The sequence below is a fragment of the Saimiri boliviensis genome, chromosome 13 (genome assembly GCF_048565385.1).
Source record: "Saimiri boliviensis isolate mSaiBol1 chromosome 13, mSaiBol1.pri, whole genome shotgun sequence".
Lineage (NCBI taxonomy): Eukaryota > Metazoa > Chordata > Mammalia > Primates > Cebidae > Saimiri > Saimiri boliviensis.
In genome coordinates this window covers 95,747,691-96,901,123 of record NC_133461.1, presented here as the reverse complement: position 1 = coordinate 96,901,123, position 1,153,433 = coordinate 95,747,691, and the positions used below count along the sequence as shown (strand labels likewise).

The 1,153,433-nt window shown below is 44.5% G+C and overlaps 2 protein-coding genes, 4 long non-coding RNA genes and 1 pseudogene across 8 annotated transcripts; 2 read left to right on the top strand and 5 right to left on the bottom strand.

Moving 5' to 3' along the window:
- Positions 1 to 184,288: 184,288 nt before the first annotated feature.
- GFRA2 (GDNF family receptor alpha 2) lies at positions 184,289 to 280,740 on the bottom strand. 2 transcript variants are annotated; one of them, XM_039461179.2, is made up of 10 exons: positions 279,959 to 280,740; positions 279,323 to 279,397; positions 273,826 to 274,140; positions 265,970 to 266,053; positions 238,084 to 238,438; positions 198,644 to 198,753; positions 197,701 to 197,841; positions 195,563 to 195,735; positions 186,554 to 186,607; positions 184,289 to 185,647 (listed from the first exon to the last, which is right to left on the bottom strand). In XM_039461179.2, exons 1-10 carry the CDS (start codon positions 280,620 to 280,622, stop codon positions 185,525 to 185,527), a joined length of 2,094 nt encoding a protein of 697 aa, XP_039317113.2. In that variant the 5' UTR covers positions 280,623 to 280,740; the 3' UTR covers positions 184,289 to 185,524. The 2 variants fall into 2 exon arrangements, with proteins under 2 accessions (XP_039317113.2, XP_074240137.1); XM_074384036.1 differs by having other exon boundaries at positions 279,323 to 280,740.
- A 72,865-nt stretch (positions 280,741 to 353,605) lies between these two features.
- LOC101040716 (small ribosomal subunit protein uS19-like) lies at positions 353,606 to 365,241 on the top strand (annotated as a pseudogene).
- Positions 365,242 to 447,665: 82,424 nt separating this feature from the next.
- LOC141580861 (uncharacterized) lies at positions 447,666 to 465,986 on the bottom strand. The gene is made up of 7 exons (XR_012513259.1): positions 465,267 to 465,986; positions 464,795 to 464,896; positions 464,535 to 464,685; positions 457,003 to 460,082; positions 456,623 to 456,771; positions 456,030 to 456,086; positions 447,666 to 451,122 (listed from the first exon to the last, which is right to left on the bottom strand). It is a non-coding gene; the product is annotated as an uncharacterized LOC141580861 (long non-coding RNA).
- Positions 465,987 to 486,198: 20,212 nt separating this feature from the next.
- Positions 486,199 to 530,103, bottom strand: LOC141580859 (uncharacterized). Of its 2 annotated transcripts, XR_012513256.1 has the most exons (5): positions 530,052 to 530,103; positions 522,772 to 522,934; positions 492,247 to 492,354; positions 491,402 to 491,584; positions 486,199 to 486,377 (listed from the first exon to the last, which is right to left on the bottom strand). It is a non-coding gene; the product is annotated as an uncharacterized LOC141580859 (long non-coding RNA). The 2 variants fall into 2 exon arrangements; XR_012513255.1 differs by lacking the exon at positions 530,052 to 530,103 and having other exon boundaries at positions 522,772 to 523,274.
- On the top strand, positions 520,975 to 530,059 carry LOC141580860 (uncharacterized). The gene is made up of 3 exons (XR_012513258.1): positions 520,975 to 521,210; positions 528,876 to 528,949; positions 529,794 to 530,059. It is a non-coding gene; the product is annotated as an uncharacterized LOC141580860 (long non-coding RNA).
- Positions 530,104 to 551,590: 21,487 nt separating the features above from the next.
- On the bottom strand, positions 551,591 to 1,116,958 carry LOC141580858 (uncharacterized). Its single transcript, XR_012513254.1, has 10 exons — positions 1,116,301 to 1,116,958; positions 1,112,122 to 1,112,180; positions 905,241 to 905,402; positions 632,249 to 632,435; positions 627,860 to 628,572; positions 624,233 to 624,325; positions 585,541 to 585,705; positions 583,850 to 583,942; positions 583,116 to 583,174; positions 551,591 to 552,624 (listed from the first exon to the last, which is right to left on the bottom strand). It is a non-coding gene; the product is annotated as an uncharacterized LOC141580858 (long non-coding RNA).
- On the bottom strand, positions 719,007 to 721,046 carry LOC120360614 (RNA-binding motif protein, X chromosome-like). Its single transcript, XM_039461126.2, has one exon. The coding sequence runs from the start codon at positions 720,896 to 720,898 to the stop codon at positions 719,723 to 719,725; it is 1,176 nt and encodes a 391-aa protein (XP_039317060.1). The 5' UTR covers positions 720,899 to 721,046; the 3' UTR covers positions 719,007 to 719,722.
- Positions 1,116,959 to 1,153,433: the final 36,475 nt, after the last annotated feature.

Sequence of the window (1,153,433 nt, the reverse complement as noted above, 5' to 3'; positions counted from 1 at the left end):
ACATACACATTAATGTTTTGGCTCATTGATAGAAGCGCATTTATTCACTTAGTCACTCAACAAATTTTTTTTTTATTATACTTTAAGTTCTGGGGTACATTGTGTAGAACATGCACGTTTGTTACATAGGTATACACATGCCATGATGGTTTGCTGTACCCATCAACCCATCATCTACATGAGGTGTTTCTCCTAATGCTTGACAGGCCCCAGTGTGTGATGTTCCCCTCCCTGTGTCCATGTGTTCTCATTGTTCAACTCCCACTTATAAGTGAGAACATGCGGTGTTTGGTTTTCTGTTCTTGTGTTACTTTGCTGAGAATGATGGTTTCTAGCTTCATCCATGTCCCTGAAAAGGCCATGAACTTATCCTTTTTTATAGCTGCATAGTATTCCATGATGTTTATGTGCCACATTGTCTTTATCCCATCTATCATTGACGGGCATTTGGGTTTGTTCCAAGTCTTTGCTATTGTGAACAGTGTCACAATAAACATATGTGTGCATGTGTCTTTATAGTAGAATGATTTATAATCCTTTGGGTATATACCCAGTAATGGGATTGCTGGATCAAATGGTATTTCTGGTTCTAGATTCTCTCACTCTTTAATATAAACTCCCTGTGATGTGTTTCTGCCCACATCCAGCCAGGAACATTATTCTTGCCATGGACACTTCCCAACTCACACAAATTCTTCTCAGTTCTTATCTGACTTTATTATTTGGTGCATGTGGTTCTTGTGACAATTCTTTCCTTTCTCTCTCCCTGTGAGCACATCCTTTTTTGCTTCTTTCTGCTTCTTTTTGGACAATCCATCAACGAATCCAGAACAGATTCATTGAGTACCTACTCTATGCAAGGTTGGGCACAGGAGCTCGCAGGCTGATGGAGGAAACAGCCATGGAAACCAGCACATTCTGTAAAGTGCTGCAGGTGCAGCATTGGAGGTCACAGGGGATCCAGAGAAGCACAGAGGAGACAACTTTTTCCATTTATGGGAGAGCTTCGGAGGGAGCTGAAAGGTGACTGAGCACCCTTCAGAAAGTCAAGGAGAGCTGTGCAACCCTGGAGGCATTGCGGAGGAAGCAAAGATTGGTGGTTCGACGTGACCCGGGACCCCAGCCCCTGGGAAGTGTGTGGAGTGGCTAGAGGACAAGGGTGAGAGGTCTTCTCATCCCCTGGTCCTCATCCTACACCACCTCACTGAAGACACTGTCCCATCACAGTCCCCTTTGTCCCTCTTTTCTTCCCACTCAGAATCCACTCCCTGAGGGTCCCTCATTCATCGCTTTCTCGATGCGTGAAATGAAACCCATTCTCCTCTTGTGCTCTCTGTTATGATTAATGGTATCGTATCTCTCAGGGACCAAAGACACTTAGGAGTCATCTGGACTCCCCCATCCTTCCACCCACACCCTGCCCCAGCAATATCCAAGCCCATCAATCCCCACATCCCTCACACATCCGCCCCATGGTCAGGCTCTCAGCATTTCCAAGGTGAACTATTATGAAGGCCCTTAACTGCCTCAAACCTCCTCCTCCCTCTCCATGCAAGCCACCAGGGAATCTTTCTACAGTGCAAATAGGATAAGACTTGCCCGTTCACTTCCTCTCACCGCAGCAGGCCTCCACTCACTTTCCCAAGAGAGCTCTCCTAACCTAGCAGAGTTGGGGGCCATACTCTCTCTGAAGGGACCAGACTGGAGCCCACTCTGAAAGTTCTGCCAGGATCCACCAGGCTGGGTCCAGAGTTATGATAATACTTTAAATTACCTATCTACAGAATCCCTCAACCTCCTCCCCAAGGATATTTAAGTATAACTGATGCTCCAGGAAGATTGCTTGGCATTTATTTCTCCTGGGGCTTTCCATTCTCTTTGACACACCACCTCATGCCACCATATCCATCCATTTATTTTCCCCACTGAGTAGCAAAGAAATGTCAGCTTCTCAGACTAGCACACAGCCCCTTCCGGTCTGAACCATGCCTGCCACTCCATTACCAACTGTCACCTCTCCCCACCTTGGACTCTGTTCCAGCAATACACTTCTATATCCTCAGACTCTAGAGCTGGGCCTGCATAGAAAAAATTTTCAGCAATTATCCTCTGGTTCAGGAATTGTCTTCAACCAGAGGGCCTCTCTGGCTTTAAAATTTCAGGGCTCCTAGCCTGCAATTTCTAGAACACTCACCATGTTGTATTGTTACTTTTATTAAAGTAAGAAATTTCTCACTTTTTATAAAGTATACATGTTCTTTTTCTTTTTATTTTTTTTACAAAAGTAATACAAGAAAAAACAAAAAATGCAACAACCCTCAACCCTCAAACCCTCATTGCTGCCAGAATAAACCGATGTTCATACTTACACATCCTTTCAGACCTACTTCTATTCTCATAGCTGTGTGATTTCTCATGTGTCCATCTGTAGCACAAAGCAGCGATCTCCTTAGGGTCCTGGTCATACATGCCCAGCACCCACAAAATGCCTGATGTATACACTGAGGGTTGGGGACTTCCTGGGAGTCATGTCTCCAGCAGCAGGAAACCCCCTTCCTGCATGAGCCTCCCTGGTTCACTGACTATCAGTTTTGAGCCTAAAGCCCTGGGCTCCTCCAGTCCCTCAGCTCCACCTCCCCACCACATCACCCACTCTCCCCACCTGTTCCCTAAATTCTGCTCTGGGGTATAGATTTAGCAGATGAGAATCTAATTACAGGGGAGGTGACCAAGTGGGGTGGAGAAGTGTATATTTTTAGCCCTGGTGAAGAGAAGGGCGATCAAGAGAGAGATTATGGTCTGTCGGAACTTTCCTCAGTTCCTTCTCCTGAGCTCAGCAGGCTCCCAGGGTCTTGAACTTGAAAAGTTTTGAAATGAGAGCAAGAAAGAGAAAGCTCTGGGGAGGGAGGGGAGGAAAATGGTTAACATTGCTGTCAGAATATTTGTTTTGGAGAAATTTGCAAAACAGTGAAATGTGTTTACTGTTCAATGTGGGACTGCTAACAAGAAATAGACACAGAGGCAGCATGACGCTAACTGCCTTTGACACTGGTGATGGCCCTTTGGTTGGAACAAATTCACCCAGTGCCGAAATGGATTACTTTACACGTCTATTGCCTTGAGAGTCACCCTTTGCAAATATTCTAATGCCCAAGTTGGCTCATCTGTCCACTTACTGATTTATTTGAAGGCAGACTGGTGTGGAGAAGCATCAGGCAGGAAGAACCCTGCAAGGATCCAGGAGGTGGAGGCTGGGAAGGATGAGGTCAGCTGGTGGGAATCATACCCAGCTCCAGGCCCTTGGATCAGGTAGGGCATTGCACTCTAGGGCCATCTTGGGGCAACGATTCACAAGAATCATTCTGACCTGCCAGTCAGAACAATGCCATTCATTTAATCTTTCCTGCCATTGCCATTCATTTAATTTTCACAACTATACAAGGGGGAGGGAACTCTTATCATCCCAATTTTGTAGATAAAGAACAGAGACATACAGATATGTTGCCCAACATCAGTGATGCTGTTTGGTGGCAGAGTTGGCATGTTGACTGAAGTCCTATGTCCCTCACTGCCTAGCCCTGTCACATGTCCTAATCCTTGAGAAACGAAACCAAAGCCCTTCTCGCCAGTCCACAAAGCCACACTTTGTCAACACAGCTCATGAAGGCCACACACTCACCATCTCTCTCTTTCTGAGCCTGCAGTACTCCCCAATAGGCAACTGGACCCTGTTCCCAGTTTTCATACAGACACAGGGTTTCAATTTAAGGGGTCTGGAGATTAGGCTAATATTGTTTATGATGATTAGAATAATAGCATATATTTACATATTTCTAGTGACTGATTTTTTTTAATGCTTCAAATATGTTTTTGAAAATAGGTAGCTATGATATAGGTCAGGAATGACAATCAGGTACCTACATCTATGACAACTCCCACTGACTGGTTAATAGCTTCCTACGATGAGCTCTGAGTTGAGATGGGTTCTGAATTCCAGGTTCTATGGGAAAGAGTCCTAGAGTTAATGCATACTATCTTCTATGAGCATAAAATGATTAAGGGATGGTTTGAGGACTGCATACGGTAGAGTCACATTAGAAACAAATTTAACTCAGATGTATGTAATCATTCAGATTTTACAAAAGGGCAGAGAAAAAGCAAAATTTTTACATGTGAGTGATTCTACCTATTCTTACATTCAGTTATCACATCCCTTTGGGTGAAGGAAGAATGGGCTGTCAACCTTCTTACACATCTCCTGGCCTGAGCATCTTACTACATTAAATGGGATTCTGGTGTTTGAAAGAAATAGCAAGTATTTTTCTAAAACGTAACTGACGAAACAAAACTCTGATAAAAGATACCAAAAACTAACTTCAAAGGAAGAGATGTCCCATGTTCATGGATAGGAAGACTCAATGTTGTCAAAAAGTCAGTTGTTTCCAACTTGATCTCTACCATCAATGCAGTCCCAATCAGAATCCCATCAATTTGCTTTGTGGATATTGACAAACTAATTCTAAAGTTTATATGGAGAGGCAGAAGACCCAAAATGGCCAATGCAAAATTGGAGAAGAACAAAGTCAAAGGACTAAAACTACCTGACCTCAAGACTTACTATAAAGCTACAGTAGTGAAGACAATGGGCAAATAGATCAATGGAACAGAAGAGAGAATGTAGAAATAGACCCACACAAATTTAGTCATCTGATCTTTAACAAAGGAGCAATAGCAACACAATGGAGAAAAGACAGTTTTTGCAAAGGAGTGCAAATCAAAATAATAGGATACCTACTACCTATTACATTGGAGATTATTTTTAATATGGAAGTTATGACAACATGTCTTGATAACAATTTTATAATGCACACCACAACTTTTAAAATATCCATCAATTCTACTTTAATTATTGGTGATTTGTATAATGTAAAATAACAAGAGATTTGAATAAAATTAAATGAATAGATATGTTCACAATAGCAACAATAACAATAATGGGAATTTCTAAAATAACCACAATATCCAATAATAAAAAGACAATTCAATTTAGTCCTATGTACACAGTCATTAAAAATGGTATTATAAATACTTAACCATCTGAGAAAACATTGTAATCTGGAAAAAGCTATACTGCATTGTTGCTTTTGTGTAAATCCTGTAGAATTTTCTACATAGTTATACTAACTGAGAAAAAAAAGTGTTACTTCTTTCTTTACAATGTGAATGCTTTTATTTCTCTCTTTTTATTATTGCATTGATTAGGCCTCTATGCAATGTTAAATAGAAATGGGGAGAGTTAACAAAGCCTTGTTCCTGAATTTAGAAGAAAAGCATTTAGTATTTCACCATTCTTTAGCTTGTTCCTGATCTTAAAAGGAATGCACTTAGTATTTTGTCATTAAGTATGATGTCAGTTGTAGGAATTTCGTAAGTGCCTTTTATCAGGTTAAATAAGTTCCCTTTGGATCCTACTTTGCAGAGAGTTTTTATCAGGGATAGCACTGGATTTTATCAAACATTTTTTTCTGTATGTATTAAGATAAGCATATGGTTTTCCTTTTTAAGTTTGTTCATAGTGTGAATTATATTGATTAATTTTTAAATACGAAACTAACCTGTGTTCCTGGAATAAACTTCACTTAGTAATAATGTTTTGTCCTTTTTATAATTTGTTGAATTTTATTTCTAAAATTTATTTAAAATTTTTTTACCTGCGGTCATGGGGGATATTGACCTATAGTTTTGTAATGCCTTATTCTGGTTTTGGTATCAGGGTAATGACAGACCAGAAAAGGAATAAGGAAGTATTCTTGTTCTTCAATTTTCTGAGAAAATTTGCATAAAATCAGTATTGTTTCTTCTTTAAATACTTAGTAGTATTTATAAGTGAAGCCACCTGGCCATTCTGTAGAATCTTTTATAATAACTATTTCTATTTCTTTTATAGATAGAAAGTTTTTCAAGTGACCTGTTTCTTCCTGAGTAAGCATTGGTAGTTTTTATTTCTAGAAATTTATCCGTTTTATCTAAGCTGTTGAATTTATCAGCATAATGTTGATGATAATAATCCCTCATTATCCTTTTAATAACTGTAGAATCTGTAATGATGTCACCTCTTATTCATTACATCCGTAATACTAGCCTTTCTCTCTTTCCTAATCTATCTGACTAGAAGTTTATCAATTTTATTGATGTCCTTAAGAAACCAACCTTTGTTTTTATTGATTTTTATATATTTATATTTTCTATTTTTAAAATTTCCTCTCTGATCTTTAATATTTTGTCATTGTTACTCTGCATTTACTTGTCTTTATTTGCTGGTATCTTAAGGTGAAATCTGGGCTCAATAATTTGAGACCTTCCTTTTCTTCTAAAAAGACATTTGGCGCTACATCTTACCCTGTAAGGATTGTTTTGGTGTCATCCTATAAATGTTGACATATTATGTTTTTGTTTTTATTTGATTCAAAATACTGTCTTTTTTTTTTAAACTACTTTTACTCATCAGTTATTTGAAAGTGTGTTACTTTAATTTCTAAATATTTGGGGATTTCCCAGATGTCTTTCTGTTGTTGATTTCTAATTTGATTCTACTGTGATAATTTTAAATATATTTAGATGAGTTTTGTGGTCCAGAATATGGCCTACCTTGACAGAATTCTCATATGAACTTGAAAATCATGTGTGTTGTGCTATTGTTGATTACAAAGTTTTATGAATATTCGGTCAATTTGTTTTGTTGTTTGGCTTCTATATTTTTACTGATTTGCTATCTACGTGTCCTACCAATTATCAATAAGGGGATGTTAAAGTCTCCAAAAAGAATTGTGGATTTGCCTATTTCTGCTAGTAGTTGCTTTATGTGTGTTAAAGCTTTGTTATTAGGTGCCTAACTGTTTCCTTAAGAAAATGGCTCCTTTATCATTATGAATGACATAAAATGATATCTTTATCATTGGTAATAAATTTTCTCTGAACTCTACTTTCTCTGATATTGATATAACCACTCCAACTTTGTTTTAATTAATTTAGCATGATATATTGCCCATCTTTTAAACTATTCATTTCTACTTATGTATTTTTATTCATTTATTTATTTTTGTGACAATGTAACTTACCAATCATGTCTCTATATTTAATGTTGGTTTCTTATACATAGAATATTATTGGATCTTGCTTTGATTAAATCTGATAATCTCTGCATTTTAACCGGATTATTAAGATTATTTATGGAGATTCAAGATGGTCGATTAGACACAACTCCAGTGCACAACACCCAGTGAGAGAGACACAGAAATCCAGAGATCTCCTAGCTCCAACCAAGGTACCAGGTGCATTTCAACAGGTCAGGGTCCAAGGATGAGCAAAGCCCACTCACAGCAGACCAAGGCGGGGAGGGGTGCTGCTTCACCCAGAAAGTGCATCTGACTAGCGAGTCAGAGGCTCCCCTCTGGCGTTCCAGTCCAGATACAGTGCTTCTCTCAAAGCCTCAGCAATACACAGAACACAGGATCTTTGCCAGTCAAATGCTGGGAATTATAAGCACGGAGTTGAATAAGATCATGCGGACTGAGCTATTACCCCCTCCCTCTACCTGGAGAAAGAGGCAGCTGTAAGCGGAAGCAGCTGGGCAGGCTAGGGACCAGAGAGAGAGGAAGCTGGAAGAGGGAGATGGCCAGGTACAGCCGGGGGGGGGGTCCCTACCCTCCCCTACAAACCCTGGAGGGCTGAAGCTCTGACTCTAGTGGGTTGTCCAGCCAGTGCCACGGTCTGAGATGAACCCTGAATGATCCAGCCCAGTGGAAGAAGGGCACAACCCACCACTAGAGGGGTGGGACTGGGCTACATATTTTAACAAAAAACACAGGAAGCCTATGTAGCAACAGGACGTTGTTCTTGACAACCCAGCAGTGCCTACAGGTTAGCAGAAGAGGCAGGCCTAATTGCCCAGTATAAACAAAAAAGACACAGGAAGCTTCCCTAAGTAAACTGAAGGAGTCCCCAGAAACCCAGTAGCACCTCCACAGGCAGACAAGCAACCTCATCAAACAACTCCCTGACAACACAGTCAGGTAAATCCACAAAGATGGGGAAAAACCAGTACAAAAAAGATGAAACCATCAAAGACCAGATCACCTCTTCTCCTTCAAGGGATCACAACTCCTCAACAACACAGGATCACAACTTGACCAAGGAGTGTGACAAATTGACAGAAACAGGCTTCAGAAGGTGGATAACAACAAACTTTTCTGTGCTAAAGGAACACGGTCCAACTCAATGCAAAGAAACCAAAAATCTTGAAAAAAGGTTAAACAAAATGCTAACTAGAATAACCAGCTTAGAGAGGAACATAAACAACTTGATGGAGTTGAAAAACTCACCATGAGAACTACATGAAGCAAACACAAGTTTTAATAGCCAAACTGATCAAGCAGAAGAAAGAATATAAGAGATTGAATACCAACTCAACGAAATAAAAAGAGAAGGCAAGACAAGAGAAAAAAGAGTGAAAAGAAATGAACAAAGCCTCCAAGAAATATGGGATTATGTGAAAAGACCTAATCTACGCTTGATTAGTATACCCGAATATGATGGGGAGAATGAATCTAAGCTGGAAAACACGCTCCAGGATATTATCCAGGAGAACTTCCCAAGCCTAGCAAGCAGTCCAAATTTCAAATTCAAGAACTATAGAGAACTCCACAAAGATATTCCTCAAGAAGAGCAACCCCAAGGCACATAATCATCAGATTCACCAGGGTTGAAATGAAGGAAAAAATGCTAAGGGCAGCCAGGGAGAAAGGTCAGGTCACCCACAGAGGGAAGCCAATTAGACTCACAGCAGATCTTTCCGCAGAAACCTTACATGCCAGAAGAGAGTGGGGGCCAATATTCAATAACCTTAAAGAAAGGGTCTTTCAACCCAGAATCTCATATACAGCCAAACTAAGCTTCACAAGTGAAGGAGAAATAAAATCCGTTACGGACAAGCAAGTATTGAGAGATTTTGTCACCACCAGACCTGCCCTACAAGAGCTCCTGAAAGAGACACTAAGCAGGGAAAGGAACAAGTACCAGAAACTGCAAAAGCAAACCAGTTGGCAAAGACGAAAAATCCAATGAAGAAAATGAGTCAACTAATGGGAAAGAAAACCAGCCAGTAACAAAGTGGCAGGATTAAATTCACACATAACAATACTAACAGTGAATGTAAATGGCCTAAATGCCCCAACCAAAAGACACAGACTGGCAAACTGGATAAAAAGTCAGAACCCATTGGTGTGCTGTATTCAGGAAACCAACTCACATACAAAGACACGCATAGACGCAAAATAAAGGAATGGAAGATTTACCAAGCAAATAGGGAACAAAAAAAAGCAGGGGTTGCAATCCTAGTCTCTGATAAAATGGACTTCAAACCAACAAAGATCAAAAGAGACAAAGAAGGACACTACATAATGGTAAAAGGATCAATCCAACAGGAAGAGCTAACTATCCTAAATATATACGCCTTCAACACAGGAGCACTCAGATAAATAAAGCAAGTTTTTAACGACCTAAAATGACATTTAGACTCCCACACAATAATAGTGGGAGACTTCAATATTAGACAGATCAATGAGACAGAAAATTAACAAGGATATCAAGGACTTAAATGCAGAGCTGGACCAAGCAGACCTAATAGACACAGACAGAACACTCCAACCCAAATCCACAGAATATACATTTTTTCTCAGCACCACATTGCACTTCCTCTAAAATTGACCACATCCCCAGAAGCAAATCACTTCTCAGCAAATTCAAAAGAACAGAAACCATAACAAACTATCAGACCACAGTGCAATCAGACTAGAACTCAGGATTAGGAAACACACTCAAGCCTGCACAACCACTTGGAAACTGAACAACTTGCTTCTGAGTGTCAACTGGATAAACTATGAAATGAAGGCAGAAATAAAGATGTTCTTCAAAACCAACCAGAATGAAGACACAATTTACCAGAATCTCTGGGACACTTTTAAAGCACTGTCAAGAGGGAAAATTATAGCAATAAATGCCCATCAGGGAAGAGAGGAAAGATCTAAAATCAACACCCTATCATCAAAATTGAAAGAGCTAGAGGAGCAAGATCAAAAAAACTCAAAAGCTAGCAGAAGACAAGAAATAACTAAGATCAGAGCAGAACTGAAGGAGATAGAGACACAAAAAACCCTCCAAAAATCAATAAATCCAGGAGCTGGTTTTTTGAAAAGATTAACAAACTAGACCAACCACTAGCCAGATTAATAAAATAGAAAAGGGAGAAGAATCAAATGATGCAATAAAAGACGATAAAGGGGATATCACCACTTATCCCACAGAAATACAAACTACCATCAGAGATTACTACAAGCAGCTCTACTCACATAAACCAGTAAACCAGGAAGAAATGGATAAATTCCTAGACACTTGTACTCTACCAAGACTAAACCAGGAAGTTGAAACCCTGAATAGACTAATAACAAGGGCTGAAGTAGAGGCAGCAATCAATAGCCTACCAACCAAAAAAAGTCCAGGTCCAGATGGGTTCACAGCTGAACTCTACCAGACATACAAAGAGGAGCTGATTCCATTCCTTCTGAAACTGTATCAAACAATACAAAAGGAGGGAGTCCTCCCTAACTCATTTTATGAGACCAACATCATCCTGATACCAAAACCAGGCAGAGACTCAACTAAAAAAGAAAGCTTCAGGCCAATATCCATGAGGAGCATCGATGCAAAAATCTTCAATAAAATACTGGCAAACAGATTGCAACAGCACATCAAGAAACTTATCCATTGCAACCAAGTAGGCTTCATCCTGGGGATGCAAGGCTGGTTTAACAAACACAAATCCATAAATTTAATCCATCACATAAATGGAATCAAAAGACAAAACCCACATGATTATCTCAATAGATGCAGAGAAGGCCTTCGATAAAATTCAACAGCCCTTCATGCTAAAAACTCTCAATAAACTAGGTATTGACTGAACGTATCATAAAATGGTAAAAGCTATATATGACAAACCAACAGCCAATATCATACTGAACGGGCGAAAACTGGAAGAATTCCCTTTGAAATCAGGCACTAGACAAGGATGCCCTCTCTCACCGCTCCTATTCAACATAGTATTGGAAGTTGTAGCCAGAGAAATCAGGCAAGAAAAAGAAATAAAGGGTATTCAGTTAGGAAAGGAGGAAGTCAAACTTTCTCTATTTGCAAATGACATGATTGTATATCTAGAAGAGCCCATCATCTCAGCCCAAGATCTTCTCAAACTGATAAGCAACTTCAGCAAAGTCTCAGGATACAAAATCAATGTGCAGAAATCACAAGCATTCCTGTATACCAATAAGAGACAGAGAGCCAAATCAAGAGCGAACTCCCATTCACAATTGCTACAAAGAGAATAAAATACCTAGGAACGGAAGTAACAAAAGATGTAAAGGACCTCTTCAGGGAGAACTACAAACCAATGCTCAACAAAGTAAGAGAGGACACAAACAGATGAAGAAACATTCCATGCTCATGGTTAGGAAGAATCAATGTTGTGAAAATGGCCATGCTGCCCAAAGTAATCTACAGATTCAATGCTATCCCCATCAAGCTACCAATGACCTCCTTCACAGAACTGGGAAAAAACACTTTAAACTTCATATGGAATCACAAAAGACCCTGCATAGCCAACACAATCCTAAACAAAAAGAACAAAGCCAGAGGCATCGCACTGCTGGACTTCAAACTATACTACAAGGCTACAGTAATCAAAACAGCATGGTACTGTACCAAAACAGAGACACAGATTAATGGAACAGAACAGAGACCCCAGAAGAAACACCACACATCTACAACTATCTGATCTTTGACAAACCTGGCAAAAACAAGCAATGGGGAAAGGACTCCACGTTTAATAAATGGTGTTGGGAAAATTGGCTAGCAATGTGCAGAAAGAAGAAACTGGACCCCTACCTGTCACCTTACACTAAAATTAACTCCAGATGGATCAAAGATTTAAACATAAAACCGAACACCATAAAAACACTAGAAGAAAATGTAGGCAAAACCATCCAGGACATAGTCATAGGCAAGGACTTCATGACTAAAACACCAAAAGCAATGGCAATAAAAGCCAAGATAGATAAATGGAATCTAATTAAACTCCAGAGCTTCTGTACAGCAAAAGAAACCATTATTAGAGTGAATCAGCAACCAACAGAATGGGAAGATATTTTTGCAATCTACCCATCTGACAAAGGGCTATCTACAAGGAACTAAAACAGACATACAAGAAAAAAACAAACAGCCCCATTCAAAAGTGGGCAAAGGAAAAGAACAGACACTTTTCAAAAGAAGACATATATGAGGCCAACAAACATGAAAAAATGCTCATCATCACTGGTCATTAGAGAAACGCAAATCAAAACCACATTGAGATATCATCTCATGCCAGTTAGAATGGCGATCATTAAAAAATCTGGAGACAACAGATGCTGGAGAGGATGTGGAGAAATGGGAACACTCTTAGTTGGTGGGAGGGTAAATTAGTTCAACCATTGTGGAAGACTGTGGTGATTTCTCAAGAATCTAGAAATAGAAATTCCATTTGACCCAGCAATCCCATTACTGGGTATATATCCAAAAAACTATAAATCGTTCTACTATAAACACACATGCACACATATGTTTACTGCAGCCCTGTGTACAATAGCAAAGACCCGGAACCAACCCAAATGCCCACCAATGATAGACTGGACAAAGAAAATGTGGTACATATACACCACAGAATACTACACAGCCATAAAAAAATGATGAGTTTGTGTCCTTTGAAGGGGCTTAGATGAATCTGGAAACCATCATTCTCAGCAAACTGACACAAGAACAGAAAGCCAAACACTGTATGTTCTCACTCATAGGTGGGTGTTGAACAACGAGAACACATGGACTCAGGGAGAGGAACATCACACACTTGGGGGCAGTTGTGGGGGTAGGGGAGAGACAGTGGGGGGTGGAGGGGGTGGGGAGGGACAACATGGGGAGAAATGCCAGATATAGTATTCACCTAAAGTAAAATAAATAAATTTTTAAAAAGATTATTTACGTGTTGAGTGATTATTAATGTTGTTAGATTTAATCTGCCATCTTGCTATTTGGTTCTACTTCTATCTGGTTTTCAATCTACCCTTCTTACTTTTCCGTCCTTATTTTGTATCAAGCACTTTTTGTAATTTCATTTCTCTCCCTTGCTGGCTTACTAGCTGTAATTGTGTAGCTTTTTAGTGATAGTTTTAGAGCTAAAGTAATACATTTTAACTTATATATTTTCAAATATATACAAGTCATATAGGGTATTAAAACCATAAAAAAGCATCCTTTTATTCTCCCCTCCCAGTATTTTTGCACAGTTTATTTCTAAGTATTTGAGAAACTACACAATACATGGGTTATTACTTTTGTATCAAACAATAAAGATATTTAAATAAGAAGAAGAAAGGCTTTGTTTATCCCTGTAATCACCAGTTCCAGGACTCTTTATTTCTTTATGTAGATCCAAATATTGATCTGGCATCATACGTCTTCTGCCCAAAAGACTTCCTTTAACATTTTCTGTGTGCAGATCTGCTGATAGTGAATTCCTCCAAATGTTGCATGTCCAAAAAAGTCCTTACATTTCCTGTATTTTTGACAAATATTTTCACTTGATTTGGAATCCTAAACATGAAAGATGTTTCTTATACACTGTAAAATAGCATTTCGCTGTCTTCTGGCTTATTTCCAGCAAGAAGTCTGCTGTCATGCTTATCTTTGTCCTTCAGTACGTAATGTGTCTTTTTTGCCTTTGCCTGCTTTGAAGATTGTCTCTTTACCACTGGTTTTAACCAATTTGATTATTATGTGCTTTGCTGTATTTTTCTTCCTATTTCTTATGCTAGAATTTCACTGAGTTTCTTGGATCTATGGGTTTATAGTTTTCACCAAATTGGGGAATATTTGGCTATCACTTTTTCAAGTTTTTTGTCTTTCCCCTACTACTCCTGTTTTCCATTATGGACTACAATTACATGTCTACTAAACAGCTTAAAATTTTCCCATAGCTCACTGAAATGAAACTTCTTTTTTCAATTATTTTCTCATGTGTTTCATTTTGAGCAGAGTCTATTATGATATCTTCAGGTTCATAAATCTTTTCTGCAACGCCCAATCTAGTGCGTTGTTCATATCACGCATTATAGTCTTTATCTCTGGAACCTCAATTTGGATCTCTTTTTATCTTGCATGTCTCTAATGAACATTACGAATTGTTCTTCTACCTTGTTGAATATATACATACAATATGCTAAGTGTATTAATGTCTCTATCTATTAATGCTACCATCTATGTTCTTTAGGAGTCGATTTACATAGACTGATATTTCTCATTATTGTAGCGTCTATTATCCTGCTTTTTTGCGTGCCTAGTAAATTTGTATTGAGTATTAATCATTGTGAACTTTGCATGGTTGGGTGTATATTTTCACATTCCAATAAATACTATTGAGTCATGTTCTAAGATGAAGGTATGTTAGATAAAAATAGTTTGAATCTTATAAGTATTGCTGTTAGCTTTTGTTAGGCAGGACCAGACCAATTTTTAGCATAGGTATAATTTTTTCCCATTAATAAAAGCTTTTCTGAGTATGCTATCTTATACTCAATGAATTGTGTAGTTTGGTGTGTGTTTGTGTGTATATGGTGCTATTGTTTATTTTTTACTGTTTCTGGTGGGGACAAGACTAATTCTGGCCCTCTGTGGGCTTTGATATTGCTTGTTCCTATTTTTTCAGGTCATTCCTTCTCCCGCTTCAATTGTTTTCTCATTCACATGTGCTGACAAGTACTCAGCTGAAGGCTCATGAGTGACCTACTGAAATTTTCAGGGCCCTCTCTTTCCCTCACTCTTTTCCAACTTTTAGGCACACCGCGTATATGTTTGCATACATGCACATTCATTCTCTCACTCTCCCCCACAACCCCACCCTGACACACTCACTCTTTTCTCTCTGGAAATTGCCCTGGCCTAGCTTCCTTGATATCCACCAGCTCCCAGCTTCAAATTCTCAACTTAGGGAGAACCCTGGGTTCCATGTGGTTTTTTTTTCTCTCTGTGCTATGGCCTGAAATCTCTCTTCAGGTAGTAAACTGGGGAACCAATAGAGATTTTATCACTTGTTTCCCATCTCTCAAGGTTTGCTCTTGCCTGATCTGATGTCCAGTCTTGAAAACTGTGGTTTTATATATATCACATGCACACACACATGTGTAGATGTATATGTAGGTATACATTCCTCCATACAGATGTGTATGTTTCTGTGTATATATACATGTACATACACACATACATATAGTATTTTTTCCTTTTTTCCATTTGTTGCAGGTAAGAATATAAGTTGGGAACTTGTTTCTTTAGTCAGAAGCAGAGATCATGATTTGTATAATTTTATTCTTCAAGAGATATAAGCTCTTACAAGCCAATATAAAGAACTTTTGCCAAAGCAATTTTATATCTGAGCTTCTGAAAGAGAAAAACAGAGGTTCTCTATGAAAAACTACTTTTGCAGTATACAAATTAGGACTACTTAAAACTGAGGAAAAAGTTAAATGATAAAATTAAGGTGGCTGGCCTGTAATCCCAGCAGTTTGTGAGGTCTATGTGGGCAGATAACTTGAGGTCAGGAGTTCAAGACCAGCTTGTCTAACATGGTGAATCTCCATCTCTACTAAAAATACAAAACTTAGCTGTGTCTGGTGGCACATGCCTACTCAGGAGGCTGAGGCAGGAGAATTACTTGAACTCAGACAGCGAAGGTTGCAGTGAGCTGAGATCGCGCCACTGCACTACAGCCTGGGTGACAGAGCAAGACTCCATCTCAAAAAAGAAAAAATTAAAGTGAATGTAAGTAAAGGACATCATCAAAAAGGACACTGTCCAGATAATAAAATGGTAGAAAATATTTGTAATGTATAAAACGGAAAAGCTAGTTTATAACTAGAGCTTCACTGTTCAATATGATAATTATTAGTCATATGTCTCTACTGAGCACTTAGAATGCGGCTAGTCCACATTGAGATGTGCAAAAAGTAAAAGGTACACACCAGGTACAAAGTTGGTTGATTGCATATTGAAGTGATAATATTTTACACATATTGTGGCAAATAAAATAGATTAAGCAAAATATATTTTGGAAATAATTTCACTGGTTTCTTTTTAATCTTCAAATTTCAATTTCCATGTGTGTACCTCATATTATATTTCTGTTGGACAAAGTTAATTCAGAATACAAAAGAACTCTTGAAAATCAACAATAAAAAGATGGGAATCTCAATAAAAAATGGGCAACAGATACAAGCAGTTTATTTATGGAAGGAAAAATGAAAAAGTAATTCAAAACAAGCATATGACTGCTCAAAATAATTAAGAATAAGAAAAATTCAAATTAAGAAAACAAAAAAAAAAATACAGACTAGAAAATGTAGGAAAATTGAATAATGCCAGAAGTCATTGGGGATTTAGAGAAGCAGGAACCTTCTCGCACTGCTGGTGGGAGTGTGGATGGGTGCAGCCATTGTACTGCACCGTGCCAATACATAGTCATATTCAGTATATACCTATGCTATGGCCCCCGGATTCTACTTCTATGCTTCTATGTCTATATATCCCAGATAAATTCTATTTTTTTCTTTTTTTGAGACAGTGTCGCTCTGTTACCCAGGCTAGAGTGCAGTTGACGCCATCTCAGCTCACTGCGACCTCCGCCTCCTGGGTTCAAGCAATTCTCTGCCTCATCCTCCTGAGTAACTGGGATTACAGGTGCCTGCCACCATGCCCAGCTAAATTTTTTGTATTTTTAGAAGAGACAGGGTTTCCTCATCTTGGCCAGGCTGGTCTTGAACTCCTGACCCTTGTGGTCTACCCGCTTTGGTCTGCCAAAGTGCTAGAATTACAGGTGTGAGCCACCGCATCCGGCCTGGCCCAGATAAATTCTTAAACAGTTACAAGGGCACGTATATAAAGATCTCTTTGCAGTGCTACTTGTGGTGGCCAGGAGTAGGAGGCAACCTGGGTGCACCTCACTGGGAAAGAAGACACATGATATGTGGGTAGTTATTCACCATAGGGAACTATGCAGCTGTTGAAAGCAGTAGGTTATATTTATATGCAGCAATATGGATGATGAAGAATATATGAAACAATGTATGTGTATGTGTATGCATAATAAGCAATACACAGGCCAGGAGCAGTGGCTCACATTTGTAATCCCAGCACTTTGGGAGGCCAAGATGAGTGGATCACGAGGCCAGAAGTTCAAGACCAGCCTTGACAACATGGTAAAACCCTTTCTGTACTAAAAATACAAAAAAAAAAAAAAAAAAAAAAAAAAAAAAAAAAAAATTAGCCAGGCATGGTGGTGCGGGCCTATAATCCTAGCTACTGGGGAATCTGAGGCAGAGAACCACTTGAACCCAGGAGGCAGAGGCTGCAGTGAGCTGAGATCTCACCACTGCACTCCAGCCTGAGCAACAGAGTGAGACTCCTTATTAAAACACACACACACACACACACACACACGCACACGCAGTTTCAGGAACATAGCTTAACATATATTAAATCCATTAGAGTATGGCTGCCTACAGGGTAGAGGAAATAGTGAGGAATAAAATTAGAGTTTAGGGATAAAGGAGAATAAATAAATAAACATAGGCATACAAACCTTTCTGCTTACAACAGAGGGGCCTTGTCTGAACCAGTAATGATAACGTACCTGGAAATGGGAAATATAATAAATTCAACCCTCTCTACCTTTGGTTGCCAAAAAAAAAAAAAAAAAAAAAAAGTAGGAGACAGCCATTTTTAGCTATGTTTAGAAATAATACTCAAGAAATACTGCATTAAATACTGAGTACCTAATTTATCTGAATTTCTTCTCATCCAAGGCAAGAAGAGAAATACATTGAGTTACAAATCTGGGTTATATCAAAATAAACACAACTATCTGTCAGACAGGTCAAATCTTGTCCTTGTAGTGAATTCCCAGAACAACATCTACCTTAGACTAGCATTAGTGATTTTTATGCTATGAGACCTTTAACGACGGATTGAGCAGGGGCATGTGAGGTGGTGGGTAAGGAAATAAAAAAATAAAAGCAGAGGGAGAGAAAAGACAAGGTCCAAAGGCCTCCAGCTTCCACTTAACCATATTGATCTATTACAGGTATTACATTTCCACATAAGCTTTTATTTGAAGAAAGGATTCTGTGATTAAAAAGGAAAAAAATGAGAGCCATTCTCCTAGGCCTCTATATAAGATATTGAACAACATAATGAACAGTATCTTCAACAGCAGTTACACAAAAGTTGCAGAGTATTCTTCACATCACTGTTTCTTTTATCTCAACACTAGATGGAAACTGAAAGCATAATATTAAATCACCATTTTCTGAAAAGACATTTCTATGAGAAGCTAAAATAATGTAGTATAGCGTGCGTCTTCCTGGTAATAGAACTCAGAGACAGAGAGTGTGCTTAGAGAACCCAGAATAACTGACGGTTAATGCCCTGTGGACTAACTCCTCAAGGCCCTTGTCAGGCTGCTTTCAGGAGGTTTAACTAACAGGCAAGTGCCCCAAGTTACACATATGTTCAATTGTTGATGGAAAGAGAGCCACCTATTTTAAAGAAAATTGAAATATTAGTAAACACAAAGAACTTCCTTTGTATTCTTACACAGATGGAGAGCTCCCTAGCTCCCCTCAATACACCTACATGTGTGGACATACACATACAAATCCCACACTCCTGCATGGAAGTGGATTGCAGAGGCACCAGCAGGTGGGGTCAAGCTTCTGGTAGGTATCTGTAGCAGCCTTCCATCTTCACAGGTACTTGGACAGTGGCTCAACTGAAGTCCTGTGAAACACCACCCAGTACAGGGAAAAGATGGGTTTTACCTAGGCAATTTTAAGAACAGCCATAACCACTTGGTCACCATGAGACCCACAGAAGACCCTTGATGTTGCCCTCATTCTTCCCATAGATCATCAGAGGGTGGGACACCAGATCCTAGGGTGGTGTCTGAGATGCTGAACTGGATTCGGGGAGTAAACATAACTGGACTGCAGGCTATGTTCAGCCATTTCGTGTTGATATAAAGAAATACCTGAGGCTGGAGGCCAGGTGTGGTGGCTCACTCCTGTAATTCCAACACTTTGGGAAGCTGAGGCAGGTGGATCACTCAAGGTCAGGAGTTCGAGACCAGCCTGGTCAACATGGTGAAACCCCATCTCTACTAAAAGTACATAAATTAGCTGGACATGGTAACATGCACCTGTGATCTTAGCTACTCAGGAGGCTAAGGCAGGAGAATAGCTTGAACTCAGGAGGTGGAAGTTGCAATGAGGCGAGAGAATACTACTGAGGTCCAGTCTGGGTCACAGAGCAAGATTCTGTTGAAAGAAAGAGGAAGAGAAAGAGAGAGAGAGAGAGAGAGAGAGAGAGAGAGAGAGAGAGAGAGAGAGAGAGAAGAAAGAAGGAAGGAAAGAAAGGAGGGAGGGACGGAGGGAAGAAAGAAAGAAAAGAGAGAGAGAAAGAGAAAAAAAGAGAAAGAAAGAAAGAAGGAAGGAAGGGCGGGAGGGAGGAAGGAAGGAAGGAAAAACAACCAGATCTCACAACAACTTACTCACTATCATGAGGATGGTGCCAAGCCCTTCATGAGGAATCTGTCCCCATGACTTATACGCCTCCCACCAGGCCCCACCTTTAACATTAGGGGTTACATTTCTATATGAGATTTGAAGGGACAAACATCCAAACTATATCACAGGCAGCCAAGTGTTGACTCATGAGAGACAGAAAAGTTAGCCCATGAACTTCAAGCTTGTGGTAATAATACAGTAGCTAATATCGGACTAACCTTATGCCAATAACAATTATTAATTCTAGATAATATCTATATTTTTAAAAACCTGTTTGAGGAACTTAGGGGTGTCAAAAACAAGGAGAAACAAGAGAAGATGTGACTTCATGAAGGAAAGTATACTGGTTTACTATAGTGGGTAGAGCAGTTTGGTAAACTGGGTATCTTAGCTCAGGCTGCTACAGCAAAGTGCCTTAGACTGGGTAGCTACTAATAACAGAAATTTATTTCTTGCTGTTCTGGGGGCTGGAAGTCCAAGATCAGGGTCCCAGCATGGTTGGGTTCTAGTGAAGCCCTACTTCCAGATTACAAATTGTCAACTTCTAGCTGTATCCACACATGGCAAGAAAGGGCATGAGAGGCCTCTAAGATCTCCTCAATAAGGGTACTAATCCCAGTCGTGAGGACTACACTCTTATGACCTAATTACCTCCCAAAGATCCCACCTTCTAAATTCATCACATTGGGAGTTAATATTTCAACATATAAATTTGGGCAAGAATGGGGGGACACAAATATTCGGTTCACAAAACTAGGTGGCTTAACAAGCAGAAATGTATTATCTCACAGTTTCAGAAGCTAGAAGTCCAAAATCAAGGTACTGACAGTACTGGTCCCTCTCAAGGCTGTAAGGAAGTCTCTGCTGTGTGCCCCTCCCCTAGCTTCTGGTGGTTTTCTGGCAGTCGTTGTCACTCCTTGGCTTGTAGAAGTGACTCCAATTTCTTGGTCACTCCTTGGCTTGCAGAAGCAATTCTAATTTCTGCCTTCACCTGCACATGGAGCATTTTGAGGCACGAGTGAAGAATTGAACATAAAAATTTTGGGGGACATAATTCAACTCACAGCAGTAAGCAAACTATGTTAAAATCCACATGTTACTGTTTTTTTCCCTGAAGGCATGCCCAGTCCATATGGCATATGGTACACAGAGACCAAGCAGAAACCAACAGACTTACTGAACTGTAAAGTCAGAGATTGGAATGTAGTGTTGTCTAAGTGGATAGAAATTCAGAGGGGATATCTCAGAAAAGAGTGAGCCATTTTGGGGGAGAGTGGCACAAAATATGCAAACGCACTGCCCTCAGAATCTTGCCTCACTTCTGGACTACACGTGCATTGAGTGAGGCACTAAGAAATCCAGAAAGTTGCAAGTGGAAGGCTAAAATGGCTAAGAATGTATTTTTTGTAGCTGCCTTATGCTGGGGGAACAGAGTTCAGGCTTTAAACCTCACCAAAGTTAGACATTTTTGGTAAACCCCAGAAGACTTTCTACTGAAACCCAAGAAGGGCCAGACCTTATGACTAGAAACAGCATTTGAGCCCTAAACTTAGGGGAAAACTGAAATACAGCCACCCTAGGAGAGCTGAAAATCAAACCTCCACAATTTGAGATGATCTGCAGGAATTTAGTTACTTTATAAAACAAAACTTAACACTCTTCAAAGTAAGAAAACAGAACCAAGGATGTCTAGATTATATCATCCATAATGCCTTCTATATAATTGTTACTGGAAATGCAAAAAAAGTTGAAAAATATGACAAATCATTTAAAAAAATAGTCCATAGAAATAGACCCACAGACAACACAGATGTTAGAATAAGCAGAACTTTTCAATAACTGTAAGAAAAAGCTGGGGCTAAGATCAGATGAGTGAGGCACTTCCCTTGACTGTAAAATTTAAGGAGGTGCCAAAAAAAACCTGACAATCAATATAATACAATAAGGCATTATTTTAACAAGTCAAAATTATGCAAAAGAAATCCATGATGTACAAAATACCAAAATTTAACATAAGGGCAAGATCAATAACAATGCTATGACAAGCCTTGCTGAAATTGGGGGGGGGGGATCAATAACACTGACCTTGTCTTCATTCAAATTTTTGTGAGAAAAAATGACAAAATGTTAGGCAAAAATTTTCCAAATACAAATAAAACAAACATAGATCCAAGAAGCTAAGCAAAACTGCCCCCCCCCAAATATAAAGAAAACCTAACTGATACATATCATAATCAAAATGCTGGAACAGCAAAGACAAAAGAAAAAAAAAATCTCCCAAGAAGCCCAAGAAGGCACATTGCATGGAGGAGAACAGCAACAAAAATAATGGCTGACTTCTCATCAGAGAACAGAAAACAACAGAAGCATATCTTTAAAATGCTGAAAAGAAAACAAAACAAAATAAAACTTCAACCTTGATTCTACATCCGGTGAAAATATCCTTCAAAACGGAAGGTAATGTGAAGGCATTTTCAGATCACTTAAAGTAGAAAGAATTTATTACTGACAGACCCACACCAAAAGAAATGCTAACCAAAGTTATTTGGGCTCAGTAGAAATTATGCCAGATAGAAATTTGGATCTACAGAAAGGAATGAAGAATGCTGAAAATCATAAATACATTCATGCCTCACTTAATGATGGCGATACATGCTGAGAAATGGATGAAATGGTTAGGTAATTGTGTCATTGTGAGAACCTCAGAGAGTTTACTTACACAACCTAGATAGCATAAACCTATCACACACCTAAGCAGTATGATATAGCCTATTGCTCCTAGGTTACAAACTTATATAGTATGTTACTGTATTCAATACTGTAGCCAACTGTAAAACAATGATAAGTATTTGTGTATCTAAGCCTAACTAAACATAGACAAGGTGCAGTAAAAACGTAGTATTACAATCTTATGGGACCACCATCACATATGCAGTTTATAATTGTGTATGGGTAAATTTTTTAATTATTTTTTTCTCAGAGTCTTTTAAAAAAATGGACTAAAGTAATAAAAATATATCATGGTGTTTATAAAATATGTAGAATTAAATATACGATAATAGAACAAAAGATATTGTATGATAAATAGAATTATACTTTAATTTTTACATTAAACAAAGAGTGGTATAACAATTTCAGAAAGACTGTGATTAAGTTAAAGCAGCATGTTATAATTTGTAGTCAATGATTTTTTTTTTTTTTTTTGAGACAGAGTCTCACTCTGTCACCCAAGCTGGAGTGTAGTAGCATGATCTCGGCTCAGGACAGCCTCCACTTCCCAGGCACAAGCAATTCTCATGCCTCAGCCTCCTGAGTACCTGGGACTACACATGCTCCACCACACCTGGCTAGTTTTTTTTTTTTTTTTTCAGTAGAGCTGGGATTTTGCCATGTTGGTCAGACTGGTCTCGAACTCCTGACCTTAAGTGATCTGCCTGCCTTGACCTCCCAAAGTGCTGGAAAATACACTTTCAAAATATATATAGAGAGAGATGTAGCTATAAAACTAATAGAGAAGATAGAATAAAATATTTTAAAATACTTTTAACCCAAAAGGGGGCAGGAAAAGGAGGCAGAAAAGAAAAGCAGATATCAAGATAAAAATAAAAATAAAAACAAAAACAAAAAAACAAAAGATGACTCTCAGTGGCTACCTAAGTAGTGGGCTGAGGCTGACCAGGGTTTAAAACCTGGTTCCACTCCTAACCCTCTGAGTGACGTTTGTGGAGTCTGAACCTCTCAAAGCAGTTTCCTTATTAATAAATAATAGTACCGGCCTCCCAGGATTATTGCATGAAATATTTAAAACTGTGTCACTTAGCACAGCCCATGGCTTTAATAAGCTGTCAAAAAATAAACAATAGAGACAACACAAAAGATTTCAGTAGAAAGATGCAATCACATGAAAGATGAAGGGTGAAAGTTATCTTTTCAAGACATTGCTCATATCTTGATAGCTCTGTGAAATCTTTACCAACTCCTCCAAGAAGAAATAATGGATTCATTCCCAGGGCTCCCAAAGCATTTTATATATAACTCAGTGATAGCGCTTATTAAATTGAATTATACTTATTTTCTTTAATTAAACTTTTAATTTTCAGATCATTATGGATTCACATACAGTTGTAAGAATACAAAGAGACCTCAAGTACCTTTTACAAGGGAACAGTTCCTATTAATGATAACATCTTTTATAAAACTACAGTACACTATCACAGTCAGAATATTTTCATTGATACAATCAAGATACAGAATATTTCTGTCCTCACAAGTATCCCTCATGTTGCCCTGATATAGACACATTCACTTCCCTTAGTCCCTGGAATTATTCATTGGTTCTCCATTTCTATAATGTCATTACAATGGTGTTATAAAATGGACTCATACAGCATATAACTTTTGGGGACTGTTTTTTATTCACTCAGAATAAATCTCTGAAGATTAATCCAAGTTGTTGTGTTTATCAGTAAATATTCTTTTTTAGTGCTGAGTAGTATTCCATGTTGTGAGTATGCCACAGTTTAAACATCTGTTGAAGGACATCTGGGTTGTTTCCAGTTTTTCACTATCATGAATAAAGCTGCTGTGAACAAATGCGTACAGGTTTTTGTGTGGACATAAATGTTCATTCTGGAATAAATGCCTACAAGTACCAATCCTGGATTGCATAGTAGTTGCATGTTTGCTTTTTCAAGAAATTGCCAAATATTTTTCCCAAGTGGCTATACCATTTCACATTTCCACCAACAATGTATGAGTGAGCCAGTTTTCCTGCATCCTCATCAGCATTTGGTGTTGTCACCAGTTTTTATTTTAGCCATTCTGATAAGTGTATAGTGACATCTCGTCTCATTGTGGTTCTCATTTAGATTTTCCTAATGGCTAATGAAGTGGAACATCTCTTCATCTATTTTTATCTGTATATCCTCTTGGTACAATGCTTGCTCACATCTTTTGCCCATTTTTAATTGGATTGTATGAGTTTGTTTTACTTTTGAGCTTTGAATTATTTCTGTGTTATAGATACTAGTCCTTTGTGATATATATGCTTTGCAAATATTTTCTCTCAGCCTGTAGTTTCTCTTTTTCATCTGTTTCATGGGTTCTGTTGCAGAGCAGAAGTATTTAATTTTTATGACGTTTCCTTTATCAATGTTCCCTTTTATAGATTGTGCTTTTGATGTCAATTGCAAACATTCTTTGCCTGGCCCTAGTTTCCAAATATTTTCTCCTATGATTTTTAAAAAGTTTTAAGACTTTATATTTTACATTCAGATTCATGGTTCATTTTGAGTTAATTTTTATATAAAAGGTGAGATTTATCTCTAGGTTTAATTTTTTTCCTATGGCTAACAAATTGTGCCAGCACCAATTTGTTGAAATTGAATGGATTGAAATTGAAGGATTTCAATGGAGAAATCCTTCCTCCATTGAATTGCTTTTGCCCTTTAGTCAAAAATCAGTTAAGCCTATTTATGGGGGTCCATTTCTGATTTCTCTATTCTATTTCTATCTATGAGTCTGTTCCCCAACTGATACCACACAGTCTTGATTACTGTGCCCATACAATAAATCTTGACATCAGATAGATTAATTCCTCACATTTTATTCCTTTTTATTCCAAATCGTTTAGCTATTCTAGTTCCTTTGCATTTTCATATAAATTCTAAAATAATTTTGTGTATATTTACAAAACCCTTGCCGAAATTTTAATAGGAATTGAAGTAAGCTTATATATCAATTTGGGGAGAACTGATATCTTTATTATGTTGACTCTTCCAATTCATGAACATGGTATGTCTCTCCTTCAATTTAGATCTTTAATTTCTTTCAGTAGCATTTGCACTTTTCAGCATATCAATCCTATATATGTTTTCTCAGATTTACAACCTAAATATTACCTTTTGGGGGGATAAGAAATGGTATTTAATTTCTTATTTCAAATCATTTTATATTTACCTTATATCCTATGACCTTGCTAAATTCATTTATTAGTTCCAGGAGTTTTTGGTAGAATCCTTGGGATTTTATAGAGAGACAATTATATAATTTGCAAACTGGGATTGTTTTTATTATTTCTTCCTTCCTAATCTGCATGCCTCTTACTTCCTTTGCTTCCCTTATTGTACTGCCTGTATCTTCCAGTACTATGTTGAATGAGATTGATGAGATGAGACGTTTTTGCCTTGTGCCCAATTTCAGGGGAAATACGTTCTGTCTTTCACCATTAAGCATATTAGTTGTAGATTTCATTTTTTATTTTTCATTTTTGACATGGAGTTTCATCTTGTTGCCCAAGCTAGAGTGCAATGGCACCATCTCAGCTCACTGCAACCTCTGTCTCCTGGGTTCAAGTGATTCTCCTGCCTCAGCCTCCTGAGTAGCTTGGATTACAGGCTTATGCCACCACACCTGGCTAAGTTTGTATTTTTAGTAGAGACAGGGTTTCACCATGTTGGTCAGGCTGATCTCAAACTCCCAATCGCAGGTGATCCACCCACCTTGGCCTCCAAAGTGCTGGGATTATAGGCATGAGCCACTGTGCCTGGCCTAGTTGATTTTTTATACATGCTCTTTATCAAGTTAAGAACATTCACTCTACTTCTATTTATCTGAGAATTTTAAAAATTAAGAATAGGCATTAAATTTTCTGCACTGATACATATGATCATGTGATTACATTATTTTTCATCTTTAGTCTGTTGATATGGTGGATTACACTGTTTTATTTTTGAATACTGAATCAACCTTTTATCCCTGGAATAAACCCCACTTGGTCATGGTGTATAACGCCTTTTATATGCTGCTGAATTCTATTTGCTAATTGTTTTAGCCCATTTATGTTGCTATATATGAATACCTGAGGCTGGGTAATTTATTTTTAAAAAGAGGTTTATTTGGCTCACAGTTCTGCAGTTTGTACAAAAAGCAAGGCACCGGGAGCTGCTTCTGGTGAGGGCCTCAGGCTGCTTCCATTAATGGCAGAAGGTAAAAGGGGACCCAGCATTTGCAGAGCTTATATGGCAAAATGAAAAGCTACAAAGAAAAGCCTTTTAACAACCAGCCCTTAAGGGAACTAATAAGAGTGAGAATACATCACCCAGAGACAGCATTAATCTATTCACAAGTGATTCACCCCCATGACCTGAACATCTCCCATTAGGCCCCACATCCAACATTGGGGATCAGATCTTAGCATTTCACTCCTGTTCCCTCAAAACTCATGTCTTTCTCATATTGTAAAATATAGTCGTCTCTTCTCAAGAGTTCCCAAAAGTTTTAACTTTTTCCAGCATCTACTCAAAAGTCCAAAGTCTCATCAAGAGTCAAGGTAAGTTTCTTATAGTTATGAGCCTGTGAAATCAAAATCAAGTCATTTACTTCCCAGATACAATGGTTGTACAGGCATTGAGTAAAAATTTCCATCCCAAAAGGGAGAAATCAGCCAAAAGAAAGGGATAACAGGCCCCATGCAAGTCTGAAACACGGCAGGGTAGACATTAAGTCTTAAAGCTCCAAAACAATCTAACTCTACCTCACATCCCGGGCACACCGGTGTGAGGTGTGGGCTCCCAAGGCCTCAGGCAGACTTGCCCTTGTGGCTTTGCTGGGTGCAGCCCACATGGCTGCTCTCACAGGTTGGAATTGAATACCTGCAGCTTTTCCAAGCTGGGGTTGCATGTTGCTGGTGGCTGGGGTCTGGAGGGTGGTGGTTCCATTCCCACAGCTCCACCAGACACTGCAGTGGACTCTCTGCAGTGCCCTCACCCCTGCAGTAGGCTTTTGCCTGGGCCTCCCAGGCTTTCCAACATATAGCCTGAAATCTAGGTAGAAGCTGCTAAGCATTCACCACTCTTGCATCTGAGTGGCTGCAGACTTAGCACCATGGGGACACCACCAAGACTTACAGGTTTTGCTCTCCAAAATGGCAGCCCAAACAGTAACAGGGGCCATTTGAGCCCTGGCTCCAAAGGATGCCTGAGGTTGTGCAAGGGAGTGGAGCCCTGGCCTTCCCCCAAAACCATTCTGTCTTCCTAGGCCTCTGGGCCTGCTATGAGATGAACAGCCTCAAAGATTTCTGAAATGCCTTTGGGATACTTTTCTTTTATCTGTGCTAATCTCTCTGGCAAGTGGTTATTCCTCAGCACTCTTGGCTTCTCCTGAAATTATTCTTTCTTTCTCTACCACATGGCCAGGCTGAAAATTTTTCAGATTTTTATGCTCTGCTTCCCTTTTAATTATACATTCCACCTTTGGGTTATTCCTTTGCTGCTGTGTATGATCAAAATCTGTGAAAAGCAGTCACGCCACTTCTTGAACACTGTGCTGCTGAGAAGTTTTTTCCACCAGATACCCTAGGTCATCATTCTTAAGTTTAGCCTTCCACAAATCCCTAGGGTGTGGACACAATGCAGCCAAGGTTTTTTGCTATGGCATAACAAGGGGGATCTTTCCTCTAGTCCCCAATGAATTCCTTATTTTCATCTGAGACTTCATCAGCATGGAATTTACTGTCCATATTTCTATCCAGATTTTGGTCACAATCACTAAACCAGTCTCGAAGAAGTTCCAAATTTCCCTCATCTATTCTTCTTCTTAGCCCTCCAAACTCTTCTAACCTCTGCACCCTGTTCAGGGTCAAAGCCCCTTCCACATTTTCAGGTATCTTTGTAGCAATATCCCACTCCTTGGTACCAATTTTCTGTCTTAGTTTGTTTGTGTTGCTATAAAGGAATGCCAGAGGCTTGCTAATTTATAAATAAAAGAGGTTTATTTGGCTTACAATTCTGCAGGCTGTAAGCACCAGCATCTGCTTCTAGTGCGGGTTAAAGCCTGCTTCCAGTCATGGTAGAAGAGGAAGGAGAGCTGGTGTGTGTAGAGATCACAGGGCAGGAGAGGAAGCCAGAGAGAGCAAGGAGGTGACAGGTTCTTTTTAGCAACCAGCTCTCTCAAAAAGCAGTAAGAGTGATAACTCACTCACTCATTCCCACTGCCCTAGGGAGGCCATTAATCTATCCATGAGAGATTCATCCCCATAACCCAAACACCTCCCATTAGGCCCCACCTCCAACACTGGGGATCAATTTTCAACATGAGGTTCCAAGGGACAAACATCCAAACCATAGCAAGTAGCTGCTGTCCAAAAGTTTTCTGTCTTGTTAATTGGTCTCTTTTCCAGTCCTTTGGATAGAAGGAACAGGCTCGTGTTGGCTCTTTTCCTTTTTTCACCTGTTGGCATTTTGGGTTTCTTCATCTCCATGTCTGAGATATACAAGACAAAAGGAAAACCCAGGGAACTCATCATCATCCTTTCTTCTTTTCTTGATCTCTAGCAGTGTGCCTTTCCTCAACCTCTCAAGTCTCATTATTTTTTTATGTACGGTATCCAGGATTTTCCATGGTACTTACTAGGGGGAATGGGGCAAAGTATATCTGCTCTATCTTCTCAGAAGTGGACTGAGCAAATTGCACTTTGCTTTTTTATTTTTATTTTCAGATGGAGTCTTACTCTCTCACCCATGCTGGGGTACAGTGGCGTGATCTTGGCTCACTGCAACCTCCATCTCCCAGGTTCAAGCAATTTTCCTGCCTCAGCCTCTGGAGTAGCTGGGACTACAGGTATGCTCCACTATGCCTGGCTAATTTATTTTTTTTTAATTTTCAGTAGAGATGGGGATTCACCATGTTAGCCCTGCTGGTCTCAAATTCTATACCTAAGGTGATCCACCTACCTCAGCCTCTCAAAGTACGGGATTACAGGTGTGAGCCAGTGTGCCTGGCCTGCCCTTTGCTTTTAAACAATTTCCTCATCCACCAAAGTGTTTTGAGAGCAAGGAGCAAACTTTATTTACTTTAATTTATTCAGCACCTAGCAAAGAGCATGCGTCCAATATACACCTGTTGAATGAATGTATAAATGAGTGTTGTGCCTAAGCACCTGTGTATAATCCTGTGTCATGTCCAGCTACTTCTACTCTACATTACAGCCTCTCAAATACTGAGGCTGTGTCTGTAATTTACTTGGACCCTGAGCTTTCCTCATTTTGTGTGCAGGGCTTGCACTCTGGTTTGACCATGTGCTGTACCGAAGGTCTACTATGGGAGATGAAGACCATAGGCAACTAGAGACCAAAGCCCACAGTTCTAAAGAGGGCACACCCTTGACACCTGGTATAGAGGTGGTAGAAAGCCTCCAGTGAGTAAAACACCAGAAAGTTTTCGGAGTGATTATGCCTGGCAGTTTTCATGTCGTCTCCCCATATGCTAGCACCTCAAAAGCTATTAGGTTGGAATCAGAGAAAACAAAGCAGAAGAGCTTTTGGGATTTCCCAAATTGAAACAAAATTGCATCTCATTAAAATGTGCACACACACTCACACATAGCATACTCGAGTTATGGGTTACATGAATTCCCAGATCACTGGGTAATTTATTTGGTTCCTATTCCTGCGCTGTTGAGAGGCACTGAAGTACAAACCAGCAAACATAAATAATCAACAGCTTTAGTGCCTTTATCAATCATAAACATTGTGTTCAGTCCCTCAGGAGAGGCTTGTAATTACATTCTCCATTCATGGTTTGGGGTGCTCAGTCCCTATATGTGGGACTTGAAGGCCAGCCTCACTCCCTCCATGATATTATTCAAAGAGACAGTTCCTAGACTGTGCCTGCTTTTTAACCAAGAGCAGTCAGTCTAACACTCTCCTCCTGTCCTTCAGAGAAATAGATATGGCTAAACCAGGTCTGTACAACAGAAATATAATGTAGGCAACGTTAGGACATTTTTAACATTTTAGTAGTCACATTTTTAAAAAGTAAAAAGAAATAGATGAAATTAACTTTTATAATGCATGTTTATTACCCATATACAAAATACTATCATTTCAGTATGTAATCAATATTTTAAAAATATTGATTACAAATCTTCAAAATCGAGTATGTATTTTATATTTATGGCTCATCTCATTTGAGACCAGCACATTTCAAGCATTCAATAGCTACACATGACTAGTGGCTGCCATACTGGATAGTGCAGATCTGAACCATGAGCAAGGAAAGAACGAATGAATGAATAAGAGTCAGCAGATGAGTGAATAAATGAGTTAGTGAGTGAATGAATGAGTGAACAGAAGATTCAGTGAGTAAGTAAATGAGTAAGTGAATAAAAGAGTCAGCAAGTACGTAAATGAATGAGTGAGTGACTTAGTGATTGAGTGAATGAACGAGGAAATGAGTTAGTAATTGAGTTAGTGAGTGCAGGAGTGAATAAAATATTCAGCAAATAAGTTAATAAATGAGTGGGTGAGTGAATGAATGAATGAATGAGGGCGTTAATAAAAGAGTCAGCAAGTGAGTAAATGAATAAGTGAGTGAATGAATGAGTTAGTGACTGAATGAGTGAGCAAATCAGTTAGTGAGTGAATGAGTCTGTGAGCAAGTGAATGAATGAGTGAATACAAGTTAGCAAGTGAGTAAATGAATAAGTGAACAAGTGAATTAGTAAATGAATAAGTGAATTAATGAATAAATGAGTTAGTAAGTGAAAAAATGAGTGAAAAAATAACTGAATGAATGAGTAAATAAATGAGTTAGTGGGTGAGCGACTGAGTGAGTGAGTGAGTGAATGAATAAATTCATGAATGAATGCATGAGTGAGTGAGTGAGTGAGTGAAGGAATAAATCAGTGAAGGAATGCATGAGTGAGTGAATACATAAATGAGACAGTGAGTGAAAATGAGATCTGAGGCTCCTGGCCAGCCCCTCACGTCAATCCCACATGCTGGCTGGAGACATCAGGCAAGAGCTGGTAACTTCCCAATTATTACCAGTGTAAAAATGTCCCAGCTTACACTTGTGCAGCAGCAATTTATGCCTTCCTCAAGCTCTGTCACACACACTCTTTGGTCCTCACGACACCCCCGTGAAGTGGGTAGTGGTCTGCAGGAGTCCGAGGATCCCAGCCCTGGCAGACAGCCCTGCTCCCACTCTGCTGCCCTCTTAGCTATGGGCCAAGAGAAACTCACTAGAACCACACCCATGAAGAGACCATGTGCTTTTAAAACTCCCCGCTCAGGTCTCCTTGGCAGAAGCTATTCAACTCTGCTGACCGCATTTTGGGCTCTCCCATGTCTTTGCTTACTTGGAGAGAGACCCCTGGTTTGTATTCCAAAGGCATCCAGTTGTTATGTGCTATGGAGGAATTGCCTCCCTGGAGCAAGTAACCATTCCCAGCCCTGTGCTGCACTGTAGTTTCCCAAGAACTTCCATACACATCCCTAGCTCCACTCCCAGAACCAGCCCAGCCCAGCTCAGCTGTACAAGCATAACGCTCAGTCTGGAAGACCAATTCCAGGAAGGTTCTCAGAACCCGGGACGGAGTCAGGATGGGTGTTGTATCCAGAGCGTAGGTGAAGGCCGGTGACTGTAGGCAGGCACACAGGTTGGGGATCCCAAAACTCACTCATGTGTAAAACATGGATGAAGCTGGAAACCATCATTCTCAGCAAACTGATACAAAAACACAAAACCAAACACCACATGTTCTCACTCATAGGTGGGTGTTAAACAATGAGAACACATGGACACAGGGAGGGGAGCATCACACACTGGGGTCTGCTGGGAGGGTTAGGGGAGAGACAGTCGGGGGCGAGGTTGGGGAAGGATAACATGGTAACATGGGTAGAAATGCCAGATATAGGTGACAGGGGGATGGAGGCAGTAAACCAACCACCTTGCCATGTATATACCTATGCAACAATCCAGCATGATCTGCACATGTACCCCAGAACCTAAAGTGCAATCAAAAAAAAAAAAAAAAGAAAATGGAAAATACATATGAGAGAGAGGAAAAAAAGAACTGGATAAAGGTCACATTAGAAGGGAAAACAGAACAAGATGCAGCTGGAGGCAAAGGCAGGCCTGGGAAGTAAACTTAGTCCTAGAAATCCTATAGAGATAAAAAGCAGATTACTGGTTGCCATGGGCAGGCAGCAGAGAGAATGGGCAGTGATTACTTAAGGGAATGGGGCTTCCTTTCAAGGGCCAAAAATGTTTTGAAACTAGATAGCGGTGATGATCGCACAGCACTGTGAATATAGCAAATGCCACTAAACTGTAATCTTTAATAATGGTTAAAATAGCAGACTTTATGTTATGAGTATTTCCACACAACTTTAAAAAAGTAGTGCTAGAACTCCAGCCCAGGGCTCCTCACTCAAGTCCAGCTCTCCTTCCCCAGCAGCTGTGGCTTACACAACCCAGCACAAATTCTTCCCCATGGGTTGAGAACATCTCTTAAGGACAGTCAAAAACAGACCACCCCTGAACGCACTGCCTTGTCTGCAGAGTGGAACACAATGAACATCAGAGCTGCATGGCCAAAGAGACTGAGAATTACAAATGTTCAGATCTGGAATGCTCGGTTCTGCTCAGAACAGCAAGGAGCTTGCCTACTAAGTGAGTGTCGAATTAAGGGTAGCACCCTAAAATACTGAACTGCACTCTTTGACTCATTAGGGAACTTTAATCTTTGAAATTTGTAAACCCTTCTTGAGGTTATTTACATGTTCCACCTGTGCAATGTCTCCTGGGGATAGAGAGTTGCAGGATTTAATACTACTCCCTGAGTAAAGTGGGTTCCCTTTAGTTCTCCTAAAATTATCTCCTGTCAAGTTTTATGAGGATGGAGAAGGAGGAGGAATTTAGGACCAAGATGTTAGAATTTTGACATACACTCCATCTTTCCCAAGTGAAAAGCTTTCATCCCATCTCTGTCAGTCTTGATCTTTCCAGATTTAAGAATCCTAATTGCTGTCCCGTCCATCTTGATCATTTTAGTTGCCTTTCCTACCACCTGTATATGTTTGTCCTCTCTCTTTCTCTCTCTCTCTCTCTCTGCAGGGGGAGTAATTAGAATGTCTTGAGATATTAGAAGAAGAGATAGAAGCAGCAGCATCTACAATTACCGAATCTACTCTCTGCTTGGCCCAGCAGATTCATAAAGGATTTGGAGACTCACAGCCTCTTCCTGGTCCTACAGGCTCCCAGGAAGCACATGACCCAGCTCCTGCCCTGCTCTCCAGCCTCATCTCCAGCACTTTGCTCCTCACTTGCAGTGCTCCAGGTGTCCTGGCTTCTTTCACTTTTCAAATGTGTCCAGAATCTTTGAACCTCAGAGCTCTAGACACGCTCCTCACTTAACAGAAGCAAAGCTGTGCCTGTTACAGAGAAAATGTATGCCATGTAACAACTAAAACTTGACCCCATTCTGGGCTCTGGGAATTCAGAGATGAATGAAACACAGTCTCAGCCCTCAAGGAACTCTTAATCTAGAGGCAAAGACAAGAAAGTACAGCAATGAACACAACAGCAGGCACCACTGCAGCCCAGGACTGCACTGGAAGCACAGAGTATTTGGGCAGCACTGAGAAAGATCATGGGGCTCTCAAGAAAGGCTTCCTGGAGGAGGTGATATCCAGCCTGAACTTTGAAGGCTGAGTAGGAGCTCTCTACTGGTAGAGGAGACCCCTTCCAGGTAGAAACAACTGCATGGACAGAAGCACTGAGGAATGAGAGTGGTACAGGAGCCAAGAGTCAGTGGCCCCAGATGAGCTTAGGGGGAATGGAATGAGCGAACTCAAGCAGCCAAGTCTTTTCAGAGCTTCCTGTGAGCCCAGCACCAAGACAAGAGCAAATGGGAACACCAAGGCACCTGCCTCCAAGAGCCTGGAGCCAAAAACTGGAGCTGCTGCTATTAATACTATGGGCAGAGATGCCTTCTTTCATCTCCCCGTGTGGAGCAAACATGCCTTTGTCATCCAGGTCCTGAAAACAGTCGACACTAAATACCCACTTACTGGAGACCCGCAATGTGCCAGACACAAAACTAAGTGCTGGAGAAGATAAAGAGAAAATATTTCAGGGCAGCTTACATATTCACACACATGCACCCACACTCACATCCACACTCACGTTCTCACACACACACACACACACACACACACACACACCCCCCATACAGGACCACAGCCTCAACCTCACCTTCCAAACAGACAAGCTGCCCCCTGCTGTTGACAGCCAAAAGCCACCACTCCTCCTGCTCCAAGTCCCCCACTCACTCCAACACGTCCTTAAAGATGCCTCAAGATCCATTCAGCTGGAGAGAAGTTTCCATTTTACTATGAGAAGGAAGGTTTTAACTACAACCATGTGGATAAGTCAACATCTCAGCTCAACATCTCTTACCCTGTGGTGTCAGTGAGTAAATCAATGAGAGCTTGATGGTTAAGTGTGGGTCCAACTCTCAAATCATGCTGTACATACCTGGAAGGCAAATCCTCTTAGCCTCTGACTCCACTTTTAGACACTGTCACCCACGTGTCTTGGGCAAGCGAGAGTGTGGTTCTGTGTGCCCCCCTCTGCCTTTCTCATTGTCTTCCTGGGTTGCTGGCATCCCTCGACGTCAGACCTCCATGGTCACCACCACTGTGAAGGCCCTATCAGACCTCCTTGATGCTACCAGAGCACCTTTCACAGGCCCCTGCATGGCAAAGGTCCCATCTTGTCACTTGTGCTGATGTTCCCCTCCTAGACGGGGTGCTCCCCAAAGGGAGGGGCTCCGTCTCATTCATGTCTCTCTCCCCACAACACCAAACGCCGTACCAGGTGCACTAGTGTCTTTTCACACTGCTGATAAAGACTGGGGAATTTATAAAGAAAATGAGGTTTAATGGACTCAGTTTCACATGGCAAACATACAAGGGAAATCCCTTACAAAACCATCAGATCTCATGAGACTTATTCACTACCACAAGAATACTATGGAGGGAAACAACCCCATGATTCAATTACCTCCACAGGGGTCCTTCCCACAACTTGTGGGAATTATGAAAGCTACAATTCCAAGATGAGATTTGGGTGGGGACACAGCCAAACCAGATCACCAGGCACGTGGCAAAAACTTGATTTTACAATGTAAGATAAATGAATCATGCAAGTCAAAGGCATTGGTTTCTAGCTCATCGAAAAGTTGCTGGAAAAAAAAAAAAAGAAAAGTTGCTGTACAGTCTAGTTCCCCAGTTGCCCCAGTGCCCATAGACCATGGTAGACGCTTCTGTTGTAGCTCTGTTAGGCAGCATGATTCCTAAAGATGGTTATCTCTGGTGACAGATGGGTTGGTTCACTGAAGTGCCTCCTACAATGCCACCTTCCTCCAGCAGCAGCAAGACCCTGGGCATGACCATACTGGGTCAGACTCTGCAGCACATAACCCACTGCTATCTCCAGCAATAGCCTCAAGGGTTGGTGCCACATAGAGGAGCCCATGGGACAACTGGAAACATTATCCAGAGGACATGGCCCCTGCCCGTGCTGCCACCAACAGCCACGAGCATCTGCTGTTCTCCTGCATTAGACCAAGGACCAGCACCTGCTAATTCTCCATCTGGCCATCCTAGGACAGAGCTTGAAAGCAAGACAGAGTGCAAGTTCACCAGCAGATGCCATTAGCCCACTCTTCCTGTTTTCTTTCTCTAAGTAAAACGAAGTGCTCTGCAAATAATTCAACAGACAATCACAAAAGGACTCCTAAAGGTGGAAGGAGGGCCACATAGGAACCTGAAGACCTGAAAAATGATACCACATCAAGTCCTCTCAGCTTTATTTTTATCTCCTGCACATGCCAAATTGGGTACTGGAGAGACCTGCACGCAGAACCACCAAGTATGGACAGAAGATTTAAAAAGAATGGAAACAGGGGCCGGGTATGGTGGCTCACACCTGTAATCCCAGCACTTTGTGGGGGCTGAGGCAGGCAGATCACTTGAGGTCAGGAGTTGAAGACCAGCATGGTCAATATGGTAGAACCCTGTCTCTATTAAAATACAAAAATTAGGTGGGCATGGTGGTGCATGCCTGTAATTCCAGCTACTCGGGAGGCTGAGGCAGGAGAATCACTTGAACCCAGGACATGGAGGTTGCAGTGAGCCGAGATCACACCACTGCACTCCAGCGTGGGATACAGAGCAAGACTGTCTCAAACAAACAAACAAACAAACAAAAAAAAAAAAAAAAAAAGGAAAGAAAGAAAAAGAAAGGAAGGAAGGAAGGACGGAAGGAAGGAAGAAAGGAAACAGAGACTGGGAGGGAGAAGCCCCAGGAGACTTGGCAGGAAAACCCACATCCGTGGTGATGGTGCCCAACCTACCCACAGCAGCTTCATGCATGGCTGGAGCAGCCCAGCCCATCGCTCCCCTATTAGGCAAGCTTGGTCACTGTCTACCCACCTCCCACCCCACTGAAATGCCACACCTCAATCCTGTTGCAGGCTTGTGCTGCCCTCTCCTACCTGCTGGGGTTTCACGCTTTGTTCCACAACCCTCTTGGGTCAGATCCCAGCCTGTTCTGGCTGCCCTGCTGGAACACACCTGCCTGCTCTGGGTACCTCTTGGAGCCTTTAGGGGTGCCCATGCTGCAGCTGCCACCTGCTCTTATTCCATCCCAGATTATCAAGTTATTATGTTGATGCAAAAGTAATTACAGCTTTGCCATTACTCTTAGTAGCAAAAACGGCAATGACTTTTGCACCAACCTGATAGCTTTCTTCTTAGTGACACTCTTTTGCAGGGGTCCCCCAATTAGAGACTTCAAGGAAATACCCCAAAGCCTCTCCCTCCCGAAATATACACATGCACCCCCGCCATACGGTTTGGCTGTATCTCCACCCAAATTTCAAATTCTAGCTCCCATAATTCCCATGTGTCATGAGAGGGACCTGGTGGGAGGTAATTGAATCATGGGGGCAGATCGTTCCTGTGCTCTTCTCACAATAGTGACTAAATCTCCTGAGATCTGATGGCTTTATAAAGCAGAGTTCCTCTGCACACGCTCTCTTGCCTGCCACCATGTAAGACATGACTTTTACCATCCACCATGATTGTGAGGCCTCCCCAGCCACGTGAAATTGTGAGTCCATTAAACCTCTTTTTCTTTATAAATTACCCAGTCTTGGATATGTCTTTTTAGCAGCATGAGAATAGATTAATACGGTAGGGTTCAGGGCTCACAAATAATAGCCCCTACGCTCACCGAAATACTCAGGTCTCTGAGACTGGAGTCCACCTCTGAGTGCCTTCCTGGGATCCTGCCAGCCAGAGTCTGTTTTACACAGCTTGCTTTCCCACCTGGTAATTTGTCCTCTGCTTCCCAATTCCTGCTTTCAGTTTACCTGGCATATCTGATCACGTCTAAACCCCAAATTTAGACATGGCTATAGTATCTTCCCCTACAAGAAGTTTCTAGCTACCATGCACGTCAGTGGATACAAATTTGATTTTCAGGGTTGCCCTGCAAATACTCTACATACAAAAATAAATCCCAATCTCACCTGCTGGCAACCCTGAACTCCTGCTACACATTTAGCTTAGGTGGGTTTCTTCATATATAACCCTATGTTTCCTGTAGAAAATTAGTCTGGCCCTTTAAAAAGGCAACTTGCAAAGTCACTTCACCAGTCTCAGCTTGAGGAGTCAATAGGAATCAATAGGAACAGAGTAGCAGCACCCCAGGGTGGGAGGGCAGAGAGAAGCCGGGGAAGATGCCTGCCCTCCCCAGGAAGCCACAGAGGGAGAGTTGCTCCAGCTCACAAGTTGAAAGTCTTCATTTTGAGGAATTTAATTATGGCTAATAGGGAGGATTAACTGCTTTTTACTGTGTTAGTATAAATAAATATTTTCTTCATTTGTCTTTACGCTGCTCTTTCAATCCCAAGCCCCAAGTTCACATGAGTATATTAGATAGATTTGTTCTACTCAGCTCACCCCAGGTGGCTTAAACTAGATAAAGCAAGACCAGAAAACTCAGGAAAAAAAAAACAACAACAAAAAACAAAAAACCAGAAAAACTCCTGCCCTGGAATGCTGATGGGTAGCCAGTGACCTCATGTGGAAAGGTCTCGGACCACTTAGACATATTGTGGTAGGCTTACGGGTTTCACAAGCATCACTAAACTCTCTGTGTGGTGTAATCTCCTTTTGTTTGTCCTACAATTATAAGGCAATGTTTCTCAGTGTGTGACCTACAGGCTTCCTGCAACAAAAATCACCTGGGTTCTTGTTAAAAAGGAATATTTCTGGGTGCTACTGAGACCTTCTGAATCACTATCCCTGAGTCTATGGCCAGAATGTGACATTTTAAATAAGCTCCTCAGATATCCTAAGTGTTGGTCTATACTCTCAGTAATTTCTGACTCATACTCTCCTTCTTACGAGATCATGATGATGATGGAGGAAATGAGGATGATGATGGTGGCAGTGATGGAAGATACAATAAAATCCCTTCATCTGTCTTTGGCTCTCAACCATTTACAAAGCTCTTTCATCATTTCATTTAATTCTCACAAAGACTTGATTGTTACAATCCTATTTACAGATGAGGGAAGAGCTGAGATTTACAGAGAGGTTAGAAGACTTCTCAAGCTCAGCAAAGCATTTACCCTGGGTTGATTTCTAGAAAAGACAGACTTATAGGAATCAAGTTACTCTTATCCCATCCCACCCCTCAAAAACCACAACCTAGGAGGTGCCAGGCCAGACCTGATTGGGTCTCAGCTTAGGCCCAGAGAATTATTCTCCTGAAGGACTACACGCATGACCCTGAGTCATGTTTGATGCAGCCTCGAAGACTCCAACCTCCTGAGCCAACTGCTACTTATCTGGTAAAGGCCTATAAGCGTCCTCACCCCACACATTCATCAGAAAGACTACATGACAGTCAGAAGAACTGGTGTTAGTTCTGACTGTGCCTCTGCTAATTATGGCTAAATGTGTGTCCCTGAACAAGTCACCTAACTACATCTCCTGTAAAATGACAGGTTCGCAAGATTAAGTGAAAATAATGCTGCTGAATGGTTTTTGCAATTATAAAATGCATAAACATTAGCTACTCTTCTTGTTAATATCATTGCAATCTTTTGAGTTTCATGTTCAAACCTCCTTCCATGTTCTCCCTCCTTCCATCTCTCACCACACTCTTCCTGGCCTGGCCACCACCATGTTTGCCCAAGCTGGGAGCCAGGAGCCCAGCCTCTCAGCAAAGGATGGCTCACAGTAATTCAAAGGCTGTTTTTCCTCTACATTTTCTAGCAGTTCAGAAAGGCAAGTCACAGCCATAAATTGTGTACAGAAAGGACAGCCTGTCACCAAAGGGGCCATTACCTCCTTAGAAGTCAAGCAACATAGATTAGAATGAAAATTATTCGGGATCTTCATCAGTTGGCTGAAATCGTTCAAGCCTCAGCAATTCACTGAGGTTTGCCACCGGGTCATTGATTTTAGTTGTGTGTGTGTGTGTGTGTGTGTGTGTGTGTGTGTGTGTGTGCACGCACACATTTCATCTTTTGTTATGACTCAAAACAAGAAAGAAACAACAGAGACCATGACAAGTTCTGTGGGCCTGAGATTGCTCCAAAGATCTGAGTCTGGTGGTTCTCAGCCTGATTTAGTCTAGCAAAGTCCTCCTGGGGACACAGGAGGTCCCTACAGGGCCATGGAGGGAGAAGGCTCCATATGAGACTTCTGAGAAACACCTGCTCAGAACACAGAAAAACCACAGGCAAGGACAGGACAACCGGGAAACCAAGGACATCTTTAGAGATGAGGCCTCAGACTTAGCACCATGGAGCTCAATGTACTCACCCCACATCTCAGTAGAACCTGGAAGCAGAGGAGCAGCCGTGGCCCTACCTGACCCACGATCCAGCTGTCCAGTCCCGTGTGTTGGACTCCTGCGTCAGGGCAGTCTTGTAAAAGGAAGAACAAAAATAAACACTGATGCTGATCAAGTGCTCACTGTGTGCCAGGCCCCGTGCTAAGTATTTCATGTGCACCATCTCATTGGATCCTACAAAACCTCTAGGAACTAAATTCTAGTCTTAATACTATCCCCAGTTAATAGATGGGCAAACTGAGGTTCCCAATGACTAAGTGCCTTACTCAAGATCATGGAACCCATCACGTGGAAGCCACAATGCATACTCAGGTCTTCCTCTAGAACCACACATTTCACTCAGATCTGCCACTCAGCCCTTTATGCAGGCCTTGGCCCAGAGGTTAAAAACTCAAGTTCCGGGGCTGGACTACCTAGTTCAATGCCCTACTCTGCTATTCACTCTCTATGCACTTTCACCTCTCTAGACTCTGTTTTTCTAGTTGTAAAATAGGTATAATCCACGTCATAGAGCTTTGAATGAATCGGTATGCAACATCTTTCTTAGAGAACATGCAAATGTTCAATAAGTGAGCATTTAAAACTGAGTGAGGGCCAGGCACAGTGGTTCACGCCTGTAATCCAGCACTTTGGGAGGCCGAGGCAGATAGATCACCTGAGGCTGTGAGTTTGAGACCAGCCTGGACAGCATGGTGAAACCCTATCTCTACTAAAAAAAATACAAAAATTAACCAGGCATGGTGGCAGGAGCCTGTAATCCCAGCTACTCGGGAAGCTGAGGCAGGAGTATTGCTTCAACATGGGAGCCAGAGGTTGCAGTGAGCCGAGATCCTGCCATTGCACTCCAGCCTGGGCAACAGAGCGAGACTCTGTCTCAAAGGAAAAAAAACAAAAAACAAAAAACAAAAAACCTGAGTGAATTTTAAGGAGGCCAAGAAGCCCAACAGAAGCAATGAGGCAAACCACCACTTACATCCTATGCTGGCAGGACAAAGGAGGCCTCTGGATTGAGGGTCCCAGGGGACTGGTCACCTGGCAGACCTGTTCACTGGGTGCCAGAAACCTAGGATTGCAGCCAGTTCTGGAAATCTAGTCCAAGGCAGAGAAGGAGAAATGGCCTGGCTTCTTCCTCCCAGCTCCCAGCTCATGCCAGTCTCCCACTGGCTGAGACCAGCTGGAAACCTGCTGTCCCAGGGGCTGGAAGACACAGCCTATGAGAGTCGGGCCCTGCCAAGCAGAGCAGAGTGGGGCCAGGGCATGGAGTGAGCAGGAAAACAGCAGGCTTGGGATGGACATGCCCTGTTCTAAGGACAAAATCCCAACTCCTTAGCATGGTCTTTAGAGCCCACGGGGCCCTGCAACCCTGCCTCTCTACTCTGTGGCACCCCAGAACCCAGCTCCTGCCTGCCTCGGGGGCTCCGTGCATGCCTCCACCTATCCTGCTTCTCACACACCTAGCTCTTCTCATCCCTACTCATGCTTCAAGTCTCAGCTTAAATGTCACTTCCTCTGAGAAGGCTGTTCTCTGCTATCTAAAATAGGTCCCCCTTCCCACGAATGTTCAACTTCACACTCTCTTTTTTCCCTTCACAGCATTTTTGCTCTTCACTTTTCCCAAACACCTAGCGCAGGGCCTGGTGCAGAACAGGTGTGGACACCTGCTTGTTGAGTGAGTGAATGAGTGTGGTGACCAGCCTTGACCCAGCAGGCCAGATGGATGCTCAGCAGAGCCAGCCAAGGGGCCAGCTTCCCAGAGTTCCCAGGCCTCTGGGCTTCTCACAGCCTCTTTTAAATGCCCCAAGAGCACAACTCTACCTTGGGTCACTCAAGAAATGCCGCCACTCCCAGGAAATGCCGGCTATAGGCCAAGGGTAGAATCACCTGGGTAGGACCTTCCCTCTCGGCTCATTCCACCCCTCACTCTCTCATTCACCCCCACCCACCCACGGTCCAAAGGAGAGCCCTGGGACCCATCACCTTGGGAGCACCCAAGGCCTTCTCTCTTTGCTTATATAGAATGTACCCTGGGTCAGCTTGTAGTCAGGATAATTCAGCTTTAGAAGCTCCTGGGGCCGACTGAAATCTCTGGGGTTCCTAGGAGTGCTGACTAGAGCCCCCAGGGGCCTATGGGGTCTCTTTTCTCATATAAATGGGAGGAGAGAGCAAGAAGAGAGAAAGGCAGGTGAGGGCAGCTGCCAGCTTACAGAGGAGAAGGAGGGATGGGTGGGGGACAGAGCGTGCAGGCCAGGGAAAGTTGGAACAGCCTGTAAGTAGGCCAGAAGGGCATGTGATTAGCACCACTAATCATTTCACCAGCTCAAAATAGGTTCTCTCCTCTGAGACCAACCTACCGGGGTCAGCCCAAGCTCCTGATTAACACAGGTTTCTGCTATGCTGCTGTGAGAGAAAATAACCCATGGGAGGGCTGGAGGTATCCAGGAATCTACGGTCCCCAGAGGTCACTCCCCCAGCCTCCCAGCACATCACCCCAGACCCTCAACACAGCTGCACGCTCCTGGGGTCACTGAGCCTCCTACTCCCTGGTGGGGTGCCCTGCCACGGGGTTAGTTCAAGCCCAATCCCACACAGCAGAGCCCAGCCAGCAGGAGAGGTAATTGGCAGGGCTTGGGGCCAGCCCCAGGGGGATAGCGATCTGGAAGAATATCCTGTCTTCCGATGTCACCCTCACTTATCCTCAGGGTGCTGCAACCCCCAGCGTGCTCTCCAAGAGCTGTCTCACATCTGCTCCCAGAACAGCATCTGAAGTGATTAAAACTACACGGCCCCTCCGTTTACACTCCTGTCATCTCTCAGCTGGCCACCTGTCCGGCCACCAGACTAGACAGCCACTTTCCCTTCTCCTATAAGGACCCTTGTTCGACATGGTTGTTTGGAAAGGGGGACCCTTGGGTGCAGAGACCCAGAATTACAGCAGCAGTTAATTGCCTCGGTAGCAGCATGGCCAAGGCAGGGGACATGTGTGCTCAGAGGCCAACTCGAGTTCTCTGCTGAAGGTCATTAGAAGGAGGCAGCACTTCAACGTCTTCATCCCATAAGGCCACATGGAAGATGACAAGTCCACGGCCCAAGCATGGCACAGCTTCAGATGCAGCAGTGGGCCTCTGCGGGGGCCTCAGGGCACACTTTCTCTGAGCCACCTTCACCTGACAGGCACTATTAATTGGCACCTGTGAGAATGCAGTGGCAGGACCATTTCCAAAAACATGTTCCTTAACTCGGAAGCCCCACAGGCCCTCCTGCCGCTCAGCCCTATCCTGCCTGGACTTGAAGCCCATGTCCAGTCCCGCCTCCTTCCTAGAGCCTGTCCTGACTATACCAGACAAGCTTACAGGGCCATTTATCCACCAGGAGGTAGGCTGTGCCTTTAAAAATGCAGGTAGGGGAGCTAGTTATGTGCTGGAGAAATGGCAGACAGTGTCAAGCAAGTTTAAGGCAAGGACCAAATGGAGTGTCCGAATTCCCTCTGCCCCAAAGAGGTGACGAGTATGCGGCCCAAGCCTTCGGTGAGTGTGGGGTTGATGCCTCTAACGTGCAGCTGGGGAACAGTGATGTGGGAAAGTGCTGCAGGCAGGCCACGGTCCCAAAGGAGCCATCCACAGGCAGGTTACAAAATTCCAACAGGACCAATAAAGGAAGAGCCAGCAGGAGCCCGAGGGACTGCAGGGAGCTGCTTTATGAAGCCCTTTGGAGTGGGCTGCCCAAAAGCCAGGCCCAGAGGAGTGGCCAGGGCGAAAGAGCAGGCAACACCACCACTTCCCCATCTGCTTCTGTGGCCCCAGGGCAGGCATCCTCTGAACCCTTAAAGGATATGCAGAGGAGACACCAAAGAGCCCAAAATGGGGTGGGCCAGAAATGGACAGGGCAGGAGACCCCAAGGCCAGGCAGAGTAGATCCTGGCTGCCCCCTCTGCCAGGCGCTAGACATGTACAGAGGTTTTGTGTGTGTGTGTGGTTGTAAATGGTCCTATTTCACCCCCTTCTTTCTGTCACACGACCCCCCCCCCATGTTTTATTAAAGGGGGTGCTGGTGGTGAAAAAAAAAATTGGACAAGAGCCAATGCCTTCTGTTCCCTTCTCCCACCCCACCCCAGGGAACTTGGACAGAGAGCATCAGCCATGCAGTCTTACTCATCTCCTGGGGAGATGCTGCCAGCGATAGAGCCTGGATTGGCATCTGCTCAGAGCCAGGGGTAGCTGCTTCCCAGTCCCACCCAGGCAAGGTACAAGAATGTCCTGGCAGCCCTTCAGGTGGCCAGCAGAAAATGTGTGTCTGGCGTGGGGGTCGGGGGGGTCCAAAAGGGCTGGCTGCTCTGTCTAGCTAAGCCTCCATCTCCCATGGCCTTTAACAGCAGCATGACTCTTGTCCCCTGAGATCATTGTTGGCAGGCTGGTCAGGCCAGCTGCTGCTACCCTCTAACAAATGCTTCAGCCAGAGGACAGCGAGGCAACTGACTGTCAGCTAGCTGCCCCAGGGCACACCACACAACCATGGGGCACAGGCATGTGTTTTTGCACACACCACACACACACACGTGTAACACAGGTACCTGCCCTATTCCACAGTCACAACTCCCAACAATGTCTCTCCACACACACACACTGCACAATGTGTACCCTGCTGAACAGCCCTCATTTCTAGATAGTCCATCCTGATTATTTTAGGGATTCTGGTTTCCCTGTGAACTTTACCCCCAACATAAGAGCACCCTTTCAGAAAGCAACATCCCTTCACAATGGCCTCAGCTTATAGATGAGTAAATTGGATCAGGAAACTCATTCAAAACGACAAAAGCCTTTATGTAGCCAAGCAAATATGAATGGTCCAAGCCACTCATCTCTGAGGCATGGCAGGGAGCAGGGGGTGCCCAACATTGAATACTGCGTCAGATCCGAAGAGCTACATCACAAATAGTGTCCAGTGTTCTTGTAGATGCAGACACAAACACACAAAACTACACTTTAAGGAGCAAAAGAGGTAAAATTGAGTCTGTCTGGAAAGTCTGGAACAGGAGCCATTGGAACTTGGTCCAGTGGAAGGGCCAGTGCGCAGGAGGGACTTCCCAGGCAGCAAACATGACAGCAGATTGGAGCGCCTTCGTGCACCAGGTTTCATGGAAGACAACTTTTCCACAGTCCACAGTTAGGGGCCAGATGGTTTTGGGATGAGAGTATTCACTTCAGATCATCAGGCATTAGTTACATTCTCCTAAGAAATGTGCAACCGGCCAGGCATAGTGGCTCACACCTGTAATCCCAGCACTTTGGGAGGTGGAGGTGAGCGGATATTTGAGGTCAGGAGTTCGAGACCAGCCTGGCCAAGATGGTGAAACCTGGCTCTACTAAAAATACAAAAAAATGAGCCAGGTGTGGTGGAACATGTCTGTCATCCTAGCTACTCAGAAGGCTGAGCCAAGAGCATTGCTTGAACCCAGGATGCAGAGGTTGTAGTGAACTGAGATGGGGCCACTGCCCTCCAGCCTGGGTGACACAGCAAGACTCCATCTCAAAAAAAAGAAAAAGAAAAAAGAAAGCAAGAAATGTGCAACCTAGATCTCTGACATATGCAGGTCACAGTAGGCTTCGTGCTCCTATGAGAGTCTAATGCCGCTGCTGATCTGACAGGAGGCGGAGCTCAGGTGGTCATGCGAGTGCTGGGAATGCGTTTAAATACAGACAAAGCTTCGCTTGCTTGCCCTTGCTCACCTCCTGCCATGCAGCCCAGTTCTTAACAGACCGTGGCCCAGTACCTGTCCATGGCCGGGGGTGTTGGGACTCTTGTCTTAGTGAATCTTCACATCATTCCCGTGAGGTGGGTGCTTGCCTCATTTCTACTTCACAGATGAGGACAGGAAGCCTTAGGGTGTGTAACCCATGTCACATTGTGAGGAGTAGACCAGGATTTGAACCTGGTCAGGGTGACTCCAGCACCAGCACTCTCAGCTGCCACATTGTTTTGCATCCCAGAACGGGAAGCAAGAGCGTTGCAGGAACAGCTGCCAGGTGGGAAACACGGGGAAGGGTCCTGAGGCAGAGGCAAGACCAAGTGTGCAGAGGCCAAGAGTGTGCACATCATGGTGTCCTTGGGGACCTGCAAGTAGGCCAAGCATGGCAAGGGCAGAAATTGTCACTCAGGCAGGTGGCATCAGGTGACGGGGGCCTTGCAGGCTAGGAAATCTGGACTCAGACTTGTAGGTAACAGAGAGGAATTTAAGGAATTTAAGCAGGCAAGTAATATGGAAAATTTTGCATCTTGGTACGATCAACTATGGATTAATAGGAGGTAAGGTTAGAAACAGGGAAATTAATGAAAAGCTTATAGCCATGAATAAAGACAGTTACTCTGCAATCAGATATAGGGAAAGAAAGTAATGTGAAGGGGTCTAAGATAACTCCTAGGGGCTGGCCCACAGAAGGAGGGGCAGGTTGAAGGAGGGCAATAACATAAGTCCAGGTTGCATGGGAGGAGAAGATTCAGGTGGAGCTATCTAGCAGGCAGTTCAATATAAGGTGTGTGGTATAGGAGAGAGCTCTGGCCAGGAAGGTTGTGTATGGATGGGTAGATGTGAAGTCATGGAGAGCCTTGGTCTGGTGCAGGAAGAATAAGAAGAAAGGGAAAGAGGACCCCTAGGTAAGGAAGCTGAGGGATTACAGATGTGCACGTGCTGGGCAGAAGAAGAGGAACAAGCAAAGACACTGGGAGATGCTAGTCAGGGAGCTCAAGGGAGAACCAAGGCAGAGAAATGGCTCAGGTCTACAGGGTTTTAAAGAGAAGAAGAATGGCTGATGAGTTAACGCCTCAGGAAAGGAAGGTGAGGTATGCACTGCAAATGGACACATTAGGGGTCACTGGGGGCTTTTGTCATCAGAATAGTAGCTTAAGGAGGAAACAAGAAATAAAGTTGAAGATGATGATCTTCAAGGAAATTTCATCAAAAGGAAGCAAAAAATGTTAGCATGGTTGAAGGAGAAAGTTTATGTAAGTTGATTGTTAAAATTACTTAGTGATGGATACATGTGACAGAATATGTGTAAAGTACACAGGAATGCTTCACTTCACCTAAGAGCTCCACTTAACCTAAGAACAAGAACATCTCCAGGACAGCAGTTCCATACTCCATCACCTCTTTAGTAATTGCCCTCCAGGAAGAGCTTTTGAAGATGGGCTGAGCTGCAGCATGTTCAAGGACTGTGAGGAAGGAACAGTAAAGTGGGAAGATCTTCTGGAGTGCCTGAAGGAAGAAGAATAGGACAGGCTGTGAGTACAGGAGAGAAGAGCGAACAAAAAAATCATTCCTTGCCCTGAGCCAGGAGAAGAGAGGTGTGAATTCAAGTACATTTGGATGAGTTGAGAGAGAATGAAAATAGGAAGCTGAGACAGCACTTTCCAGATGACCCGCATCTGTTCTTCAATAGGATGATGATGACGATGATGAATGAGCCAGTAATGATGTTAGGACCTTGAGGGAATAAGCTGACCAAAGACCCATAATGGATGCTTGCCAAGCAGCACCAAGGGCCTGCCTGATGGATCTGTAATGGCTCCTCCCACCCAGTTACATAATCACCAGTGGTTCTCAACAAACCCAGTCAGTAGAGGAATTGACAGATAGCTGGACGAAGCCAAGATGTACAACTTCTCTGGGTGGATCTGGTTCAACTAGAACAAATATAGACTGATAAAGCGGCTTGTAAGAATTGGGTTGCACAGTGCACCCTAGGATATTGGCTACCTAGAGAAGAATAGGAAAGGGGATGGGGCTGGCCTGGGGGCAAGGGAAGCATCAAGGGAAATGTACCTCTAAATGAGGTAGGAGAACAGATGACATAGTAAGGAACTGAGGGAAGTGTCACATGAACACTGTAAAGTGCGAACTGAGTTTGCATCTGGCTGTGACACCTATCAGCTATGTGGCCTTGGGCAGATTTTTAACATCTTTGAACCCCCATGAACTTATTCATAATAATTCCTCTCTCAAGGGGTTGTCACCCTAAGCTCAAAGGAGGGAGCTGTGAAAGTTCATTGTAAGCTGTGTGCAAATGTCAGCAGTGATGAATCAGGCAAGCAGGTCAGAACAGTCTGCAGGTTTCCGACAGGACTGGGACTCAGTAGGTCATTCCTCCCTGTCGCTTTCCTTTCCTCTGCCCTTGTCCTTCCTAAATCTCATTTGGTTGGTTTCTGGCCAATCTCTAAAACCTACTGGAGTCAATTTGAATTCTAATCTGATCCTCCAAGGTGCCCCTCCAGCCTCAGCTGGGTGTCATCTATGAAATTAATGAGGGTGCTCTCTGTTTCATCATCTAGTTCATCGCTGGAAACATCAAATAGCCCAGGGCTCCAGACTTTGAATTGCTCCAAATGGCCTCTCACGAGTCTCCAGTTTTTTTTATTGTTTGGAGACATACACTGGGAAGCCAAACACTCCCTCTCTTGGATTTTAGCCACGACCCCACCACCACCACCACCACCACCACCACCACCACCATTCTCACCCGCAAATGTGACCTTTCCATGAGGCACCAAAAAAAGACGTCCTATAGTTTGCAATCAAAATAAGGCTCTCTGCACTTCCCTGAAGATCACACCACTTCTACCTCCTGAAGCATTCTTTAGGAGGCCCTGGACTTACTGCCTGGACTGTGGCTCCTGCCACTGCCCCTGCCCCAGGGGCCTCTGGGCTATTATCCACTCAGTCCATGATGTTTAGTGTATGTCTCAGTCCATTTGGGCTGCTACGACAAAATACTTTCCACTGCGTAATTCATAAACAGCAGAAATTTATTGCTCATAGTTCTGGAGGCTGGGAAATCAAGACTAAAGTGCTGATTGTCCTGCCAGAGGAAGGTCTCTACAGGTGATGCCTTCTATGTATCCTCACGTGGCAGAAGAGACAAACAGCTGCCTCAGGCCTCTTTAAAGAGGGCACTAATCCCATTATGACAACGGAGCCTCCATGACCTAATCACATCCCAAAGACTCCAAGATTGTATGGAGGATTGGGTTTCCACATATGAATTCTGGGGAACAAAAAGGCTCAGACCATAGTAATGTATCAGCAATAATTTACCGCTGAGGAAGAACTCTTGGGGCTTCACTTAGGAACATGTTGAACATAAATGAGTCCCACCGATCTGCCTGCCCTCTGCCAGTTCTAAGACCCAGGTCCTGAAGGCAGCACACTTCTCCCACCCACAGCATCTCTCTTTCCTCAACCTTCCTGTAAGTGATTTTTGAAGGACAACACCCGGGACTCAGTCCTTTTTTATTGGCTACTTATGAAGGGCTAGCCTCAGTCATCCATTAACAAAGGAAACATGATATCCTCTGTCCCTATGGATACTTCAGTCCAAACTCTGCCCTGCTCTGTCTCCTATGATGTCTCAAAATAGTCATTTCCTACACCCCAACACCCAGATCCTATTTGACAAATCCTACACTGATTCTTCCCCCATGTGTTTGGGGAAAGTCACCTTCCACAGTTGATCTCAGCTCCTGGCTCATGCTTAGTTTTCCACATGATCTTTGTCACCTTTTTGATTCCTTTGTGTGTCTCACCATCTCCCTATCCTGTGCCTAAGCAGGTATTCCTTCTTTTATAGCTGCGACCCTCTGCAGGAAGGTTGAGCCCTAACCAACCCTACTTTTACTTTCCCCTCTGTCCCCTTCTTGCTCACCTTCTGCTAATGGGTTGGCCAACATGAACGTCCATTTGCAAAGCAGCTACTCTGGACCACTTGTGTTTGGCCCCACGGGGATCTGGCTTTGTCATTTCTATAATTGGGGAGGAGGTTTGCCATCAGATTCTGGTGCTTTCCTGCCTCCTGCCTAGACAGATCCAGTTTTCTTCTGGGGGAGGTTGGCGAGCACACCCCAGAATTTCCATCATGAGGAAAGACTCAGTGCTTTTCGGTCTATTTGCTCATCCATCACTCAAAAGTCTTCACTATAGCTGTGCCTGACACAGTGCTAGGCATCAAGAATCCAGAGATGATTAAGACACACTATATTGTGTGAGGGTAAAAGAAAGGAATTCTTTTTTTTTTGGGTTTTGTTTTGAATTGAGGATATTGGAATGTTTCAGAGTTGACATGCAGAGACAAAAAAAAAACAAATGGGGAAAGTATAAACAATGATACTGGTTTTAACTTACCAATCTGTCACCTCTGCAGATAAATATTTTTTACCTACCCCGCTGGTCTCACTGAGCAGCTGAGACACATGTGTGTGTGCAGGTATCTGACATAGCTGACTCCATCTTGCTTCTAACCTCCAAGCTGTCCTTGGTCATTCCTGGGCATAGGCCAAGCTAACTTTGGGAGGAATTTGGTTTACAGTTTAACCTTAAAGCAAGGATAATAATAGCCCTTCCCAAAACTAAACCATTTTTGTAAAACTAATGAAAGGCCACAAGTTAGGATTATGACAGGGGCCTGAATTCTACTAAGATGTAGGCGTAGCTAACAATAATCAGTCGTTGTTCCAAAGGTCTTTATTCCCCAATTACTCCTGTAAATGACATCACTTTTGTGGAACCTAAGACCAGCCTTTTGAGATACTCGTTCCGACTTTTAGTTTTTTTTTGTTTGGTTTGGCTTGTTTGTTTGTTTTGAGACAGCGTTCCACTCTTGTCACCCAGGTTGGAGTTCAGTGGCATGATCTGCAACCTCCACCTCCCAGGTTCAAGTGATTCTCCTGCCTCAGCCTCCTGAGTAGCTGGGATTACAGGCATCTGCCAGCATGGCTGGCTAATTTTTTGTATTTTTAGTAGACACCGCGTTTTGCCATGTTGGGCAGGCTGGTCTTGAACTCTTGACCCAGTCATCCACTGCCTTGGCCTCCCAGAGTGCTGGAATTACAAGCCTCAGCCACCGGACCTAGCTAATATTTTTGTATTTTTAGTAGAGACGGGGTTCTGCCATGTTGGGCAAGCTAGCCTCAAACTTCTGACCTCGTGATCTGCCTGCCTCAGCCTTCCAAAGTGCTGGGATTACAGATATGAGCCACTGCACTCAGCCAGACTTTTACATTTCTGACAACTGCTGACTCCACACAGATCTGTGACTCACAACTCAGTAGAGTCTAGCTGCGTGATCCCACCCAAGCTGACTCTGTGCACAAGAACCATTTTCCATACACTCATGATTTTATCCCCAACCAATCAACATTCTCCACTCCCCAGCCTCCCTTCCACCAAACTATCCTTGAAAAACTCTCACCTTTGAGGAGACTGATTTGAGTAATAACTCCATCTCCTGTGTGGCCAGCCTCAGGTTAGTAATACTCTTTCTCTACTGCAATAGCACAATTTCAGTGAATTGGTGTTGTCTGTGCAGGGGGCAGGAAAAACCCATTGGGTAATTACACAAGTGTATGTCAGCCACAGAAGAAGGGGTTGGTGTGAGTTTCCTCTTAAACAATAGAAAAGCCAAAGAGGGAAGAACTCAAAGGGTAAAGACCAACATTGGAGACCTCTGCTGGTCCCACCTTCAGCACCTTCCTCTCTGTTTTACCCCCATCTAACCAAGAGCCTAAAGGAAACCTGGTCAGTTACACCTTCTGAGCACCTCCTATGTCTTCTTTCTACATTGCTGTCACTACCTAACAGACCCTGTCGTCTCCCATCTTGCTGACTGTAGCAGTCTCCCAACTGGTCTCCCAGCCTCCAACTTGACTCTTCCAGATGGTTCGCCCCACAGCACCCATAGCATCTTTTCTAAAGCACAAATAATCCTTTCTCTTCCTCAGTAGCTCCCCAAGTGCCCTTTGCCTAGCAAGGCTCCCAAAGTCTGCCATATATGGCCCCCTGCCGATAGCTTCAGCTTCATATCTCGCCACTCCCTCCCCAAGCCCAGATGGGATGTCCAAGCCATGCTGTGTTGCTCTCTCCTGCCTCCATGTCCCTACACTCTCTACATGCTCCTATTTCCTGAAACATCTTGGCCCTTCCCACCCTTTCACCTCCTCTTTTCATGGCTGATCCATAGTCAATATCAAGGTCTTACCCTGGGTTTCCCTTCCTCTTTCCTGGCCCCAGTCTAGGTTGGGTACATGCCTTTTATCATCACAGGATATCATGATTACCTGTCGGATCATCTGGTTCTCATTAGATCATAGGCCCGGAGAAAGCAGAAACCACTCCTGTCTTGGAGACTGTTGCATCTGCTGCTCTAAATCAGTACTTGTTGAGTTAGCAGTGCTTGATATTTATTGAACAACTGAATACACTGTGATTCCTTAGTAAGGCTCCACATTCAGCAGTGCTGTCTCAACTAAAATGAAGCATTTTGGTGGTTTCTTCTGAAAAATAGATAGAGTCCCAAACTACTAAACGTGGAAAGGACTTTAAAAGTCATCAACCTCAAATCTCAGGTGTCAGCTGAACAAATTGAGTACCAAATGGAGTAACAAAGGGAGAAGTGAATCACTTGGTGCTGTGAGGAAAACGGCCATGAACATTGCTGTAACGTTATCTATAGTGATGAGTGGTACCTGCCCCCACCCTGCACAACCCAGCCTCCAAAGAGCCTTATCTGTTACCGACTGCAAAGCACATCCCCACCCATTTTCTCAATTGAGCAACACAACACTTCTACAACATTGATTGGAAAGGTGATATCAATGCCCCCATTGTACTCATGAGGGAACTGAGGCTTAAAGAACCCAAGTCACAAAAGTCACAACTCCCAGGGATAGAGGAAGGTCCCTCTGAATCCAGACTTCACACTCATCCCCCATCACCACACAGAATCTGGCTCTGTTCCATCTCCCCACAACAGGATGAGAAGCCAGCAAGGAGCAGGACGATGCAGTCATGGCCGTGTTGCCTGGCAGCATGTCTCCATCATGCTGGAGATTGCCCAGCAGGTCCACAGAATGAAAGACAAAGACTCTCCTGTTTGTAGCTGGACTGACCCTACACTGTGCCCAGAGCTGCCCGGGTAGAGGGGCAGGCAGCAGCTCTCAAATTTGCCAGCATTCAGCTAGGTGCTTGACTTTATTTAAGAAAATTATTTTTCGCCCAGTCTCACAGGCAATGGACTATGCCCTGACTTTTTAAAATGAGTCTGGGAAGCTCGAGCTGACCTGACACATCCCTCCAGTTTCCCTGTGCACACTTAAACATTCTGCCAAAACTAATAACTTTATTCCTAAAACCTTCAATTCACATAGGGCAAGCAGTGTCTGCCCGTGCTGTACAGAGCATGCACTTCAGTCTTTATATTACCCAGAGGAATGAGCTGCTATTATGAAATCATTAAATTAATAACTTGGTAATATAGGCAGATATATAAAACAATCTGTTCATAGAACAAAAGAAATTACTACGTTCCAAACATTCATAATTTAATTTAACAGAGAATTAAAGTAGCATACATAATTTTAGCCTCAAAATGTCAATAGAATTATGTAAATACAGCACCAAGTCCCATGGCTGTGTGTGTGTGTGTGTGTGTGTGTGTGTGTGCATGCACCTGCACATGTGTAGTTGTGGGTGTGAACAGAGGGCGGAGTGCAGGCTTGACTCTTCCCTTCTGTAGGCCTCTCTTCTTCACAACAGAGAAGCAATTGACAGGAAGAGATGAGATCCCCAGCTTTAAATCAAGAATTTATTAAACATTCGGAGAGCTGTAGAGAAAAGCAGCAAGCAAGGCATGCTGTTTGCTGCCAGGATTAGGTGCTGAGCAAACAGAAAGGGTCACAGAGGGAAGGGATCCCACAGGGTTCCAGCAGGGCTCCCTGGAGAAATGCAAGCATCAGAGGCCCCTGGATCTGGACCATGGAATCTAAGAAGCACTAAGGGATTTTACAAGTATGGAGATGAGACGATGGAGTGGAGAGCTGCTGGCTAGTGTGATCTTATCTTGATGGAACAAGAAGGACAGGGAACTATCTGCCCATCCCAGCATGTGGCAAGAGCTAGCCTTGTCTGAGGGTGGGTAAAGGAGTGAAGCAATCAGGTAGGGCCCTGTCTTATTTCAGTCAACTCTACAAACCACCCGCCTCCTATGATGCAAAGCAGATGCAACCGGATGCAATTCTGTGCCAGGGATGAGTCACTTCATTGCAGAAGTTTTTGACTCCCCCTCCCTGGAAGCTGGGCACTGGTTCCTATTAAAGCAGGAAGAGTACAAAGGGCATCCTATGTGAGCAGACTTTGCCTCCACCCTTACCTTTTCCTGCTTCTGGGGTATTGCATCAATTGCTGCTGTCATGATTGTTTTTCTAAGGACAATGGGTATACTAGTCTAATGCACTTTGCACTTTGGAAGGAACTTGTGAAGTCTAAGTATACCCCTTTAAAAAAATGCATGCATGCATTCACAAAGAATTCAGCATGCAATTTCAAGGGCCTCATGTAGTGCATTGATGAACTCAATGTTAGAAATCTCTGGTTCAGCTGAAGACATTTAGCATGGAACTACCTGTATGAAGAGCAATGTATGTCTGGTGCCAAGGATATAAGATAAACAAGCAAGGCAAGAGTTAACAGAGGGCTCCCTGGAGGAAGGGGGACAGGGAATTTGAGCTTGAAGAAGATAGGAGGAGAAGAGATGGAGCAAAGGTGAAACAGCAGGCGTGTATAGGGATGGTGAGTATTCCTGTATGGGAGCACGAAAAGAGGGAAGAAGGCATTCTATAGGGAAAACCTCTAATAACAAAAAGTTTTGAAACCAAAGCATAGAAAGCTGTTATCCTCTTAGGAATATTGATTTTCTATATATTCATTCTGTTTTGCATGAATAATAAACTAGAGGAGGAAAGATCTGGGCCAGGTAATCCAGTAGGTAAACCATTATAGTGGTTTAGGGATGTGGGGAGCTGCAAAGAGACTAAAATACTATAAATATGCATGGGAAGGAGGAGGCAAGGAGACATAATGTTTGGCTATTCTGAGAGGACATCTGAATTGCTGGTGGATTCATGTGCACAGGCTAATTGCTGTAATAAACAACTATAAATCTAAGTAGCTCAACACAGTAAAGGTTTATTTCTCACTCGAATCACAGGACAATGTGAGTGAATAGAGGGGCTTGATCCATGCAGTCATTCAGGGCCCAGACTCCTTCTGCCTTGTGGCTCCAGCACAGTCCACATAGTCCTCCGTGATATCCTCTGCATATGGCCAGAAGATGAGAGTAGATGGATAGGATGGAAGGCTGCATACAAGCTTCCGCTACAGGCCAGAAGATAACAAACACCGCTTCTGCCTGCATTTTGCTAGCCAGAACTCATTCATCTAACTAGAAGATGGGACAGATAGCCTGGCTGCCCAGGAGGATAAAGGAAAGTTTCCCAGTTTCTATAGCTGATTAGAAGGGAAAGGGACAGGAAGTCAAGAACGCCTATTCCCAGTCCTGGGGACTAAAAGATTGATGGGAACATTGATACGAAACAGGAAAATTTAGAGGGGAAGGTATAAGGATTGAAAGTTTGGCATTGTATATCCCTGTCTAGTATTTACCATAACCCAAGAGAGTTATAAACTAGATTTTGCTAAGACGTTAGTCACACCATTATCCCAGAAGCTTGGCATCACAAGTTGACTCTCATGTGATACAGGAAGTGATGTGATTAGGTATAACACCAAAACCAGAGGCAATAAAACAAAAAAATAGGTAACAGAGGATATCATAAAAATAAAAAACTTTTGTGCATCAAAAGACACTATCCAGAGACCAGAAAGGCAACCCACAGAATGGAAGAATGAGAGAAAATGTTTTACACATAGCATAAGCAATTAATATCCAGAATACATAAAGAACTCCTAAACTCTACAACAACAAAAATCCACACAACCCAATTTTAAAACAGACAAAGGACTTGAATTGAACACTTATCCAAAGATGTACAAATAGCCAGTAAGCACATGAAAAGGTGCATAACATCTCTAATCATTACAGAAATGTAAATCAAAACTACAACGAGGCAGGGCAAGGTGGTCCATGCCTGTATCCCAGCACTTTGAGAGGCTGAGGTGGGCAGATCGTGAGGTCAAGAGATCAAGATCATCCTGGCCAGTATGATGAAACCCTATCTCTACTAAAAATACAAAAAGTAGCTGGGTGTGGTGGCATGTGCCTGTACTACCAGCTACTTGGAAGGGTGAGGCAGGAGAATCACTTGAACCCGGGAGGAGGAGGTTACACTGAGCCAAGATCGCTCCACCGCACACCAGCCTGGTGACAGAGTGAGACTCTGTCAAAAAAAAAAAAAAAACCCACAAAACTGCAATGAGATATCACTTAACATCCACTAGAATGGCTATTACCAACAACAACAAAGAAACAGAAAATAACAAGCATGGGCAAGGATGTGGAGAATTCAGAACTCCTGTGCATTGTTGGTGGAAATGTAACATGGCGCAGCTGCTGTAGAAAAGAGTATGGCTGCTTCTCAAACAAATTAAACACTGACTTGCCATATAATCCAGCAATTCCACTTCTGGGTATACACACAAAAGAATTGAAAGTAGGGACTTGAACAGACATTTGTATACAAATGTTCACAGCAGCATTATTTACAATAGGTAAGAGGTGGAAGAAAGCCAAGTGTGTGTCAGAGGAATGGATAAACAAAATATGGTTTATACACACAAGAGAATACTATTTAGCTTTAAACGGAAGAATATTTGGACAAATTTGACAACATGGATGATTCTTGAAAACGTTAAGCTATATGAAATAAACCAGTTACAAAAGGACAATTATTGTCTGATTCCACTTATGTGAGGCACACAGAGTGGTCAAATGTATAGACAGAAAGTGGAATAATGGGGTCAGGGGCTGTGGGGAGGAAAGAATGGGGAGTGATTGTTGACTAGCCATAGAATTTTAATTGGGGAGACAAAAGAGCCCTAGAGGTGGATGGTGGTGATCGTTGCACAACCATGTGAATGCACTTAATGCCACGGAACTGTACAATCAGAAATGATTAAAACTAGTGTAAATGTATATTAACCATATTTTACCATAATAAAAGAACTGATGTTGGTAAGTCCATCTCCTTAAAATGCACACTATGTGGAGAATACCTGCTCAAACACAAGCTAACGAGATGCTCTCTGAACCCTCTCAATGACATATCTGCTGCACAGTAAATCTGTCATTGTATCAGTTCTTCATCCCAACCCTGCTTCTCCTGAGTCCTTCACCTCTGTTGATATATAGTCATTCTCCCAGGATCCAGTTAGAAACCTTGACCTTATCTTGGCTTCCCTCAAGACCTGGCCCTTCCCTGTAAACCTCCAGGCCAACAGTCAAGTCTCTCAAGTCACCCTCCCCTTTTCTCTCATGGCCCCAGACATTGCTTTATTTTTGGCTTCCCAAAACCTAATCTCACTGCCTCTCACAATGACAGTCCAAACAGCCTCCCCGCAAGACCCCTGCCTCCATGTCTCATCCAGGCTCCCTCTCACCATGGAGTCATCTTCCTATGCTCAGGGCAAGGTCTGGCTTTGTTACCGGAAAGGGGTTCTGATCCAGATCCCAAGAGAGGGTTCTTGGATTTTATGCTAGAAAGAATTCTGGGCAAGTCAACAGAGTAAAGTGAAAACATGTTGATTAGGAAAGTAAAGGAATAAAAGAATGGCTATTCCATTGGCAGAGCAGCCATATGGCTTCCGTTTGGCTACTTTTATGGATATTGCTTGATTATATGCTAAACAAGGGGTGGATTGTTCACGAGTAGGAAAGGGCAAGGAATTCCTAATACAGAGGGTTTCTGTCTTCCTTTTAGAGTAGAGGTCCCCAGCATTTCTGGCACCAGGGATGGGTTTCATGGGTTGGTGGGGGGCAGGGAGGGCCGATAAGTTTCAGAATGAAACTATTCCACCTTAGATCATCAGGCATTAGTTAGATTCTCATAAAGAGTGAGCAACCTAGATCCTTCGAATGTGCCATTCACAACTGAGTTTGCGTTCCTATGAGAATCTAGTGCTGCTGCTCATCTGACAGCAGGCGGAGCTCACACAGTGATGCTTGCTCACCTGCCACTCACCTCCTGCTTTGTGGCCCATTCTGAACAGACTGTGGACTGGTACTGGTCCTTGGCCTGGTGGTTGGGGACTCCTGTTTTAGACCATGGAGAGTAACTTCCAGATGTTGCCATAGCATTTGTAAACTGTCATGGCACTGGTGGAAGGGTCTTCTAGCATGCTACTTCATTATAATTAGCAGATAATAAGCAGTGAGGACAACCAGGGATCACTTTTATTGCCATCTTGGTTTGGGTGAATTTTGGCTAGCTTCTTTACCACATCCTTTTGTTATCAGTGGGGACTTTGTGACCTGTATCTTATGACCGTCTGTCTCATCCTGTGACTAAGACTGCCTAACCTCCCGGGAATGCAGCCCAGCAGGTCTCAACCTTGTTTTATCCAGCTCCTGTCCAAGATGGAGTTGCTCTGGTTCAAATGTCTCTGACGATTTGACTCTTAGGTAGATGCTGTGCAAAACATTGTACAATCGTTAGTGTTAGATGAGAGTCATCTGGCCCTCACCCTTTGCAGAGGTGCTTCCACTGTGCTGCTCACAAAGAATCAAAATGAGGATTGGAGAGTTCCACCCACCATCTCAAGGTGCCAGAGCTGGTAAATGACAAAGCTCGGATTCCCAGGGAGGCCACTGAACATCCACCAGTAATCTCAGCTAGCACCAGCTCAGGGATATCATATGCCTGGTGTGTTTCTAAGTGCTCTACTCACAACAGTTCCTGAAAACCTCACAACTCTATGAGTAGGTAATTAGGGTACCTCTTCATCTAGTTATTCAGTTTTATCCTTTATAATAAGGTAAATAGGAATAAACTATTTTCCTGAGTTTTGTGAACTTATAGCAAATTATGAAACCTGAGGATGGGGCTGTGGAAACCCCTGATTTATAGCCAGTTGGTCAAAAGTGCAGGTCACCTGGATCTGATTGGTGTCTAAAATGGGGGGCCTTCTTGGACTTGTTAACAAACAAAACCGGGGTTTGCTCACCTAGCATATTAAAGCCAAATATTTACACTGAGGTTTTGTAGCCAGAGAAACGGGGGCATTTATTTGCAGGGTGCCAAGCAAGGAGAATTGAGCAGCTCACTTTTAAATTTTTCTTTCTTTCTTTCTTTTTTTTTTTTTTTGAGACAGGATCTCACTTTGTCACCCAGGCTGGAGTGCAGTGGTAAAATCATAGCTTACTGCAAACTCCAGTTCCTGGACTCAAGAAATCCTTGTGCCTTGGCCTCCCAAAGTGCTCAGATTATAGGCGTGAGCCACCCTGCCAAGCCAGGCAGCTCACATTTAAGATTCAATCTCCCCAATGGCTTACAAGCAAGTGTTTTTAAAGGCAGGGGTAAATTTCAAGAAAGCAGAAGTTACAAGCAAAATTGTAAATTAATACATAGAGGTTAGACATTGCTATGGCCCTAAAAGGCAGGGTATCTTGAAGCAGGGGCTACGGCTTATAGGTGGATTTAAGGATTCTCTGATCTGTGATTGGTCAAGAAAGCAAAGTTTTGTCTAAAAACTTAGGGCTAATAGAAGGGAATGCTAAGGTCTGGCCTGTAGGCACGACTCCCTCTAGGCCCTTCAGGGAGAAATTTAGAACTGAGAATGGCAGTCAGAGTTCAGTCCTCTGTTTTCCCTAATCTAAGGTTAATGTGTCAGCAAATGGTCTTTTCTATTTGGTGGGTTTTGGTGGTGGGGGGTTGTTTTGTTTTTTGAGACAGAGTCTTATTCTGTCCCCCAGGCTGGAGTGCCGTGGCACCATCTTGGCTCACTGCAACCTCCACCTCCCAAGTTCAGGCAATTCTCCTGCCTCACCCTCCAGAGTAGCTGGGATTACAGGTGCATGCCACTATGCCCAGATAAGTTTTGTATTTTTAGTAGAGATAGGATTTCACCATGTTGGCCAGGCTGGTGTCAAACTCCTGACCTCAAGAAATCCATCCACCTTGGACTCCCAGAATTCTGGGATTACAGGTGTGAGACACCGTGCCCAGCCCAGTGGAGTCCAGGTTATTTAAACACAGGGACCTATGTTAGGATGTTGCCTTTTGTTTTTATAGGAGACAAAATGCTCGAGCTTTTTAAGCTATTATTTTATGCCATTATTATCTTCTTTCTTATTAAGTTGCTCACTTACTTTTTAAGGATAGTAAGGTGCCTGAAATTTTTCTTGAAGAAACTCAAGAATTTCCTTTATTTCTATGTTTGAGGGACCTGGCAGCCCCCTAAAAGGAGTTCCTGCTCCATCTTAGACTGATCCCTTAACCTGTGGGGATTGCACTCATTCCAGGTAGTAAATGTCAGAATTGAATTAACTCTTTGGACACCCAGGTAGTGTCTGCAGAATTGGTTATTGGTAGGATACACCCCACACACTTGGTGTCAGAAGTGTTGTGAATGGAGGGAAAGTTTTCCCTTGGATGCCCACCCTGATACCCAAGACTCCTTTAGAATTCATTCACTAAACCAAATGTATCAAGTACTTTCTGCAGCCAGGCTCTGTGTCAAGTCTTGGGATACACTGGTAACATGGTTCCCACCCTTCAAACAGTGTCAAGCAAGTGCTATTTTTTGCTCTTAGTCAACGGCTCCTTGGATTATCATGAACAATTTATATGTCTTTGTCACTACATCATGGGCTCCCAGAGGTCAAGATGACATCTTGTTAAACTCTATGATCCTTTCCTCGTACCTTGATCTTCGTGGATAAAAAATGTATTCAATGAATCAATGTTTGAATGACTCAGTGGGCCCCACTGAACTGCAAATCTCATGAAATAAAACTTAGCCTCCAGTGAGGCGTCATGAGCTGGAGGAATTGCTTTTCTGCACAACTGGCCTCCGCATCGTCTCCTAGATTTGCTGCCTTAGTTTTCCTACTGTTCATTTGCATAGCAGTCAACATTTTACATAATATTTTCACATCCATCTTCTCACTTGATTCTCTATGGTTGGGAAATATAATCTTTTGCATTGGCTTGAAATTAATTTTCTATATGTTTCATAAGCATATTTTGATTGCCTCTGATTAAGTTGTCAAATCAAAGACTTCTGAAATTAAACACAATATCCCTAGAGTAGTCATCTGGAGTGAGAGTGCCTGGGATCAACGTGTCTTGAAGCTGAATCTACATCTGTGAAGAGGGAGCACCAACCTCCTAGCGCCCTCCTTAGGTCTAAGGTAGACAATGGGTACACACAGAACCTGGCCACAGTATACTCAGTAAAGATGATAAAGGTAAGCTGCCTCTTTACTAATCAAAGCAGCAAGGCAAGAGCTATGTTGCTGAACACATCAGGATATTGAGGCCCGAAGAATCTAAGTGTAAGTGACTTTCCCAAGTCCAAGGAGTGAATTTCCCTTAAAACCAAACATGAAGGTTATTCTTAGGGCTTCAGTCTTCCCTACAAGCATAACTCCTCATGAAATCCTGCCCATTTCCCACCCGGATCCTAATTCAAGCTCTAGACTACCCTTCCACATTTAAAAACTTACCGCTTCCTAGATCTGAGCGATTCAATCACAAGTTCCAGTTCAACAGTCCAATTTGACAGACATGATGTTTTCCACTGGTTTGCAATTAATTCGCTGTAATTCACACCAGTGTATTTTGATTGCTTTTGATTAAGTTTAACAAACTAAAGAAGTTTGCTGAAATTAAACACTGAACTACACAATCCTTTTGCTGAGCCACCTTGTGCATAATTATCACTCTTGTCATTCTTGCCAAATATATCCATTATGTGGCAGCCCCTGTGCCTGGGTAGTGGTAATTAATATAGAATCCCAAAATCAATTACAGAGAAATCCTCTAAAATCAAGGGAAGCTCATTTGCATAACTTCTAAAACGCATGAATGAATTGTTTTGAAACCGGGATGAAAAAAAAAAATGGGCCTTTACAGGTCAGGGTTTCTTTATAAAAATAAATAAATAAAACTGGCTGTGCATACTTAATATTGGGTTTGGTTTCAAAGAAAAATAGGTCTTTGGTGGAAAGTATGAATAAACAGGTAAATAGCTCTTTGGAGCTGTCACTTTACAGTAAGCCTCACCAATATTAAGGGCAAATAATTAACCGCCCAAACAACTACTGTGCTGAGAAAAGTTCACAGGTAGCTTTGTAGCATTGCTGAAAATGACAATTAAAGTTAATATCATTTTATTAAAATGTGGGAAAATCATTTAAATATTTTTATAAGGGGAATAAAAAGACCTCCCCATGCCTCCAATTGTGTTTGTTTTCATCTAGGGAAACAGAGGGGAAAACCCAGTGTCGGAACACAGTAGTCCTGCTGCAAAACTCTCTCTGCTGCTTAGAAGCTGAGTGACTCTGGGCACAGGACCTAATCTGCTGAAGCTCCATGTCCTCATTGAACAATAGCGTGAGATGGCTCTATGCCCAGCTCATTTTGAGGGGTGGAAGATAGCGAGCATGTGAAAACATAAGAGCAGGGCCAGGTGTGAGTTGAGCACCCAGCTAGTGCTCCTGCCCTGTCGTGTTCAGTCCCTCTAACTGCAGCTCCTCTCCGTGCACATCAGTTATTCATGATAATAATAAGAAACAGAATAACTAATATTTATCAAGAGCTTATCAGACCCTGTGCTAAGCACTTTTCTTGCATTATCGCTTTTAATCCTCCCAATAACCCTATAAGAAAGTTACTGTAAGTATCATCATTTTCTAAAAGTTTAAACAACTTTTCAAATGAGGAAACAAACCCCCAGAGAGAGCAGCCAGCTAAGTGACAAAGCGGGTTTCTAAACACACGGGCTCGTGTATTTATTTATTGTATTATGTGGTGGCCCAGGGGGACGGATTTCCAATCTGGACGTGCATGGATGAGCTTTGGGAGGCAACAAAATCTCTGGAACAATATAGAAAAGTATTAGTATGTGTGCATTTTGTGGGGAAGTGTGCAAAAACATTCGTCTGCTTCTAAAAGGAGTTCTTGACTCTCAAAAGGGTAAGAGGTCCTGTACTCAATGTTTTCCATTGAACCAGGCCCCACGGCCCAGACTGCTTTACTATTTGAATTGTGGTCCAGGGACCAGAAGCATCAGCCTCATCTGGGAACAAAGGCAAATCTTGGGCTTCATTGCAGACCCACTGAATCAGAATCTTCCCGGGAGATTCTCATGCCCCTAATTCAGCCTGCAGGAGCAAGGAGGGCTGCCTGGAGGAAAAGATATGTGAAATAAGTCTGAAAAGATGAGACAGGATCAGCCAAATGGCAAGGAGCTCGGTGAGGACATTTCAAGCAAAGGAAAATGCCCAGCCACAGGCATGCGGAAGGCAGTCGCATTCCTCACAACGGATGCTGTGAGGAGCTCCAAGCAGGTTGCATTGCTTGTGTGTGTTGTCCTCAAGGCTAAAGATAAGAGACAGGGCCCAATCTCTCAGGTCATGCTAAAGGCTTGGAATTTACGCAAGGCAATGGGGAGCTGCTGGGAGTTGCTGTTTAAGCAAAAGGCTGAGGTGGTCAGATGCACACTATCTTTTTCATTATTATTTATTTATTTATTTAGAGATGCAGAGTCTTGCTCTGTCACCCAAGCTGGAGTACAGTGGCACAACCATAGCTCACTGTAGACTTGAACTCCTGGGCTCAAGTGGGCTTCCCACCTCAGCTTCCCAAAGTACTGGGACTACAGGCGTGAGCCGCTGCACCTGGCCTCAGACGCACATTTTAGAAACTCATTCAGGTGGCAGAATGGAGGGTGGACCAGAGGGGTGAGAACACAGCCAAGCCTGTGGATGGTACTAAAAAGAATTCATCACTTGTTTGCTCCTTAGCAAACTCACCCACGTGGTGCCCAGTTTCTGCTCCCACATATCTATTTTGGAACATCCCTATGGGTCTCTCTGAACTGTGACCAGACAGCTGACAAATGCCACAGCCATTAGTATGGTAAGATGACAGCTCCCTGGGAAAAGGTTTGTGTCAGCCTCCTTGACCACTATGTCCCCAGTCACAGAAGAGCATCCAGCACTTAGTAAGGGCTCAATGAGGATTTGTTGAAAGAAAGAAGAAGAATGCGATGAAGTCAGGGCTTTTTCCAGGAGCACTTAACTTTCCCCAGGACTCTGGGATGTGACTGAGGGGTCTTGACCTCCTCTGGCAGGACTGCAGAAGGCAAGAGTGCACTAGAAATTCAGCAGAATCTCTGGTATTGTGCATTTGGCTGGTTAACGAGGGCTGTGGACTTGAGGCTGGAGGGGCAGAATCCTGAGCAAGCTTTTTTGTTGCCCGGTCACCCCTGTGGCTCAGAGGCTGCAGTCAGGAGGGTGAGAGGCTACACGGGCCATTTCTCAGCCACTCCCAGGGTTTCCAACTTGCACCCAGTAAGACATACATGTATTATGCACTTCTTAAATGCTAGACAAGTGAAAGCAGAAGGCAAAGAGAAAAAAAAGAAAGAGAGTGTGTATGTGTGTGTAGAGATGGATGGATGGACGGATAGATAGATAGATAGATAGATAGATAGATAGATAGATGGATATGTATTTTGAGACAGTCTCACTCTGTTGCCCAGGCTGGAATGCAGTGGTATGAACACAGCTCACTGTAACTTTGACCTCCTAGGCTCAAGAGATCCTCCCTCCTCAGCCTCCCAAATATCTGGGACCACAAACATCTGCCACCATACCAGGCTAATTTTTTAATTTTCTGTAGAAACGGCGTCTCATATGTTGCTCAAGCTGGTCTCAAACTTCTGGCCTCAAGTGATCCTTCCACCTTGGCCTCCCAAAGTGCCATGATTACAGGTGTGAGCCACTGCACCCACCCGAGAAAAATATAAAGAGAAGAAAGTGGAAGTCCCTCTCCACAAGGAGCCTGCATTCACAGTGAACGATGGTGGCATATTCATGAAAAGAGAACGGTTCCTGTCTCCCTCTGCAAGATTCTGAACACAAGCTCCTTTGAAGCCAGCCTTGTAGCTCACCTGCCAATCACTGCCACGGCAGGAACTGGGGATGTTTAACATGGGGTTGGCTGCCTTCCTCCCTCACCTATGAGGCCGCTGCCAAGCCAGGGTGAGGAATGGGACTCCCTCCCTCTGCGAAGCTGCGTTTGCCCTTGCGTGGTGCCCTGCTCCACCCAGAGGAGTGTCCTTCTCTAACTCACAGGAAGGCACCTCACAGGTTGGTGGCTGCCCCGGCTCACATAGAATCTTCAGGAAAGACCAGCTCAGGACTCTGCTTGGGGAATGGAAATGAGCAGGAGAAATTTCATTTTGTGAGCATCTAGCATGCGCAATGCGCTGTGCTGCCCATGCTGCAGGCATTATCTAACACCCACAACGACACAGTGAACCTAGGGTTTTTTCATCTCTACACGAGAAAAACTGAGGCATAGAGAAGTGGGGTGGATTCTCAAGTTGTGGGTGGCTGAAAGGCACTACTGGGATGGGACCTTGATCCCCCTACTGCAGCCCAGCTCCTGTGTCTCCAGCTTGGCAAGGCTGGGTCCTGCGCTGCGGCTTCCTGTTTCTCTTTCACAGCAATTCAAAATGAAAAAGTAAAATCAATGAGAAATAATAAGCGTTAAAAATGGCTCCATAAAAAGGCAAACTTAAAAACAGTAAAAACAGGAATACGGCTTTAAAAAACAATTGGGCAGAATGAGCACGCGCACCGGGTTGGGGGCGGGGCAGGAGAGGAAATTCATCTGAATTTTTTTTTTTTTTTTTTTTTTTTTTGAGACGGAGTTTCGCTCTTGTTACTCAGGCTGGAGTGCAATGGCGCGATCTCGCCTCACCGCAACCTCCGCCTCCTGGGTTCAGGCAATTCTCCTGCCTCAGCCTCCTGAGTAGCTGGAATTACAGGCACCCGCCACCATGCCCTGCTATTTTTTCGTATTTTTAGTAGAGACGGGGTTTCACCATGTTGACCAGGACGGCCTCGATCTCTTGACCTCGTGATCCACCCGTCTTGGCCTCCCAAAGTGCTGGGATTACAGGCGTGAGCCACTGCGCCCAGCCTCATCTGAATTTTTAAATCGCAAACAAAAAAATTGAGCTGAGAGGCAAGGCAGAGGCCCAGTGCAGGAAGCACGTGTTTCCCGAGAGGGAGGAAGTTTTAGAGGTTGTAAGCCAGTTCCTACTTTCCCTTCACCTTAACGGGCAAAGTTAGCGTTCAAGGAAGTAGTGCAGGAAGGCTTCCTGGAGGAGAAGGCCTTTTAGCTGACCTTTAAAGTTGGACTTTGGTTTTGAAGGGAGGTCTCCTCCGAAGAAGAGAACTATAAGGAATAAAGGCATAAAGGCAAGAGATGATGTAAAATTTCAGAGGGATTAAGTGCCAATCGGCATGAGTGGAGCAAAGTGTTCCCCTAGGGAAGAGGTGCTACCGAAGGGTCGAGTTGTTTTGGAACCAGCAGAGGAGAACCTCAAGCCCAGTCAGGAGTTTGGGTCAAGGTCAGGCAGCTGTTCCCTAGGGAACAAGGGTGGAGGACAGACTGTACAATGGAATTCTATTGTACATGACCTTATGAGGGTCTTTCCAGGAAGCCTGGGGGGCACCTGTGGCTTTGTCCCAGCTGGCAGGGCTGAAGGGCAGCCTCGCTGACTCAAGGTCGCAAACCATGTGAGACGCTCAAGCAGGGCCAGGCCCTGAGGGAGCTGAGTCCTTTGCTGCATGAGGACTTGGCCCAGTTTTGCTCCCCCGGAGTGACTGTGTGTCACAAGGATGCAAAGCTCCTTTACGGAGGGACAATTCTTCTTGGCAGGAAGTGAGAAGTCTGGCAGCGTTGCTGACTGGCCTCTCCTTTGACCAGGGGATGGGTCTGGGAAGTCAGCTCAATGATGGCAATGGGAGTAGGGGAGAAGGGGAGGGAAAGCATACAGGGGGAGATGGGAGACAAGGGACAGAGGAGGAAGGTACCTAGGAATGGGGGATGGGCTTCCAGCAGGTGAGGGTCCTATGGGTAATGTCCCCCTCTTCCATCCCCACCACTCACACACACCTATGGACACACTCATTCATATGCTCAAAACACACAGAGAGACACAGGCTCACCCACATGCACACTCACACGCATCATCAGCCAAGCTTCAGCTCAGATTAGTGAGGTTTGCATCGGCCTCAGCAAAATTAGTTCCCAAAAAAAAAAAAAAAAAAAGTCAGTGCAGTGACCTTTTTCACAGTGCTACATTTACTCAATTTAAAGGACTATATATGTCATTCCGAGATTATGTTGTTTCTCTCTTCTTTGATTTGGGGTGGAGGGGTGTTAAAGTATTCATTCTTTTCGGGAAGTGTGGTGATAATAGATAGCAAGGGGGTTTTGGTTTTTTTAATCTTTGGGTCCTTTTGTGGCAAAACACAAAGCTTGCAACCCTGTATTGATTTCCAGCTATGACTGTTTCTTATGGTCTACAAACTCCAAAGCCAGGAAATCACTGCCCTCAGTGAAACCACAATTTCTGGAAGAGACCAAAGCCCCTCCCACCTCCACGCCTTTGGGCTAGAAGCACCTTTCCCCCTGGTCTTCCTCAACCCTGGACTGGGCTGGTACCCTCTGATTGTTAATTCCCTCTGATGTCCCCAGCTCAGAGTCTCTTCTCTGGCCCTTCCGGGAGCCCAGCCTCAGGAGCCCAGCCCTCTGAGCCCACGTCAGCAATACCATGTAAGGGATGGACGATCCAGCAGAGTCCGCTGGTGATGGAAAGTTATTCCAATAGCGAAGGACTTAGTCTTTCACAGTGATGGAACAGGCTTATAATAGCAATCTGACCTCCACATGGTGCTAAATCCAATCTCCCTTGGTGCATAGCAGATCCTTTAATGGCACCTTAGACAGATTCTATAGCTTTCTGGTCGATTTTGATTATTAAAACCTCAGTTCATCTGAAGCTTCAATCTGGGTCCATTTTAAAGCTCTTTCACTCCCCAGCCCTGGACAGCTTTCAGCACAGGACCTGAAGGAGCAAGAGGATGTGGCTGGCCTTTCTTCCCCTCTCCCTGGAGTCCTGGATGGAGAGGTGAAGACTACCTGAAGATCCCCCTCTCCCTCTTCCCCTGTGTTGGGGTGAGGAGGCAGTGCCTTCTTAACTGGCTGTCTTCCAAGGGCAGGGAGGTTGTTATGGACCAAACTGAATCCCCACCAAAATTTGTACATTGAAACCCTAAACCCCAATGCAACTGCGTTTAGACATAGGGCTTGTAATGTGTTAAAGATAAATGTGGTCATAAGGATGGAGCCCTCATCCTATAGGATTGACGTCCTTTTAAGAAGAAAAAGATAATAGAGATCTCTCTTTTTCTCTCCTTCTCTCTCTTTCTCCCTGAACACACATAGGAAAGATCAGGTGAGAACATAGTCAGAAGGCAGCCATCTGCAAGCCAGAAAAAGAGGCCTCACCAAAAACCAACCCTGCTGGCACCTTGATCTTGGATTTCTAGCCTCCAGAACCATGAGAAAATAAATGCCTGTTGTTGAAGCCACCTGGTCTGTGGTATCTGGTTAGGGCAGCCTGAGCGGACTAAGACAGGGTGCTTCTGGGTCTCTCTCTCTGCCTCAGCCTGGCTCCATGGGCTGTGGGCCATCTTTGTCTGAATGCATAGTTTATTTTAGGGTACTTCATGCCAATTAGGTCCTTTCTGGGTCACAACCAGATGCACTGAGGTTAGGGACAATTCTATAATATCACATGGCATGAATTAAGGAAACAGATATGTTGGAGAAAGGGAAAACTCAGCAAGTCGAGTTGACCAGAGAAGAGACGGAAGGCACAGAAGACCCCCTTCCCGTCGCCCCACCAAGGTACCCAGGCTGGACCTGGAAGTGTGTCCCAGTGCAGTGGACACAGGCCTCCCAGTCTGCTCCCCCTTGGAATTGAGCACAGGTGAGGCCACATGGCTGGTGGTGAAAGAGAGTGCTCTGGTGCCAGGTAGGTTGAGGGGTGCCTATTGTTTGCAGAATTGACCAGGGAAGCCAGACACTCAGCACCCAGAGAGCTCCTGGAATCACTTTCTTGACAGTCTTGCTTGTTGTGCCGCGGGTGTTCTGCAGACTAGCTGCCCTTAACATCCTTCCCCCCTTTTAATTCCCCTTTTCCTTACCAACCCTACAGCCCCCACCCCTCTCCTTGGCAGAACAAATCCACATTTTCTTCTATTGATTTGCTCTCTCTCTGCATAAAGCGTGTGGAACAAGCACAGTGCACAATGTTCTTTCTGTTGGGCGGCCATGCGGCTTGATGAATGTGCGGGACAGACGCTGGCTGCTGTACAATGTCTGATGGCAGGGCATGCATATCTTCACTATGATTCAGGCAGTGGTATTCAATTGTGTATTTACACAGGCTGAGGATATTTATAGACAAGAGCGTCCACAGACGTGGCTTATAGTGGCCTTGGCCCTTTTACCTGAAGTTGAAGGGGACCTCACAGAAATTACGCCACCTATTCGTGAAACACTTCTAAAAGGGAACAAGAAGAAACGTTTTCCCTGCTTTTCTAAGCAAAGACTGCTCAGAAGGACAATACTACCAGCTATCATTTATTGAACAGCTATTATGTGCTAGGGTTTTTATAGATGTTACATCTAATCTTTTTAAAAAAACTCTGAATAGATATTTGTATCCACAGTTTACAGACAAGGTTCAGATAGGTTAAGAAACTCCTCCTAAATCCTACAGAAGTCATTGGTGAGTCCAAGGCCAGAGCCTGCGTTCCTTGTGGAATATCATGGAGGAGGGCTCATATCACCTTAAACACAGAAGCCAGCCACAGCCAGTTTGTCTGTTCCTCACCATGAAATAGAAACTTGCCTCATCTTCATATATCTTTGTCTTCTCCAAGCCCAGCACATTTTTCTGTGTATGAAAGATGCTCAATAAATGGTTATGGATGATGAGAACGCCACACAGGCAAACAAAATCTTGATTAACCAGAATCCTGCCAACTGAGACTCTCGAGTAACTAAAATAAAATTGTAGAGCTTCTATTTTAAGTGAAACAAGCAAATCACAGCACAATAAACTTGTGCCTGACTGTCATTTCAGGTCAGTGGACTAGGTAGGCAATTGAATGGGTACATGGAGGAACGCAGGCAAGCTTGCAGCGGGTCAGTGCCCCACCCAGTGTGTGTACCCACCCAGAGAACTGACAGATACGAGCCTGACCCTAAGGCCCAAGAAAACTATTATTCAACAGAATCCAGAGTCAGGAATGGAGACCTACTATGTCCTTCGCATTGCAACAGTACGTGAGGGGAGTATAGAATTATAATTACGGTCCTAACATGTACATTACTTTTTAGTAACAGAGGCAGAAAATGGTCAGAGATATAAAGAAAACTTCAAGAGTCGGGGTGGAAAAGTACAGTATATTGAGTTGACTCTCAGTTAACTTGACAATTCAATTACCCGAGTTAACCAGTCTCAGTTTATCAAGGTTACAATGCAATTGAGATTCACCCTATAGATTACTTATACCCTGATGACCAAATGTTCCGTAAATAAGTCCTTCCTCAATGTAAAATGGAAGTGTTACTTTCACTTCTCATCAGTTTCACCCACTGGCCACTTGTATCAGTGGCTTCTCAAATCCCCTAATATAGCTCTTTCTGCCTGTGTTTCTGAGTATGAGGAGGGGGTGAGAAGAGACCAGGCTACAGAGTCAGCCAGGTCTTCGCTTGACCTGGGCCATCTACTTACTACTGCATGACACTGGGCAAATTTATCTGCCCTTTAGGGCCTCAATTTCCTCACCTTTAAAGTAAGGATGACAACACCCATTCCCTTGAGTTATTTATTTACTCATGTGGGTCCTCACCTTGCTGTAGACAGGTTTTAAGGACATTGATGAGATTACATTAGAGCAACAAGTTAAAGGTTAAAACTGATAGCAAGAGAAGAAAAGGAATTAAGGTAGGGATAATCAGAAACTGGAATATGAGGCTAGAAAAAGTGAGAATGACAAAGATCTAGGGGTTGCTCACCCACGTGACCCCAAGCATCATAGAAACCAGTGTAAAAAGGAAAGGCTGGGCTGGGTGTGGTGGCTCATGCCTGTAACCCCAGCACTTTGGGAGGCCAAGACAGGTGGATCATGAGGTCAGGAGTTCGAGACCAGCCTGACCAACATGGTGAAAGCCCGTCTCTACTAAAAATACAAAGATTAGCCAAGTGTGCAGGTACACACCTGTAATCCCAGCTACTCAGGAGGCTGAGGCAGGAGAATCACTTGAATCCGGGAGGTGGAGGTTGCAGTGAGCCCAAGTTGCACCACTGCACTCCAGCCTGGGCAACAGTGACAAGACTCTGTCAGGAAAGGAAAGGAAAGCAAAGGGTTAAGGGGAAAGCAGAAAGGGGAAAGGGGAAGGAAAGGAAAGGAAAAAGAAAAGAAAAGAAAAGAAAGGCTGGTCTTTTATATGACTCACAGGGTTCCTAAGAGAAACACCAGGTAATCAGGACAGAGGTGCATTTGACCCTGAGACCAGAGGGGAAAATGCCTTCTTCTTAGACAACTCTGCAGGAAGCCCCTACATGATGTAATGAGCAACATCCTTGAAGTAAACTACCCAGGTTTTCATTTCAACCACTCCAGTGCGGGCTGGAAGCATCCCGCTAAAGCCTTATTCATTAAAAGCTGCTGAATTCAGGGGAGAGCTCAGGGGAAGGACAGAGTGATGAGATTTCAGTGCCCAGCTCTAGTGGTACAACTTGATCTGGGACACATTTTAATCTATTTAGACTTTACACTGCAAATTGCTACTTGAAAACTTCTTTAAGGTATTGTTTCTCTTAACTGAGTTTTTTTTTTTTTCTAACGCGATATTCAATGATGAGCTCAGTGTTGTTTGCTCCCCAAAAGCACCTGTGGTGCCACAAACCTGGCCTGCACATAAAACCCCTGCACCTCAGCCAGCAGCAGAGCCAAGGGTAAAGGTGAAGTCTTCTTGGAGCTGAGCTAAGCAGCCCTCAAGGAGAAGGGCTGAAGGAAGCCATCCCTTCTCCAACTGACAGTGCCATCCAAAAGGCAAAGCCAAGATTTTCCTTTGTAAAGAAGTCTTGGGTCAATTTCAGCATGTAGATGAACAGGTGAGCAAGAATGGCCATAAGGATTTCAGCCTGGAATTTCTTTTCAGTTTCATTTAGTTTTAAGTTCTGGCATGCATGTGCAGGAAATGCAGGTTTGTTACATAGGTAAACATGTGTCATGGTGGTTGGCTGCACCTATCAACCTATCACCTGAGTATTAATCCCAGCATGCATTCGCTATTATTCTTGATGGTCTCCTTCCTCCCACTACCCTCCACCAGGCCCCAGTGTGTGATGTTCCCCTCCCTGTGTCCATGTGTTCTCATTGTTTAGCTCCCACTTATAAGTGAGACCATGTGGTGTTTGGTTTTCTGTTCCTGCGTTAGTTTGCTGAGGATAATGGCTTCTAGCTCGATCCACGTCCCTGCAAAGGGCATGATCTCATTCCTTTTATGGCTGCATAGTATTTCATGGTGTATATGTACCACATTTTCTTTATCCAGTCTATCACTGATGAACATTTGGGTTGATTCTGTCTTTGGTATCGAGAATAGTGCTGCGATTTACATACCCATGCATGTCTCTTTGTAATAGAATGACTTATACCCAGTAATGGGATTGCTGGGTCAAATGGTATTTCTGGTTCTAGATCTTTGAGGAATTGCCACACTGTCTTCCATAATGGACGAACTCATTTACATTCCCACTAACAGTGTAAAAGCGTTTCTATTTCTTCACAGCCTCACCTGCATCTTTTGTTCTTTTTAATAATCGCCATTCTGACGTGGCCCAGAATGTTTTAAGTTGATGTGCACAGGGGCAAAATGTTAGGCTTTCAAAGCAAACATTTCCATACGCCAAGCTACTCTCAGACCTCGGCCTACAATAAGCTGCCACATAAGCTCACCAAGGAGATAGGACCTGTTACTGTTCACAGTGCGCAGAAGAAGAAAACGAGCCACAGGACCACACAGCTAACAAGTGGCAAAACCTAGACTTGAACTTGAGCAGTTGTAACTAAAGTCTATGCTCCTGACCACACACTTTTTTTGCTTATTAAGCAGTTGAAATACTAGAAAAATCTATCAAAATTAGTAATGTTGCTTTTGTGATTGTTGCTCTGGAGGGCTCCTTCCAGGAGTTTACTAGTAGTTATCAGACCTCTTGTCTCTCCAGCCCCCTCCAAGTTCAAGGCAGTAGAAAGCGTGATCTGAATATAAATGATGTATGTCTTTCCATTCATCATAGCAGGGGGCTCATGCCCTGCTCATCCAGGTACGATATCAAATCATTAAGAAACAAAATGAAATGGTGGGGTTCAAAACACTTCTCTGATTTTACTGCTCCATCTACTGCCCCTGACTGTGATTATAAGAGTACCAAGAATATTGAAGCATCAAGAACTGTGGGTCTTTGATGAGCTCATGTATTCATTCTTAATCAATATGAAGGCTTGGGAAGAGTCAACAAAAACCGCACATGATCGGATATTGCTCCTGGTGGACTTCACCACCAGGTGGTAATTCGTTAAAAACATGGTCTGTGGTTGAAAGACCTCTCAAAGAGCCTGTCTGCTTCTCACATAAAACACTGGTCTGGAAACCCCAAGCTTCGTGCTCATTCATCAAGCATATATTATCTATAAAATGTCCAAAAACTGATGAATCTTTTGGAAAAAGTAGAGAGGTCTTGGTGTGTGTGTGATGGGATAAAACACAATCATAGATTCAATAAAAGTGAGCAAGATAGTATGGCTTGGAACCCACCTTTCAGTAAGTTTATTGGGCCAGCACACTACCTCATGTCTATAATCCCAGCACTTTGGGAGGCCATGGTGGGTAGATTACTTGAGACCAGGAGTTCAAGACCAGCCTGGCCAGCATGGTGAAACCTAGTCTCTACAAAAAAAAATACAAAAATTAGTTGGGCATAATCATACATGCCTGTAACCCTACACAGTCGGGAGGCTGAGTCATGGGAATCACTTGAGCCTGGGAGGTGGAGGTTGCAGCGAGCTGGGATCACACCACTGCACTCCAGCCCGGGCAACAGAGTGAGATTCTGTCTAAAAAAAAAAAAAGAAAGAAGAAGAAGAAAGTTTATTAACAGCTCTGGGCACAAATTATCTTTCTCTGGTGTTGTATTCAGCAACAGGTTTTAAATCAACTATACAACATGAGGGGCTGGACTAAGAACAAATTGGCCTCTTCAAAAATTGAGACATGTTTTTACGCCTCCAATGCTCAACTCAAATCAGTGCCCCAGAGTCTTGGTCGCCAGGTTTGTGCCACAGGTAATCGTCCTAAAATCTGTTTTTATTGTCAGATCTATCAACCACATTCAGGTCATCTCACTAAATTTTACTACAACTAAATGTTCTCCAACCACTGTAAAATTTATAACTGACTTTAAATTTGATAAGTTCCCAGTTGGACACTTCTGGTTTTTTGTTTTCAAAGGTCTTCACCAATTCAGGCACCATTTTTCTACCCATTAAGAAGTTCTCTTCAAACTAGGGGCCAGGAGGATAAGCTCATTTTTACTGAAACACTTGGTACCTAAACCCAACTTGGCATTTTCTACATTCTGCTAGGATTAAGACATCTACCTTAAGGGCTCAGAGATAAAATATGTTGAAAGTCCAGAAAGTCAGAAAGCTCTTCTGCCTGTCCTATACCTCCCAACCTCTTAAACTTTCCAGGACAAAGTTGTGGACCTGTAGGCTCTAGGACAGCCATGCCCAAGGCTAACACAAGACAGCCATATTCCCGGGCCAGATGCCATGGCTCACACCTGTAATCCCAACACTTTGGGAGGTTGAAGTGGTCAGATCATCTGAGGTTGGGAGTTCGAGACCAGCCTGACCAACATGGACAAACCACCTCTCTACTAAACATACAAAATTAACTGGGTGTGGTGGCACATGCCTGTAATCCTAGCTACTCGAGAGACTGAGGCAGGAGAATCAGTTGAACCGGAAGGCAGAGGTCGTGGTGAGCCAAGATCGTATCATTGCACTCCAACCTGGGCAAGAAGAGCAAAACTCTGTTCCAAAGAGAGAGCGAGAGAGAGAGAGAGAGAGAGAGAGAGAGAGAGAGAGAGAGACAGACAGACAGACAGACAGATATATTCCCATTCTACCTGATCCAGATCTTACATGCTTTGGGTGCTGTAAACCCCAGATGGGCTGACAAACAAGAGAGTTAGTTATGCTAGAGGTAGCACAGTTGAGAAGAGGTACAGGTAAAATTTTTCCCAGATGTATTCCACAATATACAACACCATGGGTTCTATGCATAACTGAGTTTTTAAGGAAACTTTTCTTTCAATGGATCCAACTGTCCCTAAAGATTTGTCCTACAGAGAACTGAGTCATCCATCCCACAGGGGGCCCTAGCGAGGCTCAAGCAGACTAGCTGTCAAATCTAATGCTCGAGATCCCCAGAACAGTCAATCCCAAGATGAATAAGAATAACGTTCAAGGCTGAGGGCAGTGGCTCACACCTATAATCCCAACACCTTAGGAGGCCTATGCAGGTGGATCATTTGAGGTCGGGAATTTGAGACCAGCCTGGCCAACATGGTGAAACACTGTCTCTACTAAATAATACAAAAATTAGCCTGGTGTGGTGAGAGTCGCCTGCAATCCCAGTTACTTGGGAGGCTGAGGCAGGAGAATTGCTGGAACCTGGGAGGTAGAGTTTGCAGTGAATGAAGAATGCACCACTGCGCTCCAGCCTGGCCCAACAACAGCAAGACTCCGTCTCAAAAAAAAAAAAAAAAAAAAAAGAACATTCAAAATAGCATTTTTTTTTAAAAAAGACCATGTGTCCAAACATGCTATGCATGCACTGGCAGGGGAAGCTGAGTGTTAAGACAAATCACATCTAACTTGCCAGGAAACAGGATCAAGACTAGAAGAAAAATATCCCTGTCATGTGAGCCAGGCAATCTGACAACATTTCTCCCAAGTTTGACAGAGATAAGAGTGGCCAGTCTACTTTTACTGCTGCCAAAGTTATTTTTTCCCTGATGGCTGGAGAGATAAAAGACCTAACATGGTAAATATGAGCAGGTGAATTTGTAAAATCCAGGTTCCTTTCAAACAGAAAAGGTTTATTTAAAACAAACAAACAAACAAAAAGACAACTTCAAAACAGGAAAAACATCCCAGCTGTTCTCTTTAGGGCCCCAAATGGCCACATTCCCAGAAGGGAATTGTAACCATTGTGGAGCTCATTCCAGGATGCGAACCAGGTCTAAACAATGCTGACATCGCTTAGGCTGGTTGACTGGGCACCTTCCAAGCTACTTCTTTCTATGAAGCAACAGGCCTCCTACTTGCCAAGAACATCCCAGCCAAAGGGGAGGTTCTTCAAGGGATTGAGAGAGCCCTGGAAGCATTAACTGGGGAGATGAACAGAGGAAAATGCTCACTGGCTCTTACCAGGAAAAGAAGAGTCATGCACTGTGCAGAGAAGGCTGAGGGGTGGTAGTGAGACCATCCTCTATCAAGAATGAGCAGAAAAGAGGATATGGGGTTGTATCTGATGGCAGCAAAGGGGAGGGTGATCACACTGGTTGAATGATGGGGAGACCACAAGTGGAGAACTTCATGGAGATCTGACGGGGATTTGAAGTCTGATTAAGGTGATTCAGAGATAAAAGTGGATTGAGCTACCTATCAGGGACTCTGTCCTCCACTAGTGAATTAAGCTAGAGAACCGTGGTATTCAGTCTCAGAGCTAACTTCAGGCAGCGAGAGCACAAAGCACTATGTCTGTGATCTAATAAAAGGAGAACACTGCCCCCTAAGAGCTTCCAGGAGCAAAGCTGGGGGCAGCCAATCCATTTTTAACAGCCTAAATCAGGATGACCACAGCTCCCGTGCTACAGCAAAAGGGCTGAGAAGAGCCATGATGTCGGGCGGCCCTCCCGTGGTTCAACCCAGAACGGAGATGGAGCAACCAGACAACAGATGGGGGCAACTCTCAGGGCTATCAGCACTATCTGGTTCTTCAGCAAGGCTGAGCAAAGGAAGTAACATGCATCTTCTCTCCCGGGATACAGATCCATCAAGCCAATCCTCCTGAATCACAACCTAATGATTGATTGGTATATATCTTAGTCCACTCAAGCTGCCATAACAAAATGTCATAGACTAGGTGGATTAAGCAACAAACATTTATCTTCTCACATTTCTGGAAGCTGGAAGTCTGAGATCGGGGTGCCAACATGGTCAGTTTCTGGTAAGACCTCTCTTCCTGGCTTGCAGACAATCTCCCTCTCACTGTGTATTCATACGGTGGAGAAAAAGGGAACAGGCTATCTTGTGTCTCTTATAAAGGTACTAGTTCCATCGTGAGTCCCACCCCCATGACCTTATCTAAACCTAATTCTCTCCCCAAAACTACATCTCCAAATACCATCACACAGGGGCAGGAATTCTGGAGGGACACAATTCAGTTCATAGTAGCATGGTTTTCTGTGAATCCAATCATTCTCTGTGTTACGGGTCTTCACTGATAAGCAACACTGTTTCAACATGCCAACCTTGATGTTAGCATCATGAGGCTTATGGTTCCATGGTAGCATGAGAAGATAACGATAGACAAAGTGAATGCATAAAATGCATGTTCATCAAATATTTGTCCCTCATCCCAACTGCCATCCCCTTTTCTTCCACAGCCTGTTTCCAAACCCTGTGCTCTGACCTTAAACCTCAAAGGTCTTCCAAATTCCAGACATTCTGGCTCCTGAAAAGTTCAAAAGGGGAAGGACACTAGCCCCTGAAAAAGGGACTATTGTGGAAAACTTGAGCTAGAGGAAGAACAGGGGAATCTGTTCACTCACAAGTTATCCAAAGAGAAGAGATTCCAACCATCTCCAACTTGTATTTCTTGAGACCAGCCCTATGCTAGGTGCATAGTGGGAAACAGGGGAAGGCACTCAAAGAGCTCACATAACCCAAAAAGGGGAACAATGACATTGTAACTTACATGGCACTATAGGCTCTAAGTACTAAAGGAACTTGGAGAAAGGAGAGATCTGGGTCAGCCACCACAATCAGGGAAGGAATTATGGGAGAAGAAATATGGGAGCTGGGGCTTGAAAGATAGAAAAACATTTCACAGAGGAAAGAGGAGGGTTTCATCAAGCAGGAACCAGCATTAGCAGAAGAGGACAGAGGCAGAGATCTGGCAGAAGGAGAAGAAATGAGGATACCAGGGTAACTGGGTATTGGGATGCACTCATCTATTGACTCACTTTTTCATTCATTAATACATATTTATTGAGCACCTATTATATAACAGACACTACCATAGGTGAAAGGGACTCAGTAGTGAACCAAAAAAGTCCTGCTCTCATGGAGCTTATATTCTGGTATGAATTTTAAAAACCCAAACAAATAAACATAAAACATCAGTGGTGACAACAATTATGAAGAAAAATAAAGGAAATCAGGGTTTCCAGTCAGAATGGAGTAAGGACCATGACCCTTCCTCCTGAGACTTTCAGACTATTTACAAAATAGAAAACGCAATGGTTTTGAAGACACTGAACATTAGGCGACAAAAGACAATAATCCTGAGAGACAAGCAACAAAGAGAGCTCTACAGTAGTCCCAGCTTGAGAGAATTTCTAGGGCAGGCAGAAGGAGGAGGAACAACAGATGGAGCCCAGATGACATTTTTAGTTGAAGAGACAAGAGAGCTTGGAGTCTGGGGAAACCAAGGCAAGTAGTTTCCAAAATGGAGTAGAAACGGAGAGAGATGCAAGGAGAGAGAACTTTGGAGATCAGGAGAGGGCTCTTACAGAGTAGTCAGCTGAGTACTGATCAGCACACGTGTGTGTGGAAAATGTCCAAGACCAGGGAAAGAGCCATCTGAAAGGATTAGAGGGAACGGTGCCACAGCTCATACAGGGCCAGGAATAGTGCCTATTCCCATCAGCCACACTGTAAAACTTTGTAACTCAGAGTCTTGCCTCAGTAGTGAGGAATGCCTAGACTGAGCATTGCTTTGGTTCCATCTAGCAAATCTTAAGCCCAAGACCCCAAAAAGGTCAAACTACTTCCAAGTCACTTGACTCCATCACAGAACTAAGCTCAAAAATATTTATATGAAAACACAAATATCCAGCACCTAACAAAGTAATATTTCCAATGACTGGAATCCAATCAAAAATTACTAGGCACACGAAGAAACAGGAAAATATAACCCACAATGAGAAAAAAAAATCAATCAATTGAGATCAACTCAAAAATAGCATAGAAATTAGAACTAGTGGATAAAAACGTTAAATGGTTATTATGACTAATTTGAAGAGTTAAGTAGAGACATAAATGATAGAAAGATAATTGGAATTTTATAGATGGAAACTACAATGTGTGAGATAAAATTACATGGTATGGGATTAATAATCCACTACACATTTCAGAAGAAAACCATAGAAAATTTTGAATACATATCAATAAAATCTATTCTAAATGAAACTCAGAGAGAAAAATGACTTTACAAATAAACATAGCATTACTAAGTTATGGGATAACTTCAAGTGGTGTTAGATATGTGTAATTGCAGTCAAAGAAGGAGAGGACAAAAGACAGAAAAACTATATGAAAAAATAATGGCTAGAAAATTTCCAAATTCAATATAGTCAAATTGTACAAAACCAGCAATAAAGAGAAAACCTTGAAAACAGCCAGAAAAAAACCCCACATGTTGTATACAGCAGAACAGGATGCTATGGCAGCAGATAGCTAATCAGAAACGGTGCAAGCCAGAAAGCAGTGAAGCAATATTTTTAAGTTACTGAAAGAAAAATTTGTCAACCTAGAATTCTGCAGAAGCAAAAAATATCTTTTAAAACCAAAAGCAAAATAACTTTTGAGACATGAAAAAGCTGAGAGAATTTATCACCAGAAGATTCAGAGTACAAGGAATGTTAAAGAAAGTTCTACAAGCCGAAAAAAAAATGATACTAGATGGAAATAGATATCTAGGGAAAAGAATGAAGAGCCCCAGATATGGCAAATACATAGGGAAATATGTAAAATTGTTTTTTATTATTCAAATATCTTTTAAAGATAACTAATTAGATAAAAATAATAACAATGTAGTGTGGGGTTCATAACATATGTTAAAGTAAACTGTGTAGCAGCAATAGCACAAAAAATATTAGAAGAGAAATAGAAGTATACTATTATAAGGCTCTTTTATTATACATGAGGTACTTATAATCTCACTTAAAGGTAGGCTGATAAATTAAATATATATTATAAATCCTAAAATAACCACTAAAACAACAAAACAGAGTTATAGAAAATCACTTTATAAATGGAATAATAAACATAATCAATTATTCCAAAAGATAGTAGAAAAGAAGAAAATGATTAAAAAAAAGAACAGACGAAACAAACAGAAAATAACTAGCAAAATAATAGATTTAAGCAACTATATTAATAGTCACATTAAGTGCAAAGGTCTGAATACTCCAACAAAAAGCAGAGATTTTCAGCTGTATACTGCTTACCAGAAACATTAAATATAAAGGCACAATTACATTAAAAGCAAAACCAAGGAAAAGGAAGTACTATGCTAACACTAATCAAAAAACATTGCAGTGGCTATACTAAAATCAAAGTAGATTACAGAGCAAAGAATATAATCAAAGGTAAAGTAGGTTATTTCATAAGGATAAAAGGGCTAATTCATCAAAAAGACATAGCAGTGGCAAAAAGGTGATGCACCTAACAATAAGGTTTTAAACTAGATAAAGCACAAACTGTCAACACCGTAAGAAGTAATAGACAAATCCACAATTTTAGTAAAGAATTTCAAGTCTTACTTCTCAATAATTGGTAGAGCAGACAGACAGGAAACTACTAAGGACATAGACTACTTAAGCAACAGTGTCAACCAACTGTATCTAATTGATATTTATAGAAAAGTCCAGCCAAAATAAGTAGAAGAAATGAAATAATAAAGATCACAGCAAAACCCAATGAACTAGAAAACAGAAAAGCAATATAAATATTAATAAAATCAAAAGATGGTTCTTTGAGATCAATAAAATTGATGAATTTCTAGCCAGACTAATCAAGAAAAATGAGAGAAAACATAAAATACCAATATCAGGAACTAGAGAGGTTATAGAGGTTATATTACCACAGATTCTGCAGATATTAAAAGGAAAATTAGAGAATATTATGAAAAACTTTGTGCCAGTAAACTAGGCAACTTAAATGAAATGGACATGTTATTTGAAAGACAAAAACCATCAAAGCTCAATGAAGAAAAAATTGATAAGTAACCTTATATCTATTAAATAAACTTCTTCCCACAGAGAAAATTCCGGATGCAGATGATTTTGCTGGTATGTTCTATCAAAATGTTAGGGAAGAAATAATAACAATCCTATATAAACTCTCCCAGACAACTGAAGAAGAGAAATAATTCCCAATCCATTCTCTGAGGTCAGTGTTACACTACCCAAACCAGATAAAGATATTTCAATAAAACTACAGACTAATATCCCAACAATTGGATGTCTATAGGCAAAAATGAATAAACTCCAATCCATATCTTAGCATAATATACAGCCTGCCTCATTTTCTTGACGGGTTGCATGTAGAGAGGGAGGAGAAGAGAGCCAAAGGAAGAAAGTAAAAAATGATTCTAGTTTAATTAAAAATGGATCATAAACCTAAATATAAAACCTGAAATTATAAAACTTCTAGAAGAAAATACTATATAGGAAAAAACTTTTGTCCCTGGGTTAGGCAAAGATCTCTTAGGTCTAACACCAAAAGCAATATCTATAAAGGAAGAAATTGATATATTAGACTTCAAAATCATGATGAACATCAATGCAAAAATCTTCAGTAAAATACTGGCAAACTGATTGCAACAACACTTCAAAAAGCTTATCCATCACGATCAAGTAGGCTTCATCTGGGGGATACAAGGCTGGTTCGACATATGTAAGTCTATAAATGTAATCCATCACATAAGCAGAACCAAGGACAAAAACCACATGATTATCTCAATAAATGCAGAGAAGGCCTTCAACAAAATTCAACAGCCCTTTATGCTAAAAACCCTCAATAAACTAGGTATCGATGGAGCAAATCACAAAATAACAAAAGCTATTTACAACAAATTCACAGCCAATATCACACTGAACGGGCAAAAACTGGAAGCATTCCCTCTGAAATCTGGCACTAGACAAGGATGCCCTCTCTCACCACTCCTATTCAATATAGTATTGGAAGTTCTAGCCAGAGCAATCAGGCAAGAAAAAGAAATAAAGGATATTCAATTAGGAAAGAAGGAAGTCAAATTGTCTCCATTTGCAGATGACATGATTGTATATTTAGAAGATCCCATCGTGTCAGCCCAAAATCTCCTTAAGCGGATAAGCAACTTCAGCAAAGTCTCAGGATACAACATCAACATGCAGAAATCACAAGTATTCCTATACACCAATAACAGAGAAACAGTGAGCCAAATCATGAACAAACTCCCATTCACAACTGCTACAAAGAGAATAATAGGAATACAACTAACAAAGGATATAAAGGACCTCTTTGAGGAGAACTACAAACCACTCCTCAAGGAAATAAGAGAGGACACTAATAGATGGAAAAACATTTCATGTTCATGGTTAGGAAGAATCAATATCACGAAAATGGCCATACTTCCCAAAGTAATTTGTAGATTCAACACTATCCCCGTCAAGTTACCAATGACCTTCTTCACAGAACTGGAAAAAAAACACTTTAAACTTCGAATGGAACCAAAAGAGAGCCCGCATAGCCAAGACAATCCTAAGCAAAAAAAAAAAAAAAAAAAAAAAAAAAAAAGCTGGAGCATCATGCTGCCTAACTTCAAACTGTACTACAAGGCTACAGTAATGAAAACAGCATGGTACTGGTACCAAAACAGAGATATAGACCAATGGAACAGAATAGAGGCCTTGGAAGCAATGCCATACATCTATAACCATCTGATCTTTGACAAGCCTGATAAAAACAAGCCATGGGGAAAGGATTCCTGTTTAATAAATGGTGTTGGGAAAACTGGCTAGCCATCTGCAGAAAGCAGAAACTGGACCCGTTCCTGACACCTTATACTAAAATTAACTCCAGATGGATTAAAGATTTAAACATAAGACCAAACACCATAAAAAACCCTAGAAGAAAACCTAGGCAAAACCATTCAGGACATAGGCGTAGGCAAGGACTTCATGACTAAGACACCAAAAGCAGTGGCAACAAAAGCCAAAATAGACAAATGAGATCTAATTAAATTTCAGTGCTTCTGTACAGCAAAAGAAACAATCATTAGAGCAAACTGGCAACTAATAGAATGAGAAAATATTTTGCAATCTACCCATCTGACAAAGGGCTAATATCCAGAATATACAAATAACTAAAACAGATTTAAAGAAAAAAAAAAAAAACCTATTCAAAAGTAGGCAAAGGATATGAACAGACACTTTTCAAAAGAAGACATATATGAGGCCAATAAACATATGAAAAAATGCTCATCATCACTGGTTACTAGAGAAATGCAAATCAAAACCACGTTGAGATACCATCTCACACCAGTCAGAATGGCAATCATTAAAAAATTTGGAGACAACGGATGCTGGAGAGGATGTGGAGAAATAGGAACACTTTTACATTGTTGGTGGGAGTGTAAATTAGTTCAACCATTGTGGAAGACAGTGTGGTGATTCCTCAAGAATCTAGAAATAGAAATGCCATTTGACCCAGCAATCCCATTCCTGGGTATAGACCCAAAGGACTATAAATCATTCTATTATAAAGACACATGCATACGTATGTTCATCGCAGCACTGTTTACAATAGCTAAGACCTGGAACCAACCCAAATGCCCATTAATGATAGACTGGACAAAGAAAATGTGGTACATATACACCCTGGAATACTATGCAGCCATAAAAAACAATGAGTTCATAGCCTTTGTAGGGACATGTATAATCTGGAAACCATCATTCTCAGCAAACTGACACAAGAACAGAAAATCAAACACGGCATGTTCTCACTCACAGGTGGGTGTTGAATGATGAAAACACATGGACACAGGGAGGGGAACATCACACACTGGGCTATATTGGGGGTCTAGGGGAGGTACAGTTGGGGGAAGGGGGAGGGATAATATGGGGAGAAATGCTAGGTATAGGTGATGGTGGGATGGAGGTAGCAAACCACTTTGCCATGTATGTACCTATGCAACACTCCTTCATGATCTGCAAATGTACCCCAGAACCTGAAGTACAATTACATAAATAAATAAATACAACTTCCCATCTTTGAAAGAATGCTGTTTAAAGCAAGAGAAGACATGTCACAGACTGGGAGGAAAAGCGTACCTCTGATAAAGAATGTATATCCAGAGTATACAAAGAACTCTCAAGACTGGAAAAGAAGAAAATAGATAACCCAGTAAAACAATGGATTGGACCTCCAATGAGTCATGCCCTGTTTTAATCATCTGCCTTTAAGTACACATAGAATCTGTGACTTGCTTTTAACCAACAGAATATGGCAAAGATGATGGGCTATCACTCCATGATTACCTCATGTTACATAAGGCTCCATCTTTACAGACTGCAAGGAGATTTGCCTGCTGGCCCTGCAGAAGCAAAAAGCCATGTTTTAAACTGCCTGTGGAGGGGGCCACATGGCAAAGTATAGCAGACAATCTCTAGTAGCTAAGAGACAGCCAGTAGGAAGCTGGAGCCCTCAGTTACACGGCTGCAAGATAATGAATCCTGTCAACAACCTGATATGCTTGGAAGCAGATTTGTCCTTAGCCTAGCCATCAGATGAGAAAACAGCCTGACTGACACCCCGATTGCAACTTGGTAAGACCCTGAGCAGAGGACCCAGCTAAACTGTGCCCAGACTCCCAATGCACAAAAACTGTGGGATAACAAATGTGTATTGTTTAAAGCCACTATGCTTGTGATAGTTTGTTATACAGCACCAGAAAACTAATACTCATGCACCACAAAACAATGTTTTGGTCAATGACAAATCACATATATGATGGTAGTCTTGTAAGATTATAAAACCATGTTCTTACTGTAACTCTTCTACTTTTAATACATAAACACTTGCCATTATGTTACAGTTACCTAGAGTATTCAATACAGTAACATGCTGTACAGGTTTGTAGCCTAGGAGCAATCAGCTATGCCGTCTAGCCTAGTGAGTGGGAAGCCATGCAGATTGAATATCTTTTATCTGAAATGCTTGAAACAAGAAGTGTTTCAGATTTCAGACTTCTTTAGATTTTGGAATATTTGCATGTACATAATGAGATATCTTGGGAATGGGACCTAAGTCTAAACACAAAATTCATTTATGTTTTATGTATACCTTACATGACTAGCCTGAAGGAAATCTTATACATATTGTATAATAATGTCATGCATAAAACAAAGTTTTGACTGCAACCTTGTCACATGAGGTCAGGTGAGGAATTTTCTACTTGCGGCATAAAGTCAGCCCTCCAAAAAAGTTTCAGATTTTGTAGCATTTCAGATTTCAAATTTTTAGATTAGGGATGCTCAACCTGTACCCCTTCAGCTTATGTAATTACACACTACAATGTATTCACAATGACAAAATCACCTAAGAATACATTTCTCAGAATGTATCGCCATCATTGAGCAATACATGACTATGCAGGAACAAAAGTTCTAAATAGATACTTCACCCAATGAAGTACAGGGATGGCAAATAAGCACATGGAAAGATGCTAAAAATAATTAGTAGTTAGAAAAATCCAAGTTAAAACCACCGTGAGATATCACTACATACCTTTTAAAGTTGCTGAAAGTGTTGGCGAGGACATGGAGGAACTGGAACTTGTTTTCACTGCTGGTTGATCTGTAAAATGGTATAGCTATGTTGGAAAACAGTTTGACAGTTTCCTAGAAATTAAATACGCACCTACCATAAGACCCAGTCATTCCTCTCCTAGGTATGTACCCAAGAGAAAGGAAAATGTATGTTCATGCAATGCTTTGCATATGAATGTCACAGCTTCTTTATGTGTAACAGCAAAAACTAGAAATGTCCCATACAGCGATAGGTGAATAGATACATATACAATAGAACACTACTCAGCAATAAAAAAGAATGAAACACCTGCTACAACACGGATAAATCTCTAAATAATTGTGCTGAATGAAAGAAACCAGGCAAAAAAGAATATGCACTGTTTGATTCCACTTGTATTAAATTCTAGAAAATACAAACTAATCAATAGTGACAGAAAACAGATCCATAAGTGCTTATGTATGGGAGAGAGGCCGGAGGGAGGATTACAGAGCAGCACAAGTCAACATTTGCGAGTGATGGATAGGTTCATTGTCTTGATTGTGGGGATGGTGTTGCTGATGTATATGTATGTCAAAATTTATCAAAAACGTGTAGTTTACTGTGCGTCAATTATACCTCAATAAAGCTCTCACATTTAAAATACAAAAAGAATAATTGGGCAATCGAGAATGACCAAAGGTGATGTTTTTGATAGGAGGTTCATGGAAAGCTCTCTGGGAAGGTACCACTGGTATAGACCCAAATGAAGTGAAGGAGTGAACACTGTGACTATCACTGGACAAAAACATTTCAGGTAGAGAGAAGAGCAGATGCAAAGGCCCTGGACTGGGAGCGTGCTGGGCACATTAGAGTACGATGTGGCTGCAAGAGAGTGAACAAAGGGCAAAGGAGGTCAGAGAGCTAGAGAAGGGCCAGATCATGTAGAACGTAATGTTTTTCCACAGACCCAGTGAGGCAGGGAGGAAAGCCCCAAGGGGCTCTTGTTTCTGGAGCCAAGTGCCCCAGCTGCACATCGGCCAAGCGCGGCCCACTCTGGGCACAGTGCCAGATGAGGAGTTTGACTGGGGTGGTACACCTGTCAAATGGTAACACAGGTGTCCTAAGGTGAGCTCAGGAAGGACAGAAGCCTCCCATGGAGCAGAAGGGCAAAAATTCACTTGATCTTGATTTTCAGTATGAATACAGACTGTGAAAGCAGGGCCTCACAGTCCTTCTGAGCTTTTGGGTTTTAAGCAGGAGGTGTCAGAAGAGTTATCACAGGGATAGACTAGATAAAGAAAATGTGGCACAGATATACCATGGAATACTACACAGCCATAAAAAAGAATGAGTTCATGTCCTTTGCAGGGACATGGATGAAGCTCTAAACCATGATCCTCAGCAAAATAACACAGGAAAAGAAAACCAAACACTGCATATTCTCATATGCTATGTGGGAACGATGAGAACACGTAGACACAGGGAAGGGAACATCACACATCAGTGACTGTAAGGGGGTGGGGGGCAAGGAGAGGGAGAGCATTAGGACAAATACTTAATGCATGTGGGACTTAAAACCTAGATGATGGGTTGATAGGTGCAGCAAACCCCCATGGCACATGTACACCTATGTAAAAAACCTGCACATTCAGCACATGTATCCCAGAACTTAAAGTATATAAATGAATAAATAATATTTAAAAAATGCAATATTTCCTTGCAGAAGAAAAAATATAGAATATATATGGAATAAAATCTCAAATGCCTATGGGATGAGTAATAACATAATACTGGTATAAAATAAGAGACTGTAGTAGAGTCTGTGGCTAAATGCTCTGACTAAACGTCTTAAAGTCCAAACAGCAGACAAAACAATATGGCAACCACAATATTTAAGCCAAACAAAACATATTTGCAGTTTGAATTTGGACCCAAAGGCCACCAATTTTTATCCCTGGCATAGAGGTTCCCAAATAATAAACACTGGGAATACATAACTTACATTACAATAGTATATCTAATGTTATCTTCAATATACTATTCATTTATGTTGTATTAAATAGCTGTCATTTTTCAAAAAAAAAAAAAAAAAAGGAACTTATCCTGAAAGAGATGGGAATGACTTGAATTGTTTTGCACAGTTGTGACAAGATCCCTTTTATGTTTTAAAATTAACATCTAAACTCTATCATTCCACATTATAATAAGGAAGGATGGAAGCAAGGAAACCAGTTAGTGGACTGTTGTAATTGTTAGGCAAGAGATCATGGTGACCTGCTCCAAATGACTGTGGTGGAGGTCAGAAGGGGAAGGATACAGGATTATTTCAAAGGTAGAGCCACCTTGTTTTTTTTTTTTTTTTTTTTTTGACAGATTGCATGTAGAGAGGGAGAGGAAGAGAGAAGTCAAAAATGATTCTCAGATTTTTTTTGGTCTGGACATCTGGAAAAAAATAATTTTCCCATGACAAAGATGAGGAAGTGTGAGTTGTCAGTTTCTAAGATGCACTCACATTTGTCTACGGTGATTTTAAGGTGCCTGATAGAAAATCAAGCAGCAACACTGGGCAAGCTGGATATATCAGTCTGTAATCAGGAGAGGGAAGTAAGGGGTGGGACCGGAGATGAAAATTTGGGGAGGAACCTAGAGAAGAGCTATTAAACTGAGCGCTCTGGAGAGCTCCAGCATTGAAAAATAAGGAAGGTAAGGGAAAACCAGGAAAGACTGCTGCTAAAGAACCACAGTGAGCCAAGGGAAGAAAGCCTTTCAAGAAACACAGTGATTAGCTGTGACAAGTGTGGCCAGCAGGTCAGCAGGAGGACTCTGAGTTGACTACTGAAATTAGTAATGGGCAACCTTGCTAGGAGCTATTTCAGTGAGGTGGTAGGAATGAAAACTTGATGTGAATGGGTTCACGGGAGAATTAGAAGTGAGAAAGTGGGTACGGGAAGTATCGACAAGTTTTGCTGTCAAAGCAAGCAGAGAAATTGAACAGTAATTGAAGAGGGACATAGGGGTCAAAGGAGATTTTTGTTTTTTAAGATTGAAGATATTATGGCATGTTTGTATTCTGATGAGAACACTCCAACAGAGAGTAGAGAGGTAAAAATTAATGGTGCAGGAGAGAGAGAGGACAATTGCAGGGGGAAAAAAGTCCTTGAGCTTTGGGAGCTGTAGGAGATAAAGATGAAGGAGTGAGAATAATCTACCCACGGAGGGCTCTTGCTCAAATGTACCCCTCCAGATCTGGACCCAAGTAAAAGGGAAAAAAGATCAGGAAGCTAACACTGATGAGTGCCTATGACATCTTAGGCACTTCTCGGTTATTCTTCTCAACCAGAGTAGAATGGTTTTCTTTCAGCCTCTCTCTGCAGGTGAGGCAACTGAGGCTCTAAGAGATGCAATAATCTTCTGCATTGCCCATGGCCAATCCCAGCTATGCAGAGGCTGCAGGAGGTCATCCTGAGCGTACAGCAGCCTCCCCTTCACCCTCCATACTTCCAGGCCTGCTTCCCATGAAGATGTTCAAACAGTGAGCCTGGGTCTGAAACCAAGACTGTGCAAAGAACAGTTTGACTCTCCCTGCTTGGGCTGCAGTTCAGCTACACGGTGGAACATGGACCACAGGTTTTGTTACCATCCTCTTTCCTCACAGCCATAAAACCATCAAATGTTAAAGCTAAAAGAGACCTCAAAGATCACTCAGCCCACCACCCCCATTTTCCTAGAAGGAAACTGTGGTACAAGGATACATAGGCCCAGGCTCAAAGACAAAGAAGAGACAACTGTCATCTCATGGCTCGTGAGCTGCCAAACACCACTCCCCTCTTGTCCCCAGGGACATGAGTGCACGCACCCATGTGTACAAGACCGATTTGAAGATACAAATTGCCTACATCCAATTTCATCCAACTGTCCTCGAAATTTAAGAGCTCTGCTGACAAGCACAGAGCAAAGATGAAATTGTTCCCCTGAGACAAATAGTCTTGGAAATGACCTCGCCTGTCCCTGTCCAAGGTGCTAGGCGCACAAAGGCCATGAGGAAGAAGCCTGTGTCTGCCAGGCCCAAAAGCAAACTTCTTGTTAAAAGAGACGGTAGGGAAGGCTACATTTTGGAGAGAAGAAAGATAAGGGACCCCCTGAAATCCCTTGGACTTGGAAATTGATTGGCACCTTTGCCCAGGACTTCCTGTGTACCTCCTGCAAGATTACTTTCCAAGGTAACTAGGTGTTATTGCAGGAGACGCACGCCGACCACTAGAGAATGTTCTTGCCCACTCTGGGTTTACAGAGAGAGTATAGAAGAAACAGAAGTTTAAAGTGACATCACTACTTTCTTTTTATTTATTTTTTCTTACAAACCCTGCAGGTGGCATCTGAAGACAAAATTACTCTCAGAAAGACCCGGGCACATTCTCTACGTGCCAGGGCCTCCAACACAGGGCATCGGCTACCCCAAAGCCTGACCCTCTGACATGCCAAATGGATTCACCCATAAGTAGATAAATGAGAACTCCACAGATTAGATCAGTGGTTTTCAGACCGTCTTTTGGAAGCAGAAACATCATTTCAAACCAAATCTGATCAGAAGTCAGCAACCACTAAAGACGCTGTGCTTGAAGCCAGAAGGGGGCTACACAGCCTATGCCCTCCACCCACCCCATGCCTTGGACACACTTCTGTAGGACGGTGGGGTTCTCAGACAAGTCAAAAGTCAGGCACAGTGGTTCACACCTGTTGCTGAAGCTACTTGGGAGGCCAAGGCAGAAGGATCACTTGAGTCCAGGAGTTTGTTTCCTGCCTGGGCAACATAGCAAGACCCCATCTCTTAAAAAAAAAAATTGATTAGGTTAACTCTCAAAAGGCTGTAGAGCCCGGCTCCACCTCACTCTTTAGGAGGCAAATAGCCCTGCCCATTCCCAGTCTGTAACACATCACACGGTCCCATTCCACCCTTAGCAGTAAGACACTACCCTCCAGTTGCAAAAATCTTTGGTCACAAAGAAACCTGGACTGCACCACGTTTCTTTACATGACACTCTCTTCTTTCCTGTAAGCTTCATTCAGTTTCTCAGTGACTGACATGGGTTAGCTTTCATTTCCAGCTTCCACCTTGACCTGGCATGTGCCTAGGATGGACCTCCTGCCTCTCCCTCTTTGAATGGACCTCTGGTACTCTCTACAGCAGATGCTGCCAATGACCTGTCCATATCCCTATGTTGGTACATGCCAGTGGTATCCTGCTGCAAGCACATATACCTCCCTATCTGAGAGATTTCTTTCAGTCTGAAAATCCACAGGAAATGCTGAGAGTCAATGTGCTTGGAGCAGCCATCAGCCAATAATCCTTGGGTAAAATAACAAGGAATATTCTAATCTATTTCCAGCTTCCCAGTAGAATTGAGCTCAGATTCTCATGGTGGTAACTTATACAATAATACATCACTTTCAGCTTTCTTCCTTCCCCATCTCACTTCCCCACTTACCTACTGTTTTCCAAGGACCACCTCCTAAATAAGCTACATGTATTCGTCTACTTGGCTCAGGAAATGCTTCTGGGAGAACCCACTCTAAGATATTTGGTGCCAGAATAAGAGTAGGAAGCAGATCCTCAGCGTAAGGTGCTAGAAAAGGATCACATGCCAACCAGATGCTAGCGAGGACCCCGGTGGTGATGATAAGTGGGATGGGGTGGAGACAACCCTGGCATGCCATAGCATCACAATTACTAACATGCTCACCAGTGGTGAAATGCACTGAGATGGAGTCCAAGTGGAAGGAGATGCAGTGGCTTACACAGTAGGTCTACCACAGTGTTACTCAAAGTGTGGTCCATGGGCTTTTCAATTCTTTTTAGAGACAGGGTCTCACTCTGTCACCCAGGCTGGAGTACAGTTTAGAGACAGGGTCTCACTCAGTCCCCAGGCTGGAGTACAGTGGTACCACCATAGCTCACTGTAACCTCAAACTCCTGGGCTCAACTGATTCTCTCATCTCACCTTCCTGAGTAGCTAGGATTACAGGAACACATCGCCAAGGCTGGCTAAAACTTTTCGTAGAGACAAGGTGTCACTATGCTGCCCAGGTTGGTCTTGGACTCCTGGCCTCAAGCTATCCTCCTACCTCAGCCTTCAAAGATGCTGGGATTACAGGCATGAGTAATTGTGCCTAGCCATATGTCCTATTTAGTTTTTCTAGAAATTCATCAGTCCACAAAATATTTCTTAAACGATTCCTTTACAACCGATTGTCTGAGAAGCACTGGCCTGGACTTGAAAACAATGGGAGTAATTTCAGTTATGAATATTGAGAAGTTAGTTAAGTGTTGTTAACTGCCCCAAAAGTTTTGGAGGAAAAATATGATAGGCTCAGTTCAACGGAGCCATCACCTTAAAATTCAGAAGGTCTTCAGGAGCATGTTAAAAAGAACCTCGTCTCCTCCAGCTGAGAGGCAGACTGAACAGAAATCGGGCTCCATGTATGGCTAACAGGGTGACAGAGATGCAAAGGAAGCTGCATTCACAGACTTCGGTGCTCACGGGACAGCCTCCATAGGAAATGTATGGGAGCCTGAGACCTGTGATAAAGACATTTAGATTGAAGCACTTGAGATCCTTGAAGTCTCAGATTCCCCAAACCCCTTGGGCCAGCAGAAATACCACCTCCCCCATGCAGAGGAGACACTGTTTATTGGTCTGGATCCATGAAAAAGCCTCACTGAAAGCTAATAACTCAGAAAATGGTGCTTACTGTCCTCCAGGGCTGCCTACACTTCCCCTTGTTGTTTCTAAACCAATATCTAGGAACAAGTCTCAGCATGACTTGACTAAAGTACATCACTTCTTATGGAAGGAAATAGATTATTAAAAAAAAAAAAAAAAAAAAGAGGCTGCTGCAAATCCAGGAGGAACTCGGAGAATATGCCTGGGAATTGATCTTGAGTGTGCTGGACTGAGGGGTGGAACACAAGGTTAGGTTGTGGACAGTTCATTGACATGAGAACACTTTCCCATGACTCAGTATTGAAGGCCCTGGCAAAGACGTTCAGAGCCGGTCCTAATGCACTGTTGGCATGGTTCCTTGAGGCTTGGAAACAATAACAGCCTATAGTATATGAGGTGGAAATGCCAGAATTGCCTCAGCAGGGTATTGAAGAAGGGAACAAAAGGCTCAGAGAGGCATCTTGTTGAACTGAATTTACTGTGTTAGGCCAGGGAACACGCTAACTATGTTCTCCAGGAAAGCCTGGAGGCCACTGCCTTCAATAAAGCAAGAAAGAAGTGGGGCACTGTAATCAGCAGTTCAGAGGTGACGATTGTCGGAGGCCAGGGAAAACAGTGGGAGATGCTGCCGTGACTCCCACATCTCAATGGGGCTAGGATTCTAGAATAGCGAAGACCACGTCAGAAGCAAAGTGAATGAAATTATATGATAGGCAGCAAGGGGGGAATGACAACCCGGAGGCGGCGGGGCCGGTAATCCTCCATGATTCCAGAGGTGAGATAGATGTTTCTCGACAACAAAGGTATTGCTTGGCTTATATAACCTAAAATGATCAAGAGGGGATGAGTGGAAGGCTGATGTCAGTGGCTAGGATAGAACATTATAATTCTTCATCTAGTCTCCAGATCTGAAACAGTTCTTGGACTCATAGCCCATGGAGGAAAGAAGAGACCAGGGCTCCTTTGATAAAGGACACTGAAAATGCCACAGAAAATATATACAGTGCCAATACTCCCGTTCCTACCCTAAATGGATACTTGGCCATTTATCAGAGTAACTGTATACTGGGAAAAAGATAATGCCCAGAAATTTCAAAGACTGCTGGAAACAGGATCTGCACAGATTGAAACTGATACCAGAGGACCCAAAACACCATCCTATTTGAGTGGGAAGCATAGAAATGTCATTTAATCAATGGACTCCCAGTAGATATTCACTTCCTAGATGGTCCGGGGGTTTACAGCCTCACTCTGTAGTCATTCTCAGGTCCTTGTATGCAGAATCTGGATGAATGCACCTAGAAGTTGGCAGGCCTCACACACTGGCTTCCTGGCCTGTGTAGTATTTATCAGAGTAGAGAAGACCAAGCGGGAGCCTCCCCACCTCTCCTGCCACCAACACACACCCACACAGTCACACACACACACACACACACTCACACACAAACACACCTACATACATTCACACCCACACACTCACACACACACTCTCTCTCTTACCACTGCTGTAGTTTGAATGTTTTTGTCCCCTCCAAATTGCACATTGAAACTGATTCTTTAATCCAACAGTATTGGGAGGTGCTCAGGTCATGACAGCGCCACCCTTACAAATGCATCAGCGCATCTTAAAAAGCCAGGAGTCATCTAATTTTGCTGGTGGAGTGGATTTTCTCTTCTGCTCTTGTACCATGTGGGGACACAGCATTTGTCCTCTATTTGCCTTTCTGCCTTCTGCCACGTATGGATGCAGCAAGAAAATCCTCATCAGCTGCCAGGGCCTTGGTCTTGGAATAAATTTTTCTTCTTTAGAAATTACCCCATCTGTGCTGTTTTGTTATAGCAGCACAAAACAGACTAAGACATTCCCGTATTCACACCCATACCCACACTCACACACTGAAATGCACACACATACACATAAACACACACTCACTGGGCCAAGAGAGTAAAACAATACTACATCCCAGACGGAATGAAAAAGAGTAGTACGGTTTCACCTTCAAAGACTTAAAGGATGCCGGGTCATGGTCCCCATCAGATCCCCATATAATCCACCAGCAAAATTAGATGACTCCTGGCAGGTAACAATGGACTACTACAAACTTAACCAAGCAGTAGCCTTAACTGCAAGTCTTTTTGCCAGACATCTTTAGCAGCACAGATCTGCACAGCCTCCAGCACCTAGTATGTGCTTTACAATCTGATGAGTACATTTTTTTCAGTCCCTCTCAAGTAAGATCAGAACACGTTTACATTCACTTGGCATCCATAGCTATACATATGAATGGTTTTGCCCAGATCAATTTAACTCTTCTGCTCTCTGTCACCATACAGTTCAAAGGAACCATCTTTTTCTAAACATTCCACAGAACATCAGACCAGTCTATTATACTGATAGCATCATAATAACAATTCAAATGAGCAGGAAGTGGCAAGTACTCAGAAGTCCTGGTAAGATATGTGCACCAGGGCATGGAGATAAGCCCTACAAAGACTCAGAAGCCTGCCACATCAGAAAAGGTTTTAAAGGTCTAGTGGTATGGGGCATATTGAGATATTTCTTCCAAGATAAAGAAGAAATCATTAAGCCTTGAACATCCCATCTGTAAGGTAGAGGCTTCATATTTGGTACCTTAAGACCCAGCAGATGCCAGGATGTTAGCAGTATCTGGGGTAGACGACAATGTTGTGTGGACTCTTGGTGAGATTAAGCAGGGGATTTACAGAACAAAACCCTAGGTTTCTAGGGCAAGACTGAACTATCTGTAGAAAAACCAAACCAAACAAAAACCCGCACCATTCAAAGGGCAGATTTGGGCATGCTATTGGGCTCTAGCGGGGACTAATTGCCTGACCATGGGATTTTAAGGAACGGTGAGACCAGAGCTGTCCACCATGGTCTGGGTATGTACAGACCTGCCATGTGATAAGTTGTGTGGACACTGGAGAATCCCACCATTTAATGAAAACGACACATTCAAGATCAGTCCCTAGTGGGTCTGGAGGACACAAACAGGTGACGCAGATCTCACGTCACCTACTTAGGTTGCACCAGTGTGTTTCCTTCAGCTCATGGGTGTAGGAAGTTCTCTATCACCAGCTGATGGGAAAGGAAAACCTTGGGCCTACTTTACCGATAAGTCAACTCCATATTCTGGTTGAACCCAAAAATATACTACTATCTCCCAGTAGCCTGATGCAAGGCCAGCCCTGAAAGTCAGCAGTGAAGGGAACTCTTCCCATCGGACAGGGCCTTGAACACTTGAACGGATCCCCAACCTGATGTGGTGGGAGAAGGGCCCTAAGGGTATGACAGTCACATGCCTCCAAGCAGTGGAGAGTGACTTAGCTGGTTATGATCAACAAACTGGAAAGAGCAAGATTGCAAAATGAGGAAACATTGTGTGGATCATTCTCAGCGCCCCTGGAGAGCATCCCCACAGAGCAGGCACTGAGTAACCAAGCGGACAGGATCCTGAGGACATCAGCCCACTGCTGCCCTTAACCCCCCAGTGAAGGAAGCTTTGATAACAGGCAAGGAGGCCATGAGCCAAACAGCATGGGCTTCTTCTTACTGAGGATGGTCTAGCTATTTCCAGAGACTCATATGGTCCCTCATTACCAATGCTGAGCTCTCAGTTTGACACCAGCCCTCAAGGAAACCACATAGCCACTTCCTGGCAAGTGGATGATGTCAGAATTCCTCACCCTGGAAGATGTGTTTGGTTCTAACTGCACTGACACATATTCTAGGAAAGTCTTTGCCTTTTGGACTCGCGGTGTCTTGAATAGAACTACTGTCCAAGGGCTCAGAGAGTACCTGATTTACTATATGGGAGCTTGCAGTATATCACTGTGGGCTCGGAGATGCACCTTGCAGCGAGAGAAGTGTGGCAGTCAGCACACAGCCACAGGACCCGGCAGTCCTGCCATACATCCATCTCTCAGAAGCCACCACTCTGATAGAGCTTTGGGATGACCTCATGAAGCTTCAGCTAAGCACCAGTTTGGTAATAACATCCACCGGGTTGGAACACTAGTCAAGATGCAGCATACTGTTTGGACTAATGATTACTTTATGGTGTTGTATCCCCAGTGACTTACATACATGGCTCTGAAGACCAAGGCTTAGCAGAAGAGGTAGCCCTTCTCAGCACCATTCCCAGTGACCCACTGGGGGAATTCATGCCTTTTGTCCCTGAACCTTTAGGATCTGATGAACCTGGTTCCAGGGTAGGGGGAATATCTAAAGCAGGAGATAGAGTAAGGATTCCTCTAATCCTAAAGTGAGGGCTGCTCCCTGGTCATTTTGGGGTCCTCATGCTGGCGTACCAGGAGGCAAAGAAAGAAATTACTAAATCAAGAGGGGAAATTGACCCGATTCCATGAGCAGTTACGATTTCTGCTACCTCATGGGGGCAGAAAGGAATAGGTCTGGAATTCAGGAGATCCACTGGGGGTGCTGCTTGGTGCTTCTGTATCCAGGGATAAACATGAATGGGCAATTGTCTCAACCAATGGCCTGACAAAGTCACAGCGGCCAGGGGCTCAGCCTCTCAGGGATAATTGCTTGGTCCATCGCACAAGGCAAGCAAAATGTAGCAGAGGTGCTGGCTGAGGGTGAGGAAAATGTAGAACCGGTCGGTGATGGAGAAACAACATGATGATCATCAGTTACAACCCCAGAATCAACCACAGCAGCAAAAACTTTGTCTCACAAGCACCTTAGTTGCTTTTTTTTTTTTTTTTTTTTTTTTTTTTTTAAATTTTATTAGGATGGGTCATATTTGAAAGAAATAGTCAGGATGCAGTCAGGTTAACTGGGCCATGAGGGTATCTGAAGAGTGCAAGGGGTGGGCTACAGTAGATGCTGTCAGTTCCCTGTCCATATCTCCTACACACTTACAGTTCTGGTACACACCATCAGCATCCCTGCACCTGCAGCTCTCCCCTGGAGCTCGCCTGAAGTGCCAGGAAATCAAGGCCCCCAGAGTTGTTGATACGACTGAGATGCTGATGAGAGGGAGGTGTGGGAGGATTCACACCGGGTTGCCTCACCCTTCAGCATAATGTAATCATTTCACAATATACATATATATCAAAACACCATGCTGTACACATAAATATACATAACTTTTTTGTCAATTACGAAAATGATATTTTTTAGGTTACAAATTCTCGGTAGGGGAATTTCAAGCACTGTAACAGGTTAGTTTGATATTTTGGGTTCTTGGGCCTTGCTAGTATCCCTAAAATCACACCACTTAGCTGTAACTCACCTATGCCTAAAGCACCTTTAGGGAGCCTTTGAGAACGCAGGGCTCATGGATCCCAGCAATGAAAGAAGATTCCACTCTCAATCCAAACACAGAGGGAGGGGATAGATGAGTAAAAAAGCAGTGAGGCACCAAGAAGGAAGAAGCGGAAGAGGAGGCGCCGGGGTAAGGACTTGAGGGGAGAGAGGGACAGGAGAGAAACTACGTGCAGTCATCCACAAGCAAACAAAACCCGCACGTACGCGCAGTCAAAGGAGAAGCATCAGCCGAGACCACAAATGAAATTTAAAGTTGTTATGGCAACCAGAAGAGGTGGGTGGGCACTTGTGCCCACTGAATTTACAAAATTAAAGTAAGCATTGCATTTGCTAACTAATTAAACAATGCCTTCTAAATATTTCTAATCCCCCAGACATGAGTCACAAAAGAGGGCAGGGAACGCGAAGCCAGAGCTCTCATTCATTTACTCCGGGGTCTAGAGGGCTGCCTCATGGGCTGTCTCTTACTGAGGAAGGTGGTGGCTGAGAGGGTCAGGGGCTAGCAAGAGGGGGTGGCAGAGACTTGATGACATCCCTTTGGTCACAGCAAGATAAAGCCAGTTTCAGCCGAAGAAAAAGCAAAGTCTCAGAACACTTTTTTGGAGCCTCCCAGAGGATGGGTGACAGAGGCAGGGCCAGCCCCGCACGTGTGTCCTCAGCCCCGGCCGCTCTGCAGTGCCCGCTCTCCCATTCAGACCAGCGCTGCAACAGAGGCAGGGTGGGCGGCAACTCGATCCCAGGGGGTTGGAGAGACCAAAGCCCAAATCTCCGCAGAGACATGGGGAAGCTCAAAGAAGCCAGTCAGATAAGGCAGCCGGCTGATTCTTTCAGATGTAGGGGGTAGATCGGTTTATTTATAAGAAACAAAAGGAAAAGCAACCTCTGCTAGGAATCAGATGTGCCATCTTAGCTGCTCTTCCCTGGGGAAATAAATTACACATAACACTATACACAAACACGGCTCCAAACGCAAACCCAGCTGGCTGTGCTGTGGCACTTGTCTCCCTGGGGAAATAAACTCCAATGCCTATATATCTCTATCTATAGATACATGCACAGAAAAGGTCACACCATGTCTCCTTCAGTGGTCCTTTCACTTGAAATTAAACAATAATTGTTTCCGTGTTTGGTCTCCTGCAAAGGGAAATCACCACTGGAGTAGCTCACTAAACACACAGGCAGCGCAGGCCTTCTTGTTATGCCCCTGGGCAACATAAGGCAGGGTACAAAGCCCCAGGATGCAGAGATGTGGGTGGCATGAGCATCCCAGGGCACCCTGGATCCTGGTGCAAAGAACACAGCCAGTGCCTGGAGATACATGAGTCGCCCCACAAGGAGATAAGGCTGCTCTGATTTTTTTGTTTTTGTGTTAGTGGTAGCAATGGTGCGTGCGTGCGTGCGTGCGTGCATGTGTGTGTGTGTCCCTGTCCCCTCAGGACAGGACAAGTCCTCAGCTTTCCTTCCACAACTGCAACCAGCCTAGCTTACAACTCTAAGTTCCACTGAATTCAAAAGCTTCAGAAGCTAGAAGTAGTCTCATTTTACAGATGAGAAACTAAAGTTCAGAACTGGTGACAAAGATACAGGTAAGCTCCATGAGGGCAGGGTGACGTGTATTCCATTTCCCGTTATAAAGGACACCTAGCCAGCAAACTGCCATGACATGTGTATACCTATGTAACACACCTCACATTCTGCACATGTACCCCAGAACTTACAGTAGAATTTATACAAAGGCACCTGACGTGAGAAAAGAAGGAAGGGAGAATATGGCCCATGGGCCACTGGAATATCCCCACACTCAAGGGAGCCATAATATCTGTGTCTTGGTGTCATTCTTCAGAAAGTGGCAGAGGCATGCGGTGTAGACACCTGGCAAGCCATTCGCCTTCTTGTTCCTGGCACCACAGGTAAGCATACACTATGGTAAATGCATTACTATTTACATTTACCCTCTTTCCTTGTGAGCTGCTCCCTCTCCTAAACCTGAAGCCTCCATCAGGGTGAACCACAGAGTACAACAGCACTGTGCCAGGGGCTGGAGCCACTGCAAGGTCATGCTTAGATTCTGAATGGAGTCGGAAGCATGGTCTTGGTGGCACCAGAGCGAGTAGCAGGATTCCATCCAGTCTGGAGGGTTATTTCCTCTCCTGTTCACAGAGCCACACCCTTCAAGTCCTCCAGTGCATGACCGTCCCCAATCACTGCAGCCCATGCTGCTCCTCCCTTCCAGAACTCCTGCACTGGCCTGCGGCCAAACTGCCTTCTGGGTGCTACCCTTCTCTCTCCCACGCAAGTCAATGCCTTGCACAGACCACCGGTTGGATATTTGTGAGTGTACACATCCATCCATCCATCTCATCTCTCCAGCAAGAGTGTAAGCATACGTCTGGGACAATGCTGGATACACAGAAAGTCATCAACAAATGCTTGGTGGGTCGATGGACTGATGTGTGAAGCAGAGGGGATTTCCGGAGGACAGAAGTCAGACCCTAAGTAAGGCTCCTGGGAATACCCATTCTGGTTCTGCCACGGGTGTCTGCTCCACTTTGATGCCTTAAACAGCTTCTGGCACATCCAGGTTTGCAGCCTGGTTTTAAAGCCATCACAGTTATTTCTGCTTCTGCTCAGGAATCCCTCCAGGCTTCCTTTCTGCATATATGTGTAATGTCCTCTGGCACTAGCTCCCCCAGCCACTTCTCTGCCTGGCTGCATTTCCCAGCTCCTCTTCTCACGTACGCTGTTTGAATTCAGCTTCAGGTGGCTCATCTTGCTTGGATCTGGGCATCTGCTGGGACGAGGCCACCAGTGGTTGCTTGCATGGCTCCAAAAGTTGTCACTTGGGACAAGCACTTCTCAGCCTCCATCCTATGCCTAGAAGCCAGGATGCAGTCAGGCAGGGACCCCAGATCCCCCAGCCCCTGTGCTCTGGGGGAAGGCTATGACCATCAGGACACAGGTTCACTTGAGTTGGGAAATAGGAGCGACACCAAGCCTTTGGGTCCAGGCCTGAACTGAGCGGCCCCCGCAGACCCCCATCAGTAACCCCAAGGCTGCTAGCCTCAGCTGTCTTGGCCAAGCTGCCTGGGTCCTGGTGGGAAGGGCTGCTCTCGCCCTTTCGCCAGCTTGCTCATTCCAGTCAAACTAGGCCTGTCTTTCCCTATCAGCTTCTGGGCCGAGTCCCCAGGGAAGGGGGAAAGGAGAGGTCACGACACAAGAGATGTCACTTCTCGTCGAAGTCTAGTGCCGAAAGCAGGGAAAGGGGATGCCAGGACAAGCCCTAACCCTGTCATTGTTGCCTCCCATCCCTCCCAGGCTCACAAGGGTAAAGGGCGGGCACATGAAACAGGCAGAGCAGGGCAGCCTGTCACTTGCACACTGGCAATCTGGCATGGGCCAAGTCCAAGGTTGTATGTCGTGACAGAACTGGGCGAGAACCAGGCAGTGGGCGGTCTGTTGATTCCATTCACTTTGCACATTGGCTCGGTGTCATGCTCTGAGGCTAAACGGGGTCCAGTCGCTGCCCACAAGGAGCTCACTGTCTAGGAACAGGCCTCGGCAGTCCTGTGTGACAGATGTGTTGAGTGGGCGGGGTGCAGTGGGAGTCACGGGGGAGGCCAGAGGAACGCTGGCTCCTGGGACATCAAGGCACATACAACAAGGGGCAGTCGAACACTCAGCAATGCGGCGTGGGGGCTACGTGCGTGAGCTTGGGAGGAACACGTGCCTGGGTCTAAATTCTGGCTCCACACCTCCTAGCTGTGAACCCTTGGGTAAGTAGCTTAACTTCTCTGTGCCCCACTTTCCTTCTGTAAATGGAGATGGGAAGATAAAAGTGCGTAAGTCCCAGGGTTGTGGCGAGAATTAAATAAGAAAGTGAGTTAATAATGTGTCAGTATTGACTCATCAATTGTAACAAACCACTTTAACGTAAGATATTAATAACAGGGGGAACTGCTGGGCTATGGGAAATCCGTATACTTTCCCCTCAACTTTTCTGTAAACCTAAAAGTGTCCTAAAAAGAGCAAGTGTACTTTTTTAAAAACAAAATTTTAAAAGGAACAAAGTACTACTATATCTACAGTAACAACAACAACAACAACAACGAGAAAGTGAGTGCGTGAAAGCACCTATCCCAGAGTGAGCTCCCAGTCAAGGTGAGCTGCTACCATTGTCATTGTTAATAATGTTGTTATTACCGCCCGTACAGCACTAGCCACAGTCATGGTGGCAGTGGCGGTTGTCACTGTTGTAACCATTAGCACCTGCAAAGTCTCTCAGCAGCTCCCAGCTCCAGACCAGGGCAGCCTGGAGGAGGTGATAAGGAGCAGGAGTGAGGGACTAGGAGGGCACTGGAGAAGCCCTGTGGATGGGGTCTTTGACACAAGGAACAATATGGGAGCCCAGTCACCAGAGAACAAGGTCACAGACAGATTAGCCTGTAGGGCGATAATCTGGAATGATTTAAATCACACCCTCCCCAGGGCCAGGATTAGTCTTGGAGTCTGGGAGACATTGAGACATTGACCTGCCAGGGGGCTGAGAGGTCCTGACTATGGGAGAAGGGAGGGGACAAAGACAGAGCCCTTCCAAGGAAAGAGGGCATTCGCAGGTCGTGACCTGGAGATGGGAAGTGTCCCCGAGCGTCTTGGACCACAGTCTTGGCAGAGACCATCTGTTCCAAAGCTCTTAACCTGTTCCCACTTTGGAGCAATTTCAAAGTCTGATTAATGCACTGGAACTTCTCTCCTCCAGAAAATGCAGGTCTATCTTTTATATAAAAGTCCAGGCTTGAAAGACCCCATAAGGTCATGTACAGTAAGAATGCCTCCAGGCACAGCACACCAGCGGCCAGGGGACACCCACTTACCTGTGGTGCCAGTAGCAAGAACACCAGTGGCTTGCCACATGTCCACACTGCGGGTCTCCTGCCACTTTCTGAAGAATTACACCATGGCAGCAGATGTTACAGCCTGCTTGAGTGTGGGGATATTCAAATGGCCATGTTCACTCAATGATCTGCCAAGGTCTCTGGAGCCAGCCTGCCTTTGGCAGGCACTGCAAGGGATACGGGATCAGGTGAACTCTCAAGGCTCTCACAGCTCATGGGGAAAAGCAGACATAAACACAGCTAACCCTAAGCTATGGCACAGGATAACAGGGGTCCCAGAGGGATGGATGGATTCTACAGGAGAAGATAGTAATTCTACTGAGGGGTTCCCAGGGGCAGGATGAGGGAAGGACTTCCGAGAAGAGACCCTGATGCTTGAATCAGATTTCAAAAAGCAGAAAGTTTTGTCAAAAGTAATTGTAGCAGAATTGTCAGGAATTACACAGGATTTTTTTTTTTTTTGAGACAGTCTCGCTCTGTTTCCCAGGCTGGAGTGCAGTGGTGCAATCTCGGTTCACTGTAATATTTGTCTCCCAGGTTCAAACAATTCTCCCACCTCAACTCCTGAGTAATTGGGATTACAGGCACCCACCACCAACCCTGGATCGTTTTTTTTTGTTTTTGTTTTGGATTTTTTGTTGTTGTTGTTGTATTTTTAATAGAGATGGGGTTTCACCACATTGGCCAGGATGGTCTCAAACTCCCGACCTCAGGTGATCCACCCATCTCAGCCTCCCAAAGTGCTGGAATTACAGGTGTGAGCCACTGTGCCCGGCCCTCTATGGGACTTTTAAAGACATAAGGTACACTAACCACATTTTCTAGTTTCTACATTCGATGCTTTGGCATCTCAGGGCCTTGCTGATACTGGGGGGTTGCCTCTCACAGGTCTAGCAAATTCCTGGAGAGAGAAAATCAACCAATCCAGAGTCCATTCATTTACCACTTCCTCTATCATGTTCTTCCACTTCACTCTGGATCTCTCTCCACCTGCCCAACTCAACCCAAAGCCAGGAACCAGACAACTAGGGACAGTCCCCGTAACCCAGAGCTGCTGTAACTATTCAAATAGCCAGCCCTAGGCCTGCTCCTCAGCCCTGCCTGAGCTTTCCCAGGGAAATCACCATAAAGGCTCTTGGCCATATTTTTCCCTCCCTTCTGCCTTGCAATCGCCCCTGGTGCTTCTCTCCTGTGGCTCCACATGCTGGGTCACCCTCCTTCCTTCATGACAGTCATGTCTGTGTCTGGGTCTCATACCTTCTCTGATTAAAACAAATGCCAGGTACCCTTAAAACATGAGTCTGCTTCCCTGAGAGAAGGAAGCCTGATTAGGCTCCATCTCTAGAAATCAATGAATGGAAGAAAGATGCAGATTTCCCCATGAGACCAACTCACAAGTAAAGAGGAAACTATAAGGAAGACAGGCCTAGCCCTGCCTACATTTCAGCATGGTGCAGGAAGAGAGTCCAGAGGATCTGCCAAAGACCTCTTCTAGCTGGGGAACTGCACCAAGCTTATGGAGATTCCTAACAGAGCTCTAAAAGAAAAATCCCACTGGGTCCATTTAAAGGCAGCCACAAAAGGCCAAAGTGGTCTGCTTGGGAATCTTCCTAGGAGGAAACGCCATCAAACAGGGCAAGGACTGGCCCCTCAGTGCCCGTGACAATGCCTGGCATCAGGGATAGGCTTCTGTTAACCAAGGATGTGAGGCTGAATCCCAACACACAGGGCTGGTGGAGGCCGCAGAATCAATAAGCAAGCAGACCCAATGCCCAGAGCCTGTGAGGAGGAGAGGGTTTTACCACTTCACCCGGTGGGAGGTTCAGGTATGTTGTTTCCACAAATCCCTGCAAGCCCCAGAGAGGAGCCGTCAGCAAGATGGGTGTAGGAAGGGGGTGGGGACACTGGGTTTGTGCAGGGGGCAGCCAAAAGGATTCCACGCCCAGCACCCGGCCTGACCCCCAGGGGCTGCAGGGAGGGGAAGACAAGGCCCTGTCTCCCCTGCCTTGTACTGTGGTCCGGCTGGATTCGAAGGACAATCCCATGAAGTCAGCAGATGGAACAGAGGGCCGCAGGGCAGAGGCTGGAACACTAGGCCAGTCATGTTTCTTTAGAGTCAAAGCCACAGCGCCGCTTCCTCCCACTCCAGCCTCACAGCCAGGAAAAATCGACCTCTTTGTCCTCCCCAGCTAGAGGTCACTGGGGCATCTCCTCCAAGCTCTATGTTTGGAGCTTGGACCCAGGGCTTCCTGCTGCCTGGGAGCCATCTGGCTCAATAGAGCCCATTGTTTGGGATGGGAACAGGGCTGGAGGTCCTGGGGGGCACTCGAGGTCCCAAACATTTAAACCCCTACATGCTGCAGCCATGGCTGTGGCCTCACTCGAGGAGCATATTCTCAGGCTCCCTCTGGGGGGATCCTAGCAGCAGGCTTTCTTCCATCAGCAGCCAGGGGACACCCACAAAAAATGCTCACTGTGTCAGGAATGAGAACAAAAGTGCCTCACTGGATCCCCAAGCTTCACGCCTCCTATCATGTTCTCAGTTTAGATTTGCAATAGTCCTGGGAGGCAGGCGTCCAGCACCGCAGCGCTGCCCCATGCCGGGCTCCAGGTCTAGCACTTTGTGGCCTTGCTTCTGTCTGACTCAGTGCTGTTACAAAATGCCTTCCTGCATCCACCCCTACCCTAGCCCTCACCATCCACCCCTGCCTCCAACCTCTGTCACAAAGTCATTCCTTGTACCAGCCTCAAAGGCCAGACGGGACTGTCTTTTGGCCTCTGCCCAGTAGGGTGCCCATATGTCCCACATACATAGAATAGTCATTCTCTCCATCCCTTGTCTCAGTTTGAATATTAATAGCATTCCCTTTCACCGGTAGCAGCATCTTCTTTTGCAAGATAAATTATTTGACTGGCCTCCCTTATGGGTTACATTCAGAAACTCCTACCTGCTCCTTACCTACAGAGGTCCTGAAACCTCAGCCTGAGGTGGCACCTCTTCTTGGGCTGGGTGCAGCACTTTCACTGTGCCCAGCCTCCCTGGGGAAAAGGGACCAGAGGGCAGGCATTATTCAAGTGAGCAAATGAGAATACTGACGTCAGAGAGAAGGCGATCTGCCCAAATCACTGAATTTCTTCATGGCAAGACTCGGACTATGCAGGGATTCCACGCTGGAGGTATTTTCACCAAGCCAGGCCATCAGCATGACCCTGCTTCCTACTGTATCTCAATGGCAGGCTGCGCTTCCCTCTTGGGACTTGACTTGTTGTCTGCCATTGCTCTTGAGTTGTTTCAGGTATGATGGATTCTCTTGTCCCAGACAACAAAGTCACAGAGCCCAAGAGCTGCATCTTCTCCTTCTCTTGGCCTAGGTACAGAGGATCTGCTCAAGAAGTATTTACAGAATACAGTTGAATGTTGCTGAGTCCTACGGTTTTAGAAAGCTCTCCAGAGGTGTGACAAGACTTGTTCAACACTGATGTAATAGTGGATGATGAGAAGGCTGCTCTTTCAGCATTTCTGCCATGACTTGTCCAGGCTGTCTGCACCAAGGCCATGTATGGACAAGACCCACCCCCACCAGAAGGACCAAGAGCCCACCGTGGGGGGAAGAGCTTTGCAAACAGTAGCACGGACAGTTGCCATAAAGAAAGGTCCCAGGCCTGCATTCCAAATTTATGCCCACATCCCAAATCCACGCCAAGACTGGACAGCTGGTGTCAACTTTGAGATAGACCACTGGAATCACGCCCTCTCTCTCCACCCACTGTAGTTTATGCAAAAGTAACTGACGTCATGAAACAGCCTATAGACCTCCCAGCTTTCCCCACTTAATCCCCACGGGGTATGAGGCCTTGCGAAGTGCTCCTTACAGAGGATGAGCCTTAGGTTCCTCATCTGTAAAATGAAAGCACTGGACTAGACCAGTGCTGCCCAGTGGAAATGTCGTGTGAGCCACGGATATAATTTTAAACTTTCTAGTAGCCACATTAAAAAGGTGGGGGGGGAGGTTTGCAATTAATCTTAATAATGTATATCATGAACATCATATATACTAGGAGTCCCCAACCCCCAGGCCACAGACTGGTCCATGGCCTATTAGGAACCAGGTTGCACAGCAGGAGGTGGGCAGCAAGTGAGGGAGTGAAACTTCATCGGTATTTACAGCTGCTCCCATCACTTGCATTATACTGAGCTCCACCTCCTGTTAGATCAGCAGCAGCATTATACTCTCATAGGAGCGTGAACTCTTTTGTGAACTGCACATGTGAGAGATCCAGGCTGCACACTCCTGATGAGAATCTAATGCCTGATGGCACTGTCTCCCATCACCCCCAGATGGGACTGTCTACTTGCAGGAAAACAAGCTCAGGGCTCCCACTGATTCTACAGTATGGTGAGTTGTATAATTATTTCATTATATATTACAATGTAATAATAATAATAGAAATAAAGTACGTAAGAAATGGAATCCCCTTGAATCATCTTGAAACCACCCCTCACCCCATCCGTGGAAAAACCTTTCTTCCACAAAAATGGTCCCTGGTGCCAAAAAGGTTGGAGACCACTGAAATACACATGTTATCATTGCAACATAATCGGTAAAAATAAATGAGATGATTTTAAATTTTCTCATACTGAGTTTGAAATCTGGTGTGTATTTTACATCAGCAGCACATGCCAGTTCAGACCAGTCCCATCTCAAATGCTCAGTAGCTACAATGTAGTGCTAAGTGGCTACCATATTGGACAGTGCAGGACCAGATAACCCTAAGGGCCCTCCTAGTTCAGATAACTTGGGATTTTGTGATCATGCCTGTACACTTCGCCTGACAGCAGATTCTCCATTGCCAGGCTCTGCCCACCTGCTCTCAAGGAGACAAAACTCCGCCACCTGGGCAGCCCATACCATCTTTCATCACCCAGTGCTGACCTTGAGCTCCCCAGATAGGAAGCTTGGCTTACCAGGACCCACGTTCCAAGCCACAGGAACTGGGTCCTGCCCCAGTGCCTCTCTCAGCCCAAAGTATGAACTTGGTTTCCAAATCCAGGCTTCCTGGCCATCAGCCCTGCTCAGAACTTCTCTCTGAGTCAGTCACTAGACCTGCACACCATGGCAGGGACAGCAAAAAGAGAGTTAGGAGCCCGCATATGTGGCAGTCCTCCCCTTGGGCAATTCTGTGGGTGTTTGTTTCATGCCAAGCATGTGGCAAGTTCTATGCCAAGTTCGGGGGCACCAAAAGGGCTAGACAGTGGTTGTGTGTTTCCTTAAAACCCTAACCCTGATGTGCATGGGATACACAACTGGAGGATAACATAAAACAATATATGCTGAAGTGTTCAGTTGGATACCTCATTGTCAGAAGCCATATCGGTGGGGGTCTCAGCAGGAAACAGATGGTACACTCAAGCTGGATAATTGAGGAGAGTTTAATGAGAATGCTATTTTGAAATATGTGGAAAAGATTTAGGGAAATCCACAAGAGATGGCATGTACAGCTCTCCTGGGCCTGAAGAGGCCAGAGAAAGGAGAAACAGAAGCCAGAGAGGACGGTGGCATGGAGAGGTCCACTTAACAAGAGCTGTGGCAACTGAGGCAACCACTCAGGGGATAAGTATGCTGCATCCACACTTCTCCCACCCTCTATCGCCATTTGGGTCATTCCATTGGCTAAACTCAACCTGAGGCCAAAGACAGGGGAGTCTATGAGGGTCGGCCTCCCAGAGCACACAGTAGGGCAGGGGTGAGCACAGGAAACCAAGAGAAGATACCCAGGCCAGGGACTGATATGAGAACATCACCAGTGGTAAGTATGAAGGAGGTCAGAGTTACTTCTTTCCTGCTGGGGAAAGCAGGGCTAGGACTGGATTCTGGGGGATGAGTGGGCTTTGCAGAGATACAAAAGGAGGACCCTTCAGCTTGGATGGCAGAGTCAAGGGCAGATGGCCTGAGCACAGTTAGAGATCAGTGTGAAATCCTCAGAGATGGGGTAGCCATGATAAATCTCTGCAGGACCTCAAAATCCCCCTTCCCTCACCAGCTCCAAGATCACAAAAATCCCAGGCTTCCTTCCTGGAAAGAAAAGATATGAATCTTGAAAGGCTGAACTTGAACTGGGCCCCAGGAAAAGACAAGGAAGGCTACAGATGTTCAGAGAGGAAAGAGAAGAGTTGATGTTTGACCCTCCCATGGTAAAGTCTGAGAGATAGCAAAGCAGTTTAGATGCTTCATGGTCTAGTACGGAAGAGTCAATAGTTCTAGTCTCCAGATATAGCCAGGGAGGATAGAGGTTTAATAGGTGTGAGAGTAATAACTAGAATAGGCATGCATATGAGTATAGCACTTTCCATGTGCTCCTTGCATAAATTAGCTCATTTGATTATTTCAACAGCCATATGGAGGGAAAGAATGGAGCTGGGGAAAGAGGTAGCAAATGCAATTAACACCAAATATATGCCCAACACTGTCTGTAACATTGTGTAATTCGTGGGTCTACAATCCCATTATTCCCATTATACAGAGAAGAAAACTAGTGATCAAAAGAAGTAAGTGATTTGTTCTAGGTCACAGAGCCATCAGGTGAAATGGGACTGGGACCCAAACTCTGAATCTAAATCTGCGTGTCTTTTCCACAATCATAAACTAATGAGAGAATAACACATGCCCGCAACAAACGAGGCCCTGGGTACCTATCACTTTATGGGAGGACAGAGCACTGGGTGATTGAGGCATTATTGTTACAGAGGTCAGGGGGCAGAATTTGGGCTGCAGACAACAGGTGGTGGGGTTCAGAAGACTGCAGCCTAAAAGAATGGACAAGGGTCAGTTTCATGTCAGAAGCAGGAGGACCTTGCGTGCCCAAGTTAGGTTTCCATGGAAACCAAATTTCCTTTTCTGGGAGCCTTGATCCATTCTCTTCTCCTAACCATAACGAGGGGTCCCACCCCCATTCACCCTCTCTGACAGGTCATGATAGGGAGCCTCCCTCACCACCCAGTTAGCACTCACCATCCAGATTTCTGTGCCATGCAGAAAAACATGATGGCAAGTGTACAGGAAGACATACAGGGTTTAAATGTAGGGTCTATATGTGTTGCCAGCCAATCCCTGCTGGCCAACAGAGAAAAGTGATATGTAAGCTCCAGGCCACTCTGTCCCACCATTGAGCATAGAGAAGGGGCAATGACACACATGTTCCATGGAGGCCCATTGCATCTGTATCCTAATTATGAAAAAGAATGCTTCAGAGGATGAACCTTCCTATTTGTAACATCTTTGGTTTGAAAATTCAGGTCATCGTTTCTTATTTAGGCTGTGTCTGTAACAGAAAAGCACCAGATGGGGAGAGGGTCAGCCAGTGTTCCTAGCGGTCTCAGGACTGATTTAGCCAATATGGTTTGTCTGAGCCTATGTGATCTGGTATTTAAAAAGGGGAGCAGGAGAGATGACGGCAAGATGACAAAGGGAATCAATGGACCAGACAGCTCTAGGATGCACCGTGAAGGTGCATTCAGAAGCAGCACTGGGGCGGGGAGGGGTGGGGGCCTCCGGGGCTCTGAACCACACCCCAATGCACACCAGGATCTCTTGCAGAGCCCCTAAGTAGTACTAATCCTGGACCCCACCCTCAGAGATTCCAATTTACTGGTCTGAAATGGGACCACAAATTAAAAGTTTTTACAACTGCTTCATTACAGCCAGGGTTGAAAAAACACCAGTATTAATCCAATTCTACTTTTTCTGAAGCCTCCCCCCTCAACTCCTTTTCCCTTCTTCTTCCCTGTGTCTACTTTCCGGGGTCCCCCATCCCAAGGCAGGGTACAATAAAGCAGTGCTCAGGACCACTGCTCTCCAACAAAGAGGGTGACCAACCATCCTGCTTTTAAAACCAGAAGCCCAGCAGCCCAGGAAGCCCCCAACCCCAGACAAACTGGGAGGACCAATTCCTGGGTTGCCAGCTCACCTGAGCCTGACAATCACCATCTTCAATCCCTCTCCTCCCACTGCAGAGCTCAGAGCCTGCATTCTTCTTTGATCTTTCCTGATCACCCTAAGCCCCAGGGACTGTCCTGAGAACCCCGGAGACCAACATCCCTGGGACCCCTCCTGCTGCCCTGGCCCGGGGCACTCTACCCATTTGAGAAAAGACACAGGTAGAGCTGAGTGCCACCTGGTTGGTACCCTGGGCTGATTTGCCCCACATCTGAAATTGCACCATTGGTGCTAATGTGCTGCTTCCAGGGGTCCTGGAGCTCTAAATTCAGGAGCCATTTACTAAGCAATATTCGTATTTATTTGTGAAATTACATGGACCTTTATAGCACACTTGCAAAGACGAATAAATCCCCGCACGCATGGCCCAATTTGTTGTTCTAACCTGACACTTGCATGTCATGATCACCTTTCTTTCAGCTGGTTATGGCCAAGGCTGTTAGGGATTTATTAGAGGCATTTTATAATGCGCTTTACAAGATGTTGTTGAGGCTGTGGCTTTGTTTATGGGCAAGAGAGGGAGGGATGGAGGAAAAGGGGTGGGGAGAGGGGAGAGAAAGAAAAAGAAGGCACTGCAAGCATGTGACAGAACGAGCTCCCATGCATCTGGAAACATCGTCCAGGGATGGGTTTAATAGAAACCTGTTTCCCTCCTCCACCCCAACCTCCCGTCTCAGCTCTCCCACCACTTGAAAAACTTTGATCTCTCAATTCTGCAATAGTATTGATCTTCAGAGGTGGAAATTTTTTTTTAAAGACACAGACATCAAGGAGATTTTAAGATAAGACTAGGGATAAAGGGACCTTCTTTATAACCAGTGAAATATCAGACAGCTCTGCTAGAAATGAAGTTTCCACCCTCCACCTTCTGGTTCTTTCTTTCTTTCTTTTTGTAGAGACAGTGTTTCACCATGTTGGCCAGCCTGGTCTCCAACTACTGACCTCAGGTGATCCACCCACCTCAGCCTCCCAAAGTGTCGGGATTACAGGCATGAGCCACCACATCCAGCCCCTCTGGCTCTTTCATCAAAAGGAGGAAAGAAGGAGAAAGTAAATGGGAAGCAACCTTTATCACAGTCTTCCATGCCCTTTCTGAGGGCTGGAGACAGCTCCCTTGGTGGCTGGCTCACCCTTTCCTAGCAAGGGTTAGACTGAGGATGGCTGAAATAATCCAAATGAAGAGTCCCAATATTCACTTGATAAACATTTACTGAGTTTCTTGAACAGTGGCGCTGGATGGGCAAGGCAAGGTTTGCATCCTAGGAGACCTCAGCCTGTGAGGGAGAGAAGCACGTTTGCAGGCTCACTATGGTTAGCATCTACAGGGCTGGATGCCATCATGGAAATATGCAGAAAGACGGACAGGAGCAAAAGCCAAAGCCACAGTTTTCTGGATTACAGGGAATCAGACAGGGCTCCACTCACCTATGAGTGAAGCCTTAAGAGAAGAAACAAAGTTTTCCAAGCAGAGACAGGCTTCCCTTCAGAGAGCAGCCTGCAGATGGTGGTACTGGTGCTTGGAGATAGTTGGTCATTCCGTAAATGGTTGCTTAGCTTGGTCAGGTGCCAGAGGTTTTTCCAGGGACTGGAAGACAATCACGAATGAGGCAGACCAGGCCTTTACCCTTGTGGCACTCATGAAGTTAGAGTCCAGGGGCTTTGAGCTAAGACCTGGAGCCTGGAAAGAAGCCAGCCAGGCAAAATCAAAGAACACAAAGGAAGTCCAAAGGTTCTGGCTTAAGAACAGGAGTGAGTCCATTGTGGCTGCACAGTGGTTCAAAACAAAACTAAAAAGGTCGCCCAGGACCAGATAAATACGGCAAGGAGTGTGCCTTTTATTCTAAGGGAGAAATCAGCGTTTCATTTGGCATTTTCAAAAGAGCATTGGCCCAGTGCCCATGGACACATGCAGCTCCCAGATCTTCCTTTCTCTAAGAAAATGGCTCCAACACTCCTTGGAATAGTGACTGATTCTAGGGCTTGGGCAGAGAACACACCAGATGAGCCCACTGCATCGTGCAGTGCCAGAAAGCAGGGGCATGCTAAACAGAGGGAGCATGGCACAGCGACACATGAGCCAACCCGAAGCAGCTCCACAAAGGCCAAAGCTGGAAGAGTTTACACAGTAAGTAAACAAAATAGTATTAAATTGTGACCCAAAGTGTGATGCAAATACCCATGAGTCCACACTGATATAAACACATGATGAAATAATAAATAAATGGATGAATAAGCAAGAGAGCAGAAACAGATCTCCCCTATAATACTCCAAATAATTTAGTAGACACTCCCCACTCCAGGTCATGGAGTTCAGTTTCCTCTCTCCTTGCCCCTTGAATGTGAGCTGTTCTTGGTGACCTGCTTCTGAAGAGTAGAGCATGGGAAAGGGGCAGGAAAGGTAGCTGCAGAGGAGAAACCAGGCAAACACAATCTCAGCCAGGTGATCAAGGTCAAGGTCAACAGTGAAATGCCTCATGATGCTAGGTAGCCTTGATGCAATGTGAAGAGAACAGCACTTCCCCTCTCCAAAACCCATAACTCCAGCCTAAACATGAGAAAACCATCAGACAAACCCACATTGAAGGGCATTCAACAAACTACCTGACCTGTACTCCTCAAAACAGTCAAGGTAATCAGTAACAAGGAAAATCCGAGACCTTGTTACAAGGAGACGTGATGACTGATCATAATGTGGGATGCCAGCACAGCACGAGGACTTTAGGAAAACTAGTGAAATCTGAATGAAGTGTGGAGTGTAACTAATAGCAATGCATCAATGTTGGTCCCTTACTGTGGCGAGCGTACCTTAGTAATGTAAGACGTTCACAACAGGGGAACCTGGGTGAGGGGTGCCTGGGAACTCTCCATGCTACCTTGGAAACTTTTCCGTAAACCTAAAACTAATGTGCAATTATTAAAATTATTTTTTCTTTCCAAGATCCTTGGGCTGCCGTGTGCAGCTTGAGTTGCGGAGGAGCAAGAGTGGAAGCAAGGGGCTGTGAGAGTGAGGATGAGAAAGTGAGCAGTGGCAGGGCGTGGACCTGGCCAGGAGACTGGTGTGAATAAGAGGGAGGACGGGATCAAGGAGAACCACTGGTGCTCAGCTTAGCGCACGGGGGAAGATCGGGTTGTAGGCAGGAAACACGGATCCAACCCGAGGCTCATTAACCTTGAGAGGCTTGTTACACATCCAGATAGAGTGTCTGTCACATAAGCATTTGGATGTATAAATCTGCAACTCGGGGAGAGAAAGGAGCTGAGGATATAGGCATCTATCAGCATCCATACTGTATTTAAAGCAGTAAAACGTGATTCATTCTTCCAGCAGATGTTCTCCGAGCACCTACTGGATGCCAGGTTCTATTCGAGGCTCTGGAGTTAAAGCAATGAGCGAAATGAGCAAAGAGGAGGAGGCAGCCAGACGGACGGAGGGAAGCTGCAGTCTCAAGCAGTAGCCAGGGCTAGGAAGAGAAGAGAACAGGAGAGACGTGGGAGCAGAGAGTCTCGATGGGGTGATCATGGGAAATTCTCTAAGGAAACTGCACGGAAGCAGAGACTTCAACATGTGAGGATGAGCTACGTGGATACCCAGGGAAAGAGCATTCTGGGCAGAGGGAACAGCAAAATGTAAAGCCTCCCCTGTGAGACGGGTGATTAAAATGGGAGCTGCCAGCACACAGCTGTGTGCCAAAGGGAACTGTCCCCAGAGAGCTAGAAACTGGTGATCGGGAAGAGGCCACACAGACAGAGAGAAGTCCTAGAGAGCACAGAGCACTCTTCGGAGTGCTGGCCTTGGAGAGGGCCAAGGACCTTCCTCTAGGCTAATGAGAAGGAAGGCAGAGTGTGGGGCATAGAGGCTGGCTGGCTTGCAGATTTGAAGGCAGAAGCCAGTCATGGTTTCTGGGCCAAGGTTGTGAGTAAACAATATTTGCTTTGAAAAGATGGTTTGGACCCTTTAGATGGAAGACTGGAGGAAAGGCAGAGGCCACAGCTCAAGATAAAGGCAATGAGGTCCTGAGCCAGGGGCTGCAGGGAGTTGTATGAGTTTTTGCTTGCTGCTGCAACAAATTACCACACACTTGATGGCTTCAAACAGCACAGATTTATTATCTTACAGTTCTGGGGGTCAGACATCTAAAATGGGTCTCACAAGGCTAACATCAAGGCTCCTGCAGAGCTGTGTTCCTTTCTGGGTGCTTTAAGAAAGAATACATTTCCTTGCTTTTTTCAGCTTCTAGAGGTGGCCCACATTTCTTCACTTGTGGCTTATGGCCCCCTTTCAACTTCAAAGCTAGCAGCATAGATCTTCAAATCTCTCTCTGACCCTCCTGCCTCCCTCTTCCACATTTAAAGAAGCCTTGTGCTTACATTGGGTCCACTCGCATATAAGACAATCTCTGTGTTAAGGTCAGCTGGAACCTTCATTCCATCTGCAACCTTAATCCCCACCTTTGCCATGTAACCAGTGCATTCACAGGCTCCAGGAATGAGCACACGGGCATCTTTGGAAGGGCCATTATTTCACCTACCATAGGAAGGGATCAAGAGCCAGTGCAAGGAAGTACAATAACTGAATTTAGCAGGTTTAGCAAGCGGGGTGGCATCCCTGCCTGTTGGGAAGGGGTGGGCATTCGGGAATCAGACAGATTGAGTGCATGCCCCATCTTGGAAACCCACTAGAGCAGGCATCCCCAAACTTTTTACACAGGGGGCCAGTTCACTGTCCCTCAGACCATTGGAGGGCCGCCACATACTGTGCTCCTCTCACTGACCACCAATGAAAGAGGTGCTCCTTCCTGAAGTGCGGCGGGGGGGCGGATAAATGGCCTCAGGGGGCCACATGTGGCCCGCGGGCCGTAGTTTGGGGACACCTGCACTAGAGGGCCAAGGCCAGGCACCCAACCCTCTCCAGGTCTCAGGTTTCTCATCTGTTAAAGGTAACAGCATCTACCTCACAGAGTTTCTCTAAGGATTAAAAATTAAATTCCGAAATAACCTGCTACCCAGGGGTGATCAATAAAATAGTAACTATTGATATCATTGCCAGCAAAGCTATTGGTATTGTCAAGGGACTTTTGGGATGAAGGCAAAGAAAGCAAAAAAGCAATTTGGGTTACTGAACTGGGCAATGGGCTGAACAGAGGAAAAGAGTCACCGAAGGAGGAGCCGATGAGGAAAGGACAGGCAGGAAATAAGTGCAATTTCCCACATCTGGGTCTGGGCTCTCAAGGGACCCGTCGGAGCCATGTCACTTTGGGTGAGTTACTCCGGCTTCACTGCCTCGCCCTTGCTTAATGATAAAGATTAAGCACAACGACCTTCATCAACAAAGTACAGTGCCTGGCACACAGCACACAGGCACTTCACAAACAGCAACCATACGCACCATTATCCAGGAAGTGCTTCAGTATCACCCCACTGTGGAGCTCAGGGAAAAGGTTTGAACTGGACATGAGGAGATTGGAGAAGCTCATGGATGCAGCCTGCAGTTGGACAGTAACAGCCTAAAGTAGGCTCAGTGGTGCTGGCGGCAACAAGACCCTACTCACCGTCTGTGCCTGGAGCACAGACCACAGACCACGACTCACCATGGGAACAGCAGGGACATGGAGGGGTGCACAGGGGGAGGGTTGTCAGGACTTGCAGAGGAGCCAGCCAGGGTCACCCAGGAGAGGCAACTGCCCCTTCTCTGGGCTCACACAGCCAGGATGCAGGAGCCATCTGGACACCCCCAAGGCACTGTCATGTCCTGCTTCCCTGTCTTCCCCAGTAGCCTGTTGGAGGGAGGAGCAGGAATTCAAGAGCAGCCTTAGGGTTTCATAAGACTGTGAGATGCTTCCAATCAGATAGAGGAAAGCTCTTTTTTTTCTACAGGTCAATGACTTTTAATAATTCTCTACAGATTTAGACATCCAATTAAAACTCCTCAAGGGCAAACATGGGGCCTCATTCATCTCCAGATACCCAAGAACCCAATACTGGGCTGCATTATTAGGGATTCAAAGGAATAAAAGGAGGGAGAGGGAGAGGAGAAGAAAGGAGGGGGATAGGCTGGGGGAGAAGGAAGGAGGAAGGGAAGGAGGGAGGGAGGGAGATGGGAAGGGACAGAAAGAATGAAGACAAAAATTTTGTGGGGCTTTTCTGAGCCTGGAGAAAGCAAGTCAAGGCCCTTAACTGTTATAAACAAACAGCTCAGCACCTTTCCCCTCTGCCAATTGATGACAGGCACCTTGGTGAGATAGAACTGAATGGCCAGGGTCCCACTGGGGATTTTCCCCAGCCAGAGCTTAGCCCAAGGCCTAAGCTCCCAACCACCCAGCCAGGCCAGCCCTTGAGCCAAGCTGGGAAGTCCCCAGAGGTTTGGGCAGAGACACGGAAGTGTGGAGAGGAGAGCAGAGACCAGAGCCCCCACAGAAGCCACAGGAAATGCCCCTGCCACTTCCCCCACCACTGGCAGCGCCATCCTCAAGGTCAGCGGCTGCAATAACCCATTTGGGCCCTGGAACCAGCCTGGGGCTTTGCAACTGCTATTTCTGCAAACCACTACTGTTTATTCTCTAATGTATTTACATTGTGTTTATCATTATCATTACTGCAATTTTTAGTTTTCTTCATCTTCCCTTTGAAAATGATGCCACAGGGAAATTGTTTTCCTTTAACCAGTTGGCCAGGTCCCTGGAAACCCAGAACACGCCACTGAACTGTGCAGAAACGGATCATTCATCCTTCTGAATGGAAGACTCCAGCCACCTCCGGATCCGATCCCCACCCTGATGTTCCTGTCTCCAGGCTGCCTGTCCCTGAGCAGAGCCCGATGACATTCCAGGACTTTCTAAAGAGCTTCCGCCCAGACTCAGAGTTCCCTCCCCCACCCTGCAGGCTTAAATCCTGTGATGTAAAGGTGCAAATATACCAAGCCCTGTTTAGCAGATAGGGAAACTGAGGCATTGGGCACCGCCTCTGCTTCCCTGAGCTGTGGTTGGGAAGCAGCTTCTCCTCCTTCACTTCCTTAACATGCTAAGTCACCCTCCCTTTTCTCCCCACCCCCAAAGGCTCCCAGATGGCACTCAGGCCTGCTCTGGGATGGCCTCATCTGGTGCCTCCAAACCTCTTGAAAAGTACACACAGAATTGGGTGTGTCAGCTGGGTGTGTTGGCTCAAGCCTGCAATCCCATCACTTTCAGAGGCTGAGGTGGGCAGATCACCTGAGATCAGGAGTTCGAGACCAGCCTGGCTAACATGGCGAAACCCGATCTCTACTAAAACTACAAACATTAGTCAAGCATGGTGGTGTGCACCTGTAACGGTCTCAGTACTTGGGAAGCTGAGGCAGGAGAATCGTTGCACCCAGAAGACAGAGGTTGCAGTGAGTCGAGATCACACCACTGTACTCCAGCCTGGGGACAGAGCGAGATTCCATAAAAAAAAAAAAAAAAAAAAAAAAAAAGAATTGGCTGTGCCCCTCTGACTTTCCAAACAAGCTGAAAGGGGCTGAAACCTTTATCCCATCCTCTCCATGGAATGTGTGTCATCCTCTCACAGTGACCATAGTTGGCCACTCCCAGGTGTGACCAGACCCAGCCAGGACCCCGCAGGGCTGCACTGGGGACCATGAATCTGGGCGTCCTGGCAGCAGTTGTATTAAAATGTACCTGAGGGGTTTTAATTGAGGTGACTGAGTAATGGCACGTAGATGCTAATGCCACTGGAAGATTTTTTTTTTTTTTTTTGAGACAGAATCTCGCACTGTCACTCAGGCTGTAGTGCAGTGGTACGATCTTGGCTTACGGCAATCTCTGCCTCCTTGGTTCAAGCAATTCTCCTGCCTCAGCCTCCCGGGTAGCTGGGACTACAGCCGTGTGCCAACATGCCCAGCTAACTTTTTTGTATTTTTAGTAGAGATGGGGTTTCATCATGTTGGCCAGGATGGTCTTGATCTCCTGACCTCCTGATCCACCCACCTTGGTCTCCCAAAGTGGTGGGATTACAGACATGATCCACTGCACCCAGCCGCCACTGAAAGCTTTTATGATTATTCCCAGCTCCCCTAGAAATGGAAGGCATTGCCAGCCATGGCCACACAGGCAAGCACCTGAATCAGGCAGGAGGCAGAAGCCAGCTCCAGGAAAGCAGAGGTCACACCTCTATCACGTGGCTCTTGGGAAGGCAAAGTGGGGTAGCGTGGGCAGGCCTAGGGCTGGCTCCTCTGAATAAAGTCAGTGGGCTCTGGGTATAAGGGTTGTCCCTAGCTGCTTGGTACCTGACCCTGGAGTGATTCCAGGCAGGGAAATATTGCTGGGTGGGGAAGAGTTAGTTAAAGGAGACGATTAGGAGGATGGGCTGGGGAATGGCTGGTTTGGGCATGAAGGGTATATTCACAGGCCAGTTGTTTGCCCTCTCTAGAAATCAGTTGGCCCTGGCAGGAGTGGGAGGGTCTCCTGCAAAGTGTCAAAACATCTTAAAACACAGAAAATTTAAAAGCATGATGAATACAGCAGAGAGGGAAGGAGAGGACAGAGGACAGCCTGACTCTAGTCTCCACACCACCCGAAACATAAGAAGTCAACCTGCCTCAGCCTCCAGCTGCCCCCACTCCGAGGCAGAAAGTGGCTCTTCGACACCAGTTTTCCTCTCAGGCCTCCCTGCACTGTCGTTTCGCTTTGGTCTCACCTGGCTTAGATAGGAAGGGGCAGGCAGAGTGGCGAGCAGGGAGAGGGACACAGTCTCTCAGGGTGACTTCATCCTGTAATCCCCATGGACCTTCCAAAAGCCAGACATCTCCAGTAAAGAGTGTCTCACACACACCCAGACACCATGGATGCTTAAGGACACAACAGTCCCTGTGGGCGTCCTGCCCCTGCCCTGGCACATCATTATCTCCTTGGAAGTGCCATGCTGCCATCGGGGGTCACGTGTGAACACGCCCCAGGCCCGTCTCGCTACACATAGCACCTTCTCAGCAGCCTGGCGGGAGGAAGGGGCAGTCACAGCCACACATGGAAAAGCCACCATGGCTTATGCGCACGTGGCTCCAGGAATCCAGAGGCCCTGCTGCTTGCGTGCCTTTATCTCTCCGTCCCCTGCCAGCTAATGCTGACAGTCCTCTTTAATTCTTCTTTCCTCTCACATCCAGTCAGGTTCAAATGCCCACCTCCCTTTATTCTTTATAAAACAAGACTCTTTTCTTCATGCTAAGAAGGTGTTGGTTTTGAAGCAAAGCCAACTGGGGTGCAACTCATCTCCACAATTCTTTTGAAAGTCCCTAAGTCTCTCCAAGCCTCAACTTCCTCATTTGTAAAATGAGAATGGGCTGGGCGTGGTGGCTCATGCCTGTAGCTCCAGCACTTTGGGAGGCCAGGGCAGGCAGATTGCTGTAGCCCAGGAGTTTGAGACCAGCCTGGCGACATGGTGAAACCCTGTCTTTACCAAAAATACGAAAAAATTAGCTGGGAGTGGTGGCACACACCTGTAGTCTCAGTTACCCAAGAGACTGAGGTGGGAGGGTCACCTGAGCCTGAAAAGTTGAGGCTTCCACGAGCTGGGATGGCACCACTGTACTCCAGTCAGGGTGACAGAGAGAGACCCTGTCCCAAAAATAAATAAAATGGGAATAATAATTGCACTCTGTGGGACTGTCGTGATGATTCAATGAGAGCATATGTGAAGTTCCTGGCACAGAGGAGATATCCCAACAGAGGCCATGGTGGCCCGGTTGCTCCTAGCCCATTGAAGTACCAGAGCTGAAGGCCCTCGGGGCTTGGGGAGAACACAGCTGGACCTCTGAGGATACCAACAAGCCTGCTGTGGAGGGAAGGCCCAGACGGGAAGGCTGGGACTAGAGGCACATGCTCCTCTTCCCAGTTCGGCTGAGAATGTTGCTACTACCTAATCTGGCTCAAAGAGATCCCCCTCAACGAGAAGCATCCACTCATACCCACTGGATGGCTCTCTAACAATACCGCCAGCCCAGACCCAAACAGGGATTCCAAAACACTGGCTAACCACTCAGGCCTCAGGACTCAGGATGCATCGTGTTTGTTTGTGACACAACCCAACAGGGTAAGAATTAATAATTGTCTTGCGCTGGCAAATTGCATATCAATAACGCAGAATAGAAGATATAATTGCACAGTGTGCCTAAATATAAACTACGGTGATGATAATAATTGGATTAATTAACCTGGAAAACACTGAACATAAAGGGATCTATGGTCACTAAACAGCTGCCACAGAACCCAGAGGCGGGGGAAAGGGAGACTGCCAGTCTGTGTCAGCGACAAGGAGCCTGTTGGCATGGTGGCTGCAGGTGTGTCCTCACACAGGGATGACATGTCTACTCACCATTGGTCTCTGGAGGAGCTGTTTCAGCCTCCTGGCTGAAGATGCCAAGATCTGGGGGATCCCCAAGGTGGAGCCTCTCTCTTAAAAGATCCAGTGATACTGGTAGCAGAACTGGAGGCTTGCCCAGAAATGAGCCAAGAAGGATGACTGTGCTGCTCATCTCTGTGTCATTGGCATTGTTTTGGTGCCCCAGCGAATGCTAGAGACACGGGGACATGCTGCACATTCTGGTGATGAAAGAGCCAGCTGCCTGTCTTTGCAAACATCTCACAGCAGCCAAAGCTGGCTGATCTGGTGGTGATAACTAGCCCCTGTGAGCAAATGCTTTTCCTGGCTGGGTTGTCAGCACTGTCTTGGCACCATGATCTGCTCTCAGCCTACCACGCAGGTCACACCCAAGCCCACAACTTTCACCTCCAACTTCTTCCAATCTCTTCAGCACTCTAGTCACGCCAAGCAGCAGCAAAGTGGAGCAGAAGTCCAGAGGATCCCTGGTTCCAAATAGTCACCTTGGTTTCGCCTCTCCTTCAGGTCCCAGCGATATCTCCTCCACCTTGTCCTCCTCAGGGAAGTCTCTCTCTGGACAAGGGCAGCTGTCAGAACTGATGTGTACGCCCACTGCTCCAGCACTAGGTCCATGCCACCTGGCGATGGGACTCCACAGCCTCATGTGCACTCAGACGCTTCCCAGTTAGAGAGCCGTCTCCCACAGGTAGGTACGGTATCTCCTGCTCCTCGAACAGTTTTGGGCACAACACAGGTTTTCATTAAACCCTCATCAAATGAATGAATTATAAGTAAAAGGCCCTTAGTGGATTGCCCTCTATCTGCTGAGCAGTGTCACTTTCATTTAATCCTCACAACAACCCTGCAAAGCAGATATTATTATTCCTCTTTACAGATAAGGAACTGAGAAGCAAAGAAATTAATTAATCTGTTTAAGGTGCTACAGCTGGAAAATGGCAGGGCTGGAATGTGAGCTGAGATCGTTTTTTTTTTTTTTTTTTTTTTTTTTAAACTACATCTCGGTTGTGGCAGAGTTTTACTTGCAATTTCATTTTCTATAAAACTAGGGATATGGTGTCCAACAACATAGAGGTTAGAATACATTCTACTGCAACAAAAGTGTAGTGAGCCACAGAGATAAAATAAAGATTGTCTCTTTCCAGAAAGTTCAAAGAAACCCTGCTATGGTTTCAGTGTTTCCCTCAAAGTTCATGTGGAAACTTTGTTTAAGTTTCCTGGGGCAAACTTAATCCCCAATGCAGCAGTATTGATAGCTGAGACCTTTAAGAGGTGGTTAGGTCATAAGGTCTCTGCTCATGTATAGATTAATGTAACCCCAGGAGTAGATTTGTTATTACATGAGTGGGCTTATTATAAAAACAAGTTCAGGCTGGGCATGGTGGCTCACACCTGTAAATCCCAGAGCTTTGGAAGGTTGAGGTAGGAGGATCACTTGAGGCCAAGAGTTCAGGACCAGCCTGGGCAACATAGTGACACGCTATCTCTATAAAACAATAAAATAGGTGGGGGTGGTGGCACACACTTGTAGTCCCAGCTACTCAGGAGGCTGAGGTGAGAGGACCACTGGAGGTCAGGAGTTCCAGGCTGCAGTGAGATATGATACATTGTATATGCGCCAACCTGGGTGGCAGAGGGAGATTATCTCTTAAAACAATAAATAAATAAAATTAGTTCAGCTCCCTCTTATTCTGTCCCTGGCTCCCACGCTTTATTGCCCTTCTGCCTTCTGCCGTGGGATGATGCAGCATGAAGGCCCTTGCCAGATGTCAGCACCGTGCTCTTGGACTTTCTAGCCTCCAGAACTGTAAGCCAAGTAGACTTCTATTCTTTATAAATTATCCAGTCTGTAATATTCCATTTTAGCAATAGAGATGGACTACGACAGAAAACTGGTACCAGAAATGGAACTGTTACTATAACAAATACCTGGAAATATGGAAGCAGTTTGGAACTGGGTGATGGGTAAAAGCTAGAAGATTTTGGAGATGCCTGCCAGAAAAAGCACGGATTTCAGTAAACAAGCATTCAACATGATTCTGATGAGGGCTCAGAAGATGAGGAGCTCTGTGGGGAAAGTCTGACTGTTCTTAGAGATTACCTAAGTGGTCCTCATCAGAATTTTGGTAGAAATATGAACAATACAGGCCACTATTCTGATGAGGTCTCAGATGAAAATGAGAAAACAGTACTAGAAACTGGAGTAACGATCATCCATACTATAAAGTTGCAGAGAACTTGGCTGAATTATGTTTATTCCTGAGGGCTTTATAGAAAGCAGAATTTAAAAGTGATAAACTAGGATATTTGGCAGAAGAAATTTCTAAACAAAAAGTGAAGGGAGTTGCATGACTACTTTTAACTGCATCAGTAAGATGCAAGAGGAAAGAAGTGACTTAAACACGAAAGTTATCAGGAAAAGAGAAGCAACATGGGAAGATTTCAAAAATTTCCAGCCTGGTCAGATAAAGAATAAAAAAACGGGTATTCAGGAGTACAAACCAAGGGTGTGGCAACTGACCATTTGCCAAGAAGACTCGTGTGGAGATCAGAGATCATGAAGACACTGGGAGAATGACCCTAGACACATCTGAGAGAGCTTGAAAGCTGCTCCTCTCATCACAGCCCAAAAACGTGAGGAGGGCAGAAAGATCTGGGGTGATGTGTGAAGGGCACCTTTCATAGACTTGCCCCCCTGAGCTGCCTTGAGTCACTCACGTCGGATGCAGTGTTCCTTGGCTGCCCCAGCCATAATGCAAATGGGCCCAAATGCTGCTCAACTCACCCTCTAGAAGGCACAAGTCATGAATTTTGGCAGTGTTCACATGGTGCTAATTTTGCAGACACACAGAATGCAAGAGTTGTGGTAGCATGGTTTCTTCCACCTAGATTTTAAAGGATCCCAGTTTCCTCTGCTGTAAACCAAGATCACTAACACCTAGCTCACAGTGTTGTTGCAGACATGAAATGGAGCACTCCATGTAAAGCTTGGCCTGGTTCACAGTAAGCACTCAATCATGCTAGCTATTATTATAACACATTGAACTTCATTTAATTTAATGCAACAATAATTGGATGTGATAGGTGTGATAGGCTAAGTTAAGTATGATGGCCAACATCAAACCCTGCTGTGTGATAAAGCTGGGAATCCATTCCATATCTATGTGGCTTATAAGAAATCAAGAGATATCTGGGATTTCCTGTACATGGAAACGTTTGCAAGCACCCCGGGGAGGATTTAGGGAGCCTGGTGGAAGCAGGAGGAGAAATTAGGCAGGAGAAATTAGAAGCATTTCCTGGGAGGGCCCAGAAGTCTACTCTAGAACTAAGGGGAGCTCAGAAAGCACTGGTCTCAATCGCCTACCATGACAGGCTAACAGACTGGAGAAAAAGAGAGCAGCAAAGGCAGCCAGGCCTGAAGTCACTGAAAAAACAGGGTATGGAGCAGATAGATGTCTTTTTACCTCACTGATGGTGCCCAAGCCCACTGAGGACCAGAAATCACTGGGCTGGTTCCAAGATACCCTGGACCCCTCTCCTAGCAGCAAATCGTCTGCTTATCAGGAGTCTGTTACCAATTATACTTATTATTGTTGATTATGCATCTAGATTAAATATTATGCAAAGTAATAAGCTGTAAATGCAATAACGAATGAAAAGAAAGCTGGTGATTCTAAGTACACCATATTGAATGATTTGGAAAGAGTTGATAAAGGCATGTCATTTTAAATGGTGTTAAATAACGTGTGGGTGAGACCACCAAAACAGACTGGGTCTTGGGGAGCAGGGTGGGAAAGGGGTGGGCATAACTATAAAAACTCTAGAATTCTGCATTGACATTGCTCTGCGTGAGTCTTAATGTTCTTATTCTACCTTACAGAAACCCAGGATTTAAAGAAAACTAGAGTTCTTATGAGACTTAGACAGTACATCATAGGCGTGGTTGATGGAAGAACAATGAAGGGGAACTCTGATTAGGAGACCCATGCTCCAAGAAGAGGCTTTGACCCCTCCCCAGAGGATTGGCAAATAAGTGCACGTGTAGATATTTTAAACTAAAGCAAAATGCTTCAGATGCATGCATACCTTTTTTTGTTATTACAGCACCTGCCTCAGCATTCTTAATTGGATTTGACAGTTGCCAATACCCGCTATGTCAGAGAGGGGCCTGTACTTAGAGGAAAGTCAATAGGCTGCAAGGGAAAGGACCCATGAAAGCCTGTGCTATACCCCACCTGTGATTTTTCTGTGATTTGGAGCAGTTGGGAAGCCTGGTGACCATGCCCAAAACCTAGCTGTCCAGGACAAGCAGGTATCTACCCTGAAGCCCTGTTGAGATGTGACCTTCCTATAGGTACTAGAGTTTTCAAAGTATAGTCTCCCCTCAGAGAGTCAATGCACTAATCAAAGACCTGACCATCTACTTTAGACCTTTTAAGGCCCTTAGCTTCCCACCTGGCATAGCCACAGGCAGGACATGCTGCCTTCTTCAGCATTCTCTGCTGATCTCAAGCCAGGGTCTTGTGCAAGGGAGCACAGCAACCCTCATTCTTCCATTTACTCTTTCGTTTCACAAATATTTATTGAACAACTATTATGTTCAGGGATTACTTGTGAAATAAAGAAGACAGTCTCTGCCCACTGTTAAGTAGACTAGACAGAAAAAGATTAGAGGTACAATGCAATCAGCACTGCAATAGATACTAAATGAATAGAGAAAGAAGAGAGAGTAGCCAGATATTGTATTGACTGGTTAATACCAAGCTCACTGTTGTGGATGATGATCATAATCATGAGTGCACACACACACACACACAGACACACACACACACCTCATTCCTCCTACCTTGCAGCCATCCTCAACAGTTCACAATGTACTCAAGAGCAGAGAACTCTAAACCTCCAAAAGAAAATAAGTTCAAAAACCCAGCTACGGAGCATCACACACTGGGGTCTTTTGGGGTGGGGGGTCAAGGGAGGGACAACAGTCAGGGGATGGGGAGGTTGGGGAGGGATAACATGGGGAGAAATGCCAGATGTGGGTGACAGAGGGATGGAGGCAGCAAACCACACTGCCATGTGTGTACCTATGCAACAATCCTGCATGATCTGCACATGTATCCCATGACCTAAATGCCAGATGTGGGTGACGGAGGGATGGAGGCAGCAAACCACACTGTCATGTGTGTACCTATGCAACGATCCTGCATGATCTGCACATGTACCCCATGACCTAAAGTACAATAAAAAAAAGAAAAAGAAAAACCGATATAACATTAGAAAATTTAAAGCAAAAAACCCAGCTATGAGGTCAGGAAATGCCTCCCTCCCTCTGGCGCTGCAGTTACCTGAGAGGCAGGCAGAGTTGTCCTGCAAACCACCAAGAAGTAACCCTCCCCTGACCTCCAGAGCGACTCCTTCAGCAACATATATGGAGGAGATCAGTGAGTCTCCAGGAATTCCACCAGGAAATCCTCCACATAGCCAGCTCCCTAGAGGACATGATTCTGACCCTGTTACTCCTCCACTTGAAACATTTTAATGATTCTGTCATCTACATGACTAATTAAGTCTTTGCCCCTTGACCTGGTATAGACCGATCTCCATGATTTGTCAACTACTTCATCTATCTCCAGCATTTTATCCTCTACTTCCAATCCACTTACACACAAAAACACACACACGTGCGCATGCACACACACACACACACGCACACACATGCACACGCACACACACACACACACACCTTGTTTTATGCATCCATGATTTTGCATATACTCTTCCCTCTGCCAGGACTCGGTCGGCACTTCTTGTTTCTTTGTTTTACCGTCTGTGGTTTGGTCTTGGCTAACTCTTATTCTTCAAGATTCAATGCCAGCTGCATCTTTTCCTGGAGGCCTTCCTGAAGACCCAGCCTCCCCAAGTGCTCACATAAAATCCAGTACCTATCTCCACCTTGTTATTCCCCATATCATAACATTTCTTCGTACGCTTATCAAGCATGGATTGGTCTCTCTGGCCATACCAATATATAGTCCAGCACCTAGCACATGATCAGTGCTCAACAAATATTGACCATCTGAGACAGGCAACCTAAAGCAAAACCCACGTTCTCTGTGTTATGAAATCAGTGACATAGGAAGGGCAGGTTTGCAAGCTAACACAGCCAGAGCAAGCGTGTAAGTGTGAGCATGCCATGGAAGGTGTCCTGACCTACTGCCCTGTTAGACTGGCTGCTTGTTAACTAGATCCTAAGAGAACAGGAGTGGATATATTATCCAAAATATATAAGGAACTCATACAACTTTGCAGCAAAAAAAAAAAAATTCCCAATTAAAAAGTGGGAAGCTAAATAACCCTTTCTCAAAATAATCTTATTTGACCACAAATTGTCAACAGGCATATGAAAAAATGCTCAACATCACTAATCATCAGGGAAATGCAAATCAAAACCACAATAAGGTATCACCTCATACCCCATAGAATGGCTAATCAAAAGGCAAAAGACAAGGGCTGTCAAGGATATGGAGAAAAGGAAACCTTTAGCCACTATTGGTAGAAATGTAAATTAGTATAATCATGATAGAAAACACTATGGAGTTGCCTCAAAAAATTAAAAATAGAACTGCCATATAATCCAGCAACCCCACTACTGGGCATATGTGCAAAGCAAGTGAAATTAGTATGTCAAAGAGATATCTTCACTCCCATGTTCATTGCCGAACTATTTACGGTAGCTAAGATATAGAAATGATGTAAGTGTTCATTGATGGGTACATGCATAAAGCAAATGTGGTATAAAAAGACAACAGACTATTATTTAACCTTTAAAAAGAGAGAAATTCTGCCATTGGTGGCGACACAGATGAACCTGGTAAATATTATGCTAAATGAAGTAAGCCAGACACAGCAAGACGGATACTGCATCATATCACTTACATGTGGGGTCTAAAATAGTCAAACTCAGCCAAGCTTGGTGGTCCACACCTGTAATCCCAGCAATTTGGGAGGCCGAGGGAGCAGATCACTTGAGGTCAGGAGTTCAAGACCAGCCTGGCCAACATTATAAAATCCTGTCTCTACTAAAAATACAAAAATTAGCTGGGCATGGTGGTGGGCACCTGTAATCTCAGCTACTTGGGAGGCTGAGGCGGGAGAATTGCTTGAACTCAGGAGATGGAGGCTGCAGTGAGCTGAGACTGTGCCACTGCATTCCAGACTGGGTGACAGAGTGAGACTCCATCTCAAAAAATAAAATAAAAATAGTCAAACTCACGGAAACAAAGAATAGAAAGGGGCTGCCAGAGGATGGGAAGGAGAAGATATAGGGAGGTGCTGATCAAAGGTACATACATGATCTTTCAGTCACACCAGGTGTGTAAGTTTTAAAGGTTTAATGGACAATATGGTGCACTATACTTAACAATACTGTATTATATACCTGAAGTTTGCTAAGAAGGTTGATCTTAAGTGTTCTCACCACCAAAAAAAAGAAAAAAAAAAGATAATTATGTGAGTTGGTATGTGTTAATTAAATTGACAGAAGTGATCACTTCACTGTGTATCTGTATATCAAAATACCAGGTTGCCTACCTTAAATACAGACAATTTTTATTTGTCTATCATACCTAAACAAAGCTGAAAAAAAAAAACCAACCAAAAAAAAAGAGGTCAAAGGATTGGTCAGGGTTATCATAGCTTGATGATAAGCCCTTATAGCCACCGCGGTGCTGTTGGTCTCTTTCCTTGTCAACTAACTTTCAGGACTGGATGGTTTCCCAAGGGTGAAAAGAGCACATGCTGCCTGATGACCCTGATCATTCAGTCTTCTTGGCAACTGTATCTCACTGTATTTTAATAAATCAGTGTCTGGCTTACCCATAAGACTGTTGAGAGTTGACAGAGTATAAATCAATTCACCCAGACCTGATGGTTCCCTGGAGAAATGAAGAAGAATGCAGAGCCTCTGACCTCAAAATAGAGGACCCAGCCCAGGACACAGTTTCCCGGGAGGCAGGCCACCTAGCATCGAACCATTTGCACGTCTGTACTACACTGTATTACATGCCAACTCTGAATAATCACCAAATTCCTGATTCGAAGTAAACCAATCCGTTAGTCAAGAAAGGAGATTATTCACCATGAAGCGGAGGAGCTAAAAGGGAGCTCAGACATCAGCTAACAGCACATGGACATTTCACCACAAGAAACTGAAGGAACGCCTAGAGTGAATTGTAATCAAGCTGGTAGTAAGTAGAATGTAAGAGAAGTCTGTTCTCTTGAAAAGCTTATGAATGGATTTGGAAGTGGCATGCAATATCAGACAGAAAAGGAACTTTACAGCCAAATAGACAGGGGTTCAAATCCCCATTCTGCTGCTGCTAGCTGTGTGGCTTCGAGCACGTTACCAAGCATCCTCTCAACATCTATTTATTCACCTGCAAAATGGGAATGGTACTGTCTATTTCACAGAGTCATGGCTAATCGAGATATTGTATAGATCACATACCTCTGCTATATTAAGTCCTCAGTAATAGTTTATTTGCAGGAACAAAAGACTAGTATAAGAAGACTCATTAAGGGCTAAACTGTGATGCCCACTTCAAATACTATAAGTTAGAGTTCAAAAAAAAAAAGGAAATACCTGCTTGGGGCTTTACATAGAGCAGATTGATAGATTGATGGGTTCGGGGAGTGAGTGGCTCAGACTGGAACATTTTAGGATTATTTCACACCTATTGAAACCTCTGCTGGGTCCTACAATCAAACCAACCATTCTATAGTCCATCTCTTCATACCTTGTTATGAGTTGAATTGTATTTCACCAAAATGAATATATTGAAGTTCTAATATTTCCAGTATCTCAGAATGGAATCTTATTTGGAAATAAGGTCATGGCCAATATAATTAGTTAAAGTCACACTGGAATAGGGTAGACCCCTAATCCAATATGACTGGGATCTTATTTGGAAATAAGGTTGTAACAGATGTAATTAGTTAAAATGAGCTCACACTGGAGTAGGGTACAACCTTAATCCAATATGAAAAAAGGGAAAATTCGTATGAGACACACACACAGGGAGATGCCCTGTGAAGATTGGAGAGCTGCTGCCACAAGCCAAGGAACCACCGGGAGCTGGAGGAAGGCCTGGAACAGATCCTTCCCTAGCACCGTCACAGGGTGCATGGGCTTGCGACATCTTGGTTTCAGCCTTCTAGCATTCATAAGTGGAGGACGATAAATTCCTGTGATTAAAGCCACGTGGTCTATAGTACCTTGTTATGGCAGTTCTAGGAAAATAACAGACACCCTATCCCTGCTGCTGCAATCACCATCCTACCCTGGGGAAGAACTGAATCCAAGCAGTGGGAACCAAGGCGACCTGCCCTCACCCTCTCAGCTCAGGGACTCTGCGCTAAGCAAGCTCCCAGCACCCTCCAAAGCCTGTGGTTTTCTTTTCCCATCTGCCCAAGACAGTGGATAAAACAGATTGCATTTCAGGTGCGTGGATTCCTAAAGCCAGATACAGGATCACAGAAGCCCCATTAGACAACATCTTCAAGGTCTCCTAGACCTGCCTGGTTCTCAGGTCCACTACAGCTTCCAGCCATGGCTAACTCTGCTTAACCATAAATACTTGCAGGAAGTTTGTTATCTCTTTGAGAGTTCCATTAAAAAAGTTTTTTTCAACTTGGATCAATGCAAAGGTTATCCCACAAATAAGTTAGTTACAACTCTTTCTTCTTATAAATTCTATCCCTTGGCTTGCTAGCTCTGCCCTCTGAGGTCCTGCAGAAAAGAAAAGAAAGGAAAAAAATCCAATCCCACTTTGTGGAAGCTCTTCAGGCACTTGGAGACTTTTACCTCATTCCTTAGTCTTCTTTTCTTGTCTCAGCAAGACCTCCCTCTCTGCTCATGTCCTCCCTGAAAGGGGGATGGCCATGCAGTCATACATAATAAAAGGATTTTACCTAGTCTGTGTGTCCTGGGCACTGTTGCTTCCAGTTTGGGGTTCAGAGCTGGATTGCAAGCTCTCATGGCCTCTTGCCTCCACGATTCTTCCCAGCCATGACGCACATTAGGTGGGGCCTTACCATAAGCCAGGTGCTAGGAAGCTGGGAGAACCAAGATTGAGCATGGTGCCACCTGGATGGCAGGGTAACCCTGACTATTGGTACAATGTGGGAAAATCACTTTCCTCAAATAGGCAGTATATGAGAATTAAAAAGAGAGAGGAAAATGCAGACAGCCTCCAATGAATGTCAGGCTCCAAAAAGCTCAGTCAAGGAAAACATCATTTTCCTCAAAAGAGGAAGAAAAAAGAAAAACTGAATTGACCTGCAAACAACCCCTGACCTCATCTGAAAAGACTCCTTTCTTTCAGCCAAGACCCAGGGTCCTTTCTTGGGGTGTAAATTCCCTGAAAAACCGAGTCTTTTTGGGACATGAAACTGTTGGCTGCCCTTTTGAGGACTAAGAGCAAAGAGCTCCGGAATTTATGCACTACATTAAGCAAGATGCCTCGGTATCCAACTAGGTTAAATTGCTTTCTATATTTAAATTGCCTGCTAGCTGGTTAGATGTAGGAGCCACAGCTGTGAAATGGATAGTTCCAGCCAATAAACAGAAAGGCATAAATCCTAATGGATTAATCTGTTATAATTAGACAATTCTGCGTGACTTGACACGAAACCTCACTCTTGGGAGGGAGAAAAGAGGTGAGGCGGCCTTCAAGTGTGGGGTGCACGGCAAGAGAAAGGCAGGAGGTGAAAGGTGGGGTCTGAGGACCCAAGGAAACATTGCCAGGCTAGACAGCATGGCCTGGTGGGGCTGAGATGGGTGGGCAGGGGACTAAGTACTCCTCCTTGAAAAAGAGAGTCACACAAAACCAGAAATTTGTATTCTAGATAAGAAAGGCAAGAAATAGCAGTGAACTTTCTCCTTTCTCTCTCCTCTCTCTCCACTTTACCTGTAGAAGTTATTTCCTTCTGCTTCTCAAAGGGAGAAAACCCTCTTGAGAAACTTTCTTTGTACTGAACATGGTGGCTCACATCTGTAATCTCAGCACTTTGGGAGGCTGAGGTGGGCAGATCACCCCAGGTCAGGAGTTTGAGACCAACCTGGCCAACATGGTGAAACCCTGCCTCCACTTAAAATAAAAAAATGAGCCAGGTGTGGTGGCATGTGATTGTAGCCCCAGCTACTCTGGATGCTGAGGCAGGAGAATCCAAGAATTGCTTGAACTCGGGAGGCAGAGGTTGCAGTGAGCCCAGATCACGCCACTTCACTCCAGCCTGGGCAGTACAGCGAGATTCCATCTCAAAAAAAAAAAAAAAAAAAAAAAAAAAAAGAAAAGAAAAAAGAAAAAGAAACGAAACGGAACTTTATTGGAAGTGTTAAGAACTCTTAGAGAAACTGACCCAGAACACTTCATTCTGCTCTTGTCTTCCTCTTGCAACTCCTCCCTCTTGTCAAGACCAGGAAACCCTCAGGAGAGTCACTGCCCAGCAGGGAGAGCCATCTCAGCCACCATCCCAAAGGTGGCCAGGTCCCCAGGGGCCTGGGTGGAAGGTGAGGAGCTGACACCCACGTTGAGGCGGGCTGGAGAGTGGGGCTGGCAGGGAGTGCTGGTCTTTCTGGTGCAGGGTGAGTCCTGGGAAAATCCCCCAGCCCAGATCAAGATAAGGAAGATGTCTGAGTGTAAGAGGGGCTGGAGGCACGTCTGACACACTGGAGTCTAATCAAATTGACAAGTTAAGATCTTGTCCACCTGGAATCTCAGGATGGGAATTTGAGCCCCCCGATGTGGATGCCCCCTGGAACCAGCCTCTGCCTTGAGACAACCCCAGGACCAGAATGACCTTTGCACCCAATGTGTCCAACTTATTACTCTTCCCTTCCAATACAAGCCCTCAACTCCAGCAAGACTGACCTCTTTGCTCCAGAAAGACTCAAAGAGAAAGTAGCTAGGGAAAGAACCAGTATAGGTGATGAAGGGTGAGAACCAGAGGATATCCAGGCTCAACGTTTCAGGCTATCTAGACAGAGTTTCTGAAGCCAAAACACACACACACACATGCACACACACACACACACACACACACACACACACACACACACACACGTCACACATACAAATGCTAAGAGGTACAACTCTGGCTTTATCTCAAGATAGAGAAGCCAAAAGGGTTGCCCAAACATTTAGATGACAGACTGAGGCCAGGAATAAGCTGGGTTATTGATCTGTGTAACTTGGCACTGAGAGCCCAGAGACCCTCGTTGGGCATCATATTGAGCCATCAGACCTTGCACGTGCCAGCTTAACATGCTGTGTACCCAATCGAGCCTCACACATATGGCGATATTCTCCCACAGTAAAAGAGTACCTCCCTGCACCTGTCTGCCCAGAGATATGCAAAACCATAAATCCAAAGCCAGATAAACCATCAGAAATGAAGAGAGTGGAAGTAAGACAGGAGCAGCAAAAACAATCTAGAAAGAGAAGCAATGGCTGCTATAGGCTTCCAGATCAGGCACGGACACCTTGCACCTCTGGGCAGAAGCCAGTGTGCCCCACTTAGCAGGCCCCATGTGGGACTCCTGGAGAGAGATGGAGAGTCAAAGTCAAGGACAGATGGGGACAAGCTGCTACCCAGCCTCTTTCTGCCTCCCCAGCACCTCTGTTCCCTGTTCCCATCTTCCAAGTGAACCAGGCGGGTCCCCAACTTTGTATAAATAAAACAACAATACCCTATCAAAAGAGAACCTCAGTAAAGAGATTATATCTATGGATGGGAAACCTGAATCTTGTAAAGAAGTCAGTTCTTCACATAACACTTTATAAATTTAGTATAACTCCAATCAAAATGCCAGGGGAAATTTTTTTTTCTTTAAGTTTAACTAAGTGATTCAAATGGTCATCAGTAAAAATCAAGATGCAATAATTTTCCAAAAGCATTATAAGAAATCAGGGTAAAACAAGGAACTTGCTGTGACAAGTATTAAAACTGACTATAACTACAGGAATCAAACGGCATGAAGCTGAGAGAAAATTAATATGTAGTTCACAGACAAATTCAAGTATGTAAATGAACACACACACATATACAAATTTATTTTTTAAATAGAGGTCATCACTAAGCAGCCAGAAAAGATTATTTGGGACATTTGGTTAAGTATATGGTTAATAATTGAAAACAAATAATTTTCATCAAAATAAATATCAGATGGATGAGTTTTATAATTCATACATGATATGAGATCATAAAATAAGTAAAATAAATGTAAGCAGTTAATTTGTTATCAATAATATTGCAGCAAAAAAAATTTTTTTCTAAGTCTTTGCCTATATCTTGGATTATTATTTGTAGCAGAAAAGACTGTCTAAGCATAAGGGCAGGAAAGAGTAATACATTTTTCTACATGCAAAACTGAAGTTTGTACATGTCAAAAACCCCATTATAAACAAAAAGGCAAATTATACATTGGAATAAAATAAGAATATAATTAAACAATCCTTTTTATGTTATATAGAGAGATCAGACTTAGCGACAAAAAGAAAAACATACCAATTAAAAATAGATAAAGAATACAGATTACTACATAAAAATACAAATGGCCATTAAACATTTTAAATAGTAATATCTAGTACCATGAGATGATCATTCCCAATTATCTCCAATAGGAGTATAAATTGATTAAAACAGAAGATCAAAAAAACGAAGTCCACACCCACTCAAATGTTCTGGAAAGCAATTTGACAATATGTAAGAAAAGTCTGACTTCGGTACTACGGATAACAACAAAAAATTTAAAATAGTTCTAAAGTCCACCAACTGTGGACTGGCTAACTAAACTACTGTTTATCCACAAGGTAGACTATTCGAGCCATCTTCTATCAATGGGATAGGAAAAGGATTAAAATATAATCTTAAATTTAAAAAAATTAGAACACAGACTGGAATACTATTTAAAATGCATTTCAACATAGAAAAAAAGACTGGAAGAAATTCTTTAACATGCTTATAGTGGTTATCTCTGGGCAGTAGAAGTAAAGTTATTTTAATTCTTGTCTTCATACCATTCTATATTATTCACATGTTCTATACTAAACACATTTCACTTTTATAATTAGAATTAAAAGCAATCAAGTTTGCTTTAAAAAAGATTAGTCTTCCAGTGTTCCACAAAGAGAAAAAAAGGGCAAGGTGCATCTCTTGCAAACATATTTCTGAAACAGGCCTGGCGCTTCCTCCCTCAGCAGTAAACAGAGTAACAGAGGCTTTAACTCGGGCTGACAGCTGGATTATTTATACTGGTGGCCACACCGCCGCTCGCTCGCTCACCTGAGGGGAGCTCCCTGCCGGATCTCCTCCTGCCCTAAATAAATCAGCTCCCGCAGGCCAAGCCTCACTGGCTGCACTTATCCATGTAAATTAGCTTGATTTGATATCCATAATTTCTCTTCTCAATTGCCACATGTGTGAGTACACACGCACCTGCTGCCTCGGACGTGGCCGGCACCCACTGAGCCATCACTGTCTCCTTCTGGTCTCACCTCAAGCCCTCAGCCAGGCCTGGCTCTTAGGCCCCACACATGCCAGGATCAACGCGGCTGCACTGCTGAGTTGCTGCTACACTGTCCTCCTGCCGGAATACCACTCTCCCTCCTGGCAGCCTGTCCACCTCCTGCACTTAATACAAGTGCCTCCGTCATCCCCTGCTAACACCCTGTGAGGATCTGTTCTATGCCAGTCACTGTGCATGAGACAGAAATGGGTAAGCATGAGACACAGCCCACAAGAAGTTCACCATTTACTGCTGGAGACACAGATAAAGAGACCAGTGAACTCGCCGAGAGTGATGCCACGGAGGCAGATGCTGGATGCTAAACGGTCATGGACGTCCTGGAGGACGTGTTTCCTGACTGAGACTAGAAAGCAGTGGGGGAGATAATGGAATAGGAAACAGACTAAATGAAGACCCTGACATGTTGGTAGCTGATGCAATAGGGACCCCCAAGCTGAAAGTTCTGCACAGAAGGAACAAGTAGTGGGAGGGAGGAAACAACACAGGGAAATGAGTTGGGAAACACATAGCACTGTGTGCTGTGCCTATGAACTCGACACAGCCCAGGGCTTCCACAAAGCTGTCTCTCCCTTCCAGGCCCCTATGGGTCTGCTCAGGAGAACTTCCTCAGCAAGCGCCCAGCCCCACCCCTAGCTGGGCTGACTCACTAAACAACTCTGGGGTCTAGCAGGGTTATTGGGTTCACTCCGGTGTCTGCTGCCTCACTTGGGACTAGCAGCTCCCTCCCTTCTTCTAGACTCCTGATGCCTGGCCTGGGCTGTCACGGAGTCAGAGTCGTAGCCACCGCAGTGATCTTCTTAATCCAGTCATTTCTCTTCTGGACCTCCTCCAGTCTGCCTTTCCTCCCCACCCTCTTCCAAAACTGTTCTTATCATGTCACCGATGACCTCTCTGTTGTTGAATCCACGGTGCAATTTCCAGTGCTCATTTTACATGACATGTCCACAACACCCAACACAGGGCTGATGCTTCTCACGCATACACTTTCTTCACCTGCCCTCCAGAACACCACAGTCCTCTCACTGTTCTCCCATCTTGCTGGTGTTGCTCTCAGTCTCCTCTTTTGGTTCTGTTTCATCCAGAACTCTTAACATGGCAAAGCCTGGGAGCTCAGTGTTTGGCATCCTCTCTAACACTGTTTTAGCATTGTCTTCGTGACAACCTAACTCCTGAACTCTAAACTCAGATCTGATCATCTATGTGAAATTTCACTTGGATGTTCAATATTTACCTTGAACCTAACATACCCCAACCTGAGTTCCCCACGGCCCCTCTCAGCCACCCGATATTCCCTGCCTCCTCCCATCTCAGTGGATAGGAACTGAGGATCTGCACTGCACTCAGGATCATGAGTTAACAAAGATTTCTTCACCACGATACAAAATCTACTAACCCTAAAGGAAATAAATAATAACATTAAAAATAAGAGCTTCTGTCCATCAAAAAACACCATTCAGAAAGCGACAGGCAATCCCGAGTGAGAAACTGTATTTGCATTGTATGTAATCAAAGGACTCAAGTCCAGAATACACAATGAAATCTTAAAAATCAATAAGAAAAAGGCAACCCAATTTTTGCTTAATGGGAAAAAGACATGAACAGACATTTTTATAAAAGTTAACACACTCAAATGGTCAACATACATGAAAATCTGCCCAATCTTTTTGTCATCATCAGGGAACAAATAATTAGAACCATAATGAAACACTGCCAGCAGAATTGCTGAAATACCAGCAGAATTGTTGAAATAAAAAGAACAGACAATACCAAATGTTTCCAATTATGTGGAGCAACTGGAATACTCATACATGTTGGCAGGAGAGTAATTAGTACAAACACTGGAAAAAATGCTTAGCAGAAACCCCATCTCTACTAAAAATACAAAATTAGCTGGTGTGGTGGCACACACCTGTAATCCCAGCTACTCGAGAGGCTGAGGCAGGAGATTTCTTTGAATCCAGGAGGTAGAGGTTGCAGTGAGCCAAGATTGTGCCACTGCATTCCAGCTGGGGTGACAGAGCAAGACACCATCTCAAAAAAAAAAAAAAAAAAAAAAAAAAGAAAAAAAAAACTAAACATATTTTTCTATGCTATGACCTAGCAATTCCATCCTTATACACTCTACAAAAATGTGTACATATGTGGTACAGCAAAAGACAGATACAAGATTATTAATAGCATTATTATTAGTAATAGCCAAAACCTGGAAATAATCCAGAATGCCCATCAGCATTAAATTGGATAAGAAAGCAATGTATATTCACATAATTCAATACTACACAACAATGAAGGAGAATGAATTACCACGACAAGCAACATTATGAATGAATGCCATAATCTCAAGTGAAAGAAGTAATGCATACTGTATTACTGCATTTATATCAAGTTTAAGAGCATTAGCTGGGCATGGTGGTACACCCTTGTAGCCCCAGCTACACAGGAGGCTAAGGAAGGAGATTCACTTGGGGCCAGGGGTTTAAGCTGCAGTGACTCATGATCTCAACATTGCACTCCAGTCTGGGTAAGAGAGCAAGAACTTGTCTCTAATAAATAAGAAAATAAAAAGTTGAAAAGCAGACAAAACTAATCCATAGTTTTATAATTCAGGGTGATGACAGCCTTTGGGATGAGGTACCAGGGGACTTCCGAGGAGCTGGCAGTGTTTCAATTTATTGATCTGGATGGTGGTTACATGATTGTTTTACTTCTGTGAAAGTTTATCATCTCCAGACTCCTTAGAGATAAAGCCTGAGATAGAGGTTCTTATGAAAGTAGCTTATTGAGGAGATATGCTCAAGAGAAGTGGGGTGTGGAAAGCAGGCAGGCCAGGTGTGTTAGGCCATTCTTGCATTGCTATAAAAAAAATACCTGAGAGTGAGTAATTTATAAGAAAAGAGGTTTAATTGACTCATGGCTCTAAAGGCTGTACAGGAGCCACAGCAGCATCTGCTTCTGGGGAGGCCTTGGGAAGCTTCCAATCATGGCAGAAGGCAAAGGGGGAGCAGGTGCATCACATGGTGAGAATGGGAACAAGAGGTGGGGGAGGGGAGGTGCCAAACACTTTAAATGACCAGATCTCACAAGAACTCAGAGCAAGAGTTCACTTATCACCAAGGGGATGGCCCAATTCATTCGTGAGGGATGCACCTTCATGATCCAAACACCTCCGACATTGGGAATTGCAATTCACCATGAGGTTTGAGTGGCACATTCACACTATATTATTTTACCCCTGGCCCCCAAATACAAATGTCCTTCTCATATTACAAAAATACAACTGTGCCTTCTCAACAATTGTGCCTTCTCAACTCATTAATGTTGGAATGAGTTAAGTCCCCCAAAGTCTTAACTCCTTCCAGTATTAACTCAAAAGTTCAAAGTCTCATCTTAGACAAGGTAAGTCCTTTCCACCTGTGAGCCTGCAATATCAATAAGAAGTTACTTACTTCCAAGATACAATGGGGGTATAGGCATTGGGCAAACATTCCCATTCCAAAAGGAAGAAACTGGCCAAGAGAAAGGGGTCACCAGCCCTATGCAAGTTCAAAACGCAGCAGGATAGTCATTAAATCTTAAAGGTCCAAAATAATCTCCTTTAACTCCATGTCCCACATCCTGGGCATACTGGTGCAAGAAGGGGGCTTCCAAGGTCTTACTTAGGCAGCTCTACCCCTGTGGCTTTGCAGGGTTCAGCCACCACGGCTGCTCTTACTGACTGGAGTTGAATGCCTGCAGTTTTTCCAGGTGCAGGGTGCAAGCTGCTAGCAAATCTACCATTCTCAGGTCTGGAGGACATGGCCCTATTCTCACAGCTCCGCTACACAGTGCCCTATCGGGGACTCTGTGTGGAGGCTCCAATCCCACATTTCCCTTTGCATTGCCCTGGTAAAGGGTTCTCTGTGAGGATTTCACCTCTGCAGCAGGCTTCTGCCTGGGCACCCAGGCTTTCTTATGTATTCTCTGAAATCTAGGTGGAAATTCCCAAGCCTCTTTCATTCTTGCATTTGTGCACCTACAGACTTAACACCACATTGAAGCTGTCAAGGCTCATGGCTTGTACCCTCTGAAGCAGTGTCCCAAGCTGTATCTGGGGCCCTGTGAGCTGAGGCTGGAGCCAGAGTGGCCAGGATGCAGAGTGGTGCCCTGGGCCTGACCACAAAAAAACCATTCTTCCCTCCTAGGCCTCTGGGCCTGGGATGGGACGGCCTGCCAGGAAGGTCTCTGAAATGGCTTCAAGGCTTTTTTCCCCACTGCCTTGGATATTAGCAAGATATCCAAGATGTCTTGCTCTGTCACCCAGACTGGAGTGCAAGATGTCTTGGATCTTTTAATTATGCAAATACCTCTAGTAAATGGTGGCTCCACAGCCCACTTGAATTCCTCTCCTGAAAAAGCTTTTTTTTTCCTGCCACATCACCAGGCTGCAAATTTTCCAAACTTTAGGCACTGCTTCCATTTTAAATATAAGTTCCTAGTTTAACTCTTTCCTTTGCTCCCACATCTGAGCATAGATTGTTAGAAGCAGGCAGGTCATCTCCTGAACACTTTGCTGCTTAGAAATTTCTTTTACCAGATACCCTAAATCATCACTATAAAGTTCACACTTCCACAGATTCCTCGGACATGGACAAAATACAGCCAAACTTGTTGCTAAGGCATAACACATGGGACCTTTGCTCTAGATTCCAATAAGTTCTTCATTTCTATGTGAGACCTCATCAGCCTGGACTTTGCTGTCCATATCGTTGTCAGTATTTTGGTCACAACCAGGTAACCAGTCTCTGACAAGTTCCAAACTTTCTCCCATTTTCCTATCTCCTGAATCTTCCAAACTCTTCCAATCTCTGCCTGTTACCCAGCTCCAAAGTCGCTTTCACATTTTGAGGTATCTTTACAGCAATTCTCCACTCTTCAGTACCAGTTTTCTGTGTTAATCCATTCTTTCATTACTATAAAGAAATACCTGAGACTGGGTGATTTATAAGAAAGGAGATTTAACTGGCTCAGGGCTCTGCAGGCTATACAGGGAGCACAGTGCTTCTGAGGAGGCCTCAGGAAGCTTCCAATCATGGTGGAAGGCAATGAGAAGGCAGCCACATCACATGGCAAGAACAGGAGCTACAGTGAGAGAAAGTCAAGGGGAAGGACTGGCGTCATGCACTTTTAAATGACCAGATCTCACAAGCACTCAGAGCAAGAGCTCACTTATCACCGAGGGGATGACGTAAGTTATCATTAGGGATCTGCCTTCCTTCGCTAAACAACTCCCATGAGGCTTTACCTCCAATATTGGGGATTACAACTCAACGTGAGATTTGGGTGGGGCATCCAAACCGTATTACCGGAAGAGAGCCTAGCAAGGATGTGGCACGTTCCTTCTATGGGTGCATAGTTCAACCCCAAGTTTACTGGGAATAAAATGGAGCCTTGAAGCCAACCTAAAATTCTCTCTCTCTCAGACCATACACTCCACCAGCAAAACCTATGAACACCACCTTCAAAACACATCCACAATTTGACCACTTCCACGGCTACACACTGGACTTCTCTCACCTGGATCATTGTCTTTTTTTTTTTGAAACAGAGTTTTACTCTTGTTTCCCAGGCTGGTGTTAGCTACGTGATGTTTGTTGCCTAGAATGAATTGCAAAGAGGATTGGTCTACTTTGTGATTTTGTGTCTCTGGCACCTAGAGCCCTGTGGAGTTCTTTGCGCACCTTGTAGACCGAAGTCAGTGTTTGCTGAGTGATTGAGTTGCCCCTTCATACTGCTCTTGGCTCGATGTCAGAATCTGGACCTCCCACACTCCTCCTTTGGTGAGGACCTTCTGTCCCCAGCATCTCACTCTAAGGGACACATGTTGCATCTGCCACTCAACTGGGCAGTTTCCCTGTCCTAAATAGTACTGTCACAGCATTGCTTCACCACAGATTACCCCTTAGGCTGGAGGCTCTAAGTGAGCAAAGAGTACATCTTCTATATCTCTTCCATTCCCTGCAGGCTCCAGCACAGCGCCGGGCATTGTGGGAAGGATGAACAAATGTCATTTCAATTGAATTTAGAACGTAGCCTCAGCAGTAACTTCAAAGGCACTAATGAAGGTATAGCATACTCACCCCCAAAGTGAAGCCAGGGGACGTGAAAAAAATTTCCCCTTTGACTAGCAAGCAGGTTATAGGTGGGAAGTAATGGTCATAAACTGCCTGCAATTCATTCTGGTTTTAAAAGTTCATTTGGTGCTCACACAATGCTGCCTACAGATAATCGATGGCCAGGAGCAGAGAGGAGAGGTCAGCATCCAACTCTCAGGGTGGACAGAGATAGTGTCCCCCTGGCCATGATGGATGGCAGCAACCTTCAGTTTCTAATTGCTCCCAAAGAATTCATGTATGACTCCAACCCCAAATCACACACATGGGGAGAGGAAGGACAGAGCCAAGGCAAGAGGCTCAGTCAGCAAAACCGGAATCACTTGAGAAATGGAGGAGGCAGAATCCCCTATCTTAGCCTGCCCTATAAATGCCTAAGTGATGTATTTCCTTTCCCAGTTGACTTTTTTTTAAGTGTCTCTCTCATAAGTCATTAATAACTAATTTCACAATCGCTGCATCATGTGACAGTCATAAAATATTGCCTACGCTTTTCCCAGAAAATTTTAGTATTGAGCCAATAATTGAATCCAAATTATCTATTAAGTTAATTCTTTAGTAGACAATATTTTACACTTGAAGTCATTTTTCACCAGTACTCTGGAATGAAGTAATTGTGGAATTAGTGATGACTTTTCCCCCTCCTGAACAAGTAAAAATAAAATTGCTAGGTTCAGCCTGGAGGGTGTCAAGCTATTATGAATTCTTTTCTCCTCACTTTTTCCTCTTCCTAGTTAGAACTAGCTCCCTGTCCTCAGAAATCATCAGGCCAACAACTGAATGCTGCTTCTGCATGGTCAGGGTCCTAGCTGCAGCTGTCCTGGACCACCTCACTTGCAGAGCCGTGTGTTAACCTTTCTGGCCAGGCTCTGGCTTTTAATAAATCTTTGTACTTTTTGTGCAGACAGGTAGAGAGTGCACTTGGGAAGTCCAGCCAACCCACACTTCTCTTTTCTGAGAGCCAGTCCTACCTAAAGGCATGGTTCCCTATAGCCATGTTTGTTCCTGGAACCCGGTACCCACCCTTCCTTACGGCCCTATTTCTGGCCAGAAAGCAATTACACCTAAATGGACACCTGACACAGGTTGGGGAAATCAGACATTGTCTTACAAAATTTTGAACTTGAGTGTAAGAGGCACCAGCCAGTCTCTGCTGGTCTTCTGAATTAAGGTTGTAGAATTTTCATGAACTTTGCACAGGATAAAGATTGCACCAATCTCAAATTTTCATAGATCCAGAGGAGTTGAATTGAGGGGAGAGTGAGAGCAAGAGGGAGAAGGAAATGAAACAGGGAACACGCACGCAAGTGCGAGGCCAGTGCACAGATGAGAAGACTCGAGGGCCCAGAGGAGGAGGCACAGAAAGCAGGGCATGAACCTACTTCTGATTTGGGGCTGTGAGATCCTGTCTTCTTGTATGACCCGAATAAAGTGTGGCATTTTGTTTCTTGCTTTATTATAGGAAGACTTTGGAAGAAAAAAACAAACATCACATAGTTAACACCAAAAACTCCAGAGATCTAAAAAAAAATAGCTCTTGACTAAAGGTCCCCTTGAGGAACAAGGGGAAGACAGCCTACACCTCACACCTGCAAACATTTCTAAAATTTTCCTCTTCCTAGTAATCCTATCCACACATCAGGATTACTGCTCATACCATGGAGTGCCACAGCCTCTCTTTCATGGAATCCCCCATTCTTCTCCCCATACTTCCAAAAACTGAGGAACGAAACAGTCATTCATTCCTGGAGTATTGAGGGGTGCCTTTTGGAACCAGCAGCAAGATAAGCAGGTTCCTGCTCACCCATGAGGTACCAACAAGATCCCTAATAGCTTAAGAAGACGTCATTCAATAGTTTTGGCCTTGTCATATCTACCATCAAGTTCCCACTTTTTGCAGAATTGATTTAAGTGGGTTTCTATTATAATCAACCAAAAGGAACTTGCTCCAGAGAAAATTCCAAGAGCCTGCTATGCCTCAGTCTTTTCCCCTACTTGACGGAAAACAGCAGAGGAAGAACTTGAGATGTGGGGCCGGGCTGACCCAGGCGTGTGTGTGGTTTCTTCTTAACAGTAGGCTGGGTGCAGTGGTTCATGTTTGTAATCTCAGCACTTTGGGAGGCCAAGGCAGGAGAATCACGAGGTCAGGAGTTCGAGACCAGCCTGGCCAACATGGTGAAACCCCGTCTCTACCAAAAATACAAAAATTAGCCGGGTGTGGTGGTGCACGCCTGTAATCCCAGCTACTCGGGAGGCTGAGGCAGGAGAATTGCTAGAACCAGAGAGGGGGAGGTTGCAGTGAGCCAAGATCACACCACTGCACTCCAGCCTGGGCAACACAGCGAGACTCCAACTCAGAAGAAAAAAATAAATATAAATAAATAAACAGGGAAGCTGACGTTTCTCCATTCAGTGGCACTTGCTGTGCGTTTGAAGTAAGCAACTTTGCTAGGGTCAGGGAAGTCCACTTCTAGTTCTAGTTTCCTGAGAAATGTATTAGGACGATAACCATTGTTATAAAAAGGTATTGAACTTTGTCATTTTTATTATCATTGTAAACAGATATTGAACTTCATCGCATGCTTTTTATGCAGCTCTTGGGATAATCATGTTTTTTTTTTCTCCTTTGATCTATTAATGTGGCGAATTGCCAGACTTTCTGCTGTTAAACTGCCCAGCATTCTTCCAGAAACCCACCGACTGACATGATTGGATTCAGTTAGCTAATGTTTTATTTAGTATTATTTTCATCTTTATTTACAGGTGAAATGGGCCTATCATTTTTTACTCCTATCCTTGTCTAGTTTAAGAGTAACAATTAAATTAGCTTCATTAAATGAATCAGGCCACTTTTTTTCTCCTTCTATTTTCTGGAACAGCTTCTACAAGATGGGGATTATTTCCTCTATAAATGCTTTGTAGGATTTAACTGTGAAGGGATATGGGCCTAGTTCTTTAAAGAGAGGAACTGGCTAGAATTTTAATTTTTCACTCATTACTGGTCTGAGTTTTTTATTTATTCTTTGCCAATTTTGTTATTTCTTGTTTTTTTTTTTTTAAGAAAATTCGTGTGCACGTGTCCTTGTAGTAGAATGATTTATAATCCTTTGGATATATACCCAGTAATGGGATTGCTGGGTCAAATGGGATTTCTATTTTTAGGTCCTTGAGGAATCGCCACACTGTCTTCCACAATGGTTGAACTAATTTACATTCCCACCAACAGTGTAGAAGTGTTCCTATTTCTCCACATCCTCTCCAGCATCTGTTGTTTCCCGATTTTTTAATGATCGCCATTCTAACTGGTGTGAGATGGTATCTTAATGTGGTTTTGATTTGCATTGTTCATTGCAGCACTGTTTACAATAGCAAAGACCTGGAACCAACCCAAATGCCCAACGATGATAGACTGGATAGGGAAAATGTGGTACATATACACCATGGAATATTACACAGCCATCAAAAAGGATGAGTTCACGTCCTTTGTAGGGACATGGATGAACCTGGAAACCATCATTCTCAGCAAACTGACACAAGAGCAGAAAATCAAACACCGTATATTCTCACTCATAGGCGGGTGCTGAACAATGAGAACACAAGGACACAGGGAGGGGAGCACTACACACTGGGGTCCGTTGGGGGGAAATGGGGGAGGGGCGGGGGGTAGGGAAGTGGGAAGAGATAGCATGGGGAGAAATGACAGATACAGGTGAGGGGACGGAAGGCAGCAAACCACACTGCCATGTGTGTACCTATGCAACAATCTTGCATGTTCATCACATGTACCCCGAAACCTAAAATGCAATAAAATAAAATAAAATTAAAAAAAAAAAAAAAAAAAAAAGAAAATTCATCTAATTTTTAAAATGTATTGGTGCTTTATAATATTTTTGTAAGACTATTTAACTATTTTAAAACATTTATTGTATCTATAATTTTCCTTTTTTAATCCTGTTTTATTTTTTTCTCAATCACTCTTACCAGTGGTTTGTCTATATTATCAATCTTTTCAAAAGACCTACGTTCAGCTTTGCTAAGCTTCCTTGATTTTTTTGTTATTTGCTATTCATTTACATCCCCCTTATGTCTATGATTTCCTTCTTTTTCTTAAAGCTTATTCTGTTGCCACTTTTCCAGCCTCTTGAGATAGCAGTTGGCTCCTTCGTTTTTGGCATTCTATGTCTTCTTAGTGATATATTTAGGCTATCCCTTCTCTCCTAAGTGTTGCTTGATCTATGTCCCACAACTTTTGTCATGTGGTTTGTTCATTCATTGAATCCTAAATATTTTGTGATGGCCTTTATTAATTCTTCTTTAATCCAAAGACTATTTAGTATGATCATTTTTTGTTCCTAGTCACACACAGTCTTTGGATTTTATTTTAACTGATTTGGAGTTTCATTGCATTTTAGTCGAGAACACTGACCTGGTTTGGCTGCGTCCCCACCCAAATCTCAGCTTGAATTGTATCTCTCAGAATTCCTACTTGCTGTGGGAGGGACCCAGGGTGAGGTAACTGAATCAGGAGGGCCAGTCTTTCCCGAGCTATTCTTGGGATAGTGAAGAAGTCTCAGGAGATCTGATGTGTTTATCAGGGATTTCCGCTTTTGCTTCATCCTCATTTCTCTCTTGCTGCCGTTGTGTAAGAAGTGCCTTTCACCTTCCACCAGGATTCTGAGGCCTCCCCAGTCATGTGGAACTGTAAGTCCAATTAAACCACTTTGTGTTCCCAGTTTCAGGTATGCTTTTATCAGCAGTGTGAAAATGGACTAAATATAAACACTGTATGATGCATATGATGTTGGTCCTATGGAATTTATTGAGGCTGTTACTGTGCTCTGATTTATGGTCAATTTTGTAAATGTTCTACATATTATCAAAATGTATTTTCTGTTAGGTATAAATTACATATTTGCATATAATTGTACACACACATTTAAGATTATTAAACAAGTTGTTCAGATCTGTATACTTAATAAATTTTGTCTGCTTGCTCTATAAACTTATGAGAGGGATATGTTAAAATATTCAAATAAAATAGTTGATTTATCTAGTTTTCTGTTTCTACAGCTACTTTTTATATGTGTGTGCATGTGTCTAAATATACACACATACATATTTAAGGCTATATTACTAGGTGTGTATATATTTTTCATGATTTTTATAGTTTTATGATCCTTTATTCCTTTTACTTTTATTTTTTCTTATAAAATGTTTTGGCTCATATTTGCTTGCTATTTCTTCTTTTATCCCTTTATTTTTAACTTCTTGTTGTGTCTCTTGTAGAAAGTGTATTCTTAAATCTTGTGTTTTTAATCCAATTTAAGTCTCTGTATTTTGAATTATGAGTTTAATTCATTTATATTACTATAAATTGATGTTATATTATGTTTGCTATCTTGTTTCATGTTTCTTATTTCACATTTTCATACTTGTTTTTCCTTCGTTCCACTTGACAGATAAAACTTCCCTCTGCTGGTTTGAAAGCTCCCTGTTCTTTTTTTATGGTATTGGCACTAATTTCCTCTCATTATTCAGGCCAAAACTGTGGGGGGCATCCTTGATTCCTCTCTTTCTCTCACCAGTCCATCAGGACGTCCTGTTAGCTCTTCCTTCAAAATACATTCGGAATCTGATGGGGATCAGATTTTTTTTTTTTTTTTTTTTGGTGGGGGAACAGGGTCTCACTCTGTCGCCTAGGCTGGAGTATAATGGTTCAGTCATGGCTCACTGCTGCCTTGACCTTCTGGACTCAGGTGATCCTCCTGATTCAGTTAGCCTCTCAAGTAGGTAGGACCACAGGTGTGCACCACCATGCCTGGCTAGCGTGTGTGTGTGTGTGTGTGTGTGTGTGTAGCACCACCATGCCTGGCTAGTGTGTGTGTTTCTTGTAGAGACAGGATCTTTTGCCATGTTTCCCAGGCTGTTCTTGAACTCCTGTGCTCAAGCAATTCACCCACCTCAGCCTCCCAAAGTGCTTGGATTACAGGCATGGGCCACCGCACCCAGCCTGGCCATTTATATTAGTCTATTTTCATGCTGCTATAAAGAAATATCTGAGACTGGTTAATCTATAAAGAAAAGAGGTTTAATTGGCTTACGGTTCTGCGGGACATACAGGAAGCATGACTGGGGAAGCCTCAGGAACCTCTGAATCATGGCAGAAGGTGAAGGGGAAGCAGGCTCATCTTACATGTCCAGAACAGAAGGAAGAAAGAGAAGCGGGAGGCACTACACACTTTTAAACCACCAGATCTTGTGAGAGCTCACTCACTATCATGAGGACAGCAAAGGGAAATCCACCCCCATGATCCTACTACTTCCCACCACTGGGGATTATAATTAGACATGAGATTTGGGGAGGGACACATATTCAAACCATATCACCCCTGATTTCTCACCACTTCCACTGACACCATCATCTCCTACCTGAGTTAATGTCCTCACATCCCAGCTGGTCTCCAGTGCTCCATCTTAGCTGCCTAGAATCTATTCTGATTTAAAAGCCAGATTGGTGCTTTTAAATCATTAAGACCATATTGTTCCCCTACCCAAACTCTCCATCATCTGCTCACATCAATCAGAGTAGGAGTTAAGCTCATGCGACAGCCTACAGGCACACCCCTCCTGGGAGACACCCTCTCCTCCCAATCTCCCCTTGGCCCTCTCCACTCCGGCTCCGCTGCTGCTCTTCACACAGCCAGGCATGCTGTAACCTTAGGGCCTCTTCATTCCTCTCTCTTCAGAAAACACTCCTCCCGGAGACAGTCCCATAGCTAACTCCCTCATCTCCTTCAGGACTGGGCTTGAACGTCTCCTTCTCGATGAGACCTACCCTTTCATTTCACATCAGTTGCAGCCCTCCCCAACCTGGTACTCCCAATCCTTCTCTGTGCCACCTTGGGTTTTGTATAGTACTTACAGGCTCCTCTCATACCTTTATCTATTTATTCATTCATTTCTTATGCTTACTGAGTACAGTCTGTCTCTTTCACTCCATGAAAATATTAGGGATGTCCATGAAAACCACACGGCTCAGATCTCTGCTGTGGGAACCACAATGGACTCATGGTCTCAGCTCACCCCTTGGGACCCACCACCACATTCATGTTGAGTTCACACTTCCCACAGGCTGTTTCCAGCCAGCAACTGAGCACAGCAAGGTCATTAACACAAATCCATTTGGCAAAATGAATGACTTTCCTATGACTTTGATCAAGAATTTCCTATGACTTTGATTCAGCCAAAGCATTGGTGCAATTGCACTTCAGCCCAAGGTTCTTCAACTCCAAGCCTCCTCCCTTCCTTCTGCAGGCATCCGACCCACAGCACAGTATGAGGCTCTCCTTGTCTTTCCTTGCTCTTTCCCCAGGAAATCTCATGCCATCACGGCATCTTCTTCTCAGTGAACCTGAACTAACATATGGGTTTTGTTCACTGCTGTACACCGAGTGCCTAAACTTGGAATGAGTGTGCAGTAAGTATCCGTGAGATGAATGTCTAATGAAGGTTAAGGGCAAACCAAGGGCATTCACCTTAGGGGCTGCCCCAAGATCCTACTCTTACACTCCCTTGATTAGGGTCTGTAATAGGGAAGGAGAAGATGTGTCTTTTATAGCCTGGTTCTGACAAGTTAGCTCAATAAAAACTAGAATCGAGATCCCAGAGTCCAACTGGGATAACCAATACCTGCATAGTGGTGTAGAATATTTCTAAATACCTTTACAAACATTATCATATGACCCTTATTACCCCAATGCTGGGAAGTACATTTTTCTGTATCTTAAAGTTGATTAAAACACACACACACACACACACACACACGCATCCCACCCAGGAGTTATTTGAGTTGCTCAAGATCACACTACAGAGCTGATTGTTTGCCTCCTAGGCCAACACTCTTCCCACTGCACCACGCTGAAGTGAACCCCAGTATCAGAGACTCGGAGAAGAGGGAAAGTTAGTGACTTCTGGATAAATCAGGTCAGGGACTAGCATAGCCTCCCAGCTAAGACACAGGGCAAGCCTGGAGAAGCAGCTCTAGGGACAGGGCCTCCCTGCTGCTCTGCTCCAGACAGGGTGGTAATGGTGCTCCATGGAGTTCCACAGCATGGGGGTCCCAGAAATTCTAAGGCTCAAGGGATGTTGAGAAGACTTAGTTACATATGAGTGAAACAGAAAACAGACACAAAAGGAATGTAGCTTTCTCATCTGGCCTGGGAAGGTGAGACTGGGCATGCGATAAAAGCCTCTACAATCAAAAGCTCTCCAATGATGCTCTCCCGTCCTCTCCAATTGGAATGAAGTGAGCTGTCTCCCAATCCCACAAACCTGGAAGTACCTTTCATGCCTAACACGATGAGAATTTTTTGCACTCAGAGCAGTAGAGCAGGAGCTGTGTAGCTATCCCCAGCTCTGCTGCTGGTGAGGGGCGAGAGAGTCAGGAGGGCAGGGTGACATTAATAAGACCCTTCTGGAGCAGGCAGCAGAAGGCCTCCAGTAAGTGGCCAGTCAGGCATTCAATCACCAAGGAGATCCAATGGGGAACTGGGATCATGGGCAGAGGTGGAACTTACTGAAACCCATCGCCTTGTGTGTCACCAACTAGTTAAATGAGGCCCCTTCTCTCTTTTGAAGCCTAAGGTAGAACCTATCCGCTTCTCCTTCTGCTCATCTGAGCCAAGGTCTCCAACCCTTCAGGCCTGCATTTGCTTCCAGCCAGCTCCAGGTTCCCAGTGGGGAGGTGGCACCCAGAGCTTCCCAGCCAGCCTGCTGCAGCACAGTGGTGGGGTAGTAGTAGTTACAGCTTTACAATACATTAATTTCTCCCTGATTTATTCCAGTGTGCCCTGCTAATGGTATCATTTTCTATGCATGCCATGATGTCAGCAGGAAGAAAAGAAAAGAGGAAGGGAAGGAGGGAGGGAGCGGAGGAGGGAGAGAGGGAAGGAGGGAGAGAAGGAAGGAAAGAAAAGTGGAGGCTCTGGAGCTCCCATTGAATCTCCTCTCTCCTCACTCTCTAGAGGCTGCCCTACCCGCCATTCATTCATTCCTTTATTCAGCTAAAATCTTCTGGGCACCCACCATGTGCCATCCACATTCCAGTATGTCAATTGCAAACTTTTCTGCCAGGGGAGAGGTTCCCTCTGTACTCAGAATCTGTCTAACGGTGGGCCTCAGAACCCCATCCATAAATTAAGGGACTGAGCCACATGCTGCCCAAGGTCCCTGTTAACTCCAGCATTTCCATGTGGCCCGAAAGGATTCAGGGAATATCAGCACTTACCTTTCATCTACTCCTTGCTCCCCTCCCCCTCTCCTTCCTTTGGCCATCGTAATGGGCAGGAAACTGCAGGACAGAAAACAAACAGGTCTGGAGCCTCCTCTAACCTCTAGAATGTCAAAAGTTTGTGTCCTTAGGGAACTGAGAAGACTCGGGGGACCTGGGAGGCAGGAAAACCCTCACCTCCATGGCTGAGGGTTCAAGGATGCCCTCCCACCTTTCTAAATATTATTCATCTGGGCTGAAGGGAGATGATAGACTCAGTTGAACGGGCCAGCTGGGGGAAGAGGGATGTCCCGGTGACACCCTCTTGGAGATGTGACTATGGCAGATGAGCATGGTGACAGCTCAGGGGACAGCTGCATAGACAGTTGACGTCAAGGACCAGATGGGTCCCCACCCCAAATCTACAGTTCAGCTTAACATTTCCCAAGCCTGAGATACCTGACGTGAAGGCAGGTGAGCTTCTGAAGGCCGCAGGGTGGAGAAGCAGGGCAAGGAGTGAGTAGATTGACCTTGACCATCTAAGACCACTCGGAATGGGGAACTGTGCAGGGATGGGGCCCTAGACCTGGTTGGGAAGTAGAAAGTACCAGAAAATGCATCCCAAGGCGAGACCCAGCAGCCAGCCAGCTTCTTCTGAGGCAATGGCAGCCTGGTTGGATTTCAACCTGGATTCTGCGCTCCCCTTCCCCTCCCCAACAGCCATCCTGAACTCAGACCCCTCTCTGCTCCCACCTTGGCCTCATTCATCTGCAACGCCAGCTGCAGTCTCTGCCGTGCCTTGCCAATACCTGTCAGTCAACCACAGGTGTCCCATAGCCACGATTCCAGCAACCCCATGCATCCCAACCATGAAAGGCAGAGCCTCGGTTTCCAGATCTGCCTGCCACCCTTGCCCAGGCTGTTCCTCCCTTCACCAACCCCTGCTGCCCCTTGCCAATTCATCTGGCAGCCCCTGTTTCTCCCAGAGCCCACTCAAGCCCCCAGGGGCTGCCCTGTCTATCTCTGGATCTTCTTGTGTAGCTCTATCCACCTAACAACTGCAGTGTAATTACATCCCCCGCTCCAAGCTGCCCACCCCACAGCTCCCAGGGCATTAGGCACTACTTAGGGGAAAGTACTGCTAATAGAAAACAGCAGATGAAGAAGGGCTGTTGCAGCACCTCACTTCCTTCCCTTAATTTACAACAAACCTCTGTTTATTGAGCCAGTAACATATTTGAACACCGACTCATAAGAGGCCCTTCTCGCAGACACTGTATATCTGGCAAATAATTCCCCTTCCACTGAGGTGTGTGCAGAATTCAGCGCAGGCTATTTACAGGGCTGCCTGCGGAGGGCCAGGAAGGGGACACTTAACTGCAGGCCAGGCTGCATAGGAGTGAGGAGCAGGGGTGGATGGTAGGAAGCTGTCCTGTAGAGGATCGGTCACCTGTGACATGGACCCCTAACCTCCAGCCCGTGAGCAGCTCAGGTGCAGGGAGGGCAGAGGTATGGAGAAGGTATGTCTCCAGAACTAGAACCCTTGGCATTTCCATGACGCTGTCAGGCCACTCTCCCTGCTAAGCTTCCGTGTCTGCTCTCTCCTGACCCCTACCAACTCCATGAAGAAGGCCACACACAGATATGGCCATCTCCATTCGACAGATGAGAAGACAGAAGCCCAGAAGGCAGAAAGTGAGTGGCTCAAGGCCACAGGGCTTTTGGTTTAGCATGTGTTCCCAGCCCCAGGAGGACATCCTATCTCCTTTCTTTTGATAGGGCAGGGAGAAAGGAAGGTGACAGCAGCCCCATCACACACACACCCTGCAGGTAGTAGGAGAGGCTCACGCACTCCCCGCGGGAAGAGAAACAAGACACTCAAGGCTGTCCTGTGCTCAGGCATATGACTACAAAGGCTGTGCCCAGGCCCCAGCTAGCCCAAAGAGATGTCTGGCCAGAAGGCTGGCTCCTACCTGTAATGCCAGCACTTTGGGAGGCCGAGGCAGGCAGATCACTAGAGGTCAGGAGTTCGAGACCAGCCTGACCAACATGGTGAAACCCCATCTCCGCTAAAAATACAAAAATTAGCTGGGCATGGTAGTGCATACAGATATTCCCAGCTACTCAGGAGGCTGAGGCAGGAGCATTGCTTGAACCCAGGAGGCAGAGGTTGCAGTGAGCCAAGATTGAGCTACTGCACTCCAGCCTGGGTGACAGAGTGAAATTCCATTTCAAAAAAAAAAAGAAAACACCTCCCTCACCTCACAAGTACTCTTCAAGCCAGCCCCAGGCTCCCCTCCCCAAATCCACAGCATACCAGGGAACTGACAGAAGGAAACAGAAACCGTGTGGGACCCAGGGTCAGACATCACTCACTAACTCCATTGCTGGGGTGAGTTATCTAAACTCTCTGGGCCTCAGTTTCCTCAACCATAAAATGGGAAGTGTAGCAATCACACAGATGTTGTTGTTGTTTAAGGATCAGGTGAAATAGCCATTTAACACTGTGCCTGGCACACAGTGCTTAATAATTGTTCAACTGCTTCTCTTCCTTCTTCACCCTTCTATCGTTGCTAAAACCTAACAGTAAATTATCTACAAAGAGTTTTTCCTCGAGGTCAAGATCCCCATTAACAGTCCCTGATATTCTGAGGCCAGGCTTCACATGCTGGTGACTTTTTAAGGAATTGCTCCCAAGAGAAAACTGGAAGGAAGAGGGGGACACATGAAAGGGATGCAGAAGCAGCCAAGCCTAAGTGGAATCTCAGGCAACGTCCCCTTTAGATGACTTCAGCCCAGTCCCTCAGAGAAGCTCACGAGTGTCAGTCACACAACAGAACGCCCCCCAGGGGCGACGCCAGTGAGCTAGGCTCTCACCCTCCTCCAATCCCAGGGGACAGATGGAGAGCTAGGGGTGGAGTGAGTCCCTAGCACCTGGAGAGACAGCTCCAGTACCCCCAGAGCTGTCTTCCTCAGGGGCAGGCACTGAAAGCAAAAGCTCACTGCAGCCAGGAAGGGACTCACGGAAATGGGAAGGAGAATCTGGGAGATGTGGACGGAGGAGACCCCAGCTTGTAACTGGTCCCACCCTGCTGACTGTAGTGAGCCCTGTGTGACTGAGCCCCATGTTATTGAGCATGTGAAGACAAGTATGGCGGCTAAAAGTGAGGGTCAACTTGATTGGACTGAAGGATGCTAAGTATCATTCCTGGATGTGGCTGTGAGGGTGTTGCCAAAGGAGATTAACATTTGAGTCAGTGGACTGGGAGAGGCAGATCCACTCTCAACCTGGGCGGGCACCATCTAGTCAACAGCCAGCGTGGCTGGAACAAAGCAGGAAGAAGAAGGTGGAAGGAACAGGCTGGCTGAGTCTTCACGCCTTCATCTTTCTCCCGTGCTGGATGCTTCCTGCCTTCAAACATCAGACTCCAAGTTCTTAGGATTTTGAACTCTTGGATTTATGCCAGTGGTTTGCCAGGGGCTCTCGGGCCTTTGGCCACGGACCGAAGGCTGCACTGTTGGCATTCCTACTTTTGAGGTCTGGGGACTTGGACTGGCTTCCTTGCTCCTCAGCTTGCAGATGGCCTATTGCGGGACTTCACCTTGCAATCATGTGAGTCAATTCTCCTTAATAAACTCCCCTTCACATATGCATCTATCCTATTAGTTCTGTCCCTCTAGAGAACCCTGACTAATATATCAAGCAAGGGTGACTCCTGGTTCTTGGAGAAGACCTTTTCAAGTGTTGGGCCAACACTTACACAGATGCTCTAACCCTCTCCCAGTAGCTTTTCTATGAAGCCAACAGAGCAGATGGCATTGCCTTCTTCTAGGAAGAAATCAAGGTCCAGACAGGTGAGATGATTCACCCCAAGCCACAAAGCTAATTAATAGCAGCCCAAATCCGGGTCTCTGGACTCCCAGTACCAGCCTCACTCCAAAAATAGTACTTACACACACACACACACACACACACAAACACACACACACACACACACACACACACACATTGATCTACATGAGAATCTGGCAGCTTTTCAGAAGGGAGGTATGTGTTGAAACTAAGACGTCAAGGGCCACATAAAGGGGCCTTCCCCCGAGGACATGCAGTTAGGTTAACAAGCTTCTTTGTGTAATGTGGAAATAATCTGGAGAGAACTAACCTGTACCTGAGACTCACCCACATCAGAGAATTTTTTCCATTTATTTGCTCTCCTCCAAAACCATCAGGAAACTGTAGGAAGAGGAGCTTCAGGGGGAAGGGAGGGAATGTTTACATCTCTTCCTTCTAGAGGCCTCTGCTGAACCCCACGGGCTGTGCTGAGACCTTGCAGCACTGATCACACTGCTGTCATTGCTTCCTCCAAGATCTTTTCCTCCACTCAACCACCAGTTCCCAGAAGCCAGAGCTGGCTGCTCCTTTGCTGCTATGCCTCTTGGCACAAAACAGTCAATCAGTGTTTGCTGAAAGAATAACTGAGCACCTGTCACTTAGGAAGGAATAGGACTCTGTGATGGGGACCTTAAGAATCAGGGGCTTATGCCAACAAGTGTAGGGGGAATGATGGGGTCAAAGAGAGAGGAGACCCCAAGAACACAGAAAGGAACGTAGGAAGTTTTCAGACATATCTTTGGCTGCCCATGAAATAGTCCCTGCAAGCAGCAATCCCCTGCAAATACCCATCACACATACTGGCCCACGGTTGTTCCCCAGAGCCTCTGGGCTCCAGTAAGGATGAGAATTTTCCTCAAAGTGGGGTCTCTTTGGAAGTATCCTAGGCTCCCCTAAGCTGACACTGGAGGAGGAAGGGAAAGGAGGAAAAGGAAAACAGCAAATGGAGGTTGAGCAGAGCGCCTCGGGCTGCAGGGTCCCCAGCTCAGCTTGGATCTCTCCTAGTGCTTTGGCTCAAGAACCTGGGAGAACTGCCAAGAGCTTGCAGGGGTGGCAGGAAATGGGGCCTGAACGCCTGCAAAATTTACAGAAAATAATGAAGGGAGGAAAAACATCTGTTCCCAGATGGGGCTGAAGGTTGGGTGCATTGTTCCTTCTCCCTGGGTGCAGAGGCAGTAAGGCCACACAGAACAGACCCAGGAGTGGTGGGTGGCTATGGTGGGCAGGGGCAGCCAGCCTCCATGTGCTACTGCCAGCCTGTGGGTGGGTCCAGTGCCCGTGGGTGCTTCCTGTTCAGGACTCCCTGCCCTGCATTCTTTATTCTGGCAAAAGCTGCTCTGTCCTCTCTGTCAAGGGGCTTCTCCTCACCATGAATGCCTGCTGGAGAGAGATCCCAGTGCCGGGTAACTGGCCAGACAGGAACCAGAGCTCCACTTGGGAAGCCTCTGGAGATGAGCTAGGGCAGCTCCTCACCATCCTGGAGAGGAAACTGAAGTTGGCAGAGGAGAGGGGTGCTGTCCCCGGTCTCACAGCCACCTTTACTCCTCATCCAACATGACTGTTGCCACGGGCAACAGGACCTGCAAATGACAGGGCGTAGGGGTCAAGGGCAGGCTCCAGGCAGGGCAGGGCAGTGGAGAGACATGGGTCTGCCCTTGCCAACACTTCCACCCACTATCTACCACAGGCTGGGATTTGGCAAATCCAGTCTCTGTCTCACAATTCCTAATTGTTCACAGCACATCAAGAACCCCAAGTTTTTCCAAGACAGGCTCCCAATAGTCCTTGAGGACTTCTAGGGAGGTGCAGCAAGGGGACAGACATTGTCCCTCGATACCAAAAACAAAAAAAGCAACGATCTGGAAAATCAAGGCCAGGAAGGACACGGGGCAAAGGGCTGGGCTTTAGAGGCCCCGTGCTACCACTGAGCTCTGCGGCCAGCACTCGTGACTCAGCACAGCTCTGCAACCATGTTGTTCCTTGGGCTGTGGGTCCACAGAGAGCCTGGGTGAAACATTACTGGACCCAGGGCTCTCCTGGGTCCTCCTGGCAGCATTTTCAGGCAGCCAAGTGAGTTAAAGGGCCAATGCTTGGCACCAGCTCCCCACAAACATCTCCCTAACTTCTAGATAGCCTCTCAGAGATAGCCTCAGACTCTTGCCAAAGGACCAAGACCAGCCTCATTGCCCCTGCACCCACCCCACGGTCATGACATGGCGCTCCATGGAGGTTAGCTGCGCTGGGACTTGGAAAACACCTCAAAATGAAGGCTTCAGAAACAGCCTCAGAAGCAAAAGTTTTTCTCTGCCCTTCTCCTGCCCTCCTGTCTTCCAGTCCCGTTCTCCCTCAACGCTTCCCATAGAAACTAGAATCCCTCTTCCCCAAGATGGCTCATAGAAAGCAGAACCCCTTTTCTTCAAAGCCAGCCATAAAACCTAAAACTACGACTCTAACTTCCCCCGCCTTTCTGTGTAGAAACTGGCCATAAGGAATTTACCTGGCTTAGATTGTTTGACTGTAGGTCATGAGACCCTCATTCCAGGGAGGGCCTGCCCTACCCCAGAAGGAAGGAACGCTGCTCAAAGAGGCCAGGAAGAATCTAGGCAGACAGGCCTCGCTGGGTTTCCTACTCAGTCCATTAGCATTGGACCAAATCCATTTAGTCCAACCACATCTCTACATGGCTGTCCGTACTTTGTTGAACCCAAGCATAATGATGCACAATTTCCCCTGTATCTTTGCGTCTTTCTTCTGAAGGTTTCCATGTACACGCATTAAATAAATCTGCACACCTTTTCTCCAACCAATCTGCCTTTCGCAAGTTGATTTTCAACAAATGTTCGGAGGGCCAGAGGGAACTTGGTATGGCAACCCCTACCCAGGGCTTGGTCCTCGGCTTTCCGGCTGCATTCGTTCTTACAAAAGGGAAGGGAATGTTTCTCGGGAGGGGAGTTAGCAATGGAGGGATCTCTTTAAAGCGTCTTCCATCAGTTTTCTTTGAATGAGGTTTGAGAGTGGGAAAGGAATATCCATTGGAGTTATCAGGATTCCCAGCAGAGGGAGGAGGAAAAGTTTGACAAAGCGTATTCAAGATTATAGTCTGGCACAGTGGCTCACGCTTGTAATCCCAGCACTTTGGAAGGTTGAGGTAGGTGGATCACTTGAAGCCAGGAGTTTGAGATCAGCCTCGCCAACATGGCGAAACCCTGTCTCTACTAAAAATATATAAATTACCTGTGTGTGGTAGTACACGCCTGTAGTCCCAGCTACTCGGGAGGCTGAGGCATGAGAATCACTGGAACCTGGGAGGCAGAGGTTGCAGTGAGCTGAGATCATGCCACTGCACTCCAGCCTGGGCAACAGGGTGAGACCCTGTTTCAAAAATAAATAAAAGAAAAGAAGTAAAAATAAAGATTATAATATACGGTTGACCTTGAACAACATGGGTTTGAACTGCACAGATCCACGTACACACAGATTTTTTTCCACTTCCACCACCCGTAAGGTAGCAAAACCAGCCTCCTCCTCCCCAGCCCGCTCAGCCCGAAAACAATGAGAATCAAGACCTTTGTGATGATCCTTCTCCACTTAATGAAGAGTAAATATATTTTCTCTTTTCTATTTCTCAATAACATCTTTTCTCTGGCTTACTGCATTGTAAGAGTACAGTATATAACATATAACATAGGAAATACTGTGTTCGTTGACTTTATGATATTAGTAAGGTTTCGCGTCCCCAGCAGGCTATTAGTTAAGTTTTAAGGGAATCAAAAGTTGTAAGTGGATTTCTTCCTCTGTGGGGAGGTCAGCACTCATGTTGTTCAAGGGTCAACTGTACTTTTATATTCAAAAATAAATGTGTCATTTTTATACTCTAAATTGTGGAAAATAAAATTGGACAAAATACTTTGGCTTGCTGGAGACAGGCGTCCGACACCACAGTGCTCCTCTTGGGGTGGGAGATTGGCCTCGTGGGGTCAGGGTTTCTAGAGGAAGGAGCGGGACTTCCAATCCCCTCAGACTTGGACGTGGGGCTTCAGGTTTGAGGACCACGACCCTGTAAGGGTTGGGACCTTCACAGGGATGGTTTCTTCTGATTGGCTCCTTGTGGCTTTGGCAACATCAAGAGCATGAGCTTCAACCATTTCCCAAACTTCCCAACCACAGAATAACCTGATGCTCATGTGGAAATGCACATTCCTTGGTTCCACCACCAACAGGAGCCTGGGACTCTGGATTCATTTTAACACATAACCTATGGGATTGCTTTAAGCTGGCCAGATCAGCACAGATTTTTGGGTCAGGTAATACATCTGTATTCATCAAATTACAAATTCCATAGGAAGATACACCCAGAGAAGCCAGGCTCCTGCATCTCCCTAACCCTGGCCTCCTCCTCCACCACAGAATACCCTTCCATCCACTTGTTTATCTCCCCCATGTTTCCTTGTGCAAAAGCAAGCACAAATGAATATACATATATATATTCTCATTTCTTTTCTTTCACAAAAGATATACTATTTACACATTCTGTTCCTCTCTCTGTCACTCAGAAAACGATCACAGATCTCTCTACATATCCATACATGGAGATTTTCCTTTCTCTCCACTGCAGTTTTCCTCTAAGTAGATGTACCAGGAGGCTTCATGTAGTCCCCTGTTGACAGACACAGGGTTATTTCCAGACTTTTGCTATTATAAACAATGCCACGATGAATGACTTTGTACACGTGTGATTTCATATGTGTGCAGGTATATCTGTAGGATAGATTCCTAGAGTGCGATCACTGGGTGGAAGGGTAAAGGCATCCATGATGTCATTGGATCTTACCAACGTTCCTTCCATAGCGATCTTCCATGTGACACTCTGCCTGCAGTCGCGGAGATCACATCCTTTTCCACAATTTTGCCAACACTGTTTTGTCAAATTTTTGTATTTTTGCCCAATCAGAGGGGTGAGAAATGGTGTCTCTCTGTGTAGTTTTGATTTGCGTTTCTCTCATTACAAATGAGTTTCACATCTATTCTATTCCAACAACGAAGGAGCATCTGCAGTTTTTCTGTGAACTCACTCTTCATGTTCTCTGCTCATTTTTATATTGGGCTGTGGATCTTCTCAGTTGCTATTTTCTTATATTAGAGGGATTTGCCACGTGCAATATGAGATGCAGATGCTTTTTCCTCACTTGCTTTTTGATTCTGCATGTGGTGTTCTGGGCACGCAGAAATCATTTTTATTTTTACATAGTCAAATTTCTTCATCTTTTTGTTATTGTTGTTACTGTTTTTGAGACAGTGTTTCACTCCTGTTGCCCAGGCTGGAGTGCAATGGTACAATCTCAGCTCACCGCAACCTCCACCTCCCAGGTTCAAGCCATTCTCCTGCCTCAGCCTCCCAAGTAGCTGGGATTACAGGCATGTGCCACCATGCCCAGCTAATTCTGTATTGTTAGTAGAGATGGGGTTTCTCTATGTTGGTCAGGCTGGTCTGGAACTCCTGATCTCAGGTGATCCACCCACCTCAGCCTCCCAAAATGTTGGGATGACAGGCGTGAGCCATCGTGCCTGGCCATTTTTTCTTTCATGGCTTCTAGATTTTGAATCCTAGAAACTCTATCCCCATCCAAAGTGGACCCCAAGTGTCCCTGTAGCATCACTAGGTTTGTTTTTAATGTTTAAATTGCTGCTCCATCTGGAGATTTTCCCCATGCATGATAGAAAGTTTGAAGCCAAATTTATCTTTTTCCAGAAATTGGCTCCTCTATTGTCCCAATATCCTTTATTAAAAATTCATGTGTACCACATGGATTTGAGATGCCGTCTGCATCTCTGCATCACCTCCTAATTCTTATGTTGCTTCTGGGCTGTCTTGGTCCTGCTGTTCTACTCCTTTGGCCTATCCACCCATGCCAATGCCACGCTGCTTTCACTATTGAGACAACAGTGTTTCCAAATTGTCTGGCAGGGCTAGTCTCCACTCATTAGCCTGTTTTTGTTGTTGTTGTTTTTTAATTTTTAAAGATTTTTTCATATTTCTTGCTTGTTTATATTTCCATATAAACTTTCAACTACTTTGCCTAGCTCCAAGGGAGTGCAGAATGGGGGGAAACCTGCAGGTATATTATTGGGATGATGTTAAGTGTATAAATTGCCTAGGGAGTACTGACTTCTTGGCAATATTGAGTCTTCCCATCCAAGAAGGTGGGGAGAGAGAATTTGTTGTAGCTGCAGGAGGGTCCTGAGGCTGGGGCAGGTGTGTGACAGGAAGCAGTGTGGTTTGTGTTTAACCTGAACTCACCGCAGCCATCCCTACTATAATAGTATCAGTGGCCAAAGTTTGCCCCAATTTTTTCTAGCTCCCCCTATCATTTGAGATTTTGTACAACATAAGGGACATTGAGGAAGTTTAGCAGGACACACTTAAACACGTGATCTCAGTTCAGAATCTCCTGAATATGCGTTTAGGACTGGCCTTGCTCAGCATCACCACAGGTGGTTGGAGGAAGCAAGAGGAGAAGAAAGGAAGTCAAGTTACAAGTAAGTTTGGAGTGCGCTTCCTATGAGCTAAGACCAGAGGCAGTTGCAAGGATACAGATCCTCAGACACCCCACAGCATATAGCTGGACTCAAGCTTGCAACAGCTTAATGCAGGGTGTCTTAGTTCATTTGGCTGCTTCATCAAAATACCTTAGACTGGGTAATTTGTAAACAACAAAATTTATTGCTTACTGTTCTGGAGGCTGGAAGGTCTAAGGTCAAGGTGCCAGGAGACTGAATGTCTGGTGAGGGCCTGTCCCCCATAGATAGTGGCTTCTATGTGTCCTCATATGGCTGGGAGCTCCCTCAAACCTCATTTATAAAGGCACATATTCTATTCAGGAAGGCTCCATGCCTAAGACCTAATCACCTCCCAAATGCTCTACCTCTTGTTACCATCACCTTGGGGGTTAGGTGTCCACATATGAATTTTGGGGGACATACACATTTAGATCACATAGTATAGTGAGTAGAGTCATATGACACTGACATCAAAGGATGTAGGGGATGCACAAAATGGGCTTTAAGTGTCAAGGGTTAAAGAGCATTTGTGGATAGCAAAGATGAACCTCAGCACAATCCTAAGGCCCATTATGTAAATTTCCCGTTCTCCTTGCACTTAGGCCCCACCCCCACTCATCTGAGCCTTCCCTCCCAGACCAACGGGCTCCTGTTGACTTTAGGATCCACCATATTGCTGTTGCACCATGGTGCCCAGGGCAGCCATCCCTCTTACCTCTCCGCATTTTCACAGGCCACTCCTGCTACCGGGAGGCCTTCTTCCCCTTCTCTGCCTGGCATCTCTTGCTTACTCTTCCAGATTCAGCTCAAGCACCTTGCCACTTTCAGGAAGCCACCTGACCCATCCCTGTATGTGACAGTCACTGATACTCACCCACTGTGATGAATTTCATGTATCAACTTGACTGGGCCATGGGGTACCCAGATATCTAATTAAACATTATAAATATTATTTCTAGGTATGTCTGTGAGGGTGCTCCCAAGAGAGATTAGCATTTGGATCATAAGACTGCATAAGGAAGACCCATCCTCTTCAACATGGGTGGGCACATCCAACCCAGGAAGGGCCTGAACAGAATAAAAAGGCAGAGGACAGTGGAATTTCTCTCTCTCACTCACTCACTCATTCTTTGCTTGTCCTGGGACTGAGATTTAAACCATAAGTGTTCCTGGTTCTTGTGCTTTCAGACTTGGACTAGAATTTACTCCACCCATTGGGGGATGGCAGATGACAGATCATGGGACTTCTCAGCCTCCGTCATCACGTGAGCCAATTCCTTATAATAAACATATGTCCTATTGGTTGTTTCTCTGGAGAACCCTAATACAGAGCTACCTTCTTGAAGCACCCAGTGCTATGTGCTGATGCATCCCCATATACTACACCCACCTTGCACACCTCAAGGAAGGTCTCCCCCATTATGCTCTGAGCTTCCCCAGGGGAATAAGATGAACAAATGTACAAATACTACATTTGTATTTCAGCACTGTACATGCGGAAAGCATCCAACATATGTCTGTAAAAATGAATGGGCAAACAAAGCAATGAGCGAGAGGCCCTGGGGGCAAATCCCCACCCCCACCTCTACCTCTACCCAGCCCCAGAGACAATGTGGAGTGAGTTACCACCTAGAGTTACCTACCCCACCTAAGTGATCCTGGACAAGGTAGTAAGACCCTCTTAGCCTCAGTTTCCATGCTTGTAGAATGAAGGGAAGAACAGCACCTTCTCAGAGGATTGTAATTGGACTAGATAAGATAACGCAGGTTAGATGCCCAGCCAGTATCTGGTGCCTAAAAAGCATTCAATTACTGTTAGCTACTGTCATTTCCATTAAGACAGTAGGCAATGACAGTAGCTAACACAATTGAATGCTTTTAAGGCACCAGATACTAGTAGATGAAAGAGAGGGCCAGTCTTGAGAGTTTAGTTAATGGGGTTTCAAGCTTGGGTTTACATTTAGCAAACGGATCCCAGGCTGGGCACAGATAACAGGCATTTTTGATAAGGAGAGCTCTTTCCACTGTACTCTGCCCCTTTCCAGTAAGTCATCCCCACCCCAGCTGTGGCCAGAGCCAGGTGTGCTGCACCCTGCCTCTGTAGATGAATACAGAGTTTCCTGAACGCATCCTCCTTAAGAGGAGCTGCCTCCACCAACAATGAGTACCTGAGCGCACCATGTGGGTTCTGCGGCCTGGGTCTGCACCCAGTGGCATGTGGAGCCCAAGAGGGCAGATGCAAAATCAAAGCACCACGGACTTCCCACAGCACACATCAGAAACGCTTACTGAACAGCAAACCCCAACTTCACAGAAGGTCCCATCAGAAAACAGCTGACAAAGGCCTGCTTATGTAATGGAAGCAGCAAATAATTAGCACAGATACTCCCCTAACAGAAGAGGAAGAAATACCCACTAAGGCCCGAGTCATTCTCTAGGAGGAGACCACAGAGAAGTCTGCTTGCATGAGCCCAAGTATTGAGAAGGGATTTGCCTCCCCAGACCAGACTACATTTAAAATCGTCAGAAAACACCCTGCCGACCTGAAGAGAAAAAGGATGGGCTAAGGCTTGGGGACCTTCCCAAGGGGGCTTCCAAGTGTCTCTTCTCTTCCTGGGATGGTGTAGGGAGGGGGCTGGTGTGCAAGAATTTATGGGCAACTGTCGCTCACAACACAGACAGGAAAACCCAGGCTACCCGCTTGGCCTCTTCGGGGAGTTTTTGAAGGGAGTTTCTCCTTTGGATTCCCACAGTCAGCACATAGCAGGTTCTGGATGAAAGGTGCTGAATGAATAACTCTGTTTCCCTGCCTCTCAGGCTCCCAGCCAGCAAGGAACTCCAGAAGACCAGGAGGGGAAGCAGGTCATCAGTATGGAGGGAGAAGTGACTCAGTAGCATCTCCCAGACTGCCTTTATCTTACAGGCCTGGGGAGCTAGCCTTGCACTGTCCACACAGGGGGACCTGTGTTTCTTCTAGCTAAGGGTTAATGCTCAGCTCTCAGCAATGTGGAGTGAGTTACTGTCTAGATTATAAATCAGTGAGCGCCGTGTAAAGAGCTGCTAAAGAAATAGGCTATGTTTTAAAAGCCCTTAAATGTGGATTTAATTTTATACTGAGATTCACATTTGGAAAGTTGTTAAATGCCAATCCGTGCCTGTGTCCAGTGCCCGCTCCACATGGAGGCGTGTGTGTGTGTGTGTGTGTGTGTGTGTGCGTGCATGATACAGCTTCAGAGGTGAACATGAAGCCTTTGCTCTCCACACGCAGTCCCCTTCCCCACCACCATGTTGTTAATGCAGCCTTTGGCAACGCTGCCTGTCACAGCTTTTGACTTTGAACCCAGCCCCAGAGACAAATCAAGGCCTTCAAAGTTAGCTCTGGCCTCCCCCTGATGCCATGAAGCCACATCAGTCAGGGACAAAGGTGGACTCAGCAAAAGGCCAGGCCCCCTCACTTTCCGTGGGCTACACTGGTTGGATACAAGCTCTGACCTTCTTCAGAGCAAAATTCAGAGATGGTGCTAACTTCTAGATGCCGTCCCTGGCAGCATCCCCACCAGGCACAGGGCAGAGAGCATGGAGCTGGGGCTCACTGACTGCAGTTCTTATCCTGGCTCTGCCACTAGCTAGCCGAGGGAGCTCCAACCCATCACTTAACCTCTCTAGCCCTCAAACTTCCCATGGGGATTCCAGATGAAAACAGCTGCTCAGCCTACTTTATATCTTCCCTGTGAGGAGTAAAAGAGATCACAGCTGTGAAATAGAACTTTGAAAACACGAAGCTCCACGCCTGTGCCACGGGTCATTACTGTAGCCTGGTGTTGCCCTGGCCAAGGCCATGTGCCAGGAAGGCTGATCTCCTGGGCCATCGCTGCTCGTGGCCAGGTGGAGCAGCACCGTGGTGGGAAAGGCATCCTTGCCTGGTGCCAGGGACCTGGGTTCCAGGCCAGCACCTGCCTAGACCCCAATTTCTCCCATTTTATGGGGAGTCAGACCACCTGATCTCAAAGGTCCCTCCCAGAGCTATGTGTCATGAGTCTCTGCACCAGACTGAATGCCTGGACCTTCTCTCTAATGATGTTCAGATAATTTATTCAGGGATTTGCAGAGCCAATATGCCAAGCACCAAGCTAGGTGGTCAAGATAACAGAGAGGGCCAGGCACGGTGGCTCACGCCTGTAAACCCAGCACTTTGGGAGACTGAGGCAGGTAGATCACTTGAGGCCAGGACTTCAAGATCAGCTTTGTCAACATGGTGAAACTGGTCTCTACTAAGAATACAAAAAATTAGCTGGGCATGGTGGGGCACACCTGTTGTCCCAGCTACTCAGGAGGCTGAGGCACCAGAATTACTAGAAGCCATGAGGCGGAGGGTGCAGGGAGCTGAGATTCTGCCACTGCACTCCAGCCTGGGGGACAACAGAATAAAACTTCATCTCAAAAAAAAAAAAAAAAAAAAAAAAAAAAAGACGAGAGAGGAGTATCACGCAAGGTGCCTGGCCTCAAGGAGCTTATATTTGAGTCTAAATGTCAGGACTTAGGGCACATGAAGTCACTGAATCAGAAATTGTTTTTTCAATGATCTTAAAAATTTGCTGAGCACTTACTATGGGTCAAGCATTCTGTTACCCTGTTTACTCACGCACTCTTGTTTACTCTTCCGTGATCCTCTGTGAGAGGTATTACTATATTGCTACCTCCATTTTATAAGCAGGACAACACAAGATCAGACAGGTGAATAACCTGCCCACGTTCACACAGCTGTTACATGACTACACAGAATAGAAACATCTTGCTTCACTCCGAATCTACATTCTTGAGCACTGGGCCATCTCCGCTCCTGGTGGAACAGCACTGTTGCAGGAAACGCATCCGTGCCTGGTGCCAGGGGGCCAGGTTCCAGCCCAGCACCTGCCTAGACCCCAATCTCCCCTGTACGATGGGGAGTCAGACCACCTAATCTCAAAGGCCCCTCCTAGAGCTATGTGCCATGATCTATGTGGCTCACTGCTGGAATTAGCAAAGAAGACTTTGTGGAAGAGATACGCAGTTGCTTATTCATTTACTTACATCCCAACCCGCATAATTCCAAGAAGCTTTCAAGTTGTGTTTCTGGTTTTTTGTTTGTTTGTTTGAGACAGAGTCTCACTCTGTCACTCAGGCTAGAGTGCAGTGACACAATCTCTGCTTACTGTAACCTTCACCTCTGGGTTCAAGTGATTCTCCTGCCTCAGTCTCCCGAGTAGCTGGGACTATAGGCACGCACTACCACATCCGGCTGTTTTTTTTTTTTATTTTTTTTTTATTGAGACGGAGTTTCACTCTTGTTACCCAGGCTGGAGTGCAATGGCGTGATCTCGGCTCACCGCAACCTCCGCCTCTTGGGTTCAGGCAATTCTCCTGCCTCAGCCTCCTGAGTAGCTGGGATTACAGGTACGTGCCACCATGCCCAGCTAATTTTTTGTATTTTTAGTAGAGACGGGGTTTCACCGTGTTGACCAGGATGGTCTCGATCTCTTGACCTCGTGATCCACCCGCCTCAGCCTCCCAAAGTGCTGGGATTACAGGCTTGAGTCACCGCGCCCGGCTCTGGCTGATTTTTTTTTGTATTTTTAGTAGAGACAGGGTTTGTCATATTGGACAGGCTAGTCTCGAACTCCTGACCTCAAATATCTACCCGCCCTGGCCTCCCAAAGTGCTGGGATTACAGACGGGAGCCACTGCGCCAGGCCTAAAGTTATGTTTCTAATCAAAAGCGTTCAATCATTGCAAAAGATCAGGTGTAAAAAGTCAAAACGCATAGAGTAGAATGGGAGGATAATTAGACCTGAAACCTGAACTAAGTGCTTTTTTTAACCATTTGTTCATATATTTCTCTCTTTATTCAATGAGTATTCATGGAGTAGATTCTAAGTTTCAGATACCATGTGTTCTGAGCCGGGTGTACTGGGCAGAATGACACACTCCACAGCTTAAGGAACTTAAATTCTGTGTGTATGTGTATGTGAGTGTTGAGAAAAAGGAAATAAGGCAATCAGCCTGAGAGTGTTCGGATGGAAGTGGGCATGGGTCATCCAGGAGCATTAAAGGTGGCCTCTTCCCCAGCCTTGAGGAGCCAGAGAAGCTTCCCTTGAGAGATTTATAAAAGGAGTTTGGGCAGTACAAGCATGTCAGACATCATAGCTCCTGAGCACAAACTTAACTGTGTTTTCTGGCAACCAAAGCACAAAGGGAAAATAAGATCTGTTCCATCGTGCCTAACATCAAGGAAGACTATTTTTCCTGTACTAAGATCTAGGATCGTATATATCCATATCAAAAGGACATTTTCTGTAATGAACAGTGTCTTCGAGAATGAGCTTTCAAACAATGCAAGCCTTCATGAAGTGGCTGTGACGGATAGCAAACCCCACTGGAGCCAGGAGTCGAATGTTAGAATGTCCTCCAGTCATCATGCTTACACAGGGAATCAAACTAGCAGGCTCCTTACATGGCTTTCCAACTCTCAAATTTGGTTCAGCAATGGAACAAGAATGTGAGCACAGGCAGAGAGGGCATAAAGAAAAAGGAAATTAAAAGGGAATTCCTTTTTTCTTTTCTTTTTTTCCCTCAGACAGTTTCACTTGTTGCCCAGGCTAGAGGGCAATGGTGCAATCTCAGCTCACCACAACCTCCGCCTCCTGGGTTCAAGCAATTCTCCTGCCTCAGCCTCCCGAGTAGCTGGGATTACAGATTCGCACCACCACGCCTGGCTAATTTTGTATTTTTGGTAGAGATGGGGTTTCTCCATATTGGTCAGGCTGGTCTCAAACTCCTGACCTCCGGTGATCCACCTGCCTCGCCTCCCAAAGTTCTGGGATTACAGGCATGAGCCACCGTGCCTGGAAAAAGCAAATCTATTTTGTAAAAGCCTACTCTATACGGGGCCCTACACTAGGCACTTCATGTGCATTAGCTCATTCAATATCCCTAACTCTTCAAAGCAAATGTCAGGTAACCACCGGCACAAAGGGAAAAATCGAGGCTTACAGAGGTCAAGTGGCTTCCCCAGGTCATATAACTAGAGCTTATTGAGGGACCTGAAGACAGCTGGTCCACACTGAGACAGCCCAGCTTTGTAAGCTGCCCATCCATACCTTACCTTGCCTAGTCCTTCTAGCTCTCCTGGAGCTGTTTGCTAGGACACCCACTTGGTCCAAACCACTTATTTGACTGAAGAGGAAACTGAGGCAGACAGAAGGCAAGTGACCTAGACCAGGCAGAAACCACAGCCTTGTTTTCCTGACTCGCAGGCAGATACCTCCTTCCCACCCCTGCATCCAACAGAAGGAATCATTCTTCCTGGGCAACAGCCAGCCAAGTGCTGGAGCTCCCAGCACCCCTGCTAACAACTGCTTCCCAGTGACAAGGGGCTGGTTAGGGCTCCTCTGCCCTGTCTGCCTTCTACCTCAAGGGCACAGCCACTTCATCAGCGCTCTGAGGCCCACACGTAGAAGTCCCCGAAGGGCAGACACATCCTGAACCCCAGCAGGAGGGTTGTGATACCCGAAATCCAGTCTGGGTTGTATGGGGCCATTTCCACCCTGCCCAAGGAAGCCCAGGAAAGGGAGGGGGAGACCCTCCCTGTCAGTGGCCTCTGTGGATGCCTCACTCTTTCAATCTATTCTTCCCTGGATTACTCTGAGTTCAGGTGCAAATAATCAATGGCATTTTTTAAAGCCCAAATGAGAGGCTTAGCAAAATTCTTCACTAGTTAAAAATTATCACAGGGAGAATGGCATCATAGTGCCATTGAAGAAGATGGCCCGGGACAGGCAGGTTGTCATCTGGCATCTGACAAGAGAGAGCGGCACCCAGGCGGCAGCACCCACCCACAGAGTGGGCTCCCCAACCCTCAGTCAGGCTCAGTCAGGGCCCTGTGGCCATCTCACGCCACTGGAACAGGGTCAATGCGGGGCCAGGAGGAGGACACCCAGTCACTTCCAGCCTGCTTCCCTTTGTTAGTCAAACAGCTTCTCCCTAAGGAACGCAAGGTTTGGCTCAGAGAATTGTAAATGAATAAGCAATTCCACCTACCTCTATGTTTGCCAAGAAGGAACTTCTGTGTGTGTGCATTTATCACATATATATACAAATACCCACCATTGTCCCCTCACTGCAGAATGGAAGTATAGGAAACAGAAAATGCCTGTGGCCCCCTCAATCCAACTGAGCTGTCCTGAACACTCTTCCAGGACCTGCTGAAACTCCCTGCCTACTTTCAGTCAATCAACAAACATTTACTGAAGTTCCTCTCTCTACCAGGTAGGACCATTTGCAGGGCCTTTTAGACTCCTCCTCCCCCGGAACAACAGCTTGCTGTCCTGTATACACTAAACACTGTTTAAATACCAGATTTGTTAGTAAATTTAGAAAATTTAATGTTTGCTCTTCCTGGTTCCTCCCTTCTCCTCTGTCCTGAAAAGTCAGCAACCATTTGGGAGGCCGAGGTGGGCGGATCACTTGAGGTCAGGGGATGGAAACCAGCCTGGCCAACATGATAAAAGCCCGTCTCTACTAAAAACACAAAAATTAGCTTGGCGCAGTGGCGTGTGCCTGTAATCCCAGCTACCCGGGAGTCTGAGGCAGGAAAATTGCTGGAACTCAGAGGTGGAGTCTGCCTGGGCCACAGAGACTCTGTCTCAAAAAAAAAAAAAAAAAAAAAATGCAACCGTGTGACTCCTCCCGAAGGGCAGAGGAGCCCAGAATTTCACTCCGCTAGTCTCATCCTTCCCCTTTGCTTCTGACCCCTGATCTTTGGCCTCAACCAAGGTCCCGCACTCCCCATCACTAATGTCCACAGAAAGACAGTTACCATGTGAAGGCTGCCTGGCCCAAGCAGGTCTTTCATGAAGTGACGCTCGCTCACGCAGGCACACTGGAATCTTTCAGTCTGACCATCCTCTTGAGGCTGTATCTACTTCCTTCCCAATTCGAGAGGCAGCTGTTGATCTCAGTTATAATGGCCCCGTGATTTCCAACAAGCTCCTCTTCCCTCTGCTGATGGCCTTTCTCAATCACATACCTAAACAAGCAAGACCTGATGTTCCTCTTTCTGTGATCATTAGCCCCGTTTAGTAAATAAAACCCACCTGCTACCCTCTTCACCCCCTCCCCCTCCTGAGCCTCCTCTTAATGCTTCCAGGCCCAGGCTCAGCATTGGGTAGATTTTCCGAGGGTAACTTCCCAGTTTGTATAGCGAGACAGCGACTGGCGACAGTGCACAGCAAGCACACACGCCTGGTGCAAATTCAGAAAGAGATATAGACTTGGGGTATTTTTGCACTGGAACATCATTTTTTTTTTTTTTTTTTTTTTTTTTTAAGTAGGAGGGTGAGGCTGGGTAAACCAGGACATGTAGTTATTTGGAGGGACAGGATGAAGAAATCAGACAGCTTCGAGCTTGATTACGAGACAGGCTTTCTGCAGAGGCACTCAACTGGCTTGCCTCAGCAGATGTCCAAGTCTCCCACCACAGCCAGACCCCCACTTGGAGCTTCTCACTAAAACACGCTCCTTCAGATCCTACTGGGTCAAAAGCCCCTGTGCTTCGATGGCTCGACGGAAAGTTCCCACTGCTCTACCGACAAGAAAAGAGTTTGCTCAGCAAATGAATCAAGGCCAGACTGTAGGGCGTGCGTGGGACCCACTGAGAAGAAACCATTTTCTAAGGTTGGAGAGTACTGGGCTAAGAAATACAGTCTAAGGTTCTAGTCTCAGCTCTGTTAATACACTGCAGGGTGACCTTGATTCAACAATACATAAAAGGTGTCTAAAGCCAGCGCTCTCAGTATTTCTGCTTTGGTATGCTAATTCAAAATACTCTCGGTGCCTCTCCCCATCCCATTTGTCCTCACATTTACCTGTTCACTCTCCCTGGAGCCACCAAAACTCCATGCCTACTTTCTGTCAATGAGCAAACATTTACTGACATTCTACTCTCTGCCACGCACTGTTGTAGGGGCTAAGGATAGTGGTTTGAAGAAAAATAAGAGGATGATATTCCCTGCCTGAAGCTTATATTCTAGCGGAAGGAAGTAGATCATAAACACTTATATACACAGACACACATACGTATGCACATATGTGAACATGTGGGCATATGCAGTCTGATGGAAGGTGGAAAGCGCTTTGGAAAAGTAAAGGGATAGAGAATAGGAAGTCCTAAAGTAAGGGATTCCCTGGAGAGGGAAGGTTTCTTTAATTAGCGGACGTTAGAGCGGAGACGTGGAGGGTGAGGGAATTAGCTATGATACTGACTAGGTAGATGGAATAGCCACTGCAAAGACCAGGAGGTGAGAATCGGCTGGGGTGTGCCAAGAACAGCCAGGAGGCCCCTGTGTCTGGAGCAGAGTGGGTGGAGAGGGCAGTTGGAGGAGGCATCAGAAAGGTAGTCAGCCAGACCTTGGAGGGATTATATGGAGGCCTTAAACAGAGGCCTCGTAAGGGCTGGAGTTCACTCTGAACCAGATTATAGTACATTTCTTTGTTTAATCAAAATTGTGTAATTCACGTTTTTTAATTCATTTAAATGAATCTCCCTGAAAGCCTTCCAATTAATTCAAATGAGGGGAGTTTTGCCCCAGACTGATGGAGAGAAGTCAGGAAATGCACAGAATTCCAAGAGGCTAATAACTGGAAAAAAAAAACAGGGAACAATACTCAGGCAAACCACGTGGGTAGAGTGAGGCAGCCTGACATGCTGATGGGTCCCTAGCAGTTTCCTTCCCTCGACTCCATTCCCCAGGAGCAGCGAGGACCCTTTAAGGGCCTGGCCTGGAAAGTGAGAAGCACAAGATGGAATCAACAACATGGACCTGGAGAGCAGGTTCCATCCGGGGCTTTGGGTGGATGGATCCCCCAAGATGATGCTCAGTTGGGTCCAGACAGCTGAGAGGAAGAGCAATCCTGACCCGAAGCACAGGACGTGGGGAGAAAACACCATTTCCTTCTCCAGGGCCTGCAAACACTGCATACAACGCCTGCAGCAGAAGGCAAAAGACAGAAAGCCAGCTAGGCGGAAGAGGTTCTAAGGAGGAAGGATGAAAGAGGGAATTCCTGGAAGAGAACGACTGGATTCCCAGTCTTTGCCAAGCTGAATTTCTAACAAGACACAGCAACTAGGGGTGACCTAATCAGCATGCATGCACCATACCCAGAGTCCCACACCTGTCGTCTAAATTCCACACTTGCACGCTCAACTGTTTGGTAGTCCCGCCTGACCACAGCTGGTGGGGCGAGCAGAGGGGAAAGGGGAGGAGTCTCAGGGGCAGCTGGTGCAAGGGTGGAAGTAGGAGGGCTTGCAGATGACAAAGAGAACCCTTAGGGATCCCCCGAGAGAGACTCCTGTTCAGGGGCATCCCTGAAAGCACTCATCTTGCTGCCAGAAATCCATCACCCCATCAGTCACGTTGGTTGCGGAAGGAGTAGCATCCTCCTTGAGTCCTCCCACTGTCCCACCACTGTCAAATTTCATTCTGCAGATACTCCCAGGGCCTGGCTCTAAGCAGAGCCCTTCCCAGCAGGCATCCTTAGGTTTGCTCTCTGATAGGAGCCTTTTCGAGGTGCAGACTCAAGGAGGCCGATCTTGGGTGGTGTGGACTTCCGAGTCCTGCCAACCAACACCCAAAATGTAAGGAGGCTCACAGGGCCAGCTCAGCGCAACTTCCCACCTGCAGCGGGGACCCAACAGTGTGGCTGCTGGCACAAACACTCCTCAGACTGCCCAGAGCTCTTTCCAGACCTGCCTTCTCCAAGACCTCCCTGGGACTGCACATCGAGATACAGGAGGGTGAGTGAGTTTGAGGGGTCGGGTTGGGGTCATCCCTGTTATCACCTCGGACCACAGTACCCCTGGCCCATTTCCAGCTGTGAAGATGATCAAGTCTCCTCCATCTGGAAGAGAAGGTTACTCCAGCAGCCCCCATCACCACCAAGCACTCCAGGTAGAAACACCAGAAATACATTTCCCAGAAGATATTTTAGTACAGATCCCTCCTGTCACTGCAGCTTCCCACTCAGCCGGCTTTCTAGCAAAATGAGAATTAGGAGTGATTTCAGGTTGCTGGGGCCCCTGAAAAAAGCCTTTTATCTTCCCCTGAGGATAAAAGTGAAGGATGAACTGGGCCTGCTAGGGTCATCCCACAAGGATTTGTTTGGCCAACCAGGCTGGACCCTGAGTTGTAAATGGAGTAGGGTGAGAGCAGACTCTTTCATCTCACAGTGGGAGCCTCCTGTGTGTGGGTGGGCAGGGAAGGAGAGGGGAGGGGTCAGTCCACTGAGCCTGCCTGGAAAAAGTCAAAGAAGAGTTTTTCCTGGAAGCCTCTCTTCTGGCTGCAAGAGCCACACTAAGTCATGACACACTGAGTCCTACTCATCATGGTGGTTGTACAACTCCTGCCCTGCACTCGCCGCAGAGATGTTTGATGAGATTAGTCACTTTCTGCTGGGGTGGTCCACTCGTAGGAGACTTCATGACCTCTGACTGCAGGGCACTGTCCCGGTCAAGATGGTGACTCAAGTGTCCCCTCCTCCAGGGCAGGAGGCCAGATGGGGGCTGGGTCATTGCTTCACATGGCCCCAGAGGTTTGCTTCCCAAGAAATGCTGTCGTGGAGTGGAAACAGGCCAGAAGATGCCATGCACAGAGCAAGCTCCACAGTGCCCGCTTAAGGGGTGGCGGTGAATTCTGCCTCCTTCCAAGTCATTTTGCCCCAGGCCAATGAGTTCAGGAATGGCTATCGGTCACAGAATCACAGAATGCCATTGCCGAGGGAAGCTTGGGGAGCAGCGCCTCTGATCTCTCCCTTTGAAGATGAGGGCAGGAGAGTCCAGGGAGGGTAAGTAACTTGCCCACAGCCATGCAGCGCTCTCAGGAACTTCTGTGCACTCAGGACCCTTGTCCCCTCCCCAGCCCTTGGACTGGCATCTCCATTTGCTCTTGGCCACAGGTTCTCCACAGGCACTCACAAAAACCTTGGCGCAAATCAGGGAATGATGCCCCCTCTTCAAGGCTGAAGCCCAGGTTGGGTGCACAAATGGGTGAGTGGAGGGTGGCTAGATTTCAGCCCTATTTGCCCTGCTTACCAGATGCCCCTGAGCAGAGTACATTGTCACAGTGGCACGGAAAGTCCCCACCTTCCAACCCACACCTATGTGTGCCTGGCCCACAGGCTACCTGGCTTCTCTCCTTGCACCCCTGGACCCCATGCAGAACCATTCTTCCCAGCTTTCTCCTCCACCAGCTCCCCTATGAGCTCACCTCCCTTTGCACAATGAGCCAGGTTGCCCTCTCTCTTCATCCAGCCTAAGGATGATTTCAGCTCTGTCACCCATCAGTCACTCCCCGCTGCCAACACTCTGAGTTCCAACTGCCTGGGATGCATGGCTAGGTCTCAGAAGTCATCTAGAGCAGGGGTTGGCAAACTACAGCCCATGAGCCAAATCTGGCCTGGGCCTGTTTCTGTAAATAAAGTTTTATTGGAACACAGCCATGCCTAGTCATTGACATTGCCTGTGACTGCTTTGGAACTATACCAGGGCAATTGCTAGTTGCAATGGAAATGGCATAGTACACAAGACCTATCATTTTTACCATCTGGTCCTTTACAGAGGAAGTGTGCTCATCCCTTACCTAGAGCAAACTTCCAAGGCTCAGAGAAGTTCAGAGACTTAGCTGATGTCACCAGTTGATGGATGGAAAGGCAGCACTTGAACCTGGATCCCCTGATACTCTTTCTGGTATATTCCTGACACCTTGAGGAAAGAAAATGACTTTAATATATCAGCAGACTCTCACTCCACTGCCAATCTTTTTTTGTTTTGTTTTGTTTTTTAGATGGCGTCTCACTCTTGTCGCCCAGGTTGGAGTGCAGTGGCACAATCTCAGCTCACTGTAACCTCTGCCTCCCAGGTACAAGCAATTCTTCTGCCTCAGCATCCTGAGTAGCTGGTATTACAGGCACACACCACCATGCCTGGCTAATTTTTTTTTATTTTTAGCAGAGACGGTGTCGCCATGTTGGCCAGGCTGATCCTGAACTCCTGACCTCAGGTGATCCGCCCGCCTAGGCCTCTCAGAGTGCTGGGGTTACAGGTGTGAGCCATCGAGCCCAGTCCTGCCAGCCTTTTTTTCTATATGGAAAAACACAAGAAGGAGAAGTGGCTCTACTTAGAAAACATCAAGGTGGCTCAGAACTCAAACCCTCCTGAGACTCTCCCTGCAGGAGTCTCCTGGGTGCCCGAGGTAGCAAAGCCCGCTCCACTTCTGCAGCGGGCCTGAAAGAGCGACCCCATTGCCAGTCCACCTCCCATCGGTGCTGACGTTCTTCTCAGCTCAGCTCCCCATCTGATGAATATTTATTCATCATTTTGAGCTGGTGCACTAGCCGTGGCGGCACGTCCTCTGCCTGCATGCCTGGAGAGGGGGCAGCCAGTCAAAGGGACTCCAAAGAGCGTGACATTTGGATCTTCTGTAGCCACCATCCCTAGTGGCTCACAGATCAAATCAACTCTGATTTACCAACACAAGGAAGTTTCCTTCTTTTTTCTCTTCTCTCTTCCTGCCCTCTCAATTCCACTTGGCAATGCCTGCAAGAACACAGCCCAGGGGCCTGATCACAGTCTTGTTCTCTTGTCTGCCACAGGGAATCCGTGAAAGCTTCTTAGGCTACAGCGAGGAGGAGGAAGGAATAAGATCCAAGCACAAAGCCGAGTGCAGCTTCTCTCATTGTCAAGAGGAGCCTGGTGGCAAGCAGATGCTGAGGAGTCCTGGAGGCCGGGACAGGGTAGCCACTGGGCTGAGGGAGTGGCAGAGCACTCTGTGTGCCCAAGCACGGGGCACAGTACTGTGTTGAATCTTGATACTATTCCTTGGAGGCAGGGACCACTATGTCCATTTCAGATAAGCAAACTGAAACTCAGACCGGACATGGTCACCCTCTTGGTCGGATGCCAATCTGGAACTCAAACCCAGGTCTGCCTGATTCCCAAAGTTACACACTGTCCCCTTAACCATGGTGCCCCCAAGGTAAGAGCTGTCCAGGCAAGTCCAAGTGAGCCGGATCCTAGCTGGTTGGTCTGTTTTCTGGAAAAGCCACCTTCCAGCAAAGCCATTCCCAGCAAGGTCATTATCGATCCCAGCAAAATCAGGATGGCAAGCCCTGAAGTGGAATGCCCACCCCCATTCCACCGTCCCCCTGAAAGGCTCTGGGCAGGGGCCTGTGTCATTGGGCAGCGACTTCCTCCCATCTCCCTCCTCCCTCGTTTTCAAGTCCACATTGTACTTGATTCAATGAAGTCGCTTATGGAACTCCCTCCCCATTGCTCTGTGGGCTCCCTTGCGAAGGTCACAAAGGTATGCTCAGCCCTGCATCTGTGGATGGGCTGATACTGCCAACCTGCACACATGCAAGGCTGCTGGAGAGGGAAGAGAGGGAGCAGTGATGAAGCCCTGTTAACTGAGCCCCCACGGTCAGCAGAGGCAGAGCACACAGGTGGCGAGTGTGCTCATTTCAGGGTGACAGACTGGCAAGACAGCTAAAGTGCCGGACTCTGAGTCAGCCCACCAAGTTTGTCTGAATGCCGCCATACCCCATAACATCTCGGGAAGATAGGAGCGTCTCCACACCTCAGTGTGCTCGTCTGTAGAACAGGGCTGCAGCCCTAGCCTCACTGTACCGCAGTGGGGATGAAACGACGTCACAGTCACAGTTTTGGATTGATGTGTGGCATATAGCGAGGGCTACGTAATCATGAGTTAGTTCTTAAGCACACGTATTTTTAAATATCTACATTTGGTTTTGGTTTGGTTTGCAGCAGGGCTATTAAAATCCTCCTACCATGCTTGATACCGTTTTCCTGCTCTGGAAGGTACAGCACAGAAACTCCACTTCACACTCCAAGAGGAATGTGGCAAACACGTCTGGTTAATTGACACTCCGCATGGCCCTGACTATGTAAACAACATCTTTGCGCGGTTTTCAGAGCCCTTTCTATTTACTCAGTTGCTTGAACGTAGGAGGTAGAGCGACGAAGCCGTAGAGCTAGGTTTTTAGAAAACACATCAGACCTTAAAGATGCAATGTGGTCACCCTGGCAGGCTGGGATCACCCCCATTGCTCATGATGCTGGAGGTACACCTTGTCGGGGGGTGAGGGGGATGCACTGGGCCTGAAAAACCCGGCTGACCGCTTAGGCAGCCTCAGCAGCCTCTGTCCATCTCTGTCTGGGTCTCTCTCCTCTCTTCCAGAGCTTGTTCAGAGGTGAGGACTTTAATCATCTAATATAACTTTGTAGGGGGGGGCAATCAAGGTCGAACAAGATGTCCTGAAAGTCACCCCGTGACTAGAAACCAGCTTTTCCACCATGTAAACCCACCACAGACAATGCCAGTCTTACATACCGGTTTGGCTTCTAAACGACTTTGGCTTTTCCTAAAAAATTAACCCATTTTTAAAAGATGAATAGGCTTGGCACGGTTGCTCATGCCTGTAATCCCAGCACTTTGAGAGTTGAGGTAGGCGGATCCTCTGAGGTCAGGAGTTCAAGACCAGCCTGGCCAACATGGCGAAACCCTGTCTCTACTAAAAAAAATTATAAACATTAGCCAGGTGTGGTGGTGGGCGCCTGTAATCCCAGTTACTCAGGTGGCTGAGGCAGGAGAATTGCTTGAATCCAGGAGGCAGAAGTTGCAGTGAGCCAAGATTATCACACTGCACTCCAACCCAAAAAAAAGACTATCTACCCCCACTGACCCACTGAGACTCTTAAGAAATGAGCAACTAACAGGCAATGAATCTGTTCACTTGTATCAACATGGAGTATGGGCCAGGAGCATGGCTCACGCGTGTAATCTCAGACTTTGGGAGGCTGAGGCAGGTGAATCCCTTGAAGCCAGACAATTGGGATCAGCCTGGGCAACATAGTGAGATTCCATCTCTACCAAAAGTAATAAAATGAATAGGGCATGGTGGTACACACCAGGAGTTCCAGCTACTTGGGAGGCTAGGGTGGGACGATGGCTTGAGCCCAGGAGCTTAAGGTTGCAGTAAGCTATGATCACACTACTGCACTCCAGCCTGGGTGACAACGTGAGACTCTGTCTCAAAAAGTAATAATAAAATACGTATTTAAGTAAATATATAAATTTTTTAAAATATGGAGCAGGTGTCCCCCAACTACAGCCCGCGGGCCGCATGCGGCCCCCTGAGGCCATTTATCCGGCCCCCCGCTGCACTTCAGGAAGGGGCACCTCTTTCATTGGTGGTCAGTGAGAGGCGCACAGTATGTGGCAGCTCTCCAACAGTCTGAGGGACAGTGAACTGGCCCCCTGTGTAAAAAGTCTGGGGACGCCTGATATGGAGTATGTGACCAGTCCCAGCATACTTGGGAGGGACAGCCCAATTTAAACTCATTTCACAGATTAGAAAATGCTGGTAAAGAATTTCTCCAGCTGGCAGGGAACACTGGGCTTTAACCTTCTGTAAGTAAAGGAAAGTCTACATCTTAGGCATCTGATGGTCTGTGGCTGGGAACTAGAGACTAGGTGCATGTGTATGCATGCCCACACACGCGTCCCCTTGCCATGAAGTGAACCCACAGGGGCATGCACACGTACACAATTCCCTCTGGCAATGAAGTGACGCAATGGTCGCATGCACACGTGCACACATACACACACACAAGTCCCTTTGGCATGAAGTGAAGCCATAGCAGGTGGGCTACCAGACCCTTGCAGGCAGGAACCAGCAGGCAACCGACACTCGGAGGTTAAACCAGAGATCCGGAGGGCTCCAGTGAGCAAATGAGTCATGGGCGAGAGTCCGGGACAGCCAGAGGTGTCCATCCTGGCAGGCTAGGGACCAACATCAGGAAGGTCTCAGGGAGACAACAGGGCACCTCCAGGGCCCGAGCATCCCTACCAGGGTAGGACCAGGAAGAGCAGTGCTGAGCCTGGTTCTGGGAAACCTGTGTGCCGAGCAGATTGCACAGACAGGGTCTGAGGTGCCAGGAACTGAGGCGACGACCCTGTGTTTGGTCTTGATGCCACGCGGGTGCCCTGCTGTGAGGACCACCGTGGGTTGGCATGGGCCTGTGGCATGTTCCCTCAATCCAGAGCTTCTAAGCAGACCTCCTGTATGGCTTCACACTTGGTATCAGAGCCTAGAAAACAGAGTGAACCAGACTTGCAGACAGAGGCATGCCCCAGATCAGGAATCCTCAGGGGGCTGGTGGCAAAAAAAGCTAATTTTATACGCTTTGCTGATTCCGGGTTAAAGGCACAGGGCCCTGTATTGCCTGTGGTTGCAGTCTCCCACAGTGACTCCAAGATAATCTAAAAGTTTATCTCTGGTGGCCAGGCATAGTGGCTCATGCCTGCGGTCTCAGCACTTTGGGAGGCTGAGGTGGGTGGATTCCTTGAGGTCAGGAGTTGGGAGACCAGCCCGGCCAACATGGTGAAAACTCATCTCTACTAAAAATACAACAACAACAACAACAACGACGACGACGACGACGACGACAACAACTTAGCCGAGTATGGTGGCACAAACCTGTAATCCCAGCTACGTGGGAGGCTGAGGCACAAAAATCAGTTGAACCTAAAAGGCAGAGGCTGCCTGCCATGAGACGAGATTGCACCACTGCACTCCAGCCTAGGTGACAGAGTGAGACCACCTCACAAAAAAAAAAAAAAAAAAAAATCTATCTTTAGTGGTCCCTACCAATCTTGCCCTGATTCACCTCCTGTTTTTGGTCCCTCTGCCCCAATCTCAATGTCTAGATGCAAATGTTTTAATGTTACTAGGATTCATTTACACCATTAAATTAACTAACATTAAGAAAGCAACATTTTACTCTTTCAGTTCTATTTGCATATTTTGAGAGAATCACAAAGAACAGGAATCATCTCAACCAAAGGAATGAATACCTAATGGTAAAATTTCAGCCATGTGATACTTCAATGGGGAAATACTCTAGGGTAGAGTAAAGCTGGCCAGTATCCATTCCTCCTTCATAATGGCACCTCAATTTCCTTTTGGGAAATTTTCTGTCCCTCATGATGCAGCCCAAGGGCTTACCTCCTATTAGGGATATTAAACATGACATATATATCCTTCCTCTCCCACCCAAGTATGGCAGACGAAAGGCACAGGCCCAGCTCAGGCAGCTGGGCCACAGTTGGTGGCCATTCATCACAGAGGAGGCAGAATGTTGACCCTGCAGATCCTGCCATCCAGCCCCTCAGATCCCCTCCAGTCCCTGCCCTCACCTCCCCTGGTTCCCCTACCTCACACAGATTCCATGAGCCACTTTCTCCCATAGCCTTCCAGTGAAGTACTTTTTATGTTAAACGGTCTTTGCTGTTTGCAAATAACATGGATTCCCAAGTATGCCATGACCACTTCGACCCGCAGTAAGGCCAGTGAGGGCTGAACAGAGATGGCTGGCTCACTGCACCCGCTCCATGCAGAGGCTGGAAGGTGATACACCACAGCGATAAATGCCGTGAACAGACGCTGCTCACACATGTACAACCAGAAACAAGCCATCCAAGTGACCTGGAATCGGGAGGCGGGAAAACTGCATCCTGTGGTCCAGTTGAAATGGGCTGGGCTTGCACACAACCCCAAAGGCCGGCCTGACAGTAGAAACATCCTCTTGCCTGCCGGTCCTGCAGACTCCTTCCTGCCACAGGCATATACTCAGATGTGCCCAGGAGCAAGTACAGGCCTGCACACGCACGTACACTCATGCAGGCTCACAGGCCTGCACACGCACGCACGCTCACGCAGGCTCACAGGCCTGCACAAGCACGCACGCTCACGGAGGCTCACAGGCCTGCACACGCACGCACGTTCATGGAGGCTCACAGGCCTGCACACGCACGCAGGCTCATGGAGGCTCACAGGCCTGCACACGCACGCAGGCTCATGGAGGCTCACAGGCCTGCACACGCATGCAGGCTCATGCAGGCTCACAGGCCTGCACACGCACACAGGCTCATGCAGGCTCACAGGCCTGCACACGCACGCACGTTCATGCAGGCTCACAGGCCTGCACACGCACGCAGGCTCATGGAGGCTCACAGGCCTGCACACGCACGCACGCTCATGCAGGCTCACAGGCCTGCACACGCACACACGCTCATGGAGGCTCACAGGCCTGCACACGCACGCAGGCTCATGGAGGCTCACAGGCCTGCACACGCACGCAGGCTCATGCAGGCTCACAGGCCTGCACACGCACGCACGCTCATGGAGGCTCACAGGCCTGCACACGCACGCACGCTCATGGAGGCTCACAGGCCTGCACATGCACGCACTCTCGTGCAGGCTCACAGGCCTGCACATGCGCACAAGCTCATGGAGACTCACAGGCCTGCACATGCACGCAGGCTCATGGAGGCTCACAGGCCTGCACACGCACGCAGGATCATGGAGACTCACAGGCCTGCACACGCACGCACGCTCGTGCAGGCTCACAGGCCTGCACAAGCACGCAAGCTCATGGAGGCTCACAGGCCTGCACATGCACGCAAGCTCGTGCAGGCTCACAGGCCTGCACACGCACGCACGCTCATGGAGGCTCACAGGCCTGCACACGCATGCACGCTCATGGAGGCTCACAGGCCTACACACGCACGCAGGCTCATGGAGGCTCACAGGCCTGCACACGCACGCAGGCTCATGTAGGCTCACAGGCCTGCACACGCACGCACGCTCATGGAGGCTCACAGGCCTGCACACGCACACACGCTCATGGAGGCTCACAGGCCTGCACACGCACGCACTCTCGTGCAGGCTCACAGGCCTGCACATGCGCACAAGCTCATGGAGACTCACAGGCCTGCACATGCACGCAGGCTCATGGAGGTTCACAGGCCTGCACACGCACGCAGGATCATGGAGACTCACAGGCCTGCACACGCACGCACGCTCGTGCAGGCTCACAGGCCTGCACAAGCACGCAAGCTCATGGAGGCTCACAGGCCTGCACATGCACGCAAGCTCGTGCAGGCTCACAGGCCTGCACACGCACGCAAGCTTGTGCAGGTTCACAGGCCTGCCCACGCACGCACGCTCATGGAGGCTCACAGGCCTGCCCACGCACGCACGCTCGTGCAGGCTCACAGGCCTGCACACGCACGCAAGCTCATGGAGGCTCACAGGCCTGCACACGCACGCATGCTCGTGCAGGCTCACAGGCCTGCACATGCACGCACGCTCGTGCAGGCTCACAGGCCTGCACACACACACACGCTCGCTCGTGCAGGCTCACAGACCTGCACATGCACGCAAGCTCATGCGGGCTCACAGGCCTGCGCAGGCATGCACGCTCATGCGGGCTCACAGGCCTGCACAGGCACGCAAGCTCATGCAGGCTCACAGGCCTGCGCAGGCATGCAAGCTCATGCAGGCTCACAGGACTGCACACGCACGCACGCTCATGCAGGCTCACAGGCCTGCACACGCACGCACACTCATGCAGGCTCACAGGCCTGCACACACTCACACATCTGGCCGGCAGTCTCTCTGGGAGACTATGGCAGGCCTAGTGTCCCAAGTGGGGCCTGGGTAGCAAATGGAGAAACAGGAAAGGAAGGAATAGAGGGAGCCCCAAAAACATGTACGCTCTTTCAGACCCTGACCCCAGAACATTCACAATCATCTCCTCCTTCTCTGGTGGGACCCAAGATGCCAGGTCACTGCCTTCACAATCACACATCTCAAACAAGCCAGGAGTTCCGAGAGCCATACCGCTTTGCTCTATGTAAGACTATCAGGGCCACCCAGACAGCCTCACTATAAAACAGTTCCAACAAGTGATGCCAAGCTGCCACTCCCCACCATGCCATGTCCACAGCATTCTCTTCCAGTCTGGGAGCCACAGGCATTTGTGCCAACCGGAGAGGTGAGCAGGAGGGAACAGAACAGCTCAGCGGCCTCAGCACGGCGGGGACCCTCAGACCCCCTCGTGTCAAACCAGCCCCTTACAGAGCTTCATCTACTCACAATGTGGACACACAGGGATGAGACACGTGGACATGCAAACAGGCACACAAGCGCACGCATGGACACACTTTTCCCACACACAGCCCCCCCTGGGAGCTCCACTTAAGCAGGTGACACTGGACCAAGAAGAAAATGGGGACGAAACCCCACGGGACCGAGGCAGAGGCAGCTTGCTTCCTAGAACGTTTATTGGAGCCTTGGTTAAGCGTGGATGTGGGTCAGGAGCCCCGCCAGGGCCCAGCCAGGCTGACTGGAGCAGAGCGCTTGGGGGGCAACGTCCTTTTTCCTCGATATAGACAACAGTATTAAAAAAAATAAACTTTACAATAATACATTTTCGCTCATCTGTTGGGGTATGATTTCCATAGTTTTGTTGCTTAAAAAAAGGAAAGAAAGGGGAAAGCACACGATATATGTATATGGATGTGTATATACATATATGTTAGGACAGGCGCCCCAGTGCGTACGTACAGCTGACGTGTATCTAGGAAATTAGGAGAGAGAACGTGGAGAGGAGGAGGAGAGCTCGAGGACCAGGTGCTGCAGACACACGCCCGGCTGTGGTCTCTCCTCTCCCCCGCAAAGGGAGACCTGCCAAAAGGACCCACGAGAAACCAAAAAAAGCCACCAAAGGATCATTTCTCTCTGACTTCAAAATTTCTGCCACTAAGAAGCTGGTGCCCAAGTTTTGCTGCCTCCCCACGAGGGGCTCTCCCAGGCAGGCTGAGCGCCCAAGTCCTCCTGGAGCTGGTCCCCAGCCCCACCACTCCAGGCTAGTCAGGGGGAGCCCAGCACAGGGCTAACCCCCTCCACCGGCATCCGTGGGGGGTTTCCACACCAGCTGAAGACCCACCAGCTGCACCCAAGGGCAGAGACGGAGGGCAGAACCATCTCCATCCTCGAAGCCAAGGGGCTGAAGGTGGACCCCCCATGGCCAACTCCGCTGCCCCACTGACCAATGCCCTCTGCCAGCCCCCAGCAGGTCCCCAGAGTAGACAGCCTGGGGAAGCAGCTGTGTGGTCCTGCCCCCAGCCAGCCTCGGGCACAGCCCCGAGTCCCTTCCGCTGCAGGGCACTTGTCCTGGTCTCTGCTTCAGAAGGGTCCAGAGAGAAAAACACCAGGAGAAAGTGACGGGCATTTCTAGAGCGTCGTGCCCTCTTCAGCACCAGGGTGTCCCCAGCCAGGGGACCCCTGCGCCAGCTCTAAGGCTGCCTGCCTGCTTGTCTGTTTGGTTTAGAAAAACTTCTCCAGAGAAGAAACCTGGGAGGAGACAGGTTCAGCGACAAGGTGGGAAAAACAATTTTTTTTGCAAGGTGTGTTTATGTCTGCGCGTGTTTCCATTTCATCAGGCAGGTGTTCTTGTCTGCGTAGCTTTAGAAAATCTTCCAACTCAGTTCCCAGGGCCTACAAGGCCAGTTTCAGCATCAGGACAGACAGCACGGTCAAGGCAGCCGATGGTCTGGCTCTGCTGGGGCCTGAGTTAGGTTTGATTACCTTGTTACTCCCTGGGATGATATTCGTCGTGAGCTGAGTCCAAGGAGGAGAGTCAGGAACAGAGAGAGTGAAAACAGAGAAAACAGTCAGGAGGCCTGGGATCAGGTAGAGAAACGGACTCAGGAACTGGAGACCTCAAGCCCCCGCCCCCTCTTACACCCATAGGGACCCTTCTTTGCACTCTGAAGGCAGTGCTGACTCTCCCGGAGCTGGCCCAGGCAGAAGTAACAGGGGAATGCTCTGTCCCTTCTTGTTGCAAGCCCTGAGGTCTGGAGAAGAGGGCAGCAGTCCCCAGGAAAACAGGCTGCTCCTCCCTGCATCAGGGCTGCGGACCTGCGTCCCAGTGAGGAGGGAGATGGTGCAAAGAGCTCCAGGAGAAGGAGCTCCCAGGCTCCACAGGGATCTTCTTCTGGAGAGGAGAGGGAGACCACATTCTCCCTGTTACTAAATTTCATCAAATCCCTCCTCCTCCATGAAGCCCTCCCTGAACATATTTGTCTGAGTTTCTCTCTCTTCCTTCTGCAAGGTCTCACAATGACTTTTCTTCCCATCTAAGTTACTATCTTGGGTCTGTAAGTCACATATATTCCTATGCTGGGAGTTTCTTCAAGGAAACAACTGGGTCTGTTTCCACCGCTGTGCCTCCTGAATGTCATAGAAACAGTGCTGAGCAGGTAGTCGACACAATTGTCTTAAAGAATAAGGAAGGTGTGGGAGGGCCTCTGCTCAGAGCAGCCATTTCTCTCTCCCCAAGGATATGGCCTTTGCACTCCCCCACCACCACCCCAGCAGAGTAAGTGCCCACCCAGGTCCAGAAGCTCAGCTGGCCCAGTCCATGCGATGAGATTTGAGGGTGCTGGATCTGCAGCTTGCCAGGGAAATGCCCCCCTTACCCCGGCCCAGCCCCCTGAACCCACCCACACTCTGCCCCCAGCTCACCTCTGTGAAGCACATGCTTAACTCTTTGGAGCTGTTGGCCTTCAGCCCCTGTTCCTGCAAGAGAGAAGGCACCAGTCAGGGCAAGTCACCAGGCTTTTCCTGGCTGGGCTTTGTCCAGCGACTTAGATGAGGCCCTGCCACGCACTGTTGGCTTTGCTAAGCACAGCGTACCCAGTGAAGAGGGGTGGCTCAATTCCACATAGCACAAAATGCTTCTGTCCCTCTCTGACACCCTCAGCAACTAGGTCCTGACTCCTCTGGCTCCTAGAGAACAGAGTTCTGAAGCTCTCAACTTCCGGCATTATACAGGCATCAGCCATTAGCATGTCTGCATACTCAGAGCAACTCTTAGGAACCACGTCTTCTTTTCCTTGCACTGAGGAGTGTCTGGTTCATAATAACTCAAATATTTCATTCACTAGATGCCTGTATCCATGAATGAATGAGTGAATGAATGAATGAATGAATGCTACAGATCAGAAACAGCCTCCAAGAGCCAAGCCCTGTTAAGTTGACATGACTGATGGAGGGCTCTACAGAAAAAGATCATGAGCGCTCATCTGGCCTTGAGAGAAAGAGAAGCATGATTGATTGGTGATGTCTGCCACTGGTACCCATTAGGTGGATATCTGGCAATTGCACCAGGCCATTTCTGTCCTAAATGGATGTGTACACCTGGGAGCACTGTGGACAAGGTGAGGGACGAGAAAGGCTGGCTTGGTGATGATTCCAGGATTCTCTACCCTGATGTGGCCACCTGGATGCAGGGCCAGAGGGTATGCATGATGAACAGCCCTGTGCTATCATCACTGTAATGGAGAAGCATGGGAACCAGCTGGGGATGCAGCACTTCCATCCAGGCTCAAATGGCTTGTTCCCAAGGCACTTTCAGGGAAGCTCTGGCCACCAGAAACAACTAGGAAGCCCAAGAAATTATGCCGAAATCACTGCTCTTGACCAGGAGTATCAATAACCCCTCGGATGTCACAGGCAATCTACCACCCAGGGCATCTGGTCAGCTAAACAAGACCCCAGCTGTCACGCAGAGACCCCAGCCAAGAGTCAAGTCCCTCCCAATGGTGGAGATAAGACCACAATGATGATTAGCACAGCAAAATGGAACCTGGAGTGTCCCCAGGTGCCAAGGCAGCATCCGGCCACCTCCCCAGCTGTTGCCCTCTGCAGAAGGGGATGTGCTCTACAGCACCTTCCAGACCCAAGGCCTGGACTCTACTCTCCAGGGCATGGTGCTTCTCCAGCTAAGACTATGTGAGGCCACGGGGCTGAGTCGGGGGGAAACAGAGCACGCCCACACCCTCAGAGGCTGTGCTGAGATCATGGCATTTCATCTGTCCTCCCGCACCCCTTGGCCGATCCTTGCTCAGTCACCTCAGTCCCCACCTGTGACGTCCTATGGCCCGCTGGGGTCTATGCGTGTGGCCCAGCACCTACGGACACCCAGCAATCCTTCCTACTCTCGTTGTTTTGGGTGTGGCAGGCCAGGCCCCGCCCTTTTGGGGAGTCCCTGTCTTAACCCTGTATCCCCCCCACCACAGGGCTCACTAAATACGGAGCTCACGTGGAATCACAGAGCAGAAGCCTCCTGAACTCAAGGTCCTCACCCCCATCCACCAAAGCAGCTCCACCGAACAAATAAAAACAAACGTTTATTTGTTTTGTATATTGAGGTTATGCATAAAATTGTCTGAAAAATGGTCTACTGCTTAACAAAATAAGGCTTGAGAAGACAAACAAGAAGGGCCTGGGGAGGTGAGGGGTCCGGTACAATGTGCTGTGGCTGCACTGCTCTCAGCGGAGCCCTGGACCTAGACACTCTGCAGCGTCACACCCAAGGTCAGCCCATGCAGAGCTTCTGGCGAAGCACCCAGCACCCAGAGCACAGCATCTTGCCTGGTCTGCGGGTTTGACCAGGTGTGAAGAGAGAGGATCTGAAAGCTGAGCTCTCTGGAGCAAAGGGGGCCTGCAACTGGATTTTGCTCCTTGGAGCGAACAGAACTTGACAGGTTCCTTCTAATGAGGATAGAGGGGAGGGGACGCTGGCAAGGATTACACAGTAAAAATGACAGGGAAGAGGAGAGTGAGGGAAGGGATGAAGAAAGACAGGAGACCAGGTAAAGAAGAGGAGAAAGGGAAACAGGAAAGAGGGAGTGGGGAGGGGAAAGAGGAGGGGGGAGGGGACAGGGGAGAGGACAGAGGAGAGAGGGAGGGGACAGAGGGAAGGGAGGACATGGGAAGGGGATGAAGCCGAGGGGGGAAGATAGCAAGAGAGGAAAGGACAGAGGACAGAGGGAAGAAACAGAGGAAGGAGGCAACAGAGGGCAGGGGAGAGAACACAACGGGACATGAGGGGCCCGAGAATGACCACCGTACCCTCTCATATGATGCTGATTATCAGGGGACAGCTAAACACTTCCCAGGCCCAGCCCCAAGGGACGTCTGCCCCAAGGTGGGGTCTCTGCCAGGGGCAACAGGGTCCTTGGGCGGGACAAAGGGAACTGGCCTCCGTGAAGATCAGGAATGTGACCCTCCCCACCGCAGAGCTATCACCCATATCTAAGTCCTTCTGAGCCTGTGGGCAGTTCCGCCGGGCAGGCCTCCAGGGTGGACAGCCGTAGCTGCTTGATGCAGGTACCTAACAGGCTGCCTGAGCTCTTCCTTCAGGTGCTCAGAACTGGTTTCCAGGTGTTTGACCACATGGACCCCTCCCAGTCTTCCATTATTTTTTAGACTGAAGGGTCCTAATTGTTGGTGTCTATCATCACAGGACAGCCCCTGGTCTGAGGTGGCCTAAAAATGGAACAAGGCCAGAGAGGCCAGAGAGGTCAGAGCCCTGGGCTCAAGTCTCGGTTCTGCCAATGACCCAGGGTGACTCCACTGGAGCCTCAGTTTCCTCGTCTGTAAAATGGGGTAGACAACGCACCTCGCTAAGTGACTGTGACTGCTATGTGTGACCCTGCACGTCGCACAGCCACACTCAACACAAATCCAGGGACTCAGTGCTGATCCCACAAGGGATGAAGCTGTACCACGATGAGTTCCCCACCGTAAAGCAGAGCCTGGGAGAGAAGCAGTGGAGGGTGGGGAAGGGGCTGCAGGCTGAAACCCAGGGTCAGCGGGTGGCCTGGGCCAGCCTCCTCTCTCCCAGCCTCCTCCAGCCATCTTTGCAAAGTGCAAGAAGTCTCTACCCCAGATGGACACATCCACCTCATTTCCAGAAAACACAGTGAAGGTCACAGTGACCTCCTCTGCTGGCCAACCTGAGGCCCTTCGCCCAGTTTTGGGCACACAGAATCCTGTCTGGGGGATTGGGAGGAGTGTTGCCCAGCAGCTGACCTTTTCTGCAAGTGGCACCTTGTTAGGAATAAAGCTTGGAATCATAAGGGAAAACGATCACTCTGACAAGGATTTCTCAGCAAAGCAAATTCACTTCTGTGCAGAAGGGCGCCTCTCACAGGGCTGGCAGCCATGAGAGCACCCTGAACAAAGGAGAGTAGAAGCTTCTACACCTAACTCGACTCCTACTTTTGTGTCCTTTCCCCACTGGTTGGGGTCCGCCCGTACAATCTAAACTTGGCCCGAATGGCTAAACATTTAAACTTTCTTAGATAAGGTGGGTATATGATGGGAGAGAGGGGAAAGAAGGAAGGGGTCATCTGTGGCAAACTAGAGAGCCAGTCCTTTCCCAAATAAGGAAAGGAAAGAGAGCTGGTGCTGTGGATTGCCTGGGCCTGTAGTAAGATTAAAAAAAAAAAGAAAAAAAGAAAAGGAGAAGAAAGTGGAAGTGGGGTTACTTGGAATTAAAAAGTAATAAAAGATTGAGCAGACTGTGAGACCTTGCCATATCTCACACACCTGGTGGGGGTAGGGGCAGAGAGAAAGAGAGTCCATCTCTGATGCCAAAACCACCAGTGGCTCAAATTCAGTGCCTCCCTGCCCTCCAGGGCTTATAAGAGAGAGAAACAAACTCTCAAATATCCACTGAAATCTCATCTTGAATTGTAGCTCCTGCAATCCCCAAGGGTCATGGTAGGGACCCAGTGGGAGATAACTGAACCACAGGGCAGGTGTTTCCTGTGCTGTGCTGTTCTTGTGGTAGTGAATGAGTCTCATGAGATCTGATGGTTTTATAGGTGGGAGTCCCCTGCACATACTCTCTCTTTATCAGTCACTATGTAAGACATCCCTTTGCTCTTCATCTTCTACCATGATTGTGAGGCCTCCCCAGCCATGTGGAACTGTGAGTCAATTAAACCTCTTTCCTTTATGAATTACCCAGTCTCAGGTATGTTTTTATTAGCAGTGTGAGAACAGACTAACACAACTGCTGTTACAGCCGATAAATACACAGAGGGTAGAGAAGGCTGCCTGTGAGTCTAAGGAAACAGCCCGGGGCTTACTCCATCCCTACCAGGAGCCTCTCATCCCCTGGAGGCATCTGTGGCTCAAGTCCCAAAGTGCCCAGGCCTAGGCTGCAAGGATTGCAGGACGTAGGGCCGCTAACAGCAAATTAGTGGCCTGTTACCGTGGAGGCGGCACCAGGACTCTGTGGGCAGAGCTGACCCCTGAGGGCTATGCTGTGGGTGCCACTGGAAGCAGGAAAGAAGTGGCCCTTGCAGGTAGCACTGGGGGAAGGACACAGACACAGAGAGGAATGACAGTGGAAAAGGCAAGCTTCATCCTTACAGAACTTTCTCCCACTTCCGCTGCCCAGGAAGTGAGAAGGAAATTATTGCCTTCCTCCTCTTCCTTGCCCACCTCCTCCCTATCCCCGAACACCGGGCTGACAGTGCAAGAGCCTTGCTGGTCTGGCCGAGGCACTCGTCCAGTGTTGTCCTGCTGGCTGGAGCCACGGCTCTCCTGTGCTCCCTGCTTCTGTCCCTGGTCCTGCCCCTCAATCCCAGTGCCCCTGGCCTTCCTCCAAGACCTAGGCCATCCCCAGTAACTCACACCTCACTACTCCCTGCCACCACGCTGCTCTGTACCTCCGTTCTTCCCTCCCATTACGGCTAAGATCTCCTAACAGGTCTTCCTGTCTCTCCCTTGCTAACCACTCCCCACCGGCCGTCAGATTCATCTTCCCAAACCATGGTTCTGGTCATGACTCACACCCCCCTGTTCCAAAGCCTTCAGTGGCCTCTCAACTCCACCTCCACCTGTGGCTCACAGGGCATGTCCCCGACCCAAGTCCCCCACCCATGTAAGTCTCTGTGTCCCCAGAAAGCCCACAGCCAGGCCTGCGTTTCCCCAGGGTGGGTCAGTAAAGGCTTTCTGTAAAGGGCTGGAGAACAATGATTTTCGGCTGTGCCAGCCACATTGTCCCCATCACAATGACTCAACGCTGCCTGTGACAGGGAGACAATACAGACACACAGGGTGTAGTTGTGTTCCAGTAAAACCTCATTTGTAAAACCAGGCACAGAAGACCCCCACACTCAGCACTACGCGCTGTCCTGACTGCCTCGGCTCCACTGTTCATTCACCTGGGGCAGCACGCCTACTCCAAGCCCACATCCATTCTCCGGATTCCTTCAGGCTTAGCAGCAGGCGTTGTTACACCCACGGATCTTTGGCTTCCACTCCCAGTCAATGCACTCCCTCGGTCCTCTGGAGCCCCTCACCCTCTGCCATTCCTGCACGCAGCAGGGGCACCAATCCCCTTCTCCCTCATAGCCGTCTGAGCTGCATCCTGTCCAGCCTCCAGCACCGGGACCAGGGTCCTGGCCCGTGAAGCTTGTTAGCCTCAATGCCTGGGATGCAGTGGCGTAAAATAAGAATTTCTGTTGAGTCAATGAATGAATTGGTCTCTGAAACACATAGACGGCATCCTCCAGGAGAGTAGGGAGTTCCAATGAATCAAATGAACTGGGGACTCCAGGGTCTCTCCTTCCACCTGAACAGAGTACCCACTCCATGCCAGGCACTGTGCATCCAGCTACGCAGGGTGACATGGAGGGTGAAGTGCCACTCTGGCCTCTGGGGACCCTGGCCGAGCAGGGGAGAGAACACATCATGATGGGCCAAGATCAAGAAAAGCGGGAGCCCAGAGGAGGCAGAAGACAGCCTGGTGTGGACGCAATCGGGGAAGGCATTCCCAAGAGGTGACAGTGGGATAGGACTCACCAGGTGGAGACGGGTGGGAGAGGGCAGGGAGAGGCGTTTTGCTCAGAGGAATAGCCAAGTGCAGGCCAGCACCTGGCTCACCCATTCTGCAGGTGTCCAAGACTGACCTGACACTCAGGTTCCCTGCTCTAGAGGCCAATGGGATGGAAAGACGGGCAAGGGAATTCAGACAAGCTATATATTTGATATACATGGGCCAGGACAGAAGTCCCCAGGAGAGACCTTTCTGCAGACCCCACCAGGCCTCTCTAAAGTCCACAGAGCCCTAGGCAGGCAGGGCTGCCTGGAGAGGGAGCCACAGCCTGAAGGAGACACTTAGAAGAGCAGGACCTAAGACACAGGGCCACAGGGCCAACTCACAGGGGGCCCAGCTCCTGGCTTTACTTCGGTGGTGCCCAAGACTCCCATAGCCCCACTCAGTAGCTCCACTCCCACCACGGGAAGGTCTTTTGTGGGAGGTTTGGAGGAGGAGGAAGCAGAAGGTGGCCAAGGGACAGGGTTCCTGGCCCTTCTCAACTGCCAACTAGCTGTGGGGCTGTGGACAAGCGGCTGTCCTCACCAGGCCTCTGTCCCTTGAGCTTGGGAAGATGTTGGAGGGTCCTTCAAGTCCTGACATACAGATATCCATGTAGGGACCCAACTGGCTATCATCTCTGTGGGTCCCTAAGCCTTGCCCCAAGGAAGAAGGAACGACAGAGGAGGACAGAGATGAGTAAAATAATCTTGCCTCTCTGTTTGTTTGTTTTTTGTTTTTTGTTTTAAGACAGAGTCTCGCTCTGTTACCAGGCTGGAGTGCAGTAATGCAATCTCGGCTCACTGTAACCTCTGCCTCCCGGGTTCAAGTGATTCTCCTGCCTCAGCCTCTTCAATAGCTGGGACTACAGGCACATGCCACCACATCCGGCTAATTTCTGTATTTTTTTTTAGTAGAGATGGGTTTCACCATGTTGGCCAGGATGGTTTCCATCTCCTGTGATCTGCCCACCTCGGCTTTCCACCGCACCCGGCCAATCTTGCCTGTGTCTCCAAGGTGTATCTGGGGTGTACAGGCTCCCCCGACCCTCTCTCCCACCCAGGCTCAGCTCTCTGTCCCTGTGATCACTCAGGGACTCCCTTCTATAGCTATAGGTGTCCCTAACACCCAAGGGGCCCACAAGGGCCACCACAGAGCCACTCAATCAGAGATGGTCCAAGCTAGGGGAGCTGAGAGACAGGAGAGAGATGTGGGCTGGAGAGGAGGGGAGGCACCCACACCAGTGCCAGGTGAGCCAAGGGCAGGGTCGAAGGCTGATTCACTTGACACTTCTTCCTCTCAGCATGTAAGAGAAGGTGTTTGTCAAAAAGATCGTAATCAAAACTGAATCAGGGGCCCTTCCCCTTCCATTTCTCTGAGAAGAAACCTGGAGAATGGTAGTGGCTGACCCTTTTTGAGGCTCTGTTTCTCCTCCTTGCCTCCTGGGAGGGCTGTCTCGGCTGTCCTGCTCAGACTGACTCAGTCAGTAGACCCCAGCCACCTGCCAGGCAGCCTCCCCAGCCCCCGGATTCGTAATGCCCAACGTTTGTGCAGCCTTCCTCCACTGACTAAGCACTTTCGCATACATCATCTCACACACAGGTCGCCCATGTGTCCACTGAGATCACACCAAAATCTGAACAAGCCCCCTGACACAAGACCACAGAAAACTAGGCTCGGGCTAAAAGAAACCAAGCAACCAGCAACCGATGCCTTGGCAAAATAATTAAATGGGCCTCAGAATCATCAGGGCTGATGGTGAAGGGGACTGAGGTGAGGGTCCCGAAGCTACAGCTTTGGACTTTATGCCCACAAGGAACCACATGGGCACCCTGGGAAGGTTGCCAGTGTCCTGCCGAGTTAGCCTCTCCCAGGGTGGGCTGGCCCAACAGCCTCCAGACGTAGGGTGCATGCCAGAGGCTAGTAGGGTCTGGAGGACCTGACAGGTGGCACAGCCCCGACCGGCTGAGCTGCCCGCCACTCTAGCATGAAATTGAGCAATTGTCTGTGGAGGAGGAACCCGAGCCCCCTGCTCGTGGCCACTCAAGCATGCCCAGTGTCATTAGGAGCTGCCCAAGGGTGACAACAGCACCTCAGCTCCAATCAGGAGGGGCACCGAGTGGAGGGACAGGATATAGAAGAACTCCCCAGCGAGCTGCCAGGAGGGCATTTGGAGGTCAGCTGCTACTGAGCAGGGGAGCCCACAAGGGAAGGGGAGGGAGGCAGAAAGAGAAGGGGGGGGCTTCCCTAACAGAGACAGGCACATGCACTTCTGCAATGGGTGCCCAGGAGGGACCTGAACCCCCACTAGGCCAGGGCCTGCTCAAGCCTGCATCTTGGCCATGCATGTGCACTGCTGACCCTACGAGCCTCCTGCCCCACTCAGACGGGTGTCTCACTGCCCTGCACCTGTGCTGAGGCTGTGCCCCACTGCCTGCAGGGCAGTATAATACTGTGATGTAACAGGCTTTTGCACTTGCAAGGTGAATGCCTAAATCAGGCGTCCCCAAACTACGGCCTGCGGGCCACATGCAGCCCCGAGGCCATTTATCCGGCTCCCCGCTGCACTTCAAGAAGGGGCACCTCTTTCATTGGTGGTCAGTGAGAGGAGCACAGTATGCGGCGGCCCTACAACGGTCTGAGGGACAGTGAACTGGCCCCCTGTGTAAAAAGTTTGGGGACGCCTGGCCTAAATGAAGGAACTGGTGAAGAATGACCCTCCGGCAGCTCCCCACTGCTTCTCAGGGTCCCTGATGGAAAGGGAAGCCCCTCCCTCCCCAGCCCCAACTGAGTCCTTTCCCACACCACTTCCGGCACCACGGTGCTCCCCCCACGCCTCAGCCATACCCCCTCACCTGGACAGACGTGCAGGTGGTGATGACGCTGGTCCCCAGGCTGGTGCTGTCACTGAGGTCATCTGGCAAAGAAGGCGTCTTCTCCACCCGTGGGGCCTGGGTGGCCTGGAATGAGGGCCCTTTAGGGGACACATTCACATCCGTGCCGTTGCCAAAGGCCTGGATAGCATTCCCTGGGATGGGGGTGAGGAGAGATGCAGAGAAGTCAGGACCCACATCCGTCACTCCTGGCTCTGCTCCTCACCCTCCTCATCCTGACCATCCCCTTCCCTGCAACAGCCCAGAAGCCAGGACAGAGCACAGCACAGCCAGATTCCCTCTGCTGAACCTCTTTTTCAGATACCTACAAAGGTCTCATGCCTACAGAATATAGCAAGAGGGAGGTTAAAAAAGAGATGCCAGAATAGCAAGAAGTGTACATGATGGGGAACACAGAAGAGAAAAGGAGAAAAGGAAGGGGGTGGGGCGCAGGGGAGCCTTGGGGAGGAGGGGCCACCTCCTCTGCACGCTGCTACCAGCCACGCCTCCAGAAGCGCCTCACCCCCAGCTCCCTAGTCACAGGCTCTTCCGGCCCCTGTGCCTCCTTGGACGTTCCCAGGTCCCCACCCTGGCACACAAGGGCCCCACACTCAGCCCTTTGCCTGCTCCACACCACAGACTCTCCCTGGGTGGCCTCTGCTCCTCCCGCACCATCCACAGATGTGTCCAGAATATCTCCGCCTCCACATGCCAGATGCACGTCAAACTCGTCATGTCTAAGCCTGGGCTGGACGTCTCCTCCTGCCCTTGTCAACGCTCCTTTCCCCCAACCCCTCATACTGCAGCCTTGAAGGTGTCATCTCTTACCTAGCCAGCTCCCCCATGTCAGAATCCTGAGGGTCACCCCTGGTGCCTCCCTGCACACCTGCTGGCAGCCCGCTGAGCCCACCTCCTAAAGATCCCTCCGCCCTGTCTCCCATCACTGTTCCCCTCCCACGCTCTGGTCCACAGCCACCAGTGTGCCCCTGTGAGTGGCTATGATGGGTCTCTCTGTGTCAGGTCACCTGTTGGAATCATCTCTCTGACCCCTACTGCCTCACCCCACAGGCAGATTTGCTTTCTGGGAGGTCAGTCTGATCTCAACACCCGGGGCTGACATTCCTCCAAACACTCATACCACCACTGTCACCCCAGCAGGACAAGAAGATCTAAATGCCTCAGGCCTGCGAGGCCCCGAGTGACAAGGATGCTGTATAACTCTGTCGCTCCGGTCATCTTCAGCACTATGTAGCAAGGCTACATGATTGCCAGGACCCTCCACCCGCCATGGTCTTCTGTGGAGCCCTGGACCTCTGCCAGACACTCCCTACCTCTTCAACTGACCGATGCCCAGCTAACCATTCATGGATACGTTCTCTAGGAAACCTTCAGGGCCTCTCTCTTCCTGGCTGACTTGGGCATTCCCATGTTGGACTCCTCAAGATCCCTGTGCAGACCCCTCCCCTAGAGCAGCTCCCCTTGCTGGGATCCTGAGTGACCCCTCTCGGTCCGCCTCTATCAGCTACCCTCTCCTTAATGACTTGGGTCTCTGACTCTCTAGTGCCATACACAGAGGGAGGAACAGATGGATGGATGCACAGAATAAATAACGGAGGGAAGGAAAGAGGGAAGAAATCTTCAGGTGTGCTTGGGCGGCAAATGAGTGTTGGGCTGGAAAGATCAAAGGTGGACTGAGCCGGCCTGTGGCTGCCTCCCTCTAGCTTTTGGGTTAGGAGTTCGATGATGTGGAATGGAAGTCAATTCCAAGGAGAAACAAACCCGTTAAAGGGAGATATGACAAATGCCAGAGGTCCTCACGAGAAGGCTCAGTCTCCAAGGGAAACTGGCTGAAGCTGTCCCAATAACAGACCAAACCAAACAGCAGGCTTGACCTAGGTTCAAGGCCTCTGGTGGTAAACTGAGGCTGACCTACTGACAGTTCTGGTGTGAATCTCCAAGAGCTAAAAACCCAAAGTCCTCATGGGCAAGGCCCGTGGCGGAGAAGCCTCATGTACATCAGCAGCCATCCCCATGGGAGGAGATGGGAATGGCTAAGAGAGACTCCGGGGCGGTGTGGGGGCAGGGCCTGCCGTGGGTGGGGAGAACATCCCAGAACTTACGGAGACACAGGTTCTCGGTGAAGTCCCGGAGGAACTTCTCGCACTCCTCCTCCATGTTCCCGCTGCCGCGACAGTTGCACCAGGGGGACACCACGATGCCAGTGGGGCTGGAGTCCACATAGTTGGGTGTCATGTCAAACCCTGGGCAGGGAGAAAGGCGGGGGAGAGTAGAGGGCTGTGGTGGGGTTTTCCCCTTGGGCCCACAGACTGACCCCAGGCACAGCAGGGCAGAGGTACCCATCCTCTCACCTGGCTCCCAAACACACATCTGACCCTATCACATTGCTAACTCGGAGCATGACTATCCCAGTGACTATGGGGTCAGCAGCGACAGAGTGGCCACAGCATGGAGGACACTGGGCTCCTCAGCACCAGGAAGGGAGAGAAGAGGCCCCAGAGCCCTTCCCAGAGTGTGCGCCCCTGCTTTCTCCTTTCCCAACAAGCAGCCGGTGTTCTAAAATCAGAGTGAATGACACTCACATCCTGCGATCAGACCCCAGTGCCAACACTGATCAGCGAGGTGAGGTGAGCCTGCGCGAGTGACTCAACTTCTCCAGAGCCTCAGTTTCCTCCTCTATGAAATGGAGAGATCACCACACCCCTAGCAAGAGCTGTTGGGAGAATTCAGTGACAGTCCCCGTAAACTGCTCAGGACAGAGCCTGGAATGTCAGAACCGTGCAATTAATGTTACCTTTCCTTCCTATTTCAAGAGCCTTGGAAGGCCCCCGGGGCCCTCCTTCCCCCATGATAAAGAGTGCAGCCCTCCTCCTTGCTACAGAGCTGCCTTCCCACTGGTTTCCCCTCACAGGTCTCTCTGAATCTGCCGCAGAGAAAGCCGGGCTCAGGCTGTCTCCTCTGGCTGGCTCTCGGCTGGGCTGCCCTGCCCTGCTAAGATGGTGGCAGCGAGGACCCACAGAGCCCAGGTGTGCAGGAAGAGCTTACCAATCATGCCAGCGTAGGAGCCCAGACACGCCTGGTAATTGTCCGCAGGGCAGCCGGTGGCCGTGTGGTGGGAGGCTCGACAATTGGCGTGGAAGTCGGCCAGCCGGGACCTGGCATCGGGGAGAAGACGCAATGGTGAAAACAGGGCTTCAGTCTGGCTGCCTTCTGTCTCCTCTGTCCTGCCAGTGGCATCTCCTCCCTGCAGCTTCCCAGGTTGAAGAAGCCAGAAGCGGGAGAGGAGGAAAGTAGGGGAACCAAGCCTTTGCGGGGACTCAAGCTGTGAGCTCCTTGAGGACAGAGACTTCCCGGAGAGACAGCCTCCTAGGACAGCTTAAGAAAAACCCAGTGATTGGCTGACAAAAAGGACCCCAACAAGGCACAGAAAAAGCCTGCTCTAAATGGCTCCTTTAGGCAAAGGAACACAGGGAGGAGCCTGTGGGTTTGTGGAGAATTCCTGAGGCCTAGGCAGGAAAGCTGGGCTCCACCTTTTGCGGGGCTACAGTCCTGGATGGGCTTGCCCAAGCCCATCAACACGGCACTGCGAAATCCCACCTGCAGTGAACAGTCCCTTCCCTAGATGCCTCATAGGATCAGTTTGAGGGTCAAAGAAGCCAGTGGCCAGGGAGGCGAGAGAGTCTCCCTGGGTGAGATATGCCCCAGGCATCCTCCACTGGTCTCTTCTGTGTTAAGCCAGCGCAAACTCTCCGCTGCCATCCCTCCACCCCTTCCCCAGTCCCCTCTTTCCAAATGCTTCATTGCACGAGGAGCTCCTGATTTTGCCCGGCTGGGTTTCTCCAGTGAGAACACACATTCCCAGAGTGGCAGACTCCATTGATTTCCTCATCCATATCCTCCACAGCTGCACCTCTGGGCAGGGACGAGATGTAGACAGTCGTGCATCCCTTCTGCAAATACACAAGCCCTGCCACGTGGCTAACAGACTAAAGGTGGGAATGCCAAGCATGGATGCAACATCAGAAAGGAAACCCCAGCAGGAGCCACTAGAGACCGGGGTAGCATGCCTGGCAGGCCAGGGGCTGGGGCAGTGGGAGGTCACTGCTGGCTTATCTCCCTGGGGGAGCACATTGCCTGCCACAGCGAACCTGAGAGCCCACACACTCTCTGCCTATCTTGGGAGCCTCCCACACAATGCCAGTTCCCACCCAGTGCACAGGGAGCCTTGTTTCCCTCCTGCAAGGCCAGTTCTCCCACCCCTGACATTGGGAACCTCAGGACCTCGACTGGCCTCACCATCCATGCGGCCTCTCAAATGTCTCCAGCCCCACAGGCTGGAGAAGGAACAGCAGCATGAATGGGGAGTACATGGCTTCCTGCTGTCTTACCCTTTGGGAAATCCCAAGTATTTCCCTGACAGGCCACAAAGAGAGCAAGGCCATAGGGAGAGAGGCTGGAGAAGAGAAAACCAGCCAGGAAAGAGAAGATGAAAGCATCCAGACCAAAGTGGAGCTGGCCAGAGGGACTCCTCAGAGAAGAGGGGAGAGGCAGATCCGGCTGCTGGGAGAGGACAGTCATCTGTCACATGGCCATGCTGTCCCCTGCTCACGGCTGTGTGACCTTGGGCTGGCCTGTCATGTCTTCAGGGCTCAGTGTCCCCAGTGAACAAACCGGGAGAGCCACGCCTGCCAACCTTCCTCCTTGGGCTGCGACAGAGAGTCAAGGAGACGGTGCATGAGAGCGCTCGGAACGGCAGATGCCCAACGGAGATAGCAGGCGTCATCCTCATCCTCCTTCTCTGCCCAGCGCTGGGCCTGCCACAAGTGCGCAGCAGAACGATTTTTCCTGGTGTCTGATACAGAAGGAAAAACAGACCCTCTTATCCAGCGAGGTGGGTCTGGGTCCCACAAAGAGCAAGTGAGTGCATCAAGGAGACGGGGCTCCCTCTCGCTCTCCCATCCTGCAGCATCCCACTGTCCTTCTGCACGCCATCCTGGGGACACAGGAGGACAAACGCTGCCCTCAAAGCACGGCAGTGCACACAGGGCCTCTTGGCTAGGCCCCGGGGTGACCATGGACAAGAGCACCCTCTCGTTCCTCTGAGGTTATGACCTACTTCTTTGGCCTTGGAGAGCTATTCACAGCAAAGGGAGGGGGAGGACACAGGCCTGAGGCCCACAGACAGCAAAGGGGATGGCAAAGTGAAGAGAGGCAGCCAAGCCTTCTGTTCCCCCATTGCTCCATCCTCGGCATACAGCAGCCTTGGCAAGAGAAAGTGACAAATGGGGCTATGTAGGAGAACATGGAGTCCAAGCCCAAGGTTCCAGGAGGCCTTGGATTGCTCAAGTTTCTCTCTGCCCCTCCATGCATGATCAAGTCCACAGTAGTGGGCTCCCTCTGCCACCATCAGAGACTACACGGTGTCAATTTCCTTCAAGCCCTGGACACTGTCCCACTCCAACCATGACCCCTCGCCCCAGCCCTGCTAGGCGCACTTCTCCAAGGCAAATGTTATCCTTTTCATAATACACGGTGAGCTTGCAGGTGATCTCTGTGTTCTGTCTAGGCCAGACGTCACTTTTCCCTCCAACGTCAGGAGGTCACTCGTCTCCTGGACTCCCGGTCTTGCTGTGGAGAACAGACTCTTTCTGCTTCAGCCCCATCACTTTGCAGATTCCTGCCTTTTAGAGCCCTCGTAAGAGAGATGGCATAAAAGAAGGCATGAGAGAGAGAAAGAGGAATAGATAGGAAAAGAGCAGAGAGCCAGCAAGAGAACCAAAATGAAGAGGAGCCACGTCCATCCTGGCGGAGACCGAGCCAAGTCCGCCAGGTGAGCTCAGGGCAGCAGGTGGATCTGCCCAGAAACACAAACCCTCTCTGTGCTTGTTTCTTTCGCAGCTTTAGCCTGTTCAGTCGCAGGAAAGCAGCAGCAGGGGATAGGGAGAGAGGGAGAGACAGAGGCACTTGACCCTCAATTGGATGAAAAGGTTGCCATATTAAATGAAGAACATCTAGGTTCATTTGAATTTCAGACAATGAATATCTTTTGTTAGCATAAGTATGTCCACGTCCTATCTGGGAAATACTTACACTAAACAGTTTTTCTTTTTTATCCAGAATACTTATTTAACTGGGCGTCCAATATTTTTATTTCTTAGATCTGGCAACACTGTTTTTTGGTTTTGTATTTGAGATGGAGTCTTGCTCTGCTGCCCATGCTGGAGTGCAGTGGTGCAATCTTGGCTCACTGCAGCCTCTACCTCTCCATTTCAAATAGTTCTCAGGGCTCACCACCCCACCCACCGTAGTCAGCATTACAAGTGTGTGCCACCATGGTCGGTTCATTTTTGTATTTTTAGTAGAGACAAGTTTCTCCTTGTTGGCCAACCTGGCCTCAAACTCCTGACCTCAAGTGATCCTCCCACTTCAGCCTCCCAAGCTGCTGGGATTACAGGCATGAGTCACCATAGCCAGCCTGGCAACACTATCTGATGAGCATATAAGCCCCCAGCAAAGGAGAAGAGAGAGCAGGGCTGAATATGCAAAGACCAAATCACACAAGCAGAAATCATCTAGACTGACGGGGGTACAGGTGGACTTTCTATAGGTCACTGGTTCTCAAAGACTGGTCCACAGACCAACAGCCTCTATATCAACTGGGAACGGGTTCGAAATATAGATTCACTTGCCCCACCCCATCTCTGCCTGGCACCGGACAAGCAATATCTGAAATTCTAAGGGCAGAGCCCAGCAATCTGCACCCTAATAAGCCCTTCCAGTGATTCCGAGGCAGGCTGAAGTTTGAGAACATGGCCACATGGCACAGGTTTCAGAGATGGACTTTAGGTACCTTTCAGACCTCACATCCTAGTTCCAGCTTTAAACATCCCCACTTTATGGCCTAGCCACAAAGGAAAGCAGTGCTTTGGGCCACAGCGGGAGAAGGCTCATGGTTACATGGCAAAGAGTGCATGTTATAAACACACACACCCCTATCCCCACAGACACACCAGTTACACTTGGATCCATACTTCCCAGTGCTATGCTTTGGTCTTCACCAAGAAGAAATATACAGGAAATTGTTATTAATAAAACCTCCCTTGATCCAGGCTGTAAAAACCTTCCCAAGAGCATACTTTCCCAAATTTGTTTCATGTAGAATAGTACTAGAGTGAATTACCCTCACGGAACCCCAAAACTTTACAATGCTGATCAATACGTGGCTTTCTGGTCTGAAGTTCTTTGTTGTTGTTGTTGCTGTTGTTGTTGAGACAGGGTCTCGCTCTGTTGCCCAGGCTGGGCAGTGGCGTAATCGTGGCTCAATGCAACCTCCGCCTTCCAAGTGCAAGCGATTCTTGTGCCTCAGCCACCAGAGCAGCTGGGATTACAGGTGTGTGCCACCATGCCTGGCTAATTTTTTTTGTATTTTTAGTAGAGATGGGGTTTTGCCATGTTACCCAGGTGGGTCTCAAACTCCTGGCTTGAAATGATCCACCTACCTCAGCCTCTCAAAGTGCTAGGATTCCAGACCTGAGTGAAGTTCTGGTTTATCAGGTGATGCCTGCTATGTTACTGCCATGGAAACCAGGTTTGTCCTGGTTGCAGATGTGGAAGAGGAGGGAGAAGAAAGGGAGCTGACATTCGCTGAGGACCTACGATGTGTCAGGCGCTATTATCTCATTTAATTTTCTGAACAATCCCACAAAGTAGCATAGTTACACAATGAGGACACAGAAGCTCCAAAAGGCTAGATCGCACAGTCACACACCCTGCAGCCAGCACGCCATGGCCAGGTACGGAGGCCGAGAGGAACAGGGGTAGCCACCAGTACTGCCTGACACAAAAGAATGGGGCACTTGAATATTTCACGGAGGGAAAAAAGAGTTTCCAAGAAGTGCAAATTACTCATGATAGGCTTCATAGACAATTAATGGAAATGCTGAAAAAATGGCCTTAGCAGACCCAAGTGCCTCTGGAATGGCTTTCTGACGTCCCCTCTGGCAGTGCAGGCCTTGGTTAAGTGGGCTCAATGCGACGTGACACTAAGAAAAGGGAAAATGAATGTCACCCACACAGCTGCTTTCTGACCCCTCCGGGGCTCACTGTGGACAACCTGATCCTCCATCCTCTCCAGCATCCTCCCGCCACCACTTGTTTCATGAAGTCAAGGACCAACTTGGCTTCCTTCCCTCCTGTTTCTTCTTTAACTGTATCGTGGATACTTATTACCCTTTCTGCCTAGAATAGCAGCTCCCCTGGGGTGGGCTGGGGAAGAGGACTTCCTCCTTGGTCCAGGTAGTTCTAATAAAGGCTGTCTGCCACCTCCTGGGCCCACAGGAGAAAACCCGACCTGGGCTGGGAAGCCACAGCACCCCTTTCTCGTGGCCACGCTGGACTAGAGATACGGAAATAACATCAGCTAGGTCCTTGTCTGAAGTCTTCCTAATGAAGCAGGCAAGGGAAAACATTCTTTTCTTTCTGGTTATAAGACATCACAGATATGAACCACAACCCTAGCCTCATAATCCTAATAAGAATACACATGCAGCTAACCAGAGGGAGAAGCAGAAACAAGGTACCAAGAAAAGCAAGAGAGAGAGACCGAGACCTATTTGTACTTGAGTCCCTGGGATTCCCTCCACCCTTTCTATATTGTATTACGTAACCCAATCAATTCTGTTGTTATCTTTCTTAAGGTAGTTAGGTCTCTGTCACTTAAAACAGAAACGTTCGGCTGGGCATGGTGGTTCATGCCTGTAATCCCAGCAATTTGGGAGGCCAAGGCAGGCAGACTACTTGAGATCAGGAATTCAGGACCAGCCTGGCCAACATGGCAAAACTGTCTCTACTGAAAATAGAAAAATTAACCAGGCATGGTAGCATGTGCCTCTAATCTCAGCTACTCAGGAGGCTCAGGCAGGAGAATTGCTTCAACCTAGGAGATAGAGTCGCAGTGAGCCGAGATCACGTCACTGCACTCCAGCCTGGGCAACAGAGTAAGACTTCGTCTCAAAAAAAAGAAAAGAAAAGAAACATTCTTGACTACTACTTAGCTTTGCTCTCCAATTCTGCATGACCTTCTCTGTCCAAGTTCTAAGTGACTGGAAGCAGCACACACTAGAAAGACCACATGGGCCAAAACCAAAACCCACAAAGGGTCTGTCCAGCCCATGCAAAAGAGCCAGGATTGTAGTGGTGTTCAAGTAGGCAGATGGCCAGAAGCAGGCAGGCAAGGGAGCCCCTGGGAAATGAGGTCCTGGAGATGCTGCCCAGTGGTGCTCGGCAGAAAAGACAATGGCTACACTGGACAATGGCTACACTGGCTACTTCTGGCCTTGTGGTTCGGCTCCTCCAGCCCTAAAGGGGACTTACCATGCCATAGCCAGAGAGAAACACGGTGGGACTCTCTCCACTGACAAGCACGCATACACCTTCAATAACTCGCCCAAGAGTTTTGCTAATTATAATAGTAATAAACCCACCCCCACGTGGAGATTTTAAATGCCAATGAGACATGTGACACGTGGACTAGCATGCACAACCCTAGAGGGCACGTGCCCAAAGGGACCTCCCGAAACATGCTGGCAAGTAACAACCCCTCACGTCCCTTCATGAATAATCAGGTAATATTTTCATGAAGAGAGTCTCCCAGCACTAGCTGTTACTGGCTCATTCTTCTGAGCAGTCTGCTCGGCTTTGTCCTTCAGAGAGTACTGTCTCTTTAAATAAACACCGCTACTGCTATTTTTCCAGCCAGGTCAGCTGGCTCCTCTCTTGGAGCTTACTTTATCTTCCTTCAAGAAACTCTGCTACTTAACTCTCACGGTGCCTCACTTGGCTGAATTCTTTCTCCCAAGTTAGACAAGAATCAAGAATTCTCACACTTCCTAGTAACAAAAGCACTTCAAGGAGAGTAACTCTGAAGACAGATGATCATCAAATTCATGAAAGAAGACAGCACCCGGCCTTGGATTCTTTCTCCAGCTTAACTAGAAGGAATGGCTCAGACAGACATTAACACCAAGGAAAGCTACATTGCTATCAAAAATGGCAAGGATGTAAATCATGCCAACATATGAGAATTTAAACACGAAATCCTGTTATGTGGTTAAAAAGCAAGAGACGATAGAGTTCATGCCCCCTGGTTACAGATGGAGAAAATGTTAAGTTATGAACCAACAAGACTCAGAAGTATATTTTAAAAGATGCTAATAGAAGATACTGTTCATTATGTTCACTTTTAATAAACTTGCCTTAAGATTGTGATCATTTCTTTAACGTTAATTGAAGTAGGCCTCAGGAATCCAGAGTTATTATAAACAATTATTTCTCTGAGCCTTCTGTTATAGAAAGCATTATTGGTTCTGGAAGCCTCAGCAAATTCAACTGAGTCTCTATCCTAAGACAAAGCAGTTTAGACAGAAAAGGCACCGTCTCAGAGAAGACCTGGCTCCTTACTCCTGGGCTGCTCCAGATCTGAGGAGCTTGCAGGTTAGACAGAGAGCCTAGGGCTACTCTGGGAAATGACCACCAGACCCTTCAGGATACAACCAAGACATCGGGGTGGGGGAGCTGCTGGAAGTAAAAATGTCTTATCTCCCCCCACAAGAGGTCCTGACTTCCTCGAGAACCCCTCTACCTAGACCCTGCACAGAATCACGCCCAGCAATGAGATCCCGTTTCGGAAGTCACGCTGACTGTGTTTGAACCTTGGCTCGGCATCTCACGAGCTGTGTGATCTTGAGTAGGTCATTAAAGGAGGCCTCAGTTTCCTCATCTGCAAAATGGAGGTGACAATGCTACTTAATGGCAGACTGTCTGATATGGTCTGGCTGTGTCCATACCCAAATTTCATCTTGAATTCCCATGTGTTGTGAGAGGAACCTGGTGGGAGGTAACTGAATCATGGGGGTCAGGTCTTTCCCATGCTGTTCTCATGGTAGTAAGTCTCAAGAGATCTGATAGTTATTATAAGGGGCAGTTTTCCTGCACAAGCTCTCTTTGCGTGCCGCCATCCATGTAAGATGTGACTTGCTCCTCCTCGCCTTCTGCCATGACTGTGAGGCTTCCCCGGTCATGTAGGACTGTAAGTCCAATCAAACCCCTTTCTTTTGTAAATTGCCCAATCTTGGGTATGTTCTTATTAGTAGCATGAAAACATACTAATACATAGACCTTTTGAGATTAAATGAAATACCCAGTCAACAAATACGCATATGTGTGTGAACAGTGCAACACAGCGGGCACTCCACCAACGCTCACTGATGTCGTGATGAACATTAGGGGGCTCCACCACACAGTCCTTAGCATGAGACACCACGTAGAAGGCAGGAGCTATGTCCTTTCAAGCCAAAGGGCCATGTTCTCTCTGATCTATTAACACGCACCTCCTCTGTTAGCACAGGGCCACACAATGAGGGTTCATTACCATCACTGCATGGTAATCTAACAGTTCTCTGACATTGATATCATGGCTCCATTTTATTGATAAGGAAACAGAGGCATAGAGAAGTTAATTAACTCACAAATAACACAGTAGCAAGGCCAGAAGACAGGTTCAAATCCTAGCCCCAAAGCCAATGAGTTTTCCGGATTTTCCCTTCTGCCGTGCCGCCCCCAGTCCCCAACTCTGCCCAGCCCTCTCCCCATGCCCCTCTCCCAGTGTTCTGAAGCCACAGAATGAAGAAGGTTTCTTTCTCTCCTGCAGCCATCCAAGGGAGTCACTGTGGTGCCACCTGCCTCCTTGATCCCCTTTTCCCATCTAGCCTGGAGCTCACCCAATGTCCCCTCTCTCCTCTGGGGTCGTCATGAAGGCGACCATGGGAAATGACCTAAGATGGCTGCAGCTGAAGCACTGAACTCCAGCTGACCAGAAGGAGACAATCAAACCCCAGCCACCACCAACAGACTCATATGCCAACCACAGCAGGGTGTCCAAGTATGCTCTGGAAGAAGATGAGGAGGGCCTGGATGGGACAGAGGCCAACCCAAGTCCACCTGGATCTTCCCATAAGGCCCAGAGATGGGAGCCAAGGCCACGTTCTTCTCCATGAGATCACCACTGGATACACTCCTTCATGTCCTCCAAAAACACAAGCAGATGGGCAGATCCCCTTCTCTCCAGTTTTCCCCAATCCCTCCACCTATGTTCCAAACCTCTTGTTACCCGGGAAGAGCAGAAAGAATTAAACATATGCATCATTTGATTTTAATTGAAGGACTGTTCTATTTCATTGAACTGCTAAGTAAGCTGAACAAGAGATTGTGTTTACATAAGCAAACCCCGAGTCACTATAGACTTGCTGTCACATTAAGTCAATACTTATGAAGGCTCTCTATTTAATTATTCAGTGAGGATTGACTTATTATTGTGTTAAGAGTGTGGTTAGCCTTGAGCTAGGTAGCCAGCCAGCTGAAAGATTTCTTTCAACTTTCTCTGAATGCTGATATGGTTCCTGCTGGTGGAACAAGGCTAGGTTTCTTCCCTCTCTCCCTCCCACTCCTCCCCTCCCTCCTGCTCATGAGTAAAAAGCGCCAGGTTTACTCCCTTGCGTAGGGAGTGGCAGGTGCCCCTGCAGTGGTCAGTCTCTCAAATGGTCTTCCTAGACCAGTAATTTGTCCTAAGACCTTACCACCTGAAGTCTAATTAGCCAAGTTCTTCTGTTCTTAGTTCTGACAGCTCCAGCCTTCATTCTTCCCATTGCCGACTCTGAGGACCTCCTACTCAAAGACCCAGATCCATCCCCCAGCTCTGTTACTCCTAACACTGCCTCTCCCTTCAACCTCCACAGAATGTGTTTCTCAGCCTCACAATCCATACAAACCCCATTATTTCACGGCATATTGTTGTAAAGATTCAGATAGGTTATTGCATCAAATCACATTTCCTGAAACATAATATATAAAGAAAAGGTCAGAGATGAATGTTCAGCCTAAACTGAGTGGCATTTTAGGCTGAGCATAAACTTCTTCTGAGAGGCAGAAGGCAGAAGGCACAGTGGCTGAAGCAAACCCCAGGTACCAAATACCCTGGGTTCAAGCCCCAGCTCTGCCAGTCACAAAGGGTACAGCCTAGAGCAACTCACCTCTCTGTGACTGAGCTCCTCATCCATAAAAGGAGGCAAGGAGTTTCTGGCAAGAGTAACCGAGACTCCCAAGAAGCACCAGGGATCATGCCCGGCACGCCAGCCTTGGCTGTGATGAGGAGCCCGTGTATTTCTAGTCTAAGTCCCTGAAAGAGAAGTCCCTGGGCTTCTACAGCCCATCTTTGCCGGCCTGATCCCCATCCATGATCAGGATGTACTGATCTCCACCATCTCATCTCTCCCATCACAAACCCTATAGCCACTTCAAACACACATGCTCCCCAACTGTGATGTTTCATACGCCTTGGTCCTGTGTTCCTTCCCTTGCTGAGAAAGCCTTCCCCCAAACATGTGCTCCTTACTTTCTCCATTTCACCCTTCCAAACCCAGCTCAGGTACCCGTTCTTCCAGAAAACCTTCCCTAAATGCCTTGCCCCAACTCTAATAATTGGAGTTTCACAAACTCCAATTATTGCACTTGCATCATTGTATCACAACGTACATTTTTCATATGTTTCTCCTATTAAGCTACAAATTCCTTCAGTTTAGAAACCATCTTACTCATGTTTAAATCTCCAATGACCAAAGAAGTGCCTGACACGCAAAAGGGACTCAGTTGCCACTGAATAACGGGAGGAAGAGAATGATTAAGGGAAAAAAATGGAAGGGAGCAAGGGAGGGAGGGACGGAGGTAGGAATTGAGACTGTGTCTAAAGGCATGGAGGACTTTCTCCTAAGCAACAGGAGATACAAGAACTCTCCTAACACTTCCCCTTGAATAATAAAATTATAGGCAGATCTTCAGCTAGCAGCACAGCAAAATGTGTCAATGTTTCATTAACTTGAACACCAAGATAGCTCAGCTCCCAAAAATGCCCTCCAGTGTGTCTGCCTTTCCCCCTTCCTCTTATTCTGCCTGGTGGTGGTTAGAAACTTGGAAAAGTGTCTCTGCTTTTTCTGATAACAGCCATTCACTAAAGGAGGCCCCAGTGGCCTGCGAGAATTAACACACATCCTTAAGCACCACTCTTAACATGAAGAAGTGCCTTGGCAACCTACAGAGAAGAATCCACAGTGTCCCCGTGAGGAAAGACTGGGTGGAGTGTCCATTCTCAAACAAGCAGAAGGGCAAAGAAAGTCAGAGATGAGGTGGAGGATTTGGGTCAAAACGCCCGCTGTTTACATGCCATCAACTCTGGAAACATGACCGCATGCTTACGTGGCTGTGATACCCACACAAGAGTGCTTGGGAGACAAAACCAAACCACCCTATGCAAAACTAGCTCTGAAAAACAGAATTCACTCGACCAGGCACAGTGGCTCACACCTGTAATTCCAGCACTTCGGGAGGCTGACGCGGGCAGATAATGAGGTCAGGAGATCAAGACCAGCCTGGCCATGGTGAAACCCTGTCTCTATAAAACTGCAAAAAATTAGCCGGGGGTGGTGGCACATGCCTGTGGTCCCAGCTACTCGGGAGGCTGAGGCAGGGGAATAGCTTGAACCCAGGAGGCAGAGGTTGCAGTGAGCCGGTATCAGACCACTGCACTCCAGCCTGATCACAGAACTAGACTCCATCTCAAAACAATAAATAAATAAAATAAAAATAGAATTCACTGTACACCTGTTTATGATCTTTCTTCTTGGGAATAGTAAGAAAAGAAAATGGGCCAGGCACGGTGGCTCACGCCTGTAATCCCAGCACTTTGGGAGGCCAAGAGATCAAGACCATCCTAGCCAACATGGTGAAACCCCGTCTCTACTAAAAAATACAAAAATTAGCTGGGCGTGGTGGCGCGTGCCTGTAGTTGCAGCTACTCGGGAGGCTGAGGCAGGAGCACTGCTTGAACCTGGGAGGTGGAGGTTGCAGTGAGCTAAGTTTGTGCCACTGCACTCCAGCCTGATGCCTGGCAACAGAGCAAGACTCTGTCTCAAAAAAAAAGGAAAAAAAAAAGAAAGAAAAGAAAAATGCAGTCCAATTGGACCCAAATTCTCTTTAGCTTTCAACACAGGAAGCAAAGCAGGGGGAAAGACAGTGGTGTGAGTACCACGGGCTGGATCCTGCCCACCACATCCTAGACCCGACAGGAAGCAGGGAGGGCCAGGTGTGGCTGGGGTCTGTTCTAAACAAGAACAGAGAAAATACATTTTCAAAGCCACACGCTTCAGGGGGTACTGAGCCCTCCATTCCAAGCCTTCTAGAGAAAACTGCGTAGACAAATATTTTTCCTAGCAGGCAAATATCTGGGCAGCTATGCCACCACTAGGAGTCTTTCTCATTATATAGACTAATGAGAACGCTGTGTTTCTCTGGAGCAATTTATCAAGGCAACATCCATTATAAATGACATTTTTCCTGAACTAACAAAGGATATGAGACTGGGGGGAACCAGTTAAAAGGAAATGTTTAGCTGATCCCAGAAACCATTCAGAAATTAATTACACACCCCTCTGCTAGCCAGTGCTTTTCCCTCTCTGTGCCCGTCCTCCTACTTGGACTCCCTGCCCTGTCCGCCCACCTCCCGGCCACCTGAGCCAGGAGCCAGGGCAGGGAGCCATGTAGGCTCCCAGGAGTACAGTGCCTTGGGAGGAGGGCAAAGTCTTAACAGCAGCATCACTGGAGCATATAAGACCAGATTATTTGTGGTCCCAACTTGCTGATGCAAGATGAAAAATACAGCAAACTGCAGCTGCTGAACTCAGCTCTTTTTCTTTTTCTTACTTCTTTCCCCTTAGCTGAGGTTAGTGTTTTACAAAAAGGGCTTAACAAAAACTAAAATCTACGAACTGGGGGGTTCCAAAGTGTCAGCTTAAGGTCAGGTGCACAGAATACCGCCTCCAGGGAGGAGAAAGCACGAGCCCTCGGTCTCGTCCGCAAGAAGTGAGCTCTCCCATGTGTCCCCACACACAAACCCGCGCGAAGGTCCTGCCACTCCAACAGACGCATGCAAGGCCACACAGTGAAAAAGTCCCCTTTTCCCCCCAATCAGAGGGCCTCTCCCTAACCCCTGAATCCTGGGTCCTCTCTATTTCTACCCTCCAACTCCACAACGGGTGACGACATTAGATGTTCCTTTGACATCAGAGGATGAGGGGCCATGCCCATGGCCTGGGAGCGAAGGTCTCCCCATATAGGTGGTATGTGCACCAGCGCTGATCACACAGAGCTACAGTCTTGCAACAGATCTGCTCCCACCAGCGCCTCCCCATGTGCCGTGGATTGGATAAAAACCAGAGGGGACACAGCAGACCAGTCAGGCCAGGGAAAGCAGACGGTCATTGGGTCCCTCTGGATTAGTTACCAACCTTCTCAAAACCTCTGCTGTAAAGAAACTGGGCATCAGGACCCCGGTGCTTCTGATAATTTGAACTGGAGCCTCTGGCTTCATCCAAGAAGATAAAGCATCCAAATAGACTCTTCCTATGGGGCAGAAAAAGGATGGGGACTCCTCTGCAAATTTCTAACACCAGGCAAGAAGGAACAAGGAGACCCTTCTTAGCTCATGAAGAGTTTGAATCCATTTATCTCAGAACAAGCAGGTTCAGGCATCTGGCAAAGTTCTTCACTTGGTCTACTGGAGTCCCTCTCACCACCTGGCAGGGCTCTGCCAAGGGACATGATACAGAAGTACAAGGTACCAAGGGAAAAAAACTCTGAGTCTAAATCCAGACACAAGGAAGGGCAGACCCAGGAAGAGAAGGCAGGCCAGCAAGGCCAATGGGACTGCAGAGAGCAGGAAACAGATCCAGCCATGGGAAAGCTTTCTGGAGCTGGAATCCAGACGTTCCCTGGAGAGCCTGTATGCATGAGCAGAAGGCTTTCCAGGCACCAGGACTCCAGTGCAGGGCAGGAGGCCCCTGAGGGGTCCACCACAAACCTCTGATTCTCCCCAGTGGGGGGAAGGAACAGGCCCCCCTGGTCTGCTGGGAAGGCTTTTGGGCCCCCAGGGAAAGTTTGCAGCAGTAGGGAAGTTCACCAAGACCACTTGCTCAGTCTTCTTCTCAACAGGCTAGAAACTGGGCTGGCCATCAGATCACTGGCCCTGCAGTACACCCTGCAAAACGAACTCCAGTTCCTTCATCCCGTGTGTGCAGCAGGCATCGGGGGTGCTAAATCAAAGGCAACCTTGGTGTGTCAGCCAAGAGTAGTCCCCACAGCAGGTGGCAGAAGACAGAGGCTGACTCAACACACAGGCCTCAGGTAAGGGAGTCAAACAGCGCAGAAAGAATAGGGTGCTTGGAAAGCCAGAAACCATGGCCCAGGCTCATCAGGAAATGAGAGGCCACCTGCCCTCAGAGGAGACAATACCCTCACAGCCACAGAATCTGCAGGGAGAAAAGCAAACCAGGATGACAACCTCTGACCCCAGCCCCTAGCAGACTGTCCTCCACTTCCTGCACAGACAGGTAATGTGCCCAGCAGCAGAGCCTGACGGTATCTCCCTGCAGAGCGTCCCGCACAGGGGACCTGGCATTTCTTGGTGTTCCATTTCACCGCCCCTTGGCCTACTGGAGGTATACCAGATGTCCTTATAGGCAGACTTTCATCCAGATATTGCTGGGAGGTCAGTGCCAGGGGAGTTGAGAAGAGCAAGTAGATTCCCAGTATCACTGCTCTGGAACCGAGCATTGTGAGTTCTGATACATGCAAGTTTGCGGCAGGGAGGAAAGGCGACCAGTTGCATAGCTAGTAGGAGGACTATTCCTTGAATGGCCATTTGATAGACTGCTCTGCAGTAGTAGGTCTGCAAGTAATGGACTGATACTGCTGGAAGGCCTTAGACAAAGCCCTGTAAACCGTAGGCAAACAGGAAATGGTAAGCGGAGACCAGATGGCTGGACCTGCAGGGAGTGAAGCCTGACATTTTAATGAAGGTACTCAGGGCCCTGAGACAATGGTTAGGCCATGTGCATAGAAATAACATAAAGGAAACAAGAACAATCCCATGCCAGGAGCATTCAGGAGGTAGCAGGGGATGTGTTAGTCCCCTTGACAACCCCCACAAGCCCCACCCCTAGGCTCAAATACAGGTAGCACATGGAATGGTATCATACAGAGTCCCTGATGGTGGAAATCTCTGTGGGACACACATGATGTCTTGGCTAGGCTGCAATGGCCAGCAGCAACAGGGACCAGTCCCTTAGTTCCTGGACACTGGCACAATCCTTGGACACTGGCCTTCCCGGCCAGGGCTTCCTCCTACTCACCCTCACACTGCAAACCTTCCCCAAACCCATCCTTCTTGATTGACCCTGATGTGAAAAGGAGTTGCTAGGGGCAGCAACAGACACGACTACAGGATGCCACCCGAGCTCCCATCTTCAAAGCAGAGCCAGCCAGTCTGGAGAGGCTGAGAAGCCAAAACTAATACCAGTTCATCCCAAGAAGATTCCTGACTTCCGCCTGAAACAGACCTCAGGGCTGGCTTGTTCCCACTGAGCTCCTGACAAAGAGTGAGACCTGCAGACCAGATCCTACTATAAGGCAATCCATCAGCAGCTATGGTCAGCGACAGGGTGCTGAAGGGACTGGGCGGCTTCAAAAGGACATGAGGCTGGCGCAGAAGCCCTTCACAGAGGCCCAGTGCCCAGCCTGGGGTGGGAGGACAGCCACCAGTATGCTGAGCCTGCCCAGACACGCCGGCTGAAACCTGTACTTTAGAAACCTGTATTTTTATACGGTTATGTTTTCTATAATTATTTCCTTTCAGTCCTGCCTTTACATTTACTAAGAGACCAACCAAACTCATAATAAATAACAACAACTAACAATTGTGAGTGTTTACCATGTGTTTGCTAAGCACCTCTAAAAGCATTAGTGCATTTAATCCTCAGGAACACCCTGAGACACACAGGTAGTGCGAAATTCCCCACTCCACAGAGAAGGAAGCCGAGGCTTAGAGCCGCTTAATGATTTGTGGCCCAGCCGGGAAGCATGGGGCCTGAACTTCAACCCGGGTCTCTGCAGTGCAAGCCCAAGCTCCACGTGTCCTCTCAGAGGCGTGCATGGGTGGGGACACTGTTCCAACATGCTTCCAGCATCACCCTCTGGGGTGGGGTGTGGTGATGGCAGCAGAATCCAAGAGACCCCAGGATGGGGGTGACAGTCACAAGGGCAGAGCCAGAGCTGCCTGACCTTGAATGTGGTGGCTCTCTCCTGAGAGTCCCCTGAGGTAGGCGCTGGGCTTTGCTGCCAAGAGGAAGACCAAACCCTTACAAGGAGGCAGCCCCCTACTCTTAGCCTCTGCCCTCAAAACAGTGGTCTTTCTCCATTGTCTCCCTCTGCCGAGAACACTATAGTCATCCTTCACCCCGCGTGGACTCCACCCCACCCTCTCCAACCAGAGCTCTGGCACCCACCCACTTCCTCTCCCTGTCCTCAGAAACCCCGCTTCGCATTTCCAGGCCTTTCCTGGGCTGTACCTGCACATCTAAGCTCCTCTTGCCCAGCTCTCAGGGTATATTAACTGTCATGAAGGCAGCTGGGTACCACCCACCTTAGGGGTCACAGCAACATGAACAAGACAGTCCTTCTCTGGCTGGTGATAGCCCTTGGAGAAGCGCAGAACATCCTGCCTCGCTAGCTTCCTAGGGCGGCTGTAACAAATCACCACAAACTCAGTGGCTTAAATAACACAAGTTTGTTCTCTCACAGTGCTGGAGGCCAGATGTCCAAGATCGAGGTGTTGGCAGGGCCTTGACTCCTCCGAGGGTTCCAGGGAGGGGCCCTTCCTTGCCTCTTCCGGCTTCCGGTGGCACCCAGCATCCCGTGGCTTGTGACTGCACCATTTCAGTGCCTGCGTCCAGCATCTCACCTTCTCCCCTGTGTCTTTCTGTGTGTCCTCCCGTCTTATAAGGACACTGGCCACTACATTTGGGGCCCACCCTTCTGCAGTATGATCTTATCTTAATTACATCTGCAAAGACTATTTAAGAAAAAAAAAAAGGCCAGATTCTGAAGTTGTGGGTTTGGAGACATTATTTAACCCACTACACTCATCAATCCGCTTCTGTTTCCACGAGCGGTTTGGTCTCACTTCCCAACCCCAGCTTGATTCAGATGCAGGCTGAACGCTCTGTGTGTCAGTGTCACTCCTCCAAGGACAGGCTTTTTTGCTCTAGGGTCACAGGCTCTGCTGCCCACCTGGGGCTGGGCCCTACCGCATGGGAGTGGGGGGACAGCGCCTCTCTCGCCTCCGCTAGGGGCTTCTCTATGTAAAAACAGGATGAGGGTCCTTCCAGGCGCAGTCCCCAGGCTCTGAACCCTGAGTGACCCACTGGGGCACAAGTCCCAGTGTGCTCCTCTCCTCCCTGTGCTCTGCCAGGGCAGAAGTCTATGGGGCTTGAGCCTCAGTTCACCACGCCTGGACACTACCTCCCTATCACAGTCCCCTGCAGGAGACAGGCTGGATGACCAAAGGCATGGTTCGGGTTCCCAGATTCCCATTGCACTTTGAGCAAGGCCAGCCATGCTCCGGCCCAGGGTTAAAGAGGCCACAGTCAGCCAGAACAGTCGGGTGGGCGCTGCTGTTCCTCCTCTGCCAGCGGACAGCAGCCTCCCCACATGGGCCTGTCTCAGTCTTTGAGGCCCAGGCCAATTGTCTGTCCTCTCCTTCCCCCACCACGGTCTCTCTGCAATGACAGCCCACATCCAGGGACTATCCAGATTCACAGGAAATACTTTGATTATTTTCCAGAAGATAAACCAACAGGGGTTATTTTCATAGTAAAAACGCCAGCTGGATATTAAAACACAAGTTTGTAGATGTACCGTGCAGGTGAGTCTGGGCTGCTCTTCAGCCCAGGCACACTCCTTCTAGCATCAGAAGATTCTAGAAAATGCACAGGCAGGGGCAACATCAGAAAATAAACTTCTCATCACACATATTAGGCACATATTAATAGGCAATAGAAAGCAACTGGCTGGGAGCAGTGGCCCATGCCTGTAATCCCGGCACTTTGGGAGGCCAAAGCAGGCGGATCACCTGAGGTCGGGAGTTCAAGACTAGCCTGGACAATATGGTAAAACCTCATCTCTACTAAAAATACAAAATTAGCTGGGTGTGGTGGCACATGCCTATAATCCCAGCTACTCAGCAGGCGGAGGCAGGAGAATTGCTTGAACTTGGGAGGCAGAGGTTGCAGTGAACTGAGATTGCGCCATTGCACTCCAGCCTGGGCAACAAGAGCGAAATTCCATCTCAAAAAAAAAAAAAAAAAAGAAGTAATTTAGTTTGTTACCAGTCCACAGGCTGCCACACAGCACTGATTCCAGGTATGGGCCCTAGTGCCCCAAGGTTGACTGTGCACTATGGTTCTCAACCCTCACTATGAACAGAATCACCAGGGAACCCAGGACACACTGGATTCTTGGGCCCTACATCCAAACCTGTTTTAGGAAAGACCCAGGAAGTAGCTTTTTTTTTTAAGAGATGGAGTTTCACTCTGTTGCCCAGTCTGGAGTGCAGCGGCACTATCTTAGCTCACTGCAACCTCCACTTCCCGGCTTCAAGCAATTCTCCTGCCTCAGCCTCCCAAGCAGCTAGATTACAGGCACCTGCCACCACACCTGGCTAATTTTTGTATTTTTAGTAGAGACAGGGTTTCACCATGTTGGCCAGGCTGGTCTCCAACTCCTGACCTCAGGTCATCTGTCTGCCTCGGCCTCCCAGACTTCTGAGATTACAGGGATGAGCCACCGCACCCGGCCTGGAAGTAGCATTTGAATAAGCACCATGATGGATTGAGATGGGGGTCCACAGACCACATGTGGAGAGACAATGCAGGATGCCATGGAAAACACAACCCTCAGAGTAGCCCCTGCTTCAGGTTTCTGCTCGATATTACCAGAAATAAGCCATGTGACCTTGGGCAAGTCCCTTAACATCTCTAATCCTCAGTGTCCTTATCTGAACACAAAGAAACTCTAAGAGTGACAACCTCAAAGGGTTATCAAGAGTACATATGCCCGGCCTGACGTGGAAATTCCTAAAATGGTGACGCAGTGGCTAACACACGAGAGCTCACTCAGGGTCACCTTAGTACTACTGGATGGAGGTGGCAGGTCTCCTCTGCAGCCTTGCTCTCTGGGGTCTGTACAGCAGAATCTGTGCCTGAGTGGCAGACTCCACAGTGGTGCCCATCACATGGGGCAGTTCAAGACCAGAGCAGGACGAGGCCAAGCCAGGCCTGGCAAAAGTAGCCAGTCCAGGCGACTCTGTTCCTCTCCTATCTCCCTGGGCCTTTATTAGCAGTCATAAAGCTCTCGGCCTCACCCTGGCTGAGCTGTTGGGCAGGAGAGAGTAGACAGGAGCCAGGTGTGGTGGGTCATGTCTGTAATCCCAGCTACTCGTGAGGCTGAGGTGGGAGGATTGCTTGAGCCCAGGAGTTCAAGGCTGCAGGGAGTCGTGATCCTGGGCAAGAGTGAGATCCTGCCTCTATAAATTTTCTTTACAAATAGATAGGCATTCCCACTGGCACCTGAGTATTAAAGGGGAGCAGGGCTGCCCCTCCCCTCCAGGCCCATGGGGAGTGGCCGGGGTCCTCTTCAAAAGATCCCCAAGGGAAAGAAGGTCCCAGACAGACAGTGAGAGCTCAGCCTGGAGACCCATCTGCCCTTCCTCACACTTACAGATTTCCCCTCTTCACATCCGTGGAGAAATTGAGCTTCACTGTCATTAAAGAAGATGGCAGTCTCCTTACAGAAGGAGCACCCACAAGGCTGTCAGAATCCAGACACACACAGACGAGCTCACAGGGAAATCCATCTCTCAAGCCTACACACACCATGGTACAAACCCACATTTACAGCCCAAGGAATCCACACACTGAGTCTCCCCTCCCTCTCACAGCCACCGCAATGGGCTTCTCAGAGTCACCAGAGAACAACTCTCCTCTCTACTCTTCCAGACCACGAGAATTAAGAGCCCACATCCCACCCTGGCCTGCCTGGAGCTCCTATTTCTGGGCCTGAGAAGCCCCAATACTAAACAGAACAGCTGGTGGTCCCAAGGGCCTGCTCCCAGACCCGGGAGGCCTGGGATTCAAGAGGCAGAGATCCCACGACACTCTGGGGAGATGACCCATCACACACCAGCCCACCCAAGAGAATCCAGGGAGGAGGAGGAGCTGCAGAGTGGACCCTGAGGGCCTCTCTTGTGGGAGGGGTGGCCTTGTAAAGGTGTTTCCTGAATTCTCAGTGTTATGGCACAAGAAGGGACCTTAGAAACCAGGTCATTCAGCCGGGCATGGTGGCTCACAGCTGTAATTTCAGCACTTTGGGAGGCCAAGGTGGGTGGATCACCTGAGGTCAGGAGTTCAAGACCACCCTGGGCCACATGGTAAAACCCTACTCAAAATAAAAACTCTACTCAAAATACAAAATTAGCCAGGCATAACGACACATGCCTGTAGTCCAGCTACTTGGGAAGCTGAGGTAGGAGAATCATTTGAACCCGGGAGGTGGAGGTTGCAGTGAGCTGAGATCATGCCATTGCACTCCAGCCTGGGCAATAAGAACGAAACTCTTTCTCAAAAAAAAAAAAAAAGAAAAGAAAAGAGAGAAAAAAAAGAAACCAGGTCACCCATCCTCTCACAACAGAAATGAAGGAGCTGTAGCCAGAGAGGTACCTGGGTTACCCAAGGTCCCTCTGCAGCCCCTATCTGCACCACAGAGGGAGCAAGGGTTTGAGCCCTTTGTGGCAATGCAGAAGGAGAGACCCTCTCCTAATTCTCCCAGTGGCTCCTAATTCTCTGAGTGCCTCTCTAGCACCATTGCCCTCTGTATCTCACGCACATGCAAACATGCACAGGCACTGCGCTCAGAAACACACACAGCCCACACAAGCTCATTCAAACTTGCAGAAGCACGACGCAGGCAGAATGGGCACAGAACGCATAGCGCTCGCTGTCCCACCTCCCAGGGTAGCATGAACTTATGAATGCCCTGAGCCCCTGGTTGTCCTCAGCTCGTATCTTCCCTCCTCCCTTTCCCCAAATTCCAGAAATAAGGTAAATCATAGGGTATGAAGCACAGAGTCTGAGATAAGTATTAACCATCAAGATAAAGGAGCAAGACCAGAGAGGATCCATGTGTTCCCCGAGGTTTCCACAGCGTGACAGGGTAGATTCTGGCTCCGGGCTCCTTCCCTTCCTTGTGCTGCGGACACTAACGTGGCTTGCATGTCCCTTCACTTGAAAGGGGCCCTGCCAAGTGATGCCCTATTCTGCCTAATCCTCTCAGCACCCCCATCTAGATCAAGTGCCACTGTCACCATCACCAACTCGCTCAGTGTCACGTGGTGAGGCAGTGACAGCTTTAGCATGAGAGCCTCATCTTCTAAGTCAATGTTCTATGCTGGTGCCACAACCCCACTGAGACCAAACCATCCTCATCAAATCCCGGGACCCACAGTCTGTGACAAAAACACAGGGTCAACTTATGTTAGGATAGGTTGCCAAGGAGAGGTGAGGATGATGAGGATGTAGCCATGTCATTTAGCAAAGAAACAAAAAGGAATCTTGGAAAGTCCATCATCCAATGGCCAATTCTAATTCCAAGAGGCCTTCGTATGACTTCTTCTCCCTTTTCCAAAGTCATTGTAAAATATACTTTTTTCATCTAAAAGGGCTCCTCCAAAACAGCACATTTGTAGGTCACTCATCTGGCAGCCTGCCAGGAATGAGGAAGTCCCAGGAGCAGACGATGTAAAGTTTGTTCACCAAAACAGATTGTTCACTCCTAAGAAAATCTTTCATGTCTCCACTTCAAGTCTAACAGCTCCTCGTGCATACATAATTCCAACGTGCTCCGTTATCTGGTTTTCCGTACCACGGAAAACTAGCAAAGGAGAAAGGGTGATGGAAGGAAGCGCTGAGAGGCAGACAGAACCTGCAGCAAGAAGTGAGAGCAAACAGCGAAGGAGACAGAAATACTAGAAAAGCAAACGACAACTCGAAAGTCACAGTATCTGGGGGCTAATTAAGGTGAGGGGCCAACAATTCTATGTGAACGTAGCACCTGAAGGCATGGTGCATACCATCTGTGGGACTTGACCCAGAGTCAAGAATAGCACCGTGTCACCAAGAAGAGAGGAAGGTGCCTTCTACTATCTCTGTTTAAGCAGATGAAGAGCATTTAAGAACTTCACAAGTATTTATGGCCCCTGAGTCGGGCCAGGCCCTGGGTCTGATGCAGGGGTGAGTGAACGTGCCACCAGGTCAGGAGCTCATGGCATCACTGCATAGCACACGGTAGAGAAGGAAGCTGGCTCTTACCTTCCTACAGACACAGCAGGGGAGATGGAAAATAAATGAGAGGTGTTTTCCCTTTACCTCTATGCGTCCCTTCCAGGAACAGGATTTTGAGGTTGGGAAGTCTGGCTGCCTCTGTAGCTGCGAAGAGGCTTCATTTTCAGAGGCCTTAAGAAGGAAGGTCAAGAGCTGGAAACGCTCAGGGCCTGCCGACTGGTGCGGCTGGAAGGTGGGAAAGGCCACTGTCCTACAGCCCAGATGCGGGCACTGGCAGCTACAGAACAGGGAGCCCCATGGCTGTGAGGGATGAGTCTGCAGAGAGGGAAAAAGGGTCTCTCTCTGGGCAAGTCCAGGGTCAGTGGGGTTTACAGCCACAGGGGCACATGTGTCCACCCAGGCAGAGCTCCCAACAGACACTGAAGGATCCATTAGGGAGCCCCCATGAGACCAGCAAGAGGAGCAGGAGCACAGATCACCTCATCTGAGAGTCCTCTGAGCCCAGCCCGAGGGTCCTGCAGGGAACAGACAGGGGTGGGGGCAGAGGGCATGCTCAGTTCACTGTGGGCTGCATTTCCTGCTAGCCATGCTGGGGAGGAGGAACTTGCAGGAATTCGAAAAATCAGGAAAATCAAACACATGCCGGAGTACTGTGGAGCTAAATCCACACACTTAGTTACTTCAGTGCCTAAGAATAGCTCTGATAGGGGAAAGACGGACAGGCTTCAAAGCCTGATGAACGGACATTTCCAAGCCAGGGGAACCTGTTCCTACAAGACCCCAGAGGCAGGAAAACCAGAGGCAAGTCACCATTTCAGGGAGGCCAGCGGTGCCAGGAAAGGCCACTGTAGATGCAGAAGCGGAGGCAGGAAGTCTTAGCACCCAGGTTCTTCTGAAATAGTCGGAAGAGCCCTGGGGTGTGAGTGCAATGAAAAGCTCATTCTGAGGACTTATCTGCTGCCTGCTGGCTGCTGGGCTGTTTGATTGCAAAATCCATTTCCAAATGGCCTGCTCGTTTGTGAGAAGCTACAGGGGACTGTATATCAAGAGACGCTGCCCCCCAAAATGTTCCACATCCCAGGCACCCAGCTTCCTTGGGCTGCAGCCACTCCTGGTCCACGTCGACCCACCCTGCAGGCACCGACCTCCCCTGCCTCTCCCAGGCTCCCCGAAGATCATCAGATCAGCAGACAGCTACTCCATGCCCTGGCCCTGGCCTGCCCAAACCCCAAGATCAGGGAGAGGGGGCTCCTTTCTCCTTAGAATGAATAGGTGACAACCCGCTGCATTCTTCCCCAGCATCAGGTTAGAATGAAAAGTGGAAGCACATGGTCCCACCACGGAGGCCTCATCCTGCACCCCAAGCCTGATCATCCGCCCATTCAATTCTAGGAGGAGAGTGACGGTGAAAGGAGAGAAAGCCCCGGCCCCTCCCCGCTTTTAAACACCTGGCAGGTTATCCCAGGCCCAGCAGGACCCATGGCTGAGCCGGGGGCCACTCACTGGATACCCTGCTCTAGTTAAAATACATCTCTCTGCAGCATTCAGAAAATAGCTATCTACAGTATTGCTTTCAGCTATAATGGAAAACTGATGGCTTTTATCTCCCCAACTTTATGACTATTGATGGGATAGAGGCTGAGGTTTGATGACCATTTAATAGCCGACCCCGCGCAGTTAGAGGAGCATCAGAAAGCAATGAAAGCGCCGAGATGATTGTCTGGCAGAGAATCCTCCGCTGAGGTCCAGGAAGCAAAACAACCACCCTCCCCAGGCTCCGACAAAAGAAAAAAAATCAAAGTCATCATCATTTCTGTTTCTCCCCACTCCTTTCTGCCATTGACCTCTGGGAGGTGGATCCACAGGGGAGGGAGTGTGGGGGACCAGAGCGATGCAGGCCTGAGACCTCATGGAGGGAAAGGGGACCTGTGCTTTCTGAACTGGGGGCCTCCTCCACTGATGGGCTCCTGAACACCCCAATCCCCTCCTGCCCCGCTTGCAGCATAAAGTAGCCTGGCCACACTTCTGGAAGGAGTGGAGGGGCTCAGGGTCGTCTGTTGGGCTCCCTGAGAAAGAGCTGGAAGAAAAGGGGAGAAAGCAGAGGCAGTTTTACCTTTTGCCAAGGCTGGGCTAGCCTGAAATCCGGCTGGTGTTAGACCTTCTCCCGCCGCTAAAGACCAAAAGCCACTGCCAGGACTCTGCACGTATCCAAGCACCCAGCCTTCCTTGCCCACTCTGCCCCCGCCACCTTCCGGGGGGTCTACCCAACAGCCAGACCTTTCTCTGGCTAGAACCAGACCCGGTCTGCAGGCCAGCAGAGTCAGAGAGACACCCTTCCCCACCCACTGCCGGTGCTGAGTCTGGTCTCTCTAAGGAACCCCCCACTGGCCCAACCTCCTTAAAGGCGAGGTTTCATAAGCCCAAGTAAAAGCAAGGAGAATATGGCCAGGTGCTCATTGCTGTGTTGTTTTTTGTTTTTCTTGAGACGGGGTCGGTAGTCTGTCACCCAGGCTGGAGCGTCATGGCATGACCACAGCTCACTGTAGCCTTGCCTGGTCTCAACAGTTTTTAACTTTGCAACATTTCAACTACCTTCACGGTGGTCCTCTTTTTTTCTGCCACAACCTAGTGAGTTGTTCTAGACAGACGTGATTCTGTCCATTCTTTTTAATAAGGAAACTAAGGGTCAAAGACGTTGTATCTCTCAAGCCTCAGGCACACGCTTTTGACCCATGGTCCAGTTCGTCCTGCGCCATAGAAGCTGCCTCGGGGAGAACAGGGCACCTGCCCAGGGAGGCGAGACCTGACCTTCTGTCTGGGTCCTGTCACTCCTTAGCTGTGTGACACTGGGCAAATAACTTTACCTCTCTGGGCTTTAGCTTCTTTCGTCTGTCAGACGAAATTGTGCAGTGATGATCTTTTATATATCCTCTGTTTCAACGGGTGAAAGAAAAATATCTTGGGCACCAGCTAAAAGAAAAATTCAAGCTGGGAACTGTACAGGGCAAACCTGCCTCCCATTCTATTCAAAGTCGTCCCTCTGCTCACTGAGGACAGAAGCTCAAAAGAATGCAACCCTTTGCCTCTCACCCCTTGGAAGCCCTCTCCCCGCTTTGATTTGCCTTACCTTTCCGGGACCAAACCAATGTTCATCTGACAGATATCGATTGATGTCTCCTGTCTCCCTAAAATGCATAAAACCAAGCTATGCCCCGACCACCTCGGGCATATGTCGCCAGGACTTCCTGAGGTTGTGTCACGGGCTCGTGTCCTCCGCCTTGGCAAAATCAACTTTCTAAATCGACTGAGACCTGTCACGAAGGCGAAGTCACACATCCTGTGGAGTCCATCAACCATGTTTTCACAGCCACAATGCTGCCTTCCCAGGCCCCACAAATCCTGGCTTTCTAGATAACACACATCTATCCCATCGTGAATGTGTAGAAAGATGTGGAAACCAAGGCCCCTCACTCACCTCTGCCAGACTCCTTGCTATGAACCATGACACCAGCAACCACCTCTATGCCAGTTCTCCTCAAACACACACAGGGGATGAGGCAGAGTGCTCAGGCCAGTGGGCAGGGTGGTCCAGGGCTGAGAGAGCTGCTGAATGGACACCCACCCTTCTCCACCCACTGCTGGTGCTGAGTCTGGTCTCTCTGAGGATTCCCTATTTACCCAACCTCTTTAAAGGTGAGGTTTCATAAGCCCAAATGAAAGCAACAAGAATATGGCTGAGCGCTCATTGTTGCATTTTTGTGTTTTTTGAGACAGGATCTGTACTCTGTCACGCAGGCTGGAGTGTCATAGCATGCTCATAGCTCACTGCAGGCTTGCCTGACCTCCAGGGCTCAAGAAGTCCTCCCATCTCAGCCTCCTGAGTAGCTGGGACTACATGCATACCACATCTGGCTAATTAAAAAAAAAGTTTTGTAGAGATGGGGGTCTCACTATCTTGCCCAGGCTGCTCTTGAACTCCTGCCCCAGCCTCCAAAGTGCTTGGACTCCAGGCATCAGCTAAAGCAACCTGGCCACATTCCTGTTGCTTTCAACCAGTGGGAACTGCCCAGAAACACTACCTCCCTGCTGTGAAGACCACTGGTTCACTCGGGTTCCCTCTCCTTTCACCTTGGGAAGTCTCATGTTGGGGTTCCAAGAGCTCCCTGAGGGTCATACTGCCTGCGCACCCCCTTCCCCTGGAAAGCCTAGCACGTGGCTGTTCCCTACCATCTGGCAGGCTCAGGTCCAGACATGCATTTCTTAAATGAGAGTGGACAGACAAGTGCACAAAACCAAGCTGTTCAAGACAACCACAGGGACCCACGCCCGTAACGGAAAACCAGACTCACAAGAAGCCAGCGGGAAAATGTTAACAATGCATTTAGAGAGAAAAAAATCACCTACAAAATAACACATACTGTGTGACGTCATTTTTATTCAAGTATGTACATGCACCTAATAAACAGCTGAAAGTGTACATTCTCCAAAACGTTAGCCATGGCTTATTTTGGAGTGTCAAGATTGAAGCTAACTTCTACTTTCTTTAGATATACCTGTCTTGTCTGATTTAAAAAAAAAAAAAAATATATATATATATAGAGAGAGAGAGAGAGAAAGGGTCTCACTCTGTTGCCAAGGCTGGAATGCAGTGGCAAGATCATAGCTCACAGCAGCCTCGAACTCCTGGGCTCAAGCAATTCTTCCATCTGAGCCTCCTGAGTAGCTGGGACTACAGGCATGCATCACCGTACCTGGCTAACTTTTTTCTCTGTAGTTGTAGTAGAGATCTGTCTCACTATGCTGCCCATGCTGGTCTCAAACTCCTGGTCTCAAGCAATCTTCCTGCCAAAGTGCTGGGATTACAGCGTGAGCCACTGTTCTCTGTCCTTAAATTATTTTTATAATGAGCACATGGGGCTTTTATATTCAACAAAAGCAGTAAAGTGAATTTCATTTTGAGAATTAGTTAGAAAAAGTAAGAGAAAAGAAGGAAAAGAAGAGAGGGGAGGGGGGAGGGGGGAAGGGAGGGAGGGGAGGGGAGGGGAGGCCTCCTAGAGCACATCATCTATTCCTTTCACCTGTCCCAAGTGACAGGCGGTCCGAGTTACACATGCTTAGAAGGGAACTAAAAGAGCCCCCTTCCCCATCACTTCTCTGATGCTGGCAAGGGGGCCTGCAGCCTCTGCCCCTCTGAGGATGGGGAACTCATTACCTAACAAAGCAACTCACCCTAATTTCCAACATGATCATAGAGTTAGTTTGAGACCAGCCTGGCCAACATGGCGAAACCCCATCTCTACTAAAAATACAATAATCAGTCAGGCATGGTAACGTGTGCCTGTAGTCCAGAAACAGCTACTTGGGAGGCTAAGGCTGGAGAATCACTTGAACCCAGGTGGCGGAGGCTGCAGTGAGCCAAGATCGCACCACTTCAGTCCAGCCTAGACAACAGAGTGAGATTCCCATCTCAAAAAAAAAAAAAAGTGAGTTATTGGCAGGGGTGGTGTGAAGATTTACTGTGACGCCTAATCTAGCACTGCTTCCACCTGCCTCTACTTTGTGCTCTTAGCAAGACACGCATTTAGAGACCCCTGAGCCCGCTGGAGTTGAGGACTGGCAGGTGCGGGACCTGGGAGGGGCGGGGAGCCCCTGCCTACTCAGTGTCTCCAGGACGTCTCAAAGCTCCAATCCTACAGGTGCAGACTCTCCTCCCGTCCTTTTCTCCCAGAAGCCTCGGCCCAAGACAGCCTCCCTCTCTCTGGCACCAGCCACAGGACCCCGTCTCTATACTGCTCTCCCTGGTTGTCCCAGCCCCACAGCTTCCCTTCTCAGAATGTCTGCAGCGAGCAGTTTCATCCTTACAACACCCAATTAAACAGGACCTCCTCTTCATAGCTAACGCTGGTTCACACCAGTGAGCCCTGTCTCCCAAAATGAGCTTAAACACTCTTTGAAGGAATGATGTTTACATGTGCCTGTGTGCCGGGCCCGATGCTCGCTGCTTTCCATGCGTTATTTCCCTTAATCCCATAATCTCCATCCCAAGCCCCTGCCTCTCTCCTGAACTCCCAGATACACAAACGCTTTTTGGATTTGACATTTCCACTTGGATGTTCCAAAGGCTTTCAAACAAGTCTGAAACCCAAACATTGTCTCTCCATACCAGACAAGGACTGCCACCTCCCCCTCCCCCTCCTCCCCCCCTTCACCCTCCTCCTCCTCCCCCCTTCACTCTCCTCCTCCCCTCTCCCCTCCGTCCCCCCCTCCCCTCCCTCCTACCCATCTCTCCTTCCCCTCCTTCTCTCCACCCCCTTTTCCCTCCCCCTCCTCTTCCCACTCCCCTCTCCCTCCTCCCTACCCCCCTGCTCCTCCCTTCCCCCTCCTCACCTTCTCCCCTCCTCCTCCTCCCTCTCCCTTGCTTCCTCCTCCTCCTCCCCACCCCTTTTTCTCAGGTAACAGCATCACCAGCCATCTGACCACCGGGCCACAGACCTTGGCACCATCCCAAACTCTCCCTTTCACTGTCTGCATCCATCAGCCCTGGGAGCTAAGCTCTGAAGGTCTCTGACCACCTGCCCTCTGCCCTCTGCCCTCTGCCCTCTGCCCTCTGCCTTGGCCCTGTCTCAGACTCCATCACAGTTCAGCTTCCTAAACAGACTCCCTGTCTCCAGCCTTGCTCTCCTCCAACACAACTGTACACGGCGGCCAAAGGGATCTTTCTAAAACACCAATTCAATCATGTTTATCTCTTGCTCAAAATATTTCATGGCTGGCCACTATCTTGTGGAGAGAGTCAAACTTCCTGGTCCAGGGCTTTGTGAGCTGGGGTTCTCTTTCCTCTGGGATACCTCTAGTTTTAGAAACATGTGCCCTCTGCAAGGAACAGAAAGAAGGGCCTCCTCAGAGTACAGGCCTACCCTTCCTTCGAACCCAGCTCAGATACCACCTCCAAGAGGCCTTCCCAACAGCCCCACCAGGCCTGTGGGGGCTGCCCTCCCATGTCACAGCCAGGGCGAGGCAGAGGGTGCCTTAGGGAAGACCTGCAGTTCACTCCAGCGTCCCAGGTGCTAAGCTCCCAGACGCAGAGCTCCACAAAAGGCCTCCTCAATGGACTACAGAGCTTCCACGGAGGTGCTACTGTCCTTATTTTGACAAGGAAAACAGGAGTTCCTCGCCTGAGGAACATGGACAGCTCACACAGCTGCTGAGGTGAGCATCTGTCTGACCCCCATTCATCAGGATTCTTCTGGGCATATCCGAGAGCTCAGAGCGCACCCCATGGACTGGGGGAAGAGGAGTCACATGCTTGGGAGGGCTCCTGCCAGACATAAGCAATGCGTCTTGGGCCAGGAAGAGTAAGGACAGCGATCCCCAAATTTCCCTCTCCCTCTGTATGAGGAGCAAACACCTCACTGCTCTTTGCTCCTAAGTCAATGTGCGCATTCTGCTCTAAGCCGGAGAGTGCCAGTGGTGGTCTGATGTGCCCACTCTCCTCCAAGACCCCTTCCCCGACACTCCTCTGATGCTGGCAGGGGAACCTCCAGCCTCTGTCTCTGCACCTCTGAGGATGGGGAACCCACTGCCTAACAAAGCAGCGCACCCTCATTTCCAACAAGTGCAGAGAGTTAGGTATCAGAAGGGGTGGTGTGAGGACTCAGCGTAACTCCTGATCCAGGGCCCCTTCCACCTGACTCGACTCTGTCCTCTTATTAAGCAACAAGAGAACCCGAGATAACAGGGCTACCTGCATGAGGCCTCTGAGTCTTCCAAGAGAGACCCGAAAAGGACCCTGAAGCTGAGAGCTGCCTCCAGACGCCCAGGCGCCACAAGCCACTTCACTAAAAGCGGAGCGGGGCTGTCACCCCACCCCTGGGGACGCCCACGAGGAAGGCAGAGCATATCCCAAGGCTGCCATGGGAAAGGCCACGTCCTCCAAACACCCTGGGCAGGACTCCCACTGCAGGAGCCAGGGGCACCTCTCAAACACCCCCCAGCGCTGCTCCAAGGCCTCCTCGAGGAGGAAGACTAAAAACCGAAAAGCAAGGCTCCTCTGGGCAGCCCAAGAGCTCGCTTCACTAAGGGGCTGGGCCATCCAGCTTGCTCACAGAGCACAGACGCTTGGAGAAGCCTCTCCCCACACCTGAAGGACTCTTGTAGCCACTGCAGGAGAAGCTGAGTTGATGGCAGCCATACCATGGCCCCTCCAAGCCCAGGGAGGACATGGCAGATGGGACCTTCTACGATCGTAAGCACACTGCAGTGGACAAAGTCAGCATCAAAGACCCTCAGGGCTGTGCTGCCCACACTAGAGGCTGTCCCAAGGCTGAGACCTGTCCAGTGCCATGGTGGAGCGGCTGGGACTGGCTCCTGTGCGATGGCAGGGTCACCCTCACTCTCCTGCCTTTGCCTTCCACGACCTCACCCCACACTTCCCAAAGCCAAACCACCATTGCGCTCTCCTCAGCCATGTCTCCAGCCAAGGGGCAGGCATTTTCCCTTCCCATTGATGTCTTTCCCAGGAAGCTCTAACCAACCAACTGGCCGCCATTTCTCTAGCCCTGATCAGGTTTCTATAATCACCAATCCATCGAAACGTGTGTCAGAGTCACCAAGGCCCTCCATGTCCCCAAAGCCAAGGGTGACCCTGGTGTCCTCATCCTTCCAGACCCCTCTACAGCACACAGCACAGCCATCCATTCCCTCTTTTTCAGAACATGTTCTCTTGACTACTAGGGGCACCGTAATAACAGCTCCCAGCACTACTGGGCACTGACAGGGTGCCAGGCAAGTTCCCAGCGGTGCCCTTCCTGCCGGACTCTCCCTAGGAGAATCCTGACCATTCCCCTAGCTTTAAGTGTTATAAATATGCTAATGACCCCCAGAATTTACAACCCCAGTCAAGTGCCAGATATGAATGTCTCAAAAGCATCTCGAAATTAACATGCCCCAAATGGAACTCCTGATTTATCTCCCCCTAGGCCTTCGCCATCTCGGAAAAGTGGCACCATCACCACCGAGCCGCCCAAGCCAGAAGCCCGTGAGTCATCCTCAAGCTCCTCCACCACCCTCACCCCCACAGTCCAGGTATATCATTTCCACCTCCGAAATATCTCCAATTTATCCACTTATCTGTCTCCACCTGGCCACCACCCTGGGATGAGTGGCCATCATCTCTGATCCAGTGATGCTAAAATAACCTCCTCCCCGGCCTCTCTGCAGTCATTCTCGCCTTCTCCCTTAATTCACCACACAGCAGCCGGAGTAATCTTTCTGTATCACAATTTTCACAATGCACTGCTTGGCTTCAGAAGCTCCTTTCCAACTGTACTCAGAAGTCCAAACTCCCTGCCATGGCCTGCAAGGCCCCGTGTGATATGGACCCTGCCTGCCTCGCAACGTCAACCTGAGCCTCTCTCTCTGAGCCCTGATGCCCCAGCCACACTCGTCCTCCCTTTCCCCGCTCTGCAAACTTCTGCACATGCTATGCCCTCTGCATGTGATGCTCTTTCTCCCCTTGGTCTGACACCAGGCTCCCCATTCCTCAGGTCTCAGTTTAAATGTTATCTCACAGATAAACTCTTCCTGGCCAAGCAGATTCCCCCTCTCTGCCCATTATTCTCTATTTCTGCATCCTGCTCATTTCAGCCACATTATCTAGATGCTTGTCTGTTTGCTTGCTCACCATCTGCCTCCCCCATCAGACTGTCAGCTCCAAGGGGGCAGAGACCACCCACACTGTGTTCTCCAGGGGGCATTCGGTGTCTAGCATGGTGCCTGGCACAGAGTGAGCACCTAACAAATACTTGTTAAAGAAATAAGCCGGCTGGGTGTGGTGGCTCGTACCTGTAATCCCAGCTCTTTGGGAGGCTGAGATGGCTGGATCACAAGGTCAGGAGTTCAAGACCAGTCTGGCCAACATGGTGAAACCTCATCTCTAGTAAAAATGCAAAAATTAGCCAGGCATGGTGGTGCGCGCCTGTAGTCCCAGTTACTCAGGAGGCTGAGGCAAAAGAATCTCTTGAACCTGGGAAGTGGAGGTTGCAGTGAGCCGAGATCATGCCACTGCACTCCAGCCTAAGAGATAGAGCAAGACTCCATCTCAAAATAAATAAATACATAAATACATAAATAAATAAATAAGCCAATGTGATAGTAATGTAAAATTAGAATATTAGAAAACAGAGGCCTGATTGGGAAGAAAAATATTAAAGGAAAGCCACGTGATGTCACAGGAAGGGTACAGACAAATTATACGAAGCATCTGGGAAAGCAGAGGCCAGGAGAAGTTACAGGATGGGAGCCAAACAGGCTTGATGAAGGAGAAGTCTAGATATTAGGAATGTAGTGTTTGTGTCTCCCCAAAATTCGTATGTTAAACCTCTAATTTCCACTGTGATTGTATCTGGAGGTGGGGCCTTTGGGAGGCGGTTAGGGTTGGATGAGGTCATGGGGGTGGGGCCCTCATGATGGGATTAGTGGCCTTATAAGAAGAGGAACAGATACCAGATTGATCTCTCTCTCTCCTCTGTCTCTGTGTGCAAACATCAACAAAGAGGATACATAACCAGGAAAAAGGCCCTTACCTTGGGGCCTTCATAGATCAAGGTGCCATCAAGAACCCAGCTCGGATCTCAGATCTCCAGCCTCCGGAACTGTGAGGAGTAAATGTTTGCCGCTGAAGCCACCCAGTCTATGGTGTTCCATTACAGCAGCCTGTGCAGACTAAGACACCAGGCAAAGAGACAGTGCATGCCAGTGAGTGGAAGCAGAAACATTCAAGGAGCCAGTGTGAACAACGCAAGACCAGTGTGGCTGAAAGTGTGTCTGCCCCTGTGTGAGCAAACACACACCCAACTGTCGGTGAGGCCTCTGGTATGAACAAACCATGCTGGCTTGCATTCGGATACTCCCTGCATAAATGACATGTCCCGCATGGGTCACTCCTCCCTAACCACTCAGAGTTGCCTGGGTCCTCAAGCACAACTCCGCAACTGGGAGCCTTAGCCGAACAGCGTCTGCATCTCATCCACCTAGGGTGTGAGCCTATGGGGCCCAGATGCCCCTAGAGAAGCCTGTAAAGTCAAGGTCAAGGTTTTGTGCAGCCCTGCCAGGCGGAAGCAGCCACGGCAGGGCCATGCGTGAACCCTACCTCGTAAACTAGAGCTCTGGTTTGGAGCTTCTCTGCGTGCTTATTTCCCCAGAACCTTTAATAAAGTAATAGCCAGCATTCTGGCCTCGTCACAACATGTCACTGGAAATTCTAGGAAGGGTCACTCGGGAACCCCTGGCCCAGAGTTAAAGAGTGAGCAGAGCCCCTATTGAGACCAGCAACAGCAGCCACAGGGGCTCCCCAAGGGGAAACTGGATCTTAGGGCCTCGGCTCCTTGCAGTTAGGTTCTTCAGAAAGCGGCTGGCCTTTCCCCCCCAGGCTCCTCTGCACAGCTTTGCTCTGGGGCTGGATGTGGCTGCTGGACTCTGAGCGCTGCTCAAGGCCAGGTGGGGCCCTGGGTGAGATTTTACTTCCCTGCGACTCACCTCTAAGAAATGGCTGCTCCGCAATGCCAGCAGGGTAACCCAGGGAAGACAAGTAGAATTGGGATTTCAAGAGAACCTGAGTGAAAGCTATCATCTACACAACTGTAGCTACAATGGTAGTGGGGAGGCTCCTCTCCCTCCACAGAGACAGTCGACACAAGAGTACCATCCTCAGGCTCTAAGCACCACGTCCTCTACCTACTTCTTCATTAACTCTCCCAATTGAACACAACTCCTGGCCCAAAGTGGATGACCAATAAAGAGTAGGAAAATAAATAAAGAAATGGTCACAGGACCCCCATTTCTCCTGCTATAGGTAATCTGCTGGCCCCAGGGAGGACTGGCTGGGTTCTGAGGAGCATCCATGCTTCCCCTCCTATGCCTGTGACAGGCATCACTAATCAATCACAACCCTCTTTGCTAATGAGCTAGGAGCCAGACTCAAAAATCCTCCTCTAGGGAACCAATCCAAGTTGGTCATCTGGAGAAGAAAGAGGTTCCTAAGCTTTGGGAGATCAAGTAACCCTTAGAGAATCTAAGGAATGCAACAAATTTCTTTCTAGAAAATATACACAAAACTTTCTGTATAATTTCAAGATATTCAAGGACCGCTCCTGTAAAAGAAGGGGATGCTTGAAAGCACCACAGCCCACCTGCCCCTGTGCAGGTGATCACTTGCTGCCGTTTAGAGATGATCTGCTCAAAACATCAGCCAACAGATCCTACGGAAAGCCACAAAGCTGAGGGACAGTCCCAGGGAGCCAAGAATCAAGCCCAGACCTGTTCGTCCACACTGTCTATTAAGATACTGAACACCATCCATGCTGGGCAAAAAGGAGAGCGTGTGGAAGGGACTCCTTCCCACTCCTGAAGACAGCCTTGAGGGAGGTAAGGCCCAGCTTCCTCTGCTTCCCAACAAGCCTCTCTGACAAAGGCAGTGTCCATTGCAGGAAAGGGCCCAGGTTGCCAGGGTAGCTCCAGGCTGGAATCTATTTATACACATCCTCAGCACCCAGAGGTTAAATTACAGCCCAGGAGATGGCTTGAGGCCAGCAAGGAGTTATTTATGTTCTCTTGGCAGACTAAGAGGAACAGGGCATTTCAGAGGACCTCTTCCAAATGAGGCCTGGTAGGGACACAGTTTAGAGAACAAAAGAATGATCCACAACCCCTCAACACACACACACACACACACACACACACACACACACACACACACACACACTCTGAGACCATCTTTGCAATGACTATAAGCAGGCAGAGTAAAAACCAAAAGACTATGTTTTTAAAATGTAGATCTTGGCCCACTGTGGGGGCTGGAGTGGATCCAGCCAAATGCCATGGACTCATTCCAAGAAGTTCTCTAGGCTTTCCAGGCTCCTTATCAGACGTCTTTAAAGAAAATGTCCCTCCTGGTCTATCCCTAGATGCTCACTTAGCTTAAATCCACAGCCCTAAGGCTCAGGGGATATGAACCAGACAAAGGCCAAAGTCAGAGCCAAGGTTCCCAAGATGCAACTTCAGAGCCAGGTGAAACTGTCGGTCGAACCCAAAGCTTCCACTCCCAGAAGCTCCATCCTCAGCCACTGACCCCAAACTGCTCTGAGTTCAAAGGATAACGGGAGGATTCAGAAGTGCTTCCCAAAACCCCAAGGCCCAGCAAGCAGATAGCCTTGTTTAACCAAGGCATCTTTAAACCCTAGATCAAAGGAAACCACCAACACTTTATCATTAGTGACATTTAATAAGACAGCATGCAGAGCCTGCTAAATCTCACACGGGTGATAGACGAGGCCTGCCAGGCAGTGTGCCGCACAGCGCATCAACATGCTTGCTTTCATGTAGTGCCAGGTGAGGTCAGCTCTGGAAGACCTTCCCCCAAGAATCCTGGGCCAAGATTCACCCAGCAAGAAGCCTGGGCGTCTCTGGGCCAACTCCCTCGGCAGGAGGCAGGACCATGGGGACCAAGCAGGCCTGGCTGTATCAGGGCTGGGTGCCATAGCCATGTAGCATGGGTACGTTCCTAGGAGATGCCCAAGGGCTGGGGCCTCACTTCCAGAGTCGCAAACCCGGAGAGGCTTTCCCAGGACACCCATCAAGGCCAGCTCCATTCATTAAAGTACCAGCAAAGGCAGGTTTGGGGGTTCTGCAATTCCTGCTGCAAACACCACGGCACTGGGCTCTCCTCCCATTTTCAAAATGAAGATTTCCACCTGCAATCCCCATCCTGGAGGGCAGAAACCTGGAGGAAGTCAAACCAGGGAAAGGAAGAAGTGCACCCCTTCCCAGGCACAGTTGAAAGCCACAACCGAGTTCCTGCTCTCCAGGTGCCCCTCTAGAGCCACCTGTCACCTCTGATGCTGACAACAGGCAGCCATAGGACACCTGAGCACTTCTGAGGATGCTGGAGACAGCGACACTTGGGTCAGCAAGTCAGGCCTGCAAGAGTGTGGAAAGAAGCCACTCCTCTCCTTCCAGGCCCAGCCCAGGCAAGAGCCAGGTGAGAGGGGCCCTTCAAATACCTGCTCCCACACCATCCACCCTGATGAGGCTGGCCGGGTCATTTCCCCTTATACCAAGAGCTCATCTCTCCAGTAAAATAACCTCCAGTGGAGAGGGCAGGAGCAGAGAGAGCAGACAGACAGGAAAACTGCTTTAACAGAATCAGAACCACAGACTTAGAAGACCTGGGGGGTCCCTAGAGATGACTCAGTTCAGCATCCTCATTTGATGGATAAAGACCCCCAGGGCATGAGGAGTGAAAGGGCCCACCAAGGACCAGGCAGGAAGCCCCAGACAGGTGAAGAGTAAAGGTAGGTCCCCTGCCTCTGAGCACCACTGCAGCAACCTCCTCCACACCTGCAGTCCGCATGTATCTCAAGTCTCTGTTGCTCTGGATGCACGTCTCAATGCACCCCACCCCAAACCTCAACTCTCCAACACGTGCAAAGTTGCCTAAAGGACCTTTCTCCATGCCCCTGCCAGACTCCTCCTTGCAGCAGGCTCCACCCTCATTCCTTCCCTGCCTCTTCGGGACCACATTTACATCTGCGTGCAGATGGGCGTGTTGGTAGGAGATGAGGGAGATGGATCGGAAGAACGCCCTGCTTCAAGATCAGCAGCTCACCCAGCCACATCCCAGAGCAACAGAAATTTCCTACTCAGGACCCCAGGCCTCCTAACGTGAGCGATGTACCTAATTCAATAATCTAGACACAGCATTGTCTGTGGGTCCTGGAGTCGCTGTGGTTTACATTTATGTCCCAGTGCACGGAGCTCATCTGCTTGGCTCAGCACACCTGAGAAACTGTCAGACCTCCACTCCCGGGATTCCTCAGTCTGGACCCTCCCAATACTTAGTCCTGTTTAAATGCCCTCTCTGGTTCCACTGTGTGAAGTGTGTCACTTGATTCTCCTGTTTCCTAGCTTCCCCCACCTCCAGAAAAACAAAAGAAACAAAAAATGCTTCTGGTTCCTTCAATAGACACAGACATTCTCCAAGCCATGAGTCACCCTGCTCCAAATTCACTCATCTCAGGCCTGCAGACCCCACAGGAGCTGCACACTACATCGCTGCATTATCTATCCTTCCTTAAAGCAATACTAATAAAGTGGGTGTGGTGTTCCAGCCACTCCTCTGCCCAAGATGCGTAGTTCAGACACCTGAGTGGCTTGATGCCTGGCCCCGTCGCCAGCCCCCTGCAATCCTCCAGCTTTTGAGTGCACCTGGCCCACTCCTGTGCTTGGGTCCTGGGCTTGGGTTCATGCTAGTCTTTTCCAGTTCCTTCAAGGCCCGGTTCCCATCTGTTCCATCATTCCACGCAGCTGTGTATGACACAGCCCCGCCAGGTCATGTCAGCATTCAGAACAAGAAGCGAATGGTCTCAAATCACGCTCCTGTCTACTCTGTTCAGGGAGATACGTGGCCCATCAAGCCTCCCCTTTATCCCTGCAACCAGGAAGCTCAGAGCTCATAGCATGGCCACATCTGCTCCCTCCTCCTTTCTAAGGCTGGCCCTCCTCATTGTTATGTATATAGTTTCATCTTCAGTCACCTCCATCAGTTTGTATAGGCCACAGGATGTATTTTTTTAAGTAAGCAGGAGAGAAAAACCCACCTTCTTCACAGAGCTTTCCCTGAATCCTGCAGCTAGCTCTGGGATCAGGCCCTTCTCTGAACTCCAGGAGTGACTGTTCTGCAAACCAAAGAAGCGCTTCCCCTTGTGTGTGCACAGGGCCCCAGCTCTCCCTCCCCATCTCCCATCCCTCTGCGCCCCTGGCCCTGGCCCTGGCCCTGGCCCTGGCCTGCTTCCTTCTGAAGAAGGTGGTTTGTACCCAAAGCCTCTACTTCTGCTGGCAGGAGTGGGCCCACTGTGGCCCATCTTCCATCACACACACACACACACACACACACACACTCTCTGTGAGACACCACAGCTTGGTCACCTCCTCCCTCTGAAACCTCCTTCTCTTCTAGTCTCATATCCCACTTCCTTTGCCCCTCCCTTAAGCACTGGTGTTTCCCGTAGATTTCTGCCTCCACCATCCGCTCGAAGCCTTCACCTATCACTTCAACACTGAGAATGCCCAAATCTGCAGGCATCTCCAGCCTAGACTCCCTCCTGAGCTCTACCAACCCCTCCTAGGCCATCTCATTTACTTCCGTGGCTTTAATCACCAACAAAGTACCCAATAACTCCCAAACCCATCTCTTCTTTCCAGCCCCATTACTGAGATGGAGATCCACAAGTCCAAGCACCCGCTAGGTGTTGCCGTGAAGGTGGCAATAGTCCCAACCCCATCAAATGCTGCATGTCCAATATCACCCCCACTGAAAGGCTCCATCTCCCTAGAGTTACTCAACCAGGAAGCATCCAGACACCATCCATTTATCTATTTAAGTAACTTAATGGAATGTTCACCACGTGCCAGGGTCTATAAGCAGGACAGGGCATGGAGTAAACAAAACAGAAACAGTTCTTGCCACCAGGGTTCTATCTCCAGGTGACTTTCAGCCAGCCACCTACTCCTATCAAGGCTACCTCTCAATCTCCGCTTGCTGGAATCCCCCTCTGAAAGGTATGGCTATGTGACCTTCAACAAGGTACTTTCTCTGTAACTTGCCAGTTGTTTCATCTTTCAGTCTCGACCTCATTTTGGTAGAGACTGAATCTTGCTATGTTGTACAGGCTGGTCTCAACTCCTGGCCTCAAGTGATCCTCCTGCCTCAGTCTCCTGAGTCACTTGGATTACAGGCATGAGCCACTGCACCCAAAGGTCCCTTATCCCAAGGCCCTAGGGGTCTATGGTTTTTAATTACAAGCTCTGTGGGTTGTTCATTTTGGTTTCCGCAGCTGAGCACAGAGTAAGCAAAAGATAAACCTGTTCTGAGTGAACAAATGAACAAATGAATGAATAAAGGAGTAGATGGATGGATGAATGAATGAAATTGACAATTCATTTTGCACATGTCCAAGTCAGTTTTGCCCTTTCTGACACCCTTTCTGCTGGACTCAGGGTCACAATTCAATGCACCTCAAAGAATACAAAGGAAAACACAGCCTGGCGACGTGAGCCCCCTCCTGCCAGCACCCGCGGGGCTGCCACAGAGCTCACCGGCACAGGTGGTCAGTCCGGCACACACCACGCAGGTCCAGGCAGTTGGGCTTCTCCTTGTCCTCGTAGGAGCAGCTGGGCAGGATGGTTTGCCGGCGGCGCTCGGCGCACGCTAGGTCTTGGCAGGAGCAGAAGAGCATGCGGTAGGTGAACTCGCTGGGTACCCGGTCGAAGAACTGGCGCAGGGCCTTGTGGCACTTGCGGCGGTTGCAGCGCTCGGTGGGCGAGATCTCGCGGTTGCAGATGGAGATGTAGGAGGAGCGCAGCTTCTTGCAGTTGTCATTCAGGTTGCAGGCCTTGGCAGCATCCAGGCAATGGTTGCTCTTGGCGCTGACCACTGGGTCTGCCCCTGTCCCTGGAGAAGGAACGAGACTGCAGGTCAGAGGCCACACAGGCGTGAGGAGGACGCAGCTGCCCCCTTGCTGGGTGATATCTCCCAGTACTCAATATGCTTCCATACGCCCATTCTGTGCCTCAGTTTCCCCATCTGTGAAACGGGGATCACTTCACAGGACCTACCTCCTTAAGCTGTGGTGAGGATTCAAGGAGCTCATAGGTTGAGGGAGTGCCTAGGAATCGCCTGGGGCAGGGTGAGCTGTACCATGGCGATCTAGGGCAACGGTGGACTTAAAACTCATCGCAAGCCGACAAGGCAAGCAACTAGATGTGTAAGGCCCTGTTTACAAATACGGGAAATAAGGTGACTGGCTCAGGACCATACAATGATGGGGCCCCTGTGCACCCACCAGCAGGACCCTGCCACTTGGGGTCAGACGATGCTCATGATGCGATCTTCAGCAGCCTGGGTGCAGACAGCACACACATGCCCTCCCGAGACATTCTGGTGACAGCCAGATGGGAGATCACCTAACCCAGCCTTGTTATTTTACAGATAAGGAAACTGAAGCACCATGTGGGCAAGGGGCCTGCCCAAGGGTGCCCAGCACAGGTACCCAAGTCACACCCAGTAGCACAGTTATGCCAGCAAGAACCATCAGCGTTCCTCATCCATTCTTCATCCACTCCAAATGCTTCCCAGTATTTCCTGAGCACCACTCTCTCCATGCAAGGCCCAGCTAGGTGGTGGGAAAGACTGGGGGTGAGGGAGGCTGAGGCCACACGTCCCTCTCACGTGGGCCAGGTGACTGAGCACTTCCAGCACACAGTTCCCAGTGTTCTAATCACTTGCCCATTAAAGACGGATGAGGTCCCACGTCTGCACAGCCCTCTGCTGGGTACCATGTTGGATATAAAAGTGCAAGAGGAGGGGCCCCTCTGGAAGAGCTCACAACTCCAGCCAGGAAACCAAGAGGCAGAACAGCACACAAGCCAAAACTGAGCATTCTAGAGCTCAGCCAACAGCGTTCAACTGCTGGACCTGATACTCACTGGCTGCGTGACCTGGGACAAATGGCTGAACCTTTGCCTCAATTTCCTTACCTGCAAATTAGTACCTACCACATAGGGTCTTTGTGAGCATGAATGAGATAGCTCATTTTTTTCTCTCTCCCCTACATCATAATTTTGCTGTCTTCTAGACCACTCCCATCAGGTATTACATCACCATCTTCAATTAAAAAAAGACATCCTTGTGACCACACACCCCTCTCAAGCTACCACACCATTTTTCTGCTCCCCTTTAAAGCAAAACCCCTCAATCGAGTTGTCTACGCCAGCTGTCCCTTGCTCTCCTCCTGTTCTCTCTTGGACCCGCTTCAGCCTGGCTTTTGGCCTCATCTGATGGATGCTTAGGAATCTACCGGCCTCATCTTCCTCAGCCCATCAGCAGCACTAGACACAGCCCATTCCTCTCCGGTGTCTCCCACTCTCTGCCGGGCTCCCCCCCACTCTCCCCAGTCTCCTGCTCAAGCTGCTTTGCTGGCCCCACCTTCCATATCCAGGCCTCAGCCTCCTTTTCTCTATATGCACCTGCTCCCTGGAACTCATGGCTCATCTCATGGTCTGAAACAACATCACTGCGCGTCCAACTCCCAGATTTATACCCCCAGACGAGACCTCTGCCCTGAGCCCCAGACTCATCTGTCCACCTGCCAACTCAACACCTCTTGTTGCAAGCCCAATACCTGAATCTCACGCTAACACATCCAAAACATTCAAACCCAAACCCAGATTTCCCCTCAAAACCTGGGGATTCTCTCCACCTCTGACAGTCTTCCTCACCCTGCTGGAAACAAACCCATCCTTCCAGCAGCCCATGCCAAGACTCCCGGCGCTTCCTTGACTCCTCTCACATTTACATGCCACAAAACCCTGGCAGCTCTACCTCTGAAACACAGCCAGAATCCAGCCACTTCTCATCACCGCCTCTGCTGCCACCTGGGTCTGAACCACTGACACTGTGCCTGTTAAGAGCCTTCTTCCCCAGCCTCCTGCTCTGCCCTGTGCCCGCATACCCCACCTCATGACAATCTTCTCTCATCACAGCAGCTGGAGAGAGCCTTCTAGAACCTAAGGTAGAGAGTCATTGCTCCCAGGCTCCAAAGCCCCCGACGGATTCCCCAGCTCATTCCGGGGGCCTCAGCATGGCCTGCACAGCTCTGTGTGTGCTGTCCGATTTGCTACGGCAGGACAATTTGTGCTGTCTGAACTGCTGTCCACTCGCCACACACGGCCGTGGAACCTGAAATGTGGTTAGGGCATTTCACAGGTTCACATGAGGCCTTAAAACATACACCGGATTCTGAAAACGTAGTAAGAAAAAAATAATGTAGGCTGGGCATGGGGCTCACGCATATAATCCCAGCACTTTGGGAGGCCAAGGCAAGCAGATCACTTGAGGTCAGGAGTTCGAGGCCAGCCTAGCCAACATGGTAAAACCCCATCTCTACTAAAAATACAAAAATTAGCTGGGCGTGGTGACATGTGGTAGACTACACCCAGGTACACAGGAGGCTGACAGGAGAATCACTTGAAACCAGGAGGCAGAGGTTGCAGGGAACCAAGATGGTACCATTGCACTCCAGCTGGGGCAACAAAGGGAGACTCTGCCTCAAAAAAAAAAAAAAAAAAGAAAGAAAGAAAGAAAAAGAAAAAGGTAATGTAAAGTATCTCATTAATAATTTTTTACTTTGATTACACATAGAAGGGATATTTGGGATCTATGATGTTAAACAAATGTAGTAATAAAAATAATTTCACCTGTTTCTTTTTTCTTTGTGATTATAAGCAAACGTAGAATTATATACATGATGCATATTACATTTCCATCAGCCAGCACAGCTGTATATGGCCTCATCTCCTATTCCTTTCTCCTGGCTCATTTCACTGCATTCCAGCTGCCCCAGCCTCCTGGCTCTTCCTGGAACACGCCCGTCATGGCCTGGCCGCAGGGCCTTTGTGCTTACTGTCCTCTTGGCCTGGAGGGCTCTCTCTCCCCACCACAGCCACACAACCACTCTCCTCATCTACTTCAAGACTCTGCTCAAATGTTACCTAATATGCGAGTCCTTCCTAACCTCCCCACACGTAGTAACAATGCCCCATGCACCTTCCATGTACCCCTTACTCTGACCTATTCTTCCCATACCACTCATCACCGTCTGCCATGGTATGTACTGACGTACGTACTCATTTGTTTGTTTCTATCAAATACAAGCTCCAGAAAGGCAGGGCTGTGCTCAGTGCTACAGCCCTAGGAGCCAGTGTTTGACACGCAGGTGCTATGCAATAGATATTTAAGGGGTGATGGAATAAATGTATTTAGGCCAGTGTCTATTTTACAGTAAGTGCTCAAAAAATGTTAACTAATAATAAGGAAGCAAAATGACATGGAGTAGGCAACAGTGATCAACACAGGACCATGTGGGGCCCAGCCCGGCCCTGAAACTTGGGGGATGATCAATGAAGACAGAGCCACTCACCCCAACACCTTGCCTAGGCAACAACAGCCCCCCTTTTTTTTGAGTCGGAGTTTTGCTCTTGTTGCCCAGGCTGTACTGCGATGGCACGATCTCCACTCACTGCAACCTCTGCCTCCTGGTTTCAAGCAATTCTCTTGTCTCAGCCTCCTAAGTAGCTGGAATTAAAGGCACCTGTCACCACACCTGGCTACTTTTTGTATTGTCAGTAGAGACAAGGTGTCACCGTGTTGGCCAACTGGTCTCAAACCCATGATCTCAGGTGATCCACCCACCTCAACCTCCCAAAGGGCTGGGATTACAGGTATGAGCCACCGCGCCTGACCAACAATAGCCCTTTAAAGGCAGAAAGAGAAAAGTGCCCTCTCTTCTTGTTGTAAAAATAAAAGAGGGAGGATACATCCAGACAATGGAATCTTATTCTGTGATAAAAGGAAACAAGCTATCAAGTCATGAAAGGATGCAGAGAAAACTTACATGAAAGGAGACACATCACACCCTATGATTCTAACAGTGCGACACTCTAAAAAAGGGAAAACAGTGAGATCAGTGGCTGCCAGGAGTCAGTGGGGAGTCGAGGAGGAAGAGGCAGAGCATGGAGGATTTTTAGGGCATTGGAACTGCTCTGGACACCATCAGATGTTTGTCTAAACCCACAGAAGGTACAACACCAAGAATTGTACTTTGTATCAGGCTTTGCCTGATAATGATGTGTCAATGTAGGCTCAAGAATTGTAACAAATGCCACAGAGGGATGCTGACAGTGGGGGAGGCTGTGCCGGGGGACGAGTAGGGGGTAGATGAGAACTCCCTGTACCTTCCTCTCAATTTGGCTATGAACCTAAAGCCACTCTTAAGAAATAATAAGACTTTTACTAAAAAAAAAAAAAAAAAAAAAAAAATGGAAGCTAAGGGAAATTAAGGCAGAAAGAGAATCAAGGTTTGTTTTCCTATTCAATCCATTAATATATCTTTATTGAGGACCTACTATGTGCCAGGCACTTCCCCAGACACTGAGGCTGCAACCCTGCCTGAGACACAGCTAGGGACAGAGGAGTAAACAAGCCAATGTTGAGTTCTGTGTCAGGGAAGTCAGGGTGCAGAGAGAAAAGCATCCTGTCCAGATTTTGGGGGGTCCTGGAAGCAATGACATCTCTGCTAAAACCTACAGGAGGACTCAGAGGAAGCGAAGACAGCAGAAAAAGGATCCCATGTGGAAACGGGAGCAGAGGCAACCACCAGGAGGAACTGCAAGCAATTCAATGCGACTGGACATGGAAGTCAAGACAAGGACAGCCAAGATAGGGGCCTTCAGCCATGTTGGGTTGAGTGGCCTCTCGGGCAATTCCTTGAGCTGCTACCAAACCATTCTTCCCAGGCCAGAAGGACCCCAGAATGCCTGTCAACACAAGGACTATTGTGGGGACACTGCCTCTAAGGGACAAGTTCTCCCAGGCCAGCGGTGGGATGTACCTGTCAGAGGCTGCTGGCTGCTGGCTGGAGGAGTGGAGCGGCCTGGGGCCAAGGTGGAGGAGAGACAACAGGAGGGACCCCAGAGAGGCGGTTAGCAACTGCAAGGGGAAAGCCAGCTAATTTAGGTCTGTGGCTGCCTCCAGGCTCCCCAGGTGCTGCGTTCCCACTCCTCTCAGCAGGTTCCTGAGCTAGTGCTGGTGTAATTATAGCCTCAGTGACTTCCATTTGGAGCTTGAAGAGGGAAAGCTTTTGCTAGAGGCAGGACATGTAAACTCCTGGGCCAAAACTTGGTAAATTTCCTAGGAAACAAAAAAATCAAGAAACGCAGCTCCTACGTGTTTACCAGGAAGATGCCCCCTCTGATCCTCCCGGCAGAAACCAGGTTCGAGTGGGCCGGATGATGAGAGAAAGGCCCCCAGGAGGGGGCCTGGGGTCTGAGGCTCTGCCAAGCACCTCGCCGAAGAGGCAGCCTGCGCTGCATTTTCATCATGAGGGAGATGGCTGGGTCAGGGCTTGGCACAGGGCCAGCCACTGCCATCTGCAGCAGGCTAACCAGATGCACACCCCTTCAGAGACAGCCCCTACCCTGCCATCCACCTAAGGCTCCTGGCCCTCCTGTCCAGAAGGCAAGTCCCCATTGGGAAGAAGGAGGTGGAGGATTCTAAACACAAACTGCCAAGACCCCTCACAATTCTCGCCTGGCACTGGGGCTACAGCCCCTGAACTAAAATGTGCAAAGGGCAGGGAATGGGGATTCAGGAAACCCAGCCCCTCCATCTCCCTGCCCCAATCCCTGCACTAACAGCCGAGACCACACAAAACCTGAGAGGGATCCGGGAGCTAAATTTATTCCAGGCCTGGGCTGGCCCTGGAGAGCCTGAACTCAACACATGCTCCAGCTCCGCCCCGTGGGTCTCCCAGGCCTGCCGAGAGTAGCCCTGATGGCCAAGGAGTAAATGGTAAACAGCTGCCAAGGGAGAGTGAGGCGGGATTTAACCACACTTGGCCTTCTCCAACACCTCAGTTAAGTCATCTTCCCAGCGCCCTGCCCCCACTCCGGGCCCCAGGGGACACTCTCTGGCTTCTTCTTATCTCCATCTCTCCTCCTCCCTGGGTGAGCGCCAGGCCAGGGGAGTGCAGCCAGCAGGGGAGCATAGCCAGCAGCAGAGGGGCAGACCAGCTGGGGGCTGCACAACCAGAAAGGGCTGCAGCTCAGCCTCCCCAGCTGCCCTGCCCCAGCCGCACCTAGCCCAGCCTCTCCTGTTAATTCCTGGGGTGCTGCACTGAGCCAAGAGCCCTTCTGCCCCACTGTGCTGTGGTTTCAGAGAGTGGAACACCCCACGCTCTGCAGGTAGGCATAGGAGAACTCTTTAAACTCATATTCTTTAAATATTTATTTGACTTTTATATCAAGCTGTGTTTACCTAATTTCAGTTCCCTATCTCATTTTGGCTGCATTAACAGCACCACCTCTACTGATGTTTCATTAATTTTTTACTTAAATCCCTAATTCTTCTTCCTTTTTTTTTTTTTTTTGTTTGAGACAGAGTTTCTCTCTATTGCTCAGGCTGGAGTCCAGTGGCACCATCTCAGCTCACTGCAGCCTCCGCCTCCCGGGTTCAAGTGACTCTCCTGCCTCAGTCTCCCAAGTAGCTGGGATTACAGGTGCCTGCCACCACACCTGGCTATTTGTGTGTGTGTGTGTGTATTTTTTTTAGTAGAGACAGGGTTTTGCCATATTGGTCAGGATGGTCTCGAACTCCTGGCCTCAAATGATCCACTCACCTTGGCCTCCCAAAGTGCTGGGATTACAGGCATGGGCCACCAAACTCAGCCTAAATCCCTTAATTCTTAAATAATGAATGTGTTTAATTCCTTATTGATCCACCTTTGAAATTTTTCAATACCTATCTAGATTTATCCTAAATGATAACAACTACATTAGTTCTCAATTTTTCTAACGCATTAGAATGCAACAAACTTTTAAAAAATACGTATTCCTTGGCCCCATCACCCATTCTGGCAGTGGCACGCAATGCACTAGGAGGGAAGTCACTGGTTTAGACAAAAGCGCTTGACCTCTGGTGCGTTTGTGACTCACGGGCCCCACCGAGTCAGGAGCTCTGTGGCTGGCACTCGGGCATCCGGATTTCACAAGCTCCCTGCAATTCTGAGGCCACCTTCCAAAGACAGATAACCAATGCTTAGGAGAGGGGCGGGGCTGCCTTTGGCCCATTCCCCAAACACATGCAACACCTCACCCAGCACACAATTTAGCAAACCCACCCTTCACAGAGGGTGGTCTGTGGCCAGCTATTGTCAACTAAGCACGCTGCCCAACTGTTTCATCCCCCTCTGCCACCTCCCAACAGATTTCAGGTAGACTTTCCAATCGCAAATGAGCCCGTGGGCAGAAAGGAGAGGCTCACCATCCTGTAAAGCTTCCCAGTCAATGGGGACCCAGGCGGTTTTTGTTTGTTTGTTTTGCGTTTTTTTGAGACGGAGTCTTGCTCTGTTGCTAAGCTGGAGTACAATGGTGCGATTTCAGCTCACTGCAACTTCCACCTCCCAGGTTCAGGCAATTCCCCTGCCTCAGCCCCCCAGAGTAACTGGGACTACAGGTGCATGCCACCATGCCCGGCTAATTTATTTTATTTTAGTAGACACAGGGTTTCACCATGTTAGCCAGGATGGCCTCGATCTCCTGACCTTGTGATCCATCCACCTCGGCGTCCCAAAGTGCTGGGATTACAGCAGTGAGCCACCGCACCCGGCCAGGACTCAAGCATTTTAACTGCCCTTCCTGTCCCCGAGGAAACTGCCCCTCATCCCATTTGTAGCCACAATGTCTGTCCCTGAGCCCACCCTGGGCCCCTGGGCCCCTGTGCCAAGATGTGGAGCTCTATTACAGTACTTAATTGGCAGTTAAAGAACGTGGATCCTAATTCTGTCTCTGCTTCTCCAAGCTGAAGAAGACCCCAGGTAAATCTTTGTCCCTCTCTGGGTCTCATTTCTTCACCTGAATGATGACAAATTTTGAACTGCATCATCGCTTACATTTTGTGCCTCTCCCACTTGCCCACCCAATGCAGTAGTGCAAGATTCTGAGGGATGGAGGGCCAGGGAAAGCCCTGCTGTCTCACCTGGGTCCTTCCAGCCGGACCCACAGGTCCACCATGGCAGACTAAAAGGAACCCACTCTGGTCCTGTGCAAACCCAACCGCGTATGTACACACCGAGGCATGCACGCACACACACATACACACTAATACACTCAACCACACCCACCTCTCCAGGAGCAGAACCTGAGTCCCTGCATTAGCAGCTGGTCAACAAATACTTTCATACCGACTACATGCCAGGCCCTAAAATCCAGCGGTGTACAGGAAAGAATCGTCCCTCTCCTGCAGCTTTCACTCTAGTGAGAGTAAGACTGGTAGTAAACACATACATACAAACATACGTGCATACATACATAAATAAGGTCTGGCACGGTGGCTCACACCTGTAATCCCAACGCTTTGGGAGGCCAAGGTGGCTAGATCACTGGAGGCCAGGAGTTAGAGACCAGCCTTGTCAACATGACAAAACTCCATCTCTACTAAAATTACAAAAGTAAGCTGGGAGTTGTGGTGCACGCCTATAATCCCAGCTACTCAGGAGGCTGAGGCAGGAGAATGGCTTGCACCCAGGAGGCGGAGGTTGCAGAGTGCCAAGATCATAACATTGCACTCCAGCCTGGGCAACACAGCAAGGCTCTGTTTCAAGATAAATAAATAAATAATTTAAAGAAAGAAAAATAAGGGAATTTAAGAGAATGACTGGCTGCGCATGGTGGTTCATGCCTATAACGCCAACACTTTGGGAGGCTGAGGCAGGTGGATCACTGGAGGTCAGGAGTTCAAGACCAGCCTGACCAACACAGCGAAACCCATCTCTACTAAAAATACAAAAATTAGCCAAGAGTGGTGGCACACCTGTAATCCCAGCTACTCAGGAGGCCAAGGCAGAAGAATCACTTGAACCCAGGAGGTGGAGGTTGCAGTGAGCTGAGATTGTGCCACTGCACTCCATCCTGGGCAACAGAGCAAGACTCCGTCTCAAAATAAATAAATAAATAAATAAAATAGAATGACCAAAGAATGAGGGAGGGCCTTTCCAAGGAAGTGACATCAAGTTGAAGTAGAATGACTAAAATGAAGGGCAGGAATGGCGCACAGACACGCACAGAAAAGGTAAGAGAATTCCAAGCAAAAGGAAGAGCAAGCACAAAGGTGCTGAGACACCCATGAGCTTGGCAAGTTCCTCGTCAAAAGGAAGGGTAAGGTTGCCAGAGCTTCCTGGAGGAGGCAGTGAGTTAGAGGAAGTAGAAGTCAGAGGGTCAGTCAGGGGAAGCCTTAGGGAACAGGTAAGAACTTCAGATTTTATTCTAAAATGCGAAGCGCTGGAGAGCATTAAGGAGGTAGGCACATGACCTCACTCACTGACACATGGAAGTGAGGGTGTATCTGAGGGTGGGAGGCAGGAAGGAGACCAGTCACAGGCTGTCTCAGTAGCGGTAAGCTAGTGGAGGCTTGGGTGGGGTGGTGACTGCAGAGAGGGCAAAAAGTGAGCCCATTCTGCATAAAATTTAGAGATAAAACCAGTAGGATTGCTTATATTTTGAGAGTAGACAGAGAAATCAAGAAAACCTCCTGGATTTTTGGCCTGAGTACCAAGTGGATGGAGATATCATTTCACAAAAAAGGAAAAATTTGGAAGGAAAGAAGAGAGGCAGAATGGAATGGACCATTCCATTTTAGACTTGTTAAGTTTGAAATGTCTATTAGATGTCAAAGAAAGGCAGGATGTTGAAGAGGAAGAAGGGTCCACAAGCCTGGAGTTCAGGAAAGAGGTCTGGGCTAAAGACACAAAACTTGGCATGGTTGACACTGGAGGCTATGGAAAGCCACATAACTAAGTGAGGATCTCTGGGTTGGGAATGAGAACGAAGAGGGGGACAGAAGGCAGGACAGCTGCATTTATTCAATGGAGGCCAGAAAGGAATGGACCTTGAGCTGGAGGCAAATCAAGAGATGCTGATTTCATGGAAGACAAGAGTTTCCAAAAGGAGGATGGTCAACTGACATCCCATGTAATTAGGGGCATAAGGGTGAGTGGAGAGGCAACTCACAATGAGATGTAGAATAAATAAATTCTCAGCAGGGCTACAAGAAAGACAGGAAGGGCAGAAACAGAAAGGGAGGAGCCAGAGGCAGAGACTCCAGGGAGTTGCCCCTACTCCCAGCCTTCCCTGTAGGGTTAAAGCGACTCTGACCACTACCTCCAACTTCAGGCTGGATGACTGTCACCTCCACATGTCATGCTGGATGATTGTCACCTCCAACCTCATGCTGGATGACTGTCACCTCCACATCTCTCGCTGGATGAATGTCACCTCCAACCTCATGCTGGATGACTGTCGCCTCCAACCTCATGCTGGATGAATGTCACCTCCAACCTCATGCTGGATGAATGTCACCTCCAACCTCATGCTGGATGACTCTCACCTCCACATCTCTTGCTGGATGACTGTCACCTCCAACCTCATGCTGGATGACTGTCACCTCCAACCTCATGCTGGATGAATGTCACCTCCAACCTCATGCTGGATGAATGTCACCTCCAACCTCATGCTGGATGACTGTCACCTCCGACCTCATGCTGGATGAATTTCACTTCCAACCTCATGCTGGATGACTGTCACCTCTGACCTCATGCTGGATGAATGTCACCTCCGACCTCATGCTGGATGAATGTCACCTCCGACCTCATGCTGGATGAATGTCACCTCCAACCTCATGCTGGATGACTCTCACCTCCACATCTCTTGCTGGATGAATGTCACCTCCAACCTCATGCTGGATGACTGTCACCTCCAACCTCATGGCTGAATAGCTATCATCTCCACACCTCATGCTGAATGAGTGTCACCTCCACACCTCACCCTGTATCTCCTCCTGGGGCATCCAACCCCAGCCTGCCCTCAAGATCCATTTATATTTTGCAGCTAATACTGATACCCACTGTGCGCAAAGTAAAGCCGGATTGACGAATAAAACCACCAAGTCTCCTGCCCTCCTGGGGCTCACATTCTAGCTCAGGTGAGAGATCACAAGTAAACAAATGAAAACTTTCCCCTTTGGGTTTGGGCTCCCAGAAAAAGCAGAGACCTTAGTCCAGCAGTGGCTTGCGGGGAAAGTGGAAGACCTGGCTAGGCCACTATCGGAGCAAGTGTGCACGGGTTATATAACGTCTTTGAGCCTCACTTTCCTCACCTGCAAAACTGGGATAGAACACCTGCTTGCCTACACAGAAGATGATGCTAAGAGGAAAAGGGGCAATGTGATGAAAATGCCCCTTGCAGTTTCCTACCCATAGTACATAGGCAATAAATGCTTGCTTTAAAAGGTGTCACCTGGCCAGACACGGTGGCTCACACCTGTACTCCCAGAACTTTGGGAGGTCGAGATGTGGGGGATCCCTGGAGGCCAGAAGTTCAAGACCAGCCTGGCCAACATGGTGAAACCCCATCACTACTAAAGATATGAAAATCAGCTGGGTGTGATGGTGTGCACCTGTAATCCCAGGTACTTAGATGGCTAAGGCACCAGAACCACTTGAACCTAAGAGGTGGAGGCTGCAGTAAGCTGAGAGCTCTGGCCACTGCCCTCCAGCCTATGTGACAAGCAAGACTCTGTCTCAAACAAAAAAAAAGTGTCACCTGGCTAGAAAGGTCCTCCCTCCCATCTCACCTCTCTGGCTACCTTCACATTACACTGCCCTGCTAGGAAAAGAAGCCAGTCCCTTGTGCTCCAGCCTCTACACACTATGCTGCAAAATGTAAAACGGTCCCCAGTCTTCCCTTCCATAAGCAAAAGATCTTCAGGGCTTCCTCTGCTCCAACCAGGGTGCCTGAGAAAGCAAGATCTCAGGGCATCTTCCTCCCCTCTGGGCCCCCTCACTACCAGAAGCGGGAGCCAGGAGCACCACCATCTAACTGGAAGCAATACATCAGTGTCCCCATCCCTAGGAACTGACGAGAACAATCCCAGAGCCTTGCCTCCAGTCCTCTCAGTTGTCAATCAAAGCCCAGGGATCCAATAGGACCTGAACCCTTGTCCCCTACCACTGTGTACTCAGGGTGCTCACCCTCCTCAAATCAGCCCTGGAAGTCTTAGACCAAGCTTCCTTATCATTTCACCTTTCTTTCTGAACTTTCTCCTCATTCCCAGCCATACTACGTTACTGGGACCACCCAGCACTCTCCAGGTAAAGCTGCATTTTTGGAAGCAGACTAACCTGCCAAAAATCAATCTGACAAATGGCAATACACTGAACATCAATTTGAAAGAAAATCAATGTGGACACTTTCAAACTGCATTTTGTATTTTGTCAAATTTTAACAATGCTTAAAATTCTTTCTCCAAGTCCTCAAACTTCAGGTTACTCTTAATTTTGTGGTTCTGACAATTAAAAATTTAAGTTCCATTCTTTCATATTTGAAGGAATTTTTTAACCACTTCTGAGTGCCCTGTTTCTTTTAAATATAGTTTTTGTATTTTGGGTTTTTTAAAAAATATATATTGGGGCTTTTACCATTCTCATACCAATTCCCACAATGATGAGTTGGGTTTAATTTTGTATCTGTAACCGTTAAAAAACAAATTCCAAGCATTTCATATTGATGTGATTAACCTAAATCTTTCCTCAGCATTTTTTATTTGATGGTGTAGAGAATGGACATAGGATTGGAAGCACCCAACATAAGCTGAACTTTTGTTTACTGGTTATGAAATATGCTTTTCTCACCATAAGAAGTCTACATCAACTCATGGTCATAAGTTAGCTTCCAAAAAACTGAATACAACTTAAAATAGAGCTATGAAGACCATTTGCAAAAATCTTCAAAAGCCATGAAAACCATTCAATGTGAATTTCTAAAACCATGAAAAATAATTCAAAGACAGTTTGGGTAAAATCGGTGACTTTGTTATTTAGCATCCTAATTTTGAAAAAAGTGGCCACTGGGCAGCTCATGGATGGCTGGGGGCCTCCTTTCTACTCGTCGTCATTTCTGCCCCATCTGTTCTCCTGGGAAGTTCATACCATCAGCTGCCCCTACTCCTCTGGAGGCTGTCACTCACTCACCCTACCATTCCCTTCTCTCAGGAATGACCTCACACCTGGCTCGCCATCTCCAGTTCACCCCTTCCTGGGCACCATTCCTAGAGGCTTCCACTCAACAGGGATGGTCGGTCTGCATAACACTCTGTCCACCTCCAGTAATCTCCTCGTACCCTTAGCTCCCCCTTGCCGTAGTCATATTCTTGACCTTGACCCTCATCAACATCCAAATCCCTGCTGAAAGGCTGACATCACACATCCCAATCTCGGGCCACCCCTTCCTCACCTTCCAGCCCCCTCTCTGGAATTCCCACTCCAGCAAACCCTCAACCTCTCCCAGACCCTGACCCACTGACCTGGCCACTTGCTCTCCCTCACGCATCTCCTTACCCTGTTCTCAGTTCCTCCTTACCCGATCCAGCCTTCCCAGCCCGCATGCAACTCCCTGAACTCCTCAGCCCCACTATTCCTCTATCATAGCCATGAACCGGTTTAACCACAGTAAAACCCAACCACCCCCACTCCATGCTGGCTCCTGAGCAGGCAAAGGTCACTAGGTAACACACACACACAGGCTGACTGGTCTCACTTTAAAGTCCTTATTTCAAGCTTTAAATGTCTTAAAGCAGCCATTTCTCATCTTCCCCTGCCTCAGTCTTCCCACTCTTGTTTCTTCCTCCCTAGTTCTAAGCTGATTACCTTGTCTTGGTCTGTTCAGGCTGCTATAACAAATACCATAGACTGAGTGGCTTATAGATAAACCATGAGAAATTCATTTCTCATGGTTCTCGAGGCTGGAAAGTCCAAGATCAGGCTGCTGGTGAATTTGGTGTCTGGTGAGGGCTCACTTGCTTGTTGATAGACAGCCATCTTCTGGCTGTGTCCTCACTTATCGGAAGGGGCAAGTGAGTTCTCTGGGGTCTCCATTTGAAGGACACTAATCGTATTCGTAAGGGCTCCATTCTCATGGCCTAATCACCTCCAAAAGGCCCCACTTCCTAAAACCCCTGCCTTGGGATTTAGGATTTCAACCTATGAATTTGTTGGGCAGCAGGACCAACCATTGAGACTATAGCACCTTAACTGGTATTTGATGAGACATTAGAAGATCTGGACAGAAATACCCTCACTTTCCCACCCACCAGTGACCTGTCTCACCTGGATAGCCAGCTCTGCCTTCTCTCTGTTGGAAGGACCCAGCTCCGGCCTCATCAAAGGCTACCCTGCCATGCGTGCTGGTGCATGCCACATAGACCCCATCCCTCCTCACTTATTGCAGACGTCACTCCTGAAATCACCCCTTCCTGCTTATACCCTCCAATTCCACCCTCTCTCGGGATCATTCCCAACAGGTACAAATGTGCCACCATCTTTGCCTTTCTCAAGACAGAACAAAACCAAAAGCAAAGACTTCCTTTGACCACCACCCAACCCCGTATTTCACTGCTCCCCTTCCTAGCAAAGCTTGAAAGGGTAGACTTGTGGTTGCTGATTCTACCTTCTCTCACATTTTCTCCTCCATCCTCCCGACATCAACCTTCTAACCTCACCCTCCAAGAAGGCTATTCTAGCAAGATCATGGGTGACCTCCATGATGTTGAATCAGACAGTCACTTCTCTGAACTTCACTGGCTTGACCTCTGGGTGGCATCTGGACAGGCTAATCACTTTCTCTCTCTTTCTCTTTTTTTAAAAGAGGCTTACTCTGTCACCCAGCCTGGAGTGCAGTGGCATGATCACAGCTCACTGCCAGCTTGACCTTGTGGGCTCAGTCCTCCCACCTTGGCCTCCCCAGTAGCTAGGACCACCTACATGTGCCACCATGCTTACCGGTTTTTGTATATTTTGTAGAGATGAGGTTTTTCTGTGTTGCTCAGGCTGGTCTTGAACTCCTGGACTCAAGAGATCTGCCTTCCAAAGTGCTGGGATTACAGGTGTGAGCCACCGCACCTGGCCCACTTCCCTCTTCTTGTACTTGTCTTGGCTTCCCTGACATAACTGACTGATTCCTCCCTCTCTTTCTGGCCCCAGTCTCAGCTGCCTTGGCTAGCTCTTCCTCCTCTGCTCAGTGAGACCCAGCCTCGCTCTCTCCTGACTATACACCCCTCCTCCATGACCTCACTGTTCCTTGGCTTTAAACATTTGTATGCTAATAACTCTCAACCCATGTATCAACCTCGACCTCTCCCCAGAACTCCAAGTCTACATCTCACTGCATCCTTGGCACTTCCTGGGGAGGTCTAATTGGCATGTCCAGCCTAACCTGGCCAACACAGAATTCTTGATTTCTGCCCACTGAACCTCCCAACCTGTTCCTCCCCTCATCTTCATCCTAGTAAATGGCAACATCACTGTTGTTCAAGTCCAAAATATCAAGTTATCCATAAATTCATCCCCGCTTCCTTTCAACACCACCTCCAAAATATATCCAAGCCCTGCATCCTCTCCATCTCTCCCATGATCATCTGCAGCAACCTCCTAACCCATCTCCCTGCCTCCACTCTGCTCTGTGCCCACCCCCATGATCCGTTCTCCACAGAGCAAGAGTAATCTTTTCACACACACAGATCACACTGCGCTACTCAACTGCCTCAATGCCTCCAACGGTTTCTCATCACTCTTAAAATAAAAGGTTCCAGCCACATGTGCTTCCCTGGGCCCCAGCCTCCACATGCAGGACCTCACCGCGGCCTTTTGCTAGCTGTTCCTTCTGCCATTTCCCTGATCTTCCCACGGCTGGATCCTTCCTGTGAGTCAGGCTTGGGTGTTCCCAGTCACCTCTGTCCCATCATCCTATTTTAATTCTCAGCTTGGCATTCATCACTGTCTCACATGTCTTGTTAATTTGTTTGTTGGCTTGTTTTCTATTTTTCTCTGTCTCCAGCTAATAGAAGAACATACACTCCATACGAGCAGCACCCGCCCTTGTGTTGTTCGCTGATACATCCTCAGCACCTAGAACAAGGCATGCCTCGCAGAGGACGCTCAGTGAATACCTGGGGATGAATTCACACACATTCCATCTGAGCCTAGGTGTCCCGAGTTAATGCGGGAGCCTCCAGACGCAGGACGCCCCAAACACACAAACAAAGTGCAGTCCACTCATTCCTGCTGCTCATCAGGCAAAGATGGCCTCCTTTTTCTAATGTCCCTCCCTGTTCACCGCTAAGCCCCTCTTTCCAGGGCTCCCCTCAGAGGATGAAGTGGGGGTTGGGGGAGTCATTCCCCTGAGGGTCAGCGCTGAGACTGTTGTGAGTCACTCTGGCCCCTCCCTCCCTGTCCCTCTCACCCTTCCTTCCCTATCGCTTCAGACAGAAGGCCACTGCCAAAAACCCACAGCCGCTCCCACCACACACACACCGACACACAAACACACACACACATCACACACACACAACACCCCATACACTAACCCATACACACCTACACACACACCACACACAACACACCATACACTACTCCATACACACCTACACACACACTACATACATTAACCCATACACACCTACACACACACCACACACAACACACCATACACTACCCCATAAACACGTACACACACACCACACACAACACACCATACACTACCTCACACACACCTACACACACCACACACAATACCCCATATACTACCTCACACACACCTACACACACCACACACTACACCTCATACATTACCTCACACACACCTACACACACCACACACACCACCTCATACATTACCTCACACACACCTACACACAACACACACATCCCATACACTACCTCACACACCACACACACACAACATCCCATCCACTACCCCATACACACCACACACCCAACACCCCATAAACTACCTCACACACACCTACACACACAACCACCCCACACATACATTACCCCCCACACACCTACACGTGCACAACACCCCATACACTACCCCATAAACACCTACTCACCTACACACACCACACACAACATACACACTACCCCATACACACCTACCCACACACAACACCCCATACACTACCCCTTCATACCTACACACACATACATACACACAACACTCCATACACTAACCCATACACACATACACACCTACACACACGCCAAACACACTATACTATACCCCACACACTACTACATACATACCTATACACACAACACACAGCACCCCATATGCTACCCCATACGCACCTACACACATGCCACATACAAACACCCATACACTACCTCACACATAGCTAGGTGCACACACCACACAACTATGCGTACACCACTCTACATACACCTACATACACACCATACACACACCACACCGCACATACCACACCACATACCTATACATACCACCCCACACATACACCATCCTATACACACCACATACACATTCTATACACTACCCCATATACACCTGCACCCTATACACAGTTACACATAACACACACACAACACTGCATACACTACCCCATACACACCTACATACATCACACACACCTATAAACACTACACCCCCACACATATACCACTCAACACACACCTACATACACACCATACACGCAACACCCCATACACGCAACACCCCATACACCACTTCACACACACCTACACACATCACCCCACACCTACACACAGAGTACACAGCATACCACACAAACAACCCCTACACTACCCCATACACACCTACAAACACACCTACACACCACACAACACTCCTAGCACTAGTTCATACACACCTACACACACACGGCTACACAGATATACAAACACCACACACAACACCCATACATTACCCTATACACCCACACACACACCACACACCTACATATACACCACCTCCCACACACCTGCATACACCTACACACACACCACCCCCCACATACACCATCCCACACACACCTATGTACACATCATACACACCACAAACACCCTATACACTACCGCACACCCACACACCTACACACATACTATACATACACGCCACATACACAGCAGCCCGTACATATCACACCACATGCTTCACACACATCATCCTACACATACACCACACAATACACACCTATATACACACACCACAAATGACACGCCATACACTACTTCACAAACACCTACACAATACACTACCCCACGCATATACCACACACACCGACATATATGCAACACAGCACACACAATACCCCATACACTACCTCATACACACCTACACACACACCCCCTCACACACACCTACACACACACCCCATAACACTACCTCATAAAGACCTACACAACACAGGACCCCACACATATACCACGCCTCACACATACACACACACAACCCCCCATACACCAAATCATACACACCTACACAACACACCACCCCACACATACACACACAACACCCCATACACTACCTTACATACACCTACACACACAGCACCATACATATACACACCCCATATTACTTCACACTCCTACACACACAAACCACCACCACACATACACCACTATACACAAATACTTCATGCACATTACACATACGCACACCCCATCCCACACATATCACACACACCAGTACACATACATCACCCCACATCCACACGCACACTAATGCATACCTACACACACAAACACCTACACACACTCCACCAGTGACACACACACACTACATACCACACAGAACCTACATACACCAACACACACTTTATACACACACTGCCATGCACAATCCACCATACACACGTTACAGACACCCCATATACTACCTCACACGCCCTGCACGCACCACCACATACATCACATACACACACACCACCATACACACACATCACTACACAATCACCGCCTACACATATCCACCATACTCACACACACATCACATACACAAACATCACGTATACACACATCACTACACACACATCACCGCCTACACGTATCCACCATACATACACATCACATATACAAACATCACTGCCTATACATATCTACCATCTGCACACACACCCCACCTCTCTCTCACACACACACTCCATCGTCTGCCATGTATATTTACACTCTCCACACACAAGACACACCCTCATACAATGACCTCTCTCCCAGCTGTTCCTCGCTGAGCACAGCATGGGGTTACAGGAGCATGCAAACATGGGTGGGAGGGAATGCCCAGGGCATGTGCTCACATCCTGTTTTCTGAGCCGGAGTGAGTGCAGTTGATGGCTAAGCCAGGGCGTGCTCAGGGAGCGGAGACCCCCCCACAGCCATCTCAGGAGCAGCACCGAGCAGGGGTCTCCGGCCAAGAGCCGCCCTGCACGCCAGCCGCTGGTGGAGCCTGCCCCATTGCCCCACACACTGAGGGAGAAGCAGGCAGGTGGCTCCCTGGAAGGCATTATTTTAAGGTTACCAGAAAATACCTTCATCCAAAAAAGCTCATTTCAGCCCCAGCACCTGAAATACTACCATGAAAGAGGCTCTGGTTTTTGGCAGTGGGGGCTTTAAATTCTGTTCCCTCCTGGTCTTTTTCATTGCAATTTCTTCCTTGGACACAAAGACAACCGAAGATGAAGTCACCAACACCTTGCTCACACCTTAGTGCCAGCAAATCCTTCTACCCACTGACAAGAGCCTGAGGTCACTGGCGTAGACGGAGAGAGACAGCAGACGAAAACAGAAGAGGGAAAATGTCGATTCCTCCAGCTTTGGCACCCGCAAAAGGGAAGCTGCCTTCCTCCTGGCGGCCCCAAGCACCATGAGAGCCACGCGGTCACCTGTCCCCACCGCCTGACAGCCCACCTCTCCCTGGCCCCACAGCCCCCGCTCTCCCGAACCCACACCCGCTCCTCGGCCATCAGACAAATTCTTCCTGAAAGGGGAGGTGTCAGAGGTGACAGAGCTGCAGCTGAAGCCCAATTTTCGTTGACACTCAGAGTCTCTGACAGCTGTTAGAAGAAGAATGTGATTTTGAAATTTAAATAACACGCTCTGCATTCGGCTCAGGGAGACAACCTGAGGATAAGCAGTTTATCGCCCGAGCCACCGTGAAGGGGGCAGGGAGAGCCGCTGCTGTTCTTCGGGTTCTTCCCTGCCCTCGGCACCCTGTGCCGCGCCTCATCACAGGGCAGCCTCAGAACGGGGGGCTCTGAGAGGCACCAGCCCGACCTGCTGAAACATTAAAGCCTCACCCTCTATTTGTCTGCTCAGCAGCCCAAGGCCCGCACAAAGCATGGGTCTCCTGCCTCTGGGCCTGGGGTGCCCAGAGGCGGCAGACCTGGGGAAAGTGGGGGGCTTCCCTAGAAACCCAGTCAAGCGAAGCCAGGCCCAATCCTCCCCCAACCCCCACCAGGGCTACAGGGGTACCTTCTTGAGGACTGGCTTTTTAGCCCAAGGATAAGGCTCTCCCCACACAAAAGGCAGCTCAGCCCCTCCCTAGGAACCTGGGCCCCCTCCTCAGCAGTCATCCTGAGCTCTGTCATGGAGAAGTCCTGGGCTGGAGCACCCCAGAGAGGCCACTGTCCTGTCCTGTCTGCCACAAGGATCCCTGTTTACTGTCCCCTGACCCCTAGGCTCAAAAGACAATTTGGGGTTCCTTCATCATCCCAGGCTGGGCCAGGCCTCCCAGCCAGGATGTCACCAGGGACGCCCTTCCCACATCCCACTTTCTCCTCTTCCAAGGCTTCCCTGATTTCCACAGGCATTGCTGGTTGCTGCCTCCCCTGAACTCTCGGGGCAGCACTTGCTACCGAAAACAAGCCACTTAGGGAGTGCCTAAGTGAGTATCTGCCTGCTGCACCACACAGTGAGGACATGATTCTGATTCTCTTACAGCAGTGGCTGACTGTCTCTGGAACACACGGAGCACTCAGTATTTACTGAACAAAACATGTTCCTCCGAGGTCTGGCCCCAGCCCTGCCCCAGTCCCGCCCATCCTGCCCCTTCCATGAGTGATTCCTGCACACCCTGGCCAGGATCCACCCCTTCTCAGTGCCCCAGATACTCCTGAGATGTCACACACACACGTGACACCTCACAATTGCGTAGCACTTCCCGCAAAGCCACCAGCTCCCTCTAGCCCTCAGACGGCGATACCCATCGCCAGCGCCTACGGTGCTCCTGTGCCCGGCACGCTGCGTGCCAGTGCTTGCAGGCAGCTGGACTGCTCCATCTTACAGAGAAGAAACAAGAGGTTCCGGATGTCCAGTAACCCTGAAGTCTCACAGTAGAGTAAGGCCAGGATTCCAAACAAGGACTAGCCGGCCTCAAAGTCCATATTCCAGCCATGATGCAAGGATTCTCAGGATCCTTTGCATCCTCTACACATATTAGATACAAAACAGTGTCACACACGCAGAGGATGCAGAGGGCGATGGCTGCACCAGACACAGAGACCAGCATGCACAATCACACACATGCCCCCAACATGTGGCAGTGAGCACCATGACAAAGCACAAACTGCTATGGCACCAGGGGATGGTGGCGGTCACCTCTCAGGGGCCGTATGCAAGGCTTCTTGGCAAGGGGTAGCATTTGAGTGCTGTTTCCTCCTCTCCTGAGCCCCCCACCCCCCAAGAAAGGCCACTGGAGCATCCAACAAGAACACCCCTGACCCTCTCCGGGCTCCAACCAAGAAAGGTGGCCCACCCCAGACACGTGCTGGCCAACCACGGTAGCACTGCCATCTCTTCTACCTCCAGTCCGCAAAGGCCACTGAGCCCAGGCTTCTCACCAGCCTCTTATCTGTCCCTATCACAGCACAGCACACAATGGCCATCCCCACCCAAGACTCCCTCTGAGCCTCGGGGACCCACTGCTCTCTGGAAATCACCTGATCACCTCTACTCCAGTCACCATCAAGCACTGTCCCAGTGTGGAAGGCAGCCTCACATCAGCAAAGGCACACACAGTTTCCAGAATGCCGGGTGCTAGGCCGGCCCAGCCACACCCTGCCATCAGACCTTGGAGATATCAGCCCGTACTAATGTTTTAAAAGTTACCATAGCTAGTGCAGCATGCCAGGCTCAGGCCAAGCACTTATCTGCACTATCTCATTTAGTCCTTACAAAAATCCTCAGAGGTGGGTATTGCCATTGGCCTCAGGCTGGCCAAGAGGACACTGGCAGCCTTTTAAGCCCAAAGCTGTAGTGCAGGATCTTGGGCTACTCACCACAAGACTTTGCAGCCAGCGTGCCACACACAGGTGGGGGATGCATGTGCCCAGATATTGACAAGCAGGAGGCTCGCGATGGCCTGAGCACTAAGCTTGTCTGCTCACCCTGCCAATATGGGCTTCAAGGAGGCGCGCTGACCTCAGGCACACACTGGGCAGAGGCAGGACCAGCATTGGGATCCCATCAACATGTGTGCCTTCCCTCTGTGCCTCAGTGTCCCCTTCAGTCAGGTGAAGGGGTGGGCTTCCATAATCTCTAAGTTCCCTTCCAGCCTCAGAAAAGAAAAAAGGTGTATCCATAAATATGCCCCTGGCCACACTTGCACGACGTGACCAGACCCTGGAGACCCTCCCCTTCACTCAGAATGCAGACACAGTGCCTGATGACAGCCAAGGCCATCTGCCCGCCACTTCTCCCTGCCTTTAGGCATGGCCCCAGTGCCAGAGAGGACCGCCTCTGCCCGACCCGCCCGGTCCTCTTCATCACCACTTTGATGTCCACCCACTTCTCACTGGCTCCACAGGTCCACACCCCTGCTGGCTCCACACCACCCTTCTAGGTCCTCCTTCCCTCTGCAATCTCTCTCTTCCTGAAAGATCTCTTCTTTCAGCCGGGCACGGTGGCTCACACCTGTAATCCCAGCACTTTGGGAGGCCAAGGCAGGCAGATCACCTGAGGTTGGGAGTTCGAGACCAGCCTGACCAACATGGAGAAACCCCATCTCTACTAAAAAGTACATCCACATGTATTCTGGGGCGTGGTGGCACATGCCTGTAATCCCAGCTACTCGGGAGGCTGAGGCAAGAGAATCGCTTGAACCCGGGAGGTCAAGGTTGCAGTGGGCCAAGATCGTGCCACTGCACTCCAGCCTGGGCAACAAAAGCAAAACTCCGTTTCAAAAAAAAAAAAAAAAAAAATCTCTTCTTTCTTCTCCACCTTGTTCTACCCTCTCCTACCTCCCAGGTGAAACCAGCTGGGATTCAGCATTCACAGGGTCATGGAGCGTGGGGATGAGAAGGACATTGAACTTCAGCCCCTCAACCCCTGCATCCACCTAAACCTCCTGCCTCCACCGAGCACCCCAGGGAGGCAGAGGATGACTGACTGTGTCAAGCTTGGCTCCGTTCCTGATGCGCCATGGGCACCCTGCCAACATCCATTCCCACCAAAGCCTCTTAGGACGTCACATGCCCATCTGATACATGTAGGAACCACAGCTCAAAAAGGCCACAGTGAGGCCCAAGATCACTCAACCCTAAAAAGCCGAGGGACAGTCCTGGAATTCGAACCCAGGACTGTCTGGCTCAAAGGCCCGCGCTCTTCCAGGCACCTCCCTAAATGTTTCATGCTTTCAAGGGCAGTTTGAATTGCTAGAAACAGGACAAAACTCACTTCTTCTCCATGAAATCTCTCTTCCCACACAGAAGGGGAGGGCAGGACATGCAGACGTGTCCTACATCACTGTCACTGTGGTTCAGGATGCAGCCATACTGCTCCCCACCTGGCCCTGGACTGAGGACTCGCTGACCCACTGCTGAGCCCAGGGCCTGTCAGGCAGCACTAGGCAGAGAGGCAGGAAGAAAGTGCCCTTCCCCAGGGCTTCTGGACATCAGAGGGTTTTGCAGGAATCCTGGTAGCTTTCTTTGCAACAGAATCCCAGTAAGACTTTCCGAGAACCCCAACCGAGAAAGAGATGAAGAATACACATTCCAGGAGGCCCCATAACAGGGCCCTGAATTCTGAGACAGGCACTGGTAAACATATAGTAGCAACAGAGTCCTGAAGACACCAGAGCACCCTCCCTGGTGCTCCAGCTGCAGGGAGTACAGCCCAGAGGCGGCCGCCAAGACTCCATGCCTTCCTCCCTCCCCACAGCCTTTCCATACGAGAAGTGAACAGGTAGCATGCAGCAGCAGACAGGAGGGGGTAGGGAGGGGCTTCCCACCAGAATTCGTGCAATCCTACTGGGTGGCAGCCTTTTAATCCCAAAGCTCTAGTGTGGGATCTTGGGCTATTCACCACAAGACTTTGCAGTCAGCGTGCCACACCCAGGTCAGGTATACATGTGCCTGGAAATTGACAAGCAGGAGGCTCGTGATGGCCTGAGCACTAGGCTGGGCTGCTCACGCTGCCACATCACCGTTTTCCGTGGGCCTTGATGAGACAAAGGTTGGGCAGCACTGCTCCAAGCTCATGTCCTCGTTGTTCAGACACAAGATCTAAAGCATGAAATGAACCTGCCCAAGGCCCTACAGGTGACCTGTGGTGGGGACTGCACGGGAACTACCTCCCAGCTCCTGTTTTCGCCTTCTTTATGCTGAGCTCCTCACCATGGACACCTTGGTTTCTTTTTGTTGTTGTTGTTTTGGGAGGGTTTTTTGAGACAGGTTCTCACTGTGTCACCCAGGCTGGAATGCAGTGGTGTGATCACGGCTCATTGCAGCCTCGAACTTCTGGGCACAAGCAATCCTCCCACCTCAGCCTCCAAAAGTGGTGAAATGTGCAGGCATGAGCCACTGTGCCCAGCCCCAGCTTGGTTTCTTGGTAGCAAGGCCAGGGCCTCCCCACTCAACTGTGTGCCCCAGTCTCCCCAGACAGAGCTGCCTGCTCACCTATCCCTAAAGCTTCTCTGGGAAGAGCAGAGTCAACAGGGGCAATGAGGAGGGACCAGCACAGTCCCCAAAGCCCAGACCTCATGGCGGGAGGTGGTCCCTGGAGCACAGAAACCCAGAGTTGCATGGGGCCCAGTTATCTCTGTACAGCAGGTAAAAGGGGGCTGATTCAGTGAGCTGCAGACCCAGTAATTTCCTCATTTGTCTTGTCAACATCCTGTCCCACAGAGTGTCAAGTCCATTACGTAAAGATTTTCTGCTAGGAAGATACTTAAGTGTGAGTCCAGGAAACAGCAGGGGCTTGGGCTAAGGTGAGGATCTCTGCACTTCAACATCCAGGAGCAAGTCAAAGCTATTTATTACTGGAGGGAAGCCCAGTGTCACCTTCCACACAGCAGTCATCTGCCAGTACCTGAGCATCACACAGAGGAGGACATGGGTACGTCTGAGGCCCACCAGGGCGTGCTCACCATAGCAACCACAGGCCAACAGCATTCTCAACCTGCCTGAGCCCCAGAGCACTGTCTCAGAAGGAATGGTCCAAGGTGGATTTCTATGCAAAACATAGAAACGCAAAACATCAGGAAATGTGAGAATCCAAATGCCTGTGCGGGAAGGACTCAGGCAGCCCCAACTAGTCCAGCCCTTGGGCGGGACTTACCATAGAGCTGCCATGATGTCCAGAGGCAGGGCCAGCCGGGGAGCTGCTCTGAACCCAGCGCCTCTGCAATGACCCCACTGGGGGCTATGATGCTGAGTGCCCAGAGTAAGGTGCTCAACACAGCTGCCTTTGAGGTCACCACTCCATTCACCACCGCCCTAACCACCGCTGGCACCCAAGGCCATGCCCAGACAGCCGCCCCATGGCCAATGCCTCCCTTTCTGTGCATCCAAGATTGCTCCCACCAGGGACACATGTATCATCATCCCCGTTTCAATCTCCTAGAGCAGGCGTCCCCAAACTACGGCCCGCGGGCAGCATGCAGCCCTCTGAGGCCATTTATCTGGCCCCCAGCTGCATTTCAGGAAGGGGCACCTCTTTCGTTGGTGGTCAGTGAGAGGAGAACAGTATGTGGCAGCCCTCCAATGGTCTGAGGGACAGTGAACTGGCCCCCTGTGTAAAAAGTTTGGAGACGCCTGTCCTAGAGCGTGCTTTGTTCACGGGAGGGAAGGATGTCACCGCAAGGGAGCAAAAGCTGGTTCTTGGCGGGTTTGAAAAAAAAAGAAAAAGAAAAAGGAGATCCTGCAACGGTTTACGTCCTCTAAAACTCAAATCTTCGAGACAAAATTGTATTCCTTGGTATTTAATTTCTCTAGTTAGGAATAATTATTTTTTCTCCTTGGAAAACAATAATGAAAAAAGAGAACGGTGGCAAAACATGGCCCTAGAGAGCTCTTCATTTGAAAGGGCTTCGGGTCTCACTGGAAATGCTTTCAGCTCACAGCTCACAGCAGTGCCTCTCAACTGGCAGTGACTGTGCCCCCCAGGGGACATCTGGCCCTGTCTGGAGACATCTTTGTTGTCACAGCTTGCAAGAGCACTGCTGGCATCCAGTGGGGCCAGGGACGTTGCTGACCATCCTCAGACTCACAGGATGGCTCCTCCCACAAGAAAGAATTACCCAGGCCAACATGTCAGCAGTGCTGCTGCTGCAAACCCTGCTTTGGAGCCACAGAAACTCCAGAAGATTTCAAAGACTACCACAAAACTATCAACCAGATTTCTGTGCTCAAAGATCCCTGAGAACAAGCCTGACCCTGGCCACCCCACGGAGCATCCGTTTCCACCAGGCCCCTAGACGAGCTCACCCCGCCGACCTCCACAGAGCACTCCCAAGACTGGAATCCCTCCCCAGCACCCAGGAAGGGTGCGCTGCCCTGGGCCCAGGGACTCCCAGATGTCAGAGAGAACAAAGCCAAGAATAAAGACCCCCCCAGAGCTCACCTGGCTCCTACATGTGGAGCCTGGCAGACCAAGCTAGAGCCCAATTCGGGCCGTCTCACTCTCCAGGGTGGACGGCACAGGGGTGGCCTGACCAGAGTGGCTCCTGCAGACACCTCCCCTCATGTAGTTCAAGAAGCAGAGCCCTCAAGAGAGAGGGAAAACCCAGGGAAGAACAGATCGTCGTAGGACCAATAATACCAAGCCACAGCTCATGCTGACCCATGCGGTGTACTGAGCACTTTACCAGCCACGGACCCACTTAGACCTCATGGCAATCCAGTGAGGTAGGAACGGTACTCTCCCATCACAACTGAGGAAACTGAGGTCCAGAGAGGTTAAGCAACAAGACCAAGTGGAAGAGTTCCAAAGAGAAGAGCCAGGGAACTGGAAAGAGGGAACAAGGATCAGATAGGAGGGTGACACCAGGTTCCAGATTCAAGCCCTACTCCATGACGGCCACCTGGCCAGGCAATTTCCATCAAAGCTTTGCTCCATACAAGCAACCAGGGAGGTGACCACTGAGTTCCTTACAGATGACTAACTGAGGCTCAGAACCGTTAGGGGATGAGCTGATGGGGAGCAGGGCCATCATTGGACGCCAGGACGCGTCAGTCCAAGCCCAGAGCTCCATCTGCCACGCCACAGGGACGAGAGGAGAACTGGTCAAGTCCCAGTGAGAGATCACTTACCTGAGAATATTGAAGCAAGCCTGAAGATGTCAGAGAGGCGGGAGGTCACCGGCTCATAGGGAGAGGCTTCATAAAACTCCTCACCTGTAAGAGAGAAATGGCATCAGACACAGGCTCCTCCAGTCCAGAGCGCTGCGGCACTTAGCAACTCTGCCCGAGGAAAGCTCTCCACCAGGGCTCATGCCACCCAGGGAATAAGAGACAGGGCACCCTTCTCACACTGAAGAGCACAGGACCGGGGCACGTTAGGAACGAAAGGTTTAGCATTTCATCTGGGCAGGTCTGTCTCCCCACCTAGAGGAGATGCTCCCTGACAGCAGCTCAGAACTACCTGATGCTTCTCTCTCGTGACCATCCCGCACGGCCACCCCCCTTGGAAGGACTTCCAGGTGTATCTGGGGGAAGTGGAGCAATGCTGACCCATGTAAGGCCATGTATATATCGCAGGATTTGAAGCCAAAGGGCTCTCCACAATCATTCCCATTGCACAAGAGAGGCTCTGAGGTGGCCCAGAGAAGTGAAGAAACCTGCCTGAGATCAGACACGACTCCTGGAAGGGCCAGAGCTAGATGCTGGTGTTCTGGCCCTCCCACCAGCATCCTTTCCTGTCACCCCACGCCAGCTCTACCCAGGTCACCGAGGAGGACAGAATTTCCTCTTTGCCTCCCATCATGTTACCAGGAAAATCTTGCCAAGGGGCTGAAGGTCCACTCAGTGGGTGATCCCCAGCTTCCGTCTGCATGGTCCCTCTCCTGCAGGGTGCCCTGTCCTCCCCACCCACCACCTGCAGGCTCCTTGGACCTTTCCTCGAGGCTCTGGGGTGCCTTGGGGGCTCAGGAATGGGAAAGCAAGTGAGTGACAGGAGATAGATGGCCCAGGGCTGCCCTGAAGACCCCACCACCATGTCAGGAATTCCACCTTCCTCTGCTAAGACTTCACCAGGAAAGGACATAGCTTCTTGAGACGTTATCGGTGAGGGGAAATTGATGGCTCATCACTCACCCTGCGTGCGTGCATGCGTGTGCGTGCGTGTGTGTGTGTGTGTAGTGAGAAGCAGGGCACGGGTGATGACCCACAGGCTCACACACTTATTTTCCATCTAGGCAGGACTGGATGCCCAGGTAGGCACCCTCTGCCTAAGGGGGAGCACAGTGAGGCAGCATCTTCAGGGCTACTTGCAGCAAGGTATCATGCATCTAGAAGAGGGGCTTTGCAACCCCCTGCACGTGTCTCCCAGAGGCTGGAACTGGAGACTCAACTAGCCCCCTGCAGGCTCAGTAAGCAAGGAGGCTGCCAGTTACTCCCAGCAGACCCCCAGGAAAGGGGACAGCCCCAGAAGACAGGAAGGGGGCGCACTGCCTCCATGAGGAATAGCCTCTACCTTTCAATCGCCTCCTAAGAGCATCCCTCATGCCCTGCAGCACCCAGGACACACAGCAGGTGCCCAGCTGGAATCTGCCAACAGCCTAATCCAAACAAGACTCTGTCTCAAAAAAAAAGTCACACTCTAGTCACCCAGGCTGGAGTTCTGGAGTGCAGTGGCACAATCCTGGCTCACTGCAACCTCCATCTCCCAGGTTCAAGCAATCCTCCCCACCTCAGCCTTCTAAGTAGCTGGAATTACAGGCACATGCCTGGCTAACTTTTCTATTTTTAGTAGAGATAGGGTTTCACCATGTTGGCCAGGCTGTTCTCGAACTCCCGACCTCAAGCAATCCATGCACCTCAGCCTCCCAAAGTGCTGGGATTACAGGTGTGAGCCACTGAGCCCAGCCGAGATGCGTTCTTTATGGCCTGTATCTGATCCCATCTTCTCCGTGGGGCCTTTGGGGCCCCTCGCCAGCCTGGATGGTCTCAGCGGCCTCCACTCCACCCACTGCCACTTCACTAATGAGTCTCTCAAGAGACTCCTTGAGGTGGGGTTACCAGCCATTGCTATTTATTGAGGCCAAACAATATAGGAACTTAGGAAATCACTTTTATAATAAAAAAATGTTACATTGTATTTTTGCAGTGCCAGCACTGAAAGCGCTTTAGATATAGCTCATTTCATCCTCTTAACTACTCTGTAAGGTAGGCACAATTTTTCTCCCAGTTTGACTGATAAGGAGGAAGAAGGGGCACAGAGACGTTAAGTAACTTGACCAAGGTCACACAGCTAACAAGCAACAGAGCCAGGCTTCACACCCAGGCAGTGGCTCCAAAGCCCAAGTGCTTCAGTGCTGTGGATACTGTCTCCCAAAATGCACAGTGTTATTGGAACAAAATCATTCCTGCATAAACACTGCTGCTTCCCCTTTCCCAAGATCAGTCTTTTGCCTGCCAGATGGTCCCCCATGGGAAGGGGAGATGGAGGGGACCTGTCCTTCCCTAGACTTCACCTAGCACAGTCACAGGCCTAGGTATAGCTAGGTCAGTATGACTGACTAATGGGGGGGTGGGGGGGGGCGCAGCCTCTTCCAGAACTGGTTTGGAGGGGCTTAGCCTCTTTAAGTCAACTCGTGCAGCCTATTCCTGCCGCAGAATTCACCAGTGAGAACTCCCGAGGCCTGAGCCATTGAAACCAGTCAGAATATCAGGTTCTGAGAACAGAAGAAGGCTCTTGCTCTTCACCTTCAAACCAAAGGCCCCTGAATTTCAGTGTCACCTTGACGGTAAGGCAAGAAACCTGGTCTCAAAGCCCCCAAGCAGCCAACAATGACAGCCCCTGTGTAAATACTGGTGGAGGAAAATGGGCCCAGGCCGTGAGATCTCCCCCAAGGCAGTGAAAAGGGACCAGGATAAGAAGTTGGGGCCCTGGGACATAGCCTGGGCCCTGCCATAAGCCTGCTGTGTGCCCTGGGAGGCCATCTCACCCATCTATGCCTCAGCTTCCCTGCCAGATGGTAGGGGTGAGCCCAAGGGATTAGCAGACCCTTGGCAGTTGAGACTCTAGGAGCTCAGCAGCCACACCTTGCAGTCACATTCCTGACCCAGCCCACTCTATGCCCTCCCCACTGCCGCTCTTCACACAAGCTGTGCCCCTGGACTGCATACCGAGAGGTAGGTCCCAGGGAGCGGGAGAAGGTGGAGCAGAGCCCCACAATGAATCACGCCCACCAGCAGGGGCCAAGGAGAGGCAGAGAATCAGAAGGAAAATCCACGCCCACACACATCACTCCTCTCAGCGATTCTTGCCCTCCCTGCAGCCCCAGGCCTGCGCCAGCTTATTACGTGTTATTAAGGAACAGCGAGGAGGGACTCGAAGCCTCCCTCAGGGAGGCCACTCAACAGGCCACGGATGCTTAACTCTCAGGTAGACCCCACCACTCACAATCCCACCGCCCAAAGGCCTCCTGGCTCCCTGTGGACAGCCCTGGGCAGAAACTACCTCTGGGCTCCCAAGACCCAGGAGAAGGTGAAATTCCCCTAGGGAGAAAAGGTGCAGTCTTCTATGGAAGGAAAAAGTTTTCTATGCAGGGCGCAGGGAAAAGGTCTCCTGACCTGTCGGCTGGCCAGCACAGGGAACATGGCTCCTACAGTGTCGTTACCTTCTGAGGCACACAGTAGGTGCTCAACAGATGGTTGTTGAATAAATGAATGAATAAACCATCTCAAGACTTAGAACCAGGAGGGATGCAGTGGCTTATGACTATAATCCCAACACTTTTGGAGGCCAAGGTGGGAGGACTGCTTGAAGCCAGAAGTTCAAGGACAGCCTGGGCAATATAGCAAGACCCCGCCCTTACAAAAAATAAGTTAATCAGGTGCAGTGGCACGTGCCTGTATTCCTAGCTTCTCTGGAGGCTGAGGCAGGAGGGTCACTTGAGCCCAGAAATTTGAGGCTGCAGTGAGCTATGATCTTGCCACTGCACTCCAGCCTGGGTGACGGAGTAAGACTTTGTCTCATTTAAAATAAACAAATAAATTTAAAAAGCTCAAGGTCAGGCACAGTGGGTCACACCTATCATCCCAGCACTTTAGTAGGCAGAGGCATAGTATCGCTTGAGATCCAGAGTTCAAGGTCAGCCTGGGCAACACAGTAAGACCTCATCTCTACTTTAAAAAAAAAAAAAGAAAAAGAAAAAGAAAAGAAAGGAAATAAAAAGAAAACAAAGCCAGGCGTGGTGGCGGGCTCCAGTGGTCCCAGCTACATGGGAGGCTGAGGTGGGAGAATCATCTGAGCCTGGGAGGTGGAGGCTGCAGTGAGCTGTGATCATGCCACTGCACTCTAGCCTAGGTGACAGTGAGACTTTGTCTCAAAAAATAAGATTTGGAACCAGAGAAGCCTGACACTCCCAGTCAAGGGGCCTCGGAAACCACGCAGCAGCGCGCAGCTAAACGCACACAGCATCATGCTCATTTCCCTGGGACCCCATCGGCACTGTCCTCCTGTGCCCTGACACAGTGATACAGAGGGAGCCAGTGAGATGGGAAGGGCTGTTGGTGCCAAAACACCCAGGTGCCCACCTGGCTGTTCTGGCTGACAATTAGTTCCTCTGTCCTGTCCTCTCCTCTGTCCACTCCGCAGCCCACCCCAACCTGCTGCCCAGTCTCCCTTGGGTGGAAACTGAAGGTTGCCAGAAAGAAGACAACAAACAAAACTACCCAGCTCAGGCATCGAGCGCTTTAATCCTTCTGCGCTCCCGAGTCCAGCCCCGGGTGAAGACAGCGCCTTGTCTCCTGAAGAAGAGAGTACAGTACCCTCAGGACCGTATTCCTTCCTTGGCTCATGCTAGTTCTAGGAATCCAGGTTGCTAGGGAGAAGTGACCACCTGATTCACGAGGAACACTTTGCTATTAATGATGGTAGTAATTACATGCAGTTCTTATTCCTATATTTAGAACATATTCGAGGCATCTCTGACTGGTCAGGGATCCCTCTCTATCCGGCTTCCACACCTGCAGCCATTTCCCCGCTCCCTCCCAGCACCTGAAGGGAGCATCACTCCTCTGTTCTAAGGCTCAGCCCCTGCCCCGCTTCGTACCCTGGAAGCAGCCCCTCCCCTTCCCATGGGCACCATTCCACAGACGACCCTTCTGTCTTCATGGCAACGTCGCCATCACTACCGTCTGACCCCGGATTTTAAACTGCTCGATCCTCTCCCATCTTTTTTTTAAAGCATCCTTTGTTCTCTCCTCTTCACACCAAAATTCTGGAAAGAGTCATCCGCATTCAGCACTCCCAATCCCCCCATTCCCATCCGCTCCCTAACCAGGCTCTTGCCTCCAACACAAGGGCCCAGGGGAAAGGTGTCCTGGCCCTTACAATGGCCGGCACAGGGAGCGTGGCTCCGCCAGTGTGTAAGACTAGCCTAATTCTTCTGAGGCTCCCATCACCTGCCCAGTTGCCCACGACAGGAAACTGGCTGCCCTCCTTGACTCCTCTCTCCCTTCAACTTCTCCTCTCCAGTCAGTCACCAAGACCTGTGGATTCCCCCCTCTGAGACACAAAGTAGGTGCCTAAGAAGCTAAGAGCCTCAGCCCAAGGACAGCAGGAACCCTTGAGGCCTCCTGCTTACCCTAAGGTATCTGACCCTGTGGAGGGTCCTCTCTTCTGGAATGAGCCGCGCCTCATTTTCCTGCTGCTCTTCCCAGTTCTCCTCAGCTCCTTCGCAGCTCCCTGCAGGCTCTCTTCGCATCCTTAAACGCTGCGGTCCCCGGGTCTGTTGCCGCCCTCCTTTCACTGTGATCATGCCTGCCCGCTGCGCCCTGGTTTCCACCTGCAGGCTGACGTCCATTCCTCAGTCTCCCTCCAGACCCACTTCCTCCCTGAACTCCAGACCTGCACGTCTGCACGATGTGGTCAGTGAGAGGCTCCGGCTCCAAAACAAATTCCCCATAACCCGGCCCTCCCTTCTCCACTCAGACTGGCCTGATTTGACAGGCGCAGTGGCTCACGCCTGTAATCCTGGCACTTTGGGAGGCCAAAGCGGGAGGATCACGAGCCCAGGAGATCGATACTATCCAGGCCGACATGGTGAAACCCCGTCTCTACTAAAAATACAAAAATTAGCTGGGCGTGGTGGTGTATGCCTATAGTCCCAGCTACTCGGGAGGCTGAGGCAGGAGAATGGCTTAAACGCGGGAGTTACAGTGAGCTGAGATGGCACCACTACACTCCAGCCTGGCAACACAACAAGACTCCATCTCAAAAAAACAGACTGGCCTGATTCTTCTGAGGCCTCCATCACCTGCCCAGTTGCCCAAGACAGGACACTAGGTGCCCTCCTTGACTCCTCTCTCCCCTCGAGCTAGTCACCAAGACCTGCAGATTCTCCCTTCTAACTAGCTCTCAGAGGGCCAGGGGCAGTGGCTCACACCGGTAAGCCCAGAACGTTGGGAAGCCAAGGTGGGAGTACCACTTGAGTCCAGTAGTTTGAGACCAGCCTGGGCAACATAGTGAGATTCCAATAAAAATAATAAATACATTTAAAAAATAGCTCCCAGCCCCATTTCTCCATCCTTGCCACTGTCGCAGTTCTGCCATGACTGTTCCTGGCCCGTGTCACGGCAGCAGCTTCTCAACAGTCCTCTAACGTACTCGCTCCACCGGGACCACAGAAACATATTGCTGAAGCACAGATCTGATCATCGCCCTGAAAACCCTTCAGGGATCCTTCCCTATGCCCCTAATTCTCCTCTCCACTTCCACCACCACCCACCACCCACCACCCACCACCCACCACCATTCTAAGCCACCTGGAGCTCTGTAAACAGGCTCCATCCTCACACTGGGCTCTGCCATGCTGTTCCCTCCATCTCCCATACTCTTCCTGCCTCCCTTTACCTATGCTCCATTTTGTGACTCTAACTCACTCTTCAGCCTCAGCTTGGAGCCTGCCTCTTCCAGGAAGACAGTTTAGATTTTATAGCAAGGGCATGGAGGCCCCCTCCAAGCTGCTACCATCACACCTTGTGTCTTCCTTCTAACAGCACTTCTGCCATCAAATGACAGAAGCCCCCTTCTTTATCTGCACCCCCCCTACCCAGACTTGGCTCCAGGAGGGCAGAGGCTGTACCAGCTTGCCGTCAACTGTTCCTACAACACCTAGAGTGTAGCAGACAGTAGGCTCTCAATAAATATGTGTTCAATTAATAAATGAACGTCTGGCCACAGTGGCCCACATCCTAAATAGATGCAAATCCTCCACACCCAGGTCTGGAGGGGTAAGGGATGCTAGGGTGTGTTACTGGGGGAAGAACTTACAGGTTTGCCAAGGGATGTGGAGCCTGCTGCCCGCACACTGCCCCAAGCCCTGTAGAAGGTGCCAGGCCAGCCATGGGGTCCAGAAGCCACTTGAAGGGCTGATTTCTTGGGAGCAGGGAGGCATGAGCCGGAAGGGCAGAGTACAGGAAGCCAGCTCTGGGCTCAGCTTGGGGGGCAGAGCAGCAGGAATGGCAGCAGAGGTGGCTGGCTTCTCAGCCTGCACCCAGCCTGCCCCTTCTCTCTCCTGGTTCTCACTTCTCCATCTGCCTGGTCACTTGTGGTTCACCTTCTCCTGGGACCACTTCACACTGTCCTTGCTTGAATCACGTGGTCTTGCTCCTCCCCAACCCCTGCCCACCTTCCCCACTCCATTCGCGCCCCACCCCGCCCCACAATTTATCCAGCCTCTGTTCTCCTCCACCACCTTCCTCTCTCTTCCTCCAGCTGTCGCTTCTGCCTGCTCTTTGTCCCTCCTGACCTTCTCCAACAATGCCACCCTCCTAGGTGGGACAGAGACTTCTTCGGGGTTCTAGGTTCCCCTGGCAGGTGGACACAGAAGGCTGGTTTGCGCCATCACCAAGACCTCCCTCCTGAACCCCTGGTCCACCAGGCATCCTCTCCACCCGTGCCACACCCCCTCCCCGGGGCCAGCCCCGTCCAGACTTACCCTCGGTCAGCCCCAGGTGGATGCTCCAGTAGATCTGCAGGCACTGCAGCTCCTTCTTCATGCCCCGCTTGCAGCGGCAGTCGTAGAGCGGGCTCTCCTGCAAGACCTCCAGGGCCGCCTGGCACTCCTTGTTGGCCAGCATGGTGTTGCGGTCGCGGCCGGCCAGGCACTGCCGCAGCGTGCGGTAGCGGGAGCTGCAGTTGGATTCCGCGGCACACAGCTCATTGGCCCGGACACAGTCCACTGGGGGGCGCCAGCCGTGGAGCTCGGGGCCCTGCAGGGAGGAAGGGCTGGCCAAAGAGCGGAGGGTCTCGTCTGGGTGGTGGGGAGGGAAGACAAGCATGAATGGTGGGCACCACAATCTCCCACCCAAGATGCAGGCCTGAGGGCTTGGGCCCTGCTGGGAACGTCACACCCACTTCACACCAAAGCACACCAAGGCGACTCTGCGGGGCAGCCCTCCTCACACCCACGGGAAAACTCAGGCACCATCCTCCCCTGCTCTGGGAGCAAGCTTTCTCCGCTTGCACTCCATTCCTCCTCAGCATCGGCCTGGGCCTGGGAGCACAGCGCAATAAAGCCAGGAAGGTCCTCGCTCGAGGCCACAGTCCAAGACAGCAGGAGCCCAGAGGAGAATGTCCCAGCCTCGACAGAGAGCTGGGGGCCCCACACTTGCAGGGCACGGGGAGGAGCTCACTTTCCCACCACCCAGGCTTCCTATAAGCCCCAACTCCAGCCAGAGGCCCATCCACAGCGCTGCACTAAGACTTGAAAGCCCTGCAAAGTCATTCACTGGTCATAGCCCGTTAGGACCTTATAGAGGCCATGCCACAGAGTCTCTCCCCACCTCTTACCCTAGGGAAACTGAGGCCCAAAGAAGGATGATGACAGCTCAAGGTCACACACAGAGGTGGAAGCGCCCCCTCCAATTCCCAGTGCGCTCACTCTGAGTCTCACTCTGACTTTAAAACAAGACAGGGAGAAATGAGCCCAACTACCGTCCAGGCCAGCCCGGAGCTACCCCCTCCCGCCTCACCCTCCACACCTTCCAGCCCAACTTCACACCAGACGGAGACCTAAACCCTCGCCTTCCACAAGACAAGTTCCGCCCCAGCCCCTCCAACAGAAAATGCTTTCAGCAGCCCTGGGAGGCATCCATGTCCCCGTCCCCGCCACCGCGTCCCCTGCTATCTCCTCCCCATTCTAGGTCTGCTAGTGCCTGGCTGTATCTCGGGCTTCTCTTACTCACGGCCTCCCAAGAAGTCCGCTTCTCTGTCACCTTTTACCTCTTCCCTTTAAATGGCCTTGTTTTATCTCTCTCGGCTCCTCTCTCTCTGTTTACCCTTCTCTCTACCCTCCTCTGAAAACCCTTCCCCCTCTACCTCTCTTATTTTGTTTTTCCTCCCAAAAGCCAAATAATTGCAAAAGGGAAAAGCTCCCCTCCTCGCACCCCAGCCTTGCAAATGGAGCCTTGCTCCTCCGGCAACGTGCAATCCCCCAGCAGCCCACCTTCCCCTCCGTGGCCCCCGGGGCCACACCTGCGGTGCCTCAGGAGGGAGGGGACACTGAGGAAGAGAGGTGAATGGCAGGGACGGGCTCGCCTGATCCTCTCAAAGCCAAGCTCCTAAAATGGTCTCCTGCAGACACGGACGCCATCCTCCCCGCCTCTCTGTCCTCTGCTAAGCCCCCAACTCCAGATCTTGCCCCAGGAAAAGCCCTCACCATGGCCCAGAGCCATGAGTGCCCTTTCCTGGACCCAGAGAGTGATGTGGGAGGTTTCCTCGACTCCATCTCATCCCAGAACATAATAAAATCCTAGGCCAGAAGTCCCCTCATCAGAATACCGCAGAATCGCCCCATCCCTACCCAGAACTGCCACTCTCAGGCCTTCCCCAGGGAGGCCCTGCTCAGGGGGGGCGCTACTGCAGGGAGACAGTGACACCTACAGGCAGGGCGCTGCACAGCGGGCCTTCGCTTCCCAGGGCCCCCAGGGAACAAGACTCCACTCCCAGCGGGAGCAGACAGGAGACCCATCCCCAGGAGACAACAGGGAAGAGCAATAGGGGTGGGTCTGGGGTACAGAAGGCTTCTTCCAGGCCCAGAGCCAAAGACAGGCCCTTCTCTCACTGACCAGACCTCTGCCCCAGAACAGGAAGGCTAATGGAGACAGCCAGGCTGAGACTGGACCAAATGAGAAATCCACTCGGAGTGTGAGGCTTGCACCGGCTGGAGAGGTGTCCTCGACACAAGCTGAGGCAGCATCTTTCTTTCTCAGCTTCAGCAGATTCCTACCTCCCTGAGCAGGATCCGGGTTCATCTGGGCTCCCCAAGAGCAGCTGAGTTGACACGGCCCCGGCCCTGCCTGCACCTGCAGCCCTCAGCCAAGAATCCTTCCTCTGGAAGAGGACAGCCCTGTGTCCTCCACTGACTTCACTCGTCCAACCCCCAGGTGAATCCCCTCCCTCCTCCATTGAACCCAAGGCTGCACTGTCCTGGGGGGCCTGGGCATGGAACTTCCTGGCTTCCTTCACCTTCTATAGGCACAGAATTCACTGTCTGCCTAAAGTTCAGATTAGCCTAGGGGTTCAGTCCATGAGGACGCTTAGTTCGCTTGTCCTACAGGTGGGGCCTAGAACCCTACAGGATGATGCTTACACAATCTTAGGGAGGCTCCCATGCCAAAAGCAAGGGCTTTTCCTATCCTGCCACCTGGCACGTGTGACCAGGCGAGGGACACGCTCTGCAAAGGGCCAGGGCATCCACTCACCAAACCATCCTTGTCTCTTCTAGTCCATTCCATGACCCCCAGAACCAATCAAGCCTATCCAGAGAAAATAATCCCTGCAGCCTGCAGCCTTCAGCCAAGAATCTTAAGAGAGTGAATGGTAGGGGGTGTCCTGGTGATATTTCCAAATCCTAAATTAGGATAAAACTTAAATCCAGAAAGATGGGGAGTAGCTGCGAGAGACATGGGGATGGAGGGGGATGGGGAAGTAACAAAGCTACAATTGCCCTCCTGCATCCGGCAGTCTGCCAGAGCTAGAATGCGTGCTAGAAAGCCAGTCGGAAGGGGCCCCCTGGCCAGCCCAAGGTCCCTGCCCAAGTCACTCTCCCCATCTCCCTCTCTCCCTGGGTCAGCACTGGAAGTCAAGATATTGGGCCAGAAAGGTCTCTCTCCAGCAGAGGTTATCCATCCCAGACCTCACTCAGAATCTCAGCAGGGGCACACCAAAGGCCCTTGCCCCCAGCTGAAATTGCCCACCAAGTCACAAGTCCCGGAAAAACCTTCCCCCACCCTCCACCCACCCACCCAGTGGAATTTCCACCCAGCTCCCTGCCAGGAAAAGGGGCCCAGGGCTCAAGTTTCCTAAACACCAACCCCTCCCTTCCTTTCCACTGGCCTAACCCAGAGCCTTTCAATATCTGTGGTCGCTCCACTCAGCCCACCTTTGGAAGGGGACTTCTCAAGGGAAGGAAACTGAAGAGTCTGCTGCTCTTCTGCTGTCACCCCCACCTCTCAGCACTCAGCCTCCAGAGTTGCAGACATTGAGTTGGGCCACTCTGACCATCCCCCATGCATACACATACACACCCACCATGAGCAGGAACCCCAGTGCCACTTCTGAGAAGGAGAAAGGTGAACTCCTCGGCCTGCCCGGCTGAGGAAAGCTTGCCTGCAATGTCTAGGAGCCCACACTGCTCTTCTCCATCCCCTGGCCCAGACGGTGCCCACACCTGGGAGCCCTGCCCATCCCGGGGTATGCAGCTCACCAGCAGGCAATCTGGCTGCTTTGCCTGAAATACAATTTATTTTTCCTTGACCCTGATCATGCTTCAACCCAGAAAGCTGAGTTTTCAAGCCAACAGTGGGAGAAAAGGTCAGATTTTATTGTAGCCCCTTCAGAACGAGAGTTCACTTGCCAGGGTTGCCAGGAAGGGCTTCAGGATTACAGCGGGCCCAGAGCACCTTCCAGCTTCCTCACTGAGCCCCTCCCATCCCAGAGAGCAGCTGCCTCTGGCTGAGGGAGGCAGGACCTCTAAGGCCACACCCAGGGCAGGGCCTTGTCCTCTTGGGGACTCCTGCCTTCAGGGAAGTGGAAGGGACAGGCAGAGGGTCCAGGGCCTTCGTGGACACCTGATGACGCTGGTGCCCTATCCCAGTCTGGTGGGCACTTCTTAGACCGCACACATCCTTCTGTAACCAGCTCCTACCTCCCCAATTGGTGCCTTCCCAGATCCCCTGCTACTGCAGGAGGGAAAGGGTGCGATCGTGACCCCACTGGGCAGCCGCGCTCAACACTGGCTACACAGCAAGCCAAGCTGGTAGAGCAGCACCCTCACTGAAGCAGACGTGTGCCCCTTACACATACATACACACACACACACACACACACACACACACAGTAGTTACCCGGCTCCCTCTATGGGAGCATCTACTCCCAAGCAGGGCTGCTGCTTGGGACTCCCGATGGTGTACAGCTTTGCAAGCACCTGCCTTTCCTCACCTCCCTCCGGAGATGGCCTTCTCTAGACCCGCTTCCCAAGCAGCTAAGAGCTGAGATTTCACCTAATTTAAAAGGGAACAAGGGGTTGGGAATTCTGCGTGGAAAACAAACTGCGTGGGGCTCAGGGGCACCAGGCAGCCCCTCCTTCCCGTCCTGGAAGGAGGGGGCTTACGGAAGGAGCAGTGGTCTTTGTTCAGATCTGGTTTTCCTCTCTGCCTCCCACCCTCTTCAACAGAGGAAGCAAACTTTGGCCTCCCTCCCGCCCTTCCCACAGCCACGGGGGTCCGCGGCCCCCAGAGGTGGAGGAGGGAAGGCCCGGAACGGCTGCTCACAACCCTCCGCTCCCGCCCACCCATCTGGCTCGGGGCTGAGTGGGGAAAAACTTGAAAAGTGTTCCGGGGAGTGGAGCCGGGAAGCGGCTCCGGGCGTGGAGAGGAGGAATGCACTCGCCAGGCGCGGCTGCCAGGTTGGAAGTGACTGCCAGCGCCCCCGCTCAATGTCCAAGCTCAAGCCGCCGGAGAAATTCGCGCCCTCCACCACGACCGATTCTGGAGACGACCAGGAAAGGCGGAGCACTATTCCTTCCGCGCCTGGGAGCCTCTCCCTACCTCCTCTCTTGCAGATCAAGAGTTAGACAATTTTTTTCCTTAAGTTGCCGCAATTCGAACCCATTATTCCGGAGGAGATGAGCGCTATACTGTCGTGTGAGCGAGCGCGGGTGTGTGCGTGCGTGTGTGTGTGTGTGTGTGTAGCCAGTCGGATGTTGAGTCTCCCTCCTGATCACCCCGCGTCGCCAGATAGCCGTGGCTCGGATCCCTAGCCCTCGTCCCCGCCTCCCAGCCCCGCTCGGTTCGCCAGCTCCGGGCCGGCTCGCTCAGCAGCTCGCTCTCCCCGCCGGCCTCCAGCTAGCTCCCTGCCGGCGTTCCTCCGCTTGCGCCCCCCTCCTCATCCCCCTCCGCCTCCCCGGCTTCTCGCAGCCCGCAGGTACTCACCTAGAAAGAAGAAGAGGCAGAAGGCGTTTGCCAAGATCATGTTAAACAAATCCCACCGTTTTTTTGTCTTTCTCCCTTGGGTAAAAAAAAAAAAATAGTAATAGTAACAACAACAACAATAATAGCCAAGCAGTGGTAATCAGCCCCAAATCCAATGCGGAGATCCCAGCTAGTCCACCCGACGAAGATCTCGAGTCCTGCGATTCTCGCCTCTGGCTGGAGGGGGTGGGGTGAGAGGAGGGCGGTGGGCTGCCTCTCGACGCCCCCCTTGCCCGCTACAATCAAATATATGCGTATCTGTGTATCGGCTTTCTAAGCCAACAGCCCAGTCCTGGGGTCAGCCCTCCCCTCCAATCGTCCGGGAAGGCGCGAGTCCCCGCGGGTCCAATTCCCCTGCGCTTCCCAGGAGGGACCTGGGGAGGTGGGGAAGAGAGGCGATTTGCGAGTGAAGGGCTGGAAGGAAGCAGCGAGGGGGGGTCGGAATAAAATGCAAATAGGAAAGAAATCCACCAAGGGTGTTAGCTCCCAGGAACAATCCAGTTGAAGCCTCAAGGACCAGAGACCGGAGTCGCTTCGTTCGCACCAAGACGAAGACAAGATTCAAAAAAATCTTCCGCTAACCCTTGCTCGGCTCACTTTTTTCTAATGGAATTCCAGTGACCGTGTGTCTCTGCGTGCGTGTGTCTTTCTCTCTCCTCTCCCTCTCTCCTCTCCCTCGCTCGCTCTTTGCTCTCGCTGTCTCCAGCTCTCCCTCGCTCTCCTCTCTCCCTCCCCCTTCTCCCCCTCTCCCTGATCCTCCCTCCACCCGCCCCCTTCCCCCTTCGCGGCTCCCTCGCCGCGGCTCTTGCGCCCGCGCCCCTCTCCTCCGCCCGGGGCTCCGCGCTTGGGCTCCCAGGCGGCTGGCGGCGCGGGGCGCGGGAGCGCGGCGGAGCGGCGAGGCTCTGCAGCGGCGGCGGCAGCGGCGACACGGGCGGTGGCGGTGGCGGCCGGGGATCACGGGCCGAGGGGAGAGCCCAGCCGCCGGCTCCCTGGGCTTAACCACCCGCCCTTCCCGGGACTGACCTGCTGTCTTGGCCGGAAACTGACTGGCTCCCCCAGCTATGGCTCGGGCTCGAACCCACCCAGTGGTCGGCACCCTCCTCCTCCTCCCCAACCCGGGGACGGGCTGCGCCCTCCTACCCCAACTGCCCCGGCCCCCGCCCCCTACGCCGCCAGGTCTGGGAAGCCTGGATTGAGCCGAGTCTGGAGGGCGCGGAGTCCGGAGCGCCCAAGCCACCCGGGGGCAGCAGGGGGTGGGCATGGCGCTAGCAAAACCCCAGTGTGGAGGCCCGGGTCTGAGGGGGGCTCCACCCTCCGTTGGCTGAGGTGTCCTGGAGCCCGGGAGCCGAGGCCGACAGACCGTCTCCCCGCTGGTACCAGGGAAAGGAAGGATCCCCTTCCGCGCTGGCCCCGCGCCCCGAACCCCGCGCAGCCTGCCTGCCCTGGCATAACCCGGCGCGCACAGACACGTGTGCTCTCTGCGCGGACCTGGGGAACTTTGCCCTCACGCCCGCGGTGCGCTCACCTCCCACCTGCCCCGGCCTCCAGCCCTCCGAGATGCCCCTTCCCCAGTCGATCTCCCCTCCCCCGGCTGGGGAGAAGCCTGCTGCGCTGTGCTCCCCACCGCTCCCCGGAGGCCCGAGAACCTGCCAGAACCGCCCCAGGGGGATCGGGCTGGGGCCCGCACCCCACGCTGGCAGAAAGGCCGCGAGACCGACCCGGGCCCGGGCCCCGCGGCGGGTTGGGCTCCGAGGAGCTCTCACCGGCGTGTTTTAGTCACAGAATTGCAATAAACGCCTAGAAGGACCAAAAAGGAAGCGTATGGCTGGGAAAGGGCTGGAGGAAAGGTGAGGCTGCGGGCACGTTCCGTTGAGAACGGAAGAGACTGGGGCCTGCAGTCGCGCGAGGGTTCACACCCACGTAGCCGAGCACCCGGGTTTCTCACTTCTGACTGGTCGGCTACGTGGGAGCTGCCCGGCTTCCCCTTGCCCTCCCGCCACGTTCCTCGCACGCAGCTTGGCGCGCACACACTGTGTACTGGGGTGGGGTACACACAGAGCCTTGGAAACTTTTCGTGCCGCCCAAAACTGAATCTGAGCTGCACGTAAGGTGGATTTAGTAGTGCCATTTAAGATGCATTCTTAAATAACAAGACTCTGGAATCCAGTAAATGCTAGAAATCGACTTGGGCGAGAAAGGAGGGGTCACTCACGGAACCAGCAGCCTTAGCCATTGGGAAAGCTAGAGGGAGCAACTTCCATCTTGCGGATTTAGGCGGGAAGACGGCTGCTCTGGGCCTTGGAAGCTCAAAGCGCAGGTCTCCTGCCTCTTTCTTGCGGTCTGTCCTAGGGCATCGACTTTCCTCTCTCCATCTTCTCCCCAAGCATCCAGTGGTGCCTGCTTAGAGTCGAGGCCCTAGCTGGGTAGCTGCGGGTCTGGGACAAGGGGCTTGGGGATAGGAGCTGGGGAGAGCCCCCTCCAGGCCCGCCCTCCCTGTCATTCCTCCAGGCCTCCCTTGTTCCAAGAAGTGACCTCACATTTGACAAGGTCTCTTGACTGTTTTCCCCAAAACTGGAGAGCATAAGGAACCAGCTTTGGATAAGTGTCGGTTAAAAGATAAAACTTGATAGGAAAGACACTGCCAGGCAGTGTTGGCCTGCAGGCCCGAGGCTAAGAGCCTGGCCTAAATGAACCTTCTCCCCACTCCCAGCTTTCCGACTTCCAAGGTCTTCTGGTTGTCCAAATACACCCCACCGCCACCCATTTGGGAATCTCACGCATGCCTTCTCTCTTCCAAGGACCCTGCTCCAAACTCCATAATTTCTGCTCAGCATGTCCTTCTTCCCTTCCCCGCCCCCCACCCTCAACACACACAAAAGAATTTCACTTTCAACTTCATTTGAGCATAGAGGGAAACTCTCTGAATCATGTATGGGAGCTCTCCCCTCCCACCTGTCCAGAAAAGGGGGCTGAGAAAGCAGCAGTGAACCCCCGGAGGATGGTGCTCATTGAGTTCCCATGGGAGTGTGAGAGTAGATTCTGGTAGCAGGAGGTAAGTGGCCTTTCAGGGACCCAAGACCACCCAGCCATCACAAGGACAGTAGAGAACACCAGTCACCAGCAGCGTTCAGCTCATGGGGCTGCATAGCACTCTGACTTGGGACCCTCTCCTACCTACTGTCTATACAAATGTATCCTACAACATCCCACCCTCTGCCCACCCCAAAGCTCAACCCCAGCTGCTCTCAGAAATGGCATCATCCAGCTGGGTGTGATGGCTCTCACCCCTGTAATCCCAGCACTTTGGGAGGCTGAGGCAGGTGGATCATCTGAGGTCGGGAGTTCGAGACCAGCCTGTTTGGAGAGACCCCATCTCTACTAAAAAAAAATACAAAATTAGCCAGGCATGGTGGCACATGACTGTAATCCCAGCTACTCAGGAGGCTGGGGCAGAAGAATCGCTTGAACCTGGGAGGTGGAGGTTGCGGTGAGCTGAGAGTGAGCAACACCCCTGCACTCCAGCCTCAGCAACAAGAGGAAACAAAACAAAAAGAGAGAAGAAATGGCATCATCCTTTATTTCCAGAGCATCTGCCATGAGGAAGGCCCCCCTTATGCCGGGACCCACAGACGAAACACAGTTAAACACATACTATAACACCTTATAGATGAGATGACTTCTGAACGTCAGTCATCTCATCTGTAAAATGAGGATTAAAAAAGATAATAAACCAACCTTGTGGAAATTAGATGAGATACTGCACGAAGCGGCTAGTACGATCCCCGGCTCATATAAAGTTGTTTGCTGCTTTGCTCTGGGTGCCAGAAGAAGAATTTGGGACCTGTGACAAGGCAACAAAACCGAAGGGGCAAATGAGAAACAGGAATAAAAACCTGTGGGGGTTCAAGGGCAACAGAGACTATTCAGCAGATGTTGTAAGAGACAGTCACGGCGGAAAAGCAAAGTCTCTGGCAGGTAAGAAGCAGCCCTTAGGCTCACCAACAGGCTTCCACACACCCAGGGGTGTCTGGGTCCTTTTAGAGCCTTCTGGCTCATTCCAATGCTCCTGAGCTCACAGCCCCTCCTCCTCACAGATCCTAGAGTCTGAATCCACAGGGGAGGGACAGGGAACACGCACTGAGGCCTTCCATTCCATTCCTTTCTCTCATTTCTCTAGTCTTCCCTGCTTGTGGAGTGGGTTCTCCGGACAGCAGGACAGGGAAGAAGGACCAGTGCAGGGGAGGGTGTTGCAGCCCCAGCCCAACACACACACGCATGCACACCCAGGCCTGGGCCACACTGCTCACTGACCACAAATCTCATTCCTCTGTGAAGGGAAGAAGGCTGAGGGTTCCCTGGCCCCAGAGATAAAAATCATCCAGGAGTGAAAAGGTATCTCGTATCCAGCTAAGACAAGAGCCACAGAGCTGGCAAGGTGGAAGTGTCCTCGGCCATGAGACAGAGCTGATCTAGGGCACCCCACAGTCAATCCGTCAGCACGGACTTATTGAACGCCTTCTCTAGCCCCAGCACAGTGCCAAAGGCTGTGGGGAATAGAGCAAGATCACCCGTTCCTTGGAAGCATTTGTAGAGTCAGGCATGTAGTCCTCAGAAGACGGTGAAAAACCCAAAGGCACAGTGGGAGAAAGGAAGAGTTGGTTACCACTGGATTTCAGGAGTGAAGTCAGAGGGGACTTACTAGGAGTGGGATTCAAGCTGGAGCTGGAAGGATCCGTAGATTTTGGCTGAGCACAGAGGAGGACATTCCAGTAAGGGAACAGCAGAGGCAAGAGCACAGTGGTTAGAAAGGTCTCAGGAGGCCGAGCACAGTGGCTCACATCTGTAATTCCAGCACTTTAGGAGGCAGAAGTGGGCGGATCTCCTGAGGTCAGGAGTTCCAGACCAGCCTGACCAACATGGTGAAACCCCATCTCTGCTAAAAATACAAAAAAAGATTAGCCAGGTGTGGTGGCACACACTTGTAGTCCCAGCTACTCAGGAGGCTGAGGCAGGAGAATTGCTTGAACCTGGTTGCAGTGAGTCGAGACTGTGCCACTGCACTCCAGCCTGGGCAACAGAGAGAGATGCTGTCTCAAAAAAAAGAGAAAGATCTCAGGAAAGGAACAGTCCAGTGGGTGGGAGGAGCCAAGGGCACAGGTTGAGGAAAGAACTAGAGGGTTCAAATGAGGTGCTCAGTGGAGAACCAAGCCTTTCAGTCTTCAGATCATGCCCCACGAGCTATTGAAGGTTTCTGAGCAGGCAAGTGACATGATGAGAATAATGTTTTAGGAAGATTGATCTGACGACTATATGAGGGATGGAGACCAGAGGCCAATTAACAGGCGACTGTAACAGTCCCACATGGAGGTAATGAGGGCCCAAGTAGGGGGGCAGTTGGCGTGGACAGAAGGAGAGGGTTGTCAGAGGCAGTGTAAGGATGAATCGGCCTGATGATGGAACACAGGGAGAGTGGTCAGGCCAAGACAATGTGACCAGCTTAGCGGCTCAGCTTTTGTCCTTGGAGAAATAATAATTAAAGTAGCCAGCCTTATGGCTAGATACATGTTAATACTCCTTCAATTCCTACAATAACTCGATGGCTATTAGGTACTATTAATAGCCTCATTTTCAAACGAGAAAGGAGAGAAAAGAGAAATGATTCAACTGCCCAAGGTCATACTTTAAGTGGCAGAATCTGGATTCGAACTCAGGCAGTCAGGATCCAGCACCCCGCACTTGTCAGTTCTGTGCCTTATATCAACAAGAAAAGTGATGCCTCTAGGCCCACGCATGTTTATATTCCTCTTCAGGACACCTGAGATACTCCCTCCCTTCCCTGTCCAGCAACAGTGTGAAAAAATAATGAGAATCAAAATTTTATTTTATTTTTTTGGGACAGGGTCTCCCTCTATCATCCAGATTGAAGTACAGTGGTGCAATCCTAGCTCACTGTGACCTTGACCTCCTGGGCTCAAGGCATCCTCCCCACTCAGCCTCACTAGTTGCTGAAACTACAGGCCTCTACCTGGTATATTTATTTACTTAGCAGTGATGAGGTCTCCCTATGTTACCCAGGCTGGTCTTGAACCCCTAGCCTCAAGTGATCCTCCTGCCTAAGCGTGACAAAGTGCTGGGATTACAGGCCTGAGCCACTGTGTCCAGCGTAAAATTACTTTAAAAATCTTTACTGTGGACCTTGTTTTATTTTTTTCTTCTAAAAAAAATTAAAGCCAGGCTTGGTGGCTCTAGCTTGTAATCCCAGCACTTTGGGAGGCTGAGGTGGGCAGATCTCTTGAGGACAGGAGCTCAAGACCAGCCTGGCCAAGATGGTGAAACCCTGTCTCTACTAAAAATACAAAAATTAGCCAGGTGTGATGGCAGATGCCCATAATCCCAGCTACTCAGAAACCTGAGACAGGAAAATCGCTTGAACCTAGGGCGGAGGTTGCAGTGAGCCGAGATCGCACCATTGTACTCCAGCCTGGGCAATAGAGCGGCACTCCCTCTCCAAAAAAAAAAAAAAAAAAAAAAAAAAAAAAAAAAAATTAAGCACATCCTGAGAGTGACCATTTTATTTTTTATTAAAAATAAAACATAAAATCTTTACTGTGGACCTTGTTTTTTTATTCTAAAAAAATTAAGCATATCCTAAGAGTGACCATTCTATTTTTTAATTTAAAAACAAAAACAAAAACCATAAAATCTTTACTGTGGACTTTACCTGGCTAACCCTTGGAGTTCAAGGCTAGAGGCTAGAAATGATCCTGTCAGGTGCCCAGCTCAGTGCCCTGGACCTGGACCATGCATGGGCTTCCCTACCCCTCCTACTGGCAGGTTCACCTCTCACCGACATTCCCTCCACACACTCCAGATCCCAGAATCCCAGCCTGGAAGGAGCACACTGATCTAGGAATGGAGACCAGCAGGAATTTAACGAAACCATTTGACCCCAGAGAATGAACAGGACTGCTGGGGCAGGCTGGGTGGGACTGGGCTGGGAGGGAAGAAACCCATACTGCACTCAAGGCCATTGATTTCTCTAATTGATTTCGGTCAATGTTCTCAGTGCTTCATCATTCTCTTTAGAGATAGGCAAGGACTCTGGCTTTACCCAGCCTCTCCCTAGGACCTCACAGACCTCTCTGCAGCCCCACCCATCCCAGGGGGCTCTGCAAGCCCCAGGGTAGCCCATTAGAGAGGGAGGAACCTGCAGCTGCTGCAGTTCCCATGGGAGTGGGAGGGAGTAGGCAGAGCCGAGAAGCAGATGGGAAGTTACTCCAACAGGAAGCCATCAAGACCACCTTATGTGACTACTGTACTTCCTGGCTGTACAAAGCCTCTTCCACATCCATGATCTCAAAGTCCTTACAACATTCCTGGGAGGGGGCATAGGAGAATCAGTTTCCCTTCTCAGGGAAGAAACTCAAACACACTGCCTTTTTTTTTTTTCCTTTTTCTTTTTTTTGAGATGGAGTCTCGCTCTGTCACCCAGGCTGGAGTGCAGTGCAGTGGTGTGATCTCAGTTCACTGCAACCTCCGCCTGCCAGGTTCAAGCAATTCTCGTGCCTCAGCCTCCCTAGTAGATGGAATTACAGGCATGTGCCACCTTGCCTGGCTAATTTTTGTATTTTTAGCAGAGACAGGGTTTTACCATGTTGGATAGGCTGGTCTCAAACTCTCAAACTTAGGTGATCCACCCAACTCAGCCTCCCAAAGTGCAAGGATTACAGGCATGTGCCCTGTGCCTGGCCTCAGGGAACAAACTCACTCTTGAAGGCCACTCATGACATGGCCAAGGTCACAACATACCCAGCAAGTGGCTGAGCTAAGGACTCGTCCAGTGGGCTTTCCAATTCTGACCCGGGCTTTCTCACAGGCCAGAAATCAGGCACCCACCTGCTACAGGGCCCGGCTTCTCTGCTGCTTTGTCCATCAATAGGGGATCATGGAGGGCAGGGAAAAGGCACTCAAGTCATCTGGCATCGTCTTTGTGTCATCCAAGACAGACCTGGGAAAGGGTGTTTCTCTGAATTCCTGTTTCACCAGAAATCCCAGACTTTCTGAGAAAACTGTGAAACCTCTCTCCTTGCCTTCCCCCTTCACAGCTACCTTATGGCAGCAGGAGCTACGCTAGCAAACTGCCCTTCTGTTGAGCTACTTTAAGCGTAAAATATCCTAGCTGGGTGTCTGGTCTGCCCCTGCTGCCCTGGCGACACTACACTCCCTCTGCAGTTGGTACCATACTGGCTATGCCCCAGCCTTGCCCTGAAGTTGGTGCTCTGTTTGCAGATGCCAGCTGCCTGGAGCAACCTCACAGCCTCTCTCCTAGGCACACACACCCATCTCATCTCTTGGACACTGGCCATCTGCCAGGGTACCCAAGGTCAAGACAGAATCAAGGAAGAGGGGCAATGACTCCTCCTGCCAAGCCTTGGGGAGGCAGCTTCTGCTGTCTGACGCTCCCTGCAGAGAGCTCTCAATCCCAACAGCTCCCCAGACAGTATATTTAGCCAAGGGCTAGGTCTGCGCTGGACTGTCACTCAAAAGGCACAGCTCCATCTGCAGGACTGAGAGGGTGGCTCCCAGGGGGCTTTGGACAGAAAACAGAGACTAGCGTCTCTGAGGACAATGCCTTCCCTGGGCCCAATCCAGAGTTCGGTTAGATGAGCACATTCACCTGTATGCCTACTCCCTCACCCTGACCTTTCAATCTGGAAACTTCTTTTCCCATCATCTAGAACTTTCTCTCCTTCCCCTCGCTGTCCACATGTACTCCTGCTTTTCTGCTATCCTATCTCTCATACGAGATAGGAAACCCGGGTGGCGGAGCAACGTTTAACACCAAAGAATGAATTGCTAATGGTAGAATTTTAGTCATCACCTGCTGTAGGTTGGAAGGAGCCCTCCATGACAATGATAAAAACTACCAGCAAGTTCACAGTCCTCAATAGCCTTCAGTGCTTTTTTCTGCAAGTTTGCCTCCCGTGGGCGTCCCAACAGCTCTCTGAAGTCAACTGGGAAGACGTATAGTCCAGGCATCAAGTGACCTGTCCCACTAGGTGACAGCAGTCACACAGTCGGGGAGGTGTTCATCTAGGATTGGACCAAGGTGTCCCAGGTAACTCCAAATTCCCTATTTGTGGCTTAGCTTTTGCTTAAATGGCCAGACTGCAGTGGTGCCATCACAGCTCACTGGAGCTTCAACCTTCCCAGGCTCAGGTGATCCTCCCCCCTCAGCCTCCCAAGTAGCTCAGACTACAGGCATGTACCTCTAACCCCAACTAATTTTTGTATCTTTTGTGGATATGGGTTTTCACCATGTTGCCCAGGCTGGTGAGTAGTTTCTCCTTATGCCCATTTGGAATTTGCCTCCCCATAACTCCCATGTCCACAAGGATCCAGTATATAAGGAGGATCCTGGAAGTCACTCGGACTGCAGTGGCCTTTGGGCAGAAAGCAGCACGTCTGCCCCCCAAGTGCTGGCTGCTGCAGGTGCTGTTTGCTTCAGCAGTGGCAGGCTGCTCCTTACCACAGTGATCAGCTACAATTCCCTGCCGTACTCCCCAGCACAAGCCACCATAGGGAAGTCATCACATCCAGTCCACATAGTGGGCTCCAGGATGGGACATTCCCAGGGGTACAGGCACCTGCTGCCTCCTTGCTACAAAACGGGTGAGTCCTTCCTCACTAGGAGGGGAGGGGCAGGCTGGGCTAGGTGCTCTGCTCTCCTCCCAGCAGTGAAGATAAGGATTCTGCAGTCTTCACTTGCCCTGGGATAGGCCCAGTTTTTCATAGTCTTCCTAGCTGACTCCTGGGAGAACAGCACCCCCAGCACTGTGGAAAGAGTTGAAAGACTTGCTGCCAGCTCAGAAGAGAGTTCAGCAGAGTCTAGGGTAGCACAGTGCCCATGGTCAGCCCTCAGGAAGGATTTCCTAGTGGAAAGAAAGAAAAGGGAAGCAAGGGAGGGAGGGAAATAGGGAAGGAGAGAGAGGGAGGGACGCGTGTACTATTGAATCCTGGTGCTCTCCTCATCTTTGCTCCAACCTAACTCCCCAGATTCATCTTCCTCCAGTTTAGCTCATGGAATGAGCCAGCAAGGGACACTTGGATTCAGCCCCCAGCTCTGCCACCAGCTGACCGTGTGACCTTAGGTCCTCTATGATAACAGTCCTCTACCCTGCCAATCTCACAAGGGACAAGGATGATCAAATAAGACACTGAATATGACTGTGTTGTGATATAGTGAAATAAGCGATGCCCTGCAGACGCAAGAACCTGCTGACTCTTCCAGGAAGCCCATACCCCATGGTGAGTTCTGGAGCCTACCCTTCGCCATCTGTTTCAGGACGAGTACTCTCTGCCCCGTGCACTACTTGGGACAGTTTTTGCTACTCCAGTGACTTGGTGCTCCTTGGTAGAAAGAAATGTTCCCTTTTCACAGGTGAGAATACTGAGGCCTCCAGGTCCCTCTGTGTATGCGCCTCCTAGTTCTTCTTGCACCCTTTTGAACTCTCCCATTCTTATCTGTACTTTGCACTCGACTCAAAGCTCTGTTCGGACACAACCTACATACACCAAAGCCTTAGGGGCTGGCCCATGATAACTGGCCAATGGGTGTAGAATGAATGAATGGGCAAATGATGCCTCTAATCCAATATAACCTTAGCACAGGGGCTGAGGCCCAGGATCACTGACCTGGTTCTAACCACTTATCTACTTGTTCGGGACTCACTAGCGTCTAACCAACCCATATAATAAATGCTTCTCTTTCCTACCCTTCTGTTCTCTTTAGGAGAAATTGACATATCTGACCAAAGGATTTTTTTTTTTTTTTTTTTTTTTTTTTTTTTACCATTTAAGTTATTTTAATTCAAGCTAGATTGACTTAGGCTCTTGACTTTAAAGTTGAATTCTATAAAGACTCAGTGCATTCATGGGAGCCGACTCGCTGTAATTCCCGCCTCCTTGTTACCCTGTTAGCAGTGTGACCCCCTGCCCGTTACCCTCCAGCCCAGTGAACCTGGTCACTTGTTAGTCTGAAGAAACAAAGGGGTTTCAGTCCCCAGGCCAATCCCCTGAAGTGGGTGATAGAGGCACAACCCACAAAGAACTGGCAACAGTCCTGGGAACACAGGGCTCCCCCAACGAGAAGCCTGTGTCCTCTGCAGACAAACCAAGCGAGGCTCTTAGGCTCTTAGAGATCAAGAGCTGATGGCTTCTAACCAGAGGAAAAGGTAGAGCTGGCCTTGTGCCCTCCCACAGGTGGTCAGCGCCTCCATACCTCCGGCCCCCTGGTGTTCCCAGTGCTGTGTGTACTCTGGCTAGGGGACACCTCCAGCTTCCAACCTCACCTTCCACCAAACGGATCTGCTCTCCCATTTCCTCTCAGCCCGCTGCCACTTTGGAAGACACTCTTGTAAACGGATCCTAAGGGAAGCGATCATCTATTTATTTTAAGAGTTACTGGTGCACTAAAATCTTTTTCCAGAACCAGCAAAACTGATAATGGCCCTTTTTTGCAATCAATCTCAATCAATCACTGAATTCTTCAATACCTTTTTTGTTACTCCTCTCTGAGGCACATGCATTTTCAAGAAATGTTAACAGAGAGACAAGGCCTTAATGCAAAGTAATGGATCTCTAACTTTAGAAGTCAGGCACCATGAAAAAGCAATTCGAGTAAGATTTGAGAGAGAAGGTGAATCTGTGGCATTCATGTGCTACTCCCTCTCCTAACCGTGGCAGATACTGTAAGGCTTCTGGATGCAATGCTCCAGGCAGCCACAACCAGTCACTTGGAGTGGCACGCAAGTTTATCTAACCCATCTGCAAGTCTTGGTTCCATGAATTCTAAGTCCCCTCCAGTTGTAGGATCTGGGCTTCTGTGAGGTGACTGAGAAGCCCTCTACCCTTCACACCATGGGTGACTTGTGTTATGCCCAGCCATACCGTAAGAGTTCAACAGAGGGCCGGTGCAGTGGCTTACACCTGTAATCCCAGCACTTTGGGAGGCCAAGGCAGGAGGGTGGCTTGAGCCTAGGAGTTGGAGACCAGCCTGGGCAATATAGTGAGACCCCATTTCTACAAAAATAACAAATAATTAGCCAGGCATGGTGTCTTGCACCTGTAGTCCCAGCTACCTGGGAGGCTGAAGCAGGAAGATGGCCACAAATTCCAGGCTGCAGTGAGGTCTCCCTATGTTGCCCAGGCTGGTCTCAAACTCCTGGACTCAAGCGATCCTCCTGCCTTGGCCTCCCAAAGTGCTGAGATTACAGGTATCAGCCACCATGCCTGGCCTTCTGTGTTCAATAAGACAGGATCAAAAAGCATACAGCCTGGGGAGGCAGATGCACAAACGAATAAGTGCAATAATGTTTGGAAGCTATGGTGGTAGAATTACGGCATGGTGGGGAGAAGGACTGACTGAATAATGCACATATACAGAAATGGGGATTTTAGAGAAATCATTACATAGGAAATACTACTTGCTAAGCTCTTCCCAGGAAGCACCTCCATAAACATAATTGTTCTAGAGATCAGAAAAGATTATGGGTGTGAATCTATTCTACAAGACTATGGGGAGTTGTACAGTACAAAACATTCATGTAAAATATCAGACTTCAGTCAACAAAAACGGGATGTGTTTGTTAAGCTAGGTTAAGCTACGTTTATTGCTACAGCAACAAACTACTGCAAAGTCTCAGAGGGTTAACACCACAAAGGTTTATCTCTTCTTCATGCAACATGTTCAGTGTAGTTTAGTAGGGGTCTCTGCTCCACACAGTCACTCAGGGATCCAGGCTGACTGAAACATTATGATCTTGTAGCTGCTACACCTAGAACACAAGGCCTCCTCAGTCATTGAAGCAAGAAGAAAGAGAACTGAAGGGCAGAGAGCTTGCCAGAAGTAGTATATGCCACTTTCACCCATAGCCCATTGGCCAGAACCAATTACACACTCCTGTCTAACGACAGTGGGATTAAAAGATATGAGGAAACAGATGGAATGTCTGTTGAGCATCAAGACATCTGTCACAGAGAACAAAGAACTGTCTGTATTTTGCAGAACTGGGGTGTTTGGCTAATCAGAGTCTCCTTTAGGGAACTCTGAATCTGGTTCCCTCAGAGCCAAACAATCCCTGGGGTACACGATTGGAAATGTATTTTTCCTAACTACAGAATGAGTCACAATGGCAGAGAACTAAGGAATAATAAGACTCAAGTTATTTCTATGACTCAGATGAGCACACAGTTAACAGAATAATAATCATAGCTAGCTTTTTCTTTTGAAGAGGCAGGATCTCACTCTGTCACCCAGACTGGAGTGCAGTGGCACAATCATAGCTCACTGTAATCTCCAACTCCTGTGTGCAAGTGATCCTCCCACCTTAGCCTCCCAAGTAGCTGGGACTACAGGCACAGACCACCACAGCTGGTTAATTTATTTTATTTTTTAGAGACAGGATCTTGCTATGTTGCCCTGGCTAGTCTTAAACTCCCAGCCTCCTAAAGCACTGGGATTACAGGAGTGAGCCACTGTGCACAGCCCATAGTTAACATTAAGTGAGCACCTACTGTGTGCTAAGTCCACATCACCTGTATTGTCTTTTTTAAGCCTCACAATAACCCAGGGAGATAAACAGTACTAACAGCCCTATGTGATATATGAAGATAATAAAGAACAAGTCAAAGGTTCTTCATATGATTCAATTCATAACATATCAGAGCAGCAAATTTAATGCAGAAGTCAGTCCACTGACTCCAAAAACCAGTCACTTCACCACAAACCTATACTACTCCCTACAGTGGAATGTTATCACTAAGTTTACACACACCCACATACACACACACTTGCATACACACAATGTGCAATTCCAAGATCTGGATTCTCAGCCTGGTTCTGTCACTAGCTACATAATCTTAGTTAGGTCCCTTCACCTCTCTGAACTTCAATTTCCTCATCTGCAAAACAGGAGTAATAGAAATACCTATTATCTATTTAATTATCTTGCAGAAAAGGGTTTTGTCAACTATAAACTTCTCTGCTTTAAAAAAAAAAAAAAAAAAGGTGCACTCAATATGCCCGAAGGATGAGGCAATGGTCTGAAGGGAGGTTGCACCTTCTGGGTGGGGAACAAAACAGGACAGACCCCTTACTCTGAGGAGTCTTGCTGACACCCCTGAAGCAGCTCCTAACAATAACCAGAGGTGGGCCCACCTTGCCTCTTCCTCTGACCCCATGCTCTGTTTGGCAGCTCTAGCACAGCCTCAGATTTGTCTGTTATTCCTGCAGAGGTTTTTTGCAGGATTTCTGCTAAGTGGGGCAGCGACGTCGATAAGTTCCATTGTGTCATGAGTGTTATTGAAGAGCAGAGTGTCTGGTCTGCTAGTTGGGGCTTCTGGGCTCATAGCTCCCCCGACCCTCTTTCACTCCTGGCCTCATTGGTGAATGGCCCCTACTGCTCTTTCCAGCCCTTTCTCCTGTGTGCTCCAGCCTCACATTCCATTCTGCATCAGGCCCACTATTCCAGCATGCCTGGTTCACACATCCATCCCGGAAGTATTCGCCATTCATCCTACTCTTCCCAAACCCAGAGCCTTTGCTCAAGGCATGCCTTCCACCTAGAATATCCTCCCACCAACTTACCTGTCGAAGTCCTCAGATACACAAGGCAATGTCAATAGTAGTCTCCAGGTGATGAAATTACAGATTGTCTTTTTCTTTTCAGTTTCCTCTACTTGGAGATCTGGAGGAATGAGCACGATATTTTTCTCATCAAAAAAAAAAAAATGCTCAACGAAGTTATGCTTTAAGTTCTTACCTTTCTGTGGGCCCCTCCCCTTCATCCTAGCTTACAATTCTCTTTCTTCTGTGAAATTCTATAGCTCTCAGTCCTATCATAAATTGCTTTATGCTCTAGTTAGTTTGCTGCACACGAACATCTGGTAGTCCCAACCAAATGGTAAGCTCCACGAGGGCAAGGAACATATTACATGTATTTCCCTATGCTACACAGCCCTCTGCACAGTTCTAGGAATAGCGGAAGTAGTGAGTGAGTAACTTATCAATTACGGGGGTTATGAGATGGCCCCAGTGTACGTTATAGTAGCGTGGGAGATAGAGTGATGCAAACTAAGAACTAAGGGGAAAGAAACTTTGAGTTTATACAATCTGATGCCCTGCATTCATACAGTTTCTGACATTTCATTTGCCCCCATTAATAGGTTCTGCTTACCCCCCACTACATGAGCAGTCAAACTAGGGTTGGGAGACATAAGCAATTTGGCCCAAGCATCCAGAGCCCACATCTCCTCTGGTCCTGTCCAGTGCCTTAACCACTAAACTGCAGCTGCCACTCCAACACCTTATTAATAGCCATTTCTCTCCCCAGTCAGTAGCTGGACATGGCTTGCCAGGTTAATAATTTGTCCATTAGGCATCTAATGAATTACTTGTTAATTGCTAACTTGATGAACAGCCAGCAGTCCCCATCTGCCTGGAGAAACAACTGCAAATAACCACAGAAGGGCTGTCCAAGGCCCAGCGGCTGCAGGGCAGAAGCTTTGGGTCCCAGAGGGTGGCAGTTCCCTCAGGGAGAACCCTGTCTTGGTCAGTCACCTGGAGCTGAGTCCCCACGAATGGGCGCCTCTGGTAAACCACCTCTTGCTGGTCCTATAAGTGCCCTGCAAAAGATAGAGGCAGCCCAGATCTTTATCAACCCTAATTCTTCAAGCCTCCTTTCCACAAAATTGCCCCTTTTTGCTTTCATTTCTTTTATTTTCTCTGAGTTTCCACCACTTGAAGTCAGAACTACAGAGGGTCTCCAACTTCTGATGGTTCAACTTGCGATTTTTTGACTTTACAATGGTGCAAAAGAGATACATTTTCAGTAGAAACTACTTCCAATATGCATGCAACCATTCTGCTTTTCACTTCCAGAAGAGTACTCAATAAATTACATTAAATATTCAACACTTTGTTATAAAATAGGCTTTATGTTAGATAACTCTGCCCAATTGTAGGCTAATGTAAGTGTTCGCAGCACATTTAAGGTAGGCTAGGCTAAACTATGACTTTTGGTAGGTTAGGTATATTAAGTGCATTTTTCTTTTAGAAAATACTGTCTTGCTGTGTCACCCAGGCTGGAGTGCAGTAGAACAATCATAGCTCACTGCAGCCCACAATCCTGGGCTCAAGCAATCCTCCTGCCTCAGCCTCCTGAGTAGCTGGGACTACAGGCATAGCCACCATATCCAGCTAAATTATTTTTAACTTTTGTAGAGATGGGGTCTTGCTGTGTTGCCTAGGCTGCTCTTGAACTTCTGGCTTCAAGTGATGCTCCCACCTCTACCTCCCAAAGCACTGGGATTACAGAGACGAGCCACCAATCCTGACCTAAATGTATTTTTGATGTATGATATTTTCAATTGACAATGGATGTATTGGGATATAACTCCACTGTAAATAGAGGCACCTGTTCTCAATGTAAACCTTTTGTATCCACACATAATGATATCTCATCATATTTTCTCAGGGTGTTGGTCCTGACTTCCTATCTCAAAAGCAGCTACAATGCCACCACTGGCCACTTCAAAATTCCTAAAAACAGAAACCACATCGTTCTCATTCATCCTTGTACTTCCTGTACCTAACATAGTCCCATAGTCCCTTTTAAGTATTTATTAACGGAACAAATTACTCATACTTTACTGTACAAATCTGTATTGGTTTGCTCAGGCTGCTGCTATGGTTTGAATGTCCCCTCCAAAACTCATATTGAAATGTAATTGCCATTATAGTGGTATTCAGCACTGAGATCACTGAGAGCCCTCACAAGTGGATTAATGTCATTATTAAGAGAGTGGGCTTGTTAATGCCAGAGTGGGTTTGTTACAGAAATGAGTTCGGCCACCTCCTGCGCTCTTGCTCACTCTCACCTTCTCTTGCCTTCCACTTGCCTCCACGGGATGACATAGCATGAGACCCCTCGCCAGATGCCAGCACCAGGCTCTTGGATTGCAGCCTCCAGAACCATAAGCCAAATAAACTTCTATTCTTTATAAATCACCCAGTCTGTGGTATTCTATTATAGCAGCAGAAAACAAACCAAGACAGCTGCCATGACAAAGAACTATAGACTGGGTGGCTTAAACAACAGAAATTTATAGATTCTCACAGTTCTGGAGGCTGGAATTCTGAGACCAAGGCTTCTCTAAGGCCACTCTCCTTGGCTTACAGATGGCCACCTTCTTGCTGTGTCCTCACAGGGCCTTTCCTCTGTCCATGCACACCCCTCGTGTCTCTTCATGTGTCCAAATTTCCTCTTCTTATAAGAACTCCAGAGAAAACACAGAAGAAAACGACCAAGTCCCATCCTACAGGGGCTCACGAAAAAGGATACTGGGAGCGAAAGCCACATACTAACGGGAAAGTTGACGAATTCCTTCTTCTTTTTTTTTTTTTTGAGACGGAGTTCTGCTCTTATTGCCCAGGCTGGAGTGCAATGGCACAATCTTGGCTCACTGCAACCTCTGCCTCCCTGGTTCACGTGATTCTCCTGCCTCAGCCTCCCAAGTAGCTGGATTTCAGGCATGCGCCACCACACCCAGCTAATTCTGTGTTTTTAGTACTGACAGGTTTCTCCATGTTGGTCAGGCTGGTCTCAAACTCCCAACCTCAGGTGATCCGCCTGCCTTGGCCTCCCAAAGTGCTGGGATTACAGGCATTCCTTATTTCAATTCCCTGTCTGTAAAATGGACATCATAACAACTTTCTCCATCATGGCAATGCTAGACGGATAAAATGAGATTGTGCTCTGGTAAGAAAAATTACTATGCAGATGCAGATCACATTAGGGCCCACCCTAATCGCCTCATTTTAATGTAATCAGCTCTTTAAAGACCCTTCCTGCAAATACCCTCATATGAGGTAGTGTGGTCGGAGCTTTAACATACGAATTTTGAGGGGAACTAGTCCAGCTCATAACACCTTCTCACTCCACAATGCCAACTTCAGGCCTGGGCACATATTAAATATTTAACACATCCTCCAAAATTGGTAGGCATTCCATTTCCTCTGGGGAAAGGGCTCATCTTTGTGGCCTGAGTTCCTAGTCCTGCACAGACCCCTGAAAAACTCTGTGGTGGAGTATTTAAGGCAAACCCTCTTGTCATGTCGGCTCCCAAATCCTAATGGCTCTGTTATTTTTGAAATCACTTTAGAGCAGCACTGAATAGAGATGATGATTTCTTGCATTTGCATAGCAATTTTTCTTATCAGAGTACGGTCTCATTTTATCCTTCCAGCTTTGCTATGATGGAGGAAGAGTGTTATGATGTCCATCTTATGGACAGGGAATTGAAATAAGAAGGAGTTAGTTAACTTTCCCAAGTCAGGCTAGGCCTAGTATGTGCCTTTCACAGCCAGTATCCCTCCCATGAACCCCTGTAGGATGGGACTGGGTCATTTTCTCCTGTGCAGCTGAGCCTCCAGCGCAGGTCCAAGCACAAAGAGTATGCTCAGGGGAGGTTTGGCATGAACAATAACAGAGCTGCTGGAGGAGCCTCTATAGAGAACAGCTGAAGTCTCAGAACTGACCACCACCCAGCCACTCAAACCCCTCCAGGAAAACCAGCCCTTGGGCCCTCGGGCCACGTGGACAGCCAGCTTCCAGAGTGTGAGCTTCCCACACCCGAGCTGCATTTCAGTGAAGGCCCTGAAGCCAAGGTTGAATCGAAAATGAGTCTGGAAATATATCTATTATCACTTCCACACTGCTACGAGTGACAATAAGGAAAATGAGTTTATGGTACAATTGCAAAGTGATTTCACATATTATTTATTTCTATCTCTTTATATCACGGGTATTTTTAGAAGCTGCCTCAAATGCATTGTGGAATGAAGCAGGGTATGAATTTTTAAAATATACTCTCTCATTTCCTCCTTGGGGCAATGTTTCAGTGGATAAGGAGGGTAGTGTGCCCATTTGGCAGACGGGTAAAGCAAGGCAGAGAGAGAGAGGCCAAGTGTCAGCCCAACATCATGCAGGGAGTAAGGTGATGAGCAGGGCCTAGACCGGCACTCCATGCTTTTTCCTGTTAGTTACTGGCTGGTGTGGGAGGAACCCTGAGGAACTGGACCAACAGAGAGCCCTTCCAAGGGCAGGAGAGAAAGGAATGAATGTCCCCCTGTAGATGTATCACCTTTGGAAACATTTTTGAACCACTTGTATCTGAATGATTTCAGTTGAGGCCTGTACCCCTCAGTTCCCTACCTGGCCCCTGCATGATCCCACATTTGTGTTGCTGTCTGGCTGTTAATGGCTCTTGAGTTTGCAGCCTCTGTTAGGGCTTTGAAAAACAGCGTTGTGGTAACTTCCTTGGGAAGCTCAATGACATCAGGGGTGGGAGAGGTCTTTAGCTATAGAATATGGCCCAGGAAGGGAAATGGGAGAACAGCAAATGCAACATCACCCACACCCTCACCTAGCAACATAAATTTGCAGCAGCTGATGGGATCCAGTAACTTAAGCCACAGATGCTGCTTCTCCTACAGTCCTGGGCAGAGCTGGAACACATATTATACCCTCCCTGATCATTCCCCAATGCATGATCTGAGATAGGCTGCAGAATAAACAAGCCTTGGTCTCTCACCAGCTAGGCTGAAGGAGGAGAACTTGAGAGCCTCACAGGCTGCATAAAAAGCCAAATGCAAAAGACACATGACAGGTGATCCAACCCCTCCCACACCTGAACCACCACCACGTCACCCTGCTTTCTTCTCTAATGAACACCGGAGCCCAAAACCCAAACTTGCCCCCAGATACCATCCATAACCGTGGCCTGTGGGAGTGGAAATGACCCACAACACGCAATCCTTCTCCATTCCTTCCTCAGCAGGTCTCCAGCTTGGGGGAGGTCAGCCTCCTCCCTCTGCCCACCCCCCTCACTGATCGGGAGCCATAGCTCGACAATCCTGTAAAGTCCTCCCCTCCTGAACAGAGTTCTTCCTGAGTTTTTACTGCCAACAGAGATCAAAATCTATGACTACTTGGTGCCAGCTCCTTGGTATGCTCAGAATACAAAAGAACTGGGCCCCAGGGAAACAGATTAATGGGAGGTCCTGGTTGGCAATGGGGGTAATGGAGGTTCAATGGAGCTGTCACTCAGAGACCCCTTCTCAGTGGGACTGTGATGGCAGCAAGGGCCCGGGATATGCCATCGTAGGAGTGGGCTGCCAGCACTCAGTGCAGCCAATGGTAACAGTAGGGATGTCAGGTACAGAGCCTGAATTCTCAGGGACTCTACGGGAAAAAAGGAGTTGGTGCAGGCTTCTGGGATGAAGTGAGGGGGACACTGAGGCATAAGCCAGGCTCCTGTCCTGGGAACCAGACTTGGTGGGCTGGAGAGGAGCCCTCAGCAACCAAGCAACCCCCAGCAACTGGGCCACCAGCCTATAGGTATAAAGGAGGTCACATTTCTCAGCAACTCTAGGAGAGGTAGCCCCTGGGAAGCCACATGGCCTCGTATCAGGACATCAGGGGAAGGGGCTGCCTCTTGATAGCCTCGCAGAAGTGCCTGATACTTCTGTGCTCTTCAGAAAACCCATTTTTAAATCACACTGATCTCAGAAACAGGCCTGTGGCTGGCCCCTCCTAGGCCCGGGGAGAGACGGGGAGCAGCCTGTGGAGAACAGGGGCCAGGACACAGTCCGCAAGGGCAGCCACCCCCTCCGAGGCCTTTAGAGGCCCTGTGGAGGCCCAGCCAGCAGCATCCTCTGTACTTTCTGCCTTGGGCCTCCCCTGGTACAGAAGCAGGAGCCAGCCTCCCGGTGAGGCATCCTCACAGCAGGTCCTTGCCTCAGCCAGTGCTGGGCTGAGACACAGGCAGTGTCTCCCCTGGGGCTCTAACCCCTCCTCAGTTCCCAAGCCGCAGATCTTAACATGTGACTTTTCCAGCTCTTACAGAACTCAGGGTGGGTTTTCCCAGGCCTTCCTATAATTAAATCCCCAAGCATTTCTCCCTGGCAGCAAGTAACCAAGCTTGTAGGCAGAAACCCAAGACTCTGGTGCCTCCAGGGTCCTGCATTCACCTAGGTCACTCGGGTCAGAGGAACAGCCTTGGTGTAAGCTTCACATTCCCAGTGTCCTGGCTCCTTTGTCACAGGCTCTTCAAAGGCCGGGGATCCTGGCCTTGTCCTGCATACAAGTCCGCCCCCGCTTCCCCCAAGGCTGTCCTAAAGGACAGCGTTCCCTGCAAGTGAATGGATATCTGCCCCAAGCAACCACCCCACCTCCCCCACCACCACCACCACCTCCTCCAGACCCCTCATTGCAGAGAAAGGCTGGGCGCTTGTTTTCCTTTAACTTAAAAAACACTTGTGGACTCACAGGAAGTTGTAAAAATAGTGCAGAGCAATCTCACAGACCCTTGCCCATTTTCCCTGAGCAGTTACAATTTACATGACTATGATACATCAGGAAATTGACTTGTTACAATGTTTCTATAGTTCTGTGCCCTTTGAGTACATCACCAACACTGAAACCAAGATTTGCAACTCTTCCCTCTGGCATCAGCCTACACTCCCCACAACCCCTGGCTATCACCCATCTGTGTTCTGTCATTTTGTCATTTCCAGTCTCTGCCTACTGAGTGTGTGGTCTTGGAGATGGGGTAGATCCCAGCTGACCAGAGCAGGCAATCCTGGGACAGAAGTGGACTAGGAAAGAGGGAACCCAGTCTCACTTAGATGCAGACAACTCACATACCTGGCACCTGTGTGCCGCAACTCGGCCCTTATCTGCCAGCTTCTGCCGGCCTGACGGCGTGCTGTCCCTTTCCAACTCCAGACCCAAGACTGCCCTGGCCGGGCCTCAGCTGCCTGCTCCACTCCCCACCTGCGGGCCCCTCCCGCAGCCTGATCTCTGCTGCCCCCAGCAGGCAGCCTACAGCTCAGAGCATCCCGGCCGCAAGATTTTAATTCGAAATTCTCCCAAGTCATGCTTCTCCCATACTGTACCTACATAATTCACTTTTATTACCTAAATATAGGGCTTAATATTTGGCCCTGTTAAATTTCATCTTGTTTGCTTCAGGCAGCCTTTCAGCTTCTCAGGATGCTTTCAAATCCTCAGCTATCTCTCTGGACTTCAATTATCTCTTCTGTCATCCAGAAATTTAATCATCCTGCTATCTGTATCTTCGTCCACGTCATAGACAAAATTGTCAAATTGAGCAGGGTTTAGAACAGAGTGTTCTGGCACAATACTAGGTGGCCCTTCTAAAGGGGAAAGACTGAGTGAGGTTTGGGATCCAAGCAACCCCTTCACAAACCATAGTTGAGCAGCTCTAAATCCACCCAAGTGAGCTGCCAACCGGACTTCATTTTTTCATTTATTCACAGGGCTGCCAGGAATAATTTTACATCGCCTGCTCACAGACGGGCCAACCCAAATAGCTAGGCTCCATCAGCGTACAGGTATAAAAGGAGGTCACCTTTCCTTTCCCACCCAAGTTACAGTGTCTTTGAGTCTCCCACCCACTTAACCAAGAGTCTAAATCCCAGATGTTCCCAAGAACACCTGGGCTTGTTGTATACACTGGTCTAAAACTCAGACCTTTTGAGGCTAAATGGCTGCTACTTGCAGAGAAAGCAGAAACTCAGAGAGGCTCACTCTGCTGACTGGTGTAGCCATGGATGTCTGCTTGATTTGGGGGAGCCACGATGGCTCTGTGAGGTGAGGAAGAGGACATTCATCTGTCTGGGACCTAAGTATTGCACCTTTAATCAGAAGTACGCAGCTTTAGGTCAGGGGTGATGGCTCATGCTGGTAATCCCAGCACTTTGAGAGGCTGAGGCAGGAGGATTACTTGAGACCAGGAGTTCAAGACCAGCCTGGGCAACAGAGCCAAGACCCCATCTCTAAAAAAATAAAAATAAAAATAAAAATTTTTTTGAGACAGAGTCTCACTCTGTCACCCAAGTGGAGTGAAGAGGCATCATCTTGGCTAACTGCAACCTCCGCCTCCTGGGTTCAAGCAATTCCCCTGCTGCAGCCTCCCAAGTAGCTGGGACTACAGGCGCGAGCCACCATGCCTGGCTAGTTTTTGTGTTTTAGTAGAGACGAGGTTTCACCATGTTGGCCATGATGGTCTCAATCTCCTGACCTCATGATCCACCACCCTCCTCGGTCTCACAAAGTGCTGGGATTACAGGTGTGGTCCACCACACCCAGCCTGAAAAAAATTTTTTTTTAAATTAGCCAAGCATGATGGCCTGTGCCTGTAGTCCCAGCTACTCAGGAGGTTCAGGTGAGAGAGTGGCTTGAGAACCCAGAAAGTAAAGGCTGCAGTGAGCCATGATTGTGTCACTGCACTGCAGCCTGGGCGACAGAGTGAGACCCTGTCTAAATATAGACAGATAGATAATTGATAGATAATATAGATAATATAGTAGACAGATAATATAGATAATAGATTAGATAGACAGATAGATGACAGAAATAGATAGATAACAGATAGTAGAAAGACAGATAATAGATGAGAGAGAGAGAGAGAGAGAGAGAGAGAGAGAGAGAGAGAGAGAGAAAGAGATACACAGCTTTTTCCCCAAGGCCCACCCAGAGTTCTACCCTGACCCTGGGTCACTGTATGGGTTCAGGATAAAAATAGAAACATAAGGGGAGTACAGCCCACAAGGCCACTCTGTGACACTTAAGTCCCAAGTGCACATGTATAAGATCAGGAGAGGAGCAACCTCTGATCCACCACCCACCACTGCCCCTGCAGAGCAGATGTGCCTGTCACACTGACTTTCTAATCAAACAGCAATCACAAGGAGGAAAAAGAGTTGGGGTGATGCTCTTTGTCCTAAGTGAACTCATGCTGGCTTCTAGCAATCACCTTTCTTTCCCAAGAACTCACAAATCATCAGTTTCAGTCATCAGTTTTGGAATTTTGCCAAGAGTCAATGTTGAAATTACTGAAAAATCATTTCCAAAATCAGGGAAGGTTGGGGTTTTCTGGGCCTGATGCACTTCCTTAAGTGGAAGCTAGTTGTTCCTTCCCCCTCACTCACCATGAGAATCACACACACACACACACACACACGCACACGTGCGCATGAAGGCAACCACCAGAGACTACGCTCCACTGACACGGATATGCCACCAAGCACAAAGATGTCCAAAGCCAACATCCCTGATTCTTCCCATCCGGTCTTCTTTTCACCTCTCTCAGAATTGCTCCTTCCTCTCTCTCCACCACCCCATCCCTCCGCCCAGAGGTAAGAGACGTCTTCATTGCTCTGTAATTGTGACTGTGGCTAAGTAGCCGTGTGATCGCAGGGAAAGGAGAGCCAGGCATGCGGGAGGGGCTGAGGCAGGCTCTGACCCATGCCGCCAACACACCTCCATCTGTCAGCGATGGCCCTCCCTGCGTGGGGAGTTGATGGAGCGATGACTGCCAGTTTGCTAATGTCCTTGTCTGCGGATGCTGCAAAGACATGGTTTTCCATGGAGGAATTCTAAGGCTTACTCTCGAGTCTTCTCTGAATTATAGTAATTGAAGTTGAGAAGAGCAACAGGCCAGAACTCCTCCTTTACCTGTCATTTCTGGGCTGAGGACGGGGCTCCAACTCCAAGGTGACTCTGTCCTCCTCCCTCTTTCCTTCCTGGCCCTCGCTCCTCTCCACGCCAGGCCTGATACGGTCAAGGAGCCAGCATTCCCTCATCACAAAAGGGAGCCAACCAGATCCAGGGGAAAGCAGGCACCTTTGAACTCCAGGGCTTGGAATTTCAAGTTGAGTCTTACTGGCTCAGTTCCCAGCAGAAAAACATTTCATCCAGGCCCTGCGGGAGCTGGGGATTGGGTCAGAGACAATAGTGAGAACTGAAGAGACTCAACTGCTATCCAGACCTGTCTGTTAATTCCACAAACGAATAAACAGAGGCTCCGAAGAGAGAAGTAACGTGCTAAAGTTCAGCCAAATAGTCTCAAAGTCAGGATGAGGACTCAACTCTCCTGCCACCTGGTTTATTCCACTACCCCAGGGCCATTTGTTGAAGCCAGCCCCTGTGCTCAGTGCTTTACATAAATGATTACTAATTTTCACAGCAACTTTTCAAGGTATCATTATTCCCATTTCAGGATTGAGGTAATGGAGTGATTTGCCCAAGGTTGCACAGAAAGTGGTAGGCAAGGAATTCAAGTCCATTATCCCATTCTTTCTTATAAATATTCATCAGGGGCAGAAAGAAGCAAGTCTGAGTGGGTTTGGGAATGCATGAGGGTGTCCCAAAGGAAGAAGTTCAGAAACCTACCTGCTGGAATATCCCAGCTGCAGGCTTCCACGGATTATATTCAACTCATCAACAGTAAGGTCCACATATGGCCAGTTGTTAACAAACACGGTACCAAGAAGGGAAAAAGTACCTGAGTACAAGTGCCTGGAGGCTGATCTTCAACAGGGATGATCTAGAAAGGCAGATGAAAGCTGGGAGAACCCAGGACAGATAGAAGGTCAAGGAGAACCTAGTAAAACCCATAAGTCTCCCTTGGGTTTTTGATAGGCGTAAGAAGAAACCCAAACTCCCGATTTAGTTTCCAGATGTCTGTCTACCCCATCCATCACCTCCCACATACTCCAACCCCACTCCTGAATTAACAGGAGGACTAATCAGCCCCTGCAGAAAATGACGGGATTCTTCAGCTCCCAGAGCCCAAATTCTATATTCCTTACTTCGAACCAAGGTCTTGGAAAGGTAAGAGGCTTTGGCAGAGACAAATCAAGAGAAGAAGCAGGTGGGTCAGCGGGGCGAGGGGGAAGAAAGTGGCTTTGTGGGGAAGACCCAGTCCTACACAGCCCAGGAATGGGATAGAGGGGCTGACCAGTCCTATAACGCCTTGCCTTTGTGGACTTAGGATTCAAACATTTGCAGGGAGGAGAAGCAATGTACTAGAAACTATAACGTTAACTCTCGTCGCAAGACAAAATAACTAGCGTGTCACTGTCATGTGAGTTATACCACCTTTCTCATCGTTATTCTTTGCAAAATGAGGACAATAATAGTATACACTGCACAGGATGTTTGTGAGAATTAAATGAGATGCAAAGTACCTAGTGTAGTTCCTGGCATATAATCAGCACACAATAAATGTTAGATTTTTATTGTTGTTTTTATTTCTATCTTGATGAAAAATGTATTATTTTTACACTGTTATAAACCTAAGAGAACCATGAGTTGGGTTCCACAAATTTCATTGCTGAAATCATGTACCTTGGACAGTTCTATTATTACATTTGTGTTATTTAAACAAAATTTTCCTTCTTGGGAAAGTTGCGAGGAAAGTACTTCCTACGCCATCCGAGGCAGTGCTTCGCTTGTAAAACACTTTTCCCTTTCAAGGTGATTTCTCACTGCTCTTTATCACAAGCTCACAGTGTGATTCTGACGTCGATGGACTAGGCATTGCTGAATTTCCTTTATCAGATACTGAAACTCTAGGTAAAGGACGTTTGTGGGGCTGGACATACAGCCAGGTCCCGATGCCTCTCTCAATATCCAGTCCAGCAACATGGAGCACAGGTAACGTGACAGGCTATCTGCGTGTCTGTCCCCAGCACTCACAAGGGGTCCCATGTGTGACCCACCCTGCCCTTGGTGGAATCTTACATCTCTCCCAGGCTTCAGCCTGACAGGACCCTCACCCGAGGATAAGAGGTTCACAACCTTGAGAATTATGGAAGAGCACATGAAGAGGATCGACTGTTGTTTTTTTGAGATGGAGTCTCGTTCTGTCATCCAGGCTGGAGTGCAGTAGCACCATCTCAGATCACTGCAACCCCCGCCTCCCGGGTTCAAGCGATTCTCCTGCCTCAGCCTCCTGAGTAGCTGGGACTACAGGCACCTGCCACCATGCCTGCCTAATTATATGTATTTTTAGTAGAGACAGGGTTTCACCACATTGGCCAGGATGGTCTTAATCTCCTGACCCTTCGATTTGCCCACCTCGGCCTCCCAAAGTGCTGGGATTACAGGCATGACCCACCGCACCCAGACCTGTTGAGCCATTTTACAAGGCTTCTGGTACTCATCTCTCCTCCACTGCTATTCACATCTAACCCTTCTCCTTGCCTAGCCCCTTTCCAGCATGAGAGTCAGCCTTACACTAGCACCATCACCGGAGTGGGGCGGGGTGTGGGGAATTCACCGCTAGTGCATGTTCTGATTGACCAGAGCCCACGATGTTCAAGGCGCTAGCTAATCTGAACATCACGTCTGCCTGCTTCCCTATTTCCCATTACTCCCCAGATACCTATTTCCCTACAGAGAGTCTGATCACCATTTCTCCTGGAATCTTCTGTTCCAGAATGATTTATTTTTAGCTGTCCAGCCCCTACCCATGCTCCACAAGGCTGGTCAAGCATCTTTTCCTCCTAGAAGCCCTCCTAGATCAGCCCCAGGCCAGTGTTCACCTCCATTTTCCAGTTCCTGGAAGGTTTTTTTCCAAGTGCAGGTAGTGTTATCATTAGCAGGTCATGGACATCAATTCAGTGCATTGCAATGAGCATTCTTTAACAAAATATCAGGAGATATCATATGTGATAAAAATTGATCACAGCATGCATATGAACATATATGATGTGATGTAAAAAACATTCTTTACTGCGTGTTGTAGTCAAAACCTTCCATCCTAAATAGTGCCATGCACCTAAAATCTGCCTAACTTCTCCAAAGACACCAGGAATGGAGTCAGGGAGAAGAGAAGAGAGAGAGGGTGTCAGCCAGGCTGGAGCCACTCTGACCTGGGAAAGAAAGTATAAGAGGACAGGCAGTAGGTTTTTCTGCTTACCTCTCCCCCTGCACCTAGAGCTCAGAAATAAGTGTCAATAAATGGGTAGCATGGGTTAGGCTACTTTACTCTGTGATAAAAGAAATCAAGGCCAGGCGCAGTGGCTCACACGTGTAATCTCAACACTGAGAAGCCGAGGACGGTGAATCATGAGGTCAAGAGATCTAGATCATCCTGGCCGACATGGTGAAACCCCGTCTCTACTAAAAATACGAAAGTTAGCTGCGTGTGGTGGCACATGCCTGTAATCCCAGCTACTTGGGAGGCTGAGGCAGGAGAATCGCTTGAATCTGGGAGGCAGAGGTTACAGGGAGTCGAGATTGTGCCACTGCACTTCAGCCTGGTGACAGAGCGAGACCGTGTCTCAAAAAAGAATAACAAACAGCTATGCATGGTGGCACCCGCCTGTAGTCCCAGCTACTCAGGAGGCTGAGGTGGGAGGACCTCAAGTTCAAGCCTAGCCTGGGCAACATAGGGACATCCCCATCTCAAAAAAAAAAAAAAAAAAAAAAAGTCTCCATAGCTTTTAACATGGTTGATTTTTCACTTGTGCAAGTCCACTATAGGTCTGGCAGCCCTCCAGAGTGGCTGTCCCCTAGGCAGTAGCTCAGCAATCTAGGCTGCTTGTACCATGTCACCCTGCCTGCTGGATCAATGCATGGATAACTGTGGCAGGGAAAGAGAGAGCCAGGGGCTACTCACGGTGACCTGTGTCCCTTTTACCCCCAGCTGCTGGCCAAGCCTGGTCTCATAAGCCCCACTTAACTGCAAAGAGGATGGGAAATACAAAGAAGCTGTAAATGTCTCCCTTTCTTTCTCTGCCTTCTCCTTTCTCTCCTTCTTTCCTTCCCTCCCTCCCGTCCTTCCTTCCTCCCTCCCTCCTTTCCTTCTCTTCCTTCTCCTCATCTTTCTCTTTCTTCCTCTCTCCTCCTTTCTTCCTTTCTCTCTCTTTCTTTCTTCCTTTCTTTCCAGACAAAGTGCTGCTGATTCAAAGGAAAAAAAAAAAAAAAAAGAAGAAAAAAAAAACAATGGGCACAGTGGCTCACGCCTGTAATCCTAGCTCCTAGCACTTTGGGAGGCTGAGGTGGGTGGATCACCTGAGGTCAGGAGTTCAAGATCAGCCTGGCCAACATGGTGAAACCTCATCTCTACTAAAAATACAAAAATTAGTCAAGCGCGGTGGCGGGCACCTGTAGTTCCAGCTACTCAGGAAGTTGAGGCAGGAGAACTGCTTAAACCCGGAAGGCAGAGGTTACAGTGAGCCAAGATCCCCGACACTGCACCCCAGCCTGGGCAACAGAGTGAGATGCCATCTCAAAAAAAAAAAAAAAAAAAAAAAAAAAAAAAAAAAAAAAGCTGGAGTGCAGTGGCATTATCACTATCACAGCTCACTTCAGCCTTGACCTCCTGGATTCAACTAATCCTCACCTCAGCCTCCCAAGTAGCTGAGAGATGTGCACCACTACACCTGGCTAATTTTTAAAATTTTTTTGTAGAGGTGGAGTCTCACTTTGTTGCCCAGGCTGGTCTTGAACTCCTAGGTTCAAGTTGTCCTCCTACCTTAGTGGGTCTCCCCAAGTGCTGAGATAGCAGGTGTTTGCCTCTGGACCAGGCAAATGTCTCTAGAGTAACCCTGCTCGAGGTGTTTTGTGTCATAACTCTATGTATATAATTTGCCTCCCCAGCTCTTCAGGTAGTCGTTCCACAGAACTTCTGGTGGTCTGCTGTAAAGCAAGCACTGTGCTAATATCTGGGAATACAGAAGTGACTGAGACACTGTCCCGGTTTGGACTGCCCTGGAAGAAATCCCCAGCTGAGAATCATGGTGTCCCTGGCTAAGCTGGGAAGTGCAGAGAACACTAGCAGGACTAAGGGAAGAAAAACAGGAGATGCATTTTATTAAGCCCATTACCTCAGTGGATGTCTGAAGCCCAATCCCATGGAGAAACTCTGGAAAATAGTGTAAATCACACCTCAAAATTATCCCCACTTTAGGGTTGAGGAAGCTGAAGTCTCTGTCAACCCATTCCCCGTCAGCATTGATTCAGGCTGCTGCTGAGGGGTGTTAGTGCTCCAGCCCTTCCAGGCTGCTCAACTCACTCATGGGGGTGGAGTCAGCTTCTAGAAAAATTCCTTCTGCAAAAAGATGCAAACAGTGGCAGGTGAAGCTCCCAGAGCAAACTTCTCAGTAAGGGTAAGGTCTGAGGGAAATGAGCAGGAAAGTGACAGTCCCAGCTTCCACACTGGTGAACTAACCAGGCAGAAGAAGAAAGAGGCAGATACACAAATCAATATCAGCAAAAGAGAAATTGCTACAAATGCTGCAATTGAAGAAGCAACGAAGTATCCAGGCACAAAGGAGGTAGCCCATGGTTCTGCCAAAGATCCAAAAAGACTTCCTAGATGTTATCAAATCTGGGCTGAATCTTGAAGACCAAGCAGGAGTTACCTCTGAGAAGAGGAAGAAGAGATACAATGAGGACTGCTTGCCTGCCCATCACCTTCATTGTCCCTTTCTTCCCAGCCGACCCAGTTCTGCTTAGGGTGCACTGTGCTCAGCACCACGCACCTCTCCAGGACTGGTCTGCGCCAGTTGCAAAATTCTTATGCCCATTTGCCAGTCTTGGCTTTCCAGTCTCTCTTGCAACTGGCGGTGGGCATGTCAACTGGCCCTGGCCAATAAAGGTAGGAAAAGGGGGTCGGGTGCAATGGCTCACACCTGTGATCTCAACTCAGCACTTGGGGAGGCCAAGGCAGGAAGACCACTTGAGACCAGGAGTTTGATACCAGCCTAACCAACAGAGCAAAACCCCAGATCTCGATCTCGATCTCTCTCTTTCTCTCTCTCTCTCTCTCTCTCTGTCTCTCTCTTCCCCCCCACCCCCCCCCCCCCTTTTAAGGAATAAGAGGCGGGTGTGCCAGGGAGGATTCTGGGACAGCATTTGCTTTACTGAGCTAAAGAGCAGATGGATTTGCTGCTGTCCCTTCCATTCCTCCTGTCTCGAATGCAAATATGATACCTAAAGCCTCTATAGCGATCTTGTGACCATCAGGTATTGAGCATGAGGACAAAAAGCCAAGAAGGTAAAGACAGTAGAGTGGAAAGGGAGAAGGAATTGGGAATTATGACAGCATTCCTGAACAGCCAACATTTGGCCACTGCCAGCCCCGTTATCACATGAGACATATAAAGTCCTATATGTTTAAGCATGCTTACTCCAGTATCCTCTACTTGCAATCCAAGGCAATGCTAACCAGCCCAAGTGGGAGATATCAGGTGCAATAAACCATGTGCAATGAGCCATGCCTGGGACCTGGGAAAGCTTCGGTTTGGCTGGAGGATGGAGTGTACATTCCATGGTGGAGGGAAAGAAGCCGCCCAGGAGGTTAGGAGGAGAATAGAAAAGATCCACTTTGCCATGCAAAGTTCAGTGGAGAGATTCACAAAGGTTCCAACAAGGACATCACACAATCATCATATTTGGGTTTTGGGAAATAATTGCATCCATCACCTAAAGAAAGGACTCGGAACCCCTTACAGACATATAAAATACCCTGTGCAAAGTCCCCGGTACAACTGTGTACTGTCTATAGCCTCCAATACAGTCACCATTTAATACTCATTGAACTGAATTGAAATTATGTTACCCTAATTACTTCCATGAGACTCACAGTGCTTCAATCAATTGCTATTCAGAAAGGTTGCAGCCGTGCTCCCAGCTATGACGTCAGCTGGATCCCTTCCCTCCCCGGGAGTCAGAGTCCTCACTGCACAATGAGAGAAGAGCTTAGCGTGTGGCTGACTCCCGCCAACAACTAGGAGGCCTGTCCTGGGTTCCATCCTCTTCACACTTTCACAAAATTGGCCGGTGAAAGCTAGTGGGATGCTTGGTCAAGGCCTCAGACCTGAAGCACTGAGCAGATAAAATGGATCCATAGCTACGCCACCCCCGCCGGATTTGGGAAGAAAAACTGCAGATCAAGTATCCATATTTCTGTAGTTCCCAAATTACCCAGGTCCCAATCTGGCTCTTTCTCTATGTAAAACATATATGCAAGTTTAAGGGTTTTTTTTTGTTTTGTTTTGTTTAGGAATGGAGTTTTGTTCTTGTCGCCCAGGCTGGAGTGCAATGGCGTGATTTTGGTTCACTGCAACACCTGCCTCCCAGGTTCAAGCAATTCTCCTGCCTCAGCCTCCTTAGTAGCTGGGATTGGAGGTGCCCACCACCACACCTGGCTAATTTTTGTATTTTTAGTAGAGAGGGGTTTCACCATGTCGGCCAGCCTGGGCTCGAACTCCTGACCTCAGGTGATCCACCGCAGCCTCAGCCTCCCCAAGTGCTGTGATTACAGGCATGAGTCACCTTTTTTTTTTTTTTTCTCTCATCCAACTAGTATTTCAAAACCAAGGATGAAAACAATAAAATAAAATACAAAAAAATTAAAATAAATAAATAAAAAACAAGGATGAGGGGAGGGGGAGATCAAATATTTTCTCATGAGGCATTCAAAGAAAGAGTGACCAATAAATGCCCCCAAATCAGGCAAGTACCAGGGAGACCCATAAAGATGAGTTTCTGGACTTCATGTTCATACACCCATCAGCACTCCAGCCCTAAATTATATTTGACATTTAATTAAAACCCCAAGGCAGCAAAGTCAAGAGTTGAGCTGCTACAGTTCTGGAAAAGGAGCCGCTCTTTAGGATGGATTCATTCATCTCCTGTCACCAAAGGCATCAACACCCACCTCCCCAGCCCAGCTCCACTCACCACCACTGGTGGAAGTACAATAGAGGCATGACCTGGGAAATGAGTCCCCCTCTTCTGCCCTCCCTTTGTCGCCTCCACACATACGCTCAGATGCCATCACTGCCACAGTGGAACTGGTCCTTCCAGGTTCGATGACTCCCAGAGCTAACTTCCCTCCTGGCCACGCACACAGGAGGTCACCCAACCCCAATTCTCCACTCACTTCCCTTCCTAGAGACTGCACTTCTCCCTGTTCCAAGAGCATGAAGGGTTTCAGCACTGAGCTGCCTTTCTTCCCTCCTTCCTTCTTGCCTTGTGATCCCCTCTTCCTTCCTTCCTTCCCTCTTCTCCTTCCCTCCTCCCTTCCTCCTCTCCTTCCCTCCTTCTCTCCTTCCCTCCTTTCCCTTCTTCCCTGCTTCTTTCCTTTTCTTCCCTCCTTCTCTCCTTCTGTCCTTCCCACCTTCCTTCCCTTCTCTCCTTCCCTCCTTTCCTTCTCTCCTTCCCTCCTTCTTTCCTTTCCTCCTTTTCTTCTCTCCCTCCTGTCCTTCCTACCCTCCTTCCCTCCTTCCTTCCCACCTTCTGTTCTTCCTCCCCTTTTTCTTCCCTCCTTCCTTCCCTCTTCTCCTTCCTTCTCTCCTCTCCTCCCCTCCATCCCTCCTTCCCTCCTTCCCTCCTTCCCTCCTCTTCTTCCTTCTTGGCTGCCCACAGGATACACTGAGCAGCCTCCACATTCTAGTGCCATGCTAAATGCTACAGGCACACAAAGATCCATAAGATGACTCCTGCCCTTGTGATCTTCTGGTAGAGACAAAGCAATTTATGAAACGCCAAATCTCCATATTAGATATAATAAGACAATGTGTGTCAACGAAGAGTCCGGGCAACAGGAGCTTCCAGGTCAGAGGAAGGAGAGACCTGAGTTAGGGAGGGCCTTGCAGAAGATCAGGACTTCAGCTTGGCCTATGAGACCAACATGACCTAGAAAGATGAGAGGACGAGGAAAGGCACCGGGACAGAGAACAGCACCTGCGAAGGTCTAGAAACAGTAGGTCAACAAGAAATAGTAAGAACCCTTTCTGCTTAGAATGGAGGATCAGGAAAGGGGGTCGAGATGCCTGTTGATGAGGTAGTGGGAGCTGGCGGTGGAGTCTGGACTTGCTCCTGCAAGAAGGAATTGTGTAGGCCCCACAGGGATTCTAAGGGTGCTGGTGACCCTAGAGCATCGCAGCAGATGAGACCGTGTTGTTTCTCTGGCTTGCTGGTGACTGGCTGACTCTCTCTGAGCTGGATTTTCTTCCAGATTTTCTTCTGCCTATGAAGTGGTTAGGACCACCCTCATCCCTGCTTCCCTTCCTGCCTTTCAGGACCAGGGCAGTACTAAATGGTTCCACGTACCAAGTTTGGGATTACAGGGAGTGTCCTTGGACCCCAGATGCTGCTTTCTTCTTCTTCAGATTTTGAGACGTCAGAACAAAATAATGCTTTCCTGATACCGATCACAAACCCAGCACAGAATCAAGACACATTAGCACTGATTCAAACACACATGCACCTCACTGTCATAGAAACAGAGCATTTAAAAACGTCTGTACTCTCCTTGATCACAATTTCATCCCCAGAAGGTTTAGGAGGTAACAAAGGCAATAGCCTTTTCAGGATTAATTCTGATCCACCAGGAAGAAATTACTGGGAACCTGAAATGACAGGAACCATAGACAGAACAGACAGGCTCTTAGAAGAAAGTGAACATGTCATCTTAGACTTCAGAGCAGCCCAGAAAGAGAACAGCAGAGAGACACGTGTTGAAGACTTTAGCAAGTCTCATTTCCAGGCATTTATAGAGAAAAGGTAGCTACAATCCAATAACTAGAGTCTCTACAGGGGAAGACATTTTGAGAACGATGGGTAACAGTTTCTGGAGAGAAAGTTCTGTCTACATAATTGCAAAATACTCCATTGGGAGAGAAAGAAGAACGAAATCTTAAAAAGATAATAACAATTTCAGCTGTACTAGCACCCCTCTGGCTCCAGCAAGAAAGCAGACATCCTAAGCTTTTACCATAACCTACATGAAGGAAAATGAGCTTTGCCTTGAAAACCCTGTTTTAGTCACAGCACTTCCCAGGACTAAAATAAAATGTTCAGTGACTCTCATTCACCATGAAATGTAAAGTTCAGGAAACCCTCAAGGCTCTGCCCATGTGGACCTGCTCTGCCCTCCCAGCCTCAGCTCATCCCGCCCTCCACATCTCACAGTTCCAGGCCAGAGGGCAGCAGGCTGCAGCCTGCAGGCTGAATGCTCACCCTACCAGCTTCTGCATAGTCCACAAGCCAAGAATGTTTTTTTGCTTTTTTTTTTGAGGTAAAGTCTCACTCTGTTGCCCAGGCTGGAGTGCAGTGGCACAATCTTGGCTCATTGCAACCTCTACCTCCCAGGTTCAAGTGATTCTTTTGCCTCAGCCTCCTGAGTAGCTGGAATTATAGACATGTGTCACCATGCCTGGCTAATTTTTGTATTTTTAGTAGAGACGGGGTTTCACCATGTTGATCAGTCTGGTCTCGAACTCCTGACCTTGTGATTTGCCCACCTCAGCCTCACAAAGTGCTGGGATTAAAGGCGTGAGCACCCTGCCAGGTTTGTTTGTTTGTTTGTTTGTTTGTTTGTTTTCTTTGCATTTTTAAGTGGTGGGGTGGGAGAGAAATCAAAATAATAGTATGCTATGGCATGTGAAAATAATACATTTGAATTTCAGTGTTTATAAGTTGTTTTCAATTTGTTTTGATTTTGAGACAGAGTCTCACTCTGTCACCCAGGCTGGAGTGCAGTGGCGTTAGCAGGGCACACTGCAGCCTCGACCTCCTGGGCTCAAGCACTCCTCCTGCCTCAGCCTCCCAAGTAGCTGGGATCAAAGGCATGAGTCATCATGCCCAGATAATTTTTTTTTTCTTTTGTAGAGACAAGGTCTTACCATGTTGCCAAGGCTGTTTCTCTAACTCCTGGGCTCCTGGGCTCAAGTAATCCGCCTACCTTAGCCTCCCAAATTTCTGTGATTACAGGTGTGAGCCAATACACCCAGCCCATAGTAAAGTTTTATTGGAACACAGCCACGCACAGCCAGTTATTTGTTTAACTGCCTGTATTACTCTGTGAGGGTTGCCTTCACAAAACACAAAAGTAGAACAGACTGTGTGGCTTAGATAGGAGAAACTCACTGTGTCTCAGTACTGGAGTCTGGAAGTCCTAAGGGAGCTCGGAGTCCTCATGACATCCCCTGGAGAGGGGATCTCCCGTCACACACAGCATCCCTGTGCACTGAGCAAGATGCTGGGGCTAGAAGGAAAGCAGGCTGGAGAGGAGAGGTGGGGTTCAGAGCTCCGACCAGCAGGCTGCACTAAGGGGCAGGACACCTGGGCACACACCCTGGGCACAAATCTGCAAGGGACATAAAAATATCAATGCGGCCCTGCACATGCCTGCAGTGCTCATGCCTGTAATCCCAATACTTTGGAAGCTAAGGAAGGCGGATTCCCTGAGATCAGGAATTCGAAACCAGCCTGGCCAACATGGTGAAACCCTGTCGCTACCAAAAAATACAAAAATCAGCCAGGCATGGTAGCGTGTTCCTGTAGTCCCAGCTACTCGGAAGGCTGAGGCAGGAGAACTGCTAGAGCCTTGGGAGGCAGAGGTTGCAGTGAGTCGAGATTGTGCCACTGCACTCCAGCCTGGGTGACAGAGCAAAACCCTGTCTCAAAACAAACAAACAAACAAAAAAAAAACGAAAAACGTACAACAAATAAGTCATATGGTGCTCAAAACTTGGGTCTCTACACTTGGCTTCTTCAGTATCTTGGTCCCCACTCCCACTGAAATAGACAGGGATTGGTAGGAACTCCTCCATACACTCCCTTTAAGCACCAACTCCAACCCCAGAGACAGAGCATGGAAGAAATACTCAGCAAAGCCTGTCTGAAGGGGAGCCAGCACACACCCCACCTGAGCATCTACATGACTGGTCCAGACCCTGGTCCCGGCTCTGCCCAGCACTAGCTATATGACCTTAGACAGCCGTGTCCTCACTCAACCTCAGTGTCCTCATCTAAACCCAAGGGACTGGGTAGGTTCCTCCAGACCCTTGCAGCAGTAATGTTCTGGGAGGCATGGCTTTAAGACATTAGGCATGATATATGCCTTGCAGGGCCTGAGCAGATGTGAGCGGAGGCTGAGGAGCAAGAGTGTTGGACACAGCCCAGAACCCCCTCACTGTGGTTTTCTTGCTTTGAAAGCTTGGTAAGGGTGTGTTGCAAGGAGAAAGGACATTGACCCTGCAAATTGGGCCTGCTGGCAGACCTGTGCTCAGCACACCCAGCTCAGCAATGTGAGAGTAGAGGAGCACATGCGCGCATGCGCGCGCACGCATGCACACACACACACACACACACACACACATACACACACACAGCGAGAATGAGAGAGAGAGAATCAGTTTTCGGCATGTTCCCAGCTAAAGAGGAAGAAAAGGGTCTCAGCAAGAAACTAGAGCCACAGAGAGGGAAGGAACAGATAGGGAGACTTTTTTTTTTGGAGACAGGGTGTCACTTTGTCACCCAGGCTGGGGTCCAGTGGCACAATCAGAGCTCACTGCAGCCTCAACCTCCTGGGCTCAAGTGACCCTCCCACTTCAGTCTCCTAAGTAGCTGGGACTACAGGCATGTGCCACCATGCCCAGCTAATTTTTGTATTTTTCGTAGAGACACGGTCTTGCCATGTTGCCCAGGCTGGCCTCAAACTCCTGGGCTCAAATAATCCTCCCATTATGGCCTCCCAAAGTGCTGGGATTACAGGCATGAGTAACCACACCCAGCCCAAGAGACCCTGTTCTGCTTCAGTTTTGCACAGAGCTAGAGTCCCGGAATAACTGCTCACATTTTAAAAAGAGAAACTGAGGCAGCCTCACTAAGAGACAGTCTGAAAGTAAGGCGGAGGCCCCAGCTGCTGACAACTGTCCGGGTCTCCCTTTAGGTGCTGGCCAGGAAGGAGGGAGGGAGGCAGGCAGAGAGGGGAGGGTGGTACCCAACGGCTCAGGCAGAGGGTGGTGCTGGAAAACACCTCAACCTCCATGGAGGAAAAAGCCGCAACCAAACAGCTACCATCAGCAGAGAGGAAGGAAAGGAACATTCTGGGTGCTGAGGCCTGTGGTCAGATAAGTGGCCCCAGCCTCACTTCCTCTCTCTCCTCAATTCGTTTTTCCATTTCTCCTTCTCCTCGCCCACGTCAGCCTCCAAGAGGAGGAGCCTTTGATAACATTCAAGCTCCACATCTCTCTATTCCTAGCCCTTGTTTGTTTTTTTTTTTTTTTTTTTTTTGAGGCAGTCTTGCTCTGTCACCCAGGCTGGAGTGCAGTGGTGTGATCTCAGCTCACTGCAACCTCCGCCCCAAGTTCAAGTGATTCTGATGCCTCAGCACCCTGAGTAGCTAGCACTACCTGCACACAAGACCACGCCCAGCTGATTTTTGTATTTTTAGTAGAGATGGGTTTTGCCATGTCGGACAGGCTGGTCTCCAACTCCAACTCCTGACCTCAAGTGATCTGCCTGCCTCGGCCTCCCATAGTGAGCCACCGCAACTGGCCCTAGCCCTTGCTGTAAGATGCTTTCCACTTAACTCCCAGATCGGCTCCTGACCTCACTCTCACTCAACCTCCATGGAAGTTTCTCAATTTGTGGTAAACATCTTTTGAAACCAAACTCACGCTTCTCTCGCTAAATTCCGCTCTTTAAGTTCAAGCTGGAAGTGGAGTCCTGGAGCCACTCAGGGAGACCAGGCTTCCTCCCAGTAGACATGCACCCCATGTGTCACCCAGGGTCGGTGGGGAGGGAGGCAGTTGGTGCAGCTGGCTTTCCATATGCTCATCCTGAAGCATCCGTCATTCCGCACGGTGTTAGCAGGACTACAGTCCTGCCTGCAAAGGCTCGAGGGGAGGATCCCTGCTGGCCTCTCCCAGCTCCTGGCGACTCCCAGTATTGGCTGGCTCATGGCTGCTTCACTCTAATCTCTGCCTCTGTGTCTCAACGCACCCTGTCCTTGATCTTAGGAGGACACCAGTCATTGAATGTGGAGCCCACCCTAAATCCAGGATGATCCAACCTCGAGATGCTTAATTGCATCTGCAGAGACCCCGTCTTCAGATGAGCTCACATTCCCTGGTGCCAAGGGTCAGGACTTGGACACATCTTTTTAGGGAGCACACTTCATCCCACGGTACTGATCCGCTGGTCATTCCCTCGCAGGTGATCCTCTCCGCCAAACTGCAAGATCCAGACTTCTGTGAGCCATGCACCCGGCCCCATTTCTCATATTCCCCATGGTATATCCCCCACCCTGCCAGCAGCCCTCTCACTATCTCACTATTCCCCCCATCAACGTCCTTTTTTAAATTTAAGTTCCGGGATACATGTGCAGAATATGCTGGTTTGTTACATAGGTATACACATGCCATGGTGGTTTGCTACACCTATCAACCCGTTATCTAGGTGTTAAGCCCTGCATGCATTAGGTATTTGTCCTAATGCTCTCCCTCCCCTTGCCCCCCACTCTCTGAACAGGCCCCGGTGTGTGATGCTGCCCTCCCTGTGTCCATGCGTTCGCCTTGTTCACCCTCCACTTATGAGTGAGAACATGTGGTGTTTGGTTTCCTGTTTCTGTGTTAATTTGCTGAGAATCATGGCTTCCAGCTTCATCCACGTCCCTGCAAAGGACATGAACTCATTCTTTTTTATGGCTGCATAGTATTCCATGATGTATATATGCCATGTTTTCTTTATCCAGTCTATCACTGATGGGCATTTAGGTTGGTTCCAAGTCTTTGTTATTGTAAAAAGTGCTGCAATACACATAAGTATGCATGTGCCTTTATAGTAAAATGATTTATATTCCTTTGGGTATATACCCAGTAATGTGATTGCTGGGTCAAATGGTGTTTCTGCTTCTAGATCTTTGAGGAATCACCACACTGTCTTTCACAATGGTTGAACTAATTTACACTCCCACCAACAGTGTAAAAGCGTTCCTATTTTCTCCATAGCCTCGGCAGCATCTGTTTCCTGAAATGTCCTTATTTCTAAACTCACTCCAGCTTCCCCCATCCGAGGTCCTCCCTCCTTCCCTCTGGCCACCGTATTTTGCCTCAGAACTCGCCCCAAACATGGCAGCTCCTACAGGATGCTGGGAAAGAACTGATGTGACCCCAAGGTGCTGAGCACTGGCTGTGTCACTTACCAGCAGCTTGAGTTCAGACAAGCCTCTCAATGACTCTGGGCCTGTTTCTACCCCCAGACCCCCCAAACATGCAGACAATCCCTTCCTCCAAGACTGGTGAGGATTAAATGACATCATGCACATGAAAGAATCTGCCACCCAGTAAACTCCCAATAAATGTGTGTCCTCCAGATATCTGATCTGCTGTTCCCTGAATCCACTTCTATTGATGGCCAGCACTGTGTGTAACTGTTTCATTCTGTTGGCTTCGTCTCCCTAGACTGAACTTCTTGAGGAACAGGAAGGGTCTGGGGCTTCTCTGGAATCTCCCACAGCACCTGGCACAGCTTTCAGTCAGTAACGTTTCGATGCCTGGAACAAACACCATGGCAATGCCTGCAGGTGTTTATTTCAAATGGGAGAAGCAGGCCCTGTGTCCCTGCAATCACCTCCACTTACCCATGGGCTGGGGCCTCAAGAGAGGGGCAGGGCCACCCTGGCTCCTGCAGGCCTTGGCCACATGGGGAGGGGGCAGTAATGGAATGAGAGGCCCTGAGATCCAATTCCATAATAATTATGGTGAGAGGGACAAACTCCAGAGGCCAATTGTTGGGTGTAATTGGAGTGAACAGCAAATCACAATGGGCCAAGAGCCCCGAGGCCAGACAGGCTGGGCCCATCCAGGTCCAGGAGGACCCTGTGGTCAGCCAGGCAGAAGGAGATCTCTTTCCATTAGGTCCTGGCAGGGGAGGGTGAGAGGGCTGGTCTGTATCATCTGGGCGGAGCGGCTGAGTGGATGTGACATAATTGAATGAGGCCTCTGCGTCCTCCACCCAGAGCGGGGGAATTAGCAGGCCCGACCCTCGCCTCGGGAGACCGCACTCTCCCTCATCTGCCTGCATTGCTCTACACTGCCTGCTCCGGGTGGGGAGCGGGGAGTGCCAGGAAAGGGCTCAGGCCAGGGCTGTTGTGGGAAAGAGTGGGTGCAGGAAGCTAGGATCAGGTGGGGAAGTCCCGGGGGGGGGGGCTGTGGAAGGGGGTGATAGTGATGGGCCAGGGCGGGGATCCACAGGACTAGGGTTTGCCAGACAGATGGCAAGAAGAAACCCAGAGCGAGGAGGGAGGATGGGATGGAGGGGGGAAGAGATGGACCCGGGCACAGAGAAATGGGAACAAGATAGATAGGGAGATAACATGACAGAGGCCAGATACAGGATGAGCTGAGCAATAGGGGAAGGAGGGGAAGATAAAGAGATGCTTATTAAGAAAGATTGATCAGCAGCCCGAGGAATAGGCAGACATGGAGACAGGAGCTTCATGGAACATGGGCCTGAACGCTCCCTGCACCGACCAGGGCAGCCACACCTTCTTCTCTCCACGTACTGGGCACTATTCTGAACATACCACATTGTCTCAATGAATCCTCCCAGCACCCTTACAGAACTGGTATGATTTCTTACAGATGAAAAAACTGAGGCTGGAGAGGATAAGTCATCTGCCCAGGGCCCCCCAGCTAGAAAACAAAGGAGACAGCCTGTTTTCCTGGCCCCACCCTTGTCCGGCACCAGCAGGGCCTTTCTTGGTTTAGCTGCAGGGGAATCTGCAGGCCACCTCCCCGGGATGGGTGGATACAGAGGACCTTCTGGTGGCTGTGGGAGTGGAAGTGGTCAGACGACTGTCTTTTTTTTTTTTTTTTTGAGACAGTCTTGCTCTGTTGCTTAGGCTGGAGGGCAGTGGCACGATCTTGGCTCTGCAACCTCCACCTCCCAGGTTCAAGCAATTCTCCTGCCTTGGACTCCCGAGTAGCTGGGATAACAGACAACAGACACCCATCACCATGCCTGGCTAATTTCCCCCACCCTTTTTTTTTTTTCGTCTTTTTTGTATTTTTAGTAGACATGGAGTTTCTCCATGTTGGCTACCCTGATCTCAAACTCCTGACCTCAAGTGATCTGCCTGTCTTGGCCTCCCAAAGTGTTTGGATTACAGGTGTAAGCCACTGCACCCAACTACCCATTTCCTTTGTGCCCCTACCCAAACTCTGAAGATTCCCAGCCACAGGCACCAACTCAGAAGGCTCTGCCAGCCAGACCAAGCTCTCCCCAGGAACAGGGGCCTTGCCTCGGATAGCAACCACCAACCAACTGCTCCCACTCACCAAAGAAGCTCCCCTGTCTTCCCCGGCTGCCTGCTGTCAGGGTTCAGAGGGGCTTCAGGCTGGGACATCACCCACCTGGCTCGCTGCTGGGCACTCTGTGACCCAGCCAGGCCTACTGCCCTGCCCACTGCCTCCCCAGCAGGTAGTGAGTGAGAGGAAGGGAGGTGAGAGGAGGTGGCACCATCAGCTCATGAACAGCTGTGCCCGGGAGCCCTGAAGGGAGGCGAGAGCTGTTTCACCTTCACGGGCAGTAGCTGCCTAACAGCAAAGCTGGGAAACTCAGTGCCCAGGAAGGAGGTGCCGATCTACCCCACCCTGGTGCAATAGGGAGCGAAAGCAAATCAGGTTCTTCACCTTGCTCACAGGACATGGACAGACAAAGCAGGCAGCAGGGAGGTGTGAGAGAAAGAGGACAGGCAGAAAGATGCAAGCACGAAGAGGCTGGAGAAGAGACGCCAGTGATGGAGCCCAGTGCTGGAGGGAGGACTGCATCCAAGATTCTATTTTTACCCAGTAAGGACTCTGAGACCCAAAAAGGCAAAGTGATTCACCAAGGTCACCTAGCTAGTTGACATTTAGCAGGTCCTTAACTAACTAGGAATCTCATCATCAGATTCTGATTTATGGCTCCAAAAGGAAGCTAGTGGCTTAGGCACCAAGGGACTGGGAGCCAAGGAGCTGTGTCTCACTCTCCTGCTCGAAAACCCTCCTGGTCTCCTGAACCAACTCTTTCCTGACCTGGCAGTCGATGCCCTCCCCACCTGGCTGCAGCCCCGCCCTCTCCATTTTGCCCCGCCCTAGTGCTCCCACACATCCCTGACCAAGTTCTACTCCTTTTGGTGGGAGGCACCCTGCACTCTTCCATCTCGGCTCACTGGAAACCCTCTTGCCTCAGTGCTTCTCTCAGGTGCATTTTGGGAGGTCTTCCTTGAGGGTCCTGGCTCAGAAAGGTTAAGTAATTCACAGACAATCACACCATTAACTATCAAATCAGTGGTGGAAGCATAACTCCAATCTAGAGCTAACTCAAAATCTCTGTTGTGTTTTCTATTATAGTTGCTGTCTATTACCCATTCACAATTTCTTAGGCAGCGAGTTTCTTGATGAAAGGGCTATGCCTTCTTATCTCTGTATGTATAGCACCTGGCAGAGTGCTTGGTTCTGATAGGCACTCCAAATAACCATTTACTGGATGCATGGATAGATAGATGGATGGATGGATGGATGGATGGATGGATGGATGGATGGATGGATGATGGAAGAATACAACATCTCTAACTGAGAAGGCAGAGGTGGCTTGGAAAAGCCACTGCAATCTGCAGAGTGGGGTTTGGGCACAACTCCAGGAAACACAATCAGCCACCAGTACCAGCCGACCTAACCCTGCCTGCTCTCTTGAGTCTTGGCATAGCTAAAGATGAATGAAAATCATCTTTGTCCCAGAGGCATAGCTAAAGATGAATGAAAATCCTCCCCTGAGAGACAATATTTGCCCTTCCTCCTCTTTGACTCCACATCCTCCTGTTTACTTATTTTTGTCCCTGAGTGACACATAAAGGAGCTCCGGATGGAATTCCCTACAAGCCCTGGAAGAGGAGAAGCAGCCAGGAAGGGTCCAAAGGCCCTGAACCAGGAGGAAGCCGTGAAAAGCACAGGGAGGAGAGAAGAGCAGCTCGGTGGGACCAGGAGGGCCAGCAGCCACCAGGGCTGGAAATGTCCAGGGCACTTGCTAAGAGCATAATGACAGAAGCCACAAGACTGGCCAGTCCCACGGCTTGCAGCTGCACCAAGGGCCCTGATAAAGTCCGCAGGGGCACAGGACTAGGCTTACACTCCCTGAACATTCTCATGCCCTCCCCTCCCTGAATGAGATAAAGCAGCAGCAGTATCCTCGCTGCCTCACCCCAGCCCTCATCCTGAACCAAATGAGATCTTCACAGTGAGCACTGCCCTCCAGATCAAATTCCACTTGCAACAATTCTTTCTCTCCGCCCACCTAAGTCCTTCTCAGCCCACCCCCTCTCCCAGGCCAATCTTTACAAACTCAACGGTATCAAAAAGGCCCCAAACGTCAAGGGCTGAGGGAAGGGAATGGAAACCCACTTGTCTGGCTGACTCCCAGAATGTAGATCAGGACACCTCAAAGACTCAGGGTCCATGCTGGTCAGAGCCTCTGGCAGGACGGTTGAGACCCAGTTTCTAATTCTGCTCCCGTTACACAGAGCTGTGTGACTTCCAGCAAATCCTATCCCTCTCTGACCCTCAGGTTTTTTAATTCGGAGGGCTCTGCCAGCTCTGTGTAACCGGTGAGCTGGAGAGATCATGGTTTTGCAGCCAACCTGCTGCTGAGGAGCTGGGGCAGGGGAACGGGGGATGACGACTCAGGGCCCATCTCATCTTGCACCTGAGCAGCCTGGCTTTCGTCTATCTGTCAGACTTCCAGTGAGATTGCACTTGGAAAAAGGTTTGGTGGTTGTTTAAAAAACGAAAAAGCTGAAATGCATTGGCCTAGAGATAAATTCTGAGATTCCTTTCTTCTTTCAGTCTTTGTCTGTGATTCAGTCCATGCACACTTGTTTTTTCCTGACTATCCTAATCTGGACAGTCCTGACTGACACATTCTCTCCTGCTGTTTCTACAAGATGGTCGTCACCAGGCCTCGTGTCCTGATTTGGGATTGGAAAGTAGGTCCCACAGTTATGGCTGGATGTGTAAGACATGGGCCCCACCCTCAGGTTCAGGAAACAGCTGCCCCCTACAAACGACCCAGCCAGGACACCTGTGCCAAGTGCTGAGTCTTTTCTCCTGGAAGAGCTGCAGAGTCCAAGAAGCAGAGGTGGCTGCAGGGCAGAGGGTAGGCCTCGTGGACAAGGTGGCTTAGGCCGAGATACCCAAAGAGTTCACAGTGGGGTTTCACTGGGAGTACAGCCAATGGTCAAATCTGGCTTCAGGGGTGAACAGGGAGCTAAGATGTCATGACTCTGATTCAGATGCCTGGGTTCAACTCTAATTCTGTTGCCTAATTGCTACATGACTTGGGCAAGCTAATTCTGCTCCTAGCCTCAGTTTCCCTGCCTATTCTAAGCCATCTCCACCATTCCACCCAGCTCCCTCTGCTCCCCTCTCGGGCTCTGTTTTAGAGGTAGCCTTGGTTATGGATTTTCACAGAGGAGAAGGACACAGAGAGGAATTCAAGCTCCGGAAAGGTCAGATGCAAAACCTGCAAATTGAGGACCAAATACAGACCCCAGGCCTTGCCTCCCTGGTTCTACTTCTGCCATACTTCTGAGGACAGCCAGCGGGGGTAGGAGGAGGGTGGAAGGGAGGAAAGGCAGGATGAAGAAGGAACACACCCCACCCTTTGCCTTCCAGCCCTCCTGGACTGGAAGAAGTTCATTAGCAAGCCTGGAGGAATTCCCAGCTGCTCAAAGAGCTCCTAATGAATATTCATAGTCACCAGAGGATGAGGTCTTGTTTGCATCATCGCATTTCCCAAGTGCCGTAACAAACAGCAGCAACCGTCCTCTCGGGCTGCCCATCTGCTGGGACAGAATAACCTGCTGCCCTAGTCACGGTCACTCCTGCAACCCACCCACCTCCCTCACCCCATCTTGTCCTCACCTTCACCCTGTGCCCTAACCCAGGCCCTCCTCAGAACCCCGGCACGTGTCAAGATCTTCCACTGCCAAATTCCCAAGCTGAGCAAATAAGGATGTTTGAGCCAGGCTGGGGCTGCCAGATCCCTGCAAGGGAAGACAAGCAGACTAGCCTGGCACTGCTGTACAGGAAGAAAGGTGGATGGGGGAGTGCTTGGGACCTGTGGTGTCCCCTCACCCCTTTGGGAAAGGAGAACAGGACACAAGGAAGAGCTTGGGCATAGGTCATGTCGCCATCTTGTCAAAGGCAGCACCGAAAGAAAGATATGGTGAGAAAGAAGGAAAGAAACACTGCTTAGTGTTATGCCTGAAACTCTACCATTAAGGAAGCCTTCTTCCAGCCAACCATCGTCCTCACCACTCAGGCCTCCTGCAAAATGCAATTTCCATTTAGCACAATTCAGCGGTCCATCAGTCCAGGACTGGTCACATAAGTGATGCCTCCCGCATAGCGCGGAACATTATATGGCCATTAACAAGAGTGCAATATAGATTTTAAAGATAACAATGTCCACTCTGTGTTGCCAGGTGATAGAAGGAAACGGCAGAACTATGCTTAGTAGAGTCCTGCCTTTGTAAAACAAATAAATAAACGGACGGACGGACGGACGGACAGATGGATGGATGGAGCAAGTAAGTAAATTAGTGGAGGCATGAGGAAAAACATCTGGGAGGACATACTGTAAACAGTGTCTATCTTACGAGGCACAGGGATGGATAAGAAGGGATTTTTTTTTTTTCTGTCACCCAGGCAGGAGTGCAGTGGCATGATCTTGGCTCACTGCTACTTCCACCTCCCAGGTTCAAGCGATTCTCCTGCCTCAGCCTCCCTAGTAGCTGGGATTACAGGTGCACACCACCATCCCCAGCTGATGTTTGTATTTTTTGGTAGAGATGGAATTTCACCATGTTGGTCAGGCTGACCTTGAACACCTGACCTCAAGTGATCTGCCCACTTCAGCCTCCACAGTGCTGGGATTACAGACGTGAGCCACCACACCTGGCCAGAAGAAGGGATTTGTTTTTCCCTTCCGTGTTGAATCTTTGCTGTTTGAAGTCTGAGTGTTTTACAATGATTGATGTTATCATCAGGAAGAAACACCTTTTCAATGGGTTGGGGGGATTTCCCACAAACAGGTGACAGCACTGCTGCTACCAGGCTGTGTGACTTCGGGGCCATGAGAGCCCGGGCCCCTGGGCTGGGGAGGGGCTGCTGAGAAGACGATGTAGGCAGGTGTGTGCCCCCAGCTCCAGAACCATCCCGGCAGGCCTCGCTCCAATCTGGCCTTCACCTTGAAATCCAGCCGCTTACTTCATTAAGTGTTTGCCCAAGGCTCGGTCTCTAGAGAAGCATATTAACTAACTATTGTGAATTCTTGCCAATTTGCAGAGCACTTACACATTTTCTTGCATTCATTCATTCCTTCAGAAATGTTCTGAGCCTCTCCTACGAGCCAGGCACGAGGTGCTGGGAAGACAGAGACTAAAGAAGCCGCAGTCCTTGGCCCTGGGAGGAGGACCTCATGCACTGGGGGAAAGGCCTTCACCGGCCATGTCAGTGCTTCATCCTCGGGGCTACAATGCAGTTGTGCCCAGGGCCAGTCAGAGCACACAGAGGCCCCAGTTCCAGGCCGGTGGCGGTGCTGGGCTTTAAGGAAGCCAAGACATCCATCAGATGAAGAAGGAAGGTGCTCCATCAGCAGAAGAGCAGTCAGCCACCAGACTCCTCGGAGGGCCAGGCCTTATGCTAATGTTACAGGATCTTCAGGGCGTCGCTTTCCTGGCCAGAAACCTCTGTGACCAGTGGCACCTTTGCCCAACATTTACTCAGGTCTGCTCAGCCCAACATTTTCTCAGGTCTGCCCACTCAGCCTGAGAGACTGTGCTCAGCTCATGCTACCAGCCTGGATCCCACGCCTGCCAAGGGCAAGCCAGGTGTGACGCAGCGATGGGTACTGTGTGCTAGTGACGTGGGGTCCGGACACTGTGCACAGTCAGGCATGCCGGCTGCTGCAGTGGGGTGGGCAGCTCCAGGCGTCAGCACAGGTGCCGGCTCTCTATGAGGCTACAGCTGGACCAGGCACACCGCAACAGCTTCCCTGGTGCCAGCCTGGAATGTGGTGGCACCTGGAAGGACAGAGATGCCAGGAATCACAGGGCCTCAAACAGAGAGTCACAGAAATGCCAGGAATCACAGGGTCTCAAACAAGGAGCCACAGCCCTGGCTCAGGGAGCTCCCAGGTTTGGGCTCCCTGAAGGATCACAGGTCTTCTCTCCCTCTCTTCATCCACAGCGAGCTGAGCAAGAGGCATGTTTCAGTCCTTTTCTGTTACAGCTCTTCTAGCCTTGCCATTTGGTGGGCCCTCAGCTCTTGCCCTGCAACTAGGTAGAACGAGGCACAGAGACAAGTGGAGGGTGAGCAAGACGAAGAGGAGCTTTATTGAGCAGCAGAACAGCTCAGAGACGTGCTGTGGAGAGCTCCTTTCTGCAGCCAGAGTGTCTCGTGAGTGTTTAGCCCTCAGCAGAGAGGAAGAGGTCTTGAGGTAGGTGGCTTCTCTCTGCTGGCAGGTCATCCTGCTGTCTCTGCAGCTCTTAGCAGGAAGGAGGCCCTGGAGTGGGTTGCTTCCTTCTGCAGGCAGGTCATCCCTCGAGTGGGAAGATTTTCTCTACTGCTGGTCATCCTGACATTCTCTAGCTATCAGCAGAGAGAGTAGCTCCTCTCTGCAGCTAGTCCTCCCATCTCCCCTGCTCTGGCTGAGCCGGCCTTAGAGGGAGGTAGTATGTGCCAATCCATTCATGGGCAGCCATGGGCGGGCCCAAGAAAAAGCACCACGGGTTCCCCCTCCAGTCCACATGACTGGCAGCTTGAAGGTGGGGCCTCACCGAGAACCCAGCCCCTTCCACCCAGCAGCCTGTTTGCCTCCTGCCACCTTCCATGGCACCCAGGCTGCTTACACCAGGGAGCACCTACAGGCCAGTGCTGAGGCGCCCTCTCCAAGACATGAGATCCCTCCCCATTTCATTTCAAAGGTACAACATCAGCTTGCCAAGCAAGGTACAACCATCAGCTTCCCTATTTCATGGGAAAGGATATGTTGGCAAGCATGGGAAGCAGAATGGGAGCCGGGAAGAGGCGTCTTTGGTCCACAGCCAAGGGGAAAGAGGCCCTGCTGGTTCCACTGAGGCCTCTGCAGTGCCCTGGACTCCTTCCTACACCTGCTTCCACCTCTGGGCTTGAGAAGATCATTCAGAACCAGCTCCCATGAGTGGATTAACCAAGGTGCACTCCCAACCCCATGTCTCCCAGGCTTCCTGACTCCACAAAGAGCCAGTTTGGCCTCCCTTTACCTTCCATGGCCAGACACTGTGCACAAGTGGAGTGAAGTATTCTAGACTCTACTCCATCCCAAGCAAATGGGTCTCCTTCAGAGACCCCTGAACAAATGAGGCTCATGTGCACTTCCACCCTCTCTGTTCATGCTGTCCCTGGCCTGGAATGCCACTCCTGCACAGCTCTCTGTGCAAAGCATTAGATGCAAACACCACCTCCACCACAAAACAGTATTCGTGTGTTCCCACCAGGACTAATCTCTTCTCGGACTGCTTCAGTTACACCCACAGAATCCAAGTGCTTAATTATTTTTCAATTTTCAATATCTCTCTGTGTGTGTGTGTGTGTGTGTGTGTGTGTGTGTGTGTGTGAGGAATACCTAATGCAGATGACAGGGGGATGGATGCAGCAAACTACCATGGCATGTATATACCTATGTAAAAGTCCTTCATGATCTGCACATGTACCCCAGAACTTAAAGTATATTAAAAAAAAAAAAAAAAAAAAAACTAAACGCAAATCCCTGAGAGCAGGAACATGCCCCTGTTCCTGCTGAGTATCCCATATTTCCCAGTCCACACCAGTCACAAATCAGGAGTTCTCTATGTCTCCCCCTGTGGCTGCAGCCTCCAACTCCCACGCCACCCACAGAGGGCTCCCTGCTAGACCTAGAGCTCCCTGAGCTTGCATTATCCAGGGCTGGATATTTAGCGAGTGGTCAACATCCACATGTGGAATGATCCTTAGGTTCTGTGTTGGTGGCTCTTGTATCACTGACTGGCACTATCACCTCCTCATCCATCTCTCCTGCCCCCATCCCCTGGCCACCTTCCAAAGGCACCGAGCAGAGAGATGGAGAACTCAGGGACCGAGTTTCCGTTTGCATCTCAGAAACTAAGCAAGAGCTCCAGATCAGAGGGCTGTGTGGTGGCTCCAGGAACCCAGAACACTAAGCCCCTGGGCAGGGGCACTCCTCACCCCAGAAGGCACTCTGTGCCCCAGTCTGGCTTTTCTGAAACACAGTGTAGGGAGCTAGGACTGGTGAGGGAGCCCGTCCTTCAGAAAAATGACTCAGGGAGGTGGCCACAGTGCCTGGGGGCCTCCACTACAAAAGTGGGTCACTATGGGGGAAAAAGTGGTTAAAAAAAGCAAAGATCTGTTTCTGGAACCTGGTCTCCGTGCTGGCTGGGAGCTGAGTGGGGTCCCCTGAGGGAGTTTCCAGAATCTCATGGTTTTCTCTCCCAGAATTTCTTAAGCCACCAGCTCTCCAGCCCTGGACCCCCACAGCCACAGTGAGCCCTGAGCAGAAACACGGGACGCCTGAGGGCCCCTCTCCGGGCCTGCCACAACCCAACCAGTCACCCAGGGCCAGTGCTGGGCCCCTGGGGAGGGGTGTGGGGCTGTGTGGGCTGCCTCTCTCGGCTTTCTAGGTTGTTTCTAAACTGCTCCATTCCTGTTAAGTAGGACACACCAGGGAGGAGGGTGCTGAGCTCCGGCAGGGGCAGGGCGGGACTCAGGGAGACCACGGCAGGAACCTCAGGACTCCAGGCTAGGAAGGGGCCTCTTGGGGTCAGCTAGAGGCAGAGTCCCTCAGGCAAGACCCAGAAAGGGAGAGGGCTTGCCCTGGGCCACTGCACGCACCTGTGGTGGGAGCGGGGCTAACGGCCACTGCACACAGCTCTGGCGTTCTTGGTGAACATGGAGGAGGGAGCTGGCTGGGAAGCCACAACACCCAGGCCAGCTCCAGGATCAGCCATGGGCAGAGGCCTCAGTCTTTTCATCTCTAAAATGGAAATAACAATATCTCCTTCATGGTTGTTGTGAAAACTGAATAAAACACCATGCGTAAAAGATGTTAGTATGCAAGATTGACTATTCTACACAAATGGAGAATATTTTTATTAGTCCAAGCCACGGTCCTTTCTGTTGATACCCCAAATTGGTCACGTGCTGATAAATTCTAAAGTAGGGTAGGGCTGTGCTATAGACTGAATGTTTTTGTCCCTCCAAAATTCATATGTGGAAATCCTCACCTCTGAGGCCACAGTGTTAGGAGGCAGGGCTTTGGGGAGGTGATGAGGTCATGAGGGTGAAGCCCTCAGGAATCGGATTAGTGCCCACCTTAACTAGGCCTCAGGGATATTTCTCACCTCTTTTTATCCTGAGGACGCAGCGAGAAGACAGTTGTCTATGAACCAGGAAGGGGCCCCCACCAGACACTAGTTCTGCCGGCACCTTGATCTTCGACTTTCAGTTTCCAGAAGTGTAAGAAATAAAGGTGTTGTTGAAGCTGCCCAGTCTATGGTATTTTTATTATAGCAGCCCTAACGGAATTAGACAGGGTGGGGGTTTGTGATACTATTCTTTCTACTTTTGTCTATGTGCGAAATCTTCCAAAACAAAAAGTCGGCTGGGTGCAGTGGCTCATGCCTGTAATCCTAACACTTTGGGAGGCTGAGGCAAGCAGATCACTCGAGCTCAGGAGTTTGAGTCCAGCCTGGACAACATGGCAAATCTCATCTCTAGGAAAAAAAAAAAAAAAAAAAAAAAAAATCAGCCAGGCATGGTGGTGCACACCAGTGGTCCCAGCTAAATGGGGAGTTGAGATGGGAGGATCGCTTGAGCCCAGGAAGTTGAGGCTGCAGTGAGCTGAGATCGTGCCACTGCACTCCAGCCTGGGTGACAGAATAAGACCCTGCCTTAAAAAAAAAACCAACAAAAAAATTTTAAATGTCAGCAGGGGGCGGTGGCTCACGCCTATAATCCCAGCACTTTTGGAGACTGGGATTACAGGTGGGTGGATCTCAAGGTCAGGAGTTGAAGATCAGCCTGGTCCAACATGGTAAAACCCCATCTCTATTAAAAATACAAAAGTTAGCTGGGCGTGGTGGCGCGAACCTACAGTCCCAGCTACTCAGGAGGCCGGGGGCAGGAGAATTGCTTGAATTTCTTAAACCACCAGTTTAAGAGATTAAGGTAGAGGTCGCAGTGAGCTGAGATTGCAGCACTGCACTCCAGCCTAGGCGACAGAGTGAGTGAGACTCCATCTCACACAAACACACACGCGCGTGCGTGCACACACACAGGCATGTCCAAAGGGGACTGAATGGCTTCCAGAGTGCCACACCCTAGCAAAGGAGGAAAACAAGTCACAGGGGTGCCCACAATGGCCTGTCACTGTGTCATGTGGGACAAGGCTGTCAGAACTACTGAGTGTTCTTTCCATTTCAAGGAGACCAAGGGACTAGTTTTAGAGTCAAATTTTGGCGAAACTCCACATTCTGCCCTCATTGTGCTTAGCCCACCCTCAGTGGGCCTGGCTTTTCTCCAGTTTGAAGCCACCTACAGGAAAGACCAGCTTTCATTCCCTTTTCCATGTTTGAGCACAGTTTCAGTGAGTCCGGACCATCACACTCTTCAGTGCACAGCACATTATTAGATTGTGTCTGGTCCCTGCAAGCCCCTCTGTGTTTTCTGTCTTTTTCCCTTCATCAGTGTCCCTGCCCTGAATCTATCTCCTTTCTGGACATACACTGGTATTTGCAAATTGCCTAGAAGGGTGTCTAAAACAGGATAGTTGGGCCTGGTGGTTCACGCCTATAATCCCAGCACTTCAGGAGGCTAAGGCCGGTGGACTATTTGAGCGCAAGAGTTTGAGACCAGACTGGGTAACAGGGAAAGATCCCCATCTCTACAAAAAATTTAAAAAATTAGCCAGGCATGGTGGCATATGCTTGCAGTTCCAGCTACTCAGGAGAATGAGGTAGGAGGATTGCTTGAGCCCAGGGGGTCAAGGATGCAGAGGGCAATGACCACACCACTGCACTCCAGCCGGGGTAACAGAGCAAGACCTTGTCTCAAAAATAAATACATAGGCAGGGCATGGTGGCTCACACCTGTAATTCCAGCACTTTGGGAGGCCAAGATGAGTGGCTCACAAGGTCAGGAGTTTGAGACCAGACTGGCCAACATGGAGAAACTCCATCTCTACAAAAAATACAAAAATGAGCCAGGCATGGTGGCACTTGCCTGTAATCCCAGCTACTCAGGAGTCTGAGGCAGGAGAATCGCTTGAACCCGGGAGACAGAAGTTGCAGTGAGCTGAGATCATGCCGTTGCACTCCAGCCTGGGAGACAGAGTGAGATTCTGCCTCCAAATAAATAAATAAATAAGTAAAACAAAGAAAGAAACTGTAGGCACTATAGGCACCTCCCTCACGTGTTTGCTGCATGTCTTCAACCTGCATTTATCCTTATACATTATGGAGCATTGTTTTGAATATGTGTTTTGAATTTTCATAAATGCTATTGCATTTTGAATGTTATTCTTCATTTTTCTTTTTTCAGTCAACACTGTTTCCTAGCTCTGTCCTTATTACCATCAGTGTCTGGTTGGACTACCCCAAAGCTGTGTAGGATCCCGGAGGACACCCACCACAGTCTGCTTTTCTATCCCCTCACTGAGAGCCATCGAGGGGCCTCTGGCACCTTCTGCCACAAACAACACACTCTACACATGTTCCTTTAGGGACAGTGGGAGACTTTCTGTGGGATCCATTTCTAGGAGTAGGATCACTGGTTTCTAAGTCATGGTTACTCAAATAAGTGAATAGTTGTTTCAGTTGTTATTTATAAATCGCCTAAAATAGTGTCTAAAACACAGTCAGCCTTAAATATGGTGTGTTAAATCAAAATAATTTGGCCTGGCACGGTGGCTCATGCCTGTAATCCTAGCACTCTGGGAGGCCAAGGAGGGTGGATTGCCTGAGCTCAGGAGTTCGAGACCAGCCTGGGACAAACAGTGGAACCTCATCTCTACTAAAATACAAAAATTAGGCGGGTGTGGCAGCATGTGCCTGTAATCCCAGCTACTCGGGAGGCTGAGACAGGAGAATCGCTTGAACCTGGGAGGGGGAGGTTGCAGTGAGCCAAGATTGTGCCACTGCACTCCAGCATAGGCAACAGAGTAAGACTCCATCTCAAAAAAAAGCAATTCTCCTACCTCAGCCTCCCAAGTAGCTTGGATTACAGGCACGACCCAGCATGCCCAGCTAATTTTTGTGTTTTTTAGCAGAGATGGGGTTCTGCCATGTTGGCCAGTCTGGTCTTGAACTTCTGACCTCATGATCCACCCGCCTCAGCCTCCCAAAGTGCTGGAATTATAAGCGTGAGCCACTGAGCCCGGCTCATTCTATCACTTTATTCATTTTCAATATTAGCATCCCACACATGATCTAATTTCATTTTCATGACAACCCCAGGGATGGTCCCCCCATATGACAGATAGGAATACTGAGGTCTGGAAGGAGCTGCAAGCAGTTAGGAAGAACCTCCCTCCCCTTGCCTCCTGAGCCAGGCCCCACAGGCTCCAGGCCAAAGCAAGCACCTGCATGACCTCTGCCGCACCTCCACATAGCCCTCAGCTTCTCAGTTCCTTCCCATCTCCAACGCTGGTCACTTCCATCATCTCATACGCATTTTCTCCAAAGCGCTCTGAAAGGGATTATTGGGACTATCATTCCCATTTTATAATAGAGGACATTGACTTGAGAGAAGCCAAGAGCCTTGCCTGAGGCCGCCAAGCTCTTAGGCACAGAGCAGGCTAGACTGCAGTCACCCTGGCCTGTTGTCACCATGCGAACAGCCCAGCTTCCCTCTCGATGCACCTGCCTTGGGCATTCTTTTTTTTTTTTTTTTTTTTGAGACGGAGTTTCGCTCTTGTTACCCAGGCTGGAGTGCAATGGCGCGATCTCGGCTCACCGCGACCTCCGCCTCCTGGGTTCAGGCAATTCTCCTGCCTCAGCCTCCTAAGTAGCTGGGATTACAGGCACGCGCCACCATGCCCAGCTAGTTTTATTGTATTTTTAGTAGAGACGGGGTTTCACCATGTTGACCAGGATGGTCTCGATCTTTCGACTTCGTGATCCACCCGCCTCGGCCTCCCAAAGTGCTGAGATTACAGGCTTGAGCCACCGCGCCCGGCCGGGCATTCTTCTCTCTTTTCTAACTGTAGACTTGTCATGGGTCAGCCTGCCTTCTCCAGGAAGCCTTCCACAGGACCCTGAGCTTCTCCCTCTTCACCCATTTCTAACTCCTCCACGTTGGCTTGTCCGAATGCCACAGACTGTGCATTCCATGCGGTAGACACTTGTCCATCTCCTTCACCTCTGTATCTGCAGCTGAGTGCAGCGCAGGCTCTGGCTTGAGTGGCCTGTTTCTCACCCACTGGGCTTCACTGGCCCTCCTGCAACTCTGCAGTAGCAGAGCCGATTCTGACTCACTTCATCAGGCAATGCCTGAGCAGAGGGAATCCAACCAAACAGCTGCAGTACAGGCAGATCCCCGACCACCTTCCACAAAAGGTCTTCTCCTCCTTCCTCTGCTCACCCCTGGATGTGGCTGGTCCCATACTACAACTGCACGGGACCTCCGAGGTAGGACTGAAGGGGAGGGTGTAGGGCTGGCTTCCCTAGGGAGACACCAGTACCAGAAAGAGCAGAGCTGCACCAGGGGGACTCGGACCCAGGGTCTGCACCTGGGGAGTAGGCATGGGGGATAAAACACAAAACCAAACCTATCCCTGTCCCTCTTACCACTCCCCAAACTTTTACCTCGGTTACATCACATAAAGTGTGTCTTAAACTCTGTCTTAAAGCAAAAGAGGCAGCCAGGCATCGTGGCTCACACCTGTAATCCCAGTACTTTGAGAGGCCAAGGCGGGTGGATCACAAGGTCAGGAGTTCGAGACCAGCCTGGTCAACATTTAGTAGAGACTGGTGAAACCCAGTCTCTACTAAAAATACAAAAATTAGCTGGGTGTGGTGGTGCGTACCTGTAATCCCAGCTACTAGGGAGGTTGAGGCAAGAGAATTGCTTGAACCAGGGAGTTGGGGGTTACAGTGAGCCAAGATCCTGCCTCTGCACTCCAGCCTGGTAACAGAGTGAGATTCCATCTCAAAACAACAACAACAACAACAAACTTTGGAAGGCCAAGGAGGGCAGATCATGAGGTCAAGGGATCAAGACCATCCTGGCCAGCATGCTGAAACCCCTTCTCTACTAAAAAATACAAAAATTAGCTGGGTGTGGTGGCACGCACCTGTAGTCCCAGCTACTTGGGAGGCTGAGGCAGGAGAACTGCTTGAACTCGGAAGGCTGGGGTTGCAGTGAGCCAAGACAGTGCCACTGCACTCCAGCATGGTGCCTGGTGACAGAGCAAGATTCTGTCTCCAAAAAAAAAAAGCAAAAGAGGATCTGCCCACGGATGACCTGTGATGGGGACAAGGGGATAAAGGAGATAAGGCAAATGCGTATAAGTACACATCTCATGAGTGTCCACATACACGCACGTTCACACATGTTAGGCCTTTTGTGTTCATACCCTCACCCCCAGTTCTGGCTCTCCAATTTCCCTGGTCAGTCCTGGAAACAGCTCTGCTGAGGGAACCACTGAGCACCTGGGAAATAGCCTTCAGCCATGATTGCAGAGGCAGGTCAAGAGAATCGGGGCCAGGAGGGCAGGAGATAGGCTCTTAGGGCCAAAGAGAGCCGAATGCAGCCAACCATTCTAGGGAGAAATCACCAAGGATGCACCTGAATAATAGGATGCAAACTACCAGGGGTAGGAGTGAAGGAGATGCTTATATGCAAATGAGAAGACCCAGCCTCCATCCAGAATTAAGCTCAGTTATAATTTTTAACCCCTTTTGACAGAATCTGTCCTAAAGCAGAGGGGGCAGGGAGGAGTGCTCTCCATTCTGCAAAAGAGAAACTGAGACAGCCCGAGTGAGCTACAGGAAAGCAACCAAGTGCCCGAGCTTGAGGGAGTCCAGTCTCCATCCCAAAGCCTCCCGACCTCCATCAGGAATCTGCTGGCAGCCTGAGATGCGTGGATACAGATGAGCGCCTATCTAAAGGGCCAGGTCTACATTAGGCTGCAGGAGTGTGGGACCTGAAGGATGTGAGGACCAGGAAGAGGAGACAGGAAGAAGTCAGAGAAAAAAAAAAAAGGAGTAAAGTGGTAAAAGATAACAAAGAAGTGGAGGAAGACAGGCAAAAGCAGCAGAGGCGCCTAGAGCAGTGTCTCCGGTAAACCAGCTTGCTTGTAGTGCAGCATCCTAGAGAGATTTTGCATAGGAAGACATGGGTTCTAATCTCCCTTCTGTAATAGGTGTATGACCTTGGTTATATCACTTAACCGCTTGAACCCTGGTTTTCATTATCTATAAAGAAGGAGAGTGCCTGGCACCTTGGCTCACATCTGTAATCCCAGTATTTTGGGAGGGTGAGGCAAGTGGATTATCTGAGGTCAAGAGTTCGAGACCCACCTGGCCGACGTGGTGAAACCGCATCTCTACTAAAACTACAAAAAAATTGGCTGATCATGGTGGCTGGCGTCTACAATCCCAGCTAGTTGGGAAGCTGAAGCAGGAGAATCACTCGAACCTGAGGGGTGAAGGTTGTAGTGAGCCGAGATCGTGCCACTGCACTCCAGCCTGGGCAACAAGAGCAAAAACACAAAGAAGAAGAGTGATCCCAGCTTTACCCTGGTCATGCAGTAAGCAAGGTTCATATGAGATAACAGAGGTAAAAGGGCCTTAACAAGGCATGTATTATTTCTAGCTAGAGAGTATCAACTGGGAGCTGGGGCCAGAAGGGAGATGCCTTCTTGTGTCTGACAGTGACTAGGTGTGTGGGGTGCCGCTGTGTTTTCTTCCTAATGTTGTCTACCTCTTGAGCTTCCATATCTGGTGATGTGGGGGTGAGGTCAACCCCAAATGGCCCCAGAAACAGGAAACTTGGCTTCTGCCCAGGCTCTATACCAATCACCTGGATGGCCTTGGGTGAGCTACTTTCCCTCTCTGGTCCTTTGCTGTCCCATGTGCAAAATGAGAACGTTGCACTGCCTGGTCTCCGGCACACAGCACAGAAGCCTGCTCTTTATGCAAAGCAGAGCCTCCTGCTGAACCCTTGGTTGGTAGGCGACTGGATTTGTGTTTGGTTTTAGTTTCTGCTGCTTTAGCAAGAAATTCTCCTCTGCATCACAGGAAGGAATGGGAAGCATTTTCACTTCCCCCTCAAAGAGGGGAGGATGGGCGTTTGTGCTTCTAAGAACTGGGCCTTTCTCACCCTGGAAAAGTGGGTAAACAGGTCTTTGTCATTGACGTGGGGGAAAGGTCCTTTCTGTCTGGCTCTGAAATCCTGCCATGGGAGAAAAACTGGAGGCAGCAGGCACTTGTGGAATAGCCCTAAAGAAAGGTGGGGAAGAAACAGGCAGGGGAGTGGGAAATGGAGGCAGGAAGTAGAAGGGACCCTGGGTATGCGTTTGGACCCCTGGGCCCCATCCCCCATAGTGCTCCAGAATAGACTGTGGCCCAGAAAATGCCAAGTCTGCTAGACCCAGTCTAGGGGTGCTAAAGGGATACCATGCAAGCACCCCAGCTTAGTGTGGGAATAGAGAACCCTACCCAGCCACACGATGAGGCTTATCTGGGCCTGCAGCATCAGCGCTGCTGTGAGCTGGAGGCTGTCTTGCTGGTAACCACAGACTTCACCCACTAAGCTTCTAGCTGTTGCTCAAGACAGTGCTCTAAACATGCAGGACACTCATAAGCACTGCCACATGCGAGTGATTCGGATTCATGCTGGCCCCCAGCCTCAGCCATAGACTTTCCACTCTCCCCTTAAAGCCACAGTTCTTTACCTTGGCACTACTGACATTTTCAGGCAGATATTTCTTGGTTGCAGAGGCCATCCTATGTACTGCACGATGTTTAGCAGCGTCCCTGGCCTCTACCCACTAGATGCTAATAGCTAATAGCAAAACCCCCAGATGTGACACCAAAAACGTCTCCACATATTGCTCAATGTTCAAAAGAGAACTGGTTGTACCCTCGACCCCAAGAAAGGTACAGATAGGGCCGGATGTGGTGGCTTACAACCTGTAACCCCAGCACTTTGGGAAGCCTCGGCGGGGGGATCACGAGGTGAGGAGTTCAAGACCAGCCTGACAACACGGTGAAACCCCGTCTCTACTAAAAATACAAAAATTAGCCAGGCGTAGTGGTGCTCGCTTGTAATCCCAGCTACTTGGGAGGCTGAGGCAGGAGAATGGCTTGAAGCTACGAGGCGAAGGTTGCAGTGAGCTGAGATTGTGCCACTGCACTCCAGCCTGGGCAACAGAGCAAGACTTTGTTTCAAAAAAAAAGACAGGCACAGGCATTTGCTGTTACAGATTTTCTCTTCCCCAACCCTCCCAGCCCCACATTATCCAAAACCAGGACAACTGACACATTTTTGAGGGATGATTAAAATCATGCTTCTCCTGGGTACCATCACTCACTGCAACAAACGCTGGACCTCATGATGGAATCGACTGGTAGAATCTGTGAGCCTCAGATGTAAAACATGCGGGAATCCTACCCAGGGGCCAGCAGGAGGAGGAGGCCAATTCTGGATCTGAGAGAAGGGACTCAGATGTAGAGCTGCCACTACTCCACTCCTGGCCTCAGATCACAGAGCCCAGTTTGAGTCCAATCAAGCCGACAGACGTGAGCCCAGCAGATCCGGTCTCCCCGAGGAAGTCCTCACTGATTTCAGAGAGCTCTGCCTGGGCTTCAGCAGAATCCTAGCCAGTGCCTGCAGGTGCAGAAAACAGCCCTGGCTTTCACGGAGCCAGCAAAAGTTAGCCAGAGACACAGAACTCCAACCAGCAAGGCTAGGATTCAGGAGGGCATCCTCCCATTGAGGAATGAATTGCAAATCAAGAACTACAGCCAGACCGCTGGACCAGTTATGCCCAGCAGAGCTTGTAGGAAGGCCAGAGCTCACGGGCACCTGGGGATACCAAGGACCCACCTAGGACACACCTGCTGGCGGTGGAGGAGCTGCTCATGTCCTTGTCGCTCCCAGATTCAGCGACTGGCTTCAGTTGGAAGGACAGAGCCTGGTGCCTGGCTGAAGAGCCGCAGCACTTACATCTCAGAGCCATGCCATCTGTCTCGACACTGCAGTCTGGGGATTTCCTGGTTGATAAACTGCCCATCCCCCTTAAATGTGAAATTCACAATAAAGTCCTCCACTGTTGTCTCTTCCCTAAATCAAGCTTGACATTTATGGGTCCCAAGGAAAGCCTCCAGTACGGGAGGCTGCTGGATATAGCAAGAGACAGGATGCTATGATGTGAGTGGCAGAAAGAACCTGGGCTCTGGACTCAGAGGAGCTGCATTCAGGTCCCATCTCAGCACACACAAGCTGTTTGGCCTACAGCAAGGTTCCTCTGAGCCTTAAGGTTCCTCTTTATAAAATGGAAGGCCAGGTGTGATGATGGTTCATGCCTATAATCCCAGCACTTTGGGAGGCCAAGGTGTGCTGATCACCTGAGGCCAGGAGTTCAAGACCAGGCTGGCCAACATGGCAAAATCCTGTCTCCACTAAAAATACAAAAATTAGCCAGGCATGATGGCACATGCCTGTAGTCCCAGCTCCTCAGGAGGCTGAGGCAGGAGACTCACTCGAACCCAGGAGGTGAAGGTTGCAGGGAGCCGAGATCACGCCATTGCACTCCAGTCATCTGGGTGAAACTCTGTCTCAAAAAAAAAAAAAAGAAAGAAAGAAAGAAAGAAAAAGAAAATGGGGCCAGGCACGGTGGCTCATGCCCGTAATCCCAGCACTTTGGGAGGCCGAGGTGGGTGGATCACGAGGTCAAGAGACCGAGACCATCCTGGTCAACATGGTGAAACCCCGTCTCTACTAAAAATACAAAAATTAGCTGGGCATGGTGGCACGTGCCTGTAATCCCAGCTACTCAGGAGGCTGAGGCAGGAGAATTGCCTGAGCCCAGGAGGCGGAGGTTGCGGTGAGCCGAGATCGCGCCATTACACTCCAGCCTGGGTAACAAGAGAGAAACTTCGTCTCAAAAAAAAAAGAAAAGAAAATGGAGCTAAATGGAGCTACAAGCAATTCCTACAAAAGACACTGAGATGAAATCATAAAAGTTTTGGCACAGCACTCAGCAAACGAAGAGTCCTCAACAAGTATGCTTTATTCTTAAAACAACCCAGCTCTCAGATAATACAGGAGTGACCTCTGCTGTCCCCATGACTCAGTGCCCAGAGAGCATCGGCTGGCCCAGGCAGCAGAGCTCAGAGAGCACCGGCTCCAGATGTCTGCATCTGCATCCAAAGACAGAAACCCCAGCCCAAGCCACATCCACACTCTTTGTAGCTTTGGAGGCTCACAGAGAAAATTACTTTAGAGAAAGGACAACTCTAAGTGCACCCACTGTGCAGATCTCTTGAGGGAGGTGCAGTCCACATCACCTGGAATTCCACAGTCTTTACTGTCACCTGTCAGGGGAGCTGTGAGATGTGCACTTGAGAACCTGCGCAGCATTCCCGGTGCTGTGGCTCCCAGGTGGCTGTCAGGCGGATCCAGGGACCCTTGAGAATCACCGAGCATGGCCGGACGGGGTGGCTCATGCCTGTAATCCCAGCACTTTGGGAGGCTGAGGCAGGCAAATCACTTGAGGTCAGGAGTTCGTGACTCTCCTGGCCAATATGGTGAAACCTCGTCTCTAGTAAAAATACAAAAATTAGCCAGGCATGGTTGTGGGTGTCTGTAATCCCAGCTACTTACGAGGTGGAGCCAGGAGAATCACTCGAACTCAGGAGGTGAAGGTTGCAGTGAGCTGAGATCACGCTACTATAGCACACCCGAGCTTGGCCTACAGCATGAGACTCTGTCTCAAAAAAATAAAGTAAAAAGGAATCATCAAGCATGCCCTCCCAGAGCTCTCCCCACTGCCCTCTGGCGCGGCAGCTGAGGGCCAGCATGCACATGCCAGACTGTGGTGCCCAAGGTGCTCCTGTTACTGGCAACCACCTCAGACCGGAAGGGTAACCCCTCTAGGAGAAGCCATGTGGGCAGGACTAAAGGTTCTTGGGAAGAAATCAGAGGCCTAGGTGTGCCTTACAACAGCTCAACCGGGGGCAATGCCAGCAGATTTCCTCAAATGTCCTCTGAAAAATGGGCAATTGGGAGGAAAGTCAGGGCAAAGGCTGCCTTATGGTAGGCATCCATTGCTCACTGTCTTTTTTTTCTTTTTCTTTTTCTTTTTTTTTTTTGAGATGGAGTTTTGCTCTTGTTGCCCAGGCTGGATGGCATGATCTCAGTTCACCACAACCTCCGCCTCCCGGGTTCAAGCGATTCTCCTGCCTCAGCCTCCCAAGTAGCTGGGATTATAGGCATGTGCCACCACGCCGGGCTAATTTTTTGTATTTTTAGTAAAGATGGGGTTTCTCCATGTTGGTTAGGCTGATCTTGAACTCCCAACCACAAGTGATTCAGCCTCCTCTGGCTCCCAAAGGTCTAGAATTACATCAGAACCCTCATCATGCCTTCTTGTTTATGATCTGTCTCCATCAATCAGCTGTGAGCTCCGTAAGGGCAGGGACCACGTCTGACTTGTTCTTTGCTGTATCCCCAGCACTTAACCATGATGTTTGATGAATGAATGAATAAATATCTTCAGAATATGGAAGGTTGAAGTGGTTTGGAAAAGATAAAGCATGAAATATTAAGTTAGGCGGCCTGAAAATATTTCCCAAACCCACTGAGTCTTGTTGATGCTAATGATGCCTCATGGTTTACTCTGTGGAGACCACAGGGCCCTGCAATTAAGGCATTTAGGCAAGTACCACCCAGCAGTGACTCTACTCTTCATTCTTCTGGACTTTGCCCACGCCTATTAAAGTGAATTCACCTGTAATCCCAGCACTTTGGGAGGCCGAGGCAGGCGGATCACTTGAGGTCAGGAGTTCAAGACCAGCCTGGCCAACATGGTAAAACCCCATTTCTTCTAAAATTACAAAATTAGCTGGGTGTGGTGGCAGGAGCTACTCAGGAGGCTGAGGCACTAGAATCACTTGTAGCCAGGGGCAGGGGTGGCAGTGAGCTGAGATCAAGCCACCACACTCCAGTCTGGGTGACAGAGTGAGAATTCATCTCAAAAAAAAAAAAAAAATGAGTGAATCCATAGAAGTACTGCTAGGGATGCTCAAATAATTGTCATTCATTGAGGAACATCCACAGTCAAGCACCTTACAATGTAGAGTTTGCGCTGCCCTAGGACTTCCCCATACATCCAGAGCTCCAGGTGGGAAACCAGAGTTTGAAACTGCCCTAATCTTTTTATTTTTTTTATTTTAGAGACAGAGTCTTACTTTGTTGGCCAGGCTAGAGTGCAATGGAGCAATGGTAGCTCACTGCAGTCTCAACCTCCTGGGCTCATGTGATCCTCCCACCTTAGCCTCTCAAGTTGCTAGGACTATAGGTGTGTACCACCAAGCCCACCTAATTTAAAAAAAAAAAAATTGTAGAAACAGGGTCTCACTATGTTGCCAAAGATGGTCTTCAACTCCCAGCCTCAAGCAATCCTCCTACCGCAGCCTCCCAAAGTGCTGGGATTAAGGGAATGCATGCCTGATATTGCCCTGATCTTGAAATCAACAGAAGAGAAACTCATAAGAGGCCTTCATGAAATTCCACACCATCTGCACACATCAGGTTTCCTCAGTGAAGAGAAAGCAAGTGTGCAATTGGACCTCCCTGCCACCTTCTTAGACCATCTAATTAGCCAGTCCTTCGCCTCTCCCACCACGAGGCAGGGTCTGTACAATCCATGATGTGTTTGTTCTCAAAACAAAATGATAGCTTCCAATTCAGGAGGCTGAGGTGGGAGGATCACTTGAGCCTGGGAGGTCGAGGTTCCAGTGAGCTATGACTGTATCACTGTATTCCAACCTGGGTGACAAAGTGAGACCCTGTTTCAAAAAAAAAATACAATCGCTTTCAGCCTTCATATGGCAACTCCATTTTTTTGATGTGTTTCTTCCTCAAAAAGCAACAATCATAAAATCAATTTAACTCCTACTAGGAAAATGTCTCATGGTATTGGACTCATAATCCTGAGGTCACTTCCAGGAATGTCAAGGCATTATAGACCTCTAAGTCTGCACCAGAACGTAATAATAAACATAATCCATCTCTGACCAGTGATGCTCCACCTCACTCCCCTGGGGCTCCACCTCACATCCCCACAAGATGCCAGAGAGTTCTGATAAGCTCATTGCTTATGACCTGAGAGCAACATCACTGGCCATACACTGATAAAGAAGCCCTAGAGATTATCGCAGAAGTCAAGAAGTCTTACAACCAATTCTATGTCCTTGCAATTAGAAGGCTTTTTTGAAAATCTTTTCTAGGCTAGGCACAGTGGCTCACACCTCTAATACCAGCACTTTGGGAGGCCAAGGTGGATGGATCATCTGAGGACAGGAGTTCGAGCCCAGACTGGCCATAATGAAACCCTATCTCTACTAAAAATGCAAAAATTAGCCGGATGTGGTGATGAGTGCCTGTTATCCCAGCTACTCAGGAGGATGAGGCAGGCGAATCGCTTGAACCTGAGAAAAGGAGGTTGCAGTGAGCCGAGATCGCGCCATTGCACTTCGGCCTGGGCGAAAAGAGCAAAACTCCGTCTCAAAAAAAAAAAAAAAAAAGAAAAGAGAAAGTCTTTTCTAAGGCAGGCCTTTTCTCTTAATGACACCACAGGTACGCAACCCTGAAATCAGAGGCTCCTGCTCAGCAGTGATGACTATGTGTTTATCCCCAAGCTCAAACTCATACTTTGACATGCTGATGTGCCGAACCACCTGCTATGCCAGGTTCTAAAGAACTATCCTTGAAAGTAGCCTAGAAAGAAGAGAGAAGGCCACAAAAACAGAAGTGCAGATTAGACACAGCAAGGAGTGTCGCAATCACCACGTGCTACTGCGAGAAATTATTTCAAGAAAAGGAACCCACTCTCCTAAAGGAAAAGACTATCTCCCCCAACTCAAACAGCAGGACACACTGAGAGGGGACATTTAGCATCAGCCCAAGTTAGCCCCTTTGAAGGGCAGAGGTAGAGAAGCGTAATGCATGCTTCTGTTTTTGAGTTTCTTACAAGCTAACTAGAGGAGACAAGGCACACAAAGTTCCAAGTTCAATGTCTAAATAAACAATGTAGAGTAAGTGCTCTAGGAACTCAGGAGAGACTTCACTACAAGCCTGGGTGGGCATAAGGGGACTTATGATGAATGGGATTTGGACAGAAGGAGACAGGACTTCTAAAAGCACTTTTGTAAAGGAGACAGGTGGTGTGAAGGGCCTGAGGTGATTGGAAAAGGGCCCCCAAATCCCTCCAGAGCAGTAGGAAGAAGGTGGGGTGGAGACTGCCAGAAACCTGCAGAGGAAGGCTGAATGTGATGACCAGAAATGCACACTCCAGAAGCAAGGTGACCAGATGTCCTGGAATGCCTGAGATAGTCCCAGTTCACTGCTATTTGTCCCTCTGTCACTATTAATAGTTTCCCCTCACACTCTCAAGTGTCCCAATTTGGATGAAAAATCCTATGGTCACTCTAGTTGGCAGGACCCTTCAGCAACCACCTGCTCTATCCACAGGCCTCTCACAGACCTCGATCCCCACCCCTCCCCGTAGGAGACTTTCTGGCCCAGATCTAGAAAACCTTATTCAGGGCACACACCCTGGTCATGAATCTGTAAGGGACACCAAAACATCAACGCAACAAATAAGTCATATGGTGCCTCAAATCAGCACTCTATACAAAGCTTCTTCAGTAACGTCGTCCCCACTCACACTGAAATTGACAGGGGTTGGTAGGAACCCCGCCATACACTCACCTTAGGCACCAACTCCAACCCCAAGGACAGAATGTGGAACAAATATTTAGCGAAGCCTATTTAAAGGGGCGCCAGCACACACCCCACCTGACCATCTACATGAGTGGTCCAGGCCCTGGTCCCAGCTCTGCCCAGCACTAGCTATGTGACCTTAGACAGCTGTGTCCTCGCTCAACTTCAGCGTCCTCATCTGAAACACAGGGGGCCGCTGGGAGAGGTGAATTACATCTGTAATCCCAGTGCTTTGCAAGGGTGAGGCAGGAGGATGGCTTGAGCCCAGGAGTTCAAGACCAGCCTGGGCAACATAGTAAGACCCCCCCATCTCTACAGAAAGTAAAAATAAAAAATAGTGGTGGCATGCACCTGTAGTACCAGCTACTCAGGAGGCTGAGGTGGAAGGATCACTTGAGTCCAGGAGGTGGAGGCTGCAGTGAGCCATGATCACACCACTGGACTCCAGTCTGGGCAACAGAGCAAGATCCTTTCTCCAAATAAATATATTTGAGCCCCAGTGCAGGCGGCAGGGGCTCACGGGAAGTGTTTCGGACATGGAGGCAGATCCTTTATAAATGTCTTGGTGTCATCCTCCCAGTAATGAGCTCGAGCTCTCTTAGTTCCCTGGAGATTTCCCCCGACTCCCAGAGCTAGTCATTGAAAAAAACCTGGCACCTCCCTTTCCTCTCTCTTGCTTCCTTCCTTTCCCCATGTGATGCCTTCTCCCTTCCATCGTCCACCATGACTGCAAACTTCCTGAGGCCTCACCAGAAGCAGATGCTGGCACCATGCTTCTTGTAGAGCCTGCAGAACCATGAGCCAAATAAACATCCTTTCTTTATAAATTATCCAGCCTCAGGTATTCACTTATAGCAACACAAATGGACTAAGACATCACCTCTTAGAAGTCCTGGCTTCCCCAGAAAAAGAAAGAGTTAATTTAAAATTTTTAAAAGGCTTACGCAGAAAAAGAGACTCCATAAACAAATGAAAAGGTAAGCCACAGACTGCATACAACCGAGAATAGATTCATAGTCAGAACCTGTAAGAAATTCCTACATATCAATAAGAAAAAGACAAACAACCCAACAGGAAAATGGGCAAAGGAAATGGATAGATGTGGATAAAATAAGCATATTGCTGCTGTGGGCTAACAGTTCAGGGATGTACTGTGTAGCCAGATTGTGGGAGAGGGGAAGGAAAGATGGAAAGCCACTTAAATGTGAAGGAACAGCAACAAGACCAATATGATATACCAAGGTAATAAATGCTGTTTATGACTTCTTTAAAAAAAAAAAAAGCAGAGTAGCTTATTTTATCACACACAAAAAAGAAGTTGAATGGCCAGTAATCATGAAAACATGTTTAACCTCACTAATAATGTTGAAATACAAATTAAAACAATGAGGCTTTTTCGTGTGTTTTTTTGAGACAGAGTTTATACAAATTAAAACAATGAGGCTTTTTTTTGTGTTTTTTTGAGACAGAGTTTCAGTTTCACTTTTGCTGCCCAGGCTAGAGTGCAACGGCGCGATCTTGGCTCACCGCAACCTCCACTTCCCAGGTTTAAGCAATTCTCCTGCCTCGGCCTCCCAAGTAGCTGAGATTACAGGCATTCACCACCATGCCCAGCTAATTTTGTATTTTCAGTCGAGACAGGGTTTCTTCATGTTGGTCAGGCTGGTCTCGAACTCCCGACCTAAGGTGATCCACCCGCCTCGGTCTCAAGTGCCAGGATTACAGGCGTGAGTCATTGCACCCAGCCTAAGGCATTGTTTTACACTCACCAGATCACAAAAAATGTGTTTAAGTCTGACAATGTCAAGTGATGACAGACTAACAGATGCTCTCATACCCTCTTTGATAAGCAGTCACTTGGAAGGACAATGTAGCTATCTCCACTAGTGTTAAAAATGTACATCCCCCACAGCCCTGCAATTCAGCTCCTTCGTATAGGTACCAGAAAAGCTCTCTACGCATGGTATAAGGAGACCCCTGTCTCCTTGCACACATAATTCTCAGGTGCTGAAGCCTAACAATGAAGAAAATGGGAAAAAATTAAACAACCATTAACAGAAAAATGGACAAGAGATTCTGGTATAGTCATACAATATTAATATGTATATTAATATTGTATGTAATAATATTGTATGTAATTAATATTGTATGTAATATGAATATTACACAGCAGTGAAAATGAATGAACCAGAATTATAAGAACCACATGGCCAAGTCTCAGTCTTCAGGGGGAGAAAGCAAGTTGCAGATTTATGTAGTATAATACTGTCCATATACATTTTTAAATATGCAAAACTGTTATGTACTTGTATATACATACATTTACATTCTTGTATGTATATGCATGTATGTGTTTATATATAGTTTCTGGAACCACATCAGCAGCAAAAATATACAATTATGAGTGGGATGATAAACTCCAAATTCAGAAGAATAATTATCTCGCAGGGAGAAGGTAGGATGATGGGACTTGGGATGGGTATCCAGGGGGCTTCTATTCAATCTATGATTATTCATTTATTTTTAGAGACAGGGTCTTTCTCTGCCATTTGGGTGGAGTGCAGTGGCATAATCATAGCTTATTGCGGCCTCAAGCTCTTGGGCCCAAGCAATCTTCCCACTTTGGCCTCTCAAACAACCGGTACTACAGGCACATGTCACCATGCACAGCTAATTTTTAAATATTTTTTGTAAAGGCAGGGTCTTGCTATGTTGCCCAGGCTGGTCTTGAACTCTTGAGCTCAAATGATCCTCCCACCTCAGCCTCGTGAAGTACTGGAATTATATAGGCATGAGCCACTGTTCGAGGCTCTGGAAACTGGAATATTTTCTTTAAAAAAAAAACTGGGGGAGTGGGCATGGTGGCTCACACCTGCAATCTTAGCAATTTGGAAGGCTAAGGAGGACAGATCACTTGAGGTCAGGAGTTTGAGAACAGCCTGGCCAAGACAGTAAAACCCTGTCTCGACTAAAAATACAAAAATTAGCTGGGCATGGTGGTGTGTGCCTGTAATCCCAGCTACTTGGGAGTCTTGGGCACAAGAATTGCTTGAACCGGGGAAGCAGAGGTGAGGTGAGCCGAGATTCTACCACTGCACTCCAGCTTGGGCGACTGAACAAGACTCCGTCTCAAAAAAAGAAAAAAAAAAGATCTGAAGCAAATATGACAAAATGTTAAAATTTGACAAAACCAACCGATAAGTAAACAAATGTTCCTCATATTATTAAACTCCCCATTTTTGTGTGTTTTTTTAAACATTTCACTATAACAACAAAGTAAGGCCAAGCATGACAGCACACACCTGTAATCCCAGCACTTCGGGAGGCCGAGGCAGTGGCATCACCTGAGGTCAGGAGTTCCAGATCAGCCTGGCCAACACGGTGAAACCACGTATCTACTAAAAAATACAAAAATTACCCAGGTGTGGTGATAGGTGCCTGTAATCCCAGCTACTCAGGAGGCTGAGGCAGGAGAACTGCTTGAACCTGGGAGGCGGAGGTTGCACTGAGCCGAGATCTTGCCACTGCACTCCAGCCTGGGCAACAGAGTGAGACTTCTTCTCAAACCAAAACAAAACAAATTAAAAAAAAAAAAAAACAACAAAGTAAGAGGGTTAGTGCACAGGTGGACATAGGAGGGTGGGTGGCAAAGATGTCCTAAAGAGCAAATGGTTTACACTAAAAGGCCACACGCTGGGACAAGTGTGGCTGCAACTCCCTAAGCTCCTGCAGAGGTGGCCTCTCCTAAACAAGCCCAGCAGATCAGCGGTGTCAGCTGGACGGAGACAGGGTGGCAGGAGGGGCCTGTGGATCCTCTCAGCCTCCCTGTCCCTCTGCTGTCTTTGGCTGGCCCTTGTGGACCCTTTCCTCAACTGATCCTCGTCACCTCAAAATATGTATCTACTGAGACAAACCTCCTCTTCCCTTGGTTGTCTCGGGAAAGAATGCAGTTTTTGCCTACTGGGCTGACAAAGATTGAAATGTGTGATACAGCCCAATATAACTGGTATGAATTTCTTCTGCAACACATTGGTACAAGAAATGTCACTTTATCATTTGTCTAAATCAAGCTGAACTTGGCTACAATCCCCTACTCTCCAGAATCTGTAAAAAATTCAATCTTAGTCATGTTCTGGAGGGTTCCTGTCCCACCCAAGGATTGTAATGAAGCGTTGTGAGGATGATACATTCCAAATTCAGTATACAGTATGGGCATCCCTGAGATACCCATCATATCAGCGGCCATGATCCTTTCAAAGGCACTAGCTCTCACCCTCCATACCACACTTGGAGAGGGCTCCCAAGTTCACATCGCTGAGCATTCTGTCGCCTGGGACCTAGAAACCACCCCATCAGAAGTCCAGCCACCTCCCACAGGCCTACATAAGTGGAGTGCAGGCCCTGAGACTCACAGTAACCCCGTGCCCCAAGCCCACTATGGGAAGGTCTGGATCACTTCCCACATTAAACTCCAAAGCAGCAAAGGTAACAGACCCTGTGGACACCTACCCTGACATGTTGTCACGCTTTGGGGAAAAGTGCTAAGGTTGGGTGTGAGCTCCCAAAGCTGCAAGCCCCAAATCCAGGCAAGGGACACCCCATTCCACCTGTGCTGTGACTTAGGAGTTGACACGCTGCTAGACTGTGGGATCTGGCTGACCTTTTTAGTCTGAGTAAACGCCAGGAATAGAAAAAAGGAGGGGCCCAAGGAGGAGATATTAGATTTACTACTAGAAGAGGGAGATTGGCTGGGCGGGGTAGCTCATGCCTGTAATCCCAGCACTTTGAGAAGCCGAGGCAGGCCGATCACTTGAGGTCAGGAGTTCAAGACCACACTACCCAACATGGCAAAACCATGTTTCTAATAAAAATCCAAAATTCGCTGGGTGTGGTGGCGGGCGCCTGTAGCTCCAGCTACTCGGGAGGCTGAGGCAGGAGAATTGCTGGAACCTGGGAGGCAGAGGCTGCAGTGAGCCAAGGTTGTGCCACTGTACTCCAGCCTAGGTGACAGAGGAAGGAAGGAAGTAAGGAAGGGAGGGAGGGAGGGAGGGAAAGAGAAAGAGAAAGACAGAGAAAAAGAAAGAGAGAGAAAGGAAGGAAGGAAGGAAGGAAGGAAGGAAGGAAGGAAGGAAGGAGAGAGGGAGGGAGGGAGGGGGAAGGGGAGGAGGAGGAGGGGAGGAGGGGAGGAGGGGGAAGGAAAGCTCAGAGATTGACTAGCCATGAGCCTTGGACAGAAGGTGAACTCAAGGCCAGGCCTTCCTGACTCCAGGCCCTCCCAGCAGATATCACCACTCAAGGATCACATCTTCCAGCACAGAAATCCTCAACTATTGTCTTTTTAGGTGGGGCTTCTATTTCACCTCACCTGAGTCTGGGCTACACTGTCTGCCATTCTAGGCAAAGAGGAGTTCATGAGAGTGGGGACAGAAGCTGGGTGTGCATGGCTCAAAGCAGTGACTGTCCTCTTCCCATCTCTGCCAGGCCAGGCCCCAGATGGAGGCCTCTGTTTTCAAGGGATATGAATAAATTCATTTCAGGGGTGCAGAATTAGCAATCTCCTCCAAATAGCAGACTTAAAGCTGTGTTCTCCAATAGCTTTCTCAGCAACTAAAGAAGTATTTTGATCTCCTACCTGATTCATGATCAGAACTTGGGCAGGTGTCATCTAAAAATCTCCTTGAACTAGCTGGGTGTGGTGGCTCACACCTGTAATCCCAGCACTTTAGGAGGCCAAGGCAGGTGGATAACTTGAGGCCAGGGGTTCATGACCAGCCTGGCCAACATGGTGAAACCCATCTCTACTAAAAGTACAAAAATTGGGCTGGGAACGGTGGCTCACGCCTGTAATCTCACCACTTTGGGAGACCAAGGTGGGTGGATCACGAGTCAGGAGTTCATGACCAGCCTGGCCAACACGGTGAAACCCCGTCTCTACTAAAAATACAAAAATTAGCCAGGCGAGGTGGCAGGTGCCTGTAATTCCAGCTACTCAGTCCCTGGGAGGTGGAGGTTGCAGTGAGTTGACACCACGCCATTGCACTCCAGCATAGGTGACAGGGTAAGACTCCGTCTCAAAAACACACACACACACACACACACACACACACACACACACACACACACGAAATTGGCCAGGCATGGGGGTGCATGCCTCTCATGCCAGCTACTTGGGAGGCTGAGGCAGGAGTATCACTGGAGTCTGGAAGGCAGAAGCTGCAGTGAGCCAAGATCATGCCACTGCACTACAGCCTGGATGACAGAACGAGACTCCGTCTAAAAAAAAAAAAAAATTCTCCTTAAACCTCAGCAGAATTTAAGTGACCCTGAGAAACTCTGACATCCCTCCTTCTGTTAAACATGATGGGTTAACTTAGGACGAGGTCTCTCAACCTCGGCACCATCGCTACTTTGAACTGGATGCCTTTATGCTATCAGGGGCTTTCCAGTGCATTGCAGGATGTTAGGCAGCATCTCTGGCCTGCCAATGGATGCTGCTGGTTACTGGTTATCCCCACAGTCACGACAACCACAAATATCTCCAGATGTTGCCAAAAGTCCCTTGGGAGTCCCCAGCTCCAGAGTTAAGACCTGTCGGTCTAGAGTTTTGTCCTTCCAGACTTCTCACCCGTCACAGTGCATGGACATGAGCAGAAATATGAAACTGAACCCTTCAGGACCAGATACAGGGAGAGGGCAAACAATGTAAAAGGAATGGGAGCTTTGACACCACATCAAGCCTCATTATGAGCAGTCACAGAGACACACATTCCTAGCAACGAATGGTTAAAAGCAATGAGGAGTCATTCATTCCATGAATCAATCAACAAACATTTGTCTATTCACTGATCAGTTATTATGTTATTAGGTACTGGGCTACATGCTGGAGATCAAAGATTGAGAAGACCAGCAGACTTTACCCTCACACAGCTTATCCCCTGGCAGGAAAACAGGTATTACAGGACGTATTACAACACAGCTGTTAAGGGCTGTGATGGAGGAGTACAGGGGGTTCTGAATGAGTTTACTAAAGGTGAATTCAGGGGCTAGAAAGGGGTCCTCTGTGTCATCTCAACCTATAAAGCTTGGCCTATCCAGGCTGGGCACGGTGGCTCATGCCTGTAATCCCAGCACCTTGCGAGGCCAAGGTGGGTGGATCACCTGAGGTCAGGAATTTGAGACTAGCCTGGCCAACATGATAAAACCTCGTCTCTACTAAAAACACAAAAACTAGCCGGACGTGATGGCGGGTGCCCATAATCCCAGATACTCGGGACACTGAGGCAGGAGAATCGCTTGAACCTGGGAGGTGGAGTTTATAGGGAGCCCAGATCGTGCAACTGCACTTCAGCCTGGGCAACAGATGAGACTCCATCTCAAAAATAAAAAAATAAAAAATAAAAATATTGGCCCATCCAACAAGCTGCCCTTTTCCCATCCCGTTCCCACACCTCCCCTCCAGGCTCAGCAGCCTCCCTTCAGACAGGAAGCCTGGTTCCAGCAGCAGTCACCTGGGACCAGGTAGTCCCCAAAGTACTGAGAAGGCATCAGGATCCAGTCGACTTTGCTCCCAGTTGTAACTTTTGATTCCATTTTGAGCCAGCTAAGGCCATGAAGTAATCGAATTAGGCAAATATTATGGGGAAGAAAATGGGCCTGTAAGTAGCTTAAAGTGATGGAAATGACCTGAAGGTGGCCATGCAAATGGTCTGTATAATATCCTGTAATAACCCTGTCCAGGCAGCCCTGAGGAGGCTGGCTTCCAATAATGAGGTGTCTGATTAGAATAATGTTCAGTGGGAGAATGTGTGAGTGTCCACATAAATCAGGCCTGGAGAGCCTCCCCAATTAGCTGGGAAGGAGACAGGCAAGGTGGGTGCCAACCCTGCACTAGGTGGCTGATGGGCAAACTGCAGAGATGGGGGAGGGAAAAGAATCATTCTCAGAACAATTCCTGACATTTTATAGCACTTCACAGTTTATAAACCCTTTTTTGTGCCATATTTCACCTATGCCTCACACAGTGTTTTAGGTATTAAACAACATAACTTCTGTTGGGAGATAATGTGAATTTGGGTTGGGATTTCAGCCCAGTACATGGCACATAGTAGTTGTTCAATAAACAGAAATTATGGAGCATCATGTGGCAGAGAGATGATTTTCTAATCCTATGCTTTTCCTCCCTGCTGGCTCTGGGGCCATGAGGATGCTTGCAAATACCCGCAGAGGGCTTCCTTTCCCTTCCTCTGCTTCCAAAACAGTAGGGGAGAGATTCATGCTATTCTCAGGAGAAAGCTGCTCAAGAAATGTTCATTTCCTTCCTTACCTGCTCACCTTCACTCCAGCTGACCGGCGTAGACCCCCACTTGCCCAAGACACCTCATTCCACTCAATAATTGGATATGGAGTGGCTACGATGTGCCCTTCATGCATTTATGTATTCAATAATAATTACCAGATGCCAAGTATAAACCAGGCTCAGGCCCATGTGGAAGGAGGAGAAAACAGAGGTGGTCAACAGCCTTGGGGACACAGGCCTGGCAGAGGACACCCACTTTGTGGTCACGCCACCCCTGTGGGTATCACCGTCAACAAGCCACAAGGGCAGAGCAGTGGACTGTCCCGAGGTGAGGGCCAGGCCACACAGCCTCGGGGGAATAAGAGCTGAACTCCTCTCATGTGGGGGCAGCAGGGTCTTCTACAGGGCTTTGCCCAGTCCCTCTCCTGTCACCCTGTCATCCTGCAGCTCCCCTCTGACCTGTCCATCCTCTCTGTTCCACTGATGAAGAAACCGAGGCCTAAAGAAATTAAGTATCTTGCCTAAGATAGCACAGCTAAAAAGCAAAAAATTAGTATCAACCCAGGGTTTCAGGTTTGAAATCCAATCTTGTATATGTGAACAAATGTATATAGTATCACACTCCAGAGCACACTCACAGTTCCCATGTGACCTTTCAGACCTGCATGAATGCTTGGTGTCGACATACACAAGCCCACACAGATATAGCCTCCCGGCCACGTACACACCCAAGCCACGCTCCAGAATGGCATCATCGGACCCCTTGGGCTTTTTTTTTTTTTTTTTTTTTTTTTAATGCCAAAGAGTAGTAATTTGGGAAGGAGCAAGTAAGGAGTCAAGACAGAGATAGAAGAACTGTACCCTGAAATTCTGAGCAAGATAGGCGAAGTCTGGACCAAGGTGGGGAAAACCTCACCCACAGTGACTTAGATGTGATCACCCACAGCCCAGGTAAGTTTAAGGACTCCCGACTCCCTACAGGTAATTCTTACATAATACAAATGAACTTCCTGTTTGAATGAATGAATGAATAAGTATTTGTTTCTGTCTTAGTTAGCTCAGGCTGTCATAACAGAATACTGTACATAGGATGGCTTCAACACCATACGTCTATTTACTCACAGCTCCAGAGGCAATAAACCCATGATCAAGGCTCTGATTGAGACAGTTTCCATTGAGGCCTCTGTTTCTGACTTGTGGACAGCCGCTTTCTTGCTGTGTCCTCTCATGATCTTCCTTCAGTGTGTGTGCACATCGGGAGATCTCTGGTGCCTCATCTTACAAGGACACTGATCCTATCAGATTAGGGTCCCACCCTTATGACCTCATTTAACCTTAATCAACTCCTTAAAAGCCCTATCTCCAAACAGAGTCACACTGGGGATGAAGGCTGCAGCATACGAATTTGGACTGAGGGTCACCGTTCAGTCAATAACCCCTCCATACTGTGAAGGCAAGCTCTGGGGCATAGGAATGTAAGAAAACAGAGGAAGACGCATGTCACACTCACCAAATGAACAGCCCCTACAGGATCCTGGATGCTGCACAACTCGGACGCAGGTTCCTTCTGCACCTGGAGGAGAAAGGCTGTCAGAATCCAGGAAGACTACAATGCAGACTTTTCCCTGAGTGCTCAGAGCCTTTGCTACTGGCCCCTTTCCAGCATCAAAAGATAGGGCTAGGGAAACAAGTCCAGGAAACAAGTCCTGCACCCCTGGATGACCAGCCGCAGCCTCAGCCAAGAGCCAAGCCTGAGAGGAGACATGAATAACCATAACTGGGGAGTAATGTAAACAGAGGCAGAGCTATCGAATTCCAGCTTGCAGAGCTGAAAGAGACCCTAGAGCTGAGTCCATCCAAATCTGTTCCATTCTGTTTGAGATGGAGCCCAGGAATCTGCATGTTGCATCTGCCCCACCCCCAGGTGGAACTGGCATGCTTCAAAACCTGAGAACTATGTCCCAGAGGAGTCTGGTCTGCTGCAGCAACTCAGAAACTGCCAAGTGACACAGGGACAGGGAGAGGAAGAAGAGCCAGAGGCAGCATCTCACCATGACATGGGCAAGGAGAGGCATTCCACGCCTGTAACCAGCACAAAGCTGTGAATAGTCTCACCTTGAACAGTGGAGGTAAAGCCCCCCGCCCCCACCCCGCTAATCAACAAGGTCAGCCACATTCATCCTAGTGATCAAGTACCACATTGCCCTTATATCAGAAATACAGGCACGTTCTTTCACAGAGGTCCCAGGATTCAGTTCAGACAATAGTGGTAACCAGCCAAGCATAGAAATTCTGCCTCTTAACTCAGAAACCTTAAGCATATAGAAGTGTCCCAAACATCTGCACATTAGCTCTCCCAGCCCTCCAGAAGTCACCCCCAACAGTAACCAAGCTGTACCAGAGCTGCAAGGCCACCTGATCGCCACAGAAGGAAGTGTCTAACTTGACCCTCCTCCAGACCCAGGGACAATGCATGGCTTGCCTCCCTTTTCTGCTTTTATCTTTTATTACTTCCTTCAGATAATCTATTTCATGTAATCACTCTCAGACCATTTTTTTTTTTTTTTTTTTTTGAGATGGAGTCTTTCTCTATTGCCCAGGCTGGAGTGGCACGATCTTGGCTCACTGCAACGTCTGCCTCTGAGGCTTGAGCAATTCTCCTGCCTCAGCCTCCCAAGTAGCTGGGATTACACCACCACGCTACTTGGGAGGCTGAGGCACACACCACCACGGCCAGCCAATTTTTTGTATATTTAGTAGAGATGGAGTTTCATCATGTTGGCCAGGCTGGTCTCAAACTCCTGACCTCATGATTCGCCCACCTCAGCCTCCCAAAGTGCTGGGATTACAGGCATGAGCCACCACGCCTGGCCCACTCTCACATTTTTTTTAAGAGATAGGGTCTTGCTCTGTCACCCAGGCTGGAGTACAGCAGTGTAATCATAGCTCACTTTAACACTGAATTCCTAGGCAAGCGACCCTCCTGCCTCAGCCTCACGAGTAGCTGGGACTACAGGTGTGTACTACCACACCTGGCTAATTTTAAATTTTTTTGTAGAGACAGGGTCTCACTATGTTGCCCAGGCTGGTCTCAGACTCCTGAGCTTAAGGGACACTCCCACCTCAGCCTCTCAAAGCACTGAGTTTGCAAGTGTGAGCCACCATGCCTGGCCTCACACACAAACTCTTCTTAATCTCTTCCTCTTATTAGATGATATCACCTGGGGCTTTCAAACTCAAATGCCTAGAGGGACCAAAAAGGAAATATTTTCTTCTTCTTTTCAAAAGACAGTCTCACTCTGTCACCCACCCAGGCTGGAGTGCATTGGTGAAATCTCTGCTCACTGCAACCTCCATCTCCCAGGTTCAAGTGATTCTGATACGTCAGCCTCCCAAGTAGCTGGGATTACAGACACTCACCACAGTGCCTGGCAAATTTTCATATTTTTAGTAGAGACGGGGTTTCACTATGTTGGCCAGGCTGGTCTCGAACTCCTGACCTCAAGAGACCTTCCTGCCTTGGCCTCCCAAAGTTCTGGAATTACAAGCGTAAGCCACCCCACTGCACCAGGCCTGGATATATTTTAATGAAATTTTTATATCCTGGCAAATGATTTTTTTTTTTTACTTGAAAATGCTATGTAAGTCCACATGGGTAGACCCAACAAAACACACAGGAAGCTCACCCATTGATGACGTCTAGGAGAATTCTTGCCTCTCGCCTTTCAGTTTCCATTCTTCTCTCTCCCACTCCACTTTCTGTTGATAAGTTCAAATCCTTATGATGACTTTAGACACGAGAGACATAGGCCAACACTATCTCAAAGAAAAAAAGACAATGGTTTAGCAGGAATCCTTGAATTTTTAAGCAAAGTCAGACATGTCAAGAGCCTGCGCCACCAGCCTCTGTCCAAATCCCTTAAGAGAGCCCAGAAGAAATGCTGCAGATTCTCCCCCACATGCCTCCTAGACCTGCTCCTCTTCTAAATTAACCTGCTTCCCTCAAGCACCAGGATTTCGGATAAATAAAAAATGAGTTCTCATTCAATGGGATTGTTGTTCTGTTTGGTTTAATTACTAGTGTTGTCACGGTATTGTTTCCCACCGTTTCCAATGCAAATGTGCGGTGTTTCTGCTTCATTGTGCATTCAGCATGGTGTTAAAAGCCAGCCCTGGAAAGCTAACCATCACTCAAAAGACTACTCCTATGGGGACATAGATGCCAAATTCCAAAGATCCAACTTTAACAGATCAGCTCTGGGAAGCACAATCTCTGAGAAGCTGAAGGCTGCCTGGGAAAATGCTCTTTTGAGAGGTACATTTTGCTTTTCACACCACTCATACTAGAATCACAGACTAGGAGGGTGAGAAGCTTGCATAGAAATCTCTTAGTCCACCCCCTCATTTTAATGATGACGGAGATGTTTATATGTGAGAAAATAGCAAGATAAAGAGACATGCCCCAATTCTCCCAGCTAGACAGTGACCCAGGTCCCCAGACGCTCAGCACAGAGACTCCTGCCTGTTGAGATGATGGGAAACGCCATGGCCGTAAGGCAGCCAAGGAGAAAAGAAAGAAAACATAACTGCCAACATTTATTGAATACTTGGTATGAACAAGGCACTATGCTGGACACTTAAGCTCATTTAATCTTCTAAAAACTCTGTCAGGTGGTATAGTTCTTATGTCCACTATACAGATGAAGCTTCAGAGGTTAAGCTGTCCAACCAAAGATGCATAGTGAGTATCACAGCCGGAGCTGGGGGTGAAATTCAGGCCACCATACTCTTTTTTTTCTTCTTCTTCTTCTTCTTTTTGAGACAGGGTCTGACTCTGTTGCCCAGGCTAGAGTGCAGTGGTACAATCCCAGCTCACTGCAACCTCCACCTCCCAGACTCAAGTGATCCTCATGCCTCAGCCTCCCAAGAAGCTGGGACGACAGGCATGTACTACCACACCCAGCTAACTTTTTGTATTTTTCGTAGAGACGGAGTTTCACCATGTTGCCCAGGCTGTTCTTGAACTTTTGGCCTTAAGTTGATCCACCCAACTTGGCTTCCCAAAGTGCTGGGATTACAGACATGAGCTACCATGCCCAGCCCAGGCCACCATACTCTCAATCAAGGCACTGCTTCAGTGTTACTTAATTTGCTCCCCACCCCACCATACCCTCAAAGGAAGACCTTTGCCATCCAGTTGTCCAGTGGAGACAGTGCATCTCTCTTTCTCTGTTGAAGGAGAGGTGGCCTCCAGTAGGATTTCTCTGTTGAGAAGTACTGATAGGACCTTTCATTTTCAGGTCCTAGGCAGTTTAGATGTTCAGGAAATCCTCCCAGTAAAGATTCATTTATTGCGAAATTCAAAATAAATGAATTTCATAAATGCATAGCCTAGCGGACAGAAAAGTAAGAAAAATCTTCAAAGGCCAAAAATTATTGCAAAGCCCAATCCCAAGAGGCAAGTGCCCACGGAGGCCTGTGGTTGGGTGAGAGGTGATTGGATGATCTCTGTTGACCTGGAGCTTGGCTTTTAATACGGATCTACATGAAGGGAAGGGAGTCAGAAAACGAAACCTGGAGAGAAAGATGAGATACCAAAGAGAGAATTTTTTATCTCAAAATCAAAATAAGGACACAGCAGGCAGAAAATGAGAAGTGCCTATAGGGAAAAACCAAAGGGAAGAAACTGCTGAAGTCGGTCCTAGGAAATGAGAGTACGAGGAGTAAGTAACAATCACAGGCACTGACTATGAGCTTGACCTGTGCTGAAAGCTTCATGTAAACATCTCTCCGTAACTTTTAACTGCACATGAAACCAATCAATCAACGACTGGCTTAGCAATAAGCCCAAAATATCAGAATTGGAAAGGGCATTATCTACCACTTAATGTCATGTTTTCCAAACTGCAAGTCTTGTAATCTTTGGTTCAATAGATAGATTAGCATATAAATAATACACACACAAATATACATGCATAAATCTCTGTGTGTATGTATATACACAAATGTGTATGTGTATATATGCATAAATACGCATATAAATATGAATGCATATACTAGGTCTCAATGTAAAACACATATCTCACTACAGATCAAAGTAAAAAATCAAATGCCGGCCAGGCATGGTGGCTCATGCCTATAATTCCAGCACTCTGGGATGCTGAATCGAGTGCATCATTTGAGGTCAGGAGTTCAAGACCAGCCTGGTCAACATGGTGAAACTTTATCTCTACTAAAAATATAAAAATTAGCTGAATGTAGTGGCACATGCTTGTAATCCCAGTTACTGGGGAGGCAGAGGCAGGAGAATCACTTGAACCTGGGAGGCAAGGGTTGCAGTGAGCCGAGATTACTCCACTGCATTCCTGGGCTGTGACAGAGAGAGACCCTCTCTCAAAAAAATAAATAAATATTTTAATTAATTAAAATTTAAAAATCAAATGCCTAAAAAGCATCGATAAAAACCCCAAGCCATCAATACCTTTTGTGGGAAACTGAGGCCCAGAGAGAGTGAAAGCAAAGTTGCTCACCTGGTTAGAGGAGAGTCCAGACGAGTGCCATTTCTCTCATAGTGGTAAGGTGGCACTGTGAGTCTTTACCATGCACAGCTCTGGGCCGGGATGCTCCCTCCGTGCCTCTTGTCACGGAGAAGGGAAACCACAGAGAGAGCCTGGATCTGTACAAAACTGAGCATTAGAAGGTTTGCTTTCAGTGCCTCTAACCTCCCAGTAGGGCTTCCTCCTTGCCCACCCCTTCTGCAGAAGCACCCACTGCCCTCTGCTGTCTCTACTATCCTACTACGAAGACCTGCTATCAGGAAAGGATTTAGTAACCTTCTGTGCACAAGGCTGGAAATTACTACCATGCCATCTTTTCCATGATTATTTGGTCTTGTTGTGAAGACTGTAAGTTTCAGCCAAAGACAAGAATTTCTCATTACAGAGTTTTTCCTAGCTTCAGAAGACCAGCAGAGAAGGCATTTAGGGCAGCAGTGGGAGAGGGGAGGAACACATTTGGCCTCTTTGGCACCTGGTGAGCCCCATGCCTAGTGGTGAGTGATCAGGTACCACCAGGAGACATGGGTGATCCTAGAGGGTGATGTAGGGGTTGGCTTTAGTCTTCTTCCATAATCTCCTTTCCTTTGGTAAGGAATCCTCTGGCCCTCTTATTTGCAAGGTTAATAAAGATAATAATAGGTAAGACTGCGCATTTGAGACCAGGCGTGGTGGCTCATGCCTAGAATCCCAGCACTTTGAGAGGTCAAGGCAGTTGGATCACTTGAGGTCAGGAGTGCAAGACCAGCCTGGCCAACGTGGTGAAACCCTGTCTCTACAAAAAATACAAAAATTAGCCCAGCCTGATGACAGGTGCCTGTAGCCTCAGCTAATCAGGAGGCTGAGGCAGGAGAATTGCTGGACCCCAAGAGGAGGAGGCTGCAGTGGGTCAAGATTGTGTCATTGCACTACAGTGTGGATGACAGAGCTGGACTCCATCAAAAGCCAGGTGGGGAGGGGAGGGGAGAGGGAGAGGGAAAGGGGAAAGGTGGAAGGGAGAGGGAGGGGGAGGGGAGAGGGGAAAGGGAGGGGGAAGGGGAGGAGGGGAGAGGGGAAAGGGGAGAAGGAGGGGAGGGGGTAAGGGAGGGAAAGGGGAGGGGAGCAGGAAAGGAGAGGAGAGGGGAGGGGGAAGGGAGAGGAGGGGAGGGGGTAAGGGAGAGGAGGGGAAGGGAAGGGGAGAGGAGGGGAAGGGGAGAGGAGGGGAGGGGGAGGGGAGACGAGGGGAGGGGGAGGGGAGGAGAAGGGGGAGGGGAGGAGGAAAGGAGAGGAGGGGAGGGGAAAGGGGGGAGGGGAAAGGGGGCAGGGGGAGGGGAAAGGGGGCAGGGGGAGGGGAAAGGGGGAGGGGGGAGGGGGAGGGGGGAAAGGGGGGAAGGGGGGAGGGGAGGGAGGAAACTGAAGCTCAGAGATTGACTAGCCATGAGCCTTGGACAGAAGGTGAACTCAAGGCCAGGCTCTTCTGATTCCAGGCCCTCACAGCAGAGCTAAACTCCATCTCAAAAAAGATTTTTTAAAAAGATTATGAATCTGCTTTTTTAAACACACTTAGCAAAATTTCTAATGCTAGATAAAGTCTGTGCCTTCAAAGCCATCACCTTGGGGAACATGTCACTTATTTCAATAATCCTTGCACTCATTTCAGGGTCTCTGTTTTAGGAATATTAATAATTACCAATTATGAAATGCCTGCTACAGATCAAAAACTATGCCAGGCACTTTACACACTGTACCTTATTAAATCTTATAAAACAACTGTCCCCTTTTCAATAAGACAAAGCTAGTTTTATTCCATCTGTATCCACCCTCATCAGTGGCCACAAAAACTCTAATCCGTAATTGTACTCATCACACTTGGCTCTAAATGACTTTAGACTGTTTCCAGAAATCAGTCTATCCTTGAAATGCAAAAAGTGACCTCCACAAAGAACAGCCAAGAGAGCATGTGACACACGCAGTTGGATTTCCCATAAATGAATTCCAGGAATACTCTGTTCCATGGCAACATCTTTCCATCAAGTTCACGGCCTCCCAAGATGACTGCTTTGATGTGTGAAAGCACGTATGGGTGCGTATGTGTTGAATCAACCAAAGTGCTTGAGAGATACAGACTATAACCTTAGATCTGCCTAACTGTCTGACCCTGGTACTTTGAGAAGAGAGAGGACAGGAAGGAAGTGTCACAAGTTTCTTTTCTGATGGGTGAGGGGCATGGCCCCCTGGAGCACCTGTCTGTACGGTTCTTTACCTTCCTTCTTATCCCATCGGCTGTGTTTCTGGTGACCACAAACAGCTAATGACAGAGGACACCTTTCTCACAGCTATAGGGTTTACTCCATATGGAAGGCCCTACCACACCCTGCCCCTACCTACTCTAGGGGGGGACCTACAGGGCGATTTCAGGGTTGATTATTCTTCTGTCCTTTCCTTTACTCTTTTCCTTGCTATGGAGGACTTATGTTTCTACAACTTTATGCTACTGTTTTGTGAGTTTGTTGTCAAGCTCCCTTCCAAGTAGACCCCTCCATCCCTCACAGAGAAAAATTCTGGAGTTGCCACTGGTCAAGGGAGCACTTACAGCAGCTCAACAATCACCACATTTTCTGAAGCAACTTTCACTCCTCTCTTCTCTCTTCAAACTTCCAACACCTTCTTCCTACCCCTCAGTCTCAGCCCATGATTCTTAAAAAGAGAAGCAACGAACTCCCCGGGCTCCCACCACTGTTACCTTCATCCCACCTGCCTCTGAGCCCACCTTCTCTGCCTTTCCTCCTTTTGCCAATCAACCACATTTAATGAACAGGGCGAGGCATGTCTCGTCCTCCAAACTCTTTCTGAAGCCTCCAGGACAACATTCTTCTTTCAAGTCACCCCTACTCCCTTTCCACTGTCTTTGTTGATTTGTTCTCACAGCCCTAATGGTTGGAGTGCTCCAGGCATCAATCCTTCGACTTCCTTTTTTTTTTTTTTTTGGGACAGAGTTTCGCTCTTATTGCCCAGGCAGGAGTGCAATTGGTCTCCGCCTCCCAGGTGTAAGCGATTCTCCCCCTCGGCCTCCTGAGTAGCTGGGATTATAAATGTGCGCCACCACACCCGGCTAATTTTGTATTTTTAGTAGAGATGGGGTTTCTCCCATGTTCCTCAGTGTGGTGTCGAACTCCCAACCTCAGGTGATTCGACCACCTCAGCCTCCCAAAGTGCCACCACACCTGGCCTTTTGACTTCTTCTCTTTTCTATAAACACTCCCTTTCAAGGTGAGCTCATTCTGTTTCATGGCTTTAAAATAACATGTAAACACTCACGACAAACTCATACATGTGCATCTCTGCCCAGACCCTCTCCTGAGTTCCAGACACACCCATGCTGCTGCCTAGCAACCATGTTCACTTTGGAGTCACATCTTAACTTTCATGCACTCCACTCAGAACTTCAGTCTTCCCTCCAGGCTCTGCCCCTAAAGCCTTCTCCATCTCAGTCAATGGCCACTCCATTCTAGCTCAGGCCCAAAACCTGAGAGTCACCCTGAAACCTCCCTGGCAGCTCATGCAGTCAGTAAACCCCAGTGGATCTACCTTCCAAGTACATCCGGAATCGGATGATTTGTCACCACTCACGAACTTCACACTGCCACCCCCACTGCAACCACCATCACCTTGTCTGGATATTGTGGGAGCCTCTCTCTGCTTCTACTTTTGCCTCTCAAAGTCTATTACTCTCAGCACAGCAGCAGGGTAATCTCTTTAAAACTAAGTCAGATTACTAACTCAACAACAAAATTGCAAACAACCCAATTCAAAAATGGGCAAAGGATTTGAATAGACATCTCCCCTAGACAAGTTATGCAAACAGCCAAAGAGCACACGAAAAGATGCTAATATCACTAATCATTAGGGAAATGCCAACCAAAACTACAACGATACACCACCTCACATCCATTAAGATCACACCATCAAATATATATATGGCCAGGTGCAGTGGTTTACACCTATAATCCCAGTACTTTGGGAGGCCAAAGTGTGTAGATCACTTGAACCCAGAAGTTCAAGACCAGCCTGGGCAACATGGCAAAACCTTGTCTCTACAGAAAACACAAAAAACTAGCTAGGTGTGGTAGCACACACCTATAGTCCCAGCTACTTGGAAGACTGAGGTGGGAGGATCACCTGAGCCAGGAAGTTGAGGCTGCAGTAAGCCATGATCACACCACTGCACTCCAGCCTGGTCATCGGAGTGAGAGCCTGTCAAAAACAACAACAAACAAACAAACAAACAAACCAACCCACAGAAAATACCAAGTGTTGGTGAGTATGTGGAAAAGTTGGAACAGTTGTTTATGCACGTTGGTGAGAAGGTAAAATGGTCCAGCCACTGTGAAAACAGTATAGCAGGCTAGCCACGGTGCCTCACACCTATAAACTCAGCACTCTGGGAGGCTGAGGAAGGCAGATCACAAGGTCAGGAGTTCGAGACCTGCCTGGCCAACATCGTGAAACCCCATCTCCACTAAAAAATACAAAAGTTAGCCGGGCGTGCTGGCAGGCACCTGTAACCCCAGCTACTAGGGAGGCTGGGCAAGAGAATTGTTTGAATTCAGAAGGTGGAGATTGTTGTGAGCCAAGACCGCTCCACTGCACTCCAGCCTGGGTGACAGAGCAAGAGTCTCTCAAAAACAAAAAATAAATAAATAAAAGAAAAGAAAAAGAAAAAGAAAAACAGTAGAGCAGTTCCTCAAAAATTAAAAATAGACAACACTTTTCGGAGGATCCGGCAAGAGGGCAGAGGGCAGAAGAAGCAGCAGACCTTCCGCAAGTTCACCTACCGCGGGGTGAACCGGGACTAGCCGCCGGGCACGTCCTACGAGCAGCTGACGTCGCCGGACACGTCCTACGAGCAGCTGACGTCGCCGGACACGTCCTACGAGCAGCTGACGTCGCCGGACACGTCCTACGAGCAGCTGACGTCGCCGGACACTGCGCGCCAGCTACGGCGGCCGAACCCGGCGGAAGCACCACTGGTTGCTGACGCGCCTGCGCAAGGCCAAGGAGGCGGGGCCGCCGGTGGAGAAGCCGGAAGTTGGAAGACGCACCTGAGGGACATGATCATCCTGCTGGAGATGGTGGGTCGCATGGTGGGCGTCTACAACAGCAAGACCTTCAGCCAGGTGGAGATCAAGCCAGAGATGATCCGCCACTACCTGGGTGAATTCTTCATCACCTACAAGCCCGGCCCGGCATCAGGGCCACCCACTCCCCTCGCCTCATCCCCATCAAGTAGTGGTTCTGCTAATAAAGGCACACAGATTTCCAAAAAAAATAAAAATAAATAGAATTATCATGTGATTCAGCAGTTCCACTTCTGGATATACACCTAAAAGAACTGAAAGACAGGCCTCAAAGAGATATTTGTACACCCACGTCCATAAGAGCAGGATTCACACTAGCCCAAAGTGGACACAACCCAACTGTTTAACAACGGATGAAGGGATAACCAAAGTGTGCTGCATACTTACAGAGAAATATTTTTCAGCCTTAAAAAGAAAACAAGTTCTACTTTGGGAAACTGAGGCAGGTGGATCACTGGAGGTCAGGAATTTGAGACCAGCCTGGCCAACGTGGTAAAACCCGGTTTCTACTAAAAATACGAAAATTAGCTAGGCATGGTGGCGCGGGCCTGGAGTCCCAGCTACTCCAGAGGCTGAGGCAGGAGAATTGCTTGAACCCAGGAGGTGAAGGTTGCAGTAAGCTGAGATTGCGCCACTGCACTCCAGCCTGGGCAACAAAGCGAGATTCTGTCTCAAAAAAAAAAAAAAAAAAAAAAAAGGAAATTCCGGGCTGTGTGCTGTGGCTCACATCTTCCGGCACTTTGGGAGGCCAAGGCTGGAGGACTGCTTGAGCCCAGCAGTTCAAAACCAGATTGGACAACACAGTGAGACCCCATCTCTAAAAAGTGTTTTTTGTTGGTTGGTTTGTTTTTTTAAATTAGCCTGGCATGCACCCGTAAGTCCCAGCTACTCAGGAGGCTGAGGCTGGGAGGATAGTTTGAGCCCAGCAGGTCAAGATTGCAGTGAGCCATGGTCGCACCACTGCACTCCAGCCTGAGTGACAGAGTGAGACTCTGTCTCTAAAAATAAAAAAATTTAAAAAGGAAATCCTGACATATGCCACGACATTGACAAACCTTGAAGACATTATGTCAAGTCAAATAAGCCAGATGCAAAAGGACAAACACTATATGATTCCACTTATATGAGGTCCCTGCAGAAGTCAATTCACAGAGACAAAAAGTAGCCTGGTGGTTACAAGTGGCTGGGGGGGAAGGGGAATGGGAGTTGTTGCTTAATGGGTGCAGAGATTCAAGGGGATACGATGGAAAGAGTTATGGAGATGGAGGGTGGTGACTACTGAGCCTTATGAATGTATTTAATACCACCAAGGGGATGGGAGAGACCAGGAGAGGGAGACGGAGTGAAGCAAAGAAGAGGAGGAGAGTGACAAGATGGCAGACATGGAGGAGAAGGAAGGAGGAAAGAGAATGAAACGAGGGGCAGAGACCGTGAGGGTTGAACGGCGGCTGAACTAGTGCCTGGCTCCATCCTTGAATGGGGGGCACTGAGCAGGAAGGGCCTGGAGACGGAGGAGGAGAGAGCCAGGTCTCTGCTTATAGGGAAAAGCACAGAGGGCTTGCAGAGGAGGCGCCAGCAGTTCCGGTGAAGGGAAGCTGGAGGTCCCAGGGCTTGCATTAGAGATAGGGTTCAAGAAGGCATCCCTGGGCCAGGCGCAGGGGCTCAGCCTGTAATCCCAGCACTTTGGTAGGCCGAGGCTGGTGGATCACTTGAGGTCAGGAGTTCAAGACCAGGCTGGCCAACATGGTGAAACCCCATCTTTATTAAAAATACAGAAATTAGCTGGGCATGGTGGCACGTGCCTGTAATCTCAGCTACTTGGGACACTGAGGCAGGAGAATTGCTTGAACCTGGAGGGGGGAGGTTGCAGTGAGCTGAGATCTTGTCACTGTATTCCAGCCTGGGTGACAAAGCAAGACTCCATCTCAAAAAAAAAAAAAAAAAAAAAAAGTCAGGATAGTACATTTTATGTTGTATTTTATTACACTAAAATAATGGAAAAAATAAGTCAAATTCCTGGCTTCTCTACTCAAACTCCTGCCTAGGCATTTAATGTGGAATAAATAGATCATTCTTACCCAGGTGGGACTGCCAGGTCTCCCACCTCTCCTTTCCTTCCTGCCTCTTTCCTCTTGCCCACTCTGCCCCAGCCCAGCCGGCCTCCTCCCCTGTTGCAAGGGAAGCTTGAGGGGCTCCTGCCTGTCCACTTGCCGCTTACTCTGCAGGGAATGTTCTCTCTCCCCTTAGCTTGCTTTATTTTTCTTCTTATCACTCTTACCACCTGGCATATCATCTGTCTGCTTCCCCTCCCTGCGCCCTGGCACAGCTCCAGGAGAACAGGGACTTCAGCTGTTTCTGTTCATGAACGTGCTCAACAAGAGCCTGCCGTCCTCCCTCCGACAAAGTCCTCCCAGAGCCACAGCTGCCCTTCTGTCTCAGGAGTATAGAATCTCCTCCTCCTCCTCCCCATTCCCCACACCTGGCCCACCCTTTCCCTTTGTTCTACCCGGTGCTGCCAGTGACAAGCCCATGAGACCACACACTCAAGAGAGCAGACAACCAAGGGCACGGGGGACTTTGTCCCCAAGAGGGTCTCAGTAAATGTCGGCGGCTTGTAAAGAATCTATATGGTGTTGGTTTTATGGTCAATGGGGCTGTTTGCTCCTCCTTAAGGGCACCCCCCGCTACTTCAGGGCACATACTACCCCAGAACCAAGTTACCAAAGACCCATGTAGGTCCCAAGGACGCACCTGCTTCTGAGAGATTTGGGGAACTCACAGCCTTCTCATAACCCCTTAATACAGTATTGGTCCAAGAATTCAGGTCATTGGTGGCCCTTGGACAGGCATGCAGTGGCAATGTCCACATCATGAAAAGTTCTCCCTTTTTTTTTTTTTTTTTTTTTTTGAGATGGAGTTTTGCTCTTGTTGCCCCAGGCTGGAGTGCAATAGCATGATCTCAGGGCTTACTGACACCTCTGCCTCCCAGGTTCAGGTGATTCTCCTGCCTCAGCCTCCAGAGTAGCTGGGATTACAGGCATGTGCCACCATGCCTGGCTAATTTTGTATTTTTCATAGAGACAGGGTTTCTCCATGTTGGTCAGGCTCATCTCAAACTCCTGACCTCAGGTGATCTGCCTGCCTCACCCTCCCAAAGTGCTGGCATTACAGGTGTGAGCCACTGTGCTCGGCCTAAGCTCTCTCCTTCCAATGCATTTTCAAAGACCCTTCATGGGTTGAATTGTGTCCCCTCCAAAAAGATCACTGTGTGCTTCCCAGGCCTGACCCATGGGCAGTCTCCCAGGAAGACCCTACACTTGGCAATCCACTGACTGCCACAGGCCCAGTCTGATTTCAGTGTGGTCCTTTCTCACTGACTCTCAGCCCCCGGACTGGGTCCCGGTGCTGACCTTTCTCACTGTCTCTCAGCCCCGGACTGGGTCCCGGTGCTGTCCTTACTCACTGACTCTCAGCCCCCGGACTGGATCCCGGTGCTGACCTTTCTCACTGTCTCTCAGCCCCGGACTGGGTCCCGGTGCTGTCCTTTCTCACTGACTCTCAGCCCGGAACTAGACTCCAGTGTGGTCCTTTCTCACTGACTCTCAGCCCCGGACTGGGTCCCAGTGCTGTCCTTTCTCACTGACTCTCAGCCCCGGACTGAGTCCCAGTGCTATCCTTTCTCACTGACGCTCAGCCCGGAACTGGATCCCTGTGCTGTCCTTTCTCATAGGAGGCTCAAAGAAAGGGTAAAGCCAAGTAAGCCAGCAGGGCTGCCTTTCTGTAGGGAAAAGAGTGGACTGGGAAGAAGAATGGCAGGTACTGAGTAAACCAGTTTTCTGGCTACAATCCCACTTTTCCCATTACTTTGCAGGCAGGACCATGATTTTTCCTCTTTCAGCCCAGTACTAGCTCTGGCTTCTCAGGGGAGTCTTATTTATAGAACTAGAATAAGTTGATTACAGGGCTCCATAGGATCTTTAAAACTTTTACTACAAGGTTAACAAGACTAATAATGACTTTTGTGTTCTGTTTCTGGAGAGATAAAAGGGAATACGCTTAAAGGCTGTTCTTTTCCCTTTTCTCTTTCTTACCCCCTCTCTTTTCCTGGTTCACTTTCCTTTTCTCCCTATTTTTTCTTTTTTCTTTTTCTGTCTCTTCCTATGTTTTTTATCTTTGTTAAGTACATAGATTTCCTAGGTACTTGTTTCTCCTTTTTCTTTTTTTCCTATCATTGACTCTTTTCCCAGCCATCACACTTGGGGTTGGTTAATTATCTGACTGCTGAATAAAGAAAGTAACAGGCCAGATGCAGTGGCTCATGCCTGTAATCCCAGCACTTTGGGAGACCAAGGTGGGTGGATCATGAGGTCAGGAGTTTGAGACCAGCCTGGCCAACATGGTGAAACCCCATCTCTACTAAAAATATAAAAATCAGCCAGGCATGCACCACCATGCCAGCTACTTGGGAGGCTGAGGCAGGAGAATCTCTTGAATCTGGGAGGCAGAGGTTGCAGTGAGCTGAGATCGTGCCACTGCACTCCAGCTGGGTGACAGGTAGACTTTGTCTCAAAAAATAAATTAATTGATTAAAAAATCAATATATTACTATTATCATAAATATATTTCCTCATGTTTGTATGTTTTTGAATTTACAAAATATTTATATGTATCTATGTATATATGTATAAAATACATATAAAATTTTTTATGTGTGTATATCTCTCTATATAAAATCTTATTTGATCTTTGCAATGACACGTGACATACTTATTATTTTCTTGTTTCACAAATGCTTCTTTGAGACTCAAAGAAGCAAAGGGCTCTTCCCCTTTTTCCCCTTTCCTATCCCCTTTAGCACCTTCCCTTCTTGAACAACTCAGTCTTGGAAACATAGGCAGGCCCAAATCTGATAAGAATATGTGCCAGGGTAGGGAAACTGCAGTGGCTCAGTGTGGAGTGTCAGAGCTTGTCCAAGTTGCTCAAATGTATTGAGTAAATATGCGCAATAGTCAACAGAAAGTATGACTTATATTCAGGCAAACAAAACAATACATTTGATAGAAACCGAGTATAAGTGGGATCAGATAAGATATTTAACAGAAAAAAACTTCAAAGCCAGAGTGATGACAACTATTCAACAAATAAGAAATCTCAGTAGAGACAAAACTTTTTAAAAAGAACAAATGAAAATTCCGGAGTTGAAAAACATAATAATTGAAATCAAAAATTTGTTTCTTGGGCTTAATAGCAGATTTGAGATGGCAGAAGAAATTATCAGTAGTCTTAAAGATAAGTTGATAAAAATCATCCAATATAAAGATATAAAAATAGGAAAATGAGAGTAGAGCCTTTGAGACCTGAGAAACATCTTTAAGCATATTAAAAGATATTAAAGATACTAGAAAATTAATATTGCTGTCTGCTACTCTCAGTCTTTGTTTCCTGAGAATGTTTTAATTTCAGTTTTGAAGTATGCTTCTAGTGGACATAGAAATGTTTGTTAATATTTTTCCCAGATATTTTAAGATACTAAAAATTTCAAAGAAACACGGCCCTAAACTGCCCAAATTTTGTATAAAACATTTAATATGAAGTGAAAAAGTTCAATGAGGCCCAAGTAGCATAAGCTCAAAGAGATAAACATGTAAACACATTATATTTAAAGTTGAAAGCCAAAGATATGGAGAAAATCTTGAAAGCTACTGGAGAAAAGTGACTCATTATATACAGAGAAACAACAATATTTTGTACTGCTGACTTCTCAAAAGAAACAATAGAGGCCGGGAGACAGTGGAAGGACATATTTGAAACACTGGGAAAAATATTGTTAATGAAGAGTTCTATAACCACTAGAAGCATACTTCAACACTGAAATTAAAACATTCCCAGGAAACAAAGACTGAGGGTAGCAGTCAAGAAACACTAAAAGAAGCCCTTCAGACTGTAAGAAAGTGACACATAACTAAAATTCACAGCATGAAATGAAGAGCACTAGAAATAGTAAATATGTGGTTAAATATAAAAGATTGTGTAGATTTTTTTTCTTTTCTTCTGTTACTTTATTTAAAAGACAGAACATTTCATAAAGCAGCACTTATAACACTGTATTTTGGGATTATAACATATGGATGTAACATATATGAAAATGACAGTACAGAGGAGGAGGGGAAAATGGAGCTATACTGGAGCACAGTTGTTACATTTTACTCTAATTAAGTCAGAACTCACCTGAAGTATGTTCTAATAAATTAAGGTGCATATTATAATCCACAGAGCAAGAAAATAACTGAAGAATACATTGTTAAAAAAATCTACAATGTAACAATGAGAAATGTTAATTCCTCAATAGAGGAATTGAAGTGAAGAGATTAAAAGCAAAAGAAGAACATGAAAAAGTGCTTAAAAGAAGCATTAAAAGGGGGAATAGAAGGAGAAAAATACATGAAAATGTAGAAAACAAACATAAAGATGGCAGATATAAATCCAAACATAATAATTACATTACATTTGGATGACCTATCTGATCCAATCAAAAGGCAAAGATTGTCATACTGGATTTAAAAAGGCAAAATATAACTATATGCTACTCATGAAAGACACATTTCAGATTCAAAAACATAACTAAATTGAAAGTAACAGATCGAAAGAAAGATACAGTATGCAACTAACAACCATATGAGAGCTGGAATGGCTATAGCATTATTGGACACAATAGATTTTAAATATTATTAGAAAAAGAGACATTTCATAATAACGGGTCCAATGTATCAAGAAGATATCACAGCTAAAATACACATGCACCTAACAAAAAGGGCCCCAAATATATTAATCTAAAACAGAATTGAAAGGAGTAGACAATTCAACTATTAGACATGAAGATTTCAGAGCCACATTCACAATATTTGAAAAACAGGTAAAAAGTCAGCTATGAAATAGAAGACTTGAATAACTTTACTAATCAATGTTAACTGATATTCATAGAACATACCAACCCAAAAAAGATTATATATTCTTTTCAAGAGCACATAAAACATTTTCCAGGCTGGGGGTGGTGTCTCACGCCTATAATCCCAACACTTTGGGAGGCTAAAGAGAGTGGATCACCTGAGCTCAGAAGTTCGAGACCAGCCTGGTCAATATGACAAAACTTCTTCTTCTCTACTAAAAATACAAAAATTAGCTGGGTGTGGCAGTGCATGCCTGTAATCCCAGCTACTCGGGAGGCTGAGGCAGGAGAATCACTTGAACCCAGGAGGTGGAATTTGCAGTGAGCTGAGATCATGCTGCTGAACTCCAGCCTGGGCAACACAGCAAGACCCTGGCTCAAAAAGGAAACAAAACAAACAAACAAGAAGAACAAACATGTTTTTAAAAAGGGCTATATACTACCCTTAACATACATTTCAATAAAAAGATTGAAATTATTCAAAGTATGCTCCCTGTTCATAACAGAATTAAATTAAAAACAACCAAAACAAATCTAATAGATCAGCAAATATTTTGAAATTAAACAAAATGACTTCTGAATAACTTACAGGCTAAAGAAGAATCCACAAGGAAAATTGGAAAATATTTTGAACTGATGGAAAAGAAAATGTGACATATCAAAATTTATGGAATGCAACTAAAGCAGTGCTTAGAGGAAAATGTATAGGCTTAATTGCCCATATTGGAAAACAGGAAAGGTCTCAACTCAATCATCTAAATACCTATCTTAGAAACCAAAAGAAAAAAAAATAGCAAACCAAACTTCTAACTTCTTTTACATTTTTGGAGAAAGTGACAACCCAGAGCCTATATTCCTGCATGGAAACACTTGTTTGAGGTTGAGCAGAAGTTACCTCCTCTACAAGTATGATTTTCATGTGTCTAAAGCACCTCCATTTCCTGACTACCAATAATATGGTTCTTCTAAGTGCCTGAATTCAAGATCCCTGATCAGTGTACAATTCTGGGAGCTATTCCCAGGATTATGTAGCTCAGCTTCTGTGGCTTGTCTTTTCTAAAGTATGAACAACTTTTTTTTTTTTTTGCTTTTACCTATAAAAATAAGTTATACATATTATATATGAATTAGTAAGGTTTCCTCTATGTAAGATAAATACAAATGTATCATGATGAATCTAATTTTAAAAGAGAAAAAAAAAAATAGGAACAAAGCCTCTGTATACAACTTGATAATAATTTCCCCTAAATCAATCTCTCAAGCTGTCTGAGAGTGAATGTCTCAAAAGGATGTTGTCAGAAACATCATGGCAGGAGAGGAGGCTCAGAGGGAGCATCTGGCTGGTTGAGACAGTGGCTAACAGGTGACACAAATCAGAAAGGCCAGTGGGCAAATCCAGGTAAGAGTGACAGAAAGGTTGTTAGTAATGAGCCCTACCCCCAGCCTCCTGGCAAATTAAGGATAAGATCATTCTAAAAAGAGGCTCCAGAAATATAAAATTGCCTAGTGTGTGGGGGGAATTTAGTCATTCAGGAAATAAAATGAGGCGGGGGATGGTCCGGATTATAAAAGTATGACATGCCAGGACAGGGCACTGTCATTGATCTTATAGGCCAGGAAAGTGCATGAAGGACATACAGCATGGAAACAGACGTGATTAAATATACAAAAGTCAATCACTTCAGTGGCAGTGTGGTGGATGGATTGAAGGAATGGGCGACAGTGTATGGCCAGTTAGGAGACTATTGGCATATCCAGGTGAGAAATTTGCTTGAACCAAGGTAGTGACAGTGGATATGGATTGGGAAGAGGGCTGAAAAATGAGATATTTAGGAGGTAAAGTAGGCAGGGTTTGGAGACTGTTGAGGATAAGGCTGATGGAGGAGTTGTGAGTCGTTCACAGCTCTTGGGCTTGGAAGATGGTGTGGATGCTGGGGTAACCTGTCAATACAGGGAGTGGAGGGGAAGGGAAAATTAAATATGGAAATAGGGGATAATAATGAGTACACAGTTGGTTTTTTGAGATATACTGAATTTTAGATATCTATAAGGAATTTATACAAATACATGGAGTATGTGGGCTTATAACCTAACTTTTATCCTTTGCAAATTTTATATCTTAGGAGAGTGATTTTGGAGGGAAATAAAGATATGGAAACCACAAACATGTGGGTTCCCATTACAATTATGGGAATGAATGATGTCTTGTGAGAAAAGGGTGTAAGCAGGAGAAGGTGGTTGAATGGAGCATCCTAGAGAGTACAAACACGTAAGGTGTGGAGTGCAACAGGAGGATCCAGCATGCAGGTCAGAGAGAAACACCTGGAGAGAAGCCAGGAGAGACCTGACCTTGCAAACTAAAGGAGGTGAGTTCTAAAAAAGATGCAAGCGCTCAGCAGACTGTTGAGATGAGTAATGGAAAAGGCGTATCAGAGTTGGCCATAGGGATGTTGATGCTGGATGTGGTCAGAATGGATTCCATGGAGTAGTCATGACCGAAGTCACTGTGATAACTCTAGAAGTGATTGGAAAATAAGGGTTGGGGATAGCTAGTGTCAATTATTTCTCCAGATGCTTATCTGCGAGAGAGAGAGAGAGAGAGAGAGATCGATCAGCTGGAAGTCAAGGGTAAAGAAGCAAAACCAAGCAGCGTTTGCCTGTTTGTTTTAGGGTAATGCAGACCTGAACATGCCAATAGGCTGAAGAGAAGGAGCCAATAAGAGCACCTGCAGAAACAGAAGAAAGAAACTGAAATTAATGAGGAAAAGTCTCAGACTACATGGGCTCCTGGATGGAGCCTGGGGAAGGCAGGACTTGGAAATGTGACTTGTACTCTAGGGCTTTCTGGGAGGTCAGGTTAGGAGTAGGGTGGAGCACAGTCTACCCAGGTGGTGTGGCTGCCATGTCTGGACGTCAAGGAAAGTGTGTCTGTCCCCCATCAAGGAGTGGGACTGCTCAGTTCCAGGTGGGCAGACCTAGCAGTCATTGATGTACAGCCTAGTTCCTTGGTCTAGTCCTCCAAATTTACCCAGACTGCATTTTCCCTTTTCATCTACAGGTTTAAGAAAACATTAAAAAACAGGTTAGACTAGTGGAACCAACCCTTAGAAACTAGTTAATGAGTTACCTTTTAGATGAGAAAATGTCTGTCTAAGTAGTGATGGGGCCAAGGCCACATAGCTTGCAAAGTAGGGGTAGGACCAGAACTCAGGCTTCTCAGCTCCCTGTTCAATGTTCTTTCAGTTTCACCAGTTCAGCCTTCCACTGTCTGGGGGCTACTGGCCTCAGCATGGAAGTGACTCTGTTCCCTTGACAATTTATTATCATTACTGTCATTGGATCCCATTTGCATGTTACATGGAACACATATCATTTCTGCTTTGCTCTCGTGTCACTAGACAAAAGCAGCTGTTTGGGCAGATAGCTTCACAAAGGGTTCCCACAGAAATCCTCATTGCTCCTCATGTTCCTAGCCTCATTCTTATTGATAAACAGATGAAACCTGACAACAATAATACAAAACAACTATGTATTTAGCACCTACTATGTGCTAGGCATTATGCTAAGGGACTTAATTTAATCCTATGAGTAGGTACATTTTTCATGGTCTTTTTTCAAATGAGCAAATGGGGGCACAGAGACATCTGGCAACTTGGCCGAGGTCATGCAGCAAAAGGAAGGAGCAGGAAACGGACCCCAGGCAATGTGGCTTCATAGCCTACACATGTAAGCTCATGCAAGGTGGGAGCTTAGGACTGGCAAGAATACACTTGCTTAATCCGGCGTGTCCCAACCCATCAGTGTGATTTCTCCAGCTCAGCCCCTGCCCCTCCCAGTGCCCTGTCCTTGGAACCCTTGGAAACCCATCATTGTGCTTCCTCCTCCTCACCCCCTACTCTCCCTGAACCCTCCTCCAGCTGAAAACCCATCCTGCTGAGTCAAGCCTGACATCTAGTGAATTATGTTTCTCCAAATTGCAACATTAATAAGGGCCGTGTGTTCCTAGAGGATCATTAATTACAGACACATTTTTATTTCCCGCTGAAATACAACCTGTGTTTCTGCTCCGCACGGCTGAGGCACAACCTTGCCAAACCTGCCTGTGTGTTGCTTTTGACATCTGTCTCTGACTTTCCAGCAAACAGTCCTTGCAGTTTTCTGATCTCTGCATCTTCCTTCCTCCTTGGTATGCATCTCTTTCCCCCCATGCTGAGAATTCCTCCATGCAAGTCTGGATGGGGTTGGAGGTCCCCATTTCTCAACCTTCTCCAATCAAAACCCACTGGCATTGCAGCTAGGGACAGTGCAGGGTGGCTGGGTGAAAGAACCAAGCAAATGATGCCCTGCTAATGTTCCCCATCAAAGACCTGAATCCAGGGTGATTCCAAAAATTGGGATGCCTGGGTAAGACAGGAGGCACAGGGCCCATGTAGGTTTCCTAAGTTGAATCTACTGATGGACTCCACTTTGAGGCCCAGGCTGTGGGTCAAGTAGGACTGAGGCAAAGAACCTGGCAGAGCTCCCTGCTCTCACTATCTGCTGAGGCTTGAAGGCAGCAATTCTATCACCATACTCACTCTCTCCGATGTCAGGACTGAGACACAGACATCTCCTGCTAGTACAGCCTATGAGTTAAAGCAGTTTCTACCCTCTCTATAGTGTTGATCTTCAGAGACATGGTCTCCCCTGGTTTTCCACACCTTAATCTACCTAGAAACCTGCTTAGAACTTCAGTCCCCCTCTACCTCATTAGATGGGAATATTGATCCCCATCTAATACCATGCTACCTGTTAGAAGCACCCGGGGAAAATTGGGAAAATTTACAAAACACTGATGCCTAGGCCACTCTACAGACCAATTCAGAATCTCAGTGAGATCCAAGCATGTTTAAGGACCGTCCTGATCCTTGCCACTCAAAGCAGAATTCGTGTAACAGCAACATGAAGCATTGCGTGGAAGCTTATTAGGAATGCAGAATCTCAGGCCCCACCCGGGCTGCCTGAATCAGCATCATCTACATTTTAATAAGATCTCCAGGTGATCTGTATGCACTTTAAAGTTTGAAAGGCACTCTAGCTCAAAATGTTTTTTCAAACTTTAGTGTGTAAAAGAATCACCCAGAGAGCTTGTTAAAAATAAAAATCCAATTCAGTAGGTGTGGGAGGGGGCTGGGACTCTGCTCTTTTAACAAGGTCCCCAGTTAGTTCTGACACAGATGGTCCTGGGATTGTACCTTGAGATGTGCTGCATCTAGGATTTGGGCTCTAGCCTCCCTGGCTGTGGGCCCGCCAACCTTGACGAGGCTCTCCAACCCAAGCAGCCGCCTTGCTCAGACAGGAGGGGTCTCCTGGATCAGGGAAGCCTGTCCGGCTGCCCTCTCCTGCAGCCGGAGAGAGTAGACCCTCTCACCCCTTGTCTAAGCTGGCTGAGGTCTTTAGTCCCCACTGAGGCAGGTCCTTTGTTCACTTGTCTTCAGCTTGCCAAGGTTTGCAGTTTTTTAGGCACTACATGTATTTTTAATTGAGATATAATTCATATAGCATAAAATTTATTATTTCAAAGTGGTTTTTAGTATGTTCACTATGTTTTGCAAGCATCACCACTATCTCATCCCAAAGCATTTCTATCACCCCCAGAAGCAACCATGTCATCCTTAGCAGTGAGTGCTATGATCCTCCATGTCTGTCCCCTGCCAACCACTGATCTACTTTCTGCCTCTTTGAATTTGGCAAGTCAGGACATTTCATATGAGTGGAATCTTACAATGGCCTTTGTGCCTGTCTCCTTTCACTCACCATGATGTTCCCAGGCTCATCCTTGCAGCAGCTCACACCAAGCTCTGCATATTCGCTTTCTCCACTGACCACCTGAGGGCATGTTTGGCCTTGAGTGGTCACAGGAAAGCCCTCTCCTCATGTCTTCATCTTGCCTCTTTAGCCCCCATCCAGCAAGCCTCCAAAGACAGCAGCATTGGCTACAGGCTGGTCCCACCAGGAACTGGAACAAGAAGGAGTCTTCCAGGCCACATGGTCCAACCTGTTCATTTCCAGGAAGAAGAAACTGAGGGCAAGAGGGGCTTTCCTCTACTTCTGTGCCCCTCCGGAACACTCTGGGGCTCCCCAAGATGGGGAGATAAGAAAGCTGTGGGAAAGAGGAGGAGAGAATGGGAGCTGAATGAGGAGAACGGCTGGGAACAAGAGACGGGATACCAGGAGGCAGCCATGCGCGAGTCTGGAGCTCCATTTCCCTGAGGAGAGAGAAATGAAGCCCAAAGCTGAGATTTATATCTGCGATTTTCAAGTTTTCAGAAGATAGTGCAGAAGAGACACGTTTATTGAGAGATGATAAATTTCCTCTTTGCAGATTTATTAGAACTTATATAGAGCTGGATCATAGATTTTTTTTTTTTTTTGGCGAAAGCCCTTAAACTTTTATGTCCCATCATAATGGTAAATGAAGTCCAGTAAGAAGTTTAAGTAATTCTTGATTAAATGATCCACCCCTGCTTCACGTTCCAAGTTCCTGCCCCACCAAGGCTGGGCCTGGCCAGGAGGAGGCCCCAGGGAGGCACGGAATCAGGAAACAGCATCTCTAGCATGGTAAAGAGTTACTTCTGAGCTAGAATCCAGGGTTTAGGCTCAAAAGGTATGTAGAGTGGGTAGAGTCTAGTGGGTAAATAATGTGATTAAACTGATTTTAAAAACAATATTCACTCTATGGTAGGTCTCTTAAGATTTGGTGTCCCATTTAATGCACTGTGAAATAGAATTTTTATACAGATTCTTCCTTACCTTCTCCCTGTCTCTCTTTGTTTATTCTGTTCCAGCCCTGCTGGGCTTTTTGCTAGTCCTCGAGCACACCATGTACTCTGCTGCCTCAGGGCCTTTGCATCTCACTCTGTTGACAAGGCTCTTCTTCCAGAAATGCGTATGGCTTGCTGCTTTACTTCTTTCAGTTTTTCTGCTTAAATGTCATTTCTCTGGCTGTCAAAAATAGCCCTCTCTGTTACTCTTTTTCTCCTTATTATGCTGTACAACTCAATAATAACACAAAGAGTTCAATGACTATAATGAACAAAATAATTAAAAATGTTTCACAAAAGAAGATATATGGAGAGAAAGTAAGCATGTGAGAATTAGTGCCTAATTAGCTGTTGTTAAGGAAGTGCCAATTCAAAGCATGTGGGATGTCACTATACTTCCACTAGACTGGCTTAAATTAAAAAGGCTGATTGTACCAGAGGTTGGTGAAGAAGTAGGTTAGCCAGAACTCTCATACACTGCTGGTGGAAGTGTAATTTATATATCTATGTTAGAAAATGGGTTAAATAGTTAACGATACATCTACCATTTGGCTCAGTCTTTCCACTCCTTAATTTATACCCAAAAGAAATATAAGCTTATGTCATTTCACAGACTTGCAGGCAGAGGCATAGCAACTTTGTTATAGCCCCAAATTTGAAAAGACCCAAATATTAATCAACAGGTGAACTGATAAATTGTTATACACATACAATGTAATACTACCAAGCAATAAAAGGAAATGAATTATTAAGATACAAAACAATATGACTCTCAAAAATTATACTGAGTTAAAGAAGCCAATGAAAAAGAGAATATAAGATTCTGTTTACATAAATTCTAGAAAATGCAACTGATCTGTAGTACTGAAAATAGATTGCCTGTAGCTGGGCGTGGGGTCAGGATGGGTGGCAGGAAGGGATTATGAAGGGAGATGAGTAGTCTTTTGAAAGTGAATAGATTCATTGTTTTGAGTGTGGTGGTAGTGATAATTTTACAGGCATAAAAAAGTGATATACATTCTAAACTTTTTATTTATTTTATTTATGAGATGAAGTCTTACTCTGTGACCAAGCCAGAGTGCATTGGTGTGATCTTGGCTCACTGCAACCTCTGCCTCCCAGGTTCAAGCGATTTTCCGGCTTCAGCCTCCTAAGTAGCTGGGATTATAGGCACATGCCACCATGCCAGGCTAATTTTTATATTTTTAGTAGATACGGGGTTTCACCATGTTGGCCAGGCTAGTCTTGAACTCCTGGTCTCAAGCGATCCACCCACCTCAGCCTCCCAAAGTGCTACTATTACAGGCATGGGCCACCGTGCCCAGCCAGTTTTAGACTTTAATATGGGCTATTTATAGTATGGAAATTATACCTCAGGAAATCTTTGAAGCAATAACCTTCCACACCTGGCTCAGAACTGAATCTGTAAGGCATAGGGTGGGAGGTCCTGGCAGTAGGGAAGCAGAACTTGCTTCTGGAATGATATCATCCTGTGGACACTGCCTACTCTGAGAGACTTCTAGAAGTCAAAGCCATGGTGGCTATGCGAGGAGGTTAAAGATGGCTTATGCTCTCTGTGGTTTCTTTTCCTTCACTCATCTAACCTAGGCTACCCTCTGCCTTTGAGGCCAGAAATCTCTTGTTGATTTCTAGCTCTTTTTTCCATTCACCCCAGAAATATTGATCTCATGGCTGGGGTATGATTGGCCCAACATGTGCCTTCATCTCCACTCAGCTCATTGCATTGAAGTTTCTGTTATTGTAGATATATCAATTTCTTCCTGCAGTTCCGTTAGTTTTTGCTTCGTGTATTTTAGAGCTGTTTTTAGTTGCACAAACATTATAATGATATGTTCTCTTCATGAGTTGACTCTTTTATCAATGTAAACTGACACCCTGTATGCCTGGTAATATTATTTGCTTTGAAATCTACTTTGTCCAGTATTGATAAAGCCATTCCACTTCAGATTTCTTTTGATAAATATTAGCACCTTGGACTTCTCTTCTTAGCTTTCAAATTTAAACTTCTTGTGTTTTTATATTTAAAATAATTTTTTTTGTAGGTAGGATATAGTTGGTCTTGCTTGTCAATATAATTTGGGAATCTGCCTTTTAGTTGGGGTATTTTTTATCATCTACATTTAACATAATTATTGATATGGTTGAGTTTAAATCAATCTTGAAACTTCTTTTCTTTTCTTTTTTTTTGAGTAGTTTCGCTCTTGTTGCCCAGGCTGGAGTGCAATGGCACGGTCTTTGTTCACTGCAACATCTGCCTCCTGGGTTCAAGTGATTCTCCTGCCTCAGCCTCCCAGGTAGCTGAGATTACAGGTGCCCACCACCACGCCCAGCTAATTTTTTGTAATTTTAGTAGAGACAGAGTTTCACCATGTTGTCCAGGATAATTGCAAACTCCTTGCCTCAGGAGATCCGCCCACCACGGCCTGCCAAAGTACTGGAATTACAGGTGTGAGCCATCGCACCTGGCCCTGAAATTTATTTTCTATCTGTCCGATCTTTTTTTTTCTGCCTTCTTTTCGATTAATTTTCGTTATTCCATTTTATCTACTTTGTTGGCAGTTTAGTCATCCTCTCCCTTTTCTAATGGTTAAAATTAGTGTTGTAGCTTCTTTTTTTTTTCAAACTGTTTTATAATCTGACTTCAAGTAAGATTGCTCCAATTCACGTATAGTATATGGACTGTGTAGCAGTACATGCCAGTTTTTCTCATCTTTGCCTTTGTACAAATTATTGTCCTATATTTGTGTTTATATTTAAAACCCATAATATAGTGTTTCTATGTTTGCTGTAAGTAATCAGTTACCTTAAAAAAATCTGTAGAATAAAGACAAAAGTATTTTATATTTACCCACATATCTTATTTTTGATGCCCATCTTGCATTTACGTAGGTTCTAATGATATCATTAAAACAACAAATGTTATTATCACACAGACCTTCTGTGGATTTTGCACATGAGTTTCAAGTGGGAGCCGCTTAGCTGGATAGTTCTGACTCAGGGTTCTCATGAGGTTGTAGTCAAGTTGTTGGCCAAGGCTGTGATCCTCTGAAGGTGCCAGAATATCTGCTTCCAAGCCCACTCTTGCGATTGTTGCCAGAAGGCCTCAGTTCTGCACCATGGGGGCCTTCCACGGGGCTGCTCACATGTCATGGCATCTAACTTCTGCCAAAGTCAGTGATCAGAGAGAAAGAGCGAGAGATCAAGATCCTCCAAGATTAAAGCCACAGACTTCTAGTCTTTTTAGAACCTGGCATCCTCATATACCATGGCTTGCACCCACATTGGTCACCCAGGCTAGCCTTAGGACAGTGTGGGAGGGGATGACACATGGTGTGAATACTAGACTGGAGATCACTGGGAGTCATCTTAAGGCTTTTAGGCTGCCCACCACAAGACTCCAGCATGTCTTTTCAGCTCAGGGAGACAACTGGACTCCTTCTGGATGGACCCCTCTTCCCGGTTTTTCTCTTATCATTTGCCCTGGAGGCTTAGCTAGAACAATGATAGGGCTCATCTTGTTGCTTCCCCTCTCTGAGGGATCTTTGTCCAGTGCTACCAGGAGTCCAGTGTCAGAGAACCATTGTCTTACATGTTTTGTCTGGTTTTTGTTTGTTTCTTTCAGGAGGGAAGGTAAATTTGACCCCTTTTATGCTATCTTGGCTGGAAGTAGAAGTCTTCACATATTTTGGTATAAAATCCAGCTGTTGACTAAGCCTTTAATCAGAGAACACATTTTTTTTTTTTTTCCTTTTAAGCCAGGGACAGTGAAATGGATGGAGGGAGAATGTGAAGACTCTGGTAGTCTGGCATCTGTGGTGGAAAGTGGTTGGTTGAGGCTGTGGGCCTGGGTGAGGAGCACAGTGAGGAATCAGTCTGGGGAACAGACATCTTCCTAATTTTATCAAGGGCTCATCTTAGTGATTTCCATCACTTTTGATAATACCTCCTTCCCCATGATATATATCCCTTTAGTAGGTTTTCCTCTCAGGTGTGACAAATTTGACATATAATCTTGTGGTTTCTCATTTGCATTGAGATAATGCAGGACTTCGAGTGAGAAAAAAGACTCAGGTGAGCCCTGTACTGAAGTGGGGGTTGGGCAAAAGGGAGGGTGGAGTAGGACTGGGATGGGAGCACCTGAGCTCTGTCAGTGGAGGATGACAGCAGCCTCCCCAAACACGTAGGAAACTGATGACCGCCTTTAGCATCTAAGCTGCCTTCACTGACCTCAGCTTCGTCTATCAATCTGGTAATTCATTTCTAATTTTAAATTTTGATTGAACATCTGTGTGCTAGATCCTTGGAGTACTGCAGTGAACAGAACATGCACACTCCATGTTCCCTTGGAGTTTGTTATATTCCCATCGGGAAGAGACAGTCAAGTACTCATCAACCCTTGTCTACTTCATTGTAATTTTGGTGATTGCCAAGAAGAGCCCTGGGGGCTCGTCAGGCACATGTCAGGGGAACAAGATGGCAGGAGGGAAGTCTGTGAAGAGATCAAGTGCCCAGCTTGTTGCAAGCCTGTCCTCCAGACCCCAGCCCTCCATCTCTCCCTCTCCCTGGTGGCCTCAGGCCTTCCTGGAGGTGCTTCCACAGTGGAGCTATTAACATAAGTCAACACTATGCTGGCTCCCGGGAGCCGAGGTGCTGCCTAGGTGGATTCAGCTGCTCTGCGGAGTCAGTTTTCTTGGCAGAGTCAATATGTACAGGATTAAAACATACACGAATTTTGTTTTACAGTCTCCTGGGAGCCTCAGAGACCTGTGGTTTTCTGTGCAAATATAAAGTCAGTTGATTCTTCCTGAACTCTGATTTCATCAAAAGAACTTAGATTTCTTTCCCTCTATTTAGACAGCTATGCCTGTGGAAATCATGCCAGCCAGGTGGGCTGAAAACTTTGTGCTGGAGCAGTGTATGCGCGTGTGTGTGGTTGTGAAGGCATGCATGTGTGCCTACGTATTTGTGTATTTTTCTGTGTCTGTCATGTCTATATGTCTGTGTGTCTGTGTGTATGCATGTCTATGTCTCTGTATGTGCATGTCTACATGTGTGTCTCTGTGTGTTTCTGTATGTGTCTATGTCTGTACTATGTGTGTCTGTATAAGTGTGTGTTGTGTGTCTATGCCTGTTTGTGTATTTATGTCCGTGTGTGTGCTTTTCTGTATGTGTGTATTTGTGTGAGTGCATGTATGTCTGTGTCCGTATGCATCTGTCTAGGTGTATCTGCACATATGTCTGCATGTCTGTGTCTGTGTCTGGGTGTCCAGCTCCATCTCTGTGTGTGCAGTCTGTGTCTCTGTATGTTTGTGTGTGGCTGCATGTATGGAGAGTGCTTGCTCTGATGTGGCCATTTGTGCAGTTGTTGGGATTAGGTTATGGCTCATTTTCAGTCCTCGCTGGATCCCTGATCCGCATCCATCCCTGACAATGTGTGTCCCGTGTGTCTCTCATTTTCATGCTGTGTCCCCCTCCTGATATCTGTTCTCAGCCATGAGCTTTTTCCTAGTCAGCCCTATCCCACTCAGCATGTTCACTCCCTGCTAACCTGCCAGTTTGGTGCTTCGGAAGTGTGAGTTCATGTGTGTGAAGCTCATATTTAGCACATTTTGAACATTAACCCGCATAAATCAGAGGGCCATTCTGTAGGTGAGTATGAGGATGATCATCATTTTCAGATGAAGGAACAGAGACTGAGAGAGGCTCAGTAACTTAACTAACGTCAATCAGCTGGAAAGTGGCGAGGTTCAACTTTGCAGCAAGTGGTCTGGCTCCGGACACCAAAATGGCCAGAAGTGACATTGTGCAAAGGAAGAAGTGGCTTCTGGAGAAGAAAGCCATCAGATCCAAGGAAGAAGGGAAGAGGAAAATGAAAGCAGCTCTTCCGGCCTGAAAACATATCTTCAGGGAGAGGTGGGGTAAGGACATGACCAGAGAGGGCCTGGGGAGGGTGGGAAGCTGGACAGGCAAGCCTCCACATTGTGGCTTTGACCCTGACCAGCAGTGTGCCCCAGGGCAAGTGGTCTGACCTCTCCACTGCCAGAACCTACCTTCCAGGAACATGGGCTTGGTCAACCGAGGTAATGTCGGCTGAACATCTAGCCTATAGCAGGGATTACCGTGGGTATATTCAGTGTAGACCGATGAAGGGGGCACATCTCTCACACTGTTCTTGATCATTTATAATTTTTTCCTGGTATTTGTGCCTTTCATTGTGCCTCATTTAAGGAAACGCCATTCAGATGCAGGAAAACCTTTCATTTAAGCAGTGAGAAACTGAGGTGGTGAGATCGGTGAGTTTCAATGAATTTGTGGAGGGCTTTAGTATGAAATGCAGAGCCCTAGGCCCCACCCCAGATCTACTGAATCACATCATAGGTGAGGCAGTACCTTTGACTCTGCATTTGAGGACCATCATTCCCTCTTCAAAGGGTTAGGTTGTTTCACCTTGGGTTGCATTTTTGACCTTGTGAAGGGGTTGGGGGTACCTTTTCCCCCAGGGATTCTCAGCAGAGCTACAGGTTCCCTCGGCTAACTCTGGAAGCTGTGTCCTCTTTCAAGGGGGTAGTGGAAGAAGGGGCAGGGTTGACTTGTACCATGTTCTGACTCGGGGACCATCCTGGGGGGGCCTGAACACCCCTGGCTCTGGTTGACCTTTACTTTTCAAACAGCTTAAGATGCAGTGGCCGAAGAACTCATCTCTCCCTCAGGCCTTGTGGCTGTCTGGAGTCTCAGCCCACAGTTCTCCCCACCTAGAGAACAACTAGGACACAGAGGTGACTTGCAGCCTCCCAGCCCTCCTGCCAGGCCCTCTAACTGCCCCAGCAACCACGACTGAAGGAACAAGTTGTCTTTCATTCCCAAAGCTGTAGCTGGTCCCCTAGAGTGCCCTGTGTTCTGAGAGCTGGAAGGCTTTTCAGTATTTGAAGTGATTTTTTTCTACGTTGGGGTGGAACCAGCCCACTCCACAAGCAAAATCTATAGCACTGAGAAGCGGCAGAAAATTGGCAAGGCTTAATAAACCTCATGCCTGATGCGCTCCTGTGGCTATATATCAAAGGGAAAACAAATATATTGACTAATTCCTCTCAGAAGAACATCCATAAATTACAGTTGTTTGAAACCAGCCTGTTGTGAAAAAAGGTTACGGATGATGTAATTTGCACTGTTATAGGTATAACTGCACCACACCCAGGTTTAACTTTTGCTGCCGCCTCTTAGTGCTGAGTGTGGGAAGGCCCAGCATCCTGGGGAATGTGTGGTTTCAGGGAGGAAGGAGAAAAATACCTTACATTTGATTTCTCAGAGTTCCCTTCTACCAGTAGATCTGGGATGGGGCCAGGACTCTGCATTTCATACTAAAGCCCTCCACAAATTCAATGAAACCCATTGACCACACCACCTCAGTTCCCCACTGCTTAAATGAAAGGTTTTCCTGCATCTGAGAAGGATGACATTTCTTTAGGTAAGGCGCAGTGAAAGACACAAGTACCACGAATACCTTCGTATGACCCTCCTGACAACGCCTTGGTGAAGGTCTCAGCTTCTCAGAGGCAGCATGAAAACGCTGTCTGTTGGCTGAAGAAAACAGAATACACTCATGGTTTAATGACCCTGGCCCTGAGCTCTGGACAGAGGGACTTCCATCAGCCTGAGGGCAGATCTGTGCAGGGCAGCTCTTGCTGCCATATGCCCATGAGACGGATTGCATGGCCCAGACCCTGCTCTTCTCATAGGCCCTCTCGGGAGTTACTCCGATGGGTCCTGTATCTCCAGACCCTTTGTCTCCTATGCTCATCTTGGGCATCAAGAACAGGAGTGCTCTCTCTACTTGTCTTGGAGAGGGGCTATCCTTCTGCCTGCAAATGACCACTGTGAGGGCAATGTCCCAGCAATGCTCTGCATAGGTCAGAGCATACCAGCCCCCAGCTCCTGTGGTTATGGTACACACATCTGTTATCCCCATCAAAGAGATGAGAAGACTGAGGCCAGCAGGCTTAGTGCTGAACATACAGAGGATGATGTCAGTGCACCTAGCTCACCAGTTTCCCATCTCCTTGGCTTACCTCCCTGCCAATAGCTCACTGGCTTCCAAGCTTAGCTGCACATCAGAATCGCCTAGGGTGTGTGGAAATGCAGATTTTAGGGCTTCAACCCCAGGGAATCTGCGACTTCGAGTTTGTATGTTTTTAAACAATATGCAGGTAGTCACAACATGCCTAGATGAAAAACTCTTGGACTTGGCCCAAGGGTCTTTTGGTGAACGCCAGATTCCTAGGGTCTTTGCCTGGCTTCTCTTATTAACCAAGGGTACAGGTCAGTGGTTCTCTTGACCTGCTGCTTCTCTAGATGGCTCCAAATGAACCCCTTTTTCCAGAGCTCTGAGTGCTGACACAGGGGCAGAAGAACTCAGGGGCCTTTCCAGCAGTCAGGCTCTTTGACAGGGACGAGGCAATTAGGAGGGTCAAAGGGAAGAGCATCAGCTGGGCCTGCATCAGGAAACTGGGGCTTGAATCAAACTTTGTTACGTGCCTGATATTCTTACTGGACGATTACAACTGTGAGCCGTTTCTGAGTGTCACATTCTCACTGTATCAAGAAGGGCTTTCACCACCCACACCAAGGTAGCCCACAGAGGCCCTTCCAGCCACAGTCTAAGGTCCCTGCCCTGGGAGTCAGCATTTACTGGCTCCTTCGCAGCAGGTGTGGGGAGCAGAGGCAGCTCTGCTGACGCAGACGGACAACCCCGTGCGTCTGATTGCAGCAATTGCTGGCTTGATGTTTTGTATTTGTCTACATCTACCCCGTCAGTGGCAGTCGCCCACTCGGCTTGGTTTCTCTCGGGAAGGCTCTCACTGTCCTCTCCCATATGCACATGTTCTTACAAACACAAATACACATGGCCACGGGCCCAGCTGGCCCACTCCCGGCTGGCCTCTATTCACAAAGCGAAAATAGCCAGAGACATGCTCATGGATGAGTCTGTACTGCCAGTTGCTCTCCTCCTTTGTGACATCCCTGAGAGCCACCCACCCTCTTCTTGTTTCCTTAGAAGATGCAGCTGAGAGCTGCGTGGGGGTGGCAGAACCTCCGAGTGGGCTCCTGCTTCCTTTTCCCCAGGCTGTTCTAGAACGTCTGCTTCCTGGAACCTTCAGGGCAGATCAGAGGAGGGACAGGAATAGGGCTTCTCTTGAGCTGTGGATTGAGAAGAGAGGCCCGAGTTTCTTGATCGGTGGGTGTAAAATGCACCTATTTGCAAGGTAGATTCAGGGCCTAAAGATGACACAGACAAGTGGCATTATGCCTTGCACTTGGACTCTGAAGCCTAGCAGCTGCTCCTAGACGCATCCCTGACAGGCTAAGGCAGTTTAGGAGTGCCCTCCTCCCCATTCACCATTGCTTTGTCATTGCTTAGTTTTAGTTTTAATTTTAAAAAATTCTCATACAGTAAAATCAAGCATATATATATGCTAAAATTCATTGAACTGTACACCTTCAACAGATATATAAGTATATATACATATATGTGTATAAACACACATACACATGTATGTATAGATCACACATATATACATATACATATAGACATGTATACAGACACATACACATGTATATATAAACATCTACACACCCATATATACACATGCATATATACACATTTATACGCACGTATATATGTCTGTATATATGCTGTATATATATGTATACATATAAGTATATATGTATATGTGTGTATATACACAGATGTGTATATGTGTATGTATATATACACATATGCATGTACATGTATATATACACATATATACACGTGAATATATATATACACACATATATAGAAGTGTACAGTTCAATCAATTTTAGCATATGTGTTTTAGTATACGTGTGTATATATGTGTGTGTGTGTGTGTGTGTGTATACATATATTCATGTAGCCATCATCACAGTCAGGTTACAGGGCACTTCCGTCACTTCCAAAACATCCTTGGATGTCCCTTTATTGTCACACCCTCTTTTACCCCTGATTCATCCTCCATCACTACGGTTTTGGTTTTCTGAAAAAGTCATGTCAATGGAATCATACAGTATGTAACCTTTTCAGACTAAAGTTACATAAGGCCTCTGGTGTTCCATGTATCAACCAATAGTTTATTCTTGTTTACTGCCGTAGTCCATCACATACATGTACCATAGTTTCTTCATTCATTCATTAAAGGATGTTTGGATTGGTTCCAGTCATTGATGATTATGAATAAAGCTTCTGCAAACATTCATGCATAGTTTTTTGTATAAACCTCAATGTTCAATGTCCTAGGGTAAATCCCCAAGACTGGGTCATATGGAGATATATGTTTAACTTTATAAGCAACTGCCAAACTACTTCTAGAGAGGCTGTGCTCTTTTACATTCCTACCAGGAAGGCATGAGAGTTCCAGCAGCTCTGGATTATTGGTAGCATTTGGCATCATCCATATTTTTTATTTTAAACATTCTAGTAAGTGTGTAGTGGAACATCACTGTGCCTTTAATTTGCATTTCCCCAATGGCAAATGATGCTGAACAATTTTTCATGTGCTAGTTGTCATCTGTTTGGTAAAGTATGTATTAAGTCTTTTGCCCATTTTAAAATTGGCATTTCTGTTTTTTCTTTTTTTTTGAGAAGGAGTTTTGCTCTTGTTATCCAGGCTGGAGTGCAATGGCGCGATCTCTGCTCACCGCAACCTCCGCCTCCTGGGTTCAGGCAATTCTCCTGCCTCAGCCTCCTGAGTGGCAGGGATTACAGGCACATGCCACCATGTCCAGCTAATTTTTTGTATTTTTAGTAGAGACGGGGTTTCACCATATTGACCAGGATGGTCTCGATCTCTTGACCTCGTGATCCACCCGCCTTGGCCTCCCAAAGTGCTGGGATTACATTCTTGAGCCACTGCACCCGGCGCATTTCTGTTTTCTTACTCTTAAGAGTTCTTTACTTTGGGTCAAGTACTTTAGTGGATATATGACTTGGAAATATTTTCTCCCAGGCTGTAGCTTGTCTTTTTGTTCTTTCGGCAGCATTTTTTTAAGAACTTTAATTTTAATATTGTACAATTTATGGTTTTTCTTAGATCATGCTTCTTGGTGCATGTCTGTGAATCCTTTGGCAACTCCCGGGGTACAAAGATTTTCCCCCATGTTTTCTTATGATAGCCTTATAATTTGTTATATGTAGATTTATGATCTACTTTGAGTTAATTTTTGTTTATGGTGCAAAGTTTAGTTTGAGGTTTATTATTTTTTGCAGAAAGGTATCTAATTTTTTAAGAGCATTTTTTTTTTTTTTTTTGAGACGGAGTTTCAATCTTGCTACCCAGGCTGGAGTGCAATGGCGCGATCTTGGCTCACGGCAACCTCCGCCTCCTGGGTTCAGGCAATTCTCCTGCCTCAGCCTCCTGAGTAGCTGGGATTACAGGCACATGCCACCATGCCCAGCCAATTTTTTGTATTTTTAGTAGAGACAGGGTTTCACCCTGTTGACCAGGATGGTCTCGATCTCTTGACCTTGTGATCCACCCGCCTCGGCCTCCCAAAGTGCTGGGACTACAGGCTTGAGCCACTGCGCCCGGCCCTTTAAGAGCATTTCTTAAAAAGATTATTCTTTCTCCCTCGAATAGTGTTTGTACCTTTAAAAAAACAATTGTCCATATTTCTATGGGTCTGTTTCTGGGCTTTCTATTTTGTTCTATTAATCTAAAAATCTATCTCATTATAAATACCAGCTTGTCTTGATTATTGTGGCCATATAGCAAGTAATAAAATTGAATACCTTGATTCCTTTAACTTTATTCTTCTCTTTCAAAATTATTTTAGTTATTCTACATCCTTTGATTTTTCCATATAAAATTTTAGAATAATCCTCTCTGTTCTGCAAAATAAAATAAAAGTCTTCCTGGGATTTTAACAGAATTGCATTAACCTGATAGATTAATTTGGGTAGAATCAGCATCTTTACAATGCTGAGTCTTCCAATCCATGAACTGAGTGTGTCCATTCATTTATTTAGTTCTCCTTTGAGTTCTTTCATCAGCATTTTGTGGGTTTTAGCATATAAATTCTTTGTATTAGATTCATACTAAATTATTTCATTTTTGGAACTACTCTGATACTTTGTTTTTAAGTCATATATTGTTAGTACATAGATATACGATAGATTTTTTGTGTATTGACTTTGTATTCTGTAACCTTGCTAAACTCTGTTATTTTAGGTGTCAACATCATTATTGTCCCTCTTCCTCCTCCTCCTCCTCCTCCTCCTTCTCCTCCTCCTCCTCCTCTTCTCCAGTACTTTGGGTTTTTCTACATAGACAATCATGTTGTCTGCAAATAGGGACATTTTAAAATTTCTTCTTTTCTAGTCTTTGTCTTCAGTGTACTTTTCTTGCCTTATTGCTGTTGCTTGGCTTCTAGTCCAATTTTTAGTGGGAGTAATGAGATGGGCATTATTGACTTTTCTTGATCTTAGGAGAAGGATTTTTTTCATCAAACATTATGGCACCTATAGGGTTTTTAATAGATGCCCTTTATCAGGTTGAGATATTTCATTTGTATTCCTAGTTTGTTGAGAGTTTTTATCATGAATGAACGTTACATTTTTCAAATGTTTTTTTCTACACCAGTTAATATGATCATGTATTTTTTTAGATGGTACATATTGTGAATTTAGTTGTTAGCTTTCTCAAATGTTAATCTATCCTTGCATTCCTTAGATAGACCTCACTTAGTCATAGTACATTATTTTTTACGTTATATTGATGGATTTTGATTTACTACTATTTTGTTGACAATTTTTGTGTCACAAAAGAACATTGTGTGATTAAAGTTCTTAAAAAATATTAACCTGTAATTTTATTTTTTGTATTTTTTCTACTGTTGGTATCAAGATAATGGTGACTTCATTAAAGTCAGAGTTGAGAAGTGTTTTCTCCTTATGATTATGTAGAATCCTTAAATGTTTGATGGAATTTGCTGTGAAATCACCCAGGCTTGGAGTTTTCTTTTCAAGAAGGTTTTAACATTATGGATTGAATTTCCTTAATATTTATTGGATTATTCAGATTATCTGCCTCATTTTTGCTGAACTTTGGCAGATGGTGGTTTTTGAGAAATTTCGTTCAGGTTGTTGAATTGTTTTGCACAGAACTGTGCATGGAATTTGTTTACTATCCTTTTAATTTTCATGTCTATGGAGTCTGTGGTGATATTCGCTTTTCCATTCCTAGTGTTAGCAATATGTGACTCTTTTTATTTCCTTTTTTCAGTCTTGCTAGAGGTTTATCATGAAACTTTTTGGCATCATTGATTTTTCTCTGTTGTTTTGTTTTCAATTTCATTAATTTCAGACCTTATTTTCACCACTTCTTTCCTGCTTCCTGCTTTAGGAATGTTTTGCTTTTCTTTTTCTTAAAGTAGAAGTTTAGATTATTGATATGACACCTTTCTTCTTTCCTGACAGAAGCATTTAATGCTATAATTTTCTCTCTAAGCATTGCTTTAGCTACATTCCCACGCACTCTGATAGTTTATGTTTTTATATATTTTAGTTCAATTCAAACTAATATCTTTTGAGAATTCTTTGACCTAAGGATTATTTAGAAGTAAATTGTAAAATTTTCAAATAACTGGTAATTCTCTTACAATCTTTCTGTTATTTCTTTTTAATTTCATTCCATTATAATTACAAAATTAACTTTTTATGATTTCTACTATTTTAATTTGTTAAGGTTTGTTTTATAATCCAGGATCTGGCCTATCTGGATGAATTTTCTATGTGTATTTAAAAAGAATGTCTATTCTGCTATTGTTGGGTTAAATACTCTGTGAATATCAATTAGATTCCATTTGTTGGTGGCTTTTTCAGTTTTTCTGTATCCTTGCTGATTTTCTGTGTAGTTTTTCTGTTTATTACTGAGAGAGGAGTACTGAAATCTGTAATTGTGAATTTGTTTATTTTTCCTCTTAGATTTGTCAATTTAACTTTATGTGTTGTGAAGCTCTGTTGCTAAGTGTATGCACATTTAGGATTACTATGCCATCTTGGTGAATTTATTTTCTTATCATTATATAATGTCCTTTAGTTCTTACAATTTTCTTTGCTCTGAGGTCTGCTTTGATGTTAATATAGCCATTCCAGCTTCCTTTTCCTTCTTTCCTTTCTTTCTTTTTCTTTTTTTTTTTTTTTTTTTGAGACAGAGTCTTGCTCTGTTGTCCAGGCTAGAGTGCAGTGGCACAATCTTGGCTCACTGCAACCCCCACCTGCCAGGTTCAAGCAATTCTCCTGCCTCAGCCTCCTGAGTAGCTAAAATTACAGGTGCCTGCCACCATGCCTGGCTAAATTTTGTATTTTTAGTAGCAGCAGTGTTTCACCACGTTGACCAGGTTGGTCTCAAACTCCTGCCTCAAATGATTCACCCATCTTAGCCTCCAAAAGTTCTGGGATTACAGGCGTGAGCCACCATGCCCAGCTTCCAGCTTTCTTTTTTTTATTTGTATTTCTTTTTTTTTTTTGAGACAGAGTTTCACTCTTGTTACCCAGGCTGGAGTGCAATGGTGCGATCTCGGCTCACTGCAACCTCCGCCTCCTGGGTTCAGGCAATTCTCCTGCCTCAGCCTCCCGAGTAGCTGGGATTACAGGCACACACCACCATGCCCAGCTAATTTTTTGTATCTTTACCAGAGACAGGGTTTCACCATGTTGACCAGGATGGTCTCGATCTCTAGAGCTTGTGATCCACTCACCTCGGCCTCCCAAAGTGCTGGGATTACAGGCGTGAGCCATCACGCCTGGCCTATTTGTATTTCTAAATGTATTATTGCCTATCGTTTTACTTTGATTGTTCTGTATAATTATATTTCAAATGAGTTTCATATAGACAGCACGCAGTCAATTCTGATAATTTCTGTCTCTTAATCTATAGGTTTAGACCATTTACACTTAATATAATTATTGATATCTTTATATTTAAGTCCATAATTTTACTTTTTGTGTTGTACTATTTTTCTTTCTCTGTTTCCAATTTCTTGCCTTGTTTTGGGTCATTTGGTTTATTCACATCACGTCACACTTACTTTTTAAATATTTCAGTACTTGCTTTTTTTTCAATTTCTATATTGTAATGTCCTTGAGGTCAGCAATTGTATCTTGCTCTTCTTCATGTTTGTCCTTTATCTTCTGTCATTGTGGGGACAAGATAGTACTTCTTATGCAATGGCTGTGCACTAGCTTTTCATTACATGAATCAATGAACACTGAGTAATTTGAATTTATGTTTGATGTTTATATTTCATGCTCAGGGAGTTTTTTTCTCTTCCAGAGGGGTTATAATAATTTCCTTTCCCCTAACACATATGGTTTATCTTTAAAATCTACTGGATTGAAATTTTGGACTTGTATTTAACCATGTCTTGTTTATAACCATATATAAACAAGAAGATGATGTTTCCATTAGCCTGCAAATAAAGTGTCTTAAAGAAAAACCTTAGAAATTGGTTTTCCCCTCTGTGTGTTAAAAGACAATTGATCAACTCATGAAGGATTTTGGTAATGGTGTACAAAAAGCTTCCCAGGTTTGTCAGATTTGGCAATAGCTTGCCTGAAAATATTAACATGTTGAAAGAAAGGTGTTAGTTAAAAAGGGCTGGTGAAAAATGGAAACACCGTCAGAGAAGACTCATGGGACAGCACTGGCAGTGCCCATCTTAGTGTTGTCCAGGAGAGGCATGAACTTTGAATCTCGGGGCTCCAGTGGCTGGATCACCTATCTCCAGGAAGTAGTTAGATGCATGAGGCCTTCTTAATCTGATTCCATTAGAAATTCAATTATTTTACCTCTCTTTGTTCTGGTTTTACAATTACCAAGCAAACTTCCTTATAAGCAATTTTCTTTTAATTATGAAAGCAAGAACTAGCGGGTAACAATGGGAAATTAAACACATGCATCTCATTTTGCTTCCTTATATAACTCTACTAAATTCACAGTAAGGGGATTTTCCAAAAAGGCATAAAGAAGAACAAGATGGAGTGAGGAGATAACAGAAACAAAACTTTGAAGGTAGAAAGTATACAGATGAATAGTATATTACCAGGCACAGGGAACCAGAATATTACAGAGGCAACAAGAAAATAGAGAACAACTAGATTTATGTGTTTAAAGCCTCAAATGATTTAAGAATTGGATGCAGCAGCATGCCTGTTACAAGGGGTGGAGAGAACCTGCCATCAGGGGGACTGGTTTCAACTGTGTAAGTATTCAGATTCCAAATCTTTTCCTCTCTGTCCAGCTTTGTGAAGTCCTCACCCCTGCTGAACACCAGAGGTTTATTCCTAGAGAGATAAAGCAGAAGGTCATGGTATTTGGAACTATCCAAGCACATCTGATGGTATGAGCACTGCTGAAAATAGAGGGATCAACCGAGACTCCCACTCTTAGCTTGCTTTTCTACTTAGTTTCCAGCTGTATTTTTATCTTTGTTTTGTTTTGTTTTTTTGAGACAGAGTCTCACTGTGTCACCCAGGCTGGAGTGCAGTGGCATTTGACTAGTGGCATTCGACTCACTGCAGCCTCCACCTCCTGGGTTCAAGTGATTCTCATACCTCAGCCTCCTGAGTGGTTGGGATTGCAGGGATGCACCATCACATCTGGCTAATTTTTTTCTTTTTTCTTTTTTTTGTATTTTTAGTAGAGGAGGAGTTTCATCATGTTGGCCAGAGTTGTCTCGAACTCCTGGCCTCAAGTGATCTGCCTTTCTCAGCCTCCCAAAGTGCTGGAATTACAGGTGTGAGTCACCTTGCCCAGCCTATTTCTATCTTTCAAGTAAGAGATTAGAAAAGCCTTCACTAGAGATTGCACCAGTTCAGGTACGATGATAAAAAGTTACCAAACTGGAGGCTTTCCACTGTAACAGGCCAACTGGATTACTCTAGTGTGATAGTGTCAGTCCACAAGACATCCACATGGTCAATGCTTTTAGACACCCAGTTTTAAAAATGAGGAGATGATGAGGAAAGTCAGAGATCTGAGGAAAGCCTCCATCTGGAAAAATCAACACCAGAATAAAGAAATGGAAGATGGAACTTGATGGAACAGAGACTACAGAGAGGACACAAAAAATAAAATTATCTAAATATCTTTAGGGAAATAAGGGAATATAGTACAATCTTAAAACAAGAACATGGTATTTTAAAAAGGAACATTTAGAGAACAAGATTTTTTAGAAATGAAAACTACAATGGCCGGGAGATAAAGTTAAGATATCCTCAGAAAAAGGAGCGCCACAAGTGAAGAGGATGGAAAGCAGGGGTGAAAAAAGGAAAAATTAGACAGGCTGTACGGAGAGGCCACTATCTGAGTCATAGTTCCATAGTGAGTGAAGAGAGGAAATAGAAGAGATGAAATCATCAAATAATAATTTAAGAAAATTTTCTATATTTGAAAGACATTTACTTTTAGATGAGAAGAGCCAGTGAACATTCAAACAATGAGTGATAGCAGACCACATCATGGCACATCTTTTTAAGAAATTTTAGAACACTGGAACTGAACAATGATCCAACAAGTTTCCAGGGAGGAAAAAAAAAATGGTAGATTATCCTACACAGGATAAGCAAACAGAATGACTTCTGACTCCTCCACAGCAAGACCAGACATTAGAACTACTCAAATTTTTTATGCAAAATTGTTTGTGACCTGGAATGCTATATCAGTAGCATTGATACAAATTTATCAATTACGTGTATGGAGAGAATAAAGATATGAAATATTTCAAGAGATTTACCCCTAAGGTATCTCTTCTTAGGAAACTATTGGGAAGCTTGCTCTGCCAAACTGAGACAGTAACCTTAACAGAGAGGAAGACATGAGTTACAGGAAACAGGTGTTTCTACACAGAAGATAGACAAAAGGAATGGCAGGGTGATGGTGAAGGGATACCAGGATACATCAAAGGCAAGGAAGCCAGATTGGAGTAGCTCACAGGGCTTTGAGAGAGAGTTCTTTAAGAAAATGAAACTGATGGAGTACTTGATGGGTCCAACTATATTGACAGGAGATTTAGACATTGAGCAGAGAGTTGGGGTAGGGAAACGTATTAAATACACAGAGATGAACAAAGGAGAAAGGTAAAGCAAAACAAAACAAAAATAAGACAAAACAGAACGGTGCTGAGAAGGAAAAACATTTACCATGTACCAGGAGGCTTAGACATGCACAGTGTCTGCATGGTGATAATGGTAATGTACACCCGGTGAAGGCGAATATGCCAACCAAAATCACTGTACACCTCCACTGGGGGTACATGGGGACTGGATAGCAATGTGTGTATGTGGTAAGCTTGTGGGGATGCGGGCAAGCTCATGTCTTACCTTTCATACTACAAGAGTCAGCCTAGAATTGGTAAAACTCAACAAGTAGTTAGATATGCATGTAACCAAGAGAAGTGCCGACAAAAGTAATGGCAAAAACCGCAATTACTTTTTCACCAACCTAATACTAAGTGAATCTCCTATAAATGTTGAAGGTGTTGGGTTCTGGTGATTGAGCAATGAGGGAGATGGAGAGGAGAGGGCAGGGGCATTACAATGTTTGCCTTTTAAGGCATGCATGAAATAATAAGCAAAAGCATGTGTGATAAGAACAAAACCTTAAAAATGGTAGAATTTGAAAAAGTAAATCTCTAGCTTCTAATAAAAATTAATAAGTAGATCAAAATAAAGCCATTCGTGGCCACTATAGAAAAGTTGGAAATGCTTCTAAGTATATAGATGACACTCCTATTTTCTCTATTCATGGTCTTTTCACCCCCATCCACTGCTACGTGAATTACAGTCCCTACCTACTGCAGGTACAATCCCCTCTCTGACTGACGAGGCCAGCCTTGCTCTGTGAGCCTTTTCACCAACGGCATGTGACTGAAAGTGACATGTAGCTTTGTAGCAGAAGCTTTAAGAAACTTTCCAATTTCTGTCATTGTTATTTTTCTACTGCTTTACAACGGCCTGCCTCACAAGGGAGCGGTTTCTTTTTCGAGAGCAGAAGACCTGTGCCATAGAGCTACTGTTGCCCTGCAGACGTGTATAACATGTGCGGGAAATAAACCTAGAAAAGAGCTGAGTGATGCAATATGTATAAGCAAACAAAAGAAGACAAAGCAACACAGCTCCTTCACTCTGAAATAACCACATTGAAGCTTTTTGGTATTGTGTAGAATGCATTATTGTGCCCCATTCTTACACTGGCAATAATTTGCAGTGTCTCCCCCTACCGGCAAGGTGCAACTTGTTACACCCTGCCTTCTGCTTTGATTCTGTGACTTGCTTTGGCTCGGTAGAATGTGGGTGAAAGTGATGCACACAGAGGCTGGAGATGTGCTCCTGCTGCTGGACGTGTCCTCTTGCGCTTCCGCCATGAGAAGATGCCTGGATAGCACAGGCACTGGAGAGACGTGTGGATCAGGACCTCCCCTGCAGCCCTACTGCCTCACTTCCCGCAGGAGAGACATCTGGTAACGTGCAAAAAACAAGTACTTCTTCTTATAAGCTTTGGAGTGCTTTGTTAAACAGCATTCTGTGGCAACAGCTAATTGATACCTAACCCTGATACCTAGATTTCTGTCCTTTAAGCCTCCTTCTGTAGAAGCATGTCTGATTTCCCCAGGTTGGATCATACTATGATACTATGCTATTTTATAATTATTGCCTTAATTTATCACCTCTTCTTCATGTGCTTATGTGCTTACGCATTCTCCTTCTAAGTTTTTTTTTTTTTTTTTTTTAAGTGGAGTTTCACGCTGTTGCCAAGGCTAGAGTACAGTGGCGGGATCTCGGCTCACTGCAACCTCCAACTCCCGAGTTCAAGTAATTCTCCTGCCTTAGCCTCCTGAGTAGCTGGGATTACAGGTGTGTGCTACCACGGCTGGTTAATTTTTGTATTTCTGGTAGAGATGGGTTTCACCATGTTGGCCAGGCTGGTCTAGAACTCCTAGCCTCAAGTGATCTGCCTGCCTCGGCCTCTCAAAGTGCTGGGATTACAGGTGTGAGCCACGGTGCCTGGCAACTATGCATTCTTCTATAGCTTATTCTTAAACAGAATTATACCATTGCCTGTTTAAATAATCATCTACCGTTCAACATTAAACTTTTTCTGCTTTTTTCATTTCACAAATATTTATGTGGTAAATCTTCTCATATGAAGATTTTGTATACACCAATGGTTATTTTCTTATATTAAATTACAAGGTATGTGATCAAGTAATAGGCTTTTATAGTTATTTTCAAATTTCTTAGAATTTTATATGAATGCCAATTTTCTATTTACCAACACTGAGTATTGTTATTTCTTAAATTGTTTGCAAGATAAAAAATTACGTTGTATTTTAATTTACATTTCATTGCTTCTAGAGAGGTTGAACAGATATTTTAAAAAATAGCTTTATGGAGATATAATTTACATACCATAAAATAAACACATTTTAAATGTACGATTCAATGATTTCACAATAAATTTACAGTTATGCAACTGTCACAATGATCCAATTTTTAAATATTTCCATCATCCCAAAAGCATGCCTTTGACCCATTGACCATCCTTTCTGTTCTCTCAGCCCTGGTCAACCTTCTACCTTAATGACTTTTGGTCCTTTATAAATTTATTGACCTTTCCTGTTGTGTGAATTGCCCACTTTGCCCTCTTGCCTATTGGAGTACAGTGCTTGTCTTGGTGATTTATAAAAACCATTCAAAGACTCAATTAAAAGTATGAAAGTTTTAGGTTGGTGCACATAGCCCTGCTTACCTACCCCATCATCCCTCCTGCAATTTTCACACCTACACCCTGTGCTCCACTGTCCTTCTGGCTGCTGCTGTCACATGCAATAGCGATCTTCTCTTAGCTTGGTTCCTTACTCCCCACCCCTGTCCTTGTTCCTACTCATCTTCCTGGTCCCCAGAACAAATAACATGTTCTGAGAGACCTTCCTTGACTATTAACTGAAAATCTCCCCAGTGTGACTTTCAATGTTTTGGCTTCAGAGGGACTTATCTCTATGTACAATGATTTATTTGAAGATGGTCCTGTCATCCACTGGGTTGAAAATTCTTTGAAGGTGTAGGTCCCATGTGCTTTGTTTATCACTGTATGCTTGGCCCCAGGTTGCTTTTTTTTTTTTTTTGAGACAAGGTCTCACTCCATCACCCAGGCTAGAGTACAGTGGCATGATCTCGGCTCACTGCACCCTCTGCCTCCCAGGTTCAAGTGATTCTCCTGACTCAGCCTCCTGAGTAGTTGGGAGTACAGGTGTACATCACCATGCCTGGCTAATTTGTGTGTGTGTGTGTGTGTGTGTGTGTGTGTGTGTGTGTGTGTGTGTGTTTCCCTTCAGTAGAGATGGGGTTTTGCCATGTTGGCCAGGCTGGTCTTGAACTCCTGGCCTCGAGTAATCTGGCTGCCTCGGCCTCCCTAAGTGCTGAGGTTACAGGCATGAGCTACTGCTCCTGGCCCTTTTTTTTTTTTTTTTTTTCTGTTTAGCTTGTTGTTTCCTCTTAATTTTATTTGTGGCATCTTCAGAACTTTATAAGTATTTAAATGTTTATGTAGTAAAGCTTATAATTTTTTTCTTTTACAATTTCTTCCTTTACTTTTATACTTCGGAATGCCTTTTCTACATGAGAGCAGATAAGTACTCACTTATATTTTTTTCTAGGATTTTTATGTTATTTTTAATAAAAAATTTTAGTGTTTTTATCCATTTGTAGCTTATATTGGTTTATAGCGTGAAGAGTGCAATATAAAGTAACTATATTTTCACAAACAGTTAACAAATTATCTTAACTTCATTTATGAAATAAATCCATCACTTCTCACTAGCTAGAAATGCCACCTTTATGGGGTACTAAATTCCTGTGTATGCTAAATTCTACTTCTGGGCTTCCTAGCATGTACCAATGCTTTATTGATTTACTTATTTTAGTGCCAGTGTTATATAGGCCAAGGAACCTTCTAACTGTAGTGATGCTTTGCTTGCAGCATATTGTCATTATAAGGTAGCGACAAGAGATTCCAATTTTCTGGACCATTTTCTTTGACATTGCAAACTCATAATTGGACACTCTGGTTTTTGACATCGCTGTTTTCAGCCTGGTGAGTCTGATGCTGCCTCTGATTAAAGATCCTTTCTTGATGTGCTTGCAAAGTTACATTTCTGGATCTGCCAGGCTATAGGTCTTATGCCTCATCTGCAATAATGTACGCTGCTCATCTTTAGAGTACCATATTGGGGTCTCAAATGCAAACTTTCAAGATAACGTTAAGAGTAAAAAGTAGGCTAGATGTGAGACCACAGGGAGAAGTAGAGACTCTGGTATCTGGAGAATCCAAGCTGGTCATTCCAATGATTTAAAAGTATTCAGGCTGAGCAAAGGAAGGAGTTCAAGTGATTCTCCTGCCTCAGCCTCCTGAGTAGTTGGGATTACAGGTGCACACCACCATGCCTGGCTAATTTGTGTGTGTGTGTGTGTGTGTGTGTGTGTGTGTGTGTGTGTGTATGTGTGTGTGCTTCCTTTCAGTAGAGATGGGGTTTTGCCATGTTGGATTTGGCATGAGGACTACATGTTTTTACTTCTGTCCTATATAGCAGATGTCTTGCAATGAATAATTTATTTGTAGGTTGTTTTATTTGATTGCTACAACAACCCTTTGAAGCAGATACTGCAATGTACCATTTTACAATATACATACTACGTCTTCAAGAGGCTGAGTAACTTGCATAAAGCCTGAGAGCCAACACGTCATATTACAGATCCAGGACTCTGACCCGATCCCAGATTATTTTCTTTTTCCTCCATACCATGTTGTGGTGCCATCCACAAAGAGAGCAGGGATAACTGTATGAGAAGTTTGTATGAACTATTTCTATTATTGAATATGAAAATAGCATTATCTAAGTGACTTACAAAGTACCAATAAGCGAGACTCTGGCTGGATTCCAAACATCAGGGCATAAGACGGAGAGAAGTGGCACCAGACAGTGAGAGTTAGCCTGGCCAGAGAGGCTGTGGGCAGGACAACCCACTGCTTTCCAAGCTTTTACTATTGTAGTCATCTAGGAAACTCCGAGAGAGAGAGAGAGAGAGAGAGAAAGAGAGAGAGAGAGAGAGAGAGAGAGAGAGAGAGAGAGAGAGGCTGATGGAGATGAGGCAGACTTTTAAATTACCAGTTCATTTCAAAAGCTGGTGTATCTGCGCTCTTGCTCTCTCGCTCTCTCTCTCCCTCTCTCTCTCTCGCTCTCTCTCTCTCCCTCTCTCTCTCTCTCTCTCCCTCTCTCCCTCTTTCTATTCTCTTTTCCCCCTTTCCTGCATGTATTACCATGGTACTCAAGCCCTCTAAGGGTGGACCCCTTCTGGATGTCAGGATTCAAAGCAGGGGAAAGAACCATCTCCGTTCCTAACTTTGAGCCTCAGTGGCTCCAAGTCTTTCTGAATGATATGGCCACAGTAGATGAAAAGAAGGCTGCTGTCTTCTAAGCCTGCGATCCCCTGACATAAGGGCTGGGGCAGGGGCTCACCACCAAGAGGGTTCTTTAACTCCATTTGAGAGGAGAGGGTTGGAGGCATTGGGAAATGAGACATTCCTTCTAGAGACCACCTACTTTGTCTCAATAGCTAGAAGGAGGGTCCTGATGAGCTTGAACCTGGAGAAAGGGCATCCCATTTTGCCTGGCACTAACTGCCAGCGTGTTTGAGCTGAAGACCTTCTGAGAGTTCTGGGCACAGTGTAACCAAAGGTTTCTTTCACAAGAAAAAGAAGGTTGACTTCAAGTGAGACAGTGGGATACATCAGAGTCTTCCTGGGCTCTGCAGTAGTTTTCTGACAATGAACAAGTCTTGTTCCCTAAACCTCTGGTTTCTGGCTTGCAAATGAAGTTTTAGACCAGCACATTATAGAGAAAGCAGAAAAGCCGTATCCATACGGAAGAGATGCCAGCTATCCAGGGTTGAAGTACCTAAACAGAATAGCAATGGAAAGCCTTAGACTGAGGAGTGGCGAGGCACCTCACCAGTTCAAAACTGTGAGCAGTTTTAAGACAGAACAGTTCTTTCTCTTTTTAACTGTGGTAGTATTCACATGACAGAAGTTTTACCATCTTTATCATTTTAAGTATATAGTTCAGCAAAGTACATTCACATAACAATGTGAACATAAATAATGTTATATGAATATTCGCATGACACTGTGAATATACTTAACCTCCCAGAACTCTTTTCACCATCCCAAATTGAAACGCTGTATTTGTTAAACACAAATTTCCCATTTTCCTCTCTACCCAGACCCTGGCAGCAATCGTTTTACTTTCTGTCTGGATGAATCTGACTCCTCTAGGTACCTCATGTAAGTGGAATCATACAGCGTTTGTCTTTTTATTTCACTTGGCACAGTGTCCCCAGTGTTCATCTGTGCTGTAGTATGTATCATAATTTCCTTTCCTTTTAAGGCTGAAAAATCCTTTGTATGTGTACCCCGCACTTATCTACTCACTTGTCAATGGACATTTGGGTTGCTTCCACCTTTGGCTTTTGTGAATAATGCTACTATGAACATAGGTGTGTAAATATCTCTCCAAGATCTGCTTTCAATTCTTTTGGATGTATATCCAGAAGTGGAATTGCTGGATCGTAAATTCTATTTTTAATTTTTTTAGGAATTACCACACTTTTTCATAAGGGCTGCATCATTTTATAGTCCCAGCAACAGGGCATGAGGGTTCAAATTTCTCCATGTCCTTGTCCACACTTATTTTCAGGTTTGTTTTTTGAAAGTAGCCATCCTAATGGGTTTGAGATGGTATCTCGTTGTGGTTTTGATTTGCATTTTCCTTATGATTAGCGAAGGTGAGTATCTTTTCATGTGCTTGTTGGCCACTTATAAATCTTCTTAAGGAAATGTCCATTTCAAGTACTGTGCCAATTTTTAAAATTGGGTTTTTGTTGTTGTTGTTGACTTGTAGAAAAAGAACAGGTCTTTCATGTTTATATCTTCAGAACATAGACTAACAACTGCCATGAAAAAAATATTTGCTGCATGAATATGTCCTGTGTTGCTTTCATCCAGTGATCTTATTCTAAGATTTGATTTAAGTAATGACCAATAGCTAGAGGTAGACATTCATACCGATGGGTAAAATATTATACTATATTTAAAATGAGATTGCTTAAAAGACAAAGAGGTCAATTTGGGATTCTACAACTTAGTTGGATGAATGTGCCATGGACCAATTCAATCTACTTGGCTTCTCCTGGTACTTAAGCTAGACCTTGTGTCCATCAATAATGGTGATGGGAAAGGAAAAAAGGGAGACATTTAATTACAAATATTTAATTACAAATATTCATGCTTCTTAGAAAAATACCCATGGAATAAAGGCAGCATCTCTTCTTAGGAGGTTAAACAAAGCTTCTGCCCATTTCTCATGGTCACTGTCTTTGATTTATTTTGTGACATTTCCTTCCTCCCAAATTCCTCAGATCTTCTTGGTAGTGGCTTAGAAGGATATGAAAAACAGTTAGTCTGCACCTTCTGTCTTGCCACTGGATGGCAGTACACCTACACCCCTGCATGCCCTTAAGGAGAAATCTTTCTGTGAGCACAGTCTTGACTTGACCAATTGGGGAAGACTGGAGATTTTGGCAGGAACACTTTTTTTTTTTTTTCTATTTCTCCCTGAGTTTCTGTGACAGAATGTTAACATCTTACTTCTTCATGTTTATCCCATGACCCAAAAGAACCCTGGCTTCAATGTCATCTCTTCTGATACTTCTTCCCTTCCCTCAAGTCTGATTTAGTTGTCACTCTTTCATCTTCTTGCAGTGCCTGTGCTAAATAACTACTTAATGATGCTGCCATGTAACCAGTGATTTGTTGGTTTGTATATCATCTTTGGAGAACTATCTATTTCAAGTCCTTCGCCCATTTTTATTTATTTATATTTTTAAAAAATATTTGTATATTTAGCAGGTACAAGTACAGATTTATTACAGGCAATATTGTATCATAAACTCCAAGCTTTCAGTGCACCCATCACTCAAATAATGAAATTGTACTCAATAGGTAATTTTTTAACCCTCACTCCCCTCCCACCCTCCTTGAAAAATAGACACTGAAGACTACAAAAGACCACCATTACTCTGTGTGTCCATATGTGATTGGGTTGTTTGGTTTTTTTTGTTGTTGTCATTGAGTTGTAGGAAGAGAATAGATTTATTTTATGCTCACACCTTTAGAACTTAGAGTAACACCTACCATTAAAAATATACATGTGTCTGTATTTTACTGAGGTGAAGAAGAGGGACTCATTTGACTTGCATCTCTGGCACTTACCATGGTGCCTGTATATAGTGGGTGGTCAATCAAGACTTGCTATTTGAGAGAAATTCTGGAAGAGTGGCATCAGAAAGATGGCAGAATAGAAAATCCCTTGGTATCACTCCCTTCACAAAAATACATCTAGAAAATATTCGAAGACAAGAATATCATTATAAGTTTACCAGAACTTGGGGGAAAAGTGAAGAAACCCACTGGGCCCACAGAATAAAGAGAAGCCACAATTGGTAAGAGAGACAGTCATTTCAAACTGTTGTCCATTCTCTCCCCAAAGCCAGCATAATGCCACTCATAGAGAATTTCCCTAAACCAACAGTTTCTGAGGTGAGAGGAGGGAACTGCAGGTGTACATTTAATCTCCTTAAAAATCTGTGAATCTTTGCAGAAAGCCCACTCCAGTCCCATCCCACAAGAACCATTGATAGTGCCAGAAGGGCTAACCCATATGGAGTGAATCGGGGAAAAATAGCAGAGCACTAATTACAGAAACTGGGATGCAGATCTTGGTGGCTATTTGGAATTCCAGTCAGTGGGACGACCATGGAGAAGAGACTGGCCAGCATCAGACTGCTACAGGGAGAATAGTCCATGGGAAAACTCAAATCCCTGGCTGGATTTTTCACAAAGCTCAGGTACTTATGTGGAGCCTCCCCTTGACTCAGAAATGACTAAAAGGTCAGGTTTGGGATCTAATGCCTGATCAAGTCTTCTCCAGATAAGCAACAACGGAAGGGCAGTAGTATAGTCCAGGGAAACATTTAACATCCAGTGATCACTGTAAGTTTTACCCAGACCAGGAAATAATAGTAGGGCAATGAATTAGTTCCAGTGCAGTGTTTTAGTTGTGGTGCTGACTGTAGTCCTTTGTGTAACAGGCAGAAACTACAGGCCAGTGTTTAAGTTATGATGCAAAGTAGTATAGATAAAACACCAACCAAAACACCTGCACAAACTGGAAGAAGTGGCTCTCTTCTCAAATGCACAAGCATCAGTGTAAAGACAAAAGGATGGTGAAAACTCGGAAATACAGCAAACCAAAGGAAACCAACAAAGCTTTAACAACAGACAAAGAAGAACGGAAGATCTATGAAATGTCAAACAGAGAATTTAGAATAATTCTTTTAAAGAAGTTCAGGAAATCACAAGAAAATATGGATAGAAACTAAATACAATGTATGGAACAATCCAGGAAACAAAATTGTTTTCAAAGAAATGGAAAGTTAAAAAGTACAAACAGAAATCCTAGAAATAAAAAATAAAATAACGGAAGTATAAAATTCATTAAAAAGGTTTAACAACAGCCTCAATCAAATACAGGAAAAGAGAGTTTAAAGAGAGAACTTATAATGAAATTATTCAAGTAGAGAAGCAAGAAGAAAAATGAGTGAAAAAGAGTAATGAAGGGCTATGAGAATTATGGGACATTATCAAGCAAACTAATACCTTCACATAACAGAAATTCCTGAAGAAGACAATAAAGAAACCTACAAAGCCTATTTGAGAAAAATAAATTTGTTAGTAAAGCTTCAGTATACAAAATCACTGTATAAAAACCAGTAGCATTTATAAATGACAACAGTGAACAATCTGAAAAATAAATCAAGAAAGCAACACTATTACAACAGCTAAAAAAATCTATACATAAATTTCACCAAATAAGTGAAAGATATCTACAATAAAAATTATAAAACACTGGTGAAAGAAATTGAGGAGTATAAAAAAATGGAGAGTCCATGCTCATGGATTGAAAGAATAAATATTGTTAAAATTTCCATACTTCTTAAAATAATCCACAGATTCAATCCAAACCTTATGAAAATACCAGTGATGTTCTTCACAGAAATAGAAAAAAAAAATCTAAAATGTGTATGGAAGCACAAAAGACCCCAAATAGCCAAAGCAATCCTGAGCAAAAAGAATAAAGCTGGAGACGTCACACTACCAGACTAAAAAACTCTAGTAGTAAACAAAACAACATGACACTGGCATATACACAGAAATATAGATCAATGGAACAGAATAGATAATCTAGCAATAAATCCACACATGTACAGACAACTCATTTTCCACAAAGGTGCCAAAAACATACATTTGAGAAAGGACAGTCCCTTCCATAAATGGTGCTGGGAAAACTGGATATCCATATGCAGAAGAATGAAACTAGGCCCCTGTTTCTCAACATATACACAAATCAAATCAAAATGGATTAAAGACTTAAATATAAGATCTGAAACTCTAAAACTACTATAAGAAAACATTGGAGAAATGCTTCAGTATGTTGACCTGGGCAAGGATATTTTGGGTAAGACCTCAAAAGCACAAGCAACAAAAATAAAAATAAACAAATGAGATTACAGTAAAGTAAACTTCTGCACAGCAAAGGAAACAATCAACAGAGTGAAAAGACAACCTACAGAATGTGAGAAAATATTTGCCAACTATGTATCTGCAAAGGGACTAATAACCAGAATAGATAAGAAACCCAAACAATAAAATAGCAACACAACCACAAACAAATAATACCCAAATAATCCAACTGAAATGGGCAAATGATTTGAACAGAAATTCCTCTGAAAAAGACATACATATGGCTAACAAGTATATGAAAAAATGCTCAACATCACTAGTATGAAGGGCAAATTAAAACCACATTATGCAAATTAAAACCACATTGAGATATTACCTATCCCACTTAAAATTGCTGTTATTAAGAAGACAAAAAATAACAAATGCTAGTGAAGATGTGGAAAAAGAAGAACACTAATACACTGTTGTTGAGAATGTAAATTAGTACAGCCACTATAAAAAACAGTTTCGAGGGTTCTCAAAAACCTAAGCATAGATCTATCACATAATCCAACAATCCCACCACAGGGCATGTATCCAAAAGAAAGGAAATTAGAATACTGAAGAGTTATCTGCACGTCTATGTTTATTGCAGCACTATCCACATTAGATGAGATAGGAAATAAATGGATAAACAAAATATGGTATATCTACATAGTGGAATATTATTCAGCCATAAAAACAAAGAAACTTCTGTAATTTCAGCAACGCTGGTAGACATTATATTAAATGCAATAAGCCAGGCACAGAAAGGCAAATACTGAATGTTCTCACTTACAAGTAGAAGTTAGAAAAGTTGATCTCATGAAGGCAAAGAGCAGAATGATGGCTATCAGAGGCTGGGAAGGGTAGTGAGGAGAAAGGAATAAAGAGTGTCTGACTAATGGGTACAAAAATACCGTGAGAAGGAATAAATTAAAATGTTTGATAGTACAGCAGGGTAATGATAGTTAACAATAACATTGTATATTTCAAAATGGCTTGAAGAGAAATTTGGAGTGTTATCAGCACAAAGAAATGATAAGTGTTTTGGGTGATGAATATTCTAATTCCTGTTATTGGATTATTATATATTGTATGCATAAAATATAACAAAGTTGTATGCATCAAAATATCACATGTACCCCGTAAATACATATAATTATTAACGTATCAGTTAAAAATGCTAAAAAGAAACAAATGACTTATTGGTTGAACCCATCCAGTAGAATAAACGTAGACTGATAAATGACCACTCATTCACCAGTATGTCTAGATAGCATACACTCCTAAAACTGAACCTAAAAGTAATTTACATATTTCTGAATATACATTTAGTACATACAATTTGACTGATGATAAATTGTGTTCCTCAGAAATTTATATATCTTTAATTACAACTAATACAGAATATTTCTCAAATGTCTATTTTGATTCTGCTATTTGTGGCTCTTTTCGAACTGTGTCTTTCTGACCTTTGCCATTTTTGGCTATCATTATACTTATGTTCTGAAAGCTCTGGGATTTCTGAGTGCGAACCTTAACTAATCCCTGCCACTTGGTTCCTGCATTCAATCAGTCACCTGGTCTGTTCATTTTGTTTCCTAAATATCCCTCAAATCTGTCTACAGTGCTTTATCCTTCCGGCCCCTGTCCTGGCTCAGCCACCATCATCCTTTCTAGGAATCAGCTCCTCAGAGGTTCATCTGCCTCTCATCTTGGCCTTTTCCAATTTATTTTCCACATTGCAGCTAGAGTGTTCATTTCAGAGTACAGGTCACATGCCTACTGAAAACCCTTTTAGGGCTTCTTGTCACCCTCGAAGTAAGTCCAAGCTTCCTAACCGAGCACCTGGAGACCCTGCTAACTCCTCTAGCTTCCTCCTACTCCACTCTCCACCTTAAGCTTTCTCTACTGCGATGAGCATTTGTGTGGTATAAGAATCACCTCCATGCTGTTTCATCTCCCAGTATTCACATAGGCTGTCTTCTCTACCTCAATTACTGTTAAAAATCAATAACAGAAGGAATGTTGGAAACGCTACAAATTCCTGGAAATTAAGCAATGTATTCCTGAACAACAAATGGTCAATAAAGAAATTAAAAAGTAAACTAAGACATTATTTGAGACAAGTGAAAATAGAAAACAACATACCAAATTCTGTGGGATACAGCAAAAGCAATTCTATGATGGAAGTTTATAGCAATAAATGCCTGTATTCAAAAAACAAACTTTAAATAAACAACCTGACAATGCACCTCAAGAAACTAAAAAAGCAAGAACAAACCAAACACAAAATCAGAAGAAAATAAATAATAAAGATCAGAAATAAATGAAATTGATACTTAAAAAAATACAAAATATCAATGAAACAAAAAATTGTTTATCTGAAAACTTAAAATTAACATAACTTCTGCTAGACTAAGAAAAAAGGCCAAAAGAATCAAATGAGTAAAATCAGAGACAAGAAGGAGACAATTCTTCTTCTGTCCCCTTGCCTAGCTGACATTTCATCCTTTATTCTTCATTTAAAACCATCACCTCTAGAAGACTTTCACGCACCCTGGAAGCGAGAATGAGTGCATTTCCCAGCTCCATGACTCACTCTGCCCACTCCGTTTTATTTTATCCCTAGTGTCTAGCACAGTTTCCATCTCATGGTGGATGCCAGATTGACATTTATCAAATGCATACAAGTGCTTTTAGTTAACATGTATTGAGTACTCACTAATGCCAGATATGTGCTTAAAGTAGTTTATAGATTTTATCTCATGTAATCCTCAGAACAACTCTCTCAGTTGGTTATGCTCATTTTGTAGGTGAGGAAACTGAGGCTTTGGGAGATTGCACACAGAAAAGCAGTAGAGTTGCTGACATCTGTCCCCATGAAGAGCTGTCTGTACAGAATATTGTTTTCCATGTCTGGGGGATCTGTGAAGGTCCTTCGTAAGTAAAGATCATTGAATCTTTATAAGTTCTATTTGTTGGAAATATTTTCCCCAAGCTGTGATGCCTCCTATATAATTTTGTATTTGGTTTGATTATCCTGAAGTTTAAAATCTTTTAGTTATTAAATAGTAAAACTATGGCCCCTGCCACTCTTTTCCAGATGGCTTTTCTATGGATTATGCTTTCAGGAGTTCTATCTTTTCTAAGTGGAATTGTTCATGTACATTGTTACTTAATTTTTTATAGTCTAATTGCCTTAGATTGAACTCTTTAAACTCTTTAAAATTTGTTTTGTCTGTGTAGAGTATGTGATGGGAACTATTTTCCCCCCAAATGGTAAATTTTTCTGAAACCATTTATTGGAAAATTTAGTGCTTCCTAGTAGGTTATGATACTTCTGTTATTATTTTTAATATTATTTTATACTTACAGCCTTTCGAGGGACTTTTGTTAGTTGATATGTCAGTTCTTGAACTAGTACCATAGTGTGGTTAATAACTTCTTTTTTATTTGGTGGGATAAATTCCGCCTCTGGTGTGACATTTCCCCCAACAATTTCCTTACCTTGGTTGATCCCACTTACTGTTTACTTGGATGATTTACTTTTTATTTCATCCTTGAAACATTTACTGGGATAATTCTTTAAAACTAGATATAACAGGTTTATTATATAAAATCAGGGAGTATAAAAAATTAAAATAAATGGAATCCAGAAATATGAACAGTAACATTTTATTTCCTCATGGTTTTATTCTAGAGGAACACATGTAACAGGGTTGGGCTCATATTGAATACAACTTATATCTTGCTTCTGCCTCCCTCCCCAAATTACCTTGTAAGCACTTTTATATCTGATTAAATTTTGGAATCACAAGTTTTAATATTGCATGATATTCACTTAAATAAAATTCTGAAAATCCATTTAGTGATGCCGCTCTTGGTGGATATTTGAGTTATTACCATTTTTTTCTCCTTTAAACAGTGTTGTAATGAAAATCTGTGTAAATAGATTTTTGTTCACATTTGATCATTTCCTTAGGGTATATTTCTAAATCTGGGTCAACAGGTATGAGCAATTTTAAGGCTCCAGATTGCCTTTTAAAAAGATTGCACCGATTTAAACTCTCACCAGCAGTGTATGAAGATGTCTGTTTTTACCACCAAAACCGGGGTATTATTATTTCATTGAGATTTTCACTGGGGTTATGTTAAATCTATAAATCAATTTAGAAAAATTGCTTTCTTTACAATATTGATCTTTTCTTTCAGGAAGATAGTGTGTCTCCATTTAATTAAATTTTTATTTTATACCTCTCAGTGAAGTTTTGTTGTTTTCCTTATATAAATCCTGCTTATTTATTATCAACATTAATTCTGAGTATATAATGGCATTTTACTCCTTTTGTTTTCAGCTATTGTGAGTGCCATTCAAAAGAATTTATATCTTTTACTCTGTCCAAAGTATGTCCTATAATCATCCAGCCTTCCAGATGCTCTGTAAAAAACGAAGGGGCTCTGTGTTCAAACTGGTTTGGGAAAGACTCTGATCTTCACATGGAAAGCTTAATACACATAAAAACTTGAGAATTCCTATTGAAAACAAACCTGTTTAATATTATTTATTATTACACCTAGTACCTACCAAACTTATTTGATCATAGACTATTTACTTCTTATGTAAAAAAAAAAAATTAATGTAAAATCTATTACTGTGCAGTAGAGCTGATACAGTTGTCCTGAGGCTAATGTTATGGACTGACAAATGGCATCAGTCTTCATTTCTCCCTGCAATTACACCCTTTGCTATGTAACTCTGGAGGGCTCTTGTGCTCTGACTTTGAGCGTGGCTATGTTGCTTGGCCAATGGGATGGTAGCAAACATAAAGCACACAGTGGCTTTAAAGTGGTCTTGCTCACCATTACACTCTTCTATGTCCATAAGAAAGGCGTGCCTATAGCACCGTGTTAGAAGATGAGAGATACCTGGAGTGGAGTTGAGTTATGCTAGTTAACCCAGTTGAATCTCAGTGATATCCCCAAACCAGTCAACCTTCTTCATGAGCATGAGGTCAGTCAAGACTAGAAGAACCATTTAGCTGGCCTTCAGACTCATAAGCTAAACTAATTACGGTTGATTTAATCCACTGAGCTTTGAGGTGACTTGCTACATGACATTTTTGTGGCAGTAGATAACTTTTAGGCTCACTGCTAACAGATATAATGTAGGTAGTTTAAACGTGATAGCTTTTATTATATTAGGAAATTCTTTCATTGTTATTTTTCCAAATGGTTTTCTGCCAAAAAAAAAAAAAAAAAAAAAAAAGATTACTGAATAATTTTGCGGCCACGATTGAGATTATTTTAAGTTTTTCTAATTAATGTGGTATTTTGTATTAATAGACTTCCTAATTATAACATGTCCTGTCCTTCCTAGGATGAGTCATTCTTGGTAACAGTTGATCAATCTTTTCATGTACCATTGCATTCCATATGCTATTATTTTCCTTAGAGATTTAGCATCTATAGTCATAAGTGGAATCAGTTTACAGTTTCCTATTTTGGTTCATCTTTTTCATTTTTGGTACAAGATGTATGCCAACTTTACAAAATGACTCAGTTAGTTTTTCATGTTTACTGATGCTCTGGATCAGTGTTTATAATTTGGAAATTATCTAATCCTTAAAAGACTAATAGAATTCACTGCTAAAGCCATCTGGTCATGGAAACTTTTGACAGTGTATTACCTACTTAATAGTTTTAATTTTTACCTCTGATGATTGGTCTTAAGGTCTTCTACTTCTTTTTAATTAAATTTTTAGAAATTTAGATTACTTTTGTGATGGCCAATTATATACATCCTGTACTTTCTGTATTTTTGGAAGCTCTCTTTCAATCATTTTAAAATCACATCTGATATAATAAATAAACATTAGACCATTCAGTTCAGTCACTGCAATTTAATATCAGACCTAACATAAGTCTGTGTCTTAATAGGACCCAATATTTCTGTGTATAACAGTATGGCTACACTTGTGGCCATCATGTTTCTAACTTCTTGGTAGCTGTGTAGTGGAAGTCCTGTCTCACAGTAGTTTGAAGTACTTCTTACGGTTGGGGAAGACAGGCTGAAAGAAATATTATGGATTCATAAATGTTGGAATTTTGAATACTTTTACATGATTTCTGACCATAATGTAAAAGAATACTAGAAAGGAAAACTCTTCTAAAAATCCTAGAAACAGATTGTCATATTTATTGGCCTATGTTATGGTTAACATGGGATTTGAAGTTGAACACACAGTATTTGGGAGCATCTTTTGCTGTCCTGGGCTATTTCCCCAATGGCTTCAAGGTAACAAAGGAAGGGAAGGCACTTACCAGCCACAAAGTAGGATCTAGCTCTTTGCTCTGCAGGCTCTGCTGAGCTCTGCTAATTATTCAGTTCTCAGATTTCAGGCACTTTGTTATGCTAGCAGCCATGGTAAATATTTATACAGTGCTTATCATGTGCCAGGCACTACTCTAAGCACTATTATTATATCATATCATTTTACTAATTAGGAAAGGGAGCCACCAAAAGGTTACATAATTTGTCTGGGCTCACCAGTTTGTGAGTGCAGATGTTAAGATTCAAATCCAGGCAATTGGGCTCCATGCTCTGTGCTGTTAGACACTCTGCATGCTGCCTCTCAATCTCTTTCAGTTTTCTTTGTTTTTGACATGGAGTTTTGTTCTTGTTGCCCAGGCTGGATTGCAATGGCATGATCTTGGCTCACTACAACTTCCACCTCCCAGGTTCAAGAGATTCTCCTGCCTCAGCCTCCTGAGTAGCTGGGATTACAGGCATGGGCCACTACACCTGGCTAATTTTGTATTTTTAGTAGAAATGGGGTTTCTCTATGTTGGTCAGGCTGGCCTCGAACTCCTGACCTTAGGTGATCTGCCCGCCTTGGCTTCCCAAAGTGCTGGGAATGCAGACGTGAGCCACCACGCCTGGCCCATTTTGCATTTTTAAAAATCAGTTTGCCAGACTGCCTGACTCAGTATTGAGCTTTTATTAGATGTTGGATACTACAGACTTCTTTATAGATGAGGATAGAAGAAGAAAGAGAAAACAGTTGAAGAGGAAAGAGTAATGTGGTGTCATGGGGAGAACTTGTGGATTCTGAGTTGAGACTTTGATTTCAGCTATTAAAAAATAGAAACAGGCTGGGTGCGGTGGCTCATGCCTATAATCCTAGCACTTTGGGAGGCCGCGGCGGGTAGATCACTAGGTCAAGAGTTTGAGACCATCCTGGTCAACAGGATGAAACCCCGTCTCTACTAAAAATACAAAAATTAGCTGGACATGGTGGTGCATGCCTGCAGTCCCAGTTACTCAGGAGGCTGAGGCAGGAGAATTGCTTGAACCCAGGAGGTGGAGGTTGTGGTGAGTCAAGATCGCACCATTGCACTCCAGCCTGAGTAACAACTCCATCTCAAAACAAAAAAAAGATAGAAACAATAAAATATCTTTCTCATAGGGTTACTGTGATGGTTTTCTAAGCAAAGGGCCTGACATACGATTAACACTCCCTGATACTAGTACTAAGGGATCCTAATAAATGATGGTGATGATAAATGATGACCACAAAACCAAGCTCTGCCAGCAATTGGCTCTATAATCTTGCTCATGTCACGTTGTTTCCTGGCCCTCAGTTTCCTCATTTGTTAGCCAGAGGACTATCTCATGGCTCTATGACTGTATTAGTCCATTCTTGCATTGCTATAAAGAGATAATTGACATGGGGTAATTTATAAAGAAAAGAGGTTTAATTGGCTCATAGTTCTACAGGCTGTACAGGAAGCAGAGGCTTCTGCTTGGCTTCTGGGGCGGCCTCAGAAAACTTAGTCATGGCAGAAGGTGAGGGGAAGCAGGCATATCTTGCATGGCTGGAGTAGGAGGAAGAGTGAGGGGAGGTGCTACACACTTTTAAACAACCAGATTTCTAGACACAAGCACCATGGGGATGGTGCTAGACCGCTCATGAAGGACCCACCCCTATGATCCAATCACCTCACACTAAACCCACCTCCAACATTGAGGAGTGTAACTGATCATGAGATTTGGGTGGGAACACAGATCTAAACCATATCAATGACCACGTGATCTGTGACCACAGAGGAGACTGGGCAGGAGAGAGTGAGAGAACACAAGGTAATGGCAACTGCTGAGTGGGGTATCTGTTTAGAGGGTCTGGGGGACTCCCCCTGCATCTGGGCACAAAAGTATGTGTTTGTCTAGCTCATGTCACTCACCTCAAGGCACCTTGCGGATGGAGAAGTGAGCTAGGGGTGAGGGTGGTGTCCATAGTGACTTTCTACATAACAATACCTTCATGGCCCATCAAGAATAAGGTTGATTTGCAGAAAGCTGAAACTGGACCCCTTCCTGACACCTTACATTAAAATTAAGTACAGATGGATTAAAGATTTAAACATAAGACCAAACACCATAAAAACCCCAGAAGAAAACCTAGGCAATACCATTCAGGACACAGGCATAGGCAAGGACTTCATGACTACAACACCAAAAGCTATGGCAACAAAAGCCAAAATAGACAAATGGGACCTAATTAAACTTAAGAGTTTCTGCAAAGCAAAAGAAACAATCATTACAGTGAACTGGCAACCAACAGAATGGGAAACAATTTTGCAACCTACCCATCTGACAAAGGGCTCGTAGCCAGAATTGACAAAGAACTAAAGCAGATTTACAAGAAATAAACAAGCAAACCTTCAAAAGGGGGCAAAGGATATGAACAGACACTTTTCAAAAGAAGACATTTATGAGGCCAAACAAACATATGAAAAAATGCTCAGCATCACTGGTCATTAGAGAAATGCAAATCAAAATCACATTGAGATATCATCTCATGTCTGTTAGAATGGCGATCATTAAAAAATTTGGAGACAACAGATGCTGGAGAGAATGTGGAGAAATAGGAACACTTTTACTTGGTTGGTGGGAGTGTAAATTATTTCAACCATTATGGAGCAGTGTGGCGATTCCTCAAGGATCTAGAAATAGAAATTCCATTTCACCCAGCAATCCCGTTACTGGATAAATACCCAAAGGATTATAAATAATTCTATCATAAAGATACATTCACACTTATGTTCATTGCTGTACTGTTTACAATAGCAAAGACTTGGAACCAACCCAAATGCCCATCAGTGATAGACTGGATAAAGAAATTGTGGCACATACACACCATGGAATACTACACAGCCATAAAAAAGGATCAGTTCATGACCTTTGTAGGGATATCGGTGAATCTGGAAACCATCATTCTCAGCAAACCAACACAAGAACAGAAAACCAAACACCACATGTTCTCACTCACAGGCGGGTGCTGAACAATGAGAAAACATAGGCACAGGGAGGGGAACATCACACACGGGGGTCTGTTGGGGGTTGGGGGTTAGGGGAGGAACAGCAAGGGATGGGGAGAAAAAAAGAAACTTAAATCTTTACCTACAATAATGGAAAGTCAATAAATAATATATAAATTAAAAAAAAAGAGTAGGGTTGATGGTCCATCGACTGAGCAAACAATTACTAGGATGCCCAGTAAAATTTGAATTTCAGACAGGTCATGAATAACTGTTTTAAGTATGTCCCAAACAGTGGATGGGCCATACTTATACTAAACAATTATTTGTTATTTAGACTCAGTTACCTGGGCTTCTCTGCCTGATCCAATGTCCAGAAGTCCCAGATGGGGAGGCTGCATGCACTGGGCCAACTTGTCCCCTTAAGTCAAAGACCTGGGTTCTAGAATCTCTATCTTCCATGCTCCTTCTTCTGGAGAAAAGAACAGAATAATTACATGAGGAACTTTGTTTGCTATAAGTTGCCAAGAGAAGAGCCTCTCCAGATTCAATAAGGCAATTATTATATCCTGAGTAAAGAACACTTGATTATTCCAAACAAATGTACCAGACCGTGCTTTAACGGAAATCTGTATCTATAACCTGTTGTAGTTGTTAAGCCAGAAGTAAATATGTTCTTAATAACCAACTGGTATTTATTTAATGTACAATAACTTGCCTGCTAAGCTTAAATGAAATGCAGAGTTAATTAAAACTACTCCTGTACTAAGTCCTCTAGGGAAAATATTTTACACACATTCTGACTTGGGATTTTTTTTTAACCTTCATTTCTCAACTGAGCCCCTGTTGGTAGCTTTTAATTTGATCTGCTTAGAGGTCTGCAGATATTTTTTGCTGGGCAATTCTCATCCTGCTCAGGGATATAGAAACTCCACTTTTTACCCAGAGTTCAGGAATCTTTAGGGAGATTTCAAGGTGAGGCTGCACAGGTTAGTGCCCCACACCTTGCTTCCAATTGGAGATGACAGTTGCATCTGAATATACCTACTCACTCGAGGTTAAACTGGGCCTTTCACTTTGCCTCTATGAACCTGAGTTTTCCAGTCTATGAAACAAATATAATCTATCAGGTGTTTGTCTGACAGGTCAGAAAATAATCAGGGTAGGATTTGAAAGCACAGGCTAACGTTTATTTTTTTTTTTTTCTTTTTTTTTTTTTTTAATGGAGTCTCACTCTGTTGCCCAGGCTGGAATGCAGTGGTGTGATCTCAGCTCACTGCAACCCCCACCTCCTGGGTTCAGGCGATTTTTCTGCCTCAGCCTCCCAAGTAGCTGGGACTACAGGCATGCCACTATGCCCGGCTAATTTTTTTTTTGTATTTTTAGTAGAGATGAGGGTTTCACCATCTTGGCCAGGCTGGTCTTGAACTCCTGACCTTGTGATCCACCTGCCTTGGCCTCCCGAAGTGCTGGGATTACAGGAATGAGCCACTGCATGTGGCCTCTTTTTTTTTTTTTTTTTTTTTTTGAGATGGAGTTTTGTTCTTGTTGCCCAGGCTGGAGTGCAATGGTGCAATCTCGGCTCACTGCAATGTTGGCATCCCAGGTCAAGCAATTCTCCTGCCTTAGTCTCCCGAACAGCTGGGATTACAGGCATCCACCACCATGCCTGGCTAATTTTTGTATTTTTAGTAGAGATGGGGTTTCACCACATTGGCCAGGCTGGTAACCTTGATTTCTTAAAGGGATCTTGACTCGTACCTGTCTCTTCTGCTGTGTGAATCCAGATTTGGTGCTGTTTACAGATGGCTGTGAGATGTTTGCTTATTAATCCACTCATTCATCTTCACATTATTCATGAAGTATTAATGCCCAAGTGTCTACTGGACCCGAGGCCTCATGAGTGCTGTGATTCCAGAGACAAAGTCCCATTCCTACCTGTGTCTCTTACAGATGTATAAATTTGAATTTATGCAATTCCAGAAGTCATTTCACTCCCCTGAGTTTGTTTCCTTTGCTGCAAAGTGAGGAGAGTGCCTTCCCTACAAATCACTGAATGGTTGTGAAGTTCAAATGAGACAATGTATGCACAAATGCTTTCAAAAGTCGAAAGAATTAACATATAAATGTGTATTTCCCCCAATAGCAGTAGTTCTGGAAACTACCAGATGGGATTTGCAGATCTTCACAGTGCTGAGGACCGGAGCGTGACAACCTGTGAATTCCAGGCAAGCTTGGCATGCCAGGGGATGGGCAGCCCAACCTCCCAAAAGACCCCTGGGGGTGAGAGCCAGCCGAATAATTAATAAAGCCTGATGTTCATGTGGGATGTCGAGAATAGAAAGTACTTTCAAAGCCATGACCTCATTTGATTTTTACAGCATCCCCACCAGGATGGCAGAACAGACCTCCGCCTTGTCGCAGTAGGAGTCACTGAGCCTCAAAGATGGGAAATTACTGGTCCAAGGTCACTCTACGCATAGCTGTGAAAAACAGGAGTAGCACACAAGTCATCCCTTTACATCACGGAGGCTTTTAAGAGAGCACACGCCTCTTCTCCAGTGGGCTGAGGACCCGAGGGTCTGGCGAGACCTAGACCTTGAGGACTGTGTGCAGTGGAGGAGAGGACCCCGTGAATGGATTAGAGAAAGACTTGTTCCACGGTGCAGAGTTAAGCAAGTGAGTTTGGACTGGATTTCAGGACCCCCCATTCCTCACTGGATTCTCTTAGGGGGCAGGATACAACCGTAACAGGAGTATCTGGGGGTCCTAGGTGGGTGGGGCGTTGACTGGCCTGGGTTGCCCCTGAAGGAGGTCACTGGGGCTGCTGACCTTCTAGGCACTACCCCAGGCTTCCTTGATGCTCTGATTGTCTCCATCCTGGTCTGAGGGGGTGTAATAAAAAATTAATATCCGATTTCAGTGGGAAGCCATTAGCCGACTATAATTACTAGGGTGTGTAATATGAAAGGCTGACGTAACTATGATTCCGAGGTAACAGCGGGGAGCACACTCAGCAAGGTTTTGTGCTAATGTTGTCGTTTTTTCCTTTGTCTCTCAAATCCCCTGCATTAATCAGACAGACTTATCTCTTCTGGTCTCTGGGACGGATCTCCTCCCACATCCTTTCTGACAACAGTGGGTATTTGGAAGTGGGGCTCAGGATCCCAGAGGGGACTTCTAGGCCTGCCCAGCCTGTGCTGGGAACCACTGAGTTTTGCTTTTCCCATCCTAAGCCAGAAAAGAACAGGGGTTTGGGAGTGAGGAGCCCCCCTTCCAGTACTAGCTCTGTCCCTGAAATGATCCTGGGGCCTCTGGCTCCTTGGATCTGAGATTCCCCATATGGGAGGTGAGCAGATGGGGAAGGATGATTTTCAAGGATGTTGTAACAGCATCTTGTGTTTCTTGGGACCCTTGCCCCATGTAGGAGATGCCAGACCCAGGCTTCAGGGAAAGCAAAGGGACAGGCGAAGGGAGTTGGAGGAGCTTGGCTCCCTGGCCAGAGAGGAGCTATTTGAGCTTTCCATGAAGGGAGCCACAAGCTACATGTGGCTTTTTAAGTTTTTCATTATTTAAAATGAAATAAAATGAAAATTAAATGATGACTTCCATCCCTCCATCTCCCTAGCCACACACACTTGCAGCGCCCAGCAGCTGCATGGGTTTGCAGCTCCCATGCCTGGGTCTGGCATCTCCTATATTGGAGAGTGCAGATTCAGAACAGTTCCATTATTGTAGAATGTTCCCCTGGACGGTGCTGAGGATGGCCTGGGGCCTCTGGGTATGGGGTGGTGGAGAAAAGCCAGGTTTAGGGTCTGGTCAGGCTTACAATCCTGGATATGTCATTTAAAGATAGGTGACTTTGGGCAAACCCCTTAACCGTTCTGAATCGCTGTACAATGGAAATCATAATACCATTTGTAGAGTATTCTGAGTATTAAGTGATTTGAGTATCATTATGTTGAATATTAAAACAAAGCAAATATACAAAGGAGTGTCTGGTAGGACCACTGCATTATCACCCTTCAGCAGTTCCTGACCCAGAAAGGTATCCTGCTGGGTCATCTTGGGAAGAGGTGACTATGGAGATGACTTCCTTAAATCTTCACATGGCTCATCTGCCCTGATGTTTTTGCAACTCACTAAAGTCTTTGGCTATGTTATTTTATTATCATTATTTTACAGAGAGCTATCGCCTGCCTATTTCTTCCTTCCCTCCCCTCATCTCCTCTCTCCTACTCCCTCACCTCCACCTGTCATCTTCTAGGGATGCCACTAAAAATACAGGATATAAGTTAAATCAGAATTCCAGAGAAGCCAAAAATCTATTTTTTTTTTAGGATAAGTATATCCCATGCATTATTTGGGACATACTTAGACTAAAACATGACGTGTTGCTTGTCTAATATTCTAATTTGACTGGGTGTCTTGTGTCTTATCTGGCAACCCTACCCTCCTTCCTTGTTTGCCATTGTTGGGCTTGAAGATCAGGTGCCAGGCGAGAATGTATGTGCTTGAGGTCTGCAGGATAGGTGTTGGGGATCCTCTCACATTTCTGTGTGTTTCTTGGTTTGTGTCTGCTCATGTGACAAGGTGCCTGTGAGTAGATGGAACGCAGAGGTCTGTGTAGATGTGGACAAATCTAAGTGGGTTAGTAGTATGGACAGGGGCCACCATGCCATCCTTGTGGGTTCCTCTCTGTGTTCCTGGCAGTGAACCCATGTTTCTGTGTCTCAGGCCCGATCCTCTTGATGCCTCAAAAAGGAACAGAGGAAATGTCTCGCTTGCTTTTGTCAGTTGATTGACAGTTTGACTGCAGTGCTTTCTTCCCTAGGAGTGGATATGACTAGCAAGGCTTCAGCCTCAGTGGGACATACTCAGGGTGTGGGAGGGGCTGTGGCTCAGGAACATCATGGCACCTTGCTTCCCGCTCCTACTCCACCCCAGTCCTCCTGCAGCCACTCCAAGCAAGTCACAGCCCTGGGTCCCACTCTGTTCTACTCTAGTCTCTGATTTCACCTCCACTCCATATCCTGTTTTGGTGTGGGGTCCAGCCTTGGGCTATGTGCCCTGTATGGAGTGGGGCTGGAGCAGGAAAGGCAAGGACATCAGTGAGCCTCTTGCTGCAGACCTTACACTTGTTCTTCTTTACTTTTCTCTCCCTTTCGCATCGCAAGTGGAAGTGGGTGAGAAGCTTGAACAACACAACACAACCTCTAATACCCAGACAGGTCACACATGTCCTGCTTTTGGGTTCCTTTGACCATATGGGTCTTTGAATAGACTGAGAATGATTCTTTGCTCCTCCTCCCGCCATCCCTGTTACTCCCTTACAGGAATCCTCTGCTCCCAGGTCATCTACACATTGCCTCCAGATCCTTGTTGTCCCTCTAAGACCGCATTCCTCTGCAGACTCCATCTCTTCTTGCCTCTGTAGACACATTTCCTTGTCTATTTTCGGCTTCCTTCATGACTTCCTGTCTCGCAGGCACTGCTCTGGCCCCACTGCCCCTAGGAAGCCTGTGCTGGCCACCCTGACTCTGACACACACAGACCTGGCCCACTTCCTGGGTGTGTCTTCTGATGAAGAATATATCCTCCCCTCAGCCCCTCTGTAAACCCTATTAAGGGAAGAAACTGCATGTAAAATCTTTAGCATTTCTGGTACCTGTCCAGAGTGTTTGGTGCACAAATATTTGGTGGTGGAATCATAAAAAGACAGGGGGTCCCATGGAGGGTATCATAATAGTGTCAGAGAGGTGACCTGTTCCTTCTGGCTGGGTCATATTGCTCATGACACAGTAACTCTGGATTGTGAAATGGGGTTCACTCATGATATTTATGTCTGTGCTTCTAGCTGAAGAATCTCATGTTCAAATAAAATATCACGCAGAGCCTTAGTGTACTGAGCAGGGTACCAGCTCAGCTGCTAGGGAGATGAGTCAGGAGGAGTCACAGCCTGATCCCTGTCCCCAAGAAGCTCCTGCAGAAGAAGGTTAACGCTCCCTCAGGAGATGCCATGTGCTTCCCCACCTCATCATGTTTGAAGAGCCACTTCTTGGTGTTCCTGGAATGCTTTCTCTCCATGCTTGCTTGACAGTTTTGTTGAAATTTGATGTCGCCAATTTGTGTTTGGTTTTCCTTTCAGCAGTATCTCTTCCTAAAAAAAAAATAATAATAATAACAAGGTGAGGACTTAGGACAAAACATGAAGGGTCCAGCGTGTGCTGCCCTCTCTTCTCTCACCCTCTCGGAGCCCTGTCTCACGCCTCAGAGGGTTCAGGCAACCTTCTGACTGCCTTGTCTCACATCAGCCCTGTTCCTCACCCTGGACTGTAAACATCAAACTGATCTTTGACAGGTTGTGACACACTCCAGCGCTGGAAGAACTTTTCAGCTGTCAGGGAGGAGTGGCAGATGGGTCTGCCTCTCAGAACCTTTGCTGGGCTTTGGCACATCTGCTGGGGGCGGTGGAAACACCACACCCCTCCAGACAGGTGTTACTAGCAAGCCTCTGCTCATCTCTGCTTTACTGATGCTGGGCTGGTCCCGGTGGGAGCTGGAAGGAACAAAGGATTTGGGGTAAAGCATCAATAACACCTCCCTTTCTGGCATTTCTCAATATCCGCTCGTCCTCTGTGAGGGTCTGAGAGTAGAACCTAGCCAGGTTGTGATATCAGATCCATCTCTATTGAGAGGACATTGAAAGAATGCTATTCTTTGAAGTCTATAACCTTTTGCAGATTGCAAAGCTTTTTCTGATACATTATCCTCTGTATCTGTTAGGAGGTCTATGAGCTGGTAGGCATGAGCCCTTATTTTATATATGTGGAAACTGAAGAAGAGTTTAAGTGAATTCCTAGTTGGTGGTAATTCTGGGTCTAAAGCTCAGGATACAACTATAAATTAGGACCAATAATATTGAAGGTGAATATTTTTTCCAGCCTTAAAAAAATCGACCAGGCATTTCACACACATCAATTCATTTATTTTTCCTTCCAAAAAACTATGACGTAGGTACTTTGATTGTGCCCATTTTATGGAAAAGGTGGTAGAGGTACTGAGAGGTTAGCCACTTGTCCAAGGTCATCAGCTGGGAAGAAGCAGGGCTAGCGTTTGAACTCCTACAGTCTGGATCCAGCATTCTCTACGGCTTTCCCACCAATTCTTTCCCTGCCTACTTTGCAGAGCTGCCATGAAGTTCAGATGAGCCAATGGATGATAAAGCACTTAGAAAACCATAAAATTATTGTGCAAACGCAAGTTGATTTATGGACAGCTTGCTCCTTCACCAGATACTGGGATGACAGTCAAATTTGACTTTCTAATTAATTTGAAGGCAGGCCTGTCAGGTGGAGGCAGGGAACACCGGCCCAATCAGACTCTAAACATCTCTGTCTTTTTTGATCCTTTCAGATGACTTTGGTTTTCTCCTTATTAAATCCTTGATTCCTGATCTATTGAGAATTTCAACCAGGTATATATTTGTTAAATAGTGAGACAGCCTCATAAGGAGAGTGGGCTTTGAGACCACTGACTCAAAGCCTGGTGAATATTTAACCTGGATTTTTTAAAATAGTAACTATCTATGGACCTGTTATTTATGGCCTTTTCTAGGCCCTTTCAAAATTAATTTCATGTGTATTGTTTTTATATCGTTTATCATCCCCTTCTAATACAGGCTGTCCACCCACAGACTCTCATGGAGAACCAACATGGAACTCCAGAATCATTGCAGGTGGGCAGGAGGGGGTCTGGGTGAGAAACAGAGAGAAGGATCTGAGAGGTCAGCCGTGCACATCTCTAGGCCTCTCTCCCAGCACTGCCATTGGAATGCATATCTGAATAATCACAGCAATGAGAACCACCTGCCATTTGTACCGCCACCCCATCGAGTCCCTACTTTTGACTCAGGTAGAGTCAGAACACATCCGTAGTTGGTCTTCTACCTTTCTCAACAGCCCCATAATTTTCCTGAGTGCGCTTGGGTTTCTGCTTCTAGTTAGAAAGCTGAAAAGTCAAATAGCACACACAGTCCTTACACACCGTCTGGGGGGAATCTGGATGGCAGAATCGGAGCTTGACGTTTCTTGACCTCTTCACTCCCATTGGCTTGTTCCTGATCTATTCTCACCGAGTTTAGGGTTTCCACACCTGTGTGTGCTTCGCTTCCCAGGGCCATCACGTTTTACCCTAAGCTTGTTGCTCTGGGATCCTGCCCCCACCTGCCTCTTGGGATTTATCACACCTGCTTGTCCAATCTTTCCTTGCTCTCCACACCTCTGTATCACTATGGTTTGCAAGAGATAGCAACAATAGAGCGTGAATAAACCAGACTGACTGTGAAAGCAATAAACTTGGCTCTGCCAGTGATCAAACAATCACTCTCATCACTCTTGAAGTCTAAAATCCAAGTACCTAGAAGGAAATCTGTGAGGTTCTAGCCACATTTCATCTGTTTTTAAAAAGGCTCTTTATTTTCTGTTTTCTTCCTTTTCACCACTGGAAACCTACACTAAGAACCTCAAGGAAGTACAAATCTTACAATAAGATGAATAAAGTCTTTTAATTCTTATAATTAAAAAATCTTAAATTTGCAATCACAAATGGAGTGTCGTCTGCATGTCAGACACTATGTTGGGCATGTTACAGATTTCATCTAGTTTAATAATGTAAAATTGATCGCATGTGAGGTTTACACAATTGGAAGATGTAAAAGTCAGTCTTCTGTACTTTGGGTAAAAAGAGTATTTTGAGTCTGATGTAAGGTCATTGACTCCTTCTGATCACTAAACAAGGAACACAAAGATTCCACATCCCCCTGATGTGGTAATGGAGTTTAGTAAGGCAATGGCATTCCTCATACAGTAACTAGCATAGGTGGACAATACAGCAAGGGGCAAGAGAGGCCCCAGGCCTCAGAGACTCATGTGTGCAACCCACATCCACATTCAGTCCTGAACATCAGGTGAGTTCAGCAAGCATAAATGGCCAGCCCATGATTTGCTCATTCCTGATTCAGGTACTAGAGAGAGAGAAGGATCCAGAGGAAAACTGACTCTCTTCCTTCAGGACTTTAGAGAAGTCTTTGAACCTGGGAGGAGGAGGTTGCAGTGGGCCAAGATTGTGCCGGTGCCCTGGGCAATAGTCAGACACTGTCTCAAACAAAACAAAACAATAAAACAAAACAAAACAAAACAAAACAAAACCACAACATCAAAAGTAGATGCAAGTTAGGTGTAACTTTTTTCCAGTGGGCAGACATTACAACGTCCTGGAAGATGAGGAACAGAGTGGAAAGAGCTGGTGAATGGACTTAGAGAAGACAGGTCAGCTTCCTGACAACACATCCACATTCAGTCCTGAACATCAAGTGAGGTCAGCAAGCATATGAGCCAGCCCATGATTTTCTCATTCCTGATTCAGGTACTAGAGAGATAGAAGGATCCAGAGGAAAACACAAGTCCTGGCTGTCTTCCTTAAGGACTTTAGAGATGTAGCCAAACACAGTGGAAATATGTAAAAAGTATTAAAAGTGGACAGAGAATAAAGACCCAGGTAAGTGGGACGGACAAAATGGAACATTTATAAATCTAAATAAAACTCAATGGATCGAGCTGGCCACATTTCAACAAAACATTTGTCAATGTTTCAAGCACCATGCTAAGTGCTTTATGAATTACCAAAGCTGTAACAGGGAGCCGTTCTCCTGGAAGAATCTGTACTGCCATTGGAATCTGTATCTCGTCAAGAGAGCCAAAATTCACCTCGACCCACCAACAGATGTGCTGGACTGGGAGACAGAGACTGTAAGGCCAACTGGGCTGTATTCTAGGGGGTGATGTCCCTTTAAATTCCTCCTCCAGTCTGTTTCTGTTCACAGATCCTTGGCTGGCACTAACGTGCCCTTCTTGAGCACAACTGGGAAGTCATAGTAGGAGGGGCTCTCGATGCCACCTGCCACATTAACAGGGACATAGGGTGGCTGATGAGTTCCACAGCTCATCCTTAATTAGGAAAGCCGCTAAAAACACCACCAGAGAGCCCTGCCCAGAGCTGCAAAGCCGCCTGTTTGCTGATGCCGAGTTGCTTGGATTGATTGATGCTTGTTTTGCGACTCCTTCCGTCAGCTTTCTCGGGTCCAGCCATCTGTTTTCTACCCAACAAGAGGCACGTTGGCTCCAATCCTTGCCTAATTTGCAGCAGAGATGACATAATGGTGGGCTGGGGGCTTAGACTGGGGGCTTGGCCGTGATTTGTTTTTGGCGCAGAATCTTTGCTGAGAGAATGCAGCCACCTCGGGCTGGAAAGACTTCTTGGGCTTTGGGTTTTATTGTCCGAGACTCAGGAAAAGTTAGCAAGTAATCTGGAGCACCTAATGATGCTCCTTGACCTGCTGTCAGGAAGCTCACCTTCCTTCTCTAAGTCCATTCACCAGCTCTTTTCACTCCATTCCTCGTCTTCCAGGACATTGCAATGTCTGCCCACTGGAAAACAGTCACATCTAACTTACACCTATTTTTTGTTTTTTTTTGAGACAGTGTCTCACTCTGTTGCCCAGGTTGGGGTACAGTGGCATAATCATGGCTCACTGCAACCTCCACCTCCTAGGTTCAAGCAATTCTCCTGCCTCAGCCTCCCGAGTAGCTGGGACTACAGGCACCTGCCACCTCACCCTACTAATTTTTTTTTTTTTTAATTGTTAGTAGAGACTGGGTTTTGCCATGTTGGCTAGGCTGGTCTCAAACTTCTAACCTCAGGATATCTACCCACCTTGGCCTCCCAAAGTGCTAGGATTATAGGAGTGAGCCACTGCACCTGGCCACACCTATTTTTCTCTTTTATAGACGTTGTTTTACTCTCTCACCCAGGCTGGAGTGCAGCCTCCAACTGCTGGGCTCAGGAGATCTTCTCATTTCAACCTTTCAAGTAGCTGGGACTACAGGTGTGAGCCACCACACCTAGCTAATTTTTTGTAGCGTTGCAGTCTCGCTGTGTTGCCCAGGCTGGTCTTGAACTCCTGACCTCCAGTGATTCTCCTGCCTTGGCCTCCCAAAGTGCTGGGATTACAAGTGTGAGCCACTATACCTGGACTCACCACTGCTTCTTTTGAGGCAAAGACCTTTCTTCTCTGCCAATAATAATCGTATTAAAAAATTATACTCAAGGGAAAACAAAGTAAGGCATAACCTCTGCATTCTGAGAGCTTATAATCTTTACTGGAAACACACACAAACATACACTTAAAGATCTGAGGAAAATGAAATAGGGCTTATAGTAAAATCAAGATTTAAATTATGCTACTAGTAGCAGTCCTAAGAAATAAAGCGATCGATAAAGTTTAAAATGGAGAGGAAAGTCTTTAAAAGGGAGGCAACTCATGATTAGAGCCTTAAATCCTGGATAATATTTGAGTAAGTGAAGCAATGAGGAATGGGTGGGGAAGAAATCTATTTAACACATAAATACAGTACATGTATGCTATGCATAAGGGCTAAACTTTGCTTTTGACTAACAGCCTGGTTGTAAAAGAAAGTCAGGCCAGAAAAATGCTAATTTGCCAAATTGTGTCTGCTAAATTACCTCCTCAGCATCAGTCTGAGGTTGTTGATGGAATTAGCAGAGGAGGAGGACTGGGAGCCCCAGAAGAACAGTCCAGGAAGAGCTCATCCATGCTGGGCAGGGCTGGCTGAGTGAGGTGGAGCAGGAGTAGGTGGCCTGGAGCCACAAAGAGTGGTTGTATTAGTCAGGGCTCTCTAGAAGGATAGAACTAATAGCTTGTGTTTGTGTGTGTGTGTGTGTGTGTGTGTGTGTGTGTGTATGTATATTTAGTTTATTAAGGAGTATTAACTCACACAATCGCAAGGTCTCACAATAGGCTGTCTGTCTGCAAGCTGAGGATCAAGGAAGGCAGTCTGAGTCCCAAAGCTGGAGAACTTGGAGTTCGATGTTAGAGGGCAGGAAACATCTAGTACTGGAGAAGAATGTAGGCTGGAAGGCTAAGTCAGTCTAGTCTTCTCCCATTCTTTCACCTGCTTTTTAATTCCAGGCAAGCTGGCTGCTGATTAGATGGTGCACACCCAGATTAAGGGTAGGTCTGGCTTTCTGAGTCCACGGATCCAAATGTTAATTTCCTTTGGCAACACTCTCACAGACACATCCAGGAACAAAACTTTGCATCCTTCCATCCAATCAAGTTGACACTCAGTATTAACCATCACAGTGGCTGGGCAGGGGAGGCTCAGTGCTGCTCTCACCAGCATGCCAAGTTCTGGCTCCACCCAGTGGAGTCTCTGTACTGAGCAGGCAGAGAGGAGAGTCCAGCTCATCAAATATTTGGGAAGTTTGGCAACAGCATAATTCCAGTCATCGTCACGGGATGCAGGAAGCAACACACAACTGGAAAGGCTCACAAGAATTGAGGGCACCAAGGGGAAGCAACCAAATGGAGGATCTGGGCACACAACTGGTTGTGGTGGGAATGAAAATCCTGACTAGGGAAAGAGAAGCAGAAGTTCAGCCACATGCAATGGAAGAGTAGAGAATTAAGTGCACTGAGGAATCTGTGGATTTGAGAAGCCAAGGGTCTCCCCTGGCACTTGGCATATAGGCTTATAGGCGGTAAGACAAATTCCAGGGCACTGGGATGAGGCTGAGGCCCCAGGGATGCATTCTCAGTTCAGTAAGGGTCTATTGATTTGAATTACAAAGGCTTCCTGTCCCTAGCAGGGCTGAGCAGAATAAGGGCTGAAGGCAGAGGGCATTGGGGTCCTACTGAGCTGTGGGGAGCCGGGATAGGTAAAGATAAAAAAGAAGGTAAGGGGAAAGAGCAGTGTCTGAACAACATATTTCTTAAAGGTCTTCTGGGGGAAAAAACAAAACAAAACAAAACAAAAAAACCTCACTCCAAGGCCAAGGAAAACACCCAGTAAGGGGCAGGCGGGGTGAGGGGGTGAGAGCTTGTGACTCTGCAGGAGTGAAATGCAGGCAGTACTGGCAGGAATGATCACTCAATTTAACTGCTTAGAAAAGCTGACAGCAGTTAAAAATAATTGCTAAGTAAGGCGCCAAGTTCAGGGTTTACAAGTCAAGAAAAAAACAGTGCATTTGTGTTTTTACTTAACTTTCTTTTCTTTACTGAAGAATTACCATTCCACTTATGGTTGCAAAGTGTATAAACCTCACTTTTTAAAACTTAGTAGTAAGTTAATTCGTAATTGACAAATTAACTACAAATTTAAAATTTAAAAGATAATGTATATATCTTTATACATATACACATATGTACATATACGCATAAATACATACATAGATTGACAGATATGCTGTGTGTATATATATATGCCATATATATATATGCCATATATATATATATATATATGCCATATATATATATATGCCATATATATATATAGCTTATGTATTTAAACATGCAACCTAAGTATTTCCAGGTCTTCTAGTCTTGGGTTATCCTTTCCTTTCTTACGTAAATAAACTAATGTTAGCCTCCCTCTTTCACACTCTTGAATTTTGTGCTTCAAACCCAGCATTTCAGGCTAGAGTGAGCATATGTATGAGGGAGATGGAGATTAAGTCTCTCTGGTTAACTTTCTGCTGCAGTCTCAGTGCCTACTTGGGTCCTACCTCATGTGATTGTGAAACGACATCATTGTCTGGGATAAATACCCAAGGTTTGCCATCTCATGCCAAGGAAATCAAGTATGCAGACACACAAGAAATGGGTTTAGGAGTCGAGGTTTAACAGGCCAAAGAAAGAGAAAGGGGAATAGCTTTCTCTCCTGCGAGAGAGAGGGACTCCTGAATGGGAATTCTGGCCCAGGATGCAAGTGCACGGGATTTTATAGACAGGCTTGAGGAGTCGGTGTCTGATTTACATACAGCCTGTGATTCACACACATACAGCCTGTGATTTACATATAGCCTGTGACCACCGAAGTAGCCCTGAAGGTCTCTGTAATGCCTTCAGGGTTGTTCTTCCATTGTCTTAATGAAGAGCATCTAGCTTCTCTCCCCCATATCAATCTCCTTATCCAACATTCACTTGAATACACCCTTATTGTTCTCTCCTGAACATGTTTTCCCATTTTTTGCAGGTTAAAAAATTTCCAAATCTTTAAGTTCTGCCTCCATTTGGATGATACATTCTGTCTTTAATTCATTTCTCCTGACTTACATTGTACTATAAGCAGTCGAGAGAAGCCATGCCTCGTCCTCAATGCTTTGCTTAAATAGTTCTTGCACTAAATATCCGATTTCATTGCTCATAAGTTTCTCTTGCCACAAAACACTAGGACATGAACACAACTCAGCCAAATTCTTTGCCACTTTATAATAAGAGTTACCTTTCATTCAGTTTCTAGGAACAGGTTTCTTATTCCCATCTGAAACCTCATTATGGATGATAAAGAACGGCCTTTATCATTCATATTTGTGCCTTCTGCTTATGACCTTTTAGGTAATCTCTAAGAAGGCTGAAACTTTATCTACAGCTCTCCTCTTCTAAGTCTTCACCAGAATCATCTTTAACCCATTTATGCCTGAGGTTGCAATTGTTTGAATTTTCGCAGTCAGACCTTGGTGATGACCTTGAGCAGAATACAAATAATTCCCACATGCTTAGTGTTCCAATAATGGAAGACTAGGCATGCTTAATTCATGGCAACACAAGCTTTTCCTCTTTCTTTCTTCTTTCTCTCATTTATTTTATTTTATTTTAATTTTTTTTTAGAGATAGAGTCTTGCTCTGTTGCCCAGGCTGGAGTGCAGTGGTGCAATCTCAGCTCACTGCAACCTCCGTCTCCCAGGTCCAAGCAATTCTCCTGCCTCAGCCTTCCAAGTAGCTGGGAACACACGTGCACACCACCATGCCCTGCTATTTTTTTTTTTTCTGTGGTTAGTGGAGAAGAGGTTTCACAGCGTTGCCCGGGCTGGTCTTGAACTACTGAGCTCAGGCAATCCACCCACATCAGCCTCCCAAAGTGCTAGGATTACAGGCGTGAGCCACCGCACCTGGCCAACGCAGGCTTTTTCTAGCATGCACCTCCAAATTCTCCCAGCCTCTCTCTGTTACCCAGTTCTAAAGTTGCTTACACGTTTTTAGGTGTGTGTTACGGTAGGACCCCATTCTTGGTACCAATTTCTGTCTTGATCTATTTGGGGTGCTATAACATACCTTAAATTGGGTAATTTATAAACAATATCAATGTCGTGCTCATAGTCCTGGAGGCTAGGAGGCTCAGGATCAAAGAGTCAGCAGATTAGGTATCTGGGTAGGGGTTGTTCCTCACAGAAAGCATCATATAGCAGAGGGGCAAGCATCCTTCCTCAAGCCTGTTCTGTAAGGGCACTACTCTCACTCATGAGACTGCAGCTTTCATAACCTACGTTGGGCATGTTTCATAACCACAAGGGCCAGTTTTTAATCACCTTCCAAAGGTCCCACCTTTAATATTATTGCATTGGAGATTAGGTTTCAACAAAAAAGGTTTTTTTGGGTGCAGGGAGTGAACACAAAATTTCATTCAGACCATAGCCCAACCCGGATTGAATATTACACATCCTTCCAAAAGTCCTTTGGCCTTTCCTTTCCCCTGTTTTCATAACCTACTCTACTTCTTAAGGGCCTATCCTACCTCTTTCTTAGGGCTTGTGCCTTCCTGGCTGAGCTGTCAGCCCAAAACACAAACTTCTTCCACCTTATTAAGCAGAGAAAGTTAATTATCTTTGTTTCTACCTCTTTCTGTCTAGTTTGGCCTGGGCCTTGCCTTTTATTAACAAAGCCATGAATATACATATTTTTAATAATAGAGTCATCTATCCTGTTTCCAATTTTAATATCACAAAGGACTAGTTCTGAAATAAACTTTGAAATAACACATGTGTTTAAGTTGTCCTGTATGAAATTCTTAGGCCAGGCTCCTTTTCCAGGCAATACTCTCTTTTCTCATAAATGGGGACAGTGAACAATGTAGTTCTCCTTTACCTGAACATTCCCCAGGGGACGTACTTTGGTCTATTTTGTCTCTTCATGTTAAATATTTGTCTGTGCTTGGCAAATATGAAATTCAAAATTTCAGTTCAGTCATATTTTTTGAGGACACACTATGTTCCTGGTACTATGCTAGGTTTAGAGAGACAGAAAAGAATAAATAACAGTTGCTGCCTGGTCTGAGTAGTTTGGAGTCTGGTGGCGGAGATGGACTCAAGCAGAAATATCTAATATGATGTGGTAAATGCAAAGGTCTAGAGATGCACAGGGCTCTCCGGGAGGCCAGAGGACGAGATACAAAACATCCTGGCAGTTCAAGCAAGTCTTCTAGGAGAAAACGAAGCCTGAGCCGAATCTTAGAGGGTGATTAGGATTAGAAAGGTGCAGAAAGAAGAAACAACAATCTCGGCACATGAAGGTATGTAGGAAAAAGCAGAGAGGCAGGGGAGAAAAGGGCCTGAGGGCTTCATTTTGGCAAGATTAGAGCACAAAGGAGAAGATGTAGTCTTGTGGAAGATGAGACAGGAAATGAAACCTGAACCAGTCGCAACAATTTTCTTTATCATGCAAAGCATCTTGAACTTTATCCCGTATACAGAGGCAGCTATTGGACCATGGTGAGACAGGACCTTTGTTCACTCTCATGATGTGATATTCTGAAATATAGGTTTGGTCTTGATCCTATTTCCTGACACATGGCTCTTAAAATCCTTGTAGATAAGGGCACTAGAAGACTCTTTTGTTCTAGCATTTGGTCTTTGATTCCCAAGTCCTGACACAGAACTCCCAAGACCTTTGTAATTTCCTTGGGGATAAGAGAGTCATTTGTTTTAATGAGGCAACTTCCAAAGGGCTCCTGGATAGCCTCAGGGTGGGCCTGGTTGTCAGGAGAACCAACCATATGTTGAGACTTTCGGCCCCATCCCCTAACCTTTGGGAGCGGTGAGGGGGCTTAAGGTTGAGCTGATCACTGATAACAAATGATGTAACCAATCATGCCTGTGTAAGGAAGCTAGTTTCCATAAAAACTCAAAAGACTGGGTTTGTAGAGCTTCTGAATAGGTGAACACATGGAAGTTCCTGGAGAGGGGAAAGCCCAGTAACCGCAAGAAAGCTCCACGCATCTTCCACTGTACCTCGCCCTGTGCACCACTTCCATCTGGCTGTTCATTTGTATCCTTTTTATTTCCTTTATCTTAAGTCAGTAAATGTAAGTAAAGTGTTTCCCAGAGTTCTGTGAGCCACTCTAGCAAATGAATCAAACCTGAGGAGGGGATTGCAGGAACTCCCAATGTACAGCAGTTTGGTCAGAAGCACAGGCCACAACCTGGGACTAGCAATTGCATCTGAAGTGGGGGGCGGTTTTGGGAGTCTGAGTCCTCAAACTGTAGGATCAGACATTTCTTCCAGGTAGACTGTATCCAAACTGAATTGAATTGTAGGACACTCAGCTGGTATTGGCTGGGTGCAATTGATGGGTTGCTGGCGGGGAGAAATCCCCACAGATTTGGGGGACCAGAGGTGACTGAGTAGAGAGTTGAACAGTATGGTTTTCCTATCTCACAATACATGGCCATAAAAACAATAAAGGTGATGGGACAAGACCGGTAAGAGGATAATTATTTTGAAATGTAGTTGTAATTATTTAAACAAGAAGTGGAGGAAGGCAGCAAAGCACACTGCCATGTGTGTACCTATGAAACAGTCTTGCATGTTCTTCCCATGTACCCCAAAACCTAAAATACAATAAAAAAAAACAAGACGTGATTCAGCTTGAAGGGAAGAGATTTGAAAGATTTTGGGAGACTTAGTTGGCTTTGGCAATCTGTGGGATGTCGTTGAGATGTGTACCTCAATGGCTCCCCCCTGAGCAGCACCAGCACATCTCATGCAGCCTGTAGATATGGGACCAGCAAGCTCCACCCTCAGAACAATGAGACCAGGCACCAAGGAAATCCACTGTGAAAAATGGGAGTTGGTGGATTTGTTGAGCGTTTTAGGTTGCAGGTAAGATCTCTTAAATCAAATGTGCTGAGAGAATAATAGAAGTATCTCATGTGACATGTCATCCAGAGGTGGTGGGACCCACAGTCTGGCTAATCAGCAGCTCAGTAATGTCAAGGGATCAGGGTTACTTTCCCATTCTGTCCTGCTGTCCTCGGCATGAGTGTTTGTTTTCGTCTAGCTGGCCCTACCATTAGGTGTTATAGTCATACCTGAAGATGCCCAAGGGCAAACAATGCCTTCTCTCCTCCTCTCTCTTCCAAAAGGAGGAAAATTTTGGAAAAGAATGTCTTCTTTCCTGCTGTCTCTTTTCCTAAAGGAGGGTTCCCAGAACCCTCAACAAACATTCCCTCATCTCTTACTAGCCAGAACTAATATGCCCATTGGCTAGGGGGATAGGACTTGATCGGGTTGGACCAATCAAGACAAACTTCTTGAACTGGAAAGGCAGGATTGTTCTCCCCTGAAGTGGCATGGCTGAATAAAGGAGAATAGCAAATCTGACCATAATCTGATCTCTGTTAGGAAGGACAGGGGAAGACAGCTAATATGACTGGAAAGGAAAGTAGAAATTTAGTACACAAAGCAGCAGATTCCTTCATCCCAAAAGGTGGAGTCTACAAGCTTCCTAACCTCTTAATGAAGGTTTGGAGGTACACTCCCAGTGGGAGAAGATAGGAGATGGTGACTGATACAGTTCCAGGGACCCATAACACACCCTTCTAAGATCTGTGCATTCTGAGGAGCAAGCAGCTGGTGAGTGGGGCTTGGGAAGAAACCTCAAGCTCACCAAAGAGAGAGTAGAAGGAAACTGGATATGCTTTTGGGAGTTTGAATTGCAGTGACGGCAAAAAGGAAAAGGCATTTCCCTGCCATGTAGAAACAGAATCCCAACAGGAAGGACGTCATTTGTGCCGTCACCTCCAGGGCTTCACAACGCTCTCTTCTTGACTTAAAGTAGTTTGAGTAAATGTGAAGTGAGGAAGAATTCATTGTGCTGTATGTCAATCCTTTGTGTGTTTTGTGCGTCACTCCCAAAGTCTCACTTGTGCTTCTTGACAAAGAAACTTCTTTCCCCTCTTACTTCATTTCACAGGTAAGGAAACTGAGTCTTGGGAAGAAGCAAGTGACATAGCTGAGGTCACACAGCTGGCAAATGGCTTTGGCACTTTTCTGAGCTACTGATGATGCTCATATTATGAACAGAGGCATAGGCGCACCTCTCTATGCCTCTGTTTATAATATAACCATCATCAGTAGCTCAGAAAAACGCCAAAAGTGGGTTTGTTTGCAAAGGAGGAAAAGACAGACCAAATGAGAGCAAAGCCCAGAGGTGGGCAGTGAAAGGGAAGATGATCAGTCTCTGCATCCCCTATCTACCTCCACACCACCTGGACTTTATGCTGTGGTTTTGTCTTGAAGCCACATCCATCAGAGAAGAAAGAACCTGCCATGCATGTGAGGGGTAGGGGGTGAATACCGTATCATTCCTATTTTTCTGTCCCTTCCTAAAAAATCTCTAAAATTTCATTTTGTTCTCTTTTTTCTCCTGAGAAGAATAACGTAAACACACAGCTTTGGCATGTGTCTCCCTCCAGCAGCCCCGCCCTTGTCCTCCCCCCTCCACGTAGCCTCTCTCTTTATCCCTTCACACCGCACACTTTCAAAGTTAATTTCAAAAAGCTGGGAACACTTGATAGTTTTAATTAATCCTATGCCTGGGGAAATATGATTTTGTGCATCCGAGGCCTCTCAGCTTCTCTCGATAGATAGCTTGTTTTGGATAATGCTAGCATTTCCAATTTAGCTGTGATTATGCCACCAACTTGTTTGTTTGTTTGTTTGTTTATTACCTAAAAGAGAAGCTAATGCTGAAGTGTATGTCCTCAGGAAGGGATTTCTAGCTTTCCTAATAATGCATCCTAGTTAAACAGCACTGTAGGCCTTTCATGGTGTTCTGCTCAGAGTAGCATCTTGGCAGGGGCCCCTTGAGACAGCAGGAAAGGCACCATCCCCCATGTAGAGAGGAGGAAACTGAGATTCAGAACAGTTTGGTGATTTGTGCACAGTCGTTCATTTAGGGCAAGCGAGGTGCACACCAAAGCTGACTAGTTTGTAAATCAGGATTCATTGCACAACAACCCATTTTTCTTTCCGTGAGAATTCCAGCGAGATACTAGGCAAAGCACTGCCAAGAGGGCCAGGTGGAACGGTGCCTTTTGATCACCTTCACGTGGAAGGGTATTTTGCTATCTGGGAAATATTCGCTGCTGCTATGCTGACTGAAGTTTAGGGTGACGAGGCATGAGACCTGTGTCATAATTCTTCGTGATATTACCATGTCCTCTCCAGTCCAGCCAGCTCCATTGCACAGCAAGAGGGCACATGTCATTTGACTAAAATGCAAGACACCCTAAGAGTGCAAGAAACGCCAGTAAGTCAGTCATAGGTAAATAATTCCATATTCTTAGCTGGGTGCAATGGCTCACCCCTGTAATCCCAGCACTTTGAGAGGCTGAGGTGGGAGGATTACTTGAGTCCAGTAGTTTGAGACTAGCCTGGGCAACAGAGTAAGACCCTACAAAAAAATTTTTAAGAATAGCTGGGTATGGTGGTGTGTTCCTGTGGTCCTGGTTACTCAGGAGGCATTCCTTGAGCCCAGGAGTTTGAGGTTGCTGTGGAGCTATGATCACACCACTGCATTCCAGCCTGGGTGACAGAGTGAGATCCTGTCATTAAAATCCTGTCTTTAAAGCAAAACACAAAACGAAACAAAAACGGAATAGCTCCATATTCTTGGCAAGGGTCCCAACTTAAGGTACATTTTACAATACTCCCATTCAATTTTTATATGAGTTAAGTCTCTTTTGCCTTAAAGTAGAGGAAAATCCAATACAACTGGCTACAAAAACTCCAGTTCTAAGTTTGGTGTCAGATGTGGTTTGATGAGGGAGCCCAAACGATGTTTCCGCTATTCAAATTTTTGTCTCTTGGTGCTCTTTTGCACTGCCTCCGTTCTCAGGCAAGCAAGCTCTCTTCTTGTGGTTGGAAGATGATTGCAGTGGTTCCAGAGCTTAACTGCTTTCAACTTCAAATTTTTGAGGAAAAAGAAGAGCTTCTCCTGGTGGTCCCACAGAAACACCGAGGATCACTCTGATTGGCTTGGTGAAGTTCTGTGTCCACCAATCTACAATGAGCTGGTTGGTTGGGCCAAGGCCATGTGCTTCACATCTGGTGCTGGGGACAGAGTCAATCTCACCCAATAGCTGGTGGAGTAAGAATGGGAAGAGTGTCCCTCAGGAAAAATCAGAACAAAATGATCAGCGGAGGAGGGGCAGATGCTGGGTAGAGCGCCCCCTGCACTCCCCAGAGTAGTTCTGCTTCTTTTTCTCATTTTTACTTTGAAGCGAGAGTGACTGGAATAATCACACCCATCTCCTTTAATAACCAAGAAAACCAAATCTTTTCTGATTGAGTCCTCAGCTGAGTTTTAGATACCTCATGTTAATGTCCTTCTTGGATTCCTTCTGCAGAATCTTCCTAAACTAAACGTCCACTTTTCACACCTCTTGGATTAAGGCTTCTACATTTTTCAGGTAAGATACACTCTTCTCACTTCATGTGAACCCAGGGTTCTCTAAGAACCTTATTTATTTACGGTTTGGACTCTCAGCTCCCACTGTTGACTGTACTTAGGATCACTAGCTGCGACTTAGTTTCTTCCATCCTGCCCTAACTGGCTCCTACTTTCTGGAGAAGACTCCTTTATCAGGTGGACATCTTTTGGTCTTTTTCTTATTTTTTTTTCCCCCAGAGTCCATTTTTCCTTTTTCTCTCCGTGGCCCCATGCATGTAAGCACTCTCGGAAATAGAGACACATCCTGGAGAAATTAGAATAGAACCTTTTCAACTTCTCTACACGCCCCACGCTTAAGAAAATGGAAAATAAACACAGCATGTCACCCACCAAGCCGATATGAATGCATGCAGTTATTCTTATTGGGGCTTTGCCAACTACTTCCAATAAAATAAGCAGGAGTCTCAATCTTGCCATCACATTTCAGGAGATCAGAAAACCATAAGCATGCTTAAGACTTCCTGGGAGATGATGCTACTTTCCTTGTCTAATCATTTTGTTTTTTTTTTTTTTTTTTGGCCAGTAGCTGGATTATAGGGGCATTGGAACCCTAATAGACCTACTCTAATGAAGACAGTCTTCTGAACACTCGTCCCCGGAGGCTTGTAATAAGCAGGGAGATAAGAGTTGTTTACTCAAGTACTCCATTCAAACCTCTAAGATTTATTGACTCAAAATGTTTTTTTCTCATGATTTTGACGAATTTCTCCCCAATTCAAGAGATCATCTGGTAGTAGGGAGGGTGTAGGTGTGCATGGGCTTGAATGATTTTTTTTTTTTTTTAAATAAAGCATCTTGATATTTTTGAAAAAAAAAAAAAAAAAAAAAAGAGGCAAAGTGAAAGTCAAGCGGCAAAGGCCAAAAGTGAAGACAAGACAGTGGTGGGCCCTCAGCTGTGATGGAGACAGGTCTTTGGCAGATCCCAGGAGGCCCTGGGGACAGCAGCTCCTTCAATGCAGGTTGACTGGGTTGTAACTGCACACACAGCTCTTCATATTGTCTTGGTGGATGATATTCTGTGTTTATTTTCTTGGACTTACAATCTAGAACGGCACATTTCTAGATGGTGGAACAGCATCTTCACCTTTGCATTCTCCCAAAGGACTTCAAGTAGCTGAGAGTTCAGTGGGTATTGATTAATGAAAGAGTGACTTACTATCAGGCTGGTGCAAAAGTAATTGTGGAGTTCAATTATTTAAAGCTAAATTCAGTAATTGCTGTCACATCTGACTGATTTTAGGTGTCATGACAGTATCAAGGTTGATAGTATCATTAGGTCCTGAATTTTCCTAATTTACAAGTGGCTCTTGTAAAAAAAAAAAAAAAAGTTCTCCAAGCCCATACACACCTACACCCTCCCTACTACCAGATGATCTCTTGAACGGGGGAGAAATTCATCCAAATCCTGAGAATAAAACATTTTGGGAATTCTCCCAAGCCTGTTTGCCATTGCTTTCAATGGCAAAAAACACAATCTTTTTTGCACCAACCTAATAAATGTCTGCAGGAACAAATGAATAAATGTGAAGAGAGCCACTTGGAAAAGCCTGCTCGGTGTGATATGTCACTGCGTCCAATTCAATACTTGCTTTATCGATAAATTAGGGAAATTAGGAACCTAATGATACTATCAACCTTGATAGTGTCATGACTCCTAAAAGCAGTCAGATGTGACAACAATTACTGAGGTAAGATAAGGTTGAAATAAGTAAATCATTTGCTTTTCCTTATTAAATCATATCCTTCTGTTAAGGGGGTCTTTTTATGTGACTCTTCCAAGAAGGCAGGAAAGTGAAACCAGGTGCTGGGACTCTTTCATGTATGATGACACTGTCCTGATTGAGTGGCAAAGATGTCATGGTCCTATCATCAGCCTAGTGGTGCTTCTGCTTGTGCTGTTCAGTTCTCCCAAGGCTGTTGACGGAGATGCTTGCTGAAGATGTAAGACATGCCCATGATGGCATACTCATGAACCCTTACGTTCCTCAGTGAACGAATAAGAAACCTAGGAAAGGACACTGGTTTGTTTTTGGCTGGGGAAACACTGGAATCTGGCCCAGGGATCCTACTTTTCAGACCCAGAGGTATCCTCCAACCCCTCAGCTTTTCCCCCCCGACTCTTGCAGAGCCTTCCTTAAGGCCCTGTGTTGGGTCTTGGGCCTCCACTTTCTAAGAGCAAGGGATGAATGTAACACTCTCCACAGCCTTTGATCATCCTAGCTTAGTAATGGGATGTCCCATGAGAGAAGGTCTCACTCTTACTCTTCCCTCTGCCTCTTCCTGCAGGCAATTTGTTCTGAGAAACACAGAGAAGCTGGGTAATGGGGAATGAAGCCCTCAGGCAGCAGAACAGGAGGATGCGAACTGACAAATAAATAATTGTTGAATTAAACCAGGGATTCAGAACCATCAGGAGGCATGGGACAAAGGAAAGCTTCAGACTTATCCCTGATGATGGCCGAGGAATGGAGCAAAGTATGGGGGGCAGAATGAACCCCTAGAAACTGTTTTAATGTCTTGCGACCCCAGATATGAACCCTGGCTTCACTTTGTATTAGCTGTTGCCTTTAGGCAACTCAGTCAATTTCATTGGCCATGTGTTTCTTTATCTTTATTATAGGAATGGTGCCTACCTTACAGGGCTATTGTGGGAATTACCCAAGACAACTCATCATTCATTCATTCAGTTAAAATCTATCATCTATCTAATCTCTCTCCCTCCCTCTCTCTATCTATATATATAGATCAATCAATCAATCAATCAATCAATGTTAGGGAAGTAAGTGCCTATCAGAATTTCAGAGTTCCTGGCAAGATATTAGGTTCTGAGAATGATACATTTGCCTTTTTCCTTGGGACCTTGGTTTTCTCCTAGGAACCATGCAGTGATGGTCTCAAAGGACTGATCCACTCTAACATTTAATAATACAGACAATCACCCTCCCAGCTCAGCAAGAGTCTGGCTGTGGAAGCTGGGCTTTCTGCTTAAGGCACAGACCTGTCCCAGAAGCCAGTCTCCCACTCTGGTGCCTCTGCCCTGCCATCCGGCAGGCTTTTGGATACACCACACCTGTGCTGCAGCAGTTTGGAGCCAGTTAGCATCAGCTGGCATTTGCAAGCAACATTTAAAGGTCACCTCTGATCCTCCTGCCGGGGAAACAGGGAGGGAAGGAGCAGCAGAGAATGTAGACTTGAGTTGAATCTAATGAGCTTGGGCAAGAAGCTAGGAGGCTGCAACAGAGAGGACTGCAGCGGGAAGGGTTTTCCCTAGCACGACTCATGGGATAAACTCAGGAGGGGAGCCATTCCCAGGAAGAGAGGGAGGATCCACTCAGGTCTGAGAACAATGGGGACCTTGAGTTAGTGAACCTCATCTCCCCTGATGTGGGTATATTCAGTCCTTAGGTTTGTGTCCTCTAAGAAGTATGGCTGAGGAGGAAAAGGTTGATGGAAAATGCATAAAGAGAGGACCTCTGGGTCCTTCCTTAGAAATCCTTTATCCTGCCTGAGGGACAAGTCCACCATATGGCTAGAGAGGTTCACTGAGCATTTTTTCTGAACTAACAATTAGGACATGTATCATAAAATCTGACTAGCCAATACTCCATTAGGCAGGGGAGACTTAATGGACGTCCTATTTGAGATCAAGACTGCCTTAGAAAATTGGAGACACCTGGAACCCATATAAACAGGTGATTGGGAATAGAGTGCCGTTGTTCTCAGCCAAAGGAGACAGTGCTGTGCATGGAAGCCAAAAGGGCATCACGTTGATCCCGTGTTCAGAGAGCTCTTTGATAATGAGGACAGTGGGGAACACGTGCCCTCCTGTCAGCCCTGCCAGCTGTAATCTGCTTATTAGCCTCTCCTTTCCTGCTGGAGTCTGGGCTTTCTACGCCTCTGCCTTTCCCCTTACCCATACACCCCAAGAATGACCCCAAGAGTTGCCTCTTCCTCACCATGCTGAAGTAGCATCGTTATCTGGGATAATACCTGAGATTCATTGCCTATGTCGAGAAAATTAAGGACACAGACACACAGAGTGAGTGGAGGTTTAAAAGACAAAAGAAAAAGGAAAACAGCTTGCTCTCTTGTGAGAGAAAGGGGCCCCCAAATGGGACTTCTGGCCCTGGGTGGAGTATGCTGGATTTTATAGACAGGCTTGAGGGGGCGATGTCTGATTCACATAGGGCCCAAAGATTGTTTGGACCAGGTGTAACGTTTACATAGTGCACGAAGAAATTGATTGCCCCATTTTAATCTTACTATGCAAATGGAGTCTCTATTTGGGTGGCCCCATGTTGCCTTCTCCTTACTGTGCACATGATTGACAAGGAAAGGGGAAGATGGAGCCACCATGTTGGACATTCCTAGCCCCCGGTAGCCTTTTCCTGTTGGCACAGTTGCCAGCATTTACCTGTGCAAACTTCTAGCTTGTATGTTTATGTCTGCAGCTTGATTTTCCAGGCTGCTCTTTGTTAGAAAAGAAAATGATTGGGGGGGGGGGGCGGCTTTTCATTAAAAGGAAAACTTTACCGAGGACTTCCTTACCCTCACTACCTGCCTAATTTCTTCTTAACTCTGATATCAATGCCACATGCACCTGTGCCTGTCTGGTCCTGGGCACCCTCCATCTAGGAAAGGGTCGCCTGCCTAGCATTGGTGTTGATGGCAGCTGGGCTTGGGTGTGGGGCACAGTAATGATGGAAATGATCCCTCACCTCTCTCTTCTTTTTTTTTTTTCTGAGATGAAGTCTGGTGCTGTCACCAGGCTGGAGTGCAGTGGTGTGATCTTGGCTCACTGCAACCCCCACCTCCCGGGTTCAAGTGATCCTCCTGCCTCAGCTTCCCAAGTAGCTGGGACTACAGGTGCGCACCACCACGTCCAGTTAAATTTTGTGTTTTTAGTAGAGATGGGATTTCACCATGTTGGCCAGGAGGTCTCGATCTCTTGACCTTGTCATCCACCTGTCTCGGCCTCACAAAGTGCTGCGATTACAGGCATGAACCACCCCGCCCGGCCTCTCACTTCTCTCTTAAGAGAGGCATGTGGGTCTGTTCTGGAGAGGGTGGAAATTGACTCACTTTTCATCTTTTGTATGAAACCTGTCTCTTGTCACCCCCGGTACACCATATAAACCTAAACCAGTGTTGAATATTAAATAAAACACTACCAAGGCTTTCCAGCTTCCCCTCTGTTCCCAATATCCCGGTCCTTCTCTCCATACTTGAGGCGTGCCTGGAATGCTCAGAAGTGGGTCCCTGGCCGGGAGGGATGATTCATGAAGCCCCTGCATTCCCCCAAGCCCTTTCTCCTGCCCTACCTTGTGCCCACGAGGCCGCGCCGTTTCCGTCTGAGGAAGAACGCTGTGTCTTCAGGAATCCCCAGCTAAAACGCAAACACGCTGGGGAGGGTCTGGACTGCATTAAGCTGAAACCACATTAAGCTGCTGTCAGTTTAGCCAGGACATTTCGGCGGGGATTAATTTATCAGGCCTCTTTCAGATGTGACACTAGTTGAGAGGGATATGGATTTAGGAGAGGAGTATGGTGGCCGGGAAAAGAGGGAGAGACAGACAGGAGGAGCCCTGGGAGGGGAAGCTGGCTGTGGGGGTAGTTCTGGGAGGGAAGGTAAGTGAAGTACCCACCTGGGAAGGATAAATGGTGGAGAAAGCTTGCAAGGGCTTCAGGTGCTGGCCTGGCCCACAGCTGTACCGGGCAGGCCTCAGACTCCGGCAGCACAGATGCCTCCTTCCTGGTGTCTTGGGGCCCAGAAGCCAGGACGGCCTAAGGAGTACAGCCGGTGACTGCTGGCAGTGACTCCCCAGAGGCAGCAAGCAGCCGCTCTGTTCCTGCACCCGTTTGTCCAGGGTTTTATCTCTGACCTATGAAAGGCTTTGTGCGCCCTTATTTTTAAAGGCTGATCTCTGCGGGGACTTCAGCACAGCTTCTCTCTCACCTTCCTAAGCGTCGCCCAATCGCCGGCTGTTCCCTTGGGGCGAGAGATTTTTCAAAAACAGAAACAAAGAGGCTGGAGTCTGAGCTGTCTTTAGCCTCGGCCCTTCCTTGGGGGCATTAGTGACACAAATCTGAGGCAGCTGCCTTTGTGGCATTACACAGAGATCATCCGAGGGACTGCAGAGAGCCAGGTCTCTTGTTTAAAGAAGAGTCCTGCTTTTTTTTTTTTAAATATAATTTTGTTTATTTATTTTTGAAAGAGAAGGTGGAGAATGAGGTGGAGGAAGAGGAGAGAGGAGTGGTGTTTATGGACTTTCTGCTGTGTCCCCAGACTGTGGTAGACATTTCACACACACCTCATTCTCTCTTGCCCCATGTGTGGTGAGATGTCACAGTCGTGATCACTCCAGTCCTGCATATGACATGCAGAGAGATTCAGTGACTGGCCCAGCTGGTAAATGGGGGGCTCCCGTTTTCAAGCCAGGGCAGTCTGACTCCAGAGGGGAAGAAATCAATGAGAGAAGAGCGAAGTGGAAGGAGAAAGAAAAAAAAAAAAATGCTGCTTCTGGTAGAGTTAAGTCTCTGCCACACTCTGGCCCATGTTTACAGGACAGTGCAGATGGGAGGAGGTGGAGATTCTGGGATATCTTCCACTTTATGGACTCGCCCCAAATTCTTCCTCGTCCAAGATCCCTCTCTTGCGGTCTGGATCGGGACCCCTTGCTGATAACAATTCCATCGCCCTTCTCATCTTGAGACCTGCCCCATTCAAAACATCTTACTCTTGCCAGTGTGAGCTCAGGTCCTAGGATACTTTCATGTCAAAAAAAAATTTCCTATGGGCTGATACCCCAACAGATAAAATAAAGGGGAGAAGTAGATAAAACTAGGCAAGAAAAACGTGTCAACTGAGTCATAAGAGGCAGGATCACCTTCCCTCCACAGGGCTGGTTATTAATACTCAGAATTCTTATCCATTCATTAGTGTGGCAGGCACTGTCTAGTGACAGGTTAATTACACAGTTCTGGGTAATTAGAAAGTAAATATATGTTAAGAGGACACCACTGTCAAGATAAAAACTGTCTATTAGAAAGCCCTCTTGCATGGCAAATTCCACCTTCATCTTTTCAACCTGAAAGGATTTTTTTCCCATTGTTGCCTTGAGAAAAATCTCCTCTGCTGCTCCCTCTAGCTAAGATGTATTTAGTTCTGCTTCTTCCTCACTTCCTTTTCCTTCCACCTTGGTAATGCACCTTGCTCATTTAATTTGGAGCTCTGTTTCTTTTTTGAGTAGATGTCTCTAGCGTCAAACCCTTGCACGTGAGACTTACAGCTCTAGTGTGGTCTAGAGGGGTTTGGGAGAAATTCCTGATTTCTCTGCGGCTGGGTGAAGCTAAGGGCAGGAGGGTAAGAAGGAAGATGACCCCATTGAGCAACAATTCTACTTCTTCTGTTGCTGCATGGCTGGGTGAAATGGAGGAGCCTCTCAGAGGCTCCAATGGAAAGTGTGGGTGCCATTGAAGCAGTGACACCCTAGGAGTTAGAGATCCATTTAGTCATTAATCCTACCCCCAAAGACAGTGCAGAGCTGGTCTCTGCAGGCTTTTCTCATGCTTTCTCTCTGAGGGTGAGCTCCCTTCCATCCATTAGGATCTGGGACCCTGAAGTCATAGAAAGATCCATGGATAAGACCCCACAGGTGGGGCTCTGCCCACCTACAATGGCCAGAGACCACAGCAATCCTGACTGAGGATTTGAACAACAATCACAACCATGTAAATCAGGCTTATTCTAGGTGAGGTGTAATGAATGCCTGTCTCCACCGACAGGAAGCTATAGGTCAGGCGTCCCCAAACTTTTTACACAGGGGGCCAGTTCACTGTCCCTCAGACCGTTGGAGGGCCGCCACATACTGTGCTCCTCTCACTGACCACCAATGAAAGAGGTGCCCCTTCCTGAAGTGTGGCAGGGGGGGCAGATAAATGGCCTCAGGGGGCTGCATGCGGCCCACGGGGCCGTAGTTTGGGGATGCCTGCTATAAGCTATTGATTTTACAGGAGTCTCTTAGCAGGAAAGTGCTTCACGGTGTAAACATTTCTGTGCAGTTTTAAGTTATTTGGTTCAAGTTGCTTTAGAATCGGGGTCTAGAGTTTTTCTAAAATACCATTCATTCCTGGTTTGCTCTAGTATAGGGGATTAGTAAGTCCGGCTAAGCTCTGAGGTCTCCTCCATGAGGCATTCATTAGAAACTTGAGTACTTAGCTCAAAACTCAAGTTGGGCCATTTCTGCATCTTTACCTCCCTCCCCACCCTAGCAGGCCTAGGAATTCACTTTAAAAAGCCAGGGAAAAGCCAGATGAGTGTCTGCCTCTATCTCCTTTCTTCCTTGAATTCATCCATGTAGTCAACCAATGCTTAATGAGTTTCAACTGTAGCCAAGTGCTGAGCTATGTGTTGGATACAAAACTCTAAATTGACCAATCACTGCTCTCAAGGCGCTCATACACATGAGGGAAAGATGAATAAAGAGGCAGTTACCAGACAGAGTGGTAGGGGGCACTGCTGATGTATGGGAGTCATGATTGTTGAAGGAGCAGAGATGAAATAACGACCTAAAATCACCTTGTCTAGGAGAACACCTAATATTGTCTTGTCTATGAGAACATCTCATATTATCTTGTCTGGAACTGCTTGAAGGATGAGATGGAATTTGCCCCGAGCCAATAACTGGCCTCACAATAGCCACAGAACCAGGCCTAGCACCCAGGTCTTCTGACTCTTTAATTAAGCATGGGGTACCTGGCACATTGTTGGATATCAGAAGCTGGTGCAGAGACGTTGGCTAAATCTGAGTCTTAATTCTGTGTCATGGCCACTCATTGTCTAGCAAGAGTCCACAGCTCTACTGGGGGCCTCTTAGCAGTGAGGGAATCTTGGGATGAGGGGAAGAGAAGCTCAGAGCACAAACACTGGGAGATTGATGGTGGGGGGTGTCCATGGCAGAGCTCAGGACTCTCTTCACCTCACCTGCCTCTGTGCTGTCAGGGGCTTTTCCAAATGTGAACCGATGCTCTCCTAAGCAGCCTGACTTCCTGGTGACATTCCTGACATGACATTAATGGAGAAAATGCCAAAATGCATCCCTTGGGCCCAGGCACATTGATTTTTTTGTTTAGACCCCTTCACTAAGCATCAACAGCAGATGTGGCAGGTTTGATTAGGGTTTTCCACAAGGGCTTCAAACTGGGGAGGAAGGAGTGATCAGGCTCAAAGGAATTGTGGAGTCAGGATAGAGTGGTCTTAATTCCTTAGATCATGGTGTTGAAATGGAAGTGGGTGGTGAGTATAAAGAGGGGGTAGAGGGCTGCGAGAACTGGGTGAGGAGGCACTTCTTTAAGTCTTTTCCCCATTGAGAAAGAAAAATGTATTATGGCCTCCTTCCAAAGTCAAATATCTGTCAAAGCTCAGGATGCTGGGATCTAGGGTGCCTGTTCCCAAAAGAAAGATTATAACTCTCTTTGAGGGAAACCATAGTTTATGTATTTATTTACTATTCTAGAAACCTATACAGAGATAGGGTCTCACTATGTTGCCCAGGCTGGTCTTAAACTCCTGCGCTCAAATGATCCTCCTGCATCAGCCTCCTGAGTAACTAGGACTACAGGTGTTTGCCACTAGGCCTAGCTAGTTTTTAAAATTTTTGTAGAGACAAGGTCTTGCTATGTTGTTCAGGATGGTCTCGAACTCCTGGCCTCAAGTGATCCTCTCTTTTTGACCTCCTGAAGTGCTGGGATTACAGGCAGGAGCCACTGCACCTGGCCAAGAAAACACCATTAAAATGCTTCCCCCTGAAACTGCTCTCCAAACTCTGTTGGTCTCACGCTTTGGCACAGGCATCAGGATAGAACCAGTGAGCACTGATCCTTTTCTTTTGTAACTAAAACTTTTCCTTTAAGAAAAGAAAATATGATAACTAGGAAATACACACCAGAGACTTCCACCCAATTAAAACTTTTCCTGTAGTCAGGTAGAGCTCAATTTGCTCTCCGTCAAAAAAAAACCTCAATGATTGTGAAATGCATTCCTTGCTCTGGCACCATAAATAAAGCATTTCCACAAAAGAATAATATTTATATTATCACTAGGAATAGAAAAAGAAACACACCCAGTGAAAGATGCCGGGAATAATCAGCAATGCCATTTCTATTGTAGTTCTTGAACCTCTTAATGCAGCGACACGCCAGCCCCAACCCCCTGGCTCGGCTCTATTTAAATATACATATCTCTCTGTGTGTATATATCTCGCTCCCTGAATATATAGAGATAGATAGATATATATTATCTCTTTAAAATATTAAAATAAATTACATCTTTGCACAGAATACAGACATTAATTCTGTTTCCAGGAGATTTGTCAAATCAGTGGCCTGTGTTTGCATAACAAGCTCTTTGGTTACGCTGTGCAGAATATAAATTACTGTGTTGTCAGATCCAGATGAAAATCGTCAGATTTTCAGCAGTGTCGCCTCCATTGATTAAGATGAGCTTTATGTTATGTGTCCAGGTAATGCCTGTCAGTGCCTCATTCTTGGAAGTAGTTCAGGAAAGTTGAAAATTTCAAAAGGTATGGAATGAGGGGTCATGCTGTGATTGGAAAGCTGCCCTCTCTGCAGCCCCACCCACTTTTATAGAGAACACAATTCCTTCTCTTTACTTCATTCATTGAATGTCATTCATGTACACACACACACACACACACACACACACACACACACACACACAGCTTCTCTTCTGGGTTGTGAATTATTTGGTGGAAAAGTGGACAACTTCCTGCCAGATTTAGGACAAAATCTTTGCATGCATTTGGATCATTCTGAGGTTTAAGGCATAGAAGGCTCAGACCAGGCTCACCAACTCCAAAATCCCAGGAAACAGAATTTGTTCTGTCTTTAAGTGTTGTAAATAAGCCTTCTAACAATAGTTAACATTTCTTGAATGCTTTGTGTGTGTCGGGCACTCTGCTAAGACCTTTATGTGCATTATGTTGTCTACTCTAACAATATTATGATGGGTACTGTTTCTTTTGTTTTTTCTTTCTTTCTTTCTTTCTTTCTTTCTTTTTTTGATGGGTACTGTTTCTATCTACCTATTAGAAATTAGGAAACTAAGAGATGGAAAGCTCAGGAAACTGGCCCTGGGACCACACATGGGAAGCTGTTGATCTGGAGATTGATCTCAGGTCTGTCTGAGTCAAGAGTCCAGGTGTTTGAGGCTTCGACAGGCTCCTGGCACTATGCTGTATTTTGATACATTCTGCATCTCTGAAGACAGCTTAAGGCTTCTCTTCCAGGGCTCCAGCATGGTCAGTTCAAATGATAGTTGATTCCTGGCTGCTCTTGTGAGCTTGAATGGCAGATTAGAGGGAAATTCTCAAACAAATTTGTCTACTTAGTGTAGGAATCTGAAGAACTAGAATGATTTAGTAATGTCCTGCTTCTCCCACTCCACTGCTTCTATTCACCCCAATTTTTCTTTTTCTTTTTTTTTTTTTGAGATGGAGTCTCCCTCTGTCACCAGGCTGGAGTACAGTAGTGTCTTCTTAGCTCATTGAAACCTCCACCTCCCAGGTTCAAGTGATTGTTCTGTCTCAGCCTCCTGAGTAGCTGGGACTACAGGCACGTGACACCACGTGCTGGCTAATTTTTGTATTTTTAGTAGAAATGGGGTTTCACCATGTTGGCAAGGATGGTCTCTTATCTCTTGACCTCATGATCTGCCTGCCTCAGCTTCCCAAAGTGCCGGTATTATAGGCGTGAGCCGTCGCGCCTGGCCTGCTCACCCAAATTTGCATTGCCATCTCTTTAATGTTCAAGACATTTGGAACTGGAAGGACCTCTGAGTAACCGCATGCTCATTTTATAAATGAGAATATGGAAGTCCAGCCAAGGCAAGTGACATGCACAGGGCGACTCAGTTTGGGGGAGCCCTAGGGTTGGAATCTTCCCCAGTTTTCTGGGTCCCTATGTATAGTCCAGAAAGAGTTCATCTAGGCTGGCTTCGAATGGTGCAGAACCAAGCCAGGACCGGCTTTTGGAGCCATGCTGAGGGATGCTGTGGGCTCTGGGCTGGAGAAAAACACAGCCGGCCCAGACCTGATCTGATGCTACATCTTTGTGTTCAGTGAGTGAACATAATGGGCATTTGGTTTGCTCACCCTAGAGTCCAGCATGCTAGGTCTGTAGATGATTGTACATTGCCTTTTTACAATTGTGGTATTTCCTCATGATCATTTACAGTTGCAAAATACATCTAGAGCTGTTTTCACAAGCTGTAAAATTTGTCTCTGCTCTGTTTCCTTTTAGAAATTTTTCAGTTCAGCAAGATCAAAGGCCAATGGAGAGAACAAAATTTAACTCCGATTTCAGCCATTCTTTTTCCAGTCTTGAAATTTCTCCTTCCAAATTACATTTATATCAAAAACACTTCTGTGTATAATTTTCATGACAATACATAAAAGTCATCTCTTGGTTGAGCAGACATAGGAAAACTTCCTGGGCTTCTCTTCAATGTTCACGGCCACCTTTGTTCCATCGAGCTCAATTGTCCCTTGAATAATAGCAATAGGAACAGTGATCAAAATATGTTGCTTTTATTTTCCCATTTAGCAACAGGACTAGATTGAGCTGACACCACATGTGTCCAAATGGGTCTGAGGAATCCTCAAACATGATTTTTAGGGATTTTCTGCACTGAAAAAGAACATAGACTTAGGAATTAGGAAACTGGTGTGGCAGAGATTCCTGGTCGTTTCTGAAACTCACACTTCCTTTTGTATAGTGTAACAGAGCACAATTTTTAATTGAACACCTTGTTCCCCAGATACAAGGGATTTCCAGGAATCTTTTGTGAGTAAGTAAGCCACATGGTTACATTCTAGCCAATGATCTGTAAAGGAAAGGGTCAAGCAAGACTTCCAAGAAGTCTCATAAAAAGGATGTCTTGCCAAAAGAGTCTCTCTCGCTCTCTCTCGCGCTCTCTCTCTCTCTCTCTTTTTTTTTTTTTTCATTTGGCTGCTTGGATCGTAAAGGTGATATCTGGAGTTCTAGGTATCACTTTCCAGAACCATGACATCTTAGAGATCATGGGAGAAAGCTAGAAAGAATTCCATCTCTGATGACTGGCGATGTGCCATGATACCCACTGACTGCTACCTCTGGCTTTCTTTTATTTAAAAGAGAAATAAAACTCTATTATGAGACTCTACTATTTTTCAAGCATTTGTTAATCTCAGCTGAGTCTGATCTTAGGTTCAAATTTGTCTTTTTTTTTTTTTCAGTCTATTCATTTGACAAAGGGCTAATATCCAGAATATACAAATAACTTAAACAAATTTACAAGAAACAAACAAACAACCCCATCAAAAAGTGGGCAAAGGATATGAACAGACAATTCTCAAAAGAAGACATTTATGCAGCCACCAAACATGAAAAAACGCTCGTCACCACTGGTCATTTGAGAAATGCAAATCAAAACCACATTGAGATACCATATCACGCCAGTTACAATGATGATCATTAAAAAGTCAGAAAACAACAGAAGCTGGAGAGGATGTGGAGAAACAGGAATGTTTTTACCCTGTTGGTGGGAGTAAAATTAGTTCAACCATTGTGGAAGACAGTATGGTGATTCCTCAAGGACCTAGAAACAGAAATTTCATTTGACCCAGCAATCCCATTACTGTGTATATACCCAAAGGATTATAAATTGTTCTATTATAAAGACACATGCACACATATGTTTATTACAGCACTGTTCACAAAACAGAGACTTGGAACCAACCCCAATGCCCATCAATGATACACTGGATAAATAAAATTTGACACATATACACTATGGAGTACTATGCAGCCAAAAAAAGGATGAGTTCATGTCCTTTGCAGGGACATGGATAAAGCTGGAAACCATCATTCTCAGCAAACTGACACAACAACAGAAAACCAAACATCGCATGTTCTCACTCATAAGTGGGAGCTGAACAATGAGAATACATAGACACAAGGAAGAGACATCACACACTGGGGCCTGTTGGGGGGTGGGGGGCTAGGGGAGGGATAGCATTAGGAAAAATACCTAATGTAGATGATGGGTTGATGGGTCCAGCAAACCACCATGGCACGTGTGTACCTATGTAACAAACCTGCACATTCTGCATATGTACCCCAGAAGCTAAAGTATAATAATAATAATAAAAGAAATACAGACTGTTCCTGCTCAGTTTGGTTTGATGCAGGTGAAAGAACTGACCAGACTTTGAGTCTCTGTCTCACGCTAAGGTTTTATCTTCTCTCCACAGTGTAAGCCATAGCTCTTTTTCACAGTTGCCCTGTTTACTAAGGAAATATGGGCCTTACTGCATGTTTTCTTCAGGTATTACACCTGTAAAAAGGCTTAGCTTTGCTCCACTCAACTTCATGATAATGTAATTCTTCGAGTCACACAATCTTTACTTGCAGACACTTCTCTGAATTTTTATTTTCTTTTTTGGTTGGTCTACTTCTGCTTAGCTGGATAATTCCCTACTTTCGAGCCCTTTCCGACACTCGCTGACTTTCTAGTCAGAACATCTTTAGGCTGAACTTGCAACTCCTCCAGCTAGAATCTTTTTTACTTTCCATTTCTCACTGACGTCTCTGTCCTGTCCCACTCAGTTTATTTAATATAGATATATTTTAATTCAGACATATGGTCTGTTTGCATAGTGTTCTGCTTTGTACTCATGTATAATCTCATTTGATCTTTACAGTCACCTTGCTTGGAAGAGGAGGTGGGCACTATTGTCCTCACTTTTGGCACGAGGAGACACAGCTTGGGAGGAGTTAGAACCTTGTACAAGATCACACAGGTTGTTCCTGATGGGGCTGGGTCCAGAAGCTCATCCTCAGATTTCCAGTCTTATGTTCTTTTCATTATGCACCAAAATTTCCTCCCCAAATTTGAAAGCCACTCATGGAGGCTGCCTATCAATCAGACGTCACGTTTCTATTATGATTTCTGCTGCCTTCTCTAGACAGAGATTCATTCTAATCCACATTTATTTTTTTGAGGATGAAGGATTTGTCACATTTTATATTTCGATAACATTTTTATACCTTTCCAAGTGCTTTCTTGTACATTATCTTATTTGATATTCACTGTATGTCTATGAAATAGGTAAGGCAGGCACTTATTTTTCTCCCATTCTGCGTATGAGGAAATGAGTATCTGACTAATCTAAATCATGGGCTCAAGATCACAGGGAAAATTAGTGACAGAATTGGGACTGTGTTCTCTGATTGGAGAATTACTATTTCAAAGGATGGATATGGAAAGTAGCCCCCTTAATTTCCTAGACCTGATTCTACAGTGAATACCGGGTCAGACCACATGTACGTGAATCAGGGACTCACATGCTCTTTTTTGAGGTTCTGTGGGAGAAGACAGATGCTTCCTCTTCCTTGCCACTTTCAGGTCAATCAATTACCTATTGAAACACTTGTGTTTATCCTACCTTGTGTCCAGCATTCTTTCGAGCACTATAGGGGCATGGATCAGTAGGGAAGGCCAGATGATGACCAATACAAAGATGACCCTGTCCAGTGCAGAAGTAAGGCTTTAGTACAGTGAAAGCTCAGAGGAACGAAGTAACTGTGATACCACAAGTCCTCAGGGAAGGCTTCATGGAGGCTTGGGGATGGTCTGGCTCTCTGGTCCCTAGAGTCTGTATAAGTTCATGGAATGAGCTCTGAACTGTATGCCAGTACACAGTTTCAAGCTTTAGCCCTCCCACCAACCTTCTCAGTGGCCTTAGGTAAATCACTTGACCTCCTTAGACCTCAGTTTCTGCGTCTTTACCATGAGAAGGTTGGACTAGCTTTGGAGTGCTTGTAATAGTTCATTAGCACTGCCAAAAATAAATACCAGAGATCTGGTGGCTTAAATAATGGAGATTAATTTTTCCACAGCTCTGTAGGCTAGAAGTCCAAGTCCAAGGTGTCAGCAAGGCCAGTTTCTCCTGAGGCCTCGCTCCTGGGCTTGTAGATCTTAGTCTCTTTGTCTCCATACAGTCTTTCCTCTGTACCTGTCTGTGCCCAAATTCTCTCTTCTTAAAAGGACATCAGTCATATTAAATCAGGACCCACCAGAATAGCCTCATTTTAACTTAATTGCCCCTTAAGGGCACTGTTTTAAAATATAATTGTATTTTGAGGTATTGGGGGTTAGAACTTCAATATATGAATTTTTTGGGGAACACAATTCAGGCCACCACAGTGCCCACATTGGATTGATCATCAGAATTAGTCAGGAGGCTTTAAAAATAACATTTTTCTGAATTTAGGATCTACTGTCTAAGAATCATAAGTGAGCAATGAAGCCCTGGGATCTGCCTATTTCAAGAGGTCCCCAGGTGACGGCATGCCTGGCCATGTGTGGGACCTTCTGCACTATAGCGTCTCCAGAATACCACCATCTTTAATGACATTTGAGCTTCAGAATCCAGAAGCAGGAGGTGAGGGGACATCCTTGTAGGGGAGCTGTCTTGGAGGAGTGGGAGTGGGGGAGGTCATGAGAGATCTCTAGTGAGTGCCCCAAAGGGCTTTCCCTACTCTTTGGTGTACAGAAACACTGAGCCAGACGTGGGAGAGAGAGCCACCCTTCTCTGCTAGTCACCCCCAGGATCCTCCTATTATGTTAATAAAAGAGGCTGAGCTTGGGGCTCTTGATGGTTAATTTTATCTGTTGACTGGGCTAAAGGAGTCCCAGATAGCTGGCAGCACAGTATTCTGGGTGTGTCAGTGGCGGCGTTTCTGGAAGTGATTGGCATGTGATTTGGTGGACTGAATAAAGAAGATGCCCTCTTGCCAACATGGGGGAGCATCATTCAATCCACTGAGGTCCTGAATAGAATACAAAGGCAGAGAGAGAGCAAATTCATTCTCTGTTTAAGCTGGGATATTCGTCTTCTCCTGTCCTTAGACATGGACCTTGACATGCTTGGTTCTCAGATCTTTGGAACTGGACTAAATTATGCCACTGATTCTCCTGTTTCTCTAGCCTACAGAGAGCAGAATGAGTTTTTGGTTTCCATAATCACATGAGCCAACTCCCATAATAAACTTCTCTCTCTCGCTCTCTCTTCCTCATTCTCAGAGAGAACCAACAGGTTGTGTAAACACATCCATCTCTATATAAATCTAACATATATTATACATTATATATGCATATATCTATACATATATACACCTTATTAATTCTTTTTCTCTGGAGAACCTGAGAACTCTGATGAACACAGAATTAAAACACGAGATCACAGAAAGAATGAGAGAAGAGACACTAGAGTAAAACAGCCAGAGATTCTTACTCAGAGACCTCTGACCTGTGAAGCAAAACAAGAACGTGGAGGGCAGTTTGTGTTGAACAGAGCATGAGCTTCGAAGGCAAACAGACTTGGTACGGATCTCATTTCTGCCACTCACCTGTTGTGTGATGCAGGTGAATCATCTGAAGTTCCAGAGGCGTGGTTTCTTCAATACCTGAGGGGAAATAATGTCAGATGAGCAGAATGGTTATGAGAAGTCAATTAGATGATGCTTGTAAAATGCTACAGTGCCTGGCAATTAATGGGACCTGCATAACCAACCTGTATTTGCTTTTCTAAAACCAAGTTGATCACACAGACACACAAACACACAGACAGAGACACAGAGAAACACACAGACACAAACACAGAGAGAGAGAAGGAGGGAGAAACAGAGCAGGGCAAGAATAAGGAGGAGGAATAGCAGAGGAAAGCAGGCATTCCAACATTCCGTTCCAGATCTGCAGGAACCATTGCTTTAAGAGGGAAGTAGCTTCCCCTGTTGGGGGCTCATGTTCATTTTGTAGTTGTCAAGCCAAAGGCTTCAACCTCAAAGAGTATACCTCACTTAGTGTTCAGCATATATTCCAGGAACGGGCATATAGTCTAATTTCTGCTCCACTTGTGACATCACCTTTGACCTGTCAATGCTAACAGCTAATATTTACGTTTAATCCGTCACTTTTTAAAACAAATAAATGATTTACTTACACAGTTAACTTACAAAGTGCAAAGCTCTATCTTCCAGATGGGAAACCCAATGTCAGAGGTTAATGTAACACCTTGAAAATAGGCAGCTCCTGATGGAAATCAAGGAAATTGGGGAAAGAGAGGAGGGAAATGGTGCAGGTGGTAGAGCTCTGTGGAAAGAGCACAGAATTCATCTTAAAATGGTTCTCTGGTTGTTCCTCACGTTGACCTTTTCTCTGCAACTGGGTCATAGATTCCTTGAGGGGAGGTACCATGCCTGGGACATCTGCATGCCCAGTGGCACTTTTGTGCCACTGACACAGAGCAAATGGGCAATGTGCATGCTTGATGGGCTGAGTGAAAGGGACGGGGACACAGAAGGAAGTGAGAGCTGCCCTCACCTTGGAGGCTGTTCTTGGGGTCAGGGTGGGTGGTCCTGAGGAAATGGGCACCCCTGTGTCTGGGAGACACTGCTGTTCTTGCTGATCATGTAGCTTTGGCATCACAAGATGGATGTGGAAGTGAAGCAATATGATGGAAGGAGCCTAATGTGCTTCTCTCTTCACAGCCCCCTCCATGCCATGTGAGTGCTTCCAAGGAGCCCAAGGGAGCTGGTTACAGTTTAATTTTATTTCTTTTAATTTTATGAGCGAGAACCCCTGGGTTGATCAACATGAAAGAAAATGGTAATTTGCAAAGTTTCTCTTCTTCTCTGTGCACTCTCCCTGGTTGTTTACCCGAGGATAAAGTGTCTTCCTTGCAAGGTGCATTTTCCACTCAGCACATATTCTTCTGTGATTAATTTTGCCTTATTTATTTATTAACTTCTCTTCTTTAGTGTTTTGTGCTTTGTTTGGAGATCATTCTCTTCCCTGTCTCTTTATGAATTTAATCTCATTGTGGATCATTCATTTGAAGATGCAGCTTCTTAAGGGTAGGGACTATCCTTTTGGCTAACAGTGCTGCTAGGGCTAAATGTTTCTGCCCTTCCCAAATTTGTATGTTGAAATCCTAATCCCCTCAAGGTGATGATATTAAGAGGTGGGGCCTTGGGAGGTGACTAGGTCATGGGTGCAGAAGCCTTATGAATGGGATTAGTGCCATCATAAATGTGGGTCCAGGGGAAGGTTGTTTGCCCCATTCTACCATGTGAGGATGCAGCAAGAAGATGCCGGCTGTGAACCAGAAGAGCAAGTTTTCATCAGACACTGACTCTAACGATGCCTTCATATTGGACTTCCCAGCCTCCAGAGCTCCCAGAATAAGTTTCTGTTGTCTATAAGATACCTTGTTCAGTCTACTCTGTTAGAGCATCCTGAACAGATGATGAGAAGAGCCTTGCATTTGTACTGGCTCTTCCTGGAGTTGCAAGCCCTGACTTCCAAACCGTGTATGTTTCAGATGGTCGTCTGCACATTTTTCTTCTGCACTCCAAGAGTGCAGCCTCCTCAACCCTCTGCTCCTGTTGACAACCAAACATCCTGGGGGCATGGTACCACCTGTCACCTTGTAGGAGGCTTCAGATGGCCTCCTTACCATCTTCACAGAAATAATATTTCCCTTTTTCTCTGTCCTCCTTCCCCACAGCCAAGCAGAGAGCAAAGAAAATGAGCTTTAGAGTTATGCAGCCCTAAGGAGGACCTCTTGACTTAACCTGTTGGCAAAGTCACTTTCCCATCCAGTCCCAGTCTATTATTTATTTACAAAATGGGGAAATGCCTTTTTGCAAGTGCAGATAAGGGGAAGACATGAGAGGACATAGAGAAATCACCTAGTGTAGTGCACAGTACACGTGGACGTGTTGCTTGGCGGCTCCCAGCCTTAATTCGTCTTCTTTTTCATCTTCTTCCTTCTCTTTCAGCTCTTCACCAGCTGGATCTTCTCTCCCTCTTCTGGTTCCATGTGTGACTTAAAATAGGGACAAAATCACAGCAAAAGGAACATACCTAGGTTGCAGTACTAAGAAGAGGACAATCCGACATTTCAGGGGAAACGGTGCCCACATTTGGGCATCTGACGTTGTGACCAAAAGATGTCTTTTAATCTCCATAAGACCTTACTGCCTCCACTTTCCCCAGTTAAATCCTCTTTACTTCAAGCGCTGGCCCTTGTGATGAATCAGAAACACTGTTCCGTGTTCCACGGGATTACTTTTTTTTCTGTTTTAATTACTAGTATCGTAATGATATTTTTCCTGTCGTTTTTCTTCACAAATATAAGTTATTTCAGTTACATTATGGTTTAAAAAGCCTTTTGGGTTCTAGGGGAAAATATGCTACCCACATCAAAACAACCTTCTGAAATACGACTATATAGAACATGGGCTACTTATAAGTTGAAGGCGGTCTCTCATCTTATATTTCCTGAAAGTGATTTTACATGATTTATTATACTTCTTTGAGTTGGTCTGTTAGGCTGGGATGGCAGGACCCTGTGGCCTGCAGAAGTGAGGTCCGTGGAAATGAGTCACACAGCAGAGCTGAGCCCAAGTTCCCAGTCTCTGGCCTCTCAGGCCACTGCCCTTTCTGGAACCAGGAGACTTTCTAAATTAGTGCCCACTGGAGGGAACTCTGCATTATGTCTGCAACTACCTGCCTAGGTTCAGCAGAAGGCGACCCTCTGTGCCTGACTTCTAAGAAGGTCCCTCAGGCCACCACTCCTGCTGCTCTGCTCCACGACCCACATTGCCCCTTGTGGGGAAGCATGCTCATTGGTCATGCCATGAGGAGGGCACAGGGCTGCGAGGCTGTGTCTGCTAGAAAGAGATGATCCTCTCCCACGGGGCCATATCACTGGCTGCTGCAAATGCCATGCTACACTGGTTCATTTATTCAGCAGATAGTTACCAAAGCCCTGTCACGTTGCTGTGATAGGTGCCAAACGACACAGCTGTGAGCAAACACGAAGGAGGTCCCCACTTCCACAGCGTTTACAGTCTGTTTACATTTAAACAAAGCAGCCTCACGAATGTCATCCCAGGGACAGATGAGGCTGATGGAAGCAGATTGAGACACGTGACACAGGGGAGGGTACAGTCAGAATCTTTCCTTCTGAGATCAGGGTTTTCATTTTAAAAGTATTAATCAGGCAGTCGCTGTGCCAAGCAATGTGCTAGATTCTGTTCAGTGAATAAGACATGATCTTGACTTCAAAGTGCTGACAATTGGTGTTCTATCAGTCAACTTCCGCTATGTCACAAATCACTCCAAAACTCTGTAGCTTAACACAACATACATTTCTTATTTCTTAGAATTCTTTGGGTCAGAGCCAGGTGGTTCTTCTGGTCTGGGTTGGCTTGGCTGATGTCTATGGTCAGCTGGCAGCGTGGCTGGGACTGGGTGGTCTACTGTGGCCTCACTCTCAAGGCAGGCAGGCAGTGGCAGACTGGCGGGTACAGGACCTCAGCCAGGTGGCTTGTCTCTGTGCCACATGGTCTTCTCATCTTTCAGTAGGTGGTTTCTTCATGTGGTCATCTAGGGTTCTAAAGAAAAAAAAGACACTGTAAGCCCCAACACACACACACACTTTTTATGTCTCTGCTTGCATAGCATTTGTATACTACATGCTTGTCAAAGCAAGTCTGACGGCCAAGCCCAGAGTCGGGAGAAGAGGGGAATATACCAGAACGTGGATAGAGAGAGGTGTGAACATATTGTGCGCCATAATGCTGTGATCTACCACTGCCACCTGAATTAAAGCATGTGATAAAGGTAAAGAGAGATGTAAGCATGGGGAGACCACAGGGGACCAAAGAGGCAAGAGGAGCGAACACAGGGGAGATTAGGACAGGATTCTCAGCAGAAGCAACTTCCTGTCTGGTGGATGACAAAGAGTTTGCCAAATACAGAGTAGAGGATGGGGCACTGAGCACGTAGATGAGGTGTCTCTTAGGGGAAGGTACAGACAGTCTGGGGTGCTCTATTCTCATTCCGCCTTTTCTAGCCCCTTCCCAGCAAACGACTCTATGTTCTCCTTGTTTTCATAGAAACTATGTCTTTTGAAACAACAATTTAGCCACTCCCTAATCCCAATTTGTTCAGTATTTCCAACAGAATGCCATGAAAAAAGTCTGTATAACGTGTTTATTGAATTGTCTGATGTTATTGAGGCACACTTTTTTTGTTGTTTGTTTTTTTCACTCATTGACTTTAAGAATGTTTGGCAAAATTCCCTTTCTGATCCCTTTATCACATTTTGGAAAGATCCAAAAACTTTCTGATCATTTTCCAACATAAAAACCTAGTTCATCCAGGAATGCAATATTAAGTGGTCTGCTACTATAATTGCACTGACATAATACTTCACATTAAATTATACAACCCTTTGAGCAATGAAAGTTTCCCTGGGTAGAAAATAAATTTTGTGAGGGCACAGACCAATTTTCAAGTATTTACTCTTGAATTCCTACTCTTCCTTACAAGAGTACGTAGCATATAACAGACATTCAAAACCTAGTTGTGGTATGGAATAATGAATATAATTCACAATGTTTAAAGATAGAAATAGAAAAAAAAAACTATGAAAAACATTTAGGATAGAATTCGAACTTCATGGCTGGGCGTGGTAGCTCATGCCTGTAATCCCAGCACTTTGGAAGGCCAAGGCGGGCAGATCACATGAGGTCAGGAGTTTGAGACCAGCCTGGCCAGCATGATGAAACCCTGTCTCTACTAAAAATTCAAAAATTAGCCAGTTGTGTTGGCATGTGCCTGTAATCTCAGCGACTGGGGGGCTGATGGAGGAGAATTGCTGGAACCTGGGAGGCGGAGGTTGCAGCAAGAAGAGATTGCACCACTGCACTTCAGCCTGGTTGACAGAACAAGACTCTAAATAAATAAATAAATAAATAAATAAGCAAATTTCATTATAAACGTGCTAATATGGTAGAACAGACAGATATTTACTTAATTTGATCGATTAACTTGATAGAATATATCTGTATCCTCAAACCAGATTATGTATAATAGTGTAACTCTTAAAAACCTTCACACTGAAGTCAGGAATAAGATAAAAATGTTCATTGCTTGAGGTACTTGCCGATGTAATTAAATAGGAGAAAGAACTAAGTGGCATAAGTATTGGAAAGAAGGAGGTAATGTTATTAGTAATCACTGGTTGCATATAGTTATACCTGGAAAAGCTTAAAATAGTTTTAAACTCTAAGAGAATTTCATAGAAAGCTGGTAGAAAATGATATTCAGATGTCAGTACCCATGATATATAGGAATAACCAGTTAAAGTATATAATGAAACAAAGAGACAGGTTATAATAATGACCACCATGATAACATAAAACATAAACATTGTAAAGTTATAGTAATTAGAAGAGTGTGGTACATATGAGTAGAAAGATTGATGGATTTGTGTAGAAGGTCCAACACCAGCCCCAAATGCAGAGGGGGAGACTGCAGGCAATAGCAACAACAGTGATGACAGTGGACACACAGGGAATGTGCTTGGTGTTCTGACCTGACATTTCAACCCTGGCAATCAGGATCCAGAGTTTATGTTCTTAACTGCTGTGCTATGATGCCTCTGTTTTTTGCTGTAACATTTGAAATAAATGGCATAAAATAAATGCTTCAGTTAATAGTGTTGGAATCCCTGTGTAGTTATCCAGAAAACAATTGAATCTGATTTCTGAATTACCTCTTACTCCAAAGTAAATTCACCAAAAGAATTAACAGGAATTTTCTCTTGTCGTTAATTATCTCAGAGTGGGAACTGTCTTCTAGAGTTTGACACAAAACCCAGTAGCCTTATGAAGAAAAAAGAAGACTAGAAAATGGGGCTATACAAATGTAATAAATTTCTTCATGCAAAAATACAACAAATAAGATTAAAAAATGACAGAGAAGAAAATATTTGTGACACATCACATACATAATGTGTACCTAAACACCAATAAGAATAAACCTTAGTAGTCCAAGTCAAATATAAGGAAAAGCTATGAAGAGCTCACATAAAAGGAAATACAAATGATTCCCAAATATTAAAATATGCTGATTCTCACAGCATGAGAAGAAAAAATCAGATTAAAGTTATAATAAGGTACCTATCATATTGACGAAAATAAAAAATTTGAGGATGCAATGTGTCAGGCAGGTTTTAAGGGGACTCCTAACTAGTGCTCATGGAAATTTAATTCATATACTCTTAATCAAAAGTAAATGTACATGCCCTTCCACTCACTGATTCCACTTACAGGAATTGATCCTGCAACTGCATTTGTACATATACACAAGTTGTTTGCATCAAGTTATTTAATATATCATTGCATACAATAAGGAAAGATCATGGATAACTCAAATCCAAAATAGGGGCCTAGTTAAATAATCAAGATCACCATATGGTGGAATGATCTGTTTCCATTTAGAGGGATGCAGAAACCTTCAGGCATTGACATGGGAGTATCTCCATAAAATATTGCAACATAGTGGGTTACCATTTATGTAAGAAAAAAATGAAGAATTTATCTATTCATCTATCTATCTATCATATATCAATCTTTGCATCATCTATCTACTTATCTATCTAGCTATCTACCTATATATCCATATATCTCTCTATCTGCTTATAACGCAAAGGTTATTTCTAGAAAGACACATAAGAAACAGCTAACAGTAGTGCTTTGGAGGTGGAAAACTGGGGGACTGGAATAGGAGAGACAATCACTTTCCTATTTTGAACCTAAAAAGCTGATATAAAATGGCACTTATTTCTACATATAAGTGCTTGGCAATGACCATGCTATGACTCCTCATGAAGTAGTCAGATGCTTACTTTTACTGTGAATGAATAAGTTTGGATTTAAGAACTGATCAGAGGGAATTACGCACAAAAAGGAAAAGAAAATGAAAGATCACAGATATGAGCAAATGCTAAAATGAAAACCACCATTTGGATAAGAATGAACAGACCTTTGTACAGGATAAGAAATAGCAAAAACACGACCTTAAGTAAAATAGAGATCGTAGTCTAAGACAAAGATTAGATTATCCCAGTGCAAAAATGAGAAAGTGTCTATTTTTGTAGATGGGCAATAGGTCCTGCATAAATGTCTGTATGGAATTAGAAGACCATAAAAGGTCTGGGGTAATGCTCTGTGTTGTATAGGACTGTCCCCTCACTACAGAGCATCTGTCACCCCTGGCTCTTCCCTCCAAATGCCAGTAGCCCAGGAGTAATTCTCAATGATGGCAGCTGAAGACACTCCATCAATTTCCAAAAGCACCCTACTAAGAACCACCTGCTCGCTTTATGTCTAAGATGCTCAAACGGGCTTCCAGGTTTCTCCCTTCCTCCCTTAGGAGCTCCTTCTGTAGACCAGGAGGTGTGTTTGTCAGAGCCTTGGAGGATGCCTGTGCATTCTGCTCTTTCACATCCAACTCTACCTTATAAAGGCCCAAGGGTTGGGACAAAGAGAATAGAAGCATGGAGGGAGGGAAACAGAGGCACAGAACATGTATTTGCTCTTGCTGAGGTGTGGGTACATCTGAAAAGGGGGGATGCAAGCAGAGGGGCAGAGGGACATAAGGGAGCTGGGTTACCCAGACCCACTGGGCATACTCAGCCTCCACCTGACCACCGGGCTGGGATCTCTGAGAAGCAGACACTGGGTGTGGGGGTACACTTGGAGGAGGGGTCTCCTGAGCAGGCCATGTTTGGGAAAGGGGGTGCCTAGTTTTAAAGCCTTGACAGAAAGTCAATCCAAGAAGGGATGCATTCCGCACCCCCAAAAGAGGGACACTGTCTCACTGTCTGAAGGACTCCTGCTTCCTTTCTTGGATGATTTTCCTTTCCTTGTCTGCTGATGAAGGCTTGCAGAGCCCACTGTCAGCAGCTAGCTCCTGCCTGGATGGGCCCAGTGTCAGGGATCCTAGCCTGAAAGGATGTGGTCATGCAGTCAGTCCAGTAATGGGAAAGACCGTACCTGGAAACACAGCCTGCTTCCTGTGCTTAGGGATCCAGGGACCCAAGAGGGCCCTTCCTGTCCCCACAGCCGGCTGGAGTTGGCCACATCCAAATGGGGTCCTCTGTGTTCGTCTGGCTGCCACATGGTCCGTACCTCTTATATTATGCGACTATTGCAAATTAAAATAAAGTAACACAAATGAAGTCAAAACTAAATTCTAGTGTTTGCAGTTAAATGCCAGTTTCATATCCAAGTGCAACCTCCTTTCTTTTCCTTACCCTTAAGTAGGCTTTTCCTGTGGCTTGAGGAAGCTGCAGGGTGTGTCTGGGTGGGGGATGAATGCCCACTCTGATTTTTCGCTTCTTCCTCTTTTAGCTTCTCTAGGGTTGAACAGTAAGCACATGGAACACAGGCAAAGAGGCAAACATTTTCTTCATTAATTGAGCCTATTGCTGACTGCAGCTGTCTGGCCATCATGCCCTCCTCTGCAGTATTCCAGATCTGTTCTCTTGTGGGGGCACAAGTGTACATCTTGAGAATTCTAAAGAGCTTCTACTGCTCCCCACTTCAGCTCCCTGAACTGGTGTCCAGCCCATGGCTTCCTGGGTCCTCTCACTTAGTTGCCCTTTGCTGTATTAAACAATGGCAAGACAGTATCTCTCAGGACACACCTGGGTCCGTAGTAGCTGCTGCCTACTTGTCATGCTGTTGGGGTGTCACCTGCCCCACTGCCACTCTCCTCTGGCTCACCTCTCTTCCCTGCAAGTATCTTTTCTTCTGCTCAGGAGGGGATGCATCAGTTCAACAAGTTCTCTGTAGAAATCAACGTCCATCCTGGGAATTCAGTAGTAACAGATCATAGCAAATATTTACAGTGCCCTTACTATGTGCCAGGCTGTGCACAAAATTACCATCCATGTGTGTTTGTCTACTCAGGCTGCCATAATGGAATACCATGGGCTGGGTAGCTTAAAAGCAGAAATAGACCTTATCTAGCCCTAATTACCCTCCAAAGACCCCTTCTCTAATTACCATTACATTGAGGGTTAGGGCTTCAACATATGAATTTGGAGAGATACCAATATTCAGTCCATAGCAGTATGTAATCCTCCCAATAACCACATGAAGTATCTACTATTATCTCAGTTTTGCAAATGGGAAAATGTAATATGGGAAGGTTTAAGTAACTTGGTCAAGGTTACACAGTTGAGACAGCAGCAGAGCTGGGATTTGGACATGGATAGGCTAGCGTCCCTCAGCTTTGCTGGAAACATCTGTGCTATGCTGTCTCAACAGCAGGTGCTATGTCTATAATCACAGTCAATCTCAGCCCATGCTCCCCTCGGATCCTGACCCCTCACTGTGGGGGATAAAAAGGCTACTGCACAACTGTGCACCTCAATAACTCAGTGCTCCAAAGAGATTCTCCCTCCAGCCATGGTTATCCTACATAGACTGGGGGAGGGGAAGAGCCGGGGGAGGTTGGGAGTGGCTGGTGGCAGTACAGCATGCTCTGCAACCTTGCACTAGATCTGGGTAGAAGTAGGGTCCGCTTCTAACTTTGAAAGCTCTCTTTATGTATTTATTCGTATTCGCTTATGGGGGTACACCAGCAATTTTGTTGCATGCATAGATTGTGTAGTTGTCAAATCACTGCTGTTAGGGTATCCATCACCTGAATAACGTACACTGTACCCATCAAGTAATTTCTCACCCCCATCCCTTCACCCCCTCACCCTTCTGAGTGAGTCTCCATCGTCCATCATCCTACTCTCTACAAACGTGTGCACATGTTATTTAGCTCCCACTTATGAATCAGGACGAGTGGTATTTGTCTTTCTGTGGAAGCTCTCTTTAGAACATGGCATTCTCAATACCTTTTTGTTGCCAGATAGGGGTTTTGGTCGTTAATTCTGGGGTATCAAGAAAAGTCTCTTCTAGCATCCTTTTATATCTGGGTGGGAGAGAGACAGATGGATGTTAAACCCCAAGAACTAGCTCTCTTTACTTGAGGGAATGGAGACAGAGGAACAAGTCAACTCGGCAAGATTCGGCAGATTCAGTTACCTGTCCCTGCTCTGCTCGAATCACATTGCTGTGCAGTCCAAACTCTCAGGCTGGCTTCACCCTATTGTTCCCAAGTACTTCCTGCTTCAGCCCCGAATGAAGCTTTCACTCCCACCCAGCAGCTCCAGGCAACTCCTTCAAAATCACCATTTTCTGTCCCTCCTTTAGGGATATAAACCTGAAAGGAGATAATGAATTTGAACTGCTTTGTAAGCCACAGGTGGCTACATTAACGACAGCCATGAACCCAGATGGAGCAGGGTTCAGTTTACAAAGTCTTTTAAATCAGTCCTTACAGCAGCCCTCAGAGGTAGGAATGACTGTTCCCATTTTCCAGTTGAGGCCACTGAGGCTCAGAGGGCTGAGGTGCTTTCTCCAGCCCCCCTGGCCAAGAGTTGCTGAGCTGTTGTCAGACCAGGGCCTGTGACCCCAGACCTTGTGCTTTTCCTCTTAATATCTGGAGAAGGAAAAGAAGGAAGAAGAGGAAGAAAAGGAGAAGGGAGAAAAGGAGGGGGAGGAAGAAGAGGAAGAGGAGAGGGAGGAGGAAGAAAAGGAGCGGAGGGGGGAGGATGGAAGAAATGCAGGAGAGGCGAAAAAGGAAAAGGGGAAGAGGGAGAGAAGCAGGAGGCAAAGGAGAAAGGGAGGAAGGGGAGGCGGGAGGAGAAGGAAGAGAATGTGCGGGGAGCAGAGGAGATGAGGTATAGGGGAGGAGGAGGAGGAGCGGAGGAGGAAGAGGAGGGAGAGTCAATGTCCATCTCTGATTTTGTGGCAAGCCTGAAGCTTCTAGAACTGGTCGACTGCTTCACGGGGCGAGCCATCCAGTCTCAGATGCCTCTTTTATGAATGTCGTGTTGGAAATTCATGGTTCTTTAAATCTCTAGGTCAGGGAGTTTTTATTTCTATTAATAAATACAGTGAAAAAAATAGCAAGTCCAGAAAGGGGGCCAGTTGGAATCTCTCAGGTTCACAGCACAGGGAAGATAAAAGCTGGCCAGACACCTCATCACCATGTCGGAACAGCTGCCCCACACCTATGCGGTGAGATTAGGTTTCCTCAGGCCCAACAAGAACAAGAGCAGCAGCAAACATTCATCGGGCTAATCACTTTACATGGATTATGTCAATTAATCCTCACAACAACCCTACGAGGTAGGTGTTCATATCAGCCACACTGCACCAGAGGAGAAAAGCTCCATTCATCCGTCCCTGTCCTCCAGTCTGTAATCACTCGGGGTCTACCCAGTAACAACGAAGCTGGTTGTGCAGCTCTGCTCACAGTCAACTCCTGTGGTTTTATGTGGACAGGAGGCAACAGCAGATCAGGTAGTGATGAGAAACGTAAACATCACTTCAATTTAGCATTCGGACATATGCCTCGCCCTGGCATTTGAAAACCGTTGTCTATGACGTTTGGAAAATTCCCAGTGCGGTAAGTGGAAGCCAAATGAGGAAGCTACCTGGTGATGCTCTGACGGGAAACGGATGAGGTCACTGGCCTTCCTCCACCAGGCTGCCTTCCACGCTGGCGATGGTCTAAATCACTTCCCAGTACCCAGTTCCCCCTCTTTCCCTCTTCCCCTTCTCCCCACTCTTTTTCTCATTAAGGTTGACAATATCATGATTAAGGTTGGCAATATTATTCTCCTTATCGCTAAGGTTGCCAGGCCTCAGTGAACACATGTAAGCCCTCTGTGACTGGTCCTTCACAGCCACACACCGGTAGGGTGCAGAGGTGTGTTGGGGCTGGCTAGGGAGAGCTGTTAAATTTCAGAAATCCTGTGAGTCACTTGTTAAACAAACCTGTTACTAAAAATAAAATTATATAAACTTAGAATGAAATAGATTACAGTAAAGACAAAGGTAAAAAACACAATAGGAGCATTAAATATTTACCAGCACACCACTGGAAGTACCGTTATTCTTGTTCGTTGTGAATGAAGGTTTTGGATAACACCCATGTCATGTGGCTGGGAAGTAGCAAAGGGACACCTGGGTCAAGCTGTCTCCAAGACTCTGGCTTGAGTTAGCTGCTCTTTCTTCTGAAAGGTACCAGCCGCCACATTTTGGTCCTATCCTGTTCTGAGGGGTGGGGGCGGTGACTGAGAGACTTAGTTTATAGGAACTACTGCTGGATCTTGATTTGTCTGATAGCAGAAACCACCACAAAAGTAGACTGTGGCAGCAGCATTCTAGCCTTCTCTACCCATGATATAAAAGAGGTTCCCAACTGCTGTGCCAGGAGAGAGGGCAAGGGGTCAGCTCTCCTGCTTCTAAGCATCCATTCATTTTCCCTGATATCTGTGCTGCTCAGTGGGTACTAAGATCCCAGAAATGTTTGGGACCACAAAGCTTCATTCCCAGAGATAAAGCTTACCCATGGGGAGAAAGGGGTCATACTCGAGGTCTTTTACATAGAACAAGAACAGGAGAAGACTATCTCCAGAGGCCATAAAAATGTGAAGAGCTGGGAAAGAGGAGGTGGATGGTGCCTCTTCATGGCAAAGCTTCAGATGCATAAATATATTCACTGGAATGCAGGACAAAACATAATGTATAAAAGATTGAACAGAAGATATATTATGCTATTGCATGGCAATCCTGTCTGCAGGAATTTATAGCTTCGATATATTCCCCATTAAAAGTGGTTCAGCTAGCTGGTAGAGAAGATCAATTCATCTTGCATCTTTTACAAACCATCAATATTATGGTTAACCCATTTAAACTGGAAATGGGACCAAATATTTGGGCTATTTATAATGAAAATATGAAAATCTTTGTATTGGTGTTTATTGCCTAACTTCTACAGTTTAATCAGAAGTCTGCTTATAGAGAGCTCAGAGAAGATTTCTCACCTGTGAGGTCTGGAGGGTCTAAACGGCAGGAGTGAGGAGGATCACTGGATCTCAGGTTTCTTTCTCAAAGAACAAGGCAGGTGCCCCTAGCATGGTGAACAGCAGTGGCAGTGAAAATATTTAGTCGCAGGAAAGTCAAGAGGACGTTTCCATAAAGATTCATGCTCCATGTATGACCAACCTCCCCCTTTTGAGTTCAGCTTTCTCAACAAAGAAACGCATTCTCTTTTTTTGACCCTTATTCCCATGCAAGGGGCCATCTAGCCCCCTGCCCTGGGTCTGCCTGCTTGCACAGGTCTGGGGACCTTCTCCTGCTGCTGTGGGGCCCTAAGAGACTGGTTAAGAGTTTTCAGATGGCCGGGTGCAGTGGCTCACACCTGTAATCCCAGCACTTTGGGAGGCCAAGGAGGGCGGATCATGAGGTCAAGAGATCGAGACCATCCTGGCTAACATGGTGAAACTCTGTTTCTACTAAAATACAAAAATTAGCTTGGCTTGGTGGCGTGCCTGTATTCCCAGCTACTCGGGAGGCTGAAGCAGGGGAATTACTTGAACCCGGGAGGCGGAGTTTGCAGTGGGCGGAGATCAAGCCATTGTTCTCCAACCCGGTGACAGAGCGAGAGTCCGTCTAAAAAAAAAAAAAAAAAGTTTTCAGGGAAGATTTACTTTTATTGGATTGGAAGACCTAACAAGGAACTCCATTTTGGTCACAGGTCCACGGCCAACACAGCCTGACCATTAATAAAGCTGATATTGTGATCCCTGTGGCTCCATTTCTCAAGGAGCCAGTGTCTAGAAGGCAGGAGTCAGTATCTCTCAAAGCTCAATGCATACTACCCTGGCAGGACTGTGGTGTGAATTAAAGAAAGTGTCTAGGATAATTCCTTTACTAAGTGGTGTCCATTCTTTAAACACATGGAGAAACTGAGGGACTTCCTGAGGTCATCTATGGCCACCATTTTATTGCTGACCCTCCTTTCCAAAAGAAAGGTGATCCTTGGAGTACCCATAGTCTGAGAGTACATAGTTTTCAACCTTTTATTTTTCATTGAAGTTGTTTTTATTGCAGGGTATGCATTTAATTTTTATAGATAATAAATAGGTAACATTTATTGAGCAATTATCATGTACCAGGCATTTTCCAGACTTCAAAAATGAAGCACAGGAATGGTGTGCAACTTCCTCCAGACCACCAGCTGAGAAATAAGCAGAGCTTGTAATCAAACCCAGGCAGTTAACTCCAGCATTGATGCTCTTAACCATTGTTCTGTCCCACCTACTGTATATTAAAGACTCCAAGGCTGAGAGGGGGAATTTAAAATGCCCACGCTCAATAAGGTAACAGTGAAAGAGCTAGGGGCTGAATTCAGCCCTCTGTGACTCCAAGGCTTGGCTGTGCCTGGCTTCAGCCAGTCTCTTCCGTCCTGGGCTATGCCCATCCTAGGACACAGTGGGGAGCCTTCAGGCCCAACCTCTTGCTTCTCCCTGCCCTGCCACACAGCCAGGGGCCACACACACCCCCTCCTTGGAGACGGCAAGACTCTGCCTTGCTGAACCATAGGACAAAGGAAAAAGAAATAGATTTTCACTTTTTTAAACCAACATCTCCCACCCTCCAGCAGTCCCCAGATTCCCCTCCCACGCAGCTGGGAACGAACGACAAACTCAGTTCCCAGAGACTACAAGCAGCACATTTTCTTCCCGTAAACTGGTTATCAGCACTTTCAGCCAGTCAGAGATTAAGTATTTACCGGTGTTCTCTTCTGCAACTTCCCTCAAAAAAGCTTGCACTGTAGTTCAATCCCCACGCTTGGCCCGCCCGGGGTAGCGAAGCAGCTGATGGAGGTGAAGATGTGGGAAACGAAGATGAATAAACTTGCCTGCTCCAGCAGTGAGGACCCTGCTGGCAAGGAAGGGTGGGTGCCAAGATCCGCCACAGCAGCTTGTGAGAGTCTTCAGGGTTGGGTTATCGGCTTTAATAGCCTGTAGCTTGTTCTACACACGTGTATATCCATGGCATATGTTCCTGGGCGGCTGTGTACTAACAATGGAGATCAGCTTGCACGCATGTGTGAACATGTCTGTGAACCCCTCGGGAATATTGGGTGACAGTACAGACCTATGTGACTACAAACATGTACACGCATAGGAGGAGGCAGGTGACTGGGTGTGCAAAGACTTGACCTCTTCACGTGTCTTTGCTGCTACAAGATCGTGGCACAGGGAATCTACTGTGGCTTTGGGTAGGGCTGGGGTCTAGGCAGAGGGACTGTGCTACAGTCTCTTGTGGAGGTGGGCAGAGGGGCTTAGTCCTGCAGCTACCTCTGTTCTCCTGCCTGCTGAATCTATTTTTAGCTCTGCTCTCTTGTGGAATGACTAGGCTCAAAGAGTATTTAAGAGCAGGGGCCCCAACCCTCAGGCCACAGAGTGGCACCCATCTGTGGTTTGTTAGGAAGTGGGCCGCACAGCAGGAGGCAAGCTGCAGGCATGTTAGTGAAGCTTTTTCTGTATTTATAGCCACTTCCCATGGCTGGCATTACTGCTTGAGCTCCACCTCCTTCAGATCAGCAGCAGCACTGGATTCTCACGAGACCACAAACCCTATTATGAACTGCACATGTGAGAGATCTAGGTTGCACGCTCTTTATGAGAATCTAATGCCTGATGATCTGTCACTGCCTCCCATCACCCCCAGATGGGACTGTCTAATTGCAGGAAAACAAGCTCAGGGCTCCCACTGATTCTACTTTATGGTGAGTTGTATAATTATTTCATTATATATTACAATGCAACAATAATAGAAATAAAATGCACAATAAATGTAGTATCCTAGAATCAACCTGAAACCAGCCCCATCTACCTCCACCCTGTCTGTGGAAAAATAATTTTTCACAAAATCGGTCCCCATTGCCAAAAAGGCTGGGGACGACTGTTTAAGAGGATGCACCTTTATTTTTCTGAAGCATGCAGGACCTCCAACCAGCCTGGACCATTCCCTGATGACCTTCTCCACCACAGTGAGGTGGCGCTGTAACTGATTAGCTCAAGATGCCCAGGCTCATTCCTGTTCCTGCCTTTGCACCTGCCACTCCCCTCACCTAGGGTGCTTTTCCCATTCTCCACTCTAGTCCAAACACTGTTGACCTTGCCATGATGAACCCAGTTTAAGGCATCCTCTCCCAGTGGGGCTTTATCTGGGCCCACTAACTCTCTCCATCTTTTCTTTTTTGAATTTAGTGCCCCCCTATTGCTTACTTTAGACTTCCAAATGTATTTTCTTTTCTTTTTTTTTTGGAGGCAGAGTTTTGCTCTTGTTGCCCAGGCTGGAGTACAATGGCACGATCTCAGCTCATCGCAACCTTTGCCTCCTGGGTTCAAGAGATTCTCCTAGGTCTCAGCCTCCCAAGTAGCTGGGATTACAGGCATGTGCCACCACACCCGGCTTATTTTGTATTTTTAGTACCGGTGGAATTGTACCATCTTAGTCAGGCTGGTGTCGAATGCCTGACCTCAGGTGATCCACCTGCCTTGGTCTCCCAAAGTGCTGGGATTACAGGCATGAGCCACGGCCCAAATGTATTATCTTATAGTATTGGCTGTTTGTTTCATCTGGGTAAGTCCTGTCTTCTGCAAATGGGAAAGAAACTTTAAAGTAAAGCTAACGACAAAGGTGAAAAAAGAGTAACTTGACAGTGGAGAAACCCGGACAATGCTTCCTCAGCCTTGCAGCATCAACAGGGATAAAGCACACACATCAATTGTGTGTACACTTGATATGTGTCAAGAATGGCTCTTCAGCTCTGTGATATTCCACCCTCAAACCCATACCCTTGGTCTGATCATGAAGAAAACATTAGGCAAACTTCAACTGAGGATCATTCTGTAAATACCTGACTGGTATTTCTCAAAACTGGCCAGGTCATCAAAAGCAAGAAAAGTCTAAGAAATTGTCACAGTCAAGAAAAGCCTAAGAAAATATGATGATTAGTGGTGACGTGGTGTCCTGGATGGGATAAAACCAGAAAAACCAGGACATTAGGTAAAAATGAATGAAATCTGAATAAACGGTGGACTTTGTTTAGTATTAATGTACCAATATTGGTTCACTAGTTACGATTAATAGACTAGAAGATTTTAATAATAGGGAAAACTGGGTGTGGAGTAAATGGGAGTTCTGTATTATTTTTCCAATATTTTTGTAAATCTACAACAGTTCTAAAATAAAAAGTTGATTTTAAAAACACACAGCAGGCCAGGTGCATGCCTGTGATCCCAGTGCTTTGGGACTCAGAGGTGGGAAGACCGCTTGAGCCCAGGAGTTTGAGACCAGCCTGAGCAAAAGAGTGAGACCATGTCTCTAGAAAAAAGCCCATCAAATTATCCAGGTATGGCCACATGCGCCTGTCTTCTTAACTGCTTGGGAGGCTGAGGTGGGATGATCACCTGAGCCCAGGAGGTTGAGGCTGCAGTGAGCCATGATCATACCACTGCACTCCAGCCTGGGCAACAGAGCAATACCATCTATAAAATAAGTAAATAAATAAATTAATTAAAACCTACAATAAAATGCTATTTAAAAATTTTTGTTATCATAGGTGGTATAAAAGTCCCAGCAAATGAAATTAATGCCTATGGGGAAAAAAAGCATAAAAACTACAACTCACCTAAGAACGATGGCACGCCTGCTATGTGGATGCTGTGCTGGGTACTTTAACACATCTTAATTTACTGACCCCTCAAATACTCTCCAAGATGGAGTTCAGGGTCTGTTTCTTTTTATAGTAGATGGGGTAGCTGGTACTCAAAGAAGCTGTGACTTGTCTGAGCTCAGGTGGTGAGTGGCAAGTCTAAGATGTTAGCTCAGGTCTGTATGATTGTGAAACCAAACCTTCTCTCACTTCTGCAAGACACATCTAGTTTTGAATCATTGCAGCTGGGTATTCCTTGACAGCAAAAACCACGCCCTGGACTTTTCCCAATCCTCTGGTTCTTCTACATTATAGGATACTTAATCCATGCTGAGTTAATATTGATGATTAAATTAGATGAAATGTCTTAAAAACACCTAGTACATTGTAAGCCCTCAAGGGGGAAAAAGGCTTTTTGGGTTTTATTTATTCTAAAGAAATGGAAATGAGCTTGGAGGCTTCATCTCCTATTGAGGCACTTGGCCTGAGATCAGCTTCCTATTGCTATGCCCTGAATGTTTGTGTCTTTCCAACATTCTTACAATAAAACTAATTTTTAATGGGATAGTATTAAGAGGTGGAGACTTTAAGACGTAGTTGGGTGGAACTCTCAGGAATGGGATTAGAATCCTTATAAAAGAGGACCCAGGGATCCTGTTCACCCCTTTTATCATGTGTGGAAGCAGTGGGAAAATGCCATCTGTGAAAAATGAGCCCTCGCCAGCCCCAGGATAAGCTGGTGCTTTAATCTTGCACTTCCAGGCCTTCAAATCAGGGCCTAGTACAGTTCTATGTGTATAACAGGGCTCATTTTATGTGTTAACCTGCTGGTGAGACCTTGGCACAGATGGTAGGGCTAGGGATTATGTTGACAATATTTAACAATTGGCTCAGCATGGATACACACCCATCAGAATAAACACTAGTCTTTAAAAAGAAAAGATGGAGAAGTTTTGGCAGCTGCTGGCTAAATGCCAGTCCTGGGTCATCTGAGGCTGTCTGCTCAGGAGCTGTTTAGTCTTTTTGTGCTGCTGCAACACATAGCATGGACTGGGCAGTTTGCAAATAAGAGGAATGTATTGCTTACTGTTCTGAAGGCTGGGAAGTCCAAGGTCAAGGCACTGGTAGATTCCATGTCTGATGAAGATGCATTTTCTGCTTCACAGTCAACGCCTTCTTGCTGAGTCCTCATATGGTCTAAAGGCCAAGGGAGTTTTCTGGGGTCTTTTTAATAAGGGCACTAATATCATTTATGAGGGCTCCACCCTCATGACCTAATGACCTCCCAAAGGTCCCCTCTCCTAATACCATCTCGTTGGGGGCTAGGGTTCCAAGGTATGAATTTTGTAGGGATAGACATCCAGTTCACAGCAGAAGCCATGACTGGGAGGGACCCTGAGCTTAGAGGGCACACCCACCTTCACCTTTACTCTGTGCTGATGGAGGCAATGGCAATGCCACATAGTGATATGGAAATAGCACAGTCCTTGAAGGCAGGCATACAGTCTGGGGCCTCATTGTAACATAGATCATTGATTAAATAATGCCTGGTTTCTTCCCTAAAGGATGGGGAGTAGGAGGAAAAAATGTTATAAAAGGTAAAAAAAAGTGTGCCTTGGAACCAAAATGATATGCACTTAGAGGTAAACACCTATCAGTTTCTTTGCTGTAGAAATGAATAATACCACCTCAAATGGCAATGGTGAGGATTAACTGGGAGTTTGCAAATTATTTTCCTACTTCATAGACTGTAAGTGAAAAGTCTACCACACAGTAGGTCGCAGCTCTGCTGGTGGGGTGAAGTCTGCTGTCCCTGAGGATGCTTTGGGTTCTGCCTCCTTTTCCTGGGAGCTCAGCCCTCTGCTCTCTCTCCTTTGAGCTCACTCCTCTCTGTCCCTATTTCCTGGTACACAAAAGTTAGGAGAAGGGCGATGTGTGGAGAGGGTGACGATGGTCTCTTTACAGGGAAGGATGGTCATTGGTAGTGAGGATACCACTTTTGACTCATCAATTTCCATGTCCTGACCGAGAAGGATCGCCTTGGCCTTCTTTTCTTCGTGCCCTACTCATGCAATTGCAGTAACATGGGAGACATGCTGAAAAAGAAAACCCAGGCCAGTCATTCATCTAACAAAAGGTAACACTGAAGACTAAAAGGGAGCACATCCTGCTCCTGGTCAAACAGCTGATGACCACCTGACCTTCCCACTCCCTGGCCTGCAACTTCTCCTCTGAGCCACACCTCCTCCCTCCTCCTGGCTTTAGACATGAATACATTGATGGCAACCAGATGTCAAGTGGGATTCTCCTGCTGTCCGGGAATGGGGACTAAGACCCAGACCTCAGTACAAAGGGCATTCAGTTCCCCACCTTCTAAGTGCAGCAAGTCCCAGCAGCTGGACCGGTAGAATCCCGCAGGGCTTACTGGAACCGATGCCCACCTCTGCCTCCCTAGTGCATGCAAGGGGAAGACAGTGAGAGGGGAAGTTGACTCTGGGGAAGAGGAGGAGAACGATTTTTTCCCTCCATGATGAGAAACGGAAGCTGTGAGAGAATCATTCACATAGACCAGAGTCTCTGCAAAGAGGCAAGACAGGCATGGTGTGCCCAGCCTGCGTCTGGCTATCCTGCAGGCTGGCTGATCTGTCCCTGTGTGACACAAACAGGCAGAACCAGAATGAGAGAGAGATGGCCTGTGGTTTCCCCATCTGATAAGGATGAGGAAGTCTCTGGAGTTCCCCACCCTAGACAGGTGGGGTCAGCAGCAGGGCTCTGGTAGCAGGAGGTGAGAGGGGATGGCAGAGTTTGAGCAGAACGGGAGCCTTCCTGGGGGAATCGGGCAGTGGAGGTGGACCCACAGCACTGCAGGGTGTACGACCCTGGGAGCTGGCGTGGTGATGCCCGCTCCACAGAGGGCAGTGAGTGATAGCTGGAGACTGAAGGGCAGACCCGGAAGAAGGCCTGCCAGCTGGGGGTGTCTCTGCTGGGGCCACTGCTTCTCCCTGGGGCTAAAAGGTGGGGATGTCCAGGAGACATAAAAGCACTAGTTCACCACAGGGTAAAATATAGGATGCCCAGTTCAAGTTGAATTTCAGATAACAATGAATATATTTCAGCATAAATATGCCCCAAATATTGCCTGGGAAATACTCTAAAAATGCATTTGGATATTTTCATTCAGTATTCATCGGAAATTCAAATTTTACCAAGCACCCTATATTTTTATTTGCTAAATCTGGCAACACAATCCTCTCCATGCCTATTACACACATACACACACACACACACACACACACACACACACACACACACATGCACCCCAAGCTGTTATAGCCACAGGAGGGGAGCTTTGATCTGAGTTTGAGATTGAAGTTTTAAAATGAACAAGACTGCATCTTAAGGACCACTGTGATACTGTTGTAATAAATGAAAGTGGCTTGTAGGTGATGGAATCGGGCCAAGATGCCATTCAGCAAGCCTCTGCCCAGTGAGCGAGTCTGGGCTCTGCAAGAGAAGCGTGGAGGAACATTTGTTAGAAAAATAAAACTGTTTCCTTGTCACGCCCCCCAGGGCTGGCTGGCTCCCCTCTCCTACAATAGGACGCTGCTTTTGGAGCCCTCACGAACCTCCCTGAAAGATGCCATTTTCTCTTAAGTCCTTGTTCCTGCCGTGGATGGCACATAGCTCTTTCGTCTTGCAGGACTGGGGGCCCTTTAAGGCTCCTTGTATTCCCCTCTCCCAGGTGAGAGGACCCATACTTCCCCTCAGGGTGAGGCTGAAGCTGCAGAAGATGCACGGGAGGTGGCTAAGGGCACACATGGCTGACTCGACGGTTTTGCTCAGGATTTAACTTATACAAGGCTTAAATGCTAAAAACACGAAGCTCCTAGGGGCTTCCACCCAATCCTGGGCTACAGAATTTGGCCACGCCTCCTCTCTTTCTCCTCTGCCCATTGATGCCACCCTCAGTCTAACACCTGGGCCAGCTCTCTCCCCTTGGCCCATGCTCTCCCTACCTTCTCACTGCCACTACCACTGTTGTTCAGCCAGAACCATCACCACTCACAGCCTCTTCATCTGCCAGGCTGGCTCCATCTTCCGGATGCTTGTCCTTGTGAGCAGGCTGTTCCCATGCACCTGAGGAGCCTCCCTGTCCTCTGGGGCTCCCATGTGGCCCCCCCATTTTTCCAGCCTCCTTGTTGCGATGCACACGTGCATGTCTGCGCCTTTACCCTCTGCCTGGTCCCATGGATATCCTGCAGAGGGGAGGGGGGCTCTGGGCTCAGAGGTGAGCCTTGTTGCCCTCCCCTCCCTGTGCAGGACCTCTTATCAATCACTCCTGCCACTGAGCATTTGGGGACAGTCAATGGGCTACAGGATGCTGCTGGACTTGATTTCTAGAGGGCAACCCCCTGGGTGGGGTGCTGAAGAGGGCAGTGGGGGCTGGGTCCCATGGGCCCGAGCTAGGCTTGGCTGGGCCAGAGTGAACCCAGATAGCAGGGCTGGCAGGAACTTCACTAGGGAGAGGAGGCCCCGCGGAGAGCAAGAGGAAGTGTCTGGGAGAGAAAACGTGGGTGGGAGCACCCAGAGGGAGGGAAATGCAGACAGTGAGGGAAAAGGGAAGGAGGCAGCTGGAGGGGATGCATGTGTGTGGAAACAGGGACGAGTACAGAGAACACAGGGTAGAGGGGTGTGCAGAGAGGGAGGGACAGAGAGAAAGCCCAGCCGGAGGAGCTGCATTTTCAGAAAGCAGAGGAAATTCAGCTGAGCAGGGTATTTTTAAGGAAGAACGTGCCGGCCATGGCCCCAGACTGTGTGTTGAACACATGTGGCGCCATCCCATCAAACCTGCACACATCACTGACTTCCTCCTTCTGAGCCATTGCAGGGGGCAGTGCACCATCCTCCTGGCTCTCCCGCCCCTAAACCCAGCCAGATGGCAGCACCATATGGGTTTCCTGATGTTCCTCTGTGAGAAGTACAAAGAATCAGCTATCCCTGACTCTCACACCTTCGCCTGGATTCCAGGGCCGCTCCTGGAGCTGGAGGCAAATAGCCTAGAGGTGCCTCCCTTGCCCTGAGGTTGCTTCTTGCATAGCACCACCAGTGCAGTTACAGTCAGTCTGCGGGAAGGCAGAGCAATGGAAGGGTGCAAAGGGCAGACGAGATGGTCATGAGGAGTGACTATATGTGTGTCAGTGTGGGGAGGGAGGTAGGGCTGTGGATGGGCAGCAAGATTAACGTCATGAACCCATGAGATGCAGGGCTCTGGGGACTCACCCAGTTTATCAGCTCCAGGGATGTTCCGGCTTCTACCATTGGAGCTTCTGGGATGAGGAGGGTCAGAGCCCGGGTCCATTGCTTCCAGCCCCAGGAGGTCAGCAGTATGTGAGGCCTCAGTGATGAAAACTACCAGGAGTCTGCATTCTAGACTCTTCACTGGAAGGCAGCCTGCTTTGGCGTCATGAGACTGTGATGATTGTCTCCTATATGACCATGATGATGTTGATGACAAGGGTGATGATGATGGTAATGGGCTCTCACTTGAGAATTTACCCTGTGCTAACTGCTTTATATGTAGAAACCCAGATAATTCTTACACGCTCCTATGAGATTGCTACTATTCTATACATAGTTACATAAATTATATACACATACACCACACACACACACACACACACACACACATTATATTTATAAGGGAATTTAGGCAGTGGAGATATTGAGTTACTTGCCCAAAGTCACACACCTAGAATGGGGAGCGCATGATACGGTATGCATAGTGTCCACATATGGAAAACTCCAGTGACCAAGGTCTCCTGCACCCTCATGTACACTCCTCCAGCCTGGCAGCCCTGGACACCCAGGCAACAAGATGGATTCTCTTAAGGACACCAGGATGCGTGAACCCTGGGGCCTTCCTGCCGGCCCTGCACAGCAGCACATTCTCTCTGGCTGGAGCTCAGGCTTACAGTATCCCTACCTGGGAGAAAAAGGATTTCGACCAAAATTAGGATTTTGTTCCCAAGGCCGGCTGGATGAAAGAGAAAAGGGCAACTGGCTGGCGGAGAGCACAGCAGATGAGCACCAGTTAGTTGCAGAGCAGGTGAGAAGCCAAGTCTGCAGGCCTAGGAAGCTTGGCCCTCTTCAGCGCAAGCTGCTGATTGGCTATGCAAGTCCCACCCTGCCTTCTCCTTTCCTAACAGAGTCTGGACCAAGTTTAGGGATTCACCATTCTCCACTCAGTTATCTAATTCAGGGCTGCACAGCCATACCCTGTTCTGAGTGCAGACAATGGGCTTTGGCAAGGCACAACTTGTGTGTGTCAAGCATCCCAGGCTGATGAAGCTGTAGGGGGTGGGGAACCCCTGAGGAAGGTCTGTTTTGTTTTATTGAGACGGAGTTTCACTTCTGTTGCCCAGGCTGGAGGGCAATGGTGCGATCTGCGCTCACTGCAACCTCTGCCCCCTAGGTTCAAGCGATTCTTCTGCCTCAGCCTCCTTAGTAGCTGGGATTACAGGTAGGCACCGCCACGCCCAGCTAATTTTGTATTTTAATAGAGACAGAGTTTTTCCATGTTGATCAGGCTGGTCTCGAACTCCTGACCTCAAGTGATCCACCTGCCGTGGCCTCCCAAAGTACTGGAATTACGGGCGTGAGCCACCGCGCCTGGCCAGAAGATCTGTTTTTTAAAAAGATAGCAAGAATGAATGACTCCACCTCTGCCTCAGTGAATGGCAGCTGTCTTGTGACCCTGATGGGAGGAGACACCTGGAGAAGACACCCTCATCTTGAACATCTTGAATGTGGCAGAAACAAAACAAGGAACATCCGGATCCTTGTGAGGACGTGAAGCTAACAGAGCCACCTGCCTTTGGATTTTCCATGCTGTGGGATTGTAAAATTTCTGATTGTTTGAGCAAATTGGGGTGTATGGCCTGTGAATGTGTTTTGTTTTGTTGTTTGCAATGGATGCCCTGCCCTCAGAGGAAGTGGGAATGAACTGAGAGAGGGCGAATCTCTGCTGGTCCCTTCCCTAAAGAGCTGGCGAGCAGCTCCACTTCCACATATCAGAGTTCAAAAGATCCTGCCACTCAAACAAGAGCTTGTGAATCATTGCAGGGGATCACTGGATTCCACTTGAGGGCTAAAAAAACAAAAAGATGTGTGGCTTTCTGAATGCGGGTGTCTGTGCTTTCTTTAAAGGGGGATAACAAGTATGTTTTCTCTTGGGAAGACCCTAGAACTGCCTGTACTCCCAGATCACAGACAACATTCCTAGAAGAAATTCTGCAAGGATTTTCTCTGAGGTTTGACTCCTCCTCCCAAAACTGCTCTGGGTTCCACCTTCTCCGCAGGCCTAGCCCCGAGCCTGGAGCATGGAGCCCAGGCAAATCTCCCAGGATGTGTGCAGCCCGAATCTCTCATCTGGTGCTTAATCATGTTGCAAGTCCCACAGGACCCTGTCATTAAATCTCAGTGCCGACATGTTGTGGGTAAGACTGGGCAGCTATGGGAAAGTAAAGTCCAGGTTTCTTCCCCAGAGAGAACCGTGGTCCAAGAGGAATGTTTTGGACATCCTCCTCCAGCTGAGGGTGTTTTTCCTAGGGAACCATGCATTACTCTGAGAGCAAAAAAGAATTGAAATAGAACTCAGGGGTCCTTAAGTCCAGCTCTCTGGTCCTCAGATGAGAACGTCAAGGACAAAAGAGGGAGGCATGTTCCCAAGATCCAGAGCTACTCCACCAACACCCTTGCCAGACTGAGCAGCTACTGTTTCCCATGACCACACCCCCGTTTCCTGTGTCTTCATCTCTTCTTGTGCTCTTTCCTCACCTGCGAAGTGGGTGTTTGGATTTTGTAAACTGTGGTGAAGATTAGCTGAGAGGCACTCCTACTTCAAAATCCTGTGCAGGGCCCTGTGCTCACAATAATTGCCCGATAAATGGCCGTTTGGGATTCCTTCCCTTGAAAGGTCTTCAGTGAGGGACCTGAACATACATGGCTTAGAGACAAGCATTGGCTCTTCTGCCCACTGCTTGGGTGACCTGGGAACCCTTCTCCCCATTGGACCACAACTTTCTCAAGAGCAAGGACTGAGCCAGGGATCTGCACTTAAATAGCCATGTTCCTGGATCAGACAGCACTTAATCACAACTTAATAAGAATATAGGGTCAAAGAACACATTTAATAGCGAAAAAGAGGAGAGAGAATAGGGTTTTTGCTGTTTTAAGAGGATTGACAGAAGGCAAGAATCAAGGAAGAAAGAAAGTGGGGCAGGAAAGCCCAGTTTCACAGTCCTGCCTCCAACTGAGCAGGTCCCTCAGCAAGGTCACTGGCCCTCTAGTGTATCCTTCATTGCCACCATCAGTCATTATTAAGTCTGCTGTACATCAAGAAAGTGCAGTGAGAACAGTTCAGCTCTGGATGGACAGAGACAAAAATATGTAGGCATAAGAGGCAGATAGATATCTAATATCACAGCCAAGTATTAGAGCCAGGGCAGAGGTGGGACAGATCAGTTACAATTGGGGCAGACAGAAAAAAGCCTGGGCACTGGCGCCTGGATTCTCTCCAGGGATCAGGGTTTCAATCTCACTGGCAAGTCCAGTGTGCAGACTGCATCAACACATTCTCACAAAAAGATGAAGCTTAGGAACACACTTCCGGGGGGTGAAACCCAGACAACAAACCTGCAGGTGGTCAGCCTCAGACACCCTCCTGAGTTGCTTGCAGGGTGTGGCACCCTAGTCACCAGGCTTCTCCCCAGGGCTAGGGCTGAGTGGCGTGCAAAGGCTAACTGGAATCCTAAGAAACCTGTAAGGAAAAGGTAGTGTATCAGAACAGAAACTTGGTACAGGGATCTAGGCAGGATACAAAGGTGAACTATAGAGCAGGTTTGGGTTGTGGGGGTGGTATTAAGTATAAGGCAGCATTCATTTCTCAGCACTGGAGTGCTGCCTCCTTCTAACGCTGAAGGTAAATGGAGGCTCTGTCTAAGATGACCTGTATCGTAGTTGGTCATGGAACCTTGGGGTAGCAATGAGCCTGGAGTAGCCCTGCTAAGAGAGGAAGATGGCTGCAGAGGCCCCAGAAGAACCCGTCTGATGAACATCTTCCTCCTAAGAGCTTCCAGAGCCAGGCAGGCAGCACAGGCACAGCCCCATGACTGAGTCTTCCTTTTTGGACTTAGGAGTGTTTAAGTCTCTTGTGGGAGGCTCACATATATTTAAGCAGGAAATGTTCCTAATGAATTAGAAAGGAGCCCCCTATTCTCTCTTCTCTTTTTCTCTATTTTGTGTGTTCTTAGACCCTGTGTCGTTGTTAGGTTGTGACTTGAGCACTCTTTGGTCCAGGACCATGGCTATCTAAGTGGGAATCCCCGGTTCAGTCTTTGCTCTTAAGAAAGTCGTGGTTCAGTTGGGACCTTTCTAATTCATTATGGACATTTCCTGCTTAAATCCTTGCCTGCTCCTCCTTCCACTCTACAAAAGTTCCAAGGGAGATTGCATCTACTCTCAGGGGTTTGGGTGGCCAATGACAACCACATGTCAGGCTGTCCCCTGCCAGGCCTGGCTTCTGTGCCACGGAGCCACCTCCCGGAGCTGCTTTCTCAGCTTCCCCTCTTCGCAGCTCCCAAGCACCGGAGACTCAACCACTCTGAAAGTGAACCTGTCGTTTCCCCTTGCAAATCTGCTTCTGACACTGAATATTTTTATTCAGCAAATGTTATGGTCATCCACCCAGTCACCAAAATGAGTAATTCAGGACTATCCCCTCCTTTTCTTTCATCGTCCATTCCTCTTTTCTTCTTCTTACCTCTATCATGGAATCATTTACAAGACCTGAAAATTCCATCTTCTAAACAAGCTCCACTCCCGGACACTCCCCCGGCCCGGCCCCCGCCGCCGGGATCATTACTATAACAACCTTCTGCATGGATTCTCCTCTCAGCGTCAGTCTTCGATGACTTCCCAACCACAACTCCATCTCTCCTCCTTGCAATGGGAGTCTTCCTTTTTCTTTTCCTTTTTTCTCTCCCTCTTTTTTTTTTTTTTTTGAGACAGAGTCTTGCTTTGTCACCAGGCTGGAGTATAATAGTGTGATCTCAGCTCACTTCAACCTCTACCTCCTGCGTTCAAGGGATTCTCCTCCCTCAGTCTCCTGAATAGCTCAGACGACAGGCACGCACCACCACATCCAGCTAATTTTTTGTTTTTGTACTTTTAGTCAAGACGGGGTTTTACCATGTTGCCCAGGATGGTCTCTATCTTTGACCTTGTGATCTACCCACCTTGGCCTCCCAAAGTGTTGGGATTACAGGTGTGAACACTGCACCCAGCCAGGAGTCCTCTTTCTAAAGCACAGACCTGAACATGTCACATCCTTGCATCATACCCTTCAGTGGCATCCCGGGCTCTCTGGGAGAACATCCAGATTCCTTAGCGTGATGCCCAAGGTGTCACTGCTCTCTTTCATCATCTCTCACTTCTTCTGCATAGAAACAGTTCTTTTTAGCCATATGGAAGTACATCTAATTGGAGAAATACACTCTGTCTTTTAACTGGCCTAACTTGTGTGTATTTTATTCCCTCAACTTAACCTTCCAAAGTCCACCCAGGCATCGCTTCCACAGATCAGCATTCCTTGGCTCTGAGCAGAGTGTCGCACCCTAGTCACTAGCCTTCTCCCCCCGGGCTAGGAGAAACTGGCCTTTCCTGCCCCACTCTCTGGGCAGAGCTTGATGTCCTCTGTGCTTTCCATTATCAGGTCATTAAAAGCACGAATTTCACTGCTTGTTGTCCAGTTCTCTGCGTCCAGGCTGTGCCATTTATCTCTGCACCCTGGAGTCTAGCACAGTGCCTGGCACTTGGGAGGCACTTAGTCAAAAGCAGATGAATGAATAAATGAGTTCACTGGGCACAATTTTATTTTGATTTCTGTGTTTGTCCTTGGGGAACAGATCAGGGAAGGGAGATTTCCAGGTGGCTTCCGTTAGGAGGCTCCTACCTGCCAGACACCTACACCTTCCCCTCCTCTCCTTGGGGAAAAGGCCTGGGTCCTCATACAGCTGCCTCCTTAGCCATTTAACTCAGAGGACACTCCTTCTACCAGATGCTGCCTGGGCGAGAGAAACAGCTTCTAGCCTCCTCCATTGCAGCAGAGGAGGTTATAAAACTCCACAAAGAGAAAAGGTTGGCTTGTTGCTTCCAGACAAGAATTAATAGGTGCAACCCATAATCCTGTCTTGAGGGAGATGAAGGGAAAAAGGAGAGAGAGAACATAACGGCCAGATCCACCCGTCTTGCTGCCTGAGTGCCTCTCTGGTGTTTGAAGTTCAATGCATAGAAAATGAGCAGAGAGGCTCAGGAGTCAGCACTTTGGGGGAGTCCGGCACGTGACAGCCTCCAGGGAAGCTCCAGCTCACCCCTGCCAGCCAGCAGAGGCACAGAGGAGATAAAGGGAGCAGAGCTCGGCCTCGCTCTCACCCACCCACTGGGTGGGCAGCCGCTGGGGATATTTAGTCTGTTCTGGTAACTCTGACCACAAGAGTCAGAGAGAAAGCCATTCGGTGCTGAAGGAGATGGCTGGGATGCTGCGGCACAATCCCCTTCACCTTTTCAGGTGAGGAAACAGAGGCCAGGCCAGGGCAAGGGACTCTTCCTCCAGAGTCTCACAAAGAGGGGAGGCTGGCAGGGGTGGGGGTGTGGAAGGGCTGGCTAGCACACGCACAAGCAAACACGAGCCTCCCCATCTTGACAGCTTCAAAGCAGCCTGCTCCCCTAGGCCTGTGCCATTGGGTTTGCGCATCCCACTAGGGACTCAGCCTGAACGCTTGCCCATCTGGGCACAGAGCTACTGCCTTGAACACTTGAAGTGGTGTGGGGCTGTGCTCCTTCCTGAGTTAGAGGCCCCCACCTGAGCTGATCTGGGACCTTTTTAAAGCAGGCCTTGCTTCCTCTCCAACTAGTCCCAGTGTCAGCCCCGCATGCCCAGGGATGGCTATGAGGGAAGGGCTCAGTACAGGGGTGTGGATGACTTGGATGATGTTGATCATAATAGAAACTGTCAGCATTTATTGAGTTTACTGTGAACCTTGTACTTTGCATACATTACCTCATTTGTTCTTTCCAGCAAGCCATGACAGGCTCCAGCTCTTACGTCTTGGGGATCACAAAACCACCTGCCTCTCAGAGTCAGGGTGAAGACAGAGGGGTAAATACCTGGAAAGTACTTTCATGATGCCTGATACCTAGGGAGTATTTAATAAATATCACTCACTTATTCACCCACTCATGTATTCATTCAATCATTCATTCAACAAACGCTTACTATGTGCTACGTGTTGAGCATTGTGCTCATATCTGGGGATCTAATGGTAACCAAAGCAAACTAAACACTATGCCATCATAAAGATAGTGCAAGCCAAGGGAGACAGACGATAAATAAAATAAATAAGAAAAAGGAAGGTAATAGCCTAGATGGCAATAAGGACCACAGAGAAAGATGAACTAGGCAGGTCAGAGAGGAATTGCCAGGGCTGGGCTCAGAGAAGTTCTCACTGAGGAGGTAACATTTGAGTTAAGTCATGGAGCAGGTGCAGGATGTGTCCTCACGTGTATACCTGGGGAAAAGGCTTTCCAGGTAGAAGGTACTATAAGGGCAAAGGGTTTGAATCTAGAGGGTGAGTGGTCACTTCAAAGAGCAATAGGGTTAGACAAGTGTGGCCTGGGCAGAGAGGACCAGTGAGATGAGCTTGAATGGGGGCCCAGTTTTGAGGGCAGAGCCTGTGAGGCCTTGTAGGCCCCCTGGGAAGGTGTTGACTTTTACTCTGAGTAAGACAGAGACCTTTTACAGGATATGAGGGGTGCAAATGACTTACATTATAGTAGGATTATTCTACAACCTTCCTGCAGCTATAAACAGGGAGCTAGGGAAGCTTAGAGAAAAGTCAGGAGCTGATGCAGTAGAGGGGTTGGTACCTTGGAGCAAGGTGGTGGAGATTTAGATGGGAAGTGGTGATTTCCTTGACGTATTTGGAAGATAATCCTGGGAGACTGGGTTATTGGGCAGGAAGGACAAATCTGCGAACTCTGGTTTGAGCAAGTGGGAGGGTGGAGCTGATGTTCACGGAGATGGGGAGACCAGGAAAAGACTGGTTTGGAGTGGGAAATCAGAAGTTGAGTTTCAACCTGCTAAGTTGGAGACTCCTATCTGATATTCAAGCAGCCCTGGATATACCATTCTACTAGCCAAGGGGAAGGTGTGTGCTGGAGTTCCAAATTTGAAAGTTACACACTCGCTTTACAGCAAACAAAACTGAGTGTGAGAGCAGGTAAATAACTTCCAAGGGCTAGTAAGTGCAGTGGTGGATGAAGATTGAGTCCGCATCCACTCTGCTTTACTTCCTACCCTGGGGTATCCTGAGGACAAGGGCTGAGTCTTCTTAAGGATGGGGAGGAAAGTATAAATGTGACTCAGAGATTATCCAAGCAGGATGAGAGCAGCGGTGAGAGGCTGACCTAGAGGCTGGCAGGCCAAGGACAAGGCACTCCAGTAGTGCTAACTGGATGGGGGCACAGCAGCTTGTTGGTCTAAGCTTGGTCTGTGTGAGAAGGTTGCAGCAAAAGGATAGGAGAGTATTATTTTCAGTCTTGCACACCCCATATGCTGAGGATATATACTACCTATCCAGCATAGCTGTAGGTCCAACGGGAGATGCAAAGTGGTCTGTATGCCTGGCGTCGCCCTGGTACATTCACCATCTTAGGAAGCACTTGTTCCCTGGAAGGGTAGGGGGTCAGGGGATTGCCTTTCTGTTGTGTGGAGTGTCTGAAGCTAGGAGACCTTCTGGGGACACCCTGCAACCTCTTCTTGGGGAGCGAGCATAGTCTGCTGTGGGTAGTGTGTGTGCAAACATGTGTCCTTCCTAGGTCTGGTGGTTGGGAAGATCCTTCTTTCAGAAGTCTGAAAATTCCCAAGGTGGCGTCCAGTGGAGTCGCCCCTCCATGGCCAAGGTCATGATTGATGGAATGCTTGACATGATGATTTGAAAGACGTGTGTTAGAGTGTGAGTGTGAATTCTTAGTATGCGTACGACTGAGTGTGCTAGTGTGTGTGTGAATTCTATGTGTATGACTGTGTTAGAGTATGTGTGAGTATGAATTCTGTGTGTATGTGTTAGAGCATGTATGAGTGTGAATTCTGAGTGTATGTGTTAGAGTATGTATGAGTGTGAATTCTGAGTGTATGTGTTAGAGTATGTGTGAGTGTGAATTCTGAGTGTGTGTTAGAGTATGTGTGAGTGTGAATTCTGAGTGTATGTATTAGAGTACGTGTGAGTGTGAATTCTGAGTGTGTGTGTTAGAGTATGTGTGAGTGTGAATTCTGAGTATGTGCATGACTGTGTTTTAGAGGGTGTATGAGTGTGAATTCTGAGTGTATGTATGATTGTGAGATGGTGTGTGAATGGTGAGTGTGTATGAGCTAGTGTGTGGCTGAATTCTGAGGGTGCATGATAACTCACCCACGCCCCTCTTCTTGCAGCCACATCTGCATCACTCTGCTCCTGGGGGCCTGGTGCTCCAGCGTGGTGGCTGCAATCTTGGGTGCTAAGGCTGACATTCTAAGATCTCACCAAGATCTGCTGCTTGTGAAGCTGTTATGAGCCATTAGTGCCTCTGCTTAAGGGATTAGTGTAGCCAGCTGTGGGCAGGTGTGTGAGGGAAGGTGGGGAGAAGTTCCAGAGCAGGAGTGGTGGGGAAACTTCACGTGAATCGAGGCTTAGGGTCTGCAGGAAATGGGCAGGCTGGGCACGGGTGCCGTGGGGCAGAGTCTTGGGAGTTGAAAGGAGGAACGTGCCAGAGACGCTAGCAAAGGAGTCATATGGAATCCCCTGTTGATCATATTGCACAACCTTGTCAGAGCTGATCCTCCTGTGCTTGAGTGTGTATGTTAGCATGTGGATGTGGTTAGCATGTGGATGTGGGTAGCATGTGCCCAATCGTGTTAGATAGTGTGTGGGGATGTGAATACGTGAATGTGGATGGATGTGAGATTAACTGTGTGTATATGAATTGTGTGTGTAAGAGAGTGTGGATGAGTGTGGGGGTCTGTAAACGTGTGTGTGTGTAGGACTGTGTGTGATAATGTGAGTGTATGTGAGATAGTGTAAATGAGTGTGGCAATTTGAACTTGTGTGTGAGTAACTGTGAGTTAATGTGTGTGGGAATGTGTGAGTAGGTACATGTGTGGGTAAGACTGAGTGGGAGATAGGGGCATGTACATGTGTGTATGACTATGAACCATATGTATGAATGAGAATTCTGAGTGTATAACTATCAAGTGTATGACTATCAACATAGTGCGTGTGAATGGTATATGTATATGATTGTGTGTGCAAAGGGTGTGAACATGTGTGTGTATGACTATGGACATCATATGTGTGAATGAGAATTCTGAGTGAGTGTATAACTATTGAGTGTATGACTATCAAGATAGTGTGTGTGAATGGTATATGACTGTGTGTGAGACTTTGAATGTGAACATTGGGTGTGTGTATGACTGTGTGAGATTGTGTGAGTGTGAGTGTGAATGATGAGTATGTATAACTGAGGGTGAATTCAGAGTGTAAGATTGTAAATGTTGAGTGTGTTAGTATGTATGAGTGTGTAAAACAGTATGAATTCTGAGAGTATGTGTATGACAGTGTGATGGTGTGAGTGTGAATGTTTAATGTGTGTATGACTGAGATACAGTGCTGTGTAAATTCTGAGTGTGTGTGTATGACTGTGAGATAGTGTGTGTGTTAATGGTGAGTACGTGTGTATGTGTGTGTGTGAGACAGTGTGTGTGAATTCTGAGTGTGTATAATTCAGTGTGAGCTAGTGTGTGTGAATTCTGTGTGTGTATGACTGTGAGCTAATGTGTGTGTGAATTCTGAGTGTGTGCATGACTGTGTGTTAGTGTGTGTGAGTGTGAATTCTGTGTGTGTATGACTGAATTCTTAGGTGTGCATGACTGTGTGTTGGTGTGTGTGTGAATTCTGAATGTATGCATGACTGTGTTAGTGTGTGAGTGTGAATTCTGTGTGTATGACTGTGAGCTAATGTGTGTGTGAATTCTGAGTGTGTGCATGACTGTGTGTTAGTGTGAGTGTGAATTCTGTGTGTATGACTGTGTGTTTGAATTCTTAGGTGTGCATGACTGTGTGTTGGTGTGTGTGTGAATTCTGAGTGTGTGTATGACTGTGTGTTTGTGTGTGTGAATTCTGAGTGTGGGGTGTATGACTGTGTGTGTGTGTGTGAATTCTGAGTGTGTGTATGACTGTGTTAGTGTGAGTGTGAATTCTGTGTGCATGTGTGTAAATGATGAATGTGTGTGCATGACTGTGTGTGAGTGTGTGAGATAGTGTGAGTGAATGTGGTAGGGGTGTGGAAGCATGGATGTTTGAGGAAGGAGGGGTGGACATGGGAAGAGGTTTCCTTCAGGACAACCCTTCACTAACCTGCTCTGGGTGATGCTTCATGGGAACAGGCAGGAGGGGTCCCTGGCTTGTGTGTCTGCATCTATAATTTTGAGGGCTTGCACCCTGCCTCCCTTCCTTAAGAACTCATTTCACACCCTTGAAGAAGGCTCTCCTTATCCCAACAATAAAATAAAGCACAAAAGGCTCCTGCCTGTGTGGGGAGATCAAAGCCAGCCTTCCTAGCCTGGGCTCCCCCCTCACCTCCCACCCCCTCCCCGCCCACTCCCTCTCTTTATTCTGATCACTCGCCTTTTCTTCAAAGGCCTCCTTTCTGGAAGAGGAATTGTGCACACTTTGTCTTGAACATGCTGTATTTTTTGTTAACAGCAGCACTGCACCAAAAGAGATCAAACAAGGGGCAGGGAAAAAAAAAAAGAATCCACCCCCAAAATGAATAATTTAACCCTTCCCAACCTGGGAAAGGAGGGCTTGAGAAAAGGAGGGGGTACAGAGACTTCACTCCAGCCCCCTGGGCTCTCCCTGTGCAGTGGCCTAGAGGAGCCAGTTAGGGTCTCGGCATCCCAACACCATCCACTGCTGTTTTACTGACACTTTCTAACTCTGCCTACCCTCTGCTTCTTGCCTGGAATTTTTGGCTGCCCTGTCTGTGGGTGAGGGAGAGTTGATTAAGGAAGGAAAAGGCATCTCACCTAACTGGTATCTGCCAGGCCTGGGCTCCTAGCCTCCAGACCCTTCCATATTCACACACTCTGATCCAGACAGAATTGCATTTTGTTTTTTAAACTAACCTGTCAGTTCTGGTTATATTACTGGGCGTGTATTCTTTTCTCTTGTCTTCTGCCTGAATCCCCTTGTGTCCTTCAGGCTCGAAGAAGTGTGGTGCATCTAGGTTGCAGAGTAAATTCAGCAGCAAGAGTGATTTCCAACTCTTGTAGGATATAGAGCTTGGGCTTCTAGGACCCTCAGGATTCCTGGCAAGTGAACACAGATGAGATGGGCCTGAGTAATGGGAATCAGACTACCAGGCAGGCTCAGAGGCACCTGGCCCTGCCCAACCAGCCCTCTGCTTGGCACAGCAGGAGCAGCATAGTTCCCCGTGGGGTCTGAATTTACACCACATCCCAAAGGTTATCAGGTGAGTGAGCTGACCAATGAAGGCAAGAGAAGCAAATCATCAATCTCCTCTCTTTCACTGAGCATTTAATACTTTTAAGTTACCATGGAGGCCAGGTACAGTGGCTCGCACCTGTAATCCCAGCACTTTGGGATGCTGAGGCAGGTGGGTTACCTGAGGTCAGGAGTTTGAGACTAGTCTTGCCAACATGGAGAAACCCCATCTCTACTAAAAATATAAAAAATTAGCTGGGCATGGTAATGTGAGCCTATAATCCCAACTACTTGGGAGGCTGAGGCAAGAGAATTGCTTAAGCCTGGGAGGTGGAGGTTGCAGTGAGCTGAGATGGCACCACTGTGCTCTAACCTGGGTGACAGAGTGAGACTCTGTCTCAAAAAAATAAAAAGTCACCATAGAATTACAGAGATGTGTATGACCAATTGTCTGAGTACATTGCAGATGCTATAACAAAATTCCTTAGACCAGGTAATTTATAAACTACAGAAATTTATTACTCACAGTTCTGGAGGCTGAGAAGTCCAAACTTAAGGCACCAGCAGATTCAGTATTTGGTGAGCGCCTGGACTTCATAGATGGCTCCTTCTATATGTCCCACATGGCAGCAGGCTAAGGGAGACAAGTCTCTTTTATTAGGGCACTAATACCATTTGTAAGCCCTCATGATCTAATCACCTTCTAAGGATCCCATCTCTTGGTGTTATCACTGTGATAATAAAGTTTCAACACATCAAACAACAGCAACATTAAGACCACAGCAGTTGGTATATGCTCTTTGGGCACGTGTATTTTAGCTGAAAATTTGAGAATGGTAGCAGGAAACAAGACAGGAAGGGACTATGGATCCAGAAGCAGTGGGATCCTGGGGGTAATGGACAGGGAAAGACCCAGGGAGGTAGTGTGTCTGTACCTAGAGTTGAAGGCCTGGCAGGATGTGAAGGTGCAAGGGTAGGCAGGAAGTTGGCAGAAAGCATAAATAAAGACAAGAGTTGAGAAGAAAACAAGGAATGGTAAAAGGCTCCAATGCAGTGGATTCCTTGCAGAGGAGCCAGGAACCAAAGGGCTGATTCTGGTACAGGCAACTGAGCATCCCACAAGTAAATATCACTCTGGGTATTGGAAATCAATGAGCATTTAGTATTTTGAATAAAGACCATACCCAAGGTTTTTTCCTGTTTCTCTTTAGGAGTTTTATAGTTTTTCATTCTACATTTAGGCTTATGGTCCATTTTGAGTTAATTGTTATGAAGGATGTAAGATCTGTGCCTAGAGTCAATTTTTTGCATGAGGATGTTCAATTGTTCCAACACCATTTGTTGAAAAGACATTTTTCTCCATTGTATTGCCTTTGCTGCTTTGTCAGAGATCAGTGGGCATTTAGTGTTTTGTACATGATGTGACATTTAAATAGTAGAAAATGGCATGTGGAAGTTGGTGAGTCTCATGTGCCCTGTCTCTCAGCTGCTCAGTTCTCTCTTATGGTAACCTGCTTTATGCTTCTTGCATGTCTCAGAGCAATTCTTTGCATATACAAGAACTTATGAACACTATTTATTAATTTATTTGTGGATATAAATGGGTATTAAACACATTGCTGCACATCATTGTTTTTTAATGTTAAAGATTCTTTATTATTTATTTCCATAGGTTTCTGGGGAACAGGTGGTATTTGGTTACATGAATAAGTTCTCTTTTTTTTGAGACAGAGTCTCACTCTGTCACTCAGGCTGGAGTGCAGTGGCACAATCTTGGCTTATTGCAACCTCTGCCTTCCAAGTTCAAGTGATTCTCCTGCCTCAGACTCCTTAGTAGCTGGGATCACAGACATATGCCATCATAGCCAGCTAATTTTTGTGTTTTTAGTAGAGACAGGGTTTCACCATGTTGGCCAGGCTGGTCTTGAACTTCTGACTCAAGTAATCTGCCTGCCCCAGCCTCCATGAGTAAGTTCTTTAATGGTGATTTCTCAGATTTTGGTGCACCCATCACCTGAGCAGTATACACTGTCCTCAATTTGTAGTCTTTTGTTCCTCACCCTCCCCTTCTCTGCAATTCCTCAAAGTCCATTGTAAAATTCTTACGCCTTTGCATCCTCAAAGCTTAGCTCCTACTTATGAGTGAGAACATATGACGTTTGGTTTTCCATTCCTGAGTTACTTCACTTAGAATAATGGTCTACAATTAAATCCAGGTTTGCTGCCAGTGGCATTTTTTTCATTTTTTTTAAATGGCCAGTAGTATTCCATGTATATATATGTACATATATAGATATATACACCAAAATTTCTTTATTCACTCATTGATTGATGTGCATTTGGGCTGGTTCCTTATTTTCACAATTGCAAATTGTACTGCTATAAACATGCCTATGCAAGTGTCTTTTTTGTATAATGACTTTAAAGACTCTATTTTTAAAGAGAAATTTCAGGTTCACTGCAAAATTGAGAGGAAGGTACAGAGAGTTCCCATATAATCCCTGTCCCCACACATGTACAGCCTCCTCCACTATTAACATCCCCCACTAGAATAGTACATTTGTTACAATCAATGAATCTACGTCGACACACCATTAATACCCAAAGTCCATAGATTACATTAGGGTTCACTCTTGGTATGATACATTTCATGGATTTAGACAAATGTGTAATGACATATGTCTACCACTTTATCATATCAAACATTACTATACATCATCACGCGCAGAGCATTTTTTTTTTTTTTTGAGACGGAGTTTCGCTGTTGTTACCCAGGCTGGAGTGCAATGGCGCGATCTCGGCTCACCGCAACCTCTGCCTCCTGGGTTCAGGCAATTCTCCTGCCTCAGCCTCCTGAGTAGCTGGGATTACAGGCGTGCGCCACCATGCCCAGCTAATTTTTGTATTTTTAGTAGAGACGGGGTTTCACCACGTTGACCAGGATGGTCTCGATCTTTTGACCTCGTGATCCACCCGCCTCGGCCTCCCAAAGTGCTGGGATTACAGGCTTCTGTAAAAATTCTCTATGCTGCTCCTTTTCATTCCTTCCCAACCCCCAACCCTTGGCGACCATTGATCTTTTTACTGTCTCCATAAGTTTTGCCTCTTGCAGGATGTCATATAGTTGGAATCATACAGTATATAGTCTTTTCAGATTGGCTTCTTTCACTTCATAATATGCATTTAAGGTTTCTCAATGTATTTTCATGACTTGATAGCTCATTTCTTTTTAGCACTGAGTTCCATTGTCTGAATGTATCACAGTTCATCCGTTCACCTACCAAAAGAAATCTTGCTTGCTTCCAAGTTTTGGCAATTATGAAACAAGCTGCTATTAACATCTGTGTGCAGGTTTTTGTGTGGATGTAAGACTTCAACTTCTTTGGGTGGATACCAAGGAGTGTTATTGCTGATCATATGGTAAAAGTATGTTTAGCTTTATGAGAAATTGCCAACCTGTCTTCCAAAGTGGCTGTCCGATTTTGCCTTCTCACCAGCAAGGAATGAAAGTTCCTGTTGTTCCAAATTCTCATCATCATTTGGTGTTGTCAGTGTTCTGGATTTTGGCCACTCTAATAGGTGTGAAGTGCTATCTCATTGTGTTTTAATTTGCATTTCCCTGATGACATATGATAAGCAACATCTTTTCCTATGCTTATTTACCATCTGTGTATCTTCTTTGGTGAGGTGAAGTATTTGTTAAGGTCTTGGCTCTTTTTAAAAAGTGTTGTTTGTTTTCTTATTTTTGAGTTTTGAGAGTTATTTGTATATTTTGAACAACAATCCATTATCACATGTATCTTTTGCAAATATTTTCTTCTAGTATGTAGCTTGTATTCTCATTCTCCTGACATTGCCTTTTGCAGAGCAGAAGTTTATAATTTTAATAAAGTCCAGCATATCAATTATTCCTTTCATGGATCATGTCTTTGGTGGTGTATCTAAAAAATTATGACCATATCCAAGGTTGCATAGGTTTTGTCCTGTTATCTTCTAGGAATTTTATAGTTTTTCATTCTACATTTAGGCTTATGATCCATTTTCAGTTAATTGTTATGAAGGATATAAGATCTGTGCCTAGATTCATTTTTTTTGGATGTGAATATTCAGTTGTTCCAGCACCATTTGTTTAAAATACATTTTCTCCATTGTATTGCCTTTGCTGCTTTGTCAAAAATCTGTTGACTATATTTATGTGTGTCTGTTTCTTGGTTCTCTATTCTGTTCCATTAATCAGTTTCTCTGTTCTTTCACCAATACTACATTGTCTTTATTCCTGTAGTTTTATAGTAAGTCTCAAAGTCTGGTATTGTCAATCCTTCAACTTTGTTCTCCTTCAATATTTTTTTCTTTTAAAAATTTTATAGATTTAGAAGTATACAAGTGTAGCTTTGTTAAATGGATATATTGCACAGTGGTAAAATTTGGGCTTACTGTAGCCATCACCCCAATACTGTGCATTGTACCCATTAAGTAATTTCTCATCCTTCACCCCTCCCACCCTTTCATACTTTTGAGTCTCCAGTGTCCACTACCACTTGTATGTCCATGTGTACACATTATTTAGCTCCTACTTATACATGAGAACATGCAGTATTTGACTTTCTGTTTCTTAGTCATTTCACTTAAGATAATGGCCTTCAGTTTCATCCAGGCTGTTGCACAGGTTATGATTTTACTTTTCATGTCTGAATTTTCTATCATATATACATACATACATACATACATACACACAAATATGCACATACCATATTTTAAAAACTCTTATCAATCATTGATAGACACTTACATTGATTCCACATATTTGCTGTTGAGAATAGTACTGTAAGAAACATAGGAGTGTAGGTGCTGTTCTGGGTCTTTTGCCTCACTCTATAAAATTTTAAATCAACTTTTAAATATCTATAAAGTAACTTGCTGGTATTTTGATTAGAATTGCATTGAATCTATTTGTAAAGTTGGAAAAAACTGACGTCTTGACAATATTGAGTCTTCCTATTGATGAACATGGAACATCTCTCCATTTACTTAGTTATTTTATTTCTCTCATTAGACCTTTGTACTTTTCTTCAGATAGATCTAGTACACATTTTGTCAGATTTTTACTTAAGTATTTAATTTTTTGGAATGCCAATGTTAATGGCATTGTGTTTTTAAATTTTAAGTTCTACTTATTCATTGCTGGTACATAGAAAAGCAATTGACTTTGCATCTTGCAATGTTGCTGTAATCACTTATTAGTTTCAAATATTTTTGTTGTTTATTCTTTCTGATTTTCTATATAGGAAGCATGTCATCTGAGATCAGAAAGTTTTATTTATTTCTACCAATCTTATATCCTTATTTTTGTTTCTTAAATTTATACATATTTTTACATATTTATAATGTACATGTGATATTTTGTTACATGCATGGAATATGTAACACTCAAACTGGTGTGTTTAGCATATTCATCTCCTCACGTATGTATCATTTCTATGTGTTGGGGCCATTTCAAGTCCTCTCTTCTGACTATTTGGAAATATAGAAGACGTTGTTGTTAACTGTAGTCATTCAACTCTGCTACCAAACATTAGAATGTATTCCTTCTACTTAGCTGTATATTTGTACCCATTAACCAATCTCTTTCATCCCTCCCCCTCCCCATCTACACATTCTTCCCATCCTCTGGTATCTATCATTCTACTCTCTATCTCAATGAGATTCACTATATAGCAGCCACATATAAGTGAGAATACGTGATAGCTGTCTTTCTGTGCCTGGCTTATGTCACGTATCATCATGACCTCCAGTTTCAATCATTTTTCTGCAAATGACATAATTTTATTCTTTTCTGTGGCTAAATAGTAATGCATTGTGTGTATATATCACATTTTCTTTATCTATTTGTCTGTTGATGAACACTTAGTTTGATTCCGTATCTTTGGTATTGTGAATAGTCCTGTAGTAAACATGAGGATGTAGTTATTTTTATTTTTCATTTGAATAATTCCTTAAACAATAGTGATTTATTTATCTTAAGTAAATCATTATTTAGTTTCCAGCATTAATAGTAATGCTTATATTTTTCCATTAATCATGAAGCTTTTGACTTAAGATATATGAAGTTTTATTATAATGAGGAGCTGTGTATTTATAAAACTATTTTTTCATTAAGAAAGGATGTTGAATTTTAATTCAACATCCTTTCCAGCATTTATGGAGGTTCTCTTTTGATCTAGTATGTCCAATTATATTAATAGAGTCAAACTATCTTTGCATTTTTGGAATATACATCATTTAAGCATGAATAATTATTCTTTTGGTTTTTGCCTAATTCTCTAGAAATAGTGTTACTATTTCTTGTAGAATGTACACATTGATATTCATCAAATGAAAGCAGTTTGCAGGTTTATTTTGTATTTGATTTGTCAGGTTTTATTATCAATGCTATTCTAATTTTATAAAAGTAATTTGGAAGTATTTTTTTTCTTGCAAGAGCTTCTTGACATTTAAAAAAAATCAAATTTCTGCCAGACCTGTCTTCCTAGCTACTCAGGAGGCTGAAGCAGGAGAATCACTTGAGATCAGGAATTCAACGCTGCGGTGCCTTATGATCAGACCTGTGAATATCCACTGCATTCAAGCCTGGGCAGCATAGTAAGATCTGCCCCTGACCCCTCTCTTTTTTGAGATGGAGCCTCACTCTGTCACCACGTTGAAGTGCAGTGGTGTGATCTTGGGTCACTGCAACCTCTGCCTCCCAGGTTCAAGGGGTTCTCTTGCCTCAATCTCCTAAGTAGCTGGAACTACAGATGTGTGCCACCATGCCTGGCTAATTTTTGTATTTTTAGTAGAGATGAGTTTTCACCATGTTTGTCAGGCTGTTCTCAAACTCCTGACCTCTAGTGATCCACCTGCCTTGGCCTCCCAAAGTGCTGGGATTACAGGTGTGAGGTACTGTATCCAGCAAGAACCCCATCTTTTTTTTTTTTTTAAATCAAATTTCTTTTTTTGGTAAATGATCTGCTTAAGTTGTTTATCTCCTCTGTGATCTACTTTGGTAATTTACATTTTTTGGAAAATTAGCCCTTTTTTCAGGTTTTCAAATCTGTACACATATAATTGGATAAAATTATATGATGCTTTTAGTTTCCCCTCTATCAGTTTGGTAGGCTTTTCTTAAAAGTAACCTTATGAGATATTTTAATATGATTAATTAGAAGATGTTTTATACAAAAGGAAAACAAGTTGAAATGTGAGATATTTGCAAATGGCAAACTCTAGCATTATGAAATGAAGGATATAGAGATGGTTGAATAATACTATCTTGACAGATTTTTAAAGATCTCATCATTTAAGGATCAAAGGTCAGGGATACAGAGTGGTTTGTTTTGCCATTTTAGAAGAATTCTCACCTCCTTTGCAGGTTTCACCATTCCCATTTTATTGATGGTAGGTAAACAGGCTAAAGGAGTCTCACCTAATTTCTCTCACAGAGATGATCTCTTTCCTGAGAGCCACTTACTCCCATTCCAGGCTGACAGTCTCACTTGGTCCTCTACAGTCTAAGGCTTGTCTTGTCTGACCCTTCAAACCAACCCAGGTACCAGTATGAAGATCCCCCTCATCTGGCTCTTTTTCTGCCCACATAGCTTCCTTGTGGATCTAAGATGGCTAAATAGATGTGTATCCAAGAACTTCCATTCACCATTCTCCCAGGGAAGAGAAATGTGAAATGTCAAAAAATTACCTTGTTCTTAGAATTTGCTGAGACCTTCTGGAAAACACAGATGGTTCTTGCTCTTAATTTGCTGAGTGGGGAGGTATTTCCTTTCCCAGCAGATTCATCTTTTCACTCTATCAGGGAGAATGCACAGAATGCTGTCCTGAATTCAAGTAGAATTTTGCTTGTAAGCTCTGAGAGAGAGACAGGGCCAGGATTTTTATCTGTGTGGCTTAGTGCATTGAAAATAATTGTGTGTGTTCTAATATCTGAACAGTCCTATATGTAAACATGATACTTTGTGTGTGTAAGGGTGTGTGTGTGTGTGTGTGTGTGACAAAACCTGATGGTTTCCAGAAAAAGATGCCCCTCTTTTGCCTGTAAATATAACCCCATGTACATAATAAACAATTTTAACAAAAATTTAACTAGAATTTCATTATTTATTTAAATCATTTTAACTAAAACATGGAGCCCCTAATACATGCTAGACATTGTGGTGGATGCTTTGCTACTTATGGCTGAGTGTCTCCGATCTAAAATGATACAGAGTATTAAGAGACCCTTCTTTTAGAGAGAGATGCCAATGAGACATCAGAAGGTTTTCAGGAAGCTGAGAGGTGGGCCCCAGACTAAAGCACATCGAAAAAGGGTGTGAGATGTTGACATGGCGTCATTCCCAAGGCCGCATTTTCCACCCATTCACTTGGCCCATCTTCATTGACTAGAGAAAAGCAGTGTTTCTAAAGCCCTTGAGGAGCCAGGGACAGAGTGTGAGTAGCTGGTAAATGGTATTGGGAGGAAGGGGGCAAGACTGCTCTGGTGCCATGAGGAACCACCACACCCAACATATCACTATGTACTGCTAGGGTGTAGGGGAAGGCATGATACTTTCATCTATTGCAAGCCAGTTTTTCCACTCAGGTTTCATAGTGGCTCCCCTGAGTCTATCCTTCAAGACTGCTTTCTTACGGCTCTTTCTTTGATTCTTCATCCTTTCCTTCCTTCTTAGATAGTGATGGTCATGACATCTGTATGTTCCTATAGAAGTTGGCCAATAACCTCTGCAATAGCATCCAACAAAGTGTGTGGCAATGACCTCTTTCTATGCCTTTCACTTCCCCCATATCCTCAGTGAGTAACTCAGTGGCTGGCATAGTATAGACACTCAGCAAACCTTTGCTCAAGAAATGCATCCAACAACTTCATAATGAATTCTGCACCAGAACCTGACGGTATCCTCAACACTATCTGAACGGTGGAGGCCAAGCCTTAAATTCGGAGTCCATTCACAGAAATATGATGAGTATATTTGGGATCAGTGTTACCTCTGCTTCTCCTATGGTCCCAGGATTTACTGGAGATGCATGACAAAACAGATGTGCCAGGGCAGCTTTGCCTCATGCCTTCTTAGGGAATCTGTTGTGTGAATTGGCTTGCAGATGAGGGAGTTTATGCATGTCCGAGAGCACCAGTCAGTTGCCTGGAATCTTTAATCAGGCTGCAGTGGGGAGGGATAGAGTGAGCCAGGCACACCCTGAGCAGATGATTCCAATTTGTAATTTGGGAGAGGAGCAGTGAATTTAATTGTTCCGGCATTCTCCGTCAGGCTTTCTCCTTTTCTCCAAGCTCTGGGCACACGTCCTTGGCTTTTGTTTTACAGCTGATTAAAGATGTTCTTTTAAATGAGAAGTCATACCAGAAAGACAAGAATTGAGGCTAGACTCACAGGCATTATAATTTATGGATACTTCTTTATAAGACACTAAACTCACAAAGATTACAATATAGATTTTAAAAAATTCTGCTGCATTATTCTGCTGAGGCTGTGTGTGTGGATGAGGTAGGGTCAGGTGGGTGGGTGTTACCCTGAGGTCTCCTAGCTTCTGGAGGCTCCTCACATGGCTCATAGAGAGCTCTGTTCTTCTGTGCTCACTGACCTGGCTCTTCTCTCAGCCAAGGAGAGAAGGAAAGCATCTCAATCATGACTTTCTCTAGCTCACCACTGACCAGTGAGAGAGGACCCTTGGGAAGATGGATAGAGCCAAGGTAAGTGGGTTCTGGCATACATTAATTATGAGAGTTGTTCAGACAGAGGATTCACAGGGTGGGGTGCCTGTCGAAGTCAGCGCATGGAGCTGGAGTGATGGGGACTTTTAAGAGCAGCGGGGGTACCAGGGCGCTCATGAGAACAGCATGCTGAGCAGCAGGACACGTGCGTATGTTTGGGGTATAAATAATGTCTAATTAGCAACTAAGCTTCAGAAGAAAACTTTCAAGATGGGACTGCAAGCACGGGCATTACTTTCTGTGGATAGAGGCAAGGGAGAGGTAAGAGGCATAAAAAAGCAAAATTCATCTCTGCCTAAATGAACGGGAGAGCCCTAGAAAAGAGTCCCCTGACTCCTAAAAATCTGAAAGGGATTGTTAACCAGTCTCTGGGTCCAGTCTTTTGTCTCTAAGCCATTGATTGGCAAGGGGATGAAGCCCAGCAGAAATCAATAAGGAAAAGCTTCCAAAGCCGGCACTAATGACTCAACTGCCAAGAACACTACTCATCCTAGTAAAGGGGTGAGTAATAGTAAAGGGGTGAGTAACTAATTCCTAGAAATGCTGTCCACTTGGTAGCTGGCTTTTTCCTTTGGTTTTACTTTTTTCTCTGTATTTATTCACCTCCCAAGATGGGAATGACTTCATAAAGCCACCTGGTTAGGTCCTCGCAATGTCAGTCCCCAAACCAAAGATCTAGGTGTGAAAGCACAGACATCAGGCCCTCCTCAACCTATAAACTCCCACAGTGAAAATTCCATCATTCATTACCAGGTAAATGAATTCTTGTTCTCTGGGAATATCTCCTTGATTCTTTTGAGATAAAAATATCCTAGAGGTTCACCTCTCTATCTGAACATTAATTCTTACTCTCATTTATGCATAGGACTATATAAGTGTGTCTCTATGTATATATATGTATGTGTACATTCTTGTATGTATATATATTTAGTAGAATATATATATATATATATATATATATACACACATTTAGTGGAAAAATACATATACAATATTATATGCATCTATTTTACATACGCTCACATATGTCCTATTACAAAAATGTAGCCATAAAACTACCCTGTGCTCCTAGTAGGGAGGTTAAAAAGTATACTCAAGGATAAATTATTAGATAACTGGATAAGGCACATTACAAGGGAAACCATAAAATCCCACGGTCCAAAAAGTGAGAACAACCAGGATCTGAGGAGGAGGCTTCCAGTGCCTGGGTGATTTTGGAGGCAACACAGAGGAGGAGCATGAGCTGGGCTTTGAAGGATGGGCAGAATCTGTCTATTTGGAGAGCAGGTGGGAGGCATTCATTTGAGTGTTTTGTATTTTGGAGATGATCACTCTTTTCAGAAGCTTTCCCTCTCTGCCCTCTAGCACCATCTCTGAAACAGCTTCTTTGGTTCTTTTGTTCCCAAGAGGATGTGTAGCTGTGAAAATATTTCTCTGGCTGCCTGCTTCTCTTCTGGAATCAGCTCCTCTGTGATTACATATGAGCACAAAGACAGCTTCCCCCACCCAGACAGGGGTCTCAACCTAAGGGCTGGTAAGAATTGGGATTGAAGTTAGGGGCTTCTTGTCTGGATGGTCCAGGTGATGCCTCCTTTCACTCTTAAAAGTATTCCTATTTAGATGATAAGTTGAATGTGTCCCCTACCTACAACAGAGAGGTGGAGGAAAAGGAAGATGAGTGGTATTAGTCTTTGACAGAAACAAACCCTCCTGGAAAAGTATTCAGCCTTGGGGTGTAGCAGTGATGGTCAATACCCCATTGGGCTAAAGATGTAGCATCTACTCCTACAAAAATTCAAGGATGATTCCATCAGAACCCATATGACTGCCAGAGGTTTTCAAACCTATCTTTCTGTCCCTGGGCCAATGGCACCTGCCCCAGACATGGCTGTGCTCTGACTTGGTGACATCTGGGCATGGGATATGCCAACCATGCTCACCTGCAGGCTCTGCTCAACCCAGGGCCAAGGTAGGCCCCCAAAGTGTCCTCATCAAGCTACAAAGAGCAACATTGGCAAATGCCACTCATTGCCCCATGTTCCTGTCCAACTCCTGCTACAATCCACACTTCAGAAACCAGATGCGAATCTAAGGGCAACTATACCAATAGTTAGATGTCTGGCATTCTGCCCCTCATTGGCCATGCATTGTTAGGAAAAGAAAGGTCACTTGCTTCCTATGTTCCTCAGTTTTCTCACTGTAAATAACATGAGATAACGCTGCCAGACAGGCAACTGCTTTTTTTTTTTTTTTTTTTTTTTTTTTTTTTTTTTTTTTTTAGGCTGAGTTACATTCTTGTCATCCAGGCTGGAGTGCAGCAGTATGATCTTGGCTCACTGCAAACTCCACCTCCCGGGTTCAAGAGATTCTCTTGCCTCAGCCTCCAGAGTAGCTTCGATTACAGGCATGTACCACCAAACCTGGCTAATTTTGTGTTTTTAGTAGAGACAGGATTTCACAATGTTGGCGAGGCTGATCTCAAACTCCTGAATTCAGGTGATCCGCCCGCTTTGGCCTCCCAAAGTGCTGGGATTACAGGTGTCAGCCACCATGTCCAGCCAGCCAGGCAACTTTTGACAGTTATTTGTAATGTCTGGATTTTTTTTGGTAGTCAATTGCTATGTGGGGTAAGGGCTTAATATTGCTGGGTTTCTACTAAGATGCTTGGCAAAGGAACTTTCTCCTTTCTAAATCCTGCTCTGCCCTCTGGCAGGTCCTGGAGTTATCTCCCTTCCCGATTCAGACCTGATTTGGGGAAAGTCTCTTCCACCAGCAACCACTACTGAACAGGAGGGAAAACTTCCCAAGGGATGGGGTCATCCTCTCCTTAGAGGTCAGTAAAAGCTTGAAGTTCTAGATTCTTAATCTCAAAGGATACCTGAGAATAATTTTAAGTAAGTACATTTACTTTTGCTTTTTTTTTGTTTTTTATTTTAGGCTAATATTTATTCAGCATCCTTCAGTGCCAGGCTCTGTGCTAAGATCTTAGCATGCATTATTTTATTTCATCACCCTGATAACCTGTGGGGTGAGGTATTGTTTTTGTCCCTACTTTACTGAAGCCACACCCATGATAACCCCACAACCTTTCTGTTTTTCACGTTTGGTAAAATATTCATCAATTGCATGAGCTACTGAACACTTTACTATAAAATAGGCTTTGCGTTAGATGCTTTTGCCTAACTGTTGGCGAATGTCAGTGTCACAAGCACATTTAGGGTAGGCTAGGCTAAGTTATGATGCTTAGTTGATTAGGTATATTAAATTCATTTTTGATATAAATATTTTCAGCTTACAATGGGCTAATCATGATGCAATCGTACTGTTTAAGTCAAGGAGCATCTGTATATGTTTATACTCATGCAGACTGAACTACTGGTATATCAATCATGATTCCAGGCAAGAGAGTGAGGACCCATAAGCACTGCCACTCACTTCAACGTATTCCTTACCACAGGCTTCCCAAACTGCCTAGTGTGGTGAGTCACTAGCCCTTTTTAGGTGGATAGTCTAGAGGTGATCTTATTGATCATCCCCAAAAGACACTCTTGAAAGAGAAGGACTCTGGAGAGACAGAAAGGCTCTGATTATTAAGGTGGCTTGCTCAAAGCTAACAGGTAGTGGCTGTTTTGAGATTTTAATGAATCCTAGGAGGAAGGAATTTGGAAATTATCTAGATCAAGAAAGACCTTTCCACTCCACCAGAATATTTGGTCGTGAGTCAGGTGGTGTCAGTTCTGTCTCAACTCTTCCCACCTCAATTCCTTTTGCTTTTCCAGATGCTAAATTCTATTCCAGCCATTCAGACACTGGTCTGTCTTCAAACAGGTCTCTGTTTCTTGGCCTCCATGCATTTGCAGATGCTCTTTCTGTTCCTTTTTTTCCCTTTGCTAAATCTTGTTGTTCTTTCAAGACTGCTCAGAGGTCCTCTTGCCCTAAGAAATAAATGGGCCCTGCTCTGCTCCTCCCTCCTTCCCTTCACCTTGTGCACCCCCTAACACACTCAGTGTTGGGTGTGTGGGGTTGTTATCCTCTTCCACACTAGATCAGGAGGCGCCATCCCACCATCTCTGCATTGCATCACCCCTTGCTCAGTGTCTGGCCCTTGAGATGTACATATACATCCATGCCTGAGGATGCATGTTTACCTCCAGCATGTCCACTGCTCTTCTCTTGCTGTGTTAGTGCTACCAAAGTATGAAGTGTTACTCCTCTTGGGAATATTCACTTTTTAAAGGAGAAAACAGAGGGAAAGAGTCAGGTATGACCTAAAAGTTGCACTGTAAAAGCTAAAGTAATAGCAGCATTTTGGAAAATGACAAACAGGTAGGGAACCATGTCCAGGTGTGAAGAGACTTAGGGTGACTCCCAGCTCCTTCATGGCTAACACCCATCCCATTGCTCTGGGCCTGTCTCCTTTCCTGCAAAGGAAGACAAAGGGCAGGCTCTGACTCTCCAGGGCTGAGCTGTGCCCCTAGCCAAGGTCTATCCTGTGACAAGCTCAGATGTCAGAGCAGCTTGTCTCTGTCCACAGAGCAGACCTTCACTCCTGCTTGTCCTCTACGTTCATCCTGCAGCCCTCCCACCCTGCTTGCCATCTTTTTATTTATGCTTCTTCTCTCTTGCTCCTGCTCTGTCCTCTAAGCTTTAATTTCAGTTTTGGGGGGACAGGGAAGAGGTTGAAGACTGAGGGGGCCTGAATCAGAGAGTGCCTCCTCACTCGTGAGCCCAGCTCCTCCCCACCACACCTCCAGACTGGCATGGTGCCTGCTCACCCCTCCACTGCTGTCTGCTCGCTTGGAAGCTGGCATATTTCCTGCTGCAGCATGATTAGATGATGCCACACAGTCCTGTACTGCTGAGCCACTTCTTAAATCAGATGTTCACTTAGCACAATCACCTCATTATGGAGAGCTTAGCAGTATTGTAATTTTACATGCACGTTGACAATTGATTTTGGGTAGAGGAGAATTCAATTGTTGCGGGGTTTCACATGTTGAGTTTGCATGCATATTACATTTTTAGAAAAACAATTTCTGGCCATGGAGGTATTTATAAGGTTGGAGCTCTAACAAGAAACCCACAGCTGGTACAGCAAGGTGGGAGGCTTGCTAAGAGGAAATAAATGAGAGAGCAGGTTGGAAAAAGTGCTAGAAGAAAACTTCTCCTCCGTTTCCACCCCTGGGACCACATGCAGGATCTCTAAATTTGGGATAGGACTTCTGAAGTTTTCACATGTCCCTATTTTACAGATGAGGCCACGGAGGCTCAAGCTAGTGGCATAGTCCCAGAACCATACAGCCTCCAGCTAATGCTATTTCCTCAAACCTGTGTTAAAGGTGGCCCATCCTGGATGGGTCTCTTGGTTGCTATTACTAGGATTTCCCTGGTAGCAATCTGCCTGGCTACAGGGCCATTCTGACATACCACAATCTTCAACATTTTTAGAACCGAGCACTTAGCTGCTCTTACCGTGGTCTTTATATTCAAAGACCATGGAGCAAAGTTGTGTCCCAGCTGGTGAGGCTCACGATGCAGAAGCTGGTGGATTTTATTTCTCACTTCTTCATGGGCATCTCCCAGTGTGGATGGTTGTCACTGACTCTCCTTGATCCCTGTTCTCTCAAAATCAGCCTCTTAAGAGTTTATCCCACTGATTTTACCAAGGGTTGTTTCTCCTCACTGCCCCAGCATACCTTCCTGGAACCTCCTTCAATTCCTTTTCCTCTTCCCTTTATCCCATCATTTACACATTGTCCACTTCAGGGCAGATAGAAGTTTGGCGTAATATCCTAACTTTAACATGCATGGTAAAGCTAGGGTCATTTTCTAATTTAAGTGAGTCTGAGGGTGCTAGAAGGTCAAAAAAATTCTGAGCACACTGCAATGCTGGAACAAGGGTTGCATTTTTTTATAGGCTCTTATCACCAAACCAAACAGAACTCCTCATGGTGTCAGATGGAGCCTAGCTCTCTGGCTCTCAGTTCACAGATGCAGTCCATTGGTGGTTCCAGGGGATCTGGGGAGAAGAGGATGGATACAGCTGTGAAAAGCACTGCATTTGCTGCAGAAAAACAACTCCAGTGCATATGGTGGGGCAGCAGTACTATCCCATAGGTAAAAGTTTATGGAAGGGATGGTGGAATATATGGGGTTCTTGGGTTACAGAGGGGTGATCTCTGTTGGAACCATTCCTTCTAGGAGTGGTATTCCTGAAGAGGACATATTTGGGAGGAGAGAAGATAATCTAGGAGATCTGGGAGATCTCACAGAGAGGTTATTGTTACAAGCTAAACTGTGTCTCACAAAAAGATATGATGAAGACTTGACACTCAGTACCTCAAAAAGAGACTTTGGTTGGAAACAGGGTCATTGCAGATGAAATTAGTCAAGATGAAGTCATAATGGAGGAGGATGAGCCTTTAATCCAATATGACTGTTGTCCTTATAAGAAGAAGGCAAGAGACACAAGGAGAATGCCATTTGACAGCAAAGGCAGGGATTGGGGTCATGCAGTTGTAGGCCAACACTTGCTGAGGATTGCCAGCCACCAACAGAGGGGAGGAGGGTGGCGTAGCTCTTCCAGCAGGTTCTCCTTCAAAGCCCTTAGAGAGAACCACCCCTACTGATGCTGCTCCTTTGGGCTTCTGGCCTCCAGAACTGGGAGAGACTATGTTTGTTGTTTTAAGCCACCCACTTCACTATGGCAGCCCTGGGGAACTAATACAGTTGGCCCTTCATATCTGTGGATTCATAAACCATATCCAACTAGCCACAGATAAAAAATATTTGAAAAAAAGGAACAAAAATAACAACACAACAATAAATATAATAGAAACAAAAAAAATAACAACTACTCACATATCATTTATCTTTTATGAAGTATTACAAGTAACCTAGAGATGATTTAAAGTGTATGAGTAGAACTTACTCATGTAATCAAACACCATGTGCTCCCCAATAACCTATGGAAATAAAAATTTCTTTAAAAAATAAAGTATATGGGAAATGTGCATAGAGTATATGTAAATACTACCAAATGGAAGTAAAACACTCCTCAACAAATGCAAAAGAACTGAAATTATAACAGATAGTCTCTCAGACCACAGTGCAATCAAATTAGAACTCAGGATTAAGAATCTCACTCAAAACCACACTACTGAGCCAGGCGCGGTGGCTCACGCCTATAATCCCAGCACTTTGGGAGGCCGAGGCGTGTGGATTATGAGGTCAAGAGATTGAGACCATCCTGGTCAACATAGTGAAACCCTGTCTCTACTAAAAATACAAAAAATTAGCTGGGCATGGTGGTGCGTGCCTGTAATCCCAGCTACTCAGGAGGCTGAGGCAGGAGAATTGCCTGAACCCAGGAGGCGGAGGTTGCAGTGAGCCGAGATCGCGCCATTGAACTCCAGCCTGGGTAACGAGCGAAACTCTGTCTCAAAAAAAACAAAAAACAAAAAACAAAAAACACTATTATATGGAAATTGAACAACTTGCTCCTGAATGACTCATGGGTAAATACTGAAATTAAGGCAGAAATCAAGAAGTTCTTTGAAACCAGTGAGAACAGAGACAATGAACCAGAATCTCTGGGACAAAGCTAAAGCAGCGTTAAGAGGGAAATTTATATCACTAAATGCCCATGTCAGAAAGCTAAAAAGATCTCAAATCAACACTCTAACATCACAATTGAAAGAGCTAGAGAGGCAAGTACAAACTAATCCAAAAGCTAGTGGAAGTCAAGAAATAATTAAGAACAGAGAAGATTTGAAGGAGATGGAGAAACAAAAAACCCTCCAAAAAAATCAATGAATCCAGTAGTTTTTTTGAAAAAATTAACAAAATAGATAGACATCTAGCTAGACAAAGAATAAAATAGAGAAGAATCAAATAGACATAATAAAAAATTATAAAGGAGATATCACCGCTGACCCCACAGAAATACAAATTACCATCAGAGAATACAACAAACACCTCTACACAAATAAACTCGAAAATCTAGAAAAAAAATCTATAAATTTTTGGACACATACACCATACCAAGACTAAACAAAGAAGTTGAATCCCCAAATAGACCAATAACAAGTTCTAAAATTGAGGCAGTGATTAATAGCCTACCAACCAAAAATGTCCAGGGCCAGATGGATTCATGGCTGAATTCTACCAGAAATACAAAGAGGAGCTGGTATCATTCCCTGTGAAACTCTTTCAAACAATTCAAAAGGAGAAACTCCTCCCTAACTCATTTTATGAAGTCTGTATCATCCTAATACTAAAAACTGGAAGAGATAAAACAAAAAAAGAAAACTTCAGGCCAATATCCCTGATGAACATCAATGCAAAACATCTTCAATAAAATACTGGCAAACCAAATCCAGCAGCACATCAAAAAACTTATCCGTTATGATCAAGTTGGCTTCATCTCTGGGATGCAAGGCTGGTTCAACATACACAAATCAATAAATGCAATCCATCACATAAACAGCGCCTAAGACAAAGACCACATGATTATCTCAATATATGCAGAAAAGAACTTTGATAAAATTCAATATCCCTTCATGTTAAAAATGCTCAATAGACTAGGCATTGATGGAACATATCTCAAAATAATAAAAGCTATTTATGACAAACCCACAGCCAATATAATATTGAATGGGCAAAACCTGGAAGCTTTCCCTTTGAAAACCAATACAAGGCAAGGATGCCCTCTCTCACCACTCCTCTTCAACATAGTACTGGAAGTTCTGACCAGGACAATCAGGCAAGAGAAAGAAATAAAGGGTATTCAAATAGGAAGAGAGGAAATTAAATTGTCTCTGTTTGCAGATGACATGATTTTGTATTTAGAAAACCCCATCATCTCAGCCCAAAAATCTCCTTGAACTGATAAGCAACTTCAGAAAAGTCTCAGGATACAAAGTCAATGTGAAAAAAATCACAAGCATTCCTTTCCACCAACAATAGGCAAGCAAAGAGCCAAATCATGAATGAACTCTGATTCATAATTGCTTTAAAGAGCATAGAATACCTATGAATACAGCTAACAAGGGATGTGAAGGACCTCTTCAAGGAGAACTACAAACCACTGCTCAAGGAAATGAGAAAGGACACAAGCAAATGGAAAAATATTCCATCCTCCTGGATAGGAAGAATCAATATCATGAAAATGGTCATACTGCCAAAATTAATTTGTAGATTCAATGCTGTTTCCATCAAACTACCATTGACATTCTTCACAGAATTAGAAAAAAAAAATAACTATTTTAAATTTCACATGGAATCAAAGATGACTCCAGACAAACCTAAGCAGAAAGAACAAAGCTGGAGGCATCATGCTACCTGATTTCAAACTGTATTACAAAGCTACAGTAACCAAAAGAGCATGATAGTGGCACTAAAACAGACATATAGACCAATGGACTGGAACAGAGACCTCAGGAATAATACCACACATTTACAACTATCTGATTTTCGACAAACCTGACAAAAACAAGCAATGGGGAAAGGATCTTCTATTTAGTTAATGGTGCTGGGAAAACTGGCTAGCCATATGCAGAAAATTGAAACTGGATCCCTTCCTTACATCTTACATAAAAATTAACTCAAGATGGATTAAAGACTTAAATGTAAAGCCCCAAACCATACAAACCCTAGAAGAAAATGTAGGCAATACTATTCTGGACACAGGCATGGGCAAATAATTCACAACAAAAACGCCAAAAGCAACTGCAACAAAAGCAAAAATTGACAAATTAGATCTAGACTAAAGAGCTTCTGCACAGCAAAAGAACCTGTCATCAGAGTAAACAGGCAACCTATACAATAGGAGAACATTTTTGCAATCTACCAATCTAACAAAGGTCTAATATTCAGAATTTACAAGGAACTTAAACATACTTATAAGAAAAAAAAAAAAACCCATCAGAAACTGGGAAAAGGATATAAGCAGGCACTTCTCAAAAGGATATTTACATGGCCAACAAACATGAAAAAAAAAATCAACATTGTTGATCAACAGAGAAACGCAAATCAAAACCACAATGAGATACGATCCCATGCCATTCAGAATGGCAATTATTAAAAAGTCAGGAAACAATAGATGCTGGCGAGGCTGTGGATAAATAGGAATGCTTTTACACTGTTGGTGGGAGTGTAAATTAGTTGAACCATTGTGGAAGACAGTATGGTGATTCTTGAAGGATCTAGAACCAGAAATATCATTTGACCCAGCAATCCCATTACTGGGTATATACCCAAAAGATCATAAATCAATCTATTATAAAGACACATGGACACGCTGTAAGGCTGGTTGCCTCGCTGGGAGTTTGGACATGCCCATCTCCCTCCCCACTTGAAAATTAGAATATGTCAATCATCTAGCCCCACCTCGGAAATCCCCTCTGCACTAGGATGCCAATCATCTAGCTCTGCCTTGGAAATCCCCTCTGCACTCTGCACCTAATCCCACCCTTGGAACTCCCCTCTGCACTCAGCACTTAGCCCACTCACAGGAAGCCCCAACTCCCTACCAATAGCAGCTCCCACTGTCCACATCCTGTCTCTCCAAAACCAATCAAATGCCTTCACTCTCCATAAAACTCCACTCCTGAGAGGAAGCAGCACGACTTCCCTGGCCCCTCTCCCCGGGATCACAGAATCTCGCCTGGGAGCTAAATAAATTGGAATTGGCATCTAATTTTCTTGTGCTGGCCTCAGTTTCCTCGTTTTTTACTCGGCGATGAACCTAGAGAGAATAAACTTTACAAGTGGTGCTGAAACCCGCGAGGGAGTTGTACAACCCCTCCTGGGGGAAACTGACTCCTCCACCCGAAGCTGAACTAGGGAATCCCTCCATCGCAAGGTAACGGGGAACTGCTCCATCACAAGGTAAGACTTCTGTTACCCACAACCTCTCCCGCTGTCTCGTGGACTCCCTGCTCATTATCGCAGCTGCATCAGGGACTCTTTCTCATTTCTCACTGTGGGCCCGGGGCCCCAGTCTCATTTTGCCATGGGCCTGGGGCCCCGGTCTTGTCTAGAGGACCTGAGAGTAGAAGAGATGTCCCTACTCTCTTGTCTTCTCCCCATGAGGGGATTCTGGGGGTCAGGAATTTGAGGGAGACGTCCCCACCTTCCTAAACCCTCCTGTATTCTGTGGACTCCCTTCTCTTAACTGCAGCCATGTCAGGGACATCTTCTCATCTTGCCATGGGCCCGGGGCCCCGGTCTCGTCTCAAGGGCCTGAGCATAGAGGAGACGTCCCTACTCTCTTGTCTTCTCCCTGTGAGGGGATTCCGGGGCTCAGGAATTTGAGGGAGACATCCCCATCTTCCTGAACCCTCTCCGGTGTTCGGTAGGGCAGTCTGGGACGCCTTCCAAACATTTCCACAGCAGCGGCCAAGGTTTGGGTATTCAGAAGCCCTGTTTATAAACCCAAGCCCTGCCTAACAACAGGACCAAATCTCCGGCTTACGGTACTAAAACGTCTATCTCAAATACTCAGATTGGCCCTTTTGGCATATAAGCTCTCGTTAATTAAGTAACTGTTTTCTTTGTTTCCTCCTCTTCTTCTATTGAGGTCTCGGTCTCTCTCTCTCTCTCTCTCTCTCTCTCTCTCTCTCTCTCTCTCTCTTTGTTACAATTGTTACATTGTTACAGCCTGTAGGTTCTCTCAGCCACCCCTCCCCCTGGGAAAGGAGTACTTCTGCCTGTGTTGAGTATAAGACCTTCCCATATTCGTTTCTAACCCCTAACTACCCAACAAGAGTGAACCATGGGCAATCAGAAGTCCTGCCCAGACCCTAAATTGCCATTAGGATGCTTAGTCCAAAATCTATCCAAACTAGGTCTTTCCATTAAAAAGAAAAGGCTGCTTTTCCTCTCCACCGTGGCCTGGCCACAATATCCCCTAGACAACTAGTCTAAGTGGCCTCCAGAGGGCACGCTCAACTTTAAGATCCTGACAGACCTAGACAACTTTTGCCAAAAGAACAGTAAATGGTCAGAGGTTCCCTATGTGCAGGCTTTCTGGTACCTTCGCTCCCAGACTGCCCTCTGCTCCTCTTGTACCATCTCCCAGGTTCTGTTAGCCAAAACCCCACCTTTGCCCTCAGCCCTGCCCGGCTCCACACTCTCCAAAGACCTGGAAGACCTGTCCTGCCCTGCCTGCTTTACTAACCCCCCTCCTTATGTGAGGCCTCAACTCCCTCCTCCCTCTGCTCCTTCTCCTCTCCAAAGCCCTAGTATAACCTCCTCTGTCAGTGCTCGTACCCGCTCTCACAACCCCCCACTCCTCTGCCCTTTGCATGAGGTAGTCGGAGCAGAAGTCGTTGTCTGAGTGCATGTTCCCTTCTCTCTCTCTCTGATCTGTCAGCCATTGAAAAACGGCTAGGGTCATTCTCTATCAATCCTACTGCATATACCAAAGAATTTTGTTACTTCACCCAGGCGTACGACCTAACCTGGTATGACACCTACATGATCCTGTCTTCCAGTCTTACTCCTGATAAGCGTGACCCCATTCTTACAGTGGCCCAAGCTCACGCTGATCAGGTACATCTCACAAACAATCAAATGCCAGTAGGCGCAGTGGCGATCCCGGTGGCCGACCCTCATTGGGACTATCAAACTGGTCAAGATGGCCACTGCCGCTGAGACCAAATGTTACAGTGCCTCCTAGCAGGCATACAAAGTGCAGCTCAGAAGGTAGTTAATTATGACAAGTTAAGGGAAATAACTCAGGGTCCTGATGAAAACCCAGCTGCCTTCCTAGCCCGATTAACTAATGCTATGATCCTCCATACCCAGCTAGGTCCGGCCTCCTTAGCGGGGGCTACAGTCCTAGCCACCCACTTTATCTCCCAGTCAGCAGCTGATATAAGGAGGAAACTTAAGAAAGCTGAGGAAGGCCCCCAAATGCCCATACAGGACCTGGTGAACATAGCTTTTAAAGTTTTCAGTGGCGGAGAGGAACAGGCTAAGGCCACCTGCCAGGCCCGTTTACAGCAAAAGGTAGGCCTCCAAACCTGAGCTCTTGTAGCAGCCCTGAGGCCGGCAGTCCACTGAACATCTGGTGGAGGGGGTCCATTGAAACCTTTCCAAAATTCGTCAAAGGCCCCACCTGGGCCCTATTTCAGATGTGACCAGGAGGGACACTTGGCATGGCAGTGCCCCTGTCCTCGTCCACCTCCTGGGCCCTGCCCAAGCTGCAAACAGACTGGACACTGGAAGGTCAACTGCCCATCCCGGGCTGCAGGCTCACCCCCCACACCTCTATGTGGAGGGCAGGCCGGTCCACAGGAAACAGTCCCTTTGCTTGAACTTCTCGGCCTTCTGGATGACTGATGCAGCCCAGACTCGAGGACCCCCATCACCCTCGCGGACCCCCATCACCCTCGCTGAGCCCAGGGTAACGCTGCAGGTAGCAGGTAAGTCCATTTCCTTTTTAATGGACACGGGGGCTACCTATTCTGTACTGCCTTCCTACTCAGGACCTAGCATACCTTCCCAGGTTTCAGTCATGGGGATTGATGGAAAGCCATCTTCTCCTAGCCAAACTGGTCCCTTAGCCTGTGTCCTTGAGGGGCACCCCTTCTTCCACTCCTTTTTAATCATACCCTCATGCCCAGTCCCCTCTTAGGATGAGATATTCTCCAGACGGTAGGGGCCACCCTCCAATTCACTGGCCCCCCCACATTCAAGTTCATCCTCTGCCCACCTCCTAAACTTAACCAGGGCCACAGATTTCACAAACTGCTTTTTATGCCCCTTCCTTAACAAAACCCCCTTAGCCGCAGTTCCCCTCCAGACTGGGTTCAACCTGTCACAATCTCCCATGGGGCCTGATACCACCTTGATGGGTATCCCCTTGTTCAATGTACATTCTCAAAGTCTTTTTCTCTGCTATGGGTCAGCCAGCAGCCCCAGCCTCAGGTGCAACACCACGGTAGAAGTAAAATCCTCCCTTTACGTGCCTCCAGGAGGATACTTTTGGTGTAAGGGAACCCTAACCAAAGTTATTAATCCATCCCTCCCTTTCCCTTGTGTGCCCATCACACTAGTCCCGTGGTTAGAAGTGTATGGACAAGCTGAGTTCCTATCCCTCATCACCCTGTCCACTAATCACCAAAACAAACAAGCAGTCTTCCTCCCAATAGTAGCTGGTCTCTCTTTAGCATCCTCTCTAGTAGCAGCTGGAATAGGGAGTGGTGTCATGGGCTACAGCGTCACTTCAGCCGTCCAACTGGAAGACAAGCTCCACGTGGCTACTGAAGCATCAGCCACCTCTCTAGCCTCCCTCCAGCAACAAATCACATCGCTGGCTCAGGTAACTCTCCAGAACCGACAGTCCCTAGACTTACTAACGGCAGAAAAAGGAGGTACCTGTCTGTTTCTCCAGGAGCAGTGCTGCTATTACATCAATGAAACAGGCCTTGTGGAAGAAAATGTCAACACTCTCTATCACCTCCAAGAGAACCTCCGCAGGAAGCAGAGCGCACCAGCCACCTCTCTCAACTGGTGGCAATCCCCCATGCTTACCTGGCTAACTCCCATTATTACCCCCGTTATTATTGTGTGTCTTCTACTAATACTAGCCCTTTTTTTTCTCAAGTTTTTACAGGCCTACGTAAGAGAAATTTCCAGGGTGGCTGTTAACCAGATGATGCTTCACCCCTATATCCGACTCCCAATCAAGGCACCAGCCAACTGACTCCTTCCCCCCACTCCACCCCTATTCAGCAGGAAGTAGCCAGAAAGATGCAGCGTCCTATATATCATCAAAAAGGTCGAAATGTAAGGCTGGTTGCCTCGCTGGGAGTTTGGACACGCCCATCTCCCTCCCCACTTGAAAATTAGAATATGTCAATCATCTAGTCCCACCTCGGAAATCCCCTCTGCACTAGGATGCCAATCATCTAGCTCTGCCTTGGAAATCCCCTTTGCACTCGGCACCTAGCCCGCTTTAGAAATCCCCTCTGCACTCGGCACCTAACCCCACCCTTGGAAATCCCCTCTGTACTCAGCACTTAGCCCACTCACAGGAAGTCCCACCTCCCTACCAATAGCAGCTCCCGCTATCCACATCTTGCCTCTCCAAATCCATTCAAACGCCTTCACTCCCTATAAAGCCCCTCTCCTGAGAGGAAGCAGCGTGACTTCCCTGGCCCCTCTCCCCGGGACCACAGAATCTCGCCCAGGAGCTAAATAAATTGGAATTGGCATCTAATTTTCTTGTGCTGGCCACAGTTTCATCGTTTTTTACTTGGCAATGAACCTAGAGAGAAAAAACTTTACACACGTATGTTCATTGTGGCACTGTTTACAGTAGTAAAGACTTGGAACCAACCGAAATGCCCATCAATGATAGACTGGAAAAAGAAAATGTGGTATATATACACCATGGAATACTATGCAGCTATAAAAAGGAATGAGATCACGTCCTTTGCAGGGACATAGATGAAGCTAGAAGCCATCATCCTCAGCAAACTAACACAGGAACAGAAAACCAAACACCACACGTTCTCACTCCTAAGTGGGAGTTGAGCATTAAGGCCATATGGACACAGAGAGCGGAACAATACACACCAGGGCCTGGGAGTGGGGGAGTGGGGATTAAGGGGAGGAAACCTAGAGGAAGGGTCAGTAGATGCAGCAAACCACCACGGCACACGTATACCTATGTAACAAACCTGAATATTCTGCACCTGTATCCTGTTTTTTTTTTTTTTTTTTTCTTTTGAGGAGAAATAAAGATTAAAAAAATGGAGTCCATTAATTTATTTTTAATTTAATATTTTTAAATTGTTCTTGAAATTTAAGGCTGGAAACTGCTATGTAAGCTCTTACCAGGACCTCTCAAAGCCTGCTTTCTGCCTGAAGCCTTCCCTGATACTTCCAGACCATTGGGTCTCAGAAAACATTTGGCAATGTCTGGAGATACCTTTTAGCAGTCACCACTTGCAGGGGAGGTGCTACTGGCATCTAGCAGGTGACAGGCCAGGGATGCTGCTAAACATCTTACAGTGCACAGCATGGTCCTTGCATGTCCAGAATGTCAGGTGTGTCAAGTTTACAAAACTCTGCTCCATTACCAATATAGGTTTACTTTTTTTTATGGCATTTTCGGCATTTACTGTGTGTCCTAAATCTGAATATGCACTTATCCTGCATCTTGTTTTATACTGTTTAATTATTTTCGGGGTTAAACAGATGTGAGTTTCAATCCTAGCTCTCCCACATAACGGGCTGTGTAATTTCGGCTGCCTCACTTAACATGTCTGTGTTTCAACACTCCATCTGTAAAATGAGATAATGATATTTAACTTGAGAATTGTTTTAATGATTAAAATTAATGCAGGTAAATAATGCAAAAAAAATGACATTTAGTACTTGGCATGGGCCAAAGACTGTGGGCCAAAGATTAGGTGGGATAATAAACTTAACGCTTTAGAAAAAGAAATACAACTTTATTATCTTACTTAATCTTCAAAACAACTCTGTAAGATGAATATAATCATTACCCTTTGTTTAGCATAAATTCATTCAGTCATAGCTGTTTATGTAATTATTGTTTCTTCTACATCATGGGTGCTCTGTGCTGGAGATGCTAAGAGGAAGAGGAAGTATGTGATAAAGGCGCTTGACCATGGGCACCCAATCTGCCCGTTTGGATCCTACGTCCATGTCTAGAGGGCATGGAGCTGGCTTAGCCCCATGTGACTCCTTCTCTTCCTGGGACCAAAGAGCTTACCCAGGCATGTCCTTCTCATGGAGCAAGAAAACGTGCTTCAATAAGTAAGTTCCTTTAAAGCCAGTATTAGTCAGGATTGTCCAGAGAAACAAAACCAATAAGATATACTTAGATATATAGAAAGAGATTTCTTATTAGGGATTGGCTCAAGTGATTATAGAGGCCCAGAAGTTCCATGATCTGCCACCTGCAAGCTGCAGACCCAGGAAAACTGATGGTGTAATTCCAAACCAAACCCAAAGGCCTGAGAATGGGGGTACTCGATGGTGTAAGTCCCAGTCTGAATCTGAAGGCCTGAAACCCAGAGCATTGAAGTCTGAGAGCAGGAAGAGATAGATGTCCCAGCTCAAATAGAGAGTAAAATGCCCTCCTCCCACCTTTTTGTTCTATTTGGTACCTCAGTGGATTAGTTGATGCCCACCCGCATGGGGAGGGCCACCTGCTTTACTCAGCCCACCAATTCAAATGTTAATGTCTTCCAGAAACACCTTTACAGCCACACTCAAATATAAGGTTTTGCAGCTATCTGGGCATCCTTTAGCCCAGTCAAATTAACACATGAAATTAACCATCACAAATCCTTAGCCTGCTTTATGTCTGCTAATATCCCATTGGCCAAAGCAAGTCACATGGCCAAGTTCGGAGTCAAGGCGCACTGAAAAGTGAGATGGCAAAGGGTACTGATCAGGAAAAGGTAAAACAATGGGGCCACTAATGCAATCTGCTGTAGGACTTGCAACTCTAACCCATTCAATTCACCCCACTCTGACTGCTCAGAAGGAAGCTCTCAGCAGAAAGAAGAGAACCTCTTGCCCTGCCAGAGAAGTCAGGGGCAGCTTTGCAAGTGGATGTCCCTCCTTTCTTTTCTGCATGAGTTATGCTGCACTCCAGGAATACAACGTTAAATGAAGGTTCTTGGCCAGGGCCCAGGGCCGTCTTGCTAATGCATTCCTAGTCGGGGCAGGCCTGCCTGGTATTTTCTAGGGAACTAGAGAAAGAGAGTTGGGGAAGGTTCTCTCTCACCCTCAGCTAATAAAGCATTTGTAGACATAGAGATATTAAACCAGGAGGGGGTGAGAAAAAGGCCACTTTGAAGAGCCTTTAGAAAGCCTTCTCTCCCATCTGTTCAGCTCGTGGGAAGTCTCTGTTTTCCATACTTAAAGGATTTGTAAATTCATTACCAACAAGTAAAATGTACAAAGCGCACACAGAGACATTGAGGTCTGATTCACCATCTGCTGGGGAGTTGCATCCACGCAAACAAAGCCGTGCTATTCCCCATCAGTGAGTGGCATGGATGCGGGCCCACCCAGGACCCAGAGGTGCCAACAGGAAGGACTCTTTCTTCAAGTTTTACTGCATGTGGGGAAGGGGCTGAGTTCACAGGTGCAGGGACCTCTCCTTCATTCTTCCTTCCTCATGTTTAACCCTCCGGAGATGGGAGGTGTCTATGGTTTGCCCTTAAAGCACATCATCTTAGCTTCTGCAGGCTCTGGGAGCAGAGATGGAGTAGAATGCATTTTAAGCTGCTGTAGTTCCTGAGCTCTGTGTTTCAATGAGTCCAGCTTGGCTGGATGTTGGTGGGAACAGTTGCTGACACCATTCTCTCTCCTGCTAAAGAGATCCGCTCCCAAAGTCCTATTCTAGCCTCTCTTCTTGCTGGTTCAGAGAAGTCCATTCAGGGCTGGTCCCTGGAAAAAGTGTGAATGAGGCAAGTTCATGCTTGGGTCTGTGGTTTAACGGCCTCCTGGCTCCCTATTCCTGCTGCTCTACCTCCTAACAGCTATAGCTGTGGTCACTTGACAGCAACGTGCCAGCTCCTGCTGCCTGGGCCTCTGACATCGACCACAAGCTTCCTGCTAGATGAAAGGAGTGGCTCCCTATCAAGTCTATCCTTGCTCCTCACACCCTGCCCTGATGCCCCAGCTCAGGCATCTTATCTTTGGCTATGCCAACAACTCCACCAAATGCAACCTATGCAGATGTGGCGGGGGGGGGGGCGTTCTGAACTGCCACTCTGGTGGGTGCCCCAGTTCTTCCAGGGTTAGGCCAGCCTTACTCTTGCCAATTCTCCCAAGAAAGATAGCTGTGAACCTAAAGCCCAGATTAGCAGCTAGTGCCTGGCTACTACACCTGACATTGTCTACCTGCCTCTGTTTCCCTTGTTGCTTTGCTCCTCTCCTGTCAGTAAGAACACCCTGTGTGCCTGGATGATCTTTCTGTAGTCACTTGGACTTCATGTACCACCTCTCTCTTTGCTCTTAAGTCTGCTGGCTCAGCTTGCTCCCTGCACTGTCTGTAGCGGGACTGGCTACAGTCCCCTGTTCTGCCCCAGCTAGCATGCTGGTGGGTGTCCACTGGCTGTGCAGGTCTCCTCGATATGTCACAGTCCCCACGTATTTCTTCTTCATCCCCCTTTTGGAGGGATTTGAATGCTCTGTGTCCCAAAAGGGAGGGAAGAGAAGGTCTGGGGTTCTCTGTTAATGCCCCAGTCCAACCACCTACTAACCAAGAGACATTTCATTCATTTGATCATATACTTGTTGAACAAGATGCCAGGCAAGGTAGGTAAGACTTGTGGCATCAGGAAATTTACTTCGCCATTGAGGGGAGACAGACAATAAAATCCAGATAGGGAGAAAAAACCAAATGGGAATAAATAGTTATATAAAGAAAATAACAGTGAGTCATAGAGAGGGGTGCGGCGGGGAGCGGTGAAGGGAGAATTTGAGATACAGAAGCTGAGAGTGTTCTCTCTGCAGAGCTGCTTCTCAGGAGGGACCTGAAGGATCAGAAGGAGCCAATGAGCTGGTGATCTGAGAAATGAGATTCCAGCCAAAGGGAAAGGTGAGCGCAGAGGCCCTGGGGCAAGAATGAGCTTGGTGTTTTTCAGGGACAGAAAGAAGACCTGGACAACTAGCCCACTGAGTGGAAGGAAGAGAGCTATGGCGAAGGTGGAAAGGTAAGCAGGGGACCGATGACTGGGGCATTAGGCATTGGTAAGCAGTGTGGACCTTTTAGTAAATGCAACGGTCAGCATTTGTCAAGGCTTTACAGGACAGAGATATTACCTGATTTACATTACTCTTACTACTGCTTAGGAGGGAGATGCTGGTCTCTAGGGCTCCGAGGATAGCAGTGAAGATGGCAAGAGGGGGTCTGACAGGGGATAGGTTTGGAGGTACAGACAGCAGGACTTGCCAACACATTAGATATGAATTAGAGGATCAAGGAGAACCACAGGAATGAGAGCATCTCTTAACAGTTATGAATTCTGTGTCTTTGCCATAAAATACAGTAAGCCCTCACTTTACATCATCAAAAGGTTCTTGGAAACTGCAAATTTAGGTGAAGCAAGAGACAACAAAACCAACTTTACCACAGGTTCATTGGTAAAAACAAGAGTTAAGGTCCTACAGCATATTTCTGGTGATGAAAACATCACCAAACTTCTAACTGAAAACTAGAACACCTCTAATATTAAACACTGGAATAAATGTGAGCTGTACACACACGTAAGAAAGAGCTTAATCATACACAGTATTAATATCTGATTGTATTACGTATTTGTACCTTATTTCCCTAAAACGTCTATGTCTTTATAGGATCCATAGTATTAGGATATTCCTAAGAAGACAAATGTAATAACTATTCATATGTTACCTGTATTTACTCAATCACAATTATATCTGCAAACATACAGAAAATAAAGTCTATTTAGTATTTAAAAAAAAAAAGAAAGAGTAATAAAAACAAGATAATTACTCATCCAATTTTTGTGGAATTGGTGAATGACAGCGGTCACAGAGGTGGCGGGTTACATCAAGGAAGAAATGCTTGCAAAGTGAGAACTGTCAGGGCCCTCCTCCCACCGCACAGGTCAAACCCATCACAAATCCGGTGGGCTTACTGAGCATTTTCATGCTGCATCGTTTATTGCCATGTGTTTGTCATGCGTATGATCATTATTGTCATGCTTATGATATCATTACCATATACTTTACAAACTTTTATTTTCCAATGATTCATTCATTCATTCATTTCCCAAACTGCTTATTCCAGTCCAGGGTCATGGGCAGCCAGAGCCTATCCCAGCAGCTCGGGGAGCCAGCCCTGAACAGAATGTCATCCCCCTACAAGGTGCACTCACATGCGCACCCACGCTCGCCCAGTCTCAGAAAATCGAGCAGGTCAGTTTACCTAACATGCTCAGATTTTGGAGAAAACCTATGCAGACATGGGGAGAGCATGCCAGCTCCACACAGATAGTGGCCCTGGCTGCAAACTGATCCTTTTTCAATGTTATAACGAAACATTGAAAAAAACAACATTATTCAAGGACTTGCTGTCATTGCATATTTGATGGACATTCAACAATATAAGCAGCTAAATAATTGAATGTGAACCTGTCCTGCTGACCTGAATCTCATTTAGCAGCAAAACAGGACAAACATGCAAAAAACACACTCATAGTGCCCTAGCCTGTCGACAAGCAATAATTTGGTATGGATTGTTGGACTCACCATGTTCTCACTCTCCTCTAGGCCTCTGCACGTGCAGTCTTGGAAAACTATTCTCCCTCTTGTCCATCTTCACCCAGCAAATCTTCACTCATATCTCAGCTCTCAGCACGAGTTGAATGTTCCAGAGCTTCCTGAGATGTGACCGGGTTCTTCTTCTTTGACCCTGCGATTGAAATTGCTGGGCTATTTGTCTCTTTCCCTTCTTGGTTTATAATTCTTTAAGGACTGGATCTAACTTCCCACTTAGCAGAGTTTCAACTTACAGCAAATATCGCATTTATGTTTGATGAATAAGTAGAGAATCCTGTTCTCCCTATCTTTTCCCTCCTTGCTACCCTGCTTCATCTCCCTTTGAGCTAAGCTGCTACATTTCTCTCTACTCCCAGCACTGCCAGCCCTCTGTGCCTACTCAAATGCCAGTCATCCTTCAAGACCAGTTCAAAAGCCCTCTTCTCAGCTCATGCTCATTTTTCTCTTTCTAGAACTGCTCACCTCTCCTTGCTGCCCTGTGCAGAGAAGAGTTAATATGACAAGCCTGATACCACTCTCCTTACAAAAGGCCTGATGGCAAGGTTGCCCTTCGCTGGATCTGGGAATGTAACCAGTTCCCTATGCTCATGTAACACATTCCTTAATTGATGATAAGGGTGACTCACAGTGCCTAGGTGGTGTTTATGCTGAACACCTGCTTCCATTCTGGGAAGCTGGAGTTTTGGTATGTGCTAGGCAGATTGTGCCTATGCAATCACCCCCAATAAAATCCTTGGCACCAAGTGCCTACTGGGCTGCCCTGAGCAGAAACATCACCCACACGTTGCTACATTTTTATTGCTGAAGGTGGGAGAGAGCATGAGGAATCCTGCACATGGATTCCACAGACTCTCCCTATCCCTTTTCCCATTATGATTTAGCTGAGCATCCTCACCACATCACTCTAATGAATATTAGCTGTGAGGACAATTATATGCTGAGTCTAACGAGTTCCTCCAGTGAATTTCCAAATGTGGTCTCAGGGACCCCAATGCATGCTCATTTGAGCCCTTAGCACTATTGTACCCTTATATAACTATCTTTTACTATTATATAACTGATTTGTGTCATAAAGGCCTTATATTCCCATAAGATCCTGAAGGACAGAAGTATGTTTGAAATGCATGTGTATTCCATTCAACTCATTGCACAGGTCTAGACACAGCAGGAACTCACGAAATACCTGTTGACAGATGAATGAATACATCAATGGAACATCAGCTACCAGACTGTGGGCAGGTAGCTGAGGTGTTTTAATGCTATTAGCAGTGTCCCAGCTCCTGGGGCAAAGAGAAACTGAATTGATCAGGCTTTAGTAGGGTTTACAAGCAATACCTGGCATCGTGAGGCAGCAAAGGAAGGCTCTGGTAAGACACCCAGGAGATAGAGACTGCTGTGTGCAAAAGCAGGAAGAAGCAGTCAAAAGACACCTGGAGCTTCTTGCAAGCTCTATATCTGGAACCTAGAGACTCATCCTGAGCATTGCACACTGTACCAGAGGGCTACTGAGTAGCTGTTTGTTTGCATATTTGTACCACCAAAATTGTAGTAATGTGGTTACTTGTGTATATGTACACAGACATGTCTTCATATTTACTTGCAAAATTATGAAAACGGGTGTATATGTTTACACGTGCATGAACAGACATGTCCTACACATGACTGTGCATGTGTAGGCTTATATGATTTGCTTAGTCTTACAAGCATGATTACATGAGTTCATGCAGTGGAGTGTATGGGCATGTGTGTTTGCATGCACCCATGCATGCCAGAGCAAACCTGTATATATATGTGCGCGTGCATACTGATCTCTGCTTATCTGTTCTATGCTGAGCACAGACAGCTGCTTTAATAACGTCGGCAACTGAGTGAATGTGCTAACTGCTGTGGCCCCATCGTGCTATCAGAATTGCTTCGGCCCTTTCAGGATTACCAGTGCTCAATGCAGTTTAAATATATCTCCAGTCCTAATCCCTAAACAAAGACGCAATGATTTCTGCTAAATATGATGGATTATTTATTAAGATAAAGTCAAGGGTATGGGAAGCCATGTCTGGTGGAATACTGATTACCATTCAAGATGGGAAATTGGGAAAACAGATGCAGCCCCTCGCCCCTGGGGAGAAGGGAAGGAAGTTAAGGGGAAGAAGCCAGTGAATGAATAAAAACAGTCAGTGTCCTAGAGGCAGAAAGGCCAGAAGTGAAGTGACAGCTGCTCATGCAGATACATGAGGGCAGGAAACAGAACAACCAGACTTCTCACTAGCTAGGATACAGCTTGGGGTATTCAGTAGGGATCAAGATCATGAGCCAGCCCTGAGTGAGAATCTCCTGTGAGAGTACTTCGAAGAGTACTGTACCTCCTGCTGTAGAAAAATTCCCATTTAAGGAATGGGCGAGGGGAACAGGGAAAAGCCATTACTAGCCCATAAGCCATTTGGGGGTAAATAAGGAGGGTGCTTTGCTTTCAGTTCTCCAAGTGCACCCGGTCTTGTACCAGGAAGCATACCTTGGTAAGTAGGTCTGGGAAGATGTCAGCTACCCAGGAATCTTTGTTAGTGAGCATGTATGAGCAGATGTAGTACCCTGAGCACAGAAAAGAAGGGTAGAGGGGTGAAAGTGAGGAAAGCGTTGCTCACTCCAGGGAGTAAAGAGGCAAATTAAGGAAGCTAAAGGCATTGCTTTTTATCTTGGACCCTCCACCTCTGGAGACATGGTACTTTTTCCTCCTCCACCTCATTCTATCCAGATTACCTGCTGCTATCAACAAGATTTTGGTACACAGAAAAAGCTCAGACTTGAAATCTTGACAGGGAGTCATAGTCATAAAAAGCTACAGCTGGCCAGGAACGGTGGCTCACACCTGTACTCCCAGCACGTTGGGAGGTCAAGGCAGGCAGATTATGAGGTCAAGAGATCAAGACCATCCTGGCTAACACAGTGAAACCCTGTCTCTACTAAAAATACAAATAATTAGTTGGGCATGGTGGCACACACCTGTAGTCCCAGCTACTTGGGAGGCTCAGACAGAAGAATCATTTGAACCCAGGAGATGCAGGTTGCAGTGAACCAACATTGTGCCACTGAACTCCAGCCTGGGCAACAGAGGGAGGCTCAATCACACACACAGAAAAAAGCTACAGCTTTCTGTGTTAGTTTGGGTCAGTAGCATAGGAATTATAACATTTTGTTGTAACCAAATGAGATAACATAGTTATACATTATTCAGCCTTGTCAACAAATAGTGCTAGAACATTTGGATACCTATATGCAATAAAATAAACATTGACCCATACCTCTAACTGTATTAAAAAGTTAAGTCAAAATGAATCATAAACCTAAATATAAGCCCTAAAGCTGTTAAACTTCTACAGAAAAACATAGGGAAAGTCTTTGTGAATTAGGGTTAATCAATAATTTCTTAGGTATGACATCAAAAGCCTGATCCATAAAATAATAAATTTATAAATTGGACTTCATCAAAATTAAAAGATTTGTTGTTTACAAGACTCAGTTAAATGAATAAAATGCCAAGCCATAGACTGGTTGAAAATATTTACAAAGTGGATACCTAACAGAAGACTTACATTCAGAATATATAAAGTACACCCCACACTTACTAAGAAAACAAAGAAACAGATTTTTAAAAGTTGGCAAGAGATTTTAAGAGACACCTTACCAAAGAAATATATATATAAAAGGGAAATAAAGCAACTGAAAAGCTCCTGAACAATATTAATCATTAGGAAAATGCAAATTAAAAGTATGATGAAAAATCCATTACTGCATATTAACTACAAATGAAAACCAGAATGAAATACTATCACACATCCATTACAATAGCTAAAATTTAAAAGACGAATTTTACCAAGTATTGGAGAGAATATAGGGCAACTGAACTCCCATAAATTGCTGCTGGGGATATAAAATGGCAAAATCTCTTTGGAAAACAGTTGAGAAGTTTAACAAAATTAAACACACACTGGCCATATGATTTAGCCATTTTGTTCTTAGAAAAGAAAGCACATATTTATACAAAGAATCATGCACACATGTTCATAGTAGCTCTATTTCTAATAGCATCAAACTGGCAACTTTCTAAATGTCCATCAACAAGTGAAGGGATAATCCAACTGTGGTATATCCTTATAGTGGACTATTACTCAGCTATGAAAAGGAATGAATTACTGATACACATATAAACATGAATAAATCCGAAAATAATTACACTGGGTAAAAAAAATCAGATGCCAAAAAGCTGCATAATGTATGCTTTCATCTATATAAAATTATAGAATATGCAATGTAATCTATAGTGACAGAAAGCATGTATTCCTTGGGGTTAGTGGGATGGCAGTACTGAGGAGGAGCCAGAAGGAAGAAAAGTGTCATCAGAAAAATCTGGACTGGGTAATATTTATGTTCATTATCTTGACTGTGGTGACAGTTTCATGGATGTGCCACACATAAAGCTTACCAAACTATTTACTCAAATATGTGCAGTTTACTGTATGTCAGTTAGATCACAATAAAGCTATCAGAAAATGAAAAAGAAAACGATTGATAGGCTTTTAAAATTTTTAAATTTTTATTTATTTTTTAATTTTTTGGGGACAGAGTCTTGCTCTGCTGCCCAGGCTGGAGTGCAGTGGCTCAACCTCAGCTCACTGCAACCTCCCCAGGTTCAAGCAATTCTCATGCCTCAGCCTCTTGAGCAGCTGGCATTACAGGTGCCTGCAACTAAGCATAGCTAATTTTTGTATTTTTGTAGAGATGGGGTTTCTCCACATTGGCCAGGCTGGTCTTCAACTCCTGACCTCAAGTGATCTGCCCACCTGGCCTCCCAAAGTGCTAAGATTACAGGTGTGAGCCACCACACGCAGCTGATAGGTTTTGATTAATTGATAGCGAAGGCCAGGAGGCTTATTATAATGAGCATCTAGAGAGATACTCTATCCAGAGAAATCCTGGCTTGATTCACTCTCCATGGCATTCAAATAATAAACTGATGTTTTAAAAAGTTCATTTATCTGTACTCTTAGATTGGATGCGTTTATTGCACAAAAATTGAACCTCTCATGGGGGAAAAAACCCAACCAGATGTGAGATTCCGGGATAACAGAAGCCACCAATGATCATTATCAAGACTGAGGTAGATTCCAGCAAGTTGAGAAATCTTGAAAAGATCACTGATTATTAATTTCGAGAAGACATTAAATACCTGTTACAAATAATCCTCTGTATTTAGTGTCGGCTGAAGGTTGCCCTGCCTTCTCTGGCTGGCCTGTTATCCATAGAACCAATGCAGAAAGCCATATGTAATAACAGGGCTATGCAAGCTCTACTTTAAGAACATTATCCTACTTAGATTCTTTCCTGCTCTACCAGGAAACTGCATACATCCCTATAAAAACATGACTCTACCATTGGGATAGGAAGGGATGACGCTCTACTATTGAAGAGCAGAACCCTAAAATGGCATGGGAGTGACAGTTGTTGGTGGAGACAATATTACAGTGTGAACATAAGAGGACAGTTCCTAGTCCTTGGATACTGTTTTCATCTCAGCAAACCTGAAAATGGAAGACTGGGGCTACCTAGTAAAGAAGAACATGTTTTCCAGTGTTTGGGGTTTAGATGGGTTTTCAAACCAAACTAAGGTGATTCAAAACATGGGAGCTGTCTAGATCTCCCCTCTGTGCATTTTCATCACGTTGTTTTCCTGACCCAACTGGTCCTTCCCAGAATCTGCAGGGTTTGGCTCTGGTCCCTGCCATATTTCACTTCTCAGTCCCTGCCTGAGTGTACGCAAGTTCTCCTTATTTTGGTTCATCTTACAAAAGTTTGGGGTTTTTGAGAATGAATTTTATTTGAGGGCCCAGAGAAAAACAAAACAAATCAAAGACAGAAAACAAAAATGCAAACACAAAGAAATGATGTAATAACCACGAAGGGATCTTTATCTTTTTATAGTCAGGCCATGGTGGCTACCACTGTTTAATGTGCACCCATGGCCCATCTGACTTGGGGCTCATTCTGCGTTTTTTTTTTGTTTTTTTTTTTTTTTTTTTGAGATGGAGTCTCATTCTGTTGCCCAGGCTGAAGTGCAGTGGCACAATCTCAGCTCACTGCAACCTCCACCTCTCAGGTACAAGTGATTCCCCTGCCTCAGCCTCGTGAGTAGCTGGGACAACAGGTGCATGCCACCATGCCCAGCTAATTTTTTTGTATTTTAGTAGAGATGGGGTTTTACCGTGTTGGCCAGGATGGTGTCAATTTCCTGATCTCGTGACCCACCCGCCTTGTCTTCCCAAAGTGCTGGGATTAAAGGCGTGAGCCACCGTGCCTGGCCTGATTCTGCATCTCGAATCACCTCTTGGGATATGAGCCCAGCAATCAATATCCCTGTGAGTCTCATGGGGTGCACATACATCACCTCTGCCTCTGCTTCCCTCTCTAAGGAGCCTCTTGAATCCTAGACACTTCCCATTTCACCCCAGCTTTACAAGACAGGGGTCATGTCTGTTCATAGTTATATCCCCAGTCTACAACACAGCATGCAGTATGCAGCAGGTACTCAGTAAGCACTTTTTAGATGGAGTGTCCCTGAGCTTCAGCTGCTGCACTATTCAATCCATCTGCCTATTCTCCTCTCCTGGAGTCATTAACCGCTACGGCTGCAAGAGTGTCTCACCTGACCTGCTGGGTATACAAGTTGAAACCTGATTTCAAACACTTGTTAGAAATCTGGTTTGATTTCTAGCTCTGCCATGAACTGACTGGGGGTTGGGGGTCCTCTGACCCCACATTTTGAGTAGTTTCATTTTTCTTATTGATAGAATGGGTATGACAATCCTAATTTGAATCGCTTAGAGGGTTACTTCAAAGACTCCTCTTGTAAACGCACGGCAGTGTTTTGTAATCTGTAAAGGACTACACAGATGTCAGGTGTTGGGGCACAGGACATTTACTCGGCGTTTGTCCTCTTCCAGGTGGGCCTTCCTGCCTTCTCGGATGGATGAGTTTGAGAGAAGAAATAGAGCTTGTGTGGATCCGCTACCTCCTCTCACCTTTCTCGAGCCAGCCTACCTGCATCTGCTTCAGTTCCTTTCTCTCCTTCTCCTAGTGTGTTTTCTAGAGTCAAGCTTGATTTCCAGAGGGGTCTGAGGATGGGTGGACAAGCAACAGCAAGGGTAGAGTGAAATTAACCACCCGGAAAAACCTGTTTATGATACAGTCTCTAGCCTCACCTTTACTGGTAATAATGAAGCTGTTTCCACACGTCTTCATCTGTCCAATTCCTGAGCCTCTCTCAGTTCTGAATTCAGGTGGAAGAAAGAGACATTATTAGTTGATTCTCTTTAAGTCCAACATTTTTTTTTTTCAGACTGTCTCCCTCTGTCACCCAGGCTGGAGTGCAGTGGCATGATCTTGGCTCACTGCAACCTCCACCTCCCAGGTTCAAGCATTCTCCTTTTCCTGCCTCAGCCCCCTGAGTAGCTGGGATTACAGGCACCTCCCACCATGCCTAGCTAATTTTTCTATTTTTATTAGAGATGGGGTTTCACCATGTTGGCCAGACTGGTCTCGAACTCCTGACCTCAGGTAATCCACCCTCCGCCTCCCGGAGTGCTTGGATTACACGTGTGAGCCACCACGACTGGCCTGTCATTTTTTATTGTAATTATTAAGAACCTTCCCAGAATTCTTTGTATTCAGAATTTCTAGGAGTGGTTATTAAGTAGTTCCCACCCTTGGGTGACAAAACTTGGGTTAAAGCATCTAGAAACTCAGGACCAAGGGCAAACAGCTGCGTGGTGCAGTGGGGAGGGGCTGGAACAGTTCAGTTTTCTGCTCTCTCTTCCCCATGCTCAGCTTCATCCTCCTTCCCCAGCCCCTAAGGGTCCCATCTCAGGGTCCAGTCAGGGTCTTCTCTTGCACCAGTACCATCCCTCTTTTCTTCTGCTCTTGCCCCCCTCACCTGGAGTCTAAGCCTCCCTTTAAATCTCCCCCAAAGAACCTTCCCTTTCTCTTGGCATCTGGTGATTGACTCTCTGGGTAAAGTAAGCAGTGCTGATGTGTATGAAGGGCGCTCTGCAGAAATAAATTGTGTGAAGGATGAGTGAGAGCTTGGAGAAAAAATGCTGGCCCTGCCAAAAGACATAAGAATCCTGGAGGCTGTGCCCACTGCTCTGTGAGTGATGGACGCATCCAGTCTGAGTTACTACATGCCAGATTATCATTTTGAATAGTTCCATACGGCTGCAGGAGGCGCAGGCAGGAGCTCACCACAGCCACTTTCATAATCACCTGATTTTGGCCTGGGGTGCTTGCTGGCATATAGACACCAGAGGACAATTATTACTGCTATTTTTTACCTGGGTGCCAAAAGTCCACAAGGTTAGTGAAATTAATTATACCTTGAGCATGTTTGAGATCTTTGCAATTGAGAGGCCAGAGAGTGAACCAGAAAGTAGGTCCCCAGGTCCTCAGGCCCCTGGGGGTTGAGGGGGGCTTCCTTACATCCCCATACTTTGTACCCATTGTAAAAAGCCAGTTTTATGCTAGGTTTATAGGATATTTGCTAGATTTACAGAGAGGCTTGCTTCTGAAAAGCCACATTCAGAGGCATGGTGGTGTGGTACTAAGCTCACTCAACTGGAGGTCAGAAGACAGGTTTGAAATCCAAGATTAGCCTCCGACTTGCTCTTTGACTCTAAGTGAATCAGACCTCAGCAAGCCTCAGTTTCCCCGTCTATGAAATGAAAAAAAAATTATAGCTGCTCTCTCTAACCCATAGTGATGTTCGTTGGATCAAAAGACATAATACATTTGAAATTACTTTCCAAGCTGTGAAACCTTTTTATAAACATGAGACACTGTCGGCGTCTGTGTCAATCTCTTTCCCTTTTCTTCTTTTTTCCTCTCTCTCCTTTCCCTTCCTCGGGTCTGCTTTGCATCAGCCTAGGTTGCTCACAGGATGTCTACGGAGGAGTCCTTTGTATTCTGCTTATATTTTCCATGCCTCAACGCAAACATGTTTATTCTATTCCTTTTCCTAGTGGTGGTGGGTTCTACCCCAACCAGGGTAAAGAGCTCATTTAGAGTCAGGCAGTCATGACATAATTGTCACTTTGGGGTATGTGCTACTTCATGGCACGTGTTCCTATGAAAAAGGGAGCTGTGAATGTGGGAATTTGAGGCAGGAAGACTAAGGTCAGAACCCCTGAAGTCCCCCATGCCTACAGGTCGGGTTAGGTGGGGTGACCATAAAGCACTAGAATCCCCAGAGCTTACTTCTGGAACCTGACTCCCAGCACCTACCTACCCTCAAGAGCCAAGGACGCTGCCGTTTGTATTAAGCATTTTGGTCTGGGAGTACAGTCTCAGAGCAGCCTTCTAAATAATTACATTCAGGTTTGGTCTGCCTTTGAACCTGCTAGTGTTTCCCCGTCCCTGGAATTGCAAACTGAGGGCTCAGAGCACCATGCTATAGCCCAACCTGTAGTTGATCTTACATGCCCTGAGCCAAAGTGCCTGCAACAAAAACTAGTCAAATCCTATATTTAACTTGGTGCATCATTCATACTTTAGAAGATGTTGTGGATCGATCACAACAGGCAGGCTCTGGGGAAGCTTAGCCCAGGCAAGAAGAAATGGCTTGGAATGCAAGTGAATACCTCAAAGACAGGCAAGAAATCCATCTTTTATTAATCGGTTTATTCATTGATTGGTTGAATCATTCATCCCCTCACCAAAATGTATTGTGGTTTACTGTGTCCTAGGCACACTCCAGCAGGGTTTCAAGGAGAAGGATGAAATGTTTGAACTGAGCCTAGAAGGAAAAATAAATATCTTGATAGGAAGAGATACGGAAGAGAAATAGAATGTGCATACTGGCTAAAGGAACACCAACAGCAAAGGCTACGGAAGTAGATGAAGCGGTGTGTTAGTTATTAAACAGGGAAAATGAGGGAAAGGAATGGGAGGTGAGGCCAAACATGGATAGAGTGACAATTCACTGGACCTGATGGAGCAGACTAAGGGGTCTATAAACTTTGCTACAAACAGTGGGGATCCATTGTATTTTTTTCTTTTCTTTTTTTTTTTTTTTTTTTGAGACAGAGTCTTGCTCTGTCGGAGTGCAGTGTTGCAATCTTGGCTCACTGCAACCTCTGCCTCCTGGGTTCAAGTGATTCTCCTGCCTCAGCCTCTGAGTAACTGGATTACAGGCATGCACCACCATGCCTGGCTAATTTCTGTATTTTTAATAGAGATGGGGCTTCACCATGTTGGCCAGCCTGGTCTCAAACTTCTGACCTCAAGTGACCCAACTGCCTCAGCCTCCCAAAGTGCTCAGATTACAGGCATGAACTACCATGCCCGGCCCCTCTCTCTGTACTTCCAAAGCTGAGACAGGATATCATCAGCCTGTGGCATCAGAAAGGCAGTGTCAGTGACAGCATCAGGGGAGTGCTGAAAGGGGCAGGGGACAGGATGAAGGCAGGGAGAACAGTTAGAAGCTGAATGCCAGGGAGGTGACAAGGGGCAGACATGGGCAGTGACAATGAAAATGGAAAGCGGGGAACAGCATGAAGAGATGCTCTGGAGGTGGTGCTGCCATAACCAGGCAGCTGCCTGGATGTGGGATGTGAGGGAGAAGGAGGGACCAGCTGGAAAGACCAGAGGATGATGGCAAGAAAACATACTCAAGAGCAGAAGCAGGTGGTGAGTGGGAAGATGGACTCTGTTTTGGCCATGCTGAGCTTGACGCGAAATTCTATGAGACATTCAAGGGAAGCTTCGAAGCAGGCATTTGGAGAGGCAAGCCTGGAGCCCTAGAGAGCCAATGGCTTCAGGACAGGTAGCTGTGTCTGTACACGGCACTGTTTGGTGATGCTGGAGTCTTCTGTCGACCATTAGAAGCTCTGAGATGCGGGAAAAAGGTTGGAGAAAAGAGGAGAACTGATTTCTTCCCTCTCCTTTCTTCTCCTTTTCCTACATGGCTACTTTGCCTTTCTGCTTCGCAGTATTTTATTACATGGACAGACAAGCCCATGCTGCCCTCTCCACTCCAGCATCTATTATCCTTCCTTCCTCCGTCTTTCCTTCCTTCCTTCCTCCTTCCCTCCCTCCCTCCCTCCCTTCCTCCTTCTTTCCTTCCTTCCTGCCTCCCTCCCTCCCTCTTTTCTCTCTCTCTCTTTCTTATGGAGTCTCGTTCTGTTGCCCAGACTAGAGTGCAGTGTCTCCATCTCTGCTCACAACAACATCTGCCTCCCAGGTTCAAGCAATTCTCCTGCCTCAGCCTCCCAAGTAGCTGCGATTACAGGCATGTGCCACCACACCCAGCTAATTTTTGTATTTTTAGTAGAGACAGGGTTTTATCATGTTGGCTAGGCTGGCCTTGAACTCGTCAGAACCTCAGGTGATCCACCCGCCTCGGCCTTCACGTCAGCATCTTTCTATTTTTGAGGAGTAAGTGACAGGAGGCCAGGACTGAGGCAGCAGTCACAAGATGAGTAGAGCCCTAAGTAAGGCTGGAGGAGAGGAGGAAAGGATGCTCCCCTACAGAAGACTACCTGTGGCCAAAAGGAGGTGGCATCCTATAATTAGTACATGTTTCTGAATATTTACTAAGATCATGCTCCCACATAAGACCATGCATATTAGTTTATGAGCTGCTCTTGATTTACCGGGTTCAACACACCTTTTCTGTTCTCCCCAGCAGTGGTGTGGTTTCCACCCCTGGATCTAGAGTCTGGCAAGCCATGTCTACCTCTGCATGTGGTCGATGGCATTTCTCTCATAGGGAAGACTCTTACTCCTTTTTCTCCTCATTGTAAGTAAATCTTACCTTCTTTCTGGGTTCAGCATAAGCCCCAGCTTCTCCAGGCCACCGTCCCCAATTAATTCAGCCCACTGGGTAAATTCACCTCCTGCACTAAACAGATATCATGCTGGTTTGAACACTGAATTCGATATTTCCTGTATTGTTTCCTAATGATTTTAATACATTGCCCTCTCCTTCATAGGAGAGCATTGCAATCACTAAAATACAGAGCAGGAATAACACCTGAAGACTCCTGGCCCTTATTTTCTCCTCTTTCCTCTGTTGTGTGGATCTAGGTAACTGACAGAAAGAATGACAAATCCTAGAAAGTTCACAACATGTTCTTTAGAAAAGGCAAAGCGCCACATTTTCTTTATCCAATCTATCACTCATGAGCATTTGGGTTGGTTCCAAGTCTTTGTTACTGTGAATAATGCCGCAATAAACATATGTGTGCATGTATCTTTATAGTAGAATGATTTATAATCCTTTGGGTATATATCCAGTAATGGGATTGCTGGGTCAAATGGTATTTCTAGTTCTAGATCCTTGAGGAGTCGCCACACAGTCTTCCACAACGGTTGAACATACAATACTATGCAGCCATAAAAAAGGATGAGTTCATGTCCTTTGCTGGGACATGGATGAAGCTGGAAACGAACATTCTCAGCAAACTAGCACAAGAACAGAAAACCAAACATCACATGTTCTCACTCATAAGTGGGAGTTGAACAACGAGAATACATGGTCACAGGGAGGGGAACATCACACACCAGGGCCTATCTGGGGGTGGGAGGCTAGCGGAGGGATAAAATTAGGAGAAATACGTAATGTAGATGATGAGTTGATGGGTGCAGCATATCACCATGGCCTGTTTATACCTAGGTAACAAACCTGCACATTCTGCCCATGTACCCCAGAACTTGAAGTATAATAAAAAAAAGAAAAAAAGAAAAGGCAAAGGGCTGCTTAAGAAGAGTGAGAAGAAATAATAGCTCAAGAAAAGCTGAAGAATGGGGTGGAAGGCAGGACTGCCGGAGCTACAGCGGATCAGAGGTTTTGAGGACCTAGGGCACAAGTTTTGGAAAAGCTGCTCTCCTTCGGTGAGGAGAAGAGAGATGAAACATGGGTGGCGATGACTTGGATATTGTAGTTTGTCATGACATGAAAGCTTTGGGGGCATTTTAAAATGATTTAAACTGTTTTTTCTTTTATTGCTATTAATATAAAAAAGAAATTCTATTCTATTTCTACTATAATTAATACAATATAAAATAAATTGCAAGTAACTTTGAGTCAAGAATATTTTAAACTCTTATTGTCATTGAGAACAGTGAACAATCCCTGGGACAATTTAGGAAAAAAAAATCAATAAAATTTTTAATGAACATGGATTTTGTGCCTTGCTTATGCTAGATACTGTGGGCAATTTCAAAAAACAAATCAATAAAAATATTATTCAAAGTATTGTTTAAGAGGTATTTAAAATATACAAAGGAAGATGGTAGCCACTGTTCACATGGCACCATCCAAAACATAACATATTAGTCTTCGTTTTTAAGAAAAATTACCTTCTTTGTAAAAAACCAAAAAATAAATGAATGATTTAGGTTTTAAACAACATAGGAAAACACAGAGATGACTAAAAATCACCCTCAAATCACACCATCCAATAGTGATTATGATTTTGTCTAAGCAAATATCACTCTGAACGTCTTTCTGTACAAATATAAAGACAGAAGGGGTAGGGTAAGCTACACCTTTAGGGAAACAGAGTTACATAACAGGCCTTATTTTAAAACAAATTAAACAAATTTATTCTAATGTAACAGAGGGGGAAAATCTCATATTAAACTGTAAGAATCTCTGAACTTCAAATAATTGTATTGTTACCACAGGGGAGAGCTTTTCTTAAAAGATCACTTTTTGTTTAAAAAGGGAGATTAAAACACATTAAGAGGTGAGAGTTGGCTTTCTTAAGTGGTGTTTGCCCATTTAATCTCTCCATCTCTGTTTTTGAAATTTAATTTAATATAATTTTTTGGTCATCTACATTGACAATGATTATCTAGGTTACTTTTCCATGGCAGTAATTTGGTTCCCACAGATGTCTGTTGTGTTCCTTGCTTTTAAATGTATTTAGTGGTGACAAATGATGTTTTGGTTTCCAGTTTTTCCCCCCCCTTTTAAGATTTCAATCTCACTTTTTACACCATTTTGCTGTTTTATTGTCTTATTCATGAATTCTCCTTTTACTGACAATTTCTTATTATTTTATATCAAGGGCTGGTGAATAATTTATGTAGATGAGGCTAGATATTCAAATATTTTAGGCTTTGTGCACCATAGCTGCAAAGCTATGCAACTCTGGCATTATAGCCTTAAAGCACCGGCATAGGATACATCAACCAATGAGTGTGGTGTGCTCCAATAAAGCTTTATTTACAAAAATAGATGGTGAACCATTTATGTATGGTTCCCTTGTTTAGCATCTGCTAATGACTTTACCCGTGTGGGAAGGGGATTACTATAGTTCGGATATTTGTCCACCTAAAACTTCACATTGAAATCTGATCCCTCATTTTGGCAGTGGGGCTCAATGGGAGGTGTTTGGGTCTCGGGGGAAGATCCCTCATGAATGACTGGTGCTGTTTCCACAGTAATAACTGAATTCTTGCTCTGTTGGGTCCCATAAAATCTGGTTGTCAAAAAGAGTCCAATACCTCTGCTATCACTCCCTCTTGCTTCCTGTCTCACCATGTGATCTCTGCACACACCAAGTCCCCTTCCCCTTCCTCCATGAGTGGAAACAACCAGAGGCCCTTACCAGAAGCAGATGCTGGTGCTATTCCTCTTGTACAGCCTGCAGAACCACGAGCCAAATAAACCTCTATTCTTTATACATTACTCAGCCTCAGGTATTCTTTTATAGCAACACAAATGGACTAAGACAAGAATATTCCTCTTTAAAAAAGTTTGTTGTGGAATAGGAGGGAGAAAATGTTAGATGCAGTTTCAAGTGATTATTTTAACCCAAATATACTAAAGTTTTTTTTTTTTTAATTGTTTTTTGGGACATTAGTCTCATGGTTATTGTGGTCATGGCTGAGACTGTGCTGAGACTGGCCACAGGCAGAATGGCTCTACTTGGATAGAAAAAGTTAGGCCCAGAGATGTCTAGCAACTTGGTCAAAACACATGGGAGATCAGTCTTAAAGGTGAGATTTGAACATAGATAATTTTTTTTTTTTGAGACAGAGTTTCACTCTTGTTGCCCAAGGCTGGAGTGCAATGGCGTGACCTCAGCTCACTGAAATCTCTGCCTCCCAGGTTCAAGTGATTTACCTGCATCAGCGTCCTGAGTAGCTTGGATTACAGGCATGTGCCACCACATCTGGCTAGTTTTGTATTTTTAGTAGAGATGGTGTTTCACTATGTTGGTCAGGCTGGTCTTGAACTTCTGACCTCAGGTGATCCACCAGCCTTGGCCTCCCAAAGTGCTGGGATTATGGGTGTGAGCCACCACACTGGGCTGAATAATGTTAAAAAAATTAATCAAGGTGAAGTTCACAAAACATAACATCAAGTATTGTAAAAAGAACAATTAAGTGGTGTTTTGTATATTTACAGTATCTAACCATTACTTCTATTCAGCCCAAAAACGTTTTTATTGCCCCCAAAGGAAGTTGTATCCCATAAAGCAATCACTCTTTATTTTCACTTCATGCCAACCCCTGGTAAACATCAATCTGCGTCCTGATTCTATGGATTTCACTATTTTACATATTTTATACAAACAGATTTATAGGATATATACTGCTTTGTGTCTGGCTTCGTTCACTTGGCATAATACTTTTGAAGTCTATCCACATTGTAGCATATACTAGTACTTCATTCTCTTTGTGGCTGACAACATTACATGGTATGTATATACCACAGTTTGTTTATTCATCTGTTGATGTGCATTTGGGCTGTTTCCACCTTTTGCTTTTTCAAATGATGCTGCTATGAAGGTATATGTAGATTTATTTGTCTAGTCCCTGTTTCCAATTCTTTTGGTATATCCAAGGTGTGGAATTGTTGAACCATATGGTAATTATATGTTTAACTTCTTGAGGAACTGCCAAACTTTTCCCCAGAGGCTGAACCATTTTATATTCAATGTTCACGTTTTCCAATTTTGCCACATCCTTGGCAACACTTGTCATTTTCTGAGGTTTTGTTTTGTTTTGTTTTGTGAACACAGATTTTGACTTCCAGTGTTCTTATCTTAGGAAATTATAGGATTTGTCTCACATTTTCCACTTGTTGGTTTTTTTTTTTTTTTTTTTTGGTAATTATAACACCTGGCATATTTCAAGACACATAACTCATGTCATTAATTGATATATTTTCTCCAGAAAGCATCAATTCTCCTGAAGTGCTCACAGATCTTAATAACAATAAAATTTCAAAATATTGTTTAAACAAAGTTAGTTGTAATCCATTTTCAAGTTTAAGAATCGCAGTTGAATTAACAGCTGAATCTCTTTATAATTCTCATTCTAGGAGAAATAGGAAGGCCCACATGCCCATCTGCGCGGGTTGATGTGGAGGCGTTTACTTCCTTGGGTAGGATATTGGACAAGATGGTTGCTACCGTCCTTTTCAACGATGCCTTTAAAATTAGAATTTGAATATTTATGGAGGCCTTTCTGAGAAACTACAAAGCCCTGAGAATGTTGTAATGGGTATGGATTTTGCTATCTTGTTATATTAGCGGAGAATAGGAGCTGATGTCCCAAAATCGCACCAAGAGGGGGTGCTTACAAGTCAGAAGGCCAAGGGTCACTGCTCTTTGTGTTACCAGGGGAGGGGGCCCAGGTTCCTGCCATCGTGAACAAAGAATTGGACAAAATGCACAAACAAAACAAGGAAAGAATGAAGCAACAAAAGCAGAGATTTATTGAAAATTAAAGTACACCCCACAAGGTAGGAGCAGGTCTGAGCATAGGGGTTCAAGAGCCTAGTTACAGAATTTTCAGCAGTTTAAATACCCTCTGGGGGTTTTCCAGTGGCCACTTGGTGTTCGCTTCATGCAAATGAAGTAGTGGCCTGCAGTCAGTTTGATTGGTTGGGAGAGCAACCAATCAGAGGCTAAAGTGAAGTTACAATGTTACTCTTCTATGCAAATGAAGACTTGGCCCCAATCAGAAGTACTTTAAATTTGCCATCTGCTACGCAGAAAAAGTGGGGGTGGTTTACAAAGGGAATAGCCTCTGGTCCTTTCGTTACTTAGGTGTGGAAAGCTGGGGTTTTCCTTTTGGTTTAATTCTAGGAAGTCAGTGTGAATTAGCCCTGAGTTTCCTGCCTCCAGACCCTATTCTCCTGCCTCAGGTGGAAAGCCTGAGGGAGGAACAGGTAAGCGACTCTTCCGGTTTGACTCCCCAGATTGCCAGCAGCCGCACTCCAGTGCGACCCTAGGCTCCGGCTGTGGTTAGCTGGCGCATTTCCTCAGAATTTGCAATTTCATAAATCTGCCGCAAAACCGGCCAGGTGCATGAAACCCAGGCCTGACATTCCCCCAGCAAGGAGAGACATAAACTCTTGCGTCCGGGCCTCCAGCTCTGCTGCACTTGGAACCACCGTGAAAATCACTTCTGGTTTTTGGAAAGGAAATGCTACTTTTCCATTTCTCTATTTCATCTTCTCTACCTTTGACAGACAGACTTACCCTATGTCCCTATTGAGGACATTTTATTTTATTTATTTATTTTTATTTATTTTAATTTTGACACGGAGTCTCATTCTGTTGACCAGGTTGGAATGCAGTGGTGTGATCTCGGCTCACTACAACCTCTGCCTCCCAGGTTCCAGTGATTCTCCCTGCCTCAGCCTCCCGCGTAGCTGGGATTACAGGCATGTGCCACCATGCCTGGCTAATTTTTGTATTTTTTTAGTAGAGACAGGGTTTCACCATGTTGGCCAGACTGCTCTTAAACTCCTGACCTCAGGTAATCCACCCGCCTCAGCCTCCCAAAGTGCTGGGATTACGGGCATGAGCCATCTCACCTGACCAAGGGCATTTTAAAAGGAAATCTCCTTCTTTGAGGTTCACATTGCTCCAGAGAAGGGAAGGTGCTCTCTGAAAGAGATGACGACAGAAAAGCCCCTTTGTAATACGGGGCTGGGCTGGCATCTACCTGTCTGGACACGTAAAGCTGCAAATCAAGTAGGCCTTTTGCAACATATACATATGGAATGAGGTTTATTTATGAGTGGGAAGAAACCTATAAGGAAGAGTTATTAAGTCCAGGAGGGACTGATTTATGTCATAGTAAAATTCAGACTGTAGTTCAGCTAGAGGAATGGCAGTCCCTGACAGGTGTCCGTGAATATATCCCTCTTCTTCTAAAGCATTCTCTTCTCTTTGCTAGCCACTGGCCAAATTTTTCAGCTGGCTTAGAAATTTGCTCAGCCTGCTTTTCTCCTCCTTCCCTTCCCTGCTATGATCTTCACAGGAGACGAGTGGGAGGGAGCCACACACCCAGTCAGCTTTGAGAAGTCCTTGAGTTTTCATCACCCTATGCAGGTTTGCAGAGCCTGGACACGGAGCTGTTTCCCTGCGGGCTGGTGGACACTGGCTAAGAGATCTGAGGAAGCCAGAGTAGGTGTCAGCAGAGATACCTGGCTTCTGTCAATAAATGCACAGAATCACAGCATCCCCCTGGGCTGGGAGCCCGCAGAGTCCTGCCTTTTAAGACTCTTGGTAGGAACTGTTTAATGAGATCCTGGCCTCCAGCAGGTACGGCTTCTAAGAAGCTCAGCATACTCAGATCTCTGGCCAAGAGTTCTGCGCCCAGGGATGCAGCAGTGACTGTCCTCTGTGGACATAGACAACTGGGGCTTCCTTGGGCTACAGACCTTATCTGCATTCAGGTGGATGCAATGTCTTTTCGGCATCTACCGCAGTGGTTTGTGTCTGCATGTATAATTGTTCAGAAAGCACAGACTGGCTCTGTTAACAGAGTTGGGGTGCTGACTGCATAAATAAGGATAGAAGTCAGTTATCTATCTATCTAACGATCTATCTACCTAAATACCAATAGCTATTATCTAACTTTATATTTATCTATTAATGCACAAAGCAATACAGGGTCCATGATCAAAATCTCATTGGGGAACCTGATCATATGGACACCTTATGATTAACTACAGTCTTTTCTTCCTTAAAATAACCTGATATAGCAGTCTTCATTGCAGGAATGAATAGCATACATATGGAAACTCCTTGAGACACCCCTTTTAGCTAACTGTGATATCAGCCTGCTAAAGTGTTCCATTAGCATTCCCAAAGTAAAGGATTACAAACATTTCCCTCCATTATCCACTTGTGTGGTGCCAAGGCTTTTGTGGGCAAGAATGAGAGGTGGCCTGAATGCCACTGAGTGCCTAATCTCAGTGCTCTCAAATCATCAGTCAGTCAATCACGACCCATCTGGAAAGGAGGGGAGACATTGCTTTTTGATGTATGGGTGGAGAAGAGCTAAATCCAGGAGCTACTCTCAGCCCTAGAGTCAACCATTCTACTGCCTCTTCTTAATCCCAGAAAGCTGGCAAATCACTGCAAATTCTGTTACTGTTATTACCCAGAGCTGGGGAAGGAGGAAGCTAATCCAGCTCTCAGCTGGGAGATTAGCCCTGGAGCAGAAAATGTGTGTGGCTTCAGTGTGAGAGGTTCTTTCCCAGGAAGGAAGCCTAAGAGGACGTGATCCTCTGCATAAAACAAGACGGACAAATCCTCAGAATTTTAGGTCAGAACACAGTGTCAGATCTCCCTGGCTATTTGGTATCCTCTTTCCCATCTGTGAAATGGGGAAAAAATCAAGCAACATACACCTGATCTTTTTTTTTTTTTTCTTTTTTGAGACAGAGTCTCACTCTGTCCCCCACGCTGGAGTGCAGTGACACAATCTTGGCTCACTGCAACCTCCACCTCTGAGGTTCAAGCGATTCTCCTGCCTTGGCCTCCCAAGTAGCTGGGATCCATGCTTGTGCCACCATGCCTAATTTTTGTATTTTTAGTAGAGACAGGGTTTTGCTACATTGGCCAGGCTGGTCTTGAACTCCTGACCTTAGATGATTCGCTTGCCTTGGCCTCCCAAGTGCTAGGATTACAGGCAGGAGCCACTACACCCAACCATATCTGATCATATAATAGCATTCTAGATGTCTCTTTACCTAAATCCTCCCCATATTTAATGGGTTATTTTCACTTATCAGTCTTCCATTTATTTCTCCCTGATCCCTCAGGGAAAATTAACTCTTCCTAAGCCCACAGATCGCTCATGATCTGTTCTAGAACAAACATATATATGTGTATATATGTTCATCACATATATATGTGTACATGTCATATATATGTACATATATATATATATATGTTTCTCTTAAAATTTTACGTTTAAGTCTCAATATACCAGAAAAGTTTTGAGCAGAGCCCTTGTCACATATGCATATCTTGGGGTCTTCTGGGGATCCTAAATTAGACATGACAGTGGAATAAATGAGGGCTCTAGACACATGTATTGATGGGCATTGATCCTGATAACTCTTTCCAGATTGTCAGAGCTCTAAAATTTATCAACCAATCCCCACTGTTCTCATGACAGCCCTGGCACTTCCTGATGTGCCCAGAAGTCATCATGGAAGATGGCATTGAAAAAGTCATGCCACCTAAGACAGATTCGTGTCTTTACCGCAGTCCCTGAGATAGGCTCTTGCTTGGAGGGTTCCAGTCATATCAAAAAGGCCAGGGAGAATGGAGTAAAGTGAATATGGGGAAGGATAGTGGAAGGTGAGGTCAGACACTTAACCAAGCCACCACAGGCTTGGGATCAGATTCTAAGTGGTTGAAAGCCATTGGAAGACTAAGCAGAGGAGTGATATGATCAAACTTAGATTTTGGAAATCTTGGGTTCTGTTCCTCCTGCTCCTTCTCAGCCCTCTCTGGCTCTGGCTGCCCGTGGCAGGAAGCAGCCCCTTCACCCCACGGCCCTGACTTTTGCATTCTTCTTCCCACACTCAGCGGATATGGTTAGTCTCAGTAAAACCGTAGTGTTAACCCAGTGTGTTTTCTATCTCATTTTTGGTTTGTCTGGGGAATTTTTTGTTGTTAGCATTCACGGATCCCCTTCAAATATACGGGGTCCTTGAACAGTTTGATGATGTCCTTTAGAAAGGGAAGCCCTTGATAAAGTCATCTATACTATGTTATTAGAGACAACATAGATAACCAAGTAGGTAGATGGAGGAAAGAATGGAGTGTTCGGGTTTTAACAGAGGATGGCTGGAAAGGCCAGAGAGGAACACAAAGAAATGTATCTTATAAGAAGAAATTCCAAGCAGCAGTGGGATGAGGGAATGCAAGTCTCCCTTTGCTGCAGTTGGAATGATGAGGATGGCCGTGGACTCTGCACATGGGCCTGCACTGTACCAAGAAGGTGGATATGACCAGACCTCCCCACCAGGGCCCACAGAGGCTTCTGCATCTCTGTTCTCATCACTCGATAACCCAGTGGCCTGGCAATGTCTCCCCTTCAGCACTGGCAGGGACAACATTCTTTAGAGGTGAAAGTACAGTTTAATTTCTAGGCTCACCCAGGCATGGACTGGGCTGCACAGGACCCGATAATGAAATGTTGGTGGTGTATATTTGATAATGTGCCCAGCGGCTCTGCCACACAGCTTGGATGGAATGAATGCATTCCTATGGAGGTTTGCACCCCTGTCTGACTGGAGGTGGGGAGAGTTCAAGAAAGCCAAGATTTTCTTGCTTGCACTCTTCACGTCCTCCTAGCAGTGAGAGACCTTCACTCCTCCCAGCCCCTCCTCCCCTGAACAAATGTGGAGAGAGCAGGAGGAGAGAACAGAAGAGCCAAAAGGAACTGCTTCTCCCTCCATTTGCTCTGTTCTCAACTGAGATCCTACAGAGAATGGTATTTCTCTCACTGCAGTTTCCCAGTGACAATGGGGTCAAAGAAAGCATTTTTCAAAAAGAGCGTCTTTTCTCAATTTATGGGCAAGCATCCAGTAGCAAGCAGGAAAATGAAATAGGTCTCTGTTATCTCTCCCCCAAAAGAGACAGCCCGTACAAGGGAAGGAGATAATTCCCATCTTGCTTTTATATGTCTCATAAAACGCATTGTACAGGCATGTAAAATATATGGGACTGGGTAGACACATGAAGTAGAGAAAGGTACAGGCCCAGCTCCTTCTGCTTTTTGGGTTGGCAGACAGCAAAGTGGAGGGCTTTTTAAAAAATTCTCCTTTTTGTGAGAACAAGGATAACAGCAACAGAAATGCCTGCACATGCTACCCTTGCTTGGACATTTCATGGCAGATGACGCATGGATATGAAGAGTAATAATAATAATATGGAAAAATAGGCTGGGCACGGGGTCTCATGCCTATAATCCCAGCACTTTGGGAGGCTGAGGCAGGTGGATCACTTGAGGTCGGGAGTTCCAGACCAGCCTGACCAACATGGTGAAATCCCATCTCTATGAAAAATACAAGAAGAAAAATATTAGCCAGCTATGGTAGCAGATGCCTGTAATTCCAGCTACTAGGGAAGCTGAGGCAGAAGAGATGCTTGAACTCAGGAGGTGGAGCCTTAAGTGAGCTGAGATTGTACCACTGCACTCCAGCCTGGGCAACGAGTGAAATCCATCTCAAAAATAAAATAAAATAAAATGGGAAACTAATCATATTAAAATGCTTCTTTGTTCACTTTGTGGATCCATGACTGGGCTTTCGGCATGCTGGGATCCAGCTCTCCTTTAGAGTCTTGTAGTGCTTGGTCTGTCCAGCTGCATATCTGCTCACAATATTTAGCCCAAGTCATGCATGCTGATTTCCACAGACATACATATGTGTATAGTGTCATCTCAGCCCCAGTCCTCTAAAACTGACTGTGGGTGCTCTTGTTGGAGGTGGCCTCATGAAAGCCTTCTTTCAAAAGGGAGGGTTGGGGCACGCTGCAGGCACCTGGTCTCCATGTTAGGTGCACTGTCCTTAGAAAATCTCCCACCATGTCCTCTACTCTTTGGTCAAAGGGAATTCCAGAAGCTTAAATGACAACACATATCAAACTTCCTGAGAACTAGCTGAGAAGCCGGTCATGAAATGAGGGATGGAGGAGGGACAGCATCTGTTCTCTGAAAACAAGACCACTTAGATTTGGACCTGGAATATAATCTTAGTTCTAAAGCCCAGGGACACTGGGCACAGTGGCTCAGTTCTGTAATCCTAGCACTTTGGGCAGCCAAGGCAGGAGTAAGGAGTTTAAGTCTAGGAGTTTGAGTCTAGCTTGGGCAATATAGTGAGGCTCTGTTTCTACAAGTAATTAAAAAATTAGTAGGCATGGTGGGACATACGTGTGGTCCCAGCTGCTTGTGGGGGCTGAAGTTGGAGGCTAGCTTGGGCCCTGAGGTCAAGGCCACAGTGAGCTGTGGTTGTGCCACTTTACTCCAGCCCAGGCGACAGAGGGAGACTCTGTCTCAAAAATAAAAATGAAATAAAATAAAATAGCCTAGGGATGAGGGATGAGGACCTCTGGGTTCCTGAGTCAAAACAGAATAATGTGGCAAAGGTGGATGAGATTATTTATGCTTCTTCTCCCCTCTCCTTCTCTTCCTTACTCTTTCCTTCTAGCCCTCTCACAAGTAATTCTGAGAAATCGGAATGCATGCGGTACCATGTTAAAGTTTAAAGGCAGCGGAGTTAGAGTCTCCTAAGAATCAGTGCTCATTGATTTTTTTAGTTCTCTAAGCCAAAGTAGGGGCATTTAGCAATCCAGACTTACAGTGCCTGCCCAGGCCCACAGCGTCAGAACTGCAAAGGGATGGGGTCCAGGACTCTGTATTTTTTAAGTTGCACAGGGATCCTCATAGGCAGGCAGTGTAAGAACCACCACCCTTCTCCACTTCTGTCTTCCCAGAAAGCAGTTAGCTGCCCCAGCCCTGTACAATGAAAGGGCACAGGATTTGAGACCAGGCGACTTTGGTTTCACAGGAGCGCTATGATTTTCTGGTGTGAACCTTTGCGAAATTCAAGCTCTTTACCTGTGAAGTGGAGGTGATGATAGCACCCAACTTCTAAGGATGGGATGGGACCAAATGTGATCATATATGCCAACATGCTTTCTAAACTACACCGGGCTGTGCCTGTGCCTTCCCTCCTCTCCAGCTCCATTTTTTCTTCAGGGCTACCAACTGCTTTTCTTTCCCTTTAGCTCCGAGGAGGACCTGTCCCTCCATCTGTTACGCTCCTACCACCAAGCAGAAGCCCTCATCCCCTTTACACTCAGGGGTTCCCCCAGTCCCTTTTTTTTGGCCTACACACATGCATAGATCACTTTATTTTTAAAATATCTTTCCTCAAAACCATTCTTCTATTAAGCTATCGTTTGAGTTCTCTCCCTTTCTTCTTCAATAGACTTCGGAAAATATATGATTTCTTTGCTGCACCATTTTATCTCTATCCCCTCATTCTAACTTTTTAATGATTGCAACATGCTGTCTATACCTTGCACCAAAGCTACTCCCCAAAAGGTAACCAATGGCCACCTGCCACTGGCTAACCAACGGGTCTCTTTCATACTCCCTGCAGTGTTCGGCACCATTGCTCCTCTCCTTAGAGGCATTCATCCAGTACGACATATGGGCTGTGTCACCTTTTTACCACCTGTGGTTTCAGATGAACCTCTGTACAGATGCTCTCAGGTCTCTGTGTGTGGAGCTTCAGTTCTGTATGGATCACTGCCCACTCTGTGTATCTGTCCGTTTATTTACCATGAGGGAACTTCACACTCAACATGCTTGGCTGGAGGTATCACCCTTTTCTCCTCCTTTTGGGTATCAGTCGCGATGCTTCCGGCTGCAGGTAATGGAAGTCTCAACTAAAAATAGCTTTAATGATAATAATAAAATTGCATGCTCTCACATCCCAATAAGTGTGGGAACATAATAGCTCTAGGTCTGGTTGATTCAGTGGCATCAAGGGACCAGGTTGTTTCCATCTGTTTACTTTTCCATCCTCAGGGTATTAAGTTGGTTTCTTTGGACTGCTTCTCCTTTGGATCCCAAGACAACCACAGCATTTCCAGATGATGTGTAAAGATGCAATATCAAAAGGCAGGAAAAGGGACTGTTCTTCAAACAGCTCTTTTCAAGAGCTGGGAAAATCCATTCCAGTTGACCTCCAGGATAACTCGTGTCTTGTTGGATAGAATCACATCTTATGCCCTGTCTAAACTGCTCATTGGGAAGGGGACTGGAAAGACCTTGATTGCCTGAGCCTCAAGTCAAGCACTTGGCAGCTCTAGAATGTTCGTGAAAAAGAAATCGAGGCGTGAGATGATGTTGGATAGTCAACCAAGTCAGCTGCCCATCCTCACCACACCCTTAAACAACAGCCCCTCCCATTTTCCCATCCTTACCACACCTACCACCTCTCTCTCTTTATTCCAATCATGCGATGTTACTTCCACTTTCTGATCTCAATATGAAGTACTGTGCCTCTATTCTTACGCTGTCCTTTAAACCTGGAATCTGGTACTTTCTTTTGTTATCTACCAACATTTTATCAGAGACTTCACTTGGCAGGGGAGGGGGTGGGAGGCAGGCATCATGGCTCGGGCAACCTCTTTTGTATCTCCACTGTACACTGGACATCTTTCTGGCATCGCTCTATTGCACTCTCTGCAATTGTTACTGTGGACTGTGTTTCCTTTGAGGACAGAAAACCTGCTGATTAAATTCTATATGCCCAGTGCTTAGAATAGTGGCAGCACGTAATAGGTTTCAGTAAGTGTAGGTCAGATCAAAGAATGAGTGAACGGTTTCATATAGACAGTCATAGCTGATTAAATTATGCCTCTGACATTGCAGTCAGCCCACTCCCCATCCCCAGTGCAGATACAGAGTTCTTTCCCAATGCTTCAAAGGCCATTGAGATCACTGGGCCCAGGGAAGATGCCTGACTTTTCCAAAGCCTGTCCTAGGAACAGGATAGTATTTGGACAAGGTATTTTTGGAAAGAATCTTATAAGCAAAATATAGACCAGAAGGTAGCCTCGCAAGGGTATATTTATCCTCCACAAAGTTCACACTCATCATATTCTCTGAGGTCAGAATCCTTAAGAAAATCCTACCAACTGCTATAGTCTATGACATAAGCCACAGACCATAGAGTATCTTACCCATAAGGGAATGTATGAGAATAAGTGGATTTTTTTCCCCAGCAGCATTAACATTTACAATACAATTTTGGGTGCTTCAGAAGAGCACTGCCTTGATGTAGGGCTGGACTCTGTCCAAGTGTCTGGGAAAGGTGTCTGCTGAATGCGTATGTCTCTGTGGCTCATTACTGCCCTGAAGCTGAACCCCTAAATGGAACATCGGCTCTTGGGCTCCTGGCAGTGATAGGTTGGAATGTGAAGCAGGATGGAAATCCCTTAGTAGCCCAGCAGGTGCCTTGGGGAGCAGCCTGCCTTTATGTATTCAGCCAGATTGATCAGAGCTCCTGCAGGTCAGGGTGGAAGCACCTGGGAGGCCCCCCTCTGCCCTGGTGTGGCTATCTTCAGTTTGCACACTGTCCCCAGGCCAGTCAGGCATGGCTGCTGTGACAGGGCTGTTAGTGCTAATAAAGCAATTGCAGCAGCTTATATAGGAAAGAACTGCTGGGAACACTTTGCCTTTAAAGTTGGCTGCCCCCTTGGTGGGTACTTGTAGGTTCACGCCACATTCCCTCCCCCAGCTTTCCAGCACACCGTTTGGCTAATGTGGGTCAGAAAATCTGAGAAACAGTCAGGCAGCAACCAAATGAGTCTATAGGCAGGGAATTTTGGCTTCAGATAGCCTTCCCACACCTGCCATTTCTGTACTCTTTATCTCTCCTGAAATACCATCTTTCCTCCCCTCAACCCCCCGAGACAGACACTCTGCTGTCTCACCCAGCCAGCACGCTGCTGTCAGCACAGGACCTGATATTTGTCATCATGCCTGAACATGAATTGAAGACCCCCATTACAACTCCCAGGAATAAATACTTGCCAATTAAACCTTCTACCACTTGTGGTATCAAAGACCTTGTTCCCTGTTCAGGTTTCAAGCCTCAGTGAGTAGACATACTCTATGAGCATGCACACACACATATACACACACACAGACATATACACACCTGCAACATTTAAACTTGGGTGTTTTGTAGTCTTTGATCCTCACGACAGAAGCAATATTCTTAGCATCTTCATTTTACAGGAAAAGAAAATGAGGTTCGGAAAGGCTAAGTAATCTGAGTCACAGAGGGAATCCAGCCAAGATTCCTACAGTTCCAGCCTTGGCATTTCACAGTTTTGCAACTTTGAAAGTGGGGGAGACCCCACTGGGAAGACAGTCCTATGGACATTCAATGGTAGATGTCTCTGCCTCTTCATCCTGAAGCCAGGATCCTCCAAGTGACAAAACTGCTTATGACCTTACCCTCCCCTGTGCCAGGTCTGGTATCCCACAAAGATGCTACTAATAGTGGTGGCCAGACAGTTCTAAGGACTTTTTTCTCCCTAAAACAGCCAATCTCTTATCAACCTTTTAGGGTAAAGGGATTTCACTTACCCCTTTATATCATTTGGTTTCTCAACATCAGAATTCAATATTCTCACTTGCTCCCAGTTTAAAAGACCCTCTTACTATCTTTGCTCTCTTTGTGCAGCCTCCCCAGAGACCAGGTGAGGAAGGGGTGTGGATAGGAGCATCTCCCATCATCACGGGGCATGAGTAATTTGTGCTTGCAAATTTCTGGAGACAATGGGGAAGGCAAAGAAAAAGTCTTTTTGGAAGCAGAAACAACTGGAGAAATATTGTGCTCTGTGAAACAGATAAGCAGAAGAGCTGTTTATTCCCTTGGTGGCGTAAGGCTCGGCTTTGAGGCAGATAAATCTTTGCTGGTAATACAGTACTTAAACCAGAACTGACACCTTTTTATATCAACTGCAGAGAATTGCTTTTGTGAGGCTCTGATACAAAGGCTGCCGTGGCTCCCTCTTGCATATCAATTGCTTGGCAGCCTGTGGCTTTTCTCAGTCCTGCCCTTTAGGCAGTTGCCCCTGATCTCAATGTGGCAACGAAGTCTGAAAAGAGCAGGGAAGGATCGGGATACCAAAAGGTAAGCGACCATTAACAGGATCAGGCAGGCACTGGATGGAGCTGGGGTGTAAGCCTGTTGCAGGGATCTTCCCCTCTGGGCACCCCTCCTAGCAGGAGCGTGCTGAAGCCAGCTGGCAGAGCTGAGCAGATGGGGCTAAGCACAGCCACTGTGCACACAGCCTTTGCCAGGTACCAGGGCCTGAGGCAAATGGGCCAAAATAATCTTCAAGTTTGTTCTTTAACTGACCATTAAAACATACTCACTGCAGATAAGCAAAGAGGACATAAGAACTTCTCGTATTTTTTATCTATCCTTCCCAGGGCAAATAGATAAAATGTATAGAGACATATATAATTTTTGAGACAGGGTCTTGCTCTGTCACCCAGGCTGTAGAGCAGTGGTACAAATACGGTTCATGGCCACCTCTGCTTCCTGGGATCAAGCAATCTTCCTGCCTCAGTTTCCCATGTAACTGTGACCACAGGTGTTCATCACCATGCCTGGCTAATTTTTTTTGATTTTTTGTAGAGATGAGGTCTCATGTTGTTGCCCAGGCTTGTCTCAAACACCTGGGCTCAAGGGATCCTCCTACCTCAACCTCCCAATCCTCCTGCCTTGGCCTCCTAAAGTGCTGAGATTACAGGCATGAGCCACTATGCTTGGTCTCATATACATTTTTAATAAAAATAAAATTGTACTATTATGGACTGAATATTTGTGTACTGCCCAAATTCCTATGTTGGATTCTCCACCTCCCAATGTGATTGAATTTGGAGACAAGGCCTTTATGAGGGTAATCAAGGTTAAATGAAGGTACAAGGATGGGATTCTGATGTGATAGGATTAGGCCCTGTGAGGAGGTACCAATCTCTCTCTTTCTCTTTTTTTTTTTCTTGAGATGGAGTCTCACTTCGTTGCCCAGGTTAAAGTGCAATGGCACAATCTCGGCTCACTGCAACCTCTGCCTCCCTGGTTCAAGCCATTGTCTTGCCTCAGCCTCCTGAGTAGCTGGGATTACCTGTGTGCACCACCACACCTGGCTATTTTTGTTATTTTTAGTAGAGACGGGGTTTCACCACATTGGTCAGCTGGTCTCAAACTCCTCACTTCAGATAATCTGCCCACCTTGGCCTCCCAAAGTGCTGGGATTATAGGTGTGAGTCACTGCACCCGCCCCCCTCTCTCTTCCTTGCTGTATTTTATTCATAGAATGTGGGGCAAAAGTGGCAGAATTCTATGGCCTCTCCACTTTTGCCCCCACGTTCTACTTTCATGTGTCATACACATCTCTCCAGCATGCACACTTTATCACACTGTTTCTACACTCACAAATCTCTGACGCCAAGCTTAGCTAGAGGCCTTCTTTCATCTTTCCCTCTCCACCTAACTCAACTCTCCACTGGAGGTAACATGAACTCTGCAGGCATGATGTTGGCATGACCAGTTATCAGTTCTGTCACTTTGCCAGGTTCGACTTACTAAGACTCAGTTTCCTCACTTTGAAAACAGGCTAATAATTTTGACGTTCTATGAATAAGATGCAGATTAAATAGGACAAGACTTACCAGCACAGTGGCTGAGAAATAGTAGAAGTTGAATTTTTTTAAAAGGTGGCTTGTTGGCCTCCAGAATATCCTCTCTGTACTGGTGTCTGTAGCATCCTGTGGTCCACCATGCATGGCCTCTCCTGGGGTCCCTGGTCTGGCCCATTCCTCCTTCCCCAGTGTGTTTGCAGTGCACCTTCCTCTGTCCCCTGGGCTTGTGTCTCCCGGGCCACTGCTGTCCTCACTGTCCTGCCTACAAAACTGTTGAACAGACAGACACCCTGTTTTTACATACTTCTTACAGTTCCTTAAACAAGTTCACAGGCCCTTTTGATTTTGAGGGTTCACTACCAATTGCTGTAGAGTAACTGAAAGTGGGTGACAATGGTGTCCACACTATTGAGGATATTTTGCTTTTTTTTTTTTTTTTTTTTTTTTTTTTTGAGATGGAGTCTCACTCTGTCACCCAGGCTGGAGTGCAATGGCACAATCTCAGCTCACTGCAACCTCCGCCTCCTGGGTTCAAGTGATTCTCTGGCCTCAGCCTCCCAAATAGCTGGGACTACAGTTGCACACTGTCACACCCAGCTAATTTTTTTTGTATTTTAGTAGAGATGGAGTTTCACCATGTTGCCCAGTCTGGTCTCGAACTCGTGAGCTCAGGCAATCCACCTGCCTTGGCCTCCCAAGACATTTTGCTTTTAAAGATATGGGTCTGGGATGACTAGATTGAGAGCTCTCCCTGACCCCTTTTTTTTTTTTCCCTGTGGCTCTTAGGAAAGACCTCTGTGGCTACCATCCTGGGAATCAATGTTAGTCTTTCCCAGCCCAGATCATGGCACCTATCCCATTCCTGAACTCTCTGCCTTCTTCTGAAGCACTAGCTCATTCCCAAGATAACATACCACTTGTAGCACAGAACCTGTGGCTGTGTGTTCTTGGCTAAGCTGTAAACCCACATCCCTGCCAATCCACAGCTTCCTTCCCAAGCAGCTGCCACCACACAATGGAATTAACATAAAACACAACTCGGCAGAGGCACGTTTAATTTACAGTGATTACTATCTATTATACAACACAATTTTAAGTGCTACAAGCTCCCTGGAGAACTGGGGGAACAAATACATGTAAAAAGAACCCAACCCTCTCCAAAATCATCACATAATGACAGAAGAATCTCAGTTAAAAAAAAAAATACAATTCACAGCATCATAAATAGTGTATTTTAAAGTACTTAACATCTCTCAATTCTCTATTTCATGCCCATCAAGAACTCAGTTTATTTCTAGTGGAGAGAAATACATATGTATGTATATATATCCCCCAAATATATATATATGGTATATATATGGTGTGTGTGTGTATGTATATATATATACACCAAATATATATATGGTATATATATATCAAATATATACGGCATATATATATCAAATATATATATGATACATATACCAAATATATATATACCAAATATATATATATATGTATGTATGTACACACATATATATGTGGTATAATCAACATTTCTCTGAGAAACAAATGGGGTTTTTTTAGAGGAGACTATTCCAGGGTGAATATTGGGTGGTTTCCAATCAGATGGAACAACTCACCATTGCTTGGTCAGCAGAGACCTAGGTACCACATCTTTGCCCTGGGAGAGCTCTGACCCTCATAGAGCCAGAGCCACACACTTCCTGGGTCCTGACCTCCAAGTTCCAGGCCATGGAGCAGGAGCTTTTGCTGTCGGTCCCCCCTCACTCCCTGGTCTCCTCCGCATGAGGGGTCAATAGGGAGGACACAAAGAGCAGGAGCTCTGCTGCTGGTCCAGTCCTGATCCCACTCCTCACTAACCCTGGGACCCCTGTGGACCTCTGTTATCTTCTACCCCTGTAGAATGGGAACACCAGCCACCTTGGATTTGCTGTGAGAATTTGATGGGATTTCATAAAATGGCCAGCCAAGTGCATATAGCATGTAACAGGCACTTAGCCACCTTTATTGCCTTCCTGTTTTCCACTCTCTTCCATTCTAGAGTAAATGGAGAGGCAAAGCCTTTCCCAGAGGAATAGGCCATGAAAAGGGGGCTGCCAGGCAGCTCTGGGAAGACCTGGGAGACAAGAGGGTCTCTTAGGCCACTTTCGACAGCCCCTGAGCCTTAAGGTACTCTTCAGCCTGGAGGTATGTGGACGCCTGACCCCATCTGGAAGCAGAAGACTAGACTGAGTGGCCTCCGGGATAGAAAAGTCACACCCCCACCCCATGAAAGTATTAGGTATATAAGCAGTACAGTGGGTCAGCCTTAAATGGGAAGGCAGAACAGACTGCGGTGAGGGCACCAAGGAAGGAGTCACTGGCCCTCTGGCTCTCAGAGGTGGCAATATGTGGCCTGTGCATGTAAGTTACAGTCACATCTGAATTCCACTGCCCCGGGGAACACATCTCACGGACAATGTGTCACTCCAGGCCTTGGAGGAGGGAGGAGTTTCCACCCCTTTTGCCTAGATAACCTTTATGTCACTCAATGCAACACTTACAGACAACCCTGAGCTGCTGTAGCACACCCCAGGCCAGACACGGAGTCAATGCAAAGAAGAACAAGACCCCGCCCTTCCTTTGTAAAGTGCAGCTGTCAGAAAATGTGCAGGAGCCTCAAAGACTGCAGAGGAAGGCGTGTGCCCTTAGAGAGCTGGAGGTAAACCAAGAAGGGGGGAAAGCAGGAGCTCCAATGCCTCTCTTGATGCGGAGTGGGGACATTTCAGCTGCATGCGTTAAGTCAGCGTGGGGTTGCTGTGGGCAGGGGTCCTCCTAGCCCTCATTCTCAGGCTGCATTTCCCACTGATTTTCTCAGAGCCAGACTTTCGGGGCGGGGAGGGGCGGAATCCAGACTTTTTCATCATTCTCTATGGGATGTAAGCTTAATGAGAGTAGAAAGTTACTTGATCCATAATCATTCTTTTCTGTATTAAGCGAGAGAAGTAGGTATCAATCAGTCCATATTTATTCACCATGCACTTTATATGTGCCCAGTGCCTGGAGGGCTGAGCTGTGTAGGGGATCCAACATGATACATGATTGCTGATATGTACGGTAGTTTTAGAAACATTTTAGTTCATAGTTTATTATGCAATCCTCACAATAAACCCATAAGGTCAGGCAAAATCTAGATATTACTTTGAATGTAATCTTACATATCATTTTAATCTTCCTTACTATAACCTTCATTTTACAGAAGAATCCATGAGCCACATTAACTGGTAATGTCATGAATCCAGGTCTTTGGATTCTGTATCCTGTGCTTTTTTCACAGTTCCATTCTGCCTCTTACGAACACATAAGCAAGCAGAGGTGTGCTGTTTGAAGATTATTGCTGAAATATCTAGAACGGTATGTAACGTGAATTCCAAAACTCTTGCTGACCCCTGGGTTGCATATATAAATGAAAGAGGAAATAAATCATCCTTTCTGCTACGAAAACACCAAACCCCAAACGTTTACTCATCTTAATGAAGTGCCAGCGCAGTCTTATAGGTTAAGCTTTTTATTGGCCTCTTTCTTTCTGTCTCTTCTTTCCCTCCATTGTTTTACAGAGTTGATACCCTTTACATAAGAGTGAAACTTGGCTCTTTATCTCTTGGCTGGCTTTCTTTCTTTCTTCCTTTCTTTTTTCTTTCTCTTTCTTCCTTTCTGTCTCTCTCTCTTTTTCTCTTTCTCCCCTCCTTCCCTCCCTCCCTCCCTCCTTCCCTCCCTCCCTCCTTCCTTCCTTTCCTCCCTCCCTCCCTCCCTCCCTCCCTCCCTCCCTCCTTCCTTCCTTTCCTCCCTCCCTCCCTCCCTCCCTCCCTCCCTCCCTCCCTCCTTCCTTCCTTTCCTTCCTTTCCTCCCTCCCTCCCTCCCTCCCTCCTTCCCTCCCTCCCTCCTTCCTTCCTTTCCTTCCTTTCCTCCCTCCCTCCCTCCCTCCCTCCCTCCCTCCCTCCCTATTTGAAAAGAGTCTATGTCATCCTGGCTGGTTTTCTTTTTCTGCTTATTGGATCCCTTTCTGCCCTACTCATTACTATCCTCACATGCCTAATAAAATTATTCTCAGGTCCTTGGGTCCTGTCTGGTATGAGTCTGGAGATTGGGCCAGATTACAGAGATTATAATCCACATTATCACTGCTATGGTGGTAAACTGGAAAAAACTGCATTTAAAAGTATGCCATTTGGCTTTGTACAATTACAATGAGACTTTTCTGGAGTTTTCTTCGGAGTGAACAGAAAAAAACCAACAACCATCAATCACGTAACCTGCATTGAGCACAGAGTCCCACCCTATGGGTTTCTCAGAACTTGGCCAGTCATTCTGGCTGTCAGGTCAATGCTGGGATTTGGGTCCCCAGTCTCCAGGAACCTGTTGGTAGAATACAAGTCTGAAGTAGAAGAGACTGGCTTGAAATGGATGAGAAGCTAGAGAGAATGGGAATATTAGAAAGATTTCAAATGGAAAACAAAGTGTTGTAGTCTGGCTCCTTGACAATTTCTACCAAGGAAATGAGAAGACTTCAATGTGTAAAGCCCACTGGGGTGTCTGAATCACTCATCTTAATGGTCTGGCTGGACCTGCTCTGGCCTCATGGTCTTCCATTTTCATATTTACATGTGCCTGGTATACCTTAGGGATTCAGTAAATGTTGAAAGTTTAAGAAGGAAGAAAGAAAAGAAGAAGGAAGGAGGGAGGGAGGAAGAAAGGGAAGGTCATTTCATATAGACTTGGAGACGTCATGTTAGGTAAGAACACTGAGAGATCTCCTAAAGTGGTGCCCAAAGGAAAGAAAGCCCTACAGAGGAGGGCATCACGGCACTTTTTTTTTTCTTTGAGCACAAATGTGAGGTGAAAAGAAAAGGAAGATGAAGAAAGGGATATTGAAGAAGAGGTAGGTGGTAAGAGAAAAGAAATATGGGGAAATTAAGGACAATAAAGAGAGGAATAAAGAAAGGAAAGTAATTTAGGGGGAGAGAAAACATGGTTCCATTCTAACAATGTTGTCCCTGCAGGCACGCCGGTGTTGTCAGAGAAGAGGAGGGGGTCCAGGCCATTGTGCAACTATTATTATATAATTAAGTCTAATAACAGTAATTCTCTGGGAGAGGTCACTGCCTGCCTTGTGGATGGAATCTGATTTGATGAGACTGTCCCTTCTTGTATTCATGCTGCCTGTCCCAACGGGCGCCCGGGTGATGGGGAGCCCGTTAGAAAAAAAATGAAAGGAATAGAGGATGAGTCAACTTGTTCCCCCTCCAGCTTTCCTGAATAGAGGCTGCTCCAGATTCAACCACATTCGATTATTCCCATTTATAACTTTTCCAGTCACAGCCTTGCCTCTCCATTAATTACGGCGATTAGCTTGAACTATTGTTGATGCTAATTAGACTCTGAGAAACGTGTTTGGGCTGCTCATTGGTTGGCGTTCAGAAGGGGAGAAGCGGGTGGGGGAAGCGGGGGAAGTGTCAGGCTTCATCCATCCAGACTAGGCAAACACAGTGGTGAGAGCTGCACTAGCTCGGCCACAGAAGGAAGGACGGTCCCTGGCAATGACCCTCCTTCCCTGGGCTACCCTTCTGCATCTGTCCCAATTTTGCTCACTGTTTACTCCTCTCACCTCATTTTCCCTAACACTGTGCACAGTTGTGATGGGACCAGAAAGTCTGACTCAAGGTTGGCATCTTGCAACCACCAAGCTGCTGGATTCTTGCTATTTCTATGAACTCTGAGTTCATAACTGGAAAGAAAGGGACAATAAGAGGAAGAGAAACTTCCTTATAGATTGTGGTGGAAGATGGAGATTAATTACTAAAGGGATGATATTTAGGAATTGTGACTTATTGGACATCTATGTGACTAGCCTTGTGACAGGTTTTGTGGAGGAAGCAAGGGAAGTCTGTGCATTTGTTCATGACGCATCCTCCCTTTAAATGCTCTCCTCCTGCCTTTCTACCAATCCCAAACCCGAAGATTCCAGAGTCCAGCTGATGACCACACTTCCTCCAGGAAGCCTTTCTTGACTACCCTAGTTTCAACTACAATCTCTCTACTAGGAATTCTAATCTTATTACAGTGGAGTAGCTTCATTAAGAACACAGACAGGATTTAGAGTTAGTAAAATCTGCCTTCAAGTTCCAATTCTGCTACTGCTAGTTGTTTGACCTTAGACCAGTTACTGAATTTTAAAAGCCTGTTTTCTCGTCTTTGTAATGTTGAAATAATAATATTCTTTGCAAGTGAAGCTGTGAGCAGGACTTATGTCTAAACTCTCTTCTATCCAAATTTTCTCAGTGCTGAGAACATAGATTATGCTTAATAAATCCTTGCAGATTGATAAAAAAACATATTTTGATATCTCACTGTAAGAAACTTTTGGAAAAAAATAACTTTAGATAAGAGAAGAGTTGGGATAGAAAAAATACATAGGCAATGCAAGAATTGCTGTTTCATTGCTATTAGGAAATCCTGGAGCTGTGTTTCCTCCATTATTGTTATTGTCAACATCCACACAGGAGGAAAGACTGGTCCAGAAGTTAGAATAAGTTGTCCCGGGACAAGAAAGTCTGGCTCAAGGTCGGCCTCTTGCAACTACCAAGCTGCTGGATTATTGCTGCTTCTTTGGACTCTGAGTTTATAAGTAAAGAAAGAAAAAGGGAAAATAAGAGGAATAGAAACTTCCTATAGATTATGGTGGAAGAGGGAGATAATCATTAAAAGGATGATATTTAGGAATTGCGATTTAAAAGGATGATATTTAGGAATTGTGATTTACTGAACATCTGTATGACTAATCTTGTGATAGGTTTTGTGGAGGAAGAAAGAGAACAGGGCAGCTGGATCTCTGTCCTGGATTTGTTTTGGTGGCTTTCTTTTCTTTTAATTCATTATATATATATATATGGAGATGGAATCTTGTTCTATCGCAAGGCTGGAGTGCAGTGGCACAATCTCGGCTCACTGCAACCTCCACCTCCTGGATTCAAGTGATTCTTCCACCTCAGCCTCCCGAGTAGCTGGGACCACAGGCACGTGGCACTATGCCCAGCTATTTTTTGTATTTTTAGTAGAGACGGGGTTTCACCATGTTGACCAGGATGGTCTCGATTTCTTGACCTGGTAATCCGCCCACCTCGGCCTCCCAAAGTGCTGGGATTACAAGTGTGAGACACCGCGCCCGGCCCATTTGATAAAGATTTAATGGGTACCTACCACATGTTGTTTGCTAGACTTGAAAGTTCAAAGTCTCATAGGAAATCCTCTTGCCCTCATGGGCTCACAGTCTGGACAGAATTTGAGCTTTCATAATAGGGTCTGCACAGGTAGGGGGCAGTTTCTTCTGTGGCTTGCTACCCTGCTTAGGCATGTGGTCAGGTAGCTTTGCCCTGAGACTGTCAGAGGCAGGTCCCAGATCTCCAAAGGAGCCTCTGTCCTGGTGGATCTAGACCCCATGAGGTCATGTGGTCTGTTGTGGCCTTACTCCAGGACTCTCAGACTTTCCTAGCAGTCACTTCTGGTTTGGATCTCAGAATATGCCCACAGGGGCTGGGTGGGGTGGCTCATGCCTGTAGTCCCAGCACTTTGGAAGGCTGAGGCGGGTGGATCACCTGAGGTCAGAAGTTTGAGATAAGCTTGGCCAACATGGTAAAAACCCATCTCTACTAAAAATACAAAAATGAGCTGGGTGTGGTGGTGGGAACCTGTAATCCCAGCTATTCTGGAAGCTGAGGTAGGAGGACTGCTTGAACCAGGAGGTGAAGGATGCAGTGAGCTGAGATGGTGCCATTGCACAGCCTGGGTGACAGAGTGAGACTTTGCCTAAAAAAAAAAAATGCCCTCAGGCTTTGATTCTTGCAATTGCCCAGCCTGGGTTAATGCTCCTGATGGATAATTTGAACCTGCTTAGCCCATAGATTCGCTTCCCCTTTATAGGTTTTCACATTCAGCTCTCCCTGTCCCAAGCACCTAATCCCATTAATTAATCCAGGAAGCACTGAGGAAGTGCCTGTTATAAACTAGGCGTTGGTAGTAAAACACAGTGGTTAACATCACAGGCTTCAGAGCCAGGGCAAATGAGTCTGAAGTCTGTCTCCTCCATTCACTGTTTGTGTGACCCTGAGTGATATAATATATCACCAAGTGATATAAACACTTTGTGCCTCAATATCCTCATCTTTAAAATCAGGCTACCTCATAGGGTTGCTGTGAGGATTGAATTAATACCTGTAAAGTGGTTTAAACAGCTCCTGGGACATACTGTTTGATAAATGTTTGCTATTATTACCATCATTATTTCTAAGGATGCAAAGAAAATTAGAATGTGATTCTATAAACAAAAACATGTAATAAAATGTTGCAATTACTATGGCAAAAACCTACACAGGGTATGCTGGGCTTACAAAGCAGAATGTATTATTGCACCTGAGGGGAGTGATGTAATGAGGAAAAGATTCAAGGGGGAGGTAAAGGAAAGGAGTGATGGCCAGTTGGAGGATGGGTTCAGCCAAGGAAGAAGCAAAAGTAAAAATAAAGGCTTAAGGGCACAAAACATCAAGGCAGTCTGGAAACTGCAAACTGGTTGGTGTGACAGGAGCTTAAAATACGATGCTGAGAATGAAGGCTGAGGGTGTGGGGGTGGGGAGATCTGCAGAAATTGGGGAGTGCCCTGAAACTGAACTGGGAGATTTGAGTTTTGCTTCACAGTATCAGGAAGCCACTCAAGGGTTCCAACTGTGGCAATACCAGGATCATGTTAGCGCTCTGGTGCAATCACTCTGGGAAAGTCAGTTGGAAAGTAGGAAGACAAATAAGGTATGAGGCTCTTACAGAAAGCAGACAAGACAGAGCTGGGGGGTTACCTGGGCAAGGGCAGTACAAGTATGACAGTTAGAAGAAAGGTGTATTAGTCTGTTTTCATGCTGCTGATAAAGGCATACCTGAGACTGGATAATTTACAAAGAAAAAGAGGTTTAATTGACTCACTTTCACGTGGCTGGGGAGGCCTCACAATCATGGCAGAAGGTAAAAAGCACATCTTACATGGTAGCAGACAAGAGAGAAGTGAGCACCAAGTGAAAGGTGGGTTACAGCACCATCAGATCTCATGAGACTTATTCATTATCACGAGAACAGCGTGGGAAAGACCTACTCCCATGATTAAATTATCTCCCACTAGATCCTTCCCATGACACGTGGAAATTGTGGGAGCCACAATTCAAGATGAGGTTTGGGTGGGGACATAGCCCAACCATATTAGAAGGCAAAGACTGAGCATGAGGATTGTGGAAGAGAGTGCTGCCAATCCATTAGAAATAGGGGGAGGAGCAGAGGTTTTAGGGAGACATCTCAGGTGTTCTGGACATATTAGGTTTGAAATGACTATGGGATTTCAGTGGCAATGTCAAGTAGAGTGACATAGTCCACCTGGAGCTCCAAAGACTGGTCTGAGTTATTTAAAGATAATGTTTTGGGAGTCAGTGCCCTATAGGGGTGGTGAAAACCACAGAAAGAATAAAATTCCATAGGAAGAGCATGTTGGATTGACTTTTTAAAAAGGCCAAGAATAGAAAATTGGAGAGGCCAACCATAAAGCAGCAAAGAGGTGTGAAAACAAGACCAAGAAAGAAAAGTTGGTTAGAGAAGTGAAGGAAGATCCAGCAGAGAGTGGATTTTAGAACCCACTAGGGAGGAAGTTGGCGTCAAGAAGGGTGTGGTCGATGGTGTCAAATGCCACATAAATAATGTAACAAGAGGACTGAGAATGTTGTCCATTGTCCTGGTCTAGGTCCCAGGCCAAGGGGAGAATTGCAGACGACTCTAAAAATTTTCCCTCAGCTGTAGAGTCAGGTAATTATGGTCCAATAATGGAGTCAGCCCTGCTGCTTGACAATAAATTTGGACACACAGACGTCACCATGGTCCCTGGCCCTTGCCCTTTTTACCCATGGAGCAAAGACGGCTCTCAGCTTCTGAGATTTCCATTTTCTTCCACTGGCAAGTGTTGGAGGAAGAGGGATAATAAACTCCTGCTTTGGGTTGGCCAGAACACAGGAGTGCTTCATGCATTAATATAACTCAGGGTATGAGAGAAGCATGGCTACCAAGCTGTAGCTGTTTTTGCTAGATCACAACTGAAGTTTGGAAAAGGAAATCCTGACCTTGAATGTATGTGAAAAAGAACTTCATCCACGGAAAAGCACTCAGCTAGTGTTGTTACTCCTGTTAATGTTGTTTCCGACTGAGCCAAGATAGCCTGCACCACAACAGGAATCCAAGGCACCAGAAAAAGGGCAGACTTCTTGTTTCTCAGGACTTCTTCCAATAATTAGACTTCTTCCCCTCTTTGAGGTCTGGCTGTACCAAACCAAGGTGTTAAATAGCATGCCAGTGCCAGAGACCACACTCCCAGAAGGGGTGAAGACAGCACATGGCCTGAAGGAGAGAACTGAGTGAAATGCAAGCAGCATGTCTTGCCTGTCTGAAATGAGCCCAGATGCTGAGCAAATCCAAGATGCCAGTCTGTCTTCATACAACATCTTTCTTATTAATAATGTAAGCATGATGGAGGCTGCTATTGATCTTCGATACCTAAATCTTACTTCTCTATGAATAAAAAATGTAATAAGATCTCAGAAATAAGCTAAAGACCACTGCCTGGGTCTAAATGACAGGGATAAATTGCAGTACACTGCCAAAGACTGAAAAATGTTAATGGATGGGAGTCCCAGTTTGCTTACTAGCTGGCTTAGAGCTGCTGAAAGCTGGAGCAATTGGAAAGTCAGCAGAGAAGATCACTGACCCCAGGCCTTCTGTGGCCTGCAGGATAGCAGCTGATCCGTCACTGTCAAGGGTCCTGCAATGGAAATAGTCAAGCTCCCTTGGTTTGACATACTTCTCACTTCCACTTTTACAGATGTGGGTGTGTTTGGGGTGGGGATGAAGAAGAGATTAAAGCTTTACTACTTTCCATGGGATTTAAGGTGTCATATAAAATTAAGTATGATATGAAACAGGAAAATTGAATAGTAAAACACAAAAAGAATGGTGAAATAGACATTGTCAAGTACTTAACATAAGTTACCTACTCCAGCTGGAAGTGAGTTTAGCTCTGTGTTCCACTGCATCTAACACACACACACACACACACACACACACACACACACACACACACACGATGCAATAGAACTTATATATATATACATTTACATACATACATATTTAATATATATCGTTCATTGCAGGCTGCTTCTCTGTGTTCACTCTGAGTCTTCAGTTGCACCCCTTTTCCTTCCTATGTCCCACTGTGGTACAATCCACAGCTGAGGTTCATTGCTTGGCTTTGGCTGCAGGAGAGGGGTTTTTAAGATGTGTGTCTTATCTAATGGAGGATGCAATGTGTATATCAGAAACAGTTAGCTCAGTACGGGCTGAAACTTTTCATTGTTGCCACTGCTTCCATGGGTAAGGGCACATATTTAAAGTATAAAGTGATCTCTTCCAGGTACAGCCTGTTTTCATGCTCCTTTTCTGCTTTCCAGGAAAGCAACTGACAGCCTCCGTTTGACCCTGGCAGAGTGAGGCCATGTCCATTTTGGTAGGCTCTTTGGAGACTCTGTTTTGTGTGTGCCTCTGAGCTGAAGTCTGCAAGACATGCTCAGCTTTCCAGACTTCCCCTTTCTTTCTCTTTCCTCTCTGTCTCCCCTCACCCCCGTCTCTCTCATTTTCTTGCTCCCCCCGCCGATTTCCTTCAAAGATCCACATCGACTGGACTCACCCCTTTCATCTGCTCTTCCTCATGATTTCCTTCCCTGGACCAGACTATTTTGCCTCTGTTCTCCATTTCCGGTATTGTGACAGATAAAAAGAGCACTGAATCAGAAGGGTCTATTACTCTGTACTAATGGTGTCTATTACTGGTGTCATTAACCAACTTTATGACCTTGGACAAGTCCCTTCTCTTACATTTGGACAGGAAGTTGAAGACTTTAGATTTCATAATCTCTAAGGCCCTTCCCAGCTTGAAGAAACAGGTTCTTATCTTCACTGTCTTCCTGAAATTGCTCTTTCAAAGGTTACAATTATTTTCTAATTGCAAATCTAATAACTTTTCTCAGTGATCAACCTACTTGACCTTTGGGGCAACATTTAATTATTGATTTAGTTTTTCTTCTTGAAGTTCTTTGCTTCCTTTCATTTCTTGGCATTCAGTTCTCTTGCTTACTTAAGAATTCTCATCTGACACTCTTTGCATATCCTGTTTTCTCTTCCATATCACCAAATATCAGAAAATCATAAAGTGCCCGCAGAATATTAAAACCCAGAACAAAACAAAAGAGAAAACAAGAGACCTAAGAATTCCATATCTCCAAGAGTTAGCATTCATCTGTGAGAGTCACAAAAAGTTATTTTTAGATGTGGCTCAGAAATTTTACCACCAATTTATCTCTTATGAATTAAAATTACTCAATGAATTGAGGAAATAATGAATAATAATGAATGAAATGATTAAAAATGATAGTTGTTTTAAAATAGAATTACCAGTGAGCAATAAAACTGAGTAAATATAGAATTATATAATTAATTGTTGTTATTGCTGTGAAATGTAATGTGAATGTCAAAAAGTCTATTCTTCTAAAAGAAGATGCATAATATGAATAATAATTTAGTGAGGAGAGCAAAACAAGATCAGGCTAAATTTTATGTAGAACAAAGTTAATAGTTTTAGTTTTATTATTAATATTAATAAGAAAATTTAATTATTTTAAACATTGCAACTATATGGCCCAAATGTAATACACATATAAGCCAAATCAGGAGGGAGAGAAAAGAGAGGAAAAAAAATCAAAGGAACTTAAAGGAAATAAGTACAATGATGTATAAAGCAAGAAAACAGAAGAAAGAGAAAACATATTAGTCTTCATAATTGTTAGCAATAGTGGATTTACATGTAAAGCACACAATCATAAAACGATTATAATTAAACATAAGAGAAAACCATCAAGACCTAGAAGTTCTTAGATACAAAGAGTTCTTAAATAAAATACCAAAAGAATGATGCATAAAAAATTGATAAATTGGACTTCTTCACATTAGAAACTTTTATTCAGTGAAATGTCCTATGAAGGGGATGAAAAGAAAAGCCACAGATGGGGAGAAAATATTACTAAACCACTCCTCTTACAGTGGACTAGAATACACAAAGAAGGCTTACAACTCAACTATCAAAAGCACAAACACGAAATAAGAGTCAAGGATGACACATGAAAAGCTGTTCAACATCATGAATCACTAGGGAAACACAAATTAAAGCCACAAAATATCACTGCATACCTATTAGAATGGCTAGAGTTAAAAAAGAAAAAAAGAAATGATGAAATACTGTAAAGGATGCAGAAAAGGAGGATCTGGTGAGAACTGCTGGTAGGAAAGTAATATGCTACAGCCACTCTGGAATATAGTTTGGGAGTTGCTTATAAAGCTAAACATGAACCTACAGTACAATCCAGCAATTGCACTCCTGGACATATATTTATCCCAGAGAAGTGAAAACTTATGCTCACACAAAAATGGTGTGTGAATATGCACAGCAGCTGTATTTGCAATTGCCAAAAAGCTGGAAATGATATAAACGTCTTCGATGAGTGAGTGGTTGAACAAACTTTGGTACATCCATACTGTGGAATACTACTCAGCAATAAAAAGAACAAACTATTGATACATGCAATCATTTGCATGAATCTTAAAGGTATTATGCTTAGCAAAAAAAAAAAAGCCAATCTCAAAAGGTTACATGATATATGATTCCTTCTATATAACATCCTCAAATTGACAAAACTCTAGAGATGGAGAACGAATTAGTCATTGCCGGGGGTAAGGGTGGAGTTGGGAGGTATGACTGTGATTATCAAGGGTGGTACAAAGGAGTTCCTTTATGCTGATGGGACAATTCTGCTTCCTGATTGTGGTGGTGGTTTCATAAATCTATACATGAGGTCAATTTGCATAGATTGATCTCTCACACACATGCATGCACAAATGAATGCATGCAAAATGGGTAAAATTTAAATAAGTTTTGTAGTCTAGTTAGTAGCATTGTGCCAATACAAATTTCCTGGGTTTCATTGTCCTACTATTGTAGAGGTTGTCACCATTGGAGTAAGCTGGATGAAAAATTGAAAAGATTTCTCGTGAATCCATAATTATTTCAGAAGTATTCAAAAAATTAAAAATAAATAAATTACATGTATTTCCTTGCTCTTTCAGCTGAGAGGTTCAAGAAGCAATGATATCCCACTAGCAACAAATGTGTAGATGTTCTATTCTAACATCATTCTTCAGTTAAAAGAATCAAGGCTCCTTGGAGAAACGGTTGGCTTTAGGAGTGGGACAGGAAATATACAAACTGAGTCTGTAGCATCTTATCATGCCAGAAAGTAAGGAAGTGCCGAACTAACACACAAAACAATGAATAGATGATGTTGGAGGGCCCTGGGGCCACCTGAGAGAGCTCTAAATGGGCAAAACTGCAAAAACCAGAGCAACAACATAAGTAAAATGATATTGGATTTAGCCCAAAGTATGAAATAAATAACCCATGAGTTCATTCGTGTAGAAAGAAATAACTGAATAAATAAATGGAGGAGAATAGAATAGACAAATTGCTGCCATAGAATTCCAAATAATCTGAGTAGATGCCCCACCCTTGAGGAGGTGAAGCATACCTGTGAGATCTTTAAGTGGAGGCTGCCCATAGAGGCTTACTTCCAAAGGAAACAGTATGGAAAGGGGGACAGAAGGGTAACTTTACATTGGAGAAGCTAGGAAAACACTACCTCAGCCAGGTGATCCAGGTCAGTATCAACAGTCACAAGTCATCATGGTGGTGCCCACCCTTGATGTGATGTGACAAGAATGGCCTTTTCCCTCTGTGGTCTTCCTCCCTCAGACCCATAATCTAAGTTTCAGAAGAAACATCAAACAAATTCCTATTGAGGAACGCTGTGCAAAAAACCTGACCAGTACTCCTCAGAACCGTCAAGGTCACTGTCACAGCCAAGATGGGCCTAAGAAGATGGGACAACTTAACGTCATGTGGTTCCTGAATGGGGACTGGGACAGAAAACAGACATCAGGTAAAAACTAAAGAATTCTGCAAAAAAAAAAAAAAAAAAAAAAAAAAAAAAAAAAAAAAAAAAAGCGCTTAACTTTAGCTAATAAGCTAATAATAATATATCAATATTGGCTACATAGTTGTGACAAATATACTAATGTTAGATGTTATTAGAGGAAAATGAGGGTGGGGAAAGGAAATTGGTACCAGTTCTTCAAATTTTCTATAAATCTAAAACTATTTTAAAATAAAAAGTTTATACAGGTCTGGCATGGTGGCTCATGGCTCTCAACACTTTGGGAGGCTGAGGCAGCAGATTATGAGGTCAAGAGATGAAGCCCATCCTGTCCACTATGGTGAAACCTTGTCTCTACTAAAAATACAAAAAAAAAAATTTAGCTGGGCATGGTGGCATGCACCTGTAGTCCTAGCTACTTGGGAGGCTGAAGCAGGAGAATCACTTGAACCTGGGAGGTAGAGGTTGCAGTGAGTTGAGATAGTGCCATTGCACTCACTCCAGCCTGGCGACAGAGCGAGCACACTGTCTCAGAAAAAAAAAAAAATTTATATAAAAAAGTGACAAGTAAATATCCACATCAAAATACAAGGATTCTTATATATGTTGAAAAACCAAATCCATGAAACTGTACAGTACTTTCATGTATATCATATATATAATACAAATATCTCTTATGTATACCTTTATATATGCATATCTTATATATCTTATGTATATCTATTATATACAGATATATATCTTATTTATATCTTATGCCTTTATCTTATATATATGTTATATACAGATATACAGTATATCTTATGTATATCTTATATAACACATAAGATACAACTATGACAAAATTACATGTAAAATTTAAAAATAAAAGGATGTGAAATGCTACATCAAGTAAATACAAATGAGGAAAAGTCATTAATAACAGGCAGAGGAGAATTCAAGACAAAAGCAGTTAGGTTAATGAGATCGCTCATCATGATAAAGATATAATGGTCATTAATGTTTCTTTTCTAAATATCATTGTTTTGAAAATTTAAAAATGACTTTGGAACACATGAATAATTCTGTCACAGAGAAAGGGGAGCTTTAACATAACACTCACAGTGTTTTCTATCAATGGATCAAAATGACTCGAATGAGGGTAGTGATGATTGAATAATATAACAAGCAAGGTTAATTTTACATATTGTGTATCAAAGTGTGTCACCTGAGGAAATACACTTATTTCAAATAGTCATGACATGTTTACAAAAAATTATTCATACTCAAGGTCACAAAATCTATGATAATTCTTAAAAGTAGATTTGTATGATCATATCTTTGAATTGCCAAGTAGTAAAAACTCAAATCTCAATTGCTTTTATAAAATAAGAAAGAGTAAAAATAAAAATATCTGTCAATTATAATTGTAAAAAAATGGGATTAAACATAAACACAATCAAGATGTTTCATGAAATTCCAGGAGTAATTCTTGAAACTCAAAAAGATATAATTTTCATTCTATATTATTTAATTAGAAAATCTCAACGAACTGAATGACTTTCTAGTAAGAAGCAACTGATCAAAATGAACTCAAAAAGAAAAGACAACCTTCATAGTCTGATTCAAAGGAATGGAGACAATTTAAGTTACTCTCTGAAATTATTTTATCATTTCATACGTGAACCAAATCCTCTCACTGCTTTTGTTTCTTCTTATTTGTCTCAACCTGGGCCAGCCTGGTTGAGTCTATTCTCCAGCAGCTGAGAGCAGGTCAATCTTCTGCTGGATCCATCATACCTCTTTCAGCATTTCCAAAGCTAGATTATTCTAAAACAAAGCTTGAATGCACTCTATCTGTCCAAGTTTTAAAGTGATTGCAACATAAAACTCCAGAGCATTTAAAAGATACAACTGGAGAAGGGTCATGAACTCTACCGGAAACCAAAATCATGTTTTGTTTTTGTTTGTTTATTTTTTTTTAAAACAGTCTCACTCCATCACCCAGGCTGGAGTGCAGTGATGATCTCTGCTCACTATAACATCCACCTCCCAGGTTTAAGTAATTCTCCTGCCTCAGCCTCTCAAGTAGCTGGGACCACAGGCATGCATCATCATGCCTGGCTAAATTTTATGTTTTTAGTAGAGATAGGGTCTCTCAGAGTTGGCCAGGCTGGTCTCGAACTCCTGATCTCAGGTGATCTACCCACCTTGGCTTCCCACAGTGCTGCGATTACACATTCAATCACCATGCCCAGCCCCAAATCATGTTTTTATTTAATGGGCAAATCTGATTCCCAATCTAAAATTTATTCTATTCAAGTTTATAAGGCTCTTTCTATCCCTGATGTATGGGATTAAAAACATTATTCATGATTAGGAACCAGGAGAAACAGTCAGAGGATACACAAACATGGAAAGGTAGAAAAACATATGAGCAGGATATGAAGTCACCATTGGTTAATAAGAAAAACCAATGAAATAGGTGGAAACCATCTTTGTAGAACTTATTCCAAATACATAATTTTACTTGAATTTTTCTCTTTGAGTTGGGGGTCTCACCCTGTCGCCCAGGCTAGAGTGCAGTAGTGTGATCTCGGCTCACTGCAGCCTCTGCCTCCGGGGTTCAAGCAGTTCTCTCACCCCAGTCTCCTGAGTAGCTCGGATTATAAGCTTCCATCACTATGCCTGGCAAATTTTGCATTTTTAGTAGAGATGGAGTTTCACCACCTTGGCCAGGCTGGTCTTGAACTCCTGACCTCAGGTGATCTACCCTCCTTGGCCTCCCAAAATGCTGAGATTACAGACGTGAGCCATCACCCCCTGCCTGATTTTTAAATATCCAAACATTGAGCAATTAATAACAGGGGCTGAGAAACATCTGAAATTTGCAAAAAGGGGTCTGAAAAAAATAATTAAATATAAAGGCTGAAAACAATGTAAGATAACAACAGATCACAGAAACGTCAGAAGAATAAGAAGGAGAAAAACTTTTATGCACTAGAGATTTTTCTTTCAGTTACATAGTTATAAAATTTTATTATTTTATTTTATTTTATTTGTAGAGATGGGGGTCTCACTATATTGTCCAGACTATTCTTAAACTCCTGGGATCAAACAATTCTCCTGCCTCACCTTCCCAAAGTGCTGAGATTACAGGTGTGAACCACTGCACCTGAATGATAAAAAAAATTCATGACTCCTTAGAGATAAATAATTTAAAATCTATGCCAGAACACTTGCAACTTCAGAACATACAGAAATCTTCTGTAGAATATACATAATTTGTTCTATGTAATTTTATTAAATAAATAGTGGGGTAGGGTAATGTATGCCTCTATCTTATTGCAAAGTATGGGTTTAATCATTCTCTAATCATCATTTTATTAATATCTAAGATCTAGAGAATAAAACAAAGTCCTCCAGATATTGTTATTGATTATGATCTTGACTGGGTTTGCCCACCTGAGAATTTCAATCATAATATAGACTTATTTCAGAATGAGACTCAAATCAACGTTAACCCATCTGGCAGTTCCACAAACTCAAATATGGTCTGACTTTATTATCTTCCTAAGTTCTGTTCCTCTTCCTGAGTATACAGAAATACTGTGTTTCTTAGCATCTCTTGCAGTTAGGTTGAGACATGTGACTAGTTCTGGCCAATGAGCGTTAGCGTAAGTGGCATGAGTCACTCTGGGCCAAAGGATAAAGAAGCAGTGTTAAGTTTTTTACATATTCTCTCTTCCAACGTTCTGCTTTATTATGGAAGCACCTATATCAAGATTGGAGACCCACACATGGAAAGAGCCTGCATCTCTGAGCCAGTATTTAAAGGGAGCTGTCCTGGAGAGCTGGAAGCATCTACTTCGCATGAGCTCCTGAGGTTTCTGGATTTGTTTATTACTGCAGCCTCACCTAGCCTATTCTGACTAAGAGCTTTTCCTTCCAAGCTGGGCATCACAGTCAATATTATTCTCCATTGAAAATATACAGCTCCACATTTTAAACAACTCATTGTTTTACTAAGAATGTAGAAATGTTTATTATTCCACATTTTTGCATGCCTTGTACATCTGTCTATACTGTCATCTCTAACACCAGTCCCAATAAATCACAATTATTTGGAGGCTAGGGAGTATTCGACGAATGTATATATATTCTGTCTTGGAGCCTGAGTTGTTTCCTCTGCCTAAAATATTCTTTCCCTAGATATCTGCTTGGTTAACTCCCTTATCGTCTTTAACTCTTTGTTTAGGTCTCAATTTCTCAATGAAATCTATACTGACTGTCTTGGTTAATACTACCACCTGCAATACACACACACGCACACACACACACACACACTCTCTCTCTCTCTCTCTCTCTCTCTCTCTCTCCTCCAAATCCTTATCATACTGTATTTCATTTTTTTCCCCAGTAAGTTTTACCTTCTTGTATGTTATATAATTTACTTCTTTACTGTAGACATTGTCAGTCTCATATCCATCTCTATTCTGATTGTAAATTCCATTAAGGGTAAAATTTAAATGTTTTGTTGATTGCCATAAGAGTGCCTAGCAGCTAATAGGCAATCAATATATATTTATAGAGTGAAAAAAAACATTCATTTAGAGCAAGATCTGGTGCTGGGCACTATGAAAGATACAAAGATCCACAAAATGCCATTTTGTACTTGGTATGGGTGAACTTAAAATCTAGCAAGAGAAATAATGAAGTACAGAGATAATCGCTACAATGTTACATATGAAATGTAGCATGTTCAGGAGATAGTAAGAGTATTTACATATGAAATGAGGCATGTTCAGTAGATGGTAAGATTATTTACACAGGAAATAAGAATGTTTGGGAGATGGTAAGATTATTTACATAGGAAATGGGGCATGTTCCAGAGATGGTAAGATTATTTACAGAGGAAATAAGCATGTTCAGGAGATGGTAACATTATTTACATGGAAAATGTGGCATGTTCAGGGGATGGTTAAGATTATTTATATGAGAAATGTTTAATGTTCAGGAGATGATAAGATTATTTATATAGGAAACATGGCACGCTCAGGAGATGCTAAGATTATTTACACAGGAAATGTGGCATGTTCAGGATATGTTAAGATTGTTTGCATGGTAAATGTGGCATGTTCAGAAGATAGTACGATTCTTTCCAGCTCTGTGTGTGTGTGTGTGCGCGCGTGCGCGTGCGCGCGCGCGCACATGCTGAGTATTTATTTATACCCTATAATGTTTTAGAAGCAGTTTCCCTCCTAAATTTGTCCTGCTCTCTTATACCTTGTAAATTTATAGATTCACACGCAGTTAAATGGTGCGGCTGTCCCATAACCCTCAAGATTAACAAAATAGGAGTGGTCCCAGAAGGTGGAGAGTGTGTGTAGAACTAACAGCCTGTGACACTCAGGGCTGAGTCTGCTTTACAAGGCTTCTGCAGGATGTTTCTCATTACATCCCAACATGTCTGCCTTACAGGGGCCCTGGGGAGAAATTCATGGAAGGCTTAAGTGTCTGGAATAGTTTTGTATCTGATGAACAATTGGTCTGTTTTTGTCATACGGAGAGTATAAATTGCATAATTAATCAGGTTTTCCTTTTCAAATAGTCCATTCAAAAGCTTAGAGCCAAATTTGTGTTTCATCAGTTGTGAAGGCATGGTCTTTTCTGGTGTGTGTTTTATACTGTTTTCCTCATTCCTAGCTCCATTTTCTGTCTCTACCCTTGTTTTGCTTTTTTTCCTTGCCACCTTTGTTTCATGTGTGTTTATTTATTTGTTTTATATCCCTTTAAGCTACTTCAAATCCTTTATGAAAGAAGTTAGGGAAAATATAAAGAGAGCAGTTCTTACGCCTCTCTTTTGGGCACATCACTGTACTGGGTCTATGGAAAGGAAGATGAAGGAGAGAGGCAAGGAAGAAAGAAAAAGAAACAGAAAGAAAAGAAAAAGATGACACAGTCCCTGCCCTCAAGGAACTTGAGGAATGATGGTCCAGAGCTCTGCACAGCTGCATTGCTCATTGATTTCTCCCCTCTCTGAACTCTAACAGCACTTAGAGTCAATAACACCCAATTTAGCACTTGATGATATACTGCCTGGTACTGTCTGCTTATTGTTTTATGTGGCTAAGTGTTGCCTTTTGGGCAGGGACCTTGTGTTAACTTCTCCTGTCCTCTCAAAGTGAATAGTGCAGTTGCTCAGTGGATTGATTGATTGAGAAGCCATCCTTACCAGGAGAAGGATCTACGCCGCTTGGAAGACAGAGACTGGTGCAGCGACACCCTTAGGCCCACGAGTCAGGCAACGGCATTGACTGCCTAATTCATCCTTGCTGGTTCACTGGGTGGGGTCTCTGAGGAAATGGTTGCTGTGTATAGCTCTATATGTCAAGTCTGGGTCTAAATGCGTTATTGTAAGGGGAACTGAAATGGTTTAGTAATTATTATTTCATGCAGCAGAGATTTACTGTTTGCTTACCCTGTGACAGACACTGTTTTATGCTTTTGTAATACTCAGTAAACAAAACAGAGATCCCTGCACTGATGGTGTTTATACGCAGGCAGCATGGGAATGGCGGAAGCAGGTGTTAAACATGAGATATAAAATAGGTCAATTATATAGCATGTTAGAAAGAGGTAAGAGTTACAGAAAAATTTAAAAAGGGTTGGAGATTGAAAGTGCTACATGCAGAGAGGGCATTGCAATTGCAAATACAGACCAGTAGTAGGTGCTATGACCTGTGGCCAAATTCTAGAAATACTTTTTGAAGGTGGAAGATACAGTATTTCCCCATGGTTTAGGTGGAAGATGGGAGGGCATGGAGTCAAGGATGACTCCAAGGTCTTTGGCCTGAATAAATTAAAGGACAGAATTGCTGTTTCCAGAGCTGAAGAAGACTCTGGGAGGTACAGATGTGAAAGGGAAGATAAGGGGTTTAATTTTGGAGGTGCTGATTTTTACGTATCTATAGACATCCAGGCAGAGATTAGATATACTAGTCTGCTAGTGGAATGCTAGTTGGAAAGAAGTCTGGAACAGAAATGTAAACTTGGGAGCCATTGGAATATAGATGTTATTTAAATCCCTAAGGCTATAGGTCACACATAATGAGAGCTGATAGAGAGGTGAGGAGGATCAAGGAGGGAACTGTAACTTCCATCAGTAACAGGCACAGGTAAAGGGAAAGGATTGGCAAGGGAGCCTGAATAGGTGTGGCCAGGAGAACAGAAAGAAATTCGGGAAAGAGAGATAACCTGAAAACCAAGTAAAGAGAATGTATGGATGAGAAGGGGGTTATCAATCGGGTCAGAGCCTGCTGTAGGGTCAATTTAGAGGAGGACAGAGAATTGATTTAGCAATGCTGAAGTCGTTGGCGACCTTGACATGAGCAGTTTCAATGGATTGGTGTGGCCAAAGGATTGGCTGGAGTCAGTTTAGGAAAGAATGCTAAAGGGGGAATTGAAGGCAGTGAATGGAGATAACTCTTGCAAGGATTTTGCTGCAAAGAGGAGCAAATAAATAGGTTAGTCACTGGGAGGGAAGTGAGAATCATAAGAAGCTGTTTTTTTTTTTTTTTTTAAGATAAGAGAAATAGCAATATAGGGATATTTTGTATGCTGATGAAACTGTTTTAGTAGAAAATGAAAAAAATCGGTGATGCAAGGGAGGATAAAGGCAGGAGTGCTGAAGTAATGTTCTTGAATATGCAAGAGGGAAATGGAAGGAGTGCAGAGAGCCTGGCTCGAGATGGGGCAGAGATGTTTGTAGGAGGCAGGAAGACAGAGCATGTGGAAATAGATACATGCTGCTGGTGGGTAGAATGTTGTGGTATAAGAAACACCATTTTTTATTACACAAATAGAATGTGCTAAACCCTTAATATAAAAAATCTTAATGAGGTGGTAATTATCCTCCATATTTTACTTATAAGGAAACTGAGGCTAAGAGAATGAAAATCACTTGCCCCAGGTCACACCATGGCTGGCAACTGGTAAATGCCAGGATCCAAGCCCACATTTTCCTACTCCACAACCCATAATAGTGACCATTGCTCTCTGTGGTTTCTGTGGGGGATGGGCCTGTAGTCTCTGGGAGAATAACTGTGTATCTCATCAAAGATCCTGCAGATTCCATCAGGAGCCACAAGTGAAATGGGATATAGAAGGGCTGGAATTAGGACAGTTTGTCACCTCTGCTCTCTTTCTGTCTAAGCCCCAAAAGAGAAGTCCAAGAAAAGAGCCTCCCCCAAGGATGTCATTAGCATTTAATGTTACTCTCCGAGGGTGGAGGAGATAGGGACTTGATCCAGAACCAACTAGGAAGATTCAAGAAGGAGATAGGAGATGAGGAGGGAGGCCTGGCGCAGATCCTCCAACACTAAGCTCTGTGCCATCTGCACGCAGACCTGAGTTTAGTACAGAAACTGAGTCCAGTCTGTTCTATCCTCTGTATCACCTCCTGTAGAAGATAAGAGTCAGAAAAGGCTTGAAATGGAGACTGCTTAGTCCAATTTCCCACCCAGGGGAGAGTGCTCTCAGGAATGACTCTGCCAGACTCTTTTAAACACCTCCATTGATGGGGCTCTCACTGCCTTATTGGACAACTGGCTCTATTATTAGGCAACTACAATCATTAGGATTTTTCCTTAAGCATTGCTGAAATCTGCTTTCTTTCACCCCCCACTAACTGGCTGTAGTGATGCAGTCAAACCTGCTGTGAAAGTCAGGCTTTTGAACTTTCTGAACAATTCATCCTAAGTAGCTTCAGTGGAGGCAGAGAATACTTCTTTCTACTAGGTTGTAAGCTCATGTGGTTGTCATAAGAGAGGGAAGAGGCAACAGCCAAGGGGTCTCTGCTTTACAGAGCACTTGGCAGTGATGCTTTTGACCTTCAGAGTAGGCAGAGGAAGACCAGATTTGGTGTAAGCTCTGACTCTACCCCAATGTCCTGCAACTTGGACAACTCGGTTTCCCTCATTCGCATGGGCTCTGCCGTGATTCTCCTGGCAATGCTTGTCTGGAAGGTGGTAAACCAAGAGGTTCCCTGATTGTCCTCTCTCTTCCCACCAGACTTCTCTGATTTACCTTGAGTAGTCCTTGCTTGCAATGCCCCGTCCTTGGGGGAACCCTGACTTTATCACTTATCAAAGTGAGCACATAGCTTGAAAGAGAAGCTGTCAACTCTGAAATGCCATCTTCCTTACAGAACGAAGAGGATCTGTGAGGTGCCAGGGGCAATGGTGATGAATGGTCCGGACATGGCATGTGTTATTCTTGCCTTGTCACAGAGTAGACAGGAAAAAGCCACTGTGCAGAGCCCCCCAAAAGTGCGCTACTACTCTGAGCCCCAGGTATCCCCAGGAAGATCCATTGCTGCACTGAGATAAAAAAGGGGCATGTTTTCTCCTCCTTTTTCTTCCTAGAATCTCTAAATTGTTTCTACCCATTATAATTTTTTTCTCCCTTAGAACAGCTCTATGAATAAGCCATGAATCAACAGAACATAATGTTCAAGCCATGTCTGTTGTGGGCAGGAAGTCCTGCCTTTGAAGGTGACACAGAGTGGGGGGAGAAATTCAAATGTTCTGCCCGGCTGGCTGCTCCCTTGCCTCTCCCACAGCCATGCCCCAGACATTGTAGCCCAGAAGCCAACACAGAAAGGGAGAGACACAGGTAGCTGGGCTGCCAGTGGCCAAAGAAAGGATGGTCCACCTGAGTTTGGAAAGTAGAGGAGAGGATGAGATGTATGGGCATGAGAATGTGGGAGGAACATTTCCATTAAAGCCCACTTTGTGCTACCTTCTTGAAAACATCTCCAGGCTGACCTTCAGTGCCTCTGAAAAGACCTGAGTATGTAGTTATCACGCTTGACTCCACCACACAATAAGGAGTAGCCACTGATGGTGCATGGTGCCATGTTTTTGATGCTTCTTGCTGGGTGATGAGTCACAAGGAAGAAACTGAAACATGTCCTGAACAAGTACTGTAGCCCAGGTACCATGCTAAATACTTTCACATATGCTAGTACATGTCATCCTCCTCCTTGTTTAAAGCAAGATATTACTAAATCTCACAGATAAGGAAACCAAAGCTTAGAAATGTTGTATAACGTAGTAAAGGGCTGAGCTTTGGTTGATTTAAGGTTTATGAGTTAAGATTGTTTAATCCTAGATTAAAACATAAAGTGTTTCCCCTACATATGTCAAATTCTGTGATAAATTCTAGCGAAGTATCTTGATTCTTCTCTGGATTTTGACTCTACATTGCACTGTTGGGAATAAATGGGTTAGTAGGGATTTGACACCTATATTTTGTTTTAGGAGTTATAGGATGTTTTTCCGTGGAGTCAGTGCTGTCTTTTGGAGGGTATGTCATGGAGAATGTGTCAATAAATACTAGCCTGAAGAAGAAGTGGACCTAAACTTTGCTTTCATTTCAGGTGAATGGGAATGTACTAGGCAGACGTTGTGGTCTAGCCATCTATGATGGGAGACCAAAGTACAGACATAATCTCTTTCATTAAGCAATTTACAAATTGTTTGAAAGGACACAGGATTCAGCTGTGCAGATACACAGAGCAATGCAGGTGAGTTATAACAAAAGCTCAAGTGAGTCCTGGAGACAATGAGAGCCACAGGAGGTGAGAGGAGTGAGTGATGAATCCGCTGGAAACATTTAATGCAAGAGGGAAAGTTGCGTTGAGTTGAAAAGGCACAAAATTGCTCTTGGGAAGAATGAAGTAGAGAAATTCTAAATGAGAAGAAAGGGAGCTACTTAAATGTGGAGGTAAGAATGCTAATAATGTGTTTAGGGGATGAGGAGAAGTTCATTTTTGTTGGAATCACACCGGAAACAGTTGAAGATATGATAGGAAAGGCAATCAGACCTTGAATGCTAACTAGAAGGTAAACCTTATTCCAATAGCTATGCAAAGCCAGAGCAGGTTCTTGAGCAGAGAAAGCCTATGAGGAAGGGAGTTTTCAGAAACTGAATCTACAAGTGGGAAGCAGAGAAAGCAGTGGAGCAATACTAAGAGAAAGGAGATCGTTTAGAAAGGCATTGCCATGATTTAGGAGTGCAGTCACAAGCACTTAACCAGGTGAAGATGGGGAGAAAAAGGAAGGGCTGAGCAGGGCCCCAGTTAGGAGATAATAACAGCAGGCCCAGGGACATTCTATGGAGGGAAGGGAGAGGGAAGATTCAAGGGAGACACCGTGGATTAAGCTTGGCTAGAGGCAAAGTTATCATTCTCATTTGTGACCAGGCTCCATGTGAAGGACTGTCTTGCTTGGGAGGTCCGGAACCTTGGGCTGAAGTCTTATCTCTGCGTTAACTTTAGCCAAGCCACCTTCCCACCCACAGGCTTCAAGTTCTTTCTATGTAAAGCAAAGACAGTTGGCAAAACGCACTTTGGAAAAGTCTCTTCCAGCATCTTCATACAGAGCTTTACATGAGAAAGGCCCAAGAAATATGCATTTCTCTGATCCCTCCTCATCCCCATGCCTAGCATAGATTAATCTCCAAAAGGACATAGGCTCCAGTGACCCTACTTCCATGTGCAAGAGGCACCGTGCTCCATTCTGCACCACCATGGGCTGACTGAGCATTTATGTGGCAGACACTGAAGTTAACTGATATTCAGAGGGTAAGACTGAGCTGGGGTGTGCCAAGCCTCATTAGCTGTGTGGTTGGGTCACGGTGCCTGCCCATGAGGATGTTAAATGGCAGCATTGTCAGGATGAGATAATGTAACTGTCTCACTGCATTAACAACCCATCAATCCCTACAGCCACACTACACAGCCCCTTTCCTCCAGCTGCGGCCTCCTTGGCGAGATGGTCTATGAAGGCCGCAACTGGCTGTACAGGAGGGATGCACATATGTCCTGTCTCCAGCTTCTGCTGATCACAGGGATGGTGCACAATGAAGGGTGCTGGGACTCTGGGCTTCACCCCATGACAGGATAGGGCAGTGCCCATGTCATAAACATAAACAGGCATACAAGGAAAGTGACCTGAGGCAGAACCTAATTTCTACAGCCCTAAGAAGCTTCTTTTGTCATCTTAAGTGATACGGTGACTGCGGGGAAGCAAAGAGCAGAGCGGGTCTCAAATGCAGATGGAGATGCTAAGATTTCAAGGCAACAATAGATGCCTGATACGCTAAAACAGAAATCCTCTCTGTTTTTAATTGGACCTGAAATTCCCACTAGCACACATCCATTGCTCTGAGAAATTGCATTTTTGGTCACTAGGTGACAAGTGACCTCTTTTCAAGTTCCTCCAGGTGGGATAATACTTTAAGTCTTTTAAAGCATGCCATATATATATATATGTGTGTGTGTGTGTGTGTGTGTGTGTGTGTGTGTGTGTATACACTTCTCTGGTCTGCTATTAATCATGTCATGTAACATCCGCATTATCCTTTGCATAGACATGATAAATTTTAATATTAAAGCAGTCAAAGAAATATTAACATTAGTCTCAAATTTTAAAAAAGAACAGATCAAATTTACTAAATACCTTATTTCCTACAACAAAATACTCTTTGTTCATAAATTACATGCCTTATAATTATTATATATATTACACACATAATATGGTTTCTCTCCCATTTACAAAAAGCAGCTATTAAATAGATAGCCACATGAAATTGAGGAAATCCAGTGTTGGCTGGCTAGTCCACTGGCAATGCCCTGAGATATGGACTTTGACCAGTTCAGTATCGATGGGATGGATCAAAACAAAGACTCAAAGTGTGGAGTGCTATGAAAAGGTGGCGTCGGCTGGGCGTGGTGGCTCACGCCTATAATCCCAGCACTTTGGGAGGCCAAGGTGGGTGGATCACGAGGTCAAGAGATTGAGACCATCCTGGTCAACATGGTGAAACCCCGTCTCTACTAAAAATATAAAAATTAGCTGGGCATGGTGGCATGCACCTGTAGTCCCAGCTACTCGGGAGGCTGAGGCAGGAGAATTGCTTGAATCCAGGAGGTGGAGGATGTGGTGAGCCGAGATCGCACCATTGCACTTCAGCCTGGGTAACAAGAGCGAAATTCCGTCTCAAAAAACAAACAAAAAAAAGGTGGCATTGCTGTACTGGGGACCAGAGTAGGTGACCCTGGGCAAGCAGTCTGAAGGCTCTTGGCTGCTTGAAAGTGCGGATAGAGAATGGAAAAGGAGGTCTGAGGTTGCCGACAGTGAAGCCATGCATGTGTTTGAGGTTGAGGGCTTGAAATGTACAATTATTTGTGTAGTATTTGATCTATCCTCTCTATGATGCCAAGCTCCTACCATCTATGCGGTTGTGTCTTTTACTGAATCCATGGCACAACAGCTTGTACCAACATGTCTCAAACGTATTTGACCACCATGCACTTATAAAAGTGGAGTTAACTGATGAGCATCAACAAGAGCTGAATATAATGTGTACATTTTGCTGATATTTCCCTTCTGTGACACACCTATTGTGAGGCACTCTAGCATGGAGTTTTAGAATATGAGCTCTGGAGGCAGACAGATGCTCTGAAATTGAATCCTGATTCTATCACAGTCTGTATGATTCTGCACAAGTAATTCAACGTTTATGTTTCAGTTCTTCCCATCCCTGTTCCAGCCAAACTTTGGATTTATCAAATCTAGATCTATATTCCTATAACCTTTGTATCTCAGAATGGGGAGGTATGAAAAGTATTCTCTTTGCCACCCATTGCCCCTTCTCCCTCCCTTTTGTAAAAGCCTATAGTCTTTAAGGCTCAGACCAAATCAGCCTACCCCTTTTTCCCCCTTCTCCTAAGAATCATTTGAGGAGCATCTTTCCATGTGTCTCTATGCATTAAGACTATCTGATCTTTGACAAATTGGACAAAAACAAGCAATAGGGAAAGGATTCCCTGTTTAATAAATGGTGTTGGGAAAACTTGCTAGTCACATAAAGAGAGCTGAAACTGGAACCTTTCCTTACACCTTATACAAAAATTAACTCCAGATGGGTTAACAATTTAAACATAAGACCTAACACCATAAAAACCCTAGAAGAAAACCTAGGCAATACCATTGAGGACATAGGCGTAGGCAAGGACTTATGACTAAAACACCAAAAGCAATGGCAACAAAAGCCAAAATAGACAAATGGGATCTAATTAAACTTAACAGCTTCTGCACAGCAAAAGAAACAGTCATTAGAGTAAACTGGCAACTAACAGAATGGGAAACATTTTTTGCAATCTACCCATCTGACAAAGGGCTAATATCCAGAATTGACATAGATTTAAAACAAATATACAAGAAAAAAAACAAACAACCACATCAAAAAGTGAGCAAAAGATATGAACAGACACGTTTCAAAAGAAGACATATATGCGCGGCCAACAAACATAAAAAAATGCTCATCACTGGTGGTTAGAGAAATGCAAATTAAAACCACATTGAGATACCATCTCATTCCACTTAGAATGCTGATCATTAAAAAATCTAGAGACAACAGATGCTGGAGAGGATGTGGAGGAATAGGAATGCTTTTACACTGTTGGTGGGAGCATAAATTAGTTCAACCATTGTGGAATACAGTGTGGTGATTCCTCAAGGATCTAGAAATAGAAATACCATTTGACCCAGCAATCCCATTACTGGGTATATACCCAAAGGATTATAAATTGATCTTTTATAAAGACACATGCACAGGTATGTTCATTGTGACACTGTTTACAATAGCAAAGACTTGGAACCAACCCAAATGCCTATCAATGATAGACTGGATAAACAAAATCTGGTACATACACACCATGGAATACTATGCAGCCACAAAAAAGGATGAGTTCATGTCTTTTGAAGTTACATGGATGAATATGGAAAACATCATTCTCAGCAAACTGACACAAGAACAGAAAACCAAACACTGCATGTACTGACTCACAAGTGGGTGTTGAACAATGAGAACATATGGACACAGGGAGGGGAACATCACATATGGGGGTCTGTTGGGGGGTGCGGGGTAGGAGAGGGATAGCAGTGGGTGAGGAGATTGGGGAGGGATGTCATTAGGAGAAATATCTAACATAGGTGACAGGGGGATGGAGGCAGCAAACTACCATGGCATGTGTATTCCTATGTAACATTCCTGCAAGATCTGCCCATGTATCCCAGAACTTAAAGTAAAAAAAAAAACAACAACAACAACAAAAAAAGACTAGGTACAGATTCACTGTCTTCTACTTTTTAACTCCTGTCCTCATTCCAGGCAAAGTCAACACCCTTATGGATCCCACATCAGAGTCCTGGCCTCTTGGTTCCTTGAATTTCTCATATTCAATGACCTTTACTTCATCTGAGATATTCACTCCATGATGAAATGCTGGACCACATCATCTACAGAAACATCTCCACCTCCAAAATCATGAACTTCCACATTTGTACTAAAAGCTTCTATTATTCCCCTCAATTGTCCAAATACGTCCACTGCATGAGTATGCTGACCTCATACTTTCAGCCCATTCAACTCCATTTCCATCCAAATCACCCCCGTCTTCACTTCCATCTTTAGCCATCTTTGCTTTCTTATTACATAACTTTAGTCAATCAATTTTCAAATAATTCCAAATCAGTTGTTTACTTTCTTCATTTCACTTACCTTGAAAAATCTTAATTCTGATGGAAACAACCCACTTTCTTTTGTCCACACCTGAGCAGCTGGGCACAGGAGGAAAAAATCAGAGAAGTAGGAAGATAGATATAGTTATAAAATAAGGAACACTGTCTTAAGTCAAATTTCCTGGAAACTGATTCTGATATGGAGATTGTGTGTAAGAGGATTCTTGCAGAACAGTCTCTGGAATATCTCAAAGGGAGAGAGGAAGGCAGGAGTGGGCAGAGGGAGAATTTGACCCATGACATAGTTGCAACAAAGGCCTTGGCCAACCTCACTAGAAGCTCTGGAACCAAGATGGCTGTTCAGAGTTGTCCCAGATTGAAGCAACAGGGCTGGGCCTTTGCACCTCCAAGAGTGCTGGGCCTTTGAGGATATGGGATGCCTCTGGGAAGGGAAAGTAGTTAACTTAAAACCCTTGGCAGAGAGTAATTTCTGGGAAGTGACTCATCTTGAAGCCATCAGCAGCCAACATTCCCATGGCTAGGGGTTCCTGAGGCAGAGTCTTAGTGGAGCACCACAGAACTCACTTCATCATACCCATTATAGTTACTGGCTCTGCATTCTTCCTGCAGTGCCCCTATCTGTAAACAGCTTCTCCAAGATTCTGGCTGTTCTCATTTCCTGAAAAAGCTTATGTCTTCCTACCTTCCTATTTTATATCTATTTCAGATTTCTCTTTCCCTGAGCTAGCACCTCTGCTAGCCTGTGTGACTTACCTTGTGATGTGACTCATATTCTTGTCCTCCAGGGGTGTGAACCCCTGGTCACCAAACTCCTCTTGGGCTGTAGCTGCTGCACATATCTAGTTACTGTCAAAATTGGGTCGAAAATTGCCAGTAAACACTCCAGCAGATCACTGGAGAAACAAATGTATTTCTCTCTGTCAACATGTAAAGCATAGCCCAACCTCCTTCTGCTTGTTAAGGGAAATTAACCTGCCTGGAGGGTGAGTGCTTTCTGTGCCTGCTGCTCTCATGACACGACTAGCCCAAAGTGGCCATAAGGCAGCAATAACATAATTTTGTTTTTTTGAGGCAGAGTCTCACTCTGTTACCTAGGTTGGAGTGCAGTGGCTCAATCTTGGCTCACTGCAACCTCTGCCTCCTGGGTTAAAACAATTCTCCTGCCTGAGCCTCCTGGGTAGCTGGGACTACAGGTGTGTGCCACCATGCCCAGCTAATTTTTTTTTGTTTTTGTATTATTAGTAGAGATGGGGCTTCCCCATGTTGGCCAGGCTGGTCTTGAACTCCTGACCTCAGACGATCCACCTGTCTTGGCCTCCCAAAGGGCTGGGACAACAGGCATGAGTCACCATGCCCACCTAGCAACAGCATAAGTTTTAATGACATTCTTGGTCTGTCCCCAGTGAAAAACTTGTATCTGAAAACATAAAGGGTCACTGGGAGTGATGGTAAAGACGGGCGCCCCAACTGCCATTCTTCAGTGTCTGAATTTATTTCTATATAAATACATGTAGTATATGTACAATGATCATGAACTTAGGAAGCATGGCAGGGTACTGCATCCTAGAAGAGAGGTTCTCCATTCTTTCAGAGAATCATATAAAAACTGGCACCTCACTTGTATCCTCAAAAGACCATTCCATTGCTCTATTGGCTTGTCGATTTTTTAGGCGTCATTTTATGTAGTAAGATGAGTGAATTTCAGGGTCACACACCCTATCTTCCCTCCCTTGCTGTAAAGTGGGTCTCCTGGCCTAATGTGATGTTGTGCAGGATCTTATGCTGCTGGGTTAAATACTGACGAAGACTTTAGATAGTGTGCTGGCTGAGGCCTGTGGGCAGGGAAGCCCAGACCTGGAGTATGTGTTTATACTATCAAAATGAACCTTTGCTGATTCTAGAATGGAAGAAGTTCCATGTAACCCATTTGCCATCAAATGTCAGATTGGTGTCCTCTAGGGATGCTGCCATATGGGAGACATAGCATTTGTCTCTGCTGGCAGGTTGGAAATTTAGCAGGGTTAAGAGCTAGAGCAGCTGTGATCAGCAGGGGCTCACGCCCCCGAGTCTGTGCCTTGCATCCATTCCTGCCACCATGGCCACTCCATTTCATAAACCCACTGTGCAAGACAAGGGTCTGTTATTAGAACCTGGCTGGTGTCAGCTGGCTTAGTTATTCCCTTTAAATGCTTATTTAATTCTCTTATGGGGCAGATGCTCTCTGGTGGGTATTAACCCATCACAAAGATCTTCACACTTTGGGCCAGTCCCATAGGTCAGTCTTTTAGCCTCCTCGCCATTCTTTCTTGGCCCAGTCTTCTAATCTGTTTTCTTATAGACCTTGATTAACTGCCTGAGACAATTATCATTTTCCATGAGGCCATATAGAGTCTTACTGCAGGCCACTTTTACTTCCGCTCAATGTGAACAACCAAATGTCTCACCTGCTGGTAGCATTTCTCTTCAGTACTCCTCAAGGGTCACCCCCAAGTGGGGAGAGAGTGCAGCAAAAGTTCGCTTTCAGTTTCTGCTCACATGTCAAACTAATCCATCCACGCCGATGTTCAATCTCTTTCTCCTGTATCAGGCAGTTATTGTCCAGAGGTGAGCTGAAAGAGAGACGCCAGTGTAACTAGTGCAAACAGAAGGGTCTCAGCATTTAAGCTGATGCGGCTTATTTAAGCCCTTGGGGTCTACTTGTGCCTGGCTCTGGGGTTAGTTTCTCTGATCTGTGGGTCATTGCTGAGCCTGCCTGAATGTATTACTTGGTGGATCTGGTAGAACTCAGCTTATGAAGGGCAGTTCTGGATGCATAGCCATTTGACATCTTCTGGTCAGATGTTCAGTTCCTATCATGCCCTTTAGCTGCTGGTAGTCATTTTTTGAATGGTTTATTAGTCTCTGCTGTACACAGCATGGCCCTGCTACAGAATCCTAGTGGTTTACATTTTGACTCTCCTATTAGGCTTTGCTATGACCTCCACATGGTATATTTTCCCTCCACAGGTAACTCTAGTAACCACCACAGGTTCTCCGGGTCTATGGCACAAGCATTAAGGCTGCTTGCACACCTGACTGACCTGGTGCAGTACCCTTCCCTGCTCCAGGCCCCATTCAAGCATGGTGCCTTCCACGCAATGGGTTGGCACAGTATTCTCAAGTGTGATATATGCTTCCTTTAGCATCGGAAGAGGCGTATTAAGCATTGTGCTTCCTTTTTATTGCTGGGAAGTAGGAGAAGCCATCATTTGCCCTTTACTTTGGAGGAAATGTCCTAGCACGCCCCGGACACTTCAAGCACTAACGTTTTCACCAATGTTACAAGTCTCTTAATTTGCCTAGCTGTCTGCAGGCCAGGCTCTGTCTACCCAGCTGCCACATTGACTTTGTCAATCATTATGACATTGCATATACCTTGCTTTGGATGGTTAAATGCCACCACCTGGCTTCTGTTATTTCATGACTCTCATCTCTGTTATTACCAGGGAATTTAGTACTGTAACAGCCTCTCCTCTTATAAACTCTAGCCTGCAGAGGACAGCCATCACTGAATTTTTCAAGAATTTTGGTAATCCTATGTATCAGTCAGCTCCAGACTGCCATAACAAACCATCACAGAGTGGGTGGCTTAAACAGCAGACATTTACTCTCATGGTTTTGGAGGCTGAAAGTCCAAGACCAAGACTTTTGTCAATTTGGTTTCTGGTGAGGGCTCTCTTCCTGGGTTGTAGATAGCTGCTTTCTCACTGTGTGTTCACATGGGAGAAAGGGACAGAGAGAGAGAGAAAGAGAGAGAGAGAGAGAGAAGAGAGAGAGAGAGAGAGAGAGAGAGAGAGAGAGAGAGAGAGAGAGAGACAGAGACGGAGACGAAAAGCAGGGGGGAGAGACAATCGGCTTTCTTGCATGTTTTTTTCTTTTAAGGACAATAATCCAAGTTCCCTTCTTATGACCTCATTTAACCTTAATTACCTACTAAAGACCCTGGTTCCAAAACACAGTTACACTGTGGGTTATGGCTTCAACATATGAACTTGGAGGGTTAGTTTAGTCTATACTATCCACTTACCTACGCATTCCTTATTGCTTTGATAACCTGAAGTGTCCTTCAGGTTCTCCCATGGAACATGGTCAGTGGATCAGTTTTTCTGGCCCTGTGCAGTATATCCATTCTAGCATGGACCTTTGACCATCTGACCTTTGATATCTGTTCTTCCATTGTCTGCCACTATAGTTTTGGCATTTCTGCTTCATTTAGTGGAGCCATCCCTTTCCCCAAGCTTCCAAGAGATATCCTTTTTGCATATCAGCACACTTTCTCACAATACTTGCCAGGGTGTTAATTCTATGTCCTGGAAGGGTGTTCCCATTCCAATAAGCTCTCATTTATCCAGACTTGCACCCTGCCACTCTTGACTCAACACCCTCAGGAGCCAATCTAGTGCTTCCTTTCCCATCTCCTGCTGCTGCACAGGAGCTCCATTCTGTAGCCCCTGGCCTATGGCCTTCTCTCCCTTGGTAGACCCAGCACTTCTCCAGTTGACATTATACTAACTATGAATCTTGTGTTAAACAGGATACAAGTTAGGGTAGCATTTCATAAGGAGGGTAGAGGGTGTGTTTTTCAAATAAGAGGCCTTTGAAATACTTTTAAGCAAGAAGAGAGGGAGCATCAGCATCTAAGAAGGGGAATGGGGCATCTCCATAGAGAGTTCATGGGCATCTGGGGTTCCCAGGTCCTTGAGTTTATCAACATAGATGTCCCCATCCCGACAGTCCTGCTCCCTCCTTCTCATCATAGCCCTGACCTTGGTGGAGCCAACTTGTTGAAGTTGAGAATTAAATCTCTTCCAAGGCTTTGATCCCCTTGTAATTTAGCTTTTGGCCGGATCCTCAGTCTTTCTTGACTCCTGCTGCAAGAGAGAGGGTTCTTGCTCTATGCTGCTCAGGAGGCCCTCTGACTTTTACACTTAGCTTAAACTTCATAAATAACCCCCTCAGCCTTTAATGTCTTTCTCTAATGCATCCATAGCACTCAGCAACAGCATTCCATTCCCTAAATTTGAAACTTACTAGTTACTGATACTTCTCAAATGCTTGAGATATCTCACCTGCCCATACTTGCCCTTCCACTGGTATCTCATCCCAGTTCAACACCAATAAACATTCTAATAACAGCCAATGCAGCATGCCAGGGACTAACAGGACTCCGGCAGTCTCCAGTGATGAAGCCCTCACTCACAGCTGACTCTCCAGAGCGAGTGACTCTGCTCCAAAATCCCATTTAAAAATCTGCTTCTTTATATCAACTGTCTTAGGTCAAGTTCTCTGAAAACAGACTTTGGAGATTTGTGTGGAGGTTTATTAGATATGCCATCGAGAGCCACACGTGTGAGGAATTGAGGGATATGGGACTGGGCTGAAAGGAGTGGAACTGCAGTGCATTTGCAGCAAAAGCCTCAGCCAACCCCACAGGGAGCACGGAAATGAGATGGCCCTGTGGAGTTGTCCCAAATTAATTTTAATGTAGTAATTATCCATCGACCTCTTACTTTCTGGTTTTGGTGGCTTTAGAATTACAGTGAAGAAATTATTCCAAACCCAAGGTAACAAATTTAGTTTCTAATATTCTCTTTTATTTGTTTATATATTTACTTCTTTCAGCCCCTGATGGGCAAAATCAATTCAATATCAGTCAACTAATAAATACAAGATGTCTAACCAATCTAAACATTTAAGCCTTTTGGACTCATTACCTTACACTTTACAGTTAATTCCTCTTGTACTCTCCAGGTTGCTGTCGTGATCTTTGGGGAATCCTGGATTGTCAATGATTTTCAGGGGACCAGAAGGCCATTGTCAGGCCCATTTTTGACAAGGGAATAAGAAATAAAACAAAACTCCAAAATGAATGGTAAAAAGAGATAGTTTGAGAATATCCAGGAAAAAAAAAACAAAACAGAGAATCCTAAGACTTAGAATTCTCTAAAAGCTTGCCATGTCACACTTGTCTATTTATTTTTCTTAGGTAAAGGTATTAGACTGGTAGATAACGAAAGTGTGTTTCTGGTTTTCATTAAGGCATCCTGGAAAAAAAATCGTATCATATTATACCGTATCTTAAGATGTATTCAGAAAGGATCAAAGGATTCTTAGGCAGATAACTCAGTGAAGGATCTAAAGATCTGAACTAATGATGAACGGGAGAGAAGTTTCTAGTGAAATTCTCCAGGGTTTGACTTCAGGTGAATGCTAGTAAATGTTTTAATGAATGACTTTTATAAAGACAGAAGCCAGAGTCATCAAATTTGTGGATGACATGAATTTGGGACTGTTAGCAAATATTCTAGACGACAATCAGGTCCCCAAGTTCTTGACAAGCTGAAAGAATGAAATGAATCCAAAATAATGAAATTTAACCAAGAATAATGTAACATTCTATTTTAAAATCTCACAATTATAGAATAAGATCACTAGAAAGGAGAAGCCGTACTTGTGAAGGAAAATATACCTTCCTTCCTGGGATTTAGTTGGGAGGAAATTGGTGGTGGCCACCCAAAGCAGAGACTCTTGGCAACATGAATAAAACTGCAATGTCTAAAGTGGTAGAGGTGGTCATTTTGCCATAACTTAAGTGAAATCCCATAAGAAGAAATGTGTTCTAGACCATCAGACCAAGTTTAGAGGAAAGGAACTAGAACAATAAAGGGCCGTAAAACTTTGCATGTTGGTAATTGTTTTGCAATTTGATGGTATCTAGCCTGGAGAAGACAAAGCTGAGAGGAATACATAGTCCCTGGCTGCAAATATTTGAAAGAATGCCATCAGAAGAAAGGGCTTGCTTGTTCTTTCTTTGCAAGCATTAGAAATGGGACCATAAATGGAGACCTACAGAGAGACAGATTTAGGTTCAACAAAATGAAAGACCTCCATTCTGATTCAGCTTTTTGAGTGCTCTGACATGGCATGAACTGTCTGAAGAGTATGAGTTCCTGGTAACTTGAGATGACAGCATAAACCAGATGATGACATTGCATGTATGTTTAGGGAGAGATTAAAAATCTACCATTTGGACGTTGGACTGGATGAGGATTGAGGTTACTTTCAGCCCTCAGATTCTGTTTTACTGAACTGAAAGCTAGTGTTTCTGTTGATTTTAAGCAGGTCATTATTAAAATATGGTCTTGTGCCCAGGGCACAGCAAAGCTAGAATGAAGGATGACCTTTAACAAAAGAGTCCTTTTGAAAGATTATGACCTGTTCATATGCTGTGCCCATGTCTGTAAATGTTTTTGAGATGGAAGCAACAGAATACTGCACATCAACTCATCCCCACTTTATCTTCTCTAAGCTCCTAAAACCTGCTCTTCTGTCCTTAATTTAAAGCCAAGTATACAAGACTAAAAATACAAGACTCACAATGTTATTTCCTTCAAGAAGTAGGATTGTCCAAGGTTAATAACAACTCCTATTTGTTAAATACTATATGTCAAGTACTATGCTAAGTATTGGATTATTTTTGGTCTTCAAAATAATCCTATTAATGGATATTATCATTATTGTTGTCAATATCCATTGATATTGATAGGGAATATCAAGGCTTGGATAGTCAGTAGTCATAGTAAGTGGCAGAGATGAAACTCAAAACCAAGTTGTCAATCTAGTAATAAAATAAGGCACATTGTTAACCACTATATGACGCTGCCTCTGCATGGCAAAGAGAAGATTCTAGTTACATGTAAGAATTCTGACGCTAATGGCATCCATCATGCTTTCAGGAACAGCTGAGCTGACCTAAGTGTGGAGCAGGGCACACTGGAGAGGATGGTACATTTCAGACAAGTAAAGGAGCAAATGCTTAGTGCTGACAACATTTTTGGACTACCAACAGCCACAGTCTGCTTGCATAAATGGAGTCTTATTTCAATTGGCTCATTTGCTCAGAATAACAAGTACATATGCCAATGTGGATAAAAACAGAAAGGCCAGAGAGAGAGAGAGGATGGAAAGGGCATTTTACTGGTATTTCAAGGAAACACACACACACACACAGTTCTTTTCTCATCTCAAAGGTAGTATTTCCTCACTGTAAAACAAATTAGAAAATACAGAAAGCACAAAGAAGAAGATATGATTTGCAATCATCACACTGCCCAGATGCCCGATGACCACTGAGAACATTTAGGCTCATATACTCTCAGTCATGTAGGAATACATTCACACATACTTTTTAATAAAAATGCGACCATTCTCTGCACACTGTTTTGTAGCCTCTTTTTCTCTCTGCATATATTGTTGTGACCATTTTTCCACCTCATTAAATTTTCTTCTACCCAATCATTTTAAATGGCTACATAGCATTCCACTCTATGGATATGCCGTAATTGGAACCTCACTTTTCACAAATCAATCAATCAATCAATCATGGGGAAGCTCTCCTGCAGGTCAGACACAAATGCTGCCAGAGGTGGTGGAGCAATGCTGAGGCCAGGAGGGGAGGGAAGGAGGAGCGTGGAGAGCGGGAATGTTGGTTGGAGTTTTGATTTGAGGATCTGCTGGGGGCTTTTAAAAATGGGAGCTGGTAAGGGACATCTGAAAGAGAGAAATTGCCCAAGAGAGAGGGAGGGAGGGGAGGGGAGAGACTGCATTAGATTGCTGAGATGGATTATTTGGTTTGGCTGTGTCCCCACCCAAACCTCATCTTGAATTGTAGTTCCCATAATTCCCTCGTGTTGTGGGAGGGACCCAGTGGGAGACAACTGAATCACAGGGATGGTTTTCCCCCATACTGTTCTCCTGGTATTGAGTAAGTCTCACAAGATCTGATGGTTTTATAAGGGGAAGCGTCTTTCACTTGGTTCTCATTCTCTATTCCAGGCGTCAAGTAAGAAGTACTTTTCACCTTCCACCATGATTGTGAGGCCTCCCCAGCCACGTGGAGCTGTGAGTCCATTAAACCTCTTTTACTTTATAAGTTACCCAATCTTGTGTATGTCTTTGCCAGGAGTGTGAAGATGGTCTAATACAATGAGAGGAGATACAGGCTGCAGAGACTCTTCTGGGGAGAGAAAGGCTGTTTGGAGAGGGGAACAAGAATCCTCGTCTGAATAAAGAACAGAATAGGATCTGGAGAGGACCGTGACCAAGAGGGAGAAGCTGGAAGGCACAACTCTGTGTCTAGTCTGCTGTGTAAAATCCTATGCCCACGTTGCCCCCACAGGCACTGTGATGGAGTCCCTTGGCCCTCAGAAAGCTGGGACTGTGGCTACCATCCTCATGGGATAATTATTCAGGAGAAGAGCTACAGGGAATGGGGAAAGGTTTGACTCCGTGGTTGTATCTTCCTGGGAGATTCCTCAGCAGTGCCCCTCAGCCAGTGGCAAGAACAAGAAGGGCAGATTTGCTTCTCAGATCACGGAGTGTCTGGGAGCCACTGGATGTACTTCCTTCTCCCTGCCCATCCTCCACTACAGCCTAGGGACCACACCATTGTACTGTTCTCTACACACAGGGCTCGTGGTCTGTAGGTGAAAATGAATGTTTACAGGAGCCTCCCAGGTAGCACAGACTCATTTCTCTTGTGACCATCCCTCTCAGTCCTCAGCAAGAGAAACCTATTGCCAAGGGTCTTATGAGTGACCTGGAAAGGAAGTGGGAGGCCATGGCAGCCAGCAAATGGAATAGGGAGGCACAGCAGGGTGGGATCAAAAGTCCCTACTTTTGATCTCTGTCTTGACAAAGACAATCTGACCCCATTCCAGCATGCCTTTTACACAGGATTGAGGGGAGCAAGTGCCTAGCCTTTTCAGACTGGGAGAGATCTTTGGAAATCTTCTGTAAATCTCTTTATGGTGCTGAGGGAGCCTTGGATTGCATAAAGTCAAAACACCGCATGCTCTGTGACCTTGAGCCATTATATCTTAGCTTCCTTATTGATAAATAGAAGAGATAATTTAAAAAATCTATATCATACATTTGGTGATTAAACACCTGAATGCCACCTTTCTGAAGAAGAGGTCAATTCAACACCTACTTTTCCCTGGGAAAGTGGTCTGTGGAGGCAGGGTCTCAGGCATCTGATTGCTAGTTTTCTAGATAAATTCCCCCTTTTCTAGGTCCTGGATCTTGGCACTGTGTGCTCATCAGACCTGTCCTATCAACTGAACTCAGGTCAACTTGTTTATGTTAGCAAAAGCCTTAAGAGGCATATGTTGGAACGCTATTACAAGATGGACTGTATGTAAGCTGCTCTGGCTTGTCCAGGCTATTCTTTCTCTGCAAGCAAGCCACGTGGGTCCAAAACTTATCAGAGCCATGTTGGAGGATCATAGAATTAGAACCAGAGAAAATAATTTTATGACTCCAAGGTCAACTGGCTTTGAGAGCTCAAGTATGTATCTTTATGGCAGGTAACTGCCTGTCACATGAATGGACACTCACAGCAGGCTGGAGGGGCAGGCTTGGAAGAGGACTTTCTCTTAGGAAGGCACAATACGACTGATTAGGATTTTGCTTACTAAATTGCAGTCTTACTCCAATATTATCTCCCAGGTGGCCTTGACTGGAGTTTTGGGTATTTTTAAATCCTCAAGTCACACAATTACAGATAAACTCTGCAATAACTTTTATAGTTGCCTAATAACTTCCACTGTGTGTGGCTTTTGCTCGGTTTCACTTGCAGGTGAATATTGTATTCCCCATGACTGAATTCTTGGGGTTCTCCCTATTTCATGATTACCCTCCTGTAGATTGCAAATGTAGAAGGAGAGCTGAACACCCAAGAGTTATTGTTCCTGAAACACTGGGCTGCATTATCATTTTGTGTTGTTAATAACAAAAGCCATACCTCAGATCTCAGCTTCCAGACTGGGGACCTCTTCACTAGAAAAGCCACTCTTCTCTCTCCTAGGTGTAAGGACAATAAACTATTTTGCCAAAGTGCAGGGAACACTTATGTGACTATCACTGTCCAATAGTCTCTGTCTAGATTTTGCTTGGTCTCACGTAGGCCTCTTACGAAGCTGATATCTTGACATCTGCTAACTGCTAATTGCTTTCAGCAATAATGCTTTATTCCGACATAAAATAATGGTTTATTCCAACTGAGGAGCTGTCTTCTCCTCAGTTGGTACAGAACATCAGTCAGTGAATTGTATAAATATTTCTTTGATGCTTACTCATTAACCAGATAAACACAGAAGGCTGTAGACCAGAAGTCATAATCTTTGAAGAGAAAACCCCTGAGCGTTTGGTCAGCAGACGTTGCAAGTGATTCAGTACACCACAGAATCTTTTCGGGAGCCGTGGGGAAGCTCCTAGGTTGCCAGGGGCCCTCCTCTTTTCCTTTCTAGTCAGTAGGCTTCTTGCCTCTGTTAAGAGATTATCACCAGCAAAATCTCAAAGGCAAGCTCTCTTCGAGTCCGTTCTCATGGTGTGGAGGCAGTTCAGGCTCGGCATTGACAACAAGGCCCTGTAGCAGGTGGTGCCATTGCTCTTGGACCCATCTATTGTCCTCTGTGCCCGCCCCCGCCCACTGGCAGCTGTCTCCCTGCCCACAGGAGGTGGTGTGTTGGCTTCTCTCTCCCCAGTCCCGGGAAGAAACTGGGATCCTCTTCTCGAGTCCTTCCTACTCTTAGGGGTCCACGTTTCATGACTCAGCATTTTCTCTGAACTGGGAGGCTCTCAGGGCCAAGTTTGTTTGGAAGAATCTCCCTGTGTCCAGTCCCGAACCTTCTGCTGCCACTTCCTGCCTGGTGCATCTGCCTGGACGCTTAACAAAACCGGGGCATCTATTTCCACCAAGCAGTGTCCAGCGGAGGGTGTGCAGGGGAGAGCTCAGTGCTATTTGTTTCTATCACACACATTAAAATCGATGGCGTTTGCTCATCTGGCGGAATGACAACTCATTCCTCTGGACAGGCTGGCTTCACAATTGCTCGTTCAAGGGGAAATCTGATAAGAAACAATAGTCTGATCTTTGGGAGCGTTAAACCGTTGTATTCTAATTTAAACTTCAGGCACACTGACTGGTTTTGTCTTCTCCTTTATTTATTTTTTTGTTTGTTTCTTTTTGTTTCATTATTGATTTTCGATTCTTTCTTTTTTTAAAAAAGAAAAAAAATCCTCAAAACCGACTGGCCAGATGAGAAAATTCAGTAAGGTCATCACAGACTGCAAAAACGAGGTCTCATCCACTCAGCCCAGGCAATATTCAGATGGCAGGAAAGAAAGGATCCTCACACATTTCCCAAGCCTCTTGTGAAGAAAGAGAAAAGGAGGGTCAGACCCATCGGTCCCCCTGTTGCAGTACTGCTGTTGACTTATAGGGCAGTCTTGGGCATGGCCCGTCTTTCAGCTGTGGGAGGAAGGCTGCATCTATTCTGAGGCATGAGCTGCCAGGATGCACAGATCGGGAAAACCATGCAGAATAATAATAGCAACGTTAAATACAATCCTTATGTTGGTTAAAGTGCTACAGTTTCCCATGTTCTTTCAATGCATTACCTTATTTAGAATCACAGAATTACAGATTATTGTGCAGGAAAGAATGATAGAGAACAGCTAGTTTAAACCATGCTTTTTAAAGAGGAGGAAACTGAAGCCAGGAGACATGAAGTGGCTTGCTGAAAGACTCACTCCCCATAGCAGCCCCACGAAGGGGTAGGACAGACAGGCTTATTTGGTGCTTTTTCATACCTACTGTGTACCAGCCACTCTGTTATGCTCTGGGCATACAATGAACAAGGAGGGTGAGATACCCTCACAGAGCTTAGAGATTGGTGGATTAGACCGACAGAGAGACAATTACACCACATGGTGATGGTTATTATGGGATGCTGTGAGACTCCTTAAGAAGGGTACCTAACCAGCCTGGCACTCACGCCTGTAATCTTAGCACTTTGGGAGGCCGAGGCAGGTAGATCAGGAGGTCAGGAGTTTGAGACCAGCCTTGCCAAGATGGTGAAACCTCGTCTCTACTAAAAATACAAAAATTAGCTGGGGGCAGTGGCAGGCACTTGTAATCACAGGTACTAGGGAGGCTGAGACAGGAGAATCGCTTGAACCCAGGAGGTGGAGGTTGCAGTGAGCCGAGATCGTGCCATTGCACTCCAGCCTGGGCAACAGTGCAAGGCTCCATCCAAAAAAAAGAAGGGCACCTAACCAAGACTGGGTGTGACCAGAGAATTTTCCTAAAGAAAGTGACCTCTGCAGTGGACCAGGATAGGAAGAGCTATGAGTTAGCCAGGTGAAGGGTGGGGCTGGAGACTGGTGTGTGTAAGTAGCCATGGAAAATCAGAGTGATCAGCTGAGTTCCTCCCCAGGGTTACCTTCTGAGGGATGAAGAAGAGTCTAATCCCAAGTACCTCTCTCAGCACAGTGACCAAAAGGCACAAAGATAGTGTGATCACTGTGGGACATCTTTAACAGTGTTGTCACAGCAGCTGTGGGAAGGACATGGAGCAGTTATCATGAGTCACAGAGAAGGCTCAGTGATGTGCTCAAAGTCAGTCAGTCGAATGGCAACAGAATTAAAGAGAGGTTGCTCTCTTTTAGGGACCCTCAGGCAGACAAATAGAGGTACAAATGAGCTCTCTGGAATCTGGGTTGGAAGAAAGATGTTGGGCAAGAGAAAGGTCAACTTCTGGGTTTTGTCCTGAGCATTAAGCAATTGTGGGCCTCTGTGTCATTCACAAAGTGCACAAGATGAGAACCGGGACTTGACAGAGTATGAAATTCTAGCATTTAAACGAGCAGTCTTTATGACCTAGAAGGAACTGTATGTGAGTTCAATACTGGCTGCAAAGTCTGTTTCTGAACACACAGAAAGGCTGCAGTTATCCTAGAATGCATTGTGAAACCTTTAAAATAAAAGAAAATTTAAACAGAATCAATTTAAATCAATTTTACTTTTAAAAATTCATGTGCAGTACTTTTAAGAAATGGGAAGAATGCAAAAATGAGCCATCTGCAGCTTTCCAGAGACATGACGAAAGCCTGTTGTTCCTTGCACAGGGTGGGGTGAGAGGACTCTACACTGGCAGGTAAGAGAGAGCTTCTGTCGGTCTGAGGGGGGTGTAGGGTGCCCATCCTTCTCTTACCTTCATCTGCAGAAGCTCAGGAGCATGGGCTATCCAGGATCCATGCTTCCAGTGTAGTCTTTGCCCTGAGAAGTCAAAAAAGGGGAACTAAGGAGGATAGCAGATATCACTGGGCCTATCTCCAAATGCTGGGCTCTTTCCTCTTCATTTTTATGTCATTCGATTTTTTTTTAAAAGAAATGTTTACAGCATGTTGGGATGTATTCTCTTACTTGTCATCACAGCAAAGTGGAAAAAGCTGAAGTTTGCATCCCTGTTCTACCCTTGATTTACTGCCTGGTGAGCATCCTACTTAACTATTCTAAGTTTTGGTTTAGCTGTTATTCAAGTTGAGAAAATGCCTACTTCATAGCATTGCTGTGAAACTTCAGTGAGTTAAGGACTGCAAAGTGCCTAATATAGCATGTGGCACATCCTAGGTGTTCGGCACGTGATGAGTATGATGTTTACTCACCTTCTTTCTGATCTCATGATTTTTGGTACAGAAAGTAGGATGACTGCATTTCTGTAGATGAAAGAGCTGTACTCCAAAGAGGTGCAGTGCCTCATACTGCTACTGTGATGAGAGATGGGACTCGAAAAAATGGTCTTCTGACACTTAGTCTAGGAGCTTTTCAACTCCACATGCTTACAATAATATACGGCTTTAGCGTCTCTAGAAATCCTTCCTGATTTCCCTTGGAAGCAGTCATGTAGGCATTTACTGGCACTCAGCTTTATTCTAAATTTTGGTCCCAAAATTGTTTTTTTAAGATAACATCAAGAGCTATTTCTGGATGCTAGGGAAAGAGGTTATTTTTCAGACAATCTCTCCAAGCAAACACCACCATGGCTCTTGCAGGAAGTCTGCAGCGTGTGCGTGCAGCCATCAGGGCTGAGTGGCATTAGCTCGTGCTAATAAGGAGACAGAACAACAAATCAAGGCACAGCCGACACCCAGACTCTGTGTCATCATAGCCCAGGGTGGTGCAGGGTGGCCCACGGTGGCTGGGCTTCCAACCTTAGAAGGAAAGAAGGGTAGCTAGCCAGGAAATTCTTATAAGTGTTGAATGATTGTCTGTATTCTTACCTTGAAACAGGAAGCTGGGTTCCTTCAGAAGCCCCCAACAATGGATCTTAGAGAGAAGCAGCTGAAGCATCTACAATATCCAGCTCACCTATCCGAGAAAGGGCAGTATAAGGGACACTGAACGGAGCTCCTAGGAAAACTGAGAAAGTCTAGGAAAACTGGGACTCTGACGAACTGGGACAAGGAACGTAACCTGTTTTATGTAAAATATGCTTAATCATACCTGCTCTGCCAACCTCAGAATGTCATTAGAGGAATGAACAAGAAGCTAAAAGGTCTTTTGCAAACTGCAAATATGAGGTAGAGCCCTGTAGAGTATGGAGGTGGGGGTATGGTACAAAGATGCCTAAAGGAAGCCAAATTAAAGAATCAAGTAGTTGAACAAGGAGATACATAAACCAGATCTTTAGGGCTTTAAAAAATTAATAACTAATGAATTAATAAGTTAGACAAGGATTTATTTATAGCCTACTTTTTGCATCATGCGGTTTACTAGACACTATAGATTCAGAATAGAAAGACATATGGCCGTGTTCTTAAAGATGCTGACAGATTATACAGAGAAGCCTGTAAAAAGATACACTTTAGTGCAATAAGATAAGAGCTGTTGTTTCTGTTACCTGATGCCTCGTAACAAAGTGCCCCACAACCTAATGGCTGAAAACACCAATGAGCATTTATTATCTCTCACAGTTTCTATGGATCCAAAGTAGGAGCCACATAGCTTGGTGGCTCTGGCTCAGGGTCTCTCGTGGGTTACAGTCAAGATGTTGACCGGGAACACAGTCGTATGAAGGTTTGGCCATGGCTGAAGGATGCACTCAAGACAATGGCTCACTTGCACACCAGCAAGTTGATGTGGTTGATATGGTCTGGATCTGTGTCCTCAACAACTCTCATGTTGAACTGTAGTCCCCAGTGTTGGAGGTGGTGCCTAGTGGTAAGTGGCTGTATCAGGGGGGTGAAATTTTCATGAATGGTTTAGCACCATTCTCTCAGTGCTGTTCTCATGACAGTGAGTTCTCATGAGATCTGGTTGTCTAAAAGTGTACAGCACCTCCCTGCTCACTCTCTCTTGCTCCTGATCCTGGCAGGTGAGACATCTGCCTTGTTCCCTTTTTCACCTTCCATCATGATTGGAAAATCCTGAGGCCTCCACAGAAGCAGAAGTCACTATACATCCTGTACAGCCTGCAGAACCACGAGCCAATTAAACCTCTCTCTCTCTCTCTCTCTCTCTCTCTCTATATATATATATATATATATATATATATATATACACACACACACACACACACACACACACACACACATGCACACACACACATACATATATATAAATTACCCATACACACACACACACACACACACACAGACATATATAAATTATCCAGGCATTCCTTTATAGCAGTGCGAGAACAGACCAATACATGAGTGTTGGAAGGATGCTCCAGTTTTGCCCCCTTGGTCTTCCCCATAGGCAATTTGCAGGTCCCATAGCTGCTGGATTCCCCAGAGTGAGCCATGAAGGGAAAAGTAGAAGTTGCAGGGTATTTTATAACCTAGTCCTGGAAGTCACCAATTATCACAGCTATATCCTACTGGCTACATAGGTTATCTTTGTGCAGTGTGGATAGAACCATATAAGAGCAGAAATTCCAGGACATGAGCATGACTGAGCACCGACCTGTAGGATAGCATTATGAATGCATGAACAGCGTGCTTCAGGGGGGCAGAGGAAGATAAATGGATTACCCCTAGTCTGTGACCCAGGCTTTGAGTATATGTAGGAGTTGCTGATTGATAAAGATGGGGAGCAGATTTTCAAGCTGACATGGAGGCATATCCAGGGGTGCAGGGTTGAAATGGACTCTCATGTCTGGGGAACTGTGAGATGGGCATTACAGCAGGAGCAGGTCCATGGTGGCAGAGGGCAGGAAAAAGAAGGTATGTTGGGGCCAGTTATAAAAGGTCTTGAATGTATCTGAAACCAAGTTGTGTGGACTTTCTCCTGGAGGCAGCAAGCAATCAGGATAACATGATGAGCAGGATTTTAAGGAAGCCAACTAGCAGAGTGTGCAGGTGGGCTCAGTGGAGAAGAGACCAGAGGCTATGGAGAAGCAAGGAGAAGGTGACCGGCAGCATCTTTTCAGAAGGTGCAATGAGGATGGAAGGAGAGGCCTCCCTGAGAGCGAATCTGCTGTAGAAACAACAGGATTGGGGGGTGGTTCTGGAAATCACTGAGCTTAATCCTTTTCTTTCTATAGCTGGGGAAACATTGAGGCAGAGGGACATGGTTCATTCAAGGATAACGCAGCTTTTTACTAAAAAAAAAAAAAATTTAGATTGCTGATTGCAGGCAACAGGGAAGCACTGACAGAAAGAAGTGTGTGTGTCAAGAACTCAGAAAAAGAAGGAGTGACACTCTGGGAGGTAGTGAGTGCCCGTAAATGTGAAATAATCAATAATGAAAGGGTTGTAGGAAGCCTTTGCTGATGCCCTTGGCTGAGTTAGGATCCTCTTCTGGCAGTCCCTTCCCACCTCTATCTTAAACTTGTCACATGGGATTATAGTTGGGTCTCTACCTCCCACACCAGATGTGAGCTCCTTCCAGCTTCTTCCTATTCATCCCTATCATCTCTGAAACTCTGGTGTCTAGCCCAGTGCCGGGCACACAGAAGGAATGTGGGGTGGACACCTGAAGGAGCATTCCAGCCATAGCTCCATGGTTGGGCTACACGATCACTAGGATTCATCAAGAAGCTTATGAGGAAGGCAGGATGGCCAATGTGGAGTGAGGAGGATAAAATAAGTTCCATGGGAGATGATGGCAGTGGGAAGAGATAATCCGAAGAAAGCCTTGGAGTCCACTTTAAGAACTTTTAATTGTATTCTTACCTTGACTTCTCATTAAGAAAGAAATTATAGTTCTAGAATATCAATCAATATTACATTGCCAGAAGGAAGAAAGGGTGACTTGGGATGAGGTGAGCATAGGGGAGAGGGAGCTCTGAGGTCCCGCTGCCCAGACTTGGTTCCCTGAGTGGGTGAGGGAGGGGGAGGGTGGCACAAGTCAGCTGTAGGCAACCCCAACCCAGCAGCATCCTGCTGGGATGACAGTAAGGTGCTCAGTGGTCTTGGGACTCAGACTGAGGCCGGAAGAGCCAGTGACAACTATGGGACCAGGCAGGAGGTAGCTAATATGTATGTTAAACATATGGAAATGAGAGCAAATAGCGGAGCTGGGGAAACAAATATTGAACAGGGTCTGGGCCTGAGACTAAACCAACACAGGGAAATGAGAGGCTGCTGCAAGCAAACGAGCTGCCCAGGGGAGGAGGGGGAAGGGCAGAGGGGAAGAGAGGCTGAGATGGGACCTCAGGGAGCACCCTGCAGGCTGGCCAGCTCTGCTGGGTGGCCCCACAAAGACACTGTGCATGCCAAGACAGGTCCAGGTGTTTGTCGCCTCTGTTGACGTTTCCCTTTGCACATTTCATTCCTCCTTAGCACCGTGTCCCCAGTTTCAGGCAACCCGAGCCTGTCTCAGGTTGGAAATACACATCCTACTCACTTCCCTGAAGTTGCCATTTGGTTGCAATGACTTGAGGCCCAGCTCCAGAATGTCCGTATAACAGAAGTTTAGGGACTGTCAATTGCAAGGAAGAATGGGAAGACTGTGGTTAAGAGACTTGTCCTGAGGCTCAGATTGTAAAACAGACATGTTCTTTTTACCTAGGGGATAATGTTTTTGCTGTCACTGTCTGAAGTTAGGTGGGTGGGATTCATAACCAACTTTCTTCTCTTCTAGAAAAGACAAGGGTCATGGCAGCTGAAATGGTAGTTCCACCCAATCCATGGGAGAGGGCCAGTGCACCAGCTGACAGAGGAAGGAGGAAACCACAGGCTGAGTGTCTGTCTGTCTGTCTGAGAGTTCAGGACTGTGCCCAGCTGCTTTCCGGGACACTGCGGGACAGAACAATCTGTGTCACAGTCAGCAGGACAAAGCCCTGACCTGAACACGTAGGGAGGCTCTGCCATCCAAATACAGGGACTGTTCCCTTTTGTTCTTCCAATGTGGAAGTAACTGTGACCCCTTGAGAAGAGCTTGGAGATGAGGGGATATTATGGGAGGGAGACCATGTCCCTACAAAGTGGTTTTCTGCAGGAGTGTTACATGTCTAGAATGCTCCATCTAGACAGTAGTTACCACCTGGTTGGCCTCATTGATCAGACCCAGTTCTGTATGAAATAAAACCTCAGGACATACAACTCAGAACAGATCGGTTTTCAGTAAGTTGTGCCGTGGGAAGCCTTGTGGGAAGAGGCGCTTTAGAATCAGGTGGTGGCAGGGCCCCTGGAGTCAGAAGCATGGACCTACAAAGGAGGGTGGAACCTCCCAGTGATAAGTCCACTCCACTGACTGCCCAAGGCCAACATGAGAGAGAGTTGGCCTTGGGCAACACCGAGTCCTCGATATGGCACCATTCCACCAGGTGATCAGTGAGCTACTTGGTGGCAGGTTGATTATATTGGACCTCTTCCATCATGAAAAGGACAGCAGTTTGTCCTCACCAGCATAGACACTGGGGATATGGGTTTGCCTATCCTGCCTACAATGCTTCTGCCAAGACTACCATCTGTGGACTCACAGAATGCCTATCTTTGGCCTTTACCTCCCAGAAGAGGCAGTGGACCTGCAAAAGCTCCCAGGTCCCTGCCTCTACAGCCCTGGGGCCTTATAAAGTATTCCCTTCCTCCACCTCTAGCTCCTATTACCTGTCAGGAGATATGCAGGCTGATCTCAACTCAATTAACTGCATTAAATTTGTTGTATCCCAATAGGTTCCTTTCATAGGGAAAGGGGTGGGATAAAAGAATAAATGAAGCACTACTTCGGTCCATGGGATGAAGGTTGAGTGTAAGAGGCAGATTCATTCACAAATGGCTGACGTAAGATCAGACTGGATAAGGACTAAAACACAAGCTTAAAATTAACCAAGAGAGCAGGAAAGGAAAGAGTTAACGGGATTCTGGCCAGGAACAACCCCCATGAAAGCACGTGAATTAAGGAAGACCTTAACATTGAGAAAGACTTCCAGATAGACAAAGGGAATGGTCTTAGTAAACAGTAAGAATGGAGTGACAAAGGGGACAAGGCAGTGAATACTCATTCCTGGAGACTGGTGGGAGCTAGGAATGAAAAGACAATCCAAACAAGCTCACAGTGGCCTTTTGGTGGCTGGATGAGGAATTAGGGTCCATGTTTAAGGCACCGTGCAGTTACTGAAGATTTCTGAAACTCAGAAAAATAATTCTCCCCTGCCTGACACTAGATCTGGGTTTCTTGAAGAGAACCAGATTTGCCAGACCAGCCCTTTAGGAACTGTTCATTTCTTCAAGGAAACAATACCTATAATTGTGTAGCTATTAACTCGTCAGCCCAGGTGCCAATTTATGGCCCTACAGGCAAAGGAACTAAGGAACTGCAATGAAGCCTAAGCTCTGTTTAGATAATTTATGTAAGTCACTTGCGCAGAGCATGGAATACAGTAAGCACTCAATAAATGTTGTCATTATTACTGTATCTTTATTAAAACTAAATGAAATAGGTTTTATTATCCCCATTATATAATATACTAAAGCTCAGACAGGTTACATTATTATTCCAAGAGTACAGCTGGTGGGTGGAGGGCTAGCATTTGGACCTGGGTCTGCATCTAAAGCCCATGTTCAGTTCATCATGCCTGTTGCCTGAGCAGATAAGCTGACAGGTGAGGGCAGGGGTTCTTGGATCATAGCCGAGAGACAGTAGACAGTTTGAGGTTCCAGGACTAGAGACTATGGGGAGGAGTTGCTCATCCACTCCTTACTCCTGCAATCAGACTTACTTGTCCTTGTAAGCACCTTGTGATGGTTAATAGTGAGTGTCGACTTGATTGGACTGAAGTATGCAAAGTGCACTTCCACTCACCAAGGATGATTGGGCTACAACCACCACTGAGTGCCCGATTTGCCAGCAGCAGAGACCAACACTGAGTCCTCAATATGGCACCATCCACCAGGCGATCAACCAGCTACTTGGTGGCAGGTTGATTATATTGGACCTCTTTCATCATGAAAAGGACAGCAGTTCATCCTCACCAGAACAGACATTCCAGATATGGGTTTGCCTATCCTGCCCACAATGCTTCCGCCAAGACTACCATCTGTGGACTCACAGAAAGCCTTATCCACCATCATGGTATTCCACACAGCATCGCCTCTGACCAAGGCACTCACTTTATCGCTAAAGAAGTGTGGCAGTGGGGTCACGCTCATGGAATTCATTGGTCTTACCTTGTCCTCCATCATCCTGAAGCAGCTGGATTGATAGAATGTTGGAATGGCCTTTTGAAGCCACAATTACATCGCCAACTAGATGACAATACTTTGCAGGGCTGGGGCAAAGTTCTCCTTTGTGTATGCTGTGAATCAGCATCCAATACATGGTACTGTTTCTCCCACAGGTCCAGGAATCAAGGGGTGGAAGTGGAAGTGCACTACTCACCATCACCCCTAGTGACCCACTAGCAAAATCTTGCTTTCTGTTCCTGCAACATTACATTCTGCTGGCCTAGAGGTCCTAGTTCCAGAGGGAGGAAGGAGGCCACCAGGAGACACAATGATTCCATTAAACTGGAAGTTAAGATTGCCACCTGGACACTTTGGGATCCTCCTACTCTAAGTCAACAGTCTAAGAAGAGAGTTACAGTGTTGGCTGGGGCGATTGACCTGGACTATCAAGATAAAATCAGCCTGCTACTCCACAATAGAGGTAAGGAAGAGTATGCATGGAATACAGGAGGTTCCTTTGGGCGTTTCTTAGTATTGCCACGCCCTGTGATTGAGGTCAATGGAAAACTACAACAACTCAATCTAGGCAGGACTACAAAGGACCCAGACCCTTCAGGAATGAAGGTTTGGGTCCCTCCACCAGCTAGAAAAACCCACAACTTGCTGAGGTGCTTGCTGAAGGCAAAGGAAATACAGAATGGGTAGTCATCAAAACCAGCTATGACCACGTGTCCAGTTGCAGAAATGAGGACGGTCATTTTCATGAGTATTTCCTCCTTATTTTGTTAAGAACATGTCTGTGCATGTATACACTTGTACAAAGAAAATATCTTCATTTTATTTCCTTTATCATGTGACATTAGATTTCTTCACTTCGTATCAGCATTTAAGTGCTATAACTTTCTGTAACAGCATTTAGGTTAAGGATTAGTACACTTCTGAAGGACAGCTGTATTATGTTAGGTATAATTATGACCTTATTATTGTCTTTCTTTGAAGATTATGTGTGGTTGCAGGAGATGTGTGTGGGTTCAATTATACAACGGGTGGTTTTGTGATAGTTAATATTGAGTATCAACTTGATGGGATTGAAGGATGCAAAGTAATTTCCCCAGGTGTGCCTATGAGGGTGTTACCAAAGGAGATTAGCATTCGAGTCAGTGGACTGGGAGAGGCAGATCCACCCTCAATCTGGGTGGGCACCATCTAATCAGCTGCCAGTTCAGCTAGAATAGAGCAAGCAGGAGAAGATGGAAAAGCGGACTTGCTGAGTCTCCTGGCCTTCATCTTTCTCCCAGGCGAGGTCCTTCCTGCCCTCAAATATCAGACTCCAAGTTCTTCAGCTTTTGGACCCTTGGACTTACATTAGTGATTTGCCAAGGGCACTCAATCCTTCAGCCACAGATTGAAAGCTGTACTGTCAGCTACCCTAATTTGAGATTTTGGAACTCAGACTGATCCATCACTGGCTTCCTTGCTTCTCAGCATGCAGACAGCCTATCATGGGACTTTACCTGGTCATAATGTGAGTCAATTCTACTTAATAAACTCCCTTTCATATATACACATATCCTATTAGTTCTGTCCCTCTGGAGAAGCCTGACTAAAACACACCTTTATTAGGAAGTCAACACCATGGATTGGGAAACTCTTTGAGAAGACAGCGGATTCAACCCAGACACAGCCATGCCTCTCTACCCCTCTGCAGCAGGAACCTCTTGGGTTAGCTTGGCCCTGGCTGACATCAGAAGGGACCACATGAGAGCTCCCCATTCTTACCTGTGGAATCAGTATCTGCAGCATCCCTGGGGCTTGATACTTGTAGTGTCTCTCTTTGGGGAGAGAAAGCCTGTGTCTTCCAGTAACACTTCACCCAGCCGGGCATCGTGGAGGGCATCTTTATCAGGCTTTCTTGATAGTCTGGCTCTAGCCATGCAGGAGTCAGAATGGCCCACAAAGGAACAGCGCTGGATTCCACCTCCATGTGTAACAAGCAATTGTTTACTTTGTTCTCTTTTTCCTTGCACAATGCTCTTGCCTCTACTTCCCTCCTCATCCTTGGTCTGGAGCTACGGGACCACACTCAGGAGCCATCTGAGCCTTACGTATAGTTTAACACCCAACTTACACTGAGGACTGTCCTGTCCTTGGAGTCAACTAAGAGAATTCAGCATCAAGGTAGACTTGTTGCTGGCGTTGCTCAGACCTTCTACCTTGCTTCAGGACTGGTTTTTGTTGTGATTTCTAAGGCCAAGCCTCCATTGGAATACACAAGCTCCAGAACCTGGGCTGGAGCTTTATCTGGATTATTTTCCTAGTCGCTACTCCATTGCCTCTGGGCTGGGTCCTCATCTTGCTTTCTTTCCCAATCTTTGGGTTGATGGTTGACATAATTTAGATGTTTGTTCCCTCCACATCTCATGTTGAAATGTGATTTCCAATGTTGGAGGTAAGGCCTGGTTGGAGGATTTTGAGTCATGGAGGTGGATCTCATGGATGGCCTGGTGCTATCGTCACAGTAACGAGTACATTCTCAGTCTATTAGTTACTGCAAGATCTTAATGTTAAAAAGAGCCTGGCACCTCCTCCTCCCTCTCTTGTCATATGACAAAACTGCTCCCCCTTCACTTTCCACCATGAGTGAAAGTTTCCTGAGGCCCTCACCAGAAGCAGATGCTGGTGCCAAGCTTCTTGGACAGCCTGCAGAACTGTGAACTCAATAAGCCAAATAAAGAAAAGATCTTTATAAATTACCCAGCCTCTGGGATCCCTTTATAGCAATGCAAAATGGACTGACACAGTGATGGTGACCTATTTGTATCCACACTTTTCCATATCACAATCTCTGAATCTCATCACCTACCTTCTTTGTGGGTCACTGCTTATTGAGCCAGGCAGTGCTTTCCTGCTTAATACACTGCCTATTTCCTTTCATCATACTCTTTAGGATCAAACCCTCTCTCCTTGCCCACTTAATTCTGGGTGGACCCTGAAGCATCAGAGCCTGTCTACAGATCCCTAAATCTCCTGTTCTCAACATCAGCCGACAGCCTAAGCCAGCCAGACTGGGCTCCCTGGACTGCTGGGCATGGGCTGATCTGGAGACCTATTCAGAATTTCAATTTCAAATCCCAGGTGATCTAGACACACATTTTAGGAAAACTTTAGCAAATTTCATATTCTACCAGTATTTGCAAAGTAAGAAAGTCAAGTCATTATGAAATGATATCCTATTAACTCACATTAATGAAAGTGACACAGCATAAAGTCATTCCTCTTGGTCCAGACGGTGCCCCAGCCTGCCTGGTGAAGGTACCTGGTACCCAAGCACATCTCAGCTCTCACTCTGTGCTTGGAGGGGTGTAGGGGAGACATGGCACAGGTTCCAGGCTGCATCAGCTGAAGAGTCCAACTAGGTGGGAGGCAGGAGGTGGGGTGGTGGGAGGTGGTGAGGAGGTGGGGTGGTGGAAGGTGGGGAGGAGGTGGGTGGTGGAAGGTGGGGGTAGGTGGGTGGTGGAAGATGGGCTTGGTGAAAGGTGGGGGGAGATGGGGTGATAGAAGGTGGGCTGTCATTTTGGGGCTCTCAATCACCAGGTTTCTGACAGTGACTAGGGATGCAATCTGGGGCGAAAAGTGTAGTTTTGCCAGCCAATTCAAATACATCTGAGACTCTTAGACTTGGAACCAACCCCTAACATCCTCGTTGTCACAGTGCAAGGCAGTGTCCTTTCCTTCCATGACCACTTTTTACCCCTTAGAGCTTGTAATGTTAATTTATGACAACTCCTTCTTCTTTCTCATCAGGGATAAGGAGGATGGCTATTTTAACCCGATCTGACCTTAGAACAGACAGATGGGCAATAAGAAGCAACGGGGATAATGAAGAATAAGATTTTCCTCCCTCTCACCCAGCACAGTATGGTGAGCGGGTTCTCTAAGAAGGCCTGGGCCAATTTTCCAGCATTATCTGAAATCTACAGGGGACCCCCGTCATTATCCTTAGAGACCTAGCTAGACGAAGCCCTGGCTTGTTTCAGGTGAGACTGACCAACAGTTAAAGTGACACCTGGTGATATGACAAGTGAGATACTGCCCCAGGGGCTGAGTCTGGGGGTCCTCCAGGGCCTCCTTTCACCAGAGTCACCTATGGGCAGTCCTTTCTCCTGGTATTGTAACTCACAAACCTGCATAAGAATACCTGTCATCAGGTGAGAAGCAGGGAGGCTCAGACATGCGAGTGACCCCCGGAGACCACAGCTCTCTCCACAGCTGGTCCCAAAGACCACTTGCTTAAATGTCATGGTTTCGGTCCTGAAATGTTTTCATTAGTCAGTCATCTTTCTCGAAATGTCAGAGCTGGAAGTGACTTAGAGGTCATCAGGTACAGTCATTCTCAAATCTTCTCTGCTCACAGACCCCATTGAGAATCTGATGAAAATTAGCAACTGTTTTCACAGGTAAATGCATATGTACGTAATACCCATACATAGGAGTTCTCATATAATTTGTAGGGAATTCATGGGTTCTCCAAGCCCATTCATGGGCCCTGGATAAGTCTTTCTTTTTCTGAGACAGAGTCTCTCTCAGTCACCCAGGCTGGAGTACAGTGGTACAATCTTGGCTCACTGCAACCTCTGCCTTCGAAGTTCAAGTGATTCTCCTGCCTCAGCCTCCTGAGTAGCTGGGATTACAAGTGCGTACCACCATGCTTGCTAATTTTTGTATTTTTAGTAGAGATGGGGTTTCTCCATGTTGGTCAGGATGATCTCAAACTCCTGACCTCATGATCCTCCAGCCTCAGCCTCCCAAAGTGCTGGGATTACAGGCATGAGCCACCATGCCCAGCCAAGACTCTTTAATTTGTCTCTATCTCTACATTTCTTAGACATGGCACAGAGATGACATGCAACTTGCTCAGTGTCACACAGTCTAGTCATGGTCAAACCAGAGTTAGGACAATTTCCTTCCTGCCATCCCAGTGTTTATCCAAGTTCTCCTTAAATGCTTGGGTCTTGAACCCTTTACAGGCCTCCTGTGTTCCCTCTGAAAATGAGAATCCCTGAATGGGTCACCCCTTTGACAATGCTACTAACTAGCAGGGTGCTGGCTGAGGGCCATGGGCCAGGAAGACTTCTTGTGTCATCACAGTGAAAGCAGCACAGCTGTGGCTGAGCAGGGAGTCTGCGGTCAGCCAGTTCTAGACCAAATCACTCCTCTGCCACGTGGCTCTCGGCAGGTTAATTAACCTCTCTGCACCTTAGTTTTCTCATCTCCAAAATAGTAACGATAGCCATGTGGATGACATTTGTGGTGGGAGGTCCAGCACCTAGGGGGGTGTTGGACTGAATGGTAGCACCGTCCTTTTCAGTCTGCTGTTTTTCTCGGGTGGCCTCAGCAGCCCTGGCCACACTGCAGCCTACCATTGCACCCAGAGCTGGTTGTACGAATTCTGTGCTTCCCCTTTAATCCTTCTCCCCTGGCTCAGCCTTCTTCCTGGCTGGCCCTGAGTCTTAGGGCTTCTGCTCAGGAAATACGATGCCAGCAGCAGAGAAGTTTGGGCCTTAAATAACTGCCTCCCCTGCAAGGTTAGCCGCTGCCACTCCCCCGCCCCTCCCCGCTGCCTGTCACCCGCTCAGCTGCCAGCTGCGAGGACAGCGTGCCCCCTACTGGCCACCTGGTCCTGGAAAGCTGCTGGCCGTGGCCGGGTGGCCTCCAGGCTGAAGGGCTGGAGTCAGAGGTCGGCCTCCAGCTGGGGCTGAAGTGGGGGTAGATCCAGGAGGAGGGTCTGGGCAGCGCTGGGTCACATTCGTAGGTGATGCTAGTGCTTGAGGGAAGTGGACTCCTGGTGGTCAGCTGCAGATCCCCTGCCTCCCTCATATTATTCAACTGAAAAGAACCCCGGAAGACAGCGTGTTGTCCTGAGAGAGAGGAGAGGGTGGGGAGGTGGAGGCCAGGGGGAAGGGCGGTGGCAGGAGAGGCTGAGGTTTCATCAGGGCCTCAGGCTCACAGCCTTGTGGGTGCCTGTGTGTGGATGAGAGAGGGAGAGAGACAGAGACAGACGAGAGACAGAGATAGAGGCAGAGACAAAAAGAGACAGAGACAAAGACAGAAACAGGAAACAAAAAGAGACAGAGAGAGCAGACAGAGACAAAGATAGAGACAGAGACAAAACGAGACAGAGGCAGAGACAGAGAGACAGAGATAGAGACAGAGACAGAAATGAGAGGGAGAGAAAGACAGAGATAGAGAAAGAGACAAAAAGAGACAGAGGGGGCAGAGACAGAGAGTCAGAAACAAAAAGAGAGGAAGACAGAGAGACAGAGACAGAGAAAGGCAGAGACAGAGATGAGACAGGGAGAGAGAGACAGAGATAGAGGCAGAGACAGAGACAGAGAGATAAAGATAGAGATGAGACAGGGAGAGACAGACAGATAGAGAAAGAGACAAAAAGAGACAGAGGGGGCAGAGACAGAGAGAGATTTAGGAACAAAGGCAGAGACAGAGGCAGAGAACACAGAGACAGAGGCAGAGAGCCAGAGGGAGACAGAGATAGGAAAACTGGAATAGAGACAGAAACAGAGAGAGAGGGAGGGAGGGAGAGAGAATGTCTGTACTTGTGCGGCACACGCCAGCCCCTCCCCTTTGGGCATGGACATTGGGGATCCTGCCTGGTGCCCACCACCGGACACAAAGTCCAGACCAGTTGAGGCAGGAGGCTGAGCAGGTGAGTGACAGAGACTGCCCAGGGCACCAGCGCCCCCTCCAAGTTGGAGCCCCCTGATCAAGGGACCGAAGCAAGCGCATCTCTTATCTTTCATAAACAGTTAAATTCTCTCACATCAAGCACAAATAGAATCCATCCCTGCAAGGCTGGGCTGGCCCATTCCCATTTAGAGCTGTTGCTTGCCTTTCAATTTGGTCTTAAGATGCGATAGATACAAATTGCAAAGGTTTGGTCAGCTTTTGAGCGGAAAGCAAATTTTACAGCAAGGAAGCAGGAGGTGGGAGGTGGCAGGAGGCAGAGGGGAAAAAAAGCTGAAATAGAAAAATTGCTGAAAAGCCTCCTGCAGCCTGTCAGGAGTATTAACTTAGGATGATGTAGGAGAAACGACTAAGTGGTTTTTGTGTCAGCTACACTGAATCAAGCTTGTTCAAATATATATGTGTGTGTGTGTGTGTGTGTGTGTGTGTGTGTGTGTGTGTGTGTGTGTGGCAGCCAGCGGAACCCACCTCAGAAATGCAAAACAGTCTTTTAGTTTTAAGGGTTTCTTATGGTTTGCAAATATGAGAAAAGCTATGCATAAATTAGATTCAAAAGGGAAAGATGGATGGAGATGGCAGCTGTCTCGGGTTTCTGCGGGAGGATGGCAAGGGCTGAGAGGCAAGGTCCTGGCTCCCCAGGACACCCCATCTTCCTCAAGAAGTAAAGAGAGCCAGGGAACAGGAGGTGGGCATGGAGGTTGCTGCAGGGTGGAGCGGGCCAGGGAGAGGCCAGGCCTTGAGTGTGAGGGAGAGTTCAGCACCGTAAGAAAATGGGGATGCGCTATGAGACCAGCAGGAAAGACGGGTCTTTTTCCTGCACCCTTCTCACCCCCGAATTCCAGGTGCCTCCACCCAGAGCATAAACTTCCATCTCTCTGCTCCCCAAGGGAGGGATAGTGCAGAGAGAAAGAGCACCCTCAGGTCCAGGCTGGGTGCAGTGGCTCACACCTGTAATCCCAGCACTTTGGGAGGCTGAGGCCAGAGGATCACTCGAGGTCAGAAGTTTGAGACCAGCCTGGCCAACATGGTCATCCCCTATCTCTACTGAAAATACAACAATAGCCAGGCATGGTGGCGCACACCTGGAATCCCAGCTACTCAGGAGGCTGGAACAGGAGAATGGCTTGAACCTGGGAGGTAGAGGTTGCAGCGAGCTGAGATCACGGCACCGCACTCCAGCCTGGGTGACAGAGGGAAACGCCGTTTCAAAGAACAACAGCAACAACACCCCAGCACCTTCAGGTCCAGGGCAGCAGTTCCTGGGCCTACCTGTGGCACTAACCAGCCAATTTCAGTCATTTGCTCCTTTATTCAGTGCTTGCTGCATGATAGTTTTTGTTTGCTTTTGGGAGGGAGTCTCGCTCTATTGCCAGGCTGGAGTGCTGTGGTGTGATCTCAGCTTACTATAACCTCCACCTCCTGGGTTCAAGCGATTCTCCTGCCTCAGTCTCCTAAATAGCTTGGACTACAGGTGTGCGCCACCACACACAGCTAATTTTCATATTTTTAGTAGAGATGGGGTTTCACCATGTTGGCCAGGATGGTCTTGATCTCCTGACCTCATAATCCACCCTCCTGGACCTCCCAAAGTGCTGGGATTACAGGCGTGAGGCCCTGTGCCTGGCCATGATAAGTGGTTTTTTTTTTTTTTTTTTTTTTTTTTTTTCAAATTTAATCATTTATTTAAAAAACATTTCATAAGCACATATAATACATAACCACAGACCAGACATTATTCTAAGTGCCTTACAATTAACTGATTAATTCAACCATCATAACTACTGTCATGGAGGAAGCATTGTTGCAAATCATCATTTTACAGAGAAGTAAAATGAAGACCAAGGAGACCCATTTGCTCAGGGACACACCCTGGGGTGAGAGCAAAGGAGTCAAGGCCTTGTATAATCCTCTCTCTTTGAGGGCAGGGGAACCTCTGACTTGCTTCTAAACAATAAAATGCAGCAACAGTGACATGTTCCTCCACCACCACGTTACATTATATTAGACTGTGTCTGAGCAAACTGGAGAGAGATGCTCTCCTGCATGGCCCTGGCATATGTGGGAAGCGCCGCAAGACAGGGAGCTGTGGGTGGCCTCTCAGAGCTGAGGGCCTCAGACCTGCAACCACTGGGTGCTACATTCTGCCAACACCCAGAGAGCCTGGAAGAGCACCCCCAGCTTCAGATGAGATCATCGCCCTAGCTGACACATGATTGTCGCCCACTGAGAACCTGAGCAGGGGACTCAGTGTAGGGCCTGGACTTGTGACCCACAGGAACCATGACATAAGGAATGTGGGTTGCTTTAATCCACTAAGTCTGCTGTGATGTGTTAGGTGGCACCAGAAGCCTAATACAATGGCTGAGCCGAGTTTGAGCCCCTGCCTTTATGTTGCCCTGTGCTACTGCTTGCATAGCCATTATTTCTCACACTCCTTACAGCAAATCTAAAATTCCGGTTCTCTGATTTCCATCTTCTGGTTAAGGAAACTGAGGCTTGGAGGGTTAGTGGACCATAGTCCCACAGCTATGAAGGGCCCCATTTGGAATTCACACATCTGTACCTTCTCCACTACCTGACATTCTCTCTTCACCTGTTCACAGCTTTGAGCTGGGGTAACCTCTTCTGTAAGGTTGAAGGCTAGACCTGCTCTGTGGGTCTGCTGATGTCTGCTCACCAGTTGGGTGATTGCATTAGCCCGTTCTTGCACCATTAAAGGAAATACTTCAGACTGGGCAACTGATAAACAGAAGAGGTATAATTGGCTTGCAGTTCTAAAGGCTGTACAGGAAGCACAGTGGCTTCTGGGGAGGCCACAGGAAACACAATCATGGTGGAATGCGAAGGGGAAACAGGCATGCCTTACATGGACAGAGCAGGAGGGAAAGGGGGACGTGCCACACACAACCAGATCTTGTGAGAACTCTGTCATAAGAACAGCGCTGGGGGGGCCGGTCCTAAACCATTAGGAACTGTACGCATGGTCCAATCACCCCTACTAGTCCCCACCTTCAGCACGGAGGATTACATTTCAACAGGAGATTTCAGTGGGGACACAGATCCAAATCATGTCAGTGATGCTCTTACTCCCCTTTCTCCACTACCTCCTTGCTTTTTCTTCAACCTTTTCAACATATTCCCTCTTCTGCCCTTTCCCTGCCCTTCTTCCTTTGCATCCTGCATCGTCCCTCCCATAGTTTCCCTAACGTCCAATACACTGCATTTTATTCCCTCTTTCACTGAGTACATCACAAAATGCCGGACAATGAGATGGGGCTGGAAGGTACAGGACAGTCCTCAGTCCTGCGTTTCTCTTTATCTCCCCACTTCTTTCCTTTTCCTGTCACTCAAATCATGTCTTGTGTTGTGCATCCCCACGATTGGTCCCGAAGGTCAGCAATCTGGCACTAGAAGGTTCTGACCCATCCTGGAAATGCTGTGGGAGAAGATACCTGATTCCAGGGTGGTTCAGGAGCAGGTATCATCCTCACTGCTGTCCTGTTGCTATAAGATACCCCTCCCAGCCCTTGGACCCACCTTCACATGATGACCAGAACCCCCATCAAAGGAGGGCCCAGGCCCACCCACCACTTCTCCCCATCTAGTTCCTCTCCGCGGTCACCATTCTGTTCCAGCATGTGACATCACCTTAGCTAAACTGCTCTCTATGTGCTGTTCATTGTGGGCTGACAGCCTGGAGAAGAGCCCAGAGAATGGCTGCCCCTCCACTGACCTCCTCCATCTGGCCTCTCTCTCAAACAGAAACTGGGAAGATGGTCAGTGAAGAAACAGTTCCTGGCACCTTCACCAGAAGGTGGGAAACCCATGCCAAGATTGCTTGTCCCCAGGCCAGAGGATGGGTGGCATGGCGCCCAGGAGCTTTCGAGGGCCCTTGTTATGAGATGAGACAATGAAACCACTCTCAGCCCTGGATGCTTTGCAATTTGCCTTCTCCATTCCCAGCCTGGACCTCCAAGAGAGCATTTCAGTCAGTTCTCAATTCCTTTGCCTGTGTGCACACACATGCATGTGCGCCCCCACACGTACACACAGGCACACATATATACACATGCACATACACACAGAGACACAAATATACATGCAGGCACACACGTTTGTTTGTATATGAACACACACACGCTTGCACACACATTCACATGCATATGCAGGCACATATGTGTCAAGCCCAGGAGCTGAACGCTTTGTTTCCTTCCTGATATTTCTGCAATTTCTGCATAAGCATTAGAGTTTTCCAGCTTCCCCTCTAAGAAATTTCCTCTGCACCTGAAGCACCTTAATTTAAGACTTCTTTCTATGCTCTGAGAAACATACATGGGATAAAAACTCTGAGCTCAACATGCAGTTTTTATCAGGATCCACTGAGATAATATATGAGAATGTGTTTTATGGTATGTAAAGGGCTAGACAAAGTTTGCACCAAGTGTCCTAGCTGAGCCCCAGTTCATTTGCTCTTTGTGTAAATCGTGAGATGAGGATCCAGGGAGCCTGCCATTTGCACACCTGTTCTGTATTAAGGCTTTTAATAAAATATGCATTTTACCCTCTCTTTTTGATCCCAGGAGGTTTATTTGTTTGCATCTCTTATTGCTACTGTGGCTGAGCGGGGGACTGATCAGAAGTGATGAGGAGAGCAGTCAGCGTTTTCCTCCTGCCCTCACTGAGTGACCGATTTCCAGCAAGTGAGGAAGGAGTAGGCAGATTCAGAAGCTGAAGAGTTGGACTTGGTTGATCTGGATCGAAATGCTCTGCTTAGGGGCTGAGGGTTTTGGTATGAGGCATCCCTACCTGGTCCCCTCAAATCAAACGTGGCTTTAGCACCCTGAGGGTTGAGTGTGGATGCTGTGGACAGACACCCTGTGGGGCACCAGGCAGAGCAGCACAGGGTCTCTTGGGCAGTTCTCTCGGGGAACCCAGGCTCTTGAGCAGTGCCTCTTTCAGGAGACATGAAACTGTGCTCCTGTGGCATGAGCAGTGCCCCTAGAAATTCTCAGATGTGACCAGGAAGACTTTCAGGGGGCCTTAAGCAGGGATGGTGCTGGCCTGCATGCATGATCCAGTCACCATGGCCATTTGTGAATTGTTATTGACAGGACCCAGTCCCTTATCCTCACAGGTGGTGACACCCAGGCACTCAGTTATAGAGACATTATACCTAAGGAAGGATGTGCTGAGTCTTCACCTGCACTGTCGGTTCATGAGGTTCTTGGTTTCTCCTAAGGGAACCCCAAACTCAGACTCAGAAATGATAGAATCCATCTTCAGATATTTACTAAGCACCGCCAGGGTTCCCAACACTGTCTACACTGGAGGGTGTGCAGGAGATTGTCTTGGATGCCATGGATAGGTGCACATTAGAACAAGGTGCCCCCTTGGGCCAGAAAAAAATGGTAAAATGATGCCCTCAATTACGAAAGGGAATCCTTATTTGGACCAGTGAATTAATTAGAAACAGATCTCATGGTTTGTGGGTTTCAGTTGCTCCATTGCGTTTTGTTAGGCCCAAATTGTACACCACAGGTGAAAATGCTATCCCTCTCACAGGGAACTCACACTCTAATTGGAGAAACAAGACAGACACAAAGGAAAGCACACCTGATTGTGTACTGCTTACAAAGATTTTGTATGTGATGAGGGATGAGGCTGTGCTGTCAGCCTTCTTGAAGGACGATGAATGCCTTGAGAGGGAAAGATACAGACTAGGAATATGGCTAGCTGGACATTTCTCCTTTGACTCAAAGTGGAAACAAGAGCCTTCATAATGATTTCAGAAATACCAAACTGATTCAAATATATGACTCAAAGAGCCCAGGATTCTATCTTCTGTAGATACCTATTTAGAAAATAGGGTGTGTTATGGCCTCAGAAGCAGCATCTGAAGCAAAACATTTTCTCTGCCCTTCTCCTGCCCTCCTGTCTCCTAGTCCCATTCTCCCCTGAGGGTACCCACAGAAATGAGAATCCCTTCCCCCAGCACCAGGTCCTACAAACCAGAGTCCCTTTTGTTCAAAGCCAGACATAAAACCTAAAAATATGACTCTAATTTCCCCTCTGCCTTTCTGTGTAAAAACTGGCCATAAAGAAATGATCTGGCTGGGCATGGTGGCTCACACCTGTAATCCTAGCACTTTGGGCGGCCAAGGCAGGGAGATCACCTGAGGTCAGGAGTTCAAGACCAGCCTGGGCAACACCATGAAACCCTGTCTCTATTAAAAATACAAAAATTAGCTGGATGTGGTGATGCATGCCTGTAATCCCAGCTACTCAGGAGGCTGAGGCAGGAGAATTGCTTGAACTGGGGAGGCAGAAGTTGCAGTGAGCTAAGATTGTATCACTGCACTCCAGCCTGGAAAAAAGAGCAAAAATTATCTGACCTACCAGTTTAACTGTAGGTCATGAGACCCTGCTCTGACTGCAGAGAGGACCTGACCCACACCCAGAAGTAAGGAACACTGCTCAGAGAAGCCAAGAAGAATCTAGAGAGACAGGCCTCTCTGGGTTTCCCCATTCCGTCTGTTAATATTAGATCACACCCTTTTTGTTCAATCATATCTCTACACAGCTGTCCATATCTTGTTAAACCTAAGCATAGAAATGAACAATTTCCCCTGTATCTTTGGGTCTTCATCCCAAAGGCTCCCATGTACACACATTATATAAATATGTATGCGTTGCTCCAATAAATCTGCCTTTTGCAAGTTGATTTTTTCAGCGAAACTTTAGAGGGCCCTTGGCCTCCACAGGTAAAATATACAGCAAGTTGAAATCCATGAAATTGACATCAACCAATTAAGGTTGTAACTTGAATTCCTCCTGGGAATGGTGTCATGATGCCAGAGCCACAATGATGATATAATAACTGCCAGTATACACAGTATTCTGGTGTACTTACCACCTGCTAGACACTGTGTTGTATACATAACATTTCATGTAATACCCATGACCCCCACTACAAGGTATGTGTTAGGGTATATAACGTATACTTATATATATAGTATATGTAAGGTATATAGATAAAATTTTATAATTTTATAGATAATTAAACAGGTTCAGAGTAAACAATGATCAGAAGAAGAACCCTTGTATGGTTCTTACTATGTGTGGGCACAACTATAAACCCTTTATGCATGTTACTTATTTAATCTTCACAGTAACTGTATAAAATAGGTGTAGTATTTTTTCCCCCTAATTTAAAGATAAGAAAAATGAGGCCCAGAAATGTTAAATCATTTGCCTAAGGAAAAAGAAAAAACTCAAATTTCCATGGCTGGCAAATGAGAACCAGAATTCAAACCTAGGCTGGTAAGTCTCCAAAGCTCAAGATCTCATGCCTGAATATCGGACAGCATGGCTGAGTTTTTCTCGGACAGAGGCCTAAGAGCAGAGGCATGAACACTTACCCCAGGAGTCTGGAAGTGTGGCCTAAGGCAGCTAGCTGTCAGTATGAACTTTGAAGCCCTGTATTTTATCTTAGAAAATTTTGCATTCTATGTCATAATGCATGTGTGTGTATGTATGTATGTGTATATGTATATATTTAAGACAAGTCTCGCTCTGTTGCCAAGGCTGGAGTACAATGGCGTGATCTTGGCTCACTGCAATCTCTGCGTCCCAGGTTTAAGCAATTCTCCCGCCTCAGCCTCCTGAGTAGCTGGGACTACAGACATGCATCACCATGCCTGGCTAATTTTTGTGTTTTTAGTAGAGATGGGGTTTCACCATGTTGGCAGGATGGTCTCGATCTCTTGACCTTGTGATCTGCATGCCTTGGCCTCCCAAAGTGCTGGGATTACAGGTGTGAACCACTGCACCTGGCCCATAATGTATATTTTTAACACAAAAAATAATGTTTTGAGTTTGACTGTATTTCTCAAAGCATTGAGGAACAAAAGATGCTCCTAGAAGCCATACTGTGCTCACTCCATGGCTTTGCCTACCTCCCGGACCACAGCTTGGTATCCTGGGTTTCTCCATAGGTACCCCACAGTTGAAAGAATATGGGTTTCAGAATGAGCCAGATCCTGACTTTATTTGGCAGCAAGTTCTGTGCCTTTGTCTCAGAGCCACAGGTTCTCAACATCTGTAAATCAGAGATAATAATGCATGCTTGTCAGCATGGGGTGAGGCACCTGTCACTTAGTAGGACTTGGGTAGCTGGCACTTTTCCAATTGTCTCCTTATGGCTTGTCATGCCCTTGTCATCCAGCAACTACTATGGGTCCACTGCCGTGTTGAGCAGATCATCTCCATGGCCTTCCAGTTTTTGGGTCTTGGTGGTTTTGGAACTGCTGTTCATTCTCCTTGGGGAGGAACTCTGTGGGTATCTGATGCTCCTGATAAGCCTACGGCATCCATGGCATCCGCGGAGCTTAGGTGAGAGTTGGGGGCTTTCTTTTGCTCACATTTAGGTTTCCCCTTGGCTTGTAAGAGGACATGTTTCCTGTTGACTGGTAGCTTTGCTCAGAAGAAAGATCAGCTTGAGGTGTATTAATAATACACATTTGTATCTTCATATTGTATTCACAACACAACATATGCATATTATATTCAAACCTCTGCTTCAAACACTTCCCAAGACGCTCTAAACCTCCAGCCAAGGCTTACGCAGAGAGGAGAATCAACTAGTCAGGTGAGATAGGGGAGGGGACAAAAGGAGTTCTTCTTGTCATTTACACAACTTTACACTTGCAGGAAAGCCAGTTCTGAATTCTAAGATGATGCTAACATGGTAAAACATGACCATTAGGAACACTTTATCACACTCATTGCAATGGCTATAAGAAGAAAAATAACAAGTATATGTGAGGATGTGGAGAAATTGGAACTCTTTTGCATTGCTGGTGACAATGTGAAATGGTGCTGCCACTGTGGAAAACACTATGGTGATTTCTCAAAAAAAAAAAAAAAAAAAAAAAAAACCAAAAAACTAAACATAGAATTTCCATATAATCTCACAATTCTACTTCTTTTTTTTTTTTTTTTTTTTTTTTTTTTTTTTTTTTTTTTTTTTTTTTTTGAGACAAAGTTTCGCTCTTGCTGCACAGGCTAGAGTACAATGGTGAGATCTTGGCTCACTGCAACCTCTGCCTCCTGGGTTCAAGTGATTCTCCTGCCTCAGCCTCATGAGTGGCTGGGATTAAAGGTGCCCGCCACAATGACCAGCTAATTTTTTGCATTTTTAGTAGAGACAAAGTTTCACCATGTTGGCCAGAGTAGTCTTGAATTCCTGACCTCAGGTGATCCACCCAACTCAGCCTCCAAAAGTGCTGGGATTATAGGCATGAGCTGCCATGCCTGGCCCGCAATTCTACTTCTAAGTGTGTACCAAAAATAATTGAAAGCAGAGACTGAAAGAGATACTTTGCACACCAATTCATAGCAGCATTACTCACAAGAGCTAAAAAGTGAAGCAACCCAAATGTCCATGGACAGATGAATGGAGAAACAAAATGTAGTATATGCATGCAATGAAATATAATTCAGCCTCCAAAACAAGTTCTGACACATGCTGCAACATGGATGAACCTTGAAAACATTATGCTAAGGATATAATTCCACTTATATCAAGTGCCCAGAACATTCAAATTCATAGACACGGAAAGAGAATAGTCATTACCAGGGCCTAGGGGAGGGGCTATGAAGAGTTCCAGTTTAATGGGTATAGAATTTCAGTTTGGGGTGATGAAAAAGTTCTGAAAATGGATGGTAGTGATGGTTGAATGTCACTGAATTGTATACATTGCAAATTAGTTAAAATGCTAAATTGCATTTTATGCATATTTTACTAGAACAAAGAAAAATTTAAAGAATGCTTTAAGAATAAAAATAACATGATTGGGCTTGTTTTGTTCTTCTTTTCTGTTCTTCATTAGAAGATTTGCAAGTTAAATCCTTCCTTGCCTTTGAAGAAAAGGAAAAAGTAGCTTTAGGATTAGTAGGGCCCTGGGCTTCGTACCAGAAAGCTCGAGCTGGAGTCTGTGGGGTAGTGAAGGCGGCCTGGAAATTGAGCTTGGAAAACTGGCCGGTCACCTGCCAGTCTCTTGGTTAGGGCTCTCGTTGCTTGTCCCTGGTGAGCGGTCAGGCAGACAGCCAGTTTGCAGAAGCCATGACAAGGCCAACAAGAGATAAAAGCTCTGAAAGAAGGGTAGAGGAAGCTTCTTCCCTGTGCTACTGGTGCCTGGTATCCACAGCAGCCGTGTGGCTTTGTGGAAATCTGAAGGCTGGGGATGTGTACCCTCTGCCCAGCAGGTGTCATGACCAAATATTCTCCCTGAGAAACCCTCTGTGATGTGTAGTATGTAGACTTTGGGGTATTCTTGCCTTCGTCTTCTGATGCCTTTGTTCAGTCACTGTTGCCAGTGAAACAATTCAGCAAAGGTTGACTGAGAACAAATAAGAAGGGAGAAGGAGGGTTTTTCTAAGGAGACAAGAGAGCTAGTATTGGTGGGTACAAATCAATGTCCTGGAGAAGTGCCAGGGAGAGTAGACCTAGCCTTCTTTCTACAGCTTCCCAGGTTGCAGGGAGGAAGGGAGAGGGAATAAATGTATGTGGTAAGACCCTAGGGTCTACAGGTTATGAGGTCATCAGCAGAAATAGAGACAGCCAGGCCAGGCACGGTGGGCTCATGCCTGTAATCCCAGCACTTTGGGAGGCTGAGGTGGGCAAATCACTTGAGGTTGGGAGTTCAAGACCAGCCTGGCCAACATGTTGAAACCCCATCTCTACCAAAATTTAAAAAAAAAAAAAAAATTTAGCTAGGTGTGGTGGCACACATGCTTGTAGTCCCAGGTACTCTGAAGGCAGGAGAACTGCTTCAGCCTGGAAGGCGGAGGTTGCAATGAGTCAAGATGATACCACTGCATTTCAGACTGGGTGACAGAATGAAATTCCGTCTCAAAAAAAGAGAAAGAAATAGAGATAGCCTTGAAGACCGGCCTGCCCCAAGTGCCCAGCAGGACCTGAAGGCCACAGGGACCACCATAAGGTTCTCACAAGCCACTGGGGAGCCTGTTATCTGCCCCAGAGCCTGGCTGTCCTTTCCCTTGTGGTCCGGTGCAGCCGGCCAATCATTTCTTGGCAGCCAGAACCTCCTTTGATGGCTGCTCAGAGGAGTGCCTGATCTGAACTTAGCATGAGATTTTGTGCTGTCCTTAAATGAATTACCCATGTGGACATCTCCCAGCCTCATGACACTGCAGGACACACTGTCAGCTCACGGCAAAGGTCACATTGATTGAGGCAGTGCCTGAATTAAACCTGCTGGAGACCTTCTACAGGAAAGAGTGGTTAAGAATGCCCCTAGGATGAGAATAATAACAATGGCAATAATAACAACACAAATGACTTCAGAGATATTGAGAGAATTAAGCAAAATGAGGAAAGGGGTCTTGGCACATAATAGTTATTCAACAGATGTTAATTCACTCTTTCTTTCCCTCTGGGAGGGCACATGCGTCATGAAAACACTCCCCTTCTTTCTTGTCATTCGTAATACTCCTTCTTTCCTTTGAAAAAAGGTCAGCCTCTTTTTCCCTTCTCCCTCTCTCCTCTCCCTGCCCCTCAAGGTCACATCCCACTCACTGTGAGCACAGCTGCCCCCTCCTGCCAGTAGCTCCACTCCCCTGCACAGAAGAGAAAGAGTGGAGTTCATTATCCCTATTCATCTTCAAGAGTTTTCTCTTTGTTATTAGAAAGATTTTTCTGTGTGCCATAAGAAAATTCCTAAGAAAAAAAAAAAACACCCTCATCCTCAGAAACACATTCTCCTTGCTCTGTCGGCGCTTACATATTTCCATTTGGATTGATTGCTTACCACAGCCTGTGAGCTTTTCAACGTCAAATTTCAAAACAGAAACATGAAAGGGCAAACATGAAATGAGCAGTTCGATCCTGCCCTCCATGCTGGAAATATGTGTTCTTAAAGTAAAGGAGAGAGGGGCATCTTGTCTCTCCCGCCTGCATCATCTCCTAGGCTTCTGATGCTACTCTTCCTGTGGCCTTGACAGCAGGGTGGGCATAGCATTTTCTGTGATCTGAGCACTGTGCTGGGCATCAGAGGGTACCCAAAAGTAGAGGACTTGGGGCATAAACGGATAATGAACTCTCCCATACGATTCAAGGTGCACAGGCCGGGCGTGGTGGCTCACCCTTGTAATCCCAGCACTGTGGGAGGCCAAGGCGGGTGGATCACCTGAGGTCAGGAGTTTGAGACCAGCCTGACCAATATGGTGAAACCCTGTCTCTACTAAAAATGTGAAAATTAGCTGGGTGTGATGGTGGGCACCTGTAATCCCAGTTACTCGGGAGGCTGAGGCCGGAGGATTGCTTGAATCTGAGAGGTGGAGGTTGTAGTGAGCCGAGATTGTGCCATTGCACTCCAGCCTGGGCGACAGAGTGAGACTCCATCTCAAAAACAAAAACAAAAACAAAAACAAACAAAAGATTCAAGATGCATATATGTAGGGGATCAAAACCAAGGGAAATATTGAAAAAAATCACATTAAAATGCTAAAGGAATACATATAACAATATTCACCACAGTGTGGCTGTAAAGTGTTAGCCAGAGACTCTGAAATAAGAGATAGGAAGGGAAATGTACCTGAAATGCAACGTGGTTGAGTCTGACCTCAACTTTTTCCACTCAAATTTATAGACATTATTCTGTAGCAATCCATGTCTCTGTTAAAGGCAGTTACCATTTATTTAGTCACTGCAGCCAGAAACCTAATTTCTCTTTCTACCTCACCCCAAGCCAAGTGGTCACCATGGCCTATCGATTTTCTCTCAGATATCACTAGAAGTGGATCTTTCTGTCTGATTCCCTGGCCCCTGTCTCCGCCGACTTTGACCACGGTTACCTGGATAACTGCAAACATCTTCTGGCTGTTCTCTTTGACTCTCGCCTCACCCACCTCCGATTCCTTCTTCTCACTGCTGTTGAAGTGGTCTTTCTGGAAAGCAAATGTGTTTGTGTTACTCACTTAAGTCTCCGTAAGTCAATAAGCAAACTCTTCAAAGTGACATTCAAGGACCTTCATGATCTGACCCCTCCCTACCTCCTGAATGTCACCATTTGCTGTGTACCTACACCCACTTCGTACCTCAGCCTTTCTTTTCTACTGGAGGTTCCTTAAATAGTCTGTGTTCTCGTGTGCCTGCCTGTACCACTGTCTTTCCTGCTTGGAACAACTTCTCTATACGCCTTACTTAGTTCTCTTTGGCATGGTCTTCAAGGTGCAGCTTGCGCATCTCCGGGGAAGGCTGCCCAGACACCTTCTGCTCCATCCTTTTCCTAACAGGTTTTCCCACCTTGTCAGATCCCTCATTGCACTGCATGGTACTGGTGGCTGATCTGTGCCTCTTTCTCTATCCAGGACCTGACACAGTACTTGGTTCAGGGCAGGGACCTCATAAAAATGGACTGAGCAATGAATGTCAGAAGGTAGCATGAGCCAGGCCAGGAGGGTGGGAATGAGACATAAGATCTCAGAATGCCAGGAACAAGAGAGACCTTGCACGTTTTCAAGTCCAACACTCTCATCCTAGATGATGGATAATGTGAGGTCTAGAAAGAGGAAGTGGTGGCTGGGCATGGTGGCTCATGCCTGTAATCCCAGCACTTTGGGAGGCTGAGGCAATGGATCACGAAGTCAGGAGTTCAAGACCAGTCTGGCCAGCATAGTGAAACCCCCTCTCTACTAAAAATACAAAAAATTAGTTGGGTTTGGTGGTATGCGCCTGGAATCCCAGCTAGTCAGGAGGCTGGGGCAGGTGAAGCACGTAAACCCGAAAGGCGGAGGGTGCAGTGAGCCAAGATTATGCACTGCACTCCAGCCCAGGCAATAGAGTGAGACTCCATCTCAAAAAGAAAAAAAAAAAAAGAGGAAGTGGCTTCCCAAGTGTACACAGGCAGTATTAACGTTAACAGGTGGTTTATGATAGGAGAGCCTTGAAAGCAAGATGAATCAAAGTGGGTCATGACAGTGAAAGCAAAGATCAAAGTCTAGAATTGGTTAAACAATTTAGGAACAGAATGGGATGCAGGAGAAATAATGACATCCTAGAGATGGAAAGAAAATGGGGAATTAGATCAATCCCAGCTGAGCAGCCAAGAGTTCTGAAGCTGGATGACTCCACAGACCAGGTAAGTCCTACTGGAAGCCAGGGAGTGAGAGGTAGCTGGGCACATAGTGAACAGGCTCGGGGGATAGACAGACTCAGTGAGAGAGAAACCGGATCCCATGTCACTTTTTGAGACATATTCCTCCTGTGGCATCGCTTCTTGATGACCCAATCTCTGTCCCTTATATCTGAACCCAACTCTATGTTAAATTATCATGCTTCATGACAGGTGTTGGGTTGGACCTAATAGCCATCTAGAGATGGAATGAGATTAGCACAGGGAATATTAGTGAGCCTGGTCTAGTCAAATCTAGTGAGCTAGGGAGATAGGATAGTGATCCTGATTATTTTGGGAAGGCCTGGAATGTTGGGGTGGATAATTTATATTTTTTGCTATGGAGCATAGGGACTCATTATAGGCTTTTGACCTGAAGAAGGGCTGGTTCCAACCTAGAAACTTTTCATAGATAATTCCTCGGGAACTTTATTCCCACTTGCTATTCTTTCTGTTTAATACTCTTTTCCCTAGGTGTTCTGTGACTTGCTCTCTTACCTCCTCAGGTCTTCCCTGTTCAGAAGTCATGAAATTAGTATAGCCTGCCCTGACCACTCTTTTTTAATTTGTACACTCTCTATTTCCAGCCTACATGATCCATGAGCTGTTTCTCTGTTGCACCCATCACCCTCTCACCTATTATAAATATTTTCCCTCGTTAATTTGTTCATTGTCTGTCACCACTTGCTAGAATGCAAGCTCCATGAGGGCAGGCATTTTTGTCTGTTTGTTCATTCCTGTATCTTCTGCTTCTAGAATATTACTGGTCATGGCACATCATAGGGGTTCATGAAACGTGCTGAATAAACATAAGACTATACACAGGAATTATTGGAATAGAGCAGTTTATAGCATTCTCCTTCCCTCCTCTGTGATGGGATCACAGCAGGAAGACCCAGAGTACCATGCAAGATTACCACTTTGTGCCTGCGAGTAGATACCACTCGCTTCATCTCAATTTTCTGGTTTTCCATCCTGGGTCTACCCTAACATCTAAGGCCTCCCCTTCCCATTCTAATGTTTGTTACTAATTCTGACCAAGCAGGAATTGTCAGTGGCAGGTTCTTTCTCACAAATTATACCTACTTAGACCCAGCTTCTGTTTAACTAATGGAGAAGGTATCATTAAGAGGAGAAAGAAGACTGTCTTTCTTCTTGTTCCTCGGTGAGTCACATTCTGATGGTAAGGTGCCCTTTTTTTTGTTTGTCTCATATAGATGGATTATGGGCAAGGAAGGGGTTTATAAGCAATTTAAAGCAAGGACCACTCCCTTCCACTTTGTCTCTGTGATGTCTCACAATGCTAGGTACCCACGGAATCATTTAATATATATTTGATATGGTTTGGCTGTGTCCCCATCCAAATCTCATCTTGAACTGAAGTTCCCATAATTCCACATGCCATGAGAGGGACCCTATGGGAGGTAATTGAATCGTGGGGGCAGTTACCTCCAGGTTGTTCTTGTGATATTGAGTGAGTCCTCACAAGATCTGATGATTTTATGAGAGGATTTCCCCACCTCCCTTTGCTCTGCACTTCTTGCTGTGGCCATGTGAAGGACATGCTTGCTTCCTCTACCACCGTGAGTGTAAGTGTCCTGAGGCCTCCCCAGTCCTGCAGAAGTGAGTCATTTAAATCTCTTTCCTTTATAAATTACCTAGTCTCAGGTATGTTTTTGTTAGCAGCATGAGGATGGACTAATACACCGTGTATGCGTTAACAAAAAGAAGAGAGCAGTGACCACGTCCTGGGAGAAAGAGATGCTTGAGACAGGTATCTCGTCTCAGATGATACTGTTTGGGTGGCACCTGCTCTTTCACCTGAGCCCTGGAAAAATGGATCAACTCTTCCCTTCCAGCACATCTTTGCCAGACTTTAAGTGATGCTCCCCCTGCCTGCCAACCTTTAAAGCAGAGATCTGGACAGGGATTCTCTGACTTTGGTCCTTCCCTTTTTAAATTCCTTTTTTTTTTTTTTTAAGTTATTGTTACCTTCCTTGAAAGCCAAGATCTCATGGTCTGATAATTTCCAAGAGTGCCCACTATAAAATACTGCCTGTCCCAATTTCCCTTGCCCAAAGCCTTTCTCCAGACATACCTGTCAACCTCTGAGCTGCCTTTCCTCTCCCAGCCTTGCCTGTTTGTGAGATCCCATACTCTTTCCTTGGCTCTCTTAGCCTTAGCTATTTGCAACAGGCCACTCCCTAAATTCCTCTCATCAATTTAACAGGCGTACCTTGAATACCTGTACCAGACACTGGGGGTGTGAAGACAGAGTAGCTCTGGCCTCTGCTCTGGAGACTCTTACCTTCTGGTGGAGGAGTAGGCCTGGGATCAGGCGTTCATCAACTAGTGGGCTGGGTGCCATGGTCCAGGCAGGAAGAGGCACTTTCAGAGCCTGGGGGCACTGAGGCAACAGCAACTCACACTTCCTGGGGCCTCAAAGCTGTCATAAAGAAGGTCATCTTTGAACAGGGTCTCCAATCATCTAAGTTTCTTTCCTGTATTTGACTTCTGATCACATTTTTGGCCCTTGGAATTTCTAAACATATTTTTCAACTTCTGGATCTTCAACAGGTTACCCAACTAGACTATTCTGTCTCTTTCTGTCAATTTCAGAGACTTAACACATCTCAGTTCCTCTTTTACTTCATTTCTCTCTGTAATACTTCACTTGTCCCTTGACACATTCAGCCTGGCACTTGAGAGCCTATTTATTTTCTCCTGGGTACTCCACTTGCTAACAGGATCTGCGGCCATCTCCTTCACATTTTATTTTCTTTGATTACTGTCTCTCTGAGGAGAGGAGCTACAAAGTAGACATGGAGAGCATTTTGCCAATTACAGATGGACAAAATAAAGTCTCAAGGTGTTCAATCACTTTCCCGGTCTTCTACTCATTAAGGAGTTTAGGACTCTAGTGCTTGCTTCTAGGTGAATTCCTGGTTGTACGTCTCTTTCCTGGTGGAACGGAGGAATAGAGATGATTCTTTCCTGTTACGAGATCCCCAGAAAGCAGTCCTGTAGTTAGGTAGGGAGGAATGGAATAAGGTCATCAGTCTAGTTCTGAATGGTATTTTTTTTTAGTGGCTGCTATTTTTTTATGTTTTTATTTATTATTTATTATATTTTAAGTTCAGGGGTACATGTGCAGAACATGCAGGTTTGCTACATAGGTATACGTGTGCCATGGTGGTTTGCTGCACCTATCAACCCATCATCTACATTAGGTGTTTCTCCTAATGCTGTCCCTCCCCCTACTAGTATTTCTCCCCTATTAGTATTTCTCCTAATGCTGCCCCCAACCCCCGAAAGGCCCCAGTGTGTGACGTTCCCCTCCCTGTGTCCATGTGTTCCCATTGTTCAACTCCCACTTATGAGTGAGAACATGCAGTGTTTTGTTTTCTGTTCTTGTGCTAGTTTGCGGAGAATGATGGTTTCCAGCTTCATCCATATCCCTACAAGGAACATGAACTCATCCTTTTTATGGCTGCAGAGTATTCCATGGTGTATATGTGCTATGTTTTGTTTATCCAGTCTATCATTGATGGACATTTGAGTTGGTTCCAAGTCCTTGCTATTGTGAACAGTGCCACAGTAAGCATATGTGTGCCTGTGTCTTTATAGTGGAATGAATTATAATCCTTTGGGTATATACCCAGTAATGGGATTGTTGGATCAAATGGTATTTCTAGTTCCAGATCCTTGAGGAATTGCCACACTGTCTTCCACAATGGTTGAACTAATTTACACTCCCACCAACAGTGTAAAAGCATTTCTATTTCTCCACATCCTCTCCAGCATCTGTTGTATCCTGACTTTTTAATCATTGCCATTCTAACTGGCGTGAGACGCTGAATGGTAATTTTTAATGGTGGAAAAGGTAACAACTGGTATAAGAGGTGAGGCTTCTGTTTTCAGGAGGTTTCTGTGACAGTTGTTCTTGGAGGAAGGACAGAACTCAACAAGACACCATCTTTTGCCTCAGTCAATGAGGGAGTAGTAGTACCAGAAAGAGAGAACCCATACAGTGAGTTAGGTAGCATAAAACCAAGGTTACTTCGGGAACTGAAATAGGACTCATCAGAATGGAATCCAGTTACAATTTAAATCCTTGAATGTGTGAGGTTCTGGCTCATGAGGAGCTCCTGGAGTTTGTGGAGAAGTCTGTAAGTTCCCACCACACCTTGCCATGGGTAAGTGGAGGGCATCCTCTGTGCTCTTTTCAGAGCATCCAGATGCCCTGGAGCCAGGCAAAGTTTAGGTCAAAGGGTGCTGACTCCTTGCCCCTCTGTCAGAATGTCCAGTCAGCCATGGCAGGCTGGTGACCTATGGACCACACTGGCACACAGATCAGAATCTCAGTGTACGCATGAAGGTGCCCTGGTTTATGCCTCTACTCCATACTAGGTAAGGGAGCCTGGGAGGAAGGTGTAGGTATGTTGGTAGAAGGAGAGAGAAAGAGAGAAAGTTCTGGACAGATACACTAACCCTGAGGCATGAGGTTGGGCTTCTCTGGAGTCCCAGGGCAATGGGGACATTGGTTCCCTGCTGAGAACAGCTTAGAGCTATGTCCTGCTGTGTAATTACTGTAGGGAGGAAGTTAAGAGCAGAGCTTCTAACAGGAAGGAAATTCTATGTCTGGGGAAAAGAGCACAGGTCTAGAAGTCAGGAAATGTGTGCCTCAGTGCAGGTCTGACCCTCAGGAAGTCTGTGGTTTTGACCAAGCCTCTCGGTGCCTCTGGGCCTCAGTTTCCTCTTTTTAAAATATTTTATTTCATTTTTATAGAGTCAGAGTCTCCCTTTTTTGCTCAGGCTGGAGTTCAGTGGCAGCCTCTTACAGCTCATTGCAGCCTCTTACTCCTGAACTCACACGATCCTCCCACCTCAGCCTCCAGAGTAGCTAGAACCATAGGTGCACCCTACCATGCCTGGCTGATTTTTTAAATTTTTTAATGGAGATGGGGGTCTTGCTATGTTGCCCAGGCTGGTCTCCAATTCCTGGTGTAACATAGTCCTCCCACCTCAGCCCCTACTTTCCTTTTTTAATGGGATGTAGGGGATGATTCCATGCAGATCACAAGGTTGTCAACAGATTAAAAAAATGGGCTCCTCAGGCACACCTGCTCCGTTCTGGGGAGGTCTCACAACTGTTTTCTTAGCAACTGGATAGAAGGACCTGAAACAGTACCGTCCCACAGAAATAGGCCAGCTATAGAGGCAAGCTACACATGTCCCTTTAAATTTTATTTTTCAAACATTTATCTTTTAACTGGCCAAAAATATATACATTCATGATGTACAGCATGGTTTTTTGAAATATGTATACATTGTGGGATGGTTAAATCAAGCTAATTAACATGCATTACATCGCTGGCTTATCCTTATTTGTGTGTGTGGTGAGAACACTTAAAATCTACTCTTTTTAAATTTTCAAAATGCCACATTTTAAAATGTAAAAAGGGACAAAGTTAATTTTATTAATAGTATTATATTCTATTTAACTTGATATATTCAAAATATCAGTTCAAGATGTAATCAATATAAAAAAATCAACGAGACATTTTATATCTTTTTTCTTTTCACACAAAGTTTTTGGAGTCTGGTATGTCTTCTACACTTACAGCACATCTCATTTCGAATTTGCCTCATTTCATTTAGCTTAGAGCTACCTCTGGCTACTGGCCTTTATGGTGGATAGCAAAGACTCAGAGGACTGGATCACAGCTGTTCAGGCAGCTACACAGTTAGCCAATGGTCCCCACTTCTTTTGAAGAGGGCTTCCTGGAAGCGGTGAAGCCTGGATTGAGTTTTGAAATCAAATAAGCAAGGAGAGGGGGCAGAACACGATAGCGCATGCCTGTAATCCCAGCACTTTGGGAGGCCAAGGAGGGCGGAGATGTCAGGAGTTTGAGACCAGCCTGACCAACATGGCAAAACTCCATCTCTACTAAAAATACAAAATTTTCCAGATCTGGTGGTGTGCGCCTGTAACCCCAGCTACTCAGGAGGCTGAGGCAAGAGAATTGCTTCAACCCACGAGGAGGAGGTTGCAGTGAACTGAGATCATGCCACTGCACTCTAGCCTGGGTGACAGAGTAAAACCGTGTCTCAACAATAAAACAAAATAAATAAGCAAGAAGAGGACCTGGGAGGCTACCTACAAGAGGAAAAATGGCAAACGCAAGGGTGGAAAGGCAGCAGCGGGCAGGCCCACCTCCTTGGGACATTTCCTCCTCACGGATAAAGGAAGCCCTCATAACTTTCAGAGGCTAGGGTCCAATTCTACTCCTCACTCGGAGTTCACATCCAATTTGCACTTGTCGGCATCACGTATTTACCTTTTTTATAATCTCCCTAGCCAAATGCATACAGACCTGATAAGGACCCATTCATTTGGACCCTGCTTTCTGGTTACCTCTGGCTTGATTCCCTGCAAGCCCTCTGCTACCCCAGGTTGTGCCTCAGTGTCTCCTTTTATGAAATGCAGTTAATAATATCTATTCTTGCCTCACCTCCACTCCAAGGAAAAGTACAGATTCAAGGGAGCATTAACATGTATGAAAAGTGTTTAAAGCAATCCAGAACAAGGAGCTTCAACACAAAGTGTTTAATTATTCATTTGGTTTTTCAAATCTACACACTCCCTTAAAAAGGTCTGTGGGATGAAGAATTCTAGGGGCCCCATGGAACTGACCTTACAAATAATTTGGGATGTCCTCATTCCACATGCATCGGCTCTGTGGAGATCGATATCCATGGTATAAACAGAGCAGGGCTATGTCTGATTGAGGAGAGGTGCTGATTCCACCCCCAGCGTCGTCTCAGGGTCCTGTTGGTCATGCATTTTCTGTAACATCCAAGCAAGCACTTTCCTCTCTTCCCTGTAATAGAAACAACCTGTGACCTTTACAATATCAGCCTCCTGGAAGAATAGTGTCTGTTACCCTTCAAAGCTGTGGTGTGCCAAGCCTCTGCACTGAAACCTTAGCCATGGCCTTTTTTAAAAATAGCATTTCATACAGCCGACATGCTTCATTCTTAACAATTACATTTCTCACCTAGCAGCTTAACTGGATTTTTGTTTAGTAACTTGTACATATCTTTTCACTGGAGAGCACTACGAGATTCTGAGATAGAGCAACAAGATCTGAGATGATGAAAACAGAGATATACAAGGGGTAGGACTCCCTCTTTTTTTTAAAAAAAAAAAAGGAATGGTTTGGGTCCTCAGACTGGGAGATGGGACCCCATATTTTTAATTTCCATAAAAACGGATGGGACCTTTTATGCCTTCCACTACCTTGCACAGATATCTTGTGATTCCCATTAGTTTCTTCGCTTATTTCTCCCCTTAGAAGAGAGATCCCTCTGCGTATAACTGAAGAGGGGGATCTTCTTGATGCAGTTTTAGAAAGCAGGATCTTTGGTCCCGGAAGGGAAGACACTGGCTTTAGGAGAAGCCAACTCTCAGATCTAGGAGGATCACAGAGACGAAGCTACCTAAGGATTGGTAATCCCTCCTGGGTTCCTGATGCTGCAATTGTAAGTTGCAACGAGGTTATTGAGAGGAATTGTGCCTCCACGGAGGAACTGTGTGGGTACATGTGTGGGAGTTCAAGCTGCACTTTCTCTCATGGTTCATCATGAACAAAGTACATTTGTGTCTACTTTATTCACCACTATGGTCCTACAAGGTAGAGTCTCAGCCCCATTTTATGGGTAAGGTCACAGAAGTTAAAGAAAAGTAAGGAAACAGTGCCACTTTCATGGTTACCTGGTGGTTCCACTGGAATGAAAGTTAGCTCCTGAAAACTTAAAGGAGGCATTTTGGGGGTATTAATAAAAGGAGAGTTAACTTTACAAGGTAGAAAATGAGCCTGGGGAATCATTTCTTGATGAAAAACAACAGGAAGAATGCAGTGTTTTGTTTACTCTTACACACACACACGTGTGTGTTCTTAGATACACGCACACGTACACACACCATTTATCCATGAATACAAACACATTTTTGGTATCTCAGTGCTAGTGTCAGTGAGATTATCTATACACAAAGTGGAGAATAGGAGGCCCTGATTCATGAAACAGATCAAGGTAGTTTGTGCGCAACTTTTTTTTTTTTTTTTTTTTTTTTTTTTTTTTTTTCCAGATAGAGTTTCGCTCTTTTGCCTGCCCAGGCTGGAATGCAGTGACGCAATCTTGCTCACTGCAACCTCCGTCTCCTGGTTTCAAGAATTCTCCTGCCTCAGCCTCCTGAGTAGCCGGGATTACAGGTGCCCGCCACCACACCCAGCTAATTTTTGTATTTCTAGTGGAGACAGGGTTTCACCATGTTGGCTGGGCTGGTCTCAAACTCCTGACTTTGTGATCCACCTATCTCAGCTTCTCAAAGTGCTGGGATTACAGGTGTGAGCCACTTCACCCAGCAGTTTGTATGCATCTTAGGTTGTATTCTAGGCATCTTCCCTCAGGTACCCAGGAACTGTCCTGATACCTCTGGATGGGCCTTGGTGAAGCCCCTTCTTAAAGATTTAGGCTGCAAGTGGAGATGATCTGAGCTTCTCAAACAGTAAGAGCATGTTCTCTGCCCATGTTAAAGAGCAAAAGGGACTCCCTGTCTGATGTGCTAGAAGCCAATACTATGATACCAGGTTTTGAGAAAAGAAGCTTTTTGTTCATAGTCAACTTCCAAGGAAACAAGAGTCAAGCTCAAATCTGTCTCCCCATACTGGCTTCAAGGCAGTATTTATATTAGAAAAGATTCATGGGGTGGATTTTGAGATGGGTAGGTAATTTGTGGAGGGAAGGGGAAGGTCTGGAAAGTCCTCGGGCATGCACAGCTCTTTCTTCATGCAAATCCACAGGTGGCTTGCGTAAATTTGGGAGAGCTGGCAGGAAACATGCAGTGGAAAATCAGGCTGTGACACCAGCACACTCGTTCTGTGCAAACTCTAGTCTGCCATCGTGGTTCCAACTCATGTTAGCCAAATCCTTTTTCTTATAAGCAAAGGATTGTATATGTTTCAGCAAATTGTTTCTCTTCTTATCTGCCATCCTGCCAACTCAATTTCTGTTAGTCATGGCTGTCTTTAACCTTTTGGGACACAGTTTCACCAGGGACAGAATGAAGGACACCTCTTGGATAACTGAAAGAGGCAGCTTTGGAACTAATGAAAGAAAAGTTGACTTTACAAGTTAAAGAAATTGTGAAACGAGATAATTGCCCTAAGAGGGACCATATGTAGAGGTGTTTGAGAGGTTTAAGCAGAGGTAAGATAAAAGAGAAGAAAGAAAATCCCAGCAAGGGGCCTGAGGCTGCACCTAGCCCTCTGACTGCAATACTAGGGCTAGCACCATGCCAGTTACTGGGTTTCAGAGGCAGACACTGGGGTGGGCTGTAGACTTTGGGAGTTTTATACCCTTATGCTTTGCTTTTTGGCTGTGGTATTAAAAATTGCATCCAGTTTTTCTTCTGCTTATCTGTTGTAACTGAAAGAGAGTTTGGGGATCCCAGGGGAGCCCATTTGCTGGAGATCAGCTAAAGGACTGAAAAATGGCCTCAGTGCTTCCTTTCATGGGGAGCTCCCTCATCGCTAGAATGAGAGTCATGGGCAGACATTGGCTCTTGATAACCAGTTGCTTCATTCATTTTCACCAGATCCTAGAAGGCACCCCCAAAGCAGAGAGCCTGCATCATTATTCTTTGACACTGCTGGAAATGAAAGCTTAAGAGGCCAAAGGATTTACCCTAGACACATAATTCAGTAAGAGGGAAGGGCGCACAGGTAGCCACATCTCAAGCCTATTCATGCACCAGCAAAGGAAGGAGAAGAAACTGTGACTGCCACTGGGCAAGGGTCCCTACTCTTTGCATTGTCAGCTCACTGGACATCTAACGTCATGAAAGAGCTGCGACCTGGGACCCTCATGCCCCGAAGCAGCTGAGCTTAGGACCTCAAAGGAAAGCTGGGGCTGGTGAGATTCTTCTGAGAGATCCAGAAGACACGGACTTCATGCCACACATGCCCCTCGTCAACCCTCTCCTGACACCTCATTACCTGGCACTAAACTCACTACCTTCAGAACAAAAGTGTCTTGCCTTTTCAATATGTTTTCAATGAAGGCAGAAATGGCAGCAAAATTTAAACCCGAGTGCCTAATCCGTTTTCCCATAGGTGGTCTTAGGGAGGAAAAGTGCATATGAAAATTTGTTTAACAGAGATAACCATTACATGGCACCATGAAAATACAGACGGTTGAAGGAACCGCTGACAGATCCCAGACAAGCTTGAAAAACATCCGAGTTAGACACATTTTTTGGCCAATTTGTCAAATATTTCCTCTACTTCTCCCCGACCCTAGGGGAAGATAAAAAGAGGAAAGACACACACACAAAGAGAGATGGAAGGAGGGAGTGAGGAGGTGGGGGAGAGAGAGAGGGGAAAGAGGGAGGAAGGTAGAGAGAGAGAGGCAGAGATGGAGAGAGAGAAGGAGAGACAGAAAGACAGTGAAAAAGATTAAGAGAGAAAAACACACACAGAGAAAGATGGTAAAGAGGAAGGGAGGGAGAGAGACACGAAAGGGAGAGAGAGGGAGAGACAGAGAGAGTAAGAGAGAGAGACATACGGGGAGTGGGGAAGGACAGAGAGAGAGAGAGAGAGAGAGAGAGAGAGAGAGAGAAGAGAGGGAGAGAAAAAGGCAGAGAGATGGGAGCGGTGGGCGGGGGCAGGAGAGAGAAGGAGAATGAAGCAAAGAGACAGAGAGAATGAGGCAGAGAGAGAGACTGAGAGACGGGAGAGAGAGGCTTGGTTAGTTCCTCCTGCCCCAGTGCTGACCTCCAGCCTGTGTGTAAAGACTGCTGTCAGCAGGAGAGACCATGTTTTTAATCTCCCTGTTTCCCTGTTAGAACCTCCCAAATGGTCCTTTCTGGACTTTGATCTCTAGGCTCTGGAGCCGGATGCCTCCGTTTTGCTCTCAGGCAGCACCACCTCCTCCTTCTATGACCTTAGGCAAATTGCGTGATCTCTGTGCTCAGCTTCCTGTGAGATGGGGATAGAAACACCTAGTGGGACATCTGTGCTGACAGAGCTGATGTTTATTTTGTCTCTGTCTCTTTGTCCTCAGTGCGGTGCCTGGTATGTAGTACAGGCCATGGAAATGACTGGTAAATGCATAACCCTCTGTGTTCAGGCGTCTTGCCCTACAGGACTTGCACCCCACCCTTGGTCTGGGCTTCCTTCCCTGGACACTGGCTGTCACTTCGATCAGAGGGAACCAAACCGTGTCTTCGAATATCTAAGCGCTGAATTCTCTGGCGGCTCTGGGAGGGGATGCATAAAGAACTCCCAGGCCAGTGTGGTGTTTGTCCTAGGCTCAAGTCTCCTTGGTCACCTGTGTGGTCCTGACCCATCTGCCTTTTCCTGCTGGTCAGACCTCATCTCCTTTCCCTCCTCTGAGCTTTAGACTCTCTGGCTTTCTTTTCTGCAGAGAAATTTCTGCCTGTGTGATTCCTGACAAATTGTTTATCTGGACTCATCTATCCTCATGTACAACAATCTTTTTACATTTCCCTGGATTCTGATCTATTTTTCTGAACCCGAACGTCTTTTCTCCCTGGCATTGAGGGTCCCTGGCATCTGGAGACCCACCAGCTTGCATGTCCAACATCTTCCTGGCCACAGAGTCTTTGCCTTTGTTATGCCAGTGTGACTCCATCCCCGCCCCATTGCAAACACAGTCATCAAAGCTGTACAGACAAGATAATATGAAAACTCTTAGCAGATTCTGATGCAGAATTTATTCAAGAGGCATTATTATCCCTTTAAGGATCCTCTGAGAAGGCTGGGTGTCAGAGGTTGGTCTGTTTTCTGCCTGCTCTTAATAAAATTTTCCATTAATTAAGCAGGGCAGTATGGGCTTGCAGCTCTGGCCACATTATTTGTCTTTTTATTTGGTAGTTACATGGTAGTATCTTCAGTACAGGAGCCCTGGAATTATACACTGGGCCCTAATATTTCAAGACTCAACAGGAACAAATATGCAATTATGTAGTTCAGTGGTGCAGCACCACAGCAATGCAGGGAGGGATGAGAGGCGCCACTTCAGCTCTGGGAAAGTTCCTTCGAAAGGAAATTTGAGCTCTTGGACTTGACTCTTTTCCAAGGCAAGGACCCTGCTCCTGAGGCCAGCAGGAAACTCCACCTGCCTCTGGCCTAAGTGCAGGGCATCCATCCAGGTCCTTCCAGGCAACGGAGGTGTGGGAAGGGGGCACTCAGCTTCTCTGACACCACGCACATCTCCTGGTATCTTCACAGCAATTCACTAGTAAGGAGGGCGTAGCGCAAAGAAGTGGTCTCTAGTGGGAAACCACCTGGGTTCATTTGCCTACCTTCAGGGAAGTTTCTTATTCTTTCTGAGCCAGGGCTTTCTCGTCATCTAGCAAACGAGGATAGAAATGACCCCTGCATCAAGGGTAACTCAGAGGATCAAATAAGATAATCCAAATAAAAAGCATTTCTGCTGTTATGATCCCCATTTGACAGATGAGGAAATTATGGCTCAGAGAGGCTAGGGAACTTGTCCAAGGTCAAACAGACAGCAAGTGATGTCCGTCACGATTCTAGTCTTTTTTGTGTGTCTGGCCTGCTGTTTCCCCTAAGCTTTGTGGTGGAGTCTGAGCAAAGTCAGTTAGTGGCCTGTCCTGTTCAGGATGGCACTTGACTCTTGACTATAATTTAGAAAGGGAGACACGCTGTGCTTAGCTCCATGAGCAAAGGGCAGTGCACTTAGAGTGAAAGGGGCTAGAAGGGATGACCCAGGACATCTTGCACAAGCCCTGGCACAGTCTCTGAGCACCTCATGGACAGCGAAAGCAGGAAAACATGAGGGCTCTAACAGAACCCTGTGTGTGTGTGTGAGAAAGGGCGAATGTGAAGGTGTTTGTGTGAGTGTGTGTTTGCATTTGTGTGGATGTGTGTGACTATTTGTGTGTGTGTCTGAGAGTATGTGAATATGTGTGCAAATGTATATGAGCATGTGCATGTGTGCACATGTGAGTATATGTAAGTGTGTGTGTGGCCATTTATGTAAGTGAATGTCTATGTGAGTGCATGTGTGCAAATGCATGTATGTGAATGCATTTGTGTGTGTGTGCAACCATATATGTGTGTGTGCCTATATGAGTGTAGGTGTGTAAATGTGTATGAGAGCGTGTGTTTGTGTGTGTGTTGCAGGGAGGTGTCTGAGGGCTCTAAGAAGGAATCACAGAACCAGAGGTTTCCATGGTAGCTGAGATACCCGCTGGTCCTTAAATAATTAACCAGCCAGAGCTTTTAAATACATTTCAAAACAAATACTCATTTCCCTTTAATGCAGTGCTGATTCCCTTTTTACGCACTGCCTGAGGCTACGCGAGCCTGACTGTAATTCTCCCTCTGATGCAGTGGCAGCAACTTAGGTTGTCATGGAAGGCAGCTCTTGTGGTCAGGGGCCCAGCCTGTGACCTCACCTTATCCAGAGGAAAGAGGGGAGGTGCTCTTCCACGCCCCTTCCAAAGGTGGCATCTGGGATGTCTAAGGGGTCAGCTGTATCTCCGCTCCCAAACTCCCTTTCACTTGCTAAGGGTCTAGCAGGCAGACTCCTCTGAAAAATTTCCTACTGTACATACCTCCTAAAAGAGAAGTCTCCCCCGGTGCACAGCCTTTCTGATCATTTTGTTCTCTGGTGATAGTTCACCCTGAGCGGTGTGAGAGAACCCAGCTTCTCCTCTCCTCCGCACACCACAGTGTATGCACCATCGTGGCATATGTGGCCTCTACCTAAGACCCATCTGCTGATGCCTCCTTAGGAGGGAATCGGCCATCTGACATGGCCGTTATGTTATTTTCTGTTCTTATTTATTTGATTTTCTTATACCCACATCCCAGAGGCCTAGAGCTCCATAGAACTGGGTGTCTGCAGGTGTTTGGGGGTGGGGTGGGGAAAAGGTGTGCTAAATATTTTGAATTTTGCCTTGTCCAGGTCTGATGCTTGACTTTTTCAGCCTTAGTGTCATTTGGGTCACCAAGTGACATCTGGGGAATCTGGAAACCACAGCATCGGTGGAGAGGCCCATAAGCCAGGGTTTGCATCACTGGGGAGCTTGTTCTGGCGTGATGCTCTCCTGCTAGGTGACAGCTGGGTCATCAACTCTGTCATGTTTCATTACCATTCCAACAGGACTCTGGTCAAGGGAGGCAGTGGTGAGGGTTCTGGACAGTATGTCAATTAACAATAACAGTGAAAAGAATGCAGCCAGTATTTGTCGAATACTTACTAGCTCAGAAGTTCTGGATTAGGTATTTTACCGGCATGACCTCATGGCCTCCTGACCTTATTATATACGACCAGGTATTATGATTAGCCCCACGTCACAGAGGAAGGAAGCAGGCCCAGAAAGGTTACTTAATTTGTCTGAGGTCCCAAGATAGTCAGTGCCAAAGCCAGGACTTAAACCTTGAGCTGTATGGTCAATGCTTGTAGCTCCTATGCTCACTTATGTGAGCAGAGCTATAGCTTGGAGAAAAGCAACCCAACCCAGTCCCTTAAAAAGAATCTGAGTGGACATTAGTGAGGTCTGAACACCTCTAGTGGAAGGACTGTGTTCTAACTGAACCAGGGTCCACCCACCCACACAGTAAGGCCAAACACCTATGCTGGCATTTGCAGTGGAAGAAATGACGGCATTCCTTTGCGGGGCAACATGCAAGGAGAACTGAGCAGCTGACACTTAAGACTCGACCTCTCTGATGGCAAGAGTGCTTAAAGGCAGGGACAATTTCAGGAAAGCAGAAGTTACAGGCAAAATCGTGAATCAATACATGGAGGTTTTACATTGGTTTTGGCCTTCACAAGTGGGATATCTCAAAGTAAGAGCTTACGGGTTGGCCGGGCGCAGTGGCTCAAGCCTGTAATCCCAGCACTTTGGGAGGCCGAGGCGGGTGGATCACGAGGTTGAGAGATCAAGACCATCCTGGTCAACATGGTGAAACCCCGTCTCTACTAAAAATACAAAAAACTAGCTGGGCATGGTGGCGCGTGCCTGTAATCCCAGCTACTTAGGAGGCTGAGACAGGAGAATTGCCTGAGCCCAGGAGGCGGAGGTTGCGGTGAGCCGAGATCGCGCCATTGCACTCCAGCCTGGGTAACAAGAGCGAAACTCCGTCTCAAAAAAAAAAAAAAAAAAAAGAGCTTACGGGTTATAGGTAGATTAAAAGATTTTCTGATTGTGATTCGTTAAGGAGGAAAAGTTTTACTTTAAAATTGGGATCAGTAGAAAAGAACGTTAGCTCTGGCTTGTGGGTGTGACTTCCTCTAAGGCCCCTTTGGAAGAAATTTAGAACAAAGTGATGATTAGAGCTCAGGGCTCAGCTCCCCTGTCTGAGGTCTATGTGCCAGCAGATCCACTTGGTGGGGTTTAGGGTTTTTGAAAAACAACTCAGGAACATATGTTGAGATGTTATATTTAGTTTCTGTAGGGAACCAAACATCCTGTGACTCTAACTTTCTCAGCTATTGTTTTAAGCTACTATTGCCTTCTTGCTTATTAAGTTGCCTGCGTACTTCCCAGGGCTAGCTAGGTGTCTGAAATTTCTATGAATGAACTCAAGATTCTACTTCACTACCATGCTCGCAAAGCAGTCTGTGGCATGGGGAGGGTTAGCAGCGGGCCCTTAAGAGGAACCCCCACTCTGTTTCAGGACCAGGAGGCTCAGGCAGGAAGAGAACACAGAGTGACAGTTACAAGGTGCAAAAAGAGGAAACCCGAGGGTCCCAGGCTGGAGGGTGAGCCCACAGCAGGTCAGGCAGGGAGGACACAGCGCCTTGAGGATGCCTCACAGAAAAGAGCAGGTAGGATGAAAGGGGGTGGACACTCAGGGTTGGTAAGTGGTTGCTTTTCAAACCCCCAGTGTGAGAAACGAGCAGTTGTAGCTGCTAGTGATGGTCTCAGTCTGTCCAGTCCAATGGTTGTCCAATCGACCCTATAACTCTGTGCCTGCAGGTGAGGGACACCATTATTTGCCTGCAGGGAGCTGAAAAAGAAGCAAGAGCTGAGATGAAGAGAAGCTGCCAGAACCCAGTTGGACTGCCCTCTGCAGCCTGTCCACCCTCCACAGCCCTGCCCTGCAGCTCTCTGCACTCCTCTTTGCTGTCTTTGTTTCTCTGTTCTCTCCTGCCCTTTTCTTCACTTAGTCATCCATATAACTGTTCAACAGACATTTGCGGGCACCCATTATATTCCAGGTAACGGAGATGCAGCTGCGAAAGCTAGAGCCTCTGCCCTCAAGGAACTTACAATGTAAAGCACAGAGACAATGCCACACAGCGTGGCCAGTCCTGCAACCCAGAGAAGCAAGGGGCCATGACAGAGAGAAAGGAAAAAGGAGGGGGACAGGCATTACTTAACCTTGCTTTCAACGGAGGAAAGCAGAAGAGAATGTGATCGTTAATTTTAAGTGTTAACTTGACTGGGCTAAGGGAAGCCCGGATGGCCGGTAAAATATTATTTCTGTATGTGTCAGTGAGGGAGTTCCCAGAAGAGACTGACATTTGAGTCAGCAGACTGAGTAAAGAAGGTGACCCTCCTTGATGTCAGTGGCACTCTCCAATCTATTGAGGGCTTGATGAGAACAAAAAGGTCAGGGAAGGGCAAATTCACTCTCTACTTGACCTGGGAAGCCATTTTCTCTTGCCCTTGGACACTGGTGTTCCTCACTCTCTGGCCTTCAGACTCAGACTTGGACTTACATCCTCGGTGCCCTGGTTCTCAGGGCGTTGGGCTTGGATAAGAATTACACCACTGCTTCCCTGGACCTCCAGCTTGCAGATTTTTAAAAATCTGATCTTCTTATACCTGCATCCCAGAGGCCTAGAGCTCCATAGAACTGGGTGCCTGTGTGTGTTTGGGGGTGGGGTGGAGAAAGGAGGTGCTCAATATTTTGAATTTTGCCTTGTCCAGGTCGGATGCCTGACTTTTTCAGCCTCAGCCTGTGGGACTTCTCAGCCTGCATAAGCATGTGGGCCAATCCCTCCTAATAAATCTTTCTAAATATCTGTACATATTCTGTTGCTTCTGTGACTCTGCAGAATGCTGACGAATACAGCGGATGAGGCATCTGAGAAACATCTCCTGAGGCTTGCTGCCTAAACTCCTACTGCCTAAACCCAGGGGCATGACCAGGACTCCTACCAAGAACAAACTCTAAGTATCACTTCAAACGCACAGTTTCTCTCCTGAGAGCATCTTACTCTTCCTAGCTTTGGCCACTGCCTAAGCACCTCATCCTGGGCCTCCTTGGTTCACTTGCATAAGTCCTGAGATCCCTGGAAGGTCAGTACTCATTTCTCCCAGGGTCTGACATCTTTCTTTAAACTTCTAAGCATGGCTTGGAGGAGGATATGCTTTGCCAAAGTTGAATCAAGCACACAACAAACACCAAATGACCCAAAGTGAAATAAATACTGTGCAAGCAATCTATGTGTCCTAAGGGAATCAGCACTAAAGAGCTTTCTTGAAGAGTCAGGAAAAGGACCTAATAGCAATCACAGTCTGCATTTGCACAACGCAATATAGTTAGTAAATCCCTTAACATGCCCTCTCGTTGGTTCCTCAATGCAATCGTCTGTGACGGCGGTATAGTAACTCTCATTTGATGGGTGAAGGAATAAGGGTTCTGTAAGGGCCAGTGATTTGCCCAAATCTGGACTCAGCTGTGAGGCCTGGTGCAGGGTCCACACCTTTGGGCCCCATGTGCTGATGCCCTTTCTCCCTTACTCAGATAAATCAGTGATAAGAGAAGAGAAGAAAATTCAAGAAAGAAACAAGCATGAAAACAGCAACAAATGGGAGTGATCACAGCTAGGTGAGGATCACAAGCAAGTTCCCTTCCAATCTGAGCTTATTTAGGTGGTGGGCTCCTTCCCAGGCTGAGGAAACCTTGAGGTTTAATATGTGATCAAGTTAGATTTTAGACTGAAGTATCAAAATGTCAGCAATAGCAAGTGATAAACACAAAGTCCCACACTGACTGCCTTCAAGCAGTGTCTATAACACCAAACAAATGGGACAACACAAACAAGAATGTGTAAAAGAGCAGAATTCATACTAATTTCTCATCCACCATTCACAATGTTTTACTATGAAAAATTTCAAAGGTATATAAAAGTAAGAATACTCAATTTTTTTTTCATTTTTATCTTGATATAATTGCAGACTCACGTGCAGCTATAAGTAATACAAAGAGGTATTATATAGCGTTCATCCAGTTTCTCAAAATAGTGACATCTCACAAAGCTATAGAATAAAATCAAAGTCAGGAAATTAACACTGATATGTAACCACCATCCTGGAACCAGTCCCTTGTGTGTACTGAGGGATGACTGTATAAACATTTTTCAAGCGAACACAGAAAATTCTCATGATAAATTATGTCCTGGGCCCCCCAAAAAGTCAATAACACTAAAATAATTGAAACCATGAAAGATATTTAACATCACGAAACATTAGGAAAATTCATATTAAAATTACAATGAGGTATCACCACATATCTATCAGAGTGAGTAACACCAAATACTGGTCACGATGCAGAGAAATTAGATTACTCATACATTGCTGGAAGGAATTTAAAATGGCACAGCCACTCTAGAAAACAGTTTTGGCAGTTTCTTACAAAGCTGAACATGCATTTATCATATGACCCATAAATTGCACACCTGGGCATTTATCCCACAAAATGCAAAACTTATGTTCCTGAACACACCTGTATAAAAATGTGTTTAACATCTTTATTTATAATAGTCAAAAACTAGAACCAACTTCAATTTTTTTCAATGGGCAAATTTAATCAAATTGTGTACATGCCTATCATGGAATACTACTCAGCAATCAAAAGGAAAAAACTACTGATGCGTTCATCACTAGGATGCATTTCAAAAAACATTACACTGGGTAACTAAAACCAATCTCAAAAGGTTACATAGTGTGTGACTTCATTTATATACCATCTCAACCACTTTTAAAAGGAAATAGTAAAAAATGTTGCTTTAAGCATGCCAGCCATCACGTCCAGCTTTTTATAGGAACCATGACTCTGAAACAGATGGAATACACTGCTCCAGCACCTGGCTTGCCCTTCTGTGCCACCCTTTCATTGTTATTTGGGGGATGTTTCCTCTTAAGGTAGAAATGGCTCTGAATCAAAGCCAATATGTCTCATGCAATTATAAAACAAATTATAGAGTCACAGAATGTTAGAGGGAAAGAAACCTTAGAGATCATCTAGTTCAGTGGTTCACAACTCTGGCTGAACAACAGAATCAGCCCAGGAGCTTTAAAATAGACTGATGTCTGGGACCGAACCTTGAAGGTTCTAGTGTAATTAATTTGAGAAAGTTTCCAGGCATCACTATTTTTCAAAAGCTCCCCAAGTGATTCTGAAGTGCAGCCAGGTTTGAGAACCACTGGCGAATCCAAGCTCCTCATTTTACAGATGAGGAAACTTTAGGCCTCCAGAGATGAAATAATAGCCCATGGTAGGTCACATGGCCAGACTGTGTTAGAGTTGTCTCTTGAATCTCTCCCACCGTGCGTGTGGCACTTTTGCATTCATTGTCACATCCATCCCCCTTACAAGACTTTAAGGCAAGATGCACAATTATAATTACTCTCATTGTAGAGGTAATACAAGTGAGGCACACAGAGAGATAATGGTGTGCTTAGGATATTGCAGATTGCAACAGAGAAAAACCACAAGTTTGGCTTTAGCTTCTAGCCCAGTAAGAGGTCCTAAAAGGAGAGTTGAGCACTCATTTATCAAGACGACGTGATTGAGAGACAAACTACAAACCCAAGCATATGGAGGACTACAGAGCTTTCCAAGGGCACCCTCCCAGACCAATTTCTCTTGCATCTGTTCAACATAACTCATTAAAGCATCCCCAATTTTCATAGATCTTCATCTGTTACTGTCAGCACCTATTGGATCTCCATTTGCACCCAATTTATCTCTGCCTCTTACTAGGAATGAGAATGAACAGCCCCTGCCCTTCTTACTTCTGAGGTTGCTTATTTACAATTGCATTTTAGTGTAAACTGGCTCATTTATTCATTAGTTTTAACGGGTCCTTTTCAAAGCCTAGTTACCATCAAGGATGTTATAATCATTTACTACAGCATCCTGGGTGTCTATATTTTATTAAATATGGTTTATAATAGTGGGAGTGGGGGTGTGGACGTGGAGAGAAGGGCACAAAGAAGGCAAAATGAAGAAGCTAAGCCAGCAACAGACAACTTGGTCCCCTGGGGATCTTGGTGTTTCAGGAGGTCCCTGGCAGTGACTAGCAGAGGACAAGCAAGTCCAAGGGCTGTCTCTCAGGAAATTCTCTAAGAGGCAGAAGAAGATGCCCCAAACATTCAAAGAGGAATGAAAACCAACTCCTGTCTTCATGCCGAATACACTTTTGCCAATTGTCTTGGTGCTATCACTGCTTGGAAACTAAATGCCTTCGTTATGTTTTCTCAGCTAAGTCACTTTACAAGAAGTGTCTGTGAAACTTAAGATAGGTATCAGAAAATGTCATTGATGTAGTTTTTGGTTTATGTGTTAGCATTGCTTTTCTTTTATTCCTTTTATTTTTAAAGTTGAAACTGGTTCTTATCTTTAAGCCAAGTGAAATGGCGAATAGTGTTAAAGAAAGAAAACTTTAGCAGGTAATATCTCCCAAAAGGCAGACCATGGTTCTGGAGAAACATGGGACTTGAGCCACAGCCCTGTGTTTGGATATGACACTTACTAGTTTTAGAGCCAATACTCTCCATTTGAGTTACTGCTATGCACAAAACCCAGTTAAATCACTCAATGGGACTTGTATGTGTGCTTTAAATACCAAACTAATAGTAAGATTTTTAAAGTCTGGTTAAAAAGGATAAAGTAAGACTTGTCGGGTCCTTTTTAGTTGGGCCTAGGCAGAACACAAGGTCAATTCTCCCTCCTCTGAATTTGTGGGTCACTAATTTTCCTCCACTTCTGGTCCTGATAATTTATTCATCTTTGAACCTTCATAAATATCTGTTCTTTCATCCATATTTCTGTCCTTCTATCCATCTGTCTGTTCATCTATTCATTTATCCATTCATCCATCCATGTATTAATCCATCCATCCATTTGTCCATTCATCTATCCATCTATGAATCCATCCATCCATCCATCCATCCATCCATCCACCCACCCACCCATCCATCCACCCACCCACCCACCGACCCATTTTGTAGCCCTCATGTCCTTTTCATTTGCAGGAAGCCTTGCATTAGAGGCTTTAAGGAATCACTCCTGCAGCTAGCCACTCCACTAACCACAATGTAGTCCCAGCTCTGAAATGATGTTGACTCAGGGCTGAATTGACTTTCATAAGTCTTAGGCATTTATGTTCATAGACGCTTTTAGTCCATTAAAAATTGTATGTGTTTGTGTGTATGTAAAATATTTTATAACTGTGATGGTATAAATACAAATATAAACCAGAATGGACTATATATATTTTTTTCTGATTAAAAATAATTCAAACATTTTGGGGGCCCCCAAAAAGTATTGTGGGCTTTTGCTTTTGTGCTTGTGGTAGAAATACAGTCCTAAAGCTGATCTGCGCTCCCAGATCCAAAGAATACTCCCACTCACCTTTCTAAAAGGGTTGTCTCTGTCTAACTAGGAGAAACTTCTGAACCTAAAGGTGATTTCAACTTAAAAACTAAAATGTAATGTATTCTGGGTGAGTAGAGGAATGTCTAGCCCAGGAAAATCCCACTGGGAGCCAGAAGCCCAATAAAATATGCATAGACTGAATGAATGAATGAGTGAATGCTTTAAATGGGAGTGTACATCTCACTTTGCTTCAAGAGAAGATAATTCAAAAATTATAATAAAAGGCTTTTACTTAAAAAATGTCAGCTGACACCTACCTAATCAACCAAGTTCAGAAAATATAGGACATTCACATCCAAAGAACGGATGGGTGAGCACCTAAGGCCAAATGCCAGATATTTTTTTATAGATACACAGAGCAATTTTGTTAGGTTAAAACAATAATGAGCTAATGCCACCATTTAATGGATCACCTACAAAACTTAGGCACTTTAAATGTATTATCTTTCACTCTCACCAAGCTAAATATTTTAACTCCATTTTACAGTTGAGAAGAGGGAGGGAGAGTGGTTAAATGACCCGCTCAAGACCAGGGACCCCTATGATGTTGCTATGTGGCCTTGGCTAACTTGCCTTACCTTGCAGAGGTTTTCCAGGTATTAAGCGTAGCTTTGTACGCTACACAGCACTAGGCAAATGGAAAGAATCTTTACGTTATTTATAGTTTAAGAATAAATCAATGGTAATAATTATACTTTTGAAACTTGACTCCCGAAAGTTTTGTGAAATTTCTAAGCAAGTCACCAGCAAAAGAATAAAATTTGGAACTGGGATTCTACCTTACCTGTGGAGTGCCTACCCTACCTTACCTGCCTTACCTGTGGAGTGCCTACCCTACCTTACCTACCTCACCTGTGGAGTGCCTACCCTACCTTACCTAACTCACCTGTGGACTGCCTACCCTACCTTACCTGCCTTACCTGTGGAGTGCCTACCTTGCCTTGCCTTACCTATCCACCTGTGGCGTGCCCTAAGGAGACCTTGGAGAGAAGTCATTTAGGGTGACCAGCTTCTTCCACTTTGTCCAGGACTTTCCAAGTTTTAGCATTGAAAGCCTTGTGTCCCTGGAAACCCCTCTGGTGATCCTAGATTTATCTTCCTAACCTGCTCCTGATTCCTACTGACAGCAAAAGTGGGGAGGCAGATGGCTCATTCTCACAGCACCATGCATGCTGTATGTAATTGTCCTCTTATTAGAGGTGAGGAAAGTGAGGCTGACACGGATGCCCAAGGTGACCCAACTGTGATACAGTGGGTCTGTCTGTATCACAGACTGATCTGTATCACAGAATGATCGTGTCTGTCATTCTCAGAGTCATGGTCTTCCCTTTACATTGTGCTCCGGGAAATACCTCCTGGCCTGAGTGGCTTCTGTGCTCAAGTAGCATCTGTCACAGAAGACTCTAGATCAGTCTCCTCTGAAGGGATTCCTGGCGGCAACTATGGTACAATCAGGAGATGGTTAATTTGGTGCAGACAGGACATGGTTAATGTGACGAAGGGTTTCCAACGGCAGGATGAAGCCATCATAGTCTGTTATTTTGGGGGAGGAGGGTGGGAAGCTTGCTGGGGAGTGGGTGGGAGGGGTAGATGCTTTGGAGCCTGCCTGCCCCGCTTTATTATTAGGTTAATTGAAACCATAAAAGCAAACTCCGATTTGCATTAAAGCCCTGCATAGCAGATGGCAACAAGTTCCGAGGATCATAAAAAGAGTATTGAAAGTTATAAAGCGTCTTGGGCTCATCTGTGCCGGAGTGCTGGAGGAAAGGCATTGTGGGAGATGGGCTGCAACCCTCTCCAACCCACGAGTCAGTGCCTGGAACTACATGACCCCAGTCCTGCACCCTGCACCCTGCACCCCCTCCTCGTGTGGCACACAACTTCCCCACCTCAGACAGGTTGTTCTTCCTGGGTCTCACAAGTCCCAGAAATGTCAAATAGCTTTCCTTTTGCTCTCTCTTAAAAGTATGTCTTCATATCAACTTTCTTTGGGGAAAACGAGGTTTGCCTTTAGCGTCTCTCTTTATCTCTACTTATGGGCATCAGTCAGATGGTGCTGCTATAAAAAATAGATGTGCAGAGACTGGGTGGCTTCAACAATGTGAATGAATTTCCCACAGTTCTAGAGGCTAGAAAGTCTAAGATCAAGGTGCCAGCTTATTCTAGTCTTCTAGAATTCCTTGTTTGCAGATAGCCACCTTCCTGCTATATCCTTATGTGGCAGAAGGGGTGAAGGATCTCTCTAGAGTCTCTTTTTTTAAAAGCACGAATCTCATTTACGAGGGCTCCACCCTCTTGGCCTAAGGATGTCGAAAAGGCCCCGCCTCCAAATGCCCTCACACGGGAGATTAGGGCTTCAATATATAAATATGAATAGTCAAGGTACAAATATAAATATGAAAACTCGACATATGAATTTTGGAATGGGAAACACACATTCAGTCCACAACACCATCTTTCTCCTTTCAACCTAGTACTATTCTTGCCCTCTCATCCCCAACAGTATCCAACTTGCCACTCTCCCCTAAATACCTTTCCCTGGGAGGCCTCAGGCTCCTAACATACCTTTGCTGTCTTTGTCTCCTAACATACCTATGCTCCTAACATACGCTGCTGTAACCAAGTGCCATAGACTGGGTGGCTTATAAACAACAGAAAAGTATTTCTCATAGTTCTGAAGGCTGAAAGTCCAAGATCAAGGCTCCAGCATGGTAGGACTCTGGCAGGTCCTCTTCCAGGTTGCAGACTGCCTACTTTTCATTATGGGCTCACATGGCAGAGAATAGAGAGGAGAAGCAGGCTCTCCTCTTATGAGGGCACTAATCTCAATCAGGGGGGCTCTATCCTCATGACTTCATCTAAGCCTTTTTACCTTCCACAGCCCCACCTGCAAACACCATCACAGCACAGATTAAGACTTTGACATATGAATTTTGGGAGGGCACAAACATTCAGGGCATAATGTCTTTCTTTTTCCTTGACCACTGAATCTTCCATTTCTCTCTGCCTCTTCTCTTTGCCCATTCTCTGCCAGAAAAAAATGGAACCTGACGAAATGATTCACATTCTTTGTCTATGGTAAATACTTCTCTGTGATATCCCCACCCTCCCTCAACCTCCTCCTCACTTTCAGTGGATGACTTGCCTCCTAGATAACCAGGAAAACAGAATCCTTTAGACAAGAAGTTCTAAAGATCTCCATGCTGCCAGTGATCCTTCCACCCATCTCGGAGAAGAGGACCCCTGCTCTGCCACACCTCACAGCTCATCCCAATTTGTCACATCCCCTCTGGACTTGGTTCTGCCAGTCATCTTCTTTCTCCCGCATCTTTGAATTTTTCTCTCTCCTCTGGCCTTTCTCTGTCTACACAACCATCCTAGAAATAAATCTGCATCCCGTCCTGGCTCCTTCTTATTTGATCTTCACCACAGCCTCAAGCCTCTCCATGGAGTGGTTTTGTTCTGTTGCCCCTGCTTTTCTCTTTCCATCTCTGCCATGTCACTAAAATGCCATCCACTTTGCCCCCTTTCAGCCTCCATGGCACTGTTTGGACAACGCTTATCGGCTTGTTGACCTACAGACACTTTGTCTAGATGGTCAAATGTTCCACATGCCTTCAAAGTGTACCAATAAAGACTATTTCTCCCCCCATCATCCATACATGTGATTGGAGATCTTACAGGACCTTCTATGCACCTCTATACTCAACAACAAAGAAAAGGTTATCGTGGCTACTAACGTGTGGTTCTACCCTCTAGGACGCGGTGTTCTTTGAAGGCAAGAGACCCTACCCTGGTCGCCCCAGTATTTAGTTCTGGTAAGACAGGAATTCAGAACATGTGTTGTCACTTAATGAAGGGAAGGTCAGAAGAATGGCATTTCCATGGCAATTTCCATGCTGATGCCTACATAAACAGTCTGAACAAAACCTTCATGCCAAGCCCTTGCCATCGTGTCCCTGTAAGGTCGTTTTCACCAACCTGTAATTTAATGAGTCACATCTTTAAACTATGCCACAGTACAAACTGAGTTTTCTAAGATATGAAAGGAAGGAAAGGGAAGGGTAGACGTTCATCAATCTTGTGCTGTGTAGGAGCCACCATACTAGTCACTCTATATGCCAGGCATCCCCAAACTACGGCCCGAGGGCCACATGCGGCCCCCTGAGGCCATTTATCTGGCCCCCTGCCGCACTTCAGGAAGGGGCACCTCTTTTATTGGTGGTCAGTGAGAGGAGCACAGTATGTGGCGGCCTCCAATGGTCTGAGGGACAGCGAACTGGCCCCCTGTGTAAAAAGTTTGGGGACGCCTGCTATATGCATTCACTCAGGCAATCACTGGTAGGCAAATGTTTTAAACTATATTATTTTAGAGAAGAGGAAATAGAGGCCAAGGAAGGTTAAGCAATTTGGACACTGGGGACAGAGATAAAGCAAGATTGGCTATGTGTGCATAATTGTTGAAAGTAGGTGACAGGCACATGTGGGTTTGTATTAGTCAGGGTTCTCTAGAGGTGCAGGACTAATAAGACAGATGTATATATGAAATGGAGTTTATTAAGGAGTATTGATCTACATGATTACAAGGTGAAGTTCCACAATAGATCATCTGCAAGCTGAGGAGCAAGGAAGTCAGTCTGAGTTTCAACACCTCAAAAGTAGGGAAGCCGACAGTGTAGCCCGAAGGCCTGAGAGCCCCTGGCAAACCACTGGTATAGGCCCAGGCATCCAAAAGCTGAAGAAATTGGAGTCTGCTGTTTGAGGGCAGGAAGCATCCAGCACGGGAAAAAGATAGAAGCCAGAAGACTTAGCCAGTCTCATCTTTCCACCTTCTTCTCCCTGCTTTTATTCTGACCTTGCTGGCAGCTGATTAGAATGTGGCCACCCAGATTGAGGATGGGTCTGCCTCTGCCAGTCCACTGACTCAAATGTTAATCTCCTTTGGCGACACCTTCACAGACACACACAGGAACAATACTTTGCATCATTCAACCCAATCAATTTGATGCTCAATATTAACCATCCAGGGTTTATAATAAACTATTCCCTATTTTTAAATATGTTTCAGTTTGTTCTATAGTAAAGTGAGGAAAAAAGCGGTTCACTATCAATCAGCTAGTATATTAGTTACGTATTGCTAGGTGACAAATTACCCCAAAGCTTAGCTGCTTAAAACAGCACACTTTTATTATGTCACTCTTTCTGTGGATCAGAAATCTGGGCTCAGCTTAGCAGGGGTGTTGCTGGTTCGGGGTCTCTCACAGACTGCTGTCAGAAGCCTGGCTGAGGCTGCAGTCATCTCCAGGGTCAGCTGGGGTGGTGAGGATCAGCTTGTAAGCTCATGCATGTCAGGGCCTCCCTGGCTGTTGACCAGAGATACCAGTTCTTTGCCACATGGTCCTTGTCATAACGTGACAGCATGGCCGCGAACTTCCTGTAATGTGGGGGCTCTTAGAGACAAGTAAAGAGTGCTTGAGATAAAAGCCACAGCCTCTTATAACCTAATCTTGGAAGTGACACCCCATTACTTCTACTGTATTCCACCCATTAAAGCACGTCAAGGGAATGGCCACACTCCAGGGGGAGGGGCTACGGAGCGGCGGGGGAAGGCCAATGGGGGCCCTCTTGGAGGCTGCCTATCAGAGCTCCGGATCTAGTTAGTGGCTTCACTAGCCTTTAAACTTTTTTCCATTTGACACTAAATTATGTGTTTCCTACTGCTCTCAGCACCCTCATGGTTCACCACTGACAGGTGAATGAGCTTATCAACCTGGCCCAGCAGAGAGGAAGTCTGTATGGTGAGTGTGACTTGGAATTTGGTGCTGGTTGGAAACAGGGCTCCAGCATCACATGACTCTAGAGGAGCACCATCGCCACCGGAGAAACGCCAAGTACCAGATGAGAAGCATGAAAGCCTTCACTGATAAGTGGTCCAGTGGGAGCCCTCGGCAGCAGAGTATAAGAAGAGGAGCTTTAGGCAGGGGTATCCACTGAGGACAGAAAACTGCATCATCTTTTTACCATCAGCCCCCAGCAGACCGTCTAGTAGATGGTCCATTTTATGCATTTGTGGAGCAAACACAAACGCACAAAATGAGAAGGGGGTGTAGGTATGTTAGAAAAGGAGGTGGAGTCCACTGGGAGCAGACCAAAGTCCGACCCACACTGCAGGTGTGACCTTGTGGGTCAGATCCATGGGAGAGGGCAGGAATCCCTCCCCGAGGTCGGGCCTCTGCAGGTACTAGTGCAAGCTGAGCAGCTTCCCAGGGTCCCTGATCACTTAGTCATGGTTTCCTGTGTCTCCGCAGACGTCAGTAATTGGCCCTGGGACCCAGCTCGGGGCCCTGCCGACATGACCAGCAAAGGACTTTCTACCAGAGTTTGCAGGATGTGTGTCTTATAGCTCCAGGGTTTGTGGAGGCGGCCCAGGGTTTGTAGAGTTGCTGGAGTCACCTCTACAAAAGGAGGTGGAAAGACAGGTCTCTGGGCTCCTAACTTTTGCTTCTACAGAGGCAGGGCTCTGTGAGTTGCTGAGAACATAAAGATACCTGGGCTTGCAGGCTTTCTTATTTGAGCCTGCATGGTTTTCAAATTTCAGTTCCATCACTAACAAGCTATGTGACCGACGTCAAGAGATGTAACCTCTCTGTGCCTCCCTTGCTGGTCTATAAAAGAGGAATGGTAACGGTATATATTACTTAGGTTTTGTGCATATAAAATAATTCAATTCATGTAAAACACTTAGAAAGCAAATAGCACAAAAATTATAACATTATTATTATGATATAGGTGGTCTGCTTTCTCGAGTTGTGTCTTGCCTGTGGGCTGGAATGACAGGCATCTTGTCCCTCCTCAGCAAAGCTTTAAGAAACCCTCCCAACCCAGAGGGGCCCCAGGGAAATGGCACTTTCTGTTTTCATCTCAGAGAGGTGAAAGGCAGGCACAATTCCAATCCCAGGAGGCGCTGGGGCTGCAGCCGGTTGGGGGTGGAGGGGCAGCGGATGGCTTTCTTCTAGTTTGCGTTGTTGTTTTAATTTCTGAACACATTTCTCCAAGGGTTGGGGGAGGCTGCAGAGCATGGGGAAGTCTGAGCACCCAGGAGCCTGTGCGGCTGTGATTAGATGGCTTAGGCCCAGCAGCAGCAGCTGTTAATCCTGACTATTAATTAGAAGATATGGGGAGAGAATACCAGCCTGTGAGCTCAGTTAAGCCTGAGCAGCACTCTGTCTTCTTCTGCAGCATAATCCCCTTTGAGACTTGGGAAAGCATGGGCCCCAGGAAAAGCGCCAGGAGGGCCGGCACCAGCAGATACCTGCCATCAAAGGCCCAGATGTCTCTGCACCCAGAAGTTGCCAGCTCTTCTATAGGGACAGCACTTTACACTTTCCAAAGCCCATTCAAATGTGCTGCAAAGGCCCCTATCTTTATTCCTATTTGGAAGGCCAGTAGGGGAGGCTTGGAAAGCCTGTGGGATTTACAACAATGAGTATAAGGGCTAGGGCTCCTCCCCGACCACCCACGCCAGGCCTTCATGTCCATGTCTTGCTCTCCATGAGAACCTGGCAGGAGAACTGGTGTGCTTCACTTGCTTGGAAATCAAAGCCTCTAGGACCTGCCAATGACTTTGCAAGTCATTGCGTTTGACCTGATGTCCTTGTTCTTGCTGGAAGGAATGGAGCCGGCTACACCTATAGAGAGCAGTTTCCTCTCCCAGATCAAGAGCTTGCTGTCCAAACTCCACAGCCTCGTCCTCAAGATTCCCTAAAGTTATCTCCTGAGGTTCCCACTGCCACCAGTGACCCTGTACCTGTACCCATCTCCTTACAGTTTATAGAGAACCCTAGACCTGATCTCATTTTGTCTTCAGCACCACCATGAGAGAAGTCATGCTAGGAATGCAAGTGTCTCATTCTAAAGGCAGGAAAGCTCAAGGGGTGAGATTGCTCAGGTCAGGTCACCAGAATAATAGTGGGGAGCAGGCTTGAGAAGTGTGTCTGCTGATTCTTTTGTCTGAGTCTTAGCATAGGCATCTCCACTTCCATACTTTCCCTCCAGTGACTCTGGCCTGCATGGTTTTACCCACTCCCCTCCCCCTAAGATATCCTTTCTTCATTCAGGACCTAACTCAAGGCTTTTTTCCAGAAGGTCTTTCCCAACTACATGGCATCCATTAATCTTCCTTTTTCCTGAACTCTCCTGAGTATGATTGATACCAAGGGCACATACTGCACCCGGAGAGGAAGTGTCTGGGGACCCGCTCCTGGTTGAGGGAGGGAACATGAAAATAAAAGGGAAGGCTGGGGCTCCAGTCCTGTGTTTCATTTCTGACCAGCTGTGTAATCTGGATCAAGCCTCTCCACTCCAGCGGTCCTGTTTTCCTATCTATGAAATAAGCACATGTGTCTGTGGTGGGAGATGAATGAGAGTCAGGAATGCAGGTGAGGCAGGCGTGGAAGAACCTATGCAAAACTGCTGATTTCTAGGACTGCATTATCTCTGAGGTGAATTAAAACAGCTGCTGAGAGCTGAGATATCTAGAGCTGGGATTTCTTTTCTACCTTCTCCTTTCCCATCTTACCAGAAAGGGCTTCATGGAGTTGCCCAGGGAGAATGCAGCAGCTGCCAGGAATTAAGGTCCAGAATGCGAACTTTGAAAACAGAACGTCCCAGGCAGAAACTGGCGACGATGATGATCATCATCATCTCAAAAAATTTTTGAACACTCATCATATAGCAGATTTTATGTTAATGCTTTACATACATAATCCCAACTACTCTGCATAGAAAAACAGAAACTGTTGTGTTTATGTTTTACAAGTAAGGAAACAGGGGCTTATAGAGTTTAAATAATTTAACATTCTGCTAGCAGTCAGCATTTTGGGTTTTAAATTCATACTTTGCAATTACTAGTGCTTGCACTCACTGCGAAGTTACACAATCTCTTCAAGACTCAGTTTCCTCCCTCAGAAAACGGAGATAAAAATATTTACAAGTTTATTACTGGCGCTTTGACTAAGTAATAAAATGTGTGGTGTGCCTACTGTTGGACCTGGTCCATTTTAGGGTCTGAGTCACAGACAGCTTCCTTCCTTACTCAAAGGCATGTGTGTGGGTTCATAAGGAAGTGGTCCACATGTCATAAAGCACTTGGAACTCCTGCCACTTTGGGATCAATCTCTATCAGTTATTCTCTGTCCCATCTACGCAGTTCTACACTAAATAGGAAGGCATTTAGAGGTGATCTAGCTCAAATACCTCATTTAACAGATGAGAAGACAGACCCAGAAAAGCCAGGGGTTTCTTAAGATAGCATGGGCTGTTGTAGACACAGAAATAATATATACCCATGCCTCACGCCCTCTAATCAGCATCACATTAGATGCATTACACATCAAATTGACCATATCTTTTTGCTGTTTTAAACTTTTTATTTTTTATTTAGAGATTGTTATAGAGTCATGCAGTTGCAAGAACTACTATAGAGATTCCTTTTACTTGGTTTCCTCAAATGATAACATTGCATGTAGCTATAGGACATATCACAACCAGGGTATTGACAGGCACAGGCAGAATACAGAGCCTTTGCATCACCCCAAGGATCCATCATACCTTTTTTATAGCCAGACTCACTTCCTTCTAATGACCCTCTCTTAACTCCTGACAACCACTGGTCTGTTCTCCATTTCGATAATGCTTTTTAAGAATGTTCCATAACAAGGTTGTTTTCTCACTCAACAGTATTCTTTGGAAATTCATTCAGATTGTTGTATGTATTAACAGTTTCTTCGTTTCTATTGCTGAGGAGTATTTCATGATATGGATGTACCACAGCTTGTTTCAGTGATCATTTGCATGTCTTCTACATCTATTTTATTTCCAGGTTTTGACTATTATGGCTACAGCTGCTATGAACATTCATATACAAGTTTTTGTGTCAACAGAAATTTTCATTTCTTTGGGATAAACGTCCAGGAGTGTGGTAGTTGCTTGTTTACTTTTAAGAAACTGGCCAAATATTTTCCAGAGTGGTTGTATATTGCTTTTTACACTCTCATGATCAATGTGTGCATAATCCAGTTTGTGTCATGGTCAACACTTGGTGGTGACTCTATTTTTCACTTTAGCCATTCTGTTAGGTATCTAGTGATGTCTCATTGTGGTTTTAATTTGTATTCCCCATTGCCTACTGATGTTGAACATCTTCTTATGTGCTTATTTGCAACCTGTATACACTCTTTGGTGAAATGTTTCTTCATGACTTTTTTCTTTATTTTTTTGAGATGGAGTCTCACTCTGTTCTCCAGGCTGGAGTACAGTGGTGTAATCTTAGCTCCCTACAACCTTGATCTTCTGAGTTCAAGTGATTCTCCTGCCTCAGACTCCTGGGTAGCTGGGATTACAGGTGTGTGCCACCACATCCAGCTAATATTTGTATTTTTAGTAGAGGCAGGGTTTCACCACATCAGGCAGAGTTTTACCACGTCGGCCAGGCTGGTCTCGCACTCCTGACTTCAGATGATCCACTTGCCTTGGCCTCCCAAAATGGTGGGATTACAGGTATGAGCCACTGTGCCAAGCCCATGATTTTTATCCATTTTGTAATTAGATTTTTTTTTTTACCATGGAGTTTTGAGGTGTTTTCATATAACGTAGATATCAATCCATTGTTGGATATGTGATTTGCAAATACTCTTGCCCAGTTTATAGCTCATATTTTTATTATATTAACAGGGCACATTGCAGAGCAAAAGCTTTTCACTTTAATAAGGTTCAATTTATTATTACTATTTTTTGCCTGTGGAAGTCCAGTTGCTCTAGCACCATTTGTTGAAAGACTGTAATTCCTCCATTGAATTGCTTTTGTACTTTTGTCAAAAATCAATTGGCTTCATCTGTGTAGATCTATTTCTGCATTCTGTATTCTGTTTTATTTACTTATGCAACTATTCTGCCCGAAGTCTTGGTTACTACAGCCATATAAGAAGTCTTGAAATTGAGTAGACTAATTTCTTCCCAGGCTCAAAGTTGTTTTACCTGTTCTATCTCTTCTGTCTTTCCTTATAAATCTTAGAATACTTTTATCTACAACTACAAAAATCTTGCTAGGATTTTGATAGGAATTGAATTAAGCCTGTGTATCATTTTGCAGAGGATTAATATCCTTACTTTGTGAAGTCTTCTGACCCATGAACATTGTATGTCCTTTTAATTATTTATTTAGATCTTCTTTGATTTCCTTCATCAGCATTTTGTTGTTTTCAGCATACAAGTATTCAACATGATTGGCTAGACTTACAATTAAGGGCTTCATGTTTTTGAGAGATTGTAAATGCTGCTGCATTTTTAACTTTGTTGTTCATGAGTTTATTGCTAGTATATAAGACATAGTTGATGTTGTTTGTTTATCTTGTGTTCTAGGACCTTCTGTAAATTTTTCTGTCATTATTGTTTTGAGGGAGGAGTTGGGAATTACCGTGTAGATAGTCATGTCATCTGCAAATAGGGTCAGTCTTTTCCCCCCAAGATTGGGAACAAAACAGAAATGTCTTCTCTCACCATTCTTGTTTTACATAATGCTAGGTGTTCTAGCCAGTACAATAAGGTAAGAAAAGAAAAGACATACAGATTAAAAAGGAAGGAATAAAACTGACCTTATTTGCAGGTGTCAGTCTTTCACCACTAATATAATGTTACCTGTGAATTTTTGTAGATACTCATTATAAAGTTGAGAAAGTCTCCTTCTATTCTTATTTCAGTGAGAAACTTTATCAGATGGTTTTATTAAAATATTCTATCAAATTCTTTTCTGCATTGAGTTAGGTGATAATATGAATTTTCTTCTTTATCTGGCTAATAATGTAGTTCCTTTTTAGCTGGCTTAGAAGGCTGGTTCAAAGTATTGAACCAATCTTGTATCCTTGAAATAAACTCCTTGGCCGTGATGTAGCATTAATTTTTATATATTGCTGAACTCCATATGCCAATATTTTGCTAGGAATTTTTTGTCTAAATTTCTAAAAAAATATTATTTTATAGTCTCCTCCTCCCCCTCCCCCCCTCCCTCTTTTTTGTACTGTCTTTGTATGGTTTTGCTATCAGGGTAAAACTATCCTCATAAAATTAATTGTGATGACTCCTCACCCTCACCATCTCATTCCTGTTTTCTGGAAAATATTTTGTAGAATTAATGTTAATTCTTTCTTAAATATTTGGTAGAATATTTTTTAAAAACCACCTAGGCCTAAAGATTTTATTTTTAGGAGTTTTTAAATTATAAATTCTATTTCGTTAGTAGTTACAGGATATTCAAATTCTCTGTTTCATATTGGGTGAGTAGTGGTAATTTGTGTTTTTTCAGGAGTCAGTTTCATCTAAATTATCAAATTAACGTGTGTAGAGTTGGTCATAGTATTTTTGTATTATTTTCTGAGGTCTGCAGAATCTGTATTGACAGCCCATATTTCACTCCTGATATTGACACTTTGAGTCTTAATGTTTTTCTTTGTCAGTCTACCTACAGGTTTGTTGATTTTATTCATTTTGTCAGAGAATCACTTCTTTGTTTTATTTATTTTTCTTATTTTTTTTTTCTGTTGATTTCTACTCTTTGTTTTTATTTTCTTCTGCTTGCTTTGGATTTCTTTTGTTCTTCCTTTTCTAAGTTCTTATGTTGTGAGCTTATATTATAGATTTGAGAGCTTTCCTCATTCTCAATATATGTATTTAGCGCTATACATTTCCTTCTCAGAACTGCTTTAGCTATGTACCAAACGTTTTGATATGTTGTATTCTGATTTTTATTTAGCTCAATATATTTTTCAATTTCATGTGACAGTTCCTCTTTGACTCATGGGTTACTTAAAAGTGCATTGTTTAGAAAACTGGAGGAGTCATACTACCTGAGTTCAAATTGTATTACAGAGCTATAGTAACCCAAACAGCATGGTACTGGACCAGTGGAACAGAATAGAAAATCCAGAAACAAATCCACATATCTAGAGTAAATTCATTTTTTTTTGAAAGCTGCCAAGAACATACAATGGGGAAAATATAGCCGCTTCAATAAATGGTGCTGGGAAACTGGATATCTACATGCAGAAGAATGAAACTAGACTCCTATCTCTTGCCATATATAAAAATCAAATCAAAATGGACTAAGCATTAAATCTATGACCCTAAACTATGAAACTATGACAAGAAAACACCGGGGACACTCTCCAGGACATCAGTGTGGGCAACAATTTCTTGAGTAATACCCCATAAGCACAGGCAACCAAAACAAAAATGGACAAATGGGTTCATATCAAGTTAAAAAGCTTCTGCACAGCAAAGGAAACAATCAACAAAGTAAAGAGACAACCCACAGAATAGGAAAATATATTTGTCAACTACCCATCTGACAAGGGATTCATAACCAGAATATATGAGGAACTCAAACAACTCTATAGGAAAAAAATCAAATAATTTGATCAAGAAATTGGCAAAATTTTTGAATAGACATTTTTCAAAAAAAGACATACAAATGGCAAACAGGCATATGAAAAGGTGCTCAGCATCACTGATCATCAGAGAAATGCAAATCAAAATTTTAATGAGAATGAGATATCATCTCACTTTAGTTAAAATGGCTTATATCCAAAAGACAGGCAATAACAAATGCTGGCGAGGATATAGAGAAAAAAAGAACCCTTGTACACACTTGTTGGGAATGTAAATTATTATAACCACTACGGAGAAGAGTTTGGAGGTTCCTTAAGAAACTAGAAATAAAGCTACCATGCAATCCAGCAATCCCAGTGCTGCGTATGTACTCAAAAGAAATAAGAATATTGAAGAGATATCTGCACTCCCATGTTTGTTCCATCTCTGTTCACAATAGCTAAGATTTGAAAGTGGCTTACGTGTCCATCAACAGATGAATGGATAAAGAATATATGGTACATATACACAGTGGAGAACTACTTAGCCATAAAAATAATAAGATTTAATCATCTGCAACAACATGGATGGAACTAGAGGTCATTATGTTAAGTAAAATAAGCCAGGCACAGAAAGACATTGCATATTCTCACTTATTTGTGAATCAAAATCAAAACAATTTAATTTACAGAGATAGAGAGCAGAAGGATGGTTACCAGAGGCTGGGAAGGGGGGTTGGGGGTGGTGGGTAGTAGGAATGGTTAGTGAGCACAAAAAATAGAATGAATGAGTAAGGCCTAGTATTTGATAGCACAGCAAGTGACTATAGTCAATAAAAATTTAATTGCACGTTTAAAAATAACTAAAAGTATAATTCCATTGTTTGTAACACAGAGAAAGGATAAGTATTTGAAGGGATGGCTACCCATTTTCCATGATGTGATTATTATGCATTTTATACTTGAATCAAAATATTTCATATACCCCATAAATATATAATATACTATGTACCCACAAAAATGAAAAATAAAGAATTACCAATAAAACCCCAACAAAATAAAAAAAATTCAGTGCATTGTTTATTTTCCAAATGCTTGGGGATTTTCTGGTTATAATTTTACTACTGATTTCTAGGCTGATTCCACTGTAGCAGGAAAAGGTACTCCTTTACAATCTCAATATTTAAAGTTTGTTGAAGTTTGCCTTATGGCTCAGGATATGATTTACATTGGTGTATATTCCATGAGAACTTTAAAAGAATGCACATTCTACTACTGTTGGGTAAAATGTTATAAACGCTGATTAGATTCTTTGGGTTGAAGACATCGTTGACTTCTTTTATATCCTTGCTAACATTGTCTCTTTTTTAAATCACTTGTTAAAAAAGGAACATTGATGTCTCAAACTATAATTGTGGGTTTACATAGTTCTACTTTTAATTGTATAATTTGCTGCATCATGTATTTTATAGCTCTGTTGCGGGTACATACACATGTAGGATTGATATGTCTTCTTGCAGGATTGACCCTTTTACTGTTATATAATGTCCCTGTCTGACTCTGGTAATTTTTACTTCCTCTGAATCCTATTTCATTGACTATTAATACAGCTATCCTTCCTGTTAGTTAATGTTTTCATGATATGTCTTTTCCCATCCTTTTACATTCTACTTGTTTATGTAGTTATATCTGAAGTAAATTTTTACAGATAGCCTATAGTTGGGTCATGTTTTAATATATTTTTACCAATCTCTGTTTTTTAATTGGTATATTTAGATCATTTACATTTAATGTAATTGTTTACATGCTAGGTCTTAAGCCTAAATTTTTGTTTGTATTCTGTTTTCTACTTGTGTTCCTTGTTTATATTTCTGTTTTGTTTATTTTCTCTTCTTGTGTGTTAATTGAACATTTTATAGAATTCATTTTTCATTTTTCTATAGTCCTTTTAAGTATATGGCCTCTTTGGAGGTTGCCTTAGGTAATAAATTATATAGATTTTTCACAGTCTACTTGAATCATTTTATCATTCCAAATGAAAAAGCTTTATCTCCCTTTACATCCTTGCACCCTCCCTTGTTTGTAATATAGTATTTTGAATATTTTCTGTACATATATTTATAACTATTTCAGATAGTATTATAATATTTCATTTAATCATCAAATACAGTTTAGAAAACTCAAGAAGAGGGCCGGGCGCGGTGGCTCAAGCCTGTAATCCCAGCACTTTGGGAAGCCGAGGCGGGCGGATCACGAGGTCAAGAGATCGAGACCATCCTGGTCAACATGGTGAAACCTCGTCTCTACTAAAAATACAAAATATTAGCTGGGCACGGTGGCGCGTGCCTGTAATCCCAGCTACTCAGGAGGCTGAGGCAGGAGAATTGCCTGAACCCAGGAAGCGGAGGTTGCAGTGAGCCAAGATCACGCCATTGCACCCCAGCCTGGGTAACAAGAGTGAAACTCCGTCTAAAAAAAAAAAAAAAAAGAAAACTGTATTATATTTAGATTATATTTAGTTTTTTTTTTTTTTTGGCCTACCATGTTCTTTCTTCCTCCCTACATAAATGTAGATTATTGCTACAGTCCCATAAATTCCTGAGTATCTGTAGGGTTTTTGTTTGCTTGTTAGATTTTTTCTTTCCGTATACTTTTTTATACTTTTTTATTTTTGTTGTTAAGATTGGGTGATTTTTCTTTTTTTTTTTTTTTTTGAGTGGAGTCTTGGTCTGTTGCCTAGGCTAGAGTGCAGTGGCACAACCTTGGCTCACTGCAACCTCCATCTCCTGGGTTCAAGCAGTTCTCCTGTCTCAGCCTCCCAAGTAACTGGCATTACATGTGTGTTGCTACCATGCCAGGCTAATTCTTTTGTATTTTTAGTAGAGATGGGGTTTCATCATGTTGTCCAGGCTGGTTTCAAACTTCTGACCTCAACTGATCCACGTACCTCAGCCTCCCACAGTGCTGGAATTACAGGCATGAGCCACTGCACTCAGCCAAGATTGGGTGATTTCTACTGTTTTAATTTCCATTTCAGGAATTCCTTCGTTGGACTCTTTCATTCTTTTGAGTCCATTTATTAAGCTTATTTCAACTATTATATTTTTCATTTCTGAAATTTCAATTTTATTCTCTTTCATAGCTCCTATTTCTTTACTGAGACATTCTACATATATTTCATTTCAAGTGGGCTTATGATTGCTTGAGTATTTTTATGATAGCTGCTTTAACATCTTTGTGAGATAATTCTAACTTTGCTGCCACAACTGCTGTTGACATCTGTTGATTGCCTTTTTTCATTTAGTTTGAGGTCTTCCTGACTCTTGGTACGACAAGTAATTTTCTGTTGAAACCTGGATATTTTGAGTTATGCAATGAGACTATGAATTTTGTTTAAGCGTCCTATTTTAGCTAGCTTTCTTTAATATCATCCGGGTGGGGAAGGAGTTTTACCATCCTGCTGCTGCCAACTAGAAATAAAAGTCCAGGTTTCCCACTTGGCTTCTGATGCTACACCCAAGGAATGTGCTTCTTGTTAGAGAGATGAGAGTTCGGCTCCCTGCTAGGCCTCCATTGATAAGTCCCTGGTTAGGAGGGGTTAGAGCAACTCATTACTATTCTTTCTGTGTTCTACACTGATACTAAGTGGGCAGCAGAATGTAGCTTATTACCCTCTGGTAGGTCATGCTGAATCAATGTTCAGGCCCCCTACTTGTTCTTCTCTGCCACTACCTCAGCAGAAAAGCTGGGGTGCCTCACTACACCTAACGAGACTGTAAGCTCCCCACTCTACTTCTGGTGACATGGATGGAGGTGGGGCTACAGTCTTTTCTGCAGTGTATGCCTGAAGTAGAGCAGTTATTGTCTAAAACTTTTATATCTTTCTAGGTTGTTCTTTTCCTACTTGTTTGGCAAGAAAAAGCAGACTTTTGTTTAATCCTCGCCTACCTATTGGTATTTCTGGGTTGCTGATTTTTCAGCTCCAAATAGGGGTGTACAAAGCAAAAAGAAAATTCACAAAACTTACTCCCATGTTGTTCCTTAGGTTCTGAAGTCCCTAGCCAGTCTCCCTTCCTTTTTTTTTTTTTCATTTTTCAGTTTTCTTATATCTGTTTTATATATAACACACAGGATTTTTAGTTACTTTGTGGGAGGAATAAGGAAAAGTATGTCTAGTCCATGGAAATCCCAGACATATATTTTATCGTTGCTGTTGCTGTTTCAGAGGGAAATTCCATTTAAGTAAGAGAATTTTCAAAGGAAAACTTTGTTAGGAATACATGAAATTGTGTCAGGAAATATGGGACCAAGCCTGTCAATCCAGCAACATTTTCAATAGTCTTCCTGGTGTCATCTTTTCAGGGAGTCCTCAGTTTTCAGTGCCTGTTAACTCACGCCCCATAAATGATCTTCTGGAGTTGTGAGTTGTCTGTAACCTCCCTCTGAAATTATATATAAAGTTTTGTAGTTCATGCATATACGTGTTTATCTATACAGGTGATAAACTTTTTAAAAGAGTCTCCAAGGGCATATAACCTCTCAAAGTTAAGACTCTCTGCTCTACGAAATGTAAATGTCACCCTTTTTCAAAACACCATCACCATTCCTCCTGTGCGGACCTCTCCTATACTATGCTTTGGCATTATGCCATTGAGAGGCTCACATTAATAGTCTAACAAACGTCATCATGGGGATTTTGCTAAGAATGTTTTCCTCTAGAGCACAGTGTCCTCTTCATGAGGGCCCATGCGAGAAATTCCTCTTGGGCCTCATCATCAGAAAGAGCTAAGTTCTGCTTTTCTGTTTATAACTGGCATTCTTTTAAAGAAAAATTCTTATTATAGGCAGTTTGCTTCTTGTAACCATGTGTTTTATCCTGTCTTTGTTTTGGCTTTTGGGAAACTCAGAGTCACATTTTGAAGCACTCAATTAACACAGTACCAGATCTAATGGTCTGCGTTCAATGGTCTGTAAGTTTATTTTTTCCTTTATTTTTATTGCCATATTTTTCTCTCATAGTCTTCTTAACCAATAACTCCTTTGAGAATTTATTTCATTCTTTTATGTTGTGGGCATTTAATACACAGCATCAAATACTTATAGTAAGGAGCAAGAACAGATTTATAGATGGATAGACAAATAGAAAGATAAGTGGACTTATTTCTTGAGCAGTGCTGGGGTCTATTCTGTCTGAATGCCATGGCCTCAGCACAGTGACCAGGATGCCTCGTGCTCAGTCATCATTTTCCAGTTGCCTTTTTACTGTTGCCCATACCTGCAAGGGAAGAAGCTTGTCCCTAGGCTGAAGTCCTGCCTTACCCCTAGATTCCCAAGTGGACTAGTTTGAAGGTGGTAAGAAAAGAAGATACCTCCTTAATGGGGTAGAGTGTGTGATAAGTCCTAGAGCCTCCTTCCCATCTCTTTTCATCAGCACCACCTACTTGATGGGCTCTTTTCACTATACACCCTTTGAAACTTGTCCAAAATATACAAGTGGAAGAGAGGAAGCTGCCCTCTTCCTGTGTTTCTTATCTTCCCTCTAGCTGATCACTCTCTCAAGAGATCATTTTCTAGGATTATTTTATTCCGTTCCCCACTCCATTGTCAAAGCAGACAGAGCTGCAGTGCTTTAGAGGATCACGACTTCTGGGCACCTGAAGCACGAAGTGGAGTGGTGCTCACATCGGGCTTTCTGGTTGCCCCCCAAAAGCTATGGAGACCTTGACAACTAGCATATACTCTTCATAGTATCTAGACTTAGTATCCTTCCCTGCAGAATAGAGATAATAAAATATTAACTTCCTCAGGGTTGAGATGATCTATAACTTCACTGGTAATCTTCAACAGTAATCCTCACCTGTAAACCTCAGCTTACAGGTGAAGATTTAAATTAGATAATGTCATTAAAATTGCTATGTAAGCTATAAAACATTAAGAAGATGCTAGTTGAGATTACTATCATGATTATTATTATCATTACCACCAAACACACCTATTTCTTTCCCACCTTGGAGTCTTACTCATACTGTTCCTCTGGAGTGCCTCTCTCTCCTGGTCTCAGGTCAGTCTTAGTCTGTCCCTCAAATACTTCTTACCTCTCAGCCTGTCAGTGGAGTGTCAACTTCTCCTCTATCTCATTTGTGTTCTGTGAGACTTTAAATAACTAAACTAGTGATTCTCAAGTTATAGATCGCTTAAGAATTACCAGAGAAACTTGTTAAAATAAAGATTCCTGAACCCTACCCTATTTTTAACAGGAACCTCAGGCATTTCTAATACAGGTGGTTCAATTGCTAAGCCCCTTCCTGACAATGGAGGATACCAAGGGCTGCCATAATAAGGTACAATGGAGGGTATGGCTTAAATGACAGCAATGTACTTTCTGATGATTCTGGAGACAAAGTCAGAGATCAAGGTTTTGACAGGTTGGTTTCTTCTCAGGGCCATAAGGTCAGGATCTGTTCCAGGCCTCTCTCTTTGGCTTTTGGATGGCTATCTTCTCCCTATATCTCTTTATATCATTTTCTCTCTGAGGATATGTCTGTGTCCAAATTTCTCTGTTTTATAAAGACACCAATTACACTGGATTAGGGACCACCCTCAAGAGCTCATTTCAGTGTAATTTCCTCTTTAAAGACTCTATTTCCAAACATGGTCACATACCCTTATGAGAGATTAGGACTTCAACATATGGATTTTAAATGGGTACAATTTAGTCAATAATACTTAGACACCCAAGGCACTTTCTGATGACCCTTTGGAAAAATGAACAGGATTTACGTATCTGTTAGGATTGAGTTTAGTTGCAAATAACAGAAAGCCAACAGCAGTAACTTAACAAAATAGAGACTACTTTTTTTCCTCCTGACACTAAATCTCAGGTGAAAGTCTAGGACTGGTCGAACAGTCCATCATGTCCTATAGGGGCCTGACTCCTTTTGTTATTCTGTCCTGCCAACCTTTTCATGTGACTCTCTTTGGAGGCCAGAATATGAATGTTATGTCCATGGGAATTCCTTGTCCATTCTTGTCAGGAAGAAGGTGTAAGAACAAGGCAAAAGCTATGTGTCAGCTGAGTCAGCTGTTGTAGACCTATGTGTATACAAATATATTGATATGTACATATATAATACAACAGACTTCCAGGAAGTGCAGCTCAGAGATACTCACTTCTACCTCATTGGCTAGCACTAGTTCACATGTCCATGACAGGTAGAAGGAAAGACATATGTCAGCGGACTCAACAAAATAAAGAGAGATGCAGACGGTAGCACAGACAAGGTCAGATGTTAGAAATCAGGAAAAGCAAACAAATGAAACAAAACTAGGAGACTGCATCCTAGACAAGAGATGTAGGCAATCAGTGATTTTTGTGAAAGACCTTGCAGTAAGAACCATGGGTGGCACTGTGGAGCAGCCATTCCTGTAGATCTAACCCTGGAGCAGGCATGACCTTCACCTTCCTATGGGGCTTGATCTGCTTTCCCAGGTGGAATCAATTAGTCACCCTCAGCCAGAATGTAACTGCTAATGCCACCTCCAACTACTTGTAAATTGTCCTATAGTCAACCTTCATCTGGGCTCCAGCTGGAACCCCACTCCTGCTGTGCAGAAGACACACCCAGTGGTATTGAAAAAACCCCAGGTTTTGTCTCTGGAAGAAAAAGAGACACCCACTCCTGGTACGTATTCTTTCCCACAATGCACTGGGCTATGATGAGTGAGCAATTAGGCCTTGACAGGTTTCTTTCTCAAAATATCCTATGATGACTCTGTGTTTGCTCACAGCCTCCTCTTCAGGAATCACGGGAGGTGCTGCTGCTGTCTGCCATATCTGGGTGGAATAGAATGAGAGCGCAGCAAAGAGGTTAAGTCAGCTCAGAGACTCCTCTCTGAGTCAGCACCTGGAGCTGAGACAGCCTATCCTTCTAGTGGATCACTTCTTTTCGGGTCTCAGACCCATAATCTCCACTGTATAAACAAAAATCTGATACTGTAACTGCAGGTCTGTAAGCATATACCTTTTAAATTATCCACCACTTTCTTGAAAGATGCAAAGAAAGACATGATATGGGTTAGTCCTGCAGTCCCTCTCAATGACTCCAAGTTTGGCGGAACGTAGAACTGTCCTGGACACCATCATCGCTAACAAAAGAGCCTTTCCTACAGGGTAGGCCCTGTGATATGAGGTTCAAGGGCAGCAGATGGTATTGTTAAAAATGTTTATGGACAAATATTGTCTGCATGAGCACAGATGGATGCCAGATCATGGAGAGAATACCATAAAGAGAACCAGGAAGTCTGAGCTTTTCAGGTTACCTGTGAGAATCTCCATACCAGTAACTCTGACTATCTGGTTTGACCTTGATGCTTTCTTCAGTCTCCAGGACATTACCCTCTTTTCCCCACTGAATTTCTGCCTTACATAATTTTTTTTGCAATGCCCAACAGGTAGAGGAATGGAGGCACAGTGAGCTAGGACAGGCTAAGAGGTTAGATGTGCAATCTTAGTTCAGTAATGATCCAGGAGACAAGAATGCAGGGTTTAGAGGAAGTGATGAGCACCAGTCCAAGGGTGTCATCAAACTGTACTGCTTTTCCTACTCCAAAGAAGTATCATTCAACATTCAAAACAATACTTCGCTTCTGACACCAGATGTATCGGAGTTTACCAAGCAATTCTCCCATGGACCTCAACTGGGTGTCCTAAAATTTAGCTCAGTTCTAACACTATCTACCAGGAGTCAGCATCCATTCCCACAAGTGAAGGGCTAAGTCCCACAAGACTGCCTCCACCTCACATGCCTGTTGTAAGTCCCAGGTTGACCAGCTATACATCAGAGTTCTTCTTTTTACGTTCATAGGATGAACCTAATTGGCTAGGATGGATCACAGAAGGTAAACGAACACCTTACTTCTGTTTACTCATTTATTACAAAGGTTATCACAAAGGATACAGATGGACAGTCAGATGGAAGAGATGCACAGGGCAAGGAATGGTAGAAGGGGCATGGAGCTTCCAAGGATATGTGGGTAGCTCCTTGCACACCTTGGAGCTATTCAAAGTGTGCCACCCTCTAGGAACTTCCATGCATTCAGCAACCCAGAAGCTATCTGAACTTTGTTCTTTTAGGTTTTGATGGAGGCTTCATTATGTAAGCATGATTGCTTAAATCACTGGCCATTGGTGAGCAATTCAACCAGCAGCCCTCCTTCCCTCTCCAGAGGTTGTAGGGGTGAGAGTGAAAGTTCCAACCCTCTAATCACATGGTGGGTTCCCAAAGCTATCCAGGTGCCCACTAGGAGTCACCTCATTAGAACAAAATGTGCTCCCATCACCCAGGAAATTCCAAGGGATGCAGAGGCTCTGTGTTAGACACTCCTGTTTCTCAGAAAATTACAAACGTCTTAGGAGTTCTGTATCAGGATGTGGGGCCAAAGGCCAAATATCAGAATAAATAAATAAATAAATAAATATCTTATTATTTCACACTAAAGGACTCAGGGGTGAGGCAGACAGGTTGTTACCGACAGCAGAGGGCCAGCTGTCAGCCTGATGTCAAGCACCGGTGCTTCTGGACTTAGGGAAGTGGAAGGACCAAAGCAGCCTGAGAGCATCGAAGGAGGAGGGCACAGGCTCCCAGGTCTGGAAGAGTGGCTGACATTGAGACCTCCAGGCAGAGAGCCAGGTTGAAAGGATCTGCCTGATGTAGGGTTTCCCTAAAAACCTCCAAGGTCAAGGGGTCTAAAATTCAAATGTCTCCAGGGTCAAGGAAAGTAATAAAACAATGGCTAGGTCATCCTAACATAAAGCAAGCTAGGTTTAAGAAAAATTCCTAAGAGCACTCTATTCAGAGATTAAGCAGCAACATTGTTTTACTTCCTTCAAAAAAATATCTTCTTGCCCCTGTACTGAGATCTTCCCTTTCTAGGTCTGTTTTTGTTTTCCCACTTTTGATAGAAATTGTGGAGACAACAAATGCATATGTGTGCTTTGAAGAAATGGCAAATCTTGTTGGGCCTGTATCCAAGTGGTGAGGATTAAATTGTAGAGTATGTCCCCTGACATATACTGTTTAAAGGAAGCTGACCGCTGTTAATCGATACCCCTAGATTGCCACCATGTTGAACATCAGCTCAGTGCTGTAAGAGCTTCAGATGTTTTTTGTTGTTGTTGTTGCTGTTGTTGGAGATGGAGTTTCGCTCCTGTTACCCAGGCTGGAGTGCAATGGTGCCATCTCAGCTCACCACAACCTCCACCTCCCGGGTTCAAGCAATTCTCCTGCCTCAGCCTCCTGAGTAGCTGGGATTACAGGCATGCGCCACCATGCCCAGCTAATTTTGTATTTTTTAGTAGAGATGGGCTTTCTCCATGTTGGTCAGGCTGGTCTCAAACTCCCGACTTCAGGTGATCTACCTGCCTCAGCCTCCCAAAGTGCTGGGATTACAGGTGTCAGCCACCGTGGCCAGTCAGATGCTTTTAAGAAAGTCAAAATCTGGATTTTTAAATGAAATCTCCAAATATTAAAATGTTGGCTTTTAAGAAAAAGGTCTTAAAATACATATAAAATACATCAATTTGCTAAAAGTGTGTGACTTCTATCATGGATGGAGGCACTGGCTGTGGCTTTTAGGAACTGGGGAGAGGCCAAGGTAAGGGCTGATGCTGATTACTGATTTGTCCTAAAATAATAGATTGTGTAAAAATATCTAGATTCCTTTTTTTTTTTTTTTTTTTTTTTTTTTTTGAGACAGAGTCTTGCTCTGTCCCTCAGGTTGGAGTGCAGTGGCGTGATCTTGGCTCACCACAACCTCCACTTCCTGGGTTTAAGCAATTCTCCTGCCTCAGCCTCCTGAGTAGCTGGGACTACAGGTGCCCACCACCATGCCCAGCTAATTTTTTTTTGTAAAAAAATACCTAGATTCTATAGCATCCATTGCTTGATACATTCAGAAGGCATAGCATTTTGCATGCACCCCTCAGTACAGCAGGCAGTATTGACAGGTGCCTGAAGACATAAGCTGCCTGGCATCCACAAGAGTTTCCCAAGTGTATGTAAGGCTTGGGTGGGAGAAAGTAAAACATTTTGACATTAGGCTGAGCTTCTCTATTTTCCAATATACTATGCATACTATTTCCCCTAGGAATCAATGCTTATGAATTCATTAAGTCCTGGAGACTGTGATATTTGCCGGAATACAAAAAACAATCGGCTCCAACCAGAACATAAATTGCAACGTAGAAAAACTTTTGTAATTTAATTTTCCAGTGAATATAAAGAGGTTGTACGTGACTATAGCTTCAATGCACTAATAATAGGATGCAAATGAGATAGGAACATATTCATTCTCAGGAGGTGGGCAGGAGAAATTGTGAGGGAGAGACAGCTTGCTGGCTGGAAGAAAGGACACCTCTGTCCATTCTGTATCTATGGTAAAGACAATAAAAGAAAAGTGAACTAAGTGTCTAGGCTATTAATTACTGATTTAATATTAAAATGCAGATTTCCCACTGCTGAGATCCAACGTGGCTAATTTAATAGTAAGAGACTCTGTGCCTGTGTGTGTGTACGTGCACAGGCACACTGTGATTTGTGGAGACATCCAGCCACCTTTGCAGGCAGCTGAGCAAACTGTGCTCTGCTGGCTCAGCCTGTGTCTACATGGGCATCCCTGCTTGCTCATTTATATTGAAGACTCATTAGAGCAGTCAAACAACTCTGGATTTGCTTTTCCTGAGCAATTGAACTGAGCGGATAAATTAAATCTGTATTTTGGCTCAGTGTAGGATTAGCTATCCCTTCCCCTAAGAACTGTCTAAGAAAAGACCATCCCTAAAGAAATAAGGACACAGCACTCTGAGGTCCTTGGAGAATCTGCCGGGCATCCCACTGTGCAAAGCAAGTCATGCTGATGGCCTGATGCTGAGGATGCTACCTTCCTACTCTGCTCTCTCTCAGACATATCTGCACCCTGGCTCCTGGGGGTCCAGTCTCCCAGGGAATAGGGGCATGCTTTATCCTTTTAAGGAAAAATACATGTCACAGGAACATGGGTTTGGCAGAGGCCTTCAGGGCTGTACTCTCACTTTGTGATGCAAAAACTGAAGGGGAGGGAGAGAAGGCGGGAAGGAGGGAGAGAAAGAGAGAGATAGAGAGCGAGTGCGAGCTTGTTCAACATCAACTCCTCAACATAAAGCTTCTGATTTCAAGCTAGCTCTGTTTACCAAGCTGTCCCTTAAGGAATCTGATCCTGCCATGCCCCACCTTGGTTCTCTAGGGTCAAGTCCACTCTAGGTGGAAATGTTTGGACTTTTGGGTTACTTTTCAGTCTCCTCTAGCCTTTGGAGAATGTATGCGTCCAACCTTTCTAAGAATCATCTAGGAGCCTGGATCTTCTGAGCCACTATAGAGGGCATGCACAGTGTGAGGCAGGCTCCATCTTACCACGGGGCCCAGTGGGGTGACATGTGAGCCTTATAGACCCATTTCCCTTCCAGAGCCTTTTAGAGAAGATGATTGTTGCTGGGGAAAATCTTTGTTTCACCTCTGTTCTTTACCCACCCACAACCTCACCACTTTTAGCTCTCCTGCTTTCTGGAAAAGCAAAGTGCTTTCTTCTTTGCAGATAAACCCAGCATCGCTTGATAATACATCAGGAACCTACCAGGATGGAAGATATAATACAGTGGCTAAGATGCAGGTGCTGGTGTAAGACCCAGTTTGAGTTCTAGCTCCAACACTTATCTGTGTGACCCCAGTTAAGTTATTTAGTATCTTTGAATCTATTTTTCTAGACATAACATTGGAAGTAATAATATTCTTGCTCACTATGAGGATTAAATAGGATAATGCATGTAAAGTACTTAGAATAGTATCTGGCACATAGTAAGCACCCTGTAAACGTTCCTTACAAATGCTATTAGTATATTAGTATACTGTCCACTGCAGAGTCACCTGTATTTTCAGAGTGACCTGGCTGTGAAAGGGTGACGCTTAACTCAACAGGTTGCTCTGTGGAGGCTGACACCCAGCTCGGAGTTTCCATGTCCTGATCGTGAGCACTTGGGTATCAGGCACCAACGGGAGCTCTTTAATTTGGAGGAGGGACTTATTGGAGCATTTCAGCATTCTCCCACACTGGATCCCTGGAATTACTCTGTGCATAAGACCAGGCAAGCCAAGGTAGCAGATGCCTAGCGAATGGGCCAGAGTTGGCCATCTTTGTGAACCACAAACAAAGTAGCCCAAGAGCGAGAGAAGTCACAGCAACAGAGAGCTCAGCTGGGAGTTTCTCAGGAAGCTGGAGGCAGTCCAGGGCCTCCTGTTCCTAGAGCTTTCTGCCTCTCCTCCCTGGACTTCTTCCAGCCCTAAGCAGTTCTATTTTTCAGCTTTGGCTCTTGCCTGACATTTGAAGGATGAGCTATTAACGATACTAAATTAATAACGGTTATAGAGTATATTTGAGAAGATCATAAAAAAATCAGTAATGTCATCATGTCAAGCAAAGTTTCTGATGTTTTTTTTTTAAATTATGCATGTCTTTTATTTTTTTCCCTCCCAACATTGATCCACAGCTTTCAGAGGGACATTAATCTACCTGACCGCATCAGAATCCTTAATTATTCACGTCCAGCAATATATCTAATTCTACAGAAATTCCCTGTGGACTGCCATTGTTGATGTGGAACCTGGCAGCTTGACTCTGTCCATCTGCTCACCCATCCCAGCCTCTCACACCCCTCAAAGACACAAGCTACTTCCCTGACTGCCTGTATGCTTTGACACACAGATACCCAGGCTTACAATAAAGACACAAGCTACTTCCCTGACTTCCTGCATGCTTTGACACATAGATACCCAAGCTTACAATTCAGGGAAGTATAATTTCTCCCAGTGCGATAACTATCGATGAGGTTTCTCCTTGGGGAAGGTCAAAAGGGGGCTGAGGAAAAGGATAGTAAACTTAGGGGGTGTGAGACCTCATCTGCAGAACTCTGGAGCTGGGGACCCTGAGCAACTTGGTTACACTTGGCCTCCACTTACGCCTTAGTCAAATGAACCCTGCGACTGCCTCACTGAGCTCAATACTGATGATAGCCAACTAAAGTCAAGGAAAGCCCATTTTAGACCAGCAGAGTTAAGGAAATGCAAAAGAACAAGAAAATACTAATGCTGCTAATGACAGTCATGACAATATGTGATAGAATCACTCAGTGGCTAGCGAGTCCTTTGCTGGAGAGAGTGGAAATCTCTTCCAGTTGCTGAGAGGGGCAGGCAAGATTGCAGAACTTCACTGCATAGCTGTCTTTTAGTGGATAAAACAGTTGCTATTATGTTGCTTTGAATAAAGCCTTCATGGGGCAGCTTCCCAATGCTCTTAAGTGGGTAAGGAGGGAGGCCAAGGAAGAACAATTCAAACTAGAAGTGTAAGTGAACTCAGGCGCCCCATTCCTCTGTCCTCCACAAGGTGATGGGCAGGACAGGTAGGATCTCAAAATTGGTTCCATTCTGTGTCTCTTTGTCTCTCTCCTCTCTGGCTTATTCTCTGTCTCCTCCCTTTGCCTCTCCCTCCCATTCTCTTCCCCTCTCTTCCTCCCTCTCTTTCTCCACTCAACACATGATCTGTCAAATTTCACCCAACAAGCATCTAATGAGAGTTTTGACTCTGTCATTTGAGGGCTGGAAATCACTGCTGCCATTAGGGAGGCTTGGAGTCTAGCTGGGAAAACAGGACTCATTCAGGGCTGCTAGGGCTAAAGGATTCACCCCTCATTTCAGAAACCCAGACTTGTTAGGGCATGTTTTTAAAATTTTTTGATGACAATCTCAAAAAATATCTTTATGAAACAAACAGTCAAGAGTTTCTAGGAATTGGTAGTTAACTCTAGAAGAGCTGCATTTGGACCCAAACTCTAATATGATTGGGCTGTATCGCTACCCAAATCTTGAATTGTAGCACCCATAATTCCCATGTGCGGTGGGAGGGCCTTGGTGGGAGAGAATTGAGTCGTGAGGGCAGTTTCCCCCATACTGCTCTCATGGCAGCGAATAAGTCTCATGAGATCTGACGGTTTTATAAGGGTTGTCCTCTCCCTTGGCTCTCTTCTTCCCTTGCCTGCCACCAGGTAAGACATGACTTTGCTTCTCCTCACCTTCCACCATGATTTTGAGGTCTCCCTAGCAATGTGGAACTGTGAGTCCCTTGAACCTCTTTTTCTTTATAAATTACTCAGTCTAAGCTATGTCTTTATCAACAGTGTGAAAACAGATTATTGTACCCACCAATAGGAGGGGAAGGGAGGCATTACTTGGTAGGTGGGGAACTGGCTACAAGCAAGCTAATGGTGAGTGCTGCTTGGGCCCATGAGCAATGGACTGGAAGGAAGAAAGGAGAGAGGCTTTTATTGGGGGCACACGAGGGGGTCATCATGAAGAACCACTCAAATGTTCTCACCTTAGCCCTAAGTCAACAACCCATTCCTAGTTCCTAGAATACATATTTAGTACATTCTTGTAAGTGAATGAATGAATAATGCATGCATGAAAGGCTGCCTTGAATAAAAGAGGTAGAACAGAGGAAGTATAAGATATGAAAAAGCACAGCTATCCACAGGTCTAAAAGTATTGTAGCTCTAGTAGGGTAGATTGAATAGGGAGGGGGAGATAACAATGCCAGCCCCACAGTGCACCTGTATCAACCCATGTTCGTAGGAGAAATTGACAAGCAGCTGAAATTCCAATTCTGACTGGGGAGCTTAAAAAAATATTGATGCCTGTATCTCAGCCTCAGTGACCGATTTAATTGGTCTGGGGTGTGGTCTGGACTTTGTACATTTTAATAGGTCTCCAGATGATCCTAGTGAACAGAAACATTTGGGAATCATCAGTTCAGGAAGCAAGAAAATAAGACTAATTGAAACTAGAGTTTGTACTGGGAAGTCATGGTAGGATGTTTTATGGAGTGACTTATAATAAACCTACTTTCTTGGCTGGGCATGGTGACTCAAGCCTGTAATCCCAGCACTTTGGGAGACCAAGGTGGGCAGATTGCAAGGTCAAGAGATGGAGATCATCCTAAGCAACATGGTGAAAACCCGTCTCTACTAAAAATACAAAAATTACCTGGGCTTGGTGGTGTGTGCCTGTAGTCCCAGCTACTCGGGAGACTGAGGTGGGAGAATCAGTTGAACCTGGGAGATGGAGGTTGCAGTGAGCTGAGATTGTGCCACTGAACTCCAGTCTGGTGACAAAGCAAGACTCTGTCTCAAAAACAAACAAACCTACTTTCTCAAGAAAATTATAGGCCTAGGAATGTAGGTTTCATCTGAAAGGAAATGAGAAGTGTCAGCAAATACATGGGTTCCAGATGCATAGCTACAGTTCCCGTGGACTCCTCTGAGGTCAGCCACATCCTTATATAACCCTAGACCGGAGTCACAAAATCAAGTCTCAGCCCTATAAGGAGCCATAAGACTCCAGGCTGGCAAGCATTAACTTTTACTGCACACCTACTCTCTCAGGCTCAGAGAGGACCAAATTCACACACACTATACATTTTAAATGTTCCCAGAAACCCTTAAAAATAGGAACTTCAGGGTAGACATACAAGAGGCAGTAGAGTTCCAGTTTAGACTCCACTTTTTTGGAGGGGCTTCACTGAAGCCCAGAGAAAGCTTGGCTCAGAACTTTCACTGCTTTCCACTTGCTGGGAGCAATCTGCTAATTATTTCTAATTACCATGTTACAGCTTGCCATCTTCATTGGAGTCCATGGGAGGAGAAACCTGTGTTTCTCCTTCAACCTCACCTCGGTATCTCCAGTGCCTGCCATAAGAGTTGGCTTCAAGTAGTGGCTCCCTAAGCCTATATAAAGAGGAAGACCACAAATAAATGGACTAATGAATTAATAAATAAATGGTTGTATAGTTCTAGGCACTGGTGCGAATGGGAATAGAAGCTATTCCGTTGGTATGGAACACATTTCTGGTGTCACAAATGACACTACAGGGGCAGCCACTGGGTAAAACTAAGCTGAATGAGTTTGCAGCAAATGTGCAAACATTTGTATATTTCCCCATGAGTCCCTGACAGCCCATCTCCCAGTCAACACTACAGGGCCTTGTGGGTAAAGCAAAGCACTTTGCTTCCCCAGGGGAGTGAGTCTGAGGCTCTCTAGGCAGCAGCTGGCTTTGAAGGCTTTCTGTTCTGCTCTGGGATTAGGGGACTGAAGGAGCCTGGGCCACAGACTTTAACGAGGCCCTGACACTCAGGTGCTCACCCTGCCCTCACATGCCGATGAGGGCCAGCACCTCCTTAAGTCCCGCCCCATAGACACCTGTCCTGTCTCACCCTCATCCAGGTCCTGCTATGACTTCATAAAGAGCACACAGGACTTGGAGCCAAATGAACCTGGTGTAATGAGAAGGTTCAGCCCCCAGCAGCCAAATGCCCTTGAGAAGACCACTTGCTCTCTCCCCGGGCTTCCCTTACCTCATCTGAAAAATAACGACTGTGTCTCAAATGATGACAAAGGGTAATAAATGAGCAATGTGTTTTCAATGAGACAGTATCAGTGAGTGAGTCAAATGCTATTTGAATTGGTTTTTTAGTTCCATCGCATCCAGTATTTCTCACCCCAGCCATTCCAGAGGAGCAGCCGCTGAGATGAGTGGCAGGTGAGGGAGGGTCTGGGAGAGCCGCTGTTCAAAGTCGTGGCTGCGCCAGTCACTTTAGCATTGCTCCATGTCCAGCCAAGTTCTCTGCTGGGAGCCAGCACTTCTGACCAAAAGACCGACCGCCTTCCTTTCTCTCATGCCATTTTGTAGTCCTGTCTCTGCTTGCCAGGAACCTCCTGCCCTGCCCACTTTGCTGGGTATCTGGTTTCTATACGTAGGTTCCATTCTTTCTCCATTTTAGCAGGAGGAGGAATGGCTTGGTGGCAGGGGTGGGTGCTGTGGACCTGAGCCTTGCAAGCTGCCAGGGGAGAGCTCATTCACCAGCATTGAGTGGAACCATGACTGACCACTCATCTGGTCACCAGTGTCCAACTGCTGCAAGAAGACCGTCACTCAGAACAAGAGGCATTTCCCTCTCTAACACCTCTCACCACCAGTGGTGCCCAGCAGCTCCACACTGCTGCCCATTTTCCCCTCTTAGAGTTTCCTTGCTGCTCTTCACGTATTTGGTGATTTTTGTGGATAGTCCTAATTTCAAATACTTTCTCCCTCTGGATCAAAGCTTGGCGAGCTCCTCACTGAGCCTGTCTTCTTCCTTTTGTTCATGCTGTCCCTTAGCATGGGGTGCGTCTAGTTCCCGTCTGCCAAAGCTAACAGAGGCTGTCCGTGCCTTATTCGTACCCCATTGGCCTACCTGCCTGCAGTCCTCAGCTCTCTGTGTCTCTTGGCCTGAGAACATTCTCTGGCCAAGGGAATGTCAGGAAGTTCCTGGCAGGATCACTGTCAATTTTATGGGACACAGGAATGGGCAGATATATACCACAGTTTCCTGGCCCTTCGGCAATGTTGAGCCCAGTGGCAAACAGGGGTGGCTTGCACAACAATGGACCCTTTCTGGGCCTTGCTACCTGTCCTGACTCTGACTCCCATTCTCACTCTCTCCCTTGTGCTTGCTGAGAACATCTGCGTATCTCTCAGGAATACTTATTTTGCCCAGTCTTGGTCAGCCTCTGGAGGCATTCAGGCTGGGACACCCAGGCTGCTCATCCTCCAGGACCCAGCACAGCCTCAGGTCTACCATGGCTCCCCGATTGGCCTTATCTACAGGCCTTTCGCACATTCTTCTCTTCATCCTTACCCCAGCATGTCACTGAGACGGTGCAGTCTAAACTGTCCTCACTTCCTGCTTAGGGTTACCTTAATGTTATTCTCCAGCCAGAAGCGGCCCACAACTTCTGCTTCTTTGTAATCCCCCAGCACTGGCACTGGCAGTGCATACATGGAGCTGGGGACTACCTTGATTGTAGGTATTCACGGAGGCACAAAGCCCTGCTTGGGAGAAAGGCGATGGTGTATCTTTTCATCTGAATAGGACTTGACCATTTAACAGCATTATTACATTTACTTGTTGTTGCCTTCAATTCCAACAAGGCATATGTTTGTTATTTTTCTCATGTGAAAAGTGAGGTGGATGAGGCTGGAGGTGTGAGTTTCTGATGGTCACATAGCTAAGAGTTTAGAGGCATCTCCTGAGCAGGGGCTCTTTTCCTCCAAACCTCCCCTCATTCCATGGTGCTGGCTGCTCCCATCTCACGTGTGAACAGTTCCATGGGGTCCTCACGATGACTCTGCAAGGTTGCTATTATTACATTCAGTCTGCAGATGAGAAAATTGTGACTCAGAGTAGAAATTGCCAAAAGACACTCAATCAGAAAGTGGCAGCATTAAGACTTAAAACTCGAGGACCATGCTCTTATGCGTGGGAGAAGAGAGAAGCCTTTCTCCCGATTCCTTCACCAGCCCTGCCTATTGCTTTTCTAATGGTTTTCCACATACATGGAGGGGGCTGGAAAAGGAAAAAGTCAACATGGCAATGTAGTCACTCTTAAATCCCCAAAATCAGTTCTTCCGGCTGGCTTTATGACACCACAGGGTTTCAAACGTTTTCCCTTCTCTCTCTTCCAACACAACATGGCTTGTGGATTCAGCATTTCTCTCCCCCACAAATTTCTACCATGCCTAAGACTGAACAGGTGCTTTCCATTACTGCTGACTTTGCAAAAGCAGACCTCCATGGTGGACTGGCAGCAAGTGTTCTAGCCTCACCCTTGCAGGGCATGATACTCACAATTCTCATTTATGATGGGGTGGCATTTCAAGCTATTGGTTTTCTTTTTATTTTTTTGATGGAGTCTTGCTCTCTCGCACAGTCTGGAGTGCAGTGGTGTGATCACTGCTCACTGTATCTCTGCCTCCCAGATTCAAGTGATTCTCCTGCCTCAGCCTCCTGAGTAGCTGGGATTACAGGCACCTACTGCCATGCCCAGCTAATTTTTGTATTTTTGGTAAAGATGGGGTTTCACCATGTTGGCCAGGCTGGTCTTGATCAAGCTATTTTTGTGGCTTAGACCTCTGTGTAAGTATCAGAGCCTTTCTTGGAAAGAGTGACAGGAGGAGGCATTGAGGAAAGACAAAGGACTTGACTTCTCATTTTTGTTCTGTTTGGTTCCTAGCAGGGTAGATAGGCAATGAATGTAATTTGCCAATGAACTCTTTGATGAAAGCACTTAGCCATTGCTTGCTTGGCATGCCCAGAATTTATTCTTTTTTTTTTTTCCATAAAACTCCAAATGTAATAATCCAAAGACCAATCAATTAGAAAAGTGTTTTCCACTGTAGTGGAAAAAAGTATCTGAAGTCGGCTCAGCTGACTTAAACTCTGTAACTTGTTCACTGACTTTATTATTTACTCAGTGTGTGACCCAAGGTAGGTCACTTAACCTTTCTGAGGCTCCACTCCTCATTCATAAGACGGCAATAGCCTAATAAAGCTTACCCCTGGTATAAAGTTGGTTTTTGATACATATTTGTTATATGAATAAATGAATGAATGAATTAATGAATTTCAAGGTTGTTGAGAGTATTAAAAGAGATAAATGTGGGTGAACTGCTGTAGATTGGTAACTCATCAATGTTTCTCTTTCAGTCTGGTTTAGAAGGCTAAAAGTAGGTAGGTACCACTGAAGGAGATGTTCATGTGGGGAGAGGGTGTATGTGGGTTGGGGGTGGAGTGGAAGAGACTGCTGAAAGAGCTAAGTTCTGGGGGAAGAAGCCAGGTGGGAAATTACTTCTCATGGCCTTTCATGGCCTCTCCAGCCACTGTCCTCACCTCTGGCTGTCACTTCTTGACAGCCCCCCCCAAAATCCCAGGGTGAAAAGTTGTTTCCATGACAACACTTCATCCCAAGTAAGAGATCCAGGCAGTCACCTTCTCTCCTTCCCTCCCCTTTCAAGCATCAAGTGGGGGAGAAGTCAGCTTTCTGTATTATCTTTCCTAGAAGGTAGCTGAGTGGCACAGGGAGGAGAGAGAAGGGATGCAGAGATCCTGGGTAGAGACAGTGCTTTGAGCTGCTGACCTCTTGATTCCCTTGCATGGCAGGCACAGTCAGAACGTCCATGACTGTAGCATGGTTCCCATGGGGCTGGGTCTGATGCAGCCATGGACACACTGTCTTCTCCATCTTCCACCCAAATGGCAGCTGCTGTGGAGGGTACCATGTCACTCCCATCTCATCTGTTTGGTCTCATCCCAAGTGTCACTTCCTCCAGTAAGTCTTTCTTGACAGCTCCTCCTCCAGCAGACTGAGTAACGGGCTCTGATCATGAGCTCCTGTAGCTCCTGATGGCTCCCTTCCATGGTTTGTAAGGACACTTCAATTGCACCTTTAAGTAAGAAGCTTGTCTGCCTTATTTACAACTGAAATCCCAATGTCCAGCACAGTGCCTGGTATCTAGTAAGTTCTTAGGGCAAGCTTGCAGAACAATGAGATGTGTAAATCCATCTACCACTCCTTTCCTGGCCTTCCCACCACACAGCCAGGGTTACAGAATAGACCATGTATCAGGAGTTCACGACAGTCTCCAAATGACCCTACCACCCCCTTGCTTGTACAGACTACTTCCACTCTTGGTGACCTTACAAGATTAGTGGAGTAAAGTGGTACAGTGCTTCTAAAATATGAAAGTGTTGGGTATTCTTGCTGCAGGATGAAAGTTTTCTTGTGGTGTTTCTTTCAATCCACTTCTTAAGATGAATGAGTCGTTAATATCAATTAATACTTATTAAGCATTTCTAATGGACTAGGCAGTGTGATAAATGCCTTCTGTGCGTCCTCCTCATTGCATTGTTACAGTAACAATGAGAGGAAAGCACCACCATATTTTCCCATTTTACAGATGAAGCTCCTGGGGCTTAGAGAGGTTAAATAACTTGCCTTCCCCACCAGACCTTCTATTCATGAAGCTTTCCCCCATCCAGAGGCACAGTGACCCAGATTGCCTTTTGAGTATCTTCAATGGCTGTACCTCTGTTCACAGCACGATTTATTGATAGAGCTAATCAATTAAGCAATCGTTATTTATTGAGTCCCTCGTGAATTATTCAATATTTATTGAGCAGTCTGTGAGTAGTTGGCACTTGTTCAATGAGCACAGAGGATACAAGCAAGGTATAGAATTCAGCCTTCATCTTCAGGGAGCTTGAAATCTAGCAGGGGATCGGAGTGGGGAGGTTGACAATATTAAATTATAAGAAGAAATAAGTACCCACATTTTACATTGATCAGTGCAAATGGCATATTATATTCAAAGAAAGAGGAGACAGCGCTTCTCTATTATTCAATATAGAGTAAGATTCATGAAAACGATGGGGCTTAGTATCCTTCAAAGGCAGGTAGCAGCAGACTTGGAAAAGGGTGGAGAAGAAGGTATTCCTGGTGGGAAAAACACAGCATAGGCAAAAACAGAACGTGCATGGGATGTTTCAGCACTCAGCACTGAGAGATCCCACTAAATGGAGGGTGCTAGCTGGGGAGTCACTCTTAGGGAAAACATTAATACAAGAACCTCAGGCTTCCTTCACCAGCACCCAGCATGGTGTGTGACACAGAGTAAGTATTCCTTATGTGCTGGTTGAACTGAGCTCATAAAAAAATAAAATAAAATAAACAAGACAGTCCCTGACCTGCAACAGGAACTTAGCATCTGGTAGAATGGAAAACACACGTATGTATCTACTTATGGCACAAATCCAAAGTCCTAAGTGCGGTTGGTCCTATGATAAACATTTTTTTCCTAGGGTAGGTAATATAATTCCCCCTCTTTGTAAAGCATCTAGAAATGCTGATAAAATTGAGAAAAGTAACCATATTTTTAAATGCATGCACTGAATTGACAAGAGAACAACAGAAATCCCTAGAAGTAAAGAATGAAATGAAAACACAAATCTGAGAATTGGAAAGAGGACACTTTGGTCAATTTGTACAATGATGCTCCCTCCCTAAAAAAATTCCACTTGCCAGCAGAGGCAGCTCATTCTCCCCTACCCAAAACACCAGCTTATCCTTGCTTAAAGACCAGCTAGAGACCTCACCTACAGCAGTTACGAAGCTACGCTAAAGTCTCGGGCTTCTGCCAATCCCTAGTGACTTGGGACCTCTATTTCCATAGTTGTATAGAGGCAAGAGGCACAATCTGGATCTGTCTAAGGGGTTAGGGGAGTTGAGTTAGAGACTGTTAGAGACCTCCACACAAAGCCAAGACATTGAAGAATCTGACCCTCAGTGAGAGACGGGCTATACCCATGCTGTGTGGGGTGGTCTCTGATCTCCATAAGGCCTTGTTCTAATTGGTGGACCATAGTAACGTCTGTGATATTCAGGGATTAATGCCAGGTCTCAGTGAATATTTAGTAATCCACCCCACCAAAGTCTGGTTAGTTCCCTTTCTTCCATGCACACGAATCCTGATACATAGCTATAGGTCTCTGTGGGTGGGTAAAGTTTAGGAAAATGAATATGCAGCACAAACTTGCAGCAGGACTGTAGAGACCTTTCTTAGGGTCACCTAGTCTTTCCTTTAAGCAAGAGCCTCTGGGTTGGTGAACTGACTCAGCTCTTAGAATTAGGTGAAGGGCTACAACTTTTGGTGCCAAGATTAGGGTCATCAGACTTGGAACTTTTTCAGTTGTCAATATCAAGTAAAATGTCTCTTTCAGCCCTGGAGACTGAAATAGTAACAAATGAATTTCATTACTCATCATTCCACAAATGAATTAGTTTCCACCAAAGACTCCTTTGAAGTCTACCCATTATGATTACCGTAAGTTAACCTTAGAGACGTTAAATAACTTGCCCTTTCCCATGGAAGGTGGGAGAGGGCAAGTTATTTAACGTCTCTAAGCCCCAAGAGCTTCATCTGTAAAATGAGAAAATATTGAGGTGCTTCCCTCTCATTGTCAGAGTGGCAATGCAATGAAGAGGATAAACGGAAAGTATTTTTCACAATGCCTAGTCCATTATAAATGCGTAATAAATGTTATTGATATTAGCTACTCATTAGGCCCTATTGCATTTTTTTCAGCAAAGGTGCCATTGTGGTTTTGTTGGTTAAGGGCTGCCCCTTGGCTTCTACCACTGCTGGGTATCATCATCAAAATTACAGAACCATCTACCATGATCCATCCTTCCTACAGAGAACAGGCCCTATTGAGCTTTTCAAGGAGGCTGGCTTCCCCTTTACCACTCTATTTCTCAGTGTGTTTGTTTTGTTTTGTTTTATTGTTGATATTTGGTTTTTATTTATTTGTTTGCTTTGTGGTGAAGCAAGTGTCCTCTGAGCCCTCCAGGGAGATATTAGAGTGAAGATGAGAGGGTCTCACTTGCGACACATCCACTCCAATTTGCCCATGTCTTTTCAGATGTTGGATTTCTTACTCTGTATTAAGCTGAAGACATGTAGCTTCATCAACTGTAGTTCCGCTGATTTCAAGTTGCAATCAACCTTCCAAGCACACTGTTAGGGCACTTCTCAGCTGTTCTAGCTAACACACCCAATCTAGAATCTTCATTAAGTGCACTCGTATCAATAAACTTGACCCAATTCTACAGTGTTTCTTTTTCTCTGATCTGGCACTCCTGAAATCTACTGTCACACATATTCCTCTCTTTTATTATTATTGTTGTTGTTGTATGAATTAGCCTGACCTTGCAATTCTTTCACTATATAAAACAACATTTCCCTGAGCCCTGTAGGGAATGGGGAGTGGTGAGAGGGGGTCTTAAAAGACTTCAATATGCCCATGCAAGGTAACTGCTTCCGTTGGAATCTTTAGCTTGCCTTTAAACAAGGATATCCTGGTGTTTGGGGTACAGGAAGATGGGCTGCTTCTGCTAGCAAGCGGAATTTTTTAAGGAGGGAGCATCATAGTACTTAAGTTCTTCCAGATTGACCAAAATATCCGCCTTCCAATGCCCATATCCCATCCTTCCTTAATCAGTGCCCTCACTTTTACATAAGAAATTTAGGACAGTCATAAATTCAACGTGTGCTGTAATTCTGCAAACTACAAGATCAAATTTTGCCATGAATTTTTAGGTACCTTGGTTATATAGCTATGGTAGACGAGATAATATTTTAGTGCAATTATAGAAACATCTGGTTTCCTGACATTACCTTGAGTGAGAATGTAAAGGACCGAGCTTGTCATTTTCTTTCTCTAAGCTTTTCAGGACAGTCATATGTATTCAGCCCACCCTACCATCCTTGAAGTTCTCATTTACTATCAAAATCTATTAAGTAACCAGAAAGCTGGGTCTTCATAGCTTTGCCTTAAATAGTAATTCATTTTAAGAATTACAGGTGCTCCCACATGTTCTCACTCATAGGTGGCTGTTGAACAATGAGAACACATGGACACAGGGAGGGGAACATCACAGTGGGATCTGTTGGGGAGTTGGGGGCTAGAGGAAGGATAGCAGAGGGTGGGGAGGCTGGGGAGGGATAACATTGAAAGAAATGCCTGAGGTAGGTGACGGGGGTATGGAGGCAGCAAACCACCATGGCAGGTGTGCACCTATGCAGCAATCCAGCAAGATCTGCACATGTGCTCCAGAATTCCAAGTACAATAATAATAACAATAAAAGAATTACAGGTGTGCATCAAGAGACCATAAAGGAATTCAAAAAACAAGCCAAAACTGTGAGAAAGCCGGGCGCGGTGGCTCAAGCCTGTAATCCCAGTACTTCGGGAGGCTGAGGCGGGTGGATCACGAGGTCAAGAGATCGAGACCATCCTGGTCAACATGGTGAAACCCCGTCTCTACTAAAAATACAAAACATTAGCTGGGCGTGGTGGCGCGTGCCTGTAATCCCAGCTACTCAGGAGGCTGAGGCAGGAGAATTGCCTGAACCCAGGAGTCAGAGGTTGCAGTGAGCCAAGATCGTGCCATTGCACCCCAGCCTGGGTAACAAGAGCGAAACTCCGTCTCAAAAAAAGAAAAAAAAAAAAAAAAAAAAAAAAAAAAAAAAAAAAAAAAAAAAAAACTGTGAGAAGATATTTGTCAAACTGACAAATAGGATATTTGTCAAACTGACAAAGGGTTAGGATTCAGAATATATAAAGAACTTTTATGAATCAATAAGAAATCATGACAAAGATATGATGAGGCATTTAACACAGAAATACTGGTACAGCCAAGACAATTATACTTATTCAGAATAGCTATTAGAGGAATAGAAATCAAAACCATGTACCCTTGGGTGCCATCACAATCACACACAGAATTTCCCATGTCTGACACTATCAAATATCAGCAAGGCAATGAATTTTTATACACCATAGATGACAGTGTAAATTGGTACAAGTACTTGGAAAATAATGTCGTTTTCTGACAAAGCATAAAATGCAAATACTCCACCAGCCAGCAATTCCACTTCTGGAGAAACTCTTGGACAAGTACGATTATAACAGAAATATTTATAATAGCAAATATTGGGGAGGAACATCTACCAACAGAAGAAGGTATAAATACAGGGCGGCAATGTCATATAAGTGCAAATAGATTAACCAGAGCTCCTTCTATTAACATAGATGATCATTACAATATACTTTGGAGTGAAAAAGATTGCAAGCTGTGATTTAATTTATAAGACATGCATAGATATGAACATCCAACAATATGTATTTAAAAAATAAATACCCATCGCACTCATGATGAGTCTGGAGCATTATGGAGTATTTGCCTGACCTGGGCACTTGCACCCATGCGAACTTATATAAACCTCCATTGCGTTGGTAACAACACCTACAGCATAAATGCTATGATCCCTATTTTTGCAAATGAGAGACATTAATCATTCACCCAAGAGTGTGCGGCAGGTGGTAGTGGGAACTAAAATCCAGATGGTCTGGGTCCAAGGTCACGGTTTTTCCCACTGGACCACAGCCAACATGTATGGTCCACCTGATAGCCCACATCTCACAGGTAACATCTCCTCTTCTCACAGGTAACATCTCTATGTCTCACTGACTTTCATGCTGTCTTTTACACTCAGCTCCTCATGCTGCCTCTTGTCTCCAAGCCCAGATCTTAAGACGGTCTTTGGGGGTGGGAATGTGTTTTTAAGTAATTGCTATATTTATTGTGATGTCTAGTAGTGGCTTAGACACCAAAGAAGTTCTTAACAGTTAATCAATTCATTGAGGATGATCTAGAAGGGTGGCTCATAGAAAATCCCCCAGGACTAGAAAAGATTGGGCAGGACATTAAATTTCAGAATGAAGGTGGTCAGGGGCTGGGGGTGAGCATATGTGGCGAAGGCAGCTGAGAAGCTTACATGAGAGAGCACAACGATCCCTTCGATTATTTAATAAAAGCTGCAAACCATCTTCCCCAGAGCACACCCATCTGCAAACACACAGACACAAAATTTTGTACACACATGAACCTCAGGATAAAGATCTTGGGATATAGCACTGGCCTGGAATTAGAGTCAAAGTGTCCGGTGATGTCAATGTGCTTTAGGGACCAGCCCCATCCTAATGAGAGTGTCATACCAGTGGCATTTGGGGAGAGTTCTGCCCAAAACTCGCCTCTGACCATCCTGGATCTCCTTAGTCTCTAGTTATCTCCCTCTTTGCAGTAGCTTTTGAAATTCACCTTTATCTCTAATCAGGGTTTCATGTATTCTCACCAACTTTGGCCAACTTTTCTCACTCTGGTTTCCTGCTCACAGCTTCTTGGACTTGGCACTTTAAACTCTGGCACTTCCTGTCGGTGGACACTTGGCCAGGCTCAGTCTGGGGTTCCAGATTCTCAGCTTCCTTCCCTGACTTGAGTCCATCCTGCTCTCATGAGACCTCCATGGCTGTCTCAACAGTAGAACTTTCTCCGTCTCTGATCATCTAAGTAATCTCTTTCATCACCCTGATGCTCAGTTGCCTTGCCTGAGAATGGGGAAAATGACAATTATCTATCTCACAGAATTACTGAGAACACTAAATGTGAGCTCTGTGTGTGTGTGTGTGTGTGTGTGTGTGTGTGTCTGTGTGTCTCTGTGTTTGTGTGTGTGTGAGAGAGAGAGGGGGAGGGAGAAAGTGTGGGGCTCTGACAGAAAAAAAAAAAACAGTGTGACACATTTGCTGATTGAATACACCATTTTCTGTTTGCAGCTTATGCTGAATCACAGTGCCATAAAATTATTATTACCATCATCATTAATAAGAAAAGTGGCTGTGGAGTGCCTGAATACTTTTTAGCATGTGGCAATGGATGCAGCTTTATTAGCAGAGGAAACACCAGCCTTGAGTACACCTTTCCTGGGAGTGATGGAGGTGTTGAAGAGAAAGACGAAGGCCCATGATGCATGACTAGTTCACCCACAGGTGGCCTTAAGATGCTCCACACTGCATTTGGCATGTGTGAGGATTCCAAAGCCTAGAAGGACCCCAGGGGCTGGCAGTGCCCAGAGAGGCCTGCCTTTGAGCCCTCTCCCTCTATCAGATCTTAACAAAGGCAGGGGCTGTGCACTGCTTCTGGGTAGCCCATTTTCAGGGTAATTGCCATGCTGCCTTTTTGGGTGTCTTGTATCAAAGATATGGGGATGAAGGTCAAAAATGGGGAGCCTTGGGCTGAGTGTGACAGCTCACACCTGTAACTCCAGCATTTTGGGAAGATGAAGGAGGAGGATTGCTTGAGGCCAGGAGTTCACCAGCCTGAACAACACAGGGAGGCCTGTCTTTACAAAAGAAAAAAAAATAAAAATTAGCTGGGCATGGTGGCTCATTCCTGTAACCCCAGCTACTCAGGAGGTTGGGGTGAGAGGACATCTGAGCCCAGGAGTTTATGCCACTGCACTCCAGTCTGGGCGCCTGAATAAGATCCTGTCATTAAAAAACACTTTTTGAAATGGGAAGCCTTTTCTCACCTCTATAACCCAGGCTTCCCCACAGATACTCTAGCAGCTTCTACTTTAGTACCTTAGCCATAGCTCTGGGTCTGGCCTGACTCCACCCTGCCATTGCTGGCCTAATCAGAGGCCTTCCCGCTGTTTCTCCAAAGGTCTTCCTGCCTCCTGATCCTGATCACTTGCTGCATAGTCAACCCCTTCTTTGCTGACTAACTCCTTCTTTTCCCTCACCCCCTGCCTGGTTACTCTATACATTACTCTCTATGCTCTAATCCTTTAGGTTATTTTTATAACAATTTAATTGTAGCTATCACTGATCACTAATATTAGCCATCCTTTATAGAGAAAATGCTATCTGCTAAGTCATCTGCTGAGCATCTTAGATGCATTATCTAAACCTCACAACATTTCTAAGAGTTGGATTAGTTATCTTTCTTTTATAGACATGTTGTCTATAAATGCACCATCTGAAGTAAACTGCAGCACCTGCGCACCACGCCAAGTCTGCTGACTTCAAAGCCTTTACCTTTTATGAGGGTTTCTCTATGTGAGAGAGATGTGCCCTCTTTTAAGGGAACAACATTTTGCATGGATCCCCTTAAACAGTTTTAAGACATCGCACTAGCTATTCATTTATTATACTTAGCCCCTTAAATAGTTACAGCACCTGAATCTGTCATGATAGGCCATAATAACAAAAGTCCCCAAATCTTAGTGGCTGCAAACATTTATTGTTTCTCGGAGTAGCAGGGAGCTCCTCTGACCCAGCAGTCAAGTCCTGGCAAGAGACAAAGAGCACACCTAAACTGAAGACTTTGAGGGGCAGTTTATCTATTATTTATTTGTACTATTTACAAGGCAAAGATGGGGGAAAGCAGTAAGTTATAGTTTAGTTGGCTAGAAATGCCTACCCACACTTACCCTGCAAGAACAAGGAGGGGAAGCAGTTACCAGCACCTGGAAAGTGACTGACAGAGGGGTGCAGCCACCCCAGACTGACCTGGTCAAGTCCCTGGAGCCAAGAGACTTACTCCCACTCCTTTGACTCCATTCTCCTCCTGCCCTGCAGTCTCCTGCTAGAACGTGTCATTAGCCAAATTCAACTGGAAGTTAGAATGTAAGGGAGACCATGGACCCAGTTTCTGCAGACCTGCTTCCAGAGAAGGCACAGAGGAGTTGGGGTGCGCCTGGAGCCGCATGCAGGTAGAGACTCAGTGCAATCTCAAACATTGCTAGAGGCAAAGGCGGTGCTGGAGGGAATCACACTGCAGCTAAATGCTCTGGTGCCTCACTTCGCACTCACAACTCACTGGCCAGAACTAATCATGTGTCCTGCTCAACAGAAGGGGGCCCCAAAGTGCCATTTTCCCTCACGTCCAGAAAGAGAATGGGCTGTCTGTGGCAGCCACAAAACCAAAACAAATTTACAGATTAAATACAAAGAAAATGACAGAATCCAAACAACTCAAATTAACAAAATTAACTCAACGTTGCAGTCGGTATTGCTTTGCTGAAACTTAGTCAATCACCTGGGGCGTGAGCACACCCTACAGGTCCTCTGAGTTTGGCCTGCCTCTGCAACCACGTGCCATGTGACCATTCCATCCTCCCACGCACACACCACCGTCCGTGAGGTCATCTGGTTTTCACTCGGCAGGAGTGTGCCATTTACATTGCAATTTCCCTCTGTTCTTAATTTTAACTATACTGTGTCAATTACTGTAGTGCTAATTGTTACAGACATGACCACCATGCCAATGCGAATGGGGACAACAGAATCTGTGGTTGGTTACAAGGTAGTTATCTATATGGTCCTGAAAAATGCTTATATTCATTTTTTTGGATTGCCAGTGAATCAAAAACAGAGTGAAGCAATTCGCACGGAGAAGCCAGAGATCCCTTAGAAACGGCTTCTAACTGTCCTTTCTGTTTCCACCTTCTCACCCCAGCACAGGGAAGGCAGAGGTAGTAACGCCCTAGTCCACCTGGAAGGTGCATCTCTTGCTCCTCCCACCCTCTTCTGCTTCCTCACCTTCTCCTCTTTGTAGTGTGCCAGTGCTTTCCTTAACCCAAGAGCCCTGGCTTTTCTGTATCCCAAGCTGCTTCCTGACTCAGGCTAATCCATAAGGCTCTGTCTCCATATTTGCCCATCTGCCCTGAGGACTGGGATACTCTCTTCATCCTTTCCAGCCCCAACTATTTTAAGTAAGCCCTGAGTCACACATCTGAACATGTTTTTGCCATATAACGACAAGCTGAGGTTTCCCAAGAACATTCGCTTACTCACTACAGCTGTCCACTGATATCACCCTCTCACATCTACATGACCAGAGCAGTCCAAGTCTCTGAGCCCTCTATAAGACACACCTAACTTAGGGGCCTCTGGGTAGGCTTCAAGTGATCTCTTCATATTCTAAAATTGTACGCAACATTTTATATATAGGTATTCAGGTTCACCTTGTTTGTTGGAGGAGAGGATGTCCAGAATTTCATCAGATTCTCAAAGACGTCTGGGGCCTAATGAATGCTGATGTCTTATATTTTACACTGTTCATTTAAAACTTTATGATACTCATTTCCATTTTACAGAAAAAATTCTCTATACTTCTGTTAAAACAAAACAATGTACGTAAGATCCTCATTTATTCATGTAAATATATAGATGCAGTAGAATGCGTATACTATGCCAATGTCTGTGGTCTACCTATAGCCGGGTGTCCCTTGTCCTTCCTGGAATAGCCTGGTTTTGAATGAGTTTTCATTCTCCAGTGCACCAGATACTTTGGCTTCCTTCTTCTTCCAGTGGTTAATCGTGATTTAGCTAAGCTATGTGAGTGTTCTATTATTTCACAATAAAATACGACAAACTCAGTAGCTTAAAACAACACGTGTGTGATGTCACAATTTCGGTCAGTCAGGAGCCTAGCCATGGCTTAGCTGAGCCCTCTCCTATGGATTTCACATGGCTGTACTCAAGAGTCAGTCTTGCTGTGTTCTCATCTGGGAGCTTGACTGAATAAGAATCTGCTTCCAAGCTTACTCAGGTTGTTGGCAGAATTTATTTTTGGGGAGTTGTGGAATATAGGGGTTTTGTTCCCTGTCGGCCGTTGGCTTGGGACTGCCCACTTAAAGAAAATCTTTCCGCCTGGCTTAATTCATCAAGCCAGCAAGCAGAAATCCTAGGGAGACAGAGCCCTATATAAAGTGATGTAATCAGAAATGTGACATTCTATCACCTCTAGCATCTAACAAAACATACTCAAGGATGCGACTCAAACACCTTTGCCATCTTCCATTGATTCAGAAAAGTCTCATATCTCACTCTCACTCAAGATGGAAGGGATTATACAAGGGCATGGATACCAGAAAGTACGGAACATTGGGGGCCACCTCAGGGTTTGTGCATAACATAAACCAGTCGATGATTTTCATTCTCTTGACAGTGACTCATTTATTCACAAGCATGGGACCCACACATGACCAATGAGAACTGAGAGGAGGTTTTATGTTCCTTCCATCCACAGGGCAGGTACAGAGATCTAGCAAATATTTCCAAACCCAGAAGATGCTGAAGCCACTAAATAGAAGGAGCATGGATCTCTGAACGTTTTCATGGAGCAGAGCATTCTCCACACTCCAGTCCACTTGAACCAGAATATGACATGAGCAGGAAATAAACCCTAATTGTATTTGATCATTAGAATTTTGGTGATATTTGTTATGACTGTAAGTCCATGTTGATTCATACAAAGGGATACTGTAAAAGCTTTTCTCTCTATTGAAAAAAGTTGCCCAAGGAGTGAAAGGAGAGATATTTAATTGATTTAAGATGGTCATATTTGCATATTGCATAGAACAGCTACAGCACCTTGCAATCATATGGGGTACAAGGAAAAAGAAATATTTCCTGCTGTTGAATTAACCAAACTGGAGTTCTTCTTATATAATATAGTAAAATGTCCTCAATCTTTCAGCCACATTTAGTTCTATAATCGATTATTTCTGGTTAAAAGCATACCATGTGACACACAGTCCAAACCCAATTCTTAATAACCTGTATCTACCATACATTACCACATCCCGAATCATCTAATACTTAACCACCTAGTTTCTATGATCCACTTACATCAAACATATTCATGTTTGGAAAATTGAGCCGGCATCTACTGCCTTATCAGCTGATGCATAACAATTTACTTCCTCTGTACTCTATAATAATGCAAGTCTGCTTGGAAAGATAACACATTAGGGGGCCTAACACCTTGGTATAGATGAGTTTATCAGATCCTCTATTTAACCATGTTTGAACCCTTGGCCAGTTCACTACATTTCATGAAGAGTTAGCATAACCAGTCCTGGAGATACTATCTTCAGAATATGGTCCGTTATGAAAAAGAAGATAGTTCCGAGGATCTCTTTCCAGGGAAAAGACACATGGACTGCTCCCAACATCCTCTTTCAGAGGAAAACACACATACTACAGAAAGTCTAAAGAAAATAAAAGCACTCCCTCATTAACATACACACAATCTATTTTGTTGGAATTAATCGGCAAATCCTTTTCAGACAGGAGTCCGGAGAGGACTGGGAGACTGCCTGACCTGATAGGGTGCTTGACAAGATCAGATTCCGGGGTCTGGTGGAATTGACAAGCTAAGGCAGAGGTTGCTGGTGGGCTGTGAAAACTGAATGGGGCCAGTGCTCATGGACAACGAGTTGACAGGCTCCTGACACTGGGGGTCCCTTCAGAGCACATACAGAGGGAGGGGCGTCCTTCTTTTACACAACCTGAATCACTGGAGAAGGGCCCGCTGGTGTCATTCCCCACATCCAATGTACCTCCACTCCTAGTAGAGGGGAAGGGGGAAAAAGAGTTATGGAGAGAGACAGAGACAGACAAGGGGCGGGGGGAAGAGAAAGAGAGGGAGGAAGAGAGACACAGAGAGAAAGAGAGCTCTGTCTCCCTCCCTTCCTTCTTCCTTCCCTTCTCCTCTTTCTTCTTTCTTTCCCTTCCTCTTATCTCTCTGTGGATCTCTTTAAAGTACTCCTAGAAGAATCTGCAGCTAAAATGAGCCTGCATCTGAATTTTACTCCTGGCTCTGCAACTGATAAGCTATGTAATCAAGTCCCTTCCTTGTTTCTTTCTTTTCCACACACACACACTCTCTCTCTCTCTCATCAAGTGCTTTTTGGGTTCTTACTCTGACAAGCCAGGCATTGTGCTAGTTACAGAAGATAATTTGAAAAGAAAATAGCGCCTTCCTATAAAATGATGGTAGACGGGGTGATCTCACAGGTATATACTGACGACTAGTTCTGTCTTGCTAATTCTGCTCATGCACCTCCCTCCTTCAAATCAGTATCCTTACCTGCCTTCCCAAAGCCCTCTTACTATTCCTTCTCCCTCTGAAGATCCCTTTTTGGCCTAATATCGAAAGGCATATCACAGCTCTTCCTCTCCCCAGTGCCGCCCATCTTCTCCCCCAGCATCAACACCAGGCTGCCCTGAATACTGCACTTTCACTCCTTCCATCAGCATGCAGGTACTAATCTCTTAATGTGATTGGAGCAGAAGTCTAAATAACTGCTCCATAATCCCCTAGTATTTGAGCATCCAAAATAACATTTGCATTCTCATTAGGGTCTTAAATTGTCTCGTAGCTTTCTTTTTAAAAATTACTAAGTAATTTAAGTATTTATTTTTTAACAATTCAAACATATAGATATATTTATGTAGGACTAGGTAAAGATGTATACTTGTACAGAATTATGTAAATGTGATTATATTATACACAACTTTTTATATTTTCTTTCTTTTCTTTTTCTTCTTTTCTTAATATCTTCTTCCTCTCTCCAACTTCCTCCATACTAGTAATCCTCAGCCACAAATCCTCCACAAAACCATGGAACCCATGTCAACCTTTTGTGCATCCTTCCATATGTTTCTGTTTGTCTAGACTCACTCCAATGTGTAAGGGTATATATGAAAGGGTGGTTTTGGAGTACTGCTGTTAGTGGCAAAGACACTGGGAACAAAGTGAGCATCCATTTACAGATTGAATGAATTCTGGTACAACATATTTCAGTTAGGCTAGGCTGTGTGTTGATATGGAATAAACAACTCCAAAATCTCAGTGACTTAAAACAATAAAAACGGATTGCTTGGTCATACTATATGTCCAAGTTAAACCAGTAAAGGACTCTGTTCCTCAGCGTCATTCGGGGATCTAGGCTGATGAAACAACCATCACCCTAAATATTTCCAGTTGCTGTGCCACAGGGAAATGAGTTCTGGAGGGCCTCAAACCAGGTGATCAAATGCTTGAATGCAGAAGTCATAATTCCTTGGCTATGACTAGTCACATGGCCCCATTCAGCCAAAGGTGAGCCATGAAGTCAATTCTACTACATGCCCAAAGGGGAAGAAAATAAAAAGCATTGGTGAATAGCACCGACAACCACCACACAGCCTGCACTGTATCATGAATCTATTCATAAAGAGGAAAGAATAATAGTGTGTCCAGTAACTTAGAGGGATTCTATCAGGAACTGTTGAGTTAGAAAACACAGATACAGATAAATGCACGTAAGTGAGTAAAGGAGAACTGCATTTTAAAACAATGGCTCAAAAATCTCTTCATATGGATTGCAAGTGTTTATATGAATATATATATATACACACACATGTATATATATGTATATATAACTGGGTAAGCATATCTATATGTGTAAGCATATATGCATATATGTAACCATATATATATATATATATATATATATATATATATATATATATGCATATATATATGCTTACCCAGTTATTCTTACACATTCTTACGTCACAATTACCCTGCAGCCCTTATTAAATGTTAAGACTTCTGGGCCCCAACCCCAACCTAGTGAATCCAATCTGGCCCGTGTATTAGTGAGAGAGCCAGGCTGAGTCCTTTATACCCAAGGCTGAATCCTTCATTCCACCGCTCTCACCACAGTGTCCCACTCATTCCTAACGACTTCCTCCCTAAAGAAAAAGTATTGATTTATTGATTTATCCATTCGTCCATCCTTTTATCTGCCAAATATTTATGGAGCCCCAACTATCTGCAAGGACACTGCGAGATGCTAGGGATGCCGTAGGGGACAAAGCAAACCTCGTCCTGTTTTGATCTTACAGTCTAGGGTAGAAAAACATTTAAAAAGTGGACACCGTGGGCAGATTACCTGAGGTCAGGAGTTCGTGACCTGTCTGGCTAACACGGTGAAAACCCATCTCTATTAAAAACACAAAAAGATTAGCTGGGTACGGTGGCGCATACCCATAATTCCACCTACTCAGAAGGCTGAGACAGGGGAATTGGTTGAACCAGGGAAAGTGAAGGGTACAGTGAACCAAGATCGCACCACTGCAGTCTAGCCTGGGCAACAGAGTAAGACTCCATCTCAAAAAAAAAAAAAAAAAAAAGAGAGACACACCACATTAATTCACATGTATATACAATCTGTGATAAGGACTAGGTAGGAAAAGAGTAAAGAGTGTCTAATAGAGGGATGACATTTAAACTGGAGATAGAATGATGGTGACTCTGAGGGAGTAAAGGCTGAGTAGAAAACTGTTGGGGTGGAGACCCTAAAGGCAAGAGACACAGAGCTGGGCATAGAGAATTCCAGGCAAGGGGGCTACCTGGGGGGAGGGCCACAGTAGGGAATAACGGGAGGCCAGTGTGCCTGGAAGACAGTGACCATGGGGACAGAGGTGAGAGATGGCACCAGACCATGCAGGGCCTTGTAGAACACAATGAGGAATCTGGGCTTTAAATGTAGTGGGGACTGTTACAATTAGAAGTAAGCAGGTGAGAAGAAATTGATATATGTTGTCTTTTTACAGCCACTTTAATGAGTAACAACTTACATACAATAAAATGCACTCATTTTAAATGTTCACTCCAAATAGTACATAATAAAAATATATTTTCAGATATATATATACATGCATATACTCACACAAATGTATATATCTTTCTATCCACCACTACAATCAAGATATAAAACACTGGAGCTGGGTACAGTGGCTCATACCTATAATTCTAACACTTTGGGAGGTCTAGGTGGGAGGATTGCTTGATCCCAAGAGTTTGAGACCAGCCTGAGCAATACAGTGAGACCCTGTCTCTATAAAAACTAGAAGTGTAGGATATTTGTATTATCTCAAAATGTTTCATTGTGCCTTTACACACTTAGTCTCCACGGCTGGCTCTAGACAATCCTGATCTGTTTGCTGTGACTTTATTTTTAAAGTTCCAGGGTACATGTGCAGGATGTGCAGGTTTGTTACATAGGTAAACGTGTGCCACAATGGTTTGCTGCACTTAACCAACACACCACCTAGGTATTAAGCCCAGCATTCATTGACTAGTTTCTTCTAATGCTCTCCCTCCATCTACTTCAACCCCCAACAGCCCTCAGTGTGTGTTGTTCCCCTCCCCATGTCCACATGTTCTCATTGCTCAGCTCCCACTTATAAGTGAGAACATGCGGTATTTGGTTTTCTGTTCCTACATTTGGTTTGCTGAGGATAATGGCTTCTGGCTCCATTCATGTCCCTGCATAGAATATGATCTCATTCATTTTCATGGCTGCATAGTATTCCACATGTATGTGTACCACAGACTGGGAGAAAATTTTTGCAATCAGACAAAGGTCTAATATCCAGAATCTACACGGAAGTTAAACAAATTTACAAGAAATCAAACAACCCCATCAAAAAGTGGACAAAGGACATGAACAGACACTTCTCAAAAGAAGACATTCATGTGGCCAATGATCATGAAAAAAAGCTCAACACCACTGATCATTAGAGAAATGCAAATTAAAACCACAATGAGATACTATCTCATGCCAGTCATAATGGCCATTATTAAAAAGGCAAAAAGCAATAGATGCTAGCGAGGCTGCAGAGAAATAAGAGCACTTGTGCACTACTGATGGGAAGGTAAACTAGTTCAACCATTGTGGAAGGCACTATGGCAATTCCTCAAACATCTAGAACCAGAAATAACATTTGATGCAGCAATTCCATTATTGAGTATATACCCAAAGAAATATAAACCGTTCTATTACAAAGATACATGCACACATATGTTCACTACAGCACTATTTACAATTGCTGTGACTACTGATCAGTCTTTTCTAGAGATTGATATGAACATAATCTTATGATGTGTACTGTTTTATGCCTGGCTTATTTCACGAAGCAGAATATAGTGTGACTAATCCACATTGTTGAATGCATCATGAGCTCCTCTTTTTAAATTGCTGACTAGTATGACATTACAAACCTATGTTTGTCATTTAAAAAGATGATTCTTGACATGGCTGAATTTAAGTCAAGCTGTGAAGCTCTCCAGATTACAGTTTGTTTATTCATTCACCTGTTGATTGACATGTGTTCGAATTTATTATGACACAGCAATTTGGAGCTACTGTGTACTTTGTATTTCCCGTGTAAGGCTTTTTGGGGACATATGTTTTTCTTTTACTTTACTAAATACTTAAGTTTTCAGCTGGCATCTCATATGATAAATATATGTTTAACTTTACTAGAAACTATCAAACTGTTTTCGAAAGGAGTTGGACCACTTTATTCATACCAGCATCACATGTGGGATTATTGTTCCAGATACTAAGCTATCAGTCTTTTTTATTTTAACTATTCCACTGAGTGTATAATAATATCCATAGTAGTTTTGATTTACACTTCTTCTGATGAACTAATAATGTTCACCATCTTTTTGAGGTCTTGTTGGACATTCCTGTATCTTCTTTAGGGAAGTGTCTGTGAAATATTTTGCTAATTTTTTTATTAAGTTGTCTTATTATTAAGTAGTAAGAATTCTTAATATATTTTGGATATAAGTTCTTTGTCAGATATATATATGTATTATAAATATTTTCTTCTGATCTGTGGCTTGTCCTTTCTTAATGATAGTTTTCAAAGAACAGAAGTTCTAAATTTTCATAAAGCTGAATTTATCACAGTTTTTTGTTAATGGTTTATGCTTTTTGTGTCCTAAGAAATATCTGCTTAACTCAAGATTGTGAGTAGGTTTTCTCCTACAGCTTTTTCTAAAAGTCTATTGTTGGCTTTTATATTTAGGTCTAAATCCATTTCAAGTTAAATTTTTAGTATGGTATGAAGTAAAGATAAAGACTCATGATTCCTTTTTCTCTTTTCTTTTCTGTATGGACTTCTAGTTGTTCCAGCACAGTTTGTTGAAAAGATTTTCCTTTCATTCATCAAATTGTCTTGCCTCCTCTGTTGAGAATAAATTGGACACACATGTATGGGTCTATTTCTTGACTCTCTATTCTGCCTCATTGATATATAAGTCTACCCTATGCCAGTGCTATGCAGTCTTGAATAAAATAGCTCTTCAGTAGGTCTTACAGTCAGGGAGGGTGGGTTCTCCAACCCAGTTCTTTTTCAAAATCATTTGGGCTATTTTAGATGTTTTGCATTTCTATACATGTTTTAGTACCAGCTTGTCAAATTCTATTTTTTAAAAAAGTCTGCTTGAATTTTGATTGTGACTGTGTGGAATCTATAGATGAATCTGAGAGAATTTACATCCTAGCCATACTGGTTTTTCAATCTTGGAATGACATGTAGTTTCTCTTGATGGTTTTAAAGAGGTTGCCCTTCTGCCCATCCTTATGGCCCATGGTACCTCTAACAACTGGAATGGCTTATATCTTAGAGGTTCAGAGGAGTTCATGGTTACTGATTCTGCAATACGCCTGGGCACATCACACACAAAAGGTTCCTCCTCTGCCAGATTGGAAAGTGGAGCTTACCCATCCAGACCACTCTGCTTCTTACTCTAAAGGCCAGCCTTACTTTTAAGTGAAAATGAAATTATGAGTTTGAGACTTGGGCAGCAGTCTTGGAAGGACAAATTTAGATGAGGTCCAATGACAGGATCTTCCAGAGTGTACCACAGGTGCAGTGTGCATAATAGCAGAACAACTGGCCTGTCAGTCAGGAAACTGTATGTACATCCCAGCTCTGTACTTCCCAGGCAGAGAGGTCTTCAACAACCTTGAGTCTGTTTCCTTATCTTTCCAAAGGAAGTAAATGTCTTAGCTGGATGTGGTGGTCCACACCTATAATCCCAGCTACCAGAGAGGCAGACGTGGGAGAATCACTTGAACCCAGGAGGTGGAGGTTGTATTGAGCCAAGATCATACCACTGTACTCCAGCCTAGGCGACAGAGTGAGACTCGTCTCGAAAAATAAACAAATAAAATAAAAAGGAAACAAATGTCTCTACCTTTCAATCACTGTGAGTAATAAATAAGCTGGCAGAGTTAAGGGGGAAGCTGAGGCTAGGGGAAAGTTAAGTGCAGAAAGCAATGGTGGGAACAGGAGACAGACCCTCTCCTCCCAGCCAGAAACACCAAGGACAGTCGTCAACAGCCTGAACTCGAACCACATAGAAAGGAATGGGTGAGGCTATGACAGCTTCCCTCAGCCCCTGCCTCCTTCCCAAGCCCCCTGGCTCCATGTACTTCCTCTGCAATTTTCTTCTGCCCACCTGCTGTGGAGGAGCCCCATCCTGGGAGTCTCACTAGGGGCGACGCTGCACAGAGTGTGGACAGACAGGGACAATGCCTATGGCCAACTCAGAATTTCACCCAGTTCTTCCCAGCTACCAGCATCCTTTCACCAACTACCCTCCTCAGCACCCAGGGACTCAGCATGACACAGCTGGACACTGGAACAAGCCCATCTTGGAACATCCATTTCCTTATCATGTTCTCAGCAAGGATTATGTGTGCACGCGTCATTTACATGAAGAAAGGAGAGTTCCTTCTCTTTGTCTTCAAACTTGTCTGGCTTTGTGCAGCCTCGGAACTGTGGGAGGTACTGCTGGGTGCTGGGTGTGAGGCCTCTCTCTCAGGCTGTGATGGAGAGGCTAGGTTTCCACCTGGTTAAAATGGGGCATTTCCCAGAAGCCTGGCATCAGAGCAACTCATGATTCTTACATGGGGGTGAGACTCAGCCTTTTGTCTGGGAACGGCTGGCCGAGTTAGACCTGGGTGATTTGGGGTGGCAGCCAGACTGGACGTATTTACCTTACTTTCAGGATTTTTCTGTTCCATACAAGAGGCCCACCTAGTACTCCTTCCCTTCTATGACTCCTCCACAGGAGGATTCCATTGACCAGACATTTATTTTCACAGCCCTTTGTAGGAATGACACCAAGTGGAATTGGGCCATACAGGAAAGCCACCGGATGAAGGAGGGAGGGGGTTGGAGGAGAATCAGTGGCTCATCCAGGTCTCCTCCCCAGAACCAGGACAGTGGCCCTGACTGGACTGGCCCGAAGACTCCTTGGGGAGAAAAAAAGCAAGAAAGTTCCTGGTATCAGCCCACAGGAGTTCTCTTCTCTATCCCCAGCTCCTTCTCCTCGTTCCTCTCTTCCTTGGGCCTCTTCTGAAGCAAGCTTCCAGTCCCTGGGAAGGCTGAGGGGATCCCGGGTAAGGTTTGGAATCGGCCTCCCTCAGGCTGGGTGGAGAAGCAGCCTCCATCTTCCACCCCTCCTCTTCCTCTTAGTGCTGACTTTTATTTCTCCGCTTTGGCCTCCCTTTCCCAATCAAGGAACTCTCTGATCTAAACAACCTCCCGTAAAGAAGACACAGCGCTTCCATGCATTACATTTCCCAGGAGCATGTGCACATCAGGAGAGGAGCCCAGGTTCTCCTTGGCTTAAACCAGATGCACGATGCCCCCTGAAGAGATGCTGGTATCCACAGGCAGACAGTCCTGCCCAGAGTCCCCTGAAGTGAGGCCAGGGTGGCTTTTCTCCGGGACATGTCCAGTGTTGCTAGCTCTGCAGGACACACAGCTCATGGGGTCAAGAAGGGCAGCACAACACATGTGCCACTGTGTGCCCAGATCAGCCCTTGCCCTGTCCACTCTACTTGGAGTTTCCCCATGGACCAGGCCTCCCTCCTGAGGTGAAGCAGCCCCATCCCTTATATGGAGGGACACTGAGACCAGTGTCCTCTCTCCTGCGGCCAGGAGGCTGAAAAGTCGGGTTCTACAGCTGTCTGCCCCTCCTCCCAGAGCCTGTTCAATGTGCTTAACTAACAAATCTTGGGTATCAGGAAGCTGTTTACTTGGCTTCCTCAGGAACTGTTCTCCAAGGAGCTCAAAGCACTGCTAATAGATTTTTTTTTAGTTTTTTCCATCCATCAAACAGCCTCCCAACCTTCCAATTGCTTCATCCTGAACCCTTAGGGATCTGACTCTCATTTGAAGAACTCAGGAGAGATCTTCTAGCTTCTCTAAGCATTCCTACCCAACAGCTACTATGCCCCACCCCTGCAAAGTTCCGGGCTCCATTTTAATGAAAGAATGATGAAGAAGGAGCCGCATCTGAGATGCAGGCTTGCAAGGAGAATCGGGTCCTCTCTGCTCTTAGAAACGCTGCTCAGCTGCCCACACCATTTGCATTGCTTTTACTTTGGCCACCCCTCCCACCTGCTGAGAAGTAATCACAGCACCTGGGAACCCACAGCAATCAAGAACAGAACTCACCTGCTGGTCTCTGGCTCCTCTTGGACCACAATCAGCACTTGGGGACCATGGGGTGCTATAAATTAGGCGGCCTCCCTTGGACCACTGTCTCAGCCACTGATGGACTCTGCTGCCTGCCTGTCCCCTTCCCCTGTAAGCCACATGTCTGCTGTCCTCGCAAGACCCTCTGGGCCTCCAGTGACTTGTCTAGACTCCTAGACTCCTGGTTTGCCCCCTCTTGGGTCTATCTGCTCCCATTGAGGCCTCCAAATTCAGGAATCCTCCCTCCACACTGCACTTGGGCAGAAATTGAGGGTGTGCTCGTAATCTGGGGCACCACCTCGTAGAGACAGGAGGCGAATGGAGCACATTAGCCCAGGATACTTATCTTCATGGCACAGAGATAAACGTTACAATAATCATTATTATTGGTGACATGTATTGGCACATGCATTGTGTCAGGGAATTTGTATTCATCATTGCATACCATCCTCTAACCCACCCTCTGATGTAAATGCTACTGTGAAGTGGTCATGCAACCCAAACACAGAATTATTTCCTCAGGGACTGTAATGTACTATCCATAAACAACTCATTATGTATTCACCTGTGTTTTCAGACAGAGATTCACCCTGCATTATTATGCCAATTTCACAGATGAAGACACTAAGACTTCTAGACATCCCTATAATCAGAGAGCTCAGATTCCAATTCAGGTCTAACTCTAGAAGCTGTGCTCTCAAGCTTGTGCTATGTGAATCCACCACATGAGTGCCAGCCCCAGTGACCTCCCCACTCCACAAGGCAGCCCCATTGTGCATGCAGAGAGGCTTAGACAGCCCTGTCCACAACGTAATTCAGAGAGAGACTTCCATAGGGCGTGGGAGTTTTAGAACTAGAGGATCTCAGGATTTAAAAGAACCTTAACCAGAGCTGCATGCAGTGGTTCTGAACTGTTTCTGAGATACTTAAGAATAATGAATGCTATAGGTACACATATGCTGTAGCCTACACTTTGGGGATTCTCGGACCCTAGAGAGCCCGGCGTTGGACCATAGCGCCTTGGCTGGCACTCCCCTCCCCCTTGCTACTTTTCTCCATGCATGTACACATCCTGGGGCTGGCTTCTTCAAGCCATTCAGGTTAGATTAGGGCAAGCTAATGAATCCTATCTGGCCCAAATGCCTTCTTGCGCAAAATCAGAATCAGACCAGAGAAGGAAAGTTCTTTGCCCAATCTCACACAGTTAGTAGGGCTGGCAGAGCAGGCCTAGAGCCAGGGTGGATCGCTTAGGCCAGAAATTGTCCTGGGTACCTAAGATCAGTGTCTGGCCTACCCAGGGAGGGCAGCTGCCCCTAGGGGCCCTGAGACAGGCACGTCAAGGGAGGAGCTAAGCTCTCTCAGGGTCTTCTCACTGTCTCCCCTGCAGCCTCCTCTCCTGCCAGCCCACTCTTAACAGCTTTGAGGGCCTCAAATTGGGGCTCCTGGTCTAGGAGAGAGCTGGAGAAGAGGTCAGGGAGGCTTTCTGGGAAAGAATGAAACAGACGTGCAGGACAGATCCTGAGTCCCCCAGTCCTGGGAGCCCACTTTCCATATGTTAAGATCCCCTGGCTTCCCAGGCTGCTCATCTGGAAACCACATCCTTCTAATCTGGGAACCCTCCCCTAACCCAGCGACAAGGGGCCAACTCCAGCTTGAACCTCAAATCTCTGTGGTAGCACTCATTCCTCTGGCTACTCAGTGTTTCCAGAAGCCCTTACATCTTCAGCACTGGCTCAATGATCTGTGCGTAATGGGTGTTCAGCAGACACTTCCACATCCTGCATGGACTCTGAGATCCAGATCAGGAAGGCTTTGGGTACTGCTGGGCACACATCACCCATCCCACCACCCTACTCCCCGCTCCTCCCTCCTCCTCTCTGCGTCTGCTAGAAGGTGGTAGCCACTTCAGCTCAGGGGGCGATAGGCTCTTTACTGTGTCCCCAGGAGCCGCCGATGTCAGCCATAAATATTAACAGCCCTTGTTATGAGCCCCCCTCGGTGAGGCTGCTTCAGTCCAAGTTTACACAGTAAACAGTGCAGTTCATTTATTTGATCAAGGGAGCGCTCTTCAGAGGAGCTAATAGCTCTGTCCCCCACCCTCTGCTTCTCTGTTAGCTCAGCGGGCATAGCTCTGCAGGCAAGGGAGGCTCCACTGCTGTGGGAGGCCAGAGTCTGCTCTGTATTGACCAGAGGCCGGGTGCTTGGGGATAGCAGGCCGGAAGGCATAGGGCTGGGGCCAGAAGGCCTCCTGCCCTGGGAGCTGTGGGGCAGCTCTCGGGGAAGCAGCAGCCTCCACATCTCCTCCGGGGCAGCCAATCATAAGCACTTATCTGCTCTTGGTGGCTGAATCCAATTTCTAAAGTATGAGGTGACATGGACACTGGGGCCTCTCTCTGGTTTAATGGCAACTAATCGAGAGAGTAGTTAAACACGAATGATGATATTGCAGCTCCCTGCTTTATTTTTTTTTCTGACGCTGGCCTGAGAGACTCTTCTATTCCATGTCACCCCAGGATACCAGGAGAGTGCCCCTCACTGTGAAGGGTGCACCGGCACAGGGGCAGGCTCGGTTCTGCCAGGAGCCCAGCGAGGACTTGGCTAGAAAGTACAGCGGCAGGGCTCAGTTTCCAGATTTGCCCAGCCGGATACTTTGGCAGAGCTGGCTGTGGACAAAAGGGGATTTGGGTGCACAGCTGTGGGGCAATCACAGTGTCTAAGTTTGGAAAATTGAAGGAAACTGCGATGTACAGTGCCGGCCACGAGGTCGGCAAGAGGAAAAAGGTGGGGCGAGATGGGGTGGGGCAGCCCCAGAGGGGCCTGGCTGGGGAAGAGAGAGACACAGAAGCAGCCAAAACCACTCCACTACCCGGAAGGGTGGGTTTTGCCTGCTCTTTTTATGTGTGACAGTCTTACTCTGCATTCAGGCTGAAGTGCAGTGGCATGATCTCAGCTCATTGCAACCTCCACCTCCCTGGTTTAAGCAATTCTTCTGCCTCAGCCTCCCAAGTAACTGTGATTGCAGGGTCATGGCCCGGCTAACTTTTGTATTTTTAGTAGAGACAGAGTTTTGTCATGTTGACCAGGCTGGTCTCGAACTCCTGACCTCAAGTGATCTGCCCACCTTGGCCTCCCAAAGTTCTGAAATTACAGGCAGGAGCCACCACGCCCAGCCTGTCTGCTCCTTTTGACTCCAGTGTGATTGTTTTCCTGCTGCTCTCTTCTTCCAGTCCCTTTTTTCCCCCCAGCCTTCCTGACAGGAGCTGCCATGAGGGTGTGTGGTCAGGGGAGAGTCTGGGATGAGTCTGGTTGTTACTTTCCTATTCAGTTTATCGGGGCGTGCTCTGGGCACCCACTGGCAGACAATCCATGGCCTTGTCCTACCATGCTGCCTCTGCCTCAGCCATCTTGCCTGGCACCGCAGCTTCTCACTGATGTTGGAAGCTCCTACTTGGACCTCAGCTGACTTGGCTGGGGCCTGGTCACCATGCCTGGGTCCTACTTGTGTGGCTAGAATCCTGCTCTCAAATAACTTTTTTGCCCCCAAAACACACCTCCATCAACCTGCTATCTAGTGTCACCAGCTTACCCATCTTCCTCCCAGCGTCACTTGGATCCTGACAGCTACCTGGACTACTTCTGAATCCAACAGGGGCCCCAGATGGCATGCCCCGGCCTGCCTGGCACCTGCTCAGGAGACCAGGGCAGGTTTCCCCAGGGTTGGTTCTAATTTTTCCTCATCCTCCATCTCCTGCCTGGCCTGCCTCACACCAGCCGAGCTGGTCTCATCTGCTACACTTTTCTCCCTTGCCTTTTCATAGACAAGGAAGGGCCCTATTCGACAGACCCTTGTGTGGAGCCTGGCTCTGGCTGCAAACCTGTGATGATCAGGAAGCTCATGGCACTGTACAGCAGGGGGCAAGTCCATGGGGTGCAAGGAGGAGAGGCAGGCCAGACAGCACTGAGGTCAAACCCTTTCCTTCTGCCAGTTCTTTCACCCTGCCAAGCTTCATAAAATGGGCTTCATAATAGCCCGCAGCTCACCTTCACTCAGCACATATTTGAGGATCTGCTATGAGCCAGGTCCTATACCAGCTACTAGGGATATGGCGTGCAACACACCCAGGGCCCTGCCTCACTGAGCTTGTTAAGTAGTAGTGTTGGCCTGAAGATTACATGAAATGATGCACTCCATTACTTCAGTGAGCATCCGCCGCTTTATGTTAGTGGGGTTCATGTTCCAATTTTTCTGAGTGTCATCACCCCCAATTCCTGTTGTGTATGAATCCACCTCCACTCTCATTATCATAGCTTGCAAAGTTACCCACCCAACACCCCATTCCCTCGGTTGCAGACTGGGGCAGGGACCATATACTCAACTCATCCCAGTCTTTGGCTGTGAGGCTGGTTAGGATAAACCACGTGGTCCATGTCCAGCGTCTTGGAGTTATTCCCCAAGATCTTCATTCGGAAGCTGAGCTGACAACCTGATCCCGTATCCCTTTGTTCACCACTCCTAAAACCAGGACCTCCAGAACTGTTGCTGGCTCCAGCTCCCCCTGCAAAGGAACCTGAGAGAATGAGCCCTAACCTGGACTCAGGTCTGAGGACAGATGAAGAGCCAGGAGGCAGCAATTCCTCCTCTTGCCTTTTCAAGCTTTGATTGAAGGATCAATGTTTGTCCTTGTTATTTCTCAGTTATTTTGAGTTAGTATCTCACTTATTACAAGAAGATGTCTGATGAATACAAGTGGTTTCACATAGTAAGCATTCAAAATGTTTCTCTCCTCTAGAAAGGGTGAATGTGCCAGGGACAAAAAAATATGAAAGATTTGGAAAGGGGGAACTCTTGGACGTTTCTGAGTAGGTGGACTTGTGTAGCCTGTATTCTTTACTGTGGCTAGTCTTTAGTTAAATTACACTGAAGCACCAGGACCTCATCAACTTGCTCATTTTTATGTATCTGTAGACACTGACTCCATCCACCTATCTATCTATCTATCTATCTATCTATCTATCTATCTATCTATCTATCTATCTAATGTTCTTTTTTATTGTGTCACCAATTCCAGCTGAACTGAGCGGGAAGGGATTTTGCAATTCTTCCAGACTGCTCAAGAGAGTGAGAGCTGGGCACCAGTGTGCCTCTGTGAATTTGGTAGTAGTTACAGCCATGGGCCATCTGTAGGAGAGGAAAGGGAAGTTTCTGGGGTGTAGAAAGAACTTAAAAGGGATAGAAACTGGACAGCTGAAAAAAATTGTATGTTCCCTCCTACAAGTCTCTTTTCTCCTTTTTTGGTTCCTCCTTTGTTTTTCCCTAACCTCACTTGAGTCCTTTTCTTCTCTGCCCACTACCTCCCAGGAGGACATACAGGGGAACACATCAGGCTCTAGTCACCATCATTCTGAACAAACACCTGTTCTTATGAGTTAATGTTTCTCTACTTTTGCCGGCAGAAACCATTTCCATTGCACGGAATTCTAACACCGGCTTTCAGCCCTGGGGTGGCCAGTAAATCAGAGTGGCTCAGCATGTCAAAAGCAAGCAGAAGACAGGCAGAAAATCATGGATACTCACTCAGAAGCCTCCTGCTCCCATCTCTCTGAGTCTGCAGCCAAAACCATGGAAGGAAAAGCTAAGGCCCCAGGGCAGAACTGTAGCCTTCCTCCCATTCCCATTCCTGAATGATGAGTGAACACCATACTATTTCAATGGCCTGGGTCCTGTTAGTCAAGACTAGAATTGATAGTAATGACAGAAGAATCAGGCTACATCTCACAGGGACATGCTGATAGAACATACATCCAAGAGGAAGCAGTGTGGCCCATACTTCCATGGACTCTGTGGTGGAGGAGGGGAAAAGGAGGTATGTCACTGAATGTCAAGTCACAGCCTCTCTGAGTTTCAATTCTTTGTCTGAAAAAAATGATAAGAGTATCCACTTCGAGGGATTAGAATTCAATAAAAACAACCTATGTGAAAGCACTCCACATAGTGCAGGTACAGAGAATAAATTGAAACTGGTTATGTCCTATTGCCTTTCTACAGATACACACACATCGACTCATGTGCATATACAACTTCGAGGTGTGACCTGGTCACACCTGATCAGTTCAGATCTTCTCCAACCTCTGATTTTAGTTGCTGGAGAAACAGACAGCATGAGCTGCTCCTCATATGATGAACTGATTTACCTCTCCCCAAGCATCAGTAGTCAGAGAAAAGCTCAGGCTTGTTCACAGTCGCCCCAGGGCTCAAAGGAGTGGACCCCACACAGTCTGAAGTTTTCAGCATAGGTGCTAGAGCAACATAAAGTCTTCTGTCCACTCTGAGTTGACTGGAAAGTCCAAACATGGCATCTTATCTTGTTATTGAGCATTTTATTTAAGGTAAAGTGTTTCTGATACAGGAGAATGGAAAGAACTATGAAAAACAACTTAATTAAAAATGCAGTTGTGCTACACACAAAGCAGCAAGGGAGATGAGGATAGAAGGCAAGGTGATATAATCATTTGCAACACATGGGATCTGAAGCCAAATCTGAGCTCAAACTCAATACCACCGGAATCCAACTGACCATGCACATGCTTCCGTGTACTCATCTGCAAAATGAGAATGTCAATAACCCCTGCTTTGTCTATTTTATAAGGCTGAGGTGAGGATCAACTGAGATAGCATCATTAAAATCACTTTGCAAAATGTTGTATAGCTAATCGTTATGACAGTTATTATTAATGTGAAATATGGCCAAAAGAGATGGAAATCTCAAAGAGCCTACCTATTACCACTGTCAAACCATTTTCTCTTGAATATCTCAGATATAAAAGGTTAGGTGCATAATGGCAGATATCTTGCACACAGGAACCGATTTTCATGAGAGGAGGAAACTTTGAAGGATTCTTTCTTTTCCACCTGTATTCTCCAAATAAAGATAGGAAGGAAGGCAAGGCTGTCTTCCTAGCTTCTGCAGTGGAGGATGCTGGGCTGGAATGGTGCCTACAACTTTGATCCTGGTGGGAGTCAGCAGCCTCTGGTGAGGCTTGTATATTTCACCCAGAGTGACAGGGACCTTGTTAACCATTCTTGCATTGAGGAGCTTGATGGATTGAACTCCTGGGGAGAATGTGGCGGCCGTGATCTGCCATAAAGATGATGAATAACATTTTTTTCTTAAATGATTACTGAAAACTTTACAGCTAGCCAAAGCTGGCTTTCTCACAGCCCCTGGAGGAGAGCTTTTATAAAGTGTCATTTAATTAATAAGGAGGTTATTGATTGCTGTTGTGCATGGAGTACTGCACAAGGGCCAGGTGAGAAAAAAGGGTGGAGGACCACACACAGAGGGGAAGACAGGGGTAGCACAGGGCCTGGAATGCAGGCTAGGGAAAAACCAGGCCCCTCAAAACACTGTAGAATGCCAGTTAGGGTCAAAGTAGTCATTGTCTACCAGAGATGGTTAGATGTGAAAGAGATATTCTTATTTACAGCTTGATTTAGAAAATTCACTGTCAGCCGGGCGCGGTGGCTCAAGCCTGTAATCCCAGCACTTTGGGAGGCTGAGGCGGGTGGATCACGAGGTCAAGAGATCGAGACCATCCTGGTCAACATGGTGAAACCCCGTCTCTACTAAAAACACAAAAAATTAGCTGGGCATGGTGGCACATGCCTGTAATCCCAGCTACTCAGGAGGTTGAGGCAGGAGAATTGCCTGAACCCAGAAGGCGGAGGTTGCAGTGAGCCGAGATTGCGCCACTGCATTCCAGCCTGGGTAACAAGAGCGAAACTCCATCTCAAAAAAAAAAAAAGAAAGAAAAAGAAAAAGAAAAAAAAGAAGAAAATTCACTGTCATTTTGAGATGAAAAGAGAGGCAGTGTGCTGTGATGGGAGGTTTTCCTGGCTGAAAGTTAAGGGACAAGACCCTTCTAGTAACCTCTGCTGCAGGCTTAAGAGAGTTGCTTAACTTCTTGGGTTTTAGGATCTTCATCTCTAAAATGATAGAATTGGACTAAATTATCTCCAGGATTCCAACTCAAATACAAGGGGTTCTTAAAAAGCTCATGAAAAATGTGTTTTGTGAAAACACTATGCATGGATTTTAAAAACTTTTTTGCACCCAAATAAACCCATACTAACTTGTTTTAACATGTCTGAACAGGATCCAGCTTGAGATACCAAGGTGGGCAGATCACGAGGTCGAGAGATCAAGATCATCCTGGCCAACATGGTAAAACCCCGTCTCTAATAAAAAATACAAAATAATTAGCTGGGCATGATGGCACGCACCTGTAGTCCCAGCTACTTGGGAGGCTGAGGCAGAAGAATTGCTTGAACCTGGGAGACGGAGGTTGCAGTGAGCCGAGGTTGCATCACTGTACTCCACCCTGGCACTTGGTGATGGAGTGAGACTCTGTCTCAAAAAAAAAAAAAAAAAAAAAAAAAAGAACAAAGAAAAGAACCTCTATCATAGTAACATGAGTTATGCTGGAATTGAAGCAAGAACAAACATCAAATTTACGGCGAAGCTTGGGTAAAACAATGGCAAAATAACTGATACTTTATGAAAAGTTCAAAGCCCAAAAGAAATCAGCAGTTTACTAATGGATAACTCATTTTAAGAAGAGATGAAAGGATGTTAAAGATGAAGCCTGCAGCAGGTGACCATCCACATCAATTTGTGAGAAACAAAATTCATCTTATTTATTCATGCCCTAATTAAGGAAGACCAATGATTAACAGTACAAACAGTAGCCATCATTATGGACATATCAGTTGGTCCAGCTTACACAATTATGACTGGAAAATTAAGGTTGAGCAAGCTTTCCACTAGATTAGTGCCAAGGTCATTGTGCTCAGCTCAGTTCCCAACAAGAGTAGAACTTTCAATGGAAATTTTAAACAAGTGGGATTAAGACCCTGAAGCATTTCTTCAAAGAACTGTGACGGGACAAAACATGGCTGTCCCAGTACCATCCTGAAGACAAAGCACTATCAAAGCAATGGCTACCAAGAGGTGGAATAGTCCAGTCAAACCAAAAAGTGGACCAGTTTCTTGGGATACTCAAGCACTTTGCTCATTGATTTTGTGGAGGGCCAAAGAATGATAACATCTGCTTAGAAAGAGAGTGCTTTGAGAAAGTTAGCCAAAGCATTCACAGAAAATCCCATGGGAAGCTCCACCAGAAAGTCCTTCTCACCATAATAATGCTTTTGCTGATTCTTCTCATCAGACAAAGACAAGCTTGTGAGAACTTTGATGGGAAAATCATTAGTCATCTTCCTTATAGTCCTGATTTGGTTCTTTCTGACTTCATTCTGTTTCCTAAACTTAGAAGAAGTCTGTAAAGCATACAGGATTTTTTAAATGCGTAAAATAATTACATTATTAATAATAGTTACATTGTTAATAATAGTTAATAATGTAAAAAACTGCATTAACATGTTTAAAGGAGCCTCAGTTCTCTAGGAGTGGGCTAAATAGCTGATATCATCACTTACAAAACTGTCTTGAACTTGACAGAGATTGTGTTGAAAAATATATTTTTAGTTTTATCTTTTAATACCACTTTTCCACAAACTTTTTGAAGTTTCCTCATATTCTATTTTATTCTGAATTGTTCACAAGGGAATGAGATAAGGCACACACACACAAAAATCCCATTTTGTCTACAGCTTTCTCTGGCTGAGTTCCTCAAAGAGAGAACATAGATAAATACTGGCGTGAGTTCAACCATAACAATTATAGAGAAAAGAATAGAGCTGAACTCAAAATAAGCATCAGGGGGATATACTGACATTCGCAAACCTCAGTGTGTGTGTACTAAAGTTTGGGGACCCATCTTTTTATTGAGCTGGTGAACATCGCCTCTTATGGAAATCCAATTTGGGGCTTTCTGATTCTGGTGACATTAAACATTCCCTGACCGAGGACACTAGGTTACGCCAGAGAGCTCTCGTCCTGGTCAGTAAGGCATTGTACAGAATGACTTCAGGGGCTTCAAGTTGAAACATGAAACAACTTAGCATTTAAGATAAAGAGGATTGGGTCTGAATCTTGGCTTTGCAACTTATTAGCTGTACAATTTTGAGCAAGTTGGTGTCTCTGAGCTTAATGATACTAATGCATATCTGCATGGATTACCATAGGATTTGGAGGAATGATGTATGCAAAAGTACAGTGTCTAGAAGAGAGTAGGTTTACTAAAATACTGCTTTTCCTTCTCCTTCCCTTCTTTCTTGTTATTTTAAAAACTGTAGAAAACAGGTTATCCACCTGGTGAATAATGCCAAGGCATCAGAGAGCACTACACTGAAGGATCACCTCATGCAACTTAAACCCTCAATCAGCAGCATTAATGACTAAAATAAACCTACTGGGTTTTAACAGTAATTCATGCATGGTTTATATTTTACATCAGATTCAGAAGACTTAAAGGGATCAACACTCTTCAAGAAAAAAACAACCTGAGAGTTCGGTGGACCGTAAGCTCAGCATAAGCCAACAGTGATGAGGCTGCTCAAAACAGTTACTGTAACTTTTACCAATAAGTAGCAATTTAGGGATCAAGGTGATATAAGCATATCATTGATTTCTGGTAGATTGTAGCCAATTCTGGATGTCACTCACATTTGGTAAAACTGAAGTTTCCTAAGAGGGTAACATCACAGAGAGAGTTCAGCACATCACAGGTGTTGAAAAATGTTATTGAATCAAGAAATATTGAGATTAGAGTATCACAGTAGCCATGCCCTTTGCTGATTCATATCTAGCCTTTGTGCAAAAAAGAGAAAAGCCCCTCTCCAAAGAGTGGGGGAAGCCCCACACCAAGCTTCTCACACATTACTCTGCACGGCCATATTCCCTTTTCACTGCACAATTTACACAATTGTATATGGCAACTCTGGAGACAGCAAGCCATGAATTCTTGATGAGTTGCCTTGTGGAAGACGGTGTAGAATTTTTCTGTGCCTCCATGTAGACAGAACCTGGGTGACTACTGGCAAGGAATTATAGCGAGATGGTGATAGGTTTAAGAGAGAATTCGCTAACGACTGTTGTAACTCTATTGGAGGTCTGAACAAATCTAAAGAAAGAATATGTTGATCTGAAGAACATTAGTCACAGAGAAAGCAGATCCCCCAAATTCAGCAGTGGCACTGCCAGTCCCATGAATGGGACAGAGAATTCTACGGCAAGGCCATCCTACTGTGGAATTGGGTACCAGGAGCTGAAGTCAATAAATTCTCTGTATTCTGGGGGAACCGGCCTGATTAAGCTTAACATGAGACAGTGATCAGATTGCGGTCATATGAGCCACTGAATGGGGCATTCTGCTGATGAACTGCTCTGCTCTGGTTCTAAGCTCTGAAGATGTTTTTATTTTGACTTGATGTAAAACTCCACATGCAGTTTTACTACCAGGTGCAGTTTCTGGAACAATTATATTTCTGGCTATAAACTAATAAAATTTCAGCTCATTGTAATTTGGTGTCCCCTGAAACTTGACTATTCATGCTACTATAAGTCAAATTTGGGATTCTGGTTACAGACGTTGGCTTATTGGATGCAGTTGCTTTTCAAATGAGGGTGAAGTGAAGCTATGGCATATTAGAAAGAATCCTCCTTCCACGGCTCACACTTGAACTCACTCACTCTGAGACGGGATACAGGCCACACATGCTGGTTCAAGAGGACAGGGATGAGAACAGCGCTGAGCACACTGGGGGAAGGGACTGCATCTGAAAGGCCTTGCCTTCCAAAGCTGGCTGCTTTTTCCTCTCTGCAATCTTCTGTCATTACCCTGAGAACCCCTAACAAGTCAGTAAAGGGATCCTTCATTGACTACAGTTAAGGCATCTGTTAGGTCATCCTCTCTTGACTTAAATACTCGTTTGTTTCCTCTTTTCTTTTTCTTCACAAGGGGTTTCAGTTCTACTCTCAAATACATGCCCAGGCACTTTATTCTTCAGTCAGTGCTGATTAGGTCACACTGGAGACAGAGAAAGTGTCCAGCCCTGTAGGCCTCCTGACTTCCAGGGAGGATGTGGCTGTTCCCTTCTATTTTCCAAAACACAACCGAGTCTACATAGCAGCCCCAAGAAGATTCTACTTCAACCACCTGGGGAAAAGCTGCAAGGACTCTGCCAAGAGGTGAATCTCGGTGGTAAATGCTAGGAGCTTATGGATTTCCTCAATTAACCTGCTTCCAGGCTCATCACTGTGTTTACTTCCCAGCAGCCTATTAGCAGCAAGGGTAGGCAAAGAATGTGATTGCAAATATGAGTCAGAAGAGTCGGAAAGAGCAGCGCGTGGTCCTGAACTGGAAAGGAGGGCTCATCACCTTCTGTGGCTTCAAGATTGAGCAGAAGAACCCAGCCAGTTGGTATTTATGAAAGATTTATTCATGACAAAACATCACTGCCTATGCTGTGAAGATGTTAAACCTTTACAAGGAAGAAAATATTTGCCATCTGAGCTGAAGTAGAAAATATCCTCTCTGCATTGACGGCAGGAAATGATCACAGTTCTGGACTTCGCTGATAAAAACCAAGGCAGTTTCAGTGATGTGTAAGTCATTGACTCTGGAGACTCACAAGTGTCCCTTGGGCTATAGAATGCTGGCCCTAGGCTCCAGAACAAGTTGTGGCTACAGAATTGGTGAAGGAGGTACCAGGAAGAGACCTTTCATGTGTGTCCACCAAAGCTGGTAAAATTCCAGTGCATGTCACTCGGCGTCATCACAGCTCCTCTTGCAGTAAGATCCCAAAGAGTGTCCTGGCAAGAGAACAATGCCTGTCTAGGTGGGGACCAATGGCTCATCCTCAGGAGCCAGTAGAGAAAGACACTTGGAACAAGGAACTTTTCAGAGTCTTTCCTATTTGCTTGATCACAGCTTGAGAGGAGGTGGACATAATGAGATCACAAGGTGTGAGAGTTCCAAGGGCTCAGTAGCGTCTTCACATCAGTGTGTTTCTGTGAATTCTGGATTTAAAATCTTTCTTAAATAGTTGATTTTCAGGAGAGGAAAGGAATTCCTTGGATGACGGAAGCTGAAAACAAAGCGTGAAGGTATATGTTCCCTGGTGTCGGCCTTTCCTCCTGCAGATCCCTGCTGTTCCAGAGCATCTATTTTATTTTATTTTTATTTATTTATTTTGAGACAGAGTCACACTGTGTTGCCCAGGCTGGAGTGCAGTGGCGTGATCTTGCCTCACTGCAACCTCTGCCTCCCAGGTTCAAGCGATTCTCCCGCCTCAGCCTCCCAAGTAGCTGGGATTACATGCATGCGCCAAAACACCCAACCAATTCTTGTATTTCAGTAGAGATGGGGTTTCACCATATTGGTCAGGCTGGTCTCAAACTCCTGACCTCTGGTGATCTGCCCACTTCAGCCTCCTGCGGTGCCAGGATTACAGGGGTGAACCACCGTGCCCAACCTCAGAACATCTATTTTAATAGGCACTGGAGCACCAGGGGGCAGGAGATGAAGCCTAGGGCCTGGTCATGGTGGGATGTTCAATCAGCGGCCCCTCTCTCATGAAGCCAGGTGGAAGGATACCCAATCAGCAGGGGTATCAGGTATCTGTTGCCACAACAATACTGTGTGGGAAGCAACCACATCTCCTCAGTGACATGTAAGACTAACTGCTTCTTACTCGCACATCTAGTCAGGCAGCCAGGCAGTTCTGCTGATCATGGCCAGGCTCACCTGTGCAGGTCATCTGGCCATCCACTCAGATACTAATGGATAGAATGATAGGATGACTCTGCTCAGCTCCATGTTTCTTTCAGCCTCTGCCTGAAACCAGCAGCAGGTCCCTCTCAGGGAAGTGACAGAAAGCACGAACAGCAAGTGGAGATGCCCTTGCACTTCTACAAGTCTCTATACCATAGCAAGAGACATTCTATTGCTTAAAAATGTCACACAGCTGGAAGGAACATCAGAGGGGGAGGTCAACGTAAAGTTCCATGGCACAGGGTATGTGTGTGGGAAGGTATGATGGGCTGATGAGCACCCCTCAAAATTCACGTCCACCTGTAACCTCAGAACGCAATCTCATTTGGAAGCAGGATCTTTGCAGATATAATTAGTGAGGGATTGCAAGATGAAATTATCTCAGATTTGGAGGAGAAGGAAGCTAACTCCAATGACTGGTGTCCTAATAATAAGAGAAGAAGATTCAGAGAGACCCATAGGGATGAAGACCCTGTAAACATGAAGCAGAGATAAGAGTGATGTGGTCACAAACCTAGGGATGCCGAGAGCCACCAGAAGCTAGGAGAGGCAAGGAAGGGTTCTCCCCTGAGCCTCTGGCGACAGCACAGCTCTCCCAGTGCCTTGATGGAGACTTCCAGCCTCCAGAACTATAAGAAAATACATTTCTGTTGTTTTTGCCCATCGGCTTTGTGATAATTTGTTGCCGCAGTTCCAGGAAAACTAATTCAGTAAGGATGAAGAACTGGGGCCCTGGATACAATCAATTGGCCACAGAGGGTAAACTTCAAAAACATAAATTTGTTAAGCAGAAACAATGGTGGGGACCAGGGGCTTTCCTGGCCTAGTATTTGGCTAGAACCAAAAATAAAATTTCCCCAGAGAATTTTTAACTACCACCTTGCCTTCCTGTGAGTGAAGAACTGAAATTCATGCAATCCATGTACACTATAACACCCTCTACCCCCACCAAAGAAGCCCCACAAAATCCAAACTCAATGTTTAATTAAGTGGCCACAAATGAGAAGCACCCCAGATGCCTCCCAGAAGCAAAGGCAAATTCTCTCTAGAGGAATGTAGGTTAGACACAGGCCACGAAGAATGCCTATATGTAAGTTCTAAAGAGCATACTTTCCCAACAGAAAAACACTCATTTTGCAAGACAACAAGCAAGAATCAGCAGAAACATTCAAACTGCAGAGTCAGACCAGTGAAGAACATAGTTATAATTTTAAGAAACAGAAATACGCAATTTAAATTGTGTTATGAACTGAATGTGTCCCCCAAAATTCGTATCTTGAAGTCAGATCCCTATTCCTCCAGAATATGACTGTATTTGGGTTTTTTTGTTCTTGTTTTCTGAGACAGTGTCGCTCTTGTTGCCAGACTGGAATGCAATGGTGCAATCTCAGCTCACTGCAACCTCCACCTCCCAGGTTCAAGTTATTCTCCTGCCTCAGCCCCCCGAGTACCTGGGATTACAGATGCCTGCCACCACGCCCAGCTAATTTTTGTATTTTTAGTAGAGATGGGGTTTCGCCATGTTGGCCAGGCTGGTCTCAAACACCTGACCTCAGGTGATCCACCTGGCTTGGCCTCCCAAAGTGCTAGGATTACAGGGGTGAGCCACTGCACCTGGCCAAAATATGACTGTATTTGGAATAATCTTTAAAGAGATGATCAACGTAAAATGAGGCTGTTACAGTGGGCTCAAATTCAATCTGACTGGTGCTATAAGAAGAGGAAATGTCAGGTCACACAGACCCCAGGGGATGCCTATGTACCAAAGAAAGACTGTATGAAGACACAGAGAGCAGATGACCATCTGCAAGCTGAGGAGAGAAATCAGGAGAAATCAACCCTGCCACCACCTTGATCTTGAACTTCCAGCCTCCAGAACTCTGAGAAAATAAGTCTCTAATATTTAAGTCCACAGTGTGTTGTATTTTGTTATGGCAGCCATGGGAAACCAGTAACAACATGTTTAAATAAATTAAAGTGGGGTTTGCAGGTATGACTTATTAAGCTAGATATTATTAAAATCAACTGCTCAATTTTTTTTTTTTCAGCTTCATGGTTGGTTTTGGCCAAACTTTTTATTTAGTATTCTGTAGTTGTTTAACACACACTTAAATGGTCTTATTGGGGGAGGGGGAAGGGGAGGTTCTTGCAGATTCCCAAGGAAATGTCAGAAAGGCAAAATGGCCAGCATTATCCATTTGCATTTTGGGGTTTACTGGGTGATTATTTCCTTACATAGGCATCTGATTTCAGGTTTTTCATACTGAGATCATGGAGGTTTTAGTTGGAAGACACCCTGAAATCTTATGAGTAGCATACCCCAACCACCCTCTAACAGCTAGTTTGTTTGTATAGGCAGAATGATTCATCTCTCCATTTTAGATGGCTAGATGTTTTGTGGAAGATCTTAGAATTGCTTGCCTCACTTACTGGGAAAAATCATATAGGAAGTGGCCTTTAGGGACACTTTAACTTGGAAAGTTACAACACTAGTACAACAAGTCTTAACACATTTAACATTTGCTTGTTGAAAAGCAATGTCATAAAATCAAATAATATTAAACATGTTTTACTTTTTTTCTCACAAGAACATAAAAATTATGGAGGGGAACTTAAGAGGGAATTTTAAAAAGGTAACACAATTTTTCTTTTTAGTAGTCCTTGGGTAGTTATGACAGAATAGTTTCCACTTTTTGTTTGTTTCTTTGAACTGGGATTTTGGTCCAAAGTTTTGTTTGTTTCTAGTATATGCTTCTGCCTCCCCCTCTATCAGATCGGCTTCCTCCACGGCCACCACCTCTTGGTGCTCCGCGGCTTGAACTGCTGTAGGAATCACGTGGAGGAGGGTACCCCCTTTCCATAGAAGGGGGAAGCCCTCTGTCTTGTCTGCCAACCCAATCACGACCACTTGAGTAGAGATCATTTTGGCTGCTTGAGTAACTGTCTCGACTTCCACCATATCCGTCACGTGAGCTGCTGTAATCATCATAGCGACTGCTTCCACCATAAGATGGCGGGGGCCCTCGTGTAGGTGGAGCACTACGTGAGTTACCATAACTCTCATATGAGTCTCTGTAGGAACCTCCACTTGGATGATCTGAATAGTCACGATCACGACCATATCCATCTCTATCACTATAGCCTCTTGATGGATAGTCATCACGTGAACTGGAATGACCATAGTCACGGTAAGTATAACCTCGTGGTGGTGGTGCATAATCTCTTGTATCACGAGAACTTGGGTAATCTCTGCTGGAATAGCTGTCTTTAGTAGAAAACCCATCATCTCTTGGGGACAAATAAACATCTCTACGAGAAGGCAGCGGTTCTCTTCGAGGTGGACCTCCGTAACTATCTCTTCCACGTGATACAGGAGCTCTTCCTCCCATTCCACTGCGGCTGCGAACTGGTCCTGAAGGTGCAGATCTCTTAGGAGGAGGACCCCCACTTCTTGGTGCTGGTCCTCTTTTTACTGGGAGTGGTCCCCTGGAAGAACTCATGTTAAAATTCATGGAATAGCCACCGTCATCCATGTGTCCTCCCCGTGGGGGAGGTCCCCTGGTTCCTCCACTTCCTCCTCTTCCACCTCTAAGACCTCTTGGAGGGCCTCTACTTCTTGGAGGTGGAGGCGGCCCACGTCTACCACTTTCAAATGATGGTTTGGTGGCTTGTTCCACTTTGACGGCTTTTCCGTCTAATGACTTTCCATTCATGTCTCTGGCTGCATCCTTAGCGTCTGCTGGGCTTTCAAAGGTGACAAAAGCAAATCCTCTTGATTTGTTGGTTTCACGGTCTTTCATCAAGAGTACTTCCACTATTCGTCCATATTTGCCAAATACTGCTTCAAGAGCTTTCTCATTTGTTTCCGTATTAAGCCCACCAATGAAGAGCTTTCCTGGGCGATCTGCTTCAACCATTTTTTTTTTGTTTTTTTTTTTTTGTTTGTTTGTTTTTTTGCCGGTAAGTCGGAGGAGTGACAATGGGTTCAAGCTCCAACGAGCTCGCCAAGAGAGGCTTCCTAGCAGCTTAGCACCAAAAGCGGCTGCCAGGTCCGAGTACCGAAACGCGAAGCCGCTAGCACTACTGCGCAACGAGAACCGCTCAATTTTACTAAAACAACCAAAAAATTCTGGAAATTAAAACCACCCTAATTAGAAATAAAATAAGTAGCAGATTCCACCTAATCATATAGTTAGAGCTAGATCTAAAAATGCCAGAATATAGCACAGAGAGACAGAGAGATATAAAACAGAAAAGACTTCGTGACATGAAGGCAGAATGAGGAAGTCTAACATGTGTATGGTGAGAGTCACAGGGAACAGATAAGAAAGAATGAGGGATCTGTAATTAATCATTCCTGGTTGAGAGGGTGGCCCATCTCTCCTGGAAGCTGCTGGAGCAGGCATGACACAGGTGGCAATGTTTGATATAGACCTGCCTCATGACAAAAAAAAGGACAGTAATGGAAGCAGAGGAAAAATATACCTAAAGATACAGAGGCATGAGAAAGCATGTTATCTCCCAAGTGTGAGGAGTTGTAACAGTACTGTAGGGCATGTGGGCACGCGGCACCTCTGCAGCCATCTGGGGACCAGAGATTTGGAGGCAGGCAGTGGCAAGTGGCCAGACGGAAGGGCTTTTCCTACTGCCCATGAATCTCAGGCTGTGTTCCGTAGGTGATGGGAAGTCAATGGACATCTCTAAGCAAGAAGTGACATGATCAACTTTGCATTTAGGAAGACAAAGCACCTAGAAGAAACTCAATAAGTGCTTGTGGTTTGATCAATGTAGGCTGCTGACACTGATCCCTTTGTTCTTGGAAGGCTGTGGTTAGGATGAGCATAACGCCTCCTAGATCCATCTTGTTCTGCAGAGAATGGATTCTGAGGGAGTCTCTGCCTTTGAGCCCACTGGGGTTCAGGCTGGCAAATTAAAAGTGATGACCATGGGTGCTCTGGGGCTGTAAGGCACCTTCGTAAGACAACACTCAATTCTTCCCAAACTTTCCTTCCATGAGAGAATCTTGGACTAGGGAAGCTCTGTTTCCTCCACCTAATGCCAGGCTCTTCCTGACTTGACTTTAGGACCACACGGTCCAATTCGAGGCCAGGCCCAAAATGGCTCTCAGAATCCCTTCCTTATTCTTATTCTTCCAGGCAATTCTGGGCTCCTCTGGTTTGGTATTTCCCTCTCCTTTTACTTGGCCTTTTGTTGGTGAAGTGGAGCTGGTAGGTGGACAGAACTAATATTTACTGACTATCTGCATCTTGCCAGAGCTGTCCAAAGTTTCTGATGTGCATCATCCCAACTGCTCACCTGGCAGCCTCAGACTGTTCACATTATTATTCCAATTTTATGAAAAAGGTTGAGCTGTGTGCCTACATTCCTGGCTGTAAGAAAGAGTGAGTCTGGGATTCCAACCCAAGTGAACCAGTCTCAATCACTCCTCACTGATCCAGTTACCTTTCTGTGCTGAGCTCTTCAGCAGCACCTAAAAAGCCAGCTACAACTGGCAAAATTGCACACTGTGGGCAAGCCTCGTTTCCCGCAAGCTGCCTCCTTTCATCTTTTCGTCTGGTTAAAAGGGTCCATGCCATGTTCTCTCCCACGCATAGGCACATTTGTGTTGGATACATCTTAGCTTTTATTTTTTAATCACTAGCATTTATAATTTTCTTCTGTAACGGATCTCTGTTGCTTATTAAATGCCACATCGCTACTGTGAGTGACCTGGTCTCTGACACAAGCAAACAGCCCTGTGAGTGAGATCAGAGCACTGTTGTGTCCTGCCTGGTTAAGCACACGTGTGGCCCCGACTGATTCCAAATTCAGCCCCAGATGTTCATTCCCTGGAGAGCAGTTTTCTGTAATCGGTCTTGCATGGAGGCTGCATTATTTGACTCTTGATATTTTTCCAAGTGAATAATTTGGACATCTTCTACATGCAATCTCTGGCTGAAATTATCTCCGGATATAGACTCCAGAATAGAGACTCTTCCTCTAAAAATGAGCTGACAACAGGTGCTCACTTCTGTTGTGTCGTGTCTGAGGAGAGCATTTATGTGAAAACGATAGACTTTTGGAATCTGAGCCTCTGGAAGCAGTAGCCACCAATCTAAATGTAACCTCAATCCCTTGTCATTCTTATTTAACCAGTCTCATGTTTAAGAAACACTTGGCAGGAGAAATAAAAGAAGAAAAAAAAAAGGAGGAAGGGAGTTGACAAACATATAGTTAATAGAAGAAATAAATTCTAGTGCTTGACAGTACAGTAGGGTGACAATAGTTAATAATAATTTATTTAATATTTCAAAATTAGTAGAAGAGAGTATTTCAAATGTTCCCAACGCAAAGAAATAACAAATGTTTGTGGTGATGAGTATCCCAAATACCCAGATGTGATCCTTACACATTGCATGCATATATTGAAATATCATATATACCTCATAACAGCATACAACTATTATGCATCAGTAAAAAATAATGCAATTTTAAAAAACATCAATTAAAAAAATGAAAAGAAGAATGAATGGAAAGAAGGAAAGAAGGAGAGAAAGTTGGGGAGCGGGTAGAAAGAGGAACTTGGTTCAAGCCATCAGATCATTCCGAGCTTTGCTTGAGAAAATACATAATACACCTCTTCTCTAGCCTCAGCACAGCACAGAGCAAGGAGTGGGAGCATCATATATATATATATTTCTTGATTGATAGATAGGCATTGACAAAGGAAGATGAGTTCACGTGGGGTTCAGCCTAGAGCTGGAAGGGGCCCTAGAGGAATGTGGCTCTCAAGGGGTTGATGCCCTCCTCAGGGGTAAGTGTGGAAATCTGAAGAGGCACTATTATTTATCACAATGATTAGGGGAGATTACTGGCATTTGTGGTATATAGAAGGCTAGAAACCCTGTAATGTGTTTGGAAGTCTTCCCAAGGTGGAATTGTTCTTCACCCCATATGACATCTGAAAGTCCTACAGGTGAAAAACTTGCTTATAATTACCTAGGCCCAGAACTTAACTTCATTGCATGACACAAAACCACATTATGTTTTAAAATATGGTTTTAATATAGAGTGTAATTTTTCAGAAAAGCAACTTCCTTGTAAATCAAGGAAAGACTGTGTTGTTCAGAAGTTTACCAAGAGCTGTTTACCATTTGGGAAAGCATGTCATTGATGGCATTGTGGTCTGTGCTATTTGAATCAATACAACTCATCTAGAACAGTCCACATTTTCTTCTCTTTTACTGTGACCTGAGAAATGGTGACAACCTTTAAGTTATACCTTATGGTACCTTCTAGTATAAATATGCTGATCACATATATATTGAAAAACTTACATTATTCTAAATTACTTTTTCCTTATTCTTCCTTTAAGTCACTCTTAGTACATTATACTTACTTTGTAAAATGTAAGTATAGACAGATTGTTTCATTTTTGAATTTCAGTTTAGAGTAATTATGGGAATTGCAAAATATTTGCTATGATAGGGTGGAAAGCCACTGATCAGTACTCACATATTTATCAATCATAATTTGGAGTCTAAAAAGGTAAAAAGACTTATTCAAGGTCAAGCAGTGAAAAAGCTAGAACAGAGAGGGCTAGAAGCCAGCCCCCTCACTGCTGATCGAGTGGGCCTGTCACAATGTCTTACCTCTCAGTGACCAAGAACACCTTTCCCACAGCTAGAACCCTCCTACGCCACACTTCTGAGTCATATCTGCCAAGGCAGGTACAGAACTGGGTGAGTCCTATTCACCTTCTGCTGCCTCATATCTTCTCTGATATGGTTTGGCTGTGTTTCCACCCAAATCTTATCTTCAACTGTAGTTCCCATAATCCCTTGTCATGGGAGGTATCAGGTGGGGATAATTGAATCTTGGGAGCAGTTTTCCACATCCTGTTCTCATGATAGTGAGTTCTCCATAAGATCTGATGGTTTCATAAGGTGCTTTCTCCTTCCCTGGGCACTCATTCTCTCCTGCCATCCTGTGAAGATGTGCTTTCTGCCATGATTGTAAGTTTTCTAAGGCCTCCCCAGCCATGTGGAACTGTGAGCCAATTAACCCTCTTTCTTTAAAAATTACTTAGTCTTGGGTATTTCTTCATAGCAGCATGAGTATAAACTAATACAGTAAATTGATACCACAGAGAACTTCCATAAAGATATCTGAAAATGTGAAAGAGACTTTGGAATTTGGTAACAGGCAGAGGTTGGAACAGTTTGGAGGGCTCAGAAAAAGACAGGAAAATGTGAGAAAGTTTGGAACTTCTAGAGACTTGTTGAACAGCTTCAACCAAAATGCTGATAGTGACATGAATAGTGAAGTCCTGGCTGAGGTGGTCCTGGATGGAGTTGGGGAACATGCTGGAAACTGGCGTAAAGGTGACGCTTGCCATGCAAAAAGACTGACAGCATTTTGCATTTGCCCCAGAGATCTGTGAAACTGAATTTGAGAGACACGATTTAGAGTAGCTGACAGAAGAAATTTCTAAGTGGCAACACATTCAAGAGGAAGCAGAGCATAAAAGTTTGGAAAATTTGCAGCCTGATGATGTGATAGAAAAGAAAACCCTTATTTTCTGGGAAAAAAATTCAAGTCGGCTGCAGAAATCTGTGTAAGTAATGAAGAACCAAATGTTAATCACTAAGACAATAGGGAAAATGTCTCCAGGGCATGTCAGAGACCTTCATGGCAGCCCTTCCCATCACAAGCCTAGAAGGAAAATATGGTTTCTTGGGTTGGGTCCAGGGCCCCCTGCTGTGTACAGCCCTGGGACTTGCTGCCTTGTGTCCCAGCCACCCCAGCTATGGCTAAAAGGGGCCAAGGTACAGCTCAGGCTGTTGCTTCACAGGATGCAAGCCCCAAGCTTTGCTAGCTTACACATGATGTTGAGTGTGCAGGTACACAGAAGTCAAGAATTGAGGTTCAGGAACCTTCACTTAGATTTTACAGGATGTGTGGAAATGCCTGGATGTCCAGGCAGATGATTGCTGCAAGGGAGAAGCACTTATGGAGAACCTCAGATAGGGTAGTGTGGAAGGGAAATATGGGGTCAGAGCCTGTACACAGAGTCCCCACTGAGGTACTGCCTAGTGGAGCTGTGAGAAGAGGAGCACCATCCTCCAGACCTCAGAAGGGAAGATTCACTTGCAGCTTACACGGTGTACCTGGAAAAGCTGGAGATACTCAACATCATTCTGTGGGGACAGCCAGGAGGGAGACTGTACCTCACAAAACCACAAAGGCAGAAATGCCCAAGGCCCTTGTACCCATCTCTTGCATCAGTGTGACCCGGATGTGAGACATGGAGTCAAAGGAGATCATTTTGGAACTTAAAGGTTTAATATCTGCCCTTTTGGATTTTGGACTTGTATTGGGCCTGTAACCCCTTTGCTTTGGCCAATTTCTCCCATTTGGAATGGAAACATTTACCCAATGCCTGTGTCCCCATTATATCTTGGAAGCAATTAACTTGCTTTTCATTTTACAGGCTCATAGACAGAAGGGACTTGCCTTGTCTCAGATGAAAACTTTGGACTTGGACTTTTGAGCTAATGCTGGAATGAGTTAAGACTTTGAGGAACTGTTGGAAGGGCATGATTATGTTTTAAATTGTGGGAATATGAGATTTGGGAGGGGCAAGGGATGGAATAATACGTATTGGCTGTGTCCCCACCCAAATCTCACCCTACATTATAGTTCCCATAATCCCCAAGTGTTGTGGGAAGGACAAGGTGGAGATAATTGAATCATGGGGGCAGTTTCTACCATCCTGTTCTCATGATATGAGTTAGTTCTAATGAGATCTGACAGTTTTATAAGGGGTTTCCCTCTTTGCTAGACATTCATTCTTTCTACTGTCACCCTGTGAAGAGGTGCCTTCCACCTTGATTGCAAATTTCCAGAGGCACCACCAGCCATATGGAACGGTCATTACACAGTCTTGGATATTTCTTCATAGCAGATTGAAAACAGACTAGTACATTCTCCTTTTTTTCTTTCCTCATCAGACCTTCTCAGACAGGTTATTATCTTCTGATATCTAAGAGACAGGTGGAAACCCAACAGAAAGGATGGGTCCTCATTCCAGGCTTATTGATGATGTAATAGTTTGCTAGGGCTGCTGTAACCAATTACTGCAAACCTGGTGGTTTAAACTGCAGAAATACATTCTCTCTGAGTTCTAGAGGTCAGAAATTAGAAATCAAGGTGTTACCAGGACCATACTCCCTCCCTCTGCCCTAAGGGGAGCCCTTCCTTGCCTTTTCCTGGTTCTGGTGGCTCCGGGGATTGCTTGGCTTGTGGCTGAATCCCTCCCATCTCAGCCTCTGTCTTCATACGGCCTCTCCCTGTGTGTCTGTGTTTCTTCTTCACTGCTCCTATAAAGACTTGTCATTGCACTTAGAGACCACTCTAATCTGGGGTGACCTCATCTTGAGATCTTTAACTTTATGACCCTTTTAACAAGACACAATCACAGTCTAGACACACAATCACCTAGATAAAGGTGTCACTAGTCAACTGCTACAGATATTATCAAACAGCGAGTGCCCAAACAGGTAAAGCTTCAGACTCAGAATTCAGATTCCACATTTCCCAGCTCCTGAGCTGTGGATTCCCAAGTCTACTCAGGACTTGGGAATCCTGTGTTGGGTAGAAATCACATAGAGTTGGGAAATCCGTGGGTTTACCCAGTTCCACTCCTCATATTAGAAATGAGTATGCAAAAGTCCAGAGAAGAAAAGTGACTGACCTAAAGTCACTCAGAGATTGAGGTCAGAGCTAGAAGCCAGACCCAGGTTTCTGGGTTTGCAAACTGTGCCTTGTGTGAAGCTTGTACCTAAGACAAAGTGAATAATGTTTCCTGAACCCTCCCCACCAATAACCCTTAGCATATCATAGAATAAAAGCTCCTATCACCCTAAGATTTGGGCACTGGCCCTTGGTCCTTACCTGGGAAGTCACAGACTCACTGAGTGGCACAGAAAGGAAGCTTCTGCAGATTCCCGGGGATTTACAAGATGCAAAAATGTAAGGCAAACTCTTCCTTTTTGGTGGGGGTGAAGCGGATAGGATCTCATGCTGTCACTCATGCTGGAGTGCAGTGGTGCAATCACAGCTCACCATAGCCTCGGCTTCCTGGCTCTCAGTGATCCTCTCACCTCAGCCTCCCACATTACTGAGACCACAAGCAGGTGCCACCATATCCAGCTAGCTAATTTTTTTGTTTTTGTAGAGACAGGGATCTCACTATGTTGCCCAAGCTGGTCTCAAACTCCTGGGCCCAATCTATCCTCCCAGTTTAGCCTCCTAAAGCTCTGGGATTACTGGTGGGAGCCACCGCACCCAGCCGGAAGCTCTTTCTTGCCCTAGGCTGCCTTTCCTTTCACAGACACTTGTTCCATATTTACATTCCATTTATGTTGCCTCTTGTTTATCTTGTTACCTAAGTACTTGGCACAAAAGTAATTATTTTGTTCCAAAAGCCACAGCAGCAAATGGCAAAGTTAAAAAAAATAAAAAAAAATAGAAGATTTTGACTCCAATGCAGAATTGTATAAATAACTACCCCGATGGAGACCTGAGAAATTATGCTCACTCTCAGCCACCATCACCACTGTCAGACGATTCCGAGGGTGACATCTTGCCATTGTGTGGAGGAAAAAGATCATTTCTTAGCAAAGTGACTTTTGCAGATGCTCACAATGCTGAATGCTCCCTCCCCACACACTCCCCTCCCCTCCTCCAAATGATCAGTACAGTATCAATTCATATTGCGCAGCATGCAAAGCAGATAGAAGGCAACTCCCTGCCGAGTCTCCATCCAGATAATTCTCTCTCTTTCATACCAAAGCAAACAGTGGGGAGGAAAAAAGGACATTTTTCCTTGGGGAACCAAAAACGACCTTCCTACCCGGATGAGGCATGGTGGGTTTGGAGGCTGCACCCAGGCCCACACAGGCAGGCACAAGCTCATACTTTTCCCCTCCTGACACTTACTTACAAAGCTATTTTTAATTAGATAGACTTCATTTGACTATGAGCAAAATAGCAATTGCACTGTTTTTGGAGAAGAAGGGAGAGGAAATGGAGTGTGATCTGCTGAGAATTGAGGGGGGATAAGGGTATTTCTCTTCCTCCCGTGAGACTTAGATTTAAAGGAAACCGTGTCCCTCCCATCTTTTTGATAATTGAGCACAATGTCAGCTTCCCTGCTCCCCCCATTTCACGCAATGTGTCCAGAAATTCTCGTACTGCTCTTTCCTCTCTGCTGTCTCTGTCTCCTCTCCTGTTCCTGTCTCTTCATATGCAACTCCCTGCGTATCTCTCCACTTGTTCATTTTTTAGAGGGCCCTCTTGTTTCCTTGCTCCTTCCTGTCTCTATCTCTGGGGTCCACTCCTCTGAGCCACCCAGTCTCCCACTCCCCCACCCCCCCGTGTCCTGGTCACAGATGATTTCAAAGCTCCCTTTCCCCCAGGAATTAACAAGGTGGGCTGGCTGGGGTCCTCAGAAATAGCGGGGCTGGGAGAGGCTGGGGTGGTGGGTAAGAAGGGCTTGGTGGATCTGGATTGCAGGACACCCCTTTGCAGCTCCAGGCCTGAACCACTCCACCCTCCCTTTTCTCATTAAGAGCAGAAACCCTTGAGCAGGGGTTCTCCAAACTGTCATTTGTCACTGTGATTGGGCACCAGAGTGGTGGCAGAGAGGGTGCATGCTAGACAAGAGAACTGCTCTGTCTTTATAAGAGAGTTGAAAGAGAGAAAGAAAAAAAAAAGAAAGAAAGAAAGAGAAATCTCACATCTCATGAAATACGAGTAAGAGAATTTGCCCTTCTCAGCCCAGTTTCTTTCTGGTTGGTATCCCGGAGGGGCATGGAGGAGGAGGCAGGGAAAGGATGGTGATTACCACAGTTTCTCCATTTCCTCATTCCCTTGATGTTCTCAGAGGTTCTTCGTGGAGACAAAGGCTGCTTGCCGCAGACATGTCAGTCCTGGAAATTTCTTTACCAGCAAGCCTTCATGGCTGGACTCACCCTCAATCTGTGAAAGTTCTAAGCTTAGATGTAGGGATGGGAGGCACATTTTGTTATACTGGTACTGTGAGAAAACATTTTCTTTTCTTTTTTTAAGAGGGATTCTCGCTCTGTCACCAAGGCTGGAGTGCAATGGCTCAATCTCCACTCGCTGCAACCTCCGCCTCTGGGATTCAAGCAATTTCCTGCCTCAGCCTCCCAAGCAGCTGGGATTACAGGTGTGCATCACCACACCCAGCTAATTTTTGTATCTTTAGTAGAGACGGGGTTTCACCATGTTGGCCAGGATGGTCTCGATCTCCTGACCTTGTGATCCACCCACCTCAGCCTCCTAAAGTGCTGGGATTACAGGCATGAGCCACCACACCCAGCCAAGTGGTCCATTTTCAAGGTACAATAAATCTAAGTACTGGCAGCCAGTCTGCAGATGTGACAAACCACATGGCTCATGCACCTAGAAAGTTAGGCTAAGTGAACAGAATGTAGAGGAGGGGTCAGACCATAAATGGGAAGAAAGTTTTGTTATTGGGAAATCTAAACTTAAGTGGGGAAGCGGACCAGGGGTATAACCTCATAAGGGGGATAAGGAAACTTAGGTGATGTCCGGCAAGATTGTTACCCCATAATCCTCAGCCAGTGAGGAACTGGGGGAGGGACTTGCCTGCTAGGAGATAAGCTACCTGCTGTAACTGCCCTGGGTGTGCCTGCCTACCAGACACCTGATCTTGCAAGACTGCCATCAAAAGTCTCACTTCTGCTGTTCTTCATGTCTGCAAGTCCATTCTTTGGGTTTGCACAGGTGAATGTGTTTCTCACAGTACTCAGAGTGGGCTTCAAGACTCTAGGAAAACATGAGGTACAGTCACACAATGTGGACATCTACCTGGACTATGGGCTCTAAGTCTACCCTGTCCCTGTCACATCCCTGCTCCCTCCTCTTCTCATCAATTTCAGACCCTTCTTATTCCTGTAAAGTCCCTGCCAGCTCTACTTGGAGATGCTGGCATCCACCTAACCATGCTGGTGACCAGGCCGGATGCCTGGAGCAAGGAAGTCTCTGGGCTTCAACTGGTGGCCTGGCTTACCGTGTGTTACCGTGAACAACTCCCAGCCTTGCTGAGATATAGCTTCCTCTTGCTTAGGATGAGACAATAAGTGAACTGTGCTTTCTCAGAGAGTTGGCCTAACCAAGCATCCCCATCCCCACCAAGTTTCGTGGACACCGAACACAGCCCCTTCAGTAGAAATGATTTCATCGTGGAAACAACCAGCACAGATGGATAAAAAAGGCTGCTTTGGGGCAGTTGACTATGTGTTTTGTGTATGGAGTGGGGAGGGATGCAAGGTCTTATGAAAAGAACTGAGAACGAGTGGAAAAGGGAAAAAAGAATAGAAGAAACACAGTGAAACCAAGGCATAACAACTTGAAAGTGGGAGATCTAAAAGCATCCAAAGAATGTGGTTTGATGCATAACTTATGGAGAATCCATGAAAAGAAAATGAATGGGGTCCCAGGGGACACATGGAGATGATGATGCTCTCAAGCTATCGCCTGTGCCATTCTGCTGTCTGTTTCTGTGGCAAACGATGAAGGGTCTCCAGGGATTTAAAAAACCTACAAAATCTTATTGCTCTGCCCTTCCACCAAAAAATAAAATTCACGCCCAAAAGCATCACTACCAAGAGCAATACCTTTCCACTAATGAGGCAATAATTGAGTAAAGCCATTTTAACCATTTATGGGAGCTTCGTTGAAGCTGCGTAAACAGTGTGTTTATTTGGATAAATGAAAATGGTTAAAAATTTTAGGGTGCTATAATTTTGATCTGGGGCAGGGGAGGGTAATAACTATTTTCTACAATTCTTTTCATGGAATATTAAAAAATCTCAGAGAGGATGCCTGATCTTTTTCCCCCTGCCCAGTTCCGGCTCCCAGCCCACTTGGTTCCCTAGAATCCTGTGGTGAGCTGCGATCAGCACGTACGTAGTCCGATATGGAAGAATAGACCTGTCCGAAAAGTAACCAGTAAAAACGACAACGACAAAATTCACTGTCGAAATTAACGTCTGGTGAGGATGGACGAGGAGAGAAAGACTCCAGCTTCACACGCCGAAATGTGTTTTCCAGACCGGCTAAATGAAGCTCGTGGTATTAAAGGTGTAAATCAACCTCACAGCTGTCCAGGCTCTACGTGGCCAGGTCTGCTTATGAGGCAGATGTCATTGCAGAGCCAGGTTTCTAAAGGAGGGTCATAAACGTCCCATCCCGAGGCTGGTTCCCCAGGGGCCACCTAATTTGTATCCCGGCTGTTGGACTTAAACAGGGTGAGATGGTATGATTTTTGCCAAGCCCATTGCACTATGTAACTGCCCCTCTTTGGAAGGTGAGACAGTGTTAGGGGAAGAGAAAAAGCTAGAGTCAGTCTGGATTCTGGGTTGGGCCCAGGGTGGTCTTCAGGTCATCCTCCCCCTACTTCCAGCAAGTGTCACCCATCGCCAGCCTCTGGCCCTAGGTCTCCAGTGGGCTAGCCCATCTCAGATATTCTTGGCACCACCTGTCTGGATTCAGTGAATTCTACACCCTATGCATTGGTGGAGAGCACAGTTCCTGACTTGGAAAGCGTCCAGAGGGAAGGCTGGAGACTTATCTCCCTTTGCTGTGCTAAGACCACAAAAAAGCAGCCTTAGGTGTTAACACACAGTGTAGAAAATTGAAGCCTGGGGTTCCAAGCACTGTTCTAGTCATCATTACTTGTGAGAATCCATAGGCAAAAATTTTTGTCTTGAGCCTCAGTTTCCCCATCTATCTAATGAGTGGGTTAGGTACTATGTGATCACTCAGGAGGCCCTGTTCTATTCCAAGATTTTTGGGAGTCATATCTATGCCATTTCAGCCAGACTGTCATCTCCAAAGGAACTGAACGTCAAAAATTGTCACACTGTAAGTCACACTCAAAACAGACATCAAAATAAATGTTCTCAGCAGTCTCTCCCATTCTACAGGATGCCTCATGCCATCATGACTCTGTTAAAGAGACTGGCCTGTGGCATCAGAAGTAATACAGATTTGAAGCTCTCCTTCTTACTTGCTGTGTGACCTTGGGCAAGATGTCTGATAGGCCTCCCTTACCTGATCTTAAAAATATGGTTGATATTTTTGACTTCTGAAGGGCACAGTGAAGAGTTGGTGAGATAAGATGCATGGAAAAACACAGCTCTGAGGTATGCTGGCTTCTGCCCCTCTGCTTGGCATTCTTTTTCCCAAGCAAGCTGTTCAAATAAATCAGCCAGGAGAAGCCTGAGCACTGCTGTGGGTGGAGGGGTCCAATCACCTATCCTCCAGCTTTGTCACATGGTGTGAGGTGACAATGAGGAGGGTCAGGCCCCATGGGCTGAGCAATGAGAACCTGTGCTGCCATAAGGGATGCTGAAGAATCAGAACCTCGTGGGCTAGGGGGCCAGGGTTGCTTGGACCAGTAAGTAGAAACTGAAAGGAGAATTGTTGGATGCCCCCTAGTCACAGTAAATAAGAGCTGACCAGGTGAGGTGGCTCACACCTACAATCCCAGCACTTTGGGAGGCCAACATGGGTGGGCAGATCGCATAAGGCCAGGAGTTCGACACCAGCCTGGCCAACGTGGTGAAACTCTGTATCTACTAAAAATATAAAAGTTTGCTAGGCTTGGTGGTACATAGCTGTAATCCCAGCTACTTGGGAGGCCGAGGCATGAGAATCGCTTGAACATGGGAGGCAGAAGTTGCAGAGTGAGACTCTGTCTCAAAAAATAAATAAGAGCAGTTTGGCTGCCTGTAGATGGGGCTACAGGTCTAAACCAGAAGGAACTAGTGACCTTCCTGTCTGAGAACCACCTGCATCCACTTACTCTTTCACCATCACTGACTAGTCCCCTCCCATATTCCAGGATAAGGCAGTAGACAATAGGCCAAAATTCTCTGCCTTCAAGGAGCTAACTTTCTAGCAAGAGGAGTGTGATAAAATAAAGGCATAAGCTGCATAGCATCTCCGGAAGTGACCCGCACTGCAAAGCAAAGCAGAACAGAGTAGTGTGACAGGGCCCGGGGGGGGTACAAGGAGAACGTGCTTTGGCCTTGAGAACTGTTTGAGGATTATTGTCCCTGCAATGGGAAGGGGTCATCCAGGCATCCGGGCCTCCTTCAAAAGCTGATGTAAAGGAAGAAAGGGATAAAGGAGACTTGGCTTTTGTCTTTATGGGGTCAAGGCAGAGGGTGGAGGTGAGTTATGTGGAGGTAGATGGGACTGTCCTGAGCTATACTAGGGCTGGGGCCACCTCTATTTCCTGCCCATGGTGATGGGGAGGCTGCAGGAGGGGCCATGTGACCCAGAAGGCAAGTGGAACTCTAGACTTTCCTGGGGTCCTGATAGTCCTCTCTTCTTTCAATCACTTAGCGATCACTTTCCACACTCTAGGCATCGTGGGAGCCACCAGATACAGGGCTGCTGAGAGGAACCACACTGCCTGGCACTCAACCACCTCCTAGTTTAGAGGGGAAGATACCCAGCTGCTACCCATGCCAGGTGATAAGACTGAGGGGAGGGATTGGGACCACAGCAAAGGGAGACTGGATCTATCTGTCGGAGGACTGAGCAAATTGGCCCAGATGAGGGGACACCTGGGCAAAGGGGACATTCTAGGAGAAGGTGCATTGTCAAAGACACAGGTGGTATCTAGGAAACTGTGAGAGGTCAGCAGAAGGATGATTGAATTTTACCCTGAAACAGGACTAAGCCTGGTCCAAGAGTACGCTTGTGCACCATGCATGTGAATTTTATTCAGAAAACGGAAAAGGGTTGAAACATGAAGTTTCACTTCCATTCCAAATCCTACCTTCTAGAAACATGAACATCAACCTCTATCTGCCTCAGTTTTCCAGGCAGCCTAGCACTAAGGCGTGCCCATGAAGTTGGAGAGTGAATGAACACAGAACCTCATCGCAGGCCCAAAGCGGGGAGTGGATCCCCCAGCCCTGGCCCTGGGCTACTGATTGAATTTCTGCTCTCAGTCTGGCAGTTGGTGGACTTTATGGTGAAGCCCCTGGAATTTACGAATTCATACCCCCGTAATGTAATTACTTCCAGCACAAATGAGGAAAGACTCTATAAACACTGCAATTTATCGACCTTCTGTAGCTATAGGTCACCTCTGATACAATAACTGGTACGGTTCCTGAAGGAGAGTGACTTCGTTTTATTGGTCCTGCATGAAATTTACACTCCTCTCTACCTGCAGCAAGACAGTTTTACTTCGTAGCATCTCATGCTATTGTAACGTATCAGTTCCTTTTCTAAGGGACTTGAGTTGTGTGTCTGTGTGAGTTGTGCGTGTGTGTGTGGGTGTGTGTGTGTGTGTGTGTGTGTATTTGGGGGCTAGATTGAACCTGGAAGGGGTTTCTCAGATTCATTCACTGCAAGTTTGTTGTATTTCTCATCCAGTGGCTTGAGACTGCCCTGTCTTCTAGATTGTTCCTGCTGCCTGCTGTCATTGAGGTTGACCTGGGGGGCCTTGCAATTTCAAATTAAATGGGATAGACCAAAATTTCTTTTCAATTTTGAGCTGTTCTTAGTTTTTTCATTCCCTCATTTCCCAGGTAAAGGGCATCTGACCTGGCTATTTTATTTTCTGCAACTTGGCTTAACTCCCAGAGGATGCTCTTGAGACAAGCCCCTTTCCTCTTCGCACTCACTGTCTCCGTTTTCTTGTTTCAGGCTCTTTGCTGCAAATGCTGCCTCAATCCATTCATCAGCCCAGCCATGTGTCTCCATATATCTATAGCAACAAAACCCATTTCAGCAGTTTCCTCCTTTTGTTCCCTTTGTTTTACGGCTGCTACTTGTCGTAGAGTTCTCTTTCCCCTTCATTTAACAGAAAGGCTTTCACATTAAAGGAACATTTTAACAGTACAAACAAGAAATAGAAATCCAGTTTACTTCTCTCAAATCTCCCAGCTGTTTCAGTTCAGCCTCTACACTAGCTACCTGGCTTTGCTCCACACCCAGCCCTCTCCCTCCACTCAGCACTGGGGACCAGAAAAACTGGGATAGCAGAGAAGGCACAGAGAGGGGATGAAGTAAAGAAGGAAGGCCTGGGGACACTGCATCTACCCCCAGCACCTCCAGTGCCAGCAGCCTTCACGTTGTTGCCTGGTCCAAACACCCTGTTCCTCAAATTTTACCCTCCTTTTCCCGTAATCCACCATCTCACTGGAAGACATTGCCCACTGGCCATTCATTGTTTCTCCAAAGCTGCTACAAGATACATTCCAATCAGCCATTGGCTCTGTCATGGGATAAAAGTAGCCTGCCTCTCCAGAAAATGCCGTTTTCCCTTCTATCAAATAAAACTTATCCAAACCCATCATCTTTCCCTTTTTGCTTTGGCTTAAGGGATGCTTCTAGACATCTAATTTCTTAATCTATGTTAGTCAATGAGTATAGCTTATTTGCCCCTGCTCTCCTTTAACAGCTTTGCTTTTTCTATGTCTAGTCTAAAAATAGCATATTGGCAATGAAAGACATCCACATCGCCAATACCACTGGCATACAGGCAGAGGAGAATGTCCAAGGTGCTGCCTGTAATCAAGTCACGCTTCATTCACTGTCTTGGTTTCTGTTCCTTTGGCACCTGCTGAGTAACAGAGAAGAGATGTTTTTTCTCTTCCTTCTGTGAGCAGGGAACAACAATCTCCTGACCAACTCCTTGCTCCATCCTTATCCTAGCTCCTAGCTAACGTGGAGCGAAATGAGCTGATACACACAGCTGGTGTTGTATGTCAAGGCCACAAGGCACCATGCCTTGGCTGTGTTCTTGCAGAACAACTCTAACAAGCAGTACCAACTGACTGAGACCTGCCCAGACTGCTGGGAGAAGACAGCGGGATGACCCAATAACTCAAAAGTAAACATAGCTGGGTTTGGTGGCTTACGCATGTAATCCCAGCACCTTGTGACTCCAAGTCAAGCAGATCACCTGAGGTCAGGAATTGTAGACCAGCCTGGCCAATATGGTGAAACCCCCTCTCTACTTTAAAAACAAACAAACAAAAAATTAGCTGGGCAGGGAGGCAGGTGCCTGTAATCCCAACTACTGGTCAGGCCAAGACAGGAGAATTGCTTGAAACTGGCAGGCAAAGATGGCAGCAAGTTGAGATTGCACCACTCCCCTCCAGCCTGGGTGATGGAGATAGACTCCATCTCAAAAAAAAAAAAAAAAAAAAAGTGAAAACAGCTGTCTGTCATGCTGAAGGCATAGTTCTGCAAGAGAATTAGTTCCAGTGTCCATGGTGTCCTCCCAAGAAAACCTGTCACCCTGTCATGGAGTAAGAGGGAGGACACTTTATTTCCTAGAAAACCCTCGCCAGTAAAAGCCTTTTTCTACAAGTCAAGAAAAGATTTTGAGCTTCCAGGATCATCAGCACTTGGTTTACATGCCTTTCACTTCCCATTCTGGAAGTTTAAAGAAAGAAAATGTGAAATCAAGTCATGAGCTGTCAGAGCAAAAGGTCCTTCTGAGAAACACTAGTTCATGTTCTTTATTTTATAGGTAGGGATGATGGGAGGAGCAGAGAGGGAAAGTGACGAGTGCATGACCAGGTGTTACCGAGAGGGGTGGGTTAGAAGGTGTTTGAGAAAGGAGCTAGTAAGGGATTGAAGTGAGAGGAGACAGGGGATATACGAAGGTCAGCGTTGGTTTGCAGCATTTTGTAGCACACCTGTTGCTGTTCTGGGTGGGTAGTGTCTTAACCAACAAACACGTGGGCTCCCATACTGCACTGCTGCCCAGGTGTGTTGCTCCCTGCGCCCACATTCTGGGGTCAGAGACCCATACCAAAACCTGCATCAGCCTTCTGACCGGAAGCTTGGCAATGTCTGAAAGGATAAAGGAGGAGGAAAAGTTGTGCATTGTGAGCCCTCATGAGGCTGGATCTGATCCCCCAGGAGAACAGTGGTAACCCTTGTTGAGAGCTGGAGCAAACAGCTCCTTAGCAGCTGCAGAGTCACCCCAGGGATGGAGGAAGACCTTGAGCCACACATGATCCTAAGGAAGGGAAAACAGCAATGTTCTACTCTCTTAATAACACGTGGTCAGGATAAGAATTACAGCCTCTTATTGGCTTCTCAGCTCTTGAACATCCTCTAAGGTAGCTGGGCTGTAGTTCCAGTTTTACGAGAGAGAGAGAGAGAGAGAGAGAGAGAGAGAGAGAGAGAGCGCACGAGCGAGCGCACTCATCAGCCTGCTGTGTGCTCCTACCCTCTGACTACAGGAATAATTAGAAAATAATTTTTCTTAATGGCTTCAAATGTTCTTAGTTTGTCAAGAGACATTCATGAACACTGTTGGAAATGAACTCTCTCAGATGGAGAATAATTTGGTTGCCTGACACTGACAAGCAAAGCTAACTTAGCAGATACTACTGGCCCCTATTCCTCTGCCCAGAACCCACCAAAATGCCTGACACTGAGAAGATTCTTACGTTATGGGACACTGGTTCAGTAGACTGCAGGGTGTACCACATGGGCTGTGGTTCAGGACTCTGGCCATGACTGGCTCCTGAAATCTCCCAGAGCAACTGGGTATGCTTCTGCAGGTAGCCTAATTTGTGCTTCCCAGGATAATATGTTCTTTTGCATAATATGGGCAGAGGGCATGAAATTAGGAGAGCAAAGGTACTCTTGTTTTCTCGTAAAGCCCTCATCCCTAGGGAAGCAGCCAGCCTTTGCACAAGAATAGATGGGATGCCTCCTTTGAGATGAACTGAAATCCCGCTGGTATCTGCAGGGAGGGAGGAAAAGGAAACAATGGCATCTTCAGGGAGGGCTTTACTTTCTCCTCCCAGGCTTCCTGACCTGCACTGCCGAAAGCAGTTTCCTCCCACTGGGTAGCACAGGAGAAAGGCCATGTGCCTAGGTGTAGGATGCTCTGAGGACTGTGCTGAGATGCCCGGGGAATGAATGGGACCGACTATGCAGTCTTCTGTCCAGGAGTTTTACCCTTGGCAGCTCAGGAAACAGGGATACCCAGTTCCTTTCCAACCACTGCCAAGCACAGGATAACTCTAACAATATTTAGAATCAGTGACAATATCAAAGTCATTGCACCAAAGCAGGTTAGCCAAATTCTTAAATATGGACGTGGTCTCGGCCAGTTGCAGTAGCTCATGCCTACAATCACAGCACTTTAGGAGATCAAGGTGGGCAGATCATGAAGTCAGAGCTCGAGACCAGTCTGGCCAGCATGGTGAAACCTCGTCTATACTAAAAACACAAATAATAATAATAATAATAATTAGCCCAGCATGGTGGTGGGCACCTGTGATTTCAGCCACTTGGGAGGCTGAGGCAGGAGAATTGCTTGAACCTGGAAGGCAGAGGTTGCAGTGAGCTGAGATTGCGCCACTGCACTTCAGCCTGGGTAACAAAGTGAGACTTCATCATATATATATATATATATGGATATGGTCTCAGTAGTAATAAGACCAGATATTTGCATGGTACTTTAGCCCTAACTGAGGACTTTCAGGTTCATTTAAAAAATATTAACATGCACAGCAATGTGTTAGAGACAGGCAGAGCTAAAGGTCTCCATTTTAGTATTAAGGACAGTGAGATTCTGAAAAGAATTACATAACTTGTTTAAAGTCGAGCAGTTAGGAGGTAATGAAACTGACTGTCCACAGCTTCCTCTCCAACTGCAGGGCAAGGCTCTTTCTTCTAACATGCTGCATCTCCGAGGTGGATCAAGTTAATCCTTCCACTCAGGAACCCACTGGTGCAGGTGGGCAGGCCACAACATTTCCTACAACTGTCATGAAAGGTGGAACTCTGCAGCTCAGCAATGCGTTAAACAGCCACCCTTTCTACTTTGGAGCCCTCACAGTCTGGCCTCCCCGTGGAGGGCCTGTGCTTTTGATTTGTTCTTCCTGAGCATGGTGAGTTAGCAGTGAGCTGGGGCCAGACAGAGAGAGGGGAAGTTGATGGAGAGATTGCCTTTGTAAGTGAGAGCTGTGTCAGCCTTTTCTGGCTTCCCTCCAATGCCTGCATCAAATAACTGAGTTATAGTTTTTCATTCTGATGAATTTATCTGTTCCTGGGGTTTTGTTTTGTTTAGCCTTTGAGAAGTCATAGAGTTTTAAAGCCAGAAGGGCCCTTAGACATCATCTCATCAACACTTAGTTTGACGGTAGAGAAACAGACTGAGAGGAGGAAAGGGGACCTTTTAGGACAGGGCCATTAAGTGCCAGGGCTGGTGCTGAGCCCATTACTTGAGGCCAGGCTTTCCCTGATGTCTGTGCCTCAAGATATGGAGCGGAGAGAACAATGCTTCCTCCCTGAAACCAGGGACACGACAATCATAACATGCTGGAGACAGAGCTCAGGGATGAAGCCCAGGAGTTCTTTTTTTAATAGGAAGAGGAACCTGCCCATGATGGGTGTGCCTAGAGGAGTATGGGAATTCCCAGATAGCAGGAGCTGGGCAGCCAGGAAGCAAGGCATTGGCACCTCCAAAGCAGGAATCATGAATCTCATTCCCTTTCTCCTACTTTCCTTCCCTCCATGTGCAAGACAGTGGGTGGTCTGCACATTGAAGCAGATGCAAAGAAATTTTTATATCTTTCCCCATTTAATTTCCTACAAGAGCCCTGATGGGGTGGTGTTGTTAATCCCATTTTACAGATGGGACAAAGCAAGCTTAGATATGTGATATAATTTGCCCACAGTGACACAATCGCACATTGCATGAGCAACAGAGCTGGGATATGGTCTAAGGTATGCCTTGCCCCAGAGTCCTTCAATCAAGCAGATGGCTCGAACAGAGTCCATCAGCTTCCAGCCTCACTCTGTATAATTACGGGACATCTATACTCTTCCCAGAGGAAGGGCTGTGATAGAGCTTTAAGATTCCACTTCCTGGGCTTCCCACCAAGGTACTAAGTCTGAACAATCTAAGGACTGAAGTTCTTAGTGGAATGTCAGTTTCTACCTTCAAGAGTGAACATTGATTCGATGTCTTTTCCCATTTATAAAGGCAGAAACTGGCATTCCACTAAATTAAAAAAAAAAAAAAGAATGAGAATTGTCACCATGCACTGCTTTCTCAAGAGGAGGCTGTCCCACAGCCAGCTCATTATCTTAAATTTGTCAGTGGCACTAGGTGGCCCTGGCTGGCTGCAGATGCTGAGTCAGCTCTGTAGGACCATCTTTGCAAATGTCATCTTATGAAAGAACAATAATTATCCTGTCTGTTGCTAGAGAACGTTAGCATCTACAAAGTGCCTCAATACACGAGGCCTTACAAATTATTATCTCTGTGATAATGGATGGGGAAATGGTGACTTCGTGAGGCCAAACACCTTGCTGAAAGTCACACGATGTGATAAGGCTGGATGCAAACATTTTCCTGCTAGGCTCCTCAAGGCCATGCAGTCTTCACAGTACTGTGGCAACCTCATTAAGTAACCACTGGTCAACAATATCTTGGTACCAGTGAATAGACTGGATTGACCCACCAGATGCAAAGCTCCCATAGAAAAGTAGACAGAGCTGGTAGGGTTGAGGAATGCACAGTGGAGAATCCTGAGCAACTTGGGGGGCAGAGGGTTAACTAACAGGTTGTTGGATTCAGTCATCTGCAATGAAGAGCTCTCCTCCAAGGCAAGGATGGTGCTTAGCCCGTCTCTGGACTTCCCTAGAGACCAACACACAATAGGTGTTGTTTTGTCTTAAGTTTCATTACTCCAATCCCTTTAGAACATGAACAAATTCTATTTTATAAATTAGGAAAGAGAATCTCAGAGAGATAAAGTGGCAGACAGGGTTCATCCATAATAGAGCTAGCAACTATATCCTCTCTATACTCAGGAATGCCTTCTTTTTGTATAAATTTAGGGGATACACGTGCAGTTTTGATACATGGATAGATGGCTGTCCTTTAGTCTGAGTGTGCATAATAGACACCCACAGGCCTAACCCTGCATTATTCTCATATACACAACTGGATTACAAGTAGGAAAAGGATATGCACTGAAAAAACACAAATTAAAGATATCAAAATAATGATAATAATACATAATATCAGGAGGACAGTCTGCATGAAATTCAGGGCCTGGGTTTAGCTCAAGCTTTGCCATAAACTTGCTCTCACAGATCCTTAAGCTTGAGCCTCAGTTTCCCTTTTTGCTCTCTGGAAATGACACATTCTATTCCTGAGAATACCTATTTCTTAAGTCAACAGAGTATTAAGTAAAATGAATTATGAAAAAACCAGTAACTTACTAATATTTAAGCAGGGGCTTGTCTGCTTCCAAATTCTATGCCATTTATAAGAGAAAACCACTGCATCCATTTCCTTATCTGTTACACAAAAACATTATTATTTATCCTGCCTAAGTCCTAGGGTATTTGTGGAATGAAATGAGGAAAGCTTGTGAATGCATTTTGTTAACTATGAAGTGTCTAGAACTCTTCCGAGAACAGAATTTGCTTTGCAAGCAGCACCTATTAAGATGATCATTAATGAAAATGAAGTACTGTAAAACATCCATCTTATTGCTTGTTCTTCAGGAGTATTTGCTCTTCTTGCAAACCTGCTTGAAGTGCTGGGCATACTTATTGAGTCCTGACCTGCAGCATTGGTGACCCTTGATAATGACCTGTCTCAGTAGATTCCTCTCTCCTGCAAGTTCCAGGATGGGGTCTCCTAGACTAACAGCCCTTGGGAACAGAGTTGAAAAGTGCACTTTGTTTATCCAGCCTCCCTTCTCCGCAAACACAATCCATCTATCAATGGACATGTTTATTGAACACCTGCTCCTGTTAAATTGCCTACAAATCCATTTCCAAGGCAGGTATTTAAGAACTTCGATGATCAGCAGGGCAATACATATTTTGACCTCTGAAAAGAAGTAATATGTCCAGCTCTGAGGATCACTGATGGGTCAAGACTTTGATGCTTAACTCTGCCATGGCCTTCCCCAAGACTATCACAGCTGGTCACTGTCAGAGCTCTCTGGACTGAGTCCAATTCCCTGCGTTTACACTTGAAATAAAGCCCCTTCCATTGTTTTTATACCATTCTGGGGAAGGGTATTATCTCCTCATTCAACTGGAATTTTCTTGAAGACAAGATTACATATTACCTTTCTCTGATAATTATCACAAATTATCCATCAGGATGCTAAGCACTTGTGGTATTTTCCCAATTTTCAGACACAAAGTAGATTATGTCAGTCTTTAGAATACAAACTTGACGTTGTGACATTTGGAACATTGCTCTGGGTTGTCAATTTCTCATCTTCAAAACATAGGGGATGGGAATAGACAATTCCCAGGTTTTATAGAGTTCTGAAATTCTAAGTTCTTTACTGATTTGTCAAATGACACATACTTTACCACTACAAGGTCAATGACAAATTTTACTAATCAATGTCAGGACTAATTCCTATGAAACCCAAAATCAACTTCAATCTTCAGAGCATAAGCAACCACTGATGGCTCCAAGTGAGTTGAAGCATTTTGCCATGACAACACCCAAAGCCTTTCCTCTGCAGTGTTGTGTTCGCTCTTTAATCTCTCTGGCTCTGGTAAGATCTGTTCCTACTCCTTCTCCTTTCTTCATTGCTCAACACATCCTACAATTCCTCCACTAAGAATAGAATGGACTTTAAACATTAACTTAGGTGGCCGTGACTCAGCAGGGTCTCTATTTCCATGGGACTTGCCTTTTAAAAGATACTCGATAGAAAATATTTGTAATGTACAGACAACAAAGGGCAAGTATCCAAGATATGTAAGTAATTCCTAAAATTCAATATGTAAAAAAATAGGCAACCCAAAATTCAAGAATGGGAAGGGACACAATAGGCATGTTACCAAATGGGAGATCCAAATGGACAATAAGCATATTAAAAAGACACTCAATTGAATGGGGCATCAGGAAAACGCAAAGTCAGCTTACAAAGTGATAGCCCTTCACAGTGACCTGAATGCTTAAAATTATATTAAATATGGATGAAGAGTAACTGGGAGTCTCATACATGGGTAGTAAAATGCCAAATGGCAGAAGCACTTTGTAAAACAATTTTCATTTTGTTTGTTTGTTTGTTTTTGAGACAGAGTCTCGCTCTGCTGCCAAGCTGGAGTATAGTGGCACAATCTTGGCTCATTGCAACCTCTGCCCCCTGGGTTCAAGTGATTCTCCTGTCTCAGCCTCCTGAGTAGCTGGGGTTACAGGCATGCACCACCACACCCAGATGATTTTTATGTTTTTAGTAGAGACTGGGTTTCACTATATTGGCCAGGATGGTCTCGATCTCTTGATCTCATGACCCACCCACATTGGCCTCCCAAAGTGCTGGGACTATAGGTGTGAGCCACTGTGCCCAGCCTAATTTTGAGTTTTTTGCAAAGTTAAACATGTGCCAAACCTAAAACTCAGCAATCCCACTTTTAGGTATTAATACAGGAGAAATGAAAACATAAGCTTATATACACACACACACACACACACACACATACACACGCACACAGAGACTTCAATAAAAATATTTATAGCAGTTTTATGCACAATAGCCCCAAATAAAAAACAACCCAACCCAAATGTCTGTCAGTGTATGAATAAACAAATTGTGATATATGAACAAGGGAATATTCTTCTGTAGTAGAAAGGTGCAAACTACTGATACACGTAACAATAACATGGATGAATCTCAAAAATAATATACTGAGTTGAATAAGCCACACCTGATATGGTTTGGCTGTGTCCCCACCCAAACCTTATCTTGAATTGTAGCTCCGACAATTCCCACGAGTTGTGAGAGGAACTTGGTGGGAGATAATTCAATCATGGGGGTGGTCTTCCCTGTGCTGTTCTGATGATAGTGAATACATCTCACAAGATCTGATGGTTTTTTAAAGGTGAGTTTCCCTGCACAAGCTCTCTCTTGTCTGCCACCATGTAAGACATCCCTTCCTCTTCTGCCATGATTGTGAGGCCTCCCCAGACATGTGGAACTGTTGAGTTTATTAAACCTCTTTCCTTTATAAACTACCCAGTCTCAGGTATGTCTTTATTAGCAGCATAAGAACAGACTAATACAACACCCAAGAGTGCACAGACTGTCAAAATTTCATTTTTATGAAATTCTGAAATAGCAAAACTAGCCTGTGGTCATAGAAATCAGATCTGTGGTTGTCTTGGGGTGGGTATCTGGGTGTCAAGGGGCAAAGATTGGCTGTGAGGGGAAACAACTTTCTGAGATAATGAAATGTTTTCTATCTTGATTGGGGTGATGGCTACCAGGAAGTATACACTATATTTGTCAATAATTTATCGATGCTGGGAAGATGGCCGCCTAAGAACAGCTCAGGACTTCAGCTCCCAGTGAAAGTGCAGAGGGTGAGTGGACGCCACATTTCCAGACGAACTCTTATTGCCCACAGACCAGGAGATACCCAGGCAGAGGGGTCGCCAGAGTCGCAGTCCCAGCCGGTGCGGCTGTTTTGGCCCCCGTGGGGCTGATTCCTCCCACGCGGCTGCTGTGACCACTCCCTGTTGCTGCGGTTCTCCGTATAAAAGCCACTGGTCTGGGAGCCCTCTTAGCTGGCGAGCAGAGCCCTGAGACGGCAGAATAGCCCATTCATCTGAAATAGTGAGCCAGGCCAGGAGATTCCTAGGCAAAAAATCCGCCAGGAGCCTGCGCCGCGGTTCGAGCCGACTCCATGAGTCGCAGCACAGGAGATCCCGGTGCCTTTTCAACAAGCGACTGGAACGCGGGGTCGTTCAACTTAAAAGAAAAGACTCTGAGTCAGGGAGCCAGGTGATCAGGCTCGGTTGGTCCCACCCCTCCACCCCCAACAACAACCAAAACAAAAACAGTAATTGGAAACCCTCTGGGTTGAGCCCTTCAAACCAAGCACAGCTGAACCCGGAGGGTCCGGCTCCGTGGGGGAGGGGCTTCCGCCATTACTGAGACTCTCCACTGCTATGGAGGCAGGCTGCCGTTGCCGAGGCAACCCGCCGTTGCCGAGGCAACCTGCCACAACAGAGAGAGTCCGCCATAACAGAGGCGGGGCCACCATTGCCCAGACAGTTCTAACTACGCCCATATAAAAAGGACTGCAGGGAAGAGCTCAGGGCAGCTAGGCGGAGCCCAGAGCAGCTCAGCAAAGTCCCTGCGGGCAGGCAGAGGCTAGGCGTGCTGCTAGCTGGGCGGGTCCGACTTGAAAGAAAAATCAAAAAAGGCAGTAGTGCAACGGAAACTCATAAAGCTCCAACTCCCTGGGACAGAGACAGACAACAGGTGGATAAACCCACAAAAATGGGTAGAAACCAGCGTAAAAAGGATGAAAACTCCCGAAACCAGAACACCTCTCCTCCTAAAAGGGATCACAACTCCTCACCAGCAAGGGAACCAGACCGGATGGAGAAGGAGGGTGATGAAATGACAGAATCAGACTTCAGAAGGTGGGTAGTAAGAAACTACAGTGAGCTAAAAGAACATGTTCTAACCCATCGCAAAGAAAATAGGAACCTTGAAAAAAGATTGGACGAACTGCTGACGAGAATGGACAGCATAGAGAGGAGTATAAGTGAATTGATGGAGCTGAAAAACGCAACACGAGAACTTCGTGAAGCATGCACAAGCTTCAACAGCCGAATTGACCAAGCAGAAGAAAGGATATCAGAGGTCGAAGATCAACTCAATGAAATAAAAAGAGAATGCAAGAACAGAGAAAAAAGCGCAAAAAGGAATGAACAAAATCTTCAAGAAATGTGGGACTATGTGAAAAGACCTAATCTACGTCTGATAGGTGTACCTGAATGTGATGAAGAGAATGAATCCAAGCTGGAAAATACTCTTCAGGATATTATCCAGGAAAACTTCCCTAACCTAGCAAGGCAGACCAATATTCAAATCCAGGAAACACAGAGAACACCACAAAGATATTCCTCAAGAAGAGCAATGCCAAGGCACATAATCGTCAGATTCACCAGGGTTGAAATGAAAGAGAAAATGCTAAGGGCAGCCAGAGAGAAAGGTCGGATTACCCACAAAGGGAAGCCCATTAGACTCACAGCAGATCTCTCAGCAGAAACCCTACAAGCCAGAAGAGACTGGGGGCCAATATTCAACATCCTTAAAGAAAAGAACTTTCAACCCAGAATCTCCTATCCAGCCAAACTAAGCTTCATAAGTAAAGGAAAAATAAAATCCTTTGTGAACAAGCAAGCACTCAGAGATTTCATCACCACCAAACCTGCTCTACAAGAACTGAAAGAGGCTCTACATATATAAAGGAACAACCAGTACCAGCCACTCCAAAAACACACCAAATGGTAAAAGAGCATCAACACAATCAAGAATCTGCATCAACTAACCAACAAAACAGCCAGGTAGCATCAAAATGACAGCATCAAATTCACACATAACAATACTATCCCTAAATGTCAATGGACTAAATGCCCCAATCAAAAGACACAGACTGGCAAATTGGATAAAAAGCCAAAACCCATCAGTGTGCTGTATCCAGGAAACCCATCTTACATGCAAGGATACACAAAGGCTCAAAATAAAGGGATGGAGGAAGATCTACCAAGCAAATGGAGAGCAAAAAAAGGCAGGAGTTGCAATTCTCATCTCTGATAAAACAGACTTTAAAGCAACAAAGATCAAAAGAGACAAAGAAGGACATTACATAATGGTAAAAGGATCACTGCAACAAGAAGAGCTAACGATCCTAAATATATATGCACCCAATACAGGAGCACCCAAATACATAAGGCAAGTTCTTAATGACTTACAAAGAGACTTAGACTCCCACACAATAATAGTGGGAGACTTTAACACCCCATTGTCAATATTAGACAGATCAACCAGACAGAAAATCAACAAGGATATCCAGGACCTGAATACAGACCTGGAACAAGCAAACCTAATAGACATTTACAGAACTCTCCACCCCAAATCCACAGAATATACATTCTTCTCAGCACCACATCACACCTACTCTAAAATTGACCACATAATTGGCAATAAATCACTCCTCAGCAAATGCAAAAGAACAGAAATCATAACAAACAGTCTCTCAGACCACAGTGCAATCGAGTTAGAACTCAGAATGCAGAAACTAACTCAGAACTGCACAGCTTCATGGAAACTGAACAACTTGCTCTTGAATGTTGACTGGATAAACAATGAAATGAAGGCAGAAATAAAGAAGTTCTTTGAAACCAATGAGAACGAAGACACAACATACCAGAATCTCTGGGACACATTTAAAGCAGTCTCTAGAGGAAAATATATAGCAATGAGTGCCCACATGAGAAGAAAGGAGAGATCTAAAATTGACACCCTATCATCAAAATTGAAAGAGCTAGAGGAGCAAGATCAAAAAAACTCAAAACCTAGCAGAAGACAGGAAATAACTAAGATCAGAGCAGAACTGAAGGAAATAGAGACATAAAAAACTCTTCAAAAAATCAATAAATCCAGGAGCTGGTTTTTTGAAAAGATCAATAAAATAGACAGACCACTAGCCAGATTAATAAAAAAGAAAAGAGAGAATAACCAAATTGATGCAATAAAAAACGATAAAGGGGATATCACCACAGATTCCACAGAAATCCAAACCATCATCAGAGATTATTACAAACAACTCTATGCACATAAACTAGTAAACCTGGAAGAAATGGATAAATTCCTGGACACCTGCAACCTCCCAAGCCTAAACCTGGAAGAAGCCGAAACCCTGAATAGACCAATAACATGGTCTGAAGTCGAGGCAGCAATAAAGAGCCTACCACCCAAAAAAAGCCCAGGTCCAGATGGGTTCACAGATGAATTCTACCAGACATACAAGGAGGAGCTGATACCATTCCTTCTGAAACTATTCCAGACAATCCAAAAAGAGGGAATCCTTCCCAAATCATTTTACGAGACAAACATCATCCTGATACCAAAACCCGGCAGAGACTCAACAAGAAAAGAAAATTTCAGGCCAATATCCATGATGAACATAGATGCAAAAATCTTCAATAAAATACTGGCAAACCGATTGCAACAGCATATCCAAAAGCTCATCCACCATGATCAAGTAGGATTCATCCCGGGGATGCAAGGCTGGTTCAACATACGCAAGTCCATAAACGTAATTCACCACATAAACAGAACCAAAGACAAAAACCACATGATTATCTCGATTGATGCAGAGAAGGCTTTTGACAAAATTCAACAACCCTTTATGCTAAAAACCCTCAATAAACTAGGTATTGATGGAACGTATCTCAAAACAATAAAAGCTATTTACGACAAACCAACAGCCAATATCATACTGAATGGGCAAAAACTGGAAGCATTCCCTTTGAAATCTGGCACTAGACAAGGATGCCCTCTCTCACCACTCCTATTCAATATAGTACTGGAAGTTCTAGCCAGAGCAATCAGGCAAGAAAAAGAAATAAAGGGTATCCAAATTGGAAAGGAGGAAATCAAATTGTCTCTATTTGCAGATGACATGATTGTATATCTGGAAGACCCCATCATCTCAGCCCAAAGTCTCCTGAAACTGATAAACAACTTCAGCAAAGTCTCAGGATACAAAATCAACGTGCAAAAATCACAAGCATTTCTATACACCAGTAATAGACTTCAAGAGAGCCAAATCAAGAACGAACTGCCATTCACAATTGCTACAAAGAGAATAAAGTACCTAGGAATACAACTAACGAGGAACGTAAAGGACCTCTTCAAGGAGAACTACAAGCCATTGCTCAACGAAATAAGAGAGGATACAGACAGATGGAGAAACATTCCATGTTCATGGTTAGGAAGAATCAACATCGTGAAAATGGCCATACTGCCCAAAGTAATTTACAGATTCAACGCTATTCCCATCAAGCTACCAATGACCTTCTTCACAGAACTGGAAAAAAACACCTTAAACTTCATATGGAACCAAAAGAGAGCCCGCATAGCCAAGTCAATTCTAAGCAAAAAGAACAAAGCGGGAGGCATCACACTACCGGACTTCAAACTATACTACAAGGCTACAGTAATCAAAACAGCATGGTACTGGTACCAAAACAGAGATATAGACCAATGGAACAGAACAGAGGCCTCACAGGAAATACAACATACCCACAACCATCTGATCTTCGACAAACCTGACAAAAACAAGCAATGGGGAAAGGACTCCCTGTTCAATAAATGGTGTTGGGAAAACTGGCTAGCCATGTGCAGAAAGCAGAAACAGGACCCCTTCCTGACACCTTACACCAAAATTAACTCCAGATGGATTAAAGACTTAAACATCAGACCTAATGCCATAAAAACCTTAGAAGAAAATCTAGGCAAAACCATTCAGGACATAGGTGTAGGCAAGGACTTCATGACCAAAACGCCAAAAGCAATGGCAACAAAAGCCAAAATAGACAAATGGGACCTAATCAAACTCCACAGCTTCTGCACGGCAAAAGAAACAGTCAGTAGAGTGAATCGGCAACCAACAGAATGGGAAAAAATTTTTGCAGCCTACCCATCTGACAAGGGGCTGATATCCAGAATTTACAAAGAACTAAAGCAGATCTACAAGAAAAAAACAAACAAGCCCATTCAAAAATGGGCGAAGGATATGAACAGATACTTTACAAAAGAAGACATACAGGAGGCCAACAAACATATGAAAAAATGCTCATCATCACTGGTCATCAGAGAAATGCAAATCAAAACCACATTGAGATACCATCTCACACCAGTTAGAATGGCGATCATTAAAAAATCGGGAAACAACAGATGCTGGAGAGGATGTGGAGAAATAGGAACACTTTTACACTGTTGGTGGGAATGTAAATTAATTCAACCATTGTGGAAGACAGTGTGGCGATTCCTCAAGGACCTAAAAATAGAAATCCCATTTGACCCAGCAATCCCATTACTGGGTGTATATTCAAAGGATTATAAATCATTCTACTACAAGGACACGTGCACACGAATGTTCATTGCAGCACTGTTTACAATAGCAAAGACCTGGAACCAACCCAAATGCCCAACGATGATAGACTGGATAGGGAAAATGTGGTACATATACACCATGGAATATTATGCAGCCATCAAAAACGATGAGTTCACGTCCTTTAAAGGGACATGGATGAACCTGGAAACCATCATTCTCAGCAAACTGACACAAGAGCAGAAAATCAAACACCATATATTCTCGCTCATAGGCGGGTGTTGAACAATGAGAACACATGGACACAGGGAGGGGAGCACTACACACTGGGGTCCGTTGGGGGGAAATGGGGGAGGGGCGGGGGGGTGGGGAGGTGGGAAGAGATAGCATGGGGAGAAATGACAGATACAGGTGAGGGGACGGAAGGCAGCAAAGCGCACTGCCAAGGGTGTACCTATGCAACAATCTTGCATGTTCATCACATGTACCCCAAAACCTAAAATGCAATAAAAAAATAAATAAATAAATAAATAAAATAAAAATAAAAAAATAAAAAAATAAAAAAATAAAAATAAAAATTAAATAAATAAATAAATAAAATAATTTATCAAATTGCATATTTAAAATGAATATATAATTTAAGTAAATTACATCTCAGGAAAGTTGATTTATAAAAAACAATAATAAATACTAGGAGATATTAATACTAATACACACTCACCATAATGGATAAAATGTAAAAGATTGACAATATCAAAAGTCAACAAAGATATGAAGCAAATAATGCTCATTCAGAATTGTGGGGAAAAAAGGCAGGACGATGCTCTTGGGATGGCATGCTGCCTGTCTGGCAGTATGTAATGAAGCTAATCATACACACACACTTTCTGGCCCAGCAACTTTACTTCTACATATATATCTATCAGAAATGCATCTATACCAGAAGATACATACCAAAACGCTTATAGCAGCATTATTCATCATAACTACAGTTCAAGAATAATTCTACAGTCCATCAACAATAGAATGGATAAAGATTGTGGTATGATATCAGATACTATAGTCTTTTTGTTTACAATTTTTAGCATTGTGGAGGCTAAAGCAACTCCATCTTGGATGCTAATCTGCCCTGTTGGTTTCCGATTAACCTATGTTCCAGGAAGGCCTCCAAGATTTCTTGTTGATCTGTTGTGCTTTGTATAAAAGCAGGTGCTTACCATAAATCTTACCCTTAGGTCAAACAACCTAGATGTTATTATGCTTCAATTATCTTATATATCCCTTCTAAACGACCCCTTCCCTGTGGTATATAAGCCCCAAGTTCTGAGGGGTAGTATTATGGGGATTTACCATCTTGTCTCACTGCTACCTGAGACACAGAGATAGCTTCTGTTCATAAGTCCATATTAAATGTTTCTTTCCAGGTAACTGGATTTGCCAACCTTTTTTTTTTTTTTTTCTTCAGCCTTTTAGCTTACTTGGACTTCGGGGCAGGTTTGCATAGACCTGTCCAGCACAAAACAAGCATACAAAAAGATTGTAAGAAATATGAAGAAACAGGAAAATGAACATGACCTATAATCAAAGTGAAAACAGTCAGTAGAAGTAGACCAACTAGTGATCCAGAGAGTGAATACACTAATACATGATGCAACATGGTAGTACCTCAAAAACATTATGCCAAGTGAAAGAAGCCAGGCACAAAAGGTCATTATGGTTTTTATTTCATGTATATGAAATACTCAGAATAGATAAACCTATACAGAAAGAAAGCAGATTTGTGGTTACTAGGGTAACTTTATAGGTAAGAGGAAATAGGGAGTAAGTACTTAATGGATTGGGGTTTGCTTTTGCAGTGATGAAAATGTTTTGGAACCAGAGGTGATGCCTGGACACCTCTGTGAAGGTGTCTAAATGCCACTTCACTTAGAACCTTTGTGAAGGGACTAAATGCCATTAAATTGTACACTTTAAAATTATTTATTTTATGTTTGTGTATTTCACTTTGACTTAAAAAATTCTTTGAATGGATTTGATAGTTGAATTAACACAGCAGAAGAGAAGAATGGGGAACTCAAAAACAATGCAATAGAAACTTTCCAATTGAAAAAAGTATGTAGATTAAAAAATAATAGAAAAAGAGAAAAAAGCATGAGAGTTATGCAGGAGATTGTCAGCCAGTATAAAAATTTGTGTAATTAAAATCTCAGAAGAAAAAGAGCAAGAGAATGAGCAGAAAAAAAAACCTGTTGAACGAGATATTGGCTGATAATTTCTCAAAAGCAATGACAGATAACAACTCATAGATGCAAGAATTTCAGAGAACCCCAAGCAGGATAAAAACAAGAAAGCCATACCTAGGCACATCCTAGTCAAAAGACAATAAAGAGAAAAACTTAAAAGCAATCAGAGCCAGGTGAGGTGGTTCATGTTCTTTTTTTCGTCATGAATATGGGTGAGGAGTAATCACTGCAAACCAATTAGAAATTGAGCTAAGTTGGCACTGGGCTGTGGGTTTGGTTTCATTCAGTTCTAACTATATGTCTTAAGCACAAAATTTGAAAAACAGATGCTTCCCTTTTGGTAGAGAACCTTTTCTCTACCCAGCTTGTGTCTCCAATAAATCAAGGGACTGCAGGAGATTTATCTCTGACTTTCCAGCCCAGCCTCTTAGGCTCCAATGCCATCCCAGTGCTTAAGAAAAGCCAATGGGGAGAAACCCAGCTGAGACCTGACTGCAAGTTTGAGGCTCCTTCAAGTTCTGATCTTTCATGTCAGTCCATGAGGCTGTCAAAAGTTCTACTTCTTTCATCTCCTTAGCAGAGTCCCTCTGCTTATGGCAAAAAAATGATTCTCAGCCCATACCCAGACTTGGCAGATGCCCTACAGAACAAGAGTCATTGCTAATTTCCACTCACATAGACAGGACTCCTTCCCCCCACCTTCTGTATATATGTATATGTAGCTATATGTGTATATATTTGTGTGTATATGTGTATCTATGTGTGGATATTAACGTATATATGTGTGTGTATATATATAATATGTATATATAATATACACATACATACATATACATATTAGCTGTTAGAGTAGGAGGAAGGTTTGTTCCTACCTTTTATATCCTTCAGGGTTGCATTCCCTCACATAAGGTAGAAACTGTAGATTAATTTAATTAATCCATTATACTAATATTTATTGCTAACCATCTATGTGCCAAGTATTGTTCTAAGTGCTGCAGCTATTTTAACATTTTTAGCTTTGACAACCATGTGAATAGTTGCACCATTCAGGGAGATGTAACACTGGGGATGGAACCAGTTTTAGCATGGGAGGTGTATCAAGAGTTCTGTTTTGGACAACCTCAGTTTGACATGCCTGTTAGGCATCCAAGTGGAAGTATAATGCAGGCAGCTAGATACACAATTTAGGGAGTCCCAAACTGAAGAAACTGTGGGGTCATCAATATATGGATACAATTCAAAGCCATGAGTCTGAATGAGATCTCCTAGGAAATGAGTACAGTAGGAAAAGTTTTCCATGGTACTGGGCCCTGGGAAAACCCAAAATTTAAAGATGCAAGAAGAAAAATCAGCCAGCAAAGGAAACAATGAGAGGGGAGCCAGTGAAGGAGGAAGGACACCAAGACTAAGGTTTAGCAGAAGCCAAGTGGAAAGCATTTCAAGAAAGAGGGAATGATCAACTGTGTTGAATGCTACTGAGAGGATAAGTGGAGACCAAAAGGTGGCCATTGCTTTGGCAACTGGTTGTCTTAGAAAGGGCTGTTTCAGCAAAGTTGTAGGGCCAAAAGCCTGAGTAAATCAGGCTAAGGAGAAACACTGGAGGTAAAGTGGTTATGGGAAGAAAGGTTCCTGGATGACCTAGGCCAACCCAGTTCTTCCCATTCTTCCTTGAAGTTCTTGGGATAACTGCAGAAGGTACTAAGAATTTAACATCTTGAGATAAGGAGCAAGTGTCTGAAACAATCTAAGCTATGTTCTTGTTCTGAAATATTTGTGCTCATTGAGACAAGCGGTTCCCAGGGTATATAAAACCCAGGGCAAAGTGCTTTTGGGGTCACTCAGCTGGGGTGCAATGTGAAGTACATGCAAGACAACATTCCAACCACCTTGGGTACTTTCCTAGGCATTGAGGGACTAGCTCACCACGGATTTTAGGCTTCTGTTTATCCTTGATGCCTATCTTTGAGTAATAAATCAGCTTTTCCTGAGGGGAAAAAAGATTGTGATATGATCTTACAGTGAAATACTATACAGCAATGAAAATGAGTAAACTACTATCACAAGCAACCACAGTTATGAAACATAATGTTGAATCAGTGAAACCAAGCAAATGGGAATATCCTCTACCATTATTGTGATAGTAATGATCTGTGAAAAGGAAGTGGGGTAATAATTAGAAGGGAGAATGAGGGGCCTGATGGAAGGCTGGAAATGTTCTTTTTTTTTTTTTTTATGTGAGTGGTACTTAAATGAGCGTGTTAACTTTGTGTTAATTAATCAACCTATTTTCATGTATGCTCTTTTTTAGATATATACTTTAATAAATATTTTATTTAAATATGTTTTCATAAATTTTATTAAATGTATTTATATACTTTAATATTTTACTTATCTAAATATGTTTTAATATGTTATTAAAATAAAAATATTTTTTAAAAAAGTTTATTAACAGAGTTTTTATTTTTAAAACAAACACCAAGAGCCTCTATAAGGAGCAGCTAAAATTGACTTCAAGGGATGCAGAGATAATGGAGGATTTGGGGGAATTACAGCACAAAAGAAATGGGAAGATTTGGGGGCAGAGGAGCTGCCTTCCCCATCATTCACCAAATCATATTTGGTAGACAGAAGTCTAAGTTGCCTGCATATAGCACCAAGCCTCCATGTCTCCTTCCTACCCTCCTGTTTGAGAAATAGGGAAGATCTCCATGTCTTTACCACCTGCATAGTTTCAATAAGGGGCTTATAACAGAGGGATGATCTCTAGAGCTCACATGCCCTGGTTCCTTTGGAGGAGACTAACTTGAAATTCATTAGTCACTTATGGCTAGTTCAGGTTGATAAATGGCCAGAGAGCAGTTTTGCTTTCAGCAGAGAATGGCACCACTACTCCCAGCAACAACTCTGTTTTCTTTCCACAGCTGAAGCGAAGCAAGAGGGCAGTTGTCTGAGAAGTGATCTCTCCTCACCAACCCTGATCTCCAGCAACAAATCAGAAAGCAAGCCATGCTGTCATGTTCTAGAGGAATCACTCTTTCCGTATTCCCACAACATGGGTATCATCGCCTTGGGTACTTTAATTAGCTAACTCCCTCTGTGTCCAGACTAGACTCCGTAGGATTATCAGATTTACAGTGAACATATCTCCATAGTTCTTGAAATTGAGGCTGCAGATTTTAAGTTCCATGAAGAATCCTGCTCTCTTGCTCACCATGAGATTTCCAAACCCTGACCCATAGTAGGTATTCAACATTTTTGAATCAACGAATGAAAGGAGGGATGGGGGAAAATGTCCTTTTTATCAGGACACAGCCCTGAGAAGGACTATAGGCCTTTCCCCTGGTTGGAGAGGCTCCTGCCTTTTCCTGGAGTAACCACCTGCCAGACTTTAATCACTCACTGACCTGATGTCCTCAACTTATTTAATTGGCTTTCTGGAACTAGAAACTAGACTCAGGCTCATTGCTCCCTAATTCTCTCCCTGCTACCAGTGATATGGTGCCTGTCATCTGGATTCAGGATGTCAGGATTTAGAGGAAGGAGCAGAACGTCATGGCCAGCCTGATGCCCATAGTGCTTGACTTCACCTTTGTAGCCTTTTTGCTCCAAAATAATCCATCTAAATAAGCACTGTATTGGAGAGCCATGTTCTCTCAACTTCAACCCCTCCCTCAAAGCAATTAAATTAATACTTGCCAGTTGCTGTGTCGTTCATAAATCTGAAAGATGAATGTAACAGACCGGCTGATGGGGTAGAGGCTATATTTTTAGACATTTTTTTTCCTTTTCCTTTTTCCAAGAGCAGTGCTAGCACTACAGTAATGCACCATTTGATATTTTAGCATTTCAGATATTTTACAGTAAATTACTTCAGTTTATGGCACTTTGCTTCCTTATATAATTGTTATAAATAACCTTCAAATGACATAAAAGCCATAAACATTGCAAAACTGAAAAGTAAATTACAGATATTTCGGCGCATACAAGTAGGAACTCAAACACGTTAAGGCAAGCGAGGAAGGTAAGTTTGTTTGTTCTCTCCCTCCCTAACCATCCATCTCATATTTCCACAATAAATAATCCACAGTAAATAAATGCCAAGGAGCGGAAGGGATCCTTAGCATACTTTTTAAAAGACTCAAGTGGCACTGCAGGTGGAGGCTGGCTCCAGAGCCATGGAGCTAGAGATCTGTGCTCAGAGAGGCTGTGTTTAAGGATGCTTTATGGCTTCCAGGAGGATTAAAAGGAGAGCAGGATGGAGGCTCAAGAAGGGGTTTGCACCAGGCAAATACTCAATCTATACGGCGCTCCCCAGGGTGACTTAGAGGTGCTTGCAAGGGCTTGCTGAACTTCAGGCTTCCCAGACATCATCACCAGTGTAGTAACTACTATTTATTGAGTGCTTACTCGCCACGTCATGCCAGGCACTTTACAAACATTTTCTCATTGAATCCTTTACCACACAGAGGGTGTGCGGCAGAGGAGGACCCGGGTAGATAGGAGTTTAAAGGAAAAAGAGTCATTCAATCTGACCATCACTTTCATAACAGGCCTCAATGGTGCTAAATGATAGTACACCTGTGTGTTACGTAACTGAAATATTAGTTTACTAAATGTAGATATATAAAATATGGTCTGATTTTTGTTAAACTTGTTCAGTTTATTTTCATTTGCTTACTTAACCAAGAGAGTCAAAATGAGGATGTGGTTTGTATTGTTCTCAAATGCTGAGAGACTTTGGTTATATCCTCATTTCACACATGAGAACACTAAGGGATCACGGAGGTGAAATTACTTGTCTAAGATTCAAAGAGGTGAGGAGGGACACACACCCACAGCCAGTCCTGTCTATCTCTAAAGCCTGTGATTTTTCTCTGACATACGTGCTTCAGGAAAAACTGTCTGAAGCGCCTGCTGTGTGAGTCCCCTTCACACAGTAGGGCTGAACTGTCTGGATCACTGGAACCGGGGTCCCTCTCTAATGAGTGACAATCTGTGCCCAGAGTCAACCAGAATTTACAGTCAGGGTCTAGTGTGCTTTAGAAAGGTAGGCACCCTTCCCTTCACCTCTGTATCATCACAGAAACACACTTAGGAAAGATAATATCTTAGACTCATAGAATGTCGGAGTTGGAAATGACTTGCAATTTGTCCTCAGGTGTAATGCCCTTATTTTACAGATGCAGAAACTGAAACAAATAAGAGTGATTTGCCCAAGGTTACATTGCACATTAGGAGCCAAATTAGAATTCAACCCAGAGCTTCCAACTGTTTTTGGCCAGCATGTTTTATAGTGTACCTTCTAAAATTCTTTCTCTAGAACACCTAATAGACATTCTAGAGTTTTTTTCTCTAGAATATTTCCTTTAATGTGGATTTCTTATTTTCAGTGGAAAATGTGCTTCTTTGAACCAACGATGTAAATAATTTTATACCAATTGAAGCATTTAAAAATGTTTTTTATTTAAAAACCATACTGAAACTAAGTATCATAGCCTAAGTGATATTTTACTAGGATTATTTCTTGATTAGCTCATAAACAGCCTACCTCAAAGCCACCAGGTTGACTCCAAACAAAACCAGAACCATAAATCTCCAACATACATGTACCATCTATAGCCTCAACCTTGAACTATTCACTTCAACTTATTCCTGGCAGCCAGCCTACCCCACTCTCCATATTCCTGACTGGGACTGGCTAGCTATGTTCTTCACCCTTCATTGCTGATGTTTTTGTTTTATTTTCTTTTGAGATGGAGTCTCTCTCTGTCGCCCAGGCTGGAGGGCAGTGGTGCCATCTTGACTCACTGCAACCTCCCCCTCCCAGGTTAAAGTGATTCTCTTGCCTCAGCCTCCCATACAGCTGGGATTACAGACATGCACCACCACACCCAGCTAATTTTTGTATTTTTCGTAGAGATGGGTTTTCACCATGTTGGCCAGACTGGTCTCGAACTCCCATCCTCAGGTGATCTGCCCAGCTCAGCCTCCCAAAGTGCTGGGATTACAGGCATAAGCCACTGTGCCCAACCCACTGCTGATTTAAATTTGTCTTCTGATTTGACTCATACTGTTGTTTCCCTGACTGTGGTCTTGCCTATCGTGAATAAGTATGTTTATCTCTGATAACCCTCATAACATAGACAGAGAATACCTGGATAATAACACTTTCTGTAATAACCTGGCCTCCAAACCTCTCACATTTGTGCTTCAATTAGTGTCTGAGCTCCAGTTAGCATTAGCTCAATTGGCTGAATTTCATAGAACCAGAAAATCTTTCTGCTCTACTCATCCCAATTCCAGTATGTTAATAGCAAAACAGTATACCATAGACATGTATCCTCTGATTTCTAGCATTTTGTGTAAACTGCAATCTAGATAAAGACATGGTAATTTACGCAAAATAATGTATTAGTCAAGGGTAGGCTAACTGCCATAACAAGTAATTTCAAAGGTCACTGACTTAACACTATACAGTTTTATTTCTGTTTCATGAAATACTTCACTCTAAGTATTTCTGGTTAGGCAGTTCTCCTGGGTGGCTCTCCTCCACGCAGTGATTCAGGGACCCAGAATCCTTGCAATTTGTGACCTTTCCATCTCTTGCAGTCCTCTGCTGTTTGCTCATATCTAGCCAACAGACAGGGGTGAAGAAAAAGTGTGATGAGATGTGCAGAGTGTTTCCTAGCCAGGCCTGGGGGTTACATCCATTTGATCTGCACACATTATATAGGCCAGACTCAGTCACAGCAGAGACTGGGAAATGAGGTCTAGCTATGTGCCCGGTAGGAAAAGAAGCAGAACTTGGGGAACACAGAGAACTCTCAACTTAGCAGAAACTGCAGGGTAAGGACAATTACTTGAACACATAGTATGGCAGGTAATGGAAACATACATTTAATAAAACACAAGTAACTTAAGGGATACAGATGATCTTCAAAATAACACTCCAGATTACGAATGTCGATTCTTCTCAAGGATTGATGAATTCCGCCATAGAAACACTGTGTATTTCAGATTTCTAACCACACTGTGTAGAAGGAAACAGATGTAGACTCTACTTCTGTTAAATTTGGAGAACATTACAACAGCTTTAAACTTCTACTAGGGATTATGTTACATGGTGAAAGAGTCTTATATTCTATTCAAATAGTTTAGTTACATACAGTTTCAGGAAAACCTCATTGTCTTTGCGCAAAACCAACTGGAAGAATGGTCTTCTAATGCAGTCTGCAGCAATGATCTGACGTGCCAGTTAACATATGAGATTGGAGCCAAAACTAACCCATAAAAATGGTCTTTACACTCTCTGATTATTGTTTGATTTTAAAGGGACTATCATGAGTGGTCATGTACTGAGTGAAATTCAAAATTACTGGTCATTCTATTCTGGTGAAATATATTCATTTCTTTACAGCACCTTTAGGTACCTTTATGGTTTTCCAGGGACCTTATTTCTTAAAAGGAGAATAGAGAAATTGTTCTCTTGCTAGCTAACAATTTTCGGGAAGTCATAAGAGCTGGTTTGTCAGTGAACATAGATCATGTATGCTTTGCATTGCATGATCTCTGAGATTCCCTACAAGGGCAAAGATTCCATAAGGCAAAATAATCCCTGAGAGGGTGACACTCAGCCTAAAAGCCAAGAAGAGAAAACCCTAATATAGAAGAGGGAGGGAACTGGAGATGAACATTAACGTGACAACATAACATAATTTAATATAATGAACACAAAGTGATGTTGGATGGCTGCTCTCTTTCTGGGTAAATCAGATTAGAACTGTCTGTCAATGTCTCATGCCTGTGATAATTTGGGAGACTTTTCAGGAGGAACAATTACTGGCTCAAGGCTCTTATGCTGGTTATGACACTGCTTCTTTGACATCTCCCAGCCCCATGAAAATGCTTTGATATGGAGAGGCAGTTGTGAGATAACCCGGCTCAGTCTTCCTTAAACCCCTCAGTGGCTCTGGGAAACACAATTTGAAAACACAGTCTAGAGCAAGTGGGCCTGTGGGCCTTGGAGATGATGATGATGATGATAGTGACAATGATGAAAATTTCAAATGAGGGATCTGTGTGTCCTCAATATGGCAAGTGTTTGGCTCTAGGTCAATGGCTGTGGTGCCAGAGCCCTTGTGGGTGGGCTACGGGCACACAGCAAGCAGAAGCTATGCTGGGTACAAGATCTCCGCACATTCCTATCTGGGTGAGACAAATAAGAAAGTCAGCTGTGCTCACAGAGGGGGGATAGAATACTGAATCAGCCCCATTGCTTTAATGGTTTCATTTACTTTTGCTAAAAGTTTAGCAAAATCTTAAAAATTGAGCTCTGTATCTCTTCCATCTGTTTATTACTCCTAGATTGTGTCTGGAGCCAAGCCGTTGCTTCCAGAAAGACTTCAGTGGCAGACAGGCTTTTCCCAGGCACTATGAGGAAGAAGGTGGATTGAGACGGGGCCTCCAGGCAGTGTCTGGAGGAGGTTTTGCCTACACTGTGTTCCTTGACCTCAGATCAGAGAAGTTCTCTAGACCCAAGCCTGTTCCCAAAAGCAGCAAATTCAAAGCCCTCTTATCTGTGTCTTCCCTGAAACTTTCACATACCTTTAAGGTCCTCAAGATAACAAAACAAAAAATTTAAAGAAAAAAAAAACTTATTCTGACTAATGAGAAAGCGGAATCCCATCCTTGTCTGTTGAGTATTGTGGATGTTTTTTATGTCATTCCTGCCCAGTGTCATCCAGTCTCTGCCTAAATGCATCCTCAGTGGAGACTTCACTGTAATCTTGGGTGACCTCTTCCATATTAGAGCAGTTTTGTCTGATAAAACATTCTTATTTCTGTTGACTTGAAATCAGCTTCTCTTTAACATGCAGTTCCCAGTGAACTTCTAATAACAGTATTTTTATTTTTAAGACACTGAGGAGTTTTTTGTTTGTTCGTTTGTAGACAGGGTCTCACTCTGTCTCCCAAGCTGGAGTGCAGTGGCACAATCAAAGCTCACTGCAGCCTCAACGTCCTGGGCTCAAGCAATCCTCCCACTTCAGTCTTGCAAGTAGCTGGGACTACAGATGCACATCATCACACCTGATATTTTTTTTAAAAATTTTTGTAGAGATGGGGTCTCATTATGCTGCCCAGGCTGGTCTTAATCTCCTGAACTCAAGTGATCCTCCTGCCTCAGCCTCCCAAATTGCTGGGATTACAGGAATGGGCCACCATGCCTGGCCAAGAAAATTAGATTTTAAGATAAAATAAAAATGCTGAAAATAAGTCAATATTCCACCCAATAGGAAAACACACAACAAATACATTTTTTTCAATCAACAACCCTTCATAGAAATGACCACGTAGATTCCGTTTGAGCCTTCCTTTCTTTAGTTAAATATGTCCATTCTCTAGTTCCAGGCCTCATGGCAAAATTTACAATGTGCATCTGCTTATCTCTAGTCCTCTTCAAATGAGACCCCATGAATAACACAGATGTAATCTGGCCATTTATTGTAGATCTATGTTTTAACTTCTCTCCTTTAATACTAGATTTTGATTCATAAAGGCATAGTATGTATTTGCTTTTACCAATATGGTCAAAATTGGATAATTTCTACCAAACAAGGTAAGACAATTTTTAGTATACCAAGCAAAGTTGTTTCTTTTTATCATTTGGGGGGAAGGAGAAGTAAGCCTCTATAAATGTTATCTTTATTGTATAAAAAAAAAAAAAAAAAAAAAAAAAAAAAAGAAGAAAGGCAGCTTACAGAAGGGATGTCATGAAGGATGGCTTCAGCCAAACTCCTACATCTCTGTCTATGCTGATCCAATCTTTGATATGAACAGGCAACATTTTCTCAATCTTATATAATGTAACATGAAAACTGTGTCAAGAACCTCATTCCAATCGGGCTGTTTTCTCTAAGCCACTTGTAGAAATTCAGGATCCTCCACTTCCAAGGATCTCAAAATGGAATGCAACTGTTTTCTTTTATAGGCAAAGGTGTGGGAATTGATGTAATAAATAGTAAGGCCCTTCTTGTTACTGACTTCGGGAATCAGACAAGTTGCTGTCTTCTTCCTTCTCTAAGCCTTAGTTTTTCCATCTGAAAAATGAGAGAATTAATCCCAGCCCAATACCAGCACTATTCAATAGAACTTTCCCTGATTGACGGAATGTTCTGTATCTGCACTGTCCAATATGGTGGCCACTGCACCCTGGAATCACTTAAAATGGGATTAATGAGATCGATGGACTAAATTTTAAATTAAATTTGATTCGATTCATTAAAACCGAAATGTCACATGTAACTGAAATGCCATATAGTGACTACCATATAGGACGGCATCAATCTGGATCTTCTTGTAATTACATCTGTAAGGTTATACGTGTCCTATGAAGGGTGTTTTATGACAGCTTTGGTCCAGAGACTTTGCTGGACTGAGAGGTCATATAATCTCATCTTCTCCATTTCATCTCTTGGTTCTATATGAGGACTCCTGACGTTAAAAGAATGAGATTCTTCTCTGGAATTCATCGCTAATTGGCTCTGAGTGCAGCTTCTCCTCTCCGGGCTTTATTTTCTTCTTCTATAACGCCAGGAGCTTGTTTAATTTTGCTGAGGCCTTTCCATCTTAACTACGTGTGGACCCTGAGGAGACATGGATGAGTGAGACATAGGCCTTTGGAAAAAAACACAAGCAGGAGGAAGCTAAAAGGCTGGATGTTGATGCTGTGACTGCCAAGGGTCAGGAAGAGCCTGTTAACTGTGGGAAGGGCAGGGCCAGAGTAAGAGAAGAGTAATAAAATGTTACCTGCACAGGATGGTCTCTGAGGCCACCTGCAGGGCCAGGCTGTAAGTATATGCAGAGGCCCTGAGGGGCTTTCTCTTTTGCATATTTGACCCCTTTAATAACTAGAGCCTGTGCCCTATCTAAACCAATGGGACCCTCAGAGAAATACAATGTGTCAAATCTGTTGCTTATCTGATAATCCCCTGGGGATGCCAGCTGGCAGTGCTACCTTCAGGAAGGAAAAAAGGAATAGCTACTCTCATCTACAGAAGAGCAATGTTTTGCCCTGAGAGTTCTACTTTTTTTATTTTATTTTATTTTATTTTTTTAAGGCAGAGTCTCGCTCCATTGCCCAGGCTGGAGTACAGTGGTGCAATCTTGGCTCACTGTACCTTCCACCTCCTGGGTTCAAGTGATTCTCCTGCCTCAGCCTTCTGGGTAGCTGGGATTACAGGCATGCACCACCATGCCTGGCCAATTTTTGTATTTTTAGTACAGACAGGCTTTGCCATGTTGGCCAGGCTGGTCTAAAATTCTGACCTCAGGTGTTCCACTGGCCTCAGTTTCCCAAAGTGCTGGGATTACAGGGATGAGCCACCATGCCCGGCCTCCTTCTACTTTTAAAACCTCCCTTGCCTCCACTTTTCCAAAATGAAATCAAGTCCTCACAGCCACCCAATGAGCAGCCATTGGTACCTCCATTGTCAGATAAAACAGCCATGTATGAGGCAAGAGCCTCTGCCAAGGCCACACATTGGCCAGTGCAGACAGGTTTAGCCCCCGGCAAGTGCTTGAACTCCTGGCCCAGTCCTCACAGTGCTGCAGTGCAGGGTACCACAGCAACCTGCCTACTTTGTCTCAGACATTACTGTTGGTACTGCAAGGTACCAGGTATGTTACTATTGGTACTGCAAGGCTTGGAGGCTGAGCCACTCACCCTGGCTTCCCTGGAGGAAGCCAGACAAGGAACAGGGAAATAGACCTTCATGAAAATGCCATGGGTAAGACCCGGGCATGGTTGTGCTTGGGACAGCACTTGGACAGGAACAAACTACTTGGCTATATTTTAAAGAATGCACAGAGTGTTCATGCCAAGATCCCTGTTGAACCACTGTCAGTGAACACCCTCCATGCCTTCTTCCTCAGCCCCTCCTGCCTCTCAGCATCCTTCTAGGTAGCTACATGAATCTGGTCTCTGGGGCTGCTTTTTTAGTCCCCTCCTGGCCCCACTAATGGCTGTAGTCTTTGCACTGTCTGAATCAGCAGGGCCTGCCAGATGCACGACCAGGGCCTTATGATACTAATGGCTTTGGATTCAGTTCCAGGAGCTATCCCCAGCGGGGATCTGATTCTTGCTGTGCTGGGCCTGGGTGTCTCTCAGGCAGATTAGTCTTTGATGGGGCAGGTACTGCACCATTTCCATTAAGTACCATAATGCAGACATCATTATCGGCAGGTGCCCTGACCTCTCCTTGCTAATGAGTAGCCATTGATATGTAAGCCATGTAAGCATTTTCCCCTTATGAACCTTCTTCCTTGCTGCAACACCCCTGTCCTGTCCCCACATAGCCTCCCGTCCCCTCCCTCTCCTGCTGGATGGAGTCAGGATACTAGAGAGCTTGAAAAGAGGATGGCCAAGTCACTTAGGTTCCTAGAATGATGAAAAAGCACTGACCCCGGAGTCAGGAGACAAAGGTCCCTTCTCGGGGGACATGGAGTAAGATACCACTCATCTCCCTGGGTCTCTTTTTCTCATTATTAAAATGGGTCTAATAATGTCTGCTCTACCTACCTCGCAGGGATTTTGCAAGGATCAAATGAGATTAAAAGTATGAAAATGCTTTGAAAAGTTAAAAGCTCTATAGGGCTAAATGGGATTGCTTTTAAGCCAGATGTAAAGGAACTCAGGGTTTAAAAAGTACTCAGGGAGAGGGGAAACTGGAGGTAAAAAGGAAATTGAGGGGTTTCCGTATCTCTGAAGCATGGTGGGTCTTGTAAATGGCAGCCATGAGGTGAGATGCTGTGAACCAGTCCTTCATTCTCTGGTGTCCCTGAGTAGAAGCAAGGTGGTCATGACAACACAGTCTGAATTCTCTTGCTCAGGCAAATAGTTTAATGACACGTCTTGTCCAGATCTCCCTCTGTGACAAGCAGGGTGTCCAGGAAGAGGATCTGGCACCAGGGTGAGGATCACTTGTTTGTAAACTCAGCATGAGAAGCTGAAGGGGATGAAGTCAGTGAGTAGCAGCACCTTGAGAAAGCAGAGCCAGGTAGGCCTTCCCACAGAGCTGACCATCTGAAGGAATCATGTAATGAGGAGTCTCCAGATTTGAGAACATGGTGCAAAAATAAGGAGACAAGGAGAGAATGCAAGAAGGGCTTCCTGACCTAGGAGGAACTTGTACAATGGCTTTCAATGGAGTGGTGGGGACTTCTGCTGGGTGGCGAAGGGAATCCCTAAGGCTCTTGAGGACAAAGCTTACAACTGTGACCAGGCATGGTTAAGATCATTGCCAAGGTGGCAGGAGAGGCCCTTCTCACTGGCTCATTCTCTTCATAGTCTGGAACATGGAGATCAAGGAGAGGAGGAAGATTCTAAGGAGTAGAAACTAAGGCAGAGAAGAAAAAAGAGAAGAATGTGATCAGGACCAAGCTGCTAGGTATTGAGCAAAACCAGCAAAGGACCTTAGCTTTTTCAGGGCAATGGAGAGAATTCCTAATTTGCATGACTCAAATTTCAAATCAAGTGCAGTTGATAATCACCAACTTTGCCTCCTCTATGGTCCAGTGTTGTACGAAAAACTATGGCAGATGCAGAGATAAGTAAGTGATAGGATCTGCCCTCAAGGAGCTGACAAAATAGTCAAGCAAATTAAATATTCGGGCCACATTTTATTTTTATTTTTTATTGCAGTAAAGAGCTTAATTAAATAGCATTTTAATGCAAAAGTAAATTTCCATTATAACACATGAAATGTTACTTAATGAGATAATCAGTGATAGAAATCTTTGTGAGCTAGAGTGGCCCAGGGACGATGTACTAAAGGACTTTAGTAAGGTTTAGAATTAAATCCAGTGTGAACAATGGAGTGAACAATGAGGTGGAGGCCAGGATAGATTTTAGTGATAGAGGAATAGATGAGAATCATTAATATCTCCTTTCCCTTCCTTCCTCCCTTTCTCTCCCTGCTCTCAACTAAACTAACTTCCTTCCCTCCTTCATTACTTTCTTTCTTCCTCCCATCCACTCATGCTTTTTTTCTTCTCTCTAGCTCACTTGCCTGCCTTTCCTTCTTCCTTCCCTCCCTCCCTTCTTCCCTGTTTCTCTCTTTTCTTTCTTCCCTTCTCTCTCCATCTTTCTCATTTCTTTCTCTTTCTTTTCCTTCCTTCCTTCCCTTCCTCCTCCTTTCTTCCTTTCTCTTTTCTTTCTTTCCTCTTAACCTCTGTCTCTCTTTCTCTTGATACATTCAATATTACCTAAGTCTTCTCTACCTCCATTAGGGTTTGACTTCCCCTTCAGAGTTCCATTTAGCATCCATCTCATTCATCAGAGCTTGTCTCCACCAGGTCTCAGCTTCCAAGTTAGGACATCTCATTACTGTTACCTGCTCAGCACTCGGGAACCACATATCCACACATCCCACCCGGATGCATCCTCTACACAGTGTGTGCACAACACCAGTGGCACTTAACAAACGTTCAGTATGATACGTTATCTATCCTCTTCCACCCCAAAGGATTTCAGAGAAAAGAGCCTAATGCAAGAACTGCCCCTAGAGACACATATTTGCAACTTGCTGCGTATGAACTCAGACCCATTAGAATGCAATCTCCACATTATTTTTAAACAGGACTCTTAAAGCTGCATGGTGTTAAAACTGTCTTGCCAATAAGCCACATTAACCAGCTCATCAATTTTTTCCCCTAGCCCATCCTCCCCATAGGCAGTTCCACTGGTAGTGAAATGAGCATAATCAATGTATGTTTATTCGTTGACTCACAATTCTTTGTGGATTACCCATCTCCTTGATGTGGCAGCTGCTTCCGCCTGCAGCCTGCTGAGGGGCCATTCTCTCTCTTTCAGCATTTTGGCCAGACAGTGGGCAAGAGGCTCAGAGGACACTCAATATCAAGCCATTAGTGAGGTCAATTAACAAAAGAATGGCAAGGTGCAAGGCGAGGGTATTTGTCTGCCAAGACAGGGCTTGGGGAGCAAGGATGGATGCTTCTGTCACTGCAAGTAACCAAGACAGAGCTGGAAAACATTCCTTTCAGTGACCCCTTATCTCAAATAAACTCATCCTGGTTGGCATAGGCTGTACTGGGGAAACCAGGTAAAAGTCAGGTGTGTAAAGGTAAAGGCTGAAATGTGAACCCTGGAGTAGCTTCTTGAGTGATATAAACACAGGTACAAACGCTTGTGCTCTGATGCAAACGGTATTCCCACCACCACTTCTCCCAGCACTTCACCAGTTCCCCCGGATTGAGTAGAATTCTTTTTTTTTTTTTCAAGTTTGGTCCATGAAAATCTCTAGCACACTCTGATATATTATGGGTGTGTGAGGAAGACTTCCAAAGCTCTGGTTCTGGTTTGTTCGATTCCTGGGGAAACCGGTTGCTGGACCTGGCTAGCTACCGGTAGGAAACTAGCAACCCACCTAGCTGCACCCTGTATACATCCACCACATACTCAGATTCTCCAGGGTCTTGTCCAGAAACAACAGTCTCTGAACTGAGCTTTCGATCGTTTTGGTACGGACAGACTTTCAGGATAAAGTGCTCTATGGTGGCAGAAAATGTGAGAAGGTGGCAATGAAGAGGAGCACTGTTGCTACAGAAGGAATGCTCCACTCCAGAATGCAGTGAGCAAGACCATGCCATCAGTGGTGCCGAGGCTTAGTGCTAAGGGTATTTTATTAGAACCATATTAACAAACTCCAGTGTTCATCTCTCTCTGAGTGTTTAGTTGTAGATAAGAACCTGAAGGACTTTGGTTAATATTCTCCCAAACCAGTGTCCATGCTCAGGGCATCAGTTCACTACTAGGCAGCTTGACAGAGCTTGGAGATATGAGGAAGGGGCCTCATCTACAAATGCTTGCAGCAGAAGAAATGAGCAAGGACCACGATGCAGGTTAAACATAGCATTTCCAGGAGGACACCTTACAGAATATTCTCACAGCCACATAAGTTGTGGGACAGGCGAGAGGAGGTAACCAAAGAACAGGTAATCATGTCTTGGATGTTTAGGAACTGGGAAAGGAGTGCAATTTTACCTTGTGTTTAAGGAGATTCTTTTGGTGTAAAACTACAGAGAATCCACAAAGTCACTGTAGGCCTTGCAGACTGCTGGTGGACTGTCTATGACCATCCCCAGTGAAGTGTGGGACCCTCATGTTTTTGGGCCAGGCCCCTCCTTGACATCAGAAATATTTAGCATCTCTGCTTCCCAGCATCCTCCAAGGTGTCTTTTTCCCCGTAAGTGTAACATTGTACTCAGGTCCTCACCTGAGCCCATGTAGGATCTCCTCTGTTAGGGTTACTAGGTCTCCTGAATCTCTCTAGGGGGAAAAATCTCCACAGCGGGTATTCGTCCACCATCCTCTTACTCTGTGGTATAGTTTGGATGTTTGCCATCTCCAAATCTCACGGTGAAATGTAATTTCCAGTGTTGGAGGTGCAGCCTGGTGGGAGGTGACTGGATCATGGAGGTGGATCCCTCATAAGTGGCTTAGTGGTAGCCCCATGGTGGTAAGTGACTTATCTCTCTGGTGGTTCACATGAGATCTGTTTTTTCAAAAGAGCCTGGCTCCTCCCCTCTTTCTTGTTGTCTCTTGCCATGTGATGCACCTGCTCCCCCTTCACCTTCCACCGTGACCGTAGCTTTCTGAGACCCTCACCAGGAACAGATGCTGGAGCCATGCTTTCTGTGCAGCCTGCAGAACTGTGAGTCAATTAAACCTATTTTCTTTATAAATGACCCAGTCTCAACTATTCCTTTACAGTAACACAAAAATGGACTAGTACAGTCTGACTCCTGGATCTGGATATTAACCAGTTAGTTTGGGTTGCCTTATGCCAAAGAACTTTTGACAGAAGCCCAGGAGGCCTAAAGGATGGCCATTGGGCCTGGCAGTACCAGAGGTCCCAGGTCTTCCTTGGCTGCAGAGGTGTGAGAGCTGAAGCAATTTCCTCAAGCCTTGAAGATGCTCTGGAATGTGAATAACTCCAGTTGGGTACAGGAGATGATCTGGGGCAGAGGGAGCTGTGAGGACATCTGGATGTTCTGGAGCTGGGAATCCCTGCCGAGTGACATCGCTCCTGCCACAAAGTGGGGCAGCAATTTCTCATGGTGCTGTGAGGACTCAATCTTCTGATTTATTTTGCAAGAGAAGTAACAAATCTTTCTTTTCTAAATTGAAATATTGACTCTTCACACAAAGCTATAGGTGGTGGTGAACAAAATCTGTTTTCCAAGTGCACACAGCCCCTGGGACCTCAGTTGGCAGTATCTATTTAGAGAACACAAAGTCATATCGAAGGAAACAAACCAAACCAGCATTAGGGGCAAGGAAATAGTGGTCTTAACAACATCAGCAATAAAAATATGATTTTTTGTTCAGTATATAAGCAGAGGACATCCAGCAAATATGTGTCTTCAAAGCCATCATAGACAACTTCCTCAAAATCTCAAACCTCAGACAGAATCTACTAATGACTACTTGTTTATTTATTTTTGCTGTCCCTGATACAGCTTGCATCAGCATCTTGACATGTATGTATCTTTATAATACATTCCTTATCTGGGAGGCTTGATTGGACTTGCAAGGTCTTGGAAGATGAACAGGACCAGGTGGTCATTTGCAGATAGCTCAGACTCCCTGCAGGAATGAGGCTTCCCTCGCATGGGCCATAACACACAGATATTTATACTTATGCTTCAATATGTATATGTGCATACATATATAACTACTGTAAAAACACACAGGCAAAGCCACCAGCCACAGGCAGAGTTATGAACTTTGAGCTGGCTTGTGAATTGCTTGATAAAAAGAAAAAAAAAAAAAAAAAAAGGAACAAACATTCTGAGGAGCAACTCAGAACCGCAGCAAAGCTTGGTGACATCAGCTTGCATTTCAGATCCCAAATGGAATGGAAATCAGCAACGAGGCAGCAGCTTTGGAGTGGGATTGGGGAACAGAATAGAGCCTCTCTTCCCTGAGAAATGAAGAGGAGGCCTTGGTTTTGCAGCTAATCATGAGATTGTTTGTAGTAGGCAGAGGATGGAATGCCTGCATTCTTTTTCCCATTAGCCACCCTCAGAAGCCACCCTGCTGAGTGTATCAGCCCTCCCAGGCCTAATGAGGCCCTGCAGAGAGAATCCAGAAAACTATTGGGAAGCAGAGCCTTTTACATTCCCTGAATGGCACATCACGAGGTTGATTTATGTCAAGCTCTGCAGAGATAATTCACTGCCAAGGCAATTTACTAATCCTTTAGATTATGCATTTCGTGTGTCATCCAAATTGGCTCCTCCGTGCGGCGTGGCACTAGGGGGACCGAAATTTGTTTGTGCATATTCCAATCAGGAAGAAGATTCATAAGCTACTGTTGAGGAAGAATGGATCACTTGCTTTTGACTTTAATGCAGAGAGGTTGGCTCCTGGGATTTTGGAATAAATATTTGATCTTTAAAGATCATTTTGTAGCTTGTAGCCATCAACCCAGCCAGGTTTTTAGTGTTTGTTTATGGTTTACACCATATGATTCAATAAACTCTGCCGGAGACACATGTGCATAATTAAGTTTAAAAGCCAGCCCCAACTACACTGCAGGACCTGCTGCTCAAATCACAGTTTATGCACCAAATTCTATTTATTGCTATTGAAATTCTCTCCCCCACACTCGATGACTCAGAATCTGGAGGACTGCATGGGCATCTCTGTTTCCTTTTTGATGGCAGTCTTTCTCTTGATGTGAATGCTCCTCACACATTCTTCCCCATTATGCTAATTTCCAGGGCTAGACTTAAAAAAACACCCATGTCAGCATCTCCCCAATCCACTAAGGAGGGCCCCTATTTCAGACACAGCACTTACTATGTTGTGCTCAGTATCAGTATCATACAAGCGAGAAATGGGGGTGTTGTTTACTATTCCCACTTCATAATCTTATAGGATGAGGTCTAAGAAACATAGTTCATTCTTTTTTTTTTCTTTTCTTCAATCAAAGCATCATAATACATCCTTCTCACACAGTAGTTGCTATGTTCCAGGCTGTGTTCAAAGTGCTCTACGGAGATCAGCTCAGTTAATCTCTACCAACAATCACGTAATGTAAGTACTAGTACCCTCTATGAGGCAACTGAGGCACAAAAGATTAAATGACTTAAGTTGATCTCTGCATTAACCGCTGTGCCATATTGTCTTTCACAGGACCAAGCAATGAAAACAAGCATCACACAGTAAAGGGCAAACTCTAATCACCTTAGCTTAGGTTCACTTTACTTTGTAGGTCAGCCACAAGAATGAGCTCAAGAGCGTGCTCCACCAGAGCTTACAGTTTCATTAGTAGACAACAGAGGTTCTGAATTCAGTTACTCTCTTTCTGTTTACTCCTTAGGAATAGAACACTTTCTGGCAGGGATGGAATATACCTCCTTAACAACTTATTTATAAGATCCTAGTGAATCTCTTCTCAACTTAGATGAGATGAGGAAAGTCAAAACCATTCATTCACTCAACAGATATTCATTGAGAACCTATTATGTGCCAAGTCCTGGGCCAGCCACTGGTGACCTGGTAATGTGTAAGACACATCCCCTGTTCTCAAGAAGAGCCCATCAATAGGATCCTCCCAGTGCTGGCTCTGTCCAGGACCTGAAAAGCATGCTCCAGAGGCTGGTGCAATACAGGGGAAGAAGGCAGGGAGAGCAAGCACCATCTGAGAAGAGCAGGGTGACTTCTAGTAGTGAATGCAGGTTGCCAATGTTGATCCTAAAGTTCCAGGGGCCAACCATATTTATTGTTTGCTTTGTCTCTTTTGGGAACTTGTCTGAACCTCCTCACAGATGACTGCAGGGGAAATGAAGAAGTGCGAAAGTAAGGCAGTACAGACACGAAAACGAGCCGTCATTCCATCTGCACTGCCAAATGCATGCAAGGCAAAGGACGTACAAAGAATAGCAATGCTTGCATTGTGTATACAGAAAAGAATCATGGAATTGCAAGAGCAGGTGACACTGTCTTTCTCTTTCTTGTCAGTATTTATTTCTCTCTCCCTTCTTCCTTTCTCCTTCTCCTCTTCCTTTTTCGCCTTCATCACCCTCTCTCCCTTCTTCCCTCTGTCTTTCTCCCCTTTCTTTTTTCCTTCTAAACAAGCAGCTTGCCTATGTTCTGTGTACTCTACCAAATTTATGAAATTCCACTGAAGATTATTTTTTATATTTGTAATATTTCCACATGACTAATTGCATTTAGCGAAAAGCTGACACTAGACAATTTCTTGGGCTCATTCAATGTTGGATTTATTAAAGCCCCAAATCATCCATCATCTCAAAATTTGGCAGGTTATGTTTATAAATAAATTAAATTAACAAGTATGTGCTGTGTTGGGTATTCTTGTGTGGGAGGGAATGCAAATACAGACATGTAGACACCCATCTACAGCTGGGACTCTGCTCCACAGTGAAAACGCCCTGATCCGCACAGCCTCTAGAGTTAGCTAACGCACAGTGATTTTTTTCAAAACAGATGAACTCAATTTGCAACTGAGAAATAGATCTGATTTAATCAGAACACCCAACTTTTCCATCCAAAGGTAGATTGGATCTCACTGATAAGTGTGATATAATGAAAAACAATTGGCCTGTAATTAAAGTCGCACACAGTAGCCAGGAGATCTTGGTTTTAGTTGTGCTCTGACACTGACTTCCTGTGCAGACCTGGCCTCACTTTCTCTGTTTGGGTTTGGTTTTGTCAACTGTAAAATAAAGAGGCAAATACTAGAAAGGTCATGAGCTGAAAGTTCAACAGAGAAATGAAGATGTCTAGCAAAGATGGGTCGATATGAATACAGGGAATAAATGGTTAGCGCTTCTTTACATGTGTTTACCCACTGGTAAGAGGACCAGTGTCTTTCCGTCAAAAGTGAATTGACAGACATCAATGCAAAAATTGGTCCTTATCCTTCTGACTGACATATGTGAAGAACTGAAATACCACTTTAAAAAGCTACCAGTAAGCTGGATGTGGTGGCTCAGGCCTGTAATCTCAGCGCTTTGGGAGGCCGAGGTTGGTGGATCACCTGAGGTCAGGAGTTCAAGACCAGCCTGAGCAACAAGGTGAAACCCTTGTATCTACTAAAAGAACAAAAATTAGGCATGGAGTGCTGGCAGGCACCTGTAGTGCTGGCAGGCACCAGCTACTTGGGAGGCTGAGACACGAGAATTGCTTGAACAAGAGAGGCAGAGGTTGCAGTGAGCCAAGATCACACCACTGCACTCCAGCCTAGGCAATGGAGCAAGACTCTGTCTCAAAAAAAAAAAAAAGCTACCAGTAATGGGCTTGGTGTTTTAGGGAGGTCAGGAAGAGAGAGGTAAAAGATGAATGGTATACTTTAGCAAGCTAAATAATCATCTTCATTTTATTACCAGGAAATATAGGGTGGTTTATGATTATTATTGATAGTCTTAATAATAATCACCATCATGGCCACCATCAATAATAGTTCATCAGCAGAAAATATGGGGCAAATGGAGATCTCATGATATACAGAGGAAAATAAAAACTCTACTAGACAGAACAGACTATATTTACTAGACATTGCAAGCATATTTCACCAATTAATTGTGATATTCATCCAGATCTGGCAATAGCAGTTTGGGGATAGTGTTAGATTGATGCTATCATTGACTGCTATGGAACCCAAGCATTAGAAAGGGCTTCATAATAACATCTCGTCCATTCCCCCATTTCATCTAAATGGAGGATGGCAAATATATTTTAATATCACATGCCACTCTGATGGATTGACAATGGCTGCCTAGAGGGCTTCATTGAGAAGTGTTTTGAGGCTGCTTATGAGCTCTAAGAGAGAGAGGACTGTGATCAATTAGGTGTGTCTGCCATGAGCATCCAAGGGAAGATTAAGCACTCATGCCATATATTTGCCGTTCTTTAACATCACTATTCTGAGAAACAAGAATTATTTTTACTGACTGTAAAGTTACTCTTGAAAAGACTCTGTTTCCCTCTAGAATTCTTATTGTATGGCTTTCGTTTTGAGAAGATGCCTCTTTATGTAGAACTTTAGTCAATTAAGATACAATTTAACCTGATTTTTCTCTTGCACAATTCGCAGTGAGGATGGAGTATCCCTGAGCACACATGCCTCCTGAGAACAGAGATTGTTTTATTGATTTATGGGCTTAAAAATCCCAGTGTTGGTGTCAGGCTCTCCAGCACATTCTGTGAGCTGCCTGTATAAATCTTGGTAGAGTTGTCCATTCAGATGTCCCTTTTCTTGTGGGACTGTGGAGGCTTTGGGGGAAAAAGAGATGCTAAGGGATGAGAAGAAGGGACAATTAAGCTTAGTCTGGTAAGAGAGCCTTACAGATAGTAGAGCAGGAATGACTCTGAGAACCACATGATACTTCCCTTTACAGCTAAATCCCCATCCAGCCCACTGTAGATTGCTGTCTGAACCCTGATGGCTGGGGAAGGAAGAAATCCAGGTTACTGAAATCAGAGTTTCCCTTCAAACTCTGTAAATTACTGGCACACAGGAGTTCTTCATTGATCTCCCATCTGACATGCAAAATGCAAACAGAAGAGTGGTATTTTTTCTCTTTCACAACAGTGTTGGTAAAACTCCTCAATAATCTCACTGATGCTAACCGAACAGGAACACACTCACTGAGAGGCTATGATGCACCAGGTACTGGGCTAGGTGTTTACACACCTTTGATCATCATAACAACCTTATCAAATACAAAACACGTTTACATGAGGTGTAATTTAGTTCAGGTAGAAAAGGACAAATCAAGATTTGGACACAGGGTGATAGACTCTATAGTGTATATTCTTGATGCTGCTCTCCTGCTTCCAGGAGTGGTAGCAGCAGAAGCAGCAGTGCTATTCAGTGGGTGGGTTCTGCTAAATGGGCTCAGGTGGTGGAAGGGAAAACCCTGCTTTGCAGTGTTTGCCCATTTCTGTGGTATACATATTCTACCATGGCCATTGTCTAGCTACCAATGTGAATGTGGAATCCAGGGAGCATTCCACTCTCTGAGCCAGTGCCTGCCTGTCACCATGTCGCATGGCCCTAATGGCACCCTGAAAAGCTCTGTGCAGGCAGTGGGTGTCAGCAGAAGTGAGGCTGGTGCTGCAAGAAAAGGAGACATCTGGCATCAAGCTGAAGGCAGCTTCGGAGAACAGGCTAAACACACTTAATGCCAAGAAAATGGGAATCATCAAACACAGATGGGATCTACAGAAACCCCTCATTATTTAGAGGAGAAACTGAGGTCCAGACAGAGGAAGTGACTAGTCCAGGTGCTTGATGAAGCTTGACGAAGACAATGAGTATGTTCCTTACCAGTGATTTCTTTTTCTTTTTCTTTTTCTTTTTTTTTTTTTTTTTTTTGGTCCCTTCATACTAAAAAATCTCAGGAGGTTTTTAAGAGCCTTTTTATAGTTTCTATATAATTTGGGAACTCTGCCACCCCCCATATTTTCCATACTTCTCTTCAGGTTTCTAAGATGCACTGTCTTCAAACGGACTCTAAGAATCCTTCTGAGCAGAGGATGCTGAGAAAAGAGGAATCCCTGCCAGTTCTTGGCCGGAGGCTATTGACTGTGCTTATTGATCTAGGCTCGATACCCAGCTTTCCAGGCTCCAATATTACATCTCTATAAGAGAGTTTGAATTTCTGGACTCTCCTCTTAAATCTACATTGTCAGGGCTTCCTGCCTCCAAAGCAGGACTGCATGCCTCGCTGCACCCAGCTCCTATGGCCCAGACTTCCAATATCCTGCTAGATGAAATGAGTTAGTGACTGTTTCAGCCTGACTTCACTCAGGGGCTTGTGATTTCTGAGATGGAGTCAAGCCCTTAATGTATCCTGCTCCTGCTTTCCCAGTCTATTAATTCCTCTTTGTTTCCCTCCAGTACTGTGCCCTTGACGCAGCTGGTTGCAAAAACAACTGGAGCGAGAGGGAGGAGAGAGGAACAGTTAGTTTAAAGGAGCTGATTGGATGTGTCCTCACTGGAATGTGATAGGCAGAATAATGGTTCCTCTGAGATGATTGTGTCTGATTCCTGGAAGTTGTGAATGTGCTACCTTACATGGAAAAAGAGACTTTGCAGATGGAATTGAGAATCTTGAGATGGAGAGGCTATCCTGGATTGCCAGTGGTCTAATGTAACCACAGGGGTCCTTAAAAGTGGAAAGGAAGCAGGCCAGCATGATGCAATGAGAAAAGACTGGAGCTGCTGTTGTTGCTGGCTCTGATGCTGGAGGAAGGGGCCACGAGCCAAGGCATGCGCACAGTCTCTAGAGGTGGAAAAACACAAAGAAAAAGATTCTCCCCTAGAGCCTCAGGAAAGAATGCAGCCCTGCTAATGTATTGATCTTATCCCAGTGAAACTCAAGTCAAAATTCTGACCTATTGCATGGTAACCAACTTGTATTATCTTAAGCCTCACATTAAGATAACTGTATAGTCATGAACTTGTATAGTTTAAACTACCAAATTTGGATGCTTTGTTATGACAGCAATAGGAAAGTGATACAGAAAGCAACGAACTCAACTCTTGCACAAAATTAAAAGTAAGTGTTGGGCTACTATGCCCTCACTCTGCTATTGTCTTGGGAGTGGAAAGGAAGTCGTCTGTCACCCAGCCAGCTCCGTTACTCTCTTGGCAATGTTTTACAACTCATCTCCAGAGAGATTTTTCCCGGTTGCACAGAATTGAATTAATAATAATCTTAGTTTATGCAACACTCTCATTTTTGGCATATGCATGGTTTCTTTGTTTTCTAAATGAGCATTCCAATATTAGAGTGGCTAGGAACCCTGGCCCAACAGAAAATGATGGGAAGCTTTACAGTGTGCATTTCACAGGACATTTCTTTTACCTAACAGATGCCCTAATGCCTCATATTCCAACTTGTGACCAGGAGGTCCCTTGTACAAGAAACTCGTTCATACTGGCACATTCCCTTGTACCTCTTGGGTGACTCGTGTCCAGTTTATGCCTGCCTGACCATCGCTCTGGTATTGGGAGCCTGGCTGTGTTTTCTCCCTGGTTTCCCAGTTAACCCCTGCCTGGGGTAGCCCCTGGTTCTTGAGATTGAAGGCGCAAATTCAATGCACCAATATGAAATAAGTTCAATAATTTATTACTTACAGACCTGGGGAGGCACAATGAGCTAAGAGGGTCCATTTCTGGGTCATGAGAGGCAAGAATGAAGAGTCAGGGAGAGTTAGGGAGACACAGCGCACACCCAGTTTGCTAGGTGAGAAACATGCCTCTAAATTCTCTCTGGCCACCAGCTTGAACCATTTGAGTATGTTCTCCTTCGAATGCGGACGCAGCAACCTTTACTGTGATGTTCCCCTTACATGTTTTTATTTGTTAGCTAGTTCTGCTTCATAGTGTGACAAGCACCTGCAAATCCTCTACCCCAAACAAACAGTAACTTAGTTGCAGCTCCATGGTTCCCCCATTCCCATTCCACACGAGAAGTGACCATCATTCTGAATCATTTTTCTCTTTTGGCTTTCTTTGTATATGGTTTTATTGTAACTATATATTTTCCTCAAGAGAATTACTCATCGATATCTTTATAAGCATGTTGTGCTGTATGTAATTGTTTGGGATTTATTATTTTGGTTAATACTAGATTACTGAGATGCATTCACATTGCTATGTGTCACAGCTATAGAATATTTCACAGAATGGACATCTCATGCTTTATTTATCCATTGTCCCACAGATGAGCATCTGGTTGTCTCCCGGTGTTTCTTTTGTGAATGGTGCTGTTACGGCTATTCTTGCCCATGTTGCCTGTGGCACATTCACAGGAGTTCTTTTTAGCAGTAGACGTAGAACGGCAATCTCATGAAAATCCTTTTGCATATATTTTGGGTGCTCTAGGGCCAGAGTTAATGGGGGTGGCACTGGGTGCTTTTGCTGAAGATGGAAGCAGCTGAGGTTGAGTAGCTAAGACAGTCAAGGAGGCAGGGGAAATTACCACTGAGTCAATTCCAAGGTTTCAGTCATATTACAGAGGTTGCCTCCAAGATAAAGAGAGGAAGGAATTCCATTTGAGAGGATCCAGAAATAAGAAAGAAACTTTCTTTCTTTTCTTTCTTTCTTTCTTTTTTTTTTTGAGACAGAGTCTCACTTTGTTACCCAGGCTGAAGTGCAGTTCCGCAATCTCCAGTCACTGCAACCACCACCTCCTGGGTTCAAGAGATTTTCCTGTCTCAGCCTCCCAGGTAGCTAGAATTACTGGTGCATACCACCACACTCAGATGTATTTTTAGTAGAGGCAGGGTTTCGCCATGTTGTTCAGGCTGGTCTCAAACTCTTGACCTCAAGTGATCAGCTCACCTTGGCCTCCCAAAGTGGTGGGAATACTGGTGTGAGCCACTGTGCCTGGCCTGAAATAGACACTTTTAAGAAAGAGTTGGGATCTCATGCCAAGGAAAGCAAGGCTGGTAGCACTTTTGAGGCAAACCCTATAGACCTTTTCATCCCTCTTGTCTCCCAAAAATTTTATCAGAAACCCCTATGCATCTGGCTTTATTCTAAGCATGAGGGGGCTTAAAAGAACATGGGGAGAAATGCCAGATGTAGGTGACGGGGGGATGGAGGCAGCAAACCACATTGCCATGTGTGTATCTATGCAACAATCCTGCATGATCTGCACATGTACCCCAGAACCTAAAGTACAATTAAAAAAAAAAAAAGAAAATATGGTGCTCATTCACCATTTGCAGAGTACTCTCACTGTAGCTTCCAACCAAAGGAAAGGCCAATTCTCTAGTTCTCCCAATTGGGAAGGCCATAAGGAAATCTCTTATTAACTCTTATGCTCAATGCTGTATCATCAGGGCACCAATGAATAGGCATTTTTCTTTGGAGGTTTCCAGTCACCCGATCTGTCTCCCATTAGAAGCAGCATCTGCAGGCATCAAGGGCATGATAATCCATGAGCACTAACAGCAGGTGCTGCTCCTCAGTGCAGGAAAGATGCATCTGGACAGGAGCACATCCTGCCCACTGCCCTCCCAGTCACCCTCCCAGTGACCACAGCTGAGCCTGCCTCGCTCTGCTCCTTAACAACATCTGCCCACGTCATTCCACAGTCCACTGTCCTGTGAGCTGATAGCTTGCTTCCCTCTGTTGTGGGAACAGGCAAGGGGTGTGCAGAAGCACAGAGTCTACATGACTCTAGAAAGCCAGGATTCTCTGGGGAAGACAAGAGAGTGTGGTCACTGCTACTCTAAAAGAAATGCTTTGCAGTGCTTGTATCTTTCTTTCCCTTTATTCTCTGCCCGCCTTGACTCTCAACTGCTGCTCCTGTCCCACCTCCATTCCTCCCCCAGTGCTGCCACGTCCTCACCTCAGCAGCCAGAAGTGACCAGAGGCCCTGAATGTTAATTCCCCAAAAGATGCTCATGAAGCAGGGATGACCATCCCACTACTGCTCCCTCTCAGAATGTCAGCAGCCACTGTGACAGTTCTGGGAAATTGGGACCAAACCGGAGAGAGAACTGTTAGACTTGTGAATATTTTTTTCAAACAGGGGACAAGAGCAGATTTGGGGATACTTTTTCTAACAGGAGAAAAAGTTTCTTTGGGCCTGGGCTATTTGACCAAGTGGGATAATTTGAAGAGCTTAAATGCTGCCTCCCTGCTGGAAGGTGCGTGGCTAGGGGGGGTTTCAGGACAATAGTTGGAACTGCCAGAGAATGTTGAACTTTGGAGAAAACTTCTGGCTTCTGGGTTCAGGCTGTGATGGCAGCTGTTCTGGCATGACCCCTGCACACCCTGCCCCTGCCATCCTCCCCATGCACACCCTTTGAAGATGATAATGCATGGGGTTTTGTTGATTCAAGGAATGGGGAATCTGAAAAGAGCTTCTGGGATATTGTTCCTGAGTATATTGGTTGGAAAACCAAACACAGTAGTAAGATAATGTGCCAGAGACTGAGTGGTTGCTTTGGAGCAGAGAGAGGAATAGGGAGGTGCTGGCCACCCAGCTGGTGTGCTGTTTCCTGCATTTGACACCTGGAGAGCTCACAAGGCAGTTTTGCCATGGAACAAAGCACCAATTCCTACAACACGAAGAAAACTACTAGACATTGCACTTGTGTCTCAGGTATCAGAGAGAGAGATCCAGGGGAAAGAGATTTGGTGCCAGGTGTGAGACAGGGCACAGGAGATCTGAGCTCTGGATCTCGTTCCTTCCACAAATATTTATATTTATTAGGTTTTCAACATCATGGCAGCCCTTGGCTAGATACACTGGTGAACAAAGCACTGGGCAGCAGCACTGGGTCTCTTCCTGTATCTGTGGCTCTGGGGATCCAAATCCCTCAGGAAGTTTACTGCTTAATCAAGGAAAGGAAGCCATTGAATACCCATTCTGTGCCAGCCTCTGGTAGCAGTGTCATAGCCTTCATCTGACATGTGTCTACACCTCCATGAGACAGAAACTGTTATTCCCAAGAGGGGAAAATCAATGCAAGACACCCAGTTAGTAAGTGGGCACCAAGCAATGCCAACCAAGACTTGCCTGATACCAAAACCTGGAGAACATTCTAGCCAATCCTGAGCAGTGTTTAAGGAAGTGCCATGCAATTTGTGAGTGTAAAGAAATAAATAGGATAGAAAAATCTAGCTGGGCACATCTATAGGAAGACTGAGAACTTCACAGAAGATCCCACAAACAAGTCAATGAATGTGATTCTTAATTACTCCTGCCTTGGTTTCCTCACTAGGCCCCATCCCATTCCTCTTCTCAGCACCCTGCAATTTGGAGATCTTGATAAGGAGCTTTATGCCCTCTATGAACTGCCCACCTAGTATGTCACTTGGACATACCAACTATCCTGGGAGAAGACTGGGAGGAGCATTACGCTGTCATTACAGAGGACTAGGCTAACACTCAATTTCCCAGTCTCATTCAGCTGGTTTACAATAAACATAGAGCAAGAACCCAAATCTCTGATATCCTAATCCAGAGCTCCTTTCACTAACCTGGAATGTTTCAAAAGCCCTGCCTTACATTTTAGTACATGCCCAGTGAACCTGTTCCTGTCCTATGAAGGTTCATCTGTCTACTCAAAAGACCCAGGTCTCTGCAGGTACAGTGCATATATATTAAATGTATCTAAATTGTACCGCTTGGTAACCATTTGTGGTAGACTGAAAAACATGGCCAAAGTCTTCTGCAGCTCCTACTGTCAAGAAGTAATGTCTATTCCCCCACTCCTTGAATCTAAGTTGTCCTTGTGACTTCCACCCAAAGAATGTGGTGGAGGTGATGTTATAGAAGCCCCAGAGCCAAGGCATCCTGGGGTCTTACAACCTCTATCTTCCTGTAACCTGAGGCCATCATGCTCTGAAGAATTATGAGAGCATGTCTGAAGGACAAGAGACCCATGAACTGAGACAGACCCTGGAGACAGAAAGGTCTAGCTGAGCCCCCAGGCCTGCAAGTAAAGCCATCTGAGATGAGCACAGACCAGCCTCAGTTGACCTGTATCCTGCTTTTCATTGTTATTATGATTTTCGTTAATTTTAAGCCTTTTGACAAGCACATCACAGTCTTCACTTTGTGCCTAACCTTTCCCAAGTCCTCATGCTGGCACTGCCATTGTCTAGCTGAGTGACTCAGCAAAGCCAGTTCAGCTCCTTGGGCCTTTACTTTCTTACCTGTGTATTGGGGCTGTTAATAGCATCTATCTCATGGGACAGTTTTGAACATATGATGAGATAATCCACGGGGAAATGATTTATAAACTATTAAACAACATAGAAATAAAAGCCTGGCCCTATCAAAGCACCTGGAATTCCCACTAACATCAAGTGATCAGAATTTATAAGAGTTTTTCATAAACTAACTGACAACAAGACTGATGGGAAAATAAAGAGCTCACAGCCAGAAGCTATTAGGCCTAAATCCTTAACACATCAAAATTACAGGCTTTTATGCATAATTGGGTACCACCTAAGACCCTTTCCAGGAAATGCCCTGTGGTCAGCAGGGAGGTGAAGGTTTGTAATATTCAGGTAGGACAGAGAGAAACCACTGAAATTCACCAGGAGAGAGGAGACCCTTGTGACTGCAAATTAGTAAATATCAGAACAGCTACTTGAAATGGAAAGGGATGCTGATAGCATGCATATGAAATGGTTCAGCGTTTGTTTAATGCAGAATTAGAGATCACTCATTGTTGAGACCTTAATTTTTTCCACCGACTAACCCACAATGCTGGCTTATTAGGAAGGAGCCAACTTCATCATCATACCTTGATTTTTTTCTCTCACTCTATTCTCTATCTTTGGTCCAAGAGAGAAAAATCATACAAGTGGTCCTGTGCAGCAAATCTTTTCATGGGGGCAGAATTAGAAGCAGATTCTATCAACTGACGTTACTTTATATCAAAGTGAGACCAAGTCTGGTTCCTGATTTCATAGGTTCAAAAAGGGTTAGTAACTCGCCCATGACCACATTGCTAGTTAATAGGAAAAGGGTTCAAAAATGAGGTTTTTGCCCAGTTGGTTGGGCCATTCTGGAAGAAGACGAGGCACGTGACTCCAGGATTTCCACTTAGATGATAAAAAGAGCAGGAATACCATTCAGGCGGAATTAGGACCTGTCATTTCCTAACCAATTACTACCTTGATTCTGTTAGCTTTTGTCTGGGAAGGCAGCAGAACACTGTTTATGGTGAGAATGACTAATTTCATACACAGTTTAACTGGGTGGTTCAATCAAACTGTTCTTTCCTATGAAATTTGATGGTGGGAAATGATTACCATATATAAAAGGTTTCACTCCGTTTGATTGAGTGATTTCTATAAAGCGTCTATAGCATAATTTCATGGCTGTGAACGTTAATTTCACAACAGCCAACTGTAATTGGGTTCCCAGGCAGAAAAACGGAGCCCTCTCATCTACAGATATTGCCTTTCTGGTGTGGGGTTGAGTGGAGGAGGGGATATGGCAGGGAGGGAGTGGAGGGAGGTGGGAAGGGAGAATGGACAGAATCTCACTTGAATGTGCAGATAAAAGTTTAACTTTCTGCTCTGAAAACTCCTGCAATAAGAAACAATAAATTGCAATGCTGATTTGCTTCTGTAAGTGATGAGGAGCTAGAAACACAGGCTCAGCTGGGTTTATTTACAAGGGGAAGAAAATTGTGCACTGGATCACCCAGGGAACCCGACCACATTAAAGATGACAACATTTGTGTGGCTTCTTCCCTGCCTCTCATTTCCTTGGAACCTCTGGGTCTTACTGGTAGGAGGGGTACCTCTGAACCATGGGGCTGAGGTATGACTCCTGGCATCTGACGTCCTCAACACTAAGGGACTAGAGGGTGACTCTGAGCAAATATTTGCCTTAAATAGCTAATTTCCCTACCCAAACTATACTGCCTCCCTATTCTTCTCCTGCCCTTTAAATATTGGGGTAATTCACCAGGAGAGATTGAAGAATACGTTCTGATTTATGCAGATAATTTTGCCCAAAGACAATTTCCTGACTTACAAGGGTACTTTGCTGTCGTCACTGTATTGGAAATAAATCAGGAGGGAGACTCAGACACAGAGATGCTGAGGAGATTCAGACCCATGGCTTTTGCAATGAGCTCTAGAATTCTCTCTTCTTCCCCAGTCCTGGATTCACTGCTTTTCTCCATCCCAGTGGGGCAGAGCAGCTGGTGACTGAGGATGAGCCTTTAAGGGGTCTTGCAGAACCCCGTGCACAAACTTATCTCCCAACCACTATTAATAATTCTGTCAGAAGAGTTTCGTTCTCTCGAGTTTAAAATGATATTTGGTTTTGAAGAACTGTTTTTCAGATGGCAAACGTCCTTAGAAAAAGCAAAAACTGTAAACCTTTCTTGATTAATTCTAGGTCCCTGAGAAATGAAACCCAGGGCTGAGATGTGGTTCTGGAGAGCTGGGAACTCGAATGCGGAAACAATGCAGTAAGAAGATGGGATGGGGCAAATGCTGGAAGGGAATGCCATTCAGCTCCAGTTACCTGTTGGTAAACCATGGCCAGTGGACTCTCCCTTGCAGCCATGGTCCACCCATCTAGAGCAACTGGATGCACGTGGGGCAGGCTGAAATCAGATGACTCCTTTCTTTGGTTTCCAGCTAACCTCCGCTTGTTCTCATCAAGCAGTCCAATAAGACGTTCTCCTGAAGGATACTCCCAGCTCAACAGCCTGAATAGAGAATTGCATCCAACAGATTTCACAGTGCCTGCCCCTGCTTCATCAACAGACATCTGCAACCAGGGAGGGTTTGAAACCCTTCCAGCCCCTCCTCTTCCCAGTCCTCCTCTCTCTCTCATCTATTGTCACTGTTGGAAGTGAATCCTGTAAACAAACTTTTTTTTAATCTACAGTAGCCCTAATTGAATTGTCTTGCCGCATTGTTATGGAGAAACAAGGGTAATTTCCTGTCAGTTATTGAGCTACTTAGCAATTATTTCTTATCATTAGTTTGCAAATTCAAACAGCATCAAATTCTGTTTGCCAAGTTACAAAGGCATGGCATCACAGGGTCCTCTTTGCAGAAGCCAGGCCCGTTCATTTAGGCATTTTGAGTCACTATCTCCTTCCCTCCTCCCCTCCTCCCAGGCCCACTGGTCTGTAGCAGCTTCTGCAGAAAAGGTCAGACCCCAGAGGAAATCTGCCTAATGGGTATTTGTCTCCCATTGGCACTCTCATTAGCTAATGGAGCGAGCTGTTTCCCATGGGACTGACGACCCCAGCAGGGAGCTTGAAGTTGGCATGTACATCTGCCACTCCTGGGACTGGGTCACCTGGCAGGCCAGTTTCCACTAATAGCTAGGAAAGATGAAGACGTGAGCATTCCACATGCCAGCTTTCTCAGTCTGCGCTCTCTCTTACACCAAGGTCTGCCTCCCTAAAAAGGCATTTTCTCCTGCACTCAATCGCTCACGGCATCCATGCCTAAGAATGCCATAGGAGTGGTTCTTGTCACTAGGGACACAGACATAGGCTGAAGAAGAACATTAGTGCAAGCAGAAAACAGTCAGAAGCAGGCTGTGTTGCGGGGAAAGGGATGGCATTAAGCAATTCTCATTAGGCTTTTCACCTACAATACTTGCTTTCAAGTAAAATTAGGTCAGATATTCCTTGAAGATAGCCCTAGAGAGGACAGGAGTCACAAAATGCACTCTTTGTGACATAATAAGAAAAAGCACAACTATTTCCTTGCCTTGGTGATGGGGCTAAGAGGAATTTGTAGTCTGAGGGAGATACTATTAACTTGGTATTAAGTGCTAAAACCAACGCTTTTTCTCCCACCCACTGCCTTCTTGAATCACTGGGAAGCTGCCTGGTTGAATCACAAGGTCCTCTCTTCTCTCTACCCCACCCACAGCCCTCACTCCCAAAGACACAGTCAAATGCTGGGTCCATGTAGAAGCTGAAAGTACGAGAATTAGCAATGCAGACAAGCAAATGGTAGGGAGGGTAAATTTTTGCTGACTCTATTCTCTATTTCTGTGTGACAAATTACTCCGACATTTAGCATCTTAAAGCAACAAATATTTCATTGTTTCTATGTGTTAAGGAACCATGGTAATTTGGTTGGCTGTGTTTGGCTCGATAATTAGGAGGTTGAGGTTGAAGTCAAGCTCTTGGAGGCTGCAGACTCATGGACGGTTGACTAAGTTCAGGGTACCCACTTCTAAGTTCACTCATGTGGAGATGGCCATGTAGTCAATCCTGGTACCTCGTTCTAGGATCTTGTTGCTGGGCTGCCTCACAAGAGGGTAGCTGACTTTTCCTAAGCTGAGCAATAAGGAAAAGAGCAAGAGAGGGTACCCAAGAAAGAAGCCACATTCACTTTGTCACCCAATCTAAGAAGTGATAAGCCATCACTTTTCTCATCATCTATTTGTTAGAAGCCAGTCACCAGCTCCTGCCCACACTCAGAGGGACAGGCTTGCACAAGGATGTGAATATCCAGAGGTGGGACCTCTGGGAGTCCCCTTAGAGGCTGCCCACCATACCAACCTTCAAGAACTCAATATACCTCTAGATTTTGCACTCCTATTTTTTTCCTTTCCTTAATAAAATAATTTAGCAGTAATATATGGAGCATCTAGGACATGTAATGCCTTCTGGTAAGCACTGTGGAAAATTCAACACTAAATAAAAGAGCTCCTTACTTCCCTTATAGGACCCAGGTTTACGGGTAAGATGAGTCTATCCACAAGCATCCCGAAAGTAGCTTGAGTGCTCAGCAAAGGAACACATGGTGCTCTGGCACCCTGAGGAATAAAGGGATTCTTTGGGGAAGTGTAATCTGGGAAGGCTTCCTTCAGTCTTTCCATTTCACAAACAAGAAGAAAGGAAGAAAGGATAGAAGGAAGAAAGGAAAGATAGAAAAAAGGAAAAAGGGGAAGAGAGGGAGGAGGAAAGGGAGAAAGGGAGACAAAAGAAAATTGTGCCAACTTTTTTTTTTTTTTTTTTTTTTTTGAGACAGAGTTTCACTCTTGTTGGCCAGGCTGGAGTGCAATGGTGCAATCTCAGCTCACTGCAAACTCCACCTCCTGGATTCAAGCGATTCTCCTGCCTCAGCCTCCAGAGTAGCTGGAATTACAGGCACCCGCCAACACACCCAGCTACTTTTTGTATTTTTAGTAGAGATGGGGTTTCACCATGTTGGCCAGGCTGGTCTCGAACTCTTGACCTCAAGTGTTCTAACCACCTTGGCCTCCCAAAGTGTTGGGATTACAGGCATGAACCACTGTGCCTGGCCCTCCACTATGTAATATCTTATAACTTAGATGGTATTGAAAGTTGTCCAACTGTTTCTTCCATTACATTCCCCACACTGCTCCCCAACCCCCTACACACACACTTAAATAGTAATAAGTAATAATTGATGGATCCAGGATTTCAACCCGATCCTGCCAGTTTCTAAAGTTTGTGTGGTTTCTACTATACTATCCAGCTCCCCAAATCAATATAACTTGACAACTAGTCATGGGTAGTGGGAGAAAAGAACAGTTTGAAGGTTACTTCAGAGTCTTCTCATGGAGTATCAGGAAGTGGTAATGCCTCTGCTGGAGGTGGTGAGGTTAAAAAGAACAAAGTGTTGAAGAGGGCATTCTGGATTTAGCATGCTCTTTCAGATTCTGACTGGACCTTTGAAAGTTATGGCCTGAGGTAACAGTGAGCTTGGAAACTGTGGAAGACTTTCAGAGCTGTTTACAGAAGTGATAGCTAAAGTTGCAGGAGTTGTTGAAATTTCCAATAATGAAAAAAAATCAATGTTGATAGTTTATAGCTTATAAACTATATTTGTGGGCCACATATAAGGGACCATAAAAAGGTTAAGCCACAGAACCGCAGGTGACTGCATTCAGACAGACATTGTTCAATGTAAAATAGAAGGTAGCCATGGATAAATTACTTTTCAATAATCAGAGGGCTCTTTCTAGCAGGACTTAAATTGGAAGGGGTTCTCTTCCCACCAAAACACATGGGAATCCACATCCAACTTTATATGACTTCTAGTGGACAGCCTCTTAAATGGCCTCCAGTGATCCCCACCTTCTAGTAGTCACACCTTTAAGTAACATAGAGAGACTCCATCTCTACAAAAATAATTTGAAAATATTAGCCAAGTGTGGTGGCACATGCTTATGGTCCCAGCTACTGAGAAGACTGAGGTGGCAGGATCGCCTGAGCCCAGGCAGTAGAGGCTGCAGTGAGCTAGGACTCTGCTACTGCACTCCAGCCTGGATGACAGAGTAAGATTTCTGTCTCCCACCCCCCCCCCCCGCCAAAAAAAAAAAAAAAAAGGAAATATATAGAACTATGAAAGTGTATCTATTTAGCATCATGGGCATTGCTGAGTTTGGCCCATGTGCCACAGAAAACAGAAATGCTGAATTCTCTACAATTAAACAGCCCCAATCCAAGGCTAAATATGTATTGACATGAACTAAGGCTGACAAATGAAGCAAAAGTAAAGGATTCAAACAAGATTCCAGAAAATCTCAAGTGAGAAGGAATTAGAAATAAAACCAGAAAAAAGGAAAGGATTCAAACAAGATTCCAGAAAATCTCAAGTGAGAAGGAATTGGAAATAAAACCAGAATATCACTGTACTTATATCTAAGTATCAATTAAAATGTGTGGTTCATATAGCAAGAATCCCAAAACCAAACCGCAATGTCTTTCTACCATGATGTGAGTGTCTAAACAGCAACCTCTTATATTAGCCTGGGTATGATATAAAAAAAGAGCTAACATGTGTATAAATGCCTATTATATGCCAGATAGTCTTTCAAGGGCTTTACCTAACATCAGTGACCTCATGAGGCAGGTCCAATTATTTTCCTTAAACTCAAATGAGGAAATTGAGGCACAGAAACTTTAAATAACTTGCCCAAGCACCCAGCTAGGGTGATTAGGGTGGGGCCAGGATTTATACATGCGCAGCCTTTGGAATTCATGCTGCTAACGCTATGCTGAGATACGTTTCTGATGCACCTCTTTGTGGAGTAGTGAATAAAGGAGCAGAAGGATGTAAATGAAGGATACTTCTTAGCTTTCCAGAGGGTGTAAAAGATAAGAGAAGAGCTCACCATTTGGGAAACAGAGGGAGGATAGGCTGTATTGCTTCTCCAGATCTGCTCTCTGCCCCTATCCACCCAGCTCTGTGCTCTGGAAAACTGAAAGGTATAAAGTGAAATATTTTTCTCCCTCATCTAGACTTCCTGTTGGATTTGGTCTTCTAGGGTCTTCCCTCTGGGCTCCTCACAGGAGGGTGGCTGACTTTTCCTAAGCTGAGCAATAAGGAAGACAGCAAGAGAGGGTGCCCAAGAAAGAAGCCACATTTGCTTTGTCAGCAATCTCAGAAGTAATACCCCATCTCTTTTCCCATTGTCTATTTGTTAGAAGCTAGTCATCAGTTCCTGCCCACACTCAGAGGGAGGGGCTGAATGAGACCAAATGAAAGATGTGGGAATTTGTTACCAATGAAAGGCACCTCAATTCCTTGCCTATTGCAACATTGTCTAATTTTCTTTCTTCTCAAATTGTTTATTCCAGTTCATCAAAATTTAGACTAAAATGCCAGCTATGTATAACCCATTTTCCTTATCAGTACATAGTTCCTAAAGGAGCTATTTCACTTCTGAACATTATACAAATTAACAATTGCTTTCAATGGCATAAATACAGATAATGTTAGCTTCCCCAGGGACACCAGAAAGCTGACATGTATGAACTGCAACAACTTTCTTGTCCTCGGGTTTTCTGTTTAGATTTGGCCAATGGGAGGCAAAATGAAGCTATATGAATGAAACTATTACCAATGAGAGGCACCCAAATTTCAAGAGTGGCAATGAGAGGAAGCCTGTAGCTCCCTCTTTGTTGGGTCATTATGAGTTGGTTGCATCCCCTCTAGAAGATCACAGCTCCTGCCTGGCAGCCCTTTCATAGAGTTACCTGCTCCAGGACCTCATAAACACTCTCTACCTCTGCTCCTTAAGTCCCAGGCTTGGGAGCTAGTTCTGATGGTATTGGACTATCCCTCGTGGGTCCCCTAACTCTGACCCTTTGTACATTTTATTACAATCCCTTTATTAAACTCTCTGCTCCCCTTTGAATGTGTCACGTGCTTTCCACTATGACACTGGGTAGGTCTTAAGGTTTATTTACTGCATCCAGGAACCTTGCCTAGAGGTTTAGAGGAAGAAAGATTTCAAATGTAGCACTGTTCAGCACTACGTGCATTATCTTCTCATTCTGCCCCTCTGGGTCTTGAAACAAGCTCTCTTGGAGAGATGGACATAGGGCTCCAAGATGAAAAGGTATATCATCAGAGGTGAGTGAGAAAACAAAACAAGAGGTGACCTGGTGGCCAACTGGACAATTGCAATAGCTACTCAGGGGCACCTTGCAGACAAGCCCAGAGCTCCATAAATATAAAAATTAACATTTGTAGAGCTGTTTCTACAGCTCTTTTGCTGGAAAAGACTACAAACCAGAGAATATTTTCATTGTGACCAATTTCCCATGATTATGTTCTCAACTGATATGACCCAGGGGAAACTAACATTATATGTATTTATGCTGTTGAAAGTAACTGTTGATTTATATAATGTTCAGAAGTAAAACAGCTTCTTTAAGTATACTGATAAGGAAAATGCATTATACATAGGTTGATTTAAAAAATCCAAAACCCTGAAGAATATCTGAAGAGGTTTATTCTGAGCCAAATGTGAGTACTGAGCCTCAGGAAGTCTTAAGAACAGGTCCTTAAGGTAGTTTGGTGACAGCTTGATTCTATAAATTTTTGGAAGACAGAAGTTATAGACAAAGACACAGATCAATACACATAAGACATACATTAGTTCGGCCAGCAAAGGTGAGTCATCTCAAACCAAGGGCTTCCAGGTCATAGGTGGATTTAAAGATTTCCTGATTGGCAAACAGTTGAGAGAGTTAAGTTTTGCCTAAAGAGTTGAAGTGAGCAGAAAGAAATACTTGGTGTTAAGATAAAGAGGGTTGTGGATGCCAAGGCTCTGGTTATGTAGATGAAGCTTCCAGGTAATAGGCTTCAGAGAGAATGGATGGTACAGGTCTCTTAGCGATCTTAAAAGGTGCCAGACACTTAGTTAAATCTCTCTTGGATCAGGAAAGGACCTGGAAAGGGAAGGGAATTCTCTGCAGAATGCAGTTTTTCCTCCCTCAAGAAATGATTTTGCAAGGCCATTCCAAAATATGTCAAATAAATATATTTTGGGGTAAAATACCTTAATTTCCTTTAGAGACTGTTATCTGTCATGTGATGTTATATCAGAGTCCAGTTTGAGTTGATGTCTTATTGCTACAAAATGTCTGTTTAGTCAGTCTTAGGCTTCCTATGTCTTAGGATGGTCAGCTGTGTCTAACTCCGAAAGAGAAGAGAGTATAATGAAACATGTCTGATTGCCCCATCCCCTACCATTTCCTGTCATGGCCTGAACTACTTTTTCAGGTTTCTTTGGATCACTTTGGCTGAGAAGGGAATCCATTAAGTCAGTTGGAGAGCTTAGAATTTTATTTCTGGTTTACACACAGCTGGCATTTTAGTCAAAATTCTGATGAGCAAAAATAAACAATTTGAGAAGAAAGAATTAAATAGTTGGTGTTATGGTAGTCAGGGACTTTAGGTATCATTCACTGGTAATGTATCTCCACATAACTCATGTGATGAAGGCCAGTATTAGCCATTTCATGCAACATCAGGAGCTGGAGCATAAAAAGGGTAAGAATCAGTTCAAATTCACTCAGGAATCTTTGACTCAGTCACAGTCTGAAATACATTTTTATAGGCCAGAGGTCAGCAAACTTTAACCAGCAATCCAAATCTACTCCAATGCCTATTTTTAGAAATAAAGTTTTATTAGAACACAGCCACGCCCCATTGTTTACATATTATCTATGGCCGCTCTCCACACTATGTCAGAGTCTAGTGGCTACAATAGAGACTGTATGAACCACAAAGCCTAAACTATTTGCTATCTGGACGTTTCCAAAAAGATATTCTGGCCCCTAATCTAGTCCACCAATAGGTTTGTTTCTTCCTGCCCTTTTTAAAATTCTGATCACAAAATACCAAATAATAACTTTCCCTTTTTTTCCTTCTTCTCCTTAGACTCTGTAGAGATAGATAATTTGCACACTGTGGAACTGGGCTGAACAACTCAGAAACAGCAGGATGAAAAAGGACAAAGTCTGTGTCCACCTGGTTCAAAACGAAATTTTACCTTCCCTAAGCTTTTGTTGGTCAAAAGAATTGCTTCAACTCTAAAATTATGAATGTAAAGAGTCTAAATTATAATTTTTGTAAATAACTACTGTGTGTTAAGAAAAGAATGACTTCTTTTGAAAAAAATTTCTGATAGCCATGGGATCATTGTCTCAAAACTGCCCTTTCAGATAAATCTTCTGCTCATATTTTAGGTAATACCAATATCCTACCCAAGGCATTAAAAAATTTCTCCTGCCCAGTGATCTAGAGCTAGAGATATATGGATTAAAAAAAACATGAAAAAATAGTTATAGAAATAACTCTGTATTATTATAAAATTTATGCAAAATTTGAAATATGAACTACACATTTGTAGGCATGCATTTAAAACTATATACATATACGCATGAGAAAGACAAGCATGGAATTTCAGAAAGAGGAACGTCTGGTTGGGGAAGGAAAGGGAATACGATCTGGAACGGGTACATGGGGAACTCCGACATAATTTATACTTTTTAATGGGTAATAGATACAAGACGTTTGTTACTTTATTCATTCATGCAGTTATTTTTTTCATTTAATCTTTTTGTGTACATGAGCTTTTTTAATTATAAAATATAAACTCCTGAGTACTCACTGGCCATCTATAAACTCTTCCCATCTCATTTCCCAGCACCCTTTACCTCAGCCATGATAACCTATAAGCGTAAACTATTCCTCATTTCCACTTCGAGTACTTCTTTTCTGGCAAATTTCCTAAGACTGCTATATAATCTGCAAACTACTTCCCTTATGCTTTTCCTATCTCTGATGTTTTACATATTTTATGGCATTCCCAGCACAAAAATAATTGTTCCTTTTTTTTTTTTTTGAGCAACTATGATGCCTGTTCTCTAAGGCAACATTAGGCTCCTAGCAAAGAAGCTATAGGCGAGAAACTCTTCCAAAAAATGGGCTCCATATGTACATGTCTGTAACTCCCATAATGACTCTTAGATTTTAGAGCCTCAGCAGAGAACAATTAGAATAATAAATATTCTAAAAGTGTTTGAAATCTCATTCAATTGTGGCTTTGGTTCTTTCCCCTTGGTTCAGTGGGTTTGGTACAGACAAGGCTTCAGGGCTGCCCATGCCCAAAGAAGCCTAGTGTTCCATGCAGTCCTCAGGAGATGGTGTCTTGAGGGAACAGTCCCTGTGGAAAAGAAGCTTTCTGGGGTAGCTTGGCTCCATTTTGTGTCCCTCTGTGCTCTGTCGTTCTGAAAAATCTCTCTCTAGAGAAGAATGATGTCAGGGAAGATGGTATAATAAGAAGCACCAAGAATCCATCACTACACATAAACAAAAATTTTACTGACAAAAACTGTCTGAATTATTCTGCAAAGAGAAGTCTATTTGAATGCTTACAGCATCTGGGTAAATTGCAATTAGTATCAGTAATTGCTGGTAAATGGCAATTAATATCAGTCAAGTTAAGCCTTCAGTTCCCAGTGGTTACCCATCACTGACTCCTAGCCCCAGAGCAGGTAGCTCTGGTACCAGCAATTCACATTCCTGGTGTGGCTTACTGAAACCAGGGTGGGTAAGAAGGACCTTGCCCCCTAATATTGGGGTTCTGTGTTTCGATTACTGGGATGCAGATGTAGTGGCTGGCTGGATATGGTTTTAATTTCCACAAGATAAAGTGGTTTCCAGAGAATTTAAAGGAACTTGATTTTTTAATTTGATGATTCAAAAATATCTGCACATATGGGGACATTTAGAAAGCCACTGTGCATGGCCAAGGAAGGATACAGGCTCAGAAAACAACAATAAGACTGCAACCTTTCACTTCAGGCTGATACAACCTGTAACAATTAAAAACAGAAACAAAGAAACAGCAAACCCTGGAGGGAAGGGGAAGAATTCTATTTCCAATATTACCACAATATAAGATTCAACTTTTTTTTCAACAATAACAACAACAACGTTAAGGCATAAGAAAAAGTGTAAAAATATGCTCCAAAGGAACAAAATAAATTGACAGAAAATATACACAAGGAAGCCTAGATGTTGGATTTACTAGATAGTTATTTTAAAACAACCATCTTAAAAATATCAAAGAGCTAAAGAAAGCATTGGACAAAGAGAGGAAAACAATCTGTGAACAAAATAAAAATGCCAATAAAGATATAGAAAGTATAAAAGGGAATCAAAAAAATTCTGGGGATGAAAATTATAAAAATGGATATAAAAATATACTGGTTCAAAAGTAGACTTGAGTAAGCAGAAAAAACGGTCAGCAAATTTGAAGAGAGGACAATTGAAATTACTGAGTCTGAAAAACAGATGGAAAGAATAGAAAAATAAATGAACAGAGCCTAAAGACCTGTGGGTCTAAAGAATTAATATACTCATTGTGTGAACATGGAGGAGAATAGAAAGGGAAAGAGTCAAAACGAGTATTTAAATATACAATGGATGAAAACATCCCAAATTGTACAAGCCCAGCAAACTCTAAGTAGGATAAACTCAAAATCACTCACATCAAGGCACATTTTAATCAAACTCTTGATAACCAAAGATAAACAGAGAATCTTAAAGGAAACAAGAGGAAAGCCACTTGTTACATCTAAGTAATTTATAAGATTATTATCCAATTATCATCCAAGAAACCTTGGAGGCCAGAAGGTGGTGGGCTGACACATTCAAAGCTTTAAGTCATATATAACATTCCTGTCAACCAAGAATGTTATATATGATAAGACTGCCATTCAAAAATAAAGAAGAAATCAAGACATTCTCAGATTTTAATAAAAAGGCTGAAAGAGTACATTAGTACCAGGCATGCCCTTCAAAAAACTATAAAAGGAGTCCTTCAAGTTGAAAGGAAGCTAGACAGCAACTGGAAGCTGTGTGATGAAATAAAGATCTCTGCAAAAAATAAATACAAGCAATTATAAAAGCCAGTATTATTGTATTTTTGGTTTACAAATCTACTTTTTATATTCTACATTATTTAAAAGATGAATTTATAAAGATAATTGTTAATCTGTTATGGAGCACACAATATGTAAAGACAATCTGTAACACCAGTAACAGGAAGAGCTGAAGAGTAAAACTGTATAGGAACAGAGTTTTTGTATGCTATTAAAGTTGTACAAAAAAATCAGTGTTATATTTCAGGATTTTAAATGGAATCTTTATGGTAACTGCAAAGAAAATATCTATAATGCATAAACAAAATGAAATGAGAAGATAATAAAAATATTTCAACATTAAAAAATTAACTAAACACAAAATAAGGCAGTATAGAGGAAATAAGGAACAAAAAATGCTTTAAGACATGTATAAGATAGCAAAATGGCAGAAGTAAGTTCCTCTTCATCAATAACTGTTTTAAGTGTAAACAGATTAAACTATCCAAGCAAAAGACAGATTTTCAGAATGGAGTGGAAAAAAAAAAAAAAAAACCATGATCTCCCTCTACGCTATCTATAAGAGGCTCACTTTAAATCCGAAGACACAAATAGTTTGAAAATGAAAAGATACAAAAATCTACTCCATGCAAATTGTAACCAAAAGAGAGTTGGGATGGTAATACTAATATTAAATAAAATATTGGGAGGCTTAGGCAGGCAGATCAGGAGGTCAAGTGATTAAGACCATTCTGGCCAACATGGTGAAACTCTGTCTCTACTAAAAATATAAAGATTAGCTGGGTATGGTGGTGCACACCTGTAGTCTCAGCTACTCAGGAGCCTGAGGCAGGAGAATTGCTTGAACCTAGGAGGCGGAAGTGGCAGTGAGCCATGATCACACTACTGCACTCCAGCTTGGTGACAGAGCGAGACTCTGTCTCAAAAACAAAAACAAAGAAAGAAAACCTCTCTCTCTCTCTCTCAGTACACACACACACACACACACACACACACACACACACACACACACATACATATGACTTTAAATCAAATGAAGTAATGACAGACACAAATGAATCATATATTAACAAAACATTCAATATAGCAAGAAGATATCCCAATGATAAACATGTATGTGCCTAATAACAGGATGTGAAGAAATTGAAACCTTCATGCACTGCTGGTGGGGATATAAAATGGTACAGCCACTGTGAAAAACCGTTTGGCAGTTTTGCAAATAGTTAAACACAGAACTACCATATGATCCAGTCAGGCAGAAGAATAGGGTCTGGAGGCAGAGAACCTAAAGCCAATTTGTGCAAACTTCCTAGAACTGAATCGAAAGGAAAACCTCATCTCTCCCCACCTAAGTAACAAAAGAATCAGAGGCTATTCCCTTTGCAACCCCCTTTCCACTGCATCATAAATGAAAAATGCAAAGTACCTCTGAGTCGTCCCCTCCTACAATCAATCAAACCTTGTCATGGGTCAAGTCTTCATTTTCAAAGGGTGTAACAAAGTAACCAATGAGAAACCTCTAGAGGATACTTAAACTCCAGAAAATTCGGTAGCCAGCCCTCTTGAGCCACTTGTTCAAGCCCACTCCCACTCTGTGGAGCGTACTTAAGTTTTAATAAATCTGTGCTTTCTTTGTTTCATCCTTTTGTTGCTTTGTTTGTGTATTTTGTCTAATCCTTTGTTCAAAATGCCACGAACCTGGACAATTCAGTCAAGAATCTACAGCAGTAACACCAGCAACTTCACTCCTAGACATACATACACACACACACACACACACACACACACACACACACACACACACATATATATATATATAGCTCCAAAAGAATTGAAAGTAGAGACTCAAACAGATATTTACGTACTAATATTCCTAACAGCATTATTCATAATATTTAATAGATAGAAATGACTCAAATGTCCATTAATAGATGAATGAACAAAATGTGTTTTATACACACACACACACACACACACACACACACACACACTGGAATATTATTCAGCTTTTAAAAAGGCATGAAATTCTGAGATATGCTACAACATGAATGTACCTTGAAAACATTATCCTTAGCAAAATAAGCCAGACACAGGACAAGTATTGTACAATTCCACTTACATGAGGTAGATAGACAAGGAAAATTTATAGAGACAAAAGTAGAATCATGGTTATGAAAGACTCAGGGGAGAGAGAATGGGGAGTCTGAAAAAACAAAATAGTTTTTCTTGAAGATGATGAAATTTCTGGATATAAATAGTGGGGATGATTACATACCATTATGAATATATTTAAAGCCACCAAATTTTATGCTTATGAATGGTTACAATGATAAATAGTATATTATGTTTGTTATATAAAATAATAAATAGTATGTTATACATATTTTACCACAATTTATTTAAAAAAGGTATATCTGGGCTGGGCACGGTGGTTCATGCCTGTAATTCCAGCACTTCGGGAGGCTGAGGCAGGCAGATCACGAGGTCAGGAGTTTGAGACCATCCTGGCCAACACGGTGAAACCCCGTCTCTACTAAAACTATAAAAATTAGCTGGACATGGTGGGGCACTCCTGTAGTCCCAGCTACTCGGGAGGCTGAGGCAGAAAAATCACCTGAACTCTGGAGGTGGAGGGCTACAGTGAGCCGAGATCACGCCACTGCACTCCAGCCTGGGTGACAGAATAAGATTCTGTCTCCAAAAAAAAGGAAAAAAAAAAGGGTCTCTGGAGAACAGACAGCTTCACAGCATAAGCGGATCACCCCCATGCGGGGAACAAAAGGTCTGAGGTTGGTGCAGTTTGAGAAAAAGTTATAATTGCTTAGAAAGCACAAATCCTCCTTACCATCCCTGTCCAGATCCTGGCAGAATGTCTACAAAAACACATCTTAATCTGAATCCATCTACACTGCATGCAGTAATAAAGATACGATGCTTCAAAGAGCTAACAACAAATCTATATACAAGTTAATGGTAGAGAACCTGCTATGTAAATTGATTTTTGATACAAAAATCAATTTTAGTGTGGAATGGAAAGTCTTGTCCCCATTCCTGGACAAGTCACCAGAAGACAGAGGAATGATGGAAGATCAACAGGAAGAGAGCGTGTTGTAAAACTGATAGAATTGGTTTTTGAATCCAGAAAACCTTCTCACCTCAGCCTATTTATGGCCATATCTCCAGCATCTGGTAGAACGCTGGCACCACTTAGAGACTAAAAAAGTATTTCCTGAATGAAGAAATGGCTTCCACTTTAAACTCCTAAAATACATAATAGTATATTTATGTCCACATAGATAGTATTTGATTAAGTCACTCATGGGTAGCTATGCTGTTGGTAGACATGTCTTGAGTAATTTCCTAATGTGGGAAATGGGTGAAACCAGTTAGAATCTTTCTCATGTAGAATACTGGGGTGAACCACTCTGGAGATGCTGTTAAAATGGACTGATTAGGTTCCATAGTAACTGGACTTTGGTCTTTATCTCTGTGCAATGTCAGTATCCACTTGTCAATTACAGTCTTCACTGACTCCATCATGAGATTCTTTTGTATATTTAAAATTTAATAATTTTGTTTTAGTTTTCATTAAAAACAATCTTTAAACAGTATGGAAGCAAAAGAATTAATTCGCACTCATGCCTGTATATAGTCACAATGCAATGGTAATAATGATTAAAGACCCTGAAAGGAATGAGAGAGGAATAGGAAAGGCTTCTGTAATGAACAAGTGTAATTCTAATTTACTCTTAGAATTGAAGTCCATCTCAACTATAAGAAGAAAATGCACATTTTATCAATATAACATTCCATTATTGCTATCTCACCTGCAATCTATGTCATAAAACCTTAAGAGTGAAAAGTTTTAGACTATATTCAGAAATCAGGACGATCCTGCATAAACAGAAAGAACAGGTAGGTTCACACAAACAGGCACATATATTGGAAAGCTGACATGTACAAATATAGACACCATCCAAAGAGGGCTGTAAGGAGAAAACCATGTCAAAGCTGCTAAATTATTCATCACCTGTTCTGCAGAGTGAACACTATCAGGTAATGATCTGTAATTATTAATAAATAATTGAAACTTTAATAGCTCTGAAATGAAATGCTTAATTGCATCACAACATAATTAATGGAATTAGCTGCACTGTTTAAAATGAGAATTTTTTTTTAAAATCAATCTTTCTTTTTCACATTTTCCTTGTTCCAAATTCTGGTAACCCAGAGGATAAATAGAATGATTAAACTTCAAATCTATGTGTGGCGGTGATGGTGTGTGTGTTTGTGCATGTGTTTCAGCATGGGGATGTGTGTGTGGTTTTGTTCTGCAATTCTGGATATTGAAGGCATTCTAGGAAGTAGAGAAATGGACTTGTTTAACTCATCTCTGTCAGACACCCTAGCAGTAATTTCCCTGCAGGTTGGCGCAATATTTTTTCAGTAAATAGAGAGGTCCTACCATGTACCAACCTTTGTGGTAGGCATGGAGGAGGGGATGATTTGAAAGGAAAGGAAAGGGTGGCAGCCACAAACATATACAGGATGAATTCCTTGCCCTTTGGGGTTTATGATCTCCTGGAAAAACAGTAGTTATTAGATACAAAATACAGACTCTAATTTACAAACTTTTTGGTAAAACTGTAAAGGACAGAGACTAGGTCCATGAAGACACAGATCACTACGTACAAGATTGAATCTTATAGGCCACAGTAGCTCATGGGGCTCCAGGTTCCACTCAGCCCATGGTTCCATTAACTTTGTCACTGTAGGGCTCATAGTGGGTCACAGAACTCTAAATATACCCACATTAGCACTGGGCTTCCAGACTTCTACCTTCCCTTCTTTATGGGAATCCAGGTTTTCTCCTCAGGCTGACTATATGTTCCCAAAGCATATAGGCCTTTATATGTTGACAAGCCTTGAAGGAGGCCCAAAGTCAATACATGATGAGGATGGTGGGAATGTGTTCCCTTGAAAATGGAGAGTCAGGCAGGAAGAGTGAAAAGGAAACCTAGCGTGACTAACTTCCTTTTGCTTCTAACCACCACCCATTGTATCTTTTAGGGGAACTGCCTTTGCTTATATCTGCATGTAGGCCAAACTAACTATGGGATAATTTAGTTTGCAGTTCAACTTTAAAGCAAGGATGATAATAGTCTCTTTCTAAAACTAACTCCTGGAGAGGTAAGGTTGTACACACTCTGAACAAGCAGAGACTAAAAAGCAAGGATCCTACTGTGGGGGTTGAGGTAGAAGGAAAGGCAAGTGCACAAGACAGATGGCAAATGTGTTCTGTGTGGACGTCCAGAAGGTGGCTGAGAGTTTCAGATGTGTCACCCATATCTAGCAGGTTCTGTGCCAGGGGATTTTCTAGGTACTTCACAGACATTTACTCCCTTCCTGTCTCAATAATCCTAAGACAAAATCATTATCACTATCATTATGCTTATTTTACTGACTATGAAACTGAAGCACAAAACAGTTAAGTGATTTGCACAGGGCCACACAGCTAGTGGGCACTGGAACTAAGAAAGGAACCCAGTTAGTCTGGCTCCAGGGTCCACTCATTGCATTCTGTGCACCTCTGAGTTTTGGCAGTCTAAATTTACAAAGTAGAAAATGGAAGTTTACATTATAAACATTTTTTTTAAAATGGAGTCTCGCTCTTGTCGCCCAGGCTGGAGTGCAGTGGCTCAGTCTTGGCTCACGGCAACCTCCGCTATCTGGATTCAAGCAATTCTCCTGCCTCAGCCTCCTGAGCACCTGGGATTACAGGCACACACCACCACACCTGGCTAATTTTTGTATTTTTAGTAGAGACGGGGTTTCTCCATGTTGGCCAGGCTGGTCTGGAACTCCTGACTTCAGGTGATCTGCTCATTTCGGCCTCCCAAAGTGCTGGGATTACAGGTGTGAGCCACCATATTATAAGCTTTAAGACTTGTCCAAGACCAAGTACTATGGAACATTACCCAAGATGACTTGGTCTCAACTTTTCACCGCCAGTGGTTGTATTCTGTCCACACCCTACTTTCCATGTCATCAGAGTGAAAGTGGAACACTGAAAAGGAGACCTAGCATGACGAACTTCATTTTGCTTCTAACCATCACCCATTACATCTTTTAGGTGAACTGCTTTTGCTCATCTCTGCACATGGGCCAAGGTAATTATGGGCAGAATTTAGTTTGTAGCTCAACTTTAAAGCAAGAATGATAATAGTCCCTTCCCAAAACTAACTCCTGGAGAACTAAGGGTGTATACACACATAACAATTTTATGTTAAAATTTCACAGGAGCATTGTGATCAGACCAAGGATAAAGAAGTTTACCTTCACGGCTGCTCAGGTTTTTATGGTCATCAGTTACCTTTCGACATTAACCCCTCCCTCTTCCCCTTTCCCCTAACATAAAAGGAACCCCAAATTCATATTAGCTATGGCTCTTTAGGACATGAGTCCACCAATCTTCTCGGTCTGCTGGCTCTCTGAAATAAAGTCACTTTCGTTGCTCCAACATCTTGTCTCTCGATTTACCGGCTGTCATGCAGCATATAGTACAAGCTTTGGACTTGGCTACAGAAGGCATGTGCATGCTTCCCTATCATGCAGCTTTGGGCTTGGCCCTGAGGCTCGTGTTGGCTGATGGGATGTTAGTAACCCTGACTTGAGCAAAGGGCTGAAACGTGCTTTGTGGTTCGGCATACTCACTCGTGCTGCCTTTCTCCATGAGGAGGATATAACCCAGGTAGCCACTTGTTCTAAGACGTTGTAAGACACGTAGAGAAAACCTGGACCAAGCTCTCTGCTTGAAATCAGAGTTGGCCAACCACAACACAGATGAGTTGACCCACAGTGCCCTGCAGTCTCCAGGGACCCACAGATACTTAACCTGAAAGAGAGATACCCGAGCTGACCTGCCTAATGGTTATATGCCACTGACATTTTGTGGTTGGTCGTTACGTAGCATTATTGTGGCAATAGCTGACTAACCCTGCTCTACTACTCCACCCTCAGGCATTCTTAAATATGGACACTTAATTCTTTTTAATAGTACTTACAGTGGTAGCTTCAAGGCAAGTTCCCAAGCTCGTATTCCAACCAGATGGCTTCCCTCAAGCACTTTTGTACAAAAACTCTCGAATAACCACAGCATAGCTAATAGTTAGTAGAGGTGGGATGCAAATCCATCTTTTTGACTCAGAACCCTATATCTCAGCCACTGAATTAGAGGCCCCATCAAATATGAATGAACCTCTGACCAATTCCCCAGCTGCAAGTGCCTGCCAAGGGTTTCAGGCAATAGTCCTCTGCCTTGCTATTTATCTACACCACCTCTAAGTCACTCACAGTTCCTTATTTTACCTCTTATTTCTCTGAAAGTCTTTGTTTAGCTGTGCCTTGACTCGTACTCTTCGTCTAGGCCTGAAACACAATAGCTCAATTTGAAATAACTTTCCATCTTCAGTTTCAGGATCATCTCTGAGACACAACTTCTAGGATTTCCCCTTCAGCCCAAACACACTTGGGTCTCAGGTAAGAAGCTTTCTCGCCTATAGAATTGCTCCTGGCCTGGCCCCTCTAGTTCAGAGGATGAGCGATCTTAAGCAGAGAGACAAGCTCAACTCAAACTCAGATTCTATGCAGAGTATTTAGCACACTGACAACTAAATCAAAAACCCAGCTGTATGGTCAAAAGGGTTTTGTGTCATGCAACAGTGGGCTAGGGCAGTTTGAGAGAAGCCAGGATAGAGAATACAATTCAGCAGATATTGCAAGAGTCCAGATGATCTGTCATACTTATGTACAGGCAAGAAACAAGAGTCAGGAGATTGGATTCAGATTCTGGAAGACTAGAAGGAGACTAGGCATGGCATCTGTGTAACAAGACTAGAAGTTCTGCCATATCACCCAGTGGATCAGACTGGTGTGGCTACAAAGGGACTGGTCTGGCCAAGGCAGAGGCAAGGGTAAACATTAAGAGAGACTGCATTGTGGCAGGGACCTTGCCGTCCTGCCTTATTTTCCACACTGGCCATTTCACCCTGGCAGATGACAGAGGTCGATTGGAGTGAGCCCAGACCATCTCTAGAGGCGCCTGCCTGTCTTATCTGGTCACGACCAGTCCCCACACCCCATTGGTTTCAGCATGGCTGGGATTATTTTCTCACATTTCCATACCCTCTTATATTTATATTTATAGTGCAGCACTCAATCATTTTAATTCAAGCTTTTAGTGCTGAAAGGTAAAAGAAGTTATTGGATTTCTCTTCCTCTGTACCAGTCAGAAGCATATTTCCCTTTCCCTTCTCAGCCAACAATAAATTATTATTATTATTACTATTATTATGAAAAGAAAGTGTATGTAGGTCCAAGATTATACCTAATTTAAGATGTACTTCAAATATGCTGCACACATTATCCCACAAGATCTACTGTCTATCCTTGTATAAAATAAGGTACTGGAGGGTAGATGAGATTTTTCCTAAGGTTATTCTAAAAATGGACAGTGTTTAGAATTCACTCCTCAGCCATTCTTGAGCAGTATTAGTTCAATGAATGCAGTTACTGCTACCCTGACCCTATTAGACTGCAATTATTCACATCAACAAACAAAACCCTTTTAATGGCATATCAGAACTGGACCCTTGAGAAGTTCTAGTCCAAGCTCTTTATTTAGTGGTATGGAAACTGAGGTTCAGAAAAAGAAAGGTTGCTTGGTGATCTTCAGGTTCACCGGGCCTCTTCTGTTATTGGGCAGTGGGGGAGGGCACTGTAGTTTTTAGGAGCTTGGGCTTTGCAGGCAGAAAGCTTAGCTTTGAATTCTACCTCTGACACTCACTAGCCTTGGGCAACTTAAACTCTCTAAACCTCAGATTTCCCATTTGTAAAATGAGGCTAAAATGATACCTTTCTTTTAGGGCTATTGTGATGTTTAAATAAGATAACTCATTTAACATCTTCACCATAATACCTGGCCTATTGTAAGATTTTGATAAATATTAGTTGCTTATGAATAGCCTGTCATGTCTCCAGGGGAGGGTAACCAAGATGCTAAGGAAGCTAAAACCAAGCCTTAAAGACAGGGGGGGTTTTGTTTGTTTTAAGAATGAAGATACTTAGCCTCAAGATAAAAGGGGAAGAGACCACCTTAATTAAACATTTTAGGGGTTATTCTGTTCAAAGGGCTTATTTTCTTGGCTTCAGAGGACAGAGTCAATGTCCACAGCTCTGATTTTAATCAGTTACTCAATGATTAAAACCTTCAAGAATTCTTGATGATCTGTGGGATCAAATCCAGTAAATCATCCATGATCCTTGGTGATCTGGTCCTCACAGCAGTTTCCAACCTCTGTTCATTTTACTTCCCTTCATGGACTTTGTGCCTGTGTCAAATGAAACTATGTACTTATCCAACCTAGGGTTTCTCCTCTTCACATCTTTAACCATCCTGTTGTTGCTTTGCTCTCACTATTTCCACTTATAAGTCTCATTTCTTCTCTCCAAACCTCTCGACCCATAGTCCAAAATAGCTTTGTACCCCTGTGGTCTCCTGTAGCATTCATTCATGCATTTGTGGTGCCTGGGCCTTTATACATTAGCTTATTTCAGTTAATGCATCCCTCACCAGTCTCTGAGCAATGGGAGGACAGGTGCTGGGCCTAACCTCTTCCTTTCTGGTTCCCCAGCAGGGTCTGACATAGTCTCTGGAAACCACAGAAATTCTTGGAGTTGGTAACAGCTGCACTCCCCACTGGCTCTTCCAGTTACAAAGTTTGACCTAAAGACATTTCCTAAACTCTGTAACCCTAGCCCTACTCGATGAACTGGGAGTCATGGAACTACTTTTGCACTTGGCATGGCTTCTAGAAACTGAATTCCTGCCTTGGCCCCTGCTGCCACCCTGTTCAGTTCTTGAGTTCACTCTTTACTCCTAGCTGAGGTCTCTATCCAAATATTTCTTGACTCTGCCTTCGTAAACTGGGCAGAGGTATGCATAAATCTCATGCGTACTTGCACACTCATTCTTTACTCTTAAGTCCATATCAGAGTTAGTTGTGAGCAGATTACTCATGCCCTCTGTCCCTAGGCCCACCTTAACAACCAGCCCCTCACAAAGCATACAAAAGTTGAATGAAGCAGAAGGAAGAAGAAAATATTAAATTGAATAATTTGTTCTTCCATGGTAAAGAGCTATTCTCTTACAGCAAGGTCTAATTTTTTGTTATCAGCTCCTTCTGTGTGTGTGTGTGTGTGTGTGTGTGTGTGTGTGTGTGTGTGTGTGGTGTATACTCTGCATCATTAATGTGGACAATCTGATTTGGGTTTTCAATATCATAGGAGTACTATGATTATTAAATGAGATAATTAATACAAAGTAACATTTACAACACAGTGGCAGCAAGAAGAAATTTAAGTCATGTTAATTTTCTTCCTTACTTTGAATTCATAGGCACTTAAGATACGTCTCTTGAGTAGATAACTAGTGACCAGTGACTGAAAACGAACTATAGCCAATGGTTAGGAGTCATGTGAAAGCACATTCAGTTCAATACTGGGAGATATTCCAAAACCAAAAATTGCCCCCAGTGGAAGGGGCTCTTCTGAATGAATGAATTTACTCATTGGAGGTACTCAGGAAGAGGCCAACCAAGCATTTGTCAGCAACACTGCAGCAGACAACCATTTTTTGAGAGTGGCATTGGTCTGACGTTTTGCTTCCAGGATTCTTGGATTTGTACAGGAAAATAAGCCAGGATAATCCAGGAACCAAGGCTCATGTAACAAGTATCCCTGGAGCAATGTTTACTTTGGTTCCTTTTTGTGTGTACCTCTCTCAAGTAAATGCTCTTCCATAACCTTTAACTTCAACTAAATGAATCTGCCTAGCTGATTGTCCTTCCTTCCTTCCTTCCTTTCTTCCTTCCTTCTTTCCCTCCATCTCTCTTTTCCTTCCTTCCTTCCTTTCTTTTCTTTCTTTCTTTTCTCCTTCTCTCCTTCTCTTTTTCTCGCTTTCTCTGTTTCTCTGTCACCCAGGCTGGAATGCAGTGGCACAATCTGGGTTCACTGCAACCTCTGCCTCTCAAGCTCAAGCCATTCTCCTGCCTCTGTCTCCCCAGTAGCTGGGACTACAGGCACACACCACCATGCCTGGCTAATGTTTGTATTCTTAGCAGAGACTGGGTTTCACCATGTTGGCCAGGCTGGTCTCAAACCCCTGGCCTTAAGTGATCTGCCTGCCTCAGCCTCCCAAAGTGCTAGGATTACAGGTGTGAACTACCACACCCGGCCACTGATTGTTCTTTCACAGGCTGTGTCTTTTCCACTATCTGATATGCCTTCTCTGTTTTTTGTTTGTTTGTTTTTCATCAGTTTTCATTGTACTCTATTGAAGATTCAACTAAAAGTTCAGTCTCTTTGGTGAACTCTTCTTAAATTACACACCATTGCACTCTGAAATCTGAATATTGACAACCCCCCCAAATTTATGTGTTTGAACCTAATATCCAGTGTGGTAGTATTAAGAGTGGAACCTTTGGGGAATGACTAAGTCATAAGGCCTTCACCCTCATTAATGGGATAAATGCCCTCATAAAAGAGGCTTGAGTGAGCTCCCTTCCCCTTTCCACCATATGAGGTGCCAGCAAGAAGATTCTATCTTTGGAGCAGACAGCGGATCTCAAGTCAACTTTTGATTTGATGAGCTTGGAATACTATGCAGCCATAAAAAAGAATGAGTTCATGTCCTTAGCAGGACATGGAGACTTCAGTGAGCTCCCTTCCACTTTCCACCGTATGAGGTGCCAGCAAGAAGATCCTATCTTTGAAACAGTCAGTGGGGCACTCACTAGGCATCAAATACACTGGTGCCTTGATATTGAACTTTCCAGCCTCCAGAACGGTGAACGATAAATTTCTGTTGCTTATAAGTTACCTAGTCTAAGGTATTTTGTTATAGAAACCTGAACAGACTAAGAAAAAATTCTGTCACTTTCTATCTTCAAAATAAACCCATCGTCTGCCCTCTGCTCTTCTCCACGGCTACACCTGGTCCCAACCACCATCATCTCTTTCCTAGATTACTGTAATGCTTTCTAACAAATCCTCTTGTTTTGCTTTTACCTCCTGGGGCCAGGCACAACAACCAGAACAATCATTTTAGAACTTAGAAGGTCATGCCACTTTATTTTTCTCAAGACCCTGCAACTGTTTCACGTTTTCCTGGGAGTAAAAGCCAAAATTGTTCTGGTTACCTGCAGAACCCTACAGGACCTGGCCTCCAGTTTGGCATTTCCATTTGGGCTTCTTGCTCACGTTCTGCTCTGTTTTGTCACCCCCTTTGCAAAGCTTTCCTTAAAACCTCTCATTGAGGGGAATTTGGGCTTTGCTATTGTGAACATATATGTGCATGTGTCTTTATAACAGAATGATTTATAATCCTTTGAATATATACCCAGTAATGGGATTGCTGGGTCAAAAGGTACTTCTATTTCTAGATTCTTGAGGAACTGCAATGCCCACCAACGATAGACTGCATAAAGAAAATGTGGCACATATACACCATGGAATACTATGCAGCCATAAAAAGGATGAGTTAATGTCCTTTGCAGAGACATGGATGAAGCTGGAAACCATCATTCTCAGTCAACTGACACAGAACAGAAAACCAAACACTACATGTTCTCACTTATAAGCGGGTGATGAACAATGAGAACACATGGGCACAGGGAGGGGAATATCACACTCTGGGTCTTGTCGGGGGTAGGGGGGTAGAGGAGGGATAGCAGGGAGTAGGGGGATTGGGGAGGGACAGCATTAGGAGAAATATCTAATGTAGATGACAGGGTGATGGACGCAGTAAGCCACCGTGGCACATGTATACCTATGTAACAAACCTGCACATTCTGTACATGTACCCCAGAACTTATAGTATAATAAATAAATTTTAAAAAATAAAAATAAAGAAAAACTCTCACTGGCTGCCCGTTCTAGCTGAGATGCTCCCTCTAGATAAGTGCAGTCATCATCCTCACTTGTTTCGAGTCTTCACTCACCTACTTCCATCTAATAGAGGCCTACCATGATGGCCCCTGCTATGGTTGAATGTTGTGTCTTCCCTCCCAAGATTAATACTTTGAATCCTAATCCTCAATAATGGTATTTAGAGGTGGTGATTAGGAGGTGATTTAGTCAGGAGGGTGCAATTCTCTTGAATAAAATTAGTACTCCTATAAGAAAAGAAAGAGACAAGAGCTCTCTCTGGGCCATATGAGTATACAATGAAAAGGTGACTGTCTTCAGATACCCAATCTGCTGGCAGCTTGACCTTGGACTGCCCAGGCTCCTAAACTGTAAAATGAAGTATCTGTCATTTAAGCCCCCCAGTCAATGGTATTCTTCTTATAATAATCCAAGCCAATTAAGACATATTTAAAAGTTCAAAATATCTCCTTATTACCTTATATTACATGATTAACATATTTATATTTACTTTCATTATTTAACATTTCCCATTTTTAAATGCAAGTTTTCTAAGTAGTTGGTAAGCTTCTAAAAGACAGAAACTCTCTCCTATTATTCTTTTAGCACGTATCATAGTTTCTCAAACTTTAAAATCTCAATTCGATTTATTGCTAAGATGATCTCATAAAAATGAAGCCCCTGTTCGGAGTGGCTGGTTAAAGCAAGAAAGACTCACTTTTTGAGCCTTTGAGAGGAAAGCAGAGCCATCCTAGTGAGTCAGTATTTGCCGAGCACCTAGTGTTAGCTAACTTCTGCCCCAGACTCTGAGATAGAACTTGCTAAACCACCCTGTATTTCTGTTAAAAAAAAAGAAAAAAAAAAAAAAGTTCAATCGATCATATGGATCATCCAGGGCTTGGTATTTTCCTGTGCTCTAATTTCCAAAATTAGAATGGATGCATTACCTGGACAATTTAGAAACATATGTCTCTAGAAGATGACAATGTTTCTTTGCTTGGCAAGACTTTAGTTAGACTTCTAACCCTTCTGCTAGCCCACTGGTACACTTACTTCTAAAGATTTCGTTTAGTAAAATAACTCTGCCAAGTCAGTTTAGCCAGATCTCCTCATCTTTGACATCGGATCATCCTCAATATCTGATCAGACTCCTCCTCCTTTACCAGGTGATGTCTGATCATTCTGGCTTGTTGATATGGTTTGGATGTGTGTCCCCTCTGAATCTCATGTTGAAATGTGATTCCTAGCATTGAAGGTGGGGCCTAGTGGGAGGTGTTAGGGTGCCTCAGGGCCCTCTCTGCAGTAATGAGTGAGTTCTTATTTTCTTAGTTCCATGGAAAGCTGGTTGTTAAAAAAAGACTGGCACATCCTCCCCTCTCACTGGCTTCCTCTCTGAACACGTGACACATCAGCTTGCCCTTCCCCTCCCGCCCTGAGTAAAAGCTTCCTGAGGCCTCACCAGGACCTAAGCAGATGCTGATGTCATCCTTGTACAGCTTGCAGAATCATGAGCCAAATAAACCTCTTTTCTTTATAAACTACCCAGCCTCAGATACTCCTTTATAGCAATGCAAAATAGACTAATACACCTGCCTTCAGCAAGAATTTCATTAAACTTAACCAGAATCTTCCTTACCCTCGATATTTCCTCTTAGTAATTTTTCACCCACCGTCTCCCACCCTGCTTCTTGGCTATAAATTCCCACTTGCCCATGCTGTGCCTGGAGTTAAGTTCAATCTCTTTCCTTCAATATAAGACACCATTACAGTAGTCATAACTATCACAATGGTTCTGAATAAAGTTTTGTTTAATATGCCTTAAGTATCACTGAATATTTTTTTCTTTAGCAGAGGAGGGTTATATATTTTCTGAATTGTTAACTCTAGATAATTGTTTGAATCTTCATTGCTATTGAAATCTTTAGTCAAATTCAGTTGCCTAGGGCATATGATCAGAGCCTCATTTAATGAGTGTTGGTTTCACAGTGGCTATCAGAGAGATGAAAGTAAGACATTATTCTGCCTGTCGAAACATGCTTTCATTTCCTGAGAAGAATATAGAGCTATCCCACCCAACTAAGCAAATTCTAAAAATGAAAGAAGAAAAGCAGGGGATCTCAGTGGACCACGTACTGTATGAACTTTGTCTGCCTCGCCAGAATGCTCTAATGCTGCTTCTCATCCTGGCCCATTTTCTGGCCCCAGAGAGTCCTCTCTACACCAAGACACAGGACTTCTTTCTCCCAAAGCTCTGTATTCCAATTGACTTCTTGGTTGCCACAGAATATATTTAGGTTTAGGTAAGAGGGAGAAGATTACTAATGTAGCAGCTACTTGTATATGCAGGAATTAACATGTTATTATTAATAATCACAGGAAACATTTATTAAGCACAAGTAGAATATTTGACACAGACCAGATGCAACAGCTCATGCCTGCTATCTCAGCACTTTGGGAGGCCAAGGCAGATCACTTGAGCCCAGGAGTTCAAGACCAGCCTGGGAAGGATGATGAAAGCTTCATCTCTACAAAAAATTCAAGTATTAGTGGGATGTGGTGGTGTGAGCCTATTGTCCCAGCTACTCAAAAGACTGATATGAGGGGATCACTTCAGCCTAGGAGGTTGAGGCTGCAGTTACCCATGACAGTGTCACTGCACTTGAGCCTGGGCAACAGAGGGAGACCCTTGTCTCAAAAAAAAAAAAAAAAAAAAGAAAAAAAACCTGATACAGACACATCACAAAAATAAACTTTCAACTTCATACCTAGTGAATTTACAACTTATGTTCTGCCTCTGCACAGCTGCCACTGCAGAACTGCCTTCCCCCCAAAATACAGTCCTCAAGACCTCTGACAGTTGTCATTTTGGTTCAGACAGTCTCTTGTTGAATGTCTCTAAGTTGCTTGACTTCTCTGGGGTTTGTGATTTTGGCTTTTTTTTTTTTTTTTTTTTTTTTTTTGAGATGGAGTCTAACTCTGTCGCTGAGGCTGGAATACAGTAGCGTCTTGGCTCAATGCAACTTCCGCCTCCCAGATTCAAGTGATTCTTCTTCCTCAGCGTCTTGAGAAGCTGGGATTAGAGGCACCCACCACCATGCCCAGTTAATTTTTGACTCTTTAGTAGAGATGTAGAGAGGGGGTTTCACCATGTTGGCCAGGCTGGTCTTGAACTCCTGACCTCAAGTGATCTACCTGCCTTGGCCTCCCAAAGTGCTGGGATTACAGGTATGAGCCACTGCGCCCTGGCCAGTTTGTGATTTTTAAACGCATTGTTTAAATAGCTAACACGCATGTATTTGAAAACAAAACGAACCCTCCTCCAATATATACAAAAACCTTGTACTTTGCTCAATGACCTGTGAATGCCCACTCTCAACCTCCACTACCTGCATTTCCAAACCCCTCTTGGTCATACTAAAGGTCTGCATTCAGCTTTCACGCCGCTATCTGGACCTGGCTCCTCAGTTGCCAAGCACCGGGCAGTAGAGTCTTGGACTTCCACTTGTCTTGCCTGGCAGTTATGATGTCTTTCAGAGCACATTCCATACTACTCAATTTCAAAATGTATCACTTTGTTATTCCTATTTCCTTATTTGTTTTAGTACTTTGTGTTATTCTTATTTCCTTATTTATTTGTTACTCAGTAGGTTGTGAGATCCTCAAGGACAGAGAACATGTTTTATTCATCTTTCTTTTTCTTACAGTGCTTATTATGATGCCTGGCCAGAATAGGTCTCAATAAATGCAGGCTGAATGAATGTCCCTCTGAAAATTGCCTGCATGTATGCAGTCTTCCAGCAGACTCCCGATGGCTTCCTGCTTTTTTTTTTTTTTTTTTCCCCTAAGACCCTCTGCTTTAGTTCTGGTTTGAGACAGAAAGGGTAAGTTTTCACAAAAGCAGTAAAGTGCTTAAATTGATGATTCATATAGTGGCCACTGAGTAAATGCACGTTGACGAATGAATGCCTGACGAATGGATTTGCTGACGAATGAAGGAGATTTCATGGTCCCTCCCTGTCTAGAGCAGCCACTTCTGGCTTCCGTCCTAAGCGTAATGCTGCCTCCTGTCATTTTCCACTTAGTAATCTGTGGGTAGACACCCGCAGGCTGATATGGCTAGCTTTAAAAATACCCTTTCTCTGCCAAGACCATCTGATTCATAAGGGTGACCAAGTGGCTTCTTCTGTGTGTCCTAGGACTTCCGGCACCTTTGGCTATCCTAGTAACCTATGGAACAAGTCATTAGTAGGACCAGAAAGAAGTCTGGAACCTGAAAGCTAATTCTTGATTATATGAGAGTTGGACACACAAGTATACACAAAAAAATTAAAGGGTTGCATGCCTCCTCCAGGTAGTGTGACTTCTCTAAGAAGTGCTTCCTATGTTTTTGTGTCTCTTAACCCTTGACTACCAGCCAGTCACTAACTCTCAAAGCCTTTCCTCACAACCCCTTTCACTTATTTCCTCCCTCATCTTCTCCCAAGGAAAAAGCGTGAGTTCTAAAGCAGTCAGCAGCAGAGAAAGCTGCAGTAATAGAAGCCCTGTGTATTCCATAAATTCCACAGTATGACCTTGAAATAAGAAAAACAAAACAACACAGTGCTCTTAATAATTATTACGTTCTCATCATGAGTGAGGCATAGAGTTTTAAATGTAGCATCTCATTTCATACTTTTAATAATCACTTGGAGTAGCTGACATTCTCACCATTTTGCAGATGAGAAAAGTGATTTTTAAAGATGAAAGTTTTAGAGATTTTTGCAGATGAGAACACTGTTTTGCTAATGGTTAAACAGGTGATGAAAAGCAAAGGTAGGCTTACTTATTAGCCTCATAGTGGCCTCCTGTGCATAGCAATTGCCCTCTGCAAACATTGCCCTCAACTCTATCCTGAGTCATGATAGTTCCAGATACAAGTACTCTTCTTGGTAGAGTGAGTTTTCCACCAAATTGAGAAATGGAAAGCTTTTGCTTTTGGAACCACACGGCTTTTCTGTCACTGCTTATGTTAGCCTTCATGCTCGGCATTCCTCAGAATTCTTGAAGTCCTATCCCCAAAATTCTCTGCTCTGGAGTATCGCTCTCCACCTCCCAGCCCACTCTTTTCTTGGGCCCCCATGCCCAAACGCCATTTCCTCCAAGCAAGTCTTGAGTGACCTGGGCCCTCAATTCTAACCCATTAGAAGACTGGCCAATGTGTTGCAAAAATTTCCAGTAAGTAGCTGAAAATTTCCCAGCAAGCAGCTGAAAAAGTCACTCCTTTCTAGCTTATGATACTATATCTAAAACCATAAAATGAATTCTTTAGTACTGGGCCTTTTATGCACTATTAACAATTCTTGCAATGTTTACACATCTTTCTTTCAAGTTTAAAAGTGTGATTTTCATACCATATGTATTTTTAAAAGACAAAGAGAGAAGTGGGGAAGCCGGGAGGGAAAGAGAGAGGACATGGATGGGAGGGGAAATTCATGTGAGTAAGTTTTCCTTTTCCTCCTTGTAGGAAAAGAGTAATCTGGATTTCTCATTATATGAGGTTCTTATTTTCCTGCACAAAGTAGTTCTATCCTATTCGTTCCGGAGTAGAAAAAAGATGCTGCACAACCACACACCCTGCCAGCTTGGGATGCAGAAATGATAGGGGACTATCTCAGCAACACAGCGGGAGGAGTATATGTCAGCAGAATGCAATCAGCCAACGTCAAGTCCAGCGAGGAAAACTTGAGTTAACAATGCCCCTCTGCTTGCAAAAATTGTAGTGGCTGGAAAGGAAAATGCATTTGAGAATATAGTCAGTAATAAAGTAGCTTCACTGGGAGGCAAGTTATGAGAAGAGAGACATTGTGAGTTAGATAATAGGGTTTAAGGTCCAAGGGTCTTCCTGACAGAGACAAGGAAATTCAAGGTGGGAGCTGTCACTGGGAGACTGTGTGGTGCCATGGAAAGAGCCCAGGCCTTGGATAGACCCTGAGATAAAAGTCAACCCCATGGCATTATATTTGGTGGACTACGCAAAGTCCTTAACTTGTATCAGACTTAAATTCTGGGTCTCTAAAATAGCAACAATTATATTTACCTTGGAGGGTGGCTTGATGATTAAATGAGTTAATATCTGAACAGCTTCTGCTAAATATTAATTGTTTAATAGCTGTACCCTATTTTCCCCACGAAACTAGGCATAAATGTTGTTTTCCCACCTTAGCACCACGTGAGCTAGAATTGCAAAGTAGAGAAATGAAGAGTTGGAGCTAAGAAAAAACTGAAGGGCATCTAATTCAATCCTCTCAGCTCATAAAAGCAAAAAAGAAAAATCCAGTGTAGTAACATGATAGAAAACTTCCCAAAACCCAAAATGATGAGTGTTTATGTGTAACATAAACACAGTGGGAGACCCAAGGGGCGATTCTGGAGCAGGAAGTCCCTTCCTCTTTCTCAGGCTCCTTTAGGATCCCATGCCAGCACACAAATCATATTATTTCTGTAGAAGCATTTGAGATGGTTACAACACATATCACTTTAAGTTTGGATGGTGATAGCCATCCTTAGGTCAAAGCTGGTCTCAAAGATATGGTGGGTTATTTCCACTTCATGGTGCTGGGGCACCACACTAAGGGATATGAAGCCATTGTTTAGGAACCAGCTTTGAAACTTACAAGCTATGAGACCTCAGATAATTTAACTGACCACTCTAAATCTCACCTGCAAATTTGGAAATAATTATATTACCAACCTCACAAGGTTTATTTTAGGATCAAATGAGATCATACATGTGTTAGAGGTGATAGCTGATTTTTTTCAAATTCCAGAAGCCATGTAAATGATAAAGTACTGTGCAAATGCCATCAGGATAAACATTTTAGTATGACGTTTCATTCAGAGTGTCCAACTGCAAATCAAATGGCCCAGAATTTCAAACGTTAGATGGTCTTGGTGACTCTTGTTTTAAACAATAAATTAAATACTTGTCAAAGAAGAAGAGATAGAAGCAAAACAATTCAATGATTCTTTTTATGTCCACTAAGAAGCCTGTTTTGTATCCTGAAGTGTATTTCAACACCATCAGGTTTTGTTCCCTGTGCTTGTAACACACCTGGCACATCCCCAGTCCTCACGGCACTTTCAGACAGACAACCTCCTGTTTTATCGCTCTGGCTGGCTTACCAGCTACTGCCCTTGTCTCTTCATTGCCCAAGGAAGCACAGGTGTTGCTGGGTCCCAGGTCAGATGGATCCTCTGATGAGACCCACTGACCAAATAGCTGGCCCGTTCTGAATTCCCCAGACCATGAGCCATTTGGGGTGGAAGGTCACCCTTCCCAGTAAGGAGACTGCGGTGGTAACAGGTGTTAATAAATGCAGATCCACGGCCAGCGGCTGGCTTGGAGCATTTTATTAGGCAATCATATATTTTCATTAGTGATAGTGATGAAGCACTTAGGTTTTTATGGGGTGTTTTAATGTTTCATTTTGCCACCATACTTTATTACCACACCAGCCTATTGCCTGCTGGGGCAGGCCTTGCCTGCTCTTTTCTTCTGTGCAGAAGGCCTTCCAGACATTTCTTTCCCCAAGCTTCAGCCATAAGACTACCTCCCATCTGCTTAAGAAGACAGCAGGGCCATTAAAGGCCATGAAGTCAATGACAAACCAAGCTCATAATTTTTATGTCCTTGTTATAACCTGACACCCCCCAGAATGTTATCACCAAGTTAATGGCTTAAGTGGAGCAAGAACAATCAGACAGTCTCATAGTGGGTGCCTGGCCCTTGGCTGTGACACTGACTAGGCTGAAATTGCTTGGGGAGTAGGAGGAGGCAACTTATTTCTGCTACCTATAGAAATGAAATGAGAAATGTCGTTTTAGAAAGGTCGTCGGAGGTTATCTAATAACTACAACCCCTCTCATTTGACACAAGAGGGACCTGGAACCTAGGATGGAAAAAGACCTGCCCAAGGTCACACAGGGTGGAAATTCAGACTTCCAAGTCCCAGACTGAGGTTTGTCTCCTGGGCTATGCTGCCTTCACAGTCAGGCAAGGTTCAAACTCTGAACTTCAGTATGCTCAGAAGAAGCAGTCTTCATCAGAGGCTACCAGAGGAGACTTAAAAGGATTCGCCAGCTCATCCAGCTCCAGGCTTTGCCAATGAGGAAATGCAGCCTCTGCTGCCTGTCAAATAAGTTCCCAAGGCAGACGAAAAACACTGTCTACTCATAGGGGAGCAAGGAGTCTGGCATGACTGGGCCCCCATGACGAATGTGATGTCTTTATGAAGTACTTGCAGTTCCTAGTACAATGTTATCTCAAAACACTTGCAAGATTCTATTTCTGTGCCATTGCGGGTTACATACACAATCACAGATGAGTTATTGCAATAATGACTCTGCATTTTCTGGATGGTGGTAAATCGGGAGAGCCAACACTTTACAGTCAAAGAAGCAAGCGTTCAATTCTTGAATCTACCCTGTACCAATAAGATGATCTTGATTCTAAGTTTCCTAATCTGTAAAATGGAGATAAAACCCATCACCTTAAAGGTATTGAGAAAATTCAGACAGACAATGTATGTGAAAAGCTTTGCCACCAGCAGAAAAACCACAAAACGTATGATAGTTACTGTAATTAATATAATCACATATAGAGAAGAAAAGAATTAGGATTGTGGTATATGTGACTTTCAGATCCCCTTCATAATCAGTGGTTTCTTTTATTCCTATATGCTTAAATGGAACTATATTGGACATGAAGAAGTTATAAGAGCCCCTTGACTTTGCAGTCTCTGTAGCTATGGATACACAAATTCCAACAACATATAATGGTTAAAATAAGTTGGTGGGGGTGACGTTAGAAAAGGAAGCAGGGTAAACTGGGAGGATGATTTTCAGAAAGGGATTCAAGGTGAATGCATAAAAGAGGAAATCAAGGCAGCTCATGAAAGGAACTCCTTTGTTCTCCTAAGCACTTAGCACAGTGTTCAGTATATGGTCAGTGGCCAATAAATGTCGTGAAACACTGAATGAAGCAGGCTGGAGGACCAGGAAAGTTGTCCCTGTCCTCTTTCCAGAAGGAGCTGCAGGAGAAGAGGGTTGGGAGGAGGCCAGGAGAGGGTCTCTGTTTCCTTGTACAGCAAGAGCCTTAGTAGCTAATAGGATCTAGCAGGAATTAGAGCTGCTACCATATGTTGCACTTATATCAGAGTAACTTTTCATGGAAACTTCTGAGATATAAGACAGCAAATTCTAAAACTCTCCAGGCATGGCCATATGTGCCTCCAGCCCCAGCTACATGGCCATATGTGCCTCAAGCCCCTTAGCTGGAAGGAATGCTTGATCCCAGGAAATTTGAGTTCAGCCTGGGCAACATAGTGAGACTCCCTCTCCAAAAAACTTTTAATTTTACAAAGTAGATATACTGAAGCAAACTTATAAAGATTGGTTAACAGATGACACTCTCTTACACTTAACCCCAATTACATATAAGGGAAGACCACCTATAGATACAGAGAGATCTTGGAGCCTTAGTCTGCAGACCCAATCACCTTACTTATAACCCATGAACCTGTGATACTCTAAGCTTTTCCTAAGTGAACATGAAAGACCTTAGAAAGCATATCTTTTGCACAGGGCTCTACTGCATTTTCAACCATGGAAATTTCTACCCTGTCTGCTCCTAATCCTTCTGCCTGTTATCCCCTCATTTCCTCCAAGGAAGCACCAGCTTCTGTAGCTGTGGTCCCACTTACCTGCCACTGAGGACCTCAGTCATTGTGCAAGAGGCTGGCAGGTGTCCACTCCCACATTGCTGAAGGGAGAAACTAAGAATCATCTGCCAATATACCCATTAGTTTTCTACTCTAGAACAGAGTTGCTGGTATTCTCTATTCAGTACTCAGGAACTCTGTGCTTTTCAGTTTCCCAACACTTCTTCAACCTTTGATCACATACGTGTTCGTACCTTTCATGTTGTACCTCCTAATGGATACAGGATGCTCCCTGAAGCTCCATAGAGAAAACTTCAAGTTGCAAAGCAAAAAAGGGTTAGATTCTAGGGAGCATTCGTCACTTATTCTATCTAGTCATTTTACCTACCATCATTTTGCGGTTCTCAAAGGAATGCTTTCCATACCGAGTCCACAAAGGAGCTCATCAGATGGGTCAGCCATGCTGGTGCCAATTTCAACTTGCCTATCTACTCTCTTCCTGCCTGTGCCAGGGAGGAGGTTGTTAAGCGGAAGGACAGACATCTTGCTGGAATGTATTTTGCAACATGTCCTTAAGTTTTGAACTTAAGCAAAGGCTTCTCTCCTTAGAAAAGATGCCTACCCTTCAGTAGAGGGCTATTGAGGATTCTCACTCACTCTGTTTTGGACAGAGTCTCGCTGTGTCGCCCAAGCTGGAGTGCAGTGGGACAATCTCTGCTCACTGCAACCTCCACGCCTGGGTTCAAGCAGTTCTTATGCCTCAGCCTCCCAAGTAGCTGAGACCACAGGCATGTGCCACTGCCTGGCTAATTTTTATATTTTTAGGAAAGACAGGCTTTCACCATGTTGGCCAATCTGGTGTTGAAGTCCTGGCCTCAAGTGATCCACCTGCCTCAACCTCCCAAAGTGCTGGGATTACAGGCATGAGACACAACACCTGGCCTCTTACTCACTATTGATTAGAATGGATTATGTCCCCATATAACCATCAACACATTCATATTTTAATACAGCAGTCCACAAGAAACATAACCAGTGACTATCATTTGCACAAAAATAAATAAGCTGACTATGTATTTTTGAGAGCTTCATGCTGATGATAAAGGTGGGTCTGTGAACAGTCATTACCAAGTTCTCATTGGCACAGAGACTTTTCAAACATCAGAGCGACTAGTGAAGTTGAGGGCTTGCAAGATCTCAGAAAAGAGAATCTTGAATGGAATAGCTTGCTATGATTTTTATTTTCCTAAATTGCACCACCAACAGATGTCTAAAAATCACCCAAACTATTATTAGCTAGTCTGGATTCTGGAGGTGACATTTATTTATGTATTCTGGCCATTTTCATTTCAGATACCTTTGCCTGGTGAAGAAAGCTGCTTCTGCCCTACCCGGACCTGCAGCCTAACCTTCAGATTGCCTTTCACTCTCTTAACCTGCACACCAAAGAGCCTTTCTTCACCAACTAGTAACTTTTGCTTGATCTGAAATATGCTTTCCTTCTTGAGAATGATTTCTCAATGTTTGATTAGTCCTTCCTTGCATTCCTTTCTCCTCTCTTTATCTAGGGTTAAAGCTACTTCCTTTCAATCCACAGACAAAACGTATCACCTCTTTCTCTAAAATGAAGATCCAAGTATTTGTTTGGCTCAATAGCTACTTTTTAGTTTATCATTAAAATCATAAACCTTGCCAAGCCTGCAAGGTTTATGCAAATAATGTAAATGAATGAAGAAAACCACCACGTATAAGACAATAAGAATTGGAAATCTACAGAGCATATGTCGCTAGAAAATGCATGCTCCATCCAAAGATATTTGAAATAATTTTTTCATATCATGCACCCCAAACAAAACACATGTGCTGTCTGCAGGCTCTAAGTTTGCAACACCTGGTCTAAAGTTTCTGATGCAACCATTGCCAAGGGGCACAATAAACAGCATTCTCATTTATTATCAGGATCTCTGTCCCTTATGTGGCCAAACTGTAAAAATGACTATGCATCACGAAAAGTTAGGATGAAAGTTGTTTAAATATTCCTGAATGTATGTAAGCATAGAATAAGACACATGTTCCAGGAACTCAAAGAAAGGAATGATTCATTTAATTAAGAGATCAGAGATTTGCCATACAAGCATCACTTAAAGAAACAAAGATCTATGTGCTCCATCAACTTCTGAAGATACTTGGTGGCCCAAACATACCATGTTTGTATGTTCATTTCTCTCCATCTGATATAGTTTGGATGCTTGTCCCCTCCAAATATCATGTTTAAATATAATCCCCATGTTGGAGGTGTTTGGGTCATGAGAATGGACGCCTCATGAATGGCTTGGTGCCTTGAAAAATGAGTGAGTTCCTGCTCTATTAGTTCCGTTGTTTATAAAAGACTGGCATCTTCTCCTGCTCACTCTCTCACCATGTTATGCACCTGTTCCCCCTCCACTTTCTGCCATAAATAAAAGCTTCCTGAGGTCTCACCAGAAGCTGAGCAGATGCAGGTGCCATGCTTGTACAGCTTGCTGAAGCATAAGCCAAATAAGCCTCTTTTCTTTAGGAATTACCCAATCTCAGGAACTCTTTTATAGCAACATAAAACAGACTAATGCACCATCCATCTTCTAGGTATATGTGAATCTAGATGGCATTTGCTTCAGTCTTCTCCCATAACTTAGATATAATACATATGTCCTTAGTTCCATTTTGAGTTTCTATCTCTGATGCTCTTTGATGCTCTTGAATTTCAGTAACTGTGTCACAGTCATGTGTTGAATTTCATACACATTCCTCAAGTGTCAGCCATTAATATTTACCAACGTTAACATCTCTTTATCCACGTGGCAATTAGCATGGTCACAAAATCCATCACCTAAGTGTATAAAGATCAACATGTTCCATGTACTTCTGCAATTGTCTGATAAACCTTCAGGGTGTGACTACTTTTTAATGAAAAATTTTTTAACAGAGTCCAAATTTCCAAACACTTCCATGGCAAGTTTCTCAACATTCTATTAAAATGGGACTCTCTTCTTAAGTGCCCCTATTCCTGGCCCAAATTCCTAGTCTATCCCACTAAAAAGGCAAGTAAACAGACAAGTGAAGTCCAGTCACCAGGAAGCTGAGGATGCTTTCCAATCTGAGGCTGCGACTGCCTGGGTATCTCAGAATTACAAATAATCCAGTGACCCATATTATGGAGTACATTCACTCCAGAACTTGTTTCTTTAAATAACTCAATTGTTCACATGGCCTGTTTCTCTCCGAGCTGTCCTCCCTGGAATATCTTACAGCTATTTACTGGGGTTTGTCAACTATTTGTTTGGCTTAAAGTGCCCTTGAGTCACATCTGTGGTTTAAGCCAGAAACAAAGATAGGTCTTAAAGTGAGAGGATGTGAAAACTTCACCTGCCTCCTTGTGTGTGTTTAAGTATTACTGAATGTATGTAAGCACAAATGTCAGTGCATTCCCAAGAGCTTATTCTGCAAAATAAACAATATGCAATAATAATAGTGATTATTTTGGCAGTGCTTAATACTTGGTATGCTCTGTCTCGAGCACTTTAGACACAAGATCTTATTTAATGCTCATAATAATCCTGTAAAATAACAATCATTATTTCAATTTCAAAGATTGAAATTGAGGCTTAACCGAGTTAAGTAACTTGCCCAAGGTGATGCAGCCAGGAAGTGGAGAGGCTAGGACTAAATCAAAGAAATTCTGGCCACAAAAATCTGAGTCTTAAGTACTGCATTTCCCATTTCTTAGTTCCTAATACTAGGAGAACCAGCTAAAAATGAAATATTCATATTAACCATGGATATGAAAATTAAAATTATAAGATACTAATAATTTTGAGTAATTTTTAATTTGCTTTTCATTCTTATATCCTCTTTAATAAAATGACTACCATTGAATTGTTTTATTATTTAGTTGTAAGAGTTCTTTATATAGACTACATACAAGTCCTTGGTTAAATATTTGATAGACAAAATTTTCATTTTTTCTTTGTTTTATATTTTTGGAAAATTTCACTGTTGTGACCACATGAAAATATAATTGATTTTTACATAACAAGTTTATTTACCAATCTACATAAATGCTGGCTTCATTCATTATTTGAAGTGTTTTCATGAATTCTTCTTAATTTTTAAAATATACTTCATATCATCTGTGAAGTATGACAATCATGCCTATCCTCTAGTCTTATTTTTATTTTTTTTCTTTTCTTATTGCATTTGCTAAAAATTCCTAGAATTGTATTGAGTAGAAGTAGTAATGGTTGGCATAACTTGCTCATATTTTCATATATTTTTATTTTTTTTACCATAAGTATATTTTATACATTTGTTGTAAACTATTCTGTATGGTATTAAGAAATATTTCTTGCTTAATAAAGATTATGATGAATGCATGCTAAGCTTTATCAAATGCTTTTTCTATGTATGCTAAGATGATCAAATATCTACAAAAGGGCACAGCAGAAGTGTGGATTGATGAACTTTTCCATATCCTGCTTGCTGTTTATATGACTGTATTTGTTTGTAAAACTTTCATCACTACACATTATAAAAGGTGAGTTTTACTGTATGTATCTTAATTTAAAAATTGAAAAAAGGATGAGTGCAAAAATTTCTTGAAGTCAACCATAGATATTTTTCCACTTCTTTAAAAAAGGAAACCTAAGTTTTCCCAAACTTTACACACCCGTGGGACTGATGGTGTCATGTCAGTAACACTGCACATTTCACTGGCTCTTACCCTGTGCTGATTGCCTTATAACTCAGTTCCCAGCAAAGTCCTCAGGGTCCTCTTGAAAACACTGCCTCTATGAGGTTCTTTGTGTACCCTCTCCTCCCCTGACACTGAAGACTTCACAGTAAAGTTGCCAAATTTAGCAAATAAAAACAGGATTCCAAGTTACATTTGAATTTCAGATAATGCACAAAGAATTGTTTTAGGGACATGCTCATGCTGTCTGTGATAGGGCAGCCTGCCGTCATGGTGCAATAGCTACGGAAGCTAGTGCTGACCATGGGAGTCAGCGTTCTTCTCTGCTATGCTTGGATCTAGGAGCACACACTCTTGTGTCTCAGTGGCATGTAGGGTTTTCGCAGTTTTCATGTGCCTCATCATCCTCCATCCACCTGATAAGAGAGGTACAGTGAGTCTGTGTACCCCACTGGAGGCAACACCACACATTCTTCATACTTGTCTTCCCTGAACACCAAGGCCTTACTACCTGGCCAAAATGTCCCTCTGGTGGATTTTCCTGGCCCAGAGGGTCATTTCGTGGACCACACACACCCGTGCATGTCTGAATCAAGGTAAGGCTTCCATTGGAAATTCCACATAGCCAACGCACACAGTGACATGGTTCAAAACACACAGTTTACCCTGTAACTGCGTTACTTTTTATGATTGGCCCCGCTATCAGTCTGCAAAGTAGATCATTACAGATGCAAATACCGGAAGAGGTTTAACACTGGAAAGGGCATCCCAGCCAAAGCCATTCAACATCGACTCTGTCTTTGTGTAAGATAATTTCCTGTGGCTCAGCCAGCCAACCATGGTGAATGCTGAGAACATGAAAAGGGGCTTTCAGTGACAGCTTATCAAACTGAGACCAAATACATGCTGAGCTTTAAAGACAGGACAGACGGCCAAGCACGTTGTCTCACTCCTGTAATCCCAACACTTTGGGAGGCTGAGGCAGGTGGATCATGAGGTCAGGAGTTCAAGACCAGCCTGGCCAACATAGTGAAACCTCATCTCTACTAAAAATACAAAGAATCAGCCGGGCATGGTGGTGGGCACCTATAATCCCAGCTACTCGGGAAGCTGAGGCAGGAGAATTGCTGGAACCTGGGAGGTGGTGCTTGCAGTGAATCGAGATTGCATCACTGCACTCCAGCCTGGGTGGCAGAGTGTCATCTAAAAGTAAGTAAGTAAATAAATAAAAATAAAAAATAAAGATAGGACAGACTTCAGGTCTCTCCAGTGGCAAGAGACCAGGGTCTGTCTGTATTTCGGATCTTTACCTCTCTATTTTGCTGTTGTTTTCTACTGGTTCAACTTGACACTTGCAACACTCCTCCCTTCCAGGGCTTTGAATGCAATAAACATCTCAGAGAACTTATGCTGATCTAAAAATCCTGTGCATTTCACTCAGCGATACCTTTCCTTACTTGGACCACTGACTGCAGCTGGCAATGCCTTAGCTAACTGTAGCCAAAGGTATTCTCCATGACCAGATTTCAGAAAGCTGCTGAGACCAAGTAGTTTCTCACCAGTGTCCCAGTCACACAACTACTATTCTTCCTGATATCCCCACCAAGGAATTTCCCTGTAAGGTAAGCAGGGGTTCAGTGGTGTATCCTTTCATCTCAGAATTAAGACACCCAAAGGTTTTCATAGCACTCAGAGCATGCAGGATGCTTTCTCACTATCATCTCATTTTATCCTCATTATCCTGCAAAGAGAGAAGTGCTATCAGCATTTTTAAAATTAGAGGTTCAAGATTCAAAGACCTTAAGGTCAAGGTCAAGGTCAGTGCTCAACATCAGTGACTGTCAGAGTTAGAACTTTACTCTTGGGCTCTGGGTTCTAGATGCACCCTTTTTACACCCAAAGAGAGGCCAAAAAGCAGAAATAAACACCTACATTTTGCTTGGCAACTACAGTGTTTCAAAGACATTCGAGTCAACATTTTGAGATTCAAGGAAGTCATGGAGAGCCCTGGATTTCTACTTACTTTTGAAAAAGATTTGGTGATGTCAGGCTTATATTCCTGCTCGTTAACAATTGGCTGGAGCTAAACAACAGCTTTCCCCTTTAGTCCGGAATATAGGTTCCAGTCTGGTACTGCGCCCACCACTCCTTATGGTCTCCCTGACACTGAGAACAAGTGTTAGCTGCTATTTATTATGACATTCTGTCAGTTTATAGGAAAGAAATATTATAAGAAAGAATTTTTTTTTGCATCCCTGATTCTATTGAAATCAGGACAATGACCAGAGAACTAGAGGACTTCACGCTTTTAGGAAAAAGAACAGAGCTATTTCTTTATGTAAGGGAAAGCTAGTCTGACATGTTTAACCTGAAAAAAAAGTGTGTCTGTGGAAAGAATGCATCTGGTTACCTTTCCATGTGTCAGGAAGCTGCCTGGCTCCTGTGAGCTTGCAGTCTTTACACCACCCCAGGCTGGTTCCTGAGCAGTTGCAAGAGGTTCATAACAAGCCACTAGGTCTCCTGATTCTTTCCACATCAGCCAGTTACACATAGACTTTTACTCATAGGACATCCTTGCTCACAATTGTCAATGGCTCTCCACTGCTCTCAGGATCAAGTCCAAATTCCTGGTGTTAACAATTACGGGCCCACACTTTTCCTCCTTAGACTCCTGCTGGCCATAGCATCTCAAAATGTAGCTGCAGTGCAATCTCATTCCACTCGATGCAATACATATTTATACTGCATGCTTGCTAAATATAAGGCAATACACCTTATATTTGGTGCTAATATGCCTTACGTTTGGCCCAATGGGAGGGAGAATGAGATGTTCCTCAGTGTGTTAGAATCCTACAAGTAAAGGTAAGTCTCAAACTTGAAGAATGTAAGTGAAGGAGAAGGTCATGAGCATTAAACAGGGGTGTATTCCAGGTTTAGAAGAGAAAATACTACTTTTAAGTGGTGTGGGAATCTCTCCCTTCCATCTTCTGCTGCTCCTTGATGTGAGGCTGTACCAGTTAGCTGATCATTCAATAGCCATCCAAGGCCTTGTGTAATTCCACCACCACACATTTGCTCTGAACATTTGCTGTATGAATGGTCCTTTCAAGCAGCTTTTTGCCTTTCTGCCATAACTTTGGTCTGCCTACCCCATTAGCTTTCCCTTATTCCCTCAACCCACAGTGTCCCCTGCTAGCTCTTCCAAGGACAGTGAGGAATACATCTCGGTCTGGATTTCGAGTGGTGTCTTAAGGGCTGGACCTTCCTTCTTCAACCCAAAGGAAAGCCGCTGGAAGGCACTGAACATGTGTGTGGTTTCGCATCGTTAATATAGAAAACAGACAATGAACCCAATAAAAACATGTTGGCTTATTAATCATCGTCACCACAAATCCCTATAGATACAAACAGCTTCAACGCTGATTGAGACAGCATTTTTTCCAGGGTTCTGTCTCAGGCCACACTGACATAACAACCCACCAAGCTGTTCTTCTAAAAATAAACCTCCGAACCTCAGTAACCACATATGGCGTGCGTCCTCCTTGGGCCTCATAGGCTCCGGAGCGTTCGTTTGCTAGGATAACCAGAATGTTGTGGGTGCTGAATTACAGCTATTTCTGTGACTTTTTCTGTCTTCGTGCTACATTTTGTCCTGCTGTGGGCAAAACACTAGATGGGCAGTTTCATTCCCCCCTTTTTCTTGCCTCCCTTGGACAAGGCTGCAGTTGAGCTCTAAAATGCTAAGCCAATTTGAAAGGGGGATGTCCAATGGTTTGCGTATTATGGGTCTGGAAAGGCAGCACACATACAAAGTGACATGAAGCAGTAGATCAAAACAATCCCTGCTCCTAAAAATGTCCTTTGTGTGTAGCTCTCACCCTGGGATTTTCTTCCATGATGCTCAATCACATGCTAAACAGCACAGGATGCTATGCAGGACTGATTTCAAGGAAGATGGGCACATAACATCCTAAAGGAAAGAATGCAGGGAGATGAAGATGTAGAAGAGTAAAGAACCATCCTGCCCTGAAGCCATTAGGGGACTGAGAATGATATATCCCATGGAGGCAGAAGCCACAGGTGCAACGAGCTGTCCTTGGTGGTCTAGGGGATAGATTCAGGCACTCAGAGGAAGCCATTTGGTTGTTTCTATAAAGGCCCAGAAAATACCTGATATTTGTCTACTTTTAGAGTTAATTTAAATCATGGATCACAGATCAAAGGCAGTCTCTGTTTCCATTTATAGAAGATTAAAGTTGGACATTGTATTCTTTGAACCCAGGGATGGAAAGAGACTTCATTAAGGTAAGTGTAGCTATTACAGTCTTAATGTTTGTGGTCCCCCAAAATTCATAAGAATCTTATTCTCTCCCCAAGTTCATTGTATTAATAGATGGGGACTTTGGAGGTGATTATATAATGAGGGAAAAGCCCTCATGAATGGGATTTGTGTCCTGATAAAAGAGGCCCCAAGGAACTTGTTTGTCTCTTCTACCATGTGAGGACACAGCTAGAACGTGCCATTTATAAGCCAGGAAATGGCTGTCACCAGACTAAATATGTTGCTCCCTTGATCTTGGACTTCCCAGCTTCCACAACTGTGAAAATAAATTTCTGGTGTTTATAGCTACCCAGTCTCAAATATTTTATTAAAGTGGCCAAAGAGACAAAGACAGTGGTAGAGATGGTAACACTCATGAAATGTTTTGCTGGCTACCTTGCATTTCAGAACCTTCTGCAGTTGGTGAGGCCTCGTAACTATCTCTAACCAATGAAACATGAGTCTTCATTACTTCCAGATTGAGGCAACAAAGAGCCCTAATGCCATTCTCTAGTCTCTCTATTCCCCTACCAATGCAACCAAGAGGGCTCCCAGATGGTGCAGCTACAATATGGTGGAGCTCCTGTCTGCCTAAGGCTCTGAGTTACGTGTGGAGTGGAGCCCTCCCAGCTTACTCACAATGGACATGTGGAAGGATGAGAAAAAGATTTCTCATATGTTAAGCCACTGAAAACCCGGGAATACTTGTTATTGCAGCAAAATCTAGTCTCTCTTGACAGCTGCAGCGAACTAATGACTAGCAGCCTAGAGAACAGAATTCAGGTTTGCAAGAAACACAACTCCAGGAACGTCACATGGGAGAGAAGCCAAAGACAAGTAATCGCCCCCACTGAGACAGAAGAGTTTCTTCACCAGTTCATTCATTCATTCACTTGCTCCTCAAACAAATTAAACCTACATTTGCTGAGACTCTGCCATGTATCTATACCAGGGCAGAGGATACAAAGGTGAACATGGAAGACTATGCAACTGTGCTCACAAGTTTATAATCTGGCTGGACAGGGAAGGCAGGTATGCAGACAAGGGAACAGCAGGCAGGAGAATAAGCTTTGTAAAGGCTTCTCAGGGTGGTGCTGTGAGAGTTTTGTGGAGGTCCCTAGCTGCTTCAGAGCAGTAGGCAACACTTCCCAGCTAATTTGTCCCAAGGGATAATTCAGATTTAGTCAGGAAGGTGGAAAAGGAAAATATGCTGTAGTCTGTAGGAACAACACTTAAATGCTCAGAGGCCTGAAAGAGCAGGCTCCTGTTTTTTTCTCCGGAGAGGGAAGCAAAACTCAGATCCTAATGAACTAAGGAGTTCGGATTTTACCCTTTGGGCCACGGGGAACCACTGGAGGATTTTAAGAGAAGATATACTGGGGCACCTGTCAGGAGCTCCTTGCAAGACCAGACATGTGTTGACAAGAATCTAATAAAAAATTATAACAGAGAGCACAGAGAGGCAGGAATATTTCTTTCCATTCTATAGTACTTATTAGGAAGACCTTAGGCTACTAGGTTGTATCAGGGAAATTTCTCCCTTGGAGAACACCCAGGCCAGCCTCTCTCCAGCAGGGTTTAATGCAGCCATGTCCCAGGTATCATAATTGTAATGGCTCAGAGATCCTGGGTGTCCTTCTGGCTCCCTTCACCCAGGCCATGGTGGCTCTGCAGGGATGGCTTGGAAATAATGAAGCTTATGAAAGTCTCCAAAAGCAATCAAACGTGTTGTCTCCCGGTGCCGTGTCCTGCTCATTAACTTATTGTGGAGATTCATTAATCCAGTGTAAAACTGTAATTAAAAATAATCTCCTTTTCTTGGAGAGGTCGGGATAAAAGGGGTTCAGAATGAAGCAGCAAATAACTAGGCCGATTACCACAGTCAGAACATGATGAGAGCAATTCACCTTTCTCTCCCTTTCGGTAAATTTCTCTTTATTGGGGAAGCTGCATGCTCTCGTTTTGAACAATTTTCCTTTAAATAAACTTGTTTATGGCTTTACGGTGTTTCAACTCCCATTTCTCCCTCAGTCCCATTTGCTTCTCTGACCCTATCTGACAGGCTAGTCGGGGAGGCTGTGGTGACCCCCATTTGGCAGACAAGGAACTATAGCCCAGCAACAAGTGAGCATATCCAGGGTTCACACAGGTGATTCTGGGGGAGGCCACACTGCTGTCCCCCTGGATCTCAGACCAGAGCCCCATTCTGCTTCACCAAGCTAGTACCCAAAACTCATTGGTGGTCTCACTGGCACTGCAGGGTGAGTATATGGGCCTGCAGCCCTGCTCCAAGGTGGGCACATGTAGAGACAGAATCACACACAAATGCATGTGGGAAAACATGGGTTTTGAGACCAGGGAGATGTTATTTGGATTCTGCCTACCCCATTTGCCAGCTATGTGACCTATAATTGTCAATAAATATTTCTGTGCCTCAGTTTTCTCAGGAAAACGGAGCTATGAGTCCTTATTAATTCAACACATGTTTATTGAGCCCACTCCCAGGGACCTCACATGTTAATGGGGCCACTAGTAAAGAAAATCCAGAAGACTTGAGGAGAAAATCTGGAACCTTGGACTTTCAGGTTATGTGACAGGCCCTGGGGATCTAATTTGATGCCCCTACCTCATCGGCAAATCACACTATGAAGGTGAGCATCTGGTGCCCAAGGGCAGGTGTCCCATTATGATCCATCATGATCATAGATGGGAGAGCTGAACAGAGCATTGGGAGAGTCAGTGCTTTTCAAGGTGAGCTTCTGGGAGTGCTAGGAGCTTTCTAAGGATCTTTCATGGGTAAGGAGAGGACGGCAATGACCAAAGAACCTGGGACTGGCTCCACTCTCTAACCCATCTACCTCAACCAATGTTACAGACCAGAGTTCCACAAGGATTCTGTTGAGGTTCTGAAGTTCTAACCTCCCAGCCAGGTCATTCCAGCCTGGACCTTGATATTCTCCCTAAAACTCAATCGCTGGTGGAGATACAGTCACAGAGCACAGACGGCAGACCGAAACTACAGCTCCCACGACTGCAAGCAGGTTATATATATATATATATTATATATATATATAAAATATATATTATATATATATATTAATATATATATATACCTATATACCCACTCCCGAAATTAACTGTGAATGCCCAAAGTCTTGCCAAGTGGTCAGGAAGTTTCCTGCCTGGCCATGGGAGCAGGATTCTACTATCAAGGAGTAAGGCCTTTCACTCTATCAGGTGAGCTCAGACTGAGACACAGAAGCCTCTGGCAGAGGGCACCAAGAGCCAATGACCTTGTCTTTTCTCTGAGGCCAGGAACAGATTAGGACAACATGAGATGTGTTTCTGACTGAGGAAATATGCCCTGGAAAAAAGCAAGGAGAGAAGACACTGGATGCCCCAAAGACAGAGGCCATTTGCTTGGCACTTAGATCCTGACAAAAGGCTTCCCCTATTATCTATACAAGAAAATTAACTGCCTTGAAGATGCCCTACACGGCATATTTTAATTCAGTAAAGACTCATTTAGTCTCTATATATGCCCAGAGCTCAGCAAACCCTGAGAGATACAAAGACACAGTAGACACAGACCCTTTTCTTGAAGAGCTCAGCTATCCATCAGAGGGCAATATGAATTTGGGAAAGAGCTAGAGATCAGCTAGGGAGCTCTTGCTCTGTGACATGCTCTCTGGTATCTAGGGAAATTGATTCAACTTCCATGAGGCTGAGACAGTCCTAGTAAAGAAAGAATAATCTGGGCTAGCAGTTATTAAGCACCAACATGCCTCATCCTTACTATGCAAGATTATGCCGAATAGCTGCAAAAGTGTGGTATGCAGGATACTACTATTATTGCTACTACTATTGCCATTGATAGAAGACCAAAATGAGGCTTTAAGGGATTAGAGAGCAGCCTAAGGCTGTCCAGTCATGGATAAAGGGATAAGCATCACACCTAGACATACTATCTCACAGAGACTCAAAAATATTTCCAAAGAGCAAACTATTGTACATTCTGAACGATAAAAAGCAAGACAGCTTTGCTAAATCCCAATGATAAATACAATGGATTTGATTTTCATTTAACAAGGGAAGGTTGAGACAAGAAACTAAAATGGCTTGACCTCCAACTATGTGCCTGCCACTCCACAATGCCACTTCTATGTATTATCTCATTAAACCCTCACCCCAGCAATTTGTGAAGTAGGCATTGTGTTTTACAGGCAGGAATCAGAATCTGAGTGAAGACTTCACCCATGATCCCACAGGAAGAAAGAGACAGTACAGAGATTCGAACCTAGATCTGGTGGTTGATATGAGTGTCAGAAGCCTTTGAACCAGAGTGACTCCATCTTGAACAGGGGCTGGGTAACATGAAGCTGAGGCCTACTGGGCTGTATTCCCAGGTTAAGGCATTCTAAGTCACAGGATGAGATAGGAGGTCAGCACAAGATACAGATCATAAAGACCTTGCTGATAGAACAGGTTGTGATAAAGAAACTGGCAAAACCCACCAAAATCAAGATGGCATCAAGAGTAACCTCTGGTTATCCTTGTTGCTCATTATATGCTACTTGTAATGCATTATCATGTTAAAAAGCACTCCTATCAGCACCAAGACAGTTTACAGATGCCATGGAAATAATAGGAAGTTACCATATATGGTCTAAAAGTGGGAGGAACCCTCAGTTCTGGAAATTGCCCACCCCTTTCCTGGAAAATCCATTAATAATCCACCCCTTGTGTAGCATATCATCAAGAAAGAAAACATAAAAATGGCCAACCAGCAGTGCAAGCTTCTGCTCTGCCTACAGAATAGCCTTTCTTTATTCCTTTACTTTCTTAATAAACTGACTTTCACTTTCCCTCGAATTCTTTCTTGCAGGAGATCCAAGAACTCTCTCTTGGGGTCTGGATCAGGACCCCTTTCTGATAACAAGAGTACTTTTTAAGTTCTACCTTTGGTGCCTTCTGCAGCGAAACCAGAAGGAATTCTATGTATTGTCTGAAGATCCAGACAGGCAGTGAAGACTTCCTGGAGGAGGTACGGCTGGGCTTAGCTTTGATGCCTGGCTGGTGCTGAGGTGGGCAGTGCAGGAAGGGAGGGCAGGCCATTCACTTTTCATGTTCAAGCCCCTACCTCAGCAAGAAGGTTGGCCATGAACTACAGATGACTCCGTGGCTACAGGCAAAGTATTTTTGAAGACACTACTAGCAAACAGCTTAATTGCACCAGGCAATCCTGCCATCCCTCCGATAGACAAATAGCTTCCAAAGAAGGCATTAATTGAAATGGTTTAAATAGCTGTTGTTTATTGACTATCACAGAGCCGGCAACTGTTTCAGCACCCAGTAGAAAGGCCTGCTTGAATCTCCGCCCCTAACCCCTTTTCCCCACCTCCCCATCCAGCCCAAGTCCGTCTAATCTGACTACCTCCTCCTCCCCTCCTTTTGGGAGCGGTGCCGGATCAGCGTTTTTATTTTATGTTGCCTGATTTATCTGTTCTGGGAAGCTTTCATTTCAACTTGGAGAATGTTCAAAGTAAAGCTCACCCTGTTACAGACTTAATTGGACCATATTTCAGTCCCAGTGCATCTGTTCAATGTGGCTTCTTTATCCTGGGTCCATAAACTTTTATTAAGTTATATATCAGGGAATATACATATATATTCCACTAACATGTTTGGGATCTTTTTTCTTCTTTTCCCTTTTACCCCCTCTCCTTTTCTTTATGTTGTTTTTATTTTCACCACTGGGGAGGAATGCCTACGGGCTCAGAGGGAGATGGAATAGAACTTACTAGATTTCCCTATCTTTGATTAAGCCAGAAAGGACAGGGTCACATTAACCTTAATTTAGTACAGTGACTAGATGTCAGAGTCGGGATTCTGCTAATTTCTATTCGGTTTATTGGGTATGTTTGATATGCTAATTCTCAACACTCATCTCCCCAACCTCTCCAGGAAATTTGCTTTTCAACAGCCCAGCTTAAAGCCGGGGAGGGGAGAGAGATAAGGGAAAGGGATATGTTTGAAAAAGAAAACAGATTTAAAGCGGAACAGCAAAAACGGTTTGCTAAATCGTGTTTAGTAATTTGAAACAGCATTTTAAAACAGATGCGAAACACCAAGCCACCTAGAGGAAAAACGTATCATCTCTGCCCTCAGGCCCAGGGGTTTCCGAATTGCACAGTCTGGGTTGAGCGCTCTGATTGGTTGACCTGGAACTGACGTCACAGTTGTTCAAATTTGCTGGAACAAAAATTCCTCCCCTGGAATGTTGTCCTAGATCAACTCTAGTCCTCGGATTTAGATCTTTCTGAACCAGGTGACAGAGGGTAATGGAGAAAGCTTTTCCCAAGAGAAACGCTGGGAAACCACCATCAGAAAGCGCGCAGAGAGTGCTGGTGGTAATGACGCTGGCTGGTTCCACGTGATGAGAGCTTCCTGCTTTCCAGTGTGTGCAGCAAAACTCAGATTAAGCTTGCATCCATGATTTAGGTATTGGTGTCCACTGAATTTTAAAAGCTCATCAAAATTCCCAAGGCCTGGTGTAACCTTTTCTAGCGTGGCTCTAACTTGCATCTATCTAAGCATCAGTCAGTCCGTTGGAACCGCAGCTCAACTTCAGGCCCATGGGAAGCATTTTTCTAATAGATTTGGAGATCCCACTGTGCCTTCACCAGGACTCACTGTTCCACTCCCCCATGCTGCCCCCACATATTTACTGATCTTCTTAAGTCATTCTCTGGTTTTTCACTCCCTCCGTCAGTCAGGACCGAGAGGATCTTCACGTACTGTTCCTGGAACCTGATGCAGTAATCTGCCATTCGCATTCAGAAGGGCTCTCGGGGTCCTCCTCAACAATGTCTTCTTGGATGACCTTTACTTAAAGTTTATAGTGAAAGGAGAACTTACTGGATAATCAGGCAGCCTTGGGATGGAATCCCAGCTCCACCATTAGTTCTGAGGCTTTAGACAAGTTATTTAACCTCCCTAAGCCTGGGTGAAATGGATATAATTTAATTACTCTACAGGGTATCTTGAGGTTTAGTGATAGTGTGTGTAAAAGCATTTAGTGCTTGTGGATTTTTAATGAAAGTATCCAGGCTCTTATGAATGTGGATATATTAATAATAATATTTTAAGAGTATCATTATAGCATTACTATTACCATGACCATATTGTTTTTTTATTACTAAGATTATGTTATATTCCTATTTTACTATAATTATGACAGTCATGTGCCACATAACAACATTCAGTCAGTGATGGACCACATACATGACAGTGGTCCTATAAGGGCTCACGTTCTTCCTCCTGCTTTCACTGTTATGTGTCTGCTCCCTCTTTGCCTGCCACAAATTTGGTGTACCCTAATTGTACAGTGTTTCTAAAGCCTACAGTGTTGCGCAGTAATGTTCTAGGCCTTCACAGTCACTCACCACGTACTCCCTGACTCACCCAGAGCCAATTCCAGTCCTGCAAGCTCCATTTATGGTAAGTACCCCAGACAGGTGTGTCTTTTTACCACATTTTTATCGAACCTTTTCTGTGTTTAGATACACAGATACTTACCACTGCGTTACAATTGCTTTCAGTATTCAGTATAGTAACCTGCAGTACAGATTTGTAGCTGAGGAGCAATAGACCATATCGTATAGCCTAGGTGTGTAGGATGCTATACTCTCTGGGTTTGTGTAAGTACACTCTATGGTGTTCGATGATGAAATTGTCTAATGTTGAATTTCTTAGAACGTTTGCCCATCATTAAGTGACACATGACTGTATTATTATTTTACACATGAAGAAACTGATTTAAGAGTTTCATTCCTCCAATGTCAATTCTAAAATTTTGTTTACTGAAAAACATCAATTGTGGATATGCCCAAAGCCCTGTGTGAAGTGTTGGAGCTAGAAGACGAACACAGAGATCCTTCTGACTAGGAATTCTGGTGTAGTGGCTGAAGGGGATGAGGCAGAGGGGTGTGAGGGAGGGGAATTAGAGGGTAGAGAAGGAGCACTAAAGGAGCACCCTTCACCCCTGTAACCCACCACGGTACCATAAAGTGCTCTAAGTGAAATCAACTGAAGCATCTTGGGAGTGTAGAGGAGGAGTGGCTGCCTGGTAGCCTGGAAGTGCCATCTGAACAGTGGTGTTATTACAGATGGGTTTGGATAAAGGAACGTGTGTTACCAGGTCAGAAATTAATAAGTGGCATCAACAGCAGAAATAAATGATATATACAAAAGTCTGAAGATGAAGGATGTGTTAGGGACTTGCTAGAAGGTCAGTGTGAGGAACACTGGGTGTGCAGGTATAATAGAAGTGGCTAAAAGGTGAAGTTGAAAACCCAGTCTATTAGTTATCTATTACTGCTTAATAAACTGCCCTAAAACCTGGCTTAAAGCAAGAGACATTTATCATCTCGTACCCTATGTAGAACAAGAATCCAGGCCCACTTTGGCTGCTGCCTCTGGTTCCGGCTGCTATCTCTAAGGAGGCTACAACTGAGGTGTCAGCCAGGGCTGCAGTCATCTCAAGCATCTGTGGATGTGAGGGGGATGATCTGCTTCCAAGCTCACTCAAGTGGCTGTTGGCAGGGTTCAGTTCCGCACTAGCTGCTGGCCTGAGATCTCGCTCAGCTCCTGGCCATGTGGGCCTCTCTATGGGGGCAGCACCCAATAGGACAGCTGTTTTCTAGCAGAGTGAGTTAACAAGAGATCAAGAGAATGATCTGGTGCCAGCAGGTTGGAAGTCAAGGTCCTTTCTAACCTCACAGGTCACATCTCACTCTGCTTGCCATATTCTGTTTGCTAGAGGAGTGTCCCTAGATCCAACTAACACTCCAGGACAAGGAATGACACAGGGGTAAATACCAGGAGAAGGGGACCATTGGGCCACCTTGGAAAACTGTCTACCATGTGTAGGTGAGGAGAAGCTCCTAAAGGAATGTATATGCTTGACTAAGGAATTTATGTTTTACTTTAAGAGGCATGAGTAGCTACTGAAAGAACTTAAGGGATGGGGAGTGGAGATTGACATTTTAGGCTGGATCACTCTAACAGAATGGGAAGAGAGGATTCCAGTAAGAGAGTAGAGGGAGGAGGTTAGTTGGGAGCCTGTAAGATTAGAGGCAGGAGATGATGGGAGCTTGACCCAAGGCAATGAGAGAAGAGGCAGAGAGAAGGGTTCAGGTTACAGAGCATTTTGTAAGCAGAAACAATAAATCTGTCTTGGTGACTGACTGGGAAAGAAAAGCAAATCAACTTAATTCCAGGTGGATGAACTGGGTCCTTTATTCATATCCAGGGAGAATATGACCAGGAAGCACTGAAGGATAAGCAGTTCTGGGGTAGAAGTGAGCAAGAAATATTAGGCTCTGGATTAATCTAAAATTCCCCAGGTAGTGACAAAGCAGGAACTGGGCCTGAGGCAGGTGTGCAGGTGCCTCCTTTCCAGCCTTCTATTGTGATATTAACGAGCTCAGACACAGGACATAGGTGATGTGGGCCCAAATCGTGGGGCCGTTCCTCACTGATGATGTAACTTAGGGTGAATTACTGCCTTGTCTGAGTTTCTTTAGTATAAAAGAAAAATTGTGCTGGGACTCTTACCTTACAATATCATTGTGAGGAGTAAATAAGATAACACGCTTAGAACAGTCTCTAATATCTGGGAAGTATTAGCTAGTATGAATATTTTCAGGCACTGTGGCACTGTGTGGGTATCTCTGTTATGCTGGAGTTCATTTTTTGTACCCTCTAAATCTTACCATATGTTAGCGGGGCATGGTGGCTCATGCTTGTAGTCCCAGCTACTCAGGAAGCTGAGGTGAGAGGATTGCTTAAACCCTGAAGATCAAGGCTGCAGTGAGCTGTTATAACACTACTGCACTCCAGTCTGGGTGATAAAGTGAGATCCTGTCTCAAAAAATTAAAAATGAATAAAACAAAACAAAACAAAAATCTGAACATATACCTGCAGATGAGCTGGGTACTTTACCTGCAGTTAAGTTATACCTCTAGCCCTGGCCTTCTCTGACAGCTGCTGCATATTAAAAGCAGTCACTTTTAGTTAGATCTCTGTTTACGTTGTACTGTATTTGAGTGTTTTTGCCTCTTTAGAGGTTGGTGTCTGCCCACTCCTATCTTCAGTGGGGCAGAATTTTTGAATGCCCCCTCTTATACTTCCTTGCCATCCAGAGAGCCCAGAGAATCTTCTAAATGGCAGGAAATGCCTTCTTTAAAAACAATCTCTTTTTTTGCTTCATTTATTCAACAAATGTGTACTGAAGATGGACTGCGTGCCCAAGGCACCCTGCAGGCACTGGGATATGACGGGGAACAAGACAGATGGCTCCTGAATCATGGGCCTTACTTTTGAGTGGGAGAAGTGAATCAGATACAAAAAAAAAAAAAAATAGTGCAAGGAAGGAAATAAACAAGAGTACTGGCATGAAGACTACCCACGGAAAGTCACGAAGGCCTCTTTCAAGGGGTGATATGGGAGACGAAGACAAGAAAAACCAGCCACCTAAAGATCAGAGTGCAAAGACTGAGGTTGGAGATGGCTTCACATGTCCTAACAATTGACAGAAGTCCATGAAACAACTCTATTCCACTGAAACAAATGTGAGCCATATATGTGATTCTGAAATTTGTTTTCACCAAAAAGAGATAAAATCAATATAATCCTATATTTGATGTCACCCAATACATCCAACATATTATCATTCAACATGCAATCGATTTTCCATTAGTGACTTTAAAAAATACTTTTATTTATGCCAAGTCTTCAAATTTCAGGGTGTGTTTTAAACTACAAGCAAATCTCAGTTGGAACTCCCCAAGTTTCAGGGAGAATATGACCAGAAAAATATATGATCATATTCTTCCTGAAACTTGGGTCAAATACAAACTTCATGTGATGTTCCCTCACTTACTCTAGGGCCGGAATATTCAAGATGGCAGCCACTGGCTAAGTGGCTCCACAGCATATCAAGGGCTTGATGGTAACATATGGCCAGTGGCTGCCATCCTGCATATCTCTAGAGTAAGTGAAGCGGCATCGTGGAAGCTGAGGTTGAAGAGATATATGGACACGGCTGGTTGTGCAGAGCCCCGTGGAGTATGGTAGGAAGGTAGGGTTGAGGGGGGGCAGTGGTCAGTCTCAGTGTAGTGGAAACTTTCAGTGCAGATGATGATTTCTAAAGGAACAAGGAAGGAATCTGAAACTTTAGGCAGGAGGCTGTTCTAACAGTGTTGAGAGATAGTGAGATGATAAGGGTTTGAACAAAACCATTGGCAATGATGGTAATACTAGCCATACTTTGTGTTAGTTTCCCAAAACTTTTACATGGGTTAATTTGTTTAATCTTCACAATGACCCTATGAGGAAGGTACAATTTTATCACATTTTCCAGGTGAGAAACTGAGGCAAAGATAGGAACAGAGCAGGGATGGAATTTAGGTAGCCTGGAGTGCTGCTCCTGGTGTTCTTCTGCCTGGTTCGTAGGCAAGAAGACCTGTGTGAATGTGTCTATCTGTTGGAGGAAGGAGGGAGAGCTACGGCTGGTTGTTGGTGGAGACTGAGGAAGTAGGGGCAGGCCTCTGTAAGGTTATCCACCTTTCTTGAATGAGCAATCTGGTAGATGAAGATATGTATTGGTGATACAGAGAAAGGAGAAACTGGAGCAGAAACAGTGTGAGGGGTGGGAATAGAGTTGATGTTGCCAGTGCCCATGGAGAAGCCTAGAAGACAGGCAACCGGGGACATCAAGTGGCAGTTGAATCTGAGGCTTCACTGTGGAGCAGTCTGGCCAGAAGATAGACATTTGGGGGTCCTAAACATGTAAACGACATTGGGGAAAGGATGAGTGCACTTATGGAGAGAGAACAAACAGAAGAATCGAGGCCCAGCACTGAGCTCTGAAGATCTCCCACGTATACGGGTGGGGAAAAGCGTCCAGTCGATAACGGAGGCTGAGAAGCACGGCCTCTTCTTGCATTGCTGCTAGCCTAGATCCTTGTGCTGTCCTTTCTACTGCACACCCTTCCTTTCCTCTGTCTGCTCACATCCTGCTTGTCTAGATCCAGCCCAAAAGTCATCTATCTCCTCTCGAGTTTTCTTGGTACACTCTGAGGCTAGGTTGACCATTCTCTCCTATATTCATTTCTTATGGATGCTATGATAAATTCTCACAAACATGGTGGCTTCAACTACAGGTTAAGAAATTTAAACAGAAATTTATTCCGTCACACTTCTGGAGACTAGAGGTCTGAAATCAAGGTGCCAGCAGGGCCACGCTCTCTCTAAACACTGGAGGGAAGAATCCCTCCTTTCCTTTCCCAGTTTCTAGAGACCTTGGGTGCTCTTTGGCTTGTGACAGCATCACTGCCATTTCTGCCTCTGTCTTCACATTGCCTTCTCCTCTGTATCTGTGTCTCTCCTGTGGTTGTCTCTTATAAAGACACTCAACATTGGATTCAGAGCCTGCTTGGATAATCCAGAATGAGATGCTTAATTTAAGGACATCTGCAAATGCAATTGGTAAAAACACCCAATAAGATAACATTCCCAGGTTCTGGGGTGAGGACATGGGTATATTTTTTTGGGCCACTGTTCTACCCACTACAGGTCCTCTGAGCTTATTTATGTCTTTGTAGCTACTTCCAATATAGGCAGGAATAGAAACACACCATGGTTTGCATTCCAACCAGAACATGCATTCTTAACGGGACAACATCTTTTCTAAGGGAGAGAGTATTGGTTGATGAGAGGAAAAAGATTATATATACATTATATAAGCAAATATACAGTATGCCCATGATATTGACACATCACGGGGAAGGCAGTTAGAAACAAATGTCTAAGAAGGCTCTGGAAATGAGGGATGTGAGTTGATAATGCAAAAAAAAAGGTTGGGAAACACTGCACTGTAATAGTGTTCCCCAAAAGTAGGTATCATGTTATATTTAACTCTGTACAAGTGAAATGCACACTTTCACCCCCTGAATACACACACACTCTCTCTCTCTTTCTTTCTCTCTCTCTCTCACTGCTTCAACAGCACGGATTGGTATGAGCACAGCAAAGATGGCACAGAGGCATTAACGGCATGTGGATCTGTCTTCTTCCTGCTCTTAAATGTTTCCTTAAAGTAAAGTGGGAGTGGCCAGTGCATTACAGGGTAGAGTCGGTCTGCACCTGGCCTCATCCTCCAGTCCATCTACCCTCCATCTGTCTCCGCCCCATGTGTATGACGGAAGCATCCTAAATTATGGACTTTAACAGGCGTCTGTTTTATAGCCTAAAGTCACAAACCCTAACAATTTGAAATATCACTACCGCAGCCGTCGCTCCTTTCAGAACTCTACATATTTAAACAGAATCTCACTTACCAGAAAAAAACTCATCTTTAGAGAGGAAAAGGGAGGAATAGGGATGGGAAATCCATTGATTTAAGGTTTTATCAGGAAGAAGGCAGTGTGGAGAGAGCCTTGCTCAACATCAAACGGGCTCCAGCGTTGTGAATTTAGCTAGGCAGGGAGCAATGCAAATTGGAAGATTTAAAAGCCTGAAGTTTAAACATCAGTTTTGTTTTTCCAGGCCCTAGATATTAATAATACCATTGTGAAAATTATAAGTCTTGCCTATTTACAAGATGAGGGAAATCAAACATTTGCATCAACCAACTGATTGCAATTCTGAAGGCAGACATTTCCAAGTTCTCTTTGCTCAAGGCCAGTTCTCCTGGTCCTAAGAATGGCTTACCTCTTTATAAGAGGCCCCTCCTCAACTGCCCTGCATGGTGTTTGAACATCTGTCCTCCAGCATCTATTTGTCTTGCTTCTTCCTACAAGAGGGAAACTGCCAGTGCCCTTGTCTATGTCCTTATCACCATTCCCCTGAAATGCAGTTATTAACTGGCCTCTTTGGTTTTAGCTTCTTCTTTTTTTATTTTTTTGAGACATAGTCTTACTCTGTTGCCCAGACTGGAGGGCAGTGGTGCGATCTCAGCTTACTGCAACCTCAGCCTCCCAAGGAGCTGGGACTACAGCTGTTGCCACCGTGCCCAGATAATTTTTGTGGGTTTTGTTTGTTTGTTTGTAGAGACTGGGTTTCACTATGTTACCCAGGCTGGTCTTGAACTCCTGGCCTCAAGTGATTCACCTGCCTCGGCCTCCCAAAGTGTTGTGATTACAAGCATGAGCCACCACACCTGGACTTAGCTTCTTTATTCTTTAATCCATCCTGAATATTCTCCCCAACTGTTTGTCGGCTAAACTATCTTTTTCATCATGACACTTCTTTGTTCAAGAATCTGTATTGGCTCCCTGCTGCTTATGAAATAAAGCCTTAATTCCTCAGCTGAAGATTCAGGGCCCTCCGTGTGTCCTGGGATGTGTCCCATGTCCCCTGCTCCTGGATACTTTCCCAGTTCCCTAGCCAAGCCAGGAGCTTCTCTACCCCTCCTCACACACCACCCTCATTCGCATGTCCAGGTCTCTGCTCCTGCTGAGTCATCCACCTACGATGCCTTCTCCTTTCTTTCTATTCATTCTTCTCTTTCCTCTTTTTCCAGGGCCTGCTCAGATCCCACCTTATTCAAAAGCTTTGGAGTCTCCAGCCCACTCTGAGAAGTGGAGGTTAACACTAAATTTGCTCTGCCCCAATACTTCACACACACCATTCATCAGAGAGATTTCTAACTGGCAAAGGAATTAGCTGATTTTATATGACTCTTGTGTCCTTCACAGTTCTATACAAAATGATAGGAAATATTGTGGTTGCCTTGTCCATTTATTATTACCATTAGTAGAACTGCATTAGCCACCAGTTATTAAATACTTACTATAGGTCAGTTTACATATGAATGTATATCCTTGAATCCTCCCAAGCAGCTCTGCATGGTAGTGATACCTAATCTTGAAATACAGAAAAGAGCAGGATAATGGGGAGGAAGCATGTATACATTTATCTCATCCCAACCTTGGTCCTTTGCTCAATATGGAAAGCTTCATAGTTATCTCATTTGATCTCTTTTCATTCTATCATTAATAGCCACAGAGTTTGATCCTATTTTTCAGATAAGGAAACTGAGGCTCACTGGGCTTAACAAATTGCTCCAGTGCAATGACCAGGGACTAGTGAGTACAGAACTGAACATCGGATTCATGTCTCTCTGATTCAGAAGTTGCACTTCCCACACTCCGAGCTCCTGCAGATGGGCAGCCATTGCTTCATGCAGCGCCTCCCCTTTCCATCCGTAGAATGGGAAGAATCACTCTGTGTTTTCTCAGTTCTGCTCTAAAATGGAGATTATGCTTGAAAATCTCTCAAGGATTATATGTCAGCTTTTTTTATGAATACCATTTGGCTAGTATTGAAATCCAGACCCATTCTTTCAAGCTGCACAAAACACCACAAAGCCAGAAAGAAGCCTCACCCTACTGAGACCTGTAAACATCTTTCAAATAATAAAGAGCTTGGTGAACACTGCTTACATCTAACTTGATGGCACATGAACTGAGACAACTGTGCTTGCCATTGCACAGTACTTTAAATGTATCTTGAAGTCTTAACACATAAAAGCATACTTAGGATGCATCTGATGTGCAACTGTGTGTGTGTGTGTGTGTGTGTGTGTGTGTGTGTGTGTGTGTGTTAAATAAGCAACTAGACACATTTTTTCTCTTAATTAGAGTCACTGGTAAAATATGGAGTCATAAAACTTAGTGCAACAACAACAGGAGAAATCAAATTCTACCCATCAGCACACAGAGAACAAACCATCAGGAGGCTATTCAGGGATTCTAGCAGCAATAGACTCTGCCTTTTTATCTCCTTCTTTCTTCACATGTTGTATTAGTCCATTTTCACACTGCTCTAAAGATACTACCCAAGACTGGGTAATTTATAAAGGAAAGAGGTTTAATTGACTCACAGTTTTGCAAGGCTGAGGAAGCCCCAGGAAACTTACAATCCTGGTGGAAGGGGAAGCAGGCAGATCTTACATGGCAGCAAGCAAGAAAGAGGCAAGAAAGAGTGCATCAGAGTGCAGGAAAAACTACCACTTATAAAACCATCAGATTGCATGAGAATTCACTCACGACACGAGAACAGCACGGGGGAAATTGTTCCCATAATTCAATCACCTCCCTCCCGTGGCTCCTGGGATTAGAGGTCCCTCCCTTGACACCTGAGGATTTTACCTCGAGATGAGATTTGGGTGGGGACACAGAGGCAAACCATACCAAATGTGGAGCTGATGCTGTTAATGCACTGGTTTTACCATCATGTGTTAGTCTGTTCTGCACTGCTATAAAGAAATACCGGAGACTGGATAATTTATAAAGAGAAGAGATTCATTTGGCTCATAGTTCTGTAGGCTGTACAAACATGGCACCAGCATCTTTTTCTGGTAAGGGCTTCAGCAAGCTTCCAATCATGGTGGAAGGCAAAGGGAGAGCCTTTGTAACACATTGCAAGAGAGGAGCAAAAGAGGGGGAGCAAGAAAGATGCCAGGTTGTTTAAACAACCAGCTTTCACATGATCTAAGAGAGAGGACTCACTTATCACCAAGGGGATGGCACTAAGATATCCATGAAGGAGATGCTTCTATGATCCAACACCTCCCCCTGGGCCCCACCTTCAATGTTGAGAATCACATTTCAACATGAGATTTAGAGGGGACAAACATCCAAACGATATCACATCATCACTTGCTGCTTCTCATCTTTCCACAGGCAAAACCATTCAGACATACAGGGAAGTAAAGTGTGGCTTATGACAGTGCGTTTCTTAACTTTTACTATTTAGCAAAAAAAAAAAAACAAAAAACAAAACAAAACAAAACAAAACAAAAAAAAAACAACCTTAATTCTCAAGTAATATCTAATGTGAAATCTTAGCACATTAACAGAGAAAATAATATTTTGTTGTATATATATATATGTATATATGTATGTGTATGAATTTAAATTTTTATCAGTCACTTACTATACATTCAACCCAGTGAGAAAGTTTTGATAAAAACAAAAACTTGAAGTTAGGATTATGGATGACAAGAGTGTAGTCATATGAATCTCAAGAGTCAATTCCTATATTTTCTTTTGGATGCACAATATTGAGAAAACCCTAATCTAAAAGGAATAAGAAATAGAGTACATGCAGATCTGAATTAAAATAAAATAAAATAAAAAGCATAAATATAACGTTGAGCTACAATTATACTAATCACCGATTTAGCCGTAGGTATTTCAAATGCTTTGCAGAATACAGGGACAAGCTTTATTCTGAAATCTTCCCCAAAACACATTAGCCTAGCAATCCAACTTTACATGTGACTGGGTTCTCACATATTATCATTCTGTACATAAAACATTTGAATTGTATGTGTGGTGTGTGTGTGTACATGGGCACATATGTGTTTATTTCAAGTTGAAACAGAATAAAGTAAAAATTTCAAGAAGTGGAAATCCAATTAATATGGAGATTTCGAGTTAATGGTCTCCACTGAACCTTAAAATTCTGGACAATACAATATGAAAACACTGATTCTAAGGTATGGAGAGGCAGCCGAAATGGGTCTGAGCTTAGTGTAAACACATGTGGGCTTCTATACCAGTTTCAATATCAGTGGTCTACACTCAGAGCACCATGACACCACAGACCAGGTGTCCCCAAACTACGGCCCGCGGGCCGCATGCGGCCCCCTGAGGCCATTTATCTGGCCCCCCACCACACTTCAGGAAGGGGCACCTCTATCACTGGTGGTCAGTGAGAGGAGCACAGTATGTGGCGGCCCTCCAACGGTCTGAGGGACAGTGAACTGGCCCCTGTGTAAAAAGTTTGGGGACGCCTGCCATAGACCCTCAAGTGACCAAGGGATGTTCAGCAAATGCAATTTGTCCCTCAGCAAGACAGGACAAATTGTACAAAGATGTACCCACCATGGGTCCTGATCATGCCACTTCTTTAAAACCATCAGTGGGGGCCCCAATGCATGCATCAGCCTGTCCAAACTCTGAATCTTGCTATATAAGCATCTTCACAATCTGGCCCAGGCAATAGCTCATGCTGTGACCCCACTTATGTTTGTATCCTTTGTCCTCTGAATTCAACTTCTAATTTATCTTCATATCCTTTATTGCTTAAGCAACTTCAATGTCCTTTTCTCTAAACAAATTTTCCTAACCCATCCTTACCATAAAATCTAGGCAGAAATATTGTTGGAGTAGTTTTGTTCATTTATTATTACTATTAATAAATTTGTGTTAGCCACATTTATTAAGTACCTACGATAGTCCAGCTTACATATAAATTTATGTCCTTTTATTCTCCCAGGGAACCCTGAATGGTAACAAGATTTAATTTTCTTAAGTTCAGAGCAATTATAGAGCCTACCCAGATGTCAGGCATGGGCAAGGCAAAATTCAATCCCTTGTCTGCTAACTTCAAGTTGTCATATTTTCACATACTATGCTGTTTTCTTTTTCTGAACTTAGTCTGCTAGACCTCAGTACATAGTTCTGGGACAGTTTTAACAAGTTGTATGGCAAGTAAGTATTCTCGTGTTGTTTGTCTCCATGAAATTCTGTGAACTTTTTGAAGGTGTAAGTGGTGTTGAAACCAAACCCCTAGGTATGACCCATAGTTGTGGCTCAAAAAGTTGTTGAACTTTGTCTAAATGAATAGAACCATAACTGGTGGCTCAAAGTGATACTCTCATTGATTTAGCTACCTCCAGGAAAGAATTACAAAGAATCTATCCTAGATAAAAAATGTTCCTGCTTTTAAAGATAATGACTGTATTTTAGTCCTAACACTGTTTTGGGGTCTACACAAGCAATTCTCAAGTTAAAGTATTACTCGGGATGAAATAGGGTTTTGTGTCCACAAATATTTAGAAAATTCTGCATATCAAACTAATCCTATTGGAAACATTATCCTTAGCCTATTAAAGACTCTAAGAAGTAAAAAACACTAATTAGCCCCATTCAGCCTAGTATTTCTCAAATTTGTATGCATATGATAGAATTTTTTCAGATAACACCTATTAGTAGTCCTTGTATCCAGTATTCTGCAGAACCCCTTTTGCAAAGATTAGGTCTGGCCTAATTTTTTATTGATTGACATTCTATCATGTTCTGAAAAGGCTTTATGGTGCTGAGTTGTACTTCAGTTTTCATCCATTTCATTTCCATGTTCAGTAGGGAACTGAGGACCATTTATAAATGGTTCCCTTATAAATAAGAGTACTAGTTTTCCCAAACCTTGATTCGTCAGCAGAAAGCCATCAGGGTCATTTCACTTTCCACACACATTTAGGATTTGTGATATCAGAGTGATTTCAAAGGAAATTAAAGCCATAAAAACCCCCTCCATGTTAAACAAACAAGGTCCATTTAGGAATGGAAGATTAAACCATGGCTTCTATGCTTCTATACCTTGCTTGAGCACTGTGCCTGGGATGGGATTTTCCCACCGATTTTTGCCAAGTAAGATACAACATAGCACATCATTCTCCAGAATTCGCATAAGCTCATAGACTCTCACATATTATTTTATTTAAGTGATTTTCCTGGAAGTCAACAGAAAATTTATACAAAATCTTGAGTCATGGGACTTTCTACAAAGTCCTCTATTATATGTGTGTAATAATTGTGATATGGTTTGGCTGTTGAGATATAATTCAAGTTGAGATTTGAATTTTCCCTTTAGCTTAGTGATCTGGGTGGCCCAAGATATTTTCCTTTCACATCTCTTCAAGTCTTTGCTCAAACGTTACCTTCTCAAATCTTACTCTAACAACTGCAACCTTGCCCTCAGAAGTCCACACCCTCCTCTGCTTTCTGTCTTTCTGAAGCACTTATCACCTTCTAAGATACCCTATAATTTAGCTGATATTTTATTATAGTTGTTTTCTGTTCCCTTCCCTTCCACACACATACTAGAATGCAAGCATGATGAGGGCAGAAACGTTTGTTCATTTGATGCTTACCTAAACCCCCAGAATGACTGCATCTTAGATGTTTAGAGTTGGATAAGAGCTTTGAGAGAGTGAACAAAAACTGAGAGCGAGTGGGCATTTTGGAGATTCCCAACCTGTTTATACAACTCTGGGGTTGGGTACAGGTAGTGATAAGGACTGGTGAGTTATTGTTAATATTTCACAATGTCAAATGCACTCCCCCATCTATCCATTATGAGGCTACAGAACAGCCTGAAGTATCATATGTCTTTCCTTCTACTTGAAATTATTCTAGCTCAGTGTGTTAACCCTGGTTATATAAACCTGATCAGAATCTTTGTCTACAAGTTACAAATGCCTTTGATTTTTAGACTTGGGGAAATGAATTAATTATCATGTAATACATGCAGATTTGTATACATTTTTGAAAACATGGATTCCATGGTTGGGGGAGGGGCAATAAATGAGGGTAAGCCATTGATCTCTTTCAATCCTTTGTGCAAGATGAGGACTTTGAGGCTCTGGGAGATTAAGTGACTTTCTCAAGGTCACACAGCTAGTCACTGGCAGAACAAGGACTAGAACCCAGTCTTTGATTCCCAGTCCTGTGTTGGTACAATCAAAGGCACAGTTTGCTGCAGAAGAGACATATATATGCTGTATATAACATTTGCATAACATATTACACTAAAGACAGAGTCCCAACTGAGATTCTCAGCAGGAAAATAACAATTATTTAATCAGGGTTCTATTTAAACTTTTATAGTGAAGGTTAGGTTAAGATTCACTGGCTTGATTAAGGGTGCTGCCTACACATGAAAGTGTTTACCGAGCTAAGCTCCCTGGAGTGAAATTCAAACAAACTTGTGACATCTAAAGCACATTTTCATGTCCTGAAAGCCATGAATATCTTTATTGAGAGCCAAATCTTTTTCTTAAAACAAACAAGTGGGTATCCTTAAGGATAAACTATAAACAGAGTCTGCCAAGACACGAAAAGTCCTCTCTATGCCGACAGTGGCATTTCATAGTGAGTTTTAGTCTTTAAACCTAATGAATATGAATATACCTAGATATACAAAATGAAAAGCTTCTGTGTATTCAAGAGCATTATCATGTGCATTACACTATTTGATCCTTAGGATAATCCTGCAGGATTGGAAAAAGCAGATATTATTATCTCTGTTTTAAACATAAGGGAGCTGAAAGCACTCAGGGGGTTCAAAGATCGGCCCAAGGTCTCCCGACTTATTAGTGAAGGAAAACACTAGAATGGGATGGGGCATTTATCCTTGTGCACCACAGTGCCCCTTACGGTACAGCACTTTATTACTGAGAAGCAGGTGGGGGAGGAACACTCCATGGTATTTCACTGTCCCTCTCCCACTGATAGCGCCAAGGACCTGAGACTTCAGCCAAAAACAGGAAATGGTTTCCATTTTACAGAGCAGGCAGGAAACTAGAAGAGACCCTCCAGGATCATCTAGTACTGTGGAGTGGAGTTGGAAGTATAAGGTGAGGCTGAGCTCTGTTCTGGCACTGCTGCCTTCTTTGCTTGCCTGGGACATTGTGCTTGGTCCTTGAGCTCTGCAGGCTTGGCTGGGAGCTGAGCTCTTACTGGGCATGTGGTCTTGGGCCAGTCACTCCCCACTCTGAGTCTCTGCTTCCTCATGGGTAAAATAGGGCTTGCAATACTTACCTCCTGGCATTTTTATGATGGTCAAAGGAGAAACAGTACCCTGGAAGCCTAGCTCTTGGTCTGGCAAGCAGTGGGAGCCCATAAAGTAAGGACTCATTGATTTTTATGGGTTCATCATCCATTCATCCAATATGTATAGGGGATTTCCTGCAGCCCCAGCCCTAGGTTAGGTGATATAGGAACAAAGCAGAAACACAACAATCTCCTAACTGAAGATTGGATACACACATTGACATCCCAAGACTTAAAAATCCCTGGCAGAGCTACTACTAATTTTTAAAGAATAGTAAAGGAAAGGTATCGTGTGATCAAAATATCAGTAAGTAATGTCGGCATTCTCAGAAGTACAAGAAGCAAGTAGAGGAGCTATTTGAGGTCACTAGACCCTGACACCCCAACCTCTATCCCCAAATCACTCAGTCTGGCCCTGTAGTTTAGAGACAACAGGTCTCTAATCTAAGCTGCACCTCTTCCACCTGCCCTTTTGTTCCCAGTTCTTAGCAATGCCAAGGAAGGACTCTTTCAGCCATGCCTCACTGACCCCCTCCCTGATCTAGTCTACATGCCTAGGCCCCCAGAACCCCTTTGCAATGCTCCTCTGCCATTCAGGTTCAGGCCTTCTCTGCTCCAGGCTGTAGCTCCAAAACATGCTTCTGTCTTACTGGCTTTCACTTTTCCTCTCTCCTCTCTGGGAACTGAAGTTTCTTTAAACAGACAAGCAATTACTGGCGTGTTATCCACACTCGACTGTGTGTTGGTACAACACCCGCTGATGTACAGTAGCAGGCGGCTTGATAATGGGACATATTTAAGCTGATTGCCACTGGAGATAAGTGATGCCTCTGAAAGGATGCACTTTTGTTAAACTTCTGAAGGCAGAGGGAATGGGGAAAGTTTTATTCTATTTTCTCTTTTATTTAAAAAAAAAAATAGCGGCCCTTTTGAGAATGCCTACACCTCCCCCGAGATTCTCATTTCAGATTAGGCTATCAGGTGTATGGTGCAATTGGAGGCTTTGGCTTCCTCTGCAACCTCTCTGTTTGATTGTCAAGCCTTTCACAAGATCCTCCCTGAATGCCTGACACTCCTCACTGACACTCCTCCCTTGCTAGCTGGCTGGCTCTGTGTCCTTGAGGATAGCTCTATTAAACTGAGGCCTCTCTCTCCTCTTAACTCCTCCCCTTTCCCTTCTCTCTTTTTCTCCTATTTTCTTCTTCACATCCTCTCTCTTTCCTCTCTCACATTTTTCTCCAGCCGGTTTCCCCCTTCTCCCCTCATCTCTCCCCTTCTCCTGCTGTCTTTGCATTTCTCGTCGTCTTTCTGAGTCTATGCCTGTCTCACCTCCAGCTCTCTCCTCCCTGGTCCTACTGCAACCGCTTTTCCGAATCCCCTGGGAAAGCCTGGCCTTGGGGAGGCCGTTAGGGTGCTAGGATGGTGAGTATTGTCTTCTTAGAGCAAGAAAACTGGGCAAAGTCACATAGGTTGCATGATTTGCTCACCAAGAGCTAAATCTGAGGAGGAAGGCAGGTGGTGCAGGGCAGAAAACAGCTCAGTAGGCTGCTGGAAGTTGGACTAGGAAGATAAAGGGGGAATTTGGGGAGAAGACAGCTGAGTCAGAGAGAGGCAAAAGGGGGCTAGAAAACAAAAGAGATGTTGGCAACAACTGCCTGACGTCAGAGCAATAACAAGGGAAAATTCCATTAGTTACAGATTGAGCTGCTCTCCAGCCAGTCATTGCCACACTGTTTAGATACAAAGGTACCAAGGAGAAAACAAAGCACCAATCAATCTCTTAAAGGGGCCACTTGCTGGCATGTAATATCCGGATAAGTGGCAGTGGGAGACAGGTGATGACCGCCTTACTGTGGGTTCTTTAGTCGGTGAGTGGAGAAGAGCGTCTTTATAAACACATTACACCTCATGGGGAGTAGGGAGAAATTCAATTAGGTTCCAATGAGAAAGGTAACTTGAATATCAATTAATTGTCTAATTGAAGATAATGGAGACCTGGGGGCACCCTGCCAGGTTGATTCCCATACCCAAATCCAGAGACCTTCTCAGGGATTAAAGACGAAATTTAATTACACATTTCTATTAGATTAGACGCTGATAGCATTCGCCAGTCTGAGTTAATTACATAGTTAATTACACAGCCAATAACTCCCCGTTCCTAATAACCCTGCTGGATGTGGGCTAGTGCTACAGAAGGGATATCCTGTGCCTGTAATGGGAGCCCTGGGAGCCCAAGGTGGAGGGAGACGCCTTCAGCAAGGGGACATGTGAATACTAATAAGGAATTATTCTAATTGTCCCTTGTTCTTGATGAACGGTAAATTATTCTAATAACATTTACCATTGTATCAATTCATTATCTAAGGTAATTACGAATGAAGGGCTTGTGGGGCCTCTCCTGTGGCACAAACAAGGCTGCACTAACTGGGATTGTCTTCCTTTCCCTCCCATGTCAGGCGCCTCCAAGGCAGCCTCCCTTTCTTGCTCTCCTAGACCCACCTGGGACTGAACTTTGCACTTGACAAACTACTTGCCCATGGTGCATCTTCTTTGATTAGAAACTGAGCAATGAGGTAGGTTTCAGTTTTCCTATTTTATTATCTAGGAGGCAAAAGGAGCCTTGGACTGGGAGGAAGGGCATCCAGTAATTTGCCCAAAGACACAGGTCAGGCAGAGGTGGTGTTGCTCTAGGTTTGACCCCAAAACTCCCTCTTGTCTTGTGCACTTCAGGGCCTCTCAACTCAAAATACTTCTTTCTAGTATTATGTTAGTCCCTTTGGGCTGCTGCAGCAGAATATGTAGACTGGGTGGATTATAAACACCAGAAATTTTTTTCTTAGAGTTATGGAGCCTAGAAGCCCAAGGTCAAGATGCTTGGCAGATTTGGTGTCTGATTAGGGCCCACTTTCTGCTTCTCAGAAGGCTATTTCTCATTTGTTCCTCATATAGTGGAAGGGGCAAGAGCGCTCCATGAAGTCTTCATTTATAAGGCTGCTAATCCCATTTGTGAGGACTCCATCCTCATGACCTAATCACCTTCTACAGGCCTCAGACATGGATGATTAGATCTGAATTTTGAGAGGACACAGATGTTCAGTGTATATCGGATTTTAATTCAAGGTTGAGTGTACCTGAGTTTTAGGTACAGACTAAAACAGAATTCAACACATCTGGTTGGCTGCCTAATGGTACAACTACCCAGACTAAAACAGTCATTATTCCAAAGATTTCTAGAAGCCATCTCTCAGCTGGGTCACACAGGGACATAGAAGAGCATGTGTGGAAGGGACAGTCTCCTAGCTACTGGCATAGCTGCTCTCCTAGGCCACAAATAGCAGCACCCCTAGTGAACCTGACAACATAGCATTTGATCTACCATAACCACTGTGTGTTAAAGAGGGAATTACACGAGAAAGACTGTCATCAGGCCAAAGGCAGAGAAAGGAGAGGAAAAGCCTATCCCACAGCCTTCCAGAAGTTTCCTGCAGGCAGTACACATCGGCAGATGCCTAGTGAGGCAGCCCAGGCCAATCCACGTAAAATAGTAAACACAAACACATTAATGATCAGTCAACCCAGCAACCAGCATAAAAGCAGCTATGGTTTCCAAACACTTCATTCTCCTCCATTGACCCTCCACTCAACACGTTTACAGATATATTACCTTTGCTCATGGCATTTCCTCTGCCTTTGCTTTACTATCAAGACGTAGTTCTTATGAAATCATTTCTTTGCCGCAACATGGGTGGACTTAGAGAAGATTATCTTAAGTGAAATAACTTAGAAACAGAAAGTTAAATACTGCATGTTCTCACTTACAAGTGGAAGGTTCATATGTGGACGTAGAGTGTGGAATAATAGACAATGGAGGCTCAGAGGGTAAGCAGGTGGGAGGAGGGTGAGGGATGAGAAATTGCTTAATGGGTACAGTGATGGTCATAGTAAAAGCCCAGACTTCACCGCTACGCAATATATCCATGAAAAAAAAAGCTGCACTTGTACCCATTATGTTTATACTTATAAAATCAATCAACAAATTAAGTAAGTATTAAAAAGGCATCTGTCATTCAAAACTCTTCTCTGAAGGATGTCCTGATGCTGTTTTTCTTTCTTCTACCTCTCTCCCTTACACAGTGTCCTGTCTCATGTAGCACACGGCAGCGTGATGTCTGCTGGTATGCCCACTACCCCATAGAGAGCAAAATATGTGAGCCTGTCAGCTTTTTCTTCTCCATCTGTGTCCAGAATGGCCTCAGCATATGGAAGATACTCAGGAAGTATCTGTGGATGGAACTTTCTGCTTTGCTATAGGTATTTGGAAAATTGTATATTCAATCACACAGCAGGCTTGCCCAGCCTGGATTTTCCTCATTGAGGTTTTGATGATTTTGTTATGGCCAGCACAGCCATTCCTGGACGTGACTCTAGAAAGGGTTTTGATAGTCAACAGCCTTTCATAGCCCTGCGGTCTTTGGGCATCAATCACCAGGGAAGTCTTGGCAAGGTTGAAACTGGGGAAAGGGGCTGTCCTGTGTGAGGTGTTCTTCCTCCACTTCCATCTCCTTATCTAGGCTCTCCACCTCCTTCCTAGAACCCACAAGGCTTTCCAGCTTCCTGATGCTGTATGCTCCCTGGGTACACAAGCCTTTCATCTGTGTCCTCTCACCTTTTCTCCCAGTGAAGCCCATCCACTGAACAGGTTCTGATGCTAAGGATTCTATCCTTAAACTCTTCTTGCAAAACTAACCTCAATGCTCTATATGGCAAAGGATCCTGTTTTCTGTTACAGAGTCTAATAGTCTCAATGAAGATTTAGCATTAACAGTTAACAAAACCTCAGAATGCTCAATGTGTTCTTTGCATTCAAACAAAGGCTCCTTTAAACTCCTTAACTCCCTGGCTCTCAATGAGGATGGTACCATCCTTAATGCTTCATATAGAAATGGCTCAGGAGTTCTGGATTGTCACAATGACTGGCTGAGTCACTGTCATTTAAAGGGCTAAGAGCAAGGACGTTAAATGTTTTGCACTGCACAGTGTAGTCTTGAAATGTCCCACCCAAACTGGCGATAGCACTTGTTTAGGAGACACTGCACTGAAAGTTGGGGTGAAAATATCAACTGCAGCAGAGTCCTGACAGAGAGAGGGGAGCTGCTCATTTGGAGGAGGAACAAGGAACCTCTTGAGAAGTGGCTGCTTATCATACCTCCATGTATCCAAACCTGCTTCACAGCCTTCTCTAGTCAGATTTAGCACTTGGTGAGCAAATCATACAACCTATGTGACTTTGCCCAGTTTTCTTGCTCTAAGAAGGCAATATTCACCATCCCAGCACCCTAACAGCCTCCCCAAGGCCTAGTTTTCCCAGGGGGTTCAGAAAAGCAATTGCACTAGGACCAGGGAGGAGAGAGATGGAGGTGAGACAGGGATAGAGACTCAGAAAGATTATGGGAAATGGAAAGACACCAGGAGAAGGAGAGAGATGAGAAGAGAGCCCCCGCTGATCCTTCCCTCCTCTATTCCCGGGCCCTGGTCCAGAGTAATGTCATGTGTAGCATCTCCACTGGTGTGTGGTCTCTCCAGCTAAGGATAGAATTTGGGAAAAGAGACACAAAAAGCTCATGCTCCTTCTCAACTAACTGCGTGGCCTGAGCAAGGCTCCCACAGGGAGGGCAGTCTCGTGTCAGGGTAGCAGGGTGGGCGACTGCAGTTGCTAGATGTAGCCCAAGGGTCCCCTTCAGACCAGTCATGGATGTTTTAATGGCTCACTTGACCAAAGGGAGCACACAGCAGCTGTGCACTGACTCCTCCTCAAGGAGCTCTCAGTCATTTGGAAAAAAAAAAAAAAAAAAAAAAAAAAAAAAAAAAAAAAAAATTCCATCTGGAGAGGTTTACTTTCCAGAGGGAAGGTAGAGAGAACGGCTCCTAACTGACATTTCAAATATGCGTGCTAAAGCCATCAGTCTGGAGGGAGGTAGCTGGCCCACACCTCCTCTGCTCCAGGGGCCTTTCCAGATAGGTGGGGTGTGGGCTCAAATCCGCCCCCCTACAGGTGATGGATGAGACAACAGAACAGAAGACATAGTCCTTGGGGTCCTTGGTTTTGAGCAACTGAAACTCATACTAGCCAAGAAAGGAATTAATCTACAAGGTATTGGGTACTTAAGCAATTTGTCAAAATGCAATGAAGGCCAGGTTCAGAAAACAGTACAGAGCAAAGAGAAACTGCACAGCCATAGCCCAAATCAGACCACACCACAGCCAAAATCAGACCTCCACTGCCACCGCCACCCAGCGAGGCTGCAGGCTGCTCTGTCACACTGGACACTGATGTACCACTGGCTCTGCCATCATCCCAGCCCCTAGAGAGACCTCATGCTGCTGCCATCACTACTTCCAAGGCAGCCACACTCTGGTCCTTGCTTATTTGTGCAGCAGCTCACAAGTCAGGTAGATGCATGTGATTGGCCAAGCATGGGTCAAATCCCTGCACTCTATTTCAAGGGAGGCTGGAAACGTGCCTGATCTTTTTAGCGTCTATCATAGAAGGCATTCTGCCTTCTATGGCACTACATATGATAGGAGGTACCCCAAATATTGGAAAGATATTCAGATGCTAGGCTGCCAAAAATGGACAAATATTTACTGCCCCCCGAAACCCATAATGCAAGTGGCTACAGAAATTGCTATTACAAGAAAGGAATCGAGACCAGTCACGAAGTAAAGTCACTGGTATTGACGATCAAGACAGGAAAATATGGACGTGAGATAAAATACTAAATTCTGGGCCCTCAGGCAGAGACAATTGAGAAAATAAGATTTTTCTTATCCTCCCCTCACAGATTCGAAGAGGACTTAAATGAACTAAAATCACTTGCCTACAGTGACATTGCCAATTAGGAACAAGCAGAGACCAGAATCTACCACCCACCGCCATGCCCCAAGCACAGTTCACCAGGTGCCCTGCCAGCTTTGTCAGTAAACACTGCCCAGTCCTGCAAGAGGCAAGCCCTGAGCATCCTCACTGAGAGGGCACAGACATCTCCCTGAGTGTGTTGCTTTCATCCAAAGCTCAGTCTACAAAAGGGATGAGCAGTTTCATCTATGCTGGGGTTTTTTCCTCTTTTTAAAAAAATGTTTTCTTATACTTAAGTTCTGGGGTACATGTACAGAATGTGCAGGTTTTTACATAGGTATACACATGCCATGGTGGTTTGCTGCATCCAACAACCCGTAATCTACATTAGATATTTCTCCTAATGCTATTCCTCCCCCAGCCCCCCACCCCTGCTCTGTCACCCAGGTTGCAGTGCAGTGGTGTGATCTCAGCTTAATGCAGTCTCAACTTCCCTAGCTCGGTGTGATCCTCCCACCTCAGCGTCCTGAGTAGATGGGGTGACAGGGACATGCCACCATGCCCAGGTTAGGCTGGTTTTGGTAAGAGAATAATGAGCCAGTGTAATGCATATGGATGTGCTGAATTGAATTACTGTTTCCAGTTCTTCACCTTTCCATGTATCCATACCATTCCCACAGCCTCATCTTGAGTCTTGTATATTTCTATTTATATCTCCTGTGCCTCAGCTATCACCATGAGAATATGCCCCACATAGCAAACTGACTTGAGCAGACTCACAGACAGGTGGAGCACAGCTTCTCCAGCAGATCCCAGCCAGATCAGCTGACCATGGGCCATGCTGCAGATGAGCAAACAAAAATAAGCCATTACTGTCTTAAGCCACTGAGTTTTACGAGTGGTGTGTAATGGGTTAATTACTGACCAGTACAATAAACCCTAGATCCTTTTTTAAACACCTGACTTACTGTTTAGAATCCAGCAGCCTGGAAATCAACCCTCTCCCAACACACGCACACACGTACATGTACGTACTTTTGTTCACATGTGTACACACACATTCACGCAAAGCACAAACAAGAGAAACCTTGAGTTTGCAGCTTCTATTCTACCTAGAGCTGGAGGAGCTCCTATGACGCACCAGAAACCACTCTGTAATTGGCTTTCTAGCTTTCTCTCTCTACTTCCAACCCTCTGAGCATCTCTCTTGCATATTTCATTGATTGTCAGTCCAGGGCCTGAAAGCACTCTACTCCCAGCCATAGAAAGAAGGTGAGGAGAACAGCAGGTGTCCAAAACCACAATGTGACCGAAGATCTCCTGTCACCTGTAAGTCAACAGCCAACCATCTGGTCACTGAGGTTGGGTGGCTGCTAGAAAATGCCAAGTGTTTCTCAGTATCCCCAGAGGTTTCCAGATAAGTGGTTCCTGAGGGCTCAGGGCAAACATCAACATGGACATGCTGCAGAGAGTGACACTGCATCTTGGCGAGGAGGCCCAGAGTGTGCAAGAGGGGAAGCAGCCAGCCAGAAGACAGCCGTAGGCTGGTGGAGACAGTGGGGAGACAAATGAACAAAGCAGTGTGGCATCTCAGCAGCGTATGCACTCTTGGTCGTGAGCTGAGTGGGGCGTCTGACGCAAGCATTTTATCGTCACAGAGAGCTAACCTACAGCTCGCGTGTGCGTCAGATAGAGGTTTGAAACGAACTCCGTAAACACTGCAACATCCCACCACCCCCGTGCCTATAGCCATGCTCCCTGGTGAAACCTCTCTTTTGCTTCATCTTCCCTTACTAACAGCCTGAGTCACAGGCAGGTAGGAACCTCCTGCCGGGCTCTGTGGATCCTGGAGAGCCGGGAGGCTGAGAGAGGATGAAGATTCTCATGGTGATCACAGCACCTGATGGCTGAGCCTGTCCCAGATCTCTGGGAGCTCTGAACCATGAAAGGAACATGAGGAACATATTCCAAGCAAACACTTTATCACTGAGAGACAACATATTGATCATGGATTCCGGGCAGCTGATTTCTCAATTTGGGATGCAGTGAACGTTTTAATAAATTCCTTTCCTGCTGAGAAAGTAGAAATCCCAGGTTTCTGAAAGCTGGGTGCAGAGGGAGGGCAGTTCACAGATTTCTGCCAGATCATGGGGAAGGAGGGGCTGGACTCCGGCTGACCCTGGGACTCTGATCTGGTATTTGAAAGAACTTTTGCCAGAGGAAGCCTCCCTACTTGACTCTAAGTTTCTGCTAATTAGCAGGCATTTTGTACCTTACCATTGCCTTTCCATATATTATTTATTCCAGCTAAATCCTCTTAACATTGTGAGGTCCTTCCTCACTTGCTAAACATTTCAGACTATGGGGTTAATATGGGACATGACACTGGAAAGCAGAAATGAAAATGACGGATCAGTAAAGGATGGGGTTGAGGGGTGGCTCCCAGCTGCTGCTACCTTTTCTCTCTAGGAGGAAAAGCTTTCCATGGGTCCTGGGCAGAAGAAACTTAAGAAGTACATGTGCCATTTATGAAATCATGGCTGCAGCTTGGAGGAGAGACGCTGGTGGCAGAGGCTCAGAAGGTCAGGGCTGTTTCATGAACTCTCAGTACTGGAACCTTCTCATTTTACAACCAACGACTCTAAGGCCCAGAGAGGGAAAGTGATTTGCCCAAAGTTGACCAGCAAATGAGATCATATCTCAGGCCTGCCTTAAAAAAACAGTTTTATTTTACTTCCACCAGACCACTTCTTCTGATTTGGGTGGATAGAGCTGTTAGGATCAAATGCTCCTTCTTAAAAAAAGCTTTTTTTAGGAGTCAAACAAGGCCTTGGCTCAAATCCTAGCTCTGACACTTATCAGCTGTGTCACCTTGGACACTAGACTTAACCTCTCTATGCCTTTCCTTTCTCATTACCAAAATGGGGCAGCTATCAAAGCTGATCTCAAAAAGTCACATAAGAGGAGATAATGCACGAACTCCTTAGCACAGTAACTGAGATCTCCTAAGCTAATTATGGAGTTTTAATGGTATTCCAAGCAGTACTCTGAGTATTTTACATAAATTATTTCATTTAATCCTAACAATCTCTGATGGTAGGAACCATTACAATCCTCATTTTTACAGACAAGAAACTGGAAGACGCATGGAATAGGTAGGGAGCTTACCTAAGGTCACACAGCTGGTACTTGGAAATGCCAAAATTTCAACTCAGGCAGTCTAAGGAAGCACCTTACATTGTTAAACTCTCTTGTACTGCCTGAATCCAGTAGTCATGATCATCCTAGGAGGAGAGGAACCTGGGATTAAGAATCCTAAATAATTCTTCCTGCTGCCTTTTGATCCTTCTCTTTTCTTTTCATCTTATCTCTGGGTTGATTCCTTATCATCATCAATTAAAAGAGTTAGAATTAGAACAAGGACAATCCCTAAGGCCATCAAACACTATAACTAAGTTATCAAAGACCTTTGAGTTTAGTCATAAGTCAACAGGCTTCAGCTGGAGCTGTCCTTTGGGAGAGAAAAAGAAGCTGTGAATGAGTGATCTAGTAGTTAGAGAAATTAACCTAATACTTGGGGCTGAGCTGCCCTGTGATTTCTGGGGCAGCTGGATAGTTCAATGTCTGGTGTCCAAAGGTCATCAAAATCAAGCATGCAATTTGGCAATGCAACTTCAGAACCCCAGCAGAAGATGGCATCCTTGGTCTAGGTCCGGGATGCCAATAACAAATAACTCCTGTTGTCATTCTGACTCCAAGTCTGACAGCAGACCTTGCTAGTTGATCACAGCACCATTTTCTGCTGGATCTATATATGGCCTCAATATTGTCCCCACCTACCTGGATCTGGCCCTTGAGGAGAATCACATCTGTTATCTTTGTCCTGAATGTTTGGGAGTAGAAGAAGCAGAATCTGTTTGCAAAAGCATAGCTTGACTATGAGCTTAGGCAAGAGTGGAAACTCTAGGGCAGAGTCCCATTCTCCTAAAGAACTAGAAAGACCAGGATAGCTTTGAGGACAAGATGCTAGGGAGAAGGAATATGAAGAAGGCAACTTAGACAAAGAGGGCTGAGACTCACCTAACCCATATTAATGTGCTTAGATAGCAAGACCTACTTTCAAATACCTTCCAGAGGGCTGGACTAACATCCGTGATGTACACTTACACCTGTCCTAGGGAAGATTCATCTCGCAGCTGGAGGTATCAGCCAACTTCACTGTGAGTATCTAGGGTAGGCAAGGTGGAGAAGATACAGCATGAGCTGACTTTGGTACCATGGAGACATAACTATGCCCAGAGGTCTAAGCCTATTCCCAAGTCAGCCACAGAACCAACTCTCTGGCTTAGCCTAGTTGTTGGCATGCCTTACTGTGGGGAAAGGCAACAGTTGCAGCAAAACTGAGGTGGCTCTGAAATTTGAGGCAGCCTTTGCCATACAGAGGTGAGAAGTAAAGTTCTCTCTAAGCCAGTGGAAGTCAGTCAGTTAGTGATTCAGAACATGGATTCAGTTTGATCCTGTTACCTGGTAACTTGAGTAAGTTACTTACCCTCTCTAAGCCTCAATTTTGTCATTTATAAAAATTAACAATTCTAAAAAACTTGTCTTCAGGTGGTTGTGAACCTCACATGAGATAGTTATACTAAATGCTTAACACAGTAGTAAATACAGTGCTTAAGTATTTCTATCAGTGAAGACTTTAAAAAGAAGGTGGTAGTGGAGATGACAGATGAGCATGTGTATTGAGCATTTACTATATACTCAGATCCTAGAGAGAAAGGGTCACCACATGTCACAAGGGGGTCACATGGAAACAGCACCAAGGGAGTGTGCTTAATGGAGCAGGTGGGGATTCAGGAAGGAGAAAGGACCTGCAGGCAAATACCTTTATTGAGGGTCAGGTTGGAGAACACAGCAAAAGGTGCAAGGGGATTCCACTGGTGCATGTGAACGTCAGTAGGTCACAGTCAGGGGTGTGCAGGAAGAACTTGTGGCAGAGGTCAGCTTTATCACCCTGGTGCAGCTGACACCCGGACAGGGTACTCACAGCCAGCTTATGGAGATATTAAGGCAGCAGGAAGATATGAAGTTTTGAAATTTGCCAGACAACATCATTCTAAGTATTTTACGTTATACATTTAATCTGTACAACAACAAAGAGAGGTTGATTGCACTGATGACTCTCATTAATGGACTCCCTCCATCATTATTTTGTAACATGGCTTTCTGTCCTAAAAAAGATGGAGTCTGTTTTCCTACCCTTTGACCTGACCTTAACTTAGGTCTTGATTTCACCAGAATACAGTGGTAGAGCTGATATGTGAATTCTAAGCCATTGACACATTCCGTCTTTGGGAATCCTGCCATTGCTGTGTAAACAGGCTGAGACCAGCTGAAACAAGCCGTGAGCCCAGTTGTTATAGCTGATACCTCTAGACAAGTCTAGAGCCAGTTAACTTGCAAGCATGTGAGAGAGGCTCAGACAAGATCAGCAGATCCACCTCCCTGACCCCAGATGCGTAAATGAGACCAGAAGTTTGACCCCACTGACCTGGAGAGTTATAAGAAATAATAAAGATGTATATTTCAAGCTATGAAGCTTTGAGACAGTTTGTTATGCAGCAATCACAAGCAATACAGTAAGTTTATGAAGTGAAGTTGAGCAAAAGAAGGTTAAGTAACTTACATAAATCACCCAACACTAGTAAGTGTTGGAACTAGGGCACTATCTCAGGTTATTTAGCTCCAGAACCTGCCCTCTGAATCACTGTGCTACAGTAATCCCTTAGAGATGCCAGCTTTCTCCTCTGCTGTAGAAATACATGAACGATTCCCTCATTTCTAAAACATTGTTTAAGCAAGGATGCAACCACTTCTCAGTAGATTTCTCATTCTGAGGCAGTCAGACGGGAGCTGGGGGTAACTGATCAGTCCTTGCTGAGATAACTCAGTCCAGTCAAGAGACTGGCAAGGTTTCAGCCTGGCTCGATATTAAGCACTGTATATTTACTAGTGAATATTTACTACTTTATATTTGCTGCTTTAACTTACCACTTTATATTTTCTATATTTAGAAATAGAGTTCTACAGTCTTATACTTGATGGCTGAAGCATTGCATTAATTGGGATAATCTAGGCTTGCTCACGGGAATAAACAAACATTCAGCTCTCCGTGGCTTGATACAACAAAGGTTTATTTCCACTTGATATCACATGTTGATGCAGATCAGGTGGCCATGCCTGATAATCCCTGAGAAAGAGCAAGAAGATCTATGTAAGGGATAGGCCTGGAAGTGCCTTGCATCAATTTGCCCATGCCTCATCGGCCAGAAAGTGGACCCAATCTCACTTCAAGAAAGGCTAGAAAATGTAGTTTTCCTGTGTGCCCAGGAAGAGAAGATGGCATATCCACCTATGGCATTGTCTCTGCCAAAGAGATCCTAGGCATCAACTTTGCAGATGCCCAGGACCTCTAGAGCTCCTATGGGTACCTGGGTGTCTGATGCCAGCTGGAAATGCTGCTCTGTAACAAGAGGCAACTGGGCCTGAACCCCTAGCTTAGCTCCTGCCAGCTTTCCCTGAAGCAGACCTACTTAGAGTCTGACTTTGCTGAGCTTCCAGGTCACAAGTTAGACTTACATTAGCACTCCAGTTGCCTTAATTTCTGACCTGCCTCCTACTCCCCACCCCATTTCTTTGTTAGGGATCGCCCTCCAATACTGAGGCTTCCCAGGAAATTGACTTGATGAGGTTACAGGTCCTTACCTTCCCCATCTTTAAATGCCAGAACAGACACACAAAATATTTCACTGTATTTCAGGGGGCTCACAGCTCAGCAGAGAGCCACCAGGTAAGGATGCTCTGCATAAGAGACCCTCACCTAGCCCACCCTCTCATCTTGTGGGTGGAGTCCACGCTACTTAAAAAACTTGCTCAAAAGCAGACTGCTTTCACTCTTGGCAGGAGTAATGAGCACATCCATCCTAGGACTGAAAGATGGGGTTTGTGGGTGGAGGAGTCCAAAACACTGGGCCTTTCCCCATTCCCACGACCCCGTGTGTCAGCATCCCCAGCACTGACCAGCGTATGTCACTGGTAGAGGCTCATTAAATGTATGTTTGCTGTTGAGGAAGAAAAGAAACTTTATATGAGAAGTGTGACCCTGCTCTAAATTACTAGGCCCAGAGAGGCATTAAAATGAGGCAGGAGTCCTCTCTTGTAGAGAGGCCTATGGAAAGTGCTTCTGTATGTGCCTGGTGAGTGTTTAGTAATTCAAATACAGATGGGAATTACCCACCCTCTTTCCTTCTCTTTTTTTCAGGCCTCCTAATGACATTGCCTTCTTGAGGTTGTCCTAAGAGGGTCAGCTGATTGCTGCAGCCTAGAGGAAAGTGGAGAGAGGGGATGGGCAGGTGCCCATGGAGGCACTGGGACCACAGAGGACCCCTCAACCAAGAAGATGAGGTATTCAGTGGGGAACAATGGAGAATAACTAGGGGGAGGAGGATGTGACAGGACTGTTTCCAAGGAGACAGCCTCACTGCTTTCTTCCCTACACACCCTGTATCCCTCATCTACTCTCCCTCTAGAGATGCCAGGTCTTCCAACCACAAGGCCACTGAATGATATTCAAAGCCAAGACTCCTTCTCCCTCTCTGGTCTCACTGACAGACATCTGGCCTAGAACAAGGTCAACAGTGGACCTCCCTGAACCATGGTGGGGAAAGGGAGGCTTCACACACCGCTCAGGATCATTTTTTTTCTTGGGAAGAATTAGGCTAAAATGAACAGTAGAGTAACCACAAAGAAACAGGAAGTGAGGAAGAAAGGGAGTGGGGAGGACAGGAGGAGACCAAGGGCGGAGGATGTTTTGCTTTAGTAGAAATCATGACAACCATAAGAGGAAAGGCAATTGGCTGGAGCTTCCTGAGCTTGCAAATGGGCTTTTTAAAGGCCCAGTCTTATTCAGTCCTCAGATCCGTTTCATGCATGAGAATATCGAGGCTTTAAAATATCAAGGAACTTGTCCAAGATCACAAAGACAGTTCTGGTAGGGGCAAGTCTCAGACTCAGGACTGGCAAGAGCCCAAAGTCCACTCCATCCCGTGGTGTAGAGGGAGGTGGTTGTGTTGACTGGGTGCTGGGTGTGAGTATGAGTTTGTTTTTAAGGAACCAGCCTGCAGCAGTACAGAACTTTCCCCCAACCGCAGCAAGAGGCCCAGTCATCTCCCCACCAGTTTGACTCTGCTTCTTCCCAAACAAAAGTGTGTGATCACTGGACAATTTTTGTCCTGTGATGACAGTGTTTTGTGTTGGTGTGCACATGGGTGTGTGTGTAGCAATTGGGATGATGGTAGAAGTCGGTTCAAGGCCACTGTCAAGGATGGATGGGAGATAGGACAAAAAAGATAAAGAGAAAAATTACTGATGCTTCTCCTTCTAGTCTGACTCAGACCACAGAAATGTCAGGACAGAAATGTCCTGAGAGTCTGAAGCAACAAGGTGGAATCTGTAAGGACTTAATTACAGTTGCTCTCATCACTGCAGCTTGAAAGACCTAACAGTTTCCTCCGGAGCCTGGATTGTTCACGGAATGATGGGAAAAGACCAGAGGGAGAGACTGGTAATGGCGTGTGTGTGTGCTCTTGCCAGGACCGAGAGCTCGTGCCAGGCTGCTCTATTATTTATCATCTGGAGAGCTTTTCAGGAATGTCAAGGGCTTCGTTATCTTATGATTAGCCTTGAGCTCTGGCAATTCCAGGAGTGAGGTCAGTTCCATTTCGGGGATGGGATAAACAAAGGCACAGACTGAATGACTTGGAAAACATCGGCTTGAAGGTTGCACTGTTTTAAAACATTTTTTTTTTTTTGAGTACCAACCACACACCATGATCCAAACAATGGTCCCAAATGTCCTTTATGACGTGCACTGGGCTGAGAGTACAGGAGTTGTACTGGGCAGTGTGGTGTGCTGACAAGCAACCCCTAGATCTCAGTAGCTTCAAACAGCGAAGATTCCTTTATTTGTTTACTTATTTGGTTGCTTTATTTGCCCGTTGCAGGTTGTCTGAGAGTTGTGCACCCCATTATTCTCGTTTTAGGACTCAGATATTGCACGATTTGAGGTGTTGCTGGCCACTGTGGTGCAAAGAGAGCCTGAGGAATTGCATGTTGGCTGTTTCCACCTAGAATTTTCACAGGTCACTTAGTTGACATACCATTGGCCATACCTAACTCCAAAAAGCCAGGCAAGCACAGTCCTATAACAAACCTAGATGAAGAATCAGATGCATCTGTGACTAATACTGATAATTACCAAAACAGGATATATTTCTGGGCTACAGAATCATAGAATATTAGAGATGAAAGAAGCTATGAGATCATCCGATAAATCTGTCTTAAGATATTGAAGACCAAGTCTCATAAAGGACATAGTTTACTCAAATTTGCAGTAATCTATCTTGTTTCCTTGCTTAAAATGCTTCGGTGTTCTCCGTCACTCTTGGGATAAGGAACAAACCCTTCATTTAACCCACAGTCACCCAGCAGGGTTGGCCTCTGCCTGCCCCTCCAGCCTCACCCCTTCCTATTCACCTTCCTGCTCTCTAATCTGGGCACAATGGCCTTCTTTTGATTCCACATATCTGCATTATCCTTCCACCTCAGGACTTTGGTTCTCCCCATTCTTTCTCCATAGTAGTCCTCATCCCTTGTCCCTTCCCCTGGTAGATTCTTACCTCTCCCTTCTCACCTCACACCAAATGTCACTGCGTCAGGGAAGCCTTTTCAAATTCCCAGATAGAATCAAGCTCTCTCATAGGCATTTTACTGCTCCTCCATGGCTCTTATGGGGTTTATATTTGTTGTGTGTTTGGATATGATAGGAAAGTCTTCCTTCTCCTCTAGCTAGTATGTAACCTGCATGGATGCAGGGATAGGGTCATGTCTGTATGTTCACCTTTGTGTAACAAGAAGGTCTAGGGATGAGATATTGGCAGTTACTCTGATCCTGTTTCCTAAACATGGAAGAGATATTGGCAGTTACTATCAGGTGTTTAAGTACCGTGGGTTAAGTACCATGCCACACTTCTATTTCACTGAGGATGCACACAGCAGGGACAATAGAAATAAGATGGCTGTGAATACCACTAAGCCATAAGCTGATATTAGGTTGATGCAATTACTTTTGTACCAACCTAAAAGAAGGCAAGACAAATTCCTTATTCACCTTAGCATCCCCAGCACTTACCAGTGTCTGTCATTGGTAGGAACTCATTAACTGTATGTTTGGTGTTGAGGAAGAAAAGAAACTTTACCTGATGAGTGTGAGTCCATTCTAAATTACCAGGCCCAGAGAGGCATTAAAATAAGACCGCAGTCCTCTTTCTAGACTGAATGTCACCACCAATAGCTATAAATTAACCCAACAATGCTGTATGCTGGACACCATGACTCATATTCTAGAGTTCAACAATGTACTGCCAATCACTAATCAATGTCAACACTGTAAACCTATGAGGATTCCTGACAAACAACTCTTGCAATCAACTCCTCGTCTGATTCTTCCTGTTTTCTTTAAAAACTCGAGCTGTTCCTTCATTCTCTAGCGTGGTTTCCAATGTAACCTGGAAGTGTTCCCAGGCTACAGTCCTCAATCTTGGCCCAGATAAACTCTCTACTCATATTAATTTCACCTCTGTTTCTTTCTTTAGGTCAACCCTATTGTCATTGAAATCCAGAAAAGTAAAAGGCAGGAGGCAGGTTTTCAGCGAGAGTATATTGACAAATGTGAAGTATTCTCCTTGCATACACTGTAGGCAGTGGTCACACTGGAGGCAGGTGCATAGCTGGTGCTTGGCCAATAGAACTGAGCTACTGGCAGATATCTACCCATCCAGCCTGGAATGTTCCTCACTCTATTCCTTTGGGCTATAGTCTGATGGACTGCAAGTGAATTAGCTAGTATACTGCAGGTGGTTAGTTGATTTGAATAACCATTAATGCTTTGGATTGCCATTAACTTTTTATCACCCATTATCACCTTGGTGTGAATTACTAATCAAGGACCAGGACCCTGAGGTAAAGGAACAGGAAGGACAGCTACCAGCTGGCAGGATGAAAGCAGACAGTGGGTAGGAGCCATGGGTAGGAGCGGGGCCTCCTTGATTTGAGTGGCCACTTTCTAAATACCTGGGGGTGGGAAAGAAGAATCAGGGGGGCAAGGGTGGGGAGACACACAACACCAGGCATGGCCTTCCCCTCACCATCTGCAAAGGTTCAGTTTAAGGGAATTTAGTGCCTATTTTGCAATATTGGCTCACACAGAACATGATCAACCAAAATTTCAAATCATAGCCCTTTGCTGAGAACAATGAATTTATCTACATGAATCTCGTTCCTTAACCCTTTACTGCAGTGGGAAGTAGAAAACATTTTAACTTGAGCATCTCATCTTCCCTTCCAGCTTCCTCTCTCCTCTCCCCTTAGCTCCTCAACCTCATGGCCCACAGAAAAGTCATCTAGTGCTTTCAGTTTTCCCATAATTAGTCCTGCCTTCTCAATGTGTCTTCTTTATCATCTCTTGTACACAGAATGGGATGGTAAATTTTAAGTGTCAACATGACTGGGCCATAGGGTGCCCAGATATTTGGTTAAATATGATTTCTGAGTGTGCCTGTGAGGGTTTCTGGATGAAATTCACACTTGAATTGTTAGACTGAGCAAAGCAGAGTGCCTTCCCCAATATGGGTGGACCTCAGCCAATCTTCTGAAAATCTGAACAGAATCAAAGGCTGGGTGAGAAGAAATTCTTTCTCTCTGCCTGTCTTTGAGCTAGGCCATCAGTCTTCTGCCTTTGGACTAGGACTAGGACTGGAACTTACACCACCAGCTCTCCTGGTTCTCAGGCCTTTGAACTCAGACTCAAATTTATACCATCAGCAATCCTGTGTGTTCAGTTCCAGTTTGCTGGCAGCAGATCCTAGACTTTTCAGCCTTCATAAGTCAGTCTCTCTCTCTCTATCTCTCTCTCTCTCTCTCTCTCTCTCTCTCTCTCTCTCTCTCACACACACACACACACACACACACACACACACACACCACACACCTATTTTACATCTATGCTTCCAATTGTCTGGAGAACCAGCAGGCAATGGAGAACCAACTGGTAATGGCAGGGCTGACCCTGCCTTCTTCCTCTTAACTCTCATGGCAGTGGCTGGTTATTTTCAACCTGCAGATTTAGTCTGGTCTACATAGAGAATAGACCAATCCAATGGTAGATCGTTGACCAAACCAGCATCTAGTTACACTTATGATGGTTGAATACTTTCATCTCTCAGTGACTTGAATACTTTCATCTCTCAGTGACTTGGAGATTTTCTTCTACCACATCAAAGCTTGGCTTTCTTCCAGGCTTGTATTCCAGTTCCATTATGACCCAGTGGCTGAACTTGGGCCCCATATTCAGTATCCCCATATTTGGGCTTCTGATCCTTGCTTTTAGACATTCTAATGCCTATGTCCCCACTCTTAAGCCTGGGCTAATTCATCTCTGCTTGGAGAGATCATCGAAATGGGATTTTTCCATGTGGATCTTCTATAAACAATGCTCACAGCCTTCCTGAATTGATCCTTGAACTGATGTTAGATTCTAGTCCCTGGCTGCAATCCCTGGACAATCCACTGTTTCTAACCCAGCTCCACACAATCCTGTAGCTTTTCCTGGCTTCCTATCCCAATGTAGCCAAAGCCCTGGCTTTATCAGTGTATTGGCATATCGGGATTAGATTTAGGGAAATTTCATTTTCTTAATTACATGCTTGGAAAGCTTAAAGGAAGATACAGATTGGTTAAGGAGAATTTTTTTTTTTTTAATCATGGAAGAAAGCTCAGGGGTGAGATTGGACTTTTGCTTTTTGGTATCATTTTGTTAGCACTTTTGTTACAGAGCTATAATTACACACAGTAAAATGCACAGATCTCAAGTGTATAGTTCAATGAATTTTGGCCTATGGATGCAGCAACTACCTCAAAACCCCATGTAACCAAGACCTCAATCAAGATACAGAGTATTGCCATCATCCTAAATTTCCCATCCTTTCCTTTCCAGTCCCTACTCCTCCTCTCACCCAAAAGGCTATCACTATTCTAATTTCTATTTTCATAGACTAGTTTTGCTTGTGGCTGAGCTTCATGTAAATGTTATCACACATAAGTACAATTTTTGCATCTGGCTTTAAAATTTAATTATGATGTTTTTGAGACTTATATATGTTGGATTGTGTATTATTAGTCCATTCTTAGTTGCTGAGATATATTCTATTACATCACTATGTTACAATTTAATTATGCATTCACCTGTTGTGGACATTTGGGTGATTTCCAATATTTTGCTATTACGAAGAACACTGTAATAAATGCTCTTATCCAAGCCCCTTTGTGGATATACTGTTTTACTTGTTTTGGTAAACATCTAGAAGTAAAATTACTGAATCATAATAAATTTCCAAATTGTTTTCCACAGTAATTGTACTATTTTATACCTCGACCAACTATGTGTGGAATTTCTAGTTGTCCAACATCTTCTTCAACATTCAAAACTATTAATTTTATAGATTTTTAAAAGCTCCTGAATTTATTGATCTTCTGAATGGCTTTTCATGTCTCAATCTCCTTCAGTTCAGCTCTGATTTTGGTTATTTTGTCTTCTGCTAGTGTTGGGATGTGTTTGCTTTTAGTTCTCTATTTCTTTCAGTTGTGATGTTAGACTATTAACTTGAGATCTTTCTAACTTTCTGATGTGCGCATTTAGTTCTATAAATTTCCCTCTTAACACTGCCTTAGCTGTGTCCCAGAGATTCTGGTACATTGTGTCTCTGTTCTCATTAGCTTGAAATAACTTCTTGATTTCTGCCCTAATTTCATTATTTACCTAAAAGTTATTCAGGAGCAGGTTATTCAATTTGCATGTAAGTGTACGGTTTTGAGTAAATTTCTTAGTCTTGATTTCCAATTTGGTTGCTCTGTGGTTCAACAGATGATTATTATTTCAGTTCTTTTGCATTTGCTGAGAAGCATTTTATTTCCCATGATGTAATCAATTTTACAGTATGTACCCTGTGGCAATGAGAAGAATGCATATTCTGTTGTTTTGAGGTGGAAAGTTCTGTGGATGTCTATCAAGTCCATTTGATCTAGTACTGAGTTAAGGTTCTAAACATCTTTGTTAATTTTCTGTCTCAATGATCTATCTAATATTACCAATGGGTTATTAAAGTCTCCAATGTTAGCAAATGTGTTATAGAATCTCATTTTGATTTTTAATTTTTATTTCACTGGTGATTAAAATTGTTGAGAACTTTTTATGTGCTTATTAACTAATAGTATGTATACTTGCATATACTTATAAAGAAGATTTTTCTGTATTCTATTTGTACATACAAGTTTCTTGTATCTTTTTTTCTGTTTTTATTAGGTTATCTTTTTATTATTGGTTTGTAGGATTGGGTTATATATTCTAAATAAAAGGTCTGCATTACTATTGTTTTCCTCCTAGTCTATGGCTTCCCTTTCATTTTTATTTTTTCTGATTATTGTTTTTGTTTTTCCTTTTATTTTTAAATTGTCTTTGTTTTTTCAGAAAAAGTTCATTTTGACAAAATTTAGTTCATTGTTTTTTCTTTTATGAGCTTTTATTATTCTCTCTAAGGCATCTTTAGCTACCCATAGATTACAAAATTATTATCCTGTGTTTTTGTCTGGAGCTTTATAGTTTTTGTCTTCATATAATCTGTCTATAATCCATTTCCAGTTAAATTTTTTGTATAATGTGAGGTCTAGGTCAAATTCATTTTTTTTTCTTATATAGATATCAAGTTGACCTAGAACCATTCATTAAAAAGACATTGTTTCTCATAGAAGTGAATCATCACTTTTGTTAAAAAATCATTTGACCTCTTATGGGTGGCTCTATTTCAGTTTTACTGATCAATTTGCCTACACAAATGTGCTTATCTCGTTGTCATGGTTATTATAGCTTATTAGTCATTCTTAGAATCAGATAGTATTTATCCTCCAGCTGTTTTCATTTTTATGAATATCTTGGGCATTATTTTGAAATTCTATATAAACTTTAGTACCAGAATATTTATTTTTATAAAAATACTTGCTAGGATTTTGCTTGGCACTGTTTTGAATCTATAGATCAATTTGCAGAGAAATGACATTTTTATAGTGCTGTACCATTTAACTCATGAGCATGGTATATTTTCCTGTTATTTAAGTAGCATTTAATTTTTTGCCAGTAACATTGTGTTGCTTTCTTTTTAGAGGCCTTTTACATCTTTTCTTAAATTCTTTTTCGAGAATTGTATGTTTTTTATGCTATTATGAATAGTGTTAATTCTTAATTTTTTTCTAATGCTGGTTGCTAGTATATAAAAACATAATTGTTTTTTGTATATTGATCCTGTATTCTTAGTCATTGCTGAATTTACTTATTAGATCTAGTAGTTTTTATTTTTATTTTGTTTTCTTAAGAGATTCTTTTGTATTTTCTATATATGAAATTATGTCTTCTGCAAAAAGCATAGTTTTACTTCTTCTTTAACAATGGTTGTGCCTTTTTACTTTTTCTTGTCTAATTTCATTGGACAGGACCTCTAGTAATATGTTGAATAGAAGAGCAAACATCATACCTTGTTTCTAATCTTGAACATTTTAAATATTTTTCTATTAAAATGATGATAGTTGCAGGTTTTTAAATATATAACCTTTATCAAATCGAGGAAATTCCCTTTTATTCTTTTATTTGTTATAAATGAGTGTTGAACTTTTTGTGTACTTTTATGCATCTACTGAATTGATCTTAGGTGCTTCCTTTTTTGTTGTTGTTGTTAATATGATAAATTATATTCATTGGTTTTCAGCTGTTAAACTAACCTGACATTCTTGGAATAACCTTCACTTTGTTTGACATATCAGACTTCTAATATAATGCTGCAAGTTGATTTGCCAAAAATTGTCAAGAATTTTTATTTTATCTGTAGGTTCACAAGGACATTAGTGTTTAATTTTATTTTCTTGTAAGGTCTTTATCAGGTTTTGTTATTATAGTAGCCTCATAAGATGAATTGGAAAATTACTTCTCTAGCTTTTGTGAAAGAGTTTGTGTAATACAAGTATTTCTTAGTAAAATATTTAAGTGAATTTTACAGAATAGTCAGCTGGGCTGTAAATTTTCATTGTGGGATTTTAAATTATCATTTAAATTGCTCTATAGATCTAGGCTTATCCAAGCTGCTCTCTTACTGTCCGTTTTGGTAAGTTTTGTTTTAAAAGAAGGTTTTTCATTTCTTATTTGTTGTCAAGTTTTTAGCACACAGTTGTACATAATTTTCCCATATTCTTTCAATATGCATAGGCTTTTTGGTGATACTCCTTTTAAAAAATTTCTGATTTTGTTATTTTCCTTTTCTTTTTTTTTTTTCTTGATCTGTCTTCTTAGGGATATTTAACTTTCTTAATTTTATTCAAATAACTGAGTTGGATTTCTTAACATTTCCCCCCATGTTTTGTCTCTCTTCTATTTCATTGATTTCTACTCTGTAATTTTTAATCTTTGTAATTTTCTTCCTTTTATGTACTTTTGCTCTCTTTATTCTGGTTTATTAAGGTCAGAATTTATGTCAGTGATTTTAGACTTCTGTTATTTTCTAATATAAACAATTTAAAATACAAATTTGTGTCTTAGAAGTACATTAGCTGGATTCTACATATTTTAATGTTCCATTTTATTATTGTTCACTTCAAATATTTTTTACTTTTTTATGTATGTTAGTTTTCTATTGCTGCTGTAACAAACTGCCACAAAATTAGTGGCTTAAGACAATACAAATGTATTTTCTTACAGTTCTGGAGGTTGGAATCTGAAATCACTGTCATTGGTCTAAAATCAAAGTGTTGGGAGGCCAACACTCATTCTACAGACTCTAGGAAAGAATTCATTCCCTCGCCTTTTCCAGCTTTGACAAGATGCCTGTATTCCTTGCCCTGTTGCCCTTTCCTCCATTTTTGAAGCCAACTGTCTACCATCTTCTCTTCTTTTCTGATACATCCTTCTGTTCTTATGTCTTCTCTTTCTGACTCTGATCCTTTTGCCCCCCTTTTAAAGGTCATTTGTTGTTACCTTGGGCCCAGATGAATTATATAGGATAATCTCCCTATCATAATACACTTAATCATATCCATAAAGTTATTTTTATCACTTAAGACAATGTATTCTGGGGTTTCAAGAATTAGGACATAGACCTCTTTGCCAGGCCATTGTTCTATCTATAGTCTATTCCATGCCATATTCCTTTTTTCTCTTTTGAGTTCAAAATATTTTCTAATTTTCCTTGTGACTTTATGAGAAGTATGTTATTTTGAAAAACTTAGCTACTAACCTAAATACCTGGATTATTTGGACATCTGCTTCTATTGAATGTTTTATATCTTGATTTTAAGTTCCTTTTCTCTGCTTCTTTGTGTGGCTAGAAAATTTTTTCATATAAAAGGATCATTGATGAAACATTTTAGAAGTTTATATTTAACTGGGTTAATTCTGAAGAGAAAAATAAATTTAAAGTGTAAAAATATACATTTTAATACTCTGAGGTTATATTTCTAAATGTTAGACAATTTGAGATAGATGGAAATTCTACCTCATTAAGAAAATCTATTAGAAATTATCTTCCAAGATCAGTTATCTCCCAGGATCAGTTCTGAATCTATCATATTTTATTTCTGCATTGTCCACTGTCAAACCCATTTTGTGTGTCAAAATAGCTAGCCATCTTGATGTTCAGAAAGCCTGGTTCTCAGTCCAAGTGGAGGTTGGGCAACTAGATAGAGGAAAAGGGAATGCATGTGTCTATCTAAAAATACTGTTAATGTAATGAAAATAATGGCCTTTAAAAGTGAGGTTCTGGGGAATTTCACAGATAGCATCTTGTCTAGTTGAGGGAGTCCAGCTTATCACCTTAGAATAATGGAACGAAGACTATTTTAAGGTTATAAAGTAAATCTGTTAGTTTTGATTGCATCCAAAGCATCTGAAAATTAGAGGCTTAAAATAACAGCCTTTTATTTCACTTGCAGTTTTGTAGACCACCAATTTCAGCTCAGCTGAATGGTTAATTTTGTCTCAACTCGCAAGTAGCCTCACTCATGGGTCTATAATCACCTGGATTCTCTGGAGGCCAGCTGACCCAGGATGACCTCAGCTGAAATGGCTTGCCTCTACCCTGTCTGGTCTTTCCAGCATGCTATCCTCAGCATGTTCACATGGTGGTTGAGAAAGGTTTTAAGGGAAAGTGGGGTGTCCATGCCCTTTGAGGCCTTACAGTTGGAACTAGCACACTGTTACTTCACCGCATTTTAATCAGTCAAAGCAAGTTACCAAACAAGTTCATATTCAAGCGGAGGGGAACATAGTTTTAATTTATTGATAGGGGAAATAGCAAAGTCACATTTCAAATGCGTATACACAGGGAGGAGTAAAAACTACAGACATTTTTTAAATCTAATATATGGAAAGGAGAGGTATATTTCTGAAAAAAGTTTTAGCTTAGAAAAAGTTGGAAGACTGTGATGATCTTATTCCACCTACAAAAATTAAAAGCACACCCCTTTTTAAAAGCGTCTTGGAGAGACAGCATAGTGTAATAAAAAGTGTATGGACTCTAGAGTCAGACAGATCTGAGTTACTGGCTGCATTGCAATGGGAAAAGAACTGTTTGAAGTTCATAACAAGTGAAACTAGAATTATCAATACCTACTCCAAATGATGGCTGAGAATTAATCAGCTAATAGTGCAATATGCTTGGTGTATGAAAATCACATAAACATAGTAACATGGCTGTTATTCATTCTGAGTCTAGTTTTCACCTCTGGTCCACAGAGATGTCTCTCTTCCTTGAATGTTTATTAGTTACGGCAGTGGAGAGCTGGAAGGAACACAGAGACCTTTTATCCCTGATCTTCATTTACAGGTGAGGAAACTGGAGCTGAGGTAGAATTTCTCCAATGCCTCATGGCTTAACTAGGACTCAAAGTATTGACTTCCTTTGTTTATGACCTATAACTAGCTTGATATTTTTAAGTTTGTGTTAATGTTCTCCTGTAGCTTGTGAGACACTTGAGAGTAGGGATCACACCTAATTTTTTAGGTATCCTCCCTGCACCTAACAAAATGGCTGGCACAGAATAAACACTTTTGAAATGTGATTGGATGACTAGGTATGAAGGGTAAAGGGCAATAACATCTTGCCAGGTATTTCTTTTTTCTTTTTTTTTTTTCTTTTGAGATGGAGTTTCGCTCTTGTTACCCAGGCTGGAGTGCAATGGCGCGATCTCGGCTCACCGCAACCTCTGCCTCCTGGGTTCAGGTAATTCTCCTGCCTCAGCCTCCTGAGTAGCTGGGATTACAGGCACGCGCCACCATGCCCAGCTAATTTTTTGTATTTTTAGTAGAGACGGGGTTTCCATGTTGACCAGGATGGTCTCGATCTCTTGATCTCGTGATCCACCCGCCTCGGCCTCCCAAAGAGCTGGGATTACAGGCTTGAGCCACTGTGCCCCTTGCCAGGTATTTCAAATGGTCAGTGAGATGGAAGTTATTCATCGGCCTGATAAAAATTAAGATAACAGAAAATTTTATTTATCATATTCTCTAAGCTGACTCTGAGGTTGGGAAGAAATACAAGGTTGGTGCAAAAGCAATTGCAGTGTTTGCCATTACCTTCAATACTAAAAACCGTAATTACTGTTGCACCAACCTCGTAAACACAGACTCAAAAATATCACTAATCAGTATAGTTCTGACTAAAAATTTACAAATACTTATAGGGGTCCTGTAGTATATATATTTTGGCTGCACCTCTAAATTCACTTTCTCCCTGCTCCAGCATGCCTAGGAGACAAGCCTTGATAAGCTATTGTCTAGCTAAGGTGACCGACTGTACCAGTTTGACTAACTGTAGCACTGAAACTTCTGCATCTCAAGAATATCTGAATTTCTGACATGCTGGGACTATTGTTCACCTTATTCCTTGTCTGTTCCCTCCTTGTTGGGTTTGGCCATTGGAAGCTACCAGCAGGAGATCAAAGGTTGGGAGCAGATTAAGATTGGGATTTTTTTCCTGGGCTTCCTCCCTGCTGAGTCACTGCTGGTTGACCCCTTCTTTTCACCAAAGCCACAGTTTTTGTTGAATGGCCTTCTCCAAATAGCTACCCTTCCAACGTTCTGCCAGCCACCACCTGCTCCTTCAGGCCCAGAGGTGGCAATGGCTCCTCTGAGCTGCTAGACCTGGGGTTCTTCACTTTCTCATTTGCCTCCTCAAATCGCCTGCAGATCTTTGTAAATCTCCCTTTATAAATTCTCCTCTAATTTGTGAAGAATGCTACTCATTTTCAGATGAGATCTGATTGACACTGGTGCAGTCTCCTGAGACCTGTGCTTGATACTCTGACAGATGTAAGAAAGGTCTATAATATGGTTCCTATTTACACTCCACTGGGAGGAAATAATTTGTAATAAAGTCATTAGAAAGCAATGGAACAACATCCAACCCTCAGTTCCCTTCAGCTGTGAAATAAGGGGACTGAACTCAAAACATGCTTTCGGAGATTCCACAAAGCAAGAAAATATTGTCTTCCAAAATGTTCATCTCACTAATCATCTTTATCATTGTCTTACTGGTATTTTATTAAACATATAAAAAAATTTCAAGGTAGTTTCTGGCTCCAACACTATAAGACTGCTGACTTCTTAATGAAGTGCTAGATTAAATACAATGTTCAGGGCTAGCCATGGAGAGCAGCATGCAGAGCTGGTTTGACATTGTCATGGATGGTGCAGATGAAAAGTAGTAGTAGTCTAGAATACAGAAGAGCCAAAGGGATCAGGACATTCCAGGTTTAAGGCAAGACTACGAATCAAAGCAAGACATGAAAGGGAGCCTTGTGGAAGGCAAAGAGTCAACGGAAAAGCTAGTGTGATTTGTTTAGGATATAGTATCATGGAACTGGATTTCAGGAGCCTCTAATGCCAGGACACTCTGAGAGGCATAGGTGTCCTGTTGTCCTGGGTCAAGCAGGAAAATCAAGCCATTCTGAAAGTAAGATGTTAACATAATCGCCTCCCTTCTTAAGTGGAATTTTCTTTCATTGTGTGTGTTTGGTGAATTCACATAAAAATAATTGTAGGTCACACCTCGTATGTTCCCATGGAAGCAAAGAAGATCTGCAGAAGATGAGGCGCCCAGATGGGTGTGTTATTTTTACCAGACCCAGTTTGGGGTGCCATTACTTGGAGGGAGACCTCAATATTAAGGTGATTTTTCAAATCCGTGACCTTCAAAGGGCCTAGTTCTATCATTTAGAAATGCCCTCCTCATCTCTACCTGTTTCCTGGAAGAGGATTTCCATAGCAGGGAGGTTCCCCTGATGGAGTTATTTGGTGACTGTTTACACATTTACACTGTTAACATGCCATTTAGGTGTAAATAGAACTCAGCCTAGGGAAACACATAATTAAGTAGCAGCAACGTGCTGTGGGTTTTAAAAGGGCCACCAGTTAGGGGTTAACCTGTGTCCTTGTACGACACCAAATGCATTAACAGGCATGCCAGACAGAGGCCTGTAGAATCACCAAGCTCCCAGAATGCAGCGGGGAGGCCAGCACTGTGGAGTTATTCCCAGATGACACGGTTTGAATGTCATTTAAAGTTCACTTTCATTATTTTAATTGTCACTGTAAAAATTTCCCATTCAGGACTGATTATGTTCTAAGAGAAATCAGAACTTAAATTCCAATCAATCATAATTGAACATGTTGTTGCAAGTGGCATAGAAAGCTGCGGCTCAGATGTGATTAAGACAAGTATTAGTTATTTGTGAAAAGCTGCAAGGAGATTTAGGAGCAAGCAGGATTAATTCTGAATAATTTACATGGCCAAAGCTATCAGACAAGGGATGGAAATATTTTATAGATGACCCTGCATGCCCAGAGCAGGGCAGGGCTGCTGCTTGGAGCTCAGCTAGGAATCAGCAGGAACATGAATGACGAGAGGCAGCTGCCTTGCATTGAGGCTTGGGCTTCATCAGGCCATCTGAGATCTGGTCTGGATATTGTGGTTACTGGCTAAGTGAAGGGAAGGCATCCAACTTCTTAGAGTCTCCCTGTGTAAAATTTCTGCCCTAGACATTTTAGAACAAATTATGTTTTAGATACCATCATGTAAAAGCACTTTGCAAAACAAGATGCTCTTGAGTGCTAACTTAAATTTTTATTCAAAGTTGGCTATACAAAAGGAATGACCTTGGTCCAGAAGTGGATCAGCTAAGCACCTTTAGGGTGGACAGAGGACGGCACTAATGTGGGCTGCGTGGGAGCCAGCCCAAGACAATGTGTCTTATTAAGGAGTCATTAGGTCCTAGGGTCAGAACCTTAGCCAAGAGTGGTCTCCACTCTTCCTGCCTGTGTCCTTTTCTCCGCCTCCCTGCCCAGGTCCACCTGTGCACCTGGACACAGGTTAGAGGGGCTAGCCTCTTCATTGCACAGAATTGGGAATTAGACATAGAGTGTCTTGTCACAGAACTGGCACAAAACTCAAGTCCCCTGAACAGAAGGGAAATGAAACCCACAGGCTTTGGAGTTAGGCAGATCAATTTGTCAAATTCTGTAATCTCATAGGCCCAATATTTGGATCTGGAAAATAGGGATGAGAGCTACCTCATGGGGCTGTGAAAGGATAACCCAGTACCTAACAAGCTGCAAGCTGAGACATCAATCACCACCTGAGGAGGTCTTTCCTGCAGACCCTGACTTAGCAACAGGTGAATGGATGCACGCACACCAAGTACAGCGATTGGAGTGGGCTAGGGATGGTTGTCAACTGCTTTTGGAGGGTGACTGCAGCTAACTGATGATCACTGGCTGCTCCTCCTCACATTTATTCAGCATAAATTTAATAAAAGAGGTTCTAAGTCAACATGATTGTGGATAATTAACATGGCTAAAAGAGTGGTTTTATGAATCATAAAAGGTCTTGGTTCTGGGGCCCAGAATAAATGCGATTAATGGGTAATTCCCCTTCGACCTCCCTCTGAGATGACCATCCAACACTAAGTTTACTTGAGTAAACAATTTAAAGCAGGAACAAAGGAAGGTAGGGCAGACAGACTTAAATGGAGAAGCTTTTATTATTCTAATCTTTACCCTGTGACATAAAGTCCTAATGTAAGAACTGGCTGCCTTCAGTCAGTCTCATTGAAAACTTTTGGACTTCCAAAAGATTTGAGACTATAATCTATAACTTCCCTACATCTTCCTTAATATTTTGCCAGCCATGCCAAATGAATCCCAACATCATACTCTCACAAATTGTAGCAATCATTACAACCCTCAACTCATCAACAAAACTTTAGGATTTATTCAAGGATTTCAAAATGGAAGCCAAAGACCAGTGCCCCTGGTTTCTGCTTCCTAGGAGGTTGTTGAAAAATGAAGTGGCCATGGGCCTGCAGTCCCTTGGGGCTGAAACTAGACTCCAGGGTATAGAAGGGGAGAGTAACATCTGTTAACAATTCTGGCTTCTTGCTCCACATCCTGGTGTCAGTGGCTCTTCTCATGGCAGGAGGCAGGACAGAGAGCAGGAAATGACTTCCCTGCCTAAGAGGCACCAACAGCCTTTGGTTCCGGAACCTCCCAGAAAGAGGAGAACCCCATGTCTTTCCTCCCCCTACCTTCACATATAAACCAATTTCCTTGGAAAGAAAAGTCAGGGGAACTGGCAGGAACATAATAAAGGTCTCTAAAAACAATGTTTCTCCATTTGAAAAATAAACTATGTCTTTAAATGCATTAACTCTGTGGGGAAATAAATATAATAAACCAAATGGAATCCCTGACAAGATTTGTTTTCTTATCTATGTAGAATCAATATACTTGTTGCAATTATGTCTTTGAATAAATCCTCCCAAAGTCTTATTTTCTCATAAGATTTCCTGCTGTACTTATATTCACTGCATTTATTTTCCATCTAGAGAAATTGTTTCTTGTATTTTTGAGCCATCCGGTTTCCTTGAAAGACACCGAACCGCACCCTCTGTCCCACCCCACCCCCACCCTTTAGCTCCTGTTCTCTTCTGCAAGGGCTGCTTAGGCAACAATTACTTTAATTGGACTGTGGGATTTGCACTGATGAAAACAGTCCTCTTTGGTGGAGGAGTGAATTTTCCAGCCAGGACTGGCCTCTGACTGCTCCTCCTTTCCTTGGCCCTCACAGGGCGACGTGGGAAACTACAGTTCTTCCCTCTCTAGGATGTGAGCACATGGCCATTTTATTAGGGATGGATGGTGCTGCTGCAGTGAATTCTTCAAATAGGAATATTTATTATATTTTATTATTTATTTATTTAGAGACAAGAGTTTCACCCTTGTTGCCCAGTCTGGAGTGCAGTGGTGCAATCTTGGCTCATCACAACCTCCACCTCCCAGATTCAAGTGATTCTTCTGACTCAGCCTCCTGAGTAGCTGGGATTACAGGCATGTGCCACTTGGCCCAGTTGATTTTGTTTTTTTAGTAGAGGCGAGGTTTCTCCATGTTGGTCAGGCTGCTCTAGAACTCCCAACCTCAGGTGATCCACTCACCTCAGCCTCCCAAAGTGTTGGGATTACAGGCATGAGCCATTGTGCTGGCGTATTTAGTTTATTTTTTAATGGATACGTGTGTACTCTTGGGTTTCCTATCCCTGCCAAGCTTAGGAATTGGATTACAGCAGGCTAAAGCTCACAGAATCTTCAAGAAGAGCCTGTGCACCCAGTCCACCAGGCCCTGGTGTGGTGGCAATCCCATGAGTAAGGGTGCCAGCAGCTCCCCTGATACCTGCACACAGTAGTTCCTCACTAAAAAGGTCAATTCCCTACCACTGCAGAAAGCAAGAAAGTGATTCAGAGAGGACTCGTCCCAGTATCAGCACTGCACTTGGATTTGTGGCTCCAGATGCAGTGTCACATGTTAAGCAGTTTTGACACTGGTCTCCAGGCAGCTTCATGACTTTCCTACTTTCCAGGTCAGGTTACAGAGGCAAAATCCTGTCTCTCAGTGTCTTATACATTCTCCCCAGAGCTGTTTTCCACAGGTCCTTCCTTCCCTCCCCCCATTCCCACTTGATCCTCTCCCAAGGCCTTGCCCCAGTCTGAGAGGAGGAAGCCAGAGCTGGCCCAGCCCTCCCCACCTGCCTGCTGCACTCCAGGGAACGCTGCAAATCAGCTGCTGGTTTCAATAATTCCACTGAGTGATTGCAAAGACACCAAGCAAGCACTTGCACCATCTCTCTCTTGCCAAATGTTGTTGACAGTGACAAGACAGGAAAAGGCCATCAGCCCAGAGAAGTCCAGGAGGCAGCGGTACAACTTGAGGAGTGGAGGAGACAGGAGATGAATGAGCTGCCAGAGATCCTGGAGAGATGGGAGAATTTGACTTATTTACACTGAAGAGTCAGCTGCTCTGAGTAATTTTCTCAGGTTCCAAGTCCAAATACCAGGTTGAATGGAAGTGACTGACCCTAGCCAGTCAAAGAAGACTCAAAAGAATAAAAAGAGAGAGCATGCTCAAGCTTTCAAACCTTCCTTGTCAACCTCTGTACCTCTGAGGGGAAGAGGAGGCTGGTAGGGGAAGGGGCTCTGGGGGCGGCCATGTGCCACCTACCATGAAGGAGACTTTCCTGGGCTGGGGGAGTCACTCTCCCACTCCTCTTTGCTGATTGGTATGACTCAGGCCACCAGGGGCTACAAAGCCACCAGGCTACAGGGACCAGGAGTGGCTTCCTAAGATGCGGCCAGAAGCTACAGAGGACTGGAGACACGTCCTGTAAACGTGAGAGGAGCTCACCTCAGTATTTGTAAAACCCTGAGTGGGATGCCCCTCACTGCATAGGAATTCAGTAATTATCACTGGGAGGATATTTGCTATTCATCTCTGTTCAATTATTCACCAGCAGGAAAGGCCAGACATGCATGGAAACCCAAGCAAAAGCAGTTAGCCAGGGATTCCCCAACGTGGGAGGCCCCAGCATTTGCTGAAGACAGGACAACACGAAGGTACCAGGTGTCCCTCCTTCCAAACTCACGCAAGGCCTCTGAATCTACTCCCAGGAAAAGCAGGCTGGGGTTCAATGGAAATCTCACCATGTGCCTGGGCTTGTAACGTGGAAGTGGAAATTTTACCCTTGCTTAAAGATCCTTTGGGCTGGGCACTGTAGCTCACACCTGTAATCTTAGCACTTTGGGAGGTTGAGGCAGGTGGATCACTTAAGGTCAGGAGTTCAAGACCAGCCTGACCAACATGGTGAAGCCCTGTCTCTACTAAAAATATAAAAATTAGCCAGGCACAGTGGCACATGCCTGTAATCCCAGCTATTCAGGAGGCTGTGACAGAAGAATCACTTGAACCCAGGAGGCAGAAGTTACAGTGAGCTGAGATCGTGCCACTGCACTCCAGCCTGGGCGACAGAGCAAGACTCCATCTCCAGGAAAAAAAAAAAATTAGAGTACTCAACTTCCTATTAAAGAAAAAAGGAAATACATTCCCTGGATCAAGTCCGTTGTCTTACAATACAGTGGGGAAGGCTCCAGTTCCCAGGCCAAGAAAATTCATAAAGATTTTTGTATCTGGCTGTGGTTACCACCTAGTGGAAGAAACAACAAACCCTTTTAAATCCAGAAAAGCGTACATTTCTGAAATCCTTTCTATTTCTTCCATGCTCCTCACAAGGATCTATCTAATACAGTACCAGCGATCTCTGCGATGTTGCACCAAAACTGTGCTTGCTGGTGGTGCAAAGACAATGTGCTGTCCAGAGGCACATGGCTTGGTAGACCAAGCCTTGAACTTGGAATCTGAAGCCTTGGGTTTAAATTCTGTGTCTACCACTCACTAACTGGTGACGTTAGGCTATTCACGTTACTCAGTTATCCTCCCTGCAGCTCTGCGAGATAGATGGTATTACCCAGATTTTTTAGTTGAGGAAATTCACATGCAGAAAGTGCTGGAGGGCAAAACACTGAGCAATGATAGCTTTTGTTACTAAGCCATGAAGATGATGCCATGGAGACTCAGAAAGGTGTGCATGAAGGTCGTTTTTGAGTGGTGGGAATAGACTTTCACTAAGCCCTTCCCCTTCTTATGCTCATTCCTTGTTAAAGGCCATGCTTGCCACAGAGGACCGGTTCTTGTGTGGGCAGTGTGGAGCCAGTGTCCACCCAGCCCACAGGGTGCCTGAGCCTGTGGTGTAAGCTACCAGTCAAGACCCGAGAAGAAATCAATGTCACATTAAAATAATCCAAGGAGAGCTTAATATAAAGACTATTTACAAAGGTGTGGGCAAGATTTAGGAAAATCACTACAGATAGCCAGCCCCTCAAAGTGAGACTGTGGAGCTCTGACAGCCCCATCAGGCCTGAAGCAGCCACGAAAGGAAGCCGTTCCTGGAACCTGGAAAATGCTGTGTCTGGCAGGACCTGAGACCTTTGAGAGAGGGATGGACTCACCCACTGCCATCTCACAGGGAAGGAGTTGGAATAGGAAATACACCTTCGTCTTTCTCTCTTCTCACTTTCTTTAGCTGAATTCACCCTGAAACAAGGGAGCCACTAATGAAGGTCTCTGTTCCTGGGCACAAAGCAGGTAAAAAGTGGAGACTGGATCAGGAGAGGTCTGCAGAAGGCATCTCACATACTAGTTGACTGTTAACTCAATACACACACTAAGCAAAGCCAAATGGGTTTCCATAAACATCGCCCAATGCAGGGCAACTGATGGAAGGTCTCCAGGCTCTCACGTACCTCAGTAAATGGATGAGTTATTTCTCTGCCATTTTTTTCTGAAGCTCAGATGTTGGAAACCAAGCTAATAAATTGGACCCCTAGCAGTGAAACCCCAATGGCCTCTTTTTCGGTGCTCAATCCACTCAAATCATCAATGCCTCCAACAACGCATGTTTGTACTTTTCTCCTGGGGACTTGTGTTGATAAAGTCTGAGGACAGTGGGTCAATTCAGCGGGGTAAGAAGCCTCAGCAGCAATCTGACAGGTTTTGGACAGCCAATTGATTCTGTTTTCACTTTTCACTCATTTGCTTGGGGCACCGTACGATGCCAATCAATGACTTATGTCTGCTGTTCATCCTGGATTCTACACCTAATAGCCCATCAAGGCTCAGGAGATTTCCCAGGTCTGGCTGGGCTCAGTTCTAGCCTAATTCTGACTAACGCTGCAGTGCAATGGGACTCTTGTCTACATCCACTGGTGAGATTTAGGATTAAACTTCTGCCTTTCTCATTAACTTCTTTTGCTTGACAGCCAGATCTGCGTCTTTAACAACAACCCTGGGGGACTAGATTGGCTAAGTGACGTAACTTTCTTTTTATTCTCCCTCTTCATCTACGGCGTTATCTGAGTCAATGGGGCAAGTCTTGTGCTTTGATCTTCACCCTTACTCACTGATTCATTCAGTCTACATGAGAACCTATTCTTTGGGTCACTCCATCCTCCTTAGTCATCTTGCATGGTAGTCTCGGTTATCCTTCTAAGAATGGAATTCAATATAACCCCTGCCTCCCACTTATCAGTCTATTGCCCTTGAATAAACATTTCCTGGGGGCTGACTGCCTGTCAGTTTTCCAGAATTCCAGGTATAAATGGATGCCTAGCCACTTGAAGCTATACTTTCTTAGCTAACTGGAAGCCACTTTCTGCCTGTCTTACAGCTGCCTTTATCACTTCTTTCCTACTCAGCTGACTCTTAGGATCACCATTTACAGAGGGGCACATCCAGCTCTAGGGTCTCACTTTCTCCTGGTTGTGATGCTTTGGCCCCAGCCCTCAACCCTTACTCATGACAGTAGTTTTCTATTTTATAGTCAAGGTCTTTTAGGACATTTCTGTGAAGACTTGCCTGATCCCCCTCAATCAAAAAAAAAAAAAAAAATCTACAATTTTGCTTTATCAACCCCCGGAAAGGTGCTGTTTTCATTTTTTATGTATCTTTCTTTTCCATAATCTCTGTGAGGACAGTGCCAAGTTGTGCTCACAGCACTTAGCATACAATTGATGAGGTATTAGACTGAATAACTGTCTGCCCTGGTGACTACTGGTCAGTGGGAACATGTGAGATGGCATACACACTGTCCCTGTCCTTAGGGGTTCAGTCACTGATACAGTGATCAAATAGAGACATGGGCATGGAATATGCTCCATTAGACTGCATGTGAAAGGTAAGTAAATGCTAAGTGGAGGCACAAGTTAAGAACCCAAGATCCTAAAAGAAGAAGAAACATTCTGTGTTCAGAAGACCCAGGGAAGAAAAGGATTCCTGAAGGAAGACCAACATACGCTCTTCTCTGTCTCTCTGAAAAAGTACAACACGTGCCCTTTGGAGGTCCTAGTGGGTCTTGGGATCTTGAGCTGCATTGGTCATTAAATTTTTCCATTCTTTGGCAAAGTTGGTATAAAGTTTCACAAATAGATGTATTCTAAGTGAATCAATGTTTTTTCATCAAGCTGTACCACGTTGCTTCCACTGTACTTTCTATATTTTTCTTCCCAAGGCAACCAGTATAAGTGGGTCTGATTTATCACTAGAAGTTCAGAATAAATTATTTGCTTGTATATCAAAGATTACCCAGGAAGAGAGAAAACCAAAGGAATGAGTCAGTAATGTTAGAATTCAGACATAGTGGAACCTGACTGGTACAGTAGGTTCTTATTTTGGGGAAGAGAGGTACTTCTCTCAGCCACTCAGATAACACTAGGTAGAGAATACATATAATCGTGCTGTGTGAAGTGGGGTTCACTTAATGTCACCAATCATAAAGCTTTGATTCTTAAATGCCTTCAGTAATCCTGGAAATAACCTACACAGACACTTTCCCTGTTCACAAATGAAAGATCACTTCCCCCTTTTACTCACAAGACAGATGTGAGTAGCTGGAGAGTCCTCAGCATAGTAAGAGAACTGTTAGACTTTCAATATTGGGCAGGGGTATCTACTTGAAGTCGAAGGCTCAGCACCCAGGGCCCACCATGCTCAGAGAATGACTCAGAGTTTACATTTTTATAGAACAGCCATTTCCACTTACCTAAAATGATCTGCATCTAATAATAACAGAGCTGGTTGAGTTGCTGTTCACATCACCCACAGACCATCTTGGAGATTCCTATTTTAAACTCTTTGGCAAGTCCTACCCAAACATGAAGGAAAATGCCACCCTTTTCCAACAGCTCATTATCTACAGAATAGGACAGTTCCACCAAAGACTCAAGAAGTCTCAAAATTATGGCTCTTATCTAGGGAAGGGATCCTGAGATTTTCTACAAACTCAAGTCTTATCTTCTCTACCGAGCTTTCTCTGACCACTCTAGTTCCATTGATATTTAGCTATGTAAAATTAATTTTCTGCAGAATACAGTTGACAACATGAACTACTTTGGGACTTTGCACATAATAGTGTAGTCTTATTTAGTTTTTATTATGAAATAGAACTTTTTCATTGGTTAGTCTTGCCTCCAATGTTTTCACAAACCTTCAAGACCAGGAACTGTGCTTTTGTATACTACATATCTGCATATATCACATAACATTTTGTTTAAGAAATGTTTAGGCAAAGATAAGAGTACAGGCAGATATCTGTCCAGTTGGGTTGGAAGCGTATCTTTATCTTTTCAATATACCTGATTTTTACCTTTGTGCTCCATTACTGTATCTCACTATTTTAACATAGTGCCTGGCACAGAGTAGGTGACCACTATATACTTAGGAGGTTATTAAGTACAGGAAAGGACTCAGAATTAAGTGGCTTTTTTTGGTCCCGCAACTTCACCCTCAGACCAAAGTAAAACAAAAATCAATTTGCCTCTAGAATTCATAGACTAGGGAAAGATTCTGAAGGCACTACTTTTTGTATTGTTGGTCACAAGCAGGAATATCCTTCACAATGCCCTGAAATCAATAATTGGGAAGCTCATTACTTTTCAGAGCAGCTCTGTCTATCCAGACACTCCCTAACTATTAGAAACACCTTCCTATGCATATGTGATTCCTATGTAATAGGATGTCACCTGAGAATTGCTGATCAGAGCCCATTTTGACTATTCGGGAAACTGGCTGCATTAATGATGAGTCAAAATCAGACTCTCTCTAGTTTCCACCCATTGATTCTGATCCTTCCCACTAAAGACATCATCTACAACATCTTTCACACAAGGACCCTTCGGCTACCAGAAGATGGCCTATTTATGTTCTTTCAGCTGGATATCTGCCATTTTTTTAAACTGTTCACTTAGGCCAAGGTTTCTAGAAATCTCACTGTTATTGTGGTTTTCCTTTGGATATTCTCCGGTTTGTCAGGATCTGTTTAAAATTATGGTAACAGGGAGTGAATCTAGTATTCCTGGAGGGATCTGGCCAGGACAGAATAAAGGAAAAATATTTTTGCCTTTGATCTGAAAGCCATGTTTGCATACAAATTGATTAATTTGGCTAAAAATTAACATTTGCAGATTCCTTACTTTGCATTAGATATTATACTAAGGTCTTCTCTTATACTGTATCATTCAGTTCTTACAAAAATTCTTTCAAAGACATTCTCTTTTGCCCAAGATAGAGTAACACAAACCAGATTTATTATCCCATCTAAAATAACTAAAAAAGCTGGACTACATATATGAAAAGACAGTGGGACTAAATATTGGACGCCAAGCAATAAAAGACAGTGTTCCCTTAGAGGCAGGAAGCAAACAAATAGAGCCATATGATTATTCTGACTTACTATGTAGAGAGTTCTGAAGCACATAGAGAGGTGGAGCCCAGGCAAAGCTTAATGGTCTCGTTCAGTTAAGGAGACAGAACTGGGAATCAGGCAAGGCTCAGGTGGCTCAAGTTTACAAGACAGAGACCAGGAGAAGATAGAGCTAAACTTAGAACTTGAGATCTGTAGAAGACTCCTATTGAGTCTTCAACTAGTCTCATTTGCATAGGCATTTGAGGAAGATACTCTAGGCTGGGAAAGGAACCACCTGAAAAAATTAGAAGGAACAATTCTCAGACTTCACACAGGGCCAGAAACAGTGTCTGAGAGTGGAAGAATTCATAATTCACCAAATACTGAGTATTAAGAAGAGTTTACCTCAGTAGCAGGAAAAAAATTAGCCCTAGACTAAACATATTCATGTTTTGAAAAGATCAAATGGTTTCTGTGTAACTTAACAGTGTCTCAGAACAACACTTAGAAATATTTTTAGGAATATAAAATATATTCAGACAGCCCAGGCACAGTGGCTTATTCCTGTATTCCCAGCACTTTGGGAGGCTCAGGTGGGTGGATCACTTGAGGTCAGAAGTTCGAGACCAGCCTGTCCAACATAGTGAACCCTCATCTCTACTAATATTACAAAAATTAGCTGTGCGTGGTGGCACACACCTGTAGTCCCAGCTACTCAGGAGGCTGAGGCATGGGAATCACTTGAACCCAGGAGGTGGAGGTTGCAAAGCTGCAGTGCACTGAAATTGCACCACTGCACTCCAGCCTGGGTGACAGAGTGAGACCTTGTCTTAAAAAAATTATATATACATATAAATTATCAAGTATGTAAAAATCAAAAAGTACAACCCATAATGGGGATAAAAAGCAATCAAATGAAACAAAACCAGAAAAGACACAAATGATATAAATGAAATAATTTGTAAGCAACAGCATCAAAACAGGTATTATAACTGTGTTAATATGTTCAGGAATCTAGAGAAAAGATTGAACATATTAAGTAGAGACATGAAAGATACAAGAAAGGTCTAAATAGAAATTCTAGAGATAAAAACTATAATGCCTCCAAAAATAAAACACACAGGAAACAAAACCAACCAAACAAAAAAACAGTGGATGGGCTTCATGGGAGATTGGACATTGCAGAAGAAGAGACTAATGAACTTTAATGCTTAGCAACAAAATGATGCCAATTTAAACAGAAAGAAGGGAAAAGAGATAAAAGAAAGAAAGAACAGAGTATCAGTGAGGCATGAGGAAACTTCAAGTAGCCAAGAGGTTCCAGCAAGGAAAACAGGCAGAGAAAAAATATTTGACAAAATAATGACCAAAATGTTTCTGAATTTGATGAAAAGAAGCTCAACAAAATCCAGGCATAAGAAACATGAAGAAGGTTACACCAAGGTATATCAGAATCAAATTGCTTAGAACCATTGATAAAGAAAAAGTCTTAAATGAGCCAGAGTAAAACAACTTGAGTCATACAGAAGAGCATATAGAAAGATGACAACAGATTTCTCAGTGGAACCAATGCAAACCAGAAGACAATGACGCAAAATCTTTAGAGTTCAGAGGCAGGAGGGGTAGGGGGAGTGAGTGGCAGCAGGCACAAAACAAAAGCTAGCAACCTAAAAATCTGTAGCCAACAAAAATATCTTTCATATGGCGAAGGCAAAATAAAGTCTTTTTCAATCATACAAAAGCTGAAAGAATTCATTAATAACAGACCTGCATTACAAGAAATGTTAAAGAAAGTCCTTCCAGCAGAAGGAAACAGTTTCAGATAGAAAAATATATCCATACAAAGTAATTAAGAGCATTGGAAATGGTAACTAAATGGCTAGTATAATTTTTTTTTTTCTAATTTAACTCTCTTGAAGAGAGAATACATTGTTTAAATACAATGACAATGTATTATAGGGTTTGTAACATATGTAAAAGTAAAATATATGGCAACAACGCTACAAAGACTAAAAGGGGGAAATGGAAGGATACTGTTGTATGGTTCTTATACTATATATGAGGTGGAATAATAATACTATTTGAAGATTGATTGTGATAGTTAATGATTTACACCACAAACCCTAGAGCAATCAAATAACATTAAGCAGAGTGATAACTAACAAGCCAACAGGGGAGATCAAATGAAATCATAAAAAATTATCCAGGGGAAGACAGGACGAAAGGAAAAAGTAAACAATAAATAGAAAGTAAACAGTGTTTTGATAGATTGTAACTCAATCACATCAATAACCACATTAAATCTAAATCTTTTATATACCCCAACTAAGAGGCAGAGCTTTGATTTAGAAAAAGCAAAACACAACTGTATGTTCCTACAAGAAAGCAATTTGATACATAAATACACAAATGTATTACAAGCATAAGGATAGAAAAATATAGCAGTCTAGTACTAATTGGAAAAAGAAAAGAAAGAAACTGAATTGGCTATACTACCAACAGACAACACAGATTTCAAAGCAAGAATATTTTAACCTGCTAAAGGGGTCAATTCATCAAGAGGACACAATTCTAAATGTTTATACATCTAATAACAAAGCTTCAAGATACATGAAGCAAAAACTGAGAAATAAATGCAAATTATAACTGGAGATTTCAATATGGTTCTCTTAATAATTGACCAAACAAGTAGAAAGAAAATCACTAAGGATACAAATGGCTTGAACAATACTATTAACCAACTTGGTCTAATTTTCATTCACAGAAAATTCCAGCCAACAACATTCAACAGCAGCACACAAATTCTCAAGTGCACATGAAACATTTGCCAAAATAGACCATATTCTGGGCCATAAAAGAAGTCTTAATAAACCTGAAAAGATTTAAGTCATACAAAGTAGGATTTCTGACCACAATAAAATTAAAAGCCACATATAAAAATATCTGGAAAAAATTTCAGGAAAATACTTATTTGCTAACTTAACATATGTCCAAGTAACTTTTAGATAAAAGAAGAAATCAAAAGGCAAATTAGGAATTATTTTTAATCAAATGAAAACAAAAGCACAGTATATAATTTGTGGGATGAGACCTGCTATGATTTGAATGATGATGTTCTTCCAAAATTCATGTTGAAATTTTGAAATAAATTCATGTTGAATTTATCATTACACTTGTAATAAAATTTCAACATGAATGCAACAGTATTAGAGGTGTAGCTTTTGAGAGGTGACTAAAGTGGACCATTCATGAGTGGAATTAACACCCTGTAAAAGGGCTCAAAGTTGAAGGGAACATCTCTCCTGACCCTCCACCTTTCACCATGCAAGGATACAGCAACAAGGCACTATGTTGGAAGTAGAGAGACACTCTCAACAGTCACCAATTCTGTTGCCTTGAACTTGGGCTTACCAACCCCCACAATTATGAGAAATAAATTTCATTCTTCATTAATTGCCCAGTCTAAGGTATTTTGTTATAGTAACACACATGGACTAAGATAAGACCTATATAAAATATAAAACCATAAAACTTCCAGAAGAAAATATAATAAAAAATCTTTGTAACCCTGGATTAGTCAAGTATTTTTTAGATGACAACGAAAGCATTATTCATAAAAAAATTTAAGTTAGACTTCAGTGGTTAAAAGGAAAGAACTATTGATATATGCAACAATATGGATAAATCTCAAAATAATTTTGTTGAGTGAAAAAAGCCAGAAAAAAAGGAGTACATATTACATAACTCCACTTACATAAAATTGTAGAACATGCAAATTAATCTACAGAAAACAGATCAGGAGTTGCCTGGGGAAGAGGTGGAGGTGGGGAGGGGTGTGAGGAAGGGATGACAGAGGAGATAATTGAAATACTCATTATCTTAATTATGGTGATAGATAGTTTCCTGGGTGCATATGTACTTTGAAATGTATCCAATGAACACTTTTAAAAAGTGCAGGTTATTGATTTTCAATTATACATCAGTGAAGTATTAATAGGTTCTTTTAGTAAAGCCATCTTACAGATGCAAAATCAGAGCCCCAGGTAAGTAGGTGACATCTCCCAGATTTTAAACCTACCTATGACTGGACCAATATTTGAACTCAATTACATCTGACTATAAAATTCTTCTCTAAACTAATTTATTTGTTTTAACTGTAGAAGCTTGCCTCAGCATTCATGAGGCCCATCTTGAGCTAATACTTGGCCAGATAAATGAGGATTTTCTTAGATGCACTGCTTTCAGGTTTGTACTCTCCAAAACAGAGGTAAAGTAGCTGTGAACATATGGAAGAACATGCAGCTCAATGTGAGCTTTTGTGAATTCTCTAACTATTTTATCCCTGAGTAATATCAGTCAGTCCTGTAGCTGGAAACCTCATCTTCATATCTGATAACTTTCAGATTTGTACCTTCATCCCTCAGTTCCAGGTTTGTCTACCCTATGACAAAATAAAAATAAAAAATAAAAAACTGAAAACTACGCTTAACAACAATGAAAACAGGCTAAAAAACATGTATTCACAGAAATGTGGGGAATCCTTTAATAAAGCAGATTAGTTTATAACAAGAAAATGCTGCCCAGACTTTATTTCATTAAAGAACACTTGGAATTGGATAGGAAAAAATTTTCTTCTTTCCTTGCCATCTTTTGCATATCCCAAAGACCTGTGTCTTCTACCTCTTGATTGAGAAAGCAATGCTTCCATTAGCAGCATGGCCATGCACTGGGGAGGAGTGTGATCCACATATCCTGGGTGTTGGCAAACTCCGAATATAGATGGTGTGTAGCACATTTGGAAGTTACACTGAGAACAGAGTCAAAGCAACATGTCTTGATGACTCAGAGGAAGAGCAGTACTCCATAAACATCTACTGTGGGACGAAAAAAGGAATTTCAGGAAACCATTTGACATTTTCAATAGAATACAAAAGAATTGGTTTCCAAAAAAGCCAGGAAAAATAAGAAAAGAAGTAAAAGAAATAGAGGCAAAAGAACCAAAATGGGACAATGTATAGTAGGATGAATTGAAACAGAAATGAATAATACACAGAAGAATTACAAGGAAAGCTAAAAATAAAGCAAATTAAAATTTTTCTTTGGGATTGTAAAACTGCCACAGAGCTGAGGAAACTTAAGGAGATACATGACGGCAAAATGCATTGTGGAATCCTGGACGGGATCCTGGAACAGAAAAAAATAATAAAGAAATATGTAGGAAACATGAAATTTGAATAATTGGGATTTTGTTGATAATAATGTATATGTGATACACAGAATAAAGTCCTCCTAGCCCCAAGATATCTATCTCTGAAGTCCTGGAATCTGTGATCTCTCTTGGCAAAAAGAACTCTGCAGATAAGATTAAGGAGCCTGAGATAGAGCTAACCTGGATTATCTAGAAGGGCCCAGTAAAATCATAAAAGGTCCTTTTAAAAGGAAAATGAGAAGGTCAATATAAGAAGGAGAGAGGATAACCTCTGGAAGCAGAAGTTGGAGTGATGTGCTCTGAAAAAGAAGGAAGAGGCCGCAAGACAAGGAACGCAGGCAGCCCATGGGAACCAAAAAAGACAAGGAAGCTCCCTCTCCCCTCAAGCCTCTGACAGGTCACACCTAGATATTAGACTTCTGACCTCCAGAACTAATCAGCTATGTTGTATTTGTTACAGCAGCAACAAGAAACTAATCATGTGCCAGTGTTGGTCTCAGAGTGACAAATGAGCCAAGGTAATGTAAAATGTTGACCTATGGGGAACTGAGTGAGGGTGGAGGGAACAGTATGTACTGTCTTTGCAACTTTTCTGTAAATGTAAAATTATTCCAAAAGAAAAGTTTATTTAAAAACTCTTAGGGGCCTTAAAAACGGAAATTGATGCTGCAGAAATCAATCAGTGTAGAAGACAACTCAGAGTCTCTCTCAGACTACAAAAGAAAAAAACATAAAAATGGCCATCAATATGGAAGGCAAGGAAAAAGAATATAACGTCTGGGATTTTGGAAGAAGAGATCAGAACAAAATAAATAGAAACCATAAACCTATTGTGCTAGAAGAAATTCTTTCTGAACTAAGGAAAAACCTGGGCTTCTAAAATCATTTTGGCATTAAAAGAAAAAATAACAGGAATAAAAATCTTGAAAAATTTCATCCAGAAAATAAATCACGTTACTGTAATTTATTTAGTAAATTACAGGGGCATCAGTCAAACTGGCTCAGGGGGTCTTCAGCACATATAGGTGGGTTTCCTGCCTGTTGGAGCTCAACATTCTGCCCAAAGCTTTTTCATATTTTGGTAGATACTTGGTTCAAGCTGGAAAGGGTTGATTCACTCTTTCAGGAATCAGAAACCTAAAGAGAAACACTGAGCTGCTGGACGTGTTCAAACTAAATTTCTTTAGTAGCATCACCCTAGAAAGATCCATAAAAAACTTATAGTAATTATTTTGACCTTTCTAACCTTCCCAATGTTTGAATTTTAGCCATTCCTTCAATGTATAAAGTGATCCTTTCAACAAATGCCTTGTTTTCTTAAGCTAGTCACAGTCATTCTCTTTCTCTTACAATCAAAATAACTTTAACTTGTACACTTCCAGAAGGTCCAAATTACATGGCCTCAGGAGTCTCTTCTGTAACACCAAAGCCCAGAAGATAATAGAGCAACTTTACAGTAGTGGAAACCATGTATTACGCAACAATTTTATAGTTGTTAAAATTATCTTGGCGGACATGCAAGTACCCAGAAAAGATGGGTTAGTTAACGGGTACAACTATGCAGTAGGATAGAAGGAATAAGATTTAGTGTCCAGTAGCATCGTAAAGTGACTACAGTTAACAATAATTTATTGGATATTTCAAACTAACTAGAAGAGTAGATTTGGAAGTTTCCCAACACAAACAAATGATAAATCTTTCAAGTGATGAATATCTCAATTACTCAGATTGAATTATCACACATTGTGTAATTTTATCCAAATATTGCATGTACCCCATAATAATGTACAACTATTATATGCCCATAAATTTAAAAATTAAAAAGAAAATATACATCCAACATAAAAAATTACTTGAAAAGACAACTTTACAATGCTGAACAAAAGTTAGTGCTCAAGGATGGGAAAACTATAGTGTAGAAGGAGATAGTGAGTCCTGCAATTAGTAAAACAGAATTGTCTTAAAATTACAAGTCTGGTTCAAAAGGAACGCAGGCATTAAAGTGTTTTCTGAAATAGCAGACATGTATTATAGAATTTATTAATTTGAAACTATTAAAGTAGCTGTAGCTTTATTAATAGATTATATCACATTATAGCAACAAAATTATATTAATAGGAACTGCAAAGGTGAAAGGGCAAAAGTAAAGCAAGTTAAAATGATGCCAAACTCTTGCCTCAGGGGTACATCAACATAAGTCCTGCTCATTTCCAAATAGATGTGGAAAATGTTTTTGAAAAACTTCAAAGAAATCATCATCATAACAAGTTATATAACTTCAGAAATAGTGGGCATGAAAATGAACGAGATAAATATAGTCCATATAACAAAAGACAATAAGGAAAGAAAAGAGACAGCAGAGAAACTGTATATGATAGGATTATAAAAGTGAGACCGAAGTTTTAACTATGGCTATAAATGTAAAACTGGCTGGGCACAGTGGCTCACACGTGTAATTCCAGCACTTTGGGAGACTGAGGCGGGCAGATCACAAGGTCAGGAGCTTGAGACCATCCTGGTTAACACAGAGAAATTCTATCTCTACTAAAAATAAGAAAAATTAGCTGGGTGTGGTGGCACGTGCCTGTAGTCCCATCTACTCTAGAGGCTGAGGCAGGAGAATCACTTGAACCCCAGGAGGTAGAGGCTGTAGTGAGCCAAGATCATGCCACTGCCCTCCAGCCTGGGCGACAGAGCGAGACTCCATCTCTGAATGAATGAATGAATGGGTGAGTGAATAAAATGTACTAATCTCCTCAATTAAGTCAAAGACTCGTGGATTGGCCTGATGAGTAAAGTAAGTTATATGGAATATTATAAAGACATCACTAAGACAAAACTAAACAAGACTAAATGAAACAAGAAAAAATAAGGGAAAAGAATAAACATATTGAAAAAAAATTTAAGCAGTAGGAGTTATAAATTTAATATTAGACTAAGAAAATGTTCAGGCAAAAAAATGGAATTTCTGTGTATCAATACTAAATTCTTCCTCCTATTAATGTAAAACATCTTTTTTAGTGCTTATGTAACATTATAAAAATTTATCATATAATGGGAAAAAATTCAACAAACAACTACTACAGGTGATATTCTTTAGTAACAAAACCATTCTCTAAAAATAATTTTTAAAGGTCATATTTAAAAATCCCAAATCACCAATTAAAATTTAAGAACTCCTAAATATCTCTCAGATCAAAGAAAAAACAAAATGTAAATTAGAGTAAATAATAAAGCAAATATTTTATATTAAATTTATGTGATATAGCCCAAATTGTATTAACATTTTACATTCCTAAGCTTTAAATAATTTGTTTTTTAAGTTCGGAAGTGATGAAAATAAATTAATTGAATGTTCGGCTAAAGAAATTTGAGGAGGGACATTTTCATGTGAAAATAAGAAGAAGGAATTTATAAAGTTTTTTTAAACTGCTGAATTTGAAAACTCTAAGTCCATTTTCATACTGCTATGAAGAAATACCTGAGACTGGATAATTTATAAAGAAAAAGAGGCTTAACAGACTCACAGTTCTACATGGTGGGGGAGGCCACACAATCATGGGGGAAGGTCAAGGAAGAGCAAAGGCACATTGAACATGGCAGGAGGCAAGAGAGTGTGTGCAGGGGAACTCCCCTTTATAAAACAATCAGATCTTGTGAGACTTATTCACTATCAAGAGAACAGCACAGAAAAGACCCATCCCCATGATTCAATTATCTCCCACCAGGTCCTTCCCACAAAACATGGGGATTATGGGAGCTACAATTCAAGGTGAGATTTGAGTGGGGACACATCGAAATTATATCAAAAACAGAAAAAAAATTTAATATGTCTAGTCTGTGTATTCTCTTTTCCTTATATCATACTTTATATTATGGAAATTGGCTGATTGTGAATTCTAGTTTTTAGTTTTATGATGTTTACATTTTCAAAATGATCTGAGAACATGTTCTGGGAGCAAACTGTCAACCAGATATTGATAGAGTGTTGGTTGTTGGGCAGCAGTGGAATGGGAAGGGGGAGCTTCTACAGAAACTGAAGAAGAGTGTGACCAAAAGTATCTCAGAATCCCCTGGATTCTAGGTAATACAATGGAAGAGCAGTCTGGGATCTCCAAATTTCATGTATCTGTTTTTACCTCTCAATACCACCTCTGTGTTACTTGGTCTTATCAACTAGGCTTCTCAAATACAAATAATGTTATAATAAGTAATTATTTATGGCATAATTGTTATAAAATAATAATTATGCCTCACTTTTGCCAGGTTGTATCTTGCACTTGCTGTTATATCCAACACTGGACTGTCTGAGTAGATTGAGAATTTACCTGGAGCAACAGTAAAGGGCCCCCAAAATCATTTGTTGCTGAAGAACTGGACATCTGGCATTTTAGAAAAGTTATTAAAATACTCATTAGGGTTTTGCTTGGCTTCCTTATATTTATTTTACAGTTTAGTTTTGGCTTCATTGAATTACATAAGTGAGAACGCAGTCCCAGTTTCTAGGACATCTCATGGTTCTAACTGGGCTGTCTTTGCAAACGTTATCTCGGTAGGGCTAGTAGTGGGAAGACTGGGATCTCTGGAGCCACAGGGCTCTGGCTACAAGTCCCAGCTCCACCAATTTCAAGTTTTAAGAATCTGGTGATATTTCTTCTCAATAACATTAAGTTGGCTGATATTCTCAACTGTAAAATGAAGACAATGTAATCTATTTCCAATTTCCTAGTCTGATGAGAATTAAATAAGATAATATGAAGTGCTTGGTACACAGCAGGAACTTGGCATGTGTCTATTTCCTTTCAATTGATCATTCCAGCCTTCGGTGCTCTAGGTGTTACCCTGCCCATTTTATAGAGGAACATGGAGAACATGCTACCCCAAATAAGAAACTTTAAACTCTCTTCGATATTTCCAATGAAACTAACAACAATGGTTTCTCACCCCATGTTTTCCCTCAACTTCCTGTTGCCTTCAACTCTAATGAGCAAGCTGAGGATTGACTCTTGGAAAGTTCCAGTGAGAATAAAGAACTGGAATCCCAAAAGCCTCTACTGACAGGGTCAATTTCTGGCATATCCCTTGGCTTCTGCCTCTTACCTGCAGCCAACAATACAAAGCTTCTGCTGCTGCTTAGTCAGTCCACTGCCTCCCACATCTCTCTTGGAAGCTCCAACAACCTCGTAAGCAACTTGGGTCAATTACCACGTCCACTATCTGTGAAGCGCCATAGCCTCTCCCCAGATCCGGAGCCCTCAGGTCTCTAACATGGTTCAGTGTTTTTCAAAATTAGAATACTTTCTCATTTTTAAAAAATTCCTATTAAAAATATCTCAAAGATACTTCTTGCAACAAAAAGTCTTATAGGACATTTTAGTAAGATAATTCATTTCTTAATACCCCATGTCCAGAGCTTTGGAAAGGTATAGAAGGTAGATATTGGAAAGAGGACAGAGCTGGTCAGGCACAGTGGCTCATGCCTATAATTCCAGCACTTTGGGAGGCCAAGGTGGGTAGGCTGAGCTTGAGCTCAGGAGTTCAAGAACAGCCTGGGCAACCTAGTGAAATCCTGTTTCTACTCACACACACACACACACACACACACACACACACACAATATTACTTAGGTGTGGTGGTGCACACCTGTGATCCTAACTACTTGGGAGGCTGAAGTGGGAGGATGGCTTGAGAGATGGAGGTTATAGTGAGCTGAGAGTTCACCACGACACTCCAGCCTGGTGACGGAATCAGACCCTGTTTCCAAAAATAAAAAATGAAACAAATTTTTTTAAAAAGACTAACAAATTCAATGATTTAATTAGAATTTTCCTCCCAGGACCAAGCTTACAGGCTTGGCCCTTTTTCTAGACCGATGAGTTTTCTCCCAGGAGAAGAAACAGATTTCTGATAGTGTCTTGTCTATCTGAATCTCCATGATACATGCAGCCAAATCCCTCACGTTCTGCTCACTGACACCACAAACGTACTCTGCTACTGACTTGTTTGCAAGCTCCAAGACTCAATAGACAGGTTACTCAACAAGAAGTTTCAGAGCCCATAGGAAAGTAAAACTTTATACAGAAAAACAGAAAACAGAAGGAATAAAGAACGTAAGGTGAAGTAGGAAGTTTAACATTATTATTGATACCTTTTAACTGTAGCCACGTCGAAAAAAATAAAATTGTCAGCTCTGAAATTCTCCTTACGTTTTCCTAGTTATAACTCGCATCATCCTCATTAAAGGCAGTCATTATTCCAACATTTTTGACAATCACTTATTTGTTTTATATTCTGTTTTAGTTTCCCAGAGCCACCATAAACAATGACCACAAACCAAGTGGTTTACAACAACAGAAATTTATTTTCTCACAGCTCTGGAGGCTAGAAGTGAAATCAAAGTGTTTACAGGGTCATACTCTTCCCAAAAGCTCTAGGGAAGAGTCTTTTCTTGCCTCTTCCAAGCTTTTAGTGGCTCTCAACAACCTTGTCATCCCCAAGCTGTGGACACATGGCTGCAGTCTCTGCCTCTGTCTTCACACTTGCTATTCTCCCTGTGTGTGTCCACAGAATCTTCTTTGTTTTTCGGGGTTTTATTTATTTTTATTTTTTGATGGAGTTTTGCTTTTGTCACCCAGGCTAGAGTGCAATGGCACAATCTTGGCTCACTGCAACCTCTGCCACCTGGGTTCAAGTGATTCTCCTGCCTCAGCCTCTCAAGTAATTTGGATTACAGGTGCGTGCCATCACACCTGGCTAATTTTTGTATTTTTAGTAGAAACAGGGTTTCACCATGTTGGCCAGCCTGGTCTCAAACTCCTGACCTCAGGTGATCCACTCACCTCGGCCTCCCAAAGAGTTGGGATTACAGGTGTGAGCCACTGCATCTGGCCACACACAGGACCTTCTTATAAGGACATCACTGACTTAGTGCTCATCTTAATGTAAGATAACTACACTGTAACACAACTGCATCTGCAAAGACCCTATTCCCTGCCCCCACAAAAAAGGTGACATTTACAGGTTCCAGGTAAATATGCATTTTGGAAGGATACTATTCAAATCAATACATATTCTTAAAACTTCAGTATACAGTTATTACTGAACCTTCTAGCTTCATTTTGCCTGTTTTTGAACTTTATAAAATGGAATCCTACTATATGTATTTGTAACCGGCTTCTTTCACTCAAACTTAAGTTTGTGATATTCAGCCATGATACTACATGTAGTTGCGGCATGTTTATTTTCATTGCTTCATGATATTCCGTTATCTAATACTCCTGATGGGTATGTGGAGTACATCCAATATATACCAAGTTTGGGTTTATTATAAATACGTGCTCTATATCTTCTTCAGCATGTCTTTATTTGCTTATGTATGTATATTTTTGAATACATACCTGCAAATGTTATCCTACTTGAGAAAAGGGTTTTTTGCAGATGTGATTAAGGATTTTAAAATAAGATTATCCTGGATTAGCTAGATAGGCTCTAAATGTAATCAATCACAAGCATCCTTATAAGAAAGAGACAGAGGGAGAAGAGCAAGAGGTGATGTGACTATAAAAGCAGAGACTGGAGTGATGTGGGCTTCAGTCAAAGAATGTAGCAGCCAGCAGGAGCTGAAAAAATCAAGTACCTGATTCTCCCCTGGAGTCTCTGGAGGGAACATGACCCTCTGTTTCTTTGATTTTAGCCCTGTAATACTAATTTCTAACTTCTGGTCTCTTGAACTGTGAGAGAATACATTTCTGTTATTTTAGAACCATCAAGTTAGAGGTAACTTTTGACAGCAGACACAGGAAATAATATAACACCTAAAAGTAGAATTGTCCAAGCATGGGTATGCTTATTTTCAAATTCAGTATATAATGCTAAAGTTTTTAGAAAAAATTACAGCAACAACAGAAAAACTTAAAACTGTTGTAGCAACCAACGAAAGTGGTTGTAGCCCTTCACACCATCAATGTAGAGAAGTCTCTATCCCTCCATGTCCTCAGAGCTGTTCCTAAAGGCAGCTAAGATACAAAGAAGGTATTCTGTGTAGGCTGTAGAGGTTTCAAGCCAGAGACAGCTGCTCAGCATTTTATCTGTCTCTTTTTGAGAGTATTCTTTTTTGTGAGAAATCTCATCCTTGAAGAGATTCCTGGTATTAGACCTCTGACAGCCAGTGAACCACTCTGTCTGGAGTTTGGAACTGAGTAGGCACAGAAGAGCTAGGGCTGGCATCCACAGTGCCAAGGCAGTTCCTAGCATTCGACCAAGATAGAAATTGAAGGATTTTGCTTCATTAATTTGGGAAGCAAAGTATGCCTTACGAACACAAAGATGATCTCCAAATTCTTGAGGATCAAGTAGCCAGTAGATTCCTCTCTTTGGAGTACATAAAAGTGGCTAGATATAAATTAGGCAAGGAGCAGCAAAGGATCCAAGAACAAATAACTAGTCAACGAGAGGGCAGCTCACAAAATTAATGCTATGCCTTGAGTTAGCTCAAAAGCCACCCTATATTTTACAAGATGCAAATTACCAGGAGGAAGTGTTAATACACCAATGCGTAGGAACAAAATCCCTTCCCCTCAAAAATAAAATACCTTAGCAGGTGGAGACTTGGCAGGATGACAAGATGACTGTTGCATGAAGCTGGTTTGGTCAGGATGCACCAGGGGAAAGAAAAGAAAGACAAGGGAAAGAACTCTGCATCACCCTTTGTTAAAAAGAAGACTGATGCACAGTTCCACAGACACAAAGGTCCTGTGCAAGATTTGGGTTTGGGCTGCAAGACACCAGAGGAACCAGGTGCATGTGGGAGGATTGAAATTTCAAGGGAGAAATAGGTCAGAACAAAACTGTCCAAAGATAAGAATGCAAGCTCTAGATAAGCAGCTGATGCCCAAGAAAAGGCAGAGCAAGGACAACAATCAAAGGCAAGGCAGTCAAGAATGAGGTTTGTTGCCTAGTATTAAAAGGATGAAAAATGACAAGCGTTGAGGACATGAAGAAAAGGAAACCATTGTACAATGTTGGTGGAAAAATAAACTAATACAGCCATTATGGAATACAGTATGAAGATCTCTCATAAAATTAAAAACAGAATATGATGCAGCCATACTACTTATAGGTATTTAGCCAAAGGAAATGAGCTCAGTATGTTGAAGAGCTAGTTGCACTTCCATGTTCCTTCCAGCATTTTTCACAGTAGTCAAGATATGGAGTCAACCTGGGTGTTCCCTTATGGATACATGGATAAAGTAATATGGTATGTATACACAACGAAATACTATTCATCCTTAAAAAGGAAGGAGATCCTATCTTGCGTGACATCAATAAACCTGGAGGGCATTATGTTAAGCAAAATAAGCCAGGTATAGAAAGACAAACACCACACCGTCTTACTTATGTGTGGAATATTAAAAAGTTGAACTCATAGCATGTCCTTTGCAGGGACATGGATGAAGCTGGAAACCATCATTCTCAGCAAACTAACACAAGAACAGAAAACCAAACACTGTAGGTTCTCACTCGTAGGTGGGAGTTTACATGGACACAGGGAGGGGAACATCACACACTGGGGCTTGTTGAGAGGTGGAGGGCAGGAGGAGGGATACCACTAGGAGAAATACCTAATGTAGATAATGGGTTAATGGGTGCAGCAAACCACCATGGCACATGTATACCTGTGTAACAAACCTGCACATTCTGCACATGTATCCCAGAACTTAAAGTATAATAATAATAATAATAAGTTGAACTAATAGCAGTAGAGAGAACGGTAGTTACCAGGAACTGGAAAGAAGGGATTGGGATAATGTTGCTTAAAGGCTATGAAGTTTCATTTGGGGGGAATACATTAAAGAGATCGGTTGTACGACATGATGGCTATAGTTAATAACAATGTACTGTATACTTAAAAATTGCCAAGAGAGTAGATTTTAAGTATTCTCACTAAAAATAAATAAGTATGTAAGGTAATACATATGACAATTAGCTTGATTTAGCCATTAAGATGCATACATGTTTCAAAACATCATGGGTACACACATGTGAGATTTAAACACATGTAAGTGTGTATGGTATATTTGTTATTTCTGCACTATCCTCTCTTTCTCTGAAGCATACACAACACAGTTTTGTTCACTGTCATATTGTGTCCTAGTCAAAATTCTAAATCCTCCGCGGATATGACCAACTTAAATTGCATAGCTTGGTTATTTCCTTTATTTACAAAAATGACATGATGTAATCCCTAAATTAAGATAAGTCTACCCACAGAATATAAGATATATGGCTTGCAGAGTTGAGGCTCTTTCCAGTGAGTGGTAACTTTTTTTTTCCTTCTGTGTGGTAACTACTATAACCATATTTTCTCACCCCATCCCCTCCAAAAAAATAGGAATTCTTTTTTTTTTTTTTTTTACACACAACCAAAACTGATGCTACTTTTGGCAGGGCAATCTGTGCTGCATGAATCATTTGCTAAAACTTCAGCAGTGTGGGTACAATGAGCATTTTTGAAGAACACGTAGGACATCATGTCTTTAGACCTGTATGAATCTGACTAATCACATAATAGATACTCAATTAAGACTCACTATGTTACTTGAAATTGCAACTCAGGACCAAGAACTCTTCAACCTTTGGCACAATGAACTTTGGGCTGTCTCCTGTTAGCACCTGCCTGCTCCCCTGGCTGTGAACGGAAGCACTTGGGGAATGACACTTCTCTATTACCCATCAAAGCCCAACTCTGATTAGGGCTCTGAGGCCATAGCAGACTTGTTTTTGAAAGAATATCTGCATTAATGAGAATTTTTTCCTCTTCAGTTAAGTTATCGTGAAACTATACGTTTGGGTTTAGAGAAAGATGACAGTATGCCAGGAGTAAAACACAGAAAATATGACAGTTTTAAAAATACTAATTACATGGATTTAAGGTGACTCTATAAATATGAGCATCAAAAAAAGATGAGATAAAAGTTAAAATATTCAAATGAGGACAGTGGGGAAAAGGAAATGTCAAAATAGCAAAGATAAGATATTGTAAGTGGTTAGCACGCATTATACACATTGTATATTTAGTAAAGGCATAAACAAATTTGGCTCTAAGCTATTCAGCATCCAAGCCAGGAAGAAAAAAAAAAAAGAAAAATTGGTATAACTTTTAAGGAAAGATGTAAGAATAGGCTAGAGGAACAGAAACTATTTATTTAGCCACTCTTCCATTTAATCACAATGTAAATTCTATGCAAAAGGTGTTGGCTTCCATTCTGAAGATTAGGAAACTGAATGTCTAAGCTGTGTAAGAAATATTTTTAAAATGTTCTCAACCATTATGTGTAAACCCAAGTCTCTAACACCAAAGATCATTCTGTTTCTATTACAGCACACTCCAAGTCCCGTCTAAGAAAGCCTTGATTTAGGAAAATTAAGCAAAAATGTGTTGTGTGCTTAGAGCAAGATATTCTCCCCCTATTTCTCTCGGTGGATCCCTTCTTATAGCAAAGACTGGGTATTCTCAGAAACCCCATCAGGCTGGTCACGTGCTCTAAAATCATTTCACCTTCCCAGGGTGGTAGGAACAGGTGAAGACACATTCTGTTCTAGTTACTCCTTATTGACCCATGTGTGGCCGTGAATGGAGGGAAGAAAAGATAATATATGATAGAACCCAAGGTATTTCTACAGAAAGCTTAAGGCAAGCAAATATTAAAAATAATGCATACTAAAGGAGGAGGATAATGAGTTGTATCTAAAGGTATCATGAAGAGACTTTCTCTTCAATTTCCTGGTAATTACCATCCTCACTGGCAGTGAGTTACCTTATATTAATTAACTGTATTTATTGTTGTTGGCAGTGACTATACAGTAAACCAAGTAATTAACAGCCTCCTAGATTACACACAGAAGAGAGGTAACAAGATGCCAAACAGATTAATTTCTTACCTGACTTTCATTCAGCACTTCTCTTTTCAGCGATTTGGCCTTCGTGCTGTTCCTAATGTGGGAATTTGGACAGCACAGGTGGAGCTTTGAGGTCCTTCAAGGATTAGGATTTGGCAGCTGGAAGGTCCAATGGTCTCAGTCAGGAGGAGCTGAAGGCAGACTCTGGGGGTAACAAACATGAAGCAACAGGTTGAAACAGGAAATGGGGAATGATCTTAACTAGTCTTGTTTCTTTTGTGAGAACATCAATCTTACGTCATAGATCACTATCCATTATAGGAAGACCCTCCTCTTCCTACTGATTCAAACTGCTAATAAGAAGTTGGAGTGTCAAAATTTTTTGATTTCTTTTTTATTTTTGGAGTCGAGTTCTAGCTCTGTCACCCAGGCTGGAGTGCAGTGGCATAATCATGACTCCCTGCAGCCCTGACTTCCTGAGTTCAAGCAACTCTCCAACCGCAGCCACCCAAGTAGCTGGGACCACAGACAAACAACACTATGCCTGGCTATTTTTTTTTTCCAATTTTTTTGTAGAGACAGGATCTTGCTATGTTGCCCAGGCTGGTCTTGACACCTGGGCTCAAGTGATCCTCCCACCTTGGTTTCCCAAAGTGCTGGGATTACAGGCATGAGCCACTGTACCCAGCCTGGATTTCTTAAAAACTAGAGTAACTGGGCCATACTGGAGGCATATGCGACTTTAAGAAAAAAGGGATTTGCCCATCTTATGGAAAACTCTCTCGCTGTGGATATACAAAATCTCCATGGTCGTCTTCTCCTAATTAGCGGAGTTTCCTCGGTCATATAGTGAGGGCCCAACTTGTGACAACTCTGCTTAAGTGTCTATCACTTCACTTTAGAGGCTGCTTAAATTTAGACTGACTATGGAAAGGGAGAAAATATCAGAATTCTCAGCTCACTGCAGAATTCCCCCAATAGATGAAGGGGGTTCAGTTATTGTGTGGTTAAACAAATGCCCATGAAATGGAAACATAGGGTTCTGCTAAAGAAAATAAACATTTTATCTAGTGGTTTGCATGAGTTTCAGATAATTTTTTCCCAAAAGTGTGGTTCTTTGTCAGCATGTGTGTATATGTGTTATAAAATCCCTGGAAACCTATCTTTGAATAGTTTCTAGTTTCTAACACACACACACACACACACACACACACACACACACACACAATCTAGCTTTTTCAGAATATCTTCATCTAGCACTACCATGAGCCTGACGTCCCTAGCGTTCTTCTTGTCTCACTTTTAAAAGCCAAACAAAAAGAGACATCTCATCAACCCCAGACCAAATGCACCTGGTACCTTCCAGGCAAAGCTGGGTTTGGGAATCACCCTGGGGAAGAGACAAACTGTGAAAGTCTGGGATTTGCAAATTGCTGAGTCCAGAGCCTTGGCTGGGGATGATAGATCTCAATCAGGGATGAGGTACAGCTCATAAGTACGCATGTGCTTGCCATATGCCAAATGTTTTCTGACTCAGATACCTCTCTGAGTCTGCGAGGCCCTAATGGTTGACAAAAACTGATACAGACAAATTGGCTTAGAAAAAGGGAATGACAGCTCTTAATGACCCTATTCCAGGGCCTTGTTGAAAGGCATCTAATCATCCTGCTAGTGTGTGAGAAGAGGCTGTGATGAGTGGCACATATGATATCTGCCATGTGGCAACTGCTTGCAGCCAATGGGAGGAGGTGGTGATAGAGGTACAGGCTTGTTTAGAACAGACGAGGCATGAGAGATGCGTGAGAAAAGCATGCTGTGGAGAAGTGGGCGGGGTGGGTCAGGAGTACCATGGGCCCCGGAATGGAGGCTCATATGCCAGCTGCCGCCTTGCTTTCTAATACTTAAAGTCTTTCTATCCAATCACTGAAACATTTCCAGCCTAATGATTATCAGACTGTCAAGCTGTTTTCCCTGGTCTGTGTGATAGACTTGGCTGGATCATCTGAGCACTTAGGTGTCTTGTCCATAGTGAAGGAATCTGCGGACGGTATGTTGCCTCTCTCCTAAGAACATATTTAGGAGAGTAGAGCCTGGGGAGGGGGTTCATACTGACCGTAAGGGCTGACCCTAATTATGCCCCATCACCAAGCTGGACTCATTCATCTGGCCTCCCTCTTTAACCTTTCCTCTCTCCCTTTCCATTCTGTGCCACATTGCTCCATCCACATTTCCATGCCAGGCCCCTCCCCTCAGGAATAAATCCCCGTGGCAGTCCTGGGCTTCTGATCTCCAGAAGCAGGCCAGAAAGTGAGGTGAGACTGATTTCTGGACCATGGATGATCAAGGTATGCAGGTCCTGGAGATGGAATATTTTAATACCTGGGAAATGCATTCACCTAGCAAATACCATGTTCAAAAACACTTCAAAAAGCTTAATTGTTGTTTTTTGAAAACCTCAATCATTCTTTAAGTATTGGCCATTATGACACAAGAGATGTTGTTTGAGATCAACTATCTTCTATTCATTCTCATTCCCTCCTCTTTCTACTTTCCCTTCTCATTTCCCTGTCTCCTGTCCTCTCCTCACCTCCCCTCTCCTTCCTTCCCCTTCCCTTTCCTCTTCTCTCTCTTCTCCTTTCTTCTCTCCTTTTCTCCTTTCCTCCTTTATCTTCTACCCCTCCTAAAGCAAGCCTTTCTTTCAATGAAGGCCAAGTTCTGAACAGCCTGCTCTAACTGGCATGGACCAGGACACTCTGAGTTCCAATCTGTTGCTTAGCACCAAGGTTGCCTGGATACATCTCCTGGTGACAACTGGCCTTTGGCTTCGACTGCTTATGCACATAAACCATGCAGTGAGCATCTCTGTTCAGAGGGGCACTGGGCCGGAACCAACTTCCCCAATCTCCTTTTGAACCACCTGGGTGGTAGTGGGAGGGGGAGCTTATTTGAAAGGAAAAGAGACCTAAATTTTAATGTTGTGCTACAGGTAAGATTTTGCAGTGATAAAGAAGACACTACAGAGTGATAAACAGAATAAAATTTCCTGTTTACCAAAGCTCCGGAACTGACTTCATACTGATATATAAACGAGTCAAGGGAAATAGTCAGACTCCTTATAGGAAAATAATACCTGTTTTTGCCCTGTGAATTTTCACCTGTACCTGTGATTTATATTAAGAAAAAAAATGTTGGGGGGAGTGTGTGTGTATGTTGGGGGGAGTGTGTGTGTCTGTTGGGGGAGTGGTGGGTGTACGTGAAGGGAGGTGAGAAGAGAGAAAGGGAGAATCAACATAGGAAATTTTGACAAAATCCAAGACAAAGTAAAGAACTAGAGTCTCGTAAATCTGTTTTACTTCTTTGTAGATTCTGGATATTGGCCCTTTGTCAGATGGGTAGATTGCAAACATTTTTTTCCCATTCTGTTGGTTGCCAATTCACACTAATGACTGTTTCTTTTGCTGTGCAGAAGCTGTGGAGTTTGATTATGTCTCATTTATCTATTTTGGCTTTTGTTGCCAATGCTTTCGGTGTTTTGGTCATGAAGTCCTTGCCTATGCCTATGTCCTGAATGGTTTTGCCTAGATTTTCTTCTAGGGTTTTTGTGGGGTTAGGCCAATAAAAAAACAAACAAGCCCATTCAAAGTGGGCAAAGGATATAAACAGACACTTTACAAAAGAAGACATATATGAGGCCAATAAACATATAAAAAATGCTCATCATCACTGGTCATTAGAGAAATGCAAATCAAAACTACACTGAGATACCATCTCACACCAGTTAGAATGGTGATCATTAAAAAATCTGGAGACAACAGATGCTGGAGAGGATGTGAAGAAATAGGAACACTTATACACTGTTGGTGGGAGTGTAAACTAGTTCAACCATTGTGGAAGATAGTGTGGTGATTCCTAAAGGATCTAGAAATAGAAATTCCATTTGACCCAGCAATCCCATTACTGGGTATATATGCAAAGGATTATAAATTGCTTTATTATAAGGACACATGCACACGAATGTTCATTGGGGCACTGTTTACAATAGCAAAGACTTGGAACCAACCCAAATGCCCATCGATGATAGACTGGACAGGGAAAATGCGGCACATATACACCATGGAACACTATGCAGCCATAAAAAACGATGAGTTCGTGTCCTTTGTAGGAATATGGATGAACCTGGAAACCATCATTCTCAGCAAAATGACAGAAGAACAGAAAATCAAACATCACATGTTCTCACTCAGAGGTAGGTGTTGAACAATGAGAATACATGGACACAGGGAAGGGAGCATCACACACTGGGGTCTGTCAGGGGGAACTAGGGGAGGGACAGCGAGGGGTGGGGAGTTGGGGAGAGATAGTATGGGGAGAAATGCCAGATATAGGTGATGGGAGAAAGGCAGCAAATCAGACTGCCATGTGTGTACCTATGCAACAATCTTGCATGTTCTTCACATGTACTCTAAAACCTAAAATGCAATAAAAAATTAAAATAAATAATAAAAAAATAAATTAAAAGAACTACAGTCTCCATGCATGAAGACACTAGGCAGATAGAGACGGTGCTTAGAGTTTGGAGAAGCCATTATTCCATGGACTTCCCAGACATTCCCCTCCTGGATCTCTTTGGCAATGACTTCTTCCACCACCCCATTCCTAGTTATGCCTAGAATCCACTTGTGCCTAGAAACCTTAACTCAACCTCAGTGTTCCATTGTGTCAGAGAGACCGTAGTTGCGGATGAGAAGGACAAGGTAGAGATGGCTATGGCTGGAATGGTCAGCAGTGGTAACAGTAAGACCAGTCTATGCAGGACACTAGGCCAGTGATGCATAAACAACTCTAGCAATCGTGTTCTGGAAAAGGGAACCCATGGGAGAGTGCTGAGAAACAAGACATAGGGCCAAGATGGAGTGAGAATCATCTCAGTTTTGAGGAATATCCTCACATCCTGCCTGCATGTAATGTGTTAGAGTGGAAGGAAGCTCAGGGATCATCTAGCAGGGTGGATTGCACACCTGGAAACTCATCAGAATTACGCGAGAAGCTTGTTATAAATAGAGATTCCTGGGCTGTAGCCTCAGATATTTTGATACCATGTCTTAGGAGGGCACTGGGAATGTTATTTTTAACATGTCTCTTGGGGGATGTACCCTTTAGACCTTCCAAAGATAAGAAAACTAGCCCCAGATGGGAACTGTTCAAGGTTCCATAAAAGTTTAGCAAGAAAGTTTTTTTGTTAATTCTTCTCCCCCTCCACCTATCTCATGCGTCAATAACAGACCTTGGTAGAATCCGAAGGAGAAAAAAGCAACTTTAGTCTCTATGGGAAAATTTCTCTGTTTGACTTCACACTAAAGAACTCATCACCAGGGTCAAAGAAATCTTCAGACACAAGAGGTAGGCAGCTAGAGCACCCATCTAGAAGGGATGTACCCATGTTTCCTTAATCCTTATCATTTGGACCTGTTGAAATCCCAAGTCTTTATAAGTATTTCAGTGTCTTCACCTGCTTCCAAGTGTCTTGGAACTCAGACTGTGGACAGAACACAGGTTTGGTGTTATGGAACCTAAGTTCTGAACCCAGTTCTCCAACTCCTCAAAATAGCTGGGTGACTTGGACAAATCATATGCCCCTTTTCAGCACAGCTCTTCATTGATCACTAACAGGGCTATGATTTGATACAAAGAAACATGCACCAATGGTTTGCTCAGACACCACCTGGTCATAAGGATGGAGCAAGGAAGGAGTGCTGCTGATATTAGTAAAAGCCATCTCAGTTTTCTTCTCTGCTGCACACACCTCTTCCTTCCCAGTAAGTCCCTCCTTGGGAATTAATCTCCACACTTAGGCAGTGCAGGTGCAAATTATGGGCACAGGAGGGTAGGCACCACAAGTAATGCTGTGAAGTCCATGGGCTGACTCTCTGATTCAAAAATGCACGAACATGGTACTATCTTAGAGCCATAGGTTGTGAAGTCTGGTGGGGGGCAACTGAGGTCATCTAGTGATTCCATCTTCCCTTTCATTTTCTGAAGCCCAGAAATGTGAGTCCTACTCAATGCCGCATCACTAAAACTCCTCTCTTCTCCCAACGTCAATCCCAATTCTCTTCCTGCCTTCCTTGCCTACCCCATCTCTTTCCTCTGTGGACTCTTGCAACATTCTTGTCAGGCACACACAAACAGGATGTTCTTTATGTGCAGCTTTTTCATTCCTGCACTTCTTGTCCCTCTGACAATGCCGTCAACAAGACAGGGACTGTGCCATTTGTGTGTCTGCTGTATGAAAGGCTTCACGCACAGTACATGCTGAATAAAGACATATTAGCTTGAAAAATGCAGCGGTGAATATTGCTTTTGGCAAAGAAAGGAAAGTGCTGTAGCAAGCATGTGGAGCATTAAGAGAGGTGTGCATCTTTAAGCGACATCAGCGTGCTTCTCCCCTGCCATGCTTACCCCTGCCAGTCCCCTTGGAATGTCATCCTCCACCGTACATTTCACCTTGAAGCTCATTAACTGCTTTTCCATTCCCTCCCTCACTCCATCTTGGCCCTGTCTTGCTTCTCAGTACTCTCCCATGGCTTCCCTTCTCCAGAACACGACTGCTAGAGTTGTTTATGCATCGTTGGCCAAGTGTCCTGCATAGTCTGGTCATACTCTCACCGCTGCAGACCATTCCAGCCATAGCCATCTCTCCCTTGTCCTTCTCATCCCCAACCACAGTCTCTCTGACATAATGGAACACTGAGGTTGAGTTAAGGTTTCTAGGCACAAGTGGATTCTGGATGATTCTATTCTCTGGGTGTCCTCATCTGGAAGAGTAGTAGGAGAACAAGAAAACAGCAGATTTAAAGGCAAAAATTCCCTGGGACACAGTTTTTTTTTTCTTTTTAAGTTTCATGCTTAATGAGATAGTAGTACTTCCTGGCATTGGGCCATCCCTTGTAAACTGAATTGTCTGAACCCATATTGCTTTTTGTGTTTATTTTCTCTTGTATTCCCCTACTCTTTGGCAAAGTCTTGTATGACTGTTTCAGCCTGGTTGCAACTGTACTATAAAGTATTATGGACTGAGTTAAACAACTGCTGGGTTTTGAGGGAGAAGTACGGCCCCGCCTCCTCTCCCACCCCTAGCAGAGGTCAGAATGATGAGGTCATAATCAATGAAACACTCCAAGAAGGTCAGATTCTGCAGTAAGAGGCAAAGTTGAATATCTAGTTGTCCTCACCCCAAAGAGATTATTTTGCAGTTGTTCGCCTTGGAAGTCATGAAGTATATTTTCATTAATAAGATATAAAATAGTGGCCTTTCCCTCTAGAAAATCCCAGAGGAAGGATATGAAGATAATCTGAGCTCTTCTGCCTACTGAGGAGACACTGGCATGTCAGGAGATGGATTGTAACCTTGAAAGAGTAGAGAACAAGGTCTTGTAGTTGATAGGTGCAGCCTGGATCACCGGGATTGAGCCTTTCACAGACCATAATCCAGGCAAGCAGGTAACTCACCTGAGACCAACATAGCTGTGCTGTTCCTAAGCCACAGTCTGGAAAGCCCTGCAATCCACACTGAGAGAGCCACCCTACCACCCTGCCCAAGATATGTTCCAGATTTCTCAAAGAAAGAGAGACCTTTTAGAAATGAATCTCTCTGATGAGACGACAAAGAGTACTTAGGAGGAGGCTGGCTTTCTTCCCCAAGTCAGGGGATGCGGACCAGGTATGCTCAAACCCACACCAGGGCCAGAAAGCAACAGCCAGAAGCTGCTACAGCTCAGGATCAGTGTCTCAGGATTATTGGAATGGTCACTGTCAGAGGAAAGATGGGTTTGGTGGTATGCGATTGATGATTAGAAATACTATAACTGGCTGGGCGCGGTGGCTCTTGCCTGTAATCCCAGCACTTTGGGAGGCTGAGGCGGGCAGATCACAAGGTCAAGAGATCATGACCATCCTGGCCAACATGGTAAAACCCCATCTCTACTAAAAATACAAAAATTATCTGGGTGTGGTGGCATGCACCTATAGTCCCAGCTACTCAGGAGGCTGAGACAGGAGAATTGCTTGAACCTGGGAGGCAGAAGTTGCTGTGAGCCCAGGTCATGCCACTGCACTCCAGCCTGGTGACAGAGCGAGACTCTGTCTCAAAAAACAAACAAACAAACAAAAACAAAGAAATACTATAACTTTGACTCTTCCATAGTTTTCCATGTACTCTGCGGCAGTAAATCACACTGGTAGTTCTACAATTCTTTTCCATGATTCTCCTTGGTCCTGAGAAAGTGATTGTCCCAGCAGAGGGAAGTTCTTGAGGAAGGCCACTGAATCACCAGTCACGGGCAGTGCAGTCCCTCTGCTGTTGGCCATCACCTGTGATGGCATGTGTGAGTATGTCTGCATGTATATGTGTGCACATGAATGCCCATGCCCATGCCTCTCTCACATGCATGCACCTGTGCCCACATGGCAGGTGCTCCTGGCTGTGGTGCCAGGTGCAGCCCCTGCCATGCACGAATAATATGGCACATGGGCCTGCCTTCTGCTCAGGGTGTTTTTCCTCCTTTATTATTCACATTAAATGTTACAGGCACTTGACTTTATGACTTCTTCATTCTGCATATTAAGCAGCTGACACAGGCAGCCTTCTCCAGATAGCCGTCTGTACAAGCCTGCAGCATTATTTAATGTTCTGTCTTGAGAAAAGGGTCTTTCTCAAGAAAAGACAGAAAGGGTCTTTCATGTCATGCCAGGGAGCCCCTTAGACCTTAATAGGAGTCCTCCCATCTCAAAGCTGCTCTTTTGTCGGGGAGTTGAAAGGGACAAAAAATAAAGAATCCGGACTTAAACTTCTTGCCACCTCCACAAAGTGGCACAACCAGCTACTCATCCGCTATCTTTGCTGGTTCTCTTAATAAGACCTGAACTGCATGTTACCTAGGAAAGTCAGGAATGCTTTTCAAAGCAATTCTCATCCTGCTGTTGGATGTGACAGCACCAACATATGTAAAAGGCAACAAAGCCTCCATCAGGAAAGCTGCTCTTTGCCAATTGCAGGTTGGGAACTGCTTCTGGGAAAACAGAATTCCTTCCCTTGTCTTTCTCTCTTTCCCCTTGGAACCTCCTTCTTTCCTGTTCTCATATCCTCCTTTATCTGCACCCCATTTGACTCTCACTTTCTCCCCTTAGTATCTCTTCTTTTGTTCTCTGACCAGGATTCCCTCTACACTTGCTAATGAGGAATTCTGGACATTCTATATTCTGAGTTGGGAAATGAAAGAAGGGCCAATTTCACATCTCAAAGGCAAAGAAAGATGCTCAGAGTAACAAAGGGCCACTCTTGCCAGATGTTCTTCCTTTGGTGCAGATGTTTTCCCATCTGACCTGCCATTCCCCCTCTTCTTTAGCCTGCCTGCATCCTTAGGCTGCCTGGTCCTCACTCTCCTGCCTATTTCCACGACTGCTCAGTTTGTGTTTTTGCAAATGTCGAGTGTGATTGAGAGGCTTGGGGACCAGCTGCCAGGGAGGCATTCTTGCTTTGCGTTCCCATTTCCCTTCTCTCCTGGCCCAGCAAGCAGGTATGAAAACAACAGTGCCCTAGGTTTACACAGAACCTCTCATCCAGGAAATCTCTAAATGCTGCTGCCAGCTAGTCTGATTACATTCATTTTTTCTGGTGGAGGAAAGTATCTTTTCTGGAAGTGAAAATTGCCAGAGGCTGTTCTAACTGCCCCTGGAAGAGCTGCAGGGCGGGCCCAGCCACTGTTTCCACTGACATCCTGGGTCTCCTCGGGCTGGCCCTGTGCTACTTTTGCAGGTATGGATTCAGATAATGGGGACCATAGGAAAAAAGGCTCTTCCAAAACCAGGATCTCAGCCCTGAAACCATAGGATGAGGCAGGACACAGCATCTCCCTACATAGTAGTTCCTTTTTTTTTTCTAGTTAAGCAAAAGATATTTATGAGTGATTAGAAACTCCAAGGCCTCTACTCTCACAAGATTCCATTCATCTAAACTCCATAATCCTGAGAGAGAGGTCTTCCCTTTCATGAGCGCTCAGTGTCTTCCCGGATTGTTATTCTCTTGTTACTTTGGACAGCCCAGGGGCAATGCCAGAGTCTTTCTGTTCCTTTTACAAGAGCATAAACACTCCTTAGATTGCTTCCCTGTGGCCAGCCCTCCCACTTCATGCTGAGAGGATAAAGGCCTGTGTATTTTGGGTGAAGCGAACCTTGTACGTTTGCACTCATAAATGGGAGTTAAGCTATGAAGATGCAAAGGCACAAGAATGATAAAATGGACTTTGTGGACTTGGGGGAAAGGACCGGAGCGGGTGACGGATAAGACTACAAACTGGATACAGTGTATACTGCGCAGGTGATGGGTGCACCAAAATCTCAGAAATTACCACTTAAGAACTTACTTATGTTATCAAACACAGCCTGTTCCCAAAAACTTACAGAAATAAAAAGTATCAAAAAAAAAAAAGCAAAGGAATAAGGAGGAAGAGAAAGAGGAGAGGGAAGCGAGAGGAGGTTGGAAGAGAAGGTAGCAGAAGGGGAATGGAGGGATGAAGAGGTAGGGCCTCCAGTAAGAAGCAGGTGGAAGGGAAGTGGGAGGGAGAGGCAGGGCCTCTGCATTTGCAGGGGTCATGCTTGATCCTTTGCCAAGAGTTTTAGACACTGTATTTGTATGCCAGGGCTGCACCAAGTACAACAGACTGGGTGGCTTAACAGAAATTTATTCTCTTATAATTCTGGCGGCTGGAATTTGGAGACTAAGGTGTCAGCAGGGTTGGTTTCTCTCAAAGTCTCTCTTTGTGACTTGCTGCCAGAATCTTCTCTCTTCTTCCCATGGTTTTCCTCTGTGTGTTTCCAAGGCCAAATTTCCTCTTCCACTAAGCATACCAGATCTTTCAGCTCAGGGCCCACCCTAATGACCTTATTCTAACTTAATCGCCTCTATAAAGACCTATGTCAAAATAATGATCATATCCCGAGGAAGGCTTAGAATGTCAACATACAGGTTTTTTGGGGGGGGTTGAATGACAACATACTTTTTTTTTTTTTGGAGGGAAGCACAATTTATCCCATAATAGACATATTATTTCTAATACTTACACCTCTTAGGAGTTAAACTATCATCCTCATTTTAAAGACAAGGAAAATGGCAAACAGGAGAGGTTGGACATGGTGGCATACACCTGTAGTGTACGTACACCTAGCTACTCAAGAGGCTGAGGTGGGGGGATCGCTTGAGCCCAGGAGTTTGAGGCTACAGTGAGCTATAGTCATGCCACTGTACTCCAACCTGGGCAACAGATCAAGACTCCATCTCTAAGAAATAAATGAATAAATAATAAATTAATCAATTAAAAATAAGATAAATTGGATAGCATGCCCAAGGTTTTGCAGTTAGTAAGCAACAAAGAATCGCTTGAAACCAGGAAACAGAGGCTGCAGTGAGCTGAGATTGTGCCATGGCACTGCAGCCTACGCAACTGGATGATTTCAGGGTGCCATGGCATAGCTGAGGTTCAAAATGAGATAAATCCTAGAGAAACCCAAGGGTTATCGCCTGTATCCTCCTTTCTCGAAGGCCTCTAACCATGCTGTGCATATAATGTTCCAGAGTCCAGGGTCACTCTAGTTCCTAATGTTCTCTACAGGATGATCTGGGCCCATCCCAGGCACTGGCCATGACCCACTACAGAAAACTAGTAACATCTCCAGCTACAGAAAACTAGTAACCTGCAACTCAGATGCCTCTGGGGCTCCTGCGACTCACTCCCACTGTTAGGTTGCTTAGAAAGGTATTTTAAAACCCTTTCCATTTAAAAGGACCTTTGAGCAAGGTCCTTGGGTAAATATAATCAGGAGGTGGCATGATAAAGTGGTTTCTTAAGTGGGCAGCCCAAAGCAGAGCCAAAGGGCAGCCAGGAATCTGAAAGAGCTTCTGGAACAGCTGCTTTCAAAGGAAATGCAGTTTGGTACAATCTTAAGCGGCAGAATCTCACCTCACATTTATACCCAAAAACACTGAGCACAGCTCAGTGTCTGGGGGACATTTTCTACCTTATTAATGATACATTCTCCCTAACATATTTCTGAGGTTGGGTAAAGTGGGACATGACCAGATAGAACGATACTTAGGTAAGGGATTATACATGCATGGTGACAATAAAATAGTTATCCATGTGTTTATCTCTGTTTGTTAAGAATATGCATCTTCTTACAAGAACTGAATGTGAATATACTCTGGAACTACAAATCAGACACATCATTAACCCAATAATGGTTGTAACACTTGCAGATCAGAGAGTGAGCCTTCCACTGCTGCCTCTTTCAGCGTGAACTTCAGAGAGTCAATCTTTCAGAGTAGCCATTTTTCATTTACAAAAGTGAGGTTAATGACCCTTCCCTCAAAGGGTTTTGGTGATGAATAACAGAGATGACCTACTTGTACTTGGTAAGTAACTTTTCAATAAGTTAGCTTCATTTCATGCAACTGGAATGATTAAAACAGATATCGTCAGTGTTTTGCAGAAACTTGACTATGCAAAAGCCTGGAAATATGGGAATTCTACACCCGATGGTTTAGCCTTTGGAAAGGGGAGTGGAGACCACAGCTGTAGTTGTATTTGGTCACATGGATATTGATCCTTCTACTGATGATGTCTGAAGAGCAGGGCAGAAAATGATGTCTTCACAGCATCAGCAGCAGAGGGGCCCTGGTGGCCATGGAGAGGAGAACAAAGAGAGGCAAACAGAACCAGGTCCCAAAAAAGCCTGTGGGTTCTTTCAGTGACTAACTTGGTAAGTGCATCTTCACAGCTTAGGACACAGTCTTTCTGCAAACCCACCCAGACATGCGCCAGTTCTAGTAGATAGGCTGGGGCCACAGCGATAGAATCCCACCTTTGGAAGAGGTGTCAGACCTTGAATGCCATTGTTTTCATATACCACCTCTTTGACATCTTTTTCTTTTTCTTTCTTTCTTTCTTTCTTTCTTTTTTTTTTTTTTGAGGCAGAGTCTTGCTCTGTTGCCCAGGCTGGAGTGCATTGGTGTGATCTCAGCTCAAGAGATTCACCTGCCTCAGCCTCCTGAGTACCTGGGACTACAGGTGCCCACCACCATGCCCAGTTAATTTCTGTATTTTTAGTAGAGATGGGGCTTCACAATGTTGGCCAGGCTGGTATTGAATTCTTGACCTCAGGTGATCTGCCCGCCTTAGCCTCCCAAAGTGTTGGGATCACAGGCATGAGCCACCGCTCCTGGCCTAACACCTATACATGAGTTAAAATGATAGATGTTTTGTCATTCTCAAACTATTATTGGGTTGAAGTAATGAGTTCTTCCCTTCAAAGACAACCAAGGAAACAAGAAGACGGGATTTCCATGAGGGAATGGAACAGAAGATGCTGAAGACTTGATGAGCAGATGAGGGATGGATTTGGTACGTGGGAGGCTGCTTGGTGACAGCAAACATTTGGGGAGAAGGAATATCATGCCACAGTTTTGCTTAATTTTTGTCAATGGCAACTCCAAGCTTCCTGGAGCTTACCCTAGCCAGGGCTTCCAGCTGAATCATGTGATGCCCTGTCCCATGCACCTGCCTCATTCTAAACTGCTTCTCCAAGCACACCACCTCCTCCTACCCCAGGGCCTTTGTCCATGCTGTTCCATCTATCTAAAGTGCAAATCCACAGCTTGTTTCTCTGCATAACTAATTTTTTCAGTGTTAAAGTTCTACTCCTAGTGAGAAGCCTTCTTGGATCCTGAGGTGCTCCTTCTCAAGGCATCACCCAGATATGACTATGAATCTCTCGCACCTCCTTCTCCCCTTAGGGTGTGAGCGCCTCAAAGACAGAGACCATATAGCTATCACCTAGCAGAGTGCCTGCAAAGCAACAGACTCCAAACCTTTCTGAGGAAGAAGCAGTGAGGAGGAGAGAGAGAAAATGGTTTGTAGGTGTGGATTTGGACTGGTGCCACCTGGGTTTTTCTGTCTTCCTGAGACCAATTCCCATGACAGAGCAAGAAAATCCACTGGGAAGGAAGTAAAAATTATTTGAGTCTATCAAGTGAATTCTAAAGGACCCAGAATGTCTGGCACACCCATGCTGGCAAATGAGGAGAGTGAGATTTACCACTTGCCTCCTGCTTTAGGTTTTTATGACCTTCATGTTTGGAAAATTCATGAGATCTTTGAGAAGTGAGGGGAGAATCCTTGTCCTTCTTTCTTTGTTTTAGTGAGTATCCACAATTCTCAAGGCCACCTAAAATCAACTATTCCACAGAATGTTAGATTGTGAAGAAGACGTTTAATCCACCTGCCTGCCTTTTTGGATGAACATAGTATCTAGCACATAGCGCACACTCAAGAAATAATTGTTGAATGAATGACTGAAAAAAATGCAAGGAGCTCCTAGTCCAGAGGGAAGAGCAATTTCTCTGAGACTCTGCAGCTCATTGGAGACAAAGCTGGCTCGGAACCCAGGTCTCTTGTCCCTCACTTAAGTTCTCCTTTTTCTAACATACTATCTGACCCTCATTGCAAACTCTGCCTCATTGCAGCTACTACATAGAGCAATCACATTCTTTTCCATTCAAGGTGCTATTGTGTGCTATTACAATTTCAAAAGTAAGGTGCATACACACTGCAATGCATCACTGAGCAACAACAACAAAAACACTCTATGTGCTGGAATCTCAGCTTATTTGCTATCAGGTAGACAAACACCATTCGTTGAATAAAGATATAATCCCAAGTGCAGCCTTGCCTAGTTCTTGAACATCAGAATCACGTAGCAACCAAGGCCTCCAGGGTCTCTGAAGGGAGGAGGTATACGAAGGTTAGGGAGTATTTCTGCATGGGAAAGCTCCTGAGAAATGGAGGCCAGAAACCTCAGGCTTCCACTCTTATTTTTGTTTTAAATATTTTATTGAAGTAATAAAGGGCCATCCCATCAATCTGAAGGCAGAACAAAGTATCTTGAAAACATATAAAATCTTGTTTTTGAAATGTATCCTTAAAAAACAAACAAACAAACAAAAAGAAACAAAAACAAAAACAAAAACCATCCTTCTCAATCAGTCCAGGCAGTGAGTGGATGGCAAGGGAGGGTTTCAGAAAAGTGTATGTGATGGGGTAGAGAATGGAACAAAGCTGTCATCTTCAGGTCCAAGGGGTGAGAAAAGTGCAAGAAATCAGCAGCAGCACACACAGAAGAGAATCTCAGGGTCTCCCACTGGGCTGCAGTGGGCGAGAGGGATTTCCAGGACCGCTGTGCTGGTACAGAACGGTCTGTATGAGCATACTGCAAATCTCTACTGACAGTGGACATGATGCTGCCCACAGCACTGCTCTCTTGCATAAGGCCAAGACCAGGAAAGCTGTTCTAGTGACTTAGAGCTCCATCTTGACCCAGGAACTTAGTCCTCCCAAGGCTGGGGGTGTGCCTGTGACCCTTTCCTCAGCCAGTCGACTCGAAACCACATACTACCATCACCTGTGGCCCTATGCAATAGAACACATGGGAAATGTCTGCTTTCTAGGTTCCAAAGCTCTCATTATTTCTCCATAAACCCCTGCTCTTTCACTTCTGGCCTTTCGGGTGACCTCACTCCCTGAAGCCCAGTACATTTATGCCATCTCGATCCTTTTCCCGTATCCCAGCCATCTCTAAGGAGACGGCTCTGATCAATAAATTCAGCATGAGATATAAAAGACTAATAAAGTTTAATAACTTGCCTCTCCCAGGAGGATTTGAATTTTAACAGGGGAATAGCAGCCTAAGCTATAGGAATTAGGTTGTAATGGTACAATTTCAGGCACCATCAAGCAGCTGAAAGAGATGTTTTTTGGGAAGCAGAAGGACCTCCCCAGGACTTCAGGGACAACCCTCCTGGAGGCTGCCTCCTCCAAGGCCGGTGAGCTGGTCAAGAGGGAGACAGAGCAAGCACACCTGTGCCCTGGGCCCTTCTTACAGCTTCATTCTCAGCACACTCCCATCGGTTCATCTTTCCAGGGTGGTGTGCTCCTTCCATCCCCTTATTCTCTCATTTGCCTTTTGTTTTGGTCTTCAAACATTGACCAGGTCCTACTATGTGACTGGAGACTTTCTATGTGCATTGAAAGTTCCAGAGACCCAGCCATAACTTAGGGGCTGATAAAGTTTGACTGTTTGTCCCCCAATATCTCATGTTGAATTGTAATGCCCAGTGTTGGAAGTGGGGCCTGGTGGGAAGTGATTGGATCTTGGGGCTGGATCCCTCAGGACTTGGTGCTGTCCTCATGACAGTGAGTGAGTACTTGTGAGATCTGGCTGCTAGAACGTGTGTGGCACCTCCCGCTTTCTGCCGTCTCCCTCTGTGCCTCTCACTCCTGTTTTTGCCATGTGATGCACCTGCTACCACTTCACCTTCTGCCATGAGTAAAAGCTCCCTGATGCCTCCCCAGAAACCAAGACAATGCTTGTGCCATACTTCATGTATAGACTGCAGAATCATAAGCCAATTAAACCTCTTCTCCTTCCTAAAGTACCCAGTCTCCAGTATTTTCTATGGCTATGCAAAAACAGTCTAACATAGGGGTCCAAAGCACAGCTCTGCTCCTTGTGGCTGTGACCCTCTCCCAAGATCCTTCTCTGTAAAATAAAAACAATAACATTATTTACCTTAAAAATGAAACAGGATTCTATGAGCAAAGTTATATAACCATTGCTTGGTAAAATATTGGATATTATTACCAGATCTGTATTAGTATCTGTAGATTTCAAGAGCCCACTACTCAGAAGCAGAGGCGCAAATGCAAGTAACTCCAAGGCACATCAGAATTTCCTCTCTGTCTTCCAGGCTAACCAGAGACCAAAGCCATGCTGCTGCAGTAGTTAAATCTGATGAGGGGCAGCAGTAGGAAATGTCCACAAGGAACAGCAAGTCTAGTGTCCCCAGAGCAAAAGCAGAGAGCTGGATGGAGATAGCTTTCACGTGACCTTGAATTCCAGGGAGTGTTCAAGGTCTTCTCAAACAGTTACCACCCCTGTGCTTTGAGAAAGCAATTCTGGCAAAGTAGGAGATGAACACATGAATAAGAGAGCAGTAAGGTAGTTGTTAGCAAATCGTAGGTCAGACAGGGGCCACTTGATGGATACAGGGATGGAAATGTGGGCAGATGAGCAAAACGGAACCTTTTCATGAGGCTGCAGCTCCCTCTCCCATACTGTTTGAAACACTGTCCCAAAAATGCATTCATATTTAAAGACCATATTCAAAGTACACAGATGTGGTACCTATTTAAGGAAACCCTGAATGTTTCTTGTAATTCAGGATCCTGCAAACTCTACCTCCAGCCTGCTTTCTGCTTTTGCTTTGTTGACTACTTCAGCAGCATGGCTTTGTTCTCTGGATAGCCTGGAAGGAGGAGAGGAAATTTCTACATGCCTTGGAGTTCTTTGCATGTCTGTCTCTGTTGCTTCTGGGCTATGGGCTCTTAGAATCTACAGATACTAATATTATAATAATATCCAACATTTACCAAACAATGATTGTATAACTTTATACATAGGATCTCATTTAATCTTTACAGGTAAGTAATGTCATTACCCTTATTTTACAGAGAAGGATCTTGTGGGAGGTTCACACAGCCATAGGGAGCAGAACCTGCAGGGACCCCAGGCAACTTGATCTCAGGACTGTGTCAAACTGAGTGCTAATGTGTGAGGGAGTTGTCTCCATTGAAAACATTCTAAAAGGGCTTCCTTGAGTTCTCGGGAAGTCCCCACTCCCTCCACTCATGCAGCCCAGTTCGTATTGAGTTTTTCCTTTTCCTCACTCTTCATCTTTCCTGTTGTTTGCAAGCTTCTCCCTGAAGTAACTTTGGGGCCAAAGCATGTATTTTTCAAGAGCTACCTAGAAAATATACTTGTATGTGTTCCTTAGTCCCTCTCACTATGCCTTCTTCCACCCCAACTAACCTTCCCTTGGAGTTGGAGGCAACTCTACAAAGAGCATCTGCCTCTATTATTCCTAAAAGATGGGTCCATCAGCTCCCACCATGCTTTTCTGAGTTCATGGGACCCTGCAGGGCCCTAGGAGCCAGGGGAGGGATGTGGGGCAGCCCATGGATTATATATAAGAGCAGGGGCACCAACAGGATTTGGGACAGCAGTGGCCCCCCATTCCCTTCCCAGTGCTGCTCTCATAAGCAAGATGATGGGTTGGAGAGATCCAAGTGGAAACTGAGATAAGGAAGTCTCCAGCACAGAATGCTCCTCAAATATTTCATAGTGTCAAGGAAAATAAGGGCAGAGGGAAGTATTAAGGAGAGGCAGAAATCCAATGGGTTGCTCATACCAACCCAGAGTAAGGACCACTCAAGGGCAAATACTGGGGCTTGTGCATATTTCTGTCTCCACATCCTAGTACCTCAATGCCTTGCACAGGACAGGAATTCAAATGAGATCATTGGAAAGTAGGGGTGGGGTGGGAAAATATCAGCAATGTACATTCCCAGTGCCTTGCAGGATCATTTACAATTGTCATACCCTCACCCAGTGTCTAGGCCAATTCTGACCAGAAGAAGCAATAAATTAATCACCCAAGCCTGCCAAGGGATGAGATCTAGAATATTCTTATCAATCTGAGCCAGGTTTCTGATCTATCTTGGGGGAGTCCTGGGTTGTTCAACCCCCCCCCCCCCAAGATTCTTGCTGTCTTTCCTTTCTGGGCTCACTTAATCCCCATGACTGGCAGCTTATTTTGTTTGCTGCCTGGCTATTTGGGTCCCTGGTGGGCCGGGAGGCCTTGCTCTAAACCCTAGCCTTCTTGCTGGACCATGAATCTTTTTCTAAATAAAATAATAGACTTGACTCTGTGTCTCATCATCTTAGCCACCAAAACAAACCACCAGGCTCATCTGGCAGAGGACTAGCTTCCAATTCCAATGGTCGGCTGCCTCCTACAAGCTCTGTTTTAGTCCTTGTGGATATCGATGACAGCCCAAGTCAAGCCAAGGTCACTAAGAGTTGTGCATTTAATTATATGGAATCCTACCTGGGTCCCAGCCCAACTCACCTTCAGGGTCTGGCAGTGAGGCATGGAGCAGGCAGGGAGGGTTCTGGGGAGGTGTGAGCCCCCACTCCCTCTAGTTCCCGAGAATCAGTGACAGCCTCTCAGCACAGAGCAGTAATGGAGTTTTTATTACTTATGCTTCATTGCATTTGATCCTAATGCCAGGAGGTTATTGTTCTGATTTTTTTTCAGGTCAATGCTAATTACCTTTATTAATGCATTTTGGTGAGGGAAAAGCAATGGAGCTAAGTTGTGCTCATATTTGTTTGGCCCTTACCGTCAAGTGACATTGGACTTGCACTGTCCATTTAGAATCTGGAGCTAAGGGGCAGTGACCTTCTAGACGGTCCAGAAACTGGGAGTGGAACCCACAGGTTCAGGAGAGGGCTGTCTCCCACGGAAAGGAAGGAGGGAGGGGAGAAAGCAACACAAAAGAGAAAAAGGCAAAACCCCCTTGGTGAACCAGAAGGGAAAGCAAAGTACCATGCTGGAAGGAGCCTGGGTTCAAATCCCACTTCTACCCTATGAGCACTGTGTGTGCCTTTGGCCAATCAATGAGTTTTAGTTGCTTCCTCCATAAAATACTTGCCTCAGATTGTTGTTAGAAAGGCAGGCATTCATGAAAGTGCAAAAATATAGTACTTAGCTTGCAGTAAGTTCTCAACATCTGTCAGCTGAATTTTAATGGGATCTATAGGTCTGAGGTGTGGGCACTTAGGTTCATTCACTCTTTCTTTACATAAACATTTGCTTAGTATCTACCATGCACCAGGCACAGCAATAATTGATGCAGCATAAGCCACAAAATCATCGATACTAAGATGCCCTTAAACTCCAGAGAGTGCTGAGTACTAGCCCAGGACAATCTCATAAAAAGGACTTTTTACATTTTTATTGCTATTAGGTTTTACTTAATCGCTATCTTCCCAGGTATACTTTTTTATCTCATAGGTTAGAAACCATATCTTACACCTCACCATGTCACCACCTTGAGCCTTTAGTCTGCATGTAATATATAATATGCCCTCAATAAAAATGGACAGACTCCCTTCTGCTAACTCCAGCCCCAAAACAGAGACATAGCTTCTGGCCAAGGAACCCAAATGACTTAAAATCCCTCATGAAGTGCTTGTATACCCAGCTACTGGGGAGGCTGAGGTGGGAGGAACACCTGAGCCCAGGAGTTCCAGGCTGTGGTGAACTAGGATCACACCACTGCACTCCAGCCTCAATGACAAAATGAAATGCCATCTCTAAAATAAAAAGATCCCTCATGAAAGGCTCCTTCTTTGGAGGATGGCCTCTCCCATTTTGACCAAGTTCATTTCCCTGCAGTCAACCCACAGAAGCCCAGAACCAGTCCTGCTGTCTCCAAAGACGATGTTGTGGAGGTCAAACGAAGTTCGGAATCCTCATGTTCTCTCACATGGGATCAAGACTGAGGTCAAAGCCTAGGTTTTAGAAGTTGGGGTCCATCATTTCAGAAGGGACTTGAGCTGCATGGGTTTGAAAGCCTTTGAGTTCTCCCAGACCACGCACCACCTGTGCCTCAGAGCGATTCCCTGAGAGATACTTGTGAGCTTTGTCAACAACCAAGCTGGGCTAGAGAGGATCTAAAATTCTCCTCTGCCTTGAGAGAGGAAAAGAAGAGGGGATTCGGAGGGCAGAAGGGATGGCTGTGAGGGAGGGAGGTCCCTGGTAAGAACAGAGCGCACCTCACTACAGGACAAGATCAAAACCAGGCACCTGTGGCTGATGGACTCTGAGGACTAAGAGCTCTATGTCACTGTACATTTCCTTTTCCAGTTAAAACAAAGGATAACAAAGCTCAGGATTTCAGAAGTTACAGGACATTTCAGTAGGCACTTTCTCACTATTTCACACAATGTCTTCTCTCTCTCTTACCCACACACCCTCCTTCACACACAAATGCAGCCACTAGATCCTCCCATACAATTCTGCACAAACTATCCTCAACCCCAAATCTCATAAAGCATGAGACCTGCATGAGAGTGAGACCAATGCGCACACACACGTCTCAAGCACACCCACAGGCAGAGCCTGGTGAGGAAACAGCCTTCAGGGGGCTCTGGTGCAATATTTCCATTTTTGGGAAAAAATATATAAATAATAAAATCATAATAAAAACTCCACTACAGTTCACCTGCTGTCAGAGAATGACTCATCCCTGTAATTCCTCTTCCCATTCCTAAGAGATTCCATAGATCACTGAACAGATTAAATGTACTTCTCTGTGATGGAACATTTGCACAGCTGAGGACTAACTGCATTGAAATGCCAGCCCTGCCAAGTGGCCAGGTACAATGTTGAGAAAGCACATGGGCCTGTGGTCAGATGCCTGGGTTCAAATCCGGTCTCTGCCATGTCCACCTTCTCTAACCTTAGATAAAGCACTTGGCCTATGTTCCCTGGGGTAGGAAATAGGGGTAAGATCTTGCCTCCTGAGGATTCAATGAGGTCATCTTTGTGAGTGCAAGCCTCCTGCATGCTAAACAAATTAACCTTGTAATCCTTTCCCTGTGCCGCTGAATAGTAACATTATTAACCTGGGGTCCTTTACTTGATTTCAACAGTTCTCCTTAAAATTGTAGTATTTCTGTTATTTGCTTAAAGCAATCAAAGATGAAGTCTTTTGAATTATGACAAACAGCTAAAGATACCCTAGTACATCTGAAAATTTAACCAAAGAAGATTAAAAGACTCTGAAATCAACGGGGTGTGGTGGCTCATGCCTGTAATCCCAGCACTTTGGGAGGCAAGGCAGGTGAATCATTAGGTCAGGAGTTCAAAACCAGCCTGGCCAATACTGTGAAACCCCGTCTCTACTATAAATACAAAAAATTAGCTGGGTGTGGCAGCAAGTGCCTGTAATCCCAGCTACTTGGGAGGTTGAGGCAGAAGATTTGCTTGAACCTGGGAGGTGGAGGCTGCAGTGAGCTGAGATCGCACCACTGCACTCCAGCCTGAGTGACAGAGTAAGATTCTTTTTTTTTTTTACTTGCATTTTAGGTTTTGGGGTTCATGTGAAGAACATGCAAGATTGTTGCATAGGTACACACATGGCAGTGTGATTTGCTACCTTCCTTCCCCTCACCTATATCTGTCATTTCTCCCCATGCCAATCGCACCTCCCCACCCCCCGCCCCTCCCCCATCTCCCCCCAACGGACCCCAGTGTGTAGTGCTCCCCTCCCTGTGTCCATGTGTTCTATCTCAAAAAATAAATAAAGACTCTGAAACTGTATGGATCTAGATAATAATTCCTAATACTTGTATAGAAATTTTGCTTTTAAGCCAGTTGCTCATGTCGTAGGTCCTCAAGACCCACAGTGAGGAGGGAAAGGTTTAGGCAGCCAAGCCAAAGAAGTGACTCCATCCAGTCAGTGCCCTTAACAGACTGCAGAATGTGTTCCAGGGTGTCTGAGCCAGGGCAGAGTTGAGTCTGTCTCCCAGATCCATTCTGACTCCAGTAGACAATGCTTGCGGCAGGTGGATAGAAAGCACTGGCCTTGTTTGGGCACTGCAGTGTCCTGGAGCACGTGGGTCTACAGTGCTGCCCATCTCTGGGCACGGGCAGCTACAGTGCAGCAGGTTTGCTCACAGAAAGAGCCTGGAACACACCACCTACTGCCCTCTGGCTTCAGACACCCACACACTTGCCAGGCAACTCCCATTTGTCAGTCTCAGTTATTCTCCTTTAAATTCTACAACTCCCACCCACAACCCTGACACACACACCCTTTCTAGCTCTATGTCTTTTAAGAAGTGGAATCTTGGATTAAGAATATGTTTAAGGCTTTTGATGGAAATATCTCAATTGCTTCTCCTAGGTTTCAGTGTATGAAAGTGTCTGTCTGTCTCACACTCTCCCCAGCACTGAGTGCCATTTGTGTGTGTCGGGGAAATGGAGTAGAAGGTAAAGAATCTTAATTAGGGTGCCAGCAGGAAATATACCTGGGTGTGGCTTTCTGAACCCAAAGAGGAAAATGGAAATGGAGACACGAACATGATCTCCTTACATGAAAGGGCAAGATGTCACCAAAGTGTCACATTTTTCTAGACCGATGATGTTGTAAATAATTGTGATTTGATGTAGAATGGGTACTTTCAACTACAAGGATCATCATTTCAGAATCAAAAGCTTTACGTATTGCACAAATAATAATAATAATAATCGTAATTTGGTGAAACCTAGATTATTCTCCTGGATTGCAGAGTTTGGGAGTGCGTACCTGGGCTGAAAATGGTAAAATACATTCCCCTCCAGCTTCTCTGTCCCCCAAGCACAGAATGATCACACTGGGGAAGTTGAGGCAATGCTGTTGTTTTCAAGTTTCTCTTCCTTTTGCTCTGTCTTTCAGGACTCTTTTAATACAGAAACAGTTTGATTAGCTAGAAAGTGAAGAGATGTGTTTTCTGGTGATGTAATTTTCTGATTAATCAAGCATTTATTTTATTATTTAATATATGCTGATAACGTGTTTGTGCTATGTCAGGTGCTGTGCTAATCACACTGCAAATATTAACCCATTTCAGCCTCACAGAAGACCTATGAATAGGTCCTGTTATAGCCTATTTTAAAAAAGGTAAATCCAGGTACTTCTGTTTAGCTTCTTACCCAGAGGCCACATGGCTCATAAGAGTGAGCTGGAAGTTGAACCCAGTCTCCCAGGCCCATGGCCCATGTGCTTAACATGATTCACAGGGCTTTGGCTAACATGCTTTGTTTTAGTATAAAGTCACATTACTGGAAAGCTTTAAAAAATTTTTATATATGCTTCAGGTAGTGAAGTTGGATAAGGAGAACAGAATGTGGGTGGCATGGCTTGAGAATCCCATAGAATGCTGAGGTCCCGCTGATGAATTCGGGGTCTCCATGAATGGGCCTGTAAATTGGCCAAAAATAGGTTCAGGAGCCTGGGGAAGGAGTGCCCTGAGACAAGAAACTCACCCCTCCCACTGAAATTGTTTTTTGTGGGTTTTTTTTTTTTTCTGTTTTCTTCTAAACTGCAACTGTGAATTTGCTTTTGGAAAGGGACCAGGTTTTTAAGTCAGAAACATCTCCCAAAATTCCAGATCCACTAACATACTGACATTAACGAGGTAACCTTACACAGCTTACTTATGTTTTGCAAAAATATTTACTTTTCTCTGTAAAATAGGTTATTGCAGTTTTTATTTGTTTGTTTTTGAGATAAAATCTTGCTCAGTCGCCCAGGCTGGAGTGCAGTGGTGTGATCTCAGCTCACTGCAACCTCTGCCTCCCAGGTTCTAGCGATTCTTCTCCTGCCTCAGCCTCCTGAGTTAGCTGGGATTACAGGTGCCTGCTACCATGCCCGGCTAATTTTTGTATTTTTAGTAGAGACGGGGTTTCACCATGTTGGCCAAGATGATCTCAATCTCCTGATCTCATGATCCACCCACCTCAGCCTCCCAAAGTTTTGGGATTACAGATGTGAGCCACCATGCCCCGCTAGTTGTTGCAGTTTTAACGGTTAAAGATATGTTGACTTTTCCTACAAAGGTCCAAATAGTAAATGTAAGGTTCTGTAGACCAAGTGGTAAAATCGAGGGTATCACATCAGTATTATTAACATAACAAGAGAGAAAACAAATTTGTTGTTCACAAACTTGTTCACAAAATATTAAATAATATATATTAAAATGATAGTAATTGTGTATCATTTATAAAAATACCTGTCTACAATAAGAACACTGAATTATTTGCAAGGGGGATTGCATGTCCTTGAATTGGGGTTTCAAAGTGAGTTTTTCCTGCCATCAAGTCAGTTGCAAATGGTCATCTTAACATTGACAGGCTATACAAAATCAGGTAAAGGGTTATATTTGGTCTTCAGGTCTAGTTTGCTGGTCCCTAATCTAAATTTACTTCCAGCACACAATAGACAATTTACATGTACCTGTTACCCTTTCCCTGAAGTAAGCTGATAACACTGGTTTGCTGGACCTCACTTAAACAAATGGCAGCCCTATGAGAGGAGGGAGAGTTTCAAACACATTCTAAGACTCCGTTCTCAGTGATCAAGTCCCATACTTGGCTCCAATTCTCTGTGATATGGGTTTTTTAAATATACCTGTGTCTCACTTTCTCTCTTCTAAAAAATGAAGATTAAAGTGTTCTTCGGGTTCCTGTAACTCTGCCAGGCTAATGGCAAGAAGTGGGAATGGTACTGGAAATGTGAAGAGAAGGACAAATTGTGTTAAAGTAAGTATCTGTTGAGAAAGCATTTGCAAACTGCTTATCTAACAGATTTGTATCCATAATATATAAAGAACTCTGAAAATTCAACAATACAAATACAAATAACCCAATGTTTAAAATAAGGAAGATTTGAACAGACACATTACTGAATAAGCTATACAGATGACAAGGAAGCACTTGAAAAAGCATTCAATTTCCTAACACTAGGAAAATGCAAATTGAAATGTCAATGAGTTATTGCTGCACACCTATCAGAAAAGCTAAAATTAAAAACAAATGAAACAAGTGCAAAAAACTAACAAACTTTGTGGAAGATGCAGAGAGCTGAAGCTCTCATATCTTTCTGATGGGATTAGAAATTGGTACAGCCACTGTGGACAATAGTTTGTCAATTTCTCATAAAGTTAAACAAATCCTTACCATGTGACCCAGCCAATATGTTACCTATGTATCCAAGACAAATGGAAACCGATGCTTATACAAACATTTGAAAACGAATAATTATAGTAGTTTTATTTATGTATGTCTCAAACAGGAAGCAACTCTATGTCCATCAGCCAGTGAATGGTTAAACTGACATGTCCACACAACTCAATAGCACTCAGCAATAAAAATGAACAAATAATTGATACAAGCAATGACATGGATGAAATGGAAAGACATTTTGCTAAATGAAAGAAGCTAGACTCGATATCCTGAATATTATGTGAGTCCACCATATGGCATTCTGGAAAAGGCAAAATTGTAGACACAAAACAAAAAACTCACAGTGCTTGCTGGGGGCTAGGATTGGAGGAGGGGTTGATCAGAAAAGGGTGACAGAAATTTTCTAGATCTTGACTGTGGTGGTAGTTACATGACAGTATGTGTTTTTCCAAACTCACAGAACTATACACAAAAAAAGTGTGAATTTTACTGCATGTAAGTGACCTCAATTAAGTTGACTCCAAATAAAGTAAACACATATCATGTAGTGATGACAGGCTCTGTCACGAATAGTGATGGGGACATTGGGTCTGGGTGACTTGGAGAATGCAAGCCATCAGTCTAAGCATTTCTTCTGGAAGCACATTTATCTGCTCACCTCTTTTCTTCTCTTGGCCCTATTCCTCTTTACTGATCCTCAGCCCCAGCTCTGCAGAACAACTCCAGATTACCTGTATGCAATGCTACCTGCCACCTCAGTCCCCTTCTAGGGTTTGGGTCACTTGGAAGAGAGGCCTCCCCATACCTGCCCCAAGCCCCAGAAAGGGATCCTTTGTGTCTAGAGAGAGGAGAACCAGATGACAGATTGAGCTGGCCAGTGTGAATCACACTGGCTCCCAGAAGGCGTGGGTGATGGAAATGGAAGTCAGTGCATAAAAGTCACAGAAAGCATGAGGTCGTATCCTGTCTGGGCCAGGGGTCTGAAGAGCCCAGCTGCTATTTGAGCTACATTTTGTAGACCTACCTGGAATTATTTGAACTAAGGTCAGTAAACATTTAGATTTCCAATGAAATGACTGCCTGAGAACCAAGCCAGGAGGGCTCTTTCACCATAACTGGCAACCCTTCCAACAGAGGGGTTGAGGGAGTGGGAATGGCCTGGAATAGTCTTGGGGAGCCCCCCTCTGCCTCCGGGAAGCTGAAGAAACTATTCATTTTGTGTGTGTGTGTGTCTGTGTGTGTGTGTGTGTGTGTGTGTGTGTGTGTGTTTAAGTCTCCTCTGTCACCCACGCTGGAGTTCAGTGGTGCAATCTCTGCTCACTGAAACCTCCGCCTCCCCGATTGAAGCAATTCTCTTGCCTCAATCACAAAGTAGCTGGGATTACAGGCATGGGCCACCACACCAGGCTAGCTTTTGTATTTTTAGTAGAGAGGGGTTTCACCATTTTGACCAGGTTGTTCTCGAACTCCTGAGCTCGGGTGACATGCCCATCTTGGCCTTCCAAAGTGTTGGGATTATAGGCGTGGGCCACTGGGCCCGTCCCCTGGAGAAACCATTGTAAGTCTGGAAGTCTAACCTTTTAGAGGATGCATGATTAACAATTAGGTGTTCCGACACAGGGCATGTCCTGTTAACTTTCTAGAGTAAGTCAGTCTGAGACCCTAAGAAGGAGCAGGTGAGACACTGATGATGAAGCAGGCCTCTCCAGGAGGACAGAGCTTCAGTGACAGCACTCGCCGTGGTGCTCAGGCAGCCTGCCCTGGCCAATTGCGCCACTTCTGCCTCTTCCCATTCATGTCACCATAGGCCCACTCAAAAATTTTTCTGTGACTCAGTTTCCCCATTTCTAAAATGGAATTACTAAAAGCATCTCCCTCAAATAGATTTTGTGAGAAATAAATGACTAACAAGATGAAAAGTTCTTAGAATGGCATCTGACACTAGTAGACACTGAAGAAAAGAGCCTCTGCTGTCATTTACTGCTCAGATTCAGATTTCAGAATCTGAAATCTGGGCAGCACTTAGGCTTTGGAAACAGCATTGTGGGGAAGGTAGGTGGAGATGGGGGCATTTTGGGAAGTGCATCCTATCTGATCTCCTTCATAGAACTCGAGGCCAAGTTTAACAGGTTTTTTTTGTAACCCGAGTTGGTGCTCCCTTGAGTTCCCCTGACCATGGGTGTCTATTCCCAGACAGAGTGACAGGACAGAGGCTGACAAAACTTCTGACAGTGAGAGAACTCCTCGCCCCATGCAGTGGCTTCTTGCAGCCCCAGTGCAAGCATCTGAGCTTGCTTCAGATGAGGGAGTGGGAATGGCCTGGAATAGTCTTGGGGAGCCCCCCTCTGCCTCCGGGAAGCTGAAGAAACTATTCATTGTGTGTGTGCGTGTGTGTGTGTGCGTGTGTGTGTGTGTGTGTGTGTGTGTGTGTGTGTGTTTTCTGATACACCCTTGGCCTTTAGGGAATTTACACAATCTGGTCAAGGTGAACATCAAGTCAGTTCCACACCCCATTCAGAGTGCTTGCTTGCCTTGTGTTGCAAGTATTTCAAAGTCCTCCTGAAGGCTGCATGTCTCCATACCAAAAATGAGAGAAACAGAAGCATCTCACACAACACACACACACACACACACACACACACACACACACACACACACGGCTAAACGTGGTCTCCTGACCTCTACTTCAGTGTTTGGAAAACCCATTTGTGAATCAGTGAAGGACTACAGTCTCAGACCAATGGCCACCGCCACCTACAGCTGATGTCAATGCTACCACAACTGCCTCATTCCTGTCCATGTCCACCAGAAAACATCAGCATGCTGGGGCCCACTACTGTTGCTTTCCTCATCTGATCTACTTCCTTGCCTCACTACACATCTCACTTCAATCCCTTCTATCCAGCCCAATGGGGACTTCAGTGCCACAGCTCTAACCTGGGCTGAGACAGTATTTCCTCATAAATTATTGCCCTAATGTAGCCACAGATTTCTTGGTTCTCTTATTTCTGCAGCTCATACTCTTGTGCAATGCATAGCAAATCTTCAGGAGCTGGCTGCACTGGGAAAGTTGTCAGTTGATTCTTGCTGACCTTGACCTTGACCTTAACCCTCCTCCCAGTCTTCCCCAAGGGAAGGATTGAGCCATTCACACTTGGTAAATTTCCTTTATTGACCCTACTCCCTGCCCCACTCCATTCTTTTCCTCCAGTTTGACGCCAAACTTTTGTAAAGAGTAGATTCACTTTTTAATGATTGGCCATGGAATACTATGCAGCCATAAAAAGGAATGAGGTCATGTCCTTTTCAGGGACATGGATGGAGCTGGAAGCCATTATACTCAGCAAACTAACACAGGAGCAGAAAACAAACACCGCATGTTCTAACTTACAAAGCCCCGTACATTGCATTTGGAATTCCAAATAAGTGGGAGCTGAGTAAGTGGAATTACAAATAAGTGGGAGCTGAACAATGAGAACACATATACACAGGGAGGGGAATGATATATACTGAGGCCTGCTGGGGGGCAGGAGGGAGAGCATCAGGATAAATAGCTAATGCATGTGGGGCTGAATACCTCATTGATGGATAGGTACAGCAAATCACCATGGGACACATTTACCTATGTAACAAACCCGCACATCCTGTACATGTATCCTGGAACTTAAAACAATTTTTTTTTTAAAAAAGGATTCACAGGCTGCCTCTGATTGATCATTTTTCATTCTACACATCAGCCAACTCCAGCTGATTTTCTGCCATCACCCTCACTTCATCTCTTTGAATCCAGATCGCCAATGGCCTCCATGTTGTCAAATCTACTAGACACTTGTCTCACTTGGCTTTACTTAATATTGTTGTAATATCTAGCATCATCAATCATCTTCCTCCTTTAAACTCTCTTCCCTTGGCTTCTATGGATGTCACATCATAATCCCCTAGATGTTTCTTTTACATTTTGCTCCTCACTCTCAGCCTCCTTTGAGGCCATGCTCCCCAAGTTCTAACTCAAGTGTCCTGAAGAAAATGGGTGTGGCTACTTCTCTCCTGTGTCTCCCTGCGTTCTCAACCATTTTCTTGGGTTTAAGTGCCTTCTGGAAGCCAACAACTTCCAAGTTTGTATCTCCAAGGCAAACCACACTTCAGCCTTGTATGTTTAATTTTCTACTTGACATCTCTAGTTGGATACAGGGCTCGTTAGGCTTAACAAGTCTAAAACCAAACTCATGAAGTCCCTCTCAGCCAGCTCCTCCTCCAGTACCCCCCATCTCAGTAAATGGGACAACTTTCCATTAAGCTGCTCAGGCCAGAAGGCTGAGCATCACTCTGGATTTCCTCCATCTTTATTTCCTGGACCCAATCTATCTCCACATCACTCTTACCATTTGCTAAGACTATTGTAATATCTCTCCAACAGGTCTTCCAATATTCTCTATGAGTGCTGTCAAATCCATCCCTTACCTTAGAAGACTCTTGGAAATATCAATCATATTTCTATGGTGTCTCTGAAAAAAAACTAACCTGGGGACCCACTTTTGACCTCATTTTGTCCCACCTTCCTCTTGCTCATGGGTTCTGTCCGTGTTGTCTTCTTTCCATCTCTCTAGTGTACCCATCCTTTCCTTAGGCCCTTTACATCTATAGTTTTTTTCTGCCTAGAAATGGCTTTCCTGGCCCTTCATGGGGTGCCTTTTCTTATTTCAGGAAAAGGTTACATGCTATCTCTTCTTCATAAAGTTCCTTTGGGGTCACTTTACCTACATAAGTAACATTAACTCTAATCAGTCTCCCTACAGGAATCCAGTTTGTTCTCTTCACAGCAGTACTCCATTTAAAACTCTTTTATTGGTTTATTTGCTTATTTATCCTATGGGGGTAGACACTTTGTTTAAACTGCTGGGTCTGATGCAGTATATAGTATACACACGTGCTTAACAATATGTGTTGGATAGGAATGAAGGAACAAATGCTTCCCTGAGAGCAACCTTACTATAGTACATGTGTTATCATGCTTTTGTGACTAACTCACTCCTGGGTTTGGTGGCCCAATTAGGAATGCCAGCTTCCTCCAGGGAGCCTACATCCTTTGCCCAATTAATGCTACAACATGACGGAGTTCTCAGGCAGATATGCAAATGGCACCCTAATGAACAATGCAATGTTGACTTACTCTTTTATTACTAATATCAAGAAAAAGAAAGGAAAAAAGAAGCAATCAATCTAAAAATATTTATCGAGCCAGTGCCAGACACTGTCTGCTTATCTAAGATTATAGCAGGAAATGAGACACAGCTCTACCATCACGTGTCTTACAGTCCAGCCCATATATGCAAAATGCTTAAGTGATTGCAAGCCCCTTTGCCATCCTTTTCTTTTCACTTTTTCTTGATTTTTGGAAGATTTATAAGGTGAAAATATAGCCTCTGTACTCTTTTTATGCTATGTGGTTTCTCACTCAACGGAAAACCTGTCTGGCAGCCAAAATGTGTTGATCTGCTATCAGACTTGGGTCTCAGTGTGTCTTTTAACTTTTCTTTCTCAGTGCGTTTTGGGGTTCCAACATAGAGCTAGGTGTTAATCCTAAATTGTTCATTAGTTCACTATGGGAACTTAATTGTTTATAGAGGAGATAAAAGAAATTGAAAGCAGAAGGATATCTGCCAGATGTCAGTCTCAACTCTCCTTTCTGAGGTGACTCTTTGGATATATGGGGGTTAGGGAGCTGCTTGAGAAGACAGTCTGCCCTTTATAGGAGCTCAAGAGCTGAGCTGTGCACTCTGTTGTTCATTCAGAGCTGCTGGGCAGGTACGTTTATGTCTGCTGCAGCAGAACTCATAAATGCCTTTTTTTCCCCCAGATACTCTGTCCCATGTAATTAGGGCTTTATTTATGAGTTTCTGTTGTGCTGCTATCTTTTTTTCAGGGCTGCCCTGCCCAGCAAGGAGGTAGCCTAGTCACTGTCTGCCTGCAGAGGCTTTGCTGAGCTGCTGTGGGCTCCGCCCATCTGCCATGTGAATTTCCCTGCAGTCTTCTTTACACTGGTATAGTTAGAACTGTCTCAGTAATGGTGACCCACCTCTATAATGGCGGACTCTCTCTGTAAAGGCAGGCTGCCTCAGCAATGGCAGACTACTTCTGTAGTGGTGGACTGCCTTGGTAATGGCAGATGCCCTTCCCTCAGAGAGCTGGGCCATCCCAGGTTCAGCTGTGCTTGCTGTGAATCTCTCAATCCAGAGCATTTCAGGTTGCTGTTTTTTGTGGGGGTGGGACCAGCCGAGCCTCATCACCTGGCTCCCTGCCTCACTGCCCCTACCCCCCCCCCTTTTTTTTTAATTAAATGGGTGACTCTGTGTCTCAGGTACTCCAGTCACATGCTGAAAAGGCTCAGGGATCTGTGTGATTTCTCATGTGGTGACCCAGTGCGCCAGCTGAAACAGCAGCGATGAGATTTGTGGCGCTTTTTTGCCTGGGAATCTCCTGTCCTGGCTCCCTGTTTCAGTCCCCTTTTTTATCAGCTGAATGGGCGACTCTATCAGGAGCTCCAATCACCAGCTAAAACAGTGCCCGGACCCAGGTATTTTGTGCAGAGAACCGCAGCGCCGGCCAAAACAGCGGGGCTAGCCTAAACAGCGGGCTGGCCAAAACAGCCTTGCTGGCAACCCATGGGGCTCCTCTGCCTGGGAATCTCCTAAAACTGATAAGCAACTTCAGCAAAGTCTCAGAATACAAATCAATGTGCAAACTTTACAAGCATTCCTATACACCAATAACAGACTTAAAGAGAGCCAAATCAAGAACAAACTGCCATTGACAATTGCTACAAAGACAATAAAATATCTAGGAACACAACTAACAAGGAATGTAAAGGACCTCTTCAAGGAAAACTGCAAACCACTGCTCCACGAAATAAGAGAGGACAGAAACAGATGGAGAAACGTTCCATGTTCATGGTTAGGAAGAATCAATATCATGAAAATGGCCATACAGCCCAAAGTAATTTACAGATTCAACACTATCCACACCAAGCTACCAGTGACCTTCTTCACAGAACCAGAAAAAAACACCTTAAACTTCATATGGAAGCAAAAGAGAGTCCACATAGCCAAGTCAATTCTAAGCAAAAAGAACAAAGTGGGAAGAATCACACTACCAGACTTCAAACTATACAACAAGGCTATAGTAATCAAAACAGCATGCTACTGGTACCAAAAAAGAGATATAGACCAATGGAACAGAACAGAGGCCACAGAGGCAATATGACACATCTGCAACCATCTGATCTTTCAGAAATCTGACAAAAACAACCAATCGGGAAAGGACTCCCTGTTTAATAAATGGTGTTGGGAAAACTGGCTAGCCATGTGCAGAAAGCAGAAACTGGACCCCTTCCTGACACCTTACACTAAAATTAACTACAGATGGACTAAATACTTAAACATAAGACCTAACACCATAAAAACCCTAGAAGAAAACCTAGGCAAAACCATTCAGGACATAGGCGTAGGCAAGGACTTCATGACCAAAACACCAAAAGCATTGGCAACAAAAGCCAAAATAGACAAATGGGACCTAATCAAACTCCACAGCTTCTGCACAGCAAAAGAAGCAGTCATTAGAGTGAATCGGCAACCAACAGAATGGGAAAAAATTTTTGCCATCTACCCATCTGAAAAAGCACTAATATCCAGAATCTACAAAGAACTAAAACAGATATACAAGAAAAAAACAAATAAGCCCATTCAAAAGTGGGTAAAGAATACGAACATACACTTTACAAAAGAAGACATACATGAGGCCAACAAACATATGAAAAAATGCTTATCATCACTGGTCATTAGAGAAATGCAAATCAAAACTACACTGAGATACCATCTCACACCAGTTAGAATGGTGATCATTAAAAAATCTGGAGACAGCAGAAGCTGGAGAGGATGTGGAGAAATAGGAACACTTTTACACTGTTGGTGGGAGTGTAAATTAGTTCAACCATTGTGGAAGACAGTGTGGTGATTCCTCAAAGACCTAGAAATAGAAATTCCATTTGATCCAGCAATCCCATTACTGGGTATATATCCAAAGGATTACAAATCGTTCTACTATAAGGACACATGCACACAAATGTTCACTATAGCACTGTTTACAATAGCACAGACCTGGAACCAACCCAAATGCCCATGGATGATAGACTGGACAGGGAAAATGTGGCACATATACACCATGGAATACTATGCAGCCATAAAAAACGATGAGTTCGGGTCCCTTGTAGGGACACGGATAAACCCGGAAACCATCATTCTCAGCAAACCAACACAAGAACAGAAAATCAAACACCGCATGTTCTTTCTCATAGGTGGGTATTGAACAATGAGAACACATGGACACAGGGAGGGGAGCATCACAAACTGGGGTCTGTCAGGGTGAAATAGAGAAGGGACAGCAGCGGGTGGGGAGTTGGGGAATGATAACATGGGGAGAAATGCCAGATATAGGTGATGGGAAGGAAGGCAGCAAATCAGACTGCCATGTGTGTACCTATGCAACAATTTTGCATGTTCTTCACATATACCCCAAAACCTAAAATGCAATTAAAAAAAAAAATAAAGAAATTGAAAACAGTGGTTGCTACCAACTCCGTGTTATTTTGTGAAAGACATGTGGGAAGCCCCAACTCTGTCCCCAAACAACTCTCCCAATAGCTCGTCTCCAACATCCAGAGTTCCTCCATTAGAATCCTTCATGTGTCACTGTCTCCAAGGGCAGCATCAACATTTGTTACCCGTCATTCATAATTCCAAATGGAATGTTCAGGGCTTTATAAAAGGGATATCTAGCTGGGAAGATTTAATAGAAAAAAAAAAAAAAAGGAAAGAGCCAATCACAACAGACTCAAGGGTCTCAAGATGAAGTAGGGAAGGACTGGAAATTCAGGGTCACTAGTGAACAACAGGTGAGAAGATCCTGCTGTGGTGGCAAGGGGAGGACCAGAGGTACTTACAGGTCACACTCAGGACCTGCTCAGTGCTATCACAGATCAGATGGCTTCTCTTTCAGCCAGACAGTTTCTCTTCTTTCCTTGATACTCACCAGATGGTTACTTCTTTCTCCTCCACTAGATTATAAGCTCCTAGTGGGCAGGTATGCTTAACCATCATGCCCCCTCCACACTGCTTATGGTGTCCATCATGTAGCATCTCTTCCTTAAACATTTCTTGCATTTGTGAATGAAAGGCTGCTATGCACTATGCTGGGAGCAGGCACGGGTAGTGATATCAGAGACACAGGGTCATAAGTGGATAACATTATTAAGCATCTGTTGATTCCTAAGCATGTCTTAAGGAACTTCTATGTGTCTTCTGGTCCCTATCAAATGACGAAGAAAACCAATGAGCTAAGCACAGCAATCCTGACCTCCTTGATCTAACCAAACACTTTGAAGTGGAGATGACTGAAGTGCAACATTTTATGCAGTAGGATTTCTGAGAAGAAAAGACAGGGATGGGCTGGACACAGATCCACAAAGGAGATGACACTTTAAAATTTCAGAGAGAGGCTAGGGAAAAAAATGAAATTTTAGAAGAAGAAGATGAGGAAACAACCCACACAAAGATGCAAAGGTAAGGCTCAGTACAGTTCATGTTCCAGGCAACAAGGAGACCCACCTGGAATCTGAATGGAGTTAACAGGTTGGGTGCCAGGTGAGAGAAAACAGGCTTAGCTGGGTGGTACAGATGACTGTAGGTGTAAAGAACCAGGTCCAGGTAGCTGGACTTGGTGAAATAGCCAGGGCCTAGAGGGAGGGTAAAAGACCTAGCATCAAAGCAAGATGTTGGAAGAGCTGGGTTTGATGTCTGGCTATTACTTTCATTTCCCAATTTATTAAAGCAAGAATTTGGACTAGGACAGCTCTCATACCTTTCTCAGCTCTGACTTTCTCAGCTGCTCAACTTGGAATCTGTGTAAGTCTTTATAGAAGCACAGCTTTGGCAAATTCATGCCTGTGTAAAATGGCTAAGAGGGAGGCTCACTGGACTTAATGGAAATGCCTCCAGTGATAACCCCACCTGCCAAGGAGGCTTATGATAGCAGTGAAAAGGCAGACTAGGAGTCAGAAGATTTGGATGTGTCTCTTATTTCATAGCTGCATGAGCTTGGATCAGTCACTTCATTTCTTCAAATGCCAGCTTTTCATCTATAGATTCAAAATACCAATGAATACCTGTCTCCCAAAGCTGGAAGCATTCAATGGGTGATCATCCCTGGAAATGCATTATTGAGTGCTCAGCAGAGACCCACTGCCCAGCAAGTGTGCAATGCAGGTACTGTTGTTGCAGCAAGTGACAGCAGTCACAATGGCATCAGCCTCATAACGCACCTCTGGGTGGAGCTCAGGATGCTGACTACCTGCCACCAGAACAGGACTCCTCTCATTCACGATGTGCTATTGTTCTTTTCTACTCTGCTAACCCCATTGTTGGTGGTGACATGGCAGCCAGCCTAGGCAGGGGCCTCCTGTCTGGTGGCCATGCAGAGAGCCAGAGACAGTGATTAATAAATGCCCAGCATGCCATCCCTTCTGAGGAGGGTGCTGCTGCCTCAACATGAATATGCATGTACTGCTGGGACTCACCCAGGAGCGGGTGAGAGGACACCGTGGGCTGGCCCAAGCTGAGAGCAGCAGGCAGGCTGGTCACCGGGGAGACGTGACAAACCCTGCTCTGCTCTTTGGCGGGTGGAGTGGAGCAGCGGCTTTCATCAGCTGTGCCATCAGTCCTGCTGTCACCTGGCAAGACAGGCTGGCAAATGTGAACATAAATACATCCCACTCTTGCCTCACCTCAGTGCCCTGAGGAGCTATTAGAGACTTAAAATTACCATTTCAGCGAAAGAGAAGAGAGAGAATTGAGGGGGAAGAGGCTGGCTGTGTTTGTTAACTTGGGAGCATTGTTGACTCCAGTTGGAGTCCACCCTAGGGAAGGTGGACACACTCTGGTTTTCAGAGATGCAGGAGCGACATCTTCAGATCTGCCCTGTCCCTTCCCGCATCCCTTTTAGGGCTTCTGACATGCCCATAGGCAACGCAACACCCAGGCATCATTTCAGAGTTTTCTGTGATTCTAGAAAACAGTAAAGGCATCAAGTCTTGACCCTACTCCTATCTCTGCACCCTCAGGAGGTGGGCTGGAGCCTGAAATTACACAATTAGAGTTTTCCATCTCTAAGTCTTTGTAAACCTTACTGTTTCAGGGTAAATGTTTATTTTATTTGAATAAATAAATGCTAGATGTTTAGAAAATATTTGGTGATTGATGAACGACTGGATCAAGCCAGGCACTTTAATCCCCATAAAAGAGCAAACTCTCTGGAAGAAATCGCCTGATGAGCTGTAGCACTTATTTACACCTACATATCCTAACTTAGGTGCCGGCTTGGGTGCAGGAGGGAAGAGGGACACACGTGACTCTGCACTGTGGAACACCCAGGGACATCGCCAGCTCCACCTGCTGCCCGCCTGTTTCACTTGGCTCTGTGTCCCTCATCATGCATTTCAGGTCACAGGTGTTGACTGACAATCTCTGATCCATCTTGTTCCATACGCAGGGGAGCGAGAACAAGCTAGGTGCAGGTGTGATCCTGACCACATTCACACATGCAAGGGGAAGTCAGAAAATAAGGAAATAAACAGGACAATGACAAGTCTTAATATGCCCCCAAACTCGTGTCTTCCATTCTGCAAACTGGATTTTCTCCCCAGACCCCATGAACAGTTAAAATAACACAAGGATAACTGGTATCTGGCTTTCTAGGGTTCATCACCAAATTTAATCCTGAATTCTTACCCGATCTGGCTTTCAACAGATCAGGGTGAGTCTGCCTGCCCTGGGTAGGAGAGAACAAAGAAGCTGGTCTTGGCCACCTGGCAGAGCCATCACCTGGGAAGACCAGCCCATAGATGTGAGTTTGGAGTCTTTTCATAGCCAAGACAGTGTTTCATTGAGCTCCTCTTGAAATCTGGTCAAATATTTCAAAAGGATGGATATGGACTGAGGCCTAAAACGAATTTCCTTTTCCTTCCTTGTGAGGTAATCAGCTCATTAGATAAACAACCTTAGCCCTGGGCCTTGGGCTTAGCAGGGGCCCTCACTTGGTTTAATAATCTGCAGTCACCATCTTGAGATGTTTAATACCTTTGGACAAGGGGGCCATCATTTCTCTTTTGCAATACATCATGCAAATTACGTAACTGGTTCTGCCTTTCAAGGATTGCAGAGAGCCTGGCTTCAGGGCCATCTGTTACCTTTCAGAGTCCCACTCTCCTCCTCTAAAATATAGAGTCGTGTTTACTTAAGGCTTCTTCCAGCACTGAGGCCCTAAGGCCCTGGAAGGAGTCTCTCAATGTCAGCTGCAGGCTGAGTCTCTTATACTTAGAGATCAAGTTCTTTTGAATGGGCAGCCCAAGACCAGGACAAGCAAAGCCTGTCAAACCCCACTCCTGCTGAAGGTGCTTGTATAATCCCTGCATCTCTCCACTTCCTCTGAGATACTAGGAGGTTGATGAGAGCAAATCAGTGGATAGAGATCCCAATGTCTTTATCAGGGGAATACAATGAAAAACAAAAACAAACTCAAACAAAATCCCTCTTCTGTTCAGAACTCTCCACCTCCTGAGCTGAATGCTGTCTACTAGGGAATACAGCAGATCAAGATTGAAAAAGGAAGGTAGAGAACTGGGGTTTACTGTTTCACACCCTTCCATCTGACTGGGCTCTTCTGAAAGCTAAAAGCAGGTTCCATCAAGAGGAAGACTCTGCGTTCTAGATGCATTTAATTTTGGCAGATGAGGCAAGAGAAGAGTGGCTGTGCAGCAAGATTTGTTCTCCCTCACCTGTGTCCAGTGAGGGCTGCTGGGGCACTCTTCTCACTCATGTTTCTCAGGTCATGGCAGGCACTCACATAATCACTGCAGCAGGGGAAGGGGACCAGGCAAGGTGTACCCCAGATCCTAGAACTTCTACCCAGATGTGACATATGCAGTGCCTCCTTGCATGTTATTGGTCAAAGCAAATCACATGGCCTCAAACTTTTTTTTTTTTTTTTTTTTTTTTTTTTTTTTTTTTGAGATGGAGTCTAGCTCTGTCACTCCGGCTGGAGTGCAGTGGCCAATCTGGGCTCACCACAACCTCAGCCTCCTGGGTTTAAGTGAGTCTCATGCCTCAGCCTCCTGAGTAGCTGGGATTACAGGCACCCGCCACCACACTCAGCTAATTTTTCTATTTTTAGTAGAGATGGGGTTTCATTGTGTTGGCCAGACTAGTCTTGAACTCCTGACCTTGTGATCCACCCTCTGTCTGCCTCCCAAAGTGCTGGGATTACAAGCATGAGCCACCTTGCCTGGCTGGCCATTACTTTCATTGCAATCCTACCATACGTACAGAAGGAGATAGAATAAGAAATAATTGGTGTCTAAAACCAGCGGCTACCACATGTGTCAAGACTGAAGATTCCACTTCCCTACCGTACCTGGCATCATGGGAAAAGAGACAAGGACAAAATTCCACCATGCGTGAACTAAGCAAAGTCTTACCTTTCTCCTCATTCTATAAAAAGAGCTTAAACATCTCCAGGCCCCTCAGAGATTGAGAACCAAGTAAAATAATAGATGCAAAAACAAAAGGTAACTCTCATTGAATGGTAAGTGCCAATGACTGTTGTAGTGCTCTAATCCTCACAACAGGGCTATGGCAGGGGTCAACGTTTGCCTGGCAAATGTGGAAACTGAGGCAGGAAGCATTATGTAACTAGTCTCAGTAACTGACTCAGGAAGACCCAGACCTTTTTGCTTTTTGGAGTCTTGCTCTGTCATCCAGGCTGGAGTGCAGTGGCATGACCTCAGCTCACTGCAACCTCTGCCTGCTGGGTTCAAGTGATTCTCCTGCCTCAGCCTCCGGAGTAGCTGGGATTATAGGCATGAGCCTACACACCCAGCTAATTTTTGTATTTTTAGTAGAGATGGGATTTTGCCATGTCGGCCAGGCTGGTCTTGAACTCCTGATCTTAGGTGATATGCTCACCTCGGCCTCTCAAAGTGTTGGGATTACAGGAGTGAGCTACCATGCCTGGCCAGGAAGACCCAGACTTTGAGCTTTGTTCTTAAGTGATTTGCTGGGAAGTTCTACAATGTGAAGCTTCCAGATGCTGTGCTTTCTGAGCCTGGACCACGGCACTCACCCCTTCTCTTTCTGGCTTTGCTTGATTTTTCAGACGCCTGTCATGGAAGCATCATCACTTTTTCCCAGGTCCCCACACTGAGAAACAAATATTTGGAGGTCCAATGGCCCTGGTTGTATCTCATCAATCTGTTCATGAGCTCAGAGGCCAACACAGGGCTGCCTGAACACTGAAATCTTCCAGGCACCAAGAAAAGCAAAAACAACTTTCTGTTTCCATATTTCCTGAACCCCATGAGCTAGAGAAAACCAGCCAAGGGTAGAGCCTCATTTCTCTCCCTCCTCCCCCAACTTTCCCTGGGTGGCACTTAGGAACTATGCATGTCACATATCTGGGGCCACGTTCTGTAAAATAACATCTGTCATTGCCAGCAGCCATCAGTGGGGCTGGCATGCAGTGGCTCACTCTGCCACTCACACATGGCTCCAGAACGGAGGGCACTAGAAAAGATGCCTGGGAAAGTCTTTGAGGGGCCAGAGCCTCAAGAGCGTAGAGGATGAGCCCAAGCAGGAAACAGGGCCAGCCTTGTTGTCAGGATGCTCCAGAAGGTGGAATTGTTCTCATTGGCAGCTTTGCACTGTGTCCACCCTGGCTGTGGGCTCCTCTGATGCAGATCTTCACCTTCCCTACTCCTGCCAGCCCCAGTGTGCCTAGATCCTTGACTGCTGAGCTCAAGTACCATTTCTAGAAAATGGGCGATGATGAGGGAGAGAAGATATGTATGCCTAAAAGCATAAGCTAGACTTCACAGGCTCAGCTCGTAATACCCAGAGTAATACCCCTCCCCGCCCCCACCACCACTAAAACACACATAGAAGAAAAGATCATAGAAGGGGCAAGAATTCCCCTATTTGGCAAGATTTGAGGGCCACCTGCAGTTCTATGTCCTCCTACACATGAAATTCAACAACTGGGTTCTCAGAGACCTTCCTTTGAGTGAATCATTGCCTTCTCTCCAGATGTGCTTTTTCAAAGTACAAATACTCTCACTGAACTTCCCCCAACCCAGTGTGAATATGCTACCAGCTGCCTCCCCTTCCATCAGGTGGGCATGGTCCAGGTAATATGAGAGCTCTGGAGGGATTTTAGGGACCGGGAAGAGAAAGAGCCCCGGAGTATTGGCAGGCTCTGAGAAGGCTGAGCATCTGCCATTTAGGATGGAAAAAAGCATTCCTTCTTGGGACACAAGGATGTTCCAGAAACCACCTGGCAGAGTCATCCTGCAAGGTGCCTGGAATGAGCTCAGCAAGCCCAATAGCGTTGGAAAGAAAACTGCAATATCTAGTCTGGTCTCCGCATTGAAGGAGGGGAAACTAAGGCACAGGGAGAGCAGCTAGATCACTGCTCTTGGCAGACCAGAACCTAAGTCTGACTTCCTGGACCAGTGGATGTAGCTGCTGCTGGGCCCTGAGGCACCTAGAATGGAAGTCGGGAGAGGGAGGCTAAGATCAGGGTTCAAGGACTCCTCTTGCTACTCCAGGGACCTGTCACAGCAGCTATACAGCAGCTGCTTCCCAGCCACATGGAGGATGAATCCCATTCAGCCCCAGGCCACCCCAGGAATGCAGAAGCAGAGCCTATGGGGGCCTGGTCCCAGGTACCAGATTCTGGGCAGCCCCTCTGTGGGTCTGCAGTGGCCAGAGAGGGGTCAGTTGGTGGCTGACCAGACTGGGTCATTCATGTCATTAATTCTGGCAGCCAGTGGTATAAACAAGTTCAGGAGCCAGCTCTGATCGAGAGGGGATTTCAGGGCTCCATTTAACCTAATTGGGCCGAAAAACCTTTCTACAAAAAGCCAGGCACGCCGCCCGTTTTGTTCCACTGCTTGCTTTGAAGTCTCACCTCATCGAGTTTTTAAACATGAGATGCAGTCATTTGGTTGCTCATATTTAATGTGTAACACAGGAGATCAAAGAGCAGATAGAGATGGAAAACATTGGGCAATAATTAAGAACTACTCTGAGAGCCTGGCTGGTTCCCCTCCTCTCCCCTCCCCTCGCCAGCCCCTACTCATTCCAAAGCCCCTTCTTTCATCTTTTTCTCAGGCTCCTCCACTCTCCTCATCCCTACTCATCCCCTCTCCTCCTTCCCACCTCTTCACTTCTCCCTTCAATGGCCTTTCACCTTTCATCCCCTTCTGCAACAACCACCATTACCCACCTAGCTCCTGCTGTCTCCCTCCAAGACTTCCACATCCTCCCAGAAACTCCCTCCTCTCTGCTTCTCTCTCCCTTCCTTTCTTCCTCCCTCCCTTTGCTTTCTGCCATCTAACCTCTCACCTCCTCTCCCCCTTTCCCCTCCTCCCTCCCTCTCTCATTCCCTCGTCTTTTGCAGCCTTTCTCTCTGCCTGCTAGTGGAGTCACCATGACAACAGCTTCCATGACAATTACAGCCCAGGCAGCAGAGCCTCTTCCCATGAGGGACTCCAATACTCACTTGGAATTTTCTCCCTGATTTCTTAGCCCAGGAAGTGAATTTTCCTCACCCCCCAAGTTTCCCAAGGCCACAGGGAATAGACTTGGTAGCCAACCACAGCCCTGAAGCTGGGAGAAAGCAAGGAAGCAAAAATGAGGCATGGGAAAGAATGAAAGAGGAGAGGGGGAATTGAAGCTTTCTTTCTGCCTCCTCTCTGGTAGAACAGAAAGGACTCCAGCAAGCGAGAAGGGGAATTGCAAAGGCTGGGGAAATGGGGCTGGGTATGCAAAATAGTATATCTTCTCCTATCCTGAGGCCCCTGAAGAAAAGAAATTGTTTCCTTCAGGTCAGGAGAAAAGAAAAGGGATGCAACAACTAGTTCCATGTGTGCTGCAACTTTCTGTTTCACCACGGAGGAGTGGAATCAACACAACTCCCAAACTGCTTTGCATGGTTTCTAAAACATTTAGTGATTATACCTTGGCTAGAAAAGCACCTCCTGGCCACATGCATATGGGACATCTACTTCATATGCAATACAGAGCAGGTGGCAACAGAATGCACAGAACACAACACACTGTGATCTAAGAAACAAAATACAGGTAACTGAATACCTACTACTAAACACTTAAGACCCAACTATGTAAGTAGCAGGTCAAAATAAAGAGATGCAAAGAGGTACAACACAACTTTCTTCACAAAATAGGAAATAAGTTGAAGGACAGCACCATCCCTTGTTCACCCGGCTCTTGGAGCTCTGGGGAGTTGATATGGTTTGGATGTGTGTCCCCACCCAAATCTCACCTTGAGCTGTAATCCCCACAATCCCCTTGTGCCAAGGGAGAGACCAGTTTGAGGTATGTGAATCATGGTGGGTGGGTTTCTCCCATGCTGTTCTTGTGATAGTGAGTGAGTTCTCATGAGGTCTTATGGCTACATAAGCATCTGACATTTCCCCTGCTGGCACTTCTCCTTCCTGCCACCTTGTGGAAAAGGTGCCTTGCTTCCCCTTGGCCTTCTGCCGTGACTGTAAGTTTCCTGAGGCCTCTCCATTCATGCTGACCTGTGAGTCAATTAAACCTCTTTCCTTTATAAATTACCCAGTCTCGGGCAGTTCTTTATAGCAGTATGAAAACAGGCTCATACAAGAGTAGAGCAGGAGTGTGCTCTGGAAGGTTGAGTAAGGCCTGAGGAGCAGATAGATGAACTTGGAAGGTCAGCCCAAGCAGACCAGAACAATCACTTAGTCACATCATGAAAAGACTTGAATGCACAGGCTAATTAGTTTCGACCTTATCTGATAGTTTTCAGAAAAGCACTGAAGACAGATTGCAGTTACTTACCTACATACTAAAAAGTCCAGCACATATGTTATTCATTTTATAAAAAGTGGGCGTCACTGAAAGATAGTAATGGGAATACTACGCACTGGTGGGATTGAAGGGAGAAGGGGAGTCTTCATGTGGCTACATGTATATGTGACCCCCTCAAACCATGCAGGTTGGAGCCCACTGCTCTGCTGTCATCATTCCCCAGCCCTGGTCCAGTGGCACAATCACTCAGCCACTCAGCCTGCTTGCAGCAAGACCTGCTGACTTCCTGACTATTGTTATGCTATCTTCCTCTTCCAGCTTGAGGTTAGATTGAAGAGATGAGGTTTTACCTGAAAAGTTTATTTTCCTTTCCCAAATGCCTCGGATAGAATAATAAGGAGGTGAACTTGAGAACTCAAACCTTGTAAAGGCCGATAGTATCCTGTTCACAAAGAATACAATCAGCGTGGTTATATAAATTTCAATCACAAAGCAGATGGAGATGAAGCAAGGTCAAGCCAGCTTCCCTGAGAGTTGGATGATGTAGCAGAAAGGAAGTACAACTAGTGGGGGCAGTGTTGGGGCCTGGCATGCCACCTGCCAGCCAAGGAGCCTGACAATATCAGGTAATCTCACCTGCACATGTATACCATCTATACCCCATGGCCAGAATCAAACAAGGCCTGTTCACCTCATGGGGCTGCTTCTAAGACTGAGTGAAATACGTGATCTAAATGCCCAGAGGTGGCTAAAAATACTTTTTGACTTATGGAATCCCTGTGTGTCTCTCAGGGGTGGTGGTGGTGGTGGAAGCAACGTGACCCTTAAGTGACCAACACATCATGGTCAGAAGTCTGGGCTGAAAAGCTCCTCAGTGGTGTGGATAGAGACGTGATCCACTTGGATCTCAATTTCATCACGGGTAAAATGAGAAAGTTGGATCAAAGTCACCTTTTCTCCAAAATATAGAGCAATGGAGATCATTTTAGGGGGAGCATATATTTAATATTAAGTCACATTTAATCCTGAGTGAGAAATTGATCTCCTCTTCAATTATCTTTCAATCCTTCAAGTCTCAGCTTGGTTATGAGTTTTCGGTTAACACCTCTCTAATGTCTGCTAATTTACCTTTTCAAAGAAGAGAAGGCAGGCCTCAGGCTTAGAACCTTGACAAGCAGCAGCACCTTACTAGAATTTAATGACATTGCTGAGTTTGCATTGCATTTCTTTTTTTTTTTTTTTTTTTTTTTTTTTGCTTTCTATGTATAGGAAGTGATATTAGTTTTTCATTTACAGTAATAGTTGAAAGATCTTTTTTCTATACACATTTAAATTTAAAAAAAGTGGTATCAAAGGAAAATATTGCATCAATAACTACAGAGATTGTGCAGATATGGCAAAAATTGTGGGGACAGCAGGAATTGAAGAACTGCTGGGCTAGCTGACCCCTAAGATTCCTTCAAGTGTCAATGTTACCTGATACTTTCACGTAACCTCCTCATATGAGCTCCGTTTCCTACAGGGCTTGTCTCTGCCTTGGGAGTCAGTAACACAATAATGATTTAGACTCTGAGGAGACCCACATTTAGTACAAAGGCAGCAGTGATAAACCATGAAGGCCCTTAAGATGTTTCCCCAATACATTCATGTAGGATCTCCCATTTGATCTTACATTTGGCAAATAAGGAAAATGGACCCGCACCCACCCACCTGCGTTTACATGACTTTCTCAGAATCACGCTGCTGATGGTGACTCAAAGCTCCAGCTGAGTTTCTCCAAATCCCCAATTCTCTCCAGAATCCCTTTTTGTTTCTATACTCCCACTATTTCTGGCTATATACAACAATGGTAATACCAAAAGCCTCTTTTGTGTCTGAAAAAAGTCAACGTAATTTCTTCAGTTCAGGGAAGAATTTGAGTCCTTCAGACACTGCTGTAGGATGGGTATTACCCACCTTGCCTCAACGGGATGAAAAGAGAGACAGTCCTAGCCCTCTAGCCATGAACTCTTTCAGTGGGAATATCAGACAGAACAGGAGAAAATGTTGTAATTGGCATTGTTCATTGACATCACCACTTCCATCTTGGGGAACTCTTTCTGTCCCCTAAGACGGAATTGGACCAAAAATTTTTTTTTTTAGCTCACCAAAGTGTCTACAATCTCTTAAATGAATCACAATGAAAAGATCATTTATTAACTCATCTAACAAACACTGAGCATCTACTGTGTGCAAGGACCTAAAACATACGCCATGAACAAAAAGATTACAACCTCACAGGATGGATTACAATTAAACACAAAAGTAGCTATAGCACAGAGCAGACTGTGATGATAAAGATTATCAGGTATCATTGTAAAATGCACATCAATGAAGATTTTACCATGTACCAGGCACTATTCTAAGAACACTGTTTATGGGTTGTTTTTCAATATGTAAAACAAGTCTATGAAATACTAGTAAAATGCCAACTTTTCAGATGAGATGATTAGATAAATAACCTGGTCAAGGTCAGTCAGCTCCTAAGTGGCAGAATCACACTCAAATCCACCTGACCCCAAGGCACTCTCTCTCCCTGCTAGAGCAGCATTCTGGCCTAAGCACTTTTATTCACCATACTAATAGGTAATGCAGCAACACTGTGAGAGCTCAAATCTGGAAGCAGCCTGCCAGGGTGGAATCCCCATTCTGCAACTTCTAGTTTTGGGAAGTTGGGAAAGTTGCTTCAATTCTCTCTGCCTCAGTTCCAGCACTAAAGAAGGTTTTGGTGCAATGGTTCAGTAAGTTAACATGGGCAGCATGCTTAGAAGGTTACTCAGCACATGCTATAACTGGATGAGTGGAAGCTGTTACTATGATGATGTAGATATTATCAGTCCCATTTTACAGGCGAGAAAACTGACCCTCTAAAAATGAGCTGGCTTATCTAAGGTCTTGTATCTGAGAACTCTTTCCCTTTTGTAAATCATGTGATGTTTAGAAAAAAGGATAATTAACTACAATCCAAGGAAGAGGATAAAGGGAGTTCAGAGTTTGGAAAGGCTTTTTTTTTTCCCAAGTAGAGACAACATGAGGAAACCACCATAGGGGAAGAATGGTCAAGACAGCCAATGGCCAGGAGGTTCATTAGGCTACAATATGGGGCCCTAGAATGAACAGTCATCTCATGGCTAGAATGACACCAGACATGGCACACCTGAAATGCGCAAGCAGGAAGACCTAGAATGACACCAGACATTGCAAATTACTGAAGGCTCTGAACAAAGAAACAGTACCAGAACCCGCAGCAGTGTGAAAGATAATTAAAGGCAGAGAGATTAGACTCTCTTATATACTCACCTACTAAGAAGACATTAAGACACTGAATAGACTCTGTAGGAAGGGAGAGTAAAAAACAGATTGGAATTTATTTAGGTATTATTCATTCAACATAAATGTATCGAGCATCTATTAAACACTAGACACAAAGGATGCAATATGTGGTGAGCAAGATAGAATCCCAGTCTGCAGGGAGGTAGAAAATCAAATAGGTAACAATAAGATAATGTGATTAAGTGTCAGAGAGCCATGTGGAAGCAGAATCTGACCTAGCTTGGAGGGTCAGAAAATACTTCCTGGAGGAAATGATACCAGAGTGATGAGGAGGAATTAGCCAGAGGGAAAATGTGAGCAGGTTGTGTTCCAGGTTAAGGGGATAGCATGTGCAAAGGCCTTGAGGCATAATAAGTCATTACTCACCCTTCAAGATGCAGAGTAAGTTGGTGGGTATTGGATAGAGGTGGAGATGGGATAAGAGATACAGCAAGAGCTAGATCATCTAGGGCCTTTTAATCAGCATTAATGAATTTCTATTTTTATCACAGAGACCAATGCGAGCCACTGAATAGTTTCATAAGCTCAGGTTTATTATTTAGAAAGACCATCACTGTGTGGATTGGAGGAGGTAAGAGAGATTGCAGAGACACTCAGCAGTGGGGTAGAATAGTAGGTCTTATTAGAGAACATAGTAACTTTTATAGGAACATAGTGATGAAAATTTTAAAAAAAGGATAGAATTTAAAGTAAGTTTAGAAGGTAGCACTGACAAGATCTGGCGATGACTGGATGTCAGGGATGAGCAGGAGGAGAAAGGGTGAGTTAAGTCACTGGGCAGATAGTCCTGCCCCATCAGAGAGAGTGAATCCAGGCAAGAGCAATGGGAGGTGGTATTAGCATCCCATTCTCCAGAGAAACAGAGCTAAGGGGATGTATATATTCATTTTAAGAGAGAGATTTATTCTAAGAAATTGGCTCACAACATTAGAGAGGTTGGCAAGTCTGAAATCTGTAAGCAGGAAGGGTCAATGTTGCAGTCTCAAGTCCAAAGACCATCAGAGTCAGAATTTCTCCCATCTCAGAGTATGTCCCATTGTTTTCTTAATACCTTCAGCTGCTAAGATGAGACCCACCCACATCATGAAGGGTAAACTGCTTTACTCAAAGTCCTCTGATGCAAATATTAATCACATCTAAAAAATACCTTCACAAAAACATCTAGACTGGTGTTTGGCCAAACAACTGGGCACCATAGCCTAAAGAAATTGGCATGTAAACTTAACTATCAGGGGGAAAAAGACAATTTGGTTTTAGATCATCCCTCACAGTGGAGCGGCATGGTTGATTTAAGTTCACAAAACAAGGCATTGATTTGCGGGGTCTTGTTCCTAGAAGCAGCTGTCAGAGGGAACTATGCCTATGTGAGCAGCCGTGAGAAAAGAGAAAGAAATGAAGACAAAGGTGTCATCCCTATCCAAGAAGGAAGAAGAGCCAGAGAGGAAAACTAACAACAAGGAAAGAGCCTTGTAAGTTAAAGAGAGGAGGACAGGAGCACTCAAAAAATTACACAGGGTTTGGATTATTTAGTTGCTGATTCAACAAGTTTGAAAGAGTGAATCTGAGTTCCTCCCATGTGCCAGGCAGTATCTGGCCACTGTTTTGTCAACCAGCTTTAAGTTCCCAGGCATATTCTTATATTTCCAGCTACCCAGAAGTTTCTGTTGGTGCACCATGCATCCTAGTGGGTCCCAGGAAGCCTTCTAGGTCAAGCATGTCCAAAGCCAGCTCTTCCTTTCTGGAAGGTACCCTTGGGACCCTGTGTACTCCTGCTGTGTTAATTTGTACTTCTTAATGTGCTCTACACATTTTATGGATACAATCGACTCTAATTTCTCCAAATAGACCTGCTGGCTCCTCAGAGGACAGAGATTGTGCCTTTTATGCTGTCAGAGCTCAGCACCCTCCCCCAGGCCACTTTCACATTCCTTGGTGCATGGCAGAGGGATCTGCATCCAGGAGGTCCTACTCATATGACTGGCTGACCCACTCCCTTCCCAAACAGCCACCTCCCACTCCTCCCCTCTGCAGGCTGCCTTCTCAGCTGCTGACAGAGGAGCAGCCACCTTCATAATTACAGGGAGTATCACCTTTCTTTGCCTCAATTCCTTTGCAACATCACCTCTGTGAAAAGAATACATCTAACTCTCCAGTGTGTCTTTTAATAGCCCTTCAAAGTCTGGCCTGAGCCTTCTCTCCTTCTGGTTTATTGATTCAACATTCTTTCAACAAATATTTACTGAGACACAGACAGTGAAGATAGAGTGATTGAGATAAACAGAAAAAAAAAATGCCTGCTCATATGGGCTTACATTCTGGTTGGGGAAGAAAAAAATAAATGAATAAATATTGACTTTCACTTCAGAGCAAGAGAAGATAGAGTAAGTGGGCACCACTTCATAGAGAGAGGAAAGACAGCCACCCTGGAAAGGTAGCATTTGAGCAAAGACTTAGAGGAAGTGGGAGTAAGAATTTTGCAATATCTGGAAAGTGGAGGTTGGGCAGAGGAATTTATTAGTAAAGGCCTAGAGGTGGGGTAGATACTTAAAATGTTTTCCTCATCCTCTGACTTCTCTTTTTATTTAGAGTGGTTGGAAAGCTTACAAACAACTATATTTCCCAGAATCCATTGCAGTTAAGGACTGGGTATGTATAAACAATATTTTCCAGTTATCTACACTTGCACAAGATTTGCCAATTACCCACCCTTGCACAAGGTTCAGAGCCAGTCACTTCTTCCAGTGTTTCTAATGGCTGCTCTGCTCAGGGAGGTTCAGGTTCTACGGTGGCTGTCTGTCCTGCAACCTCTCAAGACCCAGAAGTTGCTTTGGTGATGGCTGCTTCCTCTCAGGCAGCTCCTTCCCGCAGCCAAAGCTCCAAGATAAACACTGCCTGCTCTCCTGGTTGCCCCAGAGGCTTATGGGAAACAAAGACTTCTCACTGGGCTGGATCCTGTGACTCACCACGCCCTTTTGGTTCCCCTAAATCTGACCATACTTTGTTTAACAAAGTCCCTTCATTAAACACTCCATTACTCTCTAGGTACACTCTCTACTCCTTGAGTAGATGTTAGAGAAAATATATGGACAGACCACTGAGGGTTCTGGGGAGTCTGTGCCCCAAGAGGTCAGTGCATGTACAGTGAATTGGTTCAAAGGAGCGAAGAGGGTTTGAGGAGGTGAGAAGGAAAGGAGATACAGAGGTACATAAAGCAAAGGGTGAGTGACGTTAGATGTGATTGTCAGGGTCTGATGTGATGCTGCAGGATCTAGGAGATCAAATAGACAGTGAATGACCAGCCAAGCCAGGAACCAGGCATCCGAGTCTGCAGGCAATGCTCATTCCAATTCTATCCCATTGTAACTCCTGGTTCCTATTCTCTTTGCAAGTCTCCTCCTTTCTACAGCATCCTCCCTTTTTCTTCCTTTGTACATTTCCCAGAAATCCCATAGTGCTGAGTGGGTTTAAAGAGCCACCTGGAAAAAATGAACATAGGACCCAGATTTCCCCAACACTGCTGCTAACCTGATTTGTCACATGTCCGAAGGCTCTGAAGCTTTGAATCTTGCCTGCAGTATTGCAGGGAAAGGTACGGGAAGATGTGATGAAATTCCCAACACCATGAGATCTAGCTGATTTCTTTCCCTTCTCCTGGGACGTTGAAGTGCACAGTTCCCTCACATCCCCAGGGACTGGCCACATTGCCAAGGCTTCCAAAGCTTTTTCCTGAAGCTCTCTTTTGTTTTTCTAACTGTGTCTGCCACCCACAATTGCTCCTCTGAAGTACCAACAGTGAGGGTCATCTCAGGTGTGTTTGATTCTGTTGCTCCTTCAGCTGTTAAGGCACTTGGGCATGATGCCATATTTCCTCAGAGTCTTAAGAGCTATCATCAAGACTCTGTTTATAACAAAAAGGTTCCCAGGCTGCTCTTAAAAGCCTAAATCTCAGCATCATCTGCAGAGACATTCAATGGGGTATCAGTTAGTTAGAGGGGAGCCGTGTATTTTCAGGATGGAAACTCTCATTGATATCCCACAAATCAAGAAGAGACGAGGAACCCCAGGAGCCTTGGGTTTGGAAGCCCTCTCCTTTACTTTGCCCCACGTGAGTGTGTTTTGAAAATCTTTCTTTGGTTGAGTTGAAATCTCTGTAATTCAGAATCATTACCATTTTAAAGTAAATTTGAACTCTGGAAAGTCTAAAATTGAGGAGTGTCAATGAATGCAGTATATTCCTTTTAAAGTACTTAGAGCCCCTCTCAATCTGTTCTCTGCTGTACTGAACATGCAGGTATAATGTAGAATCTGGATATTGGACTTATGGGAAGAAAAGCCTCAGGGATTTGTCAACAGATTAATATTTATGTTATTTAGGAGCCTTCCTTGCAATCCCGATCAATATTTTTAGGTTTTTTTATATTTCTTTCTTTCTTTTCAGACAGGCTCTTGCTCTGTCACCCAGGCTGGAGTGCAGGAGTGTGATCATGGCTTACTGCAGCCTCAACCTTCTGGCCACAAGCAATCCACCGACCTCAGCCTCACAACTATCTAAGACCACAGGTGCAAACTACCACACCCACCTACTTCTTTTCTTTTTCCTTTAGTAGAGACTAGCCATCATTTAAGATCAGGCTAGACTCAACTCTTCGGCTTAAACAATCCTCCTTCCTTGTCCTCCCACGTGCTAGGATTACAGGTGTGAGCCAACATGCCTGGCCATTTATCAACATTTTCTTTTACTCTTTCTATACAAATTCTGCTCATCCTTCTGGACCAATTTGAGTCCTGCTTCTTCTTGCATATTCCATCAAGATGGTTCTGTTCTCACTGATCACCCTTATCATAACTTGCCATGGAGTTTATTATCCATCCCACTCATTTGACTCTGAATTATCAGACTAGTAAACTGATGAAGCTTCAAACATGATAACCTTTTAATGCGCGAGGTATTTTGAAAACACATGGGGGTATTCTTGGTTGCCATAATAATTATAGAGCACTATTAGCATGTGCTGGAAAGAGAAGTCCTACAGTGCTGGGACAGTCCTGCAAAACAAGGAACCACCTCATATTCTACATAAATCTCAAGTGCCCCACCAGAAAACCAGAGACTAAATGAATGCATGCATGCATGCCCTGACATATGGTGGGACCTCACATGGGAGGTGCATGTTCCATGATGCCTTGTCACGCTCCCATCTCCTGTCACAACATCAGGCATTATTTTGACACCATGTTTTTAAATAAAGCCCATCTTATCTGTAAGAATATTCATTTTCCCTACTTCTACATGCCGCTCATAATTAGAGTTGGCACACTGTCCTAGCTTCAATTAAAGCTGTTTCCTTCCCACTTTCTCTTTTTATGTACAAATAGGTCTGGTCTATGACTCATTACCCTTACATGTGTATTAGTTCTAGAATATAAGTGTGTATACCTCTGCTCCTTTATTTACTGTACTTCTTGCACAGACTGCTTCTGATCTTCTCAACATCTCTTTAATCCAAACTTATTTGTTGTAAGTAGGTGCAACTACCCAAGTACTTTATTATATCTTCTATTATAGTAATGTCTGGAAATTTCCATATTAAAGTGCATATTATTTATTTTTAAATGGTTGCTTTTTATTTCTTCTTTATATTATAGTTAGAGTATTATACTGATTTTTATTACATATCTAACTATAATATCTGCAAATTTCATTTTAGTTTGGTAAATGAGGCATTACAAATTATTTGTTATAAAAGGGATAGTAAGTGCAATTAAGTTTGAGAATCACTGATCTATTACAATCCCTCATTTTACAGAGGAAAATAGTAAGGCACCAGGAGATTAAATGGCCCCATCACTAAGTTGTGGATCTGGAATTAAAACCCTGATCTTTCAGTCCAGTTCTCTTACTTTGTTCTCTAATTTTAGCTGAATATTGAGTCATTCTTATTTCTGTAGTAGGATTATACTCACAATCTCCTTGAGAACAGAGCCATTTTGCACAATTCTATTTCTGCAATCATCACAGTGACTAACACAGCATTAGACATATAGTAGTTACTTAATTCATACTTAATATGTCAGACTGAAGGGAACTGAATTGCACTGAATTGAAATGAAGTGATTTGAACTGAATAGTGGGGTGCTAATGTTTTATGGCAAATAGTGGTTTCTAGTGGGAAACAATCAGAGCCATATGTTCTCGGCCAGGGAGCCACAGTTGGCACAGCTACATCAGATTCCCCTCTTTACCACTTCCCTGTCCCTTACCTGTTTCCAGGCTCTTGCCATGGACTGACTACATTTTTGCCTCCCCTTTTCCCATAGCTGCTGATCATCTCAGTCTAGTGCCATTTTAAAGGCCTAGCAACATTCATCTCTGGTTGTCCCTTCACCAGCCATATCCTTGGGATACAGGTTGATTCCAATGCTGAGACAGGTCCTCCAGGCCCTACAGTATTTCCAGGGAAAAAGCTAAAAGTCAGTTGTGCCCCTTTCAAGTTTTTCTAGTTCTGAATTACTTCCTTTCCTGGTTTTTCCTAAATGTGTTAACAAAGTTGGTCTATGGTGGGATGCTTTGTTGACATGACACAGGAACTACTCCTACATGTCAGTGGGAAAGGCATGAAAACACTGACTCAGAAGCCAGATTCTAGAGTGGATACATTGTTGTATCTTCCTGTTGAGTGAGTGAGTGAGAGAGAGAGAGAGAGAGAGAGAGAGAGAAGAAGAAGAAGAGGAGAAGAGAAGAGAAGAGAAGAGAGAGAGAGAGAGAGTGAGTGAGTGTATGTGTTTACACACACATAAGCAGGAGAGAGAGATAAGACCCCATAGCTAATTCAGGGCCAAAATTGAAAAGGGGTTGCAAGGAGGTGGGAGCCTCATAAAAGAGTGCTAAGAAGTTTGTGCAAAACTATGGAGCCATGAGGGTTGTGAAAGAGAGCATGACCTGTAAGGAGCAAATTATCTGGGAGCATGATGGAGGAATATGCATCATAGCTCTAGCCACTACATAAAGTAAGCCAATTGGACATACATCTTGGTTTCCTATATGATGTTCAATTACAGAGGAACATGGCACCATCAATAACCATAAAATTAACAACAACAATGAGCAAAATGCTCTTTATTTTGATTTTTTTTTTTTTGAGACAGAGTCGCACTCTGTCACCAGGCTAGAGTGCAGTGGCAAGATCTTGGCTCACTGCAGCCTCTGACTCCCTGATTCAAGCAATTCTCCTGCCCCAGCCTTCCAAGTAGCTGGGATTACAGACATGTGCCACCATACCAAGCTAATTTTTGTATTTTTAGTAGAGATGAGATCTCACCATGTTGGCCAGAATGATCTTCATCTCCTGACCTCGTTGTGATCAGCCCACCTTGGCCTCCCAAAATGCTGCGATTATAGGCATGAGCTACCATGCTCAGCCTTGATTTAGATTTTAAAAGTTATGAGATTATCACTTCCACCTAACTACCAAGAGAAAACATAATACTAAAAGCCATTATAGAACTCAGAACACAAAGAAATCTAAAGGAACTAAAAATAAAACTTTCAAGGCATTCCAGCTCTTCCCAACAACTCTGAAGACTGGAAGAACTGCAACAGGACTGAAAGCAAACTCCCCAGGTGCAGACAGCAGTGGGCAGGACTCGATGGCAAAGAGAATGTATTAATGAAGTGAGAAAGTACGCTATTTGACTTTCTGTGCCTGGCTTGTTTCACTTAAGACAATGACCTCCCTTTTAAGGAGACGGCCGACTAGGAGCAGCTCTGGATTGCAGCTCCCAGCAAAAGCATGGAGGATGAGTGGACACTGCATATCCAGACGGATTTTTATTGCCCACAGACCAGGAGATTCCTGGGCAGAGGAGCCCCACGGGTCACCAGTGCAGCTGTTTTGGCTGGTGTGGTGGGTCTCCACACAAAATACGTGGGTCCGGGTGCCATTTTAGCTGGCAAATGGAGCACCTGGGAGACAGAGTCTCCCATTCAACTGATAAAAAGAGGACTGAAACAGGGAGCCAGGCCAGGAGATTCCCGGGTGAAAAAGTGCCATGAATCTCCAGCATGGTTGTTTCAGCTGACACAGTGGGTCGCCCCATAGGAAATCACACAGATCTCAGTGCCTTTTCAACAGGCGATTGGAACGCCTGGCAGATAGAGCTGCCCATTCAGCTGATAAAAAGGGGACTGAAACAGGGACCCAGGCCAGGAGATTCCAGGGCAAAAAAGTGCCACAAGCTCCCAGTATGGCTGTTTCAGCCAGCACATCAGGTCTCTGCACAAAATCTCACAGAAGTCCAGGCGCCTTTTCAACTGGCGACTGGAAGGCCTGGGAGACAGAGTTGCCTGTTCAACTGAACAAAAGGGGACTGAAACAGGCCAGGAGATTCCCCAGCAAAAAAGTGCCATGAGCCTCCAGCGGCTGTTTCAGCCAGCAAAGCGCATCTGCCCTCAAGAAAACACAAATCCAGGAGCCATTTCAACCGGTGACTGAGATGCCTGGGAGATAGAGTCGCCCATTCAACTGAAAAAAAAAAAAGGGGGTCTGATGCAGAGAGCCAGATGATCAGGCTTAGCCGGTCCCACCCCCACAAAAAACAGCAATCTGAAATGCTCAGGATTGAGAGTTTCACAGCAAGCGCAGCTGAACCCGGGATGGTCCAGCTCTGTGGAGGAGGGGTGTCTGCCATTACCAAGACAGTCCACTACTACCGAGGTAGTCCGCCATTGCCAAGGCAGCCTGCCATTGCCGAGGCAGTCCGCCATTACAGAGGTAGGTTGTCATTGCTGAGGCAGTTCTAACTATACCCCTATAAACAGGACTACAGGGAAGTTCACACAGCAGCTGGGTGGAGCCCACAGCAGCTCAGCAAAGCCTCTGCAGGCGGACTGTGACTATGCTGCTTCCTCACTGGGCAGGGAAGCCCTGACAAAAGGCAGCCGCATGACAGAAACTTTAAATAAAGCCTCACCTTCCCAGGACAGAGCATCTGGGGGGGAAAAAAAGGCAATTTTGAGTTCTGCTGCAGCAGACTTAAACATACCTGCCCAGCAGCTCTGAATGGAACAACGGAGCTCACAGCTCAGCACTTGACCTCCTATAAAGGACAGACTGTCTCCTCAAGCAGCTCCCTGACTCCCATATATCCAAAGAGTCACCTCATAAAGGAGAGCTCAGACTGACTTCTGGTAGGTATCCTTCTAGGACAAAGATAGCAGAAGAAGAAACTGGCAGCAACACTTACTGTACTGCGACTGCTGCAGGTCATCCCCAGGCAAGCAGGGCCTGGAGTGGACCTCCAGCAGTTCTATAGCAGAGGGGCCTGACTGTTAGAAGGAAGACTAAGAAACAGAAAGAAATAACTTAATCATCAACAAACTGGACATCCACTTGGAGACCCCATCTGAAAGTCAACAACTACAAAGACGACAGGTAGATAAATCTACAAAGATGTGAAGAGACCAGTGCAAAAAGGATGAAAACACCCAAAACCAGAACACTTCACCTCCTCCAAGGGGTCACAACTCCTCACCAGCAAGGAAACAAGGCTAAATGGAGAATGAGTGTGATGAATTGACAGAAATAGGCTTCAGAAGGTAGGTAACTTCTCTGAGATAAAAGAACATGTTCTAACCCAATGCAAATAAACTAAGAACCTTGAAAGAAGGTTTGATGAAATGCTAACAAGAACAAACAGCTTAGAGAGGAATATAAATGAATTGATGGAGCTGAAAAACACAAGAACTTCGTGAAGCATATACAAGTTTCAACAGCTGAATTGACCAAGCAGAAGAAAGGATATCAGAAGTCTAAGATCAACGCAATGAAATAAAATGACAAGGCAAGATTAGAGAAAAAAGGGTAAAAAGAAATAAAGTCTCCAAAAAATATGGGACTATGTGAAAGGACCTAATCTACGTTTGATAGATGTACCTGAATGTGACAGAGACAATGAATCCAAGATGGAAAATACTCTTCAGGATATTATCCAGGAAAACTTCCCAACCTAGCAAGGTCGGCCAATATTAAAGTCCAGGAAATACAGAGAACACCGCAAAGATATTCCACAAGAAGAGCAACCCCAAGGCACATATCCACCAGATTCTCCAGGGTTGAAATGCAGGAAAAAATGCTAAGCACAGCCAGAGAGAAAGGTCAGGTTACCCACAAAGGGAAGCTCATCAGACTCACAGTGGATCTTTCAGCAGAAACCCTCTAAGCCAAAAGAGAGTGGGGGCCAATATTCAACATCCTTAAAGAAAAGAACTTTCTTTTTTTTTTCTTTGCTTATTTATTTTTATTGTATTTTAGGTTTGGGGGTACATGTGTAGAACATGCAAGATTGTTGCATAAGTACACACATAGCAGTGTGATTTGCTGCCTTCCTCCCCAAAAAAGCTTTCAACCCAGAATTTCATATCCACCCAAAACAAGCTTCGTAAGTGAAGGAGAAATAAAATCCTTTGCAAACAAGCAATTACTCAGAGATTTCATCACCACCAGGCCTGCTTTACAAGAGCTCCTGAAAGAAGCACTAAACATAGAAAGGAACAACCAGTATCAGCCACTCCAAAAACATACCAAACAGTAAAGAGCATTGACACAAGGAAGAAACTGTATCAACTAACAGGCAAAACAGCCAGCTAGCATCAAAATGGCAGTATTAAATTCACACATAACAATATTAACCCTAAATGTAAATGGGATAAACACTGCAATCAAAAGACCCAGACTGGCAAATTGGATAAAAAGCCAAAACCCATTGGTGTGCTGTATCCAGGAAACCCATCTCACATGCATATGCAAGTCTATAAATGTAATTCACCACATAAACAGAACCAAAGACAAAAACCACATGATTATCTCAATAAATGCAGAGAAGTCCTTTGACAAAATTCAACCGCCCTTTATGCTAAAAACTCTCAATAAACTAGGTATTGATGGAACGTATCTCAAAATAATAATAGCTATTTATGACAAACCCAGAGCCAGTATCATACTGAATGGGCAAAAATTGGAAGCATTCCCTTTGAAATCTGGCACCAGACAACGATGTCCTTTCTCACCACTCCTATTCAATATAGTATTGGAAGTTCTAGCCAGAGCAATTGGGCAAAAAAAAAAAAAAAAAAAAAAAAAATAGTATTCAGTTAGGAAAGGAGGAAGTCAAATTGTCTCTATTTGCAGATGACATGATTGTCTATTTAGAAGACCCCACTGTCTCAGCCCAAAATCTCCTGAAACTGATAAGCAACTTCAGCAAATTCTCAGGATATAAAATCAACGTGCAAAAATCACAAGCATTCCTACACACCAATAACAGACTTACAGCCAAATCAAGAATGAACTGCTGTTCACAATTGCTACAAAGATAATAAAATACCTAGGAATACAACTAACAAAGAAAGTAAAGGACCTCTTCAAGGAGAACTACAAACCACTGTTCAATGAAGTAAGAGAGGACACAAACAGATGGAGAAATATTCCACGCTCATGGTTAGGCAGAATCAATATTATGAAAATGGCCATACTGCCCAAAGTAATTTACAGATTCAATGCTATCCCCATCAAGCTACCAATGACCTTCTTCACAGAACTGGAAAAACCACCTTAAACTTCATATGGAAACAAAAAACCAGAGCCAGCGTAGCCAAGTCCATTCTAAGCCAAAAGAACAAAGCTGGAGGCATACACTACCTGACTTCAAACTATGCTACAAGGCTACAGTAATCAAAACAGCATGGTACTGGTACCAAAGCAAAGATATAGACCAATGGAACAGAACAGAGGCCTCGGAGACAACACCACACATCTACAACCATCTGATCTTTCACAAATCTCACAAAAACAAGGAATAGAGAAATAATTCCATGTTTAATAAATGGTATTGGAAAAACTGGCTAGCCATGTGCAGAAAGCAGAAACTGGACCCCTTCCTGACACCTTACACTAAAATTAACTCCAGATGGATTAAAGACTTAAACATAAGACCTAACACCACAAAAACCCTAGAAGGAAATCTAGGCAAAACCATTCGGGACATAGGCATAGGCAAGAACTTGATGACTAAAATACCAAAAGCATTAGCAACAAAAGCCAAAATAGACAAATAGGACCTAATCATACTCCACAGCTTCTGTACAGCAAAAAAAACAGTCATTAGAATGAATCTGCAACCAACAGAATGGGAAAAAAATTTTTGCAGTCTGCTCATCTGACAAAGGGCTAATGTCCAGAATCTACAAAAACTAAAACAGATTTACAAGAAAAAAACAAGCCCATTCAAAAGTGGGCAAAGGATATCAACAGACACTTTTCAAAAGAAGATATATATGAGGCCAACAAACATATGAAAAAATGCTCATCATCACTGGTCATTAGAGAAATGCAAATCTAAACTACACTGAGATACCATCTCACACCAGTTAGAATGGCAACCATTAAAAAATCTAAAGACAACAGATGCTGGAAAGGATGTAGAGAAATAGGAACACTTTTACACTGTTGATGGGACTGTAAATTAGTTCAACCAACCATTGTGGAAAACAGTGTGATGATTCCTCAAGGAACTGGAAACAGAAATTCCATTTGACCGATCAATCCCATTACTGGGTATATATCCAAAGGATTATAAATTGCTCTATTATAAGGACACACGCACACAAATGTTCATTGTGGCACTGTTTACAATAGCAAAGACTTGGAACCAACCCAAATACCCATCAATGATAGACTGGACAGAGAAAATGTGGCACATATACACCATGGAATACTATGCAGCCATAAAAAATGATGAATTTGTGTCCTTTGTAGGGACATGAATGAACCTGGAAATCATCATTCTCAGCAGACTGATACAAGAACAGAAAATCCAACACCGCATGTTCTCACTCATAGGTGGGTGTTGAACACTGAGAACACATGGACACAGGGAGGGGAGCATCAAACACTGGGGTCTGTGGAGGGGAAATAGGGGAGGGACAGCAGGGTGAGGAGTTGGGGAGGGATAACATGGGGAGAAATGCCAGATATAGGTGATGGGGAAGAAGGCAGTAAACCATACTGCCACGTGTGTACGTATGCAACGATCTTACATGTTCTTCACATATATCCCAAAACCTAAAATGTAATTTAAAAATCAAAAATAAAAAACAAAAACAAAACAAAAGACAATGACCTCCAATTACAAATGGAATAATTAAAGTGCTAAAATAAAAAAACTATCAACTTAGAATTCTATCCAGTGAATATATATAATATATATAGTATGTGGTATATAACATACTACATATATTTGTATGTAAATATGTAGATACATAATTACATTTAATTTATATTTAATGTATTTAATACATATGTTATATACTTTAATATATATTTAATAGATATTTATAAATGAACACATATATCATAAATAATTCTATGTATGATTACAACTGTACTTATATACATAAATATATTTATATATTCCATATGTAATGTGCTTTTATATATAAATAATGAAGTATACATCCAATGGGTAAAATTCTAAGTTGACATATAAATACACCATATACAATATAAAGGATTATTAACTTTTTAAAGCAAAAACAATAGCAATGAACTATGGGCTTATAGCATGTAAAATAATGCAATTTAGACAACAGCAGCACAAAGTATAAGAAGTAAAGGAATGATACAATGATAGATTCTCTACTCTTATAAAGCAGTACAATTTATTATTTTTGTGCTAACTCATAATATATTATTGATACTTTTTTGAGAGAACGATAAATAATAAATTTCAAGAGGGGTTAAGGTGAGGTTGACTTTCTCCTGCTTTTAGTTCCACCTATACAAAGCCCACATTTATATTGTTAATGCAAAGTATATTTTCTTCTTCTTTTTTTCTGGCCAAACAGCAGAATTTAAAAATAGAATTTCTCAGCAACTTGTTAATATGATCAGCACAGACAGATTTACTATAAGATTCCTAGGTAACATGTTGCAGTATTTAATTTGAGGTTGGGCAGCCCAAGGCCCAAGTCCTGCCTCTAACGGCACTGTGCCACCTTAGGCATGTTACTTAAACCTTATAAGCTCATTTATCTCATTTATAAATTGAGGCCAATTATTCCCAATCTACAGGATTATAAAGAATTAGGTTAAATAAAAACATAGAGGAGCAAGACACAGTGCCAGGTACATCTCAGGAAGTGTCAGTGCCCCAGTCCTCTGTAAGCTCCAAATCTGTGTGGCAACCAAGAAAATCTGGTTGGATTCTGTATGTCTTGATTGACTTGGAACTTCTAGGGATTTGTCTTTATTCCCTTTATATAAAAGTCAAGACCGGGTGTGATGGCTCACACCTGTGATGCCAGAACTTTGGGAGGCCAAGGCAGGTGGATCACTTGAGGTCAGGAGTCCAAGACAAGCCTGACCAACATGGTGAGACCCCATCTCTACTAAAAATACAAAACTTAGCTGGGCATGGTGGCACACGCCTGTAATCCTGGCTATTCAGGAGGCTGAGGTGGGAGAATCACTTGAACCCAGGAGGCAAAGGTTGCAGTGAGCCAAGATCGTGCCACTGCACTACTGCCTAGGTAACAAAGTGAGACTCTATGTAAAAGGAAAAAAAAAGTTAGGAAGTGGAAACAAAATAAGTAGGTAAAAAAAAAAAAATTAACATTATTTAGGATGAAAGCCGCATGTGAATAAGCCCTAGCAAGGACAATGACTCAGAAACAAGTATATTTTTCTGCAGATGCTCCTTAAGTTCTCAAGTACTTGGAGGTCAAATCTGGCAAATTTATAGGAAGATTCACTGAGTCCTAAAGGGTTCATTAAGTCCTTGGAGCATATGAGGGAGGAAGGGAAAGTGGAAACATCTGTGTTTCCCTCATTCTGTGCAACCTGGGCAGTGCACTAAACAAACATTCAGAGGACCTCCTCCCTGGAGGGAGACGAGGACTTTTGCAGAAGATCCAGGCAGGCCCACTTCTTTCTATTTTTTTCCTGAGATAGAGTCTCACTCTATTGCCCAGTATGGAGTACAGTGGGTTGATCTGGGCTTGTTGCAACCTCCACCTCCTGGGTTCAAGCGATTCTCGCACTTCAGCCTCCCAAGTAGCTGGGACTACAGGCAAATGCTACCTCACCTGGCTAATTTTTGTATTTTTAGTAGAGACAGGGTTTTATCATGTTGGCCAGGCTGGTCTCGAACTCCTGACCTCAAGTGATCCACCTACCTCCGCCTCTCAAAGTGCTGGGATTACAGGAGTGGCCCACCTCACCTGGTCAAAGCAGGCCTATTTCTAAGCCCCTTCTCTTCCATCTGTGTGGTTCCAAGCAAAGTCCTTGATGTTTCCGACCTTCAGTTTCTTCCACCACCGAAAGAGATAATAAAACCCATCTTCTAGCATTGTTGAAAGTAGTAAGATCAAACATGTAAAGCAAAAGTTGAAATCTGGAACACTTTGGACCAATCTGGCTAGCAGATGTACTTTGCTTAGCCTGCAGAATGATGCATGTTTTCTTTCTTTTGAATTGTTGGCCAATTGCTTATAAATAAGAGATTGTACACTTTTAAAATATATATTTCTATATGCTCTTGAAATACTGGAAGATCTGGCAACGTCATGCCTATCTTATTCTAAGAAATTAACCCCTTAAAGCTAAGTAGTAACCATTTCTGGTATACAGAACTTTTCTCCAGATTGTAATAGCCCTCACCATTCCTTATTGTCTCACTTATACTGAAAGTCAATTCACTCACTGATATTACCTGCCTGTCCTATGGAAAGTCCTTTGCACTAGGGATGTAAAGTATCTAGCTCTACTATTAAGGGTTAATAGATAGCCTCTTTCCAGTCTTTCCTCTACCTTGAAGGTCCCATGGCCAAAGGAGATTCAGAGAGGAACACAACTGGTGGGATCATCTCCTTAAGAATCTATCCCTTCTCTTAACCTTGCACCTCATCAGCTATCCTCATTTCAAGAACATAAATGGGGAAAGGAGAATGGATAGCATTTTCTTAGCCAAAACACACAGAGCCCTTTCTCAGCAGACGGGGCTTAGTGCTGGCTACAGAAAAACATCATGATGCATCAAAATCACTTTAGACATTTTTTCCAGAAACCTCAGGTCTGTCTCTGAGACCCTATTAAAATGTGATGCATCGCAGCCATAAAAGGGAGGAATATGGATTTAGTGCCTGAAGGTCAAGAAGAGAGGTGGGGCCAGACACGGTGGCTCATGCCTGTAATCTCAGCACTTTGGGAGGCCAAGGTGGGCAGATCATTTGAGGTCAGGAGTTTGAGACCAGCCTGGCCAACATGGTGACAATCCATCTCTATTAAATGTACAAAAATTAGCCCAGCGTGGTAGTGCATGGTTTTAATCCCAGATACTTGAAAGGATGAGGCAGGAGGACTGCTTGAACCCAGGAGGCAGAGGTTGCAGTGAGCTGAGATGGTACCACTGCACTACAGCCTGGGTGTTCAAAAAAAAAAAAAAAAAAAGGAAAAGAGGTGGGAAATCAGAGGCAAGTCTCTTCCAGCAACCTTCGAAATTCACTAGGACTTGACTCTTCTAAATTCATCAATGCAAGCTTCATGAAGGGAAATTGCAATTCTCTAGAGGGCTAGATGAGAGGAAGAGCTGTGGATTATAAAGAGGAGAAAAGCTGGGGAGCGGGGAGAGGAGTGTGGTATGGGTGTGGCTTTCCAAGAGATCCAACTCCTTTCAGCAAATGAGCTTATTGTTATAGCACAAAAGAACCAGAATGTATTTGAGAAGGGGTGAGGCCACTGGAAATTCTGCAGCTTAGCCTCTGGCTTACCGCAGCTGACGATAGATGTATAAATCATATGCAGCAGGTGAGAGTAGCTGGGAGCCAGCAGCAGGTTGGTTAAGATGAAAAGCATTCATAAATCCCAGGCTTCAACATCTGCCACCTATGATTAAAAATTGACCGGAGGCATCTGACCTTTCCCTTGCCCCAGAGCAGCCAGCTGTGGATGCCAGGGACAGCCAGGGTCCCTGAGGGGACAAGTGAAGCTGGCAGAACAAGAGACATGGAATCTAGGAGAGAGTCCTTAAAACCAGGGCCAGAGGAGACCCTGTAGGGAGGAAATGTGACTTCTAGGAAACTTGTTTTCCACACCTGATATACTCAAGTATCACGGCTGGAAAAAATTATGAGGATGGGTAGTTCAACATCCTTTATCCAAGCTTTCTTTGTTGTTTTTGTTTGCTTTTGAGACAGGATTTTGCTCTGTCACCCAGGCTGGAGTGCAGGGGTGCAATTTTGGCTCATTGCAACCTTCACTTCCCAGGCTCAAGTGATCCTTCCACCTCAGCCTCCTGAGTAGTTGAGACTGTGAGCACATACCACCATGCCTGGCTAATTTTTGAATTATTTTGTAGAGATGAGATATCATTATATTGCCCAGGCTGCTCTTGAACTCCTGAGCTGAAGCAATCCTCCTACCTCAGCCTCCTACAGTGCTGGGATTACAGGCATGAGCCATCCATGGCCAGCTTTATCTAGGTTTTTATGGATGAGGAAATAGAGGACTGCAGAGAACCAAGTTCTTTCTCAAATTCTCATGGTAAGTTAGGATAAGAGTTGGTGTTAGAACTTCTGTCACATGATTATCTCAATAGATGCAGAGAAGGCCTTCAACAAAATTCAACTGCCCTGCATGCTAAAAACTCTCAATAAACTAGGTATCAATGGAACATATCATAAAATGATAAAAGCTATATATGACAAACCTACAGCCAATATCATACTGAATGGGCAAAAGCTGGAAGTATTCCCTTTGAAATCAGGCACTAGACAAAGATGCCCTCTCTTACCACTCCTATTCAATATAGTATTGGAAGTTCCAGCCAGAGCAATCAGGTAAAAAAAAAAAAAAAGAAAAGAAAAGAAAAGAAAAGAAAGAAAGAAAGGGTATTCAATTAGGAAAGGAGGAAGTCAAACTGTCTCTATTTGCAGATTACACGATTGTACGTCTAGAAGACCCCATCGTCTCAGCCAAAAATCTTCTCAAACTGATAAGCAACTTCAGCAAAGTCTCAGGATACAAAATCAATGGGCAGAAATCACAAGCATCTCTATCTACCAATAAGAGACAAACAGAGAACCAAATCAAGAATGAACTGCCATTCACAATTGCTACAAAGAGAATAAAATGCCTAGGAATATAACTAACAAAGGATGTGAAGGACCTCTTCAAGGAGAACTACAACCCACTGCTAAATGAAATAAGAGAGGACACAAACAGATGGAGAAACATTCCATGCTCACAGTTAGGAAAAATCAGTATAATGAAAATGGCCATACTGCCCAAAGTAATACATAGATTCAATGCTATCCCCATCAAGCTACCAATGACCTTCTTCACAGAACTGGAAAAAACCACCTTAAACTTCATATGGAATGAAAAGAGAGCCAGCATAACCAAGACAATCCTAAGCAAAAAGAACAAAGTCAGGGGCATCACACTGTCAGACTTCAAACTATACTACAAGGCTACAGTAATCAAAACAGCAAGGTACTGGTACCAAAACAGAGACATAAACCAATGGAACAGAATAGAGGCCCCAGAAGCAACACCACACATCTACAACCATCTGATCTTTGACAAACCCGACAAAAACAAGCAATGAGGAAAGGACTCTCTGTTTAATGAATGGTGTTGGGAAAACTGGCTAGCAATGTACAGAAAGCAGAAACTGGACCCCTACCTGTCACCTCACACTAAAATTAACTCCAGATTTAAACATAGAACGTAACACCATAAAAACACTAGAAGAAAACGTAGGCAAAACCATCCAGGACGTAGGCATAGGCAAGGACTTCATTATTAAAACACCAAAAGCAATGGCAATAAAAGCCAAGAAAGACAAATGGGATCTAATTAAAATTCAGAGGTTCTGCATAGCAAAAGAAATCATCATTAGAGCAAACCAGCAACCAACAGAATGGGAAAAATATTTTGCAATCTACCCATCTGACAAAGGGCTGATATCCAGAATCTACAAAGAACTAAAACAGATATACAAGAAAAAAACAACCCCATTCAAAAGTGGGCTAAGAATATGAACAGATACTTTTCAAAAGAAGACCCATATGAGGCCAACAAACATATGAAAAAATGCTCAGCATCACTGGTCATTAGAGAAATGTAAATCAAAACCACATTGAGATACCATCTCATGCCAGTTAGAATGGCAATCATTAAAAAATCTGGAGACAGATGCTGGAGAGGATGTGGAGAAATAGGAACACTCTTACACAGCTGGTGGGAGGGTAAATTAGTTCAAGCATTGTGGAAGACAGTGTGGCGATTTCTCAAGGATCTAGATATAGAAATTCCATTTGACCCAGCAATCCCATTACTGGGTATATACCCAAAGAACTATACATCATTCTGCTATAAAGACAAATGGACACATATGTTCACTGCAGCCCTGTGTACAATAGCAAAGGCCTGGAACCAACTCAAATGCCCATCAACGGTAGACTGGACAAAGAAAATGTGGTACATATATAATATGGAATACTACACAGCCATTAAAAACGATGAGTTTGTGTCTTTTGTAGGGACTTGGATGAATCTGGAAACCATCATTCTCAGCAAACTGACACAAGAACAGAAAGCCAAACACCGCACATTCTCACTCATAGGTGGGTGTAGAACAACAAGAACAGGTGGATTCAGGGAGAGGAGCATCACACACTAGGGGAGAGACAGTGTGGGATGTAGAGGTGGGGAGGGATAACATGGGGAGAAATGCCAGATATAGTATGCACCTAAAATAAAATAAAAATTTAAAAAACAAAAAATAAGTTAAAAAATAAAAAAAAGAACTTCTGCCTCTCAGAGCAGTGTCCCTTATGACTCCCGGCATCCTTCCTTGGCCTCTTCCCTGGCCTGTCCTTGGCATCTTCATGCCCAGGCCTAGGACTTATGGGGTGAATCTCAATGACTAGGATAAATATCCCAGGCACTCACCAAAGGACTAAGATCCTGACCTGGTTCTCACTTGATCTGTGGGGCAGGAATAAGGGTAGAAAAGGTCAAGTGAAATGAGGCTGCAAACTGACCCCTGCCCTCTAGAAACTTCCTAATTATTTCATCTTCCTACTTGCTCACACCAGGAATGAATGATCTATTGGGTTTAACACACATCAGCCTTGAGGCATTCCTGTATTTTTATCAGTCTTAGTGCTTTCCTGATGCTATAGAAAGTTTTGTTTTGTCATTCCTTTTCCCCATCTAGGCATTTTGTCTCCCGGCTGGAACTGTCAAGTCAGAGACTGTGAAATGTCTACATTTTTTATTCCCCACTCCACCCTCTGTGCCTGGCATGGCATCTGTGACTCTTTATGGCTGAAAGGATGAATGCCTCCCTTTGGCCCTGCACCTGCCTTGACTGACTTCTCTGGGATGGTCCAGGGAAGAGTTTGGCTTCTCAAGATTTGAGTGGAGGAGCCTGCCCTCAGGGAGCCTCTCTGCACATTGGATGTAATTAGTCTCACTCATGTTCTGTCTCCATAGGGGTCATGCAGCCTCTGTCTCCTGATCCTGGAATCCGAGGCCTCCATTGATAGCTGGAATTAACCTTAGTAATAAATCCACCTGTTATTTGTGGATTACCTGCTGGGTATCAGGCACTGGGCTACACTGATGGGTTTTATGTCATCCTCATAAAAACTGCAGTGAGTGACCATTCCCACTTTATAGCTAGAGAAACAAGCATGGGTAGGAACTTAACCAGGGTTGCACCACAGGTAACCGAGAGGTACCCCAGGTCTGCCTAAAGGTGAGCCCATGCTCTCAACTCCTCCCCATGCAGGGAATGCAGGCTCTCCCCTCCTGCCTTCAGACGTGCTCCTCCTTATCTACTGGTCTCCCTGGGTCCCTCCACCAACGGTGAGGTGTTACTGTCAGTCATGGGAATGATTCCCCGCAGGTCCAAGGGGGATGCTTCTCGTTACTTCAATGTCTCCAAAAGGCTGGCTTCCTTTTCTTTCCCACCACCTAGTCCCCACTCAGTCCTCACTATCCTCATCCCTCCCACTAGCCACCACTCCCTCTAGTCACCAAACTGCTCTGTCGGCAGCTCCTGGCATGTCAGTAGAGGCCAACACTGCTTCTTCCCTTCCCTTCCCGAGCATTATTATTTCTTTTTGCTCTAAGTCATATGATAATTACAAAGGCAGGTCCCTGCCTGCTGTTTCTATAAAATACTCTTATATCTTCAACAACAAAGTGGAGAGAGAAAGCCTCATCACTTTAAGAGGTAATTTTTGCCTGCACTGATGCAAAGTCAGATGGCCAAGCCATGCAATGCTTACACATTTAAGTCTGACCTCAGTTACCAGGCAAATGGAAGAGAAAGTAATTAATTTATTTAATGGCTCAGAAATATACCCAAAAAAGAGGATGGGGGTGGGCAGTAGTGAGTATTTAAATCAGCAGGTTGGGGAGTTTAATTTCTCTGCATTCATTAAGCTTTAAGATCCATCTGACATGCTTTGTTATAATACAGTGGCCCGCTGGAGGAGGACTATTATCAAGTTAGAAAATGATAAATTAGAGGGACAAAGGTTATTTGTTTCTTGAGCTGCTGTTTGAAAATTCTGGGCATAGATTTCTCTTTCAAAGGGCAAAAAGGTGAAGATATTTGTTTCCCCCTGTTAGGCAACATTAAGAAGAGAAAGCGAAGTGTTTTCCTCAAACCACTCTGACAATGTCACTCAGCAGGTGTGCCTTGCTCTGAGTTCCAAGCCTTCCTCTAAGATTGATGACACTGGCGAGAGAGCTGGCCTGAGCTCCCTGGGGCTTGACTCCTTCCAATGCCCTCAAATCAGGATTTCCGGAAGTTATTGATGAAATGAGGAAATGCGAAGTCTCTTGCCTATATATTTCATTTCATTTTTAAGGCAGACAACGCAGTGCAGATGGAAGCATGTATACTGGGATTCCGTCCCAGCCCTGCCATCGACTGCTATGTTGAATTTATACATCACTCAGTATCTCTACGCTCTCTCCCCTGTTAAACAGGAGTACGAATATCTTGCAAGAGGGTGGTGGAGAGTTAAAATTTTGCATGGAGTATGTACATATACCTCTGTGTAGCACAGCACAATCCTTGACACACAGTGAGGTGCTCAAGAATTGCACCCCATGTCTGCCCTCCCTATGCTGGGTCCTGGCTCCTTTCTCATGCCCAGCTTGAGTCTGGGGATACTAGCTGGCCATCTCCACCAAAATGGTGCATTAAAAATCATGTAGATTTCACTTAGATTTCATGGGGCGAGAAGGAAGAGATTTTCCACAGCACACAAAACAGCAGAACTGTCATGATGTTTCCCATCAGACATTTCCAAGAAAATTGCACATCACAGTCTATGTGATGGTGGTCCTTGGAGATGTGAGGTGCACAGCCTTCTGCTCTTGCCTCTGTTCTTTCCCTGCAGCTTCTCTCCTAAAGGCAATGATCTCGTGTCCTCTCCCTTTAGAGGAGAACTTCTAAAATCATTTCTAGTATACCATCCCATCAACAATGGATATACCATCATACATCACTAATAAATGGCTCAATAACTGATCCAGGGAGACCCCTCTGTGATTTTCGCACATCCTTAGGGTGTCCTCCCCTTACCCAGTGGTTTACCAAAGTATTCGGAAAAGACACACTCCTTAAAGGAGAGTAGTGAAGCTGGTGGTATTGGGAATATGACAACATCTGAGAAAAATTCTTTTCCATATGGCTCACTCCCGCCCACCAGAGATGCACAGAGTGCCTGCTGAAGGTCTGCGGGCTGATAGAAGGAATCTTTGCAGCACTGAGTTCTGAGTGTGGAGTCAACACCTCCAAAAAAGGATGAACCATTCTAGCAGGTGCAGCAACAGCTTCTCAGGGACCCACAGCCACTGGGCAATAATGGCCCAAGGCTTGTGGCTCTAGGCAGTGTGAAGGGAGTACATATCAAACTTGGAGCTAGAATCCATTGAGCCTCAGAACCACATAACATTGCAGGGGACCCTTTCAGTTTACAAAGAAGCTTGTTTGCTGTTGTTCTGAATAAACCTCAAAGGAGAGAATATATTTGGAAAAAAAAAATTTTGGAATTTCTATTTTGTATAAAGAGCATTTTACCCTGGAACAGCCTTTTTGTGTATCTTTGTTTTGTTTTGTTTTGAGACGTTGTCTCACTCTGTCACCAGGCTGGAGTACAGTGGCTCGATCTCGGCTCACTGCAGCCTCCACCTCCTGGGTTCAAATAATTCTCCTGCCTTAGCCTCCTGAGTACCTGGGATTACAGGTACATGCCACCATGTCCAGCTAATTTTTGTATTTTTAGTAGAAACGATTTTACTATGTTGGCCAGGATGGTCTCGATCTCTTGACCTCGTGAGCCGCCCAGCTCTGTATCTTATTTCACTTTCTTTTAACAAAAATTCTCTTAAGTTTATTGTCACTATTTCATGGATGAAGAAAATAATGTTCAATAACTTGCCGGAGGATATATATCCAGTAGGATATTCCAAGTCTAGTGTCTTTCTTACAGTCTTAAAAACTTATATTAGAGAACAAATACAAATCTAACAAAGCGGTGTTTGTAACTCTTACAAACACCAGTGGTTATGTTAGTTCTCTAATGCTGTATAATTAATTGACACCGGCTTAGCCACTTAGGGCAGTACCTATTTATTATCTCACAGTTCTGTAGTTAAGAAGTCTTGGGTGGCTGTACTTGGTCCTTTGCTTGGGGTCTTGAGGTGTCAGTAGAACTGCATTCTTTTCACAAGCTCATTCAGTTGGTGTGATGGTTAATATTACGTGTCAACTTGATTGGATTAAAAGATGCAAAGTGTTTTTTTCTGGGTGTATCTGTGAGGCTGTTGCTAAATGAGAGTAACATTTCAGTCAGTGGACTGGGAGAGGAAGACCCAACCTCATTGTGGGTGGGCACCATCCAGTCAGCTGCTAGTGCGGCTAGAAAAAGCAGACAGAAGAAGGTGAGATAAGCTGACTTGCTCAGTCTTCCGGCTTTCATCTTTCTCCCATGCCAGATGCTTCCTGCCCTTGAACATCAGACTCCAGGATCTTCAGACTTCATACTCTTAGACTTACGCCAGTGGTTTACCAGGGGCTCTTGGGCCTTCGGCTACAGGCTAAAGGCTGCACTGTCAGTTTCCCTACTTTTTGAGGCTTTGGAACTCAGACTGAGCCACTACTGTACTGGCTTCCTAGCTCCGCTACTTGCAGATAGCCTATCATGAGACTTTACCGTGTGATCATGAGACTTCACCATGTGATCTTTTACCTGTGACTCAATTCTCCTTAATAAACTCCCTTTCATATATACAGATACCCTACTAGTTCTGTCCCTCTAAAGAAATCTGACTAACATGGTTGGTTGGCAGAAGTCAGGTCCTTTGTAGGACTGAGGTCCCAGGTCTTTGCTGGCTGTCAACCAAGAGCTTGTTTTTCAGCTTCTTAAGGGTGCCTTCATTCCTTCTCATGTGCCCTGCTCTATTTCAAAGCCACTAAGGGTTAGAATAATCCCTTCTGCCAAATCTGTTTGAGGTCTTTTGCCTTTTAAAGGGCTCCTACGATTAGAGCAGGCCCACTCAGATAATCTCTGTATTTTATTTTATTACTTAGATACAGGGTCTTGCTCTGTCATCCAGGATGGAGTGCAGTGGCTCAATCTCAGCTCATTGCAACCTCTGTCTCCCAGGTTCAAGCGATTCTCCTGCCTCAGCCTGCAAAGTAGCTGGGACTACAGGTACCTGCCACCATGCCAAACTTTCTGTATTTTTAGTAGAGATGGGGTTTCACTGTGTTAGCCATGATGGTCTTGATCTGCATGCCTCAACTTCCCTAAATGCTGGGATTACAGGCATAAGCCACTGTGCCTGGCCTAATCTCCATATTTTAAAGTTAACTGACTAGGGGCTTTAATTGCATCTGCAAAATCCCTTCCTAGCAGTACCTAGATTCATGTTCGGATAACCGGCAGCAGGTATTTTGTCGTGGGGAGGGGGGGCATCTGTAAAATTCTACCCGTCACCATGGTTCTCCAAATTTTGTTAAGAATCACTGGATTTCTGGTTGTCAGTGTCAATATTTGGCACTATTTCTAGAAATTCTGGTTCCCCTATCTGGGACAGAGCTCAAACACCTCCACTCTTAACAGGCTCTTTTCCCCACTCCTGGCCCTACTGAGACTCTGATGTGGGTAGTCCTGCACCATGTTTTGAGAATCATTATTCTACATTTAGCTATGCCTATGATAATTTCTCAGACCTACCTGAGCACCAGGCCTTATCGAACAAGTATTAACTCATTGAATCTTCAAAGCAAATACTCTTGAGTTTGATACTGCCATTAGCTCAATTTTACAGGCCCAGAGAGATTAAGCAACTTGTTTAATGTCACACAGATTGTAAGTAATAGAGCTGGGATCTGAACTTGAGCAGGTGGGCTCCAAAATCCCCATCCCTAACCATTTGTTGCATGAGACCTGAACAAAGTACAGACCAGACTGGGAACCAGCTCAGAAGACCATTTTTCAGGTGTTACTGACATCTGGTGTGGGTGAGTGTACAGGAAGATTTTAAGGTGAAAAGATGAGAGGCTTGGTCAGAACAATTCCAGACCATCTCAGATCTGCCATCTGCCCATCCCTGGAAAATGCTGCAGACATGCACTTACATCATTTCTGATGTTTGCTTTACTTAGCTTCTGGTCTTATCAAAATTTATGACTGGAGAATGACTGTAGGAAGGCAGGATAATAAAGAAGGTGTTTATCCTCAAGAAGCCAGGCTTTCCCAGGATTGAGGAATCCGTGCTCTCTGCAAGGTTCAAAGATGCCCTCCCATGGGACGCTGACCAGAACATCAGCTCAAGAACTGGCTTCCTTTCCCAACAATAGACAGGGATCCAATATTACACGACTGCATCTAATGTCATCATCATTCACTTACTTACCTCCACGAGACTTGCACAGTTCCAGCTTCCCCCACATCCATGTTAGGGGCATCATCCCATCCTTCTCACCACAGCATGGCAGTGGAACAGGGGCTAAGACTTGGGGTCACTGCTCCTACAGAGCCACTCCCCCCTGTATCCCATGCTTGCTGAGTTGTTCTGATTCTCTTGGTGACAACATCAGGGTGCTCTTTAGCTGGCAGGGCCATAGCCACATGGCTCCATATATGGCCTTGGAAATGCTAAGGACTGGTAAGAGACTCCCAGCTGAAACCCACAAACTGACCCAGACCCAGAGAATAGGTAGCGGGTTCTTGGGTGTGGCATCCAGCCCTCAAAGGGACCCTACCAAAAAGGATCAAGGGCCCTCCTTACTGTCCATCCCCAAACACCATACACCTTCACTTCACAGGTGGTCCACACAATGTTCTGCCTAGTGACAGATATAAAAAATAATAATAACTAGAATAGCTTTAAATTGATCATGATGTGATAAATGATCTGTTATATTACACAGTCTCTGCAGGGACTCATCTTTAAAGAGCCAAGTCCTACCACCAAATAGTAATTAGGAAGGAATCATGAGCATTATTTACATCTCTTGAAGACTGTGAAAGGGATCTAATTAATAAGCCACAGTAACTCTTTTTAAAGCCCTTTCTTCTGTTATCCAATTCTCTCCCATCCTACAGAAGCCTGCACACAATCCCTAGAACTGCCCCCAGACTCACAGCTGAGTGGCTTCTCTTCTTTCTCTCCTTCTCTTCTCTCACAGCTCCTTATCTCCTTATTATGTAGGTCAATGTAGCAGCGCTATCCCACCCAACCCCTTCCATCTCCCTTCTTGGGCCAAGCCTCTTTCTGTAGATTATGACAGATTTAGAAGTCTGCTGGCATAAACTTTACTGTTCCCCGGTGAACAGTAAAGGAGGTGTGTGTCTGTGCAGTGGCACAGTTGTGCAGGTAAGGGGTTGGGGAATGGAGCACTAGTCTAAGAGAAAAGCCAATCCCTGTGTTATTAATATAAGTGAAAAGGAAGGGAAAAATATAAGATAAAACAAAAGCTAAGTGGAATACAAAATGCAATGCAAAGTTTATATATAGCTATAATGTACTTAGCACTTTCACACCTACTATTCTATTTGGTTCTTACAGCTTCCTTATAAAATTGCTCTAGAAAATATCCTTAATACATATTTATCAAGAAGGTACTGAAGTCCAGGCAGCTAACAACTCATCCAGACTTGGCTAAGGGAGACCTGGCTAAGAAACTTCCAAATCAGTAACCCCTTTAGAAAGAGAGAGGGTGAATGCATTTGGGCATATTAAGAGAAGAAGAAGGTGAATGAAGAAATCTTGGAATTCAGGAAAATCACGGGAACATGAAAGTGATATTGTAGGAGTGATTAAAACCCAAATGAATGAACATCCCAAGAAGGAGGCTGTCCTGCCTCACACACCTCTGGTCTTACTGCCCAATACACTTTGCTTTGGCTGCTTGAAAGGCAGAACCACTTCCTGAGCCTTCTAGCTGTACCTGCCATACAGGATATCTCAGGGAAGAGGGAGGTAGGGCAGCTGAGAGGGGGTCTCCATTGGAACCCTACTTCATGCCCTGGCTTTCCAAAGCAGCTATGGCACAGACCAGCTCCTCCATGCCTCCATCCTTTCCCTTCCTGCCCCGCCACACACACACATGCACACACGCATGTGCGCACGCACACACACACACATACACACACACACACACAAATTTGCATGTAGGCTCAAAGAGGCTTGTGTGCACCTGTCTGTCACCAGGGATTAATTGAAGCCAATTCATAATTCATGCCTAATAGCACTTTGTGTCAAAATTAGTACCTGGCAGCACCACAAAGCTTCAAAAGCCTCTTAACCGCCTCTTGACCCACCCTCACCATCTCTCCATGACCCCACCCATCTGCTTGTGATGAGTCTCCATCTATCTGCTTCTAAGCCAGATGAGTAGAGACGCCCTCCCTGGCACAGAGGCAGAGGGAAGCAACAAGCCACAAACCTAGACTCCAGCATGTGTCCTGCAGAGCCCTTTAGGCACGGTGAAAATGTACTACACGGAGTACTGGGCTCTATGATGAGATGAATAGGCTACTCCCTTTGTAGCTGAGAACAACAAAATCTACCCAGGTAGAAAACCACTGCATTTGCTACAGTTAATCATCTATCATCTCAGATTGTGGTTTCTATGCCAAATGACTAGTACAGAAACTATATCTTGGAGGAGCTGAGAAGAGACCAAGCACATGTGGGTAACTGGCTTCTTTGAGCTTTAAATAAGAGTAGAATTTACTATCAGGAGAGGTGAGGAGTCTGTGGGCAGGATCATCTTTGGAATGACCTAGACAAGGGGTGATGAAAACGTAAGTAAGAGAGACTAATGTAGAAAATCAAAGAACTAAGAAGAGCCAGGTAAGGTTTAATAGAGATCACAAGGGGGCGAGGATGTTGATATTGGTTAAATTATTGTATTGTCTGAGGTGGCCGGGAGTCACAGGCAATCTAGAGTGCCTGTCTTCAGGGAGGGGGACAAGAAAAATGTGTGGAGGCACAGCATCTCAGCATGCAGGAGTTCAAAGCGATGAGCTGAGCTAGATGCCTGCAGAGAAAATGTAGCTAAATCTAAATGGAAAAAAATTAGAAGCAAAATAAGGCTTATTACAAAACATTGTTTATGTCAACCAAAGCCCATGAACATGCACAATGCTAGACGGACACATATCCAGCATATCAGAGCAGGTGTCCAGGCAGGTGAGGGGAGTATCAGAGAATGAACAGGGGAAAATAAATGGGAGAAGAGCCTTGTAGTGAATGATGTTGGTAGTGCTGAGAACTGAAGTGTGTGATTAACTCAACCCCGTATGAGCCCAAAAGGGAGATAAATAATTGCATATATGCATACATAAATTTACGCTAACATTGAAACATACAAGCAACAGTTTGGAGGGTGTTATGGAGAACTGCATGCAGGTGAACAGCAAAAGAAAGAGAAGGGGAAAAGAACGCCAGGTGTTGGCACCTGCATGACTGACGCTGCTCTTGCCTCTAAAATTAGAGTGGCATCTTCTTACCTTCCAACTCCAGTTCTATGAACACTTGCCTTGACCAGTTACCACATTCTAAGAAAATAATCTTTGTCATCAGACTGATTGATATACAAGTCACTTATTACTTTCTGTATAACACAGAAAATTGTTTAACCTCTTCGTATCTGCAAAAAGAACAATACTACTTCACACAGTGCTTATAGGACTTCCACGAGCTAATCGAAGTGGAAGAACTTTGTACAGAATTTGGCTCAGTACATAAAATGTTTTTTTATCTGATTGCCCTGGACCCAGAGACCATAACTTTTAGCCAGTGTCCTCTGTGTGGCCAGTAACAAAAATGAGAGCAGAGCTTTGTGGAAGACAGTATTAACCTCAGCTAAGTGCTGGAAGGCTCTGCTTTTCTGGAGGAAGATGGACAGAAATAGCTCACTCTGCTCAGAGCAGACCCTCATCTCCTCCTTGGCCCATGGGAGGGCAGCATCCCCAACTGGCTATGTGCCCGCGGTCTAACGAAAATCCGTTGAGAAAGGCTGGGCTCCTTTACACCCAACGTAGCTGCACATTTTCATCTTTTTTATGTGTTTGGGATGTTACACTAATTGTGATGGATGTTCTCTTTGTGCTCACGCTGAGGGGCGGATGATGAAGCCATAATGTAAGGTAATATGTCTATTAAAGATTTAAAATAACCCGCCTGCTGGATGATTCCTCACTCCTCTGGCAGATTCAAGCTTCTTGGGAAGAAGTTGACTCTAAATTAGAGAGGGAGATAGGGTGGGGGGAAAGCCAGAGACCCAAAGGATATTCTAGAGGTCTAACTGGTCTACCTTTTCCTCTCTTAATTAAGGAACATCTACTGAGCACCTACTATATAGCAGGCTTCAATCCTATCTTTGGATACGTATGAATGGTCAATGACTTTGGGATCTCTCAGTTTAGGAGAACTATTACCTTGATTTCATGAACAAAATCATAGTATCTAAAAGTCATGAATTAATTATCTTTATCTCTGATGCCCAGATCAACATTAGAACTCTGAACTGTGGGTGTGTCATTAAAAGTGGCTCTTCGGGCAGCCTGGTCCCCAAATTACAGAAGCAAGATGAAACTCGGACTCATAGAACCAGGTGATCTCCCAGCCAAATCTCTCTCTAACAAAACAAGAACGCTAAAGAAACACCAGCCAGAACTGTGGTATCTTCTGCATCTGTCTCCTCATCCTATGGTCTCTATTTTACCGAAGAGGAAGAAATAGCAAGAGGCGTGCTTTCACCACAGCCAGAACCTCAGTGCCATGTGTCCATGAGGCCATGAAAGCTGACAGTTTCATGGCTGGAGAGATAGCACGCCAACAGAACAACTCACAGGAGAGCATTGCAGGTGAAGACCAGCAACCCAAATATTCGTACTACCTCTACCACTATCTCAGCTCTCCTTCCTGGGCTCCAAAATCCTATGACCAGCCACAAAAGTCTAGCTTCCTTCCACTATGGCTCATCACCTATGACTCCCTTTATTGCAAACCAGCCCCTGCCTGCACTGCCTCCTCTTGCTCATCCCTACCTCTGCTCCTTCTCTCATTTAGCCCTCTGCCTGCAGTGCCTGCCTGTCTCTCATCTGCCTCCAGAACCCTGTTTTAACTTCCAGATAGACACGATTAATGGAGGAAGATAAACAATATCCCGTGCTATTACCTATTGAAACTAACATCGATAAAAACATTTTCATCATCAGCAGCCGGAAATAAATAAGATATGATCTCATGCCATAAATTTTGAGTAGTGGTTGCCAAGAAAATCAAGAAAATATTTGGGCTGGGCATGGCTTATCACAAGTCCTAACTCCATCCTTCATCCTTTATGCACCCAGCAGGTCACATGAGGCCAACAATGTCTTTCATAAAAATCTCAAGAATACAACCCCATTTGAAAAGACATAGAATTAAAGTGTGACTACGTAGGCCAGGGCAAAGATAAAGAAACATTCTGTGAAAGAGAAAATCCATTTACTCTTGCAGTAAAATCATCACTCCTAACGTATTTTGAGTATCTACTAGGGCATGACAATAACCCAGTACATGCAATATTCTATTTAAATCTCAAAAATCCCTCTGATATTATTAGATGCATGGTGTACGTAAGAAAACCAGGACAAGTTAATCCTGACCAACATGCCATTTTAGTAGAGGCAGAAAAACTACTTGGACTTACCATTTTTTAGGATTCTAGCCCAAATTAGGGGAATATTTCAAAGGACAGGGTATTTCCCGACATAAGTAAGGTGTACTTTTGATCAGATCTGGTGGTCTCTAATGGCATACTTTTTAAAAATATCAGAAAACTAGAGCCCAGTTTAACTAACTGACTGTCTCTCAGCTCTAGCTTACCTTTTCTATTGGGTCTGAAACAATGGGAAACTGAAAGGCAATAAGAACATAATACCTCTAGAATTTGGATAAAGGGGGAAGACAAAACTGTCTGAATAAAATGGGAAACCTGTGGCCGAGTATAGTGACTCATGACTGTAATCCTAGCACTTTGGGAGACTGAGGTGGATGGATCACCTGAGGTCGTAAGTTTGAGACCAGCCTGATCAACATGGAGAAACCCTGTCTCTACTAAAAACACAAAATTGGCCAGGCATGGTGGCACATGCCTGTAATCCCAGCTACTCAGAAGGCTGAGGCAGGAGAATTACTTGAAGACAAGAGACGGGAGTTGCAGTGAGCCGAGACTGTGCCACTGCCCTCCACCCTGTGCAACAAGTACGAAACTACATTTAAAAAACAGAAGGAGGAAGGAGGAAGAAGAAAGAAGACAGAAGACAGAAGATGAAGAAGGAGGAGGGAAACATGTTTAGAAGCATTTGTCCCAATGTACCATGGCAGTCAGAGTTCCCTACACTTACATGAGCAAGAGGGTGAGGTGGGCATGTCATGGCAGCTGTGGAACCTATCACAGGAAAACCAGGAAGGAAAGCATGGGCTACAGGAGACAGAGAAACAACTCATCAGAAAACATAACTGAAGAAACAGAAGAAAAGTTCTAGCAGGTGCTTCAGGCTATGGAATAACTTGATAATATTAGTAACATGAATTCCGTGTTTTATAAAGGACTTTAGGACAACATGCCAAGAGAACAGAATGAGAAAAAAAGAGAGATTGCAGAACTAAGGGAACTAATTGAGGACCACAACAATATCATTACAGAATGAATAATTAGAGCAGCCAAAAACAGAATCGACATGGCTGAAATTTTAATTAAAGTCTCAAAATGAAATTCCTGAGTGAATGCAAAGGGAAAGAAAGGGGAAGACAGGATGATTACAGATAAAGTAACAGATATCAAGGGAAGACAGAAATGATACAACATATGGGTAAAAGTGTTCCTGAAATAGAGAACTCAAAAAATACAGATAAGAATTATTCAAAGATATTATAAAGCTAAACTTCCTTAAATGAAGAAATAACTGAATAAAAGTGGGTAAATTGAAAAAGCACATCCATTCACAGGAAGCACTTATTCTGAATGACTAAACCCAAGAGATATCCTGCTTATATTCTTGAACTTCGAGGATAAAGAAAGGAATTATTTAGTTAAACCTACAGAAAAAGCAAGAAGAGAGACCAAAGCTGTCTCCAGTTCTCTCCAGAGCAATATCCAGAGAAGAAAGGGGCAATACTTCCAAATTCTGAGATGAAAAAATCATGACAGAAATCCTAAAATATAAAATGCCATCACAGTTTGATGTGATGAGGTCCAGCACCCATCCCACCTCCTCAATCTAAACTTTCATGACCACCCGAGCACTCATTCATCTTTTTCTATTCTTATTTCACACGTGTCAATCTCTTCTCTGAGGCTATGCTATAAGCTCTGAACTTTCTATTGTGGCGAATGCACACACAAACTAGTGCACTGGAAACGGTTTGTTTTAGTATAATGAAAATGCTCAAGAAACTGTAAAATCCTGTACAGATGAAAGAGACTGTTTTCATTGGCTGTGATCCAAATCTTAGCTTTTACCATCCTTCTGCCTCATCCCTTGTCAGCCTTCCTCTCATTATTCTTCCTTTCCAGAAAGCAGATCTGGAAAAATCTGTAAAGAAACCGGCCAGTTATTTATTTTGTTTTGTTTTGTTTTGTTTTGTTTGCATGTGAGTGAACTGTTGCTCACAATGGTTAAGTGACTGGTTTAATAAGGTCACAGGCAAGAAGTAGCCAAACTGAGATTAAAAATCAGCTCTCTTTATTCCTTGCACTGGATGAATGATTTTAGAAAGCCTCCAGCATACCTTCCTGCTAAAGATACTATCTGAGTCCATTTTGAAGGCAGAGGCCAATATATGGCACAAATACAGCTAAGCACTTCTTCTGTGATCTGTATGTTCGGATGTGGCTGTACATGTTAAAATATCGAAATGCCTCTGAACCAGATGATACAGAGACACTGTCTTCTGGGACCTTCCCATTTCCTCAAGATCCCATAATCACAAGAGTAGTGCCTGACATAGCAGGGGACTGCAGGGCTCTTTTGGAGTGCCACAGCCTACGTTCATTCTGATGGGTGATTGCCCAGGCTACCATGGTCATTAAATATTGTGAATGTGTCCCTGCAGACACATAGCGGATGTGGAGATAGATATGGCTATGGGCATATAAGGAGACAGAATTGGAGAAAGAGACAGAGTTAGGCCTCAGCCACATTCTCTTGTCCCTAAACCTTTGTGGTCTTCCAGGGACACGGCCTCGAACATAAGGGCTCTTCTTAATCTAAGATCTATTCTCATGGCTGGAGCCACTCTAAATGTACTCAGCTAACAGGCACTTTCATATTTTCTCTGGGAACATAACAGAAAGTTCCCTTTCAGAGAATTCACATTGCAATAAATTTCAAAAAGGTAGAAGACATTAGGACTCATCCCATAAAGTTCTATTATTGATCAATGAAAATGAAAAGTACAGAGAATGGCTCAGGAATGTATGAGCTGGTGTCCTCATAGACTCACACATATCCATACTGTGTGTACTTACAAACTCTCCAGGTGTATCATCTATTCTAATAGCTTCAATTTTAAAAATTCCTATTCCATCCCTTTCCAAGAAGTGGTAGAATAAAGGATACAGGTGGGAATCTCCAGTAAACAGAGTTCTTACTGTTAAATGTTATCAAGTTTTTAAGTTGGTTTCTTTAAGCAATTACAGCCAGAAAAGTAACAGTTTATAGTATATAAAGAAAGGAATTATTTAGTTAAACCAGCAGAAAAAGGAAGAAGAGAAACCAAAGCTGTCTCCAGTTCTCTCCAGAGCAATATCCAGTGTCAGAAAAGAAAGGGGCAATACTTCCAAATTTTGAGATGAAAAAATCATAATCTAGGAATATTATACACAGACAGAAATCTTAAAATATAAAATGCCATCAGTTTGATGTGATGAGGTCCAGCACCCATCCCACCTCCTCAGTCTAAACTTTCATGACCACCTGAGCACTCATTCATCTTTTTCTATTCTTATTTCACACGTGTCAATCTCTTCTCTGAGGCTATGCTATAAGCTCTGAACTTTCTATTGTGGTGAATGCACACACACACTAGTGCTGTTGTTCATATAGAGAGAGTTGTTCATATCAGGGCTGATTAACAAGTGTTGCCAGATCTCCAGATTCTTCCACTTGGCAATCCCACTTTAGTCCAGATCCATGTTGGAAGGAGCTGACTATGGTGGAACAAGTCTAGAATTTAGAGGAAGAGGAGGCACCCTTTGGGGGTGGTTCTAAATCAGAGTGTTGGGCATCCCTCAACTTATACAGCCAGATAGTGAGGCACTGAGGACATTTATAGGAGTTGTTCTGGTGGCCTGGGAAGAGGGAGACTGAAATGATTTATCTTTTCGGTGAACACAACCTCATCTCTTCATTCCAAATGTTCACTAGACACTCATGTTTAATGGTTAACCTGACCATTCGATTCAATTTAATAAGTATTTTGTTGTTTATTTTGTGCAAGAGAGTGCATGGCACTGTGACTTTGTGATGGATAACTGTGTTACAGTCCATGGTATTGTTAGATTTAAATCTATAAAACACTGTGGCTATGGTCAATATCTGATTGTTACTGAATTTGTGGTTTACTATGTCTCTCAGAAAAAAAGCAGCTATCTAATTAGAAATCAAAATGAAAAGCAAAACAAAATGAGACATCAGAAGCTGAAGAACCAGGGAGTGAAATAAGGAGGCCAGGACTGGACAAATTGTGGTCCAAAAAAGAAATGAGACACGGGTGGAATGAGGTGATGCATGGAGGCTGAGAAGCTCAGTCTGTCCTGATAAGAGACTCACATTAAAACCATCAAGATCACTCTTTAGCAAGCCTGGGACTCATGAGGGTCTGAGTAAAGAGCTAGACAAGCAAGGTCTGCCATCTGTGGAGAAAGAGCTTCCTCATGTATGGAGAGCTTCAGTTCAGAGGAGGCTTCAAAGTCCTCTGGAGCTTCACTCTCCATCTGTAACATGAGGAACAATGTCCTGCTATGGTCGATGTGGTAGGATCTTTGGAAGTAGCAAATAAAACAATGGATGCCTAGTCAATTGCTAAATACACGAAAGTGGTCTGATTACCATCCTCAATTGCCTGAAACTGCAAGAGAGATTAGTTTTATTTAACAAGAGACCTCCTTTAAAATGCAAATAAATTTCACTCAATTAAAGAAATCAAGTTTATTCTTAGTTTTTGTGATAGGTATGCTCTATAAAGTCTCCGCAAATACTGAATTAGCAAATACTGAGCCATTGCTCCTAGTGGAAATACAAGGTGAGGTTCCTGCAAGCCTGGGGTTACAACCTTGTCAACCAATCAATACATAACTTTGTTCTACATAGGTTTCTGTGTAAAGACACCTTTTATATGTATTTATATATAAATATCTTTATATATGATATAAATTTAAATACACACACACACATATATATATACACATATATATATACATATATATATACACACACATATATATATGTATATGTATATATATATATAAAAACACTAAACTCATGGCCAACAGCACTATAACTCAAGCATGAACAAAATTTATCTAACATATTTTTTCCACAAAGCACACCAGAGCCTTCTTGCAGTAGAAACATTAGACAGCACTTCAGCATTCTTCTTGGAGACCAATTTAAACAGCAAGAACACCAACAAATACCACGAAAACATGAAAAAGACAACACCAAACAGACAATGAGAAGACCCTCTTTTACAACGTAAGAGCTGAAGCAAGATGGCAGAGCATTGTCTTGTTACCCTGAGCTGGAACTGTCTGTGCCAGGTGACTCAAATTTTTTATTGCTTTGTGTGTCTCTGAATGTACACAAAAGTAGAATATGTTAATTTGGGGGTTACAAATAAGTTCTATCAAGTATGTGAATTTGCAAATATAGAATTCATGGATAATGATGATCAACTGTATTCAATGAGCACTTAATATTTTTAGACAATATCCAGTCATTAAGGTTATGACAATGAAAACAGACTACGTGTGTATGTGCGTGTATGTGTACAGGCATATGTATATTCTCTAACAAATACATTATTCATATTTATTTATACAATTAAGACAGACTATATGTGTGTGCATATATATTCTCATATATATGAACCAAATATATATATATATATATTCTCTAATAAAGCATGCATTTAGCAAGGGGAAAAGACAATATATAAAATAAACACAAAAAAACTTTAAAAATTGTCCTGAAAAAATTCAGCAAGGTAAGGGGTGTTTTAAACTGGGTAGTCAGAGTAGACCTTAAATAGAGAGTGAGTTTTGAACAAAAACTTGAATGTGGAGAGGAAATGAGCCTTGCGGTTACCTAGCGGAAGAATGCTCCAGGCAGAGGAAATAACCAGTACAAATGGCCTGAGCTATTTGAGGAATGGGCTACAGAAGATTGAGAAGAGAGTCACAGAAGGCAATAATAGAGAGGTAATGGGTCAGATAGTTACCCCATGCAGGGCATAATACTAATAAGTACTTAGACTCCAGCTGAAGTGAGCTGGAGAGCCGTGGCAGGGTTTTAGACTAGGATCATGGGAATGGCTCACTCTGGCTATCATATGGAGAATAGACTATAAAGGGATAGGTAAGAATTAGAACAAAGAAGCCATTAAGAATCTATTACAAAAAATCCAGGCAAGATGAGAGTGGTGGCAGAAGAGTTGGTGAGAAGGGGCCAGATGCTGGACATATTTTAAAGGAAGAACTAACATGATTTCATTAAAGGTAGGAGGTAGGATGCAGAGTCAGGGATGACACCTAGGTATTTTAGACTATGTTGATAGAAAGATGGAGTTGCCATGAGCTCTAACAGAGAAAAGAATGGAAAGAAGGTTTGGGGAAACATCATTTGCACATGTTATGTTTGCTATTTCTATTAGATATCACTGAAAGAGCAAGGAGCATCATCTCAGACAAGCCCCTCATTCTAAAGTTCACAATATTTTAAAAAACCACTTAAATCCAAAGGGCATCAGTCTAATGGCTAAAGTCATCAGGACCATAAGCCACAAATAACATCTCTAACCAGAAACATTCTGAACTCCTCCCTGAGCAGAGTCATGCTAGTCTCAAGATACCCCACCTGCCAGAAAGATGTCTGCCAAAGATAACCTCCTCTCATCCTAAAGACATTCCAACCCTGCCATACAACTTCTCTTTCACAGAGAAACATTCCAAGTTTGTAATAAGCCCCTCACCCTAAAATCAAGATATTCTCTTACGTAAAAGAAAGTGCTCTTGACCAAAATTGGCCAGAAGCCCCTCTCAGGTTGTATCTAAAGAAAAACCGTCTTTGACTATTAGGCCATTTTTTGTGTTTCCTTCCTCTTTCTTTAACCCTTATAATCACTATCAAATAAGAAGCTGGATGGAGTCAGGAATTAAGTGGCAATATCTGTACCAGTTAGGAGCATACTGGTGGGATTTAAAGCCATGGGACAGGATTATATCACCCAGGCAGTGAATGTAATAGAAAAGAACAAAATCTAAGAATTGAGCCTTGAGGCACTCCAATAATAAAAGACAAGGGCAAAAAGGAGAACACAGAAAAAGAGATTAAAAACAGAAGTAGGAGTAAAACCAATTATGTGGTGTTTAGGAAGCCATGGGATGAATGTGTTTTCAGGAGTAGGGAATGAATAACCATGATGTTTACTAAGAAGTTAAATATTAGGTTTAAGAATTGATTATGGATTTAGCAGCATCAAAGTCATTGTGACCTTAAATGTAGGTTATTTTGGTGGAGGGATTGAGGGCAAAATCTTGTTTGACATGGGATTAAGAGAAAATAGAGGTAGTGGGTAGAGAAAGATATTTTGAAGAGTATTAATTTAAGGTGGAGCAGAGAAATGGGAGGGGCAGTTAGATCAAAAGACATAGTTTTAGAGACTTTATTTTTTAGAGTAGTTTTGAGTTCCCAGCAAAACTGAGCAGAAGGTATAGAGATATTCCATATACCCCCAGGCACCATTCATACACAGCTTCCCACATGATCAATTTCCTCCACCAGAGGAAATTTGTTACAATCAATAAACTTAAACTAACACGTCATTATCACCCAAAGTCCATAGTATTCATTAGGGTTCCCTCTTGGTGTACATTCTATGGGTTTGCACAAATGTCTAATGGCATGTACCCACCATTATAGTATCATAGAGTAGTTTCACTGTCCTAAAAATCCTCTCTGCCATAATGATTCATCCCACCTCCTTAAAATAACCGATCTTTTTACTGTTTCCATAGTTTTGCCTTTTATAGAATGCCATAAAGTTAGAATCATACAACATATAGCCTTCTCAGATTGGCTTCTTTCACTTAGTAATTTGCATTTAAGGATTCTTCATGTATTTTCACAGTTTATTTATTAGCTTATTTCTTTTTTAGCATTGAATAATATCCCATAATTTAAATGTACCACAATTTATTTATTCATTCACTGACTGAAGGACATGTTGGTTGCTTTAAGAGACATTTTTTAAGATGGGACAAATAAGTACATTGGGCATGATAATGATTTCAAAGAAATGGAAATACAGATAGTATAGGGGGAAGAGGAAAGAAATGCTGGAGTAATGACCTTCAGTAAGTGGGGGTGGGTGAAATGTGTGGTGGTGTGGCCGTAGAGAGGTACATGAATAGTTCACTTCCATTGACACTTGAGAAGTTTATGAATGTAGATGCTGGTAGATAGGTAGATGTGGTGGTAGAAACATGTGGAAGTTGTCCTCCGATTGCTTCAATTTTATCAGTGATCTAGGACTCAAGGTTGTCAGCTGAAATGGATGATGAAGGAACATATGGTGAAGGTTTTAAGATAGAGGCAAATAGATGGAATGTAGTGTGAATGCCAGGGAACACTGTAGCTCAACTGTTAAAGCAAATTACATACGGCCCAAGAGGGACTCTGTACTTCTATATTTGAGTCCTTGTGGATGAACTGTAGCCTAAATTAGTAGACAGACAAGATTGAAAACTAACTTGGGAGTATGCGTCTGTACAATAGCTGAGTCTTGGCCAGTCTCAGCAGCCATACTTCAATCACTTCTACACTACCATGTGTTCAAAACTGTTCAAATAAGGCAAATGCTGAGCTGTAACCAATCCAGTTGTTTCTGTCCCTCACTTCCGATTTCCGGACATCATTTCCCTTTTTTTGTCTATAAATCTTCTTCCACCATGTGGCTGTGCTGGAGTCTCTGTGAATCTGCTGTGATTCAGGAGACTCCCAATTTGTGAATTGTTCACTGCTTAATTAAACTCTTTTAAATTTAATTTTGCCTGAAGTTTTTCTTTTAACACAACTTAAAGTTGGTAGCCATAAACTGAGAGCAAGATGATCAGCATTTTTATGTGTTTTTCTCTGTTTGAGGTTAGCTGCATGGGTGTAGGTGCAGAGGTTGTGGCGAGTTTGCTTAGGATCTTAGTTCTCCTGAGAGAGTATTAAAATGGGACAAAGAAGTTGAGGGGCAAATACAAGGGATGGATGTAATGAGTATAATAATGTATTTTAAGCTGAGTATCAAGGGTTTATTGAAGTCAGAGTAATGAAGAAATGAGCTACAAAAATAAAAGGTGAGGTCAGAAAGTGGGCTCTCTTAGTAAGGCTAGGGCAGAATACAGCCAGGAGATCAAGTAGTGGAGCAGAACAGAAAGAACGCATTCATTAGAGAAAAAAGAAATTCAAGGAACTAGAAGGCCAAGAGTTAAAGGGATTATGTATGTATATATGGAAATCACTCAGCATTAAGACTGGAATAGAGTCAGAGAGAGGAACAGTAAGCCAGGAGCTAAAATCACTGAAAACTTAACTCTGAAGTTTAACTTAATTGAAGACTTAATTCTGGGATTAGAAGTTAATTGTAGTTAAAAGAGGAGTGGGCAGCAGAGTCTGAAGACACAAGATTCAGACCTGCAGGTTTAAAGGGAAGAGAGGAGAGGACAAATTAGAAGCAACAATAAAGAGCAGGAAGTATCTTTCGCTTTCCTCCACATCCCATTGTCTAAGGGATAAGGGCAAATAAACAGCCCTCACTCCAGAAAGATCCAGAAAATCCCTGTTCTTGGGGGAAAGCCAGGCTTTAGTTAGGGCAAGAAAATGAATGAAGAATTCAGACAAGAGGTTTAGAATACAGGGAGGTTGCTGCTGATGGACCATGTGCTCTAGCAGATACAGTGTTCAAGAGACGGGGAGGGCAAGGTGGGAGATAGGGACAGAAAAGACAAGGTACAGAAGGTGGAAGGGGCATAGGTCTGGGGCTTCTCACAGTGACTCTCATACACAGGGACATGAGATCAGCCTGGATGGACTCAAGTCAATCAAAAATTGCCCACTCTGTTTGATGGGGTGGCTAGAAGTAGGATCTAAGGCTCCCTTTTGATCCTTGTAGATGGAGGATAGAAACTTTGGAGAGGCATAAGTTATCCATCAATATTTTCTTAAAATTAATACGGTTAGAAAACAAGTGAAGAGGCAGGGCTGAGAGGAGAATGATTTGGATAAGAAGGGAGGGGATAGCAGGGAGGGTATGGAGCATGGTTCACACAGAGGTAGGCAGGAATATGTAAGCCATGGCAGTGGGGCTGGGAGAGGCTGGCGTGGCTGGGGTCCTGGGGAGCAGAGAATGGGGCCCAAGAAGTATAAAAGGGACACAGATGCAAATGACAGGCACAGGTTGTCAGAGCAGAAAGGGACCTTCCAGACCAATCATGTTCAAATGTTATTGCTCATATGCCCTGAAAAGATTTATATTCATATTCTACACCTCTGTCTTTATTTCTTACATTTTAGTAGGCGTTAGCTCTCAGAAGATGTATCCTTTTGAAAGAGACGGGATTGGAAGGAGTTTTGTTACAACAATGTCAGTTTCTAAAACTCCTTCTGTAAGCTGAAAATCACTTGAACTATTATTAAAAATTACTTTTAGTGATCTAGCACAGGAAAGTTTGATTAGGCTTCTCTTCACTTTCGCTGACAGCTAAGAATTGAAAACCACCTGAACTGAAAAGTGTGTGTGGGGGGTGTGTGTGTGTGTGTACACGTGCATGAGTGTGTGTGTGTGTGCGTGTGTACTAGTTCATTTTTGCACTGCTATAAAGAAATACCTGCGACTGGGTAATTTATAAAGAAAAGAGGTTCAATTTGCTTGCAATTCTTCAGGCTATAGAGGTAGCATAGAAGCACTGCAGGTTCTTCCTGTAGGAAGGCCTCAGGAAGCTTTCAATCACAGCAGAAGGCAAAGGGGGAGCCAGCAGTTCACATGGCCAGAGCAAGAGGAAGCAGGGGGAGGTGCCACACACTTTTAAACAACCACATCCCAAAAGAACTCACTAGCACCATGACAACACCAAGGAGGATGGTGTTAAACATAAGAAACTGCCTCTACGGTCCAATCACCTCCATCAGCACTGGGGATGACAATTAAAGAGATTTGGGCAGGGACACAGATCCAAACCATATCAGTGTATATATATTTTTGTTCATTTACTTAAAAAAATCTTTTAGAATCATTCGTCTCCATACCTGGGAGAAATACCAAAACAACTTTACCAAAATTTACTGAGATACTATTATTTGTGTGCATTATTGTTTTCCATGGAGATGCATATTTTAACACAAAATACCCAGATAGAATTCCAGATAGAACTGGCACATTGAAAATACTGCTAATTTCAGTATGTCTTCAACAATATGTTTTACAGTAAACTTCTTTTACCTCATCCTATTTTTTAAATACAGACTTGGCTCACTTGCAAATGGGACAATGTCTGCTACATAACCTAGTTAGTAACATCAGTCATGACTCTCAAGTGATCACCCCAGTCAGACTTTCTGTCATAAAATGTCCAAGTTCATTCTTGAATTTAACATATTAATATACATTTCAGAAATACTGTTAAAAATTACTCAGCGATAGACTGTGGAACTTGTGTTTTTTAAGGTAGAATACTAAAAGCAGTCAAATCAAGATTATGCTCATACGAAGCTAATATAGTCTCTTCTTATAATTTATAAAAACAACAATAAATCCTTATGCTTCTTCTCACTACTTAATATGAAATAATAAAGTGTAATCTGCAGCAAATTTGTGTTATTTATGGAGCAAGAAGTATAAAACTCTTGTTAGTCCTTTGGTAAATGTGGGTGGCATGCATGAACTCAATCTGCCTCTCAGCTTTTGAAAATCATTAAATAAGAATTATGAATATAATTTCAGAAATAATGCCATTAATTTTGTGAGACATTATGACCAAGATTTTCTCATCTATTTAAAGAGAAAGGTACACACTGGTAAAAAGAAATTGTTGTTACAGCTAGAGTGTCATTTTATTCTTCATTAATCAGATCTAGAAAATATTAAGCATTTCACAGGAAGAAATAAGCCGAGAACTTACTGACACAAATAGTTTGTGATACCATTTGATAAAATAGGTTTTAACTAACTTATTGAATAACACACACTGAATTTAAAAGAAATCAGCCAAAGCTTTATTCACATAAATTTTAACATTTACCAGTCCTCAAAAACATTCCCATTGCAATGAATAGACTCTGTGTCCCTAACCTGTACACTTTCAGCTGCTCCAAGGTGCTTTTCATTCCAGAGAAAGCATCATTAATGCTTCCCAGGAATGAGTATTGAGAACATAATTGCTTGTGATTACATTTGTATAAGAAGGTCACTTTTCGCATTCACTATTTCTTCCCAATTCTCTTTTTGCTTTGCACCTACCATATTATCCCACAACAGTGGAGCATCTCTGACAACAATCAAGTCTCAGAAGAGGAGAGATCATGAAACAGAATGGTCACAACTACCATTGCCTATGCCCTTCTCAAAAGGTCCAAAACACTCCATGTCTAACACTATTTCTTAAAGGAAAACAGTAAGGAGAGGCACTCTCTTTGAGTTTCTGCTGCTTTGATGAATACAGGAGGTTTGGCTTTCTGGATGTATTTACACCCTAGAACAGTGTGCCAAAGGAAACATTGGGAACAATGAGTGTCTTGGTTTTGTAAAATGGGAAATGAGTTTTTATGAAAGGGGCATGAGGCAGGACAGCAGGGAGAACCAGCAAGAGACCAGCAGACAATAGGTGGAAGTTGAGGAACTGAAAATCAATGTCCTAAAAACCAGCAGTACAGTCACTCCTGGAACTAAGCCCTCAGAGTTCCTGATGTGACTGCTGCACTTGCCACTCTTCAGGAAATGGGCTAACAAGAGGTTTATGTTAAAGACGAGAATCAGAGGAGAGGGGGGGCCATAGTCCTAGAGATTCCCCATCTTCAGCGAGTGGCTATAAAGGCAACAGCTCTGTAGCTATCCTGTTGGTCTTCAGAGCGTATGAGGAGGAGAGAGAGGAGGAAAGGAGAGGAGAGGGAAGGAAAGACAAGGGAGAAGAACAGAGAAAGTTCATGGAGGAGAAAAAGCAAGAGGATGGAATTAAAAGTTCAAAATTAGCATCCCGATGCATTTCTCCTAGATCACTGGGTAGTACATGCCAGAATCAATAACAAGTGCAAGGGAAATGAAGACAGGAGTTCACTACACTCTAGAACTGCACAGGGAAAGGGATTTCTTTTGAGGCTCCTTCACATGTGGCCCCAGGCTTTGCCACTTTAGTAGACATGCTAACTCTTGTGGCACAGGTGCAGGCAGTGCCCTCCTCCAGCAACCCAGAGATAATGTATGTGGTTTTATTTTGTTTCACATGGACCAAGCAAACACACACAGAATGCGCAGTCTTTTGAATGATAATGTTTAATAATGATGTGCATTTGTTAGTAAACCACTGCCATATCAACAGTCATTGCCTGGCCCCACAGAAACAGCAACTCAGGTTTCCTTACCACTGTTTTGGGGACTGGGACCTTCTTTGGGGAGGGCCTGATAGAGATGCCAGGTGGGCTGTAGAGAGCCATGGGCATCAAGGCTCTGAAGCCCACAGATGGGACATTTGGTCTCTAGGCCAGGGACGTACAATCCTTTTCCAAAGAAGCTCAGACCACACTGACTAGCATGAATCTTCCATTTTCTTTTGAAGTGTGAAAGGAAATAAAATGTTTTACTTGACTGTAAGGTAAGATTCTGGGAGTAGTGATTCAGAGGATAAGAGAGAGGCTGCATAAGAACAGTGTAATCTCAACCAAGGAGGAGCTCCAAGAAACTCCAGCTGTTCACACTAAAGGATGGGGCGGTGGGTGGGGGGGGGAGACAATTTTTCCATGGCTGTTATAATCAAACCATGACAGGTAAGCCATAGAGTCCATCAACTAGGAAGACTATAGTGTGCAGCCACTATGGACCCAGCTCTTGGGTTCTGTGAAGAAGAAGATACTCAAAACCTCATCCTTGGCTCCGTGTGGTATCCAATGAGTCAAGTGGCCACCATGCCATAGGCACATTCTAATTTTATTCCATTTTATTCTGATTTGCATGTATGAACTAAGGTACCTATTTATGCCTGTGTGTAGGACTAATTGGAATGTACATGTGTTATCATGCATCCAGGTAAGATGGCATGTTGGCACATGCACATATGCATATAGTTGTATGTGTATGTATTTACATATATATATTTGTATGACTGAGTGTAACTATATGTGGTCTTGCGCCAGTGGATGTGAATGAGGTTTATGTATACAGACGTGTGGACGTGTACACATGCATAAATATCTTTCTGTATATCTCTTCCTTTGTATGCAGTGAAATCCTTCAGCCCACCTGATAAATGGGCCTCACATGATATTTACTTATCTTGATCGGCTTATCAGGGTCCCTATTAGAGAGATAATTACATCTGTGCCTGAGAACAAAACTGCTCCAGTGCCATCACTTGGTAATCCCTCCCCTGCTGCCAGCACTTAGCTGGTCTCCTTCTCACTGAATTACGACTTAACAAATCCCTCCATCCTTCACTGGGCAACACAGCCCAGGGAAACTGGGGCTCTCTGGCTCTCAAACTCAACATGCAGCCCTTTCCCCCAGATCATTTAATTAGCCTCAGAAGAGAAATGGAGGCTTCTCCTTTTTTCTACTCTTCTCTTCTCTCTCCAGGACTCTAATGCCAGGCCTTCTTTTTCCCTTTGTAAGCTGCCTCTGACAGACCAAGCATACGTAGGCCAGTTGTGAGCTCTATACACATGAATGGCTTACCCAAATTGTGAGGCACGCATGCCTGCACCAGCAGCAGGCCAAACCTTGTATGAATGGCCATCCACCTCAAGGAGAGGGACAACTAATTTTAGAAAAGAAAAGAAATTGCTAGGCTGGGTGCGGTGGCCCATGGCTGTAATCCCAGCACTTGGGGAGGTCAAGGTGGGCAGATCATGAGGTCAGGAGTTGGAGACAAGCCTGGCCAACATGCTGAAATCCCATCATTACTAAAAATACAAAAAATTAGCCGAGCATGGTGGTGCACGCCTGTAATCCCAGCTACTCTGGAGGCTGGGGCAGGAGAATCACTTGAACCCAGGAGGCAGAGGTTGTGGTAAGCAGAGATCATGCCATTGCACTCTAGCCTGGGTGACACAGAAAGACTCTGTCTCAAAAGAAAGAAAAGAAATTGTTGTCATAATCTGAAGCAAGCTGGGCAAGTGAAAATAGGTGTGTCCTGGTAGATGCTGACATTCACCTGCAAGGCTTCGTCAAAGCCAGTGTTGGACCATGGCCACCCTGTGATCACTGTCATCACTATTTTTGTGTTGCCCTTGGGAGAAAATGTTAAATCCCCTAGTCTTCTGAGTGGAAGTTAAGAGGAGGCTAAACAAGGGCTCAAACTCAGATAAGGTAAGAAGCGTATAAAAGGGAATCCTGAGGTTGGGTGGGAGTCTTGAGTTTTGGGGGAAGAGGAAGAGAGGGCCGCAGTGGTGGACAAAGGAACAGCATTTTGGGCTTTGTATTAGCAACACAAAAAAAAACTGGGCGTTTTGTTCAAGCACTTAGAAAAGAAGCTAGTTTTTCTCAACACATATGGTCATGCAGTAGGTTTTGTCTGCAAATAATTCTGGAGTTACCTTTGTCCTGACTGTCCTTCCCCAAGTGGTGCATCGTTTCAGACCTGCTGGTCCAAGGTCAGTCAGCCTACTACTGAGTGTCCTATGCCTACCTGGGGGGAGCTGGAGAGCTGTGGCTGGCTTCTACTGGCATGTCCCCTTGCACCTGAGGTTCTGAGGCTTCAATGTTCCCAGCTATCACCTAGACTGCTTGTTAAAATGCAAATTTCCAGGCTTGTAATCCTAGCACTTTAGGAGACTGAGGCAGGTAGATCATGAGGTGAAGAGATTGAGACCATCCAGGCCAACATGGTGAAACCCCGCATATACTAATTAGCTCAGCATGATGACATGTGCCTATAGTCGCAGCTTCTCAGGAGGCTGAGGCAGGAGAATCGCTTGAACCCAAGAGGCGGAGGTTGCAGTGAGCTGAGATAGCACTACTGTACTCCAGCCTGGTGACAGAGCAAGACTCCATCTCAAAGAAAGAAAAAAAAAAAAGCCAATTTTCAATACTCAATAGAGTGGTAGAGAATTGGGTTTGGGCCTTAAATAAACAGCAAGGGCACAACCTAGAGGCAATGAAGGAATAAACCAGAAGATTGTGTTTAGAATTTCAATCATATGGCAGGAGATGCTGCAGACCCAGAGGAGGCTCCTCAGTCTTCATTAGAGGTGATTATCAGCCTTCAGTCTGGTAACCATTCACCACATGATATAGGTTAGTCATCTCCCCTCTCTAAGCCTCTGTTCCACTCATCTGTAAATGAGGATGTCTTTTCTGACATTTTGGGATTCTGTAGTCATGAAACCATTGCCTCTCTTGTATTTACTCTCTCCTTGTTCAAATACCTCCTTGAGGCTTCTGTCTAGGTTCCTAGGACTGATAGAAAATTGGAAACACTGAATTTTGTGATTCATTTCCTTCACTCAATAGCGCTTCTTTCTCCACTGTGTAGTGTCAAGTGAAACAGATGTGTGCAGCTTTGCGGATGGCCTTGAACCCTCAGCCAGGGACAACTCCCTAGGGGCTGAAAGGCTGATGCACAGGATGAAGGCAAATAAAGAAAAACTAAACTTTAGTTGTAATTTCTTTTTTGCTGTAATCATCAGCAATCCCAGCCCCAGGTGCAAAAGGCTTTTACACGTGCAAGAAACCAGGAAGACACCAAGAGGCCCAACTCAACCTCCCTGTTACTTGAATTGCCACTGTTAGAGATACCGCCTTTGATCATGGCCTCATTTTTTCTTATTTCCATGGAAAATGACCAGCCTAACATGGGTAGGTCATTTTAAACTATAGATAGGTTCGAGTAGATTACTTTATATTTCATATGCATTCATTTGTAACCTCTCAACATAACCTTACACATGAAAAAGACAGAAGCAAAGAAATGATTTTTTAAAAGTAAGTAGAAACGAATGGAAAGCAGCAGAGGTGCTGCTGTTCCACAGTGGAGATGGTGCAGTCATGTGTAGGTGCTAGAAATTGACACTACATTTGGCTCTCAGCTTCCTTGAACGAAAAGCATAAATGGAAATAAGTTCGCTCGCAACATGATTAGTTTAACATGTTAGTAGCCATACTGCCTAAGAACTAGAGGGCTCTTGATTTATTTATTTTTATCTTTTGATAATGAATCTCATGGGCAGGCATGGTGGTTCATGCCTATAATCCCAACACTTTGAGAGGCCAAGGCAGATGAGTCAGTTGAGGTCAGGAGTTTGAGTCCAGCCTGGCCAACACGGTGAAACTCTGTCTCTGCTAAACCTACAAAAATTCACCAGGTGTGGTGATGCATGCCTGTAATCCCAGCTACCCAGGAGGTTGAGGCAGGAGAACTGCTTTAACCTGGGAAGCAGAGGTGGCAGTGGGCCAATATTCTGCCACTGTACTTCAACCTGGTGACAGCGCAAGAATCCGTTTAAAAAAAAAAAAAAAAAAAAAAAAGAGAGAGATAAAGCATCACACTCTGTCATTCAGAATGGAGTACAGTGGCATAGCCATGGCTCACTGAAGCTTGAACCTCCCAGGCTCAAGCAATCCTCTTACCTCAGCCGCCCAAGTAGGTAGTACCACAGGTGTGAGCCACCGTGCCCAGCTAAGTTTTTGATTTTTTGTAGAGACGAGGTTTCACCATGTTACCCAGGCTGGTCTTGAACCCTTGGGCTCGAGTGATCCTCCCACCTCAGCCTCCCAAAGTTCTGGGATTTCAGGTGTGAGCCACCAATCTGGTCCAGAGGGTTCCTTAAACAAAATCTTGTTATGCAACTATTATAGGCCACCTGCACCCATGTGAGGGCCTGTGAGGGATCCAGAGAGTGGAAGTCTGTGCTCTCAAGGTATCAATAGGCTTAGTCATGGACAAAACACACACATGGATGAGGATAAGCTCATCGCAAGAGGTGTCATATAGTTGTATGCCAGAGATACAAAGTTTTCAGGAAAGAAAGACTTGGCCATGCCTGGATGGCCTGAGGAGATTCGTGAGGAAACTGGTCATCTTCCAGGTCCTACAGAATTACGTTGGCTGATGAGGCTGGGAGGAGGCTTCAAAGTTGGAAAAATTCAAGGGAGATTCCAGCAGACCTGATGAAACCAATCAGGCTGGAAAGAAGCAATTTTCAATATGGCCATCCCCTGGCGAGAGCTTTTCATGTCTTACCTAAACCACATGTCAAGGAAACATTTCCAGGACTGGTCTCCATATAGGAGGATGGGGGAGTCTGACCCACATGTAATCTCATAAGCTGATGTTGATTAAGCACCTACAGTGTCCCAGACATTGTGCTATGGGGGCCAGGTAGGGATGCAGATCAGATATTTGTTCTGTCTGTCCACTTCCTTACCCTTTGTGAGAACTCCAAGTCATTTAAAGGACAAGGAAGGTCAATTTCTCCTTGCAGTGAAGACAAATGGTATGTGTCCAAAGAAGCCAAGTTACATTCCATAGAGCCTGTCTTGAGAAGCCACTGGGAGAATACATCAGTTTATTTTTTAAAAAATAAAAGTAAACATATACAAATATAGGGTGAGTCAAAATGGCTTTTACAATTACAGGTTTTATAAATTCCAAGAAAATGGGAACAGAAAATTACTCCACTTCTCTTACCTGCAGTTGGGAGCCAAATACATGCTGTGCTGCTCCTCAATGGCCTAACTACTGAGACTTTTTCCCTCTCTGTATTTGAGCAAACACATGCATGTATTCATTTCTCCGTTTAAGTACCCTTGTGAGATTTTTTTCATATATCTGTCTTTCATTCGATTATAGAGTCCTCAAGAGTTACAAAGAGTATGTTTTAGTTCTAATACCTCCCACTGCTGCAAATCTTAGGAGGCAAAGTGATTTAGAGAGAAAATCACTAGGCTCCAGTCCTGGCTCTGTTATCAACTGACTTGCATGACACTGGACAACTGATGTCACCTCTCTCGGCTCCCAAAATCTCATCTACACAAGACTATTGCCTAGATCTACCCTAATCACAGTAATGATTTCCATTTCTTGTCCTCTTACAATGTGCCAACCACTTTGTAGGTTCTTCCTGTTTGTCATAAGAACCCTAAGAAGAACTATGTTCATTTTGCAAAGAAAGATTCTTAGTGTCAGAAGGTTAAGCAACTTGCCAAGGTCACGCAAATATTAAATGACTAAGGTAGGACTGCCTGACTCCAAACTCCAGGCTCTTTCCTCTACCTCCACATAGTCTAACATCTTTCTGGCTCCTCATTGCCATGGTCTCATACTTTCCAACTTCAAGTTCCCTTAGAGCCCAGGCCCCTCTGCAACATGGAAGAAAAGACAATGAGTGGCAGCAGAAAGTTCAGGGGCCAAAGAGCAAATGTCAGTGCTCCCTGGCTGAAGTCAGCTCTCTGGGACTTCAGAAGGAATCTGGCTTTTCCCAGATGGAGGCTGAAATATGTGCATCTTCCCGCCTATCACCATTCCACATCCAGGCAGGGAGTCCCATGACTGTGTATAGGCCATACACTCATTCTTGATCCTCTAGCTGAGCTGGCGAAAAATATTCAACCCATGTAGGAGAATATTAAATATAATATAAATATAATATATATAATATATAATATATATTATAATATATAATATATATAATATATAAAAATATAATATAATATAAAAGTGCCCATGTAGGAGAAGATGATGGAGACTAAGAGCTATTGTTTCCCATGTCTTTAAGTTTTAATCAGCATCTGAAGATGTAGTCACGGTACACAAACACACAAATACATAATGACTTTGCAGGCACACACACATACATCCCCACAAATGACTGTAATAAAGAGTTGTAGTGTGAAAGTACTTTTGTATCCTTGATTTATTTTTTCCTATTATAGAACCATCTTTTCTAAAACAAAAATTAAACAAATGGTCCAACACACAGTAATCATTTAGTCTTATGATGCACAAACAGAATTGTTTACAATTAAAATGTCTCAGAAAATAGGGGCGTGTGGAGTTATCCTGATGAGAGGAGTTTATTTCTCCGTAACCTTACTCTGCCCTGCTGCAAATTTCAGAACCCAAGGTGGGGCATATCCTGAGGACAACTCGTCTCCTTTCCTAGTCTACCTATGGATGAAGGCTGTGAGCGCTTTTAAGATGTTTGTTCTGGGAACTGGGATCTCACCTGAGAAGTTATTTTTAGCCTTTTCTTTTGACAAAATAATCTATTTGGAACACACAAGTTGCTTTTTTTGTTGTTGTTCACTCTGGCCAAGAAGAAAAGTAGTTCTTGGAGAGAAATGGATTTTTAGCAGGTTGCCTTGTTTCTTTAGAGCAATGTGCCTCTGCTGTTCGGGAAGAGGGTGACCCCAGGCACAAACAAAGACAAGAAAGTAGCAAAGGCACTGCCGCTGCTATGAATCAGGGAGAATGAACCCAAACATAAGTGGTTGTAATTACTGGAGACAGAAAGCATGGAGCATGCAAGCTGGAGGATGAATAATTTAGAAAGCCAGGCTTAGGGGGCCCAAAGAGGGGGCTTGTGGCCCACATCAAGCAATATGTTTGGTAAGTGACAGTGTATCAATTGCCTGAAAGGTCCAGCATCACTTTTCAACAGGGAAGAGGAAAACTCTTAGGGCATTTAAAAACGGATTTATATGTGAACAAGGGATACATCAACTAGCTACTGAACATTTGGGTGGGCCCTATTATGCTTGACAGTGTAGAAGGGAAAATAAAATGTAAGTTCAGAGAGACCTGGTTCCTCCTGTCAAGGATCAACTTGGTAGAGCCAAAAGAAAGTGGGATTTTAGGTGAGATAAAATGGAGTTTGAATCTCAGTTTGGTCATTTACTAATTATGCACACCTGGAGGTCAACATGCTTGACCTCCATAAATGTTGGTTCCCCCATTTGTTAAGTAGTTAAATAATACCTCCTTCATAGAGCTTTTGAGAAGTCTTAAATGAACAACATATGCAAAGAGCCTACCTACAGCAGAGCCATTAGAAGGGGCTCAATAAATATGGGTCAGAGAAAAGAGCCTTTGAGGATCTCTCCACTAAGAAACAGCTGGCCCTGACGTTAACAACCTACTCAATGGTGAAAGACTGAAAGCTTTTCCTCTAAGATCAGGGATAAGACAACATCCTCTTTTGCTACCTCTGTTCAGCATAGTGCTGGAAGTCCTAGCCAGAATAATTAGGCAAAAAAAAATTAAAGAGTAAAGATATCTGAACTGGAAAGAAAACACAAAATTATCTTTTTTTCACAGGTGTCATAACCTTCTATGCAGAAAACCCTAAATATTTCACACACACACACACACACACACACACACACACATTAGAATAAACAAATTCAGCAAATTGTAGAACAAGATCAATATGCAAAAATCAATTGCATTTCTATGCACCACCAGTGTGCAATCCAAAAAGGAAATTAATAAAACAATTCCATTTACAACAGCGCGAAAAAGAACATAATACATAGGAATAAACTTTACCAGGAAATGGAAGACGTGAACTCTGAAAACTATAAAACATTACTGAAAAAAAAATTGAAAGAGACACCGATAAGTGGAAGGACAGCCCATATTCATGGACTGGAGTAGTTAATGTGTTTAAGATGTCAATACTACTCAATGTGATCTACAGATTCAATGCATTCTCTATAAAATTCCCAACAATGCTTCTGCAGAAATAGAAAAATGTATTGTAAAATTCATATTGAATTTCAGAGTACCTCAAAGTTCAAAAAAGTCTTGAAAACACAGAAGTATACTTCTTGATTTTAAAATGTACTCCAAAGCTATAGCAATCAAAACGGTGTGGTGCTGACATAAAAGTCAGACATATATACTAATGGAATAGAATAAAGTGCCCAGAAATAAGCCCTTGCATATATGGCCAAATGATTTTTGACAATGGTACCAAGACTATTGAATGGGGAAGGAGAACTTTTTTTTTTTTCCAACAAATGGGGCTTGCAAAAGTGGATATCCACATGCAAAAGAAAGAATTTGAACCACTCTCAAACACCATAAACAAAAATTAACTCACAATGGATTAAACAGCAACAGCTAAACTTACAAAAACTCTTTTTTTTTTTTTTTTTTTTGAGACGGAGTTTCGCTCGTTACCCAGGCTGGAGTGCAATGGTGCGATCTCGGCTCACCGCAACCTCCGCCTCCTGGGTTCAGGCAATTCTCCTGCCTCAGCCTCCTGAGTAGCTGGGATTACAGGCACGCACCACCACGCCCAGCTAGTTTTTTGTATTTTTAGTAGAGACGGGGTTTCACCACGTTGACCAGGATGGTCTTGATCTCTCGACCTCGTGATCCACCCACCTCGGCCTCCCAAAGTGCTGGGATTACAGGCTTGAGCCACCGCGCCTGGCCCAAAAACTCTTACAGGAAAATGCAGGGGAAGAGCTTCATGACATTGAATTTGGCAAAAATTTCTTGAATATGACAACAAAAGCACAGAAAAAAAGGGAAAAAATAAATAAATTGGGCTACATAATAATTAAAACCTCTATGCATTGAAGGACACTATTAACAGAGTTAAAAGACAACCCATGGAATGATAGAAAATATTTGCAAATCATATATCTAATAAGATGTTAGTACTCATAATATATAAAGACCTTCTGCAACTCAACAACAGCTAAAACACCAAATAACTCCATTTTAAAATGGTCAAAGGACTTGAATAGACATTTCTTCAAAGACATATACAAATGGCCTAGAAGCACACAAAAAGATGCTCAGTGTCACAAATCATTGCAGAAATGCATCAAAACTGTGATGATATGCCACCTTCCACCCATTAGGATGGCCTAAGAGCACACAAAAAAGACAATGTCACTAATCATTGCGGAAATACATCAAAACCACAATGCAATACCACCTCACACTTACTAGGATGGCTGCTATTAAAAACCAGCAAAGAAGCAAACAAAAAGAAAAAAAAATAGTAAAATAAATGTTGATGAGGATGGGGAGAAGTTGGAACCCTTGACCACTGTTGAAGAGAAAGTAAAACAGTACAAACGTTAGAGAAAGCAGTATGGCAGTTCCTCAAAAGATTAGAAATATAATTGCCGTATGATTCATAAATCCTGCTACTGGGTATATGCCCCCCAAAATAAAATTGGTCTTGAAGAGGTAGTTCCACACCCATGTTTATAGCAGTACTAATCACAATGGTCATGAAGTAGAACTCAAATGTCCATGAATGGAGGAATGAATAAACAAAAGGTAGTATATATAACAGACTATTATTCAGCCTTGAAAAGGAAAGAAATCCTCACAGGCTACCACAATGATAAAACTTGAGAACATTATGCTAAGTGAAATGAGCCAGTCACAAAAAGACAAATACTGTATAATCCTATTTATATGAAGTATCTTATATAGAGTAGCCAAATTCATAGAAAATAGAATGGTAGTTGCCAGGGGCTGGCAGGAAGAGGAAATGGGTAAGTTTGGTTTAATGGGGATAAAGTTTCAGTTTCGCAAGATGAAAAGATAATGAGAGTGATGGTTGCAAAATAATACAGATGAAGTGGCATTAAGCCAGTGAATTGTATACTTAAAAATGGGTGAAAATAAATTTTGTTGTTATCTATTTCAGTACAATTAAATTTAAAAAGAAGGAAAACTACCAGTCAATAAAAACAAGAGCAGTCCAGACACTAAACACTATGGGAAGTTACAACCGTGAGAGAGATTTAGAAAACGAAGCTTTTCAGAAAGGGCATCACAGAGGATTTGTGAATGATTTGAATAAAAGAATGAAGAGGTAAGGGGACATTACAGACAGAGTATGAGCAAGAAGTTAGGGAAGCACTAATGCGGCACATCAGAAAAATACAGAGGGGATCAGCCCCAGTATCCGGAGCAGAGGTGTCAAGCTGAGAAAGTGAGACAAAAACCTTAAAGGGGAAAAATGAGGTCAGAATGCAAATAGCCTGGCAGAGTTGTTGAGCCAGACTCTGCCCCTCTTGAGGGGTGAGGTACCCAAGGGAAGATGTGATCGTGTGTATTTAGGACCTCTCACAATGCCAGGAAGAGAGGAGAAAGGAAGAAGTGAGGGAAACAGTGGAAAAATCTAATATATTTGACATATTTGATACCTGAAGCAGGTTGTGCTTTAACATCCTTCTCCTCCTTGATACAACAGTTATTTTGCCAATTGTAATGAAATAAACATATTTTATGTATCAACAAAAATTTGGACTTAACCAAAAAAAAAAAATTATTATAGCCACAAAAAATTCCAAGGGCTCGTGTAGAGGGACAGAACTGAAACGGCTCGTTATATTTCGTTATCTTAACAATCACTGTGTTATTATCGTTTATTTCTTATCCACTGTTCAAACGCAAAGTTATGCTCTACCACTGACTGTGTACCAGAGCACGTTTCAAGGTTCATAACTGTTAAACATTCGCTCTGATAATAAACAGGCATATTCAGTCTTCATGTGTCAGAGGCCAACTGTATGCTAGGAGTTCCACAAATTAACTTCTATATGGAATACAATATTTGTTAAAAGACATGTTACGCAAAATGTGCTAGTTTGAAGCTTACCGATATAATTAAAACTCAACAGTAACTGAAATAATTATTTAGAATATAGATCAAGAAAAGAATTATTGAAAGGAAGTGTGTTTTATCACTGACATTGGTTAGAATTGCCAGTGCAGGCTGGGCACCACTGGCTCACACCTGTAATCCCAGCACTTTGGGAGGCCGAGGTGGCTGGATCACGAGGTCAGAAGATCTAGACCATCCTGGCCAACATGATGAAACCCCATCTCTACTAAAATACAAAATATTAGCTGGGTGTGGTGGCGCATGCCTGTAATCCCAGCTACTTGGGAGGCTGAGGCAGGGAAATGACTTGAACCCAGGAGGCAGAGGTTGCAGTGAGCTGAGATCGTGCCACTGCATTCAAGCCTGGCAACAGTCTTAGACTCTGTCTCAAAAAAAAAGAATTGCCAATGTGTGGTAATAACAAAAAGTAAACCAATTTTTAGTCATTATTACTGTTTTTAAATTCTCTGCAGATGACACGAATTGTTATTGCCTCTATCCAGTTGGAGACCACTACCACTGCCTCTCACTCCCTTGGTATGCCTCTCAAGAGAAATCAATTAGATGATGCAGAAGAGGAGTGAATTTATATCTGTACCCTATTTCCATCAGTAGAAGTTAGTTACACCATGTACCCTTCAGCTATGACAATGCCACACTGGCCATAGGAGTTACTGCCGTTTGGAGTTACTTCCATTTGGAGTTCCAACAATTCATTCAGCCTCGTGTATACTTTTCTGGCTAATTCCTGGGCTAATAGTCACAGCGGGAAAACCCACACAGGAAGTTCATCTGTTTATGCTTCAATTTTCAAAGCTAATGGTTCATTTAACTAGCAGGTTATTTCTTGATTACAAGCCACTAATAGGCTGCAGTTGTGTTTGGATTTCAAGGATTGAATTTCATAAAACTTGCCTTTTAAAACAGTATGTCAAGTTCAGGACATTCTTACACAAATCTTTTTAATCAAGGGATCAAGAATAAGCTTTTATTTGTAAATAAAGCTGCAAACACATCAGCTTTTAGATGAGGAGAATAACTACACATACATTTCTTCTACAAAGAAGGGCATAATGTACTCAGGGCTTGAGATGCAAAACTGGTGAAAATAAAGCCCCTTGTTCACAGGGGTTGAAAGTCTAGAAGAGAAGGTTGACCAAACTTACCGCTTCACCACTACTGTCATCTCAAAAGCAAAACTGCAATGTGTCTGAGCCTGCTTAGCCCCGTCAGAAACTCTTACAAGCACCCTGTGAGGGCACCAGTGGCTCTGCCCCAGGCCTGGAGAAAGTGCAGTAGCCTGCCTGGCCATGTTTCTTGATCAATTCTCCTGCCTCTGACTGCTGCCACCCAGCAAAATGATGACTAAGATTTTTTTTAATTCCAATTTGAAGTCCAACTCAGTCTTTCAGATCTTTCTAGTTCCATGATCTGCAGCACAGGAGTGCCATGATCTGCAGTTATTAAATGGAATTCAGACATGGCATGTATGCTAAGTGCAGAGCTGTATGAAAGTACAGTTGGGGAGGGTGGTTCAAAAGACAGCATGGTCATTTCTATGCAGGCATCATTGGTAGGCTTCATTCCATCAAAATTCAGCAAATATTTGAGCATCTAACACATGCCAAGCAATGTGCTAAATTCCTAAGATAAAGCAATAATACAAAGACAAGGTCCCTTTCCTATGAATATAACAATTTTCATGAAACTTAAATATTAAAGGGGTAACTACATCTGTTTTATTACCAAAAGGGACATAGAGGCCATAATGGAACCATAAAATAAGAGGATTTAATTTACAGTGGAGGTGGGAGAAAGAAAGACCTTTTGAAGGAAACAGAATCTACTCTGAGATTGAAGCTTGAGTAGGAGTTTAACCAGGTAAGAAAGGATACTGACAGCAACAAGGCACAAAAGAGAACATGACACATTTGGGGAAATACAGACATTTCACCATGGGTGGAATCAGAGATTAAAAGAGGGACAATAGTGCTAGATGGTGCTCAAGAGGTAGGCTGACTATAGAAGCTATGCTTGAATTGAGTCTTGAAAGACAAATAGGGTTTTGGTGGTATGATAAAGGAAGGAGAATATTTTAGAACAAAAAGAGCTGCATATGCCGTGGTGTGTGTGGATGTAGAGCCCTGTGCCATGTTTTGGTAACAACAGATGGTATGGTATCACTACAATGTTTAGTGCTGTGGAGAAGAATAATGCTAGATAAGTGGGCAGAGATCAGATCATAAAAGATGACCAAGTATCTTTACATATATGTTCTGAAGTTTGACTTTGTGGTGATGGATGGAGGGACACCAAAGGGCTTCCATTAGAGAAAATTCATAAATGAATCTGTGCTTCAGGAAATGAACTCTGTGCCAGTAGAGAGCATAGATTCAAACCCAGTTAGAAGTGTGTTGCAATATTCGGGGCAAAAAAACAATGATGAGGGCTGAAGCTACAGTGGCAGCTGTGCAGAGGAAGGAGAGAGGAAGAATTGGAGAATGCTGTAAGAACTAAAACTGTCACAGCTTAGTGACTAATTCTTTGATTGGAAGGGATGAGGTGAGAAAACAAGAAAAACGTACCATTTCCAGACTTGAATGACCGAGTTGATATTGAGACCTCTGATCAGGAAAACATATACTAGAAGATAAGTAGTTTTGAAGGTCAAAAAATTCAACATGTCTCTAATGTAGACATTTCGGGTTGATGTAACAGGCAGTTGAATATGTTGGACTAGAGTCCTATGAAAGGTGTTTCAAAAGAAAGCTACAGTCGTGAGAATAAGTGAGATTGCCTAGGGAATACATAGATTAAGAAGCAAGAATGGCCAAAATATGACTCAGAAAGCATGCCTTTATACAGTGAGAAAAGGAGATATCCAAGACACGTAACAGGGAGGAAGAGGATTAAAAAATGTGTAGGCTACCATACAAATGGCAAAGGAGAAGACATTTTTATTATACAAGGTATGATCTACAGGTTCAAATGCAAGATCAAACAGGAAGAAGAGGAGAATTTGACTATTAGAAAGGAGATCAAGGGGATCTCGGCCAGAATTTCCTTAGAACTTAGGTTACTGCTGAACAGAAACATGTTGAAACTAAGCACACTGAAGGCTTGAGTGAAGCGGAGGAAAGAAAACTGTTGATGGAGAACGAGGCATAAGAGTTTTAGATTGCAGAGGTGAAGTCTATCAGCATGTGGCCATGGGAGGCAGTATGAGTGGGGAATAGGGGTGTCAATCACTGAATTGTGGAAGTCAAGGAATTATCAGCATAGACATTGCAGCCATTCAGAATGAAAGCGGAGATGCTGGACAAGAGTACTCTTAGCAGAAGTCTTCCCCCTTGAAGAATGTGAAGGACTAGCCCCAAAGGTTGGTGGAGTAGAGTGGTGGGAGAAAGTGGGGCAGACAGTGATGAAAGCATGCATCTCTGGAGAAAGGTTTCGAAAGTGGATGCAGTAGTAAAGCTTGGCAGCAGTAGAAATAAATGACTGGCAGGTCAATGAGACCTCCTACTTTGTGACTGAGGTCTTTAGAGGATAAATAAGTTCCACCTGAGAAACTGTAAGGACAATGGTATCATCAGGGAGAATGCCTAATTTTATTTTAGGAGATATTGAAAAGATTTTAAGATTTTTGAATAATGCAGCAGATTTCCCAAGGCACAGCAGGAAGCATTTAGATAAAGGTCAGAAGTTCAAGAAAAAGTGAGCCAAGGGGGCAAAAAAAGCACAGGACAGCAAATGAATGAGGAAAGGAAGTTTCATCTTGGCCCAGGCCAAGAAAGGCCACAAGGAGGGAGTAAACAGGAACAGCTTCAAGACACACTTTCAGATGGAAATCTGACATAAATTGTTTTATTGCTCAAAGAACTAAAAATAGAACTACCATTTGGTCCAGCAATCCCACTACAGGGTATTTACCCAAAGGAAATCATTGTACAAAAAGATACCTGAACTCATATGTTTATCACAGATCTATTCACAATAGCAAGGATATGGTATCAACCTAAATGCCCGTCAATGGATGACTGGATTAAAATATCTACATATATTAGAGATATAATATCTATTATATATGAAATTTATATATAGTTCATATATGTATATTTTATATGTAATATAATTACATGTCACATATATTTATAATTATACTATAATTTTTATATATAATTATATATATAATATTATATGTATAATGTTGCCACCCTGCAAACTGATGATTAGGATAGAATTTTTTAAATTCCAGTTGGATGTCCAACTCAGTCTTTCAGAGCTTTCAGGCAATCATCACCCAAATAATGTAAATCATAGCCATGAGATAATTTTGGTGTGTATATATACATACACACATACACACACACACATATACATATACACATATAAACCATGAAATGCTAGACACAACAAACATGATGAAATCATATCTTTTGCAGCAACATAATTAGAACTGGAAGCCGTTATCTGAAGTGAAATAACTTACACACAGAAAGGTAATACCTCATGTTCTTACTTTTAAGTGGGAGCCAAATAATGGGTACACACAGACCTAAAGAGTGGAGTAAAAGACATTGGAGACTTCAAATGGTGGGAGGGTGGGAGGGGCATGAGGGATGAGAAATCACCTACCTAATGGATACAATGTACATTATTTGAGTGATGGTTACACTGAAAGTCCAGACTTTACAACTATGCAATATAGCCATGTAACAAAATTGCACTTGTGCTCCATACATTTATAAAAATATTTTTAAAAATTTAAAAAATCATTTCATGGCTGAAAGCTCATGAGTGATCTGGATGTGAAACTTGTAGTCTAATTCTGAAATTATTCTTTCACAGGCTGTGTTGAGCCAGAGGAATAATTCACACATTTGCCAAGTATCTGTCCTTGCCATGGAAGTAACCTGTGTTGCATCACTGGCATGTCTGTCTCCCCTTTATGGATGTATTATGTGTGTCCACATGGGCTTAGTTCCGTACATCCCAAGCTTGCACTGTGTTCCGTAAGAATATTTTTATCTTCAGTCTTAACCCATGGTAATATTTCATGCAGATGTGAGTTTTCCTAGTCATTCTGAATGGCAAAATTACTATAAAAATTATAGATAGGATGAACACAGCTTCAAAATTTTGGCCAACAATTGCAACTGAAACCACATTATCTCTTCCCTTTGTTGAGCCTGAATGAAAAGATATTTTGACATTTCTATGAGCTGCTCTCATTTTTTTAAAGAAAAAATAATCTGGGTATTTTTTCCCTAGTCTCTCAATATTGGGTAAGTTCCATTTCTCTTTCTGATTTCATTAGCTGCCAGAGCACAAAAAACCCTTTCATTTTCCTCTCAAGCCACCCACTTGGTATCTTTTATGCTTCAGCAATCTATGCATAGATCACTCCCGCAGCATGGCTGCCTCATTACGGAATTCAGAGAGGGACTCAGAACCTCACCTCCCAAAAGAAGAATCAGAACAGTCACCCAGCCCATCCCCTGGGTTTACAAGGAAATGGTTTTGCCCCAACCATCTACAGAACAGCCTTCTCATAGTGGTTCAAGTATGTCCCACGTGTCAGAATCTGTTTGGATTCACTGGTGAGGTCCTCAGAGAGAGAGAGAGAGCACGTAGGGAGCAAGGGAGAGAAAGGGAGAGTAGATAACCGGAACCTTATTACTGTCATCATTTGTAAGCTTGGCCTGTTTCATCCTTCCTTAACGGAGTATGAAATGGGAGACACACAATCCCCTGTTAATCAGTATAGCACGTGGCCTGGGGAACATCATATGCAGAGCTTAGGGCCTGCATCTCAGGCCAGGGTGGGCAGCAACTGAGCTCAATGGTCTGAATTGGGACTTGGGGAAATAATGGAGGGAGAGAGAGAGACCCCCTCTCCAGCTCACTGACTATATGTAAGCTTCTCTTCCATCTCCTTGCCCTTATCTCAGGGAGTATATTTTATCACACTGAGAAGGGCCTTAGACCCTGTTAAGACTGTCATGATGCCTCAAATTATCACAGGGTAAAGACACTGGAGTCCCCCAGCTTAAAACCAAATGTTATCCTCTAATCCTCGGAAGGATGAAATGAGCTCCAAACTGGATAGAATTTCATTATTAAGATGAAAGAATTACAGTCTAGGAGATGTGTCAGAACCTTGGAGAACACTTCGTTTTTGAGAGCACTGTCCACATGAAATTATATGGACCTTGGAATGAGGCAGAACTGAGCCAAGTTCTGACAGTCTCACTTCCTGTGTGATCCTGAGATGGCTATTAACCTCTCTAAGCCTGTTTTCTCATTTGGGTAATAGAAATACAGATATGCAACCATGCAACCCAAAGAGACATTTTAAGGATAAAATTAAGTAAAATAATAGATGCAACATACCCAGAAAAATAAATATATGTTTTACATAGTACCTCTTTTTTCTTTTTCTTTTTTTCTTTTTTTTTTTTTTTGAGATGGAGTCTCACTCTGTCTCCCAGGATGGAGCGCAGAGGTGCTATCTTGGCTCACCGCAACCTCTGCCTCCAGGGTCCAAGCAATTCTCCTGCCTCAGCTGGGACTACAGGCGCACATCATCACACCTGGCTGATTTTTGTATTTTTAGTGGAGACAGGGTTTCACCATGTCAGCCAGGCTGTCTCAAACTCCTGGTCTCAGGTTATCCCCCTGCCTTGGCCTCCCAAAGTGCTGGGATTACAGGCATGAGCCACCATGCCCAGCCCCAGTATCTCTTATTTTTAGATTATCTTCTGCTCTTTGGAAGGCTCTGAATAAATCAGATTTATGGTTCATGTTTGCTTAGAAGAAAAGGAAAGCCACACACTGGGACAGGGACCACTCCCTGTGGGAAGAGTCTAAGAAGAACATTTAGGCAAGGCAAGGATTGACTATTGTACAAAAGTGATGGTGAATGAAAGGCAAATAAAGAAGATAATGCACAACCTGAAGATTACAAAGAAAATAGATTTGAACACTTGGGTTTGAATCCTGGTGCGGCTGCTTTTTACTTGGGTGGCCTAGGGCAAGTTACTTAGCTCTAGAAAACTGACCTCATTTATTCATTCACAAAAGGGAAATAAAAAGAATACTTGCCTCATAGGTAGGGTGCTTAAATAACTTTATCCTTCAAACAAAGACACTTCTAAGAGTAAAAAAAGGGTACTATTGATGATATGCTGGAATAACAAGAGGAAACCATGACTCTCTTGGGCAAACTCAGACACCCTATTTGTGGGGTGAATGCATTAAGCAACCTAATACTTGCAATGTACTCTGATGGATGTCTGCTATGTTGCAAGTACTCAGTAAATGTTGCCATTACTTTCACTAGTGACTGACTGCCTTGGACAAGTGACTAACTCTGTCTCAGTCAGTTTCCTCATTGTAAAATGGAGATAATAATAGTACTACTGCATGGAAAAGAATTAAATGAAATAATGTTTATGATGCATTTGCCACAGTGTCTGGCACATAGTAGATGCTCAATGAAGTTAAATATTATTACTGGGTCCATGGTTAGGAGTGATATGAGAAGAACAGAAGAATTTTTAAACTTCTGAAATTTCTTTCTGGGTCAGTGTTGACATGATAATTCATACATTTGTGAAGTATTTGTCCTAGCCATTAAAAAAAATGTGAAGGCAAGTTTAGATAAGTAAGCTTTTACTTTTGTTAATAGTGGTGAGTATACTGTATAATGAAAGGAGCAATGATTTTGAAGTCAAAACTCTTTATCGCAGCAACAGTCATATTTACTAGCTGCATGACTCTGAAGAGGTCTTTTTATCCTTATAAGACACAGTTTTCTTATCTGAAAAGTAAGGACTGCCAGTCTCTCAGAATTGCCATGTGGATCATGAGATGGTTTGGCTGTAGGTAAACTGTAAAATGTATGAGAATTCAAGAGACGGTATTTGATAATGATACCTCCTACTCTGACACTACCCTGGCTAATGAAGCACTCCCCAGTCTTTGTTGTGCCTTAGGGGAAAAAAATGAGGAATAAAGTAACGTATTATTAATACCTTCGCCATCCACAGTCCCTGAAGGATGCTTCCTACTTTCAATTCTCTTCCTCTTGATACTCTTGGCAAGTTAATGTATTCCTAACAGATCAGGCAGCACTCTAGGCCACAGGAAACCATCCCACTGTCATGTACAGTTATTCAAAATGCTACCTGTTCTCTTCATCCCTATTTCGTTCAGCCTATGCTTCTGAACCACCATTCGCATGCTCCAGATTATTTCTATCAACAGAAGGCCAATTAAGCTACTTCCTCTCAACACAAACATTAGCATACCTGAAATTCACACTTTGATTATGATTAATACTGGGTTAAGCTTACTGTAGGTACTGTAAACGCTATTTCCCAGTTTATACCATTAATCAGGCCATTTCTCGTACACTTCCAAGCATGTAAATCTTGGACGGACACACACACACACACACACACACACACACACACACACACATTCAGAGGCCTTGGCCGGCAAAAATGGCCAGATGGTTTCTATACATAGCTTTCTATAGAAAGGTTTCTATACTTAGATTTTATTATTAATAGAGGTTTTGGTTAAGAGAAGGCTCTAAGCGTGCTCTGAACCATAGATTGACCCCTATTCTACCTCAGTCGCTTTCCTTATGTTATCTCCTTTCTTTAGTTCCATAAGTCAGTGTCAGGACAACAAGAAAAAGCCCATTGATGGGATCCCAGACTATCTTCTGTGCTCTCTATGGAAGGTTAGAACATTCCTGACACTCTCCCTGATGAAGAGGTGGAGCTTGATCTTCATAAATAAACTGAACTTGGTTTGGGGGTTACAATTCTTAGTAGCTCAACCGGATGGGACTGGAGGTAAACTATTGTATAAGCATGATTTGAAGGAATTTATGTCTTTCTTGAAAATGTGTCAGCTGCCTTTTACACTATTCTATTTGAATTTAAGAGCTTAGATTTAGTGACTTGGGTACCAAGATATCCAGCAAGAGAATCACCAAGTTTTTAAAATTCTCAGCAAGTCTGGGTCTTAACCCTCACATATCAAATTAGCTCATCTATCACCTGGATAGCAGGAAATGCAATGGACTTTGTACAGCACAGGTAGGAGTGTAGAGTCACAACTGTGTAACTGGCAGTAGAACAACCTGCCCCAGCAGGCCACCTTCCAAAGTGCACATTGGTACAGAAAACATCCAAAGACTGAGAATTAGCCTGTCAACTCTTTCAGCACCACTGACAGCTCATCTGTGAGGGTGGAAAATCTAGCCCTTTAAACCCAAGTCCGTATAACACCTTTCTGATGAGAAACCTCTGCAAAACTAACAGGGAGAGGCATAAACCGTCTGTAGAGTTCACAGAAAACAGGAATTCAAAAGGTCCATAGGGTTTGCTTTGTCACTTACTAAAATCGCAAAGGATTCAAAATCAGTCTGGGAGGAAAATCAGCAGCCAAACTTAAGCAGAGCCTCAAAAGACGATAGCTTTCTATTATAAGAATATAGAGTATGAATATATGATTAAAAACTTTTATTCATGAACAAAAAGGTATTTTAAATGTTTTCATAATAATTTACTGAGAAAATCCCTAGTTGGAGAATAAATTATATATATTATCTTCATCTCTCTGGGACACATACATACATACACACATGTGCATACAAAAACACATAAACTCACACAGGCATTAAGACACACACTTACCTCAAAAGTCATTTCCTAGTGTTTTTTGCAGAGATCCTTCCTATTCTTCTCTTTGTGCTCTCTCTCCCAACCCTCTTTGGTCCTAGTTTAGTATGCTAACTCAAAGGATATCTGCATTGCACAGGCAAAATCATGAAGTCAGCTTATAGCACATCAACTTTTAAAACAACTTCAAGACAACATATTGATGTGGGATGACCAAGAGGTAATCTGTGGTGGTTAATATGGCAGAAGTGCAGTGAACTAATACTAAAAATACTTAGTCAAACAACTCAATGTTGACTCTGTGTCAGGCTTAGTTCCTTAGAACTAGGGAACTATCAGTGACCAAGACAAAAAAGCATCCTGCCACCATGGAACTTTCATTCTCATGGAAGACACAGATAACAAACAAGTCAGCAAAAATATGGTACATTCTAGGAACTGATAGATTCCATTAAAAATATTTCTGGGGCCAGGTATAGTGGGTCAGTTCTGTAATCTCAGGTCTGTAGCACTTTGGAAGGCTAGGGCAGGTGGATCACTTGAGGTCAGAAGTTTGAGACCAGCCTGGCCGTAATGGTGAAACCCCATTTCTACTAAAAATGCACAAGTAGCTAGTATAGTGGCACATGACTGTAATCCCACCTACACAGGAGGCTGAGTAAGGAGAATTTCTTGAATGCTGGATATTTAAAATATTATCCACTGATATGGTTTGGCTGTGTCCCCACCCAAATCTCATCTTGGAATTCCCACATGTTGTGGGAGGGACCTGGTGGGAGATAATTGAATTATGAGGACAGGTCTTTCTCATGTTGTTCTGATAACAGTAAATCAATTTCAGGAGAGCTAATGGTTTTTTAACAAATGGGAGTTTCCTTGCACAAGCTCTCTCTTTGCTTGCTGCCATCCATATATTATGTGACTTGCTCCTTCTTGCCTTCCACCATGATTATGAGGCTTCCCCAGCCACGTGGTACTGTAAGTCCATTAAACCTCTTTTTTCTTCCCATTCTTGGACATGTCTTTATCAGCAGCATGAAAATGGACTAAAACATCCACTAAAATTATTAATGGGATAAAGTTACGTGGAGTGAGAGTTGTAGAATACTTTGAATAGAGAGGCCAGGAAGGCCTCTGTAAGGAGCTAACATTTGAACTGAGACAGATAGCTTCACCTCAATGATAACCATTAGTAATTGAAGGCAGATGTATATTATCCATAGTTCTGAGAAATATTGTCATTTGGTCACCATCTAGACAAGAAAAGAAATTATTTCATCATGCAAATGAGCACAAATATTCTCTATGTCTAATGGGGATGGCAAGTATGTTGCTTAAGGTAAAACTGACTAGTGTGATAGACAAATCACATTATTTCAGTGACTTGAGGTAAAAAAAATTTATTTATCGTTCACTAAAAGTGCAATCCAAAGCCAGCAGCAACCAGGGGTGGGGTGGTCTATGGTCATTTGAGGCACAGTCATTCATCCCTAAAGAAAGGGGAAAGAGGAAGCATGGAAAATTTAATGAAAGGTATTTTGGAGGCCAAGCATTTATCACATCCCAAAAACTGGAATTCAATCACACAGCCACCCCTAATGGCAAGGCAGACTGGGAGATCTGGAGAATAAATGGGTTTCATGAACATGTGCCTAGTCTCTGCCATGATGAAGCAGAAGGAAAACTTATCTTACACTTTGAAAAAAGCATCTAGATTGCTGGAGGACTGAATAGGCCAGAATCTGCTAAAATGTGATTTGTTTCATTCACTCTAAGGGATGAAAAGCAATAAAATTTCATTTCAGCCCTGTGTACAACAGCAAAGACCTGGAACCAACCCAAATGTCCATCAATGATAGACTGGACAAAGAAAATGTGGTACACATACACCATGAAATAGTACACAGCCATAAAAAACGATGAGTTTGTGTCCTTTGTAGGGACTTGGATGAATCTGGAAGCCATCATTCTCAGCAAACTGACACAAGAACAGAAAACCAAATGCTGCATATTCTCACTACAGGTGTTGAGCAATGAGAATACGCAGGCTCAGGGAGAGGAACATCACACACTGGGGGCAGATGGGGGATTAGGGGAGGGATAACATGGGGAAAAATGCTGGATATAGTATACACTTAAAGTAAAATAAACTTTTTTTTAAAACTCGTAGCAATAACACAATAAAGCTTCAGTGAACATTAACTCATTTGACCTTCATGTATCCTATGATTATCACATAAGCAGAAAAAAGGTATTATTCCCATTTTAGGAAAAAAAATGAACTAAGATACAATCTTTTAGCACTGGAAGAATCTAGCACAGGTTAACTACATCCGTCATTTCATAGTTGAGAAAATAATCCTCTAAGTAGCGATGCAGTTTGCCCCATGTGTATAGAGGTAGCCAATGCCCAAACTGGGACTTCTCTTTGTTTATTTTCCCTTTAGGAGGGCAAGTTTCAATGTTTAGGATAAATACGAATCGCTGGGTTGGAAGGGGATAAGAATAAGGACTTGAAAAAGATGCAGATTCCATGGCTCCATCCCCAGAAACTTTGATCTCACAGTCTGGAGTCAGACCCATGGATGTGCACATAGCCAGAGGGGAGCCTCTTTGAGAAACACTACTTCAGATATTGTTCCTCATAGGCCATCCTTGGAGCCCCTCACTCTGCTGCTGGAGACTGAATGTGTACAATATAGACAAAAATACAGTTAGAATAAAATATAAAAACTATTAGAAATTAGATTATTAAAACCCAGAAAAATTGGGATATTATTTGATTTCCAGATAGAAAATAACTCCTAAACTTAAAGATATGAAATATATTACTGAGTAAAATATGGCTGTGACTACAATTATGCAAATTATGTAATTATAAAAAATAAAATTATGCAACAATATTATCAGCAAATTTTAAGTTCTTTTTTATTTTATGACTATTACTAGTTGAAATAATTGCTGGTACTTTGTTTAGAAAATAAAAATTATAAGGATGCAGAAAGAAAACTAAAAACCTCCTGCAATACACATAGCTTGGGGTAATTAATATTTAACATACTGTTTTCTGGTCTTTTGCATACATATATATAAACATATATGTGAATACATAAATGTACATATACATATGTATCACAAAATTGGGTCTGTTAATATAACTATTACACTGACTGAAACTATCAAAGATAATTTTAACAGCACTTATAAAATGCCAAAATACAGATTTAACAATAATACAGGAATAAAATGTCAAAGTATAATTTAAAAATAGGGAAATAGAAAATAGAAAAAGTAAAACTGCTAATTTCTAAAGCAGGAGTCAAAAGACACAGTTACACTTTTCACACTCACAACTAGTGAGAGAAAACTAAATATGTTGGTTTCTTTTAGCTTATAGATTACCATTTGAAAAATGTCTTTTAACTGCAAGATGTGACCAATCAGTGGCTGAAAAAATTAATTTAGTAGATTACACATCAGCATTTTATCAGAATAGAATAGCAAATATCAGAGTGCATCATATATCATATAGTGAGGGTGAATTTTATTTCATGGAACTTTATTACATGCCTCTAGAAACACACACACACACACACACACACACACACACACACTCATGTGCACTGGGTCACAATCTGAAAGCTGATCACCAGCAGTAGTAACAGGAAACACAGACACAAATTCACTGCAGGTAATAAAGAAACAGAAAAGAGCATGGCTCCATTGCTGCCTGCCAGTCTTCCACTCAGTGTATAAGGCTCACATTCCTCCCAGTTCATCCTGAGACTTCTCTGTTTTTCTCACTCCATGATTTCTTCTCCATCTCATGGTTTCAACTGTCATTTAGTCAGGTTTGGTGGCAACATCCAGAGCTCTCTCCCAACTGCAGACCTGCAGGTATCCAGCTGCTTCCTGGATATTACAGCTGCTTCTCCAGTAAACAAAACTGAGCTTCTCTGCTCTCACAAACCTCATCCTCTACTAAGCCTCCTCTACTCAGTCCTCAGCATCTCCAGCCACCCACTTTCCCAAAGGGAAAGCCAGGACTCACACTGCCTTTTCCCTGCTTTCTTACCCAATCCTGTCTGAAGTTGAGCTCCCTAAAAGTGGAACCTGAGATGAGGGATCTTCTGCAGGTGGGTGATTAAGAAAATGATCTCAGGAGAAAGGGAGTAAGGGAAGAAGGATGGAGCAGGGGAGGAGATGAACAAGGAGGTGGCCTCAGCTGGAGACCAGCATCACCTTAAGGCCAGGGTGCCATCTTTTTGTACTCCTATGTCAATCAGCCATTGGTTATGAACTCCAGTGAGGGACGGTTGCACCATCGCGCAGATGAGTTCAGTCTATTCAGAGAGAGTCAGTGTCCCAGGAAAGGGGTTACTGTGAGGACTTAGCAATCAACACTCACAGCAGCTGGGGATGGATGCACCTGCCAGATGGAGGATCTGGGTGAGGTGCCAACAGCAAACACAATGCCTTTCTTATCCAATTAATCTTCAAAGACTGTTTAGTAGTCTCCTAAATGTGAGAAATATGAGTTTTTTTAATATCCCCTTCACTCCATCTCCAATGTCCTTCTCCTTACCCAGACACTGACTGCCATTTTTTTTTTTTTGAGATGGAATTTTGCTCTTGTCATCCATACTGGAGTGCAATGGCACGATCTCAGCTCACCACAACCTCCACCTCTTAGGTTCAGGCAATTCTCTAGCCTTACCTCCTGAGTAGCTGAGATTACAGGCACCCACCACCATGCCCAGCTAATTTTCATATTTTTAATAGAGACAGGATTTCACAATGTTGACCAGGCTGGTCTTGAACTCCTGACCTCAGGTGATCCACCTGCCTTGGCCTCCCAAAGTGCTGGGATTACAGTTATGAGCCACTGTGCCCAGCCCCCACTCACTGCCTTTCATCTTCTGTCACCTAAATAACCCCGTCTCTTTTAATTCTAGATAGAATTCTGTATGTTTCATGTATGATTTGCAGCCCTGTGTCTAGCCAGTACCTTTCAAAGTCCCCTAAATCCTGTCTACACAAAGCTCTTCCTGTTTCCTAATCCTACCAAGTGCTTCCACACCCCTGCTCTTTTGCTGGGTTGGGTTCCTCTGCTAGGAATGCTTTATTCCACCCATGAATGCTTATATATCTTTCAAGTCCAGGTTCAAATGTCCACTTCTCCCTGTAGTTTCTGCTGACTTGTTTCTCCCTCTCCCCAGAAACAGTCACTCATTTGTGTTCCCACTGTACTTTATATATTCACCAATTATAGAACTTAGACTCAGTCACCGATAACTATAGCACAATGAATGATTTCCCCTTTAGATAGTGATACAGCAATCTTCTTAGATCAGGGAGTCTAACTTACTCATTTTCGTGTCCGTGATGCAAAACACAGTGCCTGGCATGCAGCAGGTGCTCCATAAATAATGACTGAATAGACCTTTACTATATATATATATATACACACACACACACACACACACACATACATATATATATATATATACACACACACACACACACATACATATATGTGTGTGTGTGTGTGTGTGTGTGTGTGTGTGTGTAAGAAGAAGTGGGCAGTGAAGCTGGATTTGACTGATTTATCAGAGGAAACCCTGAATTGAGTAGAGAAGAAATCTAGGCATGGACATATTCCTCTTCCCACACTCTCCTCAAATATTATCCATCTGTTAAATGCAAGCTCAGCTGGTCTGCCCTCTAGTCCAACCCTCACTGATCTATCCCTTTTGCTTTATAGTAAGTTCTAATTATTTCACGGTGACTCCTTGCAAGCTAGGGCCTTGTCTTGTAATTCTATGTATTGCACAGAGTGCAGTGACAACACTAAGTAGGAGCTCAAGAAACTCTTTCTGAATTGATGACGGCAGGAAGTTCTGGGTATGGAGTCTTTGGCATTTGGAGAAAAAAATAACATTCAAACCACATGAGTGTACACAAAAGGTAGCTCATCAGTATCAGCTATGCACCCCTGCCCTGTGACATGACTGCATTCCATTTGGTTGACTATGAGCTCCCTAAGTTATCTGGTCTAGGAAAGGAGTCACACCTGACATCCTTGTTGAATATCTTAGCTACTTACCCCAGGAAGTGCTGCTATAGCCACATGGCCCTTGTTCAGAGTTAGGACACAGGGTATTTCTTCTACAGTTTAAAGGAAAGAGAGAAAGAAAGAGATAATCCAGTAAACCTGGAAACAGCTAGGCACTCTAGGATCCAAACTGATTTCTTCTCTCTCTCATCTGAGGCTGCATGCTGTAGGCCCAGAATGCAGACTGGGATCAATAAGACATGAGTCCTCTATTAAAGACAACATAAAACATAGTTTGGAGGCAGGGTGGGTAACTGGAAGTCTGACACTCATAGGACTGAGAGATTGATGAAGTGTGTAGCAGGAAGACAGGTCCTTTTCTGGTGTCTCATTCAACCCTTCCTCCATGCCTATTGCTCACGGAAATGCAGTATCTGCCTAATGGTCCAAGGGCTAAATCCGAACTGGCCTATTAAGAAAAGGGTATGTTCAGGGTTGCTTTTTCTAGCACCCACAGCCCTGCTCAGTTCTGGTTCCCTCATTTATAAAATGGGGATAACAATACCAAATTCCAGAACACACATGCAGAGTTAAGACACATGAGCACAGTCGGTGTTTAATAAATATTAACATCTCTTTTCCTTTCTCCTGTTGCCATGGAAAATCCCAGCTCTTGTTTGAATGTATTAACACAGGACTCTGCTTTCTTCATCCTGAGTTCAGCCTAGATTTGAATTGTTTCAGCCTATGAGTTTTGCCTTCACTGGAATCACTAGCATCTGGAGTTACAAGTGCCACTCAGCATGGATGGAGGATATCGGTTTGTTTTTTGTTTGTTTGTTTCACTCTTGTTGCTTCATGCATGCAACTTTGGCCTCCTGGGGTAAATTCCAGGAATACCCTCCACTGGCAGATATGGAGGAAAAGTTCCATCAAAAAACGGACCAGGCCCATCCAGTAATCCCAGCCCTGAGGAGTGTGCCCAAGAAATATTTGTTGAATGCGTGAATGAATAGCAAAGGAATTCAGTTCTACTTCTAGATTTGAGAGACACTAGAAGGAATATAGTTTAAGTAACAGAATTTAGTAACATTCAATAGCTTTTGTGGAACCAAGTATCTGTAATGACTTTTGTTGCATAAAACCCAATTTTATAGCTATGATAATGAGTATGGTTCTGGGCATTTTGGAAATCTCAAAGCTCCCTGTACATATAAAGTAACATTGCTATTTCTAATTATTCAGGCATTCAATCATTATGAATTGAATTTAATCTGATTTTGCTGTAAATAACCGTAACTACAACAAAGAATATGCTCAACTGGGAAGTCTCCAGGTTTGAGACCCATCCTGGCTCCTCTCTAGCCCTGTGACTGTGACTGGGTCCATGGATGTGGACATGTGTGCATCCAGTAGGCCTCTCAGATATATTTCTTTATCTGTAAAATACTGATATTTCATATTTATTCCAGTTTGGGTGCTAATTCAATTTGACAGCATAGCTCAGACTGCTACTTTCCATTCTTTTCCTTCTTTCTACCTTTCTCATTTTTAATTATTGTTATATACAATAAAAATATTATATTGTTATATGCAAGAGTGATGTCTTAATTGCCATGAAAATTTTGTCACCAGATCAGGATGTAAAGCATGGCACGCTCACATTAAGTAGGACCCAAAGCACTGAATTTGCAGCAAGTCTGACCAGTTACATTCTACTGTGGATATTGGTCTCAAATCTCTACACATTTAGTTTCTACATCACAAAAAGTTAGAGGGCTCCTGGGAACCACAGAGGTTTCGGGTGCAACCCCTTCGTTTTATAGACAGGACATGGCAGGCCAGAGGTAAAAAATGACTTGGCTGCTGTTACAACAGCCATCCTAAAATCAGGACTGGGGCCCATCTCCTTAATCTCAAGCCAGTGGTCTTTCCATAATGTCACTCCATTTTCTTACTTAAATGCAATTGTTTACCTAAATATATACTACAAAAAGCCTCTGCTTACTATGAGCCTATAAAGATTTATCACCACACTGACCAAAAAGCACATGAATACTGTGTTTTTCCTTTTTGTTTGTGGGTTGATTTTCGATTTAAAGTAGTCATACTCATGTAAAAGCTTTAGGAAAAAGAAACCACAAAAATAGAAAGGAGAAAAAAGTATAGAAATGATTTCATTATAGAACTATCTAAACCCAATCATCATCAACAAGGTGGCTTGGTTCCTTCCTACTTTTTTGTAATATACATATTTGTAAGTAGTCGTATGCATACTAGATATGTAACTGTGTATTTTGCTGTTGTCATTTAAATTATGAGACGTGTTTTTCATGTTTTTATGTTGTAGTTTTCCATTTTGAATGATTTTGATTGCTATAGAACATTCTGTCAAATGGATTTATCAATTTACATAAACATCCTGTACTTGTTGAACATTTAAGTTGTTTACAGTTTTTAAATATATATATAATATGCATATGTCTATGCATGTATATGAAACAATGTGGTGAACACCGTCATTATATATATTTTCGATGTTTAGATTGTTTCTTTAGCACAGATGCTAAGGAGTGAAATTGTTAAAGGCTACTGATGAACACTTAAAGGCTCTTGACACAGTCAGTTACACTGATTTACAAGAGGTTTCATGTCAGTTTTCACTGCCACCTACAACCTATTAGAAAGATACTCTTTACCTTCAAAATATTACTTATATCCAACATAGGACAAAGAAATTTCTGTATATAATGAAAAACATCTACAAGACCTTTTCTATTAAGTAGAGTGTAAAATGCCCAAACCAAGGAAACAATTGCCGATGACACATTCCTGGGACACCAAAGTGGAATGGATGAGCAACAAAGCAGAGAAGATATATTATAAGCACAATTTGAAAGGCTTTTCATATATTGCCTTCTCTATAGATGAAAATTTATGAAGTTATCGAAGTTTTCTAAAGTTTTTTTTTTTTTCTTTTCAGTCGCAAAGCAAATGGATTGAAGAGGCACTTAAATAAAACATCAGTGGGAATAAACAGTCATAATTTGTCAGGCAGAATGCAATTTGGGGGGGAGTGAAGAAACCCTGCATTTCCAATCATATGTGACGACCACTAAGAAGCAGATGCCTATTTTATGTTAGGAACACTCTGCAGGAAACAGTGGGAAACATCAGTAACCCTTCCTGGGCTCCCCTTCCCACCAACATCTGTGCTTGGAGAGAGACTGTCTAAGGTCTTAAGGCTCCTTGATCTTACTGGCTCCAACACTTATGTTCTTTCTCTGGATGTACATGAGCAAGGCACAACTTCTGGTGAAGTGGACTTGATGGGAGGCCGTATCACCAGTGGCAAGATCACCTCTAGGTTTAAAGCCTTACCTCCTTGGCCAAAGCTTATGCAGAAAAAGAACTACTAACATTGTTCTTGCCAATTACCATTCTCCACTCCATTAACTGATATTGCCTCTAACCACTTCCAAAGTCTTATTTCAGGAGAGATTTTAGAAGCCCCCAGGACTGCAATTTAGCACACGCTATCTTCATGTCTAATCCAGGCAAGACTTTATCACAGGCTTCAGCCTAGAAAATGCACCAGGTACCCTTTTCTTAACATCTCTCACCCCCAGGTTTTCTCATAGTTGTTTTTTTTTCCTGCTTGTGATGGTCTACAAATAATTCAAACTCTCCCAGACTGAGAGTGCTACCTTGCTTCCCTCCTATTCTCAAAGACCACAACTCTTTCCTTGAAACTTAGCACTGTAGCTAGTGGCCCTGGTCCTTGCTCTCAGGACTCCCAAAGGCTAACTTGGCTGTGTGGTCCAAAGTGTGTCTTCTTACCTTATGCTTCTATGTATCCCCTATCAGATCAAACATTCCCCTACAGGAATCATTCCTACTTAAAGCTCCAGCCAAGCTCCCATCTCCCATCCTCTCACTCATATCTGGGTCTAGACATGTTGTCACAGGATAATAAAACATAAAATGAGTCTCTCCAGTTACATCTTCTATCTCACTGGCTCAGGCTGAAGGGAGAGGTCAGCATTTTCCATTTGTCAGCTACCATGTTCCACTACCCTTCCATCCTGCAGGCTGGAGGTGTCACCACGGAAAGAACATGAAATGTGTGAGTGCCAACACATACACATACACGCATGGCTTAACAAAGGTTGGTGGTGGACCACTGAAGCCCAGAACACCAAACTTAGCCTGTCTCTGACACGGATGAGGATCACCCAAAGTCAGCAGGTCAGAATCAATCTTCTGTGGTCCTGTGAGAGAAATGCAACACCAGCTGGCAGAGGTCCACACACCAGGCTCCTGTTGAAACTGGGTCCCAGCCACAAGGCCGGAGGACCATTGCAAATGTTCCTTAGTACAACTGGTCAACATACACATATATATCCCTAAGGCATGTGTGTGTGTGTGTGTGTGTGTGTGTGTGTGTGTGTGCAGTGTGTGTGGGGGTGGTGTTTATGGAGGTGTGTGGTGTGTGTGTGATGTGTGTGGTATGTGTGTGATGTAGGTGGTGTGTGTCTGTGTGGTGTGTGGTGTGTATGGGTTGTGTGTGGTGTGTATGTGTGATGTGTGTGTGTGGTGTGTGTGATGTATATGGAGGTGTGTATGTGTGATGTGATTGTATGTAGGAAGAGTGTGTGGTATGTATGTGGCGTGGGTGTGTGTTAGAGGAAGTGTGTGAGGAGGTGTTGTGGTATCTGTGTTGTGTATGGTATATGTATATGTTGTGTGGTGTGGGGAGGTTTGGGTGTGTGTGTTTTGAGTTGTGTATGTGGTGTGTGTGCTATGTCTGCATGTGGTGTATATGTGTTTGTGCGTGGTGGTGTGGGTAGTGTGTACGGAAGTGTGTGGTATGTGTGTGCATAGTGTATGTGGGTATATGTGGGGAGAGTGTGCTTTGTCTGTATGGTTTGAATGTGGTGTGTGTGGCTTGTATGTGCTGTGTGTATGGTGTGTTTGGGGAGGTGTTTGGTGTGTGTGGGGGGTGTGTGTGGTGTGCATGTGTGGCATATGATGTAGAGGATATGAGTGTGCGGTATATGTGTGTGGTGTCTGTGCGGTGTGTGTGGTGTCTGTGGTGTGTGTGCGTGGTGTGTGGGGGTGTGTTGTGTATGTGGTACGTGGTGTGTATGTGGTGTGTGTGGTATGCTTGGGGAGGTGTGTAGCATGTATGCGGGGATGTATTGTGTGTGGGGGGGGTGTATGAGTATGTGTTGTATGTGTGATGTGTGTGTGTTGTGTCTGCCTCAGTTGTCATGTGGCCTTCTTCGCTACATCTCCTGTGTGTCTGTGTCTAAACCTCCCTCTGTTTTCTCCATAAAGACACCAGTCATTGAATTTATGATCTACACTAATATAGTATGATCGCATCTTAATTTACCACATCTGCAAAGACTCTTTCCAGTTAAGGTCATATTCTTAGGTTCCAGGTATGTGTCATGTATGTGTGGTGTGTGTGTGTGTGTGTCTGTTGTACGAGGGACGCAGAGGGTTAGTGATGCAGAAGGTAAAAATGGGAACCAGGGTGGTGGGGAGCCCTTGTCCGAGTTCTGGGTTCTCTTCCTGGGGTGCACTGACAGACCCAGTTTGTCCAAGGCGTCAGAGGGAGTTTAGCCAATAAGAAACTCCAAAGCATGGGGGTCCCTTAGTGTAGGTCTGAGGCAAGGGCCAGGGTCTAAGGGCAGTGCTGTCTGAATAAGGCTTTCTACACGGAACTTTTGCCTCCTCAAACTGTGTCTTATGCATAACATGTTAAGCCTGTTGCTGGCCCCAGAGTACTGAATATATCTATTTCAAATTGGATAGAATCCTGAGTGTTAAGAAATATTGTAAAAAGCAAAAAAAAAAAAAAAAAAAAAAAAAAATCCAAATCTTGCCCCCATAACCACAGCAGTCCCTGATCGAGATCTCATTAATACTCTTCCTACTAATCCTTGAGAATTAGCAAATACAACTTTATCCTGCTATGAAATACTCCCTACCTCCAGGGCTCAAGGAAAGACTCAGAAAGAAGGGTCGAAGAAGCCTCGTTAAATGTAGCTTTGAATCTAAGCATTGGGTAGCATCCCTAATAAGCACTCTCAGGCTTAATGGGGCTTTCCAACAATTCCCTGTTTCAAACTCCTATAGCCTTACCATTTACTGCTTATAATTCTGTCTAGTAGATAATCAGGGTATCACATTCAAAGTCACTTAAGTTTGAACAGGCTTTCTCAGTGTCCTTTGAGTGCTTAAATGTTTTATGTCTGCTGTACCCAGGCCTTTCTGGGAGCTCACTGCTCCAGCATTGGTTGGCAGGGACTCAAATGTTAAAAAGCTCATAATCTCTTTAGAACAAATCTTCCAAGGAAAATCAAATGCCTCCAGGGAGAATTCAACCACCCACCCACTATCAACATGGTGACCCAACTTCCTCCCAACACAGCTCTCTCTACCTCCATATTATCATAAACCTAGATAGAACTCCTGAGTAACTTTTTAAGAGTGGCTTACTTCACCTTAGGCCAACTGTAGATGCATATCCCCATGGGTCTTCTTTGCAGTAGAAAAAATTAAGTGTAATTCATCACTATCCCTATTTGCCCTCCTAAGAGGACTCGAACTAATCCCAACCCAAGGAAAGTTCTAGTCTATTAACTTGCGTTTAGCCATGTTTGTCTCCAAGACTCAGATCCTCTGAAAATACCTGACTTCGAGGATTGCTAGAGAGACTTTTTAAATATTTTTTAAATAGAGGCAGCGTTTTGCCACATTGCCCAGCCTGGTCTGGAATTCCCGAACTCAAGTGATCCTCCTGCCTTGGCATCCCGAAGTGCTGAGATTACAGGCATAAACTATCATACCCAGCCAAGACTCTGTACAGCAGGAGGATCCATGTGAAGATCAGTTGATGCCCATGTGCAATTGGCCTGAGAGCACAACTGCCCTTAAAATGGGCTACCACACCCACAGGCAGGCAAAGGCTTCACAAATGGCTGCTTCATTGCTAAACAATGCTGTGGGAGAAACGGCATCTATGCCCCTCTGGCATCTGTGACACACCTGCACCTGCTGGGAGCCCTCCTTGGCCTCAGATGCTCTCTTGGTCTTGAGCTCTCACATTAACCCAGTACCATCTTGGTGTCTCCTTACTCTTCCTGAACCAACCTTGGGACAGGAAGAGTAGCCTCAGAGCCTGATATGTAAATTTTCTAGGGCTGCCATAACAATCTGCTATAAACTGGGTGGCTTAAAACAACAAAAATTTATTCTTTCACAGTTCTGAAGGTTGGAAGTCCAAAATCAAGGTGTCCACAGAGACGGTTCTTCCTGGAAGCTCTCCCCCAGTAAATCATCTTATGCTGCTCTTTTAGCTTCTGGTGCTTGCTGGCAGTCCTTGGCGTTACTTGGCTTGTGGCAGCATCACTGCAACTTCTGGCCACACAAGTTGATCCACACTCATGCAGCACGACCACATCTTAATTTACCACATCTGCGAAGACTCTATTTCCAGTTAAGGTCATATTCTGAGGTTCCAGGTGGACACAAATTTTGGGGGGATACAGTTAAACCTACTACACCTGATCTTGGCCACGCAACTTTGAGTCAGTGCTTACTGTGCCAATGAACCCCTCACTGCCCCAGGAGTCCAGTGCTCAGGACAGAAAACTGCCTTTCTTCCTTGCTTGCCCTCTAGAAAAACAAATGCACTTGCTCCAATTGGTTTTCTGCCCTTCTTGGAAGTGTTTCTGATTATTCTCTGCCTGCCTCAACCACCAAAGCACACACAAGCCTGGCATGCAGTCCATAGTAGGCATATAATGAATAAATAAAGGAACCAAGTATACAGATTAATTGCAGCCTGTTCTTTTATTATTACTATACTTTAGGTTCTGAGATACATGTGCAGAACGTGCAGGTTTGTTAGATAGCTATACATGTGCCATGGTGATTTGCTGCACCCATCAAACCATCATCTATATTAGCTATTTCTCCTAATGCTATCCCTCCCTTATCCCCCGCCCCTCAAAAGGTCCCTGTGTGTGATGTTCCCCTTCCTGTGTCCATGTGTTCTCATTGTTCAACTCACACTTATGAGTGAGAACATGCGGTGTTTGGTTTTCTGTTCTTGTGTTAGTTCGCTGAGAATGATGGTTTCCAGCTTCATCCATGTCCCGCAAAGACATGAACTCATCCTTTTTTATGGCTGCAAAGTATTCTGTGGTGTGTATGTGCCACGTTTTCTTTATCCAGTCTATCACTGATGGACATATGGGTTGGTTCCAAGTCTTTGCTATTGTGAACAGTGCTGCAATAAACATGCATGTGCATGTGTCTTTATAGAATGATTTATAATGAATGGCAGCCAGTTCTAACCTCACCATAGATATTCATAAAATGATGAAGCCATTAAAGGTTATTCTCAGAATTCCTGTACGTAGAGGTCCAAGACTCCATTTTACCCCAGGGTTCTCAGAGTCTTCAGCTACACTCAGAAGACAGCCCATCCCACTTCTGACATCCTGGTCTTCCCTTGTCGAAATGTTTCAGAGCGTCCAAAAAAGAATCTAAAGCCATTCAACATACACTTTATACTAAACCATTCATAGATAGCAATGGAATTTCTATTTTAGAAGCGACTTTTGATGGTCTAATATAATAGAGCAAGCAAGCTAGGAATTTGGGGCATGGTAGAGAATTGTAGAAACTGATTTGGACCCTAAAGATCCCCTTACATCCCTTCCTGGCCCAGCAACCCTGCTGGGCCCTGTGCAAGGTCAGTTCCATGGCCCACATACTCTCATCTTCCTCCTTTCTCCCAGCCCCCCTGCCCATTCCTCTGCATGTCCAAATTATCTGCTTCCAGTGCTCTCTCCTTCCAGTTACCTTACCATAACTTTCCCACCTTTTCTTCCATCCCTCCCAAGTCCTGAAACAAAATTCCTTTCACCTGATTTGCCAGGTCTGAAAAAGTCCTATGGGTTTTTTTCATCTGTCATCCCTCGGAAAAACTTTTTATAATTCTAATCATCAGGAGCAAGGTCACACTGTCAGTATGTCTGACCTTTAAAATCACTGTATAGAGAAAGCTCATGTTTTTTTCTCCTCCCACAAAGACTTCATGATGTGCAGCTCAAGTTTTTGTTCCTTGTTCCTCTTAGTCAATTCACCTACAGGAGCCAGTGATAAGCACCTTGGAGAATTAATTTTCTAGTACCCACTGGCAGAAAAATCAGTAATGCAGTGCAGGAGGACCCTCTGAAATGCATCTCTATGGCATTTCACCCAATAGGACCTTCCTTGTTCTGTTTCCTGGCCCTGTTCCCCAGGGCTTTGTCATAGACAGATGGCCAAGCCGTAGGGTAAGCCCATAAGTAGGAGAGGCAGGCCTGGGATTGTCGCCCTACAACCAAACAGCAGCTGCCAGGCCAAGTGGAACAAAAGCTCTCTGCTCTGGTGAAATAATGGAGTCATTATTCCTAGCCACATCCTGGAGCCCTTCACAGTCCAGGTCCAGCATAGCCACACTACTGACATCCCAGGTAAGCTGTGTACATGCTCATAGTGAAAAGGGTCAGTGGCTTCAGAGAAGCACATCTATGTCTATTATTCTGCCTCTGACAGGTGACCCTTAAGGGAAGGCTTTTTCATCACCAGATTGGTCTGGTTAATCTAGTACTCTAAATAGATCTATACACAACCAAGTTCCAGAATACATAATTATTAGTTGGCTGAGTCTTCAATCACATTTCCTGGAGCTGGTTGTTTGAAAAAGAGAGGTGGAAACTGTTGCCTCTTTTCTCTGTTTTAAGAACAGTCAGGCCCATAATATTGCCCATGTATACTACCTCACATTCAATTCTGTAGTCTAAAACATCAGGCCCTCTCAAGTTCAACACCAGGGAACACATTCTTTTTTTCATTCAGAGAGGCCAATAGGTACAAGGATCACATGATTTATCCTTCAAACTAGGACACTTTGAGAGTCAAAGAGAGAACCACCAATTATTACAAAAGAACAATGAGCATAAACCATAACTGTCCCAAGCAAACCAGGATGTTGGCCATCCAATCCATTGGGATATACAGGGGCAAAAGGCCCAAATCAGTTTAAGTAGAATGTAAGGAAAAGAACTATGATATGGACTGGTACCAAGGTCCAAGACCACCTAATCTCTGGGGTTGCATGCCCTGTAATTAGGGGTAAGACACCCGGTTTGGGAGCCCTAAACAGCTGATTCAACTGAAGGCACTCAGCACTGCACAGCATTAACAAGAAAATCATGTGTACCTGGTGACAGCTGGAATTAGGGCTGTGGAAAGGCTTATAACGTAATCTGAGTTGGAAAAAACAGTAAGAGGAGGCTTCAGACTCAATCTGAGCTTGAGGAAGCAGAAACAGCAAGATGTAACATCAAGGAAAAGAGCCAAGTGTGGTGTCACAGTCCCAGCAACCAGGGGGCTGAGACAGGGGATCACTTAAGGTTAGAAGTTAAAGTCTAGAGTAGGCAATAATTGTGCCTGTGAATTGCCACTGCACCCCAACCTGGCAGCAAAGCAAGACCCTGTCTTGAACATAAAAATGAAACACTTAAAATTTTTAAAAAGAAGAAAATAAAGCATCTCAAACAAGGAGGAGTACTCCATGATTTAGAAAGAATACTGAAGCAAAAGCACAATCCTATGCAGGAGGGAAATTACAGAAGTCAGAAAAGTGAGCCTGTTTGTGAAATCTGTTTAGAGATGAAGTCCAGCATCGCAGTTAAGAGTGTTAAGAGTGGTTGGGCACGGAACCTCACACTTGTAATCCCAGCATTGTGGGAGGCTGAGGCGGGAAGATCACTTGCAATCAGAAGTTTGAAACCAGCCTGGCCAACATGGTGAAACATCATATCTACTAAAAATACCAAATTAGCCAGGCATGGTGGTGAGTGCCTATAATCCCAGTTACTCAGGAGGCTGAGGCAGGACAATCGCTTGAACCCAGGAGGCAGAAGTTGCAGTGAGGCAAGACTGTGCCACTGCACTCCAGCCTGGGTGACACAGCAAGACTTCACCTCAAAAAAAAATAAATAAATAAAGTGTGTGAAGAGTGTATGTTCTGCATCAGACTGACATTGAACACTCACTCTACACTTTCTAGGGGTGTCACAGGTGTCTATGTCTCACTTTTCTCATCAGTATAAGGAGAATAGTGAAGGTATCTTTTCATAAAGCGTTGGCGTGATGGGTAATGGGAATTCTAAGAAGGCAAGTGGAAGAAAACACTCAAGATAATCAGCATTGTAAGTTTCACCTGAATAAAGAGTGTGTGGAATGGGAGGAAAGGAAATAGCCGGGAGACTGTTGTTACTTTTCCAGGCCCTGTGCGGGCTTCCCTAGTTATGGCCTACACTGCTGATTCTTGACATTAAAGTAGAATGAGAGAACTAGGCTTGATATTGGCAAGAAGAAGGAACTCTAAGGCATTAGACAGACTTGGTGCCAAGGCCACAGAACTTGAAGCTAAAAGTAACCCTTCAAAATAGACTAGACTTTGGCCTTCCACAACACTGTATTAAAACCACTGTAAGGTTAAGAGCCTGGGAAGGAGGCTGAGTACAGTAGTTTATGCCTGTAATTCCAGGCTTTGGGAGGCCAAGGTGGGAGGATCACTTTGAGACAATCCTGAGCAACATAATGACACCCCATCTCTATAAAATCTACAAAAATTAGCTGTTCATGGTGATTCATGCCTATATTTCTAGCTATTCAGGAGGCTGAGGCAAGAGGATCTCCTGAGCCCATGAGTTCCAAGCTGCAGTGAGCTATGATCACACCACTGCACTCCAGCCTGGGTAACAGAGAAAACTCTGCCTCTTAAAGAATAAAATATAAAATTAAAAGCCTGGGTAGAAGATGATGATGGGTGCTGTGGTCCGCAGTTATCTTTCTAAAACTTATAGGTTGAAATCCTAACCCCCTAAGGGGATGGTATTAGAAGGTAGGGCCTTTGGGAGATGGTTAGGTCATGAACCCTCATGAATGGGATTAGTGCCCTTGTAAACAAGGAACTGGAGAGCTGCCTTGTCCCTTCCACCCTGTGGGGACACAGCAACAAGTTGCCACCTACAAGGTCCCGAATGAGCCCTCACCAGACACGAGTCTACGGGAGTCATGATCTCAGACTTCCAGCCACTAGCACAGCAAGAAATGAACTTCCGTTGATTCTAAGTCTATGATACTTGTTACAGCAGCCCAAGTGGACTAGGACACTGGGCTATGAAAGATGAGTATAAATTTTGATGTAAAACAAAGAACTGAGCAAGATGTTTAACTCTAGGTGGAACCTAAATGCTGCCTATCCTGGATGGTTTAGGAAGTTGCCAGACTGACCCAGGGGCTGATCCTTTTGAGATCCCTTCTATAATAGCAATGATATGATGCTTTTTTCTCTCCAACAAATATGATTTTGTATGTTTTAAACATAAAGAAAGAAGAGTGATGAGAAGATACGGCTGGGGCAAAATGTAGATCTACCACTGCATTTTTCTCACCCTTCCCACACCATTCATTGTGAAGATACTGTAGTTTCCCAACAGAATCAAATCTTTAAACAGGATAGACTCAGCTGGGTATGGTGGCTCATTCCTGTAGTCCGAGCACTTTGGGAGGCCAAGGCAGGTGGATCACCCGAGGTCAGGAGTTTGAGACCAGCCTGGCCAGCATGGCAAGCCCCCATCTCTACTGAAAATACAAAAAAAATTAACCAGGCATGGTGGCAGGCACCTGCAACTCCGAGGAGGCCAAGGCAGAAGAATCACTTGAACCTGGGAGGTGGAGGCTGCAATGAGCTGAGATTGCACCACTGTACTCCAGCCTGGACAACAGAGCAAGACTCCATCTCAAAAAAAAAAAAAAAAAAAAAAAGAAAGAAAAGAAAAGAAAAGAAACGGGAGGATACTCTCTCTGCCTGGCATGTCTTCCTCTTCCCCTTCCATCTTTACCTAGAAAACTCTTCTCTATACTCCACCATTAAGGAACCACCTTTTTCAGGAAGCCTTCCATGATAGGGTATTCTCCATCTGCCCTCACCGCAAATCTACTGTCTGGAACTTCTTCCCTGCTCTGTGCCCAGATGGCTGAGCCCTTCAGAGTGCCTTACTTAGGTCCTTTTGACAGCTGACTTTCATTTGGGTTTTACTGTTGGGAAACAGCCACAGGAGTTGAGAAGATGGAATTAAAAAGTGGTTGGAGTATTTTTTTTTTTTGCCTGCCCCTTTATATCTCTCTGAGCTGCATCTCTCTGAGGCCATGCTTCTAGCTGCCAGCCCCTTCTTTGTAGCTCTAGCTCTTACTGGGCTCTGGTAGAACTATTTTCTTTCCTTGACCTTTCAGCCTCAAAGTGTTAAGAGCATCCCATGATTGCTGGACTCTGGGTGCCTCAACATGTCTTTTTGGCTTATTTAACTTGGTCCATTCCCCTGTAAAAAGTCCCTTTAAGGAAGTTCACTCAGGTGAATCATGTAAGGTGAAACTGACATCCTGCCAGGACGCTGACCCCAGATTCTCCCTTTTGAGAATCTTTTCTGTACCCTTCATTTTTACTCCTGTAGCATCCTCTGCCTACATCTGCCACAGAAATTACTACAGGATACTGCAATATTGGTTTGCCTGCCCATATTGCTTTCTGGGTGGTTACTTTAGAGGCATGGTTTTTATTATTATGCCTTGAACATGGCATTCAGTACTGACTTAACAATTTCTGAATTAATACTTTAATGCCTGTCTCAAAAACAGCTAAAGGGAAACACTTGATGTAACAAAAAGTAAGTAATATGAACATAACATTGGATAATTTTTCCACTTTGCCAAGTGCTCTTATGTCTATTGGCTTAATTGTGATGTGGTTTTTTTTCATGAAAAAGCACATTCAGCTAAATTCTAGAATCCAATAGTTGAGAAGTCTGTGAGTAGAACCTACTGCTTGGTCAAGAACTGAAACCAAGTACCAGTCAGCCTGCACTCAAATGCTGGTTCTTCTCTCCAGTTCTGTAACTCATATATGGTTTGGCTGTGTCCCCACCCAACTCTCACCTTGAATTGTAATAATCCCTGCATGTCAAAGGTGGGGCCAGTTGGAGATAATTAAATCATAGGGGCAGTTTCTCTCATACTGTTCTGGTGGTAGTGAATAGATCTCCTGAGATCTGATGGTTTTATATAAAGAGGGGTTCCCCTGCACAAGCTTGCTTGCCTGCTGCCATGTAAAGATGTCTCTTTGCTTTTCCTTCATTTTCCACCATGACTGTGAGGGCTCCCCAGTCATGTGGAACTCTGAGTCCCTTAAAACTCCTTCCTTTGTAAATTAACCCCATCTTGGGTATGTCTTGATGAGCAGTGTGAGAATGGACTAATACAACAACCTTGGACACTACCTAAACTCTCTGTGCCTTAAGTTCTTATCTGTGAACAGAAGAAAATAATATGCATCACCTCATAGTGACCACTGAATAAATTGATAGGTATAAAGTTTTAGAATTAAATCAGACACCTAGTAAATGCCCCATATTCTCTTATTATTTATAAAATTATAATCTCATGAAGATGTCCAAGAAAATACTTCTCAGCTGCACAACATAAACAGCTTCTTCTCTTGATAAATGCCTACTATAACATCTCAGAAAGAAAAACAGAATATTCCCTGGCCACCCAGCTTGAGTTAGATCTCACCAACTCACCAGAGCCCCAGAGTTCATATTTTGTTTTCCTCACACAGACACTGATTAAGCATCTTCAGTATGGCTGGCTTCCTAAGATGTGCTCTGCCTCCTCCAAGAAATGAGGAAGTAAAATGAGAGTTGGAGGCAGACAGCCCCAAGCCCAAATCCTGGTTCTGCCCCTTGGTGGACATGAATAAGCATGTAAGGCTTCTAACCTTTTCTTTTTCTGAAAAACTATAAGGATAATACTGACTCATTGAGTGTAGGTGCAGACTGATTTAGACAACAGGTGCTACATAGTAGCAATCATTGAGATTCTCTTCCCTCCAATGGAGAGGACCAAATAACAAAAGAGGTCCAGAGCCATAAAAGGGGGTCCTCTTGCTGGCTCTGCCTGGGCCCAACAATACTTGTGCCCCAGAGCATCCCTGCAATGAACTGCTGCAGTGCCTCAACTTCCTCTTCACCACTACCCACCACCTCAAGAGAAGGAGAGCATAAAAAGTCAATAGACCCAGGTAAACTTGTATTAGCTCAGCCTTGGGATTGCAGTTTGATTTTCCTTCATCTTTTCAAACACTGTACTCCTAAAGTAGAGCCAAGTAAGGTGAAGGAGGCAGCCCAGTGGGAGGTTTGCAGGTTTGAACAAGTTAAGAAAAATGAAAGTCCACACATGGAAGTGAACCAGTGTGGGTCTTGGAGCCCAGGCAGAGTGGGGAGGGAGTACCTGCTAAGGGCTGGCCTGCATGGTCTGTGTTGGGACAATCAAATGCAAGGTCTTGACTCTAAGTAGGCTGAAGAGGCATCAACATAGGGTGTGACGTAGGACGAGATACTGGAGCCTAAACAGTGAGAAATGGGCATTTTCTAGGTTGGGGGAGGAGAAAGCAGCATTGATGGGAGATTGGTTATATACAAGATGAATGAAAAAATAAGCAAATATATTAAGGATAATAGAAGCCACATTCCTCACTGGAAAAAGAAGCAAGTTACGGCCGGGTGCAGTGACTCGCACCTGTAATCCCAGCACTTTGGGAAGCCGAGGTGGGCAGATCACAAGATCAAGAGCTCAAGACCATGCTGGCCAATATGGTGAAACCCCATCTCTACTAAAAATACAAAAAATTAGCCATTCATGGTGGTGCATGCCTGTAATCCAGCTATTTTGGGAGACTGAGGCAGGAGAAATGTTTGAACCTGGGAGGCAGAGCTTGCAGTGAGCTGAGATTGTGCCACTGCACTCCAGCCTGGGCAACAAAGCAACACACCATCCCAAATAAAAAAAGAAGTAGAAGGGAGTTACAACATGGAAAGGAGAAGAAAACAGAATAAACCCTATGGTATTGATGTAAAATTAGAGACATCATTGTGAATTCTCCATTTTTAATATTTGTAGATATAAACATCAATATAGATGTAGTGAGTGTGCATGTGTGCATGTGTATCCCTACACACTCCTTTCATCCACTGAGAAGTCCTGGAGTCAGTGACACCCCCAAAGGAGTGAGCATGTCTAGTGGCCCTTCCTTGACTTCTGTATACTATTTTTCACTAAAAAGAACCATGGTTCCTTGGCAAAATGGCTGGCTCCAGGGCTAAGGTAAAAAAAAATATATAAGACAAATCTGGAATAACTGGTTGTATCATAAACCAAGGAGCTAATAAAAGGATAGTGACATAGCACAAGAACACACAAGACACCTTATATCAACATGGAACTGTCTTTTCTATTTAACTCAAAGACATAACCTGTGGCTTTCATCATTTAATGCTCAACTGGTCCTAGTTTTGAGAGCATCAGAATAAATGAATAAATGGAATGTTTGATGAGAAACAGTGTATTTACAGATTATTTAAGTAACTCCTTATCAAATATTTATTAATTACAAATGAGAAATGTGTAACATTATAGTAAAGGTGCCTAGAAGTATCATCTTTTTTTTTTTTTTTGAGACGGAGTTTCGCTCTTGTTACCCAGGCTGGAGTGCAATGGCACGATCTTGGCTCACCGCAACCTCCGCCTCCTGGGTTCAGGCAATTCTCCTGCCTCAGCCTCCCTAGTAGCTGGGACTACAGGCACGCGCCACCATGCCCAGCTAATTTTTGTATTTTTAGTAGAGACGGGGTTTCACCATGTTGACCAGGATGGTCTCGATCTCTTGACCTCGTGATCCACCCGCCTCGGCCTCCCAAAGTGCTGGGATTACAGGCGTGAGCCACCGCGCCCGGCCAGAAGTATCATCTTGATCAAATGATTATCAAAGATTAGAAAAATCAAAACCATGTGTCACAGGATAAGATGCAGTAAGAAGATGGCAGTTTCATTTCCAGGACACTTCTGAATCTAATCTTGAGAAAACATCACACAAACCCAAAATGAAGGACACTCTCTAGAATTAAAAAGTCAAAAAGCAATAGATGTTGGTGTGGATGTGGTAAAAAGTGGAATACTCTTACACTGCTAGTGGGAATGTAAACTAGTACAACCACTATAAAAAACAGTGTGGAGAGTCCTTAAAGAACTAAAAGTATAACTACCATTCAATCCAGCAATCCCACTACTGGTTATCTCCCAAAAAAAAAAAAAAATAGTCATTACATGAAAAAGACACATTCACATGCATGTTTACAGCAGCCCAATTCACAATTGCAGAAATATGAAACCAACCTAATTGCCCATCGACCAATGAGTGTATGAAGAAACTGTGGTATATACACCATGGAATACTACTCAGCCAAAAAACACAAAATAATGACCTTTGCAGCAATTGGAATGGAGCTGGAGGACCATTATTCTAAGTGAAGTAACTCAGGAATGGAAAATCAAATAGCACATGTTCTCCCTTATAAGTGGGAGCTAAGCTATGAGGATGCAAAGGGTTAAGAATGACATAATGGACTGCGGACTTGGGGGAAGGGTGTGTGGGGGTGAAGAATAAAAGACTACACATTGGGTACAATGTACACTGCTTGGGTGATGGATGCACCAAAATCTCAGAAATCACCACTAGAGAACTTTTCTATGTAACCAAAAACCACCAGTGCCCCCTAAAAAAACTATTGAAATTTTTTTAAATGAACAAACAAAATAAAGGACATTAGCGAGATAGCTGGACTATCTTCAAAAGAGGGAAGGTCATGAAAGTCCAACAAAGACAGAGGAACCCTTCTAGATAGAAGCACACATGTATAAACGCAATGCATGATTCTGGACTGGATCCTCCTGCTGAAAGACATAACTGAGCAAATGCAGAAATATGAGTGGGGTCTAAGGATTAAGTGGTAATCAGGAACCAATGTCCCCTTCCTGTTTTGATAGTTGTTTTGTGATTGTTTAGAATAATGTCCTTGGATGTAGGAAATAAAAAGAATTCAGGGGTGATGGGGCATGAAGTCAGCAACTTCTCTTACATGGTTCAATTAAAACAAGTTATTTTTACTGTATTTGCAAATTTTCTGTATACTTGAGGGTATTTCAACATTTACACATTTATGTATTTTTTAAAAATCTGCAACTAGAACTGCAAATTTTGTTCAAGGGAAAGAGTGGCAGGCCCTGCCTTTCACAATTACATTATATCTTCAAGGGTTTTTTTTCCCCCTTTTTATTCTGTTGTGCTAGTTTCGCTGATGCTGTGTGTTTAATTTTATACCCTGTGCTGAGAATGTTTTAAATCAGAGAAGAAGGCCAAGAAGGCAGAGTAGGAGTGAAATAATACACTCCAGTGATCTTTATGGATTCCCAGGGCCCTGAAAATGCAAACACTTATTATGTTGACCTCCCCAACTTTGACCATAACTGAAGGTATCATGACTACTTAAGAATCTGGCTCCGTAATTGCTGCCATAAACTATGCACTACAGACCTTGCTACAACACACTTGGCTCTGGCCACCAGTGGAATTTATGCAAACCCCTCCCAAGGTTCCATCAGTGGGGCAGTCTCAAGACAAATGCCCCTTGGTAGGACAGAAATCTGAATCCAACTTCTTATTTCATCTGGAAAACAACTGCCATGCTATTGCCTCTGAATCCAAAACCATTCATGAACACGGAGGCTGCCAGGGAATCTATGGCACAAGCAGGAAAAGACTAGGTCTAAGTTTGGATGAAAACCCCAAGCACCACAATTTTAGTCTGTTCAGGTTGATACAACAAATGCCACAGGGTGGCTCATAAACAACAGAAATTTATTTCTCATAGTTCTGGAAGCTAGGAGTCCAAGATCCAGGTGCCATAGATTCAGTGTCTGATGAAGACCTGCTTCCTCTTAGTTGGCTCCCTTTTGCTGTGTGCTCATGTGGTGGACAGCGTGAGGGGTTTCTGTGGGGCGTATTTTATAAGGGCACTAATCCTATTCACGAGGGCTCTGCCCCCACCGCCTAACCACCTCTAAAGGCCTCAAATCCTAATAGCATTGTCTTGGATAATAGCATTTCAACATATAAATTTAGGAGGACACAGACATTCAGACCACAGTATCCGACAATGTCTTTCATTTAATCTATGGTTCCGGGACTCAGAATTCAGAGGAGAAGCTCCTCCACTATCTGATGGCTCTGCCAGAGTAGGGCTGAGGAGGAGGGAAAGCTGAACTTTGTGGTTTTGAGCCTCTTAACCTCTAAAGAAGATGATTTCATTATTTAGAAGATAACCCAGAAATGACAGAAATGGAACATTTGAATGAAACAACTTTATAGTAAGCTCCTTAAAAATAAGTCTAATGCCTCTTTTTATTTAATATGCATCAAACAAAAAACAAAAACATTCATCTAGAGCTCCTGCTCTGAACAAGGCCCAGTTCAAAGCTACCTGGAATTTAGACATAGGAATAGAGTCTATACAGTAGATTAGAAAAAATCACTGTGGAGTCAGACAGACGTGGGGTCCAGTCCCAGATCAGCCAATTACTAATTACATTGAATAATTACTGTAACCTTCCTGAGTATAAATTTCTACAACTATGAAATGAGAATTTGACTAATACTATGTGGTATATAGAGCTGTTGGAAGTGTTTTAAGATATTAAATATGTAAAACACAAAATAGAACATTTGACTCCTAAGAGACACTCAGCAAATACGAACTATAGCTATTAGTATAATTGTTGTATCATTTTATCAGTGAGAATAGAATACGCCATTCTGTAGTAACAAATAAATCTCCAAACTCTCAGTGCGTTAACAAAATAAAGGCTTATTTCTCACTCATGCCAAGCTTGATGTGAATCAAATCACCCTCCTCTGGCATGTAGTTTATGCTATCTGGGACACATTACCTTCCAAAGCTGCAGTAGCAGGCAGAGGCCTTGTAAGTGCTGACCTGAAAGAGACATGCATCGCTTCTGCTCATATCCCTTTTACAAGGCCTCAGTCTCGTGGTTCTACCTGCACAGCATCTAGTCTTCCCATGTGCTAGGAGGAAAAAGGCATATGGACACATAGTGCTACCTCTTCCGCAATAAGTAATAAGTAAGGGTCTTAAGAAAATAAGATCAAAAAGCAAAGGTCAACTGACCTTAGGACCTTGAGCATCACAAGAGAGACAGGTTTAAAAAGAACCACGGCAGGCTGGACACAGTGGCTCACACCTGTAATCCCAGCACTTTCAGAGGCTGAGGCAGGCCTATCACTTGTGGTCAGGAGTTCATGGCAAGCCTGGTCAACATAGTGAAACCCTGTCTCTACTAAAAATACAAAAATTAGCTGGGCATAGTGGCATATGCTTTGTAATCCCAGTTACTTAGGAGGCTGAGGCAGAAGAATCTCTTGAACCCCGGAAGCAGAGGTTGCAGCGAGCCAAGATTGCATCACTACACACTCCAGCCTGGGTAACAGAGTGAAACTCTATCTTAAAAAAAAAAAAAAAAAGCCATGGAAAAGGCAAAATATAATCAGAGTCATAAAAATGTAGACGTGTAGATATATTGACCTGAGAGCATAGAAGAGAGACCTCTTTTCCAAGTGGGAGGAAAAAATAAAAACAGATTTCATGGCAGAAGCAGCACCTGAGTTGGAACCTGAATAATATGTATGACTAAACCCAGAGTTGGAAATGTGGAGGTGCTCAAAAATGCATAATTTTATGTGGGCACTCTCACAGCCAATTGCACAACTCGTAATTATAAGCATGTTTCTAAACAGAACCTAATTTTCTGTGAGAATTCAGAATGTCCACACAATTTCCTCCAGCAAAAAGGTGAGGAAAGCTAAAATAATACTAAAGAATCTTACATATGAAGTTAATCAGGATGTGAACCTTCCTAAACCCAGGTGTTATTCAGGTGTTGATAGCTGTTCTCAGTGGGCTCAGGGGAAGACTGAAGAATTTTCTGGGTCATCTACTGCTGCATAACAAATTACTCCAAAGCAGGAGTTCACATTGTATTCATCTGGGTGAGTTTTCTGTCTCATGTACCACAAATGAAGGCTACCTATTGGTGGACAATATGATCTGGGGGTCCCAAGGTGGCTTCACTCACATGCCTAGCACCTTGGCAGGGATGGCTCAGAAACCGGGCTGAGCTGGGTACTGCTACCCTGAGTGGGATGCTGATTTTGGCCTCTCTGGCATGGCAACCTCAAAGCAATCAGACTTCTTACATGGTGGCTTAACTCCAAGAGCAAGTGTGCCAACAAGCAAAGTGGAAACTATGACATTCTCTGACTTAGTCTGGGAAGATTCGCAGTGTCAATTCCACCACGTTCTACTGGTTATGGCAAACCACTGAGTCTAGCCCAGATTCAAGAGGATAGTAATTAGATCCCATCTCTTGATGGAAGAAGGTGTTAAACACTTGCAGTCATTTTTAATTGTCCACCCTGAGGTTTAGAACAATTTAATACAGAGAAGTACTTTAAAAGCTAAATAATCAAGAGATACTTGATTGAGCCTTTTCTGTTTATAGAGAATAGTGCTAGGAAATGAATATGAAGCTCTGATGGACACCAGTGGACAGCAGACACTCAACCAGTAACATGAGGTCTCATTTCTGGTTCCAAAGAGCAGCGTGTGCCCAATCAAGTGGTTCCACCTCCCATCTATCAGTGTCCATGTCTGTCACATGGGCATGGCCATACTTATCCTGCCACGGCTGAATTCATGGAAGGCAGGAAAAGGCTTTGAAAAATGTGGAATGCTCTAGTGCCAAGCAATACATTATTGCCAGTCATGGAAAATACCTTCAGGGAACTAAGCGTCTGGTTGGGAAAGTAAAACCTGGCTAACATGAAAAATAAAGTGCACAGAATACAAGACAGCGAGTGACCGAGAACACAACCGTGAGGCTCTAACTATAAACACGGCATGAAGGAAGAAAAAAGAGTATAAGCTGCTGGGGAAAGACTCCCAATATATCATACTTCTTTTCCACTGAAGAGAGATGATGGATTTGCAACTCTGTGGGAACTCAGGGAATTCACATTCTAAACATGCCTGCACACACTGTCGTTTTGTCTCACGATGACACTTTACGTGTACCTAGTTCAAACAGTATCTAGCCAGCCCTATACCCTTAACCTTGGCCATCCCTGACTGTCAAGGTACACAGAAACTACACAGGAGGCATGCTGTGGCCCTGGGCTCTTGGCAAAGCACAAGCGTATAAAGACTCCATGCGTATAAAGTCTCCATGCTGCCCTTGACTTCACTAAACTTGCAGGAGGCTGAATCTAACAAGCCCTGAAGCCTTTCTTTGGGTCTCCTCTTTGACCTCTGCTACCAGCTTCTGAGTGACAGCTTTTGGAGGTTGTGTCACCTTTGTCCAGAACAGGAAGAGCTCAGCTCTTGGGGACCAGCTGCTGGGAGGGTACTGCTGCCGCTGATAGTTGGCCGAGCTGCCACAAGGGCTCTGGGCTGGGTTAGAGGCCATTTGGCTCTAGTCGGTTGGGATAGCAGACTTGTTAGGTCCCATCAGACTCTGCATAGAACAAAGTTCTTTCAACACAGGAAGCAGAGACTGGACATGCCCAGGAGGGCATCTCTCAGCCTAAGCTCCACTCTTTGCTAACTCAGGGTCTTCTACTTTGTGATTCTTCTCATACAGGGGTATGTCAGCACATCCTGGCTGGAGGTGCTCACAGCCAGTTTCTAAAAGGGAACTGATGTGAATGAACGAGGCAGACACTCTGCACATGCCATCAAAGATGAAATAACAAAGGCTGAGAGGCCAGGAGACTCTAAAAGCACAGATCTGATAAGGAGAGGAAACCAGACTCCTAGCCCCCATGCAGCCTCCCTCCCTGCCCAACATGGCTTCCAGCTGACACCCGATGAGTTTTGTTCTTTCTCTGCTTTGCCACCTGCAAAAAGACTAAACTGAGTGAAGAGATGCCTTCACTCAAACTCCCTGTTTTCAGTACCACGTTCCTTGTTAGTCCTGTATTTTTGAGGGCCTGTGGGGGCTGAGGCGTTTTTCTCCATATTTTTCCTAGTCTCAGATAATTTAAATTTGCTTTCTCCATCCATGCTGTCTGTCCTTAGCAAGATTGTGCTGCAGTTTCCCTCTTGTTTAAGACTTCCTTTCATCAATGTTCAAATGGAGATACTGGCTTTGGCTCTGTGTGTGTGTGTGTGTGTATATGTGTGTGTGTGTGTTTGCACATGTGCATGTTATAAACTATTCCATGTTTTATTAAAAGTTCTAAACTTTTTTTTAGATGGAATATCCCTCTGTTGCCTAGGCTGGAGTGCAGTGGTGCAATCTCAGTTCACTGCACCCTCTGCCTCCCAGGTTCAAGTGATTCTCCTGCCTCAGCTTCCTGAGTAGCTGGGATTAAAACCTGCACCACCATGCCTAGCTAATTTTTATATTAGTAGGGATAGGATTTCACCATGTTAGCCAGGCTGGTCTCAAACTCCTGGCCTCAAGTGATCCACCCACCTCAGCCTCCCAAAGTGCTGGAATTACAGGTGTGAGCCACTACACCTAGTCAAAAATTTATAGCATTTTTTAATGATTTCTTTTTCACATCCTTTCCTGTGGGTTTCCAGGGTCTTTTCACACAGTTGACTAATGGGCCAGGCATTGGCATGAGCCATATGAAGACTGGCAAATTCCTTAAAGTTCTCTCCTTTCTCTTTTACTACACTGATTTTTCCTTCCTGTATACATGTTGGTGGGGGCTTATGGATCCTGTCAACCAGAGGTTGTAAAGGGGGACACAAGTTCCTCTGTAGAGCCCATTTCAATTCTGGAACAGAGGATCTCTGGGGGAAGGGAACGTGCTCGGACTTCCTCTAGCCACTGTACATGAGCTGTGCATTGTAGCTACTGGAAGCCATGGAAATACGCATAGTCCACCCCATTTTCTTAGGGTACTATCTACTTTTAAGTCTTCCAAAACAAACCCTCTGCCACTCTGAACTTCCCCATGGTGCCTCACAGTGGGCTGTCTACCACCAGCCAGACAGGTTCACATGCAGACGGGGGAAGTTCTGTGGCATTTGCCCTCAGGTCTGAAGATTTCATAGCCGGCTGATTGAGCCATGTGGCCACTGCTTCCGGACCTTGTGGAAGTAGGCTTCAGAATTATGCCATTTAAACTGTGAGCCATGTCTGCCCAGTGAATTAAGTGCTATCCAATCCATCAATAAAACTTGGGGTCAGAGTTACCATTGTTGTTATTATTGACAGGGTAAGGGCCTACAGTAAACAAAGACAACAGCCAGGAGTGGGGCACAAGCGGAGTGAGAGCTGAGTGCATCCTGACTCAGACGTTTGCAATGAGGCCTTGGACAAGTCATTTATGCCTCTGAATTCCAGTTCTTCAGCTCTAAAGTTTTTAAGTTATAAACTTAGCAACATTAGTACCTGAATCACATGATTTTATACGAAATAAAGGTAACAATAGATACAAACTGCCTAATAGAACAGACATTCACTGTAAGTAAACTCCCATTCCTTCCCCAACTGAGTGGAATCTCAGCATCTCAGACTCATGAGATGAGTCTGGTAGATACTGAAGGGCTGGTAGATATTTGGAAGCATGAGGACCCCTGTATGGGCTAGACTCAGCACATGGGCATCCTCAACTTCGCAAATTAACCTAGAGGAAATGGCCCTCCTTTGCAAGACCCTGGACTTCCTCCCCCATAAGCCCTGCTCAGCTTCTTTCCTGGCTTGTCCACTGGGACTCAGTGAGGAGGGCATCAGCATCCTCATCTTTCAGGAGCCAGAAGAGCCATCCCAGGTGAGCACATGAACACAGATCTACCTGACTTCATGCTGCAGAAGGAAGACAGATAAACCAGAAAACACCCACCCCGAGTGGAAAATCCCTCCCTAAAGATACATTCACTTCAGCTGGATCCTTTCATCAATAAATCAGCTGAGACACACTCTAGGGCAGGCGTCCCCAAACTTTTTACACAGGGGGCCAGTTCACTGTCCCTCAGACCGTTGGAGGGCCGCCACATACTGTGCTCCTCTCACTGACCACCAATGAAAGAGGTGCCCCTTCCTGAAGTGCGGCGGGGGGCCGGATAAATGGCCTCAGGGGGCCATAGTTTGGGGACGCCTGCTCTAGAGACTGCAAATTCGAGCCCTACCGCAGGGTAGTTAGGTGCTCACCCACCCTCAGGTAGATATTTGGTTGTGTTTATCTTTCTAGCAAAACAGGGATCTCCTCCAGGGCCAGAATCCTGCCTCCTACAGCACCCAGCACAGCACAGACACTCGATAAATATTTTCTGAAATGAACTGACAGATATGTCCATGCTGCCACTGCTGATTCTCAGAGACTGATGATGGTTGAGGCTGCCAGATCTCACTTCTTCTCCAGGAAACATCTGGCTTCAGCACAGCTTCATCTTCCAAGATTCCTTATGCATAGGGAAGTGAGAGCTTCCCCCTTCCTTCATACTTATTAACGTCAATGCATCTAATTACTGTATTTACAGTTGGGTAAGTTTGAATCACCTGACCTCCCTGTGTCAGTCAGGGTTGTAAACGATTGGCAGCTCCAATTAGCTGTAATTAGCAAGGATTAAAACCATCCATCAGACAAGTTTTATAGCTAGACCCCCATGCTGCTTCTATCTTCATTTGAGATGGGGGTGAGGGGCAGGGACAATCTCATACTAGTCTCTCTCTGTCTCTAAACCAGATGCAAGAGACCCAGGCAATGTTAAGTGGCTGAGGAAAGGCATCTTGCTCAATGAAGGGCCAGCCCTGTCTTAGTTTGCATCGTGTTGTGTTTCGTGGCTGATAATGGAAAGAGAGGTGAACCAGAAAGAGGAGGGAGGGTGTGGAAAAAGAAAAATAAAGGATGACTTAAAAATAAAAATCATGGAGGCTGTAATCCCTATTGCAAAGGCTCACTAGGAGAGTCCCATGTAATCACTCGGCTCCGTGGCAGTTATCTGGCTTTTGTTTACCTAACTGTTTGACAATGCATATTTATGCAAATCGGCAATGGAGCTGTGTGGGCTGTTCATTAATTAGCATCTGATTCCTTGTGTGGTAGCCAGGCTTTGAGAATTCAGCTAATTTGATAAACAGGATTTTCCCTTCAAAGGTCTTTCACGTGGTGGCCCGGCTTGGATTGAACCTGAGTGGCAGGTGGGAATCACCTGCAGGTGGGAGATGAGGACATCTAGGAGAAAAAAGGTATCAAGCAGAAGGCTTAGAAATAGAGGCCAGGGAGATCCTAAGAATCTAAGAGCTGAAAGGTGCCCTAGAGGTTATGGAGTCCAACACTCTCAATCTAGGGTAAGCATTTGCCTCACCTTTACTATTTTGGAAGAGTCCATGTGCATTAGCCTCAATTAACCCTCACAAAGGCCTAATTTTTAAAAATTATGGAGCTGCACTCAGTAGTTCCTGCCTGTAGTCCCAGCTACTCAGGAGGCCAAGGTGAGAGCATCACTTGATCCCAAGGGTTTCAGGCTGCAGTGAGTTATGATCACACCACTGCACTCCAGCCTGGGTAACATAGCAAAACTGCCGTTCCAAAAATTTTTTTTTAAATTAGCTGGGCATGGCGGTGACATGCCTGTAGTCTCAGAGCTTTGAGAGGCCAAGGCAGGAGGATTGCTAGAGCCCAGGAGTTGAGATCAGCCTAGGTAACACAGTAACAACTCCATTTTTATTGTTTTCACGATGCTATAATGAACCACCTCAGACTGGGTAACTAACAAAGAAAAGAGGTTTAATCAACTCACAGTTCCCCAGGTTATCCAGGAGGCACGGCTGGAGAGGCCTCAGGAAACTTGCAATCATGGCAGAAGGTGAAGGGAAAGCAAGCACAGTCTTGACCTGGCCAAGCCGGAAGAAGTATACAAAGTGGGAAGTGCTATGCACTTTCCAACAACCAGATCTCGTGAGAACTCTATCACGAGAACAGAAAAAGGGAGGTCCACCCACCATGATTCAATCACCTCCCATCAGGGTACTCCTTTAACACGTGGGAATTATAATTAGATAAGAGATTTAGGTGGGAACACAGAGCCAAATCCTATCACCATCTCTACAAAAACATTTTAAAAATTAACTGGGTGTGGTGGTGCACACCTGTAGTCCCAGCTACTCTGGAGACCAAGTGGGGAGGATCACTTGAACCCAGGAGTTCAAGGCTACAGTAAGCAATAATCACATCACTGCATTCCAGCCTGGGTGAAAGAGCAAGACCCTTTCTGTAAAATAAAATTTTTTAAAATTTATAATTATGGAACATTATCTCCGATTTCATCCTCACAATAGCTATACTGGTAACAACATCCTGTTTTACAGATGTAGGAACCATAGTTTATGAAGGCTGGCTAAAAATGGCTAAGATTCAAACCCAAGCAGCTTTTCCCAGCCTCACTCGTGGTCTAAGAGGCTGAGAACTTGGGAGCTCAGAGAAATACACCAATGGGTGGAAAGGCTGAGAGGCTGACCTCACACTTCATCCAATCCAGAGAGACAAACCTGCCTGCCTCTGCTGGAAAGTAACAGCCTGAAAAGGTGGCAGAACCTGGCCTGGAGCAGAGCGAGGGCAGCTCAGGGCAGAGCTGTCAGCTCAACACAGAGTGATTGGTTCCTTGGGTTTTTATTCTGCGATGCTGGTGAGCAGAAGCCGCAGGTCTAAGAAAACCACAATTCCCTACACAGCTGTGTCAGGGTCCCACTGTTCTCACCTGGAAACACCCATTCGTTCCAGCCCCTGGGAAGCCTTAGGCTCTCTGGTATTGTTATCAGCACCCTGCTATTTTCGAGGTCCTTTGTCTTACCTGTCTTGGACCACCACACACACACACACACACACACATTTTCATTCACACTCTTGTGCCGACCTTCCTCCCACTTGACTATTCTGAGCACAGGAACCTGGCTCAGCCCCACAGCTGACCACACTTTTTGAGCCTACCCCACCCACTCTGGCCTCTTTCCAACACAGGCTTTATTAATATATCCACCTGGTGCGCATCTCATAGGAGGAACACAGATGTTGCTGCTTTCAGCCGCATTCAGGACGAGAGGCAAGGAAAGCGCAGAAAACCTTTATCCCTGCAGAAACCACAGGAGCCCCTATGGCAGCCTGGAGCTCCCAGGGACTGGGGAAGGCCCTGGAGCTGGGAGGATTACCTTCTCCAAGAGGCCACCCTCCTGGCCCAGTGCATTTCCAGCAAGATCTCAAACTTGGGAGCTTGCAGCCCCCATGCTGAATGGGAATTGACTACAGGTGTGCACCACCACACCCGGTTAATTTTTTAAATGTTTTTATAGAGATAGTGATACGGTTTGGCTGTGTTCACACCTAAATTTCATATGGAATTATAATTTCCATGTGTTTGAGGAGGAGCCTGGTAGGAGGTGATTAAATGTAAATTGACAGCTGACGTTAAATGAAGTCACACTCTCCCACTCAGCCTCTGGAAAACGCCCCTGTGAATCCCTTCAGCTATCGTCTCTTTTCCTCATTCATACTATCAACACTTTGTTTGCAGAAGAAAACAGAGCATGAGCGACTGCATCCCCACGCCGTGGCAGGTTAAGTCCACTTGCGTCCCCTTAACTTCCCCAAACCCAATTGTCTCGGCATCCCCACTCAAAAGTCCCTGGATGTAAAGAGGCCTTGAAATGGAACTGGTCATTAACAAACCGGCTGTAGCTGCCTGCGGCTTCCCTATGTTCCTTTTGTCCTGCCCAGGACTTGAGTCCAAGCCTTTGTTTCATAGGGAATTAGGGATGAAGGTTTCCATGGCAAAGCCAAAGGGGAAACAGGCTGGGATTAACCCTTTGAGTCTCAAAGTGATAAATTGCCACACGCACACCCTCAACTGGCCTCCTGAGCAACCCTGATGCTCAGCTATGCCAAAAAGTTTTCTCAAGACTACTATGTGCAGGGCACTGAGGCTGGTGTGCTCTGAAAGATTGAAGCTGGGAATTAAACCAAATAATAATAAATGCCTGTGATCATAGCTTTGCTCAGAATACATTTATAACTGCGATAAGATGATAAGCTTTGGCCACGTGAAAGAAAACCTTGTTGGAATCCCAGGTCTGCCTCCAGTCACTTGGGAAAAGACCAAAGTTTGATGAGGCTCCGCCAGCACTGACATTCTAGAATGAGAACCATTCCTATCTTACTATTAGCACCCCCGGCTGTTTAGCCTTCTTAGCTTCGTTTTAACATGAGTGTCAGGTTAAGAAGGGCAGAGATGATAATTTCCAGTTTGTAGATGCAAATAGGAAGATCAGAGAGGCTGAGTGATTCCTCTATGTGTGACCAGCAAGTAAGTTCTGGAGCTGGACTAGACACTGCCAAGGCCACGACCCCACAGCTGACCTGGAAAATGCTTTCAGGAGCAAGGCATCTCACAGCTGTCCTCAGTTCACAGAGCTTCCCCTGAATTGGTCTCAGACTGTGGCTTGTAATTGACTTTGGTGACTTTTCTGCCACCTTGACATCGTCCCCACATCAACTCTGCTCTTCTCAAAATGTGGCTTTTTGCGCTGGCTGGGGTGCCACAGGCTTGTTAGCTGAAAGTGGCTTACCAGGTCACATACCCAGCCCAATTCTCACAGGCCAGCATCCAGTTCTTTTCTGCACTTCACTGTGGCTCTAGGGCACCCAAGGGTGCCAAAGACCCTCAGAGCAGGAACGTCAATGGCACACTACTGAGGGTCTGGTCTTCTGAAGCCCAGAGACGGTGGGGAAACCTCCTGGGCTTCAAAAGATAATCTGAGAAAACCCCTCTTTCTTTTGCCCAGAGAGAAAATGTTGTGCTTGGAGGAGGTTTCCCAGCCGGACTACTGCTTTGCCTGAGCTAAAATATGGCCTGAGGCTATTTCCAAGGCTTTATTACTCACAAACAAGAGTTATTTGTTTACCTGAAATCCACCCAGAGCCTTGTTTTGCTGGAGCCCCACAGCTGAATAACTGCTGTGCTCCCCCCGGGGGTCGCTGAACCTTGCCTCCCGACTATTCTTTCACCAGGAGCCCCAGGGCCAAAGTGCTGGGGCTCAGGCACTCACTGCTTTCCCAATTTAACTCATTCATGCCTTGGTACTAGCTTTTTACTCATTTTGGCTTTAAAATAAAATCTAGACTACTGATCCTTACAACTCCTGCCTTCAAGATAACCCTCTGGGATCCTCCAGAGCATCATTCCCTGGCCCCTGCCTGGAACACCGTCAGGAAGCTGGGTCTTCTGAAACGAGTCCTGGAATGAAGGATCCGGAAGAGTGTGCCTCTACCCCTTCGCCTTGGGAAACATCCCTGGCTGTGTCTGAGCCAGGAGGAAATAACTCTGCCAAGGTTTCTCAAACCCAGCCAGACAAGCCTCTCTGTTTCAAGAAGCTTTTATAGATCCATGGACCGTGCTTGTGGCTGCTTTACGGTAGCAAAGTGCTCTCAGATGTGTGGTGTCCAAAAACAAGAGAGAGATAAATAAGACAAGAGGACCAAGAGCACATAAATTACCAGGAAACACTGTCCAATCTATCTTGGGGACCACTGTAGGGCCAGGAACAAAATCCTGGGAGCAAGAGACGGACTGTCTCCTTCATGGGTATCCCTGATTCATCACTGTGGGTTAAGTACAAATGTTTTCCGTCGTCAGTCCTTTATGGGTAGGCCATACCTATGTGTACTGGTAGGGCAGGTAGTCACAGTCACAGCTAGCATGGGAGAACAGGAGAGAATTATCTGTTTATCCACTCTAACCCCAGGCCTCAAACGAGGGGAAGAGGAAGGAGAAGGGAAAGGCTTTGGGATATCACCAAACTGGGATTTCTTGAGACCCAATTCATCTGAATACTCAGTAAACATAAATGATTTCTGCTTTCTGACTCCATTTCTACAATGCTGAGTGACCATGTACCTTATAAGCAGGATGCTTTCAGAGGTAAAAGGGGCACCATTAATACTTTCACTGTAATGTACCCCAGACTATGGTCCTATATTCCCATATATATAAAAGAAACATCACATATAAAGGCTATGGGGTATTTCATATATATGTGTGTATATATACACACATATATACATATGTGTAGTGTATGTGTGTAGTATGTATGTATATATACATATGTGTGTATAGTATGTGTAGATATGTGTGTATATATATATACACATCACACACACTACGCACACACACAGACACACACCCTCTGCGGACTTTTAGGAGAAATATTCACATGCCACTGTGAAATGCCGCCCTCCAGAGCCAATCACAGCTCAGGAAACAAGAATACTATCCCAGCATCTGGCAGAGGTTAGGACAACCTGACTGTTCGCCCTATCCCCCACTCCCTACTATGATCCTCACTCCTAGCCTGAAACCTGGATTCCTACTTTGCTGGGACTATCTAAACCATCTATCCTCAACTTCTCCCCCCAAATCAACAACTGCATCTCCATTGAGTCCCATACCTTCCTGTCATCCAGGAGTGTCCTGAACCCCATGCTTTGTTTTCAACAGCCTTAAATAACGTCATCAATTACCACCTCTCTTCCGCACCATTAACCTCCCGACCCTCTTAGATCCATCCTATTGCCATGTGAGCATGCTCTAATCTTTCCATTAATGAAAGTAGTGCTTTGGTCAAGGATAGGCGAAGGTAGGATGTTTACATGCCGCATGACTCAGTAAGTGTAGAGTGCAGGTGTATAACTCCATTTGTCATCACAGCCATGTGGCCATAACATGGGAACGACGACGGTCCATGTAGAGCCATCCCTTGGCCCTGTTGCCTATAAAAAGTATAATTGCCCTACTGACACCATACAGGCGCTTGCACCCAGAGACAGAGAGTGAGTCGGAGTTGTCTGTCTTTGCAGATGGGCCAGTGGTGGGTGGGGAGGGGAGGGTGGGCAGGACACAGCCTGGCTCACTCATGCCCAGAGAGAGAAAGAAGTAAGCTGCTGACCCTGCAGCCAAGGGAGAGCCAGCTGCTGAGAGGAGCTGTAGAGCTGATTCAAGCAGTGGAGACAGGGAGGACAGTGTGAGAAAGCTGCTGATGAAGAATAGTATAAAAGAGCTAGTGTAAGTAAGCTGCTAATGAGAGAGCTGCCAAATAAAGCCATACTTCACCTGCCTAGGGCCCGCCCCCATCCCCTGGACTGTTCTTTCAGCTATCTGCTCATCCTCCCACTCTCTTCAGACCTCAGCATGGGCTGGAACCTGACCTTGAACCTGACAGAGTTTCTCTGGGTACCTCTTCCCACCTGGCTTTCTTAAGACCACACTGACCATGCAGCACCGAATGCACCTACTGCTGAGTAGCTTCTCCTTAAATGTTAGCTCTCATCCCTAGCAGCAGCAGCAACTACAGCCTTTATAGTGCAAAGACTTGGGAGTGACTGAGCACAGTGGTTCTCAAACTTGAGTGTTCCTCACACTCATCTAGGTGGCATGTGACACCATAGCATGCTAAGCCCCATCCCAGAGTCTGTGAATCAGTAGGTCCCTGGCTGGGTCCTGTCATGGACATTTCCAGGTGATGTTGATGCTGCTGGTCTGGTAGGGTGATCAATCCCATAGGTTTCCCTGGGACTGAGAGAGATTCCAGAACCTGGGGATTTGCAATGTGAAAACCAGAAAAGTCCCAGGAAAATCGAGATGAACTGGTTACTTTATGCAGTCCAGAGACTATACTTGGAGAACCACAGGGTAAGGAGATAAGATCAAATAGGCTTATCAAATCAAATGAGAATTTAGATTTGAAGGGTGAGAGAAGGAGGAATCAAAGGCAACCCTCAAGTTTCTAGCCGGAGAGAGTTGGTCCGTGGTTATGTAGTAATCTCAAATTTCGCTGCCCATTGAATTACCTGGAATCTTTAGAAATACTGATGCCAGGAACTTACCACCAGATAGTGTGACTTCATTGGTATGGAATATGACCTAGGATGCAAGATTTTAAAAATAAAAAAGCCTGGTGATTTAAATGTGCAACAGAGTTGGAAGACACCGTGTTATTCCTTTCTTTTAGAATGGAATCCAGGAAGAATACAGGTATGGGGGAAAATTAATGAGTTAATGAGTTTAAGTGTTCATAAGCCATCAGTGGTTCTCAACCTAGCTACATATCAGAATCCTCTAGGGAGCCTTTTAAACACATTGACACCTGGGTGCCACCCCCCAAGATTCTGACTTCATTAGTCTGGATTGGGCCTGAGCATTCATGGGTGGTTTAAAAATCTCCTCAGGTACATACATGGCATATTATTTAACCTTAAAAAGGAAGGAAATTCTGACACACCCTAAGACATGGATGAACCTTTAGGACATTATGCCAAGTGAAACAGGCCAGTAACAAAAAGATAAACATTGATTCTACATAGATGAGATACTTAGAGTAGACAACTCAATAGAGACAGAAAATAGAATGGTGGTTGCCAGGGCAGTGGGGGAGACATGAAGACTTCTTGTTTGATGGATATAAAGTTAAGTTTTATGAAATGAAAAATGTTCTGGAGATTGGCTGTACACAATGTAAATGTAATTAACACTGCTGAACTGTATGCTTAAAAATGGTTAAGAATGGTGAATCTTATATCTATTTCTACCACAATTAAATAAATATTTTAAAAAGGAAAAGCAAAGCAATGTCATGATAATAGGAAATGTTTCAACCATACTTACTATATGCCAGGCACTGTTCTAAGCACTTTATTTCTATTCCATGATTAGTCCTCAGAGCAATATTATTTGGAGTTTCTACCGATACCATCTCCATCTCCTAGATTGGGGAATGGAGGCAAAGGGCCTGAGGAAGTTTCCTCAAGGTGTCTCTCCCTCTCTCTCTCTCTCTCTCTCTCTCTCTCTAACTCTCTCTCTCTCTCACACACACACACACATACACACACACAGCTAGCTCCTGGGTCTGAATTCTACCAACCCTACTACCCTGTCTCTGTAGGAACTGTGGAAGATGCCCCTGAAAGAGAGAAAAAAAACTTTCTTGAAATACGTGAAGCGCTGGCATGAGGATGCAGAAAGCTATTTGCTCTGTGTTGACCCAGGAGATAGAATTTGAACCAATGACTGATTGAATACAGGAAAACAAATTTTAGCTCAACATAATGGGGAAAACTTATGTTAGCTAAATCCATCCAAAAATAGAATGCACTACCTCAGGAGGCAGTAACAGCTAGAAATCAACTGGACACTATAAAAGAGAAGCATATACTAGGTGGGCAAGTTGACAAGAACATTTGATGTCTGTTGCAACCCTGACAATCTGTACAATGTATCTCCCATATTTTATACATTTCCATAAGTTGGGCTGGACTATGATAAATGCTTTTAGCACCATAACCATGAATCCCAATTATCAATTAAAAAATCATTAATTGACTATTAATAAAGAAGGTTCCTTAAAGTCTTTTAAAATGAGATCGGAGCTGAAAATTTTTAAATATTTAATTAAATACTAAGAGAGGTAAGTGGGCTTATTTTAGAGCAATTTGCAACAAGATACAGGTTTCCTGGCTAACACATAATCTAATCAGAAATTCAATTAATCAAGACCAACATTACCCAAGCATTCCCGTTAATCCAGGATCTCACATAGAGCCTTTTTCCCCTCTCCACGTCTTCCCAACACTTTGTCTGAGCGTGGTTAAATTCTGTATCAATTTACATGTTTGTTTACAAAATATATTGCAGACTGGGGAAAAAAATCTAGATGGTGTAGCCTGTTGTCCCTCTGCTTTTAAAGTAATCTCAGGGGTGGGGAGCAGGAGAGAGGAGAAAGAAAAAGAAATAAAAAAGAAAGTGAGAAAAAAAATGAAGGGGCTGGTAGGAGAAGCCTAAACACTGCAATTTTCCAACCATTTTCAACCAAATTGTCTGCAATTTCCCAGTGGCCCAGGCTCCAAATTGCGATTGAATGCTGTGGTAGTAATCCCGGCTGGATCCCAAGTGCTATCTCAGTAATAACAGCCAGACCCACAACAGAACATGCAGACGCATAGCCTGCAAAGGCAGAGTCCATGTTTCAAGCAAGGGAAGGCTAAGGAAATGATGCCTACCTCCCTACTCTCACTCTCTTGCTTATGGAGACAAGTAATTTGAGTTCTCCAGTAATCTGAGCTGGAGCTATTACAAACTCTCTACCTTCTAATTCCCATTTCAGATATTACAAAGTCTCTACCTCCATTCCCTCTCTTCCTGTCACTTTACAGATAAGAAAGCTGGCTGGGCATGGTGGCTCACGCCTGGAATCCCTGAACTTTGGGCGGCTGAGGTCAGCGGATCACTTGAGGCAAGGAGTTCCAGGCCAGCCTTGCCAACATGGTGAAACCCTGTCTCTACTAAAAACATAAAAATGAGCTCGGCATGGTGGCACATGCCTGTAATCCTAGCTACTCAGGAGGCTAAGGCAGGAGAATCACTTGAACCCAGCAGGCCAAGGTTGCAGTGTTGCAGTGAGCTGAGATTGCACCATTGTACTCCAGCCTGGGCAACAGAGCCAGACCCCATATCGAAAAAAAAAAAAAAAAGTAAAGAAAAAGAAAAAAAAACAAAGCTAAGGCCCAGAGAGATGAAGTGACTTCCCAGAGGTCACACAGTGAGTTACTGTAGCAATGAGCCTGAGACATGGGATTGCTGGTTACCACTTCCTCCCCTACTTCCTTCTTTCTGACAAAACAGCTTAAGGAAAGGTACTCCCCTCTTTGCCAAAGCAACTTCTCTAAGTGGAAACAAGAGGAGGAGAAATAGGAATAGAATCTACATAATTTAGTGTTCTTTACCTAGGAAAGTCAACTCTACAACCTGAGTGAATAAAACCCATCTATAAGTGAGAAGGAAGTCACATATCTAATGGTATATGAATATCTTGAACCACTGAAAGTTCATTGAAATTCATAATGAAGCTGATAATTAAATACATAAATATATGCTGTGGCAGGCATTAAATCTAATTATTGCATCTCTGAAAATCAATTTGTGTGCATGTGGTTATTAATTTGTAGTTGTCGTTAATTACAAATGACACGATCAATACACAGCTCATTCTTGGCTGCCACTGCAATGGGTCCATACGAAAATTCTGGTGACATTGGGTTTCCTGGAGAAACCAGTCAGGAGCTTTATCAACCATTTATTCCAGAAGAAGAGTTCTGAGCTGTGGTCAGGACAGTTAGCTTCTCTACTATTGGGGTGTGAGTACCTGCCCTAAATGATCTCTATGATTTCCTGTTTCTGTGTGTGACGAATGGCGACAATCTAAGTGTCACCTGCTTTGCTTCACCACTTCTGACTCAGGAGTAAATTAGATGCAGATTCCCATCTCCATTCTGCTACCCCCTCTTACCATGGGATATTGGGGGCTATTTAATCCCTCTGAATCTCTATTTCCTTATGCAAACAAGAGAGGATTGATGAGGGTATCAAAAACACAGCATCCTAGGCTGAGCATGGTAGCTCATGCCTGTAATCCCAGCACTTTGGGAGGCCGAAGCAAGCAGATCACCTGAAGTCAAGAGCTCGAGATCAGCCTGGCCAACATGGTAAAACCCTGTCTCTACTAAAAATATAAAAATTAGTCAGGCATGGTGGTGCATGCCTGTAGTCCCAGCTACTAGGGAGGATGCAGCAGGAGAATCACTTGAACCCAGGAGGCGGACGTTGCAGTGAGCCAAGATCATACCACTGCCCTCCAGCCTGGGTGACAGAGAGACACTACATCTCAAAAACAAAACAAAACAACAAAAACAAAAACACAGCATCCAAAACACGGCCAGGCACATGGCAATCATTATTATTTACCACATTTATATCAGCCTGTTTCTATGAGAAGGTAAATATTTATTTTATAGTAATAATAAACACTAATATATATCTATATATATATAGATATATATATGTAATGGATGTTATTATTTTCCTTGTTCTGCTGATCTCTCAAGGTTTCTATTAGGTAGGGGATCAATGAAAAAGAACAGATAAGTGTTTTGGCAGCTGAAAAGCACCCTAGCAACTTAAGGTCAACATTCTTCCTTATATCAAGGGGAGAAAGTAAATCTTGGGGGCCCAACCCCAGAGGGGCTTCTCTTTCTCCACCAGGTACCTCCCATGGGAAATAATAGCTGCTCCTCCACCCTTGTGCAATCCCTCCTGGGAGAACAACTTTGAGTTCACCATATTGGAGTATTAGAACCAGCCTGATCCCTGGATGTGATAGGCTGTTGCATACTTTGAATGGCTTTAGAGGACATGAAGAGCCACGTTAGACCTTTAAAATGCCTTCACTAGGTATTTTTTGAAATAACTTATTTCCAGTCACAAATATTGCTAACTTGCCTAAACTTTAATCAGGCTTCTGAATCTTTTCCTAAGCCCTCTGTGCACTTACTTATAAAATACAGTTTAGCAAAGAAACTTGCTAAGTCAGTTTAGCAAGGGCCCTCCACCCTCAATATCTGATTATCCTCAATATCTGTTTAGGTTCCTCATCCACTGCCATCTCCCAGGTGATTTTTGATCACCCTGGCCTGTCTTGAACAAGAATCCTGTTAGGTTTGTTCAGTCAGAATACCTCTTACCCCGATGTTTCCTCTTAGCCATTTCCCAACCCCTGGCCACCAGATCGCCCCTTGGCTATAAATTCCCACTTGCCTATGCTGTGTTTGGAGCTGAACCTAATTCCTCTCCCCGACTCCAAGACTTTGTTTCAGTGGTCCTTATGTCTATCGTGATGGTCCTGAATAAAGCCTTTCTTACTGTGCTTTAACGAGCAGCATTGAATTTTTTTTTTCTTTAATCATTATGATGCCATGGCTAAGATCAGATTCATCAATGGACTCCTAGGCCTGTCACTTAGGATCCTAGATGTGCACCTTTGAAGTTTATGGCTTCACTTCTGATCAATCCAGGATTCATTTGTGAGTCAGACTCCTAAGCAATTGCTCTGGACAACTACCTGTCAATCTGGGAAAGACAGATTTTAATTCTGAATATATGAGTAGACTGTATGAAGCTGGGTGAGAGTTTCAGGCTTCTTTTGAAAGGTACCTCCTCAGCTGGAAGGTCTTCTTCCTGGCTCCTCATTCTGAGTGGGGACTCTTCCCCAACTTCATAGGCTGGAAGTCCTTCTTTCTAGTTCTCTGTGTGGTCTACTTTCTGTTTTCTCTATTGGATTCTACTTCTCCCATGGGAACTTCTCTGTCACCTGAAACCCCTATTTTCAAGTTCTTGCTGTCTACGTGCTCTGCCAACCCTGTCTATCCCTGCCAGATCCTGTCCCTTCCAACCCCAGTCCCTCACTCACTTGCGCTTTAGGCTCCCTACTCTCTACTGGGGAGCTCTTAAGGGACCCAGCAGCCACTCAAGACCAAGTACCTGAAACAAAAAGAGAGAAAGAAAAATACAAACTATTTGGAAATTGGGCAAATAAAAACCCTAAAAGATCTTCTTCAAAAATATTGGTAAAAAGCTATAGCCCTTGTTGAATAGGTGCCCTCAACTTGTCTCCTTTTTATTGGAAACACAATTTGAATAAATATATAGAGATACACCTACAAGTTTTTATTGTTCTGTTTTACTGACTCTGAACTAAAATTTTTAAAATGAAAAGCCAGGAGATCTGGTTGCATCTGTACATATGGTTATGTACACATGTATGCTATATGTATGGGTTTTTCTACCTCTGAATAATGTTGCCAAAATACCTAAAACAACTCAATTTAATCAGCTTAAAAAATAAGTGCTTATTTAACCCTTTTCTTATTTGTCCTGAGAATACTCACTGGCAGTGCTTGCTGTGGTGGTACTTACCCCAAGATAACTTTGCCACAAAATATCTGGCTTGTATTATTATTTGCATCGCTCTAGTATATTGACTTTGGAAACAAAAGGCATCATTCTATTTACAGCATTCTGTTTTTGGTAATGGTATTTCCATTTACAAAATTTAGTAATTCTCGACCACTGAAATGTCAAATCCTAGAAAATGTAGCATTTCTACCCATAATGTTAACATGGTTTTTGAACAGGTGCAGGCTGAAGATTCATTTGATAAAATCAATTTTTTTTTAATAAATGATTCTGATGATTCACATGATTTTCTAATATTTGTTCTGTTTAAAAATAATTTCAAGAACAGTTGTTACATTTTATTTTCACATTGACAATCAGTCAGATTTGCTTCTGCCTCAAAGAGCATGTTTATATAAAATTAATGAGTCCTGGCAGCAAGCTGCACTCTTTTTTTCTAAACAGGAAAGGGGTTAAAGTATGATCTCAGAAAAACAGAAACTAACCCAATTGTCTTCTAGTTCATGTAGGTTGGGTAAATAATACCATTGTAAAATTGTTGGTAAAATAAAAACAGGACTGTCTTCAAATTTGTCAGCAATAAATACAATACAGACATTTATTTTTGCCTGGGTTTTCTGACCAGACATGTTTGTGTTGTCTCTGTTAGATGTTTAAGGACATAAAACTATAAATTCAACCTAAGGGCAAAAGTTCACAGAAAAACCAAATTGCTTAATTGTTTGATATATGTCAGTCATGGGGGGGAGAGAGAGAGAGAAACGGAGAGAAGAACCACTTTTAACTTTTTAGTTTATTTGCTTTTATGATGTTTTTGATATTTGTCTGATTTGTCAACAATAACAACTAAAAAAAACTTTAAAATAGAGGTAACTTTATTTAATGTCTCACAAATTTTTCATGAGTAATTCAAACATAATTGTTGACCATGAATGAATTAGGTAACTAAAAGTGGAGTAAAGCTTATAAGTAGACTTTTCAAAAATAATTATGCTTTAAATTATGTATCTTCCCAGTGACAGATACACAGAAACCGACTGGTCTCCACAATTCCAAAGGAAGTACCAGGTTCATTTTGTGGGTCTGGCTGGTCAGTAGGTATAAACCAAATAGGGCAAGTTGAGGCAAGGCAGGGCACTGCCCCACCCAGGAGGTGTGTGCAGCCGACTGGAAGAACGGGGGATCTCTCACTCTGGAACTTCAGTTCGGATACAGCACTCCACCCAAGCCCTCTGCAACCCACAAAACAGGAGATCTTTGCCAGGCTGAAAAGCCTCAGCGAGCTGCCTAAACAGGGCAGAACAGCAACTTCGCCCAGTGGGGGCTGTTAGCAAGCATAGATCTAGGTGGAAGCGCTGGCTGATTCAAAAGCCAGAAAGCCAACTGGACCGATCGACCCTCCCCCTAGAGGGAAGGAGAACTAAAAACACGGAAACAACCCATATGGCAGGACAGGTCCCCCCATGCCTGGACAAAGCCCAGCAGACTGAAAAAAACTCTCATGCCAGAGTTTCACACCTAGAGAGTGACCAGGAACAATCCAGCACAGCGGGGAGAGGGGCAGCCACCATTGCAGAAGCCAGTCTAACTTTCCTGAGTAAATAAAAGATGCAGCAGCTCCACTGAACCCGGGGCAGCCCAGCAGCACCTCTGCAGGGAGACAAAGGAAAGTCCGGTCCTCAAGCAGCTACCTGAGATCAAAACTATATAAATCCAACAAGTTGGGAAGAAACCAGTGCAAAAAGAGTGAAACCATCAAAAACCAGAACACCTCTCCCCCACCACGAGATCACAACTCCTCACCGGCAAGGGAACAAAGCTGGACAGAGAATTAATTTGACAAATTGACAGAAGCAGGCTTCAGAAGGTGGATAATAACAAACTTCTCTGAGTTAAAGGAACATGTTCTAACCCAATACAAAGAAACTAAAAACACTGAAAAAAGGTTAGATGAAATGCTAACTAGAATAACCAGCTTAGAGAAGAACATAAACAATTTGATAGAGCTGAAAAACACAGCACAAGAACTTCATGAAGCATACACAAGTTTCAATAGCTAAACAGATCAAGCAGAATAAAAGATATCAGAGACTGAAGATCAATTCAATGAAACAAAATGATAAGGCAAGAAAAGAGAACAAAGAGTGAAAATAAATGAACAAAGCCTTCAAGAAATAGGGGATTATGTAAAAAGGCCTAATCTACGCTTGATCAGTGTACCGGAAGATGATAGGGAGAATGAATTCAAGCTGGAAAACACTCTTTCAGGATATTATCCAGGAGAACTTCCCCAACCTAGCAAGGCAGGCTAACATTCAAATACAGGAAATACAGAGAACACCACAATAATATTCCTCTAGAAGAGCAACCCAAGGCACATAATTGTCAAATTCACCAGAGTTAAAATGAATGAAAAAATACTAAAGGCAGTCAGAGAGAAAGATCAGGTCACTCACAAAGGGAAGCACATCAGACTCACAGTGGATCTCCTGGCAGAAATCCTGCAAGCCAGAAGAGAGTGGGGGCCAATATTCAACATCCTCAAAGAAAAGAACTTTCAACCCAGAATTTTACATCCAGCCAAACTAAGCTTCACAAGTGATGGAGAAATAAAATCCTTTATGGACAAGCAATTGCTGAGAGATTTTGTCACTACCAGACCTGCCCTACAAGAGCTCCTGAGGGAAGCACTAAACACAGAAAGGAAAAGCCAGTACCAGCCACTGCAAAAAAGAACCAAATCGTAAAGACCAAAGATGCAATGAAGATATTACACCAACCAAATGGCAAAACAACCAACCAGTAATAAAATGGCAGGATCAAATTCACACATAACAATATTAACATTAAATGTAAATGGACTAAATGCCCCAATCAAAAGACACGGACTGGCAAATTGGATAAAAGCCAAGAACCATCAGTGTGCTGTATTCAGGATACCCATCTTACATGCAAAGACACAAAGACACACATAGACTCAAAATAAAGGGATGGAAGAAGATTTACCAAGCAAATGGAGAGGAAAAAAAAAGCACGGGTGGCGATCCTAGTCTCTGGTAAAATGGACTTTAAACCAACAAAGATCAAAAGAGACAAAGAAGGGCATTACATAATGGTAAAAGGATCACTACAACAAGAAGAACTAACTGTCCTAAATATATATGCACCCAATACAGGAGCACCCAGATACATAAAGCAAGTCCTTAAGGACCTACAAAGAGCCTTAGACTCCCACACAATAATAGTGGGAGATTTTAACACTCCACTGTCAATATTGGACAGATCAACGAGACAGAAAATCAACAAGGAAATCCAGGACTTGAACACAGATCTGGACCAAGTGAGCTTAATAGACATTTACAGAACTCTCAATCCCAAATCCATAGAATATACATTCTTCTCAGCACCACATCGCACTTATTCTAAAATCGACCACATAACTGGAAGTAAATCACTCCTCAGCAAATGCAAAAGAATGGAAATCATAACAAACAGTCTCCCAGACCACAGTGCAATCAAATTAGATCTCAGGATTAAGAAACAAACTCAAAACCACAAAATTTCATGGAAAATGAACAAGTGGCTCCTGAACATCGACTGGATAAACAATGAAATGAAGGCAGAAATAAAGATGTTCTTTGAAACCAATGAGAACAAAGGATACCAGATATAGGTGACTGGGGGAGGAAGGCAGCAAACCACCTTGCCGTGTATGTCCCTATGCAACAATCCTGCATGATCTGCCCATGTACCCCAGAACCTATAGTACAATAAAAAAAAATTATGTCTACTTAAAAGTGGTTTCAAACACTTTTAAAATATAACTTGTAACCTTAAAGTTCTGCTAAGTTAATGTGAATAGTACATATTCATTAAAATCTAGACCCAATCATGGAAAAAGAAACTTAGTTTGTGTGGTCAAGTTAGCTTAAGATTAGATGATTTTATTTATAAGGTTCAATTAAAAATTAGTTGTAGTAGTACACTGATGCAAAACTAGAATTTAGTCTTCTCTAAAAAAAAAATGACAAAGTTTTCTTGGAGTTTTCTGATCCGAGAATGTAAAATGGTTTCTTTTTAGTAACGGGCCTAGAAAACAAAGATTCTGTTTTGTCAAGATAATTTTTCATGCTTGATGTTGTCTTTTATAAAGTCTTTTATTATTTAAGAAAACCAAGTCTTCTCAATATTAAAAGAGCTAAGGGTTTTATCACAAGTATGTAATCTTTTGTATTTCCCTTTAAAATATCTTATTGTCAATTTCACTACATAGATAACCAAGACCATATGTAATTAAGCATTTTAATCCTGCTGACATTTTCGACAAACTTTCCAAAATTAAATTCAAATTAATTCTTTGTGACCTTAAATTAACCCTGAGATTTTAAATTGGGCCCCTGGAAAGTGCAAAGGCTGTCTTTCTCCTTTAAAAAGATATACACTAAACTAATTAGGCTTGTTTCAGATGTTAAATAATATAAGAAACATTGTCAAATAAATGATGCTGAACATTCTTAAGTTATACTTATGGGTATGTTACTGATACAACCATTCCAAAAATTATATGAGAAGTCTAAAAATCAAACATAAAAGTAATAATCCTGGTTATTTTTAAATGTTGTATGTCACAGAAATAGCCAAATTTTCTTGTCAGTTTCTGGTTATAATGGACTTAATCATTTTTTTAACCACGGCCATTCGAAGATTTTTTCATGTACAGCTATTGTTTTCATTTTTCTGTGAAAACATCCAAAATTAGCTACAGTCCAAAATTGCTTCTCCTTCAAGGAGATTCATGTGAAAAAAAAAAAAAAAAACTAACACATACTTTTGAACACAGGTTTCTGACAACATTAAGATCATACCATTAAACTAAGAATTTCTAGAACTCTTAATGAAGAAGTTGATGGCTTCATGAAACTACTAATCCAACATTAAGCAGAAACAGAATTATGTGGAAATAGATGAACTGATAAAGAAAATATTAATTACGTTTTGTTTGAAACATTGCTGGTTTTTCAAATGTTTTGTTTTGCAGATTTAACAAACCTTTTCCCTTAAAGCTATCTATAACTTGCATCAATTTGGTAAAGTATGCCTTTGTGATCCAAAACTGAAACAATTACTTTTTCCCTTCCGGATCCCTCCAGAATTCAGAAACTATTCAAAAGTATTATTATTTTTATGGCGATATAGTTATTTGCATAAATGCATTAAGAATCTGTTCTCCTTATAACAATACACAATTGGAAACAGTGGTTACGTTATCAAGGCTTAGAATGGAATATCGTATTTTCAGATATGACTAGACAACTTTAAGGAACTAAGGTTGATTTTATGAAGCCAACAAAGCAGCACTTTGACAAAATTAGCCTGAGAGTTTCCAGCCTTACAGGTGAGTAAGTAATGCCGTTTTCTAGCAGGCCCAGACATCATGATATTTTGGAGACTGTAAGAAGAGAGAAACTTACTTACATCTATAGGTGTCACAGATGCAGCCTGACGGTATGTCCTTTGTTTGGCTTCCTAACCTTGAGAGGCCTTTACAAGTCCAATCCGAGATTTTTTTTGTCAAAAGTTCAAGTAAAGCAAACTTTAAAATAACCTACATGGCCTATCACTATTTTTTTTTTTTTGCACTGTGTAAATAATCTAGTCACACTTAATGAGGCTAAACTCATTTTGCAAACAAATCAGTCTTATTTAGATTATCTTGGGAAGAAGTTGAGGTGACAGTATAGAGAAAAACTATGTTTCAGAGGAAAACTTCAGTAAACCCACTATTAGATTCTAACCCTGTTTGCTTTGAGGTTTTTATTATTTTCCTGCAATCTGGACTGGATCCTGAATTCTTCTGATTTCCTCCAATATCTGACTGTGACTCTTGACAGTATTTCCAACATTCTTCCACATTTATGGCTTGTAATCACTAAAATTAAAACTGCTCTTTTCCTGAAGCCCTATAAGTTGAAGCTGGACAATTTGATATAAACTTCAGAGAAATCACCACAACAGTTTATGTATGAATAATTTTTGTGACATTCAAATTGCAAACCATTTGGAATGGTTTGCTAGAAAGTCTGTTAGATTGCCAATGCCTGTCCTCACTCCAGCTGAAGATGTTTCAAGCTCAGCATCTACAAATCTTCTTGACTGGCTTCCCCCTGGACTCCGAAACTGACTTTATAGCTTATTCCAACTATTAATCTTTGGTTTTTCTGTTGTTTTCATAGAACTTAAACTCCCCTCATTAAAGGGGAGTTTAATCTCCTGGATGGCTTGCATTATCCAGGAGATCCGCCACTACTAAATCCCAACAGATGATTCAACTGGTCCTTAATGAACAAAAGGCAAATAAACAAGAAAATCGGAATATTACTCCCAGGAAAAAAAGAATGTCTTTTCTTTCTTTGAACAAGAAGGAGGAATGAAAAATTCTTTATTTGGCTAAACTTAACTCAAGATTCTGAACCTTCTCCTAGGTCCTTCTGTGAATTTCCTTGTAAAATTCCATTGTAGCACAGAACCCTGCTATGTCTTTTAGCAAGAACTCTCCATCCTCAAGATCTAATTATGCTCAATAACTAATCAGGTTTTCATCCTCCACCATTCTCCTTAGGTGGTGTTTGATCACCTAGTCTGTCTTTAAAAAGAATCATGTTAGATTGGTTAAGCCAGAATTGCCTTTACCCCTTGTCTTAGTTTTCTTTCTCCTGCTATAACAGAATACTACAGACTGGGTAATTTTTAAGCAACAGGAATTTATTTAGCTCAGATTTCTGGACGCTGAGAAGTCAAGAAAATGGTGCCAGCATTTGGCGAAGGTCATCTCATGGCAGAAGGTAGAACTGAGAGCATGACAGAGAGAGAAAATCAAGTCCAAACTTATCCTTTTGTCAGGTGTTCACTCTCATGATAATGACATTAATCCATTCCAGAAGGTGAAGCCCTTATTACCTGATCACTTCTTAAAGTCCCCTCTCTTAATAGTGTCACAATGGCAATTAAACTTCAGCACAAGTTTTGGAGGAGATATTCAAACGATAGCACCCCCTGATGCTTCCTCTTAGTAATTTTCCATCCACTGACCCCCGGCTATGCTCCTTGGCTGTTAATTTCCACATGTCCATGCTGCATTCAGAGTTGAGCCCGGTCTCTCTCCCCAGCTGCAAAACCCCATTGCAGTGGTTCTGTTGCTATTGCGATTGTCCTGAATAAAAATTTCCCTACTGTATTAGTTCCTTCTCACACTGCTAAATTGAACTGCCCAAGACTGGCTGCTTTATAAAGGAAAGAGGTTTAATTGACTCAGTTCTTCATGGCTGGGGAGGCCTCAAGAAGCTTACAATTACAGTGGAAGGCTAAGAGAAGCAATGATCTTCTTCACAAGGCAGCAGGACTGAAAAGTGAACACAGGAGAAACTACCACACACTAATAAAACCATCAGATCTTGTGAGAACTCACTCACTATCATGATAACAGCATGGGGAAAACCACCCTTCATGATTCAGTTACCTTCAGCTGATCTCTCCTTTGACACATGGAGATTGTGGTGATTATAATTAAAGATGAGATTTTGGGTAGAGACACAGCCAAACCATATAACTTACCATGCTTTAACAAGTACACTATCATTGAATAGTTTTTTTTTCTTCAATACCAGGAGTAAGAGAGATGTCCTGGTGCCAAAAGCCACTGACACTAATGTGTAAATGACTGCTCCCAATGTCTCAGAAAATAAAGGACAAGATCACTTAAAGAGATGACAAGACTTCAAAGGATCAGCTGGAGGACTCAAAAAATAACCCTGCCAGCATCCCAGTTTTGCCTGGGTGACTCTGTTAACAGGTATCTACCTAATCCACACAAGGCTCGGCTGCAGAAATAATTTGGATAGGTCAGCAACCGCATCCCTCCCTCTCCCAACCCCTCCTCTCACATCCAGCCCTGGCACACGGACTAGTCCTCCCAGCATGGAATTTCTGGAGGGCACACATCCAAGCTAGCAAGCAACAATACACTCCGAGTGCTTGATATTGCACGATGATCAAATTGGCTTTCCTGGAGAACCCAAAGATTAATGAAGCCTCCCACTACCTCCCCATCACCTCCTGCCTGAGAAAAGGCTTGCATGATTGTTCACTTCAGGGGAGGAAAATGAGAGCGATGTAACATCACACCGAGCTAAAACACTCATCGTAAATCATTTACCCCGGACATGACTCACTGGGGCTGCACATGGTTTCTTCAACTGAGAGGACAAGAAGACCCAGCTGAAATATTTCAGCACAGAGGAAAGGCCTGCTCACTGGACTGCTCCCAAGTCTCTGGCTTGCAGATAATCAAGTGCAGCCTTTTCCCTCAGTAGTAGCATATCACCTAGCATGCTAGACCTGTTTTTTTGTTTTTCCTCCAAAAGAGTGTAAGACAATCTCACAAGCTCTGCAAAGTGCTATGCTCTGTTAGCAGTGCCAGAACCTCTAGATTTTTCTTTGTACCTGTTCACAATTGTTACAGTTTATGCATTGAAAAGTATTTCCCTTTTAATTGCTACCAAGGGGCAGCTCGCTCCTTTGAAGTGATTCAGTATTGGCACTGCTTATTAAAGGAGAGAATAGAAGGTGGAGCTGAAATGTACCTAATTATGTCAGGCTCTAGAAAGAGAGCAGGTAAAAGCTTGCATCTGGGACATTTGCAGATCGCTAAGATTGCTAAAGAGTCTTGAGCTGGTAAATAGGTTGGAGTTAGGCAATGGAGCATACCGGGATGCCAAGGCCCACACTGCTGGGGAGGTTTCTACTGTCATCCATGGGCTCTGTGAGGTGGTGAGGATGGAACATGGGAGAGAGAGAGAGACGTGGGAGAAGTAACCGTCCCTCACCCTCCCTGCCTACTTCTCTAGTCTCAGGCTTTAAAGTCCTGGCAACATAGGTGAACCTGGAGGGCACTATGCTAAGTAAAATAAGCCAGTCACAGAAGGACAAATAATGTAGGATTTCACTTATACAAGGTCTCTAAAATAGTCAAACTCATAGGAACAGAAAGTAGAATGAGAGCTGCCAGAGGCTGCAGAGACAGGAAATGGGGCATGGCTATTCAATGTTATAAAGTTCAATAATGCAAGATGACTAAGTTCTAGAGATCTGCTGTACAACACCATGCCTTGAGTTAATGACACTGTGCTGTACACTTCACAATTTGCCAAAAGGGTATATTTTATGTTAAATATTCTTGCTACATGAAATTTAAAATATCCTGGCAAGACAAAACAAAGGGTCAGAAAACCATGGCCCACAAGTCAGGCCTACTGCCTGCTTTCACTTTTGTTTTTTGTAGTTAAGAGTTTAAAAAAGAAGAAATAATGTTTATGATGTGTGAACAGTATGCTAAATTTACATTTTAATGCTCTAAGTAAAGTTTTATTGGAACATGTATTAATTACACATTAGCTGCTTTTGTGCTACAGCAGCAGACTGGAGCAGCGGCAATGGAGACTGTGTGGCCTGTAAAGCCGAAAATATTTACTGTCTGGCCTGCAGAAAAAATGTTTGCTGACCCTATTTGCTGACTCCATTTGGTCAGAGTTGAGCTATAGCTGTGAGGTACAGAAACTGCTTTGAACTAGGGGTGAAGAGATCTAGATTTGACGCCTATCCCCAACTTTGGGAAAAAATTATATACCTCTCTGATCACAGGTATCTCCATTTGTAAGGGATGTTGTTTTGAAATTTAAATAAGATGAGCTATATGGGAGGAAAAAACTTGGCATGATGCCTGGTATACAGTAGATGTTCAAGAAATATTAACAGAATGAATAAAATAATACATTCACATATAACCTTTATCCTGTGCATTTTAAAACTCCCACTTTGGTTCTTTCTCTTCACGAAAGTTTCCTATCTTCCCAGCTAAACTTGTCCAAAATGCCCTCCTCCTCCTCCTCTAAATGTCTGCAGTGTTTTCCTAATTTCTCTCTCTTTTCTACCTAGAGAAGACCTCTTGGTATTAGTTTCTATAGCTGTCTAGTTCATCTTCCCTTATGGATTGTCAGGTCAGGTGACACCATCACTGTTGTGCAGAATCTAGTCAAGAAGATGTGTATATGCCACTTGCAAATGAGGAATGTCAAATACAGAGCTCAGACAACAAGTTACAGAATTTCATAGAGGACTGAGGTGCTCAGTGAAGGCTTCACAGCAGAGGTGGGCCTGGAGCCAAGCTTTAAAGTTCATAGTTTCACTTCTGCAGAATCTCCCCTAAAAAGAGAGAAGTGGCACAAGCTGGGACAATAATACGTGAGCCAAGTATGGAGACTTATTTCAGGAATGCAGCAACTGGATTGGCGTGAAAGATGAAGACTGGTGTCAAATGGGTCAAGATATTTGGGGCTGCAAATGGCAGAAAGCCACATTCAAACTTGATAAAAACCTAGGAAAAATGTATTATCTCACTTGACTAGAAGTTGAGAAAATAGAACTCTAGGCACAGAAGAACTTAAGTTCAGTTTCTCTACAATGCTCTTGACTCTGTCCATCTCTCAGTAAAGCTTGTTCTGAGACCTTGTTTCCCACATGGCATCAAGACGGCAGCCTGCAGCCAATGCGCTCCCTGCCTCACACCCAGAAAGGAAGGGAGAGGGAGGACAGTCTCTCTCCTACCCGTGGAAGGAAGGCCTTTTTTTCTCTCTGACCCAGCTAGAGTCACATGATCACTTCTGGAAAATATCAGCCTGACTTCCTAAACTGGTCTCCAGCAAGAGCCTGTAGTGGAGTCACCATGACTGGCTTAGACTAACCAATACCCGTCCCAGGGAGTGCTTCCCCAAGTCACATAGGCTGCAGGGAGAAGGGATGGATTCCTGAATAAAGTTGGGGTACTGCTAGGAAAAAGGAAGGAGAGCAAGATGCTGAGCAAGCAACTCTCTGTCCTCTATAGCTAATAAATCACTACGAATTGCATATTGAAGTTAGGTTGTAGAATAACAGGGAATATCAAAATCAGAACTGCAGATTGTATCCTGAAGAAGAAAATGGGTTTCTGATTGCTCCCTGCCACAAGCAACTCATGCATGGGTCTGTAATAGCCTGAGCAAACCTGGTAAAGGCTAGGCCAAAACATTTAGGAGAGGAGGAGAGAGAAATAAGTTGTTATAACCCAGAGTTCACGTTGACTTTCCGTGAAGCATAGACATAAAAAAAAAAAGCATATATATGTATCTACAGGGTTTCACTCCACAACCTTGTTATTGGCCCAAACAATAGCTTCAGTCTTTTAATTACTACTGCTCAGGAAAATAATTCCTTTCCTTGGCTCCCTCTCTACTGCAGCTTACCCAGAATAGCACATGCTATATATTGTTTTTAGAAATGACAGAAATATTCCTGGTGCTTGGGTTAAGTAATTAAGATTTGCTGTGGGAACACCGAGGAACCCCATTAAAATGGCTGCATAGCTTGGCAAATGAATTACTTACTGTTTAATTACTAAAAATTACTATCAATTACTAAATGTTACTGCAAATTACTTGCAGAATAGACACATTTGTTTGTGGCTATTAATGATTTCAATTACTCCTCATAGTTAATTGGTTTCTGCATGCACACGGGTATCAGCTGTCGAATAGGAGCTCAGCAATAAAGGTTGTTCCTCTTCTTTTAGCTCATGGCTGAAAAATTAAACACTGGACTCATCATTCCTCTAGGTTTCTGTGCTTCTTAGCATTGCTTGCCTGAGACTCCTGGGACTGTAAAGGACCTCAGAGACCTCTTACAGGGAGCAGAGGAGGAAGCAGGACCCAGAGGTAAGTGGTTCCTCAGAATCACACAGCCAGCCCTGCAATATGGATCAACATCAAACACTTTCTACACAGGGAAAGATCCGGTCACAAAAGACCAAAACTGCCTGAGCCTGTTTATATAAAATGTCCAGAATTGGCTAATCTATTGAAATAGAAAGTAAACTAGTTGCTGCCTGAATCTGGGAAGCAGGGGATGGAGCTGGGGAGTGGGAAGGGACAATTAGGGGAGTGAGGAGTGACTGCTAATGGGCACAAGATTTACTTGGGGACTAACAAAGATGTTCTAAAATTAAATTATGGAGATGTGGAGATGATTGTATAACTCTATAAATACTAAAAACCATTGAATTATATACTTTAATTGGGTGATTATTATGGTATATAAGTTATATCTCAATACAGCTGTTGAAACAAGTATTTTTAATTATACAATTAGAAGATGATAGGGCTGGATCGAGGAGCTGATGCTCCTGACTCCCACTTTATCGCTCTTTCCACTGGACCATCCTGCTTCAACAGATGCCAAGCTTGCTGGAATTTGTAACTCACTGAATAAGATGGCCATTAAGACTCATTGTTGAGATCGTGGTCCTATTTATGAAGGGCTCACTTCCAGCTATTTGTGGATTATTAAGAGGGCATAAACTATGTTCATTAAAGCAGCATAAAATGCAACTATAAAATGCATGTAATAACTGAAAATCAAATAAAATGATGTCTTAGCTTAGAATGTATTCATCATGCATAAAGTAACACAAAATTCGTGACAATGATTTGCCAGCAGGTAGTTTATTTGGTGTGCCAATTCTATGGAATGGGATGGAGGGAATGAGAAGGCAAAAAGGGAAAGGATAAAAAGCCAATCCTAGGGTGTATTACTGATTTGATCAATGGTCACGAATAACTGAGACTGAATCCCTCTGGGCCCTTGAAGAGTTGTGTACCCTGTGCTTCAGAATTGTCCACAATAAGTAGAGGGAAATATTCAGGCCCTGGCTCCTTATCCACCGGTAAAGAATTTTCCCAGGTGTTGTCTAACTCCCTAGCTCTTCCAGATGAGTATTTAAACCAGCACAACTGAGCAAGATCCCACAGCATCTCCAAGGTAGAGACAGAGAAGCTCAACAGCAGAAAGGAAGAGATAATCCACAAGACTCTGGCCACTCTGAGCAGGTTACCTGTGCATGCAACCTGTTGTTGCAGCAATTGCCGAAGCCACAGGTAAGTAAGTCAGGAAAGTGTGAGGTGGAGGACCCAAGATGTCCCCCAAAGACATATTATAAGAAAAACACAAGCTCACCAACAGCTCCCACAAGAATCAAATTAAGAAAAATTGAGTTGGTAACATGGGTGAAGAATCTCCAGTCTAGAATAGAGTTCACCTATGTCTGGAAGGTTGGAGAGCTTTGATAGAATTCCAGCCTTCCAGCGCTCTGGAGGAATATTATATGGGCCAAAAGTCCTGCCTATACATCCTCAAATAACCACACTCAAATATAAATACTTCTGGCCAGGCACAGTGCCTCATGCCTGTAATCCCAACACTTAGGGAGGCTGAGGAGGGAGAGTTGCTTGAGTACATGAGTTCAAAACCAGTCTGGGAAACATGACAAAACCTCACCTCTACAAAAAATGCAGTATGAAACAAAACAAAAATGAGCTGCGCATGGTGGTGCACACCTGTAGTTCCAGCTACTCAGGAGGCTTAGGTGAGAGGATCACCTGAACCTAGGTTGAGGCTGCAGTGAGCCATGATCACATCACTGGACTCCAGCCTGGGTGACAGAGTGTGAACTTGTCTCAAAAAAAAAGAAGAATACTTCTACACTCTTCCTTCTTCCCAGCCTCCTTCAGTGTTCTTAGCTAGTATCTGCCCAATCTTATTCCCTGGAAATTTTTCTTTAGATGGGTCAACCCAATACCAGTTTGTACATCAGGGTTCTCCAGAGAGACAGAACTAATAGGATATGGATACACACACACACACACACACACACACACACACACACACATACACACACATAGAGAGAGAGAGAAGTTTATAATTTACACGATCACAAGATCCCACAATAGGCTGCCTGCAAGCTGAGGTGTAAGGAGAGCCAGTCCAAGTCCCAAAACTGAAAACCCTGGAGTCCAGTGTTTGAGGCAGGAGGCATCCAGCATGGGAGAAAGATATAGGCTAGGAGGCTAGGCCAATCTCTTTTTTTCACATTTTTCTGACCACTTTATATTCACTGGCAGCTGATTAGATTGTACCCACCAGATAAAGGGTGGATCTGCCCTTCCCAGCCCACTGACTCAAATGTTCATCTCCTTTGACTACATCCTCATGGACACACCTAGGATCTATGCTTTGTATCCTTCAATCCAATCAAGGTGACACTCAGTATTAACCATCACACAGTTCAATATTTTCACTCAACTCTGCACACACCTTCCACACATTGGAGAAAGGACATCCCTTCAATAAATGGTGATGGGAAAAGTAGATATACACCTGCAAAAGAATAAAACTAGACCCCTGGCCTGGCACAGTAGCTCGTACCTGTAATCACAGCACTTTGGGAGGCCATGGCAGGTGGATCACTTGAGATCAGGAGTTCAAGGCCACTCTGGCCAACACGGTGAAACTCTGTCTCTACTAAAACTACAAAAAAAAAAAAAATAGGCTGAGATGGTGGCACACTCCTGCCGTCCCAGCTACTCCAGAGGCTGAGGCAGGAGAATCACTTCAGCCCTGGAGGTGGAGGCTGCAATGAATCGATGTCACACCACTGCATTTCAGCCTGGGTGACAGAGCGAAACTGTTTCCAATAAATTAATAAATAATTTATTTATTAATTAATAAATAAATTATCTCTCACTGTATATAAAAATCAACTCTAAATAGATTGAATAGTTAAATGTAAGACCTGAAACTATAAAAGTACTACAAGAAAACATTGGAGAACACTGCATAAAATTGGACTGAGCAAGGATTATTTGAATAAGACCTCAAAACCACAGGCAACAAAAGCAAAAATAGTCAAATAGGATTACATCAAACTAAAAAGCTTCTGCACAGCAAAGGAAACAATCAATAGAGTGAAGAAACAACCTACAGGATGGGAGAAAAACTAAGTATCTAACAAGTAGTTAATATCTATGCTATATTAGGAACTCAAACAACTCAATAGCAAATAACAATAATTATCAGATTAAAAATGGGGGAAAGCCTGAATAGACATTTCTCAAAAGAAGACATACAAATTGCCAACAGATACATGAAAAAGTCCTCAACATCAATTATCAGGGAAACGCAAATCAAAACCACAATGAGATATCAGCCTGCCCCAGTTAGGATGGCTATTCAAACAAACAAACAGACAAACAAACAAACAACCAACCAAAAAAAAAAAAAAAAACATGACAAGAGCTGCTGTAGTTGTGGAGAAAGGGTAACTATTTGGCACTATTGGTAGAAATGTAAAAAAAAAATAGCCTTTATGGTACAGTATAGAAGTACCTCAAAAAATTAAAATGTAAACTATCATATGACTCAGCAATTCCATTACTAGGTATATATCCAAAAGAAATGAAATCAGTATATTGAAGAGTTATCTGCACTCCTATGTTTATTGCAGTGCTATTTACAATAGCCAAGATATGAAATCAACCTAAATGCCCATTTACAGATGAATGAATACAGAAAATGTTATCTATATCTATATGCACAACAGAACACTATTCAGCCATAAAACAGAATGAAATCCTGTCATTTGTGACAGGATAAATGAACCTGGTGGACATTATGTTAAGTGAAATACGCCAGGCACAGAAAGAGAAACCCTGTATGTTTAGCTCATACGTGGAATCTTAAAAAGTTGATTTCATAGAAGTGGAGAGTAGAATAGTGATTACCAGAGGCTAGGAGGCAGAGATGGGAGTAATGCAAGAGGTTCATCAATAGTTATAAAGTTACAGTTAGACTGAAAGAGCATGTTCTTGTGTTCTATAGTAGGGTGATTATAGCAAATAATAATGTAGTCTATATTTCAAGAGCAGTAGAAGAGTTTGAATATTATCATTGCAAATGATAAATGTTGAAAGTGATGGATTTAACTTTAAATTTTTTAAGTTAAAAAGTTAAAAATCTGCTAATTACTCTGATTTGATCATTAATGTATACATGTATTGAAACATCACAATGTACCCCATAAATATGTAAGATTATGTATCAATTACAGATTCAAAAATTAACTTTTAAAAAGAAACTTAAAATGTTAAGTGGTGTATGAACTCAGAAAGTCTGACTGCAGAACCTACACTCTTCCACTTGTACCACACTGCCTCATAGATGTCAGAAGGAGAACAACTGAATGAGCAAAGTGTAATGCAGGGGCTGTTTTACAAAGTGATGAGCAGTGTTAAGAGAAAGAGTGAAATTTGTCAAGGCAACAACAGCAGCACCCATCCCTTGGCTCTCAAGGCAAGGGAGGGAATAGCCACTAGAAAGACATTAGAAAGCTAGAGGTGAAAGCAGCCCCGTGGAAGCTGTGACCTTGCCCAGAGAGATCAATCTCTGCCAATCTTCAGGACAGAAGGAAAGAGCCAAAGGAATAAACATTTCACCTTCTCTCTCTGATTTCCTGCTAGTGCCTTCCATTGACTGAACCCAAGCAGAAACCAGAGGGCAAAAGGGCAAATTGAGACAGTCCTCAAAAGTCAATGTCCCTGGACTGAGATCAAAGACAGGGGTAGAGAAGAATCTGGAAAGCAAACAGAAGAGATGCAACATGAGGTCTGAGCTAAGATCTAAGCACTGCTCTGATTTTAACGCTCCAGCGTTTTTCCTCGAGGGGCTCAGTGTTGCTTTATATTTGGGGAAAGGGGACAGCTGCTGCAATCCTGTATCTAACTAACAGGAGCCATACCTAAAACAAGAGCAGGTGCAGTATCTGTCAAGGCCATCCCTAAATGACATCATCAAATGTTCTCGTCTTCAGCACAGTCAACCCAGCATGGAAATAAGGTCCCAGTTGCTTCTCCTAACAGAGACATGCCTTTGAAGATCTGCCTATTCCAATAATTGTAAATGACTCTGTTGAACAATCCCTTTTGAAAATGAGGCTGACCAAAAAAACACCTGTGTTGGGTATATATAACAGTTCTCAAATTCCTCTCTAACCAGCACAAAGGAGGTTTCAGGTCTTGACTATATATACTAATTTAAACAGTTCCAGTACAGGTATTGGAATACAGAACTTTAGGTCTTGACTATGCAGCTCTAATGTAAATAGTTCCAATCCAAAAAGACTTGCAAGAAACCATTCTAAAATACATCTTATAATTATATACACTTTTCCTATTCTAACTTAAATAAGTCAAAATGTACAAGAAGTAAAAGAGTGACCTGACCATCATGGTTTTATTTGAGCCCCAGAAACACCAAACAGATCCCTAGCAAGCAATGGCCACTCACGTGCGTCCATTCCACGTTGGCTGAGTTTGCACTCTAAACCAGGCACTACGCTAAGCACTAACTAGCAGTAACTGCTATAGCCCTTACAGCAACCCTAAGAATAAAGTACTGTTTTGAATCCCATTTCGCGAACAAGGAAATGGAGGCATGTGGTTATTAAGTCAGAAGTGATCCAGTGATCTTGTTCGCTGGACTAAGATCATGAGAGTATACAAATGAAAAATAAGACGACAATGAATTTTAGCTGGGAAGAGACAACACTGATGAAACAATCTGTGGAAAGTGAATGGCAATAGGAATCAAGGCTTCAATGGTTCAGAAAGTAAGTTATCAGGGTGGGTGAGGGCACTTGGGGGAGTTTTGTCCATGGCAGTGGAAACTAGGCTGGGGACAAGGAGAAAGATCAAGGGGGCAGTGAGTGGGGAGGGCAGTGAAGGTGGAGTCAGAGAAGAGGCAGATCTGGAGGACTTGGCCAGGACAATGAGGAGCTGGGCTCCTGTCAGTGGTGAGGGGGAAGATCAGAGAGGGGGTCTTGACTGCCTTTCCATCCTCTCCCAATTGCCTGCTCCATGCTGTGTGTCTGTCTCGCTGCCTCACACAGCAATGAGCCAGCCCTGATGCTCCCTTCCCTGCCTCTCCGAGCCCTGTCCAGTCTTAGACTGCACACTTCCCACTCCCTGCAGGCTCTATCGGACGGGCTGTAAATAGCCTGTTTGAAAGTAATTGCATGTTTGGGACTGGTGCTTGCCATTTGTAATTGCTCATTCTTTCCCCCAGCCACTTCCTCTCTTCCTATTTCCCAGGTTTGATTCCTAGGATAGAAACCTTCCAGGCAAGTGACTGGAGGAGATAACATTGGCCTCTGGGCCTCACAATTCAACCAGACTTTGCTGCCCAGTGAGCCACTCTGCACTGACTACCTGCCCTAAGCCACGGGACAGAAAAGGGAGAATGGACTCATTCCTTTCTAAATGACTCTCTGAGCAGCAGTGGACTGGTACAAAGCAGTCTCCCCAGATCTAGGGAACATGGGCTCTCTTGCCCTGGCACTTGGGCAGCAGAGGCCAGCCCTCTAATGGTGATAGTCTACTTGTGTGCTATACTTCTGGTAGCCCTTGCTTTGCTTAAGTCCCTCAGATCTCAAGTAATCAGGATTAATTTACTGAATATCTACTACATATAAAGCTGTCCTGAGAGCTCATTTTGACATATTTCCCCTCAAAGTCAGGCACACAGTGACATAGCCCCACATCCTACACCTTGCACTGCTGCCTCCATTGGCCGGGTCCCGCACAGAGATAGCTGAGCAGTAGTGAAGCAAGTCCCATGGGTGCCCAGCCATTTCCCCCATGCCCCGGGTCACTCTAGCCATTGACACCCTCAAACAATGACTGACAGGAGTTGACGGATAAATATCCCTTCTCTTTTACCTCTCAGACAAGATAACCTTGAAGTGTATATTTGACACTGGCTTCTAGATTGCTGTATTAGTCCATTCTCACATTGCTATAAAGAAATAGCTGAGACTGGGCAATTTATAAAGAGACGAGGTTCAATTGGCTCACCGTTCTAGAGGTTGTATAGGAAGTATAGCAGCTTCTGCTTCTGGGGAGGCCTCAACAATCTTCCAACCATAATGGAGGGTAAAGAGGGAGCAGGCACGTCTTCCATGGGCACAGCAGGAGCACCAGGGTGGGGAGGAGCGGGGAGGTGCCACACACTTTTAAATAACTCATTCACTCTCACAAGAATAGCACCAAGGGAGAACTATGCCCCCATGATCCAATCACCTCTGGCCAGGCCCCACCCCCAACACTGGGGATTACAATTTGACAAGAGATTTGGGCAGGGAAACAGACTGCCCAAGAAAAATTATATTCCAGATGCTTGCAGTGCAAATTTGCTTGAAAACACCATTTTGTTTACTTCTTTCCATTCACTCTCTACTTAGCATTGTTGGCATCTTCTTCAAATAAAATACAGGTACTTGTATCCTTGTCTCACGGTCTTCTTGGAAAATCAACATTAAGTCCGTTGGTACCAGAAGTAGTATTAAGAAGGAGATTCTCAGAATGGAATTCTAAAATTAGATCACTTGCTGGCCATATGACAAGGATCCCACTACTGATAATAAACAGAGTGAAATAAGACACATTATGGTTGTATAAAACTCATAATCCTATCAAAGTGTTTAAAGAAGGTCTTATTTTCTGCAGATTGAGAGGACTGCTGAAAATCAGGCCAATAACCTGATTTCTAAATGTCACAGAATTATAAATATGGCTGAATTCACAGCTCTGGTAATTTTCCTACACTAGCATCAGAAAAGGGATGCCTGGAATAGGAACATCTGGGTGGCTGCACTCAAACCACATTAATTGGATTCAATGAGTGAAAAATAGCAAGATCTCTGGATACCTTGTGCACCAGTTATCGGGAGGTAAACCTGCAAAGATCAAGGAGCCAACTCCATCACTGAAGACTTCAGTGGTCCAGTGAGGTGCAGTACATCAAGCCATTCTCCCCAAGGTAAAGAATAAATTATTGTATCTTGCATCTCTTACCACCTAGGAAAAGACTCGGCACTTCGTAGATTTCTTTGCATTTTTGATGACCACACATATCACTCTTAGGAATACTGCTGTTACTCGTTGTGACTTAGAATTATCAGTTTTGAGTGGTGACCAGGGCCAAACAGAGTTTTGCAATAGGCTGTGGTACAAGTGGCCCTAATGATTCCCCCATGTGATGCATCAGCTTCCATGATTTTTAGACATATCCATGTCAGATAAGAGTGCTCAGTGGCATTTCTAGAAAGCCTAAATTGCAGGGTTGAGGTGCAGAACCCTAGGGCTCTGGAACAAGACCATGCCACCTACAGCAGCACATTACTCACTATTTAAAAGGCAGCTCCTGGAATGCTACTAAGCCACCTGACTATGCAAGTTCCATTACTATATTACCATAGGTGCCAAAGAGGAGCTGGATTTTTTCAGACACGTTAAGTTACAAGGTTGAAGGGGCACAGCAGCAATCCATTCTACAATGAAGGGTGGTCTGGATCCCCATGCCAGAGGTTCTGTGCACTGAACCTCTTGTTCAGCTCATATTTCTGGCCCCCTCAGCTGACTAGAGTAACAACACCTAGGCTTGGTTCATGGTAGGTTCAGCTTGCTGTTTTTCTGTGAGTATAAAACGGATGGCTGTCATAAAACAGCCCCCTCAGGAATAGTTCTGAAAGATAGTGGTGCATGGAAAACCCTCCAGTGGGCAGAACTTTGAGCGGTAAACATTTGAATGGAGCGTGAAACAGCCCGAGTTAAAGATATCTGTCTACTTTTAGGCAGTGGTGAATGGATTGGATAGCTGCCTGGGGGCTTCGGAGGAGTCACTTTGAACAATCAGAAACAAAAAGGCCTGGGAATAAAGGTGGGTGGACTCACGGGAGTGGGCACAGAGTGTGTTGACGAGAGAGCATTCACCTAAGAAGATGCACTCAACCAGCAGTGGGCATGAGGATGCATCCCATGGCAGTGCTTCAGCCCCCGTCTCAGCCATTTCTTGCACAATGGACCTATGCATGGAGTAGTTACAGAGCAGAGGTGGAGGCAATGCATGCATAGGCTGAGCAGCAGGGGTTCCATGTCACCGAGCCTGAGTTACCACTCTTCTGAACGTCTGACCTGTCAGCAATAGGGATTATTGATACTGTGCCCCCGACACAGTGCCATCTCTCTAACAGACCACATGGTCCCTTAGTGGTAAAATGTTCACACTGGATCCCTCTATCCTGGAGGAGACAGTGATTCCAGGTGGATGTATTTCAGATGTATTTGGAGTGTTTTCTTGCCTTTTCTGCGCACAGTGCATTTGTCAGATCCACCATGTGAGGCTTTGCAGAGCATCTCATGTTTCACAATAAACCTCTAAACATTCCCTCTGATGAAGGGGTCCACTTTGTGATAAAATTAAGTATGACAATATGCAGAAAACCCCTAAGCCTACACAGGCAGATATGACATTTAGAATCTATCTACAGATAGTCTGATAAGGTAACATGTTCCCATACTGAACCCCAGACTCCACAGCTAGCATTGCCCATGCTATGGCCATTGGACAGTGGTCAGCCACAGCTGCACACCCAGAATCCAGAGGTCTCTACAACCATTAACACTGTCAGAGAACTCTCCACCATCGTTGCTGCTTTACCTCACTAGCAGCTGATTCTAATCTGGGGCAGGTATTTTTGACCACAGCTGCATTGGTGACCTACCTGTGAAAGAGGCTGGAAAATGCCAAAATGCCCTTTCTGTGAAGGAGGCTGGGAAATAAATGCATTTTCAGATTCTGTAGCAGAAAGAGGGCTCCAAATCCCACCAAGACTCAATAAGATGTAAAATTCCTGAACGTAGAAGGTGGGAACATAGACAGCAGAAATAAACAGCAATGTCCAACATATGCCTTCTTTTAAACTCAAAGCAGCTCCATGTATTTGCTGTGATAAATGCTTATCAGCCTCAGTTTCCTCCTCTGTAAAGCTGGGGTGTAAGACTGGCTCGTAGTCACCCAGGAAAGTGAAAGAGAAGGATTCAAACTCAGTGTTCCAATTGCTACTCCTGTGTTCATCCCACAGCATCCTTTGCCTTTCTCTTGGGGTTATTTCCCCTCTATCCCTCTTGAAAGCATTGTGTCTGGCCCTGAGGGTACGTTCCCTATCTACTATGCACCCTATTTTTCCGAAATGAGTACCCAGAGGAACTCCTCAGTGAAAACCAACCACAGAGTACCCATCTCTCCCCAGTCATCGCAGGAGAGATTCTCTGGGTCTCCGAGGTGCTGAGCTCATAGACAGGCCCTTGGGCTTCTTTATGGGGTGCTCTGTTTTCCTGCTGCTTTGGGAGGCTGCTTCCTCACCACTCATTACAGTCTCTGCAGTATGCAAGTTCTGTAGCCAAGGTTCACATAACTGGGAATGTATTTATGGCAGTCCATACACTTTCTTAGGAAAATATTGATTTTCTAACAACGGAATGACTGTAGAGCCATTAAATCAGACTAGTCTATCATAAACTCCAGGATTAACCAAAGAATACTTTTACCTTTTCTTTCATTCTCTCATGAGCCATGGAGGGTAGATACCGCCACTTAAGCAGGTAGGATTGCAGCATTTATTACTTGATTTCAACAAACCACCACAATTCCCTATCTTGGTTGCTGGATAAGTAATTACCCATTCTGGCTATTACTTTAAAGCTTGACTGACAGGAATAAGGAAGGCTGAGTTTGTCTACAAAAACATCCAAAAGCTCACAATGGGAGTTGCATCCCATTATTGCAAGGTGAAAGAGGAAGAGGGGCATGGATTATGATGGCATTGAGGGTCTGCTCTCCAGCCCTGCCCTAACTGGAGGATCTCTGAGCTCATTATCCGCCTGTTAAAGTCTTAGTTAGAGGAGTCATCAGTGAGGTGAGGATTTCTTTTTTTCCTTTTTGGGGGAAGATCTCTATCTTTCTTCTTTATTGATTGCTTGCTTTTCATTTTATATCCTTTCTCCCTTGCCTGAAATGAGAAAAATGAGCCCTTGCCACGGGCTTTAAACTTTACACCCAGACAATATCTCCCCCTTATCTAATGCCAGGCAAGAAGCTTCAGCCCAGAGGACCCTGGGTAATGCTACAACCGATTACGTCATAAAACGGAGAGATAAGCAAAAGAACCAATCTAAAAGACGAAGCAAAATTTACCTTTCCAACTCCCTTTGCTCTCCTTTAGAAGAAGGCTTTAAATCAATCTGCCTTTGCCATAAATTCTCTTTCTAAAATTTGATAACAAGTGCAATATTTTCCTTGGAGATTGGGTTCTAACTAGATGGGGGTTGCGCGGTGGGGAACTAGCAGGGTTTAGCAAAGTAATAAAATGCCATGATTGATCCTGGTCGGTGGGGTTGCTTGAAATTACCGCTATTCTTGGCTGGTAAGCATAATCCAACCAAGTCATAAATTTTGTTTCTTCCAGTTGACAGTCGAGTCTATCGATCCCGATTTGTTGTTCTGTTTTCGTGTAATTGCTCTGTGTGATTAAGACTCCAGGTTGGGAAGGAATCCCAACCGGCCAGAGCATAAAGGGAATAAACACAGTATCAGGTTTCCTCTGCCACCCCCAACCCACCACCGCAAGTGGATATTGAGATGGAGACAGAGGAGCTGGGCAGCTCTGGAGAGCCAGGTACCCAGGGGCCAGGCTGTAGGTGAGCTCAGGCAGGCTGTGGAGCCAGGGTTCCTGCCTGTACCAACCAACACTCCTCCAAAGCATGCACTAGCCAATGCTCTCATTGGGCCTGACCATGTGTTGTACACTTACAATGAGATTTCTTTCCTCTTAAAAGACAGGGTCTCGTTCTGTCACCCAGGCTGGAGTGCAGTGGTGCAATCATAGTTCACTGCAGTGTTAAACTCCTGGATTCAAACAATCGTCCCACCTCAGCCTCCCAAACTGTGCAAGGATTACAGACATAAGCCACCTCACCCAGCCTGAAATTTCTTAAACGCTTTTATGCTGTGGTCCTGCTAGATGTGTTAGAACTTACTGGGTTAGACTTGTCATCCTTACTATACATGGGAAAACTGAGGCATGAGTTGGATATGAACTACTTCAAGGTCACACACACTAAGCAGCTATCTCCCACCCAAATCACCCACAAACTAAGCCTTCCAGCCCAAATTGGGTCCTGTCAAAGAAACCCTGAACAGAGGGCTAGGTGTCCTAAATTCCAGAGTTCAGAGCTTGGGTAGCCCATGTTACTCAACGCTGAAGTAGAAGTTTATAGTTCCATCAGTTATAGATTGGCCAGAATGCAAATATACTCATTTATCTCCCTCACTAGCTGTGTAACTTTGAGCAAGTGACTTAAACACTCTGAGCCTCCGTCTTCTCACTGGCAAATTTAGCATAATGTTACTACTTGCCCTATAAGGGATGGGTGATATTTCAATGAGATAATACGAGAACATACTTGACAGAAATGATAGTAACTATTACGCTATATGATGCCCTATTCTATAATCCCAGTGCTTTGGGAGGTCGAGGGGGAAGGATCACTTAAGGCCAGAAGTTCAGATCAGCCTGGACAATGGGATCTCATCTCTACAAGCAAAATTTAAAAATTAGTCAGGCATAGTGGTGCATGCCCATAGTCCCAGATACTTCCGAGGCTGAGGTGGGACGATTCTTTGAGTCTAGGAATTAAAGGCTGCAGTGAACTAAAATCATGCTACTGCAATCCAATCTGGGTGATACAGAGAGACCCTGTCTCTATATTAAAAAAAAAAAAAAAAAGAAGAGAAAGAAAGAAATAGCTAAGTGCAGTGGCTCAAGGCCTGTAATCCCAGCACTTAGGGAGGCCAAGGCGGGCAGATCACAAGGTCAGGAGTTTGAGACCAGCCTGACCAATAAGATGAAACCCCATCTCTACCAAAAATACAAAAATTAGCCAGGCATGGTGGCCTGCACCTGTAATCCCAGCTACTCAGGGAGCTGAGGCAGAAGAGTCACTTGAACCCAGGAGGCAGAGGTTGCAGTGAACTGAGATCATGCCACTGCACTCCATCCTGGGTGACAGAATGAGACTCTGTCTCAAAAAATAAAAAATAAAAACAAAAATAAAGAATAGTAATTATTATTACAATTATTCTGAGCCTTACAGTTCCCAATAGATAGAGAAGCATGTGTTACAGAAATATTTTGAAACTTTCTAAGCAAAGAAAGCTTTTCACAGTGCAAGAAAATTTATATTTTGATACCCTGGAGTGTCTTATCCAAACCTTAGAAAGCTAATTTAAAATAAGGCTATGCACCTTTAAATAGGAACTCAAATAGATTCCAGAGCACTGCACTGTCAGGTGCCAGTTCAACTTTATTTAGTTCCAGTCCTCTTGGAGATGAGAATGGGAATTCCTCACTCCAGGAACTCAGTGATATGGCAGCTAAATCATCTGTATGTGATCCGCCTGTCTGGTGGTGGGGCCATTTGACGACACGCTTTAAAGGAAATACTCCTTAAACCTAGAGTGATTTTCTTTTTCTTCCTCCCTTTCACTCACTTGGAGATTTGACTGAGGTGATGGTGAAGACTGGAACTGTCAAGCCAGTGCTGGCTTGTCAGGACAGTCTCTCTGTCTCTGTTATTCTCTTCTTCAGTTCCGCAGCCAGAGATAAGGAAACTGCAGTTGTGACACTGGCACAGTCCAGCCCAATTGCAAAGGGCAGATGCTTTGATTCTAGATCCCAGCTTCTTTCTGCACTTCTGCTCCTTCCCTGAAGGCCCCAGCCCCTCTCCCTCCTCATCAATCTCTGCTCAGGAAAGAATCAGCCTTCAGCTCTAGGCTGGAGAAGTGAGGAATGAAGTCAGACTGTTGGGACTTCACACATGACTCCTGCATATATAAGCGAAGACACTTAGGGAAAATTATTGACCCTTTCTCTGCCTCAGTTTTTCTTCTATTAATGGGGACAATAATACCCACAATTCCCATCCCATAGAGCCAATATGAGATCTAAATATGTATTTTAAGTTCCAGGAACATGGTAACCTTCAATAAATGCCAGTTTGTGCTAGGTGCAATGGCTCAAACCTGTAATCCTAGCACTTTGGGAGGCTGGCATGGGTGGATCACAGTCTGGCCAACATGGTGAAACCCTGTCTCTACCAAAAATGCAAAATAAGCCCAGCGTGGTGGCTTATGCCTGTAATGCCAGCAACTCAGGAGGGTGAGGCAGGAGAATCCCTTGAACCCAGGAGGCGGAGGCTGCAGTGAGCTGAGATCGTGCCATTGCACTCCAGACTGGGCAACAAGAGGGAAACTCCATCTCAAAAATAAATAAATAAATAAGTGAATAAATGATAGTTCATATGGTTTTCATGATTACTATTATTCTTATCTCTTAGTGGAAGCTTAAGGCGTCATTCTTTCTATAAGCATTCTTAAAGTTTCTATGTGCCAATTACTGTGCTATTAGGAATAGAAAAATGAACTAAACACACTCCCTGATTCTCACTGGCAGTAGTGAAGGAGGCAGATGTTGGAATCACAATAAAATATGCTGAACGCTCCGTTACCACCATGAACAAAATGATGTGGAAGCCTAGCATAGGCAGAGTTCAACTCTGTCCAGAGGGTCCAAAAATGTTTCACAAATATGAGAACTGGACTGTTGTAGTCAGCTTGGGCTCTATTACAAAATACCATAGACACTGTGCTTAAATAATAAAAATGTATTTTCTTACAATTCTGGAGCCCGAAGTCCGAGATGAGGTTGCTAGCAAGGTCAGATTCTGGGGAGGGCTCTGTGGCTTGCAGATGGCCACCTTCCTGCTGTATTTTTACATGACAAAGAGAGAAAGGGACAGCAAGCTCTCTGGTGTCTCTTCATGTAAGGGCACTAATTCCATTAGATCAGGGCCCACCCTGGTGACCTTATCTAAACCCAGTAAGATCCCAAAGGCCCCATCTCCAAATAGCACCACATGGGGTGTTAGGACTTCAACATATGAATTTCAGGGAAAACATTCTGTCTATAAAACAGGTTTTGAAAGATGGGTAGGATTTAAGCAAGCAGAGAAGACATTCTAACACAGGGCATTCCAAGCACAGAGGCTGGCCTTATCCAGGTAACACAGGGCATGTTTAGGGATCTCTGAAAGCCCAGTGTGGCTGAGCACAGAAGGCTTGTGACAAGGGCTGGTAGATGGTGCAGGAAGACAGGAGAAACTGGAGGGGCCAGACAGAGCAAGACAGTAAAGAGTTCTGAGGACCTGGTGTTATAGATGGTAACAGACAATAGAATTTGGCAAATGTTTTAAATTGGGCGAAAACCTCGTGAAATCTGTGCTGTATAAAGATCACTTTGTAAATTGCACAGAGTGGTAAGATGAAAGCCATTTAGGAGGCATTGTTATCGTCCAGGAAAGAGGGGATAAGAGAGGAGTAAGCAGGGATAATGAAGGAACAGGCTTCCAAAGTACAGATGACAACATCTGGACTTCCAGCTTGGCCAACTGTGTGTAATGCCATTCACCAAACTAACAAAGTGGGCAGACTGTGTGTGGGGAGGAAGATCCCCATAGTTTGGGATGTGTACAATTTAAAGTGGAGATTTAGGAAAAGAGACCTGGGCTTGAGATTAAGAAGTCACCAGGTACAAGTGATACGAGAAACCTTGGCAGTGGGTACAGCGGAGGGAATCAGATCACACGGGATGGGGGTATAGAGCGTGTGGCTTTCCAGGAAAAGAGACTGAGGAGACCAACCTGGGAAAGACCAGAAAAAGATACGCTGAGAAAAAGAGATCACAAAGAATGTCCAGAAATAACAAAAAATCCATGGGAAAAAAGGCTTCATGGAGAAAGCAGGAGGGAGTGATCCATTCTGTAAAATACAGGAGAATTGTGTGGGGTGAGTCAAGGTAGCCAGCATGAGAACTATGGAAAAGCCTTTGAACAGAGCAGGGTGCTGGGGATGTGAGGCAGGGATGTTTCAGGGCAGTGGTGAAAGAGGAAGTCAGACTACCACAGATCAAGGCTGCCAACTGGTATCATTTTAGTGGGAAATCAGAAGAGAGTGAGCAGAGAAGGTTCTTTCCAAAATGTAGCTGTGAAGCAATGAGAATCTCCATTGTTTGCTTCTCCCAGTAAACCCAAATTTGTAGTGAAATGTTCTTTCTGACTGACCTTTTTGTCAGGTGAATAATTTCTGAATATTTCTAAGAAGAAAGAAATTTAGAAGAAATGGTCCACTTGGGCTTCACCTTCTCTCAAAAGCATCGCAAATTGTGTAGCATTTTTCTTACTGCCATGCCTGAAAGGGAAAGATTATGGGAACAAGAACATGCAGAAAGCTTTGGAATTTCCTGATATGAAGATACTGTGTGTAAAAATATATAATGGCCCACTTCCACCTTTGTCTTTCCACATGCTCCACCCCTTAGAGATCATCTTATACAGTCACCCCCAAAACTGGTTATTCATCAAAATCATTTGAAAAGTCAATAAAACATACAGATTTGGGTCTCCCCCCCAAAATTCTTCAGGACCTCTAATGTCACCCCAAAATTTGACTTTTTTTTCAGAATCTCTCAATGCCTTGGTGACCAGGCAGGCTTGGGGACCACACTGATATAATCCCTCTCTCTCTTTTTTTTTTTTTTTTTAGTATATGAGCATTTATTTATTTATAAAACTATAATTTTATTGACCTGAAAATTAGAGAATCACAAATATAAATTTTTTAAACAAAGCTTCTAATAATATGGAGAGAAGTTCCATTGTTTTTACGCACCATAATGGATTACCTTGGACACCTCCTGCAGTGAGCATGCCTTATTCTGGAGACCTGTCTACAGATAAAATCCTCATTCTGGCAGCCCCTCATTTTAAATGAAATCTATGGATGGCGGTACCCCATGGGACCTGTCTTACAGTGTCCCTGGCTAACCCACGGAGAAGGGGTCAGGTACAGGATAAGCAAAGGTTTTGCCCTGAAAACGGACTCTATGCCTTGGGAAGAGGTGAGTGGCAGTGGCCCTGTAGCACAGTCTCTCACAGAGACTCACCCCCTAAGACCAGAGCCTCAGTCTCCAGACCACAAACCCACCAAGGTCAGTGATGGTGAGCAGGCCCATTCCAAGACAAACATATGAGGAAGGATCCACAGCCAGTCCTTCACCTCATGTATTGACCTCCTGCCTCTCTTCCTGCTCATTCAACCCCTGTCATCCCAGCCACCAATTCGTGTCCCAAACCCTCCACTACAGCTCAGGGAAGAATGAGGCACTCTGGCTTGTCTTTCCACCTGTCTCACAAACTCCACGTGCAGGCCTGGCTCCCAGGAGGAGGACTCTTGTCTTAAGAACAAGGGGAAGGTTGGATGGCCCAGTTCTGCTCAGACTCCCTGCCGGCAAGAGCAGTGCCTAATTTTCTCATCAATTACCCCAAAAGTCAAGACACTTCATCAAAGAAAGCATTCTTCTATGGTGATAACACAGTGTGGTTATCAAAAGGGATGCATATTGTTCCAACTAACGGGGCTTTTGACCTGCTCCCTGTGAAACTATAACCCTAATATCATTGCACTATGGAGCAGAGGATTTCTCATTGCAAGGGTCACCATAACAGCTGCGAATAGATGTATTTTAGCCTTCTAGTGGTGATGATCCCCATTAGAGTATATCTGACACTTAAATCTACTCCAAAAGAAAGGGAGTGAGAGTGTCTCCGTTCACTGTACCACACGTAAATGAAAAGCTAATGAACATTTAGGCAAGGCGAGTTACCCCAGCTCACACAGCTCACCCCAAAATGCCTGACTTGTGGTTCTTGCAGCTTCCCTGAGCTTTGCCAGATGGTATTCCCCGTGGTATTGCCACAAGCAAGCCAAGGGGCAGAGGGAACCAGAGGGCAACTTTGGTAGAAGCTCTCTCCTGAGTTCACTCCTTTGCAGAATCAGGGCTTCTGCTTCCCTTCCTCATCAGCCCAGCCCATCAGACCCCACCAAGGAGGAAAGAACCAAGCCCCCTTGCACCAATGTGAAAGGCAACTGCTCTGCTTTACTTGTTCTGCTCAGTAGCCTCAGGGAGGGGCAGTGGAGGTGCTGTAGCAGGACACCAGCCCAATATCACACTGGGCATCAAGAAGGAGAGAGTGAAACCATGAATGCCCTGGACACTGTTCAAAATCAGTCTTCCATAAGCATTTATCCCAGGGAAGCAAAAAAGTTGTTCACACCAAAACCTGCACATGAATGTTCATCGTGGCTTTATTTGTAATAGTCAACAACTGGAAGTGACCCAAATGTCCTTCACTGGGCAAGTGGGTAAATAATTGGTAGCACCTGCTTACCATGGAGTAGAACTCAGCCATGACCAGGAATTAGCTACAGATACAGGTAACAGCATAGATGGATCTTGAGGGAATTGTGACGCGTGAAAAGAAAACCAATACCAAAAGGTTACCAACTATGTGATTCTATTTCTATGACATTCTAGAGATGACAATGTTATGGAAACGGAAAACAGATCAGTGATGGCCAGGCGTTGTGGGTGGGCATACGGAGGTTGCTTGGCTATAAAAAGGCGACACCAGGGATTCTCGACATGATGGAACTGTTCTGTATCTTGACTGCGGTGCTGGTCACACAAACCTACTCAGGGATAAAACTGCATAGGACTAAATTCCTCCCCCCACCGCCCCACCACACACACACATGTGCATATAAAATGGGGAAATACGAATAAGGTGGGTGGATTCTATCAGTGGAAATTTCCTGGTTATGAAATCATACCATGATGATGTGAGACACTGCTGTGGAAAAAGGAGTGAGGGGCACGCTGGATCTCTCTGAATTATTTCTCACAATTGAATGCACAGCCACAGTTATCTCAAAATACAACATTAAAAAACACTCTATTGGCCCCAGCTTAATTCCTTTCCCCTTAACTGTGGGCTGGACCTAGTGATTTTCTTCCAAAGAATGGAGTATAGAAAATAAAAAACAGTAACTCTATAGGAAAGAAATCTGGCAGATACCACCTTCAGTAGATGATCGGGATCAGCATCATCAATGAAAGCTGTGTGGCTCATGTACCCCATCTTAAGAAGGGACGAGAAGGACAAATCACCTTGTGATGTTTTTTTCTGAAGTTTATAAACCCAGTGTAATTGTGAGAAAACACTGAACAAACCAAACTGAAATGTGTTCTTCAAAGTGCCAATACGCTTTTGTGATCTGGATACTTTAGAAAGCAAAGAACAAGAAACTGTCACAGATCTGGAGAGAAATGAGACATGGTAATTAAATACAATGTGGTATCCTGAACTGGATCCTCAAACAGAAAAATGACATCAGTGGAAAAAGCTAGTGAAATCTGAATACAATGAGTAGTTTAGTTAATAATATTGTGCCAGTGTTAATTGCTTAGTTTTGACAAGCATACAATAGTTAAAGAATTAACACAAAGGAAAGTTTGGTAAAGGACATATGGAAATTTTCTGTATTATCTTGCAACTTCTCTGTAAATCTAAAATTATTCCAAAATAAATTTTATATTCACTCTCCCAGACTCTTCCTTCCCCCTTATGCTTCCCTTTAGTGAGGGAGAAGCTTTGGGGCAAGCACCTGCTGATGGCCAGGCATGGAGACTGCAGTGTGACAAGGGAAAAAGCTCCTTTACTCTAGACCTGGTTTCCTTCCCTGTCAATTATTATTAAGAAAGTTTTCTCCCTTAACAGGCTGCCAAGATCCTTGGAGCACCCTTCCTTCTACACAGCCTCAAATCCTGATCATCTTCCCAGTTCCAGCTCAAAATCTCCCTCCTCCAGGAAGGCTTCCCTGACCATTTGTGACACTGACCCACATGGATCTCTCCCATCCCTGTAGCGGTGGAAGACAGAAGTTGATGAGTTATTTTTTATCCTCTCTTTAAAGTACCCAAGCATCTGTTGCCAATTAAGGTGGGCTTTCCAAGGTTTTTAATCTGCTAGATCCAAACTCAAATATGTAAAGAAGCCTGATCTAGCCTGCTGGATGACAAACGAAATATCAGAAATATCAGCTCACAGCCTGTTGACCACTGGACATGCACACATGGCCATTCTAGATTCTAGATTGTCCGACTGTAAGTCAACCCGCTGGTGACCACAGACCAGGCGTCCCCAAACTTTTTACACAGGGGGCGAGTTCACTGTCCCTCAGACCATTGGAGGGCCGCCACATACTGTGCTCCTCTCACTGACCACCAATGAAAGAGGTACCCCTTCCTGAAGTGCAGCGTGGGGCAGGATAAATGGCCTCAGGGGGCCGCATGTGGCCCGCGGGCCGTAGTTTGGGGACGCCTGCCACAGACAGACACAGAGATCTAGCAGAGTTCAGACCCAATCAGCAGAAGAGCTGCCCATCTGAGCCCAGTCCAAATTGCCACCTCACAAAACCGTGAGCTACATAAGTGGTTGTTGTTTTAAACCATTAAAAAGAAATGCAGTGTGTTCAGCCCCTGATACATAATTATGTGTCTAAATTTTTATCTGTACCTAGATGTCAGATATAAAATTGAGTAATTTTAAATTTATCTTATCTTTTATTTATATCTCAGGATACCCTCGGGTTATAATTATTTTCTTTATGGTTCAGAAAAGTGAGATTCAGAGAGGTTAAGTGACTTGCTTAAGATGGCACAGCTAGGTGAAGTGCTGAGTTGAATCCAGGTCTTATGAGAACTCGTCTAGTATTTGACTTCTTCATGTTTCAGTCGCTACTTATATGGACTCTCGGCATATGCTATCTCGTATTTTAATAGAGTTTTCATCAGCATAGCCTACTTTTCCTACTAGACAATGAGACCCTTCAATCTAGCCTCTATCTTAATCTTCTCATCACCTTTCATGATATCCAGCACACAGAGACCTCAGTAAACTCCAGTTAAATTGAATTAAATTAACTTCTCAAGAGCATCTGACATTCCTCTCTCTCCCCAGGCCTATCACAGTGCCTTGGCCATGGCTGGGAACTGTTCGCTGAGGATATTGATGATGTCTGAAGTGTATTCCGACCTTGGAGCTGGTGAGTGCAGAGAAGCCACAGTGCAGCGATTATTCAAAAAGAGGAAGCTCTTGTTGGATCTCTCTCACAGCCTTCATTAAACAGGAATGTGGCTAATTAGCTCGCATCTTTTTTTCATTGACCAGAGCTGCAGGGTTGGGGGCAGACAAAGTGCCACTACAGTGGAAAGCAGGGGCTGAGGACCAGGGAGGCCAGCCCTGTGCACACAGATGGCACTTTCAGGATGCCACAAACATGGTCCTGAAGGGGTGGGCCAGCAGGCACCCTTTTCCCCACAGAGAGATCTGACTCCAGATATTATTATTAAAGCCTGTGCTTTAATAGCAGGTAAAGTGAGTACAAATCTGGAACCTGTCACTGACTAGTGTGGTGGCCTTCCCCAGCCACTTAATTTCTCATGTCCTCAAATTTCTCAACCGTAAAAAGCTGCAGGAATGTAGATGAGTAAACCTGTTACCTGGCACAGAAGCTAACCTCCTTTGCTTCTGAATGTTTGCAAATGGGCCCAATGTCTGTGTTTTTCCATCCTGAACGACTTTCTCCCCATTCCATCCTTTGGGTAAATTCGTATTTCTATTTGCAATAGCAAGGATTCTCTGGGTGAAGTTAACAACTTTAGTTTTCTGATTGGCCCCTAGAATCAAAGGTTTGGATATGCCAGTAATCACACCCCCAAAAAGGTTGTGAATGCACCTCCTGAGAGCATACACCCATGATTCTTTCACTCATCCCAGTGGTCTGGGAGGGCCAGCTGGGGAGAACGAGAAGGCTCTGGCAGGGGACCACCAGGTTGCCTGAGGAGAGGTGAAGAAAACAGAGCAGGTCAAAATTCCTGTGCTCATCAGTAGTGGGATCATGTCTGTGAGCAGCCACTGCACTCCAGCCTGGGCAACATAGCAAGACCCCATTGCTAAACATAAAGAAAAGACTAAGAGATGCCCATCCATGGGAAAGGATGTGACAAGGCCAGGGAGGATCATCTCCTTGTTTCTTCTCTCAAGTATCAGTTTCTGTCACTGAGAGAAATTCCGCCACTAGGGAAGTTGTTTGTTTGGGTCTCAGAGCTATTTTGTCCTTGAAAGTCTGGATGCAAATGACAGTTTGGAAATGCTACAGCAGCAGGAGCTTTGCAATGGCACCGCAGATGGTGCAGGGTTGGTGAATCTTGCTGGTTTGTGGGAGGAGGGTGATATGGGAGAGGAAAGAAAGGAAGGAGATCTTTAGAGAGCGGAGGGATGGAGCCACTTAGCTATGTTACAGTTTTGCCAAGAGTAAGCTACAAGGAACCATGGGTCCCCCTGAGAGCATTAGTGACCAAGACCATGAGCAAGGGGGACTGTGTGCATACTAAGTAAATATGGGAAGGATAGAACTTTTTAGATGAATGACATCTCAGTGTCTTTATTGTGTTAGGCATCAGTCATCAGAGAGACAGCTTTTTTCTAAATAGTTCTAATTTTATATTTTCTCTTAGAGCAGATATTGCTTTGTTTGGATAATCTCAAGAGAGGAAAAGCAACGAGTTTTCTGAATCTGGGGGACCCTGTTGACTTCCTCATCTCTGTTCCCCCAGATCTGTCTGGAACATGCCAGCCTCCCATTCAGGGTTTGTTTTTGAATTTCACTGAACTGTCACACCAAACTGCTCTGAAAAAGAGCAAGATCAGGCTAGAGGCCTTTCCCCAGGACATATCTCATCCCCTGAATGCCGTGCTTTGTTCTAGAGAATTCAAGCTGCATCCCTAAAAGGGTGTGGGAAGGAAAGCCCTCAGGCCTTGGTCATGGATGAAGCACAAGTTTCCATTGAGATCTGCTGCCCAGCCAATCTCTACCCCAGACCCGAGTTGTGGGCTGCAGCCATTAGGAGAGAAGCCGCAACCCACCCTGTGGCTGGAACAACATCGGGATGACTGGACGGCTGCCTGGGGCGGCCCTCTAAATCATCTCAGCCAATCAAGCACTTAATGTTTTCTGTTCCTCAAGAATGTTGCACCTCAGCGCTCCCCATGTATCTCTCAAATTTTATCTTGAACATCTTATAAATCATCCATTAAATACCTCCCAACTAATGTATACAGCTGTTGTTCTCAGCCAGGGCTGGAAAGTGCACAAATCAGTTTTACTGCATATTAGTCCTGCCCAGTGGGCTCTAAAAAGGAAAAAAAATCAGAGGGAAGCCAGGGAAAGAAAAGGCAGCTCTTGACAGCCCTGACATGACACAACTCCTGGTGTAGCCTGGAGACAAGTGCGAAGGGTGATAAAGTAAGGTATGTGCACCAAGACCTGGTCTCCAGGATCCTTTCTTAATGCAGATGATGGGAAAGGTGTAACCTGTGAGCAGAGGTAGCCACACAGATACACTGTTTTTACGAAGTCCAGGAAGAAGCTGTTGAGCTAGGAAAATAGGGGGCTGATTTTAAAGAAGGTCACTGGTTCAAGTTTTCAGTGAACCTTCAACTAGTCATCCTGCTTTTCTATGCCTCATTTTCTAAAGCCGGAAAGATCCATCTCTCATAAGGAATTTATGATTTTAAATAGAATGATGTTCATGGAAATATAGTATCCATAAAAATGTAGGTGTTCAATGATTGAAATGAAAGAAATAGCAGTCTAAATCTAAGCTATATGTCAGCTAGACCCCCATCCCAGTCTGACAGAGGCACTGAGTTTGGTCTCTTGCTGGACTTTGTCATGGCTTCAACCTCGCCTCCAACTAGGCCATCCAGAGTTAGGCAAGCCATAAATGTGTTAGGTGCCCTGTGGATTGGTAATAACAACATTTCTGCCTCAATTCAGAATCGGGACCAGATAATCTATTCTAATTGATAACTGATGTGAACAAATCTTGGAAGAAAATAGGATGAGCCTGAGGGTTGAGCATCAAAGACACTGAAATGGAGCCCCAGAAGTGGGTTTGAGACCAACTCCACCATGGACTGTGTGCCTGATCCTAGGGAAGTCACCTCTCCTTTCTGAGCCTACATTGAAATATCTTTAAAGTGAGAATGCTAGACTAGATCACTGGTGTAAAAAGGTATTTAGTCCCAAGATGCTTTTTACCAAACACAATTTTGTGGAAGCTCAGTAAAGAAAACAATAAAAGAAAAGTTGCTTTGATTATTGCCACTTAAGGGTTAGAGGTCCCATAAGCTATGAATATTCTTTTCTTTCTGGGGTCCCATGAGGCCCCTCTGATTTCTCCTGAAGACTCCTCAGAGCTCAATTTGTAGACCACTGGTCTGGAAAGAACATAAAGCCCCTCATTATGGGAGCTGCTAAATGGCTTCCAACATCCACACCATGAAAGGCTATGCAGCAGTGAACAAAACTAAGGCAGATCCACAGGGATCTGCATGGAAAGGCATGTCATTGGGCAAGGAAAACAAGATACACAGCAGTAAGATCCCATATAGGACACACACAGGCACATACGCACAAACATTCACAGAAGAAACTCCAAAAAATACACACTCACATTCGAACCACAGTTTCCTTTCGGTGGGGTGGCGTGAGTGCTAAGGAAATTGTGTTTGCACTGACTCTTCTTAGAGTCTGAAGTTTTCTTTCTTATTTCTTTTTTTGGCTCATATCATATATATACATATATTTATATTATTATATATTATGTATGATATATATTTGCTTTATTAAGATACAAATTATATATTTAATAGCAGATATTTAATGTATAAATTTTAATGAGTTTGGACATATGCATACACCTGTGATATCACCACAATCAAGGTACTAAACCCATCCATCACCTCCAAAAATTTACTGATGTTATGTGCATGCATGTGTGTGTGCATGTGTGCATAAGAACACTTAGCATGCAATCTATCCTTTTAACATTTTTAAGTGCACAATATGATATTGCTAACTATAGGCACTGTGCTGTGCACACATCTAGAAGTTACTCATATTGCAAACTAAAACTTTATACACATAGAGTAACAATTCTCTTTCCCATGCTCTCCCCGGTCCCTGGCAAACACAATTCTATTCTCTGCTCCTGAGTTTAACTATTTTAGATACCTCATGGATGTGGAATCATGCAACATTTGTCCTTCTGTGACTGACTTATTTCAATTACCATAATGTCCTCTAGGTTCATCCAGATTGGTGTAAATGGCAGGACTTTCTTGTTTTTTAAGGCTGAATAATCTTTCATTATATGCACATACACCAGTTTATTAATTTATCTGATGTTTCTTTTTACAAAACCAGTGCTTTCATATAGCATTGGTTTTGTAACATGCACAACTTTTTTTAAAAAAAATAGAGGACTAGTGACCTTTCTACTTTCAATTTCATCTGGCTGGAGTGAATCCTTGCACTCATTTACCTTTTCAATAGCCTTCTGAAACCAGATACTTGTTGAAAGTCAATGCCACCATATCAAGTGCCCACTTGCTTCTATTTGAAATGGTGGGGAGACCTACCATCAGGGTGCCTCTCCCTGGGCTGTGTGATATAGAGGGTGCCAAATAGCTCACAGCCTGCAAACGGCTCCTCCACCAGCATGCTCGATGTCCCTTCTGCCCCCTATTGCATTAACCACTAAGACAACCAGGCCTCTGTAAAAATGCACATGGCACTCAGAAGGCAAAGAAGAGGCAGACTCCCATCCATAAACTGTCATGGATTACATGCTACACTACTGGAAAAAGAGATAGCAGAGTTTTTGCAGCAACACCCTCTCATAAAATCACTTAGGCTCAAGAATCAATCTGGCCGAAGACAGAGTAATTGCAGGAATTTTTGAACTACTGTTATGTACAATCCATGTTTTGTACTGAGAAACCAGAGGAGCTGTGTACTTCAAGGACTGGCCTAGGATGCTGGGGCTTTGCACAACCAGTATTTAATTTAAAATGTTTACAGACATGGATGAAACTGGAAACCATCATTTTCAGCAAACTGACACAAGAACAGAAGATCAAACACTGCATGTTCTCACTCCTGAGTGGGTGTTAAACGATGAGAACACAAGGACACAGGGAGGGGAACATCACACACTAGGGTCTGGGGGGTGAGGGGCTAGGGGAAGGAATAGCAGGGGGTGGGGGATTGGGGAGGGATAGCATTCGGAGAAATACCTCATGTAGATGACGAGGAGATGGATGCAGCAAACCACCACCAAGGCCTGTGTATACTTATGTAACAAACCTGCACGACCTGCACATGTACCCCAGAACTTGAAGTACAATAAGTAAATTTTTTTAAAACCTGTTTTCCTAGAAATAAAGGTATATGGATAAAACTGTTAAAAAAAAAAAAAAAAAAAGAAAAAAGAAAAGAGAGAGTGGCATTTCCTGAAGTCACTGATTCAAAAGAAAGGGGGTGGGGATTGACAATGGAAGTGATGAGATGTATTATCAGCACACACCCATAAGAGATTGGAAATGGGCAGAATTCTTCAAATTGGGCTCTGGTAATGTTTATTCCTTCAGCAGCTATTATACACCAATCCTGTTCTAATCATTGTCATATTCTTTATACCTGTTTCATCATCTCTAAACCCCACCAAAAGCCTTTAAGAATAGAAATACCATAGGCATTTCAGTGGCTTTATGCCCAGGGGAGGTAAAGAATAATTATGGACCTCGGACAGCTGTCAAGAGTTGGTTCAGAGATGTTCAACTTGGGATCAGATGGCGGATTTCAAAGCCAAAGAAAGGACCTTGTATCCCAATGTGTCCATTAGGGTTAGGTTTCACAGTGCCTGGATGGTGGCACTAGAAATGAGGTAGAAGTTTATGTCTTTCTCCAGAAAAAGAGCCTGAGAGATAGAAAGTCTGGTCTCAGATGGATGCTCTGTGGTTATGACAGACCCAGGATCTTCCCAGCATTCCTTGCTCTGACTATGGAGGGCTGTCCAGCGACCATGTTAAAAGCATCAGAATGAAGAAAAAAAGAAAAAAAAAAACATTCCAGAGTCTCCCACAGCACCTGTTTCCATCTTTGACCAGAACTTAGCCATGTAACCACACCAAGCTGCCAGAAAGGATAAGAAAAGCAGTCTTTGAGCACCCTAGCTAATCCCCCTGGAAATGTGCCCACCTAAAAACCAGGATCCTGCTATTTTGGAACAAAGAAGAAATTGAATATTTGGTAATGGGAGATGAAGAGATGTTTAATTCAAACAGCATTTTTTCAGATTAAGCAACAGAGGCCCTTGAGGAAGAGGCTGCCCAGCTTGGTTGGTAGCTGGCCCTGATCTAGACTCCCCAGATCCCTGGTTCCCCAGCTCCTTCTCCATTCCTGCTACACTCAGCTCAGCTTCCTGTAGTGACCAGCTATGTTTGTGAACAAAAATTTGGTCCCTTGCCTTTGTGGGTGTCCCTGAGATCTCCTAACCTGACAAGAAATTTGGGGCTATGTGAACCTCCTTAAAGAGTACAAGGCTCCATAGTCTGTCTTTGCCTGCAGTCCCAGAAAACTATACTGTCCCCCTCTCATATGCACACAATGAACACACAGGGTTTGCTTTCCTTCCTTGGATGGTGGCCTTTTATTTCTGCCACTCATGTAGCACACTCTGCCATATCCAGTGTCCAAGAGCTGAGATAAATGACTCTAACATGTACAAAGAAAATGCTCAAAAACTGCATTGGCACAAACTGAAATAAATCATTAGGAGGAATAGAGAGATAAAGCCAATGCCTCCTAAAAGAATGACTTCTAGAGGTAAAGTCCATGTCTAATATATTAGGGCATCAAGAGGTAACCCACGCAGAACTGAAAGCAACTACAAACTATTCCTTTGAGATCTCACTTGCCCTGGAATCTGTCACCAGCTTTTCATGGAAATCTCAGGCTTCACAATTAGATTGAGTCTGCTCTGATATCAGGGATGGTGCCTTTGACAATCGTGGCTGGGATTTACATCTTCTTGGAAAATGCCCCATTACAGGATGCCCACCACCCTTCTCTTGGGGATTAATCTTCTCTTTTTTAAGAGACAGAGTCTCACTGTGTCACCCAGGCTGGAGTGCAGTGGCATGATCATAGCTCACTGTAGCATTCAACTCCTGGGGTCAAGTGATTCTTCTGCCTCAGCCTCTCAAGTAGCTGGGGCCACGGGTTTATACTACCATGTCTGGCTTACTTATTTATTGCCTTTTATTTTTTAGAGATGGGGTCTTGCTATGCTGCCCAGACTGGTTTCGAATTCCTGGCCTCAAACAATCCTCCCACCTTGGCTTCCCAAAGTGCTAGGATTATAGGTGTAAGCCACTGCACCTGGCCTTGGTGATCAATCTTGAATATGAATGTAACCTTATACATGAATCCTATAGACCCTAGAAGCCTCTTTCCCTATTTTCCAGCAACTCCACCTACTCAGTTCATCACTAGACTCTAGGTGCTATGAATCAGGTACCTTATCCAGTTTCACTGACCATTATACACCTAGCATCTACCACGGTGTCAGGCACTCAATACATAACTTGGAATAAATGAATAAATCTAGTCTTCTAGTACATCACACAAAGCACTGTTTGTCACATCACTCCACTCAAGACTATCCAAGTGACTCCCCATTTCATGAAACAAATCCAAGCTCCTCACTCCTCACATCCATCTTCTGGGTGCCCACTGAAAAACCTTCCTTCCTCTCCCATCTGGAACCCCTCCTGCTCCCAGGCTGGTTTCTCCACGACCCTTCCACATGCTACATTGAGTACAGAGCCTCGTCTTCATCCCTGACTCTATTTTCTCTTCCCATCAAGCCCCCATCCTCTGAGGCCCCAACGTAAGTCAGTTTCACAGACTTGCATTCCTAAATCCAGCCAACAACAATTTTCCCTGACTTCAGATTAGAATCAGAATGTTTCATGTTTACATTGCACTTTATGGGTTATATAAAGCCCCTTCACATGGAATATGCCACTTGGTTGCTTCCAAATTCTAGCTCCATTCTATAAAAGTGGCTCAGGTAAGTTATGTGACCGATTCTAGATCCTGAGTCCAGAAGCAGCAGAGCAGAGACTCCAGCCTTGGCCATTCCATTGCAGGAGCAGTGCCCTTCGATGGAGTCCCATGGCTCCTCGTGGCACTGGACCTCGATAGCCTGACTGTCTTTGCCCGCAGCCTCATGGCCAGAGAACCATTCAACGAGCGCTCTTCATCTTGAGTGACAATGAACATGCGGAAAGAAAAGACCATCGTCAAGGAGAGGAAAGCAAAGCATGTGTGTGCATTTGTGCATATGAGAAAATGACATGATGGTTCTCTGGCCATGGTGCTGTGAGCAAAGACAGACAATGGAGCCTTGTACTCTTCAAGAAGGTTCATATAGCCCCGAATTGTTTGTCAGGTTGTGAGATCTCAGGGATACCCACAGAGGCAAGGGGCCAGATTCTTGTTCAAACATAGGGGTCACTACAGGAAACTGAGCTGGGTGTAGCAGGAACAGTAAAGGAGCCAAGGAACCAGGGGTCTGGGGAGTCTAGATCAGGGCCAGCTACCAACCAAGCTGGGCAGCCTCTTCCCCAAGGGCCTCTGTTTCTTAATCTGCAAAAACACTGTTTGGATTAAAGATATCTCCATCTCCCTTTCAATGAAAAGGTGTCCTCTGTTATAGAATTATGTTTTTCAGGGTCCAGTGTCCCACCCAAAGGGTCACTGCCAAATCAAACTTACTGCCCCGGTCAATGTCTTCTCCACTCCATCCTTGCATCTCCAAGAATCTGGATGTGCATGCATTTCCTGACTCTACCTACCTGCTTCACAAAACATTTCTCTGGCCAGCCTCTGTGAAATCCTGGAACACCCCACCACTACCGCCGCCCCAACCAGCACCCCCTCACCCACAACCCACACCCACAAGAGCCTGCAGGTCCCAAGGCGGGCTGTACAGTTTGCAAGCGCTGCCACCTGCTGGACGTTCTGCCTCTGGGCACCCCAGCTAGGGAGCATGCCCAAATGCAGGCTCCTCCTGCTCCCTGGGACAAGCCATGCATCATGGCAAGTGCACTTGTTATTTACACGATCGTCCCCAGGACCCCATCTGTTACCCTGGACCCTCTTTTTGATGTAATTGAGATTTTTTAAAGTTAGATGTATGAGAGCCCCATATCTAATCACTCAAACCTGCACGTCCAGGCTCCAGGCTCCTGGCCAAGGTTCCGCAAAGATAATAAATACCAGACACTAAAACTAGCCCGTCAGGCCTTTGGACAAGTGTTCTAAGAGCAGATGAGCCTGTGGCTTGGACCTAGTGGGTTGTCTCATGGCTCTTCCTGGAGCCCAGGTTGGGGAAGTGTCAGCTATTTAATTCCTCTGGTATCCCGGGGGAAAGTCACAGAGAGAAAGCAATAGGTGGTAGCTTCACGCTGTCCAGAGCTGCCTCAGGCTCTGCCCTGATTAAACCTGTAATCACCTTTTCAACTAGGGAGGCCTCAACTGGATGCTTAAAAAATATGGGGAGTGAACATGACAGTCGTGGAAATATTAAAATCTCAGAATGTTAGAGCTGGAAGAAATGGTATGGATCATCTGAGTTCAGAGAATGCAGATGAAAAATCCCCCAAGAGGTGAGTCATTTCCCAAGTTCTGTCAGCCTGTGATTGGTAGCACTGGCACAAGAGCTGGTATCACCTGACAGTCCAGTGCTCCTGTCCACTGCTCAATAATAGCTGACAATAGAGGCAGTGGGAGCAGGTGGAGGAGAAGAGCACAATTAGAGGACAAAAACCTGGTATCTAATTTTATGGAGTGGCTTGATGCAGGCTGTTTCCACAAATGTAAAATGTGTAATAAGACCATACACACAATGCTGTTGAGTGTGCTAAAGAAAATAACAAATAGAAAGCACTTAGCATAACATGCTTTACATGGTAAATGCAGATTGTATATATATTAGCTTATGTTATGTATTTATAATACTAATAAGCCTGTCCATGCAGTTGGCCACAAAACAACAGACCCATGCCTCTAGGCCTTTATCACTTAGAGAAGAAGAAGTGCTTCTATCATTCCATGAATAGTGTAGAAGCCTTCTAGGAAGAAAGGCTACTACCCTATTTATAGCCTATCTACTCTATGTATAGACTATTTATGCTATCCACACTGTAGAACAGAGATCCATATGCAGCAGTTACTCAACAGATCACAGTTCTTCACAGCTAACACCAAGCAATAACCCAAACTTGGATGTCAGTTCTAGCTCGAAGCCTATAAACTCAAGCATCAAAGGTGAAAATTTATATCCCATCAACATTCTATGATCAGATTCTGGGAAACCAGAAAAAGCACCTAATTAACAAAGATCACACTGCAGTTACCATAGGCCAGAAACTGTTCTAAATGTTTTACATCAATGAAACAATCTAACAATTCAGTGAGAAAATGAAAGCAATAAGAAGAGAATGTTCACAAGTTCCTGCTACCCATCTATACATCCATCTGCATATACCTACCCTCCCTTCTCTCCAGTCCCTGTGGATAAGTCATCTATGCCCATTTCTTTCCTGTCACCTATATCCCAACCCTTCTTACCTATTAAAACCTTTGTCCAGCAACTCTACTCTCACTCTCCCCTATCAGCCCGAGTCATTCGATATCATCCAAACTAACATCAAAATCTGCTGTGTCATGTCTGTAATTCCAGCACTTTGGGAGGCTGAGGCGGACAGACCACCTGAGGTCGGGAGTTCAAGACCAGCCTGACTGACATGGAAAAAACCCCATCTCTACTAAAAATACAAAATTAGCTGGGTGTGGTGGTGAATACATGTAATTCCAGCTTCTCAGGAGGTGGAGGCAGGAGAATTGCTTGAACGGGGAGGCAGAGTTTGCGGTGAGTCAAGATCACACCATTCTACTTCAGCTTGGGCAACAAAAGTGAAATTCTGTCTTAAAAAAAAAACAAACAAAAAAACAAACAAAAAAAAATCTGCGTGTTTTTCTCCTACTGAAACCAAAACAAAAAGTACACGCACAGACACACAAAACCCTCTCTTGACTCCACTTACCTCTAACTTGCATTTCATTTCTCTCCTTTGAGTGAAATCTCTGAAAGTTCTCTCTACCCACTGTCTCCAATTTCTCTTCCCAACTTACTCCAAGCAGTCTCTTACTTCTAGCACTCCACCAAAGCTGCTTGTCAAGGTTATGAGTGACTTCTACTCCAAGGGTCTAGCTTGGCCTTCATCTTACTTGATCTATAAGCAATATTTGATACAGTAGACCAATCTACTTATTTTTATTTATTTATTGAAATGGAGTCTTGCTTTCTTGCCCAGGCTTGAGGGCAGTGGTGCGATCTTGGGTCACTGTAATTTCTGCCTCCCAGGTTCAAGCGATTCTCCTGCTTGAGTAGCTGGGATTACAGGCATGCACCACCATGCCCGGATCATTTTATTAATTATTATTTTATTTTTAATAGAGACAGGGTTTCACCATGTTGGCCAGGCTGGTCTCGAACGCCTAACCTCAAGTGATCTGCCCACCTCAGTCTCCCAAAGCAATCTACTTAAAACACTTTCTTCTCTTGGCTTTCAGTGTATCACACTTGGTTTTCCCCATACCTTGCTGACTATTCCTTTTCAAACTGGTTTGCTGATTCCTCATCATTAACTTCTAAATATTGATTATCTGAATAAGTTTTATGGCTTAACTATCATTCCTAAGCTAGTGATTTCAAATGCACATATTCATCAACAACCCTTCTCTGACTTTCAGATCCATTTAACTAAGAGCCTTACATGTTTACCTTTAACATGTTCAAAAACTAAGTTCCAAAAATTTGTGATCTCATACCCCCATATGATCCATCAGCATCAACGCCAAACTACTTGCTATGTTGTCTAAGGCCCCATTCAAACAAAGCTAATTGAACTAATAAGTGAATCGAGCAAGGGTGCAATATACACAAGCAAAATTCAAAAGTCAAATTTTTTCTATATGATAGCAATGAACAAGTAGAAAATAAAAATTTTTAAAAAGTACTATTTATAGTAGCTCCAAAAAATATGGTGTGCATAGGTATAAATTTAACAAAATGTATACAAGCCTTATATACCAAAAACTGCAAAACATGGTCGGAAGAAATATAGAAGGCTTAAATAAATAGAAAGCATACCACTCACATTTGGAGAGATCCAATATTGTTAAAATGTTAATTTTCCCCCAAAATGACCTACATATTCAATGCAACCTCTATTAAAAGCTGAGAAGAATTTTTGGTAGAAATTAACAACCTCCAAAGAACCAAATAGTAAATCAATTTCCAAAAAGGGGATAAAGTTGAAAAGCTTAAACTATTTGATTTCAGAACTTGCAATAAAGCAAGAGTAATCAAGACAATGTGGTATAGGTGAAAAATTGCCTTATAGATGAGTAGAACAGAATAGAGAGTCCAGAAATAGGGTTATAAATTTACCATATTTACCATAAGGTACACTGATTTTCAACAAAGCTGCTGAGGTAATTCAAAATGGAAAGGATAGTTTTTTGGATAGATTATGCTGGAACAACTAGATAACGGCAATGTAAAAAAATAAATTTTAATCCTCAATTCACACATATGCCAAAATTAAGTTAAAATAGATAATAAACCTAAAGGCTAAATCTAAAAATTAAAATTAAATTCTAGAAGAAAACAAAAGGAAATCTTTAGAATTTGTAAATCTTTAAAGTCTAAGCAAAGATTCTTTAGAACACAAAAAGCATTAACTATGCAAAAAATTAAATATATTTTACTTCATCAAAATCAAGAACATATACTCTTTGAAAGATACTATTAGGAAAGAGAAAAGGTGAGACACAGGCTAGGAGAAAATATTCAATGACGGCATATATATGACAGGGGACTTACGTCCAGAAAATATTTTTAACATTATTTCAACTCAATAGGACAAAAAAAATTTTAACAAGCAAAAGATTTGAACACTTAATAAAAGAACTTGTACAAATTCCTGTCTTCTCTGGACAAAAACCATAGGTCATTGGCAACGACCAACCACCAACTCTCTTACCCTATTTGGGGCACAGAATTTTCTTTATTCTCCAATATAAACACCAAGTAGGAAGTAAGAATAATGTGGACAGAGGGGGGATTTCTCCCAGGAATTTTGCAAACTTTACATATTCTTACTCCTTGTTTCATTATATATATGATATATTCTGGAAAGGACTCTATGAATCTTAATGAGACCAACTTGGATCAAAAGCACAGGAAATGATGTTCAACATTAAGGGTCATTTAGATTAATGCAAACTAAGACTACAATAATATATTACTACCCACCCACTGGTATGACTTAAATCTAAAAGACTGCCAACAACAAGGGTTGGTGAAGATACAGAACAACTGGAACTCACATACATTGCGGGTGGAGGTGTAAAAAGCTGTGACTGCAGTGGAAAGCAGTGACATTTGTTTAAAGTTAAACCAATACTTACCTTGTGGTTTGCAGCAATTCCACAACTAGATGCAAGAAAAATGAAAAACATATGTCCACACACAAAAAAAGAATTGCCCATTGTGATCATAGCAGATTTATTCATAGAAGCCCCAAATTATCAACAACTCAAATGCCTCTCAGTAGTTGAAAGATTAAATTGTGGTATATCCACATAATAGAATCCATATAATGGCAATAAATAGAAATAAAGTAGCGATACTGATAACAGTATGAATGAATTTCAAAATCATTATGCTGAGTGACAGAATACAGACACAGAAGAGTATATACTGTTCCTTTCCTTTTATATGAAATCCTAGAAAAAATGACTAATTACTGATGACAGAAGGCATGTCAGTGATTGCTTAGGGCCAGGGATAAACTATAAATAGGGATACTTTTAGGGGATAATAAAAATGTTCTATGTTTTTATTGTAGTGGCGATTACATGGATGTCTACAGGTCTACGTTTTTTAAAACCTACTGAATAAGTATATTTTATTTTATGAAAATCATAGCTCAATTAAGTTACCCCCTCCCCCCAAAAAAAGCCAAAATGTTTACTATGACCTAAATGCCCCAACACAGTCTGGCCTGACCATTACTTCTCTGATCTCACCTTCTATTATCCTCACTCCTATTATCTTTACCAGCTTCAGATTCCTTTTACCTGCTATTCCCTTTATTTGGAATGTTTTTGCTATATTCACCTGGTTGGATCCCTTATGCCCTCTGGTTCTTTACTCAAAGTATTATTTCTTTCAAGAGGCTTTCTATGACCACATGGTCTCATCTCAAACCCTTCTCTCATGCTTTCTACTGCTTTTCCTGCTTTAGTTTTTCTCTTCAGCTCTCACTACTTTGCAACATACTGATATGGCCTGGTTATAGTCTGTCTCATCCCATAAAGAATTTAAGAATTTTAATTCAAGAATTTATGCTCCATGAGACCAGATATTTTTGTCTGTTTTTCTTCACTGCTATTTCCCTAGAGTCTGAAATGATATCTAGCCATGGCAGACATGGCCAGCTGTGGCAGAGATAGCCAGCTATCCCCCATAGAGTCTCATAAAATAGATATGATACTGTAAGTCCACAGCCAGGGACAGCATTTCCCAGCCCCCTTTCTCCAGATGTGTTGCAGGACAATTCTTGCTAATGAAAAGTCAATAAAAGTGATATGTGTTACTTCTAGGTGAAAGTGGTTAAGATCTAAGTGGGGTATGCCTTCATCACCCTCTCTTTCAACAACCACACAACCACCAGTTCGAAATGAAAGAGTCTGAGAACCTAGTGGGTGGAGGAGCCACAAGATGGAAGGAGCCTGGATCCCTGAATCACCACATGGAAGGCACATTTTAGACTTTTATGTGGAGAAAAAAAATAATTAACTTTGATTTTTCTTAGGTGGGGAAACTCATTTGCCACAGCAGCTATTATTACTCTAATAACTGGCACAGGGTCAGTGCTCAATAAATATGTTTGGAATGAACAAATGGATGTCATTAAAGGACAATATATGCTTTTGTAATAAATATATAATCTGGTATCACACCATGAAACAGCCCATGCCATATTGCATACTAATGATGCACTACTGGCTGATGACTGCACCTGGAAGTACAATTAGCAATTTCATCAATTAGGCTCAGTTTGCTGGAAGATAATCATGTGTGAGCTTAATTAAAACTTTGTGCCTCAGTGACAATTGTTAATACCTTGAAAGTATAGCCTGATACTGAAATACAGTGTGAAAATAAAACACAGAATGATGCTTTCCTACATTCACTATTCATGAACACCGTTAGCATAAAACAAAGGCAAAGATAACCATTTAAAGCCAGAAAATTAAATATGTGATGAAAATGTACATAGAATCCCCAATGCACACACACGGTAACCATGAGGCATGAGGATGGGAGTGATGTGGGGTCAATTACCCATCATTTAAACACATGTCCTGCAGAGCAATGTACTGGGATCTACAACATTTGAAAGTACTCTTCACCAACCCAACCCAACCCAACCCAACCCAACCCAACCCAACCCAACCTGGCAGAGAACTTACTTTGATTCCTTTATGGCCATCAGGTGAAGTTTCAGGACTCTGGGATAGGGACACTCTATAGGAGTCACCAAAGTGATTTTACCACCCATTCATTCCCATTTGAGGAAAAGTTAACCAATGTTCAAATGGTATTTGCACTGCTCTGAGTCCTTGCTTAATTAAGATTGCTTTCAACTGGGTCTTCTGAAGTTGAAATATTTAGGAGAATCCTGTTCTCACTCCATAACCAAATTCCCTGGGCACGAGAGACCATCTGTTCTGAAGGGGCTAGGTGTCCCAATTCCTGTCTTCTCTGGACAAAAGCCATAGGCCATTGGCAACAACCAGCCACCAACTCTCTTACCCTATTTGGGGCACAGAATTTTCTTTATTCTCCAATATAAACACCAAGTAGGAAGTAAGAATAATGTGGACAGAGGGGGATTTCTCCCAGGAATTTTGCAAACTTTACATATTCTTTCTCCTTGTTTCATTATATGTATTATATATTCTGGAAAGGACTCTATGAATCTTAATGAGACAAACTTGGATAAAAGAGACAATAGTTAAGGTTTGTTGATACCATATCACTCCTATGAAACAAAAAGAAATACTAAAAACATAGTAGGTGTCAGGGAATCTACAAGACCATAAATTGTTATTTTTTAGACTCTTCTTTAACAAAAGGAAGTTACATTAGCAAATTTTGAGGTCGGGAACAATACTTCCTTTTTTTTTTTCCCTACTCTCCTTCCTGTGGAGCCTAGTACAGTACTGGATTCAGTTAATATTTAGTAAATATATATGGAGGATGGACCTACATCTAAGACTACTTGCGTTAAACTTCTAGCAGCAGCTGCCTAATGTCCGCAGCTTTGGAGAATTCACCAATTCATTGGCGATGCCTTGGTGTACATTTTCTCCTAATTATCTTTTTGCTTAATTAAGATGTTTGGCCTCGATCAGAGATGTCAGGGCATGAAAATATTTGTCAGGGCTGCCCCCTGGGGTCAAGTGTGAGATATGGATTCTGGATTACCTGCATGGAATATGAGCAGCATTCACTGGATAACGGCCCATAACAAAGGTACAAAATCATTCTTAGTCAAGAAAAACTATCCTTTAGGGAAAAAAAGGGCAATCAAAAGTCACAACTTACCAATTTCTAATTGCCTTGTTAGTCAATGAGTAGTTCAAATGTCGCCAAGGTCTCATCACCTTGCAGATAGAAATAAAGTAACAATACATCAGTAATTTGCAGTTCCTGTTCCTCTTCCCCTATGGAAATTTTAAACCTATCCTCAAAAATTTCCAGAAACCCCGGATGCAGATTTACTTCTATTCATAAACCTGTGTCTCAGGTACAGTCCCCAAAGAGCACCTCCCATATTCTTCCTCCTCTTGGAGAGCGGCCACTCACAGAAAAATCAACTAAAACCCTCATCACTGCCACAGCTGAGTCCCAAGTTAAGTGACGAAATGGACAAAGTTCACCTCCCTCGTGCTTCCTGTTTCACTTTGTCCTATAGTCCCCAAACAGCCTTCAAAATCTCTCCTAAAAATACCCCCTCCTTTTTTTTTTTCCTTCTTGCCCTAACCCTTCTCTTCCTAGGGACCTTTGGCTATTTCCAGCAAGTGGGGAAGGAAACAGAACTTGAGACTCTCAGCTGTGGCAGACAAGATGTTATCTCTCCTTTTCCTTCTTTTCTCTTACAAAATCATGTCTTTCGTGGGAACATGTATGGATCTAGAGGCTATTATCTTAAGCAAACTAAGGTAGGAACAGAAAAACCATATTCTCACAAATACCGCATATTCTTACTTATAAATGATGAGAACTCACAAACAAAAAGAAGGAAACGACAGACACTGGGGTCTAGTTGAGGGTGACAGGCGGGAGGAGAGAGAGGAGCAGAAAAGGTAATTACTGGCTCTTGGGCTTAATACCTGAATTACGAAGTAATTTCTGTAACAAACCCTCATGACCTAAGTCTATGTAACAAAATCTTCACATGTACCCCCGAACCTAAAAGTTTAAAAAAAATTTTCTTCCAGTTTCTTCTGATAAAACAAAAGTTCCATGGTTAGTAGAAGGCACTAGAACTTGAAGCTGGGGAGGGGCAGTGAGCCATTTCCCTCCCAATTCTAGGCCGTTCCAGGACATGCTGATACTGGTGCAAAGAGAACCATTGCTGTGAAATGCACGCACCTGCAGATTGTGACACGTAGGTGAAGTTATGGGAGTGGACTTCACCCCAGCATAACTGACTGGAAAGAGCCACGGGGAAGATCGGCAAGTTTTTACACCCCCCACAACCACGTCTCACCTCATTAATGTTATTGATACAATGAGGGAAACCCCTGTCCTCTTGGACTGGTGGGCTCTCTCTTGTGTCCATTTCAACCATTTGTGACTCAGAAGGCCGGCGAGGCCTCTTCCTCCACTCATTCCTGAGTCTTCCATCTCAGTTCCTCTGGCCTGTGTAATGTTGTTTCCCTTCAGCTATGGTCCTGTCCAATCTCTGCCCTCTTCCTCCTCACTTCCTCTTCCTCTTCCTCTTCCCTCTTCCATGCCTTTTCCACCTCCTGTTCCTCCCACCTTCTTCCTTTAGGTCCCTTTTCTTGGGAAGCTGCTCCTTCCAGCCTTCCCACCATCCTCTGCCATCCCATGGCTCTTGGCCACTCCCTCTGCCCAGAAAGGCTTCATTTCTCTCTGTTTCGCTGGTTTCACTAGTGCCATTAAGCCTTTTCTTCTTATTTTCTAGAAACACTCAAAAAATCCATAATGCTTCAAATAAATACCAGGTGCTCAACACCCTTTACAGCAAGAATCCCCTCATATGGCTGGACGTCTGGGTAGAATGAAGTGTGTGTTCCTCCCCATCACTCTCCCAGCTCCTGCCACCTCTGTTTCAACATTTCAGCTTCTGTTAGATTTCGGCACCTTAAGAGTCTCCCTGCCACTGCTTCTGCAAATTAAGGGTATGATTTTGAAAGACAGCCTTCGACCCAGAATGCTAACATGCTGCTAAGGAAGCTGTGGTTTGATGAAGTGCTGTTGTGATGAGGGAAGAAGGATCTGTAAGCACACATGTGCATGCACAAATACACACATACATACTGTGCAAAGCCACGTGCCTGCAGAAAGCTAATGGCACCCTAAGCAGGGCTGAGCTCCCAAGTGAGAGGAGATCATCCCTCATCCCTGACACTTGCAGTCCATTAATATCTGCGTATGCTCTGTGACAGAAAGGAGAGAATATAAAGAAGAGATTCCCTCTGAGTTTGGATGTGTGAGAATCTCTCCTGTCCCCCAACCAGCACAAGCAAGGAAACACGTAACATTCAAAGTTAGTAAAATGATAGAACAGTAGCTAGTGACTTTTCTTCAGGGCCACACTGCTAATCATGGCAGTTACAAGAAGAGACTTAGAAGAAGTACCCAAAATCTCTATCCAGGGTTCTGTCTTAAGTAGCACACACCAGCAGTGATGTCAGCTAGTGACAATTTGTCACTTCTCTACCTTAGCTATTTAGGAACAAGTTGAAACTGGCAGTTAACATTTGCAGGAGGGGCTCAACTCTAGAAAAATGGTTTGTGGAAAACCGCATGGAAGAACAAAAAGATAAATTGACAAAGGCTATAAGTGTTTAAAAAAAGGACTCTATTTCATAAAGTGATTCACCATAGAATTCCCATGAGCAACAAACACTTCTATTACATTAAAATATGATCCTATTTGCCAAAATTCTAGCTTTATACAACTTTTTAGGAACATGTTATTACATCAGGAAGTACAGAGCTGCCTAAATAATGTGCAAATAGCATCCCTGGGGGAAGTTCAATTGTAGAACCAAAGTAAATTTTCATCTGTGTTGGTGAAAAGTGCCCCAAAACATATTCAAAGGGTATTAATACAACCTGGATTGACAGGCTCTTATTAAAAAAAAAAAGAAATCTCAAGTGTAAATAACAAAGATGAACTTCAGTATTATCCCTTCCATTTGGGGGTGGAAGGCAGGGACTGAGCAGCTAGAACCAGGTCAGCTTGAGTCTCAAGAATGGAGCAGCACCAACAAAGCTGTGCAATAATGAAGTCCTACCATGGTGAAGAAGAAGGGTTTCTAGGCACATGTGTGTACACACGTCCCCACACATACAGGCCATGCAAAGCTAAGTGCCAAGAGGAATTTTTCTATTTCCTATTACTTTTTTTTTTTTTTTTTTTTTTTTGAGATGGAGTTTTGCTCTGTAGCCCAGGCCAGAGTGCAGTGGCGCAATCTCAGCTCACTGCAACCTCCGCCTCCCAGGTCCCAGTTCAAGCAATTCTCCTGCCTCAGCTTCCCGAGTAGCTGGGATTACAGGAATGCATCACCATGCCCAGTTAATTTTTGTATTTTCAATCGAGACAGGATTTCACCATGTTGGCCAAGCTGGTCTTAAACTCCTGACCTCATGATCTGCCCGCCTCGGCCTCCCAAAGTGCTGGAAATACAGGCATGAGCCACCACACCTGGCTTCCTGTTACTCTTTAAGCAACATGGGAACTTCACTATTGGCCAAAAATATGAAAACAGTATTACTTGAGCAACTGCTAACGCCAAGCGTTGGGAATATGCAGGAACTTCACTCATTTTGGCCCCACCTCCCAAAGTGAAATGTTCATTCCAAGCTGAATTTGTACACCCATCTTCTCTCCCTCTCCATGCAGAACATGCCTCGTCAAAACAAGGCTGAACATCTACATGGCTTCTCTTCTCTTCTCCTGAGGTCCCAAGGCCATGGATAGAGCTTCCTGCAAACATCTGAATGTACAACTTTTTCTTATAAAAAATAAAAATCTTGGCTGGGCACAGTGGCTCACACCTGTGATCACAGCATTTTGGGAAGCCTAGGCAGGCAGATCACTTGAGGTCAGGCATTTGAGACCAGCCTGGCCAGTATGGTGAAACCCCATCTCTACTGAAAATACAAAAAATTAGCCGGGCGTGGTGGCAGCTGTAGTCTCAGCTACTCAGGAGGCTGAGGCAGGAGAATCACTTGAACCCAGGAGGTGGAGGCTGTACTGAGCTGCGATCCTGTTACTGGACTCCAGCCTGTGTGACAGAGCGAGACTTCATCTAAAAAAAAAAAAAATGAAAAAGAAATCTCAAGTGCAAATAACAGAGATTAACTGCAGTATCATTTCGTCCATTTGGGGGTAGAAGGCAGGAATTCTGAGAAGCAAAACTAGCATGAACAAGGTGGCAGTACTTTCCACTGCCTCTCCTTGTATCAAGGCAGCCCCTCTTTTCCCTCGCATCTTTGCAGTCCCAGCAGACATGAGACAGCACTGACCTGAGATTCTGTGTCTCCTGGACCACCTGCAAGATCTCTCTGCATGGAATGATGGTACACAAGACAGCCAGGCCTCTCCAGTCCGCTGCCCTGCCTCCAATGGATTGGCTATCGGATTTCATTGTATTTTTTCCTAGCCTTCTTCTGCTGGCACAGCAGCTTCTTCACAGTGTCAGTCCAGAAGAAATCTTTTCATTATGACTCACAGCTGTGATCCTCAGGTTAAAATAAATTACTCATGAAAGGGCAGCCTGGGGTAGAAAGCGGTGGCATCAGAAGAAACCCCAGCTTCCAAGGGAGAAGGAACTTCAAGGATTTATTGACATGAGGGAGATCACAGCTCTGGCTTCAGGCCTGGCTGCTGACATTTGCGATAGATTTAGGCACTGCCGTTTGGCTTGGAATTATTTTTTAAATCAAGCTAAGAGGTCATAGTGAGGTGTTCTGATCTGCTGATGGTGGTCTTCCTGATGCCTTAGTAAAATTAAGAGAGAGTAATGAGAATCATTTATTCCTCTCCTCTTCCTTAGCTCTTCTTAGTCTCCTCCTCCCCACTTCTAATTCTGTCTTGAAACTTTTTCTTGTTTCTTCTTCCCTCTTCTCCTTGTTCCTCCTGGCTGTCACTACTTCTTTGGAGTGTACCCAAAAGAATAGCAGAGCCATTTGCGGCCAGAACACCCAGGTGACAGGGTCTGTGTATAGCCCTGATTCCAGGGCCCTGATCCCAGGCTTGCCTTTTAGCGTCTGCTACCCTTCTGGGCACTCAGCTCTGAAAAGAAAGAGCCCAGGCACAAGAGAAAAAAGGAACCATCCTGCATCACTTACATAGTGGTTCTTAATTTTTAGAGTCTTCCCTTCAACTGCTATACCTTTAAAGCTTCATGACAACCTCAAGCAAAGCAGCAAGGATGTTGATGCATCCATTTCACAGAGAAGCCCACCAATCTCCTTGGAAAACATTCACAGAGCCAGCAGGGCCAGAGACCTCCAGGAGGAGAACCAATATTTATGGTGCTAGTGAGGGAATGTGTTCTCTTTTGGGGTCCACAAGGGGGCGTAGTTTTAAGGACAAGAATTACCTAGTGCCATGCCCCTGTCCCATCTCTCTCCATCCATGAGATTCAACGGTTCAGTTTGAATTTCAAGGGCATGGGAAGAAACTAAGAGTCAATCCCTCCAGTGGAAGTTCTACAGAACTCCTTTCATTGGCCAAGGGACTTAGAGAAGGTTGGGGTTCCTCCCAGGTTGAATGTCCCCTTCTTCCACACCCCTTCGGACTCCATGTCCCCTTCTTCCATACCCCTTTGGGGTCCCCTTCCAAGAACATTCCCTTCGTGGAAGGAACTGTTCTCTCACGCAGTGTGAGACTTAGCTGTTTCTTTCTCTCTCCGTCCCCTATTTCTCTCTCTTTAAATAAAATCACTTTCTACAAACACTTCTCAGTCCAGCATTTACTGCGCACTGCACTGTGGTCCCCTCTCTCATTCTTGAGAAGGCAGGAGGCCAGGAACCTGGAGAAACATCCTCTCAGGAGAGCTGAGGGCACCCTGAACCCCTGAACCCCAATATTACATTTTGGTGAGCCAGCCGGAAGAGGGGTATACCAGAAAGGGGTGGGTACGAGCCAGGAAAGGGGTACAGCCAGGGAAGACTTCAAAATCGTGAGTAAAACTGGCCCCATTCTGTCCTGCCTCTTTAAGAACACCTGAAGCGGCTGCAGCCAGGCAGGGCTGTGGGGAACGGGGGCAGCAGCTCCAAGCCAAGGGACGAGGCCCAGCCCGTCTTAAGTGGCACGGGCCAGCTGGAATTAAAAGCACCGTTTTTTACCTCAAAGGTCTCTCTCTGCTTTGCCTTTCCTTCAGTATCCTTTGGATATTATCTCTGGGACCAAAACCTGCAGAAGCCTGTGGGGTGGAAAGGGTGAGCACCCCCCACTTTCTGCTCATCGCCAGCCGGGAACAGCCCAGCCCTGGGGGTGAAACCCAGCAGTGGCAGAGGTCCGCCAGAGGAAAACAGCCGGGAGGGGAGAGGTACAGCCCGAGCCTGCAGGGCATCGGGGAGCGCGGCAGCCTGGCGCCCGGTCCTGGCAGACCTCTCCGGCGTTCTCCAGTCCCAGGAAGAGAGGTCAAAAGGCTCCCCAGGACGTTCGCCTGCCGGCTGGGGGTCCCCCTATGGGCAGCAGCTTGGGAAGGGGCTCAACCTCGCCCATGGTTCTGGCGGGGTCAACAGGACGACCGCAAGCCGGCGGGGGTGGGGGAACTCAGGCCGTCCCAGCAGCCACCGCGAACTCGGCTTTTAAACTGACGCGGCAAGCGGCTTTTTTCCTCAGCCGGTGCAGCTGAGGGAAAGGAGGCAGCTGATGGCCATCAGCTCCGCCAGGCTTTTAGGCAGGCCACGCCGCCTCAGGGTGCAGCATTCTCATTCAAAATACAGCTTAAGGCAGCTTTCTGCCTTCCCTCAATTCGAGTGGCCTGTTTGCATAGTTGGTTAAGGTGCCTGCAGTTGCAAGTTTGCTGGTTCAAATTCCCAGTGGAGTCAGTTCTGAATTGGTGAACTCTTTGGGGGAAATTCAGAAGCTGAAGGCTATGGGACTTTGTGTTTTTCTCTCTGTTTAAATAAAATCACTTTCTACAAACACTTTGAGTCTGGCATTTACTGCGCACTGCGCTGTGGTCCCCTCTCTCATTCTTGAGAGGGCAAGAAGCCAAGAACCTGGAGAAACATCCTCTCAGGGGAGCTGAGGGCACCCTGCACCCCAATATTACACTAGATCTGGGCTATCAATGTTGAAACCCTAAAGCCTGAGGTTAGAATGAAGAACTTTCAAGATTAGCTACTGCAGTGTCTTCACTTTGCAGGGAAAGAAACTGAGTCTCAGAGAAGGAGAGTGGCTTCAGCAAGGTCACACCTTGGCAGTTCTAAGACAAGCCTACGTCAAAAACCAGGTCTACTGCCTCCTACACCAGGGAGAGGAACACACAGCATTTTTCTATTTCCTACTACCCTTAAAGCAACGTGAGAGATTCCATGGTTGACCAACAATAGGAAAATTGTATTGCACTTGAGCAACTGCTACTGCCAGGTATTGAGCCTGTTCAAGATGGCATTGAGCAGTTGCCCAAATGTGCTGACACTATGTTATGAGTCTATGTTTTTATCATTTGTTTCAAGCAGCTGAAGCTCAGAGATGTTAAGTGATTTCTCCAAGATCTCAAAGCTGATGAGTAGAGGCCTGGATTCAACTCCAGTCCTGTCTGGCTCTTAAACAATTCTTTCCATCTTCACAGGGCTGGGGCAACACTAACTGCTGTCAATAAAAGGCATATTCCAACAGAATGTTTGCCTCTCAAATCAAACCATCTATCCCTGGGGAAAGCCAGATGCAGTTGCATTTAGGATCCAGGACAAAATGCTCAAAAATGGAGAATGACAGCTTGCTCCAAGCAAGCTAGTCCCTCTGTCACTAGAACTTTGTTTTTGGCTATCAGGGGAGAAAAACTGGGTGGGGGCAGGATGTATGTCTTCTAGCTGAGCTGCTAGTGAAAATGTCTTTTGGGGCTGCATTTTTGATGGCTTTCAGTAATGATTTATGGAATGAGGGTAAAGGACTATTCTTTTTTCTAATGGATCCTGAGAATTTGGCAAGAACGTCTGCAGTTGTTTCTTCAGATAGGTTTTTCATGCACTGCCCAAGATTCCACACTGTGTCTGCTGCTATAGATTGTTTAAGCAACCTGCTTCAACCCCTCTGTCTTGGGAAAGAAAGCCCAAGATAGGGGTGTGAGCAGCACTTGTGGAAGCTTCTACCCTGTCCTGGGTCCCTGGAGTAGCCTCCTCCTTAGGGTAGAGCTAGTGAGAGACCCAGTGTCTTCAGGGGCGCAACTGGGAGAACAAGTCAGACTACTGAATAAATATTTATTTGAGAAGCCTTAGAGAAAAGCTGTGAACAGGTAGGGAAGAATAAAAGAAAATCTTTTTGTGCCCTCTGTTCATTTCTCATACCAATTTTCTCCCCATTTCAGCATGCACCAGGATCTCTAGGAAAATTCAGTTTTTTAGATCCTGTCTTTTCAATCATTTAATTCAGTAGGTTTCCAGGGAGGCCAGAAGCCAGTACTGTTGCAAATATCCCAGTTAATTCTCAGCAGGTGTTCAAGGAGCCACAGTTTGAAGACCCACAACCAAATGCTTCCAGCAGGGTGATGAGTTTTTACTGTGTCCAGAAACAGGCAGTAGTGACAGCACTGGTCCAGGTGTCAAGACACCTAGCTTCTACTCAGCTATGACACTAGAATAAGGGTCTAGGAATGGTGGGACCTCAGAAAAAAAAGAGGGATGTGATCATTTCTGGAGCTAGAAATGTAACTGGCAAGTTTGGTTAGGAAGAGGAAGGAATGATTTTTACATGACAAGTGCTTTACATTTATTATCTTATCCAAGCACACAACAACCCTGTACAATAGATCATTGTCATCAGTGTTTTACTTACAAGAAAATATCATAAAAAGAAACTCGTCCAAGTTTATGGAGTTAGTAAATGAGAGTCATAATCCAAAACTGAGTCTGATTTCCAAATATTTTTTCTTACAGTTATTCTTTCATTCATGCATTCAAAAATATTCACTGCTCATCTACTACATGCCAGATGCTGTACAAGGTATTGAAAATACAGTTTTAAATAAGATAAAGTTCTTGCTCCAATGGAACTTACTTCCTCCTATGAAGAGATATCATAAAGAAGTAAACAAAATAAGGAAGACAATTGCAGATAGCAACAAAGGCTATAAAGAAAACAAAAGAGGATAATAAGTGTGAATCCACACTGGTGACATTTAAACTGAAATCTAAATGGCAAGAATAAACCAGCCACGCCAATGTCTAAGGGAAGAGTAACAAGAGAGCGGAACAGATCAGACAAGAGCTCCAAATGGGGACTGAGCCTCATACGTTCACAGAGTCATAAAGGGCCAAAATGGCTAAAGCAAAGCCAGCAAGGGAGAGAGAACTGAGGAACAAGGTAGGAGACTCAGGCAAGGACCAGGGCACACAGGCCTATAAGATGGGACATCAGTCTAAGTGTGATGGGAACCATTCAAAGCTTGTGGGCAAGGGAGTGATACAAATTAAATTATCTCTATAAAGATCAATCTGGATTCTGTGTGGCGGTTGCCTATAAAGGGATACAGGAAGGACCTGGGCACAATGGCTCATGCCTAATCCCAGTACTTTGGGAGGCTGACAGGAGTATCCCTTGAGGTCAGGAGTTCGAGACCAGCCTGGGCAACATAGCAAGAGCCTGTCTCTAAAACAATTTCTAAAAATTAGCCAAGCACAATGATGCACACCTATAGTCCCAGCTACTCAGGAGGCTGAGGCAGGAGGATCGATTGAGCCAAAGAGATTGAAGTTGTAATGAGCTATGATTGCGCCACTGTACTCCAGCCTGAGTAACAAAGTAAAACCCTGTCCCTAAAAAGAAAAAAAAAAAAATTAAGGGAGAAAAATAGAGTTCAGAAGACAATCTAGGAGGCTAGAGCAACAGCCCAGGCAAAAGAAGCACATGTGATCTGAGAAGTGGCTGCTTCTCTGCTGTGTAGACCATCTAAATGCACCACCACCCCACCACATCATATGCCTGCAGGGTATACACTAGATCAGTAGTTCTAAGTGTGGCCTGGGGACCCTTGGGAATCCCCAAGACCCATTCAATAGGGCCTGAGAGGGCTTCCCTTTCTCAAATATATATCTGTATGAGGCTGGATTGTCTTCATATACTTCAACCAAAACAACATATCATGACAGATGACCTAGGAAGTAAATAAAATATAGCTGTCTTATACTAAGCTAGACATTACAAACACACAAAAGTATAAACAAAGCCACTCTTCTTGTTACATGTGTTGTTTGCTTCGGAAAATAGAATTCTTTTTTATGGAAGATAAAAGTGTTCTATTTAAATTATCTCACAAGGCATTTATTTGCCTTATTTTGAAATGAATTAATAAATAATTTTTTGGTTTCTCAGTTTTAATTTCTACTTTAATAAATGCTAATGAATATGATCAGCACATAGGCCAGGGATGGGAATTCATGCCTATAATCCCAACACTTTCAAATGCCAAGAAGGGAGGATCACTCTGAGCCCAGGAGCTTGAGACCAGCCTGGGCAACATAATGAGTGAGACCCCATCTCTACAAAAAAAATAAAAAATTAGCAGGGCATGGTGGCACATGCCTGTGGTCCCAGCTACTCAGGAGACTGAGGATGGATGACTGTTTGAGCCCAGGGAATGGAGGTTTCTAGGAGTTTTGCCCTGTTTAATCATGGATTGTCAGTGAAGTCTCCTCTTTGGCTAGGTAGAGACTGCTCTACCTGCTACACTCATGATGGGGAGTCCACATTGCTGCTGAGTTGTATGGCAGGGATGCAGTAGTCAGCTTTGTGCAAAGGCAGCCATATTAGCAGCCACAGCAATGGTGTGCCAAGGAGAGTGGGCTATGCAGCCCCTCTCACTGCAATTTCAGCATCTGTGCAGCCACATGGCACAACCAGCGAGGAGCGGAATCACTGCCTTCCGTAAGGTGCTCCATCCCCCACGCAAGTGCTGTCTGCACTACTGGATGATAATGAACCCTCAGGACATTTGTTACTACTTACACAGTTCCGAGGTGGATGCTGAGCATGTAATTGCTTTGCTGGGGAAGGCAAGGGGCCGAATGCTAAGTGCAGCTGGATGCAGCAAGGAGGGAGCAGGCTCCAGAGATCACTCCATTCTTACCCTTGTCTGGCAGATTTCCAAAGGGCAGGGCTTCTGAGCACGCCAAGCAATGTTTCACATCTCTAATCTGGCCAGAAGTCGGGCACAGAAGTAGGAGAGTATGGTGAGCAGAGAGGCCTGTATTGCCAAGCCATCCTTCGGAAGCTGGCTCCAGTTTCTGGACTAAGAAACAAAATCCTAAAATGCTAGAGCAAGGTGACCCTAGAAATGATTCTGCCTACTCTTTACCAAAATTTATTTCTCATATCACCAGTTCATCAGATTATTCATTAACAAAGAAGTTTCTGTGGTCAAATAAGCTTTAGAAAAACTATATCCATTTAGCAGCTGGAGGTTCTCTGTGCACATTAACATAGTAATTTCTCTAAAAAATGCTGCAGTGAAGAAATCTGCTTAGCTTTATTCCGATACAAATGCTCTAAGGAAGAAAACGACTCATCCAAGGTCACATAACAAAATTCAGAATTAGCCTGGAATAGTGGTTCATACCTATCATCCCAGCTAGTTGGGAAAGCTGAGGTGGGAAGATTGCTTGAGGCCAGGAATTCAAGACCACCCTGGGCAACATAGCTGAGATTTTTAAAAAAAATAGCTATTAAAAAAAGAATAGCTGGGCATGGTGGTGCATGCCTGTAGCAAGTCTCAAAAACAAAAAGAAGAGGAAGAGTCAAAACCCCCAGGCTCTTCGACTCCAAGCCATGTGATCTTTTCCGGCACCTTAGGGAAAGGAGATCTACTTGATAGGTTTTCCAATGTCTTCTGTCACTGAGAGGTTAAAGACAGAGGTCAAGCTTAAGCCATCAACTTAAATCATCCAAAATCATTTCAGCTAGAGGCACCCTTCAGGTGCTTGTGGTACATGAAGGATTTAGGAGTGAGGGGAAGAAAACAGGGAAGAAGTGAATAGAAAAAAGATGTTCTTGTCTGTAACCCAAGTTGCAACTGTTTATACATACAAAAGAAATTTGCCTCTAAGGACAACAACTGAGATTTTTTTTCATCAACACAAAACCATCAGAAACTGGCTGGGAAGACATGATTTGATGATGCTGTGAATTAGAGTTCTGCAAATATGCATTTAATTTAGAATTAATGGAATGCATTTTTGTGAGTTAATTGAAAAAAATGACTATTAAACACGAATTCACTGATGTTTGACAAGTAGGTAGTAAATACCCATTTTGCACACGGCAGTTAATTCTCAATAAATATGTTTCTTTCAATAACCAGCTGGTTTTAATTTAACAAATAGATTGCTGTCTGGTGAAATCAGAATTGAGAATCAGGAAACCTTCATGGAGAGCAGGGCTCAGTACCCCCTTACCACCTGCCCTGGAGGCTACGTGCATCAGAGATGTGCCAGGATAACCCCTGGAAGTTTGTCCTGTTCCTCGGCATTATTTCCAACAAGCCTAATTCCAAGCAGCCAAAGGCCAGGCTGATGAAACAACTAGACTTTATTTATGAGGTACCTTTTGCTAGGAATTTCCTTCCCTTTCTGTCATCCTAGCAAACTACCTAAACATCATGCTCACCTTGAACTTCACTTCTGTGAAGCTGCCCTGATGCCTCAGATCAAGTTAATCCCTCCCCACCAAGGGATCCACGTCACTTATTATGCATCTCTTTCACAATATTTATAACATTGCATTAAAAATAGGAAACTCCTAAGGGATAGGTTCCTGGCATATGAGAATAACAACTATAAAAACAATAACAAACAATCTGGCAGAGGATGAAATTTGCCTTCCTGATACCCATTTATCCTTTACATTTAGCCCTGGAACCTGGATTTGACTGCTGGCAGTCGTAAGACTCTATTTCTCAGCCTCCTTTGCAGACAGATGTGACCACGTGATGAGGTCCCAGCCAATGAGATAGAAGCAAAGGGCTGATTTGAGACATGGCCCCTTAAAGGTAGCTGACTGGTGTCACCTTTGCCTCAATAAAGCTGCAGAAACAGAAAGGGAGCCAGCTAACTGAGAGGTGTTCCCTGCATTCCCACACACACCTCCTCCCTTGGGCTGTTCAGATAATGGACAGGACAGGTGCATCTCCAGCAGTCACACTGGGTCACAATATGGCCTTGAGGGTAGACACCACATGCCGAGGATGTCAGAACAGGAGCACAGGGAGAGCCTGCATCCCTGGTAACTCTGTGGCCCAGTCTTATTATTCTTGGGCTGCCTGTCTCCATACTCCTTTGACAGAGAAAAATGAATCTAGGGGCTTTTAGAGCCACTATTATTTAGTTACAGCTGAAGTTAATCCTAACAAATACAAATAGCCACAAACATTTATGAATGTGGTTAAGTATTAACATTTATTCTAATGTCACCCCTTTGACAACCCAAATGAAGCTGACATCTCTGTTGCATAGGTGAAAAACCTGAGGCCCACAGAGGTTAAGTAACAAGATCAAGGTCACATAGCTGGTAATTAATAAGGTTTGAGATGGTATTCAGGGCTGTCTGATCTCAGGTTGAAACTCTTAATGACATGAAGTACAGCCTCTTGATGGATACTTTTCAAATGAGCAATCCAGTGCTATTCAGAGACTCCATCAGTCTGAGGATGATATCAAGACCAGCGCAGCCTCTAACACCTCTCTGGGACTTGGTTTCCTTACTAGTAAAATGATAACAGTGACTCTTTATCAAACTCCTTCTGTTTTCCAGGAATTCATGTAAGCATCTTACAGGTATAACAGTCTATGCTCACAGCCCTGCTATGGGACCAATGCTATCCGAATTCCTATTTTATAGATGAGGAAATTGAGACCTAGGAAGGTAAGCAATTTGCTCCAGATTACGCCGTTTGCAAGTGGTCAGTAGAAAGCGGGAGGAGAGGACCCAGGTCCATCTGTCTGCCTCTGCGATCTGCCTCTCAATTTCCTGTCAGCATCCAAGCATTCCCTTTGTACACAGGAGGAAATGGAAGTTTTACCTGCTAAGTGATGGAGTAAGGATTTAAAACTAGGGCCTACTTAACACCAAAGCCAAGTACATTCCCACATGCCTAGAGAAGTCATTGTCTGGAGGGAACAGAAGCACCTTCCACCACTCTTGGCCCCATGCTGGATGGGTGGAGGATGCCCAGTCCACAGGGGAGCTGCATGAAAGGGAAGCGGAGCTGCTGTGGATGCTACTGAAAGGGAATGAGGGCAAACCTCACTCACAGCTAAGCATTGTAGAGCCCACTGAAGAGAGCCAGGGGAGCTCCCTGAGGCCAGGGCTGCGCCCGCTTCACCCCCTGCTAGGTCTCCTGCCTCTGGAAGAGCATCTGCCTGGCACTCAGTGAGCACTTAGGGACCACATTCATTTCCTGTGCCTGATGTAACAAATGGCCACAAACCTAGTGGCTTAAAACAACACCAATCTATTTTCTCACCATTCTGGAGGCCACAGTCTGGAATCAAGATGTCATCAGGGCCATCTTGAGCTAAAGGCTCTGGGGAAGAACTTTTCTTGCCTCTTCCTGTCTCTGGTGACTGCCTTGGCATCCTTGGCAGCACTGCCATCTCAGCCTTCATCATGCACCATACTTCTGTGTGTGTGTGTGTGTGTGTGTGCGTGCATGCATGCTTGTGTGCATTTTCTCTCCTTCATACAAGGACACTAGTCATTGGATTAATGTCCACCTGCTATAAAGACATACCCAAGACTGGGTAATTTATAAAGGAAAGAGGTTTAAAACTCACGGTTCCACAGTTTCATGGGGAGGCCTTAGGAAGCTTACAATCAAGGCAGAAGGGGAAGGAAGTACCTTCTTCACAAAGCTGCAGGTGAGTGAGAGAAAAGCCGAGGAGAAACTGCCATTTATAAAACCATCAGCTCTGTGAGAATTCCCTCACTATCACGAGACCAGCATGAGAGAAACCGCTCCCATGATCCAATCAGCTCCCACCATGTCACTCCCTCAACACTTGGGGATTACGGTGATTACAATTCGAGATGAGACATGGGTGGGAACACAGCCAAACCATATCACCCTCTAATCCAGTGTGATCTCATCTTCACCTTATCACATCTGCAAAGACCCTGTTTTCCAATCATGTCACATTCACTGGTACCACGGTTAGGACTTGAAAGTGGCTTTTTGGAAGACATGGTTCAACCCACTACAGGGGCTATTTGCTGTATTGAACTGAATATGTTGACTCTCCACAAAGAAATTATTTTCTTACAAGGAATCATGAGTGAGACCAGCGTTCTTAGTGCTGAGTTGTAAAAACCTCCTACAAAAAACTGTGTCTGTCTGTGTATGTGTGTGTGTTTATCTGGGGTATCTGGGTATGTCTGGGTGTGTGTCTGTGCATGTGTATGTCTGTATAAGTGTTGGTTTGTGTGTATGTGTATATCTCTGTGTAGCTCTGTATGTCCGTATCTGTGTGCCTGTGTTGTGTGTGTGTGTGTATGTCTCTATGTGCGTCTCTGTATGTTTGGATATGTGTGTAGGTGTGTATGTGTGTGTGTCTGTGTATGTCTCTATGTTTGTGTATGTCTGTATCTGTGTCAGGTATTGGTGTGTATGTGTTTGTGTGTCTTTATGTGTGTCTCTTTATGTCTGTATCTGTGTACAGGTGTTGGGGTGTGTGTGTGTCTGTATGTGTGTCTGTGTATGTCTGTATCTGTGTGCAGGTGGTAGGTATGTGTCTGTGTGTTTCTCGATGTCTGTCTGTGTTTGACTGTATCTGTGTGCAGGTGTGTATGTGTGTGTGTATGTATGCCTGTGTGTGTGTCTGTGTATGTCTGTATTTGTGTGTAGGTGTGTATATGTGTGTGTCTGTGTATGTCTGTGTGTCTGTGTTTGGCTGTATCTGTGTACAGGTGTTGGTGTGTGTGTGTGTGTCTCTATGTGTGTCTGTGTATGTCCATATCTGTGTGTAGGTATGTATGTGTGTGTGTGTGTGTGTAGGTCTGTAAATGTGTCTGTGTATGTCTGTATCTGTGTGCAGGTGGTAGGTATGTGTCTGTGTGTTTCTCGATGTCTGTCTGTGTTTGACTGTATCTGTGTGCAGGTGTGTATGTGTGTGTGTATGTATGCCTGTGTGTGTGTCTGTGTATGTCTGTATTTGTGTGTAGGTGTGTATGTGTGTGTGTCTGTGTATGTCTGTGTGTCTGTGTTTGGCTGTATCTGTGTACAGGTGTTGGGGTGTGTGTGTGTGTCTCTATGTGTGTCTGTGTATGTCCATATCTGTGTGTAGGTATGTATGTGTGTGTGTGTGTAGGTCTGTAAATGTGTCTGTGTATGTCTGTATCTGTATGTAGGTGTTGGGGGGTGTGTGTGTGTGTGTGTGTGTATCTCTGCATATGTGTGTGCATCTGTGTGTCTTTCTCAGTATGTATCTATTTATCTTTGTATGTGTGTGTGCATATGTGTGTGTCACTCTGTGTGTGTGTTCCTTTTGGCTTGTCGTAATGATAATGTGGAATTCTACCTTTAGAGATTAATTTCTTGGGAAGTCCCCTAAGAGGCTAGCCATTAAGTTAACTGTCACTAACATTGTCGTTGAATTCATCGGGGTGCATTTGCAGAGTGAAGGGCACTATGAGGATGGCCGTGTTGATGGGGAAGCACAGGCTGATGCTGGCACGTGGAGGGCTATTCTGCTAGTGCTGTCTTAGTGGGTCCACGGTGGGTACCCGGAAGGCAGTACCAGGAAGGAGTGAGACCTAAAAGGAAAGAGAGTGCCATTTCCCCGGTGAGCACTTGGGCTCCGTAACTTATAAGATTCTATGATGTCTTTGAAATACAAGGCCCTCTAAACCCAGGCCTTCCTGAGAGATGGTTGCTGGGCTCTGAAGTCAGTGCTGTCAGACGTGGGAAGCCCTCTGGAGAGGGGAAGGAGAGTGGAGCTGGGTTCCAGTTCCCAGCCCTTCTGCTGTTCAGCAGGGATACTTTATAGCAGTAACTGCCTGCTGGACATGGGAACCTTGGGGATGGCCGGCCAGGTCTCCTCTGGTCTGAGCAGATTTCCACACTGTCCCCTCAGCTCCCCACCTGCCCAACACATGCACTGGAGCTATAATAGATTTACTCCCCGGCTCTCACTAAGAAGAGTGGCTCTGAAGGAGAAGCTTCACTGAGAGGGCGGTGGAGAGGGAAGAGGGAGGGAAAAGCTGAGAGAGAAGGAACACAGCAGTCAGGCCTCAGAGATTTGCTTGGAGTTGTCAGGAGAGTGGAGCAGAAAAGGGGCCTCCATCAGAAGAATGGCTCTTGGCAGGCGGAGAGGAAGTGGTCCAAATTAACCCTGATAGGAAACTTCGCTCTCCACGCTGCACACTGCACATCCAGAGTGAAAGCCATTTGAAAATTCTCTGCCACCAAATCAAACCGTCCATTCCCCATTAACAGCCTATCACAAGCAGGAGGTATTCTTGGCCAGGGCTATTATGCCTCTGGGTTATTGTTTTAAATTTGAGTCATTACAACAAATTACTGTACTTAGCCCTTCTCAAGGAGCTCTGAGGACGTATTGTCACCAGAAGTCCTGTTCGTCTGCCTTTCCTGAAACTGTGCCTGCTGAAAGTGAAGGACGGCGATCCCTGTCCACGTGTTGCTGGGTACCCCAGGCCTCAGGGTGAACTCTAGGGGGTACCCCTGGGCACACTCACCACCTCCTTGGTTCTCAGAGTTTCTAAGCCAGCCCTTTGGGAGAGAAGACACCAGAACCCAAAATTATCAAAAAGCTGCCATGAACTGAGACCTCTCCGTGTGCCAAGCACTGAGTTATGCTCAGACCACACCATGCAGAATCTCAGGCGGGAATTTTGCAATGAAGCAGAGTGTGTGGCTCCTGCTCCAGGGATGCTCTAACTCTGTCTTTGGGCTTTGGGGGGCCTGAGCCACCATGTGTAGATTGGAGGAAGGTGGGGAGAAGCAGAGTAAGCTGTCATCTGGTAGTGGACTCTAGCCACCAGACTAAGGTTCGACCCGGAGGCTCTGTCTGCAAGGGTCTGAGTGAGAGAGGTCTCCCTGGGCCCATGCAGGCATTACTAATATTCTGGAGACAGTTGGCATCATGCAGTGCAGGCAGGCAGGTGAAGCCCCTTAATAGGTCCTGGCAGTGGGCCCCACACATGTCCCCATTTTCCCCAGAGACCAAAAAAAAAAAAAAAAAAAATCAGAACATCTTCCGGGTCTTGAAATACCATGAAGGCCCTCTTTAGTCCTCCGGTTGAAACATTCATGGTTAAATTGCTTCCTATGTTGGACTTTACACATGTACCCATTTCCATTACCAACTCCAAAGCATCTTCCCCAAACAGATTAAACACCAAATCTATTGCCTCCACAAATGTTATTTTAAAAATACATAGTATCTACAATACCACCAAGAAATTTACTTTCTAATAAGCATGTTCCCACCTTTTCCCCAAGGGGTTTCCTAGCTCTGACTGCCAGGGACCTGTAAGCAGAAGAAACATAAGTCACTATACAACCCTTAGAAATTGGTACTGTGATTATCCCCACTTTGCATCTAAGGAAACCAAGGTACAGAGAGGTTAAGTAATGTGCCCAAGGTCACACAGCTATTAGATGATAGAGCAGGGATTTGAACCCAGAGAGCTGCCTGTAGACTCTGCATGCCTAACTGCTGTGCTGTGCACATTGCCTCTCCATTTATTTTCAAAAATGGATGAATTCAAGTGATCATTCTTTCCCTCCCACCTATTCTGCCTCCTTCTTTTCACAGGGAGCTTTATCACCAGTTCTTCTCCCAACTCTCATTATGTAAGAACCTGGAGGCGCTGCCAGGGGAATGTGAGACCACACACAGGTGGAAGTGCTTTATAAACTGTAAAGTGCCATAAAAGTAAAGGGATCCATCATTACTGTCGACTTATGCATTTCAACATCACTTCTGTTCCGGAGAGTCTTTATCTCCAAAGAATGATTCCTCATTCTTCCTTTTCTGCCTGTTCATAATCTAAATCCCCATATGTCTTTTCTTCACAACTGGAGCGTGTCCACTTTTTCTTTTCCCTAATCTCTGCCAAATGGCTCCAAAAGTCATTCTCAGAGGAGTGTTCCGGGCTCTCTGCAGGTGCTGCTCCTCCTCTTGCCACACCCTTTTCCTAGGCAGACACAATTCCTTCTACGCTGATACTTTTTTAAACTCTCACCAGAAGCTTGTTCAATATGCTCTATGCACTTCTAGGTTCTGCCAGTTCCCCGCCACCACCGGTCATCTAGTCTAAGAATCTGCATCCAAAATCCTTCCTTCGTCTCTTCTGTATCTTTCCTTCTGCATGTTTCATCTCCCTCCTTTTCTCTGCTCCACGTTTCTTGGCCTTCATGGTTAGGGTGGTAGCTTGCAGCCTCGTGCTTATGGATCACCATACGCAGGTTCCAGTCACTGTGATGCTGCTGCTGCTTACTCTGAAAGCTTGAGCAAGGCTTCTTGCCCTCCCTGAGCAAGGTCAACGTGGGAAGGTTGAGCTGCCTGGGCCTCAAGTCTTTACCAGCTTCATGTTCTATTCTCTCAGGATCTATGATCACAAAGACCAGAGGTGACATGCGCCCCCGCCACCCCAGTCAGCTGCAAAATGGATGAACCGAGTTTCCATGCTCGTTTCATCTGTCTGTTCCTTATCACACTTCACAACTGCTGTCCTGCAGAACAGCATTCCCTGGCATGTTACCACATGTGCAACAAGAAACGTGTTCCTTGTTGAAATAACTTTAGGAAATGTTGGGTTCCAAAAAGGCAATACCTGGACTTTTAAATTTAATTTAATTTTATTTTATGTTCTGGGATACATGTACAGGAAGTACAGGTTTGTTACACAGGTAAACATGTGCCATGGTGGTGTAGAAAGTAAAAAGTTCCTCTTCAAAGTTTTCCTTCTTGTTAAAGAATGATCATAATGAATGTTACAAATAACAGTCTTTGAAAGACTAACTTTCTTCAAAGCCTTCTTGCTTTTTGCTAGTACCTCTCTGTTAAGGCCTATCCTATGTAGCTATTAGATTGTAAAGGAATAAGTACTTGGTTAAAGTACTTTAACCAAATATCTTGGTTAAAGTACAAGGACATGCACTTGTCAACCCATCACCTAGGTATTAAACCCTGCATATATTAGCTACTTATCATTATGTTCTCCCTCCCCCTGCTCCCATGAAAGGGCCCAGTATGTGCTGTTCCCCTCCCTGTGTCTTAGACTTCTAATTGCAACATTTTGAGCTCCCTGATCTATAAACAGGTATTCTGACAACCTGAGAATTCTGGAGCAGTGGTATGACCCAAGCTTTTGTGACCATAATTTTGGAGAAATCCCTTTTAAGATCTCCCAGGAGAGTCCCCTAGATACAATAGTTTGGGAAGCTCTGTTGGGACCACACTTGCTGACAAGTTATCATGTCTCTTTCCTCTCTCCTCTCCAGTAAACTCTCTGGTGACAGCAATTGTGCACTGTCCCATAAGCTTTGGAATCAAAAGGTCATGCCCAGGGTATGTGGAGTGAGACCAGAAGGTTCCTCCAGATCAGACAGATCCTGCAATTCATTACAAGAAGGAAGCAGATAAGTCCCACAGAAGAGGCACATGAATTGTTACCTAGTCAGTCCTTGTTTTTAAAGATATTTTCATAGATGTTATAGCTTTTTCTTTTCTCAGTTAATGTGGGAAAGGAAGTCAGCCTTAAGCCGTGGACAAACTTTTCTGATTCTACAACACATGTGTACACATATGCACTCACACGCATGTGAGCATACACACACACACACACACACACACACACAGCTTTCAGAGTGCAGTGAGTTCCTCAGAGAAAGGTAAAAAGAATCTTTAAACAAGGCAGGTGACCACCCCCAAGCTGCCTGAAAACTAGAGCAATTTGACGTTTGGAAGAAAAAACGGCTTTTAGTCACAGAAATATTCATGTAGACATTGAGTCATTCACTTAGAAACATCTGCTTTTAAAACCTCTCTGGGGGAGGACTTCATCTATATTAGAATTCATAAAACAAAAACACTCTGAATGTGTTATTAAAATGTTAACATCAGAAACAGTGTGAGAAGCCAGAGAGACTTTGGTTACCAAAAGAGACTTCAAGAAGGGAAGTCCCAAAGCAATTATAATCCTCAATAAGCCTTCATTTTTTTATATATAAAAACACAGAAATGATTGGAGGATTGTAGATACACAGTTTCAGATTGTTGGGAAAACGGAGCAGATCAACTGACATAAGAGACAGAAAGAGGTGCAAAGGAAATGAATACTGGCTGACGTCTCCCCGTCAACGTGTCAACGTACCAAGAAGTTCGAAGCAGGAGATATCAGGCCACGCTGACTGCAACCCTGCAAGTGGACTGGGCTCTAATTCCTAAATGCAGAAACCAAGCCTCAAGGGAACTAAAGAATCTATTTCTCCAATGAGCATCTGACTCTAACGGACACATACCCTCTGCCTCTCCCACGCTGGCTGGTGGAAAGGGCCAATCCTAGTGAGTGGCTCAGTTTCTGCCCAGCTGGGACTCCCTGCCTCAGTCCACACTGGAGGCACTGAAATTTCAGGATGACAGCCACCTTCCTGAATGAGAGTCTACACATCAGGAATGAACTGTGAGTCCCAGATTTCCCTAATATGTTTTCATGGTGTTGCTATAAAAGTCAAAATGGAAGAGGAAGATAATTCTTCTAGACCCTCATCTACTCTAAAGATAGAATGCAAAAACAAAACCAAAACAAAAACAATATGAACTTGATGCCACATAAACTTGGGTTTGAAGCTCAACTCTGCCACTAACTGGCTAGGTGAGTTCAGGTAGGCTATGAAACCTCTCTGAGCCTGTTTCCATGTTTGTAAAAGGGTGTATGCATGATTAAGATTGAATAGTAGTAATAATAGCTGACATGTATTTAGCACCTGTTACATGCTCATTTCTTTTCTATGTTTTTTACACGTACAAACATATTTAATTTCTGACAATAACTCTGTGGTGTAGTATTCTTATCCCGTTTTACAGATCCATTGGGAGAATGAGGTGCGGAATTCTTACATAACTTTCTCAAAACCAATGGATACTTAGTATTAGAGGCAGGATTTGAACCCAGGCAATCAGAACCCAGAGCTTTTTCTCATAAGCACTGTGTGCTACCAAATGAGGCAATGTAGGTGACAATGCCTAGCACAGGGGCAGGCCTCTGATATTTGATATATTTTGGGAACTCTTCACTCTTTTTCTTTGTTGTCCCATTTCAGATTCACCTGCTTTTCTCTTGAGGGCCTGAGGGAGGAGTTAACTTCAATTCTTGAAAAACCTCAGTCAAAATATTGCAAGAGAAAACAGTCTAAAAATCTTTATTCTAACTGCTAGAATCTAGTCTCGGTTGTCTACATCTGTCTAGGAAGCATGACAGGTCATAACTTTTTCTAGAGGAAAACTAAAGATTCTTTCTAGCCAGTTCTCACAGTCATCAGAAAACCCAAGACCCCTAGAGAACAAGTAGCTGCCCCCACCTCCACACAGTTGGTGTAGCAGTGAAGAGAAAACCACAGCAACACAGGGGTATTCTTTTCCTTACTTCTCTCCTCTCCTCTCCCCTGCCCTCCCCTCCTGTCCCCTCCTCGCTTCTCTTCTCTTCTCTTCTTTCTCTTCTCTTTTTCTTTTCTTCTTTTGTGACAGTATCTCATTCTGTCACCCAGGCTGGAGTGCACTGGTGTGATATCAGCTAACCGCCACCTCTGCCGCCTGGGTTCAAGCAATTCTCATGCCTCTGCCTCCCAATTGGCTGGGATTACAAATGTGTACCATCACGCCTGGCTAAGTTTTTTATTTTAGTAGAGACAAGGTTTCACCATGTTGGCCAGGCTGGTCTCAATCTCCTGGCCTCATGTGATCCTCCTGACTCAGTCCCCCAAAATGTTGGGATTAAAGGCATGAGCCACCACACCCTGCCAGGAATATTCTTTTCTTTCTTTTTTTTTTTTTCTTATTGTACTTTAGATTCTGGGGTACATGTGTAGATCATGCAAGATTGTTGCATAGCTACATTCATGGCAAGGTGGTTTGTTGCCACCATCCTCCCATCACCTATACCTGATATTTCTCCCCACGTTATCCCTCTTAACCCTCCCTCCCACTATCCCTCTCTTAGCCCCTCCCAACGGACCCCCAGTGTGTGATGCTCCCCTTTCTGTGTCCACATGTTCTCATTGTTCAACACCCGCCTATGAGTGAGAACATGCGGTGTTTGGTTTTCTGTTCTTGTGTCAGTTTGCTGAGAATGATGGTTTCCAGGTTCATCCATGTCCCTACAAAGGATACAAACTCATCTTTTTTATGTCTGCATAGTATTCCATGGTGTATATGTGCCACATTTTCTTAACATGGTCCTGTGGGGAGGAGCAGTTAGAGGATGGACCATCTCTGAGATTTTAGGAGACAGATTGCTGGACATGTGGCCAAACTGCTGAAAGTGTCCAGAGAGTAGTGAGAGACACTGGCCTCTTGGAGATGAAACGAGCCTATATTTCATCAACCCAATCCTCCATTTTGAAGGACAGCATCCCCCAGCAGGTTAACCAAGACAGCGGATGTTTGGATTCCAGATGCCCTGCCAACCACAGCATTTCTGTCCTCTGCCACAGCTCCAGAGCAGAGCCTCATCTGCAAGCTACCAACCAGGGCCTCTGAGGAATCCAAGTCAGGACCACCAGCATCTTTTAAAGCCCAAATGAATGAGTACAGCATAAGAAACATTCCAGGAACATCAGCTTGCCCCAGGAGCCCTAAGATACGTAAGTGAAGTCAAAGCATCAGATGCCTATGGAGGCTCTGAGACCCATAATACTCACTGTACACACACACTTCACTTAAAATGAATGTGAAAAATTGGAAGACACAACTGTGTCTAGGGGTGGCAATACAGTAGAGGGGCCAAACAGGGACCAGTCACAAAACATGTTTTGGCTTTTATAACAAGAAAAGCATTATAATCAATAGCCCAGCAAAGGGCTTCAGCAGATAAGAGTACTGCATATGAGAGTAATAAAAAACATGATTGCCTAGGGGGAAAAGGGTTAATGAGATACCAGTGTCCATATAAACTGAAAAATAAAAGAAGACTGGCCAAAGTAAATAAGTCCACTGCTAAGCCTTTCCTGCCTTCATTTCCATCAGTCTTGTCTTTCCTTCATGAATCTGTGAAGTCCTCTACTCCATGGCTCTGAGTTATTCATGTTGCGCCTGTTCTTTCTATCTTACACAAATGGAATAGCAGCCAGGAATTTTAAAGCTAACTGTCTTACAAATAATATTTCCTCTCTCATAGATCACCAAAGAGGATGCTAAGAATCTGAAAGGTAAGTGACTGGTCCAAGGTCACACAGTCGATGGCAGATCTAAACTAGAGCCCATTATTGTCAGGGTGGGGTCTTTCTCCTCCACCTCCATGCCTTATGTATCTACCCAAGTTACTGCTTCACTATTGTGAATGTGCATCATCGCTTCTCTCTCTGTCTCTCTCTGCGTCTGTCTCTGTCTCTCTCTCTCTGACATTCAAATATACATAATTCCACTGGACAGGTTCCCAGTGGACAGCTTGAGCTGGTCAGCCCCAGTAATTCACGTATCTACAACATTGCAAAGGCACAAACCAGATACATGGTGAAGGGCCTCAGATTTTAATTATATCTTACTTCACAGCTGCAGCCAATTCCTGCTACAGCTTAATAACCAGGTTGCACAAGCCGTGAACACTTTCTGTTGCTAATTTTGCTCAGGAAAATTGAGTTTTTACTGCCATTTTGGCAGAAATGCTTATCATAACAATTATGATAAAGTGATGAGGATTGGAAACATCTGCAGGAACGAGCTTGGAGACAGAAGGATGTCAGTTAGTCTGGTTGTGCAGGAAAATGTGCTGTAGGAAATCTGGGTGATGGCTCTATCACCTGCTAAGGGCAATGGGTTGAACAGGGGACCTGGGCCTCTCCCAACCCTCTTGTTAAGAAGCTCAGGAGCCCAGTGGTGGCGTGGACTGACTTCGCTCTAGTACCCACTCTCTGCTATGACTTTGGGGGAGATTTGAAATGAGGTAAGAGATGCTCTGGGGTTAGTCAGAGAATATAACAAAGAACCTTAAAGAACATCTCATTGTGCAGATGAGAAAACAGAGGCTGGGGAGGAAGGAGTGACACCGTCAAGGTCATACAGCTGATCGATGATATCTGAGCCTTCTGCTCCTGTGCCAGAGCTCTCTCTCTCTCTTCTGCCTAAAATAAACCCAATCAAGGCTTAAGTCAAGCAATGAATGGAATCTCCTGGGATCCCTGGGAGGAGATCTCAGATGATCTCTCTGATAGAGTAGGGCCAAGATAAATAGGAAAATCACAAGAAATGTATCATCATCTGTGGCATTGTTTGGAAATCAGGAAATAGTCTGTACCAGGAATGCTGGTCATTGGTGCCAAAGAGAAAGAGGGGTGACAGAGAATCTGGGTTGCCAACAACCTGGAGCAATAAGAAGGGAGAAAATAACTGCAAAGATGTCAAGTCCCAGTATACTGTTGGCCGATGTTGCCTGCACCAGGTTTTTCCTAGGGTCATCAGCGTCTTTTACTGTGGATACCACTCAAGAAGGTCTTGAGAAGGGAACCCTCTTTTCTCCTCTGGTAAGGCATCAGAAGGAAGGCTCTCATTAGATTTTATTTAGTGCTACAATAGATATGTTTAAGACTAAGCTGCCAGATTTCCTCAATTTTTAGACATCATCAATTAATAAAATGCATCATCAATTTAATAAGAGCTTTTAAGGGGAGAAAACAAGCACTATACTAAATGTGCCCATCCATCATTAGACACAGCCCTATTTTAGAAATGTGAAAATTAAAGAAAAATTCACAATAGAATCAAGGATATCTAATTTAGAGAAGTCACATGTCTTGGTATTAAATAGATTACCAGAGAGGAGGGGAGAGAAAAATGACTGGCTCCAGGAAGATTGTGGCAATAGTCTAGGTAAAATAAGGTATTTTTTAGAATGTGCTTGATAGTAGTGAAAGTGAAATAAAAGGAAGAAATAGGTGTATTACTTTTCTATTGCTGCTTATAAATGACCACAGTATCAGCAGCTTCAAACAACATCTACTTAATATCCCACAGGTCTGTAAGTCAGAAGTCTGGACAGGACTTATAGGTGGGTCCTCTGCTCAGCATATCACAGGGCTGAAATCAAGGTGTCAATTAGGGTTGGGGGCTCATCTGAGGCACAAATAAATTCTTCTTCTATACTCACTTGGTTGTTGGCAGAATTCATTTCCTTGCAGCAGAATTCATGGTGGCCAGTAGGAGAGATCCCATTCCAGGCTGTTATGGCGAAGTGGTAAATAAGCTAACATGATGAAAGTAAAGACTATCTTGTTGTATTAGTCCATTCTCACACTGCTAATAAAGACATGCCTGAGACTAGATAATTTATAAAGGACAGAGGTTTGATGGACTCACAGGTCCACAGAGCAGGGGAGGCCTCACGATTACGGTAGAAGATGAAGAAAAAACAAATGGACATCTTACATGGTGGCAGGCAAGACCAACTTGTGTAAGGGAACTCCCCTTTTTAAAACCATCAGATATCGTGAGAATTACGTATTCACTATCACGAGAACAGCATGAGAAAGATCCGCCCGCATGATTCAATTACTTCCACTGGGTGTCTCCATGTGGTATTTCCACATGACATGTGGGAATTAGGGGAGCTACAATTCAAGTTGAGATTTGGGTGGGGACACAGCCAAACCATATCATCATCATATCACAGCTCCCAGTCACACTCAAGGGGAGAAGATCACAAAGAGCTTGTGCACCAGGGGGAAAGAATCTTAGAGGCCACCTTACAACTCTAACTCCTACAATGGGAGAATTATAAGGAATGAAGAGCCAACAGGACTTTGCAGGGTTGAGTGGGGACATGTAACAGTGCCCCTGATAATTAGAATACCTTGTAGTCATACACCGCCATGAATACCTTAAAGCAGTTTAACACATGTGAGCTGTTTTGACCCTTGATGAAATCTTATGAAATAGGTAAATCAGATACCATTATTTCCATTTCACAGATGAGAAAGTGAAGGTCCAGACAAGTTAAATAATTAACATAAGATGACTTGGTAAATTACTTCAGCCACAGCCAGGATTATAAAGCGGTTTCCTACTTATGAGCCATTTCTCCTACACAATCATCACTGCTGATTTTACTAAAACTTACTCCTATCTGCCGACCCTTTCATTGTCTCTGGGCAACTTTAGTCCATGCTGGACCACACAGGCCTTATCCTCTGGACCACATGAAAGTGATCTGGACTCAAGCAAAGCAGTTTGGTTCTGTTTTTCTTGCTTCTATCATGCTAGACATGCTGGAAAACACAACTCCCTTCCTGCATAAGAAGTCCCTGGCTTGATGACACATCGCAAAAGCTTATCTCCAAAAGCCAGCTTCAGACAGCAAGTGCGAAGTGCGTGACTTGACTCGGAAGATGTTATGACAATAATGATGAGGCCACAACACTAGTCTACTCTCCACGGAGTTACTGTTACCATTTCCAATAGATAGTCTCATTCGGGGGCTTAGTGAATGATTTATGGACCACTAACTTCCTTAAGCTCCCTAGGATATACAGAGTGATCTAGCCGGCAGGAAATCAACTGAGAGACAAAAAAAAAAATGACTCCAGCTTGATCTTTGAACATACACACATGCATGCACACACACACACACACACACACACACACACACACACAGAGGCAGGCACACGTGGGTCCCAGTCAAGGCTCCTGCATATTGGCTGGCATGTTGAGTAATGAGTTACTGGAGGGAGTCTGCCCTCCCTCCCTTATGTGAGCATCTGAGCTCCAAATTGCAACAACTCTATCAACTCATTAAATGCACATCACTTAAATGAACCTGCCATGAAGGGGATTCAAACTATGTTAACAACAAAATCTCTGCAGTGATCAAAACACATCATTAAAGACAGGAAGGATGAGAGGATGAAGATGAAAGGATTCCCCTCTCCTTCTGTTTCGCTTCCTACTGCTCTGGACTGAGAAATGAGTTAAGGCATTTTATCTTCCTAGGTCTAAGTTTGGTTACCTTTAAAGCAGGAGAATGTAATGAATGGGAAAGGTGGAGAGAGGTTAGTGAGAGAGTCTTGGAGTCAGACTGACTTATTCTACTCTGTGTTAGGCCCAAAACTTTGAGAAAATTATTCCATCTTTTCAAACCTCAGTTTCCTATGTCAAAAACACACGAACGCAGGGAGGGGAACATCACACACCAGGGCCAGGGGGGTGAGGGACTAGGGAAAGGAATAGCAGGGGGTGGGGGTATTGGTCGGGGATAGCATTAGGAGAAATACCTAATGTAGATGACGGGGCGATGGATGCAGCAAACCACCACCGTGGCATGTGTATACCTATGTAATAAACCTGCACGATCTGCACATGTACCCAGAACTTAAAGTTTAATTAATAAATTTTTTTTAATGCTTAAGTCATAAAATTGTGGAAATTATGCGTGTGTGTGTGTGTGTGTGTGTGTGTATATATATATATATATATATATATATATATATATATATATTTGACTTTTGAACAACATGGGTTTGAACTGCATGGATCCACTTACAAGCAGATTTTTTTTCAACCAAGCAGGTATCAACAATACAGCATTCCTGGGATGTGAAACCCACATACAGGGAGTGCTGACTTTTTGTTTCTCCAGATTCCTCCGGGCAACTGCAGGACTTGAGTATGCTCAGACTTGGGTGTATTAGAGGTTCCTAGAACCAAAACGCCCTTGGATACTTAGAAGTGTCTGTGTAAGGCAACTCTCACAGGATGCAGCCTATGGCAGACATTCGGAAGATGATAATTTCTCCTGCCCACCCTCAGAGCCCTCTCCAGCTCCCCGCTTCCCTAGCTTTATTTTAAGATTCTATAATCAAGTCTGTCTTCCAGTGGTTACATCACTTGAAGTATTGAGGCACTATGAAAAACTTTGCCTTAGCATTTCTGACAGCCTGTGTGTGGCACTCTGACCTTCTCCCACTTCCACAACCTCTCAGAATAACCTATAAAAAAAATGATATAAATGTGTATCTACTTATTTGTCAGCATCAAGATCAGATGCTCCTTCTGGGAAGTCTCCTCACTTTCTAGTGAAGACCTCAGACATCCTCCCTACCCGTGTCAGGCTTGGAACAGGAGTAAACAGCATGCTGTCATGCAAAATCAAGGCAACAGCTTCCATGACAATGCACATTTAGCAGCTTAAATACACAGGTCTAACCTGGCTATTGAGGATGATTTGCTCTGAAGAATGTCAGCAAGGCAGAGTCAAACCTTACTTCCCAGCCAGAGGAGCAGGAATGGCGAAAAATAAGTGCATATGTGGTCAAGGGGGCCAAAAAGGAATTGATGAGATAAAATAGCACAGGAAGGCTTGTGAGCTATTCACTGTGTTCCCTGCAGAAGAATTAAGGTATCACAGGCTCCTGGATGCTGTCAGAGAATCAGAGAGATATTTTCAAAAGTTTGATAGCCCTGATTCCTGGCAAGCTCCCCACTCACAAAGTCCTCCTAACCCTGAGATTATAAGGGACATTATTATGGACTTCTTTTTTCACTTCTCTTCAGTTTAAAGCCCCATGTGTTACTGGAAGGGGGTCCCGATCCAGACTCCAAGAGAGGGTTCTTGGCTCTCACGCAAGAAAGAATTTGACACAAATCCATAAAGTGAAAGCAAGTTTACTAAGAAATTAAATAAACAAAAGAAGGGCTACTCCATAGCCAGAGCAGTGGAGGGCTTCTGGTAACCTATTTTTGTGGTTATTTGTTGTTTATATGCTAAACAAGGGGTGGATTATTCATGAGTTTTCCAGGAAAGGGGTGAGTAATTTCCTCCCCTTTTTAGACCATTTGGGGGTAACTTCCTGTTTTTGGAATGGCATTTGTAAATGGTCAGGGCACTAGTGGGAGTGCCTTTTAGCATGCTAATGTATTATAATTAGCATACAATGAGCAGTGAGGATGACTAGAGGTCACTTTTGTCAACATCCTGGTTTTGGTGGCTTTGGCTGGCTTCTTTACCGCAACCTGTTTTATCAGAGAGAATGTATCTCATCCTGTGACTTAAAATGCCTAACCTCCTGGGAATGCAACTCATTAGGTATCTGCCTTTTTTTACCCAACCCCTATTCAAGATGGAGTTGCTCTGGTTCAAAAGCCCCTGACACATGCCCTATTTATTTATCTAGAATAACTACCAAAAGTAAGAATGCTGCTTACAGCCTGCATCTGTAGTCCCAGCTACTTGGGAAGCTGAGGCCGGAGGATGGCTTGAGCCCAGGAATTCAAGTCCAGCCTTGACAACATGGTCAGACTCTGTCTCTAAAAAGTGTTTTTAAAAGAATGCTAATTACTAGAACCAAATACTGTGGGAACTTGTGAACCAAATTCCTAAAGCTTAACATATATCCACATTCAGCTTTCTTGTCATATAAAGCCTTCCTATATGAGAATTATTCTTTGGGTTTAAAGAGTAACACATGTAAGTTAGTAATAGTCATTCCCATTACAGCATGATTTCTATCTGGCCATGCCCCACAGTGTTAAGGATCCTACCCTGAGAGTAGGATCCATCTTTCCAGGATAGGACAAAGCATGTTCTGTTATAAAATGGTCAGTCCTAAAAACTGATCTGGAGCAGGACGACAGCTATCTGCAAAGAGCAGCCCAGCATTCACAATCGTGGAGTAGGTGGGAGCAGTGCTGGTGGTGAGGGAGTGGCTGAAAATCTAGTTCCCAGTTCTACAGAGAAAAATGGCACTATGCAGTGAGTGGAGTGTCCCCTAGACATGGGGACAGATGAGAAAAGCTGAAAAGGAAAGTCCTTGTGCCCCGCCCCCCACCCAAACTGAAGGATTTGTTTAGAAGGCACTAGGACTTCTTACGTGTGTCCTAGAGCAGCTCTGGGCTGGTCCTGTCCAAGGTTCTGAATTTTTGTTGGTTTTGTCTTGAATATTTACCCCATTTTCCCCTTCTTTTATTCTACCTGTTGCACAGTAACTATTAACATTTAATGGCCACTCACAAAGTGAACAATGCTGTATACTGCCTTGTTAACTCACTGACCAATGAATAAATATATTGAATCCAAAAACACCTAGTCTGTATGCTTTGTCAACTCACGTATCATCATTGTCAGGGCCTGTATTCAGCAACTCAGCCTTTCCTTCATGCTTTTATCCACTCTTCCATTCATGCATTTAATATTTATTAACCTCCTAGTATTAAGCAAAATGTGTGGCAAGAAGTGGATGGAGCTGACCTCTGGCTCTGTAACAAGAGTCATGGAAGAGCAGAAAAATCATTTCCCTGCTTGCCTTTTTTCCTTACACAGTTGAGAAGGATGTGGAAAGGAGCCAAGGGCCCAAACTGAACTGGAATAAAAATTCTACATAAATTAGGGAATTAAAAAATCATGTTAAGCAGATTTAAAATTTAACTACATAAAAAACAAAAACATCTGCATGGGGAAAAGCATAACATACAAAGTTAAAAGACAAATGACAAGCTGTAAAATTGAAGTACTTTACATATTTTTAAGAGATATATAAACAATACAACAGAAAATAGGATATGGTTCACAGGAGACATTCCCCAGCAAAGAAAATGTAATCGCTCTTAAACATGAGAATGATGGCTCAGCCTCCTTCATCATATGAGAACTATTTGTTTAAATTACACTGGGAAAACCATTTTCACCTATAAGATTGGTAAAAATCCAGAATTTTCATAAAAAATTAGGATAGAAAAGCTATAGGGAAACAACTACTCTCAGATGATGCTAGGAAGAGAGAAAATCACAGCCTCTACAGAGGGCGATTTAGTGATATCTATCAACTTTACAAATTGCACAAAATCTTTGGCCCAGAAAACCAGTTCTAGTCTCACACACATGCGAAGTGATATATGTGTACGATTAGTCATTGCAGCATTTTTACTGGTGGAAAAAGATTGGGAATAAAATAAATATCCATCAATGGGGATTTAATAAATTATAAGACATAAAATAGAATGTTATGCTGGCATAAAAATAAAAGGAAGCTCTTGGTATAATGAGATGGCAATTATCTCCAAAATATATTTTAGGTGAAATTATAATGTAAATAATAGTCCGGAAAGAATATATGAAGGAGCAAAAAAAATTATATATATTATATATATATGTATATATATATATATTTTTTTTTTTTTGCTAATAAACACATATTATGAGAAATTTGGTCAGGTACAGTGGCTCATGCCTGTAACTTCAACACTTTGGGAGACTGAGGCAGGATGATTCCTTGAGTCTAGGAGTTCAAGAGCAGCCTGGGCAACATAGCAAGACCCTGTCTCTACAAAAAAGTAAAAATAAATTAGCTGGGCATCGTGGTATGCACCTCTAGTCCTAGCTACTCAGGAGGCTGAGGCAGGAGGATCACTTGAACCTGGGAGTTAAAGGCTGCAGTAATCTATTATCACGCCACTGTATTCCAGCCTGGTCAACACAGCAAGACCCTGTTTCTTAAAAAAAAAAAAAAAAAAAAAAAGTCTGCAAGAATAAGGAGCTGATAACACTAATTGTCTCTAGGGAAAAGAAATAGGGGGGCTAGAATTTGGGAATGTATGGAAAAAACTTCCCTGGCAAACTTTTAAGATTTTTGATATTTGAGTCATATGAATGTACTGCCAACTTAAAATTGTTTTTTGGCTCGGTGTGGTGGTTCACACCTGACCAACATGGTGAAACCCATCTCTACTAAAAATAGAAAATCAGCTGAGCATGGTGGCAGGCGCCTGTAAGCCCAGCTACTCAGGAGGCTGAGGCAGGAGAATTGCTTGAACCTGGGAGGCAGAGGTTGCAGTGAGCCGAGATCATGCCACTGCACTCCAGCCTGGGCAACAGAGCGAGACTCCATCTCAAAAAACAAAACAAAACAAAAAACCCAAATATAAATAAATAAAATTGTTTTTTAATGAAAATCATCTTAGGGAGAAAGGTGATTGTCATTTCTTATGACTTCAGTATTGACCCCTCCCTCATCCAGCTCCTTGCTTTTAGCTTTCGTGCTAGCCAGGCATTGCCTTAATAATAAGCTTGTCTACTAAGTGCTATGCCATCCTGTTTAAACTTATGTAGTATCAATAAATAGTGCTGTGAAATTTAGTGCTTTAAGGTTCTGGGGTTTTTTGTTTTTTGTTTTTTGTTTTTACGTGAGTACATTTTGTCTTTTCTTTTGGGTTTTTTCAGCTTTCTTCCTGAGTAGCGTCTGAAAAAGGAAAGAAATGTCGTCACAGTCCTTGAGTACTTTCCTTGTGCTCAAGGCTGTTATGATGTCTAACATAATCTCATGACAATCCTAGAGCTGAACAGTGTTTCTCTCCTTATTATACAGATGATAAATTTAGGGCACAGAGAGGATAAACGACTTGCCAACGACAACTCAAGCAAGTGGTGCAGCTCAGATCCCAGTACCTTTCTCAGGGTCTGCTCAACACTGCCTCCTTGTGCAAAAGAAAGGTAATGGTCTTTGTTGTTTTCATCAATCTTGGATGGTATTATTTTGAGACGGAGTCTCATTCTTGTTGCCCATGCTGGAGTGCAATGGCATGATCTCCACTCACTGCAATCTCCGCCGCCTGGGTTCAATTCTCTTGCCTCAACCTCCCAAGTAGCTGGGTTTACAGGTGTCCACCACCATGCCCAGCTAATCCTGTATTTTTAGTAGAGCTAGGGTTTCTCCATGGTGGTCAGGCTGGTCTCAAACTCCCAACCTCAGATGATTCGCCTGCCTCAGCCTCCCAAAGTGTTGGGATTGCAGCCGTGAACCACTGTGCTCGGCAGGATGATTTTCTTAAACTATCATTGCTTCCATTCTCACATTGGTAAAGTTAGGCTTAATATCTGTTTTGCAGGGCTGGGTGGAAAATTAACATACATGTACATTTCACCACACCTGGCTGGTAACAGATGTTCCATAGTGTTCACTTCCCCTACTTTTCCAGTTCCTAGAAGATTATGATACATTTACTTGTGCTCAAAAATACAAGCTTTTTTTTTCTAAATCAAAGAAATCAGAATCATGGTTTTATGTTAAGAGAAGCATCCCAGAGGAGGCATGCCAAAAGTCTCCTGTGATTGAAAGGGGAAGCTTATTATGTTCTGAGATGTCCCATTCCCTTCCTGGTTTATGAGCTGAAAGGATCCCTTAAAGGGATCTGTCAAGACTGACTTTATAGTTTCATCCAGGCTGGGCATGAGCCAGTTTTTTAAGCCAAAGGCAGAGGCTCATTGTGCCAGCTGAAATTGTACCACTTCCATCCAGAAATGTGCAGAAGTCAAGTAATATTTAAAATATAAATCTACTCCAGCCCGCCACTTCAGCAAAGACGGTAAATGGGTGACAGAGGGCACCTACAGAGCACCTATAATTTCACATAATTGACCAAAGGACTTCATTGTTCCATGATGCAAATGAAAGATCATTAATGGGCAGTAAAAGGGGGCGGGAGGTGTGGAGAACGTGCAACAGAGACAGCTTAATGCTTTCAGGGGAGATTGGCACATCAGAGCTCTGCTGTAATATGCAGTTGACTAATTTCACTGAGGTATTGAACACATGATGGATGGGGATAGTTAACAGGCACCATGACAGCAGTAATGAAGATACCCCCTTCCGGCAGAAGACCTCTGCTCCTGCTTCCCATTTAAATGACTTCTCATACCACTGAATACCTGCTTGTCAGGAGTACCTGTTACCTATTCCCTAATGGTTCAGGATGAGATGCTCTCTCTCCAGAGGACCATCTGGCTATCCACCATCAACCTCCCTGTACCTGCCTTCTGCTCTACTAACATGATTTCCCTAGAAAAGTGCAAAGCCAGGTAATTGAGCTACAAGGAAAATTGAGCTTAAGAGCAGCACTGCAATTTCTACCTAGTTTGATGTTTTTCATTGCTTCTAAGTAGCTGGCAGTCTTCGGCGTTTTTGGGGCACCGCAATGTCAGGACAGACAGTCTTTTTATTTAATTGACTTTTATTTTAGTGCTGTGTTTATCCCTTAGGAAGGTCAGATGAGGTGTATGAGAGCTGTATAAGGTTGACCAGAAACAACGGCCAAGGGAAATAAGAGACTGGGGCTATGCCACAGTCCTGGGAAGGAGGGAATGGCAGGCAGTTCTGCTGGGATTTGCAAGATCCAGAGACTGATTAGTGGGGAGGTGACTGGCTTTTCTAATGACTAGGAATGCAAGGCAATGCAAGCCAAGAAGACTTATAAAATTTACACATATCATGACCTTGGAATCAGTTTAAGCGTCATTCAATTTGAGACCAGCTCTATTAGGCTGAGATAATAGTACCTAATCTTCACTATCATTTTAATTTTGTCATCTCTCTCAAATATACAAGAATAGTCCCATGATTTGACCTAGATAGTAACTACGCAGAAACATAATAATGATACTGCATATTGCCAAAGCACAAAATTATACTGAATAAAGTATCCATATATTATACAAAGAAAGCTGCAAATGGCAGTTTGCTATATGACAAGGAGATTAAAGGTACAAGTTAGACCTTTTCAAGCATAAGTAACTAAAAAGGGCTTGAAATGAAAGGAAAGAAATGACCAAATGGATTAATAATGACACAACCTTCCATTTGGAAAACACAAAGTTCAGTGTTGACTTAAATCTCAACGAAAATAGGTTGGGAGGTCAACATTCAGATTTCAAAAGACATAATACAGTAAAGAGCACTAAAAATTGGGGAGGGAGGTGTGGGGGAAGGAGAGGAATTCTAACTTCTGTTCTCTGCCTCATCAAAGACAAGTATATCCACAAAACCTCCAGTGTTTATGGAATGTCTATGATGAGCATGGTTTTAGTCATTATTTGGAAACTCCAAGAGAACCTTGAAAGGCAGATATTAGCAGCCCTACTTGATGGTAGAAAGTCCCAGTTTCAAGAGGCAAAGGGACTAACCTAAGGTCACTCAACTAGTGGATGTTTGAGCTTAGATTTAAGTCCAGCTCTGTCTGTCTCCAAACCACATCACATTGCTGTTACCAGAAAGGGGTTCCAATCCAGAGCCCAAGAGAGGGTTCTTGGATCTCATGAAATGGAGAATTTGGGGCAAATCCAAAGAGTAGGATGAAATCAAGTTTTTTAAGGTCAAGGAATTAAAGAATGGCTGCTCCACAGAACAGCTTCGGGTGCTTGACTGAGTATACTTATAGTTATTTCTTGATTATATGCTAAAACAAGGGGTAGATTATTCATGAGTTTTCTGGGAAAGCAGCAGGGAATTTCTGGAACTGAGGGTTCCTCTCCCTATTAGGGAGGGTAACTTCCAGATGTTGCCGCGGCATTTATAAACTGTCATGGTGTTGATGGGAGTGTCTTTTAGCATGTGAATGCATTATAATTAGCGTATAAGAAGCAGGGAGGATGACCAGCAGTTACATTCCCTGCCATCTTGGTTTTGGTGGGTTTTGGCCAGCTTCTTTATTGCATCCTGTTTTATCAGTGGAGTCTTTGTGACCTGTATCTTATGCCAAGCTCCTATCTCATCCTATAACTAAGAATGCCTAACCTCCTGGCAATGCAGCCCAGCAAGTCTCAGCCTCATTTTATCCAGCTCATATTCAAGATGGAGTCATTCTGCTTTGAACACTCCTGGCACTGCTATACACAAAGAAGCACCAGCATGCCCAGAGGCCTCTCTCCAAGGTGGCTGATAACTCCAGCTACCTAACCTTTAAGGACATAAGAGTTTACACTCCAGGTAAGAACATCACTGCAAGGTTGCCTTCTCATTTGGGTAGGTTTCTGCTGCCATCACTCATGTGATCTAAGGGTTTCTCTTCTAAAACCATCTTCTTTCCTGAACCTCTCTCTCTCAGTTCTCTCCACAATGCCCCTTACAGTTCAATACAGATAAAAGTTTACATTTTCCTACAGTGTGAGAATCTAGGATTAGGTTTAAAAAAAAACTGGGATAAAGATGGGGAGGGGATGGCAGTTCTCCCTGTCACTTCATCAGTAGGGTCAACTGGCATCACACTCACACAGCACCCCATTTGTGCATTTACTCCCCCACTTTAAGCATCCATACAGGGCGCCATAGGCAGACCCCCACACAAGAGCTAGGGGCAAACACAAAGCTGGAGACCTTTCTTGGGAAATGCTTGCTATCTGGAATCAGACCTCCTTTGTTTTCTCAGGAACCAGGACCTTGTCAAAACCACCCTCTTTGGAGGAGCTTCAGAATCAGCAGCCTCCTTGGCTCTTTCTCAAGAATGTCCTCTTCTGGTCCTCTCTGCTCTTGGTTTCCTGCTTTGGACAAATGAGAGATGCTGTAGACAAACAGTTAAGAGTACAGTTGGTCCTTGAACAATGCAGGGGAGCCCCTCCCCTGTTTAGTAAAAAATCCAGGTATAACTTTTAACTCTTGAAAAATGTAACTACTCATAGCCTACTGTTGACCATAAGCCTTACCAATAACACAAATAGTTGATAAACACATATTCTGTATGGTGTATGTATTATATACTTACTTCTTACAATAAAGTAAGCTAGAGAAAATATTAAGAAAATTATAAGGAAGAAAAAATGTATTTGCTATTTATTAAGTGAAAGTGAGTTATCATAAATGCCTTCATTCTTATCATCTTCATGTTCAGTAGGCTGAGGAGGAAGAGAAGGGGCTGATCTTGCTGTCTCAGGGGTGGAAGAGGTAGAGGAGGTGAAAGGGGAGCCTGGAGAGACAGGCGCATTCATGTAACTTTTATTGAAAAAAAGCTGCATATAAGTGAAGCCATGCAAACCAAATCTATATTGTTCAAGGTTCAACTGTACTATTCAGCATTTGTCTATGCCATGCAACCTGGGGCAAATTATTTTTAAATCCCTTTAAATCTCAGGTTTCTCTTCTTTAAAATAAGGAGGACAGGCCAGGCTCCATGGCTCACACCTGTAATCCCAGCACTTTGGGAGGCTGAGGCAGGCAGATCACTTGAGGTCAGGAGTTAAGAGACTAGACTGGCCAACATGATGAAACCCTGTCTCTACTAAAAATACAAAAATTAGTTGGGCGTTGTGGCACATGCCTGTAATCCCAGCTACCCAGGAGGCTCAGGCAGGAGAATCACTTAAACCCAGGAAGCAGAGGTTTCGGTGAGCCAAGATCATGCCACTGCACTCCAGCCTGGGCGACAAAGCGAGATTCTGTCTCAAAAAATAAAATAAAATAAAACAAAATACGGAGGACAACTCACCTCATGAGCTTCTTGTGAAGATAAAATAACATCACAAATTTAAAATACATAGTGCCTGGCACATTGAAACACTTAGTAAAGGGCATCTGGAACTATTAAAATTACTATCATCATCATCCAAAGGTTCTTCTGCCTCTTTCTCCCCACCTTGCTTCTCTCTCTTGTGTCTCTAAAACCTCAGTGTCTTCACAACTCTACTTGCCTAATTCCTCCCCCACCAGGCCTCCCCTCCAGGACTGCTAATCTCTCCTGCTGGGATGCACATTCTCCCACCCTACCTCTTCTAGGTACTTATCTCCTGGACTATTGTCTCCTCTCAATAAACACATTAGTATAAATGTTATTATCTCTAAAATTCAATTAATTTCAATTACTGTGGCCCCAGACAGATTGCAAGTGCTCTCAATTTATGGAAAATTCTGGGGAAGCAACGATGCCTCTGACTTCTGCAATTGTACATGGCTGTGAGGATCAGGGAAAACAGACAGATGGCAGGACACATGGCACCTCAAACCCCTTCACTTCCTCACCCCAACACTCCCAAGATGCAAGCTCTTTTCTAGAGTGAAGATGTTATCTACTTTGCCTGGCTTTCACTGGTCTTCTCTGCTTAGATGTGATTATAGATTGCAAACAAATAGCAAAGCAGGCCAAAAATGGGCAGTAAGAGACACTAAGTGATGATCTAAAAGCAAGTACAAACTAAAGAAGAATTTATCATGAACTGACTATGCATGCACATATCTTTAAGATCCTGCAATTGCTATCTTAGTCAACATATGCACTACCAAAATAATCAAGCCTATTTGATTATTTGATATTGCATAGGTTGCCTAAAATAGCAATTTCAGCCATGCTCTAATTTTTTAATCCATTCATCATTCATCCACTGAACAAACGTTCACTGGGCACCTGTCTTGTGATACGCACTCTGGTTCTGGGGCCACAGCAGAGACCAGGACAGGCAAGGTCTCTATCAAACTTATATTTAATGGAGGAGAGGGACAGCAGACAAGATATTTTGGTCATGTTAATTTGAATCAACAATACCTCTGCTTCCTTGTATTGACATTAATAATGATGGTGGAATAAGAACTTTCGGCTCTTATTAATTATTTGATATTGCAAGGTTGTGTCCAGCCCTTGGAGCCAAGGAGAGCTTTGGCCATGTGTGGGCAGCTCTAACTTGCTTTTTGTATAGACAATATGCATTGGAACTCAATGACTGGCTCTGTCCACGTGGATATTATCATCATGAGTCATTGCTTAGAAACCCCAAGATAATCTTAAGAGGTGGTAAGCCTCTAGAGATGACACCTCTGCCCTCAAGCAGCTGTCTCCCACAGAACCCAGTATCAACTGGAACCATAGTTTCTGATTTATTCATGTTCCCCGTGTTAGTCTGGGCTGTCATATCAAATTACTCCAGACTGGGTGGCTTAACAACAAACATATTTCTCATGGTTGTAGAGGCTGGGAAACCCAGTATCAAGGTGCAAGTTGATGTCTGGTGAGACCTATTTGCTAGTTTGCAGATGTCTGCCTTCTTGGAGGAGAAGAGAAAAAGAGAGAGGAAGCAAATTGATAAGAGTTTGAATATGTGTCCCCACCAAACCTCATGTTGCATTGTAATTTCCCATCTTGAAGGTGGGGCCTGGGTGGAAGGTGTTTGGGCCACAGGGGTGGAACCCTCATGGCTTGGTGCTGTCCTGGTGATAGTGAGTGAGTTCTCTTGAGATCTGGTTATTTAAGTGCCTGGCGCTACCCACCCTCATTCTGTCTTGTCCCTGCTCTCCTGTGTGATGTGCCTGGCTCCCTATTTCCCTTCCATCATGAGTAAAAGCTCCCTGAGGTCTCCCCAGAAGCTGAGCAGATGCCAGTACCATGCTTGCAGAACTGTGACCCAATTAAATATCTTTTCTTTATAAATTACTCAGTCTCAGGTATTTCTCTATAGCAATGCAAGAACAGCCTAACACAGAAACAAGCACTCTCCTGTCTCTTCTTAAAAGGGCACTAATTCCATTATGAGGGGCTCACTCTCATGACCTAATCACTTTCCAAAGGGCCCACCTCCCAACACCATCACATTGGGGGTTTGGATTTCAGCATATGAATTCGGGGTAACACAAACAGGCAGTCCATAACTCCCAGTTTTCCTTCAGGATCCATTTTCCCTGTAATTTTTCAGGAAGCATGTTAGTAACAGTTTGATTAAGTACTTTTACATGCCAGTTCTTGCGCTAAGAACACTAAATATATCTAAGCTTCAAATTAGACATTATTATCCTCATTTTACAGAAGAAGAAAGGAAGACCAGAGGGATTGCAGTATTTCCCTCAGTCACTCAGTTTTCGGGTAACAAAGCTTGTACTAAGGCACCCTCCAGAGCCTTCTCTTTGTAAAACATGGAGACATCCCAGGCAGGTGGTCCTGGGCACCTGCTGCCACCCATCAGCCACAGGGTCTCATGGACCACCTCCAAGTTTGAGTTTCTAATATGTACAGTGTTGGGCCTTCGCTCTCCATGTGTTGTAAGTTTCTAAGGAGGTTAAGGCCCTCTGAAAGAGACAAAGGGGTTAAAACCTGCAAAATGTGGCTCTGAAGATGTAAGACCTTAAACAAGTCAGATGGAGATGGGGTCTCCATTGGTGTCAAGTGAGACAACCAGAGCTGGTGACACAGGACGCAGTGCAGGCAACTGCACTCTGGGGACTTTGGCTTCATGGCAGTGGCTCAGGAAAGACTCTGAGCTCCAGGAGGCCACAGCCCCAGGAGCCGGCTGAGATTGGGGAGGGTGTCTGTGTTCCCTGGAGCCCACATGCACTAATTTCTCTTGAGTCCTTGGCTTCTGGAAGAGCCCAGGTGCAGAGAATCAGCCAGCCCTCAACCTCTTGGACTCAAGCAATCCTCCTGCCTCAGCTTTGTGAGTAGCTGGAAATACAGGCACGTGCCACCATGTCCAGCTATTTTTTAAAATTTTTTTGTAGAGGTGAGGGGTCTCACTATGTTATCCA

Bases quoted from the DNA above. Each gene is read 5' to 3' on its own strand.
- GFRA2 (XM_039461179.2), bottom strand. From the start codon at position 280,622: ATGCCCACCCCCTGCTGCCCCCGGGTGGCTTGGGCGCTCCGGACTCCG. The intron at 198,754-238,083 runs GTGAGCTCTGTG...CCCCGATGCCAG, and splicing joins CGGACTGACCACCTGTGCCG to GTCCCGGCTGGCCGACTTCC. The intron at 186,608-195,562 runs GTGAGGGGGTAT...TCTCTCTTGCAG, and splicing joins CCACCTGCACGTCTGTCCAG to GAACAGGGGCTGAAGGCCAA.
- LOC120360614 (XM_039461126.2), bottom strand. From the start codon at position 720,898: ATGGTTGAAGCAGATCGCCCAGGAAAGCTCTTCATTGGTGGGCTTAAT.